This window comes from Acanthopagrus latus, chromosome 24, assembly GCF_904848185.1.
Source record: "Acanthopagrus latus isolate v.2019 chromosome 24, fAcaLat1.1, whole genome shotgun sequence".
NCBI classification, from domain to species: domain Eukaryota; kingdom Metazoa; phylum Chordata; class Actinopteri; order Spariformes; family Sparidae; genus Acanthopagrus; species Acanthopagrus latus.
Genome location: NC_051062.1, coordinates 4,363,167 through 5,516,599, shown reverse-complemented (window position 1 = coordinate 5,516,599; position 1,153,433 = coordinate 4,363,167). Strand labels below are relative to the sequence as shown.

At 42.1% G+C, this 1,153,433-nt stretch overlaps 12 protein-coding genes and 5 long non-coding RNA genes across 54 annotated transcripts; 10 read left to right on the top strand and 7 right to left on the bottom strand.

Moving 5' to 3' along the window:
- Positions 1-169,498: 169,498 nt before the first annotated feature.
- On the top strand, positions 169,499-170,672 carry LOC119015523. The gene is made up of 3 exons (XR_005073376.1): positions 169,499-169,916; positions 170,165-170,319; positions 170,499-170,672. It is a non-coding gene; the product is annotated as an uncharacterized LOC119015523 (long non-coding RNA).
- A 277,264-nt stretch (positions 170,673-447,936) lies between these two features.
- On the top strand, positions 447,937-451,280 carry LOC119015522. The gene is made up of 3 exons (XR_005073375.1): positions 447,937-448,068; positions 448,598-448,732; positions 451,159-451,280. It is a non-coding gene; the product is annotated as an uncharacterized LOC119015522 (long non-coding RNA).
- Positions 449,754-515,149, bottom strand: LOC119015521 (E3 ubiquitin-protein ligase Midline-1-like). Of its 4 annotated transcripts, XM_037091583.1 has the most exons (12): positions 514,894-515,149; positions 513,635-513,856; positions 513,325-513,404; positions 476,214-477,007; positions 465,410-465,505; positions 460,271-460,378; positions 458,204-458,352; positions 457,526-457,653; positions 456,186-456,329; positions 453,186-453,347; positions 452,746-452,953; positions 449,754-452,054 (listed from the first exon to the last, which is right to left on the bottom strand). In XM_037091583.1, the coding sequence occupies exons 4-12, from the start codon at positions 476,937-476,939 to the stop codon at positions 451,706-451,708; spliced, it is 2,070 nt and encodes a 689-aa protein (XP_036947478.1). In that variant the 5' UTR covers positions 476,940-477,007; positions 513,325-513,404; positions 513,635-513,856; positions 514,894-515,149; the 3' UTR covers positions 449,754-451,705. The 4 variants fall into 4 exon arrangements, with proteins under 4 accessions (XP_036947478.1, XP_036947479.1, XP_036947481.1 ...); XM_037091584.1 differs by lacking the exons at positions 513,325-513,404; positions 513,635-513,856; positions 514,894-515,149 and adding an exon at positions 494,487-494,729; XM_037091586.1 differs by lacking the exons at positions 513,325-513,404; positions 513,635-513,856; positions 514,894-515,149 and adding an exon at positions 493,309-493,327.
- Positions 515,150-540,985: 25,836 nt separating this feature from the next.
- Positions 540,986-621,965, bottom strand: LOC119015060 (rho GTPase-activating protein 6-like). Of its 2 annotated transcripts, none has more exons than XM_037090666.1 (14): positions 621,186-621,965; positions 561,551-561,710; positions 556,662-556,733; positions 552,997-553,145; positions 552,512-552,640; positions 552,226-552,421; positions 552,045-552,100; positions 550,046-550,196; positions 549,778-549,926; positions 547,330-547,509; positions 545,894-545,985; positions 545,547-545,797; positions 545,344-545,427; positions 540,986-544,514 (listed from the first exon to the last, which is right to left on the bottom strand). In XM_037090666.1, the coding sequence occupies exons 1-14, from the start codon at positions 621,672-621,674 to the stop codon at positions 543,928-543,930; spliced, it is 2,745 nt and encodes a 914-aa protein (XP_036946561.1). In that variant the 5' UTR covers positions 621,675-621,965; the 3' UTR covers positions 540,986-543,927. The 2 variants fall into 2 exon arrangements, with proteins under 2 accessions (XP_036946561.1, XP_036946562.1); XM_037090667.1 differs by lacking the exon at positions 621,186-621,965 and adding an exon at positions 588,890-589,326.
- A 2,983-nt stretch (positions 621,966-624,948) lies between these two features.
- Positions 624,949-634,815, top strand: LOC119015061 (male-specific lethal 3 homolog). 2 transcript variants are annotated; one of them, XM_037090669.1, is made up of 15 exons: positions 625,483-625,970; positions 626,097-626,144; positions 626,542-626,624; positions 626,749-626,844; positions 627,129-627,223; positions 627,310-627,407; positions 627,655-627,783; positions 627,925-628,082; positions 628,247-628,405; positions 628,529-628,764; positions 628,877-628,966; positions 629,472-629,581; positions 629,810-629,909; positions 630,087-630,171; positions 632,900-634,815. In XM_037090669.1, coding segments are annotated over exons 4-15 (1,362 nt in total). In that variant the 5' UTR covers positions 625,483-625,970; positions 626,097-626,144; positions 626,542-626,624; positions 626,749-626,842; the 3' UTR covers positions 633,000-634,815. The 2 variants fall into 2 exon arrangements, with proteins under 2 accessions (XP_036946563.1, XP_036946564.1); XM_037090668.1 differs by lacking the exons at positions 625,483-625,970; positions 626,097-626,144 and adding an exon at positions 624,949-625,223.
- Positions 634,816-638,739: 3,924 nt separating this feature from the next.
- Positions 638,740-714,853, top strand: LOC119015641 (FERM and PDZ domain-containing protein 4-like). 4 transcript variants are annotated; one of them, XM_037091852.1, is made up of 17 exons: positions 638,749-638,863; positions 641,310-641,446; positions 688,379-688,501; positions 693,660-693,811; positions 694,803-694,905; positions 696,002-696,047; positions 697,798-697,902; positions 698,109-698,216; positions 699,829-699,960; positions 701,442-701,561; positions 702,118-702,254; positions 703,100-703,226; positions 706,538-706,627; positions 706,794-706,976; positions 707,118-707,256; positions 707,822-708,838; positions 710,255-714,853. In XM_037091852.1, the coding sequence occupies exons 3-17, from the start codon at positions 688,392-688,394 to the stop codon at positions 713,620-713,622; spliced, it is 5,937 nt and encodes a 1,978-aa protein (XP_036947747.1). In that variant the 5' UTR covers positions 638,749-638,863; positions 641,310-641,446; positions 688,379-688,391; the 3' UTR covers positions 713,623-714,853. The 4 variants fall into 4 exon arrangements, with proteins under 4 accessions (XP_036947745.1, XP_036947747.1, XP_036947744.1 ...); XM_037091850.1 differs by lacking the exon at positions 641,310-641,446 and having other exon boundaries at positions 638,740-638,863; XM_037091849.1 differs by lacking the exons at positions 638,749-638,863; positions 641,310-641,446 and adding an exon at positions 665,945-666,446 and having other exon boundaries at positions 710,255-713,622.
- Positions 714,854-715,722: 869 nt separating this feature from the next.
- On the top strand, positions 715,723-719,768 carry LOC119015642. The gene is made up of 6 exons (XM_037091853.1): positions 715,723-716,139; positions 716,491-716,595; positions 716,899-717,023; positions 717,161-717,322; positions 717,631-717,857; positions 718,959-719,768. Exons 1-6 carry the CDS (start codon positions 716,073-716,075, stop codon positions 719,059-719,061), a joined length of 789 nt encoding a protein of 262 aa, XP_036947748.1. The 5' UTR covers positions 715,723-716,072; the 3' UTR covers positions 719,062-719,768.
- Positions 719,769-720,374: 606 nt separating this feature from the next.
- On the bottom strand, positions 720,375-723,404 carry LOC119015608. Its single transcript, XR_005073402.1, has 4 exons — positions 723,273-723,404; positions 721,580-721,616; positions 721,231-721,378; positions 720,375-720,861 (listed from the first exon to the last, which is right to left on the bottom strand). It is a non-coding gene; the product is annotated as an uncharacterized LOC119015608 (long non-coding RNA).
- On the top strand, positions 722,421-1,021,413 carry LOC119015607 (interleukin-1 receptor accessory protein-like 1). Of its 10 annotated transcripts, none has more exons than XM_037091772.1 (15): positions 739,069-739,487; positions 740,813-740,885; positions 740,975-741,061; positions 804,569-804,628; positions 808,764-808,859; positions 871,597-871,876; positions 889,973-890,159; positions 892,194-892,347; positions 925,718-925,792; positions 990,930-991,062; positions 1,002,393-1,002,538; positions 1,006,584-1,006,730; positions 1,013,739-1,013,909; positions 1,017,211-1,017,255; positions 1,020,520-1,021,247. In XM_037091772.1, the coding sequence occupies exons 5-15, from the start codon at positions 808,778-808,780 to the stop codon at positions 1,021,245-1,021,247; spliced, it is 2,148 nt and encodes a 715-aa protein (XP_036947667.1). In that variant the 5' UTR covers positions 739,069-739,487; positions 740,813-740,885; positions 740,975-741,061; positions 804,569-804,628; positions 808,764-808,777. The 10 variants fall into 10 exon arrangements, with proteins under 10 accessions (XP_036947671.1, XP_036947667.1, XP_036947665.1 ...); XM_037091770.1 differs by lacking the exon at positions 804,569-804,628 and adding an exon at positions 775,964-776,084; XM_037091771.1 differs by lacking the exon at positions 804,569-804,628 and adding an exon at positions 754,780-754,851.
- A 6,901-nt stretch (positions 1,021,414-1,028,314) lies between these two features.
- LOC119015038 lies at positions 1,028,315-1,039,102 on the top strand. 3 transcript variants are annotated; one of them, XR_005073153.1, is made up of 8 exons: positions 1,028,315-1,028,415; positions 1,029,043-1,029,117; positions 1,031,107-1,031,265; positions 1,031,716-1,031,786; positions 1,037,209-1,037,396; positions 1,037,561-1,037,663; positions 1,038,210-1,038,225; positions 1,038,789-1,039,102. It is a non-coding gene; the product is annotated as an uncharacterized LOC119015038 (long non-coding RNA). The 3 variants fall into 3 exon arrangements; XR_005073152.1 differs by having other exon boundaries at positions 1,028,316-1,028,415; positions 1,038,210-1,039,102; XR_005073154.1 differs by lacking the exon at positions 1,028,315-1,028,415 and adding an exon at positions 1,028,479-1,028,856 and having other exon boundaries at positions 1,038,210-1,039,102.
- On the bottom strand, positions 1,032,247-1,034,534 carry LOC119015037 (nuclear receptor subfamily 0 group B member 1-like). Its single transcript, XM_037090613.1, has 2 exons — positions 1,032,990-1,034,534; positions 1,032,247-1,032,693 (listed from the first exon to the last, which is right to left on the bottom strand). The coding sequence occupies exons 1-2, from the start codon at positions 1,033,663-1,033,665 to the stop codon at positions 1,032,449-1,032,451; spliced, it is 921 nt and encodes a 306-aa protein (XP_036946508.1). The 5' UTR covers positions 1,033,666-1,034,534; the 3' UTR covers positions 1,032,247-1,032,448.
- Positions 1,039,103-1,043,872: 4,770 nt separating the features above from the next.
- Positions 1,043,873-1,091,157, bottom strand: LOC119015035 (peripheral plasma membrane protein CASK-like). 13 transcript variants are annotated; one of them, XM_037090601.1, is made up of 28 exons: positions 1,090,044-1,091,157; positions 1,078,150-1,078,262; positions 1,073,762-1,073,867; positions 1,072,673-1,072,750; positions 1,072,483-1,072,555; positions 1,067,708-1,067,810; positions 1,066,858-1,067,036; positions 1,065,950-1,066,072; positions 1,065,461-1,065,544; positions 1,065,115-1,065,214; positions 1,064,093-1,064,109; positions 1,062,341-1,062,466; positions 1,062,096-1,062,173; positions 1,061,457-1,061,537; positions 1,059,864-1,060,052; positions 1,059,691-1,059,769; positions 1,059,289-1,059,374; positions 1,058,910-1,058,978; positions 1,058,754-1,058,822; positions 1,058,414-1,058,449; positions 1,057,715-1,057,753; positions 1,057,031-1,057,227; positions 1,055,069-1,055,184; positions 1,053,514-1,053,579; positions 1,047,901-1,047,981; positions 1,047,474-1,047,676; positions 1,047,032-1,047,115; positions 1,043,873-1,045,788 (listed from the first exon to the last, which is right to left on the bottom strand). In XM_037090601.1, the coding sequence occupies exons 1-28, from the start codon at positions 1,090,106-1,090,108 to the stop codon at positions 1,045,612-1,045,614; spliced, it is 2,817 nt and encodes a 938-aa protein (XP_036946496.1). In that variant the 5' UTR covers positions 1,090,109-1,091,157; the 3' UTR covers positions 1,043,873-1,045,611. The 13 variants fall into 13 exon arrangements, with proteins under 13 accessions (XP_036946496.1, XP_036946493.1, XP_036946506.1 ...); XM_037090598.1 differs by having other exon boundaries at positions 1,053,514-1,053,594; positions 1,090,044-1,091,150; XM_037090611.1 differs by having other exon boundaries at positions 1,053,514-1,053,594; positions 1,062,341-1,062,462; positions 1,064,092-1,064,109; positions 1,090,044-1,091,149.
- On the top strand, positions 1,069,121-1,072,092 carry LOC119015036 (probable G-protein coupled receptor 34). Its single transcript, XM_037090612.1, has 3 exons — positions 1,069,121-1,069,368; positions 1,069,452-1,069,562; positions 1,070,060-1,072,092. Exon 3 carries the CDS (start codon positions 1,070,086-1,070,088, stop codon positions 1,071,382-1,071,384), a length of 1,299 nt encoding a protein of 432 aa, XP_036946507.1. The 5' UTR covers positions 1,069,121-1,069,368; positions 1,069,452-1,069,562; positions 1,070,060-1,070,085; the 3' UTR covers positions 1,071,385-1,072,092.
- A 2,890-nt stretch (positions 1,091,158-1,094,047) lies between the features above and the next one.
- Positions 1,094,048-1,097,039, top strand: cenpl (centromere protein L). The gene is made up of 5 exons (XM_037091879.1): positions 1,094,048-1,094,176; positions 1,094,792-1,094,966; positions 1,095,062-1,095,316; positions 1,095,477-1,096,040; positions 1,096,127-1,097,039. Exons 1-5 carry the CDS (start codon positions 1,094,157-1,094,159, stop codon positions 1,096,199-1,096,201), a joined length of 1,089 nt encoding a protein of 362 aa, XP_036947774.1. The 5' UTR covers positions 1,094,048-1,094,156; the 3' UTR covers positions 1,096,202-1,097,039.
- A 1,528-nt stretch (positions 1,097,040-1,098,567) lies between these two features.
- Positions 1,098,568-1,103,712, bottom strand: LOC119015662 (FUN14 domain-containing protein 1). 6 transcript variants are annotated; one of them, XM_037091882.1, is made up of 5 exons: positions 1,103,583-1,103,712; positions 1,101,942-1,102,107; positions 1,101,673-1,101,748; positions 1,100,721-1,100,855; positions 1,098,568-1,100,001 (listed from the first exon to the last, which is right to left on the bottom strand). In XM_037091882.1, exons 1-5 carry the CDS (start codon positions 1,103,608-1,103,610, stop codon positions 1,099,924-1,099,926), a joined length of 483 nt encoding a protein of 160 aa, XP_036947777.1. In that variant the 5' UTR covers positions 1,103,611-1,103,712; the 3' UTR covers positions 1,098,568-1,099,923. The 6 variants fall into 6 exon arrangements, with proteins under 6 accessions (XP_036947777.1, XP_036947775.1, XP_036947778.1 ...); XM_037091880.1 differs by having other exon boundaries at positions 1,101,942-1,102,110; positions 1,103,583-1,103,682; XM_037091883.1 differs by having other exon boundaries at positions 1,100,727-1,100,855; positions 1,101,942-1,102,110; positions 1,103,583-1,103,682.
- LOC119015660 (histone demethylase UTY-like) lies at positions 1,103,317-1,135,550 on the top strand. Of its 2 annotated transcripts, XM_037091877.1 has the most exons (30): positions 1,103,317-1,103,787; positions 1,103,925-1,103,988; positions 1,112,899-1,113,007; positions 1,113,293-1,113,342; positions 1,113,793-1,113,851; positions 1,115,347-1,115,467; positions 1,116,082-1,116,136; positions 1,117,190-1,117,224; positions 1,118,041-1,118,134; positions 1,118,585-1,118,711; positions 1,119,073-1,119,171; positions 1,119,443-1,119,662; positions 1,121,777-1,121,914; positions 1,124,200-1,124,331; positions 1,124,443-1,124,514; positions 1,124,596-1,124,703; positions 1,126,036-1,126,413; positions 1,126,862-1,127,829; positions 1,128,618-1,128,747; positions 1,128,917-1,129,022; positions 1,129,122-1,129,327; positions 1,130,367-1,130,428; positions 1,130,593-1,130,667; positions 1,130,758-1,130,906; positions 1,131,035-1,131,149; positions 1,131,256-1,131,443; positions 1,132,293-1,132,434; positions 1,132,560-1,132,686; positions 1,133,486-1,133,656; positions 1,134,288-1,135,550. In XM_037091877.1, exons 1-30 carry the CDS (start codon positions 1,103,609-1,103,611, stop codon positions 1,134,315-1,134,317), a joined length of 4,509 nt encoding a protein of 1,502 aa, XP_036947772.1. In that variant the 5' UTR covers positions 1,103,317-1,103,608; the 3' UTR covers positions 1,134,318-1,135,550. The 2 variants fall into 2 exon arrangements, with proteins under 2 accessions (XP_036947772.1, XP_036947773.1); XM_037091878.1 differs by lacking the exon at positions 1,121,777-1,121,914.
- On the bottom strand, positions 1,135,480-1,146,322 carry LOC119015664. Its single transcript, XR_005073428.1, has 2 exons — positions 1,145,957-1,146,322; positions 1,135,480-1,136,969 (listed from the first exon to the last, which is right to left on the bottom strand). It is a non-coding gene; the product is annotated as an uncharacterized LOC119015664 (long non-coding RNA).
- Positions 1,146,323-1,153,433: the final 7,111 nt, after the last annotated feature.

The following is a 1,153,433-nucleotide window of genomic DNA, read 5'->3' as shown; positions in this document are numbered from 1 at the left end:
GAGAGTATGAGTAGTGATTTGCAAAGAATTTTTTTTTTTTTTTTTTTTTTTAATGTGCTGAATCACAAGAATCTACCCATCAAAAAGATTTATTCCAATCAATGATTTTAAACATTGTTGATCGTTTGGTTTAGCTTGCCAACTATTTAACTGAGAATACTCAATTCTAAAGGATAAGCCAGTGAGCTGGATAAAGATAGCATTGCAAACTGACAGTTGAAATCCCTCCATGTAATGCCCAATTATTAAAAATAACATTTGGTGCTACTTCGTACTAGAGTGGTGGGCTTAGGCGTCTCAGTGACATGTTCACTTTGTCGTAGTCTAAGGTTTCACACACTGTAGACTCAAATCCTACACTGTCTTCCAACCTATCCAATCCAAGTCAAGCAGTAATGTTGGATTAGACTTTCAAACATTAAAAAAAAAAAAAAAAAAAAGATAAGAAAAGAAAAGAAAAGAACTTCTGGACTGAATTGGTTAGGTCTCGGCACAAAATACGTGGTTAGGTTAAGCCAAAAGCTGATTGGTAAGTTGAGGCACAAACAGTTTTTGGTAAGATTTAGGAAAAAAATTGTATTATGAGGTCAAATAACTACATTTAGCCAAGTACTGTAACTTACTTGAGTGACTTCACCTGCTTTAGTAACAACACAAAAGTCAATCTCGCGTCTTGATTAGATTCCCATGCATTCTCACTCTATTTCTCCTCGAAACGAATGACTCGCAACCGCTCACTCGGTGGGTGAGCTTACACCTGTGTGTTCACTCCAACCGTCAGAGAGCTAAACTAATCATTTCAGGAAGTGATTCATTTGAAGTCCATCATCCAAGATTTTCAGAAACGTTCGCGAACACTAACTCAAAGTTCATCCACTGTGAAATATTTCTGTGAAAATACTTTAGTGAAGCAAATCAGAAAAGAGAGGAGGGGGACAAAAAAAATATCCTTGTAACGGAACAATATTCCGTCTGCTTTATTGTTCATTGTTTTTACCGCCCAGGAGGACATTGTTAGACACACTGGGGCGCAGAAAGGAGTCAGAAGCTAATGTGAGCCATTGTGATTGTGGCGACGAGAAAACAGAGAGAAAAATGTGTGGTTTAGCTGGATCTTTGGGGGGGAGGGGGGTGTTTGAAAAATACAGCAGCTCAACAATATCTCAGCAGCAATAGAACCTCACAAAATGTGCTCGGGGGGTATCAAACGGATGAGGCTGCATTTAATTTTCTTTGAGGTGGCCCTGGCAATAAAGTGTGGCTCATGGTGATAAGCAGGGAAGAGCTGAAGCACATCATTTCAGTTATGTAAACCATTGGAGGGATACAGTGGGCATTCTCCTACACAGTGTTTGTGTGTGTGTGTGTGTGTGTGTGTGTGTGTGTGTGTGTGTGTGTGTGTGTGTGTGTGTGTGTGTGTGTGTGTGAGAGAGAGAGAGTGAGAGAGCAGGTAAAGTGCATTAAAGCAATCTTTGCTTCTCCTAAGCTTTATTTTTCCATTTCCCTTTTCCAACTAAATAATATTAAAGTAGTGTTTTCCGAAAGAGATCTGATAACGGCAAAATAAAAGTGTTGTTGATGTATTTATAATTCTTTTTGGTCTTTTTTAGAACATCTTCAAATGGAGCCACATACTGCTCAGGGCTGTAGGCGATGCCCTGAACCTGCCTTTCACCATCAGCAAAACCTCCATCACAATTATATTACGAAACCATAATGGGCAGGTCGGTGCGCATTCAGCATGTCTGCACAGCTAGTGCTCATCGTGAAGCGTCTTTCCTCCACCAGCCGCTTGACCTTGATACTGTATAGTAACTAAGCCCTCCCAGAAGTCTGTTTTGTCAGTCACTAGTCATCGTCATCTCCATCCTTAATCTGGAGTAGCAGTTATTCCCCAAATCCCATCACAGCCTTCAAACCAGAAGCCGCCAGCTCCCAACACTGAGTCAAGAGGAGACGAGATATTTTCTGACAATGGGAGAAAAAAAGCTGGGGGAGGCCGGGCGCAAGTTGAAAGCTGTCAGCCAGCCATCAAATACAGTTCACGTCAAGTGTGTGACCATGTTTTAGGCAGGCACGTTTCAGCCACAGTATCAGTCGGAGTATTATCATAATGGCAAACGGAGTTTCCCCTCCTTTGTGTGTCTAGCATAGTATGTTATGTTTATGTATTATGAGTGTGACGGATATGTCTTTATTGTCCCACTTAGACACTTGCCCATTAAATGTCATTAGCCCTTTTTAATATCTCCTCAATTAAAAGGCACCCCTGAATGCCTAAGAGAGTGCGAGGATTGGAAAACAGCACATTAAATTTGGAAAAGTACGATAATAACAAGATGTTTAATTGTGTTACCTTAAATGCATAATGATGTGTTATTAATTTTCAGAGCAATTTCGCTAACTTGTGAACCATAGCGAGAGCACAGAGGCATAAAAATGGGTCAGCAAAAAGCTGATGAACCGGGGCATAAAGATTAATCACAAGTTACATTTTAATAAGGTGCGCGTTGCTGTTATTTATTCATTTATTTCACTTGAGTGTGTGTACATGCCTTATGTGTGTATGTGGCATACAAGAAAAGGCACTCTTGCAGGGGCTAAGAAACATAAAGAATCATCAGACTTTGCAACCATGCCACCGGCACTGTGAGGCTAATTGGGTGACTTTAACGTGTGCCTTAAACGCTAAAGTCAGCTAGCTAATATGCTCATAATGAAAATACTAATATGCGCATGTTAGGAGAATGTAATGATTTCCTCGGCCGCCATTTTAGCTTAGCATGCTAACATTTGGCAATTAGCGCTAAACACAAAGTACAGCTCAGGGTTATGGGAGTGTCATTAGTTGTGCAAGTAATTATTAGCAGGCTAATGTGATTACAGTGCATCCCGGGGGGCGGACATGAGTGTTTCTACCAAATTCAATGGCAGTCCATCTGACATTTGAGACATTTCGCATAAAACCACATTTTTTAACCTCAAGTTATCCAAGGAACACACAGTCAAGAAATATGTCTTTGGTCATGTCTCAACAAAAAAAGAGATATGTCAGAGATTATTATTATTATTATTATTATTATTATTACTACAACATTGATGTTTGGTGCTCAAAGTTGATAGTGACATTGTTTACCTATTGTTGAAACTTTTAATTTGTAGACGCCATCCACATTATTATTCCCATCTTGTTCCTGCTGTTTACATTCCCCCCAGACGCAAATGTCAAAAATGCACCACAGAAAATGTCTTTGATGCACTCTAAATACTGTACATGCTGTTGTCGGTAGGACTTAAGACATTTCATGGCATTCGATCAAATAGTTGTCAAGATATCTGACAAGCCACATTACCATCCCTATAGCCACTAGCACGGCTAAAAAAGCTAAAGAAAAATTAGAACTTCCACTACTGTAGTGCTGAACACTGAAGCCCCCCAGGGCTGTGTGCTCAGCCCCCTACTGTTCACACTAAACACCCATGACTGCACCATCATCAATAGACCATCTTGTAGAGCGGTGCACATAGGACAATCAAAGGAGCTGATGAACAGTACCCATCCACGGTTCATCAGTGACATTGGTGAGAACACTAAAACACCTACCCCAGCCAAAGTCTGTACACTCTGCCCACCGTAACACCAGACTACAGAGCAGTTGCATTCTTTTTTCATTCTGTCTTTTTTTTCTGTTTTGTACCACCTTGTCGTCGAGAAAGAAATGTGGTGAACTGCCCTGCTGAGGTCTAAAAAAGCATTCAATCATTTCCCTCCAAACTGATAAAAGGTCAAGATTTCAATTCTCCCCAGGAACTATTACACAAATCAACGCGGATATTCTGTGAAGTGCATCATCCTGTGATGTCGACTGCGGTCAAACTCAGTCCCTAAGTCAACAGCATTAGAAATTATGTAGCGTGATGGATTAAAATGGCGGAGGCTCACACAAAGTCTCTCCTTTGGACGATCATATCTGGCCTTGCCTCTTATGGAATGGCTCCAGTATCTCCCCCTCCATGCTGGATAGGGGAATTTTAAGCAAGATGGATTTTCATGTATTTCATTCCTTTGAAGATTCCAAGAGGTTGAAGCGGTGCTACATTCATTTATGCACACATACATGCACACACTGCTTTTTACAGGCAAAGTATTTGAGGCTCTGAGTTGATGAACAACTCGAGGCAGAGGACCGACTGCATTTAATTGGTTTGTGAGACTTCCTGAGCTTAAACCTGGAGATTAATTAAAAATGAAAGAATGTGATGTGAAAGAGCAGGGAGAAAAAAAACAAAAAAAACAAAACAAAACAGCTTCTCCGAGTTTGGCATCCGTAATCCGACGATATGACCCATTACATTTTCATACTTATGCACCTGTTGTGACATCGGAGAAAAAGCAGGTCATTTTCTCATTTTCGCTACCTTTTCAACTCATTCTTTTCCCCGCATAACCTTTAACTACAAGGAGGTAGATGCTTATGCAATATTCATCTTGCTTGTTAGTGTATTCTTTGCTCATTCCATTTATTTTTTATTCAGCCACTGCAAGTTATATCAATAAACACATCCAGAATATAACAACAGTAACAAGAGTGTTGCCTAAGCCTGGCTGACCCTCGAGGCCAGAAGCTGGTGTATGTTTTCTGTTATGTTTTCACTCTTAGATTCAATTTGAGTCTATATACAAGTTCACACTTCGGCATTTCAGGCAGAGGCGCCACTGGAAATATCTCTGCCCTCAACAACAACACATGATGTGTCACTTTTGTCTCAGGTATGATTGAAACACTTCCTGTCGACCTAATGGTGTGAGGTGTAAAAGCCTCTGAAGAATATGTATATATTTTATCTTTTTTGGCCGTATTGTTTTCATTTGTATATCCAAAACATGATATATATCTTTTGTGCAATAGTGCTCCATTTCGTTCTGTAACTATAAAAAACACATCACTGGGCCACGCCGTTGCACAGGATGACATGTTTACGAACACATCTAGTTTATTTTAAGTCGATCCCACACACTCCGTCCTCCTGCCGCATTGTAAATATTAACACTTGCGTTAATCCACACCTAAAAATAGTCCCCAACGTGTTCACTATTTACTCTCATTCTCTAGTTTTGGGCAACAAACTGTTTTAAGGAGTTACTTAGCACTTTCTATGAATGTCTGTGTGCTCAGAAGACAAGAATAGGGGCTCAGTGTTACATTACAGAGAAGGCATAGTTGTTCTTTGTCTTTTTATTTGGGAGTTAGGGAGCAAACATATCGTATCACCTTCCCTGTCTTTTAAAAGATTTCTGTTGTTGCACTAAATGTAATTGCAGGCAGTGTAAAATATTTCCAAACTAATACATCCACTAATTTGACTTTCATGCTGACAATGTCTTCCTAAACTTGTGCCAAATATTTAAATCTATATCACTTCCACTGATTCAATGAACAAGGAAGATGAAGAGTATGGGAAATTCAAACTGTCTAAATCAGAAATAATAAAAAAAAACACAATAATGGTTCAATTAATTATTTTTTATGCCAATTTAATGCATCAACAATAACATAACATATAAAATAAAAATATATGTAGAATATAATGAATTAATCAAATGTTATATGAATGATATTTCTGAATAGAAATATTATTATGATCCTTATTATGATATTGTTGTGGTTCAAAGTGATTGTTTAGATTCTATGTAAGAATTTGGACAGTTGTTTCCATCATCTTCCATCAGAGGGATTGTCAAGATTGTCATTTGTAAGAAGTCCTAATCATATTTAAATTTAAATAATAAGGGGGACAATTATATCACAGTAGAATGGGAGTGGGAAAAACAAATGTACAAAAAAAAAAGTACATATTGTTGTATCATTTTATAGTTCAGTTATTTCTGGCTTGGGGTTAGGCTATTGTGGCAGTTTCAGTTCTCCATACAGGAAAGCAACAGGTTGAATATGTTTCCCTTTAAGAGAAAATGCTGTACATGTACTGTACTGTTTTATATTTTCCTGCTAAGCCCTGCCTGTCCTTTTGTACCAATTTCTATCTACCATGCAAATCTAGATCAAGATAGTGAGCACACCATCGCTGGGTTGTATGCCACCACTGCAGCTGACATTTAATCACTAGTTTGGCAAGGCAGCATCGCAATGGATGGTTATCTTCCCACTTACATGGTAAATTTATAAATCGACCTCGTATTTATCTTAGACCGTGTAATGCACCTTTTCTGCTCAATAAAATGGCGTTGCCTCTGATGGAGTGCCATTACCTCAAAGTCACCATTGTTCTCTTCTTCTTTTTTTCCCCCCATTTATTGAGGCATTAACATGTAATTTCAAGTTTTACCGTGCATGACATAAAGCTGTCAGATGTGCTCAATGAAATTAATTACGCAAAACCTAATGATGAAAGCTCATTAATTTGTGAAAAGCAAAAAATCTCAGACTGATTAATTGCGATGGAGATAGAGAGCACTCAGAAAAGCATCTTTTAAAAGCAGAACAATTAGTAGATTTTTCTCATTTCTTCACATGTTGCTCCCTTCAGCTGTGAATATAGATATATAAATACAAAATATTTTACCAAACCCCAACCGCTGAGAATTTCTGCATTTTAAGCATTAACTTAATTTCAAATAATAGCAAATTGTTATAAAACTGATAATTTAAACACACCAAGTGAGCCTCTTTGTTCCTTTCTCGTGTAATATATTTCACTTATGTGGCATATCTCCCCCCAGATACTCTCTACATTCCCCCGTCCCAAAGCCTTTCCTCATTTTCCCACTCTCATTCATTTATTGCCTTACTTTAACCACCAGCACCAAACAGATGGGGCGACCATGACAGCGACACACTGCTCGGGCAGCTGTGCGAGTGTGTAGACAAGAGGTAATGAATAATCAGCCACCAGCCTCCAACTGCTTCATATTAATAGCTAGGTGTTCTAATTACATTTTCACAACTTGTTGGGTCTATATAACCAAATGCGATTCTGGAGTATAACGGAAGAATCACAGTTACTTCAGATTGGATGTCAAATGATTTCCAGGGCTGGAACACATTCAAGGAGAGGCTCTTATTTATTTTTTTATTTTTTTCATTTTATTTTATTAACCTCTCAGTTTGATTTATTTAGTTGAATATTAAAACTAATAAACATTAGAAACAAATAACCCCACACTAAACAAAATTTGATTATGCAAATCCAAAACATGCTTCATTCTGCACTTTAGTTTTTTCACCCGAAGCACAAAATATATAAAATTAACTATTTGGACTAACATCCAAGTTTGTCCAATACGACTGTGTTCTCCAAGGTCGCCGCAGAGCTCTTGTCGTTACTGCTTTTGACTCGATTGTACCTGACTCCACCTGGCGGCGTGTCCAAGGCACACAACAACTGCACTTTTGCAAAACAACCTCGGTGCATTGTGTCTCTGGAGAGTTATACTGCTTTCTTCCACTTGAGCTCCCCCCAAAAAATTTAATAAGCAAGCAAAATGGATGCTGCTTATTGCTTAAAAACCTACCTGTATCAGACATAAAATCAGTAGCATTGTTTCCCTACATCTGGTTGATAATGCAGAGTTCATTTTTTGAATGTTAACAAACAAAATTCTGGCCATATCTTACAAATTGCTCCTTTCAAAAACGGCTTCTTATCACATGTGGTAACATATTTATGAGCATTTTATAGAAGTCAGTTTACAGTTAGGTTATTATAATTAAGGTAAGACCATTCAAACAAACAGACAATGTCTTAAATCCACCCTAAAACACCATGCGAGGTCTTTGCACTATAAAGTTAATGTCTCCAAAGCAACAGATGTCTCCCTATGCTGGAAGTCAAAGCATTAAAACCCCAGCTGATGATGTCATCAGGGGACACTTTGTGGAGATGGCCCATTGTGGGTGAGTTATTGACCCACTCCGGCTGCTCATAGAATGGGTTTTATGTGAATGTCGGGCCTCCAGCTGTGTATCAGAATATCTGCCCATGCACCAGTAAAAATCACCATGTCTGCTGTCAGAGTGGAAGCAGTTGCTACATTATTCACTGTCTGTGGAGCAGCTCCAGGGGTTTGTCTCTGGATGACATCAACACCACAGTCTGTTACAGTGCTATTCAGCTTAAGGAGAAGCTTGTTCAAGTGCGCGTATCATAACTGAGCTGCATTCTATTGCGGTGACAATGAGATGTCTATTCTTAGGATGATTTAAAAAACATCTCCTTCACATGAATCGAGCCCAGTGAATTGACATATGCATTACAGCAAGGCTTCATATTTTAATAAGCGCTACCGCCTGCTGCAAAGTTTCCGACATTGCTAGAGCTCGCACTTTCCGCTCAAACTTTTCATAACATTCCGCGCACAGCTCATGAATGAATGAAATCCAAGAGCATTATCACGGAGCTTTGGAAGACGCTACAAGGGTAGATGAAGGTGTTCTTGAGAGAAAAGCGAGCCTCAGTGGTGCCTATCTCTGTGACAGAAGGGAGGGGTGGCGATGAAGGGATGAAGTGTAGCGAGATGGCAGGCAGGCTTGAAAAAAAAAAACACCATGCATATGGATGTTACAGTAGAACCAGATGGGACCGAGGTGGTGACATTGTCAAGGTAGCGAACACCTGTGCACCGGCTCTCCGGGCCCCACTCGTCTGTGATCAAAGTGCCTCGTCTGCATTTTTGATGAACATGTGCGTCAGGCTCTGACAGCGCCGAGGTGTACAACATAGCATGACAATGGCGCTTAAGAACACGGCCCGAGGGGATTCATGAACTGTGAACTGCGGTGGAGCGGCGGACGATGTAAACATGAACATTCTTGCCTCGGTGTTGGGTCAGTAAGCCTGGGAGAGAGAGCCTGCGGCGAGTGTGCACATGCTTAGTTATGTATCTAATGTACCCGTGCAAACATAAATGATTCCTTAAACCTAAGCATGTAGCTTTGTTGCCTAAACCTGACCGAACTGTGACTCTTTCATGTTTTTGCATAGCCTGAGGGGAAACTTCTCCATTTTCTGGTGGTATAACAGTGGATACTTCTGTATCTCCTCCCAGAGAGCAATCTTGATGATATTGATCTTAGGATATTTCTGAACACGGAGCAACACATGAATGTCCCCTATCAGTGAGCATGAGTTTATAGAGTTGTTTTCTGACTGTTGAGGCCCAAGCAGGCTGGACATATGGCTGCAAAATCGCAGCAAAACGACTTGCTTATCATTTCAGTGTCTGTGTTAGTGCAGCCACAATGCTGGCGTAAATACTGCATCCCACACGTGTGTCAAACAGGGATGTAGCAGGATGTCATCTAGCCTATTTTTACCTCATACAAGCATTATTTAAGGCATTAGCTCCCATGCTAAGGGCATGAACGCCAACACTTGCCTGGAAGTCTGAGCTAACAAGTTAACAGTAGCAACAGTTATGAATCTATGAACAGAATATAGTTAGTGGCAGTTAGTTATTATTACTGGTATGCTAACCCTTTTGTTTCTTACATATTGCACCTTTGAGCACAGTTTCGAGATTTGCATGTTTTTTTGCATATTGACAACAAGTTAACTTTTTTTTTTCCCCCCTCATTCTCAAAGAAATCACTAACTTTTTTGTGCTGTATTTGTTGAAATAAACACAGCTCTGGCTCTATAGGGCCTATATAAAAGCACTCGATTGTTGCCGTGTTGTTGACTCATTTGCAACAAATAATTGAATTGAAATTACACCTGCCAATACTCACTGTGAAGAAACAGCTCAGACATTCAATAGATTCATCATTCATTCATCGTGTGGCCCGGTGCCAATTCCCAGAAGCTTTAATTTCACCAACGGCCCAATTTACTGGGCAGTCACAAATCTATATATGGTCTCCAGTAATGGACAGGAGTCATATGTATAATCTCTGGTGACAAACCTGTCAACAAGCATTGAGGGAGATGCGGATACAACCCAGTCACAAATGCTTAGTTTATTTCCCCAAGGAGAGAGACACGGGGCTGTCCACTCCTCCCCTATATTCTCTCCTTGATGGAGGATGAGGTGCGTATGCAGCAGAGAGAAAAAAAGAGGCAGAAGCTTCTAATAGGCTCTTAGATGTACGGGGACATTTAGTTCCAGAGGCCGAGGTCGTTTATATCTATCTATCTCCCTTTCTGTCTCTTGTCTCCCTCTCCTTCTCTCTGGAGGGTGGTGCTCATTCACTTCCCCTGCCCACAAGTACCATAGGTGATCTGTGAATTCAAACAGGTGACCTTCCAGGAAATGGAAGAAAAAAGAAAAAAAAATGGCTTCTGTAACATCTATAACAAAGCTGGCCCAATTTCTCACATCTCTGAAAAAAAAAAAAAAAAAAAAAAAAACCTGCTCTGCTTCACTGATTCTTCACAAAGTCTTTTTTTTCTGTTTCCTTTTTTTCGGGCCTGAAAGGTTTGACACATGCCAGTTAAACTGATTAAACAAAAAGACAAGAGTAACACTGCGCTACACCATAATGAGAGACACGCAGCTGTTGATTAAATTCATCTTGAGAAATACAGCAGGGTCGACGTACAACATCCTTTGTTGTCTCGTGGAAAACTATTGATTTCCACTGCTGGGTTCTCAGATGAGACAAAGACGACAGCATGGCTTGGATTACACCACAGGGAAGTGAGACAATAGGAATCATTTGAAGATATTGATGTGGCGCTGCTAATACGGAGGATTGCTTATGTTCACCATCATTATTGTAGACGTGATGCCAAATTATACATCGGCTGCCGGTTGTCATCACCGGGTGTGAGTTATTCACAAAGAGAAGCCTGTCTTCAGGGCCCTTGTTCTGCACTTTCTAGTTTTTTCACAAGTGCGGTGAACTTCCCAAATGCAAATTTACAAAAACATGCTATGTTCACCGCTTTCTCATCAATACACGAATGTGCAATTAGTCCCGATGGCACATGTTAATGCAACTGAGAAGGGGCGTCCGTCACATTATCTGTTTCATTCTTGGATTCGGACTGACAGGTGTCATAAGATAGTAGTGTTGTAGAGGCTCAGACTGCCATGAAGAATTTGATGAAGATATCTTTGTATCTATCTAATAGCAGCAATGCAAATTTATGACTCAAAGTTGGACATGGCGTGACATTTTTAGAGCCACAAAGCCAAATAGTTTTTAAGGTCAGTGTTGACGGGCCTGTCAATAAATTGGTGATGTGGAAAGGGACAACTTTTATTTGTTCCCTATTTCCTGTCGACAGTAAACATTCTTTTTCTTTAATCAAATAGCGGTGCATACTCCCGTATCTTTTGTCAGATGGCAGCAGGGTGATGTCCCAGTCACCAGGATAAGAAGTGTGAGCAGTTAAGGGTTTTGCCAACCGCAGATACGTCCATGTTTGTATGTGCCATATTAACATTTAACAAAACTTGCCACATTGTGTTCATGTTTCATGTTAACAACCTGCATTTTAACTTTGAGAGGTTGAGGGAGTCAAACGAGGAACCCGAGGTCCTTTTCAACTGGGTCTGTGTTGACCCAAACTGGATATTTTTAACAGGAATTTGGGCAAAACCATGATGTTTTCCTATTACTAACCATGAACGGGTATTAAGCACAGTGTTTGACTAGAGAGAAATAGAAAATTGACCCTAAACAAACCAAGTTGCAACATAAAGAAACGCTCAGCTTGAACTGTTGAACTTCTGTGGTTTTGCAGAAATGCACTAGGCAACTATTTATTCAGGGAATGGGTTGAACAGACTGTGGCTGGTTGTCTTGTGGGATTTTTAGACTCTGTCTTTACTGGCTACGAGAATGTAGATGGAGGATTTAGAGATTAATTACAATTTTACTCAAAAATAGCTCATAACTCATTATAGCATTTTGAGTAGTTGCAATTAGTTACTTTCACTCCTAATTATTACGAGATCACCCAGTTAATTCTTGGAAATTTCCAATTTAAAAAAAAAAAGAAAGAAAAATGACAAACCCAAGAAAATAAACCATCATTGTTTTTATTTTTCCCAAAATGAAAGTCTAAATCATGATTCAAAGTCCTTTGTGTGCTGCCAGGAATATGAAAGTCTGGTGGACAACTACTGAATCATTCATGTTTTCGGTTATATTTTATTTATTTTAACTCTACCACTTCTAAGAAATTCTGGAAACAACCGTCAAACTCTCCACAGCTTGTGAATGCTTCACCAAAATCCCCCAGCCGGGCTGGTAAACCATGCACCGGGCATCAGTGATATCGGTGCCATGAGGTGTCTGCATGGAGCCCAAATTATAATTAAAAAGACAACCTCCACCCTGGCCCCACTCTGTTCACCCTGCTGCCATGTGCCAAAGGATGCAGAAGTATCTGCTGCCATACCAGCAGACTGCAAGGCAGCTTCTTTTCTCAGGATGTGACTCTCCATTTTAACATAAGTCCTTGTTATGACCAGGGCCTAGAGGAAACCCTGGCACAACATGAACATGAGACTCCCCTCTTCCCATCCCCCAAGCACCACCTGCAGCAAAGCATTTGTAAAAGGTTTTCAGCACATCTAGAACACAGACAGCCATGCTGGCAGTCTGACTGAGAGAAGAGCCCACAGGAACTGGGAGGAGCCGGCCTTTATACCTCTGGCCTCGAGGCTGGAACCAATCAGCTCCCCAGACAACCTACAATCAAACACACCTGCAGCCAACTGAACACACACAGACTCAGGTAACAGAGGGCAATTAAAGCACATACAACAGAAACATCTATATGATAACAGTCCTCTAGGTAGTTGATGAAACCCTCAATTTTATACAGAACTATGGCCAAAACATATTTAAACCTAAACATTCAAGTAATATGTATTGCCTTCAAAAAACTTTTACAAATGTGATCTGGCTTACAGAACGGAGGCTGGGTATGAATCATTTTCTCATTTGGTTTTGAGGACTTGTTTTGATGCAGCAGGGAACAGAAACAATGAATCTGCCCAGGACTTCGGAGCTTGGATGGAGTGGCGCACAAAATTATTTAAAAGTGTGCCACAGAAAGTGGCTTTAGAGATGAAAATGCATTAAAACAGCAGCTGATGAGTGACTTGAATTCAAAACCGGTTGCCTCAAAGTTATGTGAAACATTTTTGGCATGCCGATTCACAAATCAAAACTCAATTTCTGCCATCAACGTCTTTGCTGCTATTTCAGAAGATGAGATGTAAAACAGAGATATAACTTACTGATGGGGTATGCTCAGGTTGGAGCTACTTTCCTGGAGCCTGCCAAACATAATTCCTCCACAAATGTTACTTTCATCACATATGCTACGCTCGGAAGAGAGTTTTAATACAGCGGGTGCTCACATACTTCCATCTCAAACTTAAATAGAATTCCACTCCAAGTGATTTGACGTGCATTGTAGATGAAACGTCACGAAGATGTGCCCAATAACAAACACTGTCACGGCAATCACACTCAATTATACTCCAAGGCACCGTGCGAGATGAAATATTCAGGTAATAACAGCTTTGGCCTTGCATGATTATAGTCTATAGTCTGAATACATTCAAATGGCAATCATTTGTCGCCTGCAGTCATTCAGTGGATTAATTTATTTCGTCTATATTCATTCATTACTTAATACAACAGATAAAACTTGGAATATAACTTTGAATAAAAGACTTAATTATCTATGTTGGAGCAAGTTTTACACTAAAGGAAAGCTAAGGTCTTCTTTTTTTTAAAGAAATAATGCATGACAGTGTGTGTGTGTTCTGTGTGTGTCCTAGTCAATAATCAACATCAACCCAGGTAGAGGGTAAAATACATTGGTGTTGGTACAATGGTGTTGCTAGATGTAAGCACAAAGGATCACCGAAATCAATAGAACAACTTCATTTTCACAGCATTTACATTCACAGCGCATCTCACTCCAATCCAGCCAATCTTCCAATCTTCTAATGAAATATTCCATCCAAAAAAAAAAAAAAAAAAAACACTTGTGAAGAACTTCAGAACTATCTTTTACCCGAGGAAACCTGTCGTACATGAATGATAAACAGTGAAGCTGCAGTGAGCCTCTGTTTTGTTTGGGTGATCCCACGGATCTAAAGGATTAGATGTATATGCCAAGGCACACATATCATGGATATATGGAGATTGGTATTTTATCATGAGGATTCGGATTGCATTTCCAGGGGCCAGTATTATCAGAAAGTAGAGGGTGTTGTGACTAGAAAGAGATGGAAAACAAATTCAGTTTTCCCTGAAACCTTCCCTTTTGTTTTCTGCATATATCTAAATGCTGATACCATATGTTGGAAATTAAAATGACGTTAATACAATTTTATAGAAAATTGTGATGTTTATATATAGGGAAAGTCTATATATAAGCATCTTTCATCTACATAAATGGAAAACACACTTGCATAACAGCTGTCTATGAGATGGCAAGTTCAAGATTATAGGATAATGCTCCTAATGGTTTAATAAAGCCCTCTACAGGTTTGTATTGTGCCTGCAATCATAATGGATATTTGCTCTGCTGGGTCTACCTTGTAAAGTCTATGTCACTTGTCACTATGTCACACAGGTGCGGTGTGATATCCCCCACGGGGGAGTTCCAGGCTGCACGGCTCGTACGGTGTGACCCCCTTGTTCAGGATTTTTTTTTTTTTTTTGCGAGCAACAGCAGGATGCATTCTGGGTCAGGATAAGGCCACGTATGAAAACAAGGATACCACCGACTCCTTCCATATTCATGAGGGGGAACTGGTATATGTAAGCAAAAGCTGTTCAGGCTGGAATGATCACGCAGCAGTCTGACTCCCTGTATTATTTGATTGGGGCTTGTGATGTTTGATTTTGTCTATTGCATGTCAACATGGGGAAAAAAAAAAAAACCAAAAAAACAAAAAAAATCCCAGAATTTAGTTTCACAAAAATGTAAGTATACTTAGGAGATTTTGGCAAGTTTTCTAAGTACCTTAAGTATTTGAGGTACGAGAGTCTAACCATGACGTATCAGACTAATTAAAGATTCCAGAAGTGTTTGCTCGGAATCGCTTTTGAAGATCAAGGAGCTGGACTTCAAATGAAATTCCTGTAAGCATTTTAGAATGAAACATTTCAAAATATGAATTTAATTTGCCCTGGCCAGACACAACACTTGGCGGATTCGCTCCGATGTGTCTGAGATGTCCCCAAGCCAAGTGCCCCGCGGGGCCTCGGAGGAGGAGCGGGCTGCTGGGTGTCTCACAGCTGTGCAAACAATCAATCACCAGCGATGGCAAGTGGATTACGACCCACTATCTGTGTTCATGTGCTTCTGGGACTCAGAGGGAACACATTCCCAAGACAGACTGAAATGGACTAAGTGGTGCAAGAGAAGAAAGGCCTCCTCAGTCTCAGAGGAAGGCCTCTATCAGAATCATGGATAAAGTATTGCTGCTTTACTGCACAATTGCCCTGAGGGAGGCCATGTTTTATTGTTCCTGACTCCAGACTCCCATTCGGAGGAAATATCCCATAGGAATGCACCTGACAGGTCCACCCTGGCTGGAGCAAAAACCTCTGATGTTGCATTATGAAACCTGCAGTCTGTGACTGAGGGGTTTCAGATGGATCATTAAGAGCTGAAGTTATAAACTGCAACATGTTCTTCATTAAAATATAAACAAGGTATCGCTTCATATTAACGTACACTATAAAGAACAATACTAGCAACATAAACACGATGTTAAATTAACACTCCAAAGTTAAGAACATTTCCAAAGACCAAAAAGAAAAAAAAACAATACTTTATAATAGCATCACAATCACATTTATTATGTTTAACTAAGCTAAGCAAAGCGAGCCTGGGGACCGATTCCAGATCTTGACCATTGACCAAACCAGCGCCTTGGTCCAGCCAGACCAAGGTGTCCTTTTCCCTCATCGTTCCACTTGTTCCTCGTCCCCCTCATCAGTTTTGTCAGTATGTATTCATGCCCGCCTGTTTGCTGCACCATCTTCCCCCGTTGTGTCTTCTCCAGTGTCTCCCTGCTGGTATGTTCTTGTTTTTGGTTTCTTGATTCTCATTTGATTTGTACTTTGCTTTTGTTGCACGTTGTTTAAGCCTTCTGTGGCTGCTTTTGTTTTTGGTCCTTGTGACTCATTTTCGATTTTTCTAGTTGTCTTGTTTTTTTTTGTTTTTTTTTGTATTTCAGCTCTGTTTTATTAAAGCTCGCCTTTTGTTCTTCAATCCTTGCCTCCCGTGTGCGTCTGCATTTGGGTCTTCATTTTGTTTAACTATAACTCCACAAAAAACGACGAGCAAAGGCATGACATGCAAGTTGCAGAACAACTTTGCTAAAGACAGACATCAGCAAGAAGGCAGAAATGCACTCAGCCAACATTGATTCCGACGTTTGGGTTGGGCACCCCTACTTTTGAGTGCTAAGAATGGGCTCAGTTATTGATCTTATACAGACCACTTCATTTCAAGCAGGCCTGGGTTCTGAAAAATGCTGTTATACCGAAGGACCGCAGGACTGTTCCTCTAGCCGTTCGGTGAGTTTGCATTATGCTAATTTCCAGGACAAGAGGTCAAACGAGAACGAGGGCGAACCCCGCAATGAATAGAATCCAAACTTTGAAATGCAATCCAACCAGCTTGATTGACAGCCGCTCTCGGTGGCACGATACAAAAGCGGCCCATCAGCGAGCACTTAGCGACAATGATATCGAAACAAAGCAGAGGAACCTCGCAGACGACAATATAAGCTCCTTATGATAATGTGGCTTTGTCTGTGATCTTGATGGCAGCCTGCAGCCACGTGTAGCACTCGCACTGAACTGTATATTGCCTCTGCGTCGTCTGTAACATATGAGACGCGAGCAGAAAGACGCCTAATTTGGGGATGCGAGGTACTCGACGTGTGGGAAAATCACCATAAATCCCCCACGAGGTTATTGCCGCGCGTTCATCTTTTTCAGAGAGTTATTGTCTCTCTTCTCTCTTCTGAGAATATATGAGGAAAACTCCAATTGCAGCGGATGTTGCAGAGCTCCTCAATGGCTCCGATGCCGAGGCAGATGAGGCAGACGAGGCTCTAAGAGAGACCGATCATTGTTTGCGAGAGACAGAGGGAGGGAGACGGACAGGCGGAATCAAAGAACCTCGAGACAAAGAGAGACCACATGTCCACATGAATTAGCATTTAAACAAGAAAAAGAGGATCTTATCATAATGGTTTAATAAGCTGTTTAGCTTTTGATCAAGTGTTCGAGGGCACAAACATATACAGTCTGCTTGGTTAACAAAAAAAAAAAAAAAAAAAAGACAGATGGGAAAGTTAAAAGGAAACGCAGACGCATGTGCCCACCTTTTGTTGGAATCTAAAATTAGTTTCACCTCCGATGCATCCGACTAATGAGTTTTCATTGACTCTTTGTGACACGTCCTGATAGATAGATATGCTCCACTTACTGTAATTTTATGCAATTCTGAAAAGAGAGAGAAAAAAAAAAAAAAAAAGGAGTAAGGAGAGCAAAGGGAGCGCTCGGGGGCCGCTATCTGCAGCCGAACGCGCCGGCAAAATTGGAGCAGAAGCGACTCACACAGTGACGGGTCATGAAAGGAAGAGCCTACACATTCTTTGTTTGTTATTAAGCCCAAACAATGCCCCTGATTGATTGACGGATTGAGACTAACAGGGGAAGAAAAGATGCGGCGCACAAGTGAAATCTTGAAGGGATTACATCACTGCGCCCGGAACTGAGCAGAATACAAAATTGTGAGATATAAAGACCAAAGAAAAGTTCTGCTGGCACTTCTTTTTTTCCGAGGCTATTTTTGTAACAGGAAGCACAAGGGGGCATTTACCGAAAGCCATTTAATTAACCAAGGCTATCTTCAATTAATTAAATCCAATAATCCAGTATATCATTCAATTTGTTACAGTCATATTTTCCCTTCCATAGATTGCATCAGTGCATTCGATTCCCATATAGTTTAGAACCTTTTGTACTAAAGAGAACACTCAAATTGCCTGCGTAGATTGAAATCTATTTCCGATTCTCACCCCGACCCCTCGTGTATATGTGCTCCCTTGCCCCTTTGAACATTGATACAAGTGGTAGTGGTTGAACTCTCCCCCCTGTGAGATGGGACAACTCTTCAAGGCCATCATACATCATCAGTAGTTGTTGATGGCAACATTTTCTTATTCGCTGTAACAGCTGTAGTGATCTCTTTTGCCTTAACATGGCAAACCTGGTATATTTCATAGTGAAATGTCAGAAGGAAATTGGATCCTATTACAAGGTTAAAAAAACATGTTTTAAAAAAAACATCCCCCTTAGACAACAGCTAATAGCATTCAACCACTTTCTAGCTTACATCGCTGTTGGATATTGTTACACCATAAGATAGGTGAAGAATAAAACAATTCAAAAAATATCAACGCACAATTTGGACATCGGGGTGAAAGACAGTTAACATAATCAAACGATACCTATGAAGTGGTTGAATGATAACATTACGGTTCACCTAATGTCCCTCCAGACTTACATTATCCATCGTCTTTCTAGTTGCAGATCATCATCCCAGCTTTTGAATTCCCCACCCTAAGCATGAAGAGAAAAATGGCCGCCATGTATATGGTCTATTAGCCATTTTCTCTGATGGGGATAGGTAAGCATGGACACAACTTAACGCTGTTAATCAAGTCATCAACTAAAGAGGACACTAGCAGCACTCTTAAGGCTAACGTTAGCAGCCCAGGTCCTGGTATAAATATGGGCATGGAACAGCTGGATGGCGCATGAGAGAGACTGAACTCAAGCAGGTTGTCTGCCATCACACTGTCTTGCCACGCAGGTTATAGAGAACATTGCTCATGGATGTATCAAGAAACCTGGACTTAGTGTTGTGGGCAGGTCAGAAATGCTTTGGTCCCTTATTTATTAACGTGCAGCGGGTACACTCAGTTCCATCATCTTGCAGTGCACTGATGGCCGAGCAGCATATTTCAGTGTGTGGCTATTAAGTTTATCCTAATTCACTTGCAGTGTTGTGTGTTGGCCTCGTCTCGTTGACCTCTGTGGGGCCTTTTTAATTCAGGATGTCTAGTTGTAGTTTTAATGAATTTGTTTCTTCAAAAAAAGGTTACATTTTTGAGTCTTATCTCAGGCTGTGTTGTGAATTTTCTCTTGCCTCGGGCATTGGACCAGACCTGGTTAATAAAGGTGGTGGCATCTTCAAATCCCTGACAAAGTGTACAACATTGCATTGAAATGATAGAGAGTCCCCATAAGACTCGGTTTGCAGTGTGCCTCTGGCAAACCTCAGTTTGGAGGGCCATGTAGTCCAAAACACTTCGCTCTAACCGTGCAACCCAATGAGAATTGGGACACCCTACTCCTGGACCTTAGTAGGACTCAGCGGTAGGGGCAAGGGGAGTTTTGGATTGGGCCTCAGTGTGCTCTCTGTGCCAAATTCGATGTTTTCAAGGTTGCCTTTCTGATTGTAGGGATGGCACTAACCAATAAGAAAGAAACGTTTCCCATGATAGGTTTTATGTAGGTTATTTTTGGTTCCACTCACAGTGCCTTGATTTTTCGCAGAAGAAAAAGGCAACAGTTTTTCTTTTCATTGATCCGACATATGTTTTCAGGCCTGATGCAGAAAAAGTATACTGCGTCCCTTTCCTTTATAGATAGGGTAATCTGAAAATGGGAAAAAAAAAAAAAAAAAAAAATTGGTTAATCACAAAGTTTTGGTGGCAGCTGGTAGTTTTTAACCACATGCCTTTGGAAGAGGTTTCTCTCTTGGCAGGTTTGAAGGCGCCATACCTCACTGCTGTCTTGGCCTCTCCGCCGCTCCAGATTTGCATCGATCCTTTGGCGCTCAATCAATAATAATTAGAAAAGCATTTAATGACTTTGTGAACTCCTAACCCCAAATGTTGCATAATTGCGCGGCGAGAGGGTTCTGCTGGTTAAGTAGAGGGAGGTAAGCATAGTGTAGTGGCTTTCGAGTGTTTGCTGCAGATTTTCAAGCAGCCTTTCAGGATGAGATGAGAGGCAGAGGGGGATGGATAGTTATTACTGAGAATGATGCTGCTAGCAATGCCATTACAGGATGTTTCATCGAGGAAAATTATGTTCAAAAACATCTCAAAATTGTGCTCATTATGATCTACCCTGCCTATTTCTCATATACAGCACAATGCTTAAGGGGACGTTTGCATTAGTTATTACACAAGTATAAAACATAAAGAGGATCCTACAGATACACAGTCCTACACACTTCCCCCGGTTGGCTCAAAGCTTTAATCTTCTCATCTGCTGCCTTGTAAGCAGTAAAAGAAGACAAAAGGGAAAATCAATAAGGGATAATGGCTTTTACATTAATTGACCTCACCACTGTAGTTCCTGTGAAGTTAGAATCCTTACTTTTTGCATTCACTCTGTTTTTACACAGTGGATATGCAGCTTGGAAGACTCAGAAACACGGTGCATACCTTTAGAGCTGCTGTGAGCATTATTTTCTTGTTAAAATAAGTGTTAAAGTGACCCTTGTTTTTCCACAACCTTGCTCATGCAGGAAAAGAGAAAAGACATTTTCTGGTATCCCTGTCCACAACTTTGCCCACGAGCGATGGTCCTGTCTGCTCGGGGAACATGTAGAGAGTGGGATCCTCCTGTTCTGGCACCTACATCTGCAATGGCGGAACAGGGCCGGTTTGACAATTTGAGCATACCTTGTGGCGGCTTGTTCTACCAAACAAACCAAGCAATCAAAAGAGCTTTCGGAGCGCTACCTTGAGAGAAACAAAGGAATCAGAGTGACAGAACTACAGCAATACTACACAGAAACAAAATCCGGATGAGATATGAATTTGCTGAAAATGTTGTTTGTTCGGGTAAAAAAATGACTTCCTTTTATTAACTTGATTTATGTTACCCTTCAGCAAAAGCTGTTTAAATGAGAACGTGTTGTTTCCTTAGGGTTTCTTGGGTGTTCAGTACAAATTTCAGCCAGCCCAGTGAAAAATTAGTGATCGGTGATGTAAAGGGGACACATACAGGGAACATTTTTGCTCTGACAGCCAAATTTTAAAAAATACATAATGTAAAAAGTATTTGGAGTGCAGCTATAGAATTGTACCAGTTCCCATGAATTTTATATAAGTCTCAACATTATTATTTTTTAAGAGAATCCATGGCATGAAGTGGGAAAAGTTCTGGATTGTAGGCGAGTTGGCCTGGGTAGACCCATATACAAAGATCAGACACATTTGTCAAACGCAGGTCTAATCTATCTATCATGAAAGCGACTAACTGACTCAGTCGATAAGATAAGTGAGATGGTATAATATATACATGTCTGATACTTTATTATGACAGCCTTGCTTGCATGAACCAACCGGTCTCTAAAATGATCCTCCTACTGCAAAGCGCCTTCCAAATCTATCATAATTTCCTTCTTAGATCAATAAAGATATGGCGGGCTCGTTTGCATAAAATATATTATGCAAACGAGGAAATGGCCTGAGCCAAAGTTTGCTTTTTAAAGTGATATTTCACTTTGTCAGTGCATTTCCAATCCGCGGCGCGACTGCCCCTATATACAGTATGATAATGAACAGCCGAGCCCTGACAAGTTCTGCTCTGGAAATCCATAGTCATTAATGTTCGGGCTGTTCTCCTCAGAAAATTACAAACAGGCAAAATGAGTTAAGTTATAAAAAATCAATGTAATAACATTATCGTCCTCTGCACTGCGGTGGATTGTTTTAGCCCAGGAGTGAGAGGTTCAATTGCAAATGCACCACATTTAAAGATGAATCATCCTTAACCTCTATTTTGTGTCTCTGCTCAATAATTAACAGAGCGGATCTCTGCAACTCCAAGGTAAATCTGATATGACCTCTTGATCACATCACATCTGAACATTACCTCTGCCAACTTTTGTGCTAATAAAGTGAAAATCAGAACAGAGTGAGGGAAGTTTTGGTAGGGAGTTCTCAAGCAGAATCTCCAAATGTGCCATTTGAAATTTCCCAGGTACCAAATTGTATATTTCACTAATATGATACCGTAGGTGCTCAAAAAATGGCCCAACTGGGCTCCGCTCGGGCTTAACAGGTTGATATCAGCTGCTCATGTCTACCATTATTGAGGTTATCATGTATGTCAGATGTGCTCCACTACAGATTCACATGTGGTCACAGACTTCATAATATATTTTTTATTTATTTATTTGTTTATCTATTTATTTTTACCAATTTCACTCGAATGGGCTTGATGCCAATCTCGCCCTCCCTCACGCGCTTCCTCATTGGCAGTAGATGAGGCTGACTCCGGTGTCAAGCTTCAGACATCATTAAAACAAAACGCTCGGTTTGATCTGGATGATTTGCCAACATGTTCGTGTTGGCAGGGTGGATCGCGCTGTATGTTTCTATTTGACGGTTGTACTTCCAACACTGCTCTGATTCTCCTGGGTTAAATGATATCCAAGTTTTATTTTTTCTCATCCTTCTTTTTTTTTTTTTTTTTCCCGAGCCTTAATATAATGTTATGAAATACGTGGGGGAGGTAGTTAAATTTGAAACTTTAATCCTTTGCATTTTATTCTGCCGTCAGTCGTATAATTTCGAATCCCAGTTTCTCATAAATATTGACGGAGAAAAAGGTCAGGAGATGAAAATGTGTAACTCCGGAGCCAATCCCCTGACAGGTCACGGCTGTAGGCCGGTAAGCACTTCCATAATATTGATTGCCAGTGTGCAAATGCGAATGGGTCGACAACATACTGCAGGTTCATTGAAATTGATTATCAATACCGGTTGCTATTGATAAGATCTGGATCAGTGTTTCCAGTCCTGACATGTCATTCATGTGGATGTTGTTTATACAGATGGGCAGGGAGACCAGCAGAGGCCTGGTCTTAAACTGTTTGATCAGAGAGCGGGTGAACTGACGCAGTCTGGCACGGAGAGCTGAAACGCTCCCAAATGTGCAAGTGAAAAGCAAACCGGTAAGCCGTGAGGGTTAACTGTGAGTTACACTGAAACCGATAATGATGCTTCTAATAATTCAACGTTAGAATATGATAACGTGCATCTAGGGTGACACACCAGCAGAACAAAACAGAGCGCTTTTTAAGTGTATGTATATCCCCGACTGTTTTAGAAATCTGGGGCATACATCCAAAAAGGACACAGATGTCACAAATTTGATGTGACCCAGATGTTCCAGAGTTTGCACAGCCACCGAAACATGGGATACATTTGGACAGTAAAAAAGAGATCAGGATTCTACCCATCTGTGCACATAGCGCACACGACAACTGGCAGCTGTTTAGGTATATGGGACAATGCATGCGTGAGGCTGATAAAAAGAAAAAAAAAAGCAGTTACGGTGGGGAAGACCGCGGTGCTGGTGATGATTACTGTGGTTGCATTCACAGAAAAGTACTTACAAATGCATGGCTCTGGCCACATCACATACACCCGTGTCTATTCATGTATTCATTCGTCATGCAGACTGTCATAGCATGATGGAAATATGTCAGCCAACAGTATGTATTTTCTTTTCACTCATCTGGTAGAAGGCTGAGGCCTGGCAAACTGAAACAGCTTTCAGTGAGTAAGGTAAAAGACACACAGGAATAATTAAGAAAAAAAAAAACAATAACATTTAGAGGGCCCCATTTAACAGTTTGCAGCAATTCACATGTATTTATCATTTTTTAAATTTGCAATATGTGAGTGGATTCTAACAGGAAGCGAAACGTGAGAGCCCGTCTTTCTCAGTTATCTATGCCAGCCTGTGGACAATCGCGTCACTCGCTCGATGCAGCTGGACTGTGAAAAATTGGGGGGGGGGAAAAAACGCCTGGGGTCAGATTTTCCATGACAGCCGTGAGTGACTTCCAGGAGTGCTCCGTGGCAGTGCCTCCCTCTGCTTTGCTACAACAGCAGTAGCTAACGTTAGAGCAGAATGGTCTGCTTATGGGGAAAAATTCACTTGCCAAGATTTTTTTTAAATTATTTTTATTTGAAGTACAAATATTTAGTCTCAAAGAACCCACATGTATCTTAAAACTTGGCTAGTACCTCTGTCTTGATACAAAGAAATGATTTAAGTAGTATTTGCTATGCTATTATGACCTGAAATTACTTGACTGCATTGGTGAGTTAAAAAATAACTCATTGTTGACTTCAGGTTTCACACCAGACATGAACAGCGTTCTCCTGGGTCAAAGTCCTCTTGCGATCGCTGCAGACGACAGGTTCATAATAAGCTGCTTTAATTTTCTACCTATATTGTATATATGATTGATGAGGGCAGGCCCCCTATAGTCAGGACAACTGCAGATTTAGCAACAACTGCTATTGCAATCATCTTGAAATAAGGACATATACCCCAGAAGTCACTTATTTTCAGCACAGTATGCTGTAGCAAATAGCATATTGTGCTTAAAATAAGTAATCGTGAGTCAGATAATTGTACTTTTACAACTACTGAAAGCGAGATTGTCTTGCTAAATTAAGAAAATAATCTCAGGCAAAGGCATAACTTTTCACTTTGTCATTAAGGGCTCAGTGGCCAGTCGCAGAACAAAGGACAAAACCCCAACCCTGAACCCAGAACAAGATAAAAGCCACTGGTGGTCAGGGTGAAAAGGAAAATGTTCAAGATAACAAATCAAACAAAGCCTTAAGCCTTATTATTACAGACAACAGACACCCAGCCCATGTATTAAAGATTAATGGACCAATTCTTGGATCAGCCGACACAAAGTTCTGCTCTTATAGTGAGGAGATAAAAAGGACGGGATGCTTGAAATAAGAAATTCCAACTTGGACAAAGTGATTTTGTGCTTGTCATTGTTGATTCTAGTCATTACAGTTTCAAGCATTAACAATTTATAATATCTTGTTAAGATAATTAAGGACAAAATAGCTTAGGACAAGTGAAATTCTTTAACATGAAAAACTGCCTGGAGAGAAGAAATGCATTCAGATCAGAACCAAGCGTCTATTGGCTTGATTTAAGATAATTCATCTTACTTAGAGTCCTGCTTTTTGCACCGCAAGCAAACATAACGCATGCAGTAAAACAGAGGCTGGCGAATAAACAGAAGGCTGGGGCCAGAAAAACATCAGATTGAGCTGATTCCCTTCCCATTCCCAAGAGAGCGACAAGAGAGAAACCCAGAGCCATGTCGGCAATGATAAAAAAGGAATTTGAGTGACACAGCAAAGTGAAGGCGCGACACAGAACCGAGATGGGTTTCGAATTGAGCAGTCTGTCCCCTGAAAACAAAGTGCCTCCCCATTAATTTTCCACCCAAATCTTTAATGAAATGCAAATCAAACATTCCGTGAATTTGATTAATCTCCGAGGGTGGCCGGAGCCTGCTGGCTGGAACAGTGGGAGACCCGTTGGCAGTGTTGTTGCGATCCGCTCGGCTCTCGCTCTGCAGCGATTCATTTTATTTAATTGGGATGAACTCGAAAGATTCTGTTTTCCTTCCCTCGCTCCTCTCGCCTCCCCTTCGCGCCCTCCTCTTCATACCCGTAAACACGCATACACTTTGCTGGATGAGTTGTTTATCCTCACCAAAGAGGAAGAAGAAACCCACTTGTCAGAACTCTTCAGTCAGGTCAGGGCTCACCTTTGAGGTGCTCACGGCGCTGCAACTGTATCGGCTTTTAGACACATCTATGAGACGGTCGGGCGGCTGATGTGCCACCTCCCGTCTTTCGCTCCCTTTCTCTCCCCACTTCATCCATTCGGGTCGTGGCGGGGTGGAGCATATCCGAGCGTGCGTTGCGACGGAGATATTCCTCACGTGTTATTTTGATACCTCGCCAGCCCAACCTGACTTCCTTTCTGCCAAGCGACAAATTTAATTAGCCGTTACATTTTTCACACGTTTTTTTTTTTTTTTTCCTTCTTGAAATCATTGCGGCGCACACATTTTTCGTCAACAACTTGTGTTTTGAGTGAAGTTGAAAAGGAATCCAGTTCCTGCCCCTGTGAAGTTATTAATGTGTGATGGACATGCCTGTTCTCTTTGATGTCATTAAGAAGTTACCCTCAGTTCATTTCGTTAATGGTTTCTGAGTGTGAGTACCTGATGGCTATTAGACGTCAACATCTGTCACTTTATTCCCACTATATCAAGCAGTGTCGGGGTCAAATCCAGTAATTACTTGTGATTGAAGTCTGAGACTTTCAGACAGTTCTGCGCCATTTTGAATGGCACTTTTACATTTGAGAAGAGGATGTCTGGATGGCTTAGATATTTTTGGTATGTAAGAGAAATCCTGGTAAATGGACAAGGTCCAATTTGAGCAAACAGACCTTACTGGCTTAGATCTGAGCCACAGTGCTGCTCTTAGCCATGGATGGATTGCCATGTGGGTTTATATGATAGGCCCAAGCACATCTGAAGGCCCTTGCATCATGGACTACGAAAAGCAGTGATCTCACTTCCCTTTAAGAGCTGGCTCAAAGTTAAGTTCACGCAGATTAAAATGACATGCACATTTTCTGAAAGGTTACAGATCCATACCAAACCAAGAAGTAGCACCACAATTCTTGGTGGGTGGGTGTATATGATCGTTCACGTGAGTCACCCATCAAAGGTTTGAACCATGGCCGACACCTGTGAGAACGAGAACTTAGGTTTGTCAACAGGGGAGGACATGGGATAGTACATCGGCAGCTACGGTTACATTGTTTGAGATGGACGCATCAATTTTCAAACGTAAAGGGTCATAAAGATGAAACCATAGCAACCCAATGCAAATCTTTTCCACTGGCTGGTTAGGGTTGGATTTAGAGATGAAGGTGGGCACAGGTTAAGATGGGGTAAGGTGAAAAGCGAACTGACTTCGACAACTTCAGGTATTATTTGTTGTTCGCGAGCACTGCCAGCCATCATGTACATTGGTTGCAAAGAAATACATTCAGTTTCTCATTGGAGGGTTAAAGGACTCCATCAAAAAAAAAAAAAAAAAATCCCTTTCAAAAAAACTAAAGGGAAAGCCTCCGCATTGACTTTGAAGATGTGACAAAGAAGAAGTCACCATGACATCTTCAAAGGAAGCGTTTGCACCCTCAGGTTTTCAGTAGGGTGTTTAGTTCTAGTGCCCATTCAGACATCATGCAATACACGCCCAAGGGTCCAATTGTCTCATAATCTGTCCATGCTTCCAGCGAGCGCCGATGTGGTTCCCTCGGGGCCTGCAGCGGTTATGAAATAAGCGCTCTAAGCGTTCACACTAGAACCTGGAATAACACGATTGGTATAACATTAGCCTTCGACTGGAAGTAACTTTACAGAGTCCCGTGTTAGATATGACCAAGCCAGGGGTCAGTGATTGGCCAAATGAATGCTTGTTTGGAAGATTCTGCATCTCGGAAGTCTCCCTCTGATGGATGTATACGACTGTAAACTCTGGCCATGTTTGTTTATGATGGAGATCATTTGCAAATTGGCTCTTTTAAAGCTCCAGAAAACAACTGCCACTGACTGACAGGGTGGTGTTGGGGTCAGTTTACTGGCTGCCAGTCCTTTTCATGGTCACCAAAGGGAAAGTTGCCAAGCTAACTCTATAGATTAGACAATAGCTTGAAAGTGCCCCAGCTAATTAGAGTGGCTGCTATTGTGCAGTTTATCTCTGTATATACTTAATAGATCCACTGCAAGTTTTGCAACCTTAAATTGAGGGTATTTATGATGTCTGCCATCTGGGTTATGACTTTCAGAAAGGGTTTATAGGAGATTTATGGCGGAGGGAATGTTGAAATTGTGCAATTTAGTGATCCTACTGCATTCTCTGTTAAGCCTTCCTAATTAAAGAAAGCTCCAAAATCAAAGCCTGCATGTAGTTAGGGATCAAGAGGTTGCACCTGAAGGATTACGATGTGAATTTGAGCATGATTAGGCACACAAAAGGGTGACACAAGGGCGGAAGTGGGAAATAAAATTTAAAATAACAGTATAACTTTAAGTGCTAATTAGCAAGGCCAGTCCTTGGCGTCTTGATGGTATAGCAGACAGAGGAGTGAGAGGATCATCACAGATGAAAATGATCAATCAGGATAACGGCGGCCACAGTACGGCAAGTCAGACTTTGAGATTAGATCTAGAGCCCTGGCCAGGACGGAGTCATTCTCTGCCCTGGCTGCTTCACAGTGAGAGTTATCATCTAAAGATCCATCGCCTTTAGAAGTGGATGCCGCTCAATAGCTGCTGAAGCATCCATGTTTCATGAAAAACTCCCCAGTCAGGCCAATTTTGCCACAACTGAAGCCGGCTACATGCTGCAGCACAAAGTTTCAACCTGCAGCTGTATTTTCCAGACGGGAACTGGTTTGAAAGTGATGTTGTGCGGATCAGAATTTCAGAATTTAACCGCTGAATGTTTGTACAAAATGTCACTTGATTTGGTATCCGTTTTCACAGAAATACAGAGACAGGGAGACAGATAATAATGGAACCTGCCAGTTGTCGAACGTTTGGGGGGTGAAAATAAGTGGTCATTATTTCTAAAATCCGTCCATTATTTGTCCACTCTGGAACCTAATGGAGACATAAACCGAACTAAACAATGGGCAGCCCGGAACCAAGTGACCCAACCTGAAATCGAGACGGCAATTTTCTCCCCTTGCACAACAACATGTTATTCTGAACCAAAGTGGATGAAAAAAAAAAACATTTACAAATAGCTCTTTTTTCCAACATTTGTTGAGCTTTAACTCCCTTTTCCCAGTCCTAATTTTACCCAGCTATCATTTTTTTAAAGTGCAATGACAGTTCAGTGCATGCGGTTTTGAATAATGACACAACTTGACCTATTTCCAATGAAGACCAGTTCACAGATTCCTGATAAGCTCGCCAAGGCTCATGGCTGTCCCACTGTGAAATTGGAGTGTGCTCGAGGGTTCTCTCGAGGATTTATTGAGCTCTTTTCGCACACTCTCCAATCCTTCAGACCTTTCTTGGGGGAATAAACTCACGATTTGCATTGTTTTTTTGAACATTATAAACATCTGGAGGGCAAATCCCAAATCCTTAAAACACACACTCAAAAAAGAACTGCAGAGAACAATCGCAAAAAGGCGGTGTTATATTATGATCAAACACAGCACAGCACTTAGACTTATAATGAATCTGAGTCACTTAAATGGCAGTCAAAGGCAGTAAGGGCAGTTTAAGTTCTTAAACAAAGAGGGACATATGTACATTTTGCCTTTCTGCAGCACAGAGCAGCCTTCTGATGTACGTTCGATTTCAAATTAAACCTGCAAACTGTTGTTTCATCTCAGCTGTCAGCAAGTACAGCTTTTGTACCTCAGTTAAAGAATGGTGGACTTTGTTCTCGGGCTCCGCTATTGTGTTTTCTGCATTTTATAATGTACAGAAGATTTCACTTGATGGAAATTGTTATTATCCTATGCCCATAAATGATCTAAAAAGCAATAAAAAGAGTAAAATCTCGCCGTGGTTCTATTATTTCTTATTATAACAATGCATTGGAGATTTATCTTACTCCCGTCCTCTTCTCACTACATCAAGCCACAGCAGCCAAATCCCTAAAAGCCCATTTTGTTTTGTTTTTTTGCTCTGCCTGCTGCACTTTTCTGCCATGCTCACTCTGAAATCTATTTATTCTTTCTGTCTGACGGGTTGTGCTTACAGGCTAAACACTATCCTCCTGCACTGAGCCAATGGACCGGTGCCAAAGAGGAAAAAGGAAAGTTTATCAGAGTCAGTGCCATAATGTATAGACTATGAACACAGATGACCACTGTTACTTTTGGGAAACAGGATTGCTTTTTTTTTCAAATAGATTTTCAAAGAAGTGGAAAACAACAGTGATTGATTTTTTAGTGGCACACACTGTCTGAACAAATAGGACTGCAGATAAAAAGAACATCCTGTCCATCCCATGCTCCAGGCAGGCTGAAACACAAGATCAGAGCATCATAGCGTTTGTCAAAGACAAATACTGGATGAAACAGCTGAAAAGTTTTGGTTTGCTTCTCCTATAAGTGTTTTCTAAATTTTAGCCCCTGCTTTGGTCCAAACTGGAATATATTTACAGTTACTTTTGGATGAATTAGATGAAACTTCACACAGACATGCCTGCTCCTCAGAGGATGGACCCTCACAACTTCCTTGATATTTTGAGCTTTCCTTTAGAACCAAAGCAAAGTCAAATATATAGCTTTAAATAACATGACGTTGCAGACATTCATGCTTCCCATGTTTCAAATCGAACTACTACAGGAATCAGAGTTGACATTTTGATGTTGCCTTCACTACTCTGTAGAGTTTCATGATCCCCAGAAGATTAATCTCTCTGTTTTGGTAATGTCCTAGCTCAAGAAGCGTGCCAGGATGTCTACTCATGAACAAAAGAAAATCACTAAGCATACTCATGGCATGAATCCTAATGCATGTCCTGATCCCCTGACCTCCTCTGGCCAGCAGATCAAGTCATTGTAAGTAGCCCAGCTTTAATGAATTAACTTAATATCATTTTTTTCCAGACATTCATGCTCCCCAGATGATGTATCAAACTATTGTACCAGTTAGCGAAACAGGTAAAAAAGTTTCACAGTAGTCATTAATATTGTTCTAGTTGTGAGTTGAGGTCAGTTTATAATGGCTTACTGGAGGGTCGCAAATATAATGTAACTTGGAGATTTCTATGACATTTTCTGTTGAGATTCATAGTCCAAGAGGAATTCATTAAGCATATTCATGTTTCCTATATGATTAAACTTTTTCAATTTAGGACCCTGCATGGCCTTTTTTAAAGGCCACCCAGAGGACAAAAAAATGTATTTTCATGCTCCCAAGAAGGTAAACTTTTATGATATACCCATGGCCATGGCCATCCTCAAATCTGAGCTTCGGTCAAACTGCTCATTGGGCTCTAAAATCCACCCAATACCATGTGGTTTTGAGATCACTCTCGGGACCACTTAATGGGCTTCGGATTTCCAGTTTTATTTTAAAAATGGTCCCCAAGGTTCTCATCGACAAGAGGGTCAGAGGGCAGGGTCAGCCACATACTGCAACATTGTCTTCATACACTTCATAAAAGGTGGATGATTTGTCATCACAAAAGACTGAGCCACTTTCGTCTAATTGCTATGCGTCCCTGCGTCCCCACTGTTTCAGGGAGGCAAATCATTTTTACATTAAAACTTAAAGTACCATTCGGGTCAATTTCAAAGTAAGTTCGTGTTGACTGTGTCAGTCATAAAATATGGCAGACAATCAATTTGCTTTACGTAGCCGGTGTGTTGCTCATTTTAACACATCATTTGCGCTCTTGCTGCACTCATGCTGTCACACTTTGGCAAATGTTAAGGTCTGATACGTCTCCCTGAATACTCACTGTGTCACTTCGCTCTCAAATTGCCAATCTGTCTCTGCGATATTGACTTTTAAAATGGCGGCGCCCCATCTCCTACATGTCAACACACCGGCGCGAAATGGGGGCCGTCCATCACTGACTCGAAACCAATTGAAAAGAGAAAACTTTGCAGACATGCCGAACTCATTTGAACTGGATTAAAATTGCAGGATGAGCGGTAGGGGGAGGGCGGTGAAGGCGATGAATTAGGGCCGAGGCAAGCTGTACATTGAGGTCAGCTGGGGTCGGCGGAATCCACGTGGATGCGAAGGTAATCAATTGCCCTTTAGACCTCTGAGGAATAGAGCAAAGAGACGGGTCCTTGACTTCGAAGACCAAAAATGTTGCAGATTATCGGCTCGCGGCCTCCTTTTACTTTTCATCTAGAAAACGAGGGCTTCAAAAGCTTAAAATCAATAGTTAATTATCTGCCGCATAAACATAAATACAGTTGCAGTGGTTCAATGCAGCGTTGCTGGACCAAGGACTGCGATCTGCTCTGTTCCCTCGCGCAAACATTTTTCATCTTCGCCTCCTTTAAATCCTCAGAATGTAAGGTCAAGCTTGTGTGTGTGCCTGCATGCATGTGTGTGTTACTTATCGCCACTAATCATCCGGTTGAGCAAGAGCACGAGAAATAGAAGCCCGAGTGGCTGAAGCTCATCGCGTCTTAGGCGGTGCGCTGAGTGGAATCTAATACAATGCAGAGCGTGGCGTCTGACCTGATCATGTACAGTGATTAAATGCAACAGTGAACGATTAGGTACTTCACCGACTGTGGCTTAGAAAAATCATTCCTGCGTTGCCTTCAGAAAACATCCAGCCTCTCAGAAATGGTTTGAATCACTTTTTTTCTGTTTTTGCTATTTGTTTTTTTTAAAACATCAGTTGAGACAAACCCTACAACCCACATTTTGAATGTTTCTTTTTTAAAAATCTGGAGCCAAAAACTTAAGAAATAAAGTAATAACATAGCTTAATGTGAATGTAATACATAGTCAGCACCTTAAACGGGTGCTTGATAAGCCTCTTTGGCAGTGGCTACAGCATCCAGTGTTTTTGGATATCTCCGCATGAGCTTGGCACATTCACCGTTTTGGATTCCATCCCATCATTGTTGGGGGATTTGCTCAACATATAATCCGCTACCTTAGAGTCATCCCACTGAAGAACCTACACATCCTTCTGAAGCCACTACAGTTGAATGCTGGTGTCCGAGGTGAATAGCTGAGGTCTATAGGTCTAACGTTAGAGGGCCTGCAAGGTTACTGAGTCTTTGAGAATATGCCCGACCTTGGCTCCAGTTATTGTTTCCCCCCAGTCCTGCTGCTGTAGCTGAAAGGCACAGCAACAGCCCGGTGCATCCACAGCTGCACTCCATACAACTTTTGAAATCCGGTCGGAGTTTAAAGTTTAACCCAATAAAAAAAAAATGGATATTGTTCTTGACATGATCCTTTTTCAATCAATCTGAAATTAATAAAAATCTATATTACAGATAGAGCATGTGCTCCTCTAGCAGCAGGACACCTCATCTCCACCTGATCATGCTGCATGGTGATGTCATTACATCGCGTGACAGTGTGTCATTCCAGTGACTGGTGGAAGGGGGGCAGAGATGCAGAATGATAGTTCTAAGGGAGAAATGAAAACAAACAGAGTCAGTTTATAGAAGAGTATCAGTTTTAGTTTTGATCAGTGTGTATTTTGTACTTTTAAGTAAAGTGAATGTTGTAGTTTTGATGAAACTGTATTTCATAGTGTTGATCAAAGTATGTTGTAGTTTTGAGCACAATGAGCATTTGAAGATGCTCCAAGAAATTAGCATTTTTTGTAAAACGTCTACATGGGTCAAATGAATTGTGTTAAGGAATACCTTAGCAGCATGTGCACCATGGATCAGTGTGCAGTGAACCAATGTATTTAGTATAGTTTGATTGAAAATTCATGACATCATTTCAATACTTTTTTTTTTTTTTTCATTAGTTATAATTGTTTGTTGCCTTGCAATACCTGTTAGCTGAGGTTGCACAGATTCCAGGGATAAGAAGCACTTGAAGATACGGCAGGCAATTACATCACAAACACAAAAAAAATAATAATGCAGACACTGCCAGACCATTTCTGTTGCGGAGTTCAATTAATTTCCTATTATCAGAAAACAAGATCTTTTGTGACTCGCTCTCTGGATGGATTTTTTCCCACAAACCCCAGGTTACTATCAGGCTTTGTATTCAAGTGTGGTTTTCCCTCTTTCTCTCTGCTCTCTGCCCTCGCAACCTGGACTTGCAGAGCTGCCGCGGCTTAATGTCCTCACGGCGAGCGATCTTTCATCACAGACAAAGAACTCTTCAGGTTTCCGGGCGTTCTTGTCACCTCTTCGACCAAGATCACACCCAGTTTGTTGGAAACCTTGCACAGTTTTTTTTTTTTTTTCCAGCTTCCGAGAGGCTTGTGGTGGTATAGCTTCTGATGTGCCGTTCTGAAATTTTGTATTTCATGTCTCATCAGCTCCCGAGGACACAGCCACTGGAATGCATCTATACTCTTAACTGTGTACAAAATGTCCAATGCCTACTCAAAAATTCCGGCAGAATGCAGAAAACGAATGAATTAGAGTTGTGTTTCCAAAACTACATGGTCCAAACACTGTGTAGGCCTATAATGTGGGCTGGATACAGGCATTAGTGCAGAATATGTATTTTCTTTTGAATTAATGAAAGTACAGGAGAAAAAGGCTTGACAGGGTGTTTTTCTTTTCTTTTTTTTTTCTTTTTTTTTTTTTCCAATGCAAGAAAAAAATGATCATTGTTCTATCTGTCCGGTGAATCAGAATCATGCTCCAACTTCTGTAGAGGTGACCCCTCCTAAATCGAAGCCACGGAAAAAGAGACAATCTCCACAAGAGCTTTTTGACTGTCCTCATGTTTGGGAAATGTTTCCTATGTGCCGTATATAGATGGGGAATTAAAAGTTTCTCAATCGCTGTTTTAATATAAATGAAGATTCAGCTCAGTTAATCTTTGCCGTCTCGTCCAAAATTTTCTGGGCACTGACGTGCTGGTGCAGAGAGAGGCCGATTGTCGTTGCTGATTAAAACTCTGCCCATCTGTCTGTCCGTTTTCTCGCCCCACTTTTCCAGGTCGCCATCGCGCCCCCGCCGACGAGGCTCAGAACAAGGACTCGCTTGTCAACCGCGACACGGAGCCTCCGTTCCTGGTGGTGCATTTTCACCTTCATAACAGCTCCTCCCTCCCGTGTCCACCTCCTGTTTACCCGCTCTGTCTGCCGATGCGGCCGCCTCCCGCTGCGTCTACACTTTTTTATCTACTCCCGCCAACACCTCGGCATCTACCTGCCGACTCTTTGATTCCCAGGAGGGGGTTGCTGTGATCGCTCCCTGTGCTCTTATCTGCGGCGCAGTGTGTGTTTTTTTTTTTTTTTTTTTTTTCCACAAGGAGTGATAAGACACAGAGGCACTGGCGCCAAAATGAATTGCATCCCACAATTACTTATACACTTAATATATTTGTCTGTTAACACTGGAGTCGTCTGTTTTGACTTTACTCTCTTTTCCCCTGCCATTATCTGAATGACTGATGTTCATGCGCCCAATTAGGAGGCGATGTCATGATCCTTGCTCCCGCTCATAAATAAGACAGTGGGATATCCGGACGGCCTCCATTCGGAGCGGAGGGGGCGGCTGGCCTCCGTTCACCCTGAAAGAACTCTCATGTGATACTTTTCTCCATCAGATCAAATCACAGACCGCTCAATCAGAAATCCCGCGCCGGCAGCATTACAAGACACTCACAATCACCGCACATAAGAATACTTCTGAGGGGACTTTACTTTGGCATTACCACTTCAAATGTTTGTTTGATTGTCATTTTAAAACAAAAAAGGTTGGAGGAAAGAAATGGAAATTGTCGTCTTTTTCAGCAACACGTGGAAAAAAAAAAAAAAAACATTTTGTTATGCTGCAGTGTTAGGTATGAGCTCGGGAGCCTCAGGAAAGAACCCAACATTACACTGCATAAACTCGATCGAGTGAGCTCCACCCGAGCCATCTCCAGCACTGCTGCTTACGTGATAACAATTTGATAAGGTTTAATATAATTTTTCAAACCTGCCTCTGGAGAAATCAGTGGAATGTTCTTATGATTTCTGGCTTGTGGTTATCAAAAACTCTGTAGTGAAAGATTAAAACATAATAACCGACGCAGGGCTGTGTATTTCAACAAAGGAAGGAAAAGAGATGCAGGGGGGGGGGAAAGCAAAAAACCGTTGTTGCCATTCAAGCATGCATTTCCAAGTGCACTTAAATGCACCATGTCATCTCTGACAGCGCCAATGAGCTTTTCAAGGGGGAACCTGAACGCACCCCCTAGGGTTGAAGGCCAATGCACCCCACATCTAGGAGACCCTAAATTAAACCTCTGGTCAAACCAAAATTAGTCGGAGGTGTGCATGAGGTGGTTTTTGTAAACATAGCTATCCTAGCATTGTCAGTTTCTGCACGTCTTTCCATTCCTGTAAAATCCACAGGGATATCTCCGGTGTAAAAGTCAGCAATAAGCCACATCCGCCGCAGTCATTTCATGACTTGATATTTCTGATCTACCCAGAGCCATATCAGCCCTGTGAGCGAACCAAGAGCTCTCCAATCATACTGCTTCAATTCAAATAATTGTCTGAAATATCAACACTTAGTTGCAGTGGAAAATTATCTTTGAACCGTATCGCTAGTGGAATAGACATTTCCTGCCCTTCCGTTTGCGGCAGAAATGTGCTCCGTCTTATTCCCCTCATCCCGCAGATTAGTCACAGCAGGCGCTCGTTTTTTTTACCAACGTTAGGGAATAAAGAACAGGCCTCCCGGATCTGACGAATCAAAGAGCTGCTTCGTCTCCTGATCCTCAGGAAACGCCGGCTGATGCCCGGTGTACACAGGCCTCGTATGAACGAGCGGCTACAGGAGGGTGTGCACATGCATGCATAATGTCCGTCTATGGCGCTGTATCAGCCAGGAGATTAGCTTGAGCACCACTTACTCCCTGTGTGTGCACGCTGTTGCTTTTCCTTGTGCGTGAACAAACTCTGCAAGAAAGCGGCAAACTCACGCAGGGCTGGGACACGGCTGAGGTGTGCACGATCAAAGTTCGAAAAGGAAGCAGGGTTGTTAGATGTGCGATGTTGCGGCGTGTTTTTTTTTTTTTTTTTGCTTTTCTTTTTTTTTTGTTCGGCGGCTCATTGTCAGTTCTTTGTACTCATCAGGGAAGGTTGTACGAGTCTTTGAGGAATCTTTGCTTAGAAACGTGGATGATCACAGCGGCAAAGTAGTTCCTCCTCCACCTTAACAACCTTCCAGGTGTCTTTGAGTGTCGGTCGAAAGAAAAAAAAGTTGCTTAACATCCGTATACATAAACATGAGCTGAACCACGCTTTGACGCCTCTGCCCTCTCTTTATTCTCACTTTCCGCACTTTGGCAGGACCGGCTTCATGCTAATCACGGGCACCTGTTGAGAGGTGGCGCCCCTGCCACTCCCCATCCTTCCGCGGGTGTCAACCACCCGCCGACTCTGTCCCAGGATAAATGTCGAGCAGAAGGATGACTTGGGGGACAATGAGCCCTCTCTGCATAACTTAGCAGGATACAGGTGAAGTTTGAGCCTTTTTTTTTGTTCTTGCGAAGGAGTTTTTCACGTTGTTCGAGGCTACGGCAGCTTTAAAGGCCGCGATTGATAGTATCATCTTGTTCTGTTTTTCTGACATTCTAAATACAAATAACTGCTTCTAATAAAGCCGAGTTTCACAGTCGAGGAAAAGGAAAAAAAAAAATACATTTGAGAGTCAAATCTGGTTGTTACCATCATTAAAATCTGTTTACTCTCCACAAACCTCCAGCCTTTGGATTCTGCTCCAAATACAGATCAAGTTTTTGGATGTTTCTTTTTTTTTTTTTTTTTTTTCTTAGTCCTCCTCGAAATAATGAGACAGGCTGCTAATGCGGTCCAGATGATGCACTTTGTTGTCTGTTTTTTGGTGTCGGGATCATTGGGGAAATGATTCTCTCCGTCTCCCGGATCACTAGAATGACCCATCTGTCATTTCGCATGCTCCCGCGTCTTATATAATTAGGGAGAAATTGCCAAGAAATCGGGATGTGCATGCTTCCTCGACAGATGATCAAAAGTCTTTTGAAATGTAATGAGGAAGAGAAATTGATTGTGAGCACGCAGCTTAAGATCTTGGGGTGTTTATTCAACAAGTTCTCGTATGTGGAACAAAAACACATTGTCATTCCAAATTGACCGCTGGTGTTTGTATGGTTCGGTGTTGACCTGGCTGAATCTGGCAGAGGTCTGGATGTAAACACTTTGTCAGCTGCTGTGTATATCCGTTGACCAACTCTGACATCCACACTTTCAATCCGGGCCGCCTTAAGAGAACCCCGCACTATCTTGTTAGACTGTTTGAACAAAAAAAAAACAAAGCTGTCAAGTACAGACCTTGTTTATTGGCTGAGTGAAATCCAATAAGATCGGACAGGAGGAAGAGGAAAAAAGGTGTGTAATGAAATTGTTATGTCTTGGTCTGCTGTTAAGGGTTATGGTTTTTATTGTTGATGATGCTATTATAGTTCCTTGATAATTGTTCCCTTGTGCTCCCTTCTGAGTTTTTGCGAGTTTGGCCTCGCACCATTGAGTCGACTATCCTGTGATAATTGGCCTAACTTGCTGTGCTTTTAAACTCTTTGGCCTTCTCTGGGTGATTTTGGATACCTGTCCGCAGTGTCCGGACTGCCAAGGGCTGGCTTTTCCCAGTAAAACAAGTGCAAGTTGGAATTACCACAATTGGGATTCTAACAGGTGGCTTTTTTTTTTTTTTTGGATGCCAGCCAGGCTGCCAACGGTAGCCAACTTTTTGGCAGAGGTGCCAACATATGAGATTGAGAAAGTTGATAAGTTGTCTATTTCTGATTTAAAGACCCACTAACTATATATATGTTCCCAGGATCAAGAATGAATTCCAATGCTCTAAATATATGGAAAATGACAAATGTGGAAAGCTATTAAGAAAGGTAGGCAAAAGAAATATTAGTGACGAATAAAAGTAGCACAATAATATATTGTCAGAAAGAAAGAGGCGCGGAGAGAGGACAAGCAAGAGGCAGGAGAACAGGGAGATTAAGAGAAGAAATAAAAGAGGAGAATGAGAAGAACTGAAGGAGACGAAGAAAAATACGGGGGTGGAGGAGAAGAGGCAGGGGAATGAAAAAGATATCATTTCAGAAATGAGGAAATGGATATTAAAGTTAATCACAGTGGAATGAACGATAAAAACTATCAATAAACCGCGATGTACACAGGGTGATATGTACAGTGACAATTTATAGGCACTGTATAGTAATTTCCTCCGGGCTCTTTCTGCAATAATGCCTATTGCAAGCTTGTAAATTCAGTAAAATCATAAAATATATTGTGTTTGCCAATGCATGAAGGATGGATTGGACTGGAGGAAGTTGTCACTATCTTCCATACAATTGGGCCTGCCAAGATATGATGGAGACATTAATAAATTTGCTGTTTCCTGAACACACATGAATTGTTGAATTCAAGTGTTTGTTTTGTTTTCCCTTTTAATCCAACTTATGATACATTGCAAAAGTCGTCAAGCCCTATAGCGATCCATCATTCATCGCGTGGCACCAAAGTGAATGTGTATTCTTTGCGATTATCAATGTAAAACCAGATTCTTTGTTTCTGCGATAAGGCACCGTGCTGCCGAGGTTAGATAAATCTGTTTTTTTCTTTTTTTTTTTTCCTTTAATAAATGAAGCACGCTGCTTTTCTGCGGCCCCGTTCTGCAGCCTCATCTCATCATTTTTTTGCCTGAGATGGCATCCCGCTGTTTACCATTTCTGCCCATTATTTACAAGTCAGTGTTTGGACAATAAATTGTGCCTCTCTCGCCACTCCCACTGACCTCCACACAAGATGAAAGAACCTTCAAGATTCTTCAGTTTGTGTCGGCGTGGGCACTCTGTCACACGGATACTTTTGTCATCATTACTGTTCAGCGGGATCACATCAGTCAAGAGCGGGGGAACCCACACTTTTCACTGATGTGTCTGGGGCTGGCGGCGTGAGTCAGTCTCAATCAATGCGTGGACATGTACGCCGTGAGAGCCCAGTCATAACCGGAGTAAGGCACTAATCTGATTAATGCACCCAGAGTTCCTAATCAAATTTCTGTTTAAATTCTCGGGGAAAAGAACAAAGCTGGCACCAATTAGAGGGTAAAATACAGAGGCAGTTCTGAGGCAGTCGTTTAAGTTTACTTGAGCAGTTTTTTTCCAGAAGAACGTCCTTGAAAATGTATTTCAATTAAACACATGTACATACCCCTTCACTAATTATTCATTATTGGAAACATGTAATTATAATATTTCCTTTTGACAAATTGGATAATTTGGCACCGTACCAATTGAACAACGTCTCCATTTTTTTTTTTTTTCCTGTCACAAATGCCAAATGTGTTACTTTGTATGAAATTATGCAAGACTATGGCACCCTTAGCATTATGTACCAACTTCAAGACATCTATCACGTCTTGGACTATATTCAAGTGCTTCATATTTCTTAACATCTGTGCAATCTGAGAATATTCATTGGCAATATTTTGAAAATGTTAGTCAGAGATCACAGTTATTTTACAAATGACATTTTACTAAATACAGACACAAAACATTTTAATCCAAAACAGTTTTTGATAGTTTGACACAGAGCTTACACTGGTTTTGCTAAATGTATGCAATTGTCCTTGATAATCACACACCTTGTTCTCATCTAAGTATAAGTTAAGCTAAAACAGCAGTGTCTCCACCCACTTGGCATAACACAGTGATGGCATTACCAGTGTACAGAGTGATGCGATGCAAGACAATAGCCTTAGCTTCCCGCCGCAAAAAAGAATTAACACTCCAGCCATTGTGGTATTTGTTTTTGATTGATTTAAACAGGATTATGCTCAAAACAATCTCTCGAGGCCAGTTCGGGGCAACCCACGGGAGGTCCTTTCATAATAGGATTAATTACAGAGTGTCTTCGGGGTCTGAGGAGACATAAGAGGTTCATATTTCAAGATCAAATAAGTCATCTTCAAGACAATTTTAGCCAAACATGCTGTTTTGAACTGCAGGGCATGATATGGTGTTAAATAGCAATCACAGGCAATTAACCACAGAGGCAAAAATATGCCCCTGATTTGACATTTAATTTGACTTTTTTCATGCAGTCTGAAATCATGTTCATTTTCTATTTGTCCTTGAAACAATCACTCGTGAGCAAGACACACATCCTACGTGACAAATTAAGCTGCACAGTGGTTGCCGGAAATATTCTTGTCATTTATCTCATCCCCGCTTTCACGCTGTTTCGGCAATTTTCGACGATATCGCCAGACGCGGGCTTTTGGTTCGGGGAAACCTGGCTAAACTCAGAGTGCCGGCTACCTCTTGCACAGCAGAATGTAGCACGTGTAGTACAAATGACATTGGCATCTTACGGCGCAGCACACAAACAGGAACACTGTGACCATGCACTGTGAAGTAGACAATGATTAATGGAAAAATTATGTTAAACCTTTGCCTACACAAGGACTTGCACCCTGGGCTCCTGCCCTACAAAATGAGCTAAAGCTTTCCAGTTTGGCTAATAGTTGGCACAACAGACCGGCCATACAATACATGCAACCATTTAGAGACTATATTATATATGTGAGTGTACCAAATCTGTGCCCTTCATCCAAACAGAACCTGATACTTTCAGATGGATGTCTAATGATAGAGGCTCTCAGGGTGACTGACTAAAGAAGCTTTTCTTCCACAAGACAATGACATCCCCTCAATTGTCAGAGCTCTTGAAGCGATTACCTCGGGGTTTTTTTGTGTAATGAAAGTGCCGAGAGCAAGGGCGTGAAAAAAACTTCACTTTTCTGTAATGTGTCATTGAGTTTAAGGGTTTTCCAGCTCAGAAGACTCTATTTTGGACATATATCTTATTTATTGTGGCTTTATGCTCCGGATTCAAAGCAGATGGATTTTGAACTCTGTCTTACATCGCTGGCATGAGATCAGATAGTCAAACAGTGCATGTGGGAGGAACACTGTATTCTTGCAGGCAGAGTATCGCATCTATGTGACCTTTGGCGCGTTCTTATACAGAGGGATTTTTAATTTATTATAAAGTATTTATTGTTGGGTCAGGTTCTATCCAGATCCATGCGGTAATCTCAGTGTTGAAAATGTCTGTTCGCACACACATTTGATGGGAAGATAAAAAATAAAAAATAAATAAAGCCAACATTCAACAGTTGATCAGACTGAGGGCAAGTCTGAATTGCCTCCTTCAAAGTCAATACGTCAAGGCCAAACGCATCATAAAAGGGTGACGAGACAAAGGCTCCTCCGGTGGTGCCAGAAAGACACTTCCTTTGCCTACATTTGGACTACACAGCTGGAGTGGTCTTTGCTCTCCGCAGTGCCCACAAACCAGTCGTGAAACTTGTCATATGAGACCCACAAGCCTTAAGTAAGTCTGTTTATTAGTACATCCTAAAGGCAAAATGTCACACTGTGCTCCACCACTAAAATAAGGCAGCACACATAAAATACGCACAAGAGAGCAAAAGCACTATAAAACAGAATCTATGAATAATGTCACAAAGGCAAGTCTAAACAACTGGGTCTTGAGCTCCTTCTAAAAAGGGGGTGCATAATGTCGAAAGAGCTTAAGTCAAAAGAGAGTTCCAGACCTTCAACTCCAAAAGCACAGTGTGCTAAAGTTTAAAATTAGGTGTAAAAAAAACAACAGCAGACAGAAAGGTCCAGTGGGATTTATGATAGTCATCATCATTTCCATCTTATGTGGTTACAGAACGGGACTTAGTTCAGAATGGTTTCCAGCTAACAAACCACATCCGTAGCTGCCAGTAGTTCATCAGAGGACGTCTGAACCACTGCGGCTCATTACCATGTTGAATCTAGCTGCCATGCAAGGTAAGCTTCATCATGCATCAAGATGTGAGACTGAGGAGGGCTGTTTGGAGCGAGTGCAACCAGAGTGGTTATTGTGAAGAATATTGTTTTGGGACAAAGAAAGGTCAAGATTTGCTTTTCTTAGAAGTGCTTGAACAACAGCCTTTATTTGAAATTAGCAGGAACATAAGATATCAGAGAATGTGGATTATGGAGAGAACACAAGGACCAAAAGAGCCAATTACAATTTTAAACAGATGTAGGTAAAATGTCAAGGGAGATAGAAGAAGTTTTTCATTCCAAACACTCTTCTGAAGTCTTCAAAAGCCAAGTCGTTCAAAGGAAAAAGCCCCAATATGGGACATAACTAAAGTAGACCAAGACTAAGATGTTTGAAAATCAGCCGAGAGATCAGAATCAAGCACTGCAGCCCCGGATATAATTATACAACAGAAGATTGGGGGCATCAGTTACTCATGCAGACAAAATAACTCATGCAGCCTAAAAAAAAAAAAAAAAAAGATGACAGAGGTGGCCGGTTCAGTTTCCCCAAACGGCCCGGAAAATCTGAGCAGGAAAGTTAATGAGAAACACGCTCCCTACTCGCCACAATTCCCATTGAGATGCCCTTGAGCAAGACAATTAATCCCCATCAGCTCCAGAGGAATTCCTGCGAGGCTAATGTTGGAAGACTGCGGTCGTGCCGGGCAGCTCCCAGGTGTGAATGTGTGTAAGTGTATAAAAGTGAAGCAAAACAAAAAAAAAAAAAGAAAAGAAAGAAAAGAACAACGGGCGAGCTTGGTGAACCTTCCCGGGATAAGTGAAGGTTAGAAAAATCTATTTAAGGTTTTGTTTTGACGAGGCAGCGAGTGGAACCGAAGTTGGTGGGGGTAGGTCAGAGTCCACAACGCCGGTTCTATCGTTTGAGGTTTTTAGTTTCACATCCACAAAAGGGTTCATTTCAAACCGACATCAAGGTATGTCAGAAGCCACTTGATTGTTTCAAGATGAGGATTTGGATAGATGGCACTTTAAAGTTAAACTCACTTAGTTTCTGTCTTTGTGGCCGCTGCGTTCAGCTTTTACAAGGTCAATTACATCCAGGCGCTCTCACCGCATCCGTTCACTCAAAGAGGAGTGGCAAAAAAAAAAAGAAAGAATTAAAAAAAAAAAAAAAAAAAAGGCTGCTCAGAATGACACGAGTTGTGATTTGGAGTGACGCAGGAGTGGATTAGTGAAGCCAGAGGGCAAATAGATGACACATGCAACGCGGAACATACGTGTCAGGCGCAATCTGTTTCAACTTGTCGTTTTTCACCCTATAAAAGATTGTTTGTGGAAATCTCAGAGGTGCAGTGACTCAAAAAGGATGGGAATCGCGTGTGAGTGCCTGGAGTCTTGAAAAATGGCTTTGCCGCTCTGTTGAGATGGGTAAACCAATTAGAGCGAAGAACCAACAGAAATATTAAAAAGGTAATTTATAACTGGGGATGAAATGCCGGTGCAGGGAGATAGTTTCAAGGTACTGGTATTGATCAGAAACCCTACCAACCTGCATTATGGTCGTTTTGTGCAATGAGCCATGAAAATCAGACTTATCATCGCTTTAATGGAAAATGGTCCATAACCCCTCAACAGCCTCAATAAAAATGTTGTCTGTCAGTGTTCAACTTGATTCCTCCATCAATTTAGAATTATTTATCAAGCAAGTGGATGCAACATATCACCTCCATCAGAGCTCGTCCATCGAATCGCCATTTCTCTCCGTCTTTTATATGCTTGTTGCTGCTGAGTGGCAGGCCAAAGCTTCTTAGTCACTCACATAAAGGGTTGTAGGTTTGGCAAGTGGGTAGTTACCTGCCTATATAGTCCATAGATAAACAGAATTAGAAGAAAATGCATGGGATATGGAGGTTTGGACTGGTCAATACAGTAGGTTAATCAAGGAAATAGGTCACAAATATATTTGAATATGAATTCATGATTCATGATGTCTTAAATGTTTGATCTAATTCGGTTTATCCATCATATCCATCATCATTTCTGTCTTCTCTGTGAAAAAATCACCATCTTTAGGTCAGAAATCTTTGATCCTACTGAGCCAATTACAGAATAGAATCTTTTTAGTTTCATACTTGTACTGACCTGTTGGCAAAATGTAGAGCTGGTTTATGCAGCTATATATATATATATATATATATATATATATATATATATATATATATATATATATATATATATATATATATATATATATATATATATATATATATATATATATATATATATATATATATAAAAGTTTTCAAAAAGTTTCAGCAGAGGGACTCACAATCAGTGAAGGTAAGGTTTCTTTTTCAAAAGTGTGTTCCAAAAGAATTCAAACAAATTCAGGGCTTTAAAGTTTAGACACAAAAAAATGCAGCAGTCTGGCACTGTTCATTTTTTAATGAGTTGAATTGACCTGATGCTCAAAAAAACATCAGTTTTCTCATACACTGTTTCTCGCACTGTGTCTGAAACTCTGTTTCATCTCCTGTCTCTTTTAGGCCCCGCCTCCTGAATATCCAGTCTGCTCTGATTTGCCAGCGCCCACACACCTGAGCCAGCTATGCTAACAACAACAGAGCAGTTGTGCTAAATGTGTGACACAGTGACCTAGTGCGATGTCACAAATCAAGGAATAAATAAAAGGTGGGAAGACTGACGAGGCTTTCAGGAGCAGTAATTTTAGCTTTTTTTCAACACAAGGAAAGGGGGAAAAAAAAAAAAAAACTAAACTAAAAAAGTTTTGACTTCACAGCGCCAAACATACCCCATGAAGCATGTAGCTCTTTCACATTTTACCGTCATTAAAAGCAGCCAATGTTCCTGACTGCTCGATAATTGACGAAAACACTCCACCGCAGGACGTTGAAGCTAATTGTCCTAATAAGGAAAACCAGGTTTTTGTTGTCCCTGGGCCACCACGGGGAACTTTCCACTTAGCCCTCACGACTGTGAGCAAGCGCCATCAATTTTAGCGTTCCCTCAAAATAAGAACTGATGTATAGCTGATCGCCGTTGGTAGATGCGCGCTCGATGGCTGGGGCCAGTGTGGCGCGCCGTAATGATTTTGTGGACTCATGCAAACACGGCATCGGCAAAGGACCATTGCCTCCAACTCCTCAACCCGACTAAATACCAAGTACTCTTCATCGCTCTCGTCTCTCTCCCTCTCTCTGCCCCCTCTGTGTTATTGCAGTCACAGAATGAAAAATAATCAAAGCCTGGAAACCATTCAGGAATTTGCTGGCAAAGAGAAAAAACACTAGATATGCATTTCTCCCCTTTCACAGCGTCTCTCTCTCTCTCCCCCTGCTTCCCCCCCCCCAAGCAGTAAGAGTAAAATTATAAATCATCTCCCCGCAGACAAAATTTCATGCTCGATGGGTGAACAACTCCAGCATCTGGTGGGGTCCTGTGATGAGGTGCCTTCCAAGTTTCTCCCTCTCCCAGCTTCCCCTGGGCTGATCCGGAGCCCTGCCAGCATCCTGCCAAACGTTACACACATGCAGCAGAAGTGATAAGACACACAAAAAAAAAAGGGGGAAAAAAAAAAGGCAGATTAATATTTAGCAGGGGCGCCGCGCCACATTCAACCCGGTTCCGCTGCGCTGAAAAACAGCGGGCGTGCATGTGCGAAAATCTCCGCGGCGGATTCATGTCGCATCGCAAGGTGTGTGCACACCTGAAGGAGATTCTCTGCGGTGAGTGCACATGGGACCCATGGAGTGTGTCCAAACACGGCTTGTATCTCGTAACGGCGAGTCCGGAGCCCAGCGCTCGGGCCCCTCGGGCTAACATGCGCGGTATCGGTGATCCCGCAGAAACTTTGAAGAAGGAGATCAGCTTGATTTTGAAACAAATCCAGGCGACGAGGAAAGACATTTTGTCTTTAATGTTGCATTAATACGGCCAAATAAACGCAAAAAGAAGCCGAGCAAATAGTCCTTTGTGGTATCTCAACCTGCCTGGTGGGACTCGTACTGTCAGGACAAACTTTCGATTTCTTTCCTCTGCTTTTCATTTTTTTTTTTTTTTTTTCTCCTCTATCACCAAATTGATTTTCATCTGCTGCCTGTGGTTCTGATTTAAAAAAAAAAAAAAAAAAAATGTTCAAGGACAGTGTTCACAAAGGATTTCTTTTGTGGCGCCTGTACATGATGAGAATAATTTACAGTCAATGAATGGCAACAGATTGGGCAAAAAAGAAAAAAAAAAAAAACTCTCCGCGGGTGTTTCACGTGATGATTTTTGGTATTTTTTTATTTTTTTTTGGTTGAAATTTGACTACATTTAGGATGAACAATGAGCTAAACCAGTGATGACTTCAGCAGTTGTCTGTTGCAGCAACAGGCGATAGCTTTACGGAATTTCTTTTTCCCTTGTTCTTTGCTAATATTTTCCCTTAGCATGGCTTGTGTTGTGGGTTTTTTGTTATTTTAGTTTTGGTTAGAAATAAGCAGTAGGTCAGTTACTGTTTATTCATCTTATTTTAATTATTTTACAATTTCGGGGGGGGGGGGTGAGCTAAGTTTGCGTGGCTTGCCCGGTTGTTTATGTCTTGTTTTTAATCATAAGAGAAAGATCCTCATTGACTGATTGGTCGTTTTGATGCCTAAACAAACTTAATAAACTGCTATCTGTGTTTTCTTGACTGAATAAACAAACTGACCTTAAATGACTTGAAGGGATTCACTTTGTTTACATGTGGCGGACTCTGCCACCTTCCTAGCGTCAAACAGTCCTCTGTGGAGCTCATTTTCCTCTGAGAACAGCTCGTTTATTCAAATATAGAATAAAAATAGACATTTTTGAGTTTGCATTACTACCTCATTGGTACCGGAAATATAAAAATTCAAATGAATGTGAAAGATGAATACAGATGAAGGTTTTTACCATGTAATCTGGCGTCGGTGTCCTCTGTATGTTCTTTCTAGCAGAGCCATTGTTGCTCAGACGCCATGACGTGGTCACAAAATGGTCCAAACTGGCTTTCATCACATCGTTTTTGCCAACTTTAAGCGGCAAATGGGCGTAAACTTGGATAGAGTGATCTTTTAAAGTGCAATTCATACAAGATAAAAGCAGGGACTGCCTGTACCCACAACGTCTCATCCTGTGGATTATTAAAAACACCTGAACGCGTCACTTTAAAAAACAGGTGCAGCTGCTTCCGAGGCTTATCGCCGTGTCACCTTCACGGCGACGCTCGTTTTCCGGAACAAACTCCTTATTTAAAACAAACAAATTATTCTTTGGGAAAAAAAAAAAAAAAAAAAAAACATGCTCGCGACCTCACCTGTTTGAGCTACCGCAGGCGTGATGGCAGACATCATTAAGCTCGGGGATTTCTCGGTGCCGTTGAGAGAGGAGCTTGTTAAAGGACCATCACTCACCGGAGAAAGTGCTGCAATGCAGGAGGAATAATTTGGCTGCGAGTGTAATTCCCAGATTGCAAAGACCAACATTTTGGATAAATTAGCTGCCTGTGCTTCAGTGCTTTTTTTTTTTTTGTATGTTTATAATGTGGGAACAGATGGCATGTTTTACTGTTTTACCACCGGAGGAGCGTTGTTGATATCTAAATCTGAATAATTCTTTCAGATGGGGCCTCTTTTTGTTTCCCCTAAGTGGAAACAAAAAAAACAAAAAAAACAAAAAACTACATGAAGCAGTCAGACACAGAACTTTTATTTCTGTTGTTGCCGTTTTGAAAACTTTTGTTCGTCCCATGTTGATCAGGAGATTCACAGAGATGGGAGAGGAAAAAAAAACAAAAAAAAACACACATCCCGCTCCGTCCTCTCATTTCAGGCCCAGTCACCGTCCCAGATGTCCGCGGATGAAGAGAGCAAACGCTGACGACAAGGAAGTAAACGAGTCCGCCGATGTAGCAGCAACTTTCTGGCACAGACATCTGCTTGCCTAACAGGGAAAAACAGCTTTTCGCAGAGACGCGGGCATATGGCTGGCTCCTGCTTTTTCGACAACAAGATGCCGTGTCACCTTGCTAGCCACCTGTAGCCGGCGACCAGCGGGGAGACAGAAGAGGAGGGGGGAGGATTTAAGGTGATACACAGGCCGCCATACATATTTCCCTCTGCTTCTATTATCCCAAAGGCCATATGCTTATCTTGTTGACCTTTGTGGTGTCCGACGGCATGTCACACACTCTGTCACCGCGGCCAGGCAAGCGTGAAGAGGAAACCGGAGGGGGGTCAAGAGCACAAAAGCTTTGGAAAAACATGGCCTCGGCCTGGAAGTCCCTCCTCCTCCTCCTCCTCAGCCCGTCCCCTCCCTTAATTTCTGTTCTGATGCCACGCACGTCCCGACAAGCGACAGCGATTTGCATGATGTGATCTGCCTCTGCCTTCCTGCTGCTCCCTTCAGAAGCGTGCGCGCGCCCGCGTTTGCATGCTGCCGCCTGCGCTCGCTAAGCGTTAATGTGTGCGGGCCGACTGCCAGCTTAAGCTGCGAGAGAGGGAAGCGGGGTGGAGGGTGGTGGTGGTGGTGGTGGGGGGGAATAAGGCTTTGAGCTGATGGATATCTCACAGAGCAATCAGGGAACAATGCTCACATATGTGACAGGCCGGGTGCGTCACTCGGCGCCCATGTTTTATTCCGTTTGAGGCTTCGGGGCGCCGCGGCAGAGTTTAAGGTGAGGCGTTTGTCGAGGGTGGAAAAAAAGGAATAGGCCAGGTAGGTTTTTTGGGGTGGGGGTGTGAAGCAGACGCACGCTATCACACTTTCACACTTGACTCATCAAGTGAGGAGGGAGAGATGTAATCAGCGGCGAGACTCCACTGATGAACGTTCAAGGGCATTTCTACAGATACGAAAAAAAAAAAAAGCGGGGAAACGTCCAAAAAAAAAGAAAGTTAGCAAGTCATTCCTTAAGCATTCATAGGGACGTCTAACCTCGTGTAGTTATTTTTCCCTGCTGCTGTAATTGCTAAATTATGAAAGCAAGTGAGCTGAAACACTCTTTCCTATTTCTCTTTTGGGCATGAAAAATGTAATCACAAGCAAGGCTGCATTTTTTTTTTTTTTTTTTTTGAACACCCAAGCCCCCGCCCATCCCTCACATGCTCGACGTTGAAAAAACAAAAGAAAAAAAACACAGTCCAAGTCCCAAAGGCGAGCCAATTTGCCTTTGTGATACATGGGAGAATGCCGGCGCTGGTAATAGTGCTACATGTGTGCCATTACGGGCGAATGTGTCAGGGAACGAGCGCTGGGTTACTTAATGAGAGCGGGGCCTTTGAAACAATCAGTCGAGCTTGCCGTTAATAAAACAGGAGGAAAGACGCCGCCATAGGTGCTGAATTCGCGTGAGAACATGCCACCCTTCTTTTTTTTTTTTCGCAACCGGCGGATGAGCATGCTCGCCCGCTCCTCGGGAGCCCCTCCCCGCCAACGTTTGTATTGATTAGTATGCACATTGTGCCTCCACCGGGGAGCATTTTCTAAACAGAGAGTGACGTGACAGCCAGTCGCAGTAATTGCTTGCGCTGCATTTATGATGATCCCTTGAGCTCAAAAGAGGGCGGGGGGGCTTTTTCTGGTTATTTCTTTAAACACTGTATGGGATAATTACTTATTCTTCCACGTGTTCCTCGATCTAATTGTGTCTTATGTTTCCTGGGTGTGGGATTGGGTGGTGGTGGGTGGGGGGTTCTATGGACAAATATAATTCCGCCGCTACGTCAAAAGTTGACGGGGGTAATGAGGGATTCCAGTCACAGGCAGCTGGCTTCTCACAGAGCAGGATGCACTCTGACTGGGACAAAGAGGGATGGAAGAAGAAGAAGAAGAAGAAGAGTGAGGAGGAGAGCGGGAGAGGGAGAGTGAGAGAAAGTGGGACAGTTTCGCTGGCAGGGAAGAAAGTATTTTGGAACGAGAGGGGGGAGGAAAAAAAAAAAAAAAGGAGCACTGAGGGAGGCCTCGAGGGGGGGTGCTGTGAGGTCAAGGTTCCAGTCCGTGGTGTGAGGTGGCCGCCAGCACATGGCCGCCGCACGTTGCAGAGCCGAGCTAACACGCCGGGAGAAAAGAAGGGCTTCGGCGGGGAGGGGAGGAAGGAGACGAGGAGGGAGGTCGCAGGGGAGAGAAGACTGGAGCTACTGTAGAAAAAAAAAAAAAAGAGGAGAGTGGAGTCCCCCTGACAGGCACACGGGGAACCAATAGCTGTGGCCGGTCCGCTGGCATCGACGCCTCCCTCCTCATCCTCCTCCCTCGTCTTCTTCTCGTGGCTGGAGTCAAAGCGAAGACAAAAAAAAAAAAAAAAAGGCAGAAAAGAGCAGACAGAGGGACCACATGGCGCGAGAACATACAACGTTAGCGAGTAATTAAGAAGATATCACATACATAGTGTTCATTCTGCTAATTGATTCACTGACTTAATTGACTTGCAATGAATTTCTAATGACAGCAGCTGTCATAGTTTTCAGTTTTTTAAATGAGCTGGCGGAGCGGGGCTTTATCTGCGAAGTCGGCACGGAAAACATACTTTCTATGACTTTATTATCGCGCACCGGAGTACCGCGACAGCAATGTAAAGCTAATCATGTTCGCAACGGCTGTTACACCGAGATACGACGTTTATTTTGCCACTTTTGGTTTTTGGTGTCGGAGCCAAATGCTACTGAGTGTTTGGCAGCGCTGCAGCGCTGTTCGCTGACTGACCGCCGTCTGTATTATGCGTCCAAGAATGCTAATTTTTAATTTTTTTTGTTTTTTCCCCAGCAGCGGGGTCGACGTCGTGCTAATTTCAGCTTCATTGTTTTTAACCAGACGAGGCCTTTCAAGCACATTAGCTGCGATCAAACTCAAATAAGGAGCCGAGTCTCTTTCAGTCAGCACTCCTACGAGACTCAACAAACCCCATGCAGACCATAAATAATATCAAACAATGGAATATATATATTTGTGGACGCCTCACAATAGCATCGGCCCCTGTTTTGCCTTTTGAAGCAGCAGCAGTAGGAGCTTCAGTTAGCATTAGCCTTGATTAGCAATGGCTGCTACTAAAAATAAGGTCCCAGAACACTGAAGCTAAAAAGGTGGCAGGGTCCACCACATATCATTTTAGAAAAACACATCTCGTTTAAGTAGATCTTTTTCATCCAAAAAAAGCCAAAACCTGCCATTCATAATACTGAAGATTGGATCTGATCTCATGAGGGGAAAAAAAAAGCAATCGTGAAGTTTAAGGGTCTTTGGATTGATTTTGCTTTTTTCAGGGCCGATAACCGATTGCTCGAAATCAGGGCGACTGAAAACAGATGTTTATTTGCAGTTGAAAAATGGCAATTTACCAACAAATGAGTTACTTGGCAGATTGAGATTACTCTGTGATTATAGGCCGTGTGGATGGAGGATGCTGTATCAGAGCCAAAGTAGCACATTGCAGATATAAATTTAACAATCGGAAAGAAAGATCACTTACACTGAAAGCGGTAAAATGCAGAGTATTATAATTTGTATCTCCCAGTCTGTTCTCCGACTCATCAGTACATCAGTTACTCATGTTTTTTCACAGCTCGTTCCTCAGTAACTACTGACATCTTTGCATACCTTATTGTAAAGTGTAACCTTCAATTGTCTTTGTATAAGCATAAATTCCACATGTTACTGGTAATGACCTTCATTTGAAGCTGGGCCATGGAAGCATGGCTGCAATGTAGTGGTTACTACTTGAAAAATCAACCATCCTGTGATATCACCCCTGTGCAAAACACAGCAGCAGGCACAGCGCACAGCGCAGTGGGAATCCTCACTTATTTTTTTCCTTTCTTATCCCTGTTCTGGGGAGCATCGCAGGCGCCGCTGCTGCTGCGCTGGAGCCCTTATCCAGAGGGCAGAATGTCAAACAGGTGGTTGAGCGGATGGGCAGGGACGGCAGCGCTCTACCTCGCCCTTTACCCCCGCTATGGTGTTTGGCAGGTCTCAGACGGAGGGCAGCTGGTAGCCAACTACTCTCCAAGCCGTAAAAAAAAAGGCACCGCTGTGCAGAAGTGTGATGCGTCTGACAAATTGATGAGGACCAGCCATGACAAAAAAAAAAACAAAACAAACAAAAAAAAAGTCTGCCCTTATTGACACGGAGACTGTCGGGACTTTTAATTTCTTTTTTTAAAAGGTGCAGTCGTTGGCTGGCGGGGATGCTGCATGTCAAGGCTTCTGTGCGCTGTGCAGACAGCTCTCAGCAGAATAAAGAGATTTTGAGGAACAAAGAGGATTCTGCACATGGTGATCCTCATGCCCGCTGAATTACACAATTTTGCAGTGCTCTTACCGTCTGGAAGTGGTTTTATAACTTAATGGCTGAAGACTTGTTTTCAACCTTCGCTGCAAACACTGATTATCTTAACTGTGCTAATTTGTCAGAGAGAAAAAATGGGAAAGAAATGTGGTTTTAACAGCTGACATCTGCAGGATGCTGTTGTCCTCTACATGTTTTAGCAGCACAGTGCAAAAGACCACCATACACCAGCTTTGTTCGCTGAGAAATGCCCAGTCACTGCTGTTACTGATGTTATCCTGATGAAGTTCAAGTATGAAACGCCACCGAGCAAGCATCAGGTATGTTTAACGTGCAAAAACCATCATTGAATCCTTTTTTCTTACCTCAGAAGACTTACTCTTGGGATTTTGTTCTCAAGTCTGAGGGCTTTGAAGCTATTTTTGACTTGCTCAACCTACTTTTGAAATGACATTCACATTTTTGCTCTCTTTTCCCTTTTTTTTTTTTTCCCCGAGCCAGGAATAATCCCGCTTGACACAACCTTTGGTCCATTTTGACGGGGTTTTACGAGGCTCAGGATCCGCTATGAAGGCTTGTTGTGGTGGCCCGCCGCGCCGACTTAAGGAGTCTCGGAGATTCAGCACCTTGTTTGATTTGTGTGTATCAGTCAAAAGGACGTCTTTTTTTTTTTTTGATACAGGCTGATCGTAGCTAATGTGCTTGAAAGGCCTCATTAAAAGTAAAAACAGTCAAGCTAAAATTAGCGTGGCATCAGCCCATCGCTGAAAAAAGAAGCATTCTTTGACGCACAGCAAAGACAGTGGTCAGTATTGAGGATTAGAGGAAAAAAAAAACACATGGAATAGAGAAGTCACATTTGGCTCTGACACCGAACTGAAAGGTGTGTAAAAATACAGGTCGTCTATCTCAATGTGACAGCCACTGCAAACACAGCAAAGTAAATAATCACGCGCATGCATCAATCTTTTGTAGATTTGTCTTGGTTTAGAAGGCAGCCTGCCTTTAGTGCAGAAATGGCGGATTCCGTCACCACCTGGACAACCCCATGCCGACCACAAATAATATTAGCATCGGGTCTAATTTCAAGGAATAAGCTTTTTGTTGTATTTTCCTGCTTACACAAGAAAAATAGCTATGTGTGTGCTTCAGCTGAAATGAAGAAACTGAAAATCTTTCCCACAGTCGCTGATCACGGCTAACGCTTACTGTAGAGCCAACCGCTGCTGCTTCTCTTGTTGTTCAGAGCCAAAACTCAACATGATTGCTCATGTTCATGCATTTGCTGCATTTTTCATTTTTTTTTTGCAGTGAATAAGGAAATTAATACCTAAGCAAGGTAACCGACTTCACCGTGTCCTGCTGAGGTGTAGAAAACTATTCACATGTGCAGTATGAAATCAGACCATGGTGTCTTTGTTAAAGCGCCGACTGGCTTTTATTCACCCTCATTCTAGACAGGAAATTGAAGTTTAACACAAATCACTCAAGGCTGGTTCACTAAACAGTTTATTGTGGCCCACAGCAGGGGTCGAGTTACAGTCTGAGCCTTGTGGGGGGTCCCTGAAAGAAGTTTACATGTGGATTATTCATCCGATTGTAAGTGGACAGATTCAAGCCAGTCAACTCACACCTGATCCGGTGACTACTTGAGATAACATCTCACTTACCCACTCTATATGGAAACGTATACCAGCATCACAGTGAGAAACAGATTATTCATTACACATAGAAAGAGTTATCTTTGTACTGTCTTTACTGGATTTGTGAAATGTACACGTTTACCATCAATGTGCGATGTTCTTTCATAAATTTGGAGTAAAAGGCCGAGTCAGTTAAAGAACAGTGTGTTCAAACAGCTGCTGGGAGGTAAGACACTGCACCGAAAACACGAGGGAAGACAGCTCTTAATGTATAGCGTTTGATACCAAATTTACAAGGAGGCGTGGATGATTTTAAGAATTTGCCACATGTGTGTCAAATGTGAACTTTAAAAAAGAAAAAGCAAAGATATAGAAGAAGATGTATAAGGAAACAGTATCTGATCAGGTCACATCCGGGCTGTGCTTTCATGCTCATTAGAGTTAAACCTAATCATCTTGTCCATTGAGCCATCTGAGCCGACATTTAGTTTGCATGTGGCCCCCCGTTTACGCAGCAGATCGACGGAGTCAGCAGTATCAGCGCTATCTGCACCTTCCACCTGCTCCAGGCCGACCGGTTGCTCCGTTTGGGTCAGCTTTGGACCATACATAGCTGTTGACTGCTGCTGACAATGTGTTGAATACACGTAAATCGGACCATTATCGAGGTGACTTTCACCTGCCAGGAGGGCCAAAATGGAAACGTGCATCAACGGCTGTGCCAAATGAACCCTCGCTCGAAAACCTTATATCTTGGGTTTGTTCTTTCCGTTGTCAAGCGCACAGAGAAGATTTGCCTTGAAATAGTGGCCTTGCCTCCTTGCAATTGAACGTGTTGCAAAGGAGCCCGGTGTATATAATCACTCCTGCTTAATGAATGGGCATCAGCAACCCTCCGCATGTCGATGCTCCCTTGGTTTGCACCTTTAGGAAGTGTTGACAGCCTGTTGTGGCACTTGCGTTCCTTGGCGACAGCGTTGCCCCTTGATTACGCCAAAGGGTTTAAAAAGAAAAAAAAAAAAAAAGTGTTGGCGAGGAAAGAAGAGTTGCACGACTACTTCAATGAGCACGTTTCTTTCCATTCCTTTGATTGCCCTCCCCCCTCCCCAAAGACAAGGTCAATTTGACCTGTTTGCCTTTCTTCATAATTAAAACTCAAAGGAGACAATACCGCGTTGCTGGTATAACATTATAACACGCCGACAGCCTATCATTAGGCGGGGAATGAGTCAGTGAGACGCATTCTCCCTTTAAAGGATCAAAACCTTCCTATTAATCAGACTAAGTATTTTTGACTACAGCTGTGATTCCGGACCCAGAAACGGCGATTGTGCGCGGTAATTATTATCCAAAGCTCTTCAGATCGTATCATTAAGATGCGTGCGTAACAAGGGCCACTCAGATTGCATTATGTGTGGATGGGGAAGAAGTAGAATGTAGCCGCCAAGACGCGCTTCTCCAAGGTGTAATCACTGCCTTTGTGAGCATTTTCAATCAGATGCTTTGTAGTTTTTTTTTTTTTTTTTCCCTCCTCCCTCCAATAATTCACCACGCAACATATGAAAATAAGTGCTGTTACTCTCCTTGTCCTTTACCATGATTACGAGTGTTCCATGTAATTACAGTTATCATTACAGTTTGTCAGTTTCTCCACAAAATACACAAAGACGGATTATCTGTACAACTCCAAAGCACAAGCGCACGTTTTTTTTTTTTTTTTTCAAAGCATGTTCAAAATCTACACGACAGGCGAGTTATTTTTAACTCTGGTAATGGAAACTGTCAGTCTGCTTTATTGGAGAAAAAAAATGCATCTGCAGATCTATGATCTATGCGAGGCTCGCTCAAAAGAGGGGCATGAAGAGAGATACACATGTGAAGCAAAGATACTGCATGGAGGGTTGAAACGTAGCTGCAGTTTTCATCAAAAACCACACTCATGCTCCGATGGATCAGTAGAATCTGAACCCAGTCTGATGGACGCGATCGTCAGATTGAGTCTGACTTACATTTTTCCAAGGATGTAATTATCTCCAACGTCCAAGCTTTGCATAAATCTACCGAGAAACCCTTAATGAATAAATTCTCCTTCTCACTTCAGAAATTGCCTTAGAACACTCAAGTTTTAAACTTTTCTCCAGTATCAAAGTAACCCAGTGATCGCTGGATGTACTTCCATGGGCACAGTGCGTACAGGAACAGCTCTCAGCCAATTCGGCATACTTTTAATGGCGCCAATTTCCAAACAAACACAGGCTTCAAATATGCTGTAATTATCTCCAGTAACTATTGCCAATTATCTTTTAAGATCTGCTGGGAAAACACTTCCAAAAAAAAAAAATACATGTTCCTTATAAAATCAGGACTTGCCTGAGAATCCTCATATTTTTAAGTTTACTTCAATATCAAAGTCATCCAGTGATAGCTGTGTGTACCTCCATGGGTACATTACATAAAGGAACTACTAATAGCTAATTCGGCACACTTTCAATGGAAGCATTTTCAAAGCCAGCGCAGAAATATAATTATCTGTCCATGTCCATTGTGGAAAAACACAAATCTACTTTGAGAACCGTAAAAGAAAATGCTCCTCATACCATCAGAATTTGCCTAAAAATAGTGATGTTTTTATCTTTTCTTCAATCCAGTGATAGCTGGTTACACATCCACGGGCACATTGCATACAGGAACTGCAAATAGCTACTTCGGCATACTTTCTGTGGTGCCAAATTTGGAGACAAAAACAGGCTTATAATACAAACATCCCCATTGCGAATGAACAGACGTAAATCTGCTTTGAAATCCTTTCAAAAAGATTCTCCTGCTGAGAACTTGCCTGAAAATCCTTACATTTTTTGGTTTCTCTAATGCTAAAGCAATACGGTGATAGCTGTCTGTACCACCATGGGAATACTGCATACAGGAACTGCTAACAAATAATCTGGCATAGTTGTAATGGTGCCACTTTTCCAAACATCCAGGCTTAATATGCAATTCTCTCCAATGTCCATTGCGAACAAACCGCTTTAAAACCCTTTAAAAAAAGAGGCCTTTTTAAACTTCAGAGCCTGCCTGAGGATCCTCACACATTTAAGTTTTATCCAATATCAAAGAAATCCAGCTAATTCGGCATACTTTTAATGACTGACTGAACTTCTAACGGTGACGATTCCCCAAACACATACAGGCCTAAAGAAACAGGGCTGGGGAGGACGAAGGGCAAAACTGCACTTCCCAATGTCCGACAAAACAAAACAAAACAAAACTGTGATCTGTTCAATGCTACAGCAAAGGTTGGAGTCAAGCAAGAGCTGAATTTTTTATCACTGATCAAAACCGACACGAGAATTAAATTTTCACAAACAGGGTGAATTTCACATCTAGTTAGCCGGGTAAAACGTCCTGCTCTTCCCAAGGTCGCGTGACCGCGGCTTACATTTTTCAGCAACACCCTATTATCATCTCACCCACCGCTAAAAGTAACTCTCGCGTATTATTTGATTTAGATATTTCCCTGCATGTATCACCTTCTTCCACCCAAAAAAAAAAAAAAAAAAAAGCGCCCTGAAGAGACCTGCATTGCGTGATGTATTAAAAGGTCTCCTCAGCTCTGTCTTTATGAAGGCATGGGAAAGTATTTTACCGAAATCCTTCATCAAAACTGCATTTCATATCCTCCAAACTTGTGTGTGTGTGTGTGTGTGTGTGCGGGGGGGGGGGATTAAATGTCCTCATTTCTTTTCTGCTCTCGCAGTCATTGAAAGTCGATCTGGATAAAAGTGTCAGCCAAATGCCTAAATGTAATATTAATGTGTTCTTTTTCTCCTTTTCGAAAAAAAAAAAGAAAAAAAGAAAAAAAAAAGATTAAAAAGATAAAAAAACAGACGAGCACTGCGGATCTAGTCCATCATCATAATTATTTAAGTACTATTCTTTTATTGGTAAATGAAGTTGCTTAAGATGACAAGCTAAGTAAATGATGATCGGAGTTTAATCAGTCTCATCAATTAGGCGAGTCAATCATTTAATTCAGCCCCACCCCGGCCGTATTGTGGGATTAATGCAGGAGGATGGGGGCGAGGACATTGGGATTCAGTGCATGGGTCCCGCACAGCTCGCTGGAAACTCGGGGCACGGTTCAGCTGACAAACGCATATGTCATGTCACGAGTCTATTTGCTGTGCAGCGGTGGAAAAGGCCATAAAAATAACCTTTAAAGAAAGAAATTTAGAGCCATCATTTCTCAAAGTGGGAAAAAAAAATGAGACAGAGGCCTTCTTTAGCCTAATTCTGTCAAAAGACAAAAGAATTCAATGTCAGTCAGAGGGTGTTATTTTGTGAGGGCGGCTCAGCGTTCGAACCTGCGGGTGAGAATCGCAATTGGACCCAGTGCAGATGAACACCTCGCGCTTCGGTTCCCATCAACACCGTGTGAATCTCAAGTCATGTGATTAAAGGACTCGGTATGCTGAAAAGCAACCGTCCTTACCCTCATTCTGTCATTGGTTTCATGAAAAAGATAACATTCCAATCTTATTCAAAGGGTGTTTTTTTTTTTTTTTTTTGAAAGTACAATTCAGAATTCAAGCCAAAGTGGACTGTAAATACATGCATTTGCTTCAGAAACACAGAATCTTACTAGCATGATTACATTACTACAACACTGTCTTGTTCATCTGTAAACATTATTTGGACGGCCATCAGAAAGTTGCAACTAGTGTTTACAAACCTGAAGATATTGTTCATAAAGCTTTCCATAGTTTGAACTAACAACCCCCCATTCGAACTGAAGAAGCCTCTTGGATGAGAGGTGAAATGTCTTCAAGAAAACAGACAAAAGTCTAGTTACTTTTAGCACATAGACTTATCATGACCTGGATGACCGAGAACCTTCATCAACCTATACTTTTACAATGAATTAATGAGGGCTGTTATTGACTTAACGCCTGTTCATTTTTCCATAACAGTATCAGCTTTTGCAGTTTGATATTCTGTGAATGCAACTACGACGTTCTAAATGGCAAAATGGAATGGCATGCTAGGGGGGAAAATAACGCCTACTTCCCATAATTTATATCTGTCACACATCTGTTTTAAGTGTTCACCACTGCGTTTAAATGAGACGACAGATTGTATCCATCTGCGTGTGGAGGAAAGCCTTTCATTCTAGTATATGTTATTTGTAAGACTGCTCATGTTAGCAACATTTTGGACCTGTTCGGTGAAGATGGAGCAAGTGTGCAGTATTCTGCTTGAAATGTCTTCAAATGGAAATCAAATAATAAGCACTATGACCTTTATTTAAAAGAAATAACGATGAAAAAAAATAAAGAGAGGGAGCAGAAGAAAAGCCTGTAGCCATTCAGGATTTAAAAGTCAACTCACCATGACATACCAGGGCCAAAGGTTTTTATCAGTGTCTTCTGTATGATGACATGCATGGTGGATAATGGAAAACGAGGCAGTGAACTTGCCACCAGTGCTCGCACCAGATGGCTAAACTCAAAGACTCACAGTGCTAAAGTGTGTGGCGACAGGCTGCCACGGTGGGCGGTTGCAATTTCTGTTTTTCTGCTCAAAGAACATGTGATGATAATCAGCGGGGTCTAGTTTAAAGCCGCGGCCGTAGGGGGGCGGCGTTCCTGTTGCGACGGCATTATGATACAAGACTCCAGGAAAAAAACAAAAAAACAAAAAAAAAGAAACAGCTATTAACCTGCTCACCATTCCGCCTCATTAGATCTAAGAAAAGTGCCTACTGATTGGAAATCCCCCCGTCTGCCGCAAAGGAGCCTTCATCTCAAGCTTTAGTCATTTTTTGCGGAGGAGTAGGAACAAAAAAAATTGCCCTGCTGCCACCTCTTTATATGGAGCTGTGTTGCACGACAAGCAGGTTGGTGCTGAAATCAATAAGATTAAAATCACTGTTTTTTTTCTTTTTTGTTTTCCCCTCTCTCTTTTTTTTGTCACCCACACTTGTGCTTAAGCATGACTCACTAAGTGTGTGTGTGTGTGTGTGTGTGTGTGTGTGTGTGTGTGTGTGTGTGTGTGTGTGTGTGTGTGTGTGTGTATGTGTGTGTGTGTTTGTAGTTCTGTGTGACTGAGTAAAATATGAATCACACCGAGATGCCATGTTTCTGTTCATTTGCGCAGCAGGTTGTCGGTTTGTCTACTCGTGATCTCATCGCGGCATTATGGACGAGTGTGTGAGAACGATGGCTTCTGTTTTTTTTTTCACTCTCGCTGCTTGCATTACATTTGCAAAGAAAGAGTATCTCTCGTTACACTGAAAGTGTTCCCCCTTTTCCCACAAAATGTGACATGCAATGTGCCGTTTTACGTCAGGATTGAATGCTCACACATGCAAGCTAAAATTTGAACATGTGCAAAGTAAATGTCACAAGTATCGCACGTGGCAATGAACATTTCCTCATGGGAAATTCATAATTTGTACACATAAACGGCAAAACATTGCACATTTCAAAGCGGTCGGCTTTGGTCACATACGAATGCCATAACCCATACAAAAGCTGATCTACTCCTGTGAGAAAATCAAGAAGAACCTGAAATATTTTTTTTTTTCCTTTCCTTTTCTTTTTTTTTTTTGCTGAAGATTAAAATTCAGAATCATGTTTCATGGCCTCTTTTCCTTCAGGGGATTCCTACTATTAGCTGTTTGATTATGGTGCCTCAAGTCTGTATTCTTTCTCATGACCAGAAAGCTGCCACTCCACTGGTTGCAAAAGAATGTAAGCTTATGAGAAACTGACCCTTCTTCTCACTTGATTTATTAAGTCAGTAAACATTTTACAGATGAGTTCATGATCTCAATCACTAGTTTCAAGTCTTCGTTATTCCAGCATGATTTCCATTTTGTAAACTTTTGCCACATTTAGAGTAAAATGGACAACAAAGCAGGGTATGCTTTAGGGCAAGGCTAGCTTGTGATTTACAAGTTGCTACAATGGTTTATCTCAGGGTTCATGGCTAGATCCACTCAGAGTGTCTTTCCCAGCCCCGCAACCTTGTCAAAACGTTGTGGCTCCAAAAATCCAAGATGGCCATTGTTGCAATAACATATTCAAAGCTTCAAAATGGTAGTCCCTTAACAAATGGGTGAAGTTGTGTTGGGTTTACATTTGTGTCATACAAGAACAAATTTCTTTCCACCACAGTTCGAACGATTCTGGTTATTTTATATGAAATTCTGTTATTTGATGTAGGCAAGGCTTACTTGAAGAAAAGATGCTATCTCAGTATAAGTCACTTTGTCAGTTCCCAATCCAACATTGAGCAATAAGTGAACCCGAATCTGTTGAAAGACTGTTACTTTCAATTTATTTTATGTTTAAGTCTTTTGAATATGCTGCCAGCAGATTCTTCATAAACATAGTTACTCAAATTTTTGAAATTTCAAGCTGATAAAACAACATTATAAATGTTATTTTGATTTGTTCATTGCATCAGGCCCCCCATGCAAGATGCAAAGTGTTGCAAACTCACTGCACTGTCAACACAACTGCCATCATTTCAGGTTCCCCCCCCCCAATTCTTCAGCAAACGTTGTCTGGCACTGCAAGGATACATAAAAACTTAATGTATGAGCTGGGTTTATTATATAACCTATATATAACATGACCTCTCGAAATGGCTGACATTTATCTCCTCTAGAATATCTGTGAAGTGTACAATTATTTCTCTTTTCCCTCTCTTATGTCTCCTCGCCGACTTTCTGGCTGTTATTTTATATCCCTGTCTTTGAACTGAAGAAATCCAATCAGTCACTTTATATTCAGTTTTTATTTAACAGCAGCCTCAAACCACAGATATGATTACCACCGTGGTTTCATAATTCAGTACCTAATTGTGGGGATGAAAGTGTGTAAAGCCAAAGATAAACAAGGGTGAGTTGAACATGTATTCTTTTATATTTCAAACTTTAACATTGGGAGGTCAGTGAGACATGCCGTGGCACAGTTTGAGCTAAATAGTAGAGTGAAAGCGTGTTTGAATCTGTGCGCACATCAAGCAGATTTTGGGTCCGAAAAGTGAAGCCAGTGGGAATGTCTCTTAAACCTGCATTCAAAATAGACTTAAAAAAAAAAAGAAGTCTGATTGCATGTAAGCTTATGAGAAAGTGACCCTAATATTCACTTCATTTATGAGCTCAGTAAACATTTTCTTAATGAGTTCATGGTCTCAGTTGCAGGTTTCGAGTCTACTTCAATACCGTGTGACGTTCATTTTTGTAAATGATGATCCGATATAGATGGGAAATAAGAACTACATAGCAAATGCGAAGATGGCGCCAATCCAGGCCAGTGAGAATTGCTCGCCTGGTGCATGAGCACGAAAAAAGATTTCTAGCTTCCTAGGTTTGTTTCCTGGTTATGCTGCCCACTAAGTACATGCAGTAGTTTTCCCTGCTGGGATCCACCCACTACCTCCCAATCTGCCTACAGACTTCTTATTTGCAGTTGGAGTAGTCCCATCAAGTTTTATGGTCATCTCTTTTATAATGGTGGTCTATTTTTCCCGGCAGCAGTAGGGAATTTTCCACTGCAGTGCCACAAGTGGCCACCGGGCAACATTGGAAGCAAGGCTGAGCAGTGACCATCATTTCCAGGTCTAGAAGACATTAATGGTAAACAGACAATAAAGCAAGGTGTGGTGAGATTGTGCTTCACAAGTCACTACTACAGTGACTTCCAATCAGGATAGAGGCATAGAAATGCAAATCCATGACAATCAATGGCTTAAACTCTGATAATATAAAAAGTAAGTTGATGGTTTGTAATGTCCAGAAAAAGACCTCAAGGTGTTCGGATGCTGTGCCATAATTGTCTACCAGCCCATCTGCGGTCCAAGCTGCAACTTACAACATGAGATGATTCCTTACCATTCCGGTGAAGGGTGAAAGGAATGTTGGTCTTGCAAGTCTACAAATCTACAATTTGGAAGCGATGACCACATTAGAAACTGGATGCTGTTTCCATATAAGACCCACTTGTAACTAGTGCGTGCCCCTGGGCTACACCAGAGCAATCTTATTTTATGTAATTGCCTACCTTGGTTGCCCAATGGTTTCGACATCATGGATTCTGCATTAACTGCTTGCAATCTATGTTTGCGCTACAGCAATCAATGTGCACAGAGCAGTAAAAAGGCGAGTTGCGAGGAATGTGACGCAATAATTGAGTAGTAAAGAGCATCTGCTTGCAGGCAGATTTATGGACATACTGTATGCTAATTGACATGTGCGATACCAAAGGCAAGTCATGGACAATCCTGCAGTGTGCGCATGGCGTCTACACAGTCCTGACTCAGATATCACTGAGAAAAAGGGTTCAGCGGGTTAAGATGATATTGAAGACCGATGCGTCACAAATTATTTTCTAGTACCTCTTCAGACACCCACAAGGATTACTTAAATGCATATGTATGAGTTATTAACATGATCGTCCAAAGACTCGAGATGGTAAATTGTCTGATAAGAAAGAATAGATCCCACCTAAGAAGTTCAAACATCAGAAATCACAGTCAAGCAAACTTGAAGAACTGCTCTTATCCATCCACTTAGCATCCAGTGATGGAAAATGGACTCAGCGGCTGTCTTACCACAAAGAGCAGCGCCCGATCGATTCAGTCTAGGCCTCTTTTTTTTTTTTTTTTCCCCTGCGTCGATCCAATATATTTTTTTTTTTTTCCTGCAATAACACCAGGTAAGCTTGCATCCTAAGTGGCATAATATTGTTTCGACCGTTAGGCAATCTTCAATTATTCACAAGCAGATATTGCTTGTGCGTGTCTTCGGAGCTCTGAAGAAGACGCCTCGCTGCATTACTCAGCGTTCAGAAAAAATAGGTTGGAATTAAAATATATACGTAGATGACTTAATGCACTCTTGGTCTTTTTTCGCAATTAGACAGTCAAAGCATCCTCCTCCTTTGTTTTTGTGGTTTTTTTTTGTTTTTTTTTAAATTGGAGCCTGGAATTATTCTGCATCTGGATGCCAAATGGAACAGCGGTTATGTGCGGCGTCTCACTGTCACTTTGCATTAAAGTATCAGCATGTTGAACTTGAGCCGAACGAAACGGTTTGGGGTTAAGGTTATAAGGAATAAGCCACGGGAACAATTCAATGCAAATGTGTATTAGCGTTCAGAATGGGAGCTGTCACAGTCAGTCACTGTCATAATTTGGTGAAAATCACTGTCTTGCTCACCCAGAAGTGTCTGTTTGCGTGGCGCTTCATGTATAAGTGTAATTAAAATGGAGGACATTGTCGTTTCTCATCCGGGGAGTGTATTATCCCCCATTACCTTTTATCTACACGGCAATCGGCATCTATTTGAATGCACGCTGCTCCTTCTTATTCACCGCATATGACTGTTGACAATGGTGCAACGCACCTGATGTACACCACCACCCCCCGGAGTATTCACTTGACAACATTTTTGGGGAAATTCAGCCTCCACCAAGGGCAAACTTTTAATTAGACACGAGACCATCGCCTCCGCCGCCGGTATCGCCATCAGCGACGGCACAAAACACTGACTTCTTTTATATTCTCACCCCCCCCTCCCTTTTCATCCTTATCAGAAATCTCCCCTCAATCATTCCATCCACACAGCCCATCCACTTTCCCCCTCCAACACCGCCTCTTCAGTCAAGCATGATCTCCCCTTTATTGCGGCGCGAGCAACAGAGAGAGAAGGGACGGCGACGGGCGGGAGGGAGAGATGGAGGGGGAGAGAAAAAAAAAAAAAAAAAGAGAGAGAGAGATCCAAGAGGCCCAGGCCGCCTTTCATTTCCGCTGCTTGGCTATGCAGCTTTGCCCTGCTTCCACGGTTCTGGCAAACTCTGCCTCTTCCCCTTGAGAGGCCCATCTAGTCCACAATCTAAGGCCTTGTAATGCAGTCCCTGGCCCACAATGATAGATCGCGCTACATGTGGGATGGTATTGTCTGCCTCGCTGATAAGCCAGTCGAGCCGGAGGAGTGTATGCACAAGGCAGGAGAGTGTGTGCATGACATTAGCATCCCAGTGTGTGTGTGTTTTTTTTTGCATGCCAGTGAGAATGCAAGTGTGCGTGAGATCTCTCTCTCCGTCTCTCTCCCTCTCTCCCTCTCTCTCTCTCTTTCTCTCTCCGTCTCTCTCTCTCTTTCTGTCTCCGTCTCTCCACCACCTACAGGAACCCAAAAACCAAGCCCTCTTGTGTTGTGCTGTATGCATCTCTTGGAGGGTTTTGATGTTACAGAGAGAGGTGAGTCACCTGGCCCTGCATAGCTAAACAACAAAAAAAAAAAAAGGTGGATGTGTCTGTAAGAGGAGCATGACTCAGGAGGAATTTGCGAAAATATCCTCTTAAGGTAACGGAGCGTGCAAATGTGCGCATGTGTCGGATCCTTCTTCCCTTTCCCTCATTTGCATGTGTGCATGATTGTGTGGGACAACAGACAAAATGAAGGAAAAACAGACAGAGAGAGAGTCCCCGCTTTCTGGTTTTAACAACAATATTCCTCTGACATTGTGTACCTCGCCCATCTGTCTCTTCACAGATGCATCCTGTGTGGCCTTGGACTGATGCATCTCCGTGGAAAATTCAGAAACCTCCACAGCTTGTTCTCTTGAAGGACCATGAGAAAGGTTAACAGATTGTGTTGGGGGGTGCACCTTAAAAGGGACGCGGCACAAAAGATCACAAAACTATTGCAACATACTGCTGTTTGAAAGGGAGCATATGCTCATGAGCACACAGCTCTGTTTGACTTGGCGAGACAGCTGATGGGGCTTTAAAGGAACAGTTCACCGAATGTGAAAAAAAAAAAAATTCAGTCATCCACTCGCCCCCCTGAAATAAACGGGTACTTAACATAATGAAACTAAGAAAAACAAATGATGGCTCCATACAACTTGTATAGAGTACTCAAAATCCTAGCATGCCAACTTCCTAGCTCCATCCCATCCCTGTCCAAAGCTACTGTGCTAGGGGTGTACACAAGCACTTCCTTGGTACCTCTACTAATTCACTAGCTGCATGGCTTACTTTGACTTTATTTGCATCACTGACAAATGTTTGAGCTCGTGCACCCACCTCAGTGCTAATGCTTTTAGCCAGCAGCAACAATCATGGCTATATGTCATACTTTACAGTGAAAGCATAAAAAACAAAATGATCAACAGAATGTGAATAGAGAGCAGTGTTGACCTTATGATATATTGTGTTCAAGAGATGGCTACTGAAGTTAGCATGCTAACTAGCCAGCCTCAAAGCTCCAACGCTAGCAGTGCAAACACTTAGACCCCCCTGGTGCCAGAGCTCCAAGTCAAATTCGCTAGTTGGACAGCAAACTGAGCTAACTAGCAAAAGGTAGCTGCAGCTACATTTACATTTACAGCTAGCAGCAGTTACTTTGGTGATATGCTCCCCGCTATTTGTTTTGAGTATGAATTTTGCAGGCAAACAATTGTTACATACTGCACCTTTGAGAGATGAATAATGTATTGTCAAATGAACTTGGAATCTCTTGCAGATTTGTTCAAGTTGTGTTGGGCAAACATTTTGGGAATATGTGCAGCACAGGTTTGCCATGCAGTTCAAGCAAGGTCCTGTTGACCTCACCCGACTTTCGGCATGGGGATGAGCAGATAATGACCAAACTGTTTTTTAACATAGTCATAATTGTCATGACCCCAAAGGACAGCTCTTGGCCCAAAGCGGTCAAATAATATTACACCAGCCAAGAGGTCCAAAATGGAAGGATTTTATTTCAACAGGCAGAATGAATCAATCAAAAGTAAACCAAAACTAACCCCAAAGAACGCCGACCAACTACAAATTCATGGTCCAGCAAAAAAGAACAAAACAAGGGAAGCCGCCTCGGTCCAACCCTTACAGGGCCGTCGAAACCGGGCTCCTCCCTCTACCCTACCCAAACATTCCCCAAGCTAAACCCTACAACAGAGATAGCGCCCCAAAACTGAACTACTGGACCCAACAGAAAAGGTAAAAGAACAAACAAAGCTACATGTGCTGCTGCTTCTGTCAGACCAGGAATTGAAAAAGCAACCAGACTTGAGTCCCCTCCCCCTCTTTACTGACGCCTCAATCAGCCTGAGCAGGCTCACCTGGAGAGAGGGAGGACAACAGGCAACAGACCATGAGTCAGTGACATCAGGACATCACATGATCAGGAAGGGCACGGAGGATCAGCAATAACATATAGAGCAAATGCGTTTGAGGGCCACATGTCACAATCATCCATAACCCACCTTATGTGGTTCTAGATTTATACTGCCTGCAAAGGCGAAAAACTGCTACTGTGCATGAAATCAGAATATTTTAATCAAGATATTCAAAAACAGCTTATAAACCTTTTTTTTTTTTTTTTATACAGACTTTCTTGCCTGGAAAATGCTAGTATTTCAAGGATTTCTTTTATTCAAGGATCTGCCCGCGGTTGATGTACTTTTTTAGATTTAGATAATTTCCTTTAGAGCTCGGAACGGCGGAACATTTCTTATCAGAAAAAGTTCAATTCGGAATTTGACTTTGGAAAGCTTTTCCTTTTTTTTTTTTTTTTTTTTTTTTCTTTTTTGCTAAAGTAGAAAGTTTCACAAAAAACATGAAAGAAAACAGGAGCTGCTGTCTTTCTGCACCCACACAACACACACTGTTACAGTCTGGCTGAGGGAAATGAACACCTCCTTTATTAGCACCAGAGTGTGAGTGTTAATGTGCATCTGCGTTTGTGCAGCGGGTTCCTGTATGATCGCTGTATGTGTCTTTGTGAGCACGCAGTAATACCAATCTGTTTTATGTGGCTCGGCTTGTGTACGTACATGCTCGGAGTGTTGATTTGGGAGCATTTCCGTGTGTGTGTGTGTGTGTGCACGCGGGTGTGATGCTCTTACGACAGCTTCCTTCCTGCCTCCTCTGGGTGCCTGCGAGTCTGGTTGGTCTGAAGGAAACCTGACAGCCTAAATCACGCTGAAGAGCCACAAACAGATGTTAATTAGCTTTAATTTGCCTTTTGTTGTTCCACTGCCAAGGCAGCACCAAAGACACTTCTCTGTGTATGACTACACTCAGTATAATGTTGCACTATGATCTAGGGCTCATGAGTTACTCCTTTTTCACTCATTTTCCACTAAAAAGATACTGAAATTTGACACGGTTTTATGCTAATTGGCATTCAAAATGTTGTTTTGTTGCCTGGCTTGACAACAGCTCAAAATTTGAATTTGCTTTAAGCGAATCTACATAATGGTGGCAGCTTTTTTCTACTTGGTTAGGTTTAAGTGCCAGAATAAACCACTTGGTTAAGACTAGGAAAAGATCATACTATGAGTTACAATAATTACCATCACCTAATGTACATGACATCAATTACATCATTTAGGTATGTTCATTTACCTCCGTTGTAGGTTTAAACACATCACTCTTGGACTATTGGTCACAAACGGGAAGCAAACCTCATTTTGGTTGATTGAGACATTTTTTTTTTTTTTTTTTTTGTGGCTGCATACATGTTACATGAGAAATGAGAAACATGATGGTTAAATTTGAACCAGGGTGGGCCTCTCCTTTAGTATTTATTACACTTGATATCAACATTTGCTGGTTAAAATTTGCAGTTTTATCAGTATTTATATATATTATTTACATATGTTTTACATTTGGATTTTCTCTTCTTGATGTGCTCCACAGTGCGTGTTTCTTTGGACTGAGGATCACAGGATCAGATGATACTGGACAGTTTTTTTGTTTATTTGTTTGTTTCTTTTTTTTTTAATTATTCATTTGAGACAGGTGGCAGGTGGGAGGAGGCAGGATAGGAAAAAAGAAAAGCTATAACAGAGGCCGGAGAAGAGAGACTTCCGCACGCAACAAAATCAAAAGTTTGGAGCACAGAGGTGAGGCGGCAGGTCCGCTGAAGAACTCCGTCCGCTATGCTGGAGGAAGGCGGTGCGATGGAGCGGAAAAAAGGAGACAAGGCACCGGATGGAAAGCGGAGGGGGCCAAAAGACATCTGTCATCTAACTAAAATGGAAGGAATCTCTGGTTGTCAAAAAAATCAAAGGAGAGACTGAGATAAGGTTACTTTCAGTTTTCCCCGTGGCATTTAATTTTTCAACAGTGAAAACATCTTTGCTTGTAAAATAAGCTTCGTCACATGCAAGACTTGTAACTTTCTTGAATCCAAATACACAAGGACACAGAACAATGCGTTCTGGAGCAGCCTTAAAGTATCCATTAGCAATTAACCGTGAACATGTCTGCATATATGAATCTTCTCAGGATCAATATTTGCAGTCGACTTCAAACACGGGAGCCATGGCGCTGCTCGTTTCCAAGCCACACGCGTGCCATTACGCCAATGACCGGACTCACTTCTAAGCCACATCTGTGGTGTTTAAAGCATTCCTGTACTCATCTGTCGGAAGGTTACCGTTGTGACCTTGACGTTAATTCAATCTCAGATGAGTATCATATTTCAATCAACGTGTATCGGCAGGCGGGGGATAATGAGCGGTGGTAACTGGATTAGTGTTGATACACTGATGTGGGAGATTGGACATGTGGCAGGCCAGTAAATGCATCCATATTGTTTATGAGAGTGGAATATGCAGCAACATGATCTATGGCACGCCTTATCAGAGAGTGTTTTATTCGCTGTGCACACTTTGCAATGCTGCCAGTGGAGACTTTCTTTTCATGCGGTGAGTGGTTGCACGTTGTGGCATTCTTTTTTTTTATAATAGCCACCACTACTATTGTATTCTATTGTTTCAATTTTTTATTTTTTTTTCACCCAAGCAATGACAGACAGTCCAACGCTGCATTCACAGTGTTGTTTCTCTATGTCCTGTGGGTTCTAACGAGGCTTTTGATATGAGCAACATGCTACAGACGGAGTTGTAGCGACGTGTTTGAGGCTTGTGGGTATTGCATTTTGTAATGGTGCTCCCACAGGATTGTGTACCATATGCATCCTTCGCATATGTTTTTTCGTTCTCAGTTTTTGCCATACTTTCATATTATTGGACTTCTGTTTATTTGGACCTCGGGAACCACATATCCCATGTGTACTCGCCGTTGCCATAGCTCTAAAATTGGACGGGATGATTAAAAAAAATAAATAAATGTAAAAATGTGATTGCCTTAACAATGCTGTAAGCAGTAGGCACAGACCAATATGATTTTCTAACTCCCAGCTCATCACGTACAGCAGCTCTGTTCGTGGCCTTGAGCACTACCTAACCCTCAAAGGGCTCTGCAGTGAAGTTAGCCATAATGCACATGCCAATTAGACTTTCAAAATAAAACGTGCTGATAAACAAGGAATTTGTACTAAAAATGCAATTGGATTCAAATTAACTTTGTCAAACATTTGCAGTTTGGTTATGTCAAGGTGCCAACAAAAGGACTTAATTAGATCGAGTGACTGAAAGGTTGACTATACAAGAGGAAGAAACAAATGAATCATTATTTGTACTACTGTTTGTATTAAGAGAGGCATTGCATCAGTGGTAGTAGTGGTTCATAAATTGACTGACGCACTTCTGACATTGTTTGTCTTGCTTCTAATAAACTGGTATTTTTGGCTCCGCTGTTCTTGTTGAAATAATTGCCGCCTTGTAAATAAAAAAAAATAATAATAATGAACCACAAAAGCAAAGCGACCGAGGGGAGGGGAAAAAAAAAAAAAGATACATACACAAATACAAACAATGGCATGTCTCAAAAGACGCTGCGAGGCAAGAATTAACGAGATCTATATCCCACAATGTGGTCAGAAGCAAAATGCCCCCGTAAAGATGGCGTGAGGGACAGAAACGAGACATAAAAAGAAAGTGTGAGAGTGGAAATGGGAACAAATTCTGAGGGAAAAAAAAAAAAAAAACACACGTACAAAAGAAAATCAGGAGCTTCGAGCTTGTAATAACTTTTCTTTCCTGGGACGTCAAAGTAATTAACTGTGATCAACATCAAAGCTGAAGGAGGGAGGGGGAGAAGGAAGCCACGTCAAGCTCGCTGTATAATTTAGCCACACCGTTGCTGAGGAGTTCAGAGAGAGGAAAATCGTTTCAACCTATCAGTAGATCCTAATCACTAACAGCACAGTGGTTGTTTTTTTCTTCGCTCTGTTGTTTGTATCAGAGTGTTTCTTTATTTAATACACTCCTTCATTTCTGATTCCGATCTGCATGTTAAGGTTGTGTATTTTTGCATATATCGCACGAGCGGTCTGATTGGAAGTCGGAGCTTGTTTTTTTGCTCATGCATATGAGTGTGAAAGGACACGTTTCCTATGCTTGAGTTGTACTTCAAACATGCGACTTACATCTGTGACTGCACCCACCCATCTCCTCCACCTCCACCAGGCCAGTTACACATCTCACACATGGGCCCCCTGGAGCAAGGACAGAGGTGCCTCACAGAGACAGCCGCCCTAATAAAGATGTGGTTAAGTGCTATGGAAAAAGCAGGGCTTAGAGTGCTTTGTACACTTAGAGGGCCTTCTTCTCCATGGCTGCTCTTTGAAGGCTTACAGGGGGCTGAAGTGGCAGCGGACGGCTGGTGATGCCATGGCAATCATCTCCCCCGAGTTGTACCGCTATCAAGGAACGGAGGGGAAGGCAGGGATGACTGCTTCACAGCACACGCACGCCTATATATATATATATATATATATATATATATTTTGAGTCTTGACTAAGACACTAACATCTATTTTCCCCATATAAGCGATAACTGTCAGTCTTCTGATCTTCATCGCACAGCCCCCAAAATTCTGTATGTGTAGCTCCCCATGATAATAACAACAAGAATAAACCCTGCAACCTGACAATGTGTAGAAAAAATATTAACATAAACTCTTCATGTGCATGTTGAATTAACTGTTGCAAGATGTGTAAATGACCATAAAATATGTCATTAAACCAAATAAGGAAAATGTCATGTTTTACACGATATGTGTAACATACTTTTGACATGAAGTCCAATGCCAACAATCTGTATGGGCTTAGTTGTGATTTGGGATGGTTGTGCTGTTTAAAAAGTGCCGTTGGGTCTTTTTCTATGGATCTTTTCTTAAACTTAGGAAAGGTCATAAATTATCAAGCTGATAAATGGTTCTCTGTTAAAGGGGATTTCCTTAACAATTATTGGTGATTGGTCATGTGTCAGGGGAGCAGCCATTCTTCCCCTTCGTAGGTCTTCACTGCTAATATATATATTTTTTTCTTCCTGCTACAATTTATTCACAGAGCTTACAGATGTAAAGTACCAGACATCTCATGGGGGTGTCATTTCCTAGTTGTTGCACTTTATTTACTATTTTCCAGGAAAATGTCTTCCATATCCACATGTTCTCCTTTTCAAATGTTTACTTGTGTTCTTGTTGTTAGTCACCACAACATTAAATATTGCCAAAATCAATCTCAGTCTTCACAAAGACATACATACATATCCCAAAATACATCCTCATGCCCACATGACTGAAATGGTCAAACAATGATGAATCTGATGAGCCAATCTGGCGAAAATAAATTGTATGTTTAATATGGGACCTGATAAGCTGCTCACAAAGTCGACTGAGAAATTTTTAGGATGCTGATGCGCTGATTTGGTGACGCTCAAGAGGTTGTTCCTTTTTTTTTTTTTTTTTTAAATTTCCTGTTCATGTAGTACTTCAGTAGGAATTGTCAAGCAGGAGTCAAGTTGAAGTGAATAAAGGTAACTGGCTCATGTAAAGCTGTGAATTTGTGAGGTTTTACACAATTCCCTCAGTGATCTGGGGGGTTCAAAGCCGTTCCAGGGTTCTCGTAGTGTGCCAGCAACTTCAACCTTCGCCGGCTGAGCCCCGGATACCCCTATATCACGTCTGATTCAGGCTTGACATTGCTTCCGTGCCTTCAGACTGCAGAAGTTGACTACGGGCTCTTTTGACTCACATTCAAAATGTCAGCGACGTGGCAGGAACAGAGCAGAACACAATGGCTGCCAGAACGCGGAAGTAGTGATGAAAATTGGCTCCGGGCTGTGCTCTAGGAAAGAAAAGCGGAGCTGCAATTTGGATCATATCAAAGCTCCACTCTAATGCTATCACTACAAATTACTGTATAGACATGGCACTGGGCAAATGAAGCGATGCTAAATATGGTTTTCCTCTTTTGTCGGCTGAGTCATTTTGTCATTGGAGTAATTTCGAGCTCCAGCATGTCGCTGGTTTTGAACGTCCCTCACGGATATGCACATCACAAAAAACTGAACGTTAGCGTGTCGCAATGGAAACGCTAATAGGTGCTTTAAAGTGAAGCCCCCTTTTTTTATGCATAAGTTAACAAAAAAAGTGGGGTGTATTGGAAAAAAGAAAGGTTGAAAAGTTCAGAAAGAGCTTGCATGTTATCTTCACCGAGGATTTGCAGATGCAGTAATGCGGCATGGAGAGTGAGAGAGGCCAAAGCTTCCTGTGCTGTGCGTTTTAGTTGCCAGTTTCTGATATTTTAAGTTTATAGGAAAAGGTGTGAAACCTTGGGAGTACTTAACAAATGGAGGCAGCACAAATTAGTGAGTGCTTTTCCCCTTGTTAGAGAGAGTTTCAGGGTAAGAAGAAAAAAAAAAAAAAACAGGGCCGCCGCCACTTGCTTGTTATTATTAAATGCCTCTGAAACGGTCTGAATTTTTATCCTCCTCTCATGCTACGAAAAAAAAAAAAAAAATCCTCTCTCTCGAGGAGGCTTAGCTATCTTTAACAAAGGCGAAACGCTATGAAGCTCATCAGTTGTGAAACAGCCACCAAGGGGACGCTGAAAAAAGGGTTTTTTGACTCATTTTTAAATCAAGTGCTGGGCTCGGGGAAAAAAATAAAGTAAGAAAAGCCCCGAACACTAAGAACTCGGTGGATACGCCGCATACCGACATTTGGGTCTCTGTCAGAGATCCAGACTGATATTATGTGCCTGAAAATTTGATTGAAAGGGTATGCAAATGCTGTTCCTTATTTGCATCGCTCTCTCTCTCTCGCCGTAGTGATGCAGACGCTGTTATCAGTTTTGAGCTGATGTATAAGAGCTTAAAAAAGAAAAAGGAGGCAAAAAAAAAGGCAGGCGGTTGCTGTGAGGCGTTTTGGATCAGTTCGCACAGTGGCGAATGTAAATCCGAGGATTTTGTGCTTGTTTTTTGTTTTTTTTGTTTGTTTTTTTTGTTTTTTTTCCTGTGTGGCTGTTTTTCAAAAGTCGGTCGTAAATATGCACCAAAAAAAAAAAAAAACCCAAAGCAAGTGAGACCCGAAAGTTTGAATCTCACAGGATGATTGATAGCCCTGGTGAATGATATCATATGGTGTAGAGAAACTGGGCATGATCTCAGAATGGCACTCCCACTCACAATATGCTTCACAAATGTTTTCTTTTTTGGAGGCCTTGGCCTCTTAAAATAGCAACACTGTGGGTTCGTAAATGGACAGGGTTTGGAAATGCAAACAGAGCGGAGCAACAACAACCTCTCACCAGTGACTGTCATTTAATTATTCCAATACTCTAAATGCACTTTGAACGCATTAGCAATAATACAATGAAAACATATGACATTTTGTAGAAGTATTATGGCATCTCAGGAGGTAATGTGTTTTAACAATATGATTGAATATGATTAATAGATGATTGGCTACATTGCAGTCAACTGTAGATGATGTGGATGGTTGTAGTCACATGACAGATCTCGACCGGAATGCTGAGGGGATCCAAATGGGTTAAAACAATGTGCCATGTGGAATACTGTTGATATCCATATCCATCCATATGTGGAAAACAGAACAACATGTTTACTTTAATTGTACTGTGCCTCACTGATCACAGTGATCTTAAAGTTGTTATCATCCTCAGTTCTTCTTGGCTTTCGTGGCCAACCCTCTAACATTAACATTACTGTCTTTTGAAGGCTGCCACAGGCTCAGTTTTAAAGATTTGCATTGTGGGTAATGAATACACGGAATAATCAAAGATGACACCACTGGAGTACCACAATCTTATCTTATTCAGTGCGACGCTAAACCAGTGTTGCTAATATCAATTAAGACGGAGTTAAAAACAGTAATGCTCAATTATGTACATGCATTATTTCCTGTGAATCCCTCATGCACATACTGCAGATCCCACATGGGAGTGGCGGACCCTGCCACTAACATAAAAAGCACTATGTAGAGAGGTAATTACAGGATGTAGATACACTGCTTATATATATATATATATATATATATATATATATATATATATATATATATATATATATATATATATATATAGATATATATAGATATATATATATATATATTTCTGAAAGTATTCCCACCATAGAAAGCTTCAAAAATTGGTTTTATTTCACTGAGGTTCAGGTGCTCACAACTTTCAATGAGCAGCTAGAAGTTCCTGATGGATTGAGTTCCAGGCAAGTCGTGAATCGACTGAACCTCACAGCAGCCCTTGCCTTATCTTGATCTATTAAATATTTTAAAATGCAGAAAGTCATTTTTTTTTTCTCATTTTATCAAAAAAAAGGTAAAGTGAAGGTTGCCTTATGAATCAGTTATGTGCTCAAAGTTACATTACACCAGCAAAGATGTAAGACACAGGTTCATTCCCAGGTCAGACTCGCGCCCACAGCCAACAACTCCTACAACAGATACTCCCTCACAGCGTGTGCTCGACTCCCTCTTTTGCCTTCCCGGTAATTTACCCCCACCCCCAACCCCCAAAATGAAGTTGTGTTGTATCAGGTTTGGCTGATCTGGGGAATACATATTCAGAGAAAATTACATATTCTGCCGGAGACGCCTTCTTGATTTCCTCTGGGTCTTAAAAAAACAAGGGTAAGATGGAATCGAGGGAGGTGGGGTGGGGGGGAGGGTTGTGGGCGAAATTAAATTATGCCTAATTACCAGAGCAATCAATAGCAAATTGAGTTGATATGCATCCTTCATGACTTAACTAGATATCCAGATAGCGCAGGTGGGAGATGCATTGCAACGTGAGTCGATGGGAGGAGGTGATACGGAGGCACTTTTTTTTTGATGGCAGGAGTTAAGGGACTGAGTCCTGAATTATCTGATCTGTCAGGGTTGTGGCTGTGGCAGCTTGGCAGCGTTCCCAAAAAAATCTGGAATTGAGGAGGCACGGGGGGGAGGAAGAGGTTGTTGTTATTGTCAGGGGTACCATACCTTGTTGAATCTGTCACGAAGCCAAAATACATCAGAGTACAAGCTGGGGACGTCATTCTGAATGTCACTTTTAATTGAAAAATAAATGAGAAGTGGCATCGCCCTCGGCTACAATTCAAACCTATCATCGCTGGAGTATCATCTACAGTATGTTGTCGAAATTATTAATCGTCAAACCGTCCGGGGGAAGATCCCCGGATGGTTTCGGGTGATGCGTGCTCCCAGTCTCGAGCCGCCGCTGGTGCCAGTCGAAGTGAACGCTGTTCCCCGCTTTTTGAAAGAAGGGAGACGAGCGAAGTTTTCTGACCTCGGCGGTTCGCGCTGTGATAGCGGATGATGGACGGCTGGTGAGATACCGTGGGTCACGCTGGTGTTTCTGCTGAGCGGTGCCCAGCGGCGGTAATTAGAGTGCGTGCTTTATAGCCGAAAGGTCACAGGTTTGATGCCTCTGGTGACCAGAGCATGCATCCCTGTTGAAACGCCCTGAAAGGCAACATGGACACGCCGCTTGTGGGTGACCCCGAGCCCTCCAGACGCCCACGGTTAACCGCAACCTCGTGGTTGTGTTGAGGGGCGTTATTTGCTCTTGAAACGTTCAGAATTTAAAAACTCTCAACAGCAAAATACATCAATCTGGTGCATTTTGGAGTAACTGTACAATACACACACCTTGAGAACAAGTGCCTGCAGCCATCTAATCCGATATGTTAACATCTTGCTCCTCTTACTCCACTGAATTCTCCCCCTGCCTTCCCCCTTCCCTGCCCTCCTTATTTTAAGAGGCGAACGACTGTACCTCCATTATTTTCCCCCTCGTAAGAGAGCTAATATTATCCCGTGCTACATCATAGCCGTACTAACAAAGATCAATATACCGTGGGAAAACATAATGCATTTTCAACGGCTGGGGGACGGTTATAAGCGCTTGTAAAATATAGAGAAGCGCAGATTGAGTTACTCCTGTTTAACACACGTTTAACAGAAGCTAAAAGAGGCTAAGGGCTGTAATTTTATGAAATGACTGTTATCTACCTGAATGCCTAGCTGGCAGATGTATCTCGCATTTAGAGGGGAACCAACTTTATTTTGACTCAGGACAGTATTCTCTGTTAGAAATAAGGCCTTTGAACAGCAGGTTTGCAGTTGGAAACAATGGAGACTTCAGATATAGAAACGTAATGATTAAAGCTCACTGTGTGGGCTGCAGGGTGCTGTAAGGTTCGGTCAATTCATTCTTGCCTGGAACTCAATCCATCGGGAAATGCTAAAATTGGCTTACATCCTCTCAGCAAAAGCCATTCAGCATATCCAGATTCTGTAATTAACTTTTATATATAGTAGTGTTTATTGTAAGTGGCGGGGTCCGCCATTCCTATGTGGGATTCAAATGATGCAGATGGGATTCAAAGGAAATGATGCAAGTATGTAATTGAGCATCAGTGTTTGCACTGTTATGTAATTGATATACTTACTGTTCACTGAACTGATTTAGCCTTACACTTCTATGAGACTGAACCAGAGATGTCGTAAAATAATAAAGAAAACCGGAAATAACAAAACCACAAACTCAAACTAGGACAAAAACGTCTTACAACAAGGTCTGAGGATTATCTTGATGAAGTGAGTCATGATTTCATGACACTGCTAATAAGTTGTTGTTGGTTTTTTTGTTTAGTTTTTCAGCATTTTGAGCGCCAAAAGCCAAGTACCATCTAGTTGTATTATAATCAAGAGAAGGCATACATCTCTATGTCCAGTATCTCCTAAATCAGTCTAGATGAATAAGTAGCACTACAGGTAAAGGAGAATTTTTTTTTTACTCCATGATATATTCTGGTTTCTGTCTTCTTTTGGAGGGGATAAGCAAGAGGCTCACCTGTGCTGGCATTTTTTTTTTTTTTTTACTCCATTTTCCTGGCTGTAAACCAGCTGTCCTCTGACCCAGAACCAGCTCCGACCAATTAGTCGTACTCCAGCTACCCCACATCAGAGCATGGCAGCAGCCCTCAACCAAACACGCCATGCGTAGACGGGCAAGCTCAATTTGTACCCCTCGCCCGCACCTTGATTCGCCCAAAGCCGGATTACGAACGGCGACTCAGGTGAAATGACCAGGCTGCCCTGACCACTAAATCAAACATAACCCACATTGTCCGGCGCAAGTCTCTGTGGACACAGTTCATATTGGAGAAGGCATATTGAGTTGACAGAAATGGAAAAAAATTAAAGTCGGTATATATTTACCCTGAAAAAATATCCTAGTCTAATCTGAAAATATTCAGGATGTGTTGTGCCTTTAAGGTATTTGACATTGACAGTATACTGGCTGGAATCCATTAAATAAGTATGTTGTGGCACGGCGCAGGACAGCAGTAATGCATTACGGCAATGCATTCACTCCCAGGTGTGAGTTTGCGTTTGAAAATGTGTGTACAGATATGCCATTCCCACTTTTTACTGCCTGTTTGCTGAGCTACTGCTGCATGTTGGCTCAGTGCCCTGGAGCAGAATCAAAATACTGCTCAGCTGTAGGAATTTACAAAGGGAAAGTCCTATAACTAGTTTGTTCAGACGGTTTATGTTACAGTATGCTCAAACTGTCTGCAGTGTTAATGCACAGTAGATGCAGATGGGGGTGGGGGAGGAATTGCACAGAGGCTGCCCACTGACCGCCCTTGCGAATGGCTTGGCCGTGCAAGTGCAGTTCTGGAGGATTTTGTGTTCATTTAGGAAAAATGTCTAGATATTTAACTAATTCTAAATATGTAAACACAAAGAGAGAGATCATTTAAAGGTCACGGTGAATTGAAAGTGAGATTATTCTAATAAAGCAGGTCTAGATGCTGTATTAATACTGTAAAAATATCAAAATGCCCAGTCCACCAAGAATTGCACAACACCCATATTCAGAAATATGAGACTTTAAACGAGCCGCAAGTATTTCTGCATGGTTGTGATGTCACAGACATACAGTCACGCCCTCAGTCATGCCCCTAACCATGGCCGGGGTGAAAAAAAAAGCACTGGCAGAGCTTATGCGAGAAAAGTGGGTGGATGGTACCAACTGAGGCTTGTGGGAACTGACCAATGAGGGCAGGATTCTTAAAGAGACAGGCACTAAGACAGAGCTTTCAGACAGAGGACAGGGGTTGCATATCGCCAGAATAACCTCTAACAGCTGCTAACTGTAGCTGCTGTTAGCCAAGTTAGCTGTGCAGCTAGAGGCTCAGAATGATCGTGTTTATGCTAGCACAGAAGCTGAGGACCAGGAAGGGCAGGTGCTAGCCTGCAGCCATCCAAACTTCAGTTAATATCTCCTGAACACAACACATAAACAGTTATTTATTTACATCCTGTCTATAATTTAGGTTGATATTTTGAATATTGACAACTAATATTCTTAAATATTGCCCCTATAAAGCATGCAAACATGTTATAGTAGACACCCAAAGTAAAAGTATGAAACTAAAAAATAAAGCATAATATGGGAGCTTTCATTGATGGGAATAATATAAATATTCAACATGCAACACATGCCAGATTAAAAAAAAAATAATAATAATTCAATTCAATTTAATTCAACATTGCAGTCTGCTCTACACTTGGCTGGGCAAAGTGGAAATTTTAGCAGTTTGCAAGCATGCTGGGAAAACTAACAAGACTCCCTTCGTGTGCTCACACACACAAACACACACCTCCTCGACTTCTCCCTCGGAGCTGGTCAGTGGCCAAAGGCTGTGGGTGTACACTGCAGCTCCCAGGTGCGAGATGGTGAATCAATCCAATTCTCCCTCCTTGCTGTGAACAAGCATGTGTTTTGGCTTCACTTTGTCTTCATTACATTTTTCTCCCCCCCCCCGCTTTGCCCAGCCCAGCTGGACTTTTACCAAAACACACACATAGTTATCAAAATGTGCAGTAATGAAAACATAAATTCTATCACCCTGTGCACAGTTGTAGAAATGTACTTGCAGATACTTTGTACACAATTAAGAAGCCTTGGCAAATGAGACTAAGCTCTTCAGTTTTTGAAAGTGTATGTTTTTCTGTTGTTGGGTTGCTTCGGCACTCGAATGGATTTTGAGAAGCCAAACATTTTGTTCAAACAATTTGTTTCAGGGAGATTTGTATTATCATACAGGCCATTCCCTCAAAAAGCCCGCTAATGCCATCGCTAATAACAACAGTCTCAGCCCAGACGACAGGAGAAAAAAAAAAGTGTTGGCATTTTATGATCAAATATCTGTGCGTCATATGCATCATATTAACATTTCTACAGTATGCGTCGTGTCATGCGCACAATAGAGGTATGAGCTGACTTTCGTGTCAGCAGATGGAGGGGGCTGTGGTGGCATTACAGCTAAGCCAGATGGCTGCCGGTGTTTGTAAGAATGAAACCGCTGGGTATTCTTAACGAGCTGTGGGGATTTTCCACTCGTGTTGGTGCCAGGGGAACCAGGTAAGCCGAAACATGATCTGCACCTAACCCTAACCAAAATGTTTTGTTACCCTAACCTAACCTGATCAGCTAGGTCAGCAGGCGCCAACCAAGCCAAGGACCACTGTTTGAGACACCATTTCAACATGTGAAACCACTGGACATTTTCAATGGTGACAGAACTATTTAAGTCTGAACATGATCTTTTCCTCATCCTAACCAAGTGTCTTTTGTGCCTGAACATGACCATGCCAGCTTGGTCAGCCAACTACCAAGCCACTCCACGGTTTAAGAGGGTGTTTCAACATTTTTAAGAGTGGGAACCACTGGATATGTTTAATGAGACTTTGGAAGATTTTCCAGCTGTGTTTCTGGGAACAGATCCAGGTAAGCCAAAACTTTGTCTTTTTCTAAACTAGCTAGACCAGGTAGGACAGCTGGCTATCAAGCCAGAGACCACTGTTTGAGGCTGGGTTTCATCATTTTCCAGCCATGTTTGTGGGGACAAAATCAGGTAAGCTGATACATTTTCAAATCAACAGGCCAGCAAGGTCAACAGGTAGTGAGCAAGTCAAAGACAAACATTTGGAAGCGAGAAACCACTGAATATTTTTGATGAGGGACTGTGGCCTTTTAATTTCATGAGCATGACACCACTGGATAATTTATAGATATGTACACATTTATTTTTGTGATAGGGTTGAAAAGTTAACGCTATGCATGCGATCTGAAAAATAAGGGCAAAGCTGTGAACTCAACATACTGGATCGCAACCAAACTGTAGCTGTTACAGAATCCAGTAGTGCTGCCTTCGCCTTCTCCGTCTTCCTCTGCTGTACTTTCACCGGGTGCAGAGAAGTGTGAACAGCCTCAGCAGCAGAGGGTCACGGGCTGAAAACTACCTGTATGAAATATTCCATGGAGCTGAGAAGCACAAAAACAATGCTTGCACACAAAGACACATTTAAGTGTTTTCACAAGGTGCTTTAGTTCCTGTCCAAATGCCTCGGTGGGCAGGGGGCACGGATAACACACCTGCAACATATTAAAACAAGGCTATGCCCTGGCAGTCTGTGTTTTCACACAGGCTTTTTCTTTGAGGCGTTTCAAAGCCAGTGGGTATTATTTTTAATGATTGTTTATTGAGACTAATCTGCCACCTTAATCAAAGAGACCTTTGCAATCTGTGAGCCTGGCACTTTTTTTTTTTCTGTTTATGCTGCTGGCTGTTTGTGTCGTGCCTAAAAAGCCTATATCGGCCAAATGCATTTTCAATCACCCACAGACTGGATGGGGATAATTATATGGAGGCGAACTGCGTGTTTCCAAGTCCAAATGTTTTGTGCTCACCTTGTCTGAAGGTCGCCAAGCGGACAAAGATAATGGGACACAATCAAGCAGATAAAGCAAAGACGACATCTACAGATACTAAACGATTCACAGGCGTGCAGAGCAGGTTTTTCACTTGGACAGATTTAAGAAGTTTCTCTGGCTTTGAGCAAACAAATGAATCAAGAAAAGAGCTATCAGTTGTTGGTGACCCTCTTGGTGACTCATGAATGCAAGGAGACTCTTGGTACAGCTTTTGTATTGCAGCTGGTATTCTGTGAAGGTCTGACATCGGATTGTAGTCTTTGATGTGCATGTTTCTTTTTTGTTCATTAAAAAATGCCAGAAATTCTTTGGCTTCGACTTTCTCAACTCACTCAAGAAGTTCCTGAGTTTCCATTGACGCCTGCACAATGGACCGCCATGTCAAGATCTGAAAGTTGTGGGTGTCAATACTTGGGTCTATAATGGTCTTAGAAGTGTATCTCTGACAACTCATTGCCCTCTGTAAACATTCAGGTGAGCCTTCCCTGAGATTCCTGCATTAACCCTCCTCAGGTAGAAATTAAGTTGATACTGGTAAGAAATGTGATACGAACTTTTTTTTTTTTTTGTATGGAAGCTCCTTGGCTGTCCTTGGTCAAGTCAGCCTGTGATGAATCATGCATTGGATCAAAGTGGAGCTGCCATCCTCAAGGGGGCACAACACTGTCTGCCGCCGTCCTCATTCCACCTGCTGCCCGTGCGTCAGCGGCCACAGGTTGGCTTCCCTTCGGAGGATGTCACGGCTGCCACTGTCCCCTGCAAGACCGAACCCCACAGAAGTGGGTTTTATTTAGTCCTCTCCAACGACAAGTCTCTGCCTCACTCCACTGCCTCCGCAGCTGGTACTTGTTGGCGCCCATCTGTTAAGGGTATTGTTTATGTGGTTGGTGATCCAGAACTCATTACCATCCCACCTTCCCCTATACACTATTGTTCTTCCTGCTAATATGGAGGCTCTGATGCAATCTGTCTTGAGGTGCTGCATTGTTTTTGAGCTGGAGACTGTCTAAGATAAGAGAATGTTCCAGATGTTCAGATTTGTTAGAGGAGGGAGCAATTACAGGCATTGACAGCGGAGTTGGATTCTCATTTCAAAGTCCACAAAGTCCTTGGAAAAGGCATCAGCTCCAACAAAGACTACTTCAAAAATGTGCACCACTTTCTAATCCTTAATAAATGTTATCTTTGTGGTTAATGAAATAACTAAAGTTCATTTATTTCACAATTGTAAAGTTTTAGAAGCAAATCATTTAATTGTATTTTATTTAATTGAATGATAAATTTGTGAAGATCGCCTTGCTAAACAAAATGTCAGTTTCGTAAAAACTTGTGTTTACCACAGAAGTTAATTGGAAAATCCTATAGGTTAGCCAGTTGATCAGGAGGGGTCACTTGTGGGCATCCTAGTAGCATTGCTAAATACTTTAGTTTACTTCATGCAACTGTGTAACGTTGTGTTTCACTTGGGGCCTAAAAGCAAACATCACGTCACACAAATGGGCCATGTAATGACACTGTGGACCCTCATCGCTAATCACCACAATATCCAAATTGGTCTGAATGAGGCCTGTGAGTGGGCCTGTTTTGCGGTTGTATCGTGCATAAACTTGCATAAGCTGTCACAACATGATGGTCTGTTATTTGAGGCTCATAGTACGTAGACTCCCTGTTGAACAGGCTGGGAGTAAGTTCTTATTTCTGAAACATCTCATTTGACGCTAGACAAGGGGAAAAAAAAAAAAAAAAGTAGTAGCTGTCACCTTCTGAACAGTTTTAGATGACAGAGATGTACTTCACAGCACATGACTGCAGCTGCCACTTCACTGCATTAGCCGGATTCAGCAAGCCTTACATCCTCCATTGTCTTATATGAGGCAAGTCTGCAGGCCATGTTTAACCACCCGTAGACACATTCCACGCTGCTCTCTGATTTGGAGTATTCCTCTGTAGCTTCCACTATGTAGTATGTCTCTCTTCATATTTATTTATGTGAACACTGTAAGAATACGGCTCGGGCTTTCAGCTCTGCCAGAGAGCATTCATGTTAGCAACTGCATATGCTTAGAATGGATGGGGAAGTATCTGTATGATATAGTAAATAATCGCTGCAGTCGCTTCAGTGGTCAGTGCAACTGCAGTTCCTTGCCCATTTTCCTGGAATAATAAATAATTTGAGACAATGCCTTCTACTCTAAGTTTATTAAGTTCACAATTGCTGCAGGATGGGAAGCACTGAGGGGACTGCAGTGGGGTGAGATTGAAATGATGATAATCTTATAAATAATCTCAGCAAGGATAAAAAAAGGTTATCCAGAGTTCGTATGGATGTATTTTACTGTAGAGCTTTAAGTATTAAAAATATGGAACATTTGATGAATACACATATGCATGCATGGTGTTCTGCCTTGGTATGCAGAGATCATGCTCAGGTTCATATTTTTATTTTGGGTGACTATGAGAGATCATTTATGTGCCCTAATGTTCAAAAACTATTTTTTCACTTACCATTTGTCTTAACACACTGTTTTAGTGCCTGTGTCTTTAAGACCCCCTCTTGAAAACCCCAGTGTGCTCTAATTGGTCAGCTTTCACAGGCCTAAGCAGGCACCGGCCACCATGATTTTGCCACGTGCTGGTGGCATGGCTGAGCTTGGTGTCTGTACATTTGTGACATCATAACCTTTAGGAAGTCCTGGCAGCTTGCTCAAAGGCACAGTTCCTGAATACAGGTTTTAACAATTGCAAAATAATTGCATGGCACCTGCCTGAGAATCATAAAGGACATCAAAAGACATTCTACAATATGGTTAAAAATGTTTACTGGATGGAAAAAGGACAACATGAGGCACATGCGTGCACAAGGCCACGCACTGGCGCGTGTTCTCAGCAGCCTCCACCCCCGGTGAAAGTGCAATGCGCTGCCCAATGTTCCAGCAGCAGGGGACAGTATAATTTCACATGAAATCTTGTTTATCTTTAAGTAATTTTGTTTCATTAAGGATATTTACATATACAAATATCATTGAATTACCCTTAAATGGTTGAACTTTGTTAGAATTAGGAGTGGTGTTATAAGTTGGATTTTATTCCATCATTTTATATGGAAAATATTGTGTTTTTATTTATCAATATTGGATATAATTAAATGATGAACTACTCAAATCAATCGTATTTAAGAAAATGTAATAAAAAAAAAAACATGCTGTTAAGAATGGAACTGTTATGGTTATCCACAGTTGAAGATTATTCATGTTGTTTTACATTAGACTTACAGCATACTTGTTGGAGTTTTATTGATATTCATTTACATTTAAAAATACAAGGAAAAACTCAGAAATAAACAGGAAAGAAAAATTAAAGATTTTTGTTAATATAAATTAAAATCATCTTTGTTTAAAGGATCAATCTGAAACATATTTTTGAGGGGGTATTTAACCTGCAATCATGTTTTAATTAAACACCTTTAAAATTAAATGTCTATCTGTAATTATTTACTGTACTCCCAACTCAATTACTTGCATTTACCCACAAATGAATTGAAACTTTAACTTTAATCTTCCTGCACCATGAAGGTTAGATTGGAAAAGAAAAATACAGCCTAGGAAAACAGTCGATTCTATGTACGCTCATTTACATTGCCACACTGGCTTCTACCGATTGTTTACCAACCACAGTATTTGACTGTTGACAGTCAACCCAACTGCATACGGACGGTAGGTACTCTTGTTGCCTTAATTAGTGCTGATGACAGTAATCAACCTTAACTGATGGGCTTATCGGAAAGTCAACTGCGCCACATTGATTAGCCATCTATGCTGCGTTTGATACAGCATACCGGTCTATTCATTGGCGGAGTGCCATTCTCGCTCGAGCTGTTTATTCTGTTGTCTTTGCAGAGCACAGTAAGCTTACTTTTAATGGACTCAGCTTCTTTTCCTTCCCCCCCTCCAAACGAACTTCACCAACTGTTCAGAAATCAACCAATTATTAGCCCATCAGGTTGTTGTCTGTCTGGAGCCTCAGGTCCCGGGCGTAATATATATATATATATATATATATATATATATATATATATATAGATATATATATATATATATATATATATATATATATATATAGATATATATATAGAGATATAGATATAGATATAGATATAGATATAGATGCTGTTGTGACCACTGTACGAAAAACGCCTCAGTAAATACCCTGTGTATATCTTAACAGGTAATGTTTAAAATTCTGCAACAGCAAGTCACCCAAGCCTTGATAGATGTGTCTGCCTGCTAGGTCGATGAATAATGCAAATGAAACTAATTCTTCCCGACCTAGTGCCAGGCCTAATACACATTTATATGCTTCGCTAGTGAAAGATGTGTGAGATTCCTATTATGGGAAGGAAGCAATCTGTATTTTAATAATGGGCCTGATAGACCTTGGCCTTCCTGTCTTTGAGAGTCTGCGCGCACCTTATGTGACTTCTTGTAGGACTTAATGGCAAAAATTGCTTCCAATAAAGACTGGGAATGTGTACATACACAGCAGATCTTTTACACATTTGTGTTGGCTCTATTCATACTAAAATTAACTACGATAAAGAAACACATTCTTTCCTGAGAACTGTCATCAACTTTGAATGTGAACTTCACTTTACAGGTCGTGGGGCACATGAATGATACCTACTTCAAGCAACAGATCCGTTTCTACTGGCTGTGCTCGTGTGTATGACAGATTGAAAGTCTCATTCAGCCAAAATTTGTCGCAGATGTTTCGACTCCTCTTAGATTAAAAAGAGCCCAACCATAAATATCTATTAGATTTTTTACATCTCCAAGAGACATGTGGAAATAAATCTTCATCTGGGCAGGGATGTCCCACCTTCACAGAGGAAGGGGCGTATAATGAAAGTCGTGTTAACTTTAGATTGGCACAGACCGGCTGCCTAATATGCAGAACTTTTCGCTCCTAATCCCTTTACCTACCAATCTAACAATTAAAGATTGTGCTGTCAAGTGAATTCAGGTAGTTTCTGGAAGTAAGTGAAGAAGAAGTGTCTGATTTGGCAAAGGTGTTATACCTTTCATTCACTTGTGTGTTAAATCTTCTCAGATTTAAGGATTTGGAAAGTAAAACATTGTAACCGATGTTCTGTTTTGCTCAGTTTGGCAAAGAAACATGAAAGTCTGGACCGAGATCAGGATAACTGTTCTGCGAATCAATACACACTCCGCGATGTGAAGGTTATTGCATTATGTATGGACATTGGGTGCCACTGTGATAAAATGTGCACAATGAGTTTAGTTTCAATATCATGATAAGTCATCGCTATCAGTCCAGTGACGGTAGTGCTCAAGGAAAGCTGTTCTTAAAGTTAGCAAAGAAAAGTGTTGCGTAAAATATTACCTTGGTAAAAGTGAAGTTGAGTACATTTCTTAAAGTACCTGATAATAAATGTATTTGAGAAGAATTATAGACAGAAAATTAAATTTGACTTAGTGCTTAGGTATACAAACTAGGGATACATGTAAATTACACACAAATGTATAGGCACGTTGATAATGCATACTATGGGATGACCAATCATTGACCAGAGGAGTTAAATCTGTTTTGCAAAATATAAATGAATTTAAATGTGTTGTTTGTTGCAAAAGTTAGCAAATAAATATGTGTGAGTGAGTACAATATCTGCCTCTAATGTGTATAGGATTAGAAGTAAAGAAGCAAAACACGTAAAGTAAATCTAAAGTACAATTATACTCAAATAAAGTACTTGAGTATATCGACATAGTTGCATTCCATCACTGCCAAAGACAAAAGAAGCAGTCGAACATTCTAGAAGTAATGGAGAAACGTGCATTCACTCCACTCTAGCACTTGAACACCTCAGCACCTCTAATCTGGCAAACAGTGCCATTTGCCCCCCTGGCTACAGCTAATATGCAGTGTTGTTGAATGTGTGTGTTATTAGTTCAATATATTATTGACTGGAGGATGTAATGAAGTTATACCTCTGACCTTTTGGAAAATTCATGGGCCATGAATAAAAAGGTAAGCACTACAGAACAAAAAGTGTCTGCTGCCAAAACACTTGACTTGAAAGCTTGTATCTGTAAGTTTTATGAAAAGGTCAGGCAATTAAGACACATAGTGGTATTACCATATTGCCAAGTGCATTATATTTGCCAGTGGTTTAAACTTTATTTTTGATCAGAAATTGACCGTAAGAAAAACTAATGGCTGAGTCTCACTCAGGACTCGTCAAATATTGATGCTTTCTGAAAAACTGGACTTTCGATAGACCAACAGAAGAAGTTTTTCATGAAGTTTGAGTCGAGCAATTATGGGATACTGAAAAAGGTAATTCTACTCTCCCTTAGCGTTAAGCAAAAAAAGAACTTGTGGAACTTCAATTCGAAATATGGGAATGTGTCAGTCTTTTTATTCTTTCATTTGTTTTGAAGGAATGGGTGGTCCAGTCACGCTGGTTGAATTAAACAAACAGCACTGTAGCAGCACTTCCACCAGATGCTTTGGGTCAACAATCAGCTATCATAAAAAATTGACCTGTAATAGATCTACAAGAGAAGATGAAGCTTTTTTTTTTTTCTTCCTTCATTTCAATGCCAAATATGGGACTGTATCAGTGTTTTTTACTCTCTGTTGTTTTACAAAAAAAGTGGTCAATTCACATTGGTCGAATGAAGCAATCAACATTATAGCAGTGCTTCCACCAACATGTATTGTCCGCAACCCAATGGCTGTAACCCATTGGGCACACAAGCTAAAAATAGGTCTATTCTTTGCTGTGAACATGAAGTACAAAACATTATGCTAATTCAATCAATGTCAGCCAAGGCGCTACCTGTCAAGAAGGCTTTCAGTGCATTCACATAGCAATTGGCTAATAGTGCATGACAATCTCAATGAGTTTTCCAACTTAAGATTGTAAACCAAATATCAGCGCCTCGCCTCCGCCCCTCTGCTAATTCAAAAGGCCTGAAATCAATTTACAGCACAGAGTCGATGGCTTTGGATGGTCCCAGTATCTCTCCCCACTCATTCGGCTGGGGCCCTCTTGGAGGGGGGGAGAGGGGGGTAATTCAACTACCACTCTATAAATTCTATTACATGGTGCTGGGTATGGCTGCGAAAGTGCTGTGTCTAATGAAGAGCTCGTAGTACCTGACAGCCCGCTTTTGAGTTCCTGCTGCAGCTCACCAATAAGAGCGGAGAGTGGCCTTCCGTGGAGGAAAAAAAGCTGGAGACAGGGCCTGTGAGGGTGTGGGAGACAGATATAGACAAAGTGTTAGTATGTGTACATGCACTGTAGCTCTTAGTGTCCCGGCCATGTCACATTCATCTGCACTCAGAGCCTGCTGGACTCTGAGCTTAAGTACAGCCGTTTCTTTGTACCGTTTAAAAGATTTGTGCGGCTGCTTCTTTTATTCAACACATGTACATTTATTCTTCAATGTTGCATTATGTTTCTGTATAATTGATGGATCTGCATGATTCAGTTCAGAAGAGTGTTTCTTTCTTCAGACAGCCAGTTTGATACAGACTGAAATCTCTCAGCTCAACTTCAAGATGGATTGCTGGTAAATTTTACAGAAATGCATGGTCCCCAGAGGTATTTCCCATCAGCAGCAATATGCTGGTATCTGATTGCTGGACTGGAACAAGTATTGGTCCCAGTGGGATTAACTGTGATGTCACCCATACAGATTAATTGAGAAAGTCCAAGTAAGTTTGTTTGAAGAACAGAATATAGAAAATAACAATATCCTCCATGCTAGTGAAACCATTGCCAGCTCTGCTTTATGGGTGCAGCACAGTTGTACTGATGCTTTTTTATTCCTCATCTAATGCATATTTAAAAGAGTAGAACCTGCAGGGCATACTATTATCCCTAGTAGTTGATTGCGTATGTAATTCTGGGACGTGTAGGGCTCCCAGTGAAAGTCAAATAGATCTGACAACTGTAACCAGAAGGGTCATCCTACCATCAAACGTTCAAAAGCACAGGATTGGAACTCGCTCTGAAATCGACTGACATGTCTTACCACCAATTTAAAACATAGAGATTTTTCATTTTTTGCATGACAATGCTTTTGAAATACTGTTTAACCTACAGATAATATCATATTTAATTAAATTATTGTCATGTATTGGATTGAACAAAAAAAAAAAAAAATCAAAAATATGAATAGCAGTGGAGTCAAAATTTGACACTTGTCTTACCAACTGGTTCCCTATAAACCTTGCCTTCACAATGCTATCCTGTTTGCCATCTGTCTCAATCCTCCCCGCCAAAATGAAGGACGAATTACAGCACAACTGAAGCTTTTTTTTTTCCCCAGTCGCTTTCCCCATGTGGCGGCGAAGCAACCGGACCGACCCCGCAAACTGCACTTCAAAAGAAAAAAGAACCCTCCTGATGGTGGAGGCAACGAAGATCAAGCAGGAGAGTGATGGAAACGCAGGTAAAACACTTGTGATCAGACAGACATTCACTCAGAAGGAGAGCGCCGGTGTTGTCAGTTCCCTCCGCTGATACGTGTTTCTTCTGACCTGTGTGACTTTCCAAAACAGACAGTCTTTCTACTAGTTCACTAAATAAGAAAACCTGCCTACTTATTAATACAACCAGGTGCGTTACTCAGTCTTTTCATCGCGCTGAGATCAAGGTTTCTGGGTCACATAACCATGTCGCTCACGCTGTCGCACCAACAGTAACAGTTTTAAAATGCATTTTTAACAGTATGACCAACACTACTACCACTGCTGCTACAACTACCACTACTATTATTAATAGTAATGATAATAATAAAGTGAGATTGTCATCATTATTACTCACTGAACAACATGTCTCCACAGCCTAACCCATAGATCAATTCAGTGAATCCCCGCAGTAGCTGGGGATGTCAGGGGAAGTGACTAACACTGCCTTCCATCAACAACTACAATTGAGACGCCCCTGGGCAAAGCTCTCAATCCTCAATTACTCCACTGGAGCTGCTCAGCGGCCAACAGCAGAGGACTGTGGTTGTATCAGGCGGGCTGTGTATGTGTAAACCCAATTTGAAGCAGTGTGGTGCTGAAGGAACAATCGCGCTCGTGTGTTCTTTAAGGCCCCACACAGGTGAAAATGCTGTATTTTCTTCTTTCCTTATCGGCCAACACAAGGACGAATGCACTGCAGGTGTGTCAGCAGTGCATTTTCGTGGCATTAGTAGTGGTATGTTTGAGCACATAACAAGAAAGCCGGTTTGTCTTAAAAAAAAAAAAAAAAAAAACACAACAACAGATTTCACTAGTACTGCAAGTGCATGAATAGATGGAATAAACCTGAGTTTGCCAGGCCTCTAAATGGCCCTGAGTAAGTGATTCTTGAGGGAACGGGTGCATTTTTGCAGCTTCAAGTTCAAAAGTTGACACATTGAAGTGCAAATGGAGTCCCCCCCCCCCACACCCTTTATCTGCTTTGTGTTGCTTTCTGTCATGGTGCCATCTCATGCCTGCTTTAAGTGGCAATAGCGTCAATCCAAGTTGAAGTGAACAACTTGAGATTTTTCAGGAGATGAAGACACAATTTTGTTTCGATGCAAAAGGAAGAAAAAAAAACAAAAAGTGGCGACTGAGGAGAGATGGTTGTCTGAAATGATAGAAAGTGACACTCGGAGAGAGAGAGCACACAAATAACAATAGGACCGCGAGAGATCAATGTGGTTTATTATCCGGACGTTTTTTTTTTTTTTCTCTGACTGTGGACAGCTGAAATGAAAACAGACATTTGGATGCAGCTTGTTATGCAGACGGCATGCGATGTTCAGTGCCCGGGCCTCTGGTGACCGAGCGCATGCAAATGTTACACGCTCCTCTTTCCACGAGGAAGAGTGGGAATGACGCATCGGGCCTCCCGCCAAGGCTCTGTGGCAGTAAACACGTACACAAACACGCACGCACAAACACTCCCAACCAGTTGATTTTTGTGCAGCATAATATTTAGTTTTTGTTTATATTCGGGTGGATAAATCGAAATGAATCAGGAGGAAAGGCTGCTTATCTTTGTGTTTTTTTGCAAGATTTGCCTCAAGACTCAGCGGATGGGGAGACTTCATCCACAGCAAATCAAACCTGCCAGAGCAAGAAACGGACAGAAACTGGCCCGAGTTTGGCTAAATTAATAATGAAACAAATTGTTCTGTTCCCGCTGCAAACAAACAGACACGAACAACAGACAATCTCGCTCTAAACTGCATTACTTCTGCAATGCCAAATGTGGCGGGCGGAACATCCCTGCTTGCATATGCGAGGGAGAACATACTGCGGAATGCAAAAATAAGAAATTGAGAATGCACATAAACAGCCTGACTCAGCCAGTTTCATCCCTGCTGATGGTACACATAAACAGCCCAGAGGATGAGGTCGCGGCGGGGTCGTGTCATTAACCTGCCCGTGTGTGTTTCCGGATCAGCTGCTGCGAAATCTCTACGGGTATATCAATCAAACGGGGGTGTCCGTTGTAATTTGTGTGCATGCGAGTGTGTGAGGGAGTTACAGACTGTTGCAGCAAAAAAAAAGAAAAAAAAAAAAAGAGCGATCACTGCTTCGAGAAACCGGCCAAGCATCACCTTGTTTTTTATGTTTGTGTGTCCGGACATTTGTGAGCCTTTGTATATGTTGACAAAGCTGCACATGCCGCAGAGCAGTTTTTTCTTATTAATGTCCCGTCTGTGCGCTGAAGATAATTCTGTACGTGACAAAAAGAAATCCTTTAAAAACCATCTTGTCTGATTTCTTAATTAGATCATAAAAGAAAAGCTTGGGATCTTTGAAGATATTTTGTTTTCCAGCACATGGCGTGAATGACAGGAAAGCTGTTTTTCTTTTTTATTAATTAAAAAGTTACTGTTTGACTCAAATCCTACTTTAGATTGTCAAACAATATTAAAGATTCACAATTTTGCGCATCAAGAATAAGATTATGAATAATGCGTGGTAATTTTTTTTTTCCCTTATAACATTTAAAATATTCATCAAGGGGTTCACAGTGATAGTCACTTCAAAAAGGGTTAAAGTAGAGAGTGACTGATAAACTGCCGAAGTCTTATCAGGTCATTTCTCTCTAATGGACCGTTTGTCATGGCAGACATCCTCCTGTTTTCTCATCCATTTGTACCACCAATTCATGACCAAGACCAGAGTGTATCAAGACTGAGAACACAGTGTTTCGTGCATGCAACATGTTTCGGGGTGGCGGTAGCTCAGTCCACAGGGACCCGGCTTGGGGGCCAGAGGGTTCGGACCAGACTACAGAGCATGGACTGGTCGCTACAGAAGCGCCAGCCCTTGCACACCAAACCCCTAACTGCTCCCCACGGCTCCATTGTCCTCTTTGGGTGAGACGGAGTGAAATTTTTATCAATTCCAGTGAAGACAAGACTTTCAAAAAGTGCCCTGCTAAAATAAATTCCTGTTGCATTCTGGTCACTTTTTTTTTTCTTTATTCTACAAATTCTTCCACTTTTAGGGCTGTAATAACTGTGGCTAAGTGTCGCCGTCTTATAAGGAGACTTGATCTGTTTTAAGTTGCCTTCACTGTCAATATGAGGATGGACTTAAATGTTGTTAGGACAGGGAAGGAAGTTTGTTTTGATGGCACGTCGAGGTTGCTTTCTGGGTCACTGGCAGGAGGACTGGAGTGTGAGGAGACTAGGAGGCAAAAAACGGAGAGATGGTAAGCACCCTTTGTCTGGTCGAAGCAGGCAAAGCACAGGTGGGACCAATCGCTCTAATGATGGCTTCATTCTTTTAAGTGTCCTAGTAACCAGTGTCATTGATTGTGCATGCACAAAACCAAAGCCCTGGCACCAGGTGACCTTAAAGGAATGCAGCCACCATTATTAACTTCAGAAGTTGAAAAAGTCAAAATGTCAGCTGTGAAAAGGGTATACTGAGGCAAGAAAGCTGTATTTCCATATGGAGTGGTTGTTATTGCAATTAGGCTAGCTTTAGGGTTAGCGAGTGTCTGTATCTGAAAACAAGAGATCAAAAGCGGTATCCCATCCATGTAAAAGTGCACAGCCATAAATTTGGACGACTCGAAAGGGACAGATTTAACAGAAAGGATGGGCAAAATTCATGCAGCAGAGGCATATCCTGACTTTAAGTTGCTAGCATGGGTCAGAGATACTGGAACCTCCATCTCCCACGGTGCAAGTCAATTACATATCTGATTAGACCCTTCCTCCCTGGATAGAGGACATTACACAACTGTTATCGCAAGCTGGCACTCTGAATGATCAGTAATCTGATGATAATGTGCAGCCGGTGTGTCCCTTTAAGGCAAGTCACTGCACCAGAGTCAGGGAAATTGGCACTTTTGGACATATTTAATACCTGAAACACATCCATGTGGAGCTGCATGGGTAAATCCGCAGCGATGAGCGGACGTGTGAACCCAAGGGCGCCAACATTTGCGGTCATTTTCTCGCTCTTTATTGCAGAAAGGGACTTGAACAGATCAGCAAACTGGTTATCTTTTCCTCACTTTGTAAAGGATGGGTGTTTGTGTGTCGTGCATCACTGATAAAAGCAGAATGCTGCCGTGGCAATTATGAATCCCCGGTGTCAGAGGTGATATTTGTTTTAAAGCAGTCCTGCTGAAATACTTTGTTTCCCCTCGGTGGCATCCCGATCGCTTAGATCGGTGAGGAGGGGCGGCTGTGGATCCCTGCCTCACTTTGTCTCTGTTTGACAGCTATGAACTGCGAGCAGAATGAAATAACACATCAATTCTCTTGTTTGATGAGTTTCATTAGCAGATATGTGCCACTTGAAATGTAGCACCAATTCTGAGGAAGTGATTGCTGGTAAGAGACGAGCGACGCGATATTAAATAATAGAAATGTAGCATTACAAACAAGAGTACAGCACTCGGGATGTAATCAGTTCGGCTTTGTAGATATTAAGCATTTCACAGTTGCCACTTGATGCTCTTGCACACCGAGGCCCCCGCCGTCATGAACCAACACACTTCAGGCAGACACAGAAGGTGGCGCAAGCTCATTCGAGTGTGACCGGCAGATTTTTGCGGTCATTGTGTGACCTAAGGCGCTGTCCCCAGCACGGGTGCACCGGCAGGACAGTTGTGAAAAGTGCTGGATACGGTGGGAAACATTACCAGTAGGTCTTGCAGGCTCTGGGTGTGATCAGCTGCTCTCTGCCCAAAAAGCTGAACACTTCTTGCCATGCCGCACAGAGCGTTATGTAAGATACAAGCTATCCATGTGCAGACCTTGGTTATGAGGGTTTTATCGGTCGGATGAAATGTCAGTAAACACTGGCTGCGTTCACCTCTCATGCGCTTTCATTTTAATGAGTCATACCGTGATGAACAAAGCAACACATTTTTGTATTCTGATTGAGGTTTAAGGGAATGGTTGGCTGTGAGAGCAGGAGCTGCGCAGAGAGAACTTGAATGTGTCTGAAACATTTCAGATTGGTTGCTTTTATGCTAAAAGGGGCCTAAAGGTGTCGCGTGTTGGCACCGCTTTGTCGAAAAAAAAACAACGTAATTGATGTCCAGAAAAGCAGAAGGTACTGAATTTCCTGCGCCGGGTGTTCCGGTGGACTTAAAATGCAAACAAAAGCAACAACGTGGAGAACAGTAAGTTGAGTTCTGTCCCAAGATGTTCAGCAGTAATGCTTTGGGTGCAGGTCAGTGGCCTGGCCAGATGTTCCTTGCCTTTTTCCAAGGATAAGTGTTGACAGATGACTTTGTTTTTGCCAAAAAGAGGGATGAGTAGAGTCCCAAAATGACCTCCAGTAGAGAGTTTAAAAAGTTAATTTTACCTTGCAGCTCATTAGAAAACAGACATAAAGACTCATGAGGTAAGAAATGGTGACTTATCACATTCATACTCAAAGGTCTAAATGTGGGGAGGGCCGACGGTTTTGTAGTCCGGCAACCCAAACACAAAGCAGAGGAGCTTGAATCACAGCATATACAGAGGGAGTGTGACAAATGTTCAACGACTCATACATATAATGAGAGCCTCTATGGAAATAGCTGCAGACAAAGGGTTCATAAAGGGGGATGACGTATTATGATCTATAACCGTCTTGTGAATCTAACTCCTTTGTAGACTTCTGTACTTGCATTATTAATATAAAATGGCCTCAAACAAGAAATCCAGGAAAAAAAAAAAAAAAAAAAAAAGAGCGAGCATTGCATGCATTCATGTGATATCCATTATGTGCTATAGCAAGCTACAAAGAAAAGATGAGGGAAAAAAAAAAAAAAAAAAAACAGCTCTGAACACTTGCGTCAATGCCAAGGATGTGTTTGAAAACAGCTTATTTTTGGCCACACAAAAAAAAACAAAAAAAAAAACCCACCACTACACCCCCGGTCATGCCGTCACTCCACTCTAGTGTGCTCCACACTGATTCCGACACGAGTGATGTCACGGCTTGCTGTGAAATTACCAGCAAATGTGGGAAGGAATCCACTTTGCGCTGAGTGAAAATTACCTCTCCGCCCCAGCGTGAGGTCACCGCACCTGATCTGCGGCAGAGTGACAACAGAGCCTTTAGTTTCCCAGAGTCAAAAGTGGCCTCGGTTATTGCTGCGCCGCGTGCAACTGTGTGACACGTATGCAAATGCTCCAGTGTTGCAAAAGGCCAGTTCGAACCTGTATGACGCTAAAAAAAAAAAAAAAAAGACGTTAGAGCAATGGGTCATGATCTCATGAAATCAGGAGATAAAGGTACATTCATAGCTTGACTAGAAATCAAAGAAACTCATCTTTATTAATACGAAATTAGAATCGATTAAAGAGGAGCGAGTTGTAAATTCGAGTTAATTTTGCTTGCATGTGAGCTCTTTCAAGTCAGGGAGTCAAAGAGATATCTGAGGACGCGGCACATGCCCCGCATTCATTTTTAATTTGGATCCTAAAAAAAAAAAAAAAAAAAGCTTTTATTTTTTTTTGCACCCCCTATCACTGCCGCATGGCCTTCAGACAGAGCAGAAATGGTTTAACATATCTTTTAAAAAATGGAAGAGAGCGAGGCCTGTTATCTAACTCGAATGCTCCCATTTCGCAGAACGTAGCAATCAGCGGCGGAGAAAATAGGCGAAAAAAGAGAAAGTTATACACTCGGCTTTAACACCATAAACATTTTAACGCGGCGCTACTTCTGAGCTCTGGTTCCTTTTTTTCCTCTCTTTTTTTTTCCTCCTCTCATCAAAAATTGATCATTGGCAAATAGAAACAATGCACCTCTCCTGTCTGCAGTGGTTTTGCCTGACAGAAATGAATGTGTTTGCTGATTTCCCCTAGCATCGGGGTTCAATACTTTGTCTTGAAGATGGATGTCGCTTCTCACAAATTGTCAAACGTCCTCAGGCGCACGCCGGACGGGCAGTTTTGTTATGCCTTTTCTTTATTTCTTTTTATTTATATCCCTGATGGAATGAGAAAAATAAATAAATAAATAAATCAGCATACTCACAGACATCCGGCTGTCTCTGAATTACCGAGCCAGAGACGAGCGCAATCACAGTTGCATTGAAGACATTCAGATACCACTCACTCAATCTCTTATTTAATGTTTTTTTTTTTTTTGTTTTTTTTTTTTGGGCGTAATCAGTTTGGATTCAGCTCTTAAAAATAACTGAATCATAACGTATAGTAAGTCAATTAGCTGTAAAAGATATCTTGAGGATGGATCTCCTCTTCATAAATAATAAATAATTCGCTCCCCACTTACCACAAAGGCCCTCTGTGTTACAGGCAGGCCTCAGACATGTATGTCACAGGCTGACATTAATAGACACCCAGCTCAGTTCATTTACTGAACAAGAGTGGAGTCTGATTCATTGGATTGCATCTCCCCCCCCCCCCTGCATTTTACAAGATGGCACCCAAGGTGGTGGTGGGGGTGGCAGGTAAGCTAATGCCGCAATCATTTACCGATCGTCCCAGCCCACCTTGGCGTAAGTGCGTCCTATCGCCCCTCCGAGGCCATTACAGCTGCTAACCCAATAACGTAATTGACTGTGCGTACTGGGTTTCCGGGGAAGGGGAGCTAGCTGTTAGCAATAATCTTCGTGGGGGGGGGCGTGAGTCTGCAGCGGACTGGGTGAAACATCAGCAGTCGAGCATGAAACAGATAGCATCAATGTTTTTTGCTCATATTGTGGCTGATGGCATTCTTGGCAAGTTGTTGCACAATCCTAGAAATTGTTTTTAGCCTCAGTTTCACGGCGCTCCTCCGAGTTTTTGCATATTGCCTCGTTCGGTCCGAGTCACTTCTGTTTTTTTTTTCCTTCCCCCATTACAACTTAGGATAATGACCTTGGAAATGTACGCTTTTGGCATGCTTTCCGCTGCCCTGTGCGCTCCTCCAAATGTCTTTTCATTTGGCTTCCTCTTGCTCCTTTGCTCTGATTGAAGCCGAAGCAGGAAAAACTGGGGATGAAAAAGGCGGTAAAAAAAAAGTTCAAACGAGCCATGCGCTTAAAACAACTCATGATGGGATGTACCGTGGGGATATGGGTGTCCCCTCGGGAGCAAATGTCACTTAATTGCAAAGTATTGATTCCCTGACAGCGATTTGCAACACCCCAGCCACCAATCAGAGGACAGTCCATCTGTCCTGCTGAGGATCCCCCTTCATAGATCTTGATTAACTGTTTCCGATTAATTGCTGTGACAACAGGGAAATGTTGTTTTCCTTTCTGGGGGGGGATTGATTGACCGGGGGGAAATCGGTAAAATCTGGGTGCTGTGACGCATTTGATCCTTGGGTGGGTGGGTTGGGGTTTACAGGAGAGGAAAAGAAAAGGCCACAGAGAAGATTTCCTTCAGGCAGCATTATGACTTGCTTGGCAGCAGGGTCTGTTGAACAGGTGTGCCACATTTAATACTCCACTGGTCACACGGGTGGTCACGTGAGTCCTTAAGCCAACGAGCACAGGTGCATAGAGTTACACTGATTACATCATGGTTAGAACTTTAAAAAACACAACGCAAGAAAAGTGACTTTTCCAATGCATCGGCTCTGGAGGAAAATAAATAAATAAGTGCATGATTTCTCTCATTTCATGACACAAGCATCTTGTGTGCACATGTAAATGTTATACAAGACAGACAGGGGACTATGAGGCCTATTGTAAAAAAGGAAGAAAAAAAAGACAGCAATATATCTAAATTAAAGGGGAACTATGTAGTTTTGGAGAAAAACTTCAAACTTGGTATTTATTTGCAATTTATAATACTAATGAGATGAGATGATAATGAAGCTGAACAGTATGAAGTTGTATTGTCCTTTAAGGTCAGTGTGTTTAGTTGTGAAAACAAAGATAATTGGTTTATTAAATTTGTTTAAGAATACAAAACCAGCCATTGAAGATCTTTATCTTCTGCTTAAAATCTGTCATCCTCAGAACTACGTAGTGCACCTCGACTACAAATTAGGATGGAAATGAAAAGACAGGTAGCCAAAAGACATCACAAAACGGATACTGATTTGGCATGCAATAGTATCAGGCATGTGGGGATTGTCATAACAGCTGTAATGGATGATTTAATTTCAGTTTTCGACTATAAAGTGTTAAGCAGATCACATTAGCTAGAAAAACACAAGGTGATGATATGCAACATAAAAGCCGAGAATTACTTGAAATGACAATGAATATGAAAAGGCGTCAGTGTGAGAGCCAGCTCTGAGAAACAATATTGTTCATTTGTTTTTAGTCACAGAGGTAAGCATCACATACCTGCAAAAAAAAACAAAAAAAAAACAAACATGCTATTTAAACAAATAGAAATAATATTAATTAAAACAAACAAAAAAAAAAAGATTCATTTGGCTTTCATACACATGGGGTATTTCCATAATAGCAGTAATGGATGATTTGATTTGAGTTTTCATCTAGAAAAAGAGTGGAAGACACTGCATTAGTTAAAAAACACAAGGGCATAATAGACAATATGAAGCCTGTAGTTAGTAAAAATGAACAAAACAAGTTGGCCACAAAAAAAATAAAAAAATAAAAAACAAAAACATGATTGAGTATAATCAGCCATTTGTGTTTAATATTTCATCGGGTGTATGGTGGTGCACGATCACGCGGTTCCAAAAGGCTTTTCCTCCAATCTTTAATGATACAGTGCTAGTTTGGAGTGAAGGTCATGTGACTGACAAACGCCCATGGTGGGAGAGGGGAGGATGTTCGCCAAGCTGACGTCAATCACGGACAACACGTCTCAGCCCCTGCACCAGACTGTGGAAGCGTTGAGCAGCTCTGACAGCAGCAGACTCACACCCACCGTGCAAGAAGGATATATGCACACATATATAATTATGACAAATAATGTGCATTAACCCACATTATTTATTGCACTGTATACATAGATATTTGTAGTAGAATGTACATTTCTTAAATAAGTGGAGAAGTGACCATGATATGATAAGCAAACAAGGGAATATGAATCCTGTATCAGTTGACATTTAAAGGTGCAATCAACAGAAAGATTTTCATTGACTAATTGCATTTATTTCGAATGCCTGAATAAACTCAATAAACAAACTGTCATTGTTTTCATGACTGAACAAACCATCTGACCTCAAAGGACAACGCAGTTTCATTTCACTTTGTTTAGGTGGACCCTACCTCAGTAAATGTTGTAAATATCTCCAAAACTATACAGTGCCCCTTTAACGATGAAATATTAAGACTTACTGCATGCATTTTGAGATAATTTCTGAAAAGGATACAACTTAAAACTTTTATTCTGAGAAAAAAAAAAAAAAAGTCAAAAAGAAAAAGAAAATGTTTTTTTTTTTTTTTTTTATGAAAGTGCTCTGCCCAGTTTAGACCATGCATGGATCTCAGTCTGTGCTCACTGCAGAAAAAAGCCAACATGAGAGCACTCGGCCTGCAAAATGATACAAATACCAAAACCTTGACTTCATCTTTCACTGATTTCTTATTCATTTTTTTTTTTTATGTTCTTGGGTGTCAACCTCAAATGTAGTTTGCTCTCAAATTCCACATTGTGACTCTGTTTGCTCATACGACTGCCGCTGGGTCAAACAGGTGTGCTGCATTCCCTCCTCCATTTAAGGTCATTCCTTTGTTACATGAGGACTCATTAACCAAAGTAGCACAGGTGCAGAGAGCTGTCCTAATTATATCATTCAAAAATGTAAAAAAAAAACATCTCTGAAGTACAGCACCAGAAAAGTGACTTTATCTGAGGAAATAAGAATATAAATAAGTAAGACCATTATATTTATCTTGTTTTATGATACAAATATATTGCAGTCTGTAGTTCATATTGTTCTGGCTTTCTAACTTTTTTATGAGTTTGCACTCATATTGTTCGGTTTTATGTATTTTAAAACGTCCATCTAGGGACGGGCTCTGTGAATCAGCTTTGGCTGTAAATGCAGTGGTGTGTGGCGTCACTTTACATACTCATCCCTACGCAAATAAACATTAAATGAATAAGAATGAATATTTCTTTGAGTTGAGAATCCCTTTAGAGTGCCCGAGTGACTGTAACACTACACGGAAAACAGGAGAATGTGAAGCCCGATGAAGAATTTGAAAAATAAGGAGAGAACTCAGTGATTAAAACTTTTTTTTTTTAATAGAAAAAGGATAAAAAACAGCAAGGCCTTTGCACACACATGCATTTGGATAAGACATTTTTTTTCAAAAAGGATGTTAATTTGGCTTACATTCACATCAGGTATCATCATAATAGCCATAATGGCTGATTATAATTCAGATTTGAGCCAAAAAAAAAGTATGAAAGTGATCACATTAAGTAAAAAAAAAAAACTCAAGGGGATCATAAACGATACAGAGACTGTAATTAGTAAATGATGAAAAAAAACAAACAAACAAACAAAAAAAAACAGGGAATGAATAAAAGCAGAAAAGGACTGAGTGAAGAGCCAGGGTGACTTTCCAAACTGGATCGCAACAATACCACAGTGGCTTCAGCTTTCCCCCTTTAAATTGCCTCTATCTTAACAAAAATGCATTTGAATAGTGTTCATTATAGAAGTATGTACAATATAGCTCTAAAAATCCAGACACTCTGTGCTGTTGACCCCATTGTGACTGACTTTGCAGAATTTGCCATTACTAAGCCGGCCAAAACAAAGCCAATTACTCCATCTTAAAGTGCTGCTTTGGTGCAACAGGTCCTCAAGTTTAGTTTTGTGCGTTTGTTCATTTTTTTTTTTTTTTTCGCCGTTTGTGTGTTGTGTTGTTCGGGGGCCGGAGCCACTTGTGCACCATCTGGGTCATGCGTGGCTTTGAGTGAGCATTGAAAAACACAAACGGCTCTCGCAGCACCCACTTAAGGTTCCCACTCCTGGAAAAAAATGCACACCCATTCAACGGTGAAATGCCAGATATCTGACAAAGAGGGTCAAAAATTGATGCAATCAAAACAGTCATCACGCTCCGGTGTGTTGTTGGTGAGCGGTCATTATCGGCCTTCGTTTGTTGTTGCTGCATTGCTTTTGGACTGTTTATTGCAGTCAAGGGTATATGGAGTGTGGGAGGGCTGGATCAGAGTACACTGCATGCAAGGTCAGAAAACATGAAAATAAGGTGATGAAACCCTGTTGGCCTGCGTTTGAGCTCCGACTATGAAAGCTCATCTCGTATGAGTGTGTTTATACATCGAGAACACCCTCATAATCTTTTGGGAAATTGGAATATCCACTCCTGACCCTCACTCATACCCCTTCTTCTTCTTCCTGCCCGACCGCCTAGCCAAAGAGCAAAGAGCCAAACTAGGTAGTATATGTGTATGATTTAAAAAAAAATAAACGCAGATTCAGGGGAAATTGGACATTATTCACACGCCGAGGCCTTTGAATGACCTCCGAGAGAGTATTTCAGACAGCTGTCAGCTATCAAACATGGCTCAACCCATCGGGGTGAGAGGTGAGAGATGCCTCTCAGCCCCGCAGCGGCGGTCGCAAATTTGGCTTGACATGCCAACGCCTTTTACACCCGGCGTACTTGTCCAGTCTCCCGTAGTGTGAGATTGTAATCCATTAGGCCACCTGGAGGGGAAAAAATCGACTCCAGAGGTAGGGAAAGGGAAAAAAAAAAAAGAAGAAAAGACAAGAAAAAACAGAGGCAGAACCCTAACCCTAACCCCAAAAGCAGAATTGCTTGAACCACAAATGATGAAGGTTGGGATACCCTGTCACATAAACCATTGCTGGGTTTTAAAACTGAAGTAGGAGTGGAAAAGGGAGGGAAATGAGCCAACTTACTTGGCAGGTGATGGATGGCGACCAAACTCTACTCAAAAACTTGATACTAGGAAGTCTTGGAAAGGCGGCTAAATATAGATTCTCAGTATCCTGAAGCGACCTTGTTACGGTGGTGACAGTGCGTCAGAAACATACACTGTTGAGTGTACTTTTTCCTTTTTTTCCATTTGAACCATTTTTCTACTTGTTATGAAGCAATCTGGACGCCTGCTACTCTGCGTTCAATGTCAGCGACTGCAAGATGTGCAGCGAGGGGGATAAAAAGATTAATATATCTGTAGTCAAAAGGCAGCAGCGCTCTCTTGTGATGTCCCACGTATGTACCAGCACACCAGTAATTAAGTAAGTCAGCTGTTAAATAACCTGTGGATCAAATGTCTTCACACTGTGACTTTGGGGAATTAGAAGCTTTCCAATTAGCCATGTTGAAAAAAAAAAATAAATAAATAAAAAAACACACTCACACACTTTTTATTTTTCTGCTGCTAGGGGGTCTGTATGTCTATATCCGAATCCAATCACCAATCACTCACAGATTAAAAAGGGTAAGTCCACCACTTTTACACATTTAAAGTGTGTTCAGACGTCTTGGGGAATACGACTGCATATGTGATTAAGTTGTCTTTTAGTATGCTTTGGGCTCTGTGCATGCAGCAGCACTACCCCGACACCTGTAACCACACTTGAATGTAGCAAATTTAAGAGCCAAAGAAACAGTGGAATGCTGAGTCACAAGGAGCATTCATATGTGAAGGCCATCTCCTTCCCTGCTAAGCCGTCACGCAAGTGTTGCTAAGCGCCAAGACTGTGCCACTGTTTGCATTTTAATATCTGTTTGTGTGGCACCCGCGCCTTAAACTACTACACATTCATTGTCAAGTTGTTATGACAGACTGCTGAAATAAGATGGCAATTATCGTGAGCTCTGTAATTTTCCAGTGGAGGGTTGTAGTGTTGTAGAAGAATCAGAGAGTGGCAGATTGAGCCCTACAGTGAAGACAACAGCCACTGTGCCTGCTTGTCTTTGAACTGACGGCAGCTGCCCTTGAAGTGAAGTGCCTCACGCCGACTTGGTGTTGGCATCCGATGTAATGTTGATTGGATCCCCACTGTGTCTGTCGTCTAATAAATCAGGCACACCGTTCTCCTCCTCCTCACCCTTTCTTGCTCTCATCCCGGTCCCTATAGTCGCCGTCCTGAAATAAAACTGACAGTGATCATAATGGTGGCGCTGTGGGGCGAAGGCTGTGAAATAAAAAGAAAGTGGTCTCGAGGTTAATCTCCAAAAACAATGTCTTCATTGTCTTCAGTTCTCTCTGCTGAAAAGCATTTCGGATGGCTGGCATGCAGGCGACTCTATAAACTTTAACCTGCATTTTAAATGAGTGGTGGAAAGGACATCTCTCTCTTCTTTCTTCCTCTCGAGACCTATCGGTGGTCGCTTTGGTGGCTGATGGAGCGATGGAGGAAAAGGCGGATGGATGGGGTGGGGTGGGGGTGGGGGTGTAAGCGTTTTGCAGAGAGTGATTGTGAGAGGACAGCGGTGGCAGAAGATGTCCTCTACACAGTGATTAATTCCAGACCCAATGTGATTTATGGCCCCACCACGGCTGTTTTGTAGGTCACTTTGGTGCCACATCACTCAAGCTGTGCAAACAACAAGTCTGATATCAGTGTTGGTTAACCGTAAAGGAGGACACACATGCGCGCCCACGTCGAAAATGAAAATGTTTTGCTTTGAATTTTGGATTTGCCCGGCCTGCCGTCAAATCAAATGAATGCTGAAATTACGAGTGAGTCCAAAAAGGGATGGTGCTGCGATGAACTGGGAATAACCCTCTGTAGGCCTACAGAGACTGATGCAGAGGGGAGTACATTAAACACAGGATAGACTTTTAGTCATCCCTGTCTCCCACAAATTATAGTCATACAGAACCGTTTGTCGAGAACACCATAGATACTGACAGCAGCACATAGGTCTGTATATGCACTTGCTTTTATGAGTGTCTGTATACCCAGATGTGTTCAACATCTGCTAACTGGAACTGCAATGGTGACCCAGTGATTAAGGTTTTCCAGTGTATCAGCAAATAGTCTGCATGTTGGTGGCTGACTGAAGTTAACAGCAATACCAATAGGATTTGCGTCCAATCTCCACCGTACAATTTACATCCAGTGGTGACATGTGACACCCGCAAAATTACAGTAGTCGGTTAAATTATACTACTACTACTATTTACGTCTCAGCAATACCAGCAATGCTAGCACCACATTTAACATGGCAACAATGGCCGCGCGTCATTTATATGTGAAGACCAGACACTACATTACACAAAGTTGTAAATTATCTTGTTTTGGTGATAATAATCCCGCCTCCAGCCCCTGATGTAAGTGGTTCTTGGTTCTAGACCGGCAAGTGCTGGCACCACTCTGAAGCCAGTTCTCCTGGTCAGAAGCTGATTTGTCAGCTGTCAAATCGTGTAGAACTGGTGCAGGGGGGGGGCTCAAACTGCCTTGGTTGGAGAGTTGCCTGAGTGAAGTGGCTGCCACACAGTCATTGCTCCAAGCAGTTAAGGCTTCAGCGCCTTGCTCAAGTTCACCTCAGCAGCGCCTATAGGAGGCAAACTGGCACCCCTCCAGCTATCAGTCCACACTCCATATTGTAGTCCATGCTGACCTTCAACTGGCACCAATTCCAATGCCAAGTTCGTACGGACTGAGCAGCCGGTGCACAACACATCAGGGAAATCTAGATGCCATTAAATTCCAAGAAGTGATGGTAAAGCCAGACGACTACACACAAAAACAAGTTTCTTGTCTAATTTCTCGTTCTCCCAACACAGCATTTGATTACAATAAGAGTGATTCAATTTACCCTTGAGCTGTGCAGTGGCAGTGGACACTGCAATCCAGACAGGTCAAGGGAAGCTCAAAACATGACCAAAATACACCCTTTTGAGCATGATAGCGCCGTCAACAACCGCATGAGCATGTCTTCAAAAAGCTGAATAAGTATGATGACATTGCTCACCCACCTTTACCCTGCTGTCTTCTGCTGTGAAATTGCGGAGCCATTACAAAACAACACGACGAGAATCCATCAGCGAAAAAGTAGGGAAATGAGGCCCTGGTTAACGATGATCACAATGATGTGCAACTGGCACACCGGAATGCAATTGGCCTGCGTGCTACAGCTGATGATCTGAATTTTTCATATGCTGTTTAAACAGTTACATCAAGTGCGTATCACCTCTGACTCAGAAATGTAACTCCAGTGAGGTGGGTAGGGAAAACTGTGCCTCCTGTGCGTGTGTTCTGGGAGTGACTCAATTGACTGAAATTAAAGCTACCATTAGAAACTCAAATTAAGGGGTTGCTAAGCAACATCAAGCCCAAAATCCATTTCTTCAATTATTCTGCTGACGTTAATCCCTCCCTTCATTGTAGCACTGGGATTATTGATGCAAATTTCAAATGAGAGTGGATTCGAAAAACAGAAAGTCATCGGAAGAAAAACTGTGCTGAGATGATGTCCCAATTACTTTCCACCGTCACTTTTTCCGGATCAGCGGGTTCATTCTTTTTTTTTATGTAACCAGTGTCAAAACAAAAAAAAAAGTTGTAACACTCAGCTCTGCTTCTGTCCTGCTCCTCATCACTCTGTCTGTTTTCATATACAGGCAGGAGGAAGACTGGGAGACAGAGTTGGTGCAGCTCAAATTAATTCTGATATCGAGGTACTTTGGAGAAAGAAAGAAAAAAACATGAAATCAATACCGCGCTGTGTTGATCTTTAGCTCTCGGTCCAGCCCTCCCTCCGCAACTTCTTTCAACCATTGAGGCCGGCAAGATGCTAAGATAAAGCATGTGCGTAACTTTCATGTCCAGACCTCAAAGAACACCAGAAGGAAAAAAAAAAAAAACAGAAGTCAGTCAGTCTGGAGACCTTTGCTCTTTTCATTGAGTCACTGTACAAGGTTATTTATTTTGGCAATATTTGAAAGTGCTGCATCTTGTCGAGTGTCTAAGCTAACCAAGGTCATCCACTCCTGGGTGAGATGAGAAAGAAACGTCTCAAAAGAGGGAATAGGATTACCGCCAGTTAGAGCTTACTTGGCTTTACTCAGCTGCTTTCAGACAGAGGCAGAATTTTCATCCCACTTCAGTACCAGCGAAACTAAAGGATCATATTCCCGCATTTTCCTGCCTGACCTTAACAAACTGTCTGCTTCAACACATAATCTAAATAATAGTATAAGTAAAGTACACCAGAAAAGACAAAGTCTACAATGGAGTCTTCTGCTCCTGTGATTTGATTGATGGAATTTTACATAATCCCCTGTTTGTTGTCATAGAGACAACCTGAGAAACACATTTTGTTTTTTCCCCCCTTTATTTGTAACTGAGTCCAACTCTTGAGACTGGTCAAGAAATAATCATTTCTAGCAATGACATCAATCGAGAGCTGACTGTTTTAGGGAGAACAAAATGTTTGTCCTGTTCTTTGAAAGGGAACTATGTGGACTTCCTGGCCAAATGACAAAGCCAAGGAAATAAACATAGGGGGCTAAAATAACCCAGAAGAGCAGAGAACAATTTTCCTTGACAACCTGGGTCTGCTTTGTCTGAGGAGCTCTGAAAAGGGCATAAAAAATTAACTGGTCTGATATCTAATACTCTCATGATTTCATCACTGTCTGATACAGACCTTCATGTACCCTTCGGGATGAATTTCAATAAGATTGGTGATCACTTACCCTTCAATCTAGTGCCATCGTAAGGTCAGAATTTCAATTTGTCCAATACTTTGGTTTATGACCAAATGCCTTCAAAAATAATGCCATTCCCATTGGTGCCAATTGTCAAATGTTAGCATGCTAACCAGCTGATCTGAGATGTTGAATAGGAGTGTTTTTTTATGTCTGTCTTTTGTAATATTTTTGTTTTTAGGGTTGTATTTATTTGTGCAACTCATTTTTTTTTTTTAAATGAATGTATTTTTTGGGTTAATTATTTTTTGAACTTGCCTAAACCTTAACTGCAAAAAGACACCAGGATAAGGTTAAGCTGCTTTACAATTCCCCCATGCTTTTAAAGTATTTGAACATGAAATGGCAGTAGTCACGGCCTACAATCTATGAACTGTTTATCTTTACAAATCCAGGTGCTAGTGTTGATTTTTGTTTTCTTTTTTAAATCAAATCAAAATGTGAAACTTCAAAAGTCAAATCAAACGTGGATTTGCAGACCCCTATTGGCTAACATGGAAATGATATACCTGCAAAACATTAGACTGATAGCATTGTGATTCTGAGCATACAGGCACAGCGGTTTATTTGAACTAAGCCCAGCTACGACTCAAGCATGGCTAGAGATGTCTTGTTCCATTTTAAAGGAGACATCATGCTCACTTTCAGGTTCATACTTAAATTTTGCGCAACTACTAGCAAATGTTTACATGCTGGGATGTCTTATTTTGGTTTGTGGGTTGGTAGGTATTTCAGAAACCCAACTATATGTGAATATATGTTCCCTTTAAATCACAACTGCTACAATTACTTATACATGGACTTATCTTTATGGCAGTAAGAAAGCTGAGGTGTGTGTGTATGTGGGGCTACAGTGCATATGATTAGGTTGTTCTGTATGTTCCTATGCAATATGCTATTAAGTAAATGGGGTCATTCAGGTCAGAAGGAATAACATGTACCCTGCAGCCAATGTAATGGAGTTCCCTCCCCTCAATGTGCCCTCTCAAAGCCATTAATAATCTACACTCATAACCACTCCGGATACAAGACTGATTTATTTTGTGATTCAGTGTCATGGTGCATTCAGGAAGGAGGACAGCAGTGAAGTAAAAGCATTCAGGCCAGAGACCTGACAGGCCTGAATATCTTCCTTGGTATCCCCCCCCCCCCCCCTTCCCTTTATAGCTGACTAGCAGATGTTTGTTTGGCCAAGCGGGAGACCTGCGCCGGAACGCAGTTGGCTTCATTAATGTCATCCGCAAACCTCGATTTGATTGCATAATGTATACTGAGTGGAAATAAGGTCAAGCATGCATGGTGCCATTTCCTCTGGCAGGCAGAAGGATTTTTTTTTTTGGAAAAAAATAAAAAATAAAAAAATGCTTTCACCAGTGCGCTTACAGTCAGTCCACATTTGGATTGTAAATGTAATATGCAATATTTGAATGATGATTTGGGAATGCTTAGTCAGAATACTTAAGACGGAGTTAGAACTTGCATGAATGCTTCAGACAAGGGTTTAATGTGTAAGATTTTCAGCGATACGATGGACAATATGATGCTTACTGACATCTTTGGATCAAAAGGTTGCCTGAATTTCATGGGTAAAGGGAAAAAAAAAAAAAAAAAATGCCTTGACTTTACACTGGCCCAGACAGGAACAGTGGAACATTCTCCAGGTGCTAGTGATCATTGTCTCGTCCACAATTCAATGACAAAGAGAGACTGCTAATCAAAACTTTGCTTTCTATTCATCTGTTTTTATTATATCAATGTTGGTTCAACAGTGGGGGATGCTGTTTGGTTTGAAAAGGAACATTGTTCCTTTCTCTCGTTGAGGGCCACTCAACTCAAAGTTTAATTGAACAATTATTAGAGGTTATCTGGTGCACCCGGTGTACCAGCCTGGTTCCTGTTAAGTGTTTAGGAACATATTTAAGACAGTGTTGGAAAGCATGTAGAAGTATCTCAACAGGAACAAAAATCCCATCCCCTCTGGTGTGCTTTGTGCTAACTGGGTTAAGCCACTGTATGAAAAGCTCAGGGGCAGTGTAGTGTTGTAACCGTGAACTACCAACTGCCTCGTGCCTCATTCACATGTAAGTATAATTTGTAAGTAAAATTTGTAATTGCCTGAAATTTCAATAACTCACTGCTGTCAAGCTAGCATGTTAGAATTGGGAAATTTATGCTGCATATCTTATGCACCTTAGCTCGCTTAGCTTTCGCAATATATCACGTGTATCTAATCATTTAAATCTGGATACAACGTTGAAGGCCGAGCCCTGCTCATTTCTATGAAAGCTGCTCAGTGGCGAATGAAGCCAAAAATAGCTCTTGACATCTCAGGTATAAAATGACCCAGATCTAGTCCACTTCCACCCAGCCGGCTAACAGGGAAATGGGAATAAAATTATGTCTTTGTTCAGCTCTTCAGTACTTAACAAAAGATAGCGGACCGAATGACTCAAGATATGTAAGTGGAATACGTCAGGTTGTGGTTGTTGTGATTTTAATCAAAATATAACCATCATTTTACAGATGCTTCATTCACAACATAAGCTTATGGCAAAAAGTACTTTTGTATTTTTTTTTTATTTCTTTTTTTCTTCACCTGACTATTAGTTACTGCAACAGCTGGCTTCAAAGCTTGGTGCTCTTCCTTGGAGGTTGATATATCCACACCAAGCTTTGTGGGCCATTCTTGTCATGTGCAAAGAATGAGCGAGTAGGAAGGTATGCAGGCAGACAAGCAGGAAGGCCATCCAATCATTTCACCCGATCTGAACAAAATGATTGGATGGTGCTTCTGAGAGCTGTGCAACCAGGCACCAGCTTTTTTTCTTCTCTTTTTTTTTTTTTTTTTGTCAGAGCATTTGATTGCTGTCAGGATGTTGAGAGAGTTTCTACTACAACAAAAAAAGGCCTCCAAAATAATTTGCCAGCCCCAGCTTTACACATCCTAAACAATGCCAACCATCAGGCATTCAATTTCACTTCAGCCTTACCTGACTGAATTGCTGAATAACTACAGAAATGAGACAATGTAACTGACTTCATTACATAAGTCATGCCAGTTATGTAACCTGTTCCATAAACATAGCCATTTTCTCATTCAGAGTCAAAGTGGTGGGTACTGTTTATATTCAATTTGTTATATCTTTAATGATAAATAATTCCCCAGAAGGGGTGAGAGTGAGAGGTCAGCATGTGCATCACAAAGCAGCAGATGCTGAAGTAAGCCTCGTTGCTCTTCCCTTTAGGCAAACCATATAATTGGAGCTATGTTTACAATCCTGCCTTCACACAGATATGTACAAAAATAAGCAACCCCCCTAAAAAAAGTTCCAGCGGCAGATATGTCTGGTTCTGCAGCTTGTCTGCATTTTCTATAATAAGTACTATCAGAATTTGGTGCTTTTAAAGGGCCGCAAAAATTCTTTAACAATCAAGAAGAAATCATGGTTGGAATTGAAACCAAACTCTGCACTTATGAGGTTCCGGACTGAGGAACTATTTGACTCACTGTATTTTGAAGCCAATTATAAAGCGTTTTTGTTGGGATGTGACACATCTGTTGCCTTTTGGACTTCCAGTGTTAAAGCAGCATGCAGTGAGTGATCCCCTCTGGAGGTTGGGATAATTAAAAATGACAAAGCAGAAGTGCGTCTTTTGAAATTCCTCCCACATTAAAGGTGACTGGATCCTTTTGGGATCCTCAGCAATCCTTAAACAGGGGCGGAAGGGGCAGTGAAGTAAATTTCGAAGCTCGCTAAATACAGGAATAGAATGTGACCTAGTTCGTGAGAGGTACAGAAGAATGGATCCAAGATGGCCGTTACAAGGGGGATTCTGTAACTCTGTAATACAGGATGATGACGAGCTCTTACTTTGTCTTGGAGAGCGAGGGGCAAAAGAGGCGGTGAGTTATGAGCCTGCCACCTCGAGAGAGCCCTGCCTGCTCGTTTGCAATCCCCTAATTAAATCACAAAGGCACACTTTGGATTTTGGACTCCAAGTCCAAATGGTCTGCTAATAGGTAAGCGTCCAGCTGTAAGGAGCAGGGAGGAGTGCCATATTTGTCATATCACAGGCATTCATAGTTAAGGGCACAGTTTCAAGTCAAGCCAATAAAAATATTTTTAAAAGATTGCAAACTTTTGTCTTTTACTATCACAAATGTCTGAAGCTGTGATGAGATTCCTTTCAGTGTGAGTCATACCCCCGTGTTACATTCACTCTTCCATCCCATTATCTTCCCACATAGCAAAATTAGTCTCGCCCAGTGATGGGCCACAATACAGCAATGGGCCCTCCAGACAGAAAGTGCATTGCTCTGTGCTTGCTGCTGGGTTCAGCGCAGTGCCGCGGAGAACCGCTTTGCTCAACAGTGCGAAAGACGTGGTGTAGCGCAAATCATTGGAAATATGGGTGCCAAAACCATTACGTTACACAGAGGCAAAAGTGAGCTGTATCATAATTGATTTTTTTTAGTCTTATTCTGAAGGTGTACATAATGCTGACACTTTTGGACAGTGCCTCGCCCTACCTACAATCCAAAAGCATTGATGTTTGAGTCTCATTCCAAACTCGTCACATACCGAAGCTTTAAAATAGTGGCTGACCCGACCTACAATGCCCAAACATCAGTATTTGACAAGTTTGGAATGAGACTCGAAAATACTATCTGCAGCCACCTAACAGATGGGACCTTCAATGATAAGCTGATGTCCACAGTCCAAAATTGAAAATGCAAGAACCAAAGCTGGCGAAAAAAGAAATATAAAACCGAGGACAGCGAGAAGCCTGGACACACTAATACTAGGTGGGGACGAAAACAGATGAACTCCCAAAAAGTAAAGTAAAACGCAGACTTAAAAACTCCAGGGCGAATGAACAATACAAACACGTGTATGCAGAGAAAGGGAAAGCAAGACAGAGACAGGAAGTGGAAAGTAAGATATGACATATGAGGATTGGCTTCCAACATAAAAGAATGAAATCAGTCGAACAGAGACCATGACATTTTGTTCCACTGGTGATCCAGATCTGGTGGCCTCGGCATGGCCGTTAAGCAATTTGTCAGCAAACTGTATGACTATAGCTGACCCTATTCTGGCCCAAAACCCAGGCTTATGTCACAGGCACCTGTGTCCCAGCTACCTGATCTGGACCACCTCTGGACAGTGATCCATTGCTGTATTTGGGCCAAAGTAAAATTGGCTGTGTGGACGAACACTGGCTCTAACATTTTGTAGTAGCCAACTGCGTCATGATTGTATTTTTTTTCATTTCACCTCGGGTGAGATCATCATACTTTAACAACATTGATCCACTCAGGGCAAGAAGACAAGAGAAGAAAACATAAAGTGAAATTCAGGCTTCCAACAGCTTTTTAGAAAATGACTGCCTGCCAGCGAATGTGATGCTTTGAGTATGTAAATCACCACTGATCATTTGTTAAATGCTTAGAGGAATTACTGACAGAGGTTTAACCCTATTGCAGTCATTTTGGGTGTGGGGCTGTCTTTTTTTGTCAAAGGAAAGAGGACAAATTGGCATGGCAGCATATGATAACCCATGAGACGTGTGTCTTGCCCACATCCACCCTTACACTGTCAGATTGTTCCCATGCCCTTTTCCAGAGATTCAATAATAGCCTGAATTATGAATTTTGTCGGAATAAAGACTAAAAAAAAACACACACACCTGACAATCCCATTGTGAAGCTTCCACCTCTTGTAAGGTCAGAGTTGGCACTCAGGCCGGAGAAAGAAAGGTCTGCAGAAAGTCTGCTGCTAAATCCAAAAGAGTCTCTCTGCCCCCGTGGAAGTAACTGGATTCAGCAGCGTCGCAGCTAATCCTATCCTCTGGGCTCAAAGTATCATTAAAGAGCCAAAATAACAAGTGGACATGGCCAAAAGTGGAATACAGTGCTGCACTGAGATTGCTGAGCCTTAATGGCGTACAGTGGTGGGTGGTTAAGACACAACATTGGATGTAAAATAAATAAATAAATAAATAAACATGGAAAAAGTTCCAGAACCCTGCCGAAAAAACCCATGATTACTTCGTTTAAAATGTACCGTCGAGCAGATGCCAGGTGAAGAATGTATTTTTGAGGTGTACATTCAGTCTGGATTAACTTGAAATACCTCAAGGTTTCTGGTTTGCATTTTCAGTTTGAATTCAGAGCACATTACAGCTGGCTGAGTGGAAAGTGAATACAGTCTATCTCCAACCTCAGAGTGAGGGATTGAGGTTATAACCTGAACCTCCGCTGCGGCTGGTGGCGGTGCGCGGGGAGGGGGGGATCTTTTAAGGGAACTAAACTGTTGGATTTCAGTCCAGGTGAAGATTCTGTTTTTTGCACCAGGCTCTCCAAAGCAGGCCACTCCATTTGCGGTAGAAATAACATCAATATTCATACTATATGCTGTGAATACTGGGGGGAGCCTGCTAAAAATTGAGTTCACATTCAGACTGCCTAAAAGCAACTCATCCGTTGCTTCTAACTACATCGTCTGGCATATGGCTGGTGTAGATTTAATGAGCGCGCTGGACAAGAAACATGTTTATGAAAAATACAAAAGAGTGAAGCGGAGCACTGCAGTCCTGAGTCACTCCCGTCCTTCTCCCTGGACCTGCTCTTGATAGCAGCAGGAGACAGTGACGGATTGAGGCTGCGACCCAGTGATGGACTTCCACTGCGGCTGTCCGGGGGGTCTCTCGCTGAAGCCAAGCTGTTTGATTTCCGGGGCCTGGTTCGAGATCAAGTCACCCCATGTTGGCCTCTGGGATGGCTGGGAATTCAAATAAAATCTGGGCAATGTCGGATTCCGAACACGGCGAGGAAGATGTGATTTAGTGTGCGACAGCTTGGTTTAAAAAAAAGAACAATAAAAAACAAAACAATTAAAGACAAGTTGGAGCGTCTGTTCCCTCATACTCTGTTTTTCTGAAAATTTTACAAATTTAGTCAGGACAAATCGAGCACAATTTGAAAAAAAAAAAAAAAAAAAAGGCTGTTTGCATCTAATATTTCCCTTAGTCTTGCCAAAAACAAACAACACATTAGTTCTCCCGTTTTCGTGGCGGCAAGAATTTTATGCTGAATAACAAGTCACAAATATATTTCATTTAAAAAAAACAAAGCTCACTGACATCTGAAAATGTTTTAATGCTTCTCATACAAAGATGCAACGTGCTTCAGATTCAGAAACAAATCAGAACAAAATTAAACTAGTGCCTGACCTATTTCTTTTTCTTTTCTTTTACAATAATAGGTAGTATATTGGCTTAAACACATATGTATTTTTCTGCATTATAATCTCTAAAAACAACAGCAATGTCACAGGTTGCGGGGGCAGCTGCCTGAGCAGAGACACCCAGACTTCCCTCTCCCTGGACACTTCCACCTGCTCTTCCAGGAGGATCCCAAGGCGTTCCCAGGCCAGCCGAGCGACATAGTCACTCCAGCGTGTCCTGGGTCTTCCTCGGGTTCTCCTCCTGGTGGGGCAGGAGCACCTCCCGGGGAAGATGTCCAGGGGGCATCAGATACATATGATCCTCACACTATCTCTAAGCCATCCAACCACCCTATGGAAGAAACTCATTTCGGCTGCTTGTATCCGTGTTCTTATTCTTTCGATCATGATCCAAAGTTCATGACTATAGGTGAGGGTAGGAACGCAGATTGACCGGTAAATCGAGAGCTTCGCCTTTTTGCTCAGGCTCTATCAAAGCATATATTGGTATAGAGGTATATATAGATGATATATTGGTTGCGCTCTAAAATAAACATAAGTAGTTGAACTGTGCAGGAAAAAAAATAAAAATAAAAAAATACAACAATACGACAATTAAATAGTGAAGCTCAACATCAGTTCAAACTGAAAGCCAGATTTAAACACTGGGTCTTTAATTCCCTTTTAAAAATTACTGAGAGAGCTCGCCATTGTGATGTACAGTGGCACACAGTGTGTGGGCATAAAAACTGAGAGCACCCTCACAGGTCCCTTTATTGTACGCATAAGGAACATTCAAAAGAAAAAGTGGCGGGGGACCTCAGTGACCTGGTTGGAACATAACACAAAATAAAATCTTTGATGTAGAGAGCAATAAGGTCATTCAAAAGATCTATAAACAAGTAAAATAAGCTTAAAATGTATTTCATTTCTGAAAGATAGCAGCAGTGGGGTACCGTGCTCCATTTTCCTTGTTGTAGTTAGGACTGTGGCCGCAGCTGTCATTCTCTAACAGAATTAATTCATGTATGGTGCACTAGTCAGTACTTTTGGCTCAAAGGCGGTGTGGATATAAAAATGTGCCCCTGTTCATTGTAATGAAGCAATATAATCAGTTTAACTGTGTGACATCGATGGGGTTTCATAGCCTTTGGACAACAATGGAAACAAAATGGCACACTAAAAAAATGATCAAGCTTTGGCTAAGCAGGCAATAGATCAATCAATAGTGTTATCACTTATTGTTTTGGTCTTGTTATGGGATTTGTATGGAAGGTTGTAACGGCCAAGACTAAGTGTCTGAATTAATACAAATTATGATAATAACATATATAAACACACAAGCAATGTTATGATTAAATGCTTAAATAACTGAATGATTTAATAATATGTACATACCAAAATTCTCATATAATTTAACAAATGTAGTTACATAATAACTTTAATTGATACATAATTATGCTAATTAAACATGAACACAATATTATAATTTAATCTATAAATAAAAAAAAACATTGATTATTTATTCAATTCAATGCTGAACTGTCATTATAAATAATTAAATACATAAATAAATAACGACACATCACATGTTTCACGTGTGTATTTATACATTTATGTATGCATTTAAATGCATTTTGTAATACAGTTATATATGCATTAATATGCATTTTGATTTGTATGTATGTGTGCAATAATGCATTTGTTATGATGTATGCATGTTGTTATGATGTATGCATTTACATGCATTTAAAACAGTCATATAATCATTTATACAAATTTTGATATATAGTTATGTGTGTGTTTACATATGCATTTTGTTTTAAAGTTATGTATGACTTTATATGCATGCTCATATATAATTATGTATTTGTTTATGTATTTGATAGTTTTGCTATTAAAACCCCCTATATGTGTTGACCATAACATATAAACTAAAACAAACAATAAAACAGAGCATTGCGTATCCTAGCCTCTCTCCTTTAATCGTGATGTCAAACTATCCTTGGGTGGCCTCCAGTCCCAACAATGCGAACATGGATTAATTAAGTGAGACCGTCCTCAAATAACAGTGAGTTGACACAGTGGGAGGATAAACATTTTTAATGATGTGGTCAGTTGGAGGGAGCTCGGTTGACCCAAACCCATTCATCGATCCCAATTTGCGGTTGCTGTGTTTTAAGGGGGACCTCGTTTTGTAATTCATTTTTTGCACTTATGAAATGAGATATCCCATAATGGAGTGTGTGGTGACACACACAGATTACCAGACAGATGCATGCAGAGTTAGAAGAACTAAAAACATGTCACATTATGTGTGTGTGAGGGGGTGGGGGGGACTCGGATTAGCACTTAGAGGCGCCACACCATGCCGCCACCCCCCCTTTCCAATTCACTTTACAATTCACCAAGCAGTGCACTCACATTTCAGCTACAGACAAACTGTTTGGTCTCCAAAAGGCTTTTGGAGAGATTACATATCTTTCCTTTCATAAAGATGCCATTAGTGTCTGGGGAGTAATGGGAGCCACTAATTTGATCATCTGACCTTAAGCTATTCATCAGCTCAGAGGGAAGAGAAGAATAGATGATGCGGGAGATCACATTATAATTTGGCTACAGGATCCAATAGTCTAATGACAGCATTAACTCACACACAGCTGCAAAGAAAATGTTTGGAAATGCGCGGGGGGGGGGAGCAAAAAGGGGTTGTCGTGGCAGTGCTGCGTGTGCCGGGCATATCAGTCTGAAAAGTCCAACTTCTCAGTGGGGAGCTGAGCATAATATTCGCACGATTCCATAAACAGGGAGACGTCCTTGTCGTTGTCTCTGCTTGGCCCTCAAGCAGCTCTTAAAAGTCACAGTAAAGAATGATAATTGTTTCTCAAGAGAATGGGCTGAGGGTTGCAAAGCAGAGTTGTTCTGTTTTTTTTTGTTTCTTTTTTATGTTTTATTTTTTCTAATGCCGCTGTATACGCCAAGGTTGTTCCCTTTTAAATTAAAACACAACACGAGTCAGGCGCTGGGGGTTTTAAGAGGGGCATAATTTTAACACCTAGGCAAACAGTTAGCGCAGGTGTTCTCACGGAGAGGTCAGGCTGATGAGGTGGTTACAAATCTGGACACGCGTCGGAGCAAATAAATGAATAATTGAGGGCAGTTATCCAATTCCACCCCTTGTTTAGATCCCCGGGACATTTTTTTTTTTTTTTTTTTGCGGCGTTAAGACTGAAACGGAGCCAACATGCAAATGAGTTGGGAGCGTGACAATGGCTGGTAGATGTGTGACAATGTCAGGGCTTTCGGGCGAGTCAAGCATGAATGTTGAGAGGGGCTTTCTGATTTTTCTAGGACTATTTTGGCATATTTTATCAAAATAATTGTACACTTTGATTCTTTTCAACTCTAACCGTTGCTCCTTGATCCCCCTCTAACAAAGCACTGTGGGTTCAATCTAGGGTTGCGGTGGAACTGCACACTATGGGTTTCATAACATTATTTACTGGAATCATAGTCCTGTCAAGTTAGTTTCATTGTATGTGTGCTTTTGCACTTTTCCCCCTGTTTTCTTGTCCTGCTCACCAGTCTAGATTTCCCTCCACACCTGCACTGCATCTCCTCTATTAGCTTTCCCCCTCCCCGGTGTTTTTGCAGCCTATCAGCCGCTTCCTTGCTTCTAGTGTGTTTTTTTTTTTTTTTTTTTCTGTTCATCGCCCCACCTGTGTTTCTCTGCCTTCACCAGCGTCTCATCCCCCCGTTAGTTAAGTTTGAATTAAATCAAGTCGTTGTCCAGTCATCTGTTGAGTTTCCATCGTCCTGCTGTTGACGTGTCATGTTCCTCATGATGTAGTTATAGTAATATTTAAAACTGAATGATTTTTTTCTACATTATGGCATGTTAAATAATTTGAGGTATTTAGGAAATCCGCTCAGAGCTCCAGCTCAGGGAGAGGGTACACAAATGATCCACTTCCACGGACTAAACGGCATCTCAAAACCAATCAGGGCCCCTGCTTTTTCACTTACCACGATGTTGGTCCTGCCTTCATTAGAACTCCATTAAAAGGTTGTATTTGAGACGCTTTTTGACAAAAAAAAAATGTCATTGGTATCGGGTGGATAAAAAGTATGACAAATCCTCTGTGTTAATCGACTATTCAACCACTTAGATTTCCTTAGTTGGCCAAAATGCAGTACTCCTGAATGCCCAACCATACAATGAACTCTGCATAATGTGTAATGAGCTAGCCAACGCAGGATATGTCTGCCAGTGTAAGCCCCACTGAAAGGAGGCATTCACTGACCACTGAAGTTCACCGTACACGGCTCTTTCGAGAAAGCCCATTCATGAATGATTTTGACCACACAAGCCGTTGCCTGGTGTTGCCTCCAGTGCCCCAGTTTCCTGGGCACACACCCACTGGCATGTTTTCTCTTCTTGGCCATAAGACTTCTGCAGTATGCGCTATAACTTCATTTATATGAAGCACTGTCATCATCACCGATTGGTAGTGCAAAAGGAAAGATTATAAAGATTGTTTAAAGTCTTCAGGTTGGAGCAAGTGAAACAAACAGGCTTCGACCACATATTTTCTGCAAATAGTGGAAATACTCGCGTAAAGTAAAAGTGGCTCAGAAATGTATTTTAGTTATATTTCATCACTGCTCACTCTAAATTCAAACGCTAGGATTTTCACTTTTTCTCCAAATGTATATCGGTTCCAATTATCGTACTTCTTTATCACCAATAATCATACGGGGCATGACAAAACATCCGGGTCAATAGCCAGTGACAGGCTCAATATCTGAGATTAAAAAGTTAGCCAGACATCAACATTTATAATGCAAAAGTAAAATTAAACTTTAAACCTTTCTAATTATTTCTCCCTACCAGTGACACTGAAATCAATGCTGCTTGGCATCCACTTCTCATATCTCTCAATTCTGAGCACACCACCAAGAAAACTTGCAAAAAAGTCCATACTAAGCAGCAATTGCATGAAAGAAAAAGAAAACATAGCTCAACAAGTGGATGTTGGCTGTAATCAAAGACAACATTTGTGTCTCAAGCATGTGTCCACGTGTGTTTTCATACTGCATTCAAGGCAAGCTGCATTCACTGATGCAAAAATCTACTGTTGGAATGCTTTGGAAAATGGTCAGCACTTCTAAAATATAGCATACACAGTGTATAATCAATGGGCTAGAGCATGTATACTTTCTGACTTGATTTTTCTATAACTGTCAATGTTACACCTTTAAACCATCTGATTTATCAAATGCAAAACTGCCACATATACCTGATTCTATGTACTTCCAGAAAATGATGCTATATCTCCCACAAATCCACTGTCGATTCCCTTTTTATTTGCTAGGGGCCAATTACAGCAATAGATTATGTGTCCTTCTGCAATGTGCAGACCAGGTCAGCGTGCTCTCCCAGGGCTCCGAGACACTCGTCCGGCCGTCTATCATTACCGATAGCTTCCATCGAGGCCACCTCTCTCTGCCCACTGCCACCCCTGCGTGATGAATCTGCGCCCATTCAAAGCGTCATTGGAACACTGTCGGCCATGTTTCACATTCTCTTGACCCCGCCGGGTCGAGACCCCGGTTTGGTCGGTGCGCTCTTCCCTCTTTCATCTGATCTTGGGAGACCTGCAGTGGCAAGGCGAAGGGTACTGATAGATGCACCGCACAGAGGGAGTAATGTATTGTGGTCCTTGCAGGCAACAGAGATGAGGTTTAAATGATCTACTACACGGCGGTTTGTAATCTCGCTGATCAAATTTGCTGGGGATCCTCTCCCCACTGCCATCTATGTATGGAGAAGTAATGGAGTCTACCACAAGTGAACACAAGAGCTGTACTCCATCAAGGGCCCTCCAAGTCACAGCGGCGTATCTCAGACTGTTGATCTTCAACCCTCCACTGACAGGCAGAAAATAATTGAGAACTTGTTCCCATTTGTTGTACAATTGCAGATAATGCTTCTCAAGTGTGGCCTGTGTTACCGTGATGACGTTGTATTTTATTTTCTTTTCCCTTAAACTGATCAACTAGTTCTGGCACCTAAACCCTAAACATAAACGTATGTCGATGACGTTCCAGTAGGACGAAATTTGGATTAGTTCATTGCTTCTACCCTCAGTGGTGCTATGGTAGGCTATGTCATTTTGGGAATAGCCAAACAAAATGTTCCTATCTGTGTTGCTGTTAGATATAAGTAAAATTGCTGCATTAAAATGTCCAAACGCAACTATATATTGTATGTATTTTCATCTGCAATGGTCTACTTCATCTACTTCACAACATCATCAAACCATGTCTTTGTTTTCATTGTCAGATAAAACACACTTTGCCTTTAAGCAATTATTCATTTGACAGTGACAACGCACATATAGCTCCGCCTTTACATTGAGAGTTATGCATCACCCTCGCGGGGCAGAATCTTTCCTGAATCACCCTCTCTCGTCGCGTGTTTCGAAAGAACGGTGCACTGGACAACATAAATGACTGAGAGGACTCCTGACCTTCTTCCTTATTCTAAGTGGCATTTGCAAATCCCCGCCTCAGCCCCTGCCTTGACACATAGGCACGGACTGATAAAATAATGTAGATCCAAACAGTGCATGTATATTGTCAAACATTTACTCCGCCGTTCGCCGCCAATTATTCTAATTACATACTTTGCAACTGTGCAATTTTCTGGAGAGGCTGTTATGGTGACAAGTGAAGAGCCGCATTCATAGGCACTGCTTCCATTCTATCCTTAGCATTCTCTAAAGCCCTCAGAGAAGGGTGCTTGCTTTGTATTGTAAACAAGACTTCAACGGATTATTGCTATAAAGCTATTCTGTGGTTAGAGGTCCTCCGACACGGGGGCACGTTCGCCAAATCCTGAAATATTACTGCTGACATTTTATAAGCCTAATAGCAAACAATGTGGAAATCAGTTAGTGTGACGTACAGCGTGCGGATGGTTACCAAACAACTGTCAGCCAAACAACATGTACTGACTGTTCCCGCGGTGAGACGGAGTGGAGAGGTGATGCATGTGGAAAATCAGCTTTCCTACTGTGTTTTTAAACTGAAGGGAGGTTTGAGAACCCCCTGCCTTATGGAGAAAAAGAAAAAAAACATGTTGTACATCAAAAATACATTTAAAAAAAATCAGGTCCATATATATGACAAAACATGCAAACATACTGTAAATGTGCTCTATGAACATAATGAATGGACATTTTGCTAATGCACTGGTAATATTCACTGTTGTTTATTTAAAAATCTATTACCCAAAATAGATTTAGCATATATTAATAGATAGATAGATAGACAATTTAATAATGTGTTGGTTATATTTATTGATCTGTATTTAACAAATGTATCACTTACAACACCAACACTCCCCTGGTATATGATGAACTATGCGCACTAGCTAACAGCAGGTACAGTTCACAGCATTTAGTCTGGGGGTATGCTGCCCCATATTTGTTTGGAATATGAATTGTACAGGTGGTCATTTCTATTTAATATGACATTTGTAAGTATTTCAATACATACAGTATGCCAGTGATACTAATTTAAACATTAGCCTGAGGACACGCTTCATATCAGTGCACTGTGAAAATATAAGTAGCTCATTTTGTTTAATCAACGAACCTAGAAATAGAAAAAAAAAAAAAAAAAACTAGAATATTGTTATTAGATGTACATATATAGAAAGTCTATTACTGTTGCATACCACCCCCTCCAATATATCAAAATAATAAAATTGTGGTAAATTCTGCACGAAATAGCTCTCAATAACCCATTAAAGACATGAAAGTTGTCTTTTTGGATAACGGTTTGATATGTGTATGTATATAGATTTTTCTCCCTCTACCCTAAAGATGAGAAAAAAAGATAAAAGACCTCCGCCGTTCTCCCCCCTAAAAAAGTCAGACTACCCTCCCTCTGGCAAAAATAAATTTAAAAAATAGTTTTGTTTGAAGTGCACTAGGTTTGTTTCCACCGGCAATCCGAAGCCGATTGCTCGAAACCGCCGACACAAAGCTCGCAACAGGGCTCGTTTCATGCCTTCTGAAGGGTTTGGGGCTTTTTTTTCCCTCCCCATGCAAAGGGGATAACAAAGTTTTTCTCGTTGGTAATCTTTTCGCTTGTTGATCCGGCTTGCATTTTTAATCCAGATTTCACATTAAAAGACACATATGGAGGGAAATGACTCCGCTAAAACAATGGCTTACTGTCTGTGCGAGGGCCCCTTTTTTCGCCGCCGCAGACGGATTGTAATGGAGGCAGAACGTGTCGATTTAGTCAAGTATTTCCTAAATCCTCAGTTGAGGGCGTTTTTTGAATAATAAACAAGACTCGGAGCAGATTATGCTTCACTCTTTCACTGTTGGAGGTCGGAACGGCAAGGCCACGTTCTGACAAATCCCCGAGCTTTGCCGCTGACATTTGATTAAGCCAAATGGAAAACAATATGGACATCACCGAATCTGACGTTCGCAGTTTAACTCTGGGGAGCTTGTTTATCATCCGTCCGTCTTTTCTCATTTTTAATCACAATCCGATTGGACATGACTGCTCTCCCCCCCCCCAGACGCTATGTGGCTGAGTTTAATTATGATGTCATGCAGTTTGTGGGCTTCTTCTTCTTCTTCATCATCATCCAGGCAGAGAGGAGGAGAGGGAGAAAAAAAGGATAAAAATGAGACAAGACAACGTGACCGGAACAATAACATAACTATGCCTCCACAGTGTGGTTCCTTCTTCTCCCGCTGCGAGAGTTCTCAAATAAAGGGTGCATGCATACAGTTGGCTTCCTCACAGTTAAAACAGTCGAGCGCAACACCTAAAAAGCTTCTCTTTTGAACACTTCGGCTCCCTGCCGCACTTTTCCTGTGACCCTAAAAGCCAGTCTTGGGCTTTGAAGCACTGCAAATGGCGCCAATCCACTCCAAATGACACACAGTGAACCTGAACCTACTGATGCCGTCCGACGCTCCCTTTGGAATTGCGGCGCCCCCCTCTCACCGGTGTGTGTTTTATCTGTCGTGCATGCTTCTTGTCGTAAAAAAAACTGGCTTTCTCTGGTGCCGCCGGGGCCTCAAACGGCCAGAGGAAATCCAGCAGGAATCAATAAGCGGCCTCCCATCATTCCGGTATTTTTGTGCAACACGGAAAATGATATGATTTAGTGCCGAAAATTAATCAAGATGATGACTTGTTCCGTGGCTGAGGAAGTACATCTGCATTCATTTAAATTAATTTGAATTTCAGTTGTTTGAATAGACACTCAGCTTTCAGATGAAATCATTTCTCACCCAGGGAAAGTAGACAGACTGTCAAAAAAAAAAAAAAGGCCTCTACATGTAATATGAGGTTTTTGATCTATTTAATGTGTTGGGAAAAAAAAAGAAAAAAAATGAGTCAATGGATTTTCAATCACATGTTTTGTTAACACAACCCTGTTTTTTTTTTTTTTTTACATATGGTAATCCACAAGGCAAGCACCGTAGGAAAGATCAATGGCATGATAGAGGGAAATTGCTTCTCGCAGTGTGTTTTGTCGTGTGGGTGTTTGTGGCCCCAGCCAAACCATGCCCTTCACCTTGGCTCCGCATATCAGCTGAAAAAAAGAAAAAAAAAAGAAAAAAAAAAAACACAATTTCCCATCTTTTATGAGGTTGCCGCAAAACAATTTGGGACCTCCTCAACCTGCGTGGTCTATTTTCCCTGCTTACCCACGCTGAATAAAATCGAGCCGGCCTACATAGACTCACTCCGGGGCGAATATCGCGAGCTATTCCAGCGTTGCATTTTGGGTTCTTCTCTTCCCACACTTGCTCCTATTCCGTCTTTATTCTGTTCCTCGCTCCTGACAATCAACGGCGACATTTCTGATCTTTTATTCTCTTCTTTCTCTCCCCCCTCCAAAAAAAGAGGCTCCAGAGCATGATGAATAAATGATCAAAATGTGAACAACACTAACTGTTGGCATAAATCAACTCCTTGCACTATTGAGTTTAGTTGTCGGGACTAGAGCTCTAATCAATGTAGGGTAGTTTCATCTGTAGATAAATATAGAGCTTGATGATGAAACCACGGGGGACAAAAAAAAAAGACACAATTCCTTTTGAGTGTGATACTGAAGCATATCCAGGCCATTGTTTTTTTTTTTGTTTTTTGGGAGAGGTGGGGGGAATCACACATTGTAGTAAATCAACAAAAGCAGGCCCAGCTTTCTGGTTAAAGAGGCGAGCACAAGGGTAGAATATCACCAGGCTGGCGCTGGGAAGTAGCGGTGGAGAAGCCGCTGTGCTTTCTCTCCCAGCATGCCCGGAGTGAGAATCACCAGCTGAGCAGCTCAGTGGCCTCAAATCCAGTCGAGTCAAAGATATGCAAAAAAAAAAAAAACCCACTTTGAACAAAAACCTTTGTCACAGAGACAAAGAGATAATGAATAAATAAATTACAAACAGGAACAAACACAGTGGGTTCTGAAGCCAGAGCCAGTTTGGGTTTGGACTGCAGCGGTCCCGGTCAGATGTGGGTGTATGTATCCAGAGGTGTAAACAAGACTACCCCCCACAACATACCGGGCGAGCTGCCTCTTACTTGCTTGCCTCGACTGTTTAGTTGTTAGGTGTTGACTCAGTAAGATTTTTCACTTCATTAGCCAGTTCTTCCCAAACAATGCATCTAACGCTTAGCACAGATAATTGCCTGTGTTTGCAGGGGAGGAAAACAGAAAAAAAACAAACAAAAAAAAACATTGTCTCGTTGTCTTCGTAATAAGCAAACGCAAAGTAACAGTTCTTCAAAGGAATTGCACACATACAGCGGTTCATCTTGCAAACAGTGAGAGATTTATAGAATTATTGGACTGCATTATGAGCAACTTTTAACGCTCAGTGTTAAAGCGATCTTGTAGCATTTCAGAATCACCTGGAATCTATGGAGGATTAACACTGCCAAAATCATTAATGAATAAAACATATAAATTGTTATCAATGGATAAATTGCATTAAACATACCACAAATTGAATTTAAACATAAAGATTTGATTAATCAGTACGTCATACTGATAACATATTTCTGTAGAGAAAATAGAATGTCTACAGAGCAGAATAGCAATGTCGCTTTCAATAAATAATAATACAATAAATAATTAGAAATACGTTTAAGCTTGCTAGTATTAGCAATGTTGATGTTCTCTAGCTTTAGCGGTGTTAGCTTTTACATGAACTGGCACCCACTTAAGGGGACAAACAATCTGACCAACAGCTGTGTTGTACCATGAATGCAATGTAAGGGGAGAGATGGGATGCCACATTTAGCATCTGAATGTTACCAATGACACCTTTAAATTTATTTTTGAAAAAAAGAAAAAAAAATCTGACAAATTAAGGTTTCTGTTTTGTATTCAGGTCATTGTTTACATTGCCATTTAATTTCCCTTTTAGTGCATTAGTTTAATTGCTTTTTTTCCAAACGTATCTATTCATGCAGGTTATTTATTTCTGAGTTTCTGCCCCCAGTCCCCTGACATTTATATTCAATATTGTTTGTGGTACAATTAGTGGCATGTTATTATATTGATGTTATTATATAGACATGTATTTCTTTTCTTTCTGTTGTTGGCAGCAGCTATCAGTTATATAACCCTCTGCTAAAACATGTAACATCAAAATGTTGCTTTTGGTCTCTTCTCTGACCCAACCAGCCCACGAGCCATAGTTCTATTTGGAACTTATACTTGATCCTGACAATTATTCCTGCAGTGTGAAAGCATAAAAAGCTGGAAGTGTTGGACCTGCTAATGAGTCAGAACTGTTCTGACCCTATCAAGTCTTTTGTTTTTCTTTTTTCCCCAATAATTAATTACTGTTTGACTTCACTGTCCACCTCAGCAGAACATTTGTCTCTGGTTTCTCCAAATGTGCTTTTGATTTCGTCAGCCTCCAAGACAAGAAGTCAGACACTGACCCCTCGCAACAACCAGCCAAGGTTCAGCTCATGCAGGAAAGAGATTTAACCGGAGGTACCACTTTGAACAAAAAGCTTCCTTTCAAACAGAATCTTACAATACTGCGCTCGCTCCACTTTTGATAAGTTACCATAAGAATTCAGTTGACGAAATAAATCAAAATGTGTAAAAAAGGGAGATGTGCCTTGCAACGGTTCACAGAAGAGTGCAATTCAAATTTAAAGTCATCTGGAGTGGCAGCCTGGACAGGCCGTTGTCGTTCAGTATGAACAAACCACATGCCAGACAATGATCTATGATCAAGTATTCAAAATATTGGCAAATATTAAAACTAATCCCTGGAGTTTTAGAATTTGCCCTCTACAGCATTTGCAGGATCTGGTCTTTCCTAACAAAGGATGCAACGCAACCCCTGGTCCAAGCCCCCCCAGCACTTTACTCCATTACATCAGCTGGCTAGCCAGTGCTGCCATCGCTTAGAGCAAACAAAGGTCGCTCGGCAAAGTCATGACTCTTCCCTGTTCTGGCACCTCAGTGGTGGAACAAACTCCCAACCAATGTCAGGACAGCAGAATCCCTCGTCATCTTCCGAGAAAGGCTCAAGACTCAAGACTCAAGACTCATTTCCGCGAACGACTTCACTTTGACCCTGCATAGCATGACTCCCATGTTGCCATTAATGCATCAATCAAAAGGCACATTTTTCAAATGAACAGCCCCAACCAAGATACGCACCACCCTATTTTACTTGAGCAATCACATACTATATGCTCAGGTGGAGGAAAAGAAACAAATAGCTGATGAGCAGCAGCTACAGGTAGTTATCAGTGGTGTCTTTCTCTTCTTTTTTCTACTTCTTGTGTATTTTGGTGGCTGGGAAACAGCTTTTTGATGTCACTGCCACCTCCAGATGAGTGTGGAGTGTGGATCAGAATTTTGCCTATGTACCTCTCTATCTATATTGTGCCTATATAGTATTCTTTCTCGAAGCTCTGTATTTTCCCAAAATATAAATATAGCACTATATCTTGTATATCCTGCATTTTGTATTTTTTAGAATCTGTATGGTACTTAAGACATTAAATAGTGACATGCTCTACTGTTCCCTGTATGATTCAATTTCCACACATACCAATTCCATGCTTGCCAATTTATCATAAGTGTACTGTGAGGACTAGTGTGCCCAAATCTCATTCTTGCCAAAATTGTGTTTTTCTTTCTTAGTTCTGCTAGTTTTTCTCATTTCTATCTACTTTATTTTGAAAAAAAAAAAAAAAAATATATATATATATATATATAATGCCTGCCTTCATTTTCTCGGCTCCGTTCTTTCTTCCATCCACTGCCCATTATTGATTTGATTACACACTTAACTTCGGCCTTACTGTAATTCACCATCATATTTATTTCTGATTTTCTTTTTCTTTATTATTATCATTATTATTGTCTGCCAGTTCATTTCCTCGACAGTGGTGCACTTCCTGCCTCCCTTATTAAAAGGGGAGGGTCCAGAGAGGGCTGTCACAGCACCAAAAGCTAAAATCACCAGCTTTATGAAGACCATTTCATTCAGTTAAAGTCAAGTAAGCTGACCTTTATGAACTTAAGTGTCCTGTCCCGGAAGGTCGAGACTTAAATTCGCATTCAATACATTAGTAATCTATGTCTAAACTTTAACCTCTGTGTCGGAGATGGACAAACAATGTCTTGAAGGAGCATATGCTGTACAATAATGGCTGCAATGGATGCTGCATTTAGTTTCTTGGTCAGGAAAACACAGTGAATCAGTTATTTATTTTTTCTCAGTTCCAGTTACTGTCACATAATGCAGCTGTAAGTTTTGATTCTTCAGGGGAATACAGAAATACATTACCACAGTACAATAATTTTGACAAAAATAAATGCAGACGCGCTCGCTGTGATGGATTACCTTGCGCTAGTTGAAATTGAAATACAGCCACTTAGTTCAGGAAAGTGCAGGGGAGCAGACAGTTTTATCATATAGACTGTAGAAGATGCTGTTTTACAAAGAAAATGTCAATATCTGAGTTCCCAAATGGACTCAAAACTCCATTAGGCATTGTGGCAATGTAAGGGGAAAAAGAAAAAATAGTGAGGTAGAGTTCAAATAAGGCAACAGTTATATAAAAATGGCTTCAAAATGGGATATGGTGAAACACATCCGCTCATCTCCCCGCTCCCTGTCTGCCATTATTTGCCAGTGACTGAACAAAATGTCAGAGCGGTCCACCTGGAGAGCGCCGGGCAGATGGAGAGGAGTCTCTGCCGGGAACTCAGAAAAAAAAAGAAACCTCTTGACAGCGCGGGAGTTCAGGAGGCTCGCGCCAAAGAAACGCCTTAAGGGAACTGAGCAGAAGTCCAAAAAAAAAAAAAATTGACACATCAAAAGGCAAGGTATTCACCATGAGGGCACATTTATGTGGAAGGGGAGAGCGAGGGGGGGGTCAAAGGTCTGAAGACAGGCTGAGAATGAGGGTTGGCAAACAAAGGGAGGCAAGGTGTGCAACAGTAGCAGTACAGAGGTGGGGAAAGCACACGATGACCCATTTGGATTGTGACTTGCAAAGAATTGTCAGGGTTTGCATCTGCGAATTGAGAATATTGGAGAGTCCTTCGGGAGAACAGTGGCGGCAGACATATTCACTGCGAGAGAGCTTATACCTTTTTTCAATGCAATACGATGAAATGCATCTTATATAAGTAATGTTTCCTCCCGTGGCAGTTCAGCTCACTCTTCTCGAAATAATAATCCGTACATGGATCAGTTATTTTCGTTCGCATTTGGTCATATAGAGATTCCTACCTCGGTGGATGCTGTAAGCACACCGTATGTGCTGTAGATTTTATTGTTTTTTTATCATTTTTGACTCAGTTAATTACCCCCTTTTTAAAAATGATTGATGACAACGCCACCTGCCAAGGCCCCGCTGAAACAATCCCATTCAGAAGTTGCCCGGGACGGTATCCCTCTAATGAAAATATGGATCACCGGCCATAAGTTCTCATCTACTTTAGTACATTTATAAGCAACCTGCCCCATTAGCCTATTCCTATTCTTGTTTTTTTTTGTTTTTTTTTTGTGGAATTGTTGCTCTCTGCTGGTGGGCTGGCAGGCATTTTCTTTTTTCTCCCTCTCTTTTTTTTTCCAATTATGTGCACTGGAGGTAAGTCTGTGGGGGCTCAGGTCAAGTTTTGCAGGTTTCAAGCCCTTAAGGGCTTGTTATGGATCTCAAACTCATCTCTGTGAGCTGTCTTAACTCCTGCGGTCGACACAGTTTCGACCTTTCCATCCAAGACCACTTCTGTTATGGGACGATGTGGGTGCAGGAGGGCGAGTGGGGGTGTGGGGTGGGGGGGGTGTTATTCCTATTTATTTTTTCCCCCAGCGCTGCATTTATGTTGACAGTTAATTTAAGCGGATCAAGGTGTCCAGTTGCCTTGTCTAAAGCAGAGGCTTAGTATGACAAATAGCAGGGCAGTAAACTCTAAAGTCTATCTCTTCAGCTGCACTGCCCACTCTCTGTCTGCGAAGATTAACCTTTCCGGCTCTGGTGACACAGTTTCGATTATTTCCATAGTCGGCCTCGGAGCAGTGTGAGCGGGGAGAGCACAGCCTGGATTCACAGAATCCTGACAAACATCCCCCGTTTCAGTTTTTTTTTTTTTTTTTTTAAGGAATGAAGTGAGACTGAAGACTGAACAGCAGAGCGAGAAAGCCGGCGAGAGAGGGCGGGGAGATAAGTGCTGCCATGTTCAGCGGATCAATTAAGCCTGCTTTATTTGACGGCTGTATGTCTCCCCCGCTCACTCCTCAAGCACAGTATAATGTAAGTGTGACAGGTACAGGTTTGAACTTTAAAAATTTAAAGGAGAGAAACAGCCTTTGATAATTTGCGTCACTCAATCTGCAAGATCAGCTCAGGTTGAAGACAAAAGTACAAGAGAAACATGGAACAACTTGTTGGAGCCTCCTCCGCACACCTGCTGGCTTTGACGCAAGCGGTTCTTTATTTTTTTATTTTACTGTTTATTTTATTCTGTAGGCCCTGTTAGTGCATTGCCTTGTGAACAATGCATTTCAAGCACTTACAGTGGCTTTAATTCACCACAGGTGTTGGGATTTACACTAGTTTTATGCAGTTGTTTGGCTTAGGTTCACTATTATTCACTGGGAGTGTCCTCATCAGAAAAAAAATGCTATACAGTTGGACTGTAAAAGCAGCTCATAATGGCATATATATGTCTTCCTTGTAAGCTGGGTGCCCTATTGTCCAGAGTAATTATAGCACCAGCAAAGCAAGGGAGAAGGGACATTACATCACCATGTTCGACATTCTTAGATGGGTGATGGTAACTATCACACCAGGGGCTTGAGATGATTATATTTTGGGGTAAATGATTGTGGCATAACTGTGTTATTTCAAAAATAAATAACTGCGCTTACTGGTGCATTCATAACAACTTGTTAATGGGGCTGATGTGTTGCTGTTCTTCAATCTCAAATTGAGTTCAAATAAGTAAACATCAAAAGTGATGGAAAAACAAACATTTTTTCATTGACAATTGTTCAAGATAAACAGGGATTTTCTTCATTAATTTTTTTTTAAGAACAACAAATAGCACCGTTATTCGTGAATGTTATTTGGCAACACTGTCGGTGGCATTTCTATTCAGGTGGATGAATGGAAAAGAAGCCTGGAATGCGACACACAGTAATCGTATAACCTTTGATGCAGACATGCCTCGACAAAATAGAAGAACACACTTCAAGCTGATGACTGATTTTTAGAAAGGGACTTATTAGTTTATTTTAGTTGATCTCCAAGTAGTGATGTCTAAGTAACTTTGGCACAGTTAGGGCAGACCACTCTATTTGTCCCCTCTCAGTTTCACAGACCATCCATCACTGGCAATCAACTTAATTATGCATGTATGAGGTGGTGTTGGGCGGGGACAATTTAAAATGTGGGACCATATGAAAGTGAACCCATGATAAGAAATGTTTGTTACAATGCTGCTGTGAGCGCTTTCATTTCCATGTGACCAGTGAAAGGGAAAGCTGTACAAGCAGTGCTCAGTCTCAATTGTACGACCTTGACACTTAATCATCCTCAAAATCAGCCTGCACACCTAATCACCAGCTTCTCAGACCTGGCGTTGGATTTTTTTTTTTTTTTTTTTTTTTTAAATGGAGAAACAGAAGTGCTTCCTCGTGCTGTGGCTCTCTCCTTTTCCAGAGTGTTTTAAACACGTGCCGGCATAATCAGTTGCAGTCCACTCCAGCCAAAGGTAATTAGGTGGAATGTAATAGGGGCTGTATTGTGCAGCTTTGATGGCTCCTTGCTGAGCTCAGAGAGGACTAACAACTGAATCAGCATGCCACTGTCAGTATATAATGCCATATCATGTCTTTATAATGGGGATGCTTGGTGGAAAATAAGAATGATTTTCCGTTGGCGACTAATGTTTGGGAGATCCTCACACAGCATCGTGCGATTGTGAAGCAATTATGTTCTTAGCAGTTGAACTCCAGGTTGCTATGAATTTATGGTCAAAATGTGAGATTAAAACAAAAGAGGATAAAAAAAATTACACATCAGTAGATTTGGCAGGCATCAGGGTTTGGGATTTTGGCAGCATTCAAGCCAATCTGAATCCATTATTGAATCCGTACTCACTGTCATAATGTACTAAAGGAATAGTTCATTGGAGTTTTGGAGTCAGTGGAAAGTGTATAGGATGGTGACTGATGTGTTCCATAAGTGATATGCTGCAGAAATTATATAATTTGTAGAGTCTGACCAATATAAATGTCGGCCCATATTCGCCCACATATTAGAAGTGGGGTATGTGTTGTCCAATCGCGGAGACGCTGTGTGGAGGATGATGTGGCTAACGATGCTAAATACCCAACTGGTATTTATGAAAACATTAATGCAGGAGGATAATCACACACACGTTGCATTTTTGAGTGGACGTGACATGAAAAAGACCTTTAATGCATCAAAAAACATAACTTGGACTTAACTACTACTGGATCCAAACCCGCTTGATGAAAGATTTGTCAATCAATTTGGAGGGCAGATTTAGGGTGTCAAGCTAAAATCTTATATCAGCCAAAATGTTGCCAAAAAGGTACTAAAGTTGCAAATATCTGCAAAATCTTTCATTCATAGTTTGTTGTTCTTTAAAACAAAGTGTAGTGTTTGTCCTCAGGTGACCTTGCTGAACATAACTAGATCTCCAACTGCATCTCCTTTGACTTACCATTTCCTTTTTTTCCCTCTAACAGGGAATGCAAAATTAAATAGTGCTTTGTGAATAAAAGTAACCACAGTTTAATGGACTTTTCTTAGGTTATATAATTGCATGATTGCAGCATATCTAAACCCAGACAGAAGTGTTCCAGTCAACACTTGCTACTGTTTCAGATTGCACTTGCTAATGTGCAAAGTTGGCGAGTGTGGCGTCGACATTGTGCTGCAGATGTAGCATCTGCTCCTTGAGTGCCTGCATGCGTGGGTGGCTGGCTGTTTGTCTTTCGCCCTCTTTGTAAAAAGCTTGAATGTGCTGCTTCAAATTAACCGATCAGCTGTCTAATCCCTCACTGAATTGGTCGCACTTCAAAGACTCGGAGGTGGCCTGTCCTCAGACGGCATCGCGTGCTGTCGATGAGGTCCTCCGCACTGCGAGAGCCGCTTCCCTCCTGGCCCTTTCAGGACTTTCAAGTCCGCCTTCAAAACCGTGACACAGCAGCTGCCACTCGCTGCCCTTTCCAACTTCTCTCCACTCTGACTGTCTGACCACTCAAATCACATTTCTGTGGCCGGCCTGTGCCTTCACTTGAATCCCTTTTTGCTAATTCCCCAGGGTTTCCTCCTGTACCTTCCTCCTGCCTCTCCCCCCTGATCCACTCGACACCTTTTTCTGTGCCACATTTTCTCTTGTCCTCTACAGTACCCACCGAAGTATACTTTTCCATCATCCTCTCTTCCTCAGACAAACAGGTCTGCTTCTCCGCTTGACTGGCTGACATATCAAGCTGGATGTCTGCCAGCCGCTTTAAACTTATCGCCGGTGACAACAACATAGTGAATCCTGCCCAGGCCGCTAAGCATCTTGGTGTGATCCCTGGCAGCAAATTGTCATATGAGGCCCCTCATCACAGCCGCAAAAGCCTTCATACAGAGTGTTGCACTAAAACATCGGTCAAAACAGAATATTCACTCACCGGGGATACGGATCGCCTTGTCTGACTCCTAATCATCTCCTGTCTGAACCTCCATTCCAGGGGGACTCCGATGTTCAAAGTATTTTCCTCAGCTAATATAATTCTACAGCTACCTGTGGTCTTCAAAGCCCACCAATCCTTTCAAAAAACTTGCACTCTTTTCCTTTAAACTGATGCTTGTTAACATAACCTGATGGTCAGAGTAAATGTTGGCAGTGAATATTGCTACAGACCAGGCATATGTTGAAATGTCTTTATATTGCAATTTTATGTTACTTTAAGTTCAGTTTTTCATTTCATCTTTATCTTTAAGGCAGTGCCTGTGCTCTGGTTTGGTTTAAGTACAAAAATCACTTGGTTAGGGCCAGGACAGGATTATGTTTTGGCTCAGGAAACCTGTTTGAGTCACCACTGATATGGCTTGAGATGTCCCAAGGTCAAGGAAAAGTCCCGAATTCATGTTGAAGAATAGAAAAGATGTTCACTGGCATTGTTTCAGAAACAACGAAACACAGTTAGCAGCTCCTCATTTTGACAGTATAAATGTCAATATAAGCATCAATATAAACAAGTATTAAAAAAAGATAATTATCAAAAAGTGCAGTTGCAACTTTACAGTCAACAGTTGCTTAAGAAATGCGTTTAATCAACTGAATTTACCATTTTTTAATTATGATTATTATAAACGTCTACTGTCAGATCTTTGCTCATTTGTGGGACAGCTCTGTAAAACAAGCTGTTAATGATGTGCTGGTCTTGGTCCTGACAGTTCTATAAGCACTCCTCATATAGAGGAGCGTGGTCATGTGCTTCCTAATCCTGGCGCTCTACATGCGCTGAGGGGAGGGCAAGTCGCTGCTAATGATTTCCTCCTCCTGACTGGATGATGCAAGGCTGGCCCCTTCTGTCACACTGGGTGGACGTCTCAGACCGCCGGTATGATGATCGCAGGGTAGAAATGCACAGTCTGCTGTTGTCAGGAAGGTGCAACTCCACTACTTCTGATTTGCGGGAGCTGGAATTAGGGCTACTCACTATTGATGCTGATGAGGAGTAAAAGATTGGCTCTTCACGGAGCCCACACTCATCTTTGCAGCATGTAGTCCCAGATTGTTTTGGCTGAAGCGGGCAGCCAGCTGTTCCACCGCATGTTTGCGCTCCGACTTGTCACCGTCATGAATAAAGCAACGCGAATAGTTGAACAGTTGTGCTGTCGGCAAACTTTAGGACAGGTCACAGGGAGGTCTTTGGAGGTGAGGCCACTGGTTTATAAAGTCTACCCCCCCCCCCCCCCCCCGCCCACCGTAGGATCCTTCAACAGATGGGATCAGGCACAGCGAGCTGGGAGGTCTCGGTGTGTAGTAGCCCCGAGATGTGATTTCCCCCATGAGTGAAGATATAAGTAAACTAGTGCAAATCTCTAGAAACAGGTCCCTTTGCTTCTTTCTAGCAAGGATATTGGGGAGTTAGAAGTATGTGGGCAATTTATTTTCATTGTAAATATGTTAGATACTTGGCTTAAATACTGTGTAGCTTATCTATAATCATTATTTAGATAGCCATGGTCAACCTTTTCAATAGCTTAAAGTGAAGTTATGTTTAAATTGGAATACCATGTGATTTAGCGCCCAGGGTACAACATCACTGTCACAAATACGAATTCAAGGTCTGTAACTAATTGCAAGGCGTAACATAGGTGCTAAATACAAACAACACTCATTACCTTATAGCTGCTATTTTAAGGTAAAAAAAAAAAAAAAAAGACAAAACTTATGTTTAACTTACATGACCAATGAGCTGTCACTGCCACCCCAGCTACATTTCAATGAATTCACTCAATTGTTCTCTCTTGGCACCTTTCTTTTTTTTTTTTTTTTTTTTTTTTTAATGTCCATGGTGGCCCATTGCTTAATATCTGGAACTATATTTTCACTATATATATGATTCACCAGTCATATAATGTAATCAGTGATGCCAGGGTAGAGCCGGTTCAGTGCGATCTCCATAGAGTTCTCAAAACACAGTCTTACGAGGTTAATATGCAGCTGCTTGACAGTTGGCACACCTGTCAAGCCTGGAATCTGGAAACAGATGGGTGCATTTGGAGTGTGATCTGTAGAAGGGGGAAATCAGTGGAGCTTATGCACCCTTACCACTGGCTAGTCAAGTACACTTTATATAAGGTAATCAGAGAAGCAGAATTGAGAGCTACGTGGGTATTTCAATCAGGGTGCTGGGATATTGTATTTCGCAATCCTGCGTGATCTCAGTAGGTGATGTTACACAATGCTAACAGCAACAGACGTGGCTGATGAAAGCAGGTAATGCTGCTGAGCCGGGAGGAAAAGGTCTGCTCTTGAGAAATGTACAGCGTACCCTGAATTATACGATCAAGCGAGAATAAAAATGGCAAGGCCCCCATCCCTTCTTCTCATCTCTTCATTTTCACATGGAAAGCTCCCCGTAGAGTCCACTGCAGGAGCTCAAGCTAACGCCACATCTCAGTGAACATTAGAGTCCCACTAGCCTTTGTCTTGGCCAATGCAAGGGGCTCATCCATCTTGTTAGCGAGCGCTCCCACATTCCCTATGACATCAGATGGAAGGAAGGAATTTCTCTTCATTTTTTTTTTTTTTCTTCCTATCGGCCTATATTGTCTTTATCTCTCACATCCACCCACACAATCCCTTTAGTAACCAGCTCCATCAGTAGATCCTTCTGGTTTCAGGTGGCTGACGACCCCAGGGTTCAGCCCCAGAGCAAATCCCAGATGTAATTCTAACAGTGTTGTGTAAATCTGATGCAGATACACTTAACAAGAAGACAAATGTGGCGGTTGTTCTAAGCATGCTTCAGGGCTCAAGAGAAACAACTGAAAAACAGCGGAATAATTAAAAGTTATGGAGAGCCGCTGCAGTGGTCTTCAATTAGTTTGGCACCGGCGTGGAGGAAATACATGAAATGTTGAGTGTTTCTTAGAGAGATTAGTTTCATAGCTTGCGCAGGCAGAATGAGGAATGACTGTTTTACTAAAAAGTCTGCTGCAACTTGCACTATTTACAAGTCACGAAGGAGGAACGTAAGGCTCAGTGGAACAATGTCCATGTTTTTTTTTTTCTTTTACATGGATGTTCAGTAGGTATGGAAGTGTTAACGTTCAGCCTTTCTCTCTTCCAGTGGGCCAAATACATCAGCCTGGTCTGTGGCCTTGTAGTTACCCCTCTAGTTCTTGGAACACTCCTCAAGTGCAGCAACAAGAGCGAGTGGCTGGATGGGTCATATACAAGAATTTACCCCAGAGACCAGGAGTCAATATCAAGCTAGGTCAATGTATGTGAATGAAATAATTTACAATGCATGAGTGGTATGACCTGTGTTATGTGACTTTCGTTATGCACATAAGTTACAGGAACGTAGACAATTTGACCCACAGTTAGATTTCCCTAAATCTAACCAAGTGGTTTTTGTGCCTAAACTTAACCAGTATTTATTTTTTAATCTAACCAAACTTCAGCTGTCTGACAATATGAATATCATTTAAAACTGGACAATACTCAGTGCACTAATTTGAATGTCCAACCAGGTGTTGTATATTACATTTTGTTGCTAACTTGACCGAAGACCTTTTTTTTTTGAAAGGCCAACCTAATGTTGTATATAACATGTTGATGCTAATTTGATGTCTGAGCCCCTTGCGTGCAAAACTTGCACTTGAGGGCCACTTATAGTGCTCCATAGTTTGAAGTTTGAGGCTGCCGATTTAGTTGGGAGCTGAGAACATGCTGATTAAGGAAATCACGTATAAATCTCTGTGTTTAAGTTCTAATTGTGAACTAATAACTTCCTTTGGGTCGACCATAATTTAATTTCAGAAAATAAGGAAAATCTATGGGGTCTCATTAAGAAGAGCTGGCATGCTTGTCTCTTGTCACTTACGCGCACGCACACACACACAAAATCCAAGCATTAAAACTGGTATTTATACAAAAGTTACATCTTTAATTCAGCCAAGGATTAGCCCTCCTATAGCCACCAGGACATCATAAGATTCACTAATTCCTAAAAGAACAATGTAGGATTCTGTCTCTGTCTCTCAGTTCTGCTTATTTAATAAAGCAAGCGCCAATGTGGGGGATTTAAACGTAAGCCACGACTGATCATCGCTCAGAATTCACACATGCCGCCACTTCCATATAGCTTGGTATTACAGCGAGGGATCAAAAACCGGAGCATTGCATTCAACTCGGACAAGTTGTGGGGACTTCTTTTAGGTCACCGTGTGGTTGTCATTCAAACACATGCTTGGCATTTCATTATTATCAAATGAACTGAAATGAAAATGGTCCATCACAAGGCGGGGGAACCGCGCGACCTTGTAAAACCTGTACTGTAAATCATGCATATCTGTTCGAAGAGATCTTGCAAAGAGCCTTATTCTTATTGAATCACTCCTTAAGGAAAACAAATGTGAAATAACATTTGAGACACAGCTTTCCAGTGTAATAAAATGGACTGCCCTTACGCAGTCACAGGCATTACTGTATGTTAGTAATAAATGGTGGTGACCTTTCCTTTAGTAAATGACTGGGCCAAAAACAGCGCTAGATAAAAACAGACAAAGCTGAGGGGAATCTTAATGTCAGTATTTTTGTTGTTTTGGCCATTTGGGTGTAGCGCGCTGCATATCAATTGAGAGGACAAACGTGACAGCCTTTACGTCTCTAATACCTATTCTCATCCCGCTCACAATCAAAATCCACGCTGACAATATGCTGCTCGGTGAGTAATGGCACGCAATGGCTTGACATCAATTTTGAGCTCTTTGGTATTTTTCTCAGTTCACCCTGGGCCCTGGGAGAGACAAGCAACGGTGGAACCTATTAACATGAGAATGATTAATGTGGCCAGATGAACCCTGTACTGTAAATCATTCTTAAAAAGTTGATGCACAGGACGCCGGGTAATTACATGATCACAAATGACCCTCGCACAAGTCATGAGAGTGCACTGGAGATGGTATTTAATCTTGATTTATGATGCCCCATAATGTTTTGCTCATCACACTCCTGAGTGATGTGGGAGATTTGGGAGGGGGAGGGGGGGCTCGTGTATTCGAGAACAGTCAGTCCTGCTTCTGTTGATATATAAACATCAAAACACCTTGCCAAAATGAGTGCTGTTGAAAATTAGCCAGCTGGCGAACACTGGCACAATGTGAGAAATGTTGATTCATGTCTGCTCTCCTTTTAAATAGATGAAATGCAATAAATGCATGTGGTGAATAATCAAATCATAAATGTAATCAATAGCTGGGATGGCAAATATGGGGAAAAAATGTCTCAAATTGAAAATGAAAAAAAAAAAAATGAAATTTAAATGAAATAACTTAAATGAGTTACATATGTTTCAACATTGTGTACACTAACAGCATTGTGTTATATTTCCAAGTGTGGTCTTATCAGCTAGCTTTACCTCATACATTTTACATTTCCTGATTTATGTTAAGGCCACACGCACACATTTATCAAATGCTATGGCCACTGTAGCCTAGAGCCCAGAGCCCTCCACATGACTGCCAGACAGTATTTCACACTAATGCCGGGCCTCCCTCCTGATGTCTCTGCCATTGTTTTCCGGGGCTCTCACACCAGAGACATACCCATTCAATTTCACGTCTGTATACAGAAGCTGTGTCAAATCCTGCGCTGGATCCCCTGAAGGACGTGACCCACAGAGGTGTGTCATTCATAAATCCTTGAAGGCAAAGCTGACCTCATGCCTCCTCTGAAAATGACACTGTCTCGCCGGTCAGACCGGAATAATAATGCATTTCGGCGGATCCTCATCAACTCATAATGTCAACTATGTAAAGGTTTATGAAAAAAGGGCAAAAAGTGTAAAGGTGCCAATGTGAAACCAAAGCATGAAAGGCGATCTTACAAAGCCAGTGGCCATAATAAAATATTTGGTTGATGACATTTCGGCAAACCACTGATTCTTCCACATTTGTACATGTCACATGAACCATAATGACATTTGTGCAATACCTGTCACATCGCATTCACATTATGTGTTTATACCTTTCTTTCATGCCCGTCTTTCAGGTGGAGGGGATGGTGATGGAGCTACAGCTAGACCAGAAAGCTAGCAACCATCGCTCAAGACAGCGGTTCAATATTTGTCGATGCAAAACAAATATTATTTTTAGGTTTTTCTGCCCAAAACAAGTATTTTCATCCAAAATGTGATCCTTTTCTGGCCCTAAACAAGTGTTTTTTTTTGTTTTTTTTTGTTTTTTTTTTCTATGTGCCTAAACCTAACCAGACTATGAGAACAGCAGATCTTGGAGCATCGCCTTTTTTGGACACAAGCAAGACAAGTCACTACTGTCCTTTTCTACAAATGGATTAGTCTTCAGAGACAAAATTGTTTGTGCATTAGTAAAAGAGCAGTCATCCGAGCATGGATTCTTGGGGGACAGCATTAATAACCATTAGATCTGAGCCCAAGAATACTCACATCTTCTGTTTGTATGCAGGTCTACTTGCAAAAGACTATTAAAAACTTTAGAATACTGAGGATAATACATTAATACATATTTTTAATGGATCAATAAGTAAGAAATTAGTAAAAAAAAAAAACATAAAAAAACAGCTGAAAAAACAGACAGAATGGGAATCAACAACAGATATCTTCTGAAGATAGCATGAAGATCAACTTCATCATCAACTTTCTAAAATGCCAGAAAGTGTATTGATTTATGTACAGAGCCATACACAGGAAGAGTGACCAACAAACTAAGAGAGACAGGCTTAGCGGCTGACTTACGATAGGCAGGCAGACATGGTGACAGAGAAACTCAAAGAAATGAGACAGAAAAATCAAAGCGATTCACTGACAGAATGCCAGACAAACCAAAGTGACTGACAGGCTGTGAAATGGGAGAGGAGTCTTCTGCTGAAGGTATCCAATAGAACCGAACTGATAGGATACAGGTTCTGCGGAAATGTGTGGATGCATGGAAGCTCCGATAACCAGCTGGTCAGCTTCAGCTCAATCTGGGCCTCAAACGTTGCGAGGAAATCGGAATAAAAGAAGCGTACCGCCTATTCTCATTCAACTAGATTGAGCTGTTTATCAGGGGGAAGTGGCGAGTCTCTCGGCTGAGTGACAGATGAAGGGAGTGAAAGTATGAAGCTGAATGAAAAAGTGCTATTGTCACATGTCAAGCTCGCCCGGGCTCCTGTTTTGAAGATGCTACCGACTTAACCACTGTATCAAAAACAGACATTTCTGACAGCGACATGAAGCCCCTCGAAGCTTTCATCGCACAATTACTTCAGCGTGAGGTGATATTTAGTACAGTGCTGAAAGTGGCCTTTTGCGGCAGAGCTGCACTTAATCTGAGTGCTGCTTAAACACTTCCTTATCTGGTCCAGGTGTAAAATCAAGTGGAAGTAATGAAGGCTGCACACATTTGGTGGCGCATTTAAATGAAATGCTTTGTGATGTGTAGCGATACATGCAAATTAGGGCTGCAATAAAATGCCAGACAGGCTAACTACCATGCAGTAATGATAAAGTCAATGATTATGATAATATAAATAACAAATTTGACTAATTTGGGTGGGGTCAAGATTTGAATTTGAACCTTGAGAGCAGCTCATTTTACCATGAAAGCCCAGGTGTTGGAATATCCCAAAGAATATTTTTCAAATCAAACAAGGTGGGGGGAATTTTTTTTTTTTTTTTTTTCCTTAGCCCACTTGTTTTGTAGCATTAAATATGTATTCCATGATTTGTGACCTTATGTTTTATTCAGCTGCATCGGCAGCTTTGTGAAAAAAAACACGATTTTTGACTCTTGAGTAAACAATAAGGTTATCTGCCGAGTTAAGGTCACCGCAGGATGATGCTCACCACGTTCCGTGCGCCGTGTTGCGTTCAGATTTATCAGACGAAACATTTTCACTCAGTTAAGCTATGTATCACTTTGACCCCTATGTGAAATGTTTAAAATACAAATATAGCTCCCTCATAAGCTCTCCTTCTTCCGCACCCGCTTCAAAAATTCTGGGACTCGGGGCAAACCAGAGGACATCAAAGTGTCTTTATGAACCCACTCCTTTTAAAGCACAACATGCCCACAGCGTCTCCACATCACACACTTGTGTGATGGGTTTTCTGTCAACAAACATGTGGTGTAATATGCAAGGTTACTTTCCCCGCTCTGGTTTTTTCACTACATCAACTCCAGCTTGTCAGCCCCCCTGAAATGCGGTAGCAATTCTCTCTGGAAGCAAGGACTCCACTGTTGAAAAAACTGTAAATTAAAGAATATATGTATATATATTTTTTTTCTGCATCTTATGTCAGGTGCCACTTATTTAATTAAGTGGCCCATTTATCCCCTATTCATCAATTTGCCTGTAATTAGCGTACCTATCCCCTCTGGGTTGTAACAGATGGTAAATGTTCAGTCTGTGAGGTCACTGCAGACGTCCTGACATGACACAGCAGGAAAAGCACAGGTGTAATCAATAACATTGATCCTGCAAGCATTCCACACAGAAGTGAGTGGTCCAGGTTTTGGTATCATTCATGCAGGCTCACTGGAATACCCAAACAGAGCTATCGATAACATTGTTAGTTACACATGCACTTTCCCTTTTTAACAAGTCAAACAGTCCGCTGGGAAAGAGGTTTGATGTGGTAGGAAAAGGAAGGGGACGGAGTTTGTCCGGCCATATTGTTAAAGCTCCTACATAGTCTGGGAAAGTAGCTCTGATGAGGGATCAAGGTTTCACTTGTGATGTTTCCAGTCAGGATGCTTCTTATTGCTCCAATGTGTATAGTTATAGTTAGTTGCCGTAGGAATGATGGTGGTATTGTCCTCATACTTCACAATAGAAAAGGCCAAGGCCACGCACTGCATTCATTTTACTCAATAATGTTTGTTTTTTTATTGTTGATCAGGTGTTTCCACGTGTGAACAACACGATGGCCCATCTCTCGAATCGCAATGTGCCTCGCTCAGCTTCCTTCACAGACAATGAATGGAAGGCATGAACCTTTACCAGTTAGCTAGTCCCGACAATGAAGAGGAGCTCTGTCAGCAAAGAAGATGTCCTTCACGGCAACATGTGCAGTGAGAAATAAAAGGGAGAGGTTGAAGTCAAAACATAAGTTAGAGAGGCTACAACTTTTATCCCGATGGCTAAATATCTCTCTAACGCGGTCTGTGTGTATGAATTGGATATTTTACTGTGCAGTTGTGCTTGTTTGCCTGAACACTGACACCACTGGGGGGAAAGCCCACTGCAGCTTTTGGAACATTTAGAATAAATCCAATTGTGCATGCACTGAATGTTCAGTCACCTGTTGACAGTCAGTGATAATGTCCTGTTGGTTGGTTTGTCATGTCAGTGCTGAATGAGTCATTTCTTGAGTGCAAAGCTTATGGATAAGACTGTTGTGTTCAATGCATGCAGAGGCCTTTGTGACTTGTTCCCCTTTTTTTAGGGTTAACTATTAAATTCTGTAAGTGTTTAATAGCACACGTCCAGTCTTTAATTTTGTCCTCATATCATCACGTTTCGATTCATGTAAAGGAAATATTGCATCGAACATTCTCACCTATTTCTTTTTTCTTTTCTTTTTTCCCCACTATCCCTGCCCTTTACAGAACAACTATTCCGCTAATGGCTTTGTAAACCCCAGAAACCCGAGCCTTTCTCTCTGCTGACATTGAATGTGACTTGCAGCACACTGTTCACCCGAAATAAATGTCGTTTTTTGATGGTAGCTCATCCCCGTCGCCTTTTGACTCTTGCTGAGGGGTGGGAGCCAATAACTGGCCGGCCTTGGGGGTGTCTAGTCAATTTAAGCTGCTGGGGACGTTGCATCTCGCTGTGTGAATCATGAGCGCTTTGGTAAGTCCTTGGATGACCTGTGCACACTGGCTCGTGCGGTGGAATAGATGGCAGCAGCCGAGGGATGGATTTGCTTTTTGTTTTTCATAAACCTAATGAGTGTAACATTCTTGACAGTCTATTTAAAGTCCCCTCATATGATTGTGTTCATAATGTTTCATTCTAAATGCACTGTATGTCTTGATTAACATTAAACCAATACTCCAGTTAATGATTATCTGCAGGAACAGTCAACGTACGCCCGAGTTGGTAAACACAAACGAGGAGCTAAAGTGCATCTCTGTGAAGGCAAAAACAATGTAAATCTGATTAAATGAAACCGAATGAGTTAAATTTGGATCAGACGAGCTCATTTCCATAATTATCCAATTGTGTTTGGTGACTCATTTAAATCAGCTCACTGCTGAAATATGCATGTCTCGATTCATTTAAAACAAGGACTGTGGCTCGCATTGGAAGTAATGAAACGTCTTTGTTGACAAAAATATGCAGCTTTGATTTGTGAATTCGGCTAAAGCCTGAATTATTCCCATGGCACCGCATCTACCATATATGTTAATAGAAGAACAGATGAATAAATAAATGACTTGTTTCCAATTATGTTAATGCTCTTATATCAAATACACAAATGGCAAACATTGATTAAAAAGCCATCGTTTGATTAGAGTTTGTTAGACAGGTTGTTACAATAACAGATATTTTGCTGTTTTTTAGCCTGACTGACCTGTACTGAACATTTTGGGGTGAGGGCACTGATACTGATCCAACAATACCGTGCAAGGTTGTTATGGATTATCGAATGCAGGACCAAATTGCATGACACAGAGGCTTGGAGGCTGAAAAACAAGAAGGGAGCTTTAATGAATCTAAATCTGTAGTCAATGCAAGCAAAATGAATCCAAGAATGCAAAAAAACAAAAAAAACAAACAAAAAAAAAAAAAACCCAAAGGCCAAACAAACCAGTACAAACAAAGGGGACACCAGGAACACAGGCAGAAACATAGGCAAGACACAAGGAAAACACGAGACAGGGGAATAGATATGAAATAGAGGAGAAAACCCAACAAAGAGTGAGGGAAAAACACAGACTTGAACACACAAGGGATGATAACTAATGGAGCATATTTGAGCAGGGAGCAGGAGAGTGGACATAGTGGAACTAGTTCTCTGCATTTAACCCGTCCCAAGGGCGCAGTGGGCAACGATCACGCCCTGGGACCCCTCCAGATCTGAGCGAGTGCCTTCATCAAACATTAAACTTGACCGGAGGGTTAACCTAGTGTGTGCATGTTTTGATGGCGGGGGGAAAACTGGATAGCATTTCTGTGCAAACTCACAGAAAGGCCCTAACCCAGTGGGACTTGAACCAAGGAGCTTCTTTCTGTAGCAACACTAATTGTGATGTTCCAGGAACAACATCAACACAGCCGTGTCAAATTGTGCTAAATCTGGTCCTATATGTCAAGTTATGGTCTACAAATGGCAACATTAAGGTTTACAGTACAAGCGTATTAATGAAGACGGAGTATTAAGCCCCTGATGGCTTAAAACCACAGAGCAATGTCTGCTTTATTTAGTTGATGTCTTAAGCAGACTTCAGGATTAAGATGACTGGGGTGTGATTGAAGGCTGATATACTGGTTAAAGGTTTTTGATTGGGCAGGGGGGAAGCCTGGGTTCTGTTTTAGTGTGCTGTGATGCATGTATGGCCTTGAAAGGAGGCCTCGCCTTAACTGCTAAACCTGAGGAAAAAGGAATCTACCGTGTGCAGCATCTAACAACATAGATTAGATCCTAACATTAATGGCTACAGCCTGTCTGTGCAAGACGGACATTGATGCTTATCTCCGGCATGAGGGTACAGAGTAAATCCACCAACACAGGGAGGTGTATACACCATCGACCTGAGTGTATGCAACACTACACCCCCCGCGGTCTGTAATTCTGAAATAAATGCATGAGAACTCAGTGTAAATGACAATGAGCCATCTGCTGTCCATACTCTTCCTTCAGTTTACATTCATATTGGGTGGGAACACTTTTTTTTAAGCTCCTCCATTCAACTGAACATCAAAGTAATGCATCATTGAATAGGCTGAATGCTGCTGGAGTTATCAGTTATCTAACAAGCATCAGCAATAATTACTTTTGACTATAATTCCAATTACCTCCGCGGGTGATTTCATGTTTAAATACTTTAAATACCGCCTTATCTTCCTGCCTGCTTTTTTAGAAAACTGTTGTTCGTAAGATGATGAAATCTCGTCTGCTTTGTGTTTGCCATCACCCTACCTCCAACATATGGTAAACTCATTAACCAAGATGTGAATTACCCATTAACTCTGCAGGAATCTGTCAGGTTATCACAAATAAAGGTAATTTACAGAGGATGGAGCCACAAACAGCTGTCGGCGTTGCTTGAATCTGCCTTAGGGGGCATTATTTCAAGCAAACCTGCGGCACTTGAAACAGACTGTGGAGCAACTTCTTTTCGTTTAGTTCACTCGGTGAAACAGAGCCATTCAAATGTGGGTGCACACAAAAAACAGCCCTGCTGAGACTGACTAAACTCTTGGTTCACTTTCAAGGAAACTTGGGAGCAGTTCATTATTGAGAGAGAACAAAACACAGGAAGTAGCTCCAGATAAATAAAGGAACAAAAGAGTTGAAGACTAATTCATGACATAAACGGAGCTGTTGTTAATCAAACTCTGACTACTTAGTGTCAGGCAGCAATCATCATTAGCTATTAACTTGTGTTTTTTCTCAATGTATACACCAATTAATCAAAACATTAAAACCAATGACAGGTGAACTGAATATCATTGACCAAGGAGGCTATCAGGTATAGCCCTGACCATGAGGGGCTGTATTTGGTGTGCAGCAGTTTAGATGGTTGTCATGCGTCAAAGAACGTCCAAATGACTACCAGGACGCAAGGTTGCCTGACACAAAACTGCATCCTACAGAGCTGTTCAATGATATTCAGGTCACCTATTAGTGGTTGTAATGTTTTGGCTGATCTGTGTATGATCACCACACAGGGGGGAACTGTGAGCTCATACAAATTTGATTCTGTTGCTCATCATTGCCAAAATCATCTTAAGGTTAATTAAGTAAGTCAGTTTTATTTATAGGACCAATATAACAAATCACAATATTGCCTCAAGGGGGCTCTACAATCTGATCAGCATATGACACCCTCTGTCCTTAGACCCATAATTTAATTACATGCCCTCCAACAGGGGACAGGAAGGAAGACACCTCAGGAAGAGCAACGGAGCAGAGATCCCCCTTCCAGTATGGGCAGACGTTCAACAGATGTTGTGTGTACAGAATTGACTATGACATTATGGACAGACCGCACAAACACACGGAGGCAAAGCCCAGTCACACCATTCACACAAATATGAGATAGGAAATCAACAAACACAAGGAGGGAAAGCCAAGGAAAACATGCACGCAAGGGAGAGATATGAAGCATCTCTTGGACGGATGGATCGCGTGGGGATGGAGATCCAATTTGGGACATCTGAAATTAACGACATGTACACAGACGCTTAAATAAGTGTAACATGGTTTGAAGTCAGAGATGAGAAGATGTGAATTAGTGACCAAATGTTAGCGATTAGGCACAGGTGGAAAAGGAGGTTCTTGGTGTTCATTTAATTTGCTCATCAAATAAGAGGGTAGGATCAAACCTAACATTAAATACAAGTGTCTTGGAATTTGAACTTTGAGAAAATAAATAGTTCCCAAGAGTTACTGTTACAATGATTAACCTCTGTTGAGAAAGGTCAATGACCAGCATCCTGCATTTTGGGGATTTATTATTATTATTGGAAACACACTGTTCTCTCACAAAGCTAAACCTCCATCATGTGAGTGCGTGGCCACGACGCCCAATTGATTTTCCACTTAGTCCAGGACAATACAGTGATCTATGGTGTCAAAAGCCAGGCCGAGATCAAGCAACAGAATTGCCAAGGTGAAATTTGAATCCATAACAAGAAGGGCATCACACACCGCTCTAGCAAGTGCACTTCACAGTGACAGACCCTGACGGCAGAGAGAAAATGTTCAAAAAGAATAATGTTGAATGTGGGCCGAAAGTTGCAGAGACACGACTGGAGTTCAGTTCCTTTCAAAAGTACCAGAAGCAGAGAGCGGGCGATGATTATTCAGAGACCTTGGATCAAGGTGTGGTTTCTTAAATAGAGGTTTAACTGCAGCAGTCTTAAAGCTAATATGGAAAACGGCAGTTGTAAGTAATAAATTAACTATATTCAACAATGTAGGTCCCAGAAATGGCAGGCATCATTAAAAACGTAGGCTTGTAGGGGTCGAGGCGCAGGTAGACAGAAGCCAGCACCATCTTAGACTGCATTTGAAGAGAAAGGGAGAGATTCTCATTTGTAAGAATAGAGACTATAAGGGAGTCGTCTTATGAATATTGCATATGCAGCCGCAGAGACTAAATTAACCATATGCATTTAATGTCTACATAAACGTGGACCTGGAGATTTGAGAGTTCCTCACTGATTATTCCATGACTCTGTTAAAAATCTTCAATAACAGGTTTAAAGAAAATATTTTCTGTAAGCATGAAATCACTGGCTATTGTCAACATTGTAAGCATGAAACCAATGGATAGTTTCAAACGGCTGTTGGCCAAGTATGGAGGACCACCACTAAACCATAAGACTACAGGTGCAGGTGTGTTTTTCCATTGTTTCCAATATATCCAGAAGCAAGGTCAATGTTATATAACTACCACAATCACGTTCATGCAGTTGTTTATTGTGCACCTACTATATGGAACCACTCTCACAAAGAGCTTTAAATGCTCCAGGGATCAGATGAAATGAACCAGAATTCTAAGTGTGCATGAACCCTGCCAGTTCTTTATTGATCCATAATGTAGAATCAGATCATCGGGTTGGTAAGAGTTTTGCCTCGTAGGAAATCTAACACGGCTTTGGAAGAAAATCACCCCTGCACTCGCTGATCGGCCAGTATGGTGTGTTGTGTTAAGACAGCCGTCAAAAATGTTTGCACCGAAACTGGGGATATTACTGCAGGAAATCAAATCCATTTGAAAGTGCAACATGTTAGACTTCACTGATGCGTCAACAGATTGTGGAGGAATAACAGTTTGTGTTGCAATGCTTAGCACGCTAACCAGCTAGTCGGGGCCCTTCTGGATTCAAAGCTCCTGTGCTAGCGGAGTCAACACCAACACTTCCCCTGGTGCTCCAAGCTCACAGCCTGCACCAGCCTGGAGGAGCTAACGAGCTTACACCAGTGACAGCAGTTAGCAGCTACTCTAATGATATACTGCCCCCTACTCAGTGTTTATATATTGCAGCTTTAATACACAGATATTTGCTTAGGCTATGCTCACTATGCAATGTGTTTAAGCCCCAGAACTATGATCCCAGCGTTCAAAGTTATCTCTTTCAATTCCACGTGGAAAATAGCTCAAAACCAAAATGATACTGCCCCTCTTAACTAGACTAGCCAGTCGGGTACCATTAGAGTCATGGCTAAAACAGACTTGACAATTTTAACTTTGTATATTTTTTCTGACTCCCAGCCCGCAAAGTCGCTCCTTTTGATGAAAGCTGTGTGGGATAGAGCCCGAACCTGACGTCTCGCTGCCCCTTTTCACCACTTTTCTAAAATATTCAAGTAGCAGTGAAGATCAAGGTCAGCCTTGGATTTCAAAGCTATCTTTTTCTTTTTTGATTAAACCCACGTAGGAAAAGACATCCCACTTCAGTGCTTTACTGCACAAAATGTCCCCTCTTGCACAGTGTTTATTCCCTCTTAATTCTAAATCCAACAGACAAACTTTCTTTCAATTTTAACATCCTCCATCCTCCGCAAGCTCTGAAAGTCACCTGCTACGCAATATGATGTAAACAATGTTGACTCAAATTATTTCTGCATCACTGTGTAGTTCTAACAAGTGCTATTTACATATAGAAGTGTGAACTTCAAAGCTCACATTCGTCTCCATTTAAAAACAAGCCACCGTTATAGTGAAGTCTTTGTTCTTGGACACACTGTTATAAATCACACTTCACGTTGTTACATAATACCTGCTTACTGCTGTGACTTACTGTGAGGACACATGGACCCGGGCGACCCATATGGCGTATAAGCCAGAATGCGGAATGTGTCACAAGCTGTTATACCTAAAGTAAATGCGTAGCTATGTAAAATTGTATTACTCACACCAGCTCTCCCGAAATATAACAGAAGACTAGCGCTTGCTCTGATATCAAAGTGACAAGTAATTTGGTGTGGACCCAGTCATCTAGCCCGAGCGCTGGACATGTGGAGAGGACCCAGGAAGCGTCTCCAATCTGGCGGTGTCGATCACAGCAGATGGAGTGGACGATCGGCCAAGCGGCGTCTGTCGTCGGCGCCATTCACAAATAGCGCAGCGCACTGCGACTTCATGAGCTGATTAGGAAACAAGGCACAGGCGAAGATGAATCGCCCCTCGCCCGCTGCGTAACATTAAAGGACACGTCCGCTTCCCCCTCCACTGCCCCCTCCTCCTCCTTCGGAATGACAGAGGGATAGTCCATCAATCTGGTGCATTTTCTCACTCCTTGTAGACATGAGAAACAGCCGCAAAGATCAAAGCGCAGAGTGTCAGCCGTTCCACAGGGAGGAGAAGCATGCATGGCGTTGAGAGTTGGCCCCGCTTACACGCTTGCAGACTGGTGGTACGGAGGAGGGGGTCGTCTGGGCGGGAGGGGAAGCTGGGACTGATATCCCAGACACTGACGCCGGTGGGGAATCTTTGAAGAACGATCTATACTTTATTTGAAGTCATGAGTGGGTTCCAAAGCCCAATTTCTCACATGATTTAACTTCATGACCTTTGGGCGAAAAGCAAATGCTGTCATAGACAGCAGACAGATCAGTCAAATGTGTGGTATATGTTATGTATTACGGCAAAATATCAATCTTAATATGCTATTTTGTAATGCTATAGGGCCCCAAGTATCTGGACACCGATGTCTAATTGATGTATAATTCTGTTTTAGGGCTGCGTCAAGGTCACTTGGTGCCCATTACAGGTATGCCTCTGTTGGTTTGGGTTTTTGGTCAGTCTTATCTTGCTTTACTTAGATGCAGATTATACACTTCCACTTCCTGTCTTTGTCTTTTTTCTGCCCTTTTGTTCGTGCACAGTTTTTTTTTTTTATTTGTTCATTTGCCATTGTGTTTTATCCAGCGTGTTCCCTTGTCCTCCCGTATTCCTGATTTGTTTCCCGCTTGTCTTCCATTTTCACATTACCATTAAGTTCTTGCATTCTCATAGTTGCCTTTGCATCGCTATGTTATTAACTGGTTTTGCTTCTTAACCTGCCTGCCAACGTGTCTCCGTATGCATCCGTACCTTTCTGCAAAATATAACAACACTATGATGTTTGAATTCATGTGTGTATCTTGGCCACATTCAAACAAAATCCAGTGGTGTGGCACCATCCTATGGGGAGTGAGAGGGTGGGATGACTTAACACTTAACACTGTCATGATGTAATGAGTTTTGTTTGTAGCTAGCACCTATATTAGGTAGGTTAGGTAAGTTGTTACAGACCTGGGATCTGTATAAATATGATAGTTGCGTTGCATGCAAAAACTTCAGGGGGCGCCAAAGAGCACAAAACGCCAATTTCTACATATAATTGCGGTGGACTTACTGTTTGTTTTGGGGCAATGTTTGTCCTGTCAGGTGCTGAGTTTTGTTTTTGCAATAACTTGAACTCAACTCAAAGACTGATCATTACTTTCCAGGCGGAAAATATCAACCATAGTTTCAAGAGATTTCAAACTACTAAAAACTATGTGGGAAAACTGATGGTATGGAGGCGTTTTGACGTAGTTGACAATGCTGCGACTAGTTATGTAAAGGAGCTCTATTATGGTTTTTATTATTTATTTATTTTTTTTTTTCACTTTCCTTCAGAATTGTATGTCGGTACTTTCCATTTACAGATCATGAGAGATAAAAAAAAAGGTCAGAAACAGCCTTTCACATCCACATTCAGACAGAGTATGCAGAACACCACCGTGCTTCAGCTTACATTAACTGCATTTGACTCACTAAGCAAACAGAGAATAACGAAAATGATAAATCCCGCATTGACTACCTCGAGCAGAACTCCTAATGCCACAGCACTCAAGAATCTTTCTTGCCCAATAGTGTGTCTCCAACTTTGTCGCAACAGCTTGTTGATGGCACCTTTTGCTATTTGAACTTGACATTGAGAAATTGTTTCCCCAGTTTGGTGTGGAAAAAAAACTTGAGTGGTCTGCACGGAGTCTTGACCTTGGTCCCGTCCAGCACCTCTGGAACAAATTGGAGGGCCAACTGTGACCCGGGCATTGCCGACCAGCATCAGTGCCCGACCTCACTAATGCTCCTGTGGTTGTATGGGAGCAAATACCTGCACCCATGTTGTGTGGGGGAGGGCGGGGGGGGGGCTTTCCCAGAAGATTGGATGCTGTTATACTTTAGGCCCTGTGGTACATTTTGAAGACTTATAACTTATGTGCATTTTCTCCTAAACAACAATCCACAAACCAACAACTGGACAGTGGGAGTAAAGCACTGCAGTAGCAGAAGCCAGCACATTAAAATGGTGAGCAGCATCCACATGAGTTTAACCCCATGACTTTTTTCAAAAGTAATTCTTAGCACGGGGGTTTTAATCATTACTCCACATGGACACTATGGGTAATAAACCATCGGATAACTGGGATGTGTTAGTTGTTCCTCTAGATTCTGACCACATTGCTGTGCTTTTATATGGTGCAGTTTGATCACACTCTAGCACAGAGAGCGAGGGGCTGAGTTTTTTATTTTTTCCTTTTGTTGATGAGCACCAGGCAGCATCAGACCCATCAGCACAGCCAAGCCGCGGTTATCGCTTTTCCCCCATTTTACATCTTTGGTGATCAACGGTCTGTGCCAATCCAGTGGGGTAATTGGCTGTACATCTTTGCCAGTGAAAAGGTTAATTAGCATGCTATTATGTGGGTGATTGAAAGCCATGATAAATACTGTAATGGGTTTCACTCAAGATTTGTTTTGCTGCGGTATGCAGCAATCAGTAATGCTTGTTGTTTTGTTTTGGTTTTTTTTTTTAGTTAATTTGTTTGTATTAAATGTATTTTTCACCGTATCTTACAGAGGCCTATACAGGATGCCTGAGAAAGATCTCTGTGGTTGGGAATCTTATCCAGAGCATGATCAATTCAACTGTGTTGTCCCCAATTGACACTGGATTTTACAATTAAACATGAAGAACTGAACGGCTCAGCAATCACATATCTATTCACTACGTCACATTCTATAAATAGATAACCGATGGCTCTATTTAAGTTTTTTCCAGGCTGGATTGGATTTCTAAGCCGTTGCACATGCAGAGTGAGGTTCCATTGATTGACTATCCGGGGAAGACATCATTTTCAATTCTAAACAAAGAGACCCCCCAAGCCTTTAAACAAATAATTAGGTGGCACTATGTTACAAAAATTAAGAATTATTAAAATGGATCAAATGTCCGTGGCTGAAGAGAACCTGACTTTTTTGAATTTTGTTTCCCCCTGATTGCACATGCCAGTCTGAAGTTTGTTTGTTTTTTTTTTCTTCTTTTTCTGAAACACAGAGGTGCACAGCAAAAATAGCCCTATGCATTACTGTATTTGGGATGCTGGGGGGTGAAATAACAACACCATCTCGCTCTCCGCGTCCCTGCCAGAGCAGAAAAACACACATACTCCATTAGTGTCTGGGTTTTATGCAGCTCCCAGTGTCTCCTTGCTAACATAATGTACACATTCCCCCATCCAGCCCATGACACATTCACTAGTGCAGTGCTGTGGTATAAAGTGAAGTCCTGGTTGTTAAGTGTAAAGATATGTCCCGGCTACTTTAGAGACGCTGTCTCACATGGACTCACTCTCACACGCACAGACATGCAACTTAAGCGTGTCCCTTTTAGAATATGTTATTTATGTGCTCTTTTTAGACAAGTAACAAAGTCACCATAAAAAATAAAAAAATAAAATAAATAAAACTAGTTTCTGTAAGAAAAGTATCATTATTATTAATATTATTCTTCTCATACTGTCTATTCCTACGAATGCTGCCAAGTAGCGCTAGGAGCCATAAAAGCATGACTTCCTGGTTACAGAAATACCAGGATCCTTTGTGTTGTGTGGCCCATTGAGTGTGCACAGTTGAGACTTTGACTGGCTAACTTTGGATTTAGCAACTTGCTAACTTAAATAGGGATCACATTCTGTTGCTAGCTCGTGTTAGCAACATTGGCACCTGCAACGAACTGGCGACCACTTGAGGGGGCAGGTGATTCGAACAACAGCGGTTTAGATGTGAATGCAGTGGACAGGGGGAGATGGAATGCCTCAGAACACTTCATTTTTAATAGAATTCATTCAATTCAAGTTTTTTTTTTTTTTGTTCAAGTTTGTTCAACATATGTCTCTGAAGTATGCTATACACAACTCATATGACATACATTGCACTATGAGTACAGTTGAGATCAGGTGTCACCAGAAAGGAAATTGACACTATAGGCTGTATGCTCAGTGCAGAGTGTTCAAAAGGCTTTTTATTTTTTATTTTTTTCCCTGAACCCTTCTTTGCTCCAGACGGATCACAGACAGAATGGGTTGGTGGACTTAAGTGCGCTGTGTGTGCTCCGATGTCACAATACATCGTCTCCGGCAGACTGTATTTGTTTCTTCTTCCAAATAAGTGACCTCTCGATGCCATTGGGGAGCAACAATGCGCAAAGTTGCTCATTGTTGCTTTAAAGAATTGAATACCTCACTTCACGGTATGCCCAGCTCACTCACTCAATCAATTTGTTTGTTTTTAGTGAGGGCTGGTTTGATTAATCACTGTGACAGACTCCGCGATGAAGCCATTCCTTCGGTGTTTTTGTCCCTAAGACGTGGGTATCCTGCAGAAGCAGCCCTCCATCCCTCCCATTGTTGGGGCCCAGCCCACTGCGAACCAGGCCGTAAACCAAACATAACTGTTTGGATCTCACTCATGTAGGCAGTTTGTAATCTCTGCCAGAAGGGAACTGCTTAATCACAGGAGTGGGGTGAGATATCGCTGTCAGCAGACGTTTGTCTACAACATTGGTAATCTATAGCCTCGTTCCCAATCATGATCGCATTATTACCCACACATACAACAAGTGGAGAATGGGAGGATGCAAGTATTTTTCATGCCAGTCATACATCTCCCCTGATTGAAATTTCCATAACATCCTGCGGGGGAATCATTGTCATGTATTATTCATATCAAACAACCCTTAAGCATTTAATAGAATCATGTGTGAACACACAAACAGGTGCAGGTTTGGATTAGTATGCGTGTGCGCGTGAGACGCTTCGCTGTCATTGAAAACGAGGCTGTTCCACATAAAATAAAACGAAAAACATGTCAGCAGAAAGTGGCAGCCAGGCGCCCACTTGACAATTAATAGACATGGACCTTGACCTAGAGATGCAGACCGAAACTAGTGCACTGATACTCCACAGCCGCTGGCAGAGCTGTCACGAACATTTAAGGCAGCGCTGACTGGAGGTCATGATGCAGAATAGCAAGAAAACAGCATCCTAGTTTAGTGTGTTACGCCGCATTGACCCTGCCCTTAAGGCCACCCTAAGGTGAATGTGTTAATGGGGCTCCTCACTGCTACCAACAACAGTCCTTTTTTTGTTTGTTTTGTTTTTAAGCAGGAAAACGCCAGGAAAAAGAAAACAGCCATCTGTCATACAGGCATCCCTATGAGGCCATGTTGCTCAATACACAATGGAGAAACACACAGGTTTGATGAAAAATGGAGTTATAGCTTTGCTATTCTTAGAACATAAAGACAGCGGGGCTGTCAGTTTTATTTATACAGTCATATGTGGAGAAATAACTGTTGCTGACCTGTTCCGTTTCAGAATGTATGGCCTAAATTAAAACCGCCTTATGGTCTGCATCTTCAATTTCTCATATAAACCATATGTTGGTGTTGATCACTTGTTGGTTTGAATTTCATTTAAATCAAGCCTTTGAAGAAGTAAAACCAAACAAATGTTCTTATTCTGTAAAGGTATAATTGTGTCAATAGTAAACTATAGCTGAAGTACTTACACTTTCAACAATCAATTCCAATTGATTAAACACGTAACATTGTACAAAAATGTTTGAATTTATGAGTTGATTAGATAACAGCAATGTCTCTTAGCGGTTTGCATGTCTAACTTTTACGTTTTGGGTCGCAGGTCTGTTAACGCCGTCCGTGAAAGTGGCAGCAGCCTCACAGGTTAATGCACTCACACTGCATCCGAATGAAGCACAATCAAACGTCCGTCACTGGGACGTAAGTCTGTGTTCGACTTGCACAACTTGAATGAGTTTTTCAAAAAGAATCTGTTCTCCACTGTTTCCGACACGTATTAATTTGGCTTAGCTGCCGCATTTAATCTGTTTTTTTTTTTTTTTTTCTCCTCCCCCCTCCCCCTAATAATAGTTTAGCGACTTAAATTTGTAAAGAAAAATGGATTTGTCTTCAGTCCAGAAAACTCAAATTGCAAACAGGCTGTTAGTGAAGTGGCATTGTTTCAACAGGGGGGTGGGTGCCAAACCAAGGCTCGTATGGATGGCGCCTTGGCGATTGCCCGGGAGTTTTTTTTTTTTTCCTGTTGGGCTTACGATGCTTCTACACCCTCTCTCCGCGGTGACAGGCCATTTTCTAGGGATAAACATAAAGAGGGAATGAAATGGTAAAGAAGATAACCTCCCAGAGAGCGGAATGGAAATAGATGATGGCACGTCAAGAGGGATGTACCTGAGTAATAGAACGCTTGGTTGATGCATATGGTAAGCGGTCGAATTTTCCCGAAGTATACATTTATATGTTTATTCTTGCCATCTGTGTGTGTGTGTTGTTCTGTGAAACCACATTAAGAGCGCTCTCAGCAGAAACATACAGTAGTGGAACAAGGGGGGTGGGTTGGTTGGTCTCTAACCACCACATCCTATTCAATTTCACATTTCACGTCAAGGCCACATATAATTACCGGGGAACTTATCTCGTCATCGCCTCGCCACGAGTGCCTTCAAAGCCCAGTCAAAAAAATGCATATATGCTTTTGATCCAATATCTCTGCCCCCTTTATCATGTTGCAGCGGGATTATTGGGATCACTGTCTGTCGGAAGCAATCTGAGGGGCCCCAGATAGAAGCATGACCGGCCAAACTCTGTTTTTCTGCTTGGTTAATCTGACAGCACCTTCTGAGGAGATCCAATTAAATCTCTCCTTCAAAGAATATGTGACTGCTGGAGCATAGATGAGATGAGAAGGATGGGCGGGGAGGGGGGGGGGCGGGTTTGGTGGGGAGACGAGAGGGTTGGAGGGAGGACGGGGTCTCTTCTGTTTTAATCATTCCAGATCAGTGTCACACTATTTAACCAGCCCCTGCACACCAGAAGAATGTGTTGGGGAGAACAGGGGGGAGATTAAAAAGCTCTTGTGTGTGTGTGTGTGTGTGTGTTTTGCGAATGGATGCATGCGAGTCACAAGGCCGAACTGATAAACACATCATATATCTGTTGATTAAAGGTGATAAGATGAATAACATCTCAGATCGGAGTCACCAGCGCCTATAATTACAGCGCTAAGACAGAATTTCACGGTGAAACTCCTCTCTCTTTTTTTTCTTTTTTTTGTGCCACAACGTTCGCCGTGTCAAGAAAAACGCGTGCCTTTGATTCACCATGTCGCTTATGAGTTTGGAGTGCACTCACATGATCGTGATACCCGCTTCCAATATTTGTGCCGTTTTTTGTTTTTCTTTTTTTCCTTGACAAATGAATTCTGTAGCAGCAGATTACTCCATTCCTGTTGAGGCGGGGGGGGGGGGGGAAACAAAATAAATTGTTTTGCTGAGCTGGAGAATATCTCCCGAACAAGACGCCCATACATTATGTTAAATATATCAATATTAGACCTCCTTTGAATTCTTTCCAGAGGCCCGTGTTTACTGAGACATGCTGTGGTAATACAGTTTTATCAAGTCTGAGACTAATTGTTTGGTGGTGGGATCCCGAGGGGAGGAAGGGAGCCTGTTGGGATGCGGGGTAAAGAGGATGGCAACCTCGATGTTAACCCAAAATAATTATGTGCATTTCTCCCCCAAAAAAAAGAAAAAAATCAGAAAAAAAAAGAACGGAAAAACACAGAGACTGTGCGTCGCCAAGGCGCCGTCGACTCGCTCCCCTTCTCGCAGTCACTGGTGCATGCCGGTGGCAGCCTCTGCCGGAGTGAGTGGCCGGTAATTATAATACGCACGACAGGTATTTTTCTGCTAATTAATTTTGGGATAAGCAGGCAACCGTGCATGTTTTCCACTTTATTAAGCAGCGGTGGTAAAGTGCTGGCAGTTTAAAAGTGTGTCCTAGTTTGCCCAGCCTCGCTGGGATGGATGGATGACGAAGGGAAGCCATAGAGGGGGGTGTGAGCGAGGTGAGGATAACAAACTCCAACTCGCAGATGTGAGGGATGCAGATGGATGGATGGATGGATAATTGCACATATTAAGTGTATAGTGAGGGCCTCATGTCAAGTTGAGCCTGTCAGAGCTGAGATTCCACTACAAAGTATCAAGCCTCTAAAGCGGCAGAGGTGCTGACTCTCCCATAATAGTGTTTAGACCGTCTCTGTCCTCTCCCTCATCCACACGTTTTTGTGTGGGGGGAAAGAAAAAAAAAAAGCCTCTTAGGGCTCAAAACCGCTTTAATAGAAACTCCTCAATTTTTTTTTTTTATTTATTTATTTATTTTTTCTTCCTCGCCTTCCCCTCTCGCCGGAATGTACACTGAACACTTCGCCACGGCTAAAGAGATCCACAACACAAATGTAATGGTTTCCCATCACAGCGTGACAGCTGCTGCGAACAACGCGCTGTGACATCCTGCAGAGTGGATAGTCCACAGTGGAAGTGATTCCCCCCCACCCACCACCACCACCACCAAATCTCCCCATAACCTCTAATTGTCAGAGTGAAGTGTGTGCAATTGTCCCAGCTGTCTGCGGCATGCTGAGCCCTCTTATGCCTGCCTTTTTTATTAACGAGATACGCACTTATTGTAGCAGTTCACATTTCGCTCAGTCTAGATTGCTTCGGATGAAATGTTTGGTTTGGTCTGATTTTGTGATACAGAGATAGATATATTATAGGGACTTGTATTATACATCTTTGTTGTTATATTTTTCGACTTTTAATTCGCCGAGATTAGGGAACATGACGAGAAACAGTAGCAGTCAGGTGATCAGTCAGGCGTCGAACAACTTTTTCGAGGTTTCTCAGAGAAAACCAAGGGAGATTGTTAAGTCATTATGCAAACCAGTCCAGACATCCATCAGATTGACTCAGTGGTTCTGCTCTTATTACCAGAATTATGCATTTAAGTCTTAGTTTCACCTCATAATCTGGCAAAGCGTTGGCTTGTTTACAACCCATAATGCCAGACGGCTTATTTTTCTTGCCCTGTCAGACTTTTAGTCGTAGCTTTGTCGCGAGAGAGACGGTTACTGAAACCAACATCAACAACAACTCTATAACTGACCTCATTTCAGTCCTGGGATGAGCATTCTAACAAACTTCCATATTTGAGTATTCACATTAAAGGGCCACTATGTACTTTTGAATTCAAACTCTGAACATGAATGAGGTGATACTAAAGCTCAGAAACATTTATCTTTTCCATAACTGTATAAACAAGCTGCTCTCAGAGGAAAATAAGGTCCCCAGAGCACTGTTTGAAGACAGAAAGGTGGCAGGGTCCGCCACATATAAACAAAGTACAACAGTATTAAATTGTTATTTTCCCCAAGAACAGTGTGGTCTAATAAATGTTCCGCAGCAGATAAAGAAATATAGATTCATAGGAAAAAAAAAACTGTTGTTAATTAAATAATCAAATCTTAAAATGACTAGTATATTATGTATTATGTAATACGGTTGAGTTTATGTCTATTTAGCACATTATGAATCTCCATGTTAATGACTTTTGGTTTGACTTCCAACACGATCAATGATAACTGTCGCCTAATACACTCAGCGTGATTGTATAAATCACAGCGGAGCACTTTAATGCCTGTACCATGGCAGATAAAAGCAGGTAATGCACTTGTTCACTGGTTAATCTTTTATTAAGTTCAGCATGCCAACCTGCATTTACCTGATGGAAAACAGAATTAGGTGATGAGCTGCGGGACATTTCTGTCATCGCGCTAATGCACGACTCAAGTTGTTATTTATTTATTCTGTTCTTTTTTTTTTTTTTTTATGAATTGTCACCTCGCTCTGCTCAACGGTTTTATGGAAATGAAAGTCAGACCTGGGTGACCACGTGCATCACAGGTACACAGTATTACGGCTAATGATCTGCCAGGTGCAGTGGACCGCGGAACACACGTGAAGCATGCTCGGGCTTTTACCGCGCTTGAGTGATCGTGTGCGGCAGGGCGGGCATTCCTAGGCTCTTAGCCGGTTGCACACATCAGAAGTTTGAGCAACAGACGTGAACAGACTGCAGGAACATTTAGCCTTGGATGTAACAGGGTATCTGTATGGAAGACAGTAAGGGACACTGTAAAAAAGATATATTTTTTTTTTCAATTCTGAATTATTTCTCAGATATTTCGTGAAAAAAGTCTGAATCGTGAAAAAAGAAACAGCGGCCCTATTCTGACTTTTTCTCCCAGACTTCTAAGACTTGAACTATAATCAGAATTCTGAGAAAAAGGTCAGAACTCTTCCATAGATAAAATCCGTAGATCCATAGATCAGTGTCAAACAGCGGTGACTACAACATACAGTACTGCACCAGCAGCCATGCACCAGCACTATGCCTCCATTTGTCTGCCAAAACTTCCACACTAGAAATCATTCTGTCTGCAAACATACACAAGCACAGTTTTGTCACTGCATGAAAGGCAATCTTTGTACCGACACAACACAGTGATGCAATTTTTATTTATTTTTTTTTCTTCCTTTCTGTCTCCCCTCCTTACCCAGCAGTCCCCATCTCTGTGAGGCTCTCCCTCCTCGGCTGCGAAATGACGGCGCATTTGCATGACGAAAAAAGAAACACGGGTCCCTTTGATATGCCTCTCCTCTTCATACCTCCCCCCCACACACACACTTTAGTTCTTCTTGCAGGCCCCTGCTCACTAGGGACAGATAATTGTCTGGAATCTTGCTCCCTCTTCCCTCTCGTTCCTCTGCTCGGCAGTAATGATGGTAAGCCTTTTGAGGTGCAACAGGGCTAGGGAACCAATTACGGATTCTGAGTTCAGCTGGGCTTCAGAAAAAAAAAAAAAAAAAAAAGGGGGGGGGGGGCAGGAAGACCACACTGCTGCACTTTGTTAGCCAATAACACAGAAATTAGCCATTAACAGTGGCTTTATTTTGTCTGAGATCTCGGTCTGGGTGAGTTCACAGGGTTCTTTTGTGCGCAAATTTGCCTTCGAGTCGCTGGAACCGGCTAATACTGATTGTTTGATTGTAAAAAAAAAAAAAAAAAAAAAAAAAAAAAAAAAGGAGGGGGGGGTGATAGGGAAATAAACGGGATTTCGGTCATCTCAGGCAAAAAAAAAAAAAGTTGGAGGCCTCTCTCCACTTTAAGCTAGATAATCCTCCAAATCAAGTCAAACATGTAGCCCGTTCCTCCTCCTCAAAGGGAGATAATCAATTACAGACGCAAAACCATAATCGGGGTTTTCTCCAAAAATCTCCGGAGCAAGTGGGTCAACATGTTGCGTTGCATTAATGATGGCGTACTCCTTGCACTTTCCACATTCCTCCTGACTCCTATCCCCCCCTCCGCGCTCGCTCTCGCCTTCTTCTCCTCTCATTGAATCACTTTCTCTCCCTCCCGTGCACTCGGGGAATGAATGCCTCAGCTGCAAATTTCCATCAGACTTGTGAAATGAGTGCCAAAAACAAAGACTGCAGCTGTGTTTTTTAACCAAGGGAAGCCTTTTGTTTCAGGAACGACTTGTGGTGCTGTTGCCTCCCCCTCCCCCTCCCCTCCCTCTCCCTCCTCCCCTCGCACCCCTTCCCTCCCACTCCCGTTGTCTCATCCCAGTTAGCAGCCCCGGCCTCCTCTTCGCTGAAAGATTCGCCTCCTCGTGAGACACGGGGAGCCTGAATGTTGCATCCCGCCGCTTGCATTTTCACCAAGGCTTATTATGCCTGCGATAAGGCCTGTGGCTGCACACACAGGAAATATTGATCATCCTACCAGGCAACAGCGGGGGCACGAGAGCGAGTGACGGGAGGCTGACAAAAACCCCCCCAAAAAACGGGTCAAGTTCTCTTGAAAAATATCACAACCAAGAGCTATGTTGAGCACAATCAGTCTTTTTTTGTTATAATGCAAGAGGATTCGGGGGGCCCCAGCGGTGTGTGCTCTGCAAGCTAATGCACAAAACAGCCCTTGATGATAAAGCTCTACCTGTCTGCAATAATCGTGGCGAGCACCGCTAGCCCAAACCCGCGAACGTGCCTCATCAAATTCCGTGTGATCCTCTGCCAGAGAGGTGGGATGGCGAGGTCAGAATCGCTGTTAAAAAAAAAAAAAAAAAAGACACTTACGGCGCAGCAGTTATCAAAAGATCCTGAAGGAATTTGCCGAGAAGGTGTTTTTTTTGTTTTTTTTCTTCGAAGAGTCGTCGGAATGTTGCAAGCCAAAGCGTCTCTTTTTGGGACCGTGATAAAATAAACGTCCCTGGAACGCAATAAACACTGACAAATGCCGGGAGCCCGAAATGGTTCACATGGGGAATTTCTGCTTTAGAATACTTCAGATACTTCCCCCAGAGTCATCAGTCTCGCAGACAATAAGGGTAGGAGAGGCAGAAAAAAAGAGAATAACCTTGACTTATTATCGCTGATTATATAGTGATGTTGATGTGCAGCTTAACAATGCTCCGCCAAGAGTATATATTCATACCTGCGCAACCGTCATTCAACAAGTTCATTAAAGAAACAAGTAATTTGATTCTTTCGGAATGGGAATTGTTCCTCTGGGCAGGCCGGTTTAAAACCCTCAAGTTTGTTTCAAGGTAGGTTCGATTGCGGGGGCTATTTAATGTCTGCATTCCGAGGGAGACGGCTCGATTTGCCAAGGAACGCTTCAATAATTGAACGCCGAAATTAATTCGATTAGGGGACGGCAGTAAGAGGCCGGTGTTTACGCGCAAATCCACGGACAGTGGGAGTCGAGAGTCGCGTCAACGGCAGTATCAATCACACTCGGAATCGATGTCAGCCAATACTCCCGTTGTTCTTCTTTTCTTTTTTTTTTCTCCCCCTAATCAACATATTGCAGAATGTGCGGCCTTGCTGTGGGGAAGGTGGTGGAAGGGACAGCCAGGCTTAGAGCGGAGGCGGAAAAAGAAGTGAAAGATCTTCAAAGCATCTGCTTTACAAGTCTGATGTATTCTCACTAGCTGTGTTAAAATCCTTTGTGTCTCATTAGGCTGCGATTTTGGGACGGTGCCTTTGTGCGCCGGACAAATTCTGTTTGAAATGCAAGGGGTTGGGTGGGGTTGGGTTGGGTTGGGGGGGGGGGGAGAGAGATCTCGGGTGCTGTAGGCAAACCCATGGGCTCTGGCTTTGTTAGTGAGAAGAGGGTCACTTGTCTCAACCAATAAATGCTTCATTTTATCTTCGTTTCTAATAGGAGGAGTAAATATTTATGATGGGGATGATTAAGTTAGAACACAAATACCTATTTGGGTCTCCAAAACCAAATGGATTCACTGGATTCAATAGATGAATAACAAAAAAAATAAATAAATAAATAAAAAAAACTGCTGATCTGATTTTGCTGAGTGGTTTCCACTGGCAATAACAGCGTCTCGAGTTGCATTGCATGAAGTGCATGAAGAAAACGGCACGCGAGTGCTGGCAGCCTCCTCCCCGCTGTTTTAAGAGCTGATGTTGACACGAGACGCGGGGATCAGACCCGACAGTAACTCCGTGTTTGCACATGAAAGCCGACTCACTTAAAGGCTGAGCTGAACTTCAATGCTAACAATGCACTGCAGTGACATCCAAAAAGCTGAACTCCAAAAGGTGGTGCGAAGTGCCAATATTGCCTATATGCACGTTTGTTAAATGTGGAAGTATGCAAAGTTCACAATGAGCATTAATCAAGAGCATCACCGCACACCTGTGTGAGAACGACGGGATCGTGAAAGCTAGACTTTGTCCGATCAGCCAACCCTACTGGATCAGAGCGGCATTCTGATCACAAAATTCGCCCAGAGCAAGGATTGAACTCTCAGACTGATTCACTCATGTGAGGAACAGGGTCGAACTCTGAACCTCTTGAGCTAAATGGAGATGAATCCCCCAAATCTTTATTTTTTTTTTTTTTACATCATCGGTTTGCGGCGAGAGCAGCTGAGCATGAGAATATATTTCATGCTCGCACAGTGCTGAAATCAAGTTTAAAGAAAGGGGAAGGTGAGCGGCGAATCAGCCGGCAGTTGATACGGCAGTAAATGAGTTTGACAGTACTCTGCCTATTAGTGTGAGTTTAGATCTGCTGAACTCCATCTCATCCGTGCGTTAGATGTTTTCATTTTGATACCCAGCGCTTTCTCCAACAAGATCGCCAACGATGAAAATAACGATCATTGCAATAGCAATATTAACAACAACAACACCAGCACCACAGCGCTAACAACAACTGGAAATATAAAAACAGCTGGCACCTGCAACAGTTAAAGTGATAGTGGTCATGCGACAATGACAATGGCTACAACTACAACTATAGCAATAACAACAACAGTGATTATAATAAAAATCACAACGACAATAGCAATAATGGCAACAACAACATGGTAACAATGGTAATAATACTAACAACAACGGCAATGGTACTTATGGCATCAACAACTTTATTAACATTAACTCCGAGACTAGCAGCAGCACCACAATCACAACGACTGAGAACTACCAGTAATTCACAGTATTGTTTTTTCCATTTAAATGAATGGACTTACAGACTGTTCAAGTCGAAACCATCCTACTATGCGCATTGACTGGGTTGTGACTGACAGGAGGGGGGTATTTACCTATTGACATATTCATTCAATGGGAGAAAACGTGGAACAGGAGCCCCATAGCTTATTCAGGCTGTTTGATGAAAGTTATCGTCTGCTTACAACCAATAATTGTAATTAAAGCACCTCTTCCTTGACCCTCAAAGTGCATTTATTACACAGTGTGCTTTAAGAGAGTTCTGCTATGTGTCTTTAATCATGATGCATGCATATAATAAGTTGTGATTTAAAAATAATGGGGGGGAAGAGCAAGAAATCATCCAGAACCGGCCTTCAATAGCACTGCGTGGTCTGTGGTAATTTGATTAGACCAGAAATCCGGGGGTCACCATTTCTGTTAATCCCGGCTTCATAGAAATCTGCCCCGCTTAGCCTTACAGGCAAATGATTGATTTTTTTTTTTTTTTCTGTTGCCAGTTTTTTGTCCAGTAAACCAAAAACGCATCAAGTGGTTTTGAAGGGATACATTGTGTTGAAATGGGACAGAACTGGGGCTCCAATTAGGGTTCTGCAGACTTGTGTAACGCGGTGAACCTGCCCTTTCCATCCCCCCGTCGTTCATTCGCCTCTTGTCTTCTCTAATTGCGCTGAGGTCGGCTGTTCATTTATTCACATTCAATAATATGGGTTATAATTGAGCTCAAAAGGAGGACTCGGCGAGCTTGAACGGGAAGTACTGACTTGTTTTCACTGAGAAGTTTTTTTTTTTTTTGGAGGTATGAAACGATTCTATCAAAATATGCCTGAGCTGTTTTTTTTTGGTATTTTTACTGAGAAGAGCACATCTATCCATTTAAGTGTTTCTTTAAATTGCACCAGGCAGGCGATTTTGTGAGTCATTCGCAGTGAAAACGTTTTGCACAGGGCCCCGTGTGTGTGTGTAAAACAAATGGTTTGTTTGAAGGTATTTACAGTCAGAGGGAGCCGCTCAGTCAGTGGTAAAAGCTTGAATATAATCCTGGAACCTGGACAGAAATCAAGATATGATGCATTCACATATGGATGCATCGTGCGGCCCCCGCAACAGCTTGAGCATCAGCCTTTCTAATATGAACTGGGTGTGTTTTCATGAGCCTTGAGTCAAAGATTAAAATTTGATTATGAAACCTCTCGTGATGCTCAGTAACCCGACATTACGTTTCAAGAACAGGGCGAAGACGGCAAATTAATTTTGATGCAAGTGTGTTTTTTATTATTTTTTTTTCTTTCCCCAGCTTCCTGCAGAGGTTCGACAGATCTTTTACTTCTTGGCCCCTTTTTTTTCATTTAATGAGCTCTCTTCAGTCGCAGGTCTGCTTTATGGTTTAGCTTTTCCACCACGGCCCCTTACATACATCTGCACAGTTCCAACCTAAATAACTTGGTCTGGGTTAATACTCTACTCTGATTGGCTGCAGGGTGCGTTGACTTGGGGACAGCGACATGAATGGCTAGCTTGCTAGTGTTGCTGTTGAGCATGCTGTTAGATACTATAAATTATGTTTAAAAACCTTATTTATAATTTGTTAGTAAAAGAGTTACTTTTAATAAGATACATAATTGATTTAAGTAATAATAACACATAACTTTTTAGAGAATATATTCATTTATTTTGTTTATCTCCCGTTGCTAAGATTCCGTCATGGTCCTGTCATTTAAGTTTCATTCCATTTGTGTTTGATGTGGATCCACCATGTTGATCAACATGGAGAGGAAGCGCAAAATGAAATTTGCATGGAGGTTATGAATCAAGGATCTGTGGAGGGTTTTGAGCCAACAGCTCGCGTCAACCCGTCCGCCCCCCTCCCCCTCCTCACCCAGCAAACACCCATATCCGCCGACTCTTTTCAGCGATGCAGACCGCAGCTGTAGCTGTAAGCAGTCCTGTGGCTGCGGGTAGACGCGGCGGGACGCTCGAACGAACCGGGAGACGCTGACGACGTCGAACGCTAATGACGAGCAGGATTCCGGGGCGAGATAAATCACGATGGGGGGGGAATGTGGCGTGCCCCGCCTCGACTTATGCAAAATGCTTACACATCTTTGCTGAGGGCGTACCGCGGTGAGAGTTTATCAAACTTACACACGGTGCTCACAGCCATCCCACTGTTCAGGAACATTTTTCTCGGCTGTCACTTCACTGACGGATGTAAAATATGCAGGAAAAAAAAACAAAAAAAAACACACCGGAGCAATGTCTCTTATTGTCGTGCCGCAAATAGAAATGCTCTCTTAAGAACACAGATGTCATCCTCGGTGACAAAGGATGCCGTCGCAGATGAAAACTGTCGGCGATGCAATGTTAATATTAGCAACGTGTCACAGCATTTAGTGTGCAAATTGCAAGAAAAACAAGGCATTCCTTTTGACAGCAGTTTCTAGTTGTTGGCGTGATGGATGAGTGAATTCTCAAAAGTCCTGTGTCCTGTGTGTGTGTGTGTGTGTGACACATCGCTGATCTCCTCAATGCTGACAAAAGAATAGATACCCTGGATTATTTGCCTATTTTCCGAGCTGTGCATAAACCAAGTCCTTTTTCCTCAGCTTTGATTTATCTTTGATGTGCTAAGTTCATTAGCGGCAATCACTGAGGCTTGTCAGAACCGCGCTAAAGTGATTTTGTTAATGACTCTGGAGATGGATCATCCTGATGTATGTAGGCGTCTCGCAAGGAAAACAGAATAATGTGGCTGCACTTGAAGCTCCGGCTTTCCATAGGCTCATCGAACGCTCGCTCCGGATAGTCAATACCTTCTCATTAGCGAGGGAGGCATCAGGAAAAAAGAAAAAGAAAAGAAAAAAAATAACGACAAAAAAAACAAAAAACAAAACAGAAGTTGTCAAAAGTACAGTACTCGCCCCCGAAGTTGTAAAGGTTGGATCGCTAAAACGTAGAGAGCTGCATCTAATAGCACCACAACACGGAGAGAGGATTATTGGAAAATGTTCAAAGCCTGTTTTTTTTTTTTTTTCTCCTCCCTCCCCCCCAGGGTGAAGGGGTATAAGAGCAGACAAACAGCGCCGATGAACGTATAGGTGCTTTTAATTTGGAGTCCTGCTCATCAAACCTGCAACTGTTCGTCTATAATTCAAAACCTTTTTTTTTTTTTTGTTTTTGTTTTTGTTTCTCTTTAAAGTGCTTGTGTTCATATATATATCAGGAATAGCCCATATTTATTTCTTATGAGACCTATTTAAAGCGACTGGAGCAGAGCTGTCCAGATGAATAATACATCTGAATACATCCCCTTATGCCGTGTTGCAACGACTTCTGCGCTGCGTCTTGTGACCCATGCGGATTTAATAGGCCGGCAACACGCGTTGTGCTGTTGTTATTGATTTTAAATGACACAAAGAATAAGCGTCTTACACTGACGCACGTGCCAGTGTTATCATGTTAGCCCGTAAAGGCCCCGGCAGACGCTGCCCCGAGGGTCCCGCTGTAGAGGCCTAGCTGAGCCCTCTCTCTTTCTCTGTCATCCACACATCCCACCGGCTCCCGCGGGCCTCCACCGCACCGGCGTAACCATTAGGCCGCCGCATTGATCTCCGCTCCCTCGAATAATGGGAGCGGCTAAACACACACAATGCGAGCGTCGCCTACTAAGGCGCTTAGTTCTGCCGCGGCCAGCGTTGATGCAATTAACGCATTATTTAGCGGGATCAGCGATTAGAACACCGCACAATTCGACTCTCGCCGCGGCACAATACGGGACGCCGCCATTTCCCCTCGGCGTGGAAGACGGATTACACGGCGAGGGGAGCGACTGTGACGAAAACCCGCGCCACTAAATGTGAGTCCGTCTGACGGTTTCCCCCCCCGTGGGAGAAAAAAAAAACAAAAAAAAAAAAGCAATTTGGGACAAAATTACAAAGAATCCATACATGCATTTTCTCCACGTGAGCATTCTCAGTGGCCGCAATAAAAGCCCCTCAGTGTTTTGATCGCGCATCATGCAATGTGTGCCGTGTTTAAGAATAAAAGGGCAGGGTATTGATTCCCACGCTGCAGAGTTTATCAACGGTTTAATTTTCACTACAGGCTCGTGAAAGGCCCCCTTGTTAAGGCATCGATCCGAACCTGGCAATCATGAAGGCATTCACGACAATCTACGAGTTCTTAGCGACGCCTCATGAAAGTTGCTGTGACAGGGTGTAAAATGGTGACGCAAGGCAGACACACGGGCGGAATCACAGGTAATGAATCAGATGCTTTACATACCTCGGCAACACTTAGGGGAATTTACAAGACTGTCACATGCATGTTCCATGGATGTTTGTTTGTTGTCTTGCAAGTACACTTTCTTCTGTATTTTTAATTTGGACTTCTGATTACAGTTGTATTTATATAGCCCAAAATCACATTTCATTGACAGAATATCTACTAGAAGTTGCCACGTGGAAACTGTGGTTCCATGAGGACGACTGTGAAGGCCAAGGCATTGCTAAGTGGGGCCCGAGTCACAAAAACCCCACAAAAACTCTACCGCAGTGACCTGGAAGATGACAGACCACACAAGATAATAAGTGATAAAAAAAAAAAAAAAAAATACATTCAATTGTTGAAAACTGACTGCGATTTGAAAAGTTGGCAGTGCTGCCCTTTAAGGCCAAAAGGCTGCGCTCGACAAGTTGGGAGTGAGAGCGAGTTGTCTGCTACCTTTGGCTCCTCGCCTCTTTTCTTGTTGATCTGGTTTTATTTTATAGTTGAAAGTTTAAAGTTGGCAGCAAGTTCTTAAAGGACACAAAACAAAAAGATTAGCTGCTATTTTTTAATGACATTATTATTATTATTATTATTGTAATTATTATTATTAAATCATGTTAGGGTATATTTTAAAACATTTTTTAGATAATAGGGTAAGAGAGTAATTTAAAATACACTACTTGGTACTTACTTTACATTGACTTTGCAGACCTATCAAATTAAGTGTGACCCTAAGCACTTTCATAAATAGAGCTTTCCAAATGAAATAAACCCAAAAATGAACAAAAATCGTGTTACATTTGTGTCTTTTATGGTCTCCGCACAACATTTTGATGCTTCTAAATGCCCATTTGCAACCTTTCACCATAGGTGACATTACTTTCGGCTTTCACACGACCGGCGCTAACGTCTTTATTTGGGAAGAAATGCGTAGGGAGTTTTGAATGAGCAGTAACCTGGTGATATCAAGCGGTGCTTGAAGACAAACTAAAAGAACCAGCCGGCGACTGTCAATTGGTAGTCGCAGAAGTTCCCTAATTTCAGAGAGGTCGCGCGTTTCCAGGCTCAGCTTTCATGCTCCTCAAAGTCTCAAAATATTCCCTCATTTGGTGTTTTTGACAATCGTAGTGAAGGGAACAATTTAAAAAAGAACACATCCATGTTTGAAGCAAAAAGGAGACTTTCAGAGGCAGATAAATTTAGATAAATTTTTTCCCTCACAATCTTCTTTCTCTCTCATAGCCGCTTTCTTTAAAAAAAAAAAAAAAAAAGGAGAATGGACATATACTTACGAGAAAACCACTGACAGCTGGGGTGTTTATTTTCATCTATACACTTAAGACATGAGATAATCCCTTTGAACACTTAAGCACATCCCCATCTATATGGAAGCGGGGCGTTGTTAAAAGCAATGGAGACGTCTCTGACACGTCCTCACCTGTCACGGGGAAAGAACACCTGTCAGACACAGAACGCTCTTTGGTTTGGCTCAGATGTCTGAACGGTGACAGTCTAATTCAATTGCAGTTAAGCCCAAAGGCAACACGGTAGCCTGGAATGCAATTTGTAATCAGCTGCGCAACGGCAGCTCAATAGCCCGTGATTAGAGCCCTTCACTTAAATGTGTTCAACTCAACGGTAAACCCACCAATCAGGATGACATGTTAGCCTATGTTTTTTTTTTTTTTGCTTTTCACAGCCCTTCCAGCATATAAAGTCAGGTGAGGTCCATGAAAGGGGTTTTTCGCAGGATTTTTTGGTATTATGTAGCCATACATTATTGAGGCCTCAACTCCCCGAAGGCAAACAGTTATAATCTGATCCCCGAGCAGATCCGATACTTTGTCTGGACAGATGTCTTCCGCACAGAGATTAGTTTGAGGATAACCTTGCCAGGAGGATGTTGACACAGATTGAATGTGCACTGACAGGCCTCATGCCACCTTGTTTGCATTGACAGTGGATATAATAAGAATCAGTGTTGAGCTTTAGCCCGGGCTTCAGCCAAGTTTACCTTGCACTTTTGTGACGCACCCAACTAAAGCTTATTGCCTTCCACTTCCTTGTAGACTTTATTAAGCTGAACAATCCGGAATCTGCTTTTAGAAGATGGATGGTAAGAATGAAAACAAGCAAAATTTATCCATCCAGATTGTTTTGGAGATATCAGTCAATGGGTTTGTAGACTGTAAGTTAATGGTGATAATCCACTACCATCCACCAACTGTACAGCTGTGCAAATGAAAACATATAGGGCCTCAAGTCCCTGAGATTGCTAAAAGGAAACGCCTTACGGTGTGTGTCTATAATAAAATGGAATTAGCTTACCACTATAACACTTTGTCAATGTCGCAGCACATCAGCAGACAACATCCAGCCTATGCATCCCACAAGGTAACATAAAGTTAGCAATAGCATTTAACATAAATCAATGTGACTGCTAGTTGAAATTAAAGGTGCACTATGTAAGAAACTTCATTTATTTGTGAAGAAACAATAGTAATGTCTTAGGACGTTGTGTTAAGGACATCCATGTATTACATGGCAGAGATATCTTCTGAAGTTAGCATGCTAATCATGTTGTCCATTCTCATAAAACCACCCAGAGCTCCCAGCCAGCTGCACTGCTTACTGAGCTAAGTAGCTAATGACAGCTACAGTTGGCAGCAATTGGCAGTTACTCTGTTAATATGCCACCACCTAATTGTTTGGAGTGTGAATATCAAGAGGTGGTCAATACTAACGTCTTGCACCTGTAAGGCTTGTAAAGAACATGTTACTATGGCTATAGGTACAGGAATGGTTAGTTAAGAATGTAAATCAATGAGGTGTCCACCTGGCTAAGGATTGTGTGTCCCTAAGTTAGCTACATTTTGCTTAAGAAAATAATTAACCACAGAAAATACAGTCCTATATAGTATACAATTTGTATATGATTGCTCGATTAATGATCAGTAGAATACTTGGGTGCTCGATGCTGAAGCCCTGAGAAGCCCTCCAGTCAGGGGCACGATGCCACCTAACTAAGCTAACTGATTTAGCTAATGTTACTGCTCAGCCAAGGAGGATGCCATTAATGTTTGCATCCCGTATCCACAAGTAGCTACAAGCTTCCTTCTGGGTGGTGCATTAATGTATTTTTTTTTTTTTTTTGGTCCTTTCAACACAACAATCCAATTGGCCCTCAAGTTCCAGTATATCAGAGAGCATGCACACATATCTGATGTCTCCAAAACCTGGAAACTCACATCACATCTGATGGATGAACAGTGCTGCAGGTATGTTTTTTGGGGGTTAACTTTCTATCGCATTAAAATGCTGCTCAAAGAATGATGGCATGACACACCACTTTCTCCCTAAAAAGAGTAAACAAAAGTCTCAAGGATTCAGGATGAAGGTAAAAGTGTCTTTGCTTTTGCTGCCCTGCAGCCTCTCCTCTTTATATGCTAACAAATGCACAGCCCCTGGGCCTGAATTACATTGAAAGAGCTTTTCTGTGGAATAATTAACCAGTCACATTACTGCTACCTGACACACTTTAGCCTACACTGACACTAGGCAAGTGTAAATTTAATTCAAAGGAAAGATAACATGGCCAAAATGCAAATCAGATGCATATTATAGTTATTTAAGTGGAGGTCATTGTTGCAGTGCTGTTCATTTAAGATGGTGCACTAATTAATATATGTTTCAGCCACCAGTTGCCGTTAAGCAACCCCTCTCTGAACAGCAGGAGGTGAGGACGTAATCCTGAAGATCCTTCAAAGAAGAGGCTTGTGCTGGCTTCTAATAGGCATGTGAGATGAGGAGATCATGTTTGGTAGAAGTGTAACCTTTGTGCATATAGGCAGTTTTAACCTTATTTTAAAGGTCCAGTTTATTAAGATAGTTGATTGATGAGTCATTGCACTGACCACCATGGGCTTGACATTGGGGATTATTGCTAAAAATGTTCACAACTATTGGGTGGTCTGCACAGATTTTGCCCAATACATTGGTTTATGACCAAAACCCTGAGAAACTAATAATTTTCCCATCAGCCCCAGCCCTACTTTGCACTACATGGCAAGGATCAGTGTTAACAATGATAAACAAATATTGTTACTATGTCTGCTAAAGATCAACACATTATCAGCATGAGCATGTTAGCATGCTAATGTTCACATTTAGCTCAAACTGAAACTTACAGGTTTATTAATCCCCTCGATTGTCCATATCCAGCCGGATTACCCACTGCTATCTCACATGCTCCTCATGACTTTTAAAAAACAGCCTTGACGGAACACACCAGAATCACAGGAAACTCGAAAATGAAGCTCGACTCACTCTGTCAAGGAAGCAACACATCTAAACGTTGAAAACAAGACAGAAAACAAAACCTTAAGTGCATTTAACATCCAAATCCCTTTAATAGGAAAACTTGCAATTTAGCACTCACTTGCAATTTAGCACTCACTCACTCACTTTGCCCATTGGGCAACTGCGATCTCACTTTCAAACCAATAATTATAGCATTTTCATTTTCCATTAGTGTCCAAGGTAAGCCTAATCCCAAAAAATAACTGCGAGGCTCCAAAGGTTCATCACATTTATAATTTACACAGTTTATATTCATAAAGACTTAGTTTTCTTGCTCTGAAATGACATAAAATAGATCACTGGCAGTAATTATTCATCATTCAGCCTCGGTTTTAGGTCAGAGTGCTTTACCAGTTTAAATTGTTAGGTAATTTAGAATCTCCCCAGGAGATCCAATGAAGTCCCCTCAGAAAGCTGTAATCTGCAGACGTTCACTGTGTCAGTGTATATGCCGTGGCCTCCCTGCCAATAAGAGGATGATATCATAAATTGCGAGTAAATTCAAAACAGTAATTCTCCGATGGGGTACCAACGGAGTGGCAGACTTCCTGTTTGTTTATTCAGGGCGTCATCTGCTCGCAGTGCTCAGAACACACTCCGGGCAGTCTAGCCAAGGAGCGGGAGCAGCAGAGCGTTCAAATGTTTACATCGGTGGGGGAGCGATACCCAGCTGACTAGCTAAACGCGGGACTAAGCTCGGACGCACACTGTGAAAATAGGTGCTGGGATTCATTTCAAATTGAGACGTCTGCGACACTTCATGTCACAGAATGGTCGCTGCAAGTGTATAAACCCCTGCTATTTTTTTCCACTTGTGATCAAGCGTGTGTATTTTGCCACAACACAACTGACCATCATAGTAGTATTTATCATGGAAACCCTTAAAAAGTCATCATAAAACACAAGAGTTAAACATAGCTGAAGCTGCATATATATATATATATATATATATATATATATATATATATATATATATATATATATATATATATATATATATATATATATATATATATATGTTTTGCAAAGCAGTCGACTGCTATTATTGCACAATAAAACCACTGCAGTAATCATGGACACTTTCACAAAAAAACAATATTGATGGAACAAAACTAGATGGAACTTTTTTTTTACTTCTGCCATTCAACCTCCATCACAAAAATGATCATTTTCATAATAACTTCATATAATAACTGTAACAGACAAATAAAAAATGATGAAAGAATGTGATTGATATTTCAATTTCTGTTGGACTGTTGTTTTAAGGGGTTTCAGAGTAACAATGACTATCACTTTTACACATATAAGCTCATATTTGGGGTGACGTTGTCCTTCACCTCAGATCTCGACTTCCACTTTTGTATCTTGAACTTCAAAAGAACCAGAATGTTCTGTCTGTAAAGGGCAGTTATGTAATAATGAACTTAAAAACCTCACACATATCTATCCCAAGCTGGCTTCTAACATCCACACGCTTTACAGTTATATAACCCATCTTTTTTCACCTTGACACTCTCACCTAGACTTCTCACTTCTTTTAAAGCTCCAGAGCACCACATGAGGATTTTTTTTTGTTTGTTTCAGACTCTGTCTAGCCCTATACAAGGTAAACAAAAAAGGAAGTAACCTCAATAACAGCTTCTCTTCAGAAGATACACTATAATCCACTGACTCTAACTTTTATTGTGTGAAAGAGATGGCGCTGCGTTTTTCTTTCACCCTCCAGTCTTGAATCTTAAGGCTGGATGGTGCCTTAGCAACAGCACTGCAGTTATTCCTCCTGTGTTTCCTGTCAGCCTCCACTGTGCCACCTTCGCAGCTGAGCTTGAGCGGCAACAGTTTGGACTAAAATGATTGTAAAGGGACTGCACTCGCCAGTCTCTGTAATGTCTTGCAGAGAGCGAGTGACAGCCTGCTGGGAGCTGCACAGAGGCCTTTTCTTCTTCTTTTTTTTCATTTAGTTTAGAGCTTGTTGTTTCACATAGAAAAAAATAAAAATAAAAAATTGCACCCAGTATATCCTGCATTGAGGTCATCAGATTTATCGTTATCCTTTGAAATTATTTCAAGGGCGATACAACTGGAGTAAGATATCTGTGTTTGAGATCTGGCGAGGCTTGTGAGGTAAGAAGCTCTCACCTGACCCGTGATTTCCCGTTGGCGTTAGTCCAACACTTCCTTCTGCTGATCATGCTATTGATTAAGGCGGAAGATTCAAGAGCACTGTTACATAGCGGGACGCTGCTCGGCGATGAGAATGCTGGGTTCTGCATTAAATCGTATCATCAATATCATTCGGGATTACTTTAATTACTAAATTCATTACAACTAATTTATTAAGACATTGTGAGACGATTGGCCCAACACACCAGAAAGCACTGATTCAAATAGATGGGAGAATGTGTACTTAGTCTTAACAGTTTGGGTGGGTGCTGCATGCCAAAAAACCCAACAAATTGTTATGAGATGATCCAAGTTATACACTTCACTTGTTCATCCTTTCAATGTTGTGACCAAGATAAGATGTTTGTGTCCTGAGAACGCCGATCAGTGCGCAGGCGACAATCTTTTCAGCCAACTTGTCTTTTTTTTTGTTGTTTTTTTTTTTTTGTTTTCCCTCTTCAAGCCTCACAGTTTAGACATCTGTTAGATGTACACCTTTACCTTTGCAATGCAATTGCAGTGAAGAGGCACTTTCTTCTGTAGATATTTATCTTCAGGCAAAAAAAAAAAAAAAGTGTTTGACATGTTTTGGATAATGATTAGGAAATGTTCACATGTGCACTGCGGTATACGTCTGCACAGCCGTGGTCAGTTAACAGATGATTTACAATGATTCCTTATCCAGACAGTAAATTGCGGGGGGTATTGAGTCTTTTGTGACGATTCGGCTGCAATTTTCCCTTCCACAATACTAGGCCAGTGGAGCGTTCGCTCTTATCTCCCCGAGTCCTGGCTAGAGTTTTTGAAAGATGTTCCCCTTGCCTCCATCTAGTTCTTGTTCAGCCATGAAGATAACAACCCTCCTCCTCTGCCCACCCCAACCCTTTGCCCCACACCCGCTGACACATAATCACAACCCTGAGTGAAGTGTGTATCTCCAAGAGCAGAATCGCACGCTTATAATAAGAGGGCATAGTGCACGCGAGGGCGGATGCGTGTTTTCCTTTGAACGCGGCCCGGGCAGCTGCCACAGCTCCTGGTGCCGTAATGTATTTTCAAAGCAAAGGGCTTCTGCGGGATTCACAGAGTTCCCAAACACTGCGACAGAGGTGAAAGGGAATACACGCTGTCACTGTTGGGGATGATGTTGTCTTTCAAGAAAAAGCCTCGCCGCACCATCAAAAGCCCGAGCGAACGGCTGGAGTGAGATTACCAAACAATTACCTGACATAATAAATGGTCAGAATCTGCTGGGAGGGGACCAGATGCTGCTAAATGGGAAGCATTTGGTTGACATTTTCCTTTGACTCCCTCGGTGCGCCGAGACACAATACCATGTGGGACCACACACAGCTCAAGGTAATGTAATAACACTCGCAAGCTCGCTCAAAACCGCATTCCCCTGCTTTGCTATGTATGAATTCTCTTTCAGCCGCCCATGCTGGCACGGCAGCTCGTCTTCGCCAAATCTCTTATTCTGTTTGTGAAGTGACAGCGTGGCTTACAGCGACACTTAACCACTTGGAGAAAAAAAAAAACATCAATATCATCGCATCAATAGCATCGTTCTTGCTCCCGCTGCCGTTTTCCCAGCGTCTTCCCCTCCCTGCACGTCCATCAAGATGAAAAGGTCAAAGGAAGAAACTGAGAATTACCATACTGCCTACCATCCCGGGCCATCCCTGAGCCACATGACATCATAGGTCACTGAACAAAAACAGTTATGTTAAAAACTGTAGAGGCAGCCAAAGCGACATCAGTTGGGGATTAACACCGCCACTTGGAATGTGACGTCGGCGAGCAGATGTGAGATCTCGCCTTTAACAGGATCAACTCTGATTACTTTTCCCAGATGAGATTTGAATCAAACGAGTGAGGAAGAGCTAAATAGAATTACCCCCCGTCTGAGTTTGCCTGCTTCACAAACAGTGACTTATTCAGTGGGGGGCGATGCAACTGGCAGTTGCTTCATGAGATAATGTCCATTTCTCTCCCAGTTACCAGACGATGTATCATTATGACTTGTGTGTTCTAACTTTTCTTCTAGTACCACCATGAGGCTGACATTTGTGTCTTTGAGAACTATATCTACAACTATAACAATATTAATGTAACAAATGGATGGATTAGCATGGAATTGTATCCATGTTCCTATCAGGAAGACAACTGACTGAAGATCTGGTTAAATTTTTCCAGCTGTGGTGTGGTATCAAAGCCACAAATAATGAAACTGTATACATAAAAAAAAAAAAAAGAAAAAGATAATTAATTAATTAAAAAAGTTTGATAATTCATTAAATTTGATGTGATTACAATACACATTGCAGCAATTATCTCCCACCAAATAGAGCATCTTCTTTAAAAAGCGGATATGCAGAGTGTGGCTTCATCAGGACTGAAATGACACAGCATTCCACAACAGAGGCTGTGTTAAAGCAGTGGTTAATGGAGAACACTGCTAACTAAATTAGTCATGGGTGAGACAACGGGTCGCTTTGAAATGATTCTTAAAACGAATCCTTTAATCTCAGCTCTCAGTTCACTCGCTCGCCGCGCAGACAATTAAAAGAGAACGAAATCGCATGTCCGCGGGTGACACACCGCCACCTCAAGGCATTCATTCTGCGCCGAGGAAAATCCGTCAGTTAAAATCCACGATGATCTTTTAAAAAGCGACCCGTGGCATTTAAAAATTTTGGCTCTCGGTGGTGAACTCTGTCTCACCCTTTCGGGAGAGGCGGCCAGGAGAGGAAAGAGTGAGTGAGAGACTTGGACAGTTACATCACGAGCCCGGGCAGGGGACGCTTGCCTCCTCAAATAATGAAAAAAAAAGAGGGAAAAAAAAAAAAAAAGAAAGAAAAAAAAAATCACATTTACACTGGGGCATTAATTAGTACCCCTCACGCCGCGCTGCTGGCCCACATACAACACATCTAATTGTCACACAAGAAGAAGAGGGAGGGAGGATAGATTTGTCAGATCTGACTTTATCCACTGCCTCCTCCTCTGTGTCATTACAGTGGTGTGGCGGACGGCACCGAGGGTTTCTGCATGGATTGCCTCCAGGGTTGGAGAGGGCACTGCGTCCAGAGGAGCAGGCTCGCACCGCGGCATGGAAGGAAGCAGAGATATTGATTCAACTCTGTAAGCCACCCACCGTAGGTATCCGGATGTTTGGTCCTGTATTTGGACTGATTCATTTTATTAGCCTCCCCTTACATAGAAAAAAAAGAAAAAAAGAGAGAAAGATATTGTGGTTTACTGAACAGAGATTTCTGATTAATTCGACTGAGTATTGCCCACGAGCCGGTGTTCTATCAATGCAATTAACTTAGCATAATCAACTCAGCTCCTACATGAGTCAATGCTCATGTAGACTCAGTTCTATATCATTAATGATCTCTTAAGCTGTTGTTCCACTAGGAGTTCAGCTGTGCTATGGTTGTTATTCCTCCCTTAATGATGTCTTAGATGGCTGTCCTTCTTGGCAATATTTTCTGAAATGAGCTTATTCGGGAAAAAAAGAAAAAAAAAAGAAAAAAAAGAAAGAAAAGCACCCTTGAAGGCTGAACTTTTGATATTCTTCCTGCTGGATATTCTTTGGGAAAACACCGCAGGGGTGGCGTAATGAAGCCACAACAGGCTTGGCGGCTATACATCACACGCGGCAGACAAGATACGGATACTTTGTTACTACGAGTGCTCCGATCATAAAATGTCAACTGTCACTTTGGCCGCAGCGGTTTCACGGTAACATTTATCAAGCATCTCAGTGTTGGAGGACTGATCCGGGACCTGTTTGCTGTAACCCCCAAACTACACAGAGATTGATGGACGCACAGGAGCAATAAATATGTGCCATAAAATGGTTTGGAAACAGACTGTTCAATTCTCAACTCAGCACTTTGAATTGTAGATTTATAGATTGGTGAAATTGTTTTGTGTCATAGTCAAGCCTTAGTGCCCCGACTTGAAAACAATCGTGCCTGATAGCTTTGAAGGAACCTCAGGGAAGATTTCTTTTAAAAGTGACAGATTTAACTTCTGTCGCTAAAGATCTCTCAATCACATAATGAAAGCAAAAGGACATGCTTTGTGAAGTGTTGTCAAGTAGTATGGCATCGTGGGAATCTTTGTCAAAAAACGCAACTGCCCATGAAAATCAAATCTGACATGACTCAGGTGGACATGTTCAGGGATAAGGGCAGATTTTAAAAGCCTTAGTCACGCCATGTTGACCCATGTTTGGTGACTGCCTTCCTCACTACTTCATGTATGAATTGATTGTTTTCCCTGGAAGGAAACTGGTTCACAGGCCAACCGAAATATAACTGACTCGTGCGACGTGTTGAGTGTGTGCTAATGAATTCTAAAAAGGGAGGGTACAGGGTCCTCTTGTGGTTCATACTGGTGGTTATATGTATTTCTGTATAAAGATGAGTATGTTCAGAGAAATATGCTTAGCTTTATATAAGTTTTAACAGAGTGCAAGAGTTTGGGATTAACTTACTCGATATAAAGTTAAGGGACAGTTCAACCCCGACAGTTACATATTTTCCCATTACTTGTTAGTGCTATTCATCGAGCTAGACTGTTTGAGTGTGAGTTGCCAAGTACTGGGGATCATGGCCTTCGCCCTAATATCGTGACACAGATACACTGTTCTGATTTTTACAAAACGACCCCAATGCAGGTAGAAAAGGAATACGAGAGCACGGACCGATCCAAGGACATGAACGGATGAACTAGGAATTATTAACTAACCGAGCGCAGGTGAGCAGAAGAAAAACAGCGAGAGAGAACGGACAAAGACTGGTAGTGGAGAGCAAGACATGACACTTGAGGGTGTAATTTGGAAAATTAAAAAAATAATGCAACTCATTTGTCACGCCAAGACCTCATATGGTACCTTTCCCAAACATTAAACTTGTATTCCTTACTAAGCGGTTTGGGTCAAGATCGTTGAACCTGTGAAGAGAGCATGTTCAAGCTAAAACGAAGAAAAGAGTAATTACTGCGTTTGTTAAACACGGAGCCATTTCAACACCCTGCAAATCAGGGCAGGAAAAAGGACAATTATACAACTGCAGAGAAGGGCTTTATCTCTTCACTGGTGCAGCTACTGGTCGGGCCATCACACGAGAAGCTGATCTTTGATCCCGGCAGACAGCTGACAATGACGAGGTCAAGAGATTAAGCCGCTATATGTCACCAGTTATTTATGTCTCTTTGACTTTGGAATGCTCTTCAAACTCTCTCTGACGGCTACAATAGGTCTCATCACAGCGAGTGCCACACACTGTAAGGGCGCCAGACGGCAACGAGAGCTGCTGCAACTGGGTCACGATAAGGTTTTTTGAAAAATGGTGAGGACCCAGATGCAGACACAGGCGAGGCGGGAAGATGTGACAAAATGTGAGCTTTAATGCACTCAAGCTGTGGGCCAACTCACAAAAGCAGGCAACAAGAAGGGCTGGGAATTAAAAGCTGGAGCAAAACTAACAAAGCACAGGCCACGATGATACAAGGAACACAGGCAAGATGCAAGCAGAGAAAACTGGACCGGGGAGTTAGATGCAGAATAAAAAACAGTCAAACCATAAAAGTAAGGGAAAAAATACAGCCTTTATATGTGTGTCTCCTTGGGTGTATTTGGTGTACTGGGTTCCAGGTTCCCTCACCTTGAAAAGTACTGTCGAAGCATTTAGTGCAAAGGGCTTACAAGGGAGGTGTTAAATTAAATGCTACTCCATTAAACTATTAAAGAACAGCCCAAACTCATCTGGTGAGATACTAATTTTAACACCGCACTTTGCAAAATAAGGTCCTTTTTAGAAAGAAAGCTGAAAACAAACACACACACACACAAAAACAACAAAACGTTAATTTACATCAACATAAAATGCCGTCAATGCTTCTGAATACCACGAGGCTGAGTGCCAGTTTGCTATGTACCATTTAGGGCTCTGGGACCTGCTATCTCCCCACATGATTTCTCAGAGCTGTACAGGGCTAAATTCAAAAAAAAAAAAAAAAAAAAAGTGTTTATTCTGCTGGGCAGGGGTAAACATCCCTTGGGCCCATCAGTCACTGCTAGTCGTTTGAGCACAGTCCAAGATGGCCTCCGCACACACCAACCAACCCCCCCTCCCTGCCCTCCCGCAGTGAGAGCTGGGAAAACCTGCATGCCCCATGTGATGTTCCAAACGCTGCCATCTGCCAAGAGTGGTCGGTGTGAATCCAACACTAAACTCTCCCTTATTTTCAGAATTTGTCATTCCACTGGGAGCCGTGCTGGAGGGGGGATACCTGCTGTCACAACACGGGAAAGTAAAGCCAGGCCGTGACCATCCTGAATTCAAAGCAATGGCTCGCACTGACGGAAAATTCGAGGCCGGATGGTTATGCAACAAGAAAAGTCGACACGGTGGCTAAAAGCCAATCTGTCACTCAGTCATCAGCGCAAATTCCACTCCATGAATTCACTCATTTAGTCATTCAAAATTCCATCTATTCACACTTATTTCACTCTGTCAATACTTCATTCATCTCATCTGCCAGAAATACATTTATGCATTTATTCTTCCACATGCATTCAAATGGTAAATGGAGGAAGTGGCAGAGTCAATGGAGGAGATTTGCGTATTATCTGGCAAATGTAAATCTGTTTCGGGGGATTGTTACAGAGGTGCGAGAAGTATTAAAATCGATGAATATATACAATCTGACTTCCAGCTGTGATATGTAAAGGAAAGACATTCCAACGAGACGATTCAAAGTGCTTTAAATAAGACGCAAAAGACGTTAACAATACACCCGCACGCACGTAATTTGAGGTACCTGTGACTTCCAAACCTTCTAACAAGCAGCAATTCGACATCCCCCACATGATTTAACCCAGGTCTTTATTATAGGACCAGTTCCTACAGCATGTCTGTCATGCCTCGTTCAAACACGTCAAATCTCATTTATGTACAAGTCAATTCACCGGCTATAATAAACACACAGGGAAAAAAAAAAATAAATAAAAAAAACATGGCCTTTGCGACGAAGCCGCCAGGGTTCCCACACATTTCACACTGTTTCATCACTGTGTCCATTTATATTAACTCTCTTGTTTGAAAGACGACACCCTCCACCGCTCCTCTGTTGAAGGGATACAATAGATTACACAATCTTCTTAAAGGACTTGAGCTATTACACAATATTGCATGATATTTGAATTTCAAAAAAAAAGTCACTGTAGTGAGACCAGACTCTATTGTAATTTGTATTTTTTTTTTTTTTTATGTATAACTTTATAATTATTTTTTATCAGTTTTGATACATTTGTATAAGTATTTGCTTTGATTTGGACGCATGAGGACATCACTGCAACAAGGTATGATGTGTTATCTATTTTCATTTCAATAACTTTGTTGTGTTCATATTGAACATGTTCTAGTTACATTGCTGACACACTGCAGCATTCACCAATATTGTTTTTTGCATAATTTTGATCAGTACATATCTATTCTGTTGGTCTTTATCCTTATTCCTAATGCACATTTATAATATATTTCATGCACTTTTGCTGCTTTTGTTTCACTATCTTGTGATTCCTACTTATATAATTATATTGTCTTTTCTTCCATTATTTCCTCTCTTTCTTTTTTCATTAGTTTAGGTTGAGAATGACAGCAAAATATCAGTCTTAACATAGCATTTTGACACTGAGCATTTCAACATAACTACACACACTTGGTCAGTAGAACCAACTGTTCATAGGGCATTTCCACAGAAAACAACTTCAGAGCTCATTTGCATGAAAATCATGATTCTGTTTATTTATTTATTTATTGTTTGCACTCCAGGAAATATTAATAAGAATGGTGTTGGCTGACTCATTTTCATAATGTTGTTTATTTGCTTTTTCAAAGGAACTCTTAGGACAATGCTGTTTGTCTTGAAGACAGCCCCTTGTCTGCACATAAAACTATATGTTTTCACAACTGCAGTAAGTAGTGCAGGTCAAAGTTGAACCAGGTAGTTCAGTTCAGACTGTTATGGTATGATAACTATGTTTTCCATTGCAGTGAACTGACATTAATATTGTATTTGCCCTATTCAAATGGCACCATCTGTTCATCAACTGACTTGTGGTTTTGCCTATACATCCATGAATGGATGATCAGCAAAATAATCAAAGGGAATCAGAGAAATAATCAGTGGAGGAAAAAATGCCAAAAATGATGAGTGATTGTGAAATTGCTGCTTGTCAACCTCGGAATGTGATGAGGATACAGTCTGGTCCAATTTACAGCAGCTAAATAGACAAAAGAAACCACAGGGAAACAACAGAAAAAAAAAATATAAATATAAATAAAAATAAATAAATAAAACCCACAAAAATATAGTGAATACAGAGCAGACTGTTAACCTTGATTGCTTGTTTTGTATGACAGCCAGGTGAGAAACTGCCTCAAAATACTACATCGTGTTGAGCGGTATGATAATCAAAGTGGTAGCAATAGAACACCAAAAGTAATTTTGCTCTGGCTCGCACTGCACCTGGCAGTATTTCAAGGTAGGATTTCACAATTTATGACAAACACTCCGAACAACACTAGCATGCTGAGATTCCTCCAGCTATTCAAGTGCAGATTTAATGGCGCGTACACGCACACTCTTGAATACAGAGCGGGGAGCAGAAGCCAAACTCTATTTGCAGAGGTGTGGAAGTCTTGAGCGACAAGCTCATTATGCAGTTCGGGACATACTGTATCATCGATTAACATTCATCATGCTCAATCTACCTCAAACTACCTCGTCGCCCCAACCTGCGCCGCAAAATGCAAAGCAGCACCCCCCCCTCTCTCTCTCCCTGCCACTGCCACAGCCATATTTGTAGACAGAGGTTAATGGGAATGGAGCACTGTGTCACTGTATTGCCATGTATTAAGAAGACCCGCAGCTGGAAGGTTCAGGACAAGTGATGTTTACCCGGTGACACCTTAACAACATGTCAAAGTGATTCGCCGTTGCTCAGGTCAGGCAGTCGGGAACTGTGCTGGAGTGTGTGTGTGTTCCTGTGTGTGGTGGTGGTGGGTCCCTAGTGTGAAGGCAAACATATACGCATGCAGCAGGAGTCGAGTGGCGTGATGAGGGAGGGCAATTAATAGATACATCATACCAGTATATCGTTTCTGGCGACCGTGTATACCACATTTGGTTGATTAGTTATCGAGGGCTGTACCCGAAACAAGAGGCACATCAAGGGGAAGTCTGTTTACAGGTTTTAGAGAGCACCGACTGCATGATTTCCACTGGGGATGGGGTTTATGTTGGGCTTGTCTTTGTAAAATAGGCCGCTTTGTTAATAACTGCTGCACATGCACAGGATATGGAAAGGTTTGTGTTACCACTGAGGAACGAAACTGATCAAAACATACCAATATTTATTATTGGACAATAATTATTAATTACAGTCTACAAGACTCCAACAAGCAAAAGATCATCTGGGAGGCAAATATAAATGAAAACACACATAAGGGAAAAGAAAGTAATTGCTAATGTTCCAGTACCCTTCGGTTTTTAAAAAACTTGTCCAATTAGTGCTGTCAAAACTTGGCCACACTGTGATTAACCCTTTTAACCCTCAGCTTTTTTTTTTTTTTTTTTTTTTCTTTTCCTCTCAGTTTTCTGTTATTTAAAGGCTTTTTACTTTCTCTCATGTCTTGGTGAGGTAGAACATGAAGTGGATTGTTATTTACGTGGGTTAGGTGGGATATTAAGTGGAACCATACATGTTCTAGCACAGCATATACAAATATCCGTATATGAGTGGACTGATTAGAGTGTTCATAAGAACCATGTGTTATGATCATCTGTGCCCACACTAGGGTCTACACAACAGGCAATAAGTGGCTGCAAAGACAGGGGACTCGTTCTCCATTCCTTGCCCTCTCTCCTAAGCCACTTAACCTGCCAGGTTATATGTGCATAAACAAATTCTGGCGGGGGAAAAAAGATTAATATTTCAGTGTGTTCAAACTCCTATAGATCAATGCCTAAAAAACGTACAGAGCTTCTGACTGTTCGGTAGGTGGAGGGTAATCAGACTGTAAGCTGAAAGCTTGTGCCTGTACTCCAAATGGTTCAAGAAACAGCTTTGAAGTGACTTTAGGGTAAACTTGGATAGGTGTTTTAGGCTAATTTTACATAGATTTCCTTATGGGACAATACATAAGTACCTCATCTCTTGTGAGTAGTTTCTACGGGGACTTACGAACATATTGTTATGATGGACACCACAGATAGCATTATCTAAAAGGAGTAGGTATGTGATATATTTACGATGTCTCACGTTCAGAACTGAGTTACAGCAGAGGTGTAATCACAGCGTAAAATCCAATCTACGTGACTTTGTTTGGCGACGGCACATCCCTCTTGGTTATAGTCGGCTGTCTCAGCAGACAAGCGGAAAATTATTGCCGAGGTATAACAACATCGAGACCTCTAAAAGTCACAGTCTCACTTGGACAAAGATTATATTATGAAAAAAAAAATGGAGACATTTCCTGCTGAGCCATAGATGGAGAGATCGGCTCTTTCGAGTGAGGCATCTAAGTGAGAGAACAAACAGAGCCAACACGTGCCCATCCACACTCCGATGGATAATTTAGTGTTTGCAAGACCAGAACAAAAAAGAAACTACTGTGGAGATACAGTCTAGATGAAAAACAAAGAAAAAAGAAGCAGAGGAAAAGAAACAGGGGCTGTGGGTCAGCTTTATGAAAGTAAACAACACCCAACAGTGACTCAAGTTATTATGTGAAACTGTATTTATGGGGTCAGGTGTGGTAATTTAGATGCATACATGTGTGACTAAGAGTTAAAGGGTTAACCAACTACTGCATGCAATACTCAAGTAGAAGTTTTAATGCACTTCGAAACTCCGGGACTGGGCAAGCTGATGGAAAAGTTGAAATGCCTACATATTTCCTGTGAGTTTACCTGACCTTTGGGCTCGCTGTACGGTGGATGTTGCCCAATTATTTTCAAATGTTCCTCTAAAAATAGAAAGCAGGAATAATATGAGTCCTGTCTGCGAGAGGCTTCACATTCTGAGCGTTAATGTGCCTCAGAAGAAAAAAGATAGATACTGTGATCTACACTCATTTTCTTTGATTATGCAGTTCAACTTGAACACACTTCAAAAATCGAGAGGGGCTTGCGGCGGAGGAGTGTGCTTGAGGTCATTCAAGGCTCACATACTGTACTGAGGAAAATGTTAAACTGAATATGGAACTGCTGAGGTAGAGGGAAATGTTGTTTACTTTGATGCCATCCAGCACTTCAGCGTTGCAACTGCTAATACGCACGGTTTAGCTTGCGGGAAGACAAGGGCGATGCACACCAAATTGGAAGCTCGCTGAAGTGCATTCTGTCTCATTTCAGTTGATCAGCTAAATCCACATAACGTGTGGGACTGTTTGCCGAAAGAGAGGGTAGTTGTGTGGAGAACAGTTGCAGGACAATAAGGTTAATTCTCCTCTCTTGCAAATCACCATTTTAAGTGGGCAGTCCAATGAAGCTTTTAATGTTATTCTCCAAAATAACTGTGGAGGTGCTTTATTGTCTGTTTAATACTATACTGTCCACTAATTCCACCTAGCAATTTTAACACAGCTTAGCTTTGTGTATATTAAGCACATTTAACAAAAGATGATATCAATGTGCAGTAGTAGTCAGGGTTTCTGGAGGTTCCAGGACAGGACAGGACTATGAGGGGCTGTCTTTGTATTATCGGGCCTTGATCCATTCATCTCAATGAGATTCGACATTCTAGAAAAGTCATACTATTCATTTATTTCATACCATTTTAATGCTTGTGGTTTTCAAAAATGAAACCAACCAACCCTCTCACCCCAAATAAATGTTGCAAACATATTTTTCTTTAAACCACTGATATATTTTGAAGTTTTCACATTTCCTTCTGTTGGAACTTCACATGGATGTAGTTTCTAGTTTCTATTTTCTGTTGTCACAACACTGTGCTTGTGATCTAGTTAGCCTATAACACTAATGTACAGTTTTGTAACACCATCACCAATGTGGGGTATATAATAAAAGAAGTACTCTTCTTTTATTTCCCCCTAAACAACCTCTCATAAAATAAAAAAAAAAAAAAAAAGATATCCTTATGACCTTATGAGAGGCTCTAAAATTTGTGAAAAATCAGGGAATCAGCAGCAACACAATGAAAATCACGTGACCACAATCACATTAGTGTTCTAGGGTAAAGCACATGAGTCCACTTGGCTTAAAATACCTGTTTATGGTCACCACAAACACAGCTGGATATGTAACTGAAGTCAACATGATTACGTATTGCACCTTTAATGTAAGAGAGCTTGAGGAGTTGCCGCACTCTGCATTAAAAGTCTTTTGACATTTTATTGTGAGCCACTGTGGGTAGACATTAAATACAGCCATACACACACACACCCATATAGATATATTTTCTAAAAATGACCAAAGTGGTTCCAGTAAAAAGTCAGGTAAGCTAGGTTAAACGGCCCCCGTAGACCGCCTTAAAACTCAAAGGCCACCTGCCTGGCACCCCAGGGCCTGTAATTGCCATCACTACACTGACAGCTAGAAAATCACGCAAGAGAGGGATTATCTTGTTGCAAAGGTTCTCTTGTGCAGCAGTAGCACACGCTTGATTGCATTAAGATGCCCATGGAGCCCACCCCTGTGGAGGACTTTAATAAAAAAAAAAAAAAAAAAAAAAAATATCTATATATATATATATATATATATATATATATATATATATATATATATATATATATATATATATATATATATATATATATATATAAAATATATAAAATATAATATAATAAAATATTATATAAAATATAATATATATATATAAAAATATATAATATATAATATAATAATATTAATAATATATATATATATATATATATATATATATATATATATATATATATATATATATATATATATATATATATATATAAAAGCTGTGGTGGCTGCACATTGTGTTTCTAAGGCGGTTTCGGTTAGAGACTGCTGTTAATCAGTGGTGACAAAGTTGGAGATCGGTACAGATTAGATAGAGGTGGGTTGCAGTGTTCGACAAATAAAGTACACAGCACCATAATTCTATTAACGATTATCCATTCTAACATCTGCAAGGGTCCATTTCACTTGTTATCTCGTTGTTGTACAGAAATTGATGTTTTACCACTCTGGAACACAATGTCACAATCACACACGAGACTTAGAGAGAATGTTTCATTTCACATTACATTTAGTCAAGCGGATGTCTAACATGGCAACTGTTAAACTGTTGGTGGTTAAGCAAGTGATTTGCCATGTTAGAGCTTTGTTTTAGTGCATTGATCAAAGCCCACTGTCATCAAGTAATGACAAATTGTTACAGACCTGGGATCTGTGCTTACGGCAGTCGTGTTTCACTCAGAAACTTTGGAGGGAGCCAAACTGCACAAAATGTCGATTTCTACATAATGTTGCTTTAAGATGAATAAAACAGATGAGAGAATAAAATATAAAACTACGTTATTTGAGATTACATTAATATTAGATTACTACATGATAGTGTTTTGGGGGGGTTTAAGCACTTCTTGATTGCAATTTATTTTACTACATTACCAGTACCAGACCAGTTTGATCATCACAACAGTTTATTCACTCTTTAGACCTATTTGAAAATTGACTTCTTTTTTTCTCTCTTTAAGGGTCTGGCTACATTCCAAGGCATTCCAACACAGAGCCTGGCTCCTCTCCAACACATTCTCACTCCCAACTCGTCATATATGGCAGCTCGGTCAGTGGCCTCAAGCCTCAAACTTTTACTCTGAGCTTTGTCTATCAACTTGTCTATCCGCAGTTTTGATTGTCATGCACTCAGACACTGGGAGGCGCAGAACCGTGTGCTTACATGCAAATCCAGTGTACATATCCATCACATCATATTCTGTGAGTCATCCAGCTATTTTGAGAGAGGTGCTCCAAATGAACCAAAACACTTAAGTGGACCTCAATTTAGCAGGGTTGCTTTGTAACTTGGCTGATCTCAATTCAGTCCACTTATAAGGTACACAAACTTGTGCAGGTGCAATAGCTTTGCTGCTCTTACTCTAGAAACTTTTATTAAGGTCACAGTCAAATTGCAGTAACTTAAATCAGAAGTTCTCTCCGCACTCCATTGCTGGCCAACATTACACAATTTGCAACCCTGATATAGTTAAGACTAATAAACACGATTATACCAGGCACACTGTTAGGTGTACCCTGGTAGAGTGGCAGAGCATAAACAGCAACGTCTCCATCTTGCACCTGTTGAGGGTGTATCTAAGATTTGAGTTGCTCTGCCCCTGTCCGAGCACAAGGCCTCATGCAATGTTTTCTCTTTGCTCTGTTTCCACAAAGAATCCCTTGTACTCGATTAGCAATTTTGAGCTGAAAGATGGTATTAATGCAAACTGTGAAAATGATCTCAGTTGAGGCTCTCTGTTGTGCAGCTGCCACCAGCGCTCCAGTACCTGGAGCAACTTTTCCCATTACAACATTTTGCTTCCAGGTGTTCGAGCAAAGAATTAACATTTTAATTCTTGGATTTTGGACCATATCCAAAACACCAAAGGGCTTTCTGCTGAACAGGGGCTCCAGAGGAACAGGTTATATGGAGGTCTAGTGTACTTTCCTCACAGGAGATGGAGAGTCAAACCATTTACCAGAATTTATGCAACCCTTGTGAGCAAATCTCACAAATCTGTGGCAACGGGGTTCATTAAACCCTTCAACATGCCACTTGGAAGGAAATGATGACCATGGTCAGTGTGACATTGCAGTGACTTTTCACTTTAAAGAATTTAAGAGTGTCTGCAGTATTCTTTGGAGAAATGTTACTTCAGGGTCCTCTGTTACATAATCAACCAAGAACAAAAAATAATACCCCGAAGGAATATCCTGCTTTACTTTTAGCAAATCCATGCCATGTTTTGTGGAAATGAACCTCACTGAAGGGGTGAAATGATTCCTCTGGGGTGACAGCTTTACCCACAAGTGTGATAATATTCTTCAAACCTCATATACAGCAGAAGGGCCACTTCACATTATAAAGTGAAATGTATGGAAACTCATCAAACCAACGGGGAACCAAACTGCAAAATCACTCATGCCTTGTTTTTCCACAGATGTGGATCTGAAATGGGGTGTTAGTCTCTCGCTCACAGACTGTTTGATTTGTGGAGATGTAATCTCTGGACCTTCACCGGCTTCAATCAAATGTTGACCAATAGAAGCAAATAAACACAAAGACAAATCACATTTGTGTCTGGCATAATTAAGCTCTGTTTATACGACCCTAAACTTTGGACCCAGAGGCAATCAGCACAGCATTTATTTTTGCGTTCTAAATACTAATACCTGTATGTTGTGTGTTCCCATTGAAGTCTGAAAAATAACATTCACAAAATGACAAAGAATCCATTTGCTGCACATTAGAATGCATGGACAAGCTAGAAATGGTATTTTGCAACAATTCACAATGACCTTTCCATTGTTTTTTTGTAAACATTCCTTGCATAAATTTCATCTTATTAGTGAAAGACCAAACACTCTGACCTGGGTAAAACTCTGGATCCCTTAACATCTTTAATCAATCCCCAACAATCAATCAGCACCTACAGCAGTATAAAAATGAATTGAAAAGCCTATGTCAACAATCGATGACCAATCCTCTCAGATGTTGTCTTGCCATATGAACAGCCTTTCTATCGGGCTCGATGATGCATGCATGTAGCTGAATGACAGATCTGAAAGTATGGGCAAAGCATTGTCCTCTCCATCACCAGTTTCAGAGTACTGAGTAGAACCTCGCCGCACTAGGTCAGCCTTCTCAAGCAGCGCTTTGTTAACGGTGATTCCCCAATGGTACTGCGGGAATTGTGACCAGTTGTAATGCAAATGTAAATCCATGTCACGCTGGTCCAGTTCATTACAAATCCTATAGTGAAGGGTTAGTAATAATGGAGCTAATGCTTCACTACTCTTTAACCCTCCCCAGGTGTTTTTTCAGGTAATTTCTCACTGAAGAGTTCCCTTGAGTTCTTAATACATACATTGCCCTTTCTAATTCTTTTTTTTTTGCCTTTTCTCTGATGAACTCAAAGTAATCGGATTATACCCATTTGAAAACGTAGAGTCTGACTGCACAGCCAATTCAGCATTTTGCCAACATTCTTATTCTTGTGGTGTGGGCATTGATAATGTCTCTTGAAAATGACTGAAATGCAATACAAATAACAGCCAAACCCATTCATGGTGATTAAAAGAAAAAAAGGTGTTTAGACATTTCCTGGCAGAATAAGGAAATACTAATCTCTAACCGATACCAGTCATCTCTCACATGGCCTCCCTGTTTGCTTCCTCCACTTATTAACACCAGCAGTTCGCAGTTTAGGCCAATATCACTTTTAGACCATAAATTACCCAATTTACCTCCAGTCAGCCCAAGACTACCTCATTATACTTTAGCCTTGAAACATGATTGCAGCGTCCACCTCGAGGAGTGCTAAGATCCCTTCATCTTGCATGACTCCCAATATTGAGATGAGGTGATGTAAATGTGTCTGACCCTCTTACCCCTTTCTTTATCTAATAAGTTGTTACTGGAGATAGGTAATCCACTTGAGCGATTGCTGTTAAGCCTAATTAATACATCACAGCAGCCGGATGTGTCATCCCACGTGGTATCCCTTTAGTGGAGGATAGGGAAAGGAATTCTAAATAAGTGGAGTGTCACGTAATGTGAAAACAGGTCAAATTCGAGGGTAAGGTTTCATTCAGAGCCATGTCAAACATACAGTGGCCTTCAGCTGGTTGGCCAAGCGATACAAACAGAGCTAGGCAAATAGGCCAGAGCATCAATTCAAGTGTATAGCCATGCCAAACATCGTGAGAAAATTTGGATTCCTGTGATTTGGTTCCAGATAAAACCACACCAGGCATGTTCAAATCAGCAATCAAACAAACAAGCGTGTAGAAAGTTTTGACAACTCGCAGATGGAGCATCTGGGTGTTTTCAATAATGTGTCAAAATCCAACAAAACCTGTCTTCTCTTATTCCCAAATGTCCAGTAGATCCATTTCAGTAAAATGTTGAATAAATGGTGACAAAATAGATACTGCAATTGCCAATGCATTTTCATGCTTCTGTCAAAAACTGCCAACCTCTAAACTATTGATCTGACCAGTTATGAGCTTCTACGCCTGCCCTGTGGCCTGCAACAGCCATTGAGTGATCTCTCTCTCTTACTGTCAGCCTTACTGTCAGTTTTTTGATGAATCATGAGATTTCAAATCTGTGAATATATGGTTGAAATCGATTTTAAAGCCCTAAGCATGGAAATAAAATATAAAATGTTCTCTTTGTATAGGCTGTTTTCCACCTATCATCACCATTTTGTAATGCACAAAGTTGGTATAAATAAGGATATATTTAATGCTCATGTTACTATCAAACATGGGCGTTTTGTTATTATCATGTTTTTCTTCCCCCCTCAGTTGCCTGGATGTTTAATTAGAAATAACATGTTGAGTGTCACTTTTCAGTGAAGGTGTTATTAAATTTGAACTTGCACTGTCTGACACTATAAGATGTAGACCCATTGTGTTTTCTAGCTAATAGGGGGAGTTATAGGTCTATAATTTAACATCTTATAGATTAATCTAAGAGCTATGGGGGCCCAAACCATGCCCATACTCCAAATGGTTTCACAACATCTTTGAATTGACTTTGGGCTGGATTGCGATGGGCATTTGGAGACAATTTTACATAAGTTGAACTGGAAACAGGTTAAATTTGTTGGTAAACAATAATAGCAAGAGTGCAAAGATCCAAACTGAGTCAAAGAGCATTAGGGCAGCATTTTTAACATTACCGAATGGCTATAAGTAAAATGCAGGCATCCAACCAGAGATGATGCATTAGCTAATATGTCGAGACACCGTGCTGAAGTTTTAAGCTAATCTTCCAACTGTGATCCCATCTGCTAAACCTGTTACTATGTTAATGTCCAAGGATGATACACAGCTGGGGATTTACAGGATTTACCATTGGCGAAATTAGCTGCATGTCATATTGATTGTGTGTACATGTTCACAATGCTGTTTATCCTACAATGTTCTATCAAATCCAATGATGACAAACACCAAGTCTGTCCATCTCCTAATGTCATCTGACTTTCCAGCCCTGACAGTGGCATTCATCACCCAGCCCATTGTTTATGTTTTCTCTCATAGAACAATGAATAAATCTTGTATTATTTTCAGAAAGGTCTAAGTGATTTGTTGGGGACTATTTTCAGCTGTGAATTAATATTCATTTTGTGCTGGAGAGAGTATTTTCGGCAGCAGGAGGGGTGTGTGCGTGTGTGTGGGATCGACTGGAAATACACTACAGTGCCCACGTTCATGGTAATGAAAGAACATGATACCCGGTGCAACAATGTGGCTCACTGATGTGTTTTTAATAGCTTTTGGACATCAATAGAGCTCCATGGCACACAGGAATATATTGCAGTGAATCAGACTTCGGATTCACAGGCAAAACATGACAGCTCTGATGTTTTTTTTTTCTTTTTGCTAGAATTCAAAAAGGATCACTGTCTTTACTTTGTAATGTCATTGGCATGTTCTCCCTTTTTCATGTAGATTTTATGTGTTCCGCATTTATTTTTAGCATTATTGTTGAACTTAGTGTTGGGAAAACTTGGGAACAGCAAACACGAAACAATCTGCTTGTTCTTTGGCAGTTTTGGCAACTGTTGCTCTGTTTGCATTTCCAACAGTTCTCAGACGTAGCCAGGATTCAGCAACTAAATAGGAAAATGCCTAAGCCAAATTTTGCATGGCTCGTGCAGCCTCCACGGAATGTTCTGATTTCAGCAGATTTATTGCCAAACGTGCAATGTTTTCTAATATGGGTGTCAATTGTGCTCCATTACATTCAAATATCCACATGAATACCTCGTAATACATACATTTTATAGTACATGCTACACATTATGTATCGTTTTATACTGTATTTATACATTTCTGGACATATCTCACACTAATGGCATTCAAAGACTTCTGAAAGATGAGAGAACACAGGTAGAGGATGAATTGCTATTCAGTGAGCAAATAAAGGACAGCAGCAGAGGGTAATTTTCCTCATGCTGGGAATCATAATGATCAGGCGTATAATGACCATCATAGGCTTTTCTATAGCGATGGACACATTGCATCAGTTCACCAAGACACTCTATTCCATCACCTTTTGTAATGGCGACTGCTTCTGCTCTTGGTATCTGATCCGGGGGGATGCTCAGCCATGCGCACAGATCAAGTAATTCCACTTCAATATTAGTCGCGAGACACCGCGGGAGATTGTAAAATGTATAACAAAGACTAAAATCAGTTGAAATGCTGCACCCATCTTTATCACTAAGTCAACACACCTTTTAGCTTTGTAGAAAGCAGACTAATGGTGGTGTCTGATCTGTAGGTTTTTTTTTTTTTTTATTATTTGTGTTAAAGGGTTGCCTCAGCTTCTTTTATTCCAAGAGTAACCAATTTCGCACATTAAAGTGTGTTATAGGTCTTGGGGAGCACTACTGGATCTGTGAAAAAAAGTATTAGAATGCCTTTTGAGTCTCCAGAAGAAGCTGCACATAATCTGATCTAATCTGACAGTTCCTCCAGTGGCCGAGTTGCATTGTGGGTGATAGAGGCGCCAGTTTTTTTTTGTTTGTTTGTTTGTTTTAAAGTGAGAAACTTTCCATAATGACAAAAGTTTTACAGATGTGTAATTATAGACTAGTGGACTGTGCCTCAATTACCCACAACCCAGCCTACGAAACTGTTACTAGATAGTGGCCCATACTAGATATGTTCATCTGGCCCACATACAGCTTGGAATGATGGTACTTGGGCAGTCTGCTCATGTCAGCCAGTAACAAATGTAATAAGCTAAAACTGGCCCACCAGAACAGAATGAGCTGTGGCCTATTTGGACCAGTTTTGTCTTATTTGGTTCACTCTTGATTGACATCTGCCACAGCAGGCATAGCCAACAGTGGACCACCCAAGTGCCATCATTCCATGTGGGATGTCAGCCGGATGAGGATGTCTCGTAAGTTGTGTTATCTGCGAAGGCATTCAGTGACATCATTGGAGGTAAGTGATCAGAATTATCAGGAATTGAACATGCAACTTCCTCTGAAGCCACAACAGGCTTTATACTACTTCTTCACATATGCACCAGCACTCCCTGTAGGCTGAAGACTCCCTGTAAACATTCTTTAATGTGTAAAATGAGTGGCGTTACTCTTTAAAGGCCCCCCTGCCTGCACGTAGAACTGGGGAACTCCATTGGCTGGCAGTGCATTACTAATTAAACATGACCAAAAGAGTTTTCCATGTAAACAGCATGGGTTTGTTTGCGCTCATAATTTCGTTCCACCATAGTAGGTTGCTGGACTGCAAAAGACGTGAGAATGTTTAATTTATTATGTTTACAAGGCTACAGTATCTATTTCCAAGTTTCAGCACAGTTGTGGACATTAGCTGCACATCACACTGTGCATGTTAAGCTGCCTCACTGTAATCATGCTCCTTATGCAGTTTTGTCCATGCTGAGAGCAGTAAGGCATTGCTTTGTAATGAGCATTATTAGTAAATGGTCAATTCATAGTTAAACTTTAGTTAATAGTAATTTGAGTCTTTACAAACAATGAGATGCTTTATAAGCCATGTATTAAGCAATTGTGTGTTATAAAGTTGTTTGGCAAGTTTGGATGGGCATTATTCATTTGCTATTTTGCTATATAATTTCTATTGTTAAATAACTGGCTTATAAAGAATTCCACTGTTTGTTAACAGTGACTATTAACTATTAGCTACTATTCATTTACAATTTATAGTCTGTTGGTGAGTATTATAAAGTATTACCAGCAGTAATAATAAAGAACCTTTTTAATACTAAATAAAGAAAACTACCTGCACATTGATACTAATCTTGTTTTTCTGACTGCAGAGCCCTTCCTGTGCAAATCTGGTGCTAGGGGCCACTGACCAAGCTGCCAAATTTGACAAGTTGGTAGTGAGAACATGTTGAAGTTAGACATTGGCAATCAATTAATTGACTCTGACTAAAATGTGGACATTGAAGACAAAATTGGAGCTATTTGTTGTGATGAGTGTGGCTGGAAACACCTGGAAGCCACACCTGATGCCAAAGTTTCAATTAGACGACTGAGTATCTGGTGGGGGCAGACTTTTTTCTTATCACATGGCCATTTTAGCTGATAAGAGGGAATTATTTTCTCAGATCCTTCCTAGAGCTGTATTTAATCAATAACCAGCTTCATGTGGTGGGCAGAAATATGTCTCTGTTGAAGTCATCTGCAGGTATTTTTGCTGCATTACGGGCCTAAATGTGCTGGACCAAATGTTTAGCTTCACCCCGGGTCCACATTTCCCTCTGGTTTGTCAGCTGCTTTTCTCTGGAGACAGTGCAATGTTCATGGATAATTCAATTTAGACTCAAGGGCACTGAAATATAAAAGGCACTTGAGGCCACTTATGCCATTGTTACAGTGCCAACTAATGCAGATCTTAACAAATGTACTGCCCAGACAGAGACACAGATTTCAATTACCTAAGGGAATATATCGCAATGGCCCTTTTGTAAGGACGGCATAAAGGGACGAATCCGGTGCGATCAAGTATTTTCCGTGACTTTAGGAAGGTCATAAAGACCCAGGTTGAGTCAGGGAAACAGGCATTTGTCATGATGATGAAGGTCTTTTTTTTTTTTGAACCCCTCTCTGAGGAACCCACAGCACACACGACAGCTATCAGAGGTCCTATCATTGAAGCATCATCGCCTGCCTCAGCCTCGCAGTCCTCATTCACATAAATGTCATAACAATGCATCTGCTGACTGACAGTATAACAGCTCCATAGAGAGAGAAAAAAAGGAAAAGGTAAAGTAAATACATAAATGCAGATCTCTGGTGCGAAACACGTATCGCGTGCGCGGTGAAACGGAATCAATCACCAGGGTCCGACCGCGTGCTCATTTCAGTGGGGCGGAAAAGCAGGAGTACGGTCATCAACACAGCAGGATGTAAAGGAAACCACTCCAGGGGGCTCAGGTTGAAAAGAAAAAAAAAATAACCCTTTAGCTAAATTATAGTATCCCTCCCAAGCGGTAGAGACGCAGGGTGAAATTTAATTACAACTCTTGCAGGCCCCAGTCGAATAATTTCCGCTTGCTCACTTTTGAAATCAAAATAAATAAAATGTAAGAAAAGGAATAAAAAGGACCCCTCGCTGTGATTCTCGGCAGGACGCGCATCCCCAGCCATTCTGCTTGCCGACATTCTTTTACGGAAGCACAAAACTCATTGAATTACTATTATTTATTTTTTTTTTTTGCCCCTTGTATCTCCCACCCTTTGAAGAGGAGGGGGAAAAAAAAAAATGTTTAATTGACACTCCGCCTCACCTTCCCTCAAAGAGGACACACCACGTCGTTCTCCAGGGAGTGTGACATTAAATGAGACAGAACAAAAGGAGGGGGGAATTCATATGCAGCGGATGTATCCAAGCATCACCCCCCCCCAGAAAAAATGTCTCCAGGACACATAATTGGAGCAAAAGAAAAATGAAAAATTGGTGAAAGTTTTCTGACAGGAAGTGGTATTACCTCCGAGTCTGTGCCTCCGTGTGACTCCAAATTGGCCTTGTTATAACACAAATGAAGCCGCATAGAGGACCCATGAATTGCACTGCTATGGCCAAGACGCCGACAGTAATGAAATCAGGACATCGCTGATGGGTGATGATCTGTGCGAGTGTGGAGACAGAAGCTCCGAGGGGCTAACTTGATGTCAAGAGACACTGCTCTCGCCTTAGCAGCTACGCCAATCTAATATATGCAAATAATTAATCAGCCCTCTCTCTCTTGATCCCATTCTAACAAGTTGCTTTTGACACAGTGGCAGTTCCCAAACGAGTCCATTAACGCACTTTACCTCAACTTCATTTTCAGCGATGTTGACATTTTTTGCGCGAGGAGCCTCAACCCCCGGACGACTCGTTTGGCAGGGGACTTTTCTTCTCCGCCAGACCACTGCAAACACACACACACACACACACACACACACACACACACACACACACACACACACACACACACACACACACACACACACGCATTCCCCCTCTCCTTTTCTATCATCTACATACACACACACACTCCGAGGCGGGAAATTATCCCGTGTCCTGCGGCATTAGCATCTCGGCGGATGTCAATCACTGCGAGCGAGCACCCTTGGAAATGCTCATTGACGGCTTCCCTGCAACATGGACACGTCCAGCCTCATTTGAAGAAGATCAGTGAGAGTCCCATGCTGCTGTCATTATCACTAATATAAATCAACAAGAAAAGCTCATCTTAGATAGTACCCCCTAGCTGGATGCCAGTGCTGCAGTTGTGTAATCTCCAACAGAGAAAAAAGAAGGGATTTTGTACTGCATTAAAGTTTTCTAAGTGTTTGTTTTGGTTGTTTTTTTTGCTACAGCAGTTGATTTCCATACACCTGCGTGGTGTCAATTGGAGATTAGAGAAGCGTTGGCTGTAAAGTACTGTATCTTACATGCTGTCATTCCCTCACGGCTAAATTATTCCAGTGGTCTCCTCAGAGGCACACTTAAATCAAAAAACAGGCAGTAGCTCTACTACTAAACAGAAAAAAAAGCAAATGGAAAGCTATTATATAACTCTCCAATTAATGTCTTCACACTGACAGCCAGTTTATTATGATTTCAAGCTTTTACTCATTACTGGGCCTTAAAAATCAACCACATTTCCAAATAAATGTTGGTAGTGTACCATTCATGCAAGCCACTGATATGTTAAAACATTACATTTATGTGTGTTGCAACCTTTGTTGCTTTAGCTTCAATTGTCAATTTGAGGTTGTGACAACATTGTGCTTATGATCTGTTATGTGGCTGACCTGGTTATTTTTGCCACAAACACGGCATGTTCTGACATCTTGTTTGAAATATCCAGTGGTCTCTATCATACATTTATCAAAAGGTCACAAATCCAGTTCTTTCATTCAAAAAAAACCAAAAAAAAACCAAAAAACATGGCCCCTTGACCCAGTGGTTTTGCTCTTCCAGATGTTAAAACGCCATGACCCCTTGTAACAAAGTGGTTCCATGGTTTCATGCTTACAAATTAACCGTAAGTGTTACAACACTGTCTGTAGTCTTTGGCTTTGTGGACATAAATGAGTCGTCTCACATACACATAAGGTGAGTATGATATGACACGTATTGAGAAAACGCTGATAGAATATTTACAGTTTGACACATAAAATGTGTGAAATGACAACATTTTATTCCGGTGACTGATTTATAGGGCCTGGTCCCAGACTCAATCTCTGAATAAGTGTGCCCTTATCAAACTGCATGGCTTTTCAACCAGAAACCGCTGCGCCCGTGTCAAGGGTGTGAGATTACAGGGGTCAAGCTCTCCCTTTAAGGACTCTCCAGCTGTGGAGCAACCTGCCTGACAGGCTGCAAAATACATATCTGGAGAATCGGAAGTCATAGGGAGGTTGTTAACGGGGATGAAGGTTGCCAGACATTTTTTAGGAGACACAGTTGGCATTTGCTAAAACTGGCAGGTTTATCTAATCCATATCCATATTTTTTTTTTTTTTTTTTTTTTGGGGGGGGGGAGGGGGGGGGTAGTTGACTGCTATCAAATTCTGTTTAAAAGTTGAGATGAGAGCACATCGACTGAGATTCCTCTCCATTGTCAGATCTCCTGGTAACACTAGTCTAGTCTATTAGCACTGAGGGAACGGCCTCCTGTATCTATAAAATGTTAATTTCACAAAACCATAGCAAACCTGCTACCACGCTGGTTTGGGAAGAGGAATTACAGGGTTGGGTTGGACGCTGGAGTTAATTATTGATGCTCCTCGGTGCATATTGAAAATTCCTCTCCCTGTCTGTCCACTTTTTTTTACTTAAAATGATAATATATCTCTGCCTTATGAACAGTGTCAATGAGTGTAAGCTACTTTGACAGCTGGGACGGCTGTTATTCTATAAAAAGGAGACACTTTCAACTGATCACAAGCCATATCCGGCGAAGTTAATTTTATGTAAGTGGTCCAACACTTAGGGTTGTAAAAGTGTTGGTACATAAGCATTTTGTGGCTATATATAGGGAAAAATTCAAATTATTATTCAGAGAATAACTAACTGAGAGAGAGAGAAAAAAAAGCTAAATGGATAGCGCAAAGATCAGTCATATTCTTAAATGACTTTGCCTCCCATCGCTGCACGGAAATCCACAGAGGGTACACCAAATAGAAATGGTCATCTGGGAACAAGATGATAATTGATCACAATGATTATGAATCGTACGGCTCGGGGAATCAGTCAAACTGTGACAGTGGACCAGCTGTGTGGCTGTTTCCTGATATAAAAAGAACAGTTTATTTCCACTAGAGAGACAGAAATGAGAGAAAGAGACAGAGAGGGGAGGCGTGGAGAATGGGATGGGGGAGGGCAAATCCACTATTTTGCTTTCCCCCCAGCTGCCTCAGCTGGGCTTTACAAGCTGCAGCTGGTATAGTTGATCAAAGCGCATTATTATTATAAAACATGTTTTAGGAAGCGAATGCAAACAAAGGCATAGCGGCATAGCCCGGCAATTGATCTGTCATTCCACAGTACAGTATGTGTCCTGCTTACACAAACGGAGAACATCCAGTCAAGACAGAAATAGGTGATAGAGGATATTAAACCACTTAGCTACTTCTGTCTGTCTTAAGAGCTCAACACACAGCCATTATACACGTATTTTTAGAATCAGTGTCACATTTTCTTTCTCGGGATGTCATTATCATCACCAGTCTGCGTCGAGACTACAGCACAAAAAGACGCTCTTTATGGTGTGAATTTTTAAGATGTTGTCTGATTTTATAGCATTATTATAGCATTTAACTAATCCAGCAAGTTATCAGTGCATACGTTACATACGCAAAATGTAAACTTTTAATGGTGGCAACTTGACAAAATGTGAACAAATATGGGTTAAAAAAGTGATCAAATTAATTAACTTGATGCACTATTTCATAACTAGCACTCTGTCTTATATTTACTCTAGTACTATTAATTTTTGTCATCCTTTCAAAGAATCACCATTAATACATGGGCAGTTAATTACAATAGGCTGTTAACAAATATGAAATGGTTCAGGTAATTGTTCATTGTAAAGGTGCAGCTGATGTGTATAATACTTTACAATTACTTGACTGAATGACTGAGTGTGATTAATTCTGAAGTGACTGCACATTTTCGACACTTGGAGTAAACCGGGGGTGTCCAGAGTCACAGGTGCGCTGGAGGCCTTCCCAGCATGCATTGAGCAGGAGGGTAGGACAGCGCCCTGATGAGGTGGGCAGCTTATAACGGTGCTTACACACAGTCAGATCAACAGTTCAGACGTTCAGCTTCTTTTGATATTCATGTCTTTGGGGGGGGAACCCAGACAAAACATGGCGAGAGCATATGCACTCTACACAGAAAGTCCCAGTTTGATTTCCAACCTCGCTGCGAGGTTGACCGTGCTTAACGCAGTGCCGCTGCGCCGCGCAGCGTTAAAACATCAATGGGAAAAAAAATTTAAGAAGTCATACAGAAATGCAGAATGTCAAACACAATAATTATTGCTCTGCACGGTGGTGACACGAAGACATGCTGGGCTGCAATCTGTAAGACAGCTGACTCTGAAACCTGCATGAGCCAGGGATCGATTCCTGGCAGCACCAGCCTCTCTGTGCCTTTGGCCGACTATACTGAGTGGATGAAGGGAAAATATGTGTGGATTTTCTCTAATGTTAAGCAAAAAAAAAAAAAAAAAAAAAGATGACGAGGTGAAGCTGAAATGCTTGCTGACCTCGTGGTAGTCGATCCAGAAAAAACAACATTCTCGTGACATCGATTGTGATGTCCAAACAGCCTAGATTATTTCCACCTTGAACCCGGAGTGACTTGACAACTTTTTCCTTTTGTTTCTTCCCAAACACAGATCAACCTTGGAGCAAAACCCAAATGGGATTGTTAAGATTCTACATATAAACTAATCAATTTTCCCCTCAATCCTCTCTCTCTCTCTTTCTTTCTGTCTCTCATGTCAGCAGGTGATGGTGCTATTATGGGCAATCGATCATGTAAATAAAGCCTTGATGGGGGAAATGCACTCCGGCTCGCACTGCTTGCACGAATCAAGGCTGAAGTGCTCATCTGGAGAGGAATCTAGGTTAGAATTGCTGTTGACGTGCAATGTATCAAAGCGCGTGACAGACGAAACATCTGTCTGCCGAGGGGATTTAGAGCTGTCTGTTGTGACATATAGGCGAGCTTTACATCGTGTCACGTGTGTGTTCAGGGTAGAGGTACTGTTACCCGGTACGCGGTAAGTGCATATCTGAATTACGCTCACAGCATATCAAATGAGACTGCAGTGGTTACAACAGACCTCTCTATTCTATATGTATAAAAAAAAAAATAAAAAAAAAAAACCTCATACATACATCAAGGAGACACAGGGAAATGAAAAGCAAAGAGAGGAAGGGTTTGTTTTCTCCTGTGCGGCTGAACAGGTTAACGAGTCATACACTGGATCTAAATAGGGCGGCGTGATGAACTCATCGCTGCCTTACAGCAAGAAGGGCGTGAGCATGCTTTGGTGTGCTCCTGTAATCCCCAAGACATGTGCGCTGGGTTATTTGCCCTTAAGTGAACAGTCATCTTTATGCGTCAGCCTTGGAAACTTGTCTCGTGCATACCATAATAGTTGTAACAGGCCCAACCCCACTGCACCCCTGGCCCTCAAGAGGCACGCTTCAAACTGAGGCTTTTAAGAACTCTGTCTTTTCCGTGTACCGTGGGCCCTGTCTTTAAAATAAGCATTAAACATACACAAGTTTGCTGATGTCTCAGTGACTTTCTAGCTAGCTAGCAATTGTTATTGCTGATTTATGCTAGACAGTCCCACATTTTGAAGTGTTCCAGTGTTGCATTCTTTACTTTAGATTGCATATGAGGGCTGCATGTGGTACTGCTCCTCTGCGTCGTGCAGACAGGCAGGGTAGGAGTGCTGGTTGCTTATGTTAGCCTATAAAACGTGGCTACTGGCCAGGTAATGAAGCACTGTTCTTTTTTTATCTGAGGGCTTGATCGATGGTGTAATGTTGCGAACTTTTTGCGAGCATCCATTGGATAAATTGCAAATGGCAGTGTGATAATACCAGGGTTGCCTCGATGCGAGAGAAATCACCACAGCAAACTTTGAAATGTTCGGTACAGTCTGTTCACACGAAAGCCATCAGCGACAATTTTTGACGCACAAGGTTTGTCCCTTTCTGTAGGGGGAGATTTCAACTACAATCAAGGGGTGGGGGTTACAATTGGAGATGGGATCGAGCCAAAGAGTGCTGGGATCAGTTCCAGCACCACTTAAGGTGCAGCAATTCATTAACAAGACCAATGTTACAAACGACCAAAGGTCTGTGTGTCTCTACAAGTTCTTGGATTGAAATCTAAATGATTCCCGACCTCAGAATTATTTCCCCAGTTCTGTCGTAAAGGCACCAAGGTTTACTCCCAGTGATGAAAAAACAAAAGTTGCTTCACAGTAGTGATGCACCTGGGAGCCATTTTCATTGTGCTGTTGTGTAGCGTCTTCCTCTTCTTACCTTTTTATGTTCCCTCATGAATCCCTTATGCGCTCTCAGGAGCACAATCAAGAGAGCCTTCTGGGCATTTCTAAATGATGTATAGTCCTGGGGAAGTGCAGAGGCGAGGTATCTGCGATACGTGATGTGGTGTTGTGATACGACTAAACAAGTCCAAGGTCGTCCGTTGGTGATTAAGAGACGCCGTCGGCTGGAGCTCGAGATTCTTTTCGAGGTTTTCTTTAAATAGTTGTCGACTAATGGCAAATCAATAAGCGAGCAGGGGGATGATTAAACATTCTGCCTTTGACTAATGACATTAAAGCCTGAGCTCCTCACAGCATTAACGCTCCTTACCCTCAGAAATGCGCCTGGCAGATTTGTTCCTCGAACAAACCAACACAAAAAAAAATTTAAGTGGAGCATATATCTGCAATCGCGGCGCGTGAGAGGAACAGGGCTAAAGGTGCAGCAGATCAGGCTGCATATAAACGGCTCCATCTATTTTCAATTAAAAGATGCCATCGATTCAGGCCTATTGGTATGCATGGGAAAACAGCAGATGAGTGAGGAGTGTTCCTAGTTGTTTTCGCCGCTGAGAGGGAAAGTGAAGGGCGTTCAAGCAAATCAAGCCGCTTTGTACACACACGTCTTAACACAAATTAACCAAATTATAAATAAATTTGTCATACTCAGGGTTGGGATTCCGGATAAAGGGAGATTAAGGGTAGCAATGCGGTAAACAAAGATAATCCCAATGCTCAATAATGCAACTCACCTCCCTCTCAGAGGATGGAATATATTTGTTGCCACTTATGTACAAATGATCTCTAGAGGCAATCACTCCCAGTGAGGGAGTAAATCAGCAAGCTCTGAATCAATGTTTCATTATATTATAGCATGTAATCAAGAGTATTAAATATTCAACTTGTGCTGTTAGTTGCAAAACATTTCAGGAATATAATCTGACAAATCTCTTTAATCCTGACCTGCGTTGGAAATTGGCCAAAACGGGTTATGGTCGTATTTACCAAGGATAACCGTACATTTCCTCAAAGCAGTTAGATCATTAATGTAATTAAACAAGCACTTAACATCACCATCAGCGCTTAAGTCACTCGCAGGTCTCACTCTTTCTCCTCTCTGTTTTGTGATTCCCAGCCATCATGCCCAATCATAATGTACATTTATTAGTGTCAAGTAATGGTAACAAGCACTTAATGGTTACGTGCCGCCACATCATGAATTATTCATTCTGCTAAGACATTGTTAATGCTTCACTCATCACATTATGCAGGACGGAGTAAGTATGGCTGACAACAATGTAATTATTTATGTGCGGGATGATTCTCTATGCCAGATTGAGCAGATGTAGGGTTTTCAGTGTAATCCATATGTTTATCCTCAGCTTGCAAATTGCTATGCATCACATGGAAGACGTAAACGTTGAATAATGACAGCAGGACTTAATTATGTAACCTAACTGATAAATATTAATTCGATCTACACTCACGCTTTCGTGGGTTAAGTCATGCTCTGCATTTGCTTGATGGTATTTCAATATAATAACGATATGCAACACGGAGGGTTTTGGTGCTGTTGCATCTGTCTGGTGGGTTTTTGGGTTTCATGGACCTCAGGATACTATACTAGATGCTGGCATTTCTGATTGAAATTCCAAGCCACTTCTTATCACCTCCCCTATCATCTATTTTCAGCTGCTTGCCAATGAATACAGATCCGACAAGTAAACAAAACGCCTTTGCAATACATTCGAGCAACAAAGATTACATGGGTTTAATTTGAGGCCTGGGAGATCAATTGTGTCTGTTTTAAGGTGGCTACTGTTGATCAACAATAAAGTCAAGGCAGCAAACTGATCACACTGAAATTCTCCCAGAAAATTAGGATGTGCTGTAGTGATGTTAAATCCACCTTGATTAATCTCTAAATTGTATGAACAAGGTGCATGTTTTTGTGGTGCGAAATCCAAGTCAACATGCTCGCATTTCGGATTGTGTTCAGCAACTAGTTTAACTTTTTTGGTGTGCACACTGATACAAACTTTTAGTAAGACATGGCTCATGTCATTGAGCCTAAAAACGGTACTGTTGTTGTAAAGTTTTGGAAATTTCACCTACTAAAACTATGAAACTCACACTTTTTTTTTTTCCAATTGCACAATAAATAATAATAGCACCACATGCATTTAGATTCCTTATGAAAAACAAGGTTCCACTATGCAATTCTGTCTGCCACTTGGTGATTGCAGTAAAGCTGGGAGCCTGGCACCATTTCTATCTACTCTCAATTCATCATAGTAACTGATTAAATTAACTTTTCTGGGATTTTTGTTTTGTTTTTTTGTTGTACCAGTGTTGTTGGTAGTTGCCACTCTGAGCAAAACAATCCATTTTGCAACAGTGGCGCCATACCACTCAGAATGGCTTGAGGGAGGTTGTCTGTTTCCACTTTATTCTCTTAGTTAAATGAGAAGTTTAAAAATCAATTGCATCTTACTGTGGTTAATACAGATGTGTGTGTGTGTGTGTGTGTGCGTGTGTGCGTGTGCGTGTGTTCAGCCAATCTTAGCACAACAAATGGAAACTGAAGGAAGAGCTTGCTTAGTTCAGTGAAAGGCGGTTTAAATCTTTCTCTATTCTCTATAAAGACCCATTCTCCATTATCACTTAAAGCTGCTATATGGAAGAAAAACTCTCACTCCTATCCCGAACTGAGGGTTTTGGATTAAGTTGGGAACCCCAGAGTGCTGTCGTTGACTGGTTCAAAAATTCTGGTCCTATTTGTGACTTGCATGACAATTACTTGTCACCTTTCTGATGCTTTGCCCACCTTTACGTGAGCTTTACTGGTCGTAGATGTCACCGATGGATACAACAGTCGACACCGACTTCTGAATCTGCATGATCTTCCTCATAAAAGAGGCAAGCATTCAAATCAGTGAGCAGCCCTTTAAACAAAGATTACACTGGATAAGAATATCTATTTACATAACAGTCTATTTTTCACAAGAAAAAGAGCGGTATTATGATCTCATTCAAAAACAAAGTAATTCATAGCCCCGATACAGCAGCACAACAACACTAAAAGTGATGCATGGAGGCATTTAGTTGCTGAAAAATTCCGTATTTCACTCAAAATAGATGGTAAATCAACAAAAGTACCCAAGAGTATTTCTACCTAATGTCTGATCCACTGATGGATTCCGCCAAAGTTATGTCCAGAGCAATTAGGCATAAAAATAATCAATTTTAACGTGTGTTACTCTGCATGAACATCCAACAGATAGACGTGATTGCCGGGAGCGATATTTTCTGTTTGTGTTCTTTAAAAAAGGTTTATCTTTTTGTCTCATTAAAAAAGTTTGATGCACTTTAATGTTTGCTCAACAATGGCCATTTGAGAGTGTTGTTTCATGTGATTTGTGTAGCCGTTGGGGACTGCAAATGGCCACAGGAGCTTGTAAGTCGGTGCATGAGTTCGGGCAATAATCAGATCAGGAAAGCTACCTGAAAGTGCAAAATATAAAAATAAATGTTGCACGTGGCTGACAGACAAATACAAGAGGAAAAGTGCAGATGAACAATTAACAGGGCCCAGCACTATTAAAGTCCTCATTTTCAGTGAAAATACCATGGGAGGACAGGGCTCAGTTGCAAACAGAACGGGAGTCGGAGGTGGGGACTTGGCGTAGGATTAATGGCCGGTGTTGGAGGCCACTGGATCCTTATGACAAAGTAATGAAAGAAAGACGTATGGCTGGAGTTCAGCCTGGCCGAGCTTGGGGGCCTCCATGCCTGACAAACACATTATGTGCCAGACGAACTGACGGGAGCAGAATACAGAAAAAGACTGTTAGTGGAGGAGGCACATACTGTATATACTGCACTACATAAAAGACAGAGAGATCAGTAACACAAAGGCCAACATTCAAATTCCCTCCAGTGTGGAGCTTGTTAGCCACATGGAACCTGTGATAGCAAGCTTGTCTTTCAGTACAGCACTGTTCTTTTATACTTGTTCATGAATGCCTTTTAACAAAGTGTATTGATAAGGTTTCCAAAATGTTATGCTGAAAGGATTTTCTGTTAAATGATTAACTGGCAATGTAATGATTCAGTTATTTCACTTGATTGTGATAATATTTGAATTCAGACAGATTCGTCAAATAGCATATTTTAGAATAACTGCATGAGCTACCGCTAGCACAATAATAAACCCGGAGTTCACATGAAGGCCAAATTAAAATTTGACTGCTGATGCAATCTATGAAGTCAAATAGTTGAACTTTCAAGAAAGTCAACTTATCTCATATTTTCAATCCGTGGCATCCATTCTTTTTCAAACAGAATATTGGTGGTGTATTGTTTCCATTTATTTGTTTGTTAATGGGGAAATAAATTAAATATGAATGTACCAGTTATTAATGATGGTTACCACGTGTTACCAAGATATCCATAGTTTATAAATGCAACAAGTTAAACATGCAGCTTTGACAGTCAATCGTGATCCCGCATCTGTCGGATGTCTCTGCCATTACATCACAACTCTGTGCAAGTGTCACAGTTTTGTTCCTTGTTGCAACACACAGCAATCAATGATTATCAGCCAAAACAAATTAATTAACGCCTTGGCTTAGTAGGGGAACTTTAAATGTGTTACATCATCACATCTGAGGCCATGTTTAGTCATAAATTAGACAAAAATTCATCCAAGAAATAGATGCCTGGCAAATTAACTTGAAAAAACAGATACTTTAAGGAAAAAAAAACATTAACGGGTAAGCGCACAGAGAAATCCAGGGTGCTACAATGTTTTGTTCTGCAGAACCGCTGAAACATTTCAAGGCATTAGAAAATAATGAGGCACCTGCTGCCAGCCACAGTTATACTGTTTTTTAGCTGCTCGAGAGAGGCAGGGTTTGGTTCTCTCTCGTTGCCCCCCCTCACCTCAGCATTAGTAGCCAGAATGGAGAGAGTGGAGTGGCAGCTACCTGTGGCCACTCAACAGGTCACAACCCAGTGCCTGTGGGCAGTGTATCTGTGTGTTTGTAGCTCTACGTGCTGTGGACTACAGGCGAGATAAGGGATTTCAAGCTCCATGCACTCTGATGGAGTCTTATCAGGTGTGGCAGGGCTACTGGGTTCTTACAGAGTGGATGAAACAAACACAAAGTCTGGGCTTCCATGTGGAGTTAAAGTCAAAACTGATTTGGAATAGTCAGGGTGCATAGACTCACAATATACTGAGAAGGCACAGAACGGACCACCAGGGCAGCCCAATGGCATTGGAAGGTAATGTATGTTTAGGCAAACCACAGAACTGTTGGTTTTTTGGTCCATTTCTCTCTCTCTCTCTCTCTCTCTCTCTCTCTCTCTCTCTCTCTCTCTCTCTCTCTATATATATATATAGACTGCATGCCAACCTTTGTATGTGCAGCCGCAAGCTAAACTTTTGATAATTGTCTCTGGACTTTCAAAATAAGTATGCATGACACCACTATATATATATATATATATATATATATATATATATATATATATATATATATATATATATATATATATATATATATATATATATATATATATATATATATATATATATATATATATATATATATATATATATATATATATATATATATATAGTGGTGTCATGCATACTTATTTTGAAAGTCCAGAGACAATTATCAAAAGTTTAGCTTGCGGCTGCACATACAAAGGTTGGCATGCAGTCTTGAACAGTGGTCACTGGCTTGCCAGCACTGCTGAAACACAGTAGAATCTCCGGCTCTCTATAGAAAATCAATAGGATCTGTTCACTTCGCATTGAACAATGGATCCATATGTCTGCAACTTGAGGCACAGGACAGGAAAGACCAGAAAACACTGTAGATGTTATCCCCACCAGTTTCAGATAGTTCCAAAATGTGTGGGAGTTAATGGCTTCCCAAAAGGTTGGAAACGCGCACCCACTCCTCTCAAGGTCTATAATCTGCCTCTGTGCAAAGCTGACAGAGTATGTCTTTAAAATGTTCAAACTGCAGCTTGTTTTTTAGGGTTAGTGTTCCGTTTGTCACATCCATGGTCTGGGCTGTAGTTTTATTCTGTACCAAGCCCCTTCATTGGAGTGGGTGAGTCACTTTTGGCCTTTCTAAAGCGAGTGAATGCCCTTCAATGGGAGATTAAGGAGCTACTGTAATACATAACAATGCTATTTTTGGAATATCAATCATGTCACTTTTGTGGTTTAAAGAAAACTGGAGATAGGAGGGCCACCATGTACCTGTAGCCACCCAATCTGTGTTTTGCACATACTCTGATTTGTGTGCTTTGAACATGGTACAGTAAGTACCTAACACTGGTCCAGCTGGGTAATCGGCTTAGAGTGCAAATGCACAAACGTTCATGTTTGTGAGGATTTCAGTGAACAGGAGGTTTGGGGGGAAAAATGATGGAAAAACAAAGCCTGATTCATGCAGAGGAAAACCTTCAGTTCCTTCAAATATGGTGCTACAAACAGTATTCATGAACTTATTACTCACTTTGTAGCAGTTCCATTGTTTAAGACTTGCTATCTTTTCTTTGTTTTGGGCTGATTTTCAAAACCCCTCTGGACTGATTGCGGTGGATTCAGATCACCGGTACTCAGGGTGGAGAGAGTGATTCCTTATTGATGAGTGGAGGCAGCATGGGGCTTTCCCACTCCCAGCCAAGCCAAGAGGTGGGGGATGGCACCCAGGTGGCTCTCACTCCCATTCTGATTCAGAAACTCTGGTCTGTTCAGGCCCCTTTTGTGTCTTGGCTGCCCCATTTCATTCTAGTTGAGGGAAACTATGTTTATTCTTGAGCCAAGTTGGGTGACCAAAATGTTACTAGGCAATTAGGCTGCCTGTGCAGGTGTAGCTAGCTTTGCAAATAGCTGGACGCCTTCAGGTTTCTTTTGTTATTCATGTTATCTTAACTGAACCTCTTAAAACCCAAGCCCCTATACACCTTCAGTTTTAACATTTTAATTCACTGTGGACTTGAGCTTGTAGGAGCACATTCAGTTGGATTATACCCTGAAGATACATTTGTTTACTGGTTTATTCTCCAAGTAGCAGACATTGGGCCTTCTACATGTTTTTGTCTGTATCTTTATATAAGTCGGGGCTGGCTTGTAAGCATTTTACTGCTAGTACCTCCACAACTTTGCTCCAAAGATCATGCAGTCGGTTGATGCATCAGAAGAGTAAGCATTCAAGCAGCAGGGTTAAGGGGGGAGGATAGACGGATGACCTCAGCAAGCCTAAGGCCTCCTCACGATGCCCGCTAGGTACTGTGGAGAGCACAGTTGTACAGAGGAGACAGTAAAAATGACTCACCACATGTCCATGAATCTGCCCTGCAGCACGGCAAGATGCATGGTCCAGAGAAGAGAAGTACGTACTCAAAGAAACTGAACAATTCTAATGTTCTCCCCGCTGCAAACCATCTGAGGCTTCTGCAACACAGCAACTCACCGCTGAAGAAAGTTGGCCTTAATTTCTGTTCATGATTCATCCAACATCTACTGCTAATGGATTTATTTTCAGTGTAGTTATTTGTTGCCCTGGTCTGTGCGGTATAGAAGCTCCTGACAAATGTAACCCGGAATCCAGGCACTTTATCTCTGAAGGAATATTTTGTGTAGTTCAACATAGGTACATGCAGCTGCTGCTTTATGTCCCAGAGATAATTATATGAAATTATAATTGTCATCAATTATTTCACCTTTTATTAAGGTTCCATTAAGATTACCATTTAAATAGTGCTTTATAATGGCTATAATGACTGCTATATACAGCTCATTTATAAGGCTTTGTATATCAAGTTTAGATTACCTCCACCCAGTCCTCACTGTTGGCCTTATTCAACCCAAACTGCCACACTATTACAACACATCCCTGTGTAACCTTCTTGTTTTCCTTTGTTTGAACATTTGATCTCAAACATCTCACTAGTGGTTTGCATTTTCACTGCTCTGTCCCTTTCCAGTCATTGCAGAGCCCAAAAACAGCCAGCGCACAGTTGGCTCGAAGTCCAAATGTATTGTCGTCCAAACAGTAAATGCAAAAAATAAAATAAAATAAAATAAAATAAAATAAAATAAAAGTGCATTTCTATCCACTGGTATTAGACAAGGGGTGCCCAAACTTTTTTTTTTTTTTTTTATCTTGTGGGCCAATAGTCATTTTCTGTGAGCTTTCAAATCAGACTTTGGCCAAAAATGAAAGTAATCAGTTCACCCACAGTTCCCCTGTTCCCTGCAGTTATTCAGGTTGTATTTGCATAAATAATGTTTCATGGTGAATTAAACTACTGCAGCATGATTCATCATGTATCCATGTCGGGTCACCTCATTGTATTTGTATTTACATCTGTGCTGAAACTGAAAAGCTGTAGAATGAGTTTCATAGAATGATACTGTGGTGCGACACTGAAGAACAGAAAAGGGAGAATAAAAAAATATATATATATATATGTTTTTCTAAAGGAAACCATCTTAACAAGACATGCGGGTTTTAAGAGAATTGAATTTCCACCTGCTTTAGGTTAAAATAGCATCGGATAAGACATTATCAGAGCAGGCCACGGTTCTGGGTCGGGAATTTCTTATCGCTTTGTAGGGGGATTTTGGAAGCATACAAGTTAGCCTGTAGATTGGCAGTTCTATATCCAGGCAATGAATAAAGTATAAGTCTCAGTATGAAATCAATTGTTTGTTCTCTGTTGCATCTCAGGCAGAGAAATTGTTTTGCCTTGGTAACTGTCACCAGTTCCACAGTTCTTTTATTACCTCTCTGTGACAGTGCCTTTGCTGACAGAGAAATGCCTGAAACGGTAATGAGTGTAGATCCATTTTTAATCATTAGTTTGACAGTGACGATACAACACTCTTTGTAGCACTTTGCTTTGTAGAAGGCCCCTCTGTGTACTTTATTTCGTTTTTGTACAAGAGTTGGTGAAAGGATGATGATTTTGTTCTTTTTTTTTTTTTTTGGAGATGAACAGAAAATGTAGCTGGGAAGAAGTGAGTGACAATGCTGAAAGCTTCTGCCTAAATAGGGTAATTTGTTGTGTTAAGTCAGTTTAGGTCCGTGCAGAGATGACAAATCTCAGCTCACCTACTTGCTTGATCTGGAGCGTTTAAGACATTCTACATATACATAGATATTCTGCACAACACAGGGGAGAGGGGCAGGACAAATACCACAAAGACTGACTAACATCCTGCATGTGCACATGCTGTTCATCAGCTCTTGAACCAAACAGTGCGACTCGTCGAGATGCTTCCTCAACTACAAAAACTTGCGAACCTAAATAAAACCGCCTGGTCCATCCTCTCGCCTTACGTGCTTCATCCTCCCCTTCATCTACTGTGAGGTCCAGTGCAACTCCATATGTTTGAAGTTATAGAACAGTCAAGATTTGAACCCAAATGATGTTTTTTCCAAAACCAAGTATTTTTCTTGCCCAATGACACGACTGTGACTGTACGACAGAGCTCCAGTATTTACTTTGCTGTTACACTGCAAAGGCCATGTTGTTTTGAGATTGATGACATGTTTTTTGGAGACGCTAACAAACTTTTCAGTTGTTTAGGTTTGAGGATGCACTGGGCAAAGGCCTACCATATTGGCACGTTTAAAAAAATACAAAACCTGACTTATTGTGTTGGAGGATGGGGCAATGGGGGTAAAGTTGTAGGCTGCTAAGCAAGTGGCTGCATTTTGAGATGCATTTCAACACTTGTAAGTGTCACATCACTGGATATTTTTACAGAGACTTTTTTGCAATCAAAACAGAAAAGGCAAACGATCATGTTTCTCTAACCCAAAGTGATTTTGATTCTCTAAATCTAACCGGAGCATAAGCTGTCACATTAGCTCAGCACTCAGGTGGGATTGCAAATGAGCAAACTCCCTCTGCTGATGAAGGCTGTCAGATATTGGGTGAAAAGCTCAATACATTTGAAAAAGTGGATGACATTTTTGCCATCAACTTTGGGTCTGAATTTTTAAGCCATTTTAATTGAGATTGTTTCACTAATTGCTGCTTCCCAGGTCAAAAAGGAGCAGTAAGTCTCCATATGAAAATTGGTGTGCCAAATAATGGCATCCATACACTGAATCTTCATGTCAAAATACACGTATCCTTGACACACATGCAAAAACTAATACAAGAAAATGGTAAACACACCTGATAAAACAATACTAATACAAGACAACTGCGCCTCTTATTCTGCAGAATCCTGTCGGGAGTTATTCTTGCAGAATCAGCAAGACAATGACCAAAAAAGATGCAATATAAGGGCTGAACCAAGGCAACACAGGAGATCCAAAACTCCATAGGGGGCCCCGCTAGTTCAGCACCCATTCTTGCACAGTCTGTAAACACACCAGCCAATGTTCATCTGAATGTGATCCAACCACACTCCCCGACAGAGGCGACGACAGATGAAAAATAAGCCCCTTCTGACAAACTGCGGCGACGTCTCACTGCCTGATTGCTAACGATATTGAGAAAAACAATTGTGTGAGTGGCAGCCCCACAAGACAGCAGCCTTCGCGAGAGAATAAATTGAAATTTGAAAATAATATGTCTATTTCGCATTGCTGGTGGGAGCAGATTCATTTGTTGCTTTGACAATCTGTTATTTGGAAACAAAAATATGACTTCATTTCACCGCTTGGTAATCACTGTAATCAGAAATGTCAGTGTGTGTGTGCGCGTGTATGTGTGTGTGTGTGTAATACAGTATGTCAGAAGACAAGGAGCAAGGAGGGAGGAGGAGGGAGAGAGAGAACTGTGGGCTGACCCCGTAGTGTGCCCTATAACCATGTCGGAGGGAAATGAACAGATTGATAATGACTTGTAAGGGAATCCAAAGTAGCCCCTCACACCACGCCAACAGATTCTCCTCAGCTTGAGCAGGTAGCTTTCCGCCTGAGGGGAACCTGAAGAGGCAACTATTACCACAACAAGATGGTATTCCGGGGAACGGCGGAGAAACGGGCAACAAATAAGAAAGCCTGACCAAAAACGGCTTTTTACATCAAAACAACTCAAGATATGCTTGGGCTAACATGTCGGGACTTCAGCCTGCTTTTCACTGGCACTTCCCCCGACTGTTGGAACCGACAAACCATTTTCAACTCGTGTTTAATCGGTTTGGCGCCGCTCATGCGTGTAATGCACATTTATCATGAATGAACAACGCCGGCCCACCCACCGAACACAGTAGCTTGCCGGCCCCACATGCCAAAACATCCATTTATGTTAACCACCCAAAAAAAAGTCGAGATTTTTTATATTTATTTTGACTTTTTTTTTTTTTTTTTATCCTTTCCCTGCACTCTCATTGCACAAATTTAATAATGTTGCTCAACAGTCACACAAAGCTTAGGAGCAGTGAGAGTTTCTGCTGTGGAGGGATATTTATAGTCTACATTCTGAGGTACGTGCCTTTGCCATGATGTTGTTGTGCACATTAATCCTTACCCTTGCTGTTGGGCCTCATAATAACCCTGTAATATAGTATTGCTTTCAACATGACAATTTATGGCAAATGATTTAATCACTGTGGTTTGAGTGTACTGAAAGTTCCGCCCTGGTCACACCTGGTATTGTAATGTGTCTCAGCATATGTCTTGTGTGTTGTAATTGGATCTGGAGTGCCCACTTCATATGCAAATTCACAAGACCTCTTTTTGTTTTTAATTTCTTTATCAGTAGTAGCCAAGGTGCAGCGAAAAACACTTTGTTTTATAAAAGCATTTTACAACCCAACAACTCACAAGACATGTTTTTAAAAGCGCCTCCCTTGAAATGAAATTTTAAGGGAGACTGGATATTCTCCACAGGTGACAAACAGGTACACTAATGGTAACCATTGTACCATCAATGAAATGTTGAATTGGTTTCATTTGTCAAATATGTGTAGACATACAAGGAATTCAACTTAAAAAATGTTCTAATTTCTGCTCTCAGGAGATGGTTAAATCTAAGGGCTTAGAAATTCTGCTGGCGAAGGACAAGCTGAAACACAGGATCCGTGGCCTTAAGCTTCCAACGAGGATGCTCGATCTGCTCCACTAGTGTTGGGTTTAAACACGAAGGACTCGGCAGTAAGGTTTGCAATGATACACATGCAATGTCTGGTTAGACTTTCATAATAAGGCTTACTGACAAAAACATTTTTTTTATAACATGCAAAACACATCCTAATAACATCATAAGTGATTATTTAGGTTGAGGCACTAAAATGACTTGGTTAGGTTAAGGCTCTGCAGACTACTTGGATAGGTTAAGGTTCTTAAAATGTTTTAATCATACTTGACTCTTGGTTAAGAGGTTAAAAGTCGAGTGTATGACCCATCTAACCATCTGCCTTGGACATTTCTTGCTCTTTATATCACCGCACTCGAGGGGCACCTCACATAGTGACGCCAGAGGGGTCTGTTATGGCAATTGGCACTTGTATGTTTCAAATTCAACTCCATTTACAGTGAGAAAATATTCCTGGGTAGTATCGACGTCGAAATCGTAGAAAAACCTTCAACTTTAAGAACGAGCAGTAAAACATGACCGCTAACAGGCTTTTACATGATTGATGAGCTAACAGACGACGGAAGATTCATCTTATTTAACATTCTGACATCCAAACGGCATCCTCTGATCTCGTCAGACAGAATGAAAAGGAGGAATCAGAGTTAACACCTGGCGTAAATACTGTCCATATGGAGAGGAGGGGGAATCAGTGGGGAAGGCGTGTTAGTGGCCGTGCACAAGATGCACCACATTCCCTCCTGCTGATAGATTCACTTGCAGGATAATGGATTGATGCGCTCGAACAAACAAAGTCTAAATATTCATTGTCTTGTCTATCATGGCAACCAACAGATACACGTTTCACTATCTCTGCTGTCATCGCTCAACGTAGAACTATATAAATTAAATGATTCCCATCCTGCAGCCCTCGCATGGGTTGTGAGCGCCAGGATTGAAAGTTTCTTTAGAGTTCAATCAAAAAGCATAACCACTGCCACGGGATGTAGAGCAAAGCAATTTAGCGAGTGCTTCTGCGACGTCATGCTATGTTTGTTTGTGGCCAAATAAGTGCAGCAAACTCTGAAGCTGGTGGGCGAAAGCCAGGGGTTTTCAATCATTCATGAGCGCGCTGCTCTCTCCTTACCACAATGTTAACTACTTTGGAAATATAACTGAGCTCATGTATGAATTATGAATAGTTACTTGAGCTGGACCTTGAATTCCAACCACAATGGGATGGTCTGAAATATTTATTTTTCAGCAACGAATATGTATTTGAATACTTCGCTGCCCAACAGGCTTTCTTTCCTGACGTCTGTGTACTGTGTTTGACAAACACACTAAATGGATAAGGCTCACTTTTTGTTGTGTTTTTGTGCACTGAAGGAAGCTTTTTATCCATGATTAAAACTAGAGACTATTTTAGTCTTTAATCTGACTTTATCCAATTGTACTTTGCATTCTAACCCCCAACAGGTTTTGGTTTAAAAAAGGGGAAGGATGAGTTTTTTGACCCCCCAGGAAGGTAATATCCTTAATCTATAGATCAAAGAGCCCATCTATAGACTGAGATATCATCTTTGTGGTGATATTTCCTGGATTTGTCAGTGTTCATCTCATATTACCAGGGTCATTAAATCTTCTGCTCTTGGCTGCTGTGCTCCAGCCTGGAGCTGTAATAGCCTCCCGGTGTCAAGCTGCGAGTGGCTCACCTTTGAACAGCTCTGCATGGGGTGGCTAGAGCCCTTTCATGTCAGTAATCATGGAATGAATAATCATAAAATGGCCTTGGATTGCTTGCAACATGGTGATGTGAGATGAACGAAAGCAGCTGTAGACAAAATGGACGATATTAAATACATTAAGACATTAATAAATGGATAACTTCAAAGCTCATTTGAATGGAACTGCAATTACAATCAAACGTCATTCACTATTTAAAAAAAAAAAAGGTGCATTTAGTTTAATACTAGTTTATTAAAATATGTTTATGCAAGCACCAAAATCAGGGGCACAAATTGGCATGTCCACCTGGGTCTCTTTTTAGTCACTGACAATCAGAGTTGATGCAAGTTAAAACCTGTTATGACTGTAGAGTCATTTGACCTTGCAATGAACAATGTCATATCATAATATTCACTTTTTATGACATCTCCATACTTTAACAACTTATCAGGATACTTGCCATTGACTCCTAAAATGGCACATCACTAGCAAAAAGTGAATCGGACCTTCGTCATGCCAGTTCGCTTAGCTTTGGGCAAAACATTGCCATTGGGTTTACAATAATGACAATACAACTTGACATTCTTTGATTAGTGATTAGTACGGCCACTAGAGGTCACCACTTAAGCAAATAAAAGGAAATATGAGTTGTAATACGCTGTTTTCATAGTCAACCTGACCTTGTCTGTTTGATGGTGATAGGCTGGAAACAAAAGTAGTCGTATAAATATATAGTTTTGAATGCACTTCTGGGGACTACTGTTGTATTCTTGTCAATCCCTAAACACAGACAGCATCGCAATTGTTAAATGTGTGTCTCTAACATGATAAATCAGGGGTTGCATCAGCAGTGTGCTGATAGACAGCAAAAATTAAGATATAATGATGCTGAGCTCTGGTCAGCTTCCCACAGCTTTTGTATTTTCACTTAATACGCCATAATCACCTGGCGGCTCGCCTTCAGTCTCCCTCTTCTCGTCTTTCTTGGGCTCAGAGAGAACCATAAGACAGCCCACTGATATTTCACTTCAGTACAACGTGGTGGAAGGTTGGGGTTGTAAAGTTCAGAGACACTATAAAAGAGCTTCTTCCTTCCTTAGTTCTTTTACAGCAGTGAAAATTAGTCCATCAGTTTATTTTATTGTTGCTTCAGACAGTATGGAGATAAGACTTTTTGAAGAAAAATCGGGGCTCCAGTTAGACTTATCCCGGTGATGACGGCGCACACATGTTGAGGATAGCAGATAATCAAATTTTCTTCGTCGAAAGACTGACTTTGGAGAGTGGAAAAGACAGTCACGAGCCAACCGTAATGCTTTTCTGTCTGCAAACGTCTGCCGCGGAACAATTCTTATGAGTTACACTGCAGATTTGTCCAATCCCTCGGAGGCACACAATTCTTTGGATTATGTGAACATGAAATGATTGACCTTATTTGTTACATCCGCAGAGTACCACAAACTACAGTTTTTACAGGAACTTGAATGTATATTGACTGGATTATTAAAATGAGCACTCAGTGGCCACTTTGTACTGCAATCAACTAATAATTTGCCATGGAGACTACTTTTATAGTGTTTATAATGCTTATTTAGACGTGTGAACAAGTGAAATATGGTACTGCTAAACCTTACCCCCTAAATTTACATGCTGGGGTGCAAGGGATTCATACTTATCAAAAGTTTTTGAATTGGTCCAGCAGCTGCAACATGCCTGCAAGGGCTGCAATGTTAGAGAAACTGCCACGTTCAAAGTTACATCCACTAAAAGTGATCATTTCCATAATGTTTTCAGACACTTAGAATAACAACCTCAGGAAATAGTAAATATGCTTGTTGCAGCATTTGCAGCCGTGCCGCTTTTAATGTAACTATATCTCTTCAGCTCTGAGGTCAGTTTGTGTCAGTATTGCACTAGGGTTAGTTAGGACCCAAAAGCAGACAACGAGGGAGGAGTAGAGCGCAGGAAGGTGTATCAGTGTATACATCACACGAAATATGCAAGGGCAAGGTGTAGAGAAACTGTTGGAGAAGAGGTCACTCACTGTGTGGAGGCCGGAGGGTGCTGGCTGCAGGCGTGGTGAGAGCTGGGTTGCAGGATGCAGAGCCACTTGTGGATGGGAGTGCAGGTGAGCGCCGGAGGCAGAGCGGATAACAATTCGATTTTCCAAGAACAGACAAAATCTGGCAGGAGGCGGCGCGAGGACCAGGAAGCTCAAGCAGGCGCCGATTGCCAACCTGCTGCAGGTGTGTGTCAGCAACTCCGGTGAGGTGAAACTCCGCCCAGCCTCTCAGTGCGCCTCTGCAAGGACAGCAGAGCAGAAAAACACCAAATTCACCACAGAACTTGACAGGCTGTATTAGGACTATTTCTTTTTACATTGAGAGGAGTTTCACATTTTTTGTCCACTATCTACATAGATGAGGGGGTCAGACAATTGAAAATACCTCGCAGTAGAATTCAGTTCAGTGCATGCTAACTACGATATCAACAATGAACATATAATTGAATTTACATATTTATGAGTAAAGGTTTTAAACTAAGATCAGCCTTTGGAGCTAAGTGTATATTTCTTCTGGCGAAAATGGCGTCCGAAAGAGTTGCTCACAGCTAAATCCCACCAGATACGCGTCCGGTCCGGCTTTGCCGCAACACAACGCACATGCATCCATTGGAATCTTAGCGTTGGACTGACTGGTACGTTATTTGTAAGAATTGTGTGCCTATTGTCATTTATAGTTCATATCTTAATGAACTTTCATATTTAAATACAAATAAGCCACTGTATTTATGTGTATTTCTTCTATGGCATGCTAAATACCAATGCTAGTGCACTGTCACACCTGATGAATTAAAATGGAAGCTATTTCGTCGTAAATAGACATCTGTTGGTGGTGCATGAAAAAGACAGCCGGTGTGCACTTTGTTTTAGTAGGTTGAAAGTAAAATTGTGATGGCTGGCAGAACAACAGTGGAGTTGGAACTACAAAAAAACAAAACAAAACAACTCATAATTCTGGGTTTTCCAGAGTCGACTAAATTAACATGTTTGTGTGGCGACGTCGTGTAACCACATGTGGTTAACACAGCAGTAAAGCAAAACCTATCAAATAGCGCTCAGCAGGAAATGCCACATTTTAAAGGGGATATTGTTGTTCCTGCTTGACAGTCGTTCTCACTCGATTCCCCAACAAACCTCAGTGCCCATGGTTTGGGAACATTTGTCGAGGCTGCAAAACCACCACAACTTAGGACAATTTGCATAAATTCATAGCGAGCGGACAAAATGTATTACTTAGCATTTACCATTAATACACACAACCGGTGTAACTTCATCATCCCTGACTGATGATAATGTAACATTTCCGCATGAGCTTGACTTTTCTTTTTACCTATAATAAATCTACCTTCATAGTCAGCAGCTATTTACTTTTTTTTTTTTTTTTTTCCCCCCCACGGCACACAAATCTTTTCACGAATGATAAAGTCTCATTTATTACCACAGGTACTTAATCTTAGGACTCGGTGGAAACATCTGGTTGATAAATGGCTTGCATGAAATTAAACAGCAAATGAACACAGAGGGCACCATGGATGATCGCTTATCGCTCCTGAGGTATCCGGGGTAATGAACACATAAATTACACAATATTTAGGCAAAACGAACACAGCTGCTGTTAACATGAGATGGGTACATTTGGAAGTGCGGCGCCATGTAAGGGGCGATATGGCTCATCAGCGTTGGTTCTGAAGGCGATCTTTGATTTAGTCTCAATCGTGTTTTTTTGACTAAAACAAAAATGAGATTAGTCATCAGAACTGTTTTACTGTTAATCAAAACATAAGATGAGAGAAAGGTGTTTTTTCAAGCATAAGCTGTTTCTTTTTCATAAAAAAAGTTTAATATTTGTACATGTGTGCAGAAGGTGAATGCTAGTTGACTTCCCAGTAGATTTGCAATATCCAATTGTGCCCCTCATGCCTAACCTCTCTAATACACAAACACAGATATGTTATGAGTGACCCTCTTCCCAACCCATCCCTTCCTAACACTGGCAATGTGTTAGTTGGTTTTTCCTCCTTTTTTTTGTTCCTAGTCACTAATTCATTATTTAGCTATTGCCTTGTTTTTTGTTTTTTTGTTCATTGAAATGAATGTCAATGACCCATCTCAGCCCGCTCACCAGGATAAAATGTTGGCACCCAACACTTCTTGTCATACCTTACATATTTCAACAATAGGGTCCTAGTCCACAAGGCAGGCAAACCATCGACCGCAATTCAGGACGGCGTTTCAGCATTCAAGCTGGAATATTCTTCTTCGCCGAAATTAACACATTATGGCCATTCTGAGTCCGAATCACTGCAGATGCCCTCTGACGCATGCATGTTTTGCATGACAAAATTCTGGAATATATGCAAGGAAACCATGTTTTCTTTATGGCGGGGGGGGCATGCAATTCATGTGACCCATACATCAAAATAAAAACTGAATCATGTTGTGGCTTCTGGGGTGTTTATGTTGGCAGTAAATAGATGATACAGAATCCATATGCAGCAGATGTATGATTATTTTAGGTAAACCATAACACAGCCTGCCCGAGCTGATAAATCCTCCTTTTAGGAATCCACCTTTTCAATATTTACTCCCCTAACATGACAACCTCTGTCAGAAAACATATTAGAAGGTGATTGGGGAATAGAAAGCCTGTGGTTAGGATTCATAACACACAAACAGACACCAGCGTGATAGCATGAAGCGCTTCATATATAATGCGATTTTTCTAGCCACCGGGCCCTCTCGCTTGTTTACCCCCGGAGCATGAAGAAAAGAAGAAAGTGAGGAGGAAAACGAGTAAAATAACAGAGCTGAGGAGAAGTTTTTGCTAGAGGCCTTTGCCACGGTTCTGTGTCTTCTGGCATTTGCAATTAGCGCCAGGCTGCCGACTGACACTGAGAAACAGATGCTGTCCATCCGTTTGTCACGACTTTTATTTCTCTCTATGTTGGGCGGAGATTGTGCCCTCGCCAACTGTGTGTGTGTGTTTGTGTGTGTGTCCTTCTGAGCAATGGAGCTGCCCTGTAATGAGGGTATGACTACTTGTCTTCAAACGCTCACTGTTAATTATGCTCTCCTTTATTGTGCGCGCATGCCTTTGTGTGTGTGTGTGTGTGTGTGTGTGTGTGTGTGTGTGTGTGTGTGTGTGTTTTCTGCATAAAAAGAGATGGAGAGAGAAAAGAAGAGGGAGGGATAATGGGAGTGAGGGGGAAAATGAGGGATCAAACGCCTAACCTAAAGCCATTCGGCAGCGTGTGACACACGCATGATTGGGTCACAGTTTACAGGATGTATTAACAGTTACGGGCCATTCCTGACAGAAACTGACATTTTTATATATATATATATATATATATATATATATATATATATATATATATATATATATATATATATATATATATATATATATATATATATATTTTTTTTTTTTTTTTTACACACAAAACATTACGTGTATGTTCGACTTTCTTTTTTCTTCTTCCCCAAGCAGCATTGTGCAGCATTTTTTCAAACACCCTTAAAAACACAATGGAGCCGCAACAAAGAAAGGGACGTGTCGTCGGGGAAGATAATTGGTAAACCAGGAAACGGTGCAAAAGTCCTCGCCTTAATTGGCTTCATTCTTCCAGCAAGTAATGCAGTTGTTCGAGAGCAGCTAAACAATGCCCGTGCAGAGAGCTATGAATGATTAATGGTCAGCGTATTTTTTTTTTTCCTTTTTAATTTAAAATCAGCTGTTTTATGGTCAGCAGCTGGGTGTCGAACCTGAGTCATTAATCAGGGCTTAGGGCAATCTGTTGTAAAATAAGAAGTCTCTATACACGTTACTCTGATCCATTGCGGTGTGCCGTTGGAAGCAACATCGACCCTTTTAAACCCTGAACACATGCTGACACATCATACATGTAATATCCAAATAAGGATGACTTATGTTGCGCTCCAGACAACTCAGATCTTGAGAATATCTGACCTCCTACTGGGAAAAAGTACAGTGGAGCGGCACTTTGCAGCACCCATGGGAAGGTGGTGCGCTGTTTTGTTTAGACAATTAATTTGTTTATTAGCATAAGGCTAGTGAATTAAACTCTTAAGTAAGTTTGATGGTGTTACAGGTGCAATATGTAGATTTTGCATAAACCTCAACTGCCCTTAGCAAAAAGTAGTCTACTTGAAGTTCATTTTATTAAGTATGCTTGAGTATATAGCAAGTATACTATGGACCATGTACTTGTAGCATACTAGAAAGTATACTAATGTAATACTTCTTTGGACAAATTGGAACATTTTAAGCTTATAAAAGTATACTTTAAGTATACTTTATGAGCTCATTTTAAGTTTACAGGAGTACACTTTCAAGTGTACAACAAGTACACTCATCTATATACTACTAGTGTACTAAATATATACGTAGTTAAAGGCATTTTTACTGTGCTAAAGTAAATGTAACCACAAGTTAATGACTTAACCATATTCTTTGCTTAAATCAAGACATATCAAACACTACTATTTTTAATTTGGCAAGCTCTAGTCAGACATTCAGCATTCATCACCACACATGCTTGCAACTTAACAGATGGGAAGTCTCTCCCGGAAAACACCCCTTCACTCACAGTGCCAACATTTTTATCATCTTTGTTAACTCGACACAATTTATCCACAGAACAAGGATGTGATTTAACCCATAACCATCTTACACATCATCTCATTCACAACCACATTCACGAACCATAATTACACCAACAACAGAAAACCCAAGAGTCTTTGCGCCACAGTCCACAAGGGGCATTACAGTATACTAAAGTACAAGTATAAGCTTTAGTATTAAAGTATAAGTGTAAGTCTAAGTATTACTGTACTTAGTCTTAGACTATTCTTTATATTTTTAAGTATAAGCCAAGTATACTTCAATATACTTTTCTTAAGTATATAAAAATATTGTATATAAAAAGTACACTTCAAGTATACTGTCTCTGTTTTAGTATAAAATAAGTATACTTGTAGTACACTTGAATAAACTACTATTTTGCTAAGGGTGGGGTAACTTTAAGGACACATACTACCATTTCAAGCATCCTTGACTCAAATTTCTGACAATTCCTTGCTTATATAAAGCTTAGCAGGGTAAAATCAAAGCAGCTCAGACAAATTGGCTTTAAGAGAAACCCACTTCCACCCACTGACCCCACTGCTACAATATGCTTTATGTTTACCCAAAGCCTGGTGACACAACCCATGAATATTCCATAGACAGGATATTACTTAAGCTCACGATGTCTTGTCACCGTGGCACTTACATCCCTGGAACAGAGACACTCTCCTCTATGCATTGGCAAACATGCATGCAGGGCTTATATATTGATGAAATGTATGCACCAGGACAAAATAAACCCCCTAAAAACAAACAACAAATTCAGAGTGCATGAAACTTCTTTTTATTCATGAAAACTGTCTTAGAAGATGTGTTTTACCTCCTACATGCAAATCAATTGTATCCCTGAGTAGCTTTGAAAATAACAATACACACCATGCTGGGAGAAGTCAACGAGAAAAACGAAAAGGAATAAACATGAAATAACATTTTTAAACTCCCAATTAATAAGATTGAGCGGCACAGTTAATTTGTACATTAGTTGAGTACAGTGGCATTTTTTTTTTTTTTCTTTTCCCCTCTACTTTGCATGGTTGCAGTCAAGGGTGGGGGATCAATTTTGGTGCCGTTAGCACAAGATTATCTAAGTGGTTTATCAAGTACATGCATCAAACGGGACATCCGGGGTTATTTATGCAAAAACATGTTTCCGGATGTAATTGCCTCTCTTGGCACGAGCCCTCTGTGGCCTCCCTGCAGTGGCTGATTTGTGAGGTGCCTCCTGTAAGAAACGGAACGGAGCTGCTTTTATTAACGATAGAGTTTTGTCATTGAGATAAAAAGCGAGCGTCGAAAAAAGGGAAATACTTTTTATTCTTTTGTCAAGAGATGGTTAGGAAGCATCATCACGATTATGTTTTACCATCTGCAAGGTTTGATCTGAGTGTACTAGTATTATAAGTGTTAAATCTAACTTCTTCACGACACGAGGTGTTAAACGCTCCCAGCTCCTGTAATGGGCCTTCACTTTTCATAATTTTTTTTGCAGGGCGGGAGACCGCAGGATGTATTTCTTTTTATATGATTTCATACAGCCAGCGTTTATGACCATTTATGAACCCACTTTTCCCCATAAGTCACAAGCAGGGCCTCATATTGCTGGGTTCGGGGAGTACTTGCGCGGCCTCTGTCCGGCAGTGAAAGATTAACAAAGCGTAAATCAAAGTACTTTTACACATGAGGCATGATGGGTGAGATCAATCACGACCGGACATTGTGGACAAGCCTATTACAGCAAGTGCCACACGGTGTAAATCTTTCCCGGACGGGGTCGACGGTGAGATTTTTTTTTTTGCGGGGGGGGGAGATCAGAATTCAAAAGTGAATTATTGCTGAATTATGAAAAAAAAAAAAAAAAGAAAAAGTTCTCCCCTGTGCAAATGGAGGAAGATGAACGATATGAAGGTATTTAAATCGTCTTCTTTTAATTAAAAGTTTTAAACCTCGGCCAAATCCTTTACGTTCACTGCCGACTTGAGTAGATTTACCCTCGCCTCCCATTCAGGTCCATTTACGGCTCTATAGGCTACTCTCCCACCAGTGTCTGTTTGACAGAGCCATCACTTTAGGTCCATTACTCTCCGTCTGCTCCTTCTACCAATACCGCCGCTGCAACCATGGGGCAGGATCTTGATGGAAAATGATATGCTTGTTGGCAGCTCGGTGTAGCAACACTGCAGTGACCCGGAACATGTCATAATGAAATGGAAGGAGGGGAGAGGGAGAGAGACGGGAAGGTGAGGAGGAGGAGGAGGAGAAGAGGAAGAGGCGCCCGCTCCATCAGAAAGAAGGCTGTAGCTTGATTTGTTTGTGAATGGTATAAGCTTGGATTATCTTAATGTCCTAGGTCTCTCGGATGGGTGGGAAAGAAAATAAGAAAAACAAGATATGTTGTCCTACCAGAGGATCATGCAAGATATCAAAGATATCAAATACAAACAAAATGTAACTAATCCACCTGCTTTTGAGCAATGCGGACACATTTCCTAGTCCCGTTAGGCGCTTACATTTACAAATTCTGGCCTTTGTTGCTCACTTTCATCCGTACTGTCCAAGAGAACCTCACAATGATGCATACCACTCCTGTTTCGGTTATGTGGTGTATGCTTAGAGACCGCGGGCACTTTGGGAAATCAGTACCTGCTTTTCCACCTGTGCTCGTTCACATTCGCAGTGCCAGCAAAACACTGAATATTGTGTGTGTGTGTGTGTGTGTCTTTGCAGAAGTAGAAGAGGGAGCAAAAAGCTGAGCAGCCCTGTCTCCAACGATGACTGCAGCAACTTGGCAAGCAATGACAGGTAACGGTGACGGGGGGGTGGCAGAGCTGGTTCAGTGCAGACGGTGCCAAAATGTGTTGTGTCCAAAAGAATGCCGGAGCCCTTTGTAAAATCAGCAAGTGTCAGTGTAGCATCATTACCGTGTCAGCCCTCGTAATTTGACCGGCTTATCCTTGTTTCATGGATGTTCTATTGGACAATTTGGACGATACATCACAAATTTCCTATTTTTTTTGTTCATGAAATGCTTTTATTCTAACCCTAGTTATAGGACACAGCACTTTGGAATTGTTGATTTGATGGCTATAAGCTAATGGCTAGCTGGGGAAACTGGGAGTCCACACCGTAACGACTGCACGGGTGATTTGTCAGGGAAAATGTAGAACTTCTGTGGCTCTTGGACAGTGTTGCGTGGTTCTGTTACAGTGCTGCGCAACCAGAATTACAGGACAAATGCTGTGTGCTCCGGTATTAAATCCATTCAGATGCTAAAGACGCGCACACAAAAGCGCGCCATTGTTATAATAGATAAATAATGTCAAGGGGGGAAAACCCACAGTTGAAATACGTCCTACACCCATGGATGTGAGGTCACGGTTCTACTGTGGCAGTCCGGGTTTTTTTTTTTGTTTGTTTTTGTTTTTGTTCCTTCTCCTGCCTGTGTGTATGTGTTTGTGTGTGTGTGTGTGTGTGTCTGCGTGTGTGTGTGTGTGTGTGTGTGTGTGTGTCTGTGCGTGTGTGTGTGTGTGTGTGTGTGTGTGTGTGGCGGCGTCTCCAGCAGCAGAGAGGCGCACCTGCAGATCATCTTCTCATCAACCTCTGCTATATCATCCCGGTCTCTTCTCTGCTGCGGTGCCAGATTGTTCCTTCCAACTATATGAGTGCTCTTGTCATTGTGTTTGCAAAGTGATTTCTACCGTTGGGATGTTCTTGTACTTATGCTGTAGTGTTCTGTTTTTTTTTGTTTTGTTTTGTTTTTTTCCCCCTGACTGGGCTTCATCTCATGCTCATATTTTTGCCCCCCTTGTGTGCAGAACTTCCAGCAAACTCTCTGTGCTGATATTTCACATCACAGTCTGTTTACAGGTCTTGGTGTGTCCATGATCTTTCTCCTAACCTTTAATTAAGTACATTTTGATGCCTAAACCCAAACTCCACCTTATTCTTGTAGGTGTGTATCTGAACACATCCATATCATTCCTGTCATGTTGGAACATGTAGATGGTGCAGAAAGGATGCCATGCCATATCCCAACTCTGCATCAGTGTTGAAGTCAAACAACCTATTGTGTCATTTCAGTTGGAGGTCTTGTTGTAAACTGGAGAAGTTTGGAGATATATCATTAAGTAACATAAACTCAAGATGTCAAGCTGCCAAGATACCGTTTCCCTCCTATCTAAACTTGTGCCTTTAGCGGTTAGCTTCATCGTGACACAACTCACCCAGCTTCTCTCTCGCTCTCTCTCTCTCTCTCTTTTTTTTTTTTTGTTTTTTATTTTGTTTTTGACTCTGCCAGTCAGTCAGTCAGAAAAAGTTACTTTGGAGGGCAGTTCACTGTATTTTGTGTGCTTGCTCTTCGGCTCATGTTTATATGTGCGGTGTAAATCTACAGTCTTGAGAACAAGTGCAAGAACTTAGCATATTTGACATTTGGCTGGCACAGATTCAAAACTTTCGGGAGGTAATACTTAAACATGAGCATCAGTTTGGAATATCTGTTTTCGTGATACCCCAGCTCTCAGCATGACAAACTGCAGGCTATTAGCTCCCATTATCAATCTCCTTAAGATAATAGTGTTATTGAAGGTCGAGGCTATGGAGACCTGCAGTGTTGCAGCAATTTACATCCAAGGTTGAGATGGGTTGTTGCTATTCAAATCAATCAAAGGGCTGAACACTCCAAAGTTTGAACCAAGCGCTGCTTTGCAACTTCATGCTGCTCATTTAAATGCCATGAGCAGGAATATGTGAACATGTTTCATATAAATCAACTTTTCAGGCAAGTAAAACCTTTCATCTATTTTGGATTGGTTTAGAAAAAAGTTCAGCTGCTGTGAACTTTTGGCTTTGCTTCAACATTTTGGTGGCACTTGAATCTTTGTAAAAGCTTGTCAAACCCTTCAGCAAGGCATTGCTTAATACTAATGAGACATATATGAGGTTTGGTTATTTTCTGACTGCCTGGAAATTTCAACCAAACACTCCACTGCCTCTTGGCACAGCTCATAAAAGAAAACCCACACTAGTGATCTCTCGCCTTCTTGCCACTGTTGGACCAGAGGAGGAGGATTCATGCATGACATCTTTGACTAAAAACATCCTGTTACAGCTGATTCATCTCGTCCTGTCGAAGGTCCACGGAGGTTTACATCCTCACAAGTTAATCACATTAGGCCTCCAAATAATCATGTTTGTGTTGGGCCTTGAAAACATGCGGAACAGATACCAAAAGCATTTGTTCGGATGGCTTGATTCCACCTTTTTGCAGCGACTCCTCTTCGCTTGACATCAACACCATTCCCTGCAAAATCTCCCAGCGAGGACTAATGCAACGTCCATTCCAAACATAAGACTGTGCTACAGTTTGTTTTTCACGGGCTTGAGCAAAGTTCAATCGATATGCAAACCGAAACAACAACTACTCTCAGAGCTTCAACATGTTACCGATATAAAACACATAAATGGTTCTCTAAATGGGGTCCGACTCCACTCAAGGTGCTGCAGTGCACCTCCAGGCTTCCACAGAATATGTTTCTCTAAGACTGCAGGATCATGAATCTGCCCTTTTAAATCGATACTTCTTAGAGCTGCTACAACTTGAGGAGGCACGAATCAGTGCACCTCTCCCCGCATGCCCGCTTAATTATGAACATCCCACTCAGAACAAATGTTTGAGCCTGAAACACCTCAATTCCAATCTTTACATTGTTAGTCTTGTTAATAAATGTTGATTGCGGCAATGCATTACAAATCTTTTCCCAGCAATACAGTAAAGGAGATGTTTAAATGCTTAAATGAGGTCTGCGCTGCCTGGTTTGTGAAGAGAAATGCAGGATTGATGACACATTTGTACTTAAATTGGTCCACTTGCAGCCATTAAAGAATCCCTACTGTCAAAAGCTGTAATGCAAAAGCAATTCCCAATAATGTTATCTATTCTTAAGGATGCACAGATATAATGCAGACATGATGCACATTGCTGAATTTGCTCAGAGGGAAACGTGGGATTCCATTGTAACGGGTAATAATTAAAGCCAACTTTTGGAGCACAAATTGTGAATATGACGATGTCTGACAAAAATGTGAGGGAAGCTGATTTTGAAACAGCATAAGAATATATTTCAGTATCTGAAAAAAAGTGAGTCACGGATTTGCCTGAACAGTTTAAAAGTTCATCTTCACCCTTTGTTCCAACGTGACAAAGTGTCCTATTGCCTGATATTCTCAGTGAGACTATCCCATCGCCTGAAGCCAGTGCTAAAGGATGTTACACAACAGCTCAATTTCAAGAAATGTCCAAAAGGTCAGAGTGGTAAAAACTTTAGAGCCTGCCTTGAAAATGCTGCACTTCACAAGCAGATCGTGAAGGAGTCAATGAAAATGTAAAACCGGAAAAGTTTTTTTTTTTTTTTTTTTTTTTTTTTTTTTTTTGACTGGTGCCGCATGAGCTTAAAGCAGTTATCAACAACTTTTACTCGAACCTCACAGCATTTGTCAGTGGGCAACACCAGAGTGAAGGCTCGTCCGTTCAGTCTTGTTTCACCTTGGTTTCTATCACTTGTCCTTTTTGCCGTCTTTGCATCCTCCATCTGTGTTTTTTTTTTGCTATTGTCTGTTTCTGCAGCAAAGTGAAAGTGCGTCCTATAGGGAGTAAATCTCTAGAGGATGGCGTCATTTGTCTACAGCCATTACAGACGTGCAATCAGTATTTACTCCAGGATGATATCTTAAAGCAATAAAAGTTGTATTTTGCTAGTTTAATCTGTCTCTTTAATCAATTCATGAAAGCACATCACATCCATAAGCCTATTTCATGAATTAAATAGAATCAAGAGCTCATAGGACTGAGATATAAATTAATACCATGTTTTCTGTGCACACAAGACCAAAAGAGATAACGATGGTCCAAGAATAGAGCCTTGGGGGATTCCACTGAGTAAAAGCTTTAGTTACTTAGAACCAACCACATCTCTCCCTCAGAAGTAGAAATAATCTGGAGCAATTAAAAACTCATCACACAGGCCAGTCTACTTATGCAGTCCATCAAGCAGAATTTCATCTTGAGCTGTATTAATTACAGCAGTCAGGTCTAGCAGCATGAAAACAGGAAGCTTTTTTTTGTTGGGATTGGTTCTGAGTCTCAAATCACTGGCCACCTTCACAAGTGCCGTCTGTGTTGTTGTGGGCCCGCGGCCCAGACTGGAGCTTTCCAAAGATGTGGTGCAATTTCCAGATAACCTAGATGCTTGAAGAACCACTTATTCAAGCATTTAGCCAAGGAAATGTTGAGTTCGAAATAGCCCTGATAATTACTGTGTGCTGAATGATCAGCGACGGTTTGCTATTTAGAGGCCTTGGCTTTAGTGCTGGGAGGAGATGCTCTTTTTGCCAGGAGGCGTGGATTGTATGTTGAATGTTATCTGATGGAAAGCTGCAAACCATTTTATTCTGTTCTTATTCATAGTTTATTTCTTTAAGTGAAACAATAAGGTTCCACAGGTACGAAGTGTGTTAAACATTGCTGTGCATTTTTTCATGTGTGTCCTCTTGATTTGATATTACATAGGTTTATTTCAGATTTTAAAAAAAAATTAAAAAAATCAGAACAGCAGAACAGTTTGTGATGGATGGATGGATGGATGGATGGATGGATGGGGCCTTTGTAATGCTTTGTTTTTTCTTTGTTTACTTGTTTACTAGAGCTACTACAAATAATAATAATAATAATAATAATAATAATAATAATAATGATACATTTAACTTCTAGCCCTTTTCAAAATACTCAAACATGCCTTACAAAAGATACCAACAAAACTATAGCTGTTCAGGAGGATGCTGCTTTGTTGTGGAGTTCCAGAAATGGAAACTTCATCTGACTTCACACTGACGCAAGGGTTTATATGAATTCTCATCTTTTGGTGAACTTATCCTTTAAAAACATGAAAAACGCGGGAACATTTCTACTTGGTTTCATCAAAAATTAACAAACTTTTCAACACAAGACTCCTGGTTTCATAATGCTCTTTACCATCCACCCCACCTGACCTTGATCATTACAGTTACAACCTTCCACAGTGATAAACACCATTTATTATTGAGTTTCAACAAACAATATTTATATATCATTTGACAAAAAGTACAGTGAGCAGCAGGAGGCACAATGCTTGGGGTCAACAAGTCATGTTATATTTTCCTAGCCGACAGTAATGTTGTCATAAGCCTTTTATTTGCTGTTGATCAGAATGTATAATCTTCAACTCTTCAGCAGCAATAGCTTCACATTTTGATGTTGTTTTTACCAACAAGTTATAGTCTTAGCGCTATTGCTTCTAGGTTAAGTGTGTTTCTTCATGGTACAAATAATTGTCAGGCTGTCCTTGGCCATAAGAATAAGATCTGAGGAGTTTGGAACTGAAAAGAGCTCCCTTTGGAAATCGCCTGAGCTCTTTATGGGAAAAATAAAACACTGTCACCAATGCTTCTGAAAGAAAAAGGAACCCGTGAGGTATTGCGGAGCATATGCCGCAATTATTCAAATGGGTCGAAAGCCATATTATCCTTGGGATGTTGGCAAAGAAGAAGAATGTGTGCGTACATAAAAATAAGGAAGTTAAATAGTGCAGCGAGTTCCGAGCACTCCCTTCATCTCTGGGAATATATTAAATGTGAAAACCTGCTAACAAGAATCACAAACTCCTCGGAGCTCGCAAGGAATTCTTCCGAGTTAAAACTCCGAAGAAGTCTCTGCGTGTGTGCATACAACTAGTTCTGCCCGGTGCTGAGAGCTGCAGGATGCACGCTCGACTGAACAGTAGTCACACTCCTGGGAAGCCAGACGCATTATTGCACGAGTTTTAATAAGGAGAGGTATAATCAGTTACAAGACAAGCATGTGTCTGCTGCTTTTCTCTCACAAGTGGGAAACAAACGGGAGCGTTTCACAGTGGGTCGACGGCATTACGGTGTGTCACCCCCGAATTGAACGTCGATTTAAATGCTCCAACTGTCATGCAACGGCGGAAACAGACAAAGATCAATTTACCAATAGAGCAATTATTTACAAAATGTTCATCATTATTAAACTTCTTTATTTATTATTGAGAGACAGGGATATTGAATACCCACAAATTCCAAACCTGCATCTCCCTGTGCAAACATCGCCTCGGATGCGGGCCGCTAAATGACATTAAGTGTTACAGGCAGTTTTCCATACCAGGAAGCGTCTGGCTCACTTTATTTGAATGCTGATGAGACGGCGATGGGCGCGTCCAAGTGGCACGCTGATCTGGATGGAAGGAGACTTATTCATATGCAGGCCCGTGAGCGACTTTAGTCAAACAAAGTACATCTCCCGCCCACCCTCCCCTCAGTCTTTTAATGACTCGGGGATTTGCAGATAGAAACAAACACAGAGAATAAGGCTCCATGATGGACCCCGTAATTGTATTTTCATTGCTGAAAACTGTGTTTGTTTACGCCGATCTTATCCGGGCTTATTAAAAATTCACAATCAATATTACCAAGCATTAAGAGAAAACGTGGGGCGCATGTTAAATTGAACGCCATTTGCTGTTCAACCTTGGACCTCATGCTAGATAAAATAAATAAAAAAAGAGACACTTCTCACATAGGAGAACGTTCAGCATCCCCATCCAGATGGATATAATAATTAACCTATATAAAATCATAATAATTGGTAATTAGCACCTGCGTGGCAGCTTTGTATGATGTGTGTAATTGATTTGCCTCTTCAGGTTTCAGCCAGTCAGAGCTTCAGAGGGAAAACAAACGCTGTCATGCATAACTCTCAACTCGACTGCACTCCATTTCCAGCCGCGGCAGGCGTGGAGCAGTAACATAAAGAAAAGACAAGCATCTATAATGTATTAGCAGTACCGGTATTACTTTATCGATCCCACCGTGGGAAGGTCCTTTATCACTGGAATGCCACATGTGATTCAATACCCAGAACAAAAAAACAATCTGGACTGTGTCCGTGTGGGCATTACAGAATAATCGGTGACACGCAGGAAATAATGATTCAGTTGCTACCTGTGCTCAGAGATGTTCGCTCTGGGCTTTGAATACAATCACCGCTCGGCAGACTTTTTGTGGTGTTATTCCTGAGTTGAAGAATTAGGTGCACATCGACAAAGGTTTAAAGGAGCATTTCACCCCCAAAAATGTGTTCTCAGTCATTTTCTACTCACTTTCACGTAGGTGAGAAGCCAGGCCGAGTTTCAGGTGCAAGAACACTTCTGGAGCTCCACGGCAAGACAGCATTGTGGCATTCTCCTAAACAAATGACATAGACGGGGACTTGTTTAAAACCTTAGAAAACAACAGTTAACATGAAGTGATCATCCAGCATAATTCAGGTCTCTGGAAGCTCCACTTCAATTTGATTTAATAAGACAATATTTACACATTCAATGTGCAGCTGAGCCTTTGCACCCACATCTTCTCAAATCAGTCTGGGATCTCAGGGCTCCTGGAAATGTATTTTTTCCCTTGGTTGTTATTTAAAAAAAAGCCCCCATTCACTTTTTTTTTTTTTTTTTTAAAGCAGAAATAACAACCAAAAAAAAGAAAGAAAGAAATTGAACTTTTTTTTTTTTAAACACATTTTTTAAAATCAATTCAAGGATCACAGGGCTTCCAGAGGCTCAAATCATGCCAGATGTTCAATGTATGACCATTTAGGCTTTCAAACATTTCCCCATTTACTTCAGCTGGACAGGGGCGAGGGAGTTATGACTGAAATTTCCTTTAATCAATAAGGGTGCACAGTTAAAAAAAACATGACTTTTGCGCACACACACACACACACACACACACCAAAAACCTTTGAATTGTATTGTTTGGGATAATGTGGTGTGAGCCTAAGCCCTCAAACATATGTTTAATCAGGCATGGATTTGATTAATTGCGCAATAATGTAACACACCCTTTTTTTATTTTATTTTATAATTCATAGCATAAATTTGCATCGTAAGTGGACTCGCTTTAGCTCCGGAGTATCATTCTGGGAAATTTGCATTGTTAATATCCACGTTCCAGCAAAAGGGAATAATTATCATGTGCGAGGTATGCCGTTTGCTGTCTGATTACCGGACGTTTCTAACTTTTTGTTTACTACTGCCGTCTACAACGGGGCGATATACGTGCCATCAAAAGATAAATGATGTTCCCCCGTGTAGACAGCTTCCAAAAATGAGTAGCCAAGCAGATAACATTACTCTGTACACTTACCCTCTTTAAATCAGTCAATTAACTCAAAGGCACACATACCTGTCTGCTTAATTGTGTCCCCGGTGCTTAATTATCTGCATATATTTTAGGGAGATGAAGCCTGAATGGGCCCAGATGTGGGAAAAAAAGAAGGGGAAAATACTGCTACAGCTTGTTAGTGCCTGGATATTGATGTATAATGAAAGGATGCCCGATATAGAACTACCTGGAGGTAAATACGGCCACAGAGATCAAACTTCTCCTCAGACTTATGGTCGACTTTTAAAAGGATACTTACAAAAAAAAAGGGATGGGGCTCTTGGCTTTGAGCTCATGTGAATGTATTTTGGCATGACAGCTGATGCCGTTTTTCAAAACTAATTACGAATACACAAGTAAGACGAACAATTATTCCCTCACCTGCCAACATTAACAAGCCAAATGTAGGAAATGCCAGGCAACAGTCGTCGCGAGCAGACGGTAAACATGTGTCTCGTGTGCAAACGCTGCCTATTTATATGCAGTGGGAGGGCAAGATGTGAGAGAAGAGCTGGGGATGTTGGAGAAGACATTTAACATATTAACATACATTTAAAATTGTCAGAGTGAGGCCAAAATGCAGTTATCTGTTTAGCATTTCACATCACAGAAACAACAAAAATAAAACACATTGAAGAGTGGAGTGGGAGGACTGAACTGACAAGTCTCACAGCCTGAGGAAAGAAGCTTTAAACTTTAGTTAAAGGTGGAATGCGTAAGATTTGGGAACTTGTTGGATTCAAACAACAAACAGAGGGCAAGACACTACCGGTTGTCGTTAGCTAGTTAACTACAACACAGTTTCATAATGTTTTACTTTGTTTATATGTTTATATAGACATCATAACTTCAAAACGGTTATTCATTCATATAAGTCTGTAATGATCTCAACCAAAACACTTACATATTGCACCTTTACTAGCTATTTCACCATTAACATATAATGGAAATAAATTGACAATGTATTAATGATGGTTAGTATGACGTGTTAGCCTCAGTTGTACACAGTAATCGTATCTGCAGTTTGTTTGGACGGAGAGTGCAATCCGAGGCAACTTCAGGGAGCGGCTCTCACAGGGTTTTATAATGTCATAATGCAGAGATGGATGATGACATCTGATAGCCGGCTACTCATGTTTGCAAAGCAAAATGAACAGAGAGCACACTGCATCAGCCCTGATGCTCATGTTTAACTGTTTCCTCAGGGCCTGAAGCTGTTATGAAAATGAGTGAAGGTAAATTACGGACAAAGCACAGACGAGTCCATCAGGCTTAACTAAATTTGCAGCTAAATGCAATCGGGTATCGCCAACGGCCTGGTAAATTTCTCCTCAAGTGGCTTTACCACTGCAGCTTTTCTGCGGAGGAGGAGTATAAATACATAGACATAACATTATGGGGTTTAACTATGTAATAATTCAATGTTTGTCCTCAAGAGACATATTTAAATAAGGCCTCTACGCATTCTATAGCCTCAGACTTGAAGTAAACCTATTGGGAGATATACATTTTCCATCTTCCCTTGAGTTCCAGTGTATTTGCATTGAATCTTCTCCTGGTGCCGTGCCAGAAATTGGTCAACCGTTTTCATTAAAGCCCTCATAGATGCATTCTCCACCCCAAACTAAACTTTTCACCTTGCCCAAGTCTCATCTGGCAGGAGATCAAAAGAAACCGCCACAGTTAATGAGAGATGGTGGGTTCTGCTGCATTTGGTCTAGGGAAAAGCAGACACAAATTTAATAGAAATATTGGCTGGAAACTGTTTACAACAAAATGCCTGACTATAAACCAGCCATATCTGTATTTTTTTTTTCTTTTTTGAGCTGAACTGCGACTGAGTATCTTTGTCACCTAAAGTCAATTTTAAGGGGAATAAATCATCGAGCAGGAACTGACAACCTGACAAACAAGCACAATATAGAATGATTCCTGCCTAAAACAGAACATCCCCATTCATTCAATATCTAACAAATACAAAACGTAAGCGAATACACAGAACTGCACCAGTCCGTGCTGACATTGTCAGTTCATGTGCGAACGATTGTGCCCCCAAAATGCACCCCTTCCTGGAACTTCAACCATTATTCAAGTTTGATACTTATATCTGTGTAATATACCCATGTATAAATGCAATATTTCAACAAATATCCATCATAGATGAGCCTGGAAACCAAATGAATCAGCTGAGCTCATGTTTCATGCTCTGGCAGATCCATTTGGCCTCCCTCCCTTCAGACAGATTTCTCTCTGTCCTGGTTTGTGATGGCCAATCACAACCGTTTATCTATCTAATACAGGGCTGGTTTTAAACGATCCCCAACAAAGAAGCGCCAGTGGTCCGGACTTCAACAGTCTCGCCGCATGTTTCACTGATCTGACTGGTTGCAGGTCAGTCCAATTGCAATCAAGTCTGAAGGTCCTTCAAGGCCCACGAACCTCAGATCAAACTGGCAGACTGGCAGTGCTGATCAAATATGAATCATGATTCTGGTGCTGCGCTGCGTATTTCTCACTTCAGTGCTTTCAAAAAGTGCATCTTAGTGTATGTCAAGGTCAGCAACAAAAAGGGAAGGCACTGATGCATCAGTCAACAAAAAGGACATAAAGATACCAACAAATTGCTGGGGTCTGTCAGTGGGAAAGAAATCAGTCATGTTAGCAGTGTAAGGGTGAGTGGTAAATATGATGTGAAGCATGTTGGCTGGTGCAGCAAAGCAAACCAAGGAAAGAAGGCTGAGGTGGATGTGGTACGCCTGGCTGAGAGAGACTGAAACTCCCAGAAGGGCAGGTATAAGAAGATAACCCTCCCTGCTCCACCTACCAGCAAATCTCACCCTCTGCAAAACAAACAGCGGGTGGCTTGCATCACTCTGCATTACATCTCAGATTTCAGTTCATCTAGTTGCGTCAAATGCTTTGGACCAAATACCTGCACAGCTAATGATGGTGCTTTCAACTGATTTTGTGTTTTGTGCTAATTAGAAAATGTTAGCATGCTAATACACAAACGGTTTTGACAAGGGGACCATTATACCAAACATCAGCATGTTAAATTGACTTTGAGCATGTTGCAATGCTGACAGTAGCATTTAACACAAAGCACCACTGTTCCTCAGTACAGCTGCCCTGTTGTTAGCATGGCCGTGGACTGTTAATCTGGTAAGACAGTATGTTAGCGAACGACCTGGGATGCATTTTCATGAAAAGTTAATACAGTTTTAGGGAATTAAATAACACCAAATATTCAACCGTGTAGCATTTCTAAACTGTCTTAATCACTTTCACAAGTTTACAACAAAGGTCAAGTCCAAAGACATTTCCCTCTCTCACTCACCCTGACTCAGCCAACGTTGACAACACTATTTCACTTAAGCTCTTTCCCCTGATTAGAATGTTCTCCACGGTCCTGATAATTAGCCTGTTAATTGCCCCTACTTTCAGAAATGCATTTGAGCATTGAATTGATATTCAACACAAATGAGTCCTCGCAGGTTTCATTCAACGGGTCCCAGCTGTTGGATAAATTCACCGCCGATGGAACTCATAAGAGAAACACAATCATATTTTATGGGATTTTTCTTCCCTCCCATTATTAGATTCGTGAAGCACTATAATATTACTTAAAAACCTGAGGTGTTTGACTTTTGTAGCGTGCTCTGGTGGATCTCGGCCCATGTAAACTGGGTGTTTATCATGTGAGGCCCAGACTAAATCGCCTGTGCTTATGGCAACTTAGAGGAGCTGACCTCAGATATATTTCCACCCTTTTTTCTGACTTTTTTTTCCACCTCTTTTCCCCCTCTCCTTCTCCAAAATCAATACTGAAATTGGTGATTATCTGCTCTGCATACCTCTGCTGTGAAAACCTTTGTCACGTTACCCCCATGAGCAATTTCAGCCCAACCGGAAAAGTTCAATAACATGCACATGCGTGCACAAACACACACACAAACACTTGACAGGGGGTCAGTTTTCCGGTGCACATGTGTTTTCCTCTATGTTCAATTTGCATTGCATAGAAAAAAAGGGTCGACCCTCTCAGCCACCGCAACCCCCCCGCCTGTGATGCTTTGACAGTTTGAGGCTGAAAACCCATCAGGCTGCTCAGCTCCACGCATGAGAGAATTCCTGTTAAGGCTCCCACTGAGGAAAATGGGCCCTGCCCCTTAATTTACCGCCTGAGTCAAGAGGAGGGCCTATTGATGCATTTGGAACTAACTATGTGTTCAGAGACCGATCTCTTTGCGCTTTCCATTCTATACTATTCTTCTCTATTTAATAAACCACATTCAGTTCTGTCCTTTCAACAACATCTCCACTGTTTGAAAATGAACATGCTGATTTATGCCGATCACTCTTTTGTGACGAAGCACGAGTTGAAAATGGATGAATCTAGCACAGCAATGTGATTGTCAGCTGTTAGAAAATTCTCACTTCTAGTATCTGGTGTCTCACTCAGATACATAGTCATTAGTCCTCTAACCTCCATTCTGTCCACGTCTACTTTGCATTGCAGCCAAGGTGAAAGTTCATAATTGTACTGCACAGCTTGCAGCCAGAGTGAATACTTTTTTTTGACTTGGCTGCCAAAACTAATACTTGGCCTGTGTGCCTGTTTAACAGTCTGTTGTACATAAAGTGAAGCAAAGTATACTTAAAATCCTGCAATTTTAGTACACTTGGTCAGTTCTCTGCTGAGTTTTGAGTGTGGGTGTAGATAGACCATTAGCCCACAACGCAGTGATAATGAATCAGTACATTTTGCTATTCTGGGTGCAAGAGTCTCAGAGACAGGTGGTGGAAGAAACAGCGGGACGACTCAATGATTGCGTATATAAAACAGACAAAACTTACAGATCAAATTTGTAAGACATTCGATTTTTGAGCGTCCTTCCCATTGCTCACTGAGTACTGAGACTTCGGGTTTCCCAACTGGAATTACAGGTTGGGTCGGCTGCTATCCAAAAGCCTCAGAATGAGACACAAACATCTACTTTCTTCCAAATTACAACTTTAAAATTCCCACAGTTTCGTAGATTCAGCAGTAAAGGAGTAAAGTATTCTCACAGCCTAAGGAAAGAAGCTGGTCTGACGAAATAGCACTGGATACTTCTGTATCTTTTGCCAGGTTGCAGCCGAACCCCATCGCTAATCCTAACCCCACTCCGTTGCTGTTGTGGGTGCATAACTGTCGCTCAGTAGATGGGTACCAATGACGTTGTGGGCGGTTGTTATCACCCTCTGCAGAGCCTTCCTGTGCTGGGCTCTTCACGGGCCATGCCAGTTCATATACAGCATACTTTGAAGTCACTGAACTGTTAATTGTGACTGATCTTTCCAGTCAATCTCATAGCCTTTTCAGATTAAAGGTTCTTTGTTCATTTTCACCAAGCAGAACTAAATGCTTTCCCATGGCTGTGCTAGGTCTGTGTTTTCTGTGTTCAAAGAAACTCTTTTCTGCTGCTCATGTTTCACTTTTATCCCTTCCATTGGCAAATCATGGAGTCTATTATTGTTGAGCAGCTACAGAAAATGTGCTGTATTTGTCATCGTGGTTAAGGCCGACTGCTGCTGTTTCGCTATCACTTCACGCGTAACGAGATATTGACATTTTCAGGGCTTTTGTGTCAGCTGTTCAATTTGAGATATTACAGGGAGAGAGTGGTAAACGAAGAGAGACATAAAAAAGCAGGAGTATCAGCAGACGTCATCAAGGTAAAAATCTTTTTTACTGTGCTTTCCTTTTGGATAGAAAAGCCACTCATGGTGTGCACATATCACAAGATCTCACTGTGGCTGCCATCAGCAGGGGATGGCGGTCCCTACTCTGTATAGAAAGACTATTAATCTTTTGACCTGTTACCAGGGATCTGTTCATTTTATCATACATTGCAGTCATTCACATTTGGAAGTGTGTCTTCCAGGCTGGTTGTGGGGCAAAACCGAGGGCATTTGATTTCATACTGTGCTGCTTCATCTTGACAAAATGAAGCAATCCTATCTGTGGTTAAATGTAAAAGCTTGTAAATGACTGATATAAAGCTTTTATACTATACTGGCATGAAAATGTCGGATGGTCATGATCAGTAATAACAACACTAGCTCGTGTTTTATGCTTGTTACAAAGAAAAGGACCACAATGCATTGCAACAACGAGGAGTCCTGAACATTTTACCCACCCCTCTATCCCACCTAGAACTGGAACACACTTCCCTTAGGCTTTAACATGCAAAATGCTAAGTGGTAGGGGCATTGGCCTGTATCATACTGTACCGTACTGTAGTAGTTCCCTCGCATAGTTCTATTTTACAGGTCAGTATTTTTTTGAAGGGTGAGCAAACATGCCATCGTGCGGTGCACACTGCAGCGTGGAATCAGAAACAAGTGGCAGACTCATAGTAGCACTCCACTTGCCAGTGCTGCTATTCTGGAGCAGCAGCCCTGCCACTGCACCCGTCACTGAGCCAGCTGTGCAAAGTTTCCCCCGCTCCTCGCCTGTTTTAATCTCGCCACCGCCGTCTCTCCCATCTCTCCTGTCTCTCCCCGTCTCCGCGCCGAGAGCAGGCCACATTCAGCGGGACCGTATCCATGGAAACGTGCAATTATCCAAGACATCAACAATTCATGCTGAATAATTTTATCATCGACCGAGCGGGCGCGATAGCAACAGCAGCAGCCCCCCTCCGTTCCATCTACCTCATTTAGTTCTGTGCTCATCATCTACGTGTTTCAACCCAACGCATGTTTGTGGGAGTAAATATAACATACAGGCGGCAAATTGCTGCACACGGGTGAGTGTCAGACAGACTTATCAGTGAAGAGTGCTATCTAAACTCTCTCCACTTTGCTGCCTAAGCTCGAGAACAAAGTAATAAGACTTGTGATTTAGCTGTCTTTTTGCCCGTGATCGACCCAGTGGCAACAATATTATTGACTGAATTACTCACAGGATTTGTTCGCCTTTAGCCTAAAACCGAAAAGGGAAAGGGAGAGATGTAAATTATGGGTACACATAAAGACCATCGGCGCAAAGTGCGAGTCGAAGTGGGGACACAGCTGTGGCGGCCCTCTTGGCAGACTTAAGACAATGATACACGGTCAATATTCTTGAGGCGAGTAAAGCACTGAGTTAAGCACTGAGGGGAGATTTTAATGGAGTAAATGGAGTGAGCCATCTTTATTTAAAACCACAGTGTTCTCCAAAAACACATTCTTATTTACAGGGGAATTCCTGTGGCGGTTCAGACAAATAGCTTAGCGAGAGGCCTTTTAAAGATGCATCACATATGGTAACACAACAAAAAAAACTGTGCGACCCATAATATCACACTTACAAACAAAGCTGCTGTGGAGATATTCTCATTGGCTGGGGTAAACATGAGTGGACTAATTAAAAACCAACACTGGTTCTTGCTGGGAAAATATGGCGCCAGTGTGTGCTACATGTTACTTCGCGGCGGGGGAGGGGAAACTCAATTTAATTGGGTATATGTGGAACATATAGCAGCAGGTACGGTGCTGAATCTATCAGCGGATGATCAAAAGCAGCAGGTACCGTGGCGAGGCTTCAGTAACATGTCTCGTTGAGTGTTTAATAAGGCGAGCGGGAGAAAGGTTAACTTCGGTACAAGTTTCACTTCGCACGACGCACTTTAATGTTTGATATTTGGTGAGCGTGCGAGTTTGGAGGAGACAGTTCAAGTTCCATTTGGATTCAGCGATGTCGCGCCTTTTTATAAATAAGATTTAGCGCACCACATGGAGCAGTTTGCATGTGGAGTTTGAAGTAAATGAGCTGCTAAATGGGAGAATGTGCATTTGCTTAATTCTTACTATCGGGGGTTGGACACCTCAACTTTCAAATGCTGCCCCTCATTTTTTTTTTTTTTTTTATAAACTTGTGTATTCATAAGACAGCCAAATCTTACATGTATCACCTTGTGTATCACTGTGCCGACGGCCTGGTTTCTGGAGCACATCGAACAGAAAATTGAAAAATACACCGGTTGCATGGTACACGATCGGTGTTATGATAATAACAGCGGAGAGGGGTGTCTGGCACATCTCTCAAAACGCCCCTAAATCACAAACTGGGTTGCGTTCTGCTGACTGGAACCCATGAGATATGATTAAGATTAGCAAAGTGTTTTTTTTTTTTTTTTCTTACATTTTGCAACCTTTAGCTTCACATTTTAAGTTCAACTAATTATTTCTGCCCGTGGTAACTGCACACGGACAAAAAAGTAAAATCAGCTTCCAGTCAGACCAACTTCTACTATCCCACTGTCCAACTGCTTCACCACACTGGTGTTCCCCCCCCCTCATTGTCTCTGTCCCTCGTCTCCTTCCTTTCTGTAGATGACTCCTTCTCCTGTTGCTAATCCCCGTTTGAATTAAGACCATGGGGACGCCACAGTGCTCCTGAACTGTAGAAATCCATTAGCATCAGTGTTAAAGCAGGGCCACTTCTGCTCATTACAGCCTGGATGTCTGGCTGACTGTGGATCTCCTGGCCTGCAACATGCTAACGGACAGCAAAGCTGGAACTGCACAAACGCTGTCTCCTCATCGCCTCGGGGAGACGGTGGCTGGTGTGAGAGAGAGAGGACAAGGAGGAGGAGGAGGAGGAGGAGGAGGAGGAGGAGGAGGAAGAGGGGGGTTCGTCTCAGATTACATAAGTCAAAAGTCGCACACTCAGGGTGAGTGTGAAGTGCAGACATGTGCTCTTAGTGCACACTGTCCTGTGATGAGAGCCGACTTGCTTGGCAGGCCACAGCTGAGTGGCCAGTGTTTGCTAGTGATCCTCTGAAACACTGGACTGTGTGGCTTCAATCTGTCCTCCACAGATTGGATGTTCATCCATTGATTTCTTCCATTAATAGCGATTGAATAAGTTTTTTCTCAGCCACCATAGCCACCATCATTTTTACAAGTACTGTTTTCTGGTTCTCAGTCATCCAGGTCAGTGTCTAGCCTCCACTAAGCGTCCGTGGCCCTGGACTTTGTGGCGTGGCCCGCATGATGACACCAGGTGGCCCTTGTAGGCGGTTTTTCAGCTGACTTAGAATGGAGAATCAACGTCAGATTTAAACAGACATGTTCTCAATCAGAAGTAGTTTTGCTAGCAGGAGTGATTACAGTGGGTTTGTGTATTCGTAGTCTCGAGACTTCCAGCTCAGGCTATCACTGTCACAGACAGAGGACCTCGAGACACATCTAGTTGGCCCACGGCTGTAGACACAGGCAACATGAGGTGACTCAACAGTCGCTCTTCTCATTGCTAGCTCTTGAATGTTGGGTAGTTGTGTCTGGGCCCTAAGTGCTCCTGCTTCACGAAGGTTTCTTCAGTTCGGACTGTCAAGGAGTCCCTGGGAAATAGACCTCTGCAAGATCATTTATGCCTTGAGGATGGTTAAGATCTCAAATGAGACACCCCGGTCCTCACATGAGTCAAGGTGCACTTGGCTGTTAAGCTGCCTGGGGAAGGATCCTGGGACGCCGAGGCATAAGGGCCGGGTGTTTCAACCACTCAAATGATATCTCATGAGATTAAAATGTCTGCTCGAACTGAAGAAACCTTTCAGATGAGAGGTGAAACATCTTGAGGAACCTCAAGCAAGCTCTTAGTTCAGCACTTAGATAAAGAAGAAAAAAGAAATGACAAGAAATGATACACTTATGGTGAAGAGTTTTCATTGTAATGTGATGGAAATTACATATACAATGTGTCCATGTGTGAACATCAATTTGACGTTACTCTTCAGCTGGTAGAAAGCAGCTAAACGATCCACTTGTAGTGGAGCGTGAATGAAGAAGCTGAAGCCAAATAGCTAATGCGAGCCCTTCATCAGTGCTCTGCCTAAACTAATGCTATGCCGTTAAAATCAAATCTTCCTAACAACTTTGCCCAAAAAAGGAAGTGCTAGAACTCTTTGAGAGATAATACAATGCCATGTGTGCCTGTAGTGATGAAGGATGTGATCAGACTTAAACTTCGCATTAGCGCACTAAGCTGAAATCTCTACTAAAGCATAATACCACGCTTTTAGTGGCCATGCCCTGAAACAGTATGAACATTCTCCACTGATGCGCTCATCTAAATAACCTTGGCCAGTATTATGAATGATTTCCTCCTTGAATTAGAGATTATGTTTGTACAGACAGCAGCAGGGATAAAGAGATTTGTTATATCTGCTTTAAGCGCTGGACTGCATATGCGAAGGTAAAATGGAAATCCCAAAAGGAGGGAGAGCCTGCATGGGCTCTATTTGCGTTAGTAGGTACATTGTTATTTTGTCCAAACACGGCTTTTGCAGTCATAATCTACTGATCTTTATCGAAATATTCTCAAGCGAAGGACAGGGGAATTCATTGGGGACGTTATCTGTGACTGCTGTGCACCCGCAATTCACAGAAGTCTTGATTCTTTCAACTAATATGCTAAAACACTGAGACTTTCACTCTAAAATGAGAGTTTTAATCATCATGACATATCGTGCCTGTGCCTAAATGAACAACACTAAACCAGTAACGGCCACTTATCTCCACAGGCTTCACCAAAATAAATGCACAATGAGGACAGCATTTATTATACTTGCACACTGAGATACTGTTAAAATTTACGTCAGTCACGTTCAAAATTCAGTGTAGGCCTAAGTACTTGCACAGTGCTCAATTTGCCCAAATTGCAGCACTGAAATCCCATTTGAGTCTTGATCTGAGGGATGTTTTTTACTCATCATCCTCCACAGACATGACAGAGTCTGAGCAAACATCTTGAGAGTGTTTTGCGTCCTCGGTGTGTGATGTTTTTTGTCACTGAAATTCAGAACTGGGACGGAATGTGAAGATTTTCTGGCAAGGTTAAGGAAAAAAAAAAAATCACAGTGGCTTGATTTTTTTCAAGTTTTTGGTGTCAGGTACTGAGGTACTGTGTAACGAGTCTGATCCATGGTTGGGCTTCTGTGTATGAGACTTGTTCCCCTGGTGAGGCATAGACACTCGATGCTCGATCAGATTGGGATCTGGGGTATTTTGGGTCTGGGTCGCCCCTTGAGCTCTTTGTCATGTCCCTTGGATCATTCTTGAACAGTTTTTTGAGCAGTGTCGCACGGCACATTGTCCTGCTTGGGGGCCATGTCCATTATGGAGTGGTTGCTGTTACCATGAGAGGGTGAACATGATCTGCAGCATTTGGGTGGGTGGTGCGAGTTTAGCGCCATCTGTATGAATGTAAGGACCCAAGGTGTCCCCGACCCACTCGGCAGACATGTTGGTATATGTTGAAACTTGAAACATTTCCTTTGCGTTGCAACTTTCTTTAGGTTCAACTTTAAATGTTATGTTGTAACAGCGCTTTGCTTATGGTTTAGGCCAAAAACCATGTGGTCAGGGTTAGAAAAAGGTGATGTTTTGGCCTAAAATACCTGCCACAGCCACCAGAAACAGAAGGAAATTGTCCTGAGTTCTCCCTAAAAAGTATCCAGTGGCTTCCAAATATCTTTTACTGGCTTGGCAGCCCTTTGGACTGTGACTCCAACACCATCACCTCCACCACTTGATATGAAAGTCAGGATACAATTTCTGTGGCAAGACGATCAATGGTTTACACTTTACCAGTCAGTAGCTGTAATGCTGTGGCTGATTATTGTCTATATTGCACGGGAAGTTACCTTTTATTATGAAGCAACGGTGTGATTCTGTGGCGAGGTAATGCTTTTCTGCTCTGTGTCATGAATGATTCATGAGCCTGTTTAAAGTGTTTGAAATAAATTCTGTTTCTAGTGGGCAACACTTAGACCTTTGATCCCGTAATCACCATCAGATCCTTTGAGTATTAAACATTCTAGTGTTTACAAAAGGTGCAGTCTTTTTCCATTATGCTTGAATGACCAAAGAGTTCTGAGCATCATTTGTTTGCCCACATTTCAGTGTCTAGCTGCTCCTGCACTTGGCCCTGTGCTTTTCCCACAAAAGGTGAACTGCAGGGAGATGTCCTAGTTGGGATGCCATGCAGCCTCCGCAGATTTTCAACACAGTCGTGTTGCGTCCACTTAAAAGCTTTCCACGAGCCTACGATATCTCTCACTTTCTGAATGCTAAGATTTAAAGTCCTATCCCGGGGCTTCGTGCAGGCTATGTTTGGCTGCAGTACAAAAGCTCTATTTGTCAAAGCTATTTGATTTTTATTGTTAGCTAACCCCTCCTCTTCCTCCAGACATCCCTTTTTCACGCAGTGTTGAGCAACAAAAGGGGCACACAGCTGTGGGAGAAATCTGTCAAGATGTGGTCTAATCTATAGATATACAGTACATGTGATTGGATCTGTGTGAGTTCTGATTACTGACTGTGTTAGAATGAATCACCCATCTTTTCTTGCTGTTGACACTTTCTAACAGGCCGGAAAAGGACCATAATCTAAATCCTACAGTCTGTCCTCTTCCCATGTTTTCATTTTTTGATGCAAAATGAATATCACACTGTAAATGACTCAGCAATGAAATAAATAAAGCACTATTTTAATCTCTGTCTGCCGACACTGACATGCCTCTCACTGCGTCTGCCTGATCCGCGATCCTTAATTGCGTCGAATTCATCAGAAATTTCCGTTTGCATCGTAAGTGGTTCTGTTCCACATCATTTGCACAACTTTTCATTATTAACGCGTGCAGCCTAAACACACTTGTGTCGAAGCGTACACACGTGTGTGCGGAACGCGCGCGTTTGTGCCTGCACGCACGCCATCGCCGGTGGAGATTTCCGTAATCACCGAATCCAACTTTTAGTCATGATTGCAGCCTCATTGCACGTGAATCACCTCTCCCCGTCTTTTGCCCTCGCTCTCCTTTGTCTTCTCAGAATGTGAGCGTACAGTATTTCACCGCCACCACGGCCCATTTATCTGATCCAATCTCTGCGCCGTAATTGAAACTTTTATTGAGATGAAGGGGATAATAGTTGTAAATGTGCTAACTGGCGCCTCGCGCCTGGACGTGATGTAAAACCATCCGAAGGCATAAAAAAGTCCAAAGTGTGAAATGCTGCCCACTCCTGTGTCATGTATCATGCAGCACCATTAGGACGCTCACGACTGACTGGCTATATGGTGTGTGGCTCAGCCTGAGTCTCTGAGTGCAATCGGGGACATGCCCCATTATTAATGAGCACCTCAGTACACAAGACGCCGTTTGTTTCCCTGTTATGACCCTCTGAAAGTCTGTCTTCATTACTTTTAAAAGGAAAATGGATGTGCGGCGCATCAGCCATGCAAATCCAATCATGGAGCATATGCCAAGACAGTTGTGTGATTATAATCAAGCAGCTTGTGAGAAATGTCTCATGTGGTGGCTGTGGCTTGATTTATCCCTCACATGTTACTCCAATGACTTAAAGTCGCACTCTCTTTGAGCTCATTAAATACAACATGCGGCTGTCTCTCAGCGACATGTTTAGTTCCATTGCGCAAAACCAAAGCACAAATAAAAGTTAATTGTTACTCTAATAAGAGATGGTGAGATTGTTAGTTGGTGGCAAAAAGGAAACTTGAAAGGTAAGGTTTGCTTTATTCTGTAACTGTTTCGAACATACAACAATGCCTGTGAGTACACCAGAATAACAATCTGCCAAAGTGATAATCCCCAAGAAAATATAACAAGGGGATCACAGTTGGTAACTCAACAAAAGTTGTGCATAGTACCAAAACAACTGACTTCTGACTGATTGGTCAGTCAGAACAGCCAGAGTTGTCTCGTCTCGTCCGTACTTTATATAAAAAAACAACAACAACAACAAAAAAAAACGCATTGGCTCCAAAACTCTAGTGTCACTCAGATTTTAATTCATATTTTTTTAAACCAACCACAATCGTCTTTGACGGTGCTAAACCTGTGATGCATTGACAGCACCTCTGCGAAAAAGTGTTTCAAGAGGCAAGCTCTGGCATTAAAAATGGCTAAATCCCTGCAAAAGTAAAGATAAGACCATTTCAGCGTATAGGATGTCCTTTTTCGGGGTTTCAAAACATTAACAAGCAGAAAGCATAAGGTAGGAGAATGGCACCCTTGGATGCAAGTTTAATTTCTGATCTGTAAACCTCCTGCATTAGCCTGATATCCTCCCCTTCTATTTGAAGTCTGTCTGCAGGTGCACCAAATCTGTTGAAACTGCTGTGAAAGGCAACTGAAGCGCCTCTGTCAATACAACAAAGCTATCGGCTGACATCTTTCCTGGTCTGGCTGCTATGAAGCAGACGATTGGCTTTGGGGGGGAAGGACGGGACAGACGACCACCATCCCTGGTAATAAGGATTTTTCTATTAAAAATGCCTTAAGTGCTTTGTCTCTTTATAATGTCTCAGTTTATACCTGAGCACTCACTACTGCCTATGGCACTCAAACGCATTGGTCACAATGGAAGTTGTTTTTTCCGAGAAGTGTTTTCCTTGAACAGCTGGGCAGTGAAGCTTTAAAGCTTCAGAGGCTGCACAATATGGCTAAATTAAATATTTAAATTCAAATTCAGACAAAACAGCATTATACTAAAGTGCTGTCGTGCTGCAGAGCTGCGGCAGTCTGTAAATCTTGTCCTCCAAACTGGTAGTTTATGTACCATAATCATGGATTTGGTCTCTTTTCCCCGACTGAGAATGAAAATTCTGACGCAAAAGCAATCCTCTGATATCTTTCAAAATAACGGAATAAATATATATATATATATATATATATATATATATATATATATATATATATATATATATATATTTTTTTTTTTTTTTTTTTTTTTTTAAATCATAATATTCAGACCCTGGGAGCTTTTATCAAACATAACTCAAACAAAACTTAATCCAATAATTAATCAACTAATTTCAGCTGCAAATTGCACTGATTTCATGAATCAACTTATTTCATTGGATTTCTGGCTGTTAGACAATGAAGGTGGGATTGATTTACGACCAAGTATGTCTTCACGCAACAGGGTGACTCACCAATGTGTGTCTTTTTTATTTTTTTTTTTATTAGTCTTTGGACAAATATTGAGTTCTATGGCACAACAGAACTATATATATATATATATATATATATATATATATATACATACTCAGACAACACAATAGAAGGATCAATTCATTGTTGGTTTAGGTTGTTGGCTTTTTGTGGCATTTGTTGACAAGAGACTCTGAGAATAACACAGGCCGTGTCATAAAAAGCACTTCAATTACTTTTTGAACTTGGCTTTACGGCGTCGCCCACAGCAATTGACTGGCCTCTTAAATAACCTTGTGTTAATGCTCTGTTAATGTTTGCAATCCAGCTAAGTATTTTAAAGTTATGGACGCTGTCTTAATGTACAGATATTAGCTTGTGAAGCTGATTTGTTGTGCTAAGAACACTTGCCTGCATCAACAGAGCAGCTGTATCCCCTAATGAATTGCACCTTTACTTACAACAAAAACTCATTTAGAGGTCATATTTAGTTAAAAATATGCAAAACACGTTATACTCTGGGTCATCTCTAAACATCAACACGCATATAAAGTGATTTTCTACATACCGACGCCGCAGACCCAACAACAGGGTGCAGGTCTCTGGTCTGATTTTTCAGCTTGACCTGCCGGCGATGTCCACCCACAAAGAGGTGAGCGCCTGTGCTCTGTACATGATTTGCTCAGCGGAACCTCCCGGAGACTATGCAGTGTTTGCAGAATCACCTCTTTATGGGCTCCGAAAAGCACCTCAAACATTTGATGGATGGCTCCCGTGAAACCTTGTGGCCTCCAAATAAGCTATAATGTAATTCCGCTTCTTGTGTGATTTCCCTCCCTGACCCTGCGCGAGAAACAATCAGCAACTTTCAGCAAAAACATGGTGCCAAGGTTCAAATATCCCGAAGGTGGTGGGAAAAAAAAAAATAAATAAATAAATAAATAAAATGCACACAGCCTGGAACAACATGACCTGAAAAAGAGACCTGATCCAAGGCAACCTTTCTGGAAAATGCTCTGTATGGCAGTAGAGGGACTGCTTAAGGGTGTTTGTTACAAGACAAAGTGGATAAGAGACATGCCAGCGCTAACATGACATTTTTGCATTGATGCAAATGCTTCAGTATGCTTAGCTTAGCACCAATGTTGCAGCTACGAAAGAAAAAAAAAAAAAAAGATGTTAAAATCCAAGCGCTCATACTCCCATGAATGGAATCCGCACAGACAAATGAGAAACAGTATTGTTGGCAGTATTAAAAGCAGTTTCTTGGTACAGTGAGGTTAGGCATTGGTCAGGAGACACATCAGAGCAGTGAAGTCCATCGGCATCCAATTAACCCTTTATTTTACCATATGTGTCCGTCTCAGTAGTCTCCGTGGGTGAAACCTCGCCTGAACCACAGACCCAGAACAGATGCACATCGTAAGCTGTGTGGGAAGCAGCATCGCGGCCTGCAATCTCTGTTGGGCTCTGAATCCCAAACGATCGGGTTTATCACAGACACATCATCTTTATTTAAAAACAGGACCATAATAGCGCGATAGATCATTACTTTTTACGGTGCGTATACACAACATTAGGCTTAAGTTAATGGAATAATTAAAGGTTGTAAACGGGGCACGCTCGGTTTAAAGCCACAAGTTGAAAAATATCTTTGAATGTTTGCACGGAGAACTATCATCTTTTATAAAAGGCAGCATGAAAAGGCAAATGGTTAACGTCGAATAGGATGCCGAGGATGGCAGGAGGCTTTCAATAAACAAAATAAATGACAAAAAGAAGGGCAAGTTTCAACAAAAACATCCAAAATCGACAATTCTAACCTAAAGTGGCTGAGCCTGACAAAGAATTGCGCGCTTTACAAACTCTAGAGTGCAATCACCAGTTCCCCCACTCCCTTCAAGGATGCCGTCACACACACCTGTTTTCACTTAATCACCGGGACCTGCAGCAGCGCTGCAAGCAGACGAAGAAAACATTATTGTGACATTCATTTCTCTCCACCGTTAATCTAAACATTTAACCAGTGATAGCGTTGTGAGGGGGAAAAAAAACAAAAAACAAAAAAACAACACAACCAAAACCTGTGTTTGTTCTGTTTTGTTTTTTGCTGTGAAATCAACTATTTATGGGCTGAGCTCAAAAATTGGTTTGTGAGAGTCAGCAAAGCAGCCTTTTCCTGCTGCATCAAGATCATTTAAAGCAACATGTAACCTTAAAAGACCAGTTTTATAATCATTTTAAAGGTACAGCACCTTGTAATTGGTTGGAAGGTGTCTGTCACAGTTAGCACTTGTTTCTGGGCTGTGTAACTCCAGTGAAAACAGTGGATCAGAGCGTTAAATACACGTTTACCTCAACATGCAAGCTTCCAAACAATACTGTTATGGCATTACAGGTTTTGTTTTTAGCATCTGCATTACTTCTGATGGATTGTTACTGACCTGGGACTTGTATTTACAACAGTGGTGTTGCACTCGGAAGCTTTAGGGGGCACCGAATCGCACAAAATGCCAATCACTGTCCTTCCTCTTGAACCTCCCCTTTTCAATAAAAAAAAAAAAAAAAATCAATGTAATTCAATTCTCAAGTAAGTATTGCTGTGATATGGAACCAGACAAAAATGTGTGATCAGGCCCAGCTCAGGCAGAATTGTACTTTGCATTACCAAAATGCACAACTTGTACACCCTCAAACTTTGGTTTATCCAGCATAAAAATGATGTCTAATAATAATAGCTTAGGCCGCTGCTGGGGCTACAGTAAACACATGGCAGGGGAACATATCAGACTCCGTGGAAGATTCCATTTATCTTAAGTATCCAAAACACAATGACTGAGTTCCAGGGGACTGTAAACCAATGAAAACACAGTTGTGAATGGGTCCTCCTAAATCCTGCACACTTGACCTTTAAAGTTATGTTATTATATCTCTTTTTCCTAGAATTTCATCAGATAACTTAACCAGGAATCCGTGAACCTCTTGTGATCAAATACAATATTGCCTCGGCAGGGACTTTCCATCTGCATTCAAGCCAGAAAAGTCGAAGTCTGTGAAGTCTAACCGCACAGACAATTGCATTCAGTGTGTCGTGGCGATACCACTCTGAGCAAAGATCTGAGGAAATCATCTCCAACCTTTGAAGTTACTCTCCCCCTATTTGTGAAGTCTTGCTGCTTCATAGTTCAGCTCAGGCGGTGGGGAACAGGCACCATCAAAGATAAAGAAAGGGCGCTCCAGCCTCCGGGGTCAGTCCACGTATAACGGATTGTTGAGCCGCAGCCAAACTCGTTGTCAGGCTTCAACTATCTACGTGTGTGTCTGCGCTTACTTTTTGAGTGGCGTTTTCACGTATGTAAATGCAGGCACGTTTGAACCTGTGTGGGCTTGAGCGATATGAGAGACATCATTCAGGAAATCGGGGAATTCTAAACCGCGCGACTGTTCCCCTCAGGTGAACCCTGAAACGGAGTGAAGAATTTATTTTCGAAAACCTTTGTCCTGTATCCCATCCATCTTCTAATGTCATGGCTGCACTATTTGCAATTGTCAAATACAATTAACCAGCACGGCCTCAGCATCATCAGTCATCAGAGGAGATACTAGAAGTGAAATCCTCTTTGGCGCCACGTGAACTCACTCTGATAATGATGTGCGGTGTGTATAGGAAGGCAGCCAGAGGCTGTGGCAGATTTCCTCACGGTTCCTCACATAATCACAGTGCCTAAACATTTATGCTTACAATTTTTGCTGAGTTCTGTTGAAAGTGAGATAATAAGTGAAGACCAGGAGGACAGGGGGGGAAAAAAAAAAGAAAGATGATAATGGGCGAGCGGAGTGAATGAGCGATTTTGTGCTGAGAATCAGGAACATTCCGTTTTTTCCTTTTTCACCTTGTGAGCGAGCGCTTCAATTGCAGCAAATGGCTGACTCCTGCACACCAGAGAGACAGAGACGGAGGAAGAGTGACAGAAAGAATGACTTTAATGGACAAGAAGAGAGGAGAAAGAGGGACAGAAAGTGACAGAGATCGAGTAAAGGACATCGTAAGGGAGTTTAATGGAGAGAAAGAAGGTAGTGTCCTCTCTTTTTCTTGTTGGTGTGAGTGTCTCTGCCCATTGAAATGCGACGGAGACAGCACTATGTCTCTGTGGCCTGACACTGCTGCCGGGTCTGGACTTTAGGGCTCCGGACGTCCAGTTCAGTCCCGGGTCAACACTCAACAACAGCCGTCTCCTCTTGTGCTTTGCTCTGCCCAGACACTCATGCTGAATGTGTGCGAGAACGTTTTGTCAGAGCAGAAGCAGCAGATCAAAGAGCTGCGTGCCAGAATCCATGGCTAGATAATAGCAAATGCAATCACAGTCCCCAAAAAGAAACATATTGCTTGGCAACACTAATGTCTCCCTTGAAGTTTCTGAATAACTGTGAAAATGCCCTTGTAGAGCCGCATCGCTGGGAGATTTAAAATTCACCGTCTGTCACCTCTGAATGAGTAGATTTTGAATAACGGGGCGCTGTATGGCTTCGACTCGACTCGACTTGTTAGTGCTCCTCAAAGCGCTGCACCGATGGCTTGTGTGGTGAATGTTCAGTGGGTTCGAGGTCAGGTGATTGTTGAGGAAAGTCTATGACAGTCACGACTCCTCTGTCTTCTTCGCGTCCTCAAGTAGCTCTTGCAAAGCGTTTGGGCTCATTATCCTGTTGTAGCTGCGAATCCTTTTTTTCTCACAAGAATGCACACCGGAGGGCACAGCGTGTCTCTGAAGAATGGAGCGTCGCTTCCTTTGTCGTGGTGGAGTCACGGTGCTTTCCATTTAATTTCAAGCTCAAAAGCAACATGTCTAAAGATAGAAGTTGGACAGCACTGATTGTATACTTTGTATCTTGGATTCTTGGTTGTTGAGGTGTGTCCTACTTTGTGAGTTTGACAGCCGACTTCAGGGGCCGTTCCAGTTGAATGTGCAGACGGATCTCCGAAGTTCCGACTTTCGACTTTAAATACAATGAACCAGTGCAGGAGTCCAAGCCCAGAGTAGGAAAAACAGCCTAAGACTTGAATGTCCCCACCACGATGTCCCACTGTTAGTTTGAAACACTGTCCGTGGGAGTACTTCCAGTCATCAACTGGTAAATGTATATACTTATATTTATTTGTCACATCAAGAAGTTGGCCATGTTTCCTCTCATGAGACCACCACAGAAAATTGTTTCTACCCGAATGTTTTGATGGTCAAGGATTACAACGATTGCATACTCAGCATTCGGCGCAACGGTTTATGGTGAACTGGAAACTGGTAACAAAAATGGCTGCCACAAGGCTTTGGCTGCTGTGGATTAATTTCTGAAAATGTTCAGGTCCAACACGATACAGTTTCATCTTTTTATGAAAACACAAATACATTTCTAATGTTACAAGGGCTAGCCAGTTTTATCTGCATTCCATTCCATTTATCAGTCCATTAATCACAACATGTCTCTAAACTAGGAGGGGTAACAGTGAACTAAAATGCCCTGCTGAAATGGGAATAAACCACCCAGAGTCTGATATTCCCTTGAGTGTACAATAAAAATCTCATTAATAACAATTATGAAAGACGTATTATCTGATTAATGCTTATTAGATGAAAATGTGCTTTTATTCAGTTTATACTCAAAGTGTTCTGAGCGTATACAGGACACAGCCATTTTCTACAGCCATTTATAGTCATTATATCTTCATAGATTTAGCTGTTGTATTTACTTTATAAGACTCAGTAGTTTGGATGTGTTCTGTGTCTGAACACATGTTGTTACAGGGGACACACTGAACACACTCTTGATCCCTGATCAGTGTATCATCACTGGACGATCTGCAGGTTTAAGAGAGTAGCAGGAGCCAAATTTCTTCTTTCTCTCTCATCTCGCTCAAAATCTATCAATGCAATTGCGTGTTGTCATAGTTAATGTATAGCTGTGTGCAAGCCACAGTGGGGAGACTGTTTTGTGGTATCTTTTGCCACGGGCAGCTTGAGGTGCATTACCAGCACCCCCTGGACTGGATTAGCATCTAGTACTGAAGACAAAAGAGGGATGCAATCAGAACTGTGACCTCGAACAGAGACACACACTGTGGCTAAGTGCAGACCAAGGGTATTAAATGACATCTAGATTTTATCTGGATATGAGACCCCTGACTGTGAACTAAACAAGTGGAAGTGTAAACAAGCCCGATCCTATCCTATCCTTCGCAGGAATCCTGTCTCCTGGGGGTTTTGAATTCCACACACCATCGCATTAACAAGGGAAGCATGCTTGTTATCATTCTCATTTCCCTCATCACAGGGGACCTGAACTGCTCATCTCCACACTAAACTGAGACCTCTGAAGAATAATTCTGTGTGTCAATATCGCTCATGCTGGTAAACCATTCTTCGTCCTTTCTTACGGCTGCAGACCTGCACTCCTGATCGCCACCTCATTAAAGCATGCTCAGTTCTGCTTAAAGTCCAATTTGGAGCAGATTTCCCAAGACAGTCGGATCCCGTGGACATGACCGGGGTCAATACGCACACACATGCACATATATGAATAACAGCCTTCATGGGTTCGTCCCTTTAGAGTGTCCCATTGGGGGAAAACGTCTCTTTTATGAGATTTAGCGTGATTACTTTCTTTCATTTGCACTAGCTGTGGAAATCCCTGTTCTCTGTTTGCACGTGTGTGATGGCCGGTGTGAGGCAAATTGGTTTTGAGACGGATCACATCAGAGACATGACGATACATTCAAATCCAACACGCTCACTTGTTACGAAGGCAGATGCCATTCCCACTGCTTCGAATCGTTTGGCGACAGGAATGGGTTTTGCCGCATCTGTATGCACTCTGGCGAGGGGTTCATGACCACGACTTGTGGAAAAGTACAAATTTGAATCCTTTCTTCGGGCATTCCATATTGTACGGCATGAGACTTTGCTTCACTGCTACAGGGGGTAAATCACCAGTTTCATCACTGTACAATATTGATTCTTTGGACAACTACATAATAATTCTCACAGACTGCCATGACACAATTTCCATTTGTTTTAATTTAATCCAAGGGCCTGCCATCCACAAACAAAACACAAGCAATTTGACCTAAACAGATTGAGCAGCAATCATTGTTACCAACTATGCATTATCCAATTGCAAAAAAACCCCAAACCATTTCCTTTGAAAACCTGGCATTTTCTCATTTTCAGGTGTATCCATGCAGTTTGAGTCATGATTGCAGCATTGAAATGCAGCCAGTCTCAAAGCCACTAATGGCACGTTTAAAGTGCAGCGGTAATCTAGAATCGTTCACATTTACATTTTAGCCATTTAGCTGATTGGTGTTTCCCACAGAAACCATGCAACAGACACTGTACTGGCAACATTCTTACATGAGCAAGACGACAGAGAAGTACTCCAAGGTCAGAGTCACGGTGTCCTTTTTGGAGAAAAACTCCGTAGTTTGTCCTGGGGACAAAGACTATTGCTGTGAAAAGTGCTGCTTTCTCTTAGGTTGTCCTTGCTTTTTGTCATTTCATGCTAACAACGTGATGATTTGCACAACCATAACCACTGACAATAGAAGATATGCAAATGATTCATAGCAATCGCCAGGTTTTGTTATCCCTTCTTTATAATCCTCTGAGGGAGATTTTTTTTCTGGGGCCTCACTGAGAATTTACTCAGCTTTATAAAAATATGAAAAAGGGTGTTGCAGGGAGAGCTTGAATGTACTTTGGTAACTTTTATGTCTTGAGTGAAAGTAATAAGAATTTAATGTAAGCATCCCGCACTGTACCGCTGAGATAAATGAACAATCCTGGCAACGGCTTGTAAACTCATCACTGTTTTCAATGATAAGGTGATACATTACATGCACATCGACTAGCTGAGGATCATCCTGACCGGCTACTTGCTGAATCTGTATCAAGTAAAAAGACAGCGATCCTAAGAAATTTCAATTTCCTTCCTCTTGGATTTCACCATATGCATGTGCTAGTTCTGCACTGTCTTCCAATCAGCCCTGAGCCAGATGTTCACAGGTTTAATGAGTAGCCCGACTGTTCCTGCAATCGCAAGGCAGTCGACATCTTTACACCTGTACCCATCAGAGGGTTTACAGCACATGAAAAGGTAGTCATTTTCAAACTCGTGATTGACAGTTTAAATAAGGGATCAAAGATAATACTATAGAACATGAGATATAAGGCATTTCTATTCCCAGCATTCATCTTCTGCAGGTACTACCACTGACATTACCCACCATTCAATTAAACTGCCAACGGTTTGATCTGAGATAAGGGTGTATTTATCTGATATCGCTGTCTTGGTATTGTCCCTACAACATCATAATTAATGTTGCTCCAGAGCCATCACACAGCCATCCACACGATTGTCCTTAGGTACTTATGACTGTTAGCTCAGAGGTCCAATTTGTAAGATGGTTGATTGTGGAATCTCATTCCCAACTTGTCAATTACCGATGTTGCAGGTCGGTGGCCAACACGTCCTACCAGCACAAAGCATCTTTGACTGTCTGGCAAACCAAAAGCATCGGGAGGGAATGAAACCCAACAATGAACCACAGTTCAGACTGAACCTGCAAGTGCTCTGGTTTCTGTTTGTAGTCCATGTTCATTTGATCAATTATGTTTGAGTGGGATTTGTTTGGTTGCAGATAAACAAGATTACATAAGGACAAGAAGAACATTTTGACAACAAATTTGGCTCAGTGTTAACCTCGGAACCCATCCCAACTCCAACGCCGTTCTCACTTTGAAGTTTCTAATTGGACTCTAAATAATTACAGGCACACAGAGAAGGAAGAGTTGCCATCATCCTGGCACCATCTTGGTATCATCACACGTTGCGCCCCCTGTGTATGCATTATCTTATCTGTGTGTATGTAGAATTGGGAATTACAACCTAAATTAACAAAATTAATCTTGAAACTTTATCTGTCATCCGGCTATTGGCTAGCTACACCAGAGGACCCAAAACATTGTCTGTTCAGTCGGGTGGTTGGGTTGAGGCAACTTAAGTACGTACAAAAAGATCATGGTTCTTCTTCTCCATTGCAAAAATCTTGCTGGTCAGTTACAACGAAGGTCCTGGTACAACATTATGATTCTTCAGGACTAACACATACAAAGGGACAATAGATCAGTTGATTTGGATGTGTCGTGTAAGTAGCAGCTAATGTAGCTGAGCTGCTAGCCTCAAGCAAGTTCTGTCATTTGAGGCTAACTTTAGTAGATTTTGCACAGGTCCCTCTAGAGGTACAAAGGTTTGATACAAGTTGCCTGTAAACAAACTTTTAAGCATAAAATTGATGTAGTTCCTTCTTAACGCGCCAGTGGATTTTGACCAGTAGGTTCTTGGAAAAGCAGATTTGACCATAATGGATCAAAGAACAACAGTATGGTTTCAAATGTAATCTTTTGCATTGGACAAGACTGCAAGATGCTTATGTGCAAATCTGAAATAAAGGATAGCATACTAGCCTCAACAAATACTGTTTTGGGATGCCAGAACTACTTTGGCCCGGGAATGAAAACCGAGGTTTGAGTTTCAAAAGCAGTCCCCAGTTGGCAGGACTTTTTTTTTTTTTTTTTTTTGTGGATGAAAAAGGCCTGAGGGGTTCTGATATGTTTTTAAAAGTCAGTTTTCAAACATAATCATGATTATACCCCAAAAAGGATGCTTTCTGCGCTGAAGGGCAGTCGGGCAGATAAGAGGAGCACCAGTGGACCCTCACTGTTCACACGCCTGCTCCTGGCAAAACTTCATCATGGCAATTGCCTCCTATTTACTTTGATCTACCTCGACTGTGACAACCAGGGATTAACGGATAGTTGGGGATACGATGTCATAGAGGATTTAGGGATAGATTTTTGATTTACTCGCACTCGTCCCGTTTGTTTCTGGATGAGACATGCGGGAGTTGACCTCAAAAAACTATTGGATTTGGGTATCCTAGCAACGGCTGGAAAATGGAGCAGTAATTGTGTAAAAGGCGGGGACAGGCAAGTCTGTCACAAGTACAGTTTTACCCTCCCGTGTCCTCAAAGAAATACCGAGCTGTTGTTTCTTTCAGGGTTGAAAATCATGTTTCAGATGCAAAATATTAAATATTCTCCTTGCAAATATTTGAGTACATCTACACGGATGAACACACTATTGGTGATGGCCTCAGCTGCTTAGAATACAAGTGTTCCATAGCATTCATTATCATGCATGAACCTACATGCCCTTCATCTGAACTCCCTAATCAGCTCAAAGCCATTTGCCTATGAAAAAGACATCAGATCTGAAAGCTTGCCGTGGATTTCAGAGACCACCAGCGCTGAGCCCAGTCAAACAACAGACATGTTTGAGCAAGCAGGCCTTCTGAGTAAGACCCTCCTCTTAATCTGCCCCCTACATGGCACCCAACTCAACAGCTCTAAAGGGCCAAATCCCAAAGATCGAAAAAGCTTTATCTCCAGATTCCCAGCCAGAACTTCCAGCGAATCCTCTGCTCCCTCTATCCATTTCTCCCTTCCCTGAGCATGACATTTTCTTGCTCATTTTTTTTCTTCTCGCGGCGAATACTGATTATTTGACAAAATGATAGCTTTCATTCAGAGATCCAGTAGCCAGTTGTCCCTCATCATGTGGTATTTTAGTGCATGAATGAGACTGAGTACAGAAGTACTTACAAGTGCATCATTACATAGGCATTAGGGAGCTATGTAATACATACACAACCCAATGAAAACTCAAATTCTACTGGTTGTATTCACGGGGGTACAGTTCAGAATTTTGTTTAACAAAACCTTAAACAGTTGAGTGTTTATGGCTTGCAGTTATCAAGAATAACCCCATTGTGACATCACCGTCATTGGTTTGTGGACCAATGTTTTGAAGCCGCAAGTTTGTCATTACTGCTGTCATTAGATCTAACTGAGGTAGTGACTTGTGAATCAAAAGACAGCAATGCCCTAAAGCGATAGACTTTTATCATCTATTTTAATCTAAATGGGATCATGATTTACAAAATGAACACCACCATGTATTGAATAAGACTCTAAATTAGTGACTGAGATTGTAAACTTGCTGGTAAACTGTTTACTGAGGTAATAAATCAATGGAGAACTAGGGTCATTCCCTTGTTGGCTTCACTTTTCAGTCACGGAAGCTCTGTCTGTATTTTATACAGTAGTTGTTGTTCTGTTCTTATCTCATTCTGTCTTCCTCTGCTATCTTACACAGCTGGTAATAAGTTGCGTAAGAGAATAGCAGTGAAGATGTCAAGCCCACACCTTCCTTTGTCCTCCACACACTTTGAAGAGACCCGTAATCCAGACAGACACACGAATGGCGATGTCACCAATCACCGGCCGGCGACCAAATAGCCAATCAGATCCCCTCATGGGTGTTAGACGGAGATAACACAGGAAAACATCCTCCCTTGGTGTCACAGTGCGACTGGAGGGGGGGGGGGAGTGACAGGTCACATTTGACATGTGACGACTGGAAGTTACTGATGGAACTCTGCCAATGTCAGATGTCTCCAATTATTGATTACATTTCAAATGATGACATGGACACGTTTGCAGCCACTAAAGAAAAAAAAGGAGGGAAAAAAAAGAAATAAGGATGAGAGATGAAAATAATATTTCTGATATATCTAGTCAAAGAAGTGTGAAACATTAGGCTTAAGCACAAACCCTGTGGAAATTCTGTACAAAACGTATATAAAAAAAACAAAAAAAACAAATTCACATCAATATTTAATTTGACTGAGTTTCGAGTGGTGATTTTAAAGACATTTAGAAAATTAGCACCCAGGAGGTTGAGAATATGTACAGAACAAATAGATTGATTCAAGTAGAATATTCAGTTAAATTAGAATGGCTGAATTAAATCAAATAAAAGGGAAAGTGAAATATGCCGTATGTGCAGGCTCCTATATGCTGTTATGAAGAGACTGAGACTCAGAAGTGAAATGGGAAGGAAAAATCAAATGCCAAAATTTGAATTTTAATACGACACGAGTACATGCACATATGACACTGTAAGTTATACTGATACCCACCAGCTGACCCCTTGGATCCAGCAGGTTTGGGTCATCTTGCAAGAAAAATAAATCACGGGTCACTTCGCGGTCGACGGCTGTCAGGAGGGTGTCCGTGTCCTTTCAGCCAAACACTAGGCTAAAGACTTATTCTGCTGCCATTCAGCAATAACTGTATTATTCGGCTTGGATTTACCTCTGTATCGGACCCCTCTGCGCTAATATGATGTATGATGTGGGATCGGGCCGGGTACGGGTTGTTGATTAACGCATAATTATGTAACCGCGATCCACATGCTGCTTCGATTTGTCCTGCACACACACACACACACACACACATGAACATATGAATGCTTAAACAGAAGGCAGACAAACTGAGGAATGCAGAGATGTGAAAAAAGGCTGTGGGAGATAAAACATCCCGACATAGGCGATGGTGAGAAAGAGATCAGATTTGAGTCAGAAAGTCAAAGAAATCGCAAACTGGAAATACCAAAGTGGGGTGTTGGGGGGATAGTGAGTGAGACAGAAGGAACAACAGGCTGCTTGTTGTAGCCCACAGCCAGAGCCAGTTTCCTCCCTCCTTCACCAGCAGCAGCAAGAACATATTACATCATTAGCGGTGCATCACTCCGTGCCGAGGCTGATTCTGCCCTCCTTCATCTCCCTCTCGAACCCCACTTTGTCATAACACATGCAACGCACTCACAAACACACATTTTGTTCCTGTTTATCTTCGCTTTTTACCCAACTTCCTTTTCACGCCGCCTCGGTTTCACTTCTGGATTCTTTGGTTCAGTCTGGCGGATAAACTGAGCGTTGAGCTGCACTTTACAGTACGTGTGTGTGTGCGTGTGTGCGCGTGTGTGTGGAGAGAAGCTTTTGATTTTCTCTGGCGTTTGAAGAATCCTCCCTCCGTGTTGCACACGTGCACAGATGCGACTGATGTTGCCCGTCCAACGTATTTTGGTAACGCATCACACGTTGCACGACTCTGACATCATTCTCCCTCAGCTCTTTCGCTATCTGATGTTGTGTCTGCGCACGGGGAAAAAAAGAAAAAAAAAGAAAAGAAAAACAAGTCCCTTTGTGATCATCAAGTGGAAGTGGACACATCAGTGATGTCAGCCAGAAAAAGACCAACAGCAGTGGATCCCAGTATGATCCCTGCGGAAAATTACATTTTGAGGCTTTAGGGGCTGCAGACGACATCAGTGCACCCAGGCTCGTTTGCTTCTTTCATCATTATGGTTGTTTTTTGCAGCACACTGTAGGGTCAGGAAGAACATTGTATTGTCAGCATTCTGAGGTCTTTTCAAATATTTATCCACCAGCTTAAGCCCTTTTTTTATGTAACCATGTAGGTCAGATGGGAACAATTAGGAAAAACAAATTAGGGAACAACCAGTCTGTATTTGCATTGGCACCAAACATCCACCAGTAAAAAAAACAAACCCAGGGCTGAGTTTCATCATTCCTCCATCGCCTACTTAGCTTTAAAGATGCTAAAGGTTGGTAAGACTGGAGAAATCAGTGAGGGCAAGCTGAGTTTTGAAAGTATCTGGCTGATCAAAGTCCACCGACTCCCTTCAGGCCTCCATCTGAAGCGACACGTGACTGTGCACTGCCGGACTACATTTGTAGGAACTACAATTGTTGTATTTATAGGATAACTGTGCCTGCTGCATGATATACCATTAATTATGAAAAAAAATTGCCATAATGTGCAATAATTTCTCTCATGCAAGACGTTGGTTTTAGTCTAAAGACTCAGTTTGGTTAATTTCTGAGATTCTACATCTCATGTGACTTCTTTCCAGTCCATTATGCTGTAATTACGGTGCTTCGACGCTCATTACTAACCATTGTATGATGCACAACTAAGTCCAGTTATTTATTAGATTAGCTCATCTTAGAATATAACCTTCCGCGCATCAAGGTTTGCCATTACAGCAGCAACATAGATGGCGATGATAATGCGGTCGGCATCGTCGCATCAAATTTTCGACATCTGGTAAACACCATCCATCAACTTCGACTGTGGGTGTGAGCATCAAGCATTGATGTTATACACCCTGAAAAAACAAAAATGTAGGGGACATTTGTTGGCGTAAGTACTTGTTCTATAAAATGAAATACATTGAATACTGTGAGTCCGACATGATAATTATCTCCAAAATGCAATAATTCTAGCTCTTGCTGGCTCGCGAGGGTGGTGTGTATGTGTGTATGATTAGCTATGTTTGCCTTAGATACTTTGAAGTGTAATATACTTTTTTCTCTTTATATGCATTCTAGTTGGGTACAAGTTGGATTGAACCAAACACTGTGTAATTTTGACCCTGCCCAGCTCAGGTCCCAGGTCAGGAATAAGGAGCGCCTGTGACGATTTTGCCTTTCTGATCTTTTCTTTTCCTTTGTTTACTTTAAAAGATACCAAATGCCAATCTTCGGCCCAGGGACGCTTCGACTACACGATCAGTGTGTGATGCGTTGACCCCCAGCATGCTGCGCCGTGTGATGTTTGTTTAAAGGAAGCTGCAGCGTCTGGGTTCATGGCCTCGTGGGTTTTTCTCAAAAACATGTTAATATATTGATGAGAATCAGGAGACGGATGTCAAAAATTATAGGAAAAGTCAAAGAAATGAAGTTGCCTCTGAAAAATTTCAATCGCATCATCTGCAGCAGGAACTGTTTGTGCGGATATATATTTTCAGCCCAGAATCACTTGAGCGCACACAGTCCATCAGACATTCAATCTGTCAGTGATTAAGTTAAGAGAGAGAGTCTTTTCCTTCTTCCTGCTCATATCGCTTTAAAGGAAACCATGTAGGCTAAACCGTTTTGTGACATCACTCAAAAAAAACACGGTAAGAAAAATTACAATAATCTGAATCAAAAATGAAAGATGACTGAACCATCCAAGATACAACAAAAGCTGCATTTAGCAGTTCTCACTGCTGCTGCGAAAGCTCCGGTTGCATTCCCATATGACCGTTTAGATTTAAAACTAATGCAAATGAATCTTGCGCTGGAAGTTATTTGTTTAAACAAATTGTAACCCAGTGTGAACGTGTTGCAGATTAGATTATGTCTCAATGTACCGATTGCTGCTGTTGGGCAAATGCGGAGCTGATTCTGCCTGGTGGCTGTACCCCAGAAGACAAATCGTTACAATAAGCTTCCAGAGGAATATGCACTGGCTGGCTGAACTGCACATGACAAGACATTCTGAGCTTGAATCAGTCTGTGTTTTAACTCAAATGTAATCTGTTTAAAAATCTGAGAGACCTATTGTGCTTTGTTGTTCTTGTAAAAGATCTTCAAAGTTAAAAAGATTCACACCGACCGTGAAAATAACTCCAGCGCAACATCAGTCACACTTTCATGTATGTTGCACAGCAATTCGTGCACAAATGGATGATGCACTAAAAAGAAGGTACTGAGGATGGACCCTCTCTTGATTACCCACGAGACAACTCCACCTCCAAGATTTAATGCACTCCACTGACTGCTTCTGTGGCCGGAAGGCATTATGCTTTCAGATTGCATCCCATGCTCCTGAATGTGATCTTGCAGAGACTCTCTCTGGAATTTCTTTAAATTTGCCACAAATGTCCAATTGGACTTGAGGATGAACTGATTAAATCGTGGTAGTCTGAAGTAAAAGGTCAACACATATTAGGTCATAATTCAAGATACTATAATTATGACAGAATTTCACACACATTTCTAATTTGATAAATTGATGATGTTTCATGAACGAAAGGTCAACATCATAATGGTCTGCTTAAACACTTTCCTGGATTGGGACCATATTTCACATGGTCGTGTCGTACCAGCTGCTAATTAGATACCTCACAACATCTGAGTTTATATATGGATTTTTATGTGATTCCAAGTGCGCAAATGATTCTTCGAAAGGTATCGGCGCTACAAAATCCAAACATCCCAGCAGTGCTCGTGTGAAGTCTGTTTGAGATAAGCGTTATAACTCTGAGGAGAAGTAGTTTGTGTTTGAGGCAAATATGTTTTAAAAACATAAACAAGAAGAACAGTTATTACCGCAGAAATTCAGGTGCCACTTACATCTGCTCGGTTACATCCCCAGCATAAAGATGCTGCAGGGCTAAATGCTGGCTCTCCTTTTTAATGAAATGCTGTTTGAAACATTTTCCTCAGAAATGGATGGGTGCAGACTCTTATCTGGCAACTTTTTGTAAGTATAAAACATAGATCTGATCTAGGTTTTTACACATTCATTCACAAGGATAAAATGTTGGCATTTAAGGTTTTGTCAAATATGTGTCATATATGTACCACAATGGCCTTTTCTTACAAAATGTGTCATATCATGTTCATATTACATTTATGACTTTTATATCGGGAGGGGATGTCAGTGGAGTTAAAGGTGAGAAAGCTGCCAAGCCCCTGAGAATGAGTTTCTGCACAAAGTTTCTCAAAATAAGGACCCCAAATTCAGACATGGATGCTGGCTGGTACAACCGGGAGCAACTCAGAAAAGAAGGCTTTAATAATGGAAAACTGAAGTCTAAAAAATAAAAAATGCATGGAACATACCGGCAACACGGAGAATCCCGAAAAAAATAACCAGTAATGCTAATATGGAGGGCAAACTTTGAAGCCAGGGGGAACAAATCTGGACCGCGGGGAACACACAAGGACTGGGGAACAGAAGCAGGACCTCAGGAGACACAGGATGAAAACCAACAAACCACCGAAGAGAGAAGGAGAAACACAGATTTAAAAAACACAATGGCTGATGAATAACTGGAAAGGTAGGTGCTCTAAGGAAAAGGCTGGAAGTGGATATGTGATGAAAAATATTCAACATAAAAAATCAAATCAACTAAAATAAATCTTAGGACTATGACAGTGTAAGCTTGAAACCACAACATAATTTTAGGGATACATTGGGACAATTTCAAGGCTAGAAAGGTCCCGAAAAACTGGATAATTTTGACAGGAACCTGGGACATCTGCAGCTGGTTTTGTTGTGTTTTTGGTTGGTTGGTTTGGTGGTTGGTTTTCAGTTTGGTTGGTTGGTTGTCCATTTAGTTGGTTGGTTGGTTGGTTTGTTGGCTGGTTTTCAGTTTGGTTGGTTGGTTGTCCATTTAGTTGGTTGGTTGGTTGGCCCGTTGTCTGCCTTATCGATTGGTTGGTTGTTTGGTTGGTAACAGAAATGTCGGAACATATTTTGACATATCTGTGGTTTTGCAAAAACGTATATGGTGATTGGAATATTTCACAAGTTCAAGGGTGCAATAGAAAATCAATCAACCAACAATAGGACCAACAGCATCTTGCAGCCCATTATATTTGGCTTGAAATTGGATTGAAGACAACCAGCTGCAGTTAGCACAAACATGTATAGGAAAAATCTAACTGTAAGGCATGTTGGCAATGTTTTTTTGTTTGTTTGTTTGTTTTTTTTAACAGGAACAGGAACAAATGATATGTAAATGTTATCATTAGAAAGTGAAACCACACATTATAGCCATATATTTCCACCATCCTCACTAAACTTGACACTGCATGCCACCTCACATTCCCGCCCACGTCTCCGCAGAGGAAAACTTCACCCTTCTTTTTCCGCATTAAGTACAAGAGCCCTTTTATCTTACAGCAGAAAAAAAAAAATAACAAAAATAAAAATCCTGAAGGCGATCCATCCATGGGGACTTGTGTATTTACAGAAATACTTCTAACTCTCACTCAAATGTCACCCAATCAAGTCCAGTTATATGCACAGCTTTTTCATTAGCTGACTGAAAATAAAAAAATAAAGAAAAAAAAGGGGGGGGGTGAAAAACGGAAAATCCCCTCCAGGGTTGTTTGTCTTTGTGATTCCAAAGCTAGCGGCAGCCCAAGTTTGGAATTACAACCACCAGTGAATGCTTGGATGTTAATTAAAGAATGCAAATTTCATGTTTCTGGTCCAAGGCTGACACACACTCAAGGCCCAGAGGTCCACGAGAGAGAACACACAGACACACACACGAGAGTATGCACGCACACAGCCGGAGACGCACAAAGTTTTGAAGGCTTATACCCATGCAAAGAAAATACCCACACACAAACAACGCGCACACACACACACAACTGAAGGCCCTAATCAGCCTCTCTCATCCCCCCTTTGTTCTAAAAGATAGAGATAAGACAGTCGGCGAGGCAAATGACCTTAAGAGGGTAAAACTCAGGAAGCTGATTATACAGAAGTTACATGTTCATAAATATGTTTACCAATATGCAAAGAGCAGGCACAAAGTGGGTCAGAACTTTTGGGAAAGTTTTGCCGAGGGTGGAACATAGGCTGCATACGAATGCAAGGTTTGGGCGGGAACACCCACACAGAGACGGAGACGGAATATGCGAGTCACATCGGCACAAAGTGAACCCCTATAGGTGCTGGACCCAGACGCTGATTTTGTTTGCTTTCCAACTGTGGGAGAACTCGCTCATTAAAATTTTTACTTCGGAGGGGAATTTTGATGGAGGGCTCTGCATAATCTGCAAACGCGTTTGCACTGTTTGGACTGATAGAGAATTACAGAGGTGTCGATTTCAATCACTTTCATTGTTTCTTCACCTGTTTATTTCACCGCCTGCCGCTCCCATTATTATCAAGCCCGCTTTCTGAACTCCGCGGGGGTTAAAACATCAGATAGCGCGTGTCGCGGTTAAACTTTCGACCGAAGCATGCGCGGCATTTGAAGCCAGTAAGTGGTGCCGGTTTTTCTTGAATTGACATATTTGGGTTTTTGTGCTTAAAATGTCTAACATTCTCTGCTTCTCCTGGAATGCAAAAGCCTGCTTTCCAAACTGATCAGAACATTCTGATGTGCGCTGAGATTCCGAACCCCGTTGCACAGTAATTCAATTCATTTAGGGTGATTATGGCTGGGGGAAGTGCTGTGTCTCGCTCGCGGTCTACACCTGGTGCTAAACTGTGATCTCCATCGAGACACATTATCCAGATAAGGAAAGACACATGTTAACGCGAGGCGTAAATGTGTTCAGAACGTGATCAGCCTGTGCTAAGGAGCAGGATCTGTCGCTGGCGAGGCGACTTCGGGTTTGTAGCGCCACACACCTAACCTGCTCCAAAGCAGGTTGTGCTGGAGGTAACAGATCAGCGAGGTGTACTCCTGTGTAGGAGAGACGCCTCCGCATAGCCCAGGTGATGGAGTGTTTGCCTCATGTGCCTCAGTTTTATTTGCGCCCACGTTGTTTTGACACCGCAGGGGGCGCCGATGAAAGAATAAGGGCTTAAACTGCCAGATTCGTACAAATGGGTCTAGCCAACACAATAATTCAACAGGACGCACAAATGTAAATATGGTCAGATCTGCTGCTCTTCTAATGATTTGACATTGTAAGCCATGCCATTGACGTTGTTTGCTGCTTTTAGCCTGGATTATGTGCTTAACCACTTCTTCTATGTGTCCGATAGTTTGTCAAATTTATTCAGCTCTGCTGCCAGCAGACTTATCCATGTTTGCGGTTGGTCATGCCCCCCTTTTATGTTCACGTGCTCATGGCTCGATGTGGGAAAACCTGGGTTGATATATCGGGTTGATACTCAGCTTTGTGGGGCTGCTTAGCATGATTACGATTGCCAGCGTTAGTGAAGCCTGATAGCAGAAACATATCCAGTTGGTTGAACTGAATACAGGCATCTAGAGTAGGTCTGGCTCGCACTGTGTCCGGATTTTAGTCTTAATCCCAATCTGTACAATTTGCTGGCATCTGTGCGCAATGTAAAAAATAATGCAGTTATTTGGGTTTTTTTTTTAGCTATACGTTGTTAAAATTTGGCACACCTCTATGTCACAGATTATACTTTAAAAAGGACCCAAATGCAAGACGCATACAGAGGAAGGGAGGTAAAGAACAGAAAGGAACACTTTAATGAGCTGATGTCCCAAAATCCAGTGAGGACATACCAGAAAACCACCAGAACATGTGAGGACCAGGAACAGTAGAAACGTAGGTGGCAAAAAACTGGGGGAACAACAAAGGCTTAAACACAAACTGAAAACTGGCAGCGCTAACAGGCTGGGGAGGAGAACACCGGGAACACAGGTGACGAGGAGGTAGAAAGTATCAAGACAGAGGACGATATAACAAAAGAAATAAAATAGGCGATAACTCACCAAAACCACGACTCTCCAGTTACTGATTACAGGTGTATTATATGCCTACTGCAACACACCAAGACAAACTGGCACAAAATGGAAAACAAAACAACACAAAACAAAACAAAAAAAAACTCAGTAAATTACATTTGCTGATTTTTCTTTATAAGAGGAGACACATAATGAAGATGATAAAGCCTATAAAGTTTCCCCTTACTCAACAAATCAACAAACAGGGACTCTGGTGCTGATTTGCAGCCACTTCAGAGGTTTTTCTTGCTCTGCAGAGAGGTCCAATCTTCAGCTACATAATGGAAATGTGTTGGAAAAATGGCCAGTGTGAATGAGAAAGGGAGGCTTGGATGTCTTTATTATCTGGATAAACTGTGCGGATGCAAATCACATATCCATATCAGGTGTAAATGGGGTTTGGGAGGTTCTCATGGCCTTACCTATTTTGACCTATTTTAAATGATTTTCCAACATATCAACTAAATTATCATTAACAATATAATGATATAATACGAATGCAATACCATAATTATAAAAAATAATCACAGTAGAACTATGTAGTATCAACTATGTGTATATATATATATATATATATATATATATATATATATATATATATATATATATATATATATATATATATATTCCATTTACATATAATATGTATTTCTGTCTATACATACATATAACAGTAGCCTAACCTATGACCTACTTTTGAGGACATGTTTATTCCCCCCCACTCACACACACACACACACACACACACACACACACACACACACACAAACACACACACACACAGAATACTACATACATGACATGTACTGTATGTTACATATGACAAAAGCACAGCGGCTCATCTCAGCAGGAGGTCCACTTACATGACTAAGTGTTTGAACTCTATTCAGTGACTGAGCACACTCACTCTTCCCCCTTTTTCCTTCCTCGCGCAGACACACTCATGCGTGCACACGTGCACACACATACACACACACACACCTGACAGCTCTGAAATCATATGGCTGGGGCTCTTTGGCACGGAGTATGATTGCTTTGGCATCTGACATGAAAAACTGTGCACCGGTGCATTGGATTGTGTGTATGTGTGTGTGTGTGTGTGTGTGTGTGTGTAAGTGTGTGTCCTCTGCACATGCTCTGTCACTTGAGTGGAGTTCCTGTGGAATGTCCGTGTGTCCCTTTTTGACACGCATTTCTCTTTTTATATGTGTGTGCATCCAAATTGCTGGAATAAATGTTTGCAAAATATGTTTTTTTTTTCTCCGACCACCATATTGGAACTTTACATTTGTTAATGTAGCAACTGCTCATTTTTTTTCTTAAAATGATACTTCAGGTATTTTGATCTGGGGTCGTATGAGATATTTATCTTTAGTCAGTGTGTTACCTGCAGTAGATGACTGTCAGCTCTCCCACTGTGTGGAGAAGCAGCGGTAGGAACGACAGGGAACAGGGACCGACAGCAAGATGTATTTTTGCTGGCTAAAAGAGCATTTTTGGCGCTTTACATGCCATCAGACAGCCCTTTCCTTTGGAACTGCATTCACTCAACCATACAATGTCAGTATTAGTACATGCAAGCATTACAAGTATTACGCAGCAGGTCAGCTGTTCGTCAGCTGCTTGACAGCAATGCAAAGCACTGAAAATGTTCAAAATATGGCATACACTTAAACAGATACACATTCTTTTTTTAGGTGGCTGCAGCAAACACACCGACTACAGATATGCACCTCATACAACCTCACGGCAAAAGATCCCAGCTCCATCACCACCGTAAACATGTATTAAGCGTTTTGTACAAACACCATTATGTGCATGTAGCCTTTGACAAATAAAAATGTGAATGTATCAATAGTTTGCAGAAAACATTATTCGCCAACGTTTTAACCAGGGTGTGCTCCATTAGACACTACACAGATGAACCTTCATTATAGTCTCATTAAGTCTAAAAGTTGCAACAGGCGTGCCTCGCGTCAATAAAAAGCCCTTCAGGAGGGTCGAGACATCAAGCGTCAGAGTTTTGCTTTCTATAAATTTTGGAAAAGCAAAAACGATTTCTCCGCATGTGCTACTAAATTCCAGTCAAAAGCTGAATATTATTGGCTTTTTTTTTTTTTTTAATCTTCGGTCTCAAGTTGAATCGTAACCAGGGCTGTGCGAGTGAGTGCATGTGTGTGGTTTTGAGGGGTGAAAAAAAAAATTGCTAGAGATACTTGGAGATATTGCTGAGTTCTCGTCAGTATGCATAGGCTCATTTTTGCTGCGCTTACATTTTTTTTTTCTTTTTTCCCTTCCTCGAGAAGTCAGAGCAAACTATATGCAGAGCCTGTGGAGACAGAGTTTCATTACACTTGCATAATGGGTCAAAATGCGCCGCCCCCCTTCTCCCCTTTCTGTTTTTATGTATCCTAAGTATGCTATCAATCGTGCACACACATGGAAACGATGTGTGGAGGCAAAGGGAGACTGAGACGTGTGCAGACGCCACATGAGCCCCCTGCACTAAACAAGACGTACTACAAACACGACTGCACATGCACCAGCACAGACTCGCGGAGAGCCACACGTGTGCGAGCCGGGGCGCAGCGCAACATCACGACGATGCCTTTCAATCCGGTAATAAAAAAAAATAAAAAAAAGAAAACAAATGACTTCATCCACTTTGACAAGCTAATGTGTTGTGTTTCACAGCTCTGTGCCCCGCAGGCCCAAGTTTCAGCGTAATGCACCTTTTTTTTTTTTGTTTGTTTTTTTTGTTTTTCCTTTCCACCAGTTATATTTCTCTCTCAGAATGCTGGGAACTCTGTGAAACCGAGCGAGCCTGTTGGCAGGAGAGCTTAAAGGCACGATCTGTACTTACACCGAGAAAAGAAAACCCAAAAGTGATATAATAGCTGCTCCGGCTGAGAGCGGAGGGAGGGATGTGGCAGAGCCTGTCGCCTGAACTCGCATCAAACGCTGAATGGAATGTGACACAAGGACTGCATAATTTGTACATCTGCAGTCTGTTGTCTTTGGTTTATGAAATGAAATTGAGCAATGTGTTAAAACCGCTTAGGGGGATACGTTTATATAGCTGCAGCAATAGACTTTTTGAATCCCATTTCACCTTCACAATGGGAAAATTACGTCTTTTACTGTTTGTTGACTCGAAGGAAAAGAACTCAAGAGCTTGGCTTTGCACAAAATCTGACAGGCCGCGGCACGGTGGATTCAATTTTGGTGGTGTGAGTTTGGTATTTTTGACATTGTGGTTTTAGAAGCTGACTTAAACCGAATGTGATGAAGTCGCAGATGTCTTGTTTCGTTCTAACCGCTTCTGAGATCTCTCTATTCGTGCTGTCTTTTGTGCTTATTAGGTGCACTTGGGTTGTGTCTGCCATCGCTGTTGAATTGGCTTACAGTTACATTAGAGCTTTTTCTATTATTCGGACCACTCAAAGCACTTTACAACACTCATTCATAGATACATGAATTGGGGCATTGCCACTGAGCTGGCCAGCTTTGGAGGGCAGAGTCTGGACCTTCTGGAGGAATAAAGACTCAGAGTCAGCGGTAACCCACGTCACTGTTAGTTCATGAACCTGAACCTGAATTCCATCACATGACCACGCTGTTACCCAAAGGAATAAGTGGGCTCTGTCTTTTTCCTCTCCAGTTGGTAGAACATGTGTGAGTGTGCATAGATACAGTATGTGTGATCAAGGTGGAATTATCCTGTCAATCACGTCACAGAGGAGTGGTCTGTGTTCTGGTGGGCCAGCATCAGAAAATGTGCCACAGAAGGCAGTAAAAGAAAAAAAAAAAAAAGCCATCAGATATTGATTGGTTGAAACCATGTTTGAATGTGGCGTACTGATCATATATCCTGCAGTGTAAGACTCTTGGTGCAACATCACAAAAGTTCCCTGATCGGTGCAGTTTCTGTAACAGACAGTTCCCCCGGACTTCCGCGATGTTAATCCACCCGAACGCCTTTGCATTGTTTCGTGTGAGCCAGGTCTGGGCGAACGTGTCACTTGCACCATCTACCATGCACCTCAGGGGGAAAAACTGCTCTCTGTCAGAGAACTCCATAATACCATGAAGAATGTGTCAGAAGTCGTACATCATTTCGGTGCGACGGTAATCTTCTGAACTTGAATAAACTGCTTGGATTGCATGGCTCGTTTCTCTGAGGGGAAAAAAAAAAAAAAAAAAACGGAAAGGTGAAGTGAGCTCTGCCACAGCACTCGCTGCCTGAATCAGCCCAATGAGCATGAAGGACAGCGGGACAAATTTAACTGTCTGTGAAGACGACATTCTGTGAGTTTATGACCCTTGGCCTTCGCTGCGTCTCTCCAGGCATGGGGGCTCTATGCTCGTGGCGCACTCTCGGATGCGTGAAGGCGTTAATGACTCTTGACTCTACAGTTTGGCTTTGTCAGCCCGGCCAGCTGTGTATTAATCTTAATGCTTGTGTGCTTGTGTGCTTGTGCAGGCGCGCGCCGGCTTGTATCTGTCTTAGAGGGGAAAAGGGAGGTCGAGGGAGGGAGATGAGAGTGTGTCTATGTCTTTAATCCTCGCCTGCTTAATTATAAATCTCTCCAACTGTCATGGGCTCCTCGCTTGTATCCCAAGAGTTTCTGTTAATATTTCATGCCACCGTCTTGTCCCCCAAGCAAATGGCGGACCAAGCAATTAGGCCCTTCTGCAGAAGACCGTTGCATAGCAGGGCAACTCTCTGCGGATGTGAAGACCTGTTTACTAGCAGAGAAATCTTTGTTTATTATCCCTTACAAAAAAAAAAAAAGGCTCTCTTGGAAATTTTCTCCATGGATTGTTTGTCAAATGTTTGGTTCTTTGTGCGAATGGAACATTGAACTCCATCGATACATGTGAGAGGGAGCAGATATGTCAGTGACCACCTTGGATGCAACTGAGTGTTTCTGACAAAATATGGGGCGATTAAGTGAAAGCCACTCACACACACACACACACACACACACACACACACACACACACCACCCAATCAGGGCCATTCGTAATGGATTATGATCGGTGCAGCCATTTTGTAGAGGTCACCGAAACTCGGCAGTGAAGCCTGACCTTTGCCGGCTTCATGTTTCCATGCAGATGAGTCATTTTGGAAAACATGATTAATTCATCCTCATCTAGCGGCTCACCACGGCGTCGGATAGATTACTGGAGCAGCAGGAGAGGTAGATGGAGGGAAAGACAGCGAGAACGATGCAAAGGAAAAATGAATCTGAGGCGAAGGAAGGGGGGGGTGCTGGTGAGGAAGAAGACTGAGAGCGAGCAGCGGATATTAGCGCGCGAGCGATAACAGAGGCTCGAGATGAAGAAGACGTAGCATAAACTCAGTGCACACAAACATACACCCACATACAAACAAACAATTCCACTTCACTCAGCTGTACTCAGCAAATCAATACTCATCTTTTCCTCTCTGTACAAACCAAACTTCAGTACATTCCCTTGGCAAACAGGGAGCTGGACTCAGCTGAGGTCCCATGAGGACGCCACCGTGGTGACCCCGCCAAGTCCTCAACAGCACAAATGTGACCTTTAGCTTCCTTTAGAGAGCTCGTCGCTCTCCCCTTATCGGGCTGTCCTTGTGCCTCTCCCCGCTTCCTCTTGTGTCAGACAGCTATGGTGACCTTTATTTAAGCCAGCATGGGGATGTAGTCCGCTCCAGTCTTTGGGGGACTTCAGCCGACTGCCTTCTTCCGCCCGTGTCCCCAGACCTGGATCTTTTAACTTTTTAGTGGGGTGTTTTGTACATTTTTTTTTTTTTTTGTTTTTTTTTTCTTTTTAAAGTTAGGGTCTATCAAAGCTCTCTTCACTCATTTCTTCAGGTCCAAATCATTTGGGCAAAAATATGAAGGCAGCAGCTGACTGGCCTGCACCAACCACGAGCAACACAGAGCAAGCAACCTTTAGTTATTTCATAGGTTAAGACTCTAAATTTAACAGGAAATTGAGTCCCGGAGTCTTCTTGTAATGAGATAAAAAACAATTTGTAAAGGCAGTGTCACAGTCAAGGGGAAACACGGTGGGTGAATAGGCTATTTTTTTTTTTTATTAACAAACGGATATGGCCATGAAACCTCCACAATTAATGACTTGCATCGAGGCAACATTTCTTTTTGAATTACAATTTTTCTGAACTGTTAAATCTTTAAATACACAAATGAGGCGTTATCTAATCAGAAACGCACTAAACATTTTCAGATTCAAAACTCTTGTTTCATTGTGCTGTCCTATTTAGGTCTAATGTTTTACCAGAATTTTAGACATATCTTTTATCAATATATCAGAAAAATACTGTCAGAAGCCATTAAAACTAATAACAGCAATAATCATAACATTCACCATTGCTTTTTAGGTGGATTTAAATACTTTAGTGAGCATTAACTAACATTTTAATTAAAACAATGATAAGCATTAAGTAACTGTTAACAAATGTCTCTTGTTAACATTAAGTGTTAATTAACGTTCTTACAATGATGATGATATGTAGCCATGCTAATCCGCATTAACTGTTAGCTAACGTTTAACGCTGCATTAACTAATGTTTCTTTTTCGATGTATCCCTACTGTAAAGTGATACCAAGACAGGCACTGCAAAGCTGCACCTCAACATTTTTCTGAAGAGTTAATAACTGAGTTAATATCTAACATTCAGACGTTTATTTATGTAGAATTATGATTTCCATGAGGATGGAGGACTTTCAATAAACAGACTGTACAGACAGAAAATGATTAGCTAATTTGTTGCAACAGAAGCTTAGACCCCCTAGTTTTTAGTGTGGGTCAAGCTCCTTAACCACTGGATCCTACACTTCCTATAATTCAACCTGATAGCATCTCTGCGTTAGACCCTTCCCGACTGGTAATTGCCCGTTTCTGTCAGTCTTTCCACTAAGAATTTGTGGCCTTGGGTGCCCTGGTGGCCTAGGGGTTTATGCTGTCATAGCTCATGTTGTCTTTTTGCCATTAACGACATAAAAAAGCTCAAATAACCCTGATGACATCATCAGGGTTTTTTTTTTTTTTTCAGACTCTAGAAATATGCCTCTGGGGTCCCCATGACACATCTTGATGAATACAACTGGTAGTGGAGTTCCACTTTAAAGCCTTGTGGAAAGATCTGTCAAATAGGTCTTAAGTCACATGCATGAGCGCTCAGATGTGGGCTCACACCCCTGAAAGCGTACGTCCCCGTTTGCAAGGACTGTAAGGACACCGTCCATGGATCAGACTTTTTCTTCACTTACTTTTTTGTAGGGGCTGCACTTTCTGCTGCATCCACGTCTCAGTGAACGGACGATGATCCATGAGGTCAAGCGTGCAGCTCAGCCGAGCGATGGAAATGCCTTTTAAATGCCTTGATTAATCCCCGGTATGAGACACTTTCCCTTACAGTGTGATCACTAGATTACGGCTAATGAATGATAGAGAGGGGCACTCTGCTTGATCGTGACTTTCTTATCGCTGAGACTGAAGTGTAGCATAGGTCAATGGTTCCCAGCCTAGGGGTCGCTAAAGTTTCACAGGGGGTTATGAGTCCTTCTTAAATTAAAGGGATCATTATTAAGACACTTTTCAATACAGTGAATAGATGAACTGGGAAACTAGCTTATTAGACCCAATATTTGCGCTTCATAATAGGCAGCGACCCCTAGTGGCTGCAGCAATTATGGCTGCTGCAAAGGAGGCATGGGGGCAGGGGTCAGGGACGGTTGGACGGGTCAAATGAGCCAAAATCTTTGATGATGTTCGTATGCAGTATGAACCCAAGTCAACAGTTAGCTCTTATAACTTAGTATTTGCAGTATTCACAGAAAATGATACACTGAAAATTCAGTGTTCACTATTTTGCTTGATCATACAGCCTTTCCCTTTTTTTGGTACTGCTATTGTTTTGCTTTGGATATAATGGATAATGGATATTTATGGACATACATCCATAAAACATGTTGCTTAGTCAGGGGTCATCAGTAACTCAATGATTAAAAAGGGGGGGTTCCATGCACTCTCACACTGTGTTATAACTCAGCTCTTTGACATACCTTCTACAGGAATCTGCAATTTCTCTTACATTAATGTGCGCCTTTATGCCGAGAAGCTTCAACAGCTTAGCTGAGTTGAAAAAGCATTTGTTTCTCAGTTATTCAATACAATTTACTCAAAGAGCCAGTATATTAACTTGGAATTTCTTAGCAATACAGCTAGCATTTTGTCATGGTAGAACCCGATCCAGTTCAAACTCAAGGTTAAAGAATAATGCCTCTGTCAGCAAGCTCTTTTATGCCATGTTTCACAAGTAGAATTTTCCAGGACGACATGCGTGTCTTGCAGTTACAATAAGCAGAATGAAATCAACTCTGACTTCCCCCCTTAGACTCGCACACAGTGCTTAGCACCTTTTTTCTAACCTTGTAGCACTTCTCATTGTTTCATCATTATGTAAAAAAAAAATTTAAAAAAAATCTCATTATGTTTTACAATCCCCTCGTCTTTATGCGAGGGGTTGTGATGCAAATTCCTCAAATGTTGGCATCATCATGTATGCTCGCCAGCCCCAGGTAGCAGGAATTAATGAGCATTTCTGCGCTGCACCTGAGCATCATCATGCAGCCTAGTGGAGCGGCCAATTTCCCTCCGACTGGCACTGCCCTCCTAGTTAGCTGTTAAACCCCCTAAGGCAGTGAAGGATTGTTTTCAGCGGTTAATTGACAAGATCCTTGTGGTATTCTTCATACACACACACACACATTCATCTGGTGGAGGGGTGTGTGTGTGTGTGTCACACTTCACATAGCCTTGTCATGCATGGCACTCTGACCTTCATACCGGGGCATTTGTTTTAAAGGAAAGGTTGCGCTACTCACCAGCACATGCCTTATTTATGGAGTTAATTATCCTCATGTAGACTATCTTTTAATATGCTTTTCCAATTACAGTCTTTGTCAAGTTGTGCGCTATGCCCCAGCATACCAATGAGTCAACCTTGATTGGCTGTTAATGAGAGAATATTATATGATGTTATATGATAGGTTCACGCAAAAACTAAGAGTTCTGTCATTATATAATAACCCCCACGCAGATGGTCAGCCGGGTCACGTTTTGTAGATCTAAATAGCATTGCCGCATTGTCATTAACAACTGAAGTAAATGGAGAGCTGACACAAAATAATAAAACAAAAACTCATAATACTAATAAAAAAAACAACCACAAAAAGGCTCCCTAAATCTCAGGAAACCCAACAACTCCAAACTATAACTATAGTATATATTATACTATATTTTATAAAAAAAATAAATAAATAATTAAAAAAAAAAAATCTAAATCTAAATGTAATAATTTAGTTTGCATTATCAGTTTCACATATACATGTATGGGCATTCAATGGCTTCATCCAAATAAAAATGGAACAGCTGTCCCCACCTACTTCACTAACAAACGACCTTCCATCTGCATGGAGGCGATTTTCTAATGACAGAATTCTCATTTTGGGGTGAACTTACCCTTTAATGTCTCATCAAAACTTCACATGAGTCAACACAAATTAAAGTGTCTGCTTTCCACAGCATTTACCATTCATTATTTTAATGGCAATGATTTTTTTTAGGAGAGTTTTACAGAAGTTGAGGTCATAAAACCTGTCTAGCCTATTCTGTACATTGTTAAAAAACATAAAAGGCTTTAAATTGGAATTAAGCGCTTTTCAGGCAGCGGCAAAGGTGAGTAAGTGTTATTGAGTAGAGAGGAGGGAGCAGAGGAAATGGCCCTGAACAAAATGGGCCCGCCGTCTGCTTGTCGCTGTGTCTGTCTTTTCGGTTTGTGGCCGAGTGACAAAGAGCCTGAGGGAGAAAGTGATTCTGAGGCTCTGACTTTGCCAACAGGCAACTAATCCCCGCACAAAGCTCAGCTGACCTGAAGCTGACTGTCTGCAGTGTTCACCTGCAACACACATATGAGGAAACCTAAGTCCAAATGCACGTTGCGCGTCTTAGACAAAGTACACACTCGCCTCCACGAGCGGCATTTCCAGACACACTTGCAGTTACTCAGCCAACATTCGTGCACGTGCCTCCTAGACACAAGTCTGGATCATTAAGGCCCTACCCCAAAAACAATATATATCATTATCAAGTGTGCGCCTTTCAGACGGTGAGAAAGATATTGGTCACGAGGAAATTGCGGTCGTCAAATGTGCAGAAAAACAGCTGTGAACACCTGCATCTTCAGTGATGAGGGGATCTCAAGTGGGCTCCACGCACCAGCCTCGTTCTCATTGTGACAGCTTTGTGTGTATCCAAGACAACACGCATCACAAAGCCGTAACTTCTCCATCTTAGTAAACACATCAGCCCTTCAGAGATGCAGCTCGTTTGGACGCGAGACACAAAGCACAAGGAGAGAGCTTGAAATTAAGGCAATTTAAGTGTTTCAGTCGAGGTCGAGAGGGGGATGATGGGTGAAAAAATGTGCGAGATATCAACCGCAAAACAGACACTGGTGAGGGGAGGGGGAAAGAGAGGCTTTAGCACGTGTGGTGGTGTTGCTGCACCTGTCTCAAACAAGGAGGTGTGGGAGAAAATCTGACCCTGCTAAACCAAAGTCAGCATATTGATCGACTGTGAGTCTAAAAAGGGACACCCACTCAATCCCAGGTAGGAACTTGTCTTTGTTGTTTTCCTGCCTGAGGTTTCCACTGAACACCCGTCAACACGCAAATTGAAACCTAGACAGACGGGAATCACTTTACCGCAATTAGCGACTGTAATAAACTTCGAGCGACGCTCGCTTTCTCTGGATCTGGACAAAAACTTGCCAGAGCTGAAGGTAACCACTACTTCTGATTGAAGCCTGCCTTGCCCTTTCACACACATCACATACTGTGCTGTTGCAGTTCTGAGACGTGGCAAAGATACATATATAGGTAGCAAGGTTGCGTTTATAGCCATGATCAATGTCAGTTTGTGTCTTGTGCATTTATAGGGCCATAGCTCCCGTGTGGCTATGACAGGCAAATGGAGAAGTAGCTCCTATCTACCAGGCATTATTTATACTAGATCCTGGTTTTACCATGTCGCTGTTGAGATTAATATGCACATTTAACCATAATTACTGAGTTTCAATATAAGAATCGATCCAAAGACAGAAACATTTTGGCCTGGAAGTATCGATTTTTCTGTATCGGTCTGCATACCACTCCCATTAAGTTATGAGGATGTGCTCGAATGTGTGCCTCTAAGTGGGCACATATGGGATATCTGCTGTGTTGAAGACATTTCACAACACGTCTGCAATGTCTGCAACGTATGTTTTACAGCAAACACATGCGATCATTTGGATTCAGTGATCACAGCCAGTTGAGCAATTTTCTTTTTTTTTTTTTTTTTCCTTGAGCAATCTGGCTGTTTTTCCAGCAGCAGCAGCAGCAGCAACATATCGTGTGCCACACAGGCTCCGTTGTGGTGACATCTGACTGGTTCAAATGATGACAACAGCCTACAGCATGGCGGCCCTCTCTCTGCTCTCCCCCAGCCTGCCTCTCTCCCTGCTTCTGCCTCTCTTACCTACACGTCTCACTCCGGAGCCATCCCATCTGGGCAAATTAGCTCATACAGTCCTCGCTAAGTCATCAGCACTCTAATAGCGCTTTTACCATTTGCCTCATGCACTGGATGACTCCTCCATGGATGTAATTCCTCTTCTAATATATATATATATATATAGAGAGAGAGAGAGAGAGAAAAAAAATCATTCTAAAATATTATTATCCTCTTCCCTCAGGTGGCAAAGAACAGTGAACATTTCATTTCTTTTCAGTATATGCGTGTGATTTCTGGCCTGGATCATAATCTCCACGTGGAGACAACGTCGGAGGAACATTGGGACAGCATATGATTGCACTTCCAGAGGGGAAACAAAGGGGCGAAAGGCAGTGGACACTTGAGGATGTTTAAACTCGCATAGGAGAGGGAGACTCGCGGAGAGCTTTAAGCGTATGTGTCCGGTGCCTGGCAACAAGATAAATGGCTGCATTACCCAATTTAAAGGCATAAAGCTGAAGTAGACAGAGCATTTTTTTTATGACCTTGAGTAAGGAGTTGAACTGACTTCAACTCTCGACTCGGTGAACCAAACTCCCTGTGCAAGAGAGCCGGGCTTGACACTGTCCTCTGGACCGACAGGCACCAATTTTAAAGGTGTCATTCATAGTAGCGAGGACTATAACTTTCTCAAAGGGTGAGTCCTTTCACATTTTTAAAGCCCTGACCCCTGTTTCTTACAAGGATGACGGATGGCTCCTCTATCGATCGGGGCCTTTTGCCAGAGAATAAGAAGATAGGTGAAATTCCTGCTATGTACTACAGTTGAGAAGTAACCTTATATCCACACAGGCAACACATGCAAGCATGCCCACATGGACATACACACACACACAAGACAAACATATTCGCCAGCAAAGGAATTCCCCCAGAGAGGAGCTGTGCACACAGTGTTTACTGCTCTCCTCAATTATTGATTAGTTGTTTTCCTTCTGTTATGAGAGGCCACCCCATGAACAGGGAGGAAGGCCCGCTCATAAAAACTGCAGTAGGACTCGTTCTCTCAAACCAGACTGCACTTTATTGACCTCGGCCTCCCTCCTAAACAGGACACTTGCTTCTCCTGGCACCGTCTCGCTCGCTCTGTTGCTTATTCGCCCCTGCTTTCCTTCACCATCTCTTATTTATCTCATTTATTCTCATATCCTCTCCCTCGTTTTGTCGCCCCTCGCTCGCACCTAAGCCAACCCTCCCCGGTCCAGGGCGCCTTCATAAAGTGGACCGCAGACTGTGCTCAGCAAAAACCCAGACAAGCCATCGGTTAACACTAAATTATTAAGAATCATTTACAGTTGGAGGTATCAAAAATGCCCGGAGTGCAGAATGATGCAAATTTTTGGCAGGATGCAGAGCAGTTGGGACTTCATGGGTTTGAAATGTGGGCACTATTTTATAAAGGTGTAGCCAATCATTAAATCAGAGTTAAAGGCCAACAAATGAATATAAAAACACATATGTCGGCATACTTAGACATTTACTCAAGTAAAAAAATATGGTAAAATGTACCCACTAAGATTAAACAGATTTAAAAGCCTGACACTTCTCGACTCAACAACAGAAAATAATATCCTCAAAGTGGACAACACAAAGATGTATGAACAATAAGCTGCAGACTCAAGTCACAAACACACATATTGAAGCAAAAGGGAGGGTTTTTTTTTTTGTTTTTCTTTTTTTTTTCCACACACCGTGTATCACAGATACACAACACTAGTAACACAGTAGTTGTTGACACTCATCTGGAGAGTGAGGTCAGTGAGTTTCAGCGTTGTACTCGCCTGTCTGAATGGGACTCTGTTAGTCTTGAGCACCGTCAAGTCCTCAACATCTCATTCATTCTCAGAGCATAACACAGCCAGTCCATTCAACCAGGTACAACAGTGCTAACCATACCCAACAAGGACACGATCCTTAATTTCATTAAATTGTTGTGCATTTTTTTGTACCTTTCCTCAAGTCTTTGCAGCGGCCCTGGCTGTGAGTTATGTCACACCATCACACCCTTTTTGACTATTGAATGTCTGGATTGGTAACATATATGTTTACCTGATTGTTAGCTGAGTGCACGCAGTCACATCCCTGATGATGAACCAAGACGCCCCTGTCTACATTAGTTGAGCTGAGGTGGAAACGTCACAAACTGGCATGGTCCTTGCACGGCCCTGGACAGAACGGCTCTGCAGTGGGTGATTAAACCACAAAGTACATCACTGGCATCTGCCAAGCATCAGTGACATCAGTGAAGTTAAATGTGGAAAAGATAACTTTTACCACAGCTAGTCTGTTCACCAAAATATACTGCTGCTGCCATTCCACCAGACTATGGAGCAGCTTCTTTTCTCGGCCTGTGAGACTCCTCGGGTCAACTGCCGCACTCCATTGTATAGAATAGATAGTTTTCCCTTTTTTTTTTTTTACTTTTTTTCTTTGTTTTGTCCATTACCTTTTTGCATTGGTTCACACTACCGAAGTCATCTTTCTGCACATTCAACCAGCCTGTATATTATATTCAAAATTCTAAGAAACACTTAAGACCTAGCAATCAAATTCACATCCACTGGCAGAGTATCTTGGCTTCCCAGCCACACAAGGATCTCAATTATGGTACGCTGGCTGTGCCACTGCCACTGCTGACGATAGAAGATAAAGCGCAGTAATGGAAATGCCATCCTGTTACAGAAGCTGGGGCTCCGGTGTCGACACGAAAACAAAACAAAGTCAATATTGAAGAGGCGAAACAATGTGGAAATAGAAAATTGTCAAACGGCAGTCGGACTTGGCGGGGGGAAAACAATCTCAAATGGCATGCAAAACAACGTCGGTGATGGGGCTGCTGTTAAAGTTGTGCATCTGAGTGTCTGCGTGTGTGTGTGTGTGTGTGTTTGCACGCGTGAGAGAGGAAGGAGAGGCAGAGCGTGTTTACTTCCGTAGCCTTTTGTCAAAGGTGGCATAAAGAAAGGTGGCATGTGGTATCTAAAAGGCTCCACACGCAATCCCAGCTTGCCCACCTGTTCTGCTCCGGCTTTGATTTCAGCTTGAGAGGGAAGGAGAGAGCCTCTTGCTGAACAAGCTATGCATCAGGCTTGGCTGTGAGGTGTGCAGAAACAAAGTGAAATTGCCCTGATACTTTTTTTCCCCCCTCCTTCCTCTTCTAATATGTGGCAATTCAAAGAGAAAAAAAAAAAGTAGGTAAAGACAGGTTTACGGGTTTCACAGGTGCGTTTAAAGACATGAAAAGATTTCGAGAGGTGTAACGTCGAGGCATTTGCACAGCGCCCTCCTTTTGACCGTCGCGTTAGCGTGCCTCGAGATCCTTTTTCTCAACGCTAAGGAGAGACAAGAGAGGTGGTTTTCGGGAGGGGCAAACAGGAATCATTCCTCTCCCCAGGGAGTTGAGCAAACTGTGAAAAAGATGAGACAGAGACAGAAAGGGGGTGAGAGAATGAGAGATGTAGACAGAGACAGAAACACAGCAGCAGAGAGGAAGGGGAGCGTAGAGGAGACGGAGCACTTCAGGGCATACCCAACTTAGACATGGCCATCATAAATGATTAAAGGCTGATTTCCCATTCTGACAAGCCTACCAATCTTTGCACAGTGTAATGGAAGCCAAAGTGAAACCAGCGCCGGGCGCCGCATTTGCATCAAGCAATCACCAAGAGATGTGTTTAAAGAGTCCAGGAGGGGGGACGGTTGCAAAGAGAGGCTTTTTTACTATTATGCTCTGTTTAAATGGGGGATATTACCTGTTTACCCAGCTGCCGAGGGCAACCGGCATTTTGTTTGAGGTCATCACGTTAATATTCCTCCCACCGGTGGATGATCCTGCAGTGGGGAAGGTTGCGGTTTCCGTCTTTATAATTCCACAGTGCGATCCGCCGGGAGAGGGAGGGTCTTGACCTCGGAGGCAGAGGTGAAAATTGCACCAGTGGGCCAGCGAGGAGGAAGACAGAAATGAATGATGGAGCCGGGAAGGAGATAAAAACCATAAAGTCATACATAAAGTACGAGAATATGTGGCTCCGTGGATTTCCGAGCTTGTATATTTCCCCTACGCTTGATTGAATCCAGGAGCCTTAAATGTGACATGTGAAAAGGAAACAAAATCAGGGCCGATCTGCGCCTTTCCCGATGTGTCACATGCTAATCTGTGGAGCACGATGGCAAAAATGTGTTGACGAGTAAGTTTCTATGATATTTCCAAATGTGCTGAAAAGACTTCTGGAGGTGATCTGAAGGTTGCAAACGCCATTTTTAGTCTCACGTTTGAGGCATAGCCCCGAGCAGCTGTGAGCTGTGAAGCAATGGGTGCGTATCTCTGAGGCCATGAATGATGGATTATATGAGTAGTGATATTGATAGCCGGTGGGTTTTCCATACAAATGAAGACTCAAAACGAGTCCAACCAGAGCGAGCTCTCTGTGATCAAACCGGCCATGTTTCCGGATGAAACGGTAGCAGTCAACGTTTCTGCAAATCACAGATACGCTCGGATTTGTATGTGCCACATCGACATGACTGCAAAACGTCTTATATCAGGTTCACATTATTCCCTGACTTGGTGACGTGACCTGGGTTCAAGTCAGCGTTTCATGAACAGGAGGTCGGATGAGAGGGGGGGGGATTACCGGCAGCAAAGGGCCGCAGGTTTGACCTGAACCCTGGGCAGCTGAGGTGAGAACACAGCCGCTGTGCACTGGGCGCATGAACTCCTGGGGCGCCCCACTGTGGGATACTTGTGCAGAGGAACTACAGCCTTTCAACAATGTTGAGGCAGGACACCACTGGATTTTTTTAAGTAGACCCGGACAGTTTCCAGAAGTGTTTGTGATGATAAAAAGCAGATGTTTTTTTTTTGTTGTTGTTCCACACAAAACGCTCTTGGTTTATTGTATTCCTCTCCTTGTAAATTATGTTATGCAGTCTGTTGATGCCTTCAAAAAACAACTGAAGAATTATTTTGTCAAACTGGCATTTGTCTCACCTGCTGCTACCTAGTGTTGTAATCTCCATGGTTCTATTTGTTTTGTTTCTTCCTCCTTTCTGCTGCTTTTATGCTTTTGATGCTTTATTTAATCTTGTTTGTTAAGCCCTTTGTGAGCGTGCTCTGTGAAAGGTGCTATATTAAATAGACTTACTTTAAATGGCTTTATTAGACATGTGAGAGGAAACTGGATGACAGAGAGGGCGGGTGACATGCAGCAAGAGGGCCAAAGGTAAGAATCAAACTGTGGGGTGCTGTGGCAGAGACACAGCTGGTGTACATACTGACTGAATTAGCAGGGTGCCCCAAAATTGCTTTTTAACCAGACCTCAGGCCATCTCCAGTCTCTGTGGCAACCCAAACAGGTATTTAAAGCCATAAAATGAGCCATAATATGATGTTTCCCTAACCCTGGCCAAGTGCGTACTGTACCTAAACCTAACCAAAGCATCAGCAAGAAAGAAAGTGAACTTCACAAATGAAAAGTTGCATTATAAAGAAATGTAATGTTTTAACATATACAAGGTTTTGCAGAAACAACTGTCCGAACAGTTATTGAGGTGATTTTGGATGTTCAAATCGTATAACCCGGACAAAAAAAAAGAAGAAAAAAAAAACAGCTTCAACAGATTTCCCTGAGCTTAATTTTGATGTGTGCCAAGTTATTCCAAATCAGAGTGAATATAGAAGGGAAAAAAAATCAACATCACGAAGATGATTTGTAGACGCTCTCTGGCCTGGAACTGCCTATTACACGCCACTCTAGCTGTGCCATGGAGAGGACGCTGCAAGTAGCGCCAAGCAACGCCTCGTCCTCCTCATTCCACAACCTTTGTGGCTGCATCACTGGCATGTCCGCTGTTTTTAAATGCTACATTTGCTGCTGCTTGAAATGCTGAGGGGCGTGTTACATGTCCTGGCAGCTCATGCTTCACTATGCTGACTGATGATACACCATGCCTTGATGGATCTCATCGAATGCCACCGTGCCTTAATATCCCTGCCCACCCCTGTTTGCTATGCATCCGCGGTCAAGTCCAAGAAGTGCGTGGCTCAGGGTTTTTTTTTTCTCTCTCTTTCAGACGTGACTGACTTGTTAGCCTTTTTTTTGTGTCCGTGTATTCCTACGACAGCGCGACAAAATCCCGCGCAGTACCGGGGATTTCTGGAGGCGACTTCAGAGAGTTCATCAGATCCCGACGCAGATCACTCATCCTAAGTGCTTCCGCGTGTGTCGTTCGTGTTACAACCTCCAAATGAGCGATGTGACAGAATTTTAATCAATGTCACATCCTGTCCGCTGGGTTCAAGACCAGGCCAGGCGCTCCACATGCACGTGCGCACGAACGCACACACACACACACACACACACAAACAAGCAGAGGCATTCAGGCAGAAAAAGCAAAAGCTTAGACACAAACACGCCTGGTACAAGGTGATCTGCGGTTAAAAGGCCTTTGCCATTCACTGTCAGCGGCGTCCTCTAAATGTCATCCTTAATGCATCTGATAGCACACAATTAGGTTGAGATTATGGAGAGGGAAAAAAAAAAAAAAAAGAACATATCCAGCCCCTTCATCTTCTAATACACATGGAAGAGGCTGAGCTGTAATGGCAAGGAGTAGCTAAATAATTCCCTTATGGACAGAACAAACAGCTCGGAGCCGACAGGTCAATTGTGATTCCGCTCGGGTACGATTTAGCTTAATACGTTAGGAGAGACACCAGAGATGGAACACGTGGATGTCCACATGTGTGTGTGTTATGGAGATGCATGGAAACACTCCAGCAGGGATATTGGCTTTTGTCTGTGGCTAAATTTAGCGCAAGGTGTCTCCTCCGCCCGCCTTTAATATCCCTGCTTGGAGACAAACCCCCTAATTAGGATTTGTCTGCGCGATCCCGCCAGGCATGGCTTCATCCGTGTGTGTGTGTGTGGTGTCAATTTGTGGCCACATTTCAGAGTTTAGCACGTCCGCCGGGTCCGTGCGAAATGCCCCGCCAGCGCGTGTGAAGCACGTGTGTGTTCGCACAGAGGCAAGGGCATTAACCTGAGGCTGATTCATATGGTCCCTGCTAAGCTAGTGGCTCTCCTCATAACGCCCAAACGAGACAGATTTGTCATAATAGGGATGAGGCAGGCAGCAGGGGCCGTATCACAAGAACGGCCAGCCGGGTCCTGGAAGTAATAAAGTACCTGAGAGACTGTGATTTCTTTTATCCGTCTGTTTTGCTTCTTTTTTTTTTCCCCTTTTCTTTACCGTCCCACTAATGGCAGTCCCTTTCGGTCCATGTGTGTCCGTCTCCTTTCATGTCTTGTTTTCTCCCTCCCCTCTCAACTTTTCTTTTCTTCTCTCTTTTACGTCCTCAACCCCGCTCCACTAACTCTCCCCGTCTCCTTCCCCCTCTCCTCCTCCATCTTCCACTCGCTCTCCCTCCGTCTCTCATGGGGAACAATATATATCAGAGCCCAGCAGAGCCCTGCTCCACTAGTTGCCATGGCAACCGGCCTCATCACAGCATCTACTCTCTCCCCTTCTTTCCTCTATCCCCCCCTCTCGTCCTGCACCTCTCCCTTTCCCTTCCCCCTCTGTCCTTTCCCCTCCATCCCTTAGAGGTGGTTCTTTAAATTGTAAGTGAGCCAGCTGGCCTCTCTGCGAGCGGAGCAGCGAGGTGAATCACAGGTAAAACGGAAACGCTGACCCCAGACGTGGTCTTTCAGAGACACCAAGTTGCTGCCTGCTCAGGTTAAATATGGCTTGTTTTTTTTTTTTTTTTTAATCTGTTCAGCTAATTAGGGAGTTTATATCCACTATTCTCAATCTGTGGCGAGCTCCCTCTAGTGGCATGTGGAGGAATATCAGAAATGTTTTTAAAAATTAGATTGGTTGATTAAAAAAATGCATAAACTATCAAAATACAGCAGAATTTCAAATTAAATGAATATGATTGAATATAACTTTTACAAGCTAAACTCAACCTGCAAAGGCTAGACACTAAGCGGAAGTAACATAAAGCGTCTGTTTTAACTTAAAGGGGCAATGGGAAAGAATTGGCCACCTGCTGAATCCAATTATTCAAATCAAACAGGGGTCAACGTATCACCAGAGTAATAGCTTACTGCTGCTAGCTGTAGCCGCAGTTAGCTATTTAGCTTGTTAAGCTGTGCATCTAGCGGTTGAGACTAGGCGCTCGCAGCACAAGGGCAGTATTAAAGCCCTCCTGCCAGAGTTTGGACCAGGCGGGACAATGCTAGCTGGTTAGCATGCTAACTTTAGCGGATATTTCTACAACACAATATAACATAACATCAAAACTGTGAGTGCCTCACATTCTAATGCTACTTTTGTGAAGTTTTGAATGCTTTAACTCAAATTATTTCACACTGCACCTTTAAGCAGAGCAACAAACGGCCTATGCTACTGTTAATGTCAGCCATAATTGTGGTAATGGGGAGTCTAATAGTTTCTGAGGTGGTCCACCATATAAAACGTTCTTAGTAAACACTGTCTAATAATTCTGCTTCATAATATGCCTCTAAAATCCTTCTCTCCACACAACATATTGGAACGTAGCTGCTGAGCTCATCAAGTCCAGGCACTGAATAAAGCTGCATCCATTAGTCAAAGAATCCATTAGTCCATTAATAGAAAATTAATGACCAACTATTTTGATTAATTCATTATTAAATCAGTTTAGAAGCAAAAATGTGAAACATGTTTCACCTTCTTATTTCCAAGGACTTGTTGCTTTTATTTGTTATTTATGATGGTAAATGAAGAGCCTTTTGGTTTCTGACTGTAAGCTGTACAAGACAAGCATGTTATGGAGCCTGCTTCGTGCACATGGACATTATTGTGACAGGAACGGCAAAGGCGCACTGGATCTGACATTCAATCTCAGTTAGGGATGATAAAATTACTGGGGGGGGGGGACTGTGTCCACATACTTTTGGCCACAAAGTGGGTCAATAAACTGCGATATATATGTAGTTTACTTCTAATACAGTTTTCTGTTTGGATGGAAAACTAACACAAGTGCAATGAATGCATTTCTGATCTGGATTCATTGATTTTCCCTTTCCTTTCGCATGGTACCCAATCCTTCACCCTGTATCTACACACACACACCCACACACACACACACATATGCTCGCACACATGCTCACGCACCTCTTCTCAACCTCCATTCACGGAGGATTCAGCCATATTTCAGAGGGCGACAAGGGCAGGGGAGCCTTTTTTCCTGCTGTGGGAATTTATGTGGTATCATTATTTAACCTAATTGCACTGAAGACAAGTGGAGGGCGGCATGCTTTCTCGGAGTGGCGAGTACCAGGGATGCATCCATCACATGTTTACACACATGCCACACACACACACACGCACACAGGCACTCAGTACATGCCCATTATGCAGTGCGCTCACGTGCACGCAACATAAAGGGTGCTGTAAGTAAAACTGGGTACGAGGAGAGTGTATGTAAAAATGGAAACACGCGAGCTGAGATTAGACACACACCTCTCGCTCACACTCATTCACTGTACAGATGTATCAAAGCCGTATACAGACGTGCTCGCCAATGTGCCTTATCTCCTCTCTATTCCTCACCTGTCTCTATCTCTCTTACTCACCCACAAACACACACATGCGCACGCGCTGACACACTCCTTGCCATGCAGAGCAACAAGACAGTTGTCCTCCATCTGTCAATGTTATTCATGAGGAAATGGAGATCTGGGCCATGAGTGATGAGTTCTCCTACAGAAATGGCCCCGGCCAAAACCTCTAGGAAAACCGCCCAACCCATTTGTGAGAAGGATGGATAAATATACGAATAATAACTCGCAACCAAACATTTGAGGCGCAAAATTAATGGCAAATTATTGTGTGGGGATTTGGGGAATGGGCTCGGCCCACTTTATCATGCCTACACCTTTATGTAATGAAATTTCCATAATGCACAGTGCAGAGGAGGGAGAAATATTCACGAAAATGGTAATAATTAGATATGTTCAAGCATTTGGAGCAAATGTTGTTTAACCTTCTGTATATGTGAGAGTAAACATAAAGCAAATATAATTGTATGCCTGTTTTTGTTAACACGTATGTATTTACACCATAAAGAGTGGGAAAAACCATGCCAAATATACACAAACACATGTATTGTTATCTTTATTTGTATAATTGTCATTTTCATTATTATCGGTAGTGTCAGTAGTAGTAATCTTACTATAAAAAAGAATTAGTAGGAGTGTAGTAATAGTCTTAGTAGTAATAGTTTTAGCCTTCACAGGGATAATTTGTTGCCAATTAATGTATTTGCAAACCATCGATTCATTCAAGTTAGACATTAGACATTTATACGATACATGTCATATCATGTTCACATTACAACTTTATGTCACTCATAATCACAACAGGAGGTTATAAGGGATGATGTTCTACTCAAGCTCACTGTTGGTTTGAACTCCAAATGAAGACAAACTTTACACCATGCCTTTAGTTGCCCTGGTAGAATGACAGAAATTATCACTTGTTCCAACACTTAAAACAGCGTCCGTTTAACCACGCAAACAATGTGCACTTCTATCACGAGCCGATGTGTCTCGTGACGTTGTTATATCATCACGATTTCTGACTCTGTCCGTGACTGTAATACCATAATAATGATAACCAAAACTTAACTTGAAGGGTGCCGCATCAACAAAACACGTGTGAGTCATTTCAGGAGGCAATCAGAAACAACCTGTGTTGGCATTTAGTTTGGGGGAGTTGTTTTGTCTAACACAACAAAGGGAACAAAAGCACGAAACAGCACGAGGTAGCACAGGACATCAAAGCTGTTCTAAAAAAGCACGTTTTAAGAACTTCTTGAACTTATCAAAATCGATGCTGTCAGGGAATGTGTTTGTGGAGAGAGCTCCGGGGGGAAAGGGGCGGCTGTGGAGAAGGCCCCCGTTACCCCGCTCGGAGGTGGGAGTGTGGTGGTGAAGGTCACTGAGACAGAAAAGGGGTCCGGTTACAGAGGATTTTGTGAGTGAAGAAAAGGAGTTTGAATTGAGTATTCACAGGCACTGACGTAACTGATCTTCAGTTCATGAAAGACTGATGGTATACCATGAAGAATGCTGTTGCAGCCTTCAAGCTCAGGTGTAATGAAAGGGATGCATCGTAGTGGGAGGAGGCGAGCTATGTTTTTCAAGTGGAAGAAGGCAGTTTTGACAATGAGATGTGCATGGTGTTCACACGAGATTTTACAGGAAGGTCATCGTGGCAAGAGATTCTCTCAATTACTGTGAGTACAATGTTATCATCATAAGCGATGATGGCCAACACTATAAAAGGAGGGATCCTTGTGAGGCGAGTAGGAGCAGCACCTAGGAAACACAATGCAGATGTTGTTAGGCTTCCAGATCTGTGGCCTCAGCGCAGGAAATGTTCCTGATCACTTGTCCAAATAAGTTTTGAAGCTTCTCCTAACAGGCTGACATTGATGTTAGTGGCAGTTATTTTGAATTTATGACAAGGTATGCCATCATTACTTAGCTATCATACCTTTCCTGAATGTTTTGGCTCTGTAATAGCAAAAAAAGACAATATTAGATAAGATTTGTTCCAAAATGAAGTTAGGAAATATATTTGTGTAAAACCGAAAACCCCAAATGTCATCTGGGATTTGGAAGTTTCTGCAAAAAGGCCCCTGTTTGGCATGACTACCACCATGTACTCCAACAAATGCAGCACGATCAGGCAACTTCGTATGGCTAACTACCATATAATGACTGTACCAACACTGCAATCGTACATTCCAGTGATGATAATGCGAGCGAGATCTCTATAACGCACTGCCATCACTATCACTGTCCCAGTGTGACTTTATTTGATGGGGAGAACAAGATGGTTGAGTGGATTGGCAGGTAGAAAAGCTGCCATGTATCTGCCAATCACCCCATAAAGTGGGAGGATGTTATCTCTCCCTCAGTCTTTCTCTCTCATTGATTCTTGCTCTGTCACAGACTCTCTCGCCCTCCCTCTCGTGCTTTTGTATGTGGGGATCTCTCCATAAAACAGCTGACACTATGTCACCCGGCGCCTCGCTCTCCACCCGAAACCAGGACACTGCCATTACACAGATGTCAGACACAGTTGTGATATCATCATAAAAAAGTAACTGCCATGATTTTCCATTTTTTTAAAACACACACACACACACACACACACACACACACACACGCACTACCCTCTCTATGCTTGTGAGTAAGCAGGGAATGGAGGAGGAGAGGTTCGGGGGAGTCAGGATAGAAGTGCAATTACACTCGCTGATGTGCTTTGGCCCATATTATGATGTTGGGGGATGATAAGACAGCAACAGCCAATGCCGCACACACACACACACATACACACATACACAGACAATAGCCCCGGCTGTGATGGATGTCCAGATGCAGACCCACTCCAAGCAGAAAATAGATGAGTTCCCTTCCTCTCCACCAAATGGCAGATGGTTCCAGGATGAGCGTCACGTGAGCTCATAACTGGAACTTTATTGGCAGCACGACTGATAACGCCGCCAAGGGGTCCAGATGATAAAAACGAGCGGGGGAATAAAAAAAAAAAACGAGCGTGGTTAGACATGATGATTTCATTCGTGTCCTTCAGTTCAGTCAGTCAGGCTTGATTTATCATGTGTCCATCATGAATCCAGGGTGTTCATTTTGAAGCATGCATCGCAGGCAACAGCATTGGCACTGTAATACAGAGAAGAATACTGGCTCTTGGGCAATGACATGATGAGTGGGATGTCACCAAAATGGTATCTGTGCACCCAGTAAATAGGTCTGCTGTGTCTATAGAAGGCTATAGACTCCCGCCTGGCAGGTGTACCCCCGCCTGTATGATAGGCTATTAGGCTACTAGAATTGAGTTTGTGCCATTTACATGATTGTTTAATTTTCACATAAATTTACAATGTTTTACATGTATGCACACAAATCATTGCTTTTATATGATTTATCATCCAAAAAATACATTTTCTATCATTTTGTTTTTCCTCACTGTTCTTGTGCTTTTTTCCTTCCATGCCGGCAAACCGGAAATAATTATTCTTCGGTTTCCATTCGGCCACTTACTAGCTTAAAGGATAGCTCCATCAGTTTTACACATTAAAATGTGTTTGCATTGTGGGCATTGCAGGCACCAGGTTTTAAAAAGCAGTCCACTGGTTGAGCATTGCTCTCCTACAACACTACTGGTACACTACTCATTATAGACACTTTTTAATTATCAAAAATTATCAAAACTGATACAGCAGAAGCGGGGATATTGCCGTTTTTATTATTCTTCCAATTCAAAACCTGCCACCTGTATTTCCCACAATGCAATTTAGCAATGGAGTGACATAACTGGTGGCAAGATTATATGCAGCTTCCTCTGGAGCCACACAATTGGTGGAATTAACCTTTAAATTTGCAAACAAATTAAGAGTTACAATGTGTGTCACCCATTTTTTATTTTTCTCCGCACGGACCCATGGACACATTTGTGTGTATCTTAAGAACCAAAATTAAAGTGAAATACAAATGATTGGATTTTAATTCCTGGAGGTTTACACTGTAATTTTGAAATGATTACCTCAAAATTGCCACGTAAAGTAGACTTGTAATTAGACTAACAGAACGTTGTTCAAACTTTTTACCACACACTACTTGAATTTAATTGTCTACTTGGTAATTCTGAGGTTTTTGGTTTCCTGATTTTTTAAAAAGTAAAGTCAGCTTTTTATAGTTACAGTAATCTTCGCAAAACCCTTGCAACAATTTCAACTTCGATGAACATTAACATTGACGTTTTAACAGCAGAACAATAGGAATCCATCTTTACAGTGCAGCCTGTTGAGGGACTGGACTGCACCATTCAGTTTCAAAGGTTTCAAGGGTTATCAGGTTCTGCAGCCCAGACCAAAACAGATATTTTAAGCCAGCCAATGTTGTTTCTCAATCCTTTGTGGATAAACCTAACCAGAACATAAGAACAGAGTTGTGACAAGAAAACTGAATCTAAAGTAACAAAGTCTGACATTGTCTATGGTTTTACAGAAACAGGCTTTACCAGCAGTTAATATGCCAATTGGGTTGGGCTCGCAGTTCACCAGCTAGCCACATCAGCAGTCGGTACATCATGTCTATGTCTATGACTTTGGTTGGGAGCAAGCCATCCTTGACAGCTACTTGCCAGATTTTGATATGCATATTTATGATCACCAAAGGATGGTTTCTAATAAGTGGCCCCTTGACCTTTCCCTTGGCCCTGCCGTCCAGCTGAAAGTTTCATATTCATCCTCCCAAGACAACAATTTCTCATTCTAGACATTTCACAAACTTTCCCTCTTGCGCCAACCTTGGGTCAGAATGTCAGCTCGGTACGCAGAATATTTAACAACAAATGCCAGGACAACTTCACATGTTTACCAGTGGTGAACTAAATGATGAGATGGAAGAACGAACAAGTATTATAGAGTCGCAAACATGTGAGGACAGAGGAATAATGGTGTCAATCATCTAGCCACGTTTGATAAGGTGACCAAAGAAATGACCTTGATAGTCTGTATCACTCTGTATTCTCCACCCTGTTAAATTTTCCTGCCCTGTTCTGTAGCAGTCTGACTCACTGGCTGTTTCAGGGTGAAATAGCAATTTCCACTTCCAGATGCACATCTATGATTGCCGTGACCCCCATCCCTTCAGTACAACCACCAAAAAATGCTTTTTGCATTTTGACTTATCACCTCCTATCTCTCAATCGGCCCAAGAGACGGCAGCTCATTCACCCACCTGCGAGCAAGCCCATCAACTACTGGAATGTGACGTTTTGGGGAAATAAAAGTGCTTACCGAAAGCATTGTACTATTTCTTTCTGCAGTTTTAATTTCACCTTTGTGGGAGTTTTACAGACACTTTATTCCTGAAAATAACCCTGCACATTTGCTGATCTCTGGACTGATTAAGTAGGTTGTCCATTACTTTACAAACGATCCAATTTTTAAGAAAGTCTCACTCCCAGATTATCACATATTGATGTTTTGGGATGGCAGCCGATCAGACCTACAATTCAACTGTGTGAGTATTTGATGAATTGGCTATGAGACTTCCTTACAAATTGGACATTTTAAACATCAGAAAAAAGGAAGAAAAAGAAAATTCACTTTTCAAAATAAATGAAGTTGAAACGAAGTTAGAGCACATGAGGAGAGACAAGGTGAGGAAATCTTAAGGAACTGAGGGATTCTTGGCTTTGTATGGGACGTCTTGATGGAAACAAACACTAGAAAAACTCCCACCTGATCCTAAAACTGTAACGTCTCAACAACAAATGTGAAACGGCATGCCTCTCGGAAAGCCAAATGTTGTCTAAAGGGGAGTGACGGTAAGATGACATAAAGAAAAGAAAAGAAATAACAGAAAAGCGAGAATGGCAAGGAGGTAGGATTGGGGATATGCAGCCAGTGAACGCTATCTTAGCCAAGCAGAGGGAAGCCTGGGGAACATACAAGAGAGACTTATAGAAATCCATGTTATGTCACTGAGAAAGCAAACATGAATAGGGATTTTGAAGGTGCACATGTGGATTTGCATTTACAGTATGTCAGTATGTATGTTAATTCCTCCGGCCACGAACACATTGGGCAGCCACAACAGCCTTGTTACATTTCCCAGTATAAAGCCATACAATGGTAAATAGCCTTAAAAGGGGAACCACATTGTGTTTTGCGGAAGGTGTATTATGATGCTGACAATGGGAAAAGCTGGATTATAAGATGAAAAAAAAAACCAAACAAAACTGCAACATTGAACTGTATTACAGTCGAATGCATCACGGCTCAGTGTGGGAAATCACAACATCACTACACTTTAGTTTTCTTCAGACACTCACTTCACAATAACAGGGATTGTGTGAGGAATAATAGTCTGTGACAAAGTCGACTTGACCTTCAGAATGGAATGAAACTTTAAGAAACTTTAAGCCAGGAAAATAAGTCAATAACACATTTAACGTATGCCTCTGTCACTGCTTTGTTTTTTGTTGTTCATACACGATGTGTGTATATTGTGAGAGAGATGGGTGATTGTGCAAGGGGCTGTTTTCCAAGGCTGTTTTACTTTCTTAGTCCATTAATGTTTGCACACTCGGATTGAGGCAGCATTTATGGGGAATGTATGCCATTTTTTATGCTGTAAATACAATAGGTATCTACCATCTAATATCAGTTATGGTAGGAAATAAGCATTTCCAGGGGTACTGGCTTGATTTTTCTTGCCAACAAAAAACTAACTAACACGCTTTACTTCTCTTTAATGCTGTCATACTGCTGTGCTCTCATACAAACGGATCATTATTTTTTTTATTGCATGCTATGGTTCCCTACCCTCTCAAAACCCTCAAGGAAATACAATAGTGATAACATAAATTAAAATGCATTGTAAAATACTACATTGTTCAATGTATTGTGTCATCAACCCACAAACAAACTGTGAAACTGACAGAATAAGCAGCTGCAATGTGGGTTAGGAACTTTTATGATATGAGAGAAAGAGATAAGAAATTTAAGATGTATAAACTTATGTCCAGTAAAAGTTGTTTATATGGAGAGACAAAGATATAAGAAAAGAGCAGAGGACAGTCCAGTCCTGCTGTACAATCTGATGGAATGGAACCCAAGAAAGTCCCCTGTGGAACCTCAGCAATGCTCACTGCCATCCCAGAGACACTGTTGCCCAGCTGGATCCACTGTGTTCATCTGTGACCCCGGAAGCAAAGAAGTGATTTACTCCCATTCTTCAAACTTGGGAGTTAGGAAAGAACACAATCCTCCAATAACTACAGTACCTGGCTTATTGAAGTGAGATGTGGAGCATGTCAGGGACTGCAGTGTCCGCACCAGTCTATTCTTGGTAAGCCACTCCAGGGTCTTCATAATGTGTAAGTGAAGGTCAGTTGTCAGTAGTCATTTAGCACATCGGGGCACCCTGACTCGGGTACCAGTACAAGACCTGATGTGTTCCACAGAACAGGGACCATCCCCAAGACTGAGGGTGAAGATCCTCTGGAGAAGTTCATCCACTTGGCCTGCACAATTTTAAAGAGGTCTCAGACATTCATCATCTGAGTTGCAGCCTCACAATGTCTGTCTTCACTTCATCTGCTGTGAGGGACAGGGGAGTGCGAAAAGTTACAGCGGTAGTGATATGAGAGAGAATGGGAGAGGCTCTACAGCCTGGGGCATGGCAGACATTTGCTGCTATTTCAGACCTTTTGAAGAAATGGTTTAGCTCACTGGCCTTGTCCGTCACTCACTGTTGTGTGGCTATTTTTTTTTTTTTTATAACCAGTAATGATCCTCATTCTCCTCCACACCTCCCGCACCTGTTTTTTTTTTTTTTTTTTCTTCAACATTCTTCCCAAAGTCCTCCTTTGCCTGCTTTGATCTGCAATTCAGCTTGCTCGTGAGAATTTCCTTCTGATTGAGGGGTGCACTGCAGTCTCTGGTTATCCAGGGTGTGTTATTGGGAAAGAGCATACAGTCCCAGAAGTTAATGTAGTCAGTAGTACAGCAAACCATTCTGTCAATGTCAGTGTCCGCGCTCTTCCCCTGTGACTCCTTCAGCACGTTCCAAGCCATGCACTCAAAAACAGCACCTGAGAGGCTCGCTGGCCTCCGGTGACCACTTCATGAATAAGTGGGTGGTTTCAAGCCGCCTCAGTAAACACGGTTTCTAACACAGTTGAAGAAGACCAGATTGGGATCTAATCCGCCAAGTGGTTGCGAGCTGAAGCACTGTAAGCCTCCTTGATGTCGGCATTCAGCAGATCAAGTATCTTATTTTTTCCTTGCGGGACAGTAAGAAACTGGAGAAAGCCAGTTAGGCAAGAGGTGAGATCATTTCCCTAGATATTGCTCTGAATACATCAACATTTTTGAATCAGCAAAATTGTCTAGTACGGGTGTGGTGGAAACTTTAAGTAGACAACATCTCTTTACTTCAATGTCTTTATACCAGCGAGAAAAACTGTTAAAGTTAAAACGGGATACATTGAAATCTCGGCTGTGAAGTAATTATGGATGTCCTGATCAAGTTTAGTTTTATTTTTCCTTCTTTTTCATTTTTGGTCACAATCCCAAATAAATTCAAGTCTGATCCAACCTCACGAAGTGAACAGAAGATACAGTAAGTATCTGGCACATTCAAGTGGGAGCTGTAGCCTTCTAAATTTTTGCCAACTCTTATTTTTCCTTATCTTCAGGATTGGCTCGGGACAGCTCCAGAAATAGAAAAAAACTGCTCCAACATTTTGTGCTCATACAGGACTGGATCAGTCAGCATAAAAATCTGATTGCAAAAATATATTTATAAGGGGAAGTATTAGAGACACAACCAAATGATCAAATATGCCATTTTGGCACAAATCCTATAGAGAACTGTTAATTCCTATATGCACAGTACCTGGATTAACATTAACATTATTTCCTGTGTCTGTGTTTTGCATTCAGAATAGAAGATAGCTCTTTATCAGTTTCTTTTATTGTTTTATTTGCTCTCACTCTTTCATTTTACACCCTGGCCGGGTTTCTTTCCACATCACAGCGATGAGTGTGAAGCAGGGGTCGAAATGTCGGATCCAAAAGAGGTGAGACTTATGCCTGAAAATGCTGTCCGCAACAAAAAAATGTGTGACGGTTGCAGAGGTTGTTCTTTTAAACAAACTTGAGTTATCTTTATGTAGTCGTTAAAATGGTAAAGAGCTGACTCATGTAAACCTTTTTTTTCAGGTGTATAATCTCACTGCTCTAAGACTGGGAGGTAATATTCCATCACATTGCAGAAAACAGCAACATTCATTTCCTTTAATCAGCCCTGAGAGCCTCGTGCCGCACACTTAAACTGCAACATCAAATCCCGCCAGTCAGCCTTCCTTTAAAAGTGTCTCGTCAGAAAAGGTAAACACTGCAAGGATCGGCTTTTAATCTGTCACTTTGTCAACGTAGACCGGGAAAAAATCTGCAGAAGCAAAGATCTTAGAACAATAACTCATAAGAAAATTACACAACCAAGTCTTGTTCTGCTTTGAACGCGCTGCTATGGCTCAGAATACTTCAGAATATCACTGAGTGTTGATGCCCTTTTGTATTCATGATCCAAACGCTGCTCTAGTAAAAAAAAAAAAAGCAGACGAAGGGATTGCCTGAGAGCAAGGACATGTTGGTATTTAGCGACCAACATGATGACAGATTAAGCAGCATGTTTGTTGACAATGCCTCTCTTTGGGTCAGTGTGAGATAGGTCACTACACTTTTTTGCACAGCAGGGAGGGTGGTGGAGATGTGCGTATCCCTGATGGGCGAGGCTGTGTGACAGGTTGCTTCCCAGGGCTACTCGAGGACCCGGTGAAGACCTGTGGGCGTAGAAGCCAAGTGTTTTTGAGTGTGGTGTGCTGAGACAAGCCCTGCGTCTGCTTCTGTGTCCTTGTGTGAAAGCAGCAGGGGCGGGGGGGGGGGCTATTCTGGCTTACTTTCTGTATTGTGAGTCAATCAGGTTGGATCTGAGTTCTGTTTGTTCTCATGGCCTCTGCTGAGAACACTGTTAGGTCTGGCAGCCCTGTAAGGACTGAGAGGATACGTTTGCTATTTTCCAATGCAGATTGCACTGAAATACCTGACATACTGCAAATAGAGGATGTTTGTGTCAGACGGTTCTATAGAATCCTGAATTATGATTGACAATAGTTTTTTTAAATTATTTCATCAGGACATCAAGACATAGTTAAGGTAAAGATGGTGTGTGGCATATGTCCAGTGGCCCACAGCTGTTCTGCACACCTACCCACCACCCTCCACACAGTTACTTTCATGTTTGATCCAAGCGATTCAATATGATATCAAAACCTAGTTTATGTGGCTGGTGATGATAGGTCTGTGAGCATTTCAGAAGGGTTAAGACTGGATCTGTAGGCTAAACCCCTCACATTATCACATAATCTGTGCTGAGCAACATGTTTTGAACAGGGACTGAACTAGTCCACTGAAGAAGGCCCTAATTCAGGCAAACTTTTGCAGTGACCGCTTCTTCTAAGGTTGCAGCTGGACCAAATCCATGCCAAGGAACACAATCCTCACCCTTATTGAAGCATCTGTGTCCCTTATGCTTGCTGTATGCTTTCATTTGTCATCTGCTGGAGTGTTGTTCCCAATCATTTTGAAATGTGCAAATCACAGACGCATTGATTGCTTCAGTTGTGGGACACTTGGTATTCTGAAGAAGTGTCTTACTTCTCGCAGTTCACTCGGGAAACTGTTCAGGCCTTCAAAAGTAATGCTTAATCTGATTTTAAAATATTTGGGGTCTGGACTGATATGTTTTAATGTGCTCTTAAAAGGCGAGGATTTTATTTGGCTGTATCGACTTTGACAACTGTGTTGTTTCCAAGAGGAACATTTCTCTGAAGGCCTCAAATAGACCATATTCACATATTGTCAGCCCAGGGTGCTGACAGCATGATGCTCAGGAAGAGAAGCTCAGTATCATCTGTCATCAAGAGGATAATGTCAATGTCAAACTGTTGTGTTCCAGGTTTCTGACAAATCTAAATCCTGTCACCATTCCTGATTGGTCAGCAACTCAGAAAGGAGGCAATATTCCACAGTCAAACATATTTGTCAATCAATACCCAAACACTAGCATTCAATGGGTTCCTGGCTAAAATTCGGGTTTAATAGTGTTACAAAGTAGGATGGAAAAGCATGAGGTTTCTGCAGCAGCCTCTCGCTGCATCTAGGAAAACTCTGCCTCAGGTGTCAGCATTGGTCGTGGACATCAAGACATCAAGACTGAAAATCAAATTCCGTAGCCTGTTCCTCTGCTCTACTAGAGGCTATGGTACTAGCCATAACACAGCTGAATCTCTGGCTTAACTGAGTTGCATTGTGGGTGATGGTTTTGTGAGGAATTAAAAAAGACAATCTAATTTCTGCTGCTTTTACTGAAACTTGTCATCGTAGGCTATGTTTGCATGGTTGTAAATAATTGGGCACCAACCAAAGTCAGCCTACCCTTTCAGCTGGCATGTGGGTATCACAGTACAGCACACTATCTGCTTGGTCACCCCTGAGCCTGTGGACCCTTTTTCACTTCACAGATTCACAAAACATGTCCTGTAATACCCTGTTTGAGGACTCTCCTTGTGTTCACTGAAGCAGGGTAACAATAAATAACCATGTTTTTAATGTCTAAGCTACCTAAGCTGCTGTAGTGTCTACGCTGAGTAATGCATTAAATCTGACATTTAGTTATGTTAGCGCCAATTACATCACTATTGAATATGGAGGTCTGTAGAGACCTTTGTTATCTACTTTCCCCTGGTAGCTGTATTTCCTCCTTAACTCTATTTGTTGCTGGCAGAACCCTCGGCATCTTTAGTTTAATTTAAAATAAAACACCGGGGATGCAAGAACAGGCCGTCTATTCCAATCTCGCCAAACACATAGGTTGAGTTTAAAGGGCTAACACTCCTGAAGGCAACACAACCTATTTTTTAAGTCGATATAATCGTGGAAAATTCAGCCTCGGGGAGGAATGATTTCCTTTGAAATCGCCTTGTGAGCAGTTAAAGCCCGGCCGCAATCACTCCCAATACATCAGTGCAGTGTCACTCCCCGCACAATCTCATGTCACAGAGAAGATGAAAATGCCATGAGCGAGTGACTGATACCTGCCCGGATCCCCGCAATGGCTTCCTCGCAGGCGGGGACGACACGGGGCGCACAGCCGCATGAATAATTCGCGCAGGTGCCAGGGTCTTGTTATTCACACAAGATAAAATGGAGACAACAAGTACTGCTTCCACTTTCTCACCATGATTTATTCAGAGATGTACGGTGTTTCAACTCTTGGGCATCGCCCGATGGATACCTTATGAAGAGACGTGGTGGGGGACTTTAATTAATGATAGGAACGGTGCGTGTTTTTACTTGCAAAGCAAAGTGAGGAGATATTTCCCGAGCAGGGGAATGTACGTCACTTTCTCACATTTATTACTTTTTGTATGTCTTATGTGCACCTCCTCAGACAGCAAAATAATTTCTAGTTTGAAGGGCTAGATCTTGTTTTAAAACCCTAATACATTACACGGACACAGACACGCTAATGTCACAGGGACGATGAAATCGCCTCAGCCAGGTGACTGATACCTGCCCTGATTTTGTTAATGGTGCCATTCCGATGACAAATGATCACGGCAGACAGCTGTAATGCGACTTCATCTTGCACTAGTGTCATTACACACAGCCCGTCACAAATCAAGGCCTTTTCCGAGCCCTGATGAGCAGGAAAAAATAGTTCCTGATGAAATAATTATTCGTTACAGGTAATCATAAATCTGAAGAAAAATTGAGTGGTGCATCAAAAGTGGCTCACAGCAAGGTTTCAGTCTGCTGGGAAAAGATGTTATTAAACTTTTTTTTTTTTCTTTTTTTTTAAGTGAAATATACTCCTTATCAAATAAACAAAATTAGTCTTGGGGATCATTTCCAAAGAAGCTGGCTTTGGCTTGTATGACGATTCTTGGTACTGGAAGCTAATCAGATGATACACTCAACGCACCAGTGAATTTCCCAGAAAAGCTTGCATGATTTCTATATATATATATATATATATATATATATATATATATATATATATATATATCTATATATATATATAGAGATATATATATATATATATATATATATATATGGATATATGGTATGTGAATGATATATGAAATTCATTTATGATAGAACTATTGAATGAAGCTGTTGAGTGCAGTAATTGCTCTGTGATCTTTCATGGAATTCCCAATATTTTCAATAACAGAATCCCGAATAATATGGCAAATCATATCCTCATGGCACTGATACATAAATATACAATTACATGGAATAAATAATTTAAAGTTTTCAGTTGAAACAATCCAGGAAGAGGAGTTCTGATGATTGAGCCTTAATCTAGACATTCTTATTCTACCCCATTCCTTCCGTAATGCACAGCCGGTGATGGATTTCTCTGTTTAAAACGATTTTCTTATTTCTTTCTTTCTTTTTTTTTTTTTTTTTTTTTATCTCACTGCAAATATTCAGTTTGTAGGCAGAAAGTTGGAGCTTATATCTAACCGTTCTTCAGTAATATCTTGAGTGGAACATCATAACAATGTGTAAAGCACGGTGTGTGCATTGAGCAAAGCTCAGACGCAGCAGGCCTTGAAAAGAAACAAGGATGTGAAAGGCAGCCAGAACATACAGAACGTGGTGCATTTATCTGTTTCTACAGTTTCTCCAGCTCCACTCTGATGGTTTTTTTTTGCTCAACTTTTACCAGTAAGGAAAACCAGTTTTCTTATCCCACAAAGAGAATAACTATTTTCCAGAGGGTGTTAACCCCTTAATGGTTTTTTGTCAAAGAGCATTTTGAGGCAGGGGATGCATTATTAAAAAGTTAGCTGTACTCACTGCAGCTGGTTGGGTGTTCAGGGGAAGTGTTAGGCCATAGATGACCTGGAGGATGAAGAGCAAGGGGTTTTAGCACACTTTTTCCGGTTGGCTTCAGTAAAGTTTGTGAAGCTCTTCGTGTGGCTCCAATTTGGTCAACACAGCCCACTTTAATACATGATAAATGTTTAAACTTGATTTAACTGTTACTGGACTCCTAACTAACAATGAAATGCGTTTATTAAGCAATTGTTGATTGTGAAGCTGCATTTTAAAGCATAGAAACAACTATTAACTAAAGCTTAATTAACTATAAAGTAAATGTGATGGACAGTTGCAAACTCAATATCTTTGAGGTGCAGAGGCAAAAATTAAACACCAGTTGTGTGTGTTGGAGCGTCAGCCTGCAGAAAGTTTATCGTGTTTTATCAACCATAGGAGCATCCGTGAAAGGACTTTTTTGGCATTTTGTCGAACAAAGTGTAAAATTTTGTCTTCGTAAGTAGTCATGTTACATGTACATGCTCAAACAATCTCTTAAATTGTCTATTCATGCCAAAGTTAGCACTGCTAACATGTTTTCTAATCATTAACTGCCGTCAATATGTTAAATTTGACTTTGTTATCGACAATTATTTGAATCATGATATTGTCATGACTTCTAGATACTTTTGAGTGTGACGGCTACTACTGTTAACATCGAATTAACAAAACATAACAGTTCAGAACACTGACCAATTAAGTCTGCCACTGAGGCATATGGGAAATACTCTGAATATGATTTACCGCACAATACAGGATCTGTCACCCCAAAAATCGAAGATCAAGATTTTATTGCATATTGTCAGACCTTTTGCCATTTATGTATTTTGTACGCCCATGTGTTATTTCAGGGTTATTCAAGGGTTCTCGGATGTGGTATCAGATTTCATAAGATATTATGAAATTTAGACGGATTAACTAAGTTTGATAATATCATCTGTATAGTTATAACCAACAATAATACACAGGATATTACCTGACTTACTTCGTCCTCTCTGTCCTTTGTGAGATACGCAGCCACAGTGAGTCACAGTGAGCTCCTTTTCTCTATTCAACCTTTGGCAACAAGTTGAGCCTCCCTCCAAGTTAAGTTCAATCTTTGCGATGTGATCTGCCCCCATTTGAAGCAGCCACCGCTGTGGCTTCTGCTTTATATAAGTCCAAGGTTGTGATCTTTACGCGCTGGACGGTGTCACACTGGGTCTTTTTCATATTAACTTTAGGTTTCCCACCGGCATTCGGAACTGCGCACTGGAAATGGACTTGGTGTCTCTGTTACATCAATAGAACTCTTTTGAGCTGGTTTAGGATGGAGATGGGAGGAAAAGCACCCTGGGCCTTTTCAAAATCATGCCCGATTGTGTGAGGAGAGTAATAGTTTCCATGCTATTGGCCAATTTATTGTTATATGTCACCTTTTGGGGGTTTTTAGTTCAATCATCTCCTGTTTTGTTTTGCAGGTTTTATTCTTGGCTCAAATTTTGCGGTTAAATTGGCAATAATGTGTACTGTGCAACGTCCAGTTAGAAAATATATCATCAAATTATGGACTGTGAGGGCATGTTAGCAGTGACGCACAAAACATAACAACCTGTTAGATTTTCAAAAGGGAGCTGGCTGACACACACTAATTCACACTATAAGATCCCATATTATTACTTTTTTAATGTTATTAACGTTGTCAGTTGTGGTTTGATTAGGTTTAGACACAAAACTAATTGGTAAGGTTTAGGCAAAAACATTACTTAACTAGATTTAGGTTAAAAAAACACTTGGTTAGGTTAATACGTAACAACCTGTTAGACTTTCAAAATAAAGCTGGCTGACAAACATTTATTTATCCCACATTATGACTTTTGTTATCATTTCAAATTTGATTAGGTTTAGACACAAAAGATAATCAGTAAGGTTTAGGCAAAAACAGTAACTGGTTAGGTTTAGGCACACAAATGAATTGGTTAGGGCTAGGCACATAGATTACTTGGTTACGGTTAGAGACAAAAACAACACAATTTGTACAAAAAATTGGAAGTGTAGGACTTCCAATCAGGCTGCTGTATCTGGTGCATTGTGAGGCAGAAACCAGTTGCAGTGGCAACCTATTTCAGTTTATGCTTCTCCGTGTTCCGTCTCATCAGCCTGCTTTCGTTCCCTTTTTGTTCAATGCTTTTAGAATTCATCATCATTTGATTATAGCTTGCTCTTTTTTCTCTTCTTTTTCCCCCCCTCTTTTCGATCTGCCTCGTGGTGTTGCGCAATTGGGTCATTTTGTAATTAGTTTTAAAACCACGTTTAGTCATTTAAAATATTTAGCAAGTGTTGAATTATATGTCGAGCATTTTGTATGCTGGAGTCTAGAAATATGTAATTAAAAAGAAATAATGTTGTTTGTTTCACTCTAATGGACAAAAATAATGCAGACTGTTGGAGGTGCATTTGTTCTGTACATGCGGTAATGTAACTCTCAAACCATTGCAGGGTCTCATAATTAAAGATAATATGCATGTATTTGTATCCATTGTTCCATACAAAGGGTTAAAAGAAAAAAAACAAAAAACATGCATGCTTGCTTATTATTCCCACATTTTGTTGTTTTCTCCTGCTATGAATGATGTATTTCTGTTATTCCCAATCAAATACAGGCGACACGGCAGCGTCGACACAATGAAAGAGCTTGATTGCTCATTATTAGAGTGCATTCAACTACTTGGATGTGGTCTATGTAATGGTAGCCTGCTTAAAGCAGAGTTAAATGGAATTATGGATGGAAGTGACAGAGGGAAACAAAGTGTTTATCGGCAGAATGCTTTTTATTATAGGTCGCCACAATAAATAATGCACTGTCACTCCTGATATATTCATAATCTATGTTAATGCTTAAATATTCCAACAGGAGGAACTAATGCTGTCACAGTCAGAAGAATATCTCTTATTACTCTGTTTATGCTTCATTCATACATCAATCATCTTAACCTTTTTCCAGCAAGGCGACTGTCAAGCAATGCTCAAAAACATCCAAAAATGGAAATGCAGACATTCAAACGTGTCACCCTTTATTGATTGGGCCTCAAACCAAGGCCATGGTATGTATGAAATTGACTTTTCAACTTACTTCCAGAAATACCAGGAAGCAGACAAAAGCTTATTAATTTGACACTGAATAAACGGAGCTTAATTATACTCGATCGATGCTTCAAAAAAGACAAGTTTGAGGCGTAGCTGGAGCTTGCGGTCGCATAAAACTTACAAAAAGGAGGGTTAATTCGGGAGAAGAAAAAAAAAGCATGGCCGAATTGAGGGACGTTAACAAAGTTTTTATTCCAGCCTCTTAACAGTCAGAACCTCCTGTAAAAAAAGGAACATTTTGTCCTCCTTATCATCAGCTCACAGAGGTACACACCGAGGAAGAGAGAGAAAAAGAAGAGAAAAAAAATAAAGTTGGTGGAACAAGTTGTTCACACCAGAGTATTCAGTATGTTTCCTTTATTCGCAAAAGGTAACAATCACCAGTTAGATGACGACTTCCACCCTCTGAGGGAAAACAGAGGAGACGGCATGGAGAGGTGGGACCCCGCGGGGATGGTCGCCACATGACAAGTGGATGCACAAACATGGGTGTGCATCCGGACAATGAAGTAGGAGCTTGTCCTGTAGCTTTGCAGGGCCACCAATGGAGATCTGGATTGGAAGCATCCGGGAGGGAGAAGGCGACTGGGGAAATGTTGTGAAGGTTGGCCTTATTGGGGGGAATCTGTTTAAGGGTAAACACTTGACAAGCCATGCTGGCGTGGGTGGGCTGATGGGGTGTGGGGGGAGGTCGCACCACTCTGGAGTGAGGAAAATTTGGAAGCAGAGCTGTAGCGATGACGGCTCAGAAAACTTGTGCGCTCAAATAAGCACATCAGCAAGACGGGTGCTTGCTCGTGGGTTATGCAGAAATTTAAGGAAAACTTGGGGTGAGATTTCACCCAGACATTTCCATTTAGTCTGGGTAAAAGTTGACTCTGTATGAGTTTTTTTGGAGGCTCAGCTTGAGAGCTGGGTATCGCCACTGATTTTCCTGACACCAATGCGATTCTGATTCGCAAGGCTGGGAATCAATTTGATTGCCTGCGCAGTATCAGTTCGGCCGGGGATAATTCAGTTACGGTACCAATTTTGCTGGGTGCACTGGGACAGTCTGAGAGAACTAACGCTGTAAATTATACAAGGAACCCTCTAACCAGGCACATTATTAAGGATATTCACATTTACCTTCAGATTTGAATAAATGGTTTCAGAGATTTGCAAATAAAATCTGCCTATGGATAAATTAATGGAACGTTGGTATTTTAAAATCTTATTAATAAAAAACGCCGCAGTGAAAGAACAAGAAAGTAATGACGCGCAAGAAAATGAGATAATATTGAAGCATCTGTTTGAAACAACCTTTGAGGCCGGTTAAAATTAGGTTTCTCAGTGCACTCAAATGCACCATGAATACTGTGCTGTTGTTCGGCATACTTTGCTGTACAAAGCAAGTCCTTGTACTGCCTCACTGGTTGTTGTGAATCAATAACCAATAGATCTGAATCAGAAATCTATTTCCAACCCAGCCCTATTCAGCTTCTTCAAATGAACTGTGAATTTGAATAAAGTTTGCTCACGTAAAACTTCTGATGACCTCTTCCATTAGGAAACGCGCGCAGATGCCTGTTTAGTGAATTCCACTGACATGCACAGACTTCTACCCACAAACGAGAAAACAAAAATGGCTTGTAAATGAATTCAAGCTCAGGCTGCACTTTGCCCGTGCTTCACCTTGTTACAGGAGGCTTTCCATGTATGAGTCACCGCGTGCTACCACATACCCATCCATCCATCTCTTTATACCCATTAATTTGTATATCTCACGATTGTTTCCTGCAGGTACCAAGGATCACATTCTTGCTTTCATGTAAAAAAAAAGAAAAAAAAAAAAAAACCTTGACGCTCGGGAAGGGAGAACGACCGAGAGCTGCATTTCCATGCGGTCACAGCGAGGTTATTTTGCTGTGAACCTCAAATGAACCAAACTGAAGGATTAAAAGCTCAAGGGTTCAAAAGGACTGCTCCGCAATTCATGGACCAGCTGAGCCGCAAGGTTGAAGAGAAAGCAGCCTAAAAACAAAAGTAGATGTAAATGTAAAAAAGCTCAGGTGTAAGAAGGAGGAAGTGCATCAGGCTTTACATAACATATGAAAAAAGTACTTGAAAAAACTTGTGGTGGAAGACAACTTGTTTGTGAAACAAGCTTGTAGCATAATGGCTCACATGCTTTTGCTTTGGTGAATATTCAAACCAGGATGATGTAATCTTAATCAAGTAGCAGTTTTTTCAGTAACCAGCAGTTTTGAAGTCAGAATGAGCAAGTTCACTATCATCTTTATCTGAATGTCGGAGATCCTGAAATGTATATTATATATATATATATATATATATATATATATATATATATATATATATATATATATATATATATATATATATATATATATATATATATATATATATATATATATATATAAAAAATAATAAATAATTGAGTGTGTTCAGACTCCTATAGATTAATGCCAGAAGCACATATAGATCTTCTGACTGTTTGGAAAACAAAATATTGCTGTAGCCTTTACAAAAAAAACAAACAAAAAAAAAAAAACATGTACTCCTATGGATCAACAACAGTTTTGAATTTACTTTATTTACTCACATGAGGCTACTCAGAAATCTATGTGTTCAAGGTCAAGGTTTGGTATTTGTTTTGTTGTTTCCCCAGGTTTACATTGAAAATTATATCAGGTGCTGTGTCTTACTCTCCACTCCTGCCTTCATCTGTCCCCCTGTCCCTTTGCGATCACCCAAAAAGACACACAGAGGCGGGACGGGGGAAAGAACAAAAAGTCCAAAGTCTAAAATCCAAAGTGCAAACAGTAAAAGGCACTAAAAAGAAATTCCAACAAAACTAAAGAGAAACACAAAGCCTGACCATAATCGTCTTAGGGGGTTAGGGGACGTCCCCCCAGTTAAGAAAGAACACATTCCCTACTGAGATACGGACATATTTCACTTGTGTGATCCTTCTTCAACGCATTACTTTCTACCTTATGTGCATTGCATCTATGGGAAGGTTGAGTGAAAATGTGCAGTTACGACAAATTAATATGATTAATGTACAACTAAAGGTGGGCTAGTGCATTGATGAAGGTCAGGGTTTTGGAACACTAATAGCAGGTTTGTGACAGGATACAAACATTGGTCGAGACAGATATGTTATTATTCCATCAGCCTCGGAAGTCAACATCTCTGGTGTATGGTGATGATATCCTCCTGTCCTATTTACATCAATAAATGCTTATTACGAAGTTACTGTTCGAGCATGTTTCATCACCATGTTCCCGACCTCAAACTGTAGCTCTCCTCTCAAGGACTGATGAATATTTATTTATTACACACACTGGACTGTACCTTTACTTTTCATTCCACTCCATAAAGAGCATACTATCCCTCCTGCACTGACACCAGGCATTAGGAGTAAACTGCGTGAAGCACTTTTTGTCTGATATAAACATAGCTCGGGGGGGGAATCCCGGGCTGATTTGCATGCAGAGATGTGTGCCCGAGAACTAAAAATTTCATGAACTCGAACACAACAATGGATAACTGTAAACCACGTTGGCAGCGCTGACCTTTAGGGAGCACATAGAATCCAAAACAGAGGAGACCGAGGTATCGAATTAGCCGCGTCACGCCGTCCAGTTTTACGTGACCCTGCCTGGCTGAACAAGCAGCAGCACAGGCAGAGCTTTTCCTCCCTTCTACATGCACTTGACACATCATGTAGACAAAAAGACCCGCTCTAACAGTGTTGCTGTTTTTTCTTCTCCCCAATATTCTTTGTTTTTCACTGCTCATAGTGAGCTTTGCATCCATTTCAGACGCATTCATTAGAAACTGAAGCTCCTCCAAAGCTCCACTCCCGACTGTTTTGTTGAAAGAAAGAATTAGAGACTGAGAACCCTTGTAAATTCTAATTATTATGTACAAAATATCCCACCAGAATGAAATGTAACCCCAGTTGAGAAGCACCTGCTATTTCGCTTTCAACTTGGGAGTCACATTTTGCATGCAAAGAAAATAAATTATCCTGTACCTGGATGAGGCCCCCTACATTTATTGCAATTTCCTCGCTAGTATAATCAAAAGGCTGCAAGTCAGCCAGAGGACGGGAAGGAGACACGGAGCAATGTTGCAGAGGGATAATAAAAACTCTGAGAAAGCTTGGTTTGGTTTGTGAGATTGGACAGAGAATATGTTAAATTTCATACGCATTCAAAAAACATTCTCAGGTTGACACTTAAAGGAGCCACTTCTTATATTTTGGTTTTGGTTTATGCTTATTTAACTGCGAACAAACCACACATTAATAACCATTTATCAAGCCTTCATTTATTTTTAAAGATCCAAAATGTGAGAATTGTTATCTGTCAGATTCATACAACAAACAAATCAAATAATTGCCTGCTGATGCTAATCATAGCTGCCTTTATGCTAGTTAGCTGTGCCGTTAGCTAATCAGAGTGGAAGCTCTGGGACTAGTGGAGTGCTACTGTTTGCACAGCTGAAGCACATCCTCCTAGTATGTGTCTTGGATGACTGGTCAGACGAGACAGTAAGTGAATCAGTCAGCCCGGCCTGAGAAAAACTCCAAGCGGCACCTGCCCTCGTCAAAAGTCGACAGCAGCAATGCGGCTGAAGTTGTCCCACTTTGGACCCCCCCCCCTCCACTTCATGTCATGTTTGACACAGATTTGATTCGCTTCTAATGAGTGTGAAGAGCAAAAAGCTGCGTGATGTCACATTTTATTTGCACCACATAGATATGCAGTTAAAAGAAAAAGGAAAAAAAAAGAAAAAAAAAAAAAAAGATCCCAAGGCCTCTGACCTACATGCAAGTTGTATTCAAACACTGGCCAGAATTCATCAGCGTTGCCATGACGATGCGGGAAAAATCTTACTGCAATGTATATCACTCACATGAGACAAGTGTCACATTTTCAGAGCCCACAGCGGCTTGGCTTCATTCCCAGAACTTGGTCTCTTGGCGCAGAGGTGGAAGTAAGGGAGCGCAGTCAAGACATGACCTATTGTCTTTGAAGCCCGGCTCTTTCTTACCACGCCATGTAGGTGGACATAATAAACTGAGGAATGTCTGTTTGTTCCAGCACTGGTGAGCATGTTCTAATGCCTGAAGATTCACTATATAAAAGTTGCATTTTGCAGGTCACATGTTTTGAAAGATATCTCAGAGGGACATAAATAATGTATAAAATTGTTTTATAATTTTCATTGTATTTTTTTGCGTCTCTCAGCATGTATTTTAGGTCATCTTAATCTCCATGGATATGAACAACTTTACTTACTTGTCCAATTTCACAATTAGGGAAGTTTTTGGACAGATCCTATTAAATGAAGTTGGATCAACCCTATTAGTTGAGTTAGCACATCTAGCCTACATTAAGCTGCTTAAAGGCACAATTCACCCCAAAATCAAAAGTCCATTATGTTGTTTTTTTTTGTTTTTGTTTTTGTTTTTTTCAACCTGCAATGCTGTTAATCCTTTTAGACTATTCTGGTGTGAGTTGCCAGGTTTTGGAGATATTGGCCAAAGAGATGTCCATTTTCTCGTCTACAAGATGGAACTAGATGGCTTGTGGCCCTTTGAGCTTGAGCACTGGAGACTTCCGGCTTAGCGTCCGGCTAACTGGAATAGAGATGCGGAGGTTGCGACACTCAGTGGAAAAGTATATTTTGGCAGCCGGTGTGTCACGTGACCTTGCAATTCCCAGCTTTGGCCACTTCGAAAGTTGACTTCAGGCCCAACGCTTTTCCTTGGGGCTGGCAAGATTTATTAGCTAGCCTTCCATCCATGACTAGATGCACACTACTTTCTGCACAGTGAAACAGAACGAAACTAGTTCCTACATGAAACTGCACACAACAAGGTCTGTGGGTTATCGCTTTATGCATGACGAGCCAAGTGCCTCTTGGTTCCATTATACTTGAGAGAAAGCAGGCATCTCCAACACTCGGCGACTCACAGCAAAAACAATCTAGATAGATAAAAAGCACTAGAGGTAAGAGGGAAGTTTGGATAGAAACTTTTCTTATAAGCTGCTTAATGATGAAACAAATCCATTGAATCGTGTTGATACTTCAAATGCTTTCACCTTGCACAAAAGATATGCAGGATTAATTAATATTGAGTTAATTTCCATGCCATGCTGTATACAGTATATAAATTCTACAAGGCTAACACAGTCAATGGTAAATATAAAAGCCCTGCAGCGGATAAAACCGCATGTAAATCTGGTTTCTTTCCACTCCGCTCAGCTGTTTTTGCCCCTGACAGGAGACTCGTGTTTGTGTGCGGAGAAAACAAATGTACAATATTCACCGAAGAAGACAGAAACACAAACACCCACGAGAAGCGTGGACGATCTAACACCGTCTCCGCCCTGACCCTGTCGCTTCTGGGATGACAACAAATGGTCCACACGACGGCGAGTCACATGACCCACCTCCCCCCCGTCTGTGTCGGCGAGGCAGCGCTCACTGACAGGTCGTCCACAAACACTGACAACTCGGATGTCATATCTTATTGACCAACAGTCCATGCTGGCATTTGGCTGTCTGTGTGTGTGTGTGTGTGTGTGTGTGTGTGTGTGTGTGTGTGTGTGTGTGTGTGTGTGTGTGTTTGAGAGAGCTGGAAAAAGACAGAATGACCTCCACTCATGCAGAACTATCAAAGGTGACATTCAGCAATCAACAAACACGACTGACTTCATTTGGGGTTTTAAAAAAAAAAAAAGGACAGATGTGTGAAATACGCTTGCTGTCGTTCCCGCAAAAGTACAACACTTAACCACCCTTTCCCCCATCGCTAAATCACGGCCTCTCCTTGTACGAGCTGGGATTTACGCATTCAGAGAAAAATAAATGGGACCGCGTAGCAACAGATTTTATGCTCCTGGGGAAATTTCCGAAGCAGTTATCATCAGATGTGCAGTAAAACAGACTTCATATAAATTACGACGTCAGACGATTTTTTGCACATGAGGAGGTGCTTTTTCTCTCCTCGGAGAACCAACCAGAGGAGCCATAAAGAGAAAGCAATATGCTTTGACTCGAGCATGGGAATCTTTTTTTTGTTTTTTTTTTTGTTTTTTCTTTTTTTTAAATAGGCATGTGAGCACCTTCTGGATTAAAAAAAAAAAAAAAAAAAAACACTTAAGAGTAAGACTATATCAAATATGCTGTGACTTGGAAGAAATCAGTCGTGGAGCAGCTGCTCTCGACTCCGGGAAACAAAACGGATCAAAATAATGTCTCTTTGATCTTCTCGCACTTGAATGCATCACACCAGCGAGCACCGGATGACCCGTCTGGGAGACGGCTGGCGTGCAAGCTCCCTTTTCAAAAAAGGTGAGCTCACAATGGGAAACTTTTCAGGGAATTACAACAAGCGCATGTGAACATGAGCTAATGAAGCGCGCTGACAGAGAGAGCCGGAATAATAAAGAGCAAGACATGATTTCCTGTCTTGTTTAGCACAATAACTGTAATCCGACAAGCCGGGGGCATGGCTTTGGTGAGGGGAGGGGAGGAAAACAAGGAAAAATTTAAAAATTAGAAACAAAAAAAAAAAAAAAGCCAAACTGAGCAGAGCCTGAGAGGGGGAAAAAAAGAAAAGGAAAGGAGGTATTAAGGAACATGGCGAATGTTTGTACCCGAAGCGTCCTCAAGTTGGAAGCAGTGAATTATTTGAAAGTGAAAAAGGCTTCACTGACGGAGAATGTGAAGTTTTCATCAGCAGCATGCCCGTGGCTCACAATAGGGCGCCGCTATTCTTTGCGAGCTCCAGGTTGGATGTTTTTCTTCCCTCTGTCCCCGGGTCCTGTCGCTGTACAAGTCATTCACTTATTGATTTCAGAGGACAATTTACCAGAATTTATAGAGCAACAAAAAAAAAAAAAAAAAGACAAACAAATGGTGAACTCTCTCCGTCCTCCTCCAAGAAAAAGCATCGGGAAATGGTGTTTAGTTCTGTTATTAAAAACTTTTTTCATTACACTTTAAAAAGAGGAAATAAATTGCTCTCTAATGCAATCATGTCGCCCCACTTATCTCGTCGGTTCAACTACAACAAAATTTGGGAAATGGGATTAGCATAATAGAATGCCGATTAGCATAATGGAATAGCGTGCATGTTTTAAGAAATTGCGTGCGCAGGCTGTCCCTGGCAATGCTGGCTGGCGTATTGGCTTCTGTCGGAGGGGAAACGGAGAAGAGAGTGGGACGGAGTTTGAGCTTAAACTGCGCGTTGGAACGCGGGGCGGAAAATTTAACCGACATGATCTACATGTGTAATGTAATTTGGAGATTATTTGGGCAGTGTGTCCTAAAAAAACTGGAGATTTCTGACTTTCAGCCATGAAAATGAGGACTTGAAACTTGACTTAGACTGAAGCTCACACACACACATACACACACACACACACACAACAAGATTCGCAAGATAATGCCAAATTTTCGATTACTGTTCTTAAAGGATGCACTGACTGGTTTCCTTACATTCAATTTTCTATTCCTCTTGTCAGGACGCTGTGCTTGTGGTCTGGTTAGGTTTAGGCAAGAAAAAACACTTGGTTTGGTCCCAAGAGTCTCATTAAAAACTCCCGGTTTTGATGTGACAAACATGACCCCTGTCCCCATTTCCCATGGAGAAGTGAAAAAAGTTGACCGTACGAGTCTAAAATAAGACTTCCAAGACTTCCTCTGACCAATCCAGCCAACTTCTTGCTAAATGGAAAGTTGATACAAATATTTAATCGTTCAGCTCTTCTCGACAAAATGTAAAATGCCAGCCTACCAACCCAAAGCGTCAGTATTTGTTGAGATGGGAATTTGACTCAACAATCACCTAAACTGGACCTTTAAGCCTTAAATTATGGGAAAAAAACAACAAAAAAACCAAATCCATCCTGAATTAACTCAGTAATTTAAGTGTGGCAGGAGAACTGACCAACATCGCCTTCCCTGGAGCTGTGCTGTTGGTGTGGTTCAAACTCACTGAGTAAGACGGCATCAGCCAGGCCTGGCTTGGCCTCACAACTGAACGCCTAATTATTGATCAAATGCTTGGAAATGATTTGTCTCAGCTATGTCAAAAAAAACAAAAACACTATAATCACAGCTTTAAAAGGAGTGAGTGCAAACGGCGTGTCATTTTAATGAGCATGCGAAGACCTGATTTGACTTGCAACTTGATTTTGACTCGTGCCTGAACTTGCCTTCGAGAGCTCGACACTTGATTTGAACTCACCCCAAATGACTAAGAAGTAGCTCTGCTATTTTTACAGTAAATGAGCTATTTTGTAGTCTCACCCATGGCAGTTCTGTGGAAATCCAAGCCCAGAGCTTAGTTTCTCTGCTTGCAAGAGATTTTTGGAGAGCACTGTTCATATTGATAAATATTAATCCTGCTATTACGGATAACACACGAATCGTGTTGTGGGGGGATTTTCAATTGAACTCGGACCAATTACACCTCCCCGAACAAATCAAACCAAATGCTTGCTTTGGAGAAATTGCAAAAATGGCCTCGGAAATGCCCAGGTGGGAGCCGTGAAGCGGTAGTCAAAGCGGCGCCTGTAAAAAAAAACTGACCCCTAGGAGAGAGGAAATAATAGGGTATGAAAACAAAATGAATGGCTCATTAAAGTTCATTGTGGAGGGTTTTAAATTTCGGGGGAAGAGGATCTGACACGGAGAAGTTAGCAGCCTGCTAGCCTGGAGGTGCTGCTGTATCTTTTATAAGATGTGCCGTTTGTTGGATGCTAATCCTCAGAGCTACTTAGAAAGAAACCATCATTACAAGCTGTTTAAAAATCAAAATACAACTGTATTTACCCTCTTCATTTGTTCTGAAACCCACATCTTATTGACCTTTTCTCATGTTCGAGCACATATTTAATCGGCTGCAGTTTTTAATGGAGATATCATACGCTGCCTCTGACAGAAACCTTACAAATATAGATGTTTTTTTTCAAGCCTGTGTGCAAAACATACTCTGATTCCTGGAGGTGTGTTTTCCCAAATATGCTCATCTCTTTCTTCTATACCATCTGCTTACCTGAGCTGAACATGTGTTCATTTGCATTTCCAATACATCATAAAAAAAAGAAGAAGATGCCTGAGACACGCACACACTCCCCCTACTCGCTCTCGCCCCTCTCGCACAAACGCACCCACTGTGAAGGAACCTTGTTATCTGCACAGTGCATGTTCTCATTGCATATCCAATACATCATTCCCCCTTTGCACGAAAAAAAAAAAAAAAAAAAAAGACGCCCCGTGCCCTACTTCATAAAGTGAAGTCAGGGCAGCTTTTACTTGAGGGCGCATGAGTCAGTATTGACTAAGACATGGCACTCTTCACAGTCCCACCCACGCTCTCTGAGCCAATAATCGTGCCGACGCTGTCTGACGCTGTGTGGAATAAAAAAAGAAAGCAAATATATCCATTTTCGTGCCTTTTATACTAATTGATAGCTACAGGTGAATTAAAAAACGACAGCTGGCTTTGTTCCATATGTGCACAGGGTGTTTGCAGGGAGCATAACAAATTGTAATTTAAACGGGCGATGGGAAAATCGATACATTTGTTTTAGGCTGTCACTTGGGGAGCATCATACAGGGGTTTTTCACAAGATTCAACGCATCAGTGTTTTACCTTCTCATCCTTAGATGAAGCTCAGCAGCTGTGGCCTACTTCATAGGCCAAAGGGTGACACTTACTTAGGAGTATGTGAATCATTATCACCCACTATAATGTTCAGTGCAGGTCCACTACCAATTAAGCTGTTTATTATAACCATATGGAAGAGGTTAGCTTCTTAGTTTATTCATTTTTATACATTATATAAAACAAGATGGCATTATTATATATTATAGGTAAATGTTACCATGAATATCAAGACATTTACAGTCCTTTCAGGATGAATTGTGAGAAGTGACTGGAAGTTGCCCAGTACTCTGTTTTTTGGCACCATCAAGCCCAGCTGGGTTTTGTGTTTAATGTTGATGTATCATGCTGAAGCCCAAAACTAAGATCATGAGCAATGCAAATACCGAGCCCACTTGTAAAATCAGCATGTCACTGTGAGCATGCTAGCATGTTAGCATCTAGCATCTAGCTCAAAGCACTGCTGCACCTTTGTACAGCCCAAAGTGGCACCCGTGGGCCAAAGTTTGCCCCCAGTAATGTTTGATTCGGTCAGATGTTCTGAACAAAAGACATTTATGATCCTAGTGCTGTCTTGCACATTAGCAACACAGCAAAACAGGTTTTTCCTTATAGCCCATAGCCTGAATCTCAATTTTGACTGAGTCTGTGCACAACTACTGAAGACCGTAAGCCCTTTAACATTAGCAAGCAAACTCATTTTTGTGTCTATACCTATTGGTGATCTGAGGGCTTTTGATCTGCGCCATATTTTGTACAAATTATATCAGTTTGAGGGCATGGCAGTGTCACAGCCAATCTTTCTGTATTAAGTGTACATAAGTACAGTTGCCGCTCATGTTGCATATGACTCAATGTTGGACGATCAAAGTGAGGCCATATTAATTGAAGTTGGAAACTCGTACGTGCATCTGTCAAACATCTTTAATACATGAATAAGTGTATGAATGGATGAACTACATATATAAAAATTGGGATTTATTATGCTCAGGAAGTGCAGACAGCCTACAGACATGAAAGGCCAACTCGATCAGTGACACAGATCAGTGGTTAGACGGCCATGACGGCAACTGTCGCCGTAATATTATGGAAATGATACAACTTGACATTAAGCTTCAGTATGTGACACTGGTGTGCCTTTCCACTCATTTACCACATCATTAACTTTCACTTAAAGTCTCAGACGCCATACATAGAACTTGCTGTTAAGAATAATTTGTGATCCTTGAAATCAGGGAATCCGCACTTCCAGAGGTGGCAATATTTTATGTGCGGAGAAAGAGCGGTGCGGTTTTGGATGAAGTTCAAAGACAAATGCACTCTTTTGGCCGCAGGCACATACAAGGAATAGTTTTCAAAGATTCATCCTCTTTCACACAGCATGCAGTCTGAAAGCAGAACCACATTCTCGGCTGAGAGACAGTAGTAATCAATATCCATTTCACTTACTTCCAGTTTTTCTCTCACATATAATACAAAAAAAAGTAAAAATATCAGAAATAAAGTTAACATTGATGGCAACACTAGGTTCAACAGGTGATGTGTTAATCTTTAACAAGGGGCGCTGGCCCTCGCCCTATGAATGACCTTCTCTGATGCCAATTTGGATGATTACGTTTGCATATATTGTAGCCCTGATTAGTCAAACAACACTCAAAAGGCTTTTGAGGGATACAAAAAAAAAAAAAAACTCTGAAATTTGAACCTGTTCCAAAAGGTTGTCATGAGAAACATGAGGTCACTTTTGGTTTTGCTGCAAATTCAGACAAAAAAACTGACTCTGTGTCCAAAGAACATCAGGAATACTCTCTATGATCCAGTCACTCTTCTGCGACTGCATATTGCCACATTTCACTTTGAGAGGCACACTGAGTAATTCATACTCAAAACAAATAGGGAGAAAACATCAAGACTAAGTGCTACCTGCTGCCAACTGTTAGCCAGTCCCATATAGAAGTGCAGCTAGCAGTCTGGACTGGAAGCTTGGCTCACCACGGTTACTGCTGGTGTTAACACCGCTAACACAGGAGCTTCGGACTGGGATGGGTCAGGGCTAACTTATTAGTGTGTTAACTTCAGCAGATATCTCTGCAACACAATACATAAACTAAAAAATGTGACTTCAAACCTGTTATTTAAGAATCTGCTGCTGATTTAACCTAATTTTGATTGTTTTCAACTAAAATCCTCACATGCTGCACCTTTATATAGATAGAATCTATAGAATACTATAGATCGTAGACAGATCTGACAGAAGGACAGTACAGAGAGATAATCAAAAATCTGTCAACTAATTTGGCGTCATGGACAGTGCGATGGATTTATCACTATGCAGCACAGTTGGGCGACTGATCTTTCAGAGCCATGGTCACGGCCAATGATCATAATGTTTACCAACCTTGAATAATCTCATTCCTGCTCAGTATGCCCACTGTTTCTGCTGTAACTGCAGTGTAGGTGTAATGGTGGGATTACGAAATAATGATAATAACAGTAAGGCTCTCATTCAAAAAAATAAGTTCTCATCTGGTCTCACTTTTCTCCTCTGGTAAGAACATTATAACAGTCTTGTGCGAACACCACTTCACATGTAATAGCCATTCACCTTGGATAATCCATATATAATACATGCTTATATGAGCTCCGACAGCCTTGCAGTACTTCACAAGGCAGTGTCAAGGTAGCTGTTACCCCGGGGCATGTGAATCACCATTAAGTAAGACATTGCACACAGCGTCCAGGCCCACCCACTCTGTCTCAGCCATATGTACATCACGGGCCCTGTCCAACACCGCAAAGGGCCTTTAATAAATATACAAGGGAGGCAGTGCATCAAGTTGACAGGGCATCGCCTGTGCTGTCCATGAGAAAAAAAAAAGAATTAATGATTCATGATTCCCAATTATGTTTTAATTCAAAACGGAGATTAGTGCCTAGTATGGGGGCAGCCGGCATGGCGGTGGGGGTGGGCAGAACGGTTTGGCAGGCGTGGAGACAAGACATCTGTCTGTAACACCGGGCCAAGAGAGAGACCGATGGGCGACAACGAGGCCGCCGGCCGTGGCGCACGGGAGCACAGAGACACAGCTACGTATGTATGCACGCATCCCGCCATCTTTTCATTTTTTTATAAATCACGGCCCATTACTGGAGAAATTAATTTCATGCAGACCACACTGGGTGGAGTGCTCTTTTTTTTTTTTTTTTTTTTTTTTACGTAGTCAAAATCAGCTGGGAAAAAAAAAAAAAAAAAAATCAATGGGAAAACCTTTTTCTTCCCCCCCCCCCCTCATTTTAGACAGACTACAAAAGGGCTGGAACATGGATCACAGAGCCTGTGTGTGTGTGTGTGTGTGTGTGTGTGTGTGTGTGTGTGTGTGTGTGTGTGTGTGCGCGAGAGAGGTAAAAGGATTCCTTTTGCCAATTTGTTTCTTGGCAGTATTCTCCGAATCGCTCAATACAATCTCTCTAAAAGTTTTCATTTATCAATTGTTTGCACTCCGCCCCGTCCAGCCCCCCCCCACCACCACCACCCCTCCTCCAAGGGCCTTCGGTACAAGAGAGCCGCAGCCTCACCGAAATCCTTCATTCATTAATGAAAGGCATCCATTACTGTCAAACGGCGACGGAGTTAATGTAAATAAATGAATTCTCCAACCCACTTAACTGTGGTTTATTATGAGCGAGCAAGGCATAATTGTGTTTCTGATCAGTTCAGATAAATTCAGACGCGCAGTACCTCCACCCCCAATGCCACTTCTCATTTGCATGCCAAGGTCTGCAAACTAAAGGGGGGCGGGGGGTATATATCACATGGCTTATTACCAAGGCTTCAGCTAATGAAACTGGAATATGAGGAGATATATTAAAAAAAGGCAAAATGTGGTAATACTTCGCTTTGTACCGGGAAGCCTCTTAAGTGAGTCAGTCTGCGCTGCTTCTGCCGTTCATAAGTTGTTAAAAAAATGTCTATGTTATAATCATAAGAAACCCATCTGCTTTGGGGTGTTTTAATCCAAGCCAACCTATAACTCTGAGTAAAATGATGCAGTTTCAGTTTCAGCGCCTGCCACCTCCCCCCCTCCCAACGCTAGGCAAATGGCATTTCAGTGAATGCAGGCCTAACGTAAGTGGCATTTTAACAGAAAAGAGATGTAATTCGACTCAAAGCACTGTGTCATTAGCCACATATGTATTTACTGTGAGTCGCTCCGGTGGGAACAGAGCCCAGAACCTGTCAGCTTTTTACGCACCGAGCTGCCGAAGATCACAATTTGTTGACGCCGTTCCCAAGCTGCTCCGCGTATGCTTTAAGTCCCCTCGACTTATATGAGAGCAGGTGTGTCGCTGGTAAATAAAAAAAGCCACTCAGTGTAATAGACCTTCACTCATTAATCATCTGCATGCTCACGGTGCTCCCCGTCGCCATGATGCTGACCCCACCGAAGGCGTCCAGGTACGAGCGGTGACGAGCGGCTTGATGAGCGTGATCGAATCGAGATAATAGATGTCTTTGATTCTCGACGTCCTCTGAAGCGGGCGGCAAAGACGACACCGCCAACGCTGAATTATGGAATCCCTTGTGGGAACACGGAGTCTCGTCTCCCACATGCAGCCTCAAAAAAAACACTTGCGCGAGCGCTGCCAAGGCACGTAACGGTCGTGTGAATGTTGTTAAACTCTGCCTGCCGCCGCCGCGGTTCTATTTTCCGACACTGACCGTAAATGTGGTTTAATTATTGCATGTTGCCAACTGTTGGCTGCGCTGATGTCACACACACACACACACACACACACATCCGTTTTGTCCCAGAGTAGTTTTGTGTGTGAAGACAAAGCTGTCTCACTAAATCATTTTTAGTGCAGTGCAGAGGCTCAGGCATAAGCACTATTAGGTAGACATATTGTGACTCTCCTTGCACAGGGATGCACTCAGGCCCCGGTCGTTAGACGTGACATTTTTTGGCTGCGAAATGTTGACACACTTAGCTCCCACATGCGAGCCTCGATCAGAGGAGGCGCCGCGATGTGTGTTATTATTCTTTGCAGTCGCTGTTTAATGGGTGTCTGGTATTTGGCTCTGCCCAGGGGAGCGCAAAAGGAAAGGTGTTGCACGAGGAATGTCAGTTCCTGGAAAACACCATTAGTTAAGGTTCAGGAGCAGACTGCCAGGTAAACATTTGGCTATTTCTCAGCTCACATTTTAAACTCCACTTCATCGCTTTGACACCTTCAAGTGACACTGTACAGTAACATCATAAATTATGGTAAAAGTATTGTTAATTAAACATTGGTTAATAGGTAGTTAACATTAAAGTGTAAGTATGTTTTCATTCTGCCTGCTATATTTATGTAAGGTATGTACCTGGTTAGATAATATAATATGGTATGATAAAACAGAATATACCTTTATAGTATAACAATTCATTTTTTTGACAATAGTCCATTCTGATCCTTTAATATATAGATAAACACTTTACAGCCCATGTATACAACAAACACTGACAAATACACCACCACTTTCCTCAATAAAGCCTGAATAAAATGCAAAAAAAGAGCACAACAGTCAGCTGTGGACCCTGCAGTGTGTGCAACATGCACTAATCACACAGATGGCTTCACATATACTGGAAGAGCTGATGGTCATGCAACACTGTAGTATAATTTCATTCCATTGGACTGTTGTACTACTGCTACTGGGGGTCCTGCTCAGGCCCTGACACTCTGCAGAGACCTGGATCACAAAAGTTACAAAAGGTCCAACAAAATATATTGCATGATATTGCTCAAACTGTAATCATTGTGCAAACCTGTATTTTGAACACCCCACCTCACCATTGAGCTATATAGTTTTACGTCTGTTGTGGATCCAAGACAAGCTGACAGAAGGGAGCAGAGGGAAAAAGGTGGAAATGCAGAAAAATTCAGCACCATGGACAGCACCATGGATTTACAGCACACAGCAGAGTGAGGCTGCTGGTATTCTGCCTTGCACACACAGTCCGATAAAGTATTGACTTTAAATATGCATTTCATGTTTAAATATGCATGTGAGGAATTGAATTAAATGTGCAATTATTTGTATAAATGTTCAGAGCAGTCATCTAAATGTGTATAATGGACCTGCTGGTCCACTTGTCTGGCAAAAAAAAAAAAAAAGCAAAATGGTCCAAAATCTCAAAATTGAACCAGTGCATGAAAATTGTGTTTCCACCTGTACAGTCTCCCCTGAGTTTTAAATGCATTTATTAGAGCCAGTGCTGAAGTAAAATCCGATTTATGCCAGAGTGCCAGCGTGACCCGAGTCAATCACGCTTGTTTGTTATTTTCACCCTGCTGCGTGGCGTTCATTTGCACACACTCGCGACTTGGAACTGCCCAGCAAATCCATTTTCCCCATTGTTGACCACTGCTCATCTGTAATGGACCATGAGGGGGTGCTCCAGTGTTTTGCTGATGGGCGCCAGCACAGTCGTTAAGTATCGCTCGTTCATTTCCCCGAGCCAGATCAGGTTTAGATAAAAAAAGAATGGCGTGCTTGATATCCGACATAGCTGAACGTTGAATAAACAAAAAAAGCGATTTAACTGCAAATAAGCAATTCCAGAGACCCCGGGGACCTTTAGAATATGTACGTTTATGGTTGGAATTATTCTCTGCTGTGGAAATGTCCCGATCCTATTCTTTCAAGCCCCACCAAATCCACGCATAATCTTCACTGTTAGTGTGTTTTAATGCACAACAATGCCCGTGGCAGGGATCAAGTACATTTACAAGATTTGTGTTTGTTCTGCGTGCGTCTCTCGGGGTGGGGGGGGGGCAAGGGGGCACACGTGCCACAAGTTTGGTACTCAACTTTGCCTCTTTTTGCATTTGAAGGGGAGCGAGCGAAGCACACCGAGCCCATTGTGGGAATCCACATGGAATGAATCAGGAAAAAAACAATGAGCGTTCAGAGGTCGTGTGATATCTGAGTGTCTTTTCAATCACCGCCAACAACTCTGAGGTGAAATTCCCGAGGCAGGAACCCTCTCTCCCCGTTTGTCAGACGGTTTCCAGATATTGTGTTTGACATTCTGTACAAGTCAGCTCAAGAGTGTTGCTTTGTGAAAGCATGTACATGTGCTTGTGGTTATAAAGGAACAAAACAATTCAACCTTGAATTCCTTTGCACTGCTGTTCAGTGCTGCTTTCTGATGAGATGTTGTGCCCAATTTCCCTCAAACTGCCTCGTCGACATCTAAATCAGTGATTACCTGCGTCTCCCAGAGTGACCTGCAGCCATCCTTGTACCCGGCATGCCTTGCTGTGAATCCAGAGCTTCAAATGCTTTCAAGAAATCATCTCCCAGGACAGTTTTTCTCAGCAACCTGCAGCTGGCAGATCACAACAATGAAAGTTAAAATGATTTCCGTGGAAGCCTCATTTAAATGTGTACACGCGTGCAGAATGGGCAGTTCCATCATGAATATGCAGCATTTTTCAGATGCAGAGGGAAGCAGAATGATGATACTTTCCTCGAAAGATATATCAAATAAAATAATGACCTAAGGTCCATTCAGGTAAACACAGTTTCGAAGCGGCACAGTTGTATGCAAAGTCAGACAGGACTGGAGACAGATCTCGTGTTGCGAGCTAGCAAGTTAGACTTTATCTTGGTAAGGGTGACGCCAAAATGGGTCATCAGCTCATAGGCCGTCTTCTCCATCTAAATCAAAAATATAAAATGTGTGTAGACAGACATGACACAGTCAATGGCACAAATATGCAAACTTATTTTCCTGTTGTAGTATTTCAAGCTCTTGCAGCTAGCACAATCAGAGACCTTTCATCGCCCTTTTAAAAACTCTCATACAAATTGAAATTATGTTCAAACTTGAGAGAAATAAAATGGCCCAGTACAGAGGAAAAGAAGGAAGGAGAGCTGCTGCGAATGACTAACACAAGCACGTTCCAGCTAGGTTAGTGCGTTAGCGGTTAGCCCGCTGGCTAAAGTAGCTCATCAACCAGCCCACAACGTCAACGAGCTTCTACATCCGAATATTTCAGGGCATGGACTCATTTCCCTGTGCCATTTTGTGCCGCCTTAAGCTGGTTTATTCTCTGAGTGTTTCTGTGCCGCTACATGAAACTCTGTCCTCACTCGTTTGTCTTACCCGAGCTACACTCAGAAGCTCAAAAAACTTTGAGGGGCATTTGCAGCATTACAAACATAACAGAGAGCATGCCCCTTCCATTTGAACATCCCCGTCCCTGAGCACAGCCTTAATTTCAGCTGCCAGCTGTTGAGCAGACATCAAACACTTTGCTCTCAAAAAAAAAGAGGAAAACATGAGAATGTGTAAATCAACCCTTTTTTGGAAGAAGATACACCAATTTTCTCTCATCTCCCATCTTTTCTTTTTAAAAAAAAAAAAAAAAAAAAAAAACATGACTGGAAAAATACAGGACATGCTGGAACCCTGGTATTATTGTGTCCCATTGAGTCTGCAGTTTGAGGAGAAATTGGTACTTTTGCTGCGACGGTTTTCTCTCTGCTGAATATTTGTGCAAACTGTTGGCTCAAGCAAGATTTCATTAAATTGAAGGATATCAAACTACGGAAGCCCTTAGAGGCTTTTTCTGTTTTTCTTCTGATCTAACTGTGTTTATTACTTAAGTGTTTTTTTTTTTTCTCATTTTTACAGAAGAATGAAAAAGGAACTGCAAGATTATCCAGGCAAAACTTCCATTCACCAGTTCTCAAGTCAAAAACACAGGAGAGACAACAATTAACATTAGATTTCCCTTCCCCACTACATTTTTACAGTGTTTCCCACAGAATCAGACTTTAATTGTGGCGGTGGCTGTCCAGCTGGGATGCCATAGAGCATGGGCCCTCGAGACTTCCGCCAACTGAGTCGGCTAACTTCCTGTTTGGCGGCGAGCTAACTTAGATGGGGATAAAATGTAACTGGGCGGCTCTTCAAGACTGAATTGCCCAAATTCTGACTGTAAAACCAGTCATTTTGCAGGGGTTGCAAGGCTCTTATTACCGTTTTACAGATTTGTCTTTCACAATGTTAGCTTTTTGGGGAAAAAAAAGTAATGTAATTACACAGCTTGGCCATGACAAAAAAATCTGGCTTCAAGGCCTGGCGCTCTTTGTCAGGGTTTGATCTCCACGAAGAGGCCAGCTGTCTGCTCTGGAGAGGAAGTTACGGTCAAGCCAACTGCATTAAATAGTCCTCCTCCTCTTCTTTGTTGGTTTTACGAGAGGGCTAAAAACCACAGCGCCATCCACTGTATTGGCATATATATATCATGCTATGCACTGAGATGTGGGCTGGCTTGAGTGAATGAGAACAGGGTGCACAGCTCCAAAAATATAAAATCAATATGTGGTGGCCAATGTTGATATTATGGCAGACTGCCACAAATAAATAAATGTGTGGGAAACACTGTATTATGCATTATCATTGGTATGAGTGTGTGTGTGTGTGTGTGTGGTGGGGGGGGGGGGGTTTGCACACAGTCCCCTCATCTGGAACGAGAGTCTTTGTATCAACACACATGCTCGGTTTTCATCACAAGCAGAAGAATAGAAAAACGGCGAGCTTATCGGCGTAATTGATCACCGAGAACGCTGGCAGTACTTTGGACTCGTTTCTTTTTTTGTTGTTGTTGTTGTTGATTTTTTTTTTCTGTCTTTCTTTAATTTCCTGTTTTGAAATGATACTCTTGTATTCAAAGGACAATAACATTTAGCAAGATATGGTAGCTGCTGAATATTTATGGGGGGGGAGAAGAATTGTAAACAGCATTAATAAGGGTGACTGTTGGAGGCAATAACATAAATACAGTGGAATGGAATATTATCAATGTTATTAATTATGCAGTACCTTCCAAATATAGTGGAAGCTATTAAAAGGGAATGACCGTTCCATCACAGAGGACTAACCAGGAATTCCCCTCGGACAGTAAACACCAAACAATGGCAGCAGAAAGTTTGCTTTGTCAGGCTTTGAAGTGATTATGTTGGGAGGTGTTGGGAAATGGCATCAGTTTGTGTGTCGGTGGCGTGAACGTTGTTGGGTTTAACATCATATTACAAAGGCTTATAAAACAAAACAAAACAAAAAAACAAAAACATCAAATACCTTTTTACAGAGTTGCTTTGTGTGTTCTCCTGTCTGCATGATGTAATTGTGGCAGGGGAATATTGAGTGAACCAGTGACTGAACATTCAGACTCAGGTGTCTTTATACTACACTTGATTGAGACACACTCACTGCACCCAGGTGATCTCCATTCCACTAATTGGCGGGCTGCCAGCACTAACTGGCCGGACCTCTGTTCATTTAAAGGAGGTAAATACATATGCAATCACCTATTTTACATTGTATACTTTTAATCAATTTATATTACTTTGTAGAAGTCTCTTTTTTCCCCTTTGCCTTTAAGGTCAGAGTTTTCTTTTTGTATATATTTTGTTTTGTATACTTTTTGCACATTGACCATGATTCCAGTGAAATGGGGAACAGTCAAGGCGGTGAATACTTTTCACAGGCACTGTGTGTTACCATTTCTGTGAGGCACTTAGTCATACCTCTTGACATTCAGCCTCATATTATTGTTTGAAAAAACTGAACAAAGTGGTGTTCTAGCACATAAATCCAACTGAGATTAAGATCCTCCTTGAAAATGAGATCTTAATCTTGGTGGGATTTACCTGATTTTGATGAAAGGTAAGGTTATAGTCACATACAGTATCTCAATGGCTCTTTTTTTCCCCTTTCCTGTGTGTGAGGCGTCACCCCATGTGGTTATTATGTTTATTCACCATGCCCTTGGTCCCAGTGATCGCCATGGCCCCAGCACTGATGCTTTCCATCAGGCCCTGAATGTTAATGAAACAGTAAAATGCAGTGGCCGTGGACGAGATGACATCAGGATATAAACTTTGTCCCTCTGAGTAGGTCAAGCGTCACAAAGCCAGGAGAGTCCTGCAGATGCAAACGTGAGGACGGATGTTTTGAAAAAAAAATAAAAAATCTATTCGGTCTGGTAACATTTTCCCCAGCGCGGCTGATTAATTCAATGTCTGCTCGCGTTGAGATACGTGCTGCCATCGCCCTCCGCCTTCGCCATCTTCCCAGGTAACGGGTGCGCTCGCAAGGTTGCCTCATCACATGGTGCCGAGGGCCCGAGAGCTTGTGTGGCTGCGGCGTGTTTGCACGCAAGCATAATGAACAAACAGGGAAGGAAGAGGAGGAAGCGATAACAAAGTAGAAGGGAAAACACGTGCCAGCTGTCCGCTTTATTATGGAGATAATAACGAAGGGGCTTAGTGACAGACGCTTTAATCAGCCACATTAGAATATTTGCAGCAGCTTTTAACAATTCTAAGGCTTGGATCCTTGCCAAGGATTTTAACTACAGACAATCTCTCACTTTGCTCCCTCCACTCGCCAGTTCCAAGCAACATAAAATGAGTGACAGGTCTTCAAAGTCCAGACCAGTAACGGCAGAACCTTTAATTTGCCAGATTGACCTTTAAATTTACCGGTCTGTGGAGTATCGATGAAACCATAAGGCTTCTGGAAAACTGTCATAAATTACTCGTACCACTCGCCAGCAATGGGATTCAACTAATTCTGATCTTAATTCATATGCTTTTACAGTTGAAATTGTAAAATCATTCAGTTTGTAGTTTTGTATGTGCTGTTCGATGTTTGTATGAAATGATCTACTTACCCCCATGCTGATGAAATGTCAGGGGAAGTTTGGCTGTCCACAAAATGTTCCTGGCGCTCCACAGCAAAATCAGCATCACAACATTCATGTAACCCTCCAGCAACTGAAAGAAGAAACATACAAAAAATAAGACGTCACTCAGACCACACTTACTAAAAAGATCTATGTCCATGTCAAAAAACTCCCATAAAAACACATTTTATTAATATCATTTTCAACTCTCACTGGGTTACATTTCCCAACCCACATCAGTCCTGATAATAACTACCAACAATTCAGTCATTTTCACTGTATAGTCTTTTTTGTGTACTCAATGTGGTCTTTTTCCAGTTGCATGAGGATCAAGTTTCATCGTGAGGCAAGGCCCCCTAAGCCCATAGGCCAAAATGCAGGTACACTGCCCTGTCTTGTGAAAAGCCTGATAACATGGGATGTGTGATTTTATGCTGTAATGAGAGTGGGATGTACAAAAATAATAGTTTAATTGGGTTTTAATGATACATAATATGTAGATTTTATGATTATGATTTAGAAAAAACAAGTTCCCATCTACTTCAGTTGTTGCAACGCTATGAATTTCTGCAACTCTTTTCTGGACTCATTTCACCCAACTTTACCTCAGCATGTGGGTGAGTAGATAACTGAATTAACATCGAGTTTGGGATGTGGTGTACCCTGCCTCTCGCCCAATGTCAGTTGGGATTGGCTCCCGCCCCCTTTGACCCTCTTAAGGATAAGCAGGCATACATAATGGACGAATGAGGTAAAAAAAAAAAAAAAAGAAAAAACATCATCTTTTTCATCAAAAATCATCTTTTCCCAAACCCGACTTTGATTTTGAGCACTGTCCACCCCTACTTACCCTTCGATCTCAAGCAAATCTTTGCAGTACCACAGTGAGACAGGGACTACGTCCCTAATGGGACAGACTGTCATAATTTATTCCTCCACACCCCGTTTGAATCTCCCCCAAGGCATACTGTTGCTGTGTGTGTGCATGTGTGCATTCTTGCTTGCATTAACAATTCAGCAAATCCTGGTGACCACTAACAACACAGAGAGGATAAATCGGGCCCACCCAGCACATAACTACACGTATGAATGCGCTAAGAGTGTTTTCCCAGCCATGTCAAATAAACGCCAACTTAATTAATTTGTATTATTGTTTTTATTTTACGGGGAGTGGAGCCCGTAAGTAAGGGCTGAGTCTGCATACAGAAGGCAGATGAATAAGACGAAAGAGAGGCAGTTAGGTTTATAATGCCGCCTGTGCTTTGTGATGATAGCAAGACTTTGTAGAGCTTCCCTCATACCCGAGCCTCTCCGTGGACCATAATCACCACATTTGTTGGGTGCAGAGACTCTGAGAAACATTTAACGAGCCTGTAAACAAGCGAGCGCTTCCTGCCTAGCTAGCACATTGCTAAATGTCAAGAGAGAGAGTGAGAAAACAAGGGTGCCGCTGTGCTAGAGAGTGCCGATGTGTGAAGCGAGATAGTATCATTCTCTCATTCTGCCTCGGTAGCAGACGGTTGTGGAGGGCCGAGGTCGATTCAGATCCATAAGTTACCGGGGTCAAGGTTTAGGGTCACTTATGTGCGTACACACCGAGATATGTATTGATAACTGAATCAATATTCTTTAATTTTCTGCCTCCAGGTCACCAGGAACCTAGCCAATAAAAGGAAAGCTGTAAAGTAATTCAGTCAGCAGCCACACATTTAACAAGGGGGTCAAAAGGCATTTCACAATCCGATTGAAACACTTGACATGTGAGTTGCATTGGATTTGAGGGCTATAGATGGGAACTACATCACACATTAGACATAGAGATTACCTCTTTCAGCAGTTATGTGTGTGATAAATGAGTTCCACTGGTGAGGATTTCAGTCAGATCAGATACAAAAAAGTGTAAAAACGCATGGATATATCTGAAATTAGTCATGTAAAATAAACCAAGTACAAAAAATAATAATAAGAGTTTATAAAAGCAAAGAGCAAAGTCAAAAAAAAAAGAAAAAAAAAAAACAGATGCCACATGCTGAAACAGTGATGGACTCAGGATTCCTGAGGGCCACAGGAAAAAAAACAAAAAGGGCACCAGAGGCATTAAAGAGGACACTTTCCTGTGATAAAATATACTCTTGCTTTTTTGACTTGTGACATGATCCTTAATCCACAGATTAAATCCACAAAAAGTGGCTTCAAAATAAAATAATTTTCCAGTTAAAGTTGCAAGTTGTAAGCATTGTTGTCATTTTAGCTAACTTCCTGTATGTTCTGCAGTTAGCTTTCCCTGCCTACCTCTCCATATCACTACTTGAAAACAGTGCAGTAATAGACAGAAACAGCATTAAAAAAGAGGAACCTGCTCTCTGCAGACAGGACTGCCTCTTTAGGGAGTTGGCCATCATGAGCTGTGGATTGCGGGTCGTATGAACATAGGGAATCTGACAGATTGTTATCATTTCATCACTTACCTGTTGCTCATAGACTGAAAAGTTACTGGACAATAAAATTGGGCCACATTTTGAAGTAAAATTTTCAATTGTCTGTTAGCTAATGTAAGCATTCAACCACTTCCTAGCAAACTACCATTTAATTATATCCACTACAACTATCAGTAATGTTAGCTAGGCAGTAGTGGAATGCTAACATTAGGTGTTTTTTGACAGAGAATGGTGTTCTACCTTGGAAAAAAAAGGCGCAAGTCCCTTCAGATGTTCACTATCCATTGTCTTTTAGTTGCTCATCAATCAGCAAGCAGTGAAATGATAACAATTTGTCAGATTCATTATGTATATACAGCTTGCAATCTGGACCACAGCCATGCAACATTTGAGGATGATGTCATCAGAGGACACTCACTTCGCAAATTAATATTTGGCACTTTGGGAAGCACGGCCATCATCAGTTCAGATGTAGATGGAAGAAAGGCTGCAAATTAGGTAGTTAAACATGTGCAGCAACAATGGCTGCTTAAAATTTTAATTGAGCAGACTTTTCTCAGCCACGCAAATTATTGAGATATTTTAGAGGAAATGAAAGAGCCTTCAACAAATCACTATTAAATAATTATTCTACAGTCTTTTTTTTTTTTTTTTCCATTTTAATTACAGAAGTCAGATGAGTTGAACAGCAGCATCAATGAGTTAAAAAAAATACAATTAGCGATGTGTGAAACAGAATTTAAAATGTTTCTATCAGAACGGGCTGACAGCATTATCTGCCGGAGCAGAGAACGGAGACCGGTTCGCCTTCTGAAGAAGCTGTGAAGTTTCCACAAGGCTTCACCAAACGAATGAAATGTTTTATTAATTGATTTGCTCGATTTCCCTCTCGTCTTCTTCCCACATTAGCATCAATTACTTTCTTGTGTCTGTCAGGCATTCGGTAGAAATTGACTTTTCTGGCAGTGTGCTTGCATATCAAATACATCGAGATGAGGCTCGCGCCGACACACACACACACACACGCCTCATCATCCAATCAATGGGGCTTAAATCATTTATCCCGTTGTCTGGTCGTCATGACACCAAAACAAGTGGATTTGCACCTAAATCGCGCCCAACTGTGGCTGTTTTTGTTTTGATGCGGGATTTGCTCAGCGAGAGTCGGAGGCAGCAGTCTGAGCAGTAGCACTGGAGGCAGATGATGTTCTTGGGGGTCATTAATTAACTCATCCAGAGCCTTTATTAGCTCCTTAATGGATCTGGTTAGAGCACATCAGGGCTTTGATTACCTCCCGTTGGCTATGCAGAGAGATTGACTACACGTGTGTGTGTTGGTGTTTGTCAGAAAACTGTGCGAGCGTTTCTGTGCGTGTGTGTGTGTGATTGCGGAGGCGCTTGTGTGTCCGTTGCATGCCGTGTGATATTGCATGTGTGGGCGTGTGTTCACGCGCCCCCAGAGATCCCTCTATAAGGGGCTAAATTTGATGGTGGGAGGAAGCGAGTGAAGAAAGGGGGAACTTTTTTATGTGGACTAAACTCATTCCGCCTACAAGCCCGACCTTGCCGCGACCCCTCATTGTATAACGCAGCATACTGCAATAAAGTTTGCTTGTCGGCGTCTCCCGTGAGACAACTGCAAAGGTGCAAGCAAATGAATGCATTGACGGCCTCGTAGAAGTCCCACTGTGTTTTTTTTTTTTTTGCTCCCTTGACCGTGGCCTAAAGTGAAGCCGAAACTCGTGTGCCGTTTGCGTTTCTGGCATCGCGGCAGCTGATATTGATTGACATTTACAATACGGGGCCCATGATCTCGCCGCAGTGAGGAAGTAAGTAAGCCTCCAGGCCTTTTTGTTGCCTGTGGTGAATGTTCTTAATTGAGAGACAGAGGAGTTCTGTGCCCCATGTGTGCTCTTTCTCTCACTCACACACACACACACACACACACACACACAGGGCTCCGCAACTCAGCAGCATTTCTTCGATATCAAACACATGTCAACCCCCCACCCCCAGGTTTCTCCATCGTCTCGCTTTCAGTTCGCACACTTCCACCCTCAAGGCTTTCGCATCGCGAGGCTTCTGCAGAGGAGGAGGGCGCCAGATTGATCGCGGGGTCCTTGAATCCGCGGGAAAGGGGAGAGGGGACAAGATGATTTATTAAGGGGGTTTTGCGTGTTATAGAGAGGCAGCAATCCTTCGGCGGCTAAATCTCGGAGAGGGATCGGCCGTCGCGCGAGCTCGCACGCGTGTACGCTGCTAATCTCACAGTTGGGAGGGAAGAGTAGTGGTTGAGTGGTTGGAAGTTAAGAGAAGTAAATGAGGCTTGTTTGATAGATGTGTATGTGAGGGTGTGTGTGGAGGGGGGACTTACAGCATGACGGAGAGATTTGCATATTCATTTAAATCAGAAGTATTAGAAAAGACAGTCGCGTGGTTTGCATTTTGTGTCAGACGAACACAGAGCAAGACGTTTCTTGCGATTGGTGGAATTTTAGGTCCAATCAGTGTGCAGGCCCCTTAAATCAGTGACGGCTGTGCACACGTGGTAAATAAATGTTTGCATGTTTAATGCGCTCCCCCCCCCGCAGCCATAATTTAAAGCAAAGCTCGTCCAGTCGAGGCCACATCTGCTCGGTCTCCCTCCCCATTACTTCACTTGTGGTATTTGCAGCTCGTCAGGTGCCTACTTGTGTGATATAGGCAGGGTAATTGGCAGCACAAGCCCGAGTGCCTGTTAAAACCAGGAGTGCACGGAGGATTTTCTTTATAAGGCACTGGAACACACTCAGTTAATGGGGTCATGCTGTCACTGGGAGCACTGAGATGCTCATACCCATGCTTTTTTTTTTTTTTTTCAAATACATAAACTAACAGAAGAAACAGCATTCTAGGTAATTACCAGTATGATGAAATAAAATGAAGTCACGGGGTACACGGATTAATATAGTTATGTGAACGCAGTTTCATGACAACTATTACATAAAATAAAATACACGTGAAAGTTTTTGACTTGATTTTTAAAGGGCCAGTGCGTTGGATTAAGTGGTGTCTTCCAGTGTTTGCAGGTTGCAACTAACTGAACCCCTTCATTCAGCCACTTACAGGGCTTAATGTGTCCGTTCTGGGCTGCTATAGAAACAAGGTGGTGCAACATGGCTAACTCTGGATGTGAAAAGCCACTCCAAGGTCAGAAAAACACAACAATTGTCTCACCAATGCAAACACACAAATAAAATGATATACATTATATTTAAATGAACCCTAAATATGCCTAATATCATCAAACAATGAAATGACTAAACTGAATAAATTTAAATGTAACTTCTGGCATTCACATATAATATTCATGTTCTGTATGCTTTGTTTTTGTTTGTTTTGACATTATATTTTACATTAAATATAGAACAATTCTGAAAACCATGGTTTGGTTAGGTTTAAACATGAAAGGAGACCATTCAGTTTAACCAAGTTACTTCTGTAAATTCAACTAAGAAGTCATATTCTAACCTTCTATAATATGGGGGAAATGTTGTTTCGGGTGCAATATTGCGAATGGCCACCGGGCAAGATTGGAAGCAAAGATGAGTGGCAAAGTCCAGGGTGAGATATTTTCCCAGCCAGCATTTTCATGTAGGCCCCGTACTGACTTAATGTAATCTACGCATGTGGGGTCGGGTTGCCTATAAATGCGGCTCAAAAAGCTTTTTAAAAGCAGTTCTGAAGAAAAGACAGTTGGTTTTGGTGCTCATTCTCAGGTTGTCATACACAAACGCTTTGGGTATTTGAGTGATTCACTCTTTAGGTCTCTTTAGGTAACGTCATCTGTGGCCAGTTACTATGGAAGTCACAACCTTAATTGCAAAAGGAATCATGGAGTCTAGGAAAAAGATGGGTTTAAGCCTTGCCCATCTGCAGAATGAACTATTGCAAAGAAATGATGTGACATTAAATATAATAAAGATATTGCACTGGAGACAAATATATTGTGAGAAACATTGACCTCTGACTAACACTTTTAAGCAGCATCTGCTTACCTGATGGTATGTGAACTTATTTTGGACAGACCTTCTTCTTTAAAGGTTACTTGACTATCATCATGTGAGTGTTCACCATTACCTCCTTAGTGTTACAGGCCTCAATTTCTCTTCTTCTTCATTTCTTTTGTCTTCTGTCACGTCTTCATGCTTTCGTGCTCTCGGTGCTGTAGTCATTAAGATGAAGCCTCCCCGAGTCTCCTTTTGTCTCAAGACCTTCACCACCTGTGTCACGAGAAGACGCGCCGCAATTGGACTCAACGCCTTTTACAAAACTGCCCAATCAAAGTCGAAGCACCGCCACGTCTAAATGTCAACGCGAATCCGCTTCATTACGGCTAGATAACAATCCTGACCTCGGCGGCGCAAAGAGCAATTTGTTTTAGCAGGTTTGGAGCTTAACATGCGGGTAAACTTGAAAGCTTGTTGTCAGCGGCTTTACGTCAAACTAATTACACAAAAGGCATAAAACCTCAATGAGCGATTTTCAAAAAATCCTCGGCAGTTAATTATGTCTATTCAAAACTCTTTCTTCGGTGACCTTTCCTCACTGGGGGAATGACACGCAGCTTTGCTCTCTCCACAAAGTTTATCTTCCTATCAAGAGAGCATTTCCATTTAATTCCACTTCTTTCCCACTCTAACCTTTGATACAGTGGTTCAGTATGCAAATGATCATCTTCATATTGTTAGTGAGGTGAATTAGCATTCGCTTTTTTTGCCATATTATCTCACTTTGGGTTTACATAAACGTTCATTGTCAGTGTAGCAGCCGCCGTTTGAATAATGCATGAGGCCTTTCCCTCGGCTGAATCCGAGACTTGAGATCAGCATATTTTTAGATATTTGCCCGTTTTTCACGGCATATTTGGCATTAATATGTATCCCTCGTCTGAAACTGTGATAGTAACACCTTTTTAGGTGTGCGCAGCCCGCACTCCCTCCTTAACGCGCCTCGAAAAATGTGCAAAACACACAAGATAAACTTGCATGTATTAGTCAGAACCAATTCCTTAACACAATGCATCTTTGTGGTTTGTCAGGAGGTATGGCATGCTGCCGCGCCGTTTCGAGTGGCCTGTTGTTAGAAATAGCCGTTGTAATGCATAATTTTTGCTCTTATAAGCAAGATTTATTCTCTTATCTTTCTGCATATTGAGCATGATAACAGTGGTATGGGGTGAATACAAAACAAATGCACACATGGTTGTAGACCATCATGATTTAAAACGCTGAATGCCTTTAAAAGATGTCTGACAACATACGGCAATATGAAAATGCTTCAGTTACTACGATGAACATGCTTGCACGACACGCACAATATCCAGTATGTAGCAGACCAGATGCCTTTTACGAGCACACTGCGAGGTGGATCTGCTGGTTCAGTTTTTCAATTATCCTGTTTCCATCGACCTTTTCTAATGCAACCTTGGCTATTGTGTAATTGGAAACTACTATTGTACAATGGAAAACACTAATGTTTCTTTTCTGATTTGTGCTGTATACATGCTGTGTTAGTACACTTCAGAAGAAAACACCCGGAGGTCCTCTTTCTTAGGATGCTTTGTTGTGCATTCAATGCCATTATCATATTTGTTAGTTGACACAAACTGGAATCATTCAAATCAACAATCAGGAGAGGTGAAGGAGAGGGCGCTGAGTATCTTTTTTCACTCTGCTTTTAAAGACATGAAAGCATGTCCAGACTATTCACAGAAGGCGGACTATTGTATTAAATGGGACTTTGTGATTATGGTTTCTGGCAGGTATTCATTTGACTGTGTTAAAATTCCTGAGCTGTCTAAAGCATGGCTTATAGTTGCTTTTGCAAGAGTGGAAAGTCATTTAATTTTCATGACGGGAAAACCCACTGAAACATCAGGCATGGCTTGGAAACAAGATTTTATATTTTCTGAATGTAATTTTATTTTTATTTTTTTTAAATTGATATTTGACCATTTATCCAGTAAATCAACTTTGATTAATAAACCTAAATTTGAGTATGCTCTTCTTATAAAAATGTTTTGCTCCAAGTTATCTTAAAGTAGACACTGACCGGCATAGCGTGATGGCTGAAGGAGAATGTCACTGTCTGCCTAAAGATTGGTTCCCTAGCAACTTCACAGTGACTGTATAGTTTTGACGTCACAACCAACCAAAGGAAGTCCTGAAGCAAGGAAATTGACAATTATATCACGTCCTGCACATATTATAACTGGGAGTCTTCAATGTTAGAATAAATGATATCTTAAATAATTCATGGACACTACATTAGGTATCATCTGATAAATGTCACAGAATCTTAACAGGAAACAATTTCTCCAATTATTTTGCACTCAGTCAGCATCAACCAGATCAAGCAGAACACTGCGGTCCCCCTCATAGCTAATCGATGGCATATGTCATCTCGTCTCGCAACTCGCAATTTGGACACTCCCAATTAGCGAAATGTGAGCCAAAATTCCAAAAGGTGAGCTGTATCGTTTTGAAAATTTTCACCAGCTTCCAATCAGCAGCGTTTGAGAAATCTGATCTGTAGTCCAAATAATCAGCAGCTGTTACAAAGTGGCTATTTCCCTCGCTCATATTACCGTCCGTCTTTTTTCCCAGCAGCAGGCAAATTTGCCTTCACATACACAGGCAATACACACACACACACACGGGCTGCCCTGGTAATTCTGCTAACAAGGCCTGCATAAAATTAGACCCCGATCAGAAAAAGCTATTCAAATAAAATGCAGCCTCATATAACATCTTTATTACTATTAGTGCAATTTACTGTGGGGAACAATCAAAGAAATTGACCATTTATTACTGGAAGTGCTCTAAGAGGGAGAAGATGGACACTAATAGCATGATGATGATGCCGGGGAAAACATTATGGAGCAGCTGGAATGGGTAAGAAATGAAAAAAAAAAAGTTCATAAAACACAGGAATAAAAAATGATAATATATAACCAGCGTTGTAAAAATGTCACTTTTTTAATAGAGGCTGTGATATCCTGTTTCCATGCACGTCTAGGCGCTGCTTCCTTAAGTTTGTGATGTCACAACTATCAGCTGATCCCGACGCAACTGTGTTTGCAAAAACTGTGGCAGAGTTGATGCGAAAAACATGACGGGAGGCTAAGACACAGAGGATGAATAGAGGTACTGCAACAATGGACGGTATAAGAATAAAATAATGTGTTTCTCGAACATTAAAGCATTCAGACATTTTCTAGCAGACAGCTGAAATACAAGTATGAACCTTAAAATGGGCATAATATGAGACTTTTAAAGGGGCATTATGTAGTTTTGGGGAGGATATCCAAACTCTGAATTTAAATATTTACAATAATAATGAGGTAATAAAACAAACTCAGAAATATTCAATAAACAATTTGTTCTCCGGGGGAATCAAGTCCCAAGTCACAGTTTAAAGCTGGAAAGGTAGCAGGGTCCACCACATATAAACAAAATAAAACAGTCTGAAATTGTCCTTTAAGGTCATTTTGTTGATTCAGATTATTCAGTCATGAAAACTAAGAGAGATGGTTTATTTAGTTTGTTTAGGAATACAAAATCAGCCAATCTCCTGAGTTAAATGACTTTTCCCAAACTAAGCATTGCTCCTTTAAGTGTGAATATTTCATTGTCTGATGGCCAAAGATTCAAATGGCATTACAGTTCTCATCGCAGGACTTCAGAAGTTTAAACTGTGCAAACAAATTGGATACATTGGTGTAAATAAGCCAGCATACTTTGACATTTGACATATCAAGAATTGTGTCATTGTCATTTTACAGGACACAGCTGTAGCCCACCGGCTGTTTGACCTGGGCTACATTAGAACTGGCCCGATTAGGAGCAGCAGTTGTGGGCAGAGGGCCACACTGCTCCACACTGCACACTGCCTGACATAAGAAGTGGAGTTAGCTCTCGACTGTCAGCGGTATGATCAGCCCTGTGTGTATTAAGCAGCCTGAGGGGGAAATATTTCATCAGGATCGCGGACGCGACAGAATTTGAAATCAAAGTTGCGGAGCCATGCCTTCACTTGCCCTGCCACTTGAGCACTTTCCCCTTATCTTAGCTGTCTTCGCCACTGGCGGCCAGACGTGACTGTAAATGGCAACCCACCCCCTGAAAATGAGTGTAATATCTGCAGCTTGGCTGAGCAAGCTCTGCCCTATAGCATCCACCAAACATAGTAACTTCCCAGAGAGACTCGCTCGGTGCCAGGCTCTGCCTTTTTATCAGTTTCCCAGAGCCTGGCAGTGTGCACAAGCAGGTCTAGGTGAAGAAAATTAATTCTACATTCTGGCTGTCAGCCTACCAAAGTAGCAGCAGCTAATACCAAAGACCCCAACTTGAGTACACTACTGAATGAGTCATACGCTTTGATAGCAAAGGTCTAGTGCTTTACTCCTGCCACTTTCTAAATTGGGAATAAAGATAAAAAACACAATGAAGGTGGCGGGTGGCGATTTTTCCTGTCATCCGCCCTGTCATTGAACTTGGCTAAGAATAGCCACATCTAAAATTGATATTCCTGGGATGTAAATCCATACATTTCTCACATCTGCTGCGATAGACTAAAGCCTGTCAACCATGCTGCTATAGTAAAGGTGCATTGCTTTGAAAGCAGTGGAGGAAGAAATACACAGATCCCTTCCTTTTTTTTTTTCCTTTTTTCTTTGTGTAAATATTCTGAGTGTTGGTTAAAGCTTCTAACAAGGGTTATGAGCCAGTAGTATGCTGCCACTTTTTGAGTCATGAACATTAGTTAACTGGCTAGGCGATGTTAATGTTGTAGCAGCATATGGAAACCTCAGAATGATACCGACAACGCTCAGTAAATCTACTGAGTTGGCTTATACCTCTGGGGTCAGGGATGTGTTCTCTCAGGGAAATCAATCAAACCCTCATCTGAAGGGCAAAACAGCATTTTGAAGTATTTTTTTATATGCAAGTGATGCTCTTAATTAAACCTTCTAAGAATTCTTCCCACAGTATTTGCATATGCATATGCATCAGGTATTCACTATGCTATAATAGCGTTCATTTCAAACTGTGTATGCCCTCTGAAATATGAGCAATTTAAATTCTTGAGGTAGGTGGAATTGTAGACGTAGTAAACAAACATAAGGAACAGTGTTGCTCCCACTCTTACTCCAAACCCCAGTTTAATTGACTGCCACTGACTGACAGAGCTGCACTCAGTCAAGAACCCTCTCCGTCAGTCAATGTTGCACCAAGTGACCCGCCGCTCGGATAGCGCAGTCTCTTATTAAAAGTTAATCCATACATGTTACCCGCCGCAGCTTTACATTCGTGATGCAGATTTGATAAAGCTCGGTAAACGTACACAGCTCCAGCCGAATCCACTGCGCTGCGCTCTCCCTATTGAGTTAATCATGTCGCTCTTTTTATTGTTTGGGCCCCCTTGAGCAAATATGAATCACTAACAGAGATTAACTGGCAGGCATCCTAAACACAAATCCATTTTAAATTACTCGAGCCCAGGTGGACAGATGTAGTCGCTTCCATCCAATAATGTTACAATTTCCACTGCGCCCTGCTTTTTTTTTTTTCCCCCTTTACACAGTGTGTGCTTCGCTCCTGATCTATTACGCAACATTTTGAGTTTCAAATTAGGTAATGGCCATCCCTGTATAGGTAAAAAAAATAAAAAAAATAAAAAGCACAGATGGACAGTTTCGCTCTGCACTGCTTTTTTTTTTTTTTTTTTTTTTTTTTGCCTCGCCACATGATGCAGTCATACAGTGCGTGGGGACACTTTCGATTGTTATACAAGAATTTAAATGAAGTTACTCCTGCAGTTTTCGTCAACATTTTTCTTTCAAATGCAACAAAGCTGCGCTCATTGAACAGCTGTGAAATCCAGTGATTGAAGTGACATTACAATTTGCACTTCAATGTTATGCAAGTGACTATTCTTACATTCCAAGCCATCAGATGGTTGTTTTATCTCTACTGGTACCTTTGATGCCAGTTTTTTTTTTTTTTTCTTTTCTTTTTTCAGCCATACCTTTTATTGATTCAATCACAGAAGTTCACACAGTATTAAAAACAGCACTGTTTTATCATCTTTAAGCCTGGATATTTATATTATAACTGTGTTTGATCACATTTAAATGCATTTGAATTTTTATACATGTAAATATCCTTAATCAAACATTAAAAAGATTTTTTTTAAAATGCGATAAGTTAAATTAAAGCTAAAAACTATATTTTATTCATGGAAAACTTTTTTTTTATTTTTATTGTGTCACACTTAGGGTTATATTTTTAAGGTTTATTTTAAATTGCTTGTATTGCAGCTGACAGAAAACCGCTTAGAATATAGATTGGTCTATTGGTATTCATCGCAAACAATATTCGACTAATAAAATTGACTTTGATTCGGCCAGAATCTTTCATTTCCCCCACATATCCTTCAATATTGGACGGTGTCGGGCATAAATGACAATCATGGGACATAACGTTCAAAGGGACACCGTGTAGTTTCAGAAATATGTATTTTTATTTTTTTTAACTGAATAAACAAATTGCTTTCGGAGGAAAATAAGGTCCCCAGAACACTGTTGGAAGCTAAAAAGGTGGCAGGGTCCACCACATATACACAACATCAAACAGTTTGTTTATTCGATTCATTCAGACATGAAAATAAGGGAGAGTTTTAGTTTGTTAAACCATAAGAAAATCAGCAAGCGCAGATTTTTTTTCCAATTTCTTCCCCAAAACGACACAGTGTTCCTTTAACAAAGCAAGCCATTGTGATACGTGTCATTCTTTCGCAAAGAAAGCCTGGCTATGTCAAAATCGCTCCGTAGTTTACTCCACTTCGCTCTGTTTCGAGGTTAAACACATCACTTAAGGGCAGCTCAGCCACCGTTGCGTGAGCGAGACGGAAATCTTAATAATTTAATTCCCCTCCGAGATCTTCGTAAGTGTTTCCTGGATCTGGTATCTATGGCCCTCCACATCACATTCAGGGATACCCAGCCATGTAAATTAGAACGGTTGGACGACCAGGTATACTTAGAGGTGGCATGCCAGTCCAGAAGTTAAACTACTTGCAGGATGAGTTTTGACACTTTGACACGGTGTTGGAACAGGTGAGAGGAACTGTTCCTCATCAGGCAGCAGTCGTTCCATCGTATTCGCAGTTAGACAAACATTTGGCATAACCCTCAGTCACTACTGCAATTACACATAGCCGAGCGCTTACAATAGTCCGATGCCACACAGAATTAAATTTGATAGTGTTTAATTATTCATGTGAGCTGTGCAATATTTATATCCTGATAAGAATAAATAATTCAAGCCAAGGTTATCAATTATTTATAGATGTGGCATAACTAAATGCACTGTTTCTATAGCCTTTATCCACACGGAGCCCAAAGGAAAATGTCATAATTAAGAGACAGAGAGGGTTTTGTTTGTCGCGTTTTTTTTCTAAACGAGCATCACTCGATCGCAACTCACTTGAGGATTCGAGCTGCCCGATCTATACCACCCGCCGATCCCGCAGCTCGCTCTCGCCATAGATCTCGCAGCTGCGTCCGTTGTGAACGTCTCACGGCTCTGTATGCCACCGCACGCCGCCGCCATCCAGAAACTTCATTACCGCTCCATCACTGGGATTAATTATGCAAAAAAATCAAAGCGTTCGAACACTTGCCTTAACACTCAGTACAGCCTCTTCCCTGCACTGGTGGATGCTGAGCAGCTCCACTGGGTTTAAAACATAACATTTGTATTCATTTAATTGCCTTAATTGTATCATGGTGATCATGCTCATCATGGTGAACTAAGCTGGAGTACAATACCCTTTTTTTTTCTTCTTCTTCTACGTGTATATATTTATTTTTTTGTTTTTTTTTCCTTGTACTCATTCTTTGCATGTTGTCATGTTTTAATTGGATCTTTGTGTGTTGATTGGTTAGTTTTGCTGTTGTGTGTATTTCTGTTGCATTTTCCCAAATTATTGATCATTTCTGCAGGAGGTGAGGTATGTTGTTCATGCCTGATGGCTTCCTGACCACTCCTGGCACTCTTTTATGTGTGCAAATAAAATAAAACTTACAAACAAAAATGTTTTTTTATAGTATAGTAGTATGGATAAAATATGTTGATTTTCTTTTGTATGTTTGCCACTGATAAAACATTTCACGGACACAAAGGATATGTATTCATCAACATATTGTGTGTGACATTTTAAGAGCCCTGCTGGTGTGGGGGACCCCAAGCAACTGCTGAGTTAGCTTGTTGCTTGGGCCCGGCCTGTGTTAAGACAATAAAACAGCTACAGATTCAAGTTATGCCTTGTGTAGATGTCACATCATCGACAAATCTGTAGTCCCAACATGCAGGAACACATGAATTTCTGATCATATGATGTATGTCAGGCACATTTGAATCACAGCCTGAGTGCACCCGTAATTCATGGAACTACGCTGAAGCTCACAATGTCACTCAGTCGGGTTCACGTCGGCATTACTTTTAGTAACAAGAGGAATTCAAAGCGGAACAACAGAACTCACAATCTGCATCTCGCCGTAAGCTTTTAGCTCCCGCTCTGCGATGTGTTTATCGAACGCTGATATGAAGGCTAAGTGGGATACATTATGTGTCTCACAACTCGGATGCAAACACATTAGTGTCAACTCAGGCTGAGTCTCTACCCGGCGTCACAAACAGTACAAGCTGTAGCCAAGCTTTACCTGACACAGTGTTCGAGAGCTAAGCCCCTGATGTTGGTGTAAACATTTGAAGTATTTATCGTTTTCATGGAATGTTTTGCCCTACAACCCACATCGACAAAATCAGTCTATACAGTTTTTTTTTAAAAATGCAATTAAATGGGCTTGCTGGGTAAAGAAACAGAGTCAGTAAATATCTCAGGTATTTCAGGGTCCACTCACACAAATCACTATTTTTTTAGATTAACAAGGACATTCCTTTCTGTCTTTTCTAACCACGTACTCTCGCAAAAACACTATTTAGTTTTCTCAAGAAACTACTGTTTTTTTTATGGCCTGTATTGAAAAAAGATTGGTCTAGATCAATCTCCAACTAAAGCTGTGATAGACACTCCAAAACAAAGTAGGCAAAACAAGTCCTCCCCCAAAGTTATGGCATGTTAATTGTACCTCAGACCAGAAATAACCACAAATGCCAAACACAGCCATGATTGTCTTGTTTTTAGGTGCCAACACAGAGTAACTTTGTCGGTACTCTGTGATTACTACACATCAGTGCAAAATTTCAGTTACAAAGACACCCACAGTACAGTATATACCCCATTTACACTCAGCATTAGCAGTCTGTAACTGGATATCTTATGTGGATGAGGTCTAATGTAAGTTAATGCACATGTAAATGTACCCAGAACTCACTGGGATTGAAACGCGGCAGCCCAGTGGCCAGAACAAACTGTTGGCATAACTACATGTTGATAACCTGACTTCAATCTCGAGTTGCAGTGGGTGGTGGTGGAATTTACAGCTATGGTTGACATTTTAGACAGGAAGAGGGGACATCTCCATCCAAATGCAAGAAAACCGCTGACGTCATTCTGATGAACAGACACAGAGAACATGGGTATTGTTGGTTCTCACAAATACTAGCAAGTTGATTTTGGCTGCTTGTTTCTCTGCCATTCTTGAACCGCTAGCTCGCTAATAGCTTTAGCAATTTGTCCACCTATTATTAATCAGACTCCGAGTGGGATGATTGACACAATGAATAATTTTGAGATGACTGAGAAATTATAAGCACATCCAAATCATGTTGCTAATTACTAATTCCAAACAATATGAATATGCAAAATTGTTTGTTAAAAAGATCTATAAAGCTGTCCCTGGCCCCAAAAGTCATGTCTCGGAAATGTTGCCATGTTTCTATTATGTATGCAATTTGCATATTGTAATTTAAAACATGATTGGCTTCCAGACCAGTTGTGATGTTGGAATGGGAAGTCATTTTTCTAATGACTGCACATACATCAGTCTTTAGAGCGAACGTCAATCATCCAAAGTATGTATTAGGAAAACTCATTTTGGGGTGCAGGCGCTCCAAAAGATTTCTGGATTTGACGGCAAAGACACTCCCGAGGTTTCCTCTCCTGGTGTCCCTCAGGGTGAAGGCTGGTAAACAGGGTGTAGTGTTGAATCAGGCTTACCTCTGCACACACTCCAGCGTTTTTTTTCAAGTGGAATGACTCGTAGTGCCTCACATCTTGATAGGCACACATAAACGAAGCTAAACAAGCTAAATTGCTTTTAAGTGCAATCCAGCTCTTGAGTAATTTCCAGGGTAATTACATCAAAATATCAGACCATGCACCAAATTAGGCAGGAGGTAAAACAGTGTAGGAGGGAAGGGAGCAAAGGGAGAACGTAGGAAATGAGAGTAAATGGAAAGGAGGGGGGTAGACGAGAAAAATAGGAAACAGCAAACAAGGATGACTGCCCCTGAACGAGTGGGTGAGGTGAAGATATATTTGATTCTATTTTTACAGGATAACTCTTTAGCTGTGTGATGACAAACGACTTTCGCGGTGTCACAGAAAACAAAGTGCCCCACCGGGAGCCCTGTGCTATTTCATGATTTTCTCTGACCCTGGCAGTGACAAAGTGAAAGTAAAGAGAGCGACTTCCAAAGTGGCCGCAGACAGTCCCACGGCATTGCAAATAAAGTAGGCTTGTAGGGCGTGACGCTGCGCGTTTGCATGCAGCTGGCAGCCTTGCGTAGGTGTGCCAGCGAACAGGAGAGAGTGCCTGGTCATTGATCAAAACAGCGGGGAAAGTGTGTCTATGTCGATAGCCAACTGCATAACTACTTGGGAGAATGTGTAATCAATGCCATTTGCTTCAGGAAGGAAGGGCAGGTTTTAATCCCACGAGCTGTGCCTCCCATTTGACATTGATGACTCTCAATGCTAACCTCAATTTTTCAAAGGCGCCTGGAAATCAATTTGTTCTTGAGATGCTCCGACCTCTTCGCCCACCTTTTGATTCTCTCAAAATTCCTATCGATTAGTCGAACTTACGAGGCCCTGGCCACATTTGCTGTAGCCTTCCCTTGGGTTATTGGATTTAGATTGGCTTGTTTTGTTGTTTCCCTTACTTAAAGCTACATGAATCAGTATTTATTGATAGTAACATTGAATTAAATTGACTCTGCAGCAACGTCGAAATTGTTGCTTGTAACATTGTTTGGGTCTGATTCAAGTCCAAACTGGCATCAAGGCGCGGTAACAAGGCGACTGATGAAGAGAGGCAAATAAAGACATAATAACGATCTTCGTTTGACCGCAATAATCTTTTAAGATTAAAGGATTCAGTGAAAAAATTCAATTCAGTCATCATCTACTCACCCCATCTGCTTTGGTGGAAATACAACCTACACAGAAAACAATGTATAAACTGACATAAACAGGCATAATTCCCAATCTTAGGGCTTTAGAACCTATTGAAATGACGTATCCATGGATTTGAAATTTACTACATCAATCATCCTGAGCTTGGTGTGTGCTCATTGGTTGTGGCAGGTCACAGGGCGGATAAAGAAGCTCCTAATGTTCAAATGAGGCGTCAATAGTCCAGAGGTCAGCAGCCATCATGGGTAACAGTTAAATGGGATCTGACCTCAAAAGGTGGAGGTTATGACGGATAAAAAAGCAAATAAAAAAGCATCACAAATTGCAGTTTGCTGCTATTTAATCACCATGAGTGCATGAAATACTACCTTTTGGACAAAATCATTTACTGAAGTGGATCTAGTGGACATTTGGGAAGAAGAGACGACAGCTTTTGTTGGAGTTTAACGCGCCAGTCTATTTGCTTAGCTGTGTTTGTATGATGTATGGTGAACGAGCCACCCAACAGTAACAGAAAAGAACAGTTATGGCTGTGGAAAGTTCTTCATAGTGAGGCCAGGAGATAGGTGTATATAAGCTTAGCATGCAGCCTGGAAGCAGGTAAAACAGCTAGCTTGGCTCGTTCCAATGCTAAATGCTCCCTAATTAACACTTTTAATTTTTGTACAGCACAAATACTGAGGTGTTATAAAAACAAGATGCAGTGTTGCGGATCAAACACTCCTTGGAGTCACAGTGACAAACAGTGCAATCATGCTTGGCCTTACTTGTGACTTATTGTGAGGATATTTTTAAATCTGATGTTTGGATTAATCCGTTTGTTCTTTCAAATCCACTGAAGTTTCTTGAAAACTTCTGATATAGTCCTTTATGCATGAAGTTACATCAAAGACTATTGCACAAACACCATAAGCCTGCGCCATATTATTTGTATTTGTCTGTACGTGCAAAGCAGTCCAGACAAATGTTGGTTTTCATACAGCTACAGAAATAAATCTGTCCACAGGCGCCTCGGCTGAGGGTTTCATGTGAAAACATTGGCACGGGGAGTGCTTCGCTATTAAAACAAATGGGAAGTTTTAATGTTCATATCACACATTATATTATCACAAATTAAGATCTGTCTGAGGCAGGCAGACTCTGCACACTCTCATAAATTATCCATGTGGACGGGTTTTTTTTTCTTTCTTTTTTAGAACCATTTAGAAAAAGAAAAAGTCTGTGGTACTGCACATGCCTTGTGATTTTAGGGTGATGGAGATTGGGGGGAATAATACAGAAAGGGAAAAATAGGAAGAAAAGAAGAGAGGGTAAAAGGAGATACACAAACGGGATTTGAGTAAACAAGTTAGAGGAAGGGAAACAAAGTTGAATAGGTCCACGATCTGGGAGATTAAAAGGCAACTCAACAATTTGTTTGAAATTGCTGTCAAGGAGAATGTATTATTGCTTTTTTGCTGGCATGAAAGCAAAACACATAATGGCGTGGTAGTGATAGTACGAGTTGCTCTGCCTCTCCAAAATAATTCCGTGTGTGCTCCGGAAATCCACAAGTGGTTTTAGGATATGGGAGATCTTTTAAAGCAAACAAAAAGACAGAGATTATTGTTAAAATGTGATTGTGGTGTCCTAAACACAATCTTTTTTTTAAACACTAAATGGCAAACCTGTAAATGTTTTTGATAAACTTCAAGATTTTCCCACAACCGGATGTATATTCATCTGCTCCCACCAATTTGCCCTTGATTGCTTGACTGCTAAACAGAATAAATACATAATTGTCTAATTAGACCTGATTAAGTCAGATTTAGATGGGAAATGATTTTGGTGTGTTTTGAGAGATATCTAATTGGTGGCACTTGGTTGGAGTTAAATTAATTAACGTGAGCATTACGTTCCATGATTAGGTCTCCAGAAAAGCACGTCACTTAGCCAACAGGCAGGAAATGGGACTGAACCTGGGGGGAATTTAACAAGGATGTACAATGAACATGTCACCTCGAACTGAGACTAAATTAGAAGATCTGGGTGAAAGCGGAGGCGCCGGCGAGATGGAAATGTACTACAAGGGAACAGGCAGTTACAGTCAGGTGGAAGCTGAAAGCTCACACATCTTGCCACTGACCTTTTGACTTTTTCTGTATAACTGAAAGAAGTACATGTCGGCTAAAAAAAAAAAAAAAGAAAAGAAAACTACTCATATGCAGGAAACCCTGAACTTATTGTAATTTCTCTTACAACTTCAGTGGCATCCAAGCAGATTACATGATATGATCATTTCCACAAACACGTATTTTGCTTCCTGAAAACATACTCAACCTACTGCCTTCATCACCATGTTGAATTGGATTTACTTTGACTTCTGGTGATTTAGGTGTTTACATCACTCATGGATGTTGATGTCATAGGTATACTGTACATTTTATTCCTGTAAACTGCCATTGAGTGTGTTACTTGGCAATAATGAACAAAAAATATGCTTGCTCTTACTTGTCCTGCCTGTTCTCTCTCCCAATGTGTCAAATACAGCAGCCTGTTCATGGTGTCTGTGACACTCTAGTTTCCCCTCTATTGCATCACACCTCTCTGGTGCAATATTAGAAAGAGAATAGGCCAATTTATGGTTAGCCAGGTTGGTTGGATGGGACATATACAAGACTTTTCCCTCTGGCCACATGGGTTCACATCCTGGCAGCAACATTGATTGGTTTACAAGTCAAGTTGTGTGAGTGAGTTAACATATGGAAATTACAGAACTTAAGTTTACTAACTGACATGACTGAATGTAGTTATTTTACACCGACGTATGACCTTTTTCTAAACCTAACCCAGACGTTTTATGCCTGAACCTAGTCAAGTAGTTTTTGAGTCTAATCTTAACCTAGCTGTGTAGTGCCTGAACCTAAACGAAGTAGCTTATATAAATAAAACTACCCAATCAGCGACTGTTTTGCAACTTTAATAACAGCCGAAAAAGTTCTAAAATAGCCTACATGTTAACAGTTTGTGGATGTATTATAACGGATCACTTATCTTGCAAAATTGATGCTACTAGGGTAGACAGGGCTTCATAGTTTGAAGCTCAAGGCCACAAACCAATTTGCTGTATATGAGTTAGGAGCGACAGTATGTTGGCATGTCCAAACAAAATGGACAACTGTCATGTAATTAACTGCATTAAGTCCAAGCGGCGAGTTGCTGGGATTTGAATTTAAAGGTTTTTTTTTTTTTTGGTTTGTTTGTTTCTGTCCCAGAACACATCTTGTACTAGTTTCTCCACATATCCTAGACACAACATCAATGATGTAACAAGGGATCATCAGAGCCCAGGCAGTTCTCAGTGTATGTCTAAGTAGGGTATGTGGTCCAGTAGTCACCCCCTCTTCATCTGCAGCAGCCTTGCTGCCTTTTCTGTGCCATCAGTGATGTTCCCGACTGCTTTCTTCCTGTGCAGTCCAGCCAAGGAGCCTGCATGGCTCTGGACAGGGATTGGCGGGCAAAGCCTCTATGGCCACCCTCAGTGAGAGAGCACCACACTCACCATCCTTGGCTTCTGTGATAAGGTCTCCATATTTGGATCTCTTTTTCCTCATGAAATCCTCCTCCATCTGTTCTTCCTGCGCAACTCCAGCAGAACTAGTTGCTTTGTTGATTCAGACATGTGTGGTCTCTGGTGTCAGGGATCTTGTGATGCCTTGCTAGGTATAGGTCAACCTTAAGCTGCCAGCCCCTAGCAGTGGCAGGAACCCCACTTAATGATCCCAGGCGATGCTGGGGCTTCTCCCTTTTGACAAAGCCAGTTCTGTTGGGTGCAGTCATTTGCTACAGTTAATCCCTTTGCAGATGGTGTTTGATTTGGTCAAGCAAAATGTCTTGCAAGACTGCTCTTACAATTATTAAGGAACTAGTACAACACCTAACTCTTTTTTTCTGTTCCACAAAGGCGTAGCCCTGTCTCAGAGGAATCTTTAGGCGATAATGCCACTCCCTGCTGTGATATTGACACAGCATGACACCAAGACATGTAACTGATCAAACAGGAGCAAACCAACAAGATCTTTGTAAGAAATGAAGGTATTGATTCTCGATGAAAAGAAATGTCATGGAGAAGGTTGGCTGTAATCTCAGATATACCACCTACACCTTTGTCTTTTGACACATGTATGTCTCAACAGCGCTGCAACATGTTCGAACAATACATGTGTCACATTTCCTTTGCAGATATGTGAAATAAGCACAGCAACACTGCCATGGTCAAGGATACATGCTGGCCTATCATGTGCTGAACGTCAAAGTAATTTTGCACACAAAGGAAGCAATTTTCCTTTGCGTCTTTGCTTGGTTGTAGATGGGAACATCAAGTAGAAGCATGTGCTCCCAGGAAAACCAGGAATTCTTGTTGGCCTCACGTGGTGTATTCAGGCTTCGTTTTATAAGCCTTGCCTTGAGTGAACCAAAAGTGCACTCTCTCTCATTCTCTAATCCCAAGCAAACATCAGTGCTGACTTAATTGACAATGACTTAAGAGGTCTGCCCAAATGGCTTGAGAGGCTACTTTGGAGGCAGCCTTAATCAATATAAATGGGAATATATTACATAGCAATACAATCTAGGGTCGAAGAGGCATACCACTACCAAATGCTTTTGTTTTGCTCCATGTGCCAACAAGTTTCAGCAGTTGAATGTAAGAAAAAAAAAAAAGTTCTTTCCACACGTGTGAAAATTATGACAAATTAATGGAGTTAAGCAATTGTTTACAGTAAAAACAAATAACGATCAAAACAAGGTTAACCACACAGGTACCATTCATCTAATTTTGAGCATCCATGAGTAGCATGTTTTTTCGACACATGACAAGCCTGTGTGGTTTATCAAATCTTAATTTTCCCAGAGCTTTCAACTGCATTTCACGGCCTTCACTAGCAGACTGTGAGATGCAGTAAAACTCCTGAAAAGGAGACTTTGAGTAAACAGAATTGGGCTGAAAATGTTGCTTAAGGTGACATTTCCATACTATACAAACTCACACTTGAAAATATGAATAAAGGTTTCCCTCCTTGTTACATTGTGTATGTTGGATACAGTTAGTTTTGGTTTCATATTACAGTAATATGTGCACACCAAAGAACTGTAGATGACATACATCCTGTCATCATTATCTATGTGATCTGTCTCCCTGTACTGGCAGTTTCTTTGTTTTGCCATCTAACATTAGTGGGTTGTTAATTCAGAAGATAATAATCTTCTGCAGTTTAAATGAATGGGGAGAACTGAATGAACAGAGTAATTTCTTTTGCAGCTTTCATAACATTATAATTATCACATTGTTTCAAAAGTCACTGGACCAAATTCCACCACAGTAGGACTATTTCTTGAACCAGTTCTGTTCAAGACACTTGGGACCTTGGTGTTTTTACTATTTTTGAGCCAAACCATTGTAATCAAGGATGTTTCCTCAATGCTGAGAATTGTACAATAAACAACAACCCGTCAAATATGAAAAGCCCCTTCTGCTTCACACTCAGGTCAAGGAAAAACTGCTCTTTTTGGCTCACTGAAATGCTCTGAACAGTTCAGAATTAAGTGAACATTTTCTTTTGGTCAAGCCTAATTATCACAGGCTGATAGACGTCTCAGCTAAACAATAAATGTAAATATGGGTTACAGAATACCTGCAAGCACAGTTGACCTTTACGTTTGTTCTCATGAGAATGACCTGCGCCCAAAAACACTAATCACTGGCAGACATGTTTGATTTGATCAGCACGAGACCACCCGTCCTATGCGACAGAAGGTTCTGCATCTTTGGCTTAATGTCTGTAATTCTGGTTTGGGTCAATCTGAAGTCAGGACCAAATATGGTAGGAGTGAGAGGGCCCTCAGTAACCCTGTTTTGGCTCCTTGAAGTCAACGTCTATTTCAATTCGACTACAAGGGTCCACAAATGTCACCACATTTTAAACTGCCACACCTTTCAGAAAACTTTCAGTATTGACTGTACTTCTCAATCACATTCTTGTGTACAGGAACTTCTGATACTTCTTACTACACCCTGCAGTTTAAATGAGCCAGATAACAGCCAATTAATCATTTTCTTTTTTTTTTTTTTTTTTCCTCTCAAGGCCTGCTTATTCATTTAATATTTAAAGAGGTTATGGTAAAATGTGATTGGATCCATCGTCATGATTACCTTCCAATTCCATTTAATGAGGAAGTTAAAATGTAAACATGGAATAACTGAGGGAAATACAGAGTAATTAAGATCTTGCTTGCCCTTGATGAGAAACAAAGGGATCTAATGTGTCTTACATATTTTCGAAAAGTCAACCCTGCTTCTATAATCACTGCATATTTTACAGTGTGTTTACAACTGGCAGACAGACTGCCAAACGACAGCGAACAGGTTGCCTGTCTCATATGTTTTGCAAATGAGCCTCTACAGTACTGATGTATGTAGCCGTTGGAAGTATTCCTCACAAAGTAAACATGGCCACAAAAACAATTGTCTCCCAAGGGACGGCATTGTGGGGAGGGGGTTGGTGTGGGATGCAAAAGTGAGCACAGTCGGTGGCAACAGACATTTCACTTCCGAATGGGAATTACCTTGTGTTATGTACCCGGCTTTTTACTCTCTTACATGCAGATTTCCCCCTGAAACCATTCATTGATCATGGAAATTAAGCCCGAGCACATTTATTTGCCAGCCTGACTCTACCACTCAAGTAGGCTCAACATTTGTTTTCCTGGTTGTCACCATGTCTCCAGGGAGCCTTGTGCCACCTGTTCAGTTTTCCGGGGCGGAAAATGATTGCAGGGAAGCGGGAACGGAGGGTCTTACTTTGCCTCCTGATTTTTCAGCGAGAGTTCGGCGGCACATTAGCCTGCAGCTCTGACTCTCACTGCACCGTGAACAAGCCGGAGACTTTACAGCAAAAATGATTGATGAGTGGCTCTCAGCAGAAAAGTCTCAGGGGTGTTTTCAGGAAAACTCAACTTTTAAAATTAAGGGAAGCTATTTGATTTCTTTTCATGAGTTTTATGCTTATGTTTCTTTGCCATAACATCACAAGTTTTCAATACTTTTTGATCATTTCTGTATAGAACATATTATGCTAGCTACTTAACAATAATGCAATACCATTACTTGAGGTTTCTCTATTGAGTAATTTAATTCATGCGCTAAGAAAACATACATTTAACTCATCTTCACCCTTTCAGTCTAATGTAGATACAGTATTACACAGCCTGTGTGTGGCAGAGATATCTACTGATGTTAGCATGCTAACTAGTTAGCAAAGCAAAGCTCCAACAGTCCTCTGGTGCTCCAAGCTCCCAGTTTGGAGCCGAGCCAAGCTAACTACCTAACGGTAGCTCCAGTTAGCGGTTACATATGTTACATGTCTTACACATGATATCTTTAAGGCAAGCAAATTTATTTAAATTCTACTTTTATAAGCAGGTGATATGAAATTAAAAGTTAAACAGTAAACTCATATTACTTTTGATGTTGTTAATATAAAATGCCGCTGAAAGTCACTGCATTGTCGATGATTAACAGTCCTTTGTGTGACCTGCGGCGTCTGAATGTAACACAGGAAATATAGGCTTACCAACAGACTGTCAGTTTCCTCATCAATGAATAAATCAATGGCTTCATCAGTTAATGTTCCGGCATCCAACTGAAGGTGAAATTGTCACACAGCAGCATATGTAGATGGAGTGAGGTGCCTTCATAATCTAAGGAGATCGGAATGCCTTGGGGCCTCCTTCCGCATAAAAATATGCATTCATGTCTAATGCAAGATTTATGACTCTAAGTACACAGTGAAAACTTGTGGACAGGCTTTTTGCATATTTGTCCTGTGATTCATTACCGTTGCTGGAGTAAAACATACAATTCTTTTGTTCTGCCTTTACATAAATTCTTAACTCTAAATATAGTGCTAATGTCTGTAATTGTTGGTGACATCTCCCGGGTAGATTTGTGGATACTTAACCAGTTTGCATTTGTTTTATATAAAATTGTAATAAAACCCTGCAGCGAAGTGCATATGTAGCAAAGCACCTCATTCATTAGCTCTGTTGGTCTGCGCCAGAAAGGTCCAAGCTGTGGGCTGTGTACAGTTTACATGTTCTCACTAGTCTCGCATAGATTTCCTCTCATGGTCAATGGACATGCAGGTCAGGAGGCCTGCAGACCCAAAACCAGCAGTAATGGAGAGTTTGCTGTCTCTGTGCTTTGGCTAAAATCTGTGCTATATGACCTCAGTAAGAGGTTAACCGGTGGCCTGGATGTGCACTTGGATGTGTCCAGACTTTAGTATCTCTTTAATGGATTGCAAGTTTGTACAAATATTCATGGTCCCTGGAGGACGAGTTGTTCTGACTCTTGTGATCCTGTGACTTTTTAACTTCCTGCACCATGCAGTTAACATGGCGGAGAAATACAGGTGAGGGTCACGCGTGGTTAAAAGGCAAAGGACAGGGAAGTAGCTGATGGGTTGGAAAAATACAAGGAACAGGACTGGGCTTACGAAGGAGACGCAGTTCAGGCGTGGAGGGAAAGCAGACCGGGGAGGAACACAGGGATCAGGGCTGGACTAATCAGACAGATACAAGACAGGGTCAGGCTCGTGAGGAGCAAAAGAAACCTGGAGGAACAGCAACACTACACGACACCACAAATATCCAGGAGACACATAATACACCAATAAAATGACACTGAAACGACAGTACTATGGCAACCTGTCAGCCTCAGGTGTACTTTGTCTTGGCTAAAAGGTTTAATCAAGTGGAGAAGGGAGATAAAGATGAAGGCCGAAATGGGGAAGACCTGGCCGAGACAACGACAGGGAAGACAAACACCGAGATGACGGTGACAACATAAAAGTGTTGAATTGAGTCAAACTGTTTGTACAAGAACGGAGTGACTTGGGAAAAAATAATGAGCTACAGCCTACAGTTGGAAGCCCGTACAATAAAACATACGGTCTTCCAGATGCGGCGAGGACGGATTATAAAAAAAAAACATTCATGTCGAAACACATGGCGCGAACGCATGTGGATGATGGAAATAATGGGGGCATCCATTCTGATGCGCTTTGTATCCTGTCTGTGCGCCGACCTTTTGCCCTGCAAGGGAGCTTACAACCTCAGCAGTGTTTCCTGCCTTCTGTTCCCCTGACGATCCTGTGCAGCGATTGTTTGCGAGCGGCTCAGCTCTTTCTCATATAGACTGGAACCCTGAAATATTGCTTGTATGCCTTGCGAGGATCCCGACGACGTGCAGCCTGTTTTCCATATCAAGTAAATTGTTCGCCGATGTACACTTCTGGTAAGGTCACGCTCGATTGCACAACTTCTCTACAAATGAGGCCCCTCGTTGAGTCTTTCCTTCAGCTGCGTGAGGGCAGGCGAGGATACCGAACCGCAAACTTTCAAGTAACGCCCACAGAGGAACAGGAAGATTAAAAAGAAGTGTCATTTAGTTTATAGGAGCAGGCCCCCATCTGAGGGGGCAGAGTCACATTCGGGCATGAACCTTTTGCTGCGCTAACCTTTCAGAAGAGTAGCGAGAAACTGGCGGAAAAATGGAGAGAATGCCAAGTCAAATAAGTAAGGACGGAGAGCGTGGAAACTACAGGGAGAGGTGGAGATGAAAAGGGGAGATGACACACGGAGAGAAACAACCGGAGAAAAAGGGGGGCAGAGCAGAGAAAAAGGAGGACGACCTTCTGTAATGAGCCCTGGAAGGAAGCAGCACTATACCGACCATCAGGTTTCATTTTGTATCGATGCTTCCGTGCATTTTCTCTTTCGGTCCCTGCGCTGTAATCGTGTTGTCTTGTAGAACTTCTAGAAAAGAGGAAGGGAGAAAAAAAAAAGAAAAAGGAAAAGAAATGTTTTCCGTCTTCGCCTCCCATAGTCGGCGGCTCTGCTCATGTCCAATTTCAGACATGCAGCATGGAGGTGTGCACAGCGCTCCGACGTTTCCATTCGCAGGGCTCACTCTGCTGTCTCTCTTCGATCAGACACTCCGTGTCTACAAGGCAACGTGGTGCGCGAGAGTACACAACGCCGCCGTCGCACATCTTTGATCCAGATACAAATAGGCCTGGCTTCACTGTAAGCACTCCGAGGCAGGTTTTCTTCTTCTTGTCAGAGTGGTCTCTGGATAGCGTCCCTTCAAGATGATGGCACCGGAATCTTTGACAAGACGAGAATAATTGTAGCTGATCATTTGAATATGAGCAGGGAGATGGAGATTCTTCTCGTCCCTTGCGGAGAACCAAGCGCCCTCAATCTGGGAAAGTTGTGCTCATATCTTTCCCCCCAAAAAAAGTTTTTTGACAGCAAGAACCGGGATATTCACCCAAACAGACGCATAGACGTTATTCACAAAAGAGCGCGACAGAACACATCTTTTTTTAAGTCGCTGACGGCGAGAAAACTCCCATTTCAGACTGGGGTTCTAATTGAGTGGATGGAGGCTGGTGTGTGTGACGATTGAACAGTGACTTTGGCATCTGTGGTGCTGCACATTTGCTCCTATTCCTCAAAAAGAAAAAAAAAAGTGCCACCTAATTGGCATGTTTCAAAGAGGCAACCACTTCATTTTCATTTTTCAGACATCTAATAAAAAAAAAGCCATTGGGACATGCTTAGAGAGTGACTTAAAAAAATCAAATCTGAGCTTTTCTAATTATTTAAAAGCCGGAGGAGCTGCGAGATGGCTGAGAGCAGCTTGCGCCTCATGTTACACACACGAGCTGTGCATGTTTCGTTGCTGTACATAACTCCCCGAGTCCTCAAAATGAAGCCATCCAATTTATATTGTCGGTTTTTCTTCGAGGGTCGGACCACTTGCATACCCCCAATGTTATTTTGATTCGTGCATCTGTGCCTTTTATCACTGAGCTGTTTCTACTGACACAGACAAAATGAGACTCCCCGTGGACCAATTATTTTAGCTTTCTCATTGGCAGCACAGCTTCACTATTAGTGCGGGCTTATGGATATAGCTAAAGCCGTATATGATGCCCTCTTGTTGTGTGTGTGGGCACGTACGCACATTCGCGTGCACATGTTACAACTGACAGGGCGCTGCGTCAGTGCGATTCTCTTATGAGTCTTCTTCAGAGTCCTCCTCACAATGAGAGCTCTGTCTCCGGAGGGAGCCTGTCCACATCCACCAGAGAGGCCGAATAAATAAGATGGTGCCGGAAAAAAAAAAAAAAAACTGTGAGGCTGTCAAAGAAACATGAGGAGAGCACGCCCAGGCCTAATGAAATTGGCAACATGACACAGAAGATCTCATGCCGGTGTAATGATTCCACGCCCTGGATTGTACCAATTTCAGCCAATTTCAGACAGGTGTTTACTCCGACTGAGTGGCCAGCGCCCACGGCTGTCTACACAACAACACATTTCATTTAGATTGGTGGGTGCTATCAAAGTGGGGAGGGAGGGGGTCGTGTGGGCTGCTGTATTATATTGAAGTCTGCCTGAAACATTCCACGCGCCAGCGCTCAGAAGCGAGCTTCATCCAGCCAGCTGCTTTTTAATTGAAAATACTACATCTTCAAAGGGTATACATATCACAGATTTCCTCAATCCATGTCTTAGCAGTCGTTCTTGGAAATGACATGTCTGTTTGAGTTTTTTTTGTAAATGAAATTAAAAACTTCAAGAAATGGAGTAGATCCCATGAGGTCACTCGAAGGTGGACATAATAATGAGGCAGAAAACAAACAAGATAATCTGGCGCGTACTTCACGTACACTACTTGATGATACGACCTTGCACTGTGCCATTATGTACATCCTCTCGACTGCTTAATATACTTACAGCCTCACTTGGCATGGTGCGAGGGTAATTTTATTCTCTTGTCACATATGTTGAGGGGGCCACTTGGTAACGATTCTGAAACCCAGAGCTCACAAGTGTCCTTAACGACTCTGTAAGGACACTCCCACACAGACTTTACAAAGTCTCTGACTTCCTTCCATTTAGTTAGAACTGAAGAAGCCTCTTAGATGAGAGGTGAAACGTCTTCAAGAAACACAAAACAAGAACTTTCATCAACACTCGCTAAGTAGCTTGGTGAACAAGGTGCACAGCCAACTCCTCGGTGTCTTTTACATCAACGGAATGCTGAAAAAACTCATCTCTGCTTGAATAAAATATTTAAATTAACATTCTTGGACTGGAAAATCACTGTGAGAGGGTCGCAGATGAAAAGACGGAGAACACCCAACAGCACACTCACAGCTAATGTACAAGCTGGCATGATTGACTGGTCACTGTGGGAGCAACTATAGCCACACCCTAAAACAGACCCTGCTTTATCATCTATTTGAATAACCATAGTTTATTAAATGAACATCCCGTTGTATTGAAAAACACTCCAAACTTGTGATTGAGACCCTAAACTCATTGGGAAACTGTTCACTGCAGTGATAAATAAAGTGAGAAGTAGGGTAATTTTCTCATAAGCTTCAAATTATATAAGCTGATCAGATTCCTTTCTGAAACCAATGAAGTCACTCTCTGCTGGCCATTAAAAGGAATGCAGGTTTAAAACACATCCACGCAGCTTCACTTGTCAGACCCGGGGCCCATGTCCACCTCCTTTTATTCTATCTATTGAAAAGGCATTTAAATCTCAAAGGTAAGCGCCTACGCGTTTCCTCTAATGAGATTCAAATTCATATCGCAGCAGCGTTCGCCTCGAGTGTCCTCACAAAGCCTTGCAACCAGTAGCCGAGAGGTGGACAATAACAAAACATAAATTTCACACTTATGCCCCTTTCAGTGGCGCGGGGGTGAAGTGGAGGCTTTGACAAGGCACACACTCAGGGACGAGGGCCCTGATGTAGAGCGCCGTTCACCCCCAACGAGTAATAAAGCACTCAAGAAACGGCCTCTCAGTGCCATGGTAACAAATGTCCATGTAGGTTACCCCCGTGTGTGGCAGAAGGACGAGATGAACTACCAGTGTAAGGGGGAAAGTAAAAGATGTAACCTCAGAATGGAGGTCAATTATGTTGGAAGTTATCCACGGCTTAGAGCGGGGACATTGCTGCCGTCACACAAGATAATAGCTATTACTGACAGGTTGGTAAAAGTCGTGCGGCACAGGGCTGAGCTATAATTTCTCGGGGGCTATATGCCAGCGGTGTCAGCTCGCATCTATAAGGTACTCCTCTCGGCACGGGAAAGGAGAGGGAGAAGGCGTTCGGATAGGTCAGAAACAACAGGCCGGTGGAAAATTTTGATAAATAGTTCCTGGCAAGCCTTTTGTGCAGAGCTTTTCGCTCCAATTTGTTTATTCGCTCGGGCCCGTAGTGATGCATTACAGATCTATACTGCTCCTAATCCCCTGCAGCAGTGGCTTTGACAGCTTTTTTGTAGAAAAGCACACAGAGCGGCGAGGAGCAGATTCCCTCGCTTTTGTTTTTGTCTCGAGTCCTAAAACTGCATGTCGACACCAAATTTTATGGTCGGTGTTTGCGTACGGGCTCGCGGTTGTACGTGAGTCTGGGAATCAATCTCGCCGACTGTGTTTGTGTCTGTGTGTGTGTTTTACAATAAATAGTGCCGTAAAGTTTACATTCTGGTTTCGTCCCTTTTTAACAGAGTCTCAGTAGCGCGGCGCGGCGCGGCCGTAAAGATTACAGCCGGAGTCAATCATTTGAACCCAGATGTGTGTTTAAATAAGAGTCCAAAAACTACAAATAACTTTAACGCCACGCAGGAGAAGGTCTCTCATTGACGGCCTTTATCTCTCGTTCTCTCTATCTCTTTCTGGCAGTTCCCCTTTCTTCTCCAGGCTCGCTCATTCTTTTTTAACAGCCTTTTTCTTTCCCCTACTCGCCTTTGTTTCACTTTTTTTTTTTTTTTCCCTCCTCGCTACCTGCTTGTCTTTCCCCTCCCTCTGATTTGTTCCTTCCTGTCTTTTCGCTTCCCTCCCCCTCTGAAGATGGCCTTCACACAGAGTGAAGGAGAAAATGAGCTCGGTGAGAGGCCAGGCAGAAACGAGCGGGCGAGCTGACACTTCACACACATGCGCGGCGGCATTAATTGAGGGAAAATCAGCAGGTGCGCTCAGGTAGCGCTGCCCACCGTCGAGAAGTGCTGAGGCTTCAAAAAAAATGACCGGCGCTGGTAGGAACGCTCCCGTCGCACATCAATCACGAGTGCAGGTATCATTATAGGCATGCGGGGAAGGGCGCGGGCTGCGATTGGTGAGCGCTGACTTATGGGGGGTGAGGCCTGGCACTACTGGGGAGGATAAATCACTCCTAAAGTATCATCCGCGAGCCTCACATCCCAGTTTTAATGTACCTGACAGATGAGCTCAACATTTGCTCCATGAATTTGTTTACAATTGATGCATTAAAAACCACAATGTCAGCACACCAACGCTTTTATAGCATCACTGATTTTTAATCAAACTGTCGTTTTTTTCATAACAGTCTCCGGCTTACTCACCCATCTGCTGCCAGTATTCTGACTTGTAAAAGCGGGATGCAGAGGGATTTAATTGGCTGATCCGAATGCTTTGGATGAAATTTAAAAAAAAAAAAAAAAGGCTGCACACTCCAGATGTCTGTGAAGTCAAACAAATGGCAAACAATGACTGAAACAATGCAGTTGTAGACGGAGAGAAATAGGTCAGGAGTCAAAGTGTTTACTGGATTTCTGATAATTGGCAAAGTAAAGCGCAACTGATGTTATGCTGTCAATGTCAGACAAATGTTAGTGATTAAGCATAAAGAGTCGGGACAAACAGCTGATGGCACCCATTTTCCAGTTGGCCGTTGTTTGGTTCAAGTTAACTTTTGCAACATTTTTGTTTTTTAAACCGCTTTATTGTTGAAACATGTTTTGCCACATTATGACAGAAAGATCAGCATTAAAGAAGAATGTGCAGACTTTGGATTAAAAGCAGCAGATTGGAGACAACCTCTATCAACCTTCCAGCCTGGACCACCGCTGGAAGGAAAGGAAGAGGGTCGCGATACGAGTCATGCTAATCGATCTGGGATTTACAGCTGGTCCTGGCTGATGCCAGGTCGCAGGAAAATAAAACAGACCAATGGGAGTCAGCTGGAGCAAATTTTGTCCATTACTTAAGAAAATTCAGATTTGCTCATCTAGGTGAAGGCTGGGTGGTGCCCAGGAGGATCAGAGTTGTGGAAACTACCACAGCTAACCTTATGACAAGCTGAGTCACTTCAAGGCAATCAAGGCCAACATCCCTTGAGGACTTCATGTTTCTGGGAAAAAGAAAATCACTACCAAAGACAAAAATTTGGGACGTTTCATCAGCAGGTGGTTCCTATGCCTACACTTTGAAACACACGGTTGTGACAAAAGAGAACATCTATTGTGGTGTCTGGGTCGACCTCAGCGTACAGATATGTGGCTGATCAACCCCAGTTAAAGGCGCAGATGAAACAAATGCACATGAATGGTTGGGAGGAGAAATATGATAAAAGTAAATGGTGGGAGATGCAGGCTGCAAACTGCTTCGACTGTTGTTTTGTGTTTGCAGTAATTACACCAAGGTATGAGAGTTAATGCGAAAATCACACTTAATAGGTCTGAAAGTGTTCATACGGCAACTTCAAAAACACCTCTGACATTTTTTTTTTTTTTTCTCTCACCACTTTAAAGCCATTTGTGTGATACCGACGCTGACGACACGACATGCTGCGTGTAAAAGAAAATCCCAGATAATTTAAGGAGATGGCACAGTCTTTCAGCGACAAAGAGTCATTTCATCTGGGGAGGGCCCCTCGCTGAGAGCAAAACATCTGAAAGGAAAAGCTCATGTAGGAGCCAAGAGAGGTAAATTATACATTTAAATGACATCTATTTGGCCTCAATTTTCTGTTTCCCCCCCCGTCCAGTACAAATGGCACCCTGAAGAGTCCTTTTGGTGTTAAGCGAGGAGAGCTTTTGAGATACAAAATTAGCACAGGTCACCCACTTACGAGAGCTATTTGGAAGGGGTGGAGGGGCCGGCCCCTGACATGTGAGATACTGTCTATTTTAGAGGGGATGCAACCATATAAACACTTTTATTACTCTATTACAGAAAGTGTCACGCGGAGGAAATCGAGTGGGCGATTTCAAATCGAACCACGCTCGACTGAAAACCCAAGGGGTCGCAGCTGATTGGTTGGTAAATTTAAATGCAGAGGGACTTGGTCGCCGTCCCGCCGTGAGGAAGACATTGAGGGGTAAACAGGATCAACGAACCAGGCTAGTGATTACGCAAATCAGGAGGGAGGCATTTCAATTATAGCAACGCGTCCCCTCGTCTAATTTTGGGGAAGGCAGATCTTCTCTTCCTCTTGAATTCAGGTCCGGTTGATGGGTAACACCCCGAGCCGGTGAAGCGACACAAGGCTGAATCACCTCTGCGGTAGGAGTAGTTGCGACGGGGCCGGGGGTTGGCGTGTCGACTCTTCTCACCCAGGGCTCGAGAGCTTCACGTGTTCAGGGTTCAACCTGTGGACGTTACAGTCATCTCATTATGCCCAAGACCACCGCTTGGTTGGCGACACTTCAAAAACACTCGAGCAGCAGACTCTTGTGAGTTTTTCCCCCCGCAGCAGCAGTCGGCTAACTATGAGTCACCCAAACACTTTGCTGACTGTGAAAGTTATTTGATACGGCTCCAGATACTAACAGTCGCCATGGAAACATGACCAAACCAGAAATCGAGCACTTGTTCAACACCAGAATGCACTTTTTTTTTTTTCTCTTTACAGTTGTTTGGGAGCTGGCTTTTCAATTCCCCCGTCGTGGTTTCAGTGTGGCTCATTATTTTGGCACTTTTCGGTGTCGAAAAGAAAAAAAAACACCCAAAACAAACCAGGGCTCCGCGGACATGAAATATACAAAAGGCCCCCTGCCAAATCCTTCATTTGTCTGCGCCTGAAAGTGTGCAGCGAAGACCCAGACAAAGAAAAAAAAATAAAAAAAATCCATAAAATCAATGTGTGTGTAGGCAAATCCAAAACTTTGCTTCCCCGACGCCAGCCTTGACAGAAATGAAACGATCCCTCCGCTCGGTTGTTTACACTGCCGCTGATTGTCTCAGATACAACTGGGTGAGAAAATCATACATATCGCCTGCATTCTGATGAGTTGTTATCGGCCAATTATTTTCTTCCGGCTGTCAACAGAAATGAAGCTGTATTTCTGCAAGCATGGCTAACAACCCGCAGGGAGGCCTGTCTGCCGGGTGTGTGTGGCGCCGGTGTGTGTGTGTGTGTGTGTGTGTGTTGCACAACATAAGCCAAACAAATAGACTCCCTTCCTTACATTACATCCGTTATTCTCTCTATGCCCGTCTTCCTTTTCCCGGTCAGGGTTATGTTCCTGTTCACATTCAGCGCTCTTTTTTTTACTTTGCTTTTTCCTTTGATTCCCTGAGCTTCGTCCTTATTCGTCCTTATTACGGTTCCAGGACTCTGTGTCTGTTTTTCAGTACAGGCGTCTCCTCCGTCTCATTTTTTTTTTTTTTTTTCCCTGTCGTCCCCTCATTTGCGCCGCTCCTGTCCTGCCAACGCTGCATTCGCACACCTCTCCCGCCAATTCAAAGTTTCGTGTCGTGATTCTCTTTCGATCGCGTGCGTGCAATATTTACGCGCAGGAAAAAAAAACAAAAAAACCTGCGCTCGACAGATATGCTCAAACGAAGTGTCACAGATCTGTGCGAGTCCCACAGAACACACAGGGGCGAGCAGCTGACACAGTGCGAGGGAGCAAAGGCATAACAGGCCAGAAACAATTGAGCACAGAGAGAAGACAGGCCCGCCAGTGAGGGACATTTACATTATTGAGAAGGACTTTGAGAGAGCAGCGGAAGCTGCATGCCCAGAAAACACACACACACACACACACACACTCACAGCCTGCCTGCTTCACTGTCGGACATGCCAAATAATGATCTCTCCTCTGTGTCTGTCTCTCTTTCTCCCCTCCAGGTCGCTTGCTGTTGCTGTCTTCCTCTCTGCCACGTCAGTCTCCTCCCCCCCTCCACTAGATGTGCCCTCCAGTATCATTCGAATCACAATCTAATCCTCACAAAACGCATACCTACGCAGCAGCGTGACGTGTCACTCCGCATCACAAACTAGGCCCGAGCGCGAGAAAGATGTCTGTTTGTGCTTGACGTTCCCCTCCCTCCCTCTGTCGTTTCATCATGTAAAATGTCAAAGTGTGTGTGTTGGGGCGTTTATGTAAGGGCGCATAGGGATGCATGTGTGACTTTGCTCATGGAGGGATGTTTGTGTGTGTGTGTATACATGTTTTTATGCATGCCCCACAGCACCATGGGAAACAAGGGACAGGGACCACATCAGTTACCCAAAAGCATATGAAGTCTTCAGCACTTTTGGTTTCAATGTTACTGTGCTTCTATGTGTGTGTGCGTAAGCTTTGTTATTTGCTTTCCAATAGATTGATAAAACGTGTGTGTTCTGTTTGTGCATCTCACGCACATGCACAGAGAATGTGCGACCATATGCTCTGGAAATGCGCACACACACTTCAAATTTTTTCAACGTGCTGTATACTCGACATGGATGATGTGCACCTTCGCATTTGAAACTTGAACATACACACTGAAAATGTGCAAAAAAAAAAAAAACCCACACCCTTATGTGTAAGAGAGATTTTTTGTGAAATGCTGAACTGACTGTGCTTGGTGGCATCAGACTTGTGTGTTCATGGAGAGGCTGAGCGAGAGGGTGACTGGGACAGGAGGAGACAGGGGACTCATGGAAACGGTCGGCTGGAGCCAGCTCGCAGCCAGCCCGCCCCCTGGAGGGGGAGCATTCAGAGCGCCATTCTGAGCAAGAGCTTGTCAGCCCAAGCAGCCAGGGGTCTGAAAAATCACAGACGATTACATAATCTTTAAGAATGTGCACACACACACACACACACAGACAGGGGCACGTGCCAAGCTGGTCAGAGCTGAAATGAAAACAGAATTTCAGCCACAGGTAGTAAAAATGGTTGAAGCTACAGCAGTTTGAAAATGTCAACCAAAGGACACCCATTAATACAGTAGACATAGTTTACCCAATACGTTTCTTCTAATTAAATGTTTTTTTTTTGTTTTTTTTTTCTTATGTTTAATATGCCATTGCATTCTTACTTATTCCTCTCTGCTTATCCAATGGCCTGATTTTCCTGCAGGGATCTTGCCGTTGCTCTAATTAAAAGAGAAGGCGAGATTGACTTTGTTACTTGTTCGACCGCGAAGTGGCGAGACTCAGCCGGCTCTGGGCTAATTTTAGACACGGGGAGGCACTGACCTTTCATTCAGGAAAATTCTGATAGTTGCTGTTTTGGTGTATCCTTGTTTGTACAACAGCCTGCTGGAAGAAAACAAGCAGCAGAGTATAGCAGGGCGGTGCTGGGCTGGCAGCGGGCGCAGCAAGGAGGGACATTATAAGTGCTTCACTGTCATTTATAGACATAAAACCATAATGTAACTTAGCAAAGACAGAAGACCACATTAACAGCTATAATGCAAAATGCTATATATACAGCACTATAGTAATTTCGAGGATAATTCTGCTGATTTTCTATGTTTTTCTCGCTGCGTGCAGAAAGGCTTTATTGCCCCACAAAAGCTATTAAAAACACACTGGTGAGTCTGACCATTGCACCGTTCATTGTAATGTTCCTTCATTAAGACGAATGCAGGCACAACGTTATGCTTCGAATTACCACCCTGCTGCTCTAAACGCTCAGCAGAGCGCTAAATGTGTATGCATCCTCCGCTGGAAGTAGTTCCTTGTAAATGAGCTATTCATTTAAAACTGCAGTGACCAGCTTTATAGGGAAAAATCATCCATTTCAAATACACCTTTTTGTGGCCAAAGCTTGCCAGAGTTGACCCGCAAGTAAGGTACCTGAAGTGTTTTCAACAACCTTTCTTAGTCATTATGTTAAAAGCAGGAAACATAATTCGATTGAGATAAAATTGTGATTGGAGCAATTTTAAAACCCTTTGGAGTACTTTTATTTTGAAATTGCTTTTATATAAAGAAGAAGCTATTAAGTTGCACTTACAAAGATCTTTAACTGTGTGATTTAAAAGTTAAAAAAAACAAAAAAAAACAAAAGCTTTCCATCCATCCATCCATCCATCAATCATCTAAATTTTACCTATATACACGTAACCTTTGCAGTGTTGTGGGGGGCTGGAGCCGATCAGCAGGTATTGAATCATCATCATGTGCATCTGTGGGCAGTTTAAAGTTACTAAATAAGCTAACTTGCATGTCTTCAGACAAAAAATCAATTTGGCGCCATGGATGTCACATGTTTTGGAGTAAACATGTGGCCTAAGGCGTTTTTTGCCAGTGTGGCAGTCAATGTTTGCACAAGTGCTAGACATATCTCAAAACAGTAAAAGCACATCAAGCTAGTATAGCCTGAATCGCAGACAGTGACACTTGACTATAACATGCAACGGGCTAAATCTTTGTTGAAAATGGGCCGACTTGATTGAAAAGTAGCAAGCTGACAGGTTCCCTAACACAGCCGCACATCAAGCAAGCACAACAACAAGACAACTTAGCAAGCTAGTAAGTGCTTTTATTTCTTGTTTTTGTTCTTGATTTTGAATGCTTTATCACTTTTATTCTTTTTACTTGTAATGACTCATACCGACTATTTGTGTTTTTACATTTCCTGCTTTGTTGTCTTGCTTTAGCCCACATTAAATGAGGCTTTGTCGTGTTTGCTTTGACTTTTGAGTGTTTATTCTGCAACATATATATATATATATATATATATATATATATATATATATATATATATATATATATATATATATATATATATATATACACAATTATATATACAGTATGTATGTATATATATATATATATATATATATATATATATATATATATATATATATATATATATATATATATATATATATATATATATATATATATATATATATATATATATATATATATATATATATATATATATATACACACACATACAGCTACAGCCACCCTATCCATTGTTTGCAATGAGGGGACCCTAACATTTAGCAGTGTGGGTATGTGTGGCTTACATAAAAACAAGCTCCTGCAAATACTACACTCCAGTTCAATGCGCATAATACAAACACACACACACACACACACACACACACACACACACACACACACACACACACACACAGTCAGACAACTCATTCAGATGCTCAGCTGCCTCCCCCACAGTGTTGTTGCTGGGGAGTTGCTTGCTGAAATATCACCTTGAGTCTTGCCATTTCCCAAACTCATTTACTTTATTACAGCAAGTGTCTGCCATGAGCGGGGGGGGGGGGGAAACAAATGGGAGATATAGAAGAGTGGAGATAGAAAAAAAATACACACATACACACACACACACACACATTCTTACGTGGACACCTACGTACGCACAGACCACCATAATCAGTCTCGAGGGGGACTCCATACTAACGCGGAGGAGAGAGGGGGCAGATTAATAGAATGAGAAGGGGAGTGTGTGTCTGTTTGTATGAATGTATGAGGGCGGGTGGAGTGTGTGTCAGGCTCAAAGGGGGGGGGGTCTGTTAGCACCAGTAGCACGAGCCAGGAGGAAATGACAGCATCGGGGTTGCCACAGCACGATGGAAGAGATGCTCTCTCTCCCCTCCAGTCATCCCCCCACTGCATCCATCAATCCCTCGCCCGTGCAATCTTTTCTCCTCCACTTGCTCTCCATCTTTGTCGCCCTCACCGTGTCTCTTTATCCCTTCGCTCTGCTCTGTGTCCTCTCCGTCCCTCGTCCACCCCCCCACCCCCCGCCGCCACCGCCGTCGTCTGGCGGAGCTCTCTATAAACAAGCCAGGGACAGCGCCTCCTCGCTCCCCCTCTTCCAAATTGTCTTCCTCCATCTGAAAACGGCCGTGATGATTGCATTCTCACACTCCATTGTAAAACAAACAAAAAAAAAAGAGAAAGGGAAAGAGGGACGGAAGAAGGGAAAAAAGGAGAGAGGGTAGCCGCCGTGCGACATTGGCCCTTTTGTGGACGGCTGTTGGGAATCTGAATTGCCTGTCAAGCAAGGGGGACTTTCCAGCTCGGCGGCAAGGCACAATGGAGCTGTTTTGACGGGGGTGGGGGGGGATGCAAAGCAGGGGAACCGTTCTCAGTGATGCCGCGCAGTCATTATGATGTCCTGACTCATCGCTTGGCGGCCTGCATCATATTGCAACAAGCACACACACACACACACACACACGGGACGTGGCCCACGTAAATTATAGCTCAATGGTACGAATCAAATGCAAATTGCACACACAAGCAGAAGGAAAGTGAGTGGATGTTAATGATACCACAGTCAAATGTGTTTTGAAAATGTCGTTTGGAAAATACCAATCAAAGGGCAAAAATAGCGACAATATGGAGGGCCTTTTTGTGTATAAATGATGCTGACAATGTATTTGGCACCGGCATACATCTTCTTCGATGTTTTTTTTTTTTTTTTTTTTCTCTCTCTCTCTGTCTCTGTTTGTTACCCAAATGCTTTTTTGAGGTTTGAAACATGCCATTGTGTTTGCATGACAGGATTCATTTTATATGCATTCGTGGCATTTTTACACCCAGAGACTGATGAGTGATTCCAGGATGGCAATTTAAGTTGTGATTTAATTTCTATATGTTACCCACCTCCTGTGAATTTCTAACTTTTAAGTAGACTTTTTTTTCTTTTTTTTAGAGGTGTACTATGTAAGAATTTGCCACCTGTCAAATTCATCCTCCAAACAACTAGGGGGCAGCATATCACCAGAGTCTGCTAACTGTAGTCAGCTCAGTTAGCCATGCAGCTAGCATGCATATAAGCTGACTCTGCCTGGAGGGTTGGTGTTGTTCACTATCAGACTATCACTCCAAGTGGCTCGGGGCTAGCTGGTTAGCATACCAACTTTTGTATATATCTCTGCAACATAACACATAGACGACACATAGACATTTCACCGTCTTTATCTCCTCACATTCTGTTGAAATCTATAGCAATGTTTTAAATGTTTTAAACACAACAAATTACATATTGTATTAAGTAAATTACCACCACAACAAAAGGCCAGATAAGCTCACATCTTTTACAATATTTACATGGTGGTAACAAAGCTCAATCATTTCCAATGTATTCACAATATGACATTGACAGGACCAGCTGTTACGCGGCTCTGAATCCCATCAGTCCCCACTCACATGAATTGATGAGCTTGAAAGAATGATGTGACAAGATAAAAAGAATAACGCGGAGGTCCCAACTACTTTTCACTGTCCGCCAGCTGCCCGTCATTTACCTTCGACTACAATGTCAAATCTCCAAATTGGCTGAGCTGCATGGGAGTCACGGCACCAGTGTGAATTCAAAATGATGGGCTGTTTGAGAGTTTCGTGACAAGACATTCAGTTGTTGGAGTAACCCCCTTTTTTGCTGCTAAGTTTTGCTTTCATTTCTGTGTGCTTGTGAATGTCAATAAGTGAACTTTTGCTGGAGTGCTTATGTGAAAACGCGATCCGTCCAAGGGGCTTGTGAACTGACTGAGTGGATCGGGTCAGTGTCCGTGCAGAGCAGGCAGTGTTGCAGGCAACCCTGGGGTTGTGTTGCTGTGATCTGTGAAACTAGCTCTGTGAAAACATCACGTAATGCAACCAGCTAGCCATTTATGCAAAGACCCACCGCTGACTTTAATTTTGTTTTCGTTTTTCATTAAAAAGAGAGCGCACTTACAAACATACAAACAGAAGCCTTCCGTAGAATACAAGCTCAAACCAAATATTACCGGACTAAGTGTTAACTGCTGCTAACTGACATCTACGACCTCACTGTAAAGTTCATTCTCATTGTACTGTATTTGAACTGGAAGCTTTAAGTTACCACTTCACATTGTAATTGCTGAATATTATGCCTGGATTGATTTCCAAACTATTTGTGATGTCACAAATTATGCTCGGAGGGCCACCACTTAAAATCAGATATCAGCAATGCATGTGAAAACCTCCTAGGTCGTTTCAAACTCTGCAAATGGATCATTCTACACAGTGAAGCTAAAAGATTCAACTGTAGGAACTAGACTGGATGATCTAAACATATTGTAGTGTCCCACAGTACGAAGAAAGTGAGACTTTAACAGGTTTCACTGGCAATTTATCAGTAATGAGTACACTAGGCCACTGTGAGCCAAAAGAACAAAAACCTGTTAGCTCTCTGAACTACCCTCTCGCCTCAATTCCCGCTCTCGGAGCTTGCAGGAGAAAACAACAAACATTCTCTTAGCTCTCTGCCAATCACAGGTATGTGATCTCACACAAATCAGCGTCATGGGTGGCTGGAATGAACTACAGGCTGCACAGCTTCACTGAAATCCCAGATATCTAAGTGAAAGCAATACAGTCCTAAAGTAGCATCTCTGAACACAAAACCAATAACATGTTACAGTATTGATTATTTGTATGACAAAAGTTGTTTGTTTTTTTAAATAATATTTACAATATTTTTTAGGTGATAATACACACTCAGACATATTTAATAAACAAGCCGCTCTCAGAGGAAAATAAGTTCCCCAGAACACTGTTTGAAGCTAGAAAAGGTGGCAGGGTCCGCCACATATAAACAAAGTAAAAAAGTATGAAACTGTGTTGTCCTTTAAGGTCAGTTTGTTATTTAGTTTGGTTAGGCATAAATATAATCACTCGATGATTATAATGTATTCCTAAAAATTACGCAGTGGACCTTTAAAACACAAGTGTGAAAACATAAATATGCACGTTTAAGTTTGATTAAGCATTCAGCTCTATCACCAGATGCAATATTCTGTGACCACATGATCTATTTCGATCATACAGCAGGTATACATTTTATAAAGATGTATATTAAAAAAGGTGAAAGATATTTTACATTGGATGAGAAGGAAAAAAAAAAAGAAAATCATTTCAAGCAACACTGGGGGGGGGAGAGTCACACACACTCACACTCACAGCATTACAGCTTGAAGCCAGGAGGCATCACTGACATTTGGGGGATAAAGGTCTTGATGAAACCTTGCTGTTTCAGACACACACACAAACTCACCACACACACTCATGCACACTCAAACCGGCCGTGCTAATAAACGCTAAAGTACGACTGCCACCAGTTTTTCCCATTATGGAAACATTCACAATGGCTCACTGATCAATAGAACAGCCGTCCGCAAATCCTCAACCTTTTTTTTTTCCCTTTTCTACCGGAACTCTCCCCGCTCCTTCCTTAGCTGAACTCTTCCTTCTCTCCTTCCTCTCGCCCCCCTCAGCATCATCACCATGTAGTCTTGACTCATCTAGGCCAACTGGCAGAATAATAAGCAGAGAGGGATATTTGGTGGGACTTTAAGAGAGCTGAAACTACAGTGCTGTATTAGTGCCACTTTCATTCACTCAGATGAAGAAACACTGCAAGTGATTAAGCTTCTTGTGGGTGTGTGTGTTCGCTTGTGTGTGTGTGTCTTGGCTCCATTGGGAGCCAGTAGCAGAGCCTTAAATTATACATATGTTCTCATTCCATTACCAGTGGCAACTACTAAAGGCTTCCCAGCATTTCCATTACCAAAATGAAGGGATGCACGCACTCACTTACTCACCAGCTTTCCCTCAAACACACACATATATACAAGTGCAGGACAGTGTTGAACTCGAGCTTTTACTTGTGCAGTTACACCAAAACGACGACAACCCCGAATAAAGTCCAAGAAATAGTATCCATTTTTAATAGACTCCAGCGCATCTGTGACCCAACGGTTGCCAGTTCAGATCCTCAGACGGGCCTGGCGACATCTGGGTGGAGGGAATGAATGATTAATGCACTGTCCCCCTCTTAACAACTGCCACTGAGACGCCATTGAAGACGGCATTTAATCCTCTTCTCCAGTGGAGCTGCAAGATGGCCAGCGGCAATGGGCGAGCACTTGTGCTGGGCAGCTCCCACTTGTATACGGGAGCGCGGTCAGATATTCACTTTTATAATTCTGTCAAAGCAAGAAAATGTAGCCGCTGTGACCGACAGATCGGCCACGGGCACCCTCCAGAAGCAGCATTACATGCCTCGGCCATTTCATGACTTTTAAAATAGATCCGAAGTCAAGTGAAACATGAATAATGCAGTTGTGTTATACGATTCCTTTCTTTAAGTCACACTTGACGCTAACATGCATTTATAATGGGAGATACCATTGTGATGCAAGAGGCTGTGCTGATGCTGCTGCGTGCCGGAGAGGCATGCATAGGATCCATAACATCACTTATCAAATCAGACAGCGAACGCAACGAGTATGTAAGTTGATTCCAGGTGTGGTCATTTTAATCCACATGTGGGACAAAAGCCAATGTGGAAATGCAGGATATATGTGCTCTGCTGAATTCCATTCACTTTTTTTCCTATTCTTTAGTTTACTAGATGCTGTTTTTCCCAATATTTTAGACAGATGGATAAATAGCATTGGAGACTTGCCTTAAAAAATGCACATGAACTCCTCTCTGCTGTGAACCTTGCTCCACTCGGCTCCTTCCCACTACACTCAGCTGGGTGCCAGATCTTAAACCTTCTCCGGTAAACACTACTACCTCGCTGTGGCTGCTTTCTCATCAGCTTTCAGATCAGATCGGAGTGGCAGACTCCGAGAGGTGTTATCAGACCGCTGAACGTAGAGGCCCGGTCGGCCGGCGCTGCAGTCATTTGAGCCCGGCTACGAGCTGAGACAACATCAGACAAGGATTAAATCAACAAACCGGACTGACCCTGGGTGACCAGGCAGGCTGCTTACAACTCTGTGGAGAGAGCAGTATTTAGCCTTTTGGGGAGGAGACACAGAGAGGGAAAGTGGGACAAATGAATGAACGAGGGAAGGCGCATTCATGGAGACAGCTTTGCAAAAAGGCTCTGGCGGCAGCCATTTCCAATATATCTGTGAGCCATGCTAGGGACATGGAATAATGAATGAGTAATAAGCACGTGTCAGTGGGAAGGCGCCCATGAGCCAACGGTGTATCATTTTTTATTTATTTATTTTTTTCATCTGCTCAGCATGTCATGGAAGTACAAGGAGTCTCAGCTCGCCAGCTGCATCTGAGATGTCAAACTGCATCCTGTTTACGATAGCAGCACTGACTGGGGCGCTTTAGTAACAGCCCAAAACACCCAGTGTTACCTTTGACTTGCTACTGCAAGACAGGACTGAGAATCTCAGACACTGCACCCATAATGTTGCGCCTGACCCTCTTCAACCGCACGGTTTAATACGACTCCGATGCCAAAGTGAGCTTTATTGTTGTTTTCTCACCCTGCCCTATGCAATACGGCCTTCAGATCCATCTCTCTATTTGTCTCAGCTGTTTTGAAGTGAAGTATGTCAAGTGGGATGGACATGCTTGTCATCTATGGGGTGGAGGCAGATTTCACAGTGTTTTGATCCCAGACAGGTCAAAAGATAGCTGTCAAATTGTTAATGCAGATATTATATAGCATAGTAGGTGACTGCAGTAAAAGAAATGTTGTGGCAAGGGGAGAGCAGTGCACAGAATTGGGTTTGATCTGATACCAATAAATAGGGCCAGAAACAACAATATCAATACAGATACAGATATATTTTATCAATAATAATAATAATAATGCCCTACTTCTCTCTTCACATTGATGTGCTTATGCTTATATACCTAGTTATGGTTTGGTAAACATGGTTCAGCTTAAAATACCTGTTTTGGGCACCACAAACAGGGCTGGAAATGTCCCATGGTCTCCCGATCACTCCTGGCATCTTGGACCCTCAACCAGTATGCGTTCGTAATCAACAGGTCCACTGAGGATGCCGTATCCACTGCCCTCTGATCAGTCTTCACACACCTGGTGAATAAGAACAGCTACATCAGAATGCTGTTTTTTTGACTCCAGCTCCGCAGTGTTCAATAGAATATTGGAAAATGTAACACTCTGGGCTTGAGTACAACACTGTGCAACTGGATATTGGACTTCCTAGTGCTCAACACCGGACACCCCCAGGGCGAGGTGCTCAGTTTTGGTCATCACAAACACAGCTGGAAAGATCTCAAACTGTTCTTATAAATATCCAGTGGTGTAATCCTCAAAATACTGTGCTGCAGACTCAACTTGCACCCATTTGCAGCACTATGAGAGAGGTGTCGATGTGCCCAAGATATGATTTAACTTGTAATGTACATATTTGAATTTCATATACATCCGATTAGCGCTGATATTGTATATTAGCGTGTTTTAAAGTAATGATACTTTAACACTTTTGTTCTGTTGAAATAAAAAAAAAATCATTCTGACTTTGAGTAAAGCATACCTTTTTAACTTAGTTTGCCAACTTTCAAGGTTTTTGTTTTGCCTTCACAAGCTTTTTGATGGTCCTACCACTTATTTCTGTGCCTTTTTTGTCTCCTTTAGTATCAGCGCAAGGACAAGATTTAAGCAAATTGAGTAATTAACAGTGCTGATGTCAATATGTTAACATTAATGGACCTTGGCTGTTGTAAACTCATCGTTGCTCTTTGTTCTGTTCCTAAGCAGTGTGTCCAGTATGCATCTTTTACTGGCAGTTAAACACTGCAGGGGCCATGAGAGCAAGTGCGTGGATTAAAAAAAAGAAAAATTAAAATCAAAACAACACTTAGAGGTGCTTTTAAGGACTGGGTAAAAAGTGGCAATGTTTGCTAGCAGGTGTGTAGACAATGCAATGCAACTGAAGGGGATATACACACACACACACACATACACACACACACACTTACCAGGATGATTCAGTATCCACCTAAGGAGCTACCATTGAATATTCTTATAACATGCTCTTTAAATCTGCATTTATTTATTACCGCATTGCTATACAGGCTATATACTGCAGCTTTAATATGCAAAGATAAAATACATGATGACTAAGTTCAGAGAAAAGCTAATAAATATTAAGGGGCAGGATGGACATTATAAATGCTGGACCAGTTTTAGTGGCCAGGAAGCGTCAGATCAAGTTGGACAATAAAAACTAGTGAAGTATATTCTTAGATCATCCAGCTTGCAGTGTGGAGGAATAGCTCTCCTCAATCTCTCAATCCCAATCACTGCTTTTTCTTCAAATATTTCCTGCGGTATTAGGGATGGAAATTGATTTTATCATAGCTGTACATTAAACATAAGTGACGTTTGGGGGCTTTTCTGGGAAACTAAAGGAGCAATTTGTAAGATATGGTTAGACTTTTTAAGTTTGAAACTTTCTTACCAGTCTCAAGAAACAACAGTTGTTGGCATTATGTCAAAGATGCCAATGCAATGTGCTGCAGAGATGTTCACTTTAGTTAGCATGCTAGCCAGCTAGCTTTTGATACCACTTTGTACCTAATACGTGATGAAAATAAACACACAAAATATCAAGAAATAAAATATGTTACGCCTTTCCAATTTAAAATTCTCTCTTACCGACCTAAGACGAGCTTAACTGCAGTGTAACTACCTACAGACAGTGTTTCAGAGAATGTCTTTTGATGCAACAGAATGCTTGATTTTCCCAAGTCTTCATGTCCCTCCAATAAATGTTCATCATCATCATCATCATCGTCTTATATATTCCTCATATCATGTATAGCATTCAAAGCACTGACGCGACAGCTTGTGATAAATGATTCATCTTAAGAGACGGGAGCTGAAATCGCAATTTGTGCATTCATAGTTTCCTTGTTGTCCCATTACCTTTGTAAGTACACACAACCTCACAGCAAGCACCAATGTTTTAATGCTGCAAAGTTTTTCAGCACAGGTTTTACCCCTCGGGCCAAAATCACTCCCGTCGAGTAAAATAAGCAATGCTGCGGCGGGTTTTTCGGAGATTAGACTGACTTGAACTTGAGTCTCATTCGCGGCTGCACAGATAGGAAGTGAAAACGGCTTGTTGGGTCGTCTTCTTCAAACATTCATGATCCAGCTGAACCGCTTTATCAGATCACTCCATAATGGCGGCGTGGTTCAAAGCGGCTGGTGGATTGGAAATAGGTTTCTGTTACAGCTCGTAAACAATCTGATAATTTACTTGGCACTGTAGAGAAGGAGAGGATGGTGGTGGTGGTGTTGGTGGGGGAGCAGAGAGCAAGTGTGAGGGAAACAGAGTTAGCAAAACAGAGGAGCTGGAAAGGCAGGAGGACGGCTGCCAATTCAATGATAATTATAGTCTCGGGAAGAAAAAAAAAAACTCAAATCAACAGAAAAAAAAAAAAAACATATTGAGCAATGGATTTCTGCCCGAGGTGAGGTGCTGACAGTATCTCTTGCTGCTATCTGAATCTGTCACAGAGCTTATTCCTCAATTTTAGTTCTCTGGAGTGCAAGAAGAAGGAGAAGAAGAAAACTCCCCTGCACTCAATCTCATCCACGGGCAAAGCCATCACTCACACGGTCATATTTGAATTAGATGTCTAGACATACAGTTTGCCAAAGGACTACTCTGCTTTGTCGCAGAGGGTTTTTCCGTGCAGCCCTTATCCTCTATCAAAATGATAGAGTCCCACAGAGGATCCAAGGCCAGAAATGAATGTGGGTGTAAATGGATATGATCTGGAGGGGTTTCCTGGGAATGGGCAGCTGGAGACCCCAGAAAAGCCTCTGTCTCATGAAGGGAAGGGAAAGAAACATGAAACCATGAGACTCAAGAGAATCAACATTCTAGTGTATGATATTTCTAAGATCCTAAACAGAGTTGCTACTAATGATGCTGCTACTTACCATGTTTTAAAGGCAGTATAAATATTTATGAAGCTAATTCCCAGCACAGGTAGCAGGTAATGCCTTCAGTATTTATTGCCGGATTCAATAAGGTTTAAAATGCTCTTGCGAGACATTAAAAATGGGAGCCATCCTACCCGAGGTCTGGTCATGACTCAAAATCCAATGATGACCTTGGGTTTGAGACATAATTAGAATTTCAGAAGTGTTTCAGTCCACCAAGGACCATGTTTAATATACACGGATAACATCTATTCAACGACTTTAACAACATGATAGTGAGAGGTTAAGCATTTTATGCAGTATGTCAACTGTCATGTTATTGTCTGTTTGAGGATTGACTGCTATCCAGCTGAATACTAAGTTTGTTGTTCAACAAGATGGTTGGTGGATGGTAAACTAAGTATATTTACTCTAGGAGTAAATATACTTCTTTTATGACTGTCCATTAGTGTATGATATTTTTTTTTACATATTCGAAATAAACTATCCACATATACTTTAACTATTGCAGTATTGAGTATTTGCATTGCAAGATATACTACTACTGCTAATATTCTACCTTTTGCTGTACTACATTTATCTTCAAGATTAAGTTAGAAGCTCATTTCAAGATTCAGTTTCTTTATACTAAATATGATTGACAAATAAGTGCAAATATAAATGTATTAATTTAAGATCTGCCTGTATCATTACCAGCTGCACTATTGAAGCAAATGCACTTTTAATTAGATGGGTATTATTGTATTGATTTGTGTGGGAGAATTAAAGCAATGCTAACAAGACAGTGAGTCTACAGCTATTCCAGCTGCTCGGTGAGACTGTAAATGCTAACATCGATTTGCTAACATGCTCGCAATAACAATGCCAAACTGCCAGTGATCAGTAGATGTCTCCAGTGTTCATCATCTTAACACAAGGTCAGCTAATGCTGATCAAACTGTTAATTCTAATATGCTAATGATAATATCTATAAGCAGATATCTGCATATGACTGTCAATACATTTCTGCAAAGGCTAATTATAGCTGCTGAAAGCGTTCTCATCATTATAGCTGACTTCTGGTCAGTTTTGCAGTCGGCAGTACCCTCCCTCCTCTCGACGTCACCACACTTGCATGACTCCGATCTGTTATTCAAGGCCACTCTCCTTGCCTGTTTCTTTACTACAAGAGTTTTCCTGATTTTCACATGGTCCGTTAACACAACTAAAGCCTGCTCACATGAGACTGGTGAATACAGACTACGCACAGAGAACAAACCAAAACCAGAATGCTTACAATCCAAGAATCTCATCTCTTTAAGATACGCCTACAGATTCTGCATTCTCATGTAGATATATGTTAATAGAAAATACATGGCCATAAACCAGAAGAATAAAAACGCCAGAGGTCAAGGCCATGAATGTAAGCACACACTGTCTGTGCTTGGTTATCAATCCAAGCATTATTGAGACATTTCAGTCTGGAACAAAGTGGTTGCTCACTAAACAACAGATCAACATTGCCATCCATAGAGGAACGATGCTAGCAGGGTGGTAAAAAGACAAATGGTGCTTGGAGATGAGTTCCAAACGGTAATCAGTATTGGCCGTTCTAACTTCATCATTTCAGTAAATTACAGCATTTGTGTCCATGTTGATGGATTCTGTGACAACCTTTCTGGAAGAGACACCAGATACTTGGTCATTATGCAATTCTAACATGAGTGCGGCTTTGATTTTGGCAGAACGTTGGCCTGACCCAAAACACAGAGCCAAATTAGTGTGATATTTATGATTTCACAACCTCTCATCCAAATTATAATTGACAGACTGACTGATTTAAGGGGCTATCGCAGTAGAGGCCTTTTAATTGGGTGCTACCATGCAGCTAACCAGAGACCGGCGGAAAAACCACGCAGCTAGCATGGCCTGTTATGTGATCAGAGCCCAGTTTGAAATGGATTAAATTGTCAGATATAGCAATATAATTATTGTCATTGAGTTTGTGTGAGCACTCCAACACAAGTCTTTCATTTTAAGCCAGTTCGCCATAAACTTCCCGATAAACTTTTTCCACATTAATTAATGCTTGTTGCCTCTGGTGCTACATAATGACCTGGCTTTAGAAGCACATCAAAAGGTGTGCGGTGGCCTGATTATCACAGGCGCTGGTGAAGTTGACTCAAGAAAACGGTTAATCCTGACACCAGTGATCCGCCGCCCTTTTATTTCCCATCCCTCTGCACTCACCACTCACCCACACTTGACTTCCACTATAGTGTGACGGCTCGCCCACACTGCTGCATCCATTTTCACTCATCTCAACCAGGCAGAAATTGCACCTCCTCTCTGATTAGTAAGTATTATTTTATGCGCCAAGAAGAGTGTCTTTGTTACGAACGCTTGCCTGAGTACTCGCACATGTTTCTGTGAGTGTGCAAAAAATGTGAGCATGAATAAGTGTGTGTGTGTGTGTGTGTGTGTGTGTGTGTGTGTGTGTGTGTGTGTGTGTGTGTGTGTGAGTGTGTGAGGGTGGCAGTCAATTAAACAAACAGACACTGTCCTTGGGTAAAGCCTTTCTGTTTTTTTTTTTTTATTTTCTCAAGCACCTTGCTTCGATTCAGGGAACTGCACACTCCTGCGTGTTCAATTCCCAGCTGTATAACCGGCTCCATCATACATGCGGCGCATAGAGAGGGGGACGAAGAGAGGGAGGTGAAAAAGGAGAGGTGGAAGAGACAACATGAGATAGAAACAGAGACCTAGAAAAAGGGAGGAGAGGAGGAGTGGATGCAGGGAGGATGGGGGGGGGGATCAAATCCACCACGCAACAGTGCCATCTAGTGGAGCGCCGTCCCTTTTCAGTCCTCCTTCTCACTGTGCCATCCTTCTTTCTCCCTGCCACAGCTCGCACAGCTTCCTTATTATTCTTTTCCTACGTGAGCGCCCACGTGCATTAATATGCATGCAGGCCGGCGCATGCACGCCTGCACAGATTCCCGATTTGGCATGCTAAAGCGGTGGTGACTCGTAATCTTCCTCTGTGTACCGTGCCCGTGTACTGCAATGATTCAAAACAAGCAAACACACACTCACTGTGACACACACACACACACAGGAAAAGAAGTTGCCATCCAGTACAAAAACACTTGTTTGTCCCCGCTGTCCTCTTACCCTTGTTTACTTCTATTTTTCCGTCCCCCCCCACGCTGCTTTTTGACCTCCCTCTTTTTCCTCACCCCTTTAACACATTCTCCGCCCGTCCCTCGCCTTCTTTTCTCTCCGTCTCCCTCGCGCCACCACCCAGACTGTAAACAGCGTGATGGATTACTAATTGTCCTGCTCTAGATGCAGGGCTGGGGGTGGTGTGTGTGTGTGTGGGGGGGGGGGGGCAGCCGCGGGCAGGGAGGATTGGGATGTTGTGGCGCTGTGTGTGTGAATGGGAATCATGCAATCAGCAGATAGACAGAAAAACTCACACGCACACACACCTCAGCCTGGCGTGTTGGTGCGTTCTGCATCATACTGTACACATCGCGGCGACAGGAGTGATGGGATGTTGCGTGACAGAACACTTTGACCTTCACGCTAAGCATATGGCCTTGATTGAGCGGTTTTGCAGTTTGATACCTTGCCCATTAGTTTTGCTTTGATAGTCCTAATTAGGCCCTTGGGGGATCCTGCTGCAATCTTGAAGCAATATACTCTGTCCTGCAACATAATAAAAAATAAAAGCAGGGCTTTACTGCAAAGGTGGTTTTTCCTCAAGTGCAGGTTTTGCTAAGATATGAAAACGACTTCAATAAAAAAAAGCGAGCAAACACACACACAGGTTTAGTGTCTCTTTCTTTTTGATGGACACCGGTGGCAGCATCGACTTCACACAGCGGCTATTTCAGTGTCGTGCTCGTGGTGGACAGACGGGCTGGAGGATTGCCACCGTGCAGGAAAAATAAAAAGCAAACAAAGATGTGCCAGATGTAACATAAAAATGGAGCGTAACATCTCTGCGAAAAAAAGAATAAAAAAATCTGATATATTGCCTACAGTGATGACACTCAGTGGCAAAGTTGCATTGTGGTTAATATAGGCACTCTAAAGTTTAAAAGCTGCAGTAGGTAAGAACTGGCCACCTGGTGAATTCAAACAGGGGCAACATATCAGCAGAGTAACTGCTGCTAACTGTTAGCTAGTAAGCTAAGTCAACCTGTTTAGTTTAAGACTATCACCTCTCAAAGGGGGTGGCTGGTTAGCATGCTAACTTCAATAGATATCCCTCTAAAACAATACATAGATGTCTTTGAAATAAGATCAAAACTATCTAAAAAATCTAAAAACAAATGACAAAAATGGTTACAGCAGAACCAGAAACAATCTTCTCTTTTCAGTCTACGTCAATTGAGCCAAATGATGCAGGGTAGCTGTTTGCCCAGCTATGCTAAGATAATTAGTTGCTGCCTTCATTTCCGATTTGAGTGTACAGACATGAGAGTGGTGTTAATCTTCTCACCGAACCCTCAGCAAGATAAGGAGTGAGCATATTTCCCATAATGTCCAACTATTTCTTAAATAAACTCCATATTTGTGCATTAAAGTTGCTTTTAGTGAGTGCCAAATAGCTCTATATCCCAACAGTAATCCCTGTTGTGTAGTGTTTGGTCAGTAACCCATGTGTCCTCGCCGCTTGCTCATGCCGTAAAGGACAAAAAACAAATCTTCAGGTATCCCCGCCCACTTTATCTGACCAGGACAGGGAACTGGTGATTACCGCTCTGTGCTCATGTGGCGAGTTAGAGAGGGAGGGAGGAGAGCTGCAGAATGGACAGGGAGTTTGCTACAATGACAATGTAAACGTGAAGATTTTGCACCATTTCTCTATTTTGCATTGTCATGACTTGACAATGTATGGTCAGAATAAAGCAATATGAAGCAATATGAAGAGATACTTGAAGCTTGGAGGGATTGTGAGCGGTAAATTGTAAATTGCTAAAAGATTAATGTGTTGAATGTTCATCGCTGGTTGCGGCCATAAATTTGAGCGCGGAAGATGATTCTTCGTGTTTAAAGATCCTCTTTGTGAGAACAGTTTTGAACCTCCTTCCTAACTCATCGAATGAGCCATCAAACAACGCTTTAGGATTGCACAGCGTCCCAGAGCGTACAGAATGTTTGACGAGTTGGGAATGAGACTCAACAATAATTTCATCTTGCAAGCAGGGCCTTTAAGTGACATTACATTTTATCTGTTTACACTATGCATTGTTAACAAAAAGCCAAACATTGTTTGAATGTACCACTGAACAATATGATTGAGAGATCAAGATTGCATCATGGGAAATAAGGGATTTGCTATTTTGGAGCTTGACTCATGAATTAAAAGTGAGGCTTTTCTGGGCTCTACTACTTTGATTTGACCTTTAACAAAAAAAAAAAATGTCTCTTGTAATGTCCTCCAATACTAACTGGCTGTAGTACTTTTTTTTAGCTTCATTTGCTGTTCTGTTTATTGCATGTCTAATCTGTGCTACAAGGGGAATAACATGAATATCCATGAAACAAATCCATGCCCTTGTTGGTTAAAGCTGTTTGGTTCAAGTCTTAAAGGAAGTTTTAACTAGTCTTCATGCATTTATACAGGGAAGGTGTCCTCTAAATACTACTTTTCACACTTTTTTTTTTTTTTTTTACTGCACTGGCACCAGTTGTGATGCTGGATTTACAGATTGAGGTACAGTGCTGCTGTAAAATCCATAAACTGCAAAGTCTTAATGCCACACTAAAACGGAGCTTGAGTCAGCACGCGCGCTCCCACACACATCCCCTTATCTTTATCTCCCCCCTCTTCCCCCGATCCATCCTCCCCTCTGCTTCCTGCTTCCTTCCTCTCTCAATCTCAGTGGTCCCCTCACCCATCAATTAAAGCGACACCGACCAATGGAGATGTTATCTGGCTTGGCTTTGGCTTGTGGGTGGGGGGGTGGGTTGATTGCTCTAATGAATTATATATGCATTATTGATAAGCTCTACTTTTGCCCAGCTTCTATAAATATATATTTATATAACGTGTCACTTTGTCTAATCGTCACCGGCTGGCCTTCTGTCCTCAAGCTTCTGGCAGGGAGGCCGGCCCAGGAGTGTTGCCAACTGTGTTTGTATGCAGGTTTGCAGCTTGGATTATTAGGAGGGGACTGTGTTTGCATGCAGACTAAAAGTCTAGTCAACGCACCAATTGACTCTTATTCAAAATGGATGGGTTTTTTTTTTGGAATAAATGTCCCACGTGGGGACAAAGCAGAAATGATTCCTAGTTACCGCTAAGCAATACAAGCTGCACAGATACATAAATGACTGATTGATGGGATGATTGATTTTGCCTGCTCAGAACAACCTCCATCTTCTTCTGGCAGTTGTCAAGCAGCACCACTGCTCAGCAAATGTCATTCATAATTAAAACGGACCGAAAAAGATGAGATCAGCTTTCAGGAGTTCAGGCGGCAGCCGAGCAGGCTGGATCCTCTTGACTTCTTTGCAGCTATGAGGATTGACTTGATCAATCATCACCCCCCTCCCTCGGAAATCTCCTCTGGGCCAGAGCTGCTCGGTGAATAATTTAAATGCAAACTTTGGCAGCTTCTATCCAGTCGTCTTGGGAGGAGTGGCTTAGCAGACCAACATCAACATTTGATTGTTGTGTCGTTCCAATCTGAGCAAAGCCAATCGCCTCATTATCGCCTGCAGCCGCAGTCAGATCAGAACAGCTTCACAGGCGCTTTCATCAATAGTTTCTACTCGTGCATTCATACAGAACCGTCACGGGGTACAGTACGGTTAGTCGTACACTGGCTAGAGATGCAGTCATCGCATGCACAGAAGGCTCTCCCGTCTCTCTCAGATGTACACACACACAGAAACAGAGGTACCGCTCTTGATCCACAGCGAGAGCAAACACACACTGTCTGCGCAAGACAAATGAACTTGATTCAAAGCGTTTGTTCTGGCGATTGTCCTCTGAGTTCGCACAACGGGACAAACTGTGCAGCTTACTGAGTTAAAGCAAAGCAGAACTCGCACACACGTCGACAAACATCTTCAAATCTGCATTGGAAGGCAGTCAGAAGAGATCCATTTCCTGCCTCTTATCATCATTCAATGCAAAACACACACAAAAAACTGTGTTGTGCAGGTGTACCATGTGTGCACCGGTCGGCCACAAAAACAAAACCTCTGATGTGTGCAGTGAATAACAATGATCGTCTTGTTGCAGTGCAGGGTTCTACTGTGAAACCTTGTGTCCTGCCATTCATGTCGATGCTACATGACACACAAAACATTTACACCAACCTATGGCAATGGCACTCGTGGCACACACAAAAACTGCTTACAAATGAATTGAGGAATGTGACAAAGAGCTTGGGGTGTTGATCCAGCTCCCAAATTTCCCCAGATCCCCATTCGATCAAGCATATGTGGGACACACCAGACTAAGTCTTATCCATGGAGGCCTGATTGTGAATTTGGACTTGGCTCTGACCTGTCAAGGCATGGACACAGGACCTCTGGGGGTGTCTGGCACCAGGGTGTTGGCAGGTTGTGAGATGGGGCCTCCATGGAATGGACATAGTCTGGCAGGTCCCAACGGATGCTTGATTGAATCAGGATCTGGAGAATTTGGTGAGATACTTCAACACCCTGAGCTCTTTGTCATGTTGCTCAGGTCATTCCAGAGCAGCTTCTGTGGTGTGTCAGAGTAGACTCAGAGTACTTTTGCCATGATGGAGTGTACTTGGTCTTGGTACTTGGTGGTGTATGTCAAATGGCATCCATATGAATGTCAGGACCTGAGGTTTCCCTACAGAACACTTCACCTGTCAGGGGTTTGTGGCTGATCGGCGTACATTCATGCCGGAATTTTAATGTGTTGGTGGCGTGAATGCCAATTTTCGCTACCTGTCAAAACAAACTGCTGCAAGAATAAGCAGGCTACAAGTTATGCAGCTGTTTTCATTCAGATGACAGTCAGCCAGTAAAATCTCTATTGTTTACTGTTTACCAGCAGCCCAAACTGAGACAAAGTGATATGTCACCAATAATGTGGTGTTGTGCTCTGATTGGTGCTTCGCGGTGACAAGTCTGTCGCCGACTGTTGCAATCACCGGCGGAGCTCTCTTCTTCTCTGTCTTCTGATCTTAGTAATCAAGAACAAAAGAATCCCAATGCTGTCAATTGTGATGACATTTCTCCCTGTACATCTGACAGACAGCAAAGGAGCTCCACATTTAAGTAGCTCCAAAGTACAGTAGGTCCCCTTTGAGGGGTAAGGAATGCCTCTAATTGCTGTCGTTTCGACGCCGAAGCCACTTTCGTTTCCCAGCGTGGCCCTGAGAAATTCAACTTGACATTCTGAGAGGCATCAAAATACTTTTAGACCCCTCGGTTTCCATCTGCTACCCTTCACTTTGCCTCTCTCGGCGTATGTCCTAATGTGGCCCTGTGCTCTGAAGAAAAAGACAAAAGAAGACCAAAAAAATAGATCAAAAAATAGCCTCCACACTTCACCGCCGATGTTCTGCAAAAAAACTACGCAATTACATTCTGAGCCTTGGGGGGGAAAGGGGAGAGCAGAAGGGAGGGGTGAGGAGAAGAGAAGAAGTTGGCGGGGGGAGGATATCTGAGTGCGATTGGTCATGCCTTACCCTCCCTGCTGAATCTCAAAGAGACAGAGCGATGAGTGGAAAGGGATTGCCCATTTTGTTCCTGGATAGAGAAATAGAGTCCTCTCCGGATCCGCGGCTTTGAACCCTCTCACATGTCACAGACAGACAAACGGACACACACACACACACACACACACACACACACACACACACACACACACATAGCCTTGCTACTTTGGTAACTACACCCTGTGGTCCAAATGATGACTCGGTGCTTTAATCGTATTTGCAGGGGATTGATGCCCAGAGAGGAGTTTCCTTGCCACGGAGAGCAAGAAAGAGATAGAAATGATAGAGGGAGAGAAAGAAAGTCTCAGACCACAAGAAAAAAAAGAGAGAGCAATCAGAATTCAGAGGTGCAGCTATTGAACCGCGACGACTGTTTCACAGAGAACTCATTATTGTTCTCAGCGATGAGAAGAGACGGCCTTATTATTCTCCCGTGCATAACAAGAACTCATAACAGGAGATTGCTGGCAGCGTTTATGGAGTAGGGATAATGCTTAGGTGCCTCTTGTCCTTACCTTTGGCACACTCTTTTTTTCACATAATCCAATCATTGAAGTATTCTCGAGCTTATTTCACTTGTTAGTGCCTCTCATTCTCCTGGAGGGTGGAGGGTGGAGGGTGAGGGCGATGCAAGGCGGGAGAGGGATGAAGATTTAGGGGGATTTCGAGGTGAGAAGTTGCGGTGTGGGGGCGAAAAGTACAAAGATGTGGTGTGCATCGGTATATTTTCTTTTCTACGGGCCATTTCTGATTCCTCTCTCTGAGAATTCAGCATAAATTAATAGCTGCGCTGTCACTGAAAATACAGAAAGCCTGTGCACTTAACGCCTCAGTGCTGTTTAATTTCTGACAACATACTTTTCCAAGTGTGGCTGTTACACAAACTTATTATGCTCCTTCCCTAATCTTTTATATTACCTGTTTAAAGTTTTAAACCCTAAAAACACTCACGAGAAAGCCTCAATTACTACACAAATTTAAATTCACTGTGCTAATCCAAAACTGGGGGAGGGGGGGATTAGGTACAAACACGGATAAAGTTCCTCCTGAACTGTGAACCCCGTCAAAACAAGCTTTTAATGCTATTACAGTTATTACAGTTAAAAGCCTCGTCCAGCACCGAGATGTGAAATCATGTCAGGTGGTTCTACTAGCCTTTTATCAAGGAGTAAATAACACATGCTCCGAATTATTAACATGTTTTACAACTTGGACCATTGTAACAAACATGCACATCACTTTTACTGTTTTACTGATTTACTGTTGCTGTATATCAGCAGTAGGAGGAGGTGTATCAGTTTTAGTCATGTGTTGTACTGGTTCTCTCTAAGACTGCAAATAGCCCTGAAAAGTCAACAATCAAAACAAACTTACAGACAAAATATAGACTCACAGAAAAGTAATCATTGTCAATTGTCACTTTTGTACTACTTGAAATGTCTGGCAGTTTCTTGACCCCACCCCCAGCATTATTCTGCTGTCTCCATCTCACTTGTCCTCTCTTGGTCTTTCACGGATGCAGGAAGAGCTGCAGACCTGTGTGTGTGTGTGTGTGTTGACAGTGGGTGGGGCTGAGCAACACACAGAGCGCAGGAAGGCACAAAGTGGACATGGTGAAGCTTGTGCTGAGGGCAGGTTTTTGCAGGAGTTCTGACTTTGTATATTTCTGAATTTAGAATGAAACAAGTGTGAAAAAAATCAGCACCAACAATGCAATGACTAACAAAGATAAATACAAATATTTGATAAAAAATCTAACACTACCCTCCCTTCATTAACTCTCTAGCTCACTTGACCTCCGCTGCCCTTTCTCTCACAACAGGAGGGGGCCGACTTGGAACAATGTGTTTTCTTACAACAACTGACAAATCCTGCATAGTATACCTTTAAAAACTATTTTTAAACTGCCATTTTCCCAACTAAGAGTTTATGTAAAGGCACCCTGCTGTTACCTTAAGAATGCCCCTAGACCCTGTGTAATCCACCCTGACAGGAAGGTTGCTAAGCATCTTTGGAGACTTATTTATGGAGTTTAATATTCAGTATAAGGCTTTCTCATCAATAACTGTGATGGAGGATGGCTTTTACATATACCGAGTTAATATTTCATCATAATAATATCTACATTAATCTCTCATGATGGTGCACTACACTGAGAGTACCTTTTCAGGTTGCACAAGCTGACCAGTCTTTGCCAAGATGTCCTTGCTTTATTCCCTTGTATTTCAGTCTGCCCTTTATATCATGACATTAGGCTTTGAACGTGTATAAACAACCTTGCTTTGTCCCATGGTTTAAAATTCTATTCTGGGAAGTTTCTCCTCCTCGTCGGAAATGAAGAAAGATACAGTCAGATGCTCGGTCTGAATGGTTCCTGGCAAGAAAATGCTCCTTGGTGATTACAGTAATGACGCTGAAAGAGCTCCTTGACACAATTGCCCATTGGAGATGCTCAACATGTTGCCATTTGCATCAGTGCTGTAAAGGACAAAGTACAGATGCTCTGGATGGATGTTATATAAGATTGTAAATTAGATTCTGGACCGTAAAAGATTTTACTCTTCATCACTGGTGGTTGTTGTGTCTATTGGCATAGAGTCCCAGCTGTAAACAGCAGTAAGAAACATGGCCATAAGAATGATTGCATGACTTGCCAATGACACGGGTGATTTCCAACTTAAGATAAAAAAATAAAATAAAATAAGCTGTTTCCCAGGTCACCAGAAAGCTGCAATGTCATTAGCCTTTATAAACATAACTTTGACAGCAATAGCTTAAATGTTTAAAAAGTTATTGATAACTTTCAGCCACTAAATGTGGCATTTCACCGTCTCCCTGCCATTACACTCACGTCAAGACACTGCTGCTGTTCAAATCATCTGGCCCACTTGGGTTGAATGGATTGCCTTACTTTTTTAAAAGATATACAGCTGAGTTCACACTGACATTCTGATTTAGAGAAGAGATATATGCAGACATAACTATATGGGTCTGTGATGTTCTACAGTGTACTGACTCCATATACATGGTCTGTGTCCATTTTGTAAATGCAAATGGGAGAGCGCAGAAATTTAAGGCGCGGTACTTTATCTGTGAATGATTAGTTGCAAAGTTTTCAGTTCACTGCTTCAGCAATCTAAAACAACTCTAAGAGGGTTGACTTCTAAGGAATGACTTTGGACTGTGTCTGTGTCTGCATCTCCCGATGATAGGCTGCTAAACCCGAGGTCGCCTTTAATCTCGTATTTTTCAAAAAGATAATGGGAAATCAAAGCATACACAGCTCCGGCACAAGCTATTGACTAAGTATTTGCCATGCAAGGAAAATGAATGTGGGGAGTTTATCTGGGTTTCTCTGCTTCCACACACTGCTGCGGTTGAATTGGTCCAGGCTATTGCCATTAATACTGTGAGCACCACTTTGAGTGTTCACTCAAGTTAGCAAGCAGTGTGAAGGTCCCTCTATCAGTACCAGGACTGCTATCGCAAGTGCTTTATGCCAAGTGGTTGTGTGCAAATACAGGAGGTGCTTTACAAAAGCCCATCTATAATTCCCTGAATTTTAAAGAATGGGATTGTTTTTTTAATCATTCATTTATTTATTGCTTTGTTTTTGCAGGAGTTTGCTCGCCACAGTGGCAGCACTGCTTGCGGAACAAGGGAGAGCATTAAACCTTCTGGATTCTCTTGAAAAAAAAAAAATAATAATCAACCAAGCTGTGCAATAAAAACAACAAAGGCTAGCGTAATGAGCACAAGGCTTTCACAGCACCATTATTAGCCAATGCGGAGAGATGAGGGCCCTCGCACAATTACAAGTCCCGCACTTATCTTGTCGAAGCAGATTCTGCAGGGGGAGAGAGAAGCTTGTGTGTGTGTGGGTGGGTATGTGTGCGTGTGTGTTTGGGGAGAGGGGCAGCAGAGTGCATGACCAAACCTTTAAATCTTTATTTTTTCTTTTGTTTGAATCTCAATAAACTAACAATCTCAGAGAGTCCAATATTGTATAGAATTTCACAAACTAAGCAGGACACAGTAATATTTGCTGATTCCTATCACTGTCATGTGGGCAAGTCATTATCTCAGACCTGGGCAATGATGTATCAGGCCTTGTTAACCATTCTAAAGTGCTGAAATGTCATGTAACTATGACGGATTGGGTCATATGACATTTATTATGGCTGCAGCATCTGTGTTAAAGGGTAAACCCCCACTGAATCAAGCAGGGCAGAGAACTACAGCTGGCTGATTGTGTAATTGTGGTACATATCATATCATGTCTGAGCGATATGATATGTCCTATGATATATTTGTTCGAAGCTCACACTGCTGCTTGTTATAGCAACTCCAAGGTATGAAAGGTAACCAATGGAGTTGCTTTTTTTGTTTTTTTCTTTAACATGTTGAAGGCATTTCCTTCCTCCTCCTTTCGTTCTCCCTGCCTGCCAGCAGTCTCTTCTTACTTGCTTCTGTGCCTAATTGGCACATTAAAGATCATATTCACAGGGTGACCATTTTCCTCTGACATTGTGCTCAGGGTGGGAATGTCCCATAAACAGAAGGAATCTGAAAATGATCATTCTACTTCTCACTGATTGATCGGCGACTGAAAACACAATGGACAGCGAAGATCCAAAGGGACATCGGGCCATCTTTCAAGGCAAAGTAGCATCTTTAAGAACCCATTAGTTTCCGTTAGACATCAGCATTCAACCACTTCCTAGCTAACATTACACTATTTGATGAGTTATGAATGAGACTTTTAAATCAACTGAGAGAACGTTACAGTTCTCAAAAAGAATAATGTCTGAAATGATTGTTTTCAGTGTCTGAGAGGTCTTAAGTGTATCAATTATTACTTAAAACAATGAACAAACTAAACTAAACTTGAAAAAACTGAGTTATTGTCCAGTAGAATTTTAGCATCAGCAGCACTGCTCTCGATGGGTTCATATCTCCGAGCATATTTCCCTTTTGGTCACACCCCAAACTGTGATTCACTGTGGATTTACTAAGAAGCGTGCAACAATGACACATCGGTTCATGTGGCCAACATGGTCCCATGTTGCCTTCAAAAACCAACGTTGTCCGATGCCATGGAAGCGCGTGTGGGTTTTCCTTCCAACCAGACCATACCGCAGCTTATTTCCCTGATTAACACTGTCAACCAGATAGAAGAGAACCAATTAGTGGGATTGTATTGTATTTGGACTGAAAACCTGCCTATTCTTCCATGGCTGAGCGCTGAGAAGCTGTGATTTACCAGAAACAATGGCAGGGTTGAACTCATCAGGTCATAGGTCAGCATGACTCATCAAACTGTGTATCTCTGCCCTTTTTTATTTATTTTTTTCAGATCCTTCCTGTCTCTCTGCAGAGCAGCAGAGAAGAGAATAAGAACTATTTATCACCCACACATACTCCTGTTAAATATGAACAATTCTCCCTTTTGTGCGAGTGAGCTTGGCTTTGAAATCTAATATCTTCTCTCACGGAAGGTTTTCCACTCTTCTGAATAAATTATTTGATAGACTTGAGTGTCCTGACTCACAATCAAATAAGCAGCTCATTGTTCGGCATGTCCCCTGTGTTCTGGTTAGCATGACAATCAGGTTAGTCTGAACTTGAGACTTCCTGTAAGTGCTGATTTAAGTGAGAGGGTCTTTAAAGTGTCATTTTAGCGCCTGGGAGCAGGCCTGGCATGTTTTATCACATGTTGCAGTACCTTCAGACCTGCAGTTCCAGTCGAAGTGGCACCAGCTACAGAAAAGGGGCAGCAGTTTGAAAATTAGCACCTGCTGTTGTGCACCGTCTAAAGATAATAAAGCTATGTCCGTTTTTTGGGGACAAAACCAAAAAACAGCCACGTTATGTTCACCCTGCTAGATCAGTTTTAGTTCTTGCGTTCTGAGTGTTTCTGGGAAAGTGGACACCTTCTGTTTTTGGTTCACTTCTGGTCAGAACAACCACGGCTTTGACGAAGCTCCGGCTGATCCTATCTGTATGCACAAACACATTTGTAACACTTTCCCCGTCCATTTATTTTTGTCTTAGTAGGTACAACAGTACACATTCTTCCCCAGACACCATGTTTGTTACTGTGGGCTTGGAAATGCTCTAATTAGCGCTATATCGCCCCCCTTTGAGGACTGACGTTTTTGACCTGCACTTGCGCATGTTTAATATGTTCACTGGGGACGTGCCTTTGTGCCAGCTTGGTCAGGCGTTGCCATTTGAGGTTGTGTACTTGTGAGCATGGGTTGCCCCACCATTAAAACATGCACATTTAGCTAATTATCCAGTCATTCCCCTTGACCAAGGCACAAGCTTCGATCTTGCGTTGGTCCCCTGGCACTGTATGCTGGCTGCCAACTGTTCCTCACATGAAACTTTTGCTTCTTTCAGGTATTCTATGTTACCTTCACTTTCCCATATGATGATCTTGTTAAAGACCCAGAATCATCATCATCGGGTCATTGGGAAACGGAGACGTGAGGCAACACAACAGTCCGCACTCATCACAGCTCGTTGTTTGAATGTTTGAGACAATCAGTTCCTCATAGCTGTTATTTAAATATCATTGAAAGAGGGATAACTATTGGCAATTTGCTCATTCTGTCTTTCAGACCGACTACTGCGCAGCCCAGTTACCCTGAAAAGTATGCACAGCAGCTGCGGTATGGTGGTACATTCATAAAGAATATCATGCACCCAAAGGCCAGGTTACATGTATCTGACTTGTGCAGAATTCATGTATTCTTGTTGTAAGAGCCCCACATGATTGTTAAACAAGTGTGTGAACGGGTCAGTTTGGCATTACAAAGGTCACTGCCCACTGTATGAAGTGTGGGTGGGCTGCAGTGTGTGTGTGTGTTTGTGGGTGTAGTGGTTGCTCAGTGTTTAGTAAAGTTCACTTGGGTGTATTTATGAGCCTCTTCTTCAGCAGTCTTATGGCTTCAGGGGAAAATCTGCTCCAGCGTTGAGATGCTGCAGTGCCATTTGCTAAACAGCAAGGGACAAAACAGTTTGCGGCCTGGGCGGGTTAGATTGCCGCCGTTGCCTTCCTCCCACACTTCTTCCTGTAAGCCTTTTGTACAGGTGGGATTTAGCAAAGGTAATGTATTGGCAAGGCAGTGGAATCGGAGGCCATGCAATGCCCACACTGAGCTGCGGTGCAACAAAAGATTCTCCTCTCTTTTATGCAACTACGTTTACACAGTGACTTCCTCTGCCTCCTCTGGTTCATGCCATTTTGCAAATGGTGGGGGCTCGGTGATGAAGGATCTGAGGAACTTGAACTTGCTGAATTAGTCATCCTCATCACGGGTGCTCCCTTAGTCAATCAAAATCCAACAAAAAAAACACGCTATTCCATTCATAAATGTCAACAAAATAACAAAAAAAATGCAAAGTCGTATGCTATCACGTGCTTTTAAGTTATGTCTAATTTTCAAGTGAAAGTAATTAATAATATATTGTATATGTGGCACCTCATCGCAAGAGACACACTGTTGTCTCACATCATCACACATCCCCAGCAGGCTGAGCCTTACTGTCAGTGAATCGACACATCATTTTGGTGTTACCTGCAAACTTTCACACAAATGGAAATAGTGCTCCAGAAGGGAAAAAAATAAATAAATAAAAAATCAGACCAATGGCAATAATAACGGGGGGGGGGGAGGAGAGTGATGATGTGCAGGACAATGGGGAAAAGCCAGTGCCTTTATTAGAGAGAGTGAGCCCTCGAGCCAACAAATCACTCCTCTACTGTGACCTCTTACAATGTGTGATTTAGTAATTGACATCCCCCCTCTCATGTTGATCCTGGCTTCTGGCTGCTGGTCCACTCAGCAGTATTCACACCATCCAATTCCTAAAAGATGTATTTAATCAGGAACACTTTGGCGCCCACTAAAAGGCTCCGGCGATCAAATGGCATGGTGGCTTTAGAAATGTGTGTACAAAATCATTTGTTGGTGTTTCCCCCCCTTTTTTTTTTTGAAGCTCCCGTTATCTTAAGACATGTTGATTAGATTTATCCACAGCATGCTGCACTCAGCAGCCCAGTATTTTGCTTTTTGTAACCATCAAACCAACGATTGATGACAAAGTTTTGCTCCACGCCGAAAATAACTTTTCTATGCTATCCTCTTTTGGGAGTGTCTAAAATGCACAGCTCCGTAGCCAATTAATTCAAATGGATGGAGAGATTCTTCTCTGCAGACCCCACAGTCAAAAGATGCTTTAGATGTTCAGCGGCTTCGAAGAAGAAAACATAATGCGACACAGCCAATCACTGATCGTCATGAAACAACTGCCGACTGTCATTAGAGATTACAGCACAGTCTTGTGATTTTGAGTTGTACTTTTCTCTTTGTGGCTTCAAGCTGTGCAGTTTTCACTACACATACCATATAGATCCACCCCATGAGAGATGGATAGAAAGTTGTTGAAGAGATGGCAGTTCCATCTTCATTGATAACGCTCGAAACTTTGAAATGGATGCAAACACATGGTGTGTTTCCTGTCAAGCAAAAATGTCAGGGAGGGCAATCTCTGCTCCTTGCCTGGCGCTCGCAGACTGACACTTTTAATACTTCTGCCAGAGAGGAAATATGGTAGGTGACCTAACACGGAGGCTTACCACTGATGGTCACAATGAGAAGGCTCAGTGTCAAAGCCATTATACAAGCCTCTGAGAAAATACACACACAAATCAACCTCTGCCGGCATGCCAAGATTTTTGACTCCCGACACAGCCCTCGGGCCAGATTTCCCTTTTCATCAGCTTTTCTCTTCTTCCTCCAACCAGAACCGGTTAAAAGATTGGGATTTGATATGCTGTCACTCATCCCCTGCCTGATTCGGATGACAGGCGGGTTCATGAGCTGCTGTGGAGTTGATGCGAGTTGAGCGGGGAGGAAATTTCGAAGCTTCGGAAGAATCCCCACTGAGCAGAAAGGCAATCATTAGGAATTAGAAAGGGGAGGAGGACGAGGGAAAATAGTTCAGGGGAAAGGGGAATAAATTTAATGGCAAGTCAATAGGTATTGATTTTTATGTAAATTTCTACACAGCACAGGAGCGCCTGTTCGGTCATGGACTATCAGGATTGAAAATAAGGCTGAAACAGATGAGGGGTTATTATCCAAAATTCGTTGTGTCTACTATTTTTCACCATCCTGTGCTGTTACGTCTCTGGTCACTGACAGTTTCTCATTCACCACTGCTTCACCTTTCCCTGTCTCATTCTCTTTCCCTCTCGTTCTCTCCCATCCCCTTTGTATTACTGCCAAGCAGTCAAATGGATGTTGGCATATTTTAGAGCCCTGTTGTCCAACTCTCTCTCATGTGCAGGCCAAGTCCGTTGCTCAGCAGAGTGCAACTTGGCAGCCGACGAGACAAGCACACAAAAGCAATTAGCCCGGCCACCAACAGTCGCTTGGAGAACCGTGCATCCATTCTGTTCACAAGTCAAATAGAGAGTGTTATTTATATCCAAAGGTCAGAACCCTCCCTGACAGAGGATTTCAGATCTGCTAATGTGGGACGTTTACACTGCGGGCATGACAACACAGAAGAAGTCCGAGCAGAGTGATTTTAAAAGGGCAGGGCTGTGCCAACGCCAACTCCCCTGCACATGCACGCAAGCCCGGCAGAGGCTGAAGCTGAGAGGTGTTAAAAGATCAGGATTTTAACAACCTCCCTCTCACTCACTCACTAACTCACCCACGTGCACGCACGCAGAAATGAAGTGCACGGGAAGGTGCGCCCGAGCGAGCGAAGAGGTGAGTCAAAGCAGCGCACTGTTGAAGGCAGCCGAGTACGACAAGCTCAGAGGGGCTGACCGCCCTTGCTGTCAGAAAAGATGACCCTCATCTCACAGTCTTTGTTCCGAACAAGGGAGGAAGCAAAGCGGACAAAAAAGTGACAGCGGAGCCTAAGAATAGTATGTGCTGCTGGGATACCTGAGACTAGCTGGCCTGACATGATTTGCTTGGCATGAATGTACCATCGGGGTTATCTGTCCGGGTCTGTAGTGCGTCCATGAATAGTTGTATCTCAATCTGGAGACTGTCTGGGCGGTGTGAAAATGGTGTGAAAATTGATAGTTGAAGCTTAATAATGCCCTGTCAAGACTTTCTATGTCTAACTGTGGTGCCCCTTCCGAGATAAAAAGTGTTGTTTTTCTGTAATCAAGGATAAGACACAGGTCCAAACTCTAACCCCTGCACATTATAGCACATATCAAGTTCCTGTGACGTCCATGACCTATATGGAGAAAAATGATTTTTATTGTTTCAAACATTCAGGGATTTCCCTGGGTTTTTCTGCAGTAAAATGCCCTGTGACTGATATATGATTCTATATTAGATTAGTAATTAGCTCGACAAGAAGTAGGAACAGATCTGGAGATGTTATTTACCTTTTGAGGGTCTTGCAGTAGATTTCTAAATGCTCACGACACATCTCAGATCTCTTCAGAAATGTTTGGAAATTGGCACCAAACACCATTTTGCAACTGTCGTTGGTGTAGTGCTGTTCACATTGTTACAGCACAGCTTTATTGGATGGCCAGCATCTCATTCACCAAAACAAAAAAGAGCTTTTATAGTTGGCATGTGTATAAATCATCAAATCATTGCTTTTATTGTTTCTTGTAAGTGGTCCAAACTTGGATTACCAAGCCCCGCAGGTGGAGTAAAGGACCCAAAAGACAGACACAGAGGCAGGCGGGTTAAAAAAAAAAAAAAGCAAGCTTTTATGACAATGCCCAAGTCCAAAATTCAAAATGCATGCAATAGAAAGGCAGGGGACAAGAAAATTGGCAGCAAAAAGGCAGGCAAAGGAGAATCCAAGAATAAACCAAAGAGTAAAAAAAAAAAAAACAAAAAAAAAAAACTGAGAACAAACCAGGAAGCCACAGGGAACAAAAGCAGTGCTGGAAACACAGAGGAACCAATGAAGAGTGAAGGAAAATCACAGACATGAATAAACAGAGGCTGAGTAACTAACAAAGCACAGGTGAAAAGGAATAAGGGTGGGAACAAAGACAAAGACAGGAAAGTAAGTTGCTTCATGCAAATGATGAAGAGATATTATCAACATTTTCAAAAATAAACGTTTGGGATTTTGCTATTGCAGACGACTAATGCAACAACAGAAGCCAAGCACCAATCTTGAATATAAAGATAAATATATATATGTCTTTTTTCTCAGACACTGTTGCGGGCATAAAAAAAATGTGCATTCAAGAATTCCCAAAATATAATGTGAAGTGTTTGTTTTAGGGTTTTCAGGGTTTCTAACAGTGCTGCAATGTACAGGCAGGGTGTACATCACTGGCTCATTTGACACTCACGTTGTTTTCGCGTTCACACAGCTTCAAGGCGCAGAGTAAAAACTCAAGGTAAGCATGAAGGGAGCATAAATGAGCCTTGAGCCATGAAGTGTCAGGTAAATATAGTATGGATGAATTATTGACCTGGAAACATTTTTCATTTTGGCCAGTGGCCATTTGCAGTATTGCAGCGGAAAACACCCTTCTGTCCCAAAAAGCATTCTCCATAATGCACCATTCTTCAAGACAAATCTGTAAAACTGCTGACATCTAAAACGTATTAATTATGACAGACAGAAAGTAAACCTGTCAGCTAAGAAGCTATGCTAAGAAAACTTTGACACATGCTTACACAGCAATGAATGGGCACCATGCTTGCATGCACTGTCTTGTCCTATCTTGAATTTATGGAAAAAAGACACAAAAAATTACTATATTTCAGATAACAACAGGTGTTGCTTTCATTTATTATGATGGTGCTGCTCAATAAATACCAGTATCATTTAAATCCAACCACTGACTGACTTGAATTGACTCTGTGTGCCTATTACGGTAAGAAAGGTGAGATTCCAGCACATTAGTGAGTAGGGCGTGAAAACGATTCCCTAGAGGTTACCCATAAATGCGAGGCTTTTTTTTTTTTTCTTAGCTCTGATCTAATTGATTATTGCTTCATCAAGGGAGCAACCTGTGGGATTTTCTACACCTCGAGCATTAAATTTAATTATGAACGATTGTTTTTTTTGTAAAAGCATCCAAAGCAACATCCCAAGCCTTTAAGTAAGCTTTGCCAAACTATTTTCGCAGGTTTCACTTCCTTGTTGAAATAGGTTAGATTAGGATTTTAAGTCTCTGCAGACGCGGCATCAATTGCAAATACAACTTGTGATTTATGATGACCACTCTTTTTTCAGCGGGCAGAGGGCCTGGGGCCAGCGATGTCAGTCAATACCTGCAATATTGCCTCATTTGCAGCAGCTGTCAAAGTGACTTACGCCCGTGCACACGCATACATACACATGCACGCACACACAAACACACCTCCCCCACTGTCAAAGTAAATTGGGTGCATGTTCCCTAAACCCTATTTATGGGTCTCCCATTGTTTTTCTTGATGCAGTGTCTGACACGGGGAAGAAAGGGCAAAATTCATCTAGCCATCATCCAGACAGAGAGAGAGAGACGGAAAAAAAATATATATGTATTTGAAAGTGAGAGAGAGAGAGAGAGAGAGAGAGACAGAGATGGACGGACAGGACAAAGAAGACAGAAAGGTTGAAACAGACTGGCAGGCATAAGAAAAGAGACAGATGGGTAGAGAGACAGTGAGGGAGGGAGGAGGTGAGACAAACACATAGACAGACAGAGGGATAGACTGCATGCCATGAACTCAGCTGTCACTACCCCCACCTTCCCCGCCTCAGCTTCCTGTCACTCACAGCTGATGACAGCCCCCATCCTGTCTCTGCCTCCGTCACCTCAATCACACAAGGACCTGATACTGTCATCACACTCTGAGCGCCATATCAAACTAGTACACTGCTATGTGTGTGTAGATGCTTGTGTGTACCTGATTGGGTATGTGACCCCTTGCTGGGGAAAGAATGTGAGTGAGTGTGTGTGTGCAAATGCCTGATTGTGTGTCTGCAATTTGACAAGCAAGCCTTCTTGAGTAAAGTCTGTCCCACTGTCGGTCTATCTGACAAACTTCCATTCTAAGGGAGAGCCTATGGATTAAGGCAGGGCCAACAAATACAGCCGTCTTAAATCACCGTTGCTTACAGCGGGACAGCAGATGCTTCCATCCCGAGGCTGCACTGAATACAGATGAAAACCTGCGATGTGAAGTCTTTTGCAAAAAAGCCCCACATTCTCCCGGAAACATGTTTGAAACTGATCCGTCAGCCCAGTCACCAGAGTGAAATGTTGGCATCTTATGTGTCTGCAAAAGACAGAAGAGTTCAACTTTGATCAGCCTCATCTGTGGAGGCAAAACAGGGTGTTCTCTACCGAGATGTTGGGACATTTCTAGCTGGGTTTGTGGAGGAAAAACAAGGTGTTTTTTTAACAAGATGTCAAGACATTTCCAGCCAAGTGACGCTGGGAAATTTAAAGCCATACAAGTGGTGACAAAACCAGGAACTTTAGGCCAAAACATGATATTTAATTTACCCTAACCAAGTGGTTTCACTAACTAAATCCAACCAGACTGTGTGCACAGTGTTGTTAGAAACTGAACCTAAACATCAGTCAGTGTCATCCATATCCAATTATGATAATGACTGATTTCACTATTTATTTATTTATTTATTTATTTATTTATTTTTACCAATCATAAAAACCATAGAAATATAGTGTAGTCCAAAATCAGTGGGACTCATCCTCTGGGGACCAGGAATATCTGTACAGAATCGCATGGCAGACTATCCTGTAGTTATTGGGATAGTTAGATCTTGGTCAAAAGTAAGGACAATCCAAGATGGAGAGCCATTTTTTTCTCTTAAGAGTTAGTAGATCAAAACAAAGCTAAAAAGCAAGTGATTGATGGACTTCAATTTGACCAGGAAACCAAAAGGACAACTCCTATTGGGTACTAGTCGAAACACCTCGATGAGAAAAGTACATCTCGGGGCCGCCTGTGAGTGTGAGTTCATCTTAATGCCCCCAGGTTGTCAAAACTCCCTTAATGCAGGTTTTATTAAGATGGATACTGAATGTTGGCACACAATGTCAAAAGTTGTCGGCTTTAATAAAACAAGGACAGACGTGGTAATAGGCAAAGAGCACCTTCACAGTACAACGCAACCACATAAAGGAGCTGAATAAATGATCTCGCCCGGGCCTAGATGATTACTTCTGAGCTCTCGAAAAGTGGCTTTCGCTTTACTCTTCTACTTCGCCGGCACTGGAATGATAATGCTTATCCCATCAGGAGTCGTGAGTCCAATCAAGTCTGAGGGCTGGGCCGATGCTAAGGTGTCTGAAGTCCTCAGCAATAAGCGGAACAGCAGGACTGTTACTGTTGTCATCTTGTTTTTCTCACAGTCACCTTTAATGGGGCTCTACTGACTTAGAGGGGTAAGCTCGATGGCTACCCTCCTGCTGTGACACAATGACACCTCCATCATTGATAGTCAACGTTCTGACAAACCAAACAGGCTGTAGGTCCAACTTGGTGCGCCACTCTGCGGAAAAGCCTAATTGACACACACCCCAGCCTCTCCTCTTTGCTTCTCCTGTCACCTATTCCCTTCGGCCCCGGCCGACACGCACAGGCCTTAACACGGCACTTACACTGTATGACTCTTGCACAGTGAACCTGTCACTCAACGCACCAACCAGGAGTAAAAGGCACAATTGCCTCAGAGGTGAGGCTGGAAAAAAATAGAAAGAGGATTAAAGGCTGACACTACCAATATTTCTTGATCTGAGCAAATGAGCTGTAATGGCCAATTTAAACAAATCAAAGGAGAAGGCACATGTTGTCATACAGCAACAGTCAGCAGCAAGGTACAAGTGATATTTTTCATAAATGATGAAATAATGTTTCATGGAGTGTTAAGTGTTGTCTCAGAAGATGAGTTCAAGAGTCTGCCAGCCTGGGGAGCGAAGCTGCTCTGTAGTGTGCTGCTACGGCAGGGGACACTTCAGGATCTTTTGCAAGATGGCAGCGGGGAGAACAGCAACAAGGTGTCTCCCGCTGAATGCTTGACCAATACCTCCCTACAACCATGCAAACATTCGTTCTCAAATGCAGCGATGCCAGTATGTAAGGCAAGGCTGCATCGGCAGACAATGAATGGGAAGCGTAGAAATTACAGATTACCAGCGTACCATCAGCAAGATTAGTCCAAAGTGAAAGTCCCACCACCAACAGTCACACTGCTGTAGTGGAAGACGGTGCAATGAGATCGCAGTAACTGAAAGCCAATCGAACAATGCAGAAAAATGACATAAATATGATATTTGCGTTGGTTTCAAGAGATGTGATGTCTTAGAAGGCCACTATATTTCTTTGCATTGAAACCTTTTTTTTTCATATCATGCACAATGTGAAAACGCCCTTTCAATGAACATTCGAATTCGAATTCTGCGAATGGCTAAAATTCATGTCATTCATAAATGTTATTAAACAACCTTTTAAAAGATGATCTTTCAGCAGCCAGAGCCAAAGTGGTTGAGTGTCTGTTTTCAGTCTTGTATTCATACATTGTCCTTCCCCTCCCAGCTGTTCTTACTGCTGCTCACTTGGCCTGTGTTTTGGTTGCTCCCCTGAACTCTCCCAAGGCGGTGTTCTCGCCCTATTGAAGTCCATGCGCATATTCAAAGAGATGTCCTTTCCTGCCCGTGCAGGGTGTCCCATTTTTTATAATGTAAGTTATGGATTTATTCATTAACTTTCATTATGTCCACTCAGAGGACACAAGAGGAGACAAGGAGGAGAGGAGCCTGTGTGTGCGTGTCCTTATGCTCGTATATGGACAATGATGTGGAGGATTATGGCTAACCTTTAGTTTTGGCCATTTTAAGATGATTAATTTGTCACTGTGTTTTTAGCCGGAGGGCAGATGCAAGCAGAGAAAACTTATAATTGCCTCAGTACTGCATACCCTTCTCAATGTCAAGCCTACGATAGAGAGCCCCTATTCAATAATGCCTAATCTAGAAGGGATTTAATCGGAACACTGATATAGTGGAAAAAACAGGGTGAGGTCAGTATAATTAAGTTATTCTCCATCCACTGACGTGTTCTTTGGTTTGTCAAGGTTTCTCACACCAACACATAATGGTGGAGGGATCTGTAAAGAAACTGTTTTATCTGATATATTGTATGAGGCAGAAAACTCTTCAGCGCCTCGCTTCAGTTGACAGTATTTTTCATTAGATCACAGTGATGACTATGACATCATCAGAGGTTTGTTTTCTCACTTTTCACTCCTCTAGAGCCACGGACAACAGTTGAACTGTTTCAACAGGCTGAGCAGCACTTCCCAACAATGGGGGGGACTTAAAAAAAAAAAAAAAAAAGAATTAAAGGGTAAATTCTGGAAATTTACCCTTTAAACTAATTTCACCATTGGTTGCACATTGTGCTTTTGACAACAGAAAGACATCCAGTGTAATAAAGTGTGTTGTCACGTGCTTCTCAGGAAAACTTATGCTTTTAGCAATATCAATACAGCAGCAGTCTACCGTATGCCCCCTTTTGTTTCAGCTGGGTTCCTTTGTACACAAAAGCCACCTTAATAGCCAAAATATTCCAGTTAATATTCCAGTTAAGCAAACCATCTTAATGCCTCATATACTCAGTCCTGTGAACAGAATACATGTTTCGATCTGCTTCAGCTAGTGTGACATCTCCACAACAGTAGCAATTAAACGCAGCCGACAATATAAATAATGGCCGTGCAGCACACATCGCATCCATCCTTAGCCATGCTATTTTATCCTCGTCTTGTTGCACTCCTCTTGTGCAATCCTTGTCCTCATTTGCATTTTAATTCCTGTGCTTGTGCGGCTCGGCGTGGCTAATCCTGTGCTAACCTAAATGAGGCCTGTGTTCTCAGCTAAAGAGTGTGTGTTCCCCGTCTCGGCCCTCGCCGGTTCGCTGTGAAAAATACTTTTTTTTTCCCCACCGCCGTCAGAGAGGCGCACATGTATTTCCCCACACATGTGAGCGGCCGCTCACACAAACACACACATTGACAGCCACCTAAGTGCAAGCTCACAGACAGGCAGGCACGCATTTATCATAAAAAAAAATAAAAAAAAAGGAAATCTTTATTTCTCTCTCGAACACGGCACAAAACCTCATTTCTTTTTTCTCCCGCAGCTATCATATCTCAGTGAAGGAGACAAGATAGCCAATTAAATCAATCCTCGCACCTTGTGTGGATGCTATGCAAATACTCCTGCAGCTGAGGGAAGGGGAAGGCGGTGACAAATTCTGGATCTCTGCTCCCTCTCTCTCCTCTACCTACAGTAAAAAGGTGCTTAGATGGAAAGAGGATTACAGCTTTGCTACCCACCTGAGACGCCTGTTGGGGGCTTTATTGTGTTTGTGCGTGAAAAGCCCTTTTACTAAAGTGCTGACGAGCCATGGCGAAATGCCGAGACAGAGTGAGAGAGATGCAAATTGTGCTGCTGGTGAGTGCATCCTGATTGTATTTAGATAATGCTTAACGCAGCAGCTGTTCGTTTAGGTGTGAATGTGCGCGCCCACACATGCACGTAGGCAGGTGTCGCGTGCGCGCGCCCAGGTGTAAATGCATCCTCGCGTGCAAAGTTTGCACCCGTTCGTACCTGGGCGGTGCATTTGTCACCGACTCCCGCTGCCTTAAAAGCTCTCCGCTCCCCTGGTCCCAGGCTATGCATTTTGAGCAACTCTTCGACTCATATTTAGTCATCATTAAAGAACATCTTACTCATGTTTCTGCTCCCCCAGACTGTGTGAGTCAGTCTCTGGCCAAATGAAGATTTTACGCAGTTTTCGAGTCATACAAGCACGGTCGTGTCAACACCTGACGTATCATTTTCGCATTACGGGTTTATGAGATGACTGTCAAGTTGGGAGGTGGAAGGGACAGTGGTGGTGGTCTACAGCTAGACAGGAGAGCACTGCTTGAGATATCTTTTCAACATCTTTAGCCAGGAAAACACGTTTTGTTTTGTTTTTTTTGACCAAGGACATTTTCTGCCATTTATGGAAACAAAAGCTGACATTTTAAACAAGACATCACAACAGTTTCCAGCTTTGCTAGTCGCAACAGAGATGGTTATTTTTGACCAAACAATGGGACAATTTTAATTTTACTTTTTTTCAGTTTTGACAAGTTTTGACAGTTTTGAGCAGATGTCTGGACAATTTCTGGCAGTGTTTGAGACATCAAACCTAGATCATTTTGACTAGCAACAAAAACGATGTTGGGACAATTTCCAGCTCGTGGCAACACATTTGATAAGATGACAGAACAACTTCCACCCGTGTTCGAGGTAACAAATCAGACCATTTTAATTGGATGTCAGGACAGTTTCCAGCTGTGGTGGTAGAAACAAAACAAGACAATGGAACGGTTGACACAACAATATATCTGGGTGTGTTTGTTGCAACAAAATAGAAAACTTTTTTTGTTTGTTTTGATGAGACGTGGAGACATTTTTAAACTATTATTCGTAACAAACTGGATATTATTGATGAGACAACAGAACAGTTCCTGAGGGGCTTTGAGGCAACAAAAGTCAATATCTTTGACCATACAAGTAGACGACTTATGCTCTGTTTATGGTACCAAAAACTGGATACTTTTTGCATGTCATCTGGACATGTCCCAGCTGTTAGTGGCGGCAATACAAAAAGATTTATAGCTGTATGTGCGGCAGTGGAACCAGATGAATCAAAACATGATCTTCTCCTAACACTAACCAAATGTTTTGCACAGGATTGTGAAACGTGAAATAGAAATGAAGTTGGAAATAAAGTTCAACTTATCCGTGGTTTGCGGAAAAGCGCATTGGACATTTATTCTAGCTCCTCAGGCACCATCATGAGGCTGCAGGAGCTGGGCTTTCCAGGGAAAATAAAGACATGGCTGTCCATATACGTATGTATGACTGGTACAAGGTGCTACTTATCAAAACCTACCACAGCTGGAGTTTTCAGGACCAGTCGGTGAAGCGGTGAGAGGGTTCGTGGTCCATGTTAAACGGCTAATCAATAATTGGTAAATGATGTATGCAAATAATTTCCTCTGGTGTTTTTTTTTTTTTTAAACTTTGTTTATAAAGATTTACTGGGCACAGACGTGTTTGGAAGTCTGCTCAGTCTCCATCCTTGCCATACAAGCCTTGGCCGTCTGGTACCTGACAGAAAATCCTGATGAGCCGTCTGACTCACTGGCTATAACATCAGGAGTTTTCTAACCTTTTTTTTTTTTCCTCTCTCTCTCTCTCCCCTCTTCTGTTTTGCTGTTTGGTCAAGGTTGCCGCCCGCTGTGCCGGCTGCTGGGCCAATCATTTGCCCTTAAACGCTTGCACTGGTGTGTGTCCAAGTGATGGAAAGAGGATGAGAGCTGTTTTCAAAAACACATTGTGCACTTGGACGTTGTTTTGCCTCAGCACTGATATTGTCGTGCCGCGCCGTTTATTATTTTGAGAAATTACACTTGGCCGTGAAGTTTTTATTATTCACGCGCTCTGGTCCCGTTTTCCAGTAGATAATAAATCATGATTATATTTGGTGATAACCAGTCAGCCTTTAGTTGTTGAGGACTGGGACTTGCTTTAACTTAAAGGGGCACTCTACCGATGTCACCGGGACTAATGCATGCCTTAAAACATGTTTTAATAGAATGAATGTGCTACAAACTGGAGACATGGGAGTTTCAGAGATGTATCCCCTTTATCAAGCAAGAAGGGTCTAACAAAAAATGCTTCCGTGTTGCATTATGGGAAGCGTAGGATCCAGGGTTTCTTAAGTTTGAGCCAGGTCATCTATTTCTGTCTCTCTGAATCAGTTTTGACCATTATCATGGGGTTTTTTTCAGTCACTTCTGAGCATCCCTGTTTTATTAAAGTGCATTACTAGTAACTGTTAGATCCATGATCCGGACTACAAGCAGCACGGCTAACTGAACCAACTAGCTAACTATCTGTAGTTACCTTTAATGTCTGTTTTTTTTTTTTTTTTTACTGTGGCTAACTGCCTTTGAGTAGAGTAGCCTGAACCTGCCGTTGGATCTCCTGAAACTGACCTTAAAAGGCAACTAAATTTCTACTGTTTAACTTTGTTTATTTGTGGTGGACCCTGCCACCATTCCAGCCTCAAACATTGTTCTGGGAACTTATTTTCCTCTGAGAAGAGCTTGTCATCACTTATGGAAACAATGATTATTTCTGAGTTTGTATTATTATCTCATCAGTAGTATAAAGATCAAAATTTTGAGTTTAAATTTATTCTCCAAAACTACATAGTGCACCTTTAGCTCTAGTTTTTACACTTATGAAGTCATCTATTGAAAATGTAGTTCATTAAATTGTGAAATAGACGAGGCAAACAACATGATTATGATTGAGGGAGAATATGGTGTTTTTAGGGTCAAACACAGACACATGGATGATTACGGAGCATATTCCAAAATAATAATCCATTACATTTCCTTTCGCAGTTTAATGCCATGATCCGGCAGATCACACATGGGGCTTAAGTTGAAAGCAAATTTACTCAACTTTTATCCCGAGTTGGAAAAATAAATTAAAAGTGGAGGAAAAAAAGCTCCACGCTCCGCAAGTGAAATTTACATTTAATTAAGGCTACCTGATCTTTGATTTCAGACACCTGTTGTTTGCCTGGAAAAAGAACTGTCTGCAGAAGACAATGATGAACTCCCTTGATGTAAGTGGCACTCTGCTAATATTTTGACTGCAGTTGCAGCTGCGAGCACACATACAGACACATCAGAAAGGAGTGCAGAGCCACTGTCGCCTGTCAAAGCGAGAAAGTTTGTTAAGTAAATGTGGACTTTTAACAGCCCATCCGCCGGGATATAAAATTTTGGCAGGTGACGCTTCATCAAACCAGTGATACAGTCACATTCTTACGTACCATACTGACATTTCTACAACATGTGTCATATCATGTTCATGTTATGTGTATGGGCGGAATGTTGTATGACGAATCAGAGGGGATGCTGGTTTGACACACAAATTTCTACTTAGACTCCAAGATGAACCGATTCGATTTTGGTGGTCAAAGGTGAGAGGTCAGTGTGATGCCTCATGGCATTCTCGTGAACATGGTATCCTAGAAATGCCCTGACAGAATTTCTTAGTTCCTCCTCAAGTTCAGGTGAACATTTCTTCCAAAATTCTGATTTGATTTGAGGGGTCAAAGGTCACTGTGACCTCACGATGAACAATTCACGCTTAATAGACCTTCTCCACACTAAGTGTCTAATGGGACAAAATGATGAAGAGAGAGGTCAAAGGTCATGATCATCTCAACCAGTCGACTGAGTCCAGTTCTACACCGAGTTTTCTGCGGTTTCTTAAACCCAAAGAAACCTAAAGTTGCAACGTATCAGTGGTGTGCAGAAATGTACATTTCAGCATTTATGCTGGCGATTACATTGGTTCAGCCTCTGAAGCATTAGTTAAACCTATATTTCTTGTGATCTAGACATCAAGCTACACATTATGATTTACAGTAAGGGGAAAGGGGGGCGGGTTTTTTTGCTCGCCGTTTTTAGATACAGCACAGTCAGGGTCCTCGCACTCCTCACTCATCATCATTAACACAGCTTACAGGAGAGACCAGGGCAATGCCTCATTTGCCAACCCCTTTCGTGACCCTCTTTAGCTCCCCACATGGCATCATCCACTCACTCTCATTCCCTCCCTTTGACACCTCGTGTCCACATCCGCTATTTCACTTTCACATGTGCCCAGCCACAGGTTGAACGCGACGAACGGCAACCCCCGAGCCGTGGTAAGCGCCGGCGACTGTGCCCGCTGCCCCATTTAGCATTCAGCTCAGCCTCCGCTCTCAGGACAGCAGGCTCTGCAGGGACATCACAGTGTTAGAGGCGTTTAACATTCTATAGACGACTCGGCCCTGAGAGAGAGGGGGGGGGGAGAAATACAGCGATGGAAAACAATAGTTGGAGTAGATAGAGGGGGTGAGAGAGAAACGCCGGATGATTTTGAGGAAGAGTGAGATATGGCGGGCACAGTCTTGTTTGCGCTAGACACCACAAGGCAAAGTGACGTGCTCCATGTGTTGATACTCGAGTCATCCCCCTGCACATTTACAGCCCTTATAGTTTTTTTTAGAGTTAGAAAATAGCGATGGAGTGCATTGTGAATGCATGGGTGAACATGAAGAATGTGTTTTTCATCTCTACCCTGCCAGTGCCATGTCTTCTTTTGATGGCAGTTAAGTGTCTGGAATGACAAATTGCATTGCCAGCTGAACCATATGCCTTTGTTTGGCATCCTAAAATTCTTAAAAAATGAAAGTTGGGGCTTCATCTTATAAATCAGTGGATTAAGGCCGAACAGGGTTCACAAGGGAGAGGAGAATAGTCGGCTGTCTGAACTCTATCAGCACAGATCCTTCAGTGGTTGCTATACCCTTCAACTGGTGCCCTTCAAAAGTATGAAGTGAAATTACATCTTCTGTGAGGCATGTGATGCTACATTTGAAGAGTTGTATGCACATACTGCTGACCTTGGGGCTATCATGGCTGACAAAATAATTTACCACAGTGTCCACTTCGTAGCTTCAGCAACAGATAAGTAAAATTACAGAAAAATAACAGAAAATCAATTTATTGGAATCTACTTTACAAACTACGTAATCAAGGAATGGTACAAACACAGTTAAGAGACTATAGACTAATGACATGACAGTTTACCACATCAGGCAGGTACAAATAACAAAGTGCATGTATATAGTTTTGGCTGTTCACTAATAAAGCATCGGGGCGTATCAGCAGTGAATTAAAGTCCAACGAAAGCAGTCTTCGCTTATTCCCAAACGTCCAGTATATCATCATCAGTCAAATATGTAGTCCAAAAGACAGTATTCCATATGTTTATAGTGACAAAATAGTGACAGACTGCATTTGTGGATGCTTTTCCATGCTTCTGGCTGTCAAAAAACGGTTTCAATGTTTATATGCCCTTCCCAGAGCTTACAACAGCCAATGATCGATTGCCTAGACAGGGAGACCCACATCTTGTTCCCTCTCCTTTCTCCTGAGCCACGTACATGCCAGCCACACAATGATTGAGGCCTTGTGTTGCCAATTGCCTTTCAACTCATTATTTTGGTTTCCAGCTGTAGCAGGCAGCCCTTGCCACGTAGTAGTTGCATATGATATCCAAAATGCTAGACATTTCTTCTGGAGACCAAAACTAATCCAACGGGAGAATAGATATTAGACTTTGGTATTTATTGGGTGTCCAGAAGCACATTTATATTGCTCTCTGCCTACTGGATGTGTAAACAGGCATGTTCATGTCAATGTTATATTGCGGTATCAGCTCACTGCTCTGCCCACAGGTGACCCATAGAGTGAGCAAACCTGTACAGTACTTCTGATAGAGAACTGTAAGACTTGCAACAGGACGAAACAGTACTCAACTCATGATAAAACTGTGGGTGAAATATGCACATAAACCAGCTTTGTCTCTGCATCATGTTCACGCTGTCTGTTCCCTGCAGAGCTCTTGTACATGGGGAATGCTGCTGATAAAATCAGAATCACCTCATAACAATAAAAAGCCACTCTACTATAAAGGTAGTGGTAATTATTGAATGTAAATACATATTATGGCTGTAGCCCACTGGAGTAATGAATCATGCCCTCCCGCTGTATAATGAGGTGGGTTTTCAAGGCTGATTTTGATATTTGTTAAACTAGATATCTTTATAATTGACTTCTTTTTTTTTTTTTTTTCCTTCAAGTGCACAGCATCAAAAGTAATTCAAATATAATAGAAGGGATCCAGTATTTGTACACGCTAATAATGTTCTGGGGAAATGTGCAGGAGGTTTAAAAGCAGGGGGAGATAACATTTACCGGCAATATAATCAAACAGTTAAATGAATGAATGGATGAGATTAGACCCTTTTTTTTCCTTTTCTTTTCAATAAATAAGAAATCATTTTGTCATCAGTGGTTAGTAAAATGTTTCTCAGGGGGGTTGCAATGACAAACCTGGGGTACGCAGCTATGAGCGAAGCTGTGCAGGCGTTTTTCGAACAAGAAAAACTGTTTTTGTTTTTCAAAATTGAAAGAGAAACATGAAAAAAATAGTTGATGCGTAAGATGGTGCTCAGACAACAATCTGTTGCCGGGGTTTGTCTCATAACGCGGAAAAAAAAAAGACAGTCCTTGATGTTCGCTGATTTTTTTTTTCTGCAACGCATCTTTCAGAGCTCACCTGTCACTCCCATCATTCAAACGGAGTGGGCGGGACTGTGATGCCTTTAACCTTCATTTCTTTTTGTCTCTTGCAGATGAATGAGGAAGACGCTCTTTGTTTGGCTGATCCTTCATCTTTTTCCTGCACAAACTGCTTTTCTGCCTCCGACTGAACCACGAAAACACACTGCTTCAAAGTGATTTTTCTGACCCCATTTAGAACAACAAATCTTTATTAAAAGCATAGCCGGTATGCCGGGATGTGGAATGCATTAACCCTACTGTGGCTTTGCAGAGATACAGGCAACCCCATATGGGAATTTGATAAATCCCCTTCCAGCCTATCAGCGTTGGTCACCTTCATGTCCTGCAGACTACATCCTGGTGGTGTATTTTCAGGAGTTTTTTTGGCCCAGGGAGCCGCGCCGGGCACTGAGCGTGCTATATCAGTGTTTAGAATCATATTAAACGTCTAATGTCGACTTATCTGCTAGCTAGGGGCTAACAGTGGCTCAGGCAAAGCTACTGTACACACTGGCCTTTCACAAGTCCCAACTGGCTGATTAGCATTTCCCCAGGGCCTCAGAGTTCAGTACCTGGGCTGGTGCCACATACAGGACAAAGAGCTGTTTATTTTCAAAGGTCAGAATGCAGCAGCGGCAGGAAAAAAAAAACAAAACAAAAAACCCACATTTTTATTACAACCACCATGTGAGTTAATGTAGTACTTATGAGAAAATGACCACACATGTATTTACATTTGTTGTTGAGTGGCGACCTCTAGTGGCTCTAGCAATTATTACGACCACAAAGGAGGAAGTCAGAAAAGATAGTATGAATAATGACACAGCTAACATAATGAGGAGGGCGGGATAGTTAACAACTGTCAGTGTCACCGGTGCTTCACGTGGTGTGGTCATAAGCGTATTCATTGGTGGGAAAATTGCATCGTCACAGCAACCTAGGTCACACATGATACATAATATAACTTAAAGGAGAACTATTATGTGTTTCATATATGTTTTTGTGCATTTAAAAGATTTAGAAAGCTAAAAAGGTGTGCACCAACAGAGGCACTTCTGTCCCACAAAAACACACTTTCCTGAAACGCCTCGTCAGTTTGCTGTTAATTCTGTTACTCTGTGACATCACACTACATTGCAGGGTCACACGTGGGCATAATTTATGCATTGTTGGTAGTCCTGCACACGAGAATCGATTTAGCACCACTGCTGTGTTGTTGTTAGGGGTGTCGGCTTAGGCAAGTGTAAGCTGACCAATCAGAGGAGACCCCCTCCTCCTTCGGCGACGGGGGCTTTAAAGAGACAGGAGCTAAAACAGAGCGTTTGAGATGGAGGGGGGAATACAGTGCTGCAGTACTAGACAGAATGAAAAAACTGATGGGTTTTTTGAGGAGCTACACTAGTAGTAAGCAAAAATAAAATGATGAACCTGAAAATAAGGATAAGATGTCTCTTTAGGTTACGTAAACCAAACCCAATCTTTAAACTTTTAATTTCACTGATAAACAATGTGATTGTGGTTGTTTCAGGCACAAGTTAGGAAAAAAAAAAAAAAAACCTTTACTGTACAGTTTGCGCCTGAGGCCATGTTTCCTTCTTGGTTTAATCCTCCAGTTCTGTGTGGGTTGCACAATTTATGATAACTCAAATGAGAATCATGACGGCTGCTCATCTCCCCATCTCGCCCGTCTCTCCTGTCTTCCTCCCCACGGTCTCTGTTTTCTAACCGCAAATAAGATCTCCCCCTCTTTCCCCTGCCTTTCCTATTTATCTCGCAGCCGTCTGCTCCTCACGACGATGCTCTGATTTCCTCTCCTCCTTTTCACCTCGCTCGGCGTGTCTCCCCCGTCTCCTAAACAAAGTCAGCGTGGGTGTGATTGGGCCTGAATTTGCATTAACAAATCGCGCAGGCTGTTGCAGCTCGACAGCGGCGGCGGCGGCGGCACTTTCTGGATGATTCAGCTTCAGGTGGGTGTGTGTCTGTCTCTGTCAGGTCGACACCAGGAACGCGTGTGTGTGTGTGTATGTGTGTGTGTGTCGACCTCCCTCTGTGGGTGCCCTACTTCCCAGCCACCAGTCACATCGACGCACACATTCGTACGCATACCCGAATGTGCTTGACGTGCTAATGCTTTTGGAAATATTAGTGCGCCTGCTGCGGGCGCCTGCCAAGGATTACTCCTTCTGCAACAGCCCCTTTCCGACCCTAATGAGAATTCATGTTACATTTTAAACAGCCACGGAGACGTCGGCTGCCTCGCTATCATCCTTTCACTCCTTTCAGCCCTGTACCGAGGTGCCAAATTCAAATTCATTTCAGCGAGAAAGAAAAGCACATTCTAAAATACCTATGAAGCAAGAGAATGCGCTTAATCCAGCGAACATGCACACCGTGTTAGTTCGCAGTTTAATAGAGCAACTGTATTATTCAGATAGGCCGGTCTCAAGGTTCCCGCAAATGAGAAACGGCAAATGAGCGTGAAGCTCAGGCAGAGTTTCAACTCACACGACGACTTAAAAGTACATTCAGCCTTCCAAAAGGAGATCCAAGTGAGATTTTGGCGTTCTTTTCTTTTCATGACATCAACAGATGAATTTCCAACAATAATAACATCTGCTGCCTCGAATGAATAATTCAATTTCTCTAGTTTTCTCCAATAAGCATGTGTTGGCTGTGTAAGCTTGTAGCTTTGGCTCTGTGCTGCCTTGGGGAGTGAAGTAAATCGGGCAACATCTTCAACTAAATCTCTGAAAGATGCTTAAAATGACACCTAAGATGAGAGTGTTTTCCTGGGTGCTTTGTAATGTCACCAAAAAGTACCACTTGCTAGTCTACGCCAGCATCTGTGTAAATGAGATAGGGTAGATTTGCAATAAAAAAAAAATGGATTTGTTGAAATTCATCTCGGATTGGCTAACCAGTCTTGCTCCTCATGTCCAAATCTGTTGAGATGAGGAAACAAAAATCAAACCTTAGCTCTGCCCTTATAAACCAATATTTTGTTTATTTGAATTATGAAAAGAAGCGTATCAGGATGATATAATAGGGCTGCATGCCAACCCATTTAGGATTTTATCAGCCGAATCGAATTGAACCACGCTAAACTTCTTCATCGGCCTACATGAGTAAGTTTGACCTGCAGTCTCGGGCTACAGTTTTAAAGCATTTGTTCATCATCTTTGATGTGAATACATCATATTTCATGTGTTTCCTGCTCATAGTGCATTGTTCAGTTATAAAACCCCAGCGTGGAGCATCTCTCTTGCCAGCTGCAGACTGCGCATTCAGGGGAGGGGCCTGCACTACACATTTTGGGGCTCAGGGCAAAATTTGGATTTGATGCACCCCCCTCCCAACTGCAGCTTCTGTCATCTGTTTAACAACATTGCTTGTTGTCAGTTGGATTTTTTTCTTTTAGTGGGGATAAAGCTAATGCTTTTGTAATGTGATCTGAATAACGGGCTCGTCAACTTTGTGGGGACATCCGTAGATGTGTGTCTTTTGTCGATAGCTTTCAGTATTGACCTGTCAGATGTTTAGAATATCAGGGCTTCACATCTGTATTAAGTATAAGTATTTTATGTTGTTGAATACTTAAATAATCAAATCAGTCCAATGTTTATCCACAATAGACAACTTTTATAAACTGTTTGCAGTTTGAGTGTATTTTGTCACCACCAGCCACCGTTCTGGCCAAAATTAGTATCAAAAGTAACGAGTGAGTCCATAATGAGCAAATGTATTCATAAAAAAAGCAGAAAGCACACCGTCTTCTTTTAGATAGTTCACACCTCATTATGAAATGTAAAAAGTAGATTAAATCCATCTCTTTGACGTCAGTCTTGCTTCAGCTCCCCATGAATACCCAATTCACACACCCTTCACTGAGACTGTCCCAACTGATCTGAGATGCAGCCTGTTTCCGTTTGATCATCATTAAAATGTCTCTGGAACTCGACGGCAGATCGCTTGGGACAGATGCAATTCATTGGACATGATTTTTGCAAAAAAAAAAGGCACACACTTGTCTAAACACAGCCCACGCTCATTCAGCGCATATAAGAACAAACACAAAGCCTTGAAACCTCCCCGATAGAATCATGTCAGGTTATCGTTCCAGGAGGAATATAATGATTTGCTAGAGCAATGTTCCCAGCACAGCAGGCTCCATTGTGCAAATGTAGAGGCTGGGAAAAGCACCATGATTCAAATTGGGGGGAGGGTGATATAGAACATAATGGTTGTCTCAGCCAAGCTTCAGAATGCCTCGATCTGCAGAGATAGAAGAATCTGCCAGAGGGAAACCCATTCCTGTAGCTCGACATCAATCAGGGCTTAATGGCACGGTGACCAAACACAAGCAATTCCTGAGTGCTCGGGCTCGTAAAGCAGCCTCTGAGAGAACTTGGCAGAACATTTTACCCTGTGCTTTTAGGCCACCGTCTGATATCAACATGTGATCTGTATCTGAATACATTATCTGGATTATACTTCATCACAACGGGCTTTTACACCTGTTATGAATAAGTGTCCTTGTTATCTCAAAAACATGCCTGCACCATTTGTAGCTTTGTCAGATTGTCAGAACCATAATCAGGGAAGTTGAGTGACCTGCTTTTACTATGTAATATGATCACAAGTTAAGGCGAATCCACCTTGATTTAACATATCAAACTCCGCAGGTCTTGGGGAGCACTACTACAAATGTAGAAAAAGTCGGAAGAAGTCTTTTGTGGATTCAGAGGGAGCTGTATGAAGTCTGATAGAATGCCTACAGTGACTTTATTTACCAATGTCAGCTAGAGTTGAAGACTACATGATTGAATATTGAGTAATCTGGGGGTGTGGAATTTGACCTCAGTAGCCTTCTCCTCGTCTCTGCTTGCGGCTGCTGACTTCAGCCTGTATTAGCTGCAACTAGCATAACAAACAGTAATAATTCAGTCTTTGATTGAAGTTGCTTCAAGCTGGACATAGCAGATCGAGCTAGGCAGGAAGTCAGACACAGGAAGAGGTTAGGGCAACCCGTCCATTTTCAAGATAAAACACCCCATGCAACTTTTGAAATGCTCCCATGGGGTATGAAGCCACATGGAGGAAGGAACAATCAAAATAGTGACATGTTGGTCAAATTATGACTTAAGCACTTTTTTTTGCCACAACTAAAGTATAGTTTAGCTGTTAAGAGTTCATCAAGAGGGGCTGCAACGCAAGACACAAAGTGGATGAACAAAAGGAGTGATTTCATAAAATCACCCTCAAAGTCCAAAAACTCAAGCAACAAAAGACGGGCGACGAAAAAGCAGGCAGCAAAAAGGAAACATGGGGAATTCAAGAAAACTAAAGACTAACACAAAAATGGAGGACATACGTGGACAGACAAAGGAATGCTGGAGACACAGCCAAACCAAAAAGAGTGGTGAAAAGGGGTGGAAAAAAGACATTAAGTGAAAAGTAAAGACATGTACTACAAAATATGACAGAAAATTACTAAAATAAAAATTACAACATTTGCATCTTTGGAAAGACTCACTGTATTCATTTGACAGCGAAAAGCAACTGCCTTCTTTAATACTTAATACTTTAAATGTATATAGGCCAACATCAAGGGGCTTTACCATCTGTATATGACACCCTCTATACTTAGATCACTGAGTGGACAAGGCAAAACTTTCCACAAAAAGCTCCTTTTATCACGGAAAAAAGGAGAGAATCCCCAGGAAGAGCATTAATATTGCTTGAAAGATCAAAAAAAAACCCTGCAGTTTAGGCCGTCCATCTCAGCTGAGGTACCTTTGTTACCTGCGCCGAGATATAATAATGTTAACCCAAATCCATAATATAGTCATCCTGAGCTTAATCACTATTGTTCATTCTATTGGTCCGTTCCGAGTGCTTATGGTGGTCTGACCACCAGCCAGATCTGGAGGGGTCCTTGAAGACATTGTGCTTTAAAATGCCTGCAGTGTGAGGCCGAGGTGAACATTCACGTTTTGGAAGGATGGAAAAAATCCTCGAGCAGAGTCAAGATGAAGCAACTCTACGACCGTCCTTGAGTGTCCCATTCACCACGCACAACATTTGGCAAGATTTGCAGATCACAATACAGCGATGTTCCATCACTGGAGCCGGTTTTAGCCTTTAAATCGTGTTTTTTTGCAAAAACAACCTCCAAAGTGAGCGCACAGAAAATATGATACTCAGTGATATTTTAGCCATTTTCCTTTACACATCAAAGAAATAATAAATATCCGTCCCTGACACCTCCCATACTAATCTCTATAGAAAGCGCTTCCAGTGTGGCCCTGGCGCCAAGGTTGACAAAATATTTGGTGTTTTAGTTTTTAGTTCAACTTTTCTCCGCAGAAATAAATTAATGACAAAATCCCAGAGGGAGCTGGAAATACTAAAAAAGAAAATCAGGGGGAAAAGAAAAAGGAGACAAGGTTTCCTCTTTCCATTCACCTCTGCTACTCATTCCCCTTATTGGGCTTCTTTCTGATCCGTCTCTTTTCGCCATCCCTTTTCTTCTTTCGGCAGCGTAAATGACCCTGGAGGGTTGGCAGGCTGTGAGCAGAAGCTAGTCAATCAAGATTTGAGGAGAGGGGGAGAAGATCCAAGACGTCATGCTGGATTTCAGACTGCATGCGGGGCCGTCGTGTGCGCGTGCATGCGGTTGTGTGTATGTGTGCGCGCAACAGCGGGGGGTTGTCAGCACAGGTTGGCCCTGACACAGGAGTCGGTTTCAGAGGTTGCCTCGGAAATGAGGCAGAAACGATTCCGCTTACTCCGTTCTTAAGACAGACAGGGAAAGTGACTTTGGGGAGTTAACAACCACTCTCACAAAAGGACAGGCTGAGCTTACAAAAAAAAAGAAAGAAAGAGAATGTTTTATTTATATTTTTTTTTTTTTTTTTTTTTGTTTTCTCTCTTCTATGAGAGTTTGGAAGAATGACCCAGTCTTGGATAGAGAATTGGTAATTACCTCTGGAGCATGACGTTTATCTCATTTCAACACCTTGACTGCATTACACATCCTGGAGACAAAGCAAATTAAAAATGCATGGTGGTCTGGCACCTACCTAGAGTTCAGTGTTGTTGCAGAGAGCGCACAAGTAGCAGGAAGTGGAGAAATGCGGCTCGCGGGAGGCGGTGTTTTCGGCCCCAGCAGCTTGATATATCACCTGATGAATGAAAGCCACAATCCGGCTTGTCAGTGTTTTCCTCTGAATCTTTTCGTTATTCACGCGAGTGATCTAAATGAAAGGTCAGATTTACCTGAGGTCCGGGGAACGTCATTGGAAACGACGGGGCATTTGTCTCTGAGTTAATGAACACGGGGAGAAATCCAGGTTTACCCTGCAGAAGTGAAAGAGGCTGAATCAAAATATGATTAAAAGCTAATTAAACACACCATTAAATCGGCAATGAATGTGGTTGCCTGTATTGCGCAATGAGGTTCATGTATCACGCCCAGCTGTCCGGCTAAGCACGGGCTGCTGTCACCGACGTGTGGCTCGAGCAGTCACGGGAATAGTTTTCGCCATTGATCCACTTGCTGCACACGTGCACAACTCTGCTATCTGGTTTTTCCCAAACGCTGCACAAAAGACACGCGGAACCTACAAATCAGTTTAACCAATTGTATAACATCTCTGCATGTGCCAAAGAATGCTCATATTGGATTTGCCGGGGCGAATTCCTTTTGATCAGCTGCTTTATAAAAGTGTAATTTGATTGCTCTTTGAGCGAATCAAATAAGAAGCCGTTTTTTATCAGTTTAGGTGAGCTGAAAATATACATAACTAATACTGTCTTTGTATGGCCAGAAAAGAAAAAAAACATGCTGAAACATGAGAGAGAGGAAGTCCTACCTGCTTCTAGCCATTTATTGTGTGGATCAATGCAGTGTTTTGTCAACCGTCATTATAATGTATAGCACAGAGCATGCTGTTCCTTTTTAAACATTAATGAGATACAGTGCAAGCAATTGTACAACTCTCCACTCCTGCTCCAAGATGCTTCCTTTTGATGATTTAATAATCTGGCAAAGCTTCATCTTTATGACTTAATGTACCCAAACTAGAGCACTAAGATGATCATTAATAATCCACAAACAGCTACACATCAGGCATCTCTGGATCTATTTTTAAGATTTCCTTCTCCTTGGACTGTTGATGTGAAGTAGAGCTGTCATTGTGATTAAGAAACATGTTTGTTTATTCCACCAGCAAAGGGCTTTTATCTGTCTTTTACTCTTCCTTCATTTAAAAGGATTAGTTCAGTCTTTTTTACATCATTTTGTTTTAGGCACCCTTTTTACCTTCTTGATTGGGGTGGTTTCCGAGCAGTCAATGTTCGTCAATATATAAATATACTGTTCACTGATTTTGGTTTCTTTTTAGTTTTCTGTCACTGTTTGGTTAGATTTAGGCAACAAATATACTTAGGTTTAGGTTTATGCTTTGTTAGGATAAGGCAACAAAGATACTTGCTTAGCTTCTGGCCAAAAAAAACCTTGGTTATGTTTAGGCAACAACTGTACTTTGCTGTTTAGGAAACCCCTTCACAACATTAAAACTGTGTCTGGAGAGACTTCTATGTGCAAACAATGGCAGCACAGTAATATCAGCTTATGTACACAACCACCATTACTGATGAAAATGTAAATGTGACTCAGACAGAAGTGTTCGTGGGTGAGGTAATGTATCAAAACATTATTCAAATATGTTTAGTCTCTTCCTCCTTACTCTCCAGCTATCTTCACATTTTCACAACTCAACAAAATATTTACCAAAAATCTCTTTCAGACATTTTTATGCGGAACTACAGCATGATATAGTATGTATGACAGGTGATCTTTAACTATTTTTTTTCCCTCCTGAAGCACTGACACATGTGTAATTAGAGAAGAAAAGTCCATGCCTGTTAATGTTCCTCAGTGAAGTGTCAGTCAAACCTGTGTGGGTGGTTGCCTCCGCAAGTTTCTGCTGACCATCCTCTAATCTTCACATCACCGTAAAGTTTTCCTTCTATGTGCAGACAGAGCCATCTGTCACAATGCAACGCTCAAACTGTTGAAAGGCGAGACGTGTCTTTCATGTCGCTAGACAATTCAGTGAAGTGAAGCAGATGAACAGAGCGGCATAAGGTAGACTGAGAACTCTTGCTGGGTTTGCCTCGAAAATGTTCTACAAAGATGGATGGACACATCTCTCTCTAAAATGACAAATTTGTGCAGAAAACTGCATATTTCTGTGCTATGAATTAAGTTTGTTCCTTCATTTTGCATGCAAGGAAATGTTATTTGTCCCCTCAAAGCACTATGGGGTACTTCAAATGTATGCTAATATAAGCATGACAATGTGAACAAAATAGCCATGTTAACATGCTGTTTGCAGCCAGTACAGCATTTCCAGTGGTGTGTCAGTCGTTCAAATTGGTTTCTCAGCACGTAATGTACAATGATGTTTACATCAAATTCAGGATTCGCCATCCATGACTGCAAACACATTTCTACATGTCAGCCACTGCTGATCTTGTCTGTTGTGATGGAGGACGTGTGCACAATGACTACATGGCATGAAGTGAGATACTATACAGCTCCATTCATCTGCTGTCTCGGGCTGTTTATTTGAAACACAAACCACCAGGAGGGCACTGTATTACCACAGCGACACATGCCAACTGGATAGAGATATGATGTCTAACATTTCAGCATAAAGAATGTCTAAAACTAACTAGACCTTTGTTGATTTTTTTTTGCTTTTTGATTTTGTGCTGACATTATTCAAAGTTTTCCAAACAATGAGAAAAATGTAAGACAGTAGATTTTTGAGTCTCATTCCCAACTCGTCAAGCACTGACTCTTTGGGGGGGCGTCCGACTCGACCTACAATCCCAGTGTGTCATTTTGTGACGAGTTGGGACACCCAAAGCATCAGTGTTTGATGGGAATGAAACTTTACTCAAAGTGGAATCCCAACCCATCAAATACTGATGCTTTGGGAGGGTAGGTTGGGACAGTTGGCACACCAAAGCCTCAGTATTTAACGGGTTGGGAGCAAGAGTCAATAATCCACTTTCTTACACATAGGACCTTGAAGCTAACAGGGCATTTTACTTGGTTTCCTTATGTGAGAGAGTCAGAGCAAGGATCTAAGTCACCGAATGAGGCTAAACATAACGTGAATTAAATGTTAAAAATGTGAACATTTGTTTCTGAGTCATGTTGGTTCATTTTCCTCAGATATTGTGGTAGTTTATCTATTAAGACGACAAGTCCCATGATCCCACCCTGTTTTTTTAAAGACATATTTTGTGATAAATAAACCAACTTGGAAGTTAATAAGTCCAACCCGATCACTTTGGACTGTCTGTCCTAAAAATGCAGATTTCACAAAAAGTTTTGTTCTTTCCAAAGTCTTTTTTACTTCCTTCTGTTTGTTAATACAAGGCAAACTCATGGGTTTAATTGATGCTGCAGCCTGCTTATAATATGTTTAGACATAAACAGTCTCCATATTAACTAGATGCAATTAGAACAATCTTCTGGAGTCATGCATTTGATCTATGCTTTGTGTGAAAGGGTTACAGCAATCCCTCCACTCATTAGAGGGCTGGAACATCCTTTGGTATACATGATGTGCTTCAGCCAGTTACTGGGCCCTATCATTTTGGTAGTGTCTCCTGGGACAGAGTTCACACACATCATAATTTCAAGAGCAGAGAGTTCACACATGTGTGTGTAATTACCCGTCGTACCACTGTTAAGCATTTCGAGTCATAGTTTTGAAACACCTTCTATTCTTTTGTTCTATATTAGAAAAGATGCATAATGTATAAGGCCGACTAAAGCTAATTAGCTGTTATCATGGCCTTTTACAGAATGTATGAATAAAATCAATAATAATGCTAAATCTTTACTTACATATTCTACTCATACGCATTATGAATGTCATTAGTGGGTATTTTTTTGGCTCAGAGGGATCTTTTAATTCACAGTGCAGCACTGCATAGCAAGTACTCTCTGGCTCTCTCTAAATGTGTTGTAAGGTCTTTTTCACTCTCAAAGATTGGGTGAGGAGATGTAGGGGAAGTGGAGGAGGAGGAGGAGGAGGAGGAGGAGGAGGAAGCAAGAAAATATTGCGAAACTACAAAGAGCTATTTAGCTCCGCAAACAAATAATGTCGGTGTCAGCGCAATGCTCGAAACACTTCCTAAACCCATCCCAAAAGATGATGACCTGGACACACCTCTCTGTCAAGCAAAATAAAAGTACTGCTTCATCAGCCTGTTCTTTTTATTATCTGTTTTTGGCATCAAGGCGTGTTTACAAGACAGCTCCTTATTGTATTTCCTGATCTTATCCTTTGCCCCCTTTCATTTCCGTCTGGCGCCTTTCATTTAGACGCCACGACGCTGCACCTCTCTCTGCCAAGGCTCGTCAAAGCCCGGTGCTAAATATGCAGTGGCCTCGAAAGGTGCTCTTTACCTCCATCCCCATCTCTCCATCACCTCCCCTTTCTCACGTTCTCGCTCACTTGTTTCTCCCCATCTTTCCCTTCCCGTCGTCTTTTCACTCAAAGCTCAAGAGCAACCGGTGCTCTCGGAGGAAATACGGGCCCCTGCCAAAGAATTCATTGAATTTGTTGTACAATTGATCCCTTGGAGGCAAGCTGGGGTTGAGAGCGGGATGAAGGGGGGGTGGAGGGCTGGAGGTATGGAAGGGTCAGGAGTACAGGGAGGGAGGGTTAATGTGAAGGGCTGGCAACTGCATCAGGGGAGTCTGATTGAAAATAACACGGCAAAGTCTCAATTGGAACAGATCCTGTTCAAATTCACCCCCCTCCAACCCCCCAACCCCCCCACACCTATCTCCCAATGCTGTGAAGTGGGCATAATGGGAGACTGCAACAATAGAGGCAGCACTGTCTTCTTCCCTTTTTAATACGTTGCAGACAAAATATTAAATCTTCAACAATGATCGAAGAGACAATGAACAAAAATCAGATAATCACGTTTTTCTTCCAACTTGTGACATTGACATTCTCGCAAAATAAGTCTTTTGGGTGTAACATACGTGTACTGGCGGCAATCTTTCGATGCTTGCCCGGCTGTGATTCATGATCTGAGCCACAAGTGATCAATCATGGTTGATAACCCTGTTGACCAACCCCTCAGGAGTGGTCGTGATCACACGCCGAGGGCTCGAGGACTGTTGGATTTGCTCGAAAACTACAAGTGCGAAGCCTCAGTTCATATAAGGAGAAAGAAAGAGGCAGCAGGCAGCAGCAATGCATCCTGTCATGCAGATTTTACAAGTATTAATTTCCAAGCGCAGAAAAAAATCTGTTGAGTCTTCTACAGTGTTGCCACAGAACTCGGTGTACCTCTATCACTGTGATGGACATGCTCCACGATCCCGCTTTGACACTTAACCACAGGCTTTCAAGCATGTCAGCAAGAATTTAAGTAATTCTAACATGAGTGGTATTTATTGCCAAAATCTCTCACTATTTTAGAGGTTGGTAATTACTTGAGAAATGTTACCCGTGGTTTCACAATCATCCAAATGAGCCTCCTGATTTTGCAGAGCAGCAGCCGGGGTTAGCTCAGGTGGCTCCCTTGTGCCTGCTCAGACACTCAGCAGGGCCAGGATCCATGCATGTTGAAGATCAACGAGGATAGCCTACTGATTTTGGCCATCTCCTGATTTTTACTCTAGCACCAGCATGAGGTTTACCTTTTTTGACTGAATGGTATACAATTTTTACCGGCCTGATCTGATACAAGAGTACTTTGGCTCCAGTATTCCAGTAGGCAACAGAGTTTGTGTTATTCCAAATGCTTTCAAGCTTTCAGTCACGTGCTGTTGACAGGTGATGTTGGATGTGCTGCGATGGAGGGGAAAATTATTATTATTTTTTTTTCTGTTCCCCAATCCAGCTATTTTCGGGGCCGATTTCCAATCTTAATATTGGATCGGTGCACCCCTAATCTCAGCATATGAAATATCTAAACATCTATTTGATAGGCATACACTTTTGTAACAATTCTGTACAAACATTTATGGTTCCCACATGATGACATTCATGGTCCCCAAAGGACAAAGCCTACTGATTTTGGTCATCGCTTGATTGTTCCTCCAGCATCCACATTAGGTTGACATTTTCTGCTGAAAGGTCACTATTAAATGGAATGGCAGAAAATTGGTACAGGCATGGATGGTCCCAGGAGGATGACCCCCTGACAGCAGGTGGAGGTGCGAGCTGAAAGGTCTTAAAGGTCTACATTAAATGGAATTCTCATTTGCAGTTTTGACTGAAATAGCTTGACAACAGAAAATCATAACATTTGGTGAAGACATTGATGCCACCTTCAGGATGCTTTTTTTTTTTTTTTTAAATTTTTAAGTTATCCAATACTTGTGATCAAAAAGCTGTAAAATGATAACATTCTCATTGGCCTGAGCTGTACTATGCATTGACAACTAACACACTTTACTCCATGCCACAAATAGCAAGCCCACCTGGATCAACACCAGGTCAGAAAAATCTGCTAACCTGTCAACTTTAAACTGATTGCCTCACGCCTATGTGGTATTTATGCTTCAAATATTAGCATGCTAACATTCAAAACAAAGATGATGAAGATGATAAACATTATATCGGGACAGCATTTTAGAAATTTTGTACTGGGAATGTTAGCATGCTGCTCAAAGCTGTGTACAGCTTCAAAGAGTCACTAATGAGGTCTTGTAGAATTAAGAAACAAAAATGTTGTTTGATTTAGTTTTGATGTCCTTCTAGTCCAAGTAATATACAAAGGTAATGTACACTTTTCAATATATTGGAAAAGATGTGACTTTCATGTATATTTTACATAATAGTGTGTTCATGGGGTCAATACTGTCCAATTTTGTGATCATATGACAGTAAAGGTTTAATGTCCATCCCCACCCATAATCTGCCCACCTACACACACCCACAGATTCAGTGTCATTACAGTGTTCAACACATCTAACCAGAGTAATTGAAATCATAATATCCTGGTGCCTCCGACAGGATTTTTGATGGAGTTTCAGTTGGGGCTAATGGCTTCCACATAGATTTGATCATTAGTGAGAATGAAAGCTAGCTTTTGTAGGGAGCTGGTGATTATCCACCTGCTCCATTTTGAGCCCAAGGGAAAAAAATTGGACCTCCAATTTGTATCTGCGCCGGCTTGTATTCATTTTAAGGTCCGCGGTGTCATCAAAGGGTGTGGAGTGGTGCTTGTTCCCGCGCGATGAGACACAAGAAAGCCAATCATATTGCTACACAAAGAATAATGATGCCAGCTGATGGACAATTTACACAAACACAGGTTTTTCCCAATACCCAAGATGGGCATCAAATTATGCTTTTATGCCTTACCCATTTTTTAATGCTGGTACCATACGGAGCCATGATTCGCCCTCATTATTACGAACATTATTCATATGTCCCAAAGCTTTGTGATGGTGTTACAAAAGAAAAGCCTTGAAATTAGGCTCTGCATTCTTCTTTTTTTTTCCAAGCATGTATTTTTAGATCCTTTTTTATGTCCCTTCTCCTATCCTGTTCCAATATTCTTCTGGGGGAAAAAAAAGCTTTTTTTTTCACTTCTTCAACATTCTTCTAAGTCAAGTTATAGAGTGAAAAAAAGCAAACATATCAGGGGAAATACAAAAAGCAGGATAGACGATATATCCCAACAAGAAGTGGATTCCAAAACTTAAGTTCTAAGGCTTCCAAACTCACAGCAGTCTGTGTTTGGAGAATAACCAAGTCCAGCGGCTAGCTGCCTCTTCAAAGGCATTGAAGCAGGAGGGGAGATCTTGAATAAACCCAAAGTAAAGCCATGTTTTTGGCATGAAAGTTTTTTTTTTTTTCTTTTATTCCGTCTCATTTCCCTAAATTGTTACATTCTCTGCTTGTCATGCTTCGTGGGTACTCAAAGGTAGCTAACTCTGGCAGATTTTACAAGCTGCGAGGTATCCACAAGGGGTTGAAATCCCCTCTATTTTTTGGCTCTGTCGAGTGGAATATAGCAGGGCTCGCGAGCTGCGTCTTCCAATCCACTGGGCTGATTGGTGTAGAGGAGCTGATTCCCCGTGTTTCACTCTAAGTCAGACTAGTTCTCGCTGCGCTTTGAAGTGCCTCACCCAGAGCTCTGGCAATCTGCAGGAGCCGGAGAACTGAGACGCCACGTCCGGCATGCGATCACACATACACGGCAGTGTGCACGGGCGAGCAAACCTTGCCGTATGTTTCTATATGAACTTACTTACATGTGAACACACCTTTACACTGTTTCACACGAAACTACCTCCTTGAACCCCCATCACTAGACGCCTTTGCCTTTTAACTGCAGGCAACACAAAATAGAAATGTTGGTGGACCTATGATTATATTCATAACAATAAGTCACTGTTGCCTATTTCATTTCAACTTATTTAGAGTTTTAAAAGTTCCTGAATTGCCTGAAATGACTTCTAATTGACTCCAATATCCTGCTGCACAAATCTACACTGATTCTCTGGCTTGAGTTTCACTTCCAGCCGGCCCCGCTGCAATTTAGCCTCGCTCCCCCCCAGTAATAATATTACCATCATTACACAGATGACTATTCCTTCCACTTCTCATCCTCAAATGCTCCTAAAATCCCCAAATCTCTACCTTGAAATGCACTTCCACAGCCCTGTGAGCTGTGCGCCCCGAGCTACAATCCATCCAGGCAATAATTCCATTACTATACAGAGCATAGCATATAAGGGCATCGCTTCTGCCTCAAAACACACTGACTCACCGGATTGAAATGTGCCTTCAGTCTGCATTACTTCCACGGCGTTCATCCCCATAGTAGCATCTCCAAGGACGGGCAGATGTACAAACATGGAGGAAACTTGCTGCAATCTGAGTTTAGTGTTTTCTTTTTTTCCGGGCAAAAAATGATAAATAAATGACAATGTGTACGGAAAGAGACGAGCTGAACCTCAACATGGGAGATGTGGTGGATTCATGTGTATGCCAGATGCCTTTTAACCTGTCTGTGAGTTGCTACACTTGATGTAAGGAAGCAAAAACGGATGCATCCATGCAAACAGCTTAGTATAAAATGCGCCTGTGATGACTGTAAGAGCAGACTAGAGGGAAATCAGCTGGCCCCATCAGGCTCTTTTACTACCTCACCTGATGGGGTTGGTGTTTCGGACAATCAAATGCAGGACTTCCACTCAGGAGACTGCTGTTTATGTCCTGCTACATAGCATACTTAAACAATGTCACACACATACATGATGCATCCTTTTCTTTACGAGCGAAGCTTACTTAAGTTTAACCCACTCCTTGATCAAACAAACCTTTAAACTAACCTTGACTCATTTTTAAGGCAAGTAGTTTAAGCTTTCCCTTTCTCAACTCAACCTTGCATGAGTTTTCCTCTTGACTGTATTAAATTGTGTGATGAATTACACTTTAAAAACATTGCTGAACTGAACCCAGTTTCACAGCACTTTTGGTCGCTCATTGCTTCCAGAAACCTAATGTGAAAGGGTAAAGGCAGTAACTGATGCACTACTTAATGACACACAAAGCAAGTAGTTGTTTTTGTGTCTAAAACTAACCATAGGGTTCATTTTGCTAAACCCAACCAAGTAGTTTTTTGTATCAATTTTGTTTTTTGTTGCTTAAATCTGAACAAACTGCTACCACCACAACATGAATCATGTGACGACATCGCTGGTTCACGTCACAGCCTTTTTTCTGATGTAGGAATGGTGCTATGTCTGGACTGGTTTGCATCAAACTCTTCAGTCATTTAGGTATGTAGATGTGTTGCTATGAGCTTTCTGGTTGAAACTGCAGCTATGCATGATAGACGTGTTGTTTCTTCTTACTTTTTATTGGCCTAGACCCTGCTAAAAGAGGCAGGTGCATGCTCCTGGTTACATTATGTTTGATCTAGACATCAGTTTCCAGACTTGGTCTCCACCCCCCCCTTTAGCCTCGACCTCAGACTGGGGATGTACTGTAGGTGTGATTTGTCTAGATATTCTTAGATTTCCACATTTGCACAAGCATGCAATCAGTAAACTCAGAATTCACCAGCTGTGGAGGTTCAAGGTATTAAAAAAAGTACCCAAGCATTATTTTCATCAACATAATCAACGGAGAACATATAGAGCGAGAGTTTGCTTCTTATGATTGATTGAATGCATTCTAATGGAAGAGAAAACAAAACTTTTAGTGAAAGGGAAGAAAATATATTTACCGCTGTGAATGGGCAGATAACCAGGAAGCATCACGGTGCGAATTGTAGTGTGTGAGCAACGTTAAAAGGCCCATTATAGAAGGAACGCTGTCTAACTGTTAAACACAGCTATTTAAAGATGTGTAAGTGCAGTGTAGGTGTTGAGAGAACATTTTTATCACTGGTTTGCTTTAAACAGTTGGAGATTACATTTACTCACTGTGGGTGTGTTGGACAGCAGCGGTGCCTTAAAGCTATATGGCTTAAATGTTAAAATTTGAATACCGTCGGGGATCATGTTTGGTTAAAAAATTACTCAGATAGGACTCCACAAGGATTCTGCTTTGTCATGCTCAGTGACACGGCAAATCTAATTATAGTTGGAAGCAATTATTCAAACTCACCAGTCAACGGTTGTACTGTCAGTGCATATTTGCTCGCGGCCTTGTGGAAAACGAACTGGAGGACTTTTAACCTTGAGTACACAACTGTCTACCTCGCTTTAAGTGGCAATTCCTCCTCACAATTATGCTATCACTACAAATAACCGTCCACTGTGGTCTTTTACCTCCAAATACACTGTGACTGCCCCAATTGAAACTCCGGCAGTATTTCAGAACTTCGCCAGACAGATTGTTTGCCAATACAAATGCGCATAAACATACATGAATGCAAACAGTTAGAGGATGCCCAGGGAGCATTACAATTCAAGGTGTTGCCAGAGTATTTATGCCCTTCCCCTGGTGTGCAGTTGACCCATAAAATTACTAAGCCAAATGGATGTTTGACTCAAACAACACCCTTAGGATGTTTATGCTGCACTGCAAAAATGCAGTCGGCTACAAATCGCCCTCGAGTAATTGCCGGGACTTTCCAAAAGAGCCACAACTGCGTTACCACTTCTGATCTGGGGCTTAGGTATAAAGGTGCTTTGATTGTGGGATGATTTAGTTAAAGGGTGGCTGGAAAAGGGATCTGCATGGTCACATAAATCCACACCTAGGGCGATGTCTTATGCTGGAGCTAGAAAAAGGGGTGGGTGGAGGAAGCAAGAGCTTTGCAAGCTGTTGCACATGAGGACAGGGAAATGATCCCAGGCATCTTGTTTGCATTGTCTTGCGTGGCCATTGTTTGTGAATGTCAGGCAGCAGCTTCCAGCTCTCAGTGTGCTGAAGAGGGTTGAAGCTTAGTGCTAGGACAGATGTACACACATGTACGATCGTGCACGGACACACATAGAGTTTCAACTCCTCTCCGCTGCAGATGGATGGGAAGTGTCTCACAGCTCTCCCACCAAAGCCGCATTCTGGAGGAGCTTCATTATAGTGTGTGCATCGCTCTCTGCTGGCCGACCCTGTGAACTGCACCCACACAGTAGCTGTGTCAGCCACAATCTTTGCATCGCACATTGTTGCTTTCCTCTTCCTACAGATTCCAGTTTGAAATTCTCATCAACTACCCTTTCACCTTAGACTAATCCTAATCTGTACGAGGTCCTGGAGACCATGGGCCCCATGCCATAGCACAAAAACAAACTTAAATTAAAAAAATTTAAAATCATTTCGAAAACAATCAGGTAACCAATGCAGAGATGCTACAGTTGTCGTCATGTGTATTGAGTAAGACAGGAACGCAGCACATCACAGCATTGTAACAAAATATAGTAAAACTGTGTATTTCCACATAAATACAGTGCATTTTTACATGTCAACTGTCTCTTGTTTTAGTTTTATAACAGAGTTCGACCTCTCAGGGTCACATCACTGTGTAGGATACTGTATGGTACAGTTGTTTGTGAATGAGTGATTGGTAAACAAAAGGTGTGTACTGCATTTGTTTATGTGTAATTCATATAAGTTGTTTACTATAATACATTTCCTTGTTCGCATTTGATAAACACTTTTAATCTTGTGCCGTCAAATTCAGTTTTTGACATGTTCCTCAAATGTGCAAGCTCAATTTGCCAGGGAAAAAAAAAGCAAATGAACCTATAACTTAGCAGGAAACAAATTCACAAATAAATTATTTAAAGTTTTGAGGATATGAGGTTCCTGGGTCTTGCTTGTAAATCGGTAATTCAGAGCATGCCTCTGGTAAAATCCTGGTTCAGCTGTCCTGCTGTGCACTTGAAAGAATCACTGATTCTCTGTGGCTCAATCAAGAATCCCAGGGGTACTTGGCAAAATAAATAGTTTAAAGAATCAATAAGAAATACAGGGAATATAAGGATTTCAGCGTTATTACTTCTTTTAAGAAAACAGTCCTTGCATTTACAAACGTAAATGTCTTATTTGATTTCTAAGCAAGCAGAAAATGTAGAAGCTTTAGGCAACATTCATCAATCATTAATGATACCAAAGCCCTTACTGTTGGCACAGAACAGTGCATCAACCACACAACCACCCTGTGGTTCTGTCCTAGCAAAAAAAAAATACAAGGACCACTGAGTTTTGAGCTTATCCCTGTCACCCCTCATCTACTTCAGGCCCACCACAGTTCAATACATACTGTGTGTAGAGAGGTATGTAATTGAATGTTACCTATACCTTTCACTGCTCACAGGATCCCGGCGAGACTGAAACTCTATCAAATACCCCGCTCACAAACAGCCTCCTCAGGTCTAAAGGCATTTGTCAGTATGAGCACTGCCCGCTTTGTTCATTTCATCTCTGACTGACTGCTGGTTTTATCATTCACAACAGTCAGCATAAAATATGAGCAGATAACGGAGCTTGCATTGGAGATGGTTGCTATTCCGTTATTTTGTTTTGACAAAGAGGGAGTGGCATTTTTTTTTTTTATTATTTTGTAAGTCACCCTCCAGTTTTCACAACACGTCTTCATATCTAATCGACCCCATAGATGCATGAAAACAACTATACAAAAAACAATTACAAACATGCTATTTCCTGTGACATTTTCAAAATAAAAAAAGGCACCAAAGCTACTTGGTTCGGTTTATGAATGGAGACTGTTTATGCTGAAAATACCTACTGCCTTACAACTTCCTACATGCATATACAGGCCAACAATTAATCACCCTACAGGCTTTGCCATGAGTCTGGACTGGGTGAAAATGAGCTTTTTTCACAGTCAACCTATATGACTGTTTTTTCCTGATGATGATGACAGGCTGGATTTTGGTTTTTCAAGGGTCACACTTCCTGAATAATTTATATGCGAATAAGATCAGCAAAGCCACTGTACAGTTAATAAAAATGATTGATAGGTGGGAAATAGTTCTTGAGTTTTACTGTGACCTTTACCTGATAACTTCAAGTCCACGAAGACAGTTCCTGGATAATGTCCCTCTGTTGGATAGGTATTGTAGAACAATTTTCTTTCTGCCCTAATGAAGGGATTTCAGCCAAACTGCCTCGGTTTTATGTGACAATAAAAACATTTGTTGCAGAACATTTATCACCCTCCATTTGTTGCAGAATTTCCTCTCTCAGATTTCCAATGGACCAAGACAGTACTACATTTTTCTACAAAGCACATTCAAATAAATGAGGGATGGCGTTTAATACAATATGTGAACGAAAGGACGACCTCGCCAAGAATTACACATTGTCATTCACTTCTCTATCTCACCTTGCAGTTGAGGGGCATTAATTTAAGTCCAGTCAATTATAAGGAAAGTAATTGCAAGAGGACATATTTCACTATCAAATCAATAAATGTTCCAGCAAAAGACCTCAGTTCTCTGCTTTCATACCAAGATGGATTTTATATATACACACTTTATTGCCAAAAGTATTTGCTCACATGCCTTGACTCACATAAGAACTTAAGTGATATCCCATTCTTAATCCATAGGGTTTAACATGACGTTGGTCTACCCTTTGCAGCTGTAACAGCTTCAACTCCTCTGGGAAGGGTTTATACAAGGTTTAGGAGTGTGTTTATGGGAATTTTTGACCATTCTTCCAGAAGCACATTTTTGAGGTCACACACTGATGTTGGACGGGAAGGTCTGGCACTCAGTCTCCGCTCTAATTCATCCCAAAGGTGTTCTGTCGGATTGAGGTCAGGGCTCTGTGCAGGCCAGTCAAGTTCATCCACACCAAACTCTCTCATCCATGTCTTTATGGACCTTGATTTGTGTACTAGTGCATAGTCATGTTGGAACAGGAAAGGGCCATCCCTAGACTGTTCCCACAAAGTTGGGAGCATGGAATTGTCCAACATCTCTTGGTATGCTGAAGCATGCAGAGTTTCTTTCACTGGAACTAAGGAGCCAAGCCCAGCCTGAACCCCACATCATAATCCCACCTCCACCAAACTTTACACTTGGCACAATGCAGTCAGACAAGCACCTCAGCATCCTCTGACCCTGCTCCGTCATTTTACGTGGCTGAGTTGCTGTCATTCCCAATCGCTTCCACTTTGTTATAATACAACTGACAGTTGACTGTGGAATATTTTGAAGTGAGGAGATTTCACAACTAGACTTGTTGCACAGATGGCATCCTATCACAGTACCATGGCAGAATTCACTGAATTCCCATTCTTTTACAAATGTTTGTAGAAACAGTCTGCATGCCTAGGTGCTTTTATACACCTGTGGCCATGGAAGTGATTGGAACACCTGATTTCAATTATTTAGATAGGTGAATGAGAGAGAGAGAGAGAGAGAGAGAGAGAGAGAGAGAGAGAGAGAGAGAGAGAGAGAGATAGATAGATAGATAGATAGATAGATAGATTTATTGCTGCAGTAATTATTTATTCAAATAAGTCAAATGACCTCTACACTTTCTACTCACAGTCATGGAAATATTGAAAACCCTCCCAGTGAGCTATTGTTGATAGCAGTGACTGTCACTGTTTGAAATCCTAATTTACTGTGAATCAGTAAACAAGCTTATCACCGACTGAGAAAATTGCAGTCCCCCTTATTTTCAAATTCTGGCCATCTTTTTTTTTTCTCTCTCCTCTCCCGTGACTATAAATAACAGCCTTGATTGCAAAGAAAAGTAGCAGGCCTTGGGGTATCTGAACATGCAACAGTCCCTCTGGATCAATGAAGAGACAGAAACTGGATGAGCTTCTTAATCAAGCCTGCAAACATTTTATTTCTGCTCAACATCAGAATGTTTCCCTGTTATTCGCTCTCAATCTTGCCTCCCAAAATAAAAAGAAGAGAACATATTTTTTTGTCTTGAGCGGCACTTTGTAGAAAGCATACCTCAGCCAACACCGTTGTAGGCCTGGCAGTCATATGGGTGCCACTTGACACACACCACCCACCCAAACACATTCCTAACTGTGTTTTGTGGTGTTGCAGGGCACAGTGTCTGGCTGGGGTACTTGATCTGCAACAGTGTTTGGGTTGTTGATGACTGTCAAGTGGCATCCACATGAATACCAGGACCTGAGGTTTCCAAAGAGAACACTGACAAATTGACTAACTAGCCCCCAAAATTGCATTTGTGAATCTCTCTAAATCAGTTATTGATGGAACCAAACCAGTAGACAAATATTATAAGCACTCTCAATCAAAACAAAGCAGTTTTTCATAATTTCCCTTTCTGTGAGAGTAAACCAAATGTTTGTTTTTTTTTATATGTTTTTACAGTATCTGTGGATCAACGAAGGGACACACGATAGAATAAATGTCTTAGTCAAGCCAGTGCCATTTTATTTTGGAAAACTGATCTACCATCTGAGCTTTTAAATCCACACTGAATTGTCGTTAAGTCTGTTTGTCTGTCTAAACACACAGGCTAGGGGGTGTCTGTTTTATATCATAACAAACTCAAAGTTAGTATAACTCATTTGAGCCTTTGGTGTGATATGCTGATATCCATATTTTGGATACATTCTATCCTTTTCTGTGAAGCGTTAGTTACAGTTTTTGTTCTTTCCTAATGGGATTGCATCATAAAAAAATTAACTATATGATCAACAGTAGGAGGGAAATTTGCCAAAAGGTAAAAAGGTATCCTCTGAGGAGTTGGCTACTGTGTATTTATCAGTGGTGTCCAGCTGAGCAAGCCTCAGAGTTAAAAGAAAGTTTTTCAGTCAGTTTTCTTCTCAGTATCATCTGCCAGACACTATCACAAGTATTAACACTACTAGCTAAAACAAAGACTGAACCTGATTAGAGGACGACATCACTATTGGCCATGACAAGAGGATAACCTACTATTGTATCACCTGTTCATAGCAGGTGTCTTTGTATAGCAACATGATAAAATTGCATATTCCCATGTCTTATCTGTTATGTTCACAATTAGCAGCTTAGTTACACCTGCTAGTACTAACAGTATCTAGTAAGCAGCGTTCATTTGGAGGCTATCCACTCTTCCACCAACTGTTCCGACACATTGTTTGTGCCATTGTTTGTCCCTTTTGAATATTAATGGTACATGTAATAGCTCTATTGTGTATATTTGTCAGGCAAGCAGAAACATAGACGTGACAAGACTTTACTCAGCAGCCAGGTAAACACTTCCTCAAACTTGTTTGGCTTGAGCAGAGAGACACTCCGGGGTCGCTAAATAATAGAATGAAACAACAAATATCTATAATAGCAACCATCTTCCCTCCCCTCCACTCCCCGTGCTGCTTTTGACCTCTTAAATCATTCAAGGTTGCCCCTCATGGTGCCCCAGACCTTGAGGATTCAGAGTCAAGAAGCTAATACACAATGCATTCTGGTACATGTAGACTCTGTTGGAAAGGCTCTCTGATAAAGAAAATATCTGCCGCAGGAGTGGTGCTGAAGAAGTTCCTGTTTTAATGAACAGTCTTGGTGTACTGTGTTTCAACACAATTTCAGCACCATCCCAGCAAGCCATGTACTCTCTCGCAACAAGCAGGTGGGATAGGGACTAATTACTGTAGGACAGGTGGCATTCTCTGAGTTTAGCCTGAGCCAATAGATGCAGCAACATGTGCAGCCGAGTGCTGGATAACTAAACTCATGTATGGCACACATCTTGAATTAAAATGACGCTTGTGGTATAGGCCTACTTTCGGCTTAGTTGTGTGTTGCTGGACTCTTCAGCCGTATCTCTTGTCCTAGACTTGGTCCAAAACCACCCCTGCTGTTCTCGCCCACATTATGTCCGTACCTGATGACCAGCACTATGCCGACTCTGCCTGCCAAGACTACACGATGTTGAACCACATGTGGACCGATACAATTTCACCAGCTGGTAAACTGTTGCCACATTGAATTAAGCTGTGTCACAAGCCTCTTTACTTCTACCAAGCCTCTACCCCTGATCAGGAACACTGCCCCCATGAGGTGATGTGTGAATGGAAGCAGGGATCTATGGTCTGGCAAAAGACACTTTCATGTGGAGCCAAAAAAACACAACCCTGCTGATGTCATTTTTGAACTGCAGCTAACACATGCCTCTCGTTTATCTTCCTCAAATGGATATCTACTTCAGTCCAGTTCAGCATCCTGTTTTCTTTTAACATCAGATGCATATTTTTAGAGTAGATCACAAAACGCATTACTTCTCTCACAAACTTGATGAATATAAAAAAATCACATTACAAGAAAGCTACGTACACATATCTCAGGCCTTTCCCCATGCTCCCCACTTCTCCTGCTGAGTTTTATGGCACTTTTCTTCCAGAAGTGTTGCTTGACCGCAATCTATTGGACCGCCCCTTGTCCCATCTATTCGGGAATTTTCATGGCATGTGTCTAAAGCTGGAAAATGGAAATGTTCAATGGACATAATCTGCTTGTGTGAACAGTGAAATTCACTAGCGTTACATGAAAAGGTCAAGCCTGTGATTACTCTGGAACTTCGTGTATAAGAGGTTATGGATGATGAAATTGAAGCAAGCATGTTTTCTGTGTATGTGTGTGTGATACACAGCTATGACGTCCAAGGATTTACTTGTGTGTCAGTCAGTAAGATGAAGGAGACAACGTATCTCCTTGCATCTGAAAACATTCGCGCGCACACACACACACACACACACACACACACACACACATACAGGGACGCACACAAAAGGATACGGGCACGTCAGGCAAAGCAAAATCAAACTCTCGCTCAGACCGGATATGAACATGATTCAAGGAGTCACCTGGGAGTGTCATTTCTAAGTATCTCCAGTGGGACCCGCCTCAGGTAATCCATAAGCAATTATTCTGGGGAGACAACAGACAGGGCTGTCATATCCGTTCTCCTCTGTGCAAATGCACTCAGGCAAGAACAAACGCCAGCACACGCACACACATTTGCACATCCATATACAAATGCACATCTTCCCCACACCAGCTCTCCCTCCCCATCTTTTCGTCACACGCAGCTACACCTAATCTCACACATATACCCTCTTTGCACTTGTCGTCACACACACACACACACACACACACACACACACACACACACACACACACACACACACACACTCTTGTCTCGCGTCCTGTCTTCCTCTCATCCTCACCTTCAAAAACACACAAGTTAGGATTCACTGGATTTCAGTCCTAATGAGATCTTTCAGTTGATCACATGCATTCCTCCTTCAAAAATTTGAAAGGGGGTGCTCAATTGATGCATGTAAGGTTCAACACAGGTTAGAAAATATATGCTACAAACTTGAAAGATAGAATTTCAAAGTTTAATATCATCTGCTAATTTACACTGCCACACCTGGCATTAATATGCAGGATCTTCCTTTTATCCTCATTGTGATGGACTGGCAAGACTGGTCAACAGATATGGTGAGTCCCAGATCACAGGATGCAATGCTTCTTTATGTACTGTACTTCTCTTTTCTTTGTTGAAAGGAAGATGGTGATATTAGAGGAAAATAGTTGGTCTGAATTCAAATACCAGAACTAATTTCTACAATGAGTTGTCCCTTCACATTGGACAACAAGAGTAATCACACCTGATCTGAACGGCGAGTGATACAGACAGCAGACATTGCTCCACTATGAGGATAACAGCGCATATTTTCAGACAGCCTCTCCTGAAAGGCAGTCACGGTGTGGCACCCGCTTGTCGACATGAAAGTTGTGAAGTAACAGGAATCACAGGGCATAGAACGTAATGCGAGACAGGTTCAAACCCATTGGTGTGAGGTGTGAATGTCAGATAGTCGGCTTTTGGAAAATCCGACGGGCCAACAGTTCAACAAATCCCTGAGTCTGACCTTGGAAAGGTGAGGAGGCAGAGGCTGTTGCGAGTTATTCGACCAGCCAACAAGCACCTCTCGAGGCTTCTGGCATTTTTAATTTGTTCAGGCAGGTTTAGTTTATTTTGACCAATTCAGTGAACTCTAATTAGTGTAGCTCTCCAGACTGAAGTTGAATTAAATCACTAAGTCTGTGTTCAATTACTAATTGATGCACAGAGTTCTACAGCTTTTCTCGATCGCTTATGTACTATAACTGGGCCTCTACACGCAAATTTCTTCATTTATCAACATCACTGCAATGTGTGCTCAGTTAAAAAGCACAGAGATTCAATATCATAAACTCATGAAAAAGCATCAAAATGGTTCACACACCAATTTCAACCACAGGATAGACTGGCAAAAGGGTCCTCACTGAGGACAAAACCTCAGTCCACTCACGTCTCACAAATGTTGTCACTCCAAAGGTCTAAAACTCAATTTGTTTCTCACAAGTACAAAAGTACAAGAACACACAAACACAAACTCACAAAGAAGCACAGTCTTGTTTGTTCTTCCACCTTGCCGGGTCAGAGACCCTCTCTGGTACTTTCCTTATAAAAATGAAAGGCAGTGTGTTGCTGATACAAGCAACGCTCCCCTGAATTTTAAAAGCAGATATGAAAGACACCCAAGTCCTTAGACGACCTGTGTTGCATACTGCCCCGCTAGGACTCCTTTAGAGTAATGTCCGACTCTTACTTTGGACTTAGTCAAGGGAGAAATGAGCAGAAATGGCTCAAACAGCTAGCTAACAGCCTGCCCGTGTCTGCTACCTTTTAATTCATGCCTTTATCGTTTCTCGTCGCTTGGTTGCTCCCCTCTCTTGTCTCCCTTTCCTATTTTTTTTCCAATTACTTGAGTGCACAAAAGCGCTTGCCCATTTGGAGTGCAATAAATTATCGTCTCTTAATTAGGCAGCGAGGCGGTAAAAGCATGTCTGTCCAAGTTTGTTTCAACCTGACTGAAGATTTTATGATTGAGAGGCGCAAACTAATTGGATTCTTGACTGGCTGTCAAATTGCCACACTATCAAAAGAGGGATTGAGGGAGTGATTGAGAAGGTGGGAGAGAAATGCAGCGTGTCGGTGAGTTTAAAGAAGTGTAACCTAAGAAAGGTAGAAGTGCTGAGAAATACAGACAAAAGAGATGGGGAGATGGCAAAAGGTGAAGGGAGGTGGCATAAGACGACACAACTGAGTTTGCAGTATTGAGACAGAGATAAGGGATATGTCAGGAATTCAGTCAACAGACGGAATCCCTTTAGCTCGAAACCAGGTTTACAGAGGTTTTTTCCTGATGATGCATTTTAGAGCTTGTCGACTGAGAGTTCAACTTTCTACTTCCCAGCTGAACTTTCCTGAAACCCTATCATTAGTAAAACGATCATTCTTTCCTTTGGCCTTAATTGTGCCCCAGGCTTTGTCTGATCAATAGACTAAATTGTTCATCACAAAAGCCTCTGGTGCCTTGTCTGGTGCAACAGATTAGAATGCGAGGCTGGCGCATACGTAACAAGGCTCTGATTAAGATCAAGTGCAGTAAAGTAGAAATGAGGGGTCTCATTCCAATAATGCCATCAGAAGCTTTAAAATAGGTTTTGGCAAGAAAGGGTACAGCTGAGCAAAATTTAGGAGGCAGCGAGAGGCAAGGGGAGTCCTGATAACGAAATGATTGTCATTAATGACCCCATATCCGTCTGCTCTCCTTTCAGGGGATGGTGCCTGTTTTTCTCGAGCAAGGGTCTTCTGAGGTCACAAACTGGCATCTTTTGCCAGATGCCTGGATATTTCCTCCGAAAGTGTTTGAAGTGTTTCTTTTCAGTGATTTCTGGCTATTCGGGACAGTCCTAGGTCATATGGGGGCTTTTTTGCATCAACAGTTTCAGGCTAGAAATGGTAATATTTTGGTGTGTTCAAACTCCTACTGATCAATGCCAGAAGCACTTCCAGAGCATTTTACTTTGAAAATATCATCATACTGTAACCCTGCAAAACAGCCCCAAACCATGCCTGTACACCAAATGGTTGAACTCGATTAGTATTCTTTTTTTATTTTTATTTTTTGATAATTTTTCATCAATTTTCAGAAATGGTGATGCCAGCAATAGTGTTTTTCAAGAAACTAGTGCTGCTATTAAGTCATGAACCTCCCAGCTTGAAAAGAAAGATGAATTTGTGATTTGAAGAAATTCATCAAGCAGTAACAAGGCTTAGTAATTCTGAAAGCAAGGATGAAACAGGCAACAATTGAATATCTGCTGCAATTTCCAGATCCCCAAATAGCTAGCCTGCAATTAACACAGACTGTGTGAGGGCTAATTGCAGATTAAAGAAGTGAACTACCGTCTTTTTAGCTTTCTAACCCCAACATCTTGAGAATAAAGCCAGGAAACTAGCTCAGACTCTTTGAGGGGGATTTTCCTGAGCTCAGCAGTAGGGATGACTGACCAGACAGCCTTTGGGTGCCTTGTTACTACTCCACCTCCTCATTGGTGTGGCCCAGCCAGCAGCTAAACCTTGCATCTGCCATCCCAGAGGTACTTAATACAAGTAAAGAGGGCAATTCTAGATCTAGAGCGAGCCCTAAAGCGGCTGCCAGCAACCTGGTCATTATGCATGTCAGCCAAGTTCCTAGATTGTTGTTGGCAGCAAACTCCACACATGTGCTGGTCATCACGAAGCAGGACCAGAAGGTGGAACAGTTTGGCAACAGCATATCAAAGGAGATGGTCGACGGTCCTCAACAGCAAACAAATGACCGCGTCGCCTTCCATTTACTGTCAGAGAAACTATCAGAAAGGCCTGCAGCTGCTCTCTCTTCCTCTATGCTAATGACTGACCTGAAACCTGTTAGCCACAATAGCTAATAACTTTCCCATAATAATGGTGATTTTACTTCCACACTAGCAATTATTTTGTCAGAGCGTGTGGGAGATTTGTCAAATAGTGGCTATTGAGCGTGTAATGTTTAATAATGCTATGACAGTGAAATGATCACCTTAGGATAAAAAGGCACCAACCACGGAAACTGGATCTCTGTAGGTGGCATGGCTTCAGGATGCCCTGACAGGGGAGCATGCTCCCTGGCACATGACTGTCTCTGGTTGATAGTTGAAGGATCCTTGAGAAAATGCTGCATGAATCATGAAATTGTGGTGTTTAAAGATAAAAATAAATGATAGTGATTGGGTGTCATGATGTTGTTCCTCCTTGCTTGACATCAGAGGGGCTCAATGTGCCCCAAGCCGGTTATTTTGAAACTAATGTTAGCCACTGTTGCTCTCTGTTCACAGGGCAAAGAGAGGCACAGATGAGGCACTCAAGGATGTAGTTAAAGTCACATAAATCATGTCCGTCACAAAGAAATCCTCAGTCCAGAAACGGTCAACAACTTAAACCAATCATCCACATGGCCGAGGTCTCGTTTTTCATGTCACATATGACCAGTTGAAACTGCTAGAAAAAGTTACATGAGAGCCCCTTCAATGTGAAGGATGTCTTTAACTCCACTTGCAGGATGAGAACATATACATATTTTATATCTTAAGAGGACGCACAGACACCATGTCCAGCATAGAATCCTTTAAGCTTAAAAAAAACAAAAGACAAGCAAGCTCCTGATTGCGTATTGATCTTTTCAAAACACAACAAACACATTGTGACTGAAGTCTGCTCTGGCACATTTTCTCCACCCGTCCCCTAAAATAGACACAAGTGTGATGTCAGTTAGAGCTATGGCTTGTGAAAAACTGGACCTATGAAAGTGAGGATTTAATACAACTGGATGGATCACAAAATGGTTGATTTTGGGTGTAAATATGCGATACATGGACAAAGCTAGACCAAGGGCTCAGTGATATGGAAATATCCATGGATAGATTGTCATGGAATGCAACTACTTGAATGCCTCCTTGGAAGCTGACACAGCAGTTGACAAACCCACATACACCCACAGGTCTATAAAGGTCTATAAAGCAGGAAGGTCAATAGTCATTGTGTTGCCAGTTATTGTCCATGATCAGATGACATTTCTGCAGGGTGCCTGTGTAGCTATTTTCCTGAATCCTAACAGTGACATCTGCTGGACGTTCTTAGGACTTGATTTCACTGTGGAACAAGCCAGCATGGAGAGGAACGCTTTTATATGCGTCTGCCACACGAGGAGTTGGTAGGGAATGGGCAAGGAAAGCATTATTTAGTGCATTTCCTATTTGTCCTTTCCCCTCCGGATGGCTGATCAGAATACCATATGCACAAAATGGATGTTTTGAAAGATACGCGCGGCATTTTCACACAAAACAGACGAGTCGACATAAAAGTCTGACCCAGCTTCATTGAGTCTGTTGTTCTGTACCAACATCTGTCCCATTTTTCAGATCCCCTCCTCAGGGAGTCCGTGTTATTGCCCCCTGTGGTCGTAACTCAAAATGCTGCCATTGCCTATTTGTTTGAAATGCCAAATTGTCAGCAAGCGGCTTCTGATACATACCCGAGTTTGCTTAACACAGACACACACACACACACATAGACACACAGCAGAATGCATGCACTGCTCCCCCAGGAGCTTGAAGGCTGTGTCTTTTGGAGTCTTGTCTCTATCTCTGTGCTGTGGCTTGGCTGTGGAAATACTCTGGGGAATGCAAAGCCTCAAGACTACCCATACAAGAGTGGATGCAGTGGTAGCGGCACAAACAGCAACACACTGGAGCATCTCTGGCCTGACTTTATGTACAAAAGTGGGACAGCGTTTGCCTGGAGGAAAGCAAAGTGGTCTTGTGATGGAAGGTCAGTGGTTCGAGATCCAAGACCCATGGGGATGAACTGAACGGGTAGCTGTCGCTAAAAGTATGCATTGAAGGTGCCCTTGGGGCTCTTCACACCAGTTCTCAAGTGTGACTACGGTCATGTGTCTGTGAGTGAAGGTTATGTAGAGAGCAGCAACACACAAGCTCAGCAAATCCCTCCCCCAGTGATATAGGTTAACGTAATAGCCGGTCTTCAACCTTTGCGGTGCGCTCCAGCCGAACAGCAAAAAATCCCGGAGACACATGAAGTTACAGCATCGATCGTTTAAAATGTCACACAAAGTTTTGAATGGAAACGCAGGCCGGTCAGTAAACACATTTTTACCGCCGAACTAGGCTCAAAATCGTGTTAACTTGGAGGAAAAGGTCAGAATTTAGGGTAAAAAACGAAACTGCATTTCCAATTACGTAAACGCGCTAGACGTTGACTCCGGGACATCTCAAGGCTTACCTCTGTCGCAGATGGATGAACTCCTCCATGTTGTGTAGGTAAACAAGTAGACGCGTCACTTCAGAACAGAGCCACGGAGTGTGATATACTGTGTTCCCTCAAAGGCAAGTCTTTAGGCGATAATTGCTCTCTGTGGACATCCACCTATCAAGAAACGACACAATTTGCGCTCAGCTTACTCCTTTTTTAAAACAAGCACAGATGGCATCATATTGTGACTTGTGATTTGTGCGTATAACTGAGTCGAGGTGTAACACTGTGAAGCTGGTTGTCATGACACATCAGACTAATTATAGTTAGTAGCCCACATTCTTAGCCGAGCGTTGACATGTTTTCGTTTGAAGGGACAGTTTATCGTGTCGAATTTAACGGACGTAGACGGCACCTGGCTTCTAAAACGTGTTTTATTAACTCAACAGATGTGTCTTTATAGACCTGACCACTCAAGATGAGACAGGTGGGTGAGCGGTTTCATGTAGGAACCAGACCGTAGTCACTCGGCAGCCATTTTCCTCTGACATCACAGAGGATATATGATATATATGACAATCTGACAAATTGCCATTATTTCACTCTTCCTTGATTAATTAATTAGCAACTGTAAAAACAATGAATAGTTTAATCTGTAAGGACATTCATGATATTTCAAGGTAAAATCTCAGGGTTTATAACCAATTCGATAAAAGCTAGCTAAAAAAAAAGCTAATGATACTGTTTTGATTGGATATGATTACGAAAGGTCAAAGATTAAGGTCTATGCTCTTCTCGCAGAAGCTAAGCTAGCTAACATCCGAGCTAAACCGAGGAATACGACATGATGTTACACTTAAAGGGAAAAACTTGAAGAGGACACAAACGCAGACTCATGCGGGAGGCAGGAAATAGGGGAACAAAAAACAAGCAAAACGACCAAGGACACCAAAACAGAAAAAAGAAACACGGTTCAGAAGGCTAAACAAAGTGCAACAAAGACAAAACACAAATTAAGTGAGAATAAGACTAACCAGAAACATACCAGGGCGAGACGTGAGGAGACGCTGAAGCAGAACGCCGGGCGGCAACGCGGGAAACGCAGAACAGGACGGCCCAACGGGGGGAAACATCACGGGACGAACTGACAAACGCAGGAGGGAGAACCAGGACTGTACACAGAGGGACGCTGACGAGGGAACTGGGAACAGGTGAGGTGAGTGAGGGGGGGGGAAACACAGAGGGGGAGAAACCCACGTTAGGAAACTGAAAAGCAGGAAGAGACTCACAAGGGCGTGGTTTCAAAATAAAACAACAAAACACTGCACGCTGTCTGTCTCATGTGAAAAGCAGCACTAGTGACTGATATGAACGCGTTTGACAACAACAGAGAGAAGTCTGGCCATGCTACCGTCAACATATCCCCTGTATCACAGGTTGAATTGCAGACAAACAAGCACACGCCTCCGTTATTTGTGGATGGCGACCCGCAAATTGCCTTTGTGTTCTTTTTTTTATTGTTTGCTCGGTGGAGCGCTGGGTAAACTCATTTTGCCCACTCACGCCCCTGAACCTTGTGAACAACACACTCAGTGTTCCAGCTAACACTAGCACGTAGCGACTAAACCCTCCCACCGAAACCTTCCATCTAAGAACAATTGCCCCTGGAAAATCAGGAAGAGTCCCCCCAACCTCATGTCTGTGGGAAGTTCACATGATAAACTCGATGACTTCCTCTTCCACAGGAAATTCATAAACTCGGGTGAACTCAGACTTCGACATTAACATCTGTCTGGATGATTCATCGCGTGGAAGAAAAGGTGCAGATGCCGTTCTGTTCCCTGATACCTCTCGCAGCATCTGTTCCCATGGTATTGGAGGTTTGTATAATGTCATTTAACAAAGGATAATGACGTTACACAGTGTTGTCAAGATGATGAGGCCCAACTTTTCCTACATAAATCTAAATAAGTCTAGCCGAGGCGGGTTCGAATATGAAACACATGGGGAGTGTTTTTTGCGATCAAGCTAATACAGAGAAATTAGATGGCTGATAAAGTATTTTGTGCATATCTGGATTATTTCACCCCCTTGGGCCTTTTGATTGGTCACAAATGTAGATGTGGACAACCTGTGGTGAAGAGTTTTAGGTCGTCTCTTTCCAAAAACACTACAAGAACACTATTCTTCAGGTCAGAATTCACACGTAGAGACTTTTAGAGTATGTCCGGGAACAAGCATGGTGAATGTGGGCTTAAGTTTGGATGGACTCCAGGCATACTGTTTTTGTCAATAGACAGTATTCACATGACAGCCATTTTTACTCTGGCATCAAGATCAGGGTGGGAAGTATTGCAAGCTTCCAAGTCATATAACATAGGTAATCTGATAAATAGTTATAATTCACCACTTTCTCAATGATCAACACCTAAAAAGGCATGGATAGTAATAATCCAGAGGGACATCTGGTTCTATTCATGGTAAAACAAATAAACCAACAACCAAATAAATGACTGCTGAGTCGGGTTATGATTATCTGTGGGATTATCACTATAAATGACCCCTTTCACATACAAGTAGCCATGTAGCAGTAAGCCTTAAAAGTTGGATGACATGGATTTACCTTTTTAACTTGGCAAGCAACTGGAAGAATGCATATTGGTGCTCACAGTGTCTTCCAGAAGGGCACTAGAAACTTTACACAGGCCAAAATGCCATAGTCTAAAGCTATTGAATTTAGGACTGCTTACACTTCCTCAAAATATGATCTCTGCAAGTCCCCCAGAAGGAGATAGAGAAACAGCTCCTGGCATTTCACCTCGTCCCGCTTTATGAGATCAGCTCTTGACATTCTCACACCGCTTCGCCGCTTCGCCGGACAAATAAAAGCACACTTTAATGTGAAAAGGAACACCGTTTATTTTTGACCTTCTCGTAGACACATCGCAGACGACAGTGATGCAAGCACTCATATCCTGTTTTCCCATAAAAATGTCCACAGAGACGCAACATAGAACACCATGGTCATAAAAGTTCAAATGGAAACATTAAATTAAGCAGTACATATTCGTATCAGATACAATGAAAACACACAGTATAATTAATTGCCGAGGAAACACAGTTATTAAAGAACAGTTTGTTATTTGTTGTCATACTTTTTAAAGTGTACCAGTTATTCAAACACAGCAACATCGAGAAATATTGCTCAACCGGAGCACCCACTATCGTCACCATTTCATCAAATTCCTGAATCTCATTCAGGCCGTTTTGTCCCTTTTTTTTTCTTAAATAGCAAAGAACTGGGGAAAATTCCAATCAGGATTCAGCCAATGAGTGAAGAAATTTGTTTTGTGCACTCTATGACATCATCAATGTGCGACAAGTCCGGGGAGAGCCCCCCCCGTGCGTGGCTGTGTGTCGGTAAAGTGAATGTGAGAGAGAAATTCAACCAATTTCAAACAATGCTTCATGTGGATTTGACAAAATAAGACCTCAGAGTGTAAAATGCGTGTCAGATTTTACGTTTTGAAAATGGGAAGACACTCACAGTCAAAAGCGAATCCATGAGCCCGAGCACAAACAGATCACTTGATGGCCACATGCTACTTTTTTTTTTTTTAATAGAAAAGCGAGAGAGAAAAAAAAAACAACACAACCCAGATGAGCATTTTACCTTTCAGCTCCAACAATAGCCTGGAGCCACAACAGTAACACAACTCACATATTATCACATGAAATAATAATGGCGCGACTTGTCCGTCTGCCAGAAACAAAAAAAGAAGGAAATTAAACACAACAAAACTCAAACAAAACACAACACTTTTTCCCAATATGAATGTTAATTGCACCAAAATTAATAATAAAAAAAAAAATAGGCTACAAAACTATGAATAAAGTATGAACAATGTGCAAAAACAAGGTCTACCTTTAAGGGAATCCTGCATTTCAATATTAGCATAACACTATTTCCTTTCTGTAGCTCTTTAAAAATACTTCAGCATTTATTCATTTATGTAAATGTTTATGTAAAGACATCTGAATGGACAGCAATGACTACTTTGGTTCCTTTTTAATGAAGGAGGGAAAGATAAGGGGGGAATGAGATGAATTTACAAAATATACAGCTATTGTTCTACTCTTTCCCAGCAACCATGATTGATTTAAGTTAGTATTTGCACTTGTTTGTGTGTGTGTGTGTGTGTGTGTGTATGCTGTGTAAGCTTATGTGTGTGTACTTTCAGGGTTTTTCAAAGTGCTATATCTGATAAGGTGAAAATTAGAAATTGATTTGTGGCTTGTTTCCTAGATGCAGTGGCACAAATACACCCATTGTGGCCCCAAAGAGCCTTGGAAGTAGGAGTTTCTGGATCGACTCCAGCTCACTGTCATCCGTCTAGATTAGGTTTACTGAGCTTTTAAGAGTCAACGACATCCAGCATTGTATTTGCTTTAAGGAATGACGGTAAACAACTGGAAATCACTTTGTTAGGAGCCTAATAATATAACCCCCTGGGCATCACTTGCTTTTTCTTTGCATATTAAAGCTGCATTGGGTAATTGTGCACGAATGGCAGCAGTCAGACCCTGGTGAGTCCAGCTTTTTGGGAAAAATGTGCTCGCCTGCAGCTGTTTCCGAACATTATATTCCTCTTATTGTTTTGCCGTTGCCTCTGGGCGCAAAATTGCACATGACCAGAATTAATTTGGGTAAATAGAGCAGATCTGAATTAAAAAGCGTGGGACTCTTCTGTTCTTTATCCAAGTATCATCATTTTTCGAAAATTTTCGCCCAGTGCAGCTTTAGGATAATTAGGACAAGTTTATGCTGATTTATTCTTGTCTGTCTGTAGTTCTTAGTCCTGGGGTTCCATTCCCTCTAGATGGTCGGGGATGGGTAGACCGGTGAGGATCGTCAGACACTTATTCCACACGTTGAACACGGGACACACGGGCTGACAGAAGGAGACGTGAAATGTGTGCAGGTGCTGGGAGCCCACCGCGTCGTAGAAGGTCAGGTAGCCAGCGTCGTAGTCCAGCAGGACCCCGACTCGCCGCAGGTGGGGCGAGGGCTCGATGGCCAGCTCTTTGCTGTTGTGACGAACCACCCAAGAGTTGTTGCAGCGGCAGAGCACCCAGGAGGCCGAGTTCTTGCCGATCCACTCGTGCTTAGGAGCTGACTTGTAGGCGATGCCCACAGCGTACCTGAAAGGGAACGGATGATTCGGTCATCACATTTTAAACCCATGTTAAAAAAAAACTGAATATTTAGTGAAACATACTACCAGAAATAGAGATACAAACTCGCAACAACTTTTCATCTCAGTCTGTTAATTCAAAGTCACTTTGTCATGCTACATAGTGTCTGATACAGACACACAAGGCACCATTAAGGGTTTTCCGACAAGGTAGTTAATGTTGTGATGTAGTTGTAGTTTGAAAACCCTAAGACTATGCAAAGAATTACTTGGTGAGGAGCAGTAAAAGATCATTTGGTCAGGTTTTTGAAAAAACGTGTTTGGTTATGTTGAAGTAAAGCTGATTTGTTGATGTTTAAGTAAAAGATTACTTAATTAGGTTTGAGAAAAGACCTTTTGGTTGTGCTTCAGAAGAACTATTTGGTTAGATTTAAGAAAGGATCATCATGTTTAGGAAAAATAGCTTGGACAGGTTAAGAGAAACGCTTGTTTGACAAGATCCCAACACTCTACCCCTACCCTTAGTCACTACATTGGGTGGAGCTGCTGCTCTAAGCATCTCAAGTTGATGTGGAGTGGTTTACATAGGAGTTACGTAAAAGCCTTGTGCTTTTCATACAGATTCTAAAGTGTACCTTGTGGCTCTTTATGAGGCATGGGCATGCAACTGAGCTAAAACTTTTGCTGACAAATCTCACCATGTGCTCCCTCCAATTAAAGCCTCCCAGTAGTGGCGACCGCTGTCGATGAAGACGTTCCCCACCACGCCGTAGCTGCTCTGGCTGGTGAAGCGATCCTGGCTGTGGCCCTTCTTGGACGTGGTTTCGTCCCGCTCCACCGTCAGGTTATCGTGGGACACCTTCAACTTCTTGTGGGCAGATTTGGGATCCAGCTTGAACGGCTGGCCTGGGGGAGGAGAGCGAGTAAATGAAAACAAATTGATCTTGAAACGTAACAGTAACAGTAGACGGTCTTCAAAGAGCAGCTCATTTATTTCCAGTTAATTGAATTCCATATTTGCCAATGGGGGGGAAAAACTGAAAATCCAATAAGCTGCTTCTGTGTGGGTGTTTACACGCAAATTTTCAGCTAAGGTCAGTCCTATATCGAGAGTTGGTTTTCATCGTCTCGTGCTTACTGTTAGTCTTCAGAGTCCCCGGCTCACTGCTCCTGCTTCCCGCCTGGTTAATGGCCTTGACAACAAAGATATACTTGGTGCCACTCTGCAGACCGTGCACCGTGTAGTGGTTCTGCTTGATGTTGGGAACAATCATCCAGCTCTCCAGCGAGTTACACAGACCTGCGAGGAGACGGAAAGGAGGGCGAGATAAAGAAAAAGAGGCACAGGTGAGAGTATGAAACTATTATCAAGTTCTCAGTTTCCCTTTTAGTAATTAAAGCTTTGGTGTGCCAATAACACCCACAAGAGACAAACCATGTCTTTAAAAGGAGTGACGTACAGCTGTGTGGAAGGTTATTAAATGATTGGCTGTGGCAGAACCCGTGGCAGTGGGAACAGGTGAGACGGTGTGAAAAGGCACAAGAGGAAACCATTCACACCTCGTTGGCTTCGTTGCAGCACTGTGCTCTCTCCGGTTTGTGCGATGTCTCTGCAGTGTGTTTTATTCAATGGCACTTGAGCACCACCTCCTGAGGCCAGAGTACGTTTGTGCATGTGTGAGTGTGTGTGTGTGTGTGTGTGTGTGTGTGCGCACATCTTCCTTCCATGTCAAGGATTTGCCCGCCTGAGGGATTTTAAGACAGGAAGTTGCCACTATGCTTCTGCTCTTTGTTGGCCACCCAGGGGCCACAGTTTTCCATTATGAGTTCTCCTTTGAATGTTACAGTGTCACGTAAAGATGTGTTATCTAGATGTTCACCGCATTCTCATGAGGAACTTTCACCGCGGTCCAAAACCAGCTGAAAAGAAAGCAAATAAATGCACATACAGTTTTTTTTAAATACAGAAACCTGGGAAAATAGTCAACAATGTTGTCTGAGGTTCTAGCACTGAACTCATGTTCAAATATAATATCCTGCGTTATTATTCTACTAATATTCTACTACTGCTGCTTGAATATTATCCCCATTATCCCTAACACTTTCAGACTTAAAGTTCATTAAAACCAAGCACATTGCAATTTCATTTGATGAAGCCTGGTGCGCCGTGCAACAGAAATAGCCTGTCGTCTGTCACTAACATATTAACACATATTTCCCACAGGAAATCCAGTTCAAATGGCTGCAGTGAACAATTATGCGCAACAGTTAACGATGTTGTTTTTGTGTTTTCATTGAATCAACATTAGAAGAATTCCTCTCCTTCAACAGCGATTCATCTGAATTGCTGCAGGGGGGATCTTCTGCCACGTGACTTTAGACGCAAGCGGCGACGCCACTGATGTTATCGGATGTGAAAACGGGAGGTGTTAAAGCTCAAAGCGTCTCGGTGAACAGAAGGAGTCAGGCAAGTGGAAGCAAGAGGAAAATACATCACACGTTAGTTCACTGGCTGTTGGTAATGTGCAACCTCTAGAAGAAGAGGGGGAGGAAGTGAGGAAGGATTCCCCTTCACATGCGGAGCTGAATGGGAAAGAAAAAGGACGCAAGCAACCCAAGGACAAAGAGAAAGAAACAGGGGGTAGGCAGAGGATTTTTGCTATGAGGTATTTGAATCTGAAAAAAAAAAGGAAGAAATAAAAAGGCAGAGAAAATGCAGTTTGATTGAAAGGGAACAGGAGAGATCGTCTTCAAATGCCCTGACCCCATTTTCTTCCTTGTAGCTGTTGCTCACTCGACTGTGCTCATGATTTTTTTTTTTTTTCTTTCTGGGCCTTGTGTGGATGGGAGTAGATGTGTGTGTCAGCGTGTACTGTATTTCTGCTGCTCTACAAGACATCGTGTCGCTACGTGTGCGGCTGCGATGCTGATTCATATTACAGCTGTCATCTCTCCTAATGCGACGTCTCCCTCCTCCAGCGCTAAACGCCTCGAATGTATAGAAACGCCAACTCGGCATATCCGCTGAATTCTCCGCCGCGCTGTCGTCAAAATCTGATTCTCCTTCCACCCTTCACAAGTTTTCTGTCATTTGATGTGAGGCTGATGGTAACATAAAGGGCTGGAGGCTTCACTTCAGGAGGTTCCACTTCCACCGCTATCAGAGCCTTTCAGGAGACGCACCTCAACTCCCAGCTGTCTTAGGGGCGCTGGTGGCCACAGTGGGGTAGCAAGAGTGTACAAAATAGTGTGTAAATAGTAAAAATGTATTACACAACACTTCATTATCCAAACATCTTTTTACTTTAATCATTTGCATTTTCCCACTTTATTTAAGGCACAAAGTGTTTCGTATTGCCCGTGGTCTAAATGCAGAGTCATAAACTTCTCCAGTGGCCTGAATCCATCATCATTTTCACTTAATTAAGGATCGGATGTCATGTTCATGTTCATGTTCATGTTCGCAACTTGTCATCCAGCAGGGGTTGTTAATCTGCCAGTACGTATCCATCCAGTCTACGACTTTATCAGTGCTAGAAGCTATTTTCATGTCACTTCTTTTTGCTTGTGTTTTTCTGGCTACTGCATAAGGGGGATACCATTTTTAACTGCGCCCTGTAAGATCACAGTACCCAAATTTGAAAGTTAGAAAAACTAAAGTAGCCAGCTGTATTGACACTAAGGTAAAAGGAGAGAAAACAGACCTAGGCACTCAAAATACTGTTGGTTTAGTTTTATTTCTTAGTTTTCAGCTATTGTTTTTTGTTGTGTTTTTAATCAACAACCTGTACACAACCTGTTTATATATATACACATATATAGAGAGAGCCAGCTAGCCCTGGCCTGCCCAGTCCAAAGCTCATGTGCCCCCAGTGTTCTGGACCGCTAGATGCACGACTAACTGAGCTAACTAGCAGACAGCTACAGTTAGCAGCAGTTAGCGGTTATGTATCAGAGGCAAATGTTTTAGACCGCTGGAAAAAATTCAGACTCCCTGCAGGTTGCCTATAATAACATCAAATAATTCAGTCTCCTCATCCGCAACTACGAACATGACAATGACTAGAAAGGATTTTGAACATATATAGTTTCAAGATACATGATTTTCCTGGTCCGATTCGAGCATCCCTTTACTTACTGGCAATGTTAGACTGTCCAGTGAAGATGGCATACTGGAGCTCATAGGAAACCACCGTGAACTCATCATCGGACGTCCAGTGGACTGCGATGGTGTCGTAGGAAGCGGTGCACAACTCCTCCCTTATGCACGGAGCATTCGGAGCTGCAAGCGGCGGAAAAAGAAGTGTCATCCGACAAGATCCTGAACTCTGATGCTACGTTCCAATTCAGTATAGTTGCAAATTACATTAGTAGTACTCCAAAATGATAAGACACTCAAAGGCTGCCAGCCATTATAACAAACAGTAGCTCCAATTAACCACGTATGTGTTCATTTGGTTTAATTTAAGAGTGTAAAGGCTTCATTACACACAGGATTGAAGATGTACTTTCCAGTAGAGTGGTAAGTTGAGCATTGAAAGCAGTGTGGTGGAGAAATAATAAAATATTCAGATAAACACATTAACACAGCCGGGTAAAGTAAAGATCCCAGGCCTTTTAGCGGTGACAAATGTGGGTCGTTACATAACTAAAATTGCTAAATTGGATTTCTTCCACGCATGTTTTGATCCATGTGCACTTTATCACATTATCGTTGTTCTAACTCTACGGGGAAATAAATAAGACAAACCATTTTTGTATTCAAATCATGAAGTAGCAGAGAGAGGATGGACTGAGGTAAGAAACAAAGATACAAAGGCACAGCTTAAATTGATTGCAAAGCCACTTCCTATCTCTTTGGGTGTCTGTCACTCTCTCCCTTTGCCGAGCCTTCTGTCACGAGTGGCTGCACATAACGGAGTGATTCAGGCTGATTCACTTAGTGAAAAGGCCCTCCAGCGAAGACCTCATGCATCGTGAGGAATAAATACGCGCCAGTCATTTTCGCAGGCCATTCAGATCCTCTGCACATGATGCCTTGTTTTTTTCTGTTCCCCAGCCTGCTTCGTAATTCACGCCGAGACGTTTTGATGGCTCCTCGCAAATGGGACATCAGAAATTAATGGTGAAAATTAATTTTTCGAGTTAATAGGCTGGGGCCTGTTTCTTCCAACGCTGTGCTCGAATATAGAGAGACTTCAAAAGAATAATAATAAAAAAAAAAAATCAGATTTCAAAGCTGGAACAGAATTATAAATAGAGGCAATGTTTGCTTTCATGGTCAGCGGGAGAACAAGGGATTAAGGGCTCGACTGTGGATGCAACAAAAGAAGACGTTTGGCTTGTCGCTTTAACCTCAAAGAAGATCATCGATTGATCGTGACTTCAAAGAATTTAGAAACAAGGTGTTCACGGTGTTTTTTAGTTTGATCAACACATGTCGCTATGAAAAAAAGAAAGGCTTTGATGAAGGCTTACCGGTAAGGTAGTCCAGACTCTCCAGCAACTTCTTCTCTCTCCCAAAGTCCAGGGCAAATGTGTCAAAGGTGTCCGTTAGGTTTATCTCGGGGATCAGCACTTGGGTTGACGCAGTTGCCATGGAAACCCTAGATGATTTCCAATCAAAATCGGACATGTTTATTATGATCTTTGAAATGACAGAAAGACACATTATAAGATACTCCAAGAGAAACTGGAAATTCAAACATTTTTTAAAATTTTTTTTCTATTATCAAAATCAACAGCTGCTCAATTAAAACCACTGAATCGGAATGAAATCAGCCGTCTAATTAGTGAGGCTGTGCGGATTAGATTCTAATACAAACACTGCTTTAATTCAAAGGACTAAAGGATAATGATTTCTTTTTATATCACTCCGCTTTGTTTCTCCTGAGGAATCCCATATTGGACACCGGACTTCTCTCTCAGTTGCCAAATCAATTATTCAGAAAGCTTACGCACGAAGCGGAACAACATGAAGCCAAATAAAAGATGAATTCCCACTCTACTTGTCTTTTGAGTCAAGTGCATAGAGTTGTCAATACTGTTTCTTAAATCTGTGTGTGCCCTATTTGCCCTTTATCTAGAGGCTAGACTTTAGTCTGCTGAAGTGTGAGTAAATCCATCATGTGCGGCCTTGTGTGTGGGCTGTCCGACCTCTCGTTGATGCTCTTAGCAGTCTGCAGGAAGCGAGCGTGATCGGTTTCTTTCAGCGTCTGATCGGCCTGCGTGATGAGCGCTGAGGACCTCTCGATGCACTGCTTGCAGTTGGAGATCTGTTGGGCGAGCTTCCGAAGCCTTTGCGCCTAGAAGGAGCGGCAAACACAGGGAGAGGCTTGAGATCAGTGCTGTTGGGCTTGATAAAATCACAAAACCATGGATGCGTGAAAAAGGTTCCCACCCAGTTTATCATGTTGAAGATTAATCAGAGATGATGACAAAATACCAACCTATTTGATGATGCAAATATCAACTATCTTTCTCAAGAGTCACCCACTTCGCCTACAGTTCAACACACTGGGAGCTGATTTGTTTTGACCTCGCGACTTGTGTTTTGTTCGACGAAGAAAGAAAGAACCCTCTCTTCGCTTAGAGCCTCTGCTTCTCTTTTAGCAGGGAAGCTAAGTGAACCAGACACGTCAGTGGTAACCTTTTCTCTGGATTGTAGACCAAATAAGTGTGGACGTGATTACGCAAGTAAGCGTCACACAAAAGTTGCTTTCGATTGAAAAAGACAGTCACCACGAACAGACAAATGGCTCATCTCAAGTGTCTGAGCTACTGTGAGATAAGCTTCTGCCATGTCCCTGCTTTCACTACAGTTTCTGGACCTGTCAATGATTCTATTGCACGCAAATCTGGGATTTCATTTCCCCCTCGTCGCTCAGCTTCATTCCTTCTCCCTACAGTGCAGGCAGAGATTTTAGGAGACAGATTGAGGTCAGTGGCTGAATTGAGGTCAAAGGATATTTCATCAGAGGTTTGGCTTGCAAAGCACCCAAAACGCCGTAATCTCGGGCCAAATCCTTTTATGAAATTGGCAATATTATGAATGTTAGACAATAACAACATAAGGCAGGCTAACACCAGAAACTTGCTCTCAGAAAAAGACCATTTGGAGGTGTTACTGATCATGATCTCACATTCCACACAAAGCAATAATTGAAGGAGGCTGTTGGCCTTAAAACAAGTATCTCAGTATGGTCTCTGCTACATTCCACGGTGGAAAGAAAATCCCTATAGTAGGTTCCAAGTCTCATTAAATACAGCTGAAAGTAAAATCATCCGGGTTTAGAGCACAAGTAAATGTGCCCTCCCATATGCTCTGGGATCTAGACTTGGCCAGTCCAACTGATTTCACCGTCTGTTCAGAATGGGTTTGTGTTGTAGGCAGTTGAACAGTTTGCCTTCTGTTCACCATGTAAGGTTCAGGTCAAGTGGCAGAAACAAAGTATTGCATTTGACACAAAATGGGGTTGAATTGTAGCTTAGAGAGATTTAAGTGCAGGCCCTGGATACTGCATTGCACTACACCGGCACATTACATTTTATTTACTAAAGGAGAATGTGTTTTTATTTCATGAATATGACTGTGGAATTTGCAGACAGCGTTTGCTCCCTGATGATCATTATACACGGTGGGATGGTTTACTTATGGAAGGAAATATCGTTTTTAATGATTAAGCAATGATTTTAATTAGTAGCTACAAAAACATGATTCAAGCATTAATTAAGCATCAAGATAACAGAAGAGTTCACCCCGAAATGAAAATTCAGTCAGTGCAAGCAGAAAATCGGGGACGTTCTGTAGTCTACAGAACATTCATGGCGCTTCACAGCAAAACAGTGTTGCAGCATTCTCCTAAACAACTGAAAAAAAAAGTGCTCTGTATAGCTCTTACTCCATAATCCTCATCTCCAGAGGCCCAGAGATCCCAGATTGATTTGAATAGACATAAATTACACCACCAGTGTGCAGGCAAGCTTGACCCACTTCAGACAGGACAGGGTGCGTGCTAACGCTTTGAGCTTAGCAGCTAGCAAAGATTTTCGGAGTAAAACTTTTTTTTCCATCGACATTTTCATTTTTGGGTGAGCTGTTCCTTTAAGTACATTGCGCTGTTTGTGCTGGAAGAAGAAAATGACAAATGAAGGCAGGCATAAAAAAAAAAAACCAACCCAAGAAAATAAATGCTATATGTCATCATATAGCATTCACCTCACCTTCCCCTCCTTGATCTTGCTGCCAATGATCTGCCTCCTCTGCTGAATGATGTCAATCAGGAGATCGCACTCCTCGATGAGCTTGCCCTCCTGACGGGACGCGTTCACCTGAGAACCAATTCAAACAGAGTATTAGATAAACAAAGACAGTGATGGATGCCATGGGTGTGGGGTATAGTGGGGGATAGTGTCTCCGAGGGCCAGGTCATCATTTTCATCCATCAGCCGGCACTCCTGTCTGGAAGCAACACTTGAGGGAGATGAGGCACATTCAGCCATTTTGCCTCCCGCTGGCTTGAGTGGTGAGTGACAAGTAAAATTAGCAGGAAGCCCCGTGGCTGTAAGAGAGACATGACACTCAGCAGCGTGAGTGGCTATGTCCGAAATCACCACTATTTGCTGTATAGTGCACTATATCAAGCCTCCACTATGTTCTGACTGTCTGACTTCGGTGCCCTGCATGCATCTATGTTTAAAAATGTGAAAGTGATCATTGTATTTATAGTTGTCAACTTTAACAACAAGACTATAAAGTGTCGAAAATCTCAATTTAACCTCCAGACACCCGAACAAATGAGTGATTTTGGATGCAGCCAAGTAGTAGCCCTCAGTGACATGGCAGCCCATTTCGAGTTATTTGACAAGATGAGGCAAAATCAGGCACTTGGCATTCTATACATTCCTCCTAAAGTGTTGCAGGGATGATTTGTAGTCCAACCCAGATGTTAGTATCCCCCTGGTTCCCTCAGCATGAAGCCTATCATATTTTTGAGCTGGATTTTGGATTATCACCGACAATAGACTGTGGTAAACACAAGTTTATGGTGCGTTTTTTTCCTCAGCAAGATAATCTCCACAGATGAACACCACTTTTATTAATTTTGAAGCAAAAAATGGAACCACCAGAGGTAAAAAGGTAACGTTAATAAACGAACTACGCTGCCTTTTTGGGGGCAAAAAAAGCGCTTTATAAAACAAACATGAGGTATTAACTGGAGTATTTTATGTTGTAGAACAAAACTTTAAAATCCTTTAAGCTATTGTTAACCTTATTTCAACAGAGAAAACCCTTCCAAAAACCCACTGACCTCAGGAATATGGAACCGGAGTTCAAAACTGCTAACTCCTTTCATTTCAATTTAGGAATCACTCCTTCAATGCTCAAATGAAACACATATCGAAAAAATGAAAAGATGTTGGTTCATAAACAGACAGTTAACATTTCAAGGTTTTATTTACAACTTAAAAAGGTAGACACTAGCTAACGTTTAGCTGTCCACCTTTGTGTTGAAATCTAGGTTTTGACTTTAAGATCAACCACTTTAATACTTTCTACATGCTCCAACAAGGAGAAAAGTTAAGCAATAAAAGACAAAGTCATCGTCATACAACACAAGCCTGTCGCGTAACTTTATATGAAGCATATTTAGTTTTTTTGTGGCTGTGGGTTCAAACATTTGCTTGGCCCGAAAATCCACTGACACCAATAAACGTAAGAAAAATGATTTAATTTAGGTTGGAGGGTGTTTGGAAAGTGCGCTTGATGCCGTTGATTACACCACAGCCGTGAGGGTCTTTGGATGAAAAATGGCATCCAGTTCCGCTCTGAGGGCATTTGATTCACTTCGTTGTGGCACCTCCACAGTCTGAGCAGGCCATAAAAGTTGTAGAAGTCCAATTATAAGACTGCGGGTCCCAACATAATGTGTAATTTCTCATTGTGGTCATTTCCTAGCGGCCTCCTTTTCAGCACCTTGTAAAGTGTTTTCTTGCTGCGGCAAAGCGATAGCACGGGGAGCAATGAAAGGGAAGTCCGCGGTGAGTGTTGCCAAGCCAACGAGAGATTGCACAGTTCTTCATGCGCACACGGGCTCGCTTCGTGCGCACACACATGCGTGTTGACAGGGCGTTGTAATAATGACATCAAGGGGAGTCATTCGCCTTTCCTCGGCGGAGCCAAACAAAACTGGAAAGGACTTTTTCTCAATATCCACAACAGCGATTGTGTGATTTTGTGGCATCGTGGCTGCCAACGGAAACAATTCGCCACCTGGATTACATCTCGGTGCTTACGGCGGGTGAGACATGCTAAGCTGAAAGCCTCGGCCCTGCTGTACAGGGTAGGCATGGGCATAGGCAGGGCCCGGTGCATCTGTCTTTTCAGCTACTGCTAATTGGTTTCTCCGACATCACAGTGACAGCTCTGGGGAAGCTGGAGATTTGAAAGTGCTTACTCTGTGAAAGGCTTGTACACATGTTATCTCTTTGTGGAATTCTGCACACCAATTAGCAAACTTATGCCGATCTGAAAACAAGGTTGTTCGGGGTGGAAGTTTCTCTGAACACAGAGCACGAAAACACGCACCAAAGTTCATGTAGTCTTTTGAAGTCAGCTCTTTTTTTGGTCTACAGCTGATTTTGCTTATTTCGCTGTGTGTGTGTGTTTTTTTTTAATATGCTGCCGGGTCGGGAGGAGTTTCCAACAACTAATTAACAACACTTAAACTTAAAGGACCTTTTTTAATCTCTCGAAAGATGACCGTTGCGTAAAACCCTAACTCTATGCAGCAGGAAGACTCAAACATTTGTGAAATCGGTGCCTTGTGATAAGAGAAAACAGAGAAAGTGATCCCGTATGAGTGGAGCTGTGTTGAAGGCTTGGGCGTTGTCTTGGCTGAGACTCCCTGACATTTTGTGACCGATCTCAACACGAATAAAGCTTGACGTCCGCCGACGTTGCTCATCTGACCAGAACACAGCCGCCCGCAAGGCTGCACGGACGCGCACTCCCGTCACGCCTCCTCCAAATTTAAGTGTCCTGATAAAATACCACATTTTAAAAACTCAAGGGAGGACATTTCCTCGCCTGCGTCTGAATGGTTGACTTGTGATGAACCAGACAGTGAACCCCCCCCCCACCCCTGACACTCTGGGACCAGAGTACACCATGTGCAATGTAGAGATGCGGAGAGATGTGGAGCATCTAATGACTTTGGGCAGTGCCCTCTGGAGCATATGATCGGTGTGACAGATTGTACCCTGGCAGCGACATTAAGTGATTCATTAAGCTGCAGAAACACACACATGCAAAAATTACCCAGTCCTCGAGGGTATAAAAACTTTTTGGAGAAGGCACGCGAGGTTAACTTTGTGCAAAAAGGGGTTGACGTTTGAGCTTGACACGCCTGATGAGTTCAGCGAATCCGAGGCCTAAAGACATCAGAGATATTTCCTCCGTCGCTTTGGTAATTCTGCCTTGGAATCATTTTCCATATTGCGCTTTCATAAACAAGTCAATTAAGTGCCTATAATGACCCCTCTTTTGGGGTAATTTGTCATCATCAAATTACGCTCGGATGCAAACACGATCACTCGGTTCCCTGTTTTCCAACATTCAGAACATTGTGCGGCATCAGATTCAAACGGTTACAGCATCTTGATCCTATTAGCCGACTCACTGCCAGCTGAAAAAGAAATGCCGCGATTTGACATAATGCGCCGCAGAGGCGTTACATCGCAGCTGAACCACAGGCTCAGAGCAACTGGATGCGAGCTCGCGAGGACCGCTCACGGAGGGGGATGCAAAGAGAGGTTGCCATCTGTGCCATTTTGAGTTTGTTAAAAAAGTTCTTTCCAAGCATGCACGGACACTTTGTAGTTTTCAGACAGCTTCTGCAGACTCAGAGGTGTCAGAGAGCCTCGGCAGCCATCTCCAGAAGAGCTTTGGAGTAGATGTATCTGTGAAATATTCAGAGAGCTTTTCCCTGCGTCGCCCCTCTTTTTTTTTCACATCCACCTGACAAACGGCTTCATTTATTGAGATTATATGACTTCATATGTATTTTTGGCTCGTGATCGCAGCTTGATATGTAGTTTTTTGGGCGGGGGGGGAGTTTGATCTCGTGCAATCTGAGTTTTCTCACCTCAAGACAAACACGCTGCCACTGTACGCCCCGCAAGCTATTTCAGGGCTTGAGAGTGTGTTGTGAAGACTTACTGTACGTGTGACCATAATGCACTGGAGGAAAAAAAGAAAAGAGGTCATGCATTTTTTGTTTTTTTTTGCCCCCTCATATATGAATAATTTATTCATTTCTGATTTTTTGAGTGGAATGTTTTCCCTTTTGGTCCTTTTGTGTGCAGAGATTCTTATATAAAATTCCTGCATCATCGAAATTTCCCCCTCAAAGAAAACATGTCTGCGTGATGGCGGACACGCACGCAGCACTTTGCCAGAAAAAAAAACAAAAATTTAATCTTCTTGATAAATCGCAATCCTCTTTCCTTGCACAGGGCCTTGCCATATGGAGAGGCTGCTCTCCATTATTTCTAAAGTAAGATGTCGCTGCCTTTAACCCCTGTGGCACTGCTTTATTTAAAGCTTCTTAACGGGGCCGGCTAACATGAACGGGCGGGCTTAGCACAGCGGCGCTAAACACACAGAGGCATTCACACGCACTGCTGTCATCCTAAAAACAAACAACATATTAGCTCAAAGCAGATGTTGAACGACTGCAAAAACAAAGCACGCGTTGCTCATGCCAAATGTGAACAGAATGATGCTGAAGTCCTGACAACTCAGCCTGAGATCTAACAGACATACAGCCGAGCTGCGCCAAATGTCACCATCAATCATTTAGTTGTGAAAATATCAGAAAGCACAAATTTCAAGAAAAGCACATATTTGTCCGACCGACACTATGAACCCAACAACGTCGCATTTCCAATTGCAAACGAATAAAAATGCAAATGTTTTTTTTTTTGTTTTTTTTTGCATAACAACCAACAACTTCTCTCAAATCTAAAACATAACACTTTTTTCAAGTGGTATCATTATTTCAAACAGGGTAAGGCTAGCTGCTAACCTAAGCTACAAGCTAAGCTAAAGGATGCTGCTCTCAGTTTTAGGAATCACATAGGAGATGGGAACAACAACAAAAGACATATGTCTTTTCAGTAAATAAGTCAAAATGTCAAATAAAATGCACAATTTTTCACAAAGAACACTTGACATAAATTCCCAGGGCCAGTAAACATTTGCCGCAGCAGATTAACTGTGTGAACTCTAGAGAAAAATGACATGTTGAGTGAGATGGTATCTGGGTCAGCGTTGACCTCAGAGCAACTGCCGGGACTGACCTCCACATGTTGACAAGTCTGGATCAGCTTCCCCATGAGCGACTCCAGCTCGTTGTTCCTCTTGATCAGGTTGCTCAGGTTGGAGTCCAGGGCTTGCTGCGGAAGAACAACACACGGATGTAAGAACAACAGAGAGAGAGAGTGAGGAATGAAAAGGGAAAATGGATAGGACGGAAATGAAAAGGAGCAGATGTGAAGGGGCAGAGCCATGTAGTGAGGAGGATAAAGAACGCAACAGATTTTTAAAAAAATTTTTTTTATCGTTCTACCCCTTAGGATTCTCGGCTTAGACGAGCCGAAGAAGTTGCCAGACAACCTCAGGCGCTCCATCACAGCACAAAATAAAGTTGTAATACAGCTACTTTTCCAGAAACAGAAGAATGAGCAAAATAAATGTTTGATTCCTCAGAAAAGAGAAGCCGCTTCTCTTCGCAAGCATCCCCGGGACTCCTTCTGAAGACCGCCTACGTACCTCCGAGCGCGGGTGGTGATACCCCTCGTCCCTGTACTGCCTCCTCATCCTGCCCCGTCCGAGCCTCAGAGAGTGGATCCTGCTCTAGTAGAGGATGTGACTAGGACAGCCACTCCACTGAGCACCAAGCCATGCGCAAACCCGGCCAAGCGGCAAATTAGGCATCAAAAGCTTCCCCTATGAGAGCACGCAGCAGCGCCCTCGGCTAACGAACCGGCAAACAGGTGACGGCACGTCAGCTCTGTCCCCTAACGCTCCTCCCCACTTTTTTTTTTTTCCCTGTCTTCCCTCCCCCTTTTTTTTTTTTCTTCCTCTTTTGCTGTTTTTCATCCACCCGGGCACAAGCTGTCTCCTTTACTTCCAAGACCGTCATATTATTGCCAAACCGAGCGTGCTTAAGCCGCTCTGACGCCACGTCTCCGCTGTCCCGTTCCAAGCTGTGTCCCAGATGGATTTTAAAGCTCAGGCCCCCGGCGGATGCTGAGATTTCCCTGCGACGCCTCCAACAGCGGCGTTAAAGGTGGGTCGGGTGCAGCGAGGCCGAAATGGCAAGAGTCGAGGACAGGTGCTTGTGAACCTCCTTTGAAAATTAAGGAGGTAAACTAGCTAGATGAGACACATCTAGCACTATTCTGATTGCTCTGTGGCGGATAAAAAAGGGAGTTGCCCCGGAGGGAATATTGACTCAACAACAATGAAAAAAACACATAGAGATGGTGGGATTTGGTGTGTTTTTTTTATGTGTGTGCGCTGTAGTGGCACTGGGGGCTTAATGGATGGCCTTAATACGCCGATGACACACAAAAGCAAAGAGCGGCACAAAGGTCTTCCTTGGAGAGGAATGTATGACACTGCGATCATCATCCGGAGAGAGATAAAAATAAAACCGAAACCTCGGGAAAGGATGATGAGGGAGGATTAGGATCACAACAACGATAAGTCAGCAGCCGCGCCACGTATGCAGCAAAAAATCACACACGCCTTAAATGCAAAAAAAAAAAAAAAACCCTTATCTTTGTGCTTTTCAGAACATGGAATACAGAAGTGGCATGTGTACAAGGGGAACAGCAAACAGCATCTCAGGGATTTAAAGAGATCAAACCTGCTGTCACTCCCCATGCCATGCTACGTTCACTTCCTTGCGAGTGTGCATTTGCGGTCAGGATTGGACACGGCGGGGTCGCTACAGCGGCCACGTTGCCGGCTCGTATTAACGTGTCAGCGCCGGGTCACCCGCCTGCCCGTCAGGCTGATTGGCTGTCAATCACCCCGCTCCTGTTATCCGCACCATCACTCTCTCTCCCTATCTCTTTCTGTCTGCCTATCGTCTGAATTGGATTTTCACGCCCTACAAAAAAAGAAAATCAGTGCCTGTGCAACGTTAATCTCTGCCCTGAACCAACGATGCTAAGCCATGTTGATTTGATGACATTTGAGATATACAGCGAGCCATCGGGTTCACATTTGCTAAGCACTGAGCTGCGAGGATGCATGTTGGAAAATGAACCAGGTGCAGAAAGAAGCCCAACATATTAAAGCGTAATGCTGAAGTGCGTGTACTCAACGACTGCAATTTCAGAGGGGAAATTACTCTGCCGCGTTCACCACTAAGTCACCTTGCAGATTAGGATTTTGCATATGAAACATCTCTTAAAATGACGCTAATGCATTTCACGGTCGTCATGCTGCACACATACAACACGGGCATTGAAAGTCACAAAAATAAACATCAGGGACATAAAATGCTGCAAAAAAATAAGGAATAAGAGAGAATGAAAGTAGTTTATAGTCTGGAAAGAGATAGCTAACAAGGCAACAACAGCCAATTGTAAAGTAGACTGCACTGTTAGATGAGGAGAGTGGTGGGAGTGTGGTGTCAGCATGAAAGTGTTAAGGGACGCGTGTGACAGCATTACACAGGCGATTTATGCGAGGATTGTGTACATGTGGGAGTTCTGATCCGCATGTGAAGAAAAACATCACACATAGTCTAAACGTGTTAAGATGTGAAAAGGTCGAAGCTGTGGTGTGGAAACGTCCGTTCACATGTGAATAAAGCCATTCACTTGTGAGGATGTCCAGTTCACAGACTTTTACTCTCACGTGACAGAGTTTTAGTTCACATGTAATAAAAGAAAAACATGTGAAAATATGTTGAAACAAACAAAAAACAAAAGCTGAACTTCACTGAATTTAATTTTTTGCGTTCTAATTAAAGTTCTAATTCAGAGGTGAGAAAAGCCAATCACGTGATTGACTAGTGACAGTGTTAAAAATTTAGTTCGCGTGTAGAAATATCCACGTCAGATTTTCATTTTCACATGTAAAAAGGCAAATTGCACTTGTAGTTTTCGTGCAGGCAGAAAGGTTAACATGTTAAGTCACCTGTAGGATTTTAGATTTAAGATATCATGCTGCCAGGCATGCAAAGATGTCAAAAATTAGCTCTCGAAGACAGTCAGGAATTATAAATTATTATATAATAAAACACATGGTAGTTCAGGATAATTGTTGAGCTTAAACATCTAATAGTTGTTGATATATTGCAGACTCGAGCAAAGTGTTGGACCGACCAATGAACACGACCACCCTGAGAGCTGACTCTAGCTCTCAGTGACAGAAATGGTGGAAGAAGTCAAAGGTCAAAGGTCATTCATTTCAAATTATACTCAGAAAGTAGTATAAGTACTATTGCATTGTGGGTAATGTAGTCGCCAGGTTTTGATAAAGCAGTTCACTGGTCTCAAATAGCACTGCTGGACTCATTGTGGACAGTTTCAAAACACATGATGAAAATAAATACAGCGTCTGATGAGTCAGAGTCTGGTGCCTACATTACCCACAATGCAACAGTGGAGGAAATGTATCAGATTACATCAAGCCTCCTCTGGAGCCACAAAAGGCTTTATACCACTTGTTTTCACAGATGCAGTAGTTAACCCTCAGACTTCAATGTGTAAAATTGGTGGAGTTACCCTTTAATAATGATGAAGCGATGTACAAGCAGCCGTCAGTGGGTCCAGTTGCACTGCAGTTTTGCAGTTAGTCCAATAGTTTCCAGCCTAACACTCTGGATATTTCTCTAGTCTTAGTTTTTTGGAGAAATCACAGAGTTGAGTCAGCGTCTCCGACAGCGTCTGCTCTTAATTAGCGCAAAGCTCTCTTGAAATCACCCGACAGGAATCCGCTCCCTGACACCGAGACAAACTTTGCACACGCTTCATTGCCAAACACCTCCCTGTCGGCTTTGAAAGTAAAAGTTTCGAGGCCCCGTGCTTGGCGGCCTCGTCTGCCGTTTCTGTCTAAACCCCATTGTTGTCAGTGCTCCATGTGTTCATCAGCAGCTGCGAGCGAGCTGAAGTAGCCTCCGATAAGCTCCGAATTTATGCAGAGGGATCACACGACTCAGCCGCGGATGGAGACGAGCAGGTAGGCAGCCGAACGGAGAACTTTCATCTTTTTTTTGGGGGGGGGAGATTTACCGTGACGCTGAGCGGGATTGTGTTCCCGACGAGCTGCCATCATTTTTCACTAGGTTCCGCGTGGAGATCAGAAAGACCTCGGCGGCGAAGGCGAAGGCACGTGCCGAGAGAACAAAGGTGGACGGCTGAACAGCGAGACAGAAATTAAAGAGGGGGAAGGCCGAGGAAAGCACAGCGGGGAGCCGAGAGCCGTAATCACAGGATTCATCATTTGTTTGTTCACCGCTGTGCGCACTCAGACATCCACACTGTGTTTATCTCCCCCATCTGAAGTCATCATTGTATTGGATGTTCCGTGTTTGATGGAGGGGGGGGGGGCTGTTGTTGTGTTTGCTCGACACCCAAGTTTTCTTCTGGCGAGCTTCCCTCCGTAAATTGGAAACAATATGTCAGTGTATCAGTCTGAGGGAGAGAACAGAGATGGGAAAAAGAAAAAAAAAAGGAAAAGAAAAAAAGGAAGCAAAGCCCAACAGAGAGAAAAAAGAAAAACACAGCGAGGAAGGAACATTGTAGCACACGGGGGGGGGAAACTGGGAGAGGATGGAGAGAGTGTGTGATTGTGTGTGTGTGTTTGAGTTTGATTGGGAGGCAAGAGGGCCCCCGAGCGAAAGGAACATCCAGTACAGGAGGAAAGAGAGAAGACATCGAGCGCCGCACGATGCGCTGTAAATTCTCAAATAACGTCTTTTATTTACTCCGACTGGAGAGAGCGTCGGCTGTCTTGGAGACGGGAGTCTGTTCACGGCCGGGTTCAACACTCGGAGAAATCCAGGACAAACCCTGTGATACTTGACGTTGCAGTGTGAGCAATGATGCTTCTCTTCGGTGTGTACCAGGAAAGTGGTAAATATATCAGAACAACATCTTTAACGCCTTGTGATCGCTGACAAAGCACGCATTTATCACCCACTGCTCATCTGCTGCAGAGGTTTTGATATACTACCAGTGATCGATGATCTCAACACAGATACGTTTTAGATATGATATCCACAGTGCTCCTGTAAGCATGGCATCAAGACATCAAACACAGGTTATGTGACAGTAATACAGATATCCATTCTGTCCATACATATATAAATATATGTTTCATTGGTGTGCCAGTTCAACGTGCATGTGGCCTTTAAGGTACCTTAGCTACAGGGGCACTTTGGGGTAATTATATAATAAAAACGTGACTGAACCTTTAAGATTTCTTTTTAAAAATCTCCACAGAGAGTAAGACTTCTACATCGCCGCAGCGAAGTAAGAAGTTCAGCCACTGGAGGTCAGACAAACAAGGTTTTTGGCGGGCGCCGTCCTTTTATAAACCACTTTAACACAAGTTTGTCAAAGTCAAGGTTGAAATTTAAAGGTGAGAAGTTGTCAACTTAATAGCGCGGGACTATATAAAGGACAGGAAGGAGGAGAATAAGTGTATTCCTGATATAAATGATGAACGAGACAGCTGGAGGACATAAAGGTAAATATTGTGCTTATCTGCGAGACCGTGAATCAAGTGTTGTGTTTTGTGTCCGTTCATATTTTACTGCGCCTGTTGGCACTTGACAACCACAAAGTATGTTGCTTCAACGCTAAAGGGGCAGCTGATTAAACCACAACAAACCTATGATTTAAAACTAAAGCTGCACACACACACACACACACACACACACACACACACACACACACACACACACACACACAGCAGTACCTATCTTTTATCCTCAAGGTTCTTTCTCCACAGACCCGGAGCCAAGGACTTTAAAAGCTATTTCCAGATGCCTTCTCAGTCAATTTCCTGTGACGGGGGTAATTTTATCTCCGAAAAAAGGATGGGTGTTCCCACAATAACCTCCGCGGCTCTTATCAGACGCACCACCGCTGCCACTGTAAAAAGGAAACCATTCCAATCATCTGATATTCGTTTTTTTTTTTCTTCCTCCCTACGCCGAGTTGGGAGGGGGGGGATATCTCCAGTTGCAGCAGATCAGGGCAAAAAGCGATACGCATGAAGTGGTCCGCAAAATATGACCAAAATAGTTTCAGATTGTCAGATTTTGCAAAAAAAAAAAAAAAAAAAAAAGAGAAAGAAAGAAAAACATATCCGAGTGGGGGGGGGAAAGGGACCGGATTTAACATCTTAAGTGTTTCAAGTTTTAACCATTTGGGGCTACCTGACAAGGCACTTTCGTTCCTCCTCCTCTTTCCCAGAACTTCCCCTGAACTTTTCTGTCGTCATGAATTAAAAATCAGATGTGCTGTTTCGGCATGAATATTGCAAGGCAGCGGAGTTAGTTTCCCGTGGTAATTAGCTTAGATCAAGACCTCAGCTTTCTTTCCTGTCTTGTTTCTGTCACTAGTTTGAAGCGGCGACAAAACTTTGCCTCTTAACAGACTCAAAGCGACAGTGAATGGTTTTAAATTAACCGTTCCGCGATCATAATCGAAGACGTGATCACTGTTTCTGTCAGGACTGGTTTGCCGATGCGCCGCGTGGGTTAACTGCATTACTGCACACTTTTTACAGTACGTGTGCCACGAGATGCTGCCACGCATGGATAAAAACACCGAGAAGGAAAAAAAAAAAATACTGTTTACAGAAGTGCATTAAGGTTAAGTGAACTGACAAGTGCAGAACTCAGCCTTCTACATTGAAGCAGAGTTTAGCCTGAGGCTGAGATGTATTTAAAGCCTCGCTGTTGCTGAAGAAGCTAAACAACTCAGGCAGCAATGAGAATGAAGTGGAGATATACATTCGGTTAAAGTTTGTTTTGCATTTTGCAAGTGTCATTGTATATTATATATATTATATATATATATATATATATATATATATATATATATATATATATATATATATGCATTAATTTCCTTTTCAATAAAGTCGTAAAACTCAACTTGTGTGTCCTTGAAGGCCCCATAACTCTTATGACATGACTTATGACATTATTTCTTAACATTCTGCTGATAATTTTAGCTGTTTTACAAACTTTACTTTGACTAAAATGCTAACATGTAGCACCTTTAAATTAATCGCTTCATGGTAATTTGTGACTTTGACGAAGGCTCAGTCAAAGCAGAACACCACACAGCAGTGATGATGAAACCCCTCCGCAAATATATGAAAGAAACTGAACATGATATTAATGTCATCATGATGCTCTAATTTCCATCTGAGAGACAATTAATACTGTCAGATAAAGACAGAAAGCCTTCCCTTTAATGGTGTCTCTGTGGGTCAGCTCAGGGCTAACAGGGTCTTAACCCGCAGTCTGCATCAGACTCACATCATGAGCCAGCTGGCTGGCATGAGGGTTTTCAGAACTTAACAGGTGGTCAAGTACTTTTGGCAGGGAGGTCACATTTGTTTTCTGTGTGTGAGAAATTGTGGGCAGTCTGGGTTTATCTTCAGATTCGTGTCAGGGCAGAGGGCAGATATGTGTTCTCCAGTGTGGGCAGACACGCACGCCTGCTTTTGCACGTGTCTGTGTGAATGCTCAAAAGTTGTGAAGCAGCCATGCATGCTTATCTTTCCCATCTGCCCTCATGAGGTACAGGGACTTGTGTCAGATGGCAGCATGTGATTTATTTATGTCACGCAAAACTTCAGTTATTCAACAAGTCCATCCCACTGAGTGTCAGAATCCATAATTGTGAACATTATACATATAATTAGTATTTTAATCTACACTATGGTTTGGCTTAAGCAAGAAAAATGAAAGGTGGTCAAGATTTAGCTTGTTTAAGGGAGTTAAATACTATTAAATAAATTGAAAGCAGTACAATAAATGAATCTATAGACTGGTATATTTGAAGTCATCGTAACGTAGCTCAAATAGCTAAGTAGCTAAATCTTACAAAGTCAACTGCCATCAAAACATAATTTAAATTAAAAGAAACTATATAGGTCAACTGTGCAAGCAGCTTAATATGACCCATATTAATGTTTATTGTTGGGGAGTGACCTCTAGTGGCCATACTAATTATTACTTATCATTAAACTGTGACAGCAGGATGAAGGTTTTATTTACATTCTATTGATAATTTTAGTTTGTTTCTAAAAAATCTCAACTAAAATTCTTACATACTGCACTGCAAGCTGGGTTTCTCCATCATGACTGGATTTAGCTGTGACCTTATTCAGTTTATAAGAAATTTAAGATGTCAGGTCATCCTGAGGTCAGTAAGTGAATTTAGTTCAGCTTCAGCTAAGGCTAGCTGGGGCTATTTCCAAGGAAATGCAAGAATTTCAATTGACAATATTCAAAAAGTATGCTGACCAGCTCGCCCTGACCCAACCTGATCCAACTTTCCTGTGCTAGTGATGTAAACAGCAACACTCCACTGGGCCCTCAAGCTCCCACTCTGGACCACAGCAGCTTAATGAGCTAACTAGCCAACGGCAGCTGCTAATGGATGTTATAGATATTTTATAATCATCAATTTTTTACTTTTCCCTTGTGCTCATGTGGACACTCTCCCCAAAAATGTCAACAACTGATGTTTTATTCAGAGACATGTCCTATGTTCAGCAGCTAAAGCCAACTAGAGACAAGCGTGTTCACGAAGTCCTCAGGCAGTTCATTAAAATTCAAACTTATACGGTTAAACAAAGGCTGAAGGTTTGCACCTGCGCTTCACACGTGTTCCATCTCATGCACCCTCTAAAGCTGACGTGAATTCTACTTGTAATATTCAGGGGTCATATTACACGCACGCGGGCCATCAGAGACTCCAGCTGTGTCACGTTGTGCTTGTTATAAGTTGCATGATAATGTTTGGCGACTCGTGGGCATGTCACCGCAAGGATAAATCTGCTTTTGCTTAGCTTTTTTCCTTTTTTTTTTTTTGTGATACGGCAGATAATTAGCCCGTGTGATCACTGCTGGGCGCGCTGACCTGTGATGTGCTGCGCTCTCTCCGCGGATGAATGGACGGAGAAGGAGGAGGGGGCAGACGGAGAGGCATGATAATTAGATGAAGCGCTGACCTGTAGCTTTCCTGCTAATTACTCTCCTCTCTGCTTAAATATGCTGAAACACGCGAGATGAGAAGGTACGGACAGACGCGAGCGGCAGCTGCGATGACTAAGGGCATCGAGACCGTCATTGGAGGGAGAGCGGCTTTAAAAATAGAGGACGCCAGCCAGCAGAGGGCCCATAATGATAGAGGGGACGGTGCTTTAGTGGTTTCATGCTGATTTAAGATTATCCCACTGAAATAATGATCACTGTGAGGGGTGTTTCAGCGCAGACACTGAAAATAGATGGTTATAATCATTGACTTTTTATTCTTTCGAAGGTTTTGGATGTTAAGACATGAGTATTTTATTACTCAAGGACACATTATGCTCTTTGAAACTCAGTCTAAGAGTAGAATCTTATTACAGAGCTCTAATGTTTCAGTTATTAGAGAATCAGGGCCTTTCCCTGTGGTTACCGCAACTTGGAATTAGTTGGTGTGATTCAGTTTCTTCCATTATATCACCAAAGGCATGCCTACCTCTCTGAGGGCGTATTATAAAGTATTTCACACTTGAACACATGTTCCAAAGTTCTGGTAGAGGAGAAAAAAAAACTTGTTTCTCATAGGAGCCACACCACGGCTTTTTATTTAAAGACTCCTAGAAAGGCTGAGCAAACGCTCTTCGGGCGAGCGTGCAGGAGGCTCAAAATGCTCCCCGGGTGCATGACGCTTCGGAAAAAGTAGGGTGTATTTTCTCGCTCGATGTTCCTGTGAGAAAATCTGTAACGTGCGACTCATTTGCGGTCATTTTTTAAAATTTTTTATTGGGTGAGTTAATCGATGCTCTGCCCGAAAACTTCTGACTTTGTTTGCATCCAAATGCTGAAGGCTGGCCCCGGTAAAACTGCATCTGCTGCATGTTAGGTGTTACATAACTGGCGCCAAGGGACACAAGTGTACATATTACCCTTTGCCAGCCAACTTACAGCGTCTCCTTTGTAAACTTTGTATTGATTTTTTTTTTTAATTCTTGAGACCACTTTTAAAAGGCATGACCTTGCTCCAAAAGTATCCTCATTGATTGGCTGACCCTATGTCCACTAAGAGCCACGAATGAGTCTGCTCGAAAATAGATTTTGGTCACGCGGAATACGACTCAGCCTGATGAGCCCCCAAACTTCACAGAGGTACAACTCCGAACAGTGGAGCCGCCCATTAAGGAGAGCGCTGCATCATTCGAGGGCAGATTACTCGATGATGAGAGGAGCAGCATCCGGTGGACGTCCTGAGAAACAATTCATTCCGCTTGAGCTCCGGTGTAACACACAAAAACACCACGTGCGCACTCTGACGCCGCCTCTGTGGCCATTACCGGCACACTCTAATAGCCACGCTCAATTAAGCACACCTACACCCGGCAGGCAATTGGCACTTGTTAACCTGCAACCTCGCTGAAGACGCCATGCCTCGTCGGTAATGACACCCGGCGTATTCACTCCATGTGCATGCCTCTGAATAACCCTCCTGGCACACTTGCATGGTGTAGTGATTATGCTAATTGCTTAATTATTCAACGGAGATAATAAGTCAGCGTGAGATGATACAATCGCACTTGATAATTGAGTTAGATACCTGGGTAAGGATAATGGGGACATTTCCTACAGCGGGGCGGCATAAAATTAATGTTTAAAATTCATTACATGTGTTAGATAAATAATGGAGGGGATCTGTAACCTTGACACATCGGTCGTTAAGGGCTTCGGGTTAATTAGAGCGCAGTTTGGGATAAAAATTGACGTATTACCAAAAAAAAAAAATCATTCACACAAGCAAATATAAAGGAAATAGCAGAAAGTGATAAGAGAAATTAATGGTGCACTGTGTAGTTTTGGCAATGTGTGCCTACCTTGAGTTTTTCATAGCGGTCGCTCAGTGCCGCCACCTGGTGGTCTCTGTGCCTTCCGACCAGTTTGCACAGCGAGCAGATGAGCTGGTCATCAGTGACACAGTACATGTTCACCTTCTCCTCGTCATGCTCCAGGCACTGGAGCCCTCTGAGGTGGCAGTCCGGCATGGGCTCGATGAGCCGGTGGCCCGTGAACGGCTTCTTGTTGGGGTGAGTCGCCCGGAGGCACTCCTCACAGTACGACACCTCGCACGTCACGCAAGTCTTGACGGCGTCCTGCGGCGGGTCCTGCTCGCAGAACTGGCACTGGACCGGCTCGGGAGGCGTACCTGGGCTGGACATGGCGGCACTGACAGGGACCAGCGCCAATCGGTTGCTCCCTTCCTCGCCGGGAGAGTTGGGCCCGCTGTGGGGCGCAGGCAGCGGCAGGGGTAGAGGCAGCCCTGCTGAGGATGAGGCCCGCTGAACTCTATCGATAATATTCTGTAAGGTCACGTTTCTCTTAAGTCCCTCTAATCCACGCTCAGGACTCAGGGAAATGACATATCTACAGGTGGGGCACTGGAAGGCGCCGATGCTCTGAACGGATTCGTTGGTCGCGCAGTGGGAGATAAGGATGCGGTGGGCGCAGCCGAAGCACAGGCTGTGGGCGCAGGGGAGCAGCAGCGGGTCTTCAAAGAGCTCCAGGCAGATTGGGCAGGTCAGCTCTGACTCCAGAGTGTCCATCCTGCTCAGAGGAGGCCAGGCGGGACCAGGCGCAGCGTCAGCGAAATCCGGAAGAGCCGCTCAGCCGTCTGTAGGCCGCAGACAGAGAGATAGATGGAGGGAGGCACAAAGGGAGGGAGAGAAAAGGGGGGAAAAAAGCAGAGGGATTTGTGAATAAATGGTGTGAAACGGCTTATTTCTTACTGCTTTCTTGGGAGGGCTTATATCTAAATGGAGCAAACCGCTGAGTGGACTTAAAGAATGGCAGAGTGTTAAGTGGTCTGCGAAAATTGATGCCTCCAAAGACTAGACAAACTTTAAAAAGTTCAATCTGTTTCACCATCTGACATTTAGATCTTTAAAAACCGGCCAGACACAGACACAATGCACAGTACTGAACGCAATATCTTCACCAAAAGCAGCAAATCTATTAAACAAACATGATTCAAGATCCAAAGTACAAACTGTCATCCTTTGTCTTTAGGTTCGGCAACAAGAACACCATCGGAGGAAGACAATAAATCTTTTCAACGCCCACAGTGAAACAGAAAGAAATTACAAGGAAGATAAAAGCTATTGACAGCCCAGAGGATGTGGAAGACGAGCTGCGCCGAAGGCCAAACATGCAGCTCCTCTTCAATTACCCAGTGGCTTTTCATTTCAACCACATGTTACAAGCATGCTGCCGACCCACTTTTGCCCTCTCATCATTCTAATTGTCGCTGGCTCTGCGGTTGCTAACTGCTGCTTCAGTTCAGACCAAGCTCGGATTGACAAGATTGATGTTTTTCGCGGCAGATTCTGAAACCTCAAAGTCCTGGAGAGTCCTATTAGCTCTACTGCATAGTACATTTACTGACTAAAAGCAACATCATATTACTTATCTCCATCATAGTGACAGCTTCAAAATCATGTTGATGGTACTGTATCATTAATAGGCTGAATGGCATCTCTGTGTCAGCCCATTCATACTATATACTGGATCCATGTCACTATATGTATAGTTTATATATAAACTTTTTATTTTATTATTATCTTCAGAATGTCCATCTACTCATTGTGTGGCAGAGATTTCCGCTGAAGTGCTAATGACCTAACCCTGTCCAAAAGCTCCCGTGCTAACATTTCAACACTTCCCCCAGTTCTCCAGGCTCCCAGTCTTGACCGCTAGCTGCACAGCTAACTGAGCTAACTAGCTAACGGAACCCTACAGCAAGCAGCAGTTAGCGGTTAGCTTGCGATGTGCTGCCCCCTATTTGTTTGAAGGCTGCCAATTCTTACAATTGCACTAATTGCTCTCTGTTATGGATTGAACTACATGTGAGCATTGAAATAACTGTTAACTAGTGCTCTTTAATGGCGTGTCCTCAGTGTTGCTGACTGTGATTCATTCTTGTGCAGAGCCTGGCTAAAAGTTTTTTTTTTTTTTTTTTCATGACAGCAAAGAACTGTCTAGCACGTTGTCAAAACCAAATTGAAACTCGATAATTTATGTCAAGCTCGAAGAAACAACACTTTTAATTGACTAGTCTGAACACTCAGCGCAGGTGTGGCCGACACGTGGTGCGGCGGCGGCGGTGGCGGCTGCACAGCTGCGGCTAATTGGTAATTAGCATGTGCTCGTCTGTTTATCCCTGCAGAGGAGCTGGAGCCTGATTTCCGTCTGACCCTGCGTGCTGCCAGTGTGACTCCCGGTTAAACAAAGGAGGAGAAGTGGCGGCTGCTGGTTGTCTGGTTTGAGTCGTGACAGCGAGCCTGTCAATCAGCTGTGGAGGAGTTCTGCACCGAAATGACACCGAATTTAAACGCACACGCTCACACAGGTGACTTTAAAGGGGCGCTGTGTAGTCTTGGAGAAGGAATTCAAACTGAGAAATGTTTATTTTTTTTCCCATAAAGAGAGTGTGTTTAGGCGTAAATGATTAGTCAATGAAGAACCTTCTAAACTTCTTCCACAAAACTACATAGAGCACCTTTAATTTCCAACAACATCCAGCAATTTAGTATGTTTTTGTTGAATTGTTTCTTTAATTAAAAAATCTGTCTGGAAATATAAAAACTGAGTGCGGAGGCGCCATTTAGCTCGGGTAGTAGAGTGGGTGGCCCCGGCATTGAATCCCGGCCAGGGGCCCTTTGCTGCGTGTCCCTCCCCTTCTCTCTCATCCTGTTTCCTATCTATCTCCAGCTCTTCTATCAATAAAGCCGAAAAAAGGCCAAAAAAATATAATAAAAAAATAAATAAATAAAAAAAAAAAAAACTGAGCACGATAAAGACGTCAGTAAACTGATAAAAAACTGCGGCTGGGATCTTGATTACCTCGCTCTCAATCGGTTTCATCAGCCCGTCCGAAAGTTAACTTCGGCTGTGCTTTTTCTTTGTTCCTTTCTTTCTTTATGATTTCTCAGCTACTGCCAAAAGAAAAAAGCCAAGAAAAAAACTTTCTGAGATTAGATGAACAACAAGCCCTTGAGGAAAATGGATCAGTGCAGAGAAAACCTTAGATAAGACCGGCGCGAGTGGAATCCATTCAACGAAAAAAAAAAAAATGTATTGAAATGAAGTTTTTTGTGCGGATCCATTGAAGTGCAATCTAAAGATTAGCAATCTAATTAATGCTGATTCTAGCAAAGACCTCGGCGAGTCACAATAACGGCGATGGCAAAGGACGTAATGCTTCCTGAGTTGAATGCGTGCAGGGCCGAGGCAGGAGAGACATCCACTCTAAACCCCTCAGTGCAGCAGATGTCACTGTTTACTGGGCTTAAAGGCCTGTGTGCATCTGAGTGGACCACCACGCTTGCACCCTCTCTCTCCCATTTGTCCGTGCCTATATATGGTTTCCCTTCATCCTCTGAAAAAAAAAAAAAAAGACAGAAAAGAGGGGGGAGATAAACTAAGTTGGACTTGATATCTGAGGCCAGATAGGATGAATTTGCACAGAGGGAGGAGGAAGGAGGGAATGCCGTGCGTAAATGACATTTCTGGGTTTAGGACCGAAAATTCTAAACTTACGAGAGTCAAGCAATTTTGATCTCATATTTCAAAAGAAGGAATTCAAAGCCTGATTTCAAATGCAGCAACTATGGGAGGATATAAAGCTGAGAGAGAAGAGGGACAGGAATTGCGTGGGTAGCCGGTTCAGCAATCACACGCTTCGAATGAAATGAAAGTGTCGCCGTGTTTGAAGGGACTTTAAACGCGACAAATCCTCAGAAATGCACACAAACAGTCAACGTTTTTTTAATGCTTGTGTGCGCCCCTCCATGTCCCTCCACATCGACACACACACACACACATTGGAACACACACAGCGGTTTCCTTCAGAGCCTCCCTCAGGTGTTTGTGTTTGAGAGATATCTTGTCGGTGAAGGCTGAGGCTTGTTGATAGTCTGGTAAAACTCGGAGAACATGTGTTGAATTCAGTAACTCACGATGCTCTTGGACCTTTGGTCAGTTTGCCGAACAAATCGCCCATATGTCCAACGTGAAGCGACTTTAAATCCCAGTTATCAGCTTGATTTGCTATGACAGCCAATTGCAGGAGGCCAGACATTGAAATATGTGATTTGTCTGCCAACAAGAAAGAATTTGGTGTCTCTATTCTCATTTTATCCTTTACAGCACTTCATATCCACCATCATTATAAATCTGAAAGGGGCACTAAGTACTTTGGAGAATAATTTAAATTCAGAGTTTTAGCATTTATAATATTAATGAGTTCATAATACAAATTCAGAATTATCTTTATACATATATATATTATATGTTATATAATAAACAAGCTGCTCTCAGAGGAAAATAAGGTTTGAAGTTAGAAAGGTGGCAGGGTCCGCCAATTATAAACAAAGTCAGTGTGTTTATTCAATTTACACAGTCATGAATACAAAAAAGAGTTTGTTTATTAAGTTTGTCTTCCCTAAAACTACATCCTGCCCCTTTGAACCCACAGCTAATCAACTGTAGCTGTTGTTAGCTTGTTAGCTTAGTTAGCCTTGCGACAAGGCTCTGCAGTCCTGAGCTTGCACTTGCACTGTACTACCAGACGGTTGCATATTGAGGTACAAGGTGGTACTCGACAGGAAAGGACGGCGCTAGCTGGCTAACATGCTAACTTCAGATATATCTTGATAGATGTCTTTGACATCACATCAAAACGGTAATTTCTTCACATTCGGCTGATAACATGAGTTAAAAATATATGTAAAAACCCAGTAGTGCTTATACTGCCATCAAAGGCCCAACAGCCCCCTTTAATCCAATAGAACCTAATTCGATACAAAATTGCATAGCCTTATAACTATATATTTTTAATCTTGCTTAACCATAATTTATGTTTATGATCAGCATCACATTGTATTCATTCACAGATAACAGGCTCCTCAATATGCCTGATTATTTTGATCAAGATCAGTGCAATATTCCTTGAGAAATGAACAGAAATGTCGAACAATGTCCCATCTCGCAAGATTCCTTGTATCCATAGCAGCACCAAAAGTTAATAGGGTCTATTCTGGGCCAGGAGCCATCCTCCATCCAAGTTTTGTGGAAATTCATGCAGCAGTTTTGGTACAAGCCTGGTAACAAACCAACCAACAAATGGACAAGGGTGAAAACATAAACTCACAGGTGGAGGTGAGTGTTTCTGTTTTGTTTTTTTTGCAGGCATCATCGCTGACAACAACTGAATGAGGCTGTGACTTTTTCTTTGAGATGATAAACGCTCTCCAGTTCTAGACCTTTCACTCGTTCATGTGTCTACTGCTGATCACAAACTGAACATTCAGTGCACACCCTTCTCACAAACGACGGTTGCATAAGCATTTCAAACTCGGCTGTATCTTGTCTGGCACCTGCGTATTATTTTGTGTGTCTCATCATGCGTGAGATAAACAAAAAAGGGGGAAAAGTGTCTCCGTAGCACCACTAGAGCTCCGTCTAACTCAGCGGGGAAGCGTTTAGGCTGTGCGTGATTAATCACCAGGAACAAATCTTTCAGACTTCTTACTCATTTTGTGCCCTGGCGCTCAAGAATGCAGATGTGTGGGCAAACAACACATGGACACAAAAAGTCAGGGCTGGGAAGCTGACAAATGGAATTAAATGGTCCTTAAAGCTGTGCTAATCGATACTTTACACAAACAACAGATCATGGGGGCTTTGTATAATGTTAAAAGGGTTGAATTATCCTCCCAACTTTGCAGTTCCCACTCAGATTAATCAGCTGAAGAGCTTTTTAATTCATTCGATAGAAGGTCCAGATGAAAAAACACAGCTGAAGGAGGGCGAGTATTGGACTTCCATTTGTTGGTGCGCCATGCACACGACTCCAAATGAATGCTAATGATGCTTTGTAAACAGGCAACTGCTGGCATTGTGGGTTTTTTTTTTTTTTTAAGTTTGTTTTGCTGCCGCCTTGTTGCCAGAAATCAATTAATGCAGCTTTAAGTGTGATGAAACTGATATGAACGTGCTCGGTAAATGCTGGTTTAGTATTGCACCCGCGCCGCGGCTAAAGTTAATGTCGCTCAGTGGGGAAACCGGAGTTAAATTACAACAGGTTTAATAAGGCTATAATCTTACATAACACATGGCAGCACCCCATTCTAACTTCCTGCTCCAGAGTGTGCCTCATTTATGCTTTCAGCCCACTGATCCCAGTTGGTCAATGTCCAAAGCTGGATCACGCGTGCCGAACACTGGATGGCAGGTTTGAGTCATAAAAAGTCCAGGGGAATTTTCATGTAGTCCACAAACAGCATTTTTTACAGAGGCAGAGAAAAAAAGTTCAGAGCCGGGGAAAGTTCGACACTGATGGAGCTCTGACAGGGTGCCCGCTCGACAGCGAGGGAAGCCTAAGGTAAAAGAGAATAAATTTGCCATCGCAAAAAAAAAAAACCTAAATCTGCGCCAGAAAAAATACAGACACACAGTTGGGCAGACCCGAATCGGCAGGTGAGACAGGCTGAAGTGCCTCTCAGCACACTATAGGTGACACTGTTGAACCGCGCATGGTTAGAAAACAGAAGGAGGATGGATGAGTGTTATTGAGGGGGAAGAGGAGCACAGCCAGTCAGAGGGGGAAGAGAGAAGAGGAACGCGAGGGGGAGAAAAAAGGGCATTCAGGCTGGAAGGGCAGATCTGGTGAAAAATCCGAGCCGAGTTGTTTATTTTTCCCACCATCGCCGCGCGCTTCATGACTGTCAGAGCTGCCAGCGTGTGTGAGGAAAGGCTGCTGGCACCACTGAGGCGTCAGTACCAATGCTCTTCAGTGGGGGGCAATACAAAGCTGAATGAGAGAGTGAGAGAGTCCTCCACTCTCTCACTCCTCCTCCTCCCTCTTCCCCCTGCAGCATGAGAGATATGAATGCTTCTTACAGAGCAGAGGAACAGATTCCATGTTCTCTCTGTCCACGTTCTTTGAGTTTTGTCTATTTTCTTGTCATGCGCTAAATAAAAAGCGCGGACACCGAAAGTATATCCGCGGTGGTCGGGCATTTCATTTCATTACAAAATTACAGGTTATTTTGTGGATCGGTCTCGGAGCAAAATATGTTTGCCTTCTCTCCCCGAGCTTGGTAAAAATCTACTCCAAGAAATGTTCCCTCTCTGGAGTGCAACTCTGGTTTTTCATAATCACCCAGGCAAAAGGAATCAACATAGCTGGAGGACGTTTATCTAAAAAGTACATGTCCATTCTAAATTTAATCTCCCTAACACTCCAAACAAAACATGTCCTCGTCTATCTCTATATATATTATTCCGTTAGCTTATTTCTCCTTCCCTCCTTCATTTTACAGTCCTCCAATGCATCCAGTTACATTTTAATTGGTGTTATGCAGCATGAAAGTAAATCAGAGCCATGCTGATATAGCTTGGTTGAAAGCTGCTCAGTCAGTCCAACTGGCTAGAAAGTATGATTGTCAAGGTCAAAGGTCACATCATTACCTATATTCAATAGTTTGTTCATTCACAACAGCCATATCTACTGTGTAGTATATCCCCCCCCCTTTCCTGTTCTTTAGGAAAGAGTTTACACTCCAGCAGCACACACCAGTCTTCACCAAGACAGCCGAAATTACTTTTTTTCCCTCAGTTTCTTAACATGACATCATGTATGGGCACATCAGATGCCTATTACAGGGGTCTTGCTTTCCAAATAGTCGGCCTGAAACTTAAAAGAACCAGACAAGGTGGAAAAGTATACGGCGGGCTGGGTCGTCAGTGCGCTCCTGAGGATGTAATTGAGGACTGTCTGCACCTACTCATTTTGAAAGAGCTTGTGGAGGAGGTATGTATGTGGTCCTGCTCCGCTGCAGTCCAGCCAAAAAGTCAAATTATCTACAGCCTCATTTAAGTCAGGCTGACTTTCACAGTGTGTTAAGTAAGATCTGAAACCAATTACACAAAAGGAAATCTAAAGAAAACCTGACATGAGGAACCCTGAGATCTATTTGTGAGCCTGTCGCCCACTCTGAGTTTTTTTCCTGATCGCTTCTCGCCACTTTTACACGGACTAAATTGGGCAGTGTCTTTTTGAAGAGCACAAAATGGAGCAATAAGTCTCTCTGCTTGTAGTTGAAAGAAAAAACCCAGAGAAAGACACTTGATATTTGCTTCACTGTAAAAGACATGAGTCTCTGAAACAGCCAAAATCCCTGTAACCACACATAGATAACAGCCTAACATACAAGTACGTTACATTTCGGTACGGAAGCCAAGAACGGACATTGTTGAAATTATTATTATTATCTTTTTTTATATACATTATCTTGAGATTACAAGTGAAGTACTTCATTTTCTTGAAATAAAACGCTCATGTTCTCCGTTTAACCGCTTAATTTGTCTTGTTAATTAGAGCAGACAAAAGGTGGATTTCATGAGATAACGAGATCATTTATCCAAACAAAAAATAGCAAAAAAAGTGTACTTTCTTACTTTTCTTATTACATCTCAATGACAGAGCTTTGATTTTTTTAATTTAAAAAATAAGCAACATAAAAAAATATAAATAAATTGCATAATAAATTACAATATATAAATATAATGTATATTGTCTTATTACATAAAAAATAAAACCATAATTGCTAATCTTAATAAGAGCATTTCAAAATTCCAAGTTTGGCAGTTCTTGGCCTCCGTACATCAGAGCTTCTGTGTCAGAGATGCTCCAGCTTTCATTTTCTTCCTCTCTGTCTGTTCCTGACAGTTTCTCTGCTCCACCCGTCTCCCGTTACCAGATTGTGTTACAGAAGTCCAAAATGCTACGTTTCTATTTTAAGAGGGGGAACAAAGGTCGCTGCCCTGATGCCACTCTAAGCTTTACGTGGCATTTTTATTCCTAAACAAAACCTTCTAAAAACCCCTGATCCATGAATATCAGCGGACGACCTTTTAAAATGAAAAAAATCACTTAACATCTTGAACAATGTCCATCGGAAAACATATCTTAAACCCGCTTCCAACTTTCGATCTCTCTTCCTGTTTATATTTGGGCTGACTCCCCAACATCAGCCCGCGCCCGACTGCTGAATCTTTCATTGGCTGCGGGGGGGCCGAGGAGGTCGCGGGGCTCTCCCGCTCCACTCATAGTTTAGGCTGTTAAAATTTTCATGGGGGCTCTCTCTGTCCATTTTCTTAAAAACCGATCCAACAAGAGCCCGAGCCAGAGAGCGTGTTTATGAGATGGGAAAAGAATGTTTCTCCGTGATGCATGGCGCTCCTCGTAATGCTGATGTGCTCTCGATAATTGTTAATAATTCCGGGTTCCAGCCACAATTCTTTTTCTCCCAGCCTTTTAGCAATAAAAAAGCCCTCTTAATCTGCTTTGGGGCTGGTGGGGGGGAGTTTTATTTCACCGCCACTTTAGCTTTTTAGCAAAATGAATATTTCAGCTAGGCCATTACTTGACAAACTGCGCTACCCCCTTTGTGGCTCCCAGTAAAATGATGTGACACAAAACCCACCCTAAAAGATCTTTACGATAAGCAAGCGGACGCAATCTAACCCCCACCCACGCCGCTTCTCCCTCCCAAAACACACATTCTGAGTGGGTGGAGGGCTCCATTTGGCGAGTTTGACGTGAGCGGCTGTGGCAGTCGGCGGAGCAAAACCCGAGAAGTAGGTCATCCACATTGACCTGGCTCGCACAATCAGCATCCACTGCGCGCGTGTGAGTGTGTGTGTGTGTGTCACTGTATGAGCATGACTCGCTCTTTAACTCGCAAGGAGGCAGAAAATAGCAAACAGATAGCGCGGCAGAATGTTGGGAAACGCAGCGAAGGAGGGCGAACGCGATGACATCTGACAGGTCTTTTGTTTTTTTTTCTGACAATGCCACATTTTCAGAGCAAAGAGCGCTTGTCTGGTTAACGCTTGTGTGTTTCGAACTGAAATATGTTCCAGATTGAAGGTCAGCGCGACTTAAAGGATCAAATTTGGGCTCAGAAATCTAATCTCTTCGATGCTCCAGGTTTTAAAACGTGCCCACGGACGTCACCTACTTTCACAGCAGGGACGCGGGGAGAAAAGAGCCAAGTCAATTATTCAGATATTTTGGGCGACATACATTATTGACACCTTCTTGTGAATTATGAAAAACAACCTCTACCCTTTTGTGTTCTCCCACCCCCCTCATTGAGAAAATGTCACCCCCCCTCCTCCATTTTTAACAACACCTAAACCTTTTGACACCTTTGTTTACGTCGAAGAATTTTCGACTGCTTATGGGATTTGTATACGGAATAATCCGCTTTCGGAGAGATTAACCCTTGACTGACTTTGTTTTTTTTTTTTTTTTTTTCCCCCCAAGAGCATACTATCCATGCCAAGGTTAAAAAACATCCTTTGTAAATCAGCTGTTTTAAAGGTGCATTCTGTAGTTTTGCTGTTTTTGTTTTAATTTGTTTACATTTGGCGGACCCCGCCACCTCTCCATCTTTAATCCATAGTCCTCTGATTATTCAGTTGTGTGGAAAAAAATAAACATTTCCCAGTTACCTCATTAATATTGTAAACAATTAAACTCTGAGTGTTAAAGTTCCCCTCCAAAAGACACAATGCCCCTTTAAAAGAAGATCGTATCGCTCTCTGTACACTGCAGCCATGAGGAAAGAGTGCTGGTACACTCGCTCCCCCCCCCGCCATGTGGAGCAAAGTCAAAATATTTTTCTACACCATTTCCTTGCTAAATATTTGTCTTGGGCACAGCTTGTGGGAAGTACGTGATAAATCTTGCAAGCGCGGGTGCAGGGAGAAGTTCACTTTATGTGGAGCACGCCGGCTCGCAGGCAGGTGGAGGTGCTGGGAGTCCAATTAGGACGGAGGAGTAAAAAAAAAAAAAAAAAAAGTTGGGGGCTATGAAGATGCCCAGAGCTGAAGCGAAATCCAAACTTCCCTTTTAGACTAATGAAGAAAAAAAAAAAGGAAAAGAAGCTTTAGATGTCAAACTCAAAGGAGAGTGCGATTTTGAAAAATCTCTCTCATCTTCTCTTCTCGTTCCTCCCTCTCATCTTCGTCTCCCTCATCTTCCCGTCATCTCCCCCGTACAGTGGGAGGCTGCATTCGCTGGATTATTAACGAGTTAACAACGCTAAATGTTGCCACACACACATACATGCATATGCACACACAAAGTCTTTGTCTGACTCCAGACACCCTGCCATGTTGATCCCTAATCCGCTTCCGACCACACTAGCTGTGACCAATCACAGCCTTTCATGTTCCGAAGCGGTCAGTCACACCTAACAGGATTGGCTGCTCGTAGTCAGGGATGCCGAGGCTATTAGTGATTATGATACAGGGTGACGTTTGTATTTTTTTTTTCTTATTTGTGTTGGTGCATGTGTGTGGGCGGGCGGGCACGGTCCGTCTGCTCGCGTGACCCAGATCGGGGTACAGTTGCTGCATGCGAAATTAGATGTGATGTTCTAGAGGCCGGAGATGATGAGAGACGAAAACAAGTCTGGTGCTGTCAAGGACATATTTCATCGGAGTGGGTGATCTTTGCACCCGTGAGGCATATACACACACACACACACACAGTGCCAGATACACTGAAAGCTGAACATGCTGCGGCTCCAAGGTTACTCTTCTTTACAGCAAAAATCCCCCTCAAATACTCACCTATCACACACTCACATGTCTTCATTTAATCTCACACTGACAGTGGGAGGAAAATATCACCCTGGGAACGCCGTTCGGGAATGATTGAGCATACCTATATTTCCTGTTCTAAGACACTGCAAAATTTAGTTACCGCCTCCTCCCCATGATTACAATCATTCCACATACAATGACGTTGCCTCAAAATATATGCTCGGGATCCCCTTGGCGGACGTAAAAGTGATTAAGCGGCGGTTTTATTCCCCAAAGTGCTAAATTATCGTTGCAACTTTGATTGGATAATGAAGTGTATTTTTTTTTTTTCCCGCGTGGAAAAGCGGCCCCACAGAGCTGGCAGAGAGCGAGGTAAGCTAGCTTGTGTGTGTGTTAGTAGAGGCACTCGGGGGATAAATCCAAGGCGCGCAGCATCTGTGGGGTTTATACGCCGCAGCTGCGAGGGAGGAATGTGACGAGGCGGATTCGAAGGACGCTCAGGTGTGCATGTAAAAATAGCCTACGTATCAAGCGATCTTTGTGCGGTGTTTGAATCCCTTAAGCCCGGCAGTGAATGAAGGTTTTTCCCATATTTACAACATCTAGTTTTTATTTATTTCATTCCGTTGCAACTGCCTGCTTTTTTTCAGCCCAACCGCCAGAATATCCGTCTCCGAGTGTCCATTGTGTGAGATCCCTGTGCTTATGTTCTGGTTGGGTTTTGCCACCAAAACCGTTTGGTTAGGGCTAGAAAAAGTTCACGATTTGGCTTAAAATACCTGTTTTTATAGCCAAAAAAACCCCATCTGGAAATCGTCCTGAGGTTTCACTCTAACAGATGTTGAAACACAGAACTGAACTGTGGTCACTGGCTTGGCAGCCTCGTCCTCCAGATACGACGGTCAGGTCAAAAAACGTGTGATGTGAACATGATGTGACAGAAATGTCAATATGGTGCGTGACCTATGACGCATAAAGTAAGTTAAAAGTGGACTTAGCATGGACAAAACCTGGTGAAGTGCCCTCCATCACAACTTTCTGTGAGGGTGCCCCCTTTTTTTATACTTCACCCCTGCTCCTCAGTCATCCTGAGTCTGCCACTGATGTTTTAATTTCTAATTTTTTAAAATTCTGGTGGTAAGCGTTTGCTATTTCCCAGGTACTTTATGTTAGACATTTTGTGAAAACATGATGACTTTTGCCGAAAAAATAAATGTAATATTTTGAGTGCAAGAAAATGAAGATTTTATGTCTGAATTTTAAAATGCTGCTTCCAAAAAAGAGAGGAATTTACCACCACGCCAAACACATAAAAACAAAATGCAACCATTGCTGACAAACTGTGTTTACTGATAACAGTTTCAGCCTAATGCAGTGATATCCTTTATACAATCATGCCTTTCACTAAATGGTAAACTTGCCTCATGCCTGTCTGAGTCTTTCGAGGATCCCCTTTTCACACCAATCATGATACTACCACCTGTTTCCAATTAACCAGTTTACCTCCATTTACAGTACAGTATGTATATGTTTTCAAAAATTGATCAAGTTGATGCATAAGATAGTCACTAAATACATTCATATATTGTCTTTGTGCTGTTTTCAAGTCACTTTATGTCAGAAAGGACGAGCAAATCATCACACAGCATCCCAACTGCTTTGGGAGTCGAGGCTGACAGAAATAACTTGGTCTGATAGAGATGGTTTTGTAAAGTGGCGAAGCCTGGAGCTCTGTTTTCTCAAGGAACATGTATCTTTGCACATGTGACCTGAGTTTAACCCCAGCGTGCCTGCAATGACCCTTCCTCCCAGGGCACCTTGTTTTTCATATCACCTCATACATTGGAATCTCTGGAATATGCTTACAATTATACATTTGTGTCACACCCTCTACATTTTTTTCAGCACGAACGATGCAAGCAAAAGTGAGACGTGACGTGATCCGAAGGGAAGGAATGTCAAAAATCATCATGATATTGAACTCTCGGGGCCTCTCCACTGGCTGATGTTCCGCAAATGATGTGATGTGACTTTTAAACCTGCGGTCGGCGGCAATTCCGTTAAAACCCTAGATGCATATCAAACAGCTGCGGCATATCTCCGAACGTGTAATCTGGAGGGGGGGAAATAATGAAAAACGAGCTGTGTCTGATACCTGTGAAACGCTGTTTATCAGGCGGCGCTCTCAGAGAATTAGTGATTACTTTTCTCCAGACGGGAAAAAAAAAAAAACAACTGTGAAAGGTCATGTTTTGTCAGAGATTCAAACGTCATTTGCAGCGCCTCGCAGAATAACAAGTTGGTTATTGCAGGATTACTGAGCTGTGATTCGAAAAATGCAGCACGTTGTCACTCCTGACTTGTCAAAATTGAGCAGCTTGGTCAGTTGCGTTCAGCTTCATACTGTGACACTGCAGCTACTGAGGAAGAATGAAGGCTCTGTGGTAAATTTGGCAACGATACCTCACCGACAACTTCCAGTTAGACTTTCAAAATGAACAGTTTGCATAGTGTCGCACATTATTTAACGTAAATAATATAGTTAAACAGTCACTTGGTTAGGGTTAGGGAAAAAAAATACTTAATTAGGGTTAGGCAAAATAAAGTACTTGCTTAGTATTAGGTTTAGGAATAACAAGGGTTGGGCTCGGCAAAATGATCTACTCGGTTAAGCTTGGGTAATATAAAGTTCTTGGCAAGCATTAGGAGAAAGGAATTAATTTAGTGATGTAACTCACGTGACGTCACTCAGGTAATTTCCTTAACATCGGTCACCTTTTTCCGTACCTTCACTCACATCACATAACTGAAAAAAACTCATTTCTCTTCACGCTTGGCCAACAGCGGGATGTAAACCCTGCTCTCCGGAGGGAAACTCCTGTGAATGAGCCTCCCAGCCGCCTTCTGGCTCAGACTTTCTTGCTCATTATACTACTGCACAGGAAGTGCAGCTGGAGGAGTGACTACAGCGTCAGTGGAGGGCCACTGACCAGGCTGCGGCATCCGACACATTAGCAGTGAGGCTGAAATACGGTGCGCGATGCAACTTCCTTATCTGCACTGAAAAAGACGCCTTAATTAGATGTACTGCAAATGACACAGGGAGCCAGCTCAGGGTCTTCTCTGCACACATTTGGCCGATCTGTTGTTACACTGGACTTTTTTTTTTTTCTTCTTTTTCTTATCTCTAACATTAAAGTAAGAAGTGTGCAGTCCAGCGTGGACAATGATAGCATAATCATAGTTCACATGTTAAGTTTTGGGCAATACAGCACTTGATTTGTAAAGCGGTCTACTGTAAAGACTCCTGACAAGTGCAGGGGGGGAGAAAAGTTTGAGGAGCTACTTATCCTCTCCACAGGACAACACAAGCTGCCAAGTCTCGCCGAAACCGATTGTGCTCATTGTCACGAGTCTCCATGGCAACGTTGTGCACTCTCGTCTCATTCGGCTGGTGATTAAAGAACGCACTGGGGTGAATAAAATGAACTGAACTGGAGTGGAAATAGGCAGATGACAAGAGGGAAAGGGAAGAAGAAGAAGAAGAAGAAGAAAAAGAAGGGGGGAAAAAAAGTATTCCAGTCTGTCTTTGTCCTTTTTGTTGAAGGATGTTTAGATAGCAATTAGCAGTTTCGCCCCTCGAGCGTCTGAAGTGGGAGGCTGCCGACGCTCTGAAGATCAAATTAACCAATTAGGGAGAGATAAGGGTCTCATGAGTTACACCTCCCAATTATAGCATGTAAGCTACATGCTGGTGAGATAGGAGGGCATTTCAGGGAGATGGGGGGGGATGTAGGTGGCAGCATCCAGTGCGGCCTTCTCCCCAACGCTCAAACAGCTCCTTGGGTTTATACTAAGAGCAAAGACTTAAACAAACCGACAGTGCAAAACCCCACACAGGAAAAAGCACTGACAATTACTGCCTTTGCTATATTTATCTGCATGGTTCCCACAGTCAGTCTTCAGGTTCAAAGAGGGGAGGGGAAAAAAAAAAAAAAAAAAAAACAGAGCTAAGATGCTGTTCTCAAGCCCGCCCAGGCTGACAATGCGGCTGAAACGTGTCAAGGGAAACAGGAAAAGAAACAGCAACGACTCTATTGTTGCTATATCGGTCGGCATCGTGACAGCTACAAAACAAACGCCAGACAAAAGCCGTTTTGTCCTTCCATGTCACTGTTTGTCAGAGCCGATGGAGGAAATGACAAACTGCAGACTTGAATTCCACTTTTTTTTATGGATAGATGAAACTTTTATTCAGCCCTCAAAGTCCAGAACAGTTTTTTTTGGCTGGGGCGTGATTCTCCTGTAGGGCTCTACTTATTTTGTTGATCCGATCTTAATGGAGCACTGAGCAACAAGTTCCAATACTTGGTTTTATTGAGGAGAACCTCAAGTTTGGCTCATTTTAAGTCCCATTTTTTACATTTCTTTGTCTGAGAATGGAAGAATTCAGTCAAAATGTAGTGGATTTCTTAGGAAATGTGAGAACGTTTAGTTTTTTGTTTGAAAAGATATACTCGAATGTTTTCGACTTCCAAGCAGTTTTTGGGTGAAATCCTGAACTGACTATGTAGATGTGTCCAAAAAAAACTCCAAAGTATCTTATCAGCTGAACTTCAACACCAAAACAGTGAATGCTACATCAGTTGCCCGTCGGCACAGAAGAAAAAAAAAAAACAACGGCTTTCCTCGACGAATCAAGTCTACAGAACGTGATGGCGTAATCGCGTTCACCCCGGAGCCCCTGAGTGAACTTAAAGCACGAGAAACTCCACTTTTACACACGTCTTTAAAGCATGTGGATGGGATTAGAGGTTCAAGAGTTATTAAACCTTTCAGAACAATAGCTATTTTTGGCCGCAGGCAGCTGTCTTGGTCTTTGAGGCCTCGAGAACAAAGCGCCGAATATGAAACATATCTCTCCCAACACTTGGAAACCGTCTCATCTGTGCTGGGAGAACAGGCAGAGCTGCAAGATACGCAGACGACTGTCATAAACTAAGAGAAACAAGCTCTGCACTTAATGTTTTCCCGAGCGTTTAAAAGAGTGCCAATAAAGTTTGTCTGAATCCGTTTGATTTCCAGTCACGGTCGATCACATTTGAGCATTTTTGTCAATGCTTTCAAGTTTTAGCGCTAAAAATGTGTTTTTTCCTAGCACTTAAACCCGCACATGCTTCGCTTTAATGCACTTAGCTGCGGTCAAAACTACACTCATCATCCCAGTCATGCCACTGCAGCCTCCCTCCCTTGAGCTTTTTTCCCCCTCATTGTCTCGCAGATCAAACACCGAACCTGGATTTCCTCGATCCCCGTGACCCGGAGCAGGTGAGAAGGATCAGCAGCAGCGGCGGCGGCAGTGGCACTGAAAGCACGCTGCTGCCAGCTGACGCACACACGCTCCAGCACGCACGGAGAGCACGGCGGCGGCGGCACGCGCACGGACCCCCCCGAACACGCCTCGGCACACAGGAGATGCTGTGAAATTGAATAACCCGACCTCTGGGAGGGCTCGTGCAAACAGAGCTGATCGAATCTGAACGGATGAAGTGTGTAGGAAAGCACTCATGTGGATGTTTAGACATAATGTAACACACACACACACACATACACTGGGGTGGGGGGGAGTGTCCACTCTCCCCGAGCTGTTAGATCAACACTGTCAAACTTCCTCCCTTCTTAAGTGCCATAATGTTTGGGACCTTTTATATCACGCTCAAACACACACTTCCAGCACTCAAGTACACACACACTTTTTTTTTTTTTTTTTTTCTAGCGCGTCCCTCAAGGCACCGTCTCCTGTCTTTATGCGTCTTGGGCTTCAAGCAAACCGACCAAAAAACACACAGTGGCTCTCTTTGGAAATTGGGTCACACGAAACAGACTCTCAGATGCACCGCCACGCACGCCGTACGGTTTTTAATGCACTTCTGCGGTCAGTATTCACGAGTGTCACAGTCGGCGCCTCCTAAAATTTTATGCACATTTTAGGGGCCCGAACAAACGGGAGAATTAAAGTTCCCCGTGAGGCCGAAGTTGACATTAGCTGACACATTCATAGTCGTGCAGACCCCCACACACACACACATGCATATACACAGTGGAAAAACACCACTCTCTGTTAGAAAATGTAAAATCAGCAGCAAGTTTTCCTCCTTGATACAGATGGCTCCACGGCACCCATTGGCTGCGTCCCCTAAGCCACTGCTCTATCATTATCATTCCAGTAATGCTGGCAACTCAGCGCCTCCACTCCTCATTTCCACTGAGAGTCTGAGTCCGGACTGGAAGGGGTGAAAGCGTGCGGGAATCCCCCCGGGGCGGAGGGGGGACTCGCAGACTTAAGTAAACTAAGGAGAACAAACTCCCTCAGAGAGAGAGGCCCCCCTTATACAGTAAGCATCAAGAAAACAAAACAAGCCTGCTCACTCCCTCCTCCTCCTCCTCCTCCTCCTCCCCTCTGTCTCTCTTACCTTCCACATGATTAAAATCCCATCATCCACAGACAAAGTGAAAAAAGAGAGGGAGAGAGAGAGAGAGAGAGAGTGGTGGCCGGGGGGGGGCGGGCAGAACGGAGGGCTATCCTCGGCTCTCTCTCTCCTCTGTCGGCGTAGTCGGCGGAGGCAGCGGCGGGCAGCGAACTTGGGAGTCAGCGAGGATGTGGATGTGTCTCCGTGGCTGTGTCATCACCTCTCATGACATGCTTCCTCCCCCTGCCTGTGTAAGCCTTTCCATCCTGACCCAGCAGAGAGAGAGAGAGAGAGAGAGAGAGAGAGAGAGAGAGAGAGCAGGGACAAACTAGTGCACCGCCCCCCTCTCTGTATCCCCTCCTCCTCCTCTGTCCATCCCCTCCCTCACTCTGCTTCCCTGTTTTCAAATCTGCCAGTGGGCTTGCCCCTGCTTCTAAGTAGGCCAATCACTGAACCCGTGGGGGGCGGGGCCTGGGCCGGGCTGAGTGCCGAGGCTGAGTTTCGCAGGCAGATGTGTCAGTCTGTGAGCGTGTGCATGTCTGCTCGTCCAGGCTCATATGCCGGCTCGCATGCAAACTCGGATGTGTGCGTGCTAGCGCACGCAAGCAGGCCGTCCAAGGCCAGGTGAGGTTTTCCTTCCTGCCTCCATCCCTTTAACCTTCAAATCTCAAACTAATCTGATGTTTAATCTGCAAACAAAAAGTCCGACCGGTGCCTAAAAGTAGTCACATCACACTTAGAACTGAAGTCTGTGCGACCGACAGTGGATACGGCACAAATCATAGTCTTTGTTAACTTATCTTCCTAAAATATGAAAAAAGAAGTACTCTTGCTCAGCCTTCTTAAGATGCAGTGACATTAGACTTGCAAATATTCTCTTCTCTGTCACCAATCCACGTCAGCTAAGGTGTAGCAGACTGATTTAAGCATGGGTTTCCTGCTCTGGCGCAACCTCCTTCTCACTCTGCTAAGCAGTTAGTTATTACAGTAATTGGAACTGTGACATCCACTTTGTAGAGATGACAGAGGGACACGTTCATTCGATACTAATACTAGTGAACAAAAGGCTTATGTGATCAGATCATAAAAGGGCAGGTAATAACACCCTGGGAAGGTTAGAATTTACCCGCCCTGTTACAGCTCACACTGCTAATTTAGCATAAAGCAGTTGATCAGCACAGTTGGCTATTGTCTATCAGGCTGACAAACGGATGACCGCAGTCGGAGTCTGCGTTTTGGCATTTGTAACCATGACACCACTGGATAACATTAAGGAGAACTCAGGACAAATTCCAGCTGTGTTTGTGGTAATCAAAAGCTGGATATTCTTTCCAGGAAGTCTGGCCATCTCTAGCTATTTGTGGTGAGCAAAACTGGGTATTCTTCTGAAGTCCTAACCTTAACCAACTGTTTTTTGTGCCTGCACCTAACCAGAGCACAAGCGCAAGACAGGAATAGAAAACTGAACCGAAACAAATGAGATGCAACTTAAGGAAACGTGAAAGCTCGAACTTCTCTGTGTTTCTGCAGAAACGTACTTTGCTAACCTTTACTCGGGCCATCGGGTCGGTGCTGGAGGTCAGTTAAAATAATCCTGAGATTTTGACTTGCGAAAAGTGTTCAAGGAAACATGCAAGTCTTATGTACGACTGAAAAGACTCATGTGAAGGGTTAAATGTATCTGATTGGCATTAGTGCCTGAAAAACAAACGAAGATGGATGTGTCGGAATCTTTAACACTGATTGTGTAAGACGTGAACTGCAAAGGAGCACCAACTGGAATTTATTGATAAGTTAACTAGGAACACAGGTGTGATGAGTAATCTGGGCCACTGTATGTGAATTTACGGAATACAACTCTTCATCTGTGTCCTCTCTGTAACCATGACACATCCTCAGTGAGCACTCCAACCGCTCTGTAATGTTTAATGTCTCCCTGCTGTCTCTTCCTCTACCTTGAAACTTCAGCTGTTTTGGCCGCTACCCATAAAAAACAGCCCACATTTTTTTTTCTTTTTTATGCGGCCCACAAGGAAAGCAGCTTAAATTAATCTCCGAGATGCAAGTCAGTGATTTAGCCCTCCCACACGAGGCACGCTGGCCCGCCATGACTGCAGCCTTTGATTGGGAGTCCTCCGCGTTCATCGGCTGTCTCGTAAACTGCGCCTCTCCATCACGTCTGATTCACCGCGATCGGTGCTCTTAATCCTGGCAATTGTGCGTATCGGAAGGCATTATAAAGCTCCCCCCCCTCCTCTAGGAAAAAAGGGAAAATCATCAGCACCAAATGATTACTTAAACTCTGCAGTCCATGTGTTGTGAAAGCTTTGAATGCCCGGAGCTCATTGGTAGCTAGATCCCAAATAATCCCCTAACATTTTGCCCCCAGGCGAGTGAGTCTTGTACTCGGATGTGTAGAACACGGTTTTCTTACTTCGGAAAAGGCCTATGGGTTTAATTCCACGCCCGAGTCCCGGACTGCAGGATCGTAGACAGAAACTATTTGTGTGGGTCTGATAAGTTCCAGAAAGCATGTCCAGAAGCAAATGCGCCACTGAAATGCAAAACTCTGACCGAGATTCCAGAGATTAGGGGGGTTTTTTTGGAATTCCTGCAAGGTCAATTAAGATGTGCTTCAGAGAATTCGGCGAAATGTTCTGAAACAAAAGCTTCTTCCTGAATATTAAAAACAACCCACAAATTCCAATGATCCTTGAGATAAGTTACGTCCAAACAAATAGACATAGATATGTTTCACGAACAGCACAGCAATTTAGTGCCCTGTCTGTGTGTGTTCTTGTGTGGAGCGCTGTTGCCCAATCCCAATCCCAGTGGCCCCCTTATGGCCTGAAGCCTTGATCCCTTACATACTTCGCTGACACCGGCTGGTGAGTGTTGCAGGGAGGCTGCAAGTCCCTGAATGGTCTTAATGGAGACGGGACAGCGATTTCAGGCAATATAAACATGTTCAGTCAAAGAATTATAGGTTAATAACGCACTGGTAATCCCATGTTTAACGTAACGAAGACTTCCAGAGTAACGGAAAGTGGCCATCAGTGGCTCAAAATGTGTACGAGGGAGCCCACATGCCCCGTGAAGATTATAACTGGGGCAGACTGACTGGGAACGCGCCTCGAAGTCTGTGAGTCTGAGTGTGGACACTGGGATCGGGCCAGTAACTGCTGTGATTGGCTTGGAATGAATGACTGAATGATAATGAGGCAGACGTGCATTATGACATAGAAAAGGAAAATACAGAAATAAGGAATTATTTCCTATACATCCATGGGGTGTGGGTGGGGGTTCTTTAAACAGTAAATAAAGTAAAACAATTAATATAAAATTGTCACATTTTATGAAATTAAAATGCCTATTTCTTTTTTGTTTTTACTTGATGGCACTTAATTTTTAATTATTGAACTACATGTTTATTTTTCCATTTTTAAAAGTCACAGACATTACTGTTTGCAGTCCCACTAAATGTGTCGAGAGGAGCTATCAGAATGTGTTCAACTATCCAACAATCTCTTTAACTGTCTTTTTTTTTTTCTATTTTGTGCAGTTCTAGTCCTCCATAGAATTTTTCCTAGAATCTTTTGGACCCTCAAACAATCTATTTAATCATTCCGATTTTGGCAGATTAATTTCTATGTAGGATTGTGGGTACCGTGCCCACAATATGTTCATGTGCACTACTTGGATGTGTGTGTTGTTCTGGGGACTGCGGCTGTGTGTTTCCTGGCGGCTGGAGCGGGATCAGTCGAGGTGAGGCTGCCGCTAAAGAATGCTGCTCTGGAAGAGGGACGGGGAAAGAGTTTCCATCTCGGGTCAGCTGTCAGCGAAAGCAAGACCGCTAGCCTTTCCCGAACACTTTAGCGTGACACAAGACATTTCTTCAGCGCGGCGAGGAAGAAAAACAGAGGCGCACACATAGTTGTAGAAAAAAAGATATGGGTCTTGTATTTTTACACTTAGAACAGACGTGGCTTGAGTTGTGAAATTGGAAAGCGCCTCGTGTCCGAGGGTCATACTTTCATCAAGCAACACTCACCACTGTGAAGGCTCACAGGGCAGCTCGGGCAGATTCTAAGTATAAAGGCACAGGTCTGCTCAAAAAGTAGAAAGTTAAAGTAAAGCCATGTGAGGAGAAATATGATGCATGTTTCTATCTGGGCAGTGATACAGTTAGATGCGGCTACATATCCAAAATTCTGCAGTTCACTCCAAAACAATATGGAAGGATGAAAAGCACTACAAGTAAAAGGGAAAGTACATGTTTTTGATTTTGGGGTGAACGATCCCTTTTTAAAAGTCAGTTTAGTTTCCTTGTTATCCAAGTTTTACCTTGAGGGAGTCAGTTGAGGAGCACACAGGGTGTCACAATGTAAACAGAGTTGTTGTATTTGCTACACTTTGCTTATTATTATTATTTTTTTTTCGCCTTGGATTTGATCCAACAGCACTCTTCAGAATTAAAGCCTCTTCATTCATTCAAGCTCCTCAGAGGCGGCAGCTGGAGCCGTCGCGTGTCCTCTAACGCCACGCTGCAAAGTCGAACGGCTGTTTTTCACCTTGAACTATATGTTCCCGTCTCGCCCCCCCGGGTGATATTTCAGTTGCGCTTGAAATGACACTGTGCAAGTAGAGATAGAGGATATTGAGTTCAGGCGCAGCGGACACGTAAGATCTGTTAAAGTCGGCTGTGATTCAAGGTGGGTGACGGTGGGTGAATGACATCGAATATAGCGGTGTACAAAACTGTGAGGACAGTTGAAACTGAAGTGAAGCCGAGAGGTTCGATACGAGGCGCATTCAGGAGCTGCGGGTATTTTTGACAAGGTTTTTGTGTCTGTTCTTGGTATTCGTCAAGGCCGCAATATGAAGTGATCGCTCCTTATTTGGCATGCTTTGTCAAATCAAGGATCGAGACATGGAAAGACTAAAAAGGCTCACTCTTGCTCACTCTTTTTACTGCACATTAGCTGCTGCATCTCTTTGTGAAATGTGGGGGGGGGGTTAAAAGAAAAAAATCCACTCTTCCCACGACAGCTCTCTAAATTCAAGTAAAGTCGGCCTCTTCTGAGTTTAGAGAGGTCTAATTTTTAACGACCAGGAATGAGCGGAATGCGGTGGGGTTCGTCTCCCCTCTCGGGGGCGAGACCATTACGGGGGATAAAGCACGACAGGGTTATGACCGGGACCTTTCAGAGGGCACCAGCGCCGTGGGTAGCCGGGGATTTGTGGGGCTTATAACACACATATGTTCATGTGAACACGTGACCCCCCCCCAACAACTCTTAAATGGGTCCAAGCCTACCTCCCAGGTGAAGAAGAGGCAAAAGGACGCATTTCTCTGTAGGCTTCGACGCGAGCCAGCACCACATCCATTAAAACACATACACATGACTTCTATCGGCATATTATCTTCCAGAGGCATCTTTATGACTAAGATATACAGCATTTTAATTCCTCCCCCGTCATTGATCGCTATCTTGAACACTGCATTAGATGTGCATTCATATTGCATGAGTCATGGGAGGCTGGGAGACAGTCCGTAGAGCCGCTCTTGCATATATTTGCCTCTGAGTGTCTCTCACTTCGGCCCCGCCGAAAAACTTCCGTGACCTTTTGCAAACGCCTTGGCCGTCACAGCCAAGGGCCATTTCGGAAAATGCCAAACACATTTACCCCCCGAACTGACCTCTCGCCCTCTAAGTGAGTTCACATGCGGGCAGTAAAGCGCCGGTTTCAATCAGGGGAGGGGAAGATGTACAGCTGGTACGGGCCGAGCTGAGACAGCTGCTTTTAAGCACAGTTTGAAATTAAACCAGAAGCTGTTGCTTTCAGTGATGCAGATACTTTTGTGTGTGTGTTTTTTTTTTTTTAGTTATTTAAGGAGATTCAGTTGCAGAGGCTGCGAGCTATCTCTCCCTGTCCAGTGACCTCAGAGAATGAGCCGATCTAATCAGAGGAGCTAATACACAGAAAAGCCCGAAAACGGATTTAACAGAGCTGGAGAGGGAGCAAGGGAGACAGACAGATTAAGAGATATGGAGGGATTGGGCCGTGTGTGTGGGAGGAGGGGTGAGCAGGAGATAAAGAAGTCGAGGTGATAAACATTAACTGTGGCTGCTCTATTTCATCTGAAAAAGATTTGTTTGGGTGTGCAGCAGAGGTGGAAGTATGTCGCACATGTGCAAGTTACAAGTTATTGTGGTGAGAATCAAGCGAGTTCTGCTGCGAGTCGGATCATAGAGTCTCAAGCTGGTCTCAACGTACTTTTTTCGGTTTGGCAGCAAATCTTGCATACCGCTGTTCTCTTTTTACCCGCATTGACCACATCAGCCCTCGGAGACTCGGCTCCTTCATGTTATCTAACACTGCTGGATTATAGTTTTATTTTGTAAATGACTTCCTGCAACAGTCCAAAGGGTGGGACTCTCATTCTCAAGTGTGTCCTCTCAGTGCCCCTCTCCCCTCCACAGCAGCATCCTTGTAGGCCTCTAGATTCATGCATTGCAATAGAAATGACCCAATCATGTTTCAAAAACAGAACAGTAATTCCATCTGAGTCTTAGTCAAGTCTCAAGAATGGTGCATAGTAAAGGAGAAAATCAGGAGTGGAACTAAAACTGACATCTGCATGGCTGTGTACTTTTCTTCCTCCTGAACTGACCCTTTAAATGTGTCCACGAAGATAGCATGAAAGAGACTCGCTGCCATCACGCATTTACACATCGACAGACAACAGAAATAATAATTCCCAAGGTGTGTGTGCGAACATGTCCGTCTGCGTACGCGAGCTGACAGTACAACCTGACAAACATCCCCTCAGGTGCCTCGAGAGCGGGGCACGAAATGCTGTGCTGCACTACTTCAAACGTCACCGTGAGTCAGAGGATCAAGCAGAGGTCAGTCGATCAACGGAAATATTTTGACTCACCGCTGTTCGTGAATATCTTAACAAGGAGTGCGAGGCGGCCGAGGTCAGAGCGAGTAATAATAAACTCGGAATCAACAGCGGTCGTGAGTGTCCTCTCAGCCGTGACATCAAGGCGGATGCGATAAAAACAACGACCGTCCAAGAGGATGAAGCCAGAAAGTGGCTTGCCTTTTCAGATTTCAGATAAAGCCGTGAGCCTTAGCAGCGCTTTTCTACATTATGCACACACACACACACACACACACACACATTGAGATCCATTGCCTGAATTTGACACATTCGCCGGAAGCTAAGCAGCTCAAGGTCATCCTCTGTCACACCAAAGAAACTCACTGCGGCTTCATCTAAGCTAATGCAAATATGCCCATTCAGAGTCGAGCGCGTAAATGCCCAAAAGCACACAAGCCCATGCATGCAAGGACACACACACACACACACGTGAAAATACTGATAACGTAAACACATACGCACAGATGGACACTCACATAAGCATATACAAGTGTCAGGCGGCATCATCATTAGCTGTCGGCCAGCCCAATGTGTCCTCAGACTGTCACGGAAAGGACTCACGTCCTCGCTGCTCGCCCTCAACCCAAAGCAACACCAGCTGGCACACCACGACAACACTATAATCATATGGCAACAACACATGATCGTCAAGAAAGAGTCCAGATCCTGAAAATCTCTCCCAAAACACATGCCTGCATTAGCATAAGAGACATCTTTAAAATAAACACACTCGTCAGGAGGGTAAGAGGGGGAAGACGACGGCAGGACAGTTTGATTTAAGGTCAGTTTTTAGGCTTTAAGAGTTGACATAAGCATATATATCAGTTTTGATTGACAGCCTTTAAAGGTCAAATACTGGCAGTCGGGGCTGGTGCTGACCTGGGAATGACACTCAGCAATCAACAAAGGTTCCTCCAGAATCACTCGCAGCAGGCCAGCCCGGCTATCCAAACAAAGAACAGAGAAGCTCCGATTACGGCGACGGGTTAAACGAGCGCAGGGGCTTTTTCATGCAGGAGACCTCTGTTTGCGTCCAGCGTTAGACCAAAAAAACCAACGGTGAGAAATGATGTAGAGTGAACAACATGATGCAAATTGGCAAAGTGAGCAAATAAACAATTGTTTGCTTACATACGTGACCCCATAACAACATCATAAAGCCATAATGTTATTGCTGCTAGAGCGTGTTACACCGCACTATGGCCAGAGGAACTTTATCTCAATACAATCAATTGGATCCCAAGGTCCTCAGCAAGTGGAGCTGGTGAAAGTGTCAGCTGTTGACCTTGTGAACATGTCATAATAACTAAACATGTTATTCCCCAAACTGTATAAATGCTCCAACCACTGCTAACGCTCTGTATCGAGGTCGACAAAGCTGCGAAAACTGTGACCAGACTTTGATGTGCACTGAAGCATCAAAATGGGGCCATCCTAATGAATCACTCAGGATGTTACTGACTCATAAAATCATGTTTTCAAATTAAAGGCTGCGTATTTCAAATGTGCAAAAGTGGTGAGAGGATTCAACCTGTATTAACCTGTGATAGCTTCTCCAGTTCTGCTCGATCGAGATCGAGATTGAAGTCTTGAAGGTCTAAAAAGAGACAAGCGCCCATCGACTGCGTATACTAAAGTCAGTGTTACCATGCATCACTTCATCGGAGCTTCAGCCGGCTCGCAGGCGGACGCTGTCACACACGGCTGAGTTCATCGCCAAGCTAATGTGCTAATTCAGGCGTCACTGCATTATCTATTAAAATTCTCGCAGTGTTAAGTGCAGTATAGCTGCCATCTTGCACTGGGTGCAATAAGGGTGTGATGAGGCATGGAAATTCTCTTCACTTCTTCTTTTGAGCCCAGGGTAGTAGCTCATCTAATATGAGGTTTAAAATGTATTGGAGTTCATGGCACAAAGGCAGCCTAGTCACCAGCTGTGAGCACTCTGCAAACTGATCACACCTTTACATGTGTATGTGCCATACGTGCCATATAGATTTCTACAATATGTATCATATCACATTCACATGTGTATGGACCTCAGGACATGGAGGGCAAGATGGGCTGTGTTACAGGGGAGAATGGAGCGATAGGAAGCATGACACCAGTGGATACTTTTAAATAATAGATAGATAGATAGATAGATAGATAGATAGATAGATAGATAGATAGATAGATAGATAGATAGATACTTTATTGATCCCGGAGGAAATTCAAGCAAAGGGGTCCTATTATGCTAATTTTCAGGTTCATACTTTCATTTGGGGATCTGAGGAGAGTAGGTTTGTTTTCAATCCTAATTTCATAAAACACATTTATAGAGTACAAAGTGAGATATCTTGCCATTGTTCGATCTTGGTGAGAGTTGCATGTGCGCATCACTTAGCAGGCAGGATGCAGGACTTTTACATGCACAAAAATGCTACATAGCACAATCAAGGAAAGGCAAAATCCCAAAAATTCAATTCCCACATATGTCTGTTGTGACCAAAACATGGATTTTTTTCTTATTTTAACCAAGATGTTTTCGTGTCTAATCTGACCAGATCATAAGCACAGCACTGTCACAAAATGAAACCCAGAGAAACACTGAGTTGCAACATATCCTTGGTTTGCAGAAGTGCACATTTACACAAGGCATTCTAGGGATCGGGTGGCACAAATGACTATTAATCACTCATCCTCACATCATCATAATCTCCTGTTGGGTACAGTCATGCACCACACCGCTTTTCAAATTAAAATCCTAATTATGTGCGATGTCTAGCTCTCCAATTAGTGAACGTAACTCTCCACAAAGAGCCGCTTGTATTGTGCACCCAATCGCAATTTGTCCCCGGAAGTTGTATAACTGAAAAGTCCTCATTCCACTGGAAATGGAGGTCAAAACCAATTCATTTCAGTCTAATCACAGCCCTGATATGTGAAATCAGAAGCCCTTTGCCCTCTGCTGGGACGAGAACTAGCTCAAGCAGAAGTAACGTTTACAAGGCCGGGAAATAACAGCCATACTGAAAGTTACATGATGTCCCGCACTTGTGACCTTTCATGATGAATCGCTCCTATAATGGCGCCAATGATTCAATCAGCCGAGCCTGAAACTGCTCCAGCTGGGACTCCGATTCCTCCTGCGGTCACATAAATGCATTCATAATACCGTACATCAGTTTGGGCGCAAAATAACTTGCAGAGGTGATAGGGAACATGCAAGTTGTTATTTTCAAAACCACATACCGCTGCTTTAGATGAGCCTCCCTGCCGTGAAAAGAATTGACTTTTTCCCAGGTGTGCCGAATGACGGCGTGAAGCATGAATAAGTTATGAGTGAAAGTCAGGCTCCCCGACCTCCCATGCTCTCCTCGCTGCAGTGTTGCGCAGCCCGGTGCGTATATGTGATGTAATGCAATGGTTAATGCAGTATAGTCCACCTGGAAGTGAGAACACCTTCTGATTTATGGGGCCTGCCATCACCTGTGACGGGGAGGGCGCACACACTCGCACATAAAGTAGGAAGTGGGAACATCTTCCTTGGCTCGTAGCGAATGTAGGTGTCTTCTGCCGCCATGAGAAGAGGCGGAGATGCTAGCTTGGGAAGCAGAGAGGTATCGGAAGCTGGGGCATTAATCAGGGGCCATGCATTTTGTATGAAGGTGGGGAGGGGGCTCGGTACAGTGGGGTGGCACTGTGACTACAGTATAAGACAGCGATGAATTATAAATGGAATAAATGATGGTCTCAGTTGGATCTTTGACGGTTTGAATTATATATGAAGTTGTTTGGACTCAGGTGTGATTTTAAAAAATTCCAACAGATCCGTTTCGGTCGCCTTAGGGCTTCCCGAAGGCACAATCAATGATCCAGTTCGTCCAACCCTTAAAAAATCCAAATCGATCAAATTAAAGTCTTCAGTGCTGCGTGTTTATTCAAGAGCGACCATTGAACACTACATACAAAGTCATTTTGAAGGGGAGCTTAATGTTTTTCTTTATACTCTGGTTCATCTTTAAAAGCGTTTGAATGACAGAAGCAGGGCAAACGGCTATCACCCCCTCGTTTGATGGATAACGATTGATGCAATGGCAATGCAATGCAAAAGAATCTTCATGACATATGAACACGTGCAGATGCAACCCTGCCTCAGAGAGCGGTGCTTCTCAGAATGAGTTGAGTGCGTTCCAGAGGGATCCTCAGGAAAACGGGAAATTATTTATCGTCATCGTAATTCTATTAATAAGTAACACAATGTCAGAATGTATGATTGTTTGAGACGTGGGACTCATTCACGTCATGTAATGCAACTTTTAAATGCTCGATTCTTATCAAATTGGGGAACCCTGGGCAAAATCTCTTCCTCAAACATCCTGAGTCTGTCTTGTTGTTCTGTATAAAACATACCAGCAATGCAAGTAATTTGAAAGAGGACCTTTTTTTACACCCGTGTTGCAGGATCTGGGGTGTGTAAAAGAGGCAAATGGATGTGAGGGATTGTAAACCAAGAACACATTGTCACTTAAATCTTCAGGTGATGGAAACAAAAAAAAATCAGGGCTTGCTAAGGAAACTGCTCAGATATATACAGACCTTGGATTTGAACCCAGGACCTTGACAGTTGCTAATCACAAACCATGTCTGATTTGCAATTGGTCACAATTAAGTTTCATCTGTTTCAAACTCAGCCCGTATTTAAAGGCAAATCTGGGTACTTGAGAAAATCAGTCGCTTGCAGATAGAAAAGTTCAAGGGGTTGATAAAAATATTGCAGTCACTTCTATTTAAGCGGACAGACAGTCAGGCACACAGACAGGTAGTTGTTCCGGCCCACAGGGTTGCATGCCGGGGGACAAGCCTTCTTAAGGCGAATGACATTTGCTTTCAACATGGTTGCTTGCCCTCTCTACATGTCTTGTTTCTTTATCGAGCTCGAGCTGCTCCCTCAGGCAGAGCCGACACCTCGTCTCTATTCTTCTAACAGCAGCACAGATAAACAGTGCCAGTCGCACACACACGCACACACACTGACCTCTGAGGTACGATCAATAAACCACCCACGGCAGTTTTCCAAAGCTTTCAAAGAGACACTGTGTGACTGCGCGCATACTTTGTGTGTATTTCTTTGCGGCTCTCCAAAACAAACAGGGCGATCTGTAGGACCATTAGTGATATTGCATTACTCTCCTTGGAATGCACGGCTTCATGCGATCTGAGCCGCGGTAATCTGTTCGCACAAGGGAATCAATTCTTAACTACGCGGCTAAAAAGAGAGAATCTCTGTGTTTCGTTCAAATATTTGACCCTCCTTATAGAGAAGCGTCAGCCTCTCTCTAACACAAATGAAGCTGGAGGTGCAGCAGCAGATGAAGAATGGTTCGATCGAACTGTGCTCAAGACGCTGACTGACTTGTTGCGCCACCTTATTGCAGAGAAAAGAATTCTTTTTCTTTCACATGTTGAACACAAATTTGTTAAAATCTGTGTTTGTGCTTACTCCTACTTTGCCCCGATCCATCCACCTGACATGGTGGTCACAATAAAATGCATTATGCACCAAAATGTGGACTACACTAGACTATGTTTACAGATGTGCCTTTTATGGTCACATGTACTCAAGCTAAAAGAAAAAAGCAATAAGCAAATAACATTCACATTAGCACACTAACCTGTACCTGTACTTTTGGTACTTTGCATTTCTTGATTTGAACTTTGTTTAGCTAGTTCCATTAAACGACGTGTTGTCCATGTCAGCCTTGAGCTTCATTTAAAGCCTCTTCTCTCTTGGGATATTTAATGTTAGCTCGCTAGCCAAGTAATTTGCAAAAAGATTCAACATTTCATGATTAACAGTCTGGATAGAGCTGCCTATGCTCTTGGCAGAATGCCATGGAGGATTTACAGATAATAAAGCCATCCCTCAATCTACTCAGCACCGATTTTTGCTCGACTTAATCACTGAATTAAGAGTAGTTTCTGATGTCCTTATGGGAACGTGTATTGATCATTTGCAGTAAGTGCCGCTCCAATTTGCCCAGTGCAACCGAATTTGTGATGCAGTTGAATTATCCTCCAAGATATTGAGCTTAACCCGCCATTTAACATTGCACTGGGTGCAGTTTTGTTCAGACAGGGTGGTTTCTGAGTAATCCTGTCGACAAGACACATTCTTCTGTTCCCTTCATGGAAAACATGGACAAACAGTTCTAAAATCATCAGTCAGACTGCATTGCTTTGTTCAGACACGAATCCAATTGTTTTTTTACAGCTGGTCATAAAGGCCGAATTGTCCACTTGTTATTTTACAAGCCTCTGCATTGGATTTGCCTTTGAACAATATAATCTGCTGTATTGGTTGTCTGGGTAATAATACAATTGTACATGCTGACTAAGACTGTTGTTTTTGGATTGAGAGCACTGGGTGCACCACAAAGTTTAGATCTGTTTTTTAATTGGTGGCAACGCTGTGAGTGGTGGCAGAAAACCTTGTTTGTCTCCAGTCCTTTGATGAATAGTCATTTTCGCTGTCCTTTTGTTGAAGAAATATTCGTTTTGGTTTGTTTATGGTCTTTTAGTTTATTGGGCTGAGACAAAGTTTGCTAGAAGTTTTGTTGTCACCCCCGAAACATATCGTTGTAATCAGAAGGCGATCTGCGGTGGCATGAGCAAGGAATCCCACATGTTTGCAAAATAACCAAAACTGCATCCCTGTTGTTAGTCTGCCATCGCTCTGGATCCCCCAGGAGGCCACTACAGTCCAGGTCCAAACCAAGAAGATCTTCCCCTTCTCATTCCCTAAGAGTTAGTCTGACACTGAAGTTCCACTCTTGCATCACTTCTTAAATGATCCTCTTGTGCAGTGGTATAAAGTGCATAAAGTCTGAATCTTCTCTCATCATTAACGGAGCCCTTTACTTGCAAAACTGATGCTGTGCTACAAAAAGAGCTACTTACTGGTGACAAGTGACACTTGTGTGCTTTAAGGTTTTGGTTACAAACCACGACCTTGGAACTGGAGAAGCCACTATAACCACACAGTTACTGAAAGTGCGCATAAATTCTGTGGCCACGCTCGTGATCTCCCGACGCTGCTCTCCCAGTTTATGAATTCTCCACGAGGACACATCGATCCACGTCTGCTCGTAGGCCAGACATCGACTTTGAGCTTCAGCTAATCAAAGAGCCAATTAATGCGGGCAGCAGCATGCAGGCCGAGCTGCGGCGTTAATCAATGACATACTAAGCTGAAACGCCACACAGACTTTGTAAACTGGATGAGACAAATAGTGTCAGCCATTATGCTGTTGAGGATGATCCTGGTTGAATGCGGTCTCTTCTATTGTATTCTATCGTGGTGCAAATCTAGAGTGAGGTTTTGTTGACTGCAAAGGCTATGGGATCATCACTCAGCCATTCAGTGGTAACACACTCATCATCTGTTCAGTCACTGTCTTTAACCCATGACCTTGAAATTGTTTGTTTTTTTTCCCCTCTGTTGCATTTAAGTGAGGCATAATTCCCTAAGGTAGCATATCAATCATCTACTCTCAATATCTTGTGCACTTAACAATATCTATGATTGATCTATGAGCTTACCTGTCTGTGGTACGGGTTTATGAAGGTATAGCAGAAATGAAACAAACAAATCAATAAAAGCAGTTTTTCTACCTGCACACTGCTCATGGAACCCAGCGGAGAACTATTTTTGTCCAGTATATGTCAGTAATTCACTGCCAGATTCTTTTCAGGAATTCCTTGCCAAGTTCAGACATTTTGTTTGGCTGCTGTCCTGTCAGCTCTTCCGGCGCTCTTCTGTTGGCAGTTGTTTCCCAGGACGGTGACGTCGTGAAAGGTCAGCGAACGGGACGGACTGGACAGACTAATGTTCACACCGATGACTTTGCGCATGTGGTGTTAACTCAGTGTTTTTTGGGGGTTTTTTTTGCGTGAATAAACACAACTTACTCATTATTTTGAATGCAAACACTGAGCCGGCTCAGCAGGGGTGCCAATGCAGAGGGATTCGTCAACAAACAGAAGCAGGCACTTGAAATGATTATGGCTGTAATAACTCAACCTGCTACTCAAACCAGCCTTCCCGGATTGCCTAGAAAGGTCCAGAGTGTCGGATTTCAGGGGCTCTACTGGCAGAAAAGGAATTTAATAAACAGTTTTGTTTTCATAAATTTATAATCACCTGAAATAACAGCCTCAAAATATCAGTCTGTCAATTTTATCGGCCAATATTGGCATACCACATATATATAGGCATCGGTTTGTTTGTTATCTGATATGTGCCGATATTGCAATAATAAATCCACTGTCCTGAATTGAATGTTGAAGTTTTGTGGTTGTAGACATCAAATCACGTCGACATCATGCCATTAAGTTTAGCAATCGGCAGCTACCACCTATAGGAATTTAACTTTTATTTTTAGTCCTAGAATATGTCACTTCTTTCTATTCTTTTCAAAATTATGATCACTCTGTGAGTTCTCGCAGCACTAGTGTACTATCTGGTTCCCAGCACCTTTTAACAACAGCAAGAGTCCACTATTATCTTCCAGTGGCTGGCACAGGAGCACAATGTATTGAGAGAAGTTGGATCGCCGACCCAGCCGAAGCTGCGGGAGAAGCCAAAGCTCTGTGCTCAGCCGGGCACGGAACAGAACGGGGCACTTGACTAGTTCACGGTCCATCTCATCACCAAGTGTCTTTGGTTCTCTCAAGCTTTGTCATTGTGCAGATAAACATTCAAGTGTCATGTTTGGTCAGCCGTAGAACAAACCGGCCCATTCACAGAGTCCAGTCGCCCCGGGGTGGATGAAAGGGCGTTGTTGCAAATAAAATGCCTCGACTTGCATTTAAACTCCCACTTACTTCCCTCCAAACTCTCCCCACTGTCCTTTTCTCTCTATTCAAACTAATTTTCTTGAGCTTTGGTCTAAGACAAGGAGGTGGCCATGAGCCAGATTTTTTCGACTGTTGGGGGAGCTGAAATGTGAATGCCAAGCCCTGGAGTCCACAGCGGAGAGATGGGATTTTAAAGCTGGAATGTGGGGGGCTTGGCTGGGCATGAAAGAGATTGGACACATTGGCAGTTGACGATGCCAGGGCCTCCTAGCTTGATACCCTGCTGGGCTCCAAATACGGCAAAGAGGCTGTTAGAACTGAAAATTATTTGGGATGCAGGAAAAAATTTCAGTGTGTGCTAAACTGTCCCTGTTCATAACAAAAAAAAATAGGCCGATAACTGGGGAGCTAGTATTAGCGGCTAATGAGCAAAGAAGAGGCGACTAACCCTGAACACGACATTTCACTATCTATGCCGTGTTCGCCGACACCTCAGCTCCCACTGTGATTTGCCAAGAACTCGCATCTCTGCCTCTAGGTAAGTGTCACGTATCCGAACCTTCCTCCACACGCCGTTTCACCTCATTTTAGCTCAGCGCCAGTAGCTCCAGGTGCACAACTGTCACATCCTGCTGCATCCCGCCCGACACCTCCCCTCTACCGCATGTCAGCACCGATAAGGAGAATCTAGTGTTCGGAATCTGTGATGGGGAGAGAAAAGGGAGCGGGAACGTACTGCGAATACCTCCATGACCACAGCGGTAACGGCTGCGTCAGACAGCTTCTGGTCGGGAGTGAATAATGAAACATTACGTCCATCTTGAAGAAAAAAAAAAAGTCAATGCATAACCGAACATACAGAAGATGAGCATTATTTATAGTGCCTTTAGGCGTTGTGAGTAAAGTAAACGTTTGCTTAAAAAAACAAACTCCATCTTAAATCAGTCAAATTTGGATCTGTTAAAACATTCCCACAGTCCTCAGTCCACTGCATGACGACAAGACATGTTTCATTTATCTTGCACTTAAGGAAGTTGTAGATTCATGCTGCTCAATCAGCCACAGAGAAACCCCACTGACTGCGCCGGATGCTAAATGCATTTTACATCGCGATTCAATATTTATATGCGAGTGTTTTCTTAAAGGCCGGCACCAAAAGCACAAACACTTTGCATGGGAGCAACGTGTCGAGCCCACGGTGACTTTTTAAACGGGAAATCACTGATATAAATCCCGAAAGAGTGATGCAGGTAAGCACACGCGTTTACCACAGACATCAGCATTCAGCTTAGCTTAAGCTGTCCATTATTGATAACAGCATGTGTACACTATTTGTATTATTTATCGACCCTGTCAGTCGCGATCTGCTTCAAACACATCGTGTTGAAGTGAAGCACGGGAGGATTCTTGACGCCGAAACCTCACAGAGATTCATGGAGGACTTTTTAAAAAACTTATCACATGAAGTTGAACTGTACTTTTTTTTTTTTTTTCATCTCTGCAGAGAGTGGGTACATATTTGCATGCATTAAAATGCAAGCGGTACAAAGATTTTGTTTGTGCCGTCAAATCGTTGCTTACATTATTCAGCATTAGCAACTTTTGACAGCTGGTGGAGGGAGCCGAAAGAGACCCCTCATCTTCCCATCCACAGATTCTGTCAGTTTTCCCATGCGTGGAGATAAATCAAAGTATACATCTGAGTTTGTTTATGCCTAAAACATGTAAGCCTGCATCCTCATGATTCAAAGATGAGGTCACTGCAAAAAGCCAGCAAACAAGGCCTATTATACTGACTAGCGGGAGATTTAGCCTTATCATATATTCGCTTTGACTTTGGAACATTGGCTTCCATAATACGGACATGAGTCCAAACAAGCAATTTGTCTCTGGGCTCATGTGCACAGAGAACAAAGAATAAATTGGATCATATTTTAGTATATGTAAGCAAAATCCCTCCGGGGTAAAGCTAGGAAGCCAGTGGTGCAACATAAACGCTGTGAACTTAGAATGCAAGATGGAACAGATGGTTGTAGTCCTCAACTTCGGTTGAAGATGATAAAAATACTCACGCGTATACTTTGGTGATTTTGGTAAGATGACCAAAAAAGACAAATGTATTGGAATCAAGGTGGTCAGTTAAAGTGCGTCATCCGTGACCCCTAACCCAGGAGTCACGGATGACAATAAAATGATCTGTTAGACTTGTTGGTCAGTTAATTATTTTACTATATCTAAATGAGACATTATTGAATGTGCTCATTTGCATACACGTAATATGCTGTTCACATCTGTACACCTTTCAGAAATCAAGTGCATCATCAGTTTACAGTAAAATCTTCGCGGTCTTACGAAGCATTTTGAGCAAACTTTTAAAAAGACATCACCAGAACATCCAAACACATTGCAACCAAATGCATTAGTTATTGTGTAGTGGCTATTATGTGGGGTAGGGTTAGGTTTAGACGTTGATGGATGCTAATGACATAATTTGCGATATTCTTTTTTTTTTTTTTTGTACCTTGAAATTGCTCGTAACTATTGTTTAATTCATTAACTTAGTTATTTTTTTTATGTTTAAACAAATGATTGGATTCTCGTGTTTACATGTGTTCCAGAAAATGAAGTGCACAATCTAAAAAGAGTTCAATCTACAGTCAGAGCATGTAGTGAAGCACATGTTTACCAAATACAAACAATGCCGAGCCAACCAAAAAGTCAATGAACAACAACACACGCGACGTGCGAAATCGAGTTGCAAAGTAAAGACAAAAAGCCACGCCGAGACAATGACAGCAGCGCGCACGTGCATTCAACTCCCACGCTTAGACCACATGGAGCAATCAAGCCCCTTAAACACCCCCTCCCCACCCCACCCCACCCCATCCCATCCCATTCCGTCCCGACCCACTCCACCCCTCCGATGTATGACAGCCCATTGTGCATGTGCTGCGAGGTAAAAAAGAGGAAAAAAAAAGACCCGAAACCTATTGCCTCTGAAGGAATGGACCCAAGGAAAGTGAATTAAGTAACAAAGGAGGCACTTACATTCAAGGGGGCTCACATGGTCCTCCGACAGAAAAGAGGAGAAGCGTGCAGTGATTCCAGTCTGGGAAAACAATAGTAACCTTGAAGAGAGAGAGAGAGAGAGAGAGAGAGAGAGAGAGAGAGGAAAAGAGAGAGAGAGTTAGAGGGATGGAGTGGGAGGTGAGAGAGAGGACGTAGATTCATGCATCCACACACAGCGCACACGCAAATCAAAACACTTAGAATCTTTTCTTGCATCCCTCCTCCTCCTCCTCCTCCTCCTCCTCCTCCTCCCTCTGCCCCCCCCCCCACCCGTGCCTTCGGGTTTTACTTGTCATGTGTTCAGGCTCAGGCGAGCGTGAAGCGAACTGAGGAAACTGGCGCTGCAAGTGCTTTGTCCAGCGGTTGGGAAACCTCATGCCTCCATTACGTGGAACATTGAGCTTCTTGGCCCCCTTTTCGCGTGTCTGATCCGCAGCAGATGGATGGTGAGGCAGGAGACGATATCCAGCATCTTGGCTCATCTACCACACCTCCCAGGGATCTCGTCCCGCTAATGGGAAAAAAATAAAATAATTAAGAACCCATATCTCCAGTGGAAAATGTGGATGGATCACTTTCAGAGGCGCGTGTCCAGTTTCCACAGACAGCGAAGCCAGCCCCAACAAAGATCAAGTCCCAAAATGGATTTTGAGCTCAGGGTTTCACTCACATTACCTCAATTGAACCTAATGAGGGGATCATGCTGTGCAGCCATTTGCTGATTACACGAGATATTACACTCCACATGTCATTCTTTTTTTTTTTCCCCCTCGCTTAAAAAGCTGATGCAAACTGCCTCAATTTTTAGTAATGTTTGCAATTTTTCTCCAGCTTTGAATTGCTTTTAACTTTTAGCGCTTGCCACCCGGAGGGGATTGGAAGCGCAGAGCAGCAGGATCAGCAAATGTTTTCATATTCAGACTAAAAATTCACGGTTTAAACTTGAAGCGCTTTTGGGCTTAAACTGTGTTGTTAAAGAGTGATACAAAATATTTGATTTGCCAATTGCTGGTGTTTGAAGTTGGGCATTTTCATATCGAGACAAGAAAAATATTGTAGACCCAACTGCTTTGGTCTTGGTGGGACGGAAAATCTTGTTGTCAAGACGTCCACCACATGGAACGCTTCAGGTTCAGTTTAATGGAACTTTATCGCTAATGGTTTAAATTTGTTTTCCCTTGTCCTTGACTGAATGAGACACTTGACACATCTACTAGCATTATTTGCTAACATCTCTGTGAGGCTGCACAGGCTTGGACGCAGTGCTAAATGCTAACATGAGCATGCTAACATGTTCACAGTGACAAGGCTAACATGCTGATGTTTCGGCAGGTAAGGTTAACCATGATCACAATCCAAGCTTCAAATGTTAACATACTCGATTTTTCCAGTTCACAGGGAAAAAAAAAAAAGAACTTTACACTGTGTTTTAAGTGTCTTAACATGCTTCAGATCTCACCCCAAAAATTATGCAACAGCAGCAGATTTATTACAGCACAGCACTGTAGTGTGTAGTTAAAAAGTGTGTTTGTGCAAGGAGCTACATACCGGTTTGTTGACATCCGTGTCTTCTGGTAGCTAGACCAAACTAGTCGATCCATCGAGCGTGCGCTTCCTGTGACAGGGCTGTGCTGATGTTTATTTCAACTTCTTGTTTTTTTTTCTCTCTCTCTCTCTCTTTATTAATAGAAACGTAAGGGTTCAAAGAGTGTGTGGGCATGTCCCCTTGATTGACAGGTGTCTCAGACTATCACGCTCAAATGTGCTGTTTACCCCAGCGGAGCTGCAACCAGCCCTCGGATTATTTTGGTAGCTACAGCAAAGATGGTGAGAACGGATGTACCCAGATCCAAGCTTCAAAACACTTAAACCTCAAATATGTCAAAACTTCCAGACAGTTCTCTGCAGTCTGTGGCAGAAATCCTTTGCTGACACACACTGCCCTCCCTCTGATGTCTCCAACCAGACTGGAAGAGACCTAAGGCTGCAAACCAGTCTGCAGGTCGGTGTACAGATTTAACCACACAAAGCAGGCCAATGAAATGTAACTCAGCACAAATGCATGAATGAGACCTTTTCTTCTAGTTGGCATTGCTCTACTGCCATTATGCAGTCAGGACAAACGTGTCTGTAGAGGAATTCAGATGGTTGGGTCATAGAGATTAACCCGTTTGCCCATAGTCTGCTTTAGGAAAGCAATTTGGACCCCCCCCGCTGACAGAGGGGCTGTTGGAACAGCTTAGGTCATTCAAATCCTAACCTAACAACATGATCAGCAGCTCAGTCAAGCTCCACCAGGGAGCCTAAGACTTGCTGATGAGGGCAGGCATGCCTAATCATCTGCTTCAGCGCTGGTGAAAAAAACAAAACACAAAAAAGGCAATTAAAGTGAATGCTGAATGACCGAATGTGCCGTGCCTTTGAGTGACGACTAGTTCGTACCATGAAGATTACAGAGGATGCAGAGCCGATTTCTGAGTCAGTGCCTGCCTCCCTCGTGCCCATGGACATGTAGGGAGATAATCTTGAGATGTGCCGTTTTGCCAGGGAAGTGGTGGGATAATCTTGCAGGCCACCCAGGAGAAGGCCTTCGGTCTGCCATGTGTTTCATGGAAGTCAGATTATGCATGTGCATCCATTTTTCGTTTTTGCTGAAGGGGTAACTCACCTACAGCAAACGGCCCTTCTGTTGCACGCCGGTTTGATAAGGGCTGTCCTGGTGTTCAATAAACAGTGTTACGGTATCGTGAGTGATCACTGAGGGAACAGACAAACTACAGGCTTAGCTCTTATGAAACATTCACACATATTTCATTATTGCTTTCAGCAGGGTAGCAGCTGTCTATATCCCCCCAGGGCTCATAGATCAGTCTATAGGTTCCATGCCAACCTCTGGCACTTCTCTAATGCTTTCATCCTTTCTTTTCTGCAACGGAACATACTGTACTGTGAGAGGCCCGATGTGTGTCACATTACTTCAACCTCGAAGGTGAGTGGGCGAATGGGTTTCATTTTTATAACCAGCATACCAGCTGTGTCAGGCTGCTGGAGTTTCAAGGTTTTTTCTTTTTTAAAAAACTTTTGTCACTTGTCCAGTTCTGGCTGGAGATTGAAATGGTGGGAAATAATACAGATGGTAGATGCACAGTTACCCAGCACCTGAAAGGATCCCCGAAGGGAAACTGTATGTGTGTCGCAATGAAGTTATTATAACTCGGGTTCAGGAACAAGACCATGCCACTCCGCCACCCTCACAAATTCAATATCCTGTGCAGACCTGTGTAGGTGACGCCCTTTTCATTCCTCTCCTCGACCCCAATCATCTACTGAGCACGACCGTTATCCTTTCTCGAATCTTCTGGAAAATACTAAAATATACTTTTATGCCATACAGTGCTGGGAGCTGACTGAAAAAACAAATTAATTTTGGAAGTTGGTAAAGTCCTGACCAGAAGTTCTGGAGCCAATCTGCAATGCGATCCTTTGTGGAAATTGTGCAACGTCAACAGGATGGCTGCTAAAAGTGCCTGTTTTTGCAGCAACTGACTGTGTCTGACTGTTATGGTTATATTAGTGTGTCTGACAACATCGTGGAAAGGAGCTTTGCTTGATTTCTTCTCCTCATTGGATGCCAGAAGTAATCTCAGTCAGACTGCAGATTCAATGTTCTCCCCAGCTCAGTGTATGGACAGAAGACTTAGCATCCATTTGCAGCGCAACCAGTCGCAACGTTTTTTGAGAGCTGCACAAAGTGTGGCTCGATTCTGTCAGCACAGTTTGGAAATAAGCAAACATAATTATTTTTACCTTAGATGACACTAACTTTTGCTTCATGTTTTACAACATTACAAACTCAGCATGGCACTACTCTGTCCAGCTCTCACTCAGATTTCCCCCAATGTCTTCCTGCCCTGCAACTTTAGCAAGACTTGAGAGCAATACTTTTCCCTCATGAAAGCTTCCTTAGACACAATAGCAAGAGCAAAATCCCATCAAGCAAAAGGCAAACAATAAGAAAACAAATGATTCCTCCATAGGGTTCTTTTTGTGAACCTGTTGTGTTGTCAGAAACTGGTAATAACAAGCCTGGACCAGTCAGTAGTGAAAATAAGCACTTTTCCCTCAAGGAAAAAGCAATGACATATTGAAAAACATAACGACGTACATGAAAAATACATTTTGATTTGTGGAGGAAATTCAGATATGTTTGACAATGCATGCATGTTGCTTCAAGAATGTATAACAAAATATGTTTGGATAATAGATTGGTTATATATACTTCTTTAGCTGAAATAACTATTCCATAATATGTCTTCCTGAATAATAAGTGGTGGCTGCAGCACACAAATAAAATGTGACAATGTGCAATAAACACAGACTTGGTGAGATAAATCAGGATTAATATGAAGCCTGTAATGTAAACATCACTCATGTTTTCACTGAAGGGAGAAATTAAACGAAAATCAGATCTTCGTGGACGGAAATGTACAATCATTTCATTTCTTTTGGGGATTTTATGATTACTTGGTTAAATATGTGCTATGGAAAGTTGACTTCTGTCGAAAGCCATCTGGTAAAACAAACATTTTTGAGTGATCCCTGTGTTTACATTCAAACCCAGCGGCCACAAAGTGAACTTTTCCCACCACACGTGCAAAACAAAGTTTGTGCCGATGGAAGAAAAAAGGACGTGTTTTTCAGATTTCCTGGAAGTACAAGAGCAAAAACACAAACTTTTTTTTTGTTGGAACAAAGCTTCCGCCACGTGAACTGCCACAAGGCCCTGAGCAACTTAAAAGCCGGGAAACTGCAGTTTAATTACGGCTTGTTTGGTTACTTCAGGGTGCTCGAGTGTCACCCGCTCGCTACCCTGCCGCCTCAAGGTGCAAACCTGTCCTCACATGGCATGGTTTATAAGCTCCACAGTGCTGCACATCAAAGAGATTAATTCATGCGATCAATATGCTCCAAAGTTAGTTTATTTCGGTGCTGGTGCGCGGGTTCCAGCTGTGTACTGTATACAGTTTGGAAGTGGAACAAACAGGTCAAGGCTGCTTTAAAGCGAGCGTCAGCAGCTTTTTTTTTTTTTTTTTTTGCCTCTGCTGAGTCTCCACAGGCAGGCGGTCAGCTCTTTACCAGGAGGGAGTCACTGACACACATCCACCGTCTGTTGACCCATTTAGCCCATCTGTACGGCAGAGAAAAAGCAAAAAAAAAAATGCATTGCTGGTATTTGGAGTTAATACAGTTGGGTCTTACGGGTCATGAACATCAACATGGGCTGCCACATCTCCCTAATGAAATTGTCCCTTTTGAAAAAGCGTCCACAAATGTTTATATCCCATCATGCTCAGCGGTAGACTTCAATTATGGGTATAAAGGCGAGGGGGGGGGTAAACAGAGAACATGATGGTGGTGGACTCCTCTGGTTTCTTAGCGCCCGCACACTCGGTGCAACGAAGGAAGCCAAATGGGAAACTGAATGTTTGTTTATACATTTTTCTGAAGAATTGTGCGACCAGAGACGGAGATGATTCACATAACTCACATACTCGACCCCCCCCCACCTTCTGCTCACTCCTTTCCTTATATAACTCGGAGAAATCAGCCGGAGTTGAAAGGTAATACGGCCGAGGGATGACTCAAAGCACAAGACGTCGCACTGGCCTCGGGGGACTAATCATGGTAAGCAGAGGAAAGGACGAACGAGACAAACTCCCAGACATCTCCATGACTGTGTTGCCTGTAGCCCCTGCAACAGCACATGGGTGACCTATTTGCTCGTAGCGGTGCAATATGTCTAATTTTATTGTATGAACACTGAAAACCCCCATTACTCCAGTGACACAATATTTTGCAAAAATGCGAGAGCCGGGAGGTCTCGCAGACGATTCTTCTTCTCAAAGCCACGTTTGTACTATAAATACCCATTGCACTTTGCTCACCAGAACAAAAGGGCAAGAAGAAGAAGAAGGAAATGTCAAAAGGGACAAAATACATGAGCAGTCAGATGAACACACATGGTTCAACACACCCGTGTCAGCCAAACTTCTTTGGAAAAGCAATGTTTAGCAATATTTGGATATTTACAATAAAATACCAACATTTATGGAAGGGGAAAATGTCACACCTGCTCCTCCACGGCTCTGCAATCCTGCCAAGCTGGATTTCAGTCAGTTAGTAGAGGGTGTCCTCGTGGGCTTTGGTCATGGGCCGCCAATACTTGAGGGAGCTGGACTACCTCCACCTGCACAGAGAGAAGCATTGGTGTGTATCAAAAGTTTGCTGGTTTCTTGGATTTTACAGGAACCGTTTTTCTGGGTTTTGACAGCGTATGGCTGCACAGCGTGAGTTTGCAATGACTGTCCCACTGTCGGATCTGTGAGCTTCAGTTTCACACGGATTAGAATCTTTTGAGGCTTCATTACTGCCGTCACAGAGCAGGCCGTGCTGTGTCCTGACCTCTGCCTGTCCTGGATGCTTTGGCACCGTCGCTCTGTCCTCCCATTCCACTGCATTTTTCCCCATCCCCACCACTGTGACACACAGCACCACAACAGAAACCGGCGCTTGCACTCTGCCTCTCCATGCCCAGTCGTCTGTGACTTATTTCGCTTGCCTATTGTTGAGCGTGCATCTGCCTCGTCCCCGAGCCTTCATAACCCAGGGCGATGCCCCTGGGCTTCGCAACATGTGTAGGGGGGGAAGGGCGCGCATGTCATGACCGCTTGCTCCTCCGTGCCAGCTTCTCCTGCCCAACTCCCTTGACCCACGCGCCGCCTTTAATTATCCTATATGTGCTGTGCTAACAGGAGGCAGCGAGACTCAGCTGTGAGAGGCAAGCAAGCGAGCTGACCTGGAAAAAAGAATTCCTTTGCTCCGAAGGACCCGGAGGGTTTAAAGGGCACTGTATAGGAGAGTGGCTGGCAGGGCTGAGAGCGTTGGCAGTATCGGGCCCATCAGCCCCAGCTGTGTCTGTTCACCATGAAACATGGAGGCGAGCCTTCACATGTCAGGCAGGCAGTCGCTGCGATGCATGTGCCAAAGACTTTTTTCTTTACCACTAAATCCAAATATTATAGGAGTAAGTGAAGGACTCAGAGGACACTTAAAGACCTCCGAGCGTCGCCGCGGCTCTCGCTCTCATTAGATAAGGGAGCGAATGCTTGCGAGGCTCTGCTTCACAGGCCTCTTTCCTAGCGCTTCCTCCTCCTCGAGCGTGCGTGGTAATTTAATTAAGTCCACTGACTTTTCTAAAGGGCAACCACGGGAACCAACACAATTAATAAAATGGGTGACTCCTCTGCTCATTGTTGCTCTTTGTGCGCCTTTCCTCATTTGACTGGCTCGGCGCAACCCCCTCGCGGCGCCCTCCCTCCCCTTCCCGTCTCGATTTGCATTTAGAAAAGTCAAATCCGGCCTCTCTGCTGCAATTATTCCTCAACTTTAAGCACAAAGTAAATAGCACACGAAGTATTCAGCGAGTGGAGTTCTGAGAATACTTCTCTTTGAGTGCGAGATTCATTTGTATGCGAGAGGCAGCGCGTGGAGGCTACGAAACAGAAGCTCTATGGTTAAACCCTTTAATATACATGTGATGGAAGTGTTATTATATGCTAATGTGTGTGATCACACGGGCTCTATGGCATGATCTAAAAACTTCTGGCTCAATGACAAGCGATGGCGTTAATGCCGTCAGATTGCGGCGCCAGCACATCCGCGCCCCTGCGGGAGTCTACTTATCCTTCTCAAATGTCAGTGTTTAACTGATGATGTCGCTACCAAAATGGTCGCCCCCCTCTTTGGGATTTCTCTCCAAAACTGAGGGTTATTAGCAGGCTGGCTGCGGCTCATAGATGGCTCAGGGGTCCCACAGGATAGTTCAAAGTGTAACGAGGTTAATTGGCAAGAATCACGACCCAGACGAAAGAAAACTGCTCATAATAATACGAGATAATATGTGTGGGTAATTTATATCTGTGTATTTTTAGACAAAGTGCTGTATAAAGTCAAACAATGTGGTTTCAGCAAATGCAAAGTTTGGCTGAAATGGGGCGACAATACATGTTAGCAATTTACTTTGTTGAAAGTCCCACTTTTGTACCATTTCTTCCAGTTTAGCTCTTTAAGTCAAACAAATGTGCACTTTTGATTATTTATATTTGCATTTAACCCTGCCGAGACACCTGGATAAAATGTTAACATTTAACAGTTAACATTTCAGCAAAGCACCGATACTGGACTACGTGACATTTCTACCTAACTTATAGTGGTCACATGTCCAGAGTCGGAGGGGATGGTGGTGGAGATACAGGAGGGCAGGCTGATGAGCCAGTGACAACAGTTTGTGACTGCATTTCAATTATTATTTAAGTTTGAAACTACAGGATGTTTTTTAACGAGACCTCGGGACGCTGTCTGGCTAGTTCGCCAAACACAGTTAAGCAAACATCATCTGCAGTGTGTATAGTCATGCCATACATTGTTAAGGTTTAAGATTAACCTTGGGTGAATAATCTTGCATGCACTTCCAGGAATAAGAACAGGTGAAAGCCTCACCGTTACCAAGTGTTCGTTGTGCCTAAGCCTCACCAGAGCACAAGCAAAGGATTGTCACAACATAAAAAAAAGAATATTTAACACAAAAAATCAAAGTTACAACATAAAGAAATGGAGACGTCCAACATATCCGTGGTTTACAGAACCTTACATTGCCAACATTTACTCTGGCAATGTGATTGTTTAATCAGCATTTCATCCATCATATCAGACGTGATTTATAGCACTTCACACTGGGCCAAAACGCAAATGCACATTTGGGATTAATCAAAGACAAACCAGGGGGAAAAAAAGACAGAAAAAAAAACCCAAAGTGTGACGTACAAGCTGTGTAAGTCTGGAAATTCTGAATCTGGACTGCTCATTTATTCAACATAATCCAGTCAGAAATCCCTGTCACGTGCCACACACACACACACACACACACACACACACACACACAAGGTGGCCTGAGGATAGGCTGGTCATGCAGTCACCAGTAGAAGGTCACCGTCTCGAGGACTGCTCCCCATGGCGATAAACACCGTGGTTTTGAGGTCAAACCCAGAACAAACAAGCGCACAGGGTCGCAGGCAAAATATGTGTGTGGCCGAGTTATTAACACACAACATTCCCTTGGCAGTCGGCTCTAGTCGCTGCACATTTCGGCATCTCGTTTTTTTTTCTTTCCACCTGCATGTGCTGACACATGTGGGACATGTCGGGAGGATTACCGGTCTCCCGACCTCGCAGTATACCAACATGTGTTTTCCATTGCATGCCTTGAATAATGCATCCCCTCACCTGCTTTTAGCGCACAGGCAGCCGAGCCGCCTCACAAACATACAGTACATATGGCGCGTTTGAGTTTACATCTGCGTGTCTGCGATTCTTCAGTGTCGTGGTGCACGGAAAGGCGACTCGTGTTGGGCTGCGGCGGACTTTGGATTCATTATTCAAATCCGCAGCAGTTATTTTTCTCCGAGCTCGTCAAGCAGGTTTCTGTGGCGAGTCAGAAGCCATGAAGGTTATTCTCTTGTTCATTCATCTCACAAGAAAGCATTTCTATATTTGCTTTCTCATCGGCCTCCAAATTCCCAATTGAGATCGTGTTGAGAGCTTTTCAAATAAAAAAGAAAGCAGAACCAGAGCATCCACTTCGCTCCATGTATATTTCATGCTCTCTGATTCTTGAACTGTATTTCTACATCTGTATAAGTCTATATTTTTACCTTTACCAAGCAGGACCTCTGAACAATGCAGCCTCTGGCTCTCAGGAAGCATTAAGGTCTGTCAGATGAATCGGAAAAATCACGCTTGGAGAGGGAATGAAAAGCTCTCAAAAGCCACATGAAATCTTAAACACTATTTCAGCTTTTTTCTTTTTCCTTTTTTTCTTCTCTCTTTTCATTTGGCGAGCCAGGCTTGGACTGTACAAGGTTTTCCTCCCCGTGGGTGTGCAAACGCCTGTGTTTGTGTTTTGTAGCGAGTTTGACTTGTTTTCAGCATCGGGGCGAGAGACGCTGCATGTCAACGAGGCAGCGCTCAAGAGTGAGCGTCGAATGAAGGGAGTTTTGGGTTTTTGTTTTTCCGTGACTCGGAAAAAGTGTTAAACCCACTCAGCGTTCATTGCTTTGTGAATAAACTGAAAATCATAGTGCACTCAGTGACACTGACGCCTCAGAGAAATGTAATTGAGTCTTCCCTTTTTCCTTTTAAAAAGGACTCTCAGAGCCAAGTTCGCTCATGTGCAAACCTCTGTCACAATATTCCCCATCTAAATTTTCCACCTGTCTTCATTCTGCTTAAAAAAGAAAATACATTTGGGTTGGATGGCGTCTCCATGTCGACTGAGTGGACTTGTATCTGTCTGTTTTTTTGTCCTAACGCCACTGTTCAAGCTTTATGCGTCACAATCCGCTATTTGGCCTTTTAAAGTTTGTGGTGCCTTTAAATGAGCCGGGACTCGTTTGGGAGACATTTGTAGTGCCTGTAAGTAACAATTTACAATGACTGATGCTCATGACTCTAGAAAGCAGGAGGAAACAGACTGGTGCTTTCTTTGATTACAAGAAGTTTAGTCTTTAATAGATTTTATTCACGTGGAATAAAACTAAACCTAGAGAATATGACAAATGGTTATCATTTACCCAATTCTCAACTGATTGCCGAGAAGAACTGCAGTGTCAGGTGATCGCTGTGTTTGCTTTTGCTTCTGTGAGCGACACATTGAACGTCACACATCAGTTGATCCATTGTTCATAAAAAAATAGTTGTGCAGCTTTAAAATGGCTCGATGTTCTCTACACGTTTAACTAATGCACGGCTCATGATGATTTAGTGCAGGATATATTAAGAATTCCTGTTTCATTTATACGCGTCAAGTTGCATGCATCAGCTGAGCATCCTTATAAAGTGTTACCCTCTATCTTTAAATGTCTGTTTACTTCTAAATTGCAGAATAAACTTACCTGAGGTGTGCCCGTCAAAACACTCCAAACATACCTCTCTTGAACTCAACATTCACTCTTCAGCTCTAAGCAGCTGATTTCTAAATCCTTTGAAATACCTCAAAATATCTGTAAAACATCCCCCGGTGGGTCATTCTAAGGGCAATTTATGCAAACCTGTCCTAAAATTAGTTCCACTAGAAAAGTTTTGCTGAAAATCCTCTCACAAGTGTTGATTTAATGAGCTTATTTTTTTTTTTTTTCGTGCTGTTGCCACTGATATGGAAATGTTCTTTGGCAGATGGCGCACCCAAATATGTGGCACTCTCTCCGGGCATGCAAGACCTGCAAAATATGCTTGTTCCCAGCCCTGATGAAGCTGACACACACACACACACACACACACACAAGGGCACCTTCGCATGTCGCGGCACACAAGCCGGCAGCTGCGGGCTGTTTGAAGTAACTGCACAACTGAAGGGAAAATGTGAAAATGATGTTTGGATCCGTTCGTAAAGAGGCCAAAACATCTGCTTTTTAAACTAACCAGCAGAGTAACATGGTGTTCTACCGCTCCGAGGCATATGGACCCACAGCGAGAGACATGCAAGGTCTCTCCCCAACACTGTGTTAGAGAACCGGTCTGTTGAAGATGAGAATAAAAAAAAAAATAGCAGAACAAGTGAAAGGTAAAATCTAACCAGACTTAAATGCTCATGAGCACGTAATCCTTTCCTGGGAATGATCCTAATATGGGATTCAGATCTTTGGCTCTTTGGACTCTCGGTCAGACACACACACAAACACACACACCATGTTAGTCACTTTTTCCACTGTAGTTCCAAGGGCCTGTGGCTATCTTAAGCAGTTTTCTGGCAAGTCCAAAGCCAAACAGTCTTCATGTGCTCCAATTTCCCAGGAGTCATCTTTAGTCAACAACATGAAGAGTCTCAAACATGAGGAGTGTATCATTTCATCCCAGACATGTTAAGCTCTTGGCAGTGCTCCATGTCTTAGTCATCAATCTAGAACGGATACCAGCATATTTGATAATGGAGGCACAAAAGTTAAAGGTCCAGGATTTTGGAAAGAGTGATGTTAGGTCCATAAAGCAATGCACGCAGCCTGTATTCAGAATACATGCCTTCGATACACAAGCTGGCCCTCAGTAATGTTGTGATGTCACAACTATACGGTTACCACCCCCCAGCAATGTCCTCAGCACAGCCATGGTTTTGCAGAAACACCAGCAGAATTCATCTGGAAGCACGGTGGGTGGTGCCTGCTCAGGCCTGTGAGAGCTGACCAATCAGAGGAAGGCTATGGAGTTTGGAACAGTAATTCCTGCAGTCTTAGCTTCATCATAGGATGAACACTTTTATTTATTCAGTAATTTTATTAAGACCAAACGGCCCAAAAGCATTACAGACATTTATCGGGTATGACAATTACAAAGATCTTCCGCATTGTTGGGCCAACAGGGCATGAGCGCTGGAGACTTGAGCCAGCTGCACCTGCTAACGCCTGGTTTTAACCGCTCTTCTTGACTTTGATGGAATACATAACATTTCCATTGTTGAACATGTCTTTCCCTGGGGACTGCGATGCTCAAAACATGTCAAAAAATCCCTGCGAAACCTCTCCCTGGGGGCCTAGTTAGCATTTACCTTAAAGCAGCGCTGCACTGAACAGCCCCACAGAGCAGCTAGCATGGCTGTATACTCTTAAATCTTGTTTCCCCCCCCCAAGGCTGTCAGAATGGGTTTATCTGAAAACAGTTCTAATGCATTCAGGGCTGCCAACTCGTTATGGTCGGATGTTTTGTTTCAGAACTCAAAAAATGTGCCGTCTGAATCTGTCATGTTACCTCAGAAGTCAGAGTCATTAAGCACGATCAACACCAGGAAAACTTGGAGTGTAATCCGATGCAAGATGGGTTTTCCCAGCATGTATAATTTAGCTGAGTAAAAGCTTGAACATACAAATTTGCATGAGACTGCACTCCACAAGGACAGTTTCTCACTCATTGCTAAACAGACAGTGAATGACACTGCAGACTGAGGGCCTGAGAAAAAAGCACGTCGGACACAAATTGTCGACAGATGTGACTTGGAACGGTAGGATTCCACGCTGGAACTCCGACAGAATGATCACTTTGGATTTCCATCACACATTGACAGAGCGAATGTTTGACATATTCAAACCTACAGCACCATGTGACCGCGGTCACGGTGAAAACAATAAGTCGGGTTGTGCTCTTGTCGGGGGGGGCGGGAAGGACTGGATGTTGATGCAGTCGTTTTTCGGAGTCGGCGGAAGACCACAGATGTGGGCCGACCCGCCCTGCCGCGACCACACGCTGGATATTTCCACTCACAGAGGACGTGAGGAATTTTAACTGGACTAGTACAGGCCGAAATGAAAAAAAGTAAGGGTGGTGAGGGAGTATGATTCAATGTAACACTGATCATACAGCTTTTGCTTTGACGCATAAGGGGATAAATAATGCAGGGGTGTTCTTGTAATGCTCGTAAGGTATTACAAGCTGGGATTTTTACTGAAAAACAACTCGGTGCAAAGAGAAAAGTGGTTCATTCTCGACTGAATGTCTATTTAGCGAACTAGGTTTCAATGAGGCAGGACAACACCCTTAAAATCGCTTTCCTGTTACAATTTGCTTTCCTGTCATTCGTCATTAAATCATAACGTCCTCTGGAATATGGCAAGAGATATTTGAAGAGATATGTTAACACCTACTCCATCCTCCATTAGCTTTAAACACACCTTTAATTCTAAGCTGCAATTCGGGTGCGATTGCAGGCGAAACTGTCTCTCGCAGGGTCCTTTGAGACTTACAGTCGAAGGCCGAGCTGGTCTTTTTCATAAAGCTGTAAAAGGATGATAAAAGAGGAGGCGTGAGGGTGGATGAAAATAAGATAAAGGTTAGATCAGGCCACAGGCTGCGTTCGAGGACGACTTTAAAGTCCTTTTAGCTGAATTTACAGTCGATTTACTCCTCAGCCTCCGCGCTGTTAAAATTCCGTCGCTCACTGCGGCCACAGTCGTGTCTCATTTGCACAGACAGAGCTGTTCACATGAATCGCAACCGTTATGCCGCCGCACATACAATTTTTAACGTCGAGGCATTCATTTCCTGGACGTTTGTAAGAATCGCTGTAAACAAATAACGACCTGGCCCAGAGGATCAGCGGCCATTAGTCATCTCGCTAAACTAAAATCCCTCCGGGGTCATTTGTAGCCTCGTCCTTGCGAATCTGCTGCCAAAAGCTCTAAAGTCCTCGGTTCCCGCTCTTTAAAACAAAAAGGGGCGTACATGTGTGCAATAATAAGTGCATTTATGGGGAAACGCAGTTTTAAATTAATAGAAACATCCATTCCAAAGCTTTTTGTTCTATTTCAGTTTGTTTCTTTGCAAAGGGTTTTGGATTCCAACAACAGACTGCCAAAAGAATGCCTGCCGGAGAGGAGCAAAAACAGTTGGTGCAGTACGAATTTAAAATTAAAAGGTGCTGGTGTGTCTTTGCCACTTACATCACACATTTTCAAACAAAACTAAGAGAATACAGACAGTCTAGTTTCCCTATGAGGCTGCCATGCACAACACTAGAGGAAATTAGGATAATTGGTTTGAAAAGTAGAGAAAAAGTGATAAAGTTCGGCCAGTTTAGGGCGTGATTTACTCTACTGTCAGGTTCAACTATGCATTGTCTGTCCGCTCACCCTTGTAAACCTCAGTTGTCTGGTAACAGGCTGAATTATCAACTCGTTACTCTCTGTCCCTCAGTCTTGCCTTGCCGCCAGTCACCCTGAATCGATATCCCCTAACCCATCACTGGAGATCAATGTATGCGCCCAGAGACGACGTAATTTTGGTCGACACTGATGCGTGGCCATGTCAACGCACTGCTTTTAAAAGTGGCGTGGAGCAAAGTGCCATCCGTGCAAAAGCAGCATCTATCTCGCCTGCAGCTTGCTGTCACTGTTGCCACGGTCTGACAACTCTTGACAATGGCATTAGTGGTCCTGCGGTGCTGATTGGTTAATCGTTAGTCCCATCCATGGATTTTATCGGGTTGTCTGCCTTTTCAGACGGGAAACCGCTGTTTCATGCAACAATGCCAGATGACGCAGTCAGCTAGAGTAGTCTGGATTCAGACGATTTTAGGCTCCGCCATGATACCTTTCCTTTCGTTTCAAAGTGAAATGACCAGATTAAATGGCAGGAAAAAACACTGACATAGGACCATTTTGCAAAACCCCCGACTGGATGAAGGACATACTTAAATGTCCAAAACCAAATCTTGGTTGCGGTCCTGATAAATAGACTCAGCTTAGTGAAAGATTGTGCCCGATAGCAGAATTCAAGACAGTACATCCAATAGCTGTTGAAATATTTCACCAGTGGTCCCAAGTGTTGGATTTACAGACTGGATGACTGCCTTCACCGCCTATGTATCTGCAGCACTATCACAGCTATAAATAACTACAAGGATCATATAAGAGATCATATCCCAGAGGGGAAAACCCCCATGTACAGTTAGCCGCGCCATAACCAAAAAGCTCTATTGTAGATTACGAGCTTCTGCGGCTTCTCTGCCTCACAGTTAAGTAATTCATGAGGAATCCGTTTTTCTTTCTCCTCAGCCAGAGAGTGGAGAAAAGGGGAAAAATTAAAGAAAAGGCGGAGGTTGGAGAAGACAGAGGGAAAAGAAGATGGAAAAAAAAAAACGGAGAACAGACGACACACAGCCCTCCAATGAAACATTAATATGCCCACTGAGCATGGCGTGGGCATCCCTGCACTTTTCCATCAGACTCATTTCCTGTTGTAAAAAATGGAACCGGGCTCATAATACGCCGTACGTATGAATCAGTTCAATACATTCCCACACAGTCAAGTTTCTTTTACTGCAGGCATGTGCATTTTTGTGCAATTTCCTAAGGCTTCATAAACACGAGGCCTGCTGGCTCTGGGACAATGAAAATGTCAGTAGATTTCCCCCCACCGAAGAGAAAGCCAAAGCAGACACTTCCCTCTTGAATTCTTCCCCCAGCCGTGAATTCAGCAGCACGTGCTGAGATGCTAATTGTGGATGTGTTTTTTGTTTTTTTTTTTTGCAAACAATTATTCTGATAGGGAATTGGCAGACGTGTTTGGAGGGTGACACGGAGGAGGAAAGTATCGAGTTGCAGAAATAGAGGCGATAAGCGCGAGCCATAAGCTTGTTTTTTTGGTTTTTTTGCAGCAAATGTGGCTTTATTATCAGTGTCTCTTTACGCTTGTTAGCATTATAAAATTGCTGTTTCAGAAAAGATTTGCAGCGGCGTCAAAGCAGAGCATGTTTAGTTTTCCATCATTTGCGGACTGAGAAGATGAGGCCGGGGGAGAGCAACAGAAGGAGTGTGCTGTGCAAACTATATCCAGAGGAAATCAATGAGGATAATGAAAAGGATACTGAAAAGCATCCTGAAAGAGGAGAAGAGTCTCTGGAGGGGGGAGGTGTAGCGCAGCGAGGCAGCGTCACTCGAAAAGAGGAGCGGAAGTGACAGCCAGGTTCTCGGATCCTATAATTATAGCGCCGCTATCGCTTCTCCTCTCTTCACCTCATGTCCGTCCATTCCTCCTTTTTAACCCTCCCCCTCCCACCCACCTCTAACATCCTCTCCACTCTCCTCTCCTCTCCCTGCCTTCACACATCCTCCCTGCACTCCTGCCCTGTCGTCTGTTATTTTCATACCACTCGTCCCCGTGGCCTTCCTCTGCTGCTCCCGGAGAGATCTGGGCCACTTGGCGTTCACGCTCGCCCATGGGAAAAGCTCGGCTGCTGGCTCGCCCAGCAGGGTGAAGAATGTCTTCCAACTGCGACAGGGGACGGTTTTGTCACACCCAACTGGTCGAGCAAGGCACAAATCGGGGTGAATTGAGGCCGACAGGTGCTCCGCTCAGGGCCTGTAGCCTCTCCACTTGGACATTTGCTTGTCGTAACGATTTGTAGTCGTTAAAGGCGCTATATTTCCCATTTTGATGCAGATACGTAACATGGCATTGTTATCTTATGGAACGATACATGAAAATAACATTTTCATGAATTTTCAGTGTTTATAAACCTGATAATAAAACAATAAAAAAAAACAATTTATGTAAAAAAATCTTCCAAACTTTGGAAATTATATTTTAAGTGTATGTTCTCGAGCAAACTTTGTAACATACTTCTGTATAGTACAAAAACTACACTCAGTTGCCCACCCATTGGTTGTACATGGACGTGACTGGAGCGACCAGTGTCACCTATTGGACCATTATACACTAAATAAACATCATTCTATGTTAAAATAAGGTAATAAATCAAGTGAATAGCTGGTATGTTTTCCCATAAGCTTACATACAGTCTGACTAGTTTTTGAAACCAGTGTGCAGCTAGCAGGACTGGGAGCTTGGGGACCAATAGAGCGTTGCCATTTAGACTGGGAGCGTTGGACCAAGATTGGCCAAGACTAGCTAGTTAGCATGATAACTTCAGTTAATATGACTGTAATGGCATGAAAACTGTTATTACTTTACATTCTGTTCATCATTTTAGATTATTTTTGAATGTTTTGAAAAAAATCTGACTGAAATTAAAATCTTTAAAGAGGCCTTACAGTAAGTATCACATTTTTTTCAATCTCTAACATTTAATATTCCCGATTTCTCCGTCCGGACTAATAGGATCTATGTTGTGTTTTGAAGTGTCAAGGAACCTTTGTCCACCATCAGACTCGATGTTTGCCTACCAGACCTAAAGTGTGTACTCTGTGTCTTCAGAATTATTGGTCGATCGGGGGAAAGAACCTGGAAACTCTGTTCGCCTCCTACAAGCCGGGCTGCATCCACACAACAACTTTTTAAGTGGTGAATCAATATTTCACAAAGTCTCCTGTGCTGCGCCCTGGGCTGCGGTGGGCCTTCGCCAAACAATAGATTCCTGACCTGCATTATTCATCCCTCACTCATTCACTCCTCTCTGACTCAGACACACGGGGGAATTCAACTTTCCCAAACTAAACTTCAGATAAGAAAGCCTTTCAAAACATCTGCCCCTCCGTCCTGCTATCTCCGCGGCGCTTTGAGTCGCCTCCTACCATCCCTAATGATGTTAACCATGTTGAATAATGCATCGCCGACTCGTATCTCGCTGCCGAGCCCTGCCAGAAACCCCTCGGTTTGAGCGAATATCAATAAGTGCAGCAAACAAAATTCCTTGGGACTTTTGGCTAAACGCTTTCCCATCTATGGAGATTCCAGTGATTTTACAAGCGCATGGTGGAAAAAAAAAAAAAGCCATTTAATGTGTAAAAATCATCCATCCAAAATCAGTAATACGGATCTATCTTTAGGAGTGCTCCAATCATCATTAAATCTAACTTTGGGGATCCAATAAGCGTAACTCCGTTATTACAAAATGGCTCAAATACTGGCAGCAGATTTTTAATGAACTTGACATTTAATGCTTCATGGCTTTTAGAAGGTTTCCCCTAATGTCTTTTCATAACGTATAATTAGGCACGGACTTTAAATAACGCGCGCGTGCCAAGGTTTCCGAACGGAGGAGACGAGGATAACTCAGCCTCAATCAGTGTATTATCTCTGCTCCAGACCATTACTAAACGTGGCCACTAAATAGCCTCTGAATTAGACGCGTAGCTGATTGCGCCTTGATTATAAGTGAATGAGGGTGGGATGTCAATGGCAACGTCCAGAGTGACTCTGAAAGACATAAAGAGGGCGACCAGGGGAGGATTTTTGTAAATTCAAAGCTGTGTCAGGATGGATTTTAGCGCTCGAGTCTGCCGCGAGATTTAACCTTATCTTCGATTTTTGTTAAAGTGGGGCCCAGCAGGAGTTAGGAGCTCAGTCTCGCTCTCAAATTGGTTCAGCTGGAGACACACATTTTACTCTCGCACCTCACGAGTGCTGGAAACCTTCCACGGATCAGCTTTTTGTGAGATAGCACCCAAAATATGTCGAGTACATTCTTACAGTATGAAGGTGAAACAGCCACCTATGAGCACTGGACGTGTGTTGTAGAAACCATTCGCATGTTCAGGTTCAAAGCTGTATTCTGGGCTGCTACTTAAATAATGACACCCTATGAAAAGGGCACATTAATTTACAGTAGTTAACATAACTAACAGCTAAGACAGTAACAGGCAATATGTCATTTGCAGATGAGGCATGAGAGCAATTCCACTGAAAGTTGTTTTCTTTTTTGAAACGGAAGACGAAAAAGCACCTGTGGTTGGAGAACAGGGACCAGTTTTTCCAAAGTCCTACTTTTTGTCGTTTGAAACTTTACCGAATCATAACCACTCAGGCGCCACGTGAGAGAGCTCTTCTGTGGCTCGTCCTTGGAAGGGTCCTTTAGTGTCACCACTTTGGAAAGATTGCTGACAAAACCACAGATTCTGAAGATGCGAGCTATTGATGAGTGCGCCGCGCTGACAAGGACACGGGGGGGAAACAGAGAGGGATGAAACGAAATGAGGAAACCTTTCACTGCGAGCCTGCTGAGGCATCAATGCTTCTCCTCCTTCTCTTTCATGCCCTTTTGTTTTTTTTTTTCAGTCTTGTCTTCCTCGCTGTTTCACCTCAAAGAGGGATTTAGAATTTAAGATTGTTCCCCTCTGCTCGGCCTCACACGGCCTCATATCACTGCAGGCCTGCAGCACCTGTGTAATTCAGTGAGTTTCTGGCGAATGTCTTGCAAAGTTCCTGGGGTTAGGAACAGGTGTCACCCACGAGAGAATCCAGCTCATCTGGTGTGACCAAAGAGAAGGCTGAGAGGATGCAGTGATACTGTTGCATCAACATGACACCAGCCCCTGCTTCCCCTTAGCACCACTGCGTCAGGTGACAGGAAGGTGAGGTGACCTCGGTCGAGCTCTGTTTGGACAGTGGCATCGCGGGACGCAATGTGAGAATCAAAAGCCCAAAAAAAAAACAAAACAAAAACAAAACGGGTCGGCTGTGATGATGTGCCAGAGACTCGCTGCAGACGGGATCTTCTCGCTATCACAGCTCTGCACACAGCACAGCGGAGGATTCGACAGGAGAAAAAAAAAAAACCCTAGCTGGCATCCGTGCTTAGAAAGCTCATCCGTTGACAGCGCACTTGGATGCTCAGTTCACAGACAATCTCCAAAAAGACCTTTTTTTTTGGGGGGGGGGGGGGGGGTGTTCTCAATCTTTTTTCTTTTTTTTTTGAGAATGACCACACTCACACAAAAAAAAATGGCTTCAAGAATGTAGAAGTAGATGCAATCACATGCACATCAGTTCATTTACTATATATAGAAAGCCTACTGCCAGGAGTGTCACTTGTGCTTACATCAGCACGCGGGAGCGTAATGTTGCATCTTGTTGCCTTCAAGTGCTGTGGGAAAAACGTGACAGCATGCAACAGCGGCTCGACCAGAGTAGACAAAAATTCAAACTTGCTTTTGATGGGCTGCTAGTCCAAATGTACCTCCATAAAACATGCATGCAGATGCTGAAGCTAGTAATATTTAAGGCTTATAAATGATGATGCTCCTCTTAAACCCTACACATATTAAACTGTGCTGACCCAGCTGTCTAATTAAACAGTCCCGCCAGTGAACTCGTCATCTGCAATTTATGAATCAAATGTTTTATTCAGCTACTATGATTTATTCACGCACGTTTACGGATGACGAACAGAGATGTCTCACTTTCTGTCTCACACACACACACACACACACACACACACACACACGTACAGTATGAATCACCAGGCGCACACATGTACAGGGTATGGAGTGAAATTACAGTCTTCAAGGACAGCAGTGCCAGTGTGACGGCCTTCACAAATGGCCAATTTGTTGTTGTGTATTGAGGTGTTACATGTGCTGTCTGCCCAAGGCCAGCTCGACTGCAAGTATTACTGTAAAAACACAGAATGAAACATATATAAAGCAGGGGTTCTTACCTGTCCAGCAAAAAAGCAGCTAACTCTGCGTCACTCTTGAGTCCTTACAAATCCCGCAGCTCCCTCCATCTCTGAAATGGCACTCCAATATTTATCCTTGTTTTCTCTCTGGCTCGGTCCAATTCTTTGTTTTTACGCTGCTTTTTCTTGGTCTGTCTTCTTATGTCTTCTCTTTGACGGGGGCGATGGTGGGGCATTCTTCGGCTCTGTTGTTGTCTGTTCTCCGCCACCGTTTACAGTTCGGCCTCGAACGTATCGGACCAGGTGAGGGAAATAATGATGTCATATCTTGTTTCTCACATGGTTTTCCATCACCGCAGTGTGTTTTCACTTATTTAATCTTCGTCTGTTTGTCCACACACACAGATCCACTTGCTGCAGTCGCGCCTCCTCTCTCCGCTGAGTGCTCATTGATTGCACCTGTGCCTGGTGTGTTCAAATGACCTGGAACAGTGGATCTATGAGCGCTGAGAGCTCTGTTGGCAACATCTCTGTAGTGAGATCAGAATCTCCGAGCAATGAAAATATCCCGAGGCTGTCTTTTTAATGTGTGTGAGGGAGGGTCAATGTTTCAATGGATGACGCAGCATAAAATCTGTTGGGTTTTTTTTTTGTTTGTTGGGGTTTTTTTGTCCCAGCCCCTGTACTGCCATGGATGCAGAATGTTCTAACAAGAACACACAAGACCAAGCACAGCCTTGATGGAAACCCAGATGGATGGAAACAACAGATTAACAGTGACAGTTTATCTGTCGGTGTCCTCTAACGGAACTGGGCCATGTGGTCAATGGATTGGCCCATTATTTTCTACGGAACTAAGCTGCTGACAAAGGCTGTGTGTGTGTGTGTGTGTGTGTGTGTGTGTGTGTGTGTGTGTGTGTGTGTGTGTGTGTTCCGCTCCTGAGGGCAGATCAGTATATCTCACGGTTGGTTGGACAGTGTCCTCCTGTCACACATGATAATAATGAACACACACTGGTAGGAATTAAGCTTTTCTGCAGTCACCTCAGGTTTAACACCGTACTGTACACAGGCCAGTCAGTTGTTGGCAGTTATTTTTCAAGCTGTGGTGACGTTTGTGTGCCATTTGTCAGCCCAGTCATCTTGACTCATCTGCTCTTTGGAAAAAACATTTGATTGTTACCGTCATTAGATCAATGAATGGAAGGTTAGAGGGTTTTCTGTGCCCACACAGCCTGTAATCTGTAGTTTACCACCACCAAGGTCAGGTTCCATTTCCTGTGTTGTTTTTATTTTTCAAGAGGCACTATGTACGATATGAAAGAAAGAAAGAAAGAAAGAAAGACAGAAAGAAAGAAAGAATGAATGAAACATGCCTTACATGCCTAAACAAGCTAAACAAGCTTTTTTTTTCATGACTGAATAAAACTAACCTTAAAGGACAGTCACACCGTTTCACTTTGTTTATATGTGAGGGACCCTGCTATCTTTCCAGCTTGGAGTTTTCTTTCCATTTACTTATGGAATTTTTTTTTTATATATATTTCTGCGTTTGTATTGTTACCCCGTAAAAATTATAAATATTAAAATTCCGGCATTTTGATGTCTTCAAAACTGCGTAGTGCCCCTTTAAGTCCTCATCTGAGAAGCTACACTACATGACTTTGTACATAAGTTTGAAAGTGAGGGTGCAGGCAAAGTAGAAAATGACGAGCACATCAGCCAACAATGAATTTGACCTAAAACAAGAATTGGCCATGTGGCTGACTCATGTGTGCTACAAGGCTTCATTGTTGTCCTTCCCTGGTTACGTAATCACAAATTATGAGCCCGATGCATTACAAAAGAAACAATATGCTTATGCCACATTTAAAAAAAAATAAAAATAAAAATAACAAACAGGTACTGGGCATGTAATAGACAGTGTGGAAAAGTGAAAGGATTGGGTGGTTGGTTGGAGGGGTGAGTGTCAGTGTGTGGAGTGGGGGGGTGGGTGTTTGGAGGGGTGAGTGTAAGTGTCTTAACAGGGCTCGGGGAGTACTAGTATATGTGTGAAAAAAAAAAAAGTTTTATAAAGCCTCTTGTGTTTCCAGAGGGAGCTGCATGTAATCTAATAAAATGCCTCCAGTGATGTCACTCAAGTTGCATTATGGGTAATGTAGGAAGACGAATGCATTTTCTACAAGATGTGGTGCCTACATTACCCACAATGCAGCACAGATTACAATCGGCTTCCTCTGGAGCAGCAAAAAAAAATGCTTTCTACCATTAAGAACAGCAGTCCTGACCTTTAACACTGTGATATGATGTTCTTGTACATATTTTTCATTTTCTAATGAGCTACAAACACTTGAATGAAAAGGAAAACTTCCCACAGTCGTCCGGAACCGAGAGCTTTTTTCTCATTATGTGTTGAGTGTACAGCAGCCTCGGTGAAGGCTGCTGAGCCCTCTGTTGGCTGTCGTCTATCCACGCGTGATGGAGGACGCTCCGCCGCTGTGTGATTTTCATTTTTCACAGGCAAGCGCTGCGACCCTATTCAACAGTGATTTACAGATGGGTTAATTCAGGTCAGAAACCCCAACCCGCGCTTCCTCGCATTTGCATCCTCGGGGCCAGTTTTTTTTTTTTTTTTTTGGACTGCGTGACGAGAATGAGCTGACCGCGCCTGCTAATGAGGACCTTGTGGGTGCAAATTCCTTTCAGGAGCGTTGACTGTGTGCTTCGGCATGTGTGGGCAGAAGGAAAAAAAAAAAAAAAAAAAAAGCACCGGGGCCCTTCAAAATGCCGTAAAACAAAATAGATATCTACATTCTGTTTGCCGACATGCGTTCTTAAGTCTCTCCGGGAGTTGGGGCCGAGTTCTCATCAATTACAAGTGTCTCTGTGTGGATGAGTTCATGCATGTGTGTTTCCCTGGCAAAATCGTCTTTTTCGCTTGGCCAACTGGATAACGTTACTCCGGGCCAAGTCATTAGCCGCTGAAATAAAGCAGCTTTGTTTTGTTGTCATGGTCCACAAAATTCTATTTAAAATCCGGCTCCCTTCCAGAAATGGGCGAAAATTAAAAAAAAAAAAAAAGGGGTGAGGTGGGCAAGGGAGAAACAGAACCGCCACAGAACCTCTTTGAGCAGAACGTGACGCGCTCATTCAGCAATGGCGCGAAAACACAGCTTTTTAATTGGCGTCGTAAGCGACGGACGTCTGGCGCGAGAGAGGGAAGCTGAGGGAAATGACGGATCTGAGGAAACAAAAAAAGAGGAGAGAAATCTAACTGATGAAAAGGTCCTCGGGGTCGCTCTGGCGGACTGAAAAAGACGCGTGAAAAGATTCTAATTACTTTCCAAAGTTCCCAGACTCGGTCAGCGTTGATCGGAGCCCTGATAAGCTGCGAGCGAGAGAATGGTTACATCGACTTTTCTTCTCATCACTCCCCCCCCGCCCCTCCTGAGTGCATTACCAGGAATGAGAGAACGCAAGTGTCCATGCTGAACATTATCTCTATTTTCAATTATTAGCTCGCCCCCATCTGTCAGTCACACGCTCCGAGTTAGGTGCCCGAGCGCTCATCCATTACTTCTTCCAACGTGCCTGTAAATGGCGCGCTCGCAGTTAATTCCACGTCTCTGGGAGGTGTGCGAGGTGATTTAATGTGCCATCGGGCGGCTCGAAAAGGAGAATTTAAAAAAAAAAAAAAAAAAAAGCATCGACATCTTCATCTCTTTTCCCCCCTCCTTCACTAAACATTAGCGTTACAGCGCTCATTCCTTAGTCAGAGCCCCGACGTGGCACCTTCTGTAACTAGTTTTGTGTAATTCATTCGATATCAGTTGCGGCATCTTTTGCAATGAAGGAGGAGGGCAAAAAAGGGGAGTTCATTTCACTGAAGCCTCTCAAAACTTCCAAAAGCTGAGCAAGGCTCTTGGCCGACCTCTAGTGGTGGATATGCCAAGTTACACTAAAACACTGACCCACTGACTCAGGATCAGTGCCAGAGTGCCTTCCTCTGCTGGTTGAATGAGACACACCTGTTTTCTGTTTTTAGTGGAATGTCATTGTTCCATTAATATTTTAACAAAAGGGTTTTTTTTAAAATAGCTTGTCATGGACAGATCAGAGATTCCCCCGAGGTCCTGATGTGAACAGGGGTTTCTCAAGATCCAGGTCGCAGGTGATCAGAAGCTATCGGGTGCACCTGTGATGATCTCCCTCAGCTGGCTGCAATCAGTCAGCTGGGAGAAACACAGAAACACAGTGCTGGTTCCTGCATGAATGTGCTGTGACAGGACAAAAAAAAGAAAAGAAAGAACTATGAGTCTCAAATACTCTTTCGAGACTACTTATCTCTCAGACTTGTTGACCGGTGTTCGCCCCGAGCCCTCTGCAAACACTTCTGCATTTTCAAGAGATGAGTCATCCGACCCTCTGACCCACCACCGCTCACCAGACTATCGACTCTGTTCCTCGCACCACTTCACTCGCGGTCATGTATTTTTCAGGTGTAATAAAGGGCACCCCCCCCCCCACTTCAGTCAAGTTTTCGAGGGCGACCTCACACCTCGCTTTGACATTTACAGCCGATTTTTTTCTTCTGTTGTCTTTCGCATCACAACCAGAGGCAGGTTTCATGACATATCTGTCTCGATGGGTGGCAGCATGGACACAATCCCCTTCAGTGTGACTGAAATAATTCTGATGTGCGAGTCGAATGCTACGTCAACGATAATGAAGTGATTGGATAAGATGTGCATCGGCTACATCCAAAGAATTTAATCAGAATTTAGTTTAGGCAGCCACAGGAGGCATCTTTAATCAGACTGGGCTATGATTCAGATTATTAGTAGAATATTAGAGGCCCTCTAAACACAGCTTCAGACTTCAGACTGGAGGGAAAAGGGAAAAAAAACACCTGAAAACTGAAATGTAAGAAGTCAGAAACGACAGGAGTGTGACTCCACCTCCTCCCTCCTAATTGTCAGCAGGCTCTTTCTGTCACTTGGTTCTAAAAGCCGCCAAATTAATTGAGACGAGGCACACAAACAGAAGCAGTGTACTTTATATCCTCTGCCTTCAAGTGTTACTGACAGTTCTTTGGAATCTACAAGTTTGTGTTACCCCCCTTTTTAAAAAAAAAAAAAATAAAAAAAAAAATTGGATTGCCTCCTTACCACCTCATTTCATAATACAAATAAAAAACCCATGGACCGTTAAGGAAAAAAATGACACGCCATGACCACAGAAACAACAATGGCGGGGGCCACCCACCAGCAAAAAATCTCCCAGCCATCCCGGAGCTACTGCAGACAGACACACCCAGGACTTGTGGTAAATTTATGTCTCCTCAGGATCATGAAAAGTACCGAACTTGAGACCTTTTTTTTTAAAAAAAAAAAAAAAAAAAGAACTCCACACACCGCTCATTTACAAACTGCAAGAGTGAGCCCCTCTGGTGGAAATGATTGGCAGCTGTCCTGCCGGCTGAAGATAATTGGCACTGACAAGCGCACTGCGGGATGAAAAAGCGCCGTTACTGTCACCAACCGGACTAACAGCTGCGGTACCCTCTCCTCTCTGAAATACGGTAAACAGTTATTGCGAGGTCCACATCGACACGTATGGCTGCCAGTAATACGTGTGTAAATAATGCAGGGAGCGTGCTTCAGGCATGTGATCTGAGGAAGTTTGAAACAGTGTGCGACAGATGATGGACAGGTCGGCGGCAGGATGTCAGGATATCTGATTGTCGTGTGCCGACACACACGCACACACACACACACACCACCCAACATGGCAACACATCATGACCAGGGCCTACATACGGTGCAGTATTGTGGACCTAGAAACAGTTTGGGGCATTTTAAATCCTCACAGTGTGTTGGCGCCCTCTGGTGGAGGCTTAAGAATTGGGGACTGTTGGGTGTTGTTGAACTTTGTTTGCTGCCTGAGGTTCTTTCTTTCTGACTGAGGGGGATTTTGAGCATTCTGCACTAGGGCCATGCTTCATGGAACTTATAGCCTGCCACCTGCATGTGTCTTTTGTTTATCTTCCCCCTGAACTACTTTTTATTATTTTTTTCCCACTTTGCTTGTGAGACTTTAGAGTGAGTTTAAAGGAAGAAATAGATCTTAGTTTCATTGTTATTTGAAGATTCATATCTCTTTATCATTGAAAAAAAATATATTCTTTTTAAATTAATATTCATATATTAACAAGTTCCTTATGTTGTCTGGAACTCTTTCCCAAACTCAGTGTGACTTGTTAATTGGTGAGCATTTTTTTTTTGTTTTTTCAATCTAAGAATTAGACGTTTCCCCTTGCTCCCAGTCATTGTGCTAATGGTGCGTTCAATTGCAGGTTTCTCTCAGTCAGTATTTCCTATTTAGAATCTAAAAGTGAGCTTGGATGGCCGTTCCGTTGCACTTTTGCACGTCGAACGTCATTTTTAGAGTACAATGGGACACACCATAAGCGAACTAGCTTTTTATTTCCCTTCACAAAGCACCCTGGTAACCCCTAGAATCTGCCTGCACCAGTCACCTGTGTAGTGCATGTCAACTCTACTATATTATTTATTCAAACTTATTCCAATAATGTATCTAATAGTGTGCAATGGTATATTATATTATGACATGCTGCACTCCTTCATCCGGACAGGTTCTAATGAATTTTGTCCAAAGCAGGAGTAAATTTTATCATATTTTAATTCCATTGTAGCATATTGATGATGACACGCAGTACAAAAAGCAAAATGACCAGACATTCCAATTACAACTTGGACCCAGTAAAACCCCACCACAAATATCAACAACAGAACACCATAACACTAAGTTTGTCATAGTTTCATAGTGACGTCAACAAGACGCACAGGATCTCATTTTCTGGGGAGACATAGCTAGGACCGTTTTTTTTTTAATCTATTTATTTTTTTTATTACCTCTCCTGTCCCCCCTGCCCCCCCCGAATAAAAATCGCTATATAGTATTTATATATTACAACACTCAACAGAAAACAAGGTAATACAAAAAAAAAAATATGAACATTGCGCAATGCATGGAGAAAGAGCTTTTTTAAGAGCAACACCTATGGCACATTTTTTTTTCCTCAAGCATTTTTTTTTTTTTTTTTACAAAAAGGTGCTGATAATCACAAGCTGACTGGTTTTCTAAACTGAGCACGGTTAAAATGGTGAACCGTGTCAGGCGGCAACACGTCAGCGCACGTGGTCCGACGACAGATGGCGCCACAACCCCTTCCCACAATCCCCTTCCACTTCCTGCACTTTGTGAGGCTCCCTCCTCGACAAGTGACAAAACGAAATGAAAGGAAATTACACATGGACAGATTTAATGCCGAAGAGGCTGCAGATGAGCAAATATTACACCATGACTTGAGAAAGTTGTGAAATATTTGCCAGCAAATACCCACTTGGCTGTGACATTTGAAAGGATTTGGACAGGTTGTGTTCAGAAAGGGTTTTTTTTTTCTTAACAGCTACAACACTGGAGTTGAAATGAGAAAATATACCAACAAACTTTTTTTTTTCCCTAGCACCTCGGTTGGACCTTTTTTTAGAGCCTATTAGACAGGGAATGAGTCAGACATCGGAGTATTCAGTCTAGTGCGAGGGGTTACACATGCAAATATGCTGTATTTATTGTGTTGTCATGAACCATGGCTCAGGTTGGGATTTTAGCTAAGTGCATACTTTAATTCATACCAGTATTTGCTGTGAATCTGAACTTTGAATGTGGGAAATGAAGTTCCAGACTGTGGTACTTCTTTGTTCTGTTGCAACCAGTTTTAGGTCAAATGATCTGCTCAGATGGTTGTTGATTTTTAGTATCTCAGGCAGTGTAATGGAAAGGACTTTATGCATCCAGTTACAACTCACTTTCACATGTGATGCCGTTTTCCAGATTCTCAAAATGCTTCACCTCTGGCCTCCCAGACATGATTACACAAGAGTAGGAGCTGAATGTTATTTGGCATATAGTCAAACCTTAAAAGACAGGTTCACCCAAAAAACTACAAAATTCAGTCTTAATCTGCTCACTCCCATGCTGATGTCATCCAACAAACATTTCTGGAGCTTTACAGTAGAACAATATTCTGCTAAATAACTAAAATAAATAGACTTGTTGTAAATCTTAAAAACAAAAAACAAAAAAAATGGCTCCATACAGCTCTTCCAGTCTCTAAAAGCCTGGAGACTACGGTGACGATTTTGGCTTCAGAAACGGCTGTACAAGTCAGTTTAATTTGGGATCCTGGAGCTTCAAGACACTTGGATTAGCTGAATGAGCTGTAAGGAGTGACTGTATGTTTGCTTGTAGTGACTGTATGCTTTGGTCCCCCATTTATTTAATTTGTACATTTTAAAACAAGTCACCATCAGCTTCAGTTGTTTAGGAGAATGGTGCAACACTGTCTTGCAGTGAAGCTCCAGAAATGTTGGGTGAACTCTCCCTTAAACCTTGCCTCTTCTTTACACATCCTTTTTGTTACTTGTATTATTTCTTTATGTAGGATTAAAACAATTTAAAACCATTTTGGCCATTTTAATATGTATTGCTAGGGCTCAGTCTTTCTTTATCTTAACTTGTGTCATCATGAAATAATTCCAAATATAATCAATACACCATCCTGAGGATGAAAATCAAGATGAGCCTCCTTATTCTTGCTCTGCTTTGCTGAAATGCCAAGCTGTCACGTTATATCCAAAGCTGTCTTTATTCAGAAACTGAAACCGGTTGAAGTGACTGTGAGACAAATATCTTGAAGTAAAAAATAAAAGACACTTTGGCACACTGTTCCTCCGTGGCAGCAGGGGGCGAGAGTGCATGTAAGCAAAGTTACAGCCGAGTGCTTTGTAATTAGGTTGAAGCATTTTACATTCAATATTAAAGATGAGAAAGAGCAGTCCGACAAACACCACCATTTAGACTGCCAGTTAAAGGGCTGACTTACTTTGAGTAGATTTGAGGCAATTTATATACTTTACATGTCAATTTACATATATATTGGTTATGTATGTTTCTCAACAGTGTAACTGTGTATATATACAGCCATACATAATTTGATACTGAAACTCATCATCTGATCTTTTTTTTTTTTGACTGATGTGGCTGAACAACATTACCAGTATGCACAAACACACAAACTCTACACTTAGCAGCAGTTACTAATACGTACATCATAGTGTCTGTATGCTGGAAAAAGTTTTTAAAAAATTAAAAATGATGAAATGAAAATACAATAAACGAAAAAGTAACAAATGCTTTCCTATTGTTCTCCATTGAGATTTGTCATATAAGTTCTGAAGAGTGCTGAAAGGATAGGGTTTTTTTGAGGTATTTCTTGTGGGCAAAAAATGAGCAAGGAACAGAAGTAACTTTTTAACATCCGTACTAAACAGGAAATACTAGTGGCTCTTGGATGTAAAAGTCTGCATAAGGCAGCAGCTGCGCACGTAAACAACAACGCCAGGGCGCTAAGATGCAGGAGAAAAGTACAGAAGAGGGGACAAAAGGCATGACAGTTATGAAGGTAGGGGTAAGGAGTGATTGTCATTGGAGGGGTTTGATCACACCATTGCAGAATCTCTGCTGGAGTTCGTGGTCTGAGATCACACCAGAGTTTCAGGCAGTGCGTCGGCATTGTCCGAGGACAGCAGCTGCCAGATCTGCCACCGGTCCCTCTGCCAGTCCTGCCACTCCGGGCTGTGCGGCACCATCTGGCCGTCCGTAGTCGAGGACGAGTTACTCTGCGCCGCACTCAGCCTCCCGTGCTGCAGAGGGGGTCGCTGAGCTGTGGCGAGCTGAGGTGAACTTTGGGAACTAGCCAGTCGATGGTGAGCAGTATACGGCGGAGGGCTGTGGCCGTCGTTGAGCGCAGCAGAGCCACCGTCACCAGTGTTCGCCCCATCTTGAGGCCTGGAGTTCGGGTTTAGTCCACTTGCCCGATGCAGACCTTGCATGCTGTTGAGGTTTGACATCATGGAGGGCTTGATGTTGAGCTGCAGGCGTGGCTGTCCACTCTCCACATGAGAGCTGGTACACACCCTGGTGACCGGCGGGTGGGGCCTACACTCAGTGATGCCAGGTGCCGTTTGGGTCCGTTGAAGCATTGCCTGCTGCCTGCCATCAGCATGGAGACCGTCAAGACCTTCCTGTGAGCTGCGGGAGCTTCCTTCTGACATGTTGCCCTGGGAACCTGGAAAACAGAACATCAACTATATCAGTCGATTCTCTACCGATGCCACCATTTTCAGGATCTGCAGATAATCTGATTGACCCCAGTGATGTCACTCGGTAGCTAAATTGCATTGTGGGTGATGTAGGCACAACGTTCTGAAAAGCAGTCCTGTGGGTCTAGCATTACACAAATGATCAAAACTGATACAGCAAAACCAGAGTTCACATACTCCACTCATTCTTCTTTTTCAAAACCTGGTGCCTACATTACCCACAATGCAGCTTAGCCCCCTGAGTGAGGTCAAGTCTGGTGTCACTGCTACAATAGGACTACAAATGGAAACCAGAACACTTACGATACCAAAATCATGTCCCTTGCTGACAGATTCTACATCTCAGTATATATGTATTTATGGAGATTAGGGATTGACACAGAAATGTACAAAGAACCGCTCCAAAACATCTTTTGGCAGGTCTTGTTGCATCTTCAATGAAAACATTAAACTTGCATAATCACTGAACTGTCGCAGCTGTTGCATCCTGTGATAAAATATTGATCATTTTCGGTCTTCCCAGCTTCTTAATTAATTGAATGCATTCACCTGGCATCACAAGTGTAAATCAGCTGCTAATTAGGTGGTTCAAAATGAATAAAAAAAAAATAAAAACAAACAGGCAGAAGCTGAAGTGGTTACTGAAGCTAGTCCTTGGTTGTGAGTGTTCCCTCAGGTTTCTGTTCCGCCCTCATAGTTATTAACCAGCAGCAGGTGTCAGGCTCTTACTGCTCTGGCTCATTAACCACTGGGAACAAAGCTGCAGACTGCCTGGAGTGACAGAAAACTGTTTACCTGCGTATGGTTGGTCGTTGAGTGACGGTTTCAGAGTACTGTGCCACGTCCCCCAAATGTTAGCATGCTCCTCTGATACAGCGTCTGAGGGGAGCAAAACAGGGTCAGACTCCTCCACAAACTCAGTTACACACAAAAGAAAAATCAAACAGCATGAACAAACATGCATCTTCATCATAGAGAAACAAATGTCATGGGTTCACCTTTGGAACCCCAAGTCTCAGCTCCAGGCTCTCTACTCCAGCCAGCCACCTGCCCCACCAGACTGTACTGTTCTGGGACACGGAAGACCTGCTCGCTGCCCGGGCTTCCTGGTTCTCCTCTCCTCTCGCTCAGGACCGGAGAGTTGTTGTCATACGGGGACACCTCGCCGCTGGACGCCTTGTTGGAGTCGCTGGAAGACCGGCGCTCACTCAGGGTGAAGGGCTCCTCTGTCTGCAGCAGGTCTGGACTCCTGTGGGTTATTACGGATGAAAATTAGGATTTAAAAACGAACAAACAAACAAACAAACGGCTGACCTTGTGCATGTGAACGAATTGTGTAACTCACTGCGATGCTTTTCTCCTCAGGAGGTAATCCACCACATCTGGATCTGTCTCTAACAGACTCATCAGAACCTCATTCTGCAGATCAGGAGGCACCTGAAAAAAATTAGAACTATTAAAAAAGTATCAATTTGAGTGAATAATGAGGGCTTAGTTCTAACTCTAAATCCAAGTTTGAACAGTCCATCCACCCCAACCTCTGCCAAATGCAGACTTTGTAGCTCCTGATACTCTGTGACCTGTCTTCCTCCTTTGCTTCTGTCATGATTAGCACATCCAATAGAGGTAGCAACCAAACAATAAACGTAAATATGCTTTGCAATAGGCTGCTGACACAAGCAAACAAACCAAATGTTCATGGTGAGGACTGACTGACAATGACGATACACACATTTTTTAAAAACAGGTCAAGCACAGATATTCTTTTATTCACACATATTGCGTTAATCTGAATGTGTCGTATTAAAGTATTCTTGATCTCTAGTTAATGAATTCTACCTCCAAGCTCATCAAACATCTTTTCAGTACGACCTTTTTATTTATCCCAACTTGAAAATAAGTGGTTTACTGCTCTTAAGAAACAATAAGGCAGTTGAGTGTCGGTCATTTCCAGTGCACTTCTTAATCTGATCTCGCGGTAATAATCAGAATTTTTATGCTCATTATGTGGATTATAAAGCCCAAACACCCACTCTCCACCAATAATTCTCACAGCAAAATGTTAGTAAAGGTTGCCAGATTTACGATTTAAGCATGTTACAAAACAACTTTCAGATGTCATTCATGGAGCTCTTTACCAATCTGTTTTTACTCACCAAGACTGAGCGAGTCAGTACCAATTCACTACGTGTGATTAATAGCTCTTCATTGGCTTACTGCAGGAATGTAAGCCCTCAGCGGAACAGCAGTGGCAGATTACAAAACATCACGGTTTAGGGTTTCGGACCCGAAATGACCTGAACTGCCTGTCTGCACTGTTTGAGGAACAGAGGAACAAAAGCAACTGATGAGGCACTAATCCGCGTGAAATCATGACCTCTTCTGACACTGCATGAAGGATTTCATGCTTCGATTTTCTGCTTTTTTATTTTGGAAAGAACAAGTTCAAGTATCTCGGTGAAAAGTTCCTGATGTTACTGTCGGCTAACTGGCGAGATGTGACTTTATTTTTGTATCTACTCACAAGAATTCTGATATGACTTAGACGGAAAAACGCTTCCATCTGTCATCTTGCACTTCTCTTTGTTTTCTCTCACCTTCCTCTGTTTGCATTAACAAAGACACATCCATTGTCTGCTAAGCCAGGAGGGGATTGTCTTACTTTAAGCCTACACAAGAATGTGAGAGGGAAATAGTGCATGAGTGAATGTGAGACAGTGTGTGTTTAGTGGTAGGGTGAAAAGGATAAAAGAGGAGTAAGACACATGCTGAATGACTGACCATGAAGAGGGTCTGGTAGCTGGCGATCATCCTCTGCAGCACAGCGATGACGGCAGTGCTCTCCTCGGCCCGGGCCGAGCTCTGGACACTGAACTCCTTGTCCGAGCTCTTCTGCTTATGGAGTAGGTTGGGGCCGAAGATGGTGGCGAGGTTCAGAGACGTCATCTTGTTCCCTGTGATCTGATTTTGAGAAAGAAAAACAGTGTTTTTCGATCAAATGAGCCTTGTGGAGACGGTTTGTGCTAAATGTTAATGTCAGCAGGGTAATCACTGTAACAATAACCACACTAATATGCTAATGTTAAACAGGTAAATGACCTAACTCACCATCTCAGTGAGATGTTTAGGGTTTTCTCCACTACTATAAGAAACTGGTGCAGCATCTTAGTCGATTTGTGCACCACTCAAAACCCAATCAAAACCACAAATGTGCTATAGAACAAGTCATTGGGACTCATGTCTCTATAAAATGTTGAGTCAATCCATCAAGTAGATGCTGAGATATTTCGCAAAGTCACGGTGTTGTCAAAGCCAGCAGAATTCATCCCGTGTGGATCATGAATGTCTGTATGAAATCCCATGGCAATCTAATAGCTGTTGTGATATTTCAGTCTCGGCCAAAGCAATGGACCAAGTGACAGACTAACACTGCCAACCACAGGAAACGAATGGTGTCAACAGCTAAAAGAATTAAAGACCGTGTTTGTAACATCAGACTGACATGGCATCAATAACAAATATCAATTTCAAAAATCCTCAAAAGCACTGTGGAAATTACATCATAATGTTTTGCGGCATTTGCATGCTCCTTGCAGACACTTCCTCTCCTCCCTCCTGACTCGTCTTCTCACCACTCCAGTTCCACTCACTTTTCCTCCATCAACCTCCGTCATCCTCCATCTACACTGATTTTCTCACATCTCCCTCCAACATTGTGTCTCTCTTGTCACATCACCCCTCCCTGTTTTTGTCATTTTCTCACCTAGTGTTTGTTAACACCTGAAGGTGTTGGAGCGTATGACGGCTGAATCTGTTTCTACCAGGGTTGGGTGATGGTGTGCATCCTGTGACCCAATTAGCAGCCATCCCCTCAGAGCTTGGACAGCTTTTTTAGTGATAAATTCACTTTTTTCTGATTCTTTCCTAGTTTCCTCCCTTTCCGCCCCCATTCCCAAGGGGGTCGACGGGAGCCACATACGCACAAAAAGTATTGACGTGTTCACTCCTAGGCGAGTGTGAAACGCTCCGACTTCCTGTCACGATCTCAGATACAGATACTGGAGTTGTGAGGGGGGGTGCACACACACGTCAGTGTTGGAGACAATTCACATGTATACACACGAGACAACACTTCCATCTGTGCTCAAACCAGCCAAAACACACTTTTTTTTTACTCACACACACACACACACACACACACACACACACACACACACACACACACACACATATTGGTGCGATTACACATTGGCAGAGACACTAAAATAAACTTTCAGTCCTCACAAACACACACACACAGGATGGGTCCATGGTGTCTAAATCAAAACAGGGTGTGGCACTGGAAAAGTAGAGAGAGTATCATTAAACCATTCGGAATCACTGATCATGATGTCACATCCTCTATTCCTTTCTCTACCCCTCCCTTATGTCTACCATCCCAGTTTCTAACGCGGTGTTCCAGTCAGTGTCGGAGGTCAGAATTTCCTAGATGAAGTTTCCAACTTCTGACCTCCAAATGTTCCAGGACACTACACAACAACATAACGTTAACATAACACTTGGCTGACACCCTACACCCATACCCATGGGTGCTGGCCTTGTGGTGTAACATCAGACAACTTCTCCCTGGTGAAGGCAGTGCAGGAGCAGTGTTCTCTGCACAAAAATGCCTGTTAAATCAAAGTAGATGAAGCAGAACCGATTTGGTCTGGTCTCCAATTTCATTTAGCTCCCTTTAGCGTCACAAAAAGGCTTTAAACAGCTCTTTTCACATATGCAGTCATCTTCCCCAGCACCTGCACTGACCACTTGTGCAGTTTCAAGCCTGCCGGGCACAGAGAAATGTGTGTTCATACCAGAAACACAAACTCCTATCACTTCGTTGGTAATTTCCTCCCAATGAGGTGGAAACACAGGGCAAAGACAATGCAGCTAAGCGCTCCATATAAGCACGTGTTAGCACACGCCGAAAAACAACTACATTTGGATGTTTTGGACATGTTTTTTCTCCTCTGATTTCAGTTTTTTGTGACTTAAAGGTCCAGTGTGTTGGAAATTTGTTTTGTTTATCTCAGAATAAGCCCTTTTTTAATCTACAGGGAAACAGAAATCTGCAACTTCACCACTAGATGACACTAAATCCTCCAAACTGGACCTTTTTAAGTCAAGGATATGATGGAGGATCTTTCTTTTTAGTCATATTTCCTGTTCATCAAAATTGGCGCTCACCTCGTGCCCGTCTTTGTCCTGCCGATCGTGGGCATGGTCAGTCACTGTGGACAGAAACTCCAAGAGGCGGTGGAGAGTGTCACTGTTGCATGCTGGGAGCAGGTAGACCAGAAGTTGAGTGACATTCTGCTGCTCATCTGAGTCCAACACTGCAACACAGGTCAGGATGGAGATGGTGAGAATGAAACGATAAAGAGAACAGAAACAGAAGGAAGAAAAACACTACACAAGATGGAAGTCGGGGGAAGAAAGGGAAGTTGAGGCCTACATGTGGTGTTGATGAAGGCCGTGTAGAGCTCCTTGGTTAAAAGAGGGTCGGGCATGTCCCTGAGGAACTCCTTCAGCAGAGCAGCCACATCGTGAATGCTGTGCTCCTCATCCAGCTGGACGTCGACGCCGCGGTCAAACTCCTCGCGGAGCTGAAGGAGGGACGAGAAGAAAAGAGAAGGAGAGAAAGGGGGGGGATTAAGAAACATCCTCTACATCTAACAATGGACATTATTTTCTCAGAGGGTGCGCACACCCACGCACACTTGTTTCCTGTCGGTCCTGCAAGTGACCTGGTAGACTCCACGTTCAAACCGGTATTACAAGTGCGCATTTTTAATCTTTTACCATCTGACCTTTGGATGACTTCCAGAGAATCCAACTGCTGTATCTCCATCACCACTGCCAACAATACACTCTCTATCTGCACGGCGTATTCACTTTTCAGTTTTCAGATTACAAATGGTGGCAAATGCATAAATGTTGACACTGGGTTGTATCAACACAGACCAGCAGGGAACATGGAATGGGTATTTACATTTGCAGCACATAGTATACAGATGTGTGAATACAGGCCATTTCAGTGAATTTATAATAAAGAGGAGACGCATAAACACACACAGACTTAGAGTGGTCCATTTAACGACAATTAACCAATGACTAATTAAGTATTTTATTTAGTGGAGCCACTTTTAACAAGTAATTAATTTTGGTCTATTTATGTCTCTTCTATTTGCTTCCTGTTCTTTAAATGTTGATCTGCAAGTTCCCACATAGTAACAGTTTAGAAACTATATATATTTTTAGAACAAGCACTACAGAATAGTCTATCAAAAGATGCGCAGTGCTTGATTTGATAACATACGATTTTCTTTATCATAACACCAGCTGGGGTGTTAAACACCTACAATAAGTAGTGTGCAGCTTTCTGCATCAGAATTCTAAAAAATGTAATTTATTCAAAATCATGTTTATTCAAATGAGCAAATTCACAAAAACAATCTCATAAAACATTTAGTATATTAATTTCTGGAGTTGTTAAATGTCACAAACAATGAGTTTCATAATTCTATTCATGCATTTTTTTGCCCACAATAAGTAACACTAAATTATGCGCTGTGTGCATTTGTCCATAGATTGAGCATTTTGATAGTTTGACAATATTCATACAGCACCTGGACCTGCTTTATGTTAAAAACAGACAGACACTAACATCACTGTTCTACAATATGGGACCTTTTAAAAGGCCCCCCCCCTGGCCGTCTACAGTGGGTAAATACTGGTTCAGATCAAAACAAACTGTACCTGAGGTCTCTCTGATAGAGCTTTGTCCCCCAGGATCTTTTTACAATGTGCTACTCTGATTTATTACTAAAAAAATGTACATGCAGTGTGATCGTACTATCACATGTAACCGTTTTAAGTGTCTTCAGTTCAGTGTAACAGCTAAAGTTTGTCAGTGTTATTAAAAAAGATTCTGTAGACACTAATGCTGCCCACACTGACTGACCCACAAAGCTTAACCCTAATTTACGTATTGTTTCGCTGTGTTTTATTTTTCCTCTCAGCAGTCAATAGATAATGAAAGGTGTAGGAGTAACTAGAATAATTTACTGCAAAATGTTGAGTACTAGGCTGGTAAGGATATATTTTCTTGAATAATAAATATGGCCTCAGGAGCAGCTCAGTTGGATCACTGTGTATGTGTGTCTTCAGAAATCCAAGAGGTGTGTTGTTGGATCTGTGCTTGGCTCCTTAGAGGAACGGTTGTTTTACAAAAATAAAGGGCGAATGAAACAGGAGGAGCTTTGGGACACTGGGGACAACATTCTGCATTGCTGATCACACAATCTGTTTTGATAAAAGGAGGTTTTGTTTGTGCTGTTGATGTTCATAGATAGAACATAAAGTGTGAAGAGTAGTTTTCACGCAAACATTTAACTTTCTGCAAATGGTGCTTGCAAGACTCCAAGTAAGGGGACATTCAGGAAAACACCCACCTGTCGGACTCTCTTCTTGGAGCTCCCCACTCTGAAGATCCCCACAGTCTGCAAACCTGATTGGGGAACAGGAAAAACACTTCAAGTATGAAAGGAGCTCTCTACCAGCTGTCACTGCAACAGATAAAAGAACAACTGGATGAACAAATACGTTGGCCGCAGCAGAAAAAAAGCTGCTCACCATATTTCTCGATGTGCTGACAGCAGCTGTCGACCACCCGGGGCACCTGGCGGTAAATGGGATTGAGGCTCAGCCGTTTGTCCCGGTGCTTCTCCTTTTTGCTTGGCGTCTCAGCTGGCAGGGAGAGCTGCAGCGCCTCGAGCAGGCGAGACTGGTTGTCGTCCAGGTCGGTGATGGAGTCCACTGACATGCCTCCCTGGAGGTCAATAATTGTTTCATTTAGATTCAAACACCTTGACGTCGATCCGTAGCTCAGAGTGCAACCAATCGTGTTATTTTGCCTTACCCTCCGGCGTGCTCGGGGTGCCGCCTCGGGCGTGTTGGGCGATGTCGACTCATTGGCTGTCTCTGATGTGGAGCTCAGAGAGGAGTTGCTGCTGGATAGCTCCTTATTGGACGGCCGCTTAGTGGCAAACTGCAGGATAGATGAAAAAAGTTAGACACGTCAGAATTGGAAAACTTATCCTACAGAATTTAGGGCTGCAACTAATGATTACTTTCATCATTGATTAACCTACTGATTATGTTTAGGATTTGTTGAGTAGTTATTTAAGTCGGTAAAATGTCAAAACGTTGTCGAAAAAGGCACATTTCAATTTCCCTGAGCCGAAATTGATAAAACACAGATAATACTGTGATAATCAATTCAAATGTTAATAATCTCAACGTTTGTCTCAAAGTTCCCACACTGAGCATGTCAGAGGAAAATGGCCACTGTGTGAATAAGGTCCATTGAATATTGTCATTTAATTAACAGATAAGCTGACAGACCTGTAAAATGGAGGAGACGAGGTCGGAGGAGTCCTTGTGCTCCTCGCGCTGCGGATGGTCCTGACGATAGCCATCCTGGCGCTGACGGTGCGTTCGGTCGTTAGCGATGACCTGGGAGAGCGGTATACTGAAGGCCTGGGGCATGCATTCTGGATTAAAAAAAAAGAAATGACGGCAGAGGATGAGCGAAGGAACGAGTAGGCTGAATAAAACTTGCACTAGCAGAACGTAAGCTGGAAGAAGAGGAGGAAAGAAAGCTCTATTAGCAGCTCCCAAAAATAGCTCTGAACCTCTGTGAACATTAAACACCAACATCTAACACATATTCAATTAAAACTCTTTAATTACTTCTGCTGGAGGTTGTGATGAAAGCCGTAAAACACACGTTTACTATGTCAGTTAAAACTCTTACAGCACTTCTGCAGTTCTACATCTGTTTTCCAAAATAAGACATCACAGAAGGAAAGCTGGCAGGAACCTGGCAACGAACACCAATAATTACAGCGGCTTTGACCGAAATAACACACAACTTTGATGAATCTTTCCCACAAGTAAAGTCATGTAGGTCATTTTTAGAAGCTGCTCGGCGCTGACGCATATGTTCAGCTAGCATGTCTTCTAGCCTGCACTTATTCCTTTGTTCCATTTTCTGTCTTGGAGTTTACTTTGGCAAGACATTGCAGGAGAAGTATTCTGTTAGCGAAGCAAACCGTAGACTTGTCGGAGATATGTGCAGGGCTCACTTCAGAGAGAAATGATGTCATACTGGGGCCATCGCCGGCTATATATTCCATTATACAGAATCCCAAAGGCCGAGCCAACAGCTGAGAAAAAACAGTCCAGCTGTTCTGAAGTGAGCGTGTGTGTGTGTGGAGAGGAGGCCAAAGGAAAACAGAGGGAAAGAAAAGCGAAATGCATTCCACAACCACAAGCAGAGGGCTGCGGTTCGTGAACAACATGACCACTAACACTGTGACACAACGAATTCTGCTCTACAGCATTGCGGAGTTGACGCCAATTACATAACAGATTCACAATCTGGATCGCACATTGTACAGTGATTTGTGAACATAATGCACAGCACGGTCAGACCACATTCATCAGGGCTGTGTCAGATTTTCATAAATCTCCATTTTCCAGGCCTCGGGTTAACAGCCGTTGGTTTTTCAGAACTGTCTCATGCCCTTTCCTATTCACGACCGTGTAGTGTGTTTATATAAGCTGAATGTGATCCAAGTCCAAGGAGAAAGTCTGTCACCGCCTCCGGAAAGTTTACAACTAACATGAAACATTTTGTCTAAATGTGCACAAAGTCCATGATGGGTGAAGTTCACCACACAGGACAAAGACAAAGTTTGTGAAAAGTGCCAGGAAGTATCCCGGAGACCAATTAGTAAATCTTTGCTGTGACTGACAATTTGCTTGATTTTATCAGAGGTAGAACGTCACCCATAAGCCACTCAGAGCAGATTATACCGGCCATTAAACCTCATTCGCAGATATAGTTTGACTGCAGTCTGGTCACAACATCTCAGAGCACTGTGGCTGCATCAAAAGAAGGCAACTTTTTGTGTGTCTCTCTCTCTCTCTCTTGCAGAGAAAAAAACTGAGCCTGCTTCAAAGTGAAGTGCGTGGCTGGTATTCAGGGACCCTGGGAGAAAATTAAACTTAGAATTCATTTGGCAAGTTGGACCACAGTTACATCTCAGCCATCTGCTCTGGAGAGGGGTGAAGCCAGGCTTGCCATGGAGGGAAAAAAACAAACCTACACCTAGACCCACAAGCGCTACCCTGAGGTTAATGTTACGTAATTTATAGAAGTGGAAGTATTTGTTCCAAAATGAATGTTGCTCTGGGAATAAGGCTGTTTGTTTTCCCTCATGATAGTCTACGTGTCATCTGGAGGTCTGACGTAACTTCACAATACGCTCACAGTTGCCACAGATGCCGCTGACAATATCTGGTTTCAATTGGCCAATGCATGCGTATTATTTTCAGACAAGGCAGCTGTGACATACTGTAGCAGCTCCATCATCATTCCAATATAAACCTTGGGGCTTGGCAGCTGTTTCTTGTGCTTATCAGAGCAGTAAATAATGATTATTCCAAGGCTGACAGAAAGAGCAATGACATTAGTTCAAAATGCTCCAAAATATTAGTTACTTTTTTAAAAATCGAATGAATGAATGGGGTTGCAAGTCAGATGAAAACAGCTTTTTTGAAGAGTTACACACTTGGCTTTGCTCAGTTTTCTTTAAGTTACTCTATTTAACTTGGTATATCTCAGTTAAGCTTACAACTTTACAAAACTGCCTCTCGATTCAATTCTATGCAACTTCTGCTGAACAGCAGCAACTGTGGTGAACCGTAGCAATTAAGGCTAGGCTACCAGCAAATGCTAAAATGTATCAGGACAGTAGCACGAGCAAACAAGAGTTAAGTCAGCCAAGGCACTCAGTAAAGCAAGCTGCACAGCAATTTTAACTTTGCTAGGACTGGCTAACATTAACCACCCTAAGGATGAAGCAACAAAACTAAAAAAAAGCAATTATGTTGTAACATAAGAGATGAGTTGAGATGAAAAATGTCATTTTAACTCTTTTTAGATCACATACCCAGTCAAACTGTGCACCTAGGCTATTATATGCTATCACTTTTTTTATTCTTGGATCAAAATCCTATGTTTCTGTGAAACAAAACATGCCTGTGCTAACATTGGCTTGCCCCCAAAACTAAACTAAGAATTTATCCACTTTGAGAAAAAATGCATTTTACAGTCGTCTGTTTCAGCCTCTACTCTACATGGAGCATACTGGAATGTCCACTTTCAAACGTCCAAATCAAACCTCATCCTGTTTCAATTTGAAATACGTCACATACGGAAGCTACTCCTGATATGCCATTTCATCTGGACAAGAAGTCTACAGGATGGAGTTACTACTCCCCAAAAAAGAATCCTTTTACTAAAAAAGTAGTAGTCGTAGACATACAAATTTCAATGCGAATACTGTATATATGTTGTTATTTGCATACATAAATGACTTTTAGTTTGAATGATGAGGTTTTCACAAACTGGTCGGACTACTAACTACTGCCTTGGCACTCCTTTTACAGAGTGGAGTTACTAAATCCCCCTAAACCCAGCGTATCACATTTATGCCAGTTACCATTACTGACTCATTTGAACTGTATTAGTCATTGACTCAAGAAAACTGCTGGTGAAGCAAAAAATCTGAACTGGTGTGCATATTTTTGACATTGCATATTTATTGTAAACAAGACTCTTGGTTTAGTACTCTCTCAAACCTGACAAGAAAAAGCCCAATTCTGTTTATCTACCTGCTCATTTGACTGAAGATCCCTTTCTCTTTCTGCCAAATATGCTTTGCTTAGTGCAGCAGAGTGAGTGACTGCTCCACAGAGCCGGTCCCCTTACAAGGAGACCTTCACTTAGGCCAAATATAAACTGTCAAAGCCCAGTAAACAGAAACTGTTTTTATAACCTTGCCGTTCACCTGCTTGAGGGGCGGGGACCGCAGTCCAGCCCCGCATCTCACAGGCAGGAGTGCAAGAGTCGTGACAAAGAGAGGCTGAGAGAAAAAGACAAAGAGGCAGAGATAGAGAGAAAAACGTTGTGAAGTGTGTGTCAAAAGAACTTGGCGTACCTTTGTCTTTACTCTTCTCCTTTGCTAAAGAGTCCAACTTCCTCCTCAGCGACTTTTTCCTCTTCTGTCCATCTGTGCCGTGGAAAAAAAAAACAACAAGAAAATGAATCATCCGAAACAAATGGCTTCCATATCTGCAGTATCTTATCTGGGTTATTTTATCTAATAAGCTTATGTCAGGAATGCAGATGTGAATTAACCACAGGGGGGGGGAAAGCTGCCTATGAACTCAAATCCATTTAACTGAAATGCCAGACAGGGTCAGCCACAGTATTAGTCATCCCAAAAAACCTGTCAAAACATGTTAAATCGCTTATACTGTTTATCCACACTGGTTAATATGTGTCACGGATGTTCTCAGTTTGAACACTGGGAAATATTGCACTGCACATGGGTCTTCATAACATTTTCTTGGCCAGGTTTCCCGTGAATAATACATTTTGGAATTTCAACCTTTTAGCATCGCCCAGGGTTACCACACATTGTTGCCAAAGAATTGTCAAAATGTTTCCGAAGTCTTTCTTCTGTGTGTCCTTTCTTAAATATCCTGCAATTATGCATGTGTTTATTGTAAACTGTTGATCATAAAACTTCAAAAATGGTTCATGAATAATGTGGAGTTGATCTATAAAATCAATTACAATAGCTTAAAGGGATGGGCAATATATATGAATTTTCAAGTTGTAGACGTTAGGTAATTAACTCAAATGATCAAAATAAAGTACAAAAAATAGCAGTTTTGTATTATGTTGCAGAAATATTTACTGAGTTAGCATGCTAGCCAGCTAGCCCGGCATGCGACGGTCCAAAGCACCCAGGTTAGCAGTGTAGACTAGAATTATACTCCCACAATCTATAAGCTTCGAGTCTGAACTGCTAGCTGCACAGCTAACTGAGCGAAATAGCTAACAGCAGCTACGGTTAGCAGCAGTTAGCATTTACTCTGATGGTATGTTGGCCCTCTAATTGTGTTTCTGATTTAAATTGTTTCTTTAGACACAAACATTTAATGAACACCATTAATCTGCTAGATCATAGTCAGCCATGGTGGCACAATGTAAAACTAAAATGTTTATGCTAATTTAACACACACATCCTTATAACATAACAGGTCACAACCACAACATATAGTATTGTAGTATTTGACATTACACTCCCATGAGTCATTGCGCCACCTAGCGCTCACTGTCAATAGGATTCCTCCTGTCACTACCCCATTAAGATGTTAAAATATATATATATATATATATATATATATATATATATATATATATATATATATATATATATATATATATATATAACTCAACATACACATTCACTACACTATCATCCTTACATTCATTCACATTTAACATACACATTTCATTCACACTCATTCTACACTTGATAAGCATACTCACCTTTCTTACACATAAACTATACACTTGCACTAAACTTCCGCGGTTAACATGTTTGGCGTGACCCCCACACATGTTAGCTAGCTCATGTTAGCTCGCTAGCTAACTAACGCGAAAGCGAACTGGTTTGAAAATAGTGTCTCTCTCAACCATTTACTTACAACTGGCTGGCTCAGACTCTTAACTCTCTTAAATGCACATTACTTTACTCCAATACTTGTGTCTGTTACTTACAAAAACTATTACAGACATCTGAAATTCACAGACAGTACATAGCCAACATGGCGACGCCCGTCTAAACGCTATATACATCTCCAAAACATACAAAAAGTTTCCAGAACGGTTACTACAGTATTGATATTAGATGCCAAACTGAGCTAAACATTGAAAAACAAGTTTTGCAGTACCTGTGGATGATATAGGGAGAGGTCAAAAGTTAGTCTTGCTCAGGGCCAGTGCTCGTTTATTTCTGGGCTGCGCATGAGCAGAGCATGCCGCTGAAGTTTCCCTAGTGGATCCACAGTAGCACCACAGCGCCATCTACTGACTAGTTTGGGTACATACTTCACGTAAACTGTATAACCAGTGTTAGATGATCCAAATGTTTACAATAAAATAAGGGGGAGTCTGTTTACATGAAAAATGTAAAATGTGGCATTTCCAACCCACTACATATGTATTTGACCACTAATTATTACTTAGGCTATTTCACCTTTATTAAACACTATAAACTATTTTTATTGCTTGTTAACAGTGAAATAACCGGTAACCAAAGTCTAATTATGCCCAAATTAAAGGTGCACGACGTAGTTATGGAAAAGAAAATTCAAACTCAGTAATATTTGCTATATTGATGAGGTGATACCACTAATTCAAGTGTAAACATCCGCTGAAAGACTGGTGTATGTACATATAACAGGTCAACATATTTGATGAACAACAATGGCCAAATATGAAAGACAAAATGTGCAAGCAATCAAGCTGGTTGCCCTGAAAAGGCGGTTTGAAAGAGCAAGTGTGTGTGTGAGACAGCGTCACATCCAGGTTCTAGACCGGAGTGCTCTGAAAGGAGGGGGAAGCCACTTTGTCAGCTGTCAACATGATGAACGACTCCCGAATTCGCTGATTAACGATCGGGGGGAAATGTGGAAACCGTGGCTTTTAAGTCTCAGGCCAGGATGTCGGCTCTTGAAACCTCAGCAACTTGTAACGCCGCCACCCGGTCACCCCGCTCTCTTGCGCATCAGATCGTTTTGCGAGATGTCAGAGAGTCTTCTTTTGCCTTGATCTGCTGGTTTGGCAACCTCGGTTTGAACTCCCAGATGTTCCCCTCTCGCTGTATCAAGTGAGTCACTTGCGGTGCTGCAGGAAATTTCATCCAGCTCCCACAACACGCCCGGTGGCAGACTGTTACGTCAGGGAGCCGGTTCAGTTTCCCCCCCCCTTGATGTGTCCGAGCATTTCAGACAAATCTGAACAAGTTCAACAACGCCGCTGTTCTTTGATGCTCAGTTTATTACGAGTGTAGTGATACGTGAGAAACCTTGCGTGTCCTTTCCAGGACTCCGACCTAGAAGGACGGGATGTGAAATCTTCAGGGTGTATGAGGGAATAATAGGTGGGAAACAGTGAGGAGGGGGTGTGACATAGGAGAGAGAAAGCAGATGTTGTGATGAAGAGGGAGAGAAGGAGAGAGAGAGAGAGAGAGAGAGAGAAAGAGGGGAGAAGCTCAGATAGGAAATGGTTTGGATTTTTGAGAGATGGCTCCCAAAGCCGTACGGAAATCCCCCGAACCTCCGAACTTCCACTCCTCCCGACCTGTTGTGAAACTGTCTGAGGGACCTTTTTTCGCTTCGTCCTTCTCATCGCACCGTCGTCCCATCTCCCTTTGCACTATCTATCTCTCTTTAATCTGTTTTTTGCGTTTCTTGCGAAAACACTATAAACATGACCCCGGCCCTGCGCCACTCCGGGTAAATATGAGAAACAGCAGGGCTTTAAAGTCCACATTAGCGGCACTGAAATGGCGCACACACACACACACACACACAGAGTCTTACACACGAGTTGAAATATTTCTCCGGCGAGCACATGGCGGCCGTTAGGGGCTCTGGAATTCATAAGCAACACAGACAAGTACGTATTAAATCATGGTGGGGAGAGGTTTAACCTTCAGCTGGAATGCAAGGCCCCGGATAATCCACTGGCTGCACTGTACTGCTGCTACGGCGGCCACTCCACTCCCATACAGTGCAGGGCAAAGACACTGTACAGCGTGCATCTGTGCGAGTTCGGGGTTAAATATTGAAATAAAAGTTAAATAAAAACGTTGGTCGACCTCAACTCCGGTGTGTTTTTGATGATATTATATTGCTGTATAAATGAAGCTAACTCAAAGCTGAAAACTTGACAGAGCAGACCGGAGCTACAGTGTGTGGTGCTGTCTCAGGCGTGTGTCAGAGCAGACTGGCTATTCTTGAGGGGGGCCTTAAAGAGACGGGAGCTGCGACAGAGCATCTCAGACAGAGGGGGGATGTACTGCTGCTGTACAAGAAAACCGATTTAAGCATTTAAACCTATTGTAGTAGTAACCCCAAATAAAAAAATCAGGTCTCCTTTAAAACCTTTCTGGTAGTCTGACCTCTTGTGTCATGCACTATGAGAGTATGAAAAAAGAAAGAAGCTGAAATAAATTCCACTTTTGAAATAGGCACACTTGTTTCCTTTAGTAGCGGAATTTTGTGTATTTTTATTTTGCATCTATAAACTATGATGCAGATGTAGACTTTTTTAGCATGGGCATGCCCAGCGGGACGCAAACCACAAAGTCCAGCGGCCGAAGTGCCCTGCCCATTACTGTAACATCTGGATTAATCTGTCAAATTTATGGTCTGGTTTACAAGACCTTAATACAGCTGTTTGGGTTTCAAATAGGGCCACAGATACAAATACGGCCTGCTTATGCAACACTTTTAATAGAGTCTGCATGATGACAAGTGGGGTGACTGCACTCAAGCCTCAAGGAAAGGGAGTCGCGTGTCATTACGAGGAGGAGGGTCAACAAATGCCAAGTCAAACAGGAAGCGCCCGATCCCGATGTGAAGTGTGGTTTATATCCAGATCCGCGTGTTGTCACGACTTCCCCAAACATAGACCCTACACGACTTCCCTTAAAGACACTTGAGGGATGACAAGAGGATGTGGTCAGAGGCTTTACTTTATGGGACACTTGAAAAGTAGCTGCACAAGCTTACACAGCAAACCCGGGTTAAGAATATCAAATGGGAAGCGTTTTTGCAGCAGTTCCGGAGCCGAACGCAGATGTGTTTCGCCACAGTTAACAGCCACATAAATGTCAGGGGGTCTTCAAAGTATGCCGGGGGGGGGCTCTAAAAATCCCACCCATCCAGAACCAACAAAACATATGACGTAACAGCGTTTAACTCAGACCTTGCGATATGCATCAAGCCACACACGTGCTGCTCCCACCTTTTGGCATGGTTATCTGACAGCCCAGGTCATAGTCCTGGTGCAGACGGGTGTAGGCCACTTCCTGCAGCCTGGCCCTCTCCAGCTCCGACAAGCTCTGGATGGCGACTGGCATCAGACGCACGCTCCGTCCCGACAGGCTGCTCCAGGTGAAATCACCCTGGGGTTGGACAAAAGTTAGCAACACAGAGAGTATGGTGAGACCATCAGAATATGCAACAGACATTTATGATGTGTGTCTTTTTCAACATGTTTTCACTCATTTGTCACAAATGCATTATGTTTCTGTCTGGGTAATGCTCCACGTGCACAAACACATATACTGCCAGAAATTCTCTTTAACTGAAAACACTTACATATTATCACAGAGTGACTGGCATCCAGCACACACATACAGTATAACATCAACATTTATTTTAAGTTGTATTTCTGGACACCTGGCAAATGTAGTTTTTTTGCTCTTTTTTGGTTTCCACCAGCTCCCAAATAAAATGTCTAAAACATTAGCTGCTAAATGCTCCTCTGCGTTAGCCTCTGTTTGCAAACAGTGAGCTTTTTAAAGGGGCGTGATGTCGTTTTTGGAAAATAAATTAAAACTCGAAAGGTGGCAGGGTCCGCCAAATATAAGTAAAACAGTATGAAATTGTGTTGTTTCTTTACTTTGTTTAAGCATTAATGTAGAAAAAAAAATAAGCATAGGTAAAATTGCTGTTTTCTTCAATGGAGTCTGGTGGATCTGAGTGGAGTCGACTTAATGGCTATTCATAGTTAGTAAAATGGATTTCTCCTCTTTCACAGAAAGGCCTATTTTGGTCGCGATCCTCTCCATTATGTTGTCAGACACTTTTAAACACATCTGAGTGTGCTACTTTGACACTGCCTCCAAGGATTGCACTGCAGCCAGGATGGCCCATTTTATCACTGCTGGCTGAGGTGATCTAATGGACCAATTCCACAACCTTTTGTACCTGTTAGTCATGTAAAGGTATGTAAAGTCATGTAAAGGTATGTAAATAAATAAAATAAAAAATAGAGCCAGGGTTTAAAAATACCAGAATGGGCCTTTAATGCATGTGAGGCCTCAGGCTAAAAAAGCGCAATAAAAGAGACAAGGATGAAGATGCCTTTTTTTTTCATTTCTATGAGAAGATGAGCAGATTATATAAGATAAAATGTAGTCCGACAATCCTTAAACAATCCTTAAAAAATGGAGAACATAATGAAATGTTGGGAAAAAGTACAACATGTGCGCAGGATGGTGCTTTTACAACAGCGGAACGTAAGCCAAGCTAAATGTATAAAATACACACAGACAGATAAACGGCGAGACGGACCGTGTCTCGGAAAATAAAATAAAATAAAATAAGAAAAACCCTGACTTTCTCTTTCAGGTGCAAGTGGGGACGTGGAGCAGCGCTGATGGATTTGCAATATGCTTTTCCACACATAAAGCATTCTTGAGAAATGCATAGCACATGTGGAGGAGGAGATGTGGCAACTACAGCGTGCAGCGGTCTTGAGTCACCGCGCTCAGACAGGTTACATCTGCAGCTTTTGGGATTTTAATCCGTGATCAAGGTGGAACCGAATTGGCGGAGACCCGGCGACCGCTCCGGCTTTGAACGCCCGAGTCGTCCTGAATCTCCGGTCATGCATTCCTCTCCCTGTGTCTACTGAGAGAGCGGTAGAGAGAGAGAGAGAGAGAGAGAGAGGGGTCAGGGAGAGAGGTTAAGAAAGAAGGAGGGGAGACGCTGCTGCAATCTATCTAATGCCTTATCCAGACAGAGGGCTTACAAGTGTCCTCTCTAATGTGTCTGTGTTTATGTTCTAGTCTCGATTTTTGTTGGGTCCACTGCAAGCCCAGAGAAACCGTTTTACATCACAGTTTATATCTTTAAAAAAAAAAAATAGGAGGAGAAATCATCACGTTGCTTGAGGCTTTGTGTCAACAGCTTTGCTTTCAGATTTTTTTTCACGATCAGGCCTCTATGAACAATATTTTCTTGCGGTCCTTCCTCCCCCGCTGTCAAGCCTCTTGTTATTTGACCCCACTTAGTGCAGTGGAGCGACAGAGGCATCGTTCAGCCGTGGATGGGGAAAACAGGACGACCTGGAGAGCCACCTCAGTGTGTGTGTGTGTGTGTGTGTGTGTGTGTGTGTGTGTGTGTGTGCACATGTGTCACGAGTCACAGGTCCTGCAGAATAAAGAAAGTTCCATGTTGCCCCTCTTAATAGAACGTTTCTAGCTGGCACAGCTGTTGTATGTGCGCGCCAGTGTATGCCATTCCTTATCGCTGAGCTGAGGAAACCCTTCTTCCCCCTCCTGATTGACCTCACACACAGCTTGAGAGGGCACACACGCGCGCATGCACGTACACACAGCAAAAGAAAAGACAAACAGTTGGAAAAGTTAAATAAGAAGGCCTCAACTCGGCGGAGCCTGGTTCTGCCCCAGCAGGGGTGAGGATGAGGATGAGCGCCGCTTCTCAAGTGTCGGCCTACGAGACCCATGGAATGCCGAGAGAAGAGCCGGGTGGGGGGGTGGACTGAACCCTGGTATCACAGCTGGACTCTGGCAACAATGGGCCGAAAGCCCGCATGACCCGCAGGGGACGCCATTCAAATCCACAAACCGAGACGCAGTAAAGCCGACCCGCTCGGTTTGACTTTCGACAAAAACAGATTCTTGTTAAGTCCTGATGTCTTTATTTGCCTTCTACGTTTGAGAGGGTCCAAAAAGAAACACAGCACATCTGTAACCACTGGGCAATCAGTCATATTTCCTCACTCAGTGTTAATTTTAGGTCAGATTATTTTTGTCACGGGCATGGTTGATGACAAGACTGTACATTCATCACAGATGGTGGATCAGCTGTCTACATGCCAGTCAGCCTCACTTGTGCCAGCTAATGGCTCACTACCTCTCTGGCTAATATTGTAGATGAGCTCCGTACAAACCAGAGCTGTTTTGTAGTTTTATTTCTTGACAGTTTATGGTCGCTGATGCATACCTTTCCTTTGAAACAGCTACTTGAAACATCCAAATCCTATTTTTTGGTCTCTATGCGGACATAGATCTTCTGAGAAGACCTAGTGGTAAGGACATCTTCCTAAAACCATGGCTGAAGTGCATGAATTGCCATGAAAGGTTTTAAATATGTTATGTATCTAACTGTTCATTTATACTTCAAAATGTACGTATATTGAATTATACATTCACAAATTCAATACAGACTCTTTTCTTGGCCTACAAGTGCTGAAACTGGTGGCATTTCTTGAGTCTAAAATCACCGGAATCAGCCTTATAACACCCACCATATATTTTTATTAGGTGTAGAATAAGAAGAACTTTCCCATACGCTCCTAGAAAAACCTCCGGATCCCAAGACAAAATACCAGGAACATGACCTCAGTGTCCTCGCTGCTAGCTGCAGCCCTGCCCTACGCTACATCAACAAAAAGAAGAAGCCCCTGCAGAGAGGGAGAGACACACGAGTGCCTCCACTTTATTACGCAATACACGATGCAGAATTTGTGGAAAGTTACAGATTTTAGCTATAAAAAAACCCAACGTTTTCCACATCAGCGCTCCACTTAATGGAGCAAAAAAAAAAGGCAGTGCTTTGGATCCGTTCTGGCCTTGAAGGGATTTGGAGCGAATAGCCAAGTTTACCTAATCGGACATCAGACAGGCCTGTGGCCTTAACAGCAGCAGACACAAATACAGGAGCCATGGCGAGGAGTAACTCTGAGTTCCCGATTAGATGTCTCAGACTGGAGATTCCGTCACAGTCATCTAATCAAGAGCTCATTTTCTCTCTCTGAGGATAATGATGGCCAGCGACAGTAAATGCCAATTTGCTTGGCCGTGTCAGCGGAGTTAATGAGCTACAAAAGCACACGGATGACAATATCGCAACCGCCGTTATTTGCGAGGCCCGTCCCGGTTAATGAGATCGCGCGTCGCTGGACCGAATCCATGCACCGCTCCAGAGGGGACCCGCTCATCTCGCAAAATGTCGCGCCGTGACACCTGGACACCTCTGGAACACTCGACCAAAGGATTCATTATCGGTGTGACGTCGCCACTTAGGGAGACGCAGCACTGTTTGCACAGCCTGTAGAAAGACAGATCTGCCACGCCGTTACTGTCACGATCCCTTTAACTCCTAATGTTTGTCTCCAAAATATGCCTGGTTGCTAAGCCTTTCACACAACCACCATCATCTGTTTTCCTCTTAGAACTATCGAACTCCCCCCTGCCCCGGTCCCCTCTACCACACCGACACGGATGATGTTTGCTGGAATGGGCTGCGCAGATCTAATCAGATGATCCCCAGTTTAACAAATGATACTTTCTGCCAGTTCGCTTCACTTGATCCGATTTTGCGCCAGCGGACATAAATCAGCGCGGCGCAAATAGGACGGAGAGAAAAAGATTAGGACACATGTGGTAGAAGAATGCAAAGAGAGGTTTAAGTGTGCAGTTGCATCATTATATACACTATCAGGACATTTGAGAGTATTGGTCTTCTATGGAGACTATGTCAATTATTACATCTGTGTTTCACTATATTCTTAGTCTTTCATTAATGTTTCTACATCCGGTTACAGAGCTCATGCCACCATCTTTAGAAATTGGTAAATTCAAAGTTAATTAAACTAAAGTTGACAGTTATTTCACTGGTAACAAACAATAACATGCTTTATAAAGCGTTCATCGAGCAATGAACGGCTTCTAAATATCAGCCGCAACTTTATCATGGCCATACAAATAATGTTTCATAAAGAATTTGGTAGCGATGTCTATGATTGCCGTGTCTAAAATGCAGTACAAACATATTTTTAACGTGTAAGAATGCACATACATATAACTTGCATTGTTATAGTTAGAAGCGTTCATTAATATTCAAAATTCTAGCATGCATTATAAACATTAGAACAACCCATTCATTGTCTTTTTGTGCCTGTTAAAAAGAAGAACTACTAGTTTTGTGCACTGTTCTCCTGTTGAATTAATCTTTTTTTTAATTTCACTTGAAGAAAAACATGAAGACTTTTATTATTATCATTGCTTATTTATTTTGTAATGTATTAAATCTGCCTATGACACAGGGATTTCATTACATTACTTAAAAACACCTTATAAGTCATAAAAAAAATCATTGAAAATGTGTTGTGATTATTGTTATAAATGTTCTGAATGACTGATTCTACCTAGGGACACACAATAATGAATCATAAGTATGTTTTCATGCATAATGCATTATAAGAGTGTTCATGAAGTGTTACCAAGCATTTCATATACATATCATACACATGAATTAAAGATAAACCAATTACAACTACATTAAAGTCTGTTTAAAACACTGTATTGAATGTTATGGTCTGCCTCTAATCTGTATCGATAAATGTTCTATAAAGCCTTGTTGCGAGGCTTCAGTCCAACACGGGCTCCATCACGTGTCGCTCCGTGACAGACGTTACACCGGACCAGTCATCCAGTGCTCTGCTGCGTGTGCCTTTTTTCTGTTCTATTTCTGACAAAAGGACAAATGGCACAAAAAAAAAAAATAAAAGCCACGGGGGTGAAAAAAACAAAACAAAAAAACAAAAAAACAAAGAATATGTCAGTTTCCCTGGCAACGCAATACACAGAAAATCAAAAGGGCTCGGGGAAGTGAAAGAAATATCACTATGGTAACGCACCTGCAACACACACACACACACACACACACACACACACAGGCAGTTCAGACACTTGTTGCTGTGGTGCGCAGTGAGTAACATCTGTGTGTCGACATTGCTAGAACAAAACAATTAAACAGCGTGTGGATTTTCTGAAAATAAAATTCAGTGCCACATGATGATTTTCCTCTCTGAATCATTACTGTGGTTGATTATTTATCGACAGCACGGTTCGTTGCTGCTGACAGTAAACAACCCAGCTACTCCTTTTGCCGCTCAATATCCCATATAATGTGTGACTATTATTGACCTGGAGCGCTGTGGCATGGACCAGAGGGTTACAGCAAACCTGCTGCCTTATAGAATTATATGCATACACACGTTGCCTTCAAGTGCTGTGGTGTTAATCCGGGTTTACAGCCCTGTACAACAGTAAACAGAAACAATTAAGAAAATCCTCTTTTCGTAGGGGGAAAAAAAAAAAACTGTTCTAAAGCTTTTAATCCACTGGCCTGAGCAATGAACAGGGTGTAAATCCTCCAATAAGTTTTGACCTTAAGAGCAGTGTTGCGTTCAGGACGCCAATCATTGTCCATCCACTGATTCGAGGATTGAAATATCTCAAATTTTGTGTAGACATTCACGGTTTCCAGGTGACGAATCCTCATTCCTTTGGTAACCTGCTCACGCCTCATTTATTGCCACATATATAGCATGGACTACTAGGAAGACTCTCAGTCTTGCTTACAAAGAGGACTTGAGTACATGTCAAATCATACAGTATTTAGCGTCAGAACCCATCAACAACTGTCTTGACCATCATTTAGCCTCCGGTGGATATGGCCAGCTGTTACTCAGATAAAAGACATCCGGGCCTAGACTTCCTCTCCCCGTGTGCAGGTCATCGTTTCAAGTCTGATTAGTGCGATTGCAACGCAATAAAAAGCTAATAAAAAGGTTTGTTTGCCGTCAGACCACGGCTAATGCGTTGAGAGATTGCAAGTTTGCTCCCCACGCGGACTGCACGACACCGAGGCCCACTCCAATGTGATGTGTTTGAACCACTGACAGCAAGCTGGCTACAAACGGACACCAAAATGCTTCCAATGCCAAATATTTGTCCCTTTAGTTCAGACTGTGCGTTCATATTCAGATGACTGTTGACAGAGATGTAACAGCAGTGAAATTGTATCAATACGTTGACAGCAAGGTCATCAATGAGAACTGCAGATGTGCCAGTGGAAAGAAAAATACAGGTAGCAACTTAAAGGTCGATTTGTAAGAAACTAGATTTTGGGGTCTTACTCCAAATTCTACAAGTACTGATGCTTTGGGATGGTAGGTCGGGTCTCAAAGTGTCAGTGTTTGACAAGTTGGGATGTTTAATTGTGTACTAATACTGCAGGAAGGTATCAGAGGCCCAGGAAAAGATCATTCACGGCAAATAAAGACACAAAAGGAGGGCTCCAAAATTCTTCACATTGTACTTTGGGTTTTGTTTGTCTTTCTTTCCGTGTTGCAGCTGCCTTTAAATGACCCTTGAGCGGAGTTTCTGTGCCACAACACTGATCCGCAGGAATGCACAAGTATTTTTCAACACGTCTTTCTTTCCCCCTCCTGTTTTTTTTTTTTTCTTTTTCCTTACAGGTTAGCTCCACGCATGCATGTAATAGATTGCTTTCGCTGACCTGAAACCTCCTCACGGTTCACATCTGCTTGTAATTACTGACCACCTTTGCTCGTCAGCCAGTGCTGTGTGTGTGTGTGTGTGTGTGTGTGTGTATACGTTTGTACATGTATCTGTCACACACTAACGATTAATTGGCTTCCCCACCTGTTTTGGGTTGTCCCTGACACCGCCCGAGGGGGGAAACTAACCACCAAATTATAGATCGCTGTTAGCCACACACAAGTTACATAACCCAGTGGGAGAGTAATTCAATGGTACTAAGCTTATCACTGACTGTTAAATGTGAAGTTATAGGCCTCCGGTCTGGGAGGTCATGCAAACGGAGTGTTGCGTGAAGAAAATAACCTGTTAACAGCTGTAAAAGCAATTATCATACCAGACGTTCCGATGCAGAGGGAAGGGCATGGTTAGCTATAGATTAAGTGGATTAAGTCAAGTGGTAAAGGTCATATTGATAAAAAAAAAATGTATGAAGACAAACCTTTCCTTTAAATAATACATCTACAGAGCTGGCAGAGCGATGCAGAATAAAAACGTTGGGAATCAATCATTTTTACGATGTTAAAGAATTCGGACAGCTGGTTCCAGCTTCTAACAACGTTTGTCAGCCAATACTATGACGCTAATGATCAAGAGTCTTGATGGTTGCCGGTTAAAAAGAAAATAATAAATGAACTTATGTATGAATTACTGTAAATTGCTTGGGACAAAAGCATCTGGTAAATGTAAATGTAAGTCTGTTGCTTTTTTTCCTGTTTTCTACCAATGTCGATTAAGAACATCTTAAGCGAGGCTCTGTGAGAGACTTTCTGACATTTGAAGCCAATTTTAAGGTGAGCGTTGATTCAAACGCGATGCAGAATGTGCAAAGAGTTGGATTTGAGTTTCAAAAAAATTCACATTTGTGTCCCATTTAGTGGATGAAAAACACAGATTTCAGATCAGTTGCGCTCGTCGAGCCAAATGTGGCCAATGGAAAAGAGTATATGTATTCAAACGAACATGCACAGGTACAAGCTGTTCGAACGGCATATACGTTTTGATTACATAAGCTGCATTTGTCTGGCCAAAAGAACAACGTGCTGTAATGAAATACAATTCCATTAAATCAGTGGGGGAAGAAAAAAAAAAAAGAAATACAAGCACACTCACAAATTACTTACACAACTTTGAGCCAGCTTTTTGTCCTTTTCCAGAGAGCATAATGCTGCAGAGGAGGACAATCTGTCCCACATTTTCCTCTAAGAATCACATTCTGACAACAAAAGCGGTGTTTACTTCAGCGCGCCGCGGCGAGCGTTCATCTTGTTTTTCGAAAAGGCGGACCGAAATGCGAAAAGCTTGGCCGAGCCGAACTGTCAAAACAACCCTTCCACACTTGATTTTGATTCACTGAGCAGCTCCAAAACATGCCCCGCGATGCACATTCTTCATGAGGTCTTACTGAATGTGTGTGCACTCTATGGGAGTATTTGATCACTGACTTGGGTTCATGAATGCTCTATTACGACATTCATTTTCTGCATGTTTCCAGGTGAAACTGCTGAGGAACAGCTCAAATGATCCTCTCTATAACTTTTTGGTCCAGCTGTGCAGGTGGGGGGGGCAACGTATACCAGCGAGGAAATCCACGCTTGGATAATTAGCACAAAGCATTCATGTGCTGGTATCAGCTTTCACTGCGTGTTGTTTTTCCCCTCTGCCTTTGCATTTAATGAGGCCCTCCTGGCTCGGTCGCAAGAGCAGAGCAACTTGCTGAGTGTGTGTGTGTGTGCCCCAAATATTACTCCCAATCACTGGCAGGCACATCTAAAGCCTCGGGCGGACTTCAAACATTTTAAAGACAGATTAATGCGAAGGGGGCCTGCAGCAATAATGAGGCCCGACCTTGAAGATTTAGGATCTTGCGTAATGGTTACGTAAGCTGCGAAAGCAAAGGAAACCAGGTATTGTATCAACACTGCAGTTGATAGTAGAAGTAGTCGAGATAATGTGTGGGGTTGTGTGTGTGTGTGTGTGTGTGTGTGTGTGTGTGTGTGTGTGTGTGGATGGTGGATGGCAGTCCGACCACAGGCCGCGTCCAAAAATCTGTCGGTGTATTTCTCTGTCAGCTGTCGCTGGCAGACCGGAGATACTGAACTCTTGTTTGCAACAGCAGACTCAAGTATGTTGAGTTGTTCGTGCTGGAGATCATACGCTTGCCTCGTCGTCATCACTGTCCGATACGCCGATTCCTTGACTTCTGCGATTGCTTTGAGGGGAAACCGGAGTGAGGTAGAGCACAGCTGTGTTGAACATGCGGGTGATTGCTCCTCGCCCCTACTTTGCCTTGCAAACCATTCATTTGCTTGCAAGGCAGATTTGGAAACCCTTCAAAATAGCTTCGGATAGCCTCTCTAAATCCAGCTTTATCTCCTCCCTGCACTTTCGTCCACATCCACTATTGTAAGTTGAGTGAGGGGCTTTCAACAATTCACATTTCTGACCCTCCTAGTTGGCTGTTCTCACTAAAGTGGCACATGAAAAGAAATGTCTTACTAGCTCCTTAGTCAAAATGAGGCAAGATTTGACAGCGGTGGACTCAGGAGGGGAGGGGTGGCGGGGGGGCAGATTGAAGGTTGACCTGGGTTTTGCCTCCCAGGTCAAAAAGTGCCATTCAGAGGTCCATTATGCAATTCTGGACAGAGGGAGGTTACTGCTGAGTCTCACGCCTGACTCGTCAAACAGGTTACCAGCTTTTGGGGCTGGTGAGCCTCCAGCTCAATGCCTCAGAGTCTGATTTCCTCGGAATGAGATTCAGCAATCAGCTATCTTTCTCCAGTAGCGATGACGCCCAAAAACGTCCCAAAGACTGAAGAAAATCGGAACAAACAGATTTCTAGTGGGTCGTTGCTGATGACTGAGATGAATTCTTTTTCATTTTGTTCATTTTTTCAGTCCAAACGTAGTTAAAAAAGAAAATCCTGCATTGTGTAGTTTTCAGCAATCCACAAATAATTATTAACTATTATTAAAGGAAGCCAAAATATGCCACTTTCTCATCGGCCGATATGTGGCCCTCTGGCATTGCATCTCGTTACGCACAAACAGACACACACACACACAAGCCAAGCTCTATAAATTCTCCCCCTCTCTCTCTGACCACACTAGCCAACTGAGCTAATGAAGCTGGTTAATCATTACTAATCCTGTACGGAGAGTAGAGCTCTTATAGTGATTGGTGTGTGTGTGTGTGTGTGTGTGTGTGTGTGTGTGTGTGTGTGTGTGTGTGTGTGAGCGTGCAGATTGCCGGTCGGCATGATGGATCATGTGTGTCTTCAACATAAAATAAGTGGAAAGAAATGCGCCGCTCGCTCCACTCCGACTGAGACAAACCGATTGTGGCCTGGTGGCAGCGGTGGAGACGGCCTGAGCAATCGCCACTGACCGGCATGCATGTGTGTGTGTCTGTGTGTGTTTACGTGAGCTCCTCCAGGTCTGCAGTGTGTGTGTGTGTGTGTGTGTGTGTGTGTGTGTGTGTGTGTGTGTGTGTGTGTGTGCGCGCGTTACAGAGTGATTTGAAGCTCAAATTAAGGTCACAACTCAGCGGTGAGCCCGACTGCTGCCAAGCGGAGCTGAGCAGATGACAATCGCAGTCTTTCAGCGACCCAGAGGTGGGCACGGATTTAGCCAGACAGACACTCTGAGGCTGAAGGAATGGAAGGACGACTTGCCAGGAAAAAAAAAAAAAAAGTGCCCCGCTCGGAGTGATGATCGCTCTGAGATCGGTTTTATCCGTCTTTTCATCGGCGGGTGTTTAACTCGGAGGCTGATCTTGATTTAACAAATGGCAGAGGTATCTGTTATTCCACATTTCGGGCTTCTTGGCAGCAGCCTGAGACAATCAGGAAATAACAGTCCCCCGGAATGAAACTGCGGCTCATTACGCAGTGATGTAATGGCTGTGGCTCATGCATCAATTTCACTCGTGCCATATCAAATTCCGAGACTGGATGGAAGAGAGTCACGCTGCCCCGCCCTGACGCAGCCGGCAAAAATACCATCCCCGGCACGGCCTCCCAGCTGGGCGTAATTACTCTTCTTAGGTGTGGTTGCTGCACATCGGGAACATTTAGCATTAAAAGACATTAAAACGTTCATAAAAGCCCCCAGTGCTGTGATGGAGGCCTTCGATTTTACAAAAGCTGGCCCCAAAGTACCAAAAGATCTCTACTGCCAAAACGGAATATGACTTAAAGCTGTCACAATAAAAGTCTCCACTGACTCTCACAACTGTCCTTATTTTCATTACTGTTCCAGCACCAGATTTCACAAATTGAAACTTCTTCTCTTCTGACCAAAAGTTTGGAAACCTGAATAAATTCAGTTAGCTGTGATAGAACACAAGAAATAAAAACAGGAAATGTTGACATTTGAGAGGCTGGAAAGTGAATTTGGGCCAATTTTTGCATTAAAAAGGAGCCTGAAGGAGTCGTTTACTAAATCAAAGGTCTCGTGCTCAGTTTCAGGTCCATTATTTTATCTAGGGTGTTTATTAACCAATAAACAGGCTTTTATGTTACAAAGAAATCATTATTAATTGCTTCATCACCTCCATTTACTCCAATGCCCTCCTCCTGTGTCTGCTCTGATTGGTTAGCTCTCACAGGCCCGAGCAGGCATCACCCACCGATTTTCCCGCATCACCTCTGACAGGTATTTATAACAATCTGTGATCTTTAAGACTGAATAATAAGTTTGTACCTATTTTCCTTTTCTGGACAAAACGTTCAGTTCCAGCTCATTGGTGGGTCATGTTTATCTCAGTTTGCGGGCACGTCTCTGATTGCGACCCGGTGGTCAGTTTTGCTGAATCATCTCTTTTTCTCATCCAATTTTGCCATTTTCCCTGATGAATACCCACCCGAAAAATGTCTGATGTGAAAATAGCTGCGTCTGCTCGCAGTGACTCAACAAATACTCAGCTGCAAAGTAGACTGACCTGGATACAGATAAGTATGTGGAATAGAACAGTCGGAGTCAGCACGCCTGCGTTAACACAGGCGTTCAATACATATACAGTACATGTGTGTGTGTGTGTGTGTGTGTGTGTGTGTGTTTGTGTGTGCTTTATCTGTCAATCAGTCAAAACGCTTGTGTAAGTAGCCCCGTGGGCATTACTTTCCCATCGAATGTTTTGGGTTTTTTTTTTGCTGTCTGAGCACTCGACTATGTCGGCACCGTGAGAACGGGATCTTGCACACACACACACACACACACACACATGCACACACACATGCACATGCTTCACAGGAACAACTCCCAGGGAAATATTGTACCACTCCATCAATTCTGGAATGTTTAATAGATAGATCCTGAGATTAAAGCTGGCATCTGTGCCAAATAAGCTGTAGCGCGCCAGGCCTCACATGTGAAGCCGGAATGCGACTCATGCGAGCCGGATGCGCCTTCTCTTATCCACCACAACTGTGAAGAGCAAAACCCAACATACCTAAAAAGCCTCCGATTGCTATCACGGCTCCTTAACGTTCCTCCTCCTATCAAACACCTTTTAAGTGGCCCCAACTTTTTTTGATTAACCGAGTTTAAAGGTGCAGTATGTAAGATTTGGCCACCTGTTGAATTCACACTGCAAACAAATAGGGCATATCATATAATAGGCATATCACTGCTGTACTCTGCTTATCCATCCATGACTATATCTACTGTCTACTGTTAGCTTAGTTAGCCATGCCAAACTCTCACATATTGCACCTTTAAATATTTATGCAACAAGTTAAATTTTTTTTTAAAAAGCACGTAACAGAGACCATCTTTGTATAGTTACTTCCTGTTGTCCAGACAGACACATGACAGTCTCGATGCTGGGACAAAGACAGGAAGCGTTTTTTTTTTTCATTTAGAGAAGAGCGGCTTCACAACCAGACAGCGAGCATTAGTGCTCCTGGTGTTGTTAGGAGACGTCCCAAAGTTTGTGATAAATACAAGGAGTTTTTGCTGTCAGTTCTTAATTCTAAGCAACTAGTGCCATTAATCTGTCACTTGTGTAACAGCTGCCGTCCTCTGAAGACTTTCCGAGACCCTGAAGTCCCCGACATGTTTACCCGCCCCGTCAGATCCCACAACAAACCTGATTTCACAGTCTGGCTGCGATCATGTCAGTTGAAGGGGACGGTTTTGTAACTGTGGAACTGGGCCTCCTCCTTGCTCAAGAAAGATTTCCTCACAGAAAATAAAAAAAACGGCCGAAGGAATAGGCTTGATGTGTGGGTTGCGTTCGCATCGTTTGAGGAAGTGGGCTTCCAACTGTCACTTTAAGATAAGACTGACTCCCGAACCGTTTCATCAGCACATTCTCAAACTGGATGGATGGGAGTCTCATCCTCCTTCTTCTGACTTTTTTTTTCTGCGTTCATCCCAAACGCCTTCCATTACAGCAGATCAGAGCGCTGTTGTGTGAAGTGTGTTTACTTTAACACCTCAGTCTTTACGTTTCCACTGATGCAAACGCGCGCGTGATTCTGATCCTATTAGGGGGATAGTTTATTTTCCGCGCAAATGGCGAGAACATGAGCCAAGGAAGGTATGGCACATTCTCTTGTTCCCCCCATCGCTCCCTCTCTGTGCTTCTTCCACCGTATCCATTTAACACAGCGGGATCAGGGTAAAGTCTCCATAAGACTCTTTATTTTCCACGTGGGTGCCGGATCCCCCCCCTCCCAGTTAATCCTGCGAGGTAGTTAAAGAGCAGGGGATTATAACTTGCCGAATCCGGACACAACGCTGAAGGCGAAGATGACAGAGTTTAAGGCAGAGCTGTGGTCACTTTGCGAGACACATGGCAGCATTTTCTACGTGGGCTACTCGAATGCAACGTGTGGGCGTATGTGGAGGGGACTGTAAATGTGTGCTGCGCTCCATGAAAGTATGTGCAGAGAAAACCATGTAAATGCGCCAATCGTGTCCTTGTAGTTGTTGTTTTTTTTCTTATGTATTAAACCAAAAGAAATATTGTTTGTGTTCTGACCACTTCAGAAATCCTTACATGTGACACGTCAATCACAACAGCCACCGTGAAGCATGTAAAAATAGTTCTGTCTGGCGAGTTTGACAACGATGCCTTCACTGTCTCTCTCCTGTTGCTGTTTTTCAGTCCCTGTCCCTGAGTTGTGCACATGACGACGTGATCAATGTGTTCCACTTTATGTTTTGACTCCAAACAACATGAGGGGGCCCCTTTCTTTCACGCCCCAGGGCTCCGTCCTGCAGGAGGAGGTGGAGCCCGGACTGATTCTCCAGCTTCCGATGGAGATTGAGAGTCTTCCATGACTGGACTGGAATGTATGACCGGGCTGAGACGCTGCAGATCTCGGCCCCTGAGGCGCTACTGATGGCTGGACGAGCTCTTTCTTCATGCTTGATACTCCACATCATGGCCATTACATCTGGCTAAAGACTTTTGTCATGTGTATATATATGCCTCTCTGTTTCTGTTCCTCCTTGTTTCTATTCAATCTCCACTCTAACGTTATAATCAGATAAAATGTCTAAGATTAGGCTTGTTGTGCTGCAAAGTTAATGCTTTATGCTGTGCTTAAAGCAGAAAAATTGAGCGCTGGTTAATGTTTTCCTGCGGACACCGTAGCTCATCGATCACAGCGTGTAGTGTGTGGATATATGTTAAACACAAAATGGAACATTGTTGACTACAGTAAACGTCTATCAAAGCAAACAGTATCCAATGAAAGCTAAACTTTTAAAATTGACAATATTGATGATGTTATAGGTCAAACTTTTAGCGGGGTCCGCCACACTATGACACTGTGTTGTCCTTTTAGGTAATTTTGTTTATTCACTTTACTCAGGGTTAGAGCTTTCTTTTGTGATTAAAATCCCCCCCAAATCTTAATAGAATCAAATCAACTTTAAATGATCAGTCGTCTCTGAACCTGCCTGTTTTTAGTCTATCAGTTTTATCACATAAAAGCAAAACATGTAAAAGTTTGAAGAACACAAACATTAGAACACTTTACAGAGCAAGCCTTTCATTTATTTTCCTAACATATTTAAAGGGACCTTGTGTAATTTGCACTTCCAGTCTTAAGAAAGAATTTTCCAACAAGAAATGTTTTAACAGCACTGGCACATGAAGGAATCCAGGGATTTTTCAATGGAAAGGGGTGAAAACTGAAGAAACAACCAGCTTTAAATACAACTGTACCGCCATAAATCGACTATTGTCAGCCAAATTCAATCTATAACAAACCGGTCAAAAACAACAAAACCACTGCGCACGAGAGAAAACTCTTCAGAAGTAATTAAATTACTGTTTCAAACTGTCAGCCTCGTTTCAGTCCAGGAAGTTTTAGCCAAGTGTAACTTCCTGGACGCCACACCCGTCACTGCCCAGCGATGCTTTGTTCTCCCTGGACAGTGGATGTGACACTGCATGTGAGTGTTGGTGCGTGCATGGATTCGTGCACGTGTATAGCACAGGTCAGAGGCGGGTCAGCAGCTCTATTATTGATTTCCTAGCGGAAAGAGAGTGAACCCAGCGCTCCGGTGCTGCCGTCCTGCCAAACACACTAACCAACCTTCAACTGACCGAAACGTGTGTGTGCGCGAACGGGTGCCAGCGCTGAATGCTGCATGCTGAAGTGTTAACAATAACGACTAGGTGAGGAACACTTTAAACGCAGGCTGATAGGTGCTAATGGGGTGTTTAATTAGCACGGTAAACTACTTAACGGCGTTCCGCTGGCACTGCTCCACGAGAGCAATCAGAAGCCAAACAGAGTCTGTTTCTCGCTGTGAGCTGCGGGTTGGATCACCGGTGAGGGCTGGAAACTAAACCAAACAAAGTGTCGCGCCACAAGGTTTTAAAAAAAAAAACAAAACAAAAAAAAACTGAAACACGACAACGCAGAAATTGTTCCAAAATGTCTTTCACCGCAGCCGAAAATCGAGAATGTTTGAATGTTTCAGGGGCAGCATGAAAACCATGTGCAGGGTTTGAAGCTACACTCACCCCAGTATCATTTGTCCAAATCTCTCCCCTTAGAAAAACTACACCTTCTACACCCATCTCTCACCTTAGCCGCCATTTTAAGCTTAATGCATTTAGCAGAACAATCACATTAGCAAAGTAGGAGTGAAATTAGCTTTTTTTTTTTTTCAACTTTAAAATCCTGTATTCCAGCTGCTCTCTCTAAGGAACCAAGAGAGAATAAATAAACAGTGAGATACGTCCTTTTCTTTTTAGGTACTGCACTTACATAAAAATTACAGAAAAAAAAAAAAAAAACTGGCACAGTGAAAAGTGAAATTTACACAAGTCACCTTTCCAGGGACTGTCAGTGTTTTCACTCAGGAGTTGCACTTTGAACAACGCTGCTCGTCGATGCCAGCTGTCAGTCAGCGCTGTGTTTACGAGTTGCCGCGGAACGCCGAACTATTTACAAAGCACACAGGCGATTTCCCCTCTCCCTGTCCACCTGTTTCACATAATAAATAAACAGATAAAGCTTGGCGGGATCGCAAAAAAACTGAAAACACATTCTCAAAATAAAAAACTTGTGAGGAATTTCGACACGGGGGGCGGAACACTTATGAGAGAAGATGCTTTGTTTCCCGGATTTTTTTTCACATGTCGTAACCGTGACCTTCACGAGAGATTGTCAGGAGATCAGGGAGAAATTGAAAACCTTTCTTTATCTTTACGAGCCTGTTTGTTAGGTTCTTTCCTGACCACAGGCACGAGATGTTGGTTTGTCTAGAGTATCACCACAATACCTTCGGGGAGACGCTGGGTGAGCACACAATGGCAGTCTTTCAACGCTTATATTCAAGGACAACTGCATTACCTGTGTACCGGTAATCTAATGAATAAAATATGTTAAATAAAAACAAAATAACACATCATAATAAGTCTGTGAACGCAAACACTGCTTGATCCACTCATCCGTCAGTCGACATGTGTAGCGCACACACACACACACACGTGCAGAGCCACTTCCTGTTTACATGCGCTCATCATTTCACTACACACAGCTGTCTCGCAGCGCACGTGGTGATAATGCACCCGGAGGACTTTCCCATCATTTGAGCTTTTTCACTCAGCCTTTATCATTTTCTGCTCTTTTCCCTTTCGTAATCAGAAGCAAAACGCAATGCCGCCCTCTTGTTTTTTTGACGATTTTGATAGGAAAAGCACAGTTTTAACCAAAAAAATAGTTGCTCTCTGCAACTCCACGACTGACGGAAATGCCTGCAAATCTGTGTTTGCGTCCACACCAAAGCACACGCACGCTGATGTAAAATGATAAAAATAGCCACTTATTTCCTCTGCCAACAGCGCTGGTTTCACGAAATTCAATTACGCGCCGAGAGAGAAAGTAAACAGCGCGGAGGGAGAGGAGGGAATATTAATAGACTCTAATAGACTGGAAGGTAAACAGTGTGTGTGCGTGTCACGCTGAAATGTGTGTGTGTGTGTTCGCAACAGACACGTTGATCCTCACATTCCAGCGGCAGCCTTGAGAGCAGCTAATCCAGTCTTATTTCGAAAGCCCCCCCCCCCCCGCCAAACTCTGAGGGTCACACTCCTGCACACATGCTCACAAGTTAGGGGTTAAACGCATGGGCGCACTCTTTAAAAAACCTCCTGTGTGTGCAAACATGTGCGTACCAGGCGCGTCAACGCACCCGGACGCCGTGTATCTGCAGAGTGTGTCACGGAAATCTGTTATTCCTGGCACCGGCTGTGTTATTCCTCTCCTTAGTCGGAATATTTCCTTGGTCGCTGCCTCTCGAGATGTCACCAGACTGGAAATTTCGCTTCCAGCTCCGTGGCCTGCCATCATCCGTCTCTATCTGTCTGGCCCCTGATTCCTATCTCGTCCACCTGTCTCCACGTGTCCGACCGTCTCCCAGAAGGTGCTCGCTAATGATGATCAGAGCGAGCGCCTCCAGGCCCGGTCACGTACACACACGATCGCCGGGCGACTTTATCGGCTAATCTCTGACAGGCCGGCCATTACCGCCGTGACAGCCGACAGAGAGCGATGAGGTTTATTTAAAGCCACCCACGCTGCCGTTAACCTCGCCCATGGTGGCTCGTGAGGCCGCCACGCCGCGTACACGGCTTTGCGCACTGTCACGTCGAGAGAGGCCGAACGTCATTCATCCCAAACGGAGGCGAGTGAAGGGCGGCGACAGAGTAGCACCGACTGGCTGCCATCAGATCAGATGCTGGAACAGCACAGTGCAGCCAGGAAGTTGCACTCTGTTACAAACACTTGTTTCAACTTGACAAAGGGAGAAAATTTTCACTTGTTTTCCTAAAAGAAAGTTTCTTGTGATTGTATTCCATCCAAAAATGATCATCAGGCAGATACTGTATCCATGAAGCACACTAGTACTTGACATTCACCACTGCTGGGCCCTCTCTTTAATCATGAGAACCAAAACCACCCACACCACCGCTACACATTTTGGTCACGATGGCACGATCCTCGCTGTTTTGGCAGTTTCGTCAGAAGAGCTCTGCCACGTTCCCCCAGCAGCGTGGGCTGAATCGACAAGAGCGTTTTGCCAAAACTGCAGGACGCGGTGTGCATTAAGAGTTACTGTCACACGAAATCGTCAGGTAAAGGTGTTTTTGCGCCCCTGACGTTGATTGAGCCTCTTTCCAAAGGATGAGCAATGTTTTGTTTTTCTTCAATAGAGGAGAAAGCGTCGTGAGTCGCGCGTCGCCAAGATTAAGACGACCCCCCCGAGTGAATTACCGAGTGTCCATAGAAGCTTGTTCGACAGCATATCATGCGGTTCAAAAAACACAGTATTGAGCGCTTTGTAGATCTTCGGCCAGACGGTGCATCCAATGCTGACAAATGGAGTCAGGACATGGGGAGTGAAGACAGCAGAGATTAAAGCTAAAATGTTGTAAAGGTGGAGTTGGAACAGAGGGTAGTGGAAGCGATAAAAAATAGGCGAGAAACAGTTTTACGGTGATGGATTACACACAACTGCCGTAGTAGAAGAACTTCATGGAATCGGCTGCTCCTTCGATACAGAGAAAGAAAAACAAATGAAAGTAACCACAGATGCACGATACTGTGTTTTACATCTGATGTCCTGTTTTTTTCCTAACTCATTTTGGTCAATTGCACGTGCTGACTTTGCAAAATAATGAATCAGCGTAGTCATGACAACAGCGTGATCTTCTCGGCCTGTCGTGTCTGCAGAAATCTTACTTTCAGGGCGATGCTGGCGCTCATTTTGAAAGCCTTTATCGCCTGATATCGAAAACCCAGCCGTCGGCTTCCTGCATCCCCTAAATAAAATGCTGTGCAGAGTTACTGGAGCTGGTACAGCGGCAGTCGATGTGATCAGATGTGATCCCAGGACTTTCACTCTTATCAGCAAACGTGCTCCTGGACTGGATCTCTATTGCAAGAATAACTTTATCCTACTGTGCTGTCTGTCTCACTAATAATTCTTCATAAGTTGATGTGCAGGCATCCACCCAGAGCTCTTATGGTTTTGTGGCATGGACTTATATGTGAGCGCACAAGAACACATGCACCTGGTTGGAGGCAAGCAGGTACACTCCCCCCCAGTGCTCCCTGACCTTCGGAGACACGCCGACGCAGTGAAACAGATGACACGCTCGCTGACGCGAACCCAGTGCTCTCTGACCCGTCGACCTTCGGCGAAAGCTTTCCTGGAAATTTCTAACCTCCGGTAACGAGTGCGGGTGATTGCTTTCACCGCAGCTTTTGAAATCTGCGAGCAGCACCCTTAAGACCGCTGTGAGATGCAAATACAAAAAATAAATAGATAAAATGCTCCAGGCAGAGGAGTGTGTACGAGATTCAGCAGCTTCGGCTGGGTTTTGGCACGGCCGTGTTTTTAAGGTCGACAAAGGGAGCAGCAGCTGTCTGAGGTGTTGAAAACACGAGCGGAGATGTCTCGGGCGGACAGCACAACCCGTTCTCATTATTTAGCGTCCAGCTTCGCTTTGTGTGCATGACTCATGCGGTATGTGCGCACTCGCGCGTGGCTGAGTGCAAACACCAGCGTGTGAAGATTACCCGGGATGGTAAACTCGATTAGCCCCGTCTGGCATCCAGCTCATTACGCCGTTCTGCTGCACTTGCAAATCAGGGAGAACCTGCCGTAATGGTGCTTTTAAGATTCCCAAATTGTGATGTAATGCGTCTGAACTTCACACGGCAACGCGGTGATTGACACCATGCCCTCATGGCTTTCGTACGAACGGCCAAGAAACACGTCTAACCTTTTCCTGAACCGACTTACCCGCTCTCTTAACTTTCCCCTCAAGAAAAGCAACACCTCCGAATGAGGTAATGATGGAACCAGGGCAAGGCTGTAAATCAAACTCCTTTTTTAAAACATCTAGTGCGCACATTTTTTTGCTCAGGCCTGCAGGAAGGGCTCCTAGTAGCGCGCTTACCCCTGCGAAACGGCAGCTCAGATCTCGCCAGAACTTTCTCTTCTGCGCTCCCTCCGCTGTGTTTTTTCCCCCCTCAGCCTTTCGACCATCTCCATAAAAAGACAAGTCTTGGGGAGGGCGGACTTCTCCTTTCGCTGTTGATAATAAAACAAGTGCCTTTCCCTGACAGGGTCTAGAAAAGAAAAACGAGGGAATGACGGTGTTGTCATGACGAGCCAGAAGTGACGGCTGTGGAACGGCGAGAGGCGGTTTTCTCCTTTTTTTTTTTTTTTCCCCCTGCAGTGCTGGAACCGCGCAAATCATGCAACGGCCAGAGCATGGATCCTTTCAAGTGTGAGGTTAATGGATGCAGAGGAATGTCATAACACATGACATACATGAGGAGAGTTCATCTAGCCCTGAGCAGTCATGAGACAGCAGGAGAAACAAAATGTCCCCCCCCCCGAAACTGGACTGAAAGGCTCGGGTGATGAAATCAGAACAGTTCTGAAATAATTCAGCATCCGTGCGCATTCCTAGTAGCTGCGAACAAAATGTCCACTCCTGCTGCGTAGCTCTCCCTCTGGGTCAGAGTGTGCTTAGGAAAACTTGTGATCAATGTAAATAAACTGCTGATGACTAAGAGGCCGCATGGATGGTTGATGCCATCCAGCCTCCCACGCACACACACACACACACACACACACAGGCATGAGCACAGGTGTTCATTTCAGTCACTCAAGCGCCAACAATGGGAATTCTCTTTTGGAGAACACTTAAAATCAATAAAGATTAAGGCTCAATCCTAGACTAACCCTAATCCTAAACCTTGCAGCTCTGCTGAGGGGCAACTCAAAAATGAGGGGCGAGGGCATAAATCTTAAATGGGACTGAGTGTTGCGTATATGCACCCAATTATTCTGCAAAACCTGCAAAACACATTTTTCAGTTTGCCCCATGAGTGAAGCCTTCATGCCTTTTTTTCTGCTGGAGCTGTTTGTGCTGGGAGTGGCACGGGAGCAGAGCAAACACGCTCACCGCAACAGAACAGGGTCACCGATCGGCAGGTGAGGTTGTTGTTACAAAAGTGTTTGCCCTCAGCGCTACAGAGTTAGAGGAGGAGGTAGAAGAGGTCACTCGAAGTTGTGAAGAAACAGCGAAGTCAAATGTCAAGAGCGGCGGCAGAGAGGAGGACAATCGGAGACAAAAGTGGGGGGAATTTGGTGCTTGTCGAAACAGGTAGCCGCATTCTGACAAGGGTCCCTGGAGAGACTCAAACAGACAAAGAAAGGCACAGTCGGAGATGAAACAAACGATAGCGGAGGGCCAATCAATCATTCCATCAATACTCCCTTTGTGTCGCTCACCGTCTGCATTGCTGCTCCTCGGTGTCAGCTCATCTATCAGCCCAGCGTAGCCCGAGCTGATTGAAAAGTCAATTGCAAAATCATCGTCGAGCTCTTATCGCACTCTGAACTGATCTGCAGACGGATGAAGCATTGGCCTCTCAAATAAACCCTGCGTTCGACTGATAACCCGCTTTTAAAATGCTCACGTCGCGCCACTCTGTACACACACAAGAAAAAAAAAGACAAAGGCGATCCTTATTTTGAATATTGGCCTCTGCGCCGGCTGGCTCGTCACCAGGATTAGCTCACTCGCATCAAACCCGTGTATTCTGAGACGGCCTTGTTCATTCATGTCTCTGTTGTCATTACGTGACATATTACTTCATGGCGCACATGACCTGCGACTCAACTACAGTCGAGAACACTAATCAGTGAGTGCAAAACAGTGATGCAATGGTTAGACAGTTGTTCTTACTAACGCAGGTCAGGAAAGAATTATTTTAAAGTGTAGGCCCTCCAGAATGAACACAGCACGTAAGGACATTCCACATATGGAATATTCAGTTGTGCAGGACAAATCCTTACAGGAGCGGGTTATATAATCCACCTTGTGTAAGGTGTCACATGTGATTAGTGTCTTTTTGTATCAGATTACAATCTCCCTGTGGAAGCGGACGTACGTTTCCTGCCAGAATCGATGGAGGATTCATAATTTATTTTCAATGCTTGTTAAGGTGCTGAACAAACAAGTTAACAAGCATGTCTGCAAAAGCTAAATGCATCCAAATACATGTGCTGAACAAACAATTGGGAATTAGGAGGCTGATTCAAACTTCAAACTCAGAAATGCCTGGTCTCCAGAGGATGAATCTGAATGACTTTTGCCAGCTTGGAGTTGACCCTTATGTTTTGGGGTTTTTTTGGTGTTTATACAACACATCTGGTGTGGATAAGCACAAAATCTTCAGTCGACATTCATGGTTCCAAGATGATGTATTAAGAGGACTTGGTGATCGCAAAGCATGACCATGAGGTTGCGCCATCATCAGGTCAAAGTTATAATTCGTACAGTTCATTGTTTTCTAGCCAAACATCTGCAAAACTAATGATATTCCCATTAGCTTCGGCGTGACTTTGTGTTTAGTGCTAATTTACCAATGTTAGCATGCTAACACATCAAAATGTTTGTAATCCTGTGATACCAGGGCGCCAATCCTGACTGCGTTTCCTAGAATACTAAATTCAGTCTGCTGCATCTCCACACTGTAATAAACACTTCGATAGCTCAGTGTTATGAAACCGGTCAATAAGTATATGTGCATGCTCTTGCACCCTGTTCCGATCATCCACAGAAAACCTCAGTATAGTCTCGGACCGACATCTGTTCTGCCACAAGTTTGGCATTTCTGGGTCCGCAGATGCTTGTTCCTTCGCAGACAACTGCACGGGCAGGACTGCAAGTCAGCACCGGTGATTGGTGGACATGTTGCAGATGAAAAGGAAGAGCGCGCCTGTGTTCGAAAGCCAGCAAGCATCAATTTGCCTCGCGCTTTGTTTTCTTTCACCCTGATAAACCATTTTACAGGGAATGATTTGTTCCTCCTGACGTTTACATCATCTCGCCCGCGTTGTCGGCCTCGTAATCCTCGTTAACGCCGCGTAAAACCTGCGGACTGCGATGCTGGAAAACAGATGACTTGAAAGACAGGAGCCGAGTGATGACTCCATCCCGTTACATCTTATCCCCGATGGTGTTCCATCAGTGCAATGCCTTGACGCCATGAGCAGGGCACATCACGCGTCCCTGCAATTAAAGCAAGTGCGAGGCTGGGAAGGAGAAGGGGATTAAACGAGTACGCACTGGCGGCCGCAAGGTGCTGTTACACAACAACCCCACTTGCGCTCTGGCTGCCCTCTCCATCTTCTCCATCCCCGTGTGTCTCCAGCCTGGTAACCTAGAATCTGAAATATGTATCTGCCCCGGCAGGAATGACGAAAGCCTGCGTTTGTTTACCGTCTGCGGGACGGAGGGCGGCCTGCAGAGGCGCAATCGCCCATTAACACGAATGCATTTCGCTTTGGAACAGCTTATTTGTCATATTTTAACTGCATTCTTGCATCAAGTTCAACTAAGTGCCGAGGATTTATGCGACAGCGGCGAGCAGCCTGGCTGCAAGTCCACGAGTGTTTGATTATGATGCACGGTCAGGACATAACTCCTGTGCCTTTACCTGCTGCTTTTTGCAATAAAGACGTGGTTTAAGGTTTCCGAGGAAAGATTTCTTATATTTACAATTAATAGACGCTCTCCCAATGAATTTCTTACCATATAAAGCCTCGGCATAGACGATTACCCAGCCGCGACTTTTGTTGAGACACATTTTCCAACGCAAACTATGGTTTCTTTTTTACGGCTTGGCACCGTCACAGTATGCACTCGAGACGCGATTGCTAGATTTTTACTGCTTGCTCATGAAATGTGGAGTATCAACAGAAACTTTGCAGACGTGCACGTATGCCTCCAGCACACCCACATACTCCCGCAGCCTCAGGCACAGGGAAGGCTGGGAAAATAAGCAAACGCAATCTGATAAATCAAACAGGTGTGACACCGTCTCTGAGCCACAGAGGAAAATATGTTTGAAATGGAGAAAAAGGCACGATATCTTATCAGATAGCGAACCAAGCAACAGAGACGCAAGTGGCATTAAATCCTCACCTGCCCTTCCAACTAAAAGATGTAACATGCAGGATTTCGGCATAAAATCACTACAACCTGAAGCATCAGATGACACGTCAGAGAGAGAGAGAGGAAAGCCGGCGAGCATGAACAAAACTGTACAACATCCCCTCGTTGTCCATGAGCATTTCTACCTCAGATCAGTCAGATCACAGAGATCTTCATCAGCAGTGGCGGCTGTTTATCAGTGAAGACAACAGCTCACATGATCCTGTGCTAATTCTTGATGTCATCAGACTGTGTCTTTTGTTTTCATTGTTGTGACCGACAGGCCGAGATTTTTGACTACGGGCTTAATCTTTTTTATCCAAAGCAAGCACTTCGAGCTGTCTGATTTCCTACCGCAATCTCCAGAGTGCTGCCTAGCCATAAAGCTCACCTGGGTATTTGAAACAGAACTGAAAGTTTAGACGATTAATCGATCGTAGAAAAAGAATCAGCAACTGTATCACCGAGGAGACCAATGTCTGTGTCTGGTGTGAAACCAGAAGTCAGAGGTGAGTTCTTTTGCCTTAATAACATCAAGAAGTAACGTAACACCCTCAATTCATAGATCGCTCAAAGAGACAGCTTTAATTGCGATATTGCAGATATTTTCTGCTTATAGTAGCCCACATGGCTTCCTCTACTCCCCCAGCTTGTCTTTGGGGATATTGGGATATTCCCAAACCATGTAGGACATTTAATCCCTCTATTGTTTTCTTGGTTAGCCCCAGGTATCCTCCCTCAACTGGAATACCCCCACATGGCGGCATCCAGCGCAGAACCACAACCCGCCGGATTCCACTACCTCGGCTGACTCTGCTCATTCTGTCTGTCTGAGCTCTTCATCCTGACCCCAGGGGTGAGCCCAGGCGTTCAGCGGAGGATTTCGGATGCTTGTATTCGCAATCTCATTCTTTGGGACACCACCCAAAAAAAAAAAGTTCAACAACACAGGGGGAGCACGAATCTGCTGCATCTTTCAGCACGACTGTCTCGTCGGAAAGGTGCCCCATCGGTTTTGGGCTTGAGTCCAATCAGATCACCCGCTCTGAAAGGCTGTAAGTGTTTCCAATCGTGTTTTTTTAATCTGATCATACAGGCGCCCAGTTGCACCGAGTTTCATTCCTCCACAGAGATGGCAGGCAATGTCGCTGAGTGACGCGTCAAGAACAATTTGGCCCGAGCACTGACGCCTCATCAGCCGGTGTTGGATGAATTTGAAACGGCATCGCTGTGGGCCATGTGGCGACGGCTTTCACACCACGCAGCCACGCTTCCAAAAGCACAAACCCAGACCACAGTGCGCCGCCGGCCCAGCCAAAGAAAATTCCTTTGTTTTCCAATCAATTGCTCGTAGCTTTTACGAGAGGCTCTCAACCACAGAAACATTTGTCATGAAGAGGAGACAGACCGCTGGAGCAGCGGAGCTGAGGATTCCTCCTCACCACTGGGGAGGAGGAGAAGAGGGGACAGATGGAGGAGAGAGAGAGAGAGAGAGAGAGAGAGAGAGAGAGAGAGAGAGAGCAGATGATAAAATACAACCGCTACTACTCGGTTCCCACATTTGAATGAACCTGTTCTGCAGGCAACCTGTCGCTTCTTCCAGATAAAAGCTCTCTAATCATCGTCGAGACGGGTAAAAGGCGAGCTCCGTAAACGCTGAGGGGGGTTTGGTTTTTGAAGGCGAGGTTCTCACTCCGTCATCGTCCCTCACGGCCTTGACCCATAGCTGTGTGTTTTGCCCTCATCTGGCCTGGCGAGCTTCGAGGTGTAGAGTGTCAAACAAAACACCTGTGGCTGGCTCGCAGAGAGAGAGAGAGAGAGAGAGAGACGCTGCAGCTCAGTCTCCTCTTTGAGAACCAGGAAACATGTGTGGTCTTGTGTGGCTGGCATGCATTCGCGCTCTACACGCCACATGTCATTAAAAATGCTCCATCACAGGAAGTTTCTCGCATGTCGGGGCCCCCTCCAGCTCGGATTTCTGTTTCAGTCACTGACTCCTTTTCTTTTCTTTTTTTGTTTTTTTACAGGGGGAATACTCTTGTTTTGTTAAAAGTCACATTCACTTATTTCTTGCACATCTTAAAATTCATGCAAGACTGAAGTGTAAGTGACTGTGTGAAATGAAAAGAAATTCTGCAGAAGCTCATTGAATGCATGCAGTTTGAGTTCCAGAGAGGCACAGGCGGGTTTCAGATTCTATATGCAAAACTGTCTTAAAGTCGTCTTCGTGCAGGAAATGAACATCTCTCTCTGTGCCCCACACAAGCACACACACACACACACCCACACACACACACACACACACACACACACACACACACACACACACTATACATGAAACAGACCACAGAAGATGCAAAGCCTTATCAGTGAGCGCCTGAGAGTCGCTGTAATTAATTTATGGCCCAAGTAAACCCCCAGTACTTACAAGATAGGAATTTTGCCTGTCGAGGAACACGGAGTCTCCCATGGTCCCGAATAAGTATCCACATATAAACACACACCCCCGACACCCACTCCAAAAAAAAAAAAAAATGTAAATGCAACAGATGATATCCCGTTTGGTAATCAATAAGTCCAGGAGAAGTGCGTTGCGTGTGCGTCGGAGCGGAGCGAAGGAAAAAAAAAAAAGAAAGAAAGACAGAAAGTCTCCACGAATCACTTGTGTCTCCCTCCTCTATCTGCATTAAAGGCAGACACAGACCTTGGGCTCCTTGATGTCGCCTGCTTTTAACAGTTCATGGCTTTACGCGAGTCAGACGCGCGTGTCGGGGGAGCATCTGTGCCAGACAGGACACCGCGGTGCGTAATGCGTAACGGATCCATACTGCGCGCTCCGCGGACTCTCTGCCGAAGACAGATGCTGAACCGAGCGCGGAGAAGCAGAGAGAGGTGGAGAGGGGGAGTGTCAAGTCAGCGGGAGTGCGCGGCTTCCGGTCGAGATTTTCAGAATAATACCAGCTTTATTTTGTATTTCTAAACAATGAGAAGGCAAGACGGTCACAGCGAGTGTGACCTGAAGAAATCCCATTCAGTATCATTTTTCAAATGACCCGAGGAGGTGAAACTGTCAGAGTCAATGTCTTCTTCTTTAAAAATGTATTTCTATCGCATATATATTGTACTTCCTGATTGTATCCGAGCTGTCTGTTTATTCGACACATTTACAGCAATAAACACTGATGATAATAAAATGAATGATAATGCATTTCTTTCATACAAGATACCACAAAAGACAAAAAGTTGTTGAAAACTAAAATCCCCCAATAAAATCAGTCCTAGAAAGCTGAGTTTTAACACTAAATACAGGCTTACAGTGTCTTTTTTTTTTTTTTTTTTGAAGATGACTAATAGTTTGACTTAGGCCCAAAACGGCCATGGTCATGTTATTTCTTTGTTTTCCCATGCTAACAATTTAGATTTGATTTGTTTTTTCAAGATCGCAAGTTATCCATGCCACCGTTGCAGAATCAGACATGTAACTATCCCCGATTAATCCATCATCACATGGAATGAAAAGAAAAGCTTGCTCTCTGTCATTACTGAAAGCCTGTCATGTTTGAGAGCGCAGCAGTGCCATGCTGCACGTGCATCAAGGATGACTCGGAAAAAAAACATTCATGTGGTTTTGCTTTAAAACTACCCAAACCTGACCAAACACAGAAATGTGTGTGTGTGTGTCATGGTCGGCTCCTGCGACTCTCATGGGACCATTTTTCTCCCAATTAACTGTCTCATTATTATGGGAAAACCGCATTTGCTATCTCTTGATAAGGACGTAAGCAAAGTTCCTTTTTCTCAAGATTTCAACAAAATGACGTGCTGTCTCTGGGGACACAAAAACATTTGGTATTCTGTGACGATGACGTGAACCACTGAAACAAACACAGCTGAACTCAGGAGGAAACTCAGTAAATGTTATGTTTACTCAGTATAATAAAACTTGGTGCTGAAATATGAATATCTGCTGGTTTTCTTATAGCCAGAGCTGAAGTGGAATCTTCAGACTTCTTTAACCTACAATAACAGGAGCTTAAGAAAACCTCCTTTGCTGGCTTTAAATACATAGTTCCCGTCCTAATCTATCGATCGATCTATCCGCTGATCGTTTCAGCTCTGCATATGGAACGCCGGATAAATCCTTACAGTCCCTGCCCTCACATGCCCCATAATCATCCATTAGTTCACCTCGGCCCCACTTTTGTGCGTGCATAATGCATTCAGTGCATTCTGACTGTGCTGATCTGAAACTACAGTGAGGCAGAGGCGGGGGGGGGGGGGGGGGGGGGGGGGGGGGGCGCTGAAGGAGGAAGACGAGGAGTGGAAGAAGCTCTTGATTATCAGCAGCCAGGCCCCGCTCGACTGTTTTTTTCATGTGAGTGACCCACAAAAGGAGCCTCGGCAGATAAGCTCTGCCTCGGGAAGCTCCATATAGGGAGGCTGAAGCTTTTGGGTAGTTTATAGTAAGGAACCGGGGCTGTTTTAAGAGTAGCGAGGGGGAAACGGAGAGGAGAGTGGTGTTTTTTTGTGTGTGTTTCACCACCATTTAGAGAAGAGACATTAATGACAAAATAAATTCAAGAGGGATTCCTTTTCATTCTGGGCCGATTCCCGTTGCATGACGTAATCATCAAGACGAACACTCTGATATATTTGGGGGATTTAAAGTGTTTTTTTTTTATTATTATTATTTAAACTGGATCTCCTGTGGGCAGATTAATTGTGTCCATCGTGATCAAGCTCAAAACAAACCCGTTTATCTTCGCCGCTGGAAAGTGGATATTTTTTCGAGAGACACATGCCGTGACAAATGGCCACTGTGGGCCCAAATTCCGGTCGCATGTAAATCACAGAAGAGAGAACTCGCTGGACGATGACTGTGATCGCTATTGCGTTGCAAGAACGGCAGGGACTTTTATTTACGAGCACTCTTCCCCCCCCCGCGCCTTTTTTGCAAATGTGCTCTTAATGGGGCAACCGTGTCCGCAACTGGAAGAAACCGGAAATGGAGGCTTGTCTGGGTTTTTGCGTAATACTCGATATGGATCCGGCATTGGGCAATCTGTGTCAAAGGACTCCACTCGCATCCAGTGAAACAGAAGTATGCAAAACAAACAGAGCACAGCCCGCTTTTTGTCGAGGACACGGCGGTCAAACAGAGTGTGAGAGTTAATGAAAACCATTTGCTCTCCTGCAGGGGTGGCTTCATTGGGAAGGACGCAAAGTGGCCACATTCCTCTCTCTTATTTAATGTCCAGTATGTGTGAATTGGTGAGCGAGTTAATGAGTGAGAGACTCTGGATTCCTCCCCTGCTTATCAGATCGTGCCGCGGCCGTTTAAAGAATGTCGAGAAGTTAAAGAGGAACTCTCTGGAAATCTGGAGATAACAGGCTCGAGGACTGACTCAGCTCTCAGTGTGTGTGTGTGTGTGTGTGTGTGTGTGTGTCTCTCACACAGGTCATCGCCAAAAACCCTGCCGTGTTATAAAGTTACGGCTGGAGGCAAACCTGTTCTCGCAGAGAATAGCTCCTTGATAGGCCGGCTGCTTATCAGATCGCGTCTAAACGACGTTCGCCTGAACATCTGAGGGTGTTATGTGTCGATCAGAGCGAAATCGGGGCAGGAGGTGGAGTCGCGCCGCGCTTTATTTCTGACCGTTCATTGTAGTCGCTGGCTCACGTCCCAGTTTACAAAGCCACAGGTAGACGCTCGCTCATATCTCCGTGCAGACCACCCGAATTGGAGCATGTGTGGAATGGGGAAGAAGACGAAAACAGGAGGAACGTGCAAGCAACCCATCGGCGAGTCGTTATTTGAGGATGAAAAACAAAACACAAACAAATGACTCCTCGGGTCTGGTCACCGTCATGACAAAAGCCTCCCCAACAAGTCGTTAGAGCAACACTGTGTCACTTTTAAACCTTAAAACATCAGCTTCCAAATCCTGTTGATTGTTGATGTTGATACATTACGTCCGACCTGCAATTTGTATTTACCTGGTATATATTGTATTTGTATGTATGCAGACAGACACTGTCTCCATATAGGGAGATTTAAGTTTCTTGGATAGCTTATAGTAAAGAACTAGAGCTGTTTTTAAACGTAGTGAGGTGGAAAGGAAGTGGCAGATCCCCTGGATCCCCTTGAGCAAGTCTGAATAAAGTTGATTTTTGAGTCTCAGTCTCAGGTCGCCCCCCCCCCCCCCACACACACACCCCAGCTGCCACATCACAAGCTTTTTCCTGTATTTTCAATCATAGGAAGTAATCTTTATCAGGAGTTTCACTTGTCAGGAAAATGAATGTGGTGATTATGTGAGCTCAGTAGCCATTACGATTTTGACTCCTAATCGGCGTTAGCAGGATAAACACAGTGTGGTATAGCCGGAAAAAAAAACAGAAAAAAAAAACAAAAAACTTGCCATGTGATGCCTTCTTCGGTGTTCAACATGCAAAAACAAGAATTAGCCCTGAGAAAATGTGTGCATGGAAAAACAGAGCTGAGTTCCCGGGGATGACGTGGAGAAAGATGTACAGGGTTGGTTGTTTTGGTTTTTTTCGCCCTGAAAAACACTGACTCAAGTTCAGTCGTAAGGTTAGAAAGCTGTGTTTTATGGTCTTGTAGGAGGAGCCCATTGTCTCCTAAAATGGTGTTTCAATGGTCCCACTGTGACCATGGCTGACACACACACACACACACACACACACACACACACACACACACAATACATGGAGCCTGTGGGAGAGAGAGCGAAGCATGGAGGAGAGGAGAAAGAGGCAGAGCCAGTAATACGCGGGGATGCAGTTTTTCATGCGTCTTGCAGGAATCGGCCGTGGCTGCACGTCAGAACGCGATCAAATCGCCAAAGCCGGGGCCGTCACCTCTCATATCATCTTGAAGTTGTTAAAATGATGCCGAAACGAGGCTGCGTGTGATCGTACATCAATTTCAAAGCACACTCAGGATTTTCCACTGTTGAATTTGGCACGGCCTGTTTGTGTTGATATATCACATCGCCGCTATTAAGTGTCGATCTAGAGAAGAGGCAGCTTGGAATTTAGACAACAAAAGTGACATGAGGAGTATTTACAGCGATTTAAATCTGCCTTATGAATTATTATTTTTTGTGTCTTCCTTAATGTATTCTCAATCCAAAAAACAACCATTGGATGCTCGCACGAGGCCAGCCGACGAGGCCAGCCGACAATTCCAGCGTTATACGGGCCTGCAAAACGCCAATGTTTACATCGCTCCGCCGGGAGGTGCGCCACCCTCCTCCCAGAGGCCAAATGCCTGAGTTGTGAAATCACCCCATCGAGTGGAAAGTATTCTGTTAAAGTGCTTTAAGACGATCCAGTAAATGACACTGAAAAATCCTTGCGAGGCCTTCGATCTGTTTAATAAACACTCGCAAAATAGATGTTGCAAGGCCCGGATCAAAGTATTTGCATGCGTTGCATCACGGGCGCGACCTTGCCTCGCTCTCGGAGGATGCTGGGCGAGGACTGCGAGCTGAGGGCCAAGAATCATGTCTCATTGCAAATTCATAACTCAGCTCACATGTTGCTCACTGTTCACTTTCGTATATTTTTGCATTACTTGTTGCATAGCATCAACAAAACAACAAATAAGGTTTTATGGTCTTTAATTTAGTGATGCTAGAAGCATGGCTTTATAGGTGGCATATTCAGTCAGTCTGTTGATAATTACATCCACTAATTTGGTCCAGACTTTCATGGTCTCCAGAGGATCAATTTTACTATCTTTGGTTTCCCTCTTGCGTCACATGGAGGCCTTCTTTTTTCCTTTTTTTTTTTTTTTTTTTTACAGAAATATCTTGAGAACTACTGCCAAGCCATGACAGTTGTTACAGACATTTATATACGGGTTCTCCCCATGGCTTTCCACAGGAATCACATGGTGCACTTCACCAGCATCACACTGAGGTTAACATTTGCTTGATACATTTTTGCCTAATTTTGTGCAGCGTCATCTCCAGAGAATGAATCCTAATAACTCTGATGATCCTTGACATTTCCAGCACAACCAACAGGTTCACATTTTGGTTCATCAAGTAAAATGTCCCAACATCCACTTGATATATTGGCACAAAACTTTTGTACAGACATTCATGGTCCCCAGAGAATGTATTTCATCTCCATTGGTGCGCCTTTAAATCTACTATGGTGGCATTTATAACATTTGTGGTTTTCAGAGAAACTTCTCAACTTTCACATGGATTTCAATGAACTACTTAGATTTATGAGAAAATATCTGCAAAACTCATATGACCCATTATCTGTTTTATGTTAATTTCAGTTTAACAGTTGGTACAACCAGCACTGTATGGAGATAAGGATCTTGAGGGAGGCATTGTGACTACTGCTCGCATCTTCCCGGCTAACTATCATGTTAGCAATTTGCTCAGCAGCTACAATAACTCAACAAAACAACAACCCTGTGAGTAACCTCCACATCAACAAGCTTCTAGAACCAAAATATATTCCATAAAAATATTTCAATAATCCACCTACACATAATCCCATGCCAGTTTCTAAGTGTTGCCTAATCAGACACAGCTGGTCAAGTTCAACGAAAAACCCAAACTAAATAAGAAAATAAGCAGAAATGAGTGGCAATGGGAGAGCTGATAGAGATGACAAAGGACCTTCGCCCTGTGTTTTCCTGCTTATTAGCTTTGTCTTCTTTGTGTTTTCTCTCTCTGTCTTCCAGACGATGAACTCTGACCTCGGTTTCACAAGACAGCCTGAAGAACGAGTGTAAGAGAAAGAAAATGAGAGAAAGGGGAGAGGGTCGAGGGGGAATGGTTAAAAAAAAAAAAAAAAACTGGGCACACATAAACGAATTTACAGCAGGAGCTGCACAAAGCAGCTCCAGGGGATGACCTCAGAACTGGGGAATGTGTGTGTGTGCGTGTGTGTGTGCGAGAGAGAGAGTAAAAGAGCGAGAGAGAAAGACAATGTGGGTTCGCTCCTTCACTTGGGAGGTAAATAAAGACGACGCACACGCATGCAAGCGCATTTTAGCAAATTGTCTCGTCAAGGGCCCAAGGACCGCCGTCTCCCTTCCAGAGACGACCCTCGTCCGGCGGGGAAAGATGTTTTTTTTAGAGGAACTGATCACTCAACATCCACCAAAACACAGGACACACACACACTCGCTCGCACACACAACGTGACGACAGCGCGGGTCTGGATTCAATCTGGACGCTTCCATCGACAGGCCAGCCCATTTGTCCTAAATCTCCATACTGTGGCCTCAGGGCCAATAGACAGAGGGGAGGGGAGAGAGAGGCAGGGTGGGTTGGGGGTGTAAGTCAGGAATTTTGGGTACTAGCCCGGCATGGCTATACGGCTTTCATCTCCATACCACCTCCGTTAGACCATGCTTAAAGCGGCGGGCAGGTCAGGACTGTTCTGCAATGGAAATGCTCGGCCCTGACCTGAGGGCTGCTAACCTTCTGCAAGACAGAAAAGTGTGTTTTGCAAGAGGAAGCGTTTAGAATGTGATCATATCAGAGCAGAGGCGTGTTGAATTGCTGGATTTATAGTCGCGGTTTAGATACAGATAACATCCACATGCCTCTGGTTGAATAATTCTTCCAGTGCTGGATAGAGATACAACGGAGCTGCAAAAATGAATCTAGTCAAGATGTAGATCAGCAGTCCGCTTCTCTGTAAAGCTGTCTCTGATCTTACTAACACGCATATCTTTGAGTTTGAGAGCCTCGGTGGGCCGGAGTGTGTGTATGTGTGTGTGTGTGTGCCCAGTTGTTTAAATCTGCATACGTCTATTAGGCTTCCGGCAGATTGTGTGCAGTACAAACACCAGCCTAAAACTTTGCACGCAGGTGATTCGCCAATCCGATGCGTGCATATACCAATCGTGAAACACATCAGGTAACGTAGCATAAAGAGCGAGGAATGTCGAGGCGAGCAGGGCTGAAGTCGAGGTTGATGATGGGCCAAACAAACAAAGGTGTTATCGAGGACCATGGGTGAGATCAGAGGTCAAAGATGACTTACTTTAACATAAAACATAGCTCATTTAACTCAGTTTGTGTACAGAACGCAACCTTTTCCCCAACCTAACCAAGGAATTGTGAAAAAAAAAAGACTCACAGGTATTGTATTGTATTGATAGACATAATATATCTTTTAAATGATTTTAAATCATTCCTGTCTATCATCTGTACAATGCTGACTTGCAATGCATTGTTGATATCATCTTGAGTCATAGGTGTGTACTTTTAATTCAGTATGGTCAGCTTGTAGAAGCCAAACATGAGGCTAAAACTATTTCACCAATGACACACATGAGTCTTTTTGATATCCTATCTATTACGTGAAAATCAATGTACACACTTTAGATATCGATTGGACCACCATCAAAAATATTGAGTAAAGTGTCTGAAATCAACTGTGTCCTGATTTTTGGAAGGAGAATCTGAAATCCATTCAAAACTGCATTTAGAAATCCCCTTATTTAAAGAACCACGTGAAGAAACAGTGAGCCTGCTTTGCACAGCAAGCAGAACCAAGTCAATTTAAGCACTTCTGAAAAAATCCATTGTGACTAATCTCCCATTGTTATTTATTTTCCAAAGTGCCGAGTAATACTGTAAGAGATAGAAATTTCCAATTTTCCCTGTTGACTTACCCTTTTTTTTAAAAAAAACAGCATTGTTGACTCTGTCGCCTGTCGCCAGTGAACTGAATCAAACTCAAATATTGATTATAAGGGCAGCACTCATAGTTAAGTGGTTTTTTTTTCCAATCACAGCAGATTCCTGTAGTCACATACAGCCGCCCCGCGCTTGTTGAAAGCAGATTTGGTTTCATCTTGTTTTAAAATAGATAAAAGTGTCCGACATATCACCTTTTTCTACTATTATAAAAAAAAAACAATAATCTGACTTTATTTATTGAAATGCTAATTGGATCCAGGACCAGCATGTGTTTCTTGACGTTTCTATGTGTGTGTGTGTGCAGGTGTTATTCATGTCAGCGTGCATGCCGTGCAGAGCCCCGTGTGTTTTCATCGCCCGGCGCTCAGTGACGTCATCGGCGCGGAAGAAAAAGGAAATCGGGGGTATTGTTGCCGCGGTCAGTCTTTCCACTCATCTCTTTCTGTGTTTATCCGTGTCGGGTCTCGTCTGTCCGTGTCTTCGCTCACTGTGTATATCTGGTGATCTGACCTTCCACCCCCGTCTGCCCGGCTATCCATCTTCCTGCCTGCTGCTCTGTCAGCTTGTTTGGACGGCCGGCTGGCAGATCCCCTGAGCAATGCTGGGTAGGTTTAAATCGTCAGCTTTATTTATCGGTTAATATAACTCTTTAACATCCACTTTTTATATATTATTGGGTATTTAGTACAGGTCATGCACATACACCCCCGCATCCCTGTGCAAGTACGCAGACAAAATACACGTCTTTTAGAAAGGGGTGGAATACATACTGATGAAATGTACGATTTCGACTCGAAAACCTGATACATTTGTGTCGTTCGAGTTCAAGCAAGTATTAAGATCAAAATTCCCTGAAGTCAAACGGAGTCTACATTTATACGTTTTAGTAAATCTGAAGATGTGGGCATTTGAGTTGTGCTTTTGAAATGTATATGCAACATGAACGTGACAAGGACCGCTTGACAAACACAACCTGTTTGTTCCCGTTTCTCACATACAGATATTTCGTCTTTAAGCTCCGGCTCCTCCACCTTAATGCTCATGTGCTGCACTTACACACACACACACACACACACACACACCAACGCGCGCAGTGTCCTCCACCTCCCACGCCTCCTTAATGTTTTCTGCCACAACAGTTGCCATGGCGTCGCGGCCCGCCAGCTGTGCCGGTGTTTCGGATTAACACGGGGCTATGTTAACTGGCGACCGTCAGCCAAATGCGTCTGTGGTCACCGTAGCTACAGCGGACGTTGAAAACAGGAAGATAAGACGTAGCTGTCCTCAGATCTGCCTCTTTGCTCAGGTTTTCTCTGGTCAAAACATAGGATGTTGTAAACAGGAAAATGGAGAGTTGCTCTTCCTGTGAATGTGCATCTCTAATAAACCTTTATTAAAACACGTACTCGTGACTTCTCCCTGTTTGAGTAAACATGCATCACATAGGGGAACTAGAACCCTTGTAAAAAAAAAAACAAAAAACAGACAAATGATATTCTACAAAAGAATATGGTCTTTCTTGGTAAAAACTTCCTATAAAGAAGTAAAATGAAATAAAATGCTTGAATTATGGAAAATAACTGAGTCTATCTTAGATTTTGAGCAGAAAAAGAGGAGGACATTATTCATATATTTTGGTATTGCCCAGTTGTTGCATCTTTGGGCAGCAAGTGTTATTCCTACACATTTAAAGTGGCCTATAACATAATCTTACAGACACGAACATACATTGATTATGTTTTTGGTGCATAGACACTGTGGTCACAAGCTGTCCTGCCACCTTCTGTGTCCAAAAGGTGTCTGTGCTTATGCTGAGAGGCTATGCTGTCAGTCAAGCTAGGGTTAGTGTGGTCTAGTGGATTGGTTATCACACAACACACTGCTTTTTCCATCACTGAGTCTAAGTTCGAGTCCCATGTTTTATTTTATTTTTTCTCGGTTTTGTTTAAAAGGGTTCCACAGTTCTTCTATGTGAAGAATGTTTACTCAGATAGACAGCAAAGACGAGTAAGTGCATTTCATAAAGGTTTCTACAAGGGTTCTAGTTCCCCTATGTGATGCATGTTGACTCAAACAGGGAGAAGTCACGAGTACGTGTTTTTAATAAAGGTGTATTAGAGATACACATTCACAGGAAGAGCAACTCTCCATTTTCCTGTTTTCAACATCCTCCGTAACAACCAGCAACTTTGACACAGCAACTGAGGGTCAGACACGTTTAATCAAACAGCAGCCCGAACACGTATCAGGTGTGTTTTGACCAGAGAAAACCTGAACATGTGTGTGTTTCTGTGATGGGGCGTATGCATGTGTCTCTGTATCCACGTGTCAGCGTATCATCTGATGCACTCATGTAGTCTAATATCACATTTATGACCCAGCCATGTGCTGTGATCCATCCAGCAGAACATCATCCATTAACTCACACCGGGCCAGATATTTGCATAATGTCGAGTCTGACAAAATAATTGCAGGCTTTTGTGTTTTTATGCTGCGTGATGCGTTCGCCGGCAGCAGGAAGGCAGAAAGCAGCCGTCACCTGTTGCCATGGCGCCGCAGTGAAAGCGTCATTATGGGAAACAGGGAGAGTGATGTGAGACCAGCGCTCTCACTCGCAGCACAAAGTCCCAGAACCGTTGAGGTGTTTTTTTTGTTTTTTTTTAAATGGTTCTTAAAAATTATTGAATTTCCAAATGTGGGTGTTGGGAGTCGAGACACAGGATGAGACAGTTCCTAGAAAAATAACAAAAAGTACACCCTGGGTTAAAAACATGCTTTCAGCTGAAGAGGAACTGACTTCGCTCTTAATGTCGGAATGCAAAATGTTCTTTCGTGTCAGATACACAAATCACAGTTAAACATTTTAAGTTGTTTTCTCTCTTTTCCAAAGTCCCCCCCCAAAGTACATGGTCTTCTCAGCAAATTCAGACTTTTTTTTGTTCAATAAAAAGTGTCAGAACTCGCTCCACACCTGCTACAATACATCAAGTGATCCCTGCTTGGGGAAAAAAAAAAAAAAACAATGATGGAAAACTCCTTTTCTGTTCCGTCCTCTTCCTTTTGTCGCTGACACAGTTCTGCCTGACGGGCGGGTTTAGCGCCAGCTCTGGGGTAAACCAAAGGAACAGCCGTTGAGGAGTCTCTCGCTGTTGGGCAAATCTCAAGAGACGCCTCGGTGGAGGGTTTTGGAATGGCTCGAATAACAGAATAAAAAAATGTCCACTGAGTGATGTGACGTGAGCGTGTTGGCTTGGCCTCCTCCAGCTTGAGGGATGGCGTCTCTCTCGTCTCTTTCTCCAAACACTTTGTGTGACCGTCCGTGCGTGTTTGCGCATTCAGGCTTTTGTGTGTGTAAAAACCCCGCCATCGTGGGTGTTTGAGAGCTATTAGTGACCATTCTGGGACATTTGGAAGACACTTATTATGTTTAGCTCAGAGACGGAGGGAGTGAGAGTGGATGAACTCATTTTACATAAACTCACTGGAACCGGACCCTTCTTTTCTGGTGACTCCCGAGTTCAAGATGTTGACCCGGAGCCACATTAACAACCGGGCAAAGTTTCCCCGTGAGCCAGATATTCACTGTGTGCCAATTTTTTTTTTGGAGCTGTTTGTTAAAGTTGCTTGGAAGTTTACACTACATACACCGACATGAGACAGCACCGACATCATTGCAACACCTTTAAGGCTAAAATCTAGTTCCAGCACCAGTCTGGCTTTAAATGACATGACAGACTCCAGCGGTTCCACGCTGATTGAAAGATTCCTTGTTGCACATAAGCATACCACTGACAAGGAAGAAGGGATGGCACAGCGGATGATATTTTAGCTGTCTTGGGAATCATTTGAAACAAACCTATTCTGATGAAACACCGCCGCAACGAGCAAACTGGGTGAGTGCCCATCCAGTCACCTGCCTGCATGCAAATCAGCTTGCCTGGGTTGCCGGCTCTTTGTCTAATCATGTTTTCTTTTTAAGCAAATCCAGCTCAAACGAAATCACGCGCGCGCCCCGGACAGCGGCAAGCACTTGCTGACAATATGGGCGTAACACGCTTTGTCATCCCGCTCGTTTCCCATGATAATCAGCCCAATCTGGCGACCGTTTTCGCATGTTTTCCAATGCAAATCAGCTCGTCTGTGATCTTTCGTGTGTCAGGTGCCGGCCGACGCTAATGAAAGGGGCCCCGTGGTTTCTGTATTTAGGATGATGTTTAGAAATAAAAGAAAGCATCTGGGGAAAATGCCAAATTGTTCTAACGTGCAAGATGCGAGGACTTGTATGGGATGGACATATTTTCCATGACCTCTGCCCTCCTCCTCCTCCTCCTTCTCCCTGGAGTTGTATCGCTTTCACCGCCACACCTTCGCTTTTTACTTTCTTTATATTCAAACTCATCTGTCTCTGTTCTTGCTCCTTCCGTCTATCGCCCCACCCATTTACCCCGTCTCACCCCGTCTCCCCTGACAGCAGCTTCTTCTGTTTGCGGGCCGGGAGCCGACAGATACCGTATATGTCAGTGTTGCACTCCAGTTTACACTTTCTTTCTCGCTGCCATTGTTGCCTCGCTCCAGCCTCCTATGGGCGATGAACTCACTCGAACCTTCGGAAGCCATAACAAACGAGCGCAAAAGTGACACTGCTTGGACATTCCCTTCCATCTGTATACGGATTCCCGAGATTTTTCCACTATTCAGTTTTGGTTTTTTTTTCCTTTTACTAGCATGTGCACGCTGCATGTATGAATGCCCGCAGTGCACGGCCACATGTGTGCATTCGCTGTGTGCAGGCGCGACCACGTGCAGCGTGTTTGTGTAGCTGTATACACAGTCCGTGAATGCGGCTGTGTTTGCGATCTCCACAGCAGGTTAAGTCAGCCCTTTTGCCGCAAAAAAAAAAAAAAAAAACATATCAGACCTTTATCAAAGTCAAACTGAGCAGCCTCAGTTCTTCTCAGTCTGGGCTGTAAATATTTGGCCCGCAGCATAAACACAGCAGCCTTTCTAGGAATGCTGTGTTCAGAAGCGACAGGGACGCTTTTATCCCTCTACTGATAATACGGGCGGGAGACCAAAACTGTTGATTCATCCCAAATATGCAACACGCGCCTGTCAAGGTTAGCTCTGAAGCAGCCCTCTGAGGTATGAGATGCACTGTGACCTGACGCACATTACTGCTGGATATCTGTAATCTGGCAGAGAGCGCCCGTCCTAACTATCGCGACTTCCATACTAATACCTCAACATACGCTAGAACATGTTTTTGGTGCGATTCACTTTAACGGCTGGGGATTACCATTATCTTTTACAATGATGAAATGTGAAGTCATCGCAGCCCCTAAAGATAAACGGCAGGTATTTGTGAATAATGTGTTGCTGATGTGTTTAAAGCAGGCTGGCAGATTCCACGTGAAATATAGTCAGAACGCCCAGGAACTGTTTTCCTGCTGGACGGTAGTAGATCATTTGCAGCAGCCTAAAGTCAAATCTATGAGCCGTAGTAAATGAGTGAGTATACCATTATTGATACAAATGTGTCTACTACAGTGTAAGTCTTTCTAATGCGCCTTTTCCACTGGTCAAAAATACCACTCGCTTTTCTGTCACAACAATTTAGGTGGACAAGCGGTATAACTTACTTTGGATTATGCCAGTCCATGCTAATACTTACTGTTTAGGCATTATTTTATGCTAAATGTTAGCATCCAATAATAAAGTTAATGGATGGATGTCAGGCCAATCAATTCCAACTGAAGACAGTGAAAATGTGTCACAAATATATGCTAACTGTGGCTACTGAAACAACAGTAAATAGAACAATTTTGGGGGGGACTATTTCCAGCGGCGGATGAATACACATTCAGTGCTCCTGTGAATATTTATGGCAGAAGGACAGTGTAGGTGTTATTGACTCAAGCCAAACTACCAAACGGCTTCGGAGATGGTGATGAAAGTAAATGTCACATGGTTGAATTAAGTGTTTTGAGTAGTCTTTGCACAACTTTTCATGGGAATTATATGCAAAAGGTATGAAGCTGAAGATTTTCATGCACGCACGCTCGAATGTTCGAAGGCTTTGTGCTCTGAGGAGGCGTTTTTAATTTCCCAGACAGCATTGTCATGTGGTCTGACATGAGCTTAGCCAGGCAGACTCAGTGTTTGTGTGTGTGTGTGTATGCATGTGTGTGTGTGTGTGTTTGGGTGGAGGCGTAGGATGAGTAGAATGAGAAAGAAGTGGCAGAAGAAAGACAGGAGGTGGTGGTGGGGTGGTTGACGGATGCATCCCATCTCTTTTTCTTCCTCTGGAATGCAGCTGGAATCCAAGCTCGACTCCCCTGTTGGCTCCGCCCACACTCCCACCACCTCATGTCATGCTACACACACACATACACACACACACACACACACACACCTACTTGTTCCCATTGTTTGGTCACTTTAACCATAAAGTACGCGGCTGCCTGTTCTAACCTGTCCAGCTGATTTGTACCCTCATCTACTGAGCGCTAACAAACTTCACCAACTCACCATTTCCTTCTCCCCTCATGAACTAGTACTGCACGTCAGATGTTTTCACAAGAAGGTGTTTTTTTGTTTTTTTTTTTGTGGCCTGTATAAATGTCTTAATTTGCAACGCTAATGTGTTTATGACAAACGGCCGAACAATGGGGCCCGTGTGCCGCAGGCCCGAACACATCTGGGGTTTGTGAATCATGTGCAGAGCTGCCCTGGGTGTGGAGACGCAGTCAGCTTCACGTGGATTTCATATGATTTGCACATAGGTGATAACGATCGCCATCGGATCGTCTGTGACTGTTCGACCCTGCAACCAGACAGTCGTCCATCAGCTTTAACTCGGCGTCATGGGCGTGATTTGGAAAATGTTCCCTTTGCAACTTCGGAATATTTCAGTCAAAGTCAGATAAGACTCATTCTTAATTTGCAGGCTTTCTTCATGCAGCTCAATGCGGATTCTTGGTATTCAAGATCGCTGTTGCACTTATGCACAGTTACAGTTAAGTACGTAAATTCTAATTAAGGACTTTGACTGTCTTAGGACAGCTGCTGTGTAGTCAGCTCGTCGGCTGCGAGCTCAGCAAGCTAGTAAACTTTAATTCTGTGCATGCAATATCATAACTCATAACTACCATACAGTATTTTTTAGACTTTCTGAGAAAAAAATGGTGGAACATCGGACAGATTCTTCTTTCGACTGGAATGATCGCTTTTGAGGTTGCACATTGCCACCAGGTAATACACCACCTCCTCTGCTGCTTCCAGATTTTTGTCGAGGTCATGTCCCCTGCATCCCCCCACCCTCCCTGAAATGATCGCCCATGTTCACCCCTGCCGGTAAAAAACAAAGAAGAGTTATGATCTCCTGATGATTCAGGTTTCTTCCCGTAAAGCGTAACACACTGTCCTCGGTTTGTTAGGAGTTACAGAGAACTGTAGCGAGAACTATAGAGGTCACGCAGAAATCACTGCTCAACCTGCAGACGTTCCATTAAGTGCCTCTCTTCATCATTCCTATGCACAATATTATGCAGCTGTAACGTCAGGCAAGGTCTGAGGGATGGTTGCGGTAAATGGCGTTTTGCACCTCTCAACGTCTTTATTGCTATTTTTGCTTCTATTTATAATCGCAGCCCGTGTTCCTTGCGTCTGATTTTTTTTCTTTCCACTGCCGAGAACTCGCGCGGACTGCGTCAGAGCCTTTGAACATATAAACTATCTCTTAATGCTTACGTTCGAGGGGGATGCTGTCTTTGTTCTCGCTCCTACAGCCAGGGTCAGCCGCCGTGTTTACATCACTGAGCCGTTGCCGCGGCAACAGACAGAACCTCAGAGTCAGAGAGAGAGAGAGTGGGGAGGACGATGCAGAAATCCTTGAAAGTGATGGGAAACAAACGCGAAACAGGAAGGGATTCAATGCAGCTACAGACGCTTTTATATTAAAAATAATAGAGAGGGAAAACGTCGGGTGTGTGTTGAAAGCGCAGGTCCTCATGCAGTTATGAAAGAGTGGTTAAATAACTGTACAATGCAGAACATTTGAGAACTCCTGATTCCGACTGAATTCTGGTATTTGCAACAACAATACACTGCAGTAAATGGATCCAAACAAAAAAAACGCCACCAAAAAGCCACAAATAATGCTCAGAACCGCACCAAACGATTTTCAAGCTGGTATCATTCAATTTGACCATTTAAAACATACAACAACGCATCTTGACAGCTTGGAATACTACTGTCAGATACTGTTCCCCCTCTGTTCAATATGAAAGGAGGCTCACACATCACATCAGATCATCTGGATCAAGGATAGAAAGTCCGATGGATTTAAGTTGTGGTGTTGATGGGAGGATGACTGAGGTCACAAGGTTACAGGAACTGCATCAGCATGGTCGACATTATGAGTCAGGTTTATCTGATTATAAACAGCACGTGTTGCTTCGAGGTTACAAGAAGTCGCAGTGCATTTGTGCCAAAGATGCATTTCAAGCAAGTGTTTACCAAGTGTGCCGTCGCCCTTGTGGACAGCAGTTTCGAAAAATTTGGGATTCGTTTATTTGAGACAGATACGACCATGGCAAGACATTGATTGGATTTGACCCTGAACCTGAGAATGCACCGACGTAGGCACCTAGTCAACCACAGTGTAGCCACACCCTGAAGTATACTGTCTGTTTACTCAATATTGGGACCATGATTTACTCTATTAGCATCAGTCTGTGTTGAAGAAGACCTAACACTGGCGATTGAGACTACAAACTAATTAAGAAACTGTTTACTTAAGTATTAAATCAATTTTCTCATATGCTTACATAAAAGCTTAATTTTTCAAACCAGTGGATTTTTGGTCGTTGGTTATACCATTGTTTTGGTGACAGATCTTTTCTAACCAAATGTATGCTCAGTTCTGTTATCTATTGTCTTGACTGGCCAGTATTTAATGATCAGATTTCAAAACTCCAGAACATTGATAAAGACATCTCCCTCAACAATGCAGATTAAATCCTGCCGTGCTGGAACCGCACTGTACAGCGATGCAGGCTAAAGTATACCAGCACGCTTCAGTCCAATTCAACCTCCCCTATAAATAAATAAACCCTGTAAACACACTCAATGAACCGGATCCAAGCATCTATTTTGCACTGTTATGATTGCCCAGCATGGCGGCTCGGTGGACGGATGGCAACGTGGCAGTTTAACGACTTGGCGAAGTCCAAGAGGCGTGAAGACGTGCAGGTAAACACTCAGATCACAAACTCAATCACACGCTGCACATCTGCGCGCACAACGCCGCATGACTGCGGTAAGTCATTTCAGAGCCTATTAAATCTCCATTAACACACAGCCTCCCTGCTAGCCCGAGCTAATCCGACCCAGGTGTGTGTGTGTGTGTTTGCGAGTGTTTTTCACCACCCTCCCCCTTGTTCTCTTGGCCTTCCTCTTTCATTCCCTCTAATTTCTCCCTACTCTCTTCATACCTCCCCGTTTCATATCTCCTCTCCGTCAAAAAAAAAAAAAAAAAAGCCCCCTTTTCCCACACTCTCCCCTTAAACCTGGCAGCTCCGCAACAGCAAACCTCGTCCAATTAGGTCAAATTAAGGGCAAATTGCTGCTCTCAGTGGGAAACCAGACTGACACACCTCATCTTATTAAGCGCAGTCATCTCCGCAGTCACAAACAAGCCGGTGAAGGCGGCCTCAGGTTTTCTGCCCTAACAGCCCAGGCTGAGGGGCTCTCATCCGTCATTTTACGGCCTATGCTAATTGACGCCCACGTCCATCGGTGAGCCGCTCTCACCCTTTCATCTTGGTTTCAAGTGTCTGAGTGGCAGGCGAAAAACAGAACGAGATGAGGAGCTGGGAAAAAGACAAAGCGTCTGCTCCCTATTCAGCCAAGCGCCTGAATAACAAGGGAGACAAATGCAGCACGGGTTATAAAATAGATGGAGGGGTGATGTGAATGGATGTGGATGGATTGAACATAAAAGTGGCATGCATAAGAAAAAACTTCCTCTGTGTTAGACCATGGTGGCTTTCGCCCGCTTCTTCTTCATCTTCTGTTTAATGCAAACAAAGGTACGCACCACTTCCCGCGCCGGTGGAATTTGTTTTTTCCAGGATTTGACGCCAGGTGCTCGGAGAGGTAAAAAAAACATTTGCTCATGTGTTATAGCAATCATCTATGTGGAAAGCCAAATGAACTTAAATTTAATAGAAAAAAAAAGTAATTTAAATAGCTTTTAGCTTCTTCATTTGGGTGTTTACACTTCCTTATTCTTGGACCCAAGCCCGAAGTCAGACTCCACAAGAACAAAACATCTTGTTCCACAGTCCAAAAAGTAGGCCAACAGTTCTTTTTCTTTTTTTTCTTTTTTCTTTTTTTAATATCTTGGGGACTACTGGATCTCAAAAAGTAATATCTTACACACACACAACTTTGCTCTCTCTCTCACTCGAACACACACATACACACACACACACACACACACACACACACACACACACACACACTAATGTTCTGGGAAGGTACTCTGCAGGAGAGAATATGATCTCTGCTTGGAAGTGACGCTGTTCCCTACTAAAGCCGTACAAACACACATTGTTATGTTTGTAAGTGTGCGAGCGTGTGTGTGTGTGTGAGTGTGTGTGTGTGTGTGTGAACATGTGGGTGTTGGTGACAGTACAAACAGCTCCACTCCACTGGAGACCTCTTATGAGAATACTTTGCAAGTGTGTAATAATAACAATGCTGTGGCCCCCCCTACACACATTTACCAGAAGGTTTTATTGGTTAAATGACTGGGGGGGGGGGGATTTATAGGGAAACCTATGCACTTGTTTGATTGTTTAAGTGCTTGCATGTAAATGTTTGTGGTCCTAACATGTCGTCGGCCTGCAAAATATCCTTTTAATGTTAACACGGGGAGCCAACAGTTGGGCTTCCCTCGCCGCCCGATTGCATTTTAAACAGTTTGGTTTTGGCCCCCACAGCCGCCGTGAAATATGTTAAGACCGCAGCTGGTATCGGCCATCGTCATGTTTTCATAAGATACTTATGACGGGGGAGCGGGGCCGAGGAGACAGATGTGCGCAGCTGTCACCGGCCGCAAACGCAGCCCACCCACATTTTTACTGTGGTTCATCATTTGTGTCCGAGTGTTTGTGAGCGATACTGCTGAATGTTCCCATAGCTCAGGCCAACCTGGGGCCAAGAGTCAACACAGGCTGACTGGCGCCCTCTGGTGGCAAACGCAACTCTTCACATTGACTTTCGGGCTGCACTTTCACAATAAAAGCCGGATACACTTCATTTAAATGCACACGGGATGATAAAAGCACCGTGGATTGTTTAATATGACGTGATAATGCTTTGGAAGCTTCCACATAATAATCTAATAGCATTTCTGACACTATCAATGCTTTAAACAAGTCCCCAGGAATGTGCTGCTATTTGTGTGCTGGTGTGGTAGATTTTGTAACGTTGTTGCATGTAATTTAATGTATTCAGTGGCTGGTGATTGTTCTGTCTGTATCTGTAGATAGAAACTAGCTAGTAGCTCAATCTGGCATCAAATCAAAAATGAAGAACAATAACACAAATCAACTCGTCTTCGTTTTATTAGCATTTTTTCTCTCCTCTGCATGAGCTGTCTTCTTTTTTTTTTCCCACGCTGCGTTGCATCATCTAGTGTTATATCTGTTTCTATTTTGCTACAATGTCATATAAACTGCTGCTCAAGAGGTGATACAGCTGTGAGACACAAGTGGACGATATAGCACAGAGTCAAATTTTACCTTGTTTGACTTCACACAGTCAAAGGCCACCAGCAAATAAATAAAGCATGTAGATATTGAGGCTGGGAACACAAGCTTAGAGATTTAATAAAGACTCCGGCAGCACACAGGATCTTAATCTGTTTTCATTATCTGCTCCCACCCGTGCCCGCGAATAAGTTTGGGTGCAAAAGCTGACCACACATCCAGGGTGTACATATGGTCTTTTAAAATCAATGTGTGATATCAGCGCCTCCCAAGACTTGGACTATGGTGGAAGATCTATATGAAGCCATCTTCATGTCATGTTTTTAACACTTTTGGAAGATGATGCACTTCTGCTTTGCGGCAAATTTCCTGAAAAGTTTCATGCACTAAGACATCCAACGTTCCATCAGCATGTGGGGTGAGTAGACAGTGACTTAATTTAAAATTTTGGGTGAAGTTATCCTTTAAGAACATCTAATACTAACTGATAACAGTCAGTGTAGAGTGCAATTATGACATCTCTCTGCGGAAAACTGACATTCGATGAACGTGTTTTCGAATGGGTGAGGCAGTTGTCCTCACTGGCTTTTTATTTAGTCATTTGCGTGCGTTAACTTAAACTGCAAGGCGCCAGATGTAGGACAAACAGTGGCATGCGTGATCGGCAGACTGATCATGATACAAAATGGTGATAAATGTCCACTAGATGGCATTAAAACATTCTGCCGCTACCTCCCATTCAGCGCTCTCATCCTCGTGCCTCCCTGATAAGCTCAGCAGTCGTCTCCTCACATTGTTACCGTGCCACAAACTTTGCACCATGAAGTTCAACTCACCCTAATGAAGCATTGCATTTTAACAGTATGAGCATAAGCTGCATGATCTTCGACACACACACACACACACACACACACACACACCTGCAACCAATAGGGCCCTTGCTGCCTCTCTTCTGGAACTCGAGTGTTCCTCCGCTGAGCTATTTTTCTATTTATAGCCGGCGAGCTCCGGCTGTGTCTAAAATGCCTGCTGTCTCATTCTGTTTTCGCTTCCTTACTGTCTGACGGATTTGGGAGGACGGGGGTTGGTGGGGGGGTGAGAGGTCTTGCAGTTTAAATCACTTTGCTTTCCAGGGCCCCGGAGTCATATTCATACGTATCCATGGATGACACGCTCTCACGGAGGCTGCTGTGACAGGGCGGAGAGGCCCTCGGTGAGAATTAGAAGACTTTGTCATACAGTACATCTGATTTGATGCCAAACAGATGTTCAAATGACTGTAGAACCATTAGAAAGTCTAGTGTGTCTGCATCAGTGTCACTTCAGGATCTGCCTTAGAATGACTTCACTTCTCATCCCTTTGCCCCGCTGACCCCTCGACCCCTTACAAGAAAACTTGCAGCAGATGTACACGGCGGACCGACTCCCCCCACTTTGTCACTTAAATCAGTTTGCAGCAGCATGGATGTTTGTCCTCGATATTTTATGGCTGGACCGAAATCCGAAAGGAAAGCCAAACTATGCACTGTGCTTCGTTACGCACCGAGTTACAAGTCAGTTGTTGCTTTGGAGGCAGTCCCCGAAGACGAGGCCAGCTGAATTTGGTGTTGACCAAATGTTTGAGGCCTTGTTTGCTCCCGGCAGATAATAGTGTCTCCTACCAGGACGGCGGAGAGGAGTGAGCAGATAAGATCCAGGGAGGAAGAGGACTCTTTCAAGCCGATGGAGTGTGTGTGTCACTGTGGGAAAATTTAGAGGAGATAGCCACACGCTGAAAGCACATCTTCAACTCTTCTGTTTATTGTTTATTGTTATTGAGTCATTTCCTTGCAAAACTATCCAATATTTGGTGCTTGCATCCTCTCAAATTCGTAGATAAGCTGCTTTTCTGCATCTTGCATTGCAGTAATCTGATTATCTTTAGGTCTTGGACTGAAACTGAACTGATATAAAAACACCACTGTGTGCTAAAAACTGTGATGTGACCCTAATATGTGCCCTGAGATCATTACAAGTAGCCTATAGTGACTTAGAATTTAAAAAGTAAAGCCACGGAATCAAGATTTATCCACTTGTGAACCAGATTTCAATTCATTCTGCCAATGTAAGATGATATGACTTTTATGCAAAGTAAACACTGAAACACAGTCACGCAGGGCGAAAAATGGGAAATATTCATCTTCAGAGGAGGTTGAACGCGCTCAGTGAATGTGATGGCAAAAAGCCTCCAAGATTTTGATGTTTTTTTGTTGTCTACACGTGGAATTTTGGCTTGGGTAGTCATCTTAGCTCTTGAGATTCATCCTCTGAGGAGCTTGCACGTGCTCAGTAAACTCATTAAAGAGTTTTATGTTGTCTGCAAGTGGAACTTTAGCCTCAGAGGTCATCAAAAGATTTAGGATTCATCCTCTGGGGACTACAGATATATCCACACACTAGCTCATGGTGATCTTGCCAGTAGTAAATTGAGTTTCGAGAGAGAAAATAGTGGAAGCCACAAAAACACTTTAAAGAGGGAGTTTTACTTGGCAGTTTGAAAGATGACACTGATTTATCCGCCCTCAGCTCCTCAGCCAGGTCAGTTCAAAGCAGCCTCCATGTCAGGGAACAAATTGCTGCATGCTTTCAGTGTAATCCTCCTTTTGAAAGGGCAAAACTGGATCATGCCAGCGGACTCAGGCGGCGATCCCAACTTGGTTCGTGTTTCTTCCAAAGCAGAACCGAGCCGGCGCGAGCTCGCGTTTTTTGCCTCGGTCGCGGCATTTAGCGTGAGCTGGAGATTACAAAGAGGAAGGGCGTTTGTAAAAGACAATACCGCCAGGACGTCTGTGAAAGTGAGTCAATAAAAAAGTGAAGAATGGACATGAGTGAGTGCCTGTCAGGAAAAATGAAGCCAGCAGAGAAGAGATGGGTGAAGTGAAGAAGAGAAGGAGAGGAAGTCGGGGGTCACACAGTCAGTGGCCACCCCACTTTTCAGGAGGAGCCCTGGGGCCTCGCCATGGAGCCCTGACCTGGAATTCCAAATAAATAATTCCTCAAGCCTTCCCTGCTGAAGGAGACTTGCACACACACATAAAGGAAGGGGGTGCACCAACAGCAAAAAAAAAACAACAAAAAATGCACAATATCTCCCAAACCGGGACTTATTCAGACCGGTTTTCCGAGTATTTGAGGGTATATTTGATCAGCGGGCGCTCGATATTTCCACGAGGTCATATCACACACACACGTGCATGCGCCAAAGTGCACACGCTCACATTCTCGAAGCTTAGCTCTCAAAGTAGCCTAAATCCTGCATGTGTGAGCAGGAACATTCAGTTAATCCTTGCTAAATACAGCATGAAACAGTTTTATTCAGTGATAAATATCCATGCAAAGGGAGGCGTGACATTAAGGTCAAACGCTCTGCAGCTTAGACGAGTAATTAATATACACAGAACGCAGAGGGAGACAGACGGGGTCACCGCCAGCGTCGTCGTGGGTAAATCAGGCGCGACTTTGCCATGCGGAACAACAGAGACGATAAAGAAAGACAACATGTCCTTTGCTGAACTCAGATGCACAGAGTTCACACACAACAACAACAACATTGGGATAAAAACTGGAGCTTGATAAAAATCAAAAAACAAAATTGGATTTTGTTCCTTTGGGCTCATTTTTCAGCAACGGGACAGGATATGAAGATGCAGCGTCCTCTTTATGTTCCTTATGAAGGCTCACATGCACACGTACACACACACACACACTTGCTGCAACCTGTTCTGATGCTGGTGCTGTGAAGGGCTGCGAGGCTGTCCACCACACTGACGATCAAGGGTCAACTGTGGGAGTACGGTTATTAGAGGCTGGATCTGGATTGAAATAAAAATCATTTATATTGATTATCATAACAGCGTGCTCACCAAATTTATTAAGATCTAGAGCATGGTGACATCACTGCGATAAAGTCAGACAGAACGAGAAACAAGGTGGTAAATGTCTGTTTTGAGTCATTAAGTTCGGTTCCCTTAGTGGCTAATAGTCTGATCACTGATGTTTCTCCTTATAGTCCAAGTTGTACCAATCACATCTGAGTGGACTTCGGTTGCATGCAGGTAAACAGTCCATATGGAGAGCCAAAGAGGCAGAAGCACTGGCCAAAATGCCATCTCTGATCCACTGGCTATTGTTTCTTGATGGCTGCCTTGTGTGAAAAGTGTTCTGCCTTCATAGGGACATCTGATCAGCGTCCAATCTCGCTTCTCAAGTAGTGTATCAAATTGTAAATCTGGTGCACAGACGAGGAGAGACTTGGCCCTGACATTCATTATGCAGAAACATTGGCTGTTGACCCTGAGAATTGATGGCCAGGTGATAGCTGATGGAGACTGCGTAGCAGTTAACTCGATTACCACAACGTTATCAGTCAGTTAATCACGATATCTCTCTAAGTTAGGCTAAATAGTTTCATCCAATTCATCAAACAGGGCTAAAACCATATGCCGGCAAGCTCGATAAATGTCTGTTCGCAAGATCATTAGCTTGACTGCCAATAGAGCGATAAATTTAGACAGCTTATTGTAAAGATTTGTATAATCGGTTCCTTTGTGGAGCAGTTTATACTGCTATGGAAAGCAAAAAAGTTATAGCTACCTGCTCCAAGAATGTCTAAGAAGCACACATCCTAACTAATGATGATCAAAACTGACTGTTTCATCCTTCTTGTGTGGACATTTAGAGCCACAACATTAATTTTGGGGCAACATAAATATACTCAACCTTCTTTTCTGTATCTGGTCCAGCATCAGACAAAGACCCGGTGTGTCTGAGATGTTCTGAAATGTTTTCACCCAGTGCGAGTATCAAATCGCCGGAGTTTGCGCTGATTGAGGCAAATACATAAATGGGAAGTTGTAAACTTAACACGCCGTGGCACATGTGAGAGGATCCTTCCCTCCGGCCCTTGACAAACCACATTAGAGGAAACATTAGTGGACACGGGGGTCGCTGTAATGCACACACTCAAGTGGGGGGACGGACATTTTTGTTTGCCTTCGAGACTCCAAAAAAAGCGCACAATTAGATCATCCTCCCGCTGCCTTTTCGGATTCTCTCCCACACACATCCACGCAACACTAAAAGTAACTCAACACTGCTGCTTTCTCACTGGTGGAGAGGCTTTAATCTGCACCAGACAGAGAGAGATTCTGGCTGCGGAAATTAATGTTTACTTTTCAGCCGTCTCTATTTCAAACTGCTCTCTTTTTCCCTCATTGTTGAGAAAACATCCCAAAGGAGATGTGAGATTGCCGAAGCAAAAACACTGCCAAACAAAACCCGCTGCTTCATATGGTTCTTCTCAAGCCTGTCAAAAAAAAAAAAAAAAAAAAAACACCCCGTGAGGTGTCGCATTTCTGTGTACAGATGAGAGCGAGCTGAAGATATTTTCTTCACACACATGATACAGTACGTTGGGATTCGAACTGTTTCATCTCGTCGGAATCAAACGTCGTCGTCACGTCCCATTGGCCTCTGAAGTGCGCTTCATGCTACGTGCTCCGCTTTTTCTGATTACTTCAAGGCGCAAAGGGAGGTCGCTTTCAAGCACAAAACGAGAAAAGGGCGTTTGCATATTTTCAAAGTATGATTCATGAAACAAAAAAGGTGTATTCGTACAACCAACACATCGGAGGTGCATATCATGGAAAGAGCTGCAAACAGCTGCTATCTGCATTCTTTTTAAACATGCAGGATTGTGGCTACTGTTAGCCTGTTAGCTCAGTTAGCTGTGCAGCTAGCCAGCAGACGCCATCCGTATTAAATCCTTGCATAAAGAGTGTCTGCTCGTGACAGATTCTTGAGTAATTTCCTGTTCTGCAAAGTGGTAACATGCAAAGTAATAATCTTATAATAACCGGTGAAATAGCGCTCTGTCAAAATGAAATATTCAAAGAGGTTTTTATGAGGTTCACGTCCCATTCGCGAGTGGGAGCAACAGGTTTTATGAGGATCTACAGATACATTTACAGTCGCGCTGTGACAGATTACAACATGTTCTACGCACAGAGCCGCAATGGCTACGCCGGGCCTGTGAGAAATATGATTGGTCTGCTTCGTGTTTTCGCTTGCAATTAGTGAAATCTGGCGGTGAACTTTAAATCAAAAGCTGCGGAGTAGGTATCCAGTGCAGCAGACGCCGTGAGCCCTTATAAAGTATAAATCCAGCTTAACACTGCGAGTGAGTTAGTGAGGCGGCGAAATATTCTCATTTGTTTTGCTCCGTCATACCAAGCAACCGAGAGTAGCTCGACGGCAATGCATTATAAATCCATGCACGTTGGAAACCGCTCTGCTGCCCCCTTGAAAGAGAGATCGGCCGGCTCCGTCAGTATGCAGCACATGTTAACAACCAGGCCTATTAAATTTAATGAGGGACCATAATCAAACCACGGCCCATGCAGACTGGCTTGCATGTGGCCAGGGGCTTCTCCCTGTACCAGGACACGCTGCAGGGGTCATCTATACCATCATGAGGAATGTTCAGCAGCGAGAAGCAGCAGGATCGGTGCTCCGCTGTGAGGCAAGCGTTGAGTTTGCTCTGGTAAAACTGGTCTTTTGCAGCAGCGACGCGTGGGGTTAACCCACGTTTCACCGCAAAACAACACATGTAAAGAGGCGATCCGGCCTGAAATCAGTTGGCGCCGACAAAACCAATTAGCAAAGAATTGTATGGATGTGGTGGATCTCTAGTTCTCAAGGTCTTTAAGTCCTGCATGGACCAGAATAGCTGACGTCGAGTTGCTTTGATTTACGGCGGCTCTGATTCATGATACCGTGAGATCCGACTGTGACTTTGAGGCAACTGTGAAGAGATCCAAATCAGGAAAACCTGCCGCCGCGCGCCAAGAAAACCAACCTGCACTCCGTCACGGTTTCACTGTTTTGACGGGAGGCTCTCTCAGCGCCGCGATGACATCCTATATTTGACTCTCTTGACTCTTTGATCGCGGCCCGGTAGCCCTGCGCTCGTGCACGTCTTGATTTTTTGGGCCCCCGTAAAAAGCAGCGCGTGAACTTGTTTTGAGCGTGCGCTTCGGTACGAGCATTCCAAACATGTTGAACCATCAAGGTCTCGTTCCTCCTCCTCAGTTTGAGGGAACGAAGGGAGGAAACCGGGGAGGAAAGGCGAAAAAAAATGGATAGCTGTTAAGGTCACAAAGTTCAAGCCTCTCTGTTTCCCAGAGCACGACCGAGAGGAAAAATGGATCGGAACAGGGAATCATGCATATCCAAATCTCAAATATGCAGTTTTAGTTTTGTTTTGGTTTTTTTTGAGCTGGAGCTGGAGACAGAACGTGTTTTCAAGGAACGCTTTAGGAAAGATTGTCTCTGGTTGTGAAACCGATTCATAAGATTCATTTCGTGTTGATAAGGGAATATTAATCTAAAGGAGAGACAGGCACAGTACGGGAGGGTGAGAGTGGTCCTCCCTCCGTGATGAACTACTGATGCCCTGTTGCAGGAGCGTCGCTGTTTCAATTCGAAATCAGCAAAATCAGCTTTCAATTACAAGTATTAAAGCGTTTTTTGTTTTTTTTTATTGTTCATTTCTTTTTAAGAGATCCTGCATGCATTTGTTTGAGGAAGGGTGATCTGAGAAACCAAAGTTCGAAACACACAGAAATTGTATATTTTGTTGTTTATTGCTGAGTCCCAGAAGAGCGGTTGGGGTTTTTTGCTTTGTTTGTTTTCTAGCTGAACTGTGGAATCTGCATTTTTGGTGACTATCATTAGAAACTCGCCCGGACCCTGGCCAACAGAAAGCCGCCAGGATAAACTCAAGCTGCATTTTGGAAAGTACCTCTCTAACCCATCTTTTTCCCTCTTTTGACTGGTGAAAAAAGTGAAAATTGAATGAATAGTGACACACCCCACCCTTTCGACGAGCTATTCAGCAGAAAAGCAGCAATTCCGACAAATGATTTAATCAGTTAAGTCATTTTTTCAAGTACAACTGACCAAAAACCTCTAATACTTGTTTCCAAATTGCAAAGTTTTGGGTTACCTGGGTTCAAAAAGAAGACGTCTGTGTACATCAAAGTGCAATCAGGGAGACTGATATATCATAAACCAGAAGACTAATCAAGTAAATACTAGGCAGGTTATGTGTATCTGCAGCATGTTTCAAATTGAGGTAATAAAGTAGTCTCCAATGCTAAGACCATGTGGTATTATTGTTATAAACACTTCAACGTGGACCGTGCACAACTGTCGGCTCCTGGCAGAGAGCCACGGCCCGTGTCGACGCTCCGGCCTGCTTGCAACACGAATGTTTTCCAACCGGATGTTTGACATACCGTGTGGGGGATTCTATCAAAATATATCCGAGTGACGATACACAGGAACTGGCCGACAAACTGTCTGAAATGGACGAGGGCCCCCGAGCGACGGGTGTGTTTGATTACTGCATCGAAGAACGCTGTAAATCTTCACCTTTAAAGGAAGATGCGCTCACTCCGTCCTCACCAGTTTACTTCTACAGAAGTGCAGATGAGTGGAGCTCGATGTGTTGGAGTGGTGTTAACCCAGCCCTGTTGTGTGTTATGTGTGTGCATGCTAACAAAATAGCCTCTACAGATCGCAGACTGGTGATGGGAATGTCATTAGATTTGCAGGTCAGAAACAAAACTGTTAAAACACCAAAAAAAAACAAAAAAAAACCCACAAAAGTCAGCAGATCATCAAAGTCATCGGGGTTCATCTTCCCTCGGGGGAATCGTGAATGTTTTGACAATCCTATCCGATGGATGTTGAGATATTCAGTGGCCGGCCAGTGCTGCTATTTAAAGTGACGGGGCTCGCATGGCTGCGAAAACAAATTGAGTGATCCTAAGAAAGCAAATAACGGGCTGGTTAGGCTTTTCTTCAAGTGTGTTTCTTTACTTCCATCTCTGAGTGCCGAGGGCTCTGACGTGGCCCAGCAGACATCCATAAACATAAATCAACCCGGGGGCATTTGGTGAATTTGAGGAATGCTAACAACTTGCGTGTAAAGCAACTATAACTCTGAACTGCTGGATATCCAAATGAGGTCGAACACCTCAAAACACAGAAACGATGAGCCTTTGCAAGCCATCTTCGTGAAACAATATGAAGTTGGCAACAGAAAATTCTAAATTACAACCATCCAGATTCCCTGTTGTCCTGACCAGGGCTCGGTTACAAAGTCCACAGAAACAAACTCCCACTGTATTATCGCGGGTGTCACTAAAACAATCAAAACAGATTAAAGTTCTGGATCAACAGCTCTCGCACGCCAGAGGACAAAGCTCCGACCCCGAAGAGCCACTGCTGAATCGCTTTAAATCCCCTGTTATCAATCATTTAGCAGTTTTTTTTTTTTTTTTTACAACAGCGGAGATTTGAATTTGGAATGATTTCCTTCACTTAGCCTCTCCTGTTAAGCATTAAGGGTAAGTGGGTCTAAAAATAGGCCGCACAATGTCAACATTCTGGCGCCCCATAAACAACCAGGATCAAATTAGCCGACCACTGTTTCCTCCCCGAAGCCTTTGTGCATGCGCGTCTGTGTATACGAGCGAGATATTGTCGGGAACTCTGCTCAGTGTTTCACACAGCGGAGTTACAAATTGCAGCGTGTCAACACTCCTGTAAGAAAAAAAAAGAAAAAAAAAAAAAACCTGCGCTGTTTTCATACTTGTGCCGTTGTGCAAGAACGTGTGTTGATGTGACGCCCCGATCAATCCTCGAGGAGGAGGCCCTGAAACCTCCTGCTGTAATAACACAGACGATACTTTCTGATGATTTTTTTTTCTGCGTCATTGTTCTTTGAACATCAACAGCCCGACCATGGAAACAGCTATTAAGCAATCATGGCCAATATAACTGTCAGACGCCTCGGTTTTTTTTGTGTAAACCATTACATCTCCGGCTCATCTCTGCTTCTGCCTTCCCACTCCGTCTTGCTCTCACGTCTCCCTCCTTAAAAAGGCATAGCACGAGACTAATCTGCACAGGTTGCCGCGCACACACACACACACACACACACACACACACACACACACACACACACACACACACACACACACACACACACACACACACACACACAGATCATTCAAAGTGGCATCTCAATTCGAGGAAAAGTCCAAAGACTGAATTGAATACTGAGCTTTGGACTAAATATGTTACTGAAATGGATCTTTCGGTAAGAAGAGAAGACAGTTTTTGTCAGAGGTTGATGCACTGCTGAAACACCCAGAGACTTTATTGGCGAGTTGGCAAGACTGTGTGCGTGCGAGCTCGTCAGTTTATTTTTCTGATGTGGTTTTATCTCGAAACGGTTTGCACAAATAGAATCATGAGAATCTAAGCTTTCATGGTTCTGGCGTCGTAAGGGCCTTGGGAATCTTTAAGTTGGTAGAGGTGAGGTGTGCATAAAAGGACTGGGAATATGCCTGTATGTAGACATATAACCAAGCTTTCTGGAAAAACTCAACATGCAGACTCGACCAGAGACAGAATCAATGTGCTGTGACTGAGAGCTCTCCCTGATACGGACAAAACATCCTCTGACAACATTTCCGATCATCAGCTGACAGCTGATCGACAGGCCACAACCCAGTCAGAGCTACCAACAACATGCCGGAATGAGGACGAGGACGGGATGGACACACCTGAACATACACGTGGGATAAATTTAGGTAAATGTCCCTTAATGGTCCCGTGGGTCAGATTTAATGGCATTTAGGTTTGCAACCTGCGTGCACCCCGTCACCACATCTCCCCAACACTGGCAGCCCTCTCCCAAATCAGCGCCTTTGTTTACGCTTCATTTCAGAATCCCGCTTCACACCCAACAGTGTGTAAAAGCCTCCCAGCGGACTGGCCCGGCAACGCTCTTTAACTCAGTATTTTTACAAACACTCAGAGGTGCAATAACTTCGTGGCTCCAAATTGCGCTAACAACTCCAAACTGATGGCCTCACGTTATCCTCAGTGGGCCGCTGCGAGTGGGGGGGGGGCATGGAAAATAAGAGTTACAGCGGTGGGAAAACTCTGCTGGGTGAGAGCTTCTCGACATCTCCGAGAGGAACAGAGGGAGGAGAGGAGAGTGTGGATATGTGTGTGTGTGAAAAGCGAAACACAGAGAGTGAAGCCGGAGCTGTTCTTTGTAATAGGAAATGATGGGAGAGCTGTTTGAGGGCCGCATGGCTTTGACCCTGTGACTGCTCGCAGTCGTGAGAACCGAATCCGGGGGCCATGTGTCCTCAAGGGCCTCACATCAGCACACTGCAGCTGCACGTACACACACACACACACACACACACACACACACATTACTACACGGACTGTGGCAGAAAATACAGTAAGTCCGAGTAAGAAGCAGGGAAATTATCATACCTTTTCAGCAGTCCATGTGGACTTGTGCCAAGTTACGCAGCCCCCCCCCCACCTTCACTCCACCCCTGCTGAAAATAAGTCTCCCAAGTATGTTTTGTTAAGGATTTCATACGCTCCTCCATCCCTTTATTCACACTCAATTTGAAGCCTGTATGAACCAGCGGCAGTGACGACAACAGCGGGGAGGGAGAGACCACCTTTGTTGAAAACCAGAAGCCCCCTTCTTCCCCCCAGAGGTATTCTCTAAGGTGCAACTCTCACAAGGACTGAAAACATAAGGTGGGGTGAAGTGAAGTAAAGCTGTCTCCCCTTCCCCCCCTGCTTAATTACCCACGTGCCCTTGGGCAAGATTGAGGGGTCGTAGCGTTACTGGTTTAATACCGGGGACGGCTTCCAGGTGCAGATGTCAGCGGCGGGTCAGTCCTCCTTCCCTTCGTAAAAATCTTGCACCATCTCCACCATCCAACCGTGGTGTGTGTGATACACTCCACACACAGTTGGATTTCAGGCAACTTTTTCTGGCTTCCAAAGAATCAGATTGCCTGAACCGAGGGGAGAATTTCAGCAGATGTGACTCCTGGCTGACTCCCTTCTAGCTGAGATAAACATGTGTTAGGCCTGCTGATTGCTTTTCATAATTGTTCCAGGAGCTGTCATATAGACTTTATAATATGTGGGTCGAATGAAGGGATGGAGATGGAGGGCAGCTCTTTTTCTAGACTGACAGCATGAAGGGAAGAAGACATGGTGGTTCCCTGTGGGTGGATGGTTGGTTGGTTTACCTGCAGGATGAATTGAAACCACAGAAGGCGAAACAGTGAAAAAAAAGTTTTACCTCTGACTTCCATACTGCGTACGCGTGAGAGCTGGACGGCTGCACCTTCCTCTGAAGCCACCTCCGCGGGGAGAAGAGCGTGCCGGTGCTCCCGGACGGCGCCGCGCCGGGTCCCCGCACCAGAAACGGTAAATCCCCGGCGGTATTCCTTTTGGCACGCTTCACTATGTCGTAGTCGAAGTGGAAGTTGGAGGATGGAGAAACATCCAGAGGTATGGAAGGAGACGAGAGGGACGGGGAAATGGGCTCCTTGAGCGTCGGGATCTTGGTGCGTAAAGCCGGTTTCACGGCCGAGCGCTCCGGGGACGCACCTGCGTCCGCAGCGCCGGAAAGCGACGCGCCGCTCGCTCCATCGGTCCCGGTGCCACAGTGTCTGATGATAGCGGGGTCCAGGCTCCGGGTCTGGCGTAGCCGCCGTTTGGTCATGGCTTTGGACGCAGGAGAGGAGCAGGAGAAGACGCTGTTGAGAAGTCCTTGAGCGGCAGACATGGCTCCGTAGTTTTGGTTCTCACATCGGTGCTGCTCAGCGTGTCTCTCTAAAGCTCCCCCCCAACAACTGCGAGACACGAGTTCAGAGTTTCCCCATTAACCGGGAGATCCAAGTGGAGGCTGGTGGGGAGCTGGAATGTGCTGCATTTGGCTGCAGACGCTGCGCAAAGTGGACAAAGAGCAAGTCTTCCTTTCCTCCCCGCGCGTTCCTCTGCGCGTTGGTCATTCCCAAACAGCAGTGTGCGTGTGTGTGTGTGTGTGTGTGTGTGTGTGTGTGTGTGTGTGTGTGTGTGTGTGTGTGTGTGTGTGTGTGTGTGGTGGTGGTGGTGGGGGGTTCAGAAAACTTGCGATCAGTGCTTGCTTTTTGTTTTTTTAACCGATTTCGATGTCAGAATAATCCCACTATTCACCACTGTGATTTGATTTTTCAACTCTCCAGGTGAGGTGAGTTTCCATTTGATTAGCAAAAAAGTGCCCCCCCGCTCCCGCCCCCTCCATGTCGCCCCCTTTTTCTGGACATAAACGACCTCCAGACGATCATAATTGCGCGAGTCCAAACCTCACGCACCAAACTCCATTCACGGAACCCACGATTTTACCCCCCAGTTTGACACTTGTAACTTTGTCTCCTGGTGGCTTTCCAGTCAAAGATGTGAGGGCAGGGTTAAATCGAGTTTTCTATAATTAATAAGTTAATTCCCGCAAATGTAATTAGGCGAGCAGACACAAGGTCACACACACACACACACACAGATGATTTAGCCAGGGGATGAAAATAGACATATTAATCCTCGTCTCCCATTAATCCACCTCGCTGTCTGGGAATAATAGGCCTATCGGTGCAGCCCTGCTGTGTGCTATTATTAGACAAACAATAAGTGAGCCATGGGATTAATAATAATAGCTGGTGCCTTTTTTTCTTCATACACCTGTGCAAGAGACTATATTGCAAGAACTTTCTTTTTGTTTACACAGATGCTTCTTGTGGATGGGGGAGCGGAGATCTGGAGAGAGAGAGAGTGTGTGTGTGTGTGTGTGTGTGTGTGTGTGTGTGTGTGTGTGTGAGAGAGAGAGAGAGAGAGAGAGAGAGAGAGAGCAGGAGCATGTGTGGCCCCAGTGTGTGAAAGTATGGGGAAAATGAAAAGAGACAGCGGGAGTCCGGCAAGAGGAGGGTGCCGGGACGGCTGATAAAGGAGCTTATGAAGCCGCTGCGGTGTGACACACACACACACACACACACACACACACACACACACACACACACACACACACACACACACACACACACACACACATGCAACCCCAACACAGCATGACAAGACACTGATAACAGCTGAGATAGATCTAACCTTTCTAAAAACAGTCTGCGTGTGTGTGTGTGTGTGGGGGGGGGAATGAGAGGGAAAACACAGGAGCAGGACGCGGTGTTTTGCATTAGTTTATGGAGAGTGGATGGAAAGGAGCCAGCGCTCGGGGCATTGTTGCCCTGAACTGTGCCCACACCACTCCTTCACTGGAAATGAGCCAAGAACAACAGTTTTGTATGGAAACACCAGTGCCAGCATAACCACAGACCCCCCCCCCCCCCGCACACACACTTTTTGCAGGATCCCTTCACTTTACATTTTGCTTTTCAAAGCTCCTCAGCGTATGTGTGTAAGCATCCCATCTGAAACAGGCATCGTTCCACATGACAGTCAAAACACATCAGAGAGAGAGAGAGAGAGAGAGAGAGAGAGGAAAACAGGGCCTACACTTCAGCCAGTCACGTTAGGCGTTATACACACAGCCCATATTTGGTGCACAATGGCAGAGCGGCCGCTGCCTCCGAAACCATTTTAAGCAAAATGGGCCCAGATTCGGCTCACAGCTGTAGAGACATGGCTTCCTGTGTGCATTTCATTGTTTCATTTTTTTTTTTCTTTTTCTGACAGATATGAATGGAAAAGGTCACGAGGTCGAGAGCAAAAGTGAATCAAATGTCTTGGAGGGCCTGGATAATGGACCATGAGACAATAAAACCAGCGACGTAGACTCTATTTTTACCCATTAAGGACAATTAACATTATGTGTGGTGGAAACAGGAAAGAGATTACTATTCTAGATTTGTTAGTTACAAATAAGTAATCAGATGTCTTTAATTGGGGGTGTAATTTAATAAGCTGGAACATATAGGAGCATCTCAAATAAAAGACACGCTTGGATTGTGGCCTGGAGCGGAGCAAAGACTCCACATGTAAACATCCCCATACTGCGAGAGCCGCCATATTGTTCCAATAGAGGTAGATTAGATTATTGAGACATGGTGAATTATCTTTTACTGTATTTTGCCTCGAGGAGAAGGGGCTCTTTCCTTAAACTCTACGGGGTGTATGATACCCAAGTTGCTTAATGTGTATAGGGTGGTTTAAAATAGATATTTAATCTGAGAATATGATCAGTGGAGTCCATTTGCAATAGTACTACCCATTGCCTGCAGGTTTGCCATCATGCTCATGTCATAGGATCCCTAAACAGGCACAGATGTAGGACCTGCTTTTCACATGGATGTGGGGATCTACAAGATGGAATTAAAATGTGAAATCAATAATGTGATAAAGCCTGGAAAATTATAGTGACACTGTTTCCTGTGTTTGTAGGATAATACATGTACACAGTGAGATACTATAGGCTTTCCAAATGTCTCATGGCATGTTTTTGCTTTATTGTGGAAAAGTGCTAATAAGCATGCTAAAATCACGTGTTGAAGCTAATTAAACAAATTAAACACACAGGCTGGTGGTGACTTTACAATCAAGGTAAATGAGTTCATGCAGCCTGTTTTTGTGCTCGCATGCTGACACCTGTTGGCCGTTATTTGAAATTGCAGCACTGGTACGGTGTCCGCGAGAGACCACTTCACCTCAATGAATTGCGTTTCCCATGCTGCCTTCGCGGTTACAGGAAACATTAGTATTAAAAGTTGTACGTCAATAATTATCCTGCAAAGCATGTAAATGGGGAAACAAGGGGGTGAAGAAGGGTGGAGAAATGTACATTAGTGTCTTTCTGCGAGTCTTATGAGTCTATCCAACTGCCCTCAGAAATGAAATTCGCAAAAATAATAATTTGCTGACCTCTTTATATCTTTACACAAATACTGGAATTAATATTGAAATGCGACACACAATTTACGTGTGCGTTTTTATTTTCGAGCTTTGTGTTTAATACACCTGTCTGGTAATAAGTCTGCCCCGTGTACAACCGCAGACAAACCTGAAAGGGAGAGTTACGAGCAGCCTCTGAAGGCGGCAGTAGAATGGTAGCCTTCGTCCCGCAACAGCGCCATCCCTCCATAGTCTGTTTTCGGTGGAAGCCCCCTTTCGCAGGGAAACGTTTTGGCAAGGGAAGGGTTAAGGAGTTTATAGGGTCCAGATCGATGCCCCCTCTCCCACACGTCGCCATGAACAAATGAATTCGCGGGGAATTAAATATCAATTTCACAAAGGAGAAAGAGTCCTGTGCTTTGAACCCGACCCCACCAAGGCTAAAGTGTTGTACGACGCTAAGGTAATGTTTTTTGCGCAAATGATTCAGTGCTTCTGGGTTTTTTTTCCGACTTTGTGCAAGGGAACAGTTTATATTGGAAAAGGGAGGTTGTTTCTGCAAGGTTTTTTGGGGGATATGTGAATTGAGCGTGAAGGCCAAATTAGCCTCCCTTTAGCTCTTCGTGTAACGTTAGCGCGAAATTGATTTATTGCATTGTTTCCGGGTACGTTTGATTTCACACGCCTCTCCTCGAAGCGCATGATTTGAAGTAGTTTAGAAAACGAGCTTTTTTATTGTTATCTTGGAGCCGATAGTTCGTGGTGAAACGAGGCTGTCTGATGAGACATTCGGCCCAAACTATAGCCAGTGCATGCCGTAATGTTATTTTAGAATTAACGTTAATATTATATGTGTTTTATAGGTCACTGAAGTAGCAATAGCTGTAACGTTAGTTTAATGCCAACTCCCAACGACAAATGATAAACAAACGCACCAACACATCTGTCCCGCTAACTTAGCCACCACTGACCATTGTAGTGTATCCGTTCGCGAACAATATTTCTTTCTACCGCTTTAATGACATTCTATGCGGGCTAAGACGATAACGTTAATCTGTTTCGAGCACATATATAGGCACTAACGTTACCCGAGTACGTGCATTATGTTGTTGTTAGCGAAGTGCGCAATGCCGTTTCTGCTAGCTCGCTAGCTCACGCCAGGAGACAGCTTGTTTACATCAACGCGCTCTAGCATGGCGTCTGCTAAGAGGTAGCATTAAATGTCGTTTCATGTTTGTGAGTTATGGTAGTGCAATACACTTCGAGGATTTTACAGTAACTGCAGAATACCAAACTAGAAGTATAACGTAACGTGTGCTTTTCAACACGTTTGCAGCGAAACACAGCTAACGTGAGCTAACATGACAAAGTCGGAGGCAAGGTGGTGAGTGCTGTTTATTATTGTGTAATGGAAAATTAAAATAAAAAAGTCCTCTGATATTCCCAAGGTTTAGGCTTCCAGGTACAAGATGAACTGTGAATTAGCCGTAGCTTCCTCGTATTTGCCAATGTGACATTACGTAAAATCTTGATTCGCTAAAAGCGTTTTGTAACTGCAGCTGACAGCATGGCGAACAGTGGAGCAAAACAATAGCATGCACATGCATGGAGGCTACAGTGTAAAGTCTGAAAACATGGAAATCCTTAAAGAACAGTGATTAATTGAATATACATTGATTTGACCTCTCCTGACTTGAACAAATGTAGTATTTGTGAGTGTAATCACAGGCCTCCAAACCACATAAGCCAGACTTAACGTGCTCATTGTGTTCACATCATAGGTCCTTGATGTCTTGCTAGGAACAGATGAACATGGAAGAAGAATCCCAAAGTACCTGATTCACTTCAATGGTTGGAACAGGAGGTAATATATTACTGTGTGTTATAATGTAGCTAATAAACATTGCTGTGAATCCATGCAGGTGTGTGTGATTTTATTGTTTTACTTATTCTTAAGTGTGTGTGTGTGTGTGTGTGTGTTCGGGCAGCTGGGATCGTTGGGCTGCAGAGGATCATGTCCTAAGGGACACCGAGGAAAACCGAAAATTACAACATAAACTGGCTCGCAAAGCTCTGGGTCGCATGTAAGTTCATATTATGTGAATTTTTAAGTCACAAAGGTAAATGCATCAAAATACATAGTTTCTTGCATGTGTATCACTTACTCTCGCAGTTTGTTACACGATTATAGTCAAATTTGTCAATTTTCAGGCGCAATGCTGTGAGTGAACATACATGACGCCTGTAGCTCACATCAGTCCAGTGCACTCTATGACAGGGTCTGGTCCTTGATTTAACCTCTCTGTTAGTTTGTATTATGTTTAGACGAAACTGATGGCGTGTGTTTTGTTTTCCTTCCTGTCGGTAGGAAGAGAAAGGGATGGGCGAAGAGGCGCCGTCGTCAGTCTGGTACTAAATCCTCTCTGAAGACTCTCCCCAAGGAGGACGACAGTGATGACGCGTGTGAGAAATCTTTCTACGTCTTTGTTCCTCGCTCCCAGGCTCCCTCAGCAATCAGATTAATCCGTCTGTATTCTTCCTGCCTGTAGGTTTGATTTCGTCGTCAGAGAGCAGTGACGGCGACGATTCTGACCCCGAGTCTTCAAATAGCGGGGAAAGCACCTTCTCTGAGGATATCAACAAAATGGTGAGGATGATCAGATATGTTTCCATCTCAGACAAGGATATTTATAGATTAACTTGCGATGAGGGCTAACAGGAAAACACCTTCATTCCATTGTAATATCCAATTATAGTAAACCCACCTTTAACCCAATGTTTTTGAACAATTAAGCTGTTTCAGTTTCATGGCCGTAACTTCTGTCCATAGAAAACCACATTCTCTTAGTTTCTGTGTAGCATGTACATGAACATTGATATTGCGTTCATTCCAGAGGGTTGAACCGGACGTTAATGTAAAGAGGGAATGTGAGGAGAAGATCGTCCATGTTGACATCAACATCCCAGATGTTCTGAAGAAGAAGCTGGAGGACGACTGCTTTTACATCAACAAGAGGAAGAAGGTACATGCAGCCGATCTTTAGCACTGATAACACTGTTTTTTAGATATTTGATAAGTCTGTCTTAAGTAGATGCAAGTCGACTGTAAAACAGTTACGTTCATCGTGTGTATGCATCACATTTTTCATGTTTTTCTCTACAAGCTGGTGATGGTTCCCTGTCAGACGAATGTGGTGCACATCTTAGAGTCCTATGTCAAACACTTTGCCATCAACAAAGCATTCATGGCCAATGAGAGGTACCGGCGTCAGCAGAACACCACACAGAGCAGCAGCCCACAGCCCATCCCTCCGGAGAAGAGGTTAGTCCACACACACTGAACAGAGGCAGTTCAGGCAGTAATTGAATATTACAGCATTTGTCTTCCTTTTCTGGCCGGACTCTTATTTGGTAATTTCCATATAATGGTTCACAGTTCCATGTCTAAATTAAATGAAGTTAACATTTTGTTTCCTTTCGTTTAAGCGAGGAGTTGTGTAAGGAGATGGTCGATGGCCTGAGGATCACGTTCGACTTCACCTTACCCATGATCCTTCTCTATCCCTGTGAGCAAGCTCAGTTCAAAAAGGTCAGCTCCTCCAGGGTTTTCATGGCCATCAATGAAAGCTCACCCTGCTCCAGCAAGTAAGTGTGCCACAATAAATCATGTCTGATGTGTTGTTTCAGAAACCACAGCTCGACTGTGATTTGACTTCTGGACTCTGCCATTAAGCTATAAGCCTTTTTCTCTCAATTTGTGGTTTGAAGTGCCCAACGGGAGCGCAGCCCGAGCCCGCTGGGGCACAATCCACCCACCCCCCAGTCCACAGACAGCCAACCAGCCCTGAGCGACATCTCTGCCACCACACCCACTGCACCAGCCCCCACCCCGAAGCGCCGGCGCCACCCTGACATGGACTGCATCTCGTACCAATCGCAGTCACTCAGACGCTCCACGAGGAACACATCTGGAGGTGACCGGCCAGCTGAAGGAAGCAGTGGAGGTAATCTGTTGTGTGTTTTTATTATGAAGAGAATGTACTGTTTTATTATTGTATGCTCTGTCTGTGCTGTGACTAAGCCAGCAAGCTATAAACACATTATTGTACCAATCAGGTGGGGGCAGTGCCACAGCGTCCCCGCAGCTCAAACGCAGATTGATTGACCCCTCAGCCCAGCCCAAGTTCTTCCTCAACCTTGACAGAAGTAAGTTAACACTGATCAAGAAATAAATACTTCAAGTAAGTCTTTGTTTTATTACTCACTGTAACATTCAGACTGATCTTGTGGAGTTTTCTAACACAAGTAAACCTTTTTGGGCAGCGATTATTAAAAACTGTGAACTAGTTGGAATTCTTTCTGTTCAGTATGTGAAAAATCAATGTTTTCATCTTATCTAAATGAGGCAGTATTTCCGTTAAGCCTTTGCACTGGTTGTCATTGCAGCAAAAGCATAGGTCAAGCCATGGTGTACACAATGAGACAAATATTTTGTTCTAATCACATCAATATAAAAAAAAAGTAGTCAGTGTTGTGGCATGTTTTTGTTTTTTATAATTACCAGTATGGCCCAGTAGATGGTGCTGTCCTACTTCTTTCCTCTCACATTTATTCCTCCTCAAACTTTTTTGTTTAGCCATGGTCCAGCAGTGCTAACCTACACCGCAAGGGCTTTATCTGTAGACATTTCATGTTCTTTCCCTTTACCCAGAAACCCCTGTGCACAGCGGCTCATCTTCCCCATTGCCCTTGACGCCAAGCAAAGAGCGAAGCGGGCCTTTCTATGGCCTGGAGAGCCGGAGAAACAATGAGCTAAACGAGGTGATGGAATTGTGTGAGATGAATGTGCTGTTGGCTGTCTTGCTAAAGGACACTAGAAACTTTAAATGCCCACCATCATTACAGAAAGCTGCATTTGTGAATTGAATTAATTGGATCAAGCAAAATGTTCGGTGTATAATACTGGTTGGCTCTTTGTTTCTGGTTATTAAAATGGAATATATGGACGTGAAAGTCCCTATCAAAGGGTTTGTTTTCTCTCCTCTGTAGGTCCTTAGTTGGAAGCTGACTCCTGATAACTACCCTCTGAATGACCAGCTTCCACCACCCTCCTACTTGTACGGAGCACAGCATCTCCTGCGGCTTTTTGGTTGGTGTCCCCTATCATCTTTCTCTCACTGCTTTACATGTCATACAAGAGTTAAGTGGTTGGATTGGGGTGGAAAGGAAAAGTCCCCTCTTATATTATGGTTTTGATCACATTCCCATCAGTTTCCGTCCCTCTGTGGGGCTGTTTCCACTCTCACTGCCATGCCTTTCCTTTCAGTGAAGCTTCCTGAGATCCTTGGAAAGATGCAGATCCCCGAGAGGAATCTGCGAGCCCTGGTCAAGCATTTGGAACTCTTTCTCAGGTAAATCATAAGAATTGAATTAAAATAAATTGCATCAGTGTTATTACCATTTCATGCATCAGAGTTCTCAGAGGTAAGTGCTTTGCAAAGCAAGAGAGGGACAGAAACAAGTTAATTTAAATGGTGTACAGAGTACAGGTTTCAAGTGTCTTCAGGCTGTGCAGATGGGATAGTAATAATCTTCGGTTCACTCAGGCCTGAAGGCTTACAGTTTGTTCCCCGAAACATTCAGGCATAATATTGAAATCTCACCCCATTCTTGAAAAATGGATTGTGCTGTCAGACGGAAAGAAGCTGTGTAAAATCATGCATAATTTCCTCGGAGGATGAATCATTAAAAGTTTAGGTGGAGCATTTAATGAACGGGACATTAACTAAGAAGCATTCCGACTTGAAATATACCTCGCAAATAACCTGCACGGTTCATTAACCAAGGTTTGACCTAGCAAGCCATTAAAGCTCAGTATTAACTGCCAGCTTTAAGCTGCAAGAAGTTCACATTTCACAACTGGAGAGGACACCTGGAAGCTACTGGTAGTCTCTAGAACAACCTTGAGGAAGTGTTTGTTAGCCCACTTCACAGTAGCATAGTAAGAGCAAGAGATTTAAGGTGGAGGACAACAATAGTTTTAATCGAAAGACAAAAATAGTGGTTGTCAGGAAAATATCAGTACGCTAGAATAATCCAGAAACACCGAAACAAAAAGGCAAGGAAATGTAAGTAAATGAGAGCGTGGAGGGGAGGCAGAGATGGAGTGAGAAAGAGCATGTGTTAGAGGGAGGGAGATGAGTGGGCGTTACACAAGCGCGGGAGTCTAATCTTTAAATCCTCCCGAGCGATCTTCAGTTCAGCCAGTCCCAAACCTGAGGGATTTAGGTCCTCTCATTCTCTAATCAAACACACGCATTACCACCTCCTTCCACCAAGCAGTGCTGTGGAGCAGCACCTGAACACAGCACGGAGCGGGCACAGAGACAAACCTGAGTCCCCTCTCCTACCACTCAAGCAAAAGAAATGTATATAAATAAATAAACTGGAGCTCAGTATTTGGTGCCATAAAATCACGAGGTGGTCCTCTGAAAATAGCTCAAGCTGGCGTTCATGTCAGAGTGGTGTGTGCTATGAAAGGATTACAGCATCCAGCTACATATGTGATGCTTCTCCAGATTTATTTATTTTTTCTCACCTTGAGACCGATTGGTTCTAAAACAGAATTGCTAAAATGGGACAGTAGCGCTGTGCAAATGCAGTGTCATCAGTAGTAGGCATGGAACGTCTTTTAATTCACTCCGGTTGCAGCGGACTGCAAATCACTGGTGCGCTTCTTTCCATCGAACAGTATTCAGCTAAATGACACGGACAGTAACTTGGATGCAAAGACGAGTGAAGTCCTTAAAAGTGAATTACTTTTGCAGGGTCAGTCTCCTCCATAGCTTTACTAGGCTGAAGTATAAATTGGTAGGGCAGGATTTATGATATTCAGTACAAGAAACACTGACTTTTTACTTTCTCGGTGACTAATTAATATTTTCTGAGTGTTGGATGCTCTGCGGGACACTGGACACAAACTGAAATCTTTTGGGAAAGCCTTCATGCCTTTTTTTTTTTACTGTGAAATCAGCCTTGTGGCAGATTGTGCCGAGTGGGAAAAAAAAAACCCTGATTGATGTCGCAGAGACTGAAGTGCAATGCATTCTGGGATTTGGCCACTGTTGATCTCTCACTCTCCTTTTCTCCGCAAGAATGATTATGATTAAGTGTGGGGTTGTGTGTGTGTGCACGTTATGCTGATTTACAATGTGTATGCCTAAAGCGGCTTGCCTTGTGTTATTACTGATCTTACAGCTATAAAGATTAGCACAAGCCCGAATTTCTGGCACCGAACTGCTGGGAAAAATTATTTTCCAATTAATTAATATCCATGGAAACCTGATCAGTGCATTTCAGTGAACCTCTTTGAATCAACTTTTTATAGCTGCGCTAGAGAATAATGCTTGAATAAACTTAATTTCTTTAAAGAAAGTGTTTTCACCTTTGATTCATTCACCGCAGGGCTCTCACGTGTCTCCCTCATTGTCCCATTAATGTTGTCTTGTTTGTTATTCGTTGTCAAAGCATTCTTAAATTCTCTGATGAGGATAATTTGTTTGCATTGAGATTAGGAAGGCCGGTGGAGCTAAGATGAGATGGCAAGATTTAGAGGATTTGGCCGAGTAGCGGATACTAAGAAGATTCCGGATTAGTTTTCCCCGCTACTGATTAGATGGGAGGGTGGGGAGGGGGGGCGGGGGATTTTTTCACTCTTTCCCTCTCTGACTGTTGGTCGGTCATTCTCATGTTCTCTATCATACTCTCATACCGATTGGTTCTCTGGTGGTGGTATAGGGATGGATGAGGGGGCTTTGTCTCTGGCACATATACCCCCAGCAGAGGTCAAGGGGGCTTGGATTTATGTGGAATGAGCCAGGGATATCGAGGAAAACCAGAAGTCGACGTGAACTGGGACATGTCATTTTAGAGACTTCCCTTTCATTGCTTTTTTTTTTTTCCCCTCTCTCTCTCCCCATGTAAGCCAGTCGGGTCCGTGCCGTTTTGTCATGTGGCAAAAGGCTTATGTTGAATATTTAATGGGAAATGAGAGGACAGCTGAACATTGTCGGAATCAAAATATCTCACCAGATTTCCCTCTCTTGTACTCCCCGCCCCCTTCCCCGCCCTCTCTCTTAGGTTTATGGCCGAGTTCCACGAGGATTTTTTTCCTGAGTCTGCATATGTGTCAGCGTCGGAGGCCCACTACAGCATGAAACAACCGAGGCCGGTTTATTGAAGGAAACGTCGGCCATTGTATTTCCTTCCTTTGCTTGTCTCTACTCTGACCTACCCCTCAGTTTCTCCAGACTGACCCGTCTGGGCTCCTGGACAGAGGACTGAGTAACAGCTGTATTGTTTTCCTGGACCAACCTTGCTTCTTCTCCTCTGGCCTAACGTTAGTCTTCCTGCTGTTGCCGTGTGGAACCAGATGCTTCTTCCATGCCACTAACCCTCACCCATGCGCTGTTTTGTGGGCCTGTCCTGCTTGTCAAGCCGCCGTGCGCTGCTTTGCTTCAATGTACTGCTCCAAGGCATGTCGAGTGTTGTGTGTTGGGCATGCTCTGCCTGTTTGTAGGCCTCATATAGGGCAGGTATCGGCATTTTTGTTACCTGGTCTACACACCAGGCTAAGGCTGAAAATGTCTCCAAGAGGCCAAAATGAGACAGTTTTGAGTCACTCAGATGTGGAAGCAGACACAGTTAAAGCTGTCTGGTTCCCTTTGTCTCCCGCTCTGACTTTGTTGCTCCTCATAGCCACAGTTTGGAAATATTGTGGCTTATTAAAACAAGAGAAATGGGAAAACACAGATGGAACTGCCTCATTTGTTTTGTTCTACCTGGCCAATAGACTTATTTTGGAGACTTTGGTTTGCCTGTTTGGTTGCTTGGCTCCCCATTATGTAGTGACTTTAAAGCACCTCCCATGCAGCGTCACCAGTGATCATCTTCCTGATATGACTCTTCTAATGATCCAGTAGGACTTTGCCTCCATTTTTCTGGAGATGCTTCGCTGCCTTCCCCGAGCATTCCTGCTTTTCAGACTCCTTCAAACTTTCTATCAAAAATGTTGTTTTCCCTGTGGATTTGACACTTTTTGATGTGTAATGTCCACTGAGCGTGCATCAGAGATTTGACTCGTTCCTTGAGCATGTCTGATAAATGTCAGCTTTTTTCCAATGTTTTTTCTTTTCCTGTTTGTTCCTTTCACTGTTGCCATCTTCTAACAAAAAGAATAATGCACAATGGCAAATGTGCTGTGTGTAACAAATCAGAGTGAACCATATGTTGCTCCTTTATATCCATACACAGAGCAATGTTTCAGTGTCTGAATTTAATGGTAATCTTTATCAGTAGGTGATCTAAAGTCGTAAAAAACTTGCGTCTTTGTGTAACAGAAAGATTGGACAATCACTTGAATGTGGCAAAAACAAGATTAACATACATTGACAGCATAGCGACTGACGCCATTTGCTATACATTTTCTAAGAAATGGAAACAAATTACTTGTAAATACACCAAAAGTGATTCTTTTATAGTTACTTGTCATATTGGGAAAATGTAAATAGTAAGCACCTGTTGATCAGAATGTTATTTATTTGTCTTTGTGCAACAATGGGTCATGTTCATATGTTGTTTGTTGAATTGGTTCTAAAATAACTGACAATGCCATCTGCAGACCTAAAACTGTTGTTACTGCTGCTGTTACTTGAACAAATCTATCCCTCTTAACCATATGTGTCAAACTGATCCAGTAAAGGGCCATGTGGCTGCAGGTTTTCATTCCAACCAAGCAAGAACACACCTGATTTGGATCAGATCAAAACCTGCAGCCACATGGCCCTTTACTGGATCAGTTTGACAGCACTGCTCTAAACAGTATCATATAAATTGTTGTATTGTAACACACTTGTACATATAATAAAATGTATCTGTTTCCTGTGTTATGTACAGAGGCTTTTCGTGTAGCCTGCTAGAACTTTTCTACTGTGTTCATTTTCAGAGATGTCAGTTTTCTTTAGCTCTGTTAAATAAAGACTTTCTGAAGTTCATCAGCTCGCTCAAATATACATAAAGAACCATGATTATGAATGTCTGTACTCCCCTTCCTATTTGGACGATCAGTTTTTTTAATGTGAGGTATCACTTTGATGGATGTCTAGCTTTTCCTGCCTATGTATGTTTCACTGTAAGATGAATCAGCTGGGAGCAGGCCAATGGATCCAAATCACCCAAAAACCTTGCAAAGTACTCCCCTATTAAAAGTTAAAAGCAGGCAGGGGAATTTTATCAGCTACCTTGACCTTCCATGTCCCCGGACTATAGCTTATTATTTCTTCTTTCCCAAAAAAGGTAGTTGCCACAGCTTGACATTTTGAATCTCTAGTCCTTGTCAGCGTGGCTCTTCTATCAGCCTTCAAAGTGCTTAAAAGCAATCCCCTGTTGAAGTGGCACCCATATATAAAAACTTGACACTACTTTGACATTATTTAATCAGAGATGATTAAAAGAAAAACTGCCATAATAAAAGCCAAATTGGCGAGCCAGGGCTGCTACTCATGTACTGTGACGCGCTCATTGTTCCCCTGGCGAGCGCTAAAGAACAAGTTCAGGTTTAATCAAATTAATGTACCCTTGTCTGCTGAAGATGGATGGTGTCTTCCGGTGCTTGTTGTTCTAAGCAGACATGGACCTGTTTTTGACCGAGATGCAGGTTCAATATTCTCCGATTCAGACACTTTTGGAACTGGTTGTCTTGTAACACCACTTTGCCCAGTGTCTAAAGCATTTTTATACTTCATTGATATCTATTCGGTGCAGTTAAAGACCTAAAGGATATAGGCTTCTCAGCATATTCAGAGGTCTGGTTTTTAAGGTCTGAGGTCTGGAAATATTGGCATTTTAATATATAAATTATAACAGATGTAAGCCTATATAGTTATTATAGTAGTACTATATATTATGAGGCGCACTTAAACGCACCACGAAATCCCTGTCGGTGCACATATCCTTTGCTGCAAGTAGATCTCTGAGACTGCGCCTGAATGCACCAGGTGTCAAGCTCCAACATAGACAGCAGCAGAAAAAGAATTTTAGATACATCTGCAGAGGAAATTGACACCAAAACATGGCAGAGATGGTTAACATTGCTTGGTAATAAATGACTTTCAGTACAAACTGTCGCAGCAGTGGATAGAGATTTAACTGCCAAACGGAAAATATTCACAAATGTGGTGCTTTGTGGACTCTGATTCTGATTCAGACATATCCTTACAACTACATTTACGCGGGTTGTAGAAGCCGTGTATGCTTACTGGAGAAAATGAGACGCATGCAGTGTCTGCTATTTTGAAGCTGACAGCAAATTCTCTGGTGTAACGTGCATGAACCCGGCAGGAGCAAACACACAACACTCTCTCAGTCTCTCCAGCAGTGAACTCACCACCGTATCATCGACAGGGAAATAAGCCACATTAAAACACAATAATCTGCTGACAGGATTGCTGTTAATAATCTCCCGCGACACTGTGTGTTCTACATCACTGTAATTTATTGATTAATAAATATAAAACAGAAGGCCTCATGACATGGGCCCATTTTTTTCCTGATTATAAAAGGTGTGGACTGGATCTGGGCTGAGTCCTGCTGTAATGTCATAGTCCCTCCCCGAACATCCAGTGTTGTCTCCTCCAAAAGTGTGCATGAGGGAGTGAGACATGCACTTGAAGATCCAAGAATCCCTTGGTGGCAAAGTAAAACACTTTTGCCTTCAGGCATGGTAGGACAACACTGGTTCATCTGGAGCATGCTGATCCCTATGGGCCCTTGTTAAGTTATACTTGAGTTCTGTCAGTCTCTATTCAGTATAAAATGGATGGAGCTTTCTGGACTGAACAATGAAGCCAGTGCAGAAGTGCCTAAAACCTGTATTGCTACTCATGGCCAGCGGGGGGGAATTCCAATTGTTTAAAAAAGAAATCACATTGTATGTAAGCTTATGAGAAAATAATGCTACCTCTACCCTGATATCTTCAGTACAGCATGATATTCATTTAAGAAATAATGCTCCCATTTAGAGTAAATTAGATAACAAAGTATACTTTAGGGTGTGGCTACTCGATGTGATTGCCAAGTTGCTACCACAGCATGTTATCTGTTTCTCAGTCAGGTCTTCACGAGACATAGACTGTTGGTATGATAGGAGGCAAATGGCAGGCTGTGTGTTACTGACCAGACCTTTCTCAAGTGCTGTGGTGATATCAGATGATTGGGATGTCACAGTAGGTTCACACCTGGTCTGGAAATGTGCTTTTTTTGCTTAATGGCCACACATTAGAAGATAATATTATACCGTTCTCACTTTGGAGCTCAAGGGAATCAATTAGCTTAGCATAAAGACTGGAAATGGGGAAACAGCTAGCCACAACACCAATACACCACTTATAAATCAATTTAATTTAGTTCCAGCACATAAACCCCAGTGACTGAAGTGACTACAAATGACTTCTTTACATTTCTGTTTGTGCACGCATTAAACAAATGAGATACAATGTGTTAAATGAATTAGCTTTAGAGGCACTGCAGGGTATGTTTTTGAGGTTTGGAGTGTTCTATTGTGGCTCTTTCCCCCTGTATGCTAAGCTAAGCTTAGCTAGTCCTGGCTCCAGCTTCGCCTTCAATGCATATGGATGAGAGAGGCATCAGTGTTCTCATCTAATGCTAAAACAAACAGTGAATAAGTCAGTTCCATCCAACCTTATCACGACATAATTCTCCTCCATTTGTCGTTGAGCTGCTTCTCGGAAATATTAATTACATTGTACAAGATCTGCTATCTTTTTATGTAGTTGGTGCGTAGATAGGGAAAATGGAAACTTTTAGTGTAATGCCTATTAAACAGCGACCCTGAGGATTGTGTTAATCACATCATATCAATGTTTGTTTTATACACCATAAGTATAGGAAATGTCTTATTCTATAGCTGCTTGCTATAAAGGTCAGGCAAGTAAATAAAAATTATCCTGGATGTAAATTTGAGGCATGCATCGTATCTTCTCTTACGCCTGACTACAGAACTATGCTCTTAGTCTATTAACAGTGTGCCTTTGGGAGGCTGACTATGCCGGCCTCCCCACATCAGGGCCCTAATGGGTTTTAGCGGTGAGCCCTAATTGTATTTGGATTGGTTCAGACTTCTTGCCATGAACCGCTTATCGCTGCAACCCAAGACGGCTCTCTCTTGCGTGCCGCTATCATGTAGCCACAGAAGCCACCAGTTCAAGCCTCTCCATGCATCTCAAATCGATTTCCAGTCCTGCGCCGTCTCTATCCACTTACCACATGATTCAATTGTTGGGGGGAAAAATGGGATGTAATGAGATGTGAGCTATCTCCTCATAAGTGCTCCTGCCCGCACCTTTTACCTGATTCCCCCTCTTTGGTTTTTGTTCACTCTCTTCCATCTGCAGTGGCTGGTTCCTATCTTTCCGTCCCACTCTCTTGTCTTTGTGTTCGGCTTTTTCATAAGTCCCTGAATGGTTTTTCTTTTCCTGCCCTTACATCCGTATCTTAATCTCTGTTGTCTAATGTTTCCTGTGATTGGTCTTTCGTCTTTTCCGTTCCTCTCCTTGCTCTCCTCAGTAATGTATTGAGACAGAAGAGACTGAGAAGCTTTTGGCCAATGGGAGAGCACGGACATATCTCTTTTCATTCATTCATCTAATTTGGAAGTGCCTTCCTTCTTTTCATCCACCGCAGACGTTATACTTCAACAAGACAGTCTTTTCCATTGTTTTTTCTCTGTGTCACCCATCTTAATCCCATGGTTTCTTGCACCATGGACTTAAGAGATGGATTGCGAGAGCAGAAGATTGACAGCAGCCCCTCTGCCTCCTCTGACTCTTCTTGGACATCTTTTGAACATAGCACTGACCTCACATCAATCAGCTCTGACCAAGTCTTGACTCCTTTGACAGCTCCCAGTTGCTGTAAACTGTTTGAGGACCAGGACCTGAAGAAGAAGTCTTCCTCAGCCAAGGTGTCTTCTGGAGTGCTGACCAGGGAGGTTACATGGAGGGAGACATCTTTTCTTGGAAGTGATGAGTGAGTACATCATTGTAATAGCTAGGGCATTCATCTGGGACAAGGTGGAAATAAGTGAGAGCAAAACTTTAATGTGCAATCTACTGGTGCAAAAATAGGAATTTGGCCTTTTTAAAAAATGTTATCCGTATAATCAGATGACATCATGCACAGAATGTCGTGCAAAATTAGTCAGGACATTCCTGCGATGTCAGAATAACTGGACAACTGAGAACAAAAACTTTATAAATCAAAAACATCTTGGTACAGTCCTTGGCAACTTTGACATCAAATGCCAAATAACTTTTCCCCGATAGAGATATGATATAAGACATAGTTGATAACGCTGATAGAAACTCATTCCATTTATGGACAACAGGAACAGCCGACACAAAGCAGAGTCGTGTGCACTGCAAACTGTGTTGAAAGCACATTCCCACAAAGTCAGGTAATGTCTTGCTGGCCGTGCTTAAAGTCGGGATCATTTAAGTCATTAGGCTTCATCATCTGGCGCTAATGAATGTCTGCATCAAACTTGCCGCTAACCCATCTAATAAATGCTAAGGCACATTTTGACTTGCTGATAATACCAATGGGCACATTTTATTATGGGTTTGTGAGGGATGCAAATTTAGAAGGTCACCAAAGTTAGCCGGGCTCATCCTCTGGGGACCCCTGAAAGTACCGTAATACAAGGTAATTTATTCAGCAGTAGTTGTGATATTTCGCTCCTTAAATGGTTGACAGGCCGACCAACGGAGAAAAGCGGGACCAAACGGAAGTCAAAATGACTTCACGTCAGTGTCCTTGAGAACAAGACATCCTTCCTTTCACGCTCATGTGACTCCCTCTTGGTAAAATGCATGAGTGATTGTATGTATTAGATTCAAATATAATCAAGGCAGCATTAAACACGCCGTTCTTCACGATGCAGTCAGTTGTAAATATGCGACCTCAGTTTGACCTGTAATGCTCTTCATCTTGTCAGCGCCTTTTAGTCAGCGCTCGATTATGAGTGCAGAGTTATTTCCCCACACTTTCGACAAAATTGAATTGGTGGATTGAATCTTTGTACAATTATCTATTAATATGTCATGTATTACACTAATGTAGACTGCAGTTTAATATGATGAGCCCCTTGTTGCAAATGCAGGGGCTGATCAATGGGTTTTCATTAAGCCCACCAATATCACTATGTGGTTTTGCATGCTTTTGGAGCTCGTGATGGTACTCCTATGACATTTTGATGAGGGCGCCTGATCGTCTGAATCATTTAAAAAAAAAAAAAAAAGTTGTATTCAGTGAAGGCAAGGTTTGTCCTTTTCCCCCTCCCTGCTGAGGATTCAGTAGCAAGAAAAAGAACTCTAACTTCTCCAGGAAGGGCGGGAGGCGAGAGGAAAGCAGCATCTGTACCGAAAGCACACGAGTGTTCTCACTGAGACTTAGCTTTCAACCCACAGTGGTGATGATTATCTGTTTCATCTGGTTTTAATCATGAGTGGGTCTGTAATGGGAGTCTGATTCCCAGTAGCAGGACTGTGAGAGCGGATAAAACAAGCCCCGCATTAGTTTAGATAGAGACCATAAATCACCTCTCCTTGAATGCTTCAGAGATACTCGGTCTCTGGCAAGAGGGAGACCCAGCGTGTTGTTCATCAAGCCTCTCTCTTTCTTTTTCTTTCTCTTTGTTTCCCAGCTCCATCACTCCACGGCGCCTGGATATATATATATAATTACTCTTCCACAGAAAGACAAAAGTCTGAACCCTCTCTCAGGCTGACACTCTCACTGTGTCTTTAAATCACCCTTAACTCTGCGATGTCTTCACTATCTTTACACGGGCACTGATTAAACTGTGGTTGAGAAGGGGGATACCAGAGCCAGCCGGGGAATATAAGTGCATTGTGCGCTTTTTTCTCTGTCTTTGTGTTCGACCTGTACAAAAGGAATATTTGAGTAGAAATGGCAGGTGTCAGCTGGTGACAAAGAAAATCCTGTGTTTTCTTTGCCAAGAGTTCGATGAGAAGATTCCATATCTGTGCTTTAAGTAAGAAGCTGGAGTAAGGGGGGGGTGTTTAGCTGAGCTGAGCACAAAGACTGGTAGTAAACCGACACCTCCAAATTTCATTAAGAATAATATGATGTCTTCTTTTATTCTCTGTTCCCCTTGTGCTGATTTCTGACTCAGTGATGTGCAGGGGAACAGTTAAGGCTCTCCTGCTGTATTTAACATCTAAAAAGGTTAGAGCGGTCAGTTCACTTAAGCCCCGTTGGATGATGCATTTAGGGAAGCTTAGCAGTAATTGGATCATCATCTGGAAAAGGATTGGATGCCTCACGTGAGAATGTCGAGTTAAATGTTTGCATAATTATCATTTTGTAACATAAATTGTGCGACTCACTGTTTTTTTTGCTCATGTTGTGCCGTGTTTTTACGAACAAAGGAAAAAAAAAATTGTATCCCCAGACCTAAAGGGACGAGGTGAGGTTGAGTAAAAAAAGAGAGGCAGCCTGAAGAGGATCATACCACAGAGGGAGAGAGCTGGAGATGTAAAGAAAGGACGGCGGAGCAGATAAAAAGATTGAGCGCCTCTCTCCTCGCTGGTAAATCACCTGACCCCCATCATCACTCTCTCGGGCCCTCTGCCCTTTATCCTGTGCTTTCTCCAGCTCTCATCATTCCTCTTTCTTCTCATTTCGGTTTTTCCCCTCTGCTATCTGGTATCTCGACTCAACTACACTTCATCCGTCACCCCACCTCCCCCTCCACTGACTCAAACGTGGAGTCATTTTGCTGCAGTTGTGGTTATTGTTGTTGGAGCCGGCCCCGCTGCTGGTTGCAGCCTGAGGATTAGGATACAGTTGGGTAGGGAGATGCAGCGCGATGGCACGCTGAGTCATGAGATAAGATACCATCTCATCCTCTGCGGCTATATGATGCACAGATGTGCTTTTTGTTTAAGTGTACTCATGACACTTAGGGAGTTTTTCCATTTCTGTCATTTCTGCCATCCACTTCTTCTCTCGTGTCTTGGCTTTTAATTCTTTCATTCGTTTTAGATTCCCCCGTTGCAGTGGTTCAGACTTTTCAGCATAAAATGCGGCATCTGTTTCATTTCACAGCACAGATAATTCAATCTAAGTGTGTTTCCATGTTGGAGTACACTCATTGCCTCATTTCATCTGATCAGAGGGTGAAGATGGCCGTCTTGGAGAGTTTTTTTGGGTGAAAGTTGCTTCCTTCTCTCCAGGCAAGCACATTGTGTGTGGCAGACAGACATTTTCACAGCTGGGTGGAGGCACTCCGAGCGGAGCCCTCCCACTTATCTCGCCGTAGTAACTGCGTTTTCTACTTTCTTTCAAGCCCTGTGCTTTTTTTTTGACAAAATTTGAGAGGATTTAAGGTCAGGATTTGGTTTGATGCTCTGCAGTGAAAGTCTGTAGGGCGGCTGCTGCCCAAAGCCACAAACAGTGCATACACTCCTACTTCACTGCCTGGATTGACACAAGTAAACCATTTGAACACTTATCACACACTGTTCCACTTGGGGCATTAAAAATGTGATTGATTAAGTGTTTAATGAGCTATACTTACCCGCCTTGGCAGTAATTTAGTTTCTTCTCTGGTATCGGTCATGATAAGCTGTTTTTATGAAACCAAACAAACCTATGAAACACTACTTGGACTTAAAGCTGCAAAGGCAAATTTATTTTTTTAGGGCTGACCCGAACGCTTTGAAGCTTCAAAGCTTTTCTCGTTACCATGGCAATCAGCATCCAAATCAGTATACGAATGCTTCAGGGTTTCTGTGTTTGTTTGTTGTTTTTTTTAAGAGGAAGAAGTTTCACGCAGCGGCTGCATCAAAAAGGACAGATAAGACTGATAAAGAGTGAGAAATAGGGTTCATCTGTTAGTCTTGAAACCCGTGCACATGTCCACAAATGTGACCCCCTAATGTGACCCTTGCTGGCACTTCAAGTAGACTTTTGAGATCCCACTGTATGCTACCTGCCCAGTTCCAAATATTAGACACACAAAGATCAGGACTGTCTGCTAAACGCCAGTTAGTTGACTCCAGCTCAGGGCTGCAAGGAGATAGGATATTCTTCATCACTTCACTTCTAATTACATCATTATGTCCAAGGGTCACAACAATCATTATAATCGTCATTACAATGAAAAATAGCAGCAACGGTACAAGAATTGTGGAGACAGTTATGAAAGGATGTCAGCGAGGAAAGGAAGCTGAGCTTTTACAGACTCTGCCTTTTTACCTTATTAGAATTATGAGCAGGTCCTTCGAGGCGGCGTGCTCCTTTCTCAGTTAGTCTCAGGTTACACCATTACAATGTGTGCACACTAACATGGTTACACAGTGATATCGGCGTGCCTTATATGATCACGTCACACTAGATAACATTACATGGCAAGTCTTGATGCTTTAAAATCACATTTAGCCCCCGCTGTACGCTCAAAGACAGGTATGAAATTGGTCAGACTGGAAGCATGAAACATGAGAGGTGATAAGATAAGGCAAGCATCTGTTTTTTGGGCAGGGAGATGACTAGATCACTTTCGTCTGCTGCGTCGCATTTAAAATCTTGACCTTTAGCCGTCCTCATCGGACCACCAGTTGAATCAGTGAGCACAGCTGGATGCGTGTTGAATACAGAGTTGCGGGCCTATCAAAATGAGACATCTTGACATTTAATTACAGTGGGGTTTTTTTGGTGGATAATTCATGTAAGATTTATCAAAAACTACTTTATTGTCTTTTTGGCTAAATCCTGACCTTTAAGCAGCAATTAGATGTGGAGAAAAGATGTCGTCGTCACAGACAGTTGACAGTATGAAAAGAGTAGCACAGATTTTCGGTGCTGGTCAGCTGGCTGTTGGGTCAGTTAATTCATGGTGTATTATCTGACTAATTGGAGAGAGTGTTATGAAGGAGAGAATGAATCTGGGTTCTGTTTTTAATGAAACAGTCAGGACCTTTGGCATTGAGTTGTGAGCCGTCTGCCACTTCAAGTCCGCCAGATGAGACACTCCCAAGGCATGAATGGGCAGCTTATTACTTTTATTCTGCACGGTGACGACATCTGATTTTATCAATCAACATTCCTGCATGCGATATTTGAAATCCATCTTCTTGAATTTTACACGATGAGCCATCATCACGATCCTCCCCCCCATCAGTCATCTCTATGTTAATTATCCTCCCCTAATATAACTGTCCTTTTTCTCTCCCAGCTCCCTATCTAACCCTTCACAATCCACGTAATATTGCATAGAATAGAGCTTGTGGTAGATCATGGATAAAAAAAATAAATAAATTGCCTTTACTTAGGAGACTCTTTAGCTTGCTTTTCCTGGTAAACCAACAGGGGTTACATAAAGTCTACAAAGCCTCCAGATGGACACAACCGAGGTCCAGTCATTTTGCCTGGAGTCATTTTTCAGCACAACACGCGAACGCACACACACACACACACACACACACACACACACACACCTGTATGTGTGTGTTCCTATGCATTCTAGAAGCTTATTTTCAGTCCTTAATCCCATATCTGTTCCCTACATACTCACCTTTGCCAGTGCCTGACATTCACCTTCACAGCAACCTTACATTCACTTTCAGATCTGAGCATCTGAAGCAGAGGTGAGGGAACACATGCATTTAAGTTCAGGAAAATATGTAATTTATTTAAATGTAGCATTCATTTTTAAGACACATGACTGAATAAATGAGTTAAATCAGGGAAGAATTAGGATGTATTTGCAGTTTTCCCTGCAGCAGTGGTCATATCTGCAATGGAGCACTAGCCGGTAGAGATCTGGTATCTCATATTAATGCAATACACTGCATCAGCAGATCTTTGAGTTTAACCTTATTTTTTGTATCATGCTGTGTATTTAAAATTAGACACAGGGGCATCAACCAATCAGTAGTCAGGTCCCTGTAGACATGGCTATAGATAGCTGTTTGGCCAAGAGTCAGTGCCAGGTGGCATCTCAGAGGTAGCAAATGGAGCTGACCTCCTATGAAGAGGACTGTGCAGGGCAAGCATTATAATAGCAGATAGACTATAATGATTTGACTCGTTAGTTGATGGAATATTAAATAAAATTCTCATTAATCAGGACGATAGCGCTCGCCCGAACCGTCCCGCCGTGTCTTCAAAAGGCAGCCCAAACCACTCCGTCTCCTCCGACCATAATTCACGTCATCGTATAATTCTGCGGAGCATCCATTTGCATTATGTTAGACAAAGAAACTGACACTGCAATATACAGAAGCCAAATTCAGCTGTCAAAAGAGTGATGTACTCATCCGCAAAGGGTGACTGCAGAGGACATCAGACCATTCGGCCATAAATCAGGAGGATAAGCAGACAGCCACACTTTTCACCTGCCATATAGATGTTATGAAATGTAGCGTGTGAGTTTGAAGGTGCTGTTTATCACACGGGTTATCAAAGCAGTGCTTGCTATCCCAGATGCTTTTCAGAATGAGGCCTCCAAGGCGGAACTGTCTGGTGTCTGTGGAACTTGCCAAATTAGTAGTAAATGCTAATCAGCTTCTTTACCTTTATTCAGTATCTTTTACTGCCAAACAGACAGTGGTAACGTCCTATGGTTCAGATGGGGCCACAGGTGAGGTTAAATGACATCTGTAGACAATAATGATGGTTAGCGTTATATCAGAATATTAAAGAAGAGGAAAAAAACAGCACTAAAGGTTTTTTTCTCAATGGAAAAACATGAGTCTGTTTTACTGACAGGGTTTGCTGGTGGTGGAACTCTCCAACAGTCAGTCTGAACGCTTGAAGTTAGCCCATGAGACGTGGCAATAAGCAGATGGTTCGTCCAACCACCTGCCAAGCAGTTTTTGAAAGAACCTGCCTTTCTCCAAACAGTTCCTACCGGCACCTTCCCAGATGGTTCCGTGTAAGAAACACAGCCGGCGCGTCAGGTTATTTCCTCCGGTCGACATAAAATAATGCAACTTTAGCAAAAAATTATATAATTCCAAATAATATATAGTCTGTCAGGGAAAAAAAGACACGATCATCAATAAGTGTTGGGGCATTGTTCGTTGTTTGTTTACAGGTTAGACTGTGGGCCGTCATCTCAACTGATCGCCGCAGGCTGAGCGCAAGAAGGTAAATAACAATCAAGGGCAGTGGAATTGATTGAACTTCAGGCGCAGCAGTGAGCTGTAAAAACCGTGCACCAAACACCGCTTTTAAGCCTTTGTGTCTTCATGTTCACCGCAGAAAACAAATTGATCGTGCCGCTCCAAACCCCAAAAGCTCGTACTTCATACCATTTAGACCTTTGTGCTAGGAAATCTATTGAACAGTCGACTGAGTAAACCGAATATAAAGATCCAAATGATGAAAAGAAGGACTTTGGGAGTGCGTCAGTGACCGCAGTATTTCTAAAATCTTGGCCGCGGCCCTTTTCTCTCGTTTCCTTCGGCTTTTTTTCCTGTGTAAACTGTGCCCTTGAATTTTTACATGGAAATGCAGAGGGAGTGAAGAACCTCAGCGGTTATCCTCCTACTCTTCCTGTGACGGGCCAGTTATTGGCCAGTGCCCCACACACCCACACAGACCGGACAGCGTACCCCTGTCTTTAAGTCATTTAATGTATTTTTACGCTCGCCTCCTCTTCGCTGAGAGAAAAGGGAGGGCAAAAGCAGTTTATGCAATGGCTTGTGAATACATTTTCTTTCCCACTCCACACAATCAGATTTTATTGTTCCCAGTTCTTGTTTATCTCCTCTACTGAGTCAGCAAGGACAACCGCACTACTGTGTATCCCTCTCACATTGTATATACATTATTGTTGTGTTAATCTCCGGCCGCCTGCTGTATGCCCACAGGCACAGCTGACCTCTGCCTGCTCCATCCGCAGAGAATCACTTCACAATCATTGATTCCCACACATACAGTATACGCACATATATAGCATTAATGTGTTTCTATATGTCGCACACAAACACACACACACACATCCTCGCTGTGCGGAATCAGGGTTTTCAAGAGCCGCGTCAGACATCTTTGTGTCTGAGATACACACACTCACTCACACACACATGCTCGCTGTAAGTACAGATGCTGATGTCTGCGCTTAGTAGCAGCTCTAAAGTTGGCACACATCTGTTCATGCATTGATCCATCCGCTCTGTGTTGCAAGCTGTGTGTGGGGAAAGGGTGTGTGTGTGTGTGTGTGTGTGTGTGTGTGTTCTAGTGTGTGTGCTGGACACACTGTATATCACACATCTTGTCATCTCTGTGATGCCGTGCAAGGGGGGGAGGTTTTCCCAGCATTGTCCCCCGCGATCTGACACCACATGACACTCGCTGCATTGCATGTGTGTGCGCCGGTGTCCGCATATTTATGTGTGTGAGTGTGTGTGTGTGTGTGTGTGTGTGTGTGTGTGAGTGAATGGAGTTTATCCCCGCTGGCCCAGATGCCCCGGCTAAATCCATCACCAGCGGTGCTGCACAGCGGTGCTAAGCTGGAACATTTGGCACCAAGCTAGGAATGAAAAAAAAAAGAAAAAACAGGGACACACTCAGACATACACATATGCACACACACACATAGAAAATTGAGTTTGGGGATTTTTTTTTTTTTCTAAAGAGATTCAGAGGTGGATTTTTTAGCGGAGGAGTTGGACTCAGGGAGCGGGACAGGAGCTCTCTCTCCGACGCTCTGAGCCTTTTGGCGGTGGTGGGGCCGGGGCGTCCATCCCACTCTCTCCACCTGTTCGCTCCTGCATCTGTCCGGTCCGGCTGACAGGATGGAGCCATGCGACGACGACGACGAACTGGGGATGTTAACCGCTTTCCAGTAAGTCCCGGTGTCCCACTGACGCTTCTTGTTGTTTGCTTGCTGCAGTCGTGGCACAGAACGCATGTCATCTGCACGCTGGACCCATTCAGAAAGTAGACTTTCTTTGAGTTTGAAGGTGCATTTTCAGCTGTTGCCGCCTCTTTTAACACTTCCTAATCGGGGTGTTAAAGCTTTTGAGCAAGGGCTTTATTTATAAAGCTCTTTGGGAAGTTTACATGGAGTTTGCTGCTGGTTCTTGGAGCCGATGGGGGGGCTCTTTCTTTGTCACAGATTCTACATCAAAACTGTTTAAGACTGATTTTTGTTGATTGGTCTTTTTGGTGCCTTCCCTTGTTGGTGTTTTTTGTTTTCATCTAAAGAATGTAGTGTACATGGATTATGTGTTTTGTGGATTAAGTGCATGCGTGTTTTGTTTTTGTTTTTTTTGTATTGTTGTGTGCTGAAAGCTCCTCTGACTTGTGTCGAATCGGTGTCACTTTGAGTGTTGTTCAGAGCTAAATACTGAATCGTAAACTCAGTGCAATCAAATGTTTAGGAGGCGGTGACACACTCTACAAAGCTGAATCACATGACCAAGCAGATATCAGAATGTAGTTCTAATCAGTGGTGGACGCATTGAAATCATTGACTTAAATAACACTAACACAACAGATCATTACAAGGGAAGTACTGAAAAACAAATTTACAAAAAAAGTCAAAAGCAAAAGCATTGATAGAGTATGAAGAACAATCTCTATTAGGGTTACTCTCACATTATTGGATTATTATTGTTGATATCTTAACATGTAAGCAGTACTTAGATCAACATCTTATACTGTCGGGTAGGCTAATAATTCATCACACTATATCACTGGATCATAGGTTTGTATGTTCTATCCTGAAAATAAAAGTGCTTTCTCTGAAGTAACTGTCAACCATAGCCGGCAAATACTTTTAGTGGAGTGACTGTATGTATTACAACTGGCCCCATTTTACAATTTTGCTTCCCTGATCAAATTGGACTGACGGGGATGCAAAATGGCAGTCACATATGGTCAGTCTTTGAAGGTGCACTGTAGAAATTTGTATCAAAAGAGAAAGATCTTCATCGACTGATTTAGAAAAAAAGAAGAAAAGTTATGCCTCAAAAAACTTAACAAACAAACTCTCTTCATTTCCATGAATGAATAAACAAACTGATCTTAAAGGTCAACACAATTTACAGTGAACTGCTTGGAGATTCAGTTATTACTTCTGGGTATGATTTATTACCTTGTTGATATTGTAAATTATAATATTTTCTGAGTTTTAATTTCTTCTCCAAAACCCCATACTGCCCCTTTTCATAATAAATTAGGTAATTGTAAATTGATCCAACATGTCGTACCTGACTGACTGACTAGTGATCTCCTTGGGGTCACTATTGTCACCATCTCTTCTTCGCCATCGTGGCCGGTCTGAGCAAGCCGATGGATTTAGCGCGGGAATGTCTTGCAGCAGGCTTTAAAGCAGCCATATTGTAATCTTCCTCGCCGAACTGACGGCACGTGAGTCGTCTGTTACATAAGGCCGAGGTGGCTCCAAGCAGCGGAGGAATCCAGGACCTTGTAATTACTGAACACACTTGGAGATTACATCATGGATTGAGGGGGGTTTAGCTCGCTGGCTGCTGGGAAGTGTGGCCCTATGTGTGTGTGCAGTGTGGTCCCATAAAACGTTATTATCTTTCACATAAACTTGCTTCCTTTACTGTGCATTTCCAGTAAATGCGCGCTCTGTGTATGCGTCGTGTATGTGCGCGGCGGGCTGTAAGGTTACAGGAGTTGGCTTCACTTAGAATGCTGAGTAATTGAAGCTCAGGAGAGGATTTAATTGTTTTAATATTGTCTCTTCAACAGCCGGATGGTGTGTTTGCTCTAACTCTGTCATTTGGATTGATAATCCACAAATAAAACCCATGGAAGCAACAACATCATGTGACTGACGGACATTCTGCAAAACAAATTTATACTGGAACAGATGTTAGAGGACATCACAACCATATAGTTACACATATAGTTAACGTGTTGAACTAGTAACACATAAACATGCCATGTTGAGAATGTGGGACAACTGATGAGTGAGTGAGAAACACAGAAACAGTTAGCTCAGAGGAGTGGATAAATGGTTCAGATAGTTATCTTAAAGGTGTAATATGTAAGAACTAACCACCTGTCGAATGAAAACAAAAATAGAGGGAGCGTATCACTAGAGTAATCGCTAACTGCGGCTAACTGTAGTTGCTGTTTGCTAGTAACCTCAGTTAGCTGTGCAGCTTGGAGTGGGAGGAATACAGGGTGTGATACTGTTTAGTTGCAAAGATATTGGTTCAATGTCTGAAATAGAAAAATGTTCGGTCAAGAGCTGGATATGGACCCAGTTTCCCTTGTTCTGGGTCTCACACACAGACATGTGATATAAAAAACATATAGAAAACATGCACAGTAAGTATAGGAAAGACTTCTCAAGGCACTTTTACTTGCAGCACTGGAACATACATGCAAATTTGAAGCGCTGTAGTCCTGAAAAGGTTTGATTAACAGCAACGCTATTCACTTTATGTGTGTTTTAACGACAGCAGCTGGAAGAGAAAGATGAAGAAAAGAAGCGTTTACCCCTTCTGTCTCCCTATTTTTTTTTTCTTTCTACCTAAACATAAACCCATGCAGCTGCTGGTCAGCCAGCGGACTGCGAGATTGAGGAAGCGCCAGATCGCAGCATCATTGTCGAAGGATTACAGCAATGAGGTGATAGGTCATTGGCCAGGAAACATGTGGCCCAGAAAGCAGACAAATGAAATTTGATTCAGATTCAGACCCTGCACCGCTGTGTCAGTCAGACCGACAGACATGCAGGCTTGGACTGACTTTTCTTTTTTTTTTTCTTCTTTTTTATCTCTTCACCTGCTGTTCCTGGTTTTCAAACCACTGATATTCCAAATATTTGAATGTTGACTCAGCAGCTGCAGAATGAGTGACACACATTGTGATCCAAGTGAAATCACCCGCTGTGCCGCTTGTCTTATTCCTATTGTGCTATTGAAGGCTTTCAACAAAACAATTTGATGTGTTTTTCAAACCTAGTTGACAATTTGAGGCTTTCTCTTGAGGATTCTCTTATTCAAAGAGATGTTTTTGTGGTGTGTCTTTTTTCCGCTGGAAAAAAAAAAAAATATTTTCTAGTTCTTAATAGTTAGTGTTATTTTGTTTTTGGAATGATTTTGCATTTGGCAAATAAACCAGAGTTGGCTTTTTTAATCAAAGACTCACATTGTGGGAGAAACTATGTTTGACAAATTTAGTTAATTGTTGATGTTAATGAATGACAAATAGCCAAAGAAATGGAACCCTGAGGCAAATTGTTTTGTTTTAATGAAAATATATTTGTTTACACCATACATGTCCTGAAAACCAGATAATTATACAATATTGTGATTTGCGGTGAAAAACAATTGCTTCACCTTTCTTTGCAATTTTGCACACTTTTGCCAAAGAACTTAATGCATCTGATACATTTCAACAATAGACGCAATAGAGAAGCCCCATTTAGACTTCATAGAGAAATGAGAGTTTGTTTCTTGACTGTGACGTGCACCTCCATCCTCCAAAAACACCCTGGGAGCTCCCTTTTTCATTTGTACCCAATTTCATTCTCATTGTTCATAAGAAACTGAAATTTTAGTGAAAACTGAAAAATGTGATAACATTTAGTTCAGAAAAACTCACCTTGGACTCTTTTTTTTCAGAGACCAAATCCAACTCTCTCATTCTCAGCAGAGAACAGAGAAGTTGTGTGTCTAATGAAAGTGCTTGTCCTTTGAGTTTAATCTGCCGGCGCTCCACCTCTGTGCCCCGCTGCACCGCAGGATGTTTGCGCTTGGGTTGGTTGGGTCAGGCTGGAAGGGCCTTGAGGCCAAATCGGTCATAGGCCGATTAGTTTGCTGGCAGGCGCTAAGGGTCTAGTCCTCCTCCTTCTCTTCTTCTTCTTCTTCTTCTTCTTCTTCTTCTTCTTCTTCTCCTTCCTCCTCTCGAATAGAAATGCATGTAAATTCCTGTTTGGCGGTGGAAAGAAAACGGAAATGATTTGGAATGCAACATGAAAGACAGCACCATGACAAGCACCTACTCCGCCCTTCCATTTCAGGTTTAAAATATCCAGCATTTCTCGGAAGGAATATACAAAACACACAACAGCAAGGTTTTAAGTTGTCCAACCACTTTTTGCGTTTTATTCAAATCTGCTAACAGAAACGAGGTGTCAGCTTCCACTGTAGCTGTGATCTAATAGCAACTGTCTGCTACCTGCTGCAGTTTGCATGCATGCAGTCTTTGGCTGACTTTGACTGTTAAACTTTCCAAATTCGGAAATCCTCAGAAAATTGCTGACAGCTTGCCAAAGTCGAACTCTATATCTAATAAGAAAAATGCAAATAATAAGAAATATTGTATGTACGCTGCACAGATGAAAATCAAAACACACGCGATGAAAGTACATGAAAGGTCACAAGATCACATTCAACAGACCTGCTGACATATAATAAGAAAACGTGGTTATGAATTCAGGAACATTTCTTTGAGTTTAGCATTTTACTGACGTGGAGTGGTGCAGTGTTTTCACGCTGTTATCCCATGATGCATTTAGTGAGAAGGCACAGCTGCTGTGAAAAACAACACCATGGTTAATGACCTTAATTGTTCCCCGAGTGTTTCCCGCGATGATGCTCAAACTACTGTAGCCAACTTCTGTATTAACACTTCCGTTTTCTTTTTATTGTGAACTTGTACTTGATACTTATCCTATTTCTGGGGGCTGAGAAGTTACATGGTGTGGGATTGGTGCACAGACTCAAGTACTTGTCGATACCATCTCCAGCATGTTGGACTGCACTGGATCTTGTGCTAGCGTAGGTATTGGAACAACCCTGTAAAGGAGGTGGTGATTATGTCGGCAAGGCAACCAGACCTCTTACAGTGTTGATCATTTTGCTTGTCACTCTCTCAGATCTCTCCGATGTCTCAATTCTCTCCCTTTTGAGTCTTTTATTTATGAATGTTCATGTGTTGCCTCTGTGATCTGTGAATTTTTGCGTGTCACTACTACATCTGATGAAAAGGCAGATGAAATCTGCAAAATTGTCAGTGCTTTGACCATGCTCCTGAGCAGGTCAAGGGATGTTCTATTCAGACTTGTAGGAATAAAATTGCAAATAACCTTGTGTGACATGCCAGCGTTCACATTTTCTCTCCTTTTCTCTCTCCTCTCCTTTCTTTCCCTGCCATAGTTTGACACATGATCAGAATTAAAAAGCAATGGGCCCCGTGCTGTCTTTAGTGTGCTGCAGCAGTTGCGCTGACATGTGTGCATGCGTCCTGTGAACGATGGACTTTTCACAAGACACGCCGTCACCAGAAAAGCTGAATGCGCTATTGACCAACAAGACAGAACCATCAATACCAAATTACCAACTGAGGCCCCCCTGTAGTGTTACTAAGTAACCAGTGCTGGCAGGTATTGACATGGCGTCAGCAGGATGTTTGTGTGTTATGGTTCTGTTTATTTAGACTCATTGCTTTTTTCATCTAGGCGCTAACGGACCCAGATGATGATAATCCCACTGGAAATACCACTTATCACACACACGCACACAATATCCATAGTCTGAGGTTTGTGTGTTGACCTGGACGTGTAAACAAGACACGGAGCTGCGCGGCGCACTAAGTGGGGGATTTGTGGCGCAAATCTGTCGCCTGTTTCCAAACAGTCGGGGCTCTTTCATAAATGTCAGATCAGCTCATGTGCAAAGCCACAATCCTTTAATGACCAAACGCAGATATGGCTCCTTGCCCCGCCAGTTAAAGAGCATTTACATTCAACGGGGGCTTATTACATGATGCTTATCCCTGCATGTTAACCATAGGAAGAGTCAGATTTAAAACACATGCTAATTAGTTGCTTAGAGCTGGTTTCCCTACAGCAGATGGTTAAGATTTGGGTTAAGTTTTCCGTCACCCATATCATTGTATATTTACGTGATATTGTATTTTGCGACAACTGTAATGTCAAACTGATTCAAAGCATGTATTTTGTAGCAGAGATGCACCGAGTAGCTGCAGCCGCACTGCAGGAATGTGCTGAAAAATTAGATCTCTTTGCGTTTTTGCTTTATTAGCATTCGGGCCCGCCATTGAAATTCCGCATCAGTGAGCCGGCAGCAATAGTGAGCATCATTGAAGGTCTTTTACTGCCCGTTCTCAAAGTCAGTATTTGTGAAAAGGGGGGAATATGATTTACTGAAAACTACCTACAAAGCAAAAATTGCACAATAGCGTGTGCATCTCCTTTCCCCTTTGCACCGTGCCTGTACTGTGGGTGAAATATTCTGCACCTCAGCCAAAATTGAGGTTGACAAGACCATTCATTTTGAACTAAAAGCCGAATTTAGTGGTTCAAAGTCGGGATGGAATATGTTTTTCGCTCTATAGAAGTACATGACCTAAGTACAACTCATTCACTTTGCTGAACAGTATATCATGACCACTCTGGCTCAGATACAGGGCTCAGTGGAGGTGGCATTCTTCTTGAACCTCAGGTGAATTAGAGATTGTAATTGCCCCAGCTGCTGGTTGTACAGATCTGCTAGAGCCTGGGTTTACAAGTAAGAGTTCAGTTTACCTTCTTTATACCTAATTTAATGAATCGTTTTATTTTGGGCTGCATGGACAGGATTAATACTTCTGGAGTAGTAACTCTTCATGTGAGTCTTGGTATCTGAGAACCGAAGTTTAGCAAGTTCATAGAAGGTTAAGGAAAAAAAGCTGAATGGCATGCTTATTTGCCAAATTACAAATGGAGGTAACACTCTTAAATCTGTCTGTTAAAAAAGTATGAAGTAACCGCCACCAGCTAGTTAGATTAGCTTAGTATAAATACTGGAAGCACAGAGAAACAGCTGGCAAAAAAGCTGACATTCTAAAACTCCCTAATTAGCAGGTTAATACATCAAATGAAGTGTACAGTTGACAACTTCTTAGACGAGCGCAGTAACTTCTTGGAGTGTGGATGTTCACAGATTCAAGGAATTCACTGCACCTGACCCAGAAACAGTCCCGCACATACTCCTGTAAAATCACAACCTTTCTATACTTTAAATTGTATCTGTGTTAAAAGTGCAATATGTGGCTATTTTAGTTTTAAACATTCAAACATTATCTTACATCATCAACTGAATGCGAGAAATCACAGTTTTGAAATGATTTTATGGACTATGTATCGTGTAACAGGGATCTATTGACGTTAGCCACATTGGTGGTCCAATAGTACAACAACAACCATCCCACAGTGCTCTGAGCTCCTGTATGTCACTGATGTCATGTTTCACAACACAAATGCGCCGGGAACAAAAGAGAAAAACGGTGGATAAATTATTTTGAATGTCACAACCCCCATGAAATGACATGTTTCACTGTCATAATTTGCAATGAGCATATTTGCAAAATAACAAACTATTCATTTAAATATGAAAAACTTTAAGCATGTGAAATAGCATAATACATTATGAATACATTCATTAACTAAACATAATAGTGTCTTCAACTAATATTTACAGTTCATCATCACCACCCCTACATGCTTGGACACACCTGATTGTAGTGTTATGTTACAGTCTGCTGGTATTTGTGGGAAAGTTCCATCATTTGTGTTGTTGCACAGTGTAACACACCCAAGCGAACACGCTTCCGAAAGTAAGATTGCTTTTAAAGTGCAACACAGAAAACATCACAGGTTTTGTTCCAGGAAAAAAACTGTTATTTACTGCTTCCACTCCTGCCCAGAACACTTCCACCACTGACTCTCACTCTGTTTTTCTCTCTCTCTCATCACTGGAAGCGCTCCCCACTTATGTCCAGCGACATTGGGACTGCTGCCCAAAACAAGAGGCCCGCAGGTCCTTTGTTATCACACATTATTGGTCCTCAGCCTGGTAATCACACTATAAGTCCTAACATTCTCCTAGCTTGTCACAAAAAAAGAACAAAAAAAACAATTTCTACTTAGATGAGAATTACTGAAACTAGTTGTTATATTGTATTTTCTCATTTTCCATTTAATTAAGGTGTTTTGTTTTGGCTCGATATTTTCATGGGGTCTTAATTTTTGAAAAATTGTTGCATTAGTGTGCTCTTTATTATGCAGAAACGTCTCACTATAATGAGTTCCCTTAATAAAATGTGAGCTGTTCTTACAGAGACAGACTTGCGTGCAAATGTCTGTATCTAATTGCGCGCTTGTTTGTTTGTTTGTGTGTGTTTGTGTGTGTGTGTGTGTGTGTGTGTGTGTGTGTGTGTGTGAGAGAGAGAGAGAGAGAGAGAGAATTTGGCAGTCAGACTATTGGCTTTGCCGGTCGCCTAGAGAGATGTGGCTCATACACACACACACACACACACACAAAGAGAAAAAAACATCTCTCGTCAGCATTCAAGCTCGGTGAGTGAGTGCATGTGTGCGTAATTAAATGTCACACAGGGCTTGAAGAATGGCTAATAGCATTTGATCAATTTGTTCAGTCTGCATACGGGTCTCCCGCCCTGCATGTTGATGTGCGTGCACACCGGGCATGACGGGAATATGTGAATGCGCAGAGGAAAACGGAACTCGTGGGGTTTGCTTTTTTGTGTGTGTGGAAGTGACCCCGACCAAAAAAAGCTCAGAGCAGCCGGCAGCTTTGCTAATACGCCACGAGGTGACAAATAGCCCCCGTCGTTTCCCCACTCGCCCTTATCTCCTAAGTGTCTCTGACAAGCTCCGTTATTGAAGAGGGATGTTTAGTAGGCTGACAGCGGGGGGCGCGAGGAAAGCGGGAAAGATAGACACAAAAAAGGACCCAGGCCAAATGTATTATTTGTTTAAGCCCACATGGAGCAATCAACTGTGTCTGTTCGCTGCCAAGTACAGCAGGTAGATAAAAACTCTGGGAGAACATTAGACAAACTTTTCAGATTCTCACAGGCCCGTGGAGAAGTTTTGTGGGATATTATTGTAAGGGTTGCCAAAAAGGCCTTAAAAGTTTAGAATGTTTTGAAATTAATGGAATTACTGTAAATGTTGAGATATTTTAATCAGACAATAGCACATTTAGATGTACTGGTGAGCCAAGATTATCATTAACTTTGTCTTGACGTTGTCATTTACACTGCAAAATTCCCAACATGTGTGCCTATTTTGTGTATTTTGCGATTGATTCAGAAGGCTAATGAAACCACAGAAACTGCATGAAGGAAAATCATTTTGGCTGCTTCTGAAGTCTCGATATTACACACTTCAGTAGTACATTTTACAAATTCTTAAAGTTGAGTTTTTTGATTGAATGTGTGCTCATTTAAAATGTATTGATGTGCTTAACGAGTTTTAAACAGCGCGGTTATAATTTTGAATAGAGCTTCTCAAAGAAACATCAACTTTGTCAGTATAATAATTATAGTAGAATAATATTATGTCCTGTACAGCAGCCCAATCTGACCACTGGCTAATTGTATTACTCAACTTCCCTGCAAAAGCTCGTATTGAGCAAAAAACTTTGTTCGAAAACAGTCACCATTAGCCAAAAAGCTATTTTATCCACAATAATGGAACAGAAAAGTTGAACTTTGCAACGTGAGACTCCACTCTCCCCTTCTTGCCCTTTTCCCATCGCTCTCATCCATTCCATCCTTCATCCCCCTTCGCTCCCGATCCATCATCAACTCCCACATCACACCTCCATTTTACAACCCCTCACTTTTTTCGAATATCTATCTCTCCCTCCATCCATTTATCCTCCCTGACCTTTCTCTCCTCCGCCCGCTCTGCACACCTCCCTCGTTCCCCCTGCCTGTTGTATCACTCTAGTCCACTGCTCCTCTTTCTCACACCCTCCTCCATCTATTCCCACCCATCCTCCCTTCCTTGGGTCGTCTGCCCTATGAGATTAGGCCCTGTGTCATAAGGAAAAGAGAGAGAGAGAACGAGAGATTGCCTGTTGGATTAGAGGGGGTGCAGGAATGAAATTCTATGATCTCATTGTTTAGACGTGTCACATGAAGTCAGTGTGTGAGTGTGTGTGTGGTGCGTGCGAAGTGCTGGTGCCCGCTTTATCCCCTGTAATGACAAGGACCACACGGTTGCATGCTGGGAAATCGTGTATGCGTGGCGACGGAAAAGAGAGCTTAATGAATGACTGATTTGCACTTTTATTATATTCATCTGTCATTGTGATGTAGTATAAAGAGGGCAGCATATTCAATCAGTGTATGATGATGGGTTGGGCTGCAGAAACTGGACATTGCACAGCAATCCAATGTACATTCTGATAATGTGTGATTGAACGCCTCATGCTGTGGCATGACCCAGTAAAGTGTGAAGTGATGTGTGTATTTAAAAGAAGAAACTTCCTGTGAAATTCAAGTGATTACTGAACAAACAGTGCAGTATTTCTCACCCAAAGCATCACGTGCATTCTGAAACACTAACAAATGACTTTCTTAACTAATAAAACATTTGTAAAGCCTTTTAAAGACGCAGTGTGCCATTACCTCCACTCGGAGGCCTCTCAATCAAAACAGTAACAAAGGATGGAGTTGCAAGGTTGCTTGGGATCATGGGAGTTGTCTTTTTTTGTTAAACCAGGGGCATTGCAGATGAAAATAAATAACCGTGCTCCATCGTGAGAGAGCAATAGAAGCAACTGCGTGGCTCGCTAGCTAGTTCGCTGACTTACTTCCTCAGTCATCCGTTTTTTTGTTTTTTTTTTCCCGGCTAGGAAGCCTTGGGATCATGGGAGTTGTTGTCTTTGTTGTTTGACAATGCAGACAAAATTTAATGATCGTGTTCCATCGTGAGTGCCTAAATAGTTTGCCCCAAACAAACAACCAAATTGAAATGCACCATTGTGTTGAATTAAATTTCTTACTTGTCTTGGTTTAAGCGTTGTTGGAATCACTTGGGATAATGTAAGAACACAACTCAGCTAGATATATGACAGGTCTGGTAGTTTGCAGATACGTCACATATTCTGCTTTTAATGTTTTTCACTTTGCATTCGTGACACAACTTGCAGTCCTCTTTTTCTCGTTTTTAAAGTTAGTGCGTCACTTTTCATTTACATGTCCAACATCAGCTGCACACAAAATACAAACTAACTGTAGTGGGCCAATTTAGTTACAAAACATATGTTATTATGTCATCAATTAGGACCTTTTTAAACAAATGTAATATATAGTCCAATGAAGTGTATGATCTGCTGCTTTCTCCTCTTCCCTGTACCTCAAAACTGTACTTAAGACTTCTTCAGTAAATGTACTTAGAACAATTATGAGAGATTAGAGTTAAGCTTGGGGAAACGTTGTGTTCTTGGTTAAATCTTGAAAAAGCAACCAAGCGTACCAACACATTAGATGCAGATTGCCAACCTCGGACAGCGGGGTCCTGTGCTTTGTATGCTCCACCAGCCACCCCGACCTCCTCTCTGTGACAGTGTAGCGGATGTCACATTTCATGAACTGAAACAAAGCTTCGCCAGGTAGCAATAAGGTTTCCGTCAAAAAAGGATTTGCTGAGCAAATCAGGAGACCATTTCGAGCAGACAGGGGTTGGCTCTGTATATATTCATCAGCGGCCTGCAGAATACAGAGCAAGCAGTGAGGTGGCTGTTGCAAAGGTGACAGTGATTTATGTATGAGCGGCGCCACTCACCGGCTCGAGGGAATGTCAAAGTCATCACGGTCCAAATGGTGGGAAAGAAGCAAAGCTTTCTCATTTCATTATCTGTCATCAGCTGATCAGCCAGATGTTTTTATTGTATGCCAGACGTGCTTGAATACAGAACATCCCAACTACTTTATTGGTGCTGAAACCGCCTCTGGTGAAAATCTCATTACAGGATGCTATCGTGATGGTTATTTCGTTGGATTGGCTTTTTTTTAAAGGAGATAGAAGAGATGTCTGTATGCAGATGCACCACACACACGCACACAGGTTAATGATAAACCCGACGTGTGTGTCAACGATCATAGACCCCAAGGTGAAGGCGCCGCTGAATGCCAATGTGCTGTGTAATAATGCAGCACACAAGCTTTTGTCTTACCCCTGTTCTCTCGCGCACTCACAGAGTCACCCACACTTGAATGGTGACCTTGGGCTATATTGTTATTCATTAGTGGACGGAGCGAGCAGACTGCCTCCCCTCCTCTTATCTCTATGGGACACAAACCAGCAGCGGGATGCCAGTGGCGTTCCTATCTGTCCTCACTGTAATAAGCATCGCTGTTTTAAATCAGCAGAGTGGAGAGATCAGACAGCAGCCTTGAGAGATAAAGAAAAGGTCCTGCTGCTCTGTCCGTCAGGTGCCTCACACCTTCATGGAATGCAAAGATGACTTATTTTCTTAGACTGAAATCACCTTTTCTATAAAGCAAACTTCAGGGAAAGCTGGGGATTGAAGGGATTACTTTATCTCTGTCACACAGAGCGCAAGCAAGCACCCCGACAGTTTAACAGCCAGTTTTTTCTGTCATTTACAATAATAATCAGTGAGATTTGTTTTTTTTTTTTTTTCAGATAACACTCGTTGATTGTTACCTCGAAATCAGCAAACTTAACACAAAAAGCAGGTAATTGCTCATTTAGGATTGACGAACGCCACCTGTTTAATGCATTCATGACAAGTGATCATCAGCATAATCAGCATCCCTAAATTGGTATGTAGGGCTTCCAGCGCTGCTCCACTCGTGGACACCTTTCATTCACAGAAAGGTTTTTTCCCCACCGCAGAGCTCTAAATAGTGCTGTCGTAAATATGCAGACAAAAACAAAATGTAATTAGCAGTGTCAGGAGCCAAGGGGGACCAAAAAATATGAATGTCTTAGTCATTAAGGCACGGCTGTACTGTGACAGACAGGCGCTGACATTAAGTCAAAAACTCAGAGAGGGTCAAGGCGACTTGGTCGCGGAGGTCTTTGAGATATTATGCAGAGGCTGATACAGGTGAAAAGAGGATGTTTCCTAGATAACAACCTGCATAAATCCCCTGGCAGCTGCTGGAGTGACAGAAATATCCTTGTACATCCAGAAATGGATACTTTGCTATGCCTAAATTTATTTAACTCTATTTATTTTGCACCTTGTGAAGACAAAGCTGCAAAGTCCTTTACAGTCAAACAAGGAATAAAAAAAAAAAGGACGCAGCTGGTAAAAAGCCCATGATACTTATATAAGCTAACGTTAGCTACTGTTGCTCATACAACAGGCCTGAATCACTTCTGGATTTTGTCTGTACCTGAGAAAATGTTAGGATCCAAACTCTCTCACATCCCTTTTACATGCTACTCAAAGAACACCTGTTTTTTCAAGTTGCTGTGGCATTTTGAGCCCATTATCAAACCAGTTGCTGTTGAAACATTTTTAAATACAAGACACAGTGGGAAAAGTGGTGCTGCAGCAATGCATATGAGAAAAATAATGTGTTTTTGGAAAATTAAAGTATGTAACCTGTTTTAGTAGTACCCAAAATAAAAGTAAAACCCTGAAAAATGGCACAATATGACCCCTGTATTGATACACTGACCAGCAGGGCTCAGTCCTGTAGAGTAATAACAATTATCAAAAAAAAAAAAGAATGATTGTGTACTAAAGTGAGCAGTTATGAATCAAAAAATATGATTGCATGATGATGAAGGCTGACTTTAAAAGCACACAAAGCCGAAGTTGTAGGAAGAAAGTTGGCACTGTTCGAGTGCCTCTGAGAACTGTTCATAACATTTTCAGAGGTGCTTTGGAAGCTGGCCGGGCGTGCAAGTCGCTGGAGGTGGATTCACTGAAGTGTGGAAGTAAATTGCAAGTTTAAAAGTAAAGGGGTCCTGCATGTCCTTCAGACAACCCACTCAAAAAGTTAAGAACGCAGACTTACTCAATAAACCATAGTTGTCTTGCATATTTATTATGCACTTCTGCTCCAGTGTGCGTGTTTCAGTGAAAGGAATCGCTGTCCTTCCTGCCTTTGTGGAAGGCAGGCTTGCAAAAAGAAATCAGCATTGGTGTTACTGCCCCCAAAAGATTAGATTCAAGAAGAATGGCTTTGCTTGCAGTCTGAACCTAAATCTTTACAGGTTTGATTAGATATGGCACAAAGGTAATAGCGCCTCACATTCCCTTCAAAGGGGTTAGTGAAAAAAGTAATGGGAATCAACAAACTCTTTGTGCCATCTTGCATCCCCTTTATGAAACAAGTCATGATAATAAAATGGGGATTTGTGAACCTTGGCAAATGTTCATTCACTCTCCCTCATTTTCTTCATTCGTTCCTCCCTTTCAGCCCTCTTGGCCCTTATCCATTCTCATAGATCCATACTCCCCTTTATTATCCTGTAAATTTAAAAATAGCCAACTCCTTCCTCAATCACTTCATCCAATCTCTAAAGCGCACCCGTACCACTCCTCACACTGACCCGCGCAGGGAACCAATCATTACTTACCGTTTCTGTCGCCAATCCAATCAGCTCCTCCTGATCCAGACGCGACTTAGCACGAGCCCTGTCAAGACTCCATCTAAAACTTAATTTTGGCAGGGCTTGGAACATTATATTCAGCCATTTTGGTTTGTTTCCATACTATCCCCCAGGCTTCAAGCTGTCCACCCACCTAAGAAACGTTCACACGAAGATCTGACACAAGTCTGACACAAACATCAAAAAATCCTCACTTTATTTCAAAGCCAGATGATCGGGATTGATTCCCTGAAAGCTGTTATCCAAAAGCTCCAGTGATGCACAACAATAGATATCTCAAAATAGCTTCTGTCTGTAATAAATTCTGACAGGAAATTGAATGCGCTAACAGATGAAAGGGTCTTCATTCATTTGTCTCTTTCTCGTCCTGAGATGGGATGTGACCGAACCAGTATGAAATTATGAGCAGGCAAATAGGCCTTTTGTATCCTGCCACCCACAAAGTGCATTTCATGTGCTTTTGTGTGTGCCCAAGGGAAGTCTAAGGTCATCAAAGAGTCTTTGCATCAAAGCTGCATGACGTAAATGTGCTGCGTTCTGACATTACTACACTGCACCCAGAGTAAGAGAGGGGACACACATGATGCTTTTCATTTACAGATATACACCAAACGTACAGTAGATTTCCACGGGGACATGGTCAGCTTCAGCGACTGCATTGTCCTGAGATTTGTGAGCTCATTTCCAGTAGAGGTTTGATTGAATTTCTTTCTTACAGGAAGCCACGGGTTTCCATTGATTTCTGTGTCATATGAAAATCTACTTCTGAACACCCAGAGAAAGAATCCTAATGACTTGCTGGTCCCCTCAAGTGACATCATGAGGTTGGCTTTTGTGATTTATGGGAAAATGATTTGGGATGGATTGTGATGGAATTTGGTGCAGATATTGCTTTCCCCCTCCGGAAGAGGGTTGAAGAGCACATACCTGTAGAACAACATTTAAAACAGGCATTCAGGTGATCCTCAGCTGTACTTTGTAAATAGTGTTAATCAGCCAATGTCAACATGGCGTCTTGAATAGGTAAACATTATATAACATGTTGGCTCTGTCATTGTTGGTGTTGCATATACATCTTTAAATTGCAGCTAGCTTGTTGTCAGAGAACCTCATCATTCTTTGCTAAAAAGGCTGAAAGTATGAACTCAATTAAAAGGCCTGCTTGTCTAATATTAAAAAAAAATATATATATATAAGGGGAAGCTTGTACGTGAAAAGAAAGGGCTGCTACAACATGCTGGGCAACCCTGTTAGAAAACCAGGCATGCTAAGCCGGGACCAACACTAAAGAGTTGATGTAGTCCGCCATAGTTGTTCCTATAAGACTGGGAAACTGGATATGTATACGTTGTGTTGGAATGATGTGACTGCGGTGACTTTCATGCCTGTGGAAAAGCAAATCCGTACGCAGGCTGGACCACTCCAAGCCACCACTAGCACCAGCCCAGAACTAGCTCTGGTTTGCTTTGGGTGAAAAAGGGTATCAAAGGTCCAAAGCAGGCCGATGGGGGATAGTGGTACATTGATAGTGTTGCACTCACCTGTTCAAATGAAAAGTGAAAGGATCAGTTGTGTATGGAATGAAAACAGATAGTTGCAGGAAGAAGTTAATTTCCTGACTCCTTCTCATGAATCACAGTGTGAAGTTGGTGAAAACGGTGGATTGTCAGTGTGCGGAAAGTTTAGTGGCACTCAGACCAAATCTGGCATCACTGCGATTGTGCAGCAATGTGGATGGGCACAACTGTGAGAATATCATTGTTTGGGCCGTGAACAGCACTGGCAGACAGACTTTCAACAGGTCTGCAGAGTATTTCTCCTCCCCTGCTATGCAGTCTCCTGGCAGCAGGTTGTTCTTTCAGGCACCAGGCAGCATCAAAGAAACTCTCCGCAATTTGGTGCATTTCTGAATATTTGTGCAGGGGTCTTTTTTACCCGTATGCTAGTATCTGTTTTAAGCTATTTGAACATCTGACAAGAACTGGCTCTGTAACCCTGAAGAGACACATGAAGCAAACAGGGGCAACACGACATAAAACGATAAGGTCATTACAGCCATCACAGATTCTTGGGTAAATTAACTGCAAGACTCAGATCAATGGTAAGCTGAAACTTGTAGGAATTAAGGAAAAAAGTAAAATCTATAACACGATAACATGCCCATCAACAGCAACATAACATATTCAAAATATTCTCTGAGCCTCTGATTATTATGTGAGATGGAACATTGTGTTATGCAGTTCCTGTGTCTTCCTGAAAACTTTTTTTCTTAAAAAAAAAAAAAAAAAAAGAATGTCTTGACTCAAACTTTTAATGTGATTGGGCAGTCTTCCATTGCTCCCTGGAGAAACGCTCATACGCTCATAAATAGTGATTAGACTGTGCAAAGCCATCAAGATAACTTTTATGAATTCCTAAATCTTGTGGCGTGCGCCCTGCGGATCTCTCCTTCCATTTTCCATTTATGTCTCCCCTCTGCCGTCCTGATCTGACAGCTGTGTAACTACAATTTTTAAGACAACGCCATGATTGAATCAGGTAATTATTGTCTCTTAAGCTTGTCTGTTGACATTGGCGACAACAGACCAGAGGGATGAAATAACTCGCTAGCCATCCCAGTGCATTGTATACCTACGTTAAATTATGAGAGCAAAGAAAATGTATTGCTGACATTACCCGCCCATTTGAGTTGAGTTAGGCTGCATAGGACAGTAAACATACTTTCCTCCCCCTTTGCATTCAGTTAAAGTTTATAATCACCACTGAGGTCCATTTGTAGTTCGTCCTTGGCCCCTTGTGGCACGGGGCCAGCAGGAGCAGCATCTCGCTAAGGCTGAACCATCTGTGCGCGTGCACACGTGCAAGCACACACACCCGAGGCTCAGACTTGTTGATGGGGTTCAGTGACATGCTCTGAATGGATGTGTGTGTGTGTGTGTGTGTGTGTTAATGTAAGTGTGTTGGTTCAACAAGAAAATACGAGCCCTCGGATGCTGTTGTCGGAAACAAAAGGCAGATGGTAAAATGATCAACTATGAGGTTCTTCTCTTAGATTAAGTCGACGAAGATGCGACTGTTTGTTTTTAGGGTTTTTAAAGTAACGGATAAAGATATCATGATGAGAAATTGATGAGGATTTAATTTGTGCTTTGGAAAATCAAAAGAGGGCAAGAAGGACTTCCATTTCATCCACTTATTTGAGGAAATGCAGCCTTATTTTCAGACAAGGACAAATGTTTCTTCTGGAGGAGAATGAAGCTGTCTGTGGTCCACAAGAGCACGCAGTATTAGTGTGCACATGCTCACTTAGTAAAACCAAACATGGGGGGGAAAAAGGAAAAACCTGAGAGACGGGGTCTTGCTCCCATCAGCGTCCCATTCTGCAGAGTCAGCGTTCCTCTGCCCATCACCAACCCCTCCCTCCTCTGTCTCCCTCTGTTGCTTTCTCTTTACAACCAAAGCACTTTTTTTCCTCTCCTTTCTGTCCCTCCTCCATCTTTCATCTTGATATCCCTGACTTGTGCCTCTGCATCCTCCGTCCTTTCCTCTGCCCTGCGAAGGGACTTGCAGCTTCCGAAGAACGGAGGGCAAAGCCGGAGCCACAGAGCATCCGTCATCCTTTCGCTTTGTCCTCCGGCTACCCACCCCCCTTCTCCCTCTCCATCCCGTCCCTCTTCCATTCACTCCCCCTCCTCCTCAGTTCTCCCCGGCTTGCCGCGGCTAGGATCGTTGCACTTCTCCACGCGCTGCGATGGAGAGCGCACACAGTTGGCTTACTGCAGCTGAGCTGAGCCAGGTGGAGAGCAGCAGAAAGGGCTGACTCGTCCCAGAGGGAGCAGAGAGGTGGGAGGTGACCCTCCCGGTCTCTGTCATCACTTAAGAACACAACATCGCTGAAAGACGGGGAATTGGACTGTCTGCGCACCGGATGGGACATTCAACACGGGCGATACTTTCTGCTGTAAACTGAGAGAAATCTCTGAATTCTGTGTTTGAAAAAGCCTCTGTTGACTCCTGATATGGATCCCAGCTGAAAGTGGATTGTCTGGGTTTTCAGTGTGATGGGACTTGGATGTGGATTAGAACGCTGATGCGAAGCACCTGAGCTTCGGGACATAGCCCTCTGTAGCAGGACCACATGGACATGTTTGGTTTCTCCAAGATGCCAAAGCTGTCTGGGTGAGTGTGTGTATGTGTGTGTGTGTTTGCTCTTCTACTGCTGTTTTCTGGGAGGGCTACAAATATATATATGTATATATATATATATATTTTTTTTTTCATTTTTCTGTTCCAATTTCTCAACAAATGTGAAGAACAAAATCAAGGTAATCCATGCAAAAATGTTTTCTAGGTAAAACCATCCAGTTTGGGTATTCACTTGGGTATGCAAGTCATGTCCACCCAGATCTCTGCGGGAGAAAAGCATTTACTTTGTCCATTGTTTTGTGTTTCACTCGGAAAGTTTTATGACTCTATAAAGATGGAAATGAAATTGTTTCGACTGAGAGACTCTGGCAATAGGGCTGGAAACGTTTGATGAAGGCCGTGCTAAAAAATGAATTTGTACAAACCAGACCTGTATGTGACCGGCGTGTGTGAGCAAGCAGAGGCCTTGTAGTGTTTCTGCCTCAACATTTGGGCGAGTAAAAGATAAAAATATTGTGATCCGTAAGACACAGGTGCGATATTGACAACAGCAGCAACAGAAGGTCGGCAAATGCGGGAAGCGGAAGGTGGGATGGGATCGGATAGACCAAGAAACAACCAGATAGTGTGAGGTGATTAAGAAAGAGATGAACAAGAGAGGACTGACAATGGTTACTGAAAAGGACTGAGCCTGGGGAGCCAAAAGGAAGAAGTGTAACAAGACTACCAAGTGCTTAAGAGGAAAGCTTGGTTTAAAACTTTATTCCAGAAAAGAACGTTTAGCCTGAGCAGTGCAAGTACTGAGGCAATTTCTCCTAAAGGTGCTATTATCTCCTCTTTTTCTTCAATTAAACTACCCGGCGTAGCAGCTCTGCATCCCCAACACGTTCAATTCAACCAGCCTCGGGCCTGAAAACTAAATAAACACTAAGAAGTCTTAAGACAGAGGAGACTCTTAGCTGTAATGAAGAGCTCAGCACACAACAATCCCCGCTCGCTGTAATTTTGAATGCCACTCACACACACACACACACACACACACACACACACACACACACACACACACACACACACACACACACACTACACGATACACCATGCGGAGACACCATGCGGAGACACACGCACGTAAATACATGTTTGCATGATCCTTGACTCGTACGTGGTCGCATCGCTAAGCTCACTAAACATGGCTCATGACAAATCTTTTAAACCTACACATATACACACCCAGAGGTTGGCATCTGGAGCGCTATTCTGCTCTTCTCTGATGCAGAAAGAGCGACAGAAAGTCAAGTCTCACATACTGTTCAGAGTATGGTTGTTGCTTCCACAAGTTCTTGTTACATTGTTTTAAAGACAAGCATAGTAACTAGTAAGTCCGCCACACATTTTATACTATTATTATAGATTCAGCTGCTCAGTATCTTAAACTTGATAAACCAATCAATTAATTCATCCACAAAATGTCAAATTTAATCTATGAAATGTCAAGAAATTGTGAAAAAAATGCTCATCACATTTTCCAAGAGTCCAGAGTCTCTTCGTGTACTGTCATAGATGGCAAAGAAAAGCAGAATATCAGAAGCTGGAACCAGCAAATGTTGCCACTCTGGCTTAAAAAAAAAAAAAAAAAAAAGACTTAAAGGATTAATCAATTATCAAAACAGCTGGCAACTAATATGCTTTTGATCTATTGAACACTTAATCGACTGAGACGGTCCGAAGAGGATATTTTAATCTCTTTTCATTGGCATGAAGACTCAGCCTGTGGAGGTTTTGACTCACCGTACTGTAACTCCCGCAGGTAAATGGGCACTGTGATGTGGTAATGGATTACATTATGACTGTAAAACCCGAAACTTAAGCCGACATCAAGATGCAAACTGGAGTGCGAATGTCTGTTTCCTCTAAAGTTGAACGTCCGACAGACTGGATAACTTGAATAAACTTTTAAGCATGACCAACATCGTTCCCTGACATTAACCACAGAACCATTTAAGGGTGATGGTCTAGTGATCAATTTTTAACTCGTTTGAGATGGACAAACTACATATTTTGTCGCTATGGCTCATCATCTTGTCGTCAGTCTATGGTTTAGTAACACATCACTCCATCTTTGTCAGTCCTGTCCTGCTTTGCAATGTCCCAGAGCTGCAAAACTTTTAAAATACTTTTTTTTTTGACAAGAGAGACAAAACAAGGCTTCGGTTCTGTTAACAACTAACTTTAAATGTCTAAGCGAACCAAAGCAACACACTGCGCTCTCCAGTGCCTTTAATGCCTGGCAGGCATAGTATTACATCCAGAACCTTTCAGAATTATCCCTGTAAATCACAAGGGAGATAAACACTTTCACAAAATGAGTTTTTCCCAGACTTCATTTCGGTGAGTTTCCAAACAAACACATAAAATGGAGAGCATCCGAATTTTGCGCATTAATGCAGATTAATGTGTGACGCGGCACGGAGGCAAGCGCCCGAAGTGTGCATGTGTCGCATTTTATCACATCTTTGTCTTTATTTGACTTCAGATTAGGATAAACAGCTCCCATTTCTCGTGAGCGGTGCTTTCCTCCCCTTGTCTTTCCAAAGTTTTGACCTCCCGGGAAACACATGCACTCCACTTTATGCCTCGCCATTTTGTTTTGTCAGACAGTCAGGACGATCGCCTCACCCACTTTCACACATTCGGCTCCATCCGTCGTCAACAGACTGTAAAAATGGCGAAAACTGATCAAGGCGTAGTGCTAACAGGCACCGGGAGAGCGTTTGCATCACTGGCAGCCAACTTAGCCGCACTTTGCTCACACCCAGATGGCCGCTGTGTATCCATGAGCTGTCATAGTACAATTTCGGAGCCTTCTGTTTGCAGATGGCATACAAGCCAAATTTGCGCCATAAACTTTAATGAGAACTTGTGGATCATTTATCACGTCTTAATTCTTGTGATAAATCACTGTGATGGGAAGGTGGGAAATAAAACAGCTGCAGCAGATGAGAGGGACCTGTGATATTCCTGGTTTTTTTTTTGTTTGTTTATTTATACTATCTTTGGAAGAGTTCTGTCATCACGCATCTGGATTAATTTCAGAATCATTAACCTAATCTCTTTTTATCCGGGCATCCTAAAAACAAAGACAGGACCTGTATCAGCGTTTGCAGTGTGGGAAAATGTTGGCTGTAGTGTGTCGGCATTTGGCAGCGAAACTAGCCAGCAGGGCTTGTTTGTGTTCTGCATATCAGATTACAATAATGCGTGCCAAATTGCCCTCTGCTTTATGCCAATGCATGCTGCTACTTCAGAGGGCAAAGTTCCATTGTACCGAGGCCCATCTGACAAGTCGTGGCGTCCTAAGGAGTGTTGCGGCTGATTTTCAGCTTTCAGAGTCGGAGCAGTGATCGCTCGTTATCACCTGTAAACATTTTTATAATCCCTTCAGACAATTTTGACATCCACACCCATTTGTGTTTTTCCTTGTTACACATGGGGCTTGACTTGACTATTGGTATTCAGCATTTTTGTTAATCTTAATTTAATGGTACGTGAGTCTCATTGAAATCGGGATCTTCTTTTTTCAAGATAGGCCGTTGCACAAAAACATTAGCATACGCAGTTTTAGCATTCAGACACACATACACTTCCGCAGTCAAAGGAAAACAACCTTTTAAAATGTCCCAGTGAATTAAGAGAATGTAACATTATATTTTTTTCGACCTCACTCCATTTGTATGCGGCACAGTATCTGAACCCACTTTTGCCAAGTTCAGCGTGAACAGCGGGCACGACCGATGCCAAAATATTCCGTGACCTGACGTTGTAAGCACTGTATTATAATTTCACCGGAGAGCAGAGGTAACTCAGCAAAACAATCCGCCTCTCCATAGAAGGTGCGATGCTGAGTTAGAAGTTTATCACCTGGGATGAGATACACAACAGGCTTTTAAAATGAGAAGCGTGCACGTTTACTACAATAATCAAGTGCAGACATGATTATTTTTTTCGTGAGGTGCAGAAACGTCCAATATGGGCATAACTCATTTAGATACTGAGGCATTATTTCCATATCTGTCCACCTTGCCCTCAAATATGCAAGTCCTTTCTGGTGCCAAATAAAGGGTAAAAACTTTAAAGAGTTATTACGGCGGTCACAACACATGGTTTCCCAAACAATGAGAAAGTGAGGGCCACTTACCCACAGAGCTTCATGCCCATAAGTAAATTATAGTTGTTATTGGTTGCTCTCATCCTCCTGCCCTGCCTCCACAAACAGACTTTGGAATAGGACACAAAATCAGTGTGTTAATGCGTTCTTGAAAAATCCAGCTATTTGCTTACTTGCAAAGAGTTAGACAAGGAGATCAATATGGCAGTATGCTAAATATCCTGCAAGAGCACAGTTCGCTTAGCTTAGCATAAAGACCGGAAGCAGGGGGAAACGGCAAAGTCTGTCTGGACAAACCTACATTAACCTTCCAGCCCTTATGCTAAACTAATTGCTGACAGCTGTGGCTTCATATTAGTGTAAAAAAAACAAAAGAGTGGTCTCATCACCCAAAATGTCACACTGTTCTTTTACGTTTAGCTGAGGCAAATGTGCAATTAGCTGTGTACCTTCCAAAGTTTGCGTTGTCGTTTGGTATGAAATTCCCTTTACGACAGCCAATACTTATCTTCTGGTGTCAGTGCGGAGAGCGCCTATGTCAAAACACACACATATCAGAGAGGAGAACATCAGGTGACATCGTCAGCACCGCCACCACTCCATTTCTGTCTTTCTCACTCTCTGCCTGTAACCCTTAAAGTTGCACGATTTTTCTTGATTTGAGTCTGGATAATCCTCCTAAGGGATTTGGTCGGTGATCACTGCAGGAGGGGCTGGCAGGGTGAACACACTGTTGGCTGTTTTCATTCAGTATATGAAATCACATCACACACATCGCTATCCCTCTCCCTCTTACCTATCTGCTTTATACAGCAGCACATCCATCCTCTTATCTGTGTATCTTCCCCCTGCCTGTAATTTAAACCAGGTACAGTCTGTCTGCCAGATACGATCCATCTCTCAAATTGACAAATTAAAACTGATATTTCCTATTGTGGCAGGATGTAAGACTTTTTTTTTTTTTTTTTTTTGCAGAACATTCGTTTAAAAAGATGTCTTTTTTTTCTTATTAGTTTAAAAAAGGGGTTGGAAACTTTAATCTCGGCCCAGTAAAATAACACATTTTTTATCGCTCTGTGTTTATTGGATAGAAAAAAAAAACACATCTCAGAAAATGCAACGCTTTAATCAGTCCTTCATTCTCTGCCGCGGAGATTCATTTCCTGGCGAACACTAATATTCTGTTATGTTATGATTACCGCATTTTGCTCCCAATAATTCCAGTCGTCTCTCATAGCAGATAATACTGAGCGACCGGAGCGACGCGCCCCATGCTTCCGTTCCTCTTTGACGAGAGAACAAATTTGATCAATTATGCAAATGAGGCAAAAACCCATTTTGTTCCCTTGCTCCTTGCTCGGATCTGAACTTCCTTCCCCTCGTCTCTGCTGCGCAGAAACAAATAACTTTTAGAACAGGCGGCATCATCTTCCCAATTACGCTTCAATTCTCAAACTGGGAGCGCGCTGACATTCGGATGTGATATGCCAGCTGATCATTAATGCAAAAAGTGAGTCTGATTGAATTTCTGCCCATGGGACTGCGCGACGTGTTCTGTAAATGTTAAGAGAGTTTGACAATACAGCATGTTTCTTCTCTGTTAGCACTTTAACGTCTCATGTATTCTGCATGGAACCTGGTTAGGAGGCAACACTGCTTAGTGCATTATTCAGTGACACACTGGTACGTGGACGTCAACAGCCTTGCGGTAGCCAAACTGTGACTGTGGAAGTTCAGTTCCAAAGTGTTTATTTCCCTAACGCCCATCGTAACAAGCATGTAATGGTGCTTGGCCCTAGATTGAACTCCCAGGGAACAAAGGCAATAAAACCACCGATGTGTCCCAAGATGATTCAGTCAAGAGACGGATCTTCTTTCTGAACTACAGTAGACTCTATGTTAAGTTAACCGGTTACAGTACTGCTTTTTCACTATCCTATTGCTGATGTATTCAGGTTCAAATTGCTTCAGGAGGCACACTGTATAGAATGGTGAAAAGAACTCCACCACCAGCAACATCACCAACACGCAAAATTAAGGATTACCTTTGACGAGGAGGATTTTCAGCCCTTCAGCATGGTTCCAGAGCAAACCAGTCGGCACAATAAATGTTGGAAATGTTATAAATATAGAAAAACCACACGGCTGGAAATGGCCCAGCCTCCCGTCGGTTCATCAATATCTGCTTTTTGTCTCTACAAAAATGTCCGTAAATGTCCCAAGATCTCCTTTAATCTATCCAGTAGTGTCATGCTTGGATATGTTCAGACACCTTGGCTCCTCTACAATAATATCAAGTAGTTTAAAGCTTAAGGATGCTGAAAATGCAGCCATCTCTTCTAGCTGTCACGTTACCAGCGTCCTTCACTCCTTCTCTGAGCATAGATGTCAGCTCATCTACACGTGTTAATGTAATATGGTACAGATTGTAGAAATGTTGATAAGAAGCGTACAAACGTAACATATCTATGGTTTTGAGAAACAGTGCCAACATTTCATTCCGATTTCCTGTGCTGTCCAGAGACTTTACCAAGGAGCACTGAAGCATGCACATGGCGGCCGGACACCTCACCGAGACACTGCCAGTTTTATCTCATATTTCAGATTTATTCCCTTTGCACTTCACATAAGACTACAGACTACAGACTCGGCCAAGCTTACCATCTCTTGGCTCCGGCTTCACGCTAGGCATACAGACCTGAGAGTGATATCTATTTATCTAATTCTTGACAAGAAAGCAAATAAAGTGTTTTCCAAACATCTCAAGCTGTTCCCTCACATAGAACAGTTGCTGACTCCATGCACATGTTCTATTTGTATTCATGCCCTATACATTATGGTTTAAATCCTCATGTTGTGTGAGCTTTATAGGTTGTCCAGTTGGTTGCTGTTCTAGGCAGATTCCCAAGGCAATGCTTACAGAAAAGAGCTCTTTTCAAACATGTTACATTTCCAGCGTATGCACGTCACAATGTGCAGCGCCTTTGCCTTCAACTTCCATACCATTTACCTTACACCTGCCATTGTTCCCTTTTTCACACAAATGCTCGTGGATGCATTCACTACGTGCCCGGCATGTGATAAAGTGTGAAAATGCCGAGGACACATGGGTGATTTTGGCATCTGTGTGCATGTTATATAACGAGACACATCATCTCGGAAAAACTACGTATTTTCATAGTGATCACAAAAGCTGAATAATACAAAGATGCCTCCGCGGATTTGGCGACCGACATGTGGACGAGGCAAAGCCATGCAGTCGTACTGTACGGTCCTCTCGGCGAGTGCACACTCAATAATTGATCACTCTGGCTGTGTTTTACTACATGGAGTGAGCAATTCTGTGCTTGTAGGACAGCGGAAAAGTTAAAAATATCTTCTACATCTTACATTTTCGATTCTCTCTCATGCATGCAGTTTGCAACAGGAAAAAGGAGTTAGAGGAAATGTTACATCAGTGAATCCTCGTCATTTATCTTTCATGCCGATTGCTGCATACATTTGTTTGTAAGTTTGTAAGTTGCCAGTTATGATGAAACGGACAAAATAGACTTTAAATTTCATTCATTTTTAAATAATTTGCTCAGGTAAGAGGAAATGGGAAGCAAAGTGTCTAACATATTCAGTGGGTTTTCAAATGAAATATGACTGTAGTGAAAACAGTGACAGGGCAGATGATGGATGAGTTCACGCTGACTTCCGCCAGTAGCCTGTTTGTTGATACATCTGTTCGCTAAAGAGGCTAGTGGAGTGATTAGTTCTGCTCCAAATACCATCACATAATACTTAAGTGTCACTGTGCATACTCAGAGCCACATGGTCAGACACACACACACACACATACACACACAGGCACACACACCGAATGTACTGTAACCCCCCACACAGTACAGTACACAAGCACACGTGTATATGCTGGCAAACGTGGCTTGTACGTATGTATGTGTCAGCGTGAGGTCGAGATTCCCGACATGCATTCCCTCCACTGATTGACTGCTGCTATTACCTCCCATAACTGGACTGAAATGAATTGACTAAATCAATTTAAAGCAAAGTGCAAAGCCCAACATCCCTGCGGTCCCTCCTGCAGTGGGAAGCCGGTTTGAAATGGATTACGAGCTTGCACATCGGCATTTTTCATGTGTAAGTGCGCAAATTCAAAAGACACAAAGCGGCGGATCGTTACTGGATCAAAAACCTTGAATGCATCGGAGGCAAACAATGAGCAGTGACCGTCACGAGCAGCTGATATGTAAAGATGCACCTTGAGCCTGTGGTCTTTAAAAGCCAGGGAACTATGATGAAATCAATTCATTTCAGTACTAAGTGCTTGGCATTGCTATGGCAGCTGCTGTTTTTAACACCGTTGACTATCAAGGGACACGCAGGCAAAGGTGTCATTTACACTGGGGGACGCTGGGGACATGCTCCCCACCGCTGTTTAAAATGACTGATTTTTCCTCCCATGGCTTTCTAAAAGCATAACTGTTAATTAAAAATGTGCTTAAAAAAATCAGCTTCTGCCAAGAAATGTTAACTAACAAATGATAATTGAGCTGCCAATATGCAGTTTCTTTTTTTCCTCGCTGTAATTATCTACTCCAACCTCGTAGAAAGATCTGCTGAAAACTGCACATGATGAAAGTTTTTTTCACCTGAGCCGTTACGTCCTTTCAACACAAGGTGAGGCCTGTGTGAAGTACAGGTGACTCTGGAATATATGCACCTCAGAATGTACGAGCAATTTGCAAATCAACCCCATGAGGATGGATCCAAACATACACTGATAAAAGAACGAGAGACAAAAACGAAGCAAAACATAGAAAACGATTATTTGAGAGTGATTTTTTTTAAAGCGTGCATGACAAAAGCAGAAGCAGTAGGGTTTAGAGTGTGGCACAAGTCAAGAAATGCTCCAATTTTAAACTTAAACTTATGTAAAATGTTCAACGTGTTGTACAATACAAACCTGGATACAGTGAGTAAATAGAAACATTCCTCAGAAGCATCCTCAGGACCACCCTGGCCACACACGGTCGAGCCATGTGCAAGGTTTAGACCTAATCTTGTTCAACTTTGGACGGAGTCAAGCTCGCTTTTCACCTTTCCAAGTCATGTCTGCTCGAGACTCCAGCTCTCTACCTAACAGACGTGAATTCCTTATCCCACTCTCAGAAAGACAAGCAAATAGGCGTATTATGCAAACTTTTAAATCATTCCTTTTGTTTAAGGCTTTGCGGATTCATGCACATAATTCCTCGGAACACTTGACAGTGTCGTGACATGTTTATCCGTGGCTCATCCGATCCCGCAGCACTTTATTATTTTCTTTTCTTTCGTTGTGCTGCGAACGCACCAGCACACCGGCAACGTTTCCATTCCGACATTATGATTCAAGAAACGAGACGTGAGCATAAGTGTTCCTCATTCATCCTAATGATCGCTATCCCCTCTGGGTAATCTTATTTAGGAGCGTTTAGCGACGCTTGTTCCGCGGCGGTATTTTTATCCCGCGGAATTATGCCTCAATGTCGGGTGCAGATGTTCTAGCCGGCTGTAACGTCTCTCAGCCTGTGTGTGTATTCGACATGGGCTGAATGCACCCAGCGACAAATCAAACCACTCGAGTGTAATCAGCTCACAGTCACAGTCACACACACTCTGCAGCCACGGGTTCCTTTACGCACTGTGTGTGGCCGTGCGACCGCGCTCATCTTTAACCTTTACGATTGACTTGAACCAAATAGACGGAGGTAGTCAATGCCTGGTCGTCATCGCATCACACGAGTGCGGCCAACCAACCAGAAACTATCTGGTGGTGAAACTCCCCGTAGGCATGACCTCGGTCACTACTCTGCGGTCCAGATTTGAACAAGAATTAAGGGCTTGGATGCAGAAAGTAAAAGTAAGTCAAAGGGAAAATCCGAGCCTTGACTTTTTTATTCTGTTGTTTACTTTATCACCGACTGGGAGGGGGAGGGCGACTGCTGAGTAATTGCCCTTTAAGTCATCTCTGGGGAGCCATCCGTTTTATCCCAGTCATCTCAGGGCTTGTTGTTGATTCCTTAATGGACAGCCCAAAAGATGCAATGGAAATACAGCATCTTATTGGACTAGATCAAAAAACGGAACTTTATTTGATGCGTGCAGTAGATACAGAAAAATGAATGGCTGAGTTTATGTAGTAACGTTGAATAAAACTGCAGACGGATGATTCAGTCGCTGTACACTACTACTCAATGTGTTTTGGCAGCAACAGTGAGTTCAATTGCTGTTCCAGCGGAGCTTTAGGCCAAATACAGGGATCATCGATTCAACAGCGGCGCAAACATAATTCACGTGGCCAGCCATCAGATTTTTTTTTTCTTTTTTTTTTTGACTTGTGAAAACATCATTTAAAACTTGCTCCACGGCCCCTTCGCGTTTCTGGCGCCTTGACTTTTTATGTGACATTTACAGCGGAATCGATGGGGTGTTGTGCCGCGGACTGTGTTGTCCTGTGGAGATGTACCGCTGTGCTGCGAAAAGGCTGAAAGGCAACACTGTAGAGCTGCCGCAGATACAGATAGAGTGGGAGCTAATAGTGTGTCACTCAGTGGCAGGTTGTTGACACGAGTGCACTACAAGCGGGAGAGTTATTCCTTCAGCAGCATGTTTTTCATCGCTTTTATGGAGTCCTGATACAAGCGGAGGCAGTTTTCTTGTCCTTGCTTCCTTTTTGTGACCCGTCCTTGACCTTTTCGCATTTAAGAATTATCATTACCAATAAAATAAAATCACTAACAATATGAATAAATGCTATGAATGAATCAAGGTGGGATTTTTGCCGACAGGTCTTAAGCACCCAGACTTGAAGGTAATTTATCATCTGAAGCAATACTTCAAGCTGAACAAGCCTGACCTCCTATTGCACCGTAAGGGTCGCGCTCCTCATCGATTGTTTCAGCTCCTCCGTTTTCATCACGCAGGCAATCCCGTCCGTCAATCAAAGCGCTGACTTACATGGCTCCCAAAGGGCAACGGACGTTTTACGGCACAGACTTTTAAAAAGTCCACTACGTAGTTTTGGGGAAGGCATTTTAATCAAACTCCCTTAGTTTCCCTTGTTTATTCAGAGTTTGTGTTATTACCTCAATAATTTTGTGAACATTAGAATTTCTTAAGATGGATTTTCTGGTGTAACACACCTTTACTCCAGCTTACAAATATGTATCCTTATCCATGAAACAAATAATATGCACTTTCATATTTAACTGATTGAGAGAAGAGTCCACACTCTTTTCCCATCTTGTAGTTTATCTATAATGCCAATCTGTTTGACTCCACACATCTTTAAGTCCATCCGGCTTGTTTATATTCCGTGTCATCGTCCTTCAGTTTCAGTGCTTAGTGCCCTGTTTCATCTGATATCACCTTATCTTCTAAATGAACCCACTCTTAGACGCAACCAAACGCACCTCTCCCCCCCTTGCAAAAATACTTTCACTCCTAGGTCAAAAATGTGACCTTTCGACGCCCTTGCACGCTCGTCTCGAGCCGTCCGTGGTGCAGCTGAGGGCAGCCACTGAGCAGAGATAAGTATATGTGCGTGTTGTTTTTTGCTAGAGTCTGGCCGGCAGCCTGTGCAGCCCAAACCTTTGCGTTGGTAGAGGACAGGGTGTTCCCAGTTGTTGTCTGGTTACACACAGAGTGTAAACATTTGGAGACAATGGAGCCGGAGCCCTTGAAAGTCCACATTTGAAGCAATGCTGGTGGGGTGAGGTAATGAGGATGCGGTGGCTGGAGGTGTAACCGGGCCGGACAGCTGTGATTGATGCAGCTGACTGTGTACTTATTGATACAACCCTGACACGTCTTTGTGCTCGTGTATTGCTTGTGTGTGTTTGTCGGGGGAAATACACGGATCATACATTATTTTCTGCACTGTATCGAGGCAGAAGTCAGTATTCCCACCCCGAGCGGCGCTGTGTAACAGGAGCGGAGCTGTCCGCGGTCCTGAAACCAGCCGAGCAGCTCCCCTCGCTCACCTACCTTGATGTTTTTATAAGGAGTAGCTCTTTACAGTGAGCCTTTTTAATTGATTGCATCATCGCGCGCTGTTGGCATTTTTCCACATCAGCAAGGCCGGCCCGGTGTTTGTAAGGAGCTGAGTTTAATCTTGAGGGAACATAAAGATCCAAATCCTACTCATCAGCTCAAGTACAGTTCAGTCTTTATGATGGTCTCAGATGACAGTTATTATGCGGGGAAAAGACTTTATAGTGTGCAGTGCAGCGCGGTGCAACATGACAAATGCAACATCTACCCCCAACCATAAAACAGCACAATAGCGGTGACTCCCTGCCTCTGTGGTGCTGGTAGGCTATGGATTTAACACAAGTGTGGCTAAATACAAATTATTGCATATAGTGGAGTACAGAAACCTTGATCGGATGCCAGACTACAGTAAATAAATAACATTTTTGAAGAAAAATATCTTGAGAATTTGATTTAACATCAGCCCCCATATTAATGACATGCTGACTGTGTATAATAGACCTTCTCCAGACCTCTGAATTGCTGCAGATATATTTTTTTAATTTAGAAATTCAAATAGCTCTGGTGTTGTGCTCAGTAACGGCTGTTTCTCTGCTCGAAAAAGGAAGTAGAAATGGGAAACTCATGTGCCAGAGCTGTATATATGTATCACTTGACACTATTATTAATATGTTTAGGGTAGAAAGGCCCAAGCACACCATAAACTAACACAGTGACCGCTCACAGGGCTAGTGGGTAAGCTGCTCTAGCCATTAAGCTAATAAATAACTCTGCAGCAGTCAGTTACAGTAACTTTCATTCTCTTACTGGCACCACACCCCCACTGCATTTTGTTCTCAGAATTGTACATCAGTTCAGTCAATGAAGAGTTAATGCAGACCTATAAAGAGCTCTCTAATCCACTGAGCTTGACAACTGACAGCTAAAATAATGTTAACAAACTAGCTATCAGGGCGATATCTTAATGGAACAGTCAGTGGACTAGTTGTCAGTTGCCATTCTCGTAACTCTCGTAATGAGAGTAACACTCCTTTGCACAGAACTGCAGTTCTCAATAGGTCCAGTCTTATTGTTTATGTGCCTAGGAGACAGCCATGTTGGTTTTGATGACATATATATGTTGTGCGCGGTGATGTAGTTCACTGAGTGGCTTCACACAAAACTAAATTGTGTGTTTAGGACTGTCAATGACTTTCTTGATGTGCAAAATTACCTTGGAAATTGTCAAACATCACATGTGTAACTCATGCCATTGGCACACGCCGGAATGTCAGGTCACTCTGATTATCGGGCAGTCGAATGCTTCAGCTTTGTCAACACTGTCCAAAGTCCCGATGACCCGGTGCTAGTCATGGTTGCTGCAACTTGAAATCTAAATGTGGTCTTTAAATGGTGCATTGGTTTTTCAGTTTCAGATGGATGGCCAGGGAAACTGGAATCATCTGGTTGGATGGATCCATTAACCGTTGTGAGCGAGACTGGTCTTGAGTTGTTTTTGTCTGCATGCGGGGAATTTGTATTTTATTTTGAAGTGCTTGCAAAGCCTCTGCCGCAATTAACAACTTTGTGAAGCTCTTCCAGTTTTTTTTTTTTTGTAATTCCATTATGCTTGTTTAGCAAACATCCTCACTGTGCAGCATGTTCAGAGAGCATGCAGAATGAATCTCACCATTCTAGGGGTTACATAAAAAAGCCGTGCGCGTACGTACTTGTGTGTACTCACGTGCGTGCCCGGGTGCATGAGAGCCAAAGCATGTTGTCATCAGGTTGTAAAGCTATATAAAGTGAAAGCACTTCCAGGGCAACTTTTAACAACGTGCACCGATGTTTCATTTATGAACAGCGCAGATTCGTGGAGGAAGAGGGGGCGAGCAGGGGAAAAAAAAAGCCAACAACCAGAGAGGGGATGTTGGATTGGGTGAGGGGATGGTCGGGCGATGGTTGGAGTTGTCTTGCTTGGAGCCTGGAGTGTGTTAATTTGGAACATTAATGAGAACAACGAGGAAGACGAAGAGGGACGTAGCTCCATTTTGGAGGCAAATTAGGAAACTTCTTGTGACAGATTGATGCCAAGTAAGACAATTATGTTCTGCTGGTTGCAGCATACAGAATGAAACATAGTCTTTGAGGGGGTGTGCAGCGTGTGCTTGTATTTACGTGCATGTGTACTTGGCCGTGCCAAAATGCACTGAGAGCCAAAGCATGTTGTCCTCAAGATGGCAGAGCTATATAAAGTGGGAGCACTCCCAGGCAACTTTTAACAACCTGCACCCAATGTTTCATTTATGAACGGCGCAGAACCACGGAGAAAGAAGAGGGCCAGGCGATCGCCGCGGTTGTCATGCTAGGAGCTTGAAGTGTGTTAAGTCGGAACATTAATGAGCATAATGAGGAAGACCGAGAGCAAAGAAGCTCCATTAGCAAGCAATTAGGACATTTCTAGCGACAGATCGATGCCAAAATGGATGGTCCTTTATTCTACTGACTGCAGCACAAATCCAGTTAATTCAGCTTTAGGTGCATCAACTGTGTGATGTCCATAAAAGTGCAGCATCAACAAATCATGTGATATAAAGGTGAAACTGATGAATAATTTCATTATTTTATCTGCTACCTTCTCTATCTTATTAATTGTTCGTTAATTGTTAATTGCTGTTACAAAATGATGAAATAAGTCCAAAGTGATGTCTTTAAATTGTTAGTTTAAAGTCGAAACCCAAAACTATTCAGGTTACAGTCACATGAAAAAGCAGCAAAACCTAACAACCTACTTCACCTACTTCACAATACAAAGACAAAAAAAACCCTACATTCGTACGTATTGCACCTTCAAGACAACTTAACAGTACACTGACTTTCTCAAGAAGTCTGTTGCACTCCTTTGAAATTGACAATCGAGAGCGAAACGTGAGGAAATCTTTGGTCAATCGTCAAAAACCATGGTCTTCAAACATTTGATTCTCTGCTGCTCTTGCATTGTGCTGGGATTCCTGATCTAACATGCCTCGCCTGTGTTGCACAGATGCAGCTGACATTTTAACAGACTTGCATTACAAAAATCTGATCCAGCTGTGTATACACGGTTTAAGTCAGTCAGACAATTTATTATGTGTCTCTCTGTGGTACTTTTTTTTTTTTTGGTCTTCTTATTCTTGAAGTTTATACCCAGAGCCAGAGTGTTTTAATGGAGCCTCCTGCTGAGTCTGAAGCTTATACACGCTTGAAACACGCACCCTCTGAGTTACTTCAGGCTAATAGCGAAGTTTTTGCAGAAGTTGTTGTTTTTCCTTTTCTTTGCCTGCTCTCTGAGATTTCATAAGATCCGTGGTGTGAAATCACGGCGGGTGAAAGCTGTCCCTTCGCCTCTCATCCCCTGAGCTGCTTCGATTGGAGTAGATTTTCCTGAAGCACTCAAGTCATTACACCAGTCCTTAAAAGCCAGACTGAGGGGGAACACTCTTCCATTTATTGCAGACTCAGCTGACATGCTAAAATGAATAAACTGGGAAGGAAGTGACCCAAACCCTGATCTTCTATGTGTCTTTCACACCGCTCCAACCACCACTTAACTTACATGTCCTTGTATGCTGAGAAAGGCTCCTCAGTTCCTGTAGCATGCAGGACACTCAGCAGCCAAGCTTTTAGAAAAGAAAAAAAAAAAAAAAAAAACAGTCTCCCATTGAATCGCGCTTATGCTTAAATTACCCTAGTTGTTCCGTAGAGTGTAAAGTAGTGAGAATTGGCAGGGGGAGGTGGTTTTTACGCTACAGGCTGTTGTAAGCATTGTTATAATGTAGGCTAAAGCATCGAGGGAGAGCTCTTCGCTTTTAAAATTCAAGCAGTCTGGGTAAAAGATCTCGAGGGGTTTACAAGATTTAATGTCCCCTGTTGAGAGTGCATGCTTGTGGTTTATTCAAAAAAATGAAGGTCAAGCTAGATCATTTTCACTCCTGGCACAATAAGTAGCCGTGCCATTGGCAGAGACAGTCCTTTAAAATGCCCTCAATCCCGAGGCTGGATTTTTTTGAAGTGCAGGAGAGTTTTGTTGAAATTAGATAGATTCAGAAGTCGGGATTTGAAAATGTGTGTCAATAAAGGTCAGCGCGGCAATGCCCCGGTGACTCTGATCCCTCTCTGATGCTCTCCTGACGTCCCTTCAAACAGACAGTCAGACTGATGCTGACTAATGTAAGGGTTCAGTGTCCAAACATTAGCCACAAATCAGGTCACTACTAAAAAACAGAGAGACTGCGAGACCCCCGGAGGGTGGGAGAGGGAAAAAATATATCCCTACAAATGATCCAGATCTCAAGATTATATCTTCAAATATCTTATTTGATCCGACCAGCAGCTCACAACTCAAATATATTCCATTTACAATCATATAAATCAAAGAATCAAAGCAAATCCTCACACTGGGCAAGCTGCAACTATGGAGGAATGACTTTGAGAACGGCCTATTAATTGACAATTCATTGACAGAATCCATCCATCCAGCTGATGTCGAGTCACTCCTCAGTGGACATAAAGACCAAAATTCTAATGGCTCATGAGTTACATAATACGGAAAGCCACGACAATCATATTTACAGATGAAATGCAATGAATGTCAGAGAAAAGGGGGGATTATAATCTACTCTGATGGACATGTGTATTTGGTACTATGGATGTTACCCTTCCTGAACCCGGCAATGGATTACCTCACTGGGCAGTAACAATCGGAATCGGAGCTGCAGTGTATGAGAAATGAAACGTTTGCCGGGGATGCGCTCTGCGCTCGGGGCTGAGCGTTCTTGCTGACTGGAGCATGTGGTGGCTGAGCAGGGGAGGTCTGCGCCAGCTGGCTCGACTGCTTTACTGCGATGGGGCGGGGCTGTCATATGACGCAGCAAAAAAAACAAAAAAACAACCTGACTAGTAGCTACAGTAACCACCATCACCGCTCCAAGTAAAGGATCTGTTCGTGAAATATATATTCAGTGAAAAGTTGCAATGATGTTCCGCTGCCTGAGACTCTTACTGTGTGCTTATGCAAGAGGTTATGCCTTGTTGCACAATACTGTGATCCAACCTTTGTTCTTGGTGTTTTTTTTGAACAACCCAGTGAAAAGACAGAGAGGTTCAGTGTTTATAATGGCTGTCTGTTAAGGACCAGCCACGATAAATCAATCAGACGAGGGTGATTTTACGAGGGGAGCAACCATCGGGATTCTAATATTTGGAAAGCACTAAAATCAAACAAAATATACCACTGTGTGGATTCTTTGGAGCCGAGTAAATAGATACTGATAGCAAAAAAAGCCTGCACACGAAAACATCACTATCTTGGCACTCTCATGGTGAGTATGTCAGCATGCTAACATTAGCATTTAGACAAAACTAACTAATAATTGTTGTTCAAAAATATGTTTAGTCCTAATTGGCAATTCAAAGCATGCTGACATTTAAAATGGTGACAGTTTTAAACACTCCCAGCATGCTAACATTGCACTTATGAGTATGCCAACATCATCAAGTATCAAGAACCCTTTTACTGACTTGCAGAATCATTTGCTATTTGTCTCTTTTTGACATACAGGAAGTGAGAAATATTTACTTTTTTTTAAGACCACAAGTAAGGAGTGAAATATTTAGTGATGCATTAATTTATGCTAACCTTTGGATTTAGCGTGAAGCACCTCTCTGCCAAGTACCCTCACAGGGTTGAGAGCTTGGCAGTAGCCCATTATGGAAGATGTCTCTCTTGTAATGGCAGCCTGTCAAAATTAATTTATCAGTTATCTATAAGTATAATCTATCTATTAAGTCAATTACACACCACGGTTTCAATTGTCACTGCCTCATTTGCAAATGAGGATTTTATATGTTACATTCTATAACTTCATCATGAAGCTCACTTAATCTATCTCATGGCATTAAACTTAAAAAAACACTGAAATATATATTTAAAGATGTTCATTAAAACCATGTTCCACATTTTCTCTGACGAATTGTGCTTGTCAGTACATTCTTGTCGAGGAAAGAATGAGAAGTTGATTGAATAAGTATTGTGAAGTTTTGCTTCTGAGCAGTGCTGTGAAGGGCTCAGAGAAATTGATCCGTCTTTGAGGGGAGCATGAATTGATCGTTCGAAAAGAAAAAGTACTTTTTGAAAGCAATACACTGGCCTTTGCTGCAAAGGCAACCCTAAGAACCCGGCATCCAGCTGCTTCTTTTCGAATGCATGTATTTGGATTTCTGATAAGCTGAGGGGAAATGCATCAAACGGGGAAACTGGGGGAAGGGCTTGTGTCAGCACAGCAAGTTTGTGATTCATCAGTTGGTGCACGGTTCAACTAGAAGGCATCTTTCATGGTGTGAAGGCAGGGGTTACGTAGCAACTTTGTACATAGTACTTTGTGCAGAAACTTTTAAACAGTGGCACAACACAGCTGTTTCAGCACAGAGAACGCGATGATCTGACTTTGTGCCCACATTCAGTACAGTGTGAGAGTGCTCCAACTTGAATCCACGTGTTCCTCATCCATCCTAAGATACCTTATCTTATATACAGGCTCAAATGGCGTATTTTCTTGCCACTGGGAATGGCAATGTCAGCCTGTCGGTCACTTGGTCTGTCCGCGAAATCAGTCCAAGCTGAAATGTCCGAGCGATTATGATTCCAACTTGTACGTTTAGATCTTCATGATACGCAGACGATTAATCAGAATCCCCTTTTCTCGTCTGCTACCACCATGCGGTTGACCTTTTTTGGTTTTGAGTGAAATATCTAAAACAGCTTCTGGACGGACACCCAAGGTCCCCAGAAGGTGAATCTGAAACACACAATGAACAGGTTCCATGATGTGACTATGGTATAGCTGCAAGAGGGATTTGATAAACTCATACAGATATAATTGGATTACACTTCAGCCCAGCAAGTACATTTAGATAAGGATCTGTAGAGACAGCTGTAGAGGAGTTGGCGCCACCTGACTTTTCTTGCCCTTGTTTATTTAGAACTTAAAGGTCTGCAGATACTGACACTTCGGGTCGGACGCCAACCCAAAGCGTTAGCGTCTGATGACCTGGTTATGAGACTCAACTTTCAACTGTCTTTCTCCAGGAAGTTACATTTTGTTGCTTTAATTTATGACCGACTACCTGAGCAACTAATTACACTCTCGCTGGCTGTGCCATGTGTTTGGTGCTGATAAGTAAATTTTAGCACGCCAATACACTAAATTTCGGTGGCTAAAGCGCTACCCGCTGAATATCGACGCCTTAGCGTTGTCATTCAGAGCGCGTTGCCATCACGACGTTAACACTGAGCCTGCGGGCAAACCGTCTCAAAGACATTTTCTCGACTCGACTGTCGTTTTTGTCTGACTGGCAAAGCAATCCGCCCTCTTTCAGTCTCATTCATTCGCTTTCACCAGAGGGAAACCAAAAGTGGAGAGTGACATATTAATTCCACCCAGGTGAACTTTAGGAGTCAGTTTACACTTCCTGCTTCCTGCTGCGAGCCTCCAGCTTCGAGATGCTGCTGTGTTTCCATACACGTCGCTGCTCTCTGAAAATCCTCTTATTCCACACACACACACACACACACACACACACATTCGCACACTTCCTCACATATACATGCACAGCCACACACCCTGCTGTCTCTCTCTCCCTCTCTCATACACATGCATACACAGATACTCATACTTACACACACACAGAAACACACGCATACACACTCACACACACACACACACACACAGCGTGGATTTGTTTTCTCTGTGATGAGAGGGATTATGGGATAAAGGAGGCGAGGCCATGCCAGTTTAGTTCAGTTTGGACCGAAGCTGCTCTCAGCAGCAGCACAATGACAAACACAGATGAATGTCTGGCCACACACTGGAGATGTGCGCAGCCGTTAACGCCGCGGCCTCTGTATATTTTGCGCTCAAGAGCCTCTGATTGGGATTCTGAAGTGGCGGTGGATGTGTTTTCCTTTCGGATGACTGAAGATCAGCAGAAAAGCAAGCGTCTGACTGAAATCCGTGGGTGGCAACAGAATCGAGAGGAGCTAAACCCAAAAGCCGGAGTGTTGAAATGGATCTATTGCTTCTCAGGATGTCTTGAATATCAGCTGTTTCGTGCTTGGGTTTTTCTTTGCAGTTGGTGTTGATGGAATCTCTTTTTTTTTTTTTTTCCTCCTCTGTGTCAACTTCTTGGCGGGATGACTGAGAGCGTCTGACACCTTCACCCCCAGCCTCACTGTACTCCGGTGGAGCTTGTTACACACTTTTAATCGAAGGCCAATTTTCTTTTTCACACCCTGGAAGCTATGAAATGATCCACTGATGTATTCAGCCCATCAGCAGCAGAATATGGGAATCGATCGGCTGGATTGTTACGGTGATGACGTCCTCCTCTAGTACGCATTTCCTCCTTTTTTTGAAGAAGTTGTATTAGCAAATGACTCAATCACTCGGGGCCTTGACATGTCATTCTTTTCAGCGGTAAAGGCCTGCGATGTTTGATGTTTCTGATGCAAAGCACATAGCGGAGAATATGCTGAGTAACAGAAGTTTATTTTGTAATCTTGGCACTCAGATGTCATTCATCACTCCATTGTTACTGCAACTATGCATCAGTTTGCCATCACGGATTTGAGGTCAGGACAATAAACCCGTTGTCGTGGTTTATGGCTGCGGGAGGAAGTGCTCTCCAAAATAAATCAAATATGAAAATGAAGCACATAGATGCTTAAATTCAGTGGCATTTCTCCGGCTTTATGATCTTTTATTGCATCTGCGATTATTGCTGTGGAGACGGGCGCCTTATGGTCTATGCATGATTAGTCGCCGTGGAATGTGCGCGAGACGTTGACTCACAGCTGATTCAGGAGGACGGTCTGTTCAGTTCTCACAGAGGCGAAGCTGCTCTCCCGCCTCCCTCCCTCCTTCTCTCGAGACAGTGCCACTCTCCCGGCATCCTCATTGACACAGTCTGAGTTAACCGCATTAACCCAATCAGCTGTCACATCAGTGCTTTTCCCTCACATGCACAGTTTTGCAGAGCGACTAACGCAACGCTGCCCCGACATGCAGCCGCTGATCGCCCTATCTACGGACCCGATGAGCCGTTATTCGACCGCGGTCGATTGCACTAAGCAGTATTGTCTTACACTGCGAGCCACACACAGAGAAACAAGAAGTCACACTAATTGGACTGAGAAGGATCAGAGAAGCACTGTTCTTAGTAGATTTTTTTTTTTATCCAAAGGGGGCAATAAATATTTATTAAATCACCTTTGATTCTTCTCTCAAACGGTTTAACTCTTGGAATTAGTAGATAATGGTGCTGTGATGTTTATGAATGAGTTCCATTCTCTGTGGATCACCTCCCTACATAAAAAACCTTTTTTAATTAATCTGAAGATTTGTTCCAGCTTTTCAAAGAAGTCTAAACCAGTACTTCTGTCTGAAAGTAGTTAAAGCTTTCTTTGAAGTGTCAGTTTGCAGGTGGGACAAGATAGTTTTGTGCTCAGTTTCTCAACAATTAGGCACGATCTTCTCAAGATTCAAGGCAGTGGTCCTTGTTTCTCCAAAATCTCTAAAACAAAAGTGAAACGGCTTCCGATCAAACGGGTGCATACCACTGCTTAGAGGCAGTCTGTGATTTGAGATCGACTGTGAGACTTGATTTCATTATATTCCTTTAACAAAAAAACAAATGTTTGATCACATGTGATAATCAAATGCTGACTTTCCCTTCCTCTGTGTTTCAGCCATAAGAACAAAATGTCGGGCTGGCCTCCCCCCGGCCCAGGCTCCTGGGGTGGACTGCAGGGGCCCCCGTACAGCTGGGACAGCATGAACAGCTCCAGGGAGGGACGGGACGGCCTCACCAGGTACCTGCAGTTTGATCACATGTGTTTAACTTGTTGCTACAGTTGCATCATGGCTGGAGTGTTAATGTTCAGTCAGAACACCCAAAACACCCATACACACCTTCTGAAGGACATTGTTGCAGGACATCATACATCTACAGTACAAACCAACTTGTAGTCATATCGCCCTGATAACAGTTTGGTGGGTTGGTGTGGGGCTGTATTTTGAACAGCAAAGATGCTACTGAATGGTCACTGAAATATTAAAGAAGTACATACAGTGGGTACACAATCTGACATTTTCACTGTAGAATGTGCAGATGTAGAAACAGCAACAGTAACAGTAAATTGGCTGAAATTGAAAGAGAGCTCCGCTGCAAGACGGTATGTCAGCAGGGATATGTTATATAAATCATATTATGAAGATAATTTAGTACCACAATTTCAGACTATGATGATGAAAGGTGACTGCATACAGAATCATTGCTAGATTTATTCTTTTTGCTATCACCCCACCAAGTGTTGTAACATTCCATTAAATTGTAAACCGAATTTAAATAACAGGATCAAATCAGTCTGATTATTTATGGCCCTTTTTGTGGCCTTATATGATAATGAAAGCTGGAGAGTATTACAGGGAAGGCGGAGAGGGAGGAGCAGCAAAAGGCCGCAGGTCAGAATCAGTCACAAGGGGCGCACACACAATTAATCTATTCTTACTTATGCTACTTCAGTGGATGAATAATTCATTACCACCAGTAATGTTTTGTGTGCTCACCTGCTATAGTCATCTAATATCTAACCCTCAATTAAGTTAGAGACTACTTGAGCTATCTAACACTTTCATGTCCCGAAAAAATGCCAAATTATACAAGCTGACTTGAACAGGAATCAGACAGTATAGATACACTAGTGAGATTTTTTGCAAATACTCTTAATGAGCCAGTGCTATTAGAATGTTTTTTTTTATCTTCCCCTTCCCTCCCAACATGCACCAATATTAGCCATTGTTTCAGGTGATTTTGCATTCTACCTGTGCACGCAGTACCTGGTGGCGTAACTCTGCCCTGCAGGAAGAAAGTTTCAATCAGGCAAACAAGCCAATCTTCAATTTGGACTGGCATCTAAGGCTTAGCACAGGCAGCCTTATGCATGATAAATCAAGCTACGTGCAAAAACAGATGTCTGCAAATATGAATAGTGTTTGAAAATACTGTACTGCTGCTAAAACTTCATGCACGTTAAGTAATGTACTCCTGGCATCATTTCTCTTACTGACTGTGGACGAAATGGGGTTGCCGGCAGCGCCAGTGCCAAGGAATTGCTTCAGGCAGATGTGTCTGATTTTTGATAAGCTGTGCTCCAATTAACTCGTGTCAACACAGTGTGTTTTGATTCACAAATTGCTTTATGTGATGTTGTCTCCTTCTCCTCTTATTCTTTTTGGTGCTTTTCCTCTCTGCTTTTTGCCCTTTTCACCCTTCTTTTTATCTCTTCTCATTGTCTCGTTGTTTTATCTCTGGTCTTTACTGCCCCTTTCCCCTTTTTTGTCAGTCCTCCACTGGATTCTCACCCTCCTCTCTTTGTGACAGGTTAGGTTAATATGACAAGGGCGGACAGCTCTTGTTATGTGGCTTTGTTCCCTGAGAAAAAAAAGCTATTGGCTTAAGAGGAGGCGACACAGATTGAGAATCACAATTGGATTTCTGTGAGATGGAGAAAGGAGGAGAAAAGGGAGCGAGAGTGAGCAAAGCCGGTGATTGATTTAACTACATTGGACAGAGAGGTTCTTCTAACCTTCACCTATAATGATCTGGCAGGTTTTTTTGCAATGCTATTCTTTGCTTAAGTATCAGTATGTTTGAAATCCCTGACTCCATGTTGCAGGCAGAGCTGCCCTGGTGGCAAGGAGGGTCCTCTCAGGAGATGAGGAGTGTCTGAATAAGTACTTGGGCCAGTGTTGCAGTTGTTATCATCACAGGGTGCCAACTGCATCCCTTTCCCTGAAGGATTACAACCTCATTTTTGAGTTTTTCTCCACCAGGGTTCCAAATTAGGGGAGTGACATGTTTAGAAGCTCTGCCTGAACATAGTAAAGGAACTGATGCTAATGCTGCCAATCTAACATTATCATAACTGAGTCCTTATCATTGATTTGCTAGACAAAGCCAGAAAGGCATGGCTAGAAAAGGGCAGATACTTTCTTACATTCTACCTGGAATATTTGTCAGTATCTGTGTGTAGATATCTCAAACTACAGGGAAGCCTCTACAAAGCTACCAATGTAACCAAGACAAGAACCTAGGATAGTGCGCTCCCAATCCTCCACCATGACTAGCAGCCACCAGACTACTACCAGAATTTGACCTTCTGCATCTAGTTTTCTCCCTGACCCCCTGACATCCCTGCCTTGCCGTGCCCTGCCCTGCCACGGGATTAAACACCACCGACCCTGACAAGTTGGATGAGCCTGCATCACATATTGGTCCTTGCTTTCATTACGGACAGATTGAGTTTGAGATTTCTGCACCATATGTACAATGCCGATCAATGCCATAATGAGAGATTGAGAGTAGGAAAGCGCAAGAGGGAGCGAAGGTTGAAGGTTGGGCAGAGATCAAGACTGATCCGGATTGGTTGGAGATAAAGTCGCATCCTGGATGGTTGGAACATGATTGTCATCAGGGCAGATTTAGGCAAACCTGCAGGTTTATAACTAGATAAAAAAAATTTTAAAAAAACATGGGTGAAGCCGAACTGATCATGCAAAATTACCTGATTAAATAAAAGAGAGACTTTAGTTCCAAAACCATGTAGTGTGCACGATTTCGACCAGATTTGCAAACAATTTGTGACAATGTGAATGATAGGACGTACGAGCCAGGAACATCTTCTGCTGTATAGACAGTAATGGCACACAATGATGAAACTGATGTCAGCCAGGTAACAATAGACACTACGTACTGGAGAGGAGGAGAGGAAGCAACAGCTGCCAAGGGAGCCTTAGAAGCTGTGGAGGAGGGAGGGAGGGAGAAATATAGATGGAGAGGGAACGAGTTAACCCCACTGAAAGCCTATATCACCTCTTAATTAACAGGCACTCTGCATGCTCAGTGTCCCGGCCGAGACAGACGTCTGAGGTTCAGCGGGCAGGAGGGTTTGATTTAATACAGCGCATTTACATTTTAGTGGTGCTCTCATCCTAAGTGACTTGCAATAAGGAAAAGAGAAGGACAGTGTGACATTTTTGCCAATTTTAACCTACATTTAAGTCGCATTAGATGTCAGTGGCTGCAGCGATCCTCGTAAAAGTCATTCATCGGACAAATCGTCAATGTGTTTTAGCGTCAGTCCCTCAAATAGATGTCATGCTGGAGCAGAAGACGGTGGGACCAAGTGCAGGAGAAAGCAGGCAGGATGATCAGCGGAGGACGTTTTATTCAAGATGAGCACACCTGCACAAAGGAACATCAGGAACAGGAAATCACAACAGCAGGAGCAGGGAAATTAAACAGATGATGAGACAAATACTGAACAATACCGGACATGGATACAAAATAAACTAATGAGGGGGTGAGGTGCAGGTGGATTGAGGTGGGGAAACACAGGTGAGGGTAATGAGTACAGTGTAGTGTAGAGTGAGTGGAGTGTAGTGTTATTAGGTGGGGGCAGAGTATGCAGCCTTGGGGGCCTTCTGTGATGAACGCTGAAGTACAGGATGTGTGACTGCCGATTTGAACTGTCTCTGGAACGCTTATATTTATTTTTACATGTATTTTACGTATGTGGAGTGGCTGTGGCTCAGGTGGTAGAGCAGGTTGTCCACTAATTGATGGGTTTCCCAGCTCTGGCTGCATGTCGAAATATCCTTGGGCAAGATACTGAAGTTCTTCCGATAGCTGTTCCATCTGAGTGTTTGTGAATGGCCGAGCACAGAAATATCGTTAGGATGCTCTGTTTCGCTCCTGATGAACAGGGAGGAACTTTGCATGGAAGCCTCTGCCATCAGTATTGAATGTCCAAGTACTGTAAATGGCTTCAACTGGCCATGAAACCAGTGCTTTGTCTATATAAGTACAAATCCATATACTTGGCTGTATATGTTGTCTGTTTGTGGATGAAATCAAAGTGAGATGCTGCAGAAATGACGTAATGATCTTTAAAAGAGCAAACCGCGACACTCAACCGGAAACGTCTTCCTTCACTGCTCAGGCCATGCAATGTCGTGCAACATATTGCGCCCTATCCACAGAAAAGCCAGGAGCATGAGCTGGAGCCGGCTCGATAATGAAGCTAGCGTTATCGCCATGACTTTGTAAACACACGGTCTGTGGCTGGCTCTTTAGTGTTCCCAGCGACTCATTTTAAATTAAGAGCCTTGATGGCCACATACATGCTATAGTGTTAGTAATGCCCGAGGGTAAAGCTGAATGTCTTAATAAGACAGCGTTAGTCAGCAAGACATGAAAGCATTTAGTGCTTATGTTAAAGAAGACAAAATGCACCATTAAATCCATTCCTAACTGAGGAGTGTGATATATTTGTATCCAAATTCACCTCATTAATCGTAGCTAACCGCTAATCGTGAAACGTCTTTTCTGAAGTGTTAAGGAAAGTAGCCACAACAGCAGAGGTAAAGCAGAAAACATGTTGAAGTAGACAAACGTGGTTAAAATAGATATACAAGCCCTTTAAACTGAAGAGCTGTGACTTGATTAAATGATCAGTGCACTTTTATTTGGAATGGTCTGCAGACTTTTATGTGGGTGGGAGAGTCAAATAGGTTCAAGAAGATCCGAGGCCTTTTATGAATGCAGGACCTGTGCCCTCTTTTTATAAGTGGCTCTTAAGCATGGAGTGTTGTGCTAATGACCAAACCTAAGCCAAGGCTCTGATTTATGAACCACTGATCAGATAACTCTAATCCTTCATTCAAAGTTTAATGTTGTCTCTCCGAGCTAAAACTTACTTCTCCTGTAGGGATGAACGCATTGATTGGATTTTAAATGCGCACTATGTCATATTTTTTTAAGAGACCTCCCTTTAATACGTTTGACAGGTTTGACCCCTGTAACAGTCATTGTGCCCATTACCTACCCGGCCGAAGTCAAACTATTCGCTGACTCACTTGACGAACTTCTCTTAGTCACCGTGCTCATCCTGTTCCTGTGTTTTCCAGCCAAGTGTCCCAGAGCAGCTCCCTGGAGGAGGTTCACCTGGACGGGGTCCCTCCCGCCCCTCGCTTGGTGGAGATGAGACGGGACCCGGTCCTGGGTTTCGGCTTCGTGGCAGGCAGCGAGAAACCGGTGGTGGTCCGCTCTGTCACTCCAGGTAGGTTTTCTCTCTGCTCTGCTTATTGAATGTGAACCGTTGTGTTTTTTTTTTTTTTTACCCTTTACTACAGTCTTGACTTGATCTCTAAACTGCTCTGACTTTGACTTGTCCTTCACTTTGACGCGGTCCTGATTGCAGCCCTGACTTCAGCTGCATTGGTATTCCCAAAGCGTAACACCTGGATCAAATGGCAGAGGACTTTTTAAAGGGATTACGTCCAGATGCTGAAGCCCATTCATTCAAATTAATGTCGAACGACTGATGCCAGAATAGTAATATGCAAAAGCCTGTACTACAAACACTCAACTCTGGCTCCATGATAAAATACTTCACAAAACAACTGACAGAAAATAACATACCTTGAACAAAGTCAGGAAAAAAAAGCCCTAATATCTTAATAAGCCTGACAGTCTGAGAGTTTGCACATTGAATGGCTGCGCTGAGCAGTTTCATTAGGTCCTCCTCTCTGTTTGAAGAGTCAGTGCAAACAGTTGCTGTAATGATTGTTTAGAAGGAGACTGTGCAGACGAAAGTCTTCTCCAGCCCGTGATTGAACAGTTAAGTAGTATTGGTCCAATACAAGACAGAAAATAAACACAAATTAGTTTGTTATTTTCCTGTAAGTATATTTTGGTTGATCAGATGATTGCCAAATTACAGCCAAACCACTTCTGACAGGCCCCAATCACCTGCCAGCTCCAGTGTCTGCACAGACACACGCAGTGATTAGGAATCTCAATAATCAATGAGCTGCTGAATTCCAAGCAGACAATTGAGCTAATGCATATTCAATTTCAAGTTGCTGGCAGAGGAAAGGAATACACAGTATGCGCTTGAGGACGGCGCGGTTTATTAACGCTCCCACCCTATTAGATGTGTCAGCAGACACGCCCAAGCAAGGTCGATGCTTTCGCAAAATGACCCGACACATGTTTGCATCCGTTCCGGCGCTGATTCAGTAATAGATAATCTCTTTGCTTGTGTGTAGGTGGTCCATCGGAGGGGAAGCTGTTGCCAGGCGATGAGATCATCATGATCAACGATGAACCTGTCAGCTCGGCCCCGAGGGAGCGAGTCATCGACCTCGTCAGGTGGGCTCAGAAACCTTGTGGATCATCCAAACATGTTGATAACCTGAAATTTAAAGGACCAATTCACTCCCATAAGAAAAATATATGGTTCCCTGCTAGTTCTAATGCAATCCAGCTATCGGGGTTTTATTTGTCTGAATTTGGAGATATCCACCTCTGAGATTTCTGCCTCCTCCCTAGGCCAGTGGTTGAATAAATTGTTGGTGCTCACAGCAGTAAAAAACTAACAGAAAAAAAAAAGTGGCATACAAAACTTAACAGCAACATCCATTCCAACCCTTCCAAGATAAATAATGCCTCAGAAAGTTTGGAATAAAGTATTTTTTCTGGATAGTGTGCAGGCCTTCTGAACTTCTTTCAGTGATGCTTCTGAAGAAATGCCCCCCCGCCCCCCCCCCCAAAAAAAAAGATACATGAGAAACGCATCTACTCCATGTTGAGTGGGAAATGATTCAACTGTTTAAACCTGTCATCGGCAATAAAATCGCTTGCGTGAGCCTGAGGCATGTTCAGATTTGAAGCATAATGTGGCTTCATGTGATTTATTTAAGGCACATCTGGACAACATTTGTAATTTAGAAAAATGTAAATTAAATGTCAAGTTTAATCCCAATCAAACATTAAGAACGGGGCCAGACAGAATCACAGTGAAACAAATTCATTCTCATTCATTTGCCTTCAAGATCTTTTTTTTTTTTTTAAATCGCATGTTTAATTTCGCAAAACATTGTGAAACTCTAATGAACTGCCTGCTAAGTGTCAGTCATGCTTTACACCCCGATGCCTGGCTGAAAACCTAAAACTTTTTGCGAATTCGATGCAGGCGACTGCGCTCGGAAATCATGTTTCACTCCTCCGGAAATACTATCACATGTTTCTTTTAAATGGGAAACTAATGGGTGTCCTGCATGTGTGTGTATGTGTTTGTGCTTTTAACAGCGTCTTCTAAGCGGTGATTGCCAGAGGCATCTCATTCCATTTCAGCCAAGCTAATCAAGTTCTAGTTGCTTATCTGACGCTGTTGTTCGCTGTGATTGTTGTTGTTTTTTTTCTGATGATTCTGTTGACTCTCTGATTCGCTCTCTTCTCGCTTCAGGAGCTGCAAAGAATCCATCATGTTGACTGTTGTCCAGCCGTATCCTGTGAGTAGATCAGCTCTCACCCAACGGTCTTTTTTTTTTTTTTTTTTTCGAACCACAGCGCAACGATTGTATGTATCAGATATACTGAGGAAAAATGGATTATTGCTGCCTTTATATCATCGGGAACATGAACGTGGTGGTGATGACATAGTATCTGTCCCTCTGAATCTTCATAACCTTTCTGTTGAAAAGCAATTTCAACTCTGTAAAGGACATTATCTGCCCTTGACATTTTATTCGGAGAGGATAGATTTGTGGCTTGTAACTCCAGTGTTCTCTCGGTAAACACAGGCTTGGGCTCCCCTCCAGTCCTGTTAAACTCTGTCCTGTATTTAAAGGATAAAAACTGGCGATGTTCCATATTTGTCTTATGCTCAAAAACTCTGGTGAAATCCAGCAAGGAATCGATCCAAAGTAGCACTCATTGTCGATTCGCCTGTCCCAGAACTGTTATCACACATCAGTGAGCCACAGCATCGCACTGGGTTTGAAATCCAACTGATAATGAAGACCATTTGATTTGAGTAAAAAAGCTCCAGAGCGGCTTTGAACCTAACCTTGAGGTGAGCGTGTCTTGTCAGCTGCTGCCTCCAAGGTCAAGAGTGAAACTCTAAACAGTTGTTTATGTTGATTCAATCCCACTCTCACCGACCTGCTGCTGTAAAAACTCATTAGAGAAGGAAGTGGTTGTTAATCCACGGCTAAAAATAGTCCCCAACAAATGCAAGCTTCACTCCCGTTAGCAAAATTTTCTGTAAAGTACCTTACCTAGAAACTTTAGGAAATGATTGCGGACCGTTATAAATCCATTTTTGTTTTTTTGTTGTTTTTTTTTAAATTAAACTACGTATTCTACAAATCATTCAGTCACAGAAATATAATAATTTGTTTATCGAGTTTGTTTAAGCATGAAAATCTTTTTCTTTTCTTTTCTTAAACTGATTTCTTTTCTTTCTTTTCTTAAAATTTCCTCCCCAAAAGTACAGACTGCACCTTTTAGTCCAATCTTAAGGCACAGTAGTTTCAATTTACATTATTTTATAATTCCACTCAGGAAAACAATGCCTCCATATTGTACTTTCACTCAACTGCATTTATTTGATCGCTTAAGTTACAATTTTCTCTACAATTTAAAATAATTGAAATTAATACAGTCAACTCATAAATCATATTATTTATAACTATAGCTTATGTACACGTTTGTGTGCCACTGGTTCTCATCCAGTAATTTCATATTTATTATCGATTACTCTGAAATAGGCCATTCTACATAATGAGTGCTGTAACGTTTGTGCTTTAAATAAGACAGTGAATTCAGAACTTTTACTTGCACTTTGCTACTTTTGCTACAAGAAAAATATAGAAAAACACTGGGCTTTAAATTTGAGGGGGACGAAAGGACGACCTTATATTCCTGCTCCATTCACTGTCTTTGACTATGAATGCATTGCACCACGCTCGTGTTTGAGGAAACCAAAATGTAATTACTAAATAAATGCATTGCTTGTGTGTGGTTTGCACTTTTCCAATTATTAGGGAATTAGAGGTTTTTCTGTTAATAAGATTTACAAATGTAACATGTTGAGCTAATGTGCTGGAAATATGTGGGGGGTTTTTTTCCCCTTTTTGTTTGTTCATGTGCATCTCTTTATCTCTCTTTCTCTCATCTGTCTTCCTCCTCTCTGTCTCTGTCTCTCTCTCCCTCCCTATCTCGCCCTGTCTCTCTCTCCGTTGGACGCTTGCCTCTTAGTCCCCTAAATCAGCGTTCATCAGTGCAGCCAAAAAAGCCATGCTCAAGTCCAATCCGGTCAAAGTGCGCTTTGCAGAGGAGGTCATCATAAACGGCCAGGTTCCAGTGAGTTCTACCACACACACACACGCACACACCATCATGTATGACCTATATAAGCAGTGCCAGATGGTTGCCACTTACATCATTAAGACAGATAGTTCAGTAAATGCCAGACAGATAAGACACTTTATGAATTCCTTTTTCACATACCAAACCTCATCTGTTTCGCTGGAGCGCTGAAAACGCTGATCACGTGGCTCCTTTTGCAGAACCCGGTGAAGGACAACTCTCTTCTGTTCATGCCAAATGTCCTGAAGGTCTACCTGGAGAACGGGCAGACAAAGTCTTTTCGCTTTGACAGCAGTACCTCTATCAAGGTATGTGCCCATTGCATGTGTGTGTTCTACCCCTCCCCACGCCACCCCACCCCGGTGGGCACGCTCAAACAAAATTAGCAGTCTCCGCAGCATCTATAATTACACAAGCAGAAATTCATTTGGAGTGCAAATTAGTGTGTCTCGGTGCGCGCACACATTTTGAGTTTCATTTGTTTGAGCAGCTCATTTATTCAGGCGACGTGGCAAAGTTTTTCACTTTCCGACTTGTGGATTCAGATATAATCCGGCGCTTCTCGTCTCCTCAGCCTCAGCATTAATATTCTGATGTTATCTTAACAAGACTTCTCATCTAGTATTGATCAATAAAATCAATTTTTGTATTAAAAGTAAAATTCCGGTATTTTTCTACCTGGGCCCTAGATTTACATATTGTACACAAAATGATAGAATTGGTCCAGTTAATTACCTCAGCTGGCAGCTGTGGGCTGGGCTGCAATGGCCAGAATGTAATTGTGGGCTAAATCCTGGTTCAGGCTTTATTTTTTTCTGCCAAATAAAGAGATTGTGCTGCCCTGTCACGCAATTGTTACCACGGTTACAGCTCGCCTGCTCCCCCTGATTATAGACATGTGCCTTTTCACAGTCTGGATGACCGTGAAAAGAGGCAGTCTCCAACCCACATAGATATAACATGAAAATAAATGGTATGCATGTACTTTTTATATGTAAGGTTAAGCATGTTCTGGAAAGTAACAAGTAGGTCTCTGTGTTGTGTTCAGGTGTCATCATGTAAATATCAAATCCCAGCTCTTAACAGGACATGTAGCCCAGACATAGACAGCACCCAGCGAGCAAAAGACTTCATTTAGACGTTTCAGCTTGACAGACCCAATTTAGTCGACTGAAAATGTATACATTAATGTCACAGAGTCATTGAGCTCGCTGCTGTGAAACAGGCCCCCCAATCAATTCAATTCGATTGGTGGTTTGAGCTTCGTCTCCCTGGTTTAAAATGTATCATAGTTTTTGTTTTTGCAGTAAGGATGCCTATTAATCTCTAAAATGGGCAAATTTTTCTGCTTGTCATCATTTTCAGATTTCTCACTTGTAATCAGGTATTGCAAATCCTGTTGAAATAGGGTCTACGTGTGAACGTTTAATCAGCGTCTTCAAATAGACATGTACTGCCTTTCACTGTGTTTCAGCCTAAACATCAGGTTTACATGTGGACAGCTATTACACTGCACATCTTTTAGATATGAAGCTGCATGCTGGGCAGGTTCATCACTTATCATCAGTTATTTCTTGGCCATATGTGTCCCGATGGGGGCGAGTTGGGCATCCATGCTCTATTGTTGGCAACTTTGTCAGTCGAAGTGCTTCTTCTTTTGCCACCGTCAGGCTCACATTGTCTTCTCAGTCTCTGACAGCACAGGGGAAGGGATCCCGACAGAGATGGACCTTTTTAATGAGTTATAATTAGTAATTCATCTCACATCATTAAAAAACTTCTTGTTTCGTCTTGCCACTGTTCTAGTGAAAGTACATGTATTTCTTGTTCCTCCCAAGGCAGTATACCACGATGCGCGTGAACACAGAGAGCATGCGCTGTAACTATAAAGCGACTATCCGTGTGGCATATTTATTTCAGGACGTGCTCCTGACGCTGCAAGAGAAGCTGTCGATCAAATGCATCGAGCACTTCTCCCTTGTGCTGGAGCAGAGGACGGAAGGCTCTGGAAGCAAACTGCTTCTCCTGCACGAACAGGAGATGCTCTCTCAGGTGAGGAGATGTTTCCTCTCCTTCTTCTGCTTTCTTTGTCTCATTTTCCCATCTGTCACACAAACACACACACACACACACACACACTCCTGCTCTGTATTCAAGAAGCATTTGTACCCCATTGTCATTTATCAGCACTGGCACAGCAGGGGCGACAGCTCACATTACACCTACCCTCTCACACACACTTGCAGATACCCCAAAAATGCCCAGACATCACACACACACACACACACACACACACACACACACACATATACACACATACACACTCACTCGCCCACACTGCCCGCTCCATTCTAATGAGGTTGCAGGATCACAAGAGGACAATTTTAATATTCACACCGCACAGTTCAGATGTGAAGCTGAGCACATGGCGCACTCAGCGGCAGATGAATGTTTAAGAGTCACCCCCCCCCCCGTCACGCTTGATTAAACACACAATATACTGTAATACACCTGAGTGTCAATCCAGGTGACAGGTGTAGAGGAGAAGAAAAAACTGGTCGTCCCTGAATTAGAAAATAGACTCTGTGTCTGTCTCTCGCTCTCTTGCCCTCTCAACGCTCGCACGTTAAATAATTTATAAAACATAATCAATATTTAAGAGGCGATGCTGGTCTTGTGGTTTTGTCTTGAATAAGAAATGGAGTCAAATGCACAGACAGCCACGAGCAAGCAAGTCGGCTTTTTTTTCTTTTTTTTTTTCAGGGTTGCTGCTGCTGAATTGGTAGAGTGGTTTGAATAACATTTGACACCCCTGCTATGGATTTATTCTATATTTGAGCTTTTTGATGCTAATTTAGACTTTTCATACATTTCAAAGGCAAATATTGAACTTTTTTGCTCTACTGTAGTTATTTGACAGTTAGTTTGCAGATTTTATAGAACAGGATATATCATGATATGCCGACAGTGTTGTGTAAAGTACCAACAGTTTACACTTGAGTAGAAGTAGTGATATTTTGTCAAAATAGTACTCAAATACTATTAATAGTATTAATAGTACTAATTTGTACCGAAGCACAGTGCTTTAGTAAATGCACTCTGTTACCTTCCATCACTGGCTGCTACTGATTGTAAAACCAGGTGCATCAGTGGACTCCTCTGTTAACCAGGCAGCCCACAAGGTTTTTCAAAATAAGATCCTCTCCTTCAGAAATTATTTTGTATTTTTTCTTACCTCTCTCTTTCTGTTAAAATACTGGATTGATTTAGCCTTTCAGATGCCTGAAAAGATTTGAAGGAAACAGTTTGAAGGGGGGAAATCACTTAGAACTGACAGATATGTTAAACCTCTGAGACATAAAATAGAATATAAGAAAGTAAGCCATTCTGCTGGTGTATTTTACTGGGCTTGTATTAGTGAATGAAATGCAGGACTTTATCTGGTAGTGGATTTTATTTCCATCACGTTATTGCGGGCGCTTCATCAGCTTTGTATTGTGTCTCTCTTCCTCTCCCCCCGTCTGTGTGCCCAGGTGACCCAGAGGCCCGGCTCTGACAAGATGAAGTGTTTCTTCAGAGTCAGCTTCGTGCCCAGAGACCCCGTGGAGCTGCTCCGGAGAGACGCTGTGGCATTTGAATACCTCTATGTACAGGTGGGCAAAAGTCACCAGGAAGGTTCTTAAACTGATTCTGATTATGACAGGAACTAAAGCTCGCTGACTCCTTGATCAGTAGGTGACAAATGAAAAAGCGAGTGTCAACCTTGAGGGGGGTTACGATCTACCAGACGGTTTGGAGGGGATTTTTAGTTACTAAAAAATAAATTGGATCTTGTTTAAACAAAAAGATCATTAGCAAATAAAGTCTTCAACTACAGCTGCTCCTCTATAAATGACTTCTCTCTTCCCCATAGGATTCTTTTGATAATTAGTCACGTCAAATAGCCTGGGAGGAGAAAAGCTTTTTTTTTTTTTTTTTTTTTTTCCTGTCAGATTTCACCTTTTTGTGCTTCCTAGTCCTTCATCCAGGACTGGAAACTGTATCCCTTTGAAGGACTCTCGAGCCACAAAGGCTGAGAACTTCATTCAGCTGAGTGAGGATGTACTCCTGCTGCCCGAGCTGCTCCGTGGACAGATGAAACACTCTTCACAAGCCCTAAAAAAAAACAGACGTCTCGTGAAACTTTGCTTTCCCGCCTTTTCCCTGCAGAGTTGTAACGACGTGTGCTTGGAACGGTTCGGACCGGAGCTGAAGTATGACGCCGCGCTCCGACTGGCCGCGCTGCAGATGTACATCCTCACCATGACAACCAGGCAGAGCCAGAAGGTCTCGCTCAAGTACATCCAGTAAGTGCGGCTGTGGGTGTATGTGTGTGCGTGAGAGTTTTTACCACCGCTAACATGATCTGTAATGTTAAACTGTTGTACAGCCTGGAGCTGAGCCATCAATAATAAATGACAGTCCTCTTCTCTGAAAGTTTTTTTTTTTTTCTTTTGATGAGTTTCCAGAAGTTTGTCAGGGAGAGATGGATGCACAAAACCTCCAAACACTGATCCTCATGCAAGAGCCACTCATACGGACAGATTTGTAGTGGTGGAATGGAACTAAGTACATTTACGCAAGTTCTGTAATTAAGTCCATGTTTGAGGTATTTATAGGAAATACCTATTTTGATACTTCATTGTTTCAGTCATCATCCTCACAGAATAAAACTTTTGCACACCTGTGGATCGACAGGTGCGTAGGAGAAGTCCAAGGGTCGACAGAATCAGAAAAAAAAACAACTTAAGAAGATCTTTGTAATGAAACATGCTTATTACATTTTTCCTGACTGCAACTGGAACAAATATTTACTGTGATGAGCATTTTTCACAGTTCTTTGATATTTTATAAGCCAAATGATCAACCAACTGATCAGGAAAATATCAATAATGTAAATAATCATTTTACCTAAACTACAGCAAGGTTTTTAGACTAGTCATTTCAGCAGCTGTTAGAAAGACACTCTCATTTTGTAAATGAAGTCCACTTTCCACAGAGAACACTCTCCTCCTTAAAGTCACTTCAGTGACTGTCTGAGAGTGAAAGTCATCCAATTTCCAGCTCTTAACTGCAGATATTTAACCAAAGACTGGAAGAAATACTTCTTCCAAGGGCGACCTCATGCTGAAATCAATCTCCCCCTCAACAGAAAGGAGTGGGGTCTGCCGCTCTTCCTGCCTCCCGCCGTGCTGTCCAGCATGAAGGAGAAAAACATCAAGAAGGCTCTGACGCACATCCTCAAAACCAACCAGAACCTCGTGCCTCCGGGGAAAAAAGTAAGCAGCTCTCTTTTGTGTTGTCTTTGCCCTTCTTAATAAACTCCTGATACGCACACACACATACACACACACACAATAAACACACCGTCTCTTTGTTTTCTGATGCAATATCCAAAAATAGCACCGCTGCCACGCGCGACCTTGTAAAGGTTCTCACCCTTGTCAACCTAAGACCCTTTGTCGAGCTAGACCTTGAATGCTAATGTGAATAATAAGCAAAGTGCATGTCAAACTGTGTGCATAATAAAATATTCATATTCACACACACACACACACACACACAGACTTGTCCCAGTCAGGGGCCTCCGATCCGACTTCAGCGGAACTTTGTGAAACTACTTTCATAATGCAGGCAGCTGCTGATCTCTTTATTCTGCGACACCCACATTCACTTCAACACGCACAAATCAGCAGCATGCCAAAACAAAATTAACAGGCAATGGTTTCAACGCAATTGAGTGATTTACCATCAGCTGTCATGCAAATGAGGTTAGCCGGTGGATCGCAGTCAGACAGTCGGAATAGAGGGATGATGTTTTCGTCTCGGAGAAGACAGAAACTCTATCCACGCTGAATTATAATGACCTGTGGGTGAGGCGAGAGACTGTGCGTCGGAGAAGTCAACAACGTATCCTCGTGGGATCCTTGCCTGTAGTTGTGAATAAGTCACGGTTTATTTTCTTTATTCTCAGAAAGCACGAGACACGGCCGCTCTGTTGCAAAAAAAAAACAAGTGTTAGAGCCTCGAACTGAACAACAGATATAGACCAAAACCAGCAGTGTGAGTGAGACACTGAAGCTCAACTGTTGGCCAAACAGCGACCAAGACAGGCTCCAACAGTCCAATGAAGGCCTTGAAATACAGTCATTAATAGACACGTGCCAGAGGTTCCACTGTCTCCTGCAGTTTCCTGCCATTGCAGTAACACAGCAGCACAACTGAGACATTCAAGCCTCTGCTACTTTTTATTTGTTGTCCGTAAACTTCTATGAAAGATGCCAGTTCTCATGATAAAAACTGTGTCTCATACCATGCCACCTTGAATTTGAGAGTTGTTTGAATTTGATGTTTAAGCATGTGCGTGAACCCTGCTGAGAATATGTCGTGCTGGGTGACATGTCCCTCCACTGCGAGGAACACAAGCCCTGTTTATTTTGAGACAATCCCACATACAAAGTCCTGCCGCCATAAATACTCACAAGAGCACCAAATATGAATTAATCCTTCAATATCATTTCTCCTTACTTCCTTCTATGAACCACAGATCCCGGCTGTTTTAGGAAATTGCTTAGTCTAAAAATATGACACTATATAGCTTTGACCCATTTTTAAAGATGGACATCATTCCAAAGAATCGGGCCTTTGCCCATTTTTATGGAATTTTGTAATAGGAAAATGTAGAACAACAAGTTTTATTCCACATCTAGCCATTTTTCATCCTGAAAACAACATTTCATAACATATGAAGCTCTCTTTGTGTCTGTACTTTTACTATAAAAATGAAATACCATGTATATTCAGGGTGTAATCTGTGGTTTCGCATGTCAACAAATCTACAGGGTGATAAGCTCAACATGTTTGTGCGCCAACATCCATCAGACTTTGCACGATACAGACAGATAAAACCGTCCGTTGTGATAGTGCTGCTCTTCAGCTGAAGCCAGCGGAGGTTTGGATGTCAAACCAACGTTACAGACACATTAATGCATATTTGTAGTTGTGTGCCTTCAGTTGACGGAAAGTAAAATCACGCGTAGTCTCTAATTTATTCCCAATGTATGCAATCAATGAGCCATGAAGTGCTCACGGCAACTGAACAACATCCCCCATCAGCAGGCAAATCAGTATTGCTTCATGCCCAGCTCGCTCTGCTTAATGCAGCCTCGTGTCCTGGATGAAGGAATGCAGTTCATGTTTAAAACACACCTTTACACCCTATATGTTTATACGTGTGTACAAAGTTTACAGAACGCCAGTCATACTAACGGGATATTGATTTCTTCCCTCTGCGCCCGAGCGGCGTGATGCGCCTGCTCGTCATTTGCATTCACAGTGGTGCTGGATATCCAGTCTGTTCATTAGGGAGGAGTACAGCCGAGCAGCGAACTGACGCGCAATTCAAAACGTTGACGCTCCAAATTAGCTTTCTCATTACCGCCTTGAAGTTATCACTCAGCCCCTCGCGCCAAAAAGAGGCTGCCCGCTCAGTTCTTGCGAGGAGACGGCGGTTAAGACTGAGTCTTTTTTTAATGGAGAAGTCTGGTTTTCGAGCAGCAAGGTCAGATGTTCCATAAGCGCTTTGTTTCTGAGACTGATGGTGAGGGAAATGATTACAGCATTAGCCTGTGGACCGGCTGTTGTCTTAAATGCAGGTGCAAAAAATCTGAAGATTGTACAGTACTGTAGACGTACCCTACTGAAGGAGTAGCTCATCTAAAAGTGAAAAATCAGTCATTATCTACTCACCCCAATGGAAAGTTGGATGAAGTTCAGTATTACAAGAAGCAGTTCTGGAGCTTGACGTGGCAGCGTTCTGAGCTGAGGACTTGGTTTAAAATGTAAAATTCAACTCGGGTCTTCCAGTTACTTAAATTACATCAGACAAGCTCTATGGAGCCATTTTATGTTTGATTTGCTTACTTTTAGAACAAGTCTCCAGATACTTGAGTTGTTTCAGAAACAGCTGCAAAATGAAGCTCCAGAAATGTTTGTTTTTGGACTACAAACCTTTACCAGACCTTCCATTGGCACAGGGTGAAAACATGATGACAGAATTTGTATTTTTGGGTGAAGTGTTCATTTAAGTGTGATGAGCATTGTAATGAGGTCATTTCAAAATATGAAGCATATATCAATGTGGTGATTTTTATTCAACTGCTTTTGCATTACAAATGTACTGCCTTCCCTCGGCATGGAGTAGTTAAACAGCGGGTAAAAAAGAAAACACACAGTTTGCTCGTTAAAGTGAAGAATAAGCAATGAATATATCAGATGTGTCAGTCAGAGATATATGTGTGTTACTTTGCAAAAATGATTTTGGTACTTGCAGGTTTGAGCTTTGAAAATCCCATTGACCCTAAATGGCTTGAGAGGCACACATCCACACGAGCAAGCCATAAAAAGCGCTTCAGGTTTTGATCAGATTTAAATGATATGATGGGATATAATGGAAAATCAGCGGCCCAGATCAGAATGGCCCAGGAGTGCTTTACATCCGTACATTAGGAGACAAACACGTCTGTTCAGGTTGATGTGATTTCTTTTTCAGGTGATGCTCACTAATGTACTTCACTTCTTCTCTGTGCAGCTGACTGCTTTGCAGGCCAAGGTGCATTACCTGAGGTACCTCAGCGAACTCAGACTGTATGGAGGGAGGGAGTTCAAATCAATACTTTTGGTAAGGCCATTAGCTCTGGAGAGGATCTGTAAAAGTTTGAGAGCAAACTCCAGTTTGGTTTATTACTGCGTGTCTGTCATTGTTAAAAACTTTTAGGAAAAGACTTTGCCAAGTCTTTCTTGAATTACTTTCAACGGTCATTAACCGCCTACACTTCTTCTTGTAGCAAGGGGAGAAACAGACAGATGTGACGCTGTTAGTGGGCCCACGTTACGGCATCAGTCACGTCATCAACGCCCGGACCAACCTGGTGGCCCTGTTGGCTGACTTCAGCCACGTCAACCGCATCGAGATCCTCACCGAGGATGACACCAACGTCCGACTGGAGCTGCATGTGCTGGACGTCAGGGTGAGAACATTTCTGTCCGAAAACAGAGACACAAGCAAATATTATTTTAATCCCGAGTCCTCAATTTAAAGCATCTGTTTTTGTTTGTTCTCCCTCGTCACGCTTTCCCTCCTTTCTGCCTCCTTTACTTATTATTCACAGCCCATCACATTGATTATGGAGTCGAGTGACGCAATGAACCTGGCCTGTTTAACAGCGGGCTACTACCGCCTCCTAGTGGACGCAAGGAGATCTATCTTCAGCATGCCCCACTGCAACAGCACTGGAGGGGATGACAACAGTGAGTCTTTATTAGCTTTGTGTGCGTGCATATATGTGTGTGTGGCCAAGATAATATGGATTAAAATAAGTGTAATGAAAGCACAGGTCCCTCCAGGACAAATTATGCTACCTATTTATCCTCAAAATGCAGTCTCACACGCTAACATGCAATATGGGAATAGGTAATTATTTTCTGATTAACTATTAGCTCTGATTCAGCTGTTATTTAGATGATCAGGCATGTCTTAACTTTTTAAAATTTCAAGAGGGCATTCACACTTCAAAGTTTACACTCAGTATTTAAAGTTTTTCAAGGAAAGGATTTGCATTTAGGTGAGAAAATGAGTGTTTTCTACCGGCACACTTTTTACTTGGCTCTGGAATGATGTAGAAACAAGATGCACGATCTTTGTTCTGGAAGGCAGCACACGCATCAGAGGCTGATGAATCCTTGCACTCTGACACATTTCTAGGGGAAAAGACTTATGGATTCTAGTGAAGAAGAGGCAGACGCTTTAAAATTTAATCAACATAAAATATAAAACGCAAAAAGTAATAAGACCTTGTATTGCTGCTGTCTGCAGGTCAGGATCGTGTCTTGGAGTGGCCATACAGCACATCTTTAGGGAACAACGAGGAGCCATCACTCAGGCAGGAGGAGGACTACGACAGGGACTCTGAGTATCCAGACAACGGGCAGAGAGAGAACAGCATCTCTCCCTACTTCCACGAACCGCAAAACCCCGACCTTGGGCCTCAGAGAAGTCTGTTGCCCCCTCCTCTTCCCCCTGCTACCAGACACAAAACTCAAGACTCACCGCGGAGCGCTAAAGTGTCATTTATTTTTGGGGGGGACCCGCCGTTGAACAAGGCAAAGAACATGGGCTATGAAAGACTGCTGGAGAGCCCTGAGGTACCCGAGCACAGACCGCCCTACATGCACAACAACACAGACTTTCAGCCACAGGACAGGGTGCCATTTCAGTTCAGTGGCCTCACGCATGTCTATAGTAACATTATAAGCGAGGAAGGTGGCGAAGAGCCACTGCTAAGGGATCTGTTTTACCGTGACACAACTGACGACGCAGAGGATGACGACGATGCCTCCTGTGAAGAAGACTCCACAGGTGGAACACCGGTGGGTGACGACAGAGGAGGAGGAGGAGAAAACTGTGGGAACCAAGGGGGAGGGTTAGCCACGGCCGCCGGCAAATCTACTTTCCTGACGCTCTCTGGTTCCACTGATGACATCATCGACCTGACATCACTGCCTCCTCCTGAGGGAGACGACGGCGTCGACGAGGAAGACGATGACACGCTGCTAGAGACGCTCAACCTTGCGATTGCGGCTCCACCACCGGGCTTCCGGGACAGCTCGGATGAGGACACAGCCCCTGAGGGAAGGCCACTGAGCACACATGACAATGACGATATCCCAGTATCGTTAATTGACGCCGTTCCAACACATGAGGAGGGGGAAGGGAGCATGGGAGGAGAGAGAAGGCTGGAGAATGCAGTCGTGAATACTCTACAGGCGCTGGAAGCTTTGTCTGTCTCTGAGCAGAGGCCTCCCCCGCCACCACCCAACAGTAACAACCCAGGTCTGTTGAATACTAATGCAGGCACACTTATGTTTGATCACCACAATATCACCGTTTATTATTTGTTTTTTTGGATCCTTTTACTTGGTGCAGCCAGTCCTAAATAAAGCACCTTCTCGCTACCATCCAGATTTAATTCTCAGTGACCTCTTGTCCTCTTTAAAGTTCCCATGAGGACAATGTTTATGTCTTGCTCTATATCTCACCTACACCAGTGGGTGGGCCAAAAGAAAAAAAAACATTTTGTAGGTATTCTTAAAGACATTTTCAGTTTTGTAACTTCCTGGAAAATGATAAGAAAAGAAAATGTCCATTATTCATTGCGCATCCAATAAACACTCTCTTTAAGTTTTATGACACTGCCACTGATGTATAAAAGAGGACACTACCAGAGTGCAGTGTTCCTTGGGACCAGGTACTGTACAAAAACACAGCTTTATCACCAAGGGTTTATAACTTCACTTGTTTTGGTGAAACTGAATCATATTTTATGGAGGAAACTTTCCTCCATTAAATATATACATATATCGCCTGCTGTCCTGTGGCTGCTCTGCCTCAGCTTTACTTGTTGCGAAAGTCACCCCTTACTCCTGCCAGCCAGTAGCCTCTCAATGATCACCTGTGGACCAGGGGTGTATGCAACCTCAAATGACGACAACGGATAGTAAACAGTACCAAGTTGATTTATTGAGTTTCCTGATAGACAGCTGCTTGAGGCTTTGTGGTTCAGGTTACTACTAATTGCTGACAAATGTAGCTGCCATGAGGTAGTTGGCTTAGATAACTCAGCAGCTAAGTGAGCTGTCATGTTTGCTGACTCAGCTTCAGGGTGTCAGGAGCCAAAGAGCCAGCCTGCAAGAAAACCACACTGGTACTGTATTCCCTGTTGTCACACTGGCCTCTGTCTTTTCTTTGGCCGTGTTGTATCATCCTGATCCGGTTGTGCTCACTGGTGGGTGTTTTTCCAGTGGTGTTATTGGCCACACCGAGTCAAACCGAGCCACTGCGATTTGCACTTCTATCGGCAGTTTTACACTGCTGAGTTGGGCTAATCTACGCTTAGGATGTATGCTCTCCGAAGTATGTCTGCTCTGCCTCCAAGCGGGCTGTGGAAGCGCCTTGTGATCCCGACCAAGATATGACGACCCATGTCTGTCCTTCAAGTGTGGTTTCGATTTTTTTAGAGGAAACACATGTTGATGCTGAAGCAAATAGCACATCACTAGCCATTTCATAAGAACTGTGAGCACACTCCTAAAACACATCCATGACACCTGAAAAGAATCCTGTAGAACTTTGTACAATGTGCCTTCTTATAAATTGCAAATACGGTCACGTGATATAAAAAGCAATACATATTAAACAAAAGTTAACTTTTAGTTACCCATGTTTAATTTTGTCTCTCTTACCTTTTAGGGGTGTATGCATCTCGAGGCTTCAGCCCAGAGTCGTCCTCGGATTCTGGCAATGAGACCAACTCCTCAGAGATGACTGAAATCTCTGAATTGGCTGCTACTCACAGGCTCAGTGAGAGCCACATGCGTCTTCTAGTGGCCACAAGGGAAGGGTACCAACCTTTACTCGAGGAGAAAACAGAATTCCCCGTCTCACCCAGTACAGGAGGAACGATACAGAAGAAACCCCGTAGTCCAACACGGCACCTTCAGCCTCCAGCAGTTCCTCCAAGACGGAGCCCCCTCTTGGACACCGCATCATCGGGGCCAAACAGCTTGGAGGTGAGGCCCCAGACTAACTTCTCATCCACTCTACAGCGCCCAAGTTCCACCACACCAGGAGGCAAGCATCACAAAAAATCTGCAGACTCCAGCGGGAAATATAACACTTTCAGCACGAGGGATTTGCATCGAGGGGAGAGTAGTGGGAGCCGCAGTCGTCTGGACTTGGACCAGCGCACGTCATTTTGCGAGCGAGGGGAGGGTCAAAGAAGACAAAGTGCTTTTTTGGCAGAAAACTGTGCAGCTGAGGGCCTTGCAATGAATAGCCTTTCTCGTGACCATCACAGAGTTCCCCGCCCTCCTTCCTCTACCTCTGATAATATGTTAGATGTAGTCAACATGGGGAACTGTAATGTAGATAATGGCGCTGCAGCAGTTGAGCAAGACGAACATCTAGTTGTAGCATCGTTGCTGTCCCCAACCAAAAAATCCAGATCAGCAGGGTCTGACCAGGGATCGGACATACAGAGTGACCATCAGCCGATTTCTAGACAGCAGAGTGTTGCACGGCTGTGTGAGTACCATCTAGCGAAAAGGATTTCAAATTTGCAAGGAGAAGCCCACAGTTCACTACAGGGCTCTCTGTGCTCATCCCTAGATGCTGGTGGCAGCACAAACAGTAGTGCCTGTGCCACCCCAACTGACTCACCACTTGGCCCTGGTGCAGTTGAGTCAAAACACCACCATTTGCAAAGGCACCCGCTTTCTAGTTCCTCCTCCTCATTACTCAGGGTGCTAAACTATGATGATAACAAACCGGGAATCCCTCGCGGCATCCCTGTCCAGGGCCCTCAGGGAAAGGACCTCCACCCTCACGCAGACCCTGCCCTCCTTCGGAAAATGCTGCCCAACATTCACCCTCCTGCTGCGGGAGGTGAACCAGGGCGCCCTTCTTCAGCCACGCCATCTAAGCATAAAGAGACCACAGGTACTGGAAGCAAAAGATCCAACAATGAACTGCATGCTAAACAGCAGGCCTGTCTCAAGGGGCTGAACCAGAAGGAAGGCAGTGAGGCCTACAGACAGCTGATTAACTATCTAACTGTCAGCCAGATGCATCAGGGAGGGAAACTGCATAGTGCAGGCATGGGAGGGGCAGTTAAAAAGGACACCAGGCGCTTTATCACTAGCAACCCTCAGCTTGTTGAAATGGTAAAGAACAGGGGGAATACTATTGCTCGCTGCCCATGTATGCCTTCCTCCATATCATCCCCATTCCTCAGTCCAAATTTAGTAAACCCTAATTCAGCCACCATGCAGCTGGCAAATAAAAATCAACGGTCATACCATTCAGCCACACTTCCTGCCAAACTCAAGAGAAGTCCTGACATGCATGCTCAGAGAGTGAATGACACTCTAGATTTCAGGCCAGCTACTGCTGAGAGGAGGAGCTCCTTTTCTGGCCTGGAAAGTGAACTAGAGAGGAGTGGCATGGACCCAGAGCACTTCCTGTCACTGTATAAGCGAGAGGGCTGTATCAGCCGTGATGGTGGATTTATTCCAGGTGGAAACCGTGAGGGTGGGGGCACCATTAATCGTGCCCCACCTCGGTCAAGAAGCCAACCTAGTGGCACCACAGAGGACTGGTTCAGATCAGATCCGAGAGCAAAGCATGCTGTTCGTCAGTCTTCTCGTCCTAATGATTCTCTTTGTTTCTCTGCTGCCCCCAGTGTAAGTGGTCAACGAGCAGACCTCAACACCATCACACTAGGAAGGGGAGACCATCCTTCAGCTTTTATCAGACAGACATCTGCTGGCAATAGGGCTTGCATTACATCTCCAACTCCCAGCTCACAATCTCAACCTCCTCCACCTCCTCCCCCACCACCTCCTCCATTGCCCCTTTCCATGCAAGCCAACGTTAGCTCCACCAACTCAGGATGCACACAGAATTCCATTCATCCCACCCAGTCCCGGCAGAATCAGAACCACATTCATTCTGTCACTCCAACCCTGCAACAGACAGATCCCTTCAGCAATAATCTGCAACGGGGCCGGGAGCTCAAACGCAGCTGCAGCAATGTGACTGCCAATTCTGGTAGTGTGGAGGTTCTGTTTGACAAGCCCAGCCGAAGCCGGAGCCAGCAGCCCTTGATGCCATCTGTGCCCCAGCAAGGTGAGACCAAAGTCCAGCGGAGGCCAACGAGGAAGCGGCTCTCCAAGAGCTATTCCCAGGGCTCTGTGTCTTCTCATACCACGTGCTGGTCTACAGGCAATAGGGTAGACAGTAGAAGGGCGTCTGTGGCATTTCCATTGCAAAAGGATGCTAAACACATGAAGGGCTCTCAAAAACTGGACAACAGTCCCTGGAGGTGCAACGGGCCTTTTAGCTACTGCTTCTTTAAACGTAAGAGTGAGGGTGAAGATGATGAGATTGAATGGGAGAGGCCGAGACGCAGCCGTGGCGATATTGATCATGACGATCCAGCTGCAGCCATATTGCCCTGTGGCTCAGCAGTGGATGCAGCTGGGGAGCAGCTGTACGGGGAGGTCCTCAATAACATGAGCTTCAGTGACCGTCTCGCACGAATCAACGCACTGAAGGACCGCATGTATGGCTTCCCATCCGGCTTCACTGACGTACGCCGTGATGCCAGCGAGCTCATCGCACTGGTGAGATCCAGCATAGGTCGCTGCGACCGTGGACCCCAGATGCCTCTGCAGGACGTGTCCCAGTACAAGCAGCTCCTCTCTGTTGAGTCGAAAGAATTAGGCCGGGCGTGCCGGCGGATGGCACAGGCCCACAGTAGTCCTGAGGAGATGCTGCTAGCTGTCACCTGTAGCTTCCAGGTGCTATGCTGCCTCTGTGAAGCTTGTATGTGTCTGGTCAGGGGTCTCGGGGCCTCAGCCTCACATCAACAGAGAGAGGTTGTGGCAAAGGTTGACGAGGTTGTCATGAACTACATCTGTCTGCTCAAAGCAGCAGAGGTTGCCACTGTTGGAGCACCAGGGGAGCACAGTGTGAAAGCCCTGGTCCGCCACTCGAGCACCATGTCGGCCATTGCTAACGCACTCACCCGCTCCCTTAAAACGCTGCTTAGCAAGTAGAGGCTACTCCTTATGCTTTATAGTGTGGACTACACGGTCAGCATAAGTCTGTCTTTAAGCATTTTGCTATTTTTGAGTCTGCTGGAAGAGTCATTTTTCGTATACGGTCTGGATGGAAATCTATAAAGTGTATGACTCGCTGCAGTTACGCTCAAAGTTAAAATGACATACAACTCTCACTGTAAAAATTAGTAAGATGCTGAAAGGCAGTCATATCTGACTGCACTTGCTTTTTCTGATGACAATATTGTAATGTATATTTACAAAGCCATACTGTCACAGAACGTTGTAATGATACCTAATAGATACCCTTTTACCTGTGCATTATGTAACTTATTTAAAAGATGTATATAATGTACATAAATACAATATAATTATATTGTTTGCCGTAGCAGTTTCAAGAAGCCGTTGAGTTTCAGTTTAATGTGCTCTAACATTGTACAGGGCTGGAGTGAATTCACTTTTTAGTTCAATCAGTTCATAAAAGTGCAGTTTTACTACAGATATTTATAGTTGTGATTATAATAAATTACCTGTAGAAATGTAAGTAAAAATGTTTCACTGTCAGTCCAGTGACTTTATTCACACTATAAATATTAGCTTGAATTTCTGAATGACTGTGTAAAAGTGAACTGATTTCATCCCTGTTGAATTGCGATGCAGGTTTTTATTTTTTTTTCTTTTCTGGATGATGGGAGGAACATTTATTAGAAATGCTGGAAAAACAGGGACACTAGAATTGCACTGCATTTACCACTGCTTCATATTTTACCACATAGATTATTTTCAGACAAGAATGATAATAGTAAATATAAAAATATTCCCCGAAAAAATGAATATGTAAAGCTATGATAATACTAAGATATTTACAATTTAGAAAAGAGATAATAATTTATGCAGGTTGTTTCAGATCGACCGCTGTGTTAATTATATGATTATTTTTAAGTTATTGTGTTTTATTATCATGTGTTTTGGAATAAGTTCTGTGCTTGAATGATTTATTATTCCACACTATGTATCAAGGTACAGTAATGACTCTTGGCACAATAAATTCACTTCCTGTTTTTTTTGTTTTTTTTTGTTTTTTCAATGATCCATGAATCTATTAAAAAAAACATTTTACAGATATTTTTGTGTCTCTTACTATGTGTCCTTTGGTTTTACTGTTTCACTGTCGCATACAGTCAGCACCGGCATGTTCAGAGCGTGAGTCCATCCAAGAATAAAAGTGCAACTGCAGATAATTTAAATGTCACTTCCATAAAACTACTACATCAGAGCTCTCGTGTCGACATAACCTGTAATATTATCGCACATAATCGGTGAGGCAGTTCACACTGAAAGATCGAATGCTTTGTGAATGAACCCTCCACTTTTCAAACCACTTTTTCTTCCTTACGTCATATTTTTATTCAGTGTCAGATAGCTAGTCATTAAAGGCATTCAAGATGAATGGAGGAAGGAAGTTTAAATGTGCCTTTGACTGTATAGAGGGTCTGTGACAGCAAAAGAGCTTCAGATGGTCCCAGACTTCATGCCTCTCCAGTGGCCTATTGTGTCTAAATTGAGGAGATTTTGAGGAAAAGTGTCTGATTAAAAGTTCATTCATGTCAGTTCATCCACTCCTGCTCAGACTGGACTGCCCTACGACTGGGGGGGAATCTGGGCTGCCGTTTTGTCAAGCACCCTTCCGCATGAGAAGAGAATGCTGAAGCTGCACTTGACAAGAGGGAACTCCAAAAGATCAACCTTATGCAGGTCGGAAGCAAGTACAAAATGAAGAAAACAATACAAATATGAGTTTTAAATGTATTTTTTGGAAGAACGGGATTCCTTTAAGACACAAAATGAACATTTTATGCAGTTAAACCTTAAGGGTATGACAGTGATTACTATCATATGACGGCTGAATAAAGAACTGAACACTATTGTTACTATGAGTCCATGCGTGCACGGGTGCTCACGTGACCTTTTACCCCACTTTGCAGCAGAGGAGCTGTGGAGGGGGAGGACACTGATGACCTCATTTGCATATTGGGCGCCTCTTCCACACGCGCCGCGACGTCCGCCAATCAGGTCGCAGCGTGCGGCAGACCACGCCCGCGCGGCAACTCGTGTGTCGCGCGCCTCGGCAGCATTGTACTGGCGCCCGGAGCGAACAGAAGTTAGTTTGTGCCACACTTCAGCAGGCTTCACCCACGGAGGGCTTTTTTTTGTAGTTTTAGTTAGATTCATGCAGGTTCATCTTCGACGTTGATGTTAGCGAGCTCGACTGCTGCATTGACGCCTTTTGAAGGAGCTGCCGACCGCCGAGTTCACCCGCAGAAGCCGACTCCTGCCGTGGAGAAGTTATTGTTGTGTGCGCCCCGCGGGGTTTAAAGTTCAGCTAACAGTAGCGTCACCGGCTACCTAGCAGGTTGTTAGCCCCGATAAAACTTTGGAAGCTCGCAATGGCAGCTGTGTGCCAAACACGACGCGCCTTGGTGGAAATACCTGCCCCACAGCCTAAAATTGCAGGTAAGTCTCGATAAATGACAACCTGTTCTCTTTTGGGGGGCTCATTAGCTGCAGCGTTAACTCCTTTCTTTGTGGCGGGGGCGCCACTTTGCTAAGTTATCATGCTAATATTATCACGAGCGCGCGTCCACGGGAATAACAGGTCTGGTTAGCCGGTAACATATCACTGTTAGCAGTGAACTTAATGTGGACGAGTGCGTTAACTTTGCACAATTACGTGAACATTTTGTCACGGAAATGCAGCTGACAGTCGAGGTATACGTTGAGACTTGTGATGTGTGTAGCAGGAACAATGTCGACAGAACAAACACAGTTTACATTTTCTGTCGTTTTTTCCCTCCCCCTCCACAGCTCGAATGAGGAGATCATACCTAGAAATTCTGAGTGCTCGTCTGGATCCATCTCCAGCTCCAAGAGGGACAAATTCAGCCACAAACCCAAAGCGTGTCCAGTCATGTAAGTAGCCAGTGTCAGTCTAACTGTCAAGCTATTGACTCGTTTAGTGTTGTGAGTTGACATTTTATAGGAAGGAAAATAGAATAAGACACTGAGTGTGATAATGGAAAATAGTGTGCGAGTGAAAAAACTGGTGGTTGTCTGTTTCTCTCGCTATTTAGTGCCAGGGGATATGAACGCTTATATCAGAGCTATCAGGGAACAGTCTCGAAATATCCCAACTTAGTTTGATCACTGCTTTCTGTCCTTGGTTGCTTGACCAAATCCTATTCCCCCTTTTCTTTTTTTTTTTCTTTTTTGCAGTGGACTTTGGTGCCATGTGGAGTCGGGGGATCCAGGAGCAGTGTGAGAAGATGGACGAGCACCATACCCCACTCTCCAAACAGCAGCTTGTGCAGCTCATCAGATCCCTCATCTTAGTCGAACAGGTATCCATCCATCCCGTTTTAACACGAGCCTGTTACTATTGAAAAATGGATGCAATGTTTTTGTTATCCCAAGTTTTACTACCTAAGGTGTAAGATAAAGTATAAGCTCAAATATGATGTGCTGCATTGTGTCCTAGAGTCAAGAGCCCAGGATCCTGGCGTCAGACCTGAAGTATCTGCAGGAAGACCTACAGCTGAAGAAAACAAATGTTTACAGGTCGATACCCTACTCACGGTTTGGCTCCAACAGGGACGCTCACTGCTACAGAAAAGCATATCCGCACCTGCTGTCATTTAAGGTGAGTATCAGCAGTGTTGTGGCATGTTAGTATAAATGACCGCACTGTTTTGGAAACCAGAAGATTTACTTTTACTTGGACGCCGTCCAGTTCTCATTTGCAGGAATGTGGTTTTATTTTAGTCTTTAAAGAGGCATTGTTGGCTCTTTCAGCTCACCCCTGCTGTTCTTTTCTAATTGAGCTTTATTTTTCATCATAAAGGGAGTTTTTCTCACAGATGTATTAAAAACTGCTCATAATGTTTCCCCCATGAGAGTGAGTGTTTCATTGTGTCATCCTAATCCATACCTCCTTATCCTCCCCCTCAGGTTTCGTGTCAAGAGTGGGGCCAGGTTCTTCTGAGGAACAAAGAGTGGGACGCTGTGTTGGAACACACACTGATGGCGTGGCGCTACACCAGCGACTTGCCGCAGTGGGACACCGTGAACCACAATGCACTGAGAGAACAGTGTTACAGCATTTTGGCTGCTCACAGCCTCACTGCTCTGCAGCATTACCACCCTGAACCCATCAGAGGACGCGAGCTGCTCAGAAGGTATGACTGTGCACTGTACATGCAGATCTTTAACTGTTCATACACACATTGGTAACCTGTCAACATTTATTCTACATCGTTATCATTGGATCGGGGCAATATTCAGCAAGGAAATATGTTAACAACTCAGTTTGTTTCCTTCATTTAAATGTAACATTTTCAGTTAGTCTTTATTATTTGGGTGCGTAATTTAATTTATCTCAGTGTTTTGCCTTCATGCACACGTCTGAAGGGCAACAGAGCAAACAAGATACTCAGCAGTGTGCCTGTACACCAATCAAGTCACTTAATTTCCTTCATTTTGTTTCACTAATAAGCTGTTTACAGCACGCTGCCCACAATAACCTGGTCTTTACACAAAATGGGATGACTCGGATTACTGAGGGTATCAGGGTGCAGTTGACCTTGCCAGAGAAATCATTTATTACGGCCCGTGTTTGTTTTCAGTATTTTTGACCTCTACAATGCAGAGAAATCGCAAACAAATTCACAGCTCAAACTGTGACAAACTTAATATGATGTAGTGTTGGTTCACTGCGTTCCCTTTGCTGACATCTTGGCAACAAATTGCTGACTTTATTATCCAGCTGAAGCAATGCAACATGGGCAACTTATATTAACAATAATATAATAATATAATATTAACAATATAACAATAGCCATCACTTGCAAACTGTTGAATGCATGTTCACTTGTCTTTTTAGCTCTGGGTTGGTAAACCATCCCCTGAGGAACTTCAGCTGGGTCTCTTTGCCTTTCTACAGCTTCCACTTGTTTCACCACCTTGGTGTTAAATCAGCTCTTACTGGAATGTATAACATGTTTGTGTGTGAGGCTTTTCAGCTTGCTTACATTTGGAAGGAACTGTTTAAGTAATTTTACTAGTAAGAAATTGGCTTTCTGTTCAAACCAACTACCTAGCCTCTTGTATTGTGCATAGATACCACCATATTCATAGGTCTATAATTTTCTGACACTTGCCTGGTGTTTCAAATGTAGTTAGTTATGGTAATCAGTTCTTTAGCCATTGTTGGTGTTAAGAGTTGTGAAGGTTACCAGGTGTTACCTCTCTAACCTATGAATCTTCTGTTTCTGTCTCAGGTTGAAGATGGCTCAGTTGCACAGCCAGTCTATTGTGCCCTGTATTCAGGAGTTGCAAAGGGTTCTGGGGTGTGCTGATGACTCCTCCATGGACACAAAATAATAACATGAGAAACACTATGTAACAGCTGGCTACTCCTCAATGGAAATGTGCTTCGTAGATGACCCAAATGATTTATGTGGTTCAGGGTCAAAATGTTTCACATGGTTTCCTCCAAGGGTGGGTCGGAACTGAAAATGTAATGAGTGACAGGTGATGCAGCTTTCAAAAGGTCATGGAAACTGATTCCTAAATGGTTGAAAACACAATCAAACCTCTTATTTAATCACAATGCATTTTCACATCAACTGGAAAGTATTATTACTCTCGTAACAATTGTTGGTGGCCTTGCCTCATAATGTATTGTATGTATGTATGTACCCAACAGCTTTAGAAACAAAACATGTTTTCTTTCCGGAAGAACATTCATATTGTGAGAAATGTTGAGTTATCAATATAATTAAAATGTATATTTTTAGTATTTTGTATAGAATAACTTTTGCATTGACCATTTGAAATGGTTGAAGTATGAGATTGCTGTTGTTGCCTAAATGAGGGTGTATGTGTGTATATATGTTCTTGTTACTATTCAAAATACTTGAAATTGTGGCCTTTGTTATGTTGTCACTGTAGTTATATTTTATGTTTGTCTAGTTTATAGGGAATTGTCCTCGTCTCTGATTGCACTGTCGCTGTTTGTCCTGAAGACTTGAAGATTTTTGATAAAATAGACCCTAATTTCAATAAAGTCGTAACTTTATACTTGCAAATGTCTTGTGAATCTGTGTTCTGGTCTTGTACCCATTGTAAACCAAACCAGAAGTTGGAACTCCTTTAATCTGCATGGTGTTAATAACAGATATCATCTTTGCAGTCTTCTTGTTCTGGATATGTTTCAGTTCAACTTTTATGGCATTCATGCGTTGCTTTAAATATCAGGTAGCTGAATTAAGCAGCTGGTGAGACTTGTAATTACACAACAAGGCTAATAAGCTCCTAAAATTGCTGATGTGTCAAGATGCAAAAATTGCACTAAAAATCCTTTGTGAGGAGAATTTCTTCAGTCTATTTATAAAGTAGTTAAGTGAGGGTCATCCTCTGGAAGCTCATTGCTTGCTGTTACAGCAGGAAGTGTGAAGTTTTTTTTCTCTTTTCAGCAAAACACTTACGGGGGATAATTTCCCTCCAAACTCATCCCCCAGTCTCAGCACTGATGTCCCATGAACACGGTTATAGACATGAATTGAGTCTTCTTATGTCTGCTTTATACAAGAGTTGGCAATTGTTTCTTTACCCCTCTTCATTCGACATCTCAGTTCTGAACTTGCTCAATTTTTCTGTTTGAATTTAGAGGGACACAAGACTGGACTTGGAAATTCACGACTATATCTCTTTAATGATATGTATAATGGTAAAAATTTAAATATAGCCATCTTAGAATATGTTCCTAGATTTTTTTGAAATATGAGAGGAAATCATGTGAATCTATTAGTTTTTCAGCCATCCTAATAATCTATGCACTGTCATTTTGTAGGAGGTTAGCTCTGGTGTTTAGGTTCTGAGCACTGATAAATTGGCTGCGAAAGCTCTTTTGTAGACTTTGGAGTTTGCAAAGCCCCTTGAATGGAGGCCGCTGCTTCTTAAAGATGGGCCATTGTTGTAGAAAACAGGACTAATTGATCAGTGGATTGACCAAATGCACATTCTGGCAGTATGTGTGAGCTCTCTGCTCTCAAAAGTTTCCATTTGGTACCACTAGGTGGAGCTCACGTTGCACCGACATCCACTGTCGCCATCGGCCCTCTGGCTTCGGTGGACCAGCGCCGTTAATACCGCTGTAGAAGACAGCTGTTGCCATGGTATCTGTAGAGTGAATATTAAATACATATTAAATGCTATTTATGGTTCAAGATAATCAACGGGGGGGCTGATGGGGTGAGAGGCTGTAGGATGACACGCAGAGTACCTGCTGTGCAATTTCTCTCAAAATAAAGCTTATTATAGGACCCTATAGTGATATTATTGTCCTCTGGGGACTTTGAACTCCTATGACATCTATAGCACATGAGGTGTTTGTATAGAGATATATATTGTACCTTTACTGCGTGGTGATGAAGTTTAAAAAAAATAATTAGGAGTTACACAATTGTTTCTCTCCAGGCTACTGCAGGGAGAGAAGGAAAGCAACATCACAGCTATGACAATATATGTAAATGTGGCCAGCCCACTCACAAAGATACGTGGTGCTAATTTGTAATCTGTAAAGTGGACATGAAATCGGTGGGCCGGTGGTGGTTCAGACTCCCACAGTTTAGCCCACATGGAACCCCCCCCAGGAGCCCTCCTCCTTCCTCTCTGTCTCGCTGCATTTTGTCGCCTCCTGTTACACAAAGCAAAACAAAATGAAACGGGCGACAGTCGGCGGAGTGCTTGTCTAGGCCATCAAAATAAATGAGCTTCCATTGCTTGCTCTCAGAGCAGCGTCATTGAAATTTTTATGGCGATAATGTCAAAATTACCACCGCTAAATTGTTCCTTTTCTAAATGTTCAGTTGTGCTCAGCATATGGCCTAGTTCTTACCTGGTTGACAAAGTGGGATCCAGAGCTGATCCTGGCACTGTTGTAGTATTAAAAAAAAAAAAAAAAAACTGTTTTAAAGAGGCACACTGAAGTAGTGTAGAAGATAAAATGCCTTTATTATGACATGGCAGCAAAGATAATGAAAAAAAGCACAGAAAAAAAAAACAGTCACTGCGTTCCAGCTCCCCTGTGCCTTGGATGTGTTTTTTGAGGTTGCCCTCGCGGCTGCTCCGAGATCAGAGAGCTACCAGCTACAAAGACAGACCTCCCGGCTTGTTTTGCCTCTCTGCATAGCTGTTGCCCTTTCACAGAGCTGTAAAAGTCAGTATTTCTACCTCTACCCCAGTCTGCAAACACCCCAAACAGCGCTCCGTTTAGCTGGAAGATAGCCCAGGAGAGAGCCAGGCCGTTTTTCACGATTTCTCGTGCTCATTATCTCCCAAATAGCTCTGTAGATCGCAACTCAGTTGTAGTTGTTTCAGATTTTTAATAGCGGTTCGTTTGAGGCCTCTCCCATGACCGATGACCAACAATCTTGGATATTACGGTGATAAGCTCGAGGCACCAGCGCTCACTGATGGCCGACCGTTGGACTTCAGTGTTGCGCATTAAATTGTGCAAAATTTGGACTGTTTTTGTATGTGTTTTACTTACTTTTAGCAATGATCTTGTCGAGGTCTGAGTCTAAATTAACTGTCAGAAGAAGTAGTTGCTTTCTAGACTGCCTGTTATGCGCCGATTCTTCACAATACAGAAGGAGAAGCAGAAGTCACCTGTTTGCAACGGTATCTCTGCTAATCGGCGCCTGATTGCTCAAGCAAGCGCCTGTCGGCAATCAGGCAGAGAGCGAATCTGATGGAGCAACGCGGGAAACACGCAGTCCGCTCCCTGTCACTTTCAGTGTGATCCTTAATTGGGTTGGTGTCAGTCAGATTCTGTCGTGGGCTGGAATATTGTAGCTGTTCACGACTACAGCAGGAAGCTTTGGAATTAGCTGTCTCGTACGGATGTGAGGTGCAAGTTCAGGCAAGACGAGACAACGCGGAGGACTAAAGAAATAGTGTGTTGACAAGTTGGACATTTTGAAGCTTATCACCAGGAAGTCAGGCATGACAGGTAAGTTGTAACCCAGGTTGTGACATTTCACTGAAACCCAATGCACAGATGTTATGCAATGCACAAGCTTCCTGGCAAGTATATTTATAAAAGTCTGTAGACACTCTCTTGCGAATACAATCGTTAGCAGTTGTTTTATCAAGTGTCCCAAAATGATTTGCTGCAATGAGACTGTTCCCCGTTTCCTGTTGACAGTTGGTGTCTGTCAACCATGACCGCAATTTGCATCATGATCGTTTCCTAAAACCTAACAAACCTCGGACCTAACCAAAAATCAGGAAATCTGTTTTTTGCAATAATGATTGAACAGTTTTAGGAGCCACTGACCACTGATCGTGTTCCAGTTGACTGAAAAGTAACTCAAAAATCTCACATGGTCTACGGACTTGGCAAGAACTTCAGTCCGAAGACACATCTGATTCATTTGAGCAGCCTTTGGACCGAAAACAGCCCCGTCTACCTGTGATTTACACAGTTCCCCGTCACGAAATGTTTGACGGAGGCAGCATCTGAGCTGCAACACAAATTAGCTCGAGTGCGCTCTCAAGACGCTGAAAAAAAGTAGATAATCACAAACCGGGGGAGTGGATGAGGCAGCGTGAAGGAAATTAGGTGCACCAAAAATAAGTAAGTTGCCACACGCCGTTCCAAAATAGCTCCTGCAATGGCTCGAGCGTCGCAGATGGATTGTGTTGCTGAGGAATGACTAATTTCCTCTTGGTAGAATGTGAAGTTTACATGTGGTGGGTTTTTTTTTTCTTTTTGTTTTTTTTTTAAATTCCCAATCGAAGGATTCACAGCTGTGCTGCTTTTCATTCGTCCTCGCCCATCTACAAAGAAGGGCCGTTTTACACCTGGGACGCCAGGTGAGTGTAATTAACAGCAATTAACTAGCTGTGAACACGGATGGAGAAGCAGCGCTACAAAGACTGAGAGAGGGAGCGAACATAGTGACTGAGTGTTTGTACACGACTCGAAGAGTCCCGCGCAGCTAAATTCCTCTCGGAGACATCTGTAGTGACATTTTAAACATCTGCCATTTCAGCTTGGGCAAACAGAGCAGAGAGGCGGCGATACTGCAATGATAAATCCAAAGACCAAGGACACTGATAGGCACAGCAGGGACAAAACTTGCTGCCGCCATACTGGAGATGCCCTTTACAGCCTTATAGTCTTAAAGTTTAACAGTGTTTTACAACAGCAGGTTTTTGTACAAAGTATCAGGGCCTTGAGCCAGTCACCCATGTTATTTCATTCCCCGAATGATCACTTCGATATAATACATCTAACAGTTGTAGCTTTGGAAGAAAATGCTATTAATCGTCAGATTTATATTAGAATATGCTTTTGGGGTCGAGTTTGATTGGTAGGTACTCAGTGCTGTCTGGGAAGGATTAAAGCAGCAGGGCCGGAATTCACGAGGGACAGTTACAGTGAGAGAAAGAAAAAAAAAAAAAGGATGAAAATTAATTAGAGCAGTGTGAAATAGTCTGAATACCGATCCCCCGGGGGATTCATTTATTTCACTTCTTCTGAAATTAGTCGATAGCCTTTTCTTCATATGAGACATCTTGACATGTCATAGCAGGAAAACCACAGGTAATGACATTAATGATGGTTTTATTCTCATTTTAAGTGCTTCGGTAAGACGTGAAAGTTGGCCAGTAACGCTCAGTGGATCATTCACGGCGACGTTTTGAGATGTCGTGTAAAGACAAAAAAAAAAAAAAGCAAAAATGGCTGAATTTCATCAAGCTTGATGGCCCTATTGTGCGCGTTGACCTGCTGTCCTGGCCGTCACCTAAATGGAGCCCATGTCAACGTTAATAACTTGTGCTTTTAGTGCCGCTGTCTTTTAAACATGCTTTTTTTTAAGGAGGATGCCCCTTTCATACCTAATCCTAACCTGTTTTCATGTGGAATGTTCCAAACAAAAAAAGCTTCAAGCTTCAATCAACAGGAACATGCAAACATATGGTTTACTACTGTGGGTCATTATAAGATAAGAGCCCAGCGACGCGAGGCTTGTTGGATTGCGAAAAGTTATTAGTAAAAGGAATAATTCGATATCTTGGGAAACATGTTTATCCGCCTTTACGGTAATCGATGTGTAAAATCAATTTGTGGTTTTACAGGGGGTTACGCGTGGGACTATTTCCTGGCCAGTGTTTGCACTGATAACCGAGGACCCCGACTGTACAACACGTTATTTGTTGCGTGTTAGAGGTTTGCTCGGAGTTGATCTTTGTGCCGAGCTCGCCGCTATCTCCGGCCTCACAATGAATATCGAGTGCACAGATGATTGTGTGATACCGATCTCTTCATCTGAGTCACGCCGAGGAAGAGAACGCCAACCAATTTTTTTTAATCAATCAATCCACAGTCAGCGTACTAGCGGCAATGTTTTCGACTCCCTATCTCAAATCAAAATAATCATTTTTTCAAGATTTCACATGCAAATGCAATCAGAGGCCCTTCCATCAACTTCACTTTCAAACCACTATTTTACCATTTTTGTTTGGCTGTGTTAAGCATTGATAAAACATTCCATTCATTCCCTCTCAGTGGATGTTTCCAGTGAGCGAGCCCAGCATTTATTTATTTTTTTTGTTTTTTTTGGTCGAGAGCAGCTGGGGTTTTTTTTTTTTTCAGTTACAGAAGCGCAAAGCAATTTGTTCTGTGGCAAAAAGGTCAAGAGCAATGAGCGAGCTCTATCAAATCCTGAAAACGAATCCGGCCCCGAATCAAAACACACAATAATGTGTGGTTTTTACAAAGAGGTCTGCCCCCTCCCGCAAAGTTTTTTACATATTTCTTTTTTTTTTTTTTTCCAAGACCCCTTGAGCAGACAAGATGGTGGAGAAAGGGATGAGGAATTACATGTAACAAGGGTCACCGAGGCTTGTTTGAACCCGCGGCCTCGCACTCTTGTCCACCGAGTAATGTCTCTCTTCTCCTGAATATAAATTGCGGTGGGATTTTGTCTGAGCGTAGCATGTTGGGCGAAGGAATTACGTTTGTTCTTTTTAGCCCGCGAAGGGTCATCGTGCTACCCTTTCTCTTCCACCTACCTCGGCCGATATTGAAGACGGATGATATTTACGCGACTCCGGCGGTAAAGCTCATTAAAATGTCAAAAACTGACTATTGACAGAGAGCTGGGATCATTCGTCAGGATGTGAGTGAGTGTCAGTGAGGCTTTTTGTTAAGGTGGCTCTGGGATCTGGTCTCTCAACTGCAAACGTTTAAGACGCGGGGTGATTGTGCGCGGCCCTCGGGGTCAACGGAAGCAGGTGCTAATTTACTAAGTTACTAATCACGAGCCTGATATTTTTACAAGGCACTTTTTTTTAGCTTCGCCTCTTTTTCCACAGCTGTCGGTACGTTTCTTCTTCTCCCGCCTCACCTTGGACTCTTCAGGCGGTTTCAGCCCGCTGACAGCAGTTTTCCAGAGTTTCTGTTTGGTGCATTTGTGTATTTATGTATTTAAAGGGCGTTTTTATCGAGAGCCGAAATGGCAAGATGAGAACGCAAAAAAGGAAACCATCAATTCAATGAACTGGAGGTTTGTTTTTCTGTGGGTCCTTTATCTGCAGCCAGTTGCAGAGACATTCATGTCTTGCTTGCAGCTCTTCCTCCACAGCCCAATTTTCAGCGGACCGCATTTTTAAAAAAAATGTATCGTTTATTTTTTGCACAAATAATTACATTTTGCAGTAGAGCTGCACAATTAATCGAAATGTTATTAAAATCGAGCTGTGGCCAGCGTTTCAATATCCAAAATTGCAAAAGTTGTATTTTTGAATTTCTGATAAAGGTCAATTGCGTGACAAAACGGCATTGCAGTGAAGCGCTGTGGTGCTGCAGAGATGCTCGGGCGTACAAATGTCGCACCGTCAGGAGTTTCAACAGTTTCAGTGGAAGCTGTGATGCAAAAAAGGTTAATTCCCACAAATTTTTAAATCATATCACGAAACTAATAACTGTTGGATTCCAAGCACTGTAATATTTATACAACGCTGACTGACCATTGAACTAAACTGGGCAAAGATCAACAGCAGTGTTCAGTGTAGTTCCATTGTAACGCAGCATATGGTGGCGGTGCTTAAGTATACATCAACCATACTCTAGCTGCAGCCGTAATGATTTTCACGGAATCAAAATGTTGGAGGAGGCGTCCGCTGAAGCATTTGGGCTTGCAAATGTTTGATCTTCCTCATGCATTATCGATTTTTCTTTCTAAATTCATCTGTTGATTATTTTCTTGAAGTATCGATTAGCTGTGTGGGCTTTAAAAGTGTCAGAAAAGGGTGACAACGTCCGCAGATGTCTCGTTTCGTCCACAACCCAAAGATATTCAGTTTACTGTCATAGAAGAGGAAGGAAACCAGAAACCATTCACATTTAAGAAGCTTAGAAATTGATGATCATTTAATAGTTCCTGTGATCCAAGTGGATCACTTATGATCCGAGTGGCTTCTTATGTAATGCGATGTCAAGTGTGGCAAGACATAAAGACGTAACATGTCGACGATGACACCCTTTTGTCATTTATGCCCTGCGTCTTGCATCATGGGGTGGCGCCGCTGTAAATCATTCAGCATCCGACTGTGTGAGGAGGAGAAAAAAAACATCGAGCGCTGACTTAGACTGTGGGTTTTGAGGGCTGGAGTCCTCAGCAGCTGGTGGCTGGCATTCATCACCTCACTATCAACCCTGGCGAGTATGTGATGGTAATTGGGTGCTGTGGGCGACCAGGAAATATTCCGATTGTGGCCTCGGAGTTGGTGATGTCCTCGGGTTTCTGAAGGCACCTTTTAAATCATGGAGTCAGATTAATGGTTAGAGCTGACTTTGTGCATAACAGTGCCTTTTTTTTTTCTTTTTAAAAAACTGCCACAGAGACGCGTTCCCACTGACTTCAGTTCATCAGAGGAGATGAGTCCATGGCACGCTGGCTTTTTAAAAAAAAAAATGCAACCTAATTGCCGTCTTAGGTTAGTGTTTTAAATGAGAAAGCCTTGGCACTGTTCTCTTCAGACACATGAATAAAAAGAAAACAGTATTACAGAACACATCAGAAACACATAAAAAAAAAAACCCTGCTGCCATTACCCAGAACATTGCTCTAATAGCAGGAGCCAGACAGGTGAGCACCCTCGGGTTCACTTTGCTCCGAGGGGCCGCTGCGTATGTGTGCGAGGGTGAGCGAGAGGCAACAGAGATGGACAGCATAATGGTGGGTGGCGAGGTCTTAAAATGACAGTGGCGAGCTGCTGACCAGACCTCTCCCGCCACCCCACCCCCAACCCCGAGGGGCCGCCGTCCCAGGGTCATGTGTCATTAGCGCGGGGCTGATTCGGCGGCAGACTCCGAAACAGCCGTGCAGCGGGGACAGTTTTCATGGCTGAGTGGAAAGCGCTCGCGGCCACAGCGCCTGTCCTCAGCTTGCCTCTCTGCGACGGAATAAGCTCGGCTCAGGCAGCGTCAGGCGGGCGGAAGATTCCTCCCACACGCTCAGATGCATGCGAAGATACACTCACCTTATTTTGGTCGAAGTGGATGAGAGAGAGAGAGAGAGAGAAAAAAAATGTCGGTGTTAATTCGATTCAGAGCATGAGAATCGCCGGCGTTTGAATTTGCCTTCTCCCGTTTAACACATCCAAGCGACTTTTAGCCGAGCTAGCCCGAAGCTAAATGAGCTGAATGATGAACCACAGGCTTTTTTTTTTTTTTTTCCCAGCCAATTCTTATCAAAGTGCAAAGTGAGACAAGACAAATGAACTTGTCTCACAAATAACACCTCCAGTCCCGGACTCGGAAAACAACACGTTTTGGGGCGACGGAGTCCACATTCGCCGATCCGTCTCTCTCTCAGTCGGAGCGGCGATTTCCCATTTAAATTTAGATCATGAGTCACACTGATAGGCGTGAAAGATCTGGAGTGAAAGCTAAATTACTGCCACGGAACCTGAGCGCAGAAGTGCTGATGGTGCTGGAAGTAGAAACACAAAAGTAGAGAGCTGTCAGGCTGTAAAATTACACTGCGAGGCCGGGTGAAAAGATGATTACGGGCAATTATGCAGCGAGCAAATGCCCTCTGAGGGGAGACCTTTCCGCGTTTTCGGAGGCGCTTCGGAAGCGGACACACAAATAGCAACAGAGCCGTCTGCCGTGTTTGTCCATGACAACTGTGACCGCTCACATATGAACACTATTAATTACTATTAATTACAAATGGTTCTCTATGATGGAGAGTCCATTTCTTTCGGGCACTGGCAGAGAATGTGTGATTACATGTGCAGGAAGCTTGTTTGCACAATGACCAAAATGTCATCTTGCCATTTTGTAACGGATTCTTTATAAATTGTGTGGATCACCATTCGGTCATCTGTATGTGCTGCTGAATACGAGAGGAGTCCCTGCAACAGAACTATCACGCTTTGGGTTTTTGGTTTAGTTCTCAGTGCCTGTTTCATTGTGTCTAGTATATATAGTGTATAGTGTCTTCCTGCCCTCTGTCTGAGTTTTTTTTTTGCATTTTTGTACTTCTTTATGGACGACCTGATATGCACCTGCCAGCTTCTCTGGTTTTATTTTTGCCATCTGCCTTTTTTTGTTTCTTACATTTCAGATTCGCCTCCTGCCCTGTCGCTGAAGGTCGCCTTTCATTCTTTTTCCCACCTGCCTCCTGGGTGCTTGTGTTGGGCCCTCACTGTATGGGCCACATGTGGCAGCGCCTTTCTTCTGCTTGGACTGACCGAGTCCAAACGAATCACCCTGACACAAGAACACACTTGAAACGTAAAAATGCACCAGTCATTAATTAAGACATGAAACAACTTAGCTTGAAACATGGCATCGTCTCCTTGAGGACCACAACATTCACACTCATTACAAGAAGTTGTTGGATGTATTAACACATATATTGCTTTTTAGCACCACCCACGTTTATTTGTAACAATAATTACACTTGGATGATCAAGGGGCACTTGCCAATAAACAGTCTGACCTTGGTCTTAATTAAAAATGTTGTATAATTAAGTTTAATATATTTTGATTTAACATTCGTCAAATCATGATCACCAACTGGCTGTGCTTGTAGGAATTAAATGAAGTTAAAAAAAAAAGACAAACAAAACTCATGACATTTTCTATAAAATTGTCTTCTATAAAAGTGATTTTTTTGTGTTTTCAAAACAAAAGCCACTGAAATGTGCCATTTATTTCCCCCCTGCTGGGAATAGAATATGAAACACATCCGTCTTACCGTGAGAGACTGCAGATATAGATTTCAGGTGCAATGTCACGGCGAAGACCGATTTCTTTAATCAGCGTCCCCTATTTTAAACTTCAAACGGCCCACTTTGAGGATTCATTCGACCGTTACTTCAGAGAGGCCTCCACAAACAGGCGTTTTTCACATAAGAAAGCGTGAACATCCACTGTTTTTTTCCCCACTCCCAGCGGCCCCTTTCATGTTTTCAAACGGATGGCGTGCCTCAGCCCTCCCTACACGCCAGTCTTCCTTCCCAGACAGGAAGTCATTACAGGGGCTCTCACCCCATCACAGATGGCCATTTAACACATCGCTGGCAACTGCAAATGAACCAGGGGTAGCAGCCGCTTGACTAGACCCGGCCGACTTTGCACAAATGTTTATCTCTCACTCACCTGCTGTGCTGGGATGGGAGGTGCTCTCCAACCTTGGCTCCATTTTGCCACTTTATTTATTTATTTCCATTTGTTTGTCACGGGGAGCTGACACTTTGAATTCAGCTCGGAGGATTTGACGCGGGGCTCGTGTGGCTGCTACCCCTTTTTTTTAATTTTTCCTCGCACCTTGCTGAACAAACACTATTTAGCGCGGTTTTCAAGCGAATCCGCGCGGCCTCGCTTGAGGACTTCGCCTTTTGTTCATTTGCCGTTTTGTATCTTTTTTTTTTTTTTTTTAATGTTTGAGGAAAGCCAGAGAAGAGACGATTTTTTTTTCCCCTCCCTTAAATCTCCCTCTTCGCAGCCCCGTCGGAAAATTTGTAATAGCCATATTTGCTCTGTCAAGCTGCCTTAGCCTCTCGGTGCGTTCGGAGTTCCATCAGCGATAAAACAGATAAAGCCGCCCTGACAAGTTAAAAATGAGAATGCGATCGTGGCTGACACTCTTGAGACAGCTGCCCTCTCTCTCTCTCTCTCTCTCTCTCTCTCTCTCTCTCTTTCCCCCTCTCTCCTCCTTTTCCTCCCTCTCTCTCTCTCGCTGTGTTCTGTTTGCTCTTGTTCTCTGGAAATGCCTCGCTTGTTATTTACTATCTCCACCGAGTAAAATATTAACGAAGGCACCTCTTGAGGATGTTTGCAAGTGCCGGGCGCTACGACTGCAGCCCTGCTATTAAGGGGAGAGAGCCTGAGCGCTGAGGAATGTAAACACGGTGCCTATTCATTAGTCCCATCCTGTCATTCCGCTCCTAATACGCCATATTCACTTTGCCTGTCTGGTGCAGGATCTTGCAACCTCCACACTGTGATCAGGTACCAGCCTAAAGGTGTGAAGTTGTTTGCATTCATCGGTTGAGCTGAAGGGACGGCGGGGGCGTGTGGACCAAAAGACATTCCAACGAGATGGGGAGGAAAGAAGGGGGTAAATAGAGCAGCGCTGGCAAGGCCGGGTGTCTAAATCACGGCTTGGAATGGACCCTCGGCGCGGCGATTGGCCGTGACAGCCACAGATGGAGGACGGCGCCCACAGGAAAAGGATAAACTGTCTGATAAGCGCACGGTGAGGTACAGGGCTTCTGCTGGCAGACAGGCTCTTGAGAGGGAAGGAGGGGGGAAGGGGGGTGGTGGTGGTGGTGATGGTGATGGTGGTGGTGGGGGGGGGGCAAGAAGATGGGAATAGAAAAGGAAAACGAGTCAAGAGGGAACAGGCAACAGATGAATCTCCATCTGTGTTCAGAGGCGAGCAGGGATGGAAGCGAGAAAACAAGCCAAACAACCACCGAGGTGCAGCTCTGGGCTCATACCTCTCGTGGGCTTACCTCTCCAAAGCAACACTTAAGTGCATTTTGATATTTTCCCACGTCCACAGAGGGACGGCCAGCGAATCACGTCCGTAATAATGAGCTGGGACGAGTGGCATCAATCAGCCGCTTCAGAGATGGAGAGCGGCTCGGCAGCTGTAGCGGGAGCCTCGAGGCCGCGCTGCGTATTGTATTTGATCGCGACAAGCGGCGAGTGAGCAAAGCCACACATGACAACTGATCTCTGAATTACGGGGATTAACAACAACATGAGGAAAGGCAAATGCTAAAAAAAAAAAAATCTCAGAGATCACATCAGACTGATCCGCCTGCCTCTCGCAGACTGCTCATCCACTCACAGATTGGCATCGTTCTCTGGCCACCCCTCGGCCAAGCTGGGAGATGAACCTGCGCAGACCTTTGGTCAAGGAGCCGGCCAGCGAGCGAGCCGGAGGCAGCCATGAGAGGCTTTCGTGAGAGTGGTTTATTGATCATTGTTTCAACTCAGCGAGGCACATCTGTATGGGATCTACTGAGCATATATTTGCATGGGACTGAGGCTATGCTGCACCAGTTTGACCTACCCCCTCTGGTTATATATGCAAAATAAGGGTAGACTTTCAAAATAAAGTTTGCTGACGAACACTTCTCACTTTATGACAGATGACGGCTTTTGGAATGTTATCAACCTTGTGAGATGACTGCAGTTCGGTCAGGTTTAGGCACAAAAACTCGGGCAACATATTCATATTGCAGCATGATATAACACATGAAGTTTCAGGTGAAAGACAGGTATGGTATGGCGAAAATGCGTCTGTAAAGAGACGTGATGATATCCGTTCGGTATACACGGGGATCTGCAAACGAATCCAAATACAAATACTTCCCAGATTGACGGAGCGCTGTCTGTTATTCCCACAGCCTGTTTTGGGTTAACAAGCTTTCCCCCGCCTAAGTCCAAGCTGCATGGAGTTGGCTCCTGAAAGATGGTGCTCGTCTCTTGATGTGGCTGTCTGTTTGTAATATAATATGAATTATGGAGCCACCTAATATCGCAACATCCAATAAAGTGACCTTAAAGTGTTATTGCCCACCAGAAGATGAGCAAAGGAGAGGGAAATAATAAAAGCAGTGGCTGTTACCAGCACAGAAATTGCGAGTCAATATTTATGTGTTTGGTTTTTTTCCTCCCTGTTTCATAATCTTTTTGCTCACTGTTTGCCAAATATTTACGGGGGTCATTTTGGGTGGAACTAAATTACCGATGAAGAAAAGACATTTTGTTTGTATGCCGTGCAAAATTCAATATACTGCAAACTGGGAAGTATTATTGTATGGCCTGGGATACACCAAATAACACAGAGAGCAAGTGAGGACCTGGAGAAAAACAGTTTTTTTTAGAAAAAATAATACTTACAATACAAAATTGATTCCAAGATCTGTATCTTTAGCTGAGCATGGTGGCTGTGTGTCTGTGTGTGTGTGTTTGCTCCTATTCGTGCTTTATCAAAATCTCGTCTCAATACCAGATGAAAGCGCATAAATAAGACACTCGTTTGGCCTCAATTAATCTTGCGTGTGAGTCATATAGAGCCTTAAGACTGCTGGCTATCCAATGTTTATCACCCCCCGCTGCTTTTTCATGAAAATGTGCGGTTTGTGCTTTACAGAAATACACATCGAGGTGTTCATTTGTCGTGGGAAGAGTGCATGTTTAATTTGATGATGCTTGATTTCCATATTTAAACAGAAGGAAATACGTCTGAAAATGTGTAATACAAAACACAAAACAATCTTTTTTTGTGTGTGTACATATCTAAGGTCTTTTTTCTCCAAAAAAGAAATCTTGACACAGACTAGCTCGCTTGCCAGGTTAAGTTTAGGAAAACATTATGGTTTGGGTAAAACTTTTGGTTTTGCACTGAACAACAGTGGTCAAACAGCAGTTCTGGGGGAAATTCGAGGGCTTTTTTATTTAATTTTTTTTTACTCAATCATTCTTCCATTTTTCCCTTTTATACCACCTTGCCTGACTCCCTCCTTTGCTGCTGTAATAATTACTATGGCCACAAGAAGTCGCCACTTAACAACAAGTAAAATATGGGTTGGAACAAGCTCCCTTACCGGTCCACCTACATTCTCCTGATGGGTACGGGCTGATAAATCTCCTCTCCAGTAGCACTTACATACACCAAGCTCTCCAGTTATGTTCCTATCTATATTCTGATGGTTTCCGCAGGCGGGTTTAATCATTCATAGCCAGATTTATAGATTTATAGATACTGATTTATTTTTTACCTATTCACCTGCAGTGTCTCCCTTTTAATATTCAGACCAAGTAATTTTTTTCTCCACAGTGGTGACCGGGGACTTTTGCAAATATATACATTGCAATATATCATCAAACAGAGAACTTAGGGGGGCCGGGGACATTTCCTGCAAGACTGAAGCATCGCAGGCAGGAGCTAATACTCTGAAACAACATCTGAGACCTTATTCTATTAAGATGAAGGCCATCCTATTTCAGTCAGGGTGGCCCAGTCCAGAAAAAAAAACAAAAAAACAACAACCCTCAAAGTTATTTTAAAAAAGGAACCCAATATCAACACAACAGAGTCAGGGTTGTGTGGTTAACACACTCTTTACCCCCTCCTCTGTGGAAGGACATGAGTTTTTTCAAGGTGGTGTTGGAGGTTAGAAGCTCAAGTGGCTGGAGTCATTTACATTCACACAAAACAAAGGAGGAATCCGGCCCTGCTTGCTTGACTATGACTGTGCCGATCAGGCTTACAGGGTGACAATAAGAGAACAGTGAGTCCTGGCAGAGATTGAATGCTATTGCTGCATTCATGTTTCACTGAATGAAATCACAAGCAGACAGTGTCAGGCTGCTTTTCCAGTCTCCGGGTTAGCTTTGCGTGGCCACTTTTAGGTCTGATGTTTGTCACTCCCAGTCGTGATTTAGAGTGCACTTTGAGTACGTAACCGGAAGAGGCTAGGCTGCGCTGGCCGGGCCCAGGCATTGTCATTGAGCCCACATGACCGCAGCACGGTGACTCAGATAGTGACCCTCAAAGCACAGTCGCCAAAATCGAGACTTCCATAAGGGCGAATGAAAATCGCCAAATTTCAGATCTCAGAAAGTCTGGTGAAATCCCGACAAAGATGCCAGGACTGGAAAACAACACCAAAAAAGAAAAAGAAAAAAAAGAAGAAGAACTGAATTTAACTGATTAGAAGGCTACAAAGACATTAAGGACTGTACACTTCCATCAAAACGCACGGAGGTGTGCCAAGTAACGCCAAGCGTCGACCAGAAATACATATTAAAAGCTGCTCACATTTAAATGGGGAAAGCAAAAAATGTTTTCCTGTTCCTGACAGAGGATCACACTGTACCAAAACACAGTCGCAAAGCTGAGACACATGTTGACACGTGGAATCAGTCATATACACACTCTTGAACAGTTTGATCACTAGTTAAGCCAAAAGGAATTTCGGCTGAAGTGGTAAAAAAGCATGTGTCATCGAAACCGAATTAGCCCCTCAATGCCCACAGGCTCCAGAACTACATGTTTAAGCACGAGTTCACGCTGTCGACTCCCTATTATTCTGTCTCAATAGCAGCTAAATGAAGCTTAGCCCGAGTTCAATCAGGAAGATTGCCTCATTCACAAAATCTGTGCCCTCTGCTCTTTCGCTCCCCGCTCCTCTCTAATCAGTTCAAGCTGAAATTTCTTCCCACGAAGCAGTTTGTTTGAGTTGGAAACTGAAGTCGCGTCTGACGTGCAGGATTAGACATGACTCATCCCGAACGTGCTTCACATTATTGGTTTGATGTAGTGTCAGCGGGGAGCGGCAGCATGGGCGTAATCTGTCCTCAGCTGAACGAGAGCGCCGCGTCGTGTTGTATCGTATGTGATACTTGTGATCTGAAGTTCACTGCGCACATACACTACCTCTTATAGACTAGATTAATACATCAATGTTTCAGATGCATTACACACCTTTTTTGGATTTGCCTGTCAGGTTAATGTGGTGAATGTTAGTCCAGTAATCGCTCTTTTAGCTCCATTTTTGGTCTCCGCCAGCCCCCAAAAGTGCCACCATGTTCACCAGTTAGTCTCTAACCGTGTGTCCGTCTGCTATTTGGCGCCGAGCAGGTGGTGCATGGGGCTCTTTTCAGAGAGCTTTAACTGAAATAGCTAGTTTGCTGGTGGACAGCTGAAAAATGAACGGCGGTTAAAGAGCAAACCAAGAATTATGCTTTGCAGAAACCTTATTAAACATTCAACACCTTGCTGGAACAAACTGCACATTGTACTATTCAGAGCCATTTGCATTGCCAAAGAAATATGAAATATTATGTTGATGAACTTATAGTAGTTATAATAAGCTCCTGTTTTCTTGTGTGCTTACACCAGAACAGAGGGGTGCCTTTGCAAGACAACGTGAGAACCGGTTCAGTTCGTGTCTGCATCAATCGCCAGAAAACATAATTCCGCTTGAGTGCTTCAAGAGAGGAGCTTTGAATACGAGGCATTTTCCCGAACTTCTACACTGATGGTGTGTCCGTGCTTTGATGCTAGAGAACAAGGAGAAAACAAAAGAGGCAGACATAGCCAGCAGTCATTCCCGAATCCCAATCCATACCTGATTCCATGACCATAAATAATGATAGTGAAAAAAGAAGAACGCTTGCTGTTTCTTGGGTTTGCAATGCCAGCAAGACATCCATTCCCACCTTTTTTTTATTGTCACAGGATGAGGGGGTTCTCTTCTCCCCCTTTTTTTTTTTTTTAATACCAGCTGTACATGTTGATAGCAGTCAGCTTGATGCTGTTCACAGGACACTTATTCCAGCATCCCTCGGCGATATTGTACGTCAGAAGATAGGATGTGCAATATTCTCAGACCGAGAAATGAATCCACGGAGGCTCCTTTGTGGCCTGTCCAGATAATCCTTTTGGTCAAAGAAAAAGAAAACCCCCTGCTGTCGCTGGAGGCGTTTAAAGAGGGGATTCATTTCAATTTGCGGCCTGTGCTTGTCGCGGTGTGTTTACCGTGGTGCGATCCGGTTTAAAGATATGGAGTGGATGGCTGGGGCACTCAAGAAGAAAGCAGTCTAGGTAAATTGACAGAAATCTGTTCTAGGATAAGCTTTTTTTTCATTAATGATGTGCTCAGAAATGTCAAGATGAAGGGAAGGAAAGAGAGGAAAGGAAAGGAAAGGAAAGGAAAGGAAAGGAAAGGAAAGGAAAGGAAAGGAAAGGAAAGGAAAGAACATTCCCTCTGCAATTTACTGTCTAGGGAGGAGTAAATATCTCTCTTTCATTATTTAAGTTCCCTCTGGCTGTCAACATCCAAAACCACCAACATATAAGCTGAGAAAATATTGTCCTATGCGGTCTGAATGCTGAATAAAACGGAAACCGTTTCCTTATCCAAGATGTTTTCATGTCGGGATAGTCTGTGTGTGTGTGTTTATGCTTATGGGCATGCATACAGGCGTGGTTGTGTGTGTGACAAGGCACCGAGTTGCTCCCATTCCTGGAAGCCCCCCCTGGGCGCTGGGGAAGCATCTGCAGCCCCTCTCTTTTCCATATGCCCCGTGCCTTCTCAGTCTCACTCAATCATTAATTCAACGTGATTACGAATTAACAAGCCTCCATCCCTCTTTGCCCCGTTGGATCGGCCCTGATTTCTTTTTTTTTCTTCTTTTTTTTTTTTCTTTAAATTATTATTATGATTTCAGCGTTAAAAGAGAGCTTCTAATTATGTAGGCAAAACTGTCTCAGGTGGACGGTTTGGCATGGTTACGCCACGGATTCGGTTTTCTATAGCGATCCAAGATTTTTCAATTAGAAAAATGTGTTGCTAGATGACGATCCCTTTGGAGATTCTCAGCCTGGGTGTGCGGTAGAAGTTAAGGATGTAGCATTCACAGCGATTTCACCCTGAATTTGGGCTGATTGGGCAACAAGGTCATCTGATAAAGGATTTTGTCAGGACTCCAAATAAGCCCAATGTGGCTGCTAAGAACTGCAGGTGGACACAAAGTATGTCTTGAAAAGGAAATGTAGCCACAAATTGGTTTTAGTGGCGTATGGTGTCTGCAGGAATGGTGCAGGAACACACAATCCCCAGAGCATAAGCTCATCTCCCCTAAAGTTGTCGTGACTGCGACTGAAATCCTTCCCAGGTGGCGAGGGGTGAGACAGACCTCGTGGGCGTGGGGCTCACCGTGTCACCCACGACACACACAAACACACACACGACAATCGGACAGATGCTTGCCAACACAGGGGCCCGAGCGCGGCATCCTCCAGTTGAAGGGCGGCCTCCTTAATCAACATGACACCCCGCTGCTCTGTTGTTTTGGCATAACAATGTCGAAGCGAGCAGACAGAGCAAAACTTGATTGGATATGTTCTGTTGGGAGCGGGGTTTACAAGCTTCAAGCTGCTCTTTTGGGGTGCCTGTCTCTGACACGATATCACAGGAAACTGCACGACATTGAATTGAGCTTGAACAACAGGGTTTTTGGTTTGCATTGTAGATTATTCAGATCTAATCAATCTACACGGGCTTGCACTATTGATTAATGTTATTTACACCCTGGATAATGCATTTAGCGTAGCAGCCACATACAGATTTTGGCTTAAAAAAGGGTGTAAATAAAGTCTTTTTTTTTTTTTTATATACATCCAGACTTCACTGCAAGATCCACAAATACATCCAGATCACAAGCAAGATCTACATAAAAATACATATGATGATAAATTAAATGTGAAGTTACATTCATGATGTCTTACTGTGGCTTGTAAGTAGATTTTATAAAAACTCTGAGAGGGCGCTTAAGACAGAAAGGTTCCAGCAGCGTTCTGAACATTAATTTGTAGTTTGACCCTTCGTATTCTCATGTGAAGTGAAACTGGGTTAATACTTTTTTTTCATGAATATCAAATAGGAATAGGTGTGCCTCTGTTCCAGTTCCACGGCAATACAGCACAGGGACATTACTCACAAAATCAGCCCTTTTACTTTAACTTCATCCGCTTTAATAAAACTCGTTAACACCTGTCCAAATGGAAAACACCTTAGGCTACAGGCGCTGGGGGGGCTTCAACTGCAAAAGGTGAAGAAAAGTTAAGAAATGATAATAATAATAATAATAATAATAATAATAATAATAATAATAATAATAATAATAATAAACTTGAAAAAAATACGTTTTTTTCACATGTATGACGGCTCATATTTGTCGCCATCTGCTGGATAGGACCATTACTGTTGGCAATGGCTAGTATTGCGTCAATGGCTTAATTGTCTTACACAGGCTTCCGTAGTGTGTGTCAACATCGATGGACGAATATTTACTAATACCTCTACTGAGTGTTTCATAACACAAAATGCAGGCTACCTTGTGTGACCATTTTTTTTTCATTTCACTCTTTATCTTATTTCTCTCACACCCATTTACTTATTAAACATGCTTATTTAAAATATGCAGGCGTATAAATTATTAAGCTTGCTAACTGGATTAAGCTAGTGAGGAGGGGCGTCGCACGTGCAGGCCAGCTCCAGCGGTCGTTAATTAATACAGTTGGCTTTCAGGTGTGTTTTCTGTAATGTGTCAAAACAGATGTGTACGTCTGGACGTTTTTTCCCCCCCTTTTTACCATAAAATTAGATATGAAGTATGAAGGAAAATGCAGATAATTCAGCAGAGTTGGATTCAAAACCGACTGAAAAGACGGCTGCTTCCTCAGCAAAAGGTGAGGGCTCTCTTCAGGCTCGTACACTGTGAAATTATACATGTGAAGCTAGCTCCACATATTATTTTACTGTAACAGTTAGCCGGGGCGTTAACCGGTCAGTAGCTTTTCAAACCCAGGGTAAATAACAACTTTTCATTTAATGTCTTTCAGTGGCTGAAGTTGCGCAACTTTTATGGCGTGATAAACTTGGTTGAAGTAATCGTTGTGTGATGTCAACATACAGCGGTGGGATGATGGTCAAGCAGAGACACGCCCACACAGTCCTGACACCTGTGCAGATTCAGCCTGGGTTGAAGTCAAGTGTTTTTGCGTGTACATATGCCTCTGGTCCTTTCATGCATGTATTAAGCCCGTTTAAGTATTTACTTATTTTCCTCAGTTCCTTTTTGAAAGTGAATCTGGACCGACGTTTTTAACATCTTTTTGTTTTACCCGTCTTGTTTTCTAAGAATAAGAGGATTTAAATGTTATCCCAAAGGTACATGCTACATCTTGTCTTCCGGTGAAATGAATGATTTGGTAGTTTGAATTAGATGTGAAAATGATTTAGATATTTAAAATATTGCAACCTTGTTTTCAGATGAATTCTATCATCTACCTCTGAAGTGATACATGTCAGTCTTTTTTTTCCTTCCCCTAGAAAACTGCCTCTTGGCTGGGAGTATTTTGTAGTGTTTGCTGGTGGTTCAAAAATACAAATAGACTCAAATCTAGATTGAGCTTTACTGAACTGTAGAACTTGGTCATAAGATTCATTTTTACTGAGAGAAATCTTTTAAACAGACATGATATGTGGAAGAGGATTAGGTGTGTTCTTTTCACAAAGTTTGAGCAGTAGACCTGGCCCGTGTTTTAAAGCGTGGTCCCTGCTCCTGCTGCTTTCAGCACCACATCTGGAGGACTTTCTGCAGCGCACGTTCAGCCCCTGCAATCCTCTGCATTGAGCCTGCCCGTCAGCACACAATCTGTCATCTGTGCCGCGCACCACTTTCATTTCACAAAATGGTTTTTGATTGGAATAAAAGAAAAAAAAGATTCCAATAAGTGTTGTTTGAGTGTAACAGATGTATACAAATATCACTTTTGGTGCTTTTTGTTTTTTAATGTACATTAAAGTTGCACGCATGCAGTCTTGGTGAATGGAAGAAAAGAAAGTCTTTGCCTGAGACATCTGCTGTCAGTCTGGCGGGACAGTGCCAGCCCGCCCTATGCAGACCTCTATTACCAGGTTTTGATGTTGCCATAAGGCTCTGTGAGATGAAAACATGCAGCAATACTTATGAATGTTGATGGTTTTACTTTTTGGTTAATATTTCTCACAGATATCAAGGACGCTGCAGCTCTCCAGTGTACAGCAAGTGAGACTTTCCACATCTGACACCAGTTGAGTTGAAGGTAAGAAACTTTTCTTTAACGTAGCTTTTCAATTTTGAGATGAAAAAGACAGTGAAAATAAGAAATTAAAATATTCTCGTCCATCACAGGAAATGATAATCACAGGCAAAGAAGCCAAACAGTCTTGCTGTGCTCTTTCAGCATTTGACCTGAGACCACTACTATACATGCATTTGGTGAGTTGATGCTCCCATGGGGCCCTAACTAAATTAGACTAGAAATGTAGAGAAAACCTAATGATACAGTGTATGGGCAATGGAGTAGTGGTGAACTAACTCCCAAAGGACTCAGCAAATGGATCCAACAGAAAGGCTCATTCAATTCGTTGTATTGCTGTAGGAGCTCTGGAGTGCTCACGTGTATTTTCAGGTGACATTTTGAAACAATGGACCAACCTTAAAGGATGAGCCGCAGCCTGACTCACAGGACAAACTACAGCGGTCCAGTGTGCTGTAATGAGCTGCAGGGGCTTGACTTGCTGAGCTTGCAGTAGTTGTCTCACTCAAATGACAAACCACAGGGTTCTGGCAGAGATGGCCTGTGTATTCATTGTCTTCTTCCACTGATTCTTACTGCTTGTCAGGTTCAAAATCTCTCATCACATTATCAGCTGCCAACATCTCACAGCCATATTGTTCCCAGCCAGCTCGCCCAGTGTCATATCATCTTTGGTATTCTAGAAACACTCAGCAGGTAATTTAACAAGGGACGAGGGGGTTGCCATCTCCCTTGTTGGCAGAATGACCAAAATGCATCCTCCTTGTTAACCTGCCACCTTTTGATATGAAAACAGTTGATGAAGTCTGGTGTATTTGTCTCACTTGCGTTAATTTCATTAACAAAAACTATGTGTGATTGAAATGAGATGTTGTGAAGACTGAACCAAGTCATTTAATTCTGTGACTTGACCAACATGCAGTATTGTTGATGAAAAACATGGTATTTAAATGTAGTTTATAATATAAACACTTTACCAAAATCTTGCTATTTGTTGACAGAAAGAGCAGACAAAAATAAAAGGGTCAGATTTCCTTTTTCAGTGGAGTAGTTTGGTTTCATCTGTGCTGTACATACCTTCAGGACCACACAAGCAGCACACAGGCAGGACTCGCTGAGTGTGTATTCAAAGGTGTGTGTGTATGTGTGTGTGTGTGTGTCATGTGCAGGTGGGAAATGCTGATATTTCAGCAAGGTTGCAAGTTTATTTTAAGCAGCAGTGGGAGCTTTAGTATAACCCTAGCAAGCTAACTAGCTAAAAGCCAGTCACCCTGCAGTCATAAACAAAAACACACAATACCTCAGCAGCTTTTTGTTTCATTTTATATATATATATGTATGTATCTGATTAGTGATTAGATCAGATTTTGCTTGAAAATTAATTTCATTCCAACCAAGCAAGAACACACCTGATTTGGATCAGGTGTGTGACTGTGCAAGGCCCTTACCCTATCTTTGACTAAAATGAGACTGAAAAGACTTAAGTGCCTGAAATGACCTAAAATTACTTTTGTCTTTCAAACACCAGCCTACATAAAATCAGGATATGGTTGACTGCATATGACGTAGAAAAAAACAAACAAAAAAAAATTAGCAAGGCTAATTGACACAGGAATAAGACTAAATACATATTTAGCCACTGCCAAATAGAAGGCACATGTATTCAACCACCATCAGGAGTGAGAAAAAGAAGGATATTTAAAATGTAACTATAAGGTACCCAGTTATCACACAATAGGAAGTACTGAGAAGCATAAATAAGGAGGGAGCCAGAGGGAGAGACAGCAACACCAACACACAGGGTTATTTAAAATCTTCCACATCATCCAATTTAAAATGTGCCCACACATTTAAACTCAACTTTGCTTTGCATAGCTCAGTCCTGCATACAAATAATCTAGGAAAGTGTGTACCCAGGAATGTGCAACCTGGCAGAAAGCTAAACAATGCTTAGAAATTGGGACAATTCTGATTCAGGTCTTACTGGGAGCAAATATGCATGTTCAAACCTTAGTGAGCTACAAATTATGGACAGTTTACAAGTGATTGTTTTTTTTAAGATAATTATTATCTTACATAAACGTTTAAAGAGTTGGTGACCTGTATTATTTTAACAATAAGCTAAAATGCTCAAGGTCCACTTCAAGGTCTTGCTTGTTCCAGAATTCTCCCAAATATGTTTGGATTAGAGATTATTGGACAGTAATGAAGTTGAGAGATTTTTTTGAGCGATTATAGGACTAGATGTCTGTGTTCTTTGAGTGTAAGTGGCTTGAAAGGTTGCGGTGATTAAATATATTGTATCTTTTAAATGCAGCTACTTTACGGATACTATAGAATATCACTGGAGCTGTCACTAAAATTGTGTTTGCCCAGAAAACACACATACTTTATAGTCTTTTGTCTTGATCAGACAACTTTCCAAAGGAAACTTAGAATGGTAGATTCTGTTGCACTCTGACTGCTCATGTCTTCAATGGATATGTTTTAATCACTTTCTAGCTTCAGTCTTTGGTCCTCTGTGTGTAAGTGAAAACATTTTTAATGAAAACCATAGTGGGATTGTAGATGATAGGAAGTCTCAGGTCAGAACCCTTTTAACTGAAGCTTTTTCAGTTTCCTTTTTTGCAACCTTTTTATTTGAAATGACCTGCTCAGTTGATACATAATCCCTTTATAACAGTCTTTTCAGTTTTCATGTCTAAACAGGCAATCTTCCCTTTTTTGGAAAGTGCAATTTACCACGATCAGAGCTAACCCTGGGATTTCATACACATAAAAGGGGTGGTTATATATGTCCTTATCCTTTTATCTATGTTGTTAATTCATGCAATTTTCAAAGGACATTCTGTTGCATTGCTGGTTTTGGTAAAATTATAGAGTTGTGTAATCATACCGCTGTTGCAGCCTTCTTCGTACATTCTCCCACATGCTGTCCTTGAGATAAAAAAAGCACTGCTTAGTGAGAGCTGCTCACCTTGGATGTGATGAATTGTCGTTCATTTTGGAGAGCTTATGATAGTGGCTGCCCCTGCACCTAGTCTGAATGGGGTTGTGTATCTGCTGGGCTTTTTTTCCCCCTCCACACTTGAACTCCCTAGTTCCCTCCTACGATGCATCTCAAGGGGTTTATTTCACTTTTGCGAGGAGCACGACCATAGATATTTTGATTCAGACAAGGGAAACCATTAGGGGCACTGTAATGCAGTTTTTGGCAAGAGAGAGATCCAAGCATTCATTATGCTGGTCCTTCTTTATTTCGGAGCAACTTCATCAGCAAACCCTTGTCATTTAAGGACAAAAAAGCAGTTTAAAAAATGATATTTGTTTTTTTATGGACTAGTTGCCAGCAGGAGAAAAATAGAACAGCATTTCAAATCTACCTTCTTCATCGCTGCCGTGTCGGTCATGATCAATTAAGGAACGATCCACAGTTTAGTTTTCTTTTTATCTGGCTTTTGTCCCCTTTTGAAAAATGAATTGGGCAGCCTGTTCAAGCCTGAGTTATGCATTTAATTTTTCGCTCAATGGAATTACGCTCATAAAACACAGTGCTGAAGTGAAGATTTTTTTTTACATGCCAAATGTTGCTATAAGAAAATTGGTAGCTCAAACCAAAAGGAAGAACACAAAAGTTCACCACTTATCTGAAAATATGTTGGTGGCACTACAATTTTCAAATTTAAGGCTGTGGCATCTAATGTTATTCGTATTTATAAGAGTGGCTTTTAGCTTGGGATCTAAAGTATTTGACAGCACTAATACACAGTATTCCTCTGTTGACATGAAAATGAACTCCATGTACCAAATGAGCATCTGTATTCCTTTTCCCCACACACTCTACTCGCTCTGTGGGCCTTGTCCTTGTTGCTTGCTCATAGCAGTCTCTTTCCTCGTGATGTGATCTTCTAATCCATCTTCACAACCCCCCTCCCCACAAACTGTCTTTCGCTCTCCTGGGTTAACGTAGGTGGATGTGCTGTAGCCCGAATATCATATGCATGAAAAACTTGCTGTCCCTGCATTTTTTTGCTTCATATGTTGCTGCACAGCAGTTGATGGATAGAATGTGTCACTTTGTGCAGTGCTCATGGCAAGAGGCATGCTTTTTGGAGGTGGGCGTTGATCCTGGAGAGTCAGGGGACTGGGAACTGGAAAGTAAAGGCCAAGGACCTGGCTGCTTTGTTCGTGTTAACTACCACGACCTGACAGGGACACAAAATGCACGAGAGACAGACGTGTCTCTAGATTATCTCGGCTGAGGTCCCAGACAAGAACATCTATTATTTAAGCCCAGCTGCTAAATCTGAAAATCGTACTGAACTTTTTCTGCACAGACAACAGCTTTACTTTATGTTGTTCTCCTTAAAGAAATCCATAAATATATTTGTTGTTATTATAGTAAAGCTATAGCTGTTCAAAAGTATCAAGTATCAAGTATTACAAATGTATCAAAATCATCAATGTTATGATCTGTGTGACGAGCAGCTGCTTTGAGCATGAAAAAATGCATAACAGTTTCAAGTGTGGTGCAATCATCTTGCGGGTGATTTAAAGGATGCAGGCAACCATAATTATATTTCATTGGCTACATGTTATACAAAGAAGTATAAGTTAAGCTTTGGGTAATGACACATTCTAGACAAGTGCAAAAGAATGGTATTAATAGCAATTTCAGTATATGGCGTCTTAAAAGATCTTTGAAATTTAATGCTCATTGATTTCTGATTTACAATAAAAATCTTGACACCCCTAACGTATACGCTGTATATGTTGTTTACATATTTTGTAATCAATTTTAGGTATGCTGGGCCACTTCTTGGATGCATGTGGCCAGTGGCCAGCATTATAAGTTTGCCAAATGACACTGCAATGCTGAGTTGACCCTATTTAGTTTAAGGCTTTAACTGATGATCACCTTTTTTAGCTAAATTGATTAGTTTTGTAATCCATTCAAAGTTCTCCAATAGTCCAAAACCAAATGTTATATATTTTCCAGTGATGTAAAAGTATATTAATTCATAATCCATTCCATCCATTCATTCATCCATACTGTGCTAAACTGACACTTGAGCAGCACTGCAGTGTCCTCGTGGTTTTGCAAGTTATTTTATTCAGGAACGGACCTGACCTCCGAGCTGACAGGTCAGATTCAGAGGGGTTCCGTGGCACGCTATTCTGAGCAGGCAATGGGCAAGGCGGCCTTCAGCACTTACGGGTCCTGATGATATTATTTCAACAGGCTCTCAGTGGTGTGGAGAGTCATTGCAGTGGTTGAGAGCTAATGGGCCAGATGTAAGAGCCACCTGGCCAGCACCAGGCCTCCGTATGCTGCCGTTGATGGAGCCAGTCATGCACAGCCCAGGCTCGGCTGTCTGCTGCTTGCCGTTGCTCCGGCACAAGGCTTAATTCAGCTCATTTAACAGAGCGACTGTGCTCATCACGGTGACATTCTTTCGCAACTTTTTTTGTGTGCCCGAGTGTGGAATCTGCACTGGCATTTAAAAGTAAGTCTTCTGGTAATTATGACTTAAAGCCAGTGTTAATGTATTTTTTTCTTGTTATCATGACATTAGTACAGCTTGACCTGTAAAAATAGAGGTCACACTGCAGAGCTCTGAAACAAAAATCCATCACTCTGAATCAGCTCCAGGCAACGTGGGAACACACTCTAAATTTCTGTCTATACATACCTGAGTCGTAGACACTCTGCTATATCTGGTATGTGGAATGAGCAATGCTTTTGGCAGCCTGCCCATTTAATTCATTTAACACTGAGGAAAACAGAGCACCTCTGGCAAACAGGGCGGTAGAAAATAGAGCCGTGAATCTTGATTGTGGAGGTAAATGAACAGATAGGTCTGGAGGTGTGTCATCTGTCTGTGAGCAGAGATGCATTAGTGTGGATACACCCCGTCACTTCTGTGTCCCCAGTAACCTCCTAGAGAAAACGACATTGAGTGGTTTTGGATATTTTCTCATCTTATATGTCATCAGAATGTGTCTGGATATGCTGAAGTTGTAAGGGAAAATGTCCACAGTTTCACTTCCTGAGACAAAGGCATAATTCAAAAGTTACTTCAGGCAGTATTCTAGGCAATGGAAGACAGTCTGGTATGTATGTATACTTGTTTAAATATTCATGGCGAGAGGGCAGGAGTGGTGTGTGGCTGGAGTGTGATTTACACCAGCAATAAGTTTGTGTCAGCGCAGAGGTCGACAATACCCCCAAGCAAACTTGCAGAGCCGTGAATAGTAGATGATAGCCTCCCACCAGTGATGACCTCTTAAACTGCTCAGCTATTCAAAATACTCTGACCTGTAAGCCAAAAGTTTTTACATGAATTCATCACCTATTGGTCTGTAAACTACTAGCAGCAAGTGTATCTCAATAATTGTCATCAAGCATTGCAAAGGTTATCAGAAGTTGTATAGATTATTATTATTATATTATCTAGACGGCAGGTTTGGTGGATTTATTTTTTCCCAAATTGGGAATAACACCAAAAGTATAATAAATGAAAATAACAACATTCATCAAGAGGGAAACTGGTTTTTGATTACCATAATTTGATTTTACTATTGATTTTGGAATCCATTCTTGACCGTAATAATTAAAAAGATGATCATTTTTGGCATAATCAATCACTTATCTGATGTATGTATTAGGTGTGCACATTCTTACTGTATGTCCTTTTATCTAGGCGCTGCAATGTCTAATATTGCAAATTGTGTACTTAGTATTTGGCTTGCATTAGCACAAGCAAAGGTTGCTGTTTTTCTTGCTGTGCACTTTCTTTACATAGTTGATGTAAATGTTTAGATTTTTCACCCACAGAGCTGAGTTTCAGATCAATACAGACAGGAAGCATATTCAACTGCAAACATAGCTGAACACATTACATATTGATGATATTATGAGATGTTTTAATAGTGCTACTATTAATGATTTAAAAAATGAATGGGCTTTCCTGAAAAAGGTATGCACCTTATCATACCTATCTCTAAAATAAAAAAATATTTAAAAGGAACCATAAATCACCAATGCCCTTCTCACCCCAAACCATTTAAAGTGCCTCAGTCAAGAGAACAAACTGCTCTTGGGAGATGTGCAGGGGAGACATAAACACCGAGGTACATCTGCCCTTTGTGCATCTCTGGCACTCTGTCACCCATCACTGTCTGGGCCTTCCCCTTAGTCTTTAAATCTGGAGCGACATGGTGTCACTGGGAAAACCCATTGAGCACACTGCAGGACGATGGCTGCATGCCCTTCTCCATCACACCTTTGTTCCATCCTCCACTCCAAGCCATGACAAGGTAGGGAACGAGTTATCACACCCGTCAGCTTTATGAGTCCCCGTCTGCCTGTGCTGTGGTAATAAAGCCATTGTGCTGCTTCTTCAAAATGGGGTGAGTCAGAGCAAGTGATGGGAAATTGGTCAGCAGAGTGTCGTTGAGGGGCAAAAAAGTACATTCTGTGCCAGTGGCTTCTTTGGATGCATTGTTGGTTTGATTAATAATATGAGAAGAAACCTCTCATTCCTCTGGAGTATTTTCCACCTGAGAGTCAGGCCATAAAAGCCCAAAATAGCCCAGAATCTCTCAAAGCTTGATGAGAGGAGAATTTAAAATGTATTTTGTGAATAGTGACTATTCCTCTTTAAATTAGTCCATATTAAGAGGGTTGCAGGAATACAAAGTATATATTAACTCTGTGATGAAAATTCAAATTATATTTTTATAGTGACTGTAAATAAATACTGTCTTACCCATACATACACCGTTGTCAATCATGAACTGAAATCTCCATGTCACTTCTAGTTGGTCCAAATACACTATTTACCGGTTTGACAGCTTAAAATGCCCCAAAGAGAATTCCGTCATTTCAGCAGAGCTCTGGAGATATTTTGTGAGAGACACGTTTGACAGAATGTGAACCTAACGGCCTGCTGTGCACTGCGAGGAGTAGTAATTGTCTGAGCAGTAATTGCACTCTCTGCATCTGCTAGAGAGAATAAGGGCCGTCATTGGGTCAGATGCCTGCCGCCTCCAGGAAAATTTAGTCAGCCGTGGCACATGTGAACTTCACTAGATATGTACAGTATGCAGAGCAGTGAGAAGATTATGTCTCTCATCTATGCAGTTTCAGATCACTTCATACTAAAACTATCTACTAATGTTTAAGTAAATGTACGTGACCATATGCATTTACAGAATTGCTCTGTGAGTTGTTTTTGATGGTGCACCCAAATGATTCAATGGCCATTTTGTGCTCAGCCCACCTTTGCCAGAAGTTCATTGAGAGGGTAGTTTGTCAAGAGCATTACATTAATTGTTAAAGTTGCAGGGGGTGTTGTGCACCTGGAAATGAGGCCATTAGTATTACCTGTCATGTTACTTTTTGCAAAAAATATAAAGCATAAAATTGGCTGGAAATTACCACCCTGCTGGAAGTAATAGTACGTGGTTAAGAGGTTTTTCCTCTTGCTGATGCATACACAGTACTTGTGTTATGCTTTTAAGATGCAGTATATGCTCATGAAAACATTAAAAAACATAAAACATTATGTTGATAATTGATATCAGTTTGACACAAGGTTTGACAACTTGTGTCATTTTAGTAAGAGTAGGTGATCTAACTATTTTAGATTGCAATTAATCTACACATGGTCTACTATGATTTCTTTTTAAAATTTCATCTCACTTCAGTTTCCAAACTTCACATCGTTTAATTTACAAGTGAATGTGCCCAGCATTAACACAGCAATTGAGCAATGTAGCCAAAGTTTATGCTGATTGGACAAATTGCTTCATGTAGCTTTTCCTTGGGTGATATGATTTGAAATACAAAATGAGAGACATAGCTCGTGCCAGGGAAGGCGCGGACCTAGTACAACATGAGAACTTAAATGAAACACTGTTTCCTTTGCAAATGGGAGAATTTGTATTTTTTCCCTGTTTTCTTGGATTGTAAATGAAAATCTTTTTTTTTTGGTGCCATTGATAGGACTAAACAAGCAGTCTGAAAACAAAAAGATTTAAAAAGACAGGTAATGAAAATGATCATTCATTGCAGCCCTAAACAAGAGGATGAAAGTCAATTTCCATTTGGCCTTTCAAAAACTCAATGCTTAAATAAGAATATGCCCTAGAACATAATCTCTCTCCTGATGCAAGACAGTTCAGTCAGTGTTTGTGACAGTTGAAACCATCTCCCAAAAATAGAAGGCTCAAATCTGTCATAATGTCAAAATATCAATCCTGAAGGAGTGCTACTGACAGATTAGGACACTGCATTTAAATAACTGTCACCTTCTGGACCAGAAAAATATGACTGTGTCTGCACGAGTCTCTAATTTTATTATCATCTAAAGGATTTTTGTAATATCAATTTGCAAATCTGCTTTGAACCTTATAAAAAGTCACAGTAATAGAATATCTATTGTTTTGGCTGTTTTTACAGCATGTTGTTTCATTTATTCTGAATGGTGGATGGATTCCAAATGCCAGAGGCAGTACATGCTCTACAAAGGGAACTAGATTGGAGGCAATTGGAACAGCATCTAACACAGTGGACCCAGCTGACTGGATCAGTTTGTTCATATCACTCTTGATGAAGTGAGACTGAAAAGCCACCAAGGGTCATTTATGTTAGACTGATTTTGTAATGGCTTCTGTATTTGGAATTTGTACTTTAAATCAGCAATGGCTGCGACGTGTCTTGCTGAAACATTAACTTGTAGCTTTTCTAGAACCGAATGTGATTTTTTTTAGATAGATATATGAGGCCAGAGCCAAATTAATGCATTTGATAACAACCACAAGAGTTCAATGCAATGTTCTTTTCAATCAGATTTCTTTAAATAAGTGGATAAAAGCACAGTGTGTTTATTCACCACATTTTGTCACCTTTTCATCTCCTTTCTTCCATCCAATCTGTCTTAACACTTGACAAGAAACAAAGGCTGTAGCTTGCAGGGCAGGAGCCTCCTGTGGAGCCAGAGACTTGGAAGATTGATGCAAATTCACCTGTTCCATCTCGTTCTTCTTAAACCTAAGATATTGTATATTAGACTTAACAACCAACCTGAGCAACTATCCTTTCAATAGCAGCACTCTAGGGTACCACTGATGAGTAGAGGTGACTGTTGAGGTCAGTAGAAATGGCACATGTTGCTGGAAATGGTCCATAAAAGCTCTCTCTGACATGACAGAGTAGCCCTGGAGTCCTTCCAATGGACACTTTCACACAGTAGAACCCTCACAGTAGAACCCTGCAGTGCCTGTCAGGTCTAGGGTCAACTCAGTGTGATTTAGTGCAGGAGCCAAACTGCTATTTGTTTATTGGGAACCATTGCCCAGTTAGTAAACCATCTCTTCTGGCAACTAAATGTGAAAATGATACAGTTTATTTGGTTTGGCTATAGTACAAAATGGCTTGATTGATTTTCTGTTCCTGACAAAATCTAATCCGGAACCAGAAACTGCTTTCTTCAGAGGAAGCTGCAAAGAAACAGTAGGTTAATTGTCTTGAATAGTGACAAAGCCTGTGTTTGGCATCTTTGGCATTGTATTGGAAAGAAAGCTACTCCGAGCTGGCGTGTCTCCATGCCCCTTTTCTGCACTCCTTCAAGGAGGAGTACAGCACATATGGCCCCCTGGGCGGTATGGATGGGTCGCTGCAATCAAAGTGGGAGGACATGAGCACGAGAAGTATCCCATCTGTCATAATGTCCTCTCTCTCTAAAATGGATTAATAACGGTTGGGAAGAGAACAGTGAGCAGAGTAAAAGCATCATAATTATCTGCAACAGAACGCGGGAACTCACAGGGCACATGACAGTTCTAGCAAAAATCAGTTTGCTCTTGCTTGATTTGGGTTGTCATTAGTCATCCCATCCAGTTACCATATTTTTGTCTATCACACCGTGAAAGTGCCCCAACATTTTTTTTTTTTTTTAAATACATAACCAGGCATTAGTCTGCAATGCATCTGTGCCACAGCTGCTAACTCTGAATAATATGGTATGGACTGCTAATGAGCCACAGTGGAAAGTTGTTGTGAAATATTTTCTGATTTCCTTGAAATACTTTAGTTTTGTCTCACAACTGTTCCTCTATTTTTTTCATAATACTGAGCGCTCCCCGGGGCTTTGGCAGTGCACACATAATACTGGCACTGCTACACAGGAAGATGATGTTATCTGATGGCCTGATGATGTGTGAAGCCCACACCTGTGAGTCTCGTCCGAGTCATGCAAGGGTGTTTTTGAATGTAATGTTAAGACTGCTTCCATCGCCATGGAACAAGCTGCAGTCCAACAGCAGTGCAAATATAACATCATATTTCATGGTGCATATTCATTAGTGAATTCCCAGGCTAAAACGAAAGGGGCTATTTTCTTTATATAATGCAATTCATACACCAGACAGTTTCAAGGTGCTTTTCAGGCATTTGGATTTTTGAGGGAGTTGGAGACAGACTTTAAATGTTTGTTAGCTCTAACACATTCTTAGGATTGGAACTCTGATGATTGGCCTGTGTACTTTTCATCATTTTTTTTATTTTTAGATCTGGCTGATCACATGGATTTCAGTATCAGAATTACCCCAGTACAGTACTTGAGTACATTCCATTGCTAGTTATTGTTCTCTGCAAATGTATATCACTTCCAAAGACTGATTATTGGTCTCCTTGATTGATAAAAAACACTGCTATTTCCTACGCTTACATCTGGAGGGTAAGTGTATGACCTAAATAGTTCTGAATCCGCACCTCTCCTATTTAGATCATGTAGCTTAAAATATGGTAGCTTACATGTTATTTCAGTATTTCAAATGCATGTTCAGTATTTACATTTGGACTAACTGAAAGTCCTAACACTAAGCTTTAGCTCTGCTCCTTGATGATTTGACCAGTTTTACTCTACTATGCAGCTGTACAAAGTTTTTTGTCCTATGAGCTATAGTCAGTAGTCAGTATCAATCTATTGCTTTTAATCTTGTAGCCATTAGTCCTGACTGTAACTAAATGTTGACTGAAAGACCAGATAATCATTGTCTTGTTCTAAAATTACGAGTGCGTCAGTCCCATCTTAACTATATATTGTCTGGTCTGTGTAGTTTAGGTTGCTGCTAGAGAGCGTGATGTTGGAGATTGTCAGCGCTATTATGAGAGGTGAAAAACATGTCTGGATCAATATGAGACCATGGCGCAGGAAATTAGAGTATGGTGGGCTGCCAGAGTCTCATTAACTTATTGGAAACACTGGCTCTATATGTTAGAAGAAGCCAAAGTCTAAATTGGGCTTCTTCTCAATGCTAAATGCCTTATCAAAGCTCTCAGTTGTCATTATCATGGTGCACAAGAAAGTGACATTTATGGCACTGTAAATACATAATGCTTGGATTATGTAAACTTCAAAGGAAGATGATAGCACAATACAGCTTTGTAAGCATGTCTGCTAAACATGTAAAAATGAGGTTTACTCTACTTGAGATGATAAGAAATTGCTTTTTCAAAGTAATGGAACAAGGTGCCATACGGGAGTCTAAAAATCTACTTCAAGGGAGTGCAGAAGTTAATCTGTTATGGTTCTTCTCCCTGTAGAATCATTGTCATTGGAAAAATAAGTTATCAGCAGCATTAAGCTGCACAAGAAAGCTAACATACACTGTAAATCTAAATGGCAACAAATTAATTGACACTGGCCAAAACGTGTTCATTTTCTACCAACCTGGACTGGCTCTCATTGCAAGTTTTGATCTTACTCTGTGTGTGAGAGGAAGCTTGTCCATACCAACCACCAACATAGAACTTGTTCAAAAAAGGGCTGGGTAAATGATGCTTATAATACACGACCATCTAGCCTAGTATCTTGAATCTACTGGGAACAATGATGTTTCAGTAAAACAAATATAATCTCCTTTATCCCGGAGGGTTCCCTGCCCACTTTAGATGGCAAGTCCTTGCCAGAAAACTATTTCAACCTCTCCCTCTGATCAAACCCCTATCACTTACATTTTATTGTGTGGCTGTCCTTGCCGACTCAAGTGAATTTGTAGACGTTATTTATGGAGGGCTCACAGCCCCTTTTTTCCCAGCACCAATCCATTCAAGAGTGCACTTGCCTGTTGCATCTGCCTGATCAGAGTCATGAGGTTTAATATGCTGCTTCTCCTGGTGGAATAGGTAAATAATCAAATAATGATTTTTACTCTGCGGTCAGTGTGCTGAAATAGAGGGTGTTTTTTATTAGTGGTAATGAAAGCCATAGTGCAACATCACCACCTTAATCATGAGGTGAATATTTTTAGTAGCCAAGAAAAAGAATCATAGCAGAGGGGAAATTCATATTAATCTAAGCCAGTGTTATTGACTGTACGCTATGCTAAAGGGAGGCTCAGGTACAGAAATAGCACATTGTGTGAGCAATGAAATTAAAATGGGATAAGAGTGAGGGATTTGTTTCATTTTGGGAATTTTTTTTAATCACTGATAAATGATGAGTGAAATTAATGTATTATGTTAAGGTAAAGTAATTATTGCTTATTAACTGAATGGAAGAGTCCGGAAAAAATGCAAGCTAAAAAATGGTCTGTATCCAATTAAAATGCTAATATGCGCTGTAGGTTATTATAAACAATTAGGTGAAGCACAGCATCTTCCCTTTGTTTACTGAGGTGAATACCAAATATGGAATCTGTGTAAGTGGTGTTTCCTCATTTTTATAACAAATTATAGTAACAGTAGGAGAAGACATGTGCTGCCCACACACCTTTCTGAGTGTTTCACATCAGTTGTACTGAATGAGCTAAAGGCAAAGGCAGACATATCAAATGTATTATAATTTTCAATTTTGACAAAGCCGAATCTCATATCATCTTGGTGTAGGAAGCCGCCCACGCAGAGGACACATTGAGATGTGAGGCTGTGCTGCAATTATTCAGCTTCACGTGGCTGGCAGTGAGTATAAGAGAAGAAAATAAACTGTAATGCCCTTTTTAGTTTATATTCGACTTCATGGTCATTGTCGAATTATTGAGACAACAAGATTCAGTTTAGCATCTAAACAGAATGGCTAAAAGCACGAAGCTGCAGAGTAATGTTCATAGTTCTTGAGATAAATAATTGTCAATGCTATGCACCAAGAATACTACAGTATTAACAGACATGAAGATATATGCAGCATGTTAAAGTCAGTAATTGCAGGTATAATTGTAAAAATACAGTACAGGTGTAAGCATAGATAATGCTAGTGGTAGACAAACACAATAAAGATCTGGATATGAATACAGTGTATACACCAATAAGTCAGATATAAGATATAAGTATACTATATATGGCAGTCATAACATGAATACACTATAGGACAGATGTAGACAGCATGGACAGTAGTATTCTTTTCATCATCCTTTCATTACACTTGGCATTTCAACTGGCTGGACGAGCATGAACCATTAGTTCTCCATTTCACTAACCAGGTTTTAAGCCCTGAGCGACCCACTTTAAAAGGTTCCATTTCAAAGCAGTCCTGCTGCCACTTGACACTTGATCAAGCCAACGCTCAGCTTTTAATGTTTGAGTGGACAGTCACTGCTGCTCACTGGTTCCCTTGTCTTCGGGGAATCAGTTATTTTTGTGGCCGACATGAGTAGCAATCTGAGCCAAAAGTGAACAAGCAGTCAACACCCAAGCTGTGGTAGTATGTAATATGTATAATGTATACACTCAGCTGTTAAGCACATACTGATGCAAATCTTACTGAGATTACAGGAGACAGTGATGTTGTCGCTTTTAAATTTGTCAATATCTGAATGGTTATGTTACTGCAGAGTATGCCAACGATGGTCAGAGAAGGAGGACTTAATAATATGTTGCCCCAAAGTGACAAGAACTGCCTAGGTTTTTCAAGAGAGACATGGGAATGTCTGGGAATTACTTGCACCACTAGAGCCAGGAAGATAAGAGAAAACTACTGTTGTTAAAGTGTAAAATAGAATGTCCTTAGGTTCCAAACCGGGATTGTCACAGAGAAACATGTAGGCCTAAAGACTGACACATGTAACTGGTCAAATATTTTCTGCTGTTAACTATTGACATTAATAGTACAAATCCAACTTATCCAGTGCTATTGTGGGCCTTCAAAGTCTGTTGTGATTGTACATGATACTGAGCTAAACAAATACATTTCACACTTTTGAGAACACAGGAAATAAAGCACTGTATGCTTATCAGTTCAGTCCACCTCATTTCACCTCTTTATCCAAGCTCTTCCCACATGGTGTGTCCGTCTGACACCAGCTGGTATCACTGATTAAAAGCCTGCTATTTAACAAGCCTACAAAGTAAATCATTGGTAAGGGTTACAGTTTGATGACTGGTGTTGATATACTGCCAGGCATAATTCCAAAAGCACAAAGCCAGAGGAAGAAATGATAGAATGAGAAGTGTGGATGCTGGATATATTGGTCGATCTCAGCTAGACAGATTTAACTTCAACTTCTGACATGATTTTTCAGTTCTTGGTAAAAAAGCATCTTGTCCAATTACACATGTGCCCATTTCTGATCATTATCTTTCGATAGCTATTGATTGTAAGGGCAACTTGGGTCAGTGACAATAATGCAAGAAGTGCGATCTCTGTACGATCTCTCTCATTTTTTATTTTTTTTTACACACACACACACACACACACACACACACACACACACACACACACACACACACACACACCTTCTGGATCTTAAACTCTCCTTATCTGTGTACTCTCAAGGTTGTCAGGTATGGTGTAGGAATAATGACAGCTGTTGTTCTGAAGCATTACTTCCGCTCATCCAAGTAGTTGTACCACGTTTGCATGTCCTTGATTATCCCTCTCCACAGTGATGCGCACATCTTGTAATTACTGCACACCCACAGACGGATGCACTGAGTGATCAGACAGATCTCTGGGCTAAATTAGCAGGCCTCATTCTGTAGGAGATTAGGGAAAGATTCTGCAGGTAACGTGTCTTAAAAGCTGACAAGTAGCTCCTAACAGTGATTAGCACAAACATGATGTACTTGTGCTCTTATGCTTGTGTCTGTGGAAGCCCCATTGTCAGTTTCACTGCAAGACTAGTCTGATTAAACAGTGAATTTTGAGCTTGAATTGGCATAACATGGTGCAACAGTTTGTTAAACTTTTGTTTTAAGGAAGTATTCAAATTACCATAATCAGTTGTCAACAAAAGCACATTGTTTTTTTCCCATTATCCTCTTTTCTCTGTCGACAGCAACTCATTACCCAATAATTTCACCACATCATGGGCATGTGATGGTGACAGCTTGTTATTAATAATTTTAGGTAAGTTTTGGGATTGTTTAGAATACTGTGAGAAAGACAGATGGGTTTTCATTGGTCCAAGGAAACTTTCTGAAGGTCTTGGTCCTGACTTTAGCCCACTATGTTGAATAGATAACCAATGCTCTAGCAAATGCTGTATCCATTTGTGTAATTCCAGCCCTATCAAAAGAACATTCTAATTTTCAGGAACAATTTTGTATAGTGAGTTTACGATCCGCAATGGCAATTGGTTAAGGGAGAAATACATGAAAACAGTGGGAGCCCAAAACAAGGGGTAGAAATTAGGAGTACTGAACAAGCATTGGAAAAAAAAAATAAAATAAACAAGACTGAAGGAAAGTAAAAATAAGGAATAAGACAAAAGGGAAAGAAGAGGGGGATAGAGATTAAAGGACAGCAGCTGGTGACAGTGAGGGGTCTTGTCTCTGAATGCTGGTGTAAAGCGATGACACCTGGCCGGCACACAGAGCACAGCATGTCCAGCCAGTTCTGAAACCTTTTCCTGAGTAAAGCGTGTTAATACCAGGAGTACGGATGGTTGGGAGAGGGAAAAAGAGAGATGGTGTGCTGAAATATTTCTCTCTTGGCAGATTTTAAAATGTTGAATGCGTTTCAGCATTGATGATGTTGTGTTTATAGTGACGACCACAAGCATGTGTCAGGCAGTTAAAGCAAGGCAACTTTACTGGAAAGAAATATCCCTGGAAAGCATAACTGGAAAGCATAACTGTAGAATACAGAGTTTGCAGAATTGGGCTGGATGTTGAAAGTTAGAAATATGTCTGATATAATTTCTCCTACTTTCGTGGTCAAAGTTTTAGAAAATTATTTTTGCTGGCAGTGTTTTGGTAATGCTGGTGCTGTGGCTTTATGGATATTGGATCGGTCAGGTGTAGGGCAAGGTGCATAAAAGTCATTTTCAACCTAAACAATATGTAGGCACTAAGACAGAAATCGGCATGCACATTCCTTTCTTCAGATAAGAATTAAAAAGCAATGCGTATGCCTGATTCTGTTTTAGAAATCACTCGATTGTGCACAAGTACATGCTTCATCTAAACCACAAATATCCATAAATGGATGTATGTCCATCCCTAAATATCTGTTTGCGTGACGATACTTGTTCCTGCTTCACTACTGATTACACCTCATGGGAAGAATGGCAGAGAAGACAAAGTACCACTGATGTGTTTTCATCAGTGGAGCTCTCCAACAGCATCAGAACAGATGTCTTTATGCATGACTATGGTTAATTATAACACTTGCGCATGTACTTTACACCATGGTGGTAATATCTCAATCATCATTATTAAATACCAGAAGGAATGCTGAGTTCAATCTACAGAGCTCATATTGAAACGGACTTTACAGAGGGACTCAATCAAAAGATCATTAGCAGTGAAGTAGTCAGTAGTCATTCTAGTGTAAATTTAGAAATGGATAAAATGCATTGCTCATTAATATATTTTCTGGCTAATACTGATATTAGGGATAAAAAGAATTCTGATATTGATTGGAAGATATTAGCACATATTTTACAATGATCCCTTAACTGTGACTATTTACATTTCACATTGCTACACTTAAGCATAAGATAAGTTATAGCTGTCCAGAATGATTGGATATTATCCTAAACTTCTTTTTCTGCATTATAATCTCTAATACACACAAACACACCCACACCCACACAAAAGGATTCATGTTGTGCATGTCAAACAACATATGCAGGTGCCAATATCTGTGATAAGCCAATATTGGTTGGATATCTTGGTAAACTCTAAAAACAACCTACACAAACTATGTTTACTCCAAGGTTATCTCTCTTGCTTTATATTTCATGTTCATCTCATTAAGCACATGAATCTATTTCTGGAAAAATGTAAGTCTGGTCTGAAACATATTTTGAGTATGCACATTCTCTCGATTCATATGCTTTTTAAATACCAGTGAATGTGTAGGATGAGGTGCACACATGCACTCATCTGGCCTTTGATGAATCAAAAAGTGTAAAGATGTCACAAACTCTGAGTTAGCCTACACGGATGCTACTCACAGTATTACCCATAATGGCATGCTAATGATGTACTGACATATTTTTACACATTTCTGCACTTGACATGCACATTTAAACATTAAATTTGTCTAGAATATCTTAATTTCATTTTTTCTGTCGCTAACTAGTCCCACACCGTTGAGCGCACATAAACAAACAATACATCAAAACGTGCAGCTCGATCTGACTCAGTATGCTATCATTCAGTTTTTCAGATTATCAATTTTTCTGACTGTCAAACTGCCAAACATTTCCCATAAGGAATGAATGGGACGAGGTTAAAAAAAGTCGCAAATCTTCAACATTTTTCAAGATTTCAAAAGCCGACATCTCTGGCATACGTTGACCTAGACACACCATTCAAACTGTAAAATGTACATACAAGTCCAAATTATCAATGTGATATCATACTTTTGCCTTACCTTTCATAGTTTTTTCGTCACGGGGCAAAGCGCACAGCCCACTCTCGCAATTCCCTGGCGGGGAATTGTCTAGTCATTTTACTGTTTTTCTCAATATCACACTAACTTGTTGTGGCATGGTACAAAACCTTGATTGTTAATTATAACATTGAGTGCAAGCAAAATCATGAATCATAAATACTCATAAAATTGATGTTATTATCTCTTAATCCAAGTGTAAACTCTAATGCAGAAGAGTACACAGTCCTCAGTAACTGTTTGTCCACCATCATCCAATGTAAATGGACAGTAATTCTACCACTGCTGATTTTATTCTTTATCTAAACACTCATTTTAGCAGCTGAAATTACTTTGATTAAAGACAAACATACAGAAAGACAGAAACTGTGACTCATCCTACTGTAAGCACAAAGTTGACCTTTATGTCAAGATGGCTAATGTTTCTCTTCTCTGTTTAATCCATCTTACAGTCTACAACTCTGTAATCAGCCCAGAGCAGCCCATGGCTGATGCTTTGTCATCATGGATGCTGCTTACATTTTCAGTGGGTTGTCTACAAGCTTGGTGAAGTACAAAATAATTACCAGCACAAGTGGTGCACCACCTCTCAGTGTTGCACGCTCCACATGGACTCACACGAGTAATTAAGTCTGCGAGTAGGAGATAAGGGAAAATAGACAAAAGACACTCAAACACATCTACACCAAATTTATGCAGTACAAATTGCATTAAACAATATATGTTGTAGTTTCAACTAATCTGTTTCATTTGTCACACCTTTTACTGCACTGCTGAACACTTGTATGCAAAGCAATTTTTATTTTGGCATCCCTAAGTAGCAGAGATTCGTAACACTACATAAAATATAGTTTTTTAATACCTAAAAATAAAGTAACACAACAGTAAACTACAGACTGCTATGCTAATAGTTACTTAAACCAAACAACCAAAGTGTGCTGTGGCTGGGCTCAGCATACACTCGTGTGAGAGAGTTTAGTTTTGACAGAGTTTCAGTTTCCCACCTCCTGTGGGCAGAGATCAGATTATCTCTGTGACCAGAAATTCATTTAGGAAAAAAGAGAATCACCAGGCTCGGAGGAAGCCCCACTTTGTGATGCAGGATGATAACACTTCCGTATGTAATCTTGTCCAGAACAGCTTTTAAGTTTCCCCACATGAGCAAAGCTGTTTTCACATTTTTGTCCACATTTTTGTCCACGACCTACAAATAGGTTGTGTAGTGCATAGAAGACGAAGTAAAAAAACATAAAACAGCTTGTCTCCAGCAGTGATCTTCAGAAAGCATCTCAATCTTGAAAATTTAAATCACTAATATTTAAGGAAAAATATCCAGTCATGAGTTTAAATTTATGACAGTTTTGAGAGCTAACTTAGAAATTACTTGAAATTCAAGGTGAGGAGTTAATGTTTAAAGTCACCAAGGCAGATGTTAGGACAGTATAGTATAGTATAGTTAGTATAACCCTAACCCAAGACGGAGAGTTGACATATACCTTTCTTTTAATCCCAGTGAGTATGCTTTCTGACAGAAATGTGTCATCTCTTAAATTCAACTCGAGTCACTCATGTCACAGTTTTCACAGGGTGACTAAAGGAATTATAAGGATTTATAAGACTTGTAGTTTCTTATTAATCTCTTTCTTCAAAGATTTGTTTTTCTAATTTAAGATTGATTTAATTTTATTTCAGACTTTGGTTCATTGAGAATTTTCCATGTCCTAAATTTCCAATTTTAAACTTGGATTAATCTTGTTTTTTTTCCTTGTCAAATGTCAAACTTTATTCTCAAAGGAATTATGAATGTTTCTTTCACTTTGACTGCACTCTGGCCTCCACACACACAACCCCTACCTCCCACATGCTATGGATGAAAAATGTGTGTGTGTGTGTGTGTGTGTGTGTGTGTGTGTGTGTGTACGTGTGTGTGTGTTTTTCTTTTTTTCCTGTGCCTCAAGGCGTAAATGTGCAGAAAACACAGATGTCACATTACTTTGCGTAAGACTTTGTATTCCACTTGAGGATGGTTCTGTGTTTGGGTTCTTCTCATCGGTCACAATCTGTAAGGAGTTGCACTCCCTCCATACTTGTGCACACATGGGTCTCATGGCAGATAAATTATAGATCACAGCTTTGGTCGACCTTCGCTGTAAAGAGTTCAAAGTGGAAGCAATACTCTTCTTGCCCACACCCTCTCACTCACACATGCACACACACACACACACACACACACGCACACACACACACACACAGAGTCAGTATACATTCCCTGTAGGTACATACCTATATGACAGAATGAAAAGGAAACTGAGAGGAGGCGAATAGAGTGATGTTTCCTGTGTAGTGATTGAGAGTGTGGGCGGACCAGATAGAGAGAGCTGAAGGAAGAAGAGAAAACTGTACAGAAGAGAGAATGTGCCATCTCCTTTGATTTTGCTGACAACCACCAGCATGACGAAAGCCACCCCTGTAAAGCTAACAGTATCATAGTTACAGAAAATGCCTTCAAATGAAAAAAGAAGATGAAAGACAGTTGTATACTTATACCCACAGAAATGTTGCTTTTGACACCATGGCTTTTTAATCAAAACAACCTACTTAGTTAACTGACAAAAGGTGATTTGATTTCTCAGTAACCGCCTTTTACTTTTTAAGCCATGCTTGCATCCATGAAGTTGTCTATGGACATTCATGCAGGGGATGAATTGTTCTGATTTTGATAAGCCTCTAACTTTTCATCTAACATCACCAGCAGGTCATTGTTTTCACTTCTCCAGTAAAACAGTTTTAGCAAATATCAGATGGATTGCTATGGAATTTTATGCAGTGATTTATGGTCCCCAGCAACTGAATCCTAATGACTTTGGTATTTCCTAGTTTTGCCTTAAGGTTAATTACAGACCCACTTGAACCAGTGTTACTTCCCATTAAGCAGTTAAAGTTCTTTATTAAACAGAAAATGGGGTGTGGTCAATCGTAATCGTTTACCATCACAACCAAATGGTCGTTATAGCAAGATCAACATCATTAGCCAGGTGAGCAATACCATTGATATCAGCATGGATAGTGACAGCAGTCACTTTAACATAGAGGGCCTTAGTTAGACAGTCTAGGACATATGGTTTAGTATACAGGATTAGTTAGTATTCCATGTTAATTAATGTTCTGTGTTCTTCTACACATCGAAAGGTCACACACCATCCAAATTCATATATTAGAATAGATTTGCATGAAGAAGCTGTCCTGATAAATCCTGAGACTCTCTCTAAACATTTCTTTCAGAAGCTAAAAGTTTAATCCTGTTTCCTTTGGAGAGTAGTTACTAGTTGGTTTTCCTGATTAAATATGCTGTAAAATTTGTCACATTGACTTTACTATATGCATGGAAATGTTCAGAAGGAGCCTGTCAAATGATAAAATCAGAGTGTAAGCACAGTGTGAACCTGCCTGTGTAGGCACATGTTACTGTCTGAATAATGCAGTCTTTAAATAGCAGGAAACAGACTGCACCTTTTGACGTTAGACCAGCTTTTTTTGTTGTCCACATCTCACTTTAAGATGAAAATGCCCGGGGCTGCACAGGCAGATCCAAGTACATTTGCAGTTTACACAATGTGGGCACTGCGTGAGACAATGACGGCTGCGTTGGTCTGAAAGTAGCAATAACACTTGTGCTGCGCTATGTGCAACTTTACACCGAGCTTATTCATAGGCAAACTGGAACCTGAACTTTACATTTACTGACTACAACAAGACAACTTCACTGTTAAACTTTATCTCTGCTCCAATCACCAACACTTGTCTGCCTTGAGCATAGTCACAACCAGACAAATGCTATGGTTTGTCCTATTTCTTGAAAGAGCCATGCTACTATTATGAGTCATAAGCATAGCTTTCAGGACGCTATGTATAACTCTCAGATTCTGCTATAGTCATACGCCACTGTTCCATTTTAGGAACAGCTTATTTTTTTGTCAATTTTTGTCAAAAAATGTTTGGTGAACATTGAGGCTGATCACCATTGTCTGGAAATGACTCAGAAAACTTTAAGGTCACACACGTTGACTTTCCTGTGTAAAATGTCACAGGAACCACGGGATAAATTAAACTTTTCATGTAGCGCCATCATGATGCCATCAAGTCAGATATTTTCAAAATTATTCTAGCAATTTGGTTTATGAAAGATACCTGCAAAACTAATGATGCAATGAATTCCAAGCAGCCTCATAGTTTACCGCTATTAAACAAGTGCTAGCACACTGATATGCTAAAGTATAATGATACATGGTGTAAACATTATGCCTGCTAGACGTCATCATGCTGGAATTGCCATTGTGAGCGTACTCCGACACACACCAGCCTAACCAACTGCTCAGTCATACTCTCTCAGTGACAGAGCAAGGGTTCAGTGATCATTATGAAAACATATATATACATATATATATATATATATATATATATATATGTGTGTATATATATATATATATATATATATATATATATATATATATATATATATATATATATATATATATATATATATATATATATATATATATATATATACTTTCTTTTGACCAGGACAGGACCTAAGTGACATGATTAATGATCTCTAATGTCATTGCAGCTCTGCAGATAATCTCAAAGTATGTTATTGTTTTTCATATTAAAGATTACATGTTTATAAGTGACTATGGCTTAGTAAAGCACATCTGAATCAGTAGCCAGCGGATCATTTATGGCTAACTTTCAAACCTTCAGCATGGGCTTATTAGTTGCAGTTTAATTGCTGCTGTTTCAACAGCAGATGGCCTAGTGCCAGAGGGAAGTTCCACATTAACTTTATTACAGTAATTCCTCAAACTGGGTAAAAGTTCTTTGAATGCGGGCTCTGAGTTTTGAGGTCAGTACTTTAAAATAATGTTCAAGGAAAATAATTTGAGCTGCAAGAAAAGCATAGGTTGTCCTATATGAGGTGGAATAGCAGCCTGATCTCACTAGCAGTTAGTATGCGCTACTTCACACTTTAGCTTTTACATGCTGGCAAAATCAGAAACCCATGTCATTGTTGTCTTACAGCTGCTTTTTCGAAATATGCCACTGGATTACATGTGAAGTGGCCACAGATTGAAATAATCTTTGATGCAACTGAGGCAGTTTGTCAAAGGCACAGTTCCAGGTGTTTTTGCTGATAAGGAATCTGCAATCTTGAGATTGGAGGAGACCATGAAACATGGCTAGAGGGGTGTGTTTGGGGTGTTTACTGAGTGGCTCATGTGTGACTGGATTGGTGTTGATGTCTGTGAAATCTAATGGCTCTATTTGTCGTGGTGTAAATGTTAGTTGTAGCTTTTTGCTCCTTGCCTCAAAGCTCCACTGGAAGGCAGGAATAAATTAAAATGACAAGGATTCAGACATCTTCGACTTGTTTTCAAAGACATTGTATTGATCTATGATAGAAGTCATCGCAACACACTATTGTTATACTATTTTGAATATCATGAAAAAAAGACAAGAGGGCTTGCTGAGACAGAGTTCTTCTTTGCAGTTAGTGCCCATCTGAAAGCTGCAGGCTGGAGCAGTTTTAAAATGCAGGCTCCAGGGTGGACAGTTGCCATCTTGCCTCTGGCTTTATCAATGCTGGCATCTGACACTGGCAGCAGTGCTGGAGCTCACCCTCCGTTGAAGAAGAGGAGAGAGGCTCACGTATTTCCACTTTGCCCTTGGACACTTCCAACAAAGACTTTGTCTGAATGATATCTGGAAAGAAGAAATGAAAAGTAAATCTGCCCTTCATGGAGGTTGCTGGAATGGAGCTAAAAATCCATGACATGGATGCCCCTGTACATACTTTAGTTTATACACTAAATGTCCTCTTTTGAGTATTTTAATGCCCGTCACCAAAGACAGTGTCAAAGAAGTTAATCATATCAGATGGAACCTTCTTGGGGACATTGATGGCATTGTGCTGAACTCCCAAAACCCCAAAGTGCTCTCAGATGATGTTTCTGTTTTCTCTTCGGTTACAGTCTGCCATTTATACATTTCCACATAACAGTAGTAAAGGAAATAATGACTCATGTAAGAGCCATCTTAAAACTTGGGACTTCCAAATTGTACTTTACAAAATCGAATTTAGCATATTCTCAATGGACTACAAAAATTTCTGTACTGCCCTTGCAGTGATAAATTGCCTGTCTAAAATGTGCTTAAAGCAGCTACAAGACACTGTCATATTTTTTGTAAATTCTGCTGGCCCCAGTGGAAAGTAGTGGTAGTGTTTCCACTGCCTTGTCTTTCATTTGTTTTGAAATTGGATGAGAGGACGACATAATATATTATTTTTAGGATGCATGGCAATCTAATTCTAGCTATGTAAGATTAATTGTAATATAATGATGGGGAAGCAAAGTTACCTCAGTTTTAAAGAAGTACTGTACCAAAAGATTCTACAGGGCAGCTTTCCTCAGGTTGTGAGACTCCTCAATTTATTCTCAGCACTTCATCATAAAAAATAGTTCTAAGTTTCAGACTCTGCATGGATTGTCCCAGTGAAAAGCATTGACAACAACTGGTATATACCATAGGAACAGCCAGTCTAGAATTGAAATGTTTTAATGGTAAAAGTTCCTTTTAGTACTTTAAATTAAAAAAAAGTGACTTACCTAAGAAGATGATTTCTCCTTTACGTGATGTTGAAGAAAATTGTTTCTTGCAGTTAGCTGACAATATCCTGGTGAGTTTAAATGCCGAATGTGCCCTAAGGCCATGTGTAAACAGTGCATGAACTTGAGGGCGCATTGAGATGAATGAGACTGTGGCAAATTCTGACTGTGGAGGAACCATGCAGGTATGATTTTAGAACCTCCTGTAATGTCTATGAAAAAGCCAATTTTTATTTCATCAGGACCGCCGGGCAAGAAAAATGACAATGGTGTCTCTTTAACTATCCACTTTTCAGGTTAGCATACTGATGTTAATTAGGATCTCACTTGTTTTGCCTAGCAGCTTCTCTCTTTGGAACTAGAATAGTTGTTGGATATTCTCTACAGTATAGCCATAAGTAACAGGCTAGCTGTCTGAGAGCAAAGGAAGGACATGACATGGAGGTTGTTCTTACAAATAAGACTTTCCTTTTCTGCAGTGCACAAGTATGAAACAACCACCAATGTGGTAGCTTTTAATGTCTGCTGCAGGGGAATGTCACACTCCGTTTGACCCAACATTAAAGTACCAAAGAGTGAAGGAGGGTACTTCCAATGATTTTGCTCATTTTGTCACCAGCCAATCATGCATGGAAGCTTTTTTTTAAAATTAATATATTCTTTTTCTGGATTTACCATGGCTTCAAGTACAGCTAAAGAGTGACAGGAAATAAGATTAGAGAGAGAGGGTGATGTTGTGCAGCAAAAGACCACAGGTCAGACATGAACCCTAGGCCACTGCAGCAAGGACACGGCCTCTGTGCTTGGGGCACAAACCATAGTAACCAAACGACTGGGGTGCCCCATGCATAGATAATTTGACTGCTCAAATCAATAAGACAAGAGGACATCTGATTTTCTGTAGATTTATTTTTGATGTTTGCACCCTTTGTTTGATTTTTGTTTTAAATATATTAATCATTCATGTTACTTACTAAAATGAATGTAAGCTTGTTGCTCTAACATTCCCAGTAAGACATACAGTGGAACTGTTGCCATCCCTGTCATTTCTTCATTGACTATTCCGTTTAACTAGCCTATTGTGGTGTTACAGAATCACAGAACCTACAGAAGAGGTCATGATGGGTCTGAAGTATTTGGCTTGGACAATCAAGCAGCCTTTTAACCATGAGGAAGCTCTTCCCTTACCAGTTTTATTTGCTAACGCTTATATTGGAAATGGACAACTTTTAGGAGTTCCCCCCACAGTATTTTCCTGTGCTAGTAGGGGCCCCTGTTGCTAAGACAATATTCTTTTTTTAGGCTGGGGACATGTCCGTTTCTACATTATCTTTTAAGCATTTTGGGCATCCAAAGGACACTATGGGACTGTGCTCTTGGAAAACTAGGGAAAAAAGTATTTCAATAGTGGACAGAGGCCCTCCAAATTAAAAAAAATTATGCCAGAGGAGGAAGGACATTTTAGGAGGCCTTTATTGTAGTGGCTACAGCATGAAAAGAATGTTTTGACCAATGTACCGTGGGAGTACTTCCTCCCTCAATTGTTACATTTTCGAATATTTTGAGAGCCTTGGTGGTTGAAGTGTTTTATGCTTTCAGTTATATTTATTGTATTTGTGGTCTTTGTTGAAGCTGATAATGGTTAGGGGGCATTGCTATGATATAGTATATCCATCCCTGTCATCTAGATTCTTTTCACATTCTAATCAAATATTGTATATAAAATATATACATTTTTTATACAAATGTTCTGTTTAGCACCAGGATCACCATATAAATATTTCCCTGTAACAACAGTCATAGTGCCACCTGTCAGATACAGTACCTGAAGGTGTTTTTGAAAAAGCATGTAGCAGACATATTTCAGCCCAGGTTTTATACATCACTTTTTTCTTCTTCACAGTTTCTCCTCTGACATCCACAGCGATTTATGTGATTTCCCACCCTCTCAGTTTTTTCCTCCCCTTTCAGCTCTAGATCTCATGTAGGATTCCCCTAGTTTCCACTTGGCCCAGTCAGTCGTCAGTTGGAGTGCATCGCTTTAGAGTGAATTATTGATCAGATATATTCCTTGACCATGACCTGTTTGGCTTCACTCAGAAACATGTTCTTTCTTTGGATTTTCGCAAAGTACTTGTAGCTGTTATTATCCTGTCTAATTGAACCACACTGAAAAATGCTTTTATTAAGCAGGAACATCTGCATAGATTTGTGTTTATTCTGCTAATTAGAATATGAGGGAGTGCAAATGAAACTGCATTGTAAGAAGGTCTGTAATAAAGTCCATTAAGGCTAGGGTTTTACACAGCTCAAAAGGTTGATGTTTTTCACTGGAGACCACATTAATGTGGTTATCTGCAAGATTACTGCTATAATGTTTCTTCATTTTTCATAGCCACAGTCAAGCCTTAGTTCTTCAGTATGAGGAATAATGCAGCTTGTTACTCTTAGGTCAATGCAGGTGCCTTTCCAGTATTCCATTACACATTCATGATCCATTTTATCTCACACAGGTCTTCATATAAGCTCTCATCTTGTATCACAGGGTACATCAAATGTTTATCATGAAGATGTCATGAAGGAATGTAGAGAGCAGAGTAGCCCAAGGAAATACTCAAGCTTTACACTGTGAAGTCAATATCGAAGGGTTTCACCCGTTACTGCATTACTCCCATGCACAGTACAGAAACACGCCAGTAGTATCTGACAACCAAAAAAAGCCTCCCTTTCAGACTACTTAAGTGAACAATAATCTCTTGTAGCAGATTGATCTGGATTTATGTATTCCATATTAAGTGTTGGTTTACCCACATCAAATCCAGTCAACAACAGCAGTACATCTAATTTTTCATTTGACTGGGGTGGTATCCTTGCAGATAGTTCTGTTTTAATTATGCAGCTTTTGAGATATCTGCCTCTCAAATTTCTGCTTCCACTCTTATACAGTGAAGATGAGTTGACTTTTGTTTGCCATCTTCACAGCATAGAAGAAATATACTTCAAATTTGAACAGCATTACCTCTTTCCAGAAACAGTTGTCCCAGTTTCTCTGAATTACCCACAGAATATGCTGTAGAGAGCTTTCATTGGAACTGCTTTTCAACAAAGATATCACTCTGGCGAAAACTGTTGACAGTCTGATATCATACATTGTGTCTTTGAGAAAAGACTGAAGTATCTCTTAAGCCAACAGACCTCATTGCTACAAGAGCTTATTTACGCTGATCAGATTGGATATTGAATCTGTTTAAGATGTCGAATTGCAAACATAGTGGGAGACCACAGCTCTCTTGGCTCTATGCCATAATAAGCAGTGTACACATTACGCGATCAAGCATTCCTCTTGGACTGCTGTCTTACTGTAAAGTTACCAGTGAGGTGCCTCAAGTGTCGCACAAAAAGAAGCTAATACACAGCTCTTATTGATGGCTCAGGATTAGCATTGAACCCTGGAAGACACCTGCTGCAGCAAAAACCTAATAGTTTTCATCCCAAATATAATTCCCCAACAAATCAGTCCATGCAATGAATACAATGCTGCTAAGCATTAAAAATTTGTATTGGCAAAAGTCCCAGATCTGGATTATCACCAAAATCTAATCAAGTAATCACCATAAGGTATCTCTCAGAAAAACAAAATCCTCTAAATCTGTTACTTTTCAGATACATCGTGCAAACAAACAAAAACAGATGGAGTAAAAACCATCTTCCAATTTAGTTTGCAGAGGTGATGAAAAATAAGTACATGTATTCATTGCACTCAATCTTCATTACGGCGCCCATAAAAAAAGCTTTAAATAAAGACGCCTTTCAGTCTCCATCTCAGGCAAGAATTATTGGAAGTTGAAACTCACACTCAAGTACTGTCTAATAAATCATCTGGCTCAAAGACCCATGGCACTGTCCTCTACATCACACCACTCTGGTGCCAGTGTCTCCTTCCTTCCTTCCTTTCTTTCTATCAAGTCCTCCAGGAGCTTTTCTTTTTTTTTCCCAGTTCCCCTTCACAAATGACCATACAGAGAAAAAAAACTTCATGCAGTGAGATTCAGAAACTCACTATTGTTAATGACAACTGTTAAACCTAAAATAAAACGCTATTCCGATGTTGTTGGTCAGTCAGATACTTCAGTAGAGGAAACACTGACCTGTAGTCTCTGTCATTAGAGTGGTTCCTCATAAACCCTTTCAAGTATAGTCTTTCTTCTTTGGTTTGAGACAGTGATATTTTTAGAGAAATATTACCTTGTTTTCACTCCACCACTGATAGACTCTCTATAGTTCTGGAACTATATTTGGAGTAATCAAAGAAGACAAATATGAAACAGCAGCATGTCAGTACAGTATGTTTCAGGAGTTGTAGTGATCACTCTGAAATACAAACTAAACCATTAATGTCTACAGTGGAATTTATAAACTTCTGTAAAGCACTTAAAGTTCTAGCTATCCATTCACTTTCTCAAATTAAGTTTCCGCCCATTTTAGGGATCCTGGGAATCTATATTTTCACTGTAGAGTTTTTGTGGAAAATGAGTAGGAGTTGGACTATAAATACTGGGCCTAGAATTTGTCACAAAATTCATATTATTGGCTATATACAGTAGGTGCCATAGGTTTCTTTTACCCTAGTAAAGAAAATCTGTGGATTGTGTGGAGCACATCCAATTTTCTAACAAAAACAATCATGAAGTTTGGTTCAGTAATGAATTTACTATAGGTCTCCTGAAAATGTGACCTAATCTGCTGGCTCAAAAATATACTAAGTAGTATGTGTTCCACTTATTCCATCACAGAAAAATGAGAGCTGTCGAAATAATTGGAACTGAAGACTGCCATGATGTACATTTTCTTTACAAATGTATCATAATGCAAAGCCAAACTGCTTTCATGGGACAAGCAGGGCATCAACACACTCCAGTACAGTAGGTGGTAGTATGCACTTTCGTGGTTGGTTTCCCCTCCACCAATACACACAGAAAAATAAGGAAAATAGGTAGAAGAGGGCAAAAAGTCTGAGTTTTAACACAACAAATCTTCTTTGATGTATGAAATATGAAATCATTAATCTTTTCTCACTTCATATCAGCCTTTCTTACTCTCAAGTGTCCATAAACTACAAGTTAGGAGCTTGTGAGGAATAAAAATGTGAAATTGATGTTCGTCTTAACGTTATCAACCATGTGAAACGGCTGATTATTGGTTGTTGTTATCAGCTGAAAAAAGTCCACATCATACATCCCTAAATTGAAGAAGTAACCATGCGTGATAAATGACTGATAACCCTTTTTTAATGTTGTTCATCTACTAATCACTTTTTTTGTAATGTATCAACAGTTAAGCTTTTAACAGAGAAAATTCTGTGGGTTTTCTCCTTAATGTACTTAATGTAGTCCTTTGTCATGAATGGGCTAACATGCAGACATGTTTCACTGAGATCAAGACTATAAAATGGAAAAAGCAATTTTCTACTGATTGTTCTTTTTGTAAAAGAAGGCATGACTACTGGTAATTTGTCCATTCACCTCCACTTAATTTCCTCCATTCAAAGCCTGTTCCAGCATCAGCTTAACCAGTCTTGATGTAAGCACATGCAGAGTGTGTGCATGTGTGTGAAAAGATGACAGCACACACCGAGCATTGAATTAAAGAAGATTGAAAATATTGCCACTCCTTCAAAATTAAGTAATGCTCTCTCTAAAATAATCTTGTTGTTATGTGTTTATGTATTAGTTTGTGTTTTAATCTATATGACATGTCTACAATGAATATTGCCCTGTTGGGGTAAATTCTGTTTATTGGCTGGAATTGAAAATCTAATTGAGTTCCTGCAAAATGGCTCTGAAAAGTTTCCGATACTAAATCATTAGAGAGCCGTCCCCCTGTGAACTCCTGTGGCTGGTATTGCTTTGTAAGGAATCTTTGTTATCCACAAATCCGTGGCCATATCTGTGTACCTGTGCTGAGTTGGGAATTGTGTCAGCAAAATGACAATAAAGATAACAAAAGAGTCAGAAAGCTCTATCCTAGATTCTGCTGAAAGTAGGATCCATGGGGCCAGCTTGGCCTTGTACCAAAACTGTGACTCTCACAAGAATTCTCTGCTATGTGGAAATTTGTATTTGATCAATTTTCATTGAGCTTGATAACATTTAAGATGTTATTGTGAGAAAGATGGCTCATTACATGCCGTATTAATAGCTAAAAACTGTCTTGCTTGTAGAAATTGTATGAGGCCTTTTTTTTACACATCACATTACTGAACCTTCAACACAAGAGACCTATTCAGTCGTTTTTGTCTGTGGCCCTCTGCCCATTTTACATTCAGTCTGTGCCAAAGAGTGGAAGCTCTTTTTTATTGTATTTCCAACTTTCTTAATACATATTATACAGCATTTGTATGACTTAATTGGCCACAGAAAAGTATGACACCTTTTCTTGAGTCTACACAAGTAGCTGCAGTATTCTTCCATATAGAAATTCACAGTTCTCAAAAAAAATCCTTCTTATGTTTTAGAGCAAATTAAAGTTGTAATGGATCACCAGACAGAATTAGTTCATTCTCAAAGCAGCGACCAGCATGTCAAGATATCAATAACCAAGACATTTTTTAGCTGTGTCTGGGTTCATGTACAGTATATTAAAGTTGGCTCCAATTACTGTATGACATGCACTCAGTTTCTGGTCATGAAGTATTGATTTTGTCTCCCTGGAAACAAAGTGCTAACCCTGTCTTACTGTCATGTGATTTAACATAGTGAAGCATTTTTTGGGCTCTTTCATTTCAGTCAACCAGCACACACTCGGTATTCATTGAGGAATTATATGACTTCATTTAAAAATCACTGGGCATTTACATGTATTTAATTTTAGGAACAGAAAATCACTTTTGATGGATTGCAGCTGAGCCAACTAAAAGCCTTTCCAAAGGTTAAAAAGAGCTGCTGGAGGTTCTATGGCCTTAAACACATTTATCTGAATGAGATGACAGGTGTTATTAGTATCTGTAGTGCTGCAGTTTTTTTTTTTTTTTACAGTCATCATTATAAAATGCACAGCTGTGTGCCTATTGAAAAATGTGTGTTGATTCAAGGGGTTGGCAATCTGATGATTATAGGTAATGATCGATGCTGACGGTGTCCACAATCTACTGGAGCGTCATAGTGATTGAGGTATTTAATGTCATCTTGCATCTGTTTTCAAACTTCATATAACGTAGTTGATTAGTGGATCTGAGCTACTTGAACAAGACTAGATAGCTATGCTAATTGGAGATATTGCTTCATGTGGCTTTTACTGGGTTACATATTGTAACTATAAAACACAACATATACCTAACTAAATGGTAGATGAAGAACCTGTGGCAAACAAGATCCAGTGCAATAGTATGTTTTAATGGTGCAAACAGAGAAAGTCATAGGCTTTATTTATCGTGGCTTGGTGAGTTTACAGTAGTGCCAATGAAATGTCATGGTAACATAAACATCACCAGGTCCCTTCCTTTTGGGAGACTTTTCTTCACTTTAGAAATGTAGTTGTAATCTGGGTTTTAATAAGCTGAAGTTTACAAACAGACAAACTGGAGGAGCTATACACATGTTTTCTACATGCTTACATCATGTGCATTATATTGTAGCAAGTTTATGCAGTTTACATTCAAATGCACTGTTCAATTAATAGTTGCATATGTCTTAGATACATTTAAATCTGCTAAGGAAGGCTAAAATCATAATTTATATTTTTTTGCATATTGTTAGATAAGCTTACATTTCCCTGGCCATCTCAACTGCATGTTGAAGAGTCCTTGAAAAGATACTGAATCCCAAATTGCACCTGATGAGCAGTTGGCACCTCACATGGCAGCCTCTGCCATCAGTATATGAATGTGTATGTGAATGTGACACAGTGAGTGTTGTAAAGCACTTTGAGTGGTCAGTAGACTGGAAAAGCACTAGAGAAATGCAAGTCCATTTACATTTACCAGTATAAGCTCACGGTCAGACCAGACCTTGATAGGCTGTTGGACAAAATTTCAGAGTGTAATGAATTAAGAAATAATGTGTTTCATTTTCAGCCTCTCATTTGGAAGAGGAATAATTTCATTTTTCCTTCTTTGTTTCCTTTGATTTACATATGAATACTTTGAGATTACTTCTTAAAATGTGACTACACAGAAATTTCAGTTTTTGTTGAGTCTAGTAGCCTGTTTTGACAAAAGCAGTAGAGCACCAGCACCTGCTGTTGTGAAGATCTGTAGAACACAAATAGTTTAAAAATGATGGCAATGGATGTAAAAAAAAAAAAAAAAAAATGAATATAAAAATAAATAGATACTCTAGATTTCACTGAATTTAGCATCTTTATGGGTTAACACCAGTCACATACAAACTCCGCAAAGGTAATATTTCTTGTTGGGTTGTGTTGCTCTTGACTTTATTACGTTAAATATAAGATTCTAATATGTCATTTTCTAAGGGTCTTATGGGCATTTTGCTTCATGTTGTGCCATCTCCTTGTACGTCAAGGGGGTGTAGATAAAACACATTTACATCACAGAAACCTGTTATTCTGATAGAATACAGGGAAGACTGAAGGGGCTATAGTGTTGACAGTAATCAAATCCAACTGACCTTCAGTGCAGTATCTCTATCTATGTTTCAAAGGGTGGGTGATATCAGAGGGGCCACAGGGCCCGAGGGTCAAATGCAGCTGCACACACTGGACTGCTGATAGTTACACTCCACAGCTGTCAAAATAACAGTGGATCCCAATGCAAAATCCTTTTTAAGAGAAATAAGTATTTTGCAGAACTGCGAGCTGGAACATTTCTGCAAAGTCTTGAGTACTGTTGCTTTTGAACTGGTCAGTAAAAATTGTACGAGAGAAAAACTGCTGCGTGGTGATGTAGCTTGTTAAGTAAGAAAACTCTGTGCAGACATCCAGCTAAATATTTAATCCCCATTTGGGCATGAAGTGCCAGAGTCAGATGATGTTCATGCAGCATAGGCTGAATCTTTTAACAGAAAACGTGTTATGATCAAGACCAGATAAAACATGTCCTCCCTCTCCCCGATCTTCCATTGGATAGCCCAAAAGTCTGATACCCATTAGAACTGAAAGGCCTGACATGAGCCGAAGCCCGACTTTATTTCCCTCATGTTATCATCTGTACAAATAAAGATTTTTGTTCATAATAACAGTCAAGTGAAAGTAGCGAGCAGTGGTTTCCGTGATACTGTAGGAGTATGATTTTGACAAATTCAGTCTGATTTTTGACAAACTTTCACATTTTTTGAAGACTTACCCATAACTCAGACTCAGATCTTGCTGGCATTAGCACAGTTACTGCCTTGTTACATACAGATTGATCAAATAACTTTTTATATATTCATAAAAATGAATATTTATCTACTAATCTCTAAGCTACTAATCAATCTACTTTCAAGTAAAATAAATGTACTCCTTTATTGTCTAGATTTATATAACTTAAATGTCTGGATTACTGATTCCAAAAGACATTTTTCATCATCACCTTTTCACCCACGTGATTTATTTTTTTTTCCATTTATCAAAGGCTGTTCCCACCAACACTGAAGGTCTGCTCCACCAAACAGGCACAAGCATAGAAAACACTTCAAAACATCCGCGGTGTTTCATCTCCCCCTCAGCCTGACAATCATCCTTGGAAGCAAAAGGTCAGGATTGTGCAGGCTTTTATGATGATAACAACCAAAGCTTCTGAAAAGAGAGATTCAGTCACTTGCTCCTGTTTATTGCTCACTTTACTCTCAATTCCTTTGCATCAAGAGTCTGAAATATCGGAGGAAGGTGGTCCTTTGTCGAATTTTAAACCTTAGAGCTATGTGACCTGTAATCTAAACAGTGTAGTAGCAATGAACTGTATTGACGTATACAGGCATATGTGCAAGACAAACACTGGGAAAGAAGGGATGATTATGCATAGCATTGTGTAATTATTATATTAAAGCAATGTACTCTATGACTAATACAGTTAATACAGGAAAACCATGCCTCAAAATTAAGTTTGGGTGTTGGGTACTGACCTGCTCATGAACACAATGATCTACAATAACCAAATTGTGATAATGTATGTGAACATTTACATAAACATTTTATAGTAGGTCACCACCATGTATTTAGATAAATTAATTGTTGGACCAGTTTTTGTAAAACAAGTGATGACAGAAATTTCACTTTGCTGATTAACAAATGTTGGGAATCGATACTGATTATTAATTAAAATATTATTATTAATTAATACAATTGTTATAGTTAATTAATGAAAAGTAGGTAACTATGAGTCATAAATGAACACGGGGCACCACCCTGAAATCAGGGATCATCTCTCCCTCAAACAGTGGCCAGCAAGTGAATTGAGGTTTGTTTATTGTCCGCTGATTGAGCCGGAACATGACATACTGTGGTCACACACAGTGGCAAGACTACATAGGCTATCCACTAAGTGGATTAGCCTGTATGAGCTCTTAGTGAGCATAATAACACAGTTAGCACACGTTACAGTAAACCATAAATCAGATTTGGTGGTCCTTTCACAACACAACGTAAGCACAACAAAGAAAAACACTATATACTGTTTAGTCACTCGCTGCAACTAGCGTGTGTCGCGTTGGACTTGGAGCACCAAATTATTTGGGAGTCAGTAGGGATCGGGTGAAGCTTTGTGGGCAGGTCAACCAGAGTCACAGTTTTTAACACCTTTTTGGGTCCTGGCTTCGTCCATTTGTTCTTGACCTCCTCAAGCTCTAGTAGTTAGGCTTCTGATTTCTCCAAAGGCCTTCTCTTTGTTTGAGGCCATGTGGGGCAAGGCCCAATGCAAAAAACAAGGCAAACAAACTCGATAGCAATGTACATTTAATCATCACTTCTGTTGCTTGATTCATTGGCATGGATAATTGGCCTTCGACATGAGTCATGTGCTGCAGAAGTGTCCAATTTGAGTGTTATTCCAAGGGAGATTGAAACAAAATGTGCTACAGGCTCAGATTTTGGAGAGGAATCTTCACAGCATGAAACAGCACTCAGCGGTTGTTGTTTTTTTTCTGACTTCAGAGTGTTTATTGTAAGGAACCTGTACAGACTATAAGTCAGACTTTATTACTCTACAGATTTTTTTTATTAGTGCTTCTTCATTTGCTGTGAGGAAGCTGAGCAATCCATCATGTTACGGTGTTCTTTTATATTTGCACCTGCTATTGCACACAGAGGATATTAAGAAGCGGAGCTGTACAAGCGAAATAGCCAGGACCCAAGCCAAAATTCAAACCCACACACAGAGCTACAGTGTGCGGTTGATTTTCCATGAAAGAACATTAATTCGCTCTACTCCTGAGACACTCTGTTTTTCACCAGCATCCTGAGGTCTGACAGAGTTGTTCAAACGGGTTTTCTAATAAAAATTTCCGCACAGTGAGAGGAAGTAGTGGCATTTGTGTGACAGGATTAGGCAGGCATAAGTTAGATATTTTCGAACAAGGCACCTGCAACTCTGGCTATCACATTGTACTTGTCTAATGATGTCAGATTACATGGTCACCAAGGGAACCAACAAAAGACTTGAGCAGAAATAGCAAAGACGGCGCAATTTCTCTGACTGGCGGGGCTGTGTAATGCTGCGCAGCATGCATAATTAAAAACACAGTACACACTCTCTCTGGCTTGTTGAGTCTGCTGTTGAGCTGAAGCAGTTTTTAACGTTGTTCTTGTGCCTTCAATCTAGTGTGCTCTGCAGTGACGACTGTCCCCTGTGGGTGTGTGGGAAGGAGTGGGGAGGGGAAGAGAGGACGTGAGGAAAGGAGGGAGAGATGGCTGGCTAATGCCTCCTTCTTTTTTAGTAGCCGCTTTTAGATACGATCAAAATAAACATCGTACCTCAGAGGCAAAAGGCCAGCTACCAACTGTGTCAGTTTCCCTGTTTTGCAATTTGTTCATTTCTTTTTGTCGTGGTTGTCAGGCAATGAGTCAAACATGGCATGACAGCAGATGGATAGACGAGCAGTAAGATGAACTGGAAGACATGCAGACAGGCAGACAGACAGGCCATGTTGCTGAGAATAAGGTTCACTTGGGGTTTAACCTGCGTTGCATTTCATGGGTCAGAATCCCCACAAGAAGTTTATGATGGTAGGATGATTTTCACAGCCAAAAACAGGAACATGATGACCCAAATCTGTTCAGTATTACTTCAAATGCTTTTTTTTTAGGAGTTTAATTTTTCTTTGCACAGTCTTGAGAAAAATGCTTAAGATTGGAAGTACCCATTATTTTCCAATCCTTGTTTCATCCTCAAACGAATTGAAGAAATGAGATTAGAAGAGTGATGACATGCACTCATACTCACAGTAGAGTGAGTGGCATGCATTTGTTTCATTTTTTTTTTTTTTAAATATCATCCTGTACTATATCTCCCTTTGATTTAGCTTTGAGGTGGGAGCTGAGCAGCAGCCTTCCACCTCCATCCTCAGGGAGGAACACGTGGGGAGTCAAGAGTTGACACCGGGAAGAGGGAGTTGTCTGCAGGAAAATCAGGGAGACGCAGTGATGTGACTCTGTGCCAAATGTTTACAGGCGAGCTGACATAGTTAGAAGATGGAAAAGGGCTGAAACGAGGCTGTCTCTCTCTGCACTCTTGGAGGAACGAGAGAGATAGGAAATCTAGGTCATCCCCACTGATGCATTGCAAAGCGAACTTCAAACAAACCTGGCCTTTAGCGTGATGGCTCTCCAAAGCTATGTTACATGCCATCAGAGACTGATCGCCATTTTCTGCCAAGAGATGCCACGAGGTGATGAATAGAGTCGATGTGGAGAATAGGCACTGCAAACTCTATCTGTCAATCTTTCTGTGTACTTGTGTATGAATATGGCTTACCATATGTATACAAAGATATCATCCTTTTGGATCTGGCTTTGTCACCAATTAGTTGGCCCACAGTTGGACCGCATGCTAGGTTTCTATGCCTCATCGGCCCTTCACTCGGAATTGCCTGAGGGAAGTCTAATCCGTAATCATAGCCCTGGGAATTGTGGTAAAAAGCTTTGGTCTACTATTGAAAGCTCAATCTGTCTATTTCAAGGGCAGCTGGTTGAAACAAAAGTGTTGTGTTGAAAACGGTATTTTCAGAAGCTGTTGCCTCAAAATTCAGGTGTTATGATGATATTTTGCATTTCACAATCTCAGCAACATTTCTCATTTTACTGTCAGTCACTTTAATGTTCATGCAATTTATGGCGATGTATCAATAATATGATAAGACAGAAAAAATTGCAATCGCTATGGCATTCAAGCTATTTACTGTTCTCCCTCAAATCCAGTTGTGAAGTCAACATTTGAGTCGTAAGTGGCCTCACAAGTTTGTAGAACTTTTCAAAAGTGTTTGGTAGTGTAGATGCATTCTGTTTTAGTTGAGAGTTTGCGAGCAACATGAAAAGCTCCCATTAGAAATGTATGAGCTTAAAGTCCAAATGAACCGAGACCCCATTAAAGAAAGAACAAAAACACAGCCGTGTAGTTCAGAGTAGAGAGTGTTTTGTGCTCAACCTTGCAGAATAATTTTAGAATAATGTTTTATCATGTGCTACATTACGTAAGCTATAATTAATGGAGACAAGGCTGTGCTCTGGGCTTACTCATTGTTGAGTATAGGAAGGCTTTCTGACGAGCTGTTAAATAAATGGTGGTGCCTGCTCTTGCTGACACAAAGGCTGAGTGCCAAAGTAAATGTGGAAGTTCCAAAACATGCAGTGGCTTGAATACCTGTTACATAGCATCTCCAATAATTAAGCTCTTCGAGGAATTGATGAAATTTCTTAGCATTAAAATAAGGCAAATTCCCCCATGGGATCTCATTTTTTGGTAACAGCAGTAAACATGTTTTGATTCTATTTGATTTGTGACATGAATTGCACATATTTCTGAATTTAATATAGCATTTCCCAAGACATTGTAGTTTGTTGTAAAGATGTTAAAGTACTTTTTAGTTTTGTGTCAAACTACTTGAGAGCTCCATTGTCTTGTGCAACCAGTATTTAGACAACAAATTTACTGCAAGTCTGGCCATATCAACAGCTGTAGTGGTGAAAGTAGAGGTAGTTGGTTTCATAAGCTAGCTAGCATGTTGGACCTACAATATGTAGAGTATAGGTTGGCTATAGTCTCAAATGAGACGTTGTTGCTCATATGACTGTTGGGTGTGTAGTCCTTGTAGTCCTGCTTGTTTTTTCAGTCATACTACAAACAGGAGTAGGCCATTCCACTGCCCAAGATACGTGAAAAATCTTTTCTGGCTTTTTTCTCTTTTTTTATACAGTAAGTCAGTTATGAATATTTCAGAGAATAACGAACCAAGAAGCAGCCCCAGTGCTTTGTTAGATGAATAGTTTAAATGCAGCTGTTTATTGTGTAGTTGGAAATCTACTCACACCGCGTGCAGATAGATTGTGGTTACTCAAAGCATGATGGAAGAAGGCAAATTCTTGACTGACTTCTTTATTCAAACAAAATTAATTTGTTAGACTGCACTGTAAAGAGCACAATTATTTACTGTTGTATTTCGAACAACGTAACTGCTTGATTGTTACTTCAAGATTGTTGTTAATGATCTGAAATGTGGATATAAGTACTGGTATTAAAGCAAGCATAACCGTCAGGTAAAATCTGAAATTTACATAGCTTAAACCCAGTAAACACCTTAATTCAGAATGGCCCTCGCATCAAACTCTTTGAGAAGGTTGGTTGCTATAAATCTACTATCAAGACCACACAGACTTCAATCAAATGTCTTCAGTCAACATTAGCTTACCTTCCCTCCTTCCACCTCCAAAGGGGTACTAAGGAGTGTCCATAGCTGATTAACAGCATTTATATACACAGTTTTGGCTCTGAAGATTAGAACCTTTTAACATTATGGATACCATTTCAGAGCGGAATAATTTTACAGCAAGGCAATCCCAAAATAGATGGAATGATGTATCAACCTCCCCACTCTTTTGCCAATACAAACCAGTGGCTCTTACTCATCTTTGACAGTCTCTCTATATGCCCTGCATAAAATCTTAAATTGGATAATTTTATACCTCACACACTTGGATGAGAGCATGGCACTGCTCCATATTGAGTCCCACTGAGCAGTAACAAGCCATGTGGTAAGATCAAGCTCTTGTGCCAGCTGTGTGGGAGGCATTCTGCATTTTAGGAAACAGCAGCTGAATGGTCATTTATTAGTAAGATGAGATGCCCACATTATTCTAATCCTGTACCAACAGAGCTCTTATTGTTTGTCACCGGGATCCTTGCCCATATGTAGTGCCCCTAAATGAACTGGAATCAGTATCAACCACTCCCCTTGCAGCTCATTCCTTCCTCATCAGTATTAATGAATATTTCTTGTTTCATCTTGAGGTACGCATCTCAAATATGATCTAAGGTTTGACATCAAGCACACGTGGACCACCTGGGTCTGTTTCCATTAATTAAGAAGTGTGATGTCCACACGAAGGCAGGGAGCCTTTTTGTTTCAGCGTACTGAATATCTTGATTGGACCCCTTGATGCATCATTCATAAATCAAAGTGCAAGGCCTGGATAATCCTGGTTACCACTACAAAGCCAAATAGAGCTCACCGGGAATAACTTATTATTCATATCACTCAATTACCCCCCTAAACAACATTTCAGGGAAACATGCAGGACATCGTGGAAAGATCAGTCCAGGTGCATTCACATTCCATTGAACACAATGCCAGAATAGCTTGGCTTTGAAGTCATGACCCGTATTGTAGAAGCATAATATACAGCATGTCCTTCATAAAGTCCATTTAGCCTCATTCATTTTGTTTCTAGTTACTGAAGCTCTTTTTTATAGCAACTAGTTACAATGAGTATAGTCAAAATAACATGACTTGATTTAAAGCTGATGCCTGATGGCTTGCAGTGCTTATCCTGACAGACTATCAAGATTTCACAAATTTTGCATTCTAAATACTGGCCAAAATCCTGTTTGATGAGATTTTAATTCAGAACACAGTGCAGAGGGGGCCCTGGACACCAATAATGAATTAGAGAAAAGTTATCAAAACTGGATAAATAAACAATGCCCTTCAGAAAATATTAAATGAAATGAGAAAATAATATATAGACCCCATCTAGATGGATTTTTTAATGTTGTGAATATTTGTGTGAAAGCTGAAATTAGATTTTGTGTGCAGCTATTTGATACAAAAGTGAGAGACTGTCTGGAATCAAACAGACGAAAACCAAAGGAAAGCAATCGATGGTAAATGTTAGCTGTGCTAAATCAATATTGGTGTTAACCCTGTGTTGCATTCAGTACAAGCAAGCTGGATTTCAGATATTTTGTTATATTTACACAGTACTACATCACAGAGCTGAGTAATTATACTGTATTATTAGTGTATTGATAACATGCAGTAGTGATACACTTTGACATGGCATAGCCTTGAAAGCACAGACGTAAAGATGTAACATAGTCCATACCCATTGGGTCAGTCAGAAGTCCGGTTGGGTCAATGACCCACAAGGGGGCCTAACAACTCTGAAACTCAGAGTTCACACATGGTCTTCATGACCCTGTAAGGACACTCCCACACAGAGTTTAAAAGCTTGCAACTCTCCTCTATTTGAAGTGAAGTAGCCTCTTGAATGTGAGGTGAAACGTCTTAAAGAAACTGAAACAATTAGTATACAATAATCAGTACATACCATTAGACCATAAAATTACACTTGATTAAGAATGGACTTGAAATGTTTTTTAAGCTAGTCAAATTAATTGTAACTTCTTTATTCAATTTTGTCAGGAACTATAATACCTTTTACATCCAATCTCATCAAAGATATGTGAAGTTATCCACAGAGACTGCTTTCAGCACAGAAATTTGTGCCACACTTTTACCTACATCCATGCAGGATTAAAAACCATGTAAAGCTGCATATACACTTTGAATAAGAATGTTAAGCACATATCTCTACTTACCTCAGATATCATTCTGCTCAGTCCTCCCTCCCCAGTGTATATATCTAGGCCCTAAATTTCTTGTTGAGCTGCATCATCAAAATATGATTAAAGGGCTGCAAACATCCATGAATTCTGTTTATATGCAACTCCTCTGCCTTAACAAAATCTGTTTGTGAGAGGAACATACAGAGTTTGGATTACTGTTTTATTCTACATATGGCAGAAAATGGATTTTTGAATGTGTCCATGAAATGCATGATGCTGGAATGCCAGACAAATTATTTATACCAAAAATCTGCAAAACTTTGACTCCCAACATTTTTCAATGAAATGTTACTTGGCTACAAAACTACTGTTAAGTTATGGATATGATTATGTAACTGAAGTCAGTTATGTAACATGGCTAATGTGGCTGACAAAGGGGACAGTCTTTAACCACACTTTCCAGTAGAAAGTATTTTCTAAGGTTAGCAGGTCGCTCACAGTTCTCGCACTCCTCACTCCATCCTTTTACTCTAAGCTTCTGTAGAAAGTAATAAACTGTAGAGAGAGCTTCAAACACTTGGAGTCAAAGACAGTGCTTTCATCATTTTCCAAGCCTAGCATAGCAGCTTTCTCTCAACTGCGTGCAGACCTTTCATGCCGCCATGCAGGGACCAGGGTTGAGGTGGGTGGGATGCGGGTAGCGTTTGGGGGCCCAGTAGGTGTCTGCCAATGCTACAGTTTGTTTTCTTGTGTGAAAAAGTAAAAAAAAAAAAAACTAATTTGCTCTCATTTCTATAATTGCCTTCATTAGGTTCATGTAGGACAAATAAAATTGTACCTCAGCCTGTCAACAAAAGTTTCATTGGAATTAGGGTAAAACCAAAATAGATTTAATTGTCTGTAACTTGGGAAAAACTTAAAAGCTGCTAGCCATAAAGAAACTGAAAGAAAAGCTCAATATGAGCACCACATTTGTTGGTTTATTTTTCTATCCAGACTTTTCACATGTCAGTGATCATAGCTATCACCATCCATTGACTTGCACCTGTAAAACAGCCTTTCTGTTTTTTCAGAGTATATTCTCCATCCCCTTTATACCTCTCTGGGGTTTACTGTAAAGAGGACAGACATTTAAATTTCCAATGTGGTTATGTACCAGTACAGACAGGGGATCTACCATAAAATTTCTCCTCTTGTTTGATTTGTTTGACCAGATGAGACAAGGCCATTCAGACAAGCTTAAAGGGAAAACAAACTAGGAATTAAGTAGTGGCACCATGACAAGAATAACTGTTTTGAGTTGCAAGCAGACCTACCTCGGCCAGAGCATGCAACTATTTATTTTAGGAAACGGGTAGTCCGCTGACTTTTTCTAGCTTGCATACAGCTAGAAAGAAAGCTATTAAGAGAGGAAAGAAAGCCATGTGGGATATTGTTGTAGACCATTGAATGTCTGCCCTTGTCTGTATTATTAAGATACTTACTAATGCAGCTCAACATAATGGCATAAACAAAACAAACATTGTGTTTCTTATAGTCAGCAAACTCCACAAAAGACTGAACAAAACGGAAAAAAGTATATAAATATCTCACTCACCAGCTGAATTAATGTACTGAATTACCGTGCAAATAGAAATAAAGGACTCACACAGCTGACACGACACAGAGTTTTCTACCGTCAGAGGAGTCCGTGTCCATCATGCACGAATTGTCTGGTCCTCCTTTGTTTGCCGCAGCAGGGGCTCATTGTGACTTTGCAACATCCAATGTGTTGTTTTTCCTCACATGCTGAAAGAGACATGACATAGAGACAAAATATGTTCACCACTTGGTGCCTCAACAGTACTTCAAACTGATTCGTGTGCAACAGACTGCAAGTCAGCTACACTGCTCTCACATCCAAGAGCTCTCTGTTGACTGGTTGGAATCCCATATTTGCTTGGAGGTCTTGAAAAACTCTGTTGTTTTACATTTTTGCATGGCAGCATTGTATTTAGATTATATTCAAAATAAAAGACATTTTAACATGGGTAAAATGGTTTATTTCAACACTTTAAAATGATGCTATAGCTCCCCATGAATTTTCAAAACGTGTACCTCAGCAGTGTGGAGTGTGCTTATCACTTTGATATTTACGTAAAGTTGTAGCCCATTAAATCTTCTCCGCTGAACTGAATCAGAGGTGAGTGGTGAATTATGCATCAACTGTCTGAAGATATCACCCCAAAAATACATGCACAACATCTTTGCCAGAGAGGTTATGTCCTGTTGTAAAGATTCTGACAGTATGTGTCTGTGAGTTCAACTCATCCACTGTAAAAGGTGCAGATAAAAACTGTCTGATGTCTTTTTTTCTGTTCCGACTTCATCCTGGACCATTATTCAGCAACAGGATCAAATTAAAACATGCATTATTGGTTTAATAGGAAGGGTCACGCATTGTTAATCTGTGTGGTACACTCTAATAACTTTGTCATGTCGAAATGTTTTCTGCTCAGTCCTGTTGGTACTCTGTTTGGTAGGCAGTAATTGGAGAAAGGCTTCAAGGCTTCCTCCAGTGACCTCATTACCCCAATTAAATTTGTAGCCTTCTCTGAAAACAGTCCATCTCACAAAGTGATGTCTGATTATCTCTCCCAGTCCAAATGAGGTTGAGTTATGCAGCTGAAGAAGTGGGGCAAGAACATATGGCTGTGCTGTTTTTTTTTTGTTTTTTTTTTACAGATTGCTGCAGTGGGCTCTCCCTTAGTTAATTTAACCAAAAAGAATATCATGTTTGAAATAACCCTTGAAAACTATTGAAAAGTCTAATCAACTATAACTGTTAAGTAGATTTTGGAATATCTTGAATATCTTTTGCTGACCAATGCAATTCTTTAATACCTTAAAATCTATACACCACACAAGTTCTAGTCCTGGTCCTGCATCATCATCTGGTTGAAATGTTAATGTTTAAGATGCATACTGATGACTCCAGGATTACTAGACTCACCTTTGTACTGAGAAAAGTGAAAATATACGTCTACCAGTGCTCTTATGGAAAAGGAATTTTATCTCATAAACAAACAAGCAACAAAGATTAAATTACAAATCATCTCAATAAACTTGTTAAAATCTGAAACATTCTGTGCTATGAACCTCACTGCACAATATTGTCACCAAAACACTTCCTTATTGCTACCCAGTGTAGTGTTTCTACTTTTCACAATTGTTTTGGAGTGTCCAAATTAGATGCAATACAATAACTTCCCCACAAACTCATACAGATGTTTGACTGTGATAGATGTGCGAATTAGTCATGCAAAACCACGCACGGCATGATATAACGATAAGTGACTGAAATCTCCATTTACCGCTCACTTTAGAGAATGACAGATTGTTTTTGACGCGGGGAATAGAGACCGATTGAGTGAGGGAATGACTGCTGTCATGTGCCACATTCATGTCATATTCCTCAGACATTAATTACTAGTAGGCTCAGTTATTCTTGAGTCTGAGATAGCTAGAATGTCTGACAGCTATGATCTCTCCCACATGGTGATAGGAACTACAGAAGTCTCAACAGACTGTAGGCAAAATGGCTACTAAGCCAATATCACTAGCAGTCACTTCTGAATAATATCCAGAATGAACAGTAATACAGTTGATTCAGCTGATTGAAAATCATGTGACTTGCACAAAAGCAATAGTGGTAACCATCTTGGAAAAATGCCAGAACACTATCAATATGATAAAACTTATTTATTAACATTTTCACATTATTAGCATGTAGCTTGACTCATTATTGAAGACAGTACTGATCACCCAAGAGCATAGGTGCATTTTATATTAACATCTTTTTATGAATCGGTCAAAACTGAGAATTATCATAGATGTTTTTATTTAGTTATCAGCTTATACAGGTATTATTCAACATTCATGATGATAATATATTTAGTGTTTGGCTGTTGTTTCTTAAAGCTTAAAGGTCCATCAATACTACTTTTTCTTCAGACAAAAAAAGATGATCTTGGTCTGGCAAACGTTGGCAAAATCCAAGTCTGTCATTTAGTACTATTTTACACCATTAAGGCCTTGTTCTACATATATACAGATATTTTTGCAAATTGAACATATTCTTTTGCATTTTGACCTCATTCACATGCTAACTGCATTTTAGTTCGCTAAAACAGATTTTTAAAATATGTCAGCTTTTCAAAACTCCAGTTTCTGTGCAAGCTGAATATTCTTCTCTGGTGTTTGAATTATCATTGGCACAGACCTAATCGCCCCCTGCTGGAATGGCATCCTTGTTCAAGTATTTATTAGTTTCGCATTCTTTTGAGTACAGACATAATTTTAAACTGAGGGAAGAAGATAGCTGTTTAGATAAATATCTGTGTTGACAAGGCATTAAAAAGATGCGTTAAGAAGATTTCTCCTCATCTCATCATCTTTCCATTTCTCCAGGAAGAATACCATCACAAACAATTTTAACACATGCACATAGCATAAATGAATAATGTAAAATGTACTAAAATGACCTGAATGTGTACAGGATTTCACACTCCAGCACGTAATCGATACAGAAATATATTGTTGAATTTTAAATGTCAGATCACATCAGTGGATTTATTGACACTGCACCACTGTTCTCCCAGGCTCACAACCAAATCCTCAAGCCAGCAGGAAAAATGCAAATACAGAACAAAACAATCAACCGTCACTCGACAGTCGTCCTCAAAGTTGCACACTAACTGGTTGATTGAGTTGAGGCCATTTGTGGACGACAACCTCAGATAGAAGGCGGAATCAATGCCGGTTTGTCCACTTCTTTGCTCATTAAGAAACCCCTATTCACGTCAGGGTCCACATACGACAAAGAAAGCTCACAAGTGCACATTTTCAGTCCGAGGAGGGTTTTTTTCCCCCTCCTCAAAGCCCTCCCCTCATCGAAATTCGCCTCACAGAAACATCGTGCCAGAGGCCAAAGTCTTGACAGGGGTAGCCCAGTGAGAGGGAAATCAAACGATTCCCTTTTTTAGGACCTGGCAGGCCGACAGGGGGGCCCGCTTACCTACCAGTCCTTAATCTGTATCACACCTCTCCAGTTTAGGGAGAAAGGAAGGTGGCCGAGCAATCCATTCATCATCTTAAGTGATTCAGGGTTTTGTCTTTTGCCTGCTGGACACAAGTCCTTGGTTACTCATAAATACTGGTAAGACATGCACTGTGCAGATTGAAAGCCTTTCAGGCTTTTCAGCAGACTGAAAGTGTGTTGTTAATATTGAACAAGAAAAAAGATGATGTTAATGTTGATGCGGTGGAATGAATACTGGTGTCAGAAGTGGATATATAGCACTAATATTTAAGGCCTTATTTGAGTACAAAGCAAATCTTGAATAGAGACAAATTTGTAAGTGCAATTGGAGAGTTTTTCTCTTTCATAAAAATGAAATTAAAATGTGATCACTTCTCATAAGCCTACAAGAAGGAGACAAAGACAAAAATATCTGATTTTGTGGTAATGGATCATTGCACTTGGACAGATTTCTGTCGAAAATTAAGGTCTGGTTTGTGCAAGGTCACAAGAAGCCCCAGTACATAATTAGATGGGATTTGGTTGGCCTGCCATTGTACAATACTTTAACATTATACCACATTCTTTAACATTATACCATATATATATATATATATATATATATATATATATATATATATATATATATATATATATATATATATATATATATATATGTATATATATATATATATATATATATATATATGTATATATATATATATATATATATGTATATATATATATATATATGTATATGTATATATGTATATATGTATATGTATATATATATGTATATGTATATATATATATATATATATATATACATATACATATATACATATATATGTATATGTGTATGTGTATATATATATGTATGTATATGTGTATATATATATGTATGTATATGTATATCTATCTATCTATCTATCTATCTATCTATCTATCTATATACCTATATATATATATATATATATATATATATATATATATATATATATATATATATATATAGAGAGAGAGAGAGAGAGAGAGAGAGAGAGAGAGAGAGAGAGAGAGAGAGAGACATATACATGTCTTTAGATATTCCTTTTATTCTGTTAATTCTGTTTTGCATGGTTTTATGCTCTAATGAGAACTAAGCGGCGATTTCCCCCCCCTCAAGTTTATTTCAGACCTTTTCTGTTCTTTCCATTGGGCGGCAGTGCGTCTATCCTCAAACTTGAGCTGCACTGCATTGCCCGCTTGCCTGCCTGCCCGCCTGCCCGTGCACCACTCTTGATTTTTCTTTGGGATGAGCCAGTAAAAGTAATTCCCATATTGCGCATTCATTTCTCGAAACGTGCGCATAAGGAGGATTTCCTCATGTGCTCCTGTCGGTTTCAGCCAGTGCGCCATGCAGTGGATGACGGCTCCAAAGGAACGCGGGTCTGACTGGAAGCGTTCTCACTGGTAACAAGGTAAAGCCAGATAGAATGAGGTAACAACTCGTCCGATTTGTTCTTCAGAATAAAAGGCGTCAAGGGAGACACAGCCAAGAGTGAACGAGGATTCGTTAAAACGCAACATTTTGAGCTGATTTGGCGAAACAATGTACTGATGTGCTGCAGCTGTCAGCCTGTAAGAGTAAAGTATGCTCTCTGTGAATACACACATTCTTGTGTGGTGTGTGCAGATGGTGTGCTTTTATTTTTACAAGAAATCCATTCATGTGCCGCGCTGTCTTGGTCAATCTATGCGCACTTGACGCATCTCGCGTTGACACAGCGGCACTCAGAGAGAGAGAGAGAGAGAGAGAGAGAGAGACGGCGTCCGATGTGTCTTTTCCTGCACATCACTTTGGAAAATTTGCGCTCGTGTAGTCCTGCTTAACGCGGTGCTCACCTGCCCGGCGCTGTGTGGCTGCGAGCAGCTGAGCGACTGATTTAATAGGATAATCAGACTAATTGCCTCTCGTGATATAGCCCTTCATTGATTCTGTCGACCATTCCTCTAATGACTGTCATGATTTTCTTCATTTTCTCCTCTCCTGCTGTTTCAAAGTGACCGGCTGCAGGTGTTTCTGTGCTCTGATCTGCGCCAGTCCAGGCTGGCAATATGTAATTTTAGGATAGACGCTGCGTTTTTCTTTTGGAGAAGTGGACTATTTCACAGCTGGGATTCATTGTTCTTTATTTTATTTTATTTATTTTTTCATTTTGAAGGGGAAAAAAAGACGTCTCTGCTGTACTCTGAAGCCAGAACAGATTCTGATACACCGTGATGGTGTGGGGCTATCAGAACTGACAGCAGAGTGCACAGTATCATTTGGAAACTGCTCGTGGGTAAGTTACATTTATTTTTTCCCCCCTTAACGTTTCCAAAGTTGGTCAGGTGCTCATGCTGCCTCCCGTGCTTCTGTTTAACCCAGTTTGCAGCAGCGATGAATTTGGACGGCGCTGACGTCTCATATGCAAAGATTTGGATCACTCATCGACGCGCTTTACAAACGAATTCATGATCTCCTAATATGCGGCACTTAATGCGCATTTTAAGCGGACCTGTATTTCCCTCAGTTACGCACGAATCCCAGTCGCTCTTATCGGTGTAGTTGCGCACAGAGCCTCCTCAGTAGAACTGTCCGCGGCTGCACGACCACCTCCGCTGAAGTCCTCTGTAATATTTTTTTCTTTGTAAAACCCAATTATCCGAGCAGAGCGGCCACAGTGCGCCAGCATACGCATGTTGTTCGATGTGCGTGTTATTTTGTCCCAACGTCAATTGTGTAACAGTGTGCGCATTTGCATGTAGCTCCGGTGCGTCAGCAGTGCGTTTTTTGTGCATGTGCGCTTGTGGAAGTGCGATTGCGTGTGTGCGTGCGTGTGTCTGTGGGTGTATGGAATTTGTGCACATCTGCGTGTCGCTCTGTGCGCGCACATCCAAAGCGCGTGCGGCTGTGTGTGTGCCAGAGGAGGGAGGTGAGAAGAACCCCGGCTTAGTTATTTCAAATTATTTCTGCTGAGTGATTGCTTGGCGAGTCAGCTCTCTGTATGTGCTAGTATTTCCTCTTCTTTCCCCCTGCTTACTTCTCTCTGCTTGGATGGATGATGGCCTTTGATTGTCCAGATTGATGTTATAGCTCCACTCTGGCTCTGACCAGACAGGGGTATGCCAGTTCAACATATTTTGGAATGGGGAAGAGACACTGATGTAAAGTTAGAGCTGATGCTGGTTCTAAAAGGTCGGGGAAAGTTCCTTCTTCCTCTCCTACTATAGATGAGTTACAGAGGGTACTGTAGCCTGGCAAGCTGCATTTCTATGTTTCATCAAGCTAGGACTGCAGCAGAGATGCTTCTTTTCTCATGTTTTTTTGTTAATCTATGACCAATCAGAACCTTTTAAGGCCAGGTAGTATTTGCCTTACATTCAAACGAGCACCTCATTTATCACATATGATTTTCTAATTTTGTCATCAGGAACATTTTCACCACATTTTAACTACTCTTTAATCCACTTGCATGATGCTCTGCTCCAAATCTTTCTGCTCCAGTGTCCTCTTGACACTTTCTGCTTTAGGCGATATCTTCCTGGTGTTATTTTCTTTTTTATAACTTGATTCATCTCCAGCATCTTGGGGTCAAGCTTTGCTACTGGAGCAACCAGCAGCAGATGAATTCATAGGTAAGTGGCAGCGGCCACTTAACGGAAGCCCTGCAGCTACATATCGAGCTGAGTCGAGTGCTCTTACACAGAAATTGATTTAGACTTTAGAGATTATGTCATTCAGCATTGGCACTTTTTTATGCTGGTCAAGTTTACCCAGCAGCATTAAATTCCTCCTCTGCTCCCCGATAAATTAAGTGTAGGTTTAAAGGCCAAGTTAATGCACCAGTAAAGTCTTCATTTCAAGGGCAGGTTTATTTCAAGCACAATTTTGAATGACTTATCATAGCACATTTGAATGCTTCTATTTCTTATTAAACTATGCTTGAATTTCCTCAGTTGAGCATCAAAGCTCAAATATTTCCAACTCAGCACAACAAGGTACTTGTTATTTGCAGTCTTTACATTAACATGATGGCTCCTAAAATTTATTTGGCTGTCGAAATATGATGAACTCTGTGGTTTTGCCTGAACCCCACTCATACTGCATTAAAATACGCTAAACCACACCATGACAAGCAAATAGAACTTGACCCCATTCAGCTTCCAATTCCCTCAAGGATCTAAAGACATTGCAAGCTTTTCCCCTTGATTGATACTTTTAATTTCCAAGAAGCTGTCACCAAGGCCTATTGGCCTTGGCTTTGCAATCAAGGGGCGGCAGTCAAAGGCTTCCAAATGAAAGAGTTCATTAATATGGTGGAAATAACGGTTGTCTCACCGTGGAATATTGGCTCTGTGTGAGGAGTGATTGGAGCAATTGATGAGGATTTGTGAGGAAGAATGTCGGAGAAGAAGTTGAGAAGGGGCCACCTTAATCATGGCTATTAGATTACATTAAGAGGACTCAAGGGGAAATGGAAATGCTGACAGGTGATCCAGCCCGCGTGTTTATGGTATTTGTGTATGTGACCATGTGCGTGTGTGCAAAAATGGTACTTCAGCGTGAGCACCTTCCATTCCTGCCTGGCACTGCTGTGCAGACGTATTGACTGTTGTGAAATCTGAGTATTACAGCCTGTGGACTACATGCATAACAGACGCGCTCTCGGTTAAATCTTTTGAAAATCCAATTCCCGTGAAGATGAGATTCCTCTTTCCTCATACCATGTTCCATTTTCCATCGCAATCATTGGGCATCGATCTGATTCAGAGCTATTTATTTTTGTTGCAGCCATCATGTCATGAATTGACAAGTATGGTAGATCAAGTAGATTAAAATATGTCTCGGCATGTCGTCTCGCCCATACAAAGAAGAATCATGACTACCATGGGTGAATACCAAAACTGCAGTCTATTTGTGCATTTTTCAGGCTTAAGTAAAAAAGAATTTTCAGGTCCAACTTTCCATTCATTGGTTTATCTTAGCCAGGCTATCAGATTACAGGTGGTGTAAAACTATAGTATTTCACAAGAAAGATGAAGTTCATTTTGTGTGGCAGGATCATGTTACTTGTTCTTCCGAATATGGTATCTAATACGGTATGGTGTAAATAGTTATCTGGAAACCCCTCAGATTTATCTTCTAGCCCTTTCAGGCTACTGACCCTCAAGTTAGGAGCCACTTTTGAAAGAATAAAGCAAAATTGTGAAATGAGAAAGTTTTGTAGTAACTAGAATCAGTACAGCAGTAGAATTTGTTTGTGTGACCTTACAAAGGTATCGAGCTGAAAACGATTAGTTGATTGACAAAAAAGTCACTTGTAAGATTTTAAGTGTATTGATTTAGCTTAGAAATATGCAGGAATTATTATGGTAATTGACTGAGCTTTCCTACCCTGACTACAAATTTGACTTAGATGTTGCATTGGTAGAAATTGCTGGTAGTATGTCACTGTGGCTGGACACCCTTCAGACTGGAGACTGCTCACCTCTGATTTCTGGATAGCTGGTCACTTTTTGTCTCTGGACATAAAAAAACTTAAGCCTGGTGTGTGTGTGTGTGTGTGTGTGTGTGTGTGTGTGTGTGTGTGTGTGTGTGTGTGTGTGTGTGTGGTTTATTTGTCGGTTTGTTGGTTGGTCAGTGGTGATATCAGCACAGATGCGAAACAGAAATATTATATTCCAAACAATTTATTCCAACTTATATAAATGAGAGATACTCCAGATAAAAATCAGTGTGAAAAATTTCTCTATTGGGAACAGACTGAACTAAGTTAGATGAATTGATCATGTTAGAGAGACTGAGGAAAGCAGCAAAAAACATGCAGCTATATCACCAGGCATTGATGGGATTCCCCTGAAATTGATGTGGCTTTTTGAGAGCATCTGGGTCATTTTCTTTTGGCTGTGATTATTTTCTCAGTTTTAAAGGGAGAATTCTTGAGGGATGTTAACACTGCCCTTGTTTCTTTGCTTTTAAAAAAGGATGAGGACCCAACTGATTGCTCTAGTTACTGTTTTCTCAGTCTTTTGATCAGTTGGAGTGGTCATATTTGTGGTCTATGCTGGAGGACTTTGGAATTGTATTTACTGAAATGATTAAAACTACACTCAAACCCCACAGTACAGGAACTTACTGGTCAAACTTACTCTTCCAGTTACAATTCCCATAGTACAACATTTTAAATAATTGAAAATGTTCCCTCTTTAAACCATGGACTGGCCTCCTAATTTCTATCCAAACTTGTATTTCTATTTTAGAAATAAATATCCTGCCCAGGATCAATTTAGTTAGTTCTATGGTCCCACTCCCCCCTCCACCTAATTACTGGAGCAAGCTCCAATCTGCAGTATCCAAATTTATTTGGAAAAAGAGGCAACTGCGCCTCAAAATGTGTACTCTATAGAGAAGGAGGGAGCATGGTGCCCTGGAAGTTCCTAATAAAAGCATTAAAGAGCAAGATAGTCGTCCCATGGACTCCCCAGATGTTCTTTGTCAGCATGTCACTTGCATCTTGGCCCCACTATCTCTCATCTTATACAAACATGGAGATTATCTGAAGCAAAGTGCAATCTTTCCTGTAAGTGGCACACTTTTCTACTAACATTCAATAATCGAGCACTTGATGAGAGACCCGTTTCAGCTCCCCAGTGGGAACATATCCTGTCTGACTCCTGTCAATACTTGTCAATATTTAAATGATATTTTTACAGATCATTTTTAATGATTGTGGATTCATTTCCTTTCTGATATCAAAGATGTATTCAATCTGCCAGGTTTTACTTACAGCTGAGGTCCGCGCTGGCAATGCACTTTACCTGGTCACTCAATCCTAGACTTATTTACTAAACTACTGCAACTTAACTAAGGGTATGGTTTCCAAACTTTATCAGCAACCATAATGTAGTTCATGTCAGGTCAGCTCAGTTGTTTAACACAAGAAGCTTGCTCTGTCACCTACATGAATAGGAACCTCAAGTACTATGTCTCTTTCAAAGAACACAGCAACCCTGATCACTTGTTGATCGAAGACAAGGCTGTACAGAAGAATAAATGACCTTCAAAATAGGCTCCCTTTTTCACTCTGTGTCCCTTAGCTCTCTGTGCACCCTTTGCTGCTGTTATTCAGTGGAGAGGTATCAAAAAGAATGCCCTGCCTTGCAAGTCATTTTCATGGCCCACTTATTTTTCAGACCTTGATCTGAATGCCTTCATGTATGGATGTGAACTGAGCTGAGTGTGCTGCTATGCTAGCTTTATTTACTTTCTGCATGTAATGGCATTGCTACCCTAGCAGAGCAATGCCTAATGCCACAATAAAAGGATGGTAATGGCATCGTTTTCAACTGTCTCTTTACATTCTCCTTGAAAAAAAAAACATATGCCAGCTATTCTGTGTGTGTACGTGTGTGTCTTCACAGGGATCAAAGCACAAGGTTGGCCAGAATCAAATGCAATTTAAAAGTGCTTTATTTTCCCATTTGTTACAGCAGAAAATAAAAGGACTCGAGGTCAGCCACAGTGTAGGATGCCCCGGAGCTTAAAAGTTGCGCTGGTCAATTGTAACACGGCTAAAATGACGAAGGGGGTGATGAAATACTTATGTTTTACTTCCTCTGATGAAACAGCCATCTGAGGCATGATCAATTACCGCAGTATACAGTATTTTTCTTTGCTAGGGGCAAGTGACGTTTTATGAATTTTTCTCCCCTTTTTAATCAGCAGTAAAATGAGAAGCCCATTGCTATAAGCAAGAGGGCAGAATTATCATTTTCATCCTTTCTTTTCAGCCCCACTATCATTGTGCCATGTCTGGAGGTGATCCTCCGAGGCCCATCCAGCCTAGAAAGATGAAGTTGATGTGTTTTAGATAGCTTTTAGAGAGATGTGGATAGAGGATGGAAATTGCATGCCAGGAGAACCAAAATGAGCAATTTTTCCTCCCATTTCCCCCCCTCTCTTCATCAGATCTGTGCTTACTCATTCATGGAGGCTTTGTTGTGACATTACATACGTTGGTGTGGAGATAAAAAATCGCACAAACTGCCAGTTCAAATGGGGAAAATAGGAAGACACAGACTACATTATTGTGCAGGCTAATGCATTTGAAAGCTAGTTGCGTAGCAAGCGAGACACCGCTCTCTAATGTTATCAAAACACCATCGCAAGCACCAATCTTTATTCACATTTTGACCTGTATTTTAAGTGGCTGGTTTTGAGATATTCATGAAACTCAGCATAGGCTGTTACAAGCCTATTTCGGATGGAGTCGTCTCAGGGGAGGCTTAAGTATTCACTAAAAGAAAATGCCCAGAAAATGCCCGTATGTATATATGTGTGTATATATGTATATGATCAATTCAGTGACCACAAAGTAGCGGTATAGTGTTTGAATGCATATATGAGTTGCTTCTGCAGGAAACGCTTTTCTGACCCTAACCCTAACCTTATATCCCCTCATCTGAATCAGACAGGACCTGCAATAGAACAAGTACATCAAGTGATTTATAGAGAGTGCAATCAAAAAGTGCTTCATTAGCAGTTCTTCATTTGTCATTAGCTATTAAGAGCTGGGTAAACATAGTGTTGACAACCAAGTCTGTAATATATAATGTATCATGTAACCTGCCTCCAGTACAAGTCCTTCTCTATGACTTGCTTGCATCCAAAATCTCGATTTATTCCTCATCCTTGAACAAACTATTTTAGTGTCTAATGTAATAGTAGACATCATGAATGGGTGACTTCCAGCACAGACTGACAGTAGTGTTAAGTTTAAAAAAAAAACAAAAAAAAAAACACTAGTAGCTGTGCTGGCATGGATGTATTGCTATACAGAAGAGAAATATGAAAGATGATCCAGGATGTCCAATTTGACTAGCCTCTAACTAAATCTATCAGGTGGGTAAATACAGTACAGCAATTTGAAATGCTATATAAGACAGAATTTCACAGCTCTGTAAAGTTATGACAGGCTTGAGCTGCAAAGATTAATCAATTATTTGTCAGCCTTTGTTTCACCAACAGTTTTGATAGTTTGTGAATGTATTTCCTGGGCTCCAGACTTATGATGGATTGTTTGCGAACAAATCAGTTCAAAGGAGTGACTCTTTAACGCAAACAAACTTACCTGATTCCACATTTCACTTCTCTCTCGTTTGTTCTTTTGTTCTCACAGACTAGTCGCTGGGTTCTTCACTGTTCAGTTATCAAAGTGGTGATGAGGACTGAGAGCCAGCCAATCCTATGCTGAGTCTAGGACAGTGTTGTCAGATTTTAGCCAATGAGAAAGAGAAAAGCATAGCAATTGTTTCCATGAAAAAAAAAAAAAAAAACATTTCATTTTGTTCATAGCTCATTGTTCTCGTTCAGTCAATCAGTCACCCTTGGCCTACCTTCAGTACATGTCAATTTAATGTCAAGGTGAATAGGCACATTATCCACTGTTGTGTTTTCTAAAAGTACACATAATCATGAAGTTGAAGCTATGTATTAGCCTTGGACTACAGGGTTATGTTGTCTGTTGGCATGATTGTCTGAGAATGAGGAACTGAGAACTGTGTATTACATGATTCACCTCTAAACGACGTTGTATGAGAAACGTGACTGAATGAATGAACAAACAAAGGATATGAATGATTCTTCCTGCCGAACTGACCGATGGGAACTGAATCTCGACATAGAATGCTGAAATCCACCTCTGCTCCAGACTGCGACCAAAATTTGGGACATGTGCGGCCAGTGGATATGTTGGTTCAAGTCAAAGATTCTGGAATCTGGAATGACGGGTGGCAGGCCAATGTGTGTGAGAGGGGCAGGGAATGGGGAATGGCACTGGAAGTGGCTAATGTGTGGAGGGGGAGAGTCTGAAAGTTGTTCTGAGCACGCAAACACAGTGCTAGTCTAAGGCATAAAATATGCCGTGACCTGTCCTCAAATGAAAATGCAACTATATAAGTATTTATTATATAGTCAGTATAATTGATACAGTGTGCACCCCTAAATTTCTGCATCTATTAAAAAAAAAATTAGTCTGGAGCCCTCATTTCATTCCAGGCACTTAAGTGTGAATATGTTTGGTTTCTTTACTCCCTTTATACATCAGTATAAGTTGGTTCTGATAGATTTCCATTATCGGGGTTATTGTGGATACCTTCACAAGGGACAATAAAAAGCTGTCTAGCTGTAAAACATGAAGTTCTATATCGGTTTCCTTTATTTGATTGCACAAGGGGGAAGCATGCATCTTTCCAGTCATTCCAAGATTCTAAACTTGTCACCATGGCTAAAGGCTCAGCTTGCCAATTGTATGCCCCTCATAAAACAGTTAAATCAGATGTGTGAAAATACTAAGGACACAAACTGAAGTATATGGACCAAACAACTCCTTGATTAATCAAAACAATTACATTAATAATAAAACAATATAACTGTTAGTTACACCCCGTCACATACTAATCATTTTATCATCCATGGCTTTGATTTGTGATATAAACAATACATTTATGCAGTACATGTTACAAAGTAATGCATGTGAAATGCACAGATTCGCTTCTTGCAGTCCTGTGCCAGATGGCAATCCAGTGCATCCCTGCCAAAGTGGAGCCAGGTATTTTGGCAGGAAACCTTTTTTGGGGGGGATCTCATTAAGATTGTCTGTCTGTCCACAAAGTATGAGTCTGTGCCAGAAGATATGACTAAACTGACTTTCACATCCTTTTTCTTTGTCCCCATTTACCAGCACTCATTGCTATAACATATGAGCTTTGAAATATAAACCAACATTACTAAGTGTATACAGTTTGACCCAGTTCATATACATGCATGGCTTAACACCTTGAGCCTCTGCCATGTATATACACGCAATATACCAATTCCAGTAATAATCTAATCCCCAGTTTGGCTAATGATTGTAATAATGTTATGCTGCGCAGGCACACTTCGCCTTACAGGGGAGGGTTATACCACTGTGTCTTTTTCCCAGCCAGAGTGTGGCTCCGTTTCCCCCCTGCTGGACCAGACCCAGAGAGACCGGCTCTCAACAGGGTTCTTGATTTATGGGCCACTTTACAAGAAGGGCCTGGGGACGCAGCACTCCTTGTCCTACGATATTGAATCTCAGCTGCCTAGCATGGAGATGTGGCTCGTCTGTTATGGTGTGAAAGCTTATTTGCATTGCGCCGTTAAGCTCTCAGTGGTAGCTAAAGCATGTCTGCTCACCTTAGCACTTAAGTTTATTTTTGCTTGCAGGGCTGTTTGGTTCAGACATGTAAGGGACATTTTCAGAGAAAAGGTGCGGTGAAGACAAATGGCTTTCACGTTGACAGATTTATGTGTGTCCACTTTTGCAATGTAGTTACAAACCTGGAAAATAAAATATATATGTGTATGTGTATATATATGTGTGTGTGTGTGTTTGTGTGTCTGTGTATGTATAATATATGTAATATACATTTCCAAGTGTTGTTTGTGCACCTGTCTGATAAGAGGATGTTTGCTTTGCTTTGTGTGGTTTAAATTCCCCTGTAACAAAACAGACTGTGTATCTTAACACAATGTACTGTATATAGCAATCAAATAATCTGAAAGCCACATGCGTATCTATCCATCATTATCCATAGAATTGTGCATTCATCAATGATGAAAGCTGAAGTAGTTTCCACCAGTCCACAACCTCAACCGACAAAGTCAGATAAATTGACTGTACAATTTCAGGCACATTGTCTGCTAGAAGAAAGACTTATTATATGTTCAAAGGCTCTGTTTGTTTTGTCGCTGCTGGCTGTATTGTGCACTTGCTCTGCTTTTGGCTCAAGTTGATTCTTCCTATCGGTTGATTTGATGTGGGGGAAAAAAATCAGCAAGATAAAAGTTTTGCAGCCTTAATGATTATAGTTGCTTTAGGGTAGGCGCTTATTAACTTGTGTTAATAATCTGACAATCCTCTTTCATTCCCCCTTAAATCAGCCCGCAGTCCTGCTGCTTAGACAAGACAGTATATTCAGCTGAAGTGATCTGGATAACCACAAGAGCTGCTGGGGCATTATTTCTGTTTTCATAGGCCTTTATTCACTCCTTCAATGGTTTAAGAACATTCAAGTTTGACATTTTATTTGTCCCCTTTTATGTTTCTGTGTAATCTATAGCTGTTCTGTTGTAGCGGAGGATCACGGCCAACCTGCCTTATACTGTAAAATATGCAGTGTTTTTTACTTTCTTAAAGTCAGAGCTCCTTGAAGAACTCTGACTTTGATGCTCTCCAATGAATAGCATTAGCATACTGTAGAGTTAGCTCGGGAGTCATTGGTTCAGCAGTGGATCAGTCTCAGTGTCACAGATTTAAATTTAGGTGTTGAGTAAAAATGTGTGCTTGAGGTTTGTGTGTGAAAGAGATAAAGAGAGAAATCCTTCAGCCCGTGAATATCTCATTGCTGCCGATGGAAGACACTGCCTCGCCTTGATGATTTTTCATTTTATTCAGCATCTGGGATGTTGCAAAGAAGTATACCTACTGCTGCTATAGTTAGATGTAGCTAATGTTAGGCTTCAGATAACCCTGCAGCACGAGGTCTTCCAAGTGTCATTCAGCAGCTAGTGTAGCATGCTTCCTCCTGAGGTGAATCCTATTTCATACCTTGAACTCTGATCGTGTTTGAGGGTTTGATTGACACCTGCAGTACAGATCAAGCCTGAAAAGCTGGAGAGAAGACACGTGCTTGAATTAAACGGCTTCCTGGAGTCTGTTACACAAGTAACTTTGAGACAGAGCTAATCCAAGTCGATCGACACAGATCTTCTCTCATAGCTGCAGCAGGAAAGTTGTTGGATCAACCAAATATATCTTTGTGTGTGAAGTGACTGTTCAGCAATGCAAAACCTCAGTATGCTCCTGTATGTGGTACATGATCTGGATAATTTATTGCTCCTAACATGTTTTGAAGTAAAGCATTATCCTTTCAAATGTGTTAGATGATCTGTGTTGTAGCAATAGAGCAGAATTATCAGTATCCATCAGCTTGTGAATCATCGCTGTGCTTTTTCTGTTATAAATCCTTACCCACCAGAGTTAATTTGAAACTTGAAGACAGTTTGAATAGCAGCTTTAGTGCCCAAAGCAGCTGGGAGAGAACAAACAACTCTTTGACAACCCCAATAATCGTCTGTGCGTTGAAAAGTCAACATCTATTAACTCTGGAAAGTTTGCTCTGTAGATGCTCCAAATTGTTTTAATCTTCTAAATCACAGTAAAACTATTTTATAGACAGTTAGAGAGGCAGTCGACACAGTAAAACACAGATGATAATCACTAGGATGTCAAAATATTGATAGTTTGCATAAGAATCTACAGTCACCAGAATATTTCAGTTCTAGCGTGATTCACTGCTCCACTGCTTGTCACTGTCTCATGATGCTGCCTCATATTAGCCTTCTCCTCATCCTCTCTTCTTCACTCTTTTTCAAGCATCCATTCATCCCCTCCTACCCTTTCACCTCTTCCTCTCAGTGATTCCAGCAGGTCCGCTTAGCTCTGGCCTGGAATATCCAAAGAGAGCTCTCCGTTCATTTAATGTCATCCTTATTTCCCTGACAGCCAGGCAGGATAAAGAATCTAGTTAGCAGGCAGCTCAGGTAAAGGGCTAAGAGCTGGACGTGACTACAAAGACAGTTTCTATGAGTGTTCATGGGCCTGCATGTGCACATTTGTGTTTGTCCCCGAATGTGGATTTTGTCAAACCGACTTGTAGTTAAAAGCTTCCAAGACCAAAATTGTAAATGAAACATCATAGACTGTTTTCATCTGCCATATTTTCCCTACAGACAGCATTTCTCTTTCACTTTCGCATAGCTTACTCAGTGGTGAGATCAAATGGTGCGCTAATAGCCCAGTTTGATTCTAAGATCACTTGTTTCTTTGGTCATTTGTTGAGTTCAGCATTCTTGAGGAAGATATATTGAATTGAGGTTTAGTAAATTTGGGGAATCCTTCTCGACAGAATGTGGGCTGGTGAATGTAAACTTATTATTGTGGTAATATTACTGCCTTGATGCATTCCTCCTTCACTAATTTATTGTGACTTTACAACATGTGCTAAATTGCTCCAGTTATAATGAAACAGAGATCAACTGATGTGTTTTCTTAAGGATTGACACCCATACTGATTATTAGAAATCAAGGAGACTGATATTAATTTGCATTGAAAATAAAAATCTTTGTATGAAAATTCAGATTTGCAATTCTAATTCTAATTCTCATTGTCTCATAAGAGACAAATTAGCAAATGATGAAAATACAAAGCTGGATAGTGTTTCTATGCAAACCTTTAATTGTTCTTTAGGTTTTTTATCAGCAGAATGCAGAGGACTGTGTGCATATTTTTACACCAGCAGAACAAACATTTATAAGAAGACCTTTTACAGTATTTAACTTGTTTAGAGACATCGATTGCACTCGAGAAGCATCCTCATCTCTCTCTTACACTTCCTGCTTCATGTCAAGAACATGGAGGCTTGCGGTTGCAGGGTTATTAGATAATCTAAAATGGAATAATTCAGTGAGGAGAGCACAGACTTGTGTGGGTGTGCGTGCGTCAGCCAAGGGTGTAAGGGCCTGAAAAGTGTTCCTCACAAATAGAAATGTTAATAACTCACCAAGAAGAGTACATATCAATTTTCCGACTAGAGGTAGGAGGAAGAGGGCAGAAGGGTGACATGGGGGGAGAGGAGATTGGGGACCAGGGATAATGATAGAGACAGAGAGGGTACTGTGTTCATACCGCAAGAGTATCACAGTGTTAATTATTTTATTCAATCTGCATATATGATTCATGGCACGTGACCTGTAATGCTAATCATATTTAAGAGCTCAGGTTAGATTCTGTCAAATATGGGGTGTAGTTAAGGATTCTAGAGTCTGCTCTTCCCCTGTTTCTTTTAACAAAAATTAACAGTAAATTTGTGTAATGAAAATCATCATGTCTTATTATACAAAAGTCAATAATCGGAGATTTAAAAACCCAAGAGATTCCCACCCCTAAAAATTATGCTAAGAGTACAGTACTATTCTGTTGTCATGAAAATATTTTGTAATCGTGACAACCATGACAGTCTGATTCAGCCATTGCTGAGACTCAACGCTGGAGGAAGACAAAGGAGTAAATTTTCAAGTTTTACACCTCAGTTCAATCAAAACTCCAAGTCACAGATCTGAAATGTTTTTCTAAAAGGGGAGATGTGTGGGCGTAAAAACAGTTATCTGTTATTGCTTCTTGCTGTCAGTTACCATTGCTGTCTGATATGGGCAGCATTCAACAAAGATATGAACAGTCATCTAGAAACATCAGTTATGGGCAGTGGTTCAGAATTGATCAGGAGGGTCTTCAGTGTGAACCACCCAACCCAATATCAAAAAGGCGATAGCAAGACTTCTCATGAGAGATTCAAATAAATCATCATCTCAATATCAACCAGGCGAGCTGTAGTAAGGCAGTAAAGCCTCAGTCGTCGATTGCTGAAATTGTTTGTGTGCGAATGTGAGAGGGAGATGCATTCCTCAGGGCCAACTCGGAGCCCTGAGAGTGTTGAAAGAGTGCCCCATTTTTCTCTTGCTGAACCCTCCTCTAAAGTAATTGAATTTTGGATGAATCTGTGAGGAGGAAACACTGTCAGGGAGTGGAGAAAGTGGCTGCTTGAGGAAAAAAACAATCAAAGAGTGAGAGGCAGGTGACAGCACCTTTTGGATGAGCTTTTCTTTAAAGAATGGCACACTATGAGATGCTTGACAGGATAAGCTTTCATTGTGAGATTTTTAAGGGAGGACTATTTCTCTCCAAGAGCTTACATTTTTTTTGGACATCCAGCATCCGTTCATTTGTTGAAGTGGGTCGACTCTTCTTGCTTTTTTCTGCTCTATTGTGTTCCCGATAGTATCTCTGACAGTTAGACAGCTGCAGTGAATCTTTCACTTCTCACTCGCTAATAACTATGTGCCAAGAAGTAAGATGATAGTGACAATAATACATTGACACCCTTTTCATGATTACTGATAACAAATTGAGTGTTTGACCTTGATAAGCCCTTGATTATCTTGTTTCTCAGGCAGGTGGCCATTTTCATAAAGAGACCAGGAATCAAAGAAGACGCATAGTCATATTTAACCATAGTATGTATTACCTTTGGGGAAACGCTGCCATGATTTCAATGTGCTCCTTCCTTCATGGCTTGATATGGGTAGTGTTTATTCAGATATCCCTGGTAGCTATAAGCCCTCTGCACCTTCATCTTAAACAATCAGATCACTTTCCCTTTCTTTATTTTCTAGTTTACTCCTAGCTAATTAAGAGACTCAAGTCATTGGTAAAAATCAGTTATTAAATAAGGAACTGATGTAACTGAAGCAGCTTCTAACCCACATGCCATGACTGATGCATAGCAACCATACCCTCAAAGTGATACCCATCAACAGTTTCATCAAATATCAGCTGATCATGCTGTGAAGAGGAACATGATCATGTTATTTGGGTTGTGGATGTTATTCAGAGCCCAAAACTGCTCTCAGTTTAGTTGGTAGAAGTGTGTAACACCACAGGAGCTAAATGGAACGCAGTCTTCATGGACACAAAGGAGTGGTATCAAGTAGAGGCTCGAAAAGGCTCTTCAACGACAACAGCAACCACATAGATGTGGCGGACAGTCATGTATTACAAAGGCAAGAGTCCCTGCATCAGTATGCACATGTCTGCCAGATTAGCTCAACACCTTTTATGCGTCCTTTGATCTCCTCAACACAGCCATTAAAGCAGCCTTCCCTTTCCTCAGAGGACCTGCCACTTGTGTATACAGCGGACGTGAGAAGGACCCTGCTGAAGGTGAATGCGGAGCTTGTTGTGTGCTAAGAACAAATGCCCAATGTTTAGCTGGTGTCTCTACTGAAATATATGACACATCACTCTTGTGGAAAAGCTCCAACCATTGTTCTTCTCTTGAAGAGGCCTGCAACATCCTGCCTAAAGATGATCCACCTACGGTGTTCGCCTCTGTCGTGAATTGTTTTAAGAGGAAGTTTCTCAAAAATCCTCAATTAGATTGCATTTGGTGCAAGCATATTGACAGGATGTCATCTGCACTAAGCTATCACACTTTAAAATAATAAAATGTCTGGGTACTATCTTTTGGATTCTGCACAGTTTGGATTAGTAGAGCCACCTTTTTCTAAATACAAGCACTGACCGCACTGGGCTCCCTCAAATTACCACAGAGCGGTCATTTTGAATTGTCCTGACTTTTGAGATGGTTCCTTGGCGTCACACATGCGAGAGGAAGTTGGAATCGACCTCGAACATTGTCAGACTGCTGTTCAGCATCAACAAGAGCAGGTGCCTGTGCAGAGCTCGCAAAACAGTTAAGACAATTATATAGTCCAGCCCAGTTGATTCAGATCGTTATGTTGTACGGAAGGATCTCTTCACAACAGGGTAGCTTCGTCCCCTTAGGCTTAAGGCTCCCCACCACTGCCCACCTACTGCACTCCGTACTTCATCTGCATCTTTCACAAAATCATATTGAATTAGAGCTGAAACAAATAGTCAATAGTCAGTTAAGACATTCTCCCAAATAGGCATTTCTTACTGTTTTGGGACAATTTATCGACCAATTATTATTTGATACATTTGTGCAGACTCTGCAGGATAATCGGTAATGAAAATAATAATTATGTACAGGTCGTTATTGAAGTATCTGGATGTTGCACAATGTACAGGTAGTTCCACTTTCCCGATCGTAATTAAACACAGTCTTTTTTTACAGGTATACTCTATTGTTTACTGTACCATATAGATGATGTTTAATAACTCTTTTTCCCTTTTGCACAACCAATATTGTATTCCTTTTTTTGCAATATGCAAAATCTTTTGCACTTATTCAATAGGCAATCGAGCAGCTCAAATATTGCATGTTATATACATGTACAATGTTTCTCTTTAACTATATTGCAGCTAAATATTTTATTTTCCTGGTTTTGATATGTCATGTTTTGTCATTGTCTATAGCCGCTTATCCCTTTCCAAGGGCCAATCCCAGCCTTGTCTCAAGGCGAGGGCAGGGTACTCCCTGGACAAGTCACCAGCTCATCGTAGGGCCCTCACTGATGAGCAATGTTGGGTTCAATATCTCGCTCAAAGACACCAGCAACCTTCCGATCACTAGTCGACCTGCTCTACCCACTGAGCTATAGCCGTCCCTGGTTTTGATATATGTTGCCTAAATATTATAAAACTAACCATTGTTTCTGGGAAAAATCATGGTGTGATCACTGTCCTTTGTAAATCCAGCTTCGTAAAACCCCCACTTCTACAACCATTTTCTTCTCAACGGCTGTAGAGAAGCTTATAGTGAAGCACCATGTTTTCATATGTGATTCTTTAATATATTTAATCCCATAATCCACCAGTTTTGCTCTCTGCACACATGCAAGCATAGTGTATGATCAGTGTACCCAACAGAAGCAGTTATGATCAATGTACCCAATAGAAGCAGTGTATGATCAGTGTACCTAAAAGAACATGACTTGCTGTATTTGTTCATCGGAATAGTTAGTACCAACAAAAGAAAAAATAATTAGATTGCATTGCAAGAACACTGTTTTTTAACCTTTTCAGTGATAAGTGTTTGCTTTGATGCCTAGTCGTCCAGGATATCACTGTGAGCCGGACGGAGTCCAAGCAGAACTGGTGATTCAGTCGTTTCCTCTGTGTTCAAACCAAAGAAAAAGACCCAAGCTTTTGTGCAAATGTTGCAGACTGTCACCCAACATGGAAAACTAATTAAAAAGATAAGATTTTTGTGTGGTGGCATGTAGTTTTTCCGAGGTGGCATTGGTTGCAGGAAGCATGGGCTGACAACAATAGGCCTTTGATGAGGAGAACACGCCAATGTCGCCATCTTTGGCTGCCAGCCAGTTTCGCATGCCTCTGTGAGCGTCTCAAGGGTTATTGTGGCTTTTCAGGGTTTCCCCTCAAAGGCTTTCTGATGCAGCTTTGTGGAATCTATGTGAAGCATCTTTGTCGTGACTGTAATGCCAATGGAAGCGCCCTTGCAGCTTCCATGGGCACTTTCTTGCGCCATAGTAGAAAAAGCACTTTTGCCTCTAGCAAAGAGATTAATTAGTAGCTAAACAGATAGAAGAATTATACAGTGACGTGGTTTAATGATTAAGTGCATCACTGAGGAATACTGTTAGCTGCGGGCAAAATCTGAATAAACACTACCTGTAACGAACTTCAGATCAGTCCTATTTTATACATAGACTCCAATGAGTTTTTCTTTGTCATGGTGTAATGCTGTATCTGATACATAGTTCCGATTTGCAAGAGGGTATTCATTATCAGATTAATCATGTTAATTTGATATTGCATCTCTATTAATTTTCGTAGCTGGAAATAATTCAGTAGACCGGGAAAGCGATATAGAAAAGCTGTTTGAAAGATCCTTGCAACCCCCTATGTTTTGAAACCAAAGCATTGCATTGGCAAATACTATTTTTCACACATAACAAAAACAAATATTTTGGGATTGATCACAACATGCACCGAGCACGATACTTTACAGGTGAACAGTTACTCTCTCTTTCTTTTCTTTCTCTGGCATTTCTTTACTGCAGTTTCTTTTTTGTTATCAGCTGTCATATAAGCCAATACAACAATGTGGTTTGAGCTAATACGGATCAATCCATTGGCTGCACCAGTTTAATACACTCCTTTCACAAAGATCCAGACTTGGAGAGTGAAAGCTTAAAATGTGCTGCGTCTGACTGCGAAATGTCAATTCAGTCCTATTATCATGAGCACATGAGTTAACAAAGATATATCCTGATATTTGTCAGCACCTGATTGTTGGGAGAAAAGTTGCACTACTGTTGTAGGCAGTTGACAAAGCTGCAAAGCCAGGTTCACCTTGATATAGATCCGTTTTGACATTTGTATCATCAACAGCCTCCCCCTGATTATACAGTTAGTCCCTGAAGAGTCACTGGTATAAATAAAGCAGAGGCAGACAAACACTTTGAGAACAGAATTTGCACATAGGGTTGTTGGATTCTTTCCAACTGACCTTAGGTCTTGCAAAAGTTCTGCAATTATTGGCTCAAACTTGCAGGTTTTTTTTTATACTTGAGCTTTGATCAAGCATCTCCAGCCAAGATCATTATCTCTCCTTTTTTTTTTTGATGTTTTGGATGGATTGAATGTACTCACAGCCCGTCTCAGTACAGAATAATGACTCATGCTTTTGTTTCCTTGTAGGACTGGTAAAAAAAATGAAAGCTCCGATTCCTCTTCTGATCCTGCTTCACGCTGTTGTGGTCCATTGCCTGAAGGTGGTGTCGAAGAGAGGCTCAGGTAAGTCCTGTGTTTTTATTCTAATGATTGTCCTAAAAAGCAATGAGAAAAACATGCTCTATAGAAATCTAATTTACTACCTTGTATCTTAACATCTACAGTTATATTATTGGATGTGGGTTTGATTCCCTGGAACCTGCCAACTATTTTTTTTTTCTTTGCCTGAAAGCACAAACTGTGTCTCAGTCAATAGCAGGGGGATCACAGCACACACTTGTGCTGTTGTACTTGGAGACCCCAACCCATCATGACGAACAAAAGTGCTGTCCTGTCTTTTAACTGCTTCTTTTTCAAATCCAAAAACACACTCAGTATTCAGTTTGAGGTTCTCTGTGTTATGATGGAATATGATGTTGTTGAAATTTGCAGATCAATTATATGGTATAATCTTGTTTTAATTTGTTGTGATGAGAACAAAATTTGCAACATACCTCTTAATTACATAATGACAGATTACATAAACTTTGTGGATTTAAGTTATGCCCTCAAATCATCTATGAGTGTGTCAAGTTGGTTAGGTGCAAAGTGAAGGAGTGATTATATGAGTGAGTTACTTTCTTGATCCACGAAGCACTTTTCATTTAAGGGTTCAGCTGTGGCCTTTGTAGGGATATTCAAGTATTTACGTAGTTTTGGCACTAATACTGCATGCTTCTCAACACTGAAATCAATTACCTTCTAAAAAGTGATAGATGCAAGCAAGGGGAACAATCCACATTTGCTAATATGAAACATAAAGTAAGTCTTTTGTCAGTCTTATTTTTATACCAGAAGCTGCTTGCATCTGGCTTTTTACCCATGCATATTAGACACAGGTGCAGGAATGGCCCAAGGCTCATCAGAGGGTTTCTGCTTTTCCAGCAGAAGTCCCTACGGGTTATCTCCGCCGATGCTTCACGAGCCATTGCCTTGGGCAAGGATTTGAAACGTGTCCACTGATAAATGAACACCCCATCCAAGCCAGACCTCCGTCCTTTGTTCCTTCTCTTTTAGCTCTCGTATGGCTTTATTAGAAGCCATGCTGGTTGCAAGTTAGAGCCCCATTGTAAAAGGGATTCTGGGCAATGAAAGCCAGTTTGAAATTGCATTGCTTTCATTTTTATGAAATAGAAACAGTAGGGGCTAGGAAGGTGAGTATCCTGGTGTCATAGCAGGTTTATTTTCAAAGAAATGATTTTCATGGTTTAGGGTTCCTTTGTTTATTAGATTAAACAAAACAAAAAAAAAAGAATTGCAGTTTGTTTGGTCATATTTTTATTGCAGATTGGATAAAATCTAGTTGAATAGTCTCATTTCAAACCCCTAAACTTTACCTGTAATATGGATTTTTATCATAACTGTCACCATTTCTGTGTGATATTGAGATGCATGGATTATTAGACAATTTATGTTTTTGGTTGGTCAGCAGTAAGGTTTTACATTAATCTTTGTATTTTCCATATCAGAACAAATTCTTTGACATAAATTCCATTTAAATCAATCTTTAAAGTCTTGCTTTTTAATTACACTGTATTCAGGAAATATATGGCAATCCAGCTGAAATCAAACATCAAACAATCAAACAAATTACTGATGAATGTCAAAAGGACAAATTGAGTCCCTGCAAACCCTTGTACTCAAACATGTACTGTTTTTCATTTGCACCTTTCTTAAAGGAAACCCACTGTAGACAATCAAACCTGTAAGTGTCAGCCCATTAGAGGAAATTAAACGACTCGATTGACTCCCTTAGGGACAACAAATCCACTGTCTCACTTGCCTTCCCTCCCTGGGCACACAAAACACACACACAAACCCCAGGAACCCCTGCACATGTGCACCGCTATTATCTGTAGATGATTAAATTCAAAATTCCCATCTTTGAGTAATGCTTTGTCTGCATTTGTACTCAGGGTGGAACAGTGCAAGAACATACAATGCATCTGCCATACTAATCCTCAGCATGCATAAGTGGGCGAATCCATCCATTTGTCCTCTGCTGTGGTTCCTCTTTGTTGGAATGCTGATATGGCCTGAATGGTTGGCTGAACAGAATAATTGTGTGTATTTCTGCTTAAAACAGCACATCAAGTGCTATGCTGAGGTAAAAAACCCACTCTTGGATGCTTTACATTGTCGTGTACTATCAGTTGGCGATATTCAATCCATGATGTATATTAAGTTATACTGGGTTTGAATGCTATACCATATATTTTAGAAATACTGTAGACTGTAGAAATAATCACAAATAACAGTTTAGAGGCAACGTATTTGTATGATCACCATTTGTGAGGAGTTGTTTGTGGAATAGGCAAAATACATCACAAACTACAACTAGACGTGCAAAAAAATCTTGGTGCATTGTTTACAGCAGGGATTCAAAATCCCATTTGCTTGTAAATCTGTGTTTTGTCATTGTTTGTGGTCAGAACGCACATCACAGTTTCACAGATTTGGTGTGATGGCAGAGGTCTAAAGATTAGAGAAGTGGGCTTGTCGCATTCCCTTTGGGAAAATCTGTCTGGGAAATGTGAGCGAGTGGCACAAATACTGTTGAATTGGCCTTCAGCAAGACACTCACAGTAACAGTGATTTGCTTCTTTGCAGAGACCAACACCAGAATCCCTTTGGTTGTACATGGCAGTCTTCACATAGGAATGTGTATTGAATTCACTGTAAGGCATGAAAGTATTGAGCAAAAACCTTTAGAAGTTTTTTTAAAAAGTGGATACTAATCTGGTCAGTTGAAGATATTTTAATACCCAACACGGACTTGTACCAGAGACTAACGTAATTGTCAAAAGCTTGACCTTCTTGGTTTAGCCTGACCTCATCAATCATCACACACAAGTGCCTAACTGCAGACATTTAAAGCTGAAACCCCTCTACAAAATTTGACAAAGATTCAGCGATTATGTAATCAGTTGAATAGATTCTGCATCATCAAAAGTGAATTATATCTCTTTGGGTGAGAGCGACCCATGGACATAGTTGGTCTTTTTCAATTGAATTGATTATTTAAAAAGATCTGGTTCTCTGAAAATGGGTTGTGCTGCTATTATTGTATTAAACACACAATCAGCCCCCTTGTTGGCCACTTATATTGCCACGCTATACAATAGATTCTTGGAAGAGCCAAGTGAGATATCTCCACATGTGCCTGTTTGGTGGCTTGGCAGTCGGCTGAAAAGAGCAGAATCCTCTTTCTGTGCTGCACACAGCTGCAATTTATTTGATTTGAAATGGAAACTTGAGAGTTCATGTTAGGTCACATTTTAGGCCCTCCGTAGTAATATTTATGTATTTATTCTTATTCTCAACTCTGAACATGGATTACAATCAGGGTAAGAAGCAGCTCCGGAGGTTACTGACGTTGACTTCTGGCATGCCAGTATACAGAATAGAATAAGAAGTCCATATACATACGTTGTAAAAGCGACAAAAAGAAACATTTCATAAATACTCTGGTAGTTTTTCTTAAATATTTCGTGGGCATCACCATTCATCTGCATTATACCATGAACTCTGCTCTGTCTTCTTATCTTTAGTGTTCAGTTGTACTTCATGGAGCTTCTCGTACTTCCCAGGCATCAGGAGATTTTGTCATCCCAAGGGATTTACTGTGATGCCTCTTGCTTAGGAGCAGTTTCACAGCACGATGACATGCTTGCTGTTTTGTGGATTGGACCTGCTGTCTTTTTGGATGGCTCTTGTTGGAGACCAACATTTGGGCTCTTAAATGAATTGGCTCTTTTTATGGGCAAAACTTGAGTCCATGTGTGATTAATATTTTCATTTCATTTTGAAGTTGTGTGTCAAAAATCAAAACAGAAGTAAGGAAAATGCTTAAAGATAATTCTGTTAGGAGGTTTTGGGCAGTATACAGCCACCAGCCATTAACCTGTGGACACTGCGAGAACAGTAGCTCCATGTCTTGATCAAAAACAAGCAGCTTTTTCACCCTGTCGGTCTCACCAATCGGCTGCCTCTGCATTTAAAACTCACTGCTGTAGTGCAAGAAACATTTCCATTTAATATTCACTAAAAGTCACCCCTTAACAAAACTGTTACAGTGACACATATCTCCCAAGTGAACGTTGCTGGCAGTTGTAGATTCACAATCATATTTTGTGACATTGATTGAGACAAATTTAGCTTCTGTCCGCCCCTCTGCTGTAAAGTCATTAGTCCCCATTTCTTCACCAGACATTGATGAGTCCCCAGACAAATGATGCTTACCTTTCCACAGTCTCCCAGTAATTCCAGCAATATATTACCCACAGCACTCACTCACAGGGAGAGCATCTTTCTGTTATTCATGCATACGTAAAAAGCTGCTCTCCGACATGTGTCCCCATTTGGAAATGGAGTACAGAACCCCTTCCCTGCCTCTAGTTTCTATTAAGGATGGTCCGAAGGCCCGGCATGTCACTCTGATGAAGAGTAGCTGTAAATAAAACACGGCACTGCAACAAGACCTTGGTTCCTATTAGAGAGCAGCCGCTCATCATCCTTCTCCCCCCGTGTATTTATCTACTGCAGCTACAGTAGGTCCACAGCATATATTTTCCCTTCTCTTCACTGACTTCTTCTTTCCACTATTGCGGGAGGAAGAATCAAGGACATCGTGACAGTCAGTTAAATTTACAGTCTTCACACCCGTCGCAAAGCACAACTCCAGGAGGATGTCAACATTAATACGTCAGTTAAAGGATGGAAACTTCCCCCCACATTAATGCGCTACCCACAATTTGGCCAATAATAAGGCTCCTTTTAATTGGACAAGACAGTGATTCCTAACAGGGGACATCAGCGCACAGCACAAATTCAATTATAGCAAGCTATTTGACTTTGTAATTGATATTAAAGGACGTTAAATATGACAGGAAGCTGTCAGCAAGAACTTTTAGGGAGGGAAGGGGCACAGAAGAAGTGACCCTTTCCATTGTGTCAGATTTTTACACAAGGAAACTACTGATTGTCGGAGAATACTAAGAAAAGTGATAAAAATCGCAATGCCATCAGTTCAATTATACACCGCTTGTGGTAGTCAGTGATAACAGCTTGGGATGTAAATGCTCAGAATTCAGTTTAAGAATCTTTCCAAAACAAGTCCAGGATTGAAAACTGAATGCTGAAATCCAAGCTCGCTCCCTCTGCCTCCTTCTCTTCCCTCCGTCACGCACACATACAGAGGCACACATCCGTGAATGCCCGCGGTTCATCTTCCCTCGGTCAATACCACATACCTGCCACAAATGTTGAATGATTGCCTCCACTGCACCGCCCGTTCATTGCGGGGGGAGATTGATCACACACATGATATTAGAAATGAAATGGCTTGCCACATGGAGTTGTTTTCCCTCCTGCTGCTCAGAGAGTAGGGGGGAGAGAGAGAAGCAACTCAACAAGTGTGCCAGATATAGGCCTCCTGACAACTGGGGCTACTATGGATCTGTGTTCCGGGTTGGGGACACATGCCACAGTCCTCCGCGCGAGATGGACGACGATCAATCACCTGATTTATGAGTGGAGTAGTCTCTCTGTGGCCTGTTTCCTGAACTGTAATAATGTTACAACACCACAGCGATTTAGAAAAATGCCAAGAAAGGGTGTAGAGGGCTGCAGCTGGCCTGTAGTTGCAGGTGGTTAATGCTCAAGTGCACTGTCGCTGCTTCTAAGCATGGATCTAAGATGTATCCGATTACAGCTTTTTTAATTTATTTGATGCATTTGAGTTTAAGGCTTTAACTGTACCAAAATATCACCTGCAGGCGTATGAAGGCCTGCAGGATGATTGGTTTTGGGTTTACTGAAATCCAGATTTGGCAAATGGGCTGGAAGTGTAGGTGGAGCTAATAGGTTCTGACACCTGTCAATCAAGCAGCTGTGTCCCCCCAAGGACGATTATCTTTTAGCCAGGATATCTCGGTAATGACACAAAAATCTTTGAAATCACAAAAGACATCAAGTCAAGTATATTGAGACTTGCATTTAGTTGCCAGTAGAGGAACTGCATTTCTGATGAAGACTGCCAAGACCTACAGTTGCACTAACACTATCACTGGGCCCAGAAACAGTTCATAGTGAATTATGCACTTTATTATGCTCACTCGGAAAGGTCGATTTAGTGTTGAGTTAGTCTTTAAACTTTGGTTTCAGCCTCAGTGATTGCTGCTCTGTGGTGCTTCACTCATTTTCTGTTTTATTACATACACATGGCTAGTCAGACGCATGCAGCAGTTATCAATGTGGCTGAGAGTCTCACTCATTTGATGTTAACATCCAGTTGGCTTCCATTCTTAAAATGCTTGACATATAGATATGAGCAGGGTAGCGTGTTGTTTATGGCATTTTTATTGTTTTTTGTCCCATCATAAATTTAGATGATGTTCCCGCTCCTTTTGCATGATTTGTCTTAACTGCTGTTTATTTGTCATCATTGAAAAGACTTGCACTTCAGACTGGGATGCAATAAAACAGACAATTACAGTTGTCTTTCTTTGTGGTAACTGATTATGTTTCGAAAAACAGGATCCTGTTTTTTGCTAATGGCGTTTTTATTTTGGCCGCTTTGAATACTGTATATATTATAGTAAAGGTCTTACTGACCACTCAAAGAGCTTTACAATAAAAAGCAACTGTCTGAAAACTAAAGGGTTAAGATTTGAAATATATACAAATTCTGGGAAGGGAATCACTTCAATTTTCATCCCACCTTTATGTGTTGTGCCTTCCTCTTATCTGCTCATTGTCTTGGAACCCCAACTGTCTGCAGGCATTCAACATTAAATACAAAATATTGCACTTTATCTCCACTTTTAATATTTCTCTCTGAAGATAATACGTTCATTTCAAGCTCCCTTAGCAAATTATGCAGCCCACTTTAACAGCTGGGGCATTTGGTACCAATTTGAGAGATTATATGTGTGGATGATAATGAGCTTTAGTCCAAAAGAGGATTTAAACATGGAGAAGGCTGGCCAGTGCTTAATTTAAGAAAATCTGGCGCTCAGGTTTATGCAAGATGACTTTAGGGGAAATAAAACTCCTGAAGAAAAAGAATAAAAAGGATGGAAAAAGAAAAGTAAATAAGTAACATTTGTGATAAGTCAGGCCAATTGGACCTGGACGGGAATGTTCCCGATGGTTATTTTGATTCCTCTTGGCTGGCTGGCTCTGAGATAGCTGATCAACGGTGGGTAGAGAAGCAGTAGTCTCTCACTACTATGCAAATTGCCTGGAGGCGGTGATGGGACTGTACCCAAAAATATCACACATTTTAACCTGGGGCTGCGCCGCGTGATTAATCCATGTGGGTTCTGCTCGTCATTTTGCCTCGCTCTTTGCCTGTATGTATCGGTCTCTCTATCCGGCAATCTTAGCACGATTTTTAATGATTTGTGTTCATGCATGTCACTACCCACCTCTGTCAGGGCTGAGGTGGCAGTTTGCACTTTTGAATTCCTCTTAAAAAATAGAAAAACCTGCCTCATCTCCAATGGTTGATGCTGTCCCATGTGATCTCTCTGGCGTTTCTCCCTGCCACCTTGTCTGATTTCACCTAACATCTCTCCCTGAGCTCCTGAGCATGGAAAATGATGGTTATTGCTTCCATTGATTGGAGACTTTCTCCTGGAGGCCAGACAGGCTCACTGGGGAGTCAGATAGATGTCTCACAGAATAATTCAAATAATAAACTGATGCCTAATCCGATAATCATCATTCCATTCTACCTGTTTTAAGCCAAGAGTATGTTTACCAAGAAACTTGAGCTGTTTAACTCTCGCAGCAACATCTCTGATTTCTGTTTGTGCATCTAACTTGAAAATACCACCTCTTCTAGTATGCAGACCAGAGACCTAACTATGTATTGCCTTTAAATTGCACACCTGTAGTAGTATCTGTTTGAGTGGAGTAAAATTGGGCCTAATGATAGCTCACATCCCTCCTTGATAAAAGGTCTACCTCGAGAAGTGAGTGCCGAAACTCCTGTTTAAAAAGACAAGTATCAAGTTTTTTGTTTGTTTGTTTTTTCGCTGTCATTTGTGGATATCAGACAAACTGGTAATTTGATTTCCACTTGTCTCAGCCTTCGCAATCTCTGCCATTCGATTCTCCTTTTATTTATTTTTTTCTCCAGAGTTGTGACCCTTAGAGTACATTGGTTTTCTATTGATTGGAGTGCTAACTTTGTTTTGAGCCATTGCAACTCAGTTTAGTTTGATTTCTGAGGGGAGGTCATTGACTTGCATGGCAACACTGCCGCTTGTCATTTTCCAACTTCATCAGCCTCTTTAATTAGCCTCATACTTCACCTGCTGGTTTTACAACTTACTATACAGCGATTTTTAAAAGCACAGCCAACCTGAAACATAGAAAAATCTTATGTTTCTGAATTGTTGCTGTCATGTATGAAGAATAACAATTCAGATTAGTAAATTTCCAAAAAGAAAACGTATATCAGTACTTTAATATCATACTTAAAATCTATTTTTTCTCAGCTATGAAGCGCATCCATTACTTTTGTTTAGCTGTCTGTGTACAACAGAATGCATTGTATAACCAATGACTTATAGCTTTACTCAGGGATCATTTCTCTTGATTGATAGCTTGGGACAAAGATGAGATTGATTTCCCCCACACGGCTGTCACTGCTACACACACAATAGTTAATCTGCAGAGTTTTTTTTGGTTTTTTGCCCGATCAACATATGCATGAATTTATTAGTTTGGGGAAGTTTCTGCTCATGTGTGGCAATAACTGGGGTGATGTGATGAAAGATAACGATCATGACATGTGGATTACAGACAAGAGTTAAGTGCATGTCTGTGTCATATAATTAAATGGCTTATGGGGCATTTTCCTTGCTGAAATTATAACCTCTGTGTTTTCTTGTTGTGTTCCTTCTGCCCTTTTCTGCATTGTTTCATGATGTGTTTTATAAATATTTAAGACATACAAACAAGCCATTTTTTGGAGTAAAGTGGATCTTTACCAAAGTCGTACTGAGACTGGGGTGTGGTATCCTGACACAGGTGTTGATACCAGCCAAAAGTAGGTCTCATGAACACATGTTGTCAGTCACATAAAGAGTAGCAGAGCGGGTGGGATCGGATGACTAATTTCTTATCCCTCCTATTTGACCTTGTAAACCAATTATTTGCTTATTACGACTAGAGTGGAAAAAATACTGATGACTGATAATGTCACTGGCTGGGAAATTTGTGGCCTTTTCCTGCCTTCAGTGATGCCGTTGTGAAAGAAACCACATGAATTGGGATTTTTAATTAGCTTACCCTGCACAATGAGGCTGTGGTCGCTGGAGAGGTGAAGTTTGTGAATGCAGGAAGTCTCCCAACAACGTTGCATTTGATGAGGCTGTCAAGCTCCCTCGCATCAGCCAGGCACTCAGCGTGTGGCCTTTTTCAATGCTCCTTTATTGGAAAGTTTGAACACATCCTCTCTCACTGTGTTCATTCCCTGTTCACAGTCTACCCGTCGCTCAATGACAGCTATGCACAAAAAACACTACTCTCTTGTTCTCTTTGTATATTTTCATTCCCCTTCGTTTTTCCTTTTTTTCTTCCACTCTTTTTTCAGTCAAACTGGGAATGGTCAAAGCACAATCAACCTATTTCGGCAACAAGCAGAGGCACAGTGAATCCTTGCAGGTCTCAAGGGAGTCCTGCCAAGTTTGGGGCTTTTCAGTTTTCCCTTTTTTTTGCCAGGGAGAAAGGATGTAAGCTCGCTTGCCGAGGAGTATGCCTTTGTTGGTTGCAGGAGACTGACGCACTGCAGGAGTTTTGGAAACAAACCAGGCTGACTCTGTTCTCCTGGCCCTGGCTGCTTTTCTCACCACTGTTCAGAAGATACAAGCAAAACCCATTCAAATCCTACCGCTTAGCATTTTTGTTATAATTAGCAGGGAATTACCTGGTATTCCCCCCTTAGGAAAGTATGTCATTTTATCCAAGGCTAAAGTACCTATTGTTCACAGAGAGAAATGCTTCTTTAATTAACATGCTCCAAATATGCTTTTAAAAATCTATTCTGTGCAAGATTCCGCTCAACTATTCCCTGTAAGCAAGCCTTGTAATTTCATTTGCCGTGATTAACAGTGGAGTTCCATTGCGTATTTCCAGTCATGTTTATTGCTTGTGTTTGATGTGGCGCGTGGTTGAAATATTTAAGACCCTCATATTTATGATCCTCCAGGGCCCAAAAAATGGTAGAAGATGGCAGCTGATTTCCCTGCAGTGCAATGATCAATAAATTCTACATATCAATTAAGCTCCACTGTCATCTCCAAGGCCTCTCCCAGGGATAAGCCTCTCTCTGGTCTGTTATTGGCCAATCATGGTGCTGCACAGCCTCCCCCACCGCTCCTCTGCGTTCATGAAACAAACATGTACATGAAGAGAGGTGCTGCGTTAGAGGTGTGTGTTTTTCAGTGAGCAGTCGGGGGGCATCATAATCTGTAGTATTCAAGAAGTGTCTTACATTTATTTCCTTTAATATGACATATAGTGGCAGCTCTGTAAATGTGAAAAGTTCTAAGCTGTGGATCAAATATCCATGAAATGCTTTTACAGCCCCAATGGCCCTCTAAAAACGATTAGATTCTATTAACCCATGCGATGTAAATAAAAGCAATTGAGAACATGGAAGATTTCAGTCCTGATGATACACACAGTTTGCTTCTGATGAGACATGTAGAAAAAGAGACTGTCATTGCAGAAGGAGGCTCTTGTGTTGAATCAACACAAGATTTCTGGTTGGAGGCAGTTGAGCTACTGTAGATTTTTCCTTCATGTTGACAGCACAGACGCTTCAGCATCCAAACGGCGTCAAGTCCCTGTTAGCATCTCCTGCTAACTGAGAGGCACTACAGATGTTAGTAGGCGTTGCATCTTTGTACCCTGCCAGTAGCCAAGCAACACTGCAACCTCACCATCTCAAGTGTTTCTGCGCTCTCAGCACATTCCCTCACATGATCTCGCCCTCCGAAACGGGATTAAAAAATCCCCCGCAACCTTTGCCTGCGTTGTGCGTGTGATTTTGCCAGAGGGTAATTAAAGTGTTTCTTCTCCATTCAGCTTCTCACAAAAGTTCCCTGTATATCATCTGACATCAAAAACACTTAAAATAAATTGCTGTATAAAAATGCGATGTTCAGGCAGCCAATTAAGTCTGAAGCGTGAAGTGTTAGCCTTCCAGCGTGTTTAATAAGGCCCATAGCAATGCTGTGAAGTCTGCTAGCTGCTGTTTGACAAAAGATGTATTTTTCATTCACGTGGAGCCTAATGAGTGGATGGAGATGCTACAGTCTCTCATCAAATCTGATGATACAGATCAAGCAGCTTGATGAATGATTAACACCCCTTTTACAAGGGCGCTGACCTAACAGTTTTGTCCGCACCTGCAAAGTCAATCAATTAAAAGAGATGAGGGTGATTAATTATTGGCAATCATTAAGCTGTTAAATTTACTTGCAGCCTACGGCTTATTTATCCGCGTCCTGGTTTAATGAAGACACATCTGGCTAAACAGCTCTGAAAAGGATAACAAAGCAAAGCAGTTTATGGTAATGCCATTTTGATATTTGACAGTCATCTGTCGCTGTTCCAGCCCCAAAACACTCCAGTTCAGATGCAGAATAAAAGTATCCCAAATCCCATTCCAACACCATTCATTTGCTCGCCATTGAAATTCAAATATGGCCTTATTATAATGTTTAATGTGCATGCCACCCTCAGCGATTTTTCAAATTGTGTGATATAGGCTTTTAAAGGGCCTCCCTTTGGTGTTTGCAATGCTGTCTAAGGCTCTCTGTCACTTTTTTGTGAACCAAGTGCCTGGTCTTGAAGAACACAAGGTTAGCTAAGGATTATGGTTCTGTATGTGTCTTTCATTGCCTTTAATATGCAAATAGGAGATTAGCTTTTGGAAGGAAACTGTTTGGCATGGGAGTTATTTCTACCAGGAGGTGACGTGATCCATTATTGCCTCTGTTTTTCCTTCTCAGGATCAGACTTAACCATTTCAGCAAAAAAATGGCACTGAAGAAGCTTCCCAGGCCGATGACGGGATATGGATAGACTGTACATATCACAAAATGCTTACGTCTCATTAAAGCGTATTAGTCTTTAGCATAAAGGCTAAATAAATAACAGTTGCTTCATGCAGGCAAAACGCAAGGTTTCTGTAACATGACTCAGTATTATTCATTTAAGTAAAAGGCATTTGTCAGTATTTCATTGGAGCTGCATGGCAAAAAGTTAAATGACTCTGTCTGCATGGCTGAGGCACATCAAACAAAATAAGGAAACTACATCTCTGCAATTCATAGCAAAAGCCAAATGCAGCCGGGCAAATGACTTTGGTATTACACTGTCAGAAAACCATTTCAAATGTGCCATGGGAAGCAATTCCAGCATTTCTTTTGATCTCCAGTGTGGAGGGGAGGAGGGAGGATTAGGAAACATTTCATATCATGGAATTGTGATCCCGGCATTAGAGCTATACAATGCACATGCGATGTCAACATCCATAATTGAGTGATCTAAGTGACCTATTTTTTTTGCGAGAGGGCTACCTCTGCAGTTGTTCTGCAGTTGTGCTGCGTCAGAGAATTTAACCCTTTCAAAATCTGCTTCAGGGGAGTCGATGATAGAGCCGAGCACCCATCCAGAACACCATCACGAGGTTGCTGCTTCTCCACCTCCTCTAGGCATGTTTGTTAAGTGACCCAAAACTGTGCTCATCCATGAGAACATGAGATGATGTACGCGCTGCAAGATCCACTATAGAAATCGTGGACAGAATTGTGCCAACACACACTCAACACTTTCCAAAACAAAGTCTGTCAATCAACTATTTGTTTGTTCTGAAACGAAGTGAATTTAATTTAAATTGAAAGCTCAACACACTTATTTAAATCAGCACTCAAGCTACATACTCCTCTGTTGTTTAGAATATTGATTCTGGGTGCACACACACCAACACACATGTCTGTGAGACAGTGAGGCACAGATTATCCAATCAAACATCCATGCTGGCCGTGTACAATTGATCAGAGTACATTTGCTTGCCACTGACAACCCTTTGGGCATTCATGGCTTCTCTGACTGGCTCAGAGGGGGGTTGAGGATTATTGACTATGGGATAAAGGAAATAGAGAAATCTGCAGAATAGAGTCTCCAAATAATTGGATTAAACAAACAAATCAGTGTGTTGCATGTATAATCAGAGCACCTGAAACATTTCCTTAATGGACTGTTTGTGCCATTGAAGGACTAGGAGTTTGCATCAGGTTTAAAACCTGACGGTTCTCTCTTTTACCTGTAACACATGCTGTTCCCAATACTAATTGGTCAGTATTTGGACATGTTTCCACACAGAGTTTTTGTGTGTACATCCACCATCAATGGCTTCAACATAAAGGACATTCTTGCCTTTCTTTCTCAGATAGCTTGGGAAGTGGCTCTGTTTTAGATGTTCCTTGACCTCTTTCAGGCCTACAGAATGGAGTCAGTGTGTGCCTGAGCAGTCTAATTGGGTTGACAGCGCAGTGTCTTGCCTCTTGCTCACGCACATGACATCCAGCTCTTTGACAGAGTGGCCTGCCTCGGCAGTCCTTTGGCTGTCCAAGTTAGTAGCTCTCGAGCGAATGTTTAAACAAGCGATCATAGACGACTCCACGGTGTTGACTTCACTGAGCGCTTTTTGAGTATTTGAATTTTTATTGTTGAGTTGTAAACACTTACAAACAAAACCAACAGCGGATGAAATGTGGCTCAGAGTTAATGAATAGATTTTAATGGACACTCTTGGAATGTGTTGTTAATTTGCTGTCGGTACACGTGCACGTGTGTGGTTTTAATGAAGCTGAATGAATTGTGCATTGGGTTACTGGTGCATGCAGCGTGATTATGTTGAATATGTTCTCTCTGTTGTGTGGTGCCCACTGTTTAAACAAGGCTGTGTAGGTGGGATAGCGGGGAGGGAGGAAGGGCAAAGGGAGACAAAGGGAAAGTGGAAAGTACGCAAGGCCACGCTCTTCATGAATTCATTTCCCCTCTCGCTCCTGTGTCAGGGGGACCTCGTCTGAACCCATTAAGTTGGTAACAAGGTGACAGCGAGCGGTCCTGGTACGGGTTCTGGCCTCCGGAGCTGTCTGGCTGCTCGTCTATGTTAATTAAGGGAGAGAATGAAAGTGTGAGGTATGGGGACATTGTTAGACAAAAACGTTTAACTGGATGGTCCGGATAAGGACAGAGTTTTGGCCTTTGTCTCAAACGAGTATGCAGCTTCGAGGTGGAGCTAAACAGACAGCAATTTATGCTGATTCACATAGGTAAGTGAGGTATACAAATCTCGCCACAGGCACTCAGCATACCATGAATTATTGAAGCGCTGTTAAGCTTGTCATGTTGAATACTTTAACATTAGAAAGGTTGACAAATCTCATTCCCTAAATCCATTCCCTTTGCATATTATCAAGTAACTCATCACTGGTGCTCTTTTGAAATAATGTCCTTGTTCAACCTTGCCAGTGCTTACAAATAGACAGGATAAAAATGGCATGGCATGTTGGTGAAAACGGACATCTCCCCTGCTGCCCTTCCATCTCCCCTCTACTGTGGGAAAAGTGGCGTCATCTTACTGTGAGGGAAATGGCATTGGTAGAGTTCACTGTGAAGCGTTTTTAGTGCAAAGTAAGTGGGCGATCAGGAGATGTCATCAATTCCAATGCATGCCAGTTGCCACGGAAACAGAAGTGGAGAGGCTTTTCTCAAGGATCCTGTTAAACATTTAGAGTGTGCAGGACTCGGAGAGAGAAAGAGGGAGACAGAGAAATTAGTGGAAGATATGTGTTTCGTGAATCTTTTCATCAGTGTTTTCCTTCATTATAACTATGAGTGACGTGGATATGTTTCCACCATTAGGTTTTAAGTTCAGCTCACATGCCTTAAATCTACTAAAAGTCATGATTATTAAGGTTTAGTTGACCTCGTTAATATCTCAAGAAGAGGTTAAATACATATACAAATTGAACATGAATGGTAATGTTGCAATTCTAAATAACGTTTATGTAAGACTTATTGTTTTTAGATAAAGGAAAAGATTGACTACACACATCCATATTAGGGTTTTCCCATATTTGCATAGAGGAACAAAATTGCAAGACTTGGCCTTTATCTGCACAAGTGGCCAAAGCTGTGTCCGAGCTTGGCACAAAAGCACAACAGCCCTTCTCCAGTGGTAATCTCCCAGCAGACAGGCCCTAAATGGGAAAAGGGCTCTTTGCGGTAACGTGGGCTCAGCAGATAGGAGGTCTGTGTAATTCCTGTTAATTACTGTCCACGAGGCGATAAGACCTGGTTGGAGAGGCTAAGAGAAGAGATAAGGAGGATCAGGGATTCACCTTAAGGATTTTCTACCCCTCGGGCAAAAACAGTCTAGTTTTCCAGAAACAGCCTAAAATCTGAAGCCCCCCCTGTAGTAGCTGTTGTCTTTCTCTTCCCTTACTGAACTAATGGAATTGTTTTGACACCCATTTAAGAGCTATGGCAGAGGGTGAACTGAAGGTTTTATCTATTAAGTCATCAGAAAAATTCTTTGAGCAAACAGACCTTCTGACTTGAGATGCAGTTAAAACACTTCTCTTGCTGAAATACATGAATCCACTTATAAAAAAGTAGTCAGATAAATTCAAAATATTATTCTTTCAGAGACTTTCTATCCATGTTACCTTAAATGTTAACCAACTCAATCTGCTGATGATGAGGTCAAAAGCTCCAATATAAGGTAGTAACAGAGAAGACTTTGAGTTTGTGTTGTTTTGTCTGTATAGCTAAAAGGAACTTTTTTTTATTCTTTTTTTAATACTGAGCACATTCATTTACATTGAATTGTTAGTTATAAAATCCCGGCATGCCTTTCACGCAAATTCAAAAAAGCACATCAAAACAGGCGTATGGCAACACACTCATACTGCACTTGACTAAGACCACTGATACCATAACAAATATTCACAGCATGACTTGAGGGATTTTCTTTTAAAAATAGTTCAAAGCAATTCACCAAAAACACAAGCCCCATGAGACCCAATTCATTTTCTTTGCCATATTCCAAGCCTCCATTAGCATGCGCCGGGGATGAATCTTGCGCGTTGTCAGTCACCTCTGTTCTACCATGAAATCAGACCAAATCCCAGTTTCTGTTTGTCTGGTTTTTCTCTGCAGAGACAACCCGGCGGACCTCTGACCTGGTAGCGAACACTCGTGCACAGAAAAGAACCACTAATATGGGATGCTGTTGTATGAAAAATAGGAGGCTGATAAGATAGGACACTGTGCGGTTCTTTGAAGAAATTGAACCCTACAATAGCTCTCAGGGGCTTCAGCTACAGGGATATATGAGCTCATATTGGAGAAACGAGGCTAGTTGTCTAAATGCATTACTGTAATAGGACATGGGAGGGGGAGTGGTGTTGTGTATCTGCATGTTGACCTTGTTAGTATTAAGTTCTTGAATTACTCTCTAGGGTGTGCATGCTGGCAGAGGCACTGGTGGTCCAACTATAAACTCCTCATTTCTTACTTTAAGGTTTAATTATTTTCTTTGTTCCTGCTTATTAAAAGCTCAGCAAAGGAATTGTGTCTTCTTCACTCAGCGGCTCATCATTAGCAGCCGAAGCATATTTCGCCCTTGTAATACACAGAACGCCGAGATACTAATTACCTTTCAGTCACCAATAAGGCTTTGGTTTTACCCCCTACTTCTCATTGAACGGTTGCCGTTGTAAAAAATCTGTTTTAGTCAGGCGTTTGTGGAGCGTCTATACAAATCACGCCTAATATGACAACCATTCATCAGTTTGATAAATGATTATCAAAGAGAGCCACTGAGAATATGCAAATGTCAGCGCTCAGAGATCGCACTGCTCCTCGACTACACAAAACATAACATTTCATATGAGTAGAACTACTTTTTTGTTACACAGAGGGGTTTATATATCGTATTCAAGCACACTGGAACATACCAAAGGACTGGGTATATTTGATTCTACAGCTGAAATAGATGTAATTGGTTCTAATTTCCATCTCCTCTGTCTTGAATGGTATCTCACTCCATGATACACTGCGATTAAATTAGTCGAGCACTGTACCTAATGGACCTTCTTTTGTCCCAGACATTAGCCCACACAGAAGATTAGACATTATCCACTTGTCTTTTTTCCTTAAGTTAAATGTGTGACAGTCATTGTTTCTGTTTTCAAATGTGTTGATACTATAAGAGCGCAAGTGTGTTTCCAACTTAATAGCAACAATTTGGGAAATGTGGAACTTTTTACCATACCACCATCACAGAATAACCTGACTCAACCAGCATCTTTGGGGTGAGCTTGCTTGAACGCCGACTGTGAGCTAGGTTATCACCCAGCATCAGTGGCCAACCTCACTAATGCTCTTGTGGCTGAATGGCAGCAAATCCCTGCATCCAGGTTGTAAACTCTTGAGAAAAGGCCAGAAGAGGGTGTTAGCAGCAAATAAATACCCATGCTTTTTAAGGAGGATGTTCAGCGGTACTGAATCCTGAACTGCTTCTGGTTCTTCAGTTTGGACCAGATTGTCAAAACAACGGACATACATTTCCGCCTTAAAAGATCTAACACATGTCCACAGTTGTAAAACTGTAGTTGTAAAAAGAGTTTTTTTTTCTGCTCAAACCATCAGAATAAAGGCAGCGGGCGAGGGAGGGAAGGCGAAGATAAGACGGGAGAAGGGTGGTAGTGGGTGGGTCAGTAAAGAGGAGCGATTGAGGGGATGTGTGCGGAGGCTGCTGTGATGTAAAAAAAGAAATAGAAGGGTGCATTCTGGGGTGGAAGAAGGACAGCGAGGAAGGACGGTTCAGCAACTTTCTCGTCTGATAAAGCCAATCTGCCTCCACATGACCCAGTTTCGCAGAGCAGATTGGCTAACGATAGAACGAAAACTGACATGCACTTGCTGAAGTATTTAAGTGTCTGAAATGTGCAGGGTAAACAGATTGTAAAAATCCCAAATGGAATGGTGGGGCAGTGTTTGTGTGTGTGTGTGTGTGTGTGTGTGTGTGTATGCATCATGCGTATTTGTGAATTCATCCTTCGTAATGCAAGCATTGTTGTGAAGAAATGCAACAAAACATGGTGACCATCCGGGAAGTCCTGGTCACATAGTACAGTATAAAGTAAAAATAACATGGGTCATGATCTCAGGAGTCCTTCATAATTTTGTCTTTCGGTCCTCAGTTACAACTATGAAGTATCACGCTGCGGAAACGCACACTCAGTGAAGAGTGTGTATACTTGTTGAGTGCATGTCTTCCTTTGCTCCATTTTAAGGCCGTGGAGGCTCAATAAATTGCTAAAACTAAATCTGTGACAAAATTGCGCCGATGAGAGGGGAAACGCATGTACATTGCTGTTCTTAGAGACATCCAGTTTATCTTTAGGAACACTGCCTTATGAGGCTGTTCAATCGCTGTGGATGTGGAGACAAGTAGATATAAACCAGATATAGCAAGTTACAAAGCTACTATTTCTTTGGCAGAAAGTGCCTGTTTACACAGAGTGTACAGAGTTTGGGCATGTTTAGTTACAGGATTTACTTCTCCACTACCACTATCAGGTCCTGCATTATCCCTAGGTATATTTATGTAAGATACTTTTAGCTCTTTTAATTGTAATAATGTTTCCAAGGACCTGGTTTCTCAGCTATTCCTGAGCTCCCCCAAAATTCTTCAGTACTTGTGGAATGGATACCGCCCTACTATATCTTGCATACACATTGCAGTACTTGATGGCACTCGTGCACAATACTACAACATCTGTACAACATTCACTCATATGCAAGCAAGCACTTGTTGCTGTTATCAACAGTATTGGGACCAAGGAGGATAGAAACGGCTTTTAATCTTACTGGCATTTAAACAATTGTAATTTTAATGTTTCTCCAACTAGTCTAAAAAAGCCTCAGGGGTTAGGAGAGAATGCATGAGACAGGAGCAGATAGAGAGAGTGATAAACATCTTTTTTGCTAATCGTTTCATTTATTAAATCTAAAAAAACAGCTGCTTTTGAAACGGCGTGTTGCCTGTAAATGTGGAGTTTTCAGTCTCTCTTCTCCACCTCTGCATGTCTCTGTTTCAGCATCCACTGAAGCATCACACTGGCACAACAACAAATTACAGAATAGATCATGATGACTCTCTTGTTGCCTTGTCACATCACAGATAACTCCTGTCTAATATGTCTAATCTTCATGGTTCTTGAGACGCTGTGGAAACAAACATTCACTTTCCGAATACATACTTATTCTGTTGTGTTCCATTTTGATGAAATGTTCAAATTTTAACAAGTGTCTAATGCCAATGTTAAGGGAAGTGAGTAGAGACCTCTGGAAACCTGTGAGAAAGTGTTAAAGATGGAAGTCATGGGTACTCCAAAATTAATCCTCACTGTTATTGTGCCTGATTTCTTCTTTTCAATAACCCTGTCTGCTCCCACCTTTCTCCTCTTTGGCATGTTTTTCTATTGAAAATAATAAAAAGAAGTGATCAGGATTTTGAAGCACAGCTTCTGCTTGCTGCAGCCCGGACCCGCTATTGTTTCAACACAAAGCTATTTAAATTCCCTCTGAATGTACAGTTTTGATGACCTGCACCCTGCGGTTTCCTCAAAGTATGTAAATGAATGCGTCTTGTTTGCGCGGTGCAAATATGGGGCAATAAAATAATGCAGAGAAAGACAGGGGGAGAAGTCTTGTACACTCTATGGCTCTCTTGCCCCAGAGTGCTCGGTGAATTATTTATGAAAGTGCTGACAGAAGAGGAGCAGGTTCAACAAGGCGCGTTTCTCTGGGGGGCAACAACAGCCGACAGTCAGGTGGGGCTAGGTTTGTCTTGCGGCCTCTGGATTTTAATGATGGTCCAGTGGTCTCGTTATGCGAATCTACAGTGTAGCTTTTCTCCTGTGTCAGCTGAAAGGAGAGGTTGCGTGCAAATCTGTAATCTCTGCTGTGGCTCTGCTCCTTCCATTTTTTTCCCATCTTCTGCACTCTTCGCCCCATCACTTTCACTCTCAGTTTTGCCTCTTGGAGTCTCCAATTGTCTTCCCCTTACAGTCCACACTTTTTTCACCCTTACCCTCTATACTTTTTTCATCTTGTTTCTATACACCCCGCCCTCAGCGTATCTATTTCTGAATTGCCCTTGTCCATTCTGTACGCCTACTCCCCACTTTCCATCTCATTCATCTGTTTCCTACACCCCCCTAACACTATCACTGATGATTGACAGTGCATTAAAGACAATGTAAATCATTCCTCTTAACCTACATTAGCTAATTAGAGGGTCTGCCTTATTTCGTCCTTGCAGTAAGTCAGAGAGAAAAAGGCTAGCTTAAACATGAAATCCAGCAAGTGAATCAGATGTCTTTTTTTATTATACAACAAGAAAACAACTTTGTTCTCAGATTTAATCAACTTGATATAATTTGTAAAAATGCATGTAAACAAATATTATAATAATATACTATCTAATATCAAAAAATGATAACTTTATCCCCTTTCCTCAAAAGTGAACTGATGTGGGCTCATCTTCCAGAAATACCTGCAGCAAAATTTGCTGTGAATTTCATTTATATAAGAAATGAAATCACTACTTGACAAATTAAATAATATTCAGGTGGCTTTTTGCCTCTGTTGAACATTTTATCTCCTGTGTGACTGGAGAGTCGTAGGAGTGCCTAGTGGCAGGTCTGTTGGCGCGACGTTACTTTAGGGTAAGAGAGATTAGCCCATGAACCTTGAGGAGCTGCCCACAGGATTGTACCAGCAGGCAAAGGATATGGCTGCTGCCGATAAGACATAAAAACACTTCAATAAAACTTTCATCCCTTTCAGAATACCTTTTTACTGTTACAAACATCAGCTGTCTGAGAAAAAGTTAAATAAGGTCAGCAGAAGGGCCCAGAAGCTTTGAAGCCTGGAAAGGGGAATAAATGATGTAAATGTAAAACATATAAATTATTAATGGTTTGTCTTGCAATTTGTAGTTCTGACTGCATTTTGCATTCACCATCTGTGCATCAAACCATGACTTGTTGTTCTACAATCGTGGTTCATTTTATTGACACCTGTGGTCAAAGTCAGATATGTGACAAATGTATAGATTTAATGCCTTTTGGAAATGAAAAAAAGGTTTCAGTGACAAAACATTCCTTTCTTGAAGCTAATTTTGAATGTAAATGTATTAGAGCTCAGAAGCACAGAAACACACATATTAAATGGGAACGAACACGTCCTCCTCTGAGTTCATTAGGATTACTTAAACTCTGCTCTTTATTTCAATACTTTCCAATGTAGAATCAAGCACCGCAGCTAAACCTCTGATTGTTTAATGCTCTCTTGTTCACATCTTGAAAATAGGAAAACAAGCTTGTGTCCCTCCTGTGCCATTGCTTCCTGTCTTTGAGTAGCCTCTTAATGTAAATCAGCACTATCAGGAAAGATTGCAATTCACATGTTGCAGTGCTCCGACTGCAAACAGAGCAGTGTTCTTCATAACTGTGATGCTCTTCTTAATTAAATTTTGTGTCGACCTTACTAAACTGATGCTGCCGTGCTGACAGTCCTGTTAAATTATTACCTGATGTGCTTACGGGTACGGATTGAAGTATTGTAAAGTTTTAGTGTTGTGATGACTCACACTGTCTTTATGTCTCGCTTCTATTGCTCTCTCTTGCTTACTTTCTTCAGGGTTTTTCTTTGTCCTTGGCTCTCCTTGTTGCACACACGTGACCTTAAATATCTCCAGTTTTCTCTTCTCTCATAGATACTATATGTTTTTCCACAAAACATTCAGATTTCATACCATGGAAACCTTTTTTTGTAGAGGCACAGCACAAATGGCAGCTATTCATCAGTTATTGAACATGTACAACCACACTTACTACCCCCTCCTAATGCATTGCTCTTCAGGGCTGCTGCATAATTTGACAGCACCTCCGCTTATAGGTCCTCTCACTGTCAGACTCACCTCTCCAGAGGATGGACACATCACACGACTCCGCTACCACCATCTCCCCCAAGGCTCACTTGTCAACGGGCTCAGCACCCCTAATGTTGGACCCCAAGGGAGCAGACAAGGGAGAGGGATAAGAGATCAGACTTAAAGGTGTAGATAGACATGTCAGAGGAGGCAAAAAATGCTTGTTTCTAAGAGAGAATGTGGGTATTTATTTTTCTTTTCATTAGCAACATCATGATTTACATACTGTACTCTGAGAGCATAGGTTGGAGGTGAGCTGGTACATATATTTATCAGCTGTCAGAGCAACTAATAGGAAGAGTTTTCTGCCAAATCTTCTCTCCATAATAAGCTATTTATTAACACTGATGTTATTAAACTAATTCAAAAGGCTTTTATCTTTGCTTTAATTTTACTGACAAAACCAATCATCAGTGTTCTAAAGACAGAATGAGTTGAGGTGTGGATGGATAGATCCTGGATGAGAATGTTTTGGGATTTGAATGATCGAGTTAGCTTGCAAGCTAAGTTGAGTGGCTATCAAAGAACTCAGGTAAAAAATGTCTCTTAAAGGCATAAGTATTTTGTATTTGATAAGGAAAAGCAAATGGAGGAGAAACTTCAGAAAAAACACAAATTTGTTTCGAACTGGAGAGTCACCAGCTTCATGATGCCGTGGTTGAGTTGGGTGACTCGTAATAACATCATATGGTGAGTTACCCTCTGATTCTCACCCCCGTTGGCTGGAAATAGTTGTGTTAGAGTCATGTGGATGTGTCATATATCAGGCTTGTGTGGATTTACTGCAGACTTTCCCAGCCTCTTTGGAGACTTAATGTGCCAGAGTATTTTCCTTGGTTGGAGCTTAATGGGCTGTTTGTGTACACTTCTGAATCCAGCCTAAATTTCTGCTTGCTGTGTTGTCTTATCTCCTGTGTTGGGTACAAGCTCTCACACAACCCTGTTTACATGGGAGCAAAGTGCTGCCCTTCACAGCCCCCTCTGTATTCAGCTGTAAAACCCGCCTCAAATTAAAGTCACGACTTTTGTATGAACTGCTTCATTCAGCATCACAGCCCACATTTCCAACTGATAAAAAAGAATTGTTCTTCTGTATCACATTTCCAACATTGTGGCTAAATCTCCCTCCCTGCAGTGCATTTCCACAGCATACATCTATTATTTCTGCACTATTCCACTGCGATCAGATACGGCACATCCTTCCCGAAAATCCCCAACTTTAACCTTGTGAAAAAGCTTGCAGATTGAACTATCTCAGCAGTTCCCAGCATCTCTAAGCTGACAGAATGTCTTCATAGCAGTTCAGGGCACCTCGGTACCCATGGATCTGTGCGTCATCCAAGAGCTTGACAGGCGAAAAGCACAGGCCCCAACAAGTATGCACACCAACACACACTGTACACGAACGCACTCTGTGGTGAGAGGCGGGGGGCCAATTATGGGCTACTGTGACAGGGAACGGCTGTGGGGAAGTCAGTGTCCCCCCAGGCAGGCCACAGTGCAGCCGACATACTGCCAGCATGTCCTCTGACAGTGATAGGATTCCTATGATACCTCAGTGTGGGAAACAACGGCGCAATGGAAACCTTATAGCTGTTGTGAAGGATATGTTGGCGGTATTTTCTCAGCAGACACTATAATCAGATCATATTGAACTGCACTGCACTGTGCTCACTCGCCCACGCATGCACTGTCTTTATTGAGATAAGAATTAGCCCATGTTTTTTCATGAGAATCTAATCTGCATCAGGGCCAGAAACGTCTTCAGCTTAGTCAGAAAATACCAGGGAAAAAAAAAGTCAGACAGCTAACTTTTAGAAAAGTCTAAAATAAGAACTAAATTGATGTCTACCATCAGCTAATATTGATTCTTAATGTTATCAATGTATTGAGAGACAGAGAGAGCCATTTGGTAGGAAGCAGTTCCCTCTTCAGTTTCTTTATGCGGCAACACCTGATATACATTTTACAACCCGCATTCCAAAACAGTTCAAACTGTGTGTGTGACACAAATAAAACAGAATTCTGATACTTTGCATCCGATAATGATGATCTTTTTTGGCAACCTAGTGCAAAGACACTAATGTTCAACCCTATCAAATTCATAGATGAAATTTGATTTCAACAACACATTACAAACAAGTTGGAATGGGAACAAGAAAAGACTGGGAAAGTAGTGGCATACTCTAAAAATACCTGTTTGGAACATTCTGCAGGTAACTGAGTTGATTGGAAACAAGGTGCTTGTGTTGTGATTGGGTATACAATGGGTGTTAAAGAAAGGCTTATTTAGTTCACATCTCTGTGAAACATGATTGTATAAACAACATTACTACATGTGCTTGGGAACATTTTGCTTAACTATTTTTCAATAAACACAGTTCATTTGCATATTTATGTTTTACACAGTGCCCCAACTGTTTTTGGAGTCGGAGTCGCAGTCAATTGCAGTTTAAAAGATGAAACGATGCCCTACTTTTAGAAGATGAACTGGTCTTTCTCATTTTATAAAGTCTGTGTTCATGTATTTGTTAGACCCTGCACTTCAGTGCTCCACTTGTTGGCCTTAAATCTTGTTGATCCCATTATGACAAACTCGTCGACTGCCCTGCTTTTAAGTCTGAGTGGCCGGTATGGATTCTGGGAAGAACAGGCTTTTGTTTTCTCATTATTTTTTAAGAGGGGCTCTCCACAGCTTGAATGAAATTCAAAGGTTAGGTTAAGTGGAGGAGGTGGAATTAAATGAAAGCTTAAATTGAACACACAGACGGATTGACTGTATGTACTGTACAGGCACAGAGGAACAATTCATAGCTATGAGTACTGAAGTCCTGAAATACAGTTGGAGACAATTTCCTTTTAAATGCCATGAAATAAAGGCATTGGTTTTAGAAGATGCCTCATTGCTTTAAATGCACACAAATGTCCATACTGAGCCTATTCAACGGCACCCTTACTGTGATTTTGCAGAGTGCAGATTAGTGCTTCTCACAGGAACAGAAGGTGGTTTATTGGGTGAATAACTGTATTTTGACATAAACTCAAAGTGATGGGAATGATGCCAAGACATGTGAGGCGGCAACAAGTGAGCACGCTCAAAATCCTGTCTGCCCCTCCTGTGTAATTATCTTTACATGCCAGAGAAAATAAATTACCCTCCTCCTCGAGATTAGATGAATAAAATTGCTATGTGGGGGTTTTGGCCATGCGTTGTGGATTAATGAATAGTAGAAAGACTTGAAACTTGTTTGAACCCAAAATAGCTCTCCAGCATTGGCGCAGAGGTTTTGATAAAGTAGATAAAGTGACAGCTTGGCTAATATCATTGCACATGTTGTGCTTCAAGAAAAAAGAGACACCTCACACTGTCACAAAATAGCTCTTGGTGATATGGACTACATCTCTGATTCCAAGTTGGCAGTTGTGCATTTTTCTTCGGTCTGTGGGTATGTAGCCAAATGAGCAACATGACATTATATTCAGATATTTCCAGTGGATCTACATTAAAGTGATAATTCAGGTCTTTTGATGTGGGGTTGTATGAGGTAATTATCCCTAGTCAGTATGTGTCAGTGTGGGATAAGCACCTCATACAACCCCAAATCAAAAGACTGGAATTATCCCTTTAACAATTGACAGCGCAAACATTTTCAGCTCAGTGCAAAGATTTCTTTCTTTTGCTCTAACAACATCCAGTGACCATACAGGGAGAAATCCATATTAGATGTGGCAAAGATACAAACTTCTTTACGGTCGACTCAGAAGCCCAGAATGCAGTGTAATCACCTCTCACCTTTTCTTGAGCATGGACCACCTCACCTTCTCCACTCCTGCTATCACCGTTGGTCTCTCTACCCATGTGTTAAGTAAGGAACCCACAGTTCAAGACAAGAGATTCAAGTTTAATCTTGTAGTGTAAAACAGGGAGGGAATAAGAAATAAAAAACAGAAGTTGCAAAGTCACAATACAGCTTTTGAATTTTTTAAACATCACATACTGATGATTAATACTGAATGGCTGAACTCCTAAAACTCCACCTGGACAAAGCAATATTTTAAATCCACTGTAAAGGGATGGACATGCTTACGCTGCAGGAAACAATTGAATAAAGTGATGACATGCTTCTGCATTTTTTGCTAAAATCAGCATTTCACATCTCATCCTATTTGGATCTTTTCTTATAATTTGCCTGTAATCTTATAAGTGTTGTCGTAAATGCCGCACTAGTCAACAAACAGAACTCTTGGTGTGTCCCTAAATCATGCAAGGATTTTGTCTATGGACCTGTCTCATTGCAGCAAAACCCAAACCATCCCCAGAGTGTGAGAATAACATTTGACATTTCTCATAAAGGGAAACTATTGACTCCTAAAACAAGATGACAGTATTTCCCAGCTAATTTGACAGCAGCTAGTAAAATGAACATGGGGAAATAGCTTTTCTGTGGGCCTTTTCAAAGCTCTGACACTGCATTCTGTGGACATTTTGTACATTTGAACATTCAAAACTGGAATCTTGTGAACAGCCTTGTTCTTGTGAGACAAACAGACTTCTCCCTGTGGCACAAAGAGCTGTATATGTGACTGACAGCGCCAGCACCCCCTATTCCTTCATTTTCCACCACTGGCATGGAGTCTCCAGTCACTAAAGCCACCCTCCTCCAAGGGACAGAGCATACATTTGTTCCTCTCTGAACCAATCACAGCAAGGCTTCACCCTCAGCCACCAATGTTTATTCTCTCTCCTGTATATCTGTGTGGGTGTGGGTGTGTGGTGTGTGTGTGTTCTCATCCCTACACCTTATGCATCTCATCAAGTTTGTGCCATCTGGCCTTCCCTGTGACCCTGTGCTATATACACACTCCCTCCCATCCGACTGTCTCCCTTGCCCTCCCCCTGTTCCTGCGGGTTAAACATCAGAGACCACTGTGGTTATGTGATCGCAGCCTGTCACAGATCCTGCAGAGCTCTGCACTGTATGTTTGTGTTCACTGCACTGTGCAGATCCCTAGTGATTCAATATACATTCTTGCTTCAGAGACACCCCGCCCCCCGCCTAAGCGGCCCCGCTGCTCTCTCTGGTAATGGAAAATGTTTCTTGAGTGGTCTTCCAAGGCCAACTGTAGATGGAGGCTTAAACTCACTGTAAATGAGTTCTCAGTGCATTGGGAGAGGAGTGTTGTTGACAGCCTGCAAGAAATCTTTAAACTGAATTATACTGTTGTTCTCACCTCTTGGGGGCAGTGGAGACAATTTGTGAACACAACTCTGACGTGCTGGGCTCGTAGCGTCAAGTTGGTAGATTTCTCGGAAGCTGTTCTAGACGAATAAGCCGACATTAATATTTTATGGCTATTCCTGTACAAATCTGTTAGAAATAGCTTAACCATCCTGATTCACAATTTCTCTGTATTTGTGTTTTTTCATGTTGCTATTTTCTTGTAGTGTGGTAGCTCGCTAGCTATGCAGGAAGATGACGCAGTACCATATTAACAAAGCTCTGATTGGTTGGCTTTTGACAACTGCCAACACTCTCACTAGTTTTACATACATTTATTTTTGGTTGTATTCTATTTTGTTAATAATTTAAGTGTTGACAATAATGCCTATTTTATTCTTAGTAACATTTATTCTATTTATTATAACTGCTTTTATTGTATATTCCGCACTACGCAGCTCAGGGAGATGGTTTGCTATTTCCTTATTTTGCACAGTGGCAATAAAGATATCAATCTTGATCTTGAAAGTGAATTTGCTTTGGTGTAGATGTCAGAACTGATTCAGGGCTTTTGAACTATACAGGCAGTGATCAAAATTCAGATCACTATGTCACTGCAATGTAACCAATAACATTTGATTACTTTTTGAGCAAATGTTTGAAAGTTGGCCACAGCAAGAGGGCCAATTGAAAACAACACTCAGATTTGATCGTTTACTGTTCAGCTCTTTTCTCAGCCAGATGGGCAACAATTTTTGATTTAAAATTTGGATATCATTAACTGAGTCTTGAGGTGGTGAGGATAGTGTTCTTAAGCATTCAAAGTGAAAAGCAAATCTTCAACAAAGTGTCCTTGCATTTTAGTGCTTGGAAATGTTCCATCTATAATGCATTAACCTCTTTGGATTAAGCTAAAGGGGTCAGTAGTTCATTTATGCTCGCTGTGATTGCTTCCTAAATGGCCCAGAGTCAGAAATGTTCATTTTCTTGAACAGCTCACTTTCTTAAAGACAGCGCGCAGCTGCAGGTGTCGGATGATAGTGCATATAGATGTCAGATAAGACGAGAGGGGTGAAGACACAGGACTTTTTGCTTGAGGCATGCTGGAGGAAAATGATAACCCATCCAAAACTAACTGCAAATGGTTCAGAACCACACTTTAAGTGAGAAAACGCTCAGTTGTTTTCAGTTGCTGTTTTTTGCATATATGTATATATATTTTTCTTCCTCTGTTCTCCTAAAACATACATATTTGTAGATTTATACGAGTGTGTCTGAGCTTTTAGAACTGCTAAACAAGCAGGGATCATTACCCATGGAAGACATTTTCCTTGAATATTTTTCACTGCGCTTTGAGCAGCTTTCACACGGCTCTGCAGACATATTTGAGTGGGCGGCTGTGCAAACATCAGGACGCGGCGGGTCTCAGCTGTCCAAATGACAGTCACACATTTACTTTGCTGTGACAGTCACACACTTAACACAATCTGAGTTACACTAATGCATCCATGAACACAGACTGAACATGCGCAGTCACTCCTCTGCCAGTCTAAGTTAGCCTTCTTGACCTGATATGCTCACACTAAGCCCTCCCTTCAGCACTTAGCTCTCCATAGGCCACTTTAAACCACAGCAAGCCTGCAGCCCTCATGTCAATTTAACCCTTTTTACACACACCTCATATAACCAAGGTTTGCTTTACCCCAAGATTCAACCTCTAAACACGCTCATAAGTGTGCAGTTGAAAAGAAAAGAGAATTATTTGAAGTCTCATTTACTTGCTGTTTGCTTCGCTATGGACAGTTTTTCTTCACCTTTTTAGCAGAAGTAATCACAGAATTATGTGAGTCTTTATAGTAAGTGGTACAGGGCAATTTGTTGCCATCATGCTCAGACTGTGTACCAAACTATTCCAAAGCTAACCACAGCTTTTGTCCACTCCCCACATGAACCACATGAAAGTAACAATTACTTAAAAATGGGCTGCGAAAGTGTGAATGCTGAGCGTTGAGACTGAGGGGAAAGAAGTTAGGGTCACTTGTGTCTTTGTCCTTTACCCTTTACAGGCTGCAACCATTCTACAGCTTTAAGTGGTTAACCTTAATCAATTTGCAGCCTCTTTTCTAACCTTCATCAGCCTGACTGACGAAAGTTTCAGCAAAATAACTGCATTTGCAAAAATACAACAATGCCTTAAACATACAGTTTCGATTTTATCCCCTAATGTCTATTCACCTGTCCTTTTCATGGACACTTGTGTTTGCCAGTGAGCTGACTTTGTGCTTCCTCTCTCTGAGTCTAGTTTAACTCATGCAGTCAGATCATTTCATCCTCCAGAGCAGCCGTGCCTCTGAGAAATGTTTAAATAACTCAAACTCCAATCTGTCAAATGTTTATTTTGAAATACATCCACCAGTCCTCAGTCCCTTCCTCTGCACTTCACTTTCTTTCCATTTTCATCTTTGCAGCACCGAACACACAATCTGCATTGCTGATTTAAAGTGACGCACTTCTCGACAAAAGACTTGTGCAGTTTATCTCGGCCAGGGAATAGTCACATCGACAGAGCCGATGTATCACGCTAACTCAGCAACATCAGTATCAACTTGGAAACCTCTTTTATGCTTGTCTTGTTTTTTTTTTGTTTTTTTTTATATGATTATACCTGTGCCACCATATGGTTAGTTTTGAAGTGAGATGAATTTTGAATTTCTTCTGACACTTCTGACATTCTGGATCCTTTTGATTTTCTTCTCTTCCACTGATGTTTTTATAGGTATTTTCTTACCTTGTTTTCAGACCAAAGTCTAAAAACACTTAAAGATTACCTACAGATCTATTAAGATGAGAAACGCTAATATTTTATTCATCAGCCAGAGGGGAAACAAAGTAATTCAACATGTCTGTTCTGCATTAAAGCATGACATGATAGTCACATGTCGTATCTTATTTACCTTCAGTTTGTGATCTTTTGAGGACTAGTCTTCCTTTCAGACAATGTTAACTAGGTTAGAATCAGGTAAAACCTGCTTCAGGTATGTGAAACTGTGAACACTGGGAGAGCTACACTGTGGGCAACCAGAGACCATCGCTAAACAAAACTGTTCAGTGAAAGAGCCCCCTTACATGCTACTATCTTGCAACTCTAAGGCATTTTCTGCGCTACTTGTGGTATATTTTGTTTCATGAATGTACAGACTTATCTATACAATCTCACAATTTGGCATGTGATCTCTGCAGATGCCTGTTATGAATATATTTTGCTGTATGCTGATATGTTATGCATTACCTGCTCACAAAAACATGCAATTTGAAACAGCAAAATAGAAATGGAGGCACAAATAGAGGCCTGTTGAGCTGTTTCTGCGACAGAGATAGTCCGGCACTAGCTTTGGGGAAGGCTTCCTGTTGTGCAGATTGGTTCCAGTCTGCTAGAAAACCAATATGAAGTTTTGGGACAGTGATAGCCTAATGGAAAGGGAAGTGTATTTGTGTTTAAAAGAGTAGCTTTTTCAAATCCCCAAAGCAAGAAGAAAATGCTGCATGCCCGGAAAAAAACTCATATTGCACATTCCCTCCGTACCTCCGACAAGTATACCTAGATACGGCTCTTGAGCAAGGCATTTCACCCAAATGACACCAGTGGCTGATATTGACAGACTGTAGCAGTAGTGCACACCTTGCTCTCCCTGCAGAAACTCTGCCAAGCTGTCACTGTGAATGAAAGTGTGTTGTTAGTAAACCTGCCCACTTAAATAAAGTTGAGACAGTGGCAGTGCGCTGTCACTCCAAGTTTCTTACAGGCAAGTAGTTTATTAGCTGTGCTAATGCATTTCATGTGATAAGATATTCTGTCTACCTGGGGAAAGGGCAGCTCTCAAACAACAGTGATAACATATTGTGTATTTAGTGTGTGATGAGGAAAATGTGACACATTTGTACTTGTGTGTGTCATACATTGTAACTTTGACGTTGCACGAGGACTTCTGATACCAGCTCATGCCCCGACCTCTCTGGAAAATCCAGCGTACACCATGACAATCAGGGAATCCTGTCACATCAAGAAGGTCTGTGAGCTCCATATGCTCCACGCAGCTGTTCCTTTGAGTATCACCAACCTAGTGAACCCATCATTCTCTCAGCCAATGCTACCATCCATCCGGCTTGCTGGCTGTCTGTCAATCCAGAGCAGAGAGTATGACAAGCTGTGACTCCAGCATATGCCCTGTGTTTCCGTGCATCTTTAGATGGCCCCAAGACTCTGAGGCTAACGCGCATTAGCCATGTTTATACCACAGAAAGGACACAAGTTGCAGAAGGTCAAGACAGTAAGTGGCCTGATTAAAGTGTCACTCTGGGGAAATTTCATCCCCACGCCGGTGGAGGGTCAAAAATGTCGGCTGGCAAATTCGTTCTGTTAGCCCTAACTTGGAGAGATAATGTGCGAGGAGGCAGGGTGATGTGGGGAAGAAGGGTGGACTACAAATGCAGCGAATCATAAATCTTTCCTTTGATCAAGGATAAAGATGTGGGTGGATTTGTTGTCTCTGCCAGCATGCCTTTGGAAGTGTGTCATGTCATTTGCCGCATGCCTCCCTCCTCCTGACAATCACTTCTCGGGCGGTCTTGTCTCTCTGCATTGTTATCTTTTCCTCTATGAATAAAATGGATGAGACTGACTTAAAAAAGGGTGATGTCAAAACAACACTCCTTCCATGTTTTACCTTTTGTAGCGCTGACCTTTTGAGGGGTTCAGGATCCTTTTGTCGAGTTCCCGACGAGACCTTCAGGATGCTGTGTGCGCATGGCCTTTTATCCTTTTATCCCAACTCTTTCCACACTAACAAAGGGTGAAGTCAAAGGCTACCATTGTGATGAATTCTTCACAACTGCAGCAGGAAGCGAAGCAAGTGGACACTAGCCCCATGACAAATCCTGCTGTGAGTGAAACTTGAGGGCTTCACAGTCAGGCATGCTATAATGAGCAGAGAAGGCACATGGTTTTTTTTCCTGGTGTTGGAGCAATTTTGTCCATTTATTGGCAGGATAGAATTCACCGTAGGCTCATGGCTCCAACAAGCCAGTCAATAGGAGCAATAACCAAGGGATACAAATACATGTACAAATGGTCAAATGGTGCCTTATTGCATTTTGAAAATTTAATAAAATGGTAAGAGCTCTTAAACCAGCATCTTTTTCACATTATGTCCAATTTTCTCATCATTTCACTGAGCATAATAACTTGAAAAGATGAAAGGCGTGTTGTACAACTTGTAAGCCACAAATAAATGCCTGTATTTCTCTCCAAACAACGTGTGACCTTTAACTGTACAGCGGAACAGAACAGCATCTTTGACCTATGTGTTAATACAAAGCATTTAATGCTAATTCATTCATTTTTATTTGCATTCCCAATAACATGATTCCTGACATTCTGCTGTGGTTATGACACTTGGACCCTTTACCCTACACTCATAGTATTTGAAGCTCCTTTCCATTGCATAAACAGGCTTTTCTACTTTATGCTGCTTTGGGTTGTAGCCTGAGATAATCTAAAAGACTTCACAGTGCATTTGTCTTGGTGGTGTTACACTTACTGCCGTGCGAGCCGTTGTATTTTTCTGTAAGAGAAAGGGACAATGTTTGCGGTGCCATATGCTCCAGGATCACACAGAGAAGCCGAGTGAAGACAGTAACCATTACGATCATATTAGATTCCATTATAGTTTGTCTGATGGGGCATTCAGGGCCACAAGCTGCAATTAAACTCTAAATAAAATATTATTTTCCAGCCTCTGTGTGTGCAGTGGGAGGAATCCAAATTCTTTTAGTAATGCCTCATTTAGGATCCACAGTTTTCCCATTTGGGCACTTGGACTCATTTAGGACTGCGACACCCATCCTGTAGCTGCAGTCTTCAGCAGTAAAGCCCAGTGTGTCGGATCGCAGGCCTCATTTAAGGTTGGACAATGGCCTGTGTGTATGTGCGAGGCAGAGTGTGTTTGTGCGCAAACAGCATTCCAGAATTGCTTATTACTTCCTGCCTTTTTATAGACATCAGCAATGTTGTGTAGACAAATAGGTGTATTAAGCAAAGACACAGCCTTGATTACATGGATCCATACAGCCGAGTGATCAATGCTCACTTTGATGCTACCTGACCTGAAGAGTTCATCACTCTGGCTGACCTTTCCTGCACACTACAAGTCACACTCCTCAACTGTTCATTCTCATCAGGCCTTCATTTTGTTATATCTGTCCACAGCAAATGGCTGAATAGATTAGTGGGCACAGTGCAGGGGAACATTGCTCAAATGAAGAACTACATAACACTGTCACCCCCTCTGCAGCTTGTGACAGAAAAATGTATTCTATCAAATATCTTTAATGATGAATGGGTTTGATTGTCTTGTGTCTTGCTGACTTCATAAAGAAACGGGTCATTACAAGTTTCATTTTTTTGTGAAAGTTAGTTCATTTGAATATTTTCTCATTATCGCTTTGACTTTTTATCTGATATTTATCAACCAACCTCTTTCTTCCCTGATAACCTCGACATTTTGAAGTCCTCAGCATCCCACTAACAGAACACCACCCCACATCGCTATCATTAACTCTGTCCATCTCACACCCGCATGTGGCCTTAATGCCATTATTTGCAATCAGTGTTTCAGTTGAATATAAATGTCAAGAGTGCCGCTTAAAGCCCAGCTCAGCGGGGGCTAGAACAAAGGTGCCCTGCTGAACCAATCTGGAGTTTTCTTAGCAATTTCTCATTAATGATCACAATCAGAGTTGGAGGGCTGGATGTAAATGTGTGGTAAGGCACAAATTCACTCAGAGGTGTTGTACTGCAGTGGATTACTGGTCTGTTGACATCTGTGAGTGGGCAGTTTATTTTGCATAACACACACACACAAAAAATCCCCTGTTCATGGATGAATTCAGCGCTGTAAGAGGTTGATAGGTGTCAAATGAAAACCGAGGATATTCTAATACCTTCCTCTTGATCCTGATTTAGTATTAATGCCTTCTGTATTGGGCATCTGAGAATACCTACATTGTAACCACAGATTGATTATATACATTAATTATATATAGCCAGGTCTGACAGGTAATAGGTCTATATTAGAATGAGGAAAGCAAGTTTTAAAAGCTGAATCATTTTCTTAGTTTCGGTACAGACTGAATCACAACAGTTCCATGGTTCGTGTGTTTTCTGTATAATCTGGTCTATTAGTTTTGTTTTCATTTCAAATCAAGTAAATCATTTTAATTGCTTTCCCCAGGAAAAGTTAATTGGAGAATAATTAAATTATGGTGCAGTTTCATTACAGATACACAGAATTATAACTTTTCTAAAAGATAAAAAATAAAAAAACATTTTGGTCTATTGTACTCTTAAGGAAAATGTCAGTATTTGTCAACCTTGGTGCTGTTGTTATATTGAACATCTACTCACAAACCTGGCAAGATATCGCAAATGCAGCAAATGCAACGTGCATAATGTAAATTGCATCAAGTTCAGTGAAGTGCATGTGTTTCCAAAAACTCCATTTAATTTACTAACTCATTAGAAATTGGGTCCGTTTGCTACTGAAATGATGCAAATTTTCTCGGAGCTACTTTCTCTGTTTACTTTTGATTAGAACTGAGCACAAACTGTGTCACCCGATAAGAATGTTGATATCGGTTTGATTCTGCAAAAATCCAAGGATTACAATTAATGACAGTCTAATGTTCATGTCTGCTGCCAATTATTTTAGAATGATTTGATGTGTCAAGTGTTGTGCTTGCTAGCTGTGATAGAATATCTACAGCAGATTATGGAAAAATGTGGGTGTAGCAAATAAACTTTGGTTAAGTTTAGAAACTAAAACAGATGGTTAGGGGAAAGGTCCAGTTAAATAACATGGACCCATACACTGGATGGGATATATGTCTTTCCACCACCCTGACCTCCACACCCTCACTTTCCACTTGCCTTCATCAAGGACATGCCACATTCTGCATTGGCAATGATTGTTGGCACTGGAATGAAAATTATGCACTGCACAATCATCCAGTATGAGCATAATTCTTAGTGATACTGGGCTGCACAGACAAGGGTCTGAGATGATTCATGTTCGATTTAACTTTTTTGGAAAGATAAAAATGGCTTGTACTCGTATTACTCTTTTTTATGGATAAAAATGCAAGGTTAAAAAAGGAGAAACATTCCAGGTAGACAAATGCTGGAACTTTATTTATGGTAAAATCTTTGATTGTTTTTTAGGTTCTTGGTCCTGGTCTTAACCCACAGGGAGCCAAATCCCCATTGGTGAATTACAGATCACAATACATACCATCTGAAATGCTCCCAACAACACATGCACACCCTCCCACACAACCCACACTGATTTCCTTGCTGCGTTGCCTGCTCCCCCTCTCGGATCTGTGTGTGTCCTGGGCTCATGCTTTTCATCGCCTCCACTTTCCTCTGCGGCGGCATCGCGGAGGTGAATCCTCCGCTGCCAGAAAAACAGAATAAAACAATGGAGTCAGTGAGACATAGCAAGGCTAATGGATTCACCGCCGCCTCTTCCCCACCTTCGCTTTTCATGTGCAAAAGTATTCATCGAGTCTTGATGGCGCCAGTCATGCATGACACTGATTCATTTAAATGGCCCAGAAAAAAAAAAATGAGAACCTTTCACACACCTGCAGAGTTGGCAGAAAACAATTCAGGTGGGGTGTATTGAATCAGCATTTTTATCTCAAGATGGTTCAAACGTTTGTTTACTGTTTTAATGGCTTTAGTGTGGTTTTGGTTGATTTTCATCGGTGATGATTGTGTTCAGTGCCATGTCCTTCACTGTCTTACTCACACGCACGCACGCACACACACACACACACATGCACACACACACACACACACACCCTCCTTTTCTGGCCTACAGTAGCATGGCAGGCAACCGAGGCCTGGAACCTAAATAAGAACTTTTGTTTGAGAGCCGAGCCGTTTTGTTGACTCCACAAAACCAAATTTTTAACAACCAAGCAAAACTTTGTTCAGCATTTTTAGAATAAAGGAGAAACATCCTATTCTTCTGTGCTCCAATAATACAAGTTTATATGGAGTTCTTAAGTTGTGCTCTGAATCAGCTCTTAGTTAAATTATGGATCAGGGCCAACAGAGGGTGTCGAAATCCTACTGTGTATTCAAACTATATCCAGTAAGAATACCAGGCCAAAAAGATTTATGGACAGTGCTTGACTCTTGCTGTTTGTTACATTTCTTTTTAAGCTTCATTGTGTTGTATGGGGCTAAGAGTTAACCTTTTTTAACTTTTGCTTTTACCAGTCATGAAGGGACATATGGTCTCTCTGTTTGACAATCATTTTAATTTGGTAACCCTTGGATGCACTTGAAGGCAGAATGTTTCTATGTTGTTGTGTCTTCTAGCCTGTTAAAGCTCCAGAGACTGGAGTGCCTGTTTTTTTTTTTGTTTTTTTTTAACACATTAAGTTTTCATAGACTTTTCAAATGCCTAACCTAGTATACAGCCATTGTAATGGAGAAGTCTGGGATGAATTTTACAGCTTTTCCAAAGCATCCTCGTCCGTATGAAAACATCTGCTGTATTCAAAGAGAGTTTGGTTTGCTTTCATACAGTGTGAATAAATTGCTTTTGCTCCTCTTGAGTTGAATATAAACGGACACATTATTCAATTTGCCTTGCTGTGTAATATTCAGTGACTTAAAATACAGTGAGGCTGGCAGGGTAATTTGATAACTTGCCTCCTATATCAAAAGCTGATATGTTGAATATTCTATTTTCTGTAGTTAAGCAGCAAAATATGCTTCACTGGGCTATTTTCAGCATTGTGGGTAAATTGGTTGGATACAGATGCTGTGTGGCCTCTTCGGTTCCTTGCTTTGCTTTGATGACACCTAAGATTAAATGGTTACTGTTGGCTGAAATTCAAAGCTCTGCAGTTTAGGGTCTATACAGTCAGCATACCTGCTGTATGACACAATTTTATGCTTTTTGCCATTTGTTTTTTTGTGATCTGCCAAAAGCACACATACTGTACAATCTAGGGCTGTCACAACGAGGTTGTCCCTACAATTATCATGGCCTAAAGAATTCAAGATATATCAATATATGATATTTTTGCAATGTCTGGTTTTCTGAAAAATGGTAATGTCTGTCTGATATATCTTTAACTTTCTTGAGCATGTGTTTTGTCTCTTTTGGCAAATGAGTTACGCTCAAAATAAGAGTTGGGGGAGGTAGAAAAACGGTGAATGATCATAACTTGTTTTTTTTTAACCAAGGTCAAAGTGTACAGCTGCAGGGAATGTAAGTGCAGATACATGTGTATGCAGACGTACATTGTACACGTCCGTTGGGAGTACGTCTGACCTCAATCCAACTGATTTACAGCAGAAAAAAAACAAGCAAGAAACAAATATGAGTACAAGTACAAGCAGATTCAGGTCGAGGTCTGACAGAGCATCAGTTTGAAAGACATCAGGTATCTGCTGATGTCTTAACATTAGAACTTTATTTAAAGGGATATTCCGGCGTAAATTTAATCTATGGTCTAACACACTGTCACACGGAGTGTTTGATGCCACAAACTATCTGCTGGGACCCTCTTTGTACTGTTGCTGAAGTTTGGTGCTGTTCTGAGCATTACTTGTGGCTATGAGCGGCTTTTGATGGCGGTTTCTTGCTGGAGGCACAGACTGCAGTGTATTGCTATCGTGCGGTCTTTTCTGAGGTTGCTAAGACTACATAAGCTAGAGGTCGGACAACTTGATCTTTTGGGGGGCTTACTCGGTGTCACAGTGTGTTTGACCATGCATTAAATTTACACCAGAATATCCCTTTAAGTTGTGGATAACGTGTCAACACTTAGTATCCCCTTCTTTGAATGGATGAAGTATAAAAAGAACTGAAATTTCAACTCTGGTTATGGATGTAAAAGCCCTCATATTAAAGAGTCATAGTACAGAGCCAATACATTGAAAAATGTGTCAGTGGCCTACTACTTTGTGACTGTGCTGTATGTATTGGGGAATGATGAGTCTATTGTACAGAGTGGTATGCTGGTTTACTTTGCACAGATGCTTCCGAAAAGAAGAGGAGGTCGATGTTATGATATTGCTATGAATTTCAATTTTAGGATATGAACATTATCAAATACTTGATCTGTCTTGTTAAACACAGCTCAATGCATTCCGAGAGCCGAGTCCATTGCATAGATTTCCTTTCTACTGACTCAACCAACAGCCTGTTCTGGTAATTGGAGCATAATTAATGTCATTAAAACTCAAACCACATGTAAGTCATCATCAGGATTGATTGATTAGGTTTCATTTGATCATGTTTTCTTCCCATTAAAGATCAAGTCCTTGAAATTGTGAGTGGTAGACACAAACTAAACATTTTTTTAAATGTAAATTGTTTCCACAATTAATTGACATGTGTGAAACTGTGAACTGTTCTATCAGCTATGCTTACATCTGCAAGTGTGCAGCAACGTGAGTCTGTTGTTAGAACTAGAGAATTACAGTGCAGATTCAGATTATCATTCCCCTGTGCAACAACCCTGTTTCTCTGGTGCATTAAAAGTCACAAGAGTGGAACAAATGGCACAGTTTCCACAATCATTCCGAATTAATGAGTCTCTCCTGCAAAGAAATGCTAATTTCCAAACGCTAGATTGCTTCCTAAAACAGGACTGAGGGAAATAAAAAAAAAAAAAAAGAACATTTCTTTCAGCCATTTTAGAAACAGGCTTAACATGTCTTGCTGGGGTATTACGCAGTTCCACAGAATGCTTCCCCTTCATAATGGAACCCTTATTGGCTTTGGGGTGTCGGGCACCGAGTTAGTATGTGGAAAATCCGCACAATTGGCATTCGTGTCACGCTGCAGTGCAATGAAGTTGCTCAACTTCCTGTTTGTTGATATCATAGCTTTGTTATGTGGAGCATCCAGTCTCAGAAAAAAGAGCATCAAGAAGGTCAAATATTTTATTCAAAAAAACAACAGAAGACCATGGAGTGAAGGCTATTTTGACATTTGTGTCATGCTACAGCTATTCCTACCAGTAACACATAGTGTTCAGTAAGTGTGTATGGTTTATAGACTATGGTGCTTCTTTTGCTTGTTTTGAGATGGCTACATTCAGGACGGATGCACTTCCTCTTAGTTAATTAGTCGACAACATCTTATGAACTGAGAAGGTTTGGGGAGAGAGTCAGAAACTTTATCACCTAGTTTCATATCATTCACATTGGAATCCCTCATAGGAGCACACCACTGAACAGATTTTGGATGTTAAACTTCCTTTATCCACCTGCCGGGACACTCCTCCTACGCTGTAGTATGTTGTCAGCATCAATAAAAGTGCCTTCCTTCCAAGAAACAAAAACCAAAAACGAGAAAGAAGAAAGCGAGGGGAGGATTTGTAAAAAAGCCAGAAGCAGATGACTTTGATGCTGAACTTTTTAGAGGCCGGCCAGCCAGCAGTTCATGCTTTCATTTCTTATTTATTATGGAGAATACTGCTGTGTCAGTGTGTGCATGTGTCTGTGAGAGATGGCTGTGCTGTGCAATGGGAGCCAGAGCTGCTGTCGACTCCATGTCGGGCATCCAGATCTCCACGAGGACTTGGCTCATACCCCAGAGATGCATGATGGGTGAGACAGAGATGTTTGATGTAAACTGTCACATCGCTCCGCTGGCCTCCACCACATAATGCGCCACCAGTTGGGAATAAACAAGCATAACCATTATTGTATGGGAGGGACACTTTTTCTCATGCACTGATTAACCTTGAACTGCTGTCCATTGTACCAGCACAGCAGGTTTCTCCACCTTTGAATAATGACAAACCCACTTTAGGAGGAAAGCCCCTGACATGATGCCCAGCATGCTTTTATGTAGTTAAAAAGCGCTGCACAAATAAGTCGTCAGTCTAACTGTAATGTGATGACCTTATTTTTTTGGCCTGGTGAAACCCACAACGCCACAAGCAGCAAATGATATGAGAAGCAGAAAATGTATCTTTGGCTTTTGTCCATGAGTCAACAAATCAGCACACGGCACAGGATGGATCACTAATGCGGGATTTGTGGCCCTGCGTGACACCGTGTAATCCAGCTCCGGCGCTGTTTTCCTCACCTGTTCATTAGCTGAAGACAGGGGCTTGTCCCAATGTCCCATAGCTGCCTCTCCTTTTTTCTCATATACACGTCTCTGGATGGTGAGCATACTGTGAGAAACACGAGCTGGTCTTATTTGCTCATTATGTGTATATGCTACATGCTAATGTTGTGCACTGCCTACTGGATGTATGAGCTGAATGGGTTTGCATGTACAGTACATATGAGATTGCATGGGAGTGAACAATGCAGTCCTGCGGCACATTTTCCCAGATTTTTGCAGTGTTTGGCTTGCTCTCGTGCTCACGGATTATAGGAGATTTACATGGCACTGTAATAAGCAAGTCCTTCACCTTGGGACCTTTTTTAATCTTAATTAATTTCTGATAATTCCTCATTAACATTGCAGACATAAGGGCTCCATTGCTAAGAAACAACAAGGCTAGGCCACAGTTGGAGCGACTGAGGGCTTTAGCTCTACCCAAGAGACTAAAAAAAAAAACAGGGAATGAGGAAATTATGAGAAACAGATGATGTGACGACATGACTGTTGTTCTCGTCTGTGTGCTGAGTGAGAGACAAAAACTCTAAAAGGAAAAAAATTAAGACAGTTCAATGTCATGCCTGCCTGTCTTTTTATCTCTCCTCATCTCATTTGACTTGAACTTGCAGATGTTCATTAGAGCCGAATGATTTGTCGTACCCCCTGTCCCATACTCTCTAGCAGGTAGTTGAGTAATGAATAATGCCTCTGCGTGACATTATAGAATGGTGTTTTTTTTAAAACAGTGAGAAAGGAAGAGGGAGGAGGGAGAAAGATGCACTCTGGTCGATTAATAATTCATGCTCTGCAGATGATCTGTGAATAGCAGTGGTAAACAGGCTTTTATGGCTTCTAAATCAGCTACATTACATGCCTGCACGAAAAAGGAAAAATGACCAATGACTCCCTTGTTGGAGCGAATGTTGTGGCTAGCAGAAAAAATGAGTTGCCTCATGAATAGGAAGCTCAACTTTGCTATGATATTTGTTTGGAATGCCTTTCATTTCTGTTGACGAGGAGAATATTGTAAGTGGTGCACCATTAAGCATCAGAATCCTTTGCTGCTTCCACAATAACTCCCTGTTTGATGATTGATCATGTGGAAATAAGGCCGTGGCATGACAGGCATCAATTTAATGGTAATTGTATTGTTTTTTCATGAGGAAAAAACCTCCATCGGAGAAGTAATATAGGGAAGAAATGAGTTTACGCCGCGCGACACAGTACACATTATGTAGATGCAGTGCTGGATATGAAAAGGAATCGAGCAGCATTTCTTCCCTCCTGTACTGTATCTCAGAGGGGGTTTATACTCTGGCTTGCTTGTTTTTGATCATGCGTGGTGGCAGGATTCAACATCCCAGCTGCCAAAATGGCACTGAAGGCTGTTTTGTACTTTTGTACCCCCACACCCCCTCACCCCCTCTTCTCAACACTCCTAAGTTATTTTTGATTTGTGGTTGCAGTCCCTATTCCCCCCCCCCCCCAACAACCACATATCTCCTCCCTCTTTTTTTTCATCTTCTCCCCTCGTAATAAGAACATGCAATGTGTGAATTTTTTATAATGTTATATAAGAAGCCCCGGCACCCCCAGAGACCCATGTCCTGGTTCTGGTGTGTTTCAAAACAAGCACACAAGAGGAAGAGAGCAGAGAAGAGATAGAAGGGGTTGGTGGGGGGAAAATAAAAGTTGAGAGGGTTTCAGAGAGGACTGTAGAGGAAGAGGAGGACAGACAGAGAGAGGATTTTTTATAAGGGGAGAGCGGAAGGAAGAGGAAAGAGGAGAGGAGGGAAAACTAAGAGGAGCAGGGCGAGGAGAGAGGATTAAATGAAAGCAGGAGAGAATGCATGCGGTAGAGGAGCCTGTGGGGGGAGATCTTCCCATTAAGAGGCACAGTGCTCTGCTCTCTGATCTCCGAGTTGTGTTGTGATGCCAGACAAGAATACTCTGGGGCGACAACGGCTGCCACCAGAGAAACAGCTCCTCAGCGACTGATATACAAATACTGTGCACAGCTACCATAGTGAGGAGAGGAGGGAGGGGGACGCGGGTTGAGGCAAAGGATTGAAGGAAAAGGACAGAGAAAGAGAGGGAGCGGAAGGGAATGAAACAGGAGGCGATAAGCCTGTACCACTGTATGAAAAGATGTCTCAGAGTATGACAAGGAACCTCCCAAGCGGTACACAAACTTTTTGGTTCTCACTAAGAGCTTTTGCAGGTTGAACAAGGTAATATGTGAATGCTGAGTTTAATGTAACCCTGATTGTACACACAGAAAGAAGAGTATGTGATATATTGCCTGAAAAGTGAGACCTAAACATTTTAAGCCATTAAGATTTATTATTTTGCACATATAGGAGGATGAGGTTCATGTGTGAAGGCAATCTCTTTTTTGGAAGTAGCATTAATGGTTGTTGTTGTTGTTACCTATTTATCAGACCCTGATATATTGTGTGCGTTTATTTTGATTCAATCCACAGATCCACATCAAAAGCAGCGTTTGCTCTTGTGTGAGTAGAGTTGGCAAAACAATTACAGTGACCTGTTGCTTCGGGGAGATACTGATCCTCATTCTTTGTATTTGTGAGCCATTTTTCAAAGATTTGTGTCTTCAGTAGGAGGGACTGGGGACGGGCCTGGGTGGCAGGGATGGGTGAGGACGAAAGCATTGTTGGTGTGTCTTTCTCTGAAACTTTCTGACAAGCGAAAAATATCTGAAATTATGCCAGCCTTTAACTTAAGTTAAAGAGTAATTTATCAGTTGCTTTGCACATGTAAATATGCATGTTTAACAGTCTTTAAATGGAAAGCATATTAGTTGATAAATAGGGTCCCCAACCCCCCTGCTGCTGCTCTTCAAAACTCTTTCCCGCTGTCCATCTTATCTATCTAACCATCCTTATTATTTAAAAATTATATTACGGATACTGTTCTGACTGCCTGAGCAGAGATTTAGAAGCTACTCCGGGGATGGATAGGAAAAATATGTTCTCCCTTCGTAGAGTATATCCGCCTTCCTGACAGAAAGATTAAGCATCTTTGACAGCTGGGCTCCATTACCAAAAATTGGGTTTTGGGCAAGCACCGAGGGTAGATAAGTCATCGGACGAGGTATGACAAGAGAGTCCGTTCAGCTTTTTCCAGGTGTATTTCACTATCCAAGAGTCCTGTCGTGTCCTCATGGGTCGTATATCTTCTCTGAGGAATATTAAATGTGAAAACACAGCCTCTGTTTCCCTAAAACGTTGATGTATCCTTGCGTTCTAAGAGATGCTGAGCTGCCCAGTGTACAGTAGCCGTTAAGAGAAATAATTTTATAGTTATCATTCATTGTCACAACATACAGGCATTAATGTGGTTGTTCCTCAGGAACCTGTTTATTTTATTATTCACCAACGGACATTATCATGATCATTATGTCTGTGACGGCTGCATGATCTTTACATGATTGCCCTATTCCAGCTAATGAAGCTGGCTCCAGCGTGCCTTGATACCTGTCACCCTGCCAAAACCTTGCCTCATCTTGATTGCCTCTGGTCCAAGTAATGTATTTGTTTATTTTTCATTAACAGAAACATTAAGTCTCTTTTTCTTACCAGATACGGCAAATACGTTAATGAACATGCCAGTTAAAATGGAGATGAAAGCACCAGTTAATTATCTCCTCGAACAGTCTGCAGGACAGATTAATTCCAATAAAAAAAGAGAAGTCATTACCGCTGGCTGCACTTGTCAATGTGTTGATCTGAGAAGCTGTTTACAAGGTTCATAGGATAAGAAATGAAATTGAAATGTACTGCAGGACCTCATTACAGTTATCATCCCCTAGTGGGGAACTTATTTCAGGAAAAAACAGTATTTTGCTTAATTTATATTCAATAAAACTGTCATCTAGTCTAGGCATCCTGATCTTAGTATCTTGGTAGTGGTCACATAAAGGTCAACCCTGCACAGGTTGCTGGCTTTCAAATGTGACAAACAACAATTGAATGCATCCCTTGTCACAGGGAGCCTTTTATCCTTGCTATCCGTCATATAGATATGAAAGAGTAGAAGTATTATATAGCAAAAAATAAAAATACTCAGGTGAAGTACCTCACTGTACTTAAGTCTGACATGTTCATTTTAGGCGGTATTTTATAATAATAACATGATATTAATAGATTATTGTGGCGCTGCCACAGGAGTACCACTGTTCTCGGTTCCGACTGTGAAACAGCAGTGGATAAGTACAAAACCTGTTTAATTTGCTGCAAGTAATCAGAAGTGTGCAGGGTGTTCCCAGGTTGAGTTCACTTAGCTCTTTAGTTGTTATTCTAAGTTACACATGTGAAGTTCCAAGTAATGTGTCATTAACTGCAACAGAATGTCTCGATACAGCAGACAGCCTTGCTTAATGGGCTTACCTACATCAACAGTATAGCTTCCAGCATAATATTAACAAGATGAATAAGACAGAAATTAGTTTTCTGCTACTATCACGAATTACACTATTTATCTTTTATCTGTTCTTCTTGATGTTTTCCTGCATTTTTGATAGTAAGTAAAGTGGGAGGAGGAAAGACATTTACAAAGGCTGCTGACAGCCTCTAATCTGCATGTTTACTGCCTTCATTAGAAGATCATCAAGGTGCAGGATCGATTGAGTGGTAGTCGCTCAGCAAGCAGACGTATTTCCAACCTGTGCAGGAAACTTTGGTTGTTAACGGAAAGGGAGCCATGCGCCAAAGAAAATCTAAAGAAATGTGAAGTGCATGCATGTGTGTGCATTAGTCACTGTGTGTGTGTGTGTGTGTGTGTGTGTGTGTGTCACAGCACCACTCCAAGATCAGCTTTTATGAGGAAATGAAGGTGTTTCCAAGTGTCTTTTCAATCCCGGAGTGTGTGTGTGACAACTGTCTGCTGCCAGCTCTTCTTCCCCACATTGCTTTATGAAAGATGTATACATACCATCACCACACACACCACCACCACCACCTACAATGTCCCTCCATCCTCATCCCCTCCCACACTGGGGTGAGGGAGAGACCGTGAAGAAGAGGCAAGAAACGCTGTCTTGTTACATCATCACAACCCCTGGTATTAGGTGCACCCTAATCAAAATTCATGTATTCAGCCCGCCTCCCACTCTCGCGGATCACCAAGAAAGAGGCGACTTGTTGGTTTATTGGCGATCACCCGTCGGATTGAGCCCTGGACTGGGACAAGAGCGTGGGGTGAAAGAGGTTGCGGGTGGGGGGGGCTGATGGGAAGAGGAGAGGAGGGGTTGCAGGCGGTAATCGTTGGCCAGCCTGTTTAGTCATGGTCCTGGTAATCTCTGGTGACCTTGGCCGCTGCCTGGCTGGCTAGATTTCCGCAGTGCTGCATTAATATGCACACAGTTAGGAGATGGGCTCTCAGCCTGTCTTTGAGTCTGTTTTCATCTGTCTCTTTCTATCCCCTCACTGCACACACACACACACAAACACATGCACACATTCTTTCTCTCTCAGCTTTTTTTTTTCTTTCCCTCTTTCATACATTACCAGTAACCATCTCTCTCATCCATTTAGCTCACCTCTTCCCATACTGTCTATAAAAGAATCACAGACTTCAGAATTTACGACGGCATCTCAATTGCGCCGGTGTCAGAATTTGGCAGACTGAAGGGTTTTTAAGGTTATTTTTATGGCGTTTTCCACTTTATTAGGTAACGTGCAGCTGAGCAAGATGGCAGGGATGGAGAGAGGTAGAAGGAGAGGAGGAATGACAAATGACAGAGATTTTTTTTTTTTGTCACATAAAAAACTTTGATATTTATCTTTTATCTGAATGCCTCGCGGTTCAGATCCTTGATTTGCTTGCTTCACTTCAAAGAGAGGTCAGAGGTCAGGGGATAGCTACTAAGCATCAGCCTTGTGGTCTGCTCAATGTCACAGAAGCAGGAAGGAAGAATAATTTTAAATTATTTTCCTCACTGCTTCACAATATTGCTCCACTCATACTGCGGTGAAAAAGAGGCGGCTTTCAGACAAGTGTGACAGTGGTTTTCAAACTCCAACTTTTTCTGGCATGGGGGGAATAAAGAAGACAGTGTCCCCCTCAAAAAAAACTGATGCTGCATTTTGTATTATAATTTTCACCGCAGAGGGAAAAAAAGGAGATGACAACTTGGCCACCACATTTCATTTGTGTTTCAAACTCAAACAAATGGATTGACTCAAAGGGAACATGGAGGTGTGACTGGCATCAGCAGTAATCTTACAGTGAGGGCTTTTGTTGGAAACCTGATGAGGTTTTATCCCTTTAGAGTTCAAAATTCATTATTATGTGAAAGGTAGTGTTTGTTGGCTGTTGTGTACTGTATCTGAAAGTGTATTTTTTGCTAAGAGATGTTTCCAGATGCTGCACAGATCAATGTTTTTTAAGAGTGTGAATCTAGTCATGGACAGGAGCTCATGACAGTGGGGACTTTAACAGAGTCCTACTACTCTGAGCTAGCTTATTTAGTGTAGTGTACTGCAATGTCTCTGGAATATTTGGCTAACCGGGTCATTGTTTCTGGAAAGAGACATTGGGAGCTTTGAGCACTACAAGCTGAGTGCAAGTCTCTGCAACTCACACCAAGATAATCTAGATGGATAAACAGCACTGCAGGTAAGAAGAAAAATATTCATTTTTAATTGTGTGCTGATCTGTTCCTTCAGTTTAGTGCAATTTATAAGATAATGACTTTCTCAGATCTCTGAGTGAGTACTAGCCCGATGCTGAAGTCTAACAATTACTATCTTTTTTTCCATCGCGTCAGACCCCTTTTTAATGGCAAGAAAAATCTAATTCAATTTCTTTATGACGTCCACTTTATCTCAGCAGGGAAATTAGAGGTTTTTTTCATAGCTCTTTTATATAGCCTAAGGCCTCTATCATGTTTTTGGTCTAAAGTCCAACCAAGGGCATTGCCTCCTTGATTTTCCTTGATTACTGGCAGAGGGACAGCAATGGGAGGATAAATGAGACAGGCAGATTAAAAAAAGAGAAGAAAGAAAAAGACTTCATATCACCATTGATATCAAAAAGGACTAAAATGTGTTGCAGTTGCAAGCCACGTAGGCATACTTTACTGTTGATGGCTTAACAGCAGAGCAGGTCTGTTTGATTGATATACTGGAGCACCAGTCTTAGCATTTGATCAATATCAGAAGCTACTGCTTTTTATCCAGTGCAGCTGCTGCACAGATACACTGCGGTTAGAGTTGTTTTACTCCGACCTCCAGCCCCTTACAGTCCTTATCTGTTGAAGTAGCCTGGGAGGGAAAGAGGAAGTTTTGCGGGTCGTGCAGCTGAACTTTCAATGTTCTGTCTTTACTTTATTAATCATGGAGGGAAAGTGCAATTTTTATACCACCCACGCTTCTTTTGTAGATGTATGCAGCCTCATCCTACAGCACAGTCTGAAGACATTGATGCAACCATCTGGTATCTAATTTTCAATGCCAAAACAGCCTTTCAGTTTCAAAGTCCATAGTTTATAAGAAAATGGGAATGACCTAGCACAGATTTCAAGTAAATGTAGCCTGTTGCAAAGTAAATACCTCTACCAAGAGTAAATTTAATTAAGCCACTACCATCGAGTCATGAAAGCTCTTCAGTCTAAGCCAAATTAATATAAAATATAAATAAATCAATTAATTAAATGGGAAAAAAATATAAATAAATACAGAAAAAATGTAATGTAATTGTAAATGTAATTGGCTCTCCTGTCATGTCAAAGCAAGATTTTTCTGTATGCCATGATTTATTTCACAACATCTTATACCTACTCCACTTGTCTTCTGTTATTCAAACCCTTTTCCACTGAAAGGAAGTCTTTTCTTCCAGCTTTTTGCAAAGCTGACATATTTCAGCATATTTACCAGTTGGTGATAAGAGTGATGTTTAGATCACAGAATGTTTGATAATGATCTGAAGCTGCAACCCTTCTTACTGTCGATTTCTTGTCATGTTAAGAATCTCGACTTTTTTATCAGATCACGAGTCACTCTAGATGTGCTTCAGAGTGCTTCAAATGTAAAAATCACTTCCAGAATTACTCGTCACACAATATTAGCTGCTGTATCTCCGCTTTTGACATTTGCATCTAAAGCAAACTGTATCATTGAATTTTTTGGAGGGAGGCTTGTCGACCATGCCAGCTCCCTAACACCACAAGCTTTTCCTGCAACTATGGAGTAATAAAAATCTAAACCAGCATATTGGGATAGAAACATGAAAAAATAAGCCTTTTTACTCATCTACTGTTTTTTTGCTTTTTTTTTTTGGAGGCACCTTCAAAGGCCTCACTTCTCTTCATGCCCACATTCAGCAGCTGCAATGGGAGCACTTACAGAATGAGAGAGCCAGCCTGAACAGCCAAGGAACAATTGCATTAATTTAGTGTACTAGACCACCTCTGTGGATAGTTTGTTTATATCGGATTACCCCTGTGTTTCCTTGGCCAAACCTACAATTCTGGCTAACAAGCCCGCTGAGTCTTTCACTAGAGGGTTGCGGGTTGTTTTGGAGTTCTGTTTCGCTGTTTTCAGGCTAACTAATTGGCGCTCATCCCTCTTTTTAGAGGTGTCTGCAAACATACAGTACATACAATACCGTATGCATGTATAACTCCACCTTTGATGGGTCAGTCAGGTCAATCTCGGCCATTATTCCCTTCCCTGAAATAGGAATCACCTTTTCCTTAATCTTTTTATTGCTGTTCTACTTTGAGTAGCTCCCCGGTTTCCCCTCAGACGGTCATCCATCTAAAGCAGTGAACCCCGGTTAAATTAATTATGTATATGCAAATGTATGCTCATAGTGCCAGGATCTCCATTTTCATTTTCTTGGCTTTTTTCCCTTCTCTGGCTCTTCTTCCCTTTTCCTTTTTTTTATTATTCTTACCGGTGGCCTCAGGTGGATTTATTGTAAATTCAATTTGCATTAAGGTGCTAATTTGCTGACACTGTGCACAAATACATTTTTTAAACTGTTGTGCACCACAGCATCCATAACCGCTCACCCCGCCACCTATGCCTGTTCTACGGGTGCATTTGGAGGGAGAAGATGGGTGCAGCACATGGTAATGGAATTCTTACTAAGCTTCTAATTGGAGCAGAATAGGATGGCTTATTTCGAATCAGGAAAATGAACTGCTTGTTATCAGCCAGTTGGCTGAGGGATAAGGGAATTGCAGTTTGTGTGTTTGTGTGTGTGTGTGTGTGTGTGTGTGTGTGTGTGTGTGTGTGTGTGTGTGTGTGTGTGGCTTAAAGTAAGCCTGCATGGTTATATAACTAAAAGTTGCTCAAAATGACCATCATCGCTTATTTAATTAGTTTCATAGTTTCAAAGGGTTTCTGACCTAAATACATGAACTCCCTATTTGCAGTGTTTTAATAATATTCATTTGCATTCTTGCATTATTTTTTACAAGGCTAAAATTAAAATCATAACCTCTTTTGTGCTATTCAGTTGTACTTGCTTTAGGTTTGTTCCTCTCAGACTGTTTCAGAGAGACTTTACATTCAGACCAACTTAATAATTCATTATCTGAAGGCTTGCAGGCTTGACTGGTACAATAAATGACTCACTTGCCTTTCTAGATTTACAGTATGACTAAGTTAATATGTGATTTGCAGACCTGCTTTCTTCCACAGTTCTGCACTATAATTGGAGCTGTAATGTCGGGAGAATCTCCTCCCAAAGGTAAAACTGATTTAAAAAGGCTCATTTGAGACTGTTAGTCATCTTCAGTCTAGAGAGATGAATTGGAAATGATTGACTCGTCGCAGAGTCCTTGCATGCATTTTTCCCTTCATGTCTCTATTTGAAAATGACTGGATTCCCACTGAAAAGGGAGTCACAGTGTTTGGTGACAAATGGGGTCAAAAGAATAGCTCACAAGACATGGAGCGTGACACTTGCAGTGTGACAGATATAATGTGCTACTGCTAAAAGTTGAAAAGTACCCACTGAGTGCTTTCACAGTATCTTGCATCACTAGGTACCATACAAAGTGTTAAAAATGAATGCCACTGCTAACAAAGTTGACCTTAACTAGACATTTAGAATAACATTTTTAATTGAATTAGATTTTAATGTTTTTGTTTAAATTGGTATTGAGAACAGGGTACTTCACCTGTTTACAGTGCTGCAGCATTGATTAAAGTCAACAGAGTGTCAAAATGAAGTTTGTCATAACACATTTAAACTTTCAACATGTGTGGGTTTGTTTTTTTTTATTACATCTGACACTTCATTAAAATGATCTCAAAGCCCCATTGATACATTGTGCTGTGGAATCTTACAGAAAACTAATATTTTTTCACTTGGCATTATTAACCTCTATGTGATGGATTCATTGGAAGCTTTTGTAGGCAAACCGCTGCAATGCTGTCAATGTTGACTGGATTCTACACTGGCTATTTATTGTTTTAATTATAGCTTTGATCCATTTTTTGATGCTCCGATCTGATGAATAATGTCAAATTTGACCTAGGTCCAACTTTTCATGGTAACAACTAAAAAGCAAAAGGAATAATTTTAATACCCAGTGTGTCGCCTGTCACATCAATCATATAAATTCAGTCAAAGGGAAATAGAAAAAGCCAAAAATACCACCTCTGGTTGGCGATGTAAGAGGGAAACAAGCATCGGCATTTTCAGTAAACCTCTCAGCCAGCTGTCCTCGCTTCCTCACGTCACTGGCTGAACACTGTCACAGAGAATGAGTGCAGTGCATCATATTATCTAGTTTGTAATTGAATTGTAGCGGGAGGTAGGTTGGTAATCAGTGTACAGCAGGTAGTTTTCGTTCCAGTGTTTGACAGTAATGTCCTCTAATGGGAAGCTCTGGCTCTACTCTTGTTCCAGGCCAGTAGGTTTCCTGGATCCCCGGCTGCCTGTGTGTGACTGTAGCGTATTCTGTGTGTATTGTTGTGGAATTTAAATACGGGGGCATATCTGTGTGTTTTGTGCGTGTCTGCAAATGTGGAGGTTTTCTGCCAGGCGGAAAGGGTTTATTCTGCAACCTCAACACTAAATTCCTTTCAATATATACAGAAATTCCTTTTTTTTTTCATACACTCGACCTTGAATGTCAAAAAGACTGAGTCACCATCCACTCTTTCTGAATTATTGGCGATTGCCAATTGCGCTGTGATTTACAGCTCAGACGCCCTTACTTGTGTGGCTTTTGGGGACCTTTATGTCCTTGCTGATCTGCAGCTTGAATCATTTCTCCATCATAATTTTCTCACTCTCTCTTTGAACCGCCAACGCAACCTCCCCTCACCCTCCCACTCCTCTGTGTGAAGATTGAATAGCTTGGAGATAGTGGAAGGGTAAAACTCGGAGACGGGAGGAGAGAGGGAGAAGTACAAAATGCAAAAAAGAGAGAAGGAGATGATTCCCTGGTAGTTAACAGTGTGGGAAAAAATGAGAGACAAAACACCAGTGCCCATCAGGACAGCGCCCGCTGCTTGCTTTGTTACATATTCTTGCCATCTTATCATTTCACAGACGGCTGGCGCAGAGGCTGATGTGACAAGGCTCTCTATCCATCTGGGCATGCTCTATTTTCACTGACGCTCATTTCGCGGGGGCACCGGAGCACAACGCCCAAATGGTGTGTCGGTGTCTGTAGTGGACCGGCGAGGGTCTGAGTCACCGGCTTAGCGCACCCACACCGCCATGATACAGCACAGAATAACAGGCTGACAAGGCTGCCAGCGGAGGCAGCATGGATTGTGTGGCCTGCTCTCTGTGTGTGTTCTCGCCGTGTATTTTGTACCTGTGTGGGTGGGTGAGAGTGTGTGGGGAAAAAAAATGTCTTATCCACGCTCTTGTCCTATGTGCGCAGTCATGTCTGCAATGCAGCACTCGGGTATTTTTTCAGGAGTCAGTATTGTTTATGTTGTGTGTCTCCACGCCTCCCAAGGCTGTTTGTCTGTTTGTTAGATGAGAGGATTACTGGTGCCGTGGGGAACAGAAGGATGATTTTCTGATTATACGTATAGTGCTCTCTCTGGAGGAGACACCCCAGTCATAATAGGATCACTTTTACATCTGCTCCCTGTCAAATGTTCCCCTGAAATAGGCACAATCTGGGAGAAAACATATGGATACAAGTACATTTTCGCAGTTTGATTGCCCGGGAGAATCAAAAAGCTGTCTGGGAGACATAATCACCACTTTAAAGTTAGAGTAGAAGTCATCACAGATTCGCACGCTGAGGTAATCACATTGGACGATAAGACAGTTTGTCAGATTGGGAGGAGTGTCAGATGACAAAGTTTATGGGTGCTATTTAGCATGAAAGGGGAAAACAGTCCCTAATCCCCTCTATATAGTCACACATGCTGATTTACATACAGCTGTGAAGAGAAATGTGCTTCTGTTTCTATGTAGTCGTCTGCAAGTCTACTTCTTATGCAGGTAAGGAGTCTATTTACTCTTCTGCATCTTAATAATCCACCAAATGAAATGAAACTCGTGAAACCAATAATGTTTTGCCACTCTTTCGCCTATTTATGTGACAGGGATTTGGTTAATAACCAGTGATTAAATCACGTATATTTGTGCTAAACTTTTTGTTAAGAAAGTCTTGCACATTATTAAAAGTCCTCTCACAGAATGTGTTTTCTATTTACCTTTTTCAGTTAACATACAATTTGGCCCAATTTTGACAAGTTAACTACTTTAGCTAAACAAAGATTGTTTTGTTTATGATTTGAAGATGATTTTTTTTTGGTCAAAAACAAAAGACTGCTCAATTCCTATCAAAAAAGAGGACAGAAATTAGCGAGTCCTTACATTTAAGCTGCTGGAACCAGCAATTGTTTGAAATTTGTTCTTGAAATAGTTGTAATTTTCTTTTTAATTGATGAAACTGACTAATCAAAGCGTGCTTGCAGACGCATCAAGATTCATTAACCCTTTGAGAAAACTATTTTAGCAGACATCTTGGCCTTACGATGCCCAGCATCCTGTGAGAAACGTATTTTAATGGAAAAATAGAAGCCTGTCCTCATCGGTTGAGTGCCACCCATGGTCTTGTTTTTGGAATCCATGTCAAATTCAGTGATGATTGTCTTTCTTCTTCTGATGTATTTTAACTCCAAATGTCACACCTTTCCCATTTTCTGTGAAAGTAATTGGATGACGACATCAAACAAGTTTGTGGTGCTTATCGTTGATCGGCTGACAAATTTATTTGAAAAATGATAAAATGTAGGTCCACAGCATCTACTTTACCTGACTTATTTTTGCCAGACAACTCATGCCTACCTGAGTGTGTATTTTCCCCTGTGCCTTTTTTCTGATTCCCTTCCCTGTGTGAGGGTCCATCCATGCGAAGTCAGTCCCCTTTTCCCATCAGCTGCCTGTCTGTGCTCCCTGCATTTAACCCGTGATTCAAGACAGCAGGTGTCACTCTCCTCAGAGGCCGTGTCCAATCAGAGAAGCCAAATCTGATCCAGAAGGAGGAAGCCGGGAAGATTGTGGGCAATGTTTATTTTGAGATAGGAAGCAAAAAATGTTTTTTTTTTCTCTCAATCACACATGAGTATTTGCATATAAATGACAGCCCAGTGGCTGTCAGGAAAAAGAGGGAGCTGGGGAGAGAGAGACAAATGAAGATGAAGTGTCATGAGAGTAAAGTGCAGGCGAGATGCGGAGAGATGGAGCTGTTTTATCTGCTAGTGAGGAATGGGTAGGAGGATGGGTGGTAAATGTCACCACAATCATGAAATGAGCTGGGCAGCTGGAGTCACCCAGCAAAAATATCAATCTTTTCATCTACATTAAACCCTACATTTTTGTCACTTAGGAAAATAGGACAAAATCACACAAATTTCCTTTTCTTTGAATTTGAAGGAACAGTGGAGTGTTTTGAGAAATAGGCTCACTGGCACTCTTGGTCCAGTAGGTTATGATAACATACCACTCACCTAAGTAGTTGTTGCAAACTTCAAAGTAAGCAGCATCACGAAAAAAAAAAAAAAATGCCCAAAAGGGCAGCAAACATGAGCGATCAGACAGTCACACAGGTTGCAAAATAAGCTAATTAGATAGACATATTCATGGTTTAGCTAAACTTGTTGGTGATACTTCCTCATTGCACAGAAAACCTTGATTGCACTGTGTCGTTCAAAGAGTTTGGACTTTGAACGACACAGTAAGGCATGCTATTCGCCCCTGCCTTTTATGCTACGCTAAGATAAACATGTCCTTGCTCCAGCTCTGTAGACAACATGTAAACATCAGATTGATCTACTTACCCAATTCTTGAAGAGAAAGTGACAAAACATAGCTCCCTACATGTTGGACTATTCCTTTAACATCCTCTTTACTGCCTCCCTTTATATTTTTAGATCACTGTTCACCTCCTAGTGGTTGCAGATTCTCATTTATGTTGCCATATGGCCCATAACTCTGGTCATTTTATCATTAACACTTCCTTATTGTTGTGGCATTAAACCAACAGTATAGGGGGCCTTCATTTCACTCTTTCAATTTTGAAAATAAGTAATTTTCTGGTCAAGTACAAGGCCTTTCTTAGTGTTCCAGAGGTCCTATGGTGTGTGTCTTGGGGGTGTGTGTGAACTTACTCTCACATGCAGATGGCCGCGGCTGATTGCTTTATTGGTTGATGACTCACTCTCTTTTTCAGCCTGCTTGAGGTACTTCAATCACGTAGAAATCTCCTCCTGCATGCCCGCAGCCGAGAGGTTACCTTTCCCACATATCAGGGCTATATCCCTCTTAATTGAGACCTACTCTGCTGCGACAGCGTTTTCACAAGGTGGAAAATGGCAGGTCAAGATTTTCGAGACGTCTCTCACCCATGCCTCCCTCCTCTTGGCAAAAAAAAGTGTCTGTGAAGTTGATAAGTTCCTTTAGGGATCCTGGAGCCAGGCCATTTAAGACACTACACTTCATGAGGGCAAGTAAAGGTTGATGTCGTGTCACCTCATAGATTGTGTGTGTGTCGATGTGTGTCCGGATGCTTATGTGTTTATCCAATCAGCCGAGGCCCTAACGTATGCATGCATTTCTGATTGAATTACACTGGAGCTTTTATGGAGAAAAATGGTAGCGAACCATCTCCCCGAGTGCTTATGGGAGAACAGACACTTTGTGGGTGTCTCAGCGGCGACCTGACTCAATCTGCATGCGATTACCCCTCAGCAGACCTGTAACCCAATTTATGAGCTGATCACCTCTCCAGGACAAGCACATGCTCACTCTCAAGTGACAGTAAAAATGTAGGGAGAACGCAATTACATAACATTTCTTTGGCTTTATTGCAGTGCCCTTTAAGCCAGATATGCATTATGTTTTTTGTTTTTTTTACAAGCATCTGTGTTGCATTGTTTTAGCATGCGGATGCAGACAAGATTTATTTTTTAAACATATTTAAGCACACCGTGACCTATATATCAAAATGAAGAGGCTCCTCTAAAGCAGGCAACCTACTTTCTATATAACCATATGCATTTTAATGCTCTTTTTCAGCACATAAGCGGGAAATGCCTTGAGGCTGATTTCCAGTGTGTTCCATTAAGAGTGAGGGTCAAATTAAAACAAGAAATTGTGTTTCAGTGAGAAGAAATGCTTTGAATATACATTATGTTTTAAAAGTATAATTAGCCTTACAACTCAAAAGGCTTTTGTAAAAGTCTTCTTCAACTCAACCTTGATTTTAATGTATACTGTGGTTTACATTTGCATTCAAACCTTGGGTGGTGATTTTCATAAAGGTGAATTTTAAAAATGCAGCTGTGCAGCCAATTACCTTTGGCATCATAACCTTTTTTTCCTTCCATTTAAATGACATCCTTGGTTTGGGTTCGGTTACAATCATAAAACATGAGGATAAGAGCCTTTTTTTATAAGTGTGGCCTTCCACAGTGGCACAAATGAGACAAACATGACAAGTAGTATAAAAACAAGGCAGGCCTGACAAATGGCCGTGCCTTTTGTTTAATGGCGTGGTTAAATCGGGATGTGGCCAGAAGAGCCCATTTCGTTGTGGCGTCAGTGAATGTGGCTCTATTAAACCCTGATTTCCATGCAAAGTGACGTGCAAACATTTGTTCTGAGATCATTTGGCAGAACATGACGGCTGACCGTTAGCTGTTTCCATTTCTCCAGCTGACAAACAGAATTGTTGGACACGCTCAGGGACAGCGACTGAGGAATTGCCCCCTTTTTTTACTTACGGGTCATGTGTAGTGGAGCCGCAAACGCTGCTTATGCTCCATGGTCCCAGTCGCTGAAGAGCTGCCGGAGTTGTTATTATCACTCAGCAGATTGGCCAATTCCCTTACCAATTGTGATCCAGCAGAATGGAAATCTGGTGAGCGGGGGAAATGTTAATCGAGTTCAATTAGGCTTTGTACCATGTTTGTTTCCTGCCAACAGATTAAGCAGAATCCCTAGCCTCACTTACTGAAATGAACGATAACCCTCTGTCAAAAGTCTGAAACGGGCAATTTGAGGATAGGTCGAAGATAACAGATATGTCGGTATTAAGAGATAAATACAGCAGGACCTTTGAAACAGTCGATCTGGAGTACACCCTTTAAAAGGAAATTAATTTAGGACTTTTGATGCTTTTATTTTTTCTGTAACTTCTCTGTTAAATTGGGGTATTTTCAAAGCTCTGTGTAGTAATCGAATGCCTCTGGGTGGTTTAACAAGCACATTTTATCTGACAGTATTCTCACTGTTGAAAAGTCCCACATTTACATGTTGCATATGTTTTCCGTAGTACTCAACCAGTTTCACTTTTTATCACTTGTTAGTTCTTCATTTGTCTTTTTTTATCAGATGCATATTAATGTGTATGTAATTTAATTATTTAGTCCAAAGACTGTAATATGTTTTATGCAAACCAGCTATGCAGACACATTCATCCTATTATGAAAAATATAATTAATTCTATTGTAGTAGCACATATTATGGTACGCAGACTCATCAGAATAACTCTTTTCTAATTTGTCTGACATTATTCTTCACAAAGAGGGAGAATCTTCAAGTGTAGAAAGAAGCATTGAAAGGCGATGACAGAGCTTCAAGTGTGGGCCAACAGAATATGTCATGGGTGCAAAGACTGGTTTGTTGGTCAGCTAGTGGGACATTTTGGAACAGTACCATTTTTTTATATTCATCCTTAAATATTCAGATGCTTTACTCAAGTAAACATTAGTCTTGCAATCAAATTCATGTAAGTAAGAGTACTTAGGTACTTCATCAAATGTACTTAAGTGTCACAAGTAAAAGTAGTCTGAGAACTACAGTTATCAAATTGATATGGAAAAGTTAAATATAAGACAGTATTTCCTTTTGAAATATTGAAGAGTAGAAGTATAAAGAAATGATCAAGAAATGATGGGATATTACCACTGAAATCCACTGTCTGCATTGGTAAATTGTATAGTTGAGACAGCACAACAAGTGGGCAGCTGCCACAGACAACTGATCCCAGGGCCGGCTAAAGCTCCTGGTTCACTGCAAGCCAACTGCTTTTGGGTCTCTTGATCGTTTGATCATTTGTGAGGGAATTTGCACCCCTAAGTACAACCTCAGCATAGGTGATCCATCTTTGTAGGGTTATTTTATGTCTTTCCGATATGCCCTGTGTCAATTTCTTGATAGAGTTGTATCCAGTAAAATGACCATAAACCAGAGATAGTGTGATTGCACTATAGAAAAATGGGTCAGGCCGGACTTAACAGGGACTTTGAAGTAACATTGTACACATTGTATGTGGCGCAGTCAGTTGAGGGCCAATAGAGGCTCAGCCTCATGGACCCCTGACAGGTTAATCTGAGCCATGCACATGCTCTAACATCTTCCTCCCTGTCTATAGTATTTACTGATCATTGATATGTTCCACAGGGAAATTAGAGAAACTATTTTTTTCTTGGAAAGGAAAAATAAATGTGTGATGGTGAGTTGCACCCCATGCCCCTGGAGTACAACTCAACATCATGACATCATGTTAACCTCAATCCAGGAAAACATCCCCTATCTAGAGACAAATACACAAATCACCTTTCACCGGTGTGGTCTGTTTTATTCCACAGACATAAAGAGGCTGCTGGGGTCCTGTTTTTGAATACATGTTGGTCTTTTTAAATCTGTGAAGGGCTGTTCCTGAGCTAAACTGGCATCTTACTGTCAGTACTTTCTAGCACAGTGATTCAATAAATTAACTTGGTTGTTCTCTATTATTGCTCGATATCATGACTACAAGTAATGTCTCAGAACTTTGAAGTGTGTGTCTGTGTCGAGCTGTGTTGATTTATTCACCACTGCAAAGTACCAATGAGCGAGTCTCTGCATCATAAACTCCAAGATGAAGAATGAAAATGTTTTTTAGACTCTTCAGTGTGTGTGTATGTTTTGTGTGCATATACGCCTAAGAGAGAGGAAATGTAACTATGACTCCATGCTCACCTTTGCCAAACTAATCTCATTCTCCGTTTGAGTTGCTGCCTTGCTTGTATGACCTTTTACACTCCCCAGCTGTTTTTATTAGTTGTGAGAGTAAAACACTTCAGAGTCTCAATTAGGACACATGATTAGAAATGAAACCATCCTGGCTGTGTGTTTTACCTTAAGCCTTCAAGTTATTATCGTCCACAAACTAATTAGCAAGTTCTTGATAAGTGAGGGTAGACCCTTCTGTTGCCATAGCAACAGTAAGCCTTAATCACAGTGAAAGGATCGTGATGTCGGTTAGCTCGCACAGCACACGCCGCCTTCTCATGCATTTGTGTTTGCTTCATTTTGATTCTAGTTATTCATTCTTTGTACAAATTAGGATATTTTTTCATTGTCTTGCTCCTGGGAAGACTCACATAATTGGGGAAATCAAAAAGAGGTTTAGAGGGTGATGTCAAAACATTGCATCCAAAACGCAGTGTTCTCAGCCTCATGAAATAAAGACTGCAACTTATTGTTGCAGATTTACGATTATGGAAGGGGTACAGATTTGGCACAGTTGCCCGTGCTAAAATAAGATGTAAATTCTTCCTATTCAGCATTTAAAGGAAATGTTAATCCTCAACTACTGTACCTACTCTCATATTAAACTGTACATTGTATATTCTGGGTCTTTGGTGAATTCTAGGAGCAGTTGTATGATATAGTGCAGTATTTTAACTTCTGTTGTATCAATTTGTCCCTAACCTGCTTAGTGTGATGAACTGATTTCCCACCTTTACGAGAAAACCTTTCAACAACCTCCTGAGAGCCTAGATGAAGTGGACTGTTGCTAAAACAAATAGGGATTAGTTGCTAACCAGAAAAATGAATCACCAACTGTTTTGCTAATCAATTATTTATCTGTCATGTATCAAGCAAAAGCATTTGAAATGCAGTATGATTTTTGCTTCCAAGACAGAGTATTTGCTGTTTTTCTCAGTTTTATATTATGGTAGATAAAATATCTGAAGGTTTTGGACTACTTGCCAGACAAATCAAGAATAGACAGATTTCTGAATATTTTGATCCTTTTATTTATTTCAATTTGAGATTAAATTCAGTGAATTAAAGATATATCTTACTAAGAAGGTAACAAATGTATTCCATAAGGAAATTCAATAAATCAACCTCTTTGATAAATGGGAGAAAGCACATTTGATTTATGTAATTGAGTTATCATCTGAAAGGAGCCAATCACCTGTGGGAGCACAACCCTTACAGTTCTACACAATACAATACAATAACATAAATCAACATGGTTAAATCAATTTCCCACCATCACCCCCCACCCCATTACCCCCAGTGACCGTCGCACGTACAGCACCTCACTGATTGGCGGCCGAGGTTGCTTCTTTGGTAAATAAAACATTTATAGAGGCTCAATTAGCGAAGCCTGTTGAGTTTGCGGCAGCTGTGCTTGCCAGCTGTTTTTTAAAGGAAGAGTGATGCAGCGAGGTGAAGCGAGGGAGAAGAGGATGTCATGAACAGGCAGGGAAAAATGGAAAGGGGGAGATGAGGCAGGCAGAGTTTGTTTTTGATTCTGCCTGGACCCACTCTGCTTTTCAAACACAGGAGAAGTGGTTTGTCGGTGTGTAAAAACTCATCTGTATCTAGTGTAGTTAAAGCCTCTTTAAGCTTTCTAGCTTTTATCTGATTCATTAATATTGTGAATATTCCAACGTAAAATGCACACAGTGTAACTGTATGCACTTAAGTTTGAAGAAAATGAATGAATGCTTGATTAGAATAAGGATGGCAGTGGGTGTTTTAAGAAGATCACATACACAAAATCATCTCATATTGTTCTGAGCTTCTGGGATGGGAAATAGATAATAAAAGATGTGTGCACTGAAGAATCAATGTCAGGAATATGGCTGGGAATGAAATTGAACATAATTACGCATAAACAGTTACAATTTACTAGGCCGTCGTTACGATCAACTATGCCTGTAAAGCCACTTGCCATTTCATTGTAAACCTTATTGTGAAGTTGTCATTCGAGGCATTGATTCGATCTCCTCAGCCCAACCTGCTCAGAGTTTTGCAGCGTTGGTTACCACAACCATTTACCCCATTTAAAATTGTGCCAGGCTCATGAAACAGTCCTCAGAAAGGTGGCTAACCAACTAATCTTACTTCATAATACAGTCCACAGCTCACCTGCTAGGTATTTTCTCCCCGATTCTTGGCAAGCCATATTCTTAAAATCCACCCACATGTGTTGCTTACAGCACATCTGTCTTCTTACACAATTCAGTGTTAAAATCTCAATCAAGAAGGCAGGGATTTTGTGATGTCGATGTTTTCCCTGGTGTGTGAGTCGCTGGTAAGGATTAAGTGTCAATTTAATATTTGGTGTTTCTCACGAATCTTCTATACAGCCAAGGACCAAAAATAAAGCATAAGAATCCAAACCTTCCCTCTACTTGCAGAGCATGAATAATGCAGCTATTATTCAATCTTTGAAAGTCTTTTCGACAGACAGTTGGTGGGCTTTAATAAATGTTTAACAGGATTAACAGGAAGACCCCTATTGCCTTGCCATGTGCAGCTGCACTATATGAAACTAGCAACTTATTTCATTTATATAACTGAAAACAGAATTTAAGAACTAAAGTCTGATAGCTTTGGAAAACAAATGCAGACCTATATCAGCTTCCAATTTTCTGAGGTAAAATGTTGGTAGTACTGTTCAAAGGTTTATCGATGGTGGCTTATACACAATGTATTGACTAAATGTATGAGATGGTGATGCACTAGTCAAATATAAATACTGTCATCTGTGCAGGTGAAAAACAATGCTTGAATGTTCAGTTATGATCTAAGGAGAAGGGTTACATGCAACTTAAATGCACATGCTTCATGTGCATTTTTATAATAGAAGAATGTGTTTTTGTGTTGGTGTGTGTGGAGTAAGGCAAGCTGAAGTGTATGTGTAAGTATAATTTATGCAAAGAAAGAGAGATATTATACATGAATCCTCTTAACATTGAAAAAAGGATATTGGTAATGAAACATATGCACACATTGCAGTACACATGTATGCTCTTTGCTTTGAATCCATGTTTGAACTAATGTTGTAATGGCCTGGTTTGTTTTGTGTGTTGCTGTGAACCACAAGAGGACACATTGCAAAGGTCAGCACTGCATGGAGGGAAAGGGAGTCTTGACCGATTGCGATGCAAAGACTGCTGGCAAAGCACATGAGCAGACGGTGCTGAAAGTGGTCTTGTCCTGGTTGCCACATGTTCCTTCACAATTACAAACCTACACTGCTGCGGCATTAGTTAAAAAAAAGGAAAATTAGAATTGAACTTTGTCTAAAAATCATTTCTAAAGGTGTGCATATGCACATGTGTAACTCTTGCACCTGTGATCTATAAAACTCAAATCAACTAAATCTGATAGCACATCGAATAAGGGTTTAGTCAGGAGTAGCCAGTCAAACTATTGTCTCTCAGAAAGGAAGACAAGATCACAGCAATCGTAGAGAAGATTGAAGTCATGCAACGTGTATAATTAAATGCACCCCAAACTGCAAAATAAAATGAAAACTACTTACTTCAAATTTACACACATTAAAGTAAGTTCTTATAACTAACTACGTTTATGTAGCTTTCCGTTTAAGTCAAACTGATCCTTAGTCTATTTTGCAAGTGTAGCCACTTGGCTTTCTTCCTGGGAGCTCCAGCTTAATTCTGCTTTTCTCTGTTCTTTTCTTTCAGTGGAGGGCTGCACGGATTGGTCAGTGGACTACCTGAAATACAAGGTGCTTCTGGGGGAACCTGTACGGATTAAGTGTGCTTTATTCTATGGATATATACGGGCCAACTACACCCATGCGCAGAGCGCAGGACTTAGCCTTATGTGGTACAAAAGTGCAGGACACGGGGACTTCGAAGAACCCATCAGTTTTGACGGCACAAGGATGAGCAAGGAGGAGGATGCCATATGGTTTCGACCAGCAGAATTGGACGATATGGGTTACTATTCCTGTGTATTAAGGTAAGTTCCTCCTCTTTACAGAGAGATTCTGTTCTCTTCATCGCTATTAAATTGTAAATCGTTGCTTTTGTGGTTTTTGCTTTTAACTGGAGCAAGCATTCATGAGAAACTCTTCCACCATTTTGGACTTGTTTTTGCCAGCAGCATGTCAGTAACATACTGAGGGTAAATAACATTTTCTGGAACCCTGCAGGCAAGAGTAAAGCTATGTTAAAGCCCTCCCCTGTTGATTTCTAATGAAGTCTCTCATCTCTGGCCAAAAAGCACTGGTCCTTGGTCCACAGAGCATCGTCTAACAGTATGAGGCCCCTTTGCTTTCACTTTCTATGCTAAATTATTTCTTTATTCTCCTCTGGGGGACAGTAAGCCATTAGGTGCAGTTGGTAAATCCATAACTCTCCGGCCCTCACAAGTCCTTCTTTCTGAAAGTGTGCAGGAGCGAAGAGTGAGATGAAAGAGAATGGACAGTAATTCAGCACAGGAAGATTGAGGAAAGGGAAGAGGCAGCAAAGATAAAAAGGGAAAAAGCAGGGGACTCGTACTATCTTCCTTTTCCACTTGCCTGATGGTGGAGGTAGACAATTGTTTGATTTATGAGTTCTATAATGTGGTGAAATGTCTGGCTTCCTAGCTCATATTGGCAGAAGTTTTCATTAACGTAGAGGTTGTCTGTGGCCAGTTGGATAGAAAAGGCAAAGCCGCTGTCTTAAAGCCCATAAAAAGTCATTTTTTCACAGGACAGGGGGAACTTTGAAACACTTCTCCCTGAAGGAAAGGAATGCAGTCGTTTTTCAAATTTAGAATAATCCAAAGAACCATTCACATTTCAACCTAAACACAAACGATTCAGAACATTTGTTACACTGGCAAAAAAAAAAGGGTGAATTATGTACTCTTGAGCAGTTGCATTCAGCATAGGTTTCCCTGTGTTTCACAAGCTTTTAGCCATTACTATTCATCACCATTAGCACTCTTCCCCTTTGCTGTGACGGCCGCCGTGAATAGAAACGGGCAGCACCAGTCCAACAATTCTCATGGCTCTATTCAACGACATTGGCAGCATTTTCTGGAGGTAGACAATCAGTCAGCTCAAAGTTATTGTGTAATCACGCAGAAAGTAGAGCCATGAGATTTGATTTGGACGAGTAGTGCTGCTTTGTCGCCAGTCTTCACCATTCAGAACCAAATTATGGGGCAACACTTATTTTGCCCATCATGGAGAGAAATAACAATAGTTTCTGAATGCAGAGTACTTTTCCATCGCCCAGAATTTCTCCCTGTAGGCATTTCTTTGGACTATTGTTGCTTATATTTGCTTTCTGTAGGTCATAACTGTGTTTTTACATCGTAGCAATGACAAGAATGTTCTTTTTAATGCTTTACCCTCAGCTCTTTTTATTTACAATGCCAGTCAGACTGACAGTCATTGACACTGCTGTCAGCTCCACTGATTTTCAGTGTAAAGCCCCTTTAGATGGTGTTGTTTAGATCCACGCACAATTTTAGAAAACAGATACACACACAGGCCACAAGCTGATGGTTTTTAACAAACCACAATGTTTTCTGTCAGTAATTATCATTAGTTTGGAAAGAGTGAAAAAAATAAACTCAAGCCCAAGATAAAGTCTTCATTAACTTGTTTTGTCCAACAGTCCTTTACAACAGAATATATTATTTAATTTACTTTTTACTTTCTCTTTGTTTTGCATGATAAATGCAATAAGATTTTCTGCACTGTCCATTTATTTCTTTTTTGGGATGCACAATTAATCTAAATGAAATTTAGCCAAGTGCAATTACCACATTCAACAAGAAGTGTTTTCTGTTTAGGATAAAATGGGGTGCAATAGAGATGCCCTGGCCTACACATCTTGTTTTCCAGATGTAAGAAATGTTTGTCTGTTACAGGCCCCAAAAAATGCTACATGATCCTGATAGGATTTGTTTTTTCAGTGAAAATGAAAATTGTGATGCAGAGGTGATCATTCCCAGGAATCATGATTCAAATCATTAGAATCATCATATCTTATCAATTGCAGGATAACTCTTTTTCATGCAGCCATAATTTTGTCAAAACAATTGTGTAAAGCTGCACATATAAGGTTTTTTTTTTGTTTGTTTCAAATTTCAGACGGACCCCACATCAAGCTACATATTGCACATGACTGACATATAACGGCTTTGTAACATTGATTTGGCCAAATAATCGTATTTACATATATAGCAGACAAATGCAGACAGTGGAATACATTTGGAATTCATGTTGAATGAACAGTTGATGTCAACTTAGAATATTTATATAGCATATTTCAATTTCTATGAATAAGAAAATATATACATAGTAATTGTTTTCATATCACAGAATACCTTTTTATTTGGAAAAATATCTTTCATTTGCCAGATGCTCCACTGTGTTCCCTAGCTGGTTGTCAAGGTGTTGTATAGCGTGATTATTAAGGCTCTTTCTTGGAAAACAGCCACCTGTAAATAGATGGACACAATGTATGTTAAAGCAGTGAGACTGAACAATTACGGTAACGTTGTGGTGAGACATAAACAGTGATCACCAAGACCATTGACAAGATTTAGATTGACAAGTCTCCCCTGAATAAACTGAAAATATTACATTGGAGCTCCTTCAAGTTAAATCTACCAGCTGTATACATTGAGCACCTTAGAAAAGAAAGGAAAAAACATTCATTTGTCACAAGGTGTTTACTGTCAGTTTTGCAACAGTTGACTCAAAGGCATACGCTAAATAATGACCAGCGTTGCACATGCTTTATTATATAGTAATAACTTATTAACCTTGTAGGTAAAGGGCGTTTTCTCTTGACTGGCTCATTAGTCAGCTCTATACAGTGGCATACGGTGGCTTTTAACAGGGGGAAGGGCCTGCTTAAAAGGCTTGGGAGGATTAGGTTATTGGATGTTTAGTGCGTGTGTGTGCGTGTGTATGCATGTGTGCATTTCCGCGTGCATGTGTCACATGTTTAGTTTAATGCAGCGTTCTGAAGTGCATAGCAATGCAGCAGAGTTGACCACATGGGACCATCAAATTAGAATGATTTATAGTCCTGAATTAGCATATACTGTGAGTGGAGCCAACAGAACTCACATATAGTAATGCATACACATATAGTAATATGGCCAGTGACTGACAGACCAATGGTTTCAAGGAATCAGACTTTTGATTGCTTTCTCATGCCACATATGAAATAAAATTGGTGCTATTTATGGTAGAAAATGTATTCCATACATGTCACGTGATGTCATTCAGTGGCAAAGGTTAAATAGAGCCAAACTGAAGTGCTTTTGCAGTAATACTTAAACTACCACTTTGAAAGTCTAGGCTATTAACCTCAAAATGGCTCCAGTATGACGTTTGCAACAACATATGCTGTTGTCGCTTTTTCATTATTCACCCAAGCGTTGACAGCGTGTTAGGAACGGATTCAGCCAATTTTACAACGCGTTACCAACGTGACTCATTTCAATTTCCAGTCACCACCGCCAAATCAGAGGATTGCTCTTCTCTTTTGTCTCAGCAGCATGGGTCCTATAGATGATCAGTGCTTGCATATGTTAACATATCACATTTGGATTAGGCTCTTGGCAGTGTGTTTACTTGAGGATCCTCAGCCCTTTAGAAATATGAAGGGACCCGGGGAATTAGAGCGCTCAGTGGTGGAACGAATGAATCATGAAACAACAATAAATCATCTCTCACTGGATACATTTCATACTTGAGCATGTCATAACAATTCAATCCCAGTTACTATGGGCTCCCATGATGTTGTTGTCTCAAGGCGAGTATAGAGACTAGTGTATCCAAGAATGCCATGCATGAGTGTTGAAGTTCTTGTCCTCAGACAACACCTAGAAATGATTTTTCTGTTTTGTGAAAGTGTTTGTCCTCATTTACCATTTATCTTGTCCTATTCAGCACTCAGTAAAGTGTGTAAGGATTACAGCAAGGCAATACTTTAATGTCCATGTGTATCAAATTCCAGTTGAATATTATAATTATATAACATTTGTGTTTGAGTTATCTAGGGGAATTCTAAAAAACAGGGACTCCAAAAAAATTCACTGACTGTTTCCTGTCTTAATGAGGTGGCTTATTTAAGCATTTTCCCTACATACCCATGTCCATGTAAAATGTGTTGTTTATTGTTCTTCTCTGTTATGAAACAGCAGGGGAAGTGTTTAACTGGGAGATTATTTAACAGGACTAAATGAAAAACGCACACAGGTGCAATAAGCTGTCAACCAATACTCACTTAGGAAGAGAAAATCCTTCCTTTGTCATTTTAAGCATTATATATGAATTATCTAATGTCCTTGTAGGGAATTAAAACCCATTTGTGTTTGCTTGGTGACTTGATTTGATAAATCACTATTATTTTTATTTGGTTTTTGTCATCAGAACTGCACCTGCATTACAACATCATCATTCAGTTTATTAAATCATGCAGTATAGTAAAGGGATTTTGGATTAAAAAAAACATCACAAATGATAAACTGTGATAACAGTAAATGTGGCAGCATTTGTTTTCATTTGATTTTTTCATATCATATAGTAGCATATTTTCTGTTGTAGCCAATCTTCTGTGAGTTTATGATATGACTCAATGCTATAGGAGCTGTCAAACAGTCCACAAGCTCTCCAGGGGAGAGATTTGTCTGCCAGTTGTCTGTGACAGGTGTTATTGCACCGGGCAAAGTTTAACAGTGTAGGCGGAATAATGATAATACACCCACATCAGGATGTCCGGAGCCAGCAAACACACAATATTGCAGCACCTGTGCCAGTTTGCTGCCATGAAACTTGGAGGACTGTGTGTTATTGTTGGGCAAAATTCTGTCATCCTAAATACATGATAGAGTAGATTTACCATACTACCTTAACCTTAAATCCAATCAGCCCAATCACTGAAGCCACTGACTCCTGGCTTGCATGTGGATGCCACTTGACATACCGTATTCATACAAACCCCTTAACAACAGTAACAGCACCCCCAATGTCAGTTACTCTGGCGATTCCTGAGCATTTTTTGTTGTGTGGAAGGGCACATTGTCCTGTTGGGGGCGCACTGCCATCTGGAAGTGTTGTTGCCATGAGGGGCTGTACTTGGTCTGCACCAGTGTTTGGATGGATTTGTGTGTCAAGTTGCTTCCCATCAGAACACTGCATTGTACCAAGTTGATCAATGTTAGTAGCCTCACTTGCCAGTGGTTTTAATGTTTGGGCTGATCAGCATGTATTCTATTGGATAATTATTCATAGTCATATAATTTCAATTGTGTCAGTCCCGGTCCTTATGATGTTTAAACTTAAAGTTACTGTTTATAGCCAAGTCATTATTACTGTGAGGCTTACAAGTACAAAGACACGACAAATGTCTGGTGAGCAGGACATCAACAGACAAATTTACCTGTGTGTGCTGACCCTGTGAAAGAAAGCTCTGTGGAGTATCAAAGAAATGTGCTTTGTGAGCAGCTTGAACACAATGTGGCATAATTCAGACGACAGAGGCACATCTGCACAGTGCAAAAAAAGCACAAACATCTTCATAAGATTTGCAGTCAGCAAAGTTTTCAAGTCTGAAAAAGCAGCTGGGAGAAATGTTACAGATAAACACAATTATTTCCAATTCAAATCATGTAGTTTCAAGTCCTTTCTTAATCAAGAGGCATGATATTGATAGTGTTGGAGTTCTTTGTTCTTGTATCAAGATTTGTGTGAATGCTGTGAAGTAGAGCTATCTCACAGCGCTACAGTTTGCCATTTGTTCAACATATTAGATGAACTATGACATAAAATTGCTTGTAGGATGGATTCTATTTATTACTGTACATCATTTATTTCTTTCATTCTGTATGATGTATGGCATCACAAGTACTTCCTTTTTGGCCTTGTTCCATGTTTACATCTGTCTCTCCTCCTGTGGCCTTCCTACCTGTCGTAACACGGGGCAGCATGCCCATATTCCTCACATCTTTGCTTATTTGCTCAGCTGCAGTTAAGGGTGTCAGAGGGCATCGCCATACACTCGCACACGCACTCACACACACACACAGACATAAACGCGACATGTCAGTTCTGTGGTCCCCCTGAGACTAGCTGCTACTGACAGAGACTCCAGTCTCTACGTAAAAGCAGGCCAACTCCAGCACGCGCACACATGCACAACACTATGAGCATGTATGCCTGTCACTTTTACTCTCTTGTGTTGTCTCTTACGCATATGCACACAGATCTACATGCATTATGAACATATGAAGAGGGACCTATAACAATACAGTATAGGAGTGGAATGGTGCAGATGAGCAGCGTCGTGTGTCAAATCAGGGTGTCTCAGATGTCTTACCCGGAGGAGCTCTGTTGTGTGCAGAGCGAAAACATCTGCAGTGGCAGAAAACACGCGCACGCACACACACACACACACACACACACACACACACACACACACACACACACACATGCAGGCCATCTGGGTACTTGGAGGATACCACTAAGTCCCCAGAACTGCTGCAAGTGTCTCTGTAAGCCTATTAGCATTACAAAGTTGCTAATTCCTGCTATTTTATACCTCAGTGACAGCAGAGACAGCCAAGTAAAAGCTGGTCTGGTTAATATCATGACAGGAAAAAGAAAAAACATGCAGTAAATGTTTTCAGATGGCTCACCATTGATCTCAAAGTATGTGATTTAGACGGGAAAGTGTGTGTGTTCAGTTTTTTCTATATATATATATATTTTTTTTGTCTTTCATTCGTCTCTCATCCACTTGGATCAGGAAAGTCCAAATCACATGTGAAAAAAAAGTATTTTAAAAGTAGGACAAAATGGCGGGCAAATGCTAAAATGGGGCAGTGTGCTGTAAGTGACAGGATATTATTTTATAATCCAGTTCATCCAAGTTTCTTTGCAGAGCCACAGCTCACCTAACGTTCACCAAGTTCGGCCACCACAGGCTCTCTGCCTGATCACTTCATCCACCCTCTCATCATAATGTAGCATGCCGTCTTCTTTGCTTTCCGTTTTCTGCTAAAATGCAGCATGAATTGGCAAGACAAGCTGATTTGTGCATGTCTGTTTTTACTCTGGTACAATCACACGCATGATTTTCAGGGATTGCTTATCAACATCACTTTAATCAACTTTCTGACTGTTGACACAAAAACAATTTGTGTTAGATTGAAATTTGTGAGGTCTTCGTAAGTTTCAGTTATCTTGAGATGCTTGAAATCTAGTTATTGTTGCTCCACTAACTGTGGAATCCTAAATTGTTCACTCATTTACTATTCAACAATATATTGATGTTTGTGGTTAAAACAATGCAGTGTCCTTTAGTTTCCATATACATTCAGCTACAGTGAACATAGTTGTCTGTTAAATGCATTACGGCTGTTTGGTTTTTGTTGAAGCAGAAGTGACTACATTGGGGTGAAGCCCAATTGAGACTATGAACTCAACAGGAGACTCTTTGCTGAGGTACTAAAACAAATGAGAAGTAGGGTCATGTTCTCATAAGCTTACGTACCATTGAACTTCTTGTTTACAAGTTGCCCCCACCTAGCCATTAGAAAAAATGCAAAAAAAGCTCCATTATGTATGGTGTCTGTTGTGATATGATAGGAACAGGCCAGACCAGGTGATTACAACATGATTATCAGTGGTGTTTAGATGACATAATTTTTCCTTTCGCCTTTTAGATCAACACATAGAGTGACATTGCCCTGCATGGTCAACCTCTAGCAGAAACAAGCAAAGCTCCTCAGCATGCACAAGACACACACACACAGCAGTCATGGATATACAAATGCCGAAAACACATCCACAACACATCGATCGCAGTGGAAAGTGCAGGGATTACAGTATCAGATTAAGGACAGATGTAGCAGTGCAGGGAGGATTCCATTTCTTGGCAGGCAGCTAACGTTTCACCTTTGACCCCGTTCACTGGTGCTGGCACACTGCCACTGTCCTAAGCTTATTAATGGGTTTCCTGCATGTCCTGCAATACCAGGCTTGTCACCAGCAAAGAACAATGGAAGCGAAAGATAACAGAGTACGTATGTGTGTGTGTGTGTGTGTGTGTGTGTGTGTGTGTGTGTGTGTGTGTGTGTGTGTGTGTGTGTGTGTGTGTGTGTGTGTGTGTGTGTGTGTGTGTGTCCATTTGTTTATTTCAGTGCACCTCACCTGGCACCTGCACACACACACACACACTGAGAACTCACACAGGGAACAAACACGTATTCAAAAAGGGCTTCCCAGACCTCAGCCATGTTGACTGTGTTAGTATTCGTGGGCAGGAGTGGCTGGTGATCTCTCAGGGAAGTGACAGTCAGAATGGGCCGTCTGGAACACTCTGTCATTCAGCCTGAGTCAGGGCCTGTCCAATTGATCCAGCCCAGCTGTCAAAGCCAATGAGAGACGCTAGACTAAGGAGTAGCAGGGACGGTTTGTGCTGCCAGGGGTTATGGATGATATATAATATAAGGATGGTGTTTGTGTTATAAGCTACCTGGCAGGAGACAATCAGTTAGCTGTGGCTCCATGGAGTAGCTTCAGCAAGGAGAACTATAAGAGCGGAGCCCTGATGGATGTTTATTAATATGCTTTATTTAGGGCACATATTGATGAGGTTTTGTCAGTCACAATAAAGGAAAAATTACCTTTTAATCCAGTTTTCTTACCAGCCTTGAATACCTTACATCTGTCTTTCAATTTACCTTGTCTTTGAATGATATCGAATTTCTTTCTAACTTTTCAGCACTTTTATTAAGGAATGGGATATTATTGAACTCAGGTTGTGCTACTTTTAATAATTTTTGTAAAAGAATTAAGGTAACATTAAGGATGAGTAAGTACACCTCTATCTGTATCTGTACCTGAAAACTAAATTATCAAAATGAGGGCCTTCAATTGGATGTGGTTAAAAGACATTGCTCTGGGAACTTGTCTAAGCTGAGTACTTGCTCAACCCTAGTTAGCATAATAGGTGGTCAAAAGCCAAAGTTTCGGACAGAACTGAAATTTTTATTTTGTATGAACAGTCATGAGAATACATTGCTACTGGCCATGTACACCAAAGTTTGTTTCATCAAGTGGATGTTAAGTTATTTCAATGGAAAGTTAAGTTATTCTAATGGTAGCTTTAACCTCATGGTGACATTAGAGTACGAAATTGAATTAAAATGTATTAAGTTATTCTGTCCAGATCAAAGTGGTGAATCATCTAACCAAGTGACATTGTCATTGACAGAGCATGACTGCGAGCATGGCTTATAACCAGCAAAGGAACACTGACAGGTTTTATGTATATGACAGCAGCAGTTTGGAGAAGATATGGACTGTTGACATGAGCTCTAATGGCCATAATGGCTAAACAAAAACTATGTCAGCTTCATCAACAGTTTATCCGAGACAGTGCAACACAGAAACACCACAGCAATGAATGATGGGGAAAAAAAGAGAATCCTTCACATTACTTTTTTTTAAAGAGGTCATTGGAGAGTATAGGTGCCAAATGTTTGGCAGCAGTTATTCACAGAGCCAAGGTGAGGTTTTAGATAATTGTGTGATATGGATTTGCCAAGCTGCTTCATCCACTAGCCAGATGTTATTGATGATGCTCCCCCTATATTCAGTATTCTTTACACCTGTATAGAGAGACTGCTTTGTCGACACACTGTTTGGACAGCCTTTTAGTTGGCTCTATGTGGTTTAGCAGAGGCTGTTTTCTAGCAGCCATTGTCTGATGATGTATGGGCTGCTGTTTGGGCTCAGTCCACCTCTCACACTATGCTTTATGCAGCCTGTGATGTGGTGCCGTGAACTTGGCCAGATATTCACTCTTTGACGTCTGATGTTACAATGGCGGTGTCAAAAAATGGCCTGCACGTGGAACCACTTTGGGCCAGGTACTGGGTAGTAATAGACTGTCATTTAGTTCCAAATGAATATAAATGCATTCAAGATGCTATTTATTTGTTTAGAATTATTAAATGAATAGCTTTTCTATCTCACCATTGACTATTCAAACTCTTTCATTACAGAAATGTAACAGCAAAGGCTCAGAAGCTTTAAAACATTGCACATAAAGGTTTTTCCATGTCAGCGTCATCAACACATGCAGTTCTATGCTGCTAACAGGTGGAATGAATGAAAGGTATGATTAGAAGAATGTTATAATGTCTCCAGATAGTTCTATTACATTGAGTTAATGGGCTGGATATATATTTAATTGAATAACACTGTAATTTTTCCTGCACATATTTCATATTGAGATTTGCCCTGAAGCATAGAGCCACAATCATTTCATACTCCAATCCTTGTTGGAGCCCCATAATGTGTGCTTTTAGAGCCTGAAACCATGATTACAGTGTACAGCAACTCTACATTTTCTATTTGTGTGTCACTTTTCCATCAGGTTCTGAGAAACCCACATTCATTTCTTGCATAATGGCAGACATAGTGTATCAGCGGCCTCATGTGCACCATTATATTTCACCGATGGGCACCTGTGAAGCCTCAGCTCTACCTGAAGTGATGATTTTAACCTTTATCTGCAGATTTTTTTTAATTTCGCATAGGAGCAATTCATTGCCATAACACTGATTGGCATTTAAGATATTATGGAAGAACCAGACACATTTCTTGTCCTGTCAATGTGAGGGAGACACGACATCGACTGATTCAAAGTAAAAGATCCGCATTAGTATTTCCTCTTCTTAAATTCACAGGCACGTCACTGAGCGTTAGCTGCCAAAACTTTGCACTTAGTATTTAAAATATTATTCCCTTTTTGTGGTTATGATCTTCCACAGTCTGGAAGCCAAATGTTATTTTTTAATCCAAATTACAAATATGTCTTCATACAAAATAAATAAAGTTTTTTTCCCTCAGGTTTTAAAAGCTTGAGTATTTCAAGAAATATGCTTATCTAACAAATATATCATTATTTAAAAGAGGATGTTCAATATTTTTATGGACCAAATCAAAACAATAGTCAAGTATGCTGACTGAATACTTTTTTTTCAATTGCACAGCAAAACTGGCCAACATCACTGATTTCTAACCAGCCCTGCATATGCTCATTTTGATGTACATTGGGTACTCTTTGAAGAAATTGGAATGAAAGTTTAATCCAGCATGTGCCTGCATTACGGTCTCCGCCAATTTCATTGCATGCCCTTCACGCTCCCTCTGATTGGACATTTGTCCCATGCTCGATTCCATTTGATTAAGCTGGGCTAAAATGGCTCCTGGCTACAGGGAGCAAAGGAGATGAAGGTTGGCTGAGGAGATTTTATTCTGGGAGACCTCTTGACTCAAATCAGTTGCTGCAATCTGCATGACTGGGCAGGACAATTGAGCAGAGAGTTGTATTTGGCCAATTTTTCAAGTTATTTTCAGCTCTCATGTTAATCTTAGACAAATGTGCAATATCCAGAGGTTTTTTTATTCGTTAGAAATCAGTTTTTGAAATAACACCGTGAACTTCAAAATAACATCCAGGTTAAATATTTCCTCATCCCCAGCTGAGGGATTTTATCCAGTCACATCCTCAGCGTCACCTCCCCATATATCCAGCCTCTTGGCTCTCCTGGTCCACACTGAGCGGAGGAAGTCATCAAACAAGATGCCAAACCATTGCTATCTGATAGCAGGGACACTGACCTTCTCTTCCTCATATCTGATGGTGGTTTTTATCTGCCAGACAAATGTCAGAAATACCATTCCCCAAGCACAATCACTTTGGCTTGACTGCCAACTTTTCCTCCCACCCTCCCCGCCTCCCATCCCTGCCTCCTTTCTCTTCCCCTTGGAGCTCCAAGCGAGACATCTGCAATACCGCAGCTATCAGTCAAACCATGATAGAGGAGAGAACTCACAGCTTGCCTGAATCCTAAAGGTGAGAGGAGAAGAAGGAGAAAGTGGCTTGGATGTGCAGCAGAAACAATATTAGAATTGTATAAGACTGACCTGATAGTGTTATTATTAAAGTGTTTGAAAATGCAATATCATTGCTGCAACGCAAATTATATTTTTTTTTTTAGTTCATAGCTCCACAAGGAATAAATATTCTGCATTGAAATCAGTCATAAACAACTTAAATCCTCATATTTTTTTCTCTAACTCATTTCATTATTTTGAACATAACTTTTAACACATTTATCTGTAATCTAACAGATACAGGTGCACCATAAACACAAGGTCCCCATAAAATTAATAAACATAGATTTTCTGCCAATACCTTTAACAACCCTTTGTTGCAACATGTGAGCACACAACAATAAATACACAAATGTCCGTTCATTAGGAGTCCACTAGAAATTTTTATCAAGTGACAATGTAAAACAATTAGACAATTTAAAATGGGTCATCCATAGCGATGACCCGACCGAGGATTATCACCTGATTCTGCAGTTCCCTGCAGATTACCAAGAATTACCGTGTGTTTCAGACGATTGGACCTCTTTAGTGCGGGCACACAGTAACAGTGGCTAAGCCAACTGTTGATAGGGTTGCCCAACACTTTTTGTGAAAAATGATACAGGAGTTTCTGGAACACTGATTAACCTGATTATTCACTTTACTTCTAGTTGCAGGGAACATCTCTGGTTTGCATCTCTTACTCTCAACTGCGGACCGGTTTAGTTGTTTTTTGATTTTTTTTTACCCATAAGGCCCATATCCTCAGTGCAACAGCCCATTCCAGCAGCAGTACTGCCAGCATGAGACGGTTTGTATTTGATATGCATGGCAGTATGGCTGCTCCTACATTACGCCCAAATGGCCTGGGGACCAATGAATAAGGTCATGACGGAGTTAGACGAGAATACAGTAGAGACAAATTGTTTATGCTTGTTATGGAATCAGGTTGGTAGCATAACGATGAGTTGAGGGTGTCGTGGAATGGAAAATTAGTTCCCTAAAGGCATCGACTTGGATATGACTGACTAATGCGCTTGCACACAAGAAGTGCTGCTGTCAGTTTGAGACACACAACTCAGGGGGAGGCCTGGAGGAATTTCTCAGACTTGTTGGAAAATAAGTTCTTAGTTTAATGTAGGTTTTGCAGATAAGATGATTGCTTTTGCAGCTGTATATGCACTCAGTTGTGTACATTGAGAAAAGTAGTTTGAATGGTTGGGTTTGGGGACTCAAAGGGTTTTTCAATGGACTTACCAGAATTAATTCCAGTTAAAAAAACATAATAATTACAGTGCAATTTACTTGTGTGCCTTTTAGCGTGTCAAGTATAGCACTAGCATAAATTTGTGCCTGCTGTGTATTACTATAGAATTTAAGTCGCATAGATGGGCATCAGAAACATCAAAAACAGATGCCTATCAACTTGCTTCTATTTTATAAGTATTTTCTAAATTCCTAAATCCTTTTTCTAACCATCTGGATGGAAAAAATATTGTTGCATAATAAGAAAATTTTCAATCTGCTAGATTCTGATATGATTTTTTTTTTCTTTTTTTATCCAAAAAAGCATGTGAGGAAGGAGATGACACGTGTCCTTGCCTGGTTTGTTCCACACGAACCAACTTTTACTACCCATCTTGTTTGACTGTATTGATTTTAAGACTCAATTTATATTCAGTCTTTGTAGGTGTGTGTTCGTATATCCGGACGCTGCTGTGTAGACAGGGGCAGGCCGTTTTTTGTTTTGTTTTTTCACAGCGTGGCAAAACTAAATTTTCCGCAGAAGTATGTGTTCCTCCCTGGGAAATTATGTACTACAAGACAAGAGAAAAAAGGGCGGTCGGACACAGGCACAGAGACAAACCAGGAATAGAGAGAGGGAGAGAGAGAAAAGGGAGAAGAGGTGGATGGATTATAATTGAAGCTGGAGTCGATTGTTCCAGCATGGCAGGCAAGTGCCACACTCTTAGACAGAGGCTAAGTAGGAGCAAGTTGGCCCACAGTCAGATTTGGGGAGCCGAGGTGCTTAATCATCCCGGGCTTGGTACAAGAGTTGACAGGTGAGTTATGAGCGGGCGCCACAGGTAGGAGCCCCAGTCTTCCCACTGCTCACTATGACCTTCGCTCTGGCCATAAATAATGCAGGGACCATAAAATACTGATTTAGGATAACTGGGCCGACCCTATCTCAGTCTGGGTTAATCTTGGCTTGGTGGACAGGCAAGGTAGGACAAGACTGCCGGGGGTTGATGTAATGCTCATATGCTATAAGTTGCACCTGTGTCCGGAGTCCAGTGTCAGTCTCTAGCTCAGTGTCAAGACTGGTTTCCTGACCCCTCAGAGTTTTTCGCAGGCTTGACCAGTTTGGAATTTGACCTGTATAAGTCTCGACCAAGCCTAAGTCACAATGACTTAATATCTGATCTCACGTATATGCTGACACAAATGGCAACAGTATGGATGGTAAAATATATCACTAGTGCTACAAAGGGGTACAAAGCAAAGTCTAGTGTCAAGTAATTGACACAATTTATGGGATTTTAGAAAATTTCAGCAGTCCCATACTCACTGTGCTCTCTACAGACACAACACGCACTGTAGACAAACAAGAGGATTATCTAGCTTGGATGGATCTGGCCATGAGGTGTAAAATGAAAAAAAGAACCTGAATAAATTGGCAGAGAAAAAGACATTTGGATGTGTCCATGTGAGGCATTAGGGGACGCTAAATTGAAAATAATGTGAATCGTAAACTATGGCCTAACCTAACTGGACATCTATGGAAGATAGTCGGTTACGCTTTCAATTTCCCTCATTCATTAAAATTACGTCTACAGAGACTAAGCAAATGTTGGCACTGTTGACAGTGTATCAATTTTATATGGTAGGGAGTAGTTATGTAGAGGACTAATGGAACAGGAAGTAGCTGTTGGATGAAGAGCTGCAGATGACACCTTCAGCTTCTCAGTAAAGTGACCAACTCCCTTAACCTCATTAATGTTGTTGTATTCCTTATTTGCATTGGGTTTAAATCCTAAATATTGCCAAATAGGCACCTTTTCGCTTTACCTACAAAGGCACCGCCATTGTCTTGTCTGGGACTCCTGCTACTTTTTTGTGCAACTTTGCTGCTGGTCCCTCTGCTGCACACAGTAGACACCTCCATGTTCTACTTCTGCTTATATTTCATGATGTGGTTTTGAAGGCCTGTCTTTTTTTTCTTTTTTTTTGCTGGTTCAAGCTCTTTCCTCTCAGCCTTGAACCTTTAGAATTCACTTTCAGTTCGATGACTAGCTATAACACTGTATAATGCAATCAGACACAGAGATATATAAGCCTCAATGATGTTGAAGGATAGGTTAATTATTTGGAATCTCCTAGCAAAATCTATGAGCCTGATTCCCCTATCGCAGTAGGAATATTTTGTTTTTAAAAAGCTGCACTGATGCAAGCATTTCAAGCTCTTGTTGACATTAAATTTCAAAGTTATTCATGGCAAGTGTGACAGTGAGAATCAAAGCCATTTAGAACATATACTGAAATAGCATGTATGGGTTTATGAGTCTTCCTTGTAATGACATTTGTCCGAGGTAACCTTTAATCAAACTTTGGACCTCTTGCCTTGTGATATGTGCATTACATTGAGATGATTCTCGGAGAAAGTAAACTGTAATGAATAATCAGCAATCATTCCATCATCCAATTTCTATTAGACAGGAGTTATTTTAATTAAGAGATTCATTAAGTTGGTTCATTAATTTCCCCCCAGGTGCGATGGATTCTCATGAGAATTCTGAATCAATTCTGCTGCCTATTATTTAATATCAGAGTGAACATTTGCTGGTTTAAAGGTCAGGTTCATTCTGGTTTCATTTTGTGGTGGGGTAGACTTAATTGACCGTCGATAAAACAAAAAAACAAAAAAAAACTTAACTAAAAAAACTCTTAAAGTAGCAGTAACTGCCTACATAAATCTATAAATTAATCTGTGGATTTAACCATTGCTGAAGTATCCTGCAGTAGGAAGAAACTGCTGTTTTTCCAAAGAATGCCAGTTATAATCATTTCAGCAGGCTGCTTAACTCATAACTGACCATTGCACATAATTTCACTGTATTTTCTGCAAGTCCTCTGCTTGCCCTCCAGCTGTATACAGTAGCTGTCAGCCCGGCACCTCTCTGAGTTGATGTATGCAGGATGCTATCTATCATTGCCACGACATTGCATATCCCCTTCAGTTTGACACATTCGACAGACACTCTCAGCGATTAATGCCATGGTATCACCTAGCTTGTTATCACTGTATCTGCAGAGGGTTCCACAGGCATTGAATGCTCACTGCATAGAATACAGTAAAGTCTCTGGAGCATGCAGCAGTGGGTTAATTTTGCTGCTTAGTTCTTTGAAGAGGCTTCATGAATATTATACCTGCTGAGTGGATAGTCAAAAGATCGCCTTGCTCCTCAGGCTCAAAAGGCATCCTGATGGATGTGAAATGTTGGAAAGACATCGTAGGACAAAGTGTTGGCCCACACCATCGATCACTCATGCGGAGCAGATGACACAATTCTCTCTCTCTCTCTTGCAGCGGGCGAGTTTATCAGTGCTGCCCAGAATATTTAACAGGGAAGAGAGCGCACCCGTGGGATCTCATTTGCACAGGTGTCCATCTGGTAGAAGTTGTCTGGGATAATCTCCACATCATGTCACATTTGCATCCGGGCTTCATGAAAATGGCACGCTCACTGTAAGCAGGGCGCGTGGCATCGGCCAGTTTGAAGGGCCGGGGGATTGTTTGTCAACACTGTAGCGAAGACCAGTGTGTGTTGTGCTAATCCACGAGGCAGTTAATGCTGCACAATTATGTAAGGATTTAACATGTTTGTAATTGTTTGTTGGTTCAGCTCAATTTGTGTAACCAGCTTTAGTTGGAAAATTAGCAATGAGATTTTCCTAAACACTGCCAATTTGTTTGGTCTTTTAACCAGGAGGGATTTGCTGCAGTCATGCCAGAGTACTTGTCAATTGTGACAGTCTTATTAGCCAGTTTGGGTAAAAGAAAAGGTGCTCCTATTGAATTCATTGATCATCAAGGACCTTTGCTTCTGTTCCCCTCCTTCAGATAGCACAACTTTCTCAGCACATCAATGTGTTCATTGATTCCCATGTTCTGTTAAGAATTACTCAAGCAGCAGATCCAATCTTAAAATCACTGTCCCATTAATGACCCAAACAGGCTACCTATAAATGCTTAGCAGCTGTATCTTTTCTTCTCCTGCGCCTCTGGACCAGGAGTAGATCTGATCAGGATCCGCACAAGGTTTTTGCATATACACATAAGAACGCTAAGCAGAGATTGGTTCAGTATTTATGAGACAAGCGTTCAGGGCAACACAAATCCACCGAAGGTATACTGCAGCACTGAGCAGTAAAATGTTTATTCCACCGTGGATGAATATTCACCAGTATCAGTGGGCCCAGGCGAGCACGTAGTCTAAACATTTCAAGTAATCTTGCATTTTACGCCCCCTTTCCCTTGCATTATAAATTTCCTTCTTCATGTATATGACCTGAGCAGTTACAGTGCATCAGTTGTAGCAAGTAATTTTCTGCTAGCTCGAGCTGCATCTGCCTCACACGTGAAAACAAAAGGCTCAATCAATCTTCAAGAGCTGTTGACATTCTAAGCTGTCGCTTCATGTCACCACTCGTGTACCTGCCTCTTATATACACACATGTACATTACAAGTACATACATAGTTTTAGTTTTACGTTGCGAGTTTAGAGGCAGACATATCATGCATTACTGGCATTGATACTTGAATGGATGAGAAATCGTTAGAACCTGTAATTGTCTGGATTAAGGGTCATACTGGAGATAACGATTCAGCACTCTGCATTAAAGGACAGATTTCTCATAAAAAAAGACAAATTGTGAAAATGATTAATTAGTTTCAACAGGAAGATTTCTCGCCGTGTCTCCCTCTGCTGCATTTAGTGATTCACATGGAATTAAATGAATGAGCCTTGCTGAGACTTTGACTCTGAATTTATGTGAAGCCAGAGATGGACCGCTGGCAGGACTTCAACATGACACAAGCTCATTTATTTCTGTGACTAATTCATTAATTTTTGTATTTTCGCAGGAACTCCACATACTGCATGAAGGTGTCCATGTCTCTCACAGTGGCAGAGAATGACACGGACCTCTGCTACAACTCCAAAATGAGGTTCTTTGAGAAAGCAGAACTAAGCAAGAGCAAAGACATCACCTGCACGGGCATTGAGGATTATGTACAGCCGGGAGTGGAGCCTGAGATTGTGTGGTACAAGGTAAGATATTCCCATTTTATTTACTGTCTGAATTCTTTTTTTTTTTTTTTTTTTTTAAATGAAGAATTGCAAGATGTTGAGGGAAGGGTTTTGTCTGCCACCTGAAACCTTTCATGCATTTTATTAGAAATGGAACCTTTCAATTACATTAAAAAGCTAACTCACAGGAAGTTACTTTATTCATCTGAAGAATAACCCAGATAAGGTCAGCTATATTCAGATCTAATTATCTTCAAATATCATCCCCTCTCTCACTCTCTGAAAATCGTCAACAAATTAGATGTATACCTGACAAAAACAAATCTATTTTGAAATTTAAACCGCCTCCTCTGGAGAAGTTGTGACGCCCTCAGTGTATCTGACCCAGTAAGACCACCCGGGTCCAACAGGCCTCTCTGACAGAGCTGTTAGATCAATCGCGGGGACCAGTTCATCAGAAATGAAAGTGTACTATATTAGGTGGCCACAATGCTTCTTCAGTTTTCCACTAAATCAAATTAAAATAGCAGATAATGACTGGGGTTTACACCCTCTAGTTATTGGCTCTCCTTTCCTCAGTGGGGTTGATTGAATTCTGGAAGCCTGTCCTGGAGCACAGTTGAAACCAAACCAACAGTGCCCCAGTTTCCTTTGCCGCAAGTGTTCTGTGGCCCAAAATCTGAAGGGCCAAGAACTCCATACATAATCTGCCATGACAGTATGCTGTGGAAATATAGAGTCCTCAGTCCGAGTTAAACCTTAGATTAATGTCTTGTGTAGTGTAACCAGAGGCAAGACACCTTAGGCTGAGCAATGGTGGAAGTGTGCTCTTTAGTTCATATTAATCCTTGTTTCCAACTTTTCACATTCAAAATTTTATACTCGCTCTACTGTCAGCAGTTGCCACGAGTAACCTTCCCAGTATTTGACACTTAACACTAATATATGTTTAGTTTATGTTAATCCAGGTGTCACCTAGTGTCAGTCATTGTATCCATTTTGAGATGTGCTTTTTAAGACAGTTTTTTGGAGCAAGTCCAAAATAAGGGAATTTCAATGTGGTATCGGAAATTTAAGTTTGATACATACACTTCAATTCATGGTTTGTCATAATTGTGATACACATAAATAACCATGTGATCGCAAAAGTACACCACGTACCCCACAAACCCTGATGTCTTTTTAAACTAACATGTTCAAATAAGGAAATTGCTTACTTCACAACGTGACGTCAGCTGTACATCACAAAGCTAGATTCTACTACGTAGGCCTAACCTACAAATACTGCATCACCACTTCACTCTGCATTAATACTACATTAACTCTGTCATAGATATTTCTTCAGATATGAATAAATAAAACAAACTCATGCCTACCTTTCCAAAGGAACATCATATTTATTGTAGCCTCTTAATACTGTTATGTTTGGTAGTAATGTTACAGCTTTTGATTTACATTAGTTGATTGGGCTGCACTAAAAATGTTCCTCACAACTTATTTACACACTCTCAAGTCTTTACTAGCTATGCTTTACTAGCAACTTTCCTTATCAAATCACTTCTTTGAAACTACCTAGTAATTACAAAGAACTTCAGACAGGCTTCACATATATACATAAACTCAACAGTGGTTATCTGTGTAGCTGCTGCAGCCCAATCAAGTGGAGAATACTTCCTCAGAATGATAATCACACAACCATTCAATCCCATAAATCACTGTTAAAACAGTATTTGTGTCTGTGCAAGAGGAATGCAAAAATGTAAATGAGTTTGTATAGCAATATGAGGTATATCTACTATAAGTGTTGAAAGCTGCTGTAGTTCTTTGCGATAGGCTTTTTACTAACCAATGGCTCTCTGTGGATTATAGCCTGTTTTCACTCAATATGCTTGAGGATAAGACAACTGTTGTTAATAATTAGAAGTATGCAAGTGAAAGCACCTTTCCCACTGATTTTAAACATTAGTTACACTCGAATGCTAACAGTGACACAGTGTGTTTGCTTTATCCTAACATTCCATATCCCCACTGTGTTTGTCTGTGTTTTAAATAAAGGAATGCAAGCCAAAGCAGTGGAGACAAACCATAGAAAGGAGGAGGGACACTTTGGCTATCAAGGAAGTACGGGAAGATGACATTGGGAATTACACCTGTGAATTACAGTTTGGAAACTTTGTGGTGCGGAGGACTACTGAGCTGTCTGTCACAGGTAAAGAAACTCTACATTTCTCCAACGCTGCAAATTATTCGTTTGCAAATTAATGTCTGCTTACTCTCGTTGAGAAGTTGAATCACTGACATTTACTGAAAGAGCAATAGGGAGCCTGTTTTTTGACAGAAAAAGGGAATTTCAGCAAGTGTACACTGAAAGCCTCAATGTAAACACATTTATTCATATTTAATGCATTTCAAAACAAAGTTATTTCCACAAAAGACTTTCGTCGTTGTCGCTTGTGCCTTTGTGCAGGGCGTCTGGTGATTGTTTTGTCACAGCTTATGTGTCTGACACAGTGAGCTGGCAAATGAACTGTGGCTTCAGGTTGTTGTTAAAAAATTAAGCTTTTTTAAAGCTGATCCCTGCACCTTTTGCCAAAGTGTCACAGTCAATAGCATCACTGTCTCTGTAACTTCTTGGCTGCTTTAATTGCTAAGTAGATGAATTCACACAGAGCCGCTTCAGCACTTTTTCTTAAAGCTGCTGAAATATTTAAGACTGAACCTAAAGTGGGTGACAGATTGCTTGCCACTGACGCTGTCACAGCCAAGGTTCACACAACAGGTACCGAGGATAGAGGCCGAACCCAAAATGTAGAACTTAATTACTTGCACCTCTTTTTTTTAGGTGAACTGAAGGGAATAGCCTCTAGCTGTCTTCCTGTGTGGTGTCAAAATGCTTCTTTGATGCTTTTAAGTTTCCTCTACCAGACTCTGAACATAACTAACTAACTAATATATAGTGACCCTTGGTTTCAAAGTTTTTATAGTAACATAATGTTGCTTTGAAAATCTTTCCTATTTATTACAAATCTGCTTCCTTCTAAGTTTCAAAAACTTTTTTGTTTCCGACATTTTCACATGACAACTGCTCCTCCTCCCCGTGACTCATTTGGCTGGGTTCAAAATTTCCTTGCCGTTGGCTCACGTCTGCAAGGATAATAATAAATGCAGGATGACTCAGCCCGAAACAAACCAGAGCGAAGTGAAGAGGTTCTGGATGGATAGAGGGGCTGTTACATTTCAGTGCAGCTGCCATCACTCGCCGTGGGTGTGAGGGTCAGACAAAGTGTTTACAGTTAACTGCTACCTGATTACACTTAATAGTCCCTTTTAAGACACAAAGACAGACTCGAGTGAAGGCCAAGCTAAGTCATAAATCATTTCTCAGCAGACTCAAAATGTCATCCTGGGGGAATAGTCTTAATTTCTCTATCTGCTTTGGAGACATTCAGCGTTTCCAAACAGGTGGCAAAAGATGATTGATGATTGGCAATGGCAGTAGAAGCGACATTTACTTTTTTTTTTTTTTTTTAAGAAAGAAATATACTCTCCCACCTGTGTCTGTACAGGTTGTGTCCCACATCCAGCCTGTGGGTAGACTGGCCAGGCTTTACCCTGCCTCTTACCTATTGCATGCTGGGATAAGCTCCAGTCCTCACAAACTTTAGGAAGAATAGAAAATGGATATAAACAGATACAAGTTTATTTAATCTTAAAATGTGATGAAGTTGTCATTCTATGTGAAATAGAAGGATGTGATAACACTTGAAAACAATGCATTATTGTAGTAGTCAGTTGTGTAGTTGTATAGTAGTGTATACGTGTTTGCATCACAGAGATGCAAATAAATAGATTCAGCTAAATTGAGTCATCTGTGAGTTACAAGATGCAGTTTTGCCTCGAGGTAACAAAGTGTAATACCAGTTCTCATTGTTCTTTCTGAACTTGGCGTTCCTTTTTATCTTTGGAGAGCAATGCCAATGTTTCACTCTGCATTTGGCTTGGTTGCACTCCTTTTAGGCAGAATTGCTTCCCTCTGAGTTTTGGATTTATTTATTTATTTTTCCGATTTCGATTGAAGAAGTTTTGAGTTTCTGTACGTGGTGTTTTTTTCTTTTGTGCTGCCACGGTGGCTGTACTGATCACGCTAACTACCCAGCTCTTTTTGATCCATCTTCTATTTCTGTCTGCTGCTGTCGCCTCGGTGCACATGAAACACATCATGTCATCTAAGGACGGAGATTTAGTTCTTGGAAAGAACTCCTGCGCATGCTGTTTAGACCTGCAGTTGAGGGTTGATTCACTCTTTGTAACACCTTGAACTTTTATGTGCTTACCATCAACAAGCAATGATGCAAATACCTGTCTGTGCACATTATTTCCATTTAGACAGAATTTGAGAGATCCACTGATTTTCTAATGAGTCTAAAGAATCCTCCTCTAGTTGTAATACTCTTGTGTGTACAAAACACTTAAGTTTGTCTAATTTTCACACTTAATCATTCTTACAAGCAGTCTAGGGTTTAGAAAATTGTCTGCCATTTATACCCACTATATCGTATGCATCTGAAAAGGAGAAACAAAAACACAGCATCACAGTGGATCTTCAAACATGAGCTATTACCTATAGCATAGGTTCTCGTTCACATTTAGGACACCTAAATTGACACAGATTAGACCATTGATAAGGTATTGGCCCAGGGAAGTGGATGAAACACATATCCCACTCTTGTGTTAGTTAGAATTAAATTGGTTGCTGGTAACCCCTGAAAGTACCTGCAACTTACCATAAAGGTCCTATTTGTAAAAAAGAAAAAGTCTCATTCCCAAATTGCATTGAGATGGTGGCCAGTCCTATCCTACATTCCCAAAGCACCACTGTTCCACAAGTTGGGAGTATGACACAAAAATCAAGTTTTTTTACAAATAGGACCTTTAAATATCACCTCCTGAGCAGCGCAGAAGTTTATTTCCAGGAACTTCTCCCCACAGGACTCAGGGGTCAGTGGGAACAGAGGCAGAACCTAAGATAGTGTTTAATGTCATCTCACCACTGCTGAGAAAAAAGAGCTTTCAGATCTGTGGTCCACACCTGACTTTTCTAATTGCGTACTTTCTTTTTTCTCATTTTTTTAAAATCTGGAATGAGTATACTTGAACCTTTATGTAATACCGTCATCAACCTCCCACAGATAGTTTCAATTTACCATCAAAACCCTTGTCACTCCCCTCTTTATCAACAGCCTACAGGCCCTCTCGCAGCAGTGCAATGGGACGAAAGGTCAGATTCCATTTGATTATAATGAGCAGCACTAAAATCATAACGAGCTCCCTTGCTGGGTAATTGGAAGCGACATTCATTTTAAAATGAAATTTGGGGGTTTTATGACTTCTTTGTAAGGTTCACTGTTTGATGTCTTAGATTAAACACGGCAGAATAAAGGAGCAGTGATGAAATAGATATACACTGGAGTAGCAACTTTGGTGAGTAAAATAGACTGTCAGTTTAGCTAATGAGCTGGGACTGATGCTGTTAACCAGCTTTTCTTATTTTGAACCAGCACACAATGAGGTGTTTGCTTAGGGGAGGGGATGGGTGTGCAGCACAAGTATGTAAATAACCAAAAAAGCCTGAGAGGTTGAAAATAATCAGGAACATATCTGTCTACATAAACTACCTCTGCCCTCCTCCGAACTGACTGATGCATTCACCTGATATTTTCCAAGGCCTGTGAGTGTGAGCGTTTTGTGTAGATCTGATACTCCGCTAGCTTTGTTACTTAAAGTAATTCTCGTTGCGACTCTCATTGCGGCAGACTTTCAGTCTAGCACATTCAAAAGCAATGTCTCAAGTGAACAATGGATTCTTGCTGGATAGCACCATTCTATTTTAGTGTCTTGCTTACCACTGAATATTATTGCACAGCGACTTGACTGGTTGGAAATGAAAAGGGACGATTTTGCTTTCTCAGCTCAGCCATTACTCTTGAATGATGGAAACTTTTCCCTTGATATGTGTTTTCCACAGTGCATTTGTGAGCTAGAAGCTATTTTCTGCAAATGTAGACAATAAAGGAAAACAAAAGTGCAGTTCAAGTTTCGAACATGAATTTTAAGTAGAGACTATTCATTGCTCAACTCATATTGAGTTTTTAGGAACATGACAAGTTTAAGGAGGACAAACCTCAAAAACATAAAAATGTGCACAGTGCTTTAAAGATACTGTTACTGGAATAACCACATTCAGTTGGTGCAAAAAAAAATATTTAGAATGAGAAAACTAAAGACACATGTCAACAGTATGAGTAAGATTGTGTTCAAGGTCCCAGACAGTATATTACTTCATTTTTAAATTGGTGCTGCCATTGTGAATACATTGAATCCATATACGTAGACTGCAAATATGTATCCTAGCGGAATCAGGAAATGTTTTCATAAGCTCCATCTCTTTATGTGAACTCAAGCTGTTTGTCTGAAAGCTTCCAATGACCCAATCTATGGCAAAGATAAAATAAACAGGGATTATCAAGCAGTATGCATGAGGAGGCCCTGCAATGTGCAGGAAAAAGGTCATGTGACTGATGGGGCTGGCTAGAATTTTTATGAAATCATTCTACACCACTTCCTGGCCTGGTATTATTACAAATGCCAAAGCCCTTGATCAGATGTTGTCAAATCATGAATCTGAATAAATTACTTACTCAAAGTAAGTAGCGTAAATATGATCCATGGGAAAGCTGTCCATGTGCCAACAATGTGTGGATTTTAAACATATAAACATATATCTAGAATTAAAATAGAGGTTTAATTAAAAGTTTTAATTATCCAGCACCATGATTCTACTCTCTTCCATTTTAGCATGTGAACTAGTCATTACAGCAAAGCAGTCATACTTCAGCTAACATACCATGCTGTTTTAGCAAGCTAACTGAAGTGAGCTGAAGTGATCAAAGCACAGCAGTACTGATTAGGTAAAGTCATCATCTAGAGACAACCGGCCAAAATGAGCATCAGAGGCTTTAGGATGAATCTATTTGCCTTCTTTTCAATATTGGAATCATCATTTGTTTTTTTCACATCCTGACCTGACACATCTTGGATGTCCTATAATATATGCAATCCTGTCACCATGATGAATGCCATTAAAGCTGAAACATATACATTCTTTTACCCTTGTGTCTAATCTATTGCTCTCTGGGAGCTGTTAATTTATTTAAGTTTTTGGAAGTAAAAATAAATGTTGCATGTGTCATGGTGGTGGCAGGCAGAAGGACACAGGCAGCGGGTGACACAAGCAGTAGAATTTAGATAAGAACAGATATAGTAGTAAGTCATGAACTCATTTTGCAACGGCTAAAATGTTAACATGGCCTGTTAACATGTTAACTTGATCCTCATAAATTGTTTACTCTTTGGTTCATTATGACACCATCACCTCTCTTACACCTCTATTCTCCAAAGTATATCTCCTGCCAGCACCATTTGGTGGCCATTACCAATTTCCTGTCCCATCCCTGAGTTGACTCATTAGCATATGAAGGAGATTGGAATATAATTGCTCCTTTTTAATTGATGGAAGATAATTAATCTGGCCAAGGTGCTGGTTGAAAAAAAGAAAACTGTTCACTGAATGGATTCAGAAAATAATCCTTTCTTTTTTCTTTTGAATTTTATACACCGTGTTATCAGCAGGTGTTCGATGAGGTTTATTAATTTTCTCCGTCTTTTTTCTGTCATTACCTTTGATATTTTGTCATTTTATTAGAGAACATACTTATGAATAAATATGAAGCTCGTCATTATTCTGTAGGTTTGCTGTGATTTGAATTTGTCCCCCTGCTGTGGCTGGTGGAGCTTTTCTGAAGAGTGAGAATTATTCATTGTAGCAGGGCATAGTTAACTTGCTGAACTTCAATTTCTTCTTTTTGCGTTTTGAGCCATAGTTGTAAATTTGTGGAAGTTGCCCAACACAGAAATACCTGGTAGACTTCGGTGCTTAGTTGGTTTTAAATGTGTGTCATACCCTTGGCATTGCATTGTGATCTTCACACCCTGACCTGCTTCTGAAGTACTAGCACCTTTTTTAGTGTTTTTTCCATGGGCATTTGGACCAGACTTGTTTTCATTGCTCATGATGATACATACTGTAGAATAGCATGATGGGGAAATGGGGAGGAGGGAATCATTTGATGAGTTAAGTTATTGTAAAATATTGAATGGTTGGACCCTCCTTTTTGCGTATTACCACAATTATATTTGAAAGTAATCTGCACAAAAAATGATTATCTCCTGAATGTAACTACAGTATTTGACATCTAAAAAAAACGGTACTCAGTCATTGAAATAAACCAGGAATATGCTAGTTAGCTAAAAGAAAATATACTTTAGCATCTGAGAAAATGATCATCTTCGAAACTTGCATTAATTAATGTCTAGAGCCACTTATGCGACAGCGGACACACCCTATAAATACAGCACATATTATCACTTATTCCAAGCTGATATGGTGAACCCTTTAGCAAGCCATTGCTTATCTACAGCTCTTACAGAGAAATGATAAATAAATTCAATATGCACTCTTCCGTTAGCTTTATTTTGCTCTCCAGCAACTCCTCATGAAAGTATCTGGCTCTTTAGCTGCTGAAGGCTCCACTGTGTTCACCAGTTGGTTGTAAAATTGCAATCTTGTGGTGAGCAGGTAGCATTTGTTGGGGTATTGGAGCTTAGAAAAAAAGTTTCATGCTGGGTCCGGATATTACACTGATGAGCCTGAGTGAGAGCTAACCAGAACATTACATTTGCAGGCTGCACAACCAAATATTGCACAAAAATATTGATTGTAGCAGCTGTAAGTTGAAACTAAACCTTGGTTGAAATGGTCTGTATCAGCCAATATCAAAAGATTATAGGTAAACATGGAAAGGTTTGGATGGCAAAACGTATTATACATGATATGAACCTTGAGCATTAAAGTTCATCCTTGGTCTTGGTAACAATATGTGTAACAGAAATATTTCTCTTTAATAGCCTTTATAGAGTTTCTTTAACATATGCAACAACTAATATCACATAAGTGAAGTTTTATACAACTGTAGACAGTTTAAAGTGTAGATCATTTAGTGGAAATTGTTTTGATCATTCTTACACCCATGACATGCACATAATACATGACATAAAATACAAACTTTTCACAAAACACAATGCTGCTGATTGACATTAAAAAAAAAAAAAAAAAAACAGTTCTACGTGAAGTGGGAAAAAATACTGTGACCGAGATGGAAAGAAAGGAAGAAATGTCGCCACTGAGTTGCATAGAGTTTACTGTCTGCTACTTGTTTACTTTACCATGCCGATTCCCAGGGGAGCTGTAAACTATCATGAAATGCACTTCAAGTGGAGTGAAGGGCTTTTAAAGCATGGTGGATGGCTGTTTATCAATTAAACTGATTTTTTTTTCATGTTTGCTGCTGCTCAGTTTCTTAAATGAAGTACTGGATGAGGGTCTCTGGAGAGTACAAGGACATTTACTTGTCTAGTCACATGTAACACTGTGTATGCTTGTCATTCTTCCACAAAAAATACACCAAAACACCAAACAGCAGGAATAATGGCGAATAAAATATCAAATCTAAATGGCAAGTATTTTGTGTTGTCACGGTATTTGAAGATTTATGATGCCATCTTTTTTATCAGCTACTTTTCTGCCTGAACCCTTGCCATGCCATTTGTTACCTCCCACCACCACCATACTCTAATACTCCAGTGAGGACCAAGTATCAATCAGAGGTGAAAGGCAAGAACCTGAGGCTTTCCTTCACAGCCAATAATGGAAAGTCTCATGCTGAGCTTTGAAAGTGTTTTTTTTTGTTTTTTTTGTTTTTTCCTTCATCCTCTACAGCCATCAACTAAATTGTATAGTCAAGCATGGCATCAAATGGCCTTGTTGAAAAAGGACATAGTCGTGATTACGTCACTATGCAATCAGAATAAGAGAAAAATATGGAAATATGCTCAAAGTCCTCAGTATTTACCATTAAAACATTTCCTCAGTTCTGCATCAAGGACATTCATTGTTTCTGTTCACTACAAAGTGGATGTGTTCCAAACAGTCTCTTCCTCTGGCTTTTTCCTTTAAAAATAAAAAAGAACTGTCCTTGACCTCCACCAAGACACAGAGACATGGAGTCAGCTGAGTGAATTTAAGCTGAGGACTCTTACCTTGTACAAACAACTTGACACAACTAATATTGTTAAATCAAAACAAAAAAAGCCTGGTGTTTTTGCTGAGACCTGAACTGGACCACTTAAACACGAGCAGCAGCCAGGTTTATCCTTGAAACAGTGGACTGGAATTCATTACCGAGAAGTCACATGACCAACGTTTTATTTTCTTAATGACTGGAGAGGCCGGAGGTTATGAAAAATTATTTTCTCAGAGGTGTCACGCACCAGTATGCTCCATTCGCCCTCTATTAATAAGGGAATTGTGCATTTTTGCTCAGCTTCAATTCATTACTCGCTGTGCTGTGGTGAAGATTTCCCACCACTGACCATACCACATGTCAGAATTTAATTTGGGTTTATGACATAATTGGGCCTCATCTACAGTGGAGAATGAGCACTCCTCTCTGCTGCAGCTCTTATTTGTGATTTAGGTTGATGAGGCAGGTGTATTTTTAGATTAAACATTTTCTTGTGCAGGCCTAATTTGCAGAAGACAGATCAGCTGGAGAAGTCTCGAGCAAAAATTTGCTTTGAGGCTTGTCTATGAAAAACTTATTGGATCAACAAATACGCTCATTGTTGTGAGGATATCATGTCGGCAGCTTTTTAAAGAGATTGTTCACATAGGATTTGCCTGTAAAATGCCAAGAAATTATCACAATGCCAGAGACAAATTCCCAAGGTTATCTTTATCTTTTAAAACTGTTGCAGCAACAGATAATTGTAGCTGCGGGAGCTAAGGTAGAGCTTAATTTGATGTATATATGTATATATATATATGTATATATGTATGTATATATGTATATATATATGTGTGTGTGTGTGTATATATATATATATATATATATATATATATATATATATATATATATATATATATATATATATATATATATATATATATATATATGCACACTTATGCCACACCTGCCAACCGACAGTTTAACCACACTGTGTTTTACAATTATATGAAACAGACAAAAGCAATAAACGCTCATAGTATAGAAGCTGGAACAAGAGAACACTTGGCTGTTTTGTTTTGTAAATTATTAAAAGATGAGGTGATTATCAAAAAATGTGGTATTTCGCTCAAAATTTGAGTAGTAATTTGTATTAATTGAAAAACATTCACTTTCTGATTTGAATGTACAACCCATATTCCCCAGTAAATCAGGTTGATTTGAACACGATTGCCCCCACTGCGCTTTTGCTCCATTCTGTAGATTTTCCACAACACAATTCTCCAGGTCAGAATTGCAGTTCTCCGCTGTGTCCAGCTGTTTGCCTTAGCTCCCATGTGTTCAGCGATGCCCTCATTCCCCCTGTGGTTTGGCAGCCTGTTTGTTATGTGTTCCCCTGCCATCACGAGCGAACCCAGTGAGTCAACCCAACCTCGGCTCTGATCAATCCAGCAGCAGAGTGTGTACACTGTAGTGCACACTCAGCATCCCGGTGGGTTTCCACCTGCTGGCGCCATCAAAGGAGCAGCACACAGGAGATGTGATTGCAGAGCTTTCAGCAGGGAAGGAAGTGGGCGAAACAGGAGAGAAAATATCTGAGCATGAAGCATGTGCAGAGCACAGTGTTCTCAGACTAGAGCAGTTACTTGGTTACTGTGTATCAGTACAAGCTGTAATTTTACTGAAAACTGTGGATAAACCTGTCAAACTGCAATACTTGCATGAAAAAAGGCTTTGAAGTTATGAATTGGTTGTAACTCTCCAAGATGAAGAATGTATGGATACTTCCTCCATCTGTCTCGCTCTATATCCAGTGGTCATCAACAGTGTTTGTGTGATATTGTTTGCTCCTGTGAATTGGTGACAGGTAATTGGCAGTGTTTCCCCAGATTTTTTGTTGTTGTTGTTTTCGTTGGCTTGACACGGCAGATCTGAGCCCCGTGAACAAACTGCCGAGGAAGAGCTCCAGGAATTAGTTTGACTTGGCCGGCTTTCCGCAAGGTGAGATGACTTTGATTAGCGTCCCCTTGTTTGATGAGATGGCACTTTCTGGGCACAAATGCTGTTTTAAGCAAACAAAGGACTATCTCTCTCGGTGTTTTGTAACAAGATTTAGGATGCAAAGCTAGCAAAGGTGGACTGAGGGATTAATTTTTTTTTTGTGCTAAGTATCAGGTCACTTAGAATTGAATGCATCTTTGTCAGAAACAGGAAAATATTGTGTTAACATATTCTAAATGCAAAAATTGACATCTGATATTTTGTATATATATTTGGTGTTAATATACCTTTGACAGTGAAGTTGGAGTTGCATGTAAATCTAAGTAAGAGCAAAATGATGAGTTGGTATTCTGTTATTTTGGTCACTGACTAAGAGTAGAAGCATTTTTTTTTTTCATGTCACTCAGTTTCTAACAGTGGCATGTGTTGCACACATTGCATGTGTTGTTGAAGCAGCCCGAGCTAACTGAATGCCACTTTTCTTATCACCTAAGTACATAACACATTATGTTACACAGTGTCCCTTGAAATTCTGCTCACATAAGACAACTCAGCAGTGCTGGATTACCTGTTGCATTCCAATGTGAGAAGCAACATGCCCTTTATGTCATGAAGCAGAAAGCAAGCACAACACTTACTGAGCGTGTCATGCCATACATAAAGAAATGGTAGTCACAGAAGTCACGATGCACATGAAGCTTGAATGGGATTTTAAAATGACTGCTTTTATGGAGAGCTCGTGGGATGTAGAGCAAAGTCCTAATGAGCAGTGACCTGCATTGATCAGTGTTAGGCCTAATGTGCGGTAAAAAGCAATGGTAGCGGGTGCTCTGAGGTGTGTCATGTTCCACTAGTGTTAACGTGGATGGATGCGTTCTAATGTCCATGCCAGAAATTGTCACTGACCAGCTATCACTGACTGTACCATCACTCATTGGTCCATGGACTACTATTTTGAAGCCTTTTTTGGAGCCAGAAGTGACAATATTTGGTGACTGGAATGACACTCGGAAAAGCGCATACCCCCACCAATGGTAAAACTCAAACTCAATAGTCCTGTATCACTCTAAATTTTAAAACCCCCATAACTGTATAATCATAATTTAAGTTTACCAGATCTGGCACAACAAAACCTTGCAGTTGCAGAATCAGTGACTTACAATGATAGCCACACCCTAATGCATTCCCCACTTTATCATCTATTTTACTGTAAATTGAACCATAATGTATAAAATTAACACCATGCTGTATTTAAGACTTGAAACTAGTGATTGAGACCATAAACTCATTAGAAAGCTATTTACTGAGGTAATTAATCAAGTCAGAAGTAGGGTAATTTTCTCATAAGCTTGCAAACAATCAGATGTATTTTTAGTAATTCAACTTCTGTAATTAAATGTTCCACCTTATTAACAGCAAAATGCATGATGATTGAAGGCCAACTGACAAAGCAAACAAATCAAATATGGGCACTAGTCAATCAAAAGTGAAAGAGAAAAAAAAGGGTTGCCTTAAACTATGGTCTTTCTGTAATACTCACTAAGTGTAATGTTAACCATACATTAACCTATACAAGCTATTCCCTGAAATAAAATGGCCATGAACAACTCTAAAACATTGGCAGCAAATGAAACTTAGCATTTAGCAGTAACATCCAATATCAGTATTATGTGTGTTGTCAGTGGGCTACCTGTTATTTGGTGTCAATGTGGTCTCTCTACATAATATACTGAGAGTGAGCGAGAGACAAATAATTTGACTGGCTGAGAAAATGATTCATCATCTCACCCACCACCACACCATACGCCACAGTTACTGAATACCTTTGTCCCTGGTGCTCATGGATGCACAAAATGTCAACCAAAATGAAGGGGTGCACTTTGTTAGCCCTCACTGTTTGCTCCCTCACAACACATTTATTGCACTGGTCTTTGTGAACGGGTGATTAAATCAGCCCCTATCAGAACTGTTTTGAGTGAATATTTACCAGAACCCTCTTTGCCTAAGAAACGAGGACTCGTGGAGCAGGTGAAACCAGGCAACAGATGTGATGCTGGTTTGAACAGATGGTGCAAAAATGCAAAAAGGTCAGGTGGTCTGGTGCCTGTGCTGCTATTGCAGCACATTGATTGGGCTTTTTTTTTTTAAGACGGAAGACAGAATCCCTGACAATAATCCCCCAGCATGAAAGTGGGATCAAGAGCTTAGAGGCCCTAATTACTAACAGTGAGCAGCTATTTGACATATTCCTCCTGATTTGACAGGTATGATGAGACTTTTGATGGATGTTGCTTTCTCATACAGCTAAAACTGATCTGAGTGAAATGAAAAGAAATGTGTTCCACTTTAGGCCTGCACCACATCCTGACTGCACTTATTTATTTTTACTGTTTAAGTAGATTTACACATATCAATAATAAAGTAGTACTTTTTTTCATTATTCCCTCCTTCAAGGGATATGCTCTTAATGAAGTCTAGTGTTATTCAGGTGATTCAGGTTCCCCAAACAAACAGTCACCTTTGCAGTGGGCCAGTGTCATACATCTTGTCAAATATCTATCAATTAGCAAACTGTGCTTACAAATGCTCCTCTGACACACTGTTCATCTGGGATTGCTAATTAAGATGACGTGTTACATAATTAATGCCTTCGCTCAACTAATTAGTGCTCACTTAGTGCCTTAGCTTTGGAGATGTGAAAATCTGTGCTAAACTAGTGTTAATGATATTCCACACTGCAGTGGTATGGAGCAAGGGATTAAACTAGACAGGTTTGGAAAACCAAGGCTCCTTATTGTTTTCAAGATTTTCATAAAACTGAAATTTTGAGCACAGTGTTAAAAAGTGCTTTTCGACCTTAATGCTGTGTTGGAGTGTCTGTACATACTGTTGTTGGGTTGATATTGAGTGATTTATTGCTCCTGTCAAGGCTGCGAGTACATGCGTCTGTAGGCCCGGAGATATTCTCCCCCCTCTTTTCCTGCTTCTCCTATCTGTGACAGTTTGTAGAAATGCCCCATCAAGGACACTCCAGCCACGTGTCAATCCACTGATTCCACCGGAGAGATAAGAAGGTGGGAAGGGACGGCGGATGGGACGCTTGCATAATTTATAGTGAGCAAAAATCAATTTTGTGGCATAAATTACTCCGTTGTTAATTAGTTGCAGATTGGTCTTTTACAAAAGGTGCATTCTAAATCACTTCAGGGAGAGAGTCGTTGTGCCGAGACGAGGCTCGATTGTTCAGCTGGTGATAATTTCGCATGATGTTGTGATGGAAAATTAGGCTTGTTTCTGTATTTGGAACGTGAGCAAAATCTTTTCAGGAGATGAAATGCTCCCTATGACTAGAGTAGGAGGACGTGAATATTTTTGGTCCCTCTACTGGTAATGCAATGAACTTACTGAGAAAAATGGAAGCTTGTGTTAGTCAAGTAAATCCCCTTGCTCCTTTCACACGTTGACACACGCCCTCAGTACTGCGCACACACTGGGACATGCCACCACACAAAACCTCGGTCAGGGAGATTGCTTACCAGCGCTTAGTTCAGTGGTGATGCCCAGTTGGGCCTTGATGTAATGGAAATTGATTGCACTGCTCCCAGGCTACACTGTCATGACAAGTTATTTTAATGGCACTAAAGCGGGCTTATGCTGAAGTTTAGAAGGAGGAGGGCGGGGGCAGAGCAGTGACTCGGGGCATATTTGCAGCATTGCAAGGCTTTTTATTTATTTATGAGATAGCACAGTGCTTCGCCAGAAAAAAAAAAAAGAAGGCAAGTTTACAATGAGAGATTGAGAAGAAAATTATGGGGGTGGATGGGTGATGGTGGTGACAGCAGAGAGCCATTTTCCTGCCAGCGTGAGAGTTACCACCTCCGAAGTGGTTGCGGTGGTTGAAGTGCGCCACAAAAGTTATAATTAAAGAATGATTTGTGCCTTTCAGTGCACATTTAGGTGTCAGTTCAATGACGGTACAGTATAGTGCATACAAGCCATATACTGTATATGTCCATTTATCCCAGTAGTATCCAACCATGCACGGAGAGAAGACATTTTCAGCCGATATGAAATGTGTTGTTTATTGGCCTCACACAGGTAATGGTTGCAACATAACTGTGACAGACGGAACTTTCCAGGTTCTCTGTGTGCCTCTGAGTTTTCTTTCTGTCCCCATCCAGACTCATAAAATAACAGTAATAAAGACCGAGGCCTTAGCCCGCCACCATTTCCACAGTAATGTTTGTTCCACAGGTGAGGTCATTTCCCGTTAACAAGTTGCATTCAGGTAACTCCTAGCAGGAGGTCATCTGGGGTTTGCTGACACGTGCATTTGTATTATTGGAGGAGACTTGCCTGTTCTTTGCCATGGGCAAACTTCTGCAGAAGCTGTTCTGCTCTCAGTCTGCCTGTTTCCTCTTCTTTTTTTTTTGTTTTTGTTTTTTTTCCCACAGCCTTTTCTCTTCCCACTCTATTTAGTTGCTGTGTCATAAACAAAATGATTTATATTATACGCAGAAGACATACAGGACTATGCGATGAGTACTTAAGAGCCTCATAACACAATCAGCTCCTAATTTACTTTAAAGTTTAATGGCATTTTGAGTTTAATGGCATTTGAGATTGCAACATCTCCGTAATAAATTACATGCATGAGCACTCCACGTAATGTGTTTCCCTCATGTTTTGTCCGCAGGCCAATTATGGCTCACTGTTTGACAGTGTGGCCAAATCAAAAGGTCCCTGCACTCCTTGACAGCTAAAGCAGCCAATTAAAATCCAGCACCGGTGCTGAAACAGCCGTCAACGCCCACCGTGAGTGATCATTACCACATATGTGGGTTGGACGCTATGCGTGGGCAGTGTATTGATCGAGATTGTGAAAACTGATCTCACACTTTGGCCCCGAAGGAGCGAGGCTGTCTTGCTTAACGGCGATTAAAGTATCAAGTCTGGTTTTGAGCAAAGTCGCAAACTCACACATATGCACACACACTCTCTCCCGCTGCGCCGATTGCCAATGCCAGTGTCACCATCCACCGTGCACAGCAGTAGGCCACATCACACAGGTCAGCAGAGCCAAGACCTCACTCACACACCGCTTGATCGTCTGAACAAGTCCGGAAATTAACTTTGATGTGGAATGTCTGTGGGCGAGCAGCTCAGGTCCCACGAGGGGGAAAGAGGTGGCTGGTCAGCTGCGTCTGTGGGCGAAATGTGTTTGCCACATGCAGAGATATGAAAGAGAGCATGAGAGAGGAGGAGTGTGAGAGAGAGAGAGAGAGAGAGAGAGAGAGAGAGAGAGAGCGCCACCCCCATATACTCAATGAGGAGTCACTCGTCTACTTCAAATATGCTTAATTCATATTCAGCTCACATGGTGTTGTGGGCTTATAGGGCTGGCTTTAATACATCTCAGCTCCCTGTGTGACAGATCTGGAGCATGTCTAAATTAGATAGTAATTTCAATGAAGTATCTCTTACAATATATACAGGAGCAGGCCTATCATTAGTACAAAGTGCCCCCCTCGGTGACATTAGGAAGCTGCTTTGGCCTTCTTGTGTTTCTTCTTGTGTTTCCTCATACCTCGGTGACAGCATAATACACAAAAGTGCCTTACTAAAACTACTTATGTGAGCTTTTTCCATTCTGCCATTTTGTGGTTAAAGCTGCAGTAGGCTTTTTTCTTTTACCACTTTAATCCTAATGATTTCGCTAATGAATATCTGTAAGCTGGAAGGGGTGCTCTTTGTTACAGTCCTGCTGAAAAATATCACCTGACTCGAAGCGCTATTGAGGTTTTGTTAAGCCGATTCTAGCTCCTGTTTTTTAGGGGTTTTTTGTGTGTTTGTTTTTGAGCCCACAAATTCAGAGCTGAACCTTGTTTCTAGCAGCAAGCAGTTTTTTTTTAATTTAGAAAAGTTATTGCAAACCCACCACAGCTACCTGCCCAGCACTGGATGATCGTCAAAGTTAACACAAGCACATAAAAAAAGAAGCACCTCTAGCAAGATAAATTCTCAAGTAGAGCAGAAAACAAGAATAAATATTTGTTCCCTAGAGGACATCAAGTAAGTGGTGTAGCCACAATCTGACGTTGCTTATGTATGGTGTAACTTATTCTTTCGTTGGGATCAGTAACATGATTATCTAATTACGAGATAAATCTTGTAACACAAAAAAGTTCTTATAACAATGGAGGAAAAATCGTTTGACAGGATACAATGTCAAGAACAAGTATCCCTGAATTTAACGAGAAGAATGTGAGAAGATCTTACAGTGAGAAAACTTCTCTTGACATATCCATTATGGCGAAGAATCCTGATTGAACATTTAATTGTCTCCCTTTTATGATAGGAAAGACGTGCTAATATCAAAGGAACGATCTTAATATGAAGAGTAAAACATGAATGCAGTAGTGCTCCGTATTAATTAGCCTGCAGGGTGCATAATTCTACTGTACAGTCCTGGTGTGCGTTTTCCATCGCGACAACATATGGGCAGGAAAATACATAAAAATGCTTCTGCTTTCCATCCTTCTGTTGCATCCACGTAAATGCCCCCGACATGTAGGGTAATTATCTTTTAATATTCCATATTTCATTCAGTTTAATGACAACTGCCTTTGAAAAGAAACCTCCTGACAATTAATGACTTTTACTCTACACTGATCTCATATACAATCAAAGATTCTGCGACATTCATCAGCTGTCCACCTGCATTCCATCCACAGAGCCAACCTGCAGTCTGCCGGCATGTGGGACCACTCTGATCTAACTGACTTTACCCTCAGCTCGACTGATGGCATGATTAAAGCCTCTCATTGCATTTGCTTACAGTACATCAGCCCCTTTTTAAATACTCTGCTGTGACTTTCTAATTTAAACATAAAAAAGTGACCTTTACTTGCCTTTATGAGGTGAAACAATCCTTTCATATTTTAGTGTCTGATTTTGTTAAGCCTTTTAGTTATTTGAAGACATCAAACAATTGTCATTTAGTCATAAATTTAAATTTAAAAAAGTTGTCCTTTAATAAATAATATAATAATGAAAGGCTTTTTCAGATTATCATGACATGACCGACATCTGAAAATTATTTTTAGAAAGTACTGTATTAGTGCGGTGTACAGAAGTCTACTTTACATTTTAAGCTATTTTCTCAAATCCAGAATTAAATGATGCACTACAGAAAGTGGAATGAGTGCAGGGCGCAGGAATTCCTCCGACTTCACCTGTTCTGACTGCACTTGATGGAGGAATGATAATGCAGCTTCATGGACAAAAATTGTCAGATATGCCTTGCTTGTATTGAGTTGCACTCTTTTTTTGCAGAAGCCATGTTGCAGTTTTCCAGAGGCTTAAATCTTGCATAAATCACTCCCCATCTTCCCCATGTCTATGTATAGCACCTCACCCCTGAACGACTGAAGTGGATTTAAAAGGTGAAATCTATAGAGGTTCATAGCTTTCACCTGGATCATTCTGGTTCATGGAAAGTGCAGGCTGTCCTAACATTGCACACGCTCAGTCTGTTTCACACTGCCAGCTTAAATTAGTGTATTTTCATGCCTTTTTGACACAACCTTTTGTTTTTTCATCAAGCCTGAAAACCGGTTTCTGTACGGAATACAAAACTGAGAGGCCGAGGCAATACAATTGCAAGTAAATCCAGCACCTCTCAGCTGAGCATCAGTACAGTTTGGGCCCTGAAGCTCCCTTGGGGACAATGGATTCAGGGGGTTAGCACAAACCAGCGATGTAGGGCACCACAATGGCAAAGCTACCCCTGCTGGCACACGGCACCAACCACTGACCTGTTTAAACAGCTGGAACGTTTGGCACTGCCTGCCTCCGGAGATTTGCAGGGCCACTGGCAAAAGGGCTGAGAGGAAGGAAGAGGGGGGAGGGGAGAAGGAAGGGGGATGGGAGGCATGGCGGCGGGGCTTGGAGAAGGGATTCATAGCTCAGCAATAGGGGGCCACTGTGCAGAAATGGCACCAAGCAGGAATTAAACAGGCCACTGGCAACAAGCTGAGGAGGAGGAGGTTGGAATAGAGTTCAAGTCAGATAGACACAGTTTCTAACAGGGGGCTGGCCAGTCTGTGGGGTCACTTTGGCTTGGCAAGTGCAATGAATGGGTGATCAGGATAAATAATAAATAGATTGTTTGGGAGTGTCTGTGTCAACTGTTTTGTTTTCATTAGGAAAAAAAGGAGTCTCTGTGTTTTCTGGGGGGTTTCGGCTGTGTGTTATAGGCGTGGGAGGTTACTGACTCACACAAGGGAGCTCTTAGTAGCTTGCGGCAGGGGTTTAACCAAAACTAAGCAGTCACTGGCTGGAGGTGGAGAGGGACAAGTGGGCTGGAGGCTGGAGGTGGGGTTGGGAGGATTGACAGACCTGCATTAATGACTGCAGTTGCACTTCATGTTTTGAATAGGTGTCCTGTCACATCAGTCAAATCCAGTCCAAGCTTTAAATCCCGATGGGTCACCAAAACAATATAAATATGACACATACATACAGAATGCTTTTGTGTGTTGTTCTCACGGGCATGAGCGAACAGCATATTTTGTCTTATCATTTGGTGGACTAGTTGCATTTATGTGTGACTTTGACTAGTTTGCTGAAACTTGAATATCAGCCGAACCAAAGAAGACACGCAGAAAGAAAATGTACATGTACAGAGCAAATTAAACACTTGATGTATGATGTATCTAAATTTTACAGGAAAGTATAGTTAATACTACAACGCCATATTTGACATATTTGCAGCTATCATTAGCATGGTAACTGCAACTTTTATCAAGGTTTTCTGGACCACAACCCAAAACTGACCTGTGGAAGACTGACCAAAAATAAAGCGTTCAAGTTCTTAAAAAAGGGACTCTAGCAGACCTGGTACAAAATAGATTGATGGATAATAAGACCAGATCCAAAATGTGGTCGACCTGAGAGGAGAAAGAATACTAACACTGGCAGCAGCATGATATGCTACCAACCAACAATCAGCTGCAATGCAAGTCATTTTCCAGTTTTGTCTCATGATGACACAGACCAGAGACCTGTGGCAACAGAACAGAGCGCTACTTGGATTCAATATATCTGGATGCCTTGGTCACCAGGGACACATTATGCCATGAAGACATCCACAGTGCAGCGCGTTGTGCTCTGGCAGCAAGAATGACATAGGTGAATCAGTTGTTCTCTGCCAGTCATAGCCACTCCTCATGATTTTCACTTGATCAGAATGGCGTACCTGCTGGGTCACAATGTCATCTCAAGCTTGCAATGACGATGCAAGAGAATGTCAATGACAGCCCAGGTTTATACTTTGGTCCTCAGCCAGAGGGCTCTACGGAAGGTCAGGGGTGTGTGTGTGTGTGTGTGTGTGCGTGTGTGTGTGTGTGTGTGTGTGTGTGTGTGTGTGTGTGTGTGTGTGTGTGTGTGTGTGTGTGTGTGTGATGAGAAAGGTTGAACTACAGTGAAGGTACAAGGTTAAGAGGCAGATGAAAGAGTGTCAGAGAAGATCTGCTCTACAATCACTGCAGAGATCACGATGATTCAGTTCGCTTTATTAGTCATATTGCGCAAGGTTGCCAGGATATATGACGAGAAGGGCGAGTGTGGAATCTAAGGTGCAAGAATACAGCGGCACAGTTATTAGCAGTATATTTTAAATTAAACAATTAAGGTAGTACTGTATCAGTCACTGTACAGTAGCTACAGAGGGACCAGCAGGTTTTGGTTGCTGTTCAGCAGATGATGTCATAACACCTCTGAGATGCATGCCTCCTCACTGTTAGCCCAGCCAAGGATTTCTGCTCTGCTTATGTAACATCCATTTGAGAGCTTTTTATTATTAAAGACGATCATATCCTTGTTTATGGAAGTGCTTAAGCCCCCGGTTTAATCTTTTTTTTTTTCTTTCCAGAGGTATGTCGGAGGCAGCTTTGATGAATAATGCAGGGGGTCTGTGCTATACTCAATGCACATTCCAAAAGATGTTTGAGCACTGAACCAGGTGCCAAAAAACAGTGGCTAAAATCATTTCAGGCATCAGCAATCAAACCTCGCAGTGGTTAAAGTGAATTGCCAATATTTGATCAACCCAGTTTGTTAAACACTGGGCGGGAAACATGTTTATTTGAGTCCAGTTCGGTTATATTTGCTCAGAGCGGATTGCTGATCAACAGAGACTGTTACAGACTGTGCTATAATAGAGGTAGAGGCTATTGTAGCAGTAATATTTATCTGTGCCTAGTAGCTATTGCATCACTACCACAGTTAAGCATGCCCTGAAGCATAGTATGGATCTTATACAGTGCTTACAAACACACAAGTGGTGGATAGATTGCTGTAATCAAAGTCTTAACTGTGCTGAGAGGGATATTGGAACGCAAACACTTCCAGTTAGTAAAGGGTTGAATTGGATTGAGATCTGACTCTGGGGGTCGGACATTTCAATGTAGACAGAGGTCGACAGCAGCATATGAAGGCAGCCTCCCATACTGGCTTCAACATCTACCTACCATGGTTACAATTTAGTCCAAACAATACTGTTCCATCATTCGTACCTCTGTTTGTCCATGTTTGACTGTTTGTTGCTGTTAGGTTTAAAATGACTCCCTGCGCCACATGAAATTAGTTTTTATCAATTTCACCTTAAAAGCTCAGAGCAGTGGCAACTGTCAAATAAACTGCCACATGTCAATAATTGGTACTCTGGTTGACATTGGCTTATTTAAGCACTGACAAATTTTTTTCACTTGATGTTATTTACCATCCCTGTACAGTGGGAACCTGTGGAAAGGGAAATTGCCTCAAAATCTGGCAAAGCAACAGATTCGCACAAAATACTTTTCATATATCACCTTGGTATCCACACTGTCTCCCATGTTTTATGTTTGATAATATACTACATGCTGTAGAAATGGATATCTTCTTGTTAGGAGGTTACTATGCTCTCAGCTGTTTTCTGCTACAGTAACGAATAGGTCTTTTATTTATTTTATTATCATAATTTCTTTGTATTTAGTTTCTTTAAAAGCACTAAGTTTGAACATTGTGTTTGCATATGTGTGGGTACCAAAATTGCACATCAGTGACATCAATTCATCAATATGACAAAAATATCCAAGTTAATAACAGTAATTACACATGATCTTGACATAATGGCACATGGTTAATCAGTGGCAAGAGGATCAAGCAGTGGAAGTATTTTGTACAGGTCTTCTTATGAAGTCACAGAAGTAACTTTGTAACTTGTTCTGTTGTCATTTCTAGCCGCATAATTAACCATCATCACCTCACCATCATCACTTCGATTGGGCTGTGAATAAACAAAAAGAATTTAGGTGAAAGTTAAGTAGCTTTAGATATTTGGCATGTAACCTATTATGTTTCAAATTGTTTTTTAAGCAGACAGCTCTTGGATCGAGCTGATGGAGCTTGGCCGAGCTTGTATCTCTAATCAAAGTTTGAATGTACGATTACCCTGATTAAAAAAAAAAAAAAAAAAGTAATGAAGCACTGTTTAAATAATCTCTATAAATAGAAGCCTTATTATATCGTCTGTGCGGTGTGAACTTCCTGCAGCACGGGGTAAATAAAAAAGTAGTCCTCAGTACAGATGAGATCTGCAAGATGAGTGATCTGCCAAGCTAAACAAAGATATTATAATTTGTCCTTGGGAAGCAAGCTGTGGCACTAAAAAAAATCATCTTTTTTGAGCTGGAGGAAGCAACTTGTAAAATCTTAATTAAAAGATTGTATCAGTCAAGGCTTTGCTTATGGAAAATAGAGAAATAATGGACTTAAAAGACAAGTTTTTACAGACGGAGTAGGGAAATAATTCACTATGCTGGGGTAGCTGGAATGAGAGGGAACTTATTTGCCGCAGGGAGAGAATTGGCATTTTTAATATCCACAGCAATGAAATCTCAATATAGCAACTGTGAGGCGGCAAAGTGTCATTTGGCATAAGATCCTTCATTTTTTCTTTATTTTCTCTGCTGTTCCTCTCTTTTCTGTACTCATTATGGCGAAAAACAAAGCGTAATTAACGCAATCATGATTAATTACAGCACAGCGTCAGTTTACACATCTGCCTAATTGCAACTTTCTCTCACTTTATTTCAAATGTTCAAGTAAGCAGAACTTGTCACATTATTTGTGTTCTGTCTTTCTCTTCTCCCCTAATCTGGTGTGCACTGCTGCCCAGGCAGGGACTGAAAGTCTATATTTTGCTATTTTGTTTCTTCAACTTTTTCTCCAACATTTTGATGCAAATTCCAGCTCGACAGCCCTTTTGCTCAAACACTCCCACACGTTACTCTCTCCGTCCCCTAAACAGCAGCCAACTGCTCATATAGAACTAGAGACGGCCATTTTGGAGGATATGGGCGAAGCAGGAAGTGTAGCACTGCCAGAGGCAACCTGCCAAGCTGATTCCCACAGCGATATATACATAGTAATACCCGTATTGATTGCTCTGAATATATTTATTGAGGGGAACCGGAAAAGCAGGCTGGGAGAAAAATGGAGGAATTTATGACAGCTAGTGCTCAAGATTAATTCACTTTTTAATTACCGGGAAGTACATAGGTATTGCCTGTCGAGTAGTTGAATTTAAAGCTAAGACAAACGGCAAGCAATGCTTGCTGAGAACGCAGTATATGGAAGAAAGTGTATGAATCAATAGTACATTTTTCCTTGACTCTGCCTCATAGAAACCGAGGCGTCTGTATTAGGTTCCCGAGCATATTCATGCTCGGTGGAGATTGGAGAGAGGGGGAGCTGCTTTCTGCACACGGTTTAACTCTGTTATTTCTTTCTTTAAATTGTGTATTATTCCCATACGCGTCTAGCCGACTATTCTATGCACCAGAACGACATGATTTTTTTTGTTACATCATTTTCATTCTGTCTTTTTTTTCAATTCACTTGGTTTCTGTTGTTTTCATGCAGCTGGAATACAATTCCCCTGCAGAGGAAAAAGCTTCTCCAGAATGTTAATGTATTTTGTAGGCAGTGCAAACCTGCATGTGAACACAGTTTAGCGCTTCTGAGCCTGGAACAACCATCTCCTGAGTCCTTTTTCACACCGGAGACCCTCTGAAGATGAGCTATTAGGTGTTTAAAGGCGAAGATAGTGACGATGAGGGAATCAGGAAAAGGAGGGTTTTTTGATAGATTTTTCACAGTGTGTTGTGTGTAATTTGGTTCACTGCACTGACTTTAACTTCCATCAGCAGGAACCTATCTCTTTCATTTGAAAAATGTTGGATTTCATCTAAAGAACATTAATCATCCCAAATGTGTTATAACCTGCTTTCAGCGTTCAACATCACACCTGCTGCCTTGTCATCATTCATGAAGGCCAGCTGGCGTTTAAGTCTCAGTCAAAAGTTGCGTGTTCACGTAATTGATGTCTGACGCAGTAAAGGACAGCACTCAACCACTTGTCATGTAATCATATTTGATTTATAACCCCGGCAAGGACCCATATCAAACTACCATCTCTTTTTTTCAACTAGTGACACAAACAAGCAGTTGTGTAGTGTGGAGAAAGCACATGCATCTGTTGCTCTGCAAAAATTCAACGTGCTTTAAAAGGAACACCATGGTTTTTCAAATATGAATCTATTCCTTAAAAATGAAAATATTTCAAGAAGTATGTTTTAATAAAACTATTTTAAGTTAAATTGATTGTCAAATGTGGAAAAATGTGTTGGGGCAATTAACTCTTGTATGTCAACTATTTCAAATCAGGTCATAAAAAGATCCTGCGGAAAATGAAACAGTCCTTTTGAATATATTCAGATTAAAGTTAAAAAAAGGTGCTTTTATGTGCTCTATACAAATCAAAGGCCAATTTAACTTATTAACAGTACAGATACATCACATACATAATGTAATGTAGGTACATATGTAACTGAAATGACCAAATATGAGTATTAAGATTAGTTGAAAAAGTATCTCCAAATATCCATAACCTTTTTTTTAATTGTGAAAACATCAGACACAATTTGATCCGAATGAAGCCAACTGAGAATCATTGACTGTGACTATTTTAGCATCATTTGTTTTTTTCACACTCTACTGTGAAACAGTTGTTCGAAATTCAAGGCCCAGTGAATGTGACAGGATTTCAATCAGCAAGAAGCTGTCGGCAAAGACAGCTGCACACCTGGCCAGCTCTCCTCCTACAACCTCCACCGCTAAGAATATTCACAATGACCCCAAACTGCCCCCCAACACACACACTTTCCCTGATCTTTGAGAGGCACCAATTGGCATATTTACATGTTAATGTTTCCCATCGGCTCTACCAGCTCATCTCCATTTTTTTTCCTTTCTGTCTCCTCTCAGCTCAATCTCCCACTCTATCTTCACCCCGAGCTTTCTCGCAGCTCCACTTTTCTTCCACCACCATCTCCTTCCTCTCTGACTCATCCTGAACTCCTCCCCTCTGGGATATATTTGGCCAGGCGACTTGAAACATATCACCCTCCCTCCTTCCCTCCTCCCCCACCTCCCACCCTCCTTATCACCCAGTGAATAACACGTTTCTGAGGCGGGTGGCCCCCGCTGAGGAAACAGGTGAGTAATGAGTACAGGCCTCCCTAATTAACAAGCAACTCTTTCTCGGCCATGCATGATTACTCTCACATGAACCGTGCGTGGACAGTTTTTGTTCGGCAGTGTGAATGTTTACAGTTGCCAAAGGTTCAAAAAGTATCCAACAGATTCAAAGAGACATCTCATTACAGCAAAACGTCTCAGTGTGCCATATATGACCATTGTGAGTAATTATGTGGAGTTCCTTTCTTTTTCAAAGCGGTTCACTGGAGAGTGAAGTCTCTTCAGCTATCCCTATTGCCTGCAGTTATATGATTTATGTGATTTCCCCTGAATGTATTGTCCCATCCTATGAGCTTTCTCATATTCAATTGTTTTGATGGATCTTCTAAGACAACACCTTTTTCAATAACGAAAATATACCCTTATTGTGTTCTGCCCAGGGTTTGTATATTGGTATTTTTCAACAAGTATCCTCAGAGAGGGTTGCGTTGTCATTTTTTTAGGGTTTATTTTTTCCAATAGTATATTTTTCAGTGCTTTCCGGGAGTCTCCCAGTGCATCTAGCTCATTTTTAACAAGCAGCATCCTCTTTCAGATGAAAGATTTATCTTTTGCACCTCAAACATATCCATCATAACAAGTGGCTGCAACTCAACAAAGCACACAAAGGTTCAGTTTATATTTCAACTACATTTCAGAAGAGGCGAGACAGAATTTGATCTCCACGGTATAGCCATTGATGTCAGGCGTGGTGGTTGCAGCAGCTCTGAAATAGCTGGCCATAAGATGTTCTCTGTCACTGCATTGTATAGAAGCACTAAGCAGCAGTGCTATAGGTTAAAGCACTGAGCTGGGTCAGAGGTGCATGGCCAGGCATGAAGATTAGATCAGAAAGTGCAAATGAAAGCATTATACAGCAGTGGTGTGCAGAAAAACTTCTCAGCACTGAAAAACATTAGAACAGGTTCCCCATTAGTGACCTAAGCGTAAGATATTGATGCTGCTGTGGGCATCCAGTGACCACAACTGGACAACTGAAGAGAAGAAAACTTGGCAGTGAATGACAAGTTTTGTTTCAACATATGTGGATGGACACCACATTAAAAGTGTGTATCATTGGAAGAATCCTGCCTTTGAGCATAATGTTGCTCAAAGTGTTCTAGACCACAGTAAATGGATACTTCTAGCAGTATAACCTGCCATGTCACAAAGCACTCATCATTTCAGGATGGCTCCAAGAACATGACAGTGGATTCAATTTACTTGAATAACCTACGCAGTCTTACAGATCTAAAGCCAACAGAGTTTTGGCAGGAGGTGGACCGGCGGGGGTTTGAGAATGAGGTGGACTGGCAGGTGACAAGCAATGAATCCAGCAACTTTTTGTTCCATAACATTTCATGACGCATCTGTACAAGCCAAACCATGTCAGTGAGGTTTGGTCATTGCAGTATCTCCCATGTACAGCATGGTCCCCTGGTGATAGTTCCACAAGCTTACAAAGAAATGAACAATTTCACTTGCAGCTTGAATTATATATATATTTATATATGTATATATATATATATATATATATATATATATATATATATATATATATATATATATATATATGTATATATATATATATATATAATATATAAACAAAAGGAGCAAATTTACATGTTGAGTTTGTATGTTTAGAGATTTGATATTTGCTGCAATGGTTGCCTTAAAGCTTAAGACCATTAAGGCTGACTGTTCTCCCATCTGCAGTGCTTCTATCATATATGGCATCTAAATCCACTTCTCTAATACAGTAGTGTATGTCCTTTATAGTGCCCCATTTTCCTCTTGTAGAAGTTAAACCCCATTTACTTCATCAGGGAGATCATCAGAGACTGCACTCATCCTGACTCTGCTCCATTTCCCCCGCCACCCTCAGGCAGGTGTTTCAGGGCAACAGCCACAAGGCTTGCGCTAGAATAACAGTGAATTTTTTTTTTGCCAGAACTATAAAATTTAACTCCCACGCAGCACCATCATTGTTCTCATGAACACCGTTGTGTATATCTGACTGGTCTGCACATTTTAATGCAGGCACTGCTGTTTGTAAAATCTGTTTGCTGAATGAAAATTGCACCGGTTATGTTGTGTGGTAATGAAAGCACTTTCTCTGTGCTCAGGTCACATTAAGAATTTATAATGGCATTTTTCCAGTCTATTGACCTGTATGTTTAACCATGAAAAAAGAAAAGTGCACAGTAAAACCTTGTAAGTACTTGATGACAGCCTCTCAAAAATACAATATACTTCCAAAACCAGCACAGAAAATACCTTATACAGTAATGTGTGATTACTAGTAGTATTTAATTTCAGCAAATGACTCAATTATTGTTCTCTCATAGGAACTATATTACTTTTCAAAGTAATTTAACCTCCTTTTTTATTGTCTAGAGAGTATTGTACTGTATTATTTACCAGCAGAATCTGTATTTGTCAAGTGACTCAGTGAATTTGTTGGTTATCTGGAATCATGGTTCATTCATCCCCTCTGCCCCAAGGAAGCCAGTTACTTTTTCAGAACTTTAACAGTCCCTGACAGCTGCTGACAAATTCCTCCTCCGTCCCAGTGCCGAGGAGCTCCCTTCGGCTGAGGTCCAGTTTGAAGACATTCTTGCCAACTTATCCAACACATTAAAGTCCTGGAGTCCTACATTGTCTGGCAGATTCTCTTTAGTGACATATCTGCTAATATATCAGGTCTCAGCTGGGGCGGTTGGCACACTTATACGGAGATGACAAGCTCTACAGTATATATGAGAAAAGTTGAAGTTAGGCCAGCTGTTGCCCTCCTTTGCTGTTCAGTGATGAGTTGAAACTTTGATTATCTCATTGCACGATCATAATAATATATTATTCTCTTTAATCTGACAATCAAATTAAAATTATGTCTCCAAAATAAAGGTTTTGAGTTACAATCTTGAACAATGGACACAAAATGGTGTGTAATAGCCTTGTTACCTCATGTGGCATTTCCCTTCTCTATTTCGTTTATATGCAATGCGGCCCAAGAGACATCATTTGTTACATTCTGCCAGTTTTTGTTAACTTTTGGCATGGTGCACCTGGAACGGCTGGAGGTCAGAAAATTTCGACCTCCGACACTGACCGGAACACAGCGTTAGAATAAGCTCTCAGGTCTTAAATTAGCAAAATCCCATGAAATGCTAAATTATTTTAATGTTTGCAAGCATTAGCATTTTTGTTATTTGTTTAAGTCATTGATTATGATCACTGGTTGAATATGTTACTTACCGGATGTTAGGAGTCTGTGCCAAATAAAGACATTTTTTCTTTATTTTTCATGTGCATGACTAACAAGGTTTGCCTCTCAAGTTGCGCTAAAACTGCTTTCATTTATTTCTCCCCCTTGGAACTCACCCTGCATCTTTCTTTTAACGATCTCACACTCACACTACTCCTCTTAATCTATGTCTGCTGAAGTGGTCTTTAATGAGGTGTGAACAGAGGACCACAACCCTCTCGCTCCCTCCTTTTCCCCTCTCACTCCTTTTTCATCTTCCCTCTTTCTCACCCCTGAGAGCGACAGAAGCAGACGGACAGAGCGACAAAGACGCTCAGCGAGCGATGGACACGCAGGGGCGAGGGGGGAGAAGGCGATGGAAGAGTTAATGGGAGGGAACGAGGTCTTTTTTTTCCCTATTTCATTACTCCCATAACCCCATCCATCATCATGTGATCACAGCGAGAGCAGATCACAGGGCCTGTGAGGGACACTTTAAAGATTTTCTCCCCAGCTGATACCAACGTCAGGCTTTACAATGTTTATGTGTGCCGGAATGTGTGTGCGTGTGTAATGTGCTTATGCTCATTGTGTGTGTGTGTGTGTGTGGGTGTGTGGGTGTGTGGGTGTGTGTGTGGGGAAGCAGGTCAGACTGGATGTGTTGCTAGCCCCTCAGCAAAAAAGCCTGCCTACTCCCACTCATAATAACCCACCACAGAATTATGGTTTTGTTGTTGAAGACCAGCCAGCTTCAGTAATGCATCTCGAATGTGTCTATCTGTCTGCGTGTGTGTGTGTGTATGTTTGCATGCCTTCCAGCATGGTGGGATCCCACTGATGAACAGCATATCGGCAGCGTGCCCTTGATTTGGATGAAGGACAGTATTTCTGCTCCTTCTTCCTACTTTGTTACCTTAAGCTTTAAAATGTGCTTATTAAAAATGGTGCCAGAACTTTGATTACCTCCCAGCTTTGGGATTTCACCTTCAGCTGGCTCAGCGCGACCTGCAAATCAAAAACGAGGATTCACATTAGAATGAGGGAGAACCTCTGCGTTCCCAGTACCCGTCAAGAGTTTTTTATTTATTTTTTTATGAAATTGAAATACATCCACCTTCTCAGCTGAGATTGAAAAGTGAGGTTACAGCAGAGAGCAGTGTGTCAAGCCCTTTTAATTGAGCCTCAATAGAGTAATCCTGTTTGCTAAGATGAAATTCTGGAGTTGGGTATTGTCACAGGGAAAGGACACAGGAGACCAAGGACTCGGTTTCAAGGATGGTTAAATGGCAGAAACGGCAGATAACTCAGCAGTGGGCACGTTCCCTTTGGTTTGAACGGAAACTGGCTGTGATGCCTGTAGAGCTTTTGATATCACACACAGAACACTCTCTATGTTTATTTCAAGGTAATAATAAGAATAATATTAGAAAAAAACTGTGGTGTTTCTACAACCGAATAGTTTGTAACCTTTAAGACAAAAACGTGGGGAGCTCTGGTAGACAAATGGTTCTCAAAGTAGCGTTTGAGACTCCAGCAAATAGGGAAACAATTTATTTTCACCATGATCACTGTAATTCCATCCATAAGTAATGCAATGACATCATATATTACTATTTGGTCATGTGTTTCATTCACAAATAATTTTGGCAAATGTTTCTTTTTCTATTATCAACAACATTTCTGTTTCTGCACTCAAACAAAACATGATATTCATCCCCCAACAAATTATCATTACATAAAGCACAGAATCTTTTAGACCAGACCTTTGTATCTTCCTGGTATTTTAGGGATTCTGTGATTAGAAGTTCTGAGATTACAGAAGTGTTTTAGTATATGATGGCATTTCCCTTTTGTATGCACTTTTACATGCAGTTCTACTGGACAGTGTAACACATAATCCTGCTGCTGTCGTGGCATAAAAGGGCATATTTCACAACAATTTTCACCTTCAAGCAATAGATTATTTTCAATGTTTTCTTCTCACCGCTCTCCTTTCTCCCGCCCATACAGCTATAATACTGTTGGGGATTAAATCGAAGTCCAAACACTGAAATGAATCGTCTCGATTTTACTTGCATATAAAATATCGCAGTTTGTTCGGTCAACATAAATATGCTGTGCAGCTGTGCTGTATTAATAGCATATGACTAAAAGTACGGGTTTTCTGAGAATAGTTGCAAGGAGCAGCTTTAAAGCTTTCAGGCTATTTTCAACCTGTGCCACATTTTCCATTCTCCTGTTTTTAACATCCTGGCAGTCAATTGTGTTCCTTCGATCACTATCATGCCTTCCTACCTCCAGGTACCACTGAAGGCAGTTGCTAGGAGGTGCTACTCTATAATGCATGACACTTGGCCAATGAAATCTCTCAACAGTTGAAAAGAATATTTGATTAAAATTTCTATTTGACATTTTAAAAAGAATACAGTTTTGCAGTTTAACACGTTTTTGGATCTTTTCTTGGGTAATTATAACAATGATCTCTTTGAAATGTTTTGATATCAAAAAGGGTTAAGACGTACATGTTTCTGTGTCTTTCTTGTTTTATCATTAATGCAAATATATAATACATAACTCTCAAACTCACAATGACAGTATAAGCAGCGCGCTGTGGCTTCATGTTTGATGTTTGCATCCCCAGCTGAGTTCTCTTCTCATGTTGCTATAAATACATGCAGCCACATCCCAGCCCGTGCACCATTTCCTCTCTTCAGATTCTGCATTGTCTCATGTAAGACAAACCATCAGAGTGGAAAAAAACTTGTTTCTCTTAAAGCCATACTGATACAAAATAATTTAAATGTATTTCATCAAGAAAAAGGTAATTAAGGTAATTAGATTTCTATGCACGGCATTGGTAACACAGAAAGCACAGGGAGAGGCATAATTTGATGTTGTACCGTTTTTAATTTGTAATGAGCACACATAGGAATTTTCCCAGCTTACTCTTCTTGACAAATTGCAGGATCCTTTATTTGAGGCCACGTTATGATTTCGTCTCTAAATTGATTGGACATCAAGACAATGGAAGAGGTCTTTCATTAGCACAAGTGGCTAAATAGCAACACTGAAGGAAAGTTGCATCTTTGGCTGGAAATATTGTGTTGAGTGCCTTTGAAATAAGAAGTACATCCAAACAAATCAAGTGCTGGTGCCAGTGCAGGAAGGTGAAAAGCAAAATACCTCCATGCTGTATTGGTGTGTCGAAATGTTTCATCAGTAGCGTTTGACATTTTAAGAAGATTTGCCCATCAGACAGGCTCAGTGTTTCTTTAAGATGATGCATTTAATGCAGTTTTTCTGCAAAGCTTAAAGTCTCCACTTCTTCCCCTGAACCACAAAATGCTGTTCAAATGCCTGAATTGGCCTGTGTTTAGGTTTTCCTCACAAGAAAATTCGAGCAAACTGTGGAGTATGTTAGGACAACAAATAGAAGAAGTGTAATGATGAGCCATGAATCCTGTTAGGAAGGAGGGGTGATGGTGGCTGGACAGGCCAGCAAAGCCTGTGAATTGACACAGGAGACCATCTTTCGCATCCCCTTATGTACCAGCAGTAATACTGGTTTCATTTAATTGTAACTATATCTTTTTTCCTAGCCTTAACCAACTAGATAGTACTTTGTTAGTGCGAATGACTTATTTTACAAGAGTTGGTTTAAATGCACATCTATCAGCCACTGCATGAAAACTCCCCTATAGGTGTCTCCTGTGGTGTCTGGCTCCAGGACATAGGTGGGAGATTATTTGGATCCTGTGGGCTACGACGTTGGGTGTCCGTGGATCGGACTCATTCAGATTGAGATCTGGGGAGTTTGGGGGTCAGGTTGGCACATCGAGCTCTTTGCCTTATTCTTGAGCCCATTCCAGAATGTTTTTTTTTTTGTGATGTGATTGAGCGTATTGTAGGAGGTGGGGTAGGTGACAGTGCCTTCACAGAATGCTTCTGTCATGAGGCAATGTACTTTGATCTATCTGCACAAGTGCCAGGATCCAAGGTTTCCCTGCAGAACACTGCATTCTAATGAGGTGATCAGTGTTATTCACTTCACCTGTCTGTGGATTTAATGCTGGGGCTGATAAGTGTAAATCAGCATGTAGTCCTTGCATAGATTGAGGTATCAATAAGGAGCTTTAATGTGCACAAAAATTTGCTGTCCTTGAAAAAACACAGTTAAGGCCAAAATAAAAAAGGCTCCTTTTTTTGATTTGATCAACTGGCATCTTCAAGACAGAACTGTGCCTTTAAATTCCAACTCATAGGAACAGAAATGAATGATGAGGATCTTGCTGTTTCATTACAGAATTCTCAGATGACATGTATTGCAAACTAATGGAGGCCAAAGGGAGCTTTGAATATTGCGAAGAATAACTGGATATCTAAATGGAAAAAGCCTTCTCTGTTAATCTGCAGCTGTTGAAATGATAACTAGCTGGAGGGCTTTTTTTTTTTTTTTTTACTTTAGCAAAAGAATCAATATCAACACGCATCTGTAGCTAATGTCTGCTGTGATGAGTTATATCACCAGAGAACTGGGGTGTGGAGGAACTGGCTCACTGTGAACTTGGAAAAACCTTCCTCCGTTCTTTTGCTCCTCTCACTAAAACTTGGCTCGTCTTTTTTTTTTCGAGGTGCTGCTCAGCAATCACCGCTCGAGTCGAACCACAAGTCATTTGTACTGAAACAAGCTTCATCCCTCGGAGTATTTTCCAAGCGTGCGGAGATAGAAAACCTCTCTGATGCCACTTTGAAGGCTAGAACCAATTAGGGAATCATTATAATGAGGGGCCTCTAAGTGCACGTCTTTTGTTACCCAGCAGCTGTCTAATTGGAGTTGGTGTATTTTTGAAAGGAGTTTGGGATGAAGGCTGTTCCAATGTAACTGTGATACTCACTCTCATGACTGACATTTTGACAATGTATATTGCTTTAACAAAAGGTTTTATATGCTTTAGTTTAAGGGTTTCTTATTATCAGTGTAATTCTATGTATTCTATGAATAGTTTTCTCATTTGGCATGAGAAACCAACATTTTCATATTGGCTTTGAACAGCTGAAAATATTGCGTTTCCTGCAGCAGCTCTTAACCTTCCCATGCCCACTGCAGCTGTGAATGATTTTTACCTTAGGGTATACTGTAGATTCAGAAATGGTTGACTAGGTACACAGCTGTTTTATATACAGTGTGTTTCTATTGCAGTCTGTGTCACAGCCATATTGTCACTTACACAGTCGTTCTTTTTACCAGGAATGAATAGCATTAGTATTGAAGCAGCTGCTGCTTTGAAAGCATGTGTATTGATGTTTTAAGGCTTTGAATGAGTAATTCTGAGCCATAGTAATTCATCCATTTTTTTTCATCTGTCCACTCATTAAATATTATATTTCTATGTATTTGTTCCCATTTTAATGCAGCCTTTATTGTGGTCTTTAATGAATAAATCATACTCCCACTGTCCACAGGGGGAGAAAGATGTGGAAATTAATGTGCTGCTCTTCTTTTCTTTCTGTTTTTCTTTTCACAGCTCCCCTGACAGACAAGCCGCCAAAAATCCTGTTCCCTTCAGAGAGCCAGATGAGCATCATAGAGATGGCGATAGGTAAGAAAACACGTCCGATCCCCTTCATTGATGGCTTGATTTTTGTCCGTCGACAGAACATAGGCTGTCATGGTAGCATATGCCTGCTTGTTACAACCGGCACCGCTTGAGATTTTTATATTGATAGGTTCTGTTCTGTTTAACTGTGGCTTCGTTTAGAAGGATATCTGTCCATTTCTTCCTTGCTGTGCATATATGAAATCTTGGGGTCAGGTTCTATGAAAAATCACAATGTTTTTTCTGGGATCCAGCCAAGATTCTTTATCACAACTGCCATCATTAGAAACAAGCTGATATTCAAGATAGGCCTCATTTCCTACTTGTTGTGTTTATAAGGTCATACAGTATTTTGTCATATATTTTAGCAAGGGTCCCTACAGTTTTCCAATGTGCTTCCATTTTAGCTTGATGTTGATGCTGTTTGCTATTTGCAAACTCAACACGTCCTCTGTGTTGACCCGTTCTCATGGCAACTTCAGGATAATCGGAGCTCATACTATCAGTGCACCAACATTCTCACGTTTCACTCTCCCCTCTGTTGCTACTAGTTTCTCTTTTTAAGAGATACTGATTCAAAGGGCTTCTTTATTCATATCGCTTAAACTCTGATGTTTTTATCATCACCGTTAAGCCACTCAAAACTTCCTGCACAAATATCTCATATAAAAGGTTTCCAGCAGCTTAAGCTAAATAATGGCTTCTTTCTTAGCAGGTCTTTAATGTGAAACATCTGCTGAAAGTATTGGATGCCACCGAGGAGAGCTCAAATCTGAGCAAAAAGATGGCATAGTAAAAACGACTGGTGGTGAAAACAGTATTCCTGTTACAAAGGGAGACTCAATAGACTGGTTAATATGACTTTTGTTGTTGTACTAATAGAATTAATACAGTTGAATTATAGATTACCCTAAATTTACCGTGAGGCTTGCACATGATTTTAGTAAAGCACATTATGTTTTTTTATAGCCCATAATTACCTGCCGCTCAGGGCAGATACGGATAAATGATCATTTTGTATTTTAAGAAGTTCTTACATGTAGTTTATTCACACCTGACGGTAAGAAAGGCTAAGGTGCAGTGAGCAAAGATGGAGTATTTAATATTCCGCAGCTCAAATAAGATTTGTCGTTTTGCTCTACTCTCTGAGCTATAGTGGAACATATATTGCAAATGTTTAAGCATGTTTAAGCACAGAAATTTTAAAACATTTCCACCGCCAACATGTGCATCTCTCAAGGCAAATGTGCTTGGCATCATGGGCACAGCTATCTCTCTTCTCGTTCTTGTTCTTGTTCTTGTTCTCCTCCTTCTCCTCCTCCTCCTCCTTGTACTACTACTAAAAAACTCTCTCCAGTGCCCTGTGCTGTCACCGTAGTATTACTGGTTTGTTAGCATTGCAGTGTTTTAAGCAGTTCAACCCTACTGATCTCCTATACCTATAAGTTTCATTTTTGTTTCAAATGTGCTAAGATCCGACTTAAAGTAGTCACACAGTGCTCAGTACAAGACTTTCAATTAGGTCTTTTTGTCCCTGCCCCTTTGTGAATGGACCTTGAGTTTTTATCACGGTGGAAGAAAAACAGGATGAGTCATTCTACACATTTGTGAATGAAAATGTGATTCAGAGGGTATGAAAGCCGTGTCCACTGCTTTTTCTCCTCCAATCTTATGGAGTGCCTTTTCATTATAATCGTCACATCTATCTCGGTTATCTTGTGCAATGTGAATGTGGTTCGTCTTTGTTCAGCTGTAATGAGTCAGTAGTAAATGGAAGGGGTCCTTCTCAGAAACCATACATAATCTTCCCGCACATTACCTTTAAGTTTATACTGTTAGCATTACTTCAAATGATTGCCTCCAATTCAGCCAGAGAATGGTAGTCTTCGTTTGCCTAACCAGCTTTGGATGCACAGGGACTCATGGGAAAATTCCAGCTTTGTGCCTTATTGGGCGAGAGCTCAGCTGTTGGTGGAACGGAAAATGGGTCATGATGAAGGCTTCCTTTGAAGTAAATTTGTCATGGATGGTGAACACAACTGGCTCGCTGAGGTAAAAGGTGGCAATCAGAAAATAGGCGCAAGTCATTGTAGCTGTAAATTGATGACGGATAAAAGCCTTCCTGGCTTTTTTCATTTGATTAAGTGTTTCATAGTGGATGATGGTGATTTTCAAAATCCATTACCCGATAGCTGAGAGAACGGGCAATGATGGCCAAAAGAAAAGAAATGTATTGCTTCTCTTGTTGTGGGTTCATTTTGATTTTCTGTAATTTTAATTCTCACTGTGTTCTTTATTCATTGTCAGTTTTGTTTTTAACCTGCTAGACCTTTATCCCTATAGCTACAGGAACTCTATCAGATTACATTTTTCATTTTGAATTTGATTTTCAGTGGGTGAGGACTAATAAGAATTGTGTGGGTTTTTTTTAATACTTTTCCCTCTGCTTCTGCACCCATTGATATTCTGCACAGAGTCAGCAGCTCTGTGTTCATAATTTATGAACACCTATTTGATTCTCTGCCTCTACAAGCCCCTATCACTTCCCTCTCAGTGTTTGGCTAGCATGCTCATGTCACCCACTTCATCCCAGTCAAACACAGCGTATCCTTTCAGGGTTGTGGCAGTTTTTTGGTGGAATTCTAATGCTCGTTCTCCCATGAAATGTAGAAGCGCAAATGGCTTCAGCTGACAGTTAATTAGGCAGGTGAGAGAGAGAGAAAGCAAGAGGAGTGGGGAAAGGCGAACACGGAGAGACACTCGTCAAGCTCTTGTTGTGGAACTCAAGGGACGATGAGATAGAACAGCGGCATCCGAAAATGGGGGGCCCCAGTTAATCAGTGGGCACTTTTCGTCCATGGCCCACTCCCTTTTTGGTCCCCTAATGGATGTGGTCGCTCAGTTATAATAGATTAAATTTTCAATGCTCGATTAAAACATGTTGTGTAAACGTTCTGCTCAGCCATCAGTGGGCATGTCTTTCCATTGCTTTCTCTGCGGGACAGATCGAATACAGTTTGGGTCTGTAATTCAGTCTGACAGTTCAATGCTTTCACTCTGTCTTGTGCAGATGTAGAATAATTGACTGCAGTCCAGCCAGCCAGACTAACTGCAGCTTCAAGTCCTTTTCTAGTAGAGTGCTAATGTGTACTATTTGTAAACACTTAATGCTTTGACAACAGCGTGATTCATTTCCTTAATGCACAAGCATGTTTTTGTGTTTTCTGTGGTGAATGAATGCACAAGAAATGTTCCTGACATTTCTGTGCTCTTGAACACCCCAGACCAACTTCCAGACACAAACCTGCTTCTTTAGCATTTATTCTGCTGCCAGGTCTGATTTGTTATGATGCTGCTTTCTATGCAGAGCTGGCAAGTCACCTGTAGTATCCCTTGCCTACCTATCCTGACATTTTATTTTCGGGTTAGATTGAATTTACGACCATTGTGACGGTCTGTTTGTGATGCTCATTCTGGGAATGCCAAGCAAGTTCCCCTGTGATGTTGATTGGCTGTTAAAAACTTCAAGCTCCCTTCAGCTGCCTTCCTCCTCGGGATATCACACTTCATCCCCTGACACTTGACATTCCGACACGGCTGCAAGTTTTCTGAAATTGCAGCAGAGAGAAAACAAAGTGATGGTGGTGTCATAGCCTCTTTGCTCAATTCAGCCACAATTCACTTGTAACCTCTAACATGATTGCTTTACTTTAAGAAGCCAAAGAGTACACCTTTCTGTCATATGGTTATACATCACCAAACTGCATTAGCCAATGTATCCCATGAGTTGTTTTGTGTCAGAGTAATTGAATCAAGTTGTATTCTCTTCCCCCAAAACTGCCTTGTCTTTTTTACCTCTTGTGTCTCAGTTAGTGATATTCTTTGTTTCCCACAATGCCCTTTGGGACCCTTAAGGGGATGGAAGTGAATTTGTTGTTTTCGGTCAAAGATGGTCAGTGGTTTTGCAACAAATTGTGAACACAGGGTAATGGTCTGAAGACTTACATACACCCCTATTTCAAACCCTGGCTTCCTACTCCATTTTGTATGCTGTGCAGGAACAAATCATCTCCAAATCTCTTGAAATTAATTTCTCTCTGTATGACTGCAGTTTGTAAAGAACAGTCTACGTTTACTCCTTGAATGACAACAAAACATGACTTGTACGAATTCTTTGCTTTAGATTATCTCAGTATTTTTACATGAAGTATTTGTCGTACAAATACACCACAAAATGACAAAATTATTGCAAGAAATGGGGTGGCCAAAGGTATTTGTCTGCCCTCCCCACATATCAGGGCAGTTTTGCCTGTTTTTGGTGGGCCTTTTGATGCATTTACCCAAGATAAGCATGAATTAAATTGATTATTCAAACACCTTCTTGAACAACCTGAACAGCACATTGGCCCATGTTGCATCTACATATCTGTGCCACCTTGAACATTTTGGCATCTGTTTACCCTTGCATCTTTCCATAGTTTCTGTATGCAATCACACTACATGTAACAGGCTGCTTCCAGTTCTTCCAAATGCACCTTTACTTTCAGTAAGCGAAATTTCAATGCCAGGGCTCAAAATCATCACCAGTCCTTTGCCAAAAGCTGTTAAACTATGCAAGTGGCTGATAGATCAGCTTCACTTACATGCCAAATAAAGTATGATTATCTCTTAAGCGCCTAGTAAAAAATAATTCATTCACTTACCATTTGGCCAGTGGAGAAAGAGGTTAATATTGCACCCTGGAAATGCTACAGCACAAAATGACTAATTGTGTTTCCAGATTTCGGAAAGGCCCTTTTCTGTTTCCACATGGCACTTTCCCGCAGGGTTTTTATGAAATGGTTTTCCCATTTTGGTTTGGAAGAACTTGACAGGCCTCCACAGAGACCTGACCACAACCTCATCCAACATATTTGGGATGAGTTTGAGTGTTGACTGGGCGTGCGACCTTACTAATCATGTTGCAGCCGATTTGGAGCAAACTCCTGCAGCCAGGTTTCTGGCTGAAGTAGTTTAGAAATTAGTATCACCCTCTCTCAGAAAGGTTCTTTGTTCTACACTGCCACTCTACAGCAATCTGACAATTTGCACTCATCTCAAAGGTTGAGCTTCGTAATTTGTTGGCTCGTGAATAATAACAATGTAAACTGGAAATGGCTTGTCAGTTATTCATCGGATGGAGTTACATTTTCTAATGATATAAACCGAGGACACCTCAGAACAAAACCATCATTATCCTGAATTGACTTGGAGTCGGCAGCCATGTCAAATTATAATTTGCTTTCCTTTGGTGATGATGAGGTTAGCTACATCAATTTATTGTCATTCTAGTGCAGGTCAGGTTTCTGTGAGACACCAATTTCTTTTAAGATGACATTGAACCCCTAACATTAAGCTTAAAAGGCCCCTCTGTATCTAAGTTTTTTCTTTAAAACCCTTTGTAGTAACAAAGCACTATTTAGAAGTAATGTTAAACCACATTCAGACAGCAGACAAAATGTCAACATTTTCCACACTGTTGAATGTGGTTGAAACTTATGCCAACAGATGGTTTTGAACTATGTAACCTTTACTCGACTTGATCTATCCATGGATGTTGATCATGCTATTATCCTGGAGCAGATTTCTTCCTGTATCTATATGGATTTGATATTCTCGTAGCGGCATCTTCTTGCATTGATCCAGCACCATTTTCAAACTTTAATGATTTAAATCGACTTGGGTGTCTTGCTGACAATCTGCTGTGGGATGAAGGCACAACATGACACAGAAAGGTAGGCATGTGTGATAGATCATGTCCAAGGTAAATACCAAAAGTCCTGGGGAAAGGATGTAAACGTCGAAGGGTCAGGAAGACGTAATGATCACATGAGGGTTTATTGATTTTGTTTTTCTCACTTGTTACATGGGGGCCATGTGTTGTCTGTAGATGACACCTGCCCACTCCATAGCTCTACTTTTATTCCACATAAAAACATATTATATACATCAAACAACATAAACCACAAAGTAAAATGATGGAAAGGATGGAAAAAAATAACAGAAGTAATACAGTGAAGGTTGAGATGCAATAACCCTGATATACTGAGTGGAAGGTCTGTGTAATTGACAGATGAATACATTTACATCACATAGACCCTCATACATCCTGGGAATACTTAATGGCACTGTCACACCAGTTGTTTCATATGAACCCCCCATTTTCACTCAGATCCCCATATTCATGTGTTACCATGATAACCAAATGCCCTGGCATAAAAGGGTACATCAGTTACACAGTTGTGGAGAGTGTTTTCTGACAGCTCACAGACCATTAGATGGTAGTTTATCTTCACTAATCACTTCTTACAAATCGCAGCACCACTTTGGAAGCAGACCAAGATAGACCTTTCCCAAACTAAAGTGGTAAAAGGTACAAGGTATGAACACATCCTACACAATAACTAAAGTAAAAACAAAATATTCAAACCTAAAACCCACACCATGTGCTTGGATGTGCACAGAAATTTCACTCTTAATCCATGAAGCTGATCGTTTTTGTTTTCACTCTCACCCAAAAGACAGCCTGGAGTGTTAAAGCTATTCACCAGCCTTTATGGCTAAGGTACGGACAGCACACACTGATATTTTCCCACGCAAGTTTTAGATTAAGCGCATCGCCAAAGCTTTGCACCTTTCAGCGCTTTTGCTCGGTTGTATAGACTATATATTCTGCCCGCAGGGGACCATCTCTGTCTAACTCGCTCCTAGGTCGTCTCGCACTTTGGAGCCAAGAAGTTCTCATCAAATCGCAAGCCACATTTTAGTTTCACAAAGAGTCTCACACAGCACAGCCCCAGCAACACCTATCCCCAATATCACACACAACACACACACACACACACACACACACACACACACACACACACACACACACACACACACACACACACACACTCACTCACTCACACATACACACCATTCATCCCTCTAAATGTCACAGGCTCTGCAGAACGCTCCAACGATGGCAAAGGTTGAGAGGCCCTAGGATCAATATTACATCATTTCTCTCAATTAGGGCATTATTTATTCCCCTCAAGTTATTGTACATCTGCGAGTGATCCTATCTGCATTCCTGGCAAGTCTCCAGATGAGTCAAGGCCCTGGAGGGAGGGGAAGACAGAGTGAGATAAAGATGAAGAGAGAGGAGGAAAGAGAATGAGAGAGATATGAAGGTAAGGGGAGTTTGGGCGAAGAGTCGGAGCAAGGGAGAAAAAAGTGAGCAAGATCATTTAAGATTCACAGAGGGGATGAAATATGATTGTGTCTTACCTTGAGTTATTACAGATGAAAGTGGATATAAGACAGCACACTGTCCCAAATGGTTAATATGCCCTGCAGCATGGAGGCATAAATCGTGACTGTCATATTAGTGAGGTGAGAGGGGGTTGCTGGTGGTGATTGGAAGGGATTCTTGGCAAAGGAATGCTCCCATTAGTGTTTTACATAAGTATGGTAATGAGGGGGACAGTCCGTGCACAAGACCTGATCAGCCTGCTGGACCAAAGAGGATCATTTTACTCAACAGTTGAGGAAGTTAACTAAAGCGCGACCGCAGGGCTGATACTGTGTTCGCATTTTAGATCATGATTGACCTCAAAAGTCAAGCTTTCGTCCCACATTGACTGTTCCTCGCTCTGCTTCCTGTCAGCAGGTCCCACCTGCAGCCTTGTGCCTGTCTCTGCAAACTAAGAGGAAAAATGGCTGAAGGCATTTGCTCTCCTTAGCAGAAAATAGCATCAAGAACTGGCCACGGCACTTGAGTATTAAGATATACTGCCTCTTGTCTGTGCCAGCAATGCTTCCCGTCTCTGGGTAGACCTATTAATCATAAATTGGGCTTTGGCATGTAGTTTACAGAAAGTCTGGTTTGTTGTTTTCTATTTTTATGTTCAAGGGCTAAAGCATTTTCTGCAATGCACCTGCATGTGGGCCCATGGGAAGGTTACAAGAATCGTGCCTTTGTCAAACTTGTATCTTTCAGCGGATCAATAGATTATGAAACTGTTTGAAGAGGCCCAACAAACTCTCTGACGCAAGAACAGGCTGTTCATGAAACATTGAAAGTCTAACTCAAGTAATGTGGAAATTCGAGAAAGAAAGTTGATGAATACCAGGTAGTGGTTTTGCCAGTTTTGGTGGTGTTGTGCTGTCTCCTGATGATGCCATTACTGTAGTGGTGTATTGGTCCTGAATGCGGTTAGAGCAAGGATGTCGGATTGATTGTTGTCCGCAATCAATCCTCCTCTGATCACTGAATGCAGTCTCAGTTAAAGAAGATTTTATTTTGTCTGAGAATGGTTAAGTGGCAATGGGTATGACTTCAAAATAAAAATAACACAGGATAGATGTGAAAGTGATGTGTTGTATCTTCAACCGGGATCACATTCCTGAGAACATTTTCCAAGGCCAGTACAGAATATTAGTAATCAAAGAGCAAATACCCGGTATTTGGAACTGACTAAATAACTGAAAATCTTAGTGTCAACTTCAGAGCAACCAGTGATGGAATGTTATTAACTAAAGTTTGATCAAATACTGCACTTGAGTACAATTTTGAGGTAATGTACTTGAGTATTTCCATTTTCTGCTACTTTGTTCTTCAACACAGCTACACTGATTTGATCATTTTAGATAACTAGCTACTTTTTAAATCTGGATTATACAGTACTGACGATAGTAGGCAAGACAAGTGAGTAAGGCCACAGATTGGTGACAACAGACAGACGAAGGATGCTGCATCGAGTATTGCATTTGTAATCTTTTTGTTTTTGTAAGCAATGTGATGAAAAAGAAGTGCTGAATATTTGGCCAAAATTGTGCACTGCAGAATAATCCAATATGAACATAACTCGATAAAGCAGAGCCCTATTTTCACTTGTTAATTTGAAAGATCTCTATGTGTTCAATGTAATCAGATCTGTAAAGAATACACATTTTTTTAAACTAGCTTTGTTGCTATTTTATTATTTCAACCACATTACAATGATAACATGAAACAGGCAATCTGGACACATTTCTTGGCAAAAGATGCAAGAAAGTTCCAGTTTAAGGGTGAAGTCCTTTACATACACCACAGTGTTATCATGCAGGTTTATAAGTGAGATACCACTGCAGTCCTGCAGGTGTTTTGACTTCAATCTGCTTCTTTGGATTACACTATAAATTACAGTCCACCAGCTGTGGAGTCGCTATTCTGGCTGTCAGGGCTGCAGTCACGGTGTGTGCAGGACCTTATGTTTCAGTACAACAACCCCTTCAGGCGCTTGTTCCCTGATTGTTACTCTGGTGCTTTTGGGTTTGTTTCAGCACAGTGTAACTTTTAAAAGCCACAAGTTTTTGGAGTTATCATTGGATTTTGCTTTATTTAGTCTTTCTCTGTCTGCTGTCTCCAGTGCCGCCGCAGCACATGTACCAAACAGAGTGCAGTCTGTGCAGTTCCCTTCCAGCTGTTGCTCTCTCAACAGCTGTGTACTTCAAAACTGAGCAGGAATTTTTAAATTGAATTCCCTCCTCCTCCACACACACACACACTCGCACTGCAGCATTTCTGTTTTCTTGTGCTCCTCCGTTGCCGTCATGTATCAGTAGCTTCAGTGATACACCCTGTCTGATAGTCAACGTGATTCAAGCACCAGCATATGGACTACCGACAGCAGGAAGACTCACTCTGCGACTCATTCGGCACCATGTGACAGCTTGGTACCCATAGCCACCTGCTTTAAAATTAAACTCACCTTTTAGTGTGACAGTTAAGCACGGTAACTTTTATAGCCATTCGATTAGCTCTTAGTTTAAACTGAACACGGCTGTGCCACCTTGCTCTTTTGTGAGCAACCATTGGAAAAACCTGAACTGTTAGCCAGTGGGGGAGACATTCATTTGATCTGGTGACACCAAGAAAATCTTTTCTGTCTATTTTTTAAGTTGTTCTGTGTGTTTTTGTTTTTGTTTTTTTCTTTAAAGTTTTATCTCGTCCTTGGACTTTGTTGTGCTTTCTTTCCCTGAACGCTCAGAGAAGCTCAGTAGCTTGCACTTTTGTTTTTCAAGAATTTATCAGCCTTCCCTCTAAAGCCTTCCACAGCAAAGTGTGGAAGCCAAAATGCAAACCCCTGCAAACTTTCTCCTCATCGCCATTCCCTTGGCAGCACATGTGTGTTGCCTGGTTGAACTAATTGCCTTTGCTATATTTTCAGCCAAACAGGTGGCTTTATTGGTTTCCTTCTGGCTGCACTTATGTAACCGTGCGTCCAGGTTGGACAGAGATGACAGCGCCTCCTCTTCGCCCGGAGCACGACCTTGGTTTGGCGATGCTCCCCCCCTGCACTGTCTTTGGTCTCACATTGATCTTTTGGGCCAAATTCTGATTGTGTGCGTGTTGTGTGCATGTGTTTGTGTGTGTTTGAGACAGAGATAGAGAGGCCTCTGATGTCTAGCCAGAGAGCTAGAGGGCCAGGATTACGGTCAGGAGGGCGGGGGGTAGGTGACAGAAACTTTGGCAAGGAACACATAAGAACACATGAGAGCAAAGATCTACAGTATGATGTCATGATAAGCTGCTGCTCACACACACACACGCTGATTTGTGCACATGCAGGCAAAATATAATATTCATAGAATGAGCCCAAACATGAGCAAATGTTCAGCACTCTCACAACCCGGCCGCACATTCACTCTCGCGCGCGCACACACACACACACGCACACACAAAGGTCTTATGCAGCTTTTACCACTTCACACCGTCACCTCGAGGGATTTATATGTGCTAAAGCAATCTGGTATGGTCAGATTTGTCCTTTCTCCAGAAAAAGATGCAGTATTCATCTGCCCTGTGTTGGTCCATTGTATCTGCAGTTGTGGTCCTGTGTTTGGTCCGTGGTCGGTCATGCAACAGGGAATATGAATGTGTCAGATGAAATGTTGCGGATATTTGTCTCATAACCGCTATGAGTCAGGCAACACCTTGTCTCTATACCTTGGGTAAAGAAACAGTATGGTTTTTTTTTGTTTTTTTTTTCCCTCAGCAGTGGGAGGGATTTTGACAGGCTCAGATAGGCCCTGACCTCCCTGCCGACCAGAATAGAATAAAATAAAACAGAAATAACAGAATAGAGAGCATCCCGTTATGCTGTTGCATAACTATTATTTCTATTATTTATTTTCATTTCCAATGACATTTCTTGCACTGATGGGTGCCATATTGTCCTTGTTCTTATCTCTGTCAGGAATTAAGATCGCCCATACATGTATTATACCCTCTTTACATGAATACTTTACCACCGCATTTATTCTGTTTTGTATGACATCTTATTAGGGCCATTGTAAGATTAAGAAAGAAAAAAAAGAGGTAGCCGGAGGAGCAGGGGATTCATATTCAAAAGATTCAGAAGAAAACAACTTGCTAATTTGGATGAAGAGAGCTTTTTATTTGCATCAGGAACTACCACACCATTATCTTGGGCTAAATACCACACATGTTCTTATTGCTTAATCTGATTACAAAGTATAATTTGATTAGGTCATCCGCTGCAGGCATAAGAGACAGCAGGTGAATGGGGCTGATCCAAGCATGCAATGTGTTTTTTTTTGTTGACAAATAAAAACAAACTCTTTACTTCCCAGGTTTAATTTACTACTCTCAAATTTCACAGAAAGTTTTTGAAATAAATTAAAAGAGTCTTTTCTTGGGGTTTAACCCCCCCTCTCTTTGTATCCTTATTTACTTTTAAACCCGTTTTTGTATCTTTGTCAGAGATGCAAATTCAAAAACCGAAAGTAAAAGGAAAAAGATGCATAACATTACAGGTTTTCATTCAATTTGAACAAACGACAATGAATAAGGCAAAGATATATCGAAATTTGAGTTGTTTTCTTAAGGGAAGAGAAATGGGCTGGCTCTAGAGTTATGTTGTGTTTTAGTTATCAATATATTGATGACTGCATATCAAAATCTAGATTCACAGAGTTTTAATACCTCGAATGTGGAGAGTTTGTCATTGTTTTGTAGGTCAACATTTTCCTTCTCAGTCAGGTTTTTAATCCAGGATCAGAGGTGTCATTTATTTTTTATTTTTTTTTTTTAAATTAGTGCATGGGAAATACTGCTAAAAAACTTTTGCACTTAAAATTAAACCCCAAGGAATTTTTTTTATAACTTGTTGGGACTAAAAGTACATAAATAGTAGTGATAGTAATAATAATGAAGGCTCTTGATTGGACTGCACAATCGTACTGATATGAATATTAATATATGTAATCAATGCAATGCAAAATGTATTCATTTGAAGTGTTATATACATACATACTGTATAAATATTGTGACAAACAAATCATTATTTTATATTCACCTCATTGTCAAGTATATAATATATGTTTAAGGACTGGCTGGCATTTCAAGACTAAGAAATTCATCCATATAGTTATTATATTATAAATTCCTTATCAGAATATATAGTTAGTATATAGCTAACTTCTTTTTGTTTGTTTGTGTCTTTTTCTCTTACATAATGTTTGTGCTGTGTGGGAGAAAAGCATCAACACTCCACTCAAAATAAAACAGTTTTATTCTGCATGTTAGTTGGAATTGTTGGGTCTAAACAGTTTTGTCATTTTTCCACACTGAACAAACACGGTGGAATACAATCAGTACATAGACCAGTGTGTGGCTGGGAAATAGTGAATGAGCAGAGAGTTTCTCCCTGAGCATTCTGGGTGAGAGTCACAAGATGTACTTGCCAACATGGAATCCAAAAAATTGTTACTTCACAGTTCAACCTATTGCTTTTGGAAGGGACCAAAATGTTCCCAACAATGGAATCAAAGTGCCCAGAAAAATAGTTTTATTGTAGAAAGATTTCATTTCTTTTTCCTGGTTCCCGCTGAGAGAAACCACAGCCGCTGTGCCAGCTGTCTTGGCAGCACTCAGGTTTAATCTCTGAGACTCAGGCTAACCGTAACATGGAAGCCTCCCTCTCTTCTTTAGCAAACACACACCAGACTATTCACTCTCTCTGCCAACCACAGGACAGAAAGGAGATATTTAGCATCCTTCCATGCAGTGACAGTGTTGATATTCATTTCAATTTTGACGTAGCTAAGACAAATGTTTTTTTAGAGGACTTGTGGGTCGTCAGTCTTTCAGAAGTTTTTTTTTCTTTTTTTTTTTTCATTTGGATCATTCCAGCAGGACTGGATTAAGCCTTTTTTTACTGTTCATCACATGCAGTGACTTCAGGTTTTGTCTTGTTATATTGTACTACAGACATTGAAGCTCTTGGAAGAAGCTTTCCTTTACATTTTCCTCTGGCACAGGAAAGAAGAAGCATGTAAACTACATGGAATCGTGACTGTCTAAGCCACCCTAAGGCTACACGGTAAAGTATAGGAAAATACAACTACTTGTTTAGGGTTAGGCTTTAGGAATAAGGTTTGTCCAAGTATTTGCTCCCTGTCTAACACTCTGGGTAAAAATTGCCAGTTTTCAGTCATGATTGGCTGCCTCAAGTTCTGCTTTACCAAAGATCAGCTAACATTTTATGCACCCTGTCTGGCACAGTTTGGCGATTTGATCTTGTTTGTATGTGACTGGGGAAGGTTTACTTCCCACCACACAGATTGGTAACACTAAAACATAAAAGCACAGAAAGAGCTCATTCTCTCTGCTTCGTTATTTGCTTGTCCATCACTAACTCATACTCCTCTGTTTTTCTTCCCCACCTCTTCTTTGACACCCATAATATTCATACAAAATAATGATACAAGGCACATTGTTCCATATGCAGCCATTATGATCCAGCTTCAAAAGCTGAGTTGTTCTCCATCTCCTCCCATAGCAGCGACTTGGAGGAGAACATTTAAAGATTTGAGAGTGTGCATCTTTCTGACACTGCATGCGTATTCTCTTGGTAATGAACTCCTTCCAACTTTCAAAACATTCAAATAGTTATCTCTCGCTGCCACTTCGGGCTGTCAAAGTGCAAAAGTGCCCTGTGCAGCTCACTAAAAAAGGTGTGAAAGTCACCGCTTACGCTCCAAAGTTGCACTAACAAAGAACTTGAGTTTAGTTTACTTGGCAGCTGGAAGTAGAACTTGGCTGACTTATCGGTGGTCTTGCTTTTGGACAGACAAACAGATTATGAGTTCAAAGTGGCATCAAAAGTATCATAAATAAACCAAATATGAGGGAAAAAGCATTTCCGAAGCAAAATTTGGATTGTATTTTTGCCCCTGGGGAAATTTATTTTTGCATGGCATTTACTGGTAATTATAAGGTTCACTTCCTAATACTTTTTTATACTCCATTTGCACAATCAATAACCCCGTCTCCAGTGAGTGGTAGGTAGAGTAGATAAGTAAGGTTTTCCCAGGATAAACTTAATTAGCCCATTTCATGGAAGGAGCAGGTGGCACTGATATTTAGCACTCTGAGTTTTTTGGACGTGTGAAAGAAAAACAGCACTAACCTATCAACACCAGGCAGCCTCAGAGTCCCCGGGCTGTGAGGCTGCCTGCTGCCAAGTTGCCCCTGTGTGTGTGTGTGTGTGTGTGTGTGTGTGTGTGTGTGTGTGTGTGTGCGTGTGTGTGTTTTTGGAGAGTATTCTGTGTGTGCATGTAGGTGTATCTGTGGTGCTCAATTGTATAAGCTGTGTGTGTGTGTGTGTGTGTGTGTGTGTGTGTGTGTGTGTGTGTGTGTGTGTGTGTGTGTGTGTGTGTGTGGATTGTCCCAGTTTAGAAGACCCAAACCTATGACTCACCAACTAATAAAGCAGGGGGGCGAATGGTGAGTGTGTGTTTGAGAGGGAGACGACATGCCTGCATGACTGACTGTGCCAGTATGTGTCTATGAATTGTGTGTGTGTGTGTGTGTGTGTGTGTGTGTGTGTGTGTGTGTGTGTGTGTGTGTGTGTGCACACTTGCGTGCATGCTTGCATGCGTGAATGCGTGTGTGCGTGCAGTCATATTTTTTAAAGGGAAAAAAGCAACACAACAAAAGTGACTGGGAACCACAGGGGCAGTTGTGCTAGTGCTTCAACTACTGTACCTGGTGCCCTTGTACACACACGCACACAGTCCTCCCTATGCTTCATTTTCCATTAGTTGATGCACTGAATGTATCCAGATGAATATTCAAACTGTGTTGGATCCACTCATCACAAATGTGAACTGCATGTCCTTAGTCGTCCTCACTGTGCTGTCACGTCGGCACTCTCTCTCTGTACAGTAGCTGCAGTGCTACGAGCAGCTGTGTACTCGCCAGCTGATGTTAATGTCCATTACGTTTTATGCTTTTATGTCGATGCCACATACATGGCTGCTACAGGACTAATAGAGACAATCATTTATGTTAATTCCGGCTCTCGGTGTTTGTTCAGTTGAAGCTTATAGTTCATTAGTCACAATTAAATACAGTTTACACTATTATCAGTGTCCTGCAGAAAACTCTATTAAATGTAATGGGGTCCAATTTCTGCACATTGGACTAGTTCCAGCACAGAATTCAGTAATAGTGCAATGCAACATGTAGCCATTTACCCTGATCGCTAAACTATGATGTGATGCATCAGTTTTGGAATCAGTTGACAAGAGAAGACCATTAAGTAGTAGTATTTTAACTTCCTTAATCAATTGATGATATAATGGGTCTGATGTCTTAATAATGTAATGGCTTTAGTATTTGGAGTTTGCGGATGCAGTGCCAACATGAACTCGTGGCCTTTGCAGTGAGAAAACAAAATGCCATGTACACACATGGATGGATTATTGAACAAGGATGACTGAAGGACTGGTTACAGGCTCAAGGACCAAAGGGGGCCATGTTTGATCTATTTTAGGAGTGTTAGCCCTGTAATATTTTAAGTGCAGCATTGCCTGCATGATCCTGTTTGTTTTTTCAACCAACAGCAGTTTAATGTACAGATAAACAACAAGGCTGGCATGAGTGATTTTTTTCTTTTTTTTTTCTTTTTGAAAGGTATCCCATGAAAAGACTAAAACCAACAATGTGCGAGTCTGACTCTCAATATTTTCTGACCGGCTAGTAAATATATGTTTTCATTATTCAATAAATCTATTACAGCCTGGCACTGTAACTCTTGGAAAATGTTACTCAAATGGTGTACATTTCAAAGTGTTTGGGGGCAATTTTAGCTGTGGATTAAAGTAACCATCTGCATGTATTAATATGTATTTTTCATATGATGTGGTATGGCAGGGTCCAAATGGAAAAGGTGCTGCAATGTCTCTGCAACAGCTTACAGCTATCTGAAGACAAATTTAATTTTACCCAAATAGTAATTGGTTACACCTGGCTGCATGCTCCCTAACAGACAGTGGTCTAACATAGATGAGCAAAATAGATACTTGTTGTTTTTGACTTTGGTGTGTAATTACTGTTGTTGAGTTTTCATATATTCTCAACTCCAACATGACCTGAAGGCAGTGGGTCTGACAGCTGAGTGAGCAGCTCTCTCCTTCTCACACACACACACGCACACACACACACACACACACTCTCAGAGTAGAAGGCCACTTCTCATAGAACTTGTCAGAATCTGACAATAGGTTATGACTTTGGCTGTATTGATTTTTTCCTGTCAGACAGGATGTCCAGTAGACACATCTTGACAGGCTGTCATGATTGTTACCATCTGAACTTGGCCTTTACCAGCTAATGTTACTGCTTATTTTCCAAAGGTGGGTAATAATGTCAGCTAAACGTCAGTCATGCTGGGAAAACTTGTGAGAGTTAGAGGTGGAAGGTTTTGATGGGCTGAAGACATGTCAAAACTCTTCCTTCATACATTTACATTAACTCACGGTCATGTTCATGAGGATAGACCTGTGACCAGAGCTGAGAGTACTGAAGTGTGCTGCAATAAAATGAATACAATTTAAAATTTGAAAAGGTTTCCCTACAGCAGTTCAATAGCAATGAATTAACCACATGTAAATTTGACACAGGCTGAAGGTTTGGATCGTAAGTGTTTGGCCTTGGTTGAGAGCTGTTCTCATTCATGTAGACTTACTGAATGAATCATGTTTTAAGGTGGACTAAAGTGGCAACTCATATTAGAATGTAAGTTGCTTTAATATCAACTCACATTTTTTTAGGTTTTGTTTGGCATAAAAGAAGAACCAAAACCAACCAAGAGAAGCCCTCACATTTTGCCCACTGAGCTCCCGTCACAGAAACTCATCTCAAAAACAAGTGTGCCTTCTCTGGAGGGCATACAAATCAAGGGCATACATCATACTACACTTGAACACTACGTCACTTTTTTTTATTTTCGACCGACAGAAGTGGGATGACTCATCAGGTGAAAGGCACAACCAACACATCCCCAAAGGCACGGACGGCAAACACTGCATCAAATTGGATCGTGCCGTTCATGTGCATACGCATTAGTGGGGTTTCCGCTCTAACTGAGATGGCTGCGTACGTACACGCCCGTGTCACATCTTCACATCTTCGTGTTGTTTTTGTTGGGGTGTGTAATGCAACCTATCTACCCTCACCCAGCAGCTGTCAATCTGCCAGCCACTCTACTCTCATGCCACGTCTGGTGAAGAATACCAATCCACGCTGCCTCCTGGGGGGCTTTGTGCGTGGAGATGTGTGTGCGTGAGATCATTCGTTTGGAGATGACGTAGTGGAGCAGTGTGTGGAGCATGCACAGAAGGGATAGAGAAAGCAAAGAGATTAGCGGAGAGGGGTAGAACACCGCCACAGGCCCGCCTTATGTCGGCCATGGGGGCTGGTTTTCATGGTGCAATATAATGGCATTGGTTCAGCCCACTTAATGAGTCACATCATTTCTTATGTTCAGATGGCGTTCTTAGGAATTAAACAATATGAAGGAATTGTTGAGATAATGACTAGCTCTTACTATATATTGCCATTGCCTTAAGCATGGGGAAAGAATACAGACTGTATCTTTACTGGCTGAATGCAAGAAAGGTGTGGGGGAGACAAAGTTGAAGCTCTGATTGGCCGGAAAAAAATGCTTTTCCAGTGCAGCAAGGCCTCCAACCCAACTCAGAAGAAATTCTGCTTACTTTCTCCAATCTTCCTTTTTACTATACAGTATATGCTATAGTTCCAACTATACATCCATATGGATGGTGCTGCCTCCTTTAGGAGACTTAATTTGCATCAGGATTGTCCCTGTTTATCATTTTTCCATCATTGCTGAATTTGCATAGATTACCATGAAGATCCCGGCCCCCTTTTGTTGCTCATCCTCAGGTAGATTATGAATGCTAAAGAGAGGACGGTTTCTTCAAAGCGGATGAGCCGGCTCTGTTTTGACTGACCATCTAACATAGCTCCCGGGCTTCAGTGGTTTGTTCTCCTTTGGGTTATTTTTGGGTCTAATTTTTTGGAATTTAAGTTTTGCCTGTCCTACTTACTGCATTCCCCAAAGTGAACTCGAGGCCTTTTTCAGCCTGATCCAGATTTCTCTCTCTCTCTTTCTCTCTCTCTCTGCCTCTCTCTCTGTCTCTCTCTCTCTCTGTCTGTCATTCTCTCGCTGCCTCTCTCTCTTTCTCGCTCTTTCCGACTCCCTTCTCAGCCATCTGTTCATGCTTGTGGCATCTCTCTATCTGTCTTCCCTGCCTGCCATATTTCACTCTTCTCATCTCAACTCTCCAACATTTTATCCTTGCTCCCACTTGTGTAGCGTTCCCTTTGCCGCCTTGCCCATGTTTGTATCCCACCATTAACATCCTCTGTGGCTCCTTTCTCACAGGCATTCACATTTGCCCTTTTACTCTTTATGTTTGCATTTTACAATCATTACACTCTACATGTACCTGCCATGTGATTTTTCTCAGCATTGAACTGTTGTACTGTTATGAAACATCCAGTGTCTCTTGTTAATTCAGGTGTCATTCACAGGAATGGGGTTACAAAGCAGATGCTTCCTTCCCCACTTATTCACCCAACAGTTTGCTATTCAGTCTTGTATTTACAATATATTACCACTTCTTACCTTGCATGGCAGCTTTGAAGGATCACAAAATCACACAAGATCAAGTGAAATGTGGATCCATCTTGCCAGGCTGCAAGCTTTTCAGCTTGTGGCAGAAACACAGCGGATTTGGACCATTTGTTGTTCTTTGAGGAACTACTGGCAGCTAACAGCATTTGAAAAACAACAATGGTGGCTCCATATTATGTGGCTTTTGAAGAGCTTAAAGATGCGGATAGATAACATCAGTTATGTCAGTGTTCTCCTGCTATCTTATTTTGTTGACATTTCATTCGTTGGTCTGATTGATTGAAGATAGCTAAGGACTACTTCCCAGATGGCTTTGTGTAAGATGGTTCTATCTAATAAACCATTTGGCACATCTGGTTATTCCATTGCCCCAAAAAGAAAAATGGTGTTGACCGGGTATGCACAGCTATGGTTCTACAATGTGATAGCCATGTTTTTCAGTATCTTCTGGATATACTGTAGACATGCATACCGCTGTAAAGTGTGTTTCGGAGTATTTCTGCCCACCAATGTGAAGAAATACCTTAGTAGATCTTTCAGTACAGTCTGCTCTATGTAGTTTATCCAATGACAACTTAAAAGAATTGCTGTCCTTTAAGAACATAAAGTCAACCATTGGTACAGTCCTCTGCCAAACCTTATTTAATTTTCTATCAACTGAGGATGTTCAAACCTCTTTCAACATCTGGCACTTTAAACGCCTCATCTTCTGAACTTGATTATTGTTTCAGAGTGCTGATATCTATTTTTACAATGCATTTGATATTCTTCTTACCCTTTTTGTCAGAGGGCGCATGAGATTTTGATTGACAGGTGAGGAAATGCGCATCAGCAGGTACCTCTGATCCATGTTGTTGGATGATGTCATTGCACGTGTTGCAACCTACAAACGGCAGAAGCTGTTGCCATGGAGATACTTTTTTTTTCCAGTAGTGAAATGCGGTCAGAGCCTGAAGCAGTGAAACGAGTGTGTCAACCTGCATAAAGGCAAAGAGCGGCACAGTAGAGTGCTTGGGTGTTTTTGTCTTTGTATATGTGTGTGTGATGGTGTGCAGAAATGCGTGTGCGCTTTTGAGACATTTCTGCTCCCATTCCCCGCTCAACTCTAGCTGACAGTCCACAGCCAGTTGTGTAATATCTGGCTTATGCTATACAGAGTCTTGACCTACAAGGTCTGTTGACTGCAAAATAAATGGATGCTATTTACAGTATATGTTTTTGGCTGCTAAAAGTCAAAGGAACATCCAAGGTCTGTGTGCCTCAGTGTTTCCCCCACCATCAGTGAGGCTTTTGAAGGCTGTGAAATCTGCCTGTCGGCCAGATCTATTTGTGTCATGTGGGATTAGTCATGTTGTGTAATCTCCAAGTGTGTGCGTTGTGTATAGTAATGTACATGTGTGTGTGTGTGTGTGTGTGTGTGTGTGTGTGTGTGTGTGTGTGTGTGTGTGTGTGTGTGTGTGTGGATGCATGCATGCATAAGTGTAACCAAATCTGAAGCAATTTAGTTTAGATTATTGCTGAAACAGTCAAACACAGCTGTCACACAATGTAAACAAGTAAAGTAGGACATCAAGGTGGCTTCTTATGAATTTCCTCTAAACAGTCGGTGAATATTGACTATGAGTTTGCAACCAAGAAATGTGTTTTATTTACATGAGAAGGTTCATTCACACTGAGGCAACAAGACTTATTTTACATATGCATAGTCACTTTGGACTTTGCTTGCACTTAACCTGTCATTTGCTCTCATACTCTTTCTCTGGCTTTTATGCAGCCTTGCTCAGATACTCTGCAACCTCCTCTTCCTCCTCGGTTATCGCCATCTGATGCAACATTAAGTCTCTTTTGATCAGCAAGGGGTAACCATCAATTACCCATACAAGTGCAAATAGGCGTGCGACTTAATGGACTGCACTTCAACTGGATTCAGACGCACTGTTTTCTGAATCAGTTGATAGTAATTATGGCTCCATTTTGTCACACAGCAGTGAAAGATAATGGTGCCCAATGTTTGTCCCCGAATCTTTGCTGCAATTATAGCCCAATGTTAATCAATTTCACCGCAGAGGCAAACAATGGAGAACAAGCCTCTTATACAACTGAGGTCACGAAACAATAGACCACAAACAAAAGAAACTTAGCCAGCCTTGGTTAGTTGTTTGGCGCTGTAGCTAGGGAAACACTGAGGGCTTTCATGAATTGCTAAATCTCCATCATAACCACCCTGTGTTTATGCAAGGCAAGGATTCCCTGTTCTGCTCAGCAATTAAACACAATAACACATATTAGAGGGGAAAAAAACACATTTTCAACAGAGTCTTTAAAATCTAACTCTAAAACTTCACCTGTTAGTTGGAAAATCAAGTGTAAGTAAAGGCAATAAAAAGTGAGTCCCTTGAAATGTATCAGACATGCAAAATGCACTTTGCCTGTGTGAACATGACCTCCCTCGGGTGTTCAGAGCCGTGGCTAGTCCCTGACACTGGAGGTCTCCATCACCTGAATGGGCTGTTAAGCATCATTACAGTCTCCATGACTTTAGCTAAAACACAGTCAAGGTTGTTGATTCAAGGTGTTTGGGCGGCTGCGTGCATCACAGGACACAATACTGACTGATTTAGAGAGTGATGGGGGGGTGGTTAAGCATTAATCAAGCGCAGCACAGAAAACTTGTGGTTATGGGTTCACGTCGAAGATTAGTATATGGGCAACGATTAAATGAGGGGACCTAAAGTAGGCTCGTTATGGGTATTGATTGACATTGATCTGGTCATCAGTGCTGTTATGATACTAAGCAGGAACTGCTGGGACATGTGTCCAATCCTGTAAGATCATGGTTTCAGCTGTCACTTGTGGCATGCTGGGTAAATCCAACATCAACCTGGGACAAATCTCTCTAAGTCCCTTTTTACCAAGGAGAAAGACATTTTCTCATGTCTGTTTTCATGTTATCATACAAAAGCAGCCACATTTTCAATTGCTTATTCTCCTTTCTTGAAGTGGTCTGACTCAGTGCATCTTCCTCTTACAAAGAGAGATAGAGCTCAAGCCACAGTTCAACTACTCCGGATCAAGATCATAACTCATCAACATAATATACAAAATATTGGACACTTTGTAAAATGTAATGATTTGTTTATCCTTAATGACAATCAACAAGAACTCAGATAAAAAGTTGACTCCTTTCTAATACAATACCTGTACTATTAATGCAAGCACAAATCATATTTCTATAGCAATTTATGTAGCCAGACAAACCATCAAAGAATAGACAAGAATCAATATGAAACAGGTCTACAAATCCCAGCATACAGTTAAACATCAAAAAAGAGAGCCAGACAAAGACGAAGGTGAATTTTATGAAGCTTTTAATTAATTAATTCTTAATGAATTAAACCATTCTTAATGAACTGATTTGGCTTTGGCTGCCAAATCACTGCTAAAAGACATGAATACACATTTACTTGTAGTGTAATGTATTGAGTATTGAGGTTCAAACTTCTCAGTCACATGTTTGTTTGTTTTTTGTGTTGCAAACATGTTGATGGTGACATCATATTATTCATTGAATTCTGGTTAAATTGGGCTTTTATCATTATCATTTGCTCCTTCTCCTTTGCTCTTTAAAAAAAACAGTCTGATAAGGTGTTCACACTTTGAAATTGTAGAGTTTTTCTCTCCCCTTGCCAAACCTCAACATGTGAAACGGAGACATCACTGTGTGGTTCAATGGCTGCAATTATTGGTTAGCTGTGACAACTCTGTTGAGCTATCTATAGCCACAGGTAGAGATTGACAGAATTTGAAGGACTTTTCTATCGAGCAAAGTATACCCAAGGACAGAAAATTCTGATTATCCCTGGGTTTAGCAGCAGGGTTATAATCTTCCAGCCCAAGGGGGGGTGGGTGGCTCATTCATGGCTTCCTCTTCTAATGCAGTCCACCCTTTGGAGTTGCATTGCAGTATAACAGTAATTCATCATGATAAGGGTGCAGTGTGCCTGGGGTCAGTCTGCCAACTGTAGGAAGCATGTGTAATTTGATCTGATACCCAGGGCTCTTTTTGCAAAATAAAAGTATAGAGGGTCACTGTTATGATTCACTCAAGTTTATGTAGACTAATTTATCAACCATGTCTCACTAGTCACATGGTCAAGTGGGTTATGAGGTGTATGTACCAACTGTGGAAAAAAATATGAGTTTGAATTTTACCAATTTTCTCTGTAGTTATTGCAAAATGTGCCTTTTGGTCCCTCAGATTTAATAAATCTGTTACTCTACCACCAATAGACACCTCAAAAGTCTTTTTTTTGTATTCTACTGAATAGCAAGGCCAAAGGTATGTCATCGATTCTTGAGACCAACTTGCAACTCTGTATTCAGTCCACTGTCCTTTTATTAGGATCATCCTGCTTCACATTCATAGTTATACACCTTCACACCTGGGAACTGACTTTTACGAGCAACGTCATCGCCGGTGTTTGCCATTTAGCAGCTCCACTGTTGCAGTTGAGGGACCATGCAGCATGTTTAAGGGCCCCTGTTAAATAGTCAGTGAGGGCTTGGCGACCCTTTACTGAATGGCTTGACAGCAGTCTACATTTGTGGAAGTAGACACCCCTTACTGTTAATCAAATCAATACTTTAAAATCACCATAGCTTCCAATAGTGCCTTTGTTGAATATTATGCAACAAAATTAGAATGTATATGAATGTGGGTTCTTTAATCAGGGATAGACACTTAAAATAACCAAACTGGCTCCTTTCTCTTCACCAGTAAATAAGTTTGCTTGTCTTTGTTGTGTCACATTCAACGTCATAAATGTGCTCAATAACAGGGAAGAGTGAGAATAATTTTCTTTGTGTGTGTGTCTTTCAAACTCATCGCTATCCAAGCAATGTTTTAGCACTTCTTGAATAGAAATGAATGGAATGTTATTCACCCATGTCTAAAAACATCAATGTGTGCATCGTGGCATTCAGCCAGGGAAGGGGGGAATAATTACCAAGGTGGCATGTTTCCATCAGTGCCGACTGGCGAAGGAGCCAATTGATACCTGTGACCACTGCTGCATCCTTTGGCCAGGGAGTGACTGCTGATTGTACCTTTTATTGTTGGGGGAAAAAAGGCCAGCTGTTAGTGTTTGTTATTGGAATTTTTTCCCCAGTATGTACTATACTGAAAAAAACATACATTTTTTTTCCAAGTCCTCTCGAAGTTAAAGGTTCTCTGTCCCCCCCAGCAGTCATCATTTATTTTAGTACCAGAGCAGATTTTAAAAAATCCATTTGAATTTGAATGCATTTGGTCAGCGCTGGTTACTTTCAGGTACTGGCAAAAGAGAAACTTATATATCCGCCATTGTGGTTGGGGAAAAAATGTGTTGAGGCTATGGTATCAGTAGAAAGTCTCTAAAGGTCTAGTTAGTGCTTTGAAAATGTTGAACTTCAAAGTGACTTTTTTTTTTTTTTTTTTTTTTGATAGCACTTTTCAATTTCTTCATAAATATTGCTGCAGGATAGTAAACTTTGACATTATTATTGGGCACAAATTACAAAGAGTAGTTTCTCAAACAGTAAGTCCTGTAAAGGGCTCCCCTGCTTCGGTTGTGGGTCAAACAGTTCTGGGAGCCTGTGTGATTGTAATGTACACTGTGTCAATTAAGCAGTGAAATTGTGTGTTTTAGCTGGACTGGTCTTGAACTTTGGGACTGCAAATGTACAAAGACACTTCATACAAGTTTGTAATAAAACTGTATGGACATGTAAATTATGTGTCTCTTCAAGTCGTATATATGCACAGCAAACTTAATGGCGGCCCAGTGATGACTGTGTAACTTTTAAATGAAAAGATAACAATACACTCTTTTTCAAATTGAATTTATGATTACTTGCTACATCAATGCATTGAATTTAATACACTATCTGCAGCCAGCTATAGGCTTTACCACGACTAGTGTGACTAGTAGCTTATGGTGGTAATTGTTAGCCACCATAAGGTTCTTAAAAAACAATACGTTGACGCCTGATCAGGAGACATGTTTCTTTTTCCCTGCTTGTGATCTCATACCAATTAAATATCCTGTTATTCCTACTTTGTTCATCACTTTAAGTGACTAAAAAACAATAACATTCTTGTACCCCGTTATTTAGTAATATAGGTGTGATAAGATAATGATTGTGGATTAAACTGCGCCTCTCCACCTCAACCTGGTCCCTCTTTTTTTTTTGAATAAGAGCACCTCGCAGTGACAGGAGTTTCAGCAGTATTCAAAACTGATCTGAGGTCTCATTTAATGATGCTTTGTAGTGCCAATAATTGTCAACCTGCTTATCAGCATGAATGCCTCTGCCACACTGTTGATGTTCGCCACCCAGGGCAGAAGCTTGGGCAGAACTTGCTTTCTCTCTAAAGAGGTGAACACAAAGACCTGTATGTCGGTCTTCCTTGTGAAATAAGCGAAATTATATCAATGCTGCTTTGGTTATTTCATTTGCCTTGCAGCATCAACTTGTAATTTAACGTCATTGCTTAGGTATTTTGGTCTCTGTGGCGCTAAATAAAAAGTAGCCCAGTGAGAAAAAGAAAGTCTCTAACCTTCTATGACTTACGATACAGAATTTAAGCAAGCCGTTACCAGAACAGAACATCACCCTGCGAGTAATTATTGTGTTTCTTTTTTTTGTAATTTGCCTCATTGTAAACTGATTGAATAGTTCCTGTTGAGTGTTGAAGTGGGAGGTAAGGCAAAGGATAAACAGACATCAGTGATTATTGGAAAAATCCACATGAATCACAGCTGAATGAGAGGGACAGGTAAACAGCTCAGACAGCAGGAGACAAGTTTGCATCCACAATTTAATGAGACTGAATTCTGCTACTGAAAGCTGTCTCATGTGCTAAGTGGGACGGCGGTTGAGGCTTTTGATCATTACAGCGTGGCTTTACATAGACAAGTTACAATAAGCGTCCTAATTTTTCTCTCCAGGCATATTCTTGTGATTTTGACATCTGTTTATTTGTCGTCTAAAGCCATGATCCTATGAGAGAGGCTTTATCTGGATTCTTAATATACCAAATTATCACTGCCAGCACAAACATAAAAGAAACACAGAAAATCTGGTTGCATGTTTTTTGTATTTGTGACACATTTATTAATAAAAGTTACCTGGCAACTGGACTGAAGGGTATGCCCAAGTGTTTACATGCTTACCAGAGAGCCTTGTACTGTGGCATGCATCCGGCTAGAATTATTCTAAGGCCAGACATCATTATATCCTTTAAACTGCACATGAGCCTTTAAGCGCATTCGTCTGGAACTCTAAGGTCCACTTGTCTGGCTGATAAGACCTTTATGAGACTATATTTCATGTTTTACCACAGCACCGTTGAGTGTCAGGGGTAATGCAGGGTGGCATTGATATAGGGGTCTGGTTTGCAGAGATTAAAGCACAGTCAAGAAAACAAAGTTGCTCGTAAGAGAAGTCGATTATTGTAATGGCAACATTTGCAGTGAGATGTGAGTGAGAGCAGCGCAGCTGGTGTGCAGAGGCATTCATGTAAGATGTAAATGTTGATGAAAGGTGTTTATTTGAAAGGAAGGTGGAAATTTCACTTGAGTTACAAAATCACAAAATCATATTTTACACTGTGCCCCTCAGTGGTTTGTTGCAGCGATTAGCTGATTTGGCGATTAGTGGACTGAATGAAAGTTAGTTTAGAAGTATTTTTAGAATCAAATAATTGTCAAATATTTGCTTAAAATACTGATTTACTGCTCGTCTTTGTAAGTTATGACAATAAATGAAGAGTCGTTGGGTTTTGGACCATGGTTGGACAAAAGACACAATTGTGATGAGCAAATTTTATCGGGAGTAATTGCCAGTTTCAGCTCTGATGCAGGTAGTTGCCTCAAAATTTTGAGATGTCCTCCACTAAGTCTATTTAAGAATGTAAACTTTTGATGAATGAAAATACAATGGGCCGGATACAAAATCTGTATTACTCTACGCTGTTATTGACCGCCTGGCTAGATACCACTCAGCATAGGTGTGATTGGCGAAGGACAAAGAAGCAGGAAAATATACGGCTCCACTATGTCTCTCTTTACATTAATTCATTTTCATTCACTTATATTTAAGTATCAAGAGATTAGAGAAAATATTTATCAAAAAGCAGGGATAGAGCATTAAAGGATAATGTTCACATTTCTCAGTATTTATCCTACTGTGAACAAATCCACTGAAAAGACCAAAACAAAATCTGTCATTACTGACCTCCATACTCTAACCATCTGTTCATAAATCCGTATATCTTTTTTTTTTCAAAAGGTCATAAACATACAGCAGCAGGGCATTGTTATTTTAAGCAAATGTTACCTGACCTATAGTTAACAGTGTAACAGTAGCTCAAAGGAGCTCTATGGCACACAGGAATGAGATATATCAACAGAAATTACTTAATAGTAAGAAATAATTTTCTTATTTTATCTTAATATTTCATTTTATTTTAAGTGATATTGTTGACTTTTAAGAAAAATATTATCAGATTTAACCTTGAAATATCTGTATAATGTTTTAAGGATTTTCTTTAAGCTTATAAAAAACAAGAACAACTTATCTCAAGGTCCACCAACCAGATCTTTCTGGACCTTGCAACCACATCACATCACCTCTGTCATTAGATGGAGTTTGCTCTGTTGTCATGGAGATTTTCCCACTGGTTCAGTCTGCTCACTATGAGATGCAGTTGGAATCCCTAGGAAAAAAACTAGAACGTGGGCCTTGAGTTGTATTCTTTTTTTATTTATCATTAGATGCAACTTTACTGCATCACAAATGAGTGTGATAATTGGCTTCCCGGTTCTGTTATTGAAACCTTTTGGCACTCATTAAAATAAATTCTCTTTTGTATTCATTGAAAATGGTGGGAGGCACACAGATTTGCTTATTTTGCTTAAACAACAAGGTCATATGTCAGTTTCTTTCTGTCTAAGAAAACTAATGAAAACACACTGACATTACATGTTTATTGTAAATAAATAAATACATTCAGGAACAAGGTAGGCATACTGTCATACTGTTTATGATATTTATACAGTTGCCCACCCACAGCCAGCACCCAGCTCTCCTCTGTTCTTCTCTCCTCCTTCTGAGGGAGGATGTGGGCTGCTTCTTGACCTTTCAGTGCACACCACTCCCACATGAACACTCGCTGGCTCGTGCACACATATGTGTGTGTAGCCTAAGCTTTAGAGCCGGGGGACTCGGAGAAGGCTTTAGCCCTGACTTCATGCCCCCACTTGAAAGTCAGCCTCCTATGGCCCCAGTGGTACCAGTATGGGAGATACTTGCATTGTTTGAGAGGTTGACTCCTGTGTCAGCAAGAAGGGGAGAGCAATCGTTATCTAGTCATGCACAAGAGAAAAAAATGTTCTCAAACGCTGTAGCAGAGCATGCAAACTCGTCACGTTAAGGCCAGCACCAGCAAAAAATAGAAAATTCTCAAGAACCTGTTTGTGTAATTGAATGCAACAATGTAATGAGCATGCAATTTAGACAGAGAATAGATGTTTCTGTGGTCTTAAAAAGAGCTGCATACCTTTGGACTCGACCAGGGGCACTCTTACCTTTGCACTTTCCCAACTTCACCCAAAGAATACAATTAACTAGACGCTCAGAACTTTTTTAGTCCTCACGCTATAAACAAATTATCCTGCAGATTTTTTACCCAAACCTCCATTGTCTCACTCTCCCTCATTAATTTGGGGCTCACCACAGCTGAGAGCAATAATTGCTTTTTAGCATTCTTGGTGCACTATGCTATGGGCTTCATTTTCTATAAGTAGATAAGACTAACCACTGTGATGGGATCTGCATTATTAATGCTTGTGTTGTGTTTTGGGATGTGAGACGGGGCTCTTCTGGAATTTGGTTTATTAACGTTTAAAAATAGGCTGCTTACTGTTCAAGTATGCGTGGGTGTGCAATCATGCATGACACCAGAGAAAGACAGAGAGTAAACGATGTTTAAACACTTATATGTTTGATAAATCTAAATGCTAGACTGTGTCTTAGCATTTTCTGCTACGCTGCCCCTTTGCAGGTTACTTTGCTCGCATGCGGAGCGGCTGCTTCACAACAATGAGAAGTGACAGAGGAGAGAATACCACTCTCGTTTGCAGCCAGGCTTGGCTGGCTCTGTGAGGCCCAGAGCTCCCCGGTGACAGAGTCCTTATTTCTGGGAAGATGGGCCCGTAATCGGACTCATATACTTTACACCCCGTCCGTGCAATTGGACTCTTGGTCGCACATTTAACCAGAGCTGCCAATCACATTATTGGGAGGGGATATGGACAAGAAAGTAAAGTGCAGAAATAGAAGGGGTCTCAAGTGGTATCTGTTAGGTAGCAGGCATTCGAGTGACATAGCAGAATTACATTTTTCCAAAGATGTTTTCTGTCATTTTAGGTCATTCTTAGTATGCTGAGGTATCTTTAGTACTTCAGTAGTTTTTCTGATAAGTTTGTGATGTATTGACAGCTGAGCTCTGCTCACGATCAAGTGGGTGGGAATTGGTGGGACCTCAAAACCTTGGCTCCTCTTTTTTTAATTGTCTTTATATAGTCTAGGATCTGAATGATGGTAACAACAGTTAGGCCCCTGCAGAGTCTGAAAAAAACTTTTTTCACAAAATTTGTATATTTATATTTCACCATTTTATTTTATTTTTTTTTTAGTTTGGTCACAGTCTGTAGTGTAGATAAAACAATTATTGCACAGTAATATGACAGCTAAACCAATCAAGCTGCATCAAGATTGATTATATTGAAATGAATTTGAAGTGTCATCCATAACAGCACATTTTCTTGCTTGCACACAGATAGTTGTGTTTTTCCTCAGAGGTGTACAGATATCTGTTTCTCAGAAGTTCTGAGGATTTTGTTTGTGGTGCTCAAACTACACATCATGTTATGAGCAGTTTTCATCATTTTTTTTTCCTTTTTGATAAAAAGAATATTTCCAATGAAAATTGTTCACAGCTGGATATTATGTATTAAAAGAAATACTGAGAATTTCAAACGTCATTTTCAAATGCAGCATGAATGAAATCCCTTACCTCCAGCATGTCTGGTTGTCGTCAGAAGTTGTTATCTGGCAGATGATTTCAAAAGGAAAATGTTAAAACAGAAGCTATTTGCATGGTCAGATACTCTGTAAACTGACACGTCTGGCACAACCCATAAAAAGCATGGGCCTGAGGTGCGGCATGTAGCATTGTAAGTAAACCTCCACAGACAGGAGGGCTAGTATAAAGAAAACAGGATCAATTAGCTTCTTTAATTAGGCTAATCTGAGCCAACTTTGTTAGCTCATTTACCTCTTTGGCTAATGAAAAATGAGCAGCAACAAATAGCTTTTTGTGTACACTAATTGCGGTTGTTGTTTTAATGCAGCGTCAAGTCTCCTTGCACTGCCCACACGAGATAGATGCCTCTGGAGTCCTGTACAGAAGGCGATAGACCATACCTTCAGTTCTGTCTGTGTATTTGTATAATCGCCATAGACCAGTGATTACACTGCTCTAATTGCTGTGGCACATAATTTGTTGTTATTTGGATATTGAGAAGAATCAGCATCTGTTCCATCACAAATGTGGCATTTAATTTTAACTAGAAACTTCAATACCAGAAGTTTTCAGGCTAGAGCTAGAGTTATGATATGAGGCTCTGATGACAAAGACAGGTGAATGTGTGGGCCTCCTGTGCACTAACTATACACAATATAAATCTCTGCTGCCAAAACCATACACATGCATACACAGAAAACATGAGTCTCGCTCAGGGAAGCTTCAGCATGTGAGCGCAGCGTAAATTATCCACCCAGATTGCTTTTTCTGGAGTTAATCATCTCCTTTTATGTTATTCATTTGTCAATGGTTATTGTTTGTCAAAGTAATGCAGTCGCCGCACGATATGAAGTGTAATGTAAATTTTGTTTGGGCAACTCATCGCTATGCACAAAAAAGAGGGTGGCCGTGCAGCAGGATTTACATTTACAATTACAGTCATGATACAATCATCTCTCATCATAATTCCTCTGCCCGGGATGTCAGCTCCGATAGAGAACGGGCTTTACACACTGCATACCAAACAGCTGCTTGGCAGGCCTGGTACCATGCTTCAGGCCCAGTGATTTACACCATGCAAAGCCTCGCTCCCTCTCTCTCTCTTTCTGTCTCCCTCAGCTTCTGTGTACCTCTAATTCTTAATGTCTGTCTCTCTCAGTGTCTCTGCCCCTTCTAATTCTTGCGGCTTGTCTCGACTCGTCTCACGAATCACAAAACACGCCAGTTTGACCGGGACCAGTTCTTCACTCTCCGTTGTAAAAGCTGTCATTTAATGCCATAGTGGATCAACACGCTGAGGCAAACTTGCCAAGAAGTCATAAAGTCATTTGTTAATAGTCAGCCGGTGTGATTGGTTATGTTGCCAGTCTCTAGTATGTTAGGCTGTCTTTCTTTTTACTCTTGAATAGTTTGAGCCAGCGGTATCCTGCAGCATGTCAGAGGCCCATGTTGTGCAACACGGTTATTCTCTTGAAAGGAAACACGCTACCTTCAACCTACAACGCACAAACAAGTAGACACCAGTATGCACATATATGCAGTACATATGATGAAACACAGCTGGCCACATAGTGGATAAGACGTTTTCTATTTTTGTCCCTTTTACTTTATTTATAATTTTTTGTGCTTATATGTGCAGATTACTTTGACATTCCCACACGGCCAAGTCTTCCCAGGGTCCTATGCTCCCAGGGTCCTATGTTCCGAGGGCCCTATTACTCTGCAGTACTTTGTTCCTAGGGCCCTAATTCCACAGAGTTGTGTGTTTCCATGGTCCTGAGTTCTCTGTCAGGGCCCTATGTTGCCAGGTTTAGGCTTTTGACCCCTACAAAGGGTTAATGTGTTATAACATCATATTAAACTGCTTAACTACACTAAAACATAGATATACTTCAGCCAAAGACAAGCACAAATATCATGAAAATAAAATTGTGACTTCAGTTAATTGTTGCGTTAAAAAGGTTTGTTTCTTGTCAAGCTAGTGCTCAGATGTCTTCTATCAAAATGCGAATGTTCCCTCTGAATTAGTAAAGATGTACACCAAGCTCATGTGTCCTTTTAATACAACTCTAAATACATGCAGTAGATACTGGAATTATGTCCCATTAAAACTACGTTTAGCAAAGTATATAATTCCACATCTACCTTAGCGTCAGTTTGACTATTACTTCTTTTTCTTTGCATGTGTAGTGTTGATATTTATTCTGCCTCAGGGTAGAAAAACTGCAATACTTTTAACACCCAAGTTCACTCGGGCATTTTACAGAGCATCTCTGTCATCTCAATGAAGGCTCCAAGGTTTGAAAGGATGGAACATTATGGTCCTCTTTGATTACACCAGTGTTGTTATTGAATATTTTAATCATAAATCACTTAAGGTTTTGTAACACTGTGATGTAGAGTAAGGACAAATTCCATTCAGTTAGTATTCATGATTCCCTAACAGACTCTTGGGTAAATAACAAACATGCTAGTGTGCAAATTTATGGAGAGTTACACGGCGAGTAATCAATTGTTGTGTTGCTTTTCAGGTGATACATTTCTCTTTATAGACCCAGTTATCTTCACCATGAAAGGAAGATTTGCAGACTGGCACACTTAGTAAAAAAAAAAATACACTGTTCAATCTCACTGTGATGTGGAATGATCCTCCTTGCGAACACTGAGTGCCTCTGTGCATACAGAACGGACATATAAACCTCTGTGGATCTGATCCCCGTGTCTCATTATTTTTATTCACCAGCTATCACTCAGGTTTAGTGAGAGGCTACATGCAGCAGTGCAGCTTGTTAAATCACAGGGAATTTGACAGTTTCATCTTTGATATCTTCTTCGGGACTTTCCTGCTGATTTGCACTTTTCAACTTCAACCAGGGAGTTGTCGTGGTTTGTCTTAAAATCTGCCAAAAGAATAACAAAGAAAACACTCTGTGTCAGCAGTTATAACCTAAGACATTTCCTAAAAAATCCTATGGATTAATAAGTAATTTTTTTACCTGTCTGAGCATGACACCACATAATACTTAAGGCTCTGTAACACAAAGTGATCTAACCCTTAATGGATGCAGCATATGTGGCTTTGTACCTTATGGATTCTCACATGTCAGTAGTGATCCCTGAGATGGTTTGCTCATACATTTATCATCATATTCCTATGTCTCACTGTTTTTGCGAAACAGCTGACAAGTGCTTTTATTTCACCTCTGATAACCCAAAATCTTAGTAATCAGTTCTCTGTTTGAGACTTTTACAATGATTTTATGCTCAAAATTGCGAGTACGGGGGGAACCGAGTGTCTGGTCTCGTTTTCATGTGGATTTGAAGTGCACTCGCAGCCAATTTTCTTTGTCAGTATTCAAGTGTTGCTTTGCCCTGTTGATCTTATCAGGGAGGCTAGAGCACAAATCCGGCAAAAGCAGCTTTATTTTAATGTCACAGGTATTAGATTTGCTGAAGAGCGAATATTGAAATGGGCTTGAACTTGGCACGTTTAAGGGGCTTCTCATCCATTCTGCTTGTAGTGCAGATCTGGGTTGGGGAAATTAGTTTCCCCCCCCTAGACTTGATGCTAGACTAGCACTCTTCCATTTTCACATACTTTTTTCCAGAAGCCCTCTCTTTCTCCAATCACACTTCTGCTGAATCTCGCAGGCTGTCTGACAAGACTTTTATGCTAATGCAGGCAGTTTGGGGGGGTGGATGAGGGGCGATGACAAGGGACCAGGGTACATCCAGCAGACGTCTTGTACTAGTAGCATGTAGAACAGAGCTCCTCGCCTCATTTGAGGTTTAAGCTATTTTATTTTATGTCTAAAATGCTCCTCTTAAGGCCTAATTATACACGAGCTGCCAGAAAGTAACAATGTAAAGTACAAGGGTCGGAGAGACTGTAGGAATGTACTTCCTGTCATTCCCCATATCTCAGTGAAATTTACATAGATTAAGGAATACAGAAAGAGTCCAATTACCATAAATACTAATTAACATAACCTATTAGTCAGGTTACATTTCATTTGAACAGGACTTTTGTGCAAATGTAACCTTCCCTCTAGGGCCAAAACGGACAGACACAAAGAAACATTTAGATACTGTGGGCAAAACATTATGCCTTTATGAGCATGCATATATAAGCATTCTTGTCTGTCTCTGTATTGCAGTGAAATCTTTGGATTCATTATTTCTCTTGTGATTTTTTCGCTGCTATGTAGAGGTCTTGGGTCTAGGATGCCAAACAGCTGAGCTCTGAGCAAACCCCAAAAAAGTAATTAATTTCTTGCCCTAGATCTTGTCCAAACCAACACTGTCATGAGGCCTGAAGGTTTGGACAGGTTTTAGTGGGTAAATTATATCAGCAATTTGGTGCAGTATCAAGGGGGTGTCATGAGAAAATGTTCCTGTGTAAACAAGGCAATTTATATCAGTGATCCCGCGAGTGATTCCCTGGCCCTATTGTTAAGCTCAATTAATCCCTTTACTAAATGTTGTCAAGCCACCCCTTACCCCCCACCCTCTTTGAGTCCAGTTTTCAAAAAAATTACATCAAGCTTCCCAGGGTCTCCCCGTTTGGGGTGGGGAAGTTCACTGGAGCACAATCAGCTCAGCTTTGAGCAAGCTTTGTGGATCACAAGGCCGAGTTCATTAAAACGGAGCAAACTCGAGGGAGAGAGTGTGTAAAAGTATACCCAGTGACAGTGTGAAAGGAAAGCCATCAGGTGACCCAATCTCTGCCCAGCAGCTGGCCACTCGCTCCCCGACCAATTAGCCCAGAGAGTTGGGATGCTTTCACTCGCCTTGATAAGGCCCTGCCTTCTTCCTCATCGGCCCCCTTTAATCAGCCTCTTCCTGGGCATCAGTCTTCAGATTAAGGCTCTATCAGCGCTGCGCAGAGGAAGGGCCTGTTCACTCACAGCAGTCCCACCTCTTAACAGGAGAGGCAGCGGTGTGTGAGCGAGGGAGGCATGGGTCGACAAAGATAAGATGCACAGAGTGTCAGTGAAAGGGGGGTTGAAGCAGAGGAAGGGAGCAGAAGCAAGGAATACGAACAATCAAATATGGTCAGCGAATCTCAGGTGTGTGTGTGTGCCTGCGTGTGCTTGCAGTGCCGATCACTGTCTTGTCTTTTCATTGTAAATCAAAGACATCTAATACTGTATTCATTTTCCTGCCTGAGTAATGCTAACAGGCAGGATATTGTATTTCCTGAGGTCTGCCACTCTCCATCTATGATTGTGTGAAAACACAATATATAATGTGCTGAACAAGCTCAGTCCAAATGATCCAACTGCACTTGGAAAAAAAAGAATATATCTGAAGCCCTTCCACATTCAAAGGAGATTTGTGAAGGTACATCGCGTTTAATCCCGGCATAGATTTGGTTGCCCTTCCGAACAGTGGATATCCAGGAGGATATCTGTGTAATTCCTTTCCAAATGCAATGTCTATTTCCCTCGCTTCAGTTCCCTTCATTCAACAAGGGCTCTTCACTGAGAGACGTAGGGGGTGGGGGAGTTGTTTCAGGTCCAGTATATTCTTGATATACCCTCTTGTTGTTACAAACAAAGGGGATTATGGACCTTTGCCTTTTGAAAAAGCCTTTCTCTGTCCTCTCAGTAATGTTCCCATCACTGAGCCATTACACCAATGCTCTGCTCACCAGTGCCTGTTTCATGAGACCGACTGAGCACTTTGGCCATTCTGGGTTGCGTGAGAAAGGCAGGTTTTTGTGCAACCTGCGCAAACTCGTGTCCCTGTGTGTCGCAAGGTGTCAAAATGGCTCGAGCCATCTGTGATCTTTGGTAGGACAAAATCACAAGTCTCAGGATCCTGCTGCGATGTTAAAAGTATTTGACAGAGACTGGTTCAAGGAAAGCTGTTAAACATTTGCCTTTTTTCGGCAATTGAAACCTGGAGTCTGTAGAGGTTGTAGGTGAACCATACTTTCCATTTCAAATCAGAGATTTGCATTTGTCCTTCCTTTAGACAGCATGATTTGGTTCAGTTTCCTGTGACTTTTCCCACGTTGGATTTCAATGTCACATTTTCATTATGCGGCAGCTGAGCACTGCCTGTTGGTTTAGTGGAACTGATTGTTTTTTGATGACAGTTGAGAAGGTGACTTACATATTTAGTTGATGCTTAACATTGGTAGTAAGTAAGGGCATTCAAATGTGTTGGAGTGAGTGAGCAAAATTGTAACGCTGGCACAAGCTGGCACTTAAGAGCACCCTAACCTTTGAATGATCATGGACAGTGTTGCCTCCGGTTATGTGTTAAATGTCTGCTCGCAGTTTTACTATTTTCTAATGTGTAGTTATACCCGATTCACCTTTGCAGAGTGTTTAGCTTTAGGCTGTTGCTTTTTGCGCTTGTTAGGTAAAGGCGTTTTTGGAGGAAATGAGCATAAGTAACAAAGATTTTCATAGACAGTGACACAAGGTTAATGAGCGGTGTTTAAAAACCAGCAGGAGCTGTCAGAATGTTAAAAGTTAGTCTGTGCCTGCAGATAAAATCAACAGTGTTTCGAAGTGAAGTGCCATCCAGAGACCAAAATGTGAGATGATAAGGTTGAATTTGTGTGGAATTTGCCTTTCCAACCTAGTTTTGTGTAGCATTACCCCTGGGAACCGAACCCAGGCTTGTAGAAAAGAACAGCAGCTCGGCCGACTGGTTATCCATCAGGCTTCTGTCTCCACAGGGGAAACCGGTCAAAGAAACACACACACACACTCACTGTTTGTTTGCTGCGATTGCCACCTCTGAGAATATCCTCACCAGTGACTAAATTGGCTGCAGGAAACACTTTTTGGAGGGACTGCGAGCGTGCCCATTAGCAAGGAAAGCAGGTGTGCTGTTTTGCCCAAATCCCAGGATTTATTCCACGGTCATCATGCCCAGAGGAATAGATTGTTATTTGGCCTTGTTTCATTTTGAACAGAATGAAACCGTATGGGAAAAGAGCGAGGAGGGTTAAGCTAACTGGGACTTTGCAAAGTCATCCCCCTTTCAGTCATTTGTTTGCCTCCACTGAGGTTTGGATCCTGACATGAAGAAGCCATTTGAGCAAAAGAGCTCGTTTTTATTGAGTGTCAACATTTAGTTTACCATACATCTTCGCTGTGGCTGTGTAAATCTACATTTCTCCGGGGTCGCCCTGAGCAGCCTGTCAACTGAATGAGGTGGTTATTAATGTAGACAGTTGCTTGTGTACTTACTGCGTCCATACAGCCGTGACAGAGAGCCTGTTACGTGCACCATGACAACGCACATGTACAATGAATGGCAGAAAAGCGCCAATTATGACCGCTATGCTCCAAAGTGGCTTTTAGTGCCCGGACGAGGAGATATCTTCAAACTGACTCTGACACACATCCACTCACACTCCCACATCTACATGCACAGTGTGTTTCCTTTTCAACTCTTTGATTACTTTGTGGATGCAGTGATTGTGAGGCCACCCTTGATTAGCTCAATTTATTCCCCAGCCATGCCAGAGGGCCATTTAGGGAAGTTTTTGCAGACTCTTTCCATTTATCAAGATGGGAGGCAGACATGATTTGAATCTTAATATGTCCTTGCGGCAGAATACAAACAAGCACATTCCGACCAGCTCAGTCTCTCAGTGCGTGTGCGCACACTCCATTTTTTAGATAAAATAAAGAACTAAAAGCAAAATGATGTTTGATTATCATATGTGCTTTGTTGTGTTGGTTTGTTTGGAGTCCTTTTATTATTGATGTAGAGTCAGCCCCCAAACAAAAAACAAAATCCAATCCCCTCCTCGACTCCTACTCTCTGAAAGTCAAAGTTGACGAGTGGACAGTGACTTGGCAGTGAAGTTTGATCTCAGACAACCTCAGACAAAAAATATAGCTTTTTTACAACCTTACCACCACTGAAATCCAACAGGTGGCTTTAATGAATGGGAAGAGCTGCAATACTGCATGGAAAACTAAATGAAAAATTAAACTTATTATTATTATTATATTCCAGTATGTTCGTATTTACATCTTTTCTAATTCATGTTAAACTAACAAATAATGTCAGCTTGGAAGTGGTTTTATGCTAACATAAGCTGGCTAATAGGTTATTAAATGTTGTTTTACTTTGAAATGTAGCCCAGTGTCCCCTCAGGTTTTCATTATCATTGTCTTTTCAGTTGCGGATCCATTCAGAGTCAGTGGAAATTTTTAGATCTGTTAAATTCCTTAAGTCTTGAAACCTGGACCACAGCAGTATGATATTTGAATTTACTTGCTTGCATGACATAAGAGGAAGATGGCTGCAGCTCTGTCCTCCAGTAGTCTGCCATTCACAGTACAGTAAACAACTACTGAACTATAGATTATTTCATATTATCTTTATCTACAGTCAGTGTTCCTCCCTGTTCAATCCAGTTGGTGTTTGCCCTCAAGCCTTGTCTAATAATTTGCACAGTAACTCTTTTCCCTCCCTGTCAATCAGTATATACTTGATTTCCTTGAAAGTCATGGAAAGACTTCCTGGGGTCATGCATCACCAGCATTACTCAACCTGTGTAAGGTTGTCTTGGCAACAACCTTTATGGCCTGTGTAATACCGTAGCAACAACTTAATGGCCAGGTAATGCAGGCTGCCTTCTAACAGCAGATCCTAGATCAGTTTATCCTCACAAATCTTGTCCTTATCTCTGGGATCAGCATGGACCCAGTTTTGGACAACCAAACAGAGGTTGGGTAGCCGTCGACTGTGTGAGGATTTGAGGGTTTAAAAATTGGTGTGGCAGTGGATTATCTTCTGTTTTCCTGGCACCCAAACTGAGGTTAATAGGCTCTTTTCAGCACTGGGGCGTAATGTCGGCTATCTGCCATTGTCTCTAGTAGACGTAATCTGTTTATACTGACTCTCTCATTCCCTGTTTTGACAAAGCACACACATCTGAGGAATGAGGGGGACAATGCAGTGGACATTAATTCTCTTTTCTGAGAACATCTTATTAGTCTCGAGAGGCTGTTTCCAGAAAATGGCTCCAAATTTATCTTGCCCCAGTCCGTGATGTGAGGGCAATTTTTTACTGAGACATGATGAGAGCGCTCATCAATTTTGTGTTTATGTTGAATCACAGTCCCTTTAAAGAACCGTCTCTTGGGAAATTATGTCCCTCTCAACAAACATTGTATTCAACTTGCACATACTTACCTGTGTCTAACCCGAATGCATTGAGTCACGCAGTACGCAGCCATCTTCATCACTGCTTTTTTTTTTTTCCCGAAAATCCCCTTTCTGCAACTCTCTGCATTTTTCTCTCAGAAAATAGCAGAATCACGGGAATGTGGCAGGATTGAATCTCAGCTGGCTGATTGGATTGTCTTCTGCTCTATCTCAGGCTGCATTAAGCGACTAAGGCTCTGGACATATAAAAAGGTGATGGATGCCTCTTCCTTACGTCTGGACCGCTCAGAGCTGACCTCAGCAGAAGGCAGGAAAGGCACAAAAAAAAAGAGTGTGATTTACTGACCTAGCCGGTGAAAGCAGAGGAGACGATGAATGCCACTCAGCTCCCACTGCTGACAGATTCAAAGAAGGGCTCCCATCATCTCTTTGACAGGCTTTTTGCCTTACTTTTTCCCTCCATAGTGTTTGGAAGGAACATGCAGCCTGGAGAAATTATGAAGGGTAATTATCACTTGCTGGCAATCACAAGATTTTGTGATTAGCTCTCAAACCCATTTCATTCCTCATCTTAGTTTCCGGTTTACTCGTTCTCTCCTCACTAATTAGTCCGCTCGGTCAGTGCGTTATCTGCTCACCTCTCTCTCTCCCCACCACTATTATTCACTGCTGCCATTCTCATTTCAGTCCTCCAAGGTTTTAACATTACAAGAACATCAAGATCAATTGGTGCACTGGTGGTTTTAGTACTAAGTGGGTGCATCTGCTGTGACCCTGCCATCCATCTGTCAGTAATAATTAGGCTGCTAGATGGATACTCTTTCTGCGCAAAGCAAAAGATGGGTGAACCCGGCATTCTGTCTCTGCAGTCTGTGTGCTCATGTCTGTTCGAGTGCATGAGAAAGCAGAAATTATTCAGGCAAATGCTACAGAGCCCATTATCCTGCATACAATAAGATGAGTCTCATTATTATTTATTCAAGTGTATCCTCGTCACAAAGCATGACTTCAGGGATAAACCCTCACAGATCATCATATGAGGCAGAGAGAAGCATGGCCTCAAGGGAATTCACTAACACAGGGTTACCCTAACCTTATGCCTGCAAGATGGACATGGACTTTATACAGCATAACCTGAATTTGGAGGGGTGTTGTCATCAGGAAGTTTTTTGTACTGTTAGGTTTGAAGTTAAACAAGAAGTCTCAATCAAACTACAATTAAATAAACTACAACTAATCAAAAACAGCCTTGTTCTAACTTGCAAGGTATGTGCTAAAAGTTACATATTTCTATTCCTGCTTTTCGTGGGGACTCCCCCCAACCAATTAAAGGTTCCCTGGTGGTCCCAGTTTGAAAACCTCATTAGTAAAGGTGTTCAGTCATCTCATATCACAAATACTATTTATGGCATATCCTAGCATTTTTCCATGGTCAGTCGACATTGAGGAGGTATTACTTTTGTACTTCACTTGTAAGCATTGGTCGACACCTTTTCCATTTTACCACCTGCAGTTCAGTTTACTTGGTGCAGAAAAAAAACATGAGTAATCACAACGTCTTGTGGTAACTCTTTTATTAGGCAGTTTTCGTGCTATAGAGAATTTATTAGAGTGACCTATAAAATAGGATGAGAAATAAAGAATGTTAGGAGCATTATTATTGGAGTCTGTAATTGTTCATTTGTGTGCAGTTTATCTCCAGATTTTTTTGGAAAACCACCTTTCCAAGGAGTCATAATGTCAATATTTGGTATGGGCCAAAGTTCAGGAGGCAACTCTTACACCAGCCTTAAAAGTCTACTCCCTCACTCGAGCATTGCACTCTATGCCATTCTCAGACTAACAATGGACAATCCTTTAAACTATTAAAACCGAGGCAGCAGAACCAGAGATCTCATCTTTTTTTTTTTTATTCTGCACATTTCTCTTCTTTGTCCAATCACGCTTCCTACATTATGCAACTCCACAGCCAAAACTTTGCTTCGAGATTCAGCCGTGTAATGCTAGGAACAGCTAATGTAGCCTTGAGCTTCAAGTAAGAGATGAGGAGCCGGCTAGAGGTGTAGTAAGCTCCAGTCATCCAAACTCTACAGCACCAGGCTTCCTCTTGAACAAACTGATCCGAAGAAGAATGCACCAGAGTCTGTTTGAAATGCACTAAATGGGTTTGTATGAAAACACTCTTTGACCCCTGCAGAGTACAGCAAAGCCGTATATACAGCAGCAAGCAAAGAGGAACAAAGTGCCTGAGAGGAAAAGAAAGTTTTGCATTTGATATGCAAGACACCATTGCGTCTTCATTTTGTTAGTTCCAGAGAGAAGGACTGTAGTGTTTCAGTACACCTTGACTGGATTCAGGATGTGTTCAGTACAGTCATGAGACCTGATCCTGACGAGCTGAGAGGTCTTAGAGCCAGTGGTTAGTTGAGTGAGTACTATTATAAAATGGATTATGCCTTGGTCTTGAAGTCAAAGTTTTTATTGATTATTCATGATATTTCTCCAAATTGCTGATGCCCAGCTTCCCGTGGTAGCTTCATAACAGGATCATTGATCTTTTGGGCTGCAGCATCTTGAGCTGTAGAGAGCTTTGTGCACTCTTTTAAGGTTACCAAGTGAAAAAGGACAATAAGCCACTGTATCTTTCCGAGTCACACTGGAGCGAGAAGTTTTTGTAAATGTACAGATAGACATTCAGCGAGGGGGAAATTTACAAAAAACCCTTTGCTTGCCACTGAGCCTTTTTAATACAATACTAGAAACTCTCAGTCTTTTAGTTTAAAAGATACTGGGACATCCAGTGGTCATTGTCACCAGTGCACCTTTAGGAACATCTTCATCACAGTACATTTGGTTGGATAAGCACTGCAAGCTCCTCTTTGTTCTCGGTAGTGGATTCTAGGGAACAGTTTAACTTTGACCACTACATCATCACCTCACAATCACCTAATGAGGAAAAGAGAGACTGGATCAATCAAGTAGAATATTTTATATGTGATGTGAGTGATTTTATCTGGTAAGGGGATTGCAGATGCCTTACATTTACTTAAGGACAGTGACTTAGCAGGAGATTTTGTCTTTCCTAAGATGTCTTCTTGTCAGAGCTATGAAGTGTGTTTTAATAGATTTCACAAATAGCGGTTAAGATTTTCATACTTGTACTTTGCCTCATAGCAGGTTCTCTGTAACATTTTCCCTTATTTCCGATTTCTCCAAGGAGCATTTGCTGTTCCAGATATCTTTTCAGTTTTGGTCCATGAGGACATACTTAAAATTCCCCAACAAAGTTTCATATGCTGCCAGAAAGTGCAATTTAAACTTTGTCTGCTTAAAGATCAAATATCTGCTTCGAGCACGGGGCAAGGGATAAAATGCTTAGGGATGAGTATTGGCTTTGTTGGAGCGGTTATAGACACAGATGCAACCATGCACTCAAACAGAAACTGAGCAGGAACAAACCTGCCTCTACTCAATCTGAATGCCTCCGTGGCCAATATACCATTGAAAATCTTTAATTTCATACATTTAAATATTTATCCTCTCCAGCATCTCTTGAATGTGTGTACAGTTGAGTTGCACTGTTTGATAATCTCTTCGGGAGGATAATCAGAGGCTTCTATGAAAAGGAATACTTCATCAGATTGCAGAATCAATATTTGGCGCAGGCAGAAGCGTTTTGCTGTAATAGTCCTATTCTGCAAAATGTACGGATTAAATTTGGGAACAAAACGGAAAAACAAAACGGATGCTCACCGCCTCGGTGAAGCTGTTGTATCTGCAGAGATTGCACAGCCTGAGAATGCACTGCACTGTGTGAAATAACTCCCCCAGCGGACACACATACCTGTAATTGAAGGAAAAACATTAGCATCAGGAGCAGGTGGAGTACGAAGATATATGATGTATAAGCCTATTCCTTGGCCAGCTGCTGGCACTTGTGCTTCAGTTTAACAGCCTCCTGACTGTTTTATCAGCTCATATCACTGTGTGTCTGCCCACACAAACTTATATACAGTGTATGTCCACGTGTGTGTGTTCAGACATGTTCGCATGTTTACACTAAAGAGAGAAAAGGCTTTTCAATTGCCTCATGCCCCACCAGGCTGCCCCGGCGCAGCTGGGGAGGAGGCCAGAGACATTACTCAGCTATTAAACTGTTATTCGCAGGTGTCACCCTCAGCAGGGGCTGTGTTGATAGAGGCGGAAACGCCCTGAAGGTCCACAGCTATATACACATACACACATATCCTTCAGGCAGGGGTTTTGGAGGTCTGGGCTCCTGACTGTGGCTCCCTGGCTTGATGGGGCATAACAGGGGCCAGAAGGGGAGCAGACGGGTGAGCCAAAGGGGGGGCAGCAAGACACCAGAGGACACAGCACTGGGCTAGTGGGGAGGCCACCTGCCACTCCATTTCACCCATGATGAATCGGCCTGGTTTCTTTTCTCTCAGCCTTGTTTCTCTTGGGAACTTCAGAACTTCAACTTGATTCTGACGGTACAATACATTAAGATACATGCAGGGCAATTTTGTATTACCGTCTATAAAGTGGTAGTCATTATGGTAAGAAGATTGTTATATAATGTCTTTTGTGTCGGAGAATATAAAACTGATGATACTAGTGATGTTTTCAGGGTTGTCCAACTTAGGCTTGGAAACTACAAATGCATGACTGCTACACTGCGTAATAAACTCGACGAGTGGCGTTTGAAGGTGTTAAATTACCATACATGACCCAATTCTATTTTTTTATAATTGCCTAAATCATAGTATTTAAAATGCTTGTCAAATATGGCAGTTTGGTCAGTGGCATGATAAGCTTCAAACTATGTTGCTTTACTTGACCCTCCACCCCTCAGTTTTGCAGTCAAGTTAGAAATAAAACAAAGTTGAAACATCAACATTCAAATAAGGATTGGACCATTTATGTTGCGAGAAGGTCTTAGTTGTGTTTATGCAATTTAACGACTTTGTTCAGTGTCGGTAGAAGATAACTGTGTAGGTTAAACGTATGTGAGTTGAGTTACTCAATTTTTGTAATTAGACTTAACTTTGACTTTTGGTTCTGTGCTGGATGTAAACTCAGGTCTCTTGGGCTGACGTCCTGCCCATTATTGCCACCGTGACCAGTTTCACAGTGCAGAGTTTTCTCGCCTTTTATATTACGATGCTAGAGAGGTGCCTTTAAACATAACACTGGAGGAGTCTTGTAGTCTTGAAAATTAAAACTGGTTAAGTTCCTGGATGGCAACTTGTATTCTGAACCCATTCAGATGAAAGTCAAGCTGCGTCGGACCTTCAGCGCCGGTCAGGAGGATCATGATGTGCCCACACACAACAATTGAATCTAAGAGCATGACTGCAAAAATGACTCATTTGCCATTTGCATATCAGAATTGCTTAATAATCATCCACCTCATTGCTTCCATTTATCACAGAGATATTTGTCTCCTATTATAATGGCTCGGACATTAATAGTTTCTGGTATTTACGCCAACAACATCAGTGGGTGCGACACTACCTACCTGATAGGTGACTCATTTGTTTTTGCAGTCCATTATGCTCCAGCTGTGCAAACTGATGTTTTTGAAAGCAAGTTCATTCATTACCCGCTTCATTAGTTCTGTCCCTCAAGGTATGGCACCTTTCTGTGATTGTCTTTATTTTTCCTCTAACACCACATTTTGGAAGACTTTGACCACAGAATGCCAGACAGGCGGTTTCCTGTGCTATGTTCCTCAGGGGTTTAACATCAGAATAGAAAAATGCCATCCATAATGAGAGTTAATGGATCCACATGACTGAGCATGTGTAAAAACTCTAACCTTTTATAAATAAATGGCAAAATCATCACTTAATCAGAACATTTTCTGCAGTTGATCCCTTGGTAGTCATTAGAGGTATTTTTCTGCATCAGCGCTGCATCAGTACTAAAGTCTGTTCATAAAACAAAGCATTCAGTAAAAACAATCTGTTAATCTCTCTTAATATATACCAGCTGAAGACAACACTTAGTATCTCCTGAAAAACCAGATTATGATTTTTCATCCTGCCCTGTCCACAGAGAAAGGATGCAGTGAAAACAAGACATTCAGTAAAAAGCGTGAATTATGCACACAGCTGTGTGTATCTTTTTCTGCTAGAATCCAGCTCAACTCCTCGTATATATTCACAGCAGATTTCACAAACACCGGTTGTGAAATCTACACAAAAAAAGAGACTTGTCACAGCAGGAAGCATCCTCTCAGCAACTGCTGCTTGTTCAAATCCAGTTGGAAACTTCCTCCAGTCTGTTCGCAAACACTCAGATTTTTTCTGTTTATCACAAAATAGCAACAGGTATTCAAGAAATATGCCTCGGAGATAGGTTTAGATGGCAAACATGTTGCCTTTGATTGTGTTTACCACCCAGTGCGTTCTTAATTGGTTCCCTCTAATTTAGACAACTTGCTTGTTGAATGTTTTGTTCAGTGCCAAGGATGTGTGGTGGCACCAAGCGACACCCTACTGTGCGGCACGGAGACATACAGATTTAGACTTGGGCAGGATATATGTAAATGTGAGTGCAGCCACACAAACAGACATCATCTGAGATGTCGAAGGGGTCCTTATGAAGTCGGTACAGAGCTGCTGGACTGAGGCCTGAATGCTGTCACTGTTGGTCTGGTAATGCTTTTTTTTGCCCCTGCAGTTTGACTTTATCACAGGGGCACACACAGAATTGCACTCAGTTTGCTTGTGCTTGAGTTGTGCGGTGACAGCCTCTCCAACCTACAACAACAAAACTTAAAGCCTAGCAAGCTAGACGCTGAAAATGGCAAGTTACCCAGCTATCTGTTCCCTAACAGAGCAAACAAAACAAGCTAGCTGCTGTTATCTTTTGTTTTTATGCAGGGACTGCATCATGGATTGTGCTCTTTCCAAGACAACTGTCATTGGTTTAAAGAAATACAAACAAGCCAGAGAGATTTTGGTAAGGCTATATGAGACGACCCATCTCCTGGCACGATGTGTTGTCATGGCCAGATGAGAAGGGAGCATGCCAGTTGACAGGGCATGAAAACTCATTTTCATCTTGAGTGATACTGTCTCATATAACTTAGCCCACTTGTGCACCGATCTTTGTATGTAGACAAAATTCAACCAGTCTAACCCTGCATCTTAAAGAATCTTTCTGGAGCTTCATGCAAAACAACATTGCAGCATTCTCCTACACAGCTGAAATAAATAGAGACTTGTTTTAAAATGTACACAGACTAAAGACCTTAAAAAACATTAAGTGACTCCATAGAGCTTGTTTGGCATAATCTCAAGTCTCCAGAGGCCCCAAAGATCCCAAATTGATTTGAAAACACAATTACTAACACCCTTGTCACACAGTCAAGCTTGTACACCCACTTCAGACACTTTTAGATCTGCAGCTAAAGTGAAGATTTCGACTTAAAAAAAGGGACTAATGTCTTTTCAAATTAAATTCGACAGACTGGGATTACACCAAACAAGCTGTATGGAGCTGTTTTATGGGGGGAGGTTTGCGTCGCTATTATGTTTTAAAGCAAGTCCTGCTTCAGTTGTGTAGGAGAATGTTCCAAAACTGTGCTGCTGTGAAGCTCCAGAAATGTTTTGTGGACTGCGAAACCTCAGCTGACTTTCAATCAGCAAGAGGGTAAATTCATAATAACTGAATTTTTATTCATGAGTGAACTTATCCGTTAAGAGTTACATATGAATTTTTCAAAAAAAAACCTCTCTAGTATCGGAATGTCTGTGAATAGACAAATACAAACACATGATCCATCCAAAGCTGTCATGTGTATAGTCTTTACTGTTCACCGTCTTTTCTATCTGCGCTTACTCATACTGACTCCAGCTCGGGATCAGAAGCCAAAGCTGCTGTTGATTGAAACACAGCGATGCTATAAGCTGCGGCTCCTCTTCCTCCCACCTCCACTCCCACTCGTCTTGGCAAGGCTCCTGCACATTTTTTTGCCTGCAGTTCTGTCGAGCATCTTTGCCTTCCTCGCAGTCATCCCTCACAGTGTGGCTTTCCGTCTTAATAGGAAGCAAATGCAAGGGTGTTTTTAGCGTTTTGTAGAAAATGAAATCTTGTTGCTGTTTATCTCCGGGTCTAATGAGACACGAGGAGGCATGTGAAAGCTATCAGACAGCAATCAGAATGAAGATGCTGTACTCTGTACCCTCTGTGCGTTCACATCCTCGCATGCAGCTAATCACTCACTGCACTCAGTGTTTGATTTGCTATGAATGAAACAAACTTAATTTCAAGGGCTCAGCAAGATACAATGCTTAGTAATTAAGCTCCAGCATGCCTCTCAATCTGAAACTATTGACTTTCCTACCAAGTAATGTTTAAGCAAGTCAGCACGTCCTGAATTATATTTCAGAAACATTCACACCTGGTTACCCTGCTGCCAGACTGTAGCCTTTTTTTAACCTCCATTTTGACCATGATGTTTTACAATTAGCTGCCGCTGTTACTCAGCGCCTGTCACCTCGTTATCATTTACATACTGAACCGCAGAGAGCTCGTGGGCCTGGACAGAGGCCGTGTGTGAGTGTGACAACGAGAAAGACAATACGTGCTTAGGTGCATGTATAGCATTTTTGCCGGGGGGATGCTTTGATGTGTGCATGCATCCTAAGGGGGGATATGGGTCGGTACAGATACGGTTTGTCACCACACACACACACACACACACACACACACACACACACACACACACACACACACACACACACACACAAACAGGCCATGTTGTGTGGTAGCAGGGTGGCCTAGAAAACAAAGCAAAGAGGCCATGTTTTGATCACACGGCCCGAGGAAAAGAATTCACCCTGTTAAAGTGCCCGTAAGCAAGAAACTTGATCCCGCTGTCTGACCTTTTGAACTTCTTCAGAGAGGGCAAGCAAACGAGGAACTGCACTTGGGGGCAAAGTACAGTCTGATTGTGTTACATAACAAATATACAGTGACACATTTTCTTTTCTTCCTGCGGATCTCTGAACTTGAATCACCACCCGGCTGACGTGGGAGTCAGGAGGGGGTAAGAAAAACACAAGCAAGACGTAGCCTGTCAATTTAAAGCAGCCGGCACCAAATTGCACATCTAGGCTAATAAAAGCGACAGGGAAATTGCTGCCAGCAGATTTCCTCCAAATCTCCCCAGTAATTCCCCATGAGCTCTGGCATTACTGCCTCACTACCCGGCCTGAGATTAACCCCCCCACCCCGCACCACCACCACCCCCACCCTTGGACACAAAGCGATGCGGCACAGGGCTTCACCCTGCCAGTTTAGCCTCGTGATTTCAATGCTTGAATCGTCCTTTTGATGTCTACAATGGTACCTCTTCTTTTCAGATGTAGTTCATTAGCTAGTAGCACTGTCCAGTAGTGGTATTAAAACATATTGTGTGTTGGTTTCCTTTGTATATTATTATTATTTTTTTTTTCATCATCATCATCATCATCATCATCATCATCATCATCAGAACTTTAAAAGATCCATAAATGCGTGATAAGCATTGGGGTGTTTTTTAATAGTCTTCATAACCATTTGTTCGAGCAAAGACAAATGCACCCGTGATATGCAATTAGCGCTGAAACAATTTGTGGATTAATCAGTCAACCAATAGTCAGAAAAATTAAGCAACAGCAATTTTGATAATTGATTCTTTCAAGTCAATTATGGAGCAAGAACACAAACAAACGTTAACTGATTACAGCAACACAAATGTTCTGTTGTCCTTGTTCTGTACCACTGAGTATCTCTAAAGCAAAACTCTTGCCAAAATGCACCCTAGGCTTTTTTTGTAAATGTACCCGAGTCAAACCTTCATATAAAAGCATAATTACGATGAAAGAGGCACTTTTAAGATTGACCGTGTTTTTCGTTTTCAGGTCAAACTCATTTTCAATGGAAGTGCTACAGTCACTTTTACGATAGCATCAAAATTGCTATTTTTAAAACAGTAAGAATGCTCGACACAACATGAAACTTTGCTCATAGTATCACCAGGGTCTCTACACATGGACAAGGAGTTTACGAAAAAGAAAGTTTTTGAGCAACTCACGTAAGCAGATGGTTTAACATGGAGGAGAGTTAAGATGGACAGCTCCTAAAGCTCCTGAAGTTTTAAACTGTTCGCAGTGATGAAGTACAGTATCGTTACACAAATGCTGCACTTAAATGCAATTTTTGAGGTTCTTGAGTATTTCCATTTTCTGCATCTTTCCGCTTCCACCACTATATATCTTGGAGGCATATATTATACTTAGCTACAATTAGTTGCTAACTTTAGTTACTTCTCACATTACAAGCTGCATCTGAGCTAAAGGATATAAACAACATCCACTGATTCCAGTAATCATAACAGTTCTGAATATCAGGGTGCCCATTAGCTCAGTTGGTAGAGCAGATGTCCCGTGTGCAGAAGCCTGTTGCCCTTGATGCAGCAGGGTTCAAGTCCAGCCTGTGGCCCTTTGCTGCATCCTTATGCACCAAAACAGTCATCTGACTGTGATGGCCATAACTAGCTAATACAATTTTACAGCCTACATGGTTAAACAGGGTCTAGAGACTAAACAATGAACATTAGTTGTAACGTTACATGCAATCAACTGTTGATAAATGGCTCGTGATCTCTTTCTACCCCGCACTATAGAAAATCCCAACAGTACAGCCACTACAACAGCTGTACCCACTTACTTCTCCTCCTGCGCTCCGACTCCACCTCATCTCTGTCTCCACTCCACTCCCTGAACCTCTGGGTCAACCGGCCCTGCTGCGCCTCACCTCTGAAAGCGTTTGACCTAGACCCGGTGTCCAGCCTTGTGCCGAGCCGATCGGCATTCAGGACAACATCCCGCCCGTCTGTGCACACCGATTCAAAGCAAGCTCTTACACTCCCAGCCTACAGTGCATGAAGAGACTCAGCGGGACTCTGCCTCCACTCTGCACGCCAGTGTTAGTGCACAGCAACTGATATTACAGATGCTTTTTTAAACTGGTTTAGGAAGCCTAATCTGTGTTTTATGGATTCTCTTTCTTCTCTCACTCATGCTGTCTCACTCTCTATCTCTATCGACCTATTGCTTTGACTCAATCTCTCTTACCCTGTCCGCCCTTCTTTTACTTCTCTTTCAAAGGCAGAGAGCAGGGTTTTTTGTTAGCCACACTGGCTCTAGGGATGACAGAATTGGTCAGTTGAGTCAGTCCACTGCTTTGGTTCAGACTCCCAATATCCCAACTATTTTATACATACATTCACAGTAACCAGGCAGGAGGATTATCTCTAGTGACTTCACTGATCGCCTGATTTTTCATCTAGTGCTACAAGCAGGTCAAACATTTTGTTTATCCTGTAGAATATCTCATCATCGAAGGTGGATTGATATAAGATTTGTATATTTAAGCAGCTTTAGGTCTGATTGAGGAACTAACACAAAGGCGCAATGGCTAGCTGTCCTATAGACAAGGCCAGCCTCTGAGGTCATCGGCAGCTGGTCAGAGGCATCACTCTGTGGAATAGCCGAGTTGTTTACCTGCAGAAGGAGCAGCAGGGTAAAGGAGGGGCAACAGGCCAAATTGACTGAAAGACAAGCGAAGGGAATGGGAGTAGGTAGTGTAATTTGATCGGTGCATGCTGGGAACTCATCAGTATGCTACTCATGTCTGCCCCCACCCCCTTGTGCAACACACACACACACACACATGCACTCACACACATATGTGCAGAAGTTTCACAAGGATGGCAGTCAAGATAGACAAATAACAGCCTAATGTAATCATGTAAACACTCCACACTCTCATTGTGCTACATATTCAGCAGTCCACACACAAACACATGCACACACTCAATGTTATTTTTAGGGCTGAGTATTGAACCCCAGTACAGCTAAATATGCCATCAGGTGACAGGAGTTGGCATGAAATACCTGGTTGGATTTTTAGATTTGTTTGCTTCAGGGAGTTGGGAAACTTTTTTTTTTTTTTTTTAGCTGTAGATGATTTTATTTTTGGGAAGTTCTTTATTTAACACCAAAGGACCATACCAAAAGCAATAATTGACATGTGTCAATTGAGGTACATCACTTGAAATTCCAGCACCACAGAACTAGCAGTATTTTAGGAAAATGTCGCTATTTATACATAGTATTTATATTCCTCCTTCAGGACCTCCGTTGTGCCTGAGGATTCCCCAACACGCACTTACTCATAAACCCACGAAAAGCTCTGTGTCTGTCTTAACATCGCTTCGACAGTCTCCCCTTCTACTGCCTCCTCACATTCACGACAGAAAATTATTAAATTTATCTCAGTATTTTGGAACTGGAATAAGTACTCACAATAGCTGAATTTGATCATTACCGATGAGAGATTTCACAGCAGTTTGTCCTCACAGGGCACAGCAGGGTGCAGTACCACAGCTGTAATATTTCTCTCTCAGTCTCTCTCCTTGTGTTTTTTTCCTTTTAGCTCTGACCAATGGCTGCGGCTGCAAAAAAGTAGCTATGGTCTCTGAGTCCTCAGTTGAAGCTTCAGAACTGAAACAAAGTGGCAGTATGGGCGTACAGGCAGTGTGACACACTTCATAATGCTTTTGATGTGCACTTGGCCATTTAAAACAATAGTTGTACCTCAAATAAGCACATCAGATGTTTTCAGTGCATTCAATCCTGAATGAATTAAGCAGATTTTGCACATTTGTCTAAGAAAAAATAGGTCAAAACATGTTTATGTTCCACACACTGAGGTATCCGAAGGTATTGTAATGGTCCTGAAACTTGGGAATTGTAATGCCACTGATATGATCTGCTTTTTTCGTATTTTTATCTCAATATTACATTTACTGACTTTTTAAAAGCACTCTCATAATTCATTGTAAACAATGCGGTCAAAATATCTTTTGGGTAGGGTATCTATCCAAAAATACTGGATCCTAGAATTCCCATAATGCAACACAACAACATATTGTGTTACATCCTGTGTTACACTTACACACCTTCAGTCACACTTGAGAAAACTCATACGAAACACACATTTCCCCTCATTTCATTCTGCCCCTAAAACTACATCTGAACTGATTACGTGGGCATGAACGGAGCCTCTGATACATTATATTATTTCAGATTTTATTGGAAATCATGCTGATACAGTATTTGCAATATTTGTGTGGATTATCACAGAGCGTCCTGATCGCACAGCGGATTTTGGGAGTGCTGCTTAAGTCTCCATAGTAGAGAAGCTACTAGTCTAACAGTGGATGAGGCAAATAAGCCCAAAAGCTCCTAATGTGCCTGCTGGTTTACAGATTATAACAGATGTTTGTCAGTCTGTTTCCGTGGTGAAATGTGGTGGCTGCAAACAGTGATAAAGGGTTTTTTTGGTGAGGAGTGTGGATCACGTCACTGAGTTGTTGGTTGAAGATTGTCAGAAAATACTTTTTTTTTTTTTTTTTTTGCAGTCTGGCTCTGCAGGGGTGATTTTTCCTGTTATATCAGACCCTATCTGCATCTTATCATTATTCTGAGCTCATATAATGCCATCAATGAAAGGTCACTAGACATCAGTGGCTTTGTGTTATCCCACTGTTTTAGACATCAAATGCACATGTTTTTCTCATTCATCATAAATGCGCAAATTTGCACTTTTGTGGTATTTACAGCATGAAGTGTACCATGAAATATGGGCGCATACTGATTCTCAGTCCCCCCACTGGCAACACCACATGATTGACAGATCAGCACTTGCACTCTTAAATTTATGCACACACCATGATTTCCCCCCTTTATAATGTTTTCCGGCATAAGGTCATAATTTACCTTGCCTCCAGTTACTTCCTCTTCTCCCTCCCTCCCACCGCTTGATAGCATTGCTCGTAATTTATTGTATTGTTTTTAATTAAATGGATGGCAAGGGGGTTTAAGTGCCCGGCAGTTCCAAGACGTGCCATTTCTTATCTGAAATTCTAAATTCAGCGCACACCTACTGTAAAAGCGGGACTATAAAGCCGAATAGGTCCCAAACTGCTGCGCAGCACGTTCGAGGTATTGAACAGTTAGACAAATGTCACCTTTAGAAGAGAAGAGCGGGGATAATAAAAGCGACGGCTTGGTAGTGGTGAATACAAACTTCACAGACATCAAGACACCACAGATACACAGCTCCAGCAGTCTGGCATGTGTATTCTCAGTCTGGCATGGAGGATCAGAGAGGAACCAGCCTTGGATTAGAGAGATGCAGCTTCGATAAAGAGGGAACTTTAAATTAAATGGAGTCACAGCAGGCTCAGCACAGCAATACTTCCTTCAGTCAAAACATGTCTCATGAAACGAGATTACAAGAGGTTAGGGGGATTGTGAAAAAAACTGTTAAAATAACTAATTGCTTGAGTCCACTCTGTGTGTGTGTGTGTGTGTGTGTGTGTGTGTGTGTGTGTGTGTGTGTGTGTGTGTGTGTGTGTGTGTGTGTGTGTGGAGTCCAGAGTAAACCTTGAAAGAGTTCGGTCTGACCACCAGAGTGCTTCATAAGGAAAATATACTGCAGCAAGGAGTTGTGGGTGGGAACGAGCAAATCAATTTGATTATCCACAGTCCAAGCTGAGATGTATGTCGGAATAATCGGAGGGTGAGCTATGGATTTGCAGAGTTTATTCTATCTGACTGGCGTTAAATGTGATTTCCCCATATATCAGGTCACTGGAGAGAATGCCTCAAAGGTTATTTGCTCTACGTAGCCCTTCACAAGACTCTGATTTTATTCCGATGGCGATCTGACATTCAGCAATCGCAGCCTGATGACCTTCCTTAACCTTACAGCATTAAAATCTTTTATATTGCAAATGCACCATTCAGTCAGTCATGTCAGCGGCCCCCAAGGAGGATCCCTCGCTGCCTTTTTCATGGTAGATATTTCCTATCATGGTGACATTTTGATGTCCCCAGACACTCATGTCAATCTTAAAGTCATTTACCCAGATGAATACATGGAGGGTTTTGAACCCATTTTCTCGTCATGGCATGTTTATCAAATACACATGATGAATTTTATTATTTTGCAGTCCACAGTTCCAACATGCACTGTTTGAATACATGAACATTGATTTATTTATCTCCATATGTTCATGCAAATTAGAAGGGCAGAAGCATACGCAATACAAATCACCGTGCATACCGTGCCTATGCACCAGAACACCACACACTTGCCCCAACTCGCACACACACACACACACAAACGCCCAGGCAGGGATCTCACACTGTGTTTTTCTGTGAACATGACGGACAGGGAGAAAGCAGCAGGATGCTGTGTCGATGATGCCTGCTCTCACCAGAGCTTTAACCTTTTCCTCAGCGTCCTTCCTGCAGAGACTCTCTTTTTTCCTCCCGGCCCCTCTGTCACACAGTCCTATTGTTTGTCTCTTTTCGTGATACACTGGCACTCATTTTAGAAACCTGCTTATGCATAAAGCTCTCCCAAGACGTGCTGCGAGGCATGAGAGAGAAGGGAGAAAGGTGAGGTAGAAGACAAGGAGAGGGGATGAATAGGATCAGTGGAGGAGGGACAGATGAAGAATGAACAGTGAAAAGACAGAAAATATGAATGGAGTAGTTGAGATGTTTGACAGTTTTGGTGGCCAATTAGCATTAGCACCTGTACCTGTTAATAACACCTTAAATAAGTCTATAAAGTAATCAGTCAGTTGACGAAGAAATTCCAAACATACTCAGCAAAACATTCAACTAGTGATGAGCATTTTCACCGTTTTTATGTGCACTAAACAATTCATCAGTTAAGCTTCAAACTGCATTGATGGATTCAAACTTCCAAAACTGTTGTTGTTTGTTCTGTTTGTGCCACTTTGAGGCAAAGAAACACATGACAAATGTATGTCCAACATTCACGTCATTAGTTGCTTGTTTGTCTTTCCACCTGCTGTGCATCTGGTGTACATTTATCAGAGCTTAAATAACCTAAATAAGATGTACATCTGCATGCTGCTACTGATTATGAGGTTGATAAGAGCAGAATAAAACCCAAACAGTGAGCCTATAGGGGCTGAAATACTGCAGAGTTGGGTGATATTTATGGGTCAGAACAGTTTGGTATGAAACATTTATTTGATTTATTATAAACATGAAAAAAAGAGATGTAAGCGCGGCTTTAATCAATAATTAAAATGTTAATTTGCAGCATTAAAATCTATATGAAACCATTAGCAAATCTCTAGCTTTCCCCACTGGAAAAAAACAGATTTTTTTAGTGATTTACACATGCGTGGAGCAGGCGGTATAATTTATAGAAAAATGTGATGCAGCAGCGACTCCTCATTTCCACATGTATTTTCAAGAGAACATCCCAGTACATGCACTCCTACCACTGGAGAGCCACAGTCACACCATGTAAACCCAGTTCTCCACTTTTCCTGCCTCCCCCCTGGAGAAATGTGATGCAATGATTTCCAAACCCACTAACTCCCTCCCTCCCTCTCCTCCCTCCTTCGGCATCAGCTAGATTCGAGGTGATAAGTTACAGCAGCTTGTCCTCCCGCTCTTTCAAAACCTGCTCCACTCATTCACTTCACGTCGCCACCTCAGTTAAGTTTCCTGACTTCCTTGTTCATTCGGCTCACACGCGCTACAGATATCCAACACAGTGCCTGCCGAAATGCTGGGGAAAGCACCTACAGTCCTGATCACTCTGCTGTGTCCTGTTTTCATTACATGGACTCCCAAGGAGAGAGGGTATGGATATAGCAGCCCTCCCTCGCTCTGCACTCACTACTCTTTCTCTCTCTCCGTCTCATTTTTTCCCCTCACTCACTGAGCACAGTAAGCTGTCTTGATCTCGGCTGGTGAGTGTGCTCCACTGGACCATTTAGGGACTAGATTCTTTTCACTGATGGCTTAGGAGACAAGGGCCACTCTGCTGCAATAACATACATCCAATCAGTGCTGTGGTGAACCGCTGGACGTGTGAACATACAGCATAACGGATTAAAGCCAGAGTGAGAGCCTGCCCACATGTGTTTTATTAAGAAACATTTGGGTTAGAGTCGGAAATAGGTTTTTATTTATAAAAGAAAATGATACATTTAACCAACTAGTATTTCTCTTTTCTGTTTCAACTTAAAGTCATGCTTTAATTTTGGACTGCCAAGCATGAGCCATCGTGCCCAAACTCACTAAGCCTTGCCAGACGAGTGGAGACGGTTGTGGCAGCGGATTCATCCCCGTAGTTTTTGAGCGAGATGCATCATGGACTTGGCCTAGAGACATTTGAGACTACATTTAGAATCCCAACCAATAACTGACAAGTAGTTTACAGCCTTCATGACCTGCCTGACACACAAAGTTGGTTTGGCAGGAGGGTCCAGAGACTTCCAAGATCACAACCATGCAGTCACTGGACATAGAAATTGTTAATCAATGCAAGAGGGACACGCTTTAGCTCAAGGGTTCCATCTGAGGACCTTTGTTGCATGTCGCTCCACATCTCTGTCTTCTTAACAAAGGGCCTCAAAAGAAAATAACTACATGATACTCTGTCTATCAGGGCCTCTAAATGCATCCTTAAGCCAATACTGATCCTCACAGTCCTGAAGGACACTCACTTTTGCTTATGATTTCCAGGAAGTTATTGTGCAGTCTGACCCTAGCATGACTCCTTCTCATTCAGCTCCAGAAAATGTAAGATGAGATTCTTTAGGTTTATGAGTCAAAGTGACTCCCTTCACTTTGGAGTGCATTTACCCTGTTTTTAGCATGTGTTAGTGTTAGTAACACAATTCTACACTGCTGTAATTTGTCATGAATGAGCCAGCCTTGGGCCCAAAATAGCATTTGGATGGTTTGGGCAGCCTCCTGACGGGCAGCCATGCAACTGCCATGAGTCACAACATTCCATCATTAACAGGCAGATTCGAGTGTACATAAGCAAGGCGGGACGGAGAATGGGACGTGCACTTTTTTGCAAAATTAACGTTAAGGTTGACAGTCATGCCGCACATTCGAGGAGAGAGCCGGATGTCGAGAATACTGCAGTTCTCCTGTGTAACACTTTCGAAAGGAATTCATTGCAAGCATTACCTAAGTGGGCCCAAGCTGAGCATCTAACCACAGGGAGCTTCAGCTAGGAAATAGGACTGTTGGGGGTGCGGGCACGCTTCAAAGGTGACCCAGCAAGGCCTCAGTGAGCCTGCTATTTAGTACCAGCAGTCTCTTTCTTTCTCTCATTGTCTTTATGTGTCTTTTGCTTCCTCTCGACCACATTTTCCACATTCTTCAGCTCTCTGGCTCTCCATCACTTGCTAAATGAAATGTTGCCGCTTCGGGATTCTCTAGATGGCTTTGTCGTTCTGCACTAAGCCCGGGAGGAAGTCCCTCCTCTGTCTGCATAGTCGTGCACCAAAGCCTAGTAAGCGTTCAGGTCCTGTTGGTGCCTTCCTCACTGTGAGGGAAGATTTTCTTTTAATTCTCAGCTAACAGCAACATGAGTATTTCAGGCTCAGGATCAGGTTGGGAAGGAAGACTAGGATTTAGACGAAGTTTCTACTTTACCTAACTCTTTGTATTCTGTCATTGGAAGTGACAGGCCCCTTTCAATGGGTAAGAAAGGAAACATTTTTTTGTCTCTGAGGACTAAATTTGGTTCAGTAACAAGATAAGAGACATGACTTGATGAATGATTCTGTGTAGGACCTAGTATAAATGACTGATGCAGAACAGCTACCAATTAAGATACAAATTTTGGTATACCTCATAAAATCTGCAATGCGCCACAAAACCATGAGCATCTCCATCAAAGCCGATGTTGCCATCACCAGCTGATGCTTTTCTAATCATGGTATAACCTTGTTTCCTTCCTTTCAACATTGCATTTGTCTAATGTTTTCTAAGTAGCCTTTAAGTGTATCATTAATGTCTTATTAACTTTTCATTAGGAGAATCCAACTGTGACTTCTCAACACAAAGTTTAACCAACATGAGGGTTAACATCGGTAATGATTCTGTACCGGATTGCACAGTAATAATAGGGGTTGCTTTTGTTTGAAAGAACATTGTATTATGAGAACATCAATGTGAGAGTGCGTGTTGATCTTTGCAAATGTCATGATCTGTTCCACAAGACTCAAATTGGACTTGTTATTTACCCCACCCCCAGCCTGCTTGTTTCCCTAGCCCTGAAATATTCAACAGTACCACCTTATACGATTTTTAATTATGGCATGTCCTCGGCAACAGTAACACAAAGCCGAGAAAATCATAATTTCACAACCCATCATTAACTGTTTTTTTTTTTTTTTTTTTTTTTTTATGATAGCCACATCTTAACATGCTTATATACTTCAGCAATACAACTTAAAAAATGCGTCTCTGTATGTCTGCTTTACCTGCATTAATTATAGGTGAACGGCTCAGCGATAATGAGGTGCAGTGCTAAGGATGAATATCAGGAGACTGACCATACGCAGGGGGGACGTAGCTAAATCAATACTGAACACAGCACAGTCAGTGTGATTGGAGAGGTTTGGAGCTGTAATAAACAAAACAAAGTGAATGCTGAATAGAGAGACAATTAGACCACCACATCTGGCAACGCCAATGCAAGTGAGTACCCAGCCACTGCAATTACAAGGCATGCATCACTCATGCAACTCTTTACTGCCCGGATGTTGTTCTGGAGCCGAAGATGAAGATAATAGTCACTCTCATTCAGAGTTGATAAAATGGTTTCAGGAATTGCTTCATGCTGCCCAGATGCCCCGCTGAATCTGGGAAAACCCCCTTTCCACCATCGACAATCATATTATCTGCTGATTCAATTCCCGGGCTTCTTCTCGGCCCAGATCAGTCGCTCGCTATCCCGCTGATCACAGGCTACAGGGCAATCTTCAAGTGCTTTTATGTCGAGCCCAGACCTTTGCGTTAAAGGAAGGCCTAATTAGAGAGTAGAGGGAATATCATTTCAGGCGGAAGAAGGGAGAAAAGAGTTTTCCACCAATGCCAGAAGTGACAGAAGTGTCATTCTGACATTTTGAGAAGTTTTGGTTGTGCTGTGAAAGCTTACTTGCTCTAAGGCTTTTTTTTATGATTGAAGAAACACCTTTAACACTCAACCTTGATCCATTCAACATTGTACAGATTCAAAGAAAAGTCCCCCAAAAAAGTGCCTTAGTAAGGTGTTGAGGCCAACTTGAGCCTCCAGGATAGCTACACTGCTGCTTGGCATAGGTTGTCCATTTTCTCCCAAAGATGTTTCCTCAACTGATGTCTAGAGAGCATGGTCTCACACATCTGTGTAAAGTCCTCCCTAGGTTCCGTTTGGTTTCTGATCTGGTGACTGTAAATGCTGTAATTCAGTGAGTCCCTGAGCACTGTGTGTAGGCATCTGTATGTGTCTTCCATGAATGTATCACCCTTACTCATATCAGCACGGTTTAGCTTAAATGAGGAAGATGATTTAGGGGCATGAACTCGTCCATACCTGTGTTTTTGTGTGTTTTAACGCATTATCTGTGAATCAAGCACACTTAACATTTAGTTGCAGTTTGGAGCTTTTGATAATTTCACACAATTTTCCACAGCAGATTGGTTTTTGCGCAGTTGTCATGGCACTGTAAATTTCAAATGTTCATTTTTCTGAGTACTTGAGTTGGTGAAAAACAACATGTTTTTTTATGCATCTTTTCTTTCAGACTACTGGAAAGAAGCGACTCAAACTAAAAATGAAGGTGTTTATTTTATGGTTCATTTCTGTTTGAGAAATTAATGCAAATGAGCATCGAAAATGAATGAAATTTCACAATATAAGTCTTCGAAAGCTGTTTTCCCAAAATGAGTTTTTCCTCATGATCTGAACCAGATAGCTCCCCCATAGAACAATTTAGTCCTAGAAATATGGCTTTTTTTTTTTTCTTTTTTTTTGCTATGCAAGGTCTTTTGCGGAAGATGGTGTGTGACTGCTGTCCTGACATTGGTCGGGAGTTCAGTCCACCAACTGAGGTGCCAGAACTGAGAAGATATGCAACTTCGCTGAGCAACCTTTGTTTGCTTTGGCAGAACCAGCTGGCCAGCTGATGTGCTTGTGTTGGGGCGTGTAGTCTGACCAGCGTTTGGAGGTAGATGGCTGCAGTTCGATTGACAGCCTTGATAACCAGCCCTTTCTTCTTAATAAGATGACTACTTATTTGCATATTTCAACATAAAAAAATCTGAGAACTTGTTATACAAGAAATAATTGTTTTAATGAGAGTAAGCAAATGTGTAAGCTTCATGGTGATGTCTATTTTAAAAATTAGCTGTCACCTTATTGACCTGCTGGGCCCTCCATCTGTTTGATGTCTAAATGTGGATGTCACCTGCAAACATGAACTTTAAATCTTCACAGTGTCTTTACATTTTTATGTATTTGTCCTGCACAATCTTCCAGGCTGCCTGTCTTATCAATATAGTTTAAAAGCCAGCACAGGGCTCAAACTGCCCTGCAGATTTCTGATCATTTAAAACTTTTACCGTTTGCTATTAATTGCCAGCTCCATTGCCTCCCATCTCACCAAAAGCATTAAAGCTATTTGTGTCCTCATTCCTGTTACGATTGCGAATGCCCTTTCCAAAAAAAAACTCTGAAAAGCTTAGTCTCTTCCCTCTGAAGTATTATTCCTGCTTGCTGTAGGGCTTAATTTATTCAAGGCTGTTAAAAGCAAAAAAAGAAAAAAGAAAAGAAGAGAAAGGCTTCCCTACTCAAGAGCTGGATTGTTTGGATCTGAATGGGAAACGCTGGTAGATTAACTTGACATGGATGGTGCACACACTGCATACGGATGTACTGATCTGTAATCTATGTAATCTTCAGTGCACAAGGGCAATACGATGCTCTATTCACTCTGTGTGGGAAGTCTTTCTCCATGGAGAATGGTTTGTTCCCTCTGTTGTGTGATTCCTCTGTCTAGCTCGTGTTTTTTCTCGGCCCCATCCACACTGACATGCACATATGCCCCCTTTCCCTCATGTGTGCCTCTGTCACATGCACACAGATGCAGTAGTGCATACATGCCCACTCTCTCTCTGTCCCTCTGTGCGTCTCTTTCCTGGCTCCTCTGTGCTGTTTCATGATTTCATAGCTTCCAGTCTGTCTGCTTAGCCACGGGAATCTTTGCTGACGTCTCCGTCCTGCAGCCACAGCCACAGCCACTGAGAGAGAGAGAGAGACACTACAGAGGCGGAGGGAGATAAGAGAGAAGAGACAATCGCATTAAGACTTACTTTGCCCCCCTGACCAAGACCAGAGGTTGGGATTTGGATGTTAGAATCTCTGCATTTAAGTCCCTGCATGGCTGTGCATTTCCCGAACTGAGCACGCCACCCTTCGTCCGCGCAAGGCCTAGCCGCTCGCAGTAAAGCCGTAAATTAGCACGCAGTCGTTAAGGAAGCAACATGCAGCCATATGCATGGAGGAGCCCCTTGGAATAAGTCTCGGAGAGTGACACCGCGGCTGTTGTCGGCACAGCAGTGGAGCTGTCAATGCTACAACACAACATGCTGTTTGGATCCGTGGGTGAAGCCTCTTGACATCAAAGGTGGCACACAAAAGGATCTGTGTTTCCTTTTACCGTTGTCTGCACCTGTCAAAATGGTGTGTTTTGTTTTTTTGTTGTTGTTTTATGTGCTCCTCCTGCACACTGGCCCTCCTACTCTGTAGCCCCACAGAGACCCCTGGTGGAGCTGGGAAGTATAGCAGCATTTGCATGCATGTGTGGATATGTGTGTGTGGTCCAGGACCCCCAACACTTTCTCTCTTACTCCCTCTCTCTCTTACACACACATACAAACACAGCTCCTCAGCTCTGGACAATATTTTTTGCTCAGTAAAACCATCCACCAACTCGGGGCCTTTTTTTTTTTGAATCCCAAAACCAGATCTTCCCGGTTAACATTTTTGCTATTATCTGAACATGTTGCACTAGAGGGCCAAATTAGAGCAGGCCTTGGTAAAATAAAATCCCTATTATCTTTGAACTAGCAAGTACCCAATTATACGCCGCAGTTATCTCCCATCTCACAGACTTCTGAGTCCTCGCCACAGGGCCAATGAGCAGGGATTGCTAATGAAGAGATGCTGAATCACCTTTTTGCCTTCCTGGACGCACAACTGGTGGAGCCCCTCTTGATCATAGGCACCTTTTTTTTTTATGGATCAGAGTCATTCTCAGGCTTTGATGATACAGCTCTTTTATTCCCCCTGGTGAGCCTGTCGCAGAGCAGGCCACACACTCATGGATGCGCCGTCGGCTGCAGCATGCGTGTGATAAGAATGAGAGGTCTCTAATCCTCGGCAGAGAGAGAAAACAGGTTTAAAAAGGCGGTTTATCTTACTCCAGTCAGATAGAATGTGTGTTGAAAAAAATGAGCCGAGCAGAGAGGAGAACTCCTGCTGATGTGAAGGCAGGGGGCTTGTCTGTTGATATGTGTTTTTTGTGCACTTCCCCCTTTGTTCACACAGTTCTCATCATCCCAGGAAGCCTATCTGCACGTCACATTGAATTCTGGTACAGAAAATTGACCTCAAAGCTCTTTATAACTGAATTTTGTCTCTTTTTTTCCTGGTTTTTCCAGACCGCTTTCAGTCTTGCTTTTCCCAACTGGAATTTCTTCCGTGCTTTTGTCTCAACTGCTTTAACTTCAGCTGTAACTAACATGTGAAAAACACCCTGAGAATCGACATATTAAGATATTGAAGCAGTTTCTCACAGTTAGCACACATATTTTAAGCCAGTTGAGTGAGCAGACATAAATTAAGCCATCATTACCTTTCATGTCTTGAGCGCAAAGTGTGCATAAGTGCTTCAAACTTTAAAGCTGCACTAATCAGTACTTCAACACTAACAATGACAAATACAATGTTTTCGTTCAGTCTCATCATTTTCAACAGTGTTGTTGTTTTCCAGTAACAGCATGTGGGTAATTTCAGCAACAAAAAACCCTGATAAACCAACTGCACACTACATACCCATTATTGAATGGCAGAAGAAGTTAGTCACAAGCCAGTGAACAGATAGCATGTAGCTGCTACAGCCACTTATTTGCTTTCCTGCTCTGACTGACATCCACAGGAGAGAACTCTCATTAGTAATGAGTTGGTGCTGGTTAAACCATTTGTGTAGTACGAAGTACAAAGCCTTGTTTGATTCTGCTCGCATTTGTCAACGTTTCTGCAATACAAAGTCAATAAAAACTTAACACTCCCTCTAGGGTTGGACAGAAACCCTTCATGCTTTTATTGTGAAACCCTTGCAGGAACATGTTGTGGAAAACTTGTTGACTTACAGGATTCCCATCTGCAGGTGAAATGTAGCTGCAGCCATCTATTCTTTTTTTGATGCTGAACTTCAGAATATAACGTTGACTAGTTGGTGTTGAGAAATTAAAACATGATGTGACACAGTTGCCCTGATGGATTGCAGTACTGCTACATTGTCATTCATGAGCTCACATAATGCTTCACTCAAGAACAACTGAGGCTTGAGAAATTCAGTATTTCCGCCCAACCCCAGCTATTATTTTGTCTCATCGCGGTTTGTAGGTTTCCACCGGAACCTACGTATCCTAAAATGGTGGTGATGATTGGTTAAATAACCACCGTCGCTATGCAGCCTTCATTGAATCATCCAACTTTACTGTACTCGCACTTCTTCACAGCTCTTTGAAAAAGCTTAGAAGTGAAGTGGAATTGCTACGATTAAATCAGGGCACAATCAAGCACTGAAGCATTGACCTCCACCGGCAATGAATAAATACTCTTTTATTTTCTCACTGAAAAGCTTTGCATATAGCATCTGTGGAATGAAGGGTGACTCAATCACAGTCTAGTACAATAGACCCACAAGGGCAAACAGCATCCCCTCATTGTCACAAATACTAGTAAAGGTATGCAGGTATGATTAAGTTGATGATGTGCATTTGATCTCCGACTGTGTGAATACAAAAGGGACATATATGTAGGCTGTATGAATTCATTAATCATGCTAATCACTGTCCTTAAAAGCTTTGGTGTACTTTTTTGTTAAAACATTGTTTTAATTGTTTGCAGTGCTTCCTGCAGAATATGGTGATTGAAATTTAAATTTAAAAAGTGTGGTCTGTCAGTGAAGGCGGGGGGTGCTGCTGAAGAGTATAAGAGCTTTTATGAAGGTATAGCAGTGCAAAGTTGCCGTGGAAGAGTGTTGAAGAGAGTGTTTTAAAGTTTAAGAGGCCGTCAGGGAATTAGAAATGGGGTCTGGGATGGTTTAAGATGGTACCTCTGGAGAGTGAGAGACTGTTTTAGGAATTGATAGAATCAAGGAGGCTGTTATGGAGGTTTGAAGGGTAAAAATTGTTGTCTGGAAAGAGAAAATGTGTTACAACAGGAAGCACATGTAAGTACAGGTTTTCGGGGATGGCACTCATTGATGCGGTATCACTTATGACCAGATATACACCACCCAAGGGCATAGACAGAGGGTATCGATGTTGTTTATTGAAAGTAAAGATGCTGTTCCCTGCTGAGCTGCTGGCAACCAACACCTGTAACTAAGATGCTGCTAGAATAATGTGGGGGAATTAGGTGGTTATTGTGTACATTCTCCAAGTCTGTTTCTTTTCTATGCTGCACATTTTAAGTGGTATTATTTTGATGGTGGTGCAAAAAACACAGGACAACATCCTATGGAGATTTAAGTGTGACACACACACACACAATCATATCATATGGTTCCTCCTACTCCTCCGCGTAACCAGGTGTAACCTCGAATCCTGTGTCTTTTCTCTCACAGGAAGTCCCGTCAACTTGACGTGCAGAGCCTTCTTTGGATACAGCGGAGACGTCAGCCCGCTCATCTACTGGATGAAGGGGGAGAAGTTCATTGAGGACCTGGACGAGGAGCGGGTCCAGGAGAGTGAGATCAAGTAAGACTTTGAAAATTCGCTGATTTTTTCAATCCTAACTGTTACTGGTGAGTATGGTTTGTAAGACAAGAACTGACACAACCACTTTATAGATTTGGTGAAATTAACATGCAAAATGAACCAATATGAAAGAAAATTATGCATGCACAGTTAAATATATTAAATGTACATGTCTTCTAAAACTCTGAACATTAGAACAGGCATTGAACAGCACATTATAACAAATTCATGAGGCACTTCAAAAAGCTCCAGTGCTGAACTGGTAAACACCTATTTAAACCCAGTTACCACAACTGTGTGACCACACAGCAGCACATGGAACAATAAAGGGAACTCTTCACTGCCAAGCGACCATTTGAATGATTTTCATGAATGTTTTATGTAGCTGTTTAATAATGTAGACAGCCATGCATTCTTTATCATGTACAATATATATGCTCAGTTCAGGCATTGCTCCATCAGTGATCAGCAATTACTCTGCCCTGAAATATGAGTGGAGGTGATAATAGCAGAGCAGCACAGCAGATGGAAACTCCAATTGAAAGTCCGCGTTGGCCTCCATATCCATTTGGGTGACCTCCATCTTTTGGCTCACACTCATCACTGGAAACCGGGGTCGTTTTTTTCCTCTAAAATCAGTTGAAAACCTGACAGCCAGGCACACATACTGCCTGAAGCTGGTTGACCATCCAACAGTGCTATCTAATTGGCTGGTAGGAGGACACTTTTTTAAACAGGAGCTCTCCTTGCTTTAGGTAACGATGCATTCAGGTCATACTGGAAAAAACAAAACAGGTTTATATCGTGAAAACTTTCAGTTGGTATAAGGAATATGGAAACTTCACTTTGTTATTGAGCTCTACATTTCAAACAAACATATGAATCATTTTCATCACACAATGTATTCTTTCTTTATAAGAACTTTATACAGGCTTCACATCAGGAAAACTGCTGCATGAATTTTTTACTTGTAGTCAAACTGTCGATGCCTGCTGTGAAAAAAGTTTTAAAAAATGTTGATCGGGAGGCACCAGACTACAGAAAACCGCTTCAGGTGCATGCAGCGTTTGGCTGAACGACAAGCTAATGTTTTCTGATTGTGGGGGCTCTTTGTTTTGGCCCACATTACATTCAGGTCATATTGGAGGAAGTGGACCAAGTGAAGGACAAAGTGTTGTTTTAGTTTGCAAACACTGACACATGGAACTTATCCAGGATATTTTTGCTGATTAGATTAAAATCAGACGTGAACAGACGACAGCAGTCATTGCTTACGTTTGCTAGTATACAATAACCATCTCTTTTTTTCCCATCTTTGACTGTTACTGGCTTTGCTGTGGTCCTGTGATGATAACAAATCATATACATAAATGGATGATTAGGATGATGAAAATCTGGGTGCTACTAAAGTCTGGTACAGCAGCAAATACAAAGTGTTGGGCAAATTAAACATTTGACCCTATCATGGGGCTTGATAGAAAGTTAAGGGACCACCAAATTAACCACAATTCATCTTTAGGGAAGATTTATGCTCTTACCAACACCAGACATTTTGGTCTGCACCACAGTGTTTGACGGACCCGATTTACATGAATGTGGCATTCTACTGCGTGCTGTCCTGATGATTTGGACAACATCTACATATGAGAAAGTTGACTGATTTTTGGCAGGTCATACCAAATGTTATTTGTCACCAAACTCACATAGTAGATCATCTTCAGCTAGGTAGCGGTCATCTCGAAAAGGTCAGTTTTGTCAGATGTTGGTTGGGTGGACTGATGAGAGCAGAACAGTCAGCTGACAGTATAACTCACACATATTTTGTTTCCAGATGATGAGCCGATCATCAGGCACTGAAGGTCAATCAAATCTAAAGTAGACTGCTCCTCCTCAGATGAGCTGCTCCTTAGTGGGATAATCAATCATAATCATCAATATAAGATTACTCAGTCTATTTATACACAAGTGTGAAACAGTGGAGATGCTCCTGTTCACAGCAGATATCATCCATCTGATTTACTCTCTCTGATCAAATAATGTTTCACCATTTTTCATACAGACGGGTTGAAGATCAGATTATCAGATGAAGGGGGGCAGAAGAGACTTCCAGATGAAGACGATTCAAAATTATTGAACTAAATTGAACATATCTTGAGAGATGTACATGTGGGAAAGGTGTTCAAAATTAACTCAACTGCCTTGTTTGTGCAGTGATGTGGTCACCTTCTCCCAGATGTTAAAACAAAAAACGTGAGCAACAAATAATCTTTCATTGCATTTTAACAGTAGGACGGATATTGTTTTTGGATTTTTTTGGCACTGCTGTCGCCACCAGGGTATTTGAGCAGTACTGTGAATGGATTAAGAAAGCAAAGATCAGAAACTGTTCCTGTTAAGTGGCATCTGGCTATGATTTTGGTTTATTTGTCCAGGTTTTGAGATGTAGAAAGGACTCCAGCAGTAGGAGTGCAATGCTGAACCGGTGGACTACTTTTTCAAAACCAGGTGTCTGCATTACCCACAATGCAACTTAATCACTGAGTGACATCACTGGGGGCCATGTATTTCACTTCATATAGCTTCCTTGTGAGAAACAAAAGGCTTTATACTTTATCCTAACCAAGTACTCCTTAAGACCTGTAACCACACTTGTAAAATTAAAAGTTGTGAACTTGTAAAAGTTACCCTTTAAGAGAAGAATAGATTTATTTGCTGTTAATGAATTTTCCAGCTTAATATTTGTTAGACATTGTTAGACATTTTTGCTGTTGTGTCTGATTGCACTTTCACACACCCTTTCTTATCCAGCTCCACTGCACTTACTTTGACAGTCCCCCGCGTATGACTAGAAGATCCTCGTTGCCGACAAATGCCGTCTAATGAAAAGGTTAACTGTAAGCAGCGTGACAAGGCTGGGAGGAGAGTTAGCGGCCCAGCCAGTGACCTGGCATTTCGAGATGTCTCTATTAGCCTTCTAGCACACTGCATCCAGCTCTCAGCAGCGTTCTCTGTTGTGAAGGACACCAGGCCAATTAGAGCCTACAGGATTTAGGGGGGGCTGTGGAGGTGGTCAGGGGACAGGTGGCAGCATTGGGTGGTGGTAAAATAAAGATAAGAAGAGAGCGTACAGAGGAGTGCTTTACATGCCGTTAGAAACCTAAACCAAACAAGGCAAGAGATCAAAACCGTGACCGTGAGGTACTTTGAAAGTGTGTGTGTGTGTGTGTGTGTGTGTGTGTGTGTGTGTGTGTGTGTGTGTGTGTGTGTGTGTGTGTGTGTGTGTGTGTGTGTGTGTTTATGTGTGTGCAGGGGCAGAAGCGAGGAGGCTTATGTGCACGCAGTGGGTGCCCACGGTTCACTCAAGTTTTTCAAGTGCATATTTTTGTTGTGTGCCACCGCGTGATACTGTCTCCTGTGTGTTTTTTATTTATTTTATTTTTTTCTTCCCATTTGAATGTGCACCACTTCAAACCCCCAGCTCCCTGACATCATTCCATGAGCTTTTAGCTTTGAAATGGAAATTAATCACACAGGAGTATTCCCTGAAGGGCCGCCCGTAATACATGAAATGGAGCTTTTGGCACAATGTTTCACCAACTGCGATTCTGGGTTGATATAAAAAATGTTGTGGCTGCAGAACAAGTCTGCATGGATCTCGGAGGTGAAGTCACAGCAGGAATGCAGACATAAAGGCCGTGCTGTTGAAGTTGAGAACCAGAAGAAGTTTGAGTCCCTGGTGCAGGGGCTTGTAGCACCCTTTTGAGCAGCAGTTCAAGTGTAAAATTTCATTTTCCAACTCTAATTAATTCTCTCCCAGATATATTCATGGGAAATCAGGGTACTTATAGTCCAACGATGCTTCCACTGCCTATTAGCACTGAAAACCAAGTACTGCTTAGCGTTTTACAGTCTGACACTGATGCCTCAGTTTCAGGCAAACAATCATATAAACCTGTTGAGATTATTTAATTTGGTGGTTTAATGGAGACACTCTTTGCAGCAGTAGAGGAAGTCTGTCTCAAGCTAAATGTTTGCTATTTTTCCTGTCAGAAGGGACTTTAAAGGGACAATGCCCAATGATGAGCATTAAAAGAATAATTAGACATTTTAAGGAATCTGCTTATTCCATTTTTCCTAGTAAAAAGTTCAAAACCACTCTATTTTCTGTGCAGTGGGCTTGTGGTGTTGCCTTGTTTTCAGTCTTTATGCGAAGCTAAGCTAACTCAAGCTTCATATTTTCCATACTGACATGGGGAGTGGTATCGATCTGTCTCACCCCACTCCGTTGCCTGTTCTCCAACTTTTTACACACACCTTTTCCTCTGGAACACTCTAAATTCTCAACATACATTCATCCATTTTTTTTCGGAGGCACTGAGGCATTGACACAAGTCCTCTATTGTGTCCTGTGGTGTTACCAGCAAATCTTTTAAGTCCTGCAATGCGGGGCCTCCATGGATCAAACTTGTTGTTCTAGCACATCCCAGAGAGATCTGTTGAAATTTAGACTCCCTAACCCCCTAACCCTGAGTCAAGTACTCTAGCAAATGTTTGCAGTGTGGCCAGGTATGTTATCATGCTAAAAGGGGCCACTGCAATCAAGGATCACTTGTGCTTGGTCTGCCACAATGTTTAGGTAGTTGTTTGATGTCAGAGTAACATCCACATGGATGCCAGAACCTAAGGTTTTCCAGCAGAATACTGCATGGGAATAAGATCATTAATATTGTTTATTAGTTTAAATGTTGACTGATCAGTGTAAATGTATCAGAAAATCAGAACTCCAAGCAAACTTCATAATACTTGAAGCATGAGACCTTAATCTTTGAAAACCTTTATCAAACCTGTACATCTTATCATTTTAGCATGAAAAAAGGCTAACTCTAAGCTGACCATTATTGGTTGATGTGTCATTCAGTTCAGGATAAATAGCTGCATCATCTGATTCGAATGTACCTTTTGTACAGACAGCAAAACAAATATTTTTATCAAGCAACAGTGAGACATTTAAAAACAACGCACAGCATGACAAGCATGATGTATTTAAAAAGTTCAGGCGTCACATTGAGGCTGCTTTGAGAGACTGCACTTGATAATATCAGGTAGAGATAGATTGCATTGCTTGGAGATGATGATAGGATCTCATATGATCCTTATGCAGCAGATGTGGAATGTGAGACGTTTTTCAAGTGCGAGACGATTAACAATGCTGTATTAGTTTGCCCTGCAGCACTGGGGCAGGGTGCTTTCATCCCTGCTGTAGTTAAGGCGAAACTCGCTCTTGATCTTTTGGACTTTACCCAAATTAGAAAATGCAGTTTACACTAAACCTGAATTTAGGTCTTTGGTTGTTTTACCACATGAAGTCCAAAAACCAAACTCAAACTTTAAGATTTTTTTCCAGATTAGCCTTAGGTGCTTTTCCTTGAGCATCTCAGTGAGTCATTGTGTTGCCTCCTCGCTGTGTACAGCATCCAGGATCCTGGTGTACTTTCATCTCCATCCAGCAACACGGCACCAGTTTACTGCTGCCCTCAACCTTTATGCACACCACCTGCCAGATGTTTGTGTGGGTGTGTTCACCCTCCGTGGCTCCTCTTTCTCCAGGTCCTTATTATCTCTCTCACACACGTGAATCCTCACTTTTTTATGGAAACACAGACATTCCACCACTCAAAAGTATGATGGATCTCTTTTAGTAAAAAAAAACATTTTTTTTTTCTTTGCCAACAACCTACTGCCTATGTTGAGTCACACATGGGTGCCGCCTCTTTAAAAAGCCATCAGCATGGATCTATATCCCAACCTTGTGGAGCCTCGTCTCTCTGCATGACTGGCAGCACAATGGAGAGGGATGAGTATCGGAAGAAGATCACAGGAATTAAGAGAAAGGGCTGAATTAATTTCGCTCCCACACACAATCAAACACGTCTGAATCCAGGTAACCTCTGTGCTTTCCCTCAGAAGACCAGCTTAAAAAGCACTTCTTAATGATTAGTTTTTTATGAAGCAGCCAGTCCATATAGCTACAAAATGATTAGCTCTAATGGGCCTTCATTGTGCATGGTCAATAAAAGGGATTTCACTGTGAGTGTGATATTTTCTATGTGGGATACCAATTATTAGCAGCACTTTGTAAAGCTAATGTGAGATATTGCCATGGCAGCCATGGTTGTATTGTAGTTTGTCTTTATCTCCCCAGCACTTAACAATCTGCTTTGTTTAGTCTGTTCATTGATCAGCAAGAATTAGATGAGTTTTCATATTCAGATGCCCCGCGGCAGGCACCAGCTGAATGCCCAAGTGGCACTAGTACCTTTTCGCACTATTAGCCCCATGCATCATTAAACAGGGCTTTGAAATAGATGCAATTTTTGTAACCTGGAAAAGATTATCTCCTCATATATCATCCCTACTTTTGCACAGTACCCCCAGCAGGAGATTCAGCTCTTTTAAGCATCATTGTTTTCCTGTTGTTCTCCTCTTGGCATGTGGGTTTCTAACAAATGCCTTCTGTACTACTGGGCCTATTTTGCCACATAGAAGTCTTTCTAAGATGAGCTGATTGAGCGGCATTCCTTTTACATCTTTAGTAAATATGTAGTAAATATATCTTTCAACATCTAACATGTCATGAGTCCATTAATGTCCAAAGTGGCATTTTATATTTTCCCATACAGCTTTTAAAGAACTAGCTGAGCTAAGCATTCATCATTGAAAAGTTCAAATCTACCAAGGTATGAGGCTACATCTTCACACTTTAAAAAGAAAATCAACTCTATTTACCAATTAAGGCATAATACATTGTGCATACACATGAAATAAAAATGTGTGATGTTGTCATGTGTATCCACGTGTCTCGTCAGTTTCCTCAGCAAACCTTCAAACAGAAAAAAACATTCTGTGGGGCTTTTCCTTAAAATGTTAGATATAGTGGTTGGTCATTAACAGATTTAAAAATTGCTATCTACAAATCAACTGAATGGAAATGGAGGTGGCAACTTCCAACACTACAAATACAGTCGGTGCAGCATGTTTCACAACACAAAACACTAGATGAAGTATGAATGTATTCAAAAAAAAAAAAATCCACTTTCTTTTCTCTTTCTTTTGTTCTCTGCCACGGCGACATATTACCTTGACATCAGATTTGTTTATCTTGCTAAATTCTAGATGCAACTTGGATCTTACCTTTCTGACTTAGAATTCTGAATTTATTGGCCCTTTCATTGCACATTTATGCAGTGGAGATTTGGATTGCACCTTTAATGCCTGGTAATCATCTGCAGTATTGTCATTTTGAGCCTGTTAGCACGCAAATGTTAGGATTAAGTTCAAGGCACAGCTGTGTGTAAGTAGAGCCTCATCCCAGCTAGCATGGCTGCAGATTCTTGTCTTGTTGCAAGTTTTGGAAATCGAGCATTACCTTTCATCTCTGAGGCTGACAGCAGTCGTTGCTTTTGATTCCGCACCACAACTTCAATCAGTTTATCTAGAGTCTTGTTAAATCTTGCTTTGTACTGCTGCTTTAGCTCCAATGCTGTAACAAACTTGCTATCACACATCTGATTTAGTTCAGAGTTGTAAAAAAGCTTTCAAAAACCTGCCTGACAAAAATCACATCGGCTGATGTCTAAGATGAAAAAGGCTTGAGCTTCAACTAAAGATTATGAACCAACAGCAATGTTCTTGTAGAGTTTTGTTGAAAAGTGCTTAATTTGTTTAAAAGTGTAAAAGGAATTTCTTGACATTTTGAGGGTATGGGTGACTCTGCTCCTGATGGCTTGTTAGCACTGCATGTGTCTTTCATTGAAGCCATCTAAATTCAGCTTGATGCTGTTCTTACTTCTCATTTAAATGAAGAAGTCACTGCTAATGATGAGGGGGCCACTAAAATCCATTTTTGCTAATGAACGCAACACCCTGCCAAGTATCCAGTGTTGGAAAATAAGCAGCAAGTATCACAGTGTCCTTCCAGTACAGTCAATGTTCACATAGTCAAAGAAGCATCTTCTAGTTTTTTGCATATGTTGTTCTATATGAATTCCTGGAAAAACGGCTGAATTCTCTATAACAGAACTTCAAAAGAGGTTTGTATTCCCTCACTAACCCTCACGGCAAAATGTTATGTGATCGGCCGGCGATGTAGTGCATCATGACAGTCACACCATTATCCCCGTACCAACATGTCACAACCAATAAACATCAAGAGTCTCAGCGAGTCAACGGAGAATAATTTTTCATGAGGGAAAATCTGTCATGAGTCATATGATGCTGGCCCCTTGTCAGTCACAGACTGTCACCTCCTCTTTTTTGTTGTGTACTTTTGTTTTATTGATGACTGTAAATGTACACTACCAGTCAAAAGTTTGGACACACTGTCTCATTTAATGTTTTTTTCTTTGTTTTCATGATTATTACATTGTAGATTGTCACTGAAAGCATCAAAACTATGAATGAACACATAAGGAATTGTGACTAGTAAATAGAAAATTTGAAATAACTCTAAATATGTTTCATATTTTAGATTGCTCAAAGTAGCCACCCTTTGCTTTGTTGACAGCGATGCAAACCCTTGGCCTTTTCTCAATGAGCTTCATGATGTAGTCACTTGAAATGGTTTTCAGACGAGACTGCACGATTCAGGCCTTTCTGGTCAAATAGCAGCTAAAAAACATCCACTAAGGAAAAGCAACAAGCAGAAGAGATTGGTTGGGACCAAGAAACACAAGGAATGGACATTAGACCAGTGGAAATCTGTGCTTTGGTCAGATGAGTCCAAATTTGAGATCTTTGGTTCCACCTGATCCTGATCTCTGATCCTGATCACTGGTCTCTACATGCATGGTTCCCACTGTGAAGCATGGAGGAGGAGGTGTGATGGTGTGGGGCTGCTTTGCTGGTGACACTGTTGGGGAATTATCTAAAACTGAGGGCACACTGAACCAGCATGGCTACAACAGCATCCTGCGGCAACATGCCATCCCATCCGGTTTGCATTTAGTTGGACCATCATTTATTTTTCAACAGGACAATGACCCCAAACACCTTCAGGCTGTGTAAGGGCTATTTGACCAAGAAGCAGAGTGATGGAGTGATGCGCCAGATGACCTGGCCTCCACAGTCACCTCACCTAAACCCAATGGAGATGATTTGGGATGAGATGGACCGCAGGGTGAAGGCAAAAGGGCCAACAAGTGCTCAGCATCTCTGGGAACTCCTTCAAGACTGTTGGAAAACCATTTCAGGTGGATTCCTCATGAAGCTCATCGAGAGAGTGCCAAGAGTGTGCAAAGCAGTGATCTAAGCAAAGGGTGGCTGTTTTGAAGAATCTACAATATCAAACATGTTTAGAGTTATTTCACACTTTTCACACCATATGTTCTCATTCTTTGTTTTGATGCCTTCAGTGAGAATTTACAGTGAAAATAGTCATGAAAATAAAGAAAAAATATTAAATCAGAAGAAATGTTAGTGTACCTTTTGAAAAGTAAAAAAGCTGCCACAAAAATCTGCAAATGACATGGTTTGGAATTAAACTTAGCATCTGTCTGATGTAGTTATCTGCAAAGTTATGTCTAGAGAAAGATAGGTGTAGAGGTTCACAGTCAAGTGCACAGTAGTTTTACCCAGAAAGTGTCAGTGTCTCAGAATTGCACCTCAGATGGATGTTTATAATTCCAAGGTCACGATTTATGGATTTTGGGATGCTTACTGTAGACACAACCCACATTTCCTCGGGGCAAACCAGAAAAATCCATATTTTATTAGAGTCAGTACTCTCTACTTATGACTTTTTGACTGCCTGCAGTCTAAAGTTATTGTTTTCCATAGTTTTTTTTTATTTATTTTGTTGGGAAATTTGATCCGACTTTGTTATTTGGAATCTGCAGTCACAGGGCATACCTACAAACACTGGGAACATGAAATTAAAAACACACCTTCAGCTGTGCTTTTTCTCCGACATTTTCAGCCAGATTCTTTGTTCTTCTGGGGTTTTTTTTCTCATCCCAATCAGACTTTGATAGACTCTGAAGCTACTTTGATGTACACCTCATAGTCAGTAATGAGGCGTTTGGACTTGCTATTTTGGCAATGGTTGGAAGACATATCGGTGTTGAAATGTTACCAAACAGCTTGCATGTTGGTTTCATTCTACCAAACCATGAGTCATAAACCCATAATAGCTTTGAGTAGACAGCGATACAGCACTTGGCTCCTTCTAATTAATTGATGGTTCTTGTCCACCATCAGTTGTCATTGGCTCAGGCGATGAATCCTCCTTTCATCAACACCACACACATCCAGCATTTTCTAATTTGCCTTGGTCCAAATCAAACCGCAAACACGGATTATTTCTTCTTCAGAGTGGGATTGCTCAGAAAGTCAACAGTGCCTCCCTTGTTACCCGAGGCAAACACTTTCTGCATGTGTTTTCTAAAGCAAAAGAAGGGGAACTGAAAGAAGCAATTATTCTTGACTCTCTTGAGTACAAATGAGCACAGCTGAACAATCTGACAATTTCCACCTTTGATTTGTCCATTTTCCACACGGCCTGTTAGAGCTGCTATGCCCCATATCACAACAGGCACACACATTCATCACTACCCTGGTGAATTAGGAGGTAAATCAAGTTTAGAACAATGATTTTGTGACTTAAGAAGCATTTCTCTGTCTTGTTTACTCACAGTTTCAGTCTTTTGAAAACAGCAGCCTTTGGACTAGGCAGATTTTAATGATGAACTAGGCATACTGATGAAAGCTCCAGCAATCAGTATTTTAGATGTAATGGGAAAGGTGCTGCGTTTTGTGATAAACACACTTCCCCGACTCTCCAGTTCCACTCGGCTCTACTGAGCTCTTTAGACCATATTGGTCCCTTTTATCTCATTGTTTTGTTTTTACAACCTGCTTTGAAAAAAGCTACCTGCACAGCAGCAAATGGCAGACAGTCAGGGTTGGACACTGGCTTTTGGAGGAAGTGGAGCCTGAAGCAGCTAAATGAGGGTGAATGTGAGACTTGCTGGACGTGGGAGTATGCAGCTGTTTGCCAACATATTATCAAATGTGAATTTTTTTCTGCTTGTTTCTCTGGTTTAAAGATGCGTTGATTGGTTTTGGCCACTTTGAGGGCAGCATGATAAGTGCATAAACACAACATTGTGATATTTAAAACTTTTGAAATGAATTCAGCCAAAATCAGTAACAGTTGTGTCAGATCGTCAGTGAAATCTAGCTTTTTGTTCATGAATTTAATGAGGAAAACACTTTTTTAACCAAGTTCACTCACTACAAACCCTGCTTTCTGTGCTCTCTGCCACACCCTGCAGGACAATCCGGGAGCACCTGGGTGAGCAGGAAGTTTCCATCTCCCTGACAATAGATTCCCTGGAGGAGAGCGACCTCGGCAACTACTCGTGCTACGTGGAGAATGGCAACGGGCGGCGACAGGCCAACATCCAGCTCACCAAGAAAGGTGAGGCGAGTGAGGACACAAACCAGTGCAAAGGTTCATCTGTGAGATGAAAATAAAAGATGTTTAAAGCATATACAGTATTTTGCCGTGAATCTAGCAGATGGATAAAGAAGCCTTGATATTTAATAATAGCATGTTAGAGCTTTGGAGGTGAGAAGCGGCGTTTAATACCCCAGGCCTTTGCTCTGACAGTACAGTGAATCTCTCGCAGCAATTTATGGAATACAAAGAAGAACAACTAGTGGGATTGTGGGATTTGACCAGTTGTTTCTCGCCTCGGGGAGAGAAAAAAAATGGGACAGTATTGTAGATAGTGTAGAAAGCCTATTCGTCCACCTCAGCCTGAGGAAGTATTAGTTTGAAGGCAAAGAAAAAAAAGCACTTTCAGAGTGATGCAGCCTTCGATGTTATGATTCTTGACAAGCTGTTTGACTATCTGGCAATGACCTTCCCCATCTCACACACACACACACACTCTCTCACACACACACACACACACACTCTCTCTCTCACACACACTCACACACACACAGACACACACACAAATCCTTCTTTGATTGCCAAACTCTCACTCAGACGTTTTCTCATCATTGATCACTGGCTACTGATGCCTTTCCCCCTTGTCCATGTCTTTTTATTCAGGCAAACATTTTTGAGTTTTTCCTCTGATTTCGCCTCGATGAGGATGACTGTTTGAAAGTTTGATTCCGTGATGATTTCAGATAGAGATGCACACTTTCCAGTGTGGTTATATAAGCAAGACTTTTTACTTTTTTAGCGAGGCTGGGGGGGTCTCTGCATCCTTAAAGTTGTCAGTGTTGAATACATTTACATAGTAAGATATTTTTCCTCTCTTTTAAGCTTGCAGCTTTGGATCCAGCTTTGATGGCAGCCCAGTTCCCCTCCATTTGCTATATTAAAGGGGTTTATGCTGTACACTCGAATCTCAGAATAAACCAGAGAAGATTAGCCTGGTTCTCGCAGGATTGCGGGTCTACAAGAAATCATCCGTTTCACTCTTTTTATTTATTTTTTTCCTTTTTTATTTGCTGCATCCAAGGTGTGGTGCAGCACAAGGCCAGTCAGCGTTCACACTGCCTTTTTATATAAGTCAAACTTCTCCGTGCTTGTGAAAACAGCACACGACACAAATTTGAATTTGATTTGGATTTGCTCGTCTCAGTGCCGAATCAATCAGAATATGTCTTCACTTGTATGTAAAGTCAGCACAGAGATGTGTCCCTATTTCCACTTCTTATACAACTTCTTGTAGACGAGAAGTTGTGATTTTCCAAGTCCTCCTGACCAACTTTTTCCAGCAGCAGCAAATCCACAGATGTTTTTCTCTCACAACAGCAGCAACATCAGCTCGTTGACAGCTGCCGATACTGTACAAGATTCGCAAACATGGGAAGCAGTGTGCAAACTCAGCTCTCACAATCCTCACCGGTGCTCTCCTTTGTTTTATTTTACCATTCGACTCCTACTCTGCCTTTCCCTCGTCTCTTTTTTCATCTCCCTCCCTTGACAACAGAGAGAGAGATGAAGGAGGAGAGGGAGAGAAAGGGGTGATAAATCGCCCCGATGCCATGTGGCTCCATCAAATCCAGCCTTCTAGTCGTCAGGAGCTAATTTGTCTTAATCTGTCCCACTGCAGCACTGCTACAATATGGATGCCAGGGCAGAGAAGAATTGGCCTCCTCCACTGTAATCTCTGCTGCTTGAGGAGCAGCTGGCTCGTTACACTGTCCAGATATCTGAGGAGAGAAGCAGTGTTCACTGGGGCGGGAGGGCAGAGAGGACATTGAAGAGTAAAATGGAGAACTGGCGTTGCTCAGATCCAGGTTTTTGGCATACTTGTTAGCTGCTACATCTCTCTCTTAGAAAAGTAAACAAATTCAGAACAATCCCAGGCTAAGAGGGAAGAAGACGAGACAAAAGGAGGAAGTCAGAAAACTCGATAGGGAAGCCTGCGTTCAATGTGCCTCAAGTTTGTTTGCTCTTTTGTTTTGCGTGCGTGCACGTCCGTCCGTCCGTCCGTCCGTAGGTTCGGCTGAAGGTCGTCGCCCAGACAGGCGTGATGAACCGGCGCGGGCCACGCTCGTTAGCTCTATAGAACATCATCCTTCATCATGGGAGCTGTCAGCCTGATGGCCGCTGCAGTGGAATGGGCATCGCGCACTCCAACGAGGTTAAATGTGCATCAGTGATGGATGGTGATGCGCGCGAGTCCTCTCTGTCCATGTTTATGCGTGCGTGTGTGTGCGGCATCGCAGCAATTCCAGCCTTTTACTGTTGTCCATTAGTCAGCCAATGAAGGCTGACCACCCGGGTTTTGCGAGGCGTAGCCAAGAGGAAATGTTGAGCTGCGAAAGATGGAGTGACATCCAACAGAAAACACTGTAAAAAAAGAAAGAAAGCCTTGAAAAAGAGACAAGATTGCAAAAAGACAAAGCAAACGACTCTGTTTTCAAGGCAAGTTACCAGACCATGGAGCCTAATGGTTGAGTCCATTGTCCTGTAGTGTAAAATATCACCTTTCATCCTCCTCAATAACACTACTAGTCTGGCTTCTACTCAATAGCTTTGTCTTGTGAACCTCTTCCTAAAGTAACACGATTTAGAATAATCTGTCCTGTAAAGCCAAAATATATAAAGTGGAGTCCTGCAGTGCCTTGAATTCAGCTCCCACTGATGCTTTCCATGAGTTCACATCAGGCTACAGTGATGACGGATGGCGGGGGAGAGCGGAGTGCTTCGATCTGTCGTGGAACAGGCGGTTCAGCTAACAGCCCGGAGCGCATTTCCTCGCCTCGTACCTCTCTGCATCCGCACACACATGTAACCGATCTTCATAAGGTGGTGGTTTGATCTGTCACATGCTATTGTCGCGCCGGCTGCCTCAATGGGATTTTTTTTATTTTTTTTTTATTATTATCCAATCAAGCCAGGAGGCAGTAAGTGACGGGTATAGAAGTCGTTACACTTTTATTCCGGTTAGAGTTATGTGTCATCTGGATACAATCCAGCCACAATGAGAACACAAGCAACAAGAAAAGATGGGGTAAAAAAAAAAAGAGGGAAAATCCAATCACGCACTGGATGAATACAGCCACAGATGCTTTTTAAGCCTTTTTTCACACAAATACGGAGGTACTGCAAAGATTCACATGGCAAAGAATCTATGAACAATTGCTCATGCAACTTTGCTCATTCATCATGACTGCATTACGCATCATTTCACATGCATTAGCGTTCTGTGGTTGGATTGGTGGTCAGGCTCCTGTAGATGCAGGGTCACCCCAAAGTTTATTAATTTCTACGGGAGCCACTGTGATCTAGGATATGTTCGTGAAATATGCCTCAAGTACGAAATTGCCCAGATATTGGACAGATAATCAGCATAAGCAAAGCTAACATTAATTGCGTGCTGACTGTGTAACATGTAGAGTGCAGGCATAATGTCGGTGATTCATGTGTCTCTCAACAGAGCCTTTCACAAAACTGTTTACACACCTGGCAGGCCATTTGTCACCATACATTATTGGTCTTGTTGCTGTCTAGATAATGTAACCATGCACGTGTAAAAACGGAGAAAATTAGATTCCCTCCCACATTCTCAGTGGCTCCTCTATCCATCTGTAAAGAAATGCATTTCCTCGCACTGAGCACAACGTTTGTACATCCAAAAACTACAGACACCAAACAAAACTGTCCAGAAACAACACATTTATATACATGAGTGCTGACAGATACAATGAAGAGGAAGGTTATGATGTGTAATTGCAATTTTCTTGAGTTTTTGTAGTCTCACAGCATCAAATAACGCCAGTAAGACCAGAAAAACCCCATTAAAATGATAAATGTGAGAGTGAAATGGGTAATTTCTTGTTAATCAGACAAATATTCAAACCCCAGCCCACATAAACCCGGTTTCAATCTAAATGCTTTCTGTTTGTGTTGCCAGTTATCTAGCACTACTTTAACCTCTCCTTGTTTCTCTCCCACCCTCCCCTCCTCTCTCTTGTTGGTGTCGCCACATTAGCAGAGCTGATGTACACGGTGGAACTGGCTGGGGGTCTGGGAGCCATCCTGCTGCTGCTGATCTGTCTGGTCACACTGTACAAGTGTTACAGGATCGAGCTCATGCTCTTCTACAGGAACCACTTTGGCAGTGAGGATATAGACGGAGGTAAGATGAGATAAAGGTGCAAGAGGAAAATTGACTTCACACTGTCATACACTAATCTTCCACAATCTGCGATACCACCGTGTTTGCTGTTTAGTGGATGACTTCTAAAGCGCTTTACGCTGCTTGTGAAAGCATCCCTTCATTCCTCAGAAGGAATCAAATCCCAGACCGGAGCAGTATCAGCGCTGCTCTGCGTGCATATTTATTTTTACTCAAAGAACACCTGGGCTATTTTTCATATCTTAAAGCTGCATGTGGCACTATTTTTATGTAAATACGCAGCTGTTTTATCAGTCGAAACGACACAGAAAAGAGCCTCCCATCGCTCCCAACTTAGAAATTCTGTTGTCGATTTCAGGGAATCTTCTCAAACTCACTGGAAGAGCTAAATGAAGAAATTGTATGCAGAATATTGTGTAAACTGTCTCCTTAACAGCAGCAAACAACTCACCAGTCTTTGATATGGCTCCTGTTCTTGTCAAATTTGCATCCTTGTAAAAAACTAATCACAAGCCAGCCTTGTAAAAATGCCCATGCTGGGCGCTGTTTCCTGACATCACAACGCACAACTTTTGGGTAATGAAGTAAGAAGGTTTTCAAAAGGTTCCCTTCACACTGCGTCTCCAAGCCCCCAACAGGCAAAAGTTGCTTAGTTTAGCTTTAAAAGGAAACGCAGCCTTGATCACTTAAACACTGTGAATAATGCGGCTCCTGGTGATGTGCTTTGTGTTTTTCTGGGTACATTTGGTTGTGGGATAAATCAACGAAAAACACAAAATAATGTGAATGTTAAGATTGTTAAATGTTTGTCAAGCTGCAAATATCCCATCTGCTGCTCAGTATATGTCTTTGTTATACAATACTATATCTTTTGGACTGATGCACCTGCTGTGATTTGTGATATTTCATGTCTAATTCAAGTGCTGCTACCAGACGTCTGCTAGCGGGCATTCAACCTAATATGAAGCCTCACAATGGTATGATCCCAAATCGGGTAACAGAAAATTTGAGTGCTTCTATCTGAGGTGTATATCGTATTCCGTCCAGCCTGTATATTTCCACAGCAGCTACAATGGCGTGTGACAGCAGAAAATCTTCACGTTGCGGTGTCAGTGCCTCTGAATAAGGCAGCAGTGGCAGTGCCAGGGAGTGAATAAGGAAAAAAGGCCATTGTACACAGGGAAACAGACTCTCCTGTTTAGCAAGGCTTTGGCTCCGCTTTTTGCACGCAAACAAGCTGCCAGTTTCTATTTATTGTGAGCGTCCTGCTATCATGAAGGGATGAGGAAGAAGGAAGTGAATTATACATCCATGATTTTGAAAGGTTACCAGCTGTGCCGGTGTCTGAAATACTTTTAAAGCTTTTAATTCCAATGATTGTTTCATACTTTATTGCGACGATTGTAAACAGTAGATTTAAAATGGGACTGTAGTTATTGGTGCAGTGGTTTAGTTTGTGTCAGGAGGGGAAGCTATTGCACCAGTGTAGCTCCGGCTGATCTCTGTACTCTGCTAGACCAAGTCACACCAAGTTATTTTGTTGTTGATAGAGAACATGTCAGCTTTCTTTTACTTAAATAGACAAGTTGACAAGTAAACTCAGAGAACACAGCAAACCTCAGATATCAGATGTTAAACAGAATTCTGCAGAAAACAAGAAAAAGAGGGGTTTGATTGTGATTCTGCATATGTACACATGTACATATGTATGTGTCTGCTGCAGATGGTTTACCACATACCTGCATGCAAACTGCATATGAGCAAGTGCAAGAGCAAGAGGATACTTTATTGTGCTGAACACCGTCTATAAAGCAAATCCAAACAGTCCCTGTGCCAGACAGAAACATTTACTCTGAGGCCCCATCAGCAATAGTAAAAGAGAGGGGAAAAAACTCTGATTGGGCCTGGTGGATGAGTCTTGGTTTGAGAATGCATCAAACTGAGACAAGGAGCAAGTTTTAATTTGATTCCCCTGTAATGAGTCTCTCAAGTAGCAGTGCAGCAGTGAATTCAGGGGGAAATGAGATTAGTTCAGAGCGGCTGAGGGACTGTACGTAGTGGAAAGAAAGACAGCAGGAGAGTTATGAGCGTTAAAAGGTAAAAAGTATTCCGTACCCGGCTCCTCTCCTCATACACTCTCAGCTCTGTTTAACTGTGATGGCTGCTACATCAGACGTTTCAATGAAAGTCAGTACCTCTGGCTGTGTTGGGCTTCCGGCCCCAGAAAGCGGAGCTTTTCGGTTAATGGCTGGCCCAGAGGCGGTTGTGTTGAAAAAGGGAAGAAAAAAATGTTGGGCCTTGAACTTAATGCCAAACAGCAATTGTCTCCTTTAATTGTGCCACCCAAGTGAGTGCTTGAAGAGAGAGAAACAGATTTTCAATTTGTTCTCCAGTATAAGGGGATCAGGTTCAATAAGACACAGCACGCTGCCTCTGGAGCTCTCAGGAGACCCCAGATACTTTCCTCCACGCCGCGGTCGATTAGATCACTTCACTGCCACCTCTGACGGGCACACGTGCACACGCTCGCACCAGGAAGTCATCTCTGACTACCAATGATGGCGTACTGCAGGTGAACGGTGAAGGATACCAAACTGGAGACAGTTGCCAGTTGAACGGAGACAAAATAGTCGCTAAGCATTGGCAGGAGGAGGTTAATGGAGAGCCCATTTCTATGGTAATCGCTGCACTTGCAAGGAGAAGTAGCTGCGTGTAAGATACAGTTGCACACACATATTTTCATTAATAAAGCCCCTCAAGCCAGAGTCTTGGATGCACAGGGATTTTTTTCCTTTTTCCGCGACATAAATCTGCACGCGCTGCCAAGAAAGTGCTCGTGCTTCATTGTGGCCACTCGAAGAGCTAATTGAACGCCTGCCTCCCTCTTCTGCCAGATGTAAAATTGTAAGCTTTAAGTAACAATAGGAGGGGACTGTCAGCTATTTGTCAGCAGCGCAATTTAGTTAAAGACCACTCAGTTGTCACATTGTGTGGGTGTCAGTGGAATCAATAATAGGCCTTGCGATGACAACAGCCGAGCAAGCTTGTCAAGGAGGTGGGAACTCATCAACACTCTGCCATAAATACGAATGTCAGTGCAGCACGGAGTTACGAGGCTCCGTCTGTGCTCACTCTAGTTTGGTGATACCGAGCACTAATAACTGTAATGCATCCTGTTAGATTTGCATATTTAAGATGCAGAGGTAGACACGAAGTTGCTCATTTATGATCGTAAAGGTCAAGTGTTATGTGGTCGTTCCAAAGTGATATTTTCATATTCAGCAGAAGACAGACTAACAAATTAAAAGTTTACACTAAATAGCGTCTGAGTGGGTGAAACATTGATTATCACACTTAAATATATAGACACTTTATTTCAAGAATATAAAAATGCATAATGCTGATGCAAGTTGTTTAAGTCATTTATAAAGCCTAAACACCAAACATTGCCAGGATTCACTGCTTCACTTGGTTGTACATTAAGTCAGAAAAAGGACATTTTAATCGTTCTGTACATCTTATAGTGTCCTATTTACTAAAGAAATGATTAGTCCTGTAAATTATCATCAGCATCATCACAGCCCTGTGTGTGCTCACTTATTTTCTATTAGCTTTACCTAGCTGAAACTACTGCATTGTATTGTATTGTATTGTATTGTATTGTATTGTATTGTATTGTATTGTATCGTTGAGAGCACTACCTTCATCATGTTCAGTTTTTGTCCCTGTTTCAGAGAGGTGTTTGAGGTAATTCTTTTGGCTGTTACATCATGATATACTCAGAGATATACACTAATATTCTGCATTCCCCATTTATTTTGATGACAGCAAACTAGACTGCATTTGTTCTAGCGTGTGTACAAGGCAAACTAACAAGTATGTGTACATGCAAAAGAAAAAAAAGGATTTAAATATAATAAACACAGAGTGCAGTAAATCATACTGTATCTCTAAGGGAGTCTACTTTTCTACTGTCTAATGCAATGCCATATTCCTCTGGCTAAATTAAATCTACGGAAAAACAAAATGGTAAAAAAGAAGCGCTCAGCTGCTCATTAGCAGTCCACCTCATGAGCTTATGTAGCTTCCCAGTTAAGTGTGTGCGTTAGCGCCAATCCACTCTCCATTAACTGTAATGGAGCCCGGAGATATCCCAGAGATTACGCCTCCAACTCTCTTGGCGCTCTCCACCGTGAGTTCAAGAGTTCACAATCTAACTGTGGGCTCTCTATGCACATGCATATATTTCACTGCCACCCCTCCCTCCCTCCCTCCGAGTACAGCGAGTGCCAGTAGAGTCTTCACAGTCAGCGTGTGGGACGGAGGAGCGCTGGATGCGGTTTTGGAGGTGCTTTGCACCCTCAGATGCACCTCGCCCGTCACCTGTAAGGAGTGACTCCTCAAGATGTAAGACGAGGGGGTCATTCCGCCTTCAAGATTCACCCTCTGCCTCTACCTCTCTTTTATCACTCTCTCTCTCGTTTTTTCCTCACTACAGACAAGTGACTCAGCTCCACCGAAATAATGCTTGATCTGCCCACACAGCTTTCATTTAAATGCTACCGGAGAAAAAAACAGAGCGTGAGATTTATGTCGCCGCAAAGCAGAATATAAGCCTCAGAGTTAGTTATACTAAGTGATTATGAGGTTACATTTCAATTATTTTTACATGTCCCTGATGCTATAAAATGAAATGCACTTTATAAAAACGAGTTAGATTAATTACGTGGTGTCATGTACGGAGCAGCGAGCACTTGCCAAATATCAAGATTACCCAACGGGGAGTGAGTGAATCTTGTTGACAGTCTCATAGCCCTGAGAGAGACAGGAGTGTAAAAATGGAGAGGATATTAAAAGCTTCAAAAATGCAATACAGTGCTAAGAATTGATCCAAAAATCCTCTTGAAACCCCATCTGCTCTACTTTTCCTGACATGACTCTTTCAGTCTCAGGTCTTTTTCTGTGTGGTCTTGACAGGTCACCTCACAGCTCTTGAATCGCAGGTAGCCACCACAAAGCGAAGGGACCAGATTCATAATGAAGGCAGGAACTCATACATCCAAACGCCACTCGTGCCTCTAAAGAGTTTACCTAAATGGCTGTGTTCACATTGCAGCTCCGAATGTCCCATTTCATATTTTTTGTTTCCTTTTGTGGCACAGAAACACACAGAATCTGATGAATATGAATATGGCGTACATTGTATCTGATTTGTGGCTGAGTAACTGCTATTGCAACCGGCCGATCAGAGTTTTTGTGACCAAAAATTACAGAAAGCATTTTATCAGTTGAAACTTAGCTTTGTCTGTGTTGCACTTAGTTTCAGTTAAATGCACAGATGTTGTGAGATATCCTCATCCCAGTCATTTTCCCTCTACCCTCGAACTAGCAGTGGCAGTCTGGCAGTGAAAGAAATGTGTATAGGTAACCTGATTGCAATTTTCTTAGCATCTTTTTAACCTTTCTGTAATGAAAAATTGAATTAGATATTGATAATGAAACAATGATTGTTAAGTAACTCTTGCCTTTGCCCAAAAACAAATTTCAAGGGAGCAAAAACAGATGTAATGTGCTGCAGTAATGCTGCAGTTAACGTTAGCGAATAAGATGTTTGCTGCTCTGGTTCCGACCCTGGAGCCTCCATGCTGTCATTTTGTATTCCTAAGTCGATCTGGCTTTGTTGACTTCTCAAAGCACAGTGACTTTCCCAAAACAACATAAACAATTGTGTTACTTCCTCTGAGTTTGGGCTGGCAGTCTCATATGTGCTGGTAGCCAGCATGTGTATATGACAAGACAAGGCAGAATCAGACCTGTCTGACAGCGATTGGCTTGTCACCGGTCTCTGGTTGATCTCTATCTAAATGCTAAATAAAGGCAACTGGACTTGAGCTGCTTGAAGATGATTCACTTCTCATCAGAGAGGCTTTTTACAGTTCTAATGGAATAGTGGGGAGTATCCTAATTGCCAAAGACCACAGTAACATGGAATAAGGAAAAAATCTCAGTGAACCTCTTTCACACCAAACAGGAAGAAATAAGAAGTTGACCCTGAAGTGAAATGACTGCACAGATCTCCAGTAAAATAAAGCGGCAACGACCAAAGTCTGTCCAGTTCAAGGGCCACTTTCCTCTAATTGATGAAGTGGTTTGCAGCTTGAACATTAGAGTTGAGCTGTTACTGTGGGAGCCAGGAGCTCTTACCTCCTTCCTGTAGTGTAGTCAGGGGCCCTGGGATACCTCACTTCCATGTCTCCCACCCTCTTTACTCATTGTGCAGAAGTTCTCCAGCTTGAGAAGAAAACATTAAAGTCTTCCCTCACTTCTAGGTTTCCGTCTCTGCACTCAGCCCTTTCAAATTCGTCATCAATCAGCGCTTTCATGTGGGTGGTGGAGCTATGCCATGTGTTCGGCCTAGCGGGCAGTGTTGTGCATTTAGCTCAGGCTGGAGTCTAATTTGTTTTGCCTGCAGTAGGCAAAGTAGCTATCAAGGTAACATTATTCGTCAGCGGGGACGGAGCTGTAATGAAAAGCACTCAGATGGGCAGAGGTGCCCAGAGGTCAGTGTAATGGAAGCGTCCTGTCTCAATGAACTCTCTCCCAGTGAGTGAAAAGCTCTCTGTGCACCTGTATGAAAATAGATTGTGGGCATCTGGGGTGTAGCAGCACATAACCTTGCTGAGCAAAGCAGGAAAGGTTATGTTCAAATCATAAAACATGTACGCATTTAATTGAAGCAAAGTGGTTTGGGGAGCTTTTTAATGGCACACAAGAAGTGATGCAAGTATTAAACCAAACAGACTTTTTCTTTCCATCAGTTTGCTGAGATCGAGGCTTTATTTTCTCCCTCTGCCCCTGCTTGATAGCAGAGGGTATAAAACTAAAGGGTTTGAAGGATGTGAGGACAATTAAGGCTCTGTGAACAGTCCTTGCTGATGTGCCTGGTGGATAACAGGAGATACAATATTTTACCCACCTCTGTGTCTGTCCCCCTATCTCCATCTGCAGATAACAAGGACTACGACGCTTACCTGTCCTATACCAAAGTGGACCCGGACCAGTGGAGCCAGGAGACCCGGGAGGAGGAGCGCTTTGCCTTGGAGATCCTCCCCGACGTGCTCGAGAAGCATTATGGGTATAAACTCTTCATACCAGACAGGGACTTGATCCCCACAGGAAGTAAGCTCTCTCTCTCACGGCGATGTCACGTTGTGTCGAATGTTGTGTCGCTTGTGGTGTTGCTCGTGTTGTCAGTGCAGTGGTGACATGCCTTATTCTGTGTTTTTTTTTTCTGTTTTTGCATTTTTGTTGTGGCGTGACTCGACCTATAAGACCATCATCGTTTTAATCTGATCATTACGATGGAAGCTTTTCTCTAACTGCTGGCTGAACAGAAGTGGATCATTTTGATAAAAGGTGGCAATTAGGGCTTCTTCACTTGACATTTTTGTAGGGAAAAAAAGAAACTAAACAAAATTAGAGGGTAGGTTTTTAAATAAAGCTGGTGATAGCAGTCTCCATTGATTTTTACCTGCTTGTTAGCAGCATATTATTAAGGGGGAGAAGTTGCAATTATGTCACATGGCAACACAGTTATCACATTACCATAAGAAACATCCTAAGACAGCTCTGAACAAACAGTTGCTTTTTTTCCAGTGATTCCAAACCATAGGTATTGTATCCCAGGGGGTACTTTTGCGATTAGGAAGCACACACACAACTATCATTATTTGCTGGATAACACTAGGCTGTACAATCAAGGCACACTGCTGTCTTGTCCCCAGTTTGTTTTTTAATTGTCTTCCCCAGGTAAAGCCTGGCAACAGGATAGCAGTGTGTGGATATTTTTAATCCCTGTGGTGGTATTATAGTCACCAGGTGGTATTTGGAAAGATTGTGCAGTGGCCTAACTAATAAAAAAAAATGAAATTACAAATTATGAAAAGAGAATTATAATTTGAGTCAGCAGTAACGCCTGAACACTGTGTGTTGTAAGTGAGAGTGGGAGAAAAGTAATTAGCAAGGCAGCAGACAGGTTGAAACAGCTATAGTAATGAAAGTTAACTAAAAATAATGGATGAGCTGTTGAAATAACTTTGTTTGCTAAAACTAAGCAATTGAGATTGCAAAAAAATGAAACGGATGTTAATGATTGTAACAGAGAGCTAAACATAGTTGGTAAACAGTTGAAGCTGTTATCTAAAATTAACACCAAAAAAGACTTTAAATTCTTGGCTAAAAAGAACAACAGACAGATGAAACTGTATGCTAAAAGCCTGAAGGATTTTTAATTTTTTGCTAAAAGTAACAACAAATAGTTGAAATTGTTAGCCAATGATTACAAAATAGCCTAAACTTTGAAATTGAAATTGTTGGCCAAAGCAGTGGCGAAAAGTAAACAATAAGTGCCACTAAAAGCTGCAGTTGTGCAAATCATAGTTTGAACAAAAAAATACTCAAACAATGGCATCTTAACTGTATGAAATAAGATGGTAACAAGATCCTCTTTCATGAAATAAACAGAGTTCATCAACATCCAATTCAAATGAAAGCACATGGAACATAACAGGGGATTTTTATGGAGGCCGTAGGGTTTCTTCTGATAAGAAAAGGCTGGGAAACATTGCTGAAAGCAGCTCCAAACAGTGATTCCACTTCTATAAAACCTGCCATCCATTTGACTATTCAAGGAACCTTTAGGTCATAATAATAACAGCTTGGGTCATTGTATCATCCCAGTGTTCTTAGCAGCACCTCCGAGGAGCCCCTGAAGTTCAGATTGTGCACATGCTTTGCAGAGAGGCTGTATATTAAGAAACGGGGTTACAGAGCAACTGATTAGATGGAACAATGTTTTAATGAATCCAATACTAAAAAAAATTAAACATTACTGACTAATTTTATATAATCACCTGACAAAAAGAGTCAGATAGTTTTGAGGAGAAGACAATGAAACAGAAGCTTAATTAATCTCTTAACAGATAGTAGTAATGAAAAAGTGGTATAATTACAGTCTGCACAGAAGATTTATAGATAAACCGTATGCGACTGAAAATAGCTTAATTGGGACAAATAACTTTATATATTTACTCAAGTACTGTAGTGGGAATGTTATACTTGAACAACAGCTATTTGACAGTAATGGACACAAGTTAGTAATCAGGTTGAGATTTTTCCTATTATGCATTTAGTCACCTTAAAATAAAATATGGCACATTTTATGTAAAATGTGCATTTCAGGATATTTTGCAGATAATAGCTTACCACTTTTTAAAAAACTTTTCCACCACTGGCTGTCGATACTACAAAAATGTAATGTACGAACTGCTGTTTAATCTCTGCAGACATGAATGGGGGGATTATGAAAACCTATACATTATGATTAATAAGCACTCGCCTACTCGAAAAAGGTCTGCACTTATTAGCTGGTGCTTTATGTGCTCAAGTAGTTAAAGTGCATTATCTGCACTATGCATGGCCAGTGGGAGGCGTAGTAGCCTTTATTTCACATGCAGCATAATTGGTATAAAGAGCCAACCCTATTATTACAGTCTATGTTCCTGATCCAGCTCCATACTGCATGCTGCCATGTAGTGATGTCAGCTGCATAATCAGACAGCTCTTTATGCATGGACATTAAAGCATGTTTTGCCACAGTATGTATTTCTAATGGTGCGTCTCACATGCCCCGTGCTTATCTTTGATTAACCCATCACACGGATGAGTTTGATAATATCATTATGTTGTTAGCCTCCATTTGAATACTTGCATCTGCCTGTCTTCCCGCACATACCGCCATTACTAATTATGTTCCTCTTCAGTGGCACTGTGCCAAGGTTATAAACTGAATCTCTTGCTGTGATTATGTGCTCGATGCGGGGGGACTGTTGTAATATGGGAAAAATGGCATAAAAATGCAAGGATTGAGGGGAATTTAAAGAGTGTCTGTCGCTATTCCAGTTCGGCAGCTTATTGCGACTATGTATAAACATTTAGTTCCCATTGGGAACATATTAGCATCTCAACAGTCGATATAATAAAGCATAATCCACAGCTGTAGATAAACACAGTTTGGCCATTTGGGGCTTCAGCATGTGTCAACAATCCTTCTCCTGAGCTGCTAATAAGTGTTATTCCACAGTATGCTGGATTTATTTTAACTACTCACCACTTTGATAGATCTCTAGTGTATGTTAAGTATTTTTTTAATATACAGCAGCAACTATATAACCTGGCTGAACTCCTGCCAACAAAAATAAAAGGATTTTCCTTGTTGTTTTTATGCTACATGTCCCATATTAAACTGGAATAAACTGGTCAGCGCGATTACCGCCACACAATCGCCAGTGGAACACCAGTTGTACAAAACACAGTTTATGCCAGAGCCATGTCCCCACATTGACAGTTAACTGTTTTCTTTTTAAAAATGCTTCTCTGCAAACCTTCTGATCTTACTTTGAATGTAAATATCTATGTTTAGGTTTCACCAATGATCATTTCCAGGATGACACAAGACTACTTAGAGGTACTTCTTCCACAGATTTTTAACGCTCGTGTCAACACACACTGATTTTTCATCACAAAACATTAATGTAGAAAGTTATTTGGTAACACTTTATATGTATATTATTAAGAGTTCATAGTTTGTATGGCTTCATAAGTTGTTACTAATGGTTTTATTAACGGTTGATAAGGCAGTGGCCTGGGATTGCCTGGTTGTGACAAAACTCAGTTGTCTTGTTGATCCTATAACTGCATTAATAAACTATGTATTCACTATTACTAAAGCCATTATTTACAACTTATAAAGCCTTTATAAAATTAAATGCCTTACCATCATTTCTTTCATTTTTACTTACATTCACATGAATTAAAGATTAGTTGAAGAGTTTTTGTGTTTTCGATGTTTAGAAAATTAGATACGTGAGGTTTACTGCATCAGAACAATTCAAACTGTTTTTTTTTTTTTCAGTCCCAGAAATAAATAGAAAAAGGTTTTGTGGTGTTTAAACTTTAAAGCTACATTATGTTTTCCGAACTGAACCTCAAATGTTATAACTGCTTTCCACCCGGAATCTTTACTTTGTGTGAAAGTCAGGTATGAGGCCTCATTCAGACCAAATCAGGCGTTGCGGTGATTAACAACTCCCAAGAGATGATTTTCTCCCTCATGTAATAAGTTTACAGAGTATTCCTCCTCTCCTGCTGCTGGCGTCTCCTCTCAGCATGATGCTGTTTGAGCCTCCAAGCATTGTAATCAAGTTCTAAAACCTAGGCGCAAGTTAGTATTATTGAAACCCCGGTTTTCTCATCGAAGTCCATCACTTTTGTCTATGGGTATTCAGTTAGATGCCTGAAATGAGGTTAGTGGCTATTAGGAGCTTATGAGATTTTTATGTTTTATCCTAACTTATCCTAATACTTGACTCCAGGGGTCATCGCACCAAGAACGTGGAAACTCACCTACTCACTAATCCGTACTTTCCAACTTGTAGACTGATCAATTCATAGATTTGTGTACTGTGAAGTGGAGTCGAGTAGGAAGCTTAGCGGTAGTGACGCTGAAGTCATGTGACTACAATATAGTGTACTTATAGCCTAAAAGAGCACCTGATTTGAGCCAAAAGAGGCCTAAAGACAACGTATAAAAGTCATATCAAGACACAATCAGGTCACAAGTGGCATGAGTTGTGACAGAAAGGGAAACAATCTGGACTTCATTATGATCTATATCTATAATGCAATGGCTGAGGAGAGTTGTAACTGAAGATGCCAGCAGATCAGTTTGTAGAAAAGTTGATATGGTATGTGTGAAAGGTAAACATTCATGTGTGGGTTTACAGTGCCAAAATTGGTTAAATGTGCTGCACTGTGAGCAGATTTCTGCTGCGTAGAAGTCTGGAAGTCAGGATTTCCTCATCTGGTAAATTACAACCTCGTTGTGAGTCGGATGGTTACTGTTGAAAAACCAGAGATGAAATGTGGAGGAAAGACAGCCGCGAGAGTTTTCATGGCTCGCATAAATGTCAGTCTAGCTGCTTAGCTGAAAGAATTAACTCCGGATGCAACTTTAAATATCTAATAACCTGTTACGAATAGTATATGAATACCAAAGTAATACTGGATAATATATGTGGTTAATTTTGCTTTGCTGAGAAGACTTACATGCACTTCTTCATTACAGCGGCACTACATGAAATTTAGACTTTTAATACAGTTCAGTCGGTGGGAAGTTGATATTTCTGGCAGTCCAGCATCACAGTCTAACAGTGATTTCCTGCCTCTATATAATTTAGTGTTGATTTTGTTTTTATGTTGGCAGGAATCAATTATTACACATGCAACACTTTGATTGTAAAGCCTGTGAGGTCCCTGAAAGGAGGAATGTAATCTATAAAGCTATAAAGTGTTACCAGAGCGCACCCCAAGAGGGCAGATTTACTTTCAGCTCAATCAATTCAAAACATAAAATGGGAACTACGACTCATTAGCTAATTATACAGTATCCATTTATCCATTCCGGTTTGTTGTGTTCATGATCAGATAAAAGAAAAACTTGTTGTTTTTTTTTTTGCCTGATTGGTTTGACCTAAACCGAGCAGGCTCCGAGCCCTGCAGGAGAGTCGTAGCCCCAGGGACACATTGTGATGAATTACAGCATGAGGACCAATTACCAAACAGCAGCGATTGAGTTGTCATGTCGAAGCAAAGGGGCGACTTCAAATCCAGGTTTACTCTAATCAGGTTCCCTCTCATTGCGGAAGCCTCAGGCGGAGCGTGACATGAAAGACTGAGTTCATTCTTACGGAGAGGAGGACGGAGGGGAGACGTGGCATTTTGTTTGCTTAAAAAAAAGACCCGCGTGAAAATTATTCACACGCACACTCAACTTAAAGAGAGAGGGAGGAATGAAAATAGAAACACGAATCGTCCTCACACACACAAGCGGACAAGAGGGGTCATAAGCTTCGATTGTGAAGTGAAGCCCTGTTAATCCCGTCTAGCTGCTGTTGAGGAGCCGCTCTGTCTCTGTCTCCGCTGAGAAAAGGCTAAAAGCAGTCATTACAGGCACCCACACTGACACCCAGGACAGGCTGTGGAAACACTTAATCACTTTCATTATTACGCAAGCAGCTGAGCCACTCATTAAGGATGCGAACACAACGCCATATTCACTGTGAGCTCTCACTTATCCTCAGGTGTTAAGATGCTGATTCAGGTTCGCTCAGGTATCTCGTTTGGCTTTGAGTGTTTTGTGTTTATTGTCATCTTATAGTAAAACCCAAGTCACCCCGGCCCTCTTGTTTTTGTCTATAATTCTGTCTAACTGTATCTTATAATGAATTACTGAGTCGGAATAAATAATACACCTGTTTAATCTCCATTTTATATGAATCCTCACGCCAGACTGTGGGAGAAATGAGAGTTGCTGTGGAGGTTAGAACTCATTCGATGTTTAATTTAAACGTCTTCAGTCTTCAATCTGTCTTTAAAAAAGTGTTTCAGAATGTTTCCCTCTGAAATTAATTGGATTTGGTTGTTTGAAACTTTGATGAAAGCGAGTAGTTCGGTAAGCAGTCGCTCTGAGGCCAAGAAAGTTCTTCAAACAGCTGCTATGATACGTTTCATCATATTTCCATCAGCCATTGGCTCCGTGTACTCTCCTGTACAATTAAAGTGATGTGAAGAGTAAATACAGTAAAGGCAAGTAAGACAGCAGGCTTTCCATTTGAACTGCTATTTATGCAAAGTTATCTATCCATCTCTCTATCTTTGTCTGTGTGCTCAGCCTACATCGAGGACGTGGCGCGCTGTGTGGACCAGAGCAAGCGCCTCATCATTGTCATGACGCCCAGCTATGTCGTGCGGAGGGGGTGGAGCATTTTTGAGCTGGAGACGCGGCTGCGCAACATGCTGGTGACCGGCGAGATCAAGGTCATCCTGATCGAGTGCGCCGAGCTGCGCGGCATCATGAACTACCAGGAGGTGGAGGCCCTCAAACACACCATCAAGATGCTGACGGTCATCAAGTGGCGCGGGCCGTCCAGCAACAAGCTCAACTCCAAGTTCTGGAAGCAGCTCCTCTACGAGATGCCCTTCAAGCGCATGGAGCCCCTGAGCATCTCCCACGAGCAGGTGCTGGACGTCAGCGAGCAGGGCCCCTTCAGTGAGCTCCAGACCGTCTCGGCCATCTCCATGGCGGCGGCCACCTCCACCGCCATGGCAACGGCACACCCGGACTTGCGCTCCACCTTCCACAACTCTTGCCACACCCAGATGAGGCAGAAACACTATTACCGTAGTTACGACTACGACCTGCCGCCCGGCGGGACGCTCCCGCCCCTCTCCACGCTAGGCAACCAGCACACCTACTGCAACATCCCCATGACGCTCATCAACGGACAGCGGCCGCAGTCCAAGTCGCCGCGTCAGCAGAGCCTTGAGGAGGCCCACGGCAACAACGCCATGCTGCCACTGCTGCCCAGAGAGACCAGTATATCCAGCGTCATCTGGTGACAGAGACGGTGCCGGGCGGGATAGACTGTGGAGCTACACGATGTCCGTCACAGGGAGGACTCACCACTGGCACTTGGACCCTGAATGCACCAGAGCCAGATGGACCCGAATGGCACTAAAGCTACTTGCTGCTGTTTGAATTTGCACCAGGAAAACACCAGGGGGAGAGGGAGTGGGAGGGAAGGGGAGGGATGGAGGGGAGGGTGGGAGGATGGGAGGATGGGGCGTCAAGACACACTGGACACATTGGTGATGGAGGTGGTGGCAGATATTCTTTAGTGTTTTTCTCTTTTTTTTCTCTCTCTCTTTTTTTTTTGGTCCAATAAGAGCTTTTATTGAAACTGAACAACAAAAAAAGAAGCAAGGAGAACTTTTGTATGCCTGTATAAACACTCACGTAACACAAAGCCAACACGTATGATCATTTACCCAGAGAGTCAAGGAATACAGGGTCCTGTACATACGTTTTTCTAATTCTTTGTAGCATCAGTGTTTGGGACTTGTTTATGTTTTAACATCAGTTGGGACTCTCTTTGTTTTTCTTTTGTTTCAGTTTGTACAAAAGTGAAGCAATGGCCTGTGAGATGTTTTGGATAAACCGTTGTTACCTTTATCTTAATTTGTTGGCTGGTGTAGTTTATAAAGCTTTTGGGGTTTTTCAGGGGGCGGGCGGGCGGGGGTAAAAAAAAAAATCTCAGTCTTAAGGAGTTGTGAGCGATTTGGTGTGGAGTTCCTTGTAAGGGTTGAGAATCTGGACTCGACCAGAATATGCAAAATATGGAGTCCAGAGAGCAGGAAAGAACCATCGCGAGAAAAGTTGGATATGAAGAATATGGTGCTAGGCTTCACATCTCTCTGTTCCTTCTCACGATAACATTTACTTTGAAAAAAAAAAAAAAAACAGCCTTGCTCTTTACCTTAACAGATGAATATATCACCGAAAAATTAATTATGTGTATTATTTTATGAAAAAAGAAAAGTCTATTTTTGTAACTGAGGGATATTTGCCGAGAGAAGTTATACCTATAAAGTTTCTGATGGAAGGAATCGGGGAAACATAATAAATAAAAAAAAATGTTTTGTTATGTGGAACTGCACAGCTCACGAAAATCGATAGGTCATTCACTAAATGTCTTACCCTTATATTGCAAGAAAATGTTTTTTGTGTTTTCATCATTAGGAAAAAAAGGAGTTTTGACATTTTCAAACACTGATTGCAGCTCAGCGGGCTCTCTAACATCGTCGCGGTGATTCACGGTTGATTTAAACGAGGATGGAGCTACTCTATCGATGATGTCAGTACCAGATGGATGAGCCTCGACTTCCAAGTGTCACCTGAAGCATTTACCGCACCTGGTTTTTCCTCTGTAGGACCAAACAAGGCTGTCCAGGGCTAAACCATTATCTCTGTTATTCATTTCCTCTTAAATGACAGCTCTGTTATTTCTTTGCCGTCCCCTCTTGTCAAAAGAAATGATTTGTCGGTTCAGTTACGCTCCGTGAAATAGGGGCCCGCCGAACGCTGAGTCGGCCCGGGCTGCTCAGCACTGCTGGACAAAGAGAGACGACTATAATGACGAAGAGTTTCATTCCAAAATGAGTCTAGAAACAGCTGAAAGAGTTTATGACCTCATGATCAACTTAAAATGTTATGAATGTTTAGTTCTTAATGTATAAAAGTAATATTAAAGCTGATGTAATCGATTATATTTTTTTGATCTTCTGACCAGTAATCCCCACAGGGTGTATTCTCCTCAAACCAACAGCCTTTTAGAATGAAATCCTTCCAAATAAGATGTAATTATTGCTCAAGAGTGACGGGAAAGGCAAATGAAATCCTGAAGTATATGTAACTGTACAATACTTAGAGCAAGTTAGACCAAAGCGAGCTACAGTGAACCATTCTCCATTCACAAACCGGTCTTTCTGGTTTTTTTCTTCTCTCCCTGTTTCATCGTTAACGGTCCGATTTCATCAAATCACATGAAACAAGAGCTATTCTCACATCTCCACTGAGACCTGTGAAGGCGGCCTGTGTACTCACTCCTCCTGCAGTTGTGCCATATTATTCATATTTTCCAAGAAAACTAACCTCATACTAAAAATACCTGCAGCGCCTCATAACGTAGGTGTTTCATTTAGTGCCATAAAATATGCAAAATGAGGAACTTGTAAACTATAAATGAAGAATTGTTGTTTTCCCCCTTTTATCTTGCATTGTTCAGTTATTGCTTTTTGATTTTTCTTTTTACACTGTATTTCAAACAGGCCTTGGTTATTTTTTTCTTCAAAATTTGCATTTTGGAGGATCAATCAACCAAGAGATTATCAGAGCCGGGCCTGTTTCTTTCCTTCTCAATCAAACCCCCCCTGAAAAGTAAGATATGGACTTTTGTTCAAGAGCACCCGTTTTTTTTTTCCAAACAGAGGAGTTTGTTTGTGCTCTGCGACATGGCATTGTGTAAATATAATCAAGACAATAACGTGATTAAGATGAAGACAATCGAGCCATATTCATGAAACCAATGGTCGCTATTCACAGGGCCTCTCAAAGTTAGAAATACTAAATCCTGACCGGAGGGTTAACGCGTCGAATCGATGAGATTTCGACAGGAGTTTGGCGTCAGCGCTTCTGCTGCAGAGAGGCTGTGTGAATACAAATGTTTGCATTTTCTGGGGCGATACACTTTTTTTTTTTTTTTTTCCGATAAATGATGAATTGAACATTTCTGGCGACTTGGCTTTGATGACGAAGACGATGACGATGAATAACAATGACAATATATAGCACAGAATTATTCCAGGCACTTTCACGACTCTTGAGACGATATCTCTCCTGTTTCTGATTTATTTTCTATTATGTATCTGCAATGTTCATTAAAAGAGATACTGTTATTATTAATAAAACCACATTTACGGTAATGTGATTCTTCAGTTGTGTGTGTGTATGCGTGTGTGTGTGTGAGTGAGTGAGGAGAGGGAGCGTCACTGTGTTTGTTTGCAGAAAAAAGACAGGAAAAAAAACACCACCCGACTCACTTTGTTTATGGAGCGGCAGCGTAGATCGCTGACGATGCCCGGATCCCTTTCTCCTGGCGGGGAGCCGACGCGTGGCCCCCAAACGCCATAACTCTGCCTCCTCCCGTAAAAACCTTGAAACAACAATCAATACATCTCCTTATTCCACTCAGAGACTGAATCAGCCCGGGCCTCATTTTAGAATAAGACTAAATCAGTGGAGTCGATGCACTGAGAAACACTTTAAACCCCCCCACTACCCATCTTGTGTCTTGATTGTTGTTTGACCTTAGTGCACTGATGGCACACAAACAGCTGGCACAGATGGACTCCCGGAGCAGGAAATTGGTTTGGGTTTAGTATAAAAGATGCAGCCTTCAATTTAAAATGATCATCCAAATTGTGAATCCACTGCGAGGATTGAAACTGTCAACGCCGTTTCCAAAGACACAACGGAAGATATAGTGACTCAGTCCATTGAAAAACTAAAGGCAAGTTTGCTCAGTTAAACTGTCACATCTAATAATGTCTCGAAGAAAACCGGATTCTTTCTTCCTCTAGCGTGCTCAGAGGCAGATAAACAATCCTTTTCTTTTTCTCCCCACCCCCCCTCCGCTTCAGAACATTTGTGCCCATAGTGTAGCCATTTACTTATTTTGCTGTGATCAAAGCAACAGCATCGGAGAGAAAAGGGAAAACCAAAGTCGCATGGGGAGTAATCTTAAAATACTGCCAGGCAGTGTTAATTAGCCTTAATTTGCTCCTCACTGGCTAAATTACAAAACACCACTGTTACAGGTGGGTGTAGCTCAAGTATACCAGCAGTCCTTGGCTCAGAAATTCCTTCCCTATATGTTCTTATAATGTTTAACAGCGTAAATATAACAGCTCAGACAACAGTTATAATGTGAACGGATGTTAGTTTTCAAGCACTCCAGCGTCTAAATGTCACTGTTGAGTTCTCTTGCTCAGAGCTGTTGCCAGTAAAAATCTGCATAATTTGGAAGAATCTCATCGTAATTGCCAAACAAGTGAAGGGCTTATATTCATTCAGCAGAATTTGGTTTGCCCCTGAAAGGTACCACTGCTCACTAACTACAGATTTGTAGCTACTATTCAGCTTGACCATCGATCATGTTTCCCGCCGCAGCCCTGTTACAGCCACAAGATGCGAGATTTCAGGCATGACCGGCGAGACCAGTTTGAAATAAATTCTGCAAGGAAATGAGTCTGAATGTGGCCGATTTCTGACACTTACAGCGACCCATAATATGTCATGATTACAGCGCTCACACATCCATGCAGCGAGTTAACCGCAAAGCGCCACACCGACGTCAGTGCACGTGTGCTGCTCCTGTTGCAGTTTTTAAGGAAATGTTTGACATTTTGGGAAACATGCAGACTTATTTAGATTTTCTGGGCTTAGAAGAGCTTTATACTACTTGTTCACATCAGAACACTGTTGATTTCACTGTTAACTATTCCCCTAAACTTGTATATACTGTCATTGAAAGTAAAATGGCCACCATAGCAGCCACCAGGCATTTTAACAAAGTGTGCACACTAGGTTTTAATGCTTTGATTAAGAAGGTGATGAACACTTCTCACATATGGAGTGAGTCCAAAGGTACCAAAATCTGCCTACCAACACCTCTGAAGCTCGCTGAACTTTATATTTCACTTGTGTAATAAAACAAGAGTTGAAGTGTAAAAAGTAGTTGCAGTTTTACAGGGTCTAATGTGACTTTGCTGAGTCTCCACCTCATAAACTCACATAGCCAGGAAATAGCCTGGCACATTATCCCCTCATTAACGGTGTTAAGGGTTTGTATTTGTCAAGACATGGAACTTTGGCAATAAAATGTAACTTTCTGGAGAAAGTGAGTCGACTGTTGAGTCATCAAATACTGATGCTTTGGGTTGATGGAACCCATATTGTAGATACCCGACGACCTGGGGATGAGAGTCGATGCAACAAAATGTAACTCTCTAGAAATAGATAATTGACCGTTAAATAAAAGGTACAATGTAGTGACTCTCATGAGATTTTCATCTCAGCTTCAACATAATGTAACACGCTGGCAACTTAGGTTAAACACTGCAACACACGTGGCTGCATGTGCGTGAAAGCCCTGCGTCTCGTGTGGGGAGCTCAGGATTGATACCTGAATTCCATCTTTCTTCTCTCATGGACCAGCTGAGTGAACCTTTTCCTGAATGCAGTGGAAAGTAAAACTAATTTTCAACCTTCTCCCACTGGTGAAAGTTGCCGTGTTATAGATGAGCCGAGCAGCTGCATCCTGCCGCGTCACGTCCTCGCGTGCCTCGTACCGAACTGGAGGAGGCGTGATGTTCCCCTCAGCCATCTTGTTCCTCTGCCAACATGCTATAACATGAAGCTACATCCTAATCATCTGTGCCCGTGTGAACATGGAAAGCCGCCAGATGTTGTTTCGTCTGAGCCGACATGTCGCCATATGGCGCGTGTGAGAGTGTGTGTGTCTGTGGGAAGGGGGGAGTTCCTAAGCTTCGGCACTTTTCCCCCAAATGAAATCATTTTCACTTCATTACAGTGTCACGGCATAATAAGCTCCCTGAGCAAGAGGCATGTGACATGGGAGGGGGGCTGGTGGAGACACTTGCTGCAGCGAGAGCAGATCAGGCAACACAGAGGTTTTGTTTCTTCTGCCTACACACACACACACTCACACACGTACTGGTGAAGAGTATTACTCACTCTGGCAGGTATACCATGCCCCTCCACGTCCCACAGGGCCTTGTTACTCGGAGCTCTGTGCTCCATGCCCTGTGTGACATGTCTTCCACTTGAAGAACCAGGCCAATTGTCTGTGCATGGATAGGTGGCGGTGGAGGCTGTGTGTGTGTGAGAGAGAGAGCTGAAAGCATTTGGAGTGTGGATGCAGGCAGCTGTTAACCCAGTTTTGGAGTAATTCTGAGCTCACCATGGTTCAGCACGGCATAATTGCCTCTGTGTGTGTGTGTGTGTGTGTGTGTGTGTGTGTGTGTGTGTGTGTGTGTGTGTGTGTGTGTGTGTGTGTGAGTGTGGAAGATGCGAGTCATGGATCACCGATCACTTACCAAGCACTTAAATTTACTCTCACTTCCTGCAAGTCTTTAACTATTTATTATTTAACAATGGTATCAATGTGTGCGTGGTGAGGTTGGGTATTGATCCGACCGTGAATACCGCGGGTTTATCAGAGCATCCCTCGCTGCTCTTTCCCTAATTGGACAAATCAAAAACATGCAAGTGAAATCATGTTAACTCATTATCACCAGAGTGAAACGTCACTTTACTGAATTAGAGCGGCGGCTGGTTTACGTCCTCCAATTAAAAGGTAGAGGAGGAGAAACTGGCGACTGCAGGAAATTTGAAAGCGAAACGCTGTCATCTGCTGGACGCACTGCATCCTGCAGCTGACTCAGCCCCCCCATTGCAAGGCATGCTGGGAGGAAAGGACCCAATTTGAGCCATTATGGCGAAAGCGGGGTGATGTGTAGAGCATTCAGTCATGATAAAAATCACACGTATCTCCTCCAGATTGCCCCAGTCCAGATCCTTTTTGCCTTCTGAAACCTGTAATTGTGATGAATGGAAGTGTGCGTATTCTCCTTTAAAGCAGCCATTAGACAAACTGCTGCTGTTACTTACAGGGCACTTCAGACAGGCAATGATGCAGACCGAGCACAGGGTGGATATATAATGAGGGATATGCTTTGTTATGTGTGTTTGTGCTGCACACTTTATATCAAACTATTAAATGACCATGCTATTGCATTACAAGTGACACACTCCCCTGTGTGTGCAGGAATGTGGTGCTGCAAAAGGACTTTATACTTTTGAGCCACAGGATTTATTAGAAAGTGTCCTGGCTCAGGTTGGCTGTGACGACTTTGCCAAACTCAACCCTGACATATAGATGAGACTAATTGACAGCTTGGGCTCCAGGTACTGTCAGTGAGGCATCCATCATTTTCTGAAGGAGGGAGGGGCGGGACGTACAGTGAAGCAAGGTGTGTCCGCAAGGAATTGTGGGATGGGCACAAAAACTATCGGCATATCTTCTCGTCGCTTCGGCTCCGCCTTTTTCCTCTGCTTTCAGGATTTCCAGGTCCAGCCCCTGACCAGGTAAGCGACTTAATGAAATGTACAGTACAATATTTGCGCTCGCTTGTTAGTTTTGCTTAAATTATTAAGAAAACAACAACAACAACAACAACAAGAACAACAGCAAGTCTGGTGGGAGGAACTTGGCGCATTTGGCAGTTTTATCCTCTCCATTGTCAAAATATTAATATTCGACATTTGTTTCAATCCAGTATCTATCGAAAGAGTTACTACTTCCAAGCACGGTTCATTAAAAAATGCTAGCATTAAGCCAGACTTCTGTTTAGCTGCCGCAAGAAACGATGTGTGCTGATTAGCTCCGTAATTAAGACGGAACGGACGTCAGGTGTGTGAAGCGTCGCGGCTCCACGCTACGTCACGGCAGCTTGAGACGGAACAAAAATACAGCTGCTGTTGATGTTGTCCGATCGACATCCATTTTCATGCAAAAAAAATAAGGGGGTAAGGTCGCTGAGACAGTACTTTGGAGTATGCTTGTGTTGTACCAAGGTTTCATAGCATGAAATGTGTTATCGCACCGTTAGAAACGACATAGCAGGGGATCATGTAGGGCTGCAAGTAATGATTATTATCTGTATCCATCATTCAGAAAACAAAGGGAAAATAAAATGTCTCACTGTCTCCTAGAGCCGGCCCTAGTCTTCAGATGTCGTGTTGTTTGACCAGCAGTCCAAAACTCAACTGTTCTTGGTTTACTGTCAGGTAAGTTAAAGAATAACTGCAGTAACATTTTGACCTCAATAATTAATATCAAAATAGTTTCTGATTATTTTTTTGCCAAATAATGATTTCAGCTGTAGAATAATACTGTGTGTTTATTATAGGTTAGGGTTTATTTGTGGTCCACATGTAGTGCAAGGTGGGATTCTGTGCGCACAGCATCAGTCTGTCTTCCTGAGGTTTCATGTCGAAGCCCCACTGGCTGCCTTGTTTGTGATGTGAGATCCTTCACCGAAAGGAGACCGCAGTAATCTGAGAAAAGCTTAGCTGGTGTTAGACTCGGTAGCTGAGAGGAAAAAAAACATTAATGCAAATGCTTGGAAGATTGTGGTGCTAATACTCAAGGCTAAGCTTAACTGTCTATGACTGCCTTGAAAGGCTGCATCTGGAGGAAAGAAAAGCCCTGACAGAACAAGCTCAGAAGCTGTGCTCAGCATTTGCTCATTGTCATAAACAGCAGATAGGAGAAGTTGGTAACTTTTACACTTTGATACCTGACTTTGAACAATGCAGCGTCTGCAGCCCTGAGGGAAGTTCGAAAAGCTTCGAGTGAAGAAGTACAGTTGCGTCAAGTGGTCACTGTGATCACAATGCTGCTTTAATGTCTCTCTGTGCTGTGTACTGTAATATCCATTATTTAGATGCTTGAATAGTCTAGTTACCTGTGTTTTCCTACACTGTCTATCCTGTGGGAGGCAGACTTTATTTCTCAAGGGACACCAGCCTGTCAGCTGTGACGTATGTCTTTTATGAGCTACCAATAGCTGTGACTAATGGATCAGGGCTATGTGATCTTTGCATACTTTTTCAAACCTACAAGTTCTTGTGTTAAGTCGTTTTGACATAAACATCAACATATTTCATCTGACTGTGCTGTACCTCATATAGTGCATGTTAAAATGCAACTCAGTTTATTTGACCATCTAAATGCATACAATAATTAGTGTTGCAATAACTAGTTCATCAGCAGAATATAACCAATCGTTTTAAAGGTGCTCAGAGGAGCTTGTATGTGGCGCTGATAGCCAGTCATTAGTGAATGTTAGTGAACGTTTTCTGAATTAATGTCAGCAACAGTTGCTGTCAGTTAGCAGAGTAGAGAGGAGCACCGAGACAAGGCTCTTGAGGATGTGAATAAAGTCACACCCTACAGTAAATCTGACCCGAGCCCTTCACAAAGAATCAACAGTCCAGAAGCATTAGACAACTTAAACAAATGTACCACAGGCTTGTATAGGCAGTCCATCTCGATAGTCACATCACAATCTGATCACACATGACAGGTTAAAAAGTGACTGATACACACGAAATGCTACAAATGTTACAAACATTGTTTGAAACAGTATTTCAATATTTCCGAGTGTGAAACCACTGGATATTTGTGACAAAACATCAGGGCATTTTCCACCGATGTTCGTGGCAACAAAAGCAGATATTTCTGACAAGACATCAGGACGATATGTAGCTGCAACATGAAGTCACAACATACACAAATGTAGGGGGTTAAGCATATCAAAGATTAAGTTTCATAAAATCTGCTGTCAGGTGAGAGACCACAGTTTGAGACGACAACATCTAAGTGTGAAACCACTGGATGTTTTTAAATGTATCAATTAATAGTTGACTAAGATTAATAGGATTATTTGATCCTTAACATCCTTAAGTTAAACAGTCAAATAATCTCAAATAAATCGATTCAAATTGTGGAAGAAATGTGTACAAGTCACTTACAGTCACTACAAAAACAGGCACTACTGTGGAGGTTCAGCACAGAGCATCAGTAGTGGAACTTTAAATAACAAAAGAACACATCTTGAAGTTAAGACAAAGTTGGGAAATAAGTGTGCATCCTGGGAGGTGACTCAGCATGAAAAGTTAATTCGCGTTATGAACACACAGCATCCCGTTGGGTCAGGAGAGATGATGTGCAGTATCACTTTGTGTGGTTTAATTCAGGCTGCTATTTCCCAGGTAACAGCATCCTCCGACACCTGGGAGCAGGAGGAGGAAGAGAAAGAGCTGAGCGTCGACTCCTGACGATATTAATGAAACGAGACATCAGGCGAATGCTCGCTGCGGAGATGTATTTACTGAAGCTGTCTGAACAGAGGGATGGAGCCCAAACCACCGGTGTGTTACAATGTTGCAGCTGTTTTAATTGACACTCTTACTTTGTTTTTTTAGGTGTCAGATTGGTGATAGACAGTGTGTATGTCTGTGTGCTCAAGGTTAGCCACAGGAAGTAATTAAATAGCTGTGAAAAACACATCTGAGTGTCAATGATTATGATGCCTGCTTTCAATGTTTTTAAGGGGCAATAAGATGGATTTTACAGCTCTGAAATGAGCACGATGTATCTGCAGGAGTTTAACACCCCTGCTCCTCAGTACCACCAATTCATTGACCAATAAACCACATCTGATCTAATAATTTTTTTGCAAAGAATTAAGATTTCCAGCTTTCCAAACTGACTCACTCATAAGACTAAATGATGAAAAAGAATAAATAAAATCAGAAATTACACAATAGAATTATGTTTTATGTTTATCGGTCTTATTCCTTTTTTGTGATTCTTTTCAGAAATTGATGGAGCATCATCTTCACCATCTGAACTGAGCATCAAGGATAGGAACTGCTTCTTGCTTTTCTTGGTAAAGCAGCGATTCTCTTCTTTGTTTTCTGAATGTGGCTTTTCAAACATGGCAATGCTCACTTGCAATTTGTGATCATGATTAGTGCTGTGTTTAGAGGTTGTCTCAATTTCACTGGAGCTTGTTTTGTGGAAGCATATGCTGTGTTGTAGTAGATGTATTCAAGCTATGGTTTGTGCAAACATTTGCTGTGATGATGTGAATTAGTTGAGCTTAACTGTGAGGTGTAGGTGTTTACACAGATGGACACAGATTTACACAATGAGGCTCCCAGAGTCTCATGTTGTCTCAGTCGATCCTCTGCAAATCAGCAGAGGATTTGTTCAGACTGTACAGCTCCACTCTGAATGCTGTCCTTTAATGGCACAGCTGAGCATGAGGAGTGGAACTGGCCCCAAAGAAACAGCACAGGGGTTTGAAGCAAGCATGGTCATCCTCAGTCTCACCCAGTCTTTTATAGTGGCCATCATGGCTGGAGAGAGTCCTGACAAAAAACAGTCCTGATGTGCAGCAGTTTGACTCCAGCAGATCCCATCATGTGTAGGTGAGCTCCGACCACTTGAATCTGACGGTAAAGACAGACGTTAGCATAAACAGGCCCGCATGATTACATGAAATGATTGTCCCTATTCAGTCCCAGTCGTCTTCCTTTATTTTGGCTTCTACCGCTCATAGAACATCGCGAGCACGTGTTCTTCTACGCTGCCCGTGCCAGTCACGGGTCTGAAGAAGAGTCCGGCCACCGCCTCCGGGTCCAGGCACCGCAGCGTGTTGAGGACGGAGCGCAGTCTGCCGAAGCGGCCCGTCTTATTCCCCCTGTGGTCCGTCCTCACGTGCTCGTAAAGTGCGCGCTCAGCCTCTCTGTGGAGCGCCTGGATGTAATCCCGACACTCCAAGTCCATCACTTCTACAGGACCGAGAGGTACAGGATTAGATCTGGTTCATTCTTAAACGCAAAGAAATTACAATCAAATCCACATCTCTAAAGACGGACCAATACAGACACGTTGGTCTATACCATACAAATATGTTACTAATGAAGAAGTCATCATAGATGTAGCTTAACATGTAATTATCCTCATATGAATATTACAGGCTTGTTATGTTACAGGAGGTGTGAAGCGTCAGAAACTTCTGTAGTGAATGAGAATGTGCTCAACTACTGTAAGTAAAGACTGTAAGTGTAAACAGTGACAGTGTTACCTGGAGTGAAGAGTATCGCTCCCTTCAGAAACGCGTATTCCTTGACGCTGATCCTCAGTCCTCTGCACCTGACCAGAAACATTTTGATCCCCTCTGCATCACCGACAGGCACCCCTGGGTCCTGAGTCTCAGCCGGAGTGCGCTGCTGTCGCTCTTTGCTGTGCGTTAAAATGCTGTGTAGCAGACTGGGCTGCTGCGTCTCCACCGTGTCGAAGTCCACGGCGTCCTGCACCATGCCCAGAACCAGCAGCGGCGCCCAGCTGTTGCGCACAAGCCGGAGCTGGTCCTCCGTCGGCAAACCACGAAAACACGGGACATTTTTCACGAATCTGAAAGTTTTCACCAGCACCTCCGAGGCCGCCTTGAAAACTAATCCCGGAGCCCGAATCAGCACCAGTTTCCTCTTGTACGCGCACGAGCAAAGCTGTTGCGCGGTGGCCGTTTCCAGGTGTCCCCGCGGGCACTGCGCGCCTCTGTTGAGGATGCTGTAGAGGATGCTCCCCCGCGCTGCGTCCTCCCGCTGTCTGCACTCACAGCACGACATGACGCCTCTCACTGTGCCCGACTGATTATGGCTGGATTTGGCGAATATCATCTTTTTTATAGACCAGACTTGGGGCACCAAGAATATGCGTCCGGTCAATATTTTCAAAATAAAAGCACAGCACCATAGCATCAGGTGATTGTGTGAGATCTGTGTCAGCCAGCACACTACATAGCTTATTGTTTGACTTTTATGAATACTTGATAAAACAGCTCTGTGCCCACTCTCACATGCTGATTTGAGATGTTTTTGATCAGTGGGGAACACTGTATAGACTCCTGTTAGTCAATGCAGAGCAAATTCCTGTAGATTGGTTTCAGAGTGTGATGGACTCATGCTAATGTGAGATCTATTTCAATAATTGAACACAAACATGGAAGCAACATAGCACAGTTTTTGCATATCTTGTCTGTCTTCAGACAGTAGGGCTGTGGCTGATAACTGGTATTGACAATAACTGTGGTATATAAAAAGATATTTTGTGTAAAAAAAAAAATCTAGATCCTCTTAGGCTGCCATACAATGGGAAAAGAAGAAAATTTAGTGTTATCAAGCTAGTGGCTGCTACTCATTGACTTAAAATCATGTCTGAACGATAGACTTGAACGATAGACTTGCACGAAACACATGAGCCATAATGAACAGCACTTGCAGACTGTATTTGCATTTTGATCAGGCACTGGTTCAAAATATGCATGGACTGTATCCAGCCTAGAAGGCAATAAAAGCAGAGATGTTTGATAGAGGCTCAAAACAGAAAAAAATGTAAGACTAATGTTGAATGCCTGAAACAGATTGTCAGATTGCGAAGGACAGTAAAGTTTTCTTACATTGATTCTAATCACACCTGATGAGAGTTTTTTTGTTTCCCCAGAGGCATACAGTCATTAGAGTTTAATTCCATCTCCTCAGCCACAGGTTTTAAAGCAGCAGAGTGACGGGAGCATAAAAGGAAAGCTGTCCTCGGTGTGTAATTACATGACAGGGCCAGATGTTTTCTCCTTGTACAGCAAACTGTTTCTATAGCAACCAAGTTTTGCAGAAACATGCATCTGAATTTAACCCAAGAACAAATCATGATGATTATACAAAGATCATTCCAGGACGTAAATAGGATGAATTTTATGCAGAATTCTGAAGGACTGAGGCGCTTTTCATCAAAGTTTTTGCTAATGATCCCTCGCTGTATTTCTCAGGGTTGTTTATGAAGAGTTTGGATCATCATCACTGCCTTTCACACCTTTTCACAATGCACTTAAACAAGCTCCAATGCCAAGAAAAGCCTCAGGGCAAAACATAGAGCTCTGCTTTTGTTACAGTTTTGTCTTCATACCTAGTTTATGAGCAGTCATCCTTGCGCTCAAACTGACAGAAAAGTCTGTGATGCACCTCTTCCTGAAGCACTTGTGGTTTGCCACCTCATATATTGCATTACATGCTTTGTAATGTGCATCCAATAGACCACATTAGATATACATTAGATGTCAGCTGACAGAGCAGTAACAATTCTATGTATGTTTTTATTATTCTGCTTTAAGTTCTAGCCTCTATTTTTATATTGAGGACATAACATTTGGAAGAATTATATCTCTTGATGAACTGAATTGGAGGACGTTTCAAAATATAGAATTATTACGTCAAAGGCCATATCTCCCAGCCCATACATGTTGAGTTCACAGTTCAAAGAAACCAAAAAATATTCCCAATTAAGAAGCTGGAATCAAATCCTTTAGACTTGTTCTCAACAAAAAATACCTAAAACTCAATTCAATCAATTTGTCAAAAATATTGGCAATTGATCAAATACTTGACAACTATATGATAAATCATTGCAGCTCTGATGCATTATACAGTTTTTAAACTCATTTGTATGCTTTTCAGATCAGATTAAATACTGACCTCCAGCCAGCAGTCTGGAAAAGATCTGTTAAAATGTATTTCAAATCAGTTTTATCAGACCTTTCACTGTCTCATGTTACATAGTTTGTGTATACCTGTGAGTCATTACTGTAGCTCAGGCAACACTGGAGTGAAGAAAATACTTCCAATATCCAGTAAATCAAAATGAGACACCCGCCAGACAATGGTTCACAAGTGACTGCTGACCTCTCATCATATCACAGGATTTCCTGCTTTCTCAGCTCAAAGCAACCAATTCATAACTGCTGGAGCAAGCACTGACTTATCTGTGCTTCAGAGCCAGAGTACACAGTCAAACAGCCATCTCTGCAAACACACGGCAGCGGAAAAAAAAACAACCGTCCGCTGCGAAGCCCCTAGATGAGCCAGCAAACTCCCCGGTCCATTTAGCACTGAGTTATTCCATCAGGCCCGTCTGTCTGTGTCTTGAGGTAAAACATCAGTCACCCATCAGCTCACCGCGTCTCACAAAACTGATCGGTTTGCCCTTGTACACGAGGACAGCCAGCAGATCACCGCTGTCAGGGAAAGACCTTTTATCTCCGATCTGTCAGCTTTTCATGAGTCTAGAAAAATGGACTGTTTTTAACTGCCTCCGTCTCTAGTGTGATATAGGCGACCAAGAGTCTCCTCCGTCTCTAGTGTGATATAGGCGACCAAGAGTCTCCTCCGTCTCTAGTGTGATATAGGCGACCAAGAGTCTCCTCCGTCTCTAGTGTGATATAGGCGACTAAGAGTCTCCTCAGTCTCTAGTGTGATATAGGCGACCAAGAGTCTCCTCAGTCTCTAGTGTGATATAGGCGACCAAGAGTCTCCTCCGTCTCTAGTGTGATATAGGCGACCAAGAGTCTCCTCCGTCTCTAGTGTGATATAGGCGACCAAGAGTCTCCTCCGTCTCTAGTGTGATATAGGCGACCAAGAGTCTCCTCCGTCTCTAGTGTGATATAGGCGACCAAGAGTCTCCTCCGTCTCTAGTGTGATATAGGCGACCAAGAGTCTCCTCCGTCTCTAGTGTGATATAGGCGACCAAGAGTCTCCTCCGTCTCTAGTGTGATATAGGCGACCAAGAGTCTCCTCCGTCTCTAGTGTGATATAGGCGACTAAGAGTCTCCTCCGTCTCTAGTGGTATGGAGCTGTGGAACATTAATATCAAATTCACACTCTTTTGAAATGTGTTTTCTGGACTCCACCGAGGCTCCTGAGGGAAACGCTCGGCTCTTTAGCTGCCAAATGCTCCACTACGCTCACCAGCTAGCCTCGAGCCGCGTCTGTCTGCCGTTTGTTCCTGAGCAGGTAGCTTTCAGAGCTTTGTCTCTGAAAACAGCTGCTATGAGAGCAGCGAGAGTGAGACAGGAACTGATCAGTCAAACAAACTTCCTGTAAAGACAACGCTTCAGGTGCTATTTTTCTGATCGACCCCTTTCACACTGTCTTTCAATGTTGCTGTCACTGTCTTTCAATGTTGCTGTGAAAATACCCGTTATCACTGCTTTAACAATATCACAGAGCCTGATCCTTGTTAAATTGCGATGTCTCATATTGAGGCTGCATTAATATAGATTGTGGATTAAAGCAGGGCTTTAGCCCGCAGCCAGGGAAGACATTTCATCTTCCTAATCTTGTTGATCTTCTGTCCTTTCTCTCAGACCAACGTCACGCTCAAAGTCCTGGGTACTACTGAGAGATGATGATAAAAACTAAACGTGGAAAAAATGTTGGAGGTGTTTCTAATTACTACCTTGTCCTGTTCTCCAGTGCCCCCACACACCCCGTCCTGCGAAATCCCCAGCGGGGCGGTGACGGGTTCAGTGGTGCAGCTGCGCTGTAGGGACCAGCAGAGCATCCCGCCTGCTACATACTCCTGGTTCAAGGACAACAAGCCAATCAGCCCGTCCCGCCACGCCAACGCCACCTACGTAATCAACCAAAACACAGGGATACTGGTGAGCGTGTGTTCCCCCGAGATAAGGGAAATGTTTCTAAGTCTTGCTCAAGGACACTTCAGCCGAGCAGATGCTTCAGATTTTAAGCACCGCCCTTTTTCTTTTCTTTTTTTTTGACCGCATCAGCATAAAAGTTTTTCCTCCTCCTCCCCTCTCCACTTCAGGAGTTTAAGGCTGTAGCCAAAGAGGACAGCGGCCGATACAGCTGCCTGGCTTCCAACGGAGTGGGGCAGCCCAAGATGTGCGAGGGCAAGCACATGACGATAGGTGTGTATGTGTATGTGTGTGTGTGTGTGTGTGTGTTCCTCCTGCCTCTTCCCCCACACCTTTCAGCACTGGACAAAATCAGGGATGCAGTGGAGAGGAAACACCACTTTATTTCGCCCTGCTCCTCAAATCCGAAACACCTTTGGACACTCGCTTAAAATTTAAAGGGTGGCTGCATCTATTTTGGGAGAAATTATCTGAAATGATCCCGCTTTTGTTTTGAAAAAAAAAAAGCTTTCTAATAAATTATATAATGTGCTCCAGGTAAATGCAAGCAATAAATTATTGGAGCAGCATTAGACATGCGCCCTTCCTGTTTGGAGAGTTTATAGGTACAGTTGGAGATGCAGAGCTTTTATCCATCTGTTCACTGCTGTTCCTCCTGCACCGCAATGGCTTCTTCAGCCGTGAGTCTGCCTCTGTCGCTCAGTCTAGCAAGTCGGCATCAATTAATAGAGACATTGTCTTTTATAACCCCCCTCCCCCCCAAAAAAAGAAAATTGACATTCACTCTGTTTTCTCTTCCACGCTCCACTCATCCATCAGCAGGACACAGAGGAAGGTAAGAGCTCTGTGATTGCATTAACATTGATGTGAACAAACACAGGCTAATACTCCTACACACCGAGATTGAGACGGGGGAGGGGAGGAGGGGTGTGTTGTTGCACGTCTGCGTGCTGAGTCAGGACTGTACAGAGTGACAGCTGTGGCCCTGTGTGTGTTTCCCAAGCCACAGCAGTGCCTGTGTTTCTATGCATCCCGTGATTGGCGCTGACAGATGTGGGGGGGAAAGAGAGAGAAGAAATGAAGAAATAACAAAATTGAAATGGTGTCACAATCTAAAAGATGATCTAAAAAAAAAAAAAAAAAAGTGCAGACGATTACAGGAGGAGAAATAATCAGCATGGAATAATTACTGGCTGTTAATCAGAAGGAGGAAAATATTGGCATTAGAAAGAATTGCAAGCAATCACACTGATTGGATGGGTAATTTGAAATGGACGATTTAGATATTGAGGAGTGCTGTGCCTTTACACACAATGGACGTTTTTCTGACTGGCCCCCAAAAACCAAACATAACTGCCTGTCATTGTGTCATTCGATTACTGGCTTGTTACCATGCAGGAGCTCCCCCTTGAAGCTGATGCGAAAAGCTCTTTGTCTAGGTTAAAGTCTGATGCTTATCCCACTGAGCTAACTGGAGCTGTCAGTGTCAACTTCCTATTTATAGAACAGGCTCCTTCACAAAGACTCAAAGACAATGTGACATGAGATCTGATGCACCAATAGTGGGCACAAAGTTAATGGAGTAGAACAGGCAGATCTAGGGTTTTTTTTCAAGGGGAGATGGTTGGATGAATGTTTGTCAGACTGACCACAAATCCAGCTTTAAACTGTTGATGAATCAAATGAGTTCATTAAACTCTTACCACAACTCATATGTGTGTCTTTCTAACCAGTAGTTGATTCCTGCCAGTCTCTCTCTTCTCTCTTCTCTCTTCTCTCTTCTCTCTTCTCTCTTCCTTCTTCTCTCTTCCTTCTTCTCTCTTCTCTCTTCCTTCTTCTCTCTTCCTTCTTCTCTCTTCTCTCTTCCTTCTTCTCTCTTCCTTCTTCTCTCTTCCTTCTTCTCTCTTCCTTCTTCTCTCTTCTCTCTTCCTTCTTCTCTCTTCCTTCTTCTCTCTTCCTTCTTCTCTCTTCTCTCTTCTTCTCTCTTCCTTCTTCTCTCTTCCTTCTTCTCTCTTCCTTCTTCTCTCTTCTCTCTTCCTTCTTCTCTCTTCCTTCTTCTCTCTTCTCTCTTCCTTCTTCTCTCTTCCTTTTCTCTCTTCTCTCTTCTCTCTTCCTTTTCTCTCTTCTCTCTTCCTTTTCTCTCTTCTCTCTTCCTTTTCTCTCTTCTCTCTTCTCTCTTCCTTTTCTCTCTTCTCTCTTCCTTTTCTCTCTTCTCTCTTCCTTTTCTCTCTTCTCTCTTCCTTCTTCTCTCTTCTCTCTTCCTTCTTCTCTCTTCTCTCTTCCTTCTTCTCTCTTCTCTCTTCCTTCTTCTCTCTTCTCTCTTCCTTCTTCTCTCTTCTCTCTTCCTTCTTCTCTCTTCTCTCTTCCTTCTTCTCTCTTCTCTCTTCCTTCTTCTCTCTTCTCTCTTCCTTCTTCTCTCTTCTCTCTTCCTTCTTCTCTCTTCTCTCTTCCTTCTTCTCTCTTCTCTCTTCCTTCTTCTCTCTTCTCTCTTCCTTCTTCTCTCTTCTCTCTTCCTTCTTCTCTCTTCTCTCTTCCTTCTTCTCTCTTCTCTCTTCCTTCTTCTCTCTTCTCTCTTCCTTCTTCTCTCTTCTCTCTTCCTTCTTCTCTCTTCTCTCTTCCTTCTTCTCTCTTCTCTCTTCCTTCTTCTCTCTTCTCTCTTCCTTCTTCTCTCTTCTCTCTTCCTTCTTCTCTCTTTGGTAGCGGGCGAGGAAGCAAGTCTTCCTCTAATATAAGCTAGGAGGCAAGCTCTTCTAGTTGCGAGGAAGCAAGTCTTCCTCTAATATAAGCTAGGAGGCAAGCTCTTCTAGTTGCGAGGAAGCAAGTCTTCCTCTAATATAAGCTAGGAGGCAAGCTCTTCTAGTTGCGAGGAAGCAAGTCTTCCTCTAATATAAGCTAGGAGGCAAGCTCTTCTAGTTGCGAGGAAGCAAGTCTTCCTCTAATATAAGCTAGGAGGCAAGCTCTTCTAGTTGCGAGGAAGCAAGTCTTCCTCTAATATAAGCTAGGAGGCAAGCTCTTCTAGTTGCGAGGAAGCAAGTCTTCCTCTAATATAAGCTAGGAGGCAAGCTCTTCTAGTTGCGAGGAAGCAAGTCTTCCTCTAATATAAGCTAGGAGGCAAGCTCTTCTAGTTGCGAGGAAGCAAGTCTTCCTCTAATATAAGCTAGGAGGCAAGCTCTTCTAGTTGCGAGGAAGCAAGTCTTCCTCTAATATAAGCTAGGAGGCAAGCTCTTCTAGTTGCGAGGAAGCAAGTCTTCCTCTAATATAAGCTAGGAGGCAAGCTCTTCTAGTTGCGAGGAAGCAAGTCTTCCTCTAATATAAGCTAGGAGGCAAGCTCTTCTAGTTGCGAGGAAGCAAGTCTTCCTCTAATATAAGCTAGGAGGCAAGCTCTTCTAGTTGCGAGGAAGCAAGTCTTCCTCTAATATAAGCTAGGAGGCAAGCTCTTCTAGTTGCGAGGAAGCAAGTCTTCCTCTAATATAAGCTAGGAGGCAAGCTCTTCTAGTTGCGAGGAAGCAAGTCTTCCTCTAATATAAGCTAGGAGGCAAGCTCTTCTAGTTGCGAGGAAGCAAGTCTTCCTCTAATATAAGCTAGGAGGCAAGCTCTTCTAGTTGCGAGGAAGCAAGTCTTCCTCTAATATAAGCTAGGAGGCAAGCTCTTCTAGTTGCGAGGAAGCAAGTCTTCCTCTAATATAAGCTAGGAGGCAAGCTCTTCTAGTTGCGAGGAAGCAAGTCTTCCTCTAATATAAGCTAGGAGGCAAGCTCTTCTAGTTGCGAGGAAGCAAGTCTTCCTCTAATATAAGCTAGGAGGCAAGCTCTTCTAGTTGCGAGGAAGCAAGTCTTCCTCTAATATAAGCTAGGAGGCAAGCTCTTCTAGTTGCGAGGAAGCAAGTCTTCCTCTAATATAAGCTAGGAGGCGTCTTTGTTTCAAGAAGGCTAGTTTGTCTGTTACTTGTGTCATTTCAACAAAATTACAGCTCAGTCATTGTTCATTTTAACATAACCCCCCCTCTACATTGCTGAGAAACCAGGGGAGGGGACACGGCCCCCTCCCCCGGCTTCGCGGACTGGCAGGCTTTGGATTTGAACCTGCCTCATGCGCCTCTGGTTACTGCAGTAGCACCGTAGGTCACAGACCTGCCGGTTGCGTAACCCTCCACACTACCAGTCCGTTTCACACTTGAACCTCTTCTCCGGGCGCATTTGAATTTCAGCTTTTAAGTCCCACAGTTATAAGAATTGAGCCCAAACAAGACTCGAACCCACAACCTGCGGGCTGCCGGGCGCCCGCCTACCGGCCCGAGCTAAGCGAGCCGACGGTCGGACGTCTTTTCCGCGACATTTGCCTCTTTCCGGCGTCGACCCTGAAAACTTAAGCAAGATTCGATCCCACGACCTGCGGGCTGCCGGGCGCCCGCCTACCGGCCCGAGCTAAGCGAGCCGACGGTCGGAGGTCTTTTAACTAGAGATTGTAGAAACATTCCAACCTGGTCAGCTTGATATTGTGCAGATTCTTTCAGCGCATCTATTATTGAATTGAAGCTGTAGCCTTGATGTAACTTCAGTTTGCAGCTATGATATTCTATATTCTGAAGTTGGTTTGAACTCAAAGTGTTTGTGGTTGTGCTTTAAGGGGTCGACCCTGAAAACTTAAGCAAGATTCGATCCCACGACCCGCCGGGCGCCCGCCTACCGGCCCGAGCTGAGCGAGCCGACGGTCGGACGTCTTTTCCGCGACAATTGCCTCTTTCAAATCAAATCAAATTGCCTCTTTCCGGCGTCGACCCTGAAAACTTAAGCAAGATTCGATCCCACGATCTGCGGGCTCCCGGGCGCCCGCCTACCGGCCCGAGCTAAGCGGGCCGACGGTCGGAGGTCTTTTCCGCGACATTTGCCTCTTTCCGGCGTCGACCCTGAAAACTTAAGCAAGATTCGATCCCACGACCTGCGGGCTGCCGGGCGCCCGCCTACCGGCCCGAGCTAAGCGAGCCGACGGTCGGAGGTCTTTTAACTAGAGATTGTAGAAACATTCCAACCTGGTCAGCTTGATATTGTGCAGATTCTTTCAGCGCATCTATTATTGAATTGAAGCTGTAGCCTTGATGTAACTTCAGTTTGCAGCTATGATATTCTATATTCTGAGGTTGGTTTGAACTCAAAGTGTTTGTGGTTGTGCTTTAAGGGGTAAACAGTGTTTTTTTTGTTGTTGTTGTTTTTAACACACACAGACTCATCTGTAGTCCCTGTATGCTGCATTTTGACAAGATGCTCCATCAACCAGACAGGCACAAAGTGAACAAAACAAGCAGGGGCATCGCGTATGAAATTGACAGCTAAAAATGTGCTGATGAAGTGAATAATCCATTTAACTTTTGAAAATTGAAATGCTCTTTAGCTGTGAAAAGTAATTTAGTTTTTTTTAAATCTATATACTGATGTATGGACATTTCTTTACACTTTGAGATCCTTGGAGAACTTGACTTTCTCAGTTGTAGGGTCATCAATCTATAATTTAAATTCCTGTTTAGGAATTATTGAAAAGGATTATGAAAAGTTAATCAAGAAAGCAATTATTTGAAATAATTGTTTCCAAAAGTTTAATGAACGCATGATATTTTCAGAGTCACTAATTGGTATAATTAAAACTCATTTCGATCTCAGTATTGACCATTGACTAGCATAGTAATGCTGTAAGCTGCATAAGCCTCACACCAACTACCAGAGGTGGTTTTGATGGCACAACTTCGAGCAGATACATTTTATATGTTTTTTTTTTTGCGCTCGTAGTTTGCTGAAAAGAAAAATCCTATTCAAATGTCACCTTTGTAATTAACTTGTGCAAATACATACTTCTTATCAATCTCAGGGACACTGGAGAAGTACAGGCCTTGGATCTCACTAGTAAACCCAAACAGATTCCACTGAGGCTTTGCAATCCTCTTTTAATGACCAGACACTTGTGTCTCCTTGAAAACTGTGCTTCAAATCAATACAGATGGAGAAGGAAATCTGTTTATTACGTGTTCCAATGTTACTTAAGCAGGGCCTGGAAGCTTTTTAAACTGAGTTTCATGAGGGCATCAATCAGTTTTCAGAGAATGGGGCTGGTTTAGGCAGTAGAATTATGACTAAAGCAAACAATGCAAGTTGTGTTATTTATGAGAGGAATTTGATTTTATATAGACCTTCATTATGCTTTCCTTGTGGGCATGACATTGAATATAGAAAAGATTTACATAGTCATGTCTGAGGGAGTGTCTCATTAAAAACGGATCACTTGGAAATCCAATAGACAAATCCTTCACTTGTTGCAACAAGCCAATATCCAGGATTTTTGTTTGTTTTGGAAGCCGTGTTTCAAAAAGCAGTTCTCCAGCATGTTATACTGAGTGAAATCCCAGGTGGACTGATGTATAAAATTCTCAAATTATTTCACACACATTAAATTTCACACTCACACATCAGAAAACAAAAAGAAGTAAGACGAGGCAGTTAACTTTAAACACGTAAAAGGAAATATATTTTTTTTTTTGAAAAATGAAATAACAAAAAAGAACAACATTTCATACAGAAGAGCTGCTTTTGTCATTTGCAGAGGTATTTTACACAGGACTTGAAATGAAAACACTTTACTTGAAGTGGAACAACAGCAGCCACACCACACAGTTGAAAATATTCACTTGGTTTTTTTTGTGTGTGTTTTTTTTAGACCCTTCAACTTGCTTACTAAGTTACTGAGGGTGGGGCAGAGTTGTGCCACTTCTGGTAAAGCCTGAAGAGGTTATGTCACGTACTGAGCTTCTTTTAAGGATTAATATACACTGGCTCTTGGTAGTTCACTCGTATGACTTACGCACCATTGAAACATTTACACACAAAATTTAGAGTTATTTTCTCTCCCTTGAAACAAGAATACTCCTTTTTAATATTTTAAAGACAACAGTTAACAGTTCCAAAACGGTGGCTCTAGGTTTGGTTTCATCCCACCTACACAAGGCCCTCCCCTTCCATGATTCCTAGCAACACTTTAATTTCAACAAGCGCAGCTCACTATTAGAGTGAGGAAAGAAGAAAATGGCTGTCGTGGCGGTCTGCCTGGCAGGAACCAGGGGCGTGCATAGGTGTTACCGATGTCCTCCCCGAGGCTCTGATAAGGCAGTTTATTTTTCTCCTTTCCGTTATGTTTTTTGTTTTATTTTTTTTTTTGTCTTCAGCTCAGGAGCCATGTTTAGTGGTTGGTGTAAGTGCTTGTTCATCGCTGATCAAGGCCCAAGAATGATTTTCCAGGTCCATTTACCACTGATTAGCATTTCATGTACGGAGGAAGAGGGGTAAACATAGCCAGAAGAGAGTAGGCAAGACCAAATAAGAACTGTGAGTTGACGAGATCCAGTACACGTCATCTTCATTGTCCATTTTGTGCAAACTGAGATGTAAACAAAGACCATCAGAGGTTGAGAAGGGAAGCATGGTACAACAGGCTACAGCAACACACAGAAAGACAGTGTAGAGGATGCAGTGTGCTCCTTCAACAAACTGACAGGCACAGAGGGCCAGTGAAATAAATAAAGGGTCAGGGGTGGGTGAGGGAGAAAGAAACTGCCAAGTTTCCTGTGCTTTTTTGCTTCACTCAAACTTGCATTTGGAGCTGAGGGAGTTACTTGTCGCCACTACAGCAGCTTCTAATGTGCTTCAAAGTTCGGCTTGTTTGTCACAGGGGCCGAGGAGATCAGGGAGATGCTGGAGGGGAGGACACAGAGTACCACAAGAAGTGCCTTTAAAGGTCAACACACACACAGGCACCCACATAAGACTGCTTTATGGTCATGCTCGCTATTGCCTTTCCAATGTTACCACCCATCCATCGATTACAAAAGAAAAGTACAAAATATCTACCACACTGCCCCTCCACTCCCCACCCTTCAACTATATAAGGACAGAACCATATTCACTTAGTTTTTTTTATCATTTATATATATATATGTATATATATACACAACAATATGCCTTTTAAGGCTGTTGAGAAAAAGGGGGTTGTGGGGGCAGGATGAAGTCTCTGTCGTGAGTCATTAGTTTCTTCATTTCCCTCTTTCAGCAACAGTTTATCTACAGAAATGAATGATTCTGATGAGAGAGATGTGATTCAAGGGGATGTTGAACAAAGTTTAGCATCCGTGTTGGATCGAAGATGGATTGTTCAGGGGGATGAGCGAATTGCCGTTTAGTGTATGTCAGTAGACCCAGGAGACAGGGACCCACTGGGAAGTGGTGGACACCAGATCTACAGCCTCCTCCAGCAGTCGGATGGTGTCATCAATCTCATTGTTGATGATGGTCTGGTCAAAGTAGTGAGCGTAGGTCCGCTGCAGCATCTCTGATTCCTTCTGGAGCCGCTGAAGAGAGTCATCCTGAGGGTGTGAGCGTGGAAAAACAGAGTGGAGTTCAGTTGCTGGTTTAGGTGTTTGTTGTATTTGTTGCATGTAATGTGCTTCAAGACATTTGTGATCCGGTTTTTAGGATTTGTTTATACTCATTTGCATATATTCACTATGATTTTATATTAAAGAGTTGCAAGAATAATTTTATAATGGCAAGGGGCCAAGTTTTGTGACTTTCATCATTTTTTGGATGGGAGCAGTTAAGGTCACAACTTCTTTATTGAATTAAGTCAGCTCTGTGTATGATTAAGTAAAATTCAAGCAGAACACACTATGTTTTGACAGGACAAAAACATTTTGATGATTGAAACAAAGCTTAAACTGTATCTCTTTTGTTTAAATAAAACCAACTTTCTCAAGACCATGTTATTGTTGGGGAATTCAGTTAGCAGCTAGCCTGGCAGATGTCACCTGTTGAGTGTCAATAAATGTAACGCTTCATCAAAATGTTGTGATTTTGACAGTTTCTGAGTTATGCCAATTCTGCCAGTAATGATGTCATACTAAAGTAATGTATCTGTAAAAAAAGCTATCCAAAAACATCATACAGCCTTCAAACTTCAAATGTAATGCTAACTAGACCACCAATGCAGGCCAGAGGTTTATCATAATACTGAAAATAAAAATAGGAATGAGATGTTTCCCTCAAACCGTTCAGGATCCAGGAAGAAGAGAAAAAATTAAATAGAGAGGAAGGGTTGGTCGAAACAAGAACGATACATGAGGTTACATCAAAAATGAAGATGAACCACTGAGAGAGCACACAATTAAGAGGATTATTAGAGGGATTAGAGGATTTAGAGGAAATCAAGTGGAATGAAGTGGACAAAGCTAGACTACTACTAGCGCTACACAAACACAGAGGCCAGACATGCCTTTCTACAATCTCCAAACAAGCTTAACTCACATGATTTAACCAGTACTTACAGGCAGTTTCCTGCACCACTTTGGAACCTTGAGTGCAAATGAAAATAGGCATGCCAAAGAAAATATAAGCATGCTTAAAGAACACAGGGCAGTGCAGTGTGAGAAACATTGAGCAAAGCAAAAAGGATGACAAACAGATGAAGGTAGTTATCACACAATTGCCTCTGAATTCAGGCTAAAATGCCACTGTGTCTGAATTCAGACTGAATGAGAGTTAGTACGTGCAAATACACTGGAACAGTTAGCATGAGTGAGAGAGGACGCAACAAAGTATACGTGACAGCACCTCAGTCATTCCCGGGGTGATAGTGGGAGCTGCGATGAAGACAACATAGGGAGCAAACTCAGCTGTCCTGAGGATCTTTAATGCCTGTTGAGAGAGACACAGAAAGTTTATTTTATTTTAATTATGCGTGTATTCTGCTATTCCAATGTGTGTGTAAAGATTGTGACTTGTTTTGTAATGATGAAACTTTGTGATTCACAGTATTTCATGATTGTTGAAATATGTTCCTATGTGTATGAGAAATGCTACTCAGTTGACTCTTGAATCTGTTACTCTCTTCAGGTGGATGAATAACATGAATATTGTCTTTGGGCTGCAACTAGCTTGCTGTCATTATTTTTATTTTATTTTTTATTTGATTATATTTTATTTAATGAGATTGTCATTTAAAATGAAGTGCACATTTGAAATTAGCTATTGAGACACTACATTCCTTTGTTACCTGTGGCTCAACATCCAGGATGGAGATCATGCCCTGTGCATGGATCTGCCGAATAGTCTCAAGCCTGGTTCCATACATAGCATCCTCATGGCTGCCGTACTCCAGGTAGTCATTGTTGCTGATGTCCTGCATCATCTGGTCATGAGACACAAAGTAGTAGTTCTTCCCGTTCTCCTCGTCCTTCTTAGGAGGACGAGTCGTGTCTGAGTAGAGAGACAGATGGACAGTTAAGAGGGATACAGATGAAGATCATTACATAAAAGATAGCTGAGAGAATATATGGCCCTGAATCTTCGGACTAGGTGATGTCTTTCTCCTCCTCAGTGTTAAGAAACACCCTTGAATAAGAATGATCTGAGAGTTTATACTGCTGGTGTCTTCAGATGCATTTTCAGTGCTTTGTAAGTGTTTGTATGTGTGTCCTTACGAGGGATGGGGTAGGCGAAGCGGTCAGGGTGTTTGGTGATGAGTGTATTCTTGATGTGCCTCCTACCAACTCCATGTGCACCTGAATGAGGGAGACAGAGACAATACTCAATTAGACAATAGGCTGGTAAATCCTGTAATACACTTTTAAAAATTAAATGATAGTGAAGCAAATGATTTGTGGCGTTTTTATGTGATAACAGGTGGTCATGGACAGGGATTTTGGGGTCTGGTGTGAATGGCCTCTGTCTTTCTTCAGTTTTCTTAACTATTGTTCACTGACAACTGATGTCTGTTTGGAGTTTGTGCAATTTCAGGATGCATAAGATAAGATCTTAAAAGATAGGTTTGGATTGTCTGTTTATATTTATTTGTGTGCTATTAGGGTCCAACCATCTCTCCTGTCTGCACTGCCTAGGATCTAATGCAACTATAGAGGGATTTTCCTGTAAGATATGGGAACAAAATTAATATTCTTTGTAGCTGTATGGAAATGTAAACATATTTGAAAGTTCAGCTACTACGAGGCTTTAGTATTGTGATTTGATGGAGTTGATACAGCATTTCACAAAGGACGTCTTTTCAGTTACATTGTTTTCCTGCTGATGTCCTGGCAGTAGCATATAGGTGTAGGTATTGACAGAACTGTCCTCTACACAGGGCTTCAAGGAAAAACATACTAGGTTTGCCGTAGTAGTCAATTTGCTTATTGACACACGCTACATGCAGCAGCTGCAGCGGCAAATAGAGTAGGAGTCACATTTCACTTACCACAGTCAGCTGACCGACAAGATGCTGGATGATGTGTTGCCATATTCAAAAGGACCTTGTAAGCAATATTTTGATTTTAAACCTCATGCTAACAATGAACCTGGGGAAAGGAATTGTTACCTCACTGTCAAGTTGGAAGTGTGCAGCCTGTTTCTTACAGCTCATATTTCAAACTAATTGAGTTGGTTTATGCCGACTCATTGAGTCCCCATTAATTCAGGAGTGTCCTACCTGGTTGCAGGTAGGTATATACCAATCCTCGGAGTGGTATGTCGTGGTTATTCCACCGGGCTGGTTTTATAGCAAGCACTGCTCTAAATGTGTACCTTTTTTGAGTCTTTATTGACTATACTAACTTAACACATTGCCGTAAATAAAGGAATGTGCATATCTATTGTACGTTATGATTTGTCTTCTCTGACTCTACTAAAAGTTAATGACTCTACTGGAAGTTATCTCTCCTGGCACTAGGTGCTACTCATGAGGGAAATGTATGGCTCCAACCTCACAGTTGTCACACTTACATGTCAGGCTCTGACATGGATTCAATATGTAGCTTTCATTTATTATCACAGTAACAGAGTTACAAACATTGTCAGATGAAAACACTCCTACAAACATTTTTCATGCTGTGGTTTGGTGCAGGGAATCGAACCCTGTGCGAGCGCCTATTCGCGCTACAAGCACGGAGCAGACCCACTGCTCCACCAGTCCGCCGGGCACTTCAACTACTTCTCTGGGCGCTTTTCAATTCGTACTTCAAACTTCTGACTTTTATAAGAATCAAACACAAACTCAATCAGGACTCAAACCCACCACCTTCACAACTGCTCACCAGGCTCCTATCAGCCCGAGCTACTGGATCTGACTGATACTCACTCTTTCTTTCACATTTCACTCTTTTCAACCTCAACACTCCAAGATTAATCAAGAATCAAACCCACGACTTTCGGTCTTCACAGCAGCACTTTATCTTCCTGAGCTAATCAGTTGGGGACAAACTTCTCTTTCGGAGAGGATTTCACTCTTTGTTTTCGTCATAAACTTTAAAAATCACCTATACTTTTCGTTTCAGGCAACCTCATTTTCACTGGAATGCTGGGGCACTCCTCACTCGTACGCTACCATCAAAATCACTATTTTTAACTAACTATACTAACTGTCCATCCCCGACTGCCATCAAACAGCTAGGAGGCCCACCATCACTCTCCTTCCTGTTAGGTCGCATTCTGGAGTCCATGCTGGCCCACCGGTCGTGCTGCTGCTAACGTCACTTCTTCAAAAACCTTCTTTTTAGTAAACTCCCTGGACACAAACAATCTTCTCAATGCTCGTCTTCATCTCTACAGACCCTGCTCATACAAGAGCAAAGTTGCATCTTCTGTCCAGCCTTCTTAGTCTTTTAACAATACACATGTTCACCTATGCATGCCCATTGAAAATTTGCTTGCCCCAAAACAAAACTTCGCTAAAGTCACTCTCTCTGCGGAATTATGCTTTTACACCAAGGGTTCATTCATATACATTCACAAAGAACGCCTCGCTTGCTTTTTGCCAAGCATTTTACTTAAAGTCATCAAGGAGTTTGCTTTACACTTCCTCAGTCTGGAAAGTGGCATCACATGACTTTTGTTGGCAATTAGCAAATCAACAAATAAAGGCTGACTGAAAGATGACCTCATGAGCTGCTTTCATGAAGCTCATTAAGGGGTAACACAAAGGCTTCTTCCTGCTCTGATGACTCACAAAACCTTTAAAACTTTGCCCCATCCTCACACTTAAAGTAAACAGTAAAAGTTCAGTTGCTGATGGTTCATTTTTTCATAACCCCCTGCTTCCATCTCTCAGAAAGACCGGGGAGGAGAAACAGCTCCCCCCCTTCGGCCCGACAGACCAGCGCGGGCAGGAATCAAACCCACGACCTCAAAACTTCCAACCCTGGCTTTAACCTGCTGAGCTAATTGGATGTAACAATTGCTGTGTCTCTCTGAGGTTTTCATTCCCTCTGAGCAGCAACGTCATAAAGACTCAGGATCCTCAGACACAGTTCTTCTCTGAGTCCTTTCAAGTTTCCATTTTAAGTGTTGGCCTTCAAAAGTCACTGAGTCTCATGAGATCAAACTCTGTCCTGTAGAGTGTCCGCCTGAGCTGCTGGATCACACAGGTTGACAGCAGAATTCAAAACTCAATCAAGGTATGAATCCATGACTTTCAGTCTTCAAAGCAGCACTTTTCTTCCTGAGCTAAAGGGTTTGGGATAAACTTCTGTTTCTGAGAGGATTTCACTTCTGTTTTGGAAATCAGGTTCAAAAATTACATGAACTACCCAGGGTTTGAAGCCACAAAGTATTATAAGAACCAAACCTGCAACCTCACAATCAGCCTGAGCTACTGGGTCGGACTGATACGCCGTGTTTCTGTCACATTTCACTCTTTTGCACCTCAACACTCGAAACTCAAAAAAGAATCGAACCCACGACCTCAAAACTTCCAACCCTGGCTTTAACCTGCTGAGCTAATTAGATGCAGCAGACAAACACTCAGTCTCTTGGAGGTTTTCACTCATTCTCCTTTTTTGTTTTTATTTTAAGTGTTGGACTTCAAAAGTCAGAGTCTTGTGACAGAGAAAGTCTGACTGCCCACATGAGCTGCTGGAGACAAGTAGAAACCAGCCTTCAAATCTCTGTCAAGGTTTGAACCTATAACGTTCAGTCTACAAAGCAGCACTTTATCTTCCTGAGCTAATGAGCTGGGGATTAAGAGTTGGTTTAAAAAAAATCACACAAACTACCCAGGGCTTGAACCTACACCCTCCAGACTGCTGATCGAGCCTCTATAAGCCTGAGCTAGTGGATCTGACTGATACTCTTTGTTTCTTTCAGTTTTTTGATCAACCTTCAAATTTCAATTAAGAATCAAACACACGACCCCAAAACTTCTAACCCTAGTTTCATCCTGCAGCGCTAACAGGAGGACAAAAGCGGATACCTGAATGTCCTTCCTTTGAGCTTTTGGCTCTTATTTGCAGAGCTGTCTTCAAAACTCAGACTGACTCAAGGATTAAGCTGACAATCTCAAACTTCATGACAGTCCTCCAACACACTGAGCTATCTAGACATCAGGCTCCATACTCCTCCAACCTCACCGAGGTATGACAGGCATTAATTTATAGCACTTTGATAATCTAAGTACTAATAACAATCATGACAAAAGAAGCTGCAACTGGCAATGAGCTGCTTTCTTTTCTTTAGCAGTGAAGTGATATACTCAGTGACTGAACATTATAACATATGATAATGTATACAATAACATTTAATGGTTAAAAAAAAAAAAAAGAGTAAAGTTGCAGTTGGCTACTATTATAAATATGTACCATGGTGCGCAAGTCGTCCAGTGGTTAGAGCATATTCTTGACTTAAAATACTTTAATGATCCCCGACAGAAAATTGCTTGCGTTACAGCTGCTCTCATTGAGATTCTGATTCATATACACTATGAAGTCAGATGTCCACATTCAAAATAAAATTAATCTAATTGACAGTATGGTAGACAGACATCACATTTACATGTCAGGATCTGGTTATTATAGACACAGATTTCATATTTAACAGTCCTGTGGTTTGGTGTCTACCTGTACACTAAACATATAAGAAGTAGTGAACATTTACAATCATCAGAGAACGTTACAGAAGTTGTTTTTGGTTCCTCTCTGTTTGCCAAATATATTCATCTGTGTTTGAATGTGTAGATGAGATGCATTAACTTACAGCACTTTGTAGAAGGAGCTTTACAAAAATTGACTCCTGCCACAGCCAATATGGCAGTGATGTTGATGTACAGTCCAGCGTTCAATGAGGCGTCTATGTATATATGTCTATGATCTCAGCCACCGTAGCCAGTCTGACTAATCGATAGCAGAAACTATGAGCCAACCAACCATAAAATCTACATCAATTCTGGTCATTTAAAGTACAGTGAATATGAAACATAATATGCCACACTGGTTAATGTTCTGCAACATAGATTTTACATGAAGTACTGCATTATTGTGTTCTCCTTATAAAGAAAACCTGTCAGTATTGTTTGGTTGGTTGGCTCAAAGTTTCTGCTATCGAGTCAACGGTACCCATCCAACGGTCTTTCAATGGCATTACAGTCTCAATCAGCACATGTCGGTGGGATACCAGCAGGAATAACAGCAACATAGCATTCCAAGGATGGGTATATACAGCTGAGCAGCAATTGACATACTTTCAGCCACTTTTCGATCTCAGCGTCACTCCATTTTCTTGTGTTGGCTCGACAACAGTCAGTTGTTGTGAGTGGGAGGGGCCAGAAACATGCATTCACCAAATGCAAAATGGACTCCAAAAAAAAAACAAAAAAAACCCAAAACCTTTATCTAAACTAAACGTCAGAAATATATTATCATTATCGAGATCTTTTATCGCCCAGCCCTATGACTCTCTACGAGGTGATCTAACAACATATTGCTTCATGAATTAATCCATAATTAATTCACTGCACATGTGGGCATTATGTGGGCAGCTTGAGAAAATATTCTTTTGTGCAAATCAGTGAAATGTCAGTGTATGGTTAAAATGCTGAAAAGTCTGTGGTTCTTCCACTGTGAAACTGACCACAAACTTTTCCACTTCCCCCTTTCTGTGTTGAATCATCATCAATATAACCACATAACTCTTTGAAATGTAATCTAATTGGACCTTGAGATTCTGATTAATTTTTCAGAAACTTTTAAAGCCCAAATCTCTGAAGGAGGAAGTCACTATAATGACCCCAACCAGAGAGACAAACACCAATTTTACCATGATAAAATACTTACCAAGCAACACCAGTGTTTTCCTCTTGAACGATGGCAGTTTGACCACTTCCTCATATGTTACCAGATCTAGTTGGTCAAACACTGCAGAGCAGAGGAAAAACATTATGTTAGTACGCAATCAGCTGTAAATTGTCTTTCATTCTAGGGTTAGATGCAACATAGAGTATACACTCACTATTTAAAAAGGTTAATATGTGTTAATATTAATAATCTAACTCACTCTCTCTGTGGATTGTGAGGCAAGATAATATACCCTCAGTCACCAGTTTATAAGGTTCACCTTATACAGTCCGATACAACAGTCCTGCAGTAAATGCTACTTGTTGAAGGTTATATTGTTGAGTTTCTTGTTAAGCCTGTTGATTTAACTTAATGGTCATTTTGGAGTTTAGCGTGTGATGGTATTCTCAAGCTTAGACCATCATGGGCATTAAGTTGAATCTTGATCTGTTGAAACAAAAGCTCAACATTACAACAAGAAGGTATGATTTATTTCTTGGCTGATGGATCAAACTTTTAGTTGGAAGTGATAAACTGGAGACTGGGTGTACATACTCCACAATGGTGTGAAAAAAAGCATCTCAATAAATACATGCAAACCTAATAGAGAATCGGAGGGGGCACTAGCAATGCTAATGAGATTAACATTAATTTCAATTCTTGGTCCCTGTGGTTTAAATCAAGCGTACTCAATCACATGGGTTTTCAATATTTAGAGCAGAGTTATTCAAATTATGCCATAATGTACAACAACTGCTCTTTCAAACAAGCACCCAGCAGACTAGAGGAAGGTCAAATACCTTGAGAAAGCATTAAAAATTGCTTATTTGCACTAACCTTGGTCAGACTGAAAAACATAACCAAGCTGAGCTGAGTAGCATCTCATCAATTTGAATTACATTTCTTATAACAAACCAAACAAAGCGGCCGTCATTCAAAAGTCAAGGAGACATTACGAAGAGGACAAGGTTTAAAAGCAGAAAGAGGAGGAAGAAAAACACAGAAGCTGGACGTCAGCTGTCTGGAGTTACTTACATGCAGCCAAGTCATTGGGTAAGAGACAGCATGAAATATGGACAAAGGGTGGGAGCGGAAGGGTTAATAAAAAGACACCATAAAAGAAGACAATTGAACAAAAAAAAAAAAAAACAACATAAAAAATCGTAGACATCAAAAGCTGTTAATTGCAACACTGTTAGTTACTGAGAAACAAGGCGGCATTTGGAGAGGTCTGTCAAAGGGAAAACGCAACACACGTGCAGCAGTTACACAAACCATTACATTACAAAGGTGCAACAATATGATCATTTATCCCACATGACCTTTGAACCTAGGCACTTCAATCCAAACATCTGATTTTCAATGATACAATAATACTCCTGAAACTTTCACCTACTAAGTTAAACTGCATTTTGCACCCTCAATTAGGGTCAATGCGCAGCTAGATGGAGTACTTCCTCATTGCTTTAAGTTGCACTATACTGCCTTAGTGAGCTATCAAATGAGATGCTTGTAGTAGGTTATCCTAGCTCTGTTGCACAATTTGTTGATTTACCTGCATTATGCTTAGCCAGGTACTTGTCTTTGTACTGTTTCTTCTTCTTGCCAAACCAGGTGCAACTGGCCTGCTGTTCCTGTTTGGTCTTCTCCATGGCAATGCACGCTACACGCCTAAAAAGGACATACAGTACATACTGTTAAATTACCTGGTCTTGTCTGTCACTCTGCATTTATGTATGGCTTTAGATTATTATAGATCTCAAGTGCCAAAACTGTTTCCAACATTAAATGTAAAGGTGGGCCGAAAGCGGCGCAGCGCCCCACACTAGGACTCAACCCTGAAGCCGCCGCAGCGAGGACAGGCCCTTCTACACCCGCTCTATCAACCGAGCTAATGGGCACCCCAAAGATTTTTTTTAATCTCACAGTAAATTAAATGGCAAAAGCCATTCATTTCATTTTTAAAAATTACTTTTACATGTGTTTCCCTTGTTAGACACTTTGGGCAGCCCTGTTATAGATACTTAAGACCTGAAGGTATACATACATAAGAATTAATTAAATATTTTTTTCTGGTCACTACTGCACATATAACAGTGGCTTTCAGAAAAAGTGCTGTATAAGCCACACCTGGGCAAAATATTGCCCACGACATCCTCAAAAAAAACAATCTTCAAAAAATCAGTAAGAAGAAGCATGTTCATGAATCTCTGGGCAAATGACTACTCTGAATCTTTGTTGCTGTTTATCTTAATTCCAACAGAGGGCGCCGTCTGCATTTCAATTGGACAAAAGGTGACAAGTTACTCTGGTTGCACTTAGGGTAATGTCCTTGTAGAGATGGAGACATGATTGAACTTAAACAAGTCACGTTAAAAATCATGACTGTCTACTGTCTGCGCCGTGCATTTCAACATCAGACCTGACGCTAGCCTTTGATGTTTTTTCAGAGAGCTGAACATCTCAACTGTTCCTATCAGGCTAAATTATATGGGTAGTTATTGCTTTTCATGTTGTCGTTCATAAATACTGTATCTTACAGTTATAATTCATTCTCATAGGTTAGTTTTCTATGAAACACCAATGTTAACACAGAAAATCAGTTAATGTGGATTTATACTTGAAGTATGAGACCAGATGATTTTGGTCAAAAGTACTTTCACAAAAGTAAGCACTGTGTTCAATGTTTCAATTCAATCGCCCAGTTTGTGGCCCTTCACTTGCATTTTGTAAGTCAGTGTAGCACTCTGGGTCTGTTGTCCTGTCGTGGTATGCTGAGAACACATCTGTCACATCTGACAGAAGAACCAGGTTCAAATCGTGGCTGGAATGACTGGCTTTACAATGCTTAACCTGCCAATATAAAGAGGTCAGAGCATCCAACCGTAGCCACAAGCTTGAGTTTTGATCTTTGCGCACTTTGTCACTTCAGTATCTTAAATATAATATTAATAAGCTGTGTATCGTTGAAACCTACAACTTCATGTCATCCACATATAATGACTCTTGTGAAACAACACCTAGGGTTAGAGGGGTCACTTTTTTTTCCCTATGGTTTAACCATAGAAATTTTCCACAGTACACAGTATTACACAGCTATCAATAATAATAATAATAATAATAATAATAATAATAATAATAATAATAATAATAATAATAATAATATCATCAGTGGCCTTTAATAGGATGAGTATCTTATTTCGTTGAACATACAATGCTTTGTTTTAATTTCCAAAAATATTATGTATGACAGACATGGAACTTGACACTAACTTGAAACACATGTTTGTATCGTCAGTAAAATTCAGTACCATAGTACATAGTGATAAGTAAAGGTGTATGGTAAGATAATTATTAATTTTCACATCACAGCATGAAAAAAAAGGTAAATCAGTGCAACTCTAGGTACACCAAGTTAATGCAGTCAATAAAAGAGCCCTGGTATAAGTACCTTAATGGAGGTTCTAGTGTTGGTGGTGCTGAACTGTATTGTTTAATTGTTGTGTGTTTTACTCACCACTCCTGTAGTTCAGGTGAGGGGATGAGGCCTGCAGTGCCATTCTTGGTGTTCTCCAGCTTTCCCTGCCACCAGTTGTGGTCATCCTTGGAGATGATCTGAATTATGTCACCTACTCTGAAGCGAATGCCTGCCTCCTTACATGGGATGAGGTCGTCTTTGGCCGGGTCATACTCAAACTGAGCACGTACATAAATCTAAAAGGGCAGGACAGTAAGACAAAACAAAATTTTTAGGTGCTGACACAGTGGCAAGGATAGTGTTGCGAAGCTGCCCATATGAGTGGAGACTGGCTGGCTGAAAAATTGACAAGTTAGAAATGCGGCGCTGACGTTTGTCATTAAAAGATAAAAAGACAGCAGAGGGAAAATCAAAGAGCGTAGCGTGTAAGCCAAAGCAGGAAAGGGCACAGACATTTAGATAAATGAACAGCAGGACGAACATGGTCAACCAAAGCGCTCTGCCACATCTCCACCTGTGGCCGTATCGGTTTTATTGGCAGCTAACATCCACTTTTTTTGTGTGTGTTGCCTTTTATGTCCACTGACAAACCAGTTATGAAGATTAAGCCTTGACAGCTAGCATGGGATCTAGACACCACTATGATGAGGAACCGAACTTTGCGATGGGGGTGGAAGAAGTTGGTATCTACTTCTACGAAGGGTCCACTTAGAGACATCTTACCTTGATGGACAATTTGTCCTTGATAGCAGGTCTGGAGATCTATGGGGTTGAGAGCATCACACACACACTTACACATATATCATGCAGTAGAAAACGTTGGGGGGCATCAACAAAGGAGGTGTGCTAAAGGACCCACTACTGGATCTTATATATTCAAGTGTTGGTACTGCATTTTATGTTTGTGTGTGAGACCTTGGAGAATAAGCGCATCATGAAACAAACAAAAATGGCCGACAACAAATGAGTAAGAGGACATAACTAATGCAAATCAGGGTTCCAAACATTTTCAGTCTTAAATTTTGTTACGTTACAGACTTGCATTTCTCATCAAAAAAATCTAGCAAGGAATAGTGCCCATCTTTAAGGCTATATTACAATACACGGACATTTTCTCTAACATCTGCCTTTATTTTTAATTTATTTGAAACAACTGTGTAGGAATCCTTTCCCATGTTCAAGGAAGGCTAAAGCAGTCAAGCATTGAGGCCCGACTTTGGAGAGTGAAACTTGATGGGAGTGGGGAAGGAAGAATGGATAGATGCTTTTAAGTGCATACACAGTCAGTACATACATGCAGATTTGGACTTGATGGGATGAGTGTTAGTTTGTCATCTCAGTAATGCATTGTAAGGCAAATGGAGGCGGACACAATGTAAAGTGAGGAGTGCAGTTAAGGTGTAAAGAACTCGGAAATCTCACCAGGCGGCCTTTTGGCTGGATCGTTGATGGCAGGTCCTGGGTGGGATGACAGAAGATTATGTGTAAGTATTTGATTCACAGGAACCACAAAATATAAACAGGAGACAAAAAATAGCAAAAGAAAGACTATTCTGTGGGGACATTCATAGATAGATAATGACACTGATGCTGGTTCAGATTTAGTGATTTGGTGGTATAAACCTGACACACTGGCTTACCCCAGGAATAACTTAACTTTTATCTGTGTGCTGTGTTTATAAAAAGATGCCATATTAAATGTGTTCCCTTTGGCATTTTTCCCCTGTGTGTTTCATAATGAAAAGCAGAAGCACAAACATACCAGGATGGAGCTAGTGACACTAGCATGACCATTGGCTGGCGACTGCCGGGACAAATCCGGTGACTCTTTCTACAACAGAAAATACAACATAAATTGTTTTTCTTCCTTTTGAAGGTGCAAACATATATGCAAGTGTCTGTGCTGTTTCTTCCATACCTCACAAGACATGGACTGGGATCGGTAACTGGGTACAATCTTGAAGGTGATGCTACCCCTCATCTCCCTCTGCGTGGACAAAAAATAATGAATGTTACGTTGATAGCAAGATCATAAAGAAAGTGATATGGTGAAAGCCCCTTCAGCCCAGTACTAAAGTTACTCACTTTAACTTACTTCAAATCTCTGTTTGCTACTATGCTCTTCATATTTCAGGCAAAGTAAGATGTGTCACTCTTGTGAAATAATACTCTTGTGTATTACTGATATTATATTACCCCACATAAACAAAAACATAAACAAACAGAAAGTAACGTTTAGGGCCAGAAAAGCAACTTACACACTCCAGATTCTGAAAAGTCTGATCTGTGTTACTTACCAGCATCTTTTGGAGCTGTTCTACAGTCTGATTGGCAACACTGATGCCATTAATCTCTCGGATCTCATCTCCTACATGCAGAGTCCCTGAAGCAGAGATATAATGAATTAATAAAGGCTACAAATGAGGCTCTTGGGTGATGAAACATCATGCCTGGCAAAGCAAAGGCCTTGAAAACCCAAGGGGTTACTGAGAAGTCTCCAGGGGGGCCCCGACTACTGTTAAGGAAGAGTTGCATTTAATTCTTCTTTCAATAACTATAAGGTGTGGTCCAGTGAAAAAGAGGAAAACCAAAGACATTATTCAAAATCTCATCAGATGACAACATTATTGGGTAAAAATTTACCAATATATATGCATGCAAGGTTTAATGGTTGCTCTTAATTTTATATGGATGCATACCTTGTCGGTGAATCATTCCACCATGCATGATTCGGGCCACAATGCAGTGGTTGAGCTCATTCATTTTCAGAGTGATGCCCTGAAAGAGAGAATTAGGTTTAATAATATAGTCAAGGAACATATATCCAGAAGCGAACTGGTTGGATGAAAAGACCAAGTTTCAGTTTACACACCATTGGCTCGTCAGTGTTCTTCTGAAACTGCACCAGACGAACCCTGGTGACATTCTCCAGGTCCATGTCTCCGTTGGTGCTGTCTGGGGAGTCTCCGTTTAGGTAAGGTGAAGTGGGTGGGGGGGTCACTCTCAGTGCTTCATCGCTGTAGACCTCGTGGGCCACCACATCGTGGGTCTGCAGCAGAGCCTGGAATGTACACAGAGGGTCATGAATGTTAAAACTAATGGCTCCAACTACACAGCGACCTTTGTATCCCTGTTCTTTCTGTCAGTGGACCCAACTGGAATTAAGCCAGGTAACACAACTATTAATGCCGTACACGCAGACAATATTTACAATATAAGTAAACAATGGTGAGAAGGAAGCTGTGCTGGTGAGAAAAGATACTCCTGTGTCAATGACAATAACAAAACAAACTATCAAACCCAAACAAGCAGAAGGTGCATGTGGTTGTACAGACAGCATCACTTTGTGTATGTGAGTGGATAACTCCAATGTTAGATAGAGTGTGGCTTACACTAATCCTCTTTGGGCACAAATCATGTTACTGACACACACCGAGTTTTTATAAACACATGGACTGGCTGCACTTGACAAATGATCACATCTGTTCATCAGAGCAGCAACACGTTCAGTGATAATGCATGACAGCCTTAGAGAGTTGAAACAGCTGGCACTAGATGCTCATGGTGAACAACTGTTGAAGAAGAAAATGTTTCTATCAGCGAGTCCAGAGTCGGTTTGTCACCGAATACCAACAAACCACTGCATCATAACTACATCTTTAACTGATTGTTGCCTTATAAATGAAGCCTGCACAGGAAAAATGAAAGAATCAGCAAGTGAAACGTGTGTGACTTCATAACCCTTCATAGCAATTCTGCTAGCAACAGAACCACAGCATAAAAAAATCCCCAGCCAGTCAGGTCAGGGGACAAGATGGGCTAATTGGATTAAACCAACCCTAAGGCATGACGGCTTCAGTAAGTGTCCCTGAACCAGCACAGGGAAACACCCCAGCCTCTTCTAATTCAAACTTCCATCATCCTAAATATAGCTGTTTTCTAAGTGACAATAGATCAAAGGAATATTGCAAAACTACTTAACTCGGATTCAAGCCAAGTTTCACCTTCAGCTGCAGTAAGTACGGACTCCAATGATGTCATACCTTCACATGAAATCCAGCACAGACTCAGTTTCCATGTCTGTCAATAATGTCCTCCCAAATTCTCCTTCTCGTCTTAGGTCTGTTTCAGTCCGGGACAGTCTCAGTCTACAGCCTCTGTGTATCCGCACTGAAGCAAGCCTGAAGCCCCTCAGCACATTTTCTCTTCAGCTCTTCCTGCCATACTGCATATACCTCCAGTCCCTGTGTGTGCCTGTCCCCATCCAGGGCTCGCCAAGCTCAGGTGCTAAGCAGCTTTGTGGCCGAGGGAGTTATGTGGATTGAGAAGAACCCTACTTCTGACACATTACATTATAATCTCTGACACCGATAAGCATACCCTATGTGCACACACACAAGATCTGAAGGAAGAATGTGTGTGTGTGGGTGTCTGTGTGTGTTCTTCTGTGTCTGCAATATCCCACCATAAAGTGTGGCTGTGTGAGGATCCTCCTGAGCTCCTTGGCCTCCATGTTCTCAGGATAACATGAGATAGTTTCCAGTACCTGGTCAAGAAAACAAAGAGGTGTGAGTCTTAAGAATTAAAGAAGTCCCAGCAAAAAGTCTGATCCTGGTCTGTTCAATATCGAATGCTTTTGAGGCAACAAAGTCTCATCCCCAGCTCATCAAATACTGACACTCTGGGTTGGCAGCAGACCCGAGCCACTATTACTATTTTCTTAGTTAATTTATTAGTTAGGTGAGAAATGTTAACCAGTGTTTCCCAAAGTCCTCTAATGTCTTGGTTTGTCCAAAACTCAAAGATTAACAGTTGAATGGCATTAAGAAGTTAAAAAAAAAAAAAAACAGAAAACAGAAAACATTCACATTTAAGAAGGTGGAATCAGAGAACTTTAATTGAAAACTGTTTTATTAATCAATCATTGATTATTTGCAGCATACCAAACTGCTTTGCCAAGAAGCTTTTTGAGTAAGCAACACCCATTGTGCAGGCCTTGACGGAGTAATTATGTGCCATAATCACTAGAAAAATCTGCATTTTCAGATGAGATGAGTGGATTAAAAGGCACACAAAGGGGAACATGAAGGCGCAGGTTCCTCACCTCTTTGGCTCTCTGCACTCCATCACTTGGGGGATTTCTGATCTGAGGGGACGACCTTGTGTTGATTTTGTCATAAAGCTGAAATGACACACAACAATATATAATTAGAAAGTTTCAAGGATAGTAAGTGAAAGCAGCATGTTAGAGAAATACCATCTTAAGCTGATCTTATGCTTGACTAGTCATGACACCTACTGGTCACTCTCAGTATTACAGAGGAAGGTGTGTTATTGTGGTTTACTCACATCTAACAGGGTGTGGAGGTGCTGATCTTGAAAGACACTGTGGAGGAAGTCCATGTCTTTCTCGCTGCAGTCCGTCAGCGCATGAATCTCCTCAAGACTGTCCAAAACCTGTGACACTGCCCCTGTACACACACACACGTCAAGGTTATACAAACAAATAGAGCCTCAAGCACAAAGACATACTCACAAGTACACCAAGCAGTCCCTGCAAACACATAACACAAAATGCAAACACTGAACGTGGACAGACTCTTCCACAAACACAAACACAGTTCACATTCTACAAACAGGCAAAAAACAACAAATACCAAAAATAACACCAAATGTAGACAAACAGACGATGTCACGACAGAAAACACACACAAACACTCAAAACTATTTAACCCCAAGTACCTGCTGCATCGCCCACACATGCAGCAAAACCAGAGAAACAGCGGTACATGGCATCAATACAAGATCAGGAGAAAGTCACTTCAGAAAAGTCAGTGTGGATGATGGGTAAGGAGCAATACACCCAAGAAAAATGCAAAAATATGCAGAAGAAAACAAAAGAAACAATTTGCATTTCTTCAAAGGTGTAGAAGGCTACATTTGTCTGAGAACTGATTTATCATGTAATAACATCAAAGTTAAAGAAATATGTGTAGTTTACATAGAAGAATTAAAATATTGCATGTTTAGATAACAGTTTGTTACAGGAGGTTTAAAAGTACTTTCAAACTATACAGATATTTGATACAACTAGCTGATCCTAAATTACCGCAAACTTTATTAGTGGTAGGGGAGGTGATATTACACAACTATGTTTGGAATTTTCCAACGCCTCCACTGCCAAACCAGAGAATGACCTGTATCTCTTACAGATGATTTTATATATATATTTAATGCGTTAAAATTATTCAATACACTTCCATACTTGAAAGTTTTTAACCCTGAACAGACTCCAATTTTTGATATGCCCTTGAATAGGAAAACAAGCACTGCCTTAGTAAATTTAGATTAACAAGACATCTCCAGAAAGAAGCCCTGAAATACCAGATGAAAGATGGTCATGAAGAAAAAAATATCAAAATTACAAACAAAACTATGGGCTAATACTGATCTTTAACTCAGCTACAACTGTGAGGCATGAAAGTGATATAACACTGGAGAAACATGCTATTTAGCTGTTACCATCATTGAGAAAACCTTGGTAAAGGTCTGTTTACATGCATCATGTTACTCCAGTTAAAAATCTCAATTTTATTTCATGTACAGATCAATAATTGGGTGATAAGTAAAATAAATATAAAATGTGTGCAAATACTTCAAGGAAAATGGTGTGATATACAATGTGCTGCATGTAGGACTAAAGATGAGCTTTAACAGGATCCTGATTACGATAGGAAGTTTCACTGTTTATTAGGACACTGAAGCATGTAAGCGTCTATTCTCCACTTCACCTTTACCTTTGTTTTTGTTCAAGCCACAAAGTAACAATCAGGGTTTGCTTAATCTTAATAATTTACAGAGCTCCCTGTGATTGAGGTAAAGACGATGCATGTAGACAGAATATTGTCTTTAAAGGAGGTAGAATTTTAATTGAGGGCACGCCAATAAACCATGTTTCTTTTTCTTAAAGAGAAACAGGAGAGAAGGATGGAGGATTAGACCCCACAATATCCAACATCCAAAAATAAAATGCACATGATGATAATGCCATGATGATATCACACATCAAGTTTCTATGGGTGGGGAGGGGGGATACGTACTTTCAGCAGCTAGCAGTCCTAGGGACAGCACAGCAGAAGAAAAACAACACCAAAGAAAGAGAGGCTGAGATTAGAGGAGGTTTAACAGCAACTATGGCTCACACAATGATAGAGAGGGGAAAGAGAGGTCGACAGCAAAGAGAGAGAGTGGTGGCAGTGTGAGGAAGCGTGAGGGCAGGTAGGGAATAAAGGGAAGCAGAGGAGAAATAAAGGAAAGAGCAGCGACAGAGAGAAAATCAGCAAAAGCAGCCAAGTCTGAATAATCTGCCGAGCTGCTGCCTGCAAGCATCTACCATACAACACAAGTCTATGACCAGGAACATGTCTGGTTTATTTTTGCCATTGTAGACCTTCAGTCACCAGGAAGCATGACTGCAGCAGACTGCCAGCCTCAGCATAAATCTGCAGTGGCGTATATCTGGCTGAAGCAGCTACATATAAATCTGAGCAGATAAACTTAAGGAGCTTAGCCACTGATTAATTGTCATGATCTAACACACTGCTCATTTTCTACTGTTTATGACAGTGACACAAGTGGTTTCAGTTTACTAATAAAGTAATGGCAGGTGTAGCCTGTAGCCTTCCTCTCAAAGGAAGTGAAAGTCCATGGCTGAGACAGGGAAATGAGGCTTGTTGAGCAATATCTGTCTCCATACAAACAGAGGAACTGCTACACAGACAGCTAGAAATCGCATTAAGATACTGGAATAGAAACTGCAAGAAGACAAACTGGGCAAGAAAGTAAACATGTTCTTTGGAACAGATGCATGATGGTACATTTAATCTTTGACCTTACATGACATACTGAGAACCAAATCTGAACCATAACACTTTTTGATTCTAAATGACAGTATTTTATTGTCCTTTAGGTTTTTATTCTCTTACAATTCAGTAGTTTTTTTTTTTACTTCCTTCGGTTGTCTATCATACCTGCATCTTCATTTACCCAATTTCTGTTCAAAAATACATGTGTAAAGAAGCAAACCTACCAAAACCAGCACAGTGCTCTGTTGCATAGGTTACCTGAGGAGGTGGGGTCATCTGAGAAGTCATGTAGCTCCTCTGGGGGGTCTCCATAGTAGGAATTAAACTTGTGGCTGGAAACAGCAGCCAGAACTGCACCCTGGGATACAAAGGATAACACCGCTATTACATAGAGCCTCAACAGAGCCCCATGTTATGTCATGTATATGAATGCTTTGTATATGAAGCAGCAGGATGACAGGCCTGTTAAGAATCTTAGAAAACATAAGCAAGAAATTCTGGTCAGAGGCAGCTGCGTCCTGTGTAGGAGGCGTTACTTCCTCTCAACTCAAGATAGTCACTTTGAAACTGTAGACATTTGTTTAAGCATTAACGCGGTGCTGACCTTCAGCTTCCGCCTGGCATTGAACTTCCTCAGCTGCTCCACTGTTTCAGGCAGGTGAATCTTGTAGGCATACCTGTCCCTCTCCTACACACGCACGCGCGCGCGCGCACACACACACACACACACGCACATACACGTGCATGCACACATGCACACATGCGCACACACACAATTAGAAACCATGAACACACATTATGAGCAGTCACAGAACGGATGTGAAAGCAAAGATGTGGTTCCACACAGAAGGAAGTGCTCTTGTCAGCATTAAATAGGTCAGTGGTTAAAAATTGACAATGAGTAACTGAAGCTAATTTCTTTAAATTGCCAAATATCGACAGTAAACACTAAATGGTTTGCTTTTTGAATTTTAAACCATAAAATGGAAGATCCCAAAAATGCTAAAAAATAATAATGAATTGAAATTGTCAACATCTAGAGTGATGGCTCCTAACCTATATATTGTGTGCATGCGTGTGTGTGTGAACCTGCCTTAAGCCAGGGGTGGTTGAGGGCCTCGTAGACAGTGATTCTCTCAGCAGGGTCCAGCATCAACATGCGTCTCACCAGGTCCTTGGCACTCTCCGAGATGTGGGCCCACTGGCGCGGGTTCATCTAGACAAAGGCACACGCGCACACGCGCACATGCGCACAGACACACACACACACGGGAGAAAACCATACAGGAAGAACATCAGCAACCAAGACCATTTATTATGAATATGTATAACTCTTAGTATATCACCTTCTATAATGTCAGTCAAAGTAAAATTAAGTAGAAGTGTTGGAAGAGCTCAATATATTTTTTTTCAGAGAAACATTTGGGATCTTCCCAGCTTGATGGACTACACTGTAGTGGTAGGCCTGCTATGACTGCATCTGCCATGGATTAGTGCAGCAGGAAATGCATGCTCTCGGTTGAAATCAGAGAAGGTAGCTGACCTTTGTCACAGTACCTCCTGCTGACACTGTCACGCATGTTTATACATTGTAACTAACTGCCGTCTGAAAAGGTAACAAGTTATTACCGTTACCCTTTTAATGCTCTCAACTTTAAATGGGGTAAGAGTAAAAATAGCTCACTACATGTATTAATTAATTAAGGCTATATTAAATTATGTCTGGTTGGTTGACAGACAACAGAAAACGAGAAATAATACATTTCTTGTTCAATAAGTTTGGTCACAATGTTCACTACTGATACCAAAAATGAGAGATACTAATATCTGACCGAATTAGCAATATTTTTTTAAATTTAAACATGATAAAAAACAAATTACAGAGATCAGCCTTGACTCACATTGCAGCACAGTGAGAGCAGAAGGAACCAGCTGTGGTGAAACGATGAACATGTTCAGCGTACACCAAAAGACAATGACGGTTTTTGGGAGATATGCTACTACCTTGTATTTCCCTTTAATGATAGCCTCAAACAAACGCTCTTTGGTGCCGTAGAAAGGAAGGCAGCCAGACAGGAGGATGAAGAGGATGACCCCACATCCCCACACATCCACTGGTTTGCCATATGGCTCCCTCTTGACCACCTCTGGGGCCATGAAGTGGGGAGTACCAACACGACCTGAAGACAGCAGACAGGGAGACAAGTTTAGGAGTGATTAGTGTTAAGCTGAAATGGAAGCATGTTGGAATCTAAAGTGATGGCTTGTGTTATAAAAGCAACAAGGATATCAAATACACTAGCTATGGAGACAAGTATTTGCATTATGTGTAATCAAAGTCTTAATCTTGCCCTTTCATATTCTGTTTCATCTGTGTTTTACATTGCTTGTTTACTGCCCTAAGCACTAGAACTGTATTTTATTTTGTGATGCATCTCATATTATTTGCTTATTTTTTTCTTTCTTGTACGATTTGTTATTATATTCTGTGAAGCATCTTGTCACTTTGATGCTATAGAAATAAAGTGTTTGATTTAGTAGTAGTGGTATTATTATTATTATTATTATTATTATTATTATTATTATTATTATTATTATTATATGTTGGGTTATCATTTTTGAAGCTAATACCAGGAACTGCTTGTGTTTTTGTATTGATAAAATATTGTCAAACTGGAAATTTAATTAAGCAAGCTAGTCCTAAACTAATGCCATAATCAGTCATAAAAATTAGAATCATTAACTTTATGTTGTTTGACTTTTTGTCATGTGTGTAAACATTATAGTGGGGAAGCATGCAAAAGTGTTTCTCTGTCCTGAGGTCAAGATGAGGAAAGCTTCCATACTGTACCTCCAGCCACTAAACCAGATTCTCCCAGCTGTATTGCCACTCCAAACCCTCCCAGCTTGACTGGAGCAGAGTTTTCCTTCGAGGCCAACAGCACACAGTGAGGCTATAGAGAAAAGAAAGAGACAGCTTAAATAATGCATGAAATAAAACTTCAAATTTAGCTTAATGGTGCATATATTCAACCAGTTTAACAGGGACCATCCTTGTAAGCCCTAAATTATAATCAACTACTTAACTGCAACACATGCAAGTATGACTTATTCATCAAAAACATTTCTTTGCATCTACAGTAACTGTGCAAAGCATTGCTTTGCTCTTGCTGTGCAAAAGTGCAAAACCCCATATGTTCAATTGCTGGTTATTGAAGCTTGGTTTCACATTGACAAGACAACTTGCGTAAGTCTAACCACAATTTTATTATGATGCTGAATGAGACAAGAAACAGTTCCTGCCCCAGGATTTTGTCAGCACACAAGGGATAATAAGCGCTCAGTGAAATGTGTGATTTCTTTTTGGCGTTCAGAGAACTGCAGAGCACAGAGTGGAATTATATGTTCATGACAGCATACAGTAGAAGAGAAATTAAAAAAAGGTTCAAGAATTACTGACAGAGAGAGTAAGGTGAAAGTGGGGAGTGTTAGGTTTAGGGTTAGGGTTAGGGAACAAGAACAAGCAGCAGATTTCTATAGGATTAATATTGCAGGCGGAGGAGAGTAAGAAATATATGCTGTGTGTGTAAATAAAGCCATTTTACAGGATAGCATTAGTGGTTCATAAAGATAGAGATAAAGATGTTCAGAGGAACCTCTTGGAAGCATCACTCAACAGGAACCTTATAAAATAACTTACTTGATTTAATTATTAAAGTTTATTTAATATCATATTTGAACAGACCTTAACAGATCTTAAAACACTGATAAGACTCACCAAGACCAGAACAAAAGCTCTCAATTGATGTTTATAAGCTCTATCTGTCTCTGTCTGTCTACCTCAGAGATGCAGTTTAAAAAGCAAACTTTCTCCAGGAACAAGACTTAAATTCTAGGAGGGCAAGCTAAAAAACAAGCTTTTGGGAATGTAATCAATACTTAAGAGGGGGTTGGGGGTGACATACTGCACATTTATCATATGCAGACAAAACTAATGTAATTAATCTGTACATGCAGTATTGAAAACACCCCTACCTCTCTTAGAGGATTAAATTCTGTTTAAATAGAGTATTCTTGCAAATTTAAGTAATTTTAGATTGATGGGATAGTGTAGGAGAAGCACTGAGTGGACCTGCATGACAGATGAAGCCCACAAATAGGGTGAAAATGTGTGTGTTTGTGGTGGGCTCACTTCCTGTAATTTTTGTGCACTTTTCTCGTAAAAGGGGGCGTGGAGGATGTTGACTGAGGCGGTGCAAGATCTCAGAGATGCAATGATAGGGAGAGAGAGAAAACAAGAGGCAGAGACAAGAGGACAGGCAGACAAGAGCCCAGAAGAGTCCACAAAATACAGAAAGAGAGGACAAGGACTAATAGAACAAAAGAGTGAGGGCAGGCTGATTGCTGCAAGGAGGACGGGGAGGAGCAGGCACTCTGAAAAGGATGTGAGAAGAAAGAGAAGAGAAGAGGAGACCGCACGATACATGACTCATTCAAAGACTGGAGTGAAAGGTAAAGACGGCAAGACAAGACAAGAACTGTAGTTGTATAATACATCATTACATATGTAACTTAAGTTTTTAAACAAATTACAGTTTCATGGAGGAAAAACACACACTGGACTGCTGTACTCTCGCACCTCTCTGCACATTCCCAGATTTTTAAACTGAAGCTGTGCTCAATCTCCCACGGAAAGAATATTGATGGTGAGTGTTCTGCCTTAATTCAAACATCTGTGTGTAGCAGTCAGAGAGTGACTTTGCAAGAGTGTCCACGCATGAGCATGCACTCACGCTGCCTGGCTTTATTGTAAGACCATGGAAATGGACTTTATGCGTTAAATAGGCACAAAGAATTATACTAGTCATGTCTCAAGCTCCCACCAGTAAAATCTAAACCTGTGAGCTACAGACAGAACAAAACAGACTATGTACCTTCTGGAGCTCCTCTTTTGTAGGGTGCTCTACCTTTTTCACGGCATTACCTGAATTACTATAATTTTCATTCCACACTGAGTATTACATGTGTGACCTTTTAAACTACAACCCACATATTACTCATCTGTCTTTGCCTTAGTCATAAAATACACACGTGCAGTTTTACAGTCTGGGCATTTTAGTTTTTTGAAGTCTGTCTGCCTCTTTTTTTGTCTCCGTGAGAAACAATGAACTGACTCAACTTTTTTTTCCCCCTTCTTTCTCAGAGCCTGATGATTAACCGTCATACACGATGACCACTTCATCTTCTGCCTCTTATTTAACCTTTGCTCCACCAGCCTCTGCATCATCTAACTCCTCAATTCCCATCCCTCCTACATCTCTTGCCATTTCCACGTCATCCTTCGTCTCTGCCACCTCCCTCTCCCCTCCCTACTCTCTTTTCACCATCTCCACCTCCACCTCAAACCAGACTATACCATGTTCGTTTGATGACCCTCCCCTCCGTGTGCCACTTGCAGTCCTTTACTCCCTGTTCTTCATCTTTGGGCTCCTGGGTAACCTCTTTGCCCTGTGGGTATTCCTTTTTCTACATAAAAGCCGTAACTCTGTGCGGGTCTTCCTCATCAACTGCGCTGTGGCTGATCTGGTCCTGCTGGCGTGTTTGCCTTTCAGGGTTTTCTACCATGTTAATGGAAACAAATGGGTGCTGGGATCTGTGGCCTGCAAGATTGTTGGGAATCTGTTCTACATGAACATGTACATAAGCATTACATTGCTGGGGCTCATCAGCTTGGACAGATACTTGAGGATAAATGGGAAAGGCAGAGCGAGGAGAGGCATGAGGATGACGCTGTGGGGGCACAGTCGTCCATGGAGCTGGGTGGCATGCAGCGCTCTGTGGGGTCTGTCACTGGTGGCGCTGGTGCCCATGATCGCAATGGCAGAAGACAAAGAGAGCAGTGACAAATGCTTCCAGTATAAGCAGCGTAACAGCAAAGCTACAGGGAAAGCCTACTTCAATGCAGGGCTAGTGGCGTTGTTCTGGCTCGTCTTCACCATGCTGATGGTCTCCTATGCAAAGATCGCTTTGCAGTTGTTGAGGGTGTCAAGGGACAAGCCTGACCTTCCCAACGCACAGAGATATAAACGGACTGCCAAGAAGTCCTTCTTTGTCCTCTTCCTGTTCACCGTCTGCTTTGGGCCCTACCACGCCTTCCGACCCGTCTACATCTCAGCCCAGCTCAGCGGTAAGGAACCTTGTGACTACTTACACCGTGTGGATCGCACCAATGAGGTGATGCTGTTACTCTCTGCCTTCAATAGCTGTTTGGATCCTGTCATGTACTTCCTGTTATCTGGCTCAGTTCGCAAAACCGCCCTCAAAGCACTGGGGCACCACTTTGGCAACCGGCTTCTCTTCCTAAACGACGCAACATCTAACAGCTCAACTACAGAGTTCAGACGACCATCTGTGCCTATGGCCTTACCCAACACTCCCTCAGTCACCCCTAGAACAAGTATCTGTGTCATCAACTCCACCCTGCACCGTACAGGACTAACCACGGTTCCACCTGCAAGCCAACAGTGATGACAAATAATGTAAGCCTGAAGACTGGGGAAATACAAATTTGACATTTCTAACATGGCAATTCTCTGTTAAACGAACTAAGCATTTCTAAACAAATCGCCTACCATTGAAAAAATCATTGTGCTTTGTTTAAATACTTAGGTGTTCTTGCTGTGTTAGCTTCTGAACGTCAGTGCTTAGTGGGAATCGTTGTTTCAATTATCGTCAAATGTGAGTGTGAAAATAATGTGTGAGGTGATGCAGTCCAGTAACTACTGTGAGTACAGCTTTTCTAAGAGTACATGGCCTGTATTTCCCATCAGAGAGTGCGACATTGTTTCTAAAAGAAGTGTGTGTAATGTGTTTGTAATAATGGCTTAAGTATCTGATGAAAAATGTTAAGTACATTTTACTCTTTACTCTCTTTTGATGTCTATTTGAATTAAAAAAAAAGATGCTTTGACAGACAAAAATGCAGACCTATAAATGTGTTGTTTCTGTCAGCTTAACTTGGTCTGAGGTCCTCTTAGACTCTAATGTCTTGAATGTGTTAAAAAAAAAAAAAAAAAAAAACTACCCATCTATTGTTAGCATACACAAACAGCAACAGTAATGTGCAACTACTATTTAACCCCCGTTTGACCCAGCAGCACACACAGCTATTAGTTTAAACACTGAAAACAAGGCTGTGTTGATCCCTCTGGGGACTGGTGTGAGGATCAAAGGCCTGGTTCAGTACTGCTCCATCTGGTGGTGTTTGTCACCTGTGTTAGATGGCTAATCCTGTTGGAATCACTGTTTGATGTTAATCTGACTAAAAGAACACTTAAAGGACTTGCAGAGGGAGCATTTCACACGCGATTGAACTCAGCATGACGCACTGGCTTGCAAACTAGAGGGGCTTCCAGGTTTGTGAAAACACTGAACACACACCAAAAATGTGTTTCTGCTAAAAGACACACGAGAAGTTGATGCAAATCTTTACACAGCTGAAGAGAATTGTCAAAGGGGAAGTTGTGGTACAAAGCATTTTAACTATGGTTTTAAGCCTCAGTTAACTTGTGTACGTTAAGTGACACATTTGGTGATTTCAGTGGGACACACAGGAGAGATTCTCACCTTTACATCGCGATGAATCACATTGTTGTCATGGCAGTACCGAAGTGCCTCCAAAATCTGCCTCATGTAATGGCTGGATGGACAAAAAGCCGACACAGTCAGTTGGGAGATCATTTAGGGGATCTACCATCTTTTTCATTATTTTGAGCCTGTCAATGTTTAAAATGTTCTTTCCCTGACTGTATCCTACCTGGCCACTGCTTCGCTATACACAAACCCAGCATCAGCTCTCTTCACAATTTCAAAACACAGGTCGGCTCCATCCATACTGAGAAGAGTGAGAGAAAGAGGAAGAGAAGATCAGGGCTTAAAATAACGGTTAACATGAGAGCAGAGTAACTCTGCATAAATCTACAACCATCAGGGAGCAGTTTTATGACCTGCTGTCACTGGCATAAACACAGAGGCACTACATTTTCATTATAGCACTTTTCACCCAGAACAATCAATTAGGAAGCTTTCAGGAAGATACAGTTTTACAGCATGGAATCCACACAAAGAAAAACTAATTAAAAGGCGCAAAGTTGATTAAGGAAAATATATTTAAAACAAAGGCCAAGGGGAGGGGGAAAGGCAAAGAGCCGTTTCTCCAACGACTCCTCTGGATGTTAATCACCAATGGTTGGAGTACATTATTTTCTTTATCATTATTATTGTGCAATTAAGGAGGGCTGCAATCTAATAAGATCTGCAGGATTCAGATAAGATATACATGATTCTGTTAGTAGTTTGACTTGACAGGAGTTATCAACCAACTTATTTTATTCCAGACTAAAATTTAAAAAAACAATTTCCATCAAGCTCCTACTAAAAATGCATTTCTATAGATACATATAGGGCTATATATAACATAGATGTATACATATCCCAGTATTTATCTTTTTGAAAATACATTGTTTAACAGAACATTATCACTTGATATACAGACATACATTTTCAGACTTTGAAAACCAGAATCATGTCTTCTTACTGAGGGTTTATTTTGTCTGTAACCATTAAAATGAGTGGGCTGGTAGTGTTACCCATACAGTGCGAAATTACCAGCAGCAACCACCTGCCAACTGCTATCAAATTTAATCTGTGGCTTTGAGATTTGTCTACTTCAGAGCCACTTTAGCAGACCACCACACACACAAATGTACCTATGGACTGCTGGACTAATGGGCAGCTGTGATGGTGGATATGACAAGTGTTTCCTGTCCCAGTTAAGACCACAGTAAAAAGGATAGAAAATCAAACTGTATTAGGGTTTGAAATACATTGCTGCAGACAGACTCACAATTCAAAGACCATGTAGAGCATGCCATCAGAGCTGTAGGTCTCCAGCAGCTCCACGATGTGGGGGTGTTTCAGCATGTGGCAGATACTGGCCTCTCGTTTCAGATCTGGCAGGTAGAAATTAAGACAGGGTACAATAAGATATTGTTCACATTCAACAATTAGAATTCCAGCATAATTACAGTTCATCAGCAAGTTCTGAGGAGAGTTAATTCAACTTTATTTGAATTTGATAATAATTCAAGTTTAATTCCTATATTTTCATCATTCTATCATTAACAAGATGTAACAACAAGATGAGTCCATGCGATAGATACAGGGAACTTAATCCACTATTTAGAAGAGGATATGAACTGAAATGAAGAAAAACCTTTAAGCCACCAAACTAATTTTCCATTCACAATGTACTCAAATGGGCTCTGCCTGCTCATTGGCTGAAGAAACTTACATATTGTAAATCCTAATTTATCCACTGCACACTGAAACAATCTAACTGATTTATCCTTTTAATTTCTCTGTGCCAATAGAAGAGGCTCACAATGACATTTCATTGTGAGCTTCCTCTATTGGCTCATTCAAGGAAATGAGTGGCATTAGTCATTCCAGTGTTGTGCTCCAAATCTCCCTGTAGCAATATTTGTCATTTTCAAACCACTTACTTTGCTTTAGATGTATATGCTTTTAAATGTCAGCACTAAGGAACTGATGTGCCATTTTCCCCAAGCATAATTTACAGACCTACAAACCAAAAAGGTGGGAAGTTCCAATAACATTTTCTAGGGCTTAAAAAACTTTCCTGAAGATAATATTGTGGCAAAAAATAGTGTTAGAGACTTAACTGTGCAACCACATCCATAACAAGTGCAGTCTCAACACAATCAGAATTGTCATCTGATTTTTTTGAAAGGTGGAAAGTACTATGATGAAAAGGCAACAAACAAATACAAACATAATTTAGAAAACATCAGGGCACCCTTGGGTGAGGAAGAAAGACAGCTAATCTGCTGAGATGCTATTTAAACTTGGTTGGTGCTTTGTTAAATCACTTTGGGTCCCTTGGTGACAAGTTAAGGAGGAGATGAAAAGAGAAGCTGGCGCCCCAGCACACCACCCTCCTCCTTTCACATCTCAACCAACCTGCAGCACTTTAACTTCACCACTAGAGGGGGTTACATAGCATTTCATTTGCAGACACAGGGATTCCATTCTTTATAGACACTAAGCAAACAAAGTGTTGTTTTTTTTTTTCACAAGCTGTTTCACATGTTTGCACTCATTAACATCATCCACTCTCATTATCATCACATCCAGATCCACACTGCAAATACACGCACACCATGACTCTGTGGCATTTCTTGTCTTTACAGAGCCTCAATAAAAAGAGACAAAAATGACGGTAATGCACTGCTGAGACAAGTGGACGTGCTCTCTTTTCAAAGAGAAAGGAAACGCTCACTATTGAACAGGATGACCAACAACTGGCAAGACAAGCCACAGATGCAGATGCAGCCTACTGATAGACATAATGTGCTGTTGTTGAGCTCCTCACTCCATAAAAACCTAATTTACACACTCCACTCCCCATGTGCAAGTCCACTGATCTTTGTGCGAGTGTATGTGTGTGTGTGCTTGCTCATTGTGTCGTGACAGACCAGTATCATTATGCAACAGAGAGAAATGATGCTGTGTCCCCACTACAGAGGCCCCATTCTACTGTTCCTTTGCTTTCATTATTTCTCTCCTCTCCTCTTTACACTCGTCCTCAGCCCGTCTGATTGAGTATCTATTCTTTAACCTAACAATGCTGCCCACTGTCCACCATCGGACAGAGAGAGGCAGCCAGAGGCTGGGAAAGACTCTGAATGAAAGCAATGAAATTCACTGGGCCTATTCAAAATCAATTCTTACATCCAAGACCATCTTAAATAATTTCACTCAGCTAGAGGATCAGTTTGAGCAAAATTCTTTCATCCTCATGGCTTATAGGAATCACACTTAAGAGTCAAAAATGCTTGGTCATGCATGCATTCATTTTAGTTTGTCTAGGGTTAATATGTACCTTAGCTAAATGTACAATACGCATTTCACTAATAATAATGCAAATTACATTATAATATTTTTCTCTGATATTCAATGCTCATAGAGCTTTAATGTTGATTAATAATGCTCACTGGTTCACACTTTATATTAATCTTTATTATATTCTACCAGTCAAGACACTCATTTACTCCGCTCAATACTTCCAAATTCTTAATTACACCATTTATCATTGTTCCCTTACATGCTCACACACACACACACAGACATATTCATAGTTAACTGTGAATGCTTGTTACGCAGCTTGTAGCTGTTCTGTCTCCTTTTCACTTACATTTATGCTGACACAGATTCTTTCTTAATAAGCAAAGGTATGCAGTCTCAGGAAACCACTCTCCAAATCTGGCTGCACTCCAGTTCTCTATCTCAACAATTTGAGTGGGCCCCTGCTTATTTCTTAAAAATGTACTTTGTTCTAACCTGTGGTGAAACTTGCAGTATTTCTCTCTGTTCTGCACATGAATAGAAACTTAATACTGAGAACATTCAATGTGAGTGCCAATTTAGAATGATGTTTTTTCAAATATTCCAAATCTGCCATATTCTTACCATGGGCAACATGACAATTCAATAAGAATTAACAATACTGTCTGGGATACAGAATGATTGCTTGATAATACTTTTTTCACTTCACTCCATCAATTAAGTGCAATATGACCACTCTCACAGTGATGACAACACACTCAACGGAAAAAAAAAAAAAAAATGTTGTAGAGCTGAAATGACATGACTTACAACTAACCAATCAGCCTGCTGACAGAAAATTGATCAGTAAAATTTTAACTGAGCAAAATAGTAACTGTCCACACTTTTGAAAAAGCAAAAATATCAAAATGTCACTGGTTACAGCCTACCTACGGATGTGTTGCTTTTCTCCATTTTTTACATTTACAGACTGACTGTCTTTGGGTTTTGGACTGCCCTCACACTAGATCTAGAAACATGTGACAGGCATTTTGTCATTATTTTCTGACATTTTGGAGTAAATCAATGTATCAATGTACAAATGTATAATTAACAGACTAATCAATAATACAAATAATCATTATTCGTAGCTCTAAATATTTGCTAAGAAGGGTAAAAAATGCTCCAAAGTGTGCTGCTGTGACAAACATTTTTCTTTGACTCTATAAAGAGAACTATAAAGAAAAATATTCTGACAATTGACATGGACAGATGGATGCAGCAGGCAGAAGAGAATTAACATGTGGCTTATTTAAGCTGTGTGTTACATTTTTAAATCAAGTTGTGTATTTCTGTTTTATCTGTAAAAGACCATTAGGGCCTGAAAACCTTCAGATTAGCATAAAGAGCAAAGGCACACATTTTTACAAAGAAACGAACAGACTAGAAAAGCAGGGAGCTTTTCAGTTTTTACAAAGTATAACAATACATTATCATTGTTAATTTCTATGGTAGGAGTGCATCCAAAAGAATCACAAGCTCTACCCCATTACATATTTGAGGACTTCCACATCCTTCCAGACATTTCTGTCATCATGTATATTGTGGGCAAGCTTGCTTTTACCAGGCCTAGTGCTACTGACCAAAGGCGGATTATGCCAAACCGATTAAAATCTCCACGGTGTAATACTTTTCAGATTCATTCAACTTTTCAGGAGAATGCATTTAGTCTCAGCATAATAATAATATGACACTCGCAATTATGTGGAACAATGACTTTGTTTTGGGAAACACGGGTGTAAATCTCTACTTGTCCGTCTCTCCTCCCTTGGGTCATTTCCTTGTCTTGCTGTTATTGGCTACCAGACTAATCTCTGACTGGGGCATCACAGATGGCACACGGTGAATGCCAACATTAGCGCGCACGCACACACACACACACACACACACACACACACACACACAATCCTTCTCGCCATCTCTCTCTTACACACACATAGGCCTCAGCATGACAAAGCACAAATACACATGGTGAGAGATTGCATGTTTCTATATCTCGCTCAGACTCACTACAACAACCTTACCAACACACAAAGATCCATTCAAACACAAACAGGCAACAAATGTGGTTCCAACAGATTACTCATCCTGGTGTAGCATGTGTGACATTATGCCTCATTTATTTGTGTGTGAGAGTGCCATTGTACACTGTGTGTGTGCCTGGGTTTGATATCTGGCCAAACAGTTGGCTATTTGCAGATTATTCCAAACCATTCCTCAAGCAGAGCATTGATTTATATGTTTTTCAAATATGTCAGTAAGTCTGTTTGAAAGAAACACTTATTGAACTGTAACCACAGTTTGAACCAGGTCTGCAGTCTTTCTCACCTTCTGTGCTGAGGCCAGGGCTTGAGGTGAAGCTGGCCACATCGACGATCTTTACAGCAAACTGCTGGCCTGTGTCCCTGTTAATGCAGCGCCTCACCACACTGAAGGGACCCCTGCAACACACACACACACACACACACACACACACACACGAGTTAGTCACAGACGGCGACAAAAAACACATACACAAATATGGAACATGACTTTTCAGAGGAAAATGCCTCGATTCAGCTGACACACACACACACACAAGCCTAGTGCATTGGGCAGACAGAGCCATTTTTGAGAACAGGCATCATAGCCTCTATACTCGTGCCAATGGGAATTATAGAGTAGTGGCGGGCAGCACAGCTGTAAAAGCTAAAATAAAAGCTTTATTATAGAGACCTGAGCAAGGGTGGCCTGCCCTACAAGGTTATTTCAGGGAAAATGAGGTGCCAGATATTGTAAGGTTGTGTGCCCTGACAGAGTGCAGCTAACATGCAGAAACTATAAGGCATGTCTTTTCAGTTCTTGGATGCTTGGATGGGGGGGACATACAAGTCCAGTCATGACATAATCCAAACACTCCACTTAAAGTTTATGTCATGTTTGAGACTTCCGATACATTTTTTGTGTTTGTTTTTAACATGAAAATCAGCTCTGGTTCAATGATTTAAAGAGACAATTCCCAGTAATTAAAACCCCTTCCACTATTTTTAAAGCCCACACAGGGCACATGATATTAGATATGACTGACACTGTTCTGCCTTATATTCTTGACTGAGATAATAACAGGTGTAATCCCATAAAATGTTTTTGGATGAAGACATTTTCAGGCTTGTGGACAAGATGCTGATGTTGAAATATGTTTATCCATGAGGTGAAGTCAACCAGCAGAGGACACTGCCAAAAGTGTCAGTCATTTCATCATCTCAGTGTTTCCCATTGATATACCTTAGGGTTTAACCAATTTGTCAACACCCAAAGTGTTTGTTTTGCATTTATTTTAGAATACTGTGAAGACAGCAGATCCTGTTTTTAATTTCAATAACTGAAACTATGTGCTCAGATTGCTCCATTTTCTATTTAGACTTTCAATCTCAACATGGTAAATGGTAAAATCTCAACATCTCTCCCAATCTCATATAGTCATTGATTCGTTGCAAGCTAATGACAGACTGACAGACTAAACAGTCATTAGGTTAATCACTACTAGACCACCTATGGATTAACACACTGGTTTGTTGTTGGTAAATGCAACCCTGATCCTTCCTACGAGTATCTGCAGTCAAAGCCACACCGAGCGACACTCCTCGCCTGAACACACAGGTCAGGACCATGTAGAACCTATAATGCCTTGTACTTCATTAATCTTCCTGATGTATATGATAATTCTTTCTCATTATGCAAAAGCACTAGGTATGAGATTAAATGAGAAAAAAGTGGCATGAGAGGACACTAAAAGTCGAGACGTTTGCCCATGTTCTGTCTGCTAGCTCACTGATAGTTAGAGACACATACACACAAACGTGCATGCGCACACGCACACACGCACACGCACACGCACACGCACACACACACACACACACACACACACACACACACACACACACACACACACACACACACACCCCTGCCGTGCTACAGCTGTCTCAACATCTCGCAGGTCTACAATCCACAGAGGCAATGCTGCTGGAGACATACACACATATACAAACACACACAAACAATATAACTTATTTTGCTAAAGGAAAGCGGTGTTCATTAACAGGCAATGGTTTAACTGAATCAGCAAACGTGCCTGACGATGTGAGAATCGACTCAAACCAACATTAAAAGCTCTCCAGGTGAAGCAACAGAGCATGTTGTGAGACTGGGAGCTGCAGCTGATTTGCGCTAACATTTGTCTCTCACATCTGCTGTAATGTTTAGCCCATACAAACAAACAAACACAGGCAGCGTGCTCACGTTCTGGAGGGAGCTGTAAAACCCAGCACACTTCCCTAAAGAGTATGCAGGATTCCTGTTGATGATCTGACAACCCTGCTGACCTTTGCCCTCCTGAGTTGATGAGCTGTAGCAGCTGTATTTGCTATTAAAAAGAAACCCTCAGAGGTGTGGGGTGCTTCCTGAGATGGAGCAACACCCCCATTCAAGCCCTACAAAGGCCCCACACTTGTGTTTGACTGGTGAGGGTTTGGGAGAGTAAGGTTCGGAAGCTGCACCCAAGGGGATAGAATTGATGCAGTGTGGCTAAGGCCATCTTGGCACTGACCTAATGTGTGTCAATAAAACTCATTATCACCATTAAGCAATGAGGTGGGGTACAATGGACCTGCCAGATTTTACGCATCAACCCCATTTGTAATCTTGGCTGTCAATTCAAGGGAGCTGCATGGAGAATCAATTCCCGAATTGGGGCTGTTGACAATAGTATTGTCTTGCAAGTGAAAGGGGGTTGGGGGTGCCATTTAATTTAATAAATCAGAATGCAATTCATCTCATCATCTGGAACAGAAATAAATAAATGACTATTCACCCATGTGCAGTATCTACCATACAGACACTATAAAAGACCAAGTAAGTGTAAGTGAGAGAGAGAGTATGTGCATGTGTGTGAGGAAGTGGAGAGGCCGCATGCCATACTGACATCACTGCAGCTGTGCTGAGTGGGCTCATACAAAACGCCCACACATGGCTCACATCCGACAGCGGCAGTCATCAAACATTAGCCCAAAGTGGCACTCTTTACAGACTGCTCCTTGGCTCGCTGAGACTCTGTGCTCTATGGAAATCAAGGGCTGGATGTTAGGTGCATTCTTAACATCTATGCTGGCTACAAGCCAAATTTCCTCTCAGGTTTTCTCATTCCCAAATAGGGACAGGGCACATCTGTAGCTGTAACTCAACATCACCAGTGCTGCTCTCATGAGAGCATCTTTGCTGAAAGCAGCATTTTGCTCTTGTGCTGGAGCAATCATCTAGCATAATTCACTCTGTTAGTTTTCCCAAATATTGGGATTTGGGATGTTTGTTCACCTGCAAGATACAGAAACAATTTGTTTTTTTTTAAAGTTAACCACTTATCGTACATGTTATTGACTTCAATGCATATACATGACAAGGATCATTCTTTTTGACCAGGATGCATACATTTGCACACATTTTAATTCCAATGTCTGATTGATTGATTGATTGATTGATTGATTGATTGATTGATTGATTGATTGATTGATTGATTATTGTGCTACTATATTACTATAATGTCAGTGGCCTAATATTGACAAAATTACAATTATCACAATAACCTCTGAGAAGATATACTGTCCAGCAAACTATGACTATACAAGTGATATGATCTTATAGGCCTTGGTGTTGCCTATACAGGGCTGTCAACTGTCAGTTTATAAATTAAGATGGAGGCCTTTGCTTTGAAAAAGAAGAAAATCAGATAAAAAGAGATTCCAACAGAAGGCATCTAGGATAAGTGCTGTTCGCCCTGCTGCCCGAACTGAGCTCAAGTGCAAAGCTGTCAATTTAACAAGTTCAGCAAAGTTTAGTGCTGCTCAACTGGAGTCTGTGAATCTCTAAGCAACAATAATCTAGAGTGCTTCTGCTTCCTTATGCAAATTAGAGAATCAACCCTTTGAATATTAGCGGGGAAATTAGTATTCCAGTCGCAAAGTGAAATTTAGAGCAGAGATACCCTCTGGAGGTTCTAAAGCTTTGGAAGAAAATCCTTTCCTCTATATAAGACAGAAGAGGACCCAGGTTTGTTAAACCACCCTGTAGAGTCTGGCCTAGTCTGAAAGAAAGCCTCAACTTTGCACTATCCATTCACAACTATTGATCTGCCGTGTGTGGGCAGCTCAGAGGGGGATATTCTGTACATGGACAGAAAATTAAAAAAAAAACAAAAAAAAACAGGAACTGCTTAATCATTGTACTATAGAGGCTAGGCAGGGCTTAAATAAACAGTCTACTAAGCACCGCAACCTGGCAAAGATATCATAGCAAACATATTTTACTGTTACTTTTTAATGACATAAACATTCCTCTCTTTTGACATCCACCTCTAGAAAACAGATGGAAAGATGACACATTCAATAATGTGATACTTTATTGATCCCAGCAGGAGTTCAGTGTCTTGCTTCAGGAAACCTCAGCTGAGTGGATGCATGCCAAGCTGGGGGCTTGAACCTTTGGTTTTCCAGCTGAATGGCAGTCTCTCCAATCCAATTTACATAAATGAGCCACTGAATACTAGAAAGATGTCTTCATGTGCAAGCCAAAATAGCAAAAACATTAAATATGGTCAAATCACTACGGAGACGAATGTTTACAACTCTGACACAATATCTACATAAGGTCTATAATAATGGTTCACAAAGACAGGATTAATTGCCTGGTATTGCAAGGGATTATCTTAAAATGTATAAACAGGTGTGATATCACCCTAAAATATTATCACCATAATTCAGCACATTTCCGCGATAACAATATTCTTGAAGATGTGAGTTCTAAACCAAAAATACTTCTGAATAATTTCCTCACAATAGCTGCTGAGCTCTCCTCATACTCAACCACGTGCTTCTGCCTGAAGCGGTCATGTGATTTTTGTTGCCCCCTTTTGTTGTTATAGTCTTCTTGCACTTCTTACACTGTGTCCTAACTGCATGTGAAGTGGGCGTCCATGATATAATCAGCTTGGTTTCATTGTTTCCAATTGGAGTGTTCTAAATTTATCTCCACCTGCTGTTGGTTATATTGTATATCATGTCCACTAGAGAAACATCTACATATCACAGTACATCTACTTGACTTGACTCTTTTACTTGAGTGGTTAAGTCTCCAATCTGATATCATGTTCTTACAGCATGCAAGCATGTGACATTGCATCATTAATGAATTAATTACCTAATTGACATTCATTTAACTTTCACTATAAGCCAAGCTATTGTTGCCGTTTTTAACAGTGTCACATCATTTAATCAGTTGGACTTTTGCCATTATGATATGTTTTTTTTATCTTATTGAAAATATTCCAGTATCAACATGAAAAATATCTAATGGCAGACCCCTGTGCAGATGTATCTAATAAACCGACAAAATCATCCCTATGGGATGTGGTTAGATGCATGCTCTGAGTCAATTGAACAATTCATCAACCAGTTCCTCAGTCTTAGCTCATCTAATGTGAGGATTTTCAGCTTGGTTTTATGTAATGTAAATTCAATATCTTTGGCAAAAAATGGAATTTTAAGTTTTCACCTTTGAGAAAAGTTGACATTCTACTGATGAAAGGACTCATTGATTAATCAAAAAAGAGAGAAATCAAAATAATCACAACTTGCAGCCTTAAAATGTATTGATACATCTAGAACAATACTCTTCACATCGCCATGTTTAAAGTAAAATGCACTGTGACGAACATATTGTGAGGACAAGATGTTGACAAACATCTGACAAATCAGTGAACTGAAAGGCTAATATTAAATATTTCTTGAGTAACTGTGCCTTATCTAATTTGCTTGTTGAACCAGAGGAATAGATAAGGCACAGCTAACACTGGCAAAAAAGCATGTGATGTAAGATTTCTATGCTAAAGGTTTGGTAAGAAAACTTTCATTAAACCACAAAAAACTATAAAACAATCAATGAAAATCTGAGATTTAAATGCATTGCAGATTTTAATGTCCAAGCAATTTAATTATCCAGCCCAGAATAAGCCAGAGGACTGATCACTTCATTGGTTTATAGTGAGTCGCACATCCCAATATTCTTGGCTCTAATGAGCACCCCAGGGCTGAAATAAAGAGCACTGTGACTGCAACAGTGCTTCTCAACAACCTAAGTCCTATTCAAACAGAATCATTACAGACAGAAATGGATTTAAATTGCTTCAGTGCTTTGCCAACACTTCAACTAGAGTTGAAATCTCAAATAAAGGCCTCGGCTAGTGCAACATGTTCACATCAAATCATTATCATCTCATATTTAACATGTAAACTACAATGAGCACATAATGAACAGGGCCTGCAAAGCCAACACCTGTTCAATAGATTGTGTCATCTTTCACCACAGTTAATCCAGTTAGGAGTTAAATTGACACCTGACCTATCTGATCTTCCTCTATTGAGATAAGGCTAGTATAACCACAGGGGAGTTGAATGAACGTTTGCACACATGAGCTGTAAAATCAGTGTCCCTCTGTATAGCAATGCTACATAGACATATGCAGCTCTTGCTGTTGCCATGCAACTATACGCCTTGATGAATCAGGGGTCTTACATGCTAAAGTTCAAATATTTTTGACTTTTTGTTATTTGGCTCAGTTCTGAAACTTGCCAAGCTCTCAGTGATGCAAAAGCAAATATTTCTTGTAAAAATAATGAGAGGAACAAGGTAGCAGTGACAGGAAAGAATCCCAGTGGACAACGAGCCTAGCCGGGTACTTACAAACGCATTCACATAGTGCCCCAAACACAGTCTAAACTCAAAGTTCTTTGCTATCACAAACTGGTTACTTCTTGAAAAAGACGACACTATAAAAAGATGAAAAATAAGATGAAATTGCATAAATTCACACAAGAACAATCTCAAAATGAAATTACTAACCGTCTTTCAGTAGAAATCACACAAAACATGGCTCTCCTTACAATCCCACTTCAGAGGAGATTATTACTGGGCAGTGATGGCGTCCTCAGTGCTTTCAATCCCACCCACCAAGGCTGCTCCTCTCCGACACAAGCCGATCAGGGACAATAATAGACGACTTCTCCAAGCAACAATAGTCAGAAGGAGGGACGGACTGGATAATAGGGTTTATGTGGAAGTTTGAAAGGAGCTGATGTCAAAGGTTAGCCAGAGACAAGCGAGTAGACAACAGCACCGCGTTCATCCAATAATGCAAGACAATCACGATGACAACTCCGACATTGCAAGGCAGGAGCTAAATGAAAAGCTAATCACAATAAACATAGTAGCGATTAGTACATTTTACCCATTGATAACTATAATATTTTTAGAGAGATGTTCCAATGACATTTTATCCCTCCTGATTCCAATACCTGAACTTGTTTATAAGTCAATACCAATTAGATACCTGTAGCTTAAAATGGCTTGGGCAGGTTTCCTGTCACCCAATGGAAACGCAAAAGGCCAACTGTAAATTTGCTGCATTTGAAGTTACACAAGTTGCTTGTTGGTCATGGTAACTGGCTACTTCTGCTGAAAACAATCTGTTAAGTTGCATAAAGGTGTACAGGGCATGATGGGAATTATCTGGGTCTGTACAATAAGGTAAATAATCAAATCATAGAGATTATTGCAGATATTGCAATTCAATATGATGCACAATTAGTCTGAATGATGATTAGTGCATCACAGTTTTCATTTTTACTGAAAAAAATATTTCTATCTTAATAATGTTACATGTGTTGGGGTCTGTAGCAACCAAACATGTTATTTCACATCTGGAGAACAAGATTTGTAGGCCAGGAGTATCTCTGCAATACTACAGTACTTAACAGGGTTTCCTCTAGTGCACTGCAGCCCTAAGTTGACCCCCATCAGACCTCAACTTTGAGAATTTCAAGAATATTGTTTCTTCAAAAAATGGTTAATAATGCGCTGATGATGGATCGAATAATGTGGAATTTCAACTGTGAGACAGTGTAGCACACGGACAATCTACAGCGTGCTCATGCTAGTCTAATCCTCAAAAACACAAACGGTTACAAGCTTGTTTTGACTTAATGTCTCAAAAATTAGCCTAACTTTTCAAATATATTTTTACTCTATTGTTTTGCAATTTCTTCTCTGTCACTTAAAATACTTACATCAAAGGACTAACCAACACACACTGCAACTTAAAAAACTTAAAATCTGAGATGAAGAGAGTAACTCTCAGCTCAGTCTATTTCTTTCTGGGTTTCCCTGGAGCTGACATAACAGCAGAGAAGGTGTTCTCCATTGCTGGAGACGTTAATAACAACACAGCATAGCTCTCCCCCTCATTTCATTACTATCAAACACTATCAATTTTGCTTTCAAAATAATTAAATAATGCAGTAACTTTTTTTTTCTAATTTGCCAGTATTATTCAATAATGTATTTCAGTGGACTTAGGACACTAGTGAACGATTTGAAACACTGTATACTCAAGCAGATGACTAAAAATAGTGCCCCCTTTTCTATTCGTTCAATTGGTCTTGAATAGAGACTCTGAATCAAATCGTCACGCAAGCCTTGTGATTGTATCAAACTGTTAGATAAGTGTATCATCCCAGTTCTAACTATTAAGATGTTTACTGAACTACAGTTACAGTGGATAGAAAACTCATCAGCAAACCATCTGTTGGTTAAGCCTGCACCGGGCCTCCGTCAAATATTACACTAAGCATCTGCTATGACCTGCATGAAAAGATATTTGCTACCAAGCTTGATAACTTTTCTGGGGAAATGCTGGTTCATTACACTTCACTATAATGGTGTTTTAGTACACCTTTTAACTTCATCAAATGGGTCAGTTTTAGGTATCAAATCAACGCATACTCTGGTGTACTAACCGATAACTTATCTAGCATTTTAGTTTTTATCAGAAACATTCCTTTCATTCATTACTGGAATTGGTATCGTTCCTAGTGTTATTCAATTAATGTGTCCTGATCAGATACTGATGACTGTATCTGATCAGGACAGTGTGCCAGTTCTTTTTTTTTTTTTAATTCGCCTACAAATTATTTGTGTTGGTTGGACATTTCTGAACTAACATATGTCTCATTCATTCAGAAAAAGTCAGACAGATAAACTTCCTGAATTTCATTTAAGGTGGAATAACAAACAAAAACAAAAGTAATGAAAGCCTGGAGGAGGTCTTTGTAGAAATAGTACTGCCAATCCAGTTAACCCAATAAATGGACAAATTATGATCCTGCCTTCAATCCATTCTGTGCAGATAAACCGTGCTATCCCATTATGTGACAAAATAGCTTTGCTTCTGTCACAAAACATACAAGGGCTACAAAGTAGGCACGAATATGATCTAACCAGAAGAGATAACATGGAATAAGGTTTTTATGGTAGGTTCCTGAGGCTACAAAGCATTTTCATTTGAAATTTTTAATTAACAGCCTGAGGTTTCTGCTGTCTGCCATGTTGTCCACTACCTACAGTAGTGCTGACAGTGAAACATGAGGTTAAAAACTAAGTGGGAGATGGCAGAGTGCTGCAGTCAATGTCTGCCGGCATTATTTATATCCTTAGCCTCAGGGCCATCCCATTCCCAACTCCACTTGTCTCCATTGATCTGCCTCTGTCTCCCTTCCCCTCCCACCCCAGAGGCCGAGGAAAAACGATCCTCCCCTTCTTCCTGCAACACATCCCAAGACACCAGGACTCAACTCACTTGATCCATCAACTGCGGTTTCACAAAAGAACTGGCAGGATAAGGGGGATTTTCTGGTCTTTTCTTTTGACATAATTGTGGCATTTTGCTTCTTTACTGAAGCTTACAATTAGCTCCAGACTATTTTCCCGCATGCATTACTGTTCTACAGACATGTGGGAACTGTGTGACCATACTAGTGTTGTCAGATTGCTGACATTTCTAACTTTGATATGGCAAATATTGACATTCAATACTATTGGAAAAACTGAAAAAAAATCCAAACTTTGAGGGCAACTACACCATACCCCACACAGCTACTCAGCGCAAGTATTTGTAAATACTGCATTTTTCAGCTTTCGCTGGTACTAAACTGGTGGATGTTACTACATTTTGGCCATAAAAGTAGCCTTGATGTACTAACCCCCACAAATGTGGTACCAAATGGAGACTACACGTGGGTTGGTAACTGATGAAAAGAAAACATGTGAACGCTCCACTGGCATCTACTGCACAGCCTGAGATCAAGCAGAGCATACTTTTTAATCTATCATTCACAATGTCCAGTTGATTTAAAACAATCATCCAACTTCCCTGTATTTACTACCTCATTTAACTCGTATTTTCACATTAAACCATACAAGACTTACATGGTTTGCCCTGTTTCTGCACTCCTTGTATTGGTTTATGAGACTCCAAGGTAGTGGTCCTGGGCCCTCCATCAATTAGTAACCAAGGCATCAGGAAGTCTCAGCATAAAGCATGGGGCCTGAGGGTCTGACAGAGTGTGTCTCTCTTCCCTAGAACAAACTTAATGGAGCCTCAGACCTCCAGTGAGTGAAGCTTGCAGGGGGAGGGGACTGACTGGTTGCTCGGGACTGTGATGGGCCTGTCAGCCTTTCTGCCTCACTTTCAGTAGGACAGAGGAGCCATCTCTGACCACACAGAAGTAGCATGTATGCTGGGACAATTTTCAATTTTCATGGTACTTTGGTTCTTTGTATCTCATTGTTTATTTGTGCCTTGGCCAGTTTCCTCTTTTATATGAAGTAACTACAACTAAAGACTATTTTCTTTGTTGATTAATCTGTCAAATATCAGAAACAAATTAGTTGTTTGGTCTATAAACAATCAGAAACTAGGAAAAATGTAAATCAGTGTTATCTAAAGCCCAAGATGACGTCAACCAAAAAATATTTCAATTTACCGTCATAGACAAGCAATGAAACCAGAAATCTTTTACTTAAAGTACTCAAACTAATTATTAGATTTTACAGTTGTTGACAATCAATTAATCTTTGCAGCTTTACATGGCACCTTGATCTTGTGCATCTAATTGTTTCAACATGCCTTTGTAAGTCTCCTGGTTTATGTCATATTTAAGAGGCATAATCTATATCTATCTATCTATCTATCTATCTATCTATCTATCTGAGAGTCATCATGCTTTGCCCATGTTCTAGATAAATCAATTAGTTGTTTGGTCTATAGAATGTCAGAAAATAAAAAAATCCAGTCCCAAAATGTCTTACTTTGACAGTTTACTGTTGTCAAAAAAAAAAAAAACAGGAAATAAATTTTAAAAAATAAAAAAATAAATAATAAATAAATTTTAAAAAATTGATGTTACTCAAAAACATCAAACCTATTATCATAATAGCTGGCGATTAATTCAAATAGTTAAGGACTCATCAATTACACATTGTAGCTCTAATATAACCAACACATGGTAGTATCAAAAATCTAAAGAGTGTTTGACTGTATGTAGGTGACTTCTTTCAAACAGGGGGATTAGGAAAATCCTGTCTGCAAACATTGAGATGTGCAGCCAGAGTAATCTTCCACATGTCCTGTGTTTCAAACACAGACTGACAGTCTGTCAGCTATGAATGAGAATTATTTTCTCCACCAACTACCAATTCATGAAAAAAAAGAGTAGGAATATGGTTGAATGTTGGATTTTTTCAACCACACGATATTTTTAAACAAGGTGGAAGGACACTGGGAGCTGTACTACTCCAGCTGTAATCACAGAAGTTGAGGTCTAACACATGTTCCTACTCAGTCATGTAAACTCACTGTCCTGCATGGTGGTCAGGGTGTCAGGTACAGTGTAAGTGTTGATATACCTTCTTCACAGCAGCCATTTTGACATGAAATAACGTTAGTAGGTCAACACAGGTGTTACTCATTACTCTGCAGTTCGATCTGAATCTCCATTAGTGGCGTGAGTAACACCTGTGTTTACCTATATCATGTCAAAATGGCTCCTGCGAAAAAGCTCTACATATAAAGAAATTATGTGCTTGTTATAAAAACCTTATGTAAAAGTTAAATGGTAATGCACTCTGAGGAGCGTCCTCAGCTCACCCACCCACCCAGTGAACTATACCCTTGACAAGCCTAAACATGATAATAAGTGCCCAGTCAAACTGAGGATGCCACTTTGAGTGGCAGGGGGAGAGGATAACGTTACTGTAAAACACACGTCGCAGACAAGCATACATGAGAGGTGGCTACTTACTTCCCGATCACCTCGCATAGCTCGTAGACATCCTCGAACAGCACGTCGTCGTCCGCCATGGTCATTCAGGTAAACGAGGATGCTCTCCTCGAGATATCCCACCTACACGGGTTTTGGGAGGAATCAATGATAACGTATCTTTTCGCCCAATGTGGTTACGATTGTGCGAGACTGCACACTGCTGCCGATTTCAAACCCCCGAATGTCAGTGACAGGAAAAAAAACAGTGGTCACTCAAATAGTCCAAGTTAGCCGGCTAGTCACATTAGCTGGCGTCCAAGGCTGTCACTCCGCGGCCCCACCTTCACTTGAGCTAGTCTCCCGGTAGGCTGGCTAGCCAGCGAGCTAGCTAAATAGTAACGACAGACCAGACCCCAGGGCGTGGAGATTTCCTCGCTCGTTTGCAGAAAAACACCCCCCTTTGCATGCCTCGGGTTTGAATCTTACTGTTGGGTACTGCCAGACACAGGGCTCCCCTCAGCAGCATCCGCGGACGCTTCCCTCACCGACCAAGATGCTCCCTTCGCCGCAAGCTAACGGGGCTCTCGAAAATGGTTGGCTAGCTGGGTTAATGTGAGCTAGCTGTCGATGGAATAAGCGGTTGGCTCGCGCCGTTATTGCGCTGTGCACACCCAGTGTATCACAGATGGCTTATCCCAGCGAAAACGTAATGTGACCGGGCAGCGATATGCTTCAGCTTCCCGAGCCCGAATGGAAGACCTTCGCGTGCATGTCGACGACTACTCTGCTGCATACACCGTCGGTGCTTGTGAATATTTGAAATAATATCGTATTTCCAACCCAGCCGACCCTCCGTCCGCCGTTGCTCCAGTTCTTGCGCTGGCTTAGATGCTGGCTGGCTTTGACTGGCTGCTCCTCCGACTTCCAGAAATGCCAGGCTCCTCCCTCTATCGTCCAGGAAACTGGCCCGACAAGAGCCGAAATGGCCCGGGAGATTGGGCCCAGATTTGTATATGCACTGGAGTCGCTCGAGCCAAAATGGCGCACGGCGGCGGTCCGATTTAGGTGCAGTTTCCTAATCTCCTCCAACGGTTGCATCCAGTGGATCCCGCGCAAGCGTCGACCATCAAAACCCCATCATCTTACGTCACCCTTTCCCCTTCTTATCCCCATCCTTTTAATATGCAGTTTATCCCCCTGTAAATGGTCTCCTCTGACAGTAATAACGTATTTCCCACATACTGACTGTCAGCAGTACGATTAAACTGATGTATTTTCTCACCTAGATTATAAAAAGGGGAGACAGCAATTTCCAGTGTTTCCCAAATTCCCATGGGTCCTTAGGGAGGTTCCTCGGCAAAATGACGGACAGCTTAGTGTCTGTATACATCTGACGACGGGGTATTAGTGACACAGGTGACTGTGGTGTTACGATCTTCAACCCTTCCCACCGGGATTTGCGTGATTATCCAGCAAATCTGGAGCCTTTTTTTTTTTTCTTTTCATCAAATGGCTAACATTTTGGCCGGAGGCTCTGGAGGACCGTCTTGGAGGAGATTAGCGTGTATTAATGTCAGGATTAATTTGATTTGCTTTCATGTAACCGTGCTGCAGGTGCAGGGGCTCCTTTGGTGCAGGTGGCAGATGCAGGGACGCAGGTGGAATATTTTTCCTCAGGTGTGGGAAGGCCTGAGATGTGTGAGTGACGCCCCCTGGAGGTGAAGGAAGGAGCCCCGCACGTCTCGGTGCTCCATTTTGAGCATCCCCAAATAAAGTGCATTGCATTGTAATAAGGAATACCTGGTAGAGGTCAAAGTTTAAACTGAGATGATACAATACAATATGGAATAATATCACTTTGTAATAGAAAAAAAGGTGTCTTGAATTATACACATAATAAACTAAAATCTGTCTAGATGTGTTCTTTATAAGCAATGTTACCACAGGATTCACCATATTTACAATAATCATTTACCGTTATTTTCATAAACTATTTGCCTGTTTACTAGGGGAATTCTGCTTTTCAATTATGTACAAACTCACAAATTACAGCTATTATAAACAATTGTGATGATGGTATGGTTACATTTAAGATTTTAAGGTTGTGAGCTAATAAAAACCCCGCTAAGTGACTGTCCTGGTTCAAAGCAAACTACCAATTTTAACAAAACAGCATTGGATATTGAGGATGAATCAGCCAGACCTTTTTTTCCAGTGGCCATCAGAGATTCTAAAAAAAAAAAAAAGAAGAAGAAGAAAAAGTTTGTGCCAGGAGGCTTGCAATACCATAAGGCAATACAAGCTCCCTCAAGCAGAAAGGTGAACTCATCCGTATAGACAGGGATAAACAAAGACATCTGGCTCCACTAGAGAGCGCTCTCCTCCTATGGCACCCTCTGCAGTTTCCATGGTGCTGCATCCCTTCTGCTCACACATCATCCGTGCGCCTCCACTATTGGTTGAAGCCCACCAGCAGCTACCGATAATCTGATTGGCTGTTGATGTGGTCATCATACTGTATGTATGGCAGTGTACGTGCTATTGAACAGTCCTCCATTCAATACACAGATGCTTGCAAAACATATAAATGCATATGCACAAGTGCATACACAACGGGTAGACAGGGTGAGGGCAAATGAAAGACTAGAAACAGTAAATATGGGGGACAATATATGCTAAAAAGGAGAGAACGACGAGGCGAATAGAAAGAAAACAGGAGGCGGCATACATGGGAGGAAAAAAATGAAAAAGCACAGTTTCCATGGTAACAGGGAGGGGAACGGTTTTGGTGGTTGCTTGTGAATCTGGCAGCGAGTGAGACATTCGCTGCACAGATACAAAAACACACACTTGCTTTTGTCACTTCGGAGCACATTGCATTGACACACATCAGCTCCCGTGGACTAAGCCTAACCTTAACCACAGCCTCCACTCACCTAACTGCACAGCTTACCTGACACTTAACTAAAAAACATAATGTCTATCCTATGGGGTTCAGATTTCTGTCCTAGAGGGTGAGTTCACATGATGAGAATAATGCAGGTACACATACACATACGCACACTCCTGTATCTCTGCACACTTTATAAATGTGCACATACACGTCCTCCAATTTTGCCTTCATTCATTTAATTCCCCTTTCCATCCCCTCTAAAGCTATTTCGAATCAGTCCTAATGGTAAAACTTTAGTATTTGCTGTTCTGCCATGAAATACGTCCAGACTGGTGTATAGCTTTATCAACAGTTAATCTAATATATGACACTCAACTATAAATTCGCTCATTCGCTGTTCTCCTGAGAATTAATCTGAAGTAGGTGACAACTGGCATCACCCCAGGAAGACACAAAGAAAAATGGAGGAGAGAGTTTTAAAATAGAAAAATGAGACATTTAATCTGCTCAACTGCAGTGGAATTGCAGCCAAGACGAAGCAAAAAGAAATACAAGGCTTAGGATTGGTTGCTGCTACTCAGGTTGCAGTGCGTGTCGAGGTTGGCGCCTCCTTGGGCAGCAATATCCAACATACCAAGAGGGGAAACATCCTCACAGAGTGGCTGCTTTTATCATCAACAATTCAATATTCTCTCAGTTATCTTATTCAATGTAAATGCCAGTCTTTATTTTCTTCGTTATCTTGACTTCAGTTGAGCAATATTAAACCAGAATTTCTATTAACTGACTCTGCAGAAGCTTGATCAAGTTTCACAACAGGCCTCTAGGAAAACGAGTTGTTGACTCATGACATTCAGCAGAACAATTATCATTTTATGTATTAGTGTTGAAAATTGTGATGTCTTGATGGTTTGAATGTTATGTATTTATTTTACATGTGCTCATTCCTCCCCTTTGCCTTTCCTGTTGTCCCTCTATTTATTTAATAAATCAATTCTATTTATTATTTACACACTGTGATTTATTGTAAAAAAAAAAAAAAGTGATTTATTGTACAAAAAAAAGTGATTTATTGTTAAAAAAAAAAAAAAGGCGGGGGGGGGGAATGAAATAAGAAAAAAGTTGTTGAAACGATAAGTGAATATCCCACTTCCTGTTTGGATCGATGTGATTGGCTGATCCTACTGCGCAGACTCCTGGGAGAGCGCGATGTTCAAATTTGTTTCCGGTTTCCTTATGCTTCGGTCGGTGCGCCAGACATGGAGCGACATCAGAGCAGGTTAGACTCTATTTATTCCGTACAAAATACAGCCTTCGTCAATATGTTTGTCTTCGCTACAACAAAAAATGCGCAATTTCGTCTGTTTCGTGTTTTACGGCTCCTCCAGCTCATCCAGCTTGGATACTTGCCGTGCCCGTCCACATTACATTCAGTAATCGGGTGGTTTAATGTTTTCTTGCTTTTCATGGCATGTATAGACCTAGTACAATGTTAAACAATACATTTTACGAATCGTCGACTTGTACCTTTGTATTCGGCATACATCCTATACCCAGGGGAGCATTGTGTTACATCATGCAGCCCCAGGACCGTGCTGTCAAAGCTATTGCAAACGGACCAGAAAACATTGGCCTTAGCAGAGCTTCGGTTTGTGTGCATTTGCTGTTGCTGCTGCATATGTCTTAAAGAACAGTCATTTAAATGGGACCAACTGGTGTTTATGTCTATGGATTGATAAGGGGCTATAAAGGTTTGTAATTTCATCCTGTAAGTTAAGGGAATATGGTCACTACAACTTTCAACACAATCTCAATTATTTGTCCTATGAAGTGCATTGCAAGTATCTACTACCATCTAGAACAATGATGTAATGATTTGTGCATTATTTTCCAGTGCCGCAAGGACTCCCACAAACAGTGTTGTAGCTGAGAGGAGGAGCAAGAGTAAGAGTTACCGCCAGTCGTACCGCAGCTGTGTAGGTGCTGCCTCACGACTCTGCTTTACCCCTGGGTTCACGGCACGGAGGCTCAACGCCAGCAGAAGGGCCCCAAAGTCACACAATGTCACTGTGAGTCACCCCAGGCCATTACACACAAAAATCAGTTTTTCTTGAAAAATCTCATACAATTAATTCTAACGTCATTATTCCTCTTCCTGTCAAAGGAGAAGGTGAATCCACAGCAGCTGGCCTTACTAATGAAGACAGAGTGGCAGCTGTCGTACGTTACTCCCCTCTACCAGTTCCGACACACCCAGTTGAAGAGCTACTCCAGGCAGCTCTCGGCGTTCATTGCCGCGGAGAAGCAGCAAGGTTTGGCCGTGGAGGTGGAGGGAGCGCAGAGCAGTTTCAAAGTGTCCATCTCTGTGGTGCAAGGGATGGTCGAGGCGGACGACGATGCTGAGACGGTCCTCATACAGGTAAGCAGACACTGTAGGGGCAGAGAGAAGCTACTAGTGTCTGTTTGGATTTGTGATGCACAGTTGGATTAGGATAAGTATAACTGGTATCAGTATCATGTCTTTAGTATGCCGTGCTCTCCGAGTGAGACTATCTCTCTGTTTCCCTTTCCCACCACAGATCCATTCAAAGCTTTTGTTTGCCAGGAAGGATGAGCCCCAGAGGCCGGTCTGGAGCGGCTGGCTGACCTGCATCAACGGCAACCCCGACTACCTGCGCTCGCTTCCAGAGGACTTCACCTGCCTGCCGCTCTTCTGCAGCAGCGGGGCCGAGGGTCTCACCACCTTGGTCAAATCCTGGTTCCAGCAGACCTTCGACTGCTGCTTCGGCACCCTGGAGATCAACCACACAAGCCTGCAGTGGCTGGCGGCCTTATGGACTAACTGCCACGCCGAGTCCAGCATCCAGCAACTCAGAATGATTTGGACCCTCCCAGTGGCGCCGCCGCTGCAAGTCACATACACAGTCGACCCCCATGATGCATGGCAGCTGTGGAGCAGTGTGAGGAAGGATCCAGGGGAGGACGTGGAGGAGGAGAACAGTATTGATATTGAGGAGGTGATGGAGTTCATGCAAGGGCTGAAGGGCCACTTCTACAGACATTTCAGGCTGGATCTGTCAGCTGGAAGCCTGAAACAGGTCACCACAGCACTGGGCTCAGCCAAGTACAGCGGCAAAATCAAGGTACTGTCTGGCACTAACAGTCTTTCATAACACACACACCCTGCAAGATACACCAATGTATGTACTAATGTTTCCCTTTGTTTCAGATCTCCAACAGCAGATACATGATCACCACCTTTACGCTACTGACAGAATGTGCTCTCCTTAAAATGCCCCTCTGAGAGACTGAATAAAGACTTTTTAGCGCAACAGATAATTGCAATAGCCACATTTGGAGAAAGAAAGAAAGACGGACCTGGAAAATTGGACATGCAGCTTTTTGAATGTTTTTTTTTTTTAATTAAACTCTATAAAAAACATGAAATGCATTTACATGACGTTATTTTTTGCACAGTATTCGCTTCAGCAGTGCGATATGTAATTAACAAAATGATTACCTTTCTGTAATCCACCTATATGTATTGTGTTTTAGAGATATCCACTGAATGCTAACCAGCTAGCGTTGTTTCTGGTCAGACACCACAAAGACAGAACAACACCCACTCAGTTTCACTCTGATGAGTTAGTGTTTGTTGCATGGGTGGCGTAAGGGTTAGAAAACAATGGCAGGGTTCTCATGCAATACAGATGGGAAACAAACAAACATTTGATATAATGGGCTTTCGGGACAATGACATTGCAACATTGTTAGATGGAGGGAGGTCGGGCATCAGTCTGCATCTACATTTGGAAGCATGAGTGGTAGTTAGAGCAGGGTGGCCCCCGGGGAACCAGGAGCTAAACCTGGTTAGAAAACCATCTTGTTGTAGTTGGATTGAGGCCAGATCAGACTTTAGTTTTTTGTTTAAGAGAGAATCTACTTTCTATCCTCCAACTCAGGCAATGTTGTGGCTATAATTATGAGTTGAACGATTGAGGGGAACGTTCCAATGTTTCTTGTTTACCAGGTTGTTGTCTGCTTTTGCTCCTTTGTAAATACTCTCCTGTACATATTCTTGTCAATGGTTTAATGTATCTTTTGTCATTCATAGTTGTAAATAAAAGCATTATAGGATGCGGTGTGGTGGTGAATACAGTGACTGGTGCCTGATAAAGGAACAGTTGGAGGGATAATCCCAAATTCTACAGACGATGAATTTTTATTTCATCTGTCCATTTTGTTGTTTGTTGTGCATTTATTCCAGTTGTTAACCTGCTGCCCTGTACTGTGGGTCCCCATTCATTTAAAGATGGAACTAGGCAATATAAAGACTATTTATCCTCTTAGATTTTGGACATAATATGGTGATGAAATTTAAAATTTGGTGAAAGTAACATTAGTTATCCCCACAATATTGCTGCAATATCAATGTTGAGTCAATGTTTGTGAAATATATTGTGATATTTAATATTGTCCTGGCATTTATGAAGCGCATGGTGGCTGCGGACCAAAATCATTAAAATAATATTTTAAGTCCATATCGCCTGTACATATTTGCAGCTCCACTTAATAACTGTCATCATCAATGAACACCTCGGTCACTGAAATCCCCCCCCAAATGCCAGTTAAAGTCCCCAAATCAGGACTTTTGTCTCACCAACATTTCAAACATAAAGGAGACTCGGTTTAAAGGCGCACTACGTAGTTTTGGAAAACAAATTCAAACTCAAAAATGTGTTATTTACTGTATTTCATGAATATCTTTCCATAATTGGGTGGACAAGCTGTTGGGACAGATCAGCAGAGAGAGGAACATTTTGTCTTACAAAATGAAAGAAAAATCTCATTAGAGCTGTAAAATGTTCTGCCAATCAACAGTAATTAACGAAATGTTCTCACGCTGTATTAATTCCTCTCCCTTTTTTTTACACCATCGATTTTGACATGGTTGTTATCAAATGCAGTTACCGTTGAAATAGCCAGATGGTGCAAGCCCATCTCCATCTGCATATACAAGTATAATTACATGACTTGACGCGAAGACGTAAAAGAGAAATCCACCCAAAAATGAAAATCGGGTCATAATCTACTAATCGACCCCCATGGCGATGAAAGTCAGGGTTGTTTCATAGCCGACCAAAGATTTCTGGAGCTTAGTGGCACAAGAAACGCGTCGTGGCATTCTCCTAAACAACTGAAGTAGACAGGAAGTGGTTTTTACAATGTGAAAAATAAAGAAAAATTGAACACAAACATTTAATGGCTACATGTAGCTTGTCCAGTGTAAGCCCCTGAATCAAAACTTGATTCAAAAGATGTTATCGTAATTGCAGCAACAGTGAAAATGTCAGATTCAAAAAGGGATGTAGATAAAAACTTTTCAAATCAATTTTTGCCATCAAGGAATTTTAGGTCTTGGATTGTGACAAGCTGATGAGCTGTCTGGATCGTGTCTTTCTAGTTGTTTTTTGACAAGTCAATGTCTGCTTCAGTTGTTTGGTAGAATGCTGCAAGGCTGTTTCGCTTGAAAGTTCCAGGAGTGTTTTGCGGACAGCCAAACTTGGAGATTATAATTTTTTATGCGTGGGTGAATTTATCCTTTAAATCAACTTGAAGCAATTTCCTCCACCCACCCCCCGAAAAAAAAAAAAAAAACACCACAGAATGTTCTCGTTATCCAAAACAAAATCTGGCAACTTTATTTTTAAAACGGACAACCCAACCAAATTCATACAACTGAGGTAACGAAATAATGTTCAGTAGAAACAAGGAGGGAACACGAGTGTACAAAATACCAGCTGTAGACATGAGAAGCTTTTCAAAAACCAAAAGACATGACTGTATATTGCACAGGTAGAAAAAAGGCGAAAAAGGCAAAAAAAAAAAAAAAAAAAAAGACAAAGTAAGCAACTTGTGATCAACTTAAGTGGACTCGCTGTTATGTTATTGCTAAGCCGACACCACTAAATGCACGACAACAATAGCGAGGGCGTAAAGAGTCACAATCACTGCTCCATTATGCTCCCTAATGACAGGACTGGTGTATCTTTAGGCATCTAGCTCGATGATGGTGGTAATTAGGGTTATAGCAGAGGCTCGTCCTGTCGTTAAAGGCCATTGTGGAGCTGAAGATTGTGGGAATAAAGCATTTGTATCTAATACTCTTTTCTTGGGGGGCAGAAGGGGGAATATTCACATAATGTAACATTAAGTTGTGAATTATGCTCATGATATGTGTTGTATATCAATAACGCCTGCTCGGAGTAGGGAACACAACTTTATTTAAACCCTCAGCCGGTGTGATCAACTTTAAAAACTGGACTGCTTTACGTGTTTTAAATGGCACATAAGCTCGCCAAACTTCACAGCTACATAAAAAAATACCTCCATAAGCACCAGACTGGAGGAGGGTGTTAGCTTCCCACTCTCACGCCTTCCGTGTCATTTATATAATGTTTACTCTTGTGTGGGTATTTACAGCTCCGAAAAAGGGACAGGCAATATATTTACAATGCCCCCCCCCCACACATGCCAACATATAAGAATCTGAGATCAGCATCCGCCAGGCAAATACATGAGGGGATGGACGATATAGGCTCAGATCTGTGTTGCAAAAAGCAGTGAGGAGTCTGTGCTCGTTTGTGGCAGCTTGACATATTCAGCAGTGTGGCAAAGATCCCACAGAAGAAGAAAAAAAAAAAAAGTCTTCACAGTATAATCCAAACTCCCCACTGAGCCATCACACACACACACACACATTCGCGCACACACCTCAGACACTCTGTGTTCTCAAAAGGAAATTAGCACAAATTGATTTAAAACAAGGGGGCTAGTTATACAGTTAATACCACCGTCACGACAGATCATGCTTTAATGTTCAACATAAATTCCCCCTTGTTCGGTTCATTTAAGCGTGAATCGATGCACACATGGAGCCATGAGGTAAACGATGGAGAGGAAAGTGACCTATGTAGAGTACTGATTCACAGTAAGAGGAGGAGAGCTGCAGAGTGTGCGGCAGCTTTAAGAAGCCAAACCCAGGAAGAAGCCTCCGACAAACCCGCTGGACATTACGATGTTCCTTTTGATAAAATCTGTGGCCTGCGGGAGAAGGAGAGGGAAAAGAGAGATGAGTTTAAAAGAGGTGCACAATATTAACCAGTTAAGAGGTGTAAACTGTTTTAAAGTGGCTGCAAAAAGCAAAAGAGTATAGTCAGGATTATGGATGCAGTACAATTATTTTTATTATTGATTAATCTACAGATTACTTTCATGATTAATTGCAAAATGTAAGAAATGCCGAGGGTCATATCTTTGTGTGGCTTTTTATGTTCAACCGATAAACCAAAATCCCAAAGACTCTTCAGTTACTTTCATAAATGCCAAAGAAAGGCAGCAAATCTCCTCACATTTAAGGAGCTGAAATCAGCTAAAGATAACAATCAATTTTATTTTGATCATCTGATTGGTGAATTGACAATTCACAATTAACATTACTCTTGAAACATGCAACACCATCACCTAAAGATGGTATCATGTCCCATCTCTCTTCAGCCTGCTGTGTCACAGCTATTCGGTGTAGTATTTCTAACTGTACACTAGAGGGCACCGCTGGTTTGCAAATAAAGATGAATTTCCACACCAAAACCAGGATAAGAGATGCACATGTATTTAGTGCTGATTAATTACATGTCACAGGTATGAGTGTCGAAGGCAAGAAACAAAAACAATTAAAGCAAAGATTAAATAACTAATATTATTAATATATAATTAGAAACAAGTAATAGTCTGAAAAAAAGAGCAAGCTTTGTTACAGGTACCTTTACCTCCTCAATGAATGTGTTTATTTCAGGGGCTGCTTTGTTCGCTTTCTTCTTCAGGTGTTTCTTTGCTTTGTTCACATCCTTCTCCACCTTCTTCCAGTCCACCTGTACGTAGCCGCTATGATTGGCAATCTGTGTTAGGAAAAAAATAGGACTGATTCTACAGAGATAAATTGAAAATGCTTTATGGATCTGCATTGGTTTTTGGTTCCAGCCCCCCACTATGAAGATTCTGTTCAGAACTGCCCTCTGACATAACATGTGTTTGCACTAATAAGTTACCTTTTGTTGCACTCTGCTGGCCTACTGACTCCTTGTCTGGTCTTATCAGATACTCTCTGAGGTTTATTGTCAGACTGTCTGGCGGGTTAAGGCGGTATCTGCGTTTTATTGAGACCATCTAGACCTGTCTGCAAAACAAATTCCCTTTGTGCAAAACAAAAAAATTGCACGTGATTCTCTCCCTAAACACCAACTCAAAAAGGTAATGGGTGACTTAACACTTTTTGAGAACTCTCATTGTTCTTAATGTGAAACGCAGAGATGTGAGGCTGCACAACAGAATGTCGATCTGTTCAAGGCGCATTTTTAGCTTAACCATGAAACACATCTAAACAGCTATTTCATGTGTTCAGCCTTTCAATCAAGTCGAGACTCTGGTGTGATCTACTTGTAAAATGGTTACAAGAAGATAAATGAATACGCTGATAGAATCTCAACACCCAGTAAGCCTCCAGATGGCCTGCATCCATCTACACACAATGCTGGCCTTTCTGCAGCGGAGAGGAGACCAGCTGAGTGTCATGCTGTGCAGCTTGCGTCTTCACTTGTCAATAAAGATGGCAAAATGTGAATCTAACAAAGAAGTGCATGTATTTCAACTCCTTTACAGATAATGTAAATGCGATGAGGTAATTAAGGTATATAGGCAGTGTTATGGTGATCTTGCCTGTAAAAGAAGGAACCCTCCTCCAACAGCAGTAGCAGCTATCTTCCCAACTCTTTGGAAGAGGTAACCAGCACACCTGTATGTGTTGAGAGATTGCCATGTTAGACATGTGCACTCAGTCATGTTTTTTCCTTTTCAAACAACATCATTCACTCAAGTCGCTCAGGTAGGCTGGATGCTCCTCTTTCAAAAGGGCAACATTAGGACAGTGTTTCAGCCGTTGTGGTTACAGATGTGACCCATGAGTGTGTAGATCCCCCCTGCCTTACCATCCAGACACACCTCCCATCATGAGCTGGGTGGCCACGGAATACTTCTCGGCGATCGGGCCCGAGTTGCTCCCGAACACCCTGCTCCACCACTGGTGCCTCCGGGCATATTCTGTCAGGTCCACGACCTCGTACACCTCATCTTCACTCTCAGGGTCTTCCTGATCTGCTGTGAGACAAGAACAAAATAAGTTGAAGAACAATCTCTATCTATCTATCTATCTATCTATCTATCTATCTATCTATCTATCTATCTATCTCAATTAAAAACCACTAGCCCTTCAAAATAAGGGAGAAAATAAAGGGTGTGTTAGCATTATATGGCAGTACTTCTCACCTTACTGCACCTCGCCTCTCCATCCCAAACAGTAATGAGCAAGTACATGCACTTATATTATAGGTCAAGCCACTCAGTCCTTCACAGGGTCACATTTGGCTGGTAAAACCCAAATGTGAAGGTAACCCTTCAAACGTATTGAGTGTGAGGGCAGTTCAGCTAACAAAGGCTCTCAGTGCTGCTTGTTTATTCTATGCAAATGTAAAGGAAAGCTAATATTAGCAGGCTAGCGTCAAATGGCTACCAAGTCAATACAACGCACACTGTAGGCTTCGTTTTCCGCCTCTAATGAGCCCCGAGTTCAAGACCGCACCGTAATGGCTATATCGTTGGAGGGGAGAAGTTAAACAATGTATACGAGTGAAGGTAATGGCGCCGTTTTCTAACAAACAACATCACTAACCTTCTCTATGGTCCACCGTCGCCATTTTGGAGAAACTGGTTATGTCACCAGGATGTTGACAATACTAGACCACGCCCACACGATGATGCTCTGCCACGTCAGTTAAAATGCCCTGATCTCGCTTGATTAGGCTCAGAAACATAGCAGCGTTATTACTAAAAATTCTCCAACTTTTATCTTGCTATTAGGGAGGATATCACAGGTCTGGGGATGGGACTTTGTAAAGTGCAAATTAGGGGGTTGCGTGATGGGTAAGGCTCGAGGCGAGTGATGCATTGCAGTCATGGTTTAACCAGCCTGTGAAAGGAGAACAACTGACACCCAAGTGTCAATACATATTACTGAATACGGGATTATCTTTTACCATGTGGAGGCTATTGCAAGGGAAACGAAGCTCTTTCACTTTTTAATGTAGATGGGCGTCAGGCACGTTCAGATAGTAAATATTTTAGAACGTGCTTCCAGAATAATCGTGATATTAAATGTGAGTGTTTTTGCAGGGGGGGAATATGAAAATTTGAGATAAAAGAATGATAGAGCAGGGAAGTCATATGGTGGGATGCGGGCGCTCCCATTGGCGGAAGATGGGGGAGAGGGCGTGGCTAGAGCGGCGCGTGGGTTCGCTTGGGTGACACAATTATAACAACTTTATCTTCGCGGCCGAAACGCATTTTATTGTCAAATACTCACATCTTGGATATTGTATTCAGTTATTCGCATTCAAACAGCGGAACAGTTTCACTTTGTGATGAAAAATGTGACGTTTGAGGAGCTACCCGGAGAGCGCTTCTGTCCCCCCGAAAGGATTTACTATATCGAATCGCATCTTTTCATCCTGGAAAAAAAGTTTTTCATCATTTTGTTTTCTTCAGTTTTTCTTTTTTGATTCGGCGGAGCAAACCGTTTGTCCCCGTGTCGCGATTTTCCATGCAATCGTGCGGTGTGTCGGTCGCCGTTGCTGCCTGCGCTGCTGCTCGGAGTCTCGGCTCGGCTTCTTCTGGTGGTGATGAGGGAAAGAAAATGGCGGCGGGAAAAGCGAGTGAAACAGAGGAGGACTTTCCGACACTGACAGCCCAGGAGAGGGACAGTTTGGTCGGGATCGACAGGTCGGAATAGTAGCCCCGTGCACTCACACGAACGCACAGATCGAAATTTAATTGTTTTTTGTCCTTGCATGTCGAAAATGTTTCCAAGCCGCTCTGCAAGTGATTCTGAGCCGCCTATGTTGTCTTCTTGCTTGCAGCTCACTGTTTGGATTTCAGAAGCTTCATGAAGATGGCGCCAGAACGAAGGCCCTGTTGATGAAGGTAGCAAATCTAATTGGATGTATTTCACAATCAAGCAGCACCCTGATCCACTGGACTCACTCCAACCGCTTAACAGCCATGCATGGCAGTGAATTTGCTCTCAAAGTAGCAAGTCAGCCAGAACGCAAGTGGCCCACTCGCTAAAGAGACCAAGGCCAGCTAGCCGCAGCCCCTCTATTAGCCAGTCAGCTAGCTTGCTAGTTAGCTACTCTCATCCGATCAACAGCGACCCTGCACCTGCGGCTACGCCGTGTCGCTAGCCATGATAACTGTTAGCAAACTAGCCATGAATCTCTTAACTAGCATATTAACGTTAGCGCAATGTTAATGTTTGTTGGGCAAACGCCCTTCTGTGTTGACTGGTAAAGCTAACGTTATTCCAAACACCCATACCCCTGTGTACTTGCAATTGTACCACCACCAACAACACAACGTCGTCACGGTTTTCTGTAGCACATTTATCTCAGGAAACATTGCACTTTAATGGGGGAAGTTGTGAGATTGTTTTATTGCAAACTTACGACGGCCACACACGGCCTTAAACACACGGGTATCCTCATCTGACTACAAGTGCCATTACGTTGTTGGAAGTAACGTTAACGCAGTAGCCTTCAGGGTGCACCAAATACAGCTCGGCCGTTTACGTTATTTGATAAGGTTAGCTAGTGCCCGTAGCATTTGCATTGGTGCGCTGTCTCGACCACACTCTGTTAGGTTGTTTTGCTGCCCACCGCATTGCTCCAAGAAGCGTATCTGAGGACGTGCCCTGGTCGTTTTTTTTGTTCGCTCGGAGTCGGTGTGAACGAGTTGACAAACGTTACAAGTAACGTTAATGGCTGGCTGCCTGTCCAAGATGGCGGGACATGGCGGAGTGACACTGATCGCTATATAACCAATTTGATATGAATATGGTGCTCCGGATCGTTTGTGTGTTGCTCGGGTACATCCTGGGTTCCATCTCTAGCCTCTGCCCTCTGTAAATATATGTTCCTCTTGCAGACCTAGGTGGTGTGCGAGTCCTTTGTTTACAGTTTTCAGGCACCTTGTTTGCCTCTGCATGTGCTCTCGTACTGGATAGCTACGTGTGAAACAGGCCCAGTCTACCTGTACCTAACACTGCAGGGCTAGAAGAAGAGCAAAGCCCCCTTTATTATATTGTATTTATCTTGAATAGTGGATGATGAGGAGAAGATGGTGCTGTTGACAGCTCGTGTTCGGAGGGCCATCCACGAATCTGCTCGCTAGGTGGTGTGGGATACCTAGGAAGTGTAACTACCCATCTAGCGTTAGCTGCACAGAGGCAGCAGAAGCACTTGGGTACTGTACTTGCCGGAGAGTAGAGACAGTGTGCAATGCAGTCAGTGCTTTAGGCTTGAATCAAACTGTGCAGCTCCTATAAACAAAGCACTACTAATTCAGAAGATTAATGCAATTTGTTGATTTATTAAAATTTTGAAGTGTTTTGTAAGCTTCGTTTGGGACCACTAGCATCAGAAGTCAGGTTATTTTGTGTCTTACACACAGTGGGTTTGTTGCAGATGACAATGGAGGTTATGGTTAGCAGTAACATTTGACTCGTCTTGTGCCATAGTCCGCTTCTGTTGCTTGACTTCCTTGTTACAGTTTGACTCTTCCATGACCACTTGCCATGGCCGTGTAATTTACATAAAGGTATTGCAATCTGATGCTGACACCGGTCAGGTAGCGGACCTGCCTGATAGCATGTCATGTGATGTCATATCTGTCTCTATCTATCATTGATACATCATACAAAGACTACACCTCCAGTGAGAATATAGTGATAAATAGATGTGATATACTGGATTGGACATAGCCTCCCCAAGAGAAAAACATCCTATAAAGCTTTTAAGTTCCACAGTTTACAGGAAGAGAACACCCCATCTCTCATTGAAAATGGCATAGTTACAGTGCAGAGTAAAGTATGAGACATTATGCGAATATAGTTTGGGTAAACTATATCAGCATGTAATTTTTGCTTCCAAATTACCTCCCGAGGCAATGCAACCCTAAGTTGTCGGTGTCTTGTGAAACGGAAAGCAAACTATGGACTTGTGCTACAATACAGTCTATCTGCTGAAAGATTCCCCACTTGCATTCAACACATTGAATCGTAATGGTTTTCTTGTGCTGTCTCCTGATAATGGCTTATAAAAACAAAATGAATGGCAAATGAGCCAGAATGTGGCCTCAGAAACAATTGACGCCAACTACGTCCGACTCCAATGTTTGTATTTGAGCCTGCTGAGAATAATGAAAAACGTTGGTGTTGCATGAAGTGTCTCATCTTGTCGTATTCTTAATTTAAAAAGATCTGATGTGTTTTGTGACTCAGTTTCTGCTCGTAGCCTCAGTTTGAGTGACTCCCCTGTCTGGCACTTTGGAGTGGCCGCCCCGCTGCACTGTTGCTCTGTCTACATGCAGATAACTGTGGGTTCAACATTTGTGACAGAACTAGGTCACTGTATCATCACCAGTAACTAAGTGGCAATGACGTAAACATAGAATAACTAGATGGAAGTTAGGACATGGTCTTGTCTGCACTATTTTGTACTTTCTACATGTGAGACAAAATCTGAATGGTGATAAATTTTTTTTTACCTATTAGTTTTCTTTTCCGTCACCAAGCAGGTTATATTTCCACCCATGCCTATTTGTTGGCTTGGTTTGTCAGCAGGATTATACAAAAAGTACTGAACAGATTTCCATGAAACTTGGATGGAGGATGGGTCTCAGCCCAGAATAGACCCCATTGACTTTTTGTTTGGATCAGATTAAGGGAACAGATCCAGGAAATTTTCTTAGATGGCATATTTACACGTTTTTGTCAATAAGGTGGAGATATGCACTCCACTGAGTGCCATTTTATTTTTTTTCTGCATTACATGGTTGCACTTTTTGTTGCAAGAAGGGATTTTTGGTGTCATGCGCATCTTTTCCCTGTGTTTGTATGGGGTGACTCAAGGTCAGGGAGGCCAAACGAAACACAAGCATGTTCGGTATTAGGCCCACTTTTTTATTGCCCTTGACTAAGTCACCGGCCAATCTGCAGAGAGCGGTTTCCCCCATAGGGATTAATAAAGAATAATTGAAATAATATCAGTTATACACAGCCATTTAGCATGCAGTTTGACTCACAAGCAAGCGCACAGCAATGAAGGATATCTGCTATAAACACAATATGACTCTGGTGCTACATTTGTATGTTAAACAGCAGAGCCAGGTCTGAATAAGTCGGTGTATTCCAAATGGCAGAAATGAACAAACAGAAATGAGCAGAATGAAAAAACAATGAAAATTTAGTTTTTATCCCAAATTGGCAACATAAGCCCAAGGAGGAGACATAAATGAAGGCTATACAACATGTGAGAAAAAGATATATGCTGTCATTAAAGAGCACAATAAAACAGGCATTTTTGGGGGGTTGCTTGAATGGATAAGGGCTGTTTAACTGAGCTGACCCAAATGCTTTGAAGCTTCTACCGTTTCATGATCACAGACACCCAAATCAGTTTTGGATGGAATGAGACGTTTTGTCGGCTGCACCGAAAAAGAGGCTAAAGAATGCTTCAAAAAGGCAGAGCCCCAAAAAATGGTATTTGGCAACGCCCTAAATTAACAATAAATTCCAGATATAAGAAATAAAAATGTATATCCCAAACTAAGTGTTAACAGGCTTTGTGACATCAAATAGCTTCAACAACAGGCCATGGGCTATGGAAGCAGATTGTTTCTGCAGTAACACACTCGCTATCTCTCTCACTCACATATACACTCACACCCTCTCTCTTATAACAGCAGTAATGTGTCCATTCCACAAGCTCCTGGCTAACACTAGCTATCTGCTCAGAAGCTATGATGCCAGCTGTTGAGAGCAGCTGCTCAGAAGCTGTTGAGGTGCCAGGGATGCAACATTTAGGACTAGGCTGGCCTGGCCAAAGTTGCGATGATGGCTATCCTTGGTAGCCATCCACCACTGTAATGGACTTTGTTCCTTTTGCAAGTAGCTTCTCTCAAAGTGTGCAAGGGCTTCATTCCTCACGTAGCTGTTCAGATCTTCAGCTGCCTGCTCAGCTGGCGCTGGTATGCTCACTAGCCTTGCTGCTGATCATCCATCTTGTTTTTCACTCCAAGGGCCAGTGTTTGCACTTTTAGGTGTTAAGTGTTGTACATCTTTTGAACCTTGGGTAGTGGAGAGGAGCACTGTGTTTGCTTCTGTGTCTGTTCCATATCAGCGAGTTGGAGAGCCTACACTGGCTGACCTGTTGGCTGACATTTGGGTGGACTTCAGTAACTCCTCTGTGTAGCAACAGAGGACATGGACAGCATTGCCTCTGGCCACCTTTGCAAAAGCAGTCAGCTCATCATGGACACGTAGACTGTGCTGTTCAGCCTTGTGCTTATGCCCAGAGTGAGCCTGCACTCAGATGTTGCTAATGATTTGTTGGCCGTTAGCTTTTTCAATGTTTGGGTGCTCCAGTGCAGAATTGAGTTGCAAGGTATGGCCGGTGCAGCATACAGGAGACCACCTATGCTTTACCCCCAGTGTTGTTTCCTGCAGCCATACGTTTGGGACAACTGTCATACACAACTGCAGTAATGTTGGAGAAGTATCAAACCTGCCTGCAACCTCCACTATATCCCCATACCATCTTTGATGTAATGCTAAGATACTGTATAGGCTTCAATAGCTACATTCGCCCATGCATCAGTGGCCTTCTTTCCATCAGCTTGATAAAATAGGCCCTTGATAGAAGAATGTAACTGAGGGGGGAGGAGGTGTTGATCATTGCTCATCTTCAACCATTGATAGTTTTTGGAAAACAGCTGCTTGCGGTTGTGTGCATGCATCGTGTCCCTCTAATGGAGAATTGTTGTTTCTAAATTGAGACACAATGAGTATGCAAATTGGAACACTTGACATAAATCTCAATACATGCCTTGTTGTGTTAGTCAACAGTTGTTCAAAGGCCACTTAAAGGCACGAAACTACAATATTATGTCTATATTGTGATATGAAACAGTGTGGCAGTCTCCCAGTTGAGATGCTGATATAATCTCAACTGCATCTTGATATAATGCAAAGTGTTTTGAGATGCACAATACACTTTTTTTCAGTTTTGATCAGATTCCAATACTGGAATTTGGATATATGTCGACTTGAAACTAGACCTCTTTTCTTTATCATTATTAATGATATTGATATTGTTGTTCCTTTTTGTTGTTATTATGTGGAAGGTAAGGCCTACATGAGGCTGAAACTGAACATGTGGTGACACTTGAAGTGACGGACTTTGTTTGGGTCACATCCAGTCTGAAAGCTTTATGTGTCTCTCTAAGGCTCTGCTATATTTGTGTCGTGATACAGGGTCAAAGCAGTGGAAAAAGGTTAACTCCTGTAATAAGCAATCACAACAGATTTTGAGTTGGATTATTGGACTCATGGCATTTCTCACTATGGATGTCTTTGATAAAGTCTCCAAAAAGATACTGCAGTTCAAGGCAGTGTTACAGTAGTTAACAGTTACAGGATTTGTACATGGAAGGTGACATAATCCTGATATCCAATGAATCAGCTGTGACAAGATCAGAACCAGATGCTGATATATTGGTTTGGATTAGTCCCATCATTACACTGAGACAGTTTGGAAAAGCTATCAAGGTGATAAGTATTATGACGATTGTGATTTAAGATTGTGTCAAAAAAGCTGATTACAAACTGATATTAGAATTAATTTCTGAATGCTCCTCAGAGATGTTTGCGCTCCCCTGTTGACAATCTTGGCAAATCAAACTTTAATTTCTGGGAAGAGGCGCACAAAATGACTACTTTAGTTGACAAGAAACTGGCACAATCATCCCTGACTGAAGTGCTGTGTCGGCACAGCCCTCGTCTACCCTTCAGTTATCAGACAGAAAGAACTCTTTCTTTTGAATACAGTGCAATACGTGCGGTATTTTTGAATATATGTATATCTCTTTGTCAGCTTGAGCACTTTATCAGTTAGGCACAAACAGTTAGACAAAACCAAAGGAAATATTTTGTAATTTAGCAGAAAGTGTCAAAGGTGAACTGTATTAATCTGTGCAGTAACATACTCATAGTCATTGACTGAGTATTATATTGTAACAAAGCAATTTAACTGTTACTTAAAACTACTGAGAATTCAGTGTCAGCCAGGCTCCCACCATTACTCTTGTAAGCTGTCCTGTCAGTCATCAGCCCTGGCCTTCCCCCAGTACATCTGTACCAACCAGTGACCTCGGTCTTCACTGAGCTGTGTGTTTTGCACATCAACAGAAGTTTCACATGACCAGTTTATGAAATGTTACCGTGCTGTAGGATTCAAATGCACATAAACAATTGAGCATTTCGTTGGAAGGATCTTCTTCCTATCCTTTATTCTGCATTCATTGAAATTATTTTCAACAAGTACAGAATAAAGGACAGACTATGTTTCAGCAAGTAAATGCGTAGAAATACATTTATAAATAAATACCAATATTTCAAATAGTTTAGAATACAAAAAAGAAAATTCATATCATGTTTTAGGAACACTACTGGTTGTATGTTACAGGATTCTAATTGGATTTATAATACTCTATTTATGTGTCCGGGCATAGCTTCAGAGACTTGTGTATCCCCTTCACCAACGCTGTAGCTATTGTTCGCTTTATTAAAGGTGTAACTACATGTCAAGGCTATGGTTACAGTAATGGCATGTGGAAAGAATTATGATTGTTCAACTTGGGCTGCTTGTGTTTTCTATAAGCTTCCAGTGCTGCTGGAGAGGGTTGATAATGAAGAAAACATTAAGGAAGGTGAAGAAGGACTCAGTATTCTGCTGCTTTTTTCATTAATGCACACGGCAAAACCAATCTGAGGTGCTAACCACAGTCGCTGCTCACGTGAAAAAAAATTCTCACAGTGAGTAATGAGATGTTCACTTCCGCATCATTCTTTGATAAATCAAAATAACTGTAGTAACCCTGTCGAAGTTATGACCCAAAATAAATCCTCTGTGAAAATGACGATGACCTCAGTTATGTCTACCTTTGCAGAGCGAACAGTTGTGGTCTTAAAACTGCTCTGGCTTCTGAATAGAGTTGATTCATCTTCCCATCTGAATAGAAGGAGCGTAGATGATGCAAAAGACCCTTTTTTTTTACATGAGATCCTTGAGACGGTGTAAACATGCTTCAGCAGCATTGCAGCACATCTGCAGTGTCTAATTCTGTGCGTTGTCTTGGCAAAAGTTGTACTCCTCAGTCTCCTGATAACAAAATAAATGGATTTGATTATGTAAGGGTTTCTTGGCAGTGGCAGCGCTACCCACCAAGAGCAAATAGCTGGTCCTCAGGGTTTTGGAAGTTAAAGGTGATAAATGGGCTTATATTTCAAATGAAATGAAAATGATCTCAGTAAAAACTGAGAGATGAAATGTGATCCGTATGAACTTGGAAGTCATCTCTCGGTTTCACTCACCCATGCAGCTGCCTCTCCTTGGCTTTGAACGGCAGAACAGCTCTCAGCACTGAGGACCAGCTGGGCTGTCTTTGATGGGATCTCAGTGTGGCACCAGAGAAACATAAGTGCCAGAGTAGGTCATTCTAGGGTTGGTTTGCCTGGGTGTGTACAGTGACACAGACTTTATGCATTTCTTTTTGCAACTTGGACTAGTGAGAAAAGGATCTGTATTTGCGCAGATTTTATCAGATTGTCGGCAGCTGAAACAAAGCTCAGCAAAACCTGGTCTTTCTTTATTGTACTGTACAGTGTGTATCCTCCTCAGTTTGCTACTGTTGCTGCTTTCCTTAATGACAACTGGAGCGCCACACTGCAGGCATTCAGCTGCAGTGAAATTAGAGTGTCATCAGGGTCAGCAGAGTATTTGTATATGCTGAGCTCCTATGGATTCTGCCGTTTCTCCTCTTTGTTAGCAAACAGCAGCGTACAAAACGCTCAGCTAGCAGCTTCTCATTTGTAGCTGAGGTTAATTGCCACCACTGAAGTATGACACTGCAGGTGGGTCGCATCCGCTGATGCCAAATTGATGTTTAGTTGGGTGAGTGACTTGATTGCATGCCAAATTGAAATGTGACCTTGTCTGATTTGTGTTGTCTCTGCAGCTAGTGTCTGTAGTTTGCCAAAGATCGTCTATATGGTTAATAAAGCATTTGTATTTCATCAAGCTTGTTATTTACAGATATCCTTCGGTTTGTGGCCAAAAATCTTGACTTGGACATCCCTATGTTAAATTCAACCATTTTGACATGTACCTCTTTTTTGTCTTTGCATTTAAGTCTCCCTCACTTTATGCTCTGTAGCTTCGTGTTGCCTTTAGATGGATGGAGTTAATCAAATGCATAGGACAGAATTCTCCTGCAAGGATTAGTTGTTACATCTTCCCATTCACTGTGGCCATAGTGAAAAATGCTGATGCATACCTTCTCCGAGGCTCGCTGAATGCACCAGGAGGATCAGAAAACATGGTTAAATAGGTTTGTGTTGGGGGGAAAAAAATCAATGTTTGCCATACACTGGCAATATGTTAAGGAAAATGGCCCTTTAACTCCATAAATGTTGCAGTGTGGATCCATCTCAGAGGCAGCAGCTACTTTTGTGTCTTTTTTAATCAGCGCATGACGATCTGTAATGGAAGTCCCCCCAAACGAAGCCTTAAGCACAAGTCCTTATCTGCAGCAAACTTCATTCCAGTGAGTTAGTCTGAGGCCGATATTTATCTGCTGAAAAGAATGCGAGTCGACTTGGCCAGAGTTAGGGAGCTGACGTCAGCCGTGGTGTGACATTACTCTCAATGATTTTTGTCCCCCTATCCCCGTGGTTTCTTCCTTTTGAATTACACCAATTTGTTTTTGTCTTCTCCCCAGGCTGTTCGCTGCTACGATTCGCTCATCCTTAAGGCCGAGGGCAAAGTGGAGCCAGAGTTGTTCTGTCAGCTTGGCCACTTTAACCTCCTTTTGGAGGATTACCCGAAAGGTGAGTAACCTTTGCTCATAGGCTGCACTCAAATGGTTTGTACAGTCGTCCTCTCCTTACGCAGTTGTGGGTTTTTTTTTGTTTTTTTCTCCATCTTGGGTTTTCACAAACACTTCAAATACCATACTTCCATTGACATAAGCTTTCTGAGCATGCATGAGTATGTGCAGGCGTGCACTTGGCTACCCTCCACCCCGACATAAATGCTGACTGCTCACGTTCTCTTCAGCGGTGTTGTGTTGACACAGATTAACGCTCCACTTCCCTCTCCTTTTTTAATTACAGCATTATCGGCATACCAGAGGTACTACAGTTTACAGTCAGACTACTGGAAGGTGAGACACACAAACACAGACACACGTGGCTACATACTTTTGCTTTCTTTCACACACATTCACTCGCCAATGCACAGGAAGCGTGTAAGGCCTCAGTTGGGTTAGATGTTGGTGCGAGATGCGGTTTCAGGTTTCGTGTCAGAGTGATTCTCAACTTCTCTCCTTTTGGAATATGATACTTTTGCGGTGAGACTGATAACTAGTGAGTGGTTTTTCTGATTACTGACCTGTGCCCAAAAAGCCTCAAGGTTGTGTAAATATGTATGGCTTTTGTTTACAAGTACACTGTGCATTGTTAACTGGGTTAGTTTAGTTGTCCAATGTTAAAACAGTCTATTCTGTAGTGTTATAACTGTAGCTGTCTGCATCATTTTAGTGCTCTAAGGATGCAAGTATTTTTATTTTTGTTTTGTGTCCTAATGACCTTGCACCTCTCTCCATCCCACCCAGAATGCTGCCTTTCTGTATGGCCTGGGAATGGTCTACTTCCACTATAATGCCTTTCAGTGGTGAGTACTCATCATCTCTATTAAATTTGCATTTCAAATGCAAATAATGAGTTGGTTGTAATTAAGGGACAGGAAGTCTTTTCTTCTAGAAGCATTGTGACTGAGTTTCACATTGTTGCACTGAAATCTGCCGTCTTTAGTTTTTGGGAACAGTTTGAAGTTTTCTTCATTTTCTTGCTAAGTTAGATTCATTTACAAGGGCCTGCAAAAACGTGATGCACATCATCATCCTGATACGGCATTAACCTTATCTGTATATGAGATTTTTATCATGTACTGCACAGCCCTACAGTCTCTAGCCTGCACCGTAATAATGTAGCTGGCGCTACTGGCTGTATAGCTCACTGACTGGTACGTTATACAGCATCTCCATTTAATCTGGGCATTAAAAAATGTTAAAACGCAACCATTTGCTGTTATCTCAGGGGCTTGGGGGGGTTATGTGCTTAACAATTTCTTGGCCAGGAGCAGTGACTTCCTGGAGCCACCGCTGCTGGCCTGCCAAGAAAAAGCCCGGTAAAACTCCCTTGTAAAACCACAACATGTAATTTTTACACTTTTTTCAAAGGGCTCGCTCTGCGTTTTATTGCACAGGGCGAAGCAATCCTGTTTGTAATGCAGTTGAACACACTTTTAACCAAGGCGAACAATGCATTATTGACTAGACAAAGGGGAAAAAGCAGGTTCATTTAAGAGAGATCGCTCCTGTGAATGCGTGACCAGGATTACGCAGCTCACTTTGGCTGTATGTGTTTATCTTTTTTTTGTACCCAGCTGAAGAAATGCTTGCGAGTGAAGCTGTGTTCTATGTTGTTTCTATGGTAACGCCACAACCAGAGACAACTCAGTTCTGTCTGAATAACCAAAATGAATCAGCCAGCTCAAAACTCTGGATAGTTGAAAAGCATCAAGACGCAAGCGTCAGCAAACGCAGCTATTGTTCTCAATGGCCGCAGCCAAATTACAGTCAAATCTTTTTCATGAGGCAAATCGGATATTTTAAACAGGCTGAGGACATCCCACATGCCTGCTACATTTGTTATAGCAAGTGCTGCACCTCGATTCTATGCCACCGCAAAAGTATAAGCAAATCAAGCGTGAATTCGCCAGTTTTCTGCTTCCATTGATTGTGAAGCAAAACAAATTAAAAACAAGTGGGGTACCTCCTCAGGTACTGTGCAAGGAGCGTCTTTAGTATTCTGTTCAATAAAGCACCCAGCGTGACTTGAATGGGCAATAAACAGAATGTGCTGCATCTCAGATAGAGTTTACATTTGTCGTCTTGTTTCTTTGCGGCAGAGCAAATGGGGGGAAAAAAAAGTTTAATTTAAAGTTTAAAACTAATCAAGGTTCAGACAGATGTATTACTAACAGCCTGGTCCAACAGTTTGGTCTTATCATATGTCTTTTTTTAATGTTTTTATATTCCCTCTGTCTATTTTTAACACCCTCCTCCCTCCTTCTGCTCACCATACTCTCCATTCATCCCTCACAGGGCGATCAAAGCATTCCAGGAGGTGCTGTACATCGACCCAGGGTTCTCCCGGGCCAAGGAGATCCACCTCCGCCTGGGTCTCATGTTCAAGGTCAACACAGACTATGAGTCAAGCTTAAAGGTACGCCAACCCCAAGCTCTAATACCCAGTCCAGTGTCATAGTCATGGATTAAACTTAAAAATTGTGATGTTTGATTTAATTTTCTCTGAGCAGCAAAGATAATAACGCTTGACACTATAGCAGGGCTTTAGACTTTTAGATTTTAAGGCGCCACATTTTTCGTAGGACAGTCAGCCATCGCTTACTTCAGTTGGTTATTTGCTAACGGATAATAATATGTACGTACAAAATCCCTTTTTGTTGTCTGAGGCGTTCAGGGATGTCTGTTATCTATCGTCCCCGACAGGACACAGTTAGCCTCGAGCCCTGCTTATTGTACAAATACAAAAAAAAAAAGTTTAATTTGGGTAGGATTGCTATTGTGCCACATGGTTTCAAAACTGCCTTTACTTTAAAAATGCATTTAATATGAAGTGCATACAGGAAGCGGTGAGTTATTTTTAACAACAGCATCAAGATTATCTTTAACAGAACAGAAAAGGATCGGGCCCCAACACTGACGATACCGCATGGTCCTCCTGGAAACTAGTGATAATGCAACAGTATTATTTATGGAGATGTGCCGATTATTCTGTACGTGCTTTCGCTGACCTCTACCTATGCTCTCTCACAGCATTTTCAGCTGGCTTTGATTGACTCCAACCCCTGCACTTTGTCCAAAGCTGAAAGTAAGCATCTCTCTTATATATTTCACATGTTAAATAAGTTATTCACTCCTTAACAAAAGACTTGTGTTAAATTAGTATATCAAATGCATGCTTTCTGGATTGTTTACTACTTTTTACATTATTAAGAATAGATACAAAATGAAATGTATGTGAGGCAATTTGGAATAATTCTTAAAAAATTGTATTTAAAATTTGCATTGTAACATTGTTGGGCATGCAGTGAATATTTTTTTTTTTTAATGATCTCATAAAATTGTTTTAGTTTTTATATTTGTTTTCCCTTTTTATGTGCATTTGGGTTATGGTTTGCATTGATTTTGCTGGTATAAATATCCAAACAAGAGCTATTCCTAGACTGCACCACTCACAACAATTGATCCTGGAATGGAAAAAGTCCCCTGCATCTTAAAAATAGCAGCAGGAGGAACTCAACCGTCTGATTGTGTTCGCCGTCCGTGGTACAGAGTGTTGGATTATGCTCATCTGCCGGGGGTTCAGTCTAGGTAGAGCTCTGGCATTATTTGATATGCCGCTGCCATCTCATCTCTCCCGCCCCGGTACCTGTTACCTTGGCGACAGCAATATCCATTTTTTTTGCCCAACCGCCTCGCTGTTTGCCTTTGCCTCATTGTGTCCCCCTCACTCCTGTTCTCACTCACACACACGCGCGCGCACACATGCACACACACACACACACAGCAAGGGCAGCCCCCGTCTTTCTTCCCCTCTCTCTCGCTCTCTCTCCCTCCTCTCTCTCTCTCTCTCTCTCTCTCCCTCCATCTGCTGAGAGTCACTCAGGCAGCTTAGATCAGACACTGCAGCGCTCCAGACAAAGGAAGGTGCCGCCAGGAGCACAGCTACCTATCTAGTCTGTTACACTCAATGGAGACAGGCAACCATGGACATCTGACACCTATTTATTGGCAATGCAGCAGTACTTTTCACAGACTTGAAAAGACTATAAGGAGGACTAACTCTCAGAGGGGGTGGGAAATCTTTCTTAAATGCTAAATAACCTTTACTTAACATGTTTCCTTTTCTCTCCATTTACAGTTCAGTTCCACATTGCTCATTTGTATGAGATTCAGGTAAGTGCTTGCTCTTTTGTTAAGCCTGTGCTTCAGTTAGCGCCCAAGGACACAAGACAGTTGTTTGGTTTCTGTCATTTGTAACTGTGAGCATAAGCGCTGCAGGTTCATTTAACGTCCAAGGTAATGCGATAGCTCATAGCCCTGCTTCCACTGTGAGATCATCAGAATGCCGGGGATAGCCCTGTTTTTGTCTATTTTGAACCAGGTGCTGACAAATTTGAGGAGGGAGCGGGGTGCGCGAGTGGGTGGCATGCGGGAGGGGATAGGAGATTACTCTCAGCCGATCGACGGGGTTGCCACGGAAACAAGAAAGTCTGTCTCCCCCTCTTTTGTATGCTGGTGGTCTCTCTCTCTCTTTATGTCGGTTTCAGTAGAGAAGTACAGTAGCTCTCGCCAGCTCTGGGAGAAGCGGCGCTTTGCGACTAATGCGTTTCTTTTCTTTTTTGTGCTGTGTCAGAAGACAACGCTGCAGTGGAAGTCTCAGGCTTAGGTTGTGTGCTGCCATTGAGCAGCAAATCTTTGGATGCAAACGTATGAATAAAATTTAGAGAGAGGGCCCACAAGATTAGTACTTTTCTATTCCTGTTTTGTTATTCTGGACATTGGAGAAATGGAAAGGGAAACAAAATTGGTGACCTGGTGAAAGTTTGGGATTCAAAAAACAAATCCTGTAAGAAAGATGCTGTAAAGAGCTCGTCCTGTTCTAATTTGTGATTTGTTCTCTCCTCTCACTACCCCCCACCATTATCCTTTCCCACTGCTTCCTTTGACCCTCTTTTGTCCCTCGCTGCCCCTTCCGCTCCCCATATCCAGAAGAGATACCGGGCTGCCAAGGAGGCCTACGAGAGCCTCCTGCAGACGGAGGATCTTCCTGCACAGGTGAAGGCCACTACCCTGCAGCAGCTAGGTAAGAGAATGCCCACATTAAGTTCAGTAATGCAAAATATGGGTAGAGAATGCATAGAAATGTAATCGATGGAATTTAATCTAAAACATTTTCGATATAAAGTGATGAAGAGTTGAGTTCTATATAGCTTACTGAATGAAAGTGTTTTTGTTGCTGTGCGTGCACAGTGCATTCAGCACTATACCCTATCTCTGCAGTTATTATAGAACTATGTAAAACAATCTTAGATGTTTTAAAGGAACATCCTTTTTCTGTGAAACTGATTTGAAAAAAACAAAAAAAACCAAAACTTTCCCTCAGTTTCTCTTCTGGTTCAACATAAATCTCATCGCAAAAACATGTCACTTGTCATGTAGTTCCACGGCTGTTAACTGCACTTGAAAAAAAAACCTGCCTCTGAGAGATAAGCTCAGTAGAAAAACAGCAGTTGATTGATTTGACGCTTCCCAGGCTGGATGCATCACACAGTGGAACAGCTCGGGGACAGAGCCAGCAGGGACAGCTATGCCATCCAGTGTCTGCAGAAATCTCTGGAGGCCGACCCAAACTCTGGACAGTCCTGGTACTTCCTTGGCAGGTACGTTCCACACACATACAAACACGACGTCAGATCATGGTGTATTAAAGCTTTAGTAGGCGTGATGCATTTCTTTCTAAGAAAAAAAAGAGAAATTTAAAAACAATAAATACCAATGTCCTGAGACAACCTGCTGGTATCAGGATTAATCAAGGCCTCTTTTCATTGATCAGGAGAAGCTTTATAATCCTCGATTGATTCTTATTCCTCTGAGTACACCTGCTGTCGAGCATTGTTCTCTATCAAACGCTGGCTCTGTCTCTTACAACACAATGCTGTGGTGTGCCTTCAGTGAACGGATAACATCCACTTCTTGTCGTTGTTAACACATCTTTCAACCCTGGCTGTTTGTCTTCTGCAGGTGCTACTCTAGTATTGGGAAGGTCCAGGACGCATTCATCTCTTATCGGCAATCCATTGACAAATCAGAGGCCAGTGCGGATACCTGGTGCTCTATAGGGTAAGGGTCCGTTTGTTCAGGGGAGGTTGAAGCACGAATGCCACATTTTCACATCTATAGGCTTCTGAATGGAGGGAACAGTACCCTTTTTTTTCTTTCTATTTGCCGTATGTAATCACATAATTTTCCTATGTTTAACTAAAAACACTTTCATTTCTCCTCTTGGTCCTCATTATCATTTTCTCCCTATTTTCACCTATGACCCCTCCGCATCCCTCCCACTCCCTGCTTACCTTTTGTCTCTGCCCCCGTCCTGCGTCCCCCTCCTCAGGGTGTTGTACCAGCAGCAGAACCAGCCCATGGACGCTCTGCAGGCCTACATCTGCGCCGTGCAGCTGGACCACAGCCACGCCGCCGCCTGGATGGATCTGGGCACGCTGTATGAGTCGTGCAACCAGCCGCACGACGCCATCAAGTGCTACATCAACGCCACACGCAGCAAAGGCTGCACCAACACCACGGCACTTGCCCACCGCATCAAATGCCTGCAGGTGGGTGGAGAAAGGAATTTAAAGCAGCCTCAGTATGATAATCGATATTTGAAGAAAACAAAACAATATATAAAGTATTCAAAGATGGGGTGTACCTGCATATTAAGGGCATTTAGCCTGCATCATTGCTTTCCTATTATATTTAGTACAAAAGTGTTGAGAGAATTGCATTGTTGGATCTCAATACTGCCCTGCTTGAAACACTTACTGACACATTAATCGAAGCTGCTGCTATATTCTGTGCACTCGGTAGGTAGTGTGTTTTATAATGCTGTTGACTTAAAATGTTTGAACAGAGCTCAGTCGGCCTCTCCATACAACAAACTAAGGCTGTAGAAAACATAGCAGGATTTATATAGCAAGGGCTCATTACAGAAAAATCTCCTAACCGATCGTCCCATCTCAAGTTTCAAAGATGGGAGAGATGCCGTCTTTCTGTTACAGAAGCAGTTCCTAACATTGTGGCTGTATAGCTCAGACCTCTTATGTTATCTTAGCTTAAGAAATCACAACTAGGACTGTTAACCCAATTCGTAACCCTGCACTCATCCTGTCATGCCTGTATCTGTGTTTGGACTGTATATTGGATTGCCTGTATCCGTCAAGGCTTAATGGCTGTCTCACATCAGTTGCCACTGGCTTGCTAGCTTGTTATAATTGACAAGAAAAGATGGCTGTTGTCTTTTTATCCTCAATACATGTCGATAGAGACAATGATATACACCTATAAGTACACACATTGGCCTTTCAGCAACGGTGCTGCTATTTTTGATGATTATCTAAAATTTAGGACAGGATCTCTGTCATCCTGACTTCACTGTCATAATTTAAGTTCTTTAGTCAGGACGGTTCTGCAATAGCAGACTTTTAAATGTTATCCTAAAGTGAGATAAGGGAGATTCAGACTTAGAAAGTTTCTGTAATGAGTCCCCATACACAGATCATCCAGAAATGCCTTTACCAGTTTGGGACATCCCTTAATGAAAACTGCTGGCTGCTGCTGATTCGTACACGCTGCTCTGGTGCTCGCTCACTTGAACCAGTTTTACCAAAAGCGTTTTGGTGCGCGTATATTGTGGGCAGAGGAAGCAGCGAGCGCCACAAAATGTAGACCGAGTAACAACACTGACACCAAATTGACCAATCGCTGAAATTCCATTCCACCAGCATAGGGAGCAGATGATGGGATTTTTCACCGTTTCCTCTCCACTACCATCTTCACCCTCTCCTGCCTCTACTGTTCTTTGTCGGCATCCCTGTGCAGCTACAACTGTGCTGAATAAGTACTGCATCTTATTCCACAGGGATGTGACTAGTGTCCTGTCAGACACAAAGGAAACTTTCAAACTCAGAGGGCCTGGAAATTCTGATCTCATTTTAATCCTGCCCAGCTTCACACCTCCCTTTCTCTCAGGAAACTAACTCACGACTTTTAGGTAGTTGGTCCTCACTGGAACCTTTTTCCAGCTGTTGCATATACTCTCCAACACGATGGAAGGGAAACAGGAAAAATAAAGAAGAGGGACAAGTAGCATCCTTTAGGATTAATTCCTTTTTTTTTTTTAAAGATTGTTTATCTTTTTCACACCGATTGATTCATATTGAAGCTAATTCTAGCTGGCTCGAAGTCGCCCTGCCATAGATCTAACAACCGAGGGGTTCCAACAATCCCCATATCTCATGTGTTGATTTATTCATCTATATTTTTGTCCAAGCAGTGTCATTTTCCTTTACATGTGCATGAAGGAATGTCACATTTCCACCAGTTATGTCAGCATAAATTCATGGCATTAAGACAAGCTCAGCGGCTTGTTTTAATGGAATTGTGACTGTGTTTTGGATTACTGTTGCCGAGTGTCATTCAAGTAGTGTTACCTCCTTGTGTGGTCGATGCTGTACATGACTATTAGCCAGCCAAGACACAAGTTTGCATATCAGTCTCCAACTTAGCATCACTTGTGTTTATAATCTCTACTTATCTACCATTGCTAATCATTTCCTTGTTTTGAGGTCATCGTTTTTTCTTTCCTTTTTTTAAAATTTATTCAACAACAACAAAAGCCTTGTGTTTTATTATTTTTTTTGTTTTTTCACGTCGTTTTCCATTCCCCTAGGCTCAGTTGAGTAACCCCCAGCTCAGTAGCCTACAGAGTAAAAGTAAAATGCTCCCTCTTATTGAGGAGGCATGGAGTCTGCCAATCCCAGCTGAGCTAACCTCCAGGCAGGGAGGCCTGAGCAGTGCACCACAGCAGGTGAGAGACCAGATAGAGCAACTTACACCTCCCGCCTCCTTCCCTCCCTCTTCCCCCCTTCCCTCCCTTTGACTGAGTGCACACTCAGACACATTAGGCACTCAAACACACGACGCACACACAGACAGGCCAACACTTGCGCATGCACTGTTGTCCCTACAGATGGGTAACACTTGAGCTCAGCGCCACCTTCCACACTGCGTCCGTGCATGTGAATGCAGATGTCTAAAGAAGCCAGAAAAAGCACAATGTGCTCCCAAGGAATCTTTTTTTTTTTATTTTTTAAACTCCACTGCGACGTGAATGCAGTCACAACTGGATTGGAAACCTTGACTTTATTGCAAGCACACAGTTTCCGCACAAATTGGATAACAAGTCATGCATCAAACTCTATTTCACATGTGATAATGGCTGATTTATGGCATCTGCGTTGAGCGAGGAGGATTCCGGCCAAGTGTTACCCACTCCTGCATTTCCCCTTCTCTTCTCCAAAGCACCGTAGTCACTCGGCTTCACCCATCATGCTCAGCTCAAGCGAACCAAAAATCAACAAAGTGCTTCTGAAGGCTTTCCCATTCAATTTCTCCTCCAATTAATGGTTTCTTTAATCAAATTTCTTGAGGACTGTACTTTCTTGCAGTTAATTGAATCCAGTTTAGGTGGCCTGCACCACACCACTGTTTGCTCTTAATCTGCTTTGGTTTTGATTGAGAGCGATTGCCTTTCTGAAGAGATTAAAACTCTCTAATTCTAAGTGGCTGTGTTTATAATTCTCACACTCATTGATGTTTTGGCCCCCTTTGGCTTTTGGCCCGGGCCCAGTGTGATCGGTGAGGTCGTGCTGCCGTAGAGTTTATACCCAGGCTTCCCATTGGCTCCGTCCATCTTCCTCCCCCCTTCAGTAGTTGACCTTAGATGTCCTGCAGCTGCTCACAAAAGCCCCAACGCCCCCTAGTGTTTCATTGCCACCTCACTCATTCATGCCCATCAATGCAGTAGATGTGAGTGGTGTTCATGTTTGTGTGTGACCATTGTCGTGTTATTGAATTTATAACATTTGGACTCTGTTGATTTATTGGCTTTGACTTGGTGAGAGTCAATTCCCTGTAAGACCCTTTCCAGTGTGAATTTGAAACGGGGAACATTTTGGATGGATGGTTTTCAATGGGTCAGATGTGACTTCATGTTTTTTAACCCGATACATCATGATAAAATGAGCATAATACAAGTAGAAAAATGATTACAATATAGCATGTTGTTTGTGCTCTACAAATGAAATGGAAAACATTTACTTGAAATACTAAAATTGTGACTTTTTACTCTGAGTTTTAGTGCGTGTTCATACAAAGACTTCAGCTGTTCACGTTTATAGCAAAAAATCTTTGAGTATTTAAAGTTAAACGATCCTGTCGTCCTATTTGTTTGTGGTCGATCAAAACACACAGAGTTAATATAAAGACCTGGTGAATTAAAACTAAGTGACAATACTCAAGAAGTGTAGTGAATGATCACTAAAGGCGTTTGAGAATTTAGATTTTTAAGGCAACATGCAACAAAAAGCAAGCAAACGTGACTCCTGTTTGAAATAAACCTGCGGTTCTGTTAAACTAAATTTCGGGGCAGTCACATCTGGCTCATAGGCGTCCTCCCAGGTAAGGATAACGCTGACAGTGTGTGTGTGGAATGCTCTGTGACCTTTTTGCTTTAAAGGTCCAGTTATGCTATTGTGCCCTTAAAACGGCTGCAAAGTGCAATAAGGAATACCTTGAACTGCTGCAAAGACAAAGTCTTTCTGACATGTTGAGGGCTTCAGGGGTTGATGGAAAAGCAGTTAGTGTTGAGTTTTTCGCCAGCATTCCTTTAAGCAGGAGAACTGCCCCGGGGCTGCTGTTGCCCTATGAAGTAACACCTTCAGATAAGCAGGAGTGTTTTTGCTCACATGTCCTGCTTGTTTGTTTAAGCGCCAGCACACGATCACAATATTGCTCTCCTCTTCTCTCTCTCCTTTATTCTCCATCCCTTGCTTTGCTTTGCCCTTTGACCTCTTCGTCTTGCTGCTGTTTTCTCCCCCAAAAACATGCTCGACCGCGTCTTTCCACGCTCCTTCCTATTTTATTTTTCATTCTCCATTTGCCACTTATTCCCCAATGCTTGCTTCACTTTTTTTCTTTCTTCCTTCCCTGACCCTATGTTTTGTCCATCCATTTACGTTCTTTTCCGCCTTACGTTTCTTTTGCTTATCTCTCTGCCTGCGCTCCCCCGCCACCCCTCCCTTCCCCTTCCAGGCTTGTAAGCCCAATCACAGTGCAGAGGGCGGAGGCTCGGGTCAGTCTCTGCCTCCTCACGTGGGCTCACTGGGCCAAGCCGAGGACCAGTCCTGCCCAACCAAGAGGAAGAGAGCCTCCAGCCCTGCCAAGGTAAAATGACAGTGACGGCACCAGTGAGAGTCATGCATTTTAATCTGTACTGTGTACTCTTTTACACTGTACATGTTGCGCATATTTTCAATGTTCATATTGTGTTTGTAGGGCGATTCATGGGCCAGTAACTCAGCACAGCAGCCAGTTCCCAACTGGTACCTCTCCCCGCAGAAACTACAGGTTCGTAATATTTCCGATCTCATGTTTTATCTTATTTAGAATCTACACTTTTACGTGAACTGTGCCGTCTTTCGTCTCCAGGTGCTGGAACAGTTGCGGAGTAACCGGGCCAGCCTGAAGCCCCCACAGCTTCAGATGTTGGGGCAGCTTGAGGCTCAGCTCGCCATGATGCAGCAGCACCAGCACCAGGTAACAAAAACCTATACTGTTTCAAACACATATGCACTTCAGACTTGGATTTACTTTAAGGATCAACAGGATGTTCGGTATTGTGTTAATCTTGGATCAATTTGATATTAAAATACTATCGTGAGCTTTGTCTTGGCTTCACTATATTGGTCCTTCAAACCTGTGAGGTCGCACTGGCGCGTCCAGATCACATGACCAATTTAAGATGACGTCTTATATGTTGGTGCAGCCTTGAAACTTTATACCAGTTTTTCCATTGTGTTGATAGGCCAGGTAGAACCTGACTTAAAATAAACAATGTCTGTCACACTTTTTCGCGAATATCTCCGTCACGTTTGCTGCGCATTTGGTGCAGAAAGAAACGGTAAAAACGGGCTTTTCTCATGAACGTGTTTGCTGGTTCAAACCAAGCGCATTCATTGATTAAGTTGTGATGAATCAGCATGTTGTTGATAACTACTGCCATCCTCATCTATGAAGCAAATGCTCACACAAATTTAGTAAAGGTCCAGGTCTTGGTGTGGTTCATTTAAAGTGGATTAGTATGATTTATCCAAGAATAGGAACTGGACGTGATAATCTTTCAGTAAATATAATTAAACAGGTTACATTCTTAGTGTCTGCTTTCTGTTGTCACCGTGATACAGCACAGTTGAGAAGTGTTCATATAAGGGTTGCAGCGTTATTCTGATTTGAAGGTATAATGTGGTCTTCTAAACTTTCTGATTAATTATAATAAAATATTTGTTCAACCAAATTAAACACTTTTCAATTATTTTGAATTATAATAATGATGGTAATGATAATTATATTCATAGAAATAGTAAGGATAATAATACTGTTAATGATACCATCAAATTGATATTTTCCGAGATGGTCATCGTGTCACATTGAAGGCTCTTTTTAAAATGTTGACTGTGAGCTAATTATTCCCAGTATTGTAACAGAAGGTAATCCTGATCAGCTTTTCAAACTTTGCCCTGATTTGGAGAAAATGGTGCCTGGAATGTCCTTGAAAAGTCCTTTTTAATTTGATCTTTAACAAGATGAAGTAATCCTGTAGAATAGATAAAAACTTGGCTGATCCGAAGTGTGTAAACACCAGAGTAGTTCAGACCAGTCCTTTCCTGGTGTGTTTTGGCACGTGTAGATGTTAGACCGGTGTCGTTTGCCATGTAGTACAATACAAGTTTCAACATTGACAGTTGAGAATGTTAATGTCACTACGTGTGTTTGTGTGTTTGACCGACTCACCCATTTCTCCAGCCAGGTTTAAGCAAACACAAATTGCTACATTTCAAACTGAGCTGTTGTCATCCTTTTCATTTACAGATGAGACAGAATGCCTCAGGAGGTCAGGTGCGCCTCTCCCTGCCCAACGGCCCCACCACCAACTCCCTCCCCTCCCCAAACCCCAGCCTCCACCCCACCCGGCCCCTCCTTGGACCCCATCGGCCCCTCTGCCCACCTCAGCCGCTGGCCAACGGGCCCATGGGCCCTGGGCCACACGGACACTCAGAATCCCTCCCCGTGGGTAGTAACAGTAGTAGTAATAATCAGTCAGGGCCCACGGCCACAGGACCCAACGGAGACGTGCCTTATCTGCAAGCTGCCGGCAGCGGCGACGCAGCACTGCTACCTCACACCTGCACAAGCACGCAAACACAGGACACCACACCGCGCCAGGCCCTGCACCTAAACTCCTCTCAGGTTAGGCCTCACTTGCTGTTTGTCTTTTATATGTGCAGGTCTTCTCCCTTTGGCAAGTTCACTGCTGCTCAGATAAGATATGAGTATAAATCTGTTTTATCCTACTGACCTACTTGGATCTCTTGTAAAAACTGTCAAAAACCATTGAGAAAATCCTTCAAGTGGTTTCATGAAACAAGCTGTGAAATCCCTCCCGTGAGACACGTGTGAATTGAAAGTATGCAGGAATTCATGTCTTGGCTCAGCACCAGACATCGCTAATTTGCATGTAAACATAGAGAAGGGTTGTGCTCACAAGTCATTGAATGCTCCTGTTTAAGTTACAGCATCTAAATCCACACAAGGATCATCATCAGGTATAAACGATGTTGTGAACACGTTTGAATACAACTCAGCCCACCAGTCCTCTCTCTGTCACTGTATAACAGCTGCTCTCTTCTTCCTTCAGGGGCTTCAGAAGGGATCTGTTCCACATGCGACGGGCTCCAATACTGAGGGGACCCTCTCTCACCCCCAGACACCCAACTCCACCGCCCCTGTTCACCCCAACAATCAGGTTGGACATTCCACTAATGCCCCATCGCCACGGCAGCAGGCTCACAACCATCTCCCATCGCCACCCTCCCTGCCCCCCTCCTCTACCTCAGGTGGAGCAGCAGCTGGTGCGTCCGCTACCAAAGATAGTAACACCGCAGCCGCCCTCGCCACGGCAGCCGCCGCCCTCGGCAATGGGGGCTCTGAGAGCAAGGTGCCGTCGCCGTTGCCATCAGCTGATGGCAAAACGCCGCAGGCAGATGGCTTGGCCAATCACGTACACTCTGGGGATGGTGGCAAGGCGGCAGAGGGCGGCGAAAAGCAGAGCCTTAGCGCAGACAATCCTAGACTATCTGCCCTGCTGGCAGGGGGGAAGGGCCCCGAGGAGGGTGAGGGACCGTCAGAAGGGACTGCGTCCACAGCATCTGCCACACCCGAGTCCCACAAGAAAGTCAACAACATCCACCCGGCCGCCCTGCCCTCCACCCCCCATGCACAGGGCAGCTCAGCTGCCTCGTCGCCCATCTCTGCCATGTCCACCGCCACACCCTCGCCCAAATCCTCAGAACACACCCAAACAGGCGCCCATAGTCCCTCTGCCACCGCCACCACCACCAACAACAACAACACCACCAACAACAACAACACCACCACCACCACCACCACCACCACGACCCCCACCACAACCACTGCACCTGCTGTGAACGGTAACGGCAAAGGAGGCATCTCTGAGGACTCTCAAAGCCCACTAAAGGCTGAGCCGCCCACCGTCACCAGTCTTAAAGCTACGCCCCCACACGGACACAGCTCCTCCTCATCGTCATCGTCGTCATCTTCAATATCCATCTACCCCAGCTCCACAGACGTGCTGAAGGCCTGCAGGTGAGAGTGGAATCCTGCAGATGAGCTCAGCTTTATTCAGCATAGTGAGAATGATGGTCTTGCTTTTATGTTATGATGTTGACAGAAGCACAGATTAATCAGTCCATCCATAACAATGTATTATGCTCACAACACCTACACAAGACTATTACTATATTCAAGCAACAAGTGTGTCTTTTTATAATAAATAGAAGGCATGTGTGCACTGAGTGATGTATTTTTAGAATTATTTTGTGTATTGCAAGTTTTTTCACTGATGGTTAGCGTGGCCCATGTGAGCCTGGTTTCTAGAGTGAAGACCCTGAAAAGCTCCAAGCTGTCCTCCAAAATTTCCTGCTGTTTTGTCATCACTTATCTGAAAGTTGACAGGCTTCTGCTGTACATAGCAAATGGTGCAGTAGAGAGAGGGATGAGCTGAACTGTGTGGTTAGTTTTGAAGATGTCTCCTCCCAGTGGAATTGCAGCGCAACTACAGAACCAGAGGCAAATCATTATGTAACTGTAAACAACACCGATGGCTACTGGGCAGCCTTGTTGCCATGCAGATATTATCTGGTATTATTCAGCTGAATAGATTCATCCATTCGGTTGCACTTCTTTTATCAAATGGAAATGGGTTTGATGGGGAAGAAGGTGACATCACACCTTGCATATGCGTTTGATTATTCATTTAAATGGACTGTTAAAGGAGTGCTGATAGACGATCTGAAGCAGAACAGCAAGTGTTATTCTGCCTCAGTCTGCTGTACGCTAAAGACATTTCCTGCTATGTTTCTTTCTATGTGCAGGAATCTGGGGAGGAACGGTCTCTCCAACAGCAGCATCCTCCTCGATAAGTGCCCCCCGCCCCGGCTGCCCCCTCCTCCCTCACCAGCCCTGCCCAAAGACAAGCTGAACCCTCCTACACCCAGCATCTATGTGAGTATTGCCCAGAGGGACTGAGAGCTGAAGACGACTTTAAAGTGTCTGGCAGCAATCTGTTCAGAAATAGGTCAGGCACTTTTTACCTGAACAGCCTTGTTCATAAAGAGTATTATGTAACACTGTGACTACCTGCTTTTAACTTCCTATTTCCTGTCTGGAGCAGCTAGAGAACAAGAGGGATGCTTTCTTCCCCCCTCTGCACCAGTTCTGCACAAACCCCTCCAACCCTGTCACTGTCATCAGAGGACTGGCTGGAGCACTCAAACTGGGTAAATACTTTGTTTTAAATATGTATTTTTCCTCATCAGTCACAAAGACATCGGTGTTTTATTCAGTTGTCTCCGTCTCTGGTGTCCGTTTCTCTGCAGACTTGGGCCTGTTCTCCACTAAGACGTTGGTAGAGGCCAACCCGGAGCACCTGGTGGAGGTCTGGACTCAGCTCTCTCAGCCCGCTGATGAGAACTGGGACCCAACAGGCATCAAGAAGATGTGGCGCTGCGAAAGCGCTCGCGCCCACACCACCATCGCCAAATATGCCCAGTATCAGGCTGCTTCCTTCCAGGAGTCCCTACGGGTCAGTTCCGCTTTATCTGTGTCCTCTGGAATCCACTTTAACAAAACTCATTCAAGACTCAAGATACTCATCACGCCGGGGAGGTGTAGTTAGTTTTTGTTGATTATTCTGTCATTATCCACGTCGTAGTTTGTATTGCACCCCTCTTGGAACTTAGACTTCCTCTTTCTTTCCCTATCAGTCTATCTGTCACAGACCAGCCTCCTTTCTTATGTAAAGCATTTTAAAAGTTCCTGTTCAGTGCCACGTTTTTAATTAAATGCTCAAATTCTGCTCCACATCGAGATCGAATGTGTCAAACCTTCAGTTGTATCTCTTAAATCATTTGCAAAGGTCGAATAATCATCTCCATGCGAGTGATTTATTTTATCATGTCCTATCATTGTGTGCACTCCCTGCCATTCCTGCCTTATGTTGTTCTTCTTCATCTTCCTTCTGGTCTTTGCCTAATTTGCTTTTTCATAACTCTCAACCTGCCTGTCATCCCCCTGCTGAAAGGCTTCCTCCTCCTCAGCGCTGCTTTCAATTCTCCATTTATCTACCGTTAATCGTTCGGAAAAATCTTGCAGAGCTGCAGCAATTAATCCATTAGATGTCAACTATTAAATGAATTGGCAGCTATTTGGATAATGAATCCCTTTTAGTAATTTTTTAACAAAGATTCCAGCTTCTAAAATGCAGATATTTTCTGGTTTGTTTGCTCTATGAATTGTACATTTGTTTGGGTTGAGGACAAAAACAAGACATTAGCGGTGTGATCTTGAAATCAGCAATGTGCATTTTTCACTGTTTTCTAGATTACACATCATCCTAGATCATCCACGTGACTTTTCGTTGATATGACATTGTCCATAAAGAAAAGTGTATAAAGTCTGTGACCACAGCGTTGAGCTGTCCCTGTAGTGAAACACATAAATCATGGACAGTCAGTCACCATCATGCAGTCCAGTTTAAGGACATCTAAGGGTATTACTTGATAAAATGAAAATATTTCTAGATGGTGTGCTGCTGTCTTAATGTGTTTCCTGTTTGTTTTCAGGAGGAAAATGAGAAGAAGGCACTAAAGGAGCCCTCGGACACAGAGCCAGCGTCAGCAGAGAGGTATTGACCTTTGCTCTGCATATTCATTGACCTTAGATTAGGTAGATTATTTTGCTCCTTTGGAAAGCTCTAGACTGGTTTAATATTGAATATAGTTGGTTCAGCTGAATTATGAATGTATGCAACATTCTCTAATTGTAAATTCTCTTTGTCTGTCGCTTCAGTGTTGCCCGCAAAAGAAGGGGCCCCTTAAAGCACATCAAGTTTGGAACCAATATCGACGTGTCGGACGAAAGGAAGTGAGTTTGGATCTCGCACCACCTCATCTGCCACGTCTCAAAACTGATCTTACAGTGACTAATAAAAATGTCGTCTCCACTCTCCACCAGGTGGAAACAACAACTCCAGGAGCTCAGTAAACTACCAGCCTTCGCCCGAGTTGTTTCCGCAGGCAACCTGCTCAGCCACGTGGGCCACACCATCCTGGGTATGAACACCGTTCAGCTCTACATGAAGGTCCCCGGGAGCAGGATACCAGGTGAATACACTCCCACACTCGATGCTGTCTTGCTGGGACAAAAGATGACGACACTTTGTTTATTCTGTAAGTTGTGCATACGTTTTGGTTTGTGGATTTGTGCACTGAAGAGAATTGTGTGTCTCCAGGTCACCAAGAACACAATAACTTCTGCGCCGTCAACATCAACATCGGACCAGGAGACTGTGAATGGTTTGCAGTACCAGAGCCCTACTGGGGAGTGATGAGCAACTTCTGTGAAAAGTAAGATAGACTGGACGAGGGTCTCAGGGTGGAAGGTGTGATGTATAGAGCTGCTCCAAGCCAATAAAATTGACCCGACTCTCCTTTTTAATTGCTCACCTCCCAGGAACAACATCAACTTCCTGATGGGCTCGTGGTGGCCCAACCTGGAGGACCTGTACGAGGCGGACGTGCCCGTCTACCGGTTTATCCAGCGTCCAGGCGACCTGGTGTGGCTCAACACCGGCACTGTCCACTGGGTGCAGGCCATCGGCTGGTGCAACAACATCGCCTGGAACGTAGGACCTCTCACCGGTATGCAGAGGATTGTGGGATATGTGTTAATATTAGTGATAGTGAGGCATCTAGAGGGTGGTTTGTTACGTTTTTTCATAGATTTGAAGATGGGTACACTGTGGTCATAAAGGGATGGATGTGGTAACAACAATACTCCAGTTACGGTGAGCTTGTGCCAATTGTGGCCCCAGTTTCCTGTTTGCAGCTGACAGGAGTGGTGCTCGGTGTGGTCTTCTGCAGCTGCAGCCCATCTGCTCCAAGGTTGAAACTGTTGTGCGTTTGGAGATGCCTCTGCATAGCTCGGTTACAACAAGCAGTTATGCCTTTCTGTCAGCCCGAACCAATCCGACCAAAGGCATTTGCTTGCATATCACCTTAACCATATTGCGTACCTAAATGTGTTTAGTTACTATTGCATGATTGGCAGATTAGGGGTTTGTGTTAATGAGCCGCACAGGTGTGTAATAAAGTGGCTGAGTGTGGATGTACCTAGCGAGTCAGCGGGAACTCGCGACGTTGTCTGCCAGGGATAATTTTTGATATGGTGACCTTTTACGGTGATGTTTGAAATGCTTTTTAGCTGATTAATGACCTTTTTAGCCGATAACTGAGCTGATTGCAGCAGGATTTTATTTCCCGTCGGCGTCAGATGCATTTCAGATGTTTTTTTTCTCATCCGTATGATGGAACAAACGCACTTCCATTTGTCAACATAATGGCCTGTACAACAGTCAGAGTTCATTTTTGTAACCCTTTTTTTTTGTACAATCAACATCGTTCACTGCATATAAGCATCGTCTGGGTTCCTGTTTACATGTTGAGTAATTTGCAGTATATTTTTCTGCTGCCTTTCTTTTTTTTTTTTAGCCCACCAGTACAAGCTGGCTGTGGAGCGTTACGAATGGAATAAGCTCCAGAGCGTCAAGTCCATGGTTCCCATGGTGCACCTCTCCTGGAACATGGCACGCAACATCAAAGTGTCCGACCACAAGCTGTTCGAGATGATCAAGTGAGTCCCAGAATCCTTCACTTTCAACTCCCAGCAGTTTGTTTGTATTACATGCTTGACTCAAGGTCTTTTTTCTCAAGCTCGATTGTATTTTTTGTATCTGACACGGTGTCTTCTTGTCTTAGGTACTGCTTGCTGCGGACATTGAAGCAGTGCCAGTGGGTGAAGGAGGCTTTGGCGTCAGCCGGCAAGGAAACGGTGCTGAGGCCGAGGACAAGGGACGAGCCGGCCCACTACTGCACCATCTGTGAGGTCAGTAAGCACACAGGGAACATCTCAGTAACAGAGGTGCGAAATTTAACAGGATTTCACATTTCTGGGCAAGCAGTTAACACTTCTAGTATTTAAGAAAAAAAAAAAAGTCTCACCATGTGAGTAAGTGCTCAGCATCCTGAATGATACTTGCACCGTTCATGCTGGATTACAACCAAATGAATTTTGTCTCCTGATTGTGTGTCTGTGCTGATCTGAATCTAATCATTTTTGCTTCAGTTGTGTGCACGCGTGTATTGAAAGACAACAATACAACAAAATGAGTATGGATCCTGAGATGTTGCTTTCTCGTAACGTCCTTTAATCTATTGTATCCACATATTGTCGCATAAAAAAAATCAAATAATTTGTAAATGCACGTGAACCGTATAGCAGATTATGCAGTGTGCCGTTTGAGTGACTTTAGACAGGGTGTTATCAGTTGGTTTGTTGACATTGAATTAGTGCGACTCAGCCTTTTGTTTGAGCTAATTAATGGGTGTGCTAATGGCTTTATTTGAATGCAGGGCTTTCGGCTGTTTAGCAGAAATGTGTCCATATCCCATTATACGTCTGCTGTCACCGTGTCTCAACAATTGTTCTATTATACACTTTCTGTGAAGCAGCTCCATGATTAGTCTCTAAATGACGACATCACTGCCGCCTCTGTTGTTCAGCTTCAGTCAGACTCACAAATCTTATCTCAGAGGTGCAATGTAATAGAAAAGACAAGGAGATTCAAGTCATTCAAACAGTTCGTGCTGCCTCTTAGATTCATATGTGTGTGTGTGCTGTGCAGGTGGAGGTGTTCAACCTGCTCTTCGTGCGTCGTGAGCTCCTGTCCAAGAAGCAGTACGTGGTCCACTGCCAGGACTGTGCCAGGAAAGGCAGCGCCACGCTGGACGACTTTGTGGTGCTGGAGCAGCACCGGATGGACGACCTGATGCAGGTCTACGACCAGTTCACATTAGTAAGTCACCAGACAAAGGGAGAGGCGGACTCGAGGCGCTCCGTTTCTTCTTTCAGACCGAAAGAGAATTCTAGTACATTTGTTTGAATCGACAGGACGGTTGAAAATGTTCAGTGATTGACGTCACGCCAGAGAGCGCTGATAGTCTTCAGGTTTCATTCCAAGCACCTATAAACTAGGACCAATGAATCAGCTCACTCAACTTGTGTTTTATTATTTTAGAAAAAGTGACTGTTTGCTCTTAATGCCACCAGGTTTCATATCACTGCTTTTAAATGGCCTTCACATTTCACAGACTCCTCAACGAGACACGGATGTTGTGTAATAAAAAAAAAAAAAAAGAAAAGAAGGTGATGGGTGTGGTTCCTCTCAATGCTACATCAATACGGACATTTTGATTAAACTGGCTTGAAGCTAGATGTTTCTTGAGACCAGTTATCATGCAATAACAATTTTCAATCCCGTGGAAGTAATTCTTTAGATAGACATTTTACATGTTGGTGATCAGATCTACCTGAGGTACCACTCGCTGGTATTTGTGAAAGTAAAATGCTTGAAATGACACTGCTTCACTGCACGGTGACCTCAAACCCGACTCGACTAATCCCCGTGTGTCATCTTCCCTCCCCAGGCCCCTCCTCTTCATTCATCTTCATCTTGACATTAGGTGACACCTCTTTTTTCTTCTTCTGCTGAGGAGCCATGAAGCCCGTTCACAGGAACTTGTATTAAGATGAAAACAAACAAAAAAACAGAACAAACATCTACATACGCGGACCATTTCTGATATTCAGGAAAGCCAAGGCCGTCTCCCCACCCCTCACCACATGGCTGGTCTCCATAGCGACGGCTGGAGGCTGAGTCGGCCGAGTGTGTCTGTCTATGCAACCTGTTTTGAAGTGCTGGAGCCTTGCCCTTCCAGGGGGGGGCGCCATCGAGCTCGCTAACAGGACTTCTTTTTCCTCTCCTTTTCCCTCCCAGCCCCCTCTAGTGACAATGGTTCCGCCCTGTTTTAATGGAGGACTTAATCAAAAACGGTTGGGAACAGAGGGAGGAGTGGGATTCTTAATGCGTGATAAAAAATGTTTTGTAGATACTTGTTAACTGTCACAACTGGCAACACCACCCGTAAAAGACTACTGACTTGACAACCTTCTCTCTCTCTCTCTCCCCTCTTTCCCTCTCCCTGATTTTCTTTTTCTATTCTGGTAACAGGATGAAATCGTTGGCTTTTTCTTTCTTGAATCCCCCCCCCACCACCCCAAACTCTTCTTCTGATTTCCCTCTAAGGAGCACTAGCCTAACTGGTCTTTTTTCTATGGTAGATAGTAATTTTAAGACTCTTTCGACAGCAAAATCTCCAAAAAAATTTCGTAATGTGAAGAGTTTAGGTGATTATCTCTTTTCTTTGCTTTCTTTCTTTCTTCTTCTTTTTTTATTTTACATTAGGTTTTATCTTTGTCTCGTTCTTTTTCAAAACTATGATGTTTTGTTTGTTTCTTAGTTAAAAAAAAATGGAAAAATTAAAAAAAAAAAAAAACTTACTAGCCAAGTCACAAAGAGAATGGGTTGCACATAGACTTATGAAAAAAAGTTTAATTTGTGATTATTTTTTTTGTTGCGTTTTGTTTCTAATCTTGATGTAAATTTACACTATTTATAAATACATATTTATTGCTTGAAAATATTTGTTGATGGAATGCTGTTATTTTTTCCAGAGTACCTGCCATTAAATTTGAAGGAGTTTTGTCATTTTAACACGACTCCTCTTACATTTTCTATATATAAATAAAATTGCTTAGCAAGCATTGTACAGAAAAACGGACATTTAAAATTGTTTTATTGTTTGAAGAATGTTTTATGATGAGTCAATAAACACAAAGTTGTCAAATTATCCATGCGTCTTGGTTCTTCAGACACACCACAATGCTTTCATATATTCATTTCATTTATCACTTACAGAAAATGTCAAAACAATAGAAACACTTGCATACATTTCATATGGATGAGATGTGTACGAGTACAGGTCTGAAACCCAGCAGACAATGTAGCTGTAGACTGACACACACAGAATCCTACACTGTATGCCAGGTCCAGAACTTACCCCAAATCTCAAAACATCGTTTTTTATGTTAAAATTGAAATGCCTGCCGTCATCCAAGCTACCCATGCAGTCAGGATTAACTCTGCGGAAGGCTTTTCTCTTCGCAGTGGGTGGGCTTACGAGACATTTCTTTGACATTTGAAAGCTGCGTGGCAGAAAAGATCACAAGGAGAGTTTGTGAACCACACAGGGAAAAAACCCTATTAGAGAATAATACACTAATCCTAATGTAAAGTAATCAAAGTGTTCCAGAATGTGTTGCAAACGTTATAATTCAGTGAGACTTTACTTCATCATCATGTACCCTGAATAACATGTCCGCCAGCGGAGACCCAGTAGCCAGATGTAGCTGCTGCCAGCCCCACAGGATCTACACTGACTACTGAGCAACCGCTGGGCGCCCTGTGGGTCTCGCCGCTCCGGAGCCAAAATGGCCGCCGTGTTTCAGCCAAGACGGGAAATGATGAGGGAGGGACGGACGACGTCACGCGGAGGGAAATGTGGCAAACGAGCAGCCTCCCCGGGCGTATCGGATGTGTCATCCGCGTTGGCTTGCTCTGGTGTAGGTGAGGAAGTGACTCAGAATATTGTGCAATATACAGCAGGAGAAAAATCACAACATTGCGCCTCAAAACATCCTTAACAGACGAGAAAAGAAGAACAATTTTCCCCATTGAAACCCTTTCCACATGTCCTCCTGTGTTGCAGGTTTGACCGTCAGTGTGAGGAAGTACATTTAGATCCCTCCTGTGGAAAATTCCACGTCAGTCTATTACGTAACGGATATGCTGCTGTCTGTGTCCCTGCAGGAACTGAGGTAAAGTTAAATATGAGGGCTCTTTAAAATCACGTTTAGAAGTACAACCTATAGATACAATGTCAAGCAGACGTTACGTCATCACTCATACGCCACAAACCTTGAGTGTTTTGTCGTAGAATACCAGCTAACGCGCTAACATACATGCAAAATAGGGGTGATTTTTAGCCGTGCTAGCAGTGTAGCTTCAGGTACACGCTGAGGTGCATGTAGCGAGAGGAGCTAAGCTGCTGTACAGTCCCTTCTCTGCTCCCGGACTGAGCCCAAGATGGCCGCCTCAGCCCCGGCTGTTCCGGCGTCCATTTTGACTGCCGCAGATGGACTTTTCCGCCGCTTTCTCCCCTCCCTCTCCCCGGAGCGCCCATCTGCTGTTCCAAGTCCGACAGGGGGTCCTGGAAAAAGAAACACACAGAGACGCCGGGATGAGAACCAATTTATGTGAGAAACCCGCACACACGACAACGAGACGGGAAATCAGCAGTTCCAACGTTTTCATACCCAACGTTAGAACGCATTTGAAAGCAGCGATAAGAGCTGAATCGCCCGGCAGTCAGAGAGCGGCGCTGCTGTGCGCTGTTCGCCGCTGTCGTAATGCCTTTCTCCAGGAACAGTTCGACTCTCTGCCCACGGCTCTCACCGCGGCGGAGGCGCACAGGAACAAAACCAAAGTGTGGGCTGAACAAAAAAAAAAAATCGTGATTCGAGGAAACAAGATGGTAGTTTTTTGTTTTTTTTTTAAGAGCAGGAAGTCTTCATCAGTTAAGGAGATGAAGACTTCCTGTTCGGCTGTCTGAACACGACAAAGGCAGGAAACCCTGAGACTTTTCGTGATACAGTGACAGTCGCGTTATATGTAAAGCGAGAGCTGGGGGGGGACTGGGGGTGGGTGCACGTTTTGAAAAGACTGAAAATAAAGGGGCCACCGAACATCCTGCGTTGCCGCAACACCAACAACCGTCCCCTGACAAAAATCTGACGTCACGCGGGGAAGTTTGGGAACAGTCCTTTAACCCTCATCTCCCTATATCTTCCACCTATAGCCTCTGAGACCTGGCAGCGATCCAGCAGGAGAGGTATGTGAACTCTGCTTGGCCCGGACCACCGACCACCCCCCACCTCGCCTCGGATCCAGACCCGCCTAACAATGTCTCCCTGTGTCGCAGCGTGGAAAAAAAAAAAAAAAAAAAAAGGGTGGGGGGGGGAGCAAGAAGAGAAGGAGTTAAACCAGCAGTGTGATCAATGCTCCCCCCCCTCCTCCATCCTCATCCTTCTTCCCCCTCCTCTCCTTCCTTCCTGTTCCCTCCATCCCTGCCCCTGCCCCGCTCTGGCGTTTCCGCCTTTGTGAGAGGACAGACAGGTGGCCCTGACTGCTAATTTTAAAACCCGGGCCGATTGTCTGCCCGCGTTTTTTTTCCCACAGCTATGTATAGGCGGCCGCAATAAAAGCAAGTAGGTCAGTGTGTGAGGCGCACGGGAACGCACACACACCTACAGACACGCACGCTCGCACACACACACACACACCCCAGGACCCTGACCTCTAAAAATGTCTGACTCGTCCATTCATTCGCTCCCGCCTCTGTTGCAAACGGTCCCTCCCCCCCCCGATTGGCTGTCGCTCTCAGCCAATGGTGGAGCTTCCTGCTTGCCCATTCATAAAACCCAGGGTCATTGAGAATAATGTGGTGTTGAGGCACACTGGAGGAGGAGGAGGAGGAGGGCTGAACCCACTTTTTAATTAATAAGGGCATTAAAGGAACAAAACAAACTGATGGTCTGACAGAGCTGCGAATAGCTAACTCCTGCTCCAGCGTTAAGATGTCTCCAAATCTCCTTCCTAAATAAATCTGGAGTGAAAGTTAAAATTTGTTTTAAAGGGAGCACTGTGTAGTTTTTGCAGAAGAAATCCAATATCAGGATTGTCAGCATTACAGTATTAATTAATTATATAAAGTAAGACTTCTTTTTCCCATAACTGAAGAAAGAAACTGTTCTCAGAGGTCTCCAGAACACTGTTTGACACTAGAAAGGTGGCAGGGTCCGCCAGTACTATTGGTTGCGTTTCCATTTAATTTTATCGTTTGATTACTCCGCTTACTCAGTTGTTTGTTTATTTAGTTTGACCACGCTTAAAGAACATCTTTCTCTTCTGATTTAAAAAAAAACAAAAACTACACAGTGCACCTTTAAACGCAGCATTCCTTTGTGTTTAATGAGTAATGAACCTAGGGACACTGCGGTAATCTCCCCCTTTTTCTTGTCCCGTCAGGCTGCCGGGCTCGCTCTCTGCCCCCCGTCCTCCCTCTCTCCCAGGTTCAGCTCAGAAGCGGCCCAACACTCCCACCTCGGATCCGCTCCGGTGTCTGCGCTCTCTGCCGTGATCACCGCCTCTGTAAGGTTTCTGACCCGTTTCACTGTTGAGTTACACGTTTATATTTCAAAATGTGTCGCTGTGTCAAAATGACTCACTTGCATGGAGCCTAATGGGTGACGGCCAGGGCACGGACATACTGCCAGGCAGGGGGGACGCTCATTGGTACGAGCTGAATAGATTCTTTTATAATAACTTGTTGAAATGTCCCCGTTGAATAAAGAATTCTGAGCACCGATCATTCATGGCACGGCACTAGGAGGGCTAACGATGAATCACCATGTCGGCTTTGTGAGGAAAGAAGACTCACTTCAGTATTTCATGTAACCATCAGACTATATCTTTATGAAGTAAAAGCAAAGATTAAAGGACAAGTTCACACAAAAGGGAAAATTGCCTGATGGCGCAAACAATTCAGGAGCTTCACGGCGAAACAAAACAGCGCGACAGCGTTTTACGGAACTGCAGCCATGTCCAGATCTTTTCATCGTGGGGCAGTCTTCTTCATCACATAAGTTGTGTGATTGGATTCGAAATCTGTCTTGTGAAATCATCCAAACTGCTCATCTGAAAATGAGTTTGGAGCTCAGTTTTGATCGCCGAGATAGGGGAGTGGTGCAAAACTGTCACTCTGCTGTTGACTCCAGCTGTGGAAATGCATTCTGGGAAATACAGGAAATGACTAACTCAACTGTGAGGCCAAAAAAACCACACACTCGTTTACAAAAGATATTCCCTGGAATACACGATAAATCACGATCATATCACAAAGATATTTTTTTTAAAGCTTTGTACATTTGCACGTTCTTGATAATTTGGGGCTGAATGCGAGATAAAAAAACCCATCCCCTCGACAATAAACTGTCGCACGACGTGATGCGAGGCATGTTTGCGATGGGCTATCCAAGAAAACCAAAAAAAAAAAAAGAAAGAAAGAGAGGTGCTACCCATCGCTATGGAAACGGAGAGTAATTAGCACAGAGTGCTGTTCAGAGAAAGGAGAGAGTGAGAGGGAGCGTGATTTTGTGTGTGTGTGTGTGTGTGTGGGATGTTGGCCTGCTTTCAGGAGATGAGCAATGAGAGGAGGAAGAGGAGGAGATGAAGTAACAGCAGCCCTCCGTGCAGATTTTCAGGTAGAGCCGCGCACACACACGCCGAGACGATCATTTCCTCGGTGCTGACTCAATCCTCCCCGGCTGAATCTGACGTGGGGGGGGGGGTGTGCACTTTTTTTTTTTTTTTTTTAGCTGGAGGACACAACAGGCCGACAGATTTGTTTCGCTCAGCCCCTCGCTGAATGTTTAAACAGGGACTGTAAGCGGAAAGCTGGGTTCAGCTGTTGATCTGGCTCACGCTGCCACAGTCCCCCCCCCTCATGTGCCGCGGATGTGTCCGTCCATCTGTTGGTCACGTGACGGCGGTTTTTCACTGATTTGATTTTTTTATTTTTTTTGACAAACGCTGGAAACAGGAAACACCTTCATAGTGCTCTCTGCAGAAATCTGAACACAAGGCTGGACAACTGAACAAGATATGACGTCATAAAAATGCAGATCATTAAAAGTGGGATATCCGCAAAAGAGATGAAGATTTTGATTTTTTTTCAGGATGTAAAATGTGATCAAGTCACTTTCTCTTCGGAGTCCAAGGCGAGCTCAAAAGGCAGGATGAACCGATGCTGGTACAGTTTGGATAACACTGGCACCAGTGATGCATCCTGTCACTGATTGGCCCTTGGCTCAGCTTGCATCATTTGCGGAGGATGACTTGAGTTCTTGTGTAATCTTCATTTCTGAACTTTTTTTTTTTTTTTTTATAAAATGACTCAGCGTGATGCTGTTTATCACAAACACCCTGCTTCCAAATTCATTCATTTTCCACCTGTTTGGGCAGCGAGGCCCCTGGTGGCCCGTTGAGCCGAGGGGGGTCAGGGGTTCAGTGCCTGAGAGTGAACTCTGCTCTGGGATTGGGCCCCCCCTCCCCACCTCCATGCAGCTGCTCCGTCCCTTCGACGGCATAAAAACCTCTCTTTTAATTAGACAACATTTAGTGCATTTTCGCACAGCACCCGACTCCACAGACACGCACACTCAGAACACCCACACAGTTGGCACACAATTTGCGGCTGTTCTTCAACCTTTTTCTTTTTTTTTCTTTTTTCTCGAAAACGGCTCCTCAATCACTCCCCTCTCTGAGAAAAAAAAAACAAAAAAACAGCTAATGGCAGCCAGGAGCCCACGGGCGCGTATATGCTAAGAACAATTATGCAGATGTGCGCTGAAACCACTTTGGTGGCATAATCCAACAATCAGTCCATTATAGTAATTGTCATTAGTGAGTGGGCGATTACAGTTTTTCGAGAGAGAGAGACGCCAAAGAACAGACAGCGCTCTGCTGGTTTTATGCAAATCTGGCAAGCCCCATTTAATATGTCAGATGTAATGTGGCTGTATTTCTCAAGCTAACATCAAACTAAGGACTGTGTGTGCAACCACCTCTGCCTTCACAGGTAGGCGCTGTCAACAGTGTAAGGACTTTGATGGACATAATGAAATAAATTCAGGTTTTTAAGGGACCGTATTCAAGTTAATAGAGTGGAGGTGGGGGCAGAAGAGTGGGAGTTGTTTTTTTTGTTTTTTTTAAAGAGCTGTCTTGAATTTTTCCATGACCCATTTTTAGATCTTATTTCAAGTCTTTTTTTTTGCAAATTGCTCTCTTTAAGATTTTTTTTTTTTAAGTAGATGAATCACAATAGCTACGTCGCAGACATTCCCTGTGTGTGTCATTGATCGTAAACATGCGTTTCACGCGTCTGTTACAGGTATCGCGACGCGTCATGTTTCAGAAAAAGTAGGCTAAACATGGATCTTTGTTAGCAAGGACAGAACATTCTCTCACTAACTAGCAACGCCTCATTTTTATTCTCTAACAGAAGCACAGTCAGGCTGAACGTCTCGAGCTAGACGAAATGGAGAACTGCCGGGACGCTCAGTAAAGGGTTTAATTTGATTTAAGCCTATGTAAAGTGCAGTGTAAAAATGTTGCTAAAAACATTCGAAAATGAACTAAAATCTGAAAATAGCAGTTTTGACATGATGACATAATTTATTGTGTTGCAGAGAAGTTAGTGCTGAACAGCGACTGCCAGCCAGCAATGCACACGGGCATCTCTAGTTTTTTTTTTTAAAGGTTCCCCTCCCCTACAAATTTTCAGACAGTCCCTAATTCATTTGGAAAAGAGAATGACAAGCATAGCCAGTTATGAATTAACAGCAGATAGACAGATAGATAGATAGATAGATAGATAGATAGATAGATAGATAGATAGATAGATAGATAGATGTTTTCGGTTGACTATAAATTAGAGTCGATCATGTTTATAATTGTATCAGTATTTGTTGTAACTGGGACTTGTAGTTTGTTTTTTGTTTTTTTCCTCTGCTGTCTGTGTCGCCTCCTCGTTAGTGCTGAGGGTCAACTGACCACTTTGTCCAGTTGTTCGGCATCAGCTGGGAGATTATGAGTGTCATGTGAGGAGGCAACATGTCAGCAGCTCCGATAATGTGGTTAAGTTAAAGAGGAAGGCGAGGAATGTATCCTAAACTCAACCCCGGCCCTCCTCCTCCTCCTCCTCCTCCCCTTCAGTCATGGGTTCTCCGCTGGGTAATCGCATACCAAAAACACAAGAATTTCCCCCTCGCTCCTCTCCAGGCGGGGGCTACCCCCCCCCCCCCCCCCAACCCTGCGGCGTCAAGGCGGACGGGTTTAACGGGAGCACACCGGAAGCAGTGCCTGTTTTTGCATTCAAAATAAAAGCATGTAGTTCTTGTGAAAAGTAAAGACCTCAAATGTGTTTTGTGGGCTAAATATTGAATAGTTAGGCCACTAGACTTCTGACATTTGTTGCCGGTGAATTGAGACGTGCCTGATAGTAGGCAAAAAGTGCTTATCTAATGTCATTTTTCATGGCATATATTAGCTGATATGTTATATCTGAATTGAACAGCTGGTCAATTTGCAAGCTGATCGACAGAAAAGTCTCAGTTACTTGTTGCGACAGTCGATTAACCTGATTTTTCGAGCAAAAGTGACCCATATAACGCAGCTCCAGCTCTGCAAACTGAGAGGATCTGTTGTTTTCTGTTCACCTTCATGTACAGTCACAATTCATAGCTTTCGAATTGATGATTTGGTGAATATTAACAGCATTCTCCACTATTTACTCATCTGAAATTGAAATTTCGGTGCGCCCTTCAGGGAGAAACCGCTGACAACATCTTTCTCAACACTTTGGTTCGTGACAATCGCCCTGCCAAGACCATCGCAGTTTCCCTGGTTTGCGTCACGCCATGCAAGTCTTTATTGTGAAATGCGCAACCGGAAGTGTCCGCTCGACCGCCGCGCGCTCGCTTGCTCGGTGGCAGCGGTTCAGAGAGTGGCTTTGAGAGCGGTTCCCAAGCTGCTCTTAATGTGAAAAATACAGAGAAAACGCCGGGCGCATTCCTGAGACCCAGAGACATCCATGCCCGACCGTGACAGACAGAGCTCGTGCGTGCTTGCGCGCGTAAATGTGCGCGTAATCGCGTGTGCATCTGTGTGTGTGTGTGTGTGTGTGTGTGCGTGCGTGCGCGCAAACCGTGCGTCTCTGCGGGGGTGGAGAGCTTGGAGACCACACACTTTGCGCATTTGCCTCCCCCCCAACACACACACACACACACACACACACACACGGGACCGAGCAGCACGCTTGGATCTCAAAAGTAGCGAAACATTAAAGTTGCGAAATTGAAAAAAACAAAACAAAACACGAGTGATTGTTCAACAGCGCTGTACGGGTTTTAGAGGGGAAAAAACGACAGATCGGTGCGCAAAAATCCCATTTTTCAACCCAAGCGGGGAGTGAAATGTGCTCCCCGCATGGCCAAAGCAAAAAGCCCGACTGAGATGATGAGCTGGACTTTGGTCCAAATGAGCCTTTAGCGGTGACACTGGTGTCGGATTAAAAGCGCAAAACAGAATTGTTTTTCGCGTTGTTTTGCCCTTTTTTTTTTTTTTTTTTTCAACAGTCCGATCATGCGCCGCGTTGCGCAATCCGCATGGAGAGGCTGTGATCGGCGGAGCGGTGCCGACGAGCGAGAGAGAGAGAGGGAGAAAAAAAAAAAAAGTCTGTTAAACTTCCCCTTTTCCGACACGGACAACCACGACACCGACACACCGAGGCTGGAGAAAGTTCTTATTCTCCCTCCGGGAGATTAAAAGTGCCGTAAGAAGAAACTGGCTCCACTTACCGTGGCTGCGTCTGCTGGCCGCATGTCCCCATGAGAGTGCTGTGCATGTGTGTGCGTATGTGTGTGTCTGTGTGTGTGTGTACAGAAGACGCATACCGATACTAGAGGTCGGAAGCGCGGCGCGACACGTCAACGCGTGTTTGCCTCCATATCATAAGGGAGGTGGTGGTGGTGGTGGGGAGGGAGGGAAGGGGGGGAATCTTCAGCTGCTGCCCGGCTCGGCGGTTGCACAAGCTGGGGTCCGGGGACCTCCGGGGGGGACAGGAGCGAAGCGCGCAGCGAGCCACAAGTGGATGTGGTTTAAAGTGATGGAGAGGAGCTCGGAGATTCCCGATCGGCGCATCTCATTAGCTGCTGTTTGCGCCCGAGCTTCCAATGAGATGGGAGGTACAAATTGGGGGTGGTGAGGGCTTGATTGGCAGGACGTGTGATCGATCAGGACAGGAAAGTTTAGGGGAGGAAATCACATTTGTGCCTGGATTCAGTTGTCCTGCTGTTTTTTTTTTTTTTTAAACCTTTAAATGTAACTTTCAAATTATTTTATGTTATACCTTGTGAATTTAAGCTCCTTCGCTCTTTCTTTTTACAGCAACATGCTTTTTTTCTGATTGGCGCACACTACTGTTTTGCACTGGCAAAGTGTTTATTGGCTATCCTACAAAAAAGCCCAGCCAATCAGAAACAGGCAGCGGAAATAACGTTTTTGACACTTTATCACTATTGTTTCAAAAACCACAAAAGAATCTTGTTTGTTTTTATGGAACCGAGGAGAAAAAAAATCTTTAAATCGTGTAAAATTCAGATGGAGTTCTGTATGGTGGCCTCTTGAGGGTCAACCTGATGGTTAAAAACACTGACTGCATCACCACCGACTGCAGCTGTGGCAGTCTGATATTCAACATTCAGTGCTGCCGCCCTTATAAAGAAGAGAAATATTCCTACAGGAGGCACATTAATGCCATAAAGTAGATGTCTGGTCGTTGAAGTTGAGATTTGGTTGCTGCAGCAAAGCTGGAGGATTTCTTTTGTCCAGCCTGAAGGTGTTTTTTTTTTTCTTTTCTCCTTAAACTGCCTGCTGCAAAAACAATATGTATAAAAGCTCGTACGGTTGATTTATCTGGGATGAGTGGATGTGATGGAACAATGCAAAGCGCCTGTCAGTCCCCCCACCAGCCCCCAGCCACATCACACCACACCTGACATCTCATAGAAAACACCGGAACGCCAACGACACGCACAAAAACACACACGGGAAGCGGCACCTGCGGAGTATCACTCTTTCTTTCTCCCCCCCCACCCGCAGACGACAACTTGAAAACGAAGGCAAGTCTGTGTGTGATTTTCTTTCTTTCCCACCCTAACACCTTCACACACACACACACACAGACACACACAGTCTGAATGAATCCTGCAGCAGCAGCAGCAGTGGCGGCAGCCCGGAGGAGCGCGCTGCTGTTTTTAATTGAACAGATAACAGGCTGGATGGTTTTGTCTGCAGTGGAAAGGGAGCCTGGAAGTGCTCCTCCTGCCGCTGCCTGCTGCACTGTGGAGACAGACGCCTGGCGTCCCCCCTCTCCCTCTCTCCCCCTCTCTCTCTCTCTCCTTCTGCAGTGGCTCAACAGCGAAAGCATGGGCAGCACGAGACACAGACGAGGCATACAAATAGGCTTAATGTGCACATACATGGCACGGAAGAGACACAGAAACATCAAGCGCTTACCAGCGGGGGCTTCCTCCAGACTGTTAAAAACCCAGGGCAACCCCCAGACGCCGTGATCTGCCTCTCTCGCTTCTCCCCTTCGCCCTCCTCTCCCTATCTCCTCACACACTTTGCTGTTTCCTGTCTTTCTTCTCTACCTTTCCCTTCCTTCTCCTCCTCTAAACCCTGTATCCTCCTGCAGGACCCCGGCATCCTCCTCTCCATCCATCCATCCCTCTCTCTGCTCTCCACCAGTCTCTACACTGATCTTTTAAGTCTACCAACCTCTCCACTGATCAATGGACAGCCGGTGAAAGCAAGCGCTGCTGCCTCCACCTCCCCCGGCTTTGGTGTGTGTGTGTGTGTGTGTATTTGTGTGTGTGTGCGCGTTTCAGTGCGAGGAGAGGAGGCTTCCAACCCACACACCACTCTCCAGAGCTCTCAGCCTCCACAGTGCTTCATCAGTTGACCACTCCACACCCCTACGCATCAATTGTGTGCATGCGTGTGCACGCCTACACACACACGGCAGGGCCATTAAAAGCAAAAAAAAAAAAAAAAAAAAAAAAAAAAGCGACACATTTCGGTGTCACCTGAAGTTAATTTTTTTTTTTTTTTTTTTGAGGGGCGCGTCTTAAGAAGGGCAGCGAAGCGTCCTCAGCGAAGAGCTCTGAAACACCTGTGACTCATCTCAATTCTCTCAGAGTAGCTGGTAATGGCAGTAGTTACAGCTATTATATGCATAAGAAGGCGGCTTAGCGGCAGAATAGGCGCCTAGAGGCCATCCGGCAACTTTGATTGAACAGATTTTTCTCCCTGTTGCAACAGAAATACTCCCTTTTTTTCCCCTCCTCTTCTGCACGGAACTGCGCCGAAATCCACATTTTTACACCCCTCAGACGACTTTTTCGAAAAACAGGTTTTGGCACGGCGACGCGGCCAGCAGCTGAAGCGCATTTCGAATTAAGAGAATCCCAGAGCAACCTGCACTGCAACAGCGTTATAAATAGGGATCTAAATTCATCCTGTACTGCCTGCTGAGTGAGGCGGAGAAGCCATCAGAAGAGAGTAAATGCAGGCGACTCAGCGGCGGCATGACGAGAGGTTGAATCTAATAACGGCAAATAAATTACCGGGTTCGAGGCCCCGGAGTGCCACACCGCCGCTGAGCGACCGCGAGAGAGCCGCCGTTCTGAAAATTCCATCTTTTCTTTAAAAAAAACCAAACAAATGTGTGGTTATTGCTGTTTGAACAAATAAGTAAACTCAGGCGAAGAAGCGGAAGATGCTTCATGTGCCGGTGGAAAAATACAAGAGGTGGGCAGCAACTGTGATTGGCACCCTGGCAGAACAGGCAGGGAGAGGCTGATTGACAGGTGACAGATGCCAGGCACCGGCACAATTATAATGGTTAGGTTTTTTTTAATTCTACCTCCGTCCTCGCTCGGCAACAAAAAAAAACAAAAAAAAACGGAGGCACAACGTGGGAAAAAAACGCACAAAAAATGAGCTGCTTTTAATGTAATTACAGTCTTATCAATATCCACCTGTGCAAAACGGTCACAACCCACAGAGCTGTGCCGCCGCCGTGACGAGGGGAGATGTCCGGAGGCTGGATCCTGACACCTCCGGGGAAAAAAAAAAGAAAAAAAAAAGGCACTGCAAAGGATCTTGACACTCGCGCCTTACCTCTACACGACTAATTTGTGTCAAGACGTGTTTTGAAGGGGAACATTTCTGTCTGGATCACCTCAACTGGCAACTTTTCTTTTCAGGGTTACGCTGGACGGTTTTACGTCTTACGAAGCACGTGACTGTGCAGGCTGGACAGGCATGGGCAAGCTCAGCACGGGGATGTGCCTCACTCAACTTTCCTGCGTCCAGTCGAACTTGAACGTGCCATGTGCTTGGTCTGTATATATGTAAAGGAAAACAAGTCAACAAGGTTTAGGAGAGGTTGCTGGGAATCTCTAAAAGCGACGCCAGACACCCTGACCGCCTGGGCCTGATCTGAGGTTAGCCAGAGTCAGTTGTTTTCCTTTCGACCTGTTGACTTGTTGAAGCTCGAATGCCCCACTCGCAGATACTAGCTTATCCGACCTAGCATCAGTAACTAAGGGGGGGGTGGCGGAGCTTAGCAGGATCTGTCAATTCAGCGTTGTTTTTGCACAACCTTTACTCAACTTTGAAATAACGATAGTTTAAAAAAATGATCATACAATTCAGGTTTGTAGTTTTTCCTCTACAGCCAATAACTTAATTTCAATTCATAAGTTACCGCTCTATAAGGTAGCTTAGCACTGTCAGTGGCGGGGTCAGCCTTTCAAATTCATTCCAATTCAAACAAAGAAAAAATGTTTTTGCACCAGTATATATATGAAGTATAGCCTCAACACTTCAAGAAGCATGAATGAGTTGCTATTTTAGATTTTAGCAATAAACAGGTTGTTTCATATTGTGAATCTGGGATTTCTTAAACGTGCAGAAGCGATTCTGGAGCAATACGGTCTTATTCCCTGGTCGTCACATACAGAAGCTTTGGGTTGGGAGGGGGTCAGGTAAGTGTCAGTGTTACTAGACCTGGATACAGACTTAAGATTTCTTAGCATTACCACCAGTGACCACAGGTGGCGCCAAATAATGACACGTACTGTAAAGTTATCAGGGGTTCACTCCGTTTATCAGAATCAGAAGCGGCTGATTAACTGTAATTCAACGGCACAGCTGATAAATGTCACTCTCGGAGATAACGCTGATCTCACTTTTTGTTCAATTATGGGCACATCTGTCTTATAATGCTAATAAGTACGTTCGACCGTGAGACGCACAAAGGGAGGAGGTGGCAGGTGGGGCTGACTGACAGCGCCTTTCCTCCGTTCCTCTTTGCGCACAAGGCGGGTGAATGTAAACAAGTGAATAAAAGCAAGGACATTCTGAACAGCCTGTAGTCCGCGGGTAGTTGTCGGTGCGTGGGTGGCTTTTCAAGCTGAAAAACAATTTCCAACTGCTGGAGCTCACGGATGAAAAAAAAAAAAACGGTGCTGGGGTGTCGCCAGGTGTCTGATGAGCGGGACAAACCAAAGAATGAGACGTTCACACTCACATTTCGGTGCACAGGAACTAAGATGGAATACATTTTCCGACGTTCACTTTATCACCGAGCTACATCTGGACACATCTGGGTGCTAAATCATCAGACGATGAATCACACAGAGTTTGCTCTCGCCCGGCACCATCTCCATTTTGCTTTCAGCCTTTTCTCCCTCGCCGTCTCCGAGAAAAGCTGAAAATTGACCAAATGACCGCGCGGAGACTGAGCGAAATTGTGCATTTCTCTCTGCACTCCTCCCGTAGGTGGGGATCAGAAAATGACTAAACCACAGTCCTCCTCACAGAAAAAAAAAAAAAAGCTGGCATATCATCTCCTGCCATGATACAGATCACAGTCAGGCACCTTGAGAGGCGATGTTAGACCTGGAAGTGAAAGGAAGAGAAATGTAATTGTCTGGCGTTGCTGCAGCGAGGATACCGCATGACACCTGTAATAACACCGGCCTCAGCTCTACCTGCTCTGCCTCCGGGGCTCGACCTGCTTCATTAATAAACCGTCCGACTCCGAAATACTCGGTGGATGTCTTCCAAACTAATATATCTCATCTCCTGCGCTGAGCTTGTGAGTTTTAGTGCTGTTTTGCAAGGCAGGCGGGGACTGATGCGGAATAAAAACGTGGCGTGGTTGAAAAGGCGGACGGCCTGGAGAAAGCAAGGGGGAAAAAAAAGGCGCCAACCTTGAGCTTCGCGAAACTTGTGCACCTTCGAGAAAGTTTGACAGTCGACAAGGTTTTTTTTTAATAAACTAATGGGCTGATTTGCAGACTTCTTGCAATATTCCATGATGTAACCAGTGGGGGGTTTGAGGGCGGGTGATGGGGGATGCCAGCGCCCTTGCTGGCAAACTGACTTTGAAATGCTTTAGTTGCTAAACTTTCTTTGTATTCGTCACGCGTGCCTCTGATGTGTGTGTCTCTCTCTGTGGGTGTTTCTCACGGCACCCTCCTCCCCCTCTACCTGAGCACACCTGAGTGTAATCTGCGCTCTGGCTGAGTGGGGGAGGTGATAAAAGGGGCAGAGAGTGCAGCGACAGGTGAGCATGGAGATCACACACACACACACACACACACACACACACACACACACACAGGCAGCAGCACACTTATGTTGCGTCCCCCAGCCCCCTTTGAGCCTCGGCTTTAGATTATCTCAATGGAGGCTGTAACAGTAATCGATCAATATTTCCAAATCATGGCAGCAGGCCTTCATGGCTTTTTAGAATGTGAGAGGCTGCAGTGCAATCAAACAGTAAGGACACATGCAGCCCTGAAGTTTTAAAGGCGTCATTTTGTGTAAAAAAAAGAAACTGGCAGAATTCGAACGTAGCTCCAGGACTACAGGGGGCTGCTCCCTAAAACTGTCTGCCGACGGGGGGTCTGCCCATGTTGCTGATGAGTTTACGAGGCAATGACGCTCATCTAAACTGCGAGGTTACATTTTTACAATTTAGTGAGGTAAATACGTGCAAGAGTACTTCCTGTCTTGACACCTAGTGTGTTTAATTTGTTTACCCGCCGCTGCTCGCACCCACCTCCCAGCTGAAAACCACGAGGGCTGTCAGGATATCCCCCTCTTGAGGGACGGAGTGGTATTACGAAACACTAGCTGGTTAGCATGCTAACTTCAGTGGACATCTTTAACATAACCTCAAGGCTGCTGTTTCTTCTCACTCACTGTCAATGGCGTTAGTTTTTTTTGTTTTTTTTAAATTTTATTAAAATGTTGGCCATGTCTGTCAGTTGGCTGAGGACACTGATGGGCTAAGTTGTTTTCCTTGTGATGGATGAACTGAACTTTGTGTGTAAAATGTGCGTAGTGTCCCTTTAATGCCATACAACAGCTCTACATAACCATTAGTAAATAATTATATGATTTTAGATATTAATGTCTCATCTTATTTATGAAGGCATGCAACCAAATGTAGTTCCATGCATATTTGTCTAAGGAAAAACTTAATAATCTTGTATTACAAGTATGAATTTAGAAGCATCTGTAGTTTAAAATGGCAACAAAAAAAAAAGCTCATCAATAACTTCAGAATGACAGCCGCTACATGCTGCTATGTGCCAGCATGCCGAACTGCACCACAGTCGCCATGTCCTGTTCATTTCCATTTAACCAAGTGGAGATATTACACGTCAGTTACATGCTCATTCATGCATACGTGGACATTTATATATATAGATATATATAGGCATGCAGACGTGAAGATGCACAATAACAGATTTTCCCAAACAAAACCCCGGCGGAGATATGATCTGGGATCCTGCGCGCATGTAAAAGCACTCATTTAGTCGTGGTGTAGGAGAGGTGGCTCTGTAAACCGCCTGTCTGAGCCCGAGTCATTTACATAGGTAATGGTAGGGGTAGTGCTCAAAAAATGTGTGGGGGTGGAAAATATACAATCCTCCGCTAGCATACAAAAACAGGCAGAGAGAGAGAGAGAGAGAGAGAGAGAGAGAGAGAGGGAGGGAAGAAAGAAAGCGAGGCAGAGAGGGAGATGTAGGTGTCAGGCTCCTGAAGCACTCTAAAATGATGGGTAATTACATTTCAAATTACCGATGGGAACAAGAGCGAACTCCCTGACTTTGGTGCGCAGGGAAATGCATTAAGAGCGCTGAAATCAGTGAGCAATAGGTAATTTCTAGAATCCCTGTGTTTAGGCAGCAGCTGATTTGCATAGCTGAAAATACCAGTTTAAAGGGCCACTTCACCGAACAACAAATCCGATTTGCTCTGCGTCGCGTTTGGCACCCAAGAGACACAACCCCGTTATGCAATTTCATCTGGACTCATTTCAGTTTCCTCCACAATTAGTGAGCCGAGCTTCCGGTGGTGAAAACGCAGGACGCAGGATACTGCACAAATCTGCACCGGGAACAGTTTTAAAATCAGAGCTTCATCTGTCTCTTCAGTCTAAATATATCTAAGTATAATCTCTGGTACTGGTGTTGGTATTGAATTAGTGACTTGGCGTTTTCTCATAAACAGCACCTAGGCATATATTCAGTCTATACACCATACCTCTATCTATCTAACTACCTACCTACCTATTTAAAGTGGTGCCAATCTCTGAATTTAAAGGTCCAATCTGTAAGATAGCACATTATTGAGTCTCACTCCAAGCTGGTCAAATACGGACCACTCCAAAGTATGTATGTGATGTGACTTGGTAAGTGCCAGTATTTGCTGCTCAAAAATCAACTTTTTTTTTTTTTTTTTTTTTTACAATCTGGACCTTTAATGAGATCACGTGGATAAAAGCAAAGGTGACAGTCTTTTTTATGCAGTCCCTTCAGCGTCGGATGCGTCCACGTGACCAAGTGCCCGCGGCGGCTTTAATATGCAGCAATCATGCCAGTCATACAATATTCAAAATGATATTAGTCGAAGCTGAACTACGATTAAAATGCATTAGTGGTTTACAGTTGCATCGCTAAGAGCTTGTTAGAGATTGAAATCAGAGCGTGCGACGAAGCTCTCAATAACCACAAAAGTAATAAATCCATCTATTAGTGTCAGTCAAAGCTGGAGCAGAGAAGATATCAGGCTGTGATATAACTCACCATATACTGTACACATGCTGCGTCCTGTGACGTGCATCATTCCGTTTCTATCGTGTGTTTTTTTTCTGCTTCTGATTCACTATCATATTAACTTTCACTAGCTAGCAGTGAGCAGTTTATGTTAGGTGAGAACAATCTTCAAACCTTTTCAAGGAGTTACAAATCATTCAAAGAAACGGGAATCTAAATGCCACTGACGCAAATCTGAATAATTAGTTTTGTGGCCTTTGTTGAAGCCGAGGCTAGAACCGATCCGTCGCTGCGGAGGAACTCCTTTCTGTGCCACTCTGAGGTGGGCTGTGAGTGCATTTTTTTTTTTTTTTTTTCCTTTTCCCCCCCTCACTATATTTCTTTTCATTTTTGCGGCTCCCTGGCTGACTGGTCAGATTGTTGCTATGGAATGTGCTGTGGGACAAAAGGAGCGGAGATCCAGAAAACTCAGTGACCTCCTGGAGAGGCCTCGCTCCCTCGCTCGCTTTCTCTCCCTCTCCGTGTTCCTCTCCTCTCACACCATTCGTCCGCTCCCTCTCCCTCTCCCTCTGTTCATGTCTTATTCTCTCACTCTGCGTATCCCGAGCTTGTTTTCCCCCTTCTCACTCTCTCTCTCTCTCTCTGTCTATCGCTCGCTCGCTCTTTCTCCCTGTCAGGCCCGCCGCACTTTGATGTGGTGCTGGGCCCAGGTACTCTCGCTTGGCCTCTTCTTTATTCTCTCTCTCTCTTTTGCACACACACACACACACACACACACACACACACACACACACACACACACACACACACACACAGAGTTATATTCTTAGCCTGCAACAACACAGGCTCGT

Excerpts from the sequence above, each read along its gene's own strand:
- LOC119015521 (XM_037091583.1), bottom strand. The coding sequence starts at position 476,939 with ATGGACACTCTGGAGTCAGAGCTGACCTGCCCAATCTGCCTGGAGCTC. Across the intron at positions 460,379-465,409 it reads AGACTTGTCAACATGTGGAG|GTGAACGCGTCCCGTCAGGA; the intron begins GTCAGTCCCGGC and ends ATTGGTTCTCAG. Across the intron at positions 456,330-457,525 it reads GAGTCTGGACTACCTTACCG|CTCCGAATGCTCCGTGCATA; the intron begins GTAAGCCTTCAT and ends CGCCGCTTGCAG.
- LOC119015060 (XM_037090666.1), bottom strand. The coding sequence starts at position 621,674 with ATGTCTGCCGCTCAAGGACTTCTCAACAGCGTCTTCTCCTGCTCCTCT. Across the intron at positions 561,711-621,185 it reads ACGCAGTATGGAAGTCAGAG|GGTGATTTCACCTGGAGCAG; the intron begins GTAAAACTTTTT and ends GTCCAACCCCAG. Across the intron at positions 556,734-561,550 it reads TCAGATAACCATGCCAAAAG|ATGGACAGAAGAGGAAAAAG; the intron begins GTGGGAGCAGCA and ends TCCACGGCACAG.
- LOC119015061 (XM_037090668.1), top strand. The coding sequence starts at position 625,125 with ATGAATTCGCGGGGAATTAAATATCAATTTCACAAAGGAGAAAGAGTC. Across the intron at positions 627,784-627,924 it reads ACATCAACAAGAGGAAGAAG|CTGGTGATGGTTCCCTGTCA; the intron begins GTACATGCAGCC and ends TTTCTCTACAAG. Across the intron at positions 628,765-628,876 it reads AGCTGAAGGAAGCAGTGGAG|GTGGGGGCAGTGCCACAGCG; the intron begins GTAATCTGTTGT and ends TGTACCAATCAG.
- LOC119015641 (XM_037091848.1), top strand. The coding sequence starts at position 686,949 with ATGTATTCAGCCCATCAGCAGCAGAATATGGGAATCGATCGGCTGGAT. Across the intron at positions 693,812-694,802 it reads GGTCCGCTCTGTCACTCCAG|GTGGTCCATCGGAGGGGAAG; the intron begins GTAGGTTTTCTC and ends GCTTGTGTGTAG. Across the intron at positions 698,217-699,828 it reads ACAGCAGTACCTCTATCAAG|GACGTGCTCCTGACGCTGCA; the intron begins GTATGTGCCCAT and ends TATTTATTTCAG.
- LOC119015642 (XM_037091853.1), top strand. The coding sequence starts at position 716,073 with ATGGCAGCTGTGTGCCAAACACGACGCGCCTTGGTGGAAATACCTGCC. Across the intron at positions 716,140-716,490 it reads CCCACAGCCTAAAATTGCAG|CTCGAATGAGGAGATCATAC; the intron begins GTAAGTCTCGAT and ends CCCCCTCCACAG. Across the intron at positions 716,596-716,898 it reads CCCAAAGCGTGTCCAGTCAT|TGGACTTTGGTGCCATGTGG; the intron begins GTAAGTAGCCAG and ends TCTTTTTTGCAG.
- LOC119015607 (XM_037091773.1), top strand. The coding sequence starts at position 808,778 with ATGAAAGCTCCGATTCCTCTTCTGATCCTGCTTCACGCTGTTGTGGTC. Across the intron at positions 925,793-990,929 it reads CATCATAGAGATGGCGATAG|GAAGTCCCGTCAACTTGACG; the intron begins GTAAGAAAACAC and ends TTTCTCTCACAG. Across the intron at positions 1,006,731-1,013,738 it reads CAGTGAGGATATAGACGGAG|ATAACAAGGACTACGACGCT; the intron begins GTAAGATGAGAT and ends CTCCATCTGCAG.
- LOC119015037 (XM_037090613.1), bottom strand. The coding sequence starts at position 1,033,665 with ATGCTATGGTGCTGTGCTTTTATTTTGAAAATATTGACCGGACGCATA. Across the intron at positions 1,032,694-1,032,989 it reads AGCGATACTCTTCACTCCAG|AAGTGATGGACTTGGAGTGT; the intron begins GTAACACTGTCA and ends TCGGTCCTGTAG.
- LOC119015036 (XM_037090612.1), top strand. The coding sequence starts at position 1,070,086 with ATGACCACTTCATCTTCTGCCTCTTATTTAACCTTTGCTCCACCAGCC.
- LOC119015035 (XM_037090598.1), bottom strand. The coding sequence starts at position 1,090,108 with ATGACCATGGCGGACGACGACGTGCTGTTCGAGGATGTCTACGAGCTA. Across the intron at positions 1,073,868-1,078,149 it reads CCCTGGCCTCAGCACAGAAG|ATCTGAAACGAGAGGCCAGT; the intron begins GTGAGAAAGACT and ends TCTACCTGCCAG. Across the intron at positions 1,067,037-1,067,707 it reads ATCTGGTTTAGTGGCTGGAG|GTCGTGTTGGTACTCCCCAC; the intron begins GTACAGTATGGA and ends TGCTGTCTTCAG.
- cenpl (XM_037091879.1), top strand. The coding sequence starts at position 1,094,157 with ATGGAGCGACATCAGAGCAG. Across the intron at positions 1,094,177-1,094,791 it reads ATGGAGCGACATCAGAGCAG|TGCCGCAAGGACTCCCACAA; the intron begins GTTAGACTCTAT and ends ATTATTTTCCAG. Across the intron at positions 1,096,041-1,096,126 it reads AGTACAGCGGCAAAATCAAG|ATCTCCAACAGCAGATACAT; the intron begins GTACTGTCTGGC and ends CCTTTGTTTCAG.
- LOC119015660 (XM_037091877.1), top strand. The coding sequence starts at position 1,103,609 with ATGCAATCGTGCGGTGTGTCGGTCGCCGTTGCTGCCTGCGCTGCTGCT. Across the intron at positions 1,113,343-1,113,792 it reads TACAGTCAGACTACTGGAAG|AATGCTGCCTTTCTGTATGG; the intron begins GTGAGACACACA and ends CATCCCACCCAG. Across the intron at positions 1,131,150-1,131,255 it reads ATGAGCAACTTCTGTGAAAA|GAACAACATCAACTTCCTGA; the intron begins GTAAGATAGACT and ends CTCACCTCCCAG.
- LOC119015662 (XM_037091880.1), bottom strand. The coding sequence starts at position 1,103,610 with ATGGAAAATCGCGACACGGGGACAAACG. Across the intron at positions 1,102,111-1,103,582 it reads TCGCGACACGGGGACAAACG|CAGATCAGGAAGACCCTGAG; the intron begins GTTTGCTCCGCC and ends CTTGTCTCACAG. Across the intron at positions 1,100,856-1,101,672 it reads GAGGGTTCCTTCTTTTACAG|ATTGCCAATCATAGCGGCTA; the intron begins GCAAGATCACCA and ends TTCCTAACACAG.